This window comes from Trachypithecus francoisi, unplaced genomic scaffold (assembly GCF_009764315.1).
Source record: "Trachypithecus francoisi isolate TF-2019V2 unplaced genomic scaffold, Tfra_2.0 Lachesis_group11, whole genome shotgun sequence".
In the NCBI taxonomy this organism is placed as follows: Eukaryota; Metazoa; Chordata; class Mammalia; order Primates; family Cercopithecidae; genus Trachypithecus; species Trachypithecus francoisi.
The window spans coordinates 53,912,721-55,066,153 of NW_022681456.1; the positions used below are offsets into that span (position 1 = coordinate 53,912,721).

The 1,153,433-nt window shown below is 36.8% G+C and overlaps 6 protein-coding genes, 1 long non-coding RNA gene and 3 pseudogenes across 14 annotated transcripts; 3 read left to right on the top strand and 7 right to left on the bottom strand.

Annotated features, from left to right (window-relative positions):
* The first annotated feature begins 8,334 nt into the window (after positions 1 to 8,334).
* PAWR (pro-apoptotic WT1 regulator) lies at positions 8,335 to 98,637 on the top strand. Of its 4 annotated transcripts, none has more exons than XM_033221171.1 (7): positions 8,335 to 8,837; positions 9,337 to 9,999; positions 62,235 to 62,366; positions 70,696 to 70,730; positions 90,449 to 90,596; positions 92,632 to 92,736; positions 97,911 to 98,637. In XM_033221171.1, exons 2-7 carry the CDS (start codon positions 9,484 to 9,486, stop codon positions 97,995 to 97,997), a joined length of 1,023 nt encoding a protein of 340 aa, XP_033077062.1. In that variant the 5' UTR covers positions 8,335 to 8,837; positions 9,337 to 9,483; the 3' UTR covers positions 97,998 to 98,637. The 4 variants fall into 4 exon arrangements, with proteins under 4 accessions (XP_033077062.1, XP_033077065.1, XP_033077064.1 ...); XM_033221174.1 differs by lacking the exon at positions 8,335 to 8,837 and adding an exon at positions 8,919 to 9,073; XM_033221173.1 differs by lacking the exon at positions 8,335 to 8,837 and adding an exon at positions 9,100 to 9,172.
* Positions 98,638 to 126,189: 27,552 nt separating this feature from the next.
* On the bottom strand, positions 126,190 to 138,742 carry LOC117090844 (annotated as a pseudogene).
* A 70,865-nt stretch (positions 138,743 to 209,607) lies between these two features.
* Positions 209,608 to 815,343, bottom strand: SYT1 (synaptotagmin 1). Of its 5 annotated transcripts, XM_033221176.1 has the most exons (12): positions 815,226 to 815,343; positions 813,915 to 814,026; positions 699,730 to 699,854; positions 634,003 to 634,068; positions 453,480 to 453,662; positions 384,721 to 384,905; positions 379,458 to 379,580; positions 375,127 to 375,294; positions 371,778 to 371,945; positions 318,266 to 318,383; positions 217,779 to 217,912; positions 209,608 to 212,726 (listed from the first exon to the last, which is right to left on the bottom strand). In XM_033221176.1, the coding sequence occupies exons 5-12, from the start codon at positions 453,643 to 453,645 to the stop codon at positions 212,520 to 212,522; spliced, it is 1,269 nt and encodes a 422-aa protein (XP_033077067.1). In that variant the 5' UTR covers positions 453,646 to 453,662; positions 634,003 to 634,068; positions 699,730 to 699,854; positions 813,915 to 814,026; positions 815,226 to 815,343; the 3' UTR covers positions 209,608 to 212,519. The 5 variants fall into 5 exon arrangements, with proteins under 5 accessions (XP_033077067.1, XP_033077069.1, XP_033077066.1 ...); XM_033221178.1 differs by lacking the exon at positions 815,226 to 815,343 and having other exon boundaries at positions 379,458 to 379,571; positions 813,915 to 814,349; XM_033221175.1 differs by lacking the exon at positions 815,226 to 815,343 and having other exon boundaries at positions 813,915 to 814,349.
* LOC117089695 lies at positions 363,156 to 364,026 on the bottom strand (annotated as a pseudogene).
* On the top strand, positions 682,174 to 684,101 carry LOC117089694 (DNA-binding death effector domain-containing protein 2-like). Its single transcript, XM_033221180.1, is given in 2 exon segments — positions 682,174 to 682,812; positions 682,814 to 684,101. Coding segments are annotated over 2 exon segments (981 nt in total). The 5' UTR covers positions 682,174 to 682,260; the 3' UTR covers positions 683,243 to 684,101.
* An 82,217-nt stretch (positions 815,344 to 897,560) lies between the features above and the next one.
* LOC117091010 lies at positions 897,561 to 898,229 on the top strand (annotated as a pseudogene).
* A 20,612-nt stretch (positions 898,230 to 918,841) lies between these two features.
* Positions 918,842 to 920,613, bottom strand: LOC117089697 (shieldin complex subunit 2-like). Its single transcript, XM_033221181.1, has one exon. It carries the CDS (start codon positions 920,454 to 920,456, stop codon positions 919,623 to 919,625), a length of 834 nt encoding a protein of 277 aa, XP_033077072.1. The 5' UTR covers positions 920,457 to 920,613; the 3' UTR covers positions 918,842 to 919,622.
* A 46,274-nt stretch (positions 920,614 to 966,887) lies between these two features.
* On the bottom strand, positions 966,888 to 970,055 carry LOC117091011. The gene is made up of 3 exons (XR_004440208.1): positions 969,837 to 970,055; positions 967,296 to 967,354; positions 966,888 to 967,024 (listed from the first exon to the last, which is right to left on the bottom strand). It is a non-coding gene; the product is annotated as an uncharacterized LOC117091011 (long non-coding RNA).
* Positions 970,056 to 1,114,420: 144,365 nt separating this feature from the next.
* LOC117089699 (keratin, type II cytoskeletal 7-like) lies at positions 1,114,421 to 1,116,067 on the bottom strand. Its single transcript, XM_033221183.1, has one exon. It carries the CDS (start codon positions 1,115,506 to 1,115,508, stop codon positions 1,114,603 to 1,114,605), a length of 906 nt encoding a protein of 301 aa, XP_033077074.1. The 5' UTR covers positions 1,115,509 to 1,116,067; the 3' UTR covers positions 1,114,421 to 1,114,602.
* Positions 1,116,068 to 1,116,260: 193 nt separating this feature from the next.
* Positions 1,116,261 to 1,118,665, bottom strand: LOC117089698. Its single transcript, XM_033221182.1, has 2 exons — positions 1,117,101 to 1,118,665; positions 1,116,261 to 1,116,781 (listed from the first exon to the last, which is right to left on the bottom strand). Exons 1-2 carry the CDS (start codon positions 1,118,451 to 1,118,453, stop codon positions 1,116,743 to 1,116,745), a joined length of 1,392 nt encoding a protein of 463 aa, XP_033077073.1. The 5' UTR covers positions 1,118,454 to 1,118,665; the 3' UTR covers positions 1,116,261 to 1,116,742.
* Between the last annotated feature and the right edge of the window lie 34,768 nt (positions 1,118,666 to 1,153,433).

The window sequence follows — 1,153,433 nt, forward strand, 5'->3', positions numbered from 1 at the left end:
GAGGAAGCCATTTGTGCCGAATAATAAAGGTTAGGTAGGATAAAAAAAGATATGAAGCTTATCGATAATTTTGACAGGAATGGTGAATAATAAGTGGAGTGGTGAGGACTAATGACCATTTGGAAATTATTATAGAAAGAATGGTAAGGGTGGAAATACCAACAGTGACTAAAGATAACCCTTCCAAGAATTTTGACAATGAATTATAACATTGATCAGGTTAGATTATGGAAGTTTATTTCTTTAAGGGGGCACATTAGGTAGATAATGGCCTCCAACAACTTCCAGACCTTAATCTCTGGAACTTCTGAATATATTAAGCTACATGGCAAAGGGAAATTAAGGTTGAAGATAGAATTATGGTTGCTAGTCACCTGACCTTAAAATAAGGAGATTATCTTGGATTATTCAGGTGGTCCCAATGATCCTTACAAGTAGAACATAGAGGCAAAAAAGAGAATCCTAGGGAGATGTGTCTATGGAAGAAAGGCAGAGAGATGCACCATTATTTACTTTGAAAGAAGAGGACCACCAGCCAGGAATGTGGGTGGCCTCTAGAGGCTGGAAAGGGCAAGAACATGGATTGTTCTCAAGAGCTTCCACAAGGGAATGCAGCCTTGCTAGCTTCTTGGTTTTAGCCTAGTGAGATCCAGGTAGCACTTCTATGCTACAGAACCATAAGATGATAAAGGTGGGTTTTTTCTTTTAAAGATGCTAAGTCTGTGGAAATTTGTTAGGACAATAAAGAGAAAACTAATACAGAGGGAATTACTAGAGCTCATTTGTATGCTGAAGGGAGTGATTTAATAGAGAAGAAATTGATTATGCATGAGAGAATAATTGTAGAAGCAAAGCCCTCAGAAGGGGAAAGACACAGATGGCAGGACAGCCTTTAAGAGAAGCAGCTAATTTCATTTAATTAAGAAGGCAGAGAGTAGATCTAGATGCAGGAAGATGGGTAAAGCTGTCTTGGGAAGATAAGCCCTACTCTGAGTGGTGCTATTTTATAGTCAGTGAAGGGTGAAGGCAAGCTCATCAACTGAGAGTGAGGTTGGTATAAGGAGGTATTAGAGGCTTAAAAGGCTGATATAAACCAGTCATTTTGGAGTACAGGAGAGCAAGCTTACTAGGATTGCCAGACAGTATGGACTGCCTAGTTAAGACTGTGGAGATGCATTAAAGTAGGGTTAGAAAGCATTCCATAGTGTTTTTAACTATCCTTCTTCAGCTGAGCAGGTATACACAGAAGAGGCTAATAATTATAAACTTTAGAACTAAAGCTGAGTAAGGAAGTTGGGACATGGAAAGGAAGGATAATGAAAAATAAGTAGGATCAATAGGTCAAAAAATGGTTGGAGTAGGGGTATGACAGGAAGTGTGCTGAAGAGTTAGGTGGTAGTGGTTGAAAAATGGAATGTTCAAAACTGAAATTTTGAAGATGTACTTACTGATGATGACAAAGTCAAGAGATAACCAGCTGAAGAGGGGGTAAAGAGGAAAAATCTTACTTGGAGTGAGAAGGTCAAGTATCTGAGATGCCAGAAGATGGATAAACTATCTTTGTAGATGTTATCACTAAGAACTGGACATAAAGAGGAGTGGGGAGAAAGAAGGTCAGCTAGGAGTTAAAGTCTTGAGTGAGCAAGAGTGACTTGGAAGTAGGTTGACAACAGAAACAATGAGTTGCTCCTTGCAGAGAGTCGTATAGTCTGATGATACTAAAGCCAGTCTGTGGGAAATTCTTCCAATCATGAGATATGTAAAATAAGCAGAGAATTAAGTTTTCATTGGCATTTGATATACTTTCCTATCAGGAACACATATTCTTTGCTATCAGGAATGTATAATATAATGCTGAGTATAAAATTATGGATAGCCAATACATTCTTTTCTTTTTTTTTTTTTTCCAAGATGGAGTCTCGCTCTGTCACCCAGGCTGGAGTGCAGTGGCATGATCTCGGCTCACTGCAAGCTGCGCCTCCCAGGTTCACGCCATTCTCCTGCCTCAGCCTCCTGAGTAGCTGGGATCACAGGTGCCCGCCACCACTAATTAAAAAACTAGCCCGGCTAATATTTTGTATTTTTAGTAGATATGGGGTTTCACCGTGTTAGCCAGGATGGTCTCGATCTCCTGACCTCGTGATCTGCTTGTCTCAGCCTTCCAAAGTGCTGGGATTACAGGCGTGAGCCACTGCACCCAGCCATTATTTTCTTTTTTGAAGTAGTTTTTTTGATGTACAATTTATAAGAGTTCTTGTGTTTGTGATGCATAAACCTATATACTTGTACTACAAACAGTGGATACATCTGCATGTAAAGACATGTACTTTATGCATCAATAGATAATAAAGTAAATAATAAAATGCATACAAAGTGGCATAGAAATATGTCAGAGAGTAAAAGAATAGGGGTTTTTCCTGGATTTTTGTGACACTTATGGCATTTTTCAATTTGTTAAAATTTGTAATTAAAAAAAATTCTCACTTATTCTAAATATTTATTTTCTTATGTATTATTTTTCTTATAGAAAGTCCACCAAATTATGTAAGCTTCAGGTACCACAAAATCTAGGTCTTCCCTGGATAGGCCAAAAATCTAGTCTAAGATTACCTATAGGCAATTGAACAGAGAATATTCATTAACTATATGAAAAATAGTTTTACTATATGGTTAAGAAAACAATTGCAAAAGAGAACCACATCTATTCTTAATACGGATTTCAGAAAATTTTTCCTAAGTTTTTAATAACAGGAACATATGTAATGTCATGGGCCACACCTTCAAAAACAGCCTATAGAAAATAAAACAAATTTTTAGAGTTTCTTATAGTGTCAATCAATATGGGCTTATGATGTAACTCACTGAGGACAGAAATAAGATGTAGAGGTCTCTGCTGATGTGGACTCATGGAGTAGATTGCAAAGTATCTGGAAATCTGCAAAACGGATGAATTGGACTTCCTATTAAATATAACAGGTTGAACACACATGTTTATCTTTACTTCCTCAAGTAACTTCACTAAAACCAAAGTAAAATTATAAACCAGTAATAACAAAGAGGATGAACAGTAAGAACAAAATTTTGGAAGATGAAAGATAGAAAGCAGACAGACTTTAGCAGAGCAGAGAAGGTAAATTCTAACAACCTGCAAGAGACAAAGCCAATAAGAAGTAATCTCTTTTTGTCCTGCAGAGCCCTGAAGATTCAGAAGTTGGAGGCAGCAGCATATACCTCTGAAACAGAGTGAAGGATGGGGATGAAAACAGAAGGATTAGTTGAAAATCTACACAAGGAACAGTTCGATTTTCAAATCCCTTCTGCAGGGCTCAGTAGCAAGGAGGCTATTTCTCCTGATCCTGGCAGAGGACTGGAAGTTTCCACATTGTACAGACGTTGAATTACAAACACACTGAAATTGGGTACGTCAGATATACTAAGTATAGGGATTAAGTGAAAACCTGCATATTGAGTAATGAGACTCCTCCAGTCTTCTTTCCCTACTTGGCACCTGAAAAAATTGGCAACTGACAACACAAGCAGAAATAATTTTACTCAAGGAAAATTATTGGGCCAAAAGGGAAGCTCCATGGATGCTGAATTTGATACACACCTCCAGAAAATGTCTGGGGCCAAACACCGGCTCCCTAAATGAGGTCCATCAGTCCAAGAAGGTCTTCCTTTTCACAGAAGAGCTTTCAATCAGCTTTGCAGTGCTTCAGTCTTAAATATGAATAAACAGCAGACTGATGAGGAAGTGCTCTAACATGAAAGATGAAGATTAAAACAAAAAAAGTAAGCAATTTGCTTAGAAAAAAAATGCTCAATATGTGTCAATAAGAACAAGATGCTACAGAAAAAATATTTAGAGAACAAGAAAGAGATATTAGAAATAGTGTTAGAAACAGAAAATTCTGTAGAAGAATTGGCATATAAAGTGAAGGAAATTTCACTAAAAGTAGAATAATGTGCCAAGGAAATGAAAAATAAAAGAGAAAAGATTTAAAAAATTGTTACAGAACTTCTAGCATTCCAACACCTACATAACAGGAGTTCCAGAAGGCGGGAACAGAGAAAGTAGAAGGAAAGTCTTATCAAAGAAAGAGGATAGGCCAGGTGCGGTGGCTCACGCCTGTAATCCCTGCACTTTGAGAGGCTGAGGCGGGTGGATCATGATGTCAGGAGTTCAAGACCAGCCTGACCAACATGGTGAAACTCCGTCTCTACTAAAACCGGGCATGTGCGCCTGTAATCCCAGCTACTCAGGAGGCTGAGGCAGGAGAATCGCTTGAACCCGAAAGGCGAAGGTTGCTGTGAGCCTAGATCGGGCCACTGCACTCTGGCCTGGGCATTAGAGGGAGACTCCATGTCAAAGAAAAAGGAAAAGGATAAGAAAATTTCCCAACTGGAGGGCAGATAGCTGATTAAAAGGGTCCACTGAGTGTGTACTGTAATAATGATAAAAGACCAAATCAGAGCATATTTTCAAGATATTTCAGAGGATCTAAGTCAGAAGATCCAAAAATTTGAGACAGAAAATACAATGCAGTCAGAATGCCATTGGTCTTCTAAACAGCAACTCTGGAAACCAGATGATAATAAAGTGATGCCTTCAAAATTATGAAGGAAAATGATTTCTAACCTAGAGTTCTATGCTCCACCAAACTATTAATAAAGTGTGAAGATAAATTTAAAATATTTTCCAATATGCAAGGTCTCTAAGAATGAGTTACACTATCTTCAGAATATACTGAGGATATAACTACTAAAATGAAGGGGAGAAACCAAAAGAGAAAAATATGCAATTCAGGAAACAAGAAGTCTGCAGAGAAAATGATTCTCAAGATGTTAGAGGAGCATAATCCCAGGATGACCACGAGCAATGAACCTTGAAATCAATCCAGATTAGGCCAGGCACAGTGGCTCACTCCTGTAATCCCAGCACTTTGGGAGGCCAAAGCAGGCGGGCTGCCTGAGCTCAGAAGTTCGAGACCAGCTTGGGCAACATGGTGAAACCCCGTCTCTACTAAAATACAAAAAATAAGCCGGGTGTGGCGGCGTGCGCCTGTAGTCCCAGCTACGCGGTAGGCTGAGGCAGGAGAATTGCTTGAACCCGGGATGCGGAGGTTGCAGTGAGCCGAGACTGTGCCACTGCACTACAGCCTTGCCAACAGAGTGAGACTCCATCTCCAAACAAACAAACAAAATCAATCCAGATTAAAGCAGGGGATGGAGGGCTCCAGAAGAGATGTTTCCAAAAAAATAAAAAAGAGAATAGAACTGATAGCTTACCCAATGTGATTAACTTCATTGAGAGGTGGAAAATTTGAGTATATACTCATGACGGGTATATAAAAAAAGCGGATGATTAAAAAAAGAAAAAGAGCCAAGTTTTAACTGCAGAAAAATGGTAAAGACAAAAGGTATAGTTGTGCAACAAGGAAAAACAGTTGTAAAAAAAAGAAATGCAATCACAGTACACCACATGACTCAGCTATGAACAGTATTTGTATAGTCATAATACTATAAACATTGAATGTTTATTCAATAAAAATCATGATATATAGTGGGAGTGTAGGAGTATGAAAAGTATATGTGTTATTAGTGTATCAGAGCTAAATCCTCTTCTATATCTAAAAATGGAAAAATCAAAATATACAATAGCAGATATGCACATAAAAAATATGAAGATCTCTTAATGGAAAAGTTACAAAGTTCAAAGTTTTGGGTAGGGTTTTCAGAGTGGATAAGGTAGAGAGTAGATTGCTGTTTTTTGTTATAATCCTTATAGAACTAAAGTATGTAATTTTTTTATACTATGCACATATAATATTTTGATGTTAGCGGATGAATTGCATATGTTCCAGAAATATCTGCATTGAAGGCAAAATGGCTACTTACAATATACTAGCTATCCATACATATAATAATATACTTCCTCAAAATCATTTAAGACTAGCATCTAGAATAGGTTTCACTCTCACATATTAAAATGAATGTTTTGTCAGCAATATCATCATATTTCATGATATTATTAAGGGCAAGTGAGTCGCTAAAAATTGGTTATTTTAGGCTAACTCAGAGGTGCTCAACTGGGGAAGAATTTTATCCCAGGGACCATGTGTCAATGTCACAATATAGGTGTGGGTTTCTTATTGATATCTAACAGGCAGAAGTCAACGATGCTGCTAAACAACCTACAATGGGCAGGGCAGCAAAGAATTATCCAGCCCCAAATGTCAATAGTGCTGAGGTTGAGAAACCGAGCTCCAAGTCTTTGAGGATTATTTCATCAAAACGCTATATATAAAGATTGATGGTATGCAAAATCTTGCAATTTAGGACTGACTCAGCTAAATACCTCAGTGCAATGTTGGAAGCAGTCTGGCTGTGAAATATATCTTCGGGAATATTGAGAATGGTAAAGACAAAAGGTATAATAAATGATGATAATAATAACAAAACACAGAGCTTTGTACCTCAATAATCTCTTTCATCCATGGTTCCTAGGGCACTTTATAGACTAATAATAACTACTCTGGTACTCACATACCACCTTTTATCTGAGGACTGGAGGCCCTTTCACAACACTCTCACAATGTAGGAAGTATTATTATCCCCATTTTATATGTAAGTAAACAGAGGCACAAAAGTTAAGCAACTTGCCCAAAGTCACACAAGTCAGTAGCAGCCAAAATTCCTGACTCAGAACCTATTAAGACTAAGAGAACTGGTTTAAGCCATGCCGTGAGAAATTTATGTGGCGTGTTATCCTAGTTCATTCAAAGTCTATCGATTTTAGGTTGATATTGTATATTCAACGCCCCATCTGTTTTAACTTCCTCTTCTCTCATACACTTCTTAGAGACCAAGGACTGTTAAGTCCCTAGAAGGGACTATGTTTACTGAGTGCCTTCCTCGAATGAAGCACATTTTATGTACAGTGTCAGTTCTTAGGACAGCTTAAATATAATGTAATTGGGAGGCTGAGAGCGGGAGAATCGCTTGAACCCGGGAGGCGGAGGTTGCAGGGAGCCGAGATCCCGCCACCGCACTCCAGTCTGGCGACAGAGCGAGACTCCGTCTCAAAAAAAAAAAAAAAAAAGTAATTCTTGCTGATTTTATAGTACAGAAAGCTTAGCACCAGGTAATGTAAACATGCCCCAAGATCCCTCAGTTAGCTGACTATACCCTTTCCACTATATCCTGCAGCCCTTCCAAGAGAAAAGACCTCTGGTAAGTTACAAAGCATATTAATGTGAATACGTTTAATGTCCCAGCCTCCCTTACTCTCCTTAAAACTCAGAAAACAAACTAATGAATACGTAATTGAGAAATTTCAGGTGGCACACTGGGGTTGGTACTAGCTTAAACAGCCGCTCAGCCTTTTAGATCTATTCACAAGAAAAGCCTTTAATTTTCTAAGGATTTTTCCAGAGCTCTCTCCATACGTTTCCCACAACAGCCAGACCAAAGACCAAAACTGTCTTCCCGGAGAAATACAGAGCATATGAATCACTTTCTTCTGTTCCCAGGTCTGTGGCAGGCAAACACTGATTGCTCACTCACCACGTGCTACCTGGGCAAAACACGAATATTAAGTAGGAAGAAAGGTTTATGTTAGGTAAGAGTGACTTAGGGCTCTCCTACTTTTTCACAAAATGGAGACCTGGTATTTGTAGCCTCCCACGATGATGTGCCCTGACATTACTTGGATATAGAAAGGTCAGTCTTCTCAGGTGCGTCAGTGGCAGCCCACCCCGCTCTGATCCAGAAATTTTAGATGACTTGCATCTGAGGATAAGCCTCTGGCATGTCATGTTAATAATGAAAAAATAGAGACAATCACTGCCCCAGCTCATCTCAAATTAGCATCAGTGCAGCGTTATTTGGTAGGGAGCTTTGCTGCTAAATTCATTCCCTGTAAAGAGGAGATGCAGAGACAGGGTTAAGGGGAAAACTCCGAGACTGGAATCGCCAATATAATAAACTGTCGAACTGAGTTTTTTCTCCCGCAACCCTAAGATACTTGTAAGTCCTTCCTCTTAGCCAACGCTTTTCACCAGGACACGGCAGTTTTCTTCGAAGGAGGGTGCTGGGTTTGCTTCAGTTCTATTCTTCTGCCTGCTGCCCTAGTACATCTGAAAAGGGAGCAGCGACTAGGAAAAGAGACACGTGGGTATTTTCCCATCCTGTCTGGTCATTCCCTGAATCATCACAAGTTATCGCTCTTTTCCCCTTAGCCAGCGTTCGAGACTTTCTCTCAAATAATTCGGTCTTGTACTTAAAAGGAAGAGTGGTGGGAGAAGAGAGAGGCGGAGAAGACAAGGAGAAGGGCGTGGAGTGCCGTTCCCGCCCCGGAGTCGGAGGCGCCGGGAGGCCGGACGCCGCGAGGCTGCTAGCCCAGGAATGTACGGTCCAACCCGCCGGCCGCGGGCGGAGCGCGGCGGGCGCGGGGTGGTCGGCGACGGGTGCGGAGTACAGGACCGCAGGCGCTGGGCGGGCTGCGGCGGCGGGCGGGACGCGACGCCGCGCACCTGAGCGCCGGGGGCGGGGCGTCAGCGGCCACGACCCTTCCCACCGCGCGCCGCGCCCCTCAAGCGCTGCCTCGGCCTTTTCCGCTCTTGCTTCGGCGCCACTCGGCTCCCGCCCCTTGCTCCCTCCCTCCCTCCCTCTCCTCCCTCCCTCTCCTCCCTCCCTACTGTCCTGGGACTGCCTGGAGCGCCGCACCGCGAGTTTGCCGCGGCACTTTCCGCGCGGCGGAAGAGCGTGCGCCAGCTTCGGCACACCTGGGTGCCCGATCCCAGCCACACGCCTCGTCCCCTACAAGCTCCTCCGAGGTAAGGGGCTGCCCGGCCGCTCGCTCACACCCGGCCCTTTCCCCATTCCGCGGGACAGCTGGGTCCCCGCCTCCTCTTCGAACCGACTAGGAACTCCGCGCCTCGCCTTGGGAATGGGAGTGTAGCTGGCGGGGACCTCAGACCGGCGGTGGCCAGAGCGCGGAGCAAGCGATACGACGGGCCGACAGGTGGCGGGTCTGGCCGTAGTACCTCGACCGCCGCCGGCGCGGACCCTGGTGGGGACGGGGCGGGCGGGCGGGCGGGCAGACTTGGGGGTGGGGTCAGTCCTCTCTCCTCCCTCCGAGGGGCGGTGATCGTCGGGGTCCGCACTGTAGGTGCGTGGGAGAAACTTCGCAGGGTGGGGACCCGGCGGCTGCTGGCCGGTAGGGACTAGCGGGCGCGCTCGGGGTCTCCGAGGGGCGCAGCCTGGGGCCAGACCCTCAGGTCGGGCGGGGATCTTACGCTTCCCTTACCCGCTCCCTTTTGTCTTTCCCTTCAGCCCCGCCAGCTGCTGGGGGAGCGGCGGCCGTCCCGCTCCTGGAGGTTGTCCCCTGGCATCCTCGGGGCCGCAGGAAGGAAAAGGAGGCAGCGGCCGGAGCCCTGGTGGGCGGCCTGAGGTGAGAGCCCGGCCAGCCCCTCTGGGAATATGGCGACCGGTGGCTACCGGACCAGCAGCGGCCTCGGCGGCAGCACAACAGACTTCCTGGAGGAGTGGAAGGCTAAACGCGAGAAGATGCGCGCCAAGCAGAACCCCCCGGGCCCGGCCGCCCCGGGAGGGGGCATTAGCGACGCCGCTGGGAAGCCCCCCGCGGGGGCTCTGGGCACCTCGGCGGCCGCCGCTGCCAGCGAGCTCAACAACAACCTCCCGGGCGGCGCGCCGCCCGCACCTGCCGTCCCCGGCCCCGGGGGCGTGAACTGCGCGGTAAGCTCCGCCATGCTGACCCGGGCGGCCCCCGGCCCGCGGCGGTCGGAGGACGAGCCCCCAGCCGCCTCAGCCTCGGCTGCACCGCCTCCCCGGCGTGACGAGGGGGAGCAGGACGGCGTCCCGGAGAAGGGCAAGAGCTCGGGCCCCAGTGCCAGGAAAGGTAAGGGGCAGATCGAGAAGAGGAAGCTGCGGGAGAAGCGGCGCTCCACCGGCGTGGTCAACATCCCTGCTGCAGAGGTGAGCCGGCAGCTTCTTCCCGGTGTCTTCCTCCTGGGAGCTACCCGGGGCCCAGTTTTCCTCCTTTGGCTCGTACTTGTCCCTTCACCGAGTTAGGCAGGCAGGGGGTGATGGAGTTTTACTCTGAACAAATGCCTCCTGGGAAGTTCCCCAAACTCAAGAGTAGGACACGTGCTTTTCAGGCTTCCTGGCCAGGATCCAGGATCCTTTTTTACCGTGGTAGAAAGACAACTTGTGGCTCCAGGACTTGCCCACCCGAACTTGGCTGTTTGTGCTTGATCAGTTAGAAAAATTGATTAATGGTGGTGACGACATTCTCTAGGGTCCCACGTGCCCATGTGAAGTTACCAGTTTATTTCTCCTTTCTTACCAATGTTTAATAGCACCTGTAAAGAAAATGTGGCCTTAGCAATATCCGAGGCAGATTTATCTTCCAGTGAACTCTAGATGAGTATATCCGAATGAGTACATTCACTATTTTATGTATAAATCAAATGTTTATAAGTTGTGCTCCTAAACACACACACAGTTTTTTTCTGAGTGATATTTACGACAACAGGGATGCTTTAATAACCCACAATTCTGTTCGCTAAGACGATCTCTTTTTGAGTACTGTGTCTGAAACATACGTGGTAAGGTTTTTTGTTTGTTTTGGGTTGTTTGCAGTTTTGACCATTTTCAAAACGTTGCTGCAGGTAGCAGCATCTTCCATTAGAGTGACTGGTAAAACATTTTTACTAAGTGTATAATCGCACCTCCCTCTACCAGAAACAAGACAAAATAATCTCAAACAAGTTTTGGTTACTTTGATAGTAGCTTATGGATTTGAGGAAGTGGTTCAATACCTTGTTTCACCTAAAGTACTTGCATCTTTTTCTCATTGACGCTTTAGCTTTCACGTTTTCTTCTCCTGGCTTTCTAATTTTACTCAACTTTGTCACCCAGTAAATAACTATTTCGAATTTACTAACTTTAATTGTGGTTTAAGTAAAAGCATTTGCAATAAGTTAGAGTGTATATTAAATGTACCTAAATTTTTAGTATTATGATTTCCATACCTGGAAAATCATAGTGTGTCTTTGTAGGATGTATTTATATGAGCGTTTCAGAGATTTTTATCAGCCAGCAAAACTGTCCTCTGCGGTTTGCTACTTGCACAAAAGGTCTGTTATTCATTAAATTGCTTTAGAAGGAATTCATAAGAGTGGTAATCAAATTTCCAGGGTTTTTTTTTTTTTTTTAGTTAAAAATATGAAGATTAAGGGGAAATTGAAGACAAGGCTTTGGAAAAGCTACATTCCTCAACTTGATTTTTAAAAGTAGCTGATGGTCCAAATAAAAGAATTTGTCATTTTCAATCTTTTCCGCATTGTTTATCTAACAGGGGTCTTATTTTGGGAAATATCTTGGCAGATGTTAAACTTGACTGTTTTCTGGCTGCATGTGCTAAAATTATTTTTCAAGTACTTTTTTTTTTTTTTTTTTAAACAAGCATAATGTTTCCTAGGGGAAGTAAGTAGAGTGTATCATGTGAGATCCTAAGAAACATCTTTTGTTAATATCCCTGCTTTGAGTGAGAGAACATAGTGCTGAGAATGTAGATGACTTCCTACTACAATGGAGTCTAATACTCTGGAATGTTTTTCGTTTGGGTGTTGGCAACTCCTAAATTTAATCTTCCTTAAAAACAAACAAACCAACGGTACCTTTTTTTGTCTGTGGAATTTGAACCTTTTTTATTGAATAGGGAATTGAGGACTGCTTTCTTTTAGTGGTAACTATGGCTCTATCCGTTTCAAGCTGCAGGACCCAACAAAACAGTAATGTTTTACCACAGTATCTAATTAACAGACATACTTCTTGAGTGCCTCCTCCTCATATTTTCATATTTTTCAAAACAACTTATGTATTTCAGATGATTTTAATAGTGGTAAAATACATGATGCAAAACTTTAAAGCTGAGCCATTTTCATGTCTTTATATTGTTGCTTTTTTAGAATTGTGTGCCATTTCTCCTAGTAGTTTCAACATTGAGGATACCTGTTGCTGTGGAGTTTCTTGTGTAATATTTAATTTACCACCCCTATTTTAAAAAGCCATAGATATTTTGCAAATTTTTCAGGTATGAAAATATGTAAAAAGATGAAAATGACCAATCTCTCTATATTCAACAGTAGTCTTTATTTTATCTAATGTTGAGTAAGACTCTTATTTTCAGACATGATTCCCAACCAAGTTTGTATTAGTAGATTAACATGTAGTTTGTATGTAGAGATCTTGTTTTAATGGTGGATAAACATTAAGTTCCTTCAAGGAAGTACTTACGAAACATCTGTGTGATACATGACTTTCATTACCTCATTTTACAAGCTATATAGTGTGTATATAATACTGTTATAAAGGTATCTGACAGCAGCTAAAGATACCAGAATTGACTAGAAGATAGGTATAGGCAAGGAACCAGGTCAAAAACTGAAACTAGCCATTTGGGAGGTAGGAAACTGGGTGGTTACTGCATGTGATGGCTAAAGTCAGAATACCCAGAGCTTCTTTAATGAGATAAAATTTACTAAGAGATTAAAAAAAAAATCCTTTTTTCTAAATTTTTACATTTTCTATTTTTTGGTAGTAATTCACCCGAATTGGGTAATTTGGACATGGCATACTTCTTGCCAATAATTTTTTTGTGTGTTTATCAGATCAGTCAACTGTTTATTACATACCTGTTAAAGACACTATCCTTCAGTGGAGAAAACAAGAATACGGCAGTGTATATTCTCAAGGAGCAAGGCTATAATCTAGGAAGAAGGATAAGGCATAATTACATGAAAAAATTTAAGTACTGAATTAACAGTTTAAAAGTCATCTTAATGAAACATGTAACTATTTATTGGAAATAGTGTGTGTTTAAAGGGAGGGGATGATTGGGCTGGGAGAAGGTATTGAGGATGAGAATCTTGACCTTAGTCTTAAACTTTTCAGTACCTGTATATTTTTACATATATTCTCACATATGTACATGTATACATAATTGTTTGTATAGTATATTAAGTATCAGCATGCAGTGTTTCTTAACTTGAGCAGCACATTGATAGTATGTTAGAATCTTTAAAAAAATGTTTGCTCATGCTAATTCAATTCCTTGCCCTCTTTGTCCCTTCACCCCACCCTCTAATAATTGAATGGGTCTGGGATGGATCCCAGACATTAATATTTTTAAAAGTTCCCCATTTGATTCAAATGTGAGTCAGTGATAAGAACTGTTGGGCTGCAGTCTGGGCATAGAAATGAATAGGACATAAGCCTGGCCCACGAGGTGCTCTCAGGTAATATAAGGAAATGTGAAAAGTAGAGTAGTAAGTACAGCTAAGAGCCTGAGCAAGGTACCTAACCCAGGGAGGAGGAGTGACAGTTGAAGAAAGCTCCCTAGACAGTTATATACTTGTTTTCAGGGTGTTTGTGAAGTTACTGCCATTGAGTAGGATTGTGTGAATGGGTTAATGGAGATGGTTGCCATAGAAAATAGAATCTTTGAATAGGTAGAGGTGGCACTGAAGTTTTGGTTTAAGTGTAAAAGTTAACATATACAGTATTTAAAACTTCTGTTTTAAAATAGTGGTTGGCTAAAGTGGTTTAACTTTAGTGGTTGGCTAAAGTGCTTTATGTACTGAAGTTCACAGCAGTCTCATGTGGTTACACTGTTTATCCCCATTTCCAGAGGAGAAAATGAAGACTTAGAGCTTAAATGATTCAAGATCACGTAGAAAGTAAGTGATAGAGCATTATTTTAAATGTTTTTGTGTATTTTGTGTGTATGTATATATCTAGGAAAAGGAGAGTTTTTAAACATTAACCTACCTTTCATTACTGAGCATATTTCCCGAGACTTTTACAAAACTTCTTTTTAAAGGTTATCTGAATTAATTTAAATATTTGAATGAGGAAAACAGTAAAGGTATGGAATTGAATAGAATTTCGGGTCAAATTTGTGTACTCAGAGATTGCTTCTGACCCTCTAACCTATAGTGTGGCAAAATTTTGAACACCAGGCTCTTGGCAAAATGTAAATTTATTTTTGGCTAGTGGTCAGAAAATGTGAATCTTTGATTTTACTTAAGTGATAAATTGTTTTTCTATCAAAGTGGGATCATAACACCTACTCCATAGTTTGAACTTGTGTTGGTGAAAGGGAAGATAAAGGAGCACTTAACATATAGAAAGCACTTTTAAGTGAACACAGGTTAGGTCATAATTGTTTAGTATGTGTATTGAATATAGGACAAGTTCCACTTAGTAAACTTTATAAATCCAGGTAGATTAAGAAATGCCTTTTGTTATTCCCATTGTGCTCCAGACTGTCTACCTTTCTATGTGATGAGTCAGGAGAGAAACTAATAATGACTCAGAGTTGGAGAAAATTTGATTTGTGAATGGGGTAGATATAGTGTAAACACTGAGACTGCTTAGTGTAAAACCTGAGCTGATATTAGCCAAGCTTTCCTAAATGTTTGAGCTCACTTGTAAAGTAAATTGAAATTTTAATATTATCAGGATTTGTGCTGAGTTGTCTGAGCTGGGATGCCATTTCTCATAAAAATAATAATTACATAATTAAAGTAGTTGATATTTATGATGTGCTTATTAAGTGCCAGGCACTGTTCTAAGCACTTGATATACATTAGTGCATTTAATTCTCACCACAGCCCTATGGGAAAATGGGGAAGAGAGGGTATGTTACTTGCTTCAGGTCATATATGTAGCGAGAAGTAGATTAGAGATAGTCTGCACTCACAGTCTTGTGCATAATAAACCATCTTACTGCACTTTAGTGTATTACATACTATATACCTAGTTTAAGAAATACAAAGAATATTTTAGTGTTAAATTGTTAGTATATGACTGTAGAATTTGAAAATAGCCCTATTTATAGAAGATGGGTGAAGTGAGACTTTAATGGAAAATTTTGAGAACAAATGAATATATAAACACTGGCATTAAAATTCTTATTTAAAGTCATTATCCAGCTAGTGGCCTGTTTATGCTATTTCCTTCCTTCCCTCCTTCCCTCCTTCTGCTTTTTTGAGGTGGAGTCTTGCTCTGTTGCCCAGGCTGGAGTACAGTGGCATGTAGTGTGATCTCAGCTCACTGCAACCTCCACCTCGCGGGTTCAAGCAACTCTCCTGCCTCAACCTCCCAAGTAGCTGGGACTGCAGGCATGCACCACCACGCCCAACTAATTTTTTTATTTTTAGTAGAGATGGGGTTTCACCGTGTTGACCAGGCTGGTCTCAAACTTCTGGCCTCAAGTGATCTACCCGCTTCAGCCTCCCAAAGTGCTTGGATTACAGGCAGGATCCACTGCACCCAGCCTATTTATGCTATTTATTATTATTTCTGCATTTTTTTTTTTTTTAGCACCTATGATGTGTGCCAGAAAATAATTATGCCATTTAATAGCAAGGTTGATAAAATGTTTTACAAGTATAAAGTTATTGGCAAATATTAGGGTTTGACATTTTCTCAGTGCTTTTTTCCTTTTTTTAAAATTGAGATATAATTCACATACAATAACATTTACCCTTTTAAAGTGTACAGTTCAGTGGTTTTTTTAGTATTCACACGGTGTGCTCTTAAGTGCTTTTATATTTTTATCTTTATTTTTCATTATGTTCTTAGAACCTCTGGTCCCTATGTTTTAGCTTTCCTTTCAGTAAAGTGATAGGTTATTCAAATTATGAGAAGTCATTAACTTAAAATAATTTAATATCAGCCTTTCCCACATTTTACAGAGAAAATGAAATTATTGTAGGAGCTCCTCAATTTTAAGTTTCTTAAACTTGGGCACCCACTACCATTTGTTTGCAGTGGAGTTTAGTATAATAGGTATTTATTAGGTTGGTGCAAAAGTAATTGCGGTTTTTGCCATTGAAAGTAATGGCACCAACCTAATAATTGGATTAATTTTGGAATTGGATTACTTTTGCAAAAACCTAACGATTTAACTGAGTGTAATGCTTTCAATTTACTTAAATTTTTACATATCTTTCATGGAGGTCTGCAAAGCTCTGTCATCTAAACATTTGGGAACACTGATTCAGAGTAAAAAAAAAAAAAAAGGAGTTTCCACGCTTACTGTTTTAGTTATAGTACTAGAATCAGTGTTCTAAAAGATGTGTCTGGGGGGACCATCTCTACCAGTATCACTTGTGCTGTTTATTTAAAATGCAGATTTCTGGGATCCACCCCAGTCCGGGTTAGGGATTTTATCTGAGAGTCTGCATTTTAACTTGAGTTAAACTTGAGTTTAACACTAAAGTTTGGGAAGAACTATCTTAAATACCCTGTACTAGTTTACTGATCCGTCAAATGAAATGAATACTGATTATCTTAACAGGATTGTTACATGAATTAAATAAAATGATGTTTGTGAAAATGTTATAAAAATGCCCAAATCACAAATTGTAGTTACTGTATAGGTTAATTTCCTGTGAGGTTGTTAAATATTCTCATTTTTTTCTTCCAGTTAAAAACTGTGCATATTTTAACAGAAGATTGAGCTACTTGGAAATTCAAAGTACTTTAAACATTTATGTCACATACTTAGTGCAAAATGCTGTGTCTGCTTTGCCTCTTTTCCAGAATTTAGACAAGTCTAGACTACAGAAACACCTCAGATAGTTAATGTGTAATTAGAACTTTACTTTCACTCGTTTTTAATTTTTATGTATCTTTAAGTGAAAGCATATAATTGCATTTATAAATGTATTTGATAATTAGCAACTCAAACTTTTAAAGCATTGTGTTTGCCATCTTATCAAACTACTATCAAGTACAAAACTTTTCCCCATTGATTACAAATCTTATGTTAGACCTATAAGCATCCTTGACTGGCAATTGATTTTAAACATACTTGGTTAACTGCTGAGTCAATTTTCTGTTTAGATCTTAGGCTATTGTGTTACAGCCATATGCCTGCATGTATAGAATTGAGCCTCAGCCACCTATTACATTCTCCTTAGGCTATGTAAAAATACACTGGGCACCATGGCTGAACAAAATTGCAGGAATATTTAATTTCTGAAAGCAGCAAAATCACACACTTCAAAGGTAGAAGAGCTCCAGCAAGTTCAAATCTTAGCATGTCAGTTGACTAGTAAATGTTTGTTCTGTGATAATTTTTGGAGATTTTGTCCAGCAAAATTTTGTGGGTCACAGTGTATTTTTCAATGATAGCCTCATTTATTTTAGGTAGTTGAGGAAATAGGGTAGTTGTATTCTGAAAATTAATATTCTGTTAGGTTTTGCAGAAATGAACAGATAGGAGAGAATTTATATGGTAGATTACAATTCTGTGGCAGCTGAAACTTTGTTTTCAGGCTCTTCATAGTCAATTCTATGGGGCCAGGCGCCCTAGCTCACACCTCTAATTGTAGCACTTTGAGAAGCTAAGGTGGGAGAATCAATTGAGCCCAGGAGGTCGAGGCTGCAGTGAGCCGTGACTGCTCAACTACACTACAGCCTGGGTAACAAAGTGAGACTCTGGCTCAGAAAAATCCAAACAAAACAAAACTCTAAGGGGACTAAGAGAATAGGATAAATAAACGTAATAATATACAGCTTGAAATATAGAACTGAAACAGATAAAATTAACTTAAAAAGACATCTTTTAGACTAAGCTTATCTGTGGTCATGTAAGCAAACTACTTAATATTTTAGAATTTACAGGTTACATAAAGTATCAATTGATTTTCTGTTATTTTCTATTATTTTTGGAGTTTTTTCCAGAATATGTTTAGTTGTATTTAAAAATAATATAAATCTCAGAACAGAGTTAACATTCAGAAGATGGTGCTTGAGGAATAGAAATGAAAAGTATAATTACATTAGCTGAAATAATCAAAGAAGTTACTTTTAGGTTTCAAATTATTGAAATACTTCTCCATATCCTATAATGTAAACGAAAGTTAATGTAAGTCAAATTTATATAATCCTAATTTTTTTAACACAAGTAATGTGTTAAAAAGGCAATGTGTTCACTGTAGTTCCCTTATGGAAATAAATCCAAGAAAAGGTAGAAAAACCTATTATCTTATACATATTAATGTTTGTGTTTCTACTCTTATTTCTGTGAATCTGCTTGAGAAATGGAACCACGTTATCGATTTGTGTGTGCACTTAACTGCTCATCATGAATATTTTTATAATGTTATTCTATAACTTCAAAAATAGGGGTAGATGTGGATTTTTTGTTACATGTTTTTTAGAGACAGGGATCTAGCTTGTTCCCCAAGCTGCAGTACTATGGTGTGATCACTCAGCCTCAAACTCCTGGGCTCAAGCGATCCTCTTGCCTCAGCCAACCAAGCAGCTGAGAGTACAGACATGAGCCACCATGTCTAGTTGGATGCATGTGTTTTGTGCTGTTTGGTATTAAAATACTTAACCGTTACTTCATTGGGAAAGGACCTTACTGCTTATCTACCTTATTATGTGGCTTTTTGATTAGCCCATAAATAGTCTTAGATAAATAGCTATTTCTTTTCTTTCTTTCTTTCTTTTTTTTTTTTTTTTTCCCCAGACGGGGTCTCTGTCCCCCAGGCTCAGTGTAGTAGCACGATCATGGCTCACTGCACACTCAACCTCCTGAGTTCAAGAGATCCTCCCACGTGAGCCTCCTGAGTAGCTGGGACTACAGGCTTGCACCACCACGTCTGGCTAATTTTTTAAATTCTTTTATAGAGATGGGGTCTCTACAGGCTGGTCTTGAACTCCTACATGCAAGTGCTCCTCTCATCTTGGCCTCCCAAAGTGTTGGGATTACAGGTGTGAGCCACTCCACCTGACCTATTTTTTTCTTTTCACATATTGTATTTCCTGAAACATTGCTCAAGAAAAGTGTTTGTGCCATTGAGCCTCACAGGTATAAGTCCTTTAGATAATTGTGAAGGATGACCAGAGGTTTTTTCTTTTTTTAAACCTCTATAACCTTTGATTTCACTGGGAAACTGGTGGTTAGAGCTGCAGTAATTATAAATATATGTATGCTGTAGCTCAAATAAGTTCCTGAAACTCATCATGGTATGCAGAATTGCACAGTAAAAACTGTAGGGCATATGTGAAAACAGAGTTTGGGGCTTAACACTCAAAAACTTTGTCAATGGCATTTAAAAAGATAGAAACCTAATAAAAACTAGCAGTTTCACACATGTTAAATGCTTAATAAATACATAAATACAACAACAAATATGACACTTTACTTTGAAAAATACCTAAACTTTTTAAAAACTATGTGTTAGAAGGATTCCAGCTTGTGAATTACGGTAGGAGGAAGGTTATCTGAAATTGGAGTGGGAGTGTTACACCAGATGTGAATGGGTGTAGCTCATAACGTATGCAGTGAACTGAGGTAACTGGCAGATGTTTGAGGGGTGTATGCATGTATTTCTACATGACTGGGTTGCAGTTAACTGTGCCTGCTGAACATTTCTTGCATTTGAACATAAGCAAATGCAAAATTAGTGTTATTCTCAACTTTTTCCCTAACGTATGTTCATATCAGTGGCACTGGGACAAATCCATGTTTTTCTGAACAAATGTTACAGTGCATTATATGTCTACCCATACATAGATATCTGTATCCTCATCAATCTATCTAAAATATGTAAAATGTTGTGAAAACATAGAAAACAATGGCTTGAGAAGATCAATCCAAGTAATGACATAGAGGAAAGGTATAGGAAGCAGAGAAATGGGACTACTCGTTTAAGAGTATACTAATAATGACTGCTAGGGAAATGGTGTTAGAAAGGGAAAGGAAGGATAGATTTCAGAGACATTTCATTGGCATTAAAAATTATATAACTGGGCCGGGCACTGTGGCTCAAGCCTGTAATCCCAGCACTTTGGGAGGCCAAGACCATCCTGGCTAACATGGTGAAACCCGGTCTCTACTAAAAAATACAAAAAAACTAGCCGGGCGAGGTGGCGGGTGTCTATAGTCCCAGCTACTCAGGAGGCTGAGGCAGGAGAATGGCCTAAACCCGGGAGGCAGAGCTTACAGTGAGCTGAGATCACACCACTGCACTCCAGCCTGGGCGACAGAGCAAGACTCCATCTCCAAAAAAAAAAAAAAAAATTACAGAACTGAATGTTTTGAGCTGGAAAAATCTTTAGAGATTATCTAGCCTATTACAAAAAACAAAACATTAATTTAGTCTTTCCAGAAAGCTTTTACCTCAAAACTTAAGTTGCATTTCAACCTCAACCTTTTTCCTCTAGCTGAGTCTAGCATATCCCCCACTGCTCCTGGCCCCACCAGGCTAATACTACATCCATATCAGAGATTTTATTTTATTACCTCTTACTTAAATACTCAGTCTTTACCTCCTGGTTCATCTTGTTATGCAGAAATGTTCCCTTAATTTTGCTTTACTTTAGCTTACTGTTTTTTCCCCATAATTGGTCAGTTTCTTAAAGGCAACGTTTTCATCTGCTGACTGCTCATTTCTTACTACTGTATTGAAATTCATCTCTCTAAGGTTGCCTGTGACCTTTTTTATACCGGTGTCACCAAATTTGTGACCTCTTAATTGCCAAATGTGACAGCTTCTTTCATTCCATTTGTCCTCTCTCTAGCATTTGCCCTTGTCACTCCTCTCATATGCTGCAGCATTTTTTATAGATTCTTTTGTAAGTTGGTTTCTTCAAAAACATTTGAATGCCAATTGTATGCCCCAGGCTCAGTGCTGTGTGATAGAAAATATTCACCAGTCTTTTTATTTTTTTTTTCTTCTTTTTTCTTTTGAGATGGAGTCTCGCTCTGCAGCCCGGGCAGGAGTGCAATGGCGCAATCTCGGCTCACTGCAAGCTCGGCCTCCTGGGTTCACGCCATTCTTCTGCCTCAGCCTCCCAAGTAGCTGGGACCACAGGCGCCCACCACCACACCTGGCTAATTTTTTGTATTTTTAGTAGAGACGGGGTTTCACCATGTTAGCCAGGATGGTCTCGATTTCCTGACCTTATGATCCGCCCGCCTCGGCCTCCCAAAGTGCCGGGATTACAGGCGTGAGCCACCGCGCCTGTCCTTACCAGACTTTAAGGAACTTCTAATATTTCAGGGAAAAAGATAAATAATTATAGTTTAGTATAATAACAACTACTATGATGGAGAAAAGAACAAAGTACTACTAGCACAGAAAAGGGGGCCATGGGCCGGGCACAGTGGCTTTCACCTGTAATCTCAGCACTTTGGGAGACTTAGGAGGATAGCTTGAGCCCAGGAATTTTAGGCTGCTGTTAGCTATAATAATGCCACTGCACTTCAGCCTGGGTGACAGCGTGAGACCTTGTCTCTAACCACCACCCTGCTCCCCCCCACCAAAAAAAAAAAAAACCCCTAAAGGGAGCCATTAATTAAGGAACTCAATAAAGGCTTTACGTAAGATGAGATGGCATTATGCTTTAGGTCTTAGTTGGTAAGAAAGATTCTCCAAGTGAAGAGGGGAACAGGGTAACATTTTAGGTAGAGCAAATAGCACGTGCAAAGGCACAGAACTGGGAAGTAATAGAAATAATAACTTTATATTGCATGCCTGCTGTATGTCCAGTACTGCACAGAGGGCTTACCATGGGTTACATCTAATCTTCACATTAACTCATGAGGTAGGTTTTTTATATTTATCATTTTACTAGATGAGGAAGTTGAGCTTCAGAGAAGTTAGGACTTGCCCAAAAGCCATTCTGGCAGAACTTGGCTTTGACTCCAGGTCTGTTTGGGTGCCAGTGCCCACACATTGGTTATCATTGTTGGAAATAAGCAGGATATGTTCTAACAGAGGAAATGGTGATGTTCAGAAAATTCATGGTGGGGAGTGAATGGAGAACAGTTAAAGAGGATTGATATGGACCAATTGTGTTGAATTTTAACGCCATGCCAAAGAATTCAGACTTTATTCTGCTGTTCAGTATTGTTGACTGGGTACTTCCTTCCTCTGTCCATATCTGTTTATACAATAACTCTCACAGATTTTGGAGATAAAACAGTTTTGTCTGCCTAATTTGAAATAATTAAAACGATTTTGTTGTTTGGAGGCAGATATTCAAGAGTAGTAAACAACGCAAAATACTGTAAAGATAACATAGTAGAATAAATCAAAATTTCCATATACATTAAAAAGAAACTAGAGGATAGGATCTAAACAAAGTTGTACCAGATGATTTCTTTTGATGACAAAAATAATTATGTAATGAATAAATTTGAGAATGAATGGGGGTCGAGGGCAGATGCAGTGGAGGTGGGGAACTCCAGTGATACTAAATTGCTAGAGTTTGATTCTAGTGTAATGGAGAAGTTTGTAGCTTAACGTTATCCCTGAGTTTGTACTTTGCCCTGCACTTTAATATAAAACCAGTTTCAGTTTATTGCATTCTGGTTCTTCTAGTTCATTCTGTAATACAGATGGTAGGACTACAGGTGCTTAAGGATGGGAATTGCCTTTGAATTTTTCCCTATGTATTACTTGTTTAACTTCTACAAGTGTTTTCTCCCTCTATACTTCCTTCCTTCCCAGTAGTATCTTAGAGGAACTAAAGGGCATCTCCAAACCATGTTTTAGGAATAGTGTTCAGAAAATTTGAAATAAAATAGCAAATCTAGGATTGTGCAAAAATCAGCTATAGAATATTATTTATAAATTTAACGAATTGTCTTCCATTTTTATTTTTATACATTGGGATTATATTCTATCTACATTCTTATAACCTGCCTCTAAACTTGACATTGTTGTATTATTTCATTTTAAGCTTTTTTTAAAAGGAGAAATGTTAATTATTACTTTTTTTGTTGTTTCATAAACACTTTTGTTTCATAACATTGTTACTGGATAGTGATTCTGACTATCCAGTGATAACTAGTACTTTATATTTTTGGAATACAATTCTTCGAAGCCACACACAAAGTAAATGTATTTATATATCCAGAAATTTAATCATTCTATAGATATTGTTACAACATTTTTGTTATCAGTATCTTTACAAACATCGTAGATGTGTTATTCTTAATGTCTACAGAATATTCTCTAATTTGGTTGTTCTGGTATGGCTAGCATACATTTACTACCTTGTTAGTACATGTTAAGACACTATACTAGGCCTTTTGAACGCTTGAGTTAATATAGCTTTTCTGTTACCAGCACTGCTAGGATTTGGACAAACTAATTTTTGTCCTTGAGTACTTTATAATCTAACCCAGAAAAACAAAATTATATAGGACAATTCTTGAACATTAAAAAATGAGTATAATAAAATGTTAAATGTTATTTCATACTCTTGGTACAGATATTTGAGAGATTCCTGGAGGATTGAATGGTCCAGGTAATTTTGTGGAGGGAATGTGAGATTTGAACTGAATCTTTTTTTTTTAAGTTTTTATTTTTTTGAGATGGAGTCTCGCTCTGTCGCCCAGGCTGGAGTGCAGTGGCATGATCTGGGCCCACTGCAAGCTCCACCTCCTGGGTTCACGCCATTCTCCTGCCTCAGCCTCCCGAGTAGCTGGGACTACAGGTGCCCGCCACCACGCCCGGCTAAATTTTTTGTATTTTTAGTAGAGGCGGGGTTTCACTGTGTTACTCAGAATGGTCTTGATCTCCTGACCTCGTGATCTGCCCCCCTTGGCCTCCCAAAGTGCTGGAATTACAGGCGTGAGCCACTGCGCCCGGCCTTGAACTGAATCTTGAAGGACTGATAAGAAATGGACAGATGAAGAGGAGAGTTTCATTTCACGCTGTGAAAACAGAGTGGGCAGTAGTACAAAGGTGAGAATTAGTAACCTCATTGGGGTAGAGGGCTTATATTAGGAAATAGCAGGTGAAATTGAGGGAGCAGAATAGTGAAGGATCTTAAAAACAAGCCCGAAGGTTTTTGGTTTGATGTGTCTGGCTACAGGAGAACTTGAGCAGGATATGTTCATATTGTGGGAGCAAAATTTTAGTAAGATCAACTATTGTGCTGTGGTACAAAGCAGATTAGAAGAAAGAGAGAATAGAGGTAAGGAGATTAGTTGGGAGGTTGTTGCCATACTCTAGTTGGGGAGATACTGTGTTTGAAATCACAGAACACTATAGTAGAGAATACAGTTTATTAATATGTTTTCAGTTTTATGACTGTTTAATTGACTGTTAGTGTCTTCAGTTGGAGTACATAGGGGAGCTTATTAGTATCTTGAGTCACATGGTAATTTGAAAGACTGATTAAATCAGAAATTGCTTATACTACAGGCTGGCTTTTAGAATATTTTATTAATTATGGGTGAAGAAAGGTATTTGTATTTTTGAATAAACAGGCCATATTAATGTGAGATTACACTTGTGTGCTTTTTAAGCCTGTTACTATTCTAAGTCCTTCACATGTATTAGTTCATTAAATCTTTAGAACAGCTCTAGACGGGTCACTGCTATTGTTATTATTATTTCTCTTTTACAGGTGAGGAAAGCAAAGCATTGGGAAGTTCATATTTCTGATTTGAGAAATTAGTTGCTAACTTTGCACTTGCCAAAAATAAAATTCTTGATTTTTTTTTTTTTTCCTCTGTTTCCAACTTCTTAATGGGATCAGGGTCATTTTTTCCCCTGTGCTTCCAGTTTCACAATGGAGTCAGTGTCACCTTTTAAATACTAGCCTGAGCAGAACAAATGTATTAAGCTTGTTATTATTATTTTTTTTTCTTTCCAACTTTTATTTTAGATTCAGGGGGTAGGTACATTTGCAGGTTTGCTGCATGGGTAATTTCGTGTCATGGGAGTTTGGTGTACACATGATTTTGTCACCCAGGTAATCAGCATAGTACCCATAATATCCTTACCCTCCTCCCACCCTCCACTGTTAAGTAGGCCCAGTGATTATTGTTTCCTTCTTTGCATCCATGTGTACTTAATATTTAGCTCCGACTTATAATTGGAAACATGCAATATTTGGTTTTCTGTTCCTGCGTTAATTTACTTAGGATAATGGCCTCTAGCTCCATCTATATTGCTGCAGAGGACATGACTTTGTTCTTTTTTATGGCTGTGTAGGATTCCATGGTGTTTACCACATTTTCTTTATCCAGTCAATTGTTAATGGGGATCTAGGTTGAATCCTTGTCTTTACTATTGTGAATAGTGCTGCAGTGAACATACGCATGCATGTGTCTTCGTGGTAGAATGATTTATTTTATATATGAGAGACAGGGTCTTGCTCTGTCACCACGTTGGAGTGCAGTGGCATGATCTTAGCTTACTGCAACCTCCGCCTTCCAGGCCCAAGCGATCCTCCCACCTCAGCCTCCCGAGTAGCTGTGAACACAAGTGCACCACCACGCCCAGCTAAAATTTTTTGTATTTTTTGTAGAGACAGGGTTTTGCCATGTTGCCCAGGCTGGTCTTGAACTCCTGAGCCCAACTGATCCACCCACCTTGGCCTCCAAAGTGCTGGGATTACAGTCATGAACCACTGTGCCTGGCCCTGTGGTAGAATGATTTCTAATCCTTTGGGTGTATACCCAGTAATGGGATTGCTGGGTCTGGATGGTAGTTGTGTTTTAAGTTCATTGAGAAATATCCAAACTGCTTTCCATAGTGGCTGAACTAATTTAAATTATCACCAGCAGTGTTTAAGTGTTCCCTTTTATCTGCGACCTCACCAACATCTGTGGATTTTTGACTTTTTAACAGTAGCCATTCTGACTGGTACGAGATGGTATCTTATTGTGGTTTTAATTTACATTTCTCAAATAATTAGTCATATTGAGCATTTTTCTCATATATTTGTTGCTACATGTATGTCACGTTTTGAGAAGTTTCTGTTCATGTCCTTTGCCCGCTTTTTATTGGGGTCTTTTTTTTCTTTTTTTTTTTGCTTATTGATTTGCTTAAGGTCCCTGTAGATTCTGGACATTAGACTTTTGTTGGATGCGTAATTTGCAAATATTTTCTCCCGTTCTGTAGATTGTCTTTTTACTTTATTGATAATTTATTTTGCTGTGCAAAAGCTCTTTAGTTTGATTAGGTCCCACTTGTCAATTTTTGTTTTTGTTTCAATTGCTTTTGGAGTCTTCATCATGAAATCTTTGCCAAAGCTAATGCCAGGATGATATTTCCTAGATTTTCTTCTAGGGTTTTCATAGTTGCAGGTTTTACGTTTAAGCCTTTAGTCCATTTGAGTTGATTTTTTTTTTTTTAATCTGTTGAAGTAGTCCAATGTCAGTCTTAATGCATATGGCTAGCCAGTTATCTCAGCACTATTTATTGAATAGGGAGTCCTTTCTCCTTTGCTTACTCTTGTTGGCTTTGTCAAAGGTCAGATGGTTGTAAGTGTGCAGCTTTATTTCTGGAGTTCTCTGACCTGTTCCATTGGTCCACGTGTCTGTTTTTATACCAGTACCATGCTCTTTTAGTTACTGTAGCCTTGTAGTACAGTGAAGTCCGGTAGTGTGATGCCTCCAGCTTTGTTCTTTTTGCTTAGCATTGTATTGGCTATTTGGGCTCTTTTTTGTTTCCAGATGAATTTTAGATTTTTTTTTCTAATTCTGCAAATAGTATCACTGATAGCTTGTTAGGAATAGCATTGAATCTGTAAATTGCTTTGGGTAGTGTGGCCATCTTAACAATACTGATTCTTCCTATCCATGAACATAGGATGTTTTTCCATTAGTTTGTGTCATCTCTGATTTCTTGCAGCAGTGTTGTGTAATTCTCATTGTAGAAATCTTTCACCTCCCTGGTTAGCTTATTCCTGGGTGTTTTATTCTTTTTGTGGTTGTTGTGAATGGGATTACATTCTAAGTAGAAGAATTTAACCTTGTGAAGTGCTTATATGAGGAATAAAAAATGCTACCATGAAGTATATTACCTATTTTTAGCTCTTTAAGTTCTCACAAATCTCAGACCTCTGAGAAGGTGGTGCTGTTTGGCTGGTACTGGGTTACTGAGTTTGAAAGAGGAGTTCAGACTCAGCTCTTTGAGGAGAGGCCTCCAACTGGCTGGTAACGGAGTCACTGAGGGGCACAATAAGGCTGGTTTCAGCTGTTGCTACTTGAGTGAATGCTGCTATATTGAATAAGTGAGGCTCAGGTGAAACTGACAGGAACAGGAAGCAAACTTGAACAAATCACTTCTTCCTTCTCCAGCCTTGGTTTCCTTCTCTCTCTCTGTATTGGTAGAGACTGACAGAAATATGATTAATTTGACTCACTTAACAATGGTTGTGGTAAATGAGAAATTTGACATCTAACTTGATATTTGATAATATTAAGTAATCATTGTTCGTTATTTTAGTTTTGATACTGTTGTAGTGTGTGCTGTAGAAGAATTGGTTTAGAGATATATATTGGTATATTTAGAGAAGAAATGCCTGGGATTTGCTTCCAAATAATATAAGACAGGTGGTGGTGGGAAAGTAATAGAAGTATAAATGAAATTGATACTTGCTGAAATTGCCGTAACGGACAAATTAGGTTTCATTTTACTTTCTCTACTGCTGTATATGTTTGAAATACAGAAAAAAGTACTAAAATCATTTCTTTTTGGTGGTACATTCAAGTTAATAAAACTGATTGATTCTCATTGAGGAGTATGAATGTGATCTAATGCACACAATAAACTTGGTGATAAGTACCTTGGAGAGGATAAAACAGGGAGATAGGCTACAGAGTAGAGGCTGCAGAGTGGTGGTAGCACTTTAGGGTTGGCAAGAAAAGCCTCTGTGGAGCAAGGTATTTAGTTCGAAACTTTGGAAGGAGCCAGTTAGGTAAAAATCAGGGCAAGGAACTGGGGTATTAAAAATGTTCTAGGTAGGAGAATCAGAAGAGATTGTGAGGAGAAACAAAACAAAACAAAATGTTATAGGTATAGGGAACAGACATTACAGAGGCTTTGAGGCAGGAAACTTTAAATATTCAGCTTAGAGCAAAAGTTGGGTAGGTGAGAAGAGATAGAGACCAGGTCATGGTAGAGTTTGGAGTTTAAGTGCAGTTGGGAGCTGCTTGTTGATTGAAGCAGAGGAAGTACTTGATCTAATTTTTGTTTCAGAAAGATCAGTTTAGGTTGTAGGTAAAGAATGGGCTCTGTTTGTGGGAAGGAGAGAGAGGGCAGACGACTACAGCAATACAGGGGAGAGTGACCAGGTGGGAGGTAGGGGCCATGGAGAGACGAGATTGCGTATGGAATATGTTTTATAGATAGAGCTGACAGCACTTTCTGTGAGAAGCAGAGCAATCAAAATGATAATTAGGTTTTCCTTTAGAGCAATTGGGTGGATGCTGATGCCATTAACTAACAATACTTTACACTGGTATTCGTGCAGTAAAAGAATGTCATGCAGAAGTATAGCTTTTTAATATTTTTATTTTTAGAGGTAGGGTCTTGCTATGTTGCCCATGCTGGCTTTGAGCTCCTGGGCTAAAGTCATCCTCTTGCCTCAGTCTCCCAAGTAACTAGGACTACAGGTGCACAACTGTGCCTGGCTGTAGCCTTTTTATAGAAATTATGATTGAGCCTCTTTATAAATAATCTTAACATTTTGAGTATATGCTAGGCATTGTTCTAAGTTCATTACATGTATAAGCTTATTTAATTATCCTCAAAAATTATATGAACTATTTGTCTTTATATCCCTCGTATCAAGCAAACTGAACAATTAGCATGATAAAAAACTTACCCCATAAAAAAAAGCATACACCATGACCAAATACAGTTTATCCCAGGTATGCAAAGCTGGTTCAGCATTTGAAAATCTATTAATGTAATCAATCACATCAACAAGCTAAAGAAGAAAACTCTCATATTAATAGATGGAGAAAAAGTATTTGACATGATCCAGTACCCATTCATAGTAAAACTTCTTGGTAAACTAGGAATAGATGGGAATGACCTTGGTTTGATGAATATCTACAAAAAAGCTATAGCCAGCCATATATTTGAATTTAGAGAAGCCACTTCTACGCTAACTACACATAACAGTTATGTTTCTAGTATAGAATATTGATTAAAACCTTTCCTGTTTTGAGGAAATCTAGCCACATGATTCTCCTAGTGAAGGGATTTAATCTTGAAATTGGTGGAATATTTTAGGTGGTAAATTGATTAGAGAAAAGAGATTTCAATTATGTTGTCTAGTACTTAGTACTTTCCATTTTGTTGAATTAAGAGTTTAAAACAACACCAACTTTAGGCTGTAGTGGAATTTAAAATTAGTATTTGAATGTAGTGTTCCCCCCACCCTTTTTTTTTTGTTGTTGTTCTAAGGTCTTGCTCTTTGCCCAGGCTAGACTTGAACTCCTGGGCTTAAGCAGTCCTCCTGCCTTAGCCTCCAGCGCGGCTGGGACTAGAAGTTCGTGCTACTGTGCCTGGCTAATGTTTTTCCTTTTTAAGCTAGGTTTTCCTTGACAGTCTATTTTAGTATCCTTAATACTTAGCTCAGTGCTTGACATGTAGGATTAAGAAGGTGGCTCTGTCAACTAGGGAAATAATGAAAAAAAAAAAAACCCTAAAAAAAAAGTGGCAAACATATTCTGATATGGAAATTATTTCATTTATAAATTGTGTTTTTCCTAAGGTTTTGCTTTAAAATCACAAAATCTTGAAATACACTTAAAAGTTGAAGTTCAGTTTGTGATAGCCTTTTTTTTGTTGTGAACTGAAGTTTTAATATTTGATACTAGAGAGTATCTGTCGATAATTTTATGTAGTTATAAGAAAGGTTCAGTTACAGTAATTGCTGTTACCTTGATATTTTGTAAATTATTCCCTTTGTAACATTTTCTGTCTCAGGAAATTTTTTTTTAATGTCAGATGGAATTTTCAGAATGAATTGAATGAGATATTTTGGCATTTTGAAACCTAATTATTTTCTATGAAGGATTTTTATTATTACTCATTGCATTATTTTTCCCAAGAAAAAATGATGTATAATAGTGACACGTAAGATGGACATCCTCCTGGGTGAAATATATTACGCTTTTGATTTTATTTCGGTTTCAGTAACAGATTTGATAATTTGGTTTTTTAAGCTTTCATTACCTAATTCCATAATCTTTGAGAATGTAATTCAACCAACCAACCAACCTTTTCTATAATTTAGTAACTTTCCTTGAATTTTTCTCTTGGACTTTGCTTATGTACTACCAGTTAGTTGCTTAAAACTTTTTGTCATTGTTAAAACTATTTACGTGGCTTTTTAAAATGGGGAAAAAACAATAGAAACATGCTGTGGTGCAACGAATGAATGTAGTGCGATTAACAACTTAATTTTTTTCCCTATTTCAAATATCCACCTATCTTTAGCATTTTGTATATCCATAGGTTAAAAATATTTACATTTTTCTTAGAAAAGTAACCCATTTAAGAACAAAAAAGGCCAAGTGTAGTTGTTCACGTCTGTAATTTCAGTACTTTGGGAGGTGGAGGAGGGTGGATTGCTTGAGTTCAGGAGTTTGAGACCAGCCTGGGCAGCATGGCAAAACCCCATCTCTACTGAAAATACAAAAATTAGTCCAGTACCGTGGTGCACGCCTATAGCATGTTTGAACTGGGAGGCGGAGGTTGCAGTAAGCCAAGATTGTGCCACTGTACTCCAGCTTGGGTGACAGAGCAAGAGACTATCTTAAAAAAACAAACCCAACAAACAAAAGAATAACTCTATTCATTATGTAAATAACTTATTTAACCGTTTCAGTATATTTTGGAATCTTTTTGTGCAGATATTATTTGATTTTTCTTTTTAAAGAACACTTGAGAATTACCTAACTAAGGTTAGATTGTCTAGATGTTTGTTAGAGTTGCTTTTGTTGGAGGATTTGAAAATGAAGTATGTATAATTTAAGATGGTTATTAGGAGTTTCTAAAAATATGTTTCTTAGTTATTTAAGGTCTGCAGATATGAAAATCATATGTCCCAAACCAGTAATCAAGATATAAGATAATATGGCAAGTTGAAAAGATAGAACAGTGTATTTTGAAATTTGCATAGTCCTGAGAACAGATATTGCTCTACTCTATAATATGGTTTATTCCCTACCATGCAGGGAAAGTTCTGAGGCCTTTCTGATTCTTAAATCTATTTTGAAAATTACTTTTTAAGTTCTGTTACCATCGTTGTACAAGAAACCCTCAATTTAATATTGTTGGTGTTATATCCCAAATCTTTACATAATCTCCACTGTATGGAGAATCTTCTGCATAGTTCATGCCAGTAACTTTTAGGGCTCTTTTTTAAATATCACCAAGACTGAAGTCATTCAAACCAAAATGTGAAGACTGAAGTCTTTGATATATCTGAATAGAAAAAGATAAGTGAAATTATTTAAAAATGTACTCCATTCTTCTTTCCCTAGCTTTGTTTTGAACTGTTACTTCATAACAGCACACAGTTGGAAGTGCATGTGTGTAAATATGTTTGTATTTGATTGGGATGAGAGTATTTCCTTCCAGTAGGAGTTCCCCAACTTGTTGTCTGGATTCCTCTCCTTATGTTTGTATTCTCTATACAGGGGTCCCCAACACCTGGGCCGTAGACCCATACTGGTCCATGACCTGTTAGGAACCAGGCCATACAGCAGGAGGTGAGCGGTGGGTAAGCAAGCAAAGCTTCATCTGTATTTACAGCCATTCCTTATCGCTTGCATTACTGCCTGAGCTCTGCCTCCTGACAGATCAGCGGCACCCTTAGATTCTCATAGAAACACGAACCCTCTTGTGAACTGCGCATGTGAGGGATCTAGGTTGTGCATTCCTCATGAGAATCTAACCAATGTCTGATGATCTGAGGTGGAACAGTTTCATCCAGAAACCATCGTCCCCATTACCCCCCCCCCAGACCATGGAAAACTTGTGTCCCTTGAAACCGGTCCCTGTTGCCAAAAAAGGTTGGGAACCACTGCTCTATAACTTTCCTTACTTAACCAGTTTTTGTTTCTAGTATTTTAGAGGTAAAGAGTTCAGAAGTAAGATAATAGAAGGCCAAAGACAAACTACTTCAGGGCTATCTTGTGAAGCAGAAACACCACTTCATCAGGTAGTTTCTGTGGGAGGAAACGCTATTAATGCCCTTAGGCGTAAGAGTAAATGATTCAGCTTACCTAAGGAAATACATTTTCTCCTAACTTGAACCATTAAAAACAAAAACAAAAAAACTCCACAAACTTTTACTATAGAAAAATCAAATGAGACCAGCACTTTGGGAGGCTGAGGCAGGCAGATCACCTGAGGTCAGGGGTTCTAGACTAGCCTGACCAACATGGAGAAACCCCATCTCTACTAAAAATACAAAATTATTTGGGCGTGGTGGTGCATGCCTGTAATCCCAGATACGCAGGAGGCTGAGGCAGGAGAATCGCTTGAACCCGGGAGGCAGAGGTTGTGGTAGAGCCGAGATCGCGCCATTGCACTTCAGCCTGGGCAACAAGAGCGAAACTCTGTCTCAAAAACAACAACAACAGAAAAAAAAAACAACAAAAAATCAAATGAACAAAAGGAAACAAGATAGTATTATCAACCCTATGTGTGAACATGTTAATTAGCTTCAGTTATTATTAATTTGTGGCTCATCTTACTTTATTGATTTCCCCCAATTATTGTTTTGAGGCAATACTAGATATCATTTCATTTGTAGATAGTATGAATTTATAAAAGATAAGGACTCTTCATTTTTAAAGATAGCTACATTCCACTATTACATGTAAATAATAATTCGTTAATATCAAATGTCCAGTCAGTGCCCAAATTTTCATGGACATCTCATATATGTCTTTTATATTTTGTCCAAATAAGATCTATACATTATAATTGCTTGCAGTGTCTCTTAACTTGTAATCTTTACATTCTTCCTGTATTATTTTTTCACAGTTTATCTGTTGAATAAAGCTTGTTGTTTGTCCTATAGTGTTTCTCACAGTCTGGATTTTGCTGAATCCATCCCCGTGGTCTTGTTTAATGTAATCCTGTAAACTATTTCCTATAATTTGATAAATTTAGATTTAAACTGGTGGTTTGATCAGATCCATTCGTTATTATTATTATTTTGACAAGGATACATTATATGTGGTATTTTGTACTTCCATCATGAGGAATAAAAGTCTGGTCAGTTCTTTTTCTATGTCAGCAATCATTGGTAAATTACGTAGATTAGCTGTCAACTCAAAATATTAATATCTGAGACAGGTGTCAGTCAATTTAGAAAATTTATTTTGCCAAAGTTAAGGATGCGCCTGTGACACAACCTCTGGAGGTCCTGACAACATGTGCCCAGGGTGGTCGGGCACAGTTTGGTTTTGTACATCTAGGGAGACATGAGACATCATGTAAGATGTACATTGGTTCCATCTGGAAAGGCGGGACAACTTGAAGAGGGGAAGGGGCTTCTAGGTCAGAGGCAGGTTTGCCCCAAGTAGTTCTCAGCTTAACTTTTCCCTTTAGCTTAGTGATTTTGGGGACCCAAGATTTATTTACTTTCACACCGAACTTTTCAGCCTTAAGAATCCTGTTACATTTTAAAACATTATTGAGTATCCTAGAGGAGTTTTGTTTGTGTAAATATCACTGTATGGGCATTTACTTTATTAGAAATTAAAACCAAGAAATTTTAGAAATACCTATTATTAATTGGAAAAAAAAAGCCCGTTGCATATTTATATAAGTAACATTTTTGTAAGAACTATTTTCCAAATAAAAATTTAGAAAATTGGTCCACTGTTTTACATTTTTGTAAATCTCTTTATTGTCCAGCTGAAAAGAAGACATCCTGTTTCTCCTATCTGCTTCATCCTTTAGTTGGTTGTAATATTACATAACATGTAACCTTTGGAAATTTTGTGTACACTTACGGGAGAATGAGGAGAGGGAAAAGGCAGGTAAGATTTTAGCATTCTAAAAAGAGTTTGACCTTGCAGATCCTCAGAAATGGTCTTGGGGACTCACGGGATGCTTGGACTATGCTTACTGCTGGCCTAGATCTGTTTTATTATTGGTTGCAAAATAGTGATATTCTGATTCATTCTTTTGTAATTTATTACTTGGAATATTTTATATAGAGACATTTCCTTTCATCAACTGTTTAGTTACCTTGAGATACAATTTGTACAAATAAGATAGCCTAGATGCCTAATTTTTTTCCTTTAAGGAGACAGAAGCTTTATTGAATTCATTTGACTATGTGAGAAAGATGAGAGGACTACTTTTAAGCCCCCTTTGTGCTAATTGAAACCGCCTCCACTTACATGTGGAGGAAGGACTCCACTAATACAATTGCCTTCTTAAATTATTAAGTTGTAGTTTGTATCTTACAGGTTGCTTATTTTGGTACTATATCAAATAACACTATATAATCTCTTTAAGAAACTTGCTTGAAGAGTTCCAATCTAGAAAGGATTGGAAGCTTTCAAGTTATCTGATGATACTTTTACCTGTTTCCTTAAGAAAATGTAAAGATTAACAAGACAATGTCTGCAATTAGTTTAAAATGCTTATTTATTGTGAGATATATTAGTATTAACTCCATGGAAGAGAAAAATCAGGCTCTGTTATGGGATATTGAGTTTTGCTGCAGTTTGATTTTATAAAACTCAACTAATTTGCTTCCAGAATTGCTTCAAAAACTTGAGTGCTCTTGAGGCAAGACAGGGAGTTGTAAGCTGTCATAAATGACACAACCCAGAAACTAAGACTTGGAATGGAATGAAGTCTGGAGAGAAGAGATGTGTATCAGAGTAGTGTAAGCAATAGATTAATTAAGCATAATGAAATTTCAGTTCTTGTTCTTAAACACAAATGAAAAGGGAAGGTCGTCTTAATTCCTTACTTGTATATACTTGAGGTGAAATGTGAAGTCAGTTTTCCTCTGTGTAACAATTTTTATTTTAATTGTCTTACAGAATTTTTATGATACTATAGAAATATGTCGAGACAAGTTTATTGAGCCAACTATCTATACATCTTAAAATATTTGGCAGTTTAAATAGTTATTTAATGTGGGTTAGAAGTGGGAAGGACGTGAGTTGAAGGATGGAAGGAAGCTGGACCAAATAGAATAATCTGTCAGCAAAATAAATCTTTTCTAGTTAGACTTAATCTCTTGTTGTTTTTGGACCTGATGAAAATTGTTTTAGAGATTGGAACTTAATAGCATAGTTATGGTTTGAAGATATCTGTATTAGTTACGTATTTGTAGACTACAAGAAAAATAAATTGAGGCTGGGCGCGGTGGCTCATGCCTATAATCCCAGCACTTTGGGAGGCTGAGGTGGGCGAATCACGAAGTCAGGAGTTTGAGACTAGCCTGACCAACATAGTGAAACCCCGTCTCTACTAAAAATACAGAAATTAGCTGGGCGTGGTGGTACATGCCTGAAATCCCAGCTGCTTGGGAAGCTGAGGCAGGAGAATCGCTTGAACCTGGGAGACTGAGGTTTTAGTGAGCTGAGATCGGGCCTCTGCACTCCAGCCTGGGCGACAAAGCAAGACTCTTTCTCTCAATAAATAAATAAATAGGTAAGAAATTGAAATAACTTTTGTCTCTATAAAATTTTTCCTTAAAAATCAGATTTTGGGGGGCATATTCTGAGTAGTACCATCATTCTATGGAAGCATGTCTCGGAAATTAAATATTTTCAATATTATAATCTGTTTTTTCATATTATTGGAGGTACACAGTAAACCTCACAGTTGAATCTTAAAATGTAACTACCATTGACTTTCGAGAAATGGTTTAGTGAATTGCTGCTCCTCCCTCCATGTTGGAAATTGAAGAGGTGTTGTCTAGTTGTAAATGATGAATGCAGTGACTGAATGTTCACTACAGTTTCGGTTTACATAAATAGTAGATGTGTATTAACTATACTTACACCATAATCACTATTCTTTTTTGTTCTTTTTTTTGTTGTTCAAGTATAGGCCTTGGAACTTAAAAAAAAAAAAAAGAAAAAAGCCAGACATGACGCTTATCTGTAGTCCCAGGTACTTGGGAAGCTGAGGCAGGAGGATCCCTTGAGTCCAGGAGTTCAAGGCCAGCATGGACGACAGAGCAAGACCTCATCTTTCTCTCTCTTACCCTCCCCCCCCAAAAAAGAGTCTATTTTGTCCTTAAAATAATTTGATAGCACATTTAGGACCTTATTTTTAACACTACCTTTTGAAACATTGACTTTCTAAAAAACAATGTGTGGCCCCAAACAAGATAATGGCATGGGTTTAAAAACATAAACAAAAATGCCCTTTCAGGGCATGTTCCAGTAAATACAGGTTTAGTGTAAAAACTTGGTATTAAAGTTTTTGGTAATTAATGATCTGGAAGCATAGCATGATCCTAAAGTTCTGAAAATTAGAGAAGACTCTAAGTAAGATAGTAAATAAGTGAGTGTTTAATTTACCGTATAATTTTTTTAATCAAGGGAAGGTTTTGCAGAGGTGGAGTGAAAGAAGAGATCACTCCGATCATCGTCATTTATTTCCAGATCTTTTTGAGTAATGAAAATTCACTTAAAAAAATAGTTGGGGTCTAGTTGCAGTCCCAACCCTTGAGGTGGTGGCCTCTATTGACTGTCTCAAGGAGATTTACTTTGTACACTCTTAAGAAAATAATCGTTTATGAATAGTAATAGATAGTCCCACATTTCTCACTATGACTAGTTATTTTTAATGGGCAAATTTCTGTTTAGAATGTAAGATGGACTATTTTATTATAAGCTATTTATCCCATTGGCACATTAGCAGTTTCATATTTGCCAATACTCAGTACTTTTCCTAAAATGTATATTTGGCATATACTTTGTAGTTGGATTTATTTTTGTTATTATATTGTAAACACATAGCCTGGTTAATCTTATTTTTCAGTGAACTAGTATGTTAATAAATCACTACATATAATAAAACTTTTTATTTCTCTTAAAAGTTTGCGTCAGAAGTTCATACTGTTCTATTTAAAATAAATAGGGTTTTTTTTTTTTGGTTTTGTTTGAGACAGGGTCTCACTCCATTGCCCAGGCTGGAGTATAGTGGTGCAGATCATGGCTCACTGCAATCTCCACCTCCTGTGCTCAAGTGATCCTCCCACTCCAGCCTCCTGAGTAGGTGGGACTACAGGTGTGCACCACATGTCCAGCTAATTTTTTGTATTTTTTAGTAGAGCTGGGGTTTTGCCATGTTGCCCAGGTTAGTCTTGAGCTCCTAGGCTCAAGCAATCCTCCTGCCTCGGCCTCCCACAGTGTAAAATAAATAAAGTTTTTAAACTTTATTTGCCTAAGAATCATGAAGGGAACTTTAATGAATCTATGACGGGACTGATGAATCTACATTTAAAAAATCTTCCCAGGTAATTCTGATTAAGGTGTAAACTATAAGTCAAAAGTGGCACCCATTTCTATCAGGTGTGTTCCTAAAGGACAGAGAAGATAAAGAAATAGTTCTAAAATGTGTGCATCAACACTTAAAACCACAGACAAGATAGGAGAAAGAGGCAAAGCACCAACAAAAATCTCCATATCCCATGTACAAAACCTTAGAATACGGAGTAAGTGACTGGGGTTCTTTGGCCACACCAAGGGAACAAACCTTGTGCTACTAAACACCTTATCGACTCATTGTTTTCTCATTACACAAAAAATGAAGTTGATGAATTTTGGAGTAAGATAGTTATTTGTTGTGTAAAGTTAGGTAGGTGGACAGGCTCTCAGTATAATGGAGATTCAGCTGCCTATCTTTAGGCTTAGAATTAAATAAATTAAAAGCATTTACTCAAAATATCTGCCATGTAAGAGGGTCTCATTCTCAAAGGATAGCTATTTTTATTTCTAAAGACATGTCACCATAGAATCATTTTAATTATTTCCTTGTGGTTAATAATTAACACTTTAAAAATAGCATTTTCTTGATGTTTCCTTACTCTATCTTCACATGCCAAGTGCTAAGAGTACTTAGTAACCCATAGAAATCTAAGAAAAAGTAGATAGGCTTTATGTGATTTCATTCAAGCCTTTGTGTAAATGGGCTTTATGTGATTTGATTTAAACCTTTGTGCATTTCTTAGTCTGGAATCCATAAAGAGCTGGGCTCCTGCTTTTTTGTCTTTATGTGTGAGTGATACTTTTGCTTTGTAGAAGGAAGTGAGCTGAACTGAATTCTGGGTCAGCTTGGCAGTATGGTCCATTGTTGAAGGGTCTAGAACTAGAATGTGAATGGAAGCAAGAGATTAATAATTGCAGGATATCTAGATTTCCTCATGCAGTAAATGCAGTAGAAAGTCACAGGCAAAGAACTAAAAGACTGGGCTTTTCTGGATGATTCTGAGCAGTTCTGATCCTTGATTATTTTGTTGTTAGAATACATCAAAGCCTATTCCTAGGGTGGTTGTGAGGATTAAACAAGATGTTATCAGTGAAAACTGTTTTGTCAAATGTGAACTACAAATGATTTATATTACTGTTTCCTGTCCTGAAAGTTCTGTATCTTTTAAGCATTAGTATGCTTTTGCTTTTTTTTTTTTTTTTGGAGAGACATGCCAGTGTGTTGCCCATGCTGGCCTTGAACTTGTGGGCTCAAGTGATCCTCCTGTCTCAGCCTCTGATGTAGCTGCAACCACAGGCACATACCACTGTGCTTGGCTAAATGCCGCTATGCTTATTGACTGAGATTTTTCTGTCATTTAGGCAATATATCCTGTATTCCAAGTTGAAATAGAGCTTTTTGAAAATACTATCTTTTGGCATGAAAATCTTTTTTATCATTTATTAAAGTGGCAACATTTAGGTTATTGTTTGAGATATTTTTATTTATCTTTACTTTTTGTTACTTTTCCATTTTACTTTCTGAATATGATTAAGCAGCTATAACACTATCTGTATTATAATTCCCTGAACTCTGTAGTCTCCTCTGCTTAGTGTATGGCCCCAGCTGATCGTATTACCATTTACTGATGACACTTAGACTTTTCATAGATGTTTATTGAAATAAGTGTTTGTGAGGATAAGGGGAACATGGTGTAGGGAGACGGCTTCGGTCTAATATATGTAATAATGTCTTTAAAATGAATCAAACTTTGAAGATTTCCTAGTTTTAATAGTTTTTTTTAAGTGTAAAATGTTACTAACATCAAATTTTTGTGTAAGAAAACTGTCTTATGGCTTAAAACATCATCTTAAATGTAATAAATTAATTTCTTAAGAAAAGAGTGACATGTCCATGATAAAATTTCAAGTGGTGCAGACAACCATTGTTGTTATTTCTTAAGTATCCTTCCAGAGATATTTTCTGTTTTTACCAAGAAATATGTGTGGATATTCCCAGAGATTTTTTTCTTTCAAGGTTGTTAATGGCATAATGGATTTGAAATCTTTTGTTTATAAGCTAAAAGTTTAAAATTTAAGTTTTTAAGGACAGATTTTAGAAATATTATGGCCAAAAGTTTATTAAAATGTAAGTTTTTGTTGTTGTCTTTTTTTTTTTTTGAGATAAGAGTCTCGCTTCTTTGCCCAGGCTGGAGTGCAGTGGTACTATCTTAGCTCACTGCAACCTCTGCCTCCTGGGTTCAAGCAATTCCCTTGCCTCAGCCTCCCCAGTAGCTGGGATTTTACAGGCTAATTTTTGTATTAGAGATGGGGTTTCACCTTGTTGGCCAGGCTAGTCTTGAACTCCTGACCTCAAGTGATGCACCTGCACCTGCCTTGGCCTCCCAAAGTGCTGGGATTGCAGGCATGAGCCATCACACCCAGCCAAAATTGTATGTTCTTAAGGACAGATTTTTTCCTTAGCTATATGGATTTAATCTTTATATTCCGTAGTCTGTATGATTACATACTTTTAAAAAAATATAGTGGCTGGCCGCATTGGCTCTGTCCTGTAATCCCAGCACTTTGATAGGTGAGACAGGTGGATCAGCTGAGTTCAGGAATTTGAGACCATCCTGACCAATATGATGAAACCCCGTCTCTAGTAAAATTATAAAAATTAGCCGGGCATGGTGGCGTACACCTGTAGTCCCAGCTACTTGGGAGGCTGAGGTGGGAGAATCGCTTGAACCCGGGAGGCAGAGGTTGCAGTGAGCCAAGATCGTGCCACTGCATTCCAGCCTGGGCAACAGAGCGAGACTCTGTCTCAAAAAAAATAAAAAATAAAAAATAAAGTACAATGAAATGTGTTTTAGCCATCTTGCTAGATAAATCAAGTCTGGGTTTTAGGGAAGAGGTCTTTAGAGGTAATGATGTGAACCTAGTCAGTCTGTCTATGGCGGTGGTTCTCAAACTTTAGTGCATAACATCATTTGGAAGGCTTCTTATAACACACTTCTCTCAGTGTAACTTCTTAGCACTTCTGTTTGTTTCTATTTGTCATCTTGAATTGTCCTGGGATACTTAAGTCCTTTCATTCTCTGCCTCATGACATTTTCAGTTTATCGGGGAAGGAGGAGATTCCTGTCAGTGCCACTATGAAGGTTGCCCTAGGAAAAAGAATTTTATCTGTGCTGTTAACCTGTTTCCCTCATTTCATTTTCCTTGGCTACTCCTGACTGGGATAAATTTGTAAGAGACTAGAGAATTCACTGTAGCTAATTGCAAAGCTCCAAGTACTGTTAATAACATTTATAACCCATAATGTCTGTGGTATGTTTGCTCACTGCTTTTTAATGGCTAGTTTTATCGGCAAAACTGTTCATATGGGCCTGGGCACTAACCATAGTGACAGAGTGTATTGTTCTCAGCATTTTCTTTTTGCTATTTTTCCTGCAACCTTGTCTAGTATTGTCTAATATAATAGTTGCTTAAGAAGAGTGAATCTTTTTTTCCATGTCTTTACTTCCTTCCCCACCCCCTTTAATCTCCCTTCTTTTGGACAAAAACTACTTTTGGGAGTCTGTACAGTCTTTTAAATCCAAATATTTCCTTTAAATATCAGAAAAGAAAAAAAATTAAACAGGATGAGCAACAGACAAAATGTTTTCCAAATATCACAAAATAATTTTTAAAAACTTGGTTGATGTTCTGTTTTTATCATTGATAGGATTTTTAATTAATGTGAACTCTCAATCTACTATATAGTTTGTTTTCCTCTTTAGTTGTACAAGAAAACAATAAATCTGAATAATTGTAGATAGAAATGTGCATAGTTGTAAAATGGGATTTGACATGGAAAAATTTTATTAACACTTTAGCCTTAGTTAGGGGTTGCTTGGTGTAGACAATATGTAGACTAATGGGCTTTCTCTAGTCATATATTACTTCTGTACAAATGGGGAATTGGCTGCTAACTTGAAGAGGACAGAGGCAGTGTTTTTAAGGACAAGAACAAATAAAGCCTATTTATGTGAAAGTATATGGTTAGATTTGAACTTCTGTGTTTACTCACGTTTCCCAATGTCTAAAATGCCCCTGCTGAAATACATTACAGGGATTTCTTTTTTTAGCTTGAGTTTAGATTTTTTTTCTTTTTTTTTGAGTCTGAGTCTCACTCTGTCACCCAGGCTGGAGTGCAGTGGCGCCATCTTGGCTCACTGCAACCTCTGCCTCCTGGGATCAGGCGATTCTCCTGCCTCAGCCTCCCAAGTAGCTGGGACTACAGGCGCCTGCCATCACACCTGGCTTATTTTTTTTGTACTTATAGTAGAGACGGGGTTTCACCATGTTTGCCAGGATGGTCTTGTTCTCCTGACTTTGTGATCCGCCTGCCTCAGCCTCCCAAAATGCTGGGATAACAGGCGTGAGCCACTGTGCCCGGCCATTTTTTTTTTTTTTAAAGTGTGCTAAAAGGCCAGGAGCAGTGGCCCATGACTGTAATCCCAGCACTTTGGGAGGCTGAGGCGGGTGGATCACTTGAGGTGAGGATTTCACGAGTTCAAGATCAGCCTGGCCAACATCGTGAAACCCCATCACTACTAAAAATACAAAAATTAGCCGGGCATGGTGGCAGGTGCCTATAATCCCAGCTACTCAGGAGACGGAGGCAGGTGAATCGCTTGAATTTGGGAGGTGGAGGTTGCAGTGAGCTGAGATCGTGCCACTGCACTCCAGCCTTACAGATTCTATTCCAACTGAATCTGTAAACTTCAACAATTAAACGGCTATTTTATTGTATTATTTATTTTGAAGGATGAATATCCTCTAGGAATTTTAGTGTGATATAACATAAATCTACATTTGTTTTGGAGATTGTTCACTACATTTAATTTACTGATTAAGTTCTCATGTGTACTGATGATGTGCATCTGTATGTAAACACAAGTTTTTATTCAAACACAAGGCAAAAAAATCTTGTTTCTCTGCTTGGTTGTCCGATAAGAGGAACACAAATAACCCTATTACTCACTAAAAAAGAAAAACTGGAAGAATTTCAAGTATTTAGTTTCTTATTAAATTCAGATGGGACCATAGACCTCTAAGTTGAACTTTTCCTTATCCTTAATGAGTTGTATGCATTAATAGCTCTTAGCTTGATTCTGGCTTAATTTCTTTTAAAGACTCTTTAAGAACAATTAATTATTGTTTATATTGAATATAACATACTAGGAGGGTGCCAATGCCAGATGCAAAAATTTGTTGGCATCTAGGATTCATGTGTTTTTCTTAATTATCAAATCTGAAATAAAAATTCCTCTAGATTTCTTAGTCTTTCTAGGTAAAGTGACACAAATTTTTGGATATGAGACTGCCTTGGTGCTCTTTCTTCCTGCACCATGATTCCCACCTCATAGTCTTTCTGTCATATGCACGTTAGACGTTTTAAGGCCTTACCTTGTTTGACATTGTGGGTCTTTCATATTTCCTCCCTGAGAGAAAAAATTTTCTCCCTTTGCTTCAGTGATGCCATACTCCTCAGGTTTCTCCTCCAATTATTTGGACATTCCTTCATAATCTCTGTTTTATTACTTCCTTAAATGTTAGTACTCTTTATGGTCCTATTTGAGTCTATATAGAATCTATATAGGATTTCTCAGCAATCTCAACCCACCCCCCTTAACTTAGTTACTCTATGTATCCTGATAGGTTTTTGTTTTAAGTATAGGTGACATACAGTAAACTGCATTTTTTTGCAGTGTACAATTCAACAAGTTTTGGCACATGAAACCACCACAGTCAAGGTATTGAATGAACAATCCATCACCCCCACAAGTTTACCCGTGTTCCTTTGTAATCCTTTCCCCAGCCCAAGGCAACTGCTGATCTGCTTTCTGTTACAATAGAGTACTTTGCATTTTCTAGAATTTTATATAAATAGAAGCATACATTATGGACTCTTTTTTCCATAAAATCTGACTTCACTGACGCACTTATTTTGAGATTCATTCATGTTGCCTCTATCGGCTTTGTTTAGGTTTATTCCTTTAACCTTTCAGATGACTCTCCCCAGCTTTGGAGTATTTCTTCATGTGCATAATATACTGTTCAATACTTAAATTACAGAGAGATCTCTGCTGTTTTTTTCCTCTTCAGAACTCTGACCTGAAAACTAGCTACCTTGGCATTCCTGGACTCCCATTTCCATCTTTTCAATTCAGGGAGAGTGCTGGTCTCTGCCCAGATTCTCTCTCACTAAGCTGCAGTAATTGTAGAACTCACCTGGTTTGTTTTCTGTCTCTCAGGGTCATTGTTTTGTGCCATCTTTATGTTCAGTCTCTGAAAACTATTATTTTGTATATTTGATCTATTTTTTGTTGTTATTTCAGGGATGGTGGTAAATCTGGTCCCAGTTATTCCAACTTGGCCAGAACTGGATGTCATTATTGAATTTGCTAATCTATATTTCCAGTCCATATTTTCCTCTTGAGCTTGATACCTGTGCTAGTCTGCCTATTGGACATTTTCTGCTTTTTTCTAAAACATCATAATTTTCTCCTGCTAAACCTTCTTGTTCTTGTATTCCTAACTTGTGAGTAGTAGCACCATCTCACAAATGTTTTTCCAAGTCGTTGCCACGAATGTTCTGAATTGACATGTGTCTTCCATATTTCCCCACCTCACTCCCATGTTAAGCGTTCATTCACCATATGTTGTCAATTTTAGTTCTAGATATTGCTCAGATTCATCTACTTCTTTCCCATTCTCATTACTACCATACTATTTCAGGCTACCAGTATCAAGCAGTTGAATCACTATAGTAGATCCTAATTTATCTGCCTCTAGTCTGTTCTTTATCCTGCAGTTAGAGCTAGCTTTCAAAACACAAATCTATTCATACAATTTTCTGTTTAGGAAAAGTCCAAAATATATTTAAGGTGGTTTACAGCATTCTTCATGTTTTGGCCTTTGCTCCCTCTGCCCCTTCTGTCTCACCTCTCAAATATTCTATCCTTCATATTCTTGGAAGTATACCTGGATACCTTGGATGTGATATGCTTTCCCTCATCTTCAGGTCTTGAGATGTACTACCCTTTGCCTGAAGGAGTTGTATCCCACATTTGCTTCTCTCTCTTTATCACTCCAGAAATCTTTCTTGATCCCAGATCTGGGTTAGATACCTTCTATCAGCACTCTATTTTAGTTGCTTATTTGTCTCTTTCACATATTTTACACTAGATGCTCCACGAGGGTAGGAATTTTATGTCATATTAATTTTTGTATTGACTTTGTCTAAAACAGTTTATGACACATATGTTAATATTCTGAATTGGAGGCAGTAATCATACTTGACTATAGAGAAAGATGCTCTGAGGGCAAAAGCTTTTGAAGTCTTTTTGACAACCTGTTTCTAAATTTATGGACCACAAGGGCAGAGGCTGAGTTGCTCCATTTCAGAATATTGTTGGAAATGCAGTATCTGAGGCCTCAATAGAGACTTCCTGAAATCTGAATCTGCATTTAAAGGTTGAGAAGGCATGCTGTAAGTTTATTGGTTATCCTTTTTAGCTACATGTTAAAATCACCTGGGTAACTGATGCCTAGTATTTAATCCTTTGGTGTAGGTAGGTCCTGGGCACCCATAGTTTGGTAAAGCTAGTGCCTAGGGAATTCTAAGGAGAGCCAGGAATAAGAACTTAGTTTTAAGTCCTCTCTCTTTTTAGTCTGGAATTTGAGAAATTGTCATTTCATATTTAGATTTTGAGCTGCTTTCATACATTTATTGTAAAGCCTAAATGTTTGGAGAGTGGAGGCCTGGAGCTAATTGGGGCTGTCAGGTTGGCAGCTGTGGTCACTATAGACCAGGAGGCCTCAGACTTTAATGTGCATACGAATCACCTGAGGCTCTTGTTAAAATGCAGAGTTTGTTTAAAGCGACTGGGATTTGTTTAAAGGCCTGGCATTCCATTCTTAACAAGCCTCCAGGCAATGCATTAGAAAACTAATAGAGATGCTACACTTAAGCAAATTTATTCTTTCTTTTATTTCCTTAAATTTTCCCTTAAGTACCACAGCAGTACCTGGCATCTTAGCCAGCTGAAATAATTCCTTCAATTCCTTGATTATTATTGAACAGAATAAAGAATAAAGGGCATTTAGCTGCTGGCAATCCCCAGTACCCAAGTGGTAACTCCCTCTCCCATGGGGTGGTGATACGGTGTGGCTCTGTGTCCCCATCCAAATCTCACTTTGAATTGTAATCCCCTTGTTTAGAGGAAGGGAAGTGATAGCATTATGGGGGCGATTTCCTCCATGTTGTTCTTATGATAGTGAATTCTCATGAGATCTGATGGTTTTATAAATGGTAGTCTCCTGCCATCTTTTGCAGAAGGTGCCTGCTTCACCTTCCACCATGATTGTAAGTTTCCTGAGGACTCCTCAGCCATGTGGAGCTGTGAGTCAATTAAACCTCTTACTTATAATTACCCAGCTGTTATAAACTGGGCAGTTCTTTGTAGGAGTGTGAAAATGGACTAATACAGGTGGTAAAGCTCTACCAGAACTAGGCTTTATGAACAGCTTCCCATGTTAAGAAGGGAAGCCAGCTCTCCCAGAGCTTTGGTTGTTTGATTTATGGGAAGGAGCATTGCATTGCTTTTGGACAGGGGGCAAGGAAAAAGCTATTTGAATCAGTGTGTTAGAAATGATGCAAAGCTTTGTATTCATATGGAAACACATCCCTCTCCCTTTTAAAATTTATTGATCACATGTACTGCCTCATTGTTACTATTTTTAGTCACTGTAACCATTAGATTGACAAGTCCATGTCTCCCGTAACTCCCCCACACTTGACTGGTGCTTTGAATAGTATTGTACTTAAATCTTAAATGCAGTCATTTAAAATTTAATCATTTGATACAACCAAACATAAAACTAATTGGTTTTTCCCTGTCTCTTAAGGACCATCACTTCATTTTTGTTAACCTTTTTATCTTCCCCTCTCATGTTTACAGCAGCTGTTTTAACATGTTTTATGACTGTAAACTGATCTGACAATTTGGCTATTATAGGAAGATTTTATATCATTCAGATACAGTAGTACCTCCAACTGGGCTTGATTTTTCTGTGATTTACTTCAGTACAAATAAGGATACTATAAATCAGTTTGAGTTCTTAGGCCTCAACTAAAACTTGCAGAATTAAATGATTTCCTGTTGTCTATAGTTAAAATAATTTAACTTTTTTTTTTTTTAAAGAATTTGAATTTGAAATACAAATAAAATGAGGAGGTCAATTCTTAAAAAATAAGCACTGAGGCCAGGTGCGGTGGCTCACGCCTGTAATCCCATCAGTTTGGGTGGCTGAGGTGGGCGGATCACCTGAGGTTGGGAGTTCAAGACCAGCTTGGCTAACATGGTGAAACCCTATCTCTACTAAAAATACAAAAATTAGCTGAGTGTGGTGGTGTAATCTCAGCTACTCGGAAGGCTGAGGCAGGAGAATTGCTGGAACCTGGGAGGTGGAGGTTGCAGTGAGCTGAGATTGCGCCATTGCACTCCAGTCTGGGCAACAACAGTGAGACTCTGTCTCAAAAAAATAAAGAAAAACAGAATTTCTTACAGTTGGAATATTTAATTTAGTTTGTTGTTTTTTTTTTTTTTACTCAAAGTAGAAATGTGATTTCAAATACTTTGTTGTTTTAGACAGATAAAGCTATGACCATAAATACTTGAAGTTCTGTATTATTTCGTCACTTTACTGGTGATGCAGAACATAAATGTGAACTCATGATACAACATTTTAAATTCAGAAAAGAACCCTTTGTCAAATCCTAAATCCAATTCTTCGCTTATAAGCCAGGTTTCAGTCCCTCACAAATTAATTTAAATCCTTCCAGGAATGCACAGTGTCCCTGCCAAAGGTTTTCACATGGTGATTGATGAAAAGATTTGCTGAAGAATATGCATTCTTTTTAAATGCATTTTAGGAGCAGTTTAATATAGAGGTTGGAAAATGAAATAAATTCATGATGCTCCCTATTTTTATCGTCTTTTATGATTGAACTTTTTCCAAAGAGCTTTTGAAAAGGCACATTCCCTTCAGAATTACAAATCTGAAGCTTCTTCACATAAAAGCTTTAAAGTAATTTGTTTTGAAAGCCTTTCTTTTCTTTAATCTGCTCACATCCTCACATCTATCAGGTTGTGGTCTGTATTGCAGGGTATATTGAGCCAGTGAGTATCTTTGTATTACTTAATAAATTAAGTATTTAAATTCCACTAATGCTGTTGAAAGGTTTTTAGGGTCATTGTAGTTGCAAATTTAATTGCTTTCATCTTTTCTTTTTTATTAATGTGGTAACATATACATATATAAAACTTACCATTTAACCATTTTAAGTGTAGAGTTCAGTGGCATTAAGTATATTTACATTGTTTTGTAACCATCACCATTATCCATCTCCAGAACTTTTTCATCCTTCCAAACTGAAACTACATATCTATTAAACAATAACTCCTAATTTCCCACCCCCCTCTGGCCAACAACCATTCTACTTTGTCTATATTAATTTGACTACTGTAGGTACTTTGTAGAAGGGAGATCATACATATCTGTCCTCTTGTGACTGGCTTATTTCCTCTAGCATAATGTCTTCAGAGGTGCATCTGTGTTACAGCATGTGTCAGAATTTCCTTTTTAAGGCTGAATAATATTCCATTATGTGTATCTAACACTTCATTCGTTGGTAGGTTGGTAGATACTGGCTTGCTTCTTTTTCTTTCATGGCACAGATTTAAAATACTGATTGTGCCGTTGCCTTCTATTGGCTTACAAACGGTTTAGAAATCCACTACAGAAGGGACAAGGAATTTAAGCATCGAAATTCCCACCTGCCCCTCGCCATTTTTTTGTGAGCCCAGGAAGACTTTGAACTCCCAGGCTTGAGCAGTCCTCCCCACTCAGCCTCTGTATAATTACAGGCATGAGCTACCATTCCTGGCTCATCTTCTTTGAATTTTCTTAATGTCATTTAAATCTTTTGTGGCCCAGACTAGGTAGGGGAATAGCCTTATCATCTGGCCAGATCTAAACTGAAATACCTGATGGGGCAGCTATATTTGGAGAGTCTGAGCTGAGATACGGAAGATGAAAATCTGGTTGAGGATTCAGGCTTGTAAGGGAAAAGCTTCAAATGCAAATTATGCACCCTAATTTTTTTAACCAATTCTTTCTTCTGGTTATAATTTACTTTTTTTGGAGATTGCATATATTTACACTTATTTGCTAGGTGTTTGTATTTTCTGAATTGCCTTTTCATCTTGATGGTGTATTTTTTTTGTTCAGTCACTTAGAATAAAAATTCAAGTGTGAAGAAAGAAAAATATTTTAAAGTTTAGAAATGTAACCTTTTGCTTTATTTTAGAAATTTTTATTTATGTGATTATGCATTTCCTAGATACTAATTCTTTCTGTTCAAGGCCATTTACTCCAGCATGCACGTGAATTTCTTGATTGCAGGTTTATTACTATAGAATGTGTTTGTGTAGAATTATTTATTCCCATGTTATGCTGGCCTTAATTGCACTTCTGTGCTTTGATACAATGAAAAATTGCTTTGACATTGAAGTTCTGTATTGAGTCCCACAATATATTATTCCCTTAAAGCACTTGTATTGTAATTTGCAAATTGAACATTTGAAAAATCAAAATGAAAGCATGCAGTATAAAGATCTGTCTTTGAAGGATAATGGCATGCATGTAGGGTACTGTTAAAAAGAAGATAGACTACATTAGCAGCACCTTGATTTTAGCACAGGGGTCAGCAAATTAGTGGTTGTAGGCCAAGTCTAGCCCACTGCCTGTCTTTGTAAGTACTTTTTTTTGTTTGTTTTTTTAAACACCTTTAAGCTCTTTTGGACTTGAGAAGTAAAGTTTTACTGGAACACAGCCACACCTGTTCATACATTGTGACGGATAGATTTTGGTTTACAACAACAGAGACCTTACGGTCCACAAAGCCTAGAGTATTCACTATCTGTTCTTTACAGAGAAAACTTTGCCAACTCCTGGTTTAGTAGATCAAAGATCCTTTGATGTATTTTAGTAAGTTTTGCCCAATATACTGAGATGTTTATATGGAATATGAATCCTCACGTGCAGTCCTTTGGCAATATACAGATGAGTCTGAAGGTCCAACATTTGAGCATGTACCCGTTGAGAACAAAAACCCAAAAATTTAGTAACTAGCAGTTTTGTTGATAACAAGGTACAGCGTCAATGTAGCATGTAGCCTTCCTTTGCAACTCAGCAGATATTACAAGAATTCTAGCAAAATTTGCTTAAAATGTGTCATAAAATGAAATGCTCTAAATATACTTTAATTGTGAAGTAACCAGTACATTACAGATCTGACCTCATTGTTTTAAATGGTTGCACACTACATTATTTTATGGGTATGCAAATTTAACTCAGGGATTCTCAAATCCTGGGCTGCAGACAAGTACTAGGCGGCATAGCAGGAGGTAAGTGGCTGGCAAGCTTTACGGCCTGAGCTCTGACTCCTATCAGATCAGCAGTGGCATTAGATTCTCATAGGAGTACAAACCTGATTATGAACTGTGCATGTGAGGGATCTAGGTTGCATGCTCTTTATGAGAATCTAACTAATGACTGATTATCTGAAGTAGAACAGTTTCATCCCAAAACCTTCCCCCTGCTACAGCCCGGTCCGTGGAAAAATTGTCTTCCATGAAACCAGTCCCTGTTGTCAAAAAGGTTGAGGACTGCTGATTTAACTATGTCCTTATTTATTTATTTATTTATTTGATACTAGATCTCACCCTGTCACCAGGCTGGAGTCCCTTGGTGCAATCATAGCTCACTGCAGCCTCAAACTCCTGGGCTCAAACCATCCTCTCACCTCAGCCTCCCAAGTAGTTGGGACTACAAGTACACACCACTATGCCTGGCTATATTTTAAGAAATATTTTGTAGAGACAGTGTTTTGCTATGTTGCCTGGGCTTGTCTTATACTCCTGGCTTCAGGCAGTCCTGCGTTGGCCTCTCAAGGTGCTGGGATTACAAGCATGAGCCACTGAGACTAGCTCTATTTCCTTATTGATGGGTATTTGGACTCTCCAACTTTTTAATATGACAGTGCTATAATAAATATCCTAACATACATGTATTATATGTTACATGTATCCTTGACATATGTTTTGTATATATTGACCTATTGTATATTATATATAATATAAATGTCCTTAACATAAAGAAAAAGCAGCCTTTTTTTTTTTTTTTTTTTTTTTTTGAGACGGAGTCTCGCTCTGTCGCCCAGGCTGGAGTGCAGTGGCCGGATCTCAGCTCACTGCAAGCTCCGCCTCCCAGGTTCCCGCCATTCTCCTGCCTCAGCCTCCCAAGTAGCTGGGACTACAGGCGCCCGCCAACGCGCCCGGCTAGTTTTTTGTAATTTTTTAGTAGAGACGGGGTTTCGCCGTATTAGCCAGGATGGTCTCGATCTCCTGACCTCGTGATCCGCCCGTCTCGGCCTCCCAAAGTGCTGGGATTACAGGCTTGAGCCACCGCGCCCGGCCTAAAAGCAGCCTTTTGTAGTACCCAAAGTAGACTAACATCTGAGCCTGTTGAGTATTTCAGTTAAATCTGACCTCTTCATATGGACTCAGAAATATGGTGAAAAGGAAAGGATGTTTATGATGCTTCAAAGTGTTAATTCAATCCTTGAGTTTTATGTGAAAGAGTAATTGAGATAATATGGCTGCCCATTGCCCTATGTAACAAGGAGACTTTTAAAATTAAGATCTTGATTGGCTTCCAGTTAAGGAATCACAGTGTTTAGCTAGAACCAGTGGTATTTACCAACTGAGTCTGTGAAAACATTCCTTTCTACCCTCAGATGCTCACTCAGCTTTCTGTTTTCCAACTGACATTATTATAGCCTTTAGTAGTCAGATAAATTAAAAGCACATTTTAAAAGCATGAATAGCAGAGTCTTCCTACAGTTTCACAAAATTACTACTTTTTATGATATCCCAAGTGTAGGAGGATTTCTAAAAACTTAGAGAAGTTAAATTTATTTGCTAAACGACTGTTTAGGTGTTTTTTTTTTTTTTTTTTTTTTTGAGACACAGTCTGTCTAGCTCCTGTTAGAGCCATCCTGTTGCCCAGGATAGAGTGCAAAGGCATAGTCATGGCTCATTGCAGCCTGGACTTCCTAGGCTCAAGTGACCCTCCCACCTCCGCCTCCTTAGTAGCTGGGACTACAGACATGTGCCACCATGCCCAACTAATTTTTTTTTTTTATAATTTTGTAGAGACAGGGTCTCATTGTGTTGCCTGGGTTGGTCTTGAACTCTTTTGCTCAAGCAGTCCTCCCGCCTTGGTCTCCCAAAGTGTTAGGATTACAGGTGTGTGCTACTGTGCATAGTCCCTTTTATGCACATTATACAGATTATAGAAGTTTTTTTTTTTTTTTTTTTGAGACGGAGTCTTGCTCTATCGCCCAGGCTGGCGTGCAGTGACCGGATCTCAGCTCACTGCAAGGGTCAAAACCAGAAAAATCTGCCAGATTCTTTTTTTTTTTTTTTTTTTGAGACAAGGTCTCACTCCAGTGCCCAGGCTGGGGTGCAGTAGTGCCATCGTGGCTCACTGTAGCCCTCAATTCCCAGGCTTAGGTGATCCTCCAGCCTTGGCCTCCCAAGTGGCTGTAACTACAGACATGTGCCACCACACCCTAATTTTTAAATTTTTAAAAATTAAATTGCTAATTTTAAAATTTTTTGTAGAGACGGGGTTTTTCTGTGTTGCTCAGGCTGGTCCTGAACTCCTGGGCTAAAGAGGTCTGCCTGCCTTGGCCTCCCAAAGTGCTGGAATTACAGGTATGAGCCAGTGCACCTGGCCAGAAATCAGCCAGATTCTATCTATCTATCTATCTATCTATCTATCTATCTATCTATCTATTTATTTATTTGAGTCGGAGTCTCGCTCTGTCGCCCAGGCTGGAGTGCAGTGGCTGGATCTCAGCTCACTGCAAGCTCCGCTTCCCGGGTTTACGCCGTTCTCTTGCCTCAGCCTCCCGAGTAGCTGGGACTACAGGTGCCGCCACCTCGCCCGGCTAGTTTTTTTTGTATTTTTTTAGTAGAGACAGGGTTTCACAGTGTTAGCCAGGATGGTCTCGATCTCCTGACCTCGTGATCCGCCCGTCTTGGCCTCCCAAAGTGCTAGGATTACAGGCTTGAGCCACCGCGCCTGGCCTGATTATAGAAGTTTAAAGCATATATCCAAATGTGTGTGTGTTACTGTTTTTTGGGTTACTCAGTAACTTCTGACTTTAATTGAAAAGTGGAAATGTGGCCACTTAAGTTTTGGGTATGACTCTTCATTTACTGAACCAGCAATGTAATTAAGTCTTCAGCTAGAATAAGAAGAACATTATGAATCTATCTTACCAAATTTCTGGGCACAGTACCTTCTTGGAATGCTAAATACACCAAATCTAATTCATTGACCATCTCTTAACCTACTAGTCTGCAGTCATCTTTAGTCATTTTATTTACTTTATGGATTTTATAAAGATTTTGAGGTTAGGAATGTTAGAACAGGGGTCACCATTCCTTGGTCCTTGGCCTGTTACAAACCAGACCACACAGCAGGAGGTGAGCCGCTGGCAAGCAAGTGAACATTACTGCCTGAGCTCTGCCTCCTGTCAGATCAGCAGGGGCATTAGATTCTCAAAGGAGTGTGAACCTTATCGTGAACTGTGTATGTGAGAGATATAGGTTGCATGCTCTTTATGAGAATCTAACGGCTGATGATCTGAGGTGGAACAGTTTCATCCTGAAATCATCCCCCTACCCCTGTCTTGTCTTCCACAGCACCAGTGCCTGGTACCAAAAAGATTGGGGACTGCTGTATTAGAAAACTATATTGGGAATTTAATTTTGATACTTAGTTGGTTATCAAAGGGATTTTTGCCTTTATGTTACACTTTTTTTCATCTTCAACTTTCCCTCCCCCAGAACTGGTGCTGCAAGTAAATTATCTTACTTGAATCTTATATTTTTAATCTGTAAAAGGCAGATATGCATAAAGACTACCTATTTTGATGACCTAACTGTGCCTAGCATGACAAACGAAATGGTGGTTCTGTCAGTATAGCTGCTAGTTATCCTCCTTTCTGTCTTTATCTAATTGCTTTCTTTTTTCTACATCTTGTCTGTTAACTGTTTTTAGAACTTTAAACTTGCAGTAGCTGCAGTAATTAATTTTACCTGATGTTAACTCCTATCTTGGGAAAATTTCCCTGAAAAAGCATATCTCTGGTCAACCTATCTTATGTCAGTGTAAATCCCAAAAAACTTGCATCTCAATTTCAAGAAGTTAAACTTTGTATACAATAACATTTGTATCAATTTTTAAAAGTTTCTAGCATCGCATTTAAAGGAATTATAGTTTATCTGACCTTAACTTTACCACCAAATTTAGTAATTATCTCTGCAGTAGTGTGCCTGAAAGTTTAGACATTCACATACTACTGCCATTTCTTTTCTTGTTTTTTTTTGAGACGGAGTCCCTCTCTGTCACCAGACTGGAGTGCAGTGGCACGATCTTGGCTCACCGTAACCTCTGCCTCCTGGTTTCAAGCGATTCTTCTGCCTCAGCCTCCCGAGTAACTGAGACAACAGGCACATACCACCACACCCAGCTAATTTTTGTATTTTTAGTAAAGATGGGATTTCACCATGTTGACCAGGATGGTCTTGATCTCTTGACTTTGTGATCCTCCCACCTCAGCCTCCCAAAGTGCTGGGATTACAGGTGTGAGCCACTGCACCTGGCCAAAATGCCTATGTTAATATTTATTTGATAGTTGACAAACTTTGCCTTGCCTAAGCAATAATGTCTCTGAAATTACAGGTTCTATATACTAGCTGTATATATATATTTTTAATGTATATTAAAGTAACTACATAAACCATTTTGTTTGTATACTACCTAACTGTATTGAATTATTTACTGCTTCAGGCATCTCTTAAAGATCATTTAACCTCTGAATATAATTCTCTTTCTCCTTTTTTCTCTTTCTATATAAAGCTTGACCACAGTGAAATATTTTTCTCTATAGTGAGATATGGGTTTTTGGTGGACAGGAACCATTATAAAGATTTGTTGTATACAGTAAATCTGATAAATATGAATATACAGAAATATTTATTACACTTTTTTCATTTTAATATTTGTAGATGCATGTCGGGGAAGGGGACTGGAAATGCCAGTATTTTGTATGTAGACTTTCACTCCTTATTTCTCAAATGGTTTTTTCCTTACCTCCACTCTTGACTACTACTGATGTCTCAGAGTCAGACATGTCTTTAATTCATTATCTACTGAGAATAAACTGTCTCCATGGGTATGCGATAGTTGCCTGACTAAGGTGGCATGCAGGGCAGGAGTGTCCTTAGTACTGCTACTACAGCTTTTTCTTAATCCACTGAATTTAAGATTCACTAACTTCCTGAAGACTTTCATCATTTCTCCAGCTTTTCCCCATCCCTTCCCCTTGCCTTTAGGAGCTTCTCATTGAATTTGGATTTTTGGATTAGGGTTACTCAATCAATATAATGCAAATATTCCAAACTCTGAAAAAACCTGAAATCTGAAACACTTCTGGTCTCAAGTATTTCGGACAAGGGAGACTGTACCTGTATTAATATAAAAATAATTCTTTTAAAAATGGTTGAAGATAATGAAACTCAGGATATGGAGGGACACGCCTAAAGTTACATGGTGACAGAACCTGATTCTAAAACACATGTTCTTAATTGTGAATCCTGGGCGTTATCTACCAAAAGCTGTTGCTTCTTTAAATTGCTATAATCAAATCACAGTGAGCTGACCCAATGGGCCTTCAGATTATACAATGAAACACTATAGTTAGGAGCTAATAGCTCTGAAAGTATTTTTGGAAAAGTTCCGTATAATATTAATAATGTTGTTATTGATAGGTTAATGTTACCAAGATCTATTCATTTGTTTACGAGTTTTAGACCTATAACATGGATGTTTTTCCTAAGTACTGATAAAGGAAGATGACTTTGTGCAGGCCCAGATGAGAACAGAGGAGCATTTCTTCCTGGAGCGAGCTGCAGAGAAACTGGACTCCTTAGGCCACAGCTGGATTTCAGTTAATTAGCCCTCAGATATTTGTAAATAGAGTATACTAGCCCTTACACAGCACTAATGGCCTTTGGGTAATAATACAAGCTAGTCAGTTAATGCTTCACTAAGTTTAGTGACAGGTCCAGTATCATTTCAGTTTCTACCCATATGCTGCAAAGGTTCCTAAACATTCTCCGTTCATCACACTCTTAGTGGGCCAGTAATCTTTTCTTGGTGTCCTTAGATCTAAAGAAATATCAAATAGTTTTCTTAGTAGTTTGGTCCAAACAATGTAAGTATTTATGTCCTAACAACTTAGTAGCCATTTGAATAAATAATATATGAATTATTGGAAGAAATATTTTTATTTCATTCTTAAGTAATCAAAATTTCTAATGGGATGTGTGCATCTCTTGGACACTGTACAACTTCTTAAAACTTGGAATCCAATTAGAAGCTCTACCCTCATTTCCTATTCCACGTTGATTTTTGTGTGTGTGTGTGTGGTGGGGGCGGAGGGAGCATGATTCTTCTGTTTTACATTACAGAGACTCAGTTTTGTAAACCTGTGATGCTATGGAAAGTGTAATAGGACCTAATTTTGAAACTGTGGACTTTTGAGTTAGTGGTTCATGCAGTATTCTACAGATTACCTAAAATTACTTTGTTTCCTTCAGAAATTTAAAGTGTCTGAGGTGTCTGAGTTCACTGAACTTTGATGTGTTGTTTGGAAACCATCTTAGGGTTAGGTTAGGACATGTAAATACAAACCTGTTTAGAATCTAAGGGAATTTTAAAGCCTAGTTTCAGTTTAGACTTCAAGTAAAGTTGTGTTTTCTTTACCTTAGATTTTTAGTTTTACCTTATGTGAAAATGTTTTTGCTAACAAAATAAAAAAGCACAAAGCTTTCTATCTTTGCCCACAGATTTTTTTTTAAAAAGAGAAATAATTACAAAAGTTTTTATTTAAAACTTTCTGAAGCACAGCACTCCTTATGTACTGATTATTTGATAAAGGGAATAGGAAAGCAACTGAGGTAGAGAGAAATGGAATGTTTGTCTTCTAGTGTCCTAATTAAATCTTCCACTTAGGTGACTGGGTCAACAGTAACGTGATTTGAACATTGAAGGGAGGTATGTAAATGAATACTTCATGGTTGTAATTGTTAGGCATATAATTTGATCCAAACTATGTAATGAGAAAGCCATATGATTATCATTCTTTAAAAGGCTTACGCTGCACAAGAGCATTTTTCAGTAAATGTCAAAACTGAGACAAAATTAACTTGTTTTATGTAGACATTTTGTTTTTTCTCTTTCTTATAAAAGTTTTGGTCTGTTCTTATGAGATGAAATCAAGAACTTTGGGTCCTTTAAAGTAAAGCAAAACCCAATGATACGGGGTTTTGGCAATTTAAACAAATCTAAAATTTCAGTGACAAAGAAGAGCAACCACATAATCACATTTATACTGAAGGAATGTTTTCCTTTCTAAACAACTGTTGTATGTTAATGTTTGATTTGACACATCTGAATCAATAGTGTTATTGTCTTACCATTTGCTTCATACTAACTTGTGTGAATTTATAGAGCAGCATGACACATAGTAGACCAAAATTCATGTTTGTTCACATAGTAATTATTTAGTCAAATGTCAGTGAAATATTTTTTATATTGTTAACATTCTAACCAAACACTTACATATTGTTTTATTTTTGCTGTGTAAAATTTTGGTATTCCCTGACAGCTGAAAAATAGCAGGTAAATGTTTGAGTATCTCTTTTCACATAGCTCTAGCTTACTCTGCTTTTACTTTTGCCTTTGTAGAATAGAGCCACGAATATAAATAAACTCCAAATGAACTGACTGTTCAGTGGATGATTTCTGATTATCCAGGATTTAGAGTAGGTTTCGTATGTAAATGCTGTGCTTTTGGTGGGGGAGGAATTTTTGTAAAAGTTTCATGTTGAAACAGAATTAGCTAGTTTCAAAAACTCTACTAGTGGACATTTTGGCAATTTTATATAGGCTTTGAAATGTCTTTCAAGTGCTGTCTTTGTACTTTCAAATAGCATTTAAATGCTCATTCTGGACGTTTTGTTGAGAAGATTTTCTTGGTTTCTACTTTTATACTCTGTGATAAGAAGTTTGTGTTGTACCTTAAATTTGTTATGTGTATTTTCATTAATTCTTTGAATATTAAGTATTTTGATTCATATAATCTGCAGGGTGCCAAACTAACGCAAATAAAAGTTAAGGGTGCTATATAAATTGATAGGTATCTAACTTAGTTTCCTTCTTTTCTTTCCTCCCTCTGATATTTAAGTAGCTACTATATGCCACACACATTGAAGGCACTAGTGAGTCAAAGATAAACAGTGGTTCTTGTCACATAGTATAGAAAATAGTGTGCAAAAATTGCCTGAAAGCAAGAATTGCCTTTGTAATACAGAATATGAATTGACTGGTATGTAAGAATGTAGCAGGAACCAAAAATAAGGACACTGTCTTAAGCCTTAAACAAGTAAAAAAAAATTCCTATTATGGTAATTAACTTTAGTCTCAAATGAAGAGCTGGTATGGTTTTGTTTTGTGAGTTGTTGATCCTAATGTAAAAATGACTTTGTATTGAAGACTGTTTACCTCAACAGTAGCTTGCTGTAACAGAAATGATGTTTTGCATTCCAGGTTCCAAGTGTTTTGTTTTTGGTTCCAATAAGATCAGCTATTATGTTATTAATGGACTAAGTTTTGTCTCTCTCAGATTCTTATGTTGAAACTCTAGCCTCCAATATGAGCTGTATTATGTTCATCAATAAAGCTCTGATTAAAATATGGTAGGTATGTCTACTTGATAAAATTATTGTGCAGCTGAAGAAAGGAATGAGGAGAATCCACTTCTGCTCTTAAGTATAGCAGATACAGGAATTCTCTTATTTCTCATGATTTCCACCAACTTCTTCCTCCAGATGTATTTATCCCAGTTAGAAAAGATTGCTTAAGAATTTGTAGGATGCTTGTCATCAAAAGAACTGTACTGGTTGCTAGCAGAATTTTGGAGGGAAGTTGTGATTCATCAAGTAATCCCTATACTAAAAGCTGCCTGGAATGTTTGATACATACTGTATCCATAGGAATACTACCTGTAATGAATAGGTTCCCAGTTCAGTGGATAACAGTGTTGCTATGGGAAGGAGCATTCAGAATTTTAACTTAGGGTATCACAATTCACCTCCCAGTTCATCTCCAAGATGATTTGTCTCATCTTGGTAACTCATTCATTCTTTTATGAAACATTTACTGAGTATTTTGTTTTTTCCTTTCTTTTTTCTTTTAATGTGCTGGTGAGGGAGTCTAGATTTGTTGAGGGGACAGGAGGAGGGAAAGTTAGTGTTGTGGGGCTGGGTCTCAGAAAATGAAAACAAAGATAAATAAAATAGCATCCCAGTGCTCTGGGAGTTAATGGCTACCTGCCTCAACTTTTGCTTTCTGTTTATATTGATCTATGATAATTTAAGAATTCCAACTTTAAGCTAATGATGTTGGAGCCTATGGTGAGAGATTTTTGAGTCCATATGCTGGAGAATGAGTGATGATTTCTTTCACAGAGTAGAAGACTAGAGATGAGACCATTCTTTATTCTTTTCCAGATTTCATTCTTTTGCTTCTCCTACTATTCATTAAATGACCTCCCCCGTTTTTTAAGGAACACCTTGATTTAAAATACCTTTTATGCTATTTTGTTATTTCTGTTCTAGGACCTCTATCAGGTATTTTTATTATTGTAGTTTTATACATTTTAACTTTAACTAGAGTGTTTGGTTTCATACCTCTTTTTTAAAAATAATTTTTTGATACGTATTTTTTCTTCTGGATGATGCACTCCTACTTTCCAAATAAATTTCTTCATGATTTTGATTGGAATTTTAATTTATGAGTTAAGAGACTATTGACACCTTCACAATACTAGATTTTTCTTAATTTAAGTGTAGGTTTTAATTTGTATTCCTCAGTAAAGTCTTATAGCTTTCTTCATACACATACTGTTTTTTAGTTTATTTATGGTTGTTACTAAAAATTTTGTAACTGGCTGTTGATGTTACTTTGGGAAATTTTTTGCTTATTTACTGAGAAAAAAATCTTAACTCACAATTCTAAAATGTTTTTGTTTTTTACAATATCATTTCCTCTAAAATGATGGTAATTTTGCCTCCTTCCTAATGTTAAAATTGTCTATTCTTCTTACCTAATTTTATCAACTGGCACTTTCAGAATGATGTTAACAGTTATGTTGATAGTGGACATCAATGCCTTGAGTCTGATTTTACTTTTAAATTTTGCTGGTATGTTGTCATTAAACAAAGTATTGTCTAGTGATTTGAGAGGGTTTTTGAAAGTCCTAAGAGAGATTTTTTTTCTAATGAAGACTAATTTCTTAACACTTTGGTGTCCCATACCAGATTTCTTTCGCTGACTCTGTTTCCACTTAGGATATATCATTTTTTCATGGGATAAAAATTGCTTATGTTATTTAACTAGTCACTTAACTAGTCTTTTCACTTTTATTCCTGTTCCTGTTCTCTGCATTGCTATACTCAGGTTCTTCCCAAAATGAATTTTGATCATTTTGCTCTTATCCCAAGGAATTGTGTAGTATTGTAACATCATTCCAAGCTATGGAGTGAGAAGTCTAAACTTCTTGGGTTATCTATGATTTATGTTCCCTCTGTGCCTTTTGAATCCTCACCTCTGTCAAAAACTGATGGCTTTGAGATCATACCCCACTTGCTCGCTAACATGTTAGCTTGTGTATCCTGGCAAAAGGATAGTCTAGTCTCCTGGGTTAGTTAGAGTCAAGAACAGTTCAGACTCATAGCAATAACAGTAGCTACAGTATCATAATTTTTTTGTGTTGTTTCCCCAAGCCCCACTCTTGGCAGGTTGATATGACAAGGACCAGGTGACACCATATAAGCAGTCTGTTGAATTTCAGAACTCTGAATCTCAACCTGCTTGCTCCTTTCATTTGCCCTTTCCATTTCTGTCCTCAGACTTCTTCTATCATCCTAATGTTGTAAGTAAGACTCCATGTCAGACAGATGTTTTCTTCCATGTCCTCCATTGTAGACCTTGTCTTTATCAAGCTTGGTACCCTTTTCAATATGTTCCTCCTATCTCCAAATATTCCAGTGCACCTTTTTGGTTTGCACAGTAGCTTCAGTGTTTTCTTCTCTCTGCATAGCTTTTTTTTTTTTTTTTTTTATATGTCTGATTGCTATTGTCTTCACTGCCATACTGTTATACTTTGCTGTGGTCACTTCCTTGGTATCTCTACAGAGAGGTTTTCTTTTTGTTGTTTGTTGGAGAAGGGTCGTGGGTTCTCACACAGAAGCCTTTAGGGCAGTGTATTGGTTAGGAATGTATTCAGTTGCAAGGAATGGATAACCCAGCCCATAATGTGTATAATGGATAGAGATTTGTTTCTATTTTTTTTTTTTTTATGTAGAAAGTGGAGAGTTAGATAATTTCTGGTGTTGATTCTATTTTTTAGCAACCCTCTCTTGTAAGCTTTTTCAATATGCTGTTACGTGTAATTCTCTTTTTTATATATATCTGCAATTCCAAATTGTAACCATTCTTTAAATTACAAGGTTTTTTATAGTCTTTTCTAACTCTCCAGGTAAAAATACTCTTCCTTTATATGCTCATAGAATATAAAGCTAGAAAATGGGCTTTTATCCTAAGTTATCTATCTATATATGTATTATCTTTCCTACTAGATTATAAATTCCATTTATTTAGTGTATCCTTTGTTACCTTCTGCAGAATGCCTTAAAGTAGACGTAGTTTACTTATTGAATGAATGAAAAAGAATGAATGAACCTTTCTTTAAGAAAACCCTGTCACTGGTGGTTGAAGTTCAGGGAAGAGATTTGTTGGCAGTGGTGTGGCTATGGAAGTATAAGTTTTAAGCAGATAATTTATAGGAATTAAACGTATATATTGCTGAAAGAAAAACTTTTTTTTTTTTTTTTTTTTTGTTGAGACGGAGTCTTGCTCTGTCGCCCAGGCTGGAGTGCAGTGGCTGGATCTCAGCTCACTGCAAGCTCCGCCTCCTGGGTTTAGGCCATTCTCCTGCCTCAGCCTCCCAAGTAGCTGGGACTACAGGTGCCCACCACCTCGCCCGGCTAGTTTTTTGTATTTTTAGTAGAGACGGGGTTTCACCGTGTTAGCCAGGATGGTCTCGATCTCCTGACCTCGTGATCCGCCCGTCTCGGCCTCCCAAAGTGCTGGGATTACAGGCTTGAGTCACCGCGCCCGGCCAAGAAAAACTTTTTTTTTTTTTTTTTTTTTTTTTGGAGACGGAGTTTCGCTCTGTCGCCCAGGCTGGAGTGCAGTGGCCGGATCTCAGCTTACTGCAAGCTCCGCCTCCTGGGTTTACGCCATTCTCTCGCCTCAGCCTCCCGAGTAGCTAGGACTACAGGCGCCCGCCATCTCGCCCGGCTAATTTTTTGTATTTTTTTTAGTAGAGACGGGGTTTCACCGTGTTAGCCAGGATGGTCTCGATCTCCTGACCTCGTGATCCGCCCGTCTCGGCCTCTCAAAGTGCTGGGATTACAGGCTTGAGCCACCGCGCCCGGCCGAAAAACTTTTATTGTGCAAACTAATTTCTGAATGCACAAATATTTCTTTAATGCTATCAAAATGTATTTTCACGTACTATCGAAACAGTCTATTAATAGTAGAAATAAAATGGAAACTTTTTTTCTTTCAGTGCTTAGATGAGTACGAAGATGATGAAGCAGGGCAGAAAGAGCGGAAACGAGAAGATGCAATTACACAACAGAACACTATGCAGAATGAAGCTGTAAACTTACTAGATCCAGGCAGTTCCTATCTGCTACAGGTGAGTATTTAAAAATACCAGGAAGTCACTATATATTTTAATGGCAATTTTTCAATTATGCCTCGAGTTGTATGTAGTAACATATCTCCCATTGCTTTCTTTCCTCCTACTTACGCCTTCCTTACCACAAGTGGGTTCTGACATCACCTTAAGCATGAACACTCTCTTCACTCTTTTCTGGCTTGGGCATCCTTTGACAGGCTGTTCTGTAGGGCCTCTCTTTACTCCTGCTGAGACTCGGGGAACTCATGTCGGATTGCTTCTCCATGGGGACTCTTCCTCAACTTGATTAGGTTTTGGCAACTCCAGGCCAGACGGCCACTCCATGTGGACATTCACTTCATCTTGCCTGGGCTCTGGCACAGAATACCCCATGCCAGGCTGCCTCTGAGATGGTAGACATTTTTTACCGTGCTAGAGCTCTTATCACCCTTTTCTGAACCACCCTCCTGAGAAGGTAAACTTGACATTCCACCTGGATCTCTTGCTATCCGTTTATGAGACTCCCTTTCTGACCTTGCCTCACGAATGAGAGCTTCCTTTCCCTGCTTTGTAGAAATCTTTCTCATTCTGCTCAGGCTCTGATTTCTTAGGTTAGACTGAGTGAGTTCTGCTATATGGGCAGTCTCCTTAGTTTGCTCGGACTTGAATTTTCTATGCCAGGCAGCTCTTCTTTATGGCAGATTCTCGTATTCTGATACCCCGATCTGAGCCATTGTGTTTCCTCACGTTGCTCTGTGCTGCCTAATGGCTTTAGGACTTAATTGTTCAGGAAAGGAAGGGGAAGGATGAGTTTTTCCTTTTAAAATCTTCATTAATTTGATAAAGCTCTTATTTTTCATTTTCTTATTTTATCAGTTACACATTAGAGAAATTTTATTATGCAGTCATCTTCAGCAGTATATCATACTAAATTATACATGGCAATATAGATATTTTAAGTTAGTTCTGAGGGTCAGTTAGCATGTTATGCCATAATTTTACTGAGGCTGTGGCTTTGTTGCTGGATTATTTGAATAACATCAGTATTACTTTACTGTATTCATCTGGGCTCGTATTTGTCTGATCTTGCTTCACCTATGCTTTTATACTTGTTTATACGTTGGAAGTTCTGATCTGCCACTGCACCTGTAAAGGCTCTGTTCATGGGGATTTCCTTATTGATCATTATAAGCTTGAATAAAGCAGAGTGTTTTCTTTAAATTTACACAAAATAGTTTGTGCTTTGCCAACATTTTCTCAGTTCTACATAGATCTTTCCCCTTCCCTTTAGTGATAGAAACCATCCCATTGCAAGGAAGATTATTTCAGAAAAAGTATATTTGAGATCAGTTGTATAACAGACTTAAGGATTTTTGGGAGATCTAATTACATAGTCTTTGAAACTTTTAAGACCAGTACCAGTCTTAACAGTTGCACTTTTTACAAGCAGTTTCAGTGATACTAGTATAGCAGTCTGCCCTTATCAAAGGGAGTTCTGTTCCAAGACCTCCAATGGATGCCTGAAATATAGATAGTACTGAATGCTATTTATACTATGCACAGATTTGTTTTTCCTTCCTTATATTTCATGGATGGAAGATTTGTTCTTATCATAAATCTTAGCAACTTCAGGGTATGATTTTTCTTTCTTTCATTATGAAGTTGAGAATTTTTACCTTTTCACTCAAGGGAAGCACTTTATAGCTTCTCTTTGGCATATCAGAATTGCCAACATCACTACTCTTGTACTTTGGGACAATTACTAAATAAAAGAAAAGTTAATTGAACACAGTCACTGGGATACCACAACAGTTAGTTTGATAACCAGGGTGGCTCCCAAATGACTAACAGATAGGGAGCATAGACACTGTGGATATGTTTTACAAAGGGATTAGACCCTGAGCAAGATGGAGCAGGACTGCACCAAGTTTCATCATGCTAGTCAGGACAACTCACAATTTAAAGTTTATGAATTTTTTATATTTTGAGTTTTGCATTTAATATTTTAATTAAGTTATAATTTAAATAATATAAATTTATTAAGTAAAATTATTAAATAATACAATATTAAAAATTTAATTTTATTAATGCCCATGGGTTGACCATGGGTAACTGAAACTGTAGAAAGTGAAAACTTGGATAAAGGGAAAAGGACTACTGTAATTCTTCATTTTTTGTCCCTATTTAGTATGGAGTAGTAATTATTAAAGTACCAAAAAATTATATAGTTGTTTCTTTGCCTAGAAATTTTTGTGGCTACAGAAATATAGTTAAGACATCTGAGGTGACATTTATATTTGTGTGGAATTTTGTTCTAACATGTAAGAATGTTAAGCATTTTCCTCTTTAAAATTATTAGGGACTTCAGTGAACATAATGTCAGCTGCCTTCATCCATTTTGTCGCAGTGATCTCACTTAAATGTGGAATCCAAAACAGTCAAACTCATAGAAGTAGAGAGTAGAATGGTGATTACCAGAGGCTAAGGTAGATGGAGAAAGGAGAAACATTGGCCAGTGGGTGCAAAGTTACAGTTAGGAGGAATAATTTGTTTTATTGCACAGCAAGGTGATTATAGTTCATAATAATGTATATTTCAAAATAGCTGAGTATTATAAATGTTTTCACCAGAAAGAAGTGATAAGGGCCTGGTGCAATGGCTCATGCCTGTAATCCCAGCACTCTGGGAGGCTGAAGTGGGTGGATCGCTTGATGCCAGAAGTTCAAGACCAGCCTGGCCAACATGGCAAAACCCCATCTCTGCTAAAAATACAACAATTAGCTGAGCATGGTGGTGTTCACCTGTAATCCCAGCTACTCAGGAGGCTGAGGCACAAGAATTACTTGAACCTTGGAGGCGGAGGTTGCAGTGAGCTGAGATCACACCACTGCACTCCAGCCTGGGTGACAGAGAGAGACTGTGTCTCAAAAAAAAAAAAAAAGATGAGTATTTGAAGTAATCTGTATAGGCCGTTCTTTGCATTGCTATAAAGAGATACCTGAGATTGGGTAATTTATAATAAAAAGAGGTTTAATTGCCTCACAGGTTCTACAGGCTGTACAAGCATGGCACCAACATCTGCTCAGCTTCTCATGAGGCCCTCGGGGAACTACTCGTGGCTGAAGGCAAAGTGGAAGCAGGCACATCACACGATAGGAGCAGGAGCAAGAGAGAGAGGGGGCAGGTCCCATACTCTTAACCAGATCTCATTGGTGCTAAACCATTCATGAGAAATCCAGTCCCATGATCCAGTCACCTCCCAACAGGCCCCACCTCCAACACTGGAGATTATATTTCAACATGAGATTTGGAGGGGACATCGAAAATATATCAGACGGACATGCTAATTACTGTAATTTGATCCTTCCATAATATATACATGTATTGAAATAAAAATAGCACTTTGAACCTTATACATATATATAATTATTATTTGTCAATTAAAAATAAAACTAAAAAAATTTTAAGGGACTCTTTCACTGCACCATATAGGTTAATTTTTTTTCCTCTCTCTAACATTTCTAATTTAAGATATGCCCAGTTTTCTCTTTTTGGCCAGGATATAGAAATCACTTTAAACTCCACCTTTAATTGCCCATTTTTAACATGCAGGAGAAGGCTACCGCCCCTCCCAGTCTCTAATCATACTGATATAATCTATCCAGTGTGGGAAACATTTTACTTTTAAAAGGTTTTTTTGTTGTTGTTTTTTGAGATGAAGTCTGGAGTGCAGTGGCATGATCTCGGCTCACTGCAACCTCTGCCTCCTTGGTTCAAGTAATTCTCCTGTCTCAGCCTCCCAAGTAGCTGTGCTTACAGGCACTTGCCTCCACGCCCAGCTAATTGTTGTATTTTTAGTAGAGACAGGGTTTCACCATGTTGGCCAGGCTGGTTTTCAGTTCCAGACCTTAGGTGATCTGCCCACATTGGCCTCCCAAAGTGCTGGGATTATAGGCTTGAGCCACTGCGCCCTGCCTAAAGTTTATACTTTGATTACAAGAATCGTTATAAAATAACATTTAGCTTCAAAATGTATAATCTCTAATAAAAGACCATATTCAAATCCACCAATAAGGAATAAACTTAAGTGTCGTCTGTGTGCTTCAGAATCTTAACTATTGAAATACTAGCCATATACCAGAAATAAGTATAGCTTAAATTCTGATTATTTGTGTATCTCAGACTTGAGTATGGAATGACTGTAATGGCAAAAACCGCAATTACTTTTGCACCAACCTAGTATGTGGAAGTTCTAATTTTATCAACTGCATCGAGCTAGCAGTGTGGAAAATACTGTGTAAAACTTACTGAGGTATGTTTTAAGTGACTTTTTTTTTAAAAAAACCAAACAACTGTAGATAAATGTAGAAATCTGATATTTTTACATGACTTCTGGTTAGCCTACTTAACTCAAAACTTGTCTGATACTGACTTTTAAGTCATTTATAATTGAATCAAAGTGTGAAATTATTATAATGCCACTGCAATTTAGAGTTGCTGAAAATGCCCTCCATTTTACATTTCTGTTTTTGTTAAAATTCTGCTCTACATATCTATTACTCTAAGTTTTACCATATTACAGAAAATGTCTATTTCAAGGCTCAGAAATAGTGGTGGTGGCCTGGGCGTGGTGGCTCACGCCTGTAATCCCAGCACTTTGGGAGGCGTGGTGGTGGCCTGGGCGTGGTGGCTCACGCCTGTAATCCCAGCACTTTGGGAGGCTGAGGTGAGCGGATCACAAGGTCGGGAGATTGAGACCATCCTGTGAATGGTGAAACCCCGTAACTACTAAAAATACAAAAAATTAGCCAGGCGTGGTGGGGGGCGCCTACTTAGAAGTCTGAGGCAGGAGAATGGCGTGAACCCAGAAGGTGGAGCTTGCAGTGAGCCGAGATCACGCCACTGCACTCCAGCCTAGGCGACTGAGCGAGACTCCATCTCAAAAAAAAAAAAAAAAAATTAGTGTTTGTTGTCAAGTTATTTGTACCATTTCAGTTGATATACCAGTAACCCACAAATCAATAAATCTAGTAAGGGTTGTTCTCATTTAGCAATTTTGCTGACTACATTTCAGTAAAAGGCAGTCTGGGCAATCAAGCTGATGTGGCATGTTCTGAGATATTTCAAATATAACCCAAATGAGAGAGATGTGAGAGAAATGGTATGTGTTGTTTTAGAACTTTATTTTGGAGATTCTGGCATTTTTTTCTCATGCATGTGTAGACAGACATCATATGCCTTAGTTTAGTTCATATAGGGTAATATCAGGGAATTTAATAAAAGAAGCTGTTTGTAAAATGTTAATCCAAATACTGTTTGTGAAACTAGCAGGGGAAAAACTTTTTATTTTTTTTTTGAATGTGATCTTGCTCTGTTGCACAGGCTGGAGTATAGTAGTGTGATCTCAGCTCACTGCCACCTGTGCCTCCCGAGTTCAAGCAGTCCACCCACTTCAGCCTCCCAAGTAGCTGGGACTACAGGTGCATGCCACTTCACCCAGCTAATTTTTGTATTTTATGTAGAGACAGAGTTTCGCCATGTTGCCTAGGCTGGTTTTGACCTTCTGGGCTCAAGTGATCCACTCCCCTCGGCCTCCCAAAGTGCTAGGATTACAGGTATGAACCACTGGGCCCAGCTGGGAAAAGTTCTGTATGAATCATTATCACTCACATTTAATAAGGTATACTTTGAGTGAGTATACATAAGCTTAATATTCTTTCTACTTTATTTAAATAGCCATCTAAATAAATAGGGGATCTGTTTTACATGTTTGGTACAAAAGTACAGATTAGTGGCTATCTGCTTAATCAAAAGTACAGATTAGTGGGTATCTGCTTAATGACAGGCAGATAAGAAACTCTTTAAAGTCTGCCTGCCAGGTTTTGTTGTTGTCCTGCTGTAAGAACAACTGATGCTCTGGGATGGTTAAAGTGTCTTTGTATCAACTGTCAAGGCATGACTTCCCCAGCACTAAGCCTGTTTGTGGGGTCAAGCCCACATACGTAGTCACTCGAATATCTTGTCACCTGGTTATTTCCTGCAGCTGATTATTTCCCAAGTGGTACTTTTTTGTAACTGTAGATTACCAAGGAAGTTATTTCCCTAAGTTGTCAGTATATATTTATTGCATACTAGGCGAACTGGGGTTTCGGGGGAGAAAGAAAGGAATTGCTGGTGGAGGGTCCCTATCTGCCAGACACTTACATTTTACTTAGTATATAAGATATATACATGAAAAATTGGGACAAAAATTATATTTAAGTAATATAGGCTTCTGTAATGGGAATTTATTGACTTGGAATAATTAAGGCAGACTTACTCAAATTCCATGCAAAAAATTCAATTAAGATTTTTCCTTATCCCAGTTAGTTGTATGTTTGTTTTAGCTATCAAATTGAAATTGAAAGCCTATTTGGAAGGGACTGTGCTAATTTTACTCACTTATATCATTTTATCTCCACAACAACCCAATAAAATAGGCACTGTTATTCCATTTTAGAGATAAGTAGACACTGATAGAAGTTAAACCCATAGTCTCCTAGCTGCTGAGTAGCCTGTCTGCTTGGAAATTTGATCTGATCCCTCCTCTTAAATCATCTGGTTCCCCACATTGCTAGTCTTTTATTGCATCATGCAGTCAGTATTTTCTCTTTTACTCTGGAATTGGTTATCTTATAAAGGTATTCTTTTACTTTAACTGGATGAGAACTTCTTTAATTGTAGGATTTCTCTTGGCAACTTAATGATTAATTAGGAAAAAGTTAACAATTTTTAAAGACATCATTTGATTTTGACCTGTTTTATTAAAGTGAAACTGCAGAAGTATTTGGAGAACCTAGACTGTCAAAAGATTGAACAGAGAAATGACTGCCTAGTTATTTGCAAGGTAACAATTTTTCTACCCCAATGGTTAATGTTAACTTTCAGCAATCTTTATTTTAGTAGCTTAGAATCAGTACAATATTAAAATGTACTTTTTCACGTTTCATTTTTAGCTGTATATATAGTCTTTAAAAATAGGAACTGATTACTATGTGCATATGGTGAGTTGTAAGTTTTAGAAAAAATGATGGCATAAAAAAGACAAAGGGAGATATATAAAGACTGTAAGGCCGGGTGCGGTGGCTCACACTTGTAATCCCAGCACTTTGGGAGGCCGAGGTGGGTGGATCACCTGAGGTCAGGAGTTTGAGACCAACATGACCAACATGGAGAAACCCCGTCTCTACTAAAAATACAAAATTAGCCGGATGTGGTGGCACATGCCTGTAATCCCAGCTACTCAGGAGGCTGAGGCAGGAGAATCGCTTGAACCCAGAAGGCGGAGGTTGCAGTGAGCCAAGATCGCACCATTGCACTCCAGCCTGGGCAACAAGAGCGAAACTCAAAAAAAAAAAAAAGAATATAATGGTGGTACTTTTTAATGCCCCTTGACTTTCAAAGGGATTTAAGCTGACTGGGTGATGAATGATTCCCCCAGCCTTGTCCATTTTCTGAGCTTTAAAAATACTTCTTTATTAAAAACATCATTTTAAAAAAGTGATTGATTTGGACTGAAAAATCAGATGTAGACTCCTGTTTTGTTTGACCAGCAATATGTGAATTTTTTAAAACAGTAATTGCTTCAAGTTAGTCTTTTAAAAATTAGATATTCTCGGCCGGGCGCGGTGGCTCAAGCCTGTAATCCCAGCACTTTGGGAGGCCAAGATGGGCGGATCACGAGGTCAGGAGATCGAGACCATCCTGGCTAACACAGTGAAACCCCGTCTCTACTAAAAAAATACAAAAAATAGCCGGGCGTGGTGGTGGGCGCCTGTAGTCCCAGCTGCTCGGGAGGCTGAGGCAGGAGAATGGCATAAACCCAGGAGGCGGAGCTTGCAGTGAGCTGAGATCCGGCCACTGTACTCCAGCCTGCTCGACAGAGCGAGACTCCGTCTCAAAAAAAAAAAAAAAATTAGATATTCTTGGCCGGGTGTGGTGGCTCACGCCTGTAATCCCAGCACTTTGGGAGGCCGAGGCAGGTGAATCATGAGGTCAGGAGATCGAGACCATCCTGGCAAACACGGTGAAACCCCGTCTCTATTTAAAAAAATACAAAAAATTAGCCTGGCGTGGTGGCGGGCGCCTGTAGTCCCAGGTACTCAGGAGGCTGAGGCAGAAGAATGGCATGAACCTGGGAGGTGGAGCTTGCAGTGAGCCATGATCGCGCCACTGCACTCTAGCCTGGGCGACAGAGCAAGACTCCGTCTCAAAAAAAAAATTAGATATTCTCTATCAACTATTTTATATAATCAGTAATTGTGTACATACATACTCAAACTGATACGTAATTATTTTTACTTTACAGGAGCCACCTAGAACAGTATCAAGCAGATATAAAAGGTAAGAATCATTATGACTTAAACATATTGTAGGCATGAATGTAATGTCTGTCTGACATTGACTTAACTAGAACTGTTTAAAGTAGCTTTTTGAAAAGTAACAAACCTTACTTACTATTGTGCTCTTAAAAATAAATTGCAGTGTAAGCAGGAGTATAATGTCTGCCTGACCATGGCTTACTCTGACATGCCACAGTCTTTGAAAACTCACCATGAATTTGCATGGGTTGATGAACTTTGCAAAATAAATGCCTTGAATTACTATTTCTCACGTATTTAAACATTGGAAATAAAAGTAGACCCATCTGTATTAGTTGGCTCGGAGTGCCATAACAAAATACCATATACTGATGGCTTAAACAACAGAAATTTATTTTCTCATATTTCTGGAGGCCGCATGTCCACCATTGTCAGGTTCTGGTGAGGACTCTCTTCCTGCCTTATAGGTAGCCACTTTCTCACTGTGTCCTCACACGGCAGAGAGAAAGAGAAAGAGAAAGGGAGGAAGAGGGAGGAAGAGGGAAAGTAAGCTTTCTGAGGTCCCCTCTTTATAAAGGAACTAATCCCGTCATGAGGGTCTCATTCTTGTGACTTCATTTAAACCCAATTATGTCCTAAGGGCTCCATCTCATTGAAGGTTATGGCTTCAACATATGAATTTTGGGAGGACACAGATCGCATTGCACCACCTGTACACAATGAGTAACACTTCTACCAGAGAATGTATTTGTGCGTGTTTATGTATAGGAAGAAAATCAGAATTGGGTACAAGTGGAGGTGTCTAGGATATTCACTTCCTTCTTCCCTGTTGAGTTCATAAATGTTGCAGAAGCATGTGGTCATACTTGTGCTAATAATCCTAGAATGATGAATCTTATTGAGTACTTGCTGTGTCCAAAGTGCTTTACATAGAGTTCTTTCAATTCTCATGATTATCTTATAAGGCAGGAATAATATTTATTTCCATTTTATAGATGAGAGACGTGAGGTTAAATAAGTAGAATAATTTTTCTGGGGTTAAAAACCTAGTCAACAGTAAAATCGATCTGAACTCTGGCAACCTGACTCTGGAGCCCATATTTTTATTAACTATGTAAAATCACTAGATTTATACATGTAAAACCCTTATTTTCATCTATTTGTATTTTGGAGTTTAAAATAATTAGGCTATAAATAAAACATTCGTTAACCAATACTCTATTTTTACACTGTTATATAAAAATAAAATTTAATTTTTGTCATGAGCTACAGTATTTATTAGCAATAGAAAGAGATGAGAAGGTCAAGATAGTAAGAGTGAGTAAGTCTGAAATAGTTTCTGGCACGTGGGAAAACAATCAGTACGTTTACTACTGTTACTGCTTTTATTTTCATTTCTGGGTAATTTTGATGTAGGTATAATAAAACCTGATTTTGTTTGCCCCCTTTTTTTTTGAGATGGAGTCTCGCTCTGTTGCCCAGGCTGGAGTGCAGTGGCACAATCTTGGCTCACTGCAAGCTCTGCCTCCTGGGTCCACGCCATTATCCTGCCTCAGCCTTCTGAGTAGCTGGGACTACAGGTGCCTGCCACCACCCTGGCTAATTTTTTGTATTTTTAGTAGAGATTTCACCATGTTAGCCAGGATGGTCTCGATCTCTTGACCTTGTGATCTGCCCGCCTCGGCCTCCCAAAGTGCTGGGATTACAGGCGTAAGCCACCACACCCCGGCCCTTTTGTTTACCATTAATAGTTTAAACGGAAAAAAAATCCTTTTTCTTTTTCTAGAAATAATTATGAAATAGCCTTGATGTGGCCTGTTCCCATACCACATTCTCATTGGTTTTTGGTTGGAGACTAAAGATAAACTGTGGCGACTTAACAAGTTTGTTGTATTGATCTTACACATTTAGTTCTTATCAAATAATAGTCTTAAATTACGAATGACACTTTTCAAATTTGTGTTCTTTAATTTGAATCAAGAGGGGAATAATTTTATAAATCCTATCAAAAGCTTTATTTACATGTCATTGTGTTAAATCAGAAGGCAAACTTATTCTTGTATAAATTTTTGTGAAACTTTTGAGACCATTACTTGTGACATGTCCATGTGTTTGTTTTTTTCATACTTGTATTCTCATAGCCTAGAGCATGTAGTTTGTTACTTTTCAGCTTTCAAAGATTTGCCGCTGTTTAATACTGTTATAAATATCTTAAAACTTCTCATCATTTTTTATTGGTTTGCAGCTCCCATTTCAGTGCCGTCTAAAAAGAAAAGAAAAAAAAAACACAAAAACTTAAAAAGCCACAAAACCTAGAGTCTATATATGAAATTATCTCTTATCTAGTAGAAATGTGTTACATTTTATATCAACAGTTCGTTATTTTCATTAATCTGTCAGCAAGTTATAGCAATGACTAGAGAATAGATGTTTCTTAGTGAAGGTGTCTGCTGACTAATGAGAATGAAGAAAAGGGAGAATAGAGTAAAAGAAATTTGGCATCTCATGTAAGAAAATATTTCCAGTAAATCTAGTAGCTTAGTTTTTATATATATAACTGAAAATAGAAAATATTTTAAGTAAACCAAATAACATGAGAAATTATATATAATATATAAATTACATATTGTATATTTATATAAAAATAAATATAAAATATATAATATATAAGATTTACATATAAATAGATATAAGATTTATATATAAGTATATATATAAATTTTATATAACTAGAAATAACTCTTAAAGTCATTAGGAGGTTCAAACACCCAGAAGATTCATTTGAGTGTATGCTCTTATAAGTTATGAATTAAATACTTAATTTTTCTCACAAATAAGAATGTACACTTTTAGCCTTGAGTCTGTTACATGCTCAGTCTAATTATGCTGTTTTTTAAACTTGAATTGACTTATGTAGAATGTATCTTACATATTCCCAGTTTTCCTTATAAAAATGTGTTTAACTGTAGGGAACTGTTTGGAGGTGAGGGTTATGTAATTTCTGAAACTCAAGATTTAGTAAAGATGGATCGGTGTTACGAATTTGTGGGGTTTTTTTTTTTTTCAATGTGTAATTTTCTTTTTCTTTTCTTTTTTTTAATTTTTGGTAGAGACAGGATCTCTCCATGTTTCCCAGGGTGATCTCAAACTCACGTGATCCTCCCAACTCTGCCTCCCAGAGGACCCAGATTAGAGGCATGAGCCACTGTGCCTAGCCTCAATGTGTAATTTTCTTAATAAAATTTTTATTTGGAAAGTAAATTTATAGTACATTGGTTAAAAACTTTTAAAAAAGAAAAGAGAAGGCAAGACAGTCTTAAGGACTTATAAAGGGCAGGATTAGCCAGGGTATGCAACTTACTATTCATAAATAATAGGTGAAGTTAGTGTAGTGGCTCATACCTATAATCCCAGCAACTCAGAAGGCTAAGGTGGGAGGATTACTTGAGGGCCAGAAATTTGAGACCAGCTTGGGCAACATAGCAAGACAACATCTCTTAAAAAAGTAGAAAGAAAAAGAAAAAAATTAGTTGGTTGCTTATAGTAAGCACTTGTAGTCCTAGCTGCAGTGGAGGCTGAGGTGTGAGATGGGAAGCTCACTTGAGCCCCAGAGTCTTCCATGATTGGTGCCACCTCACTCCAGCTTGGGAGACAGTGAGATCCCAACTCTAAATGAAACAAACAACAGGGGAAACAAGACAGTGTTTTACCATTCAGTTAGTTATTAACTGGCTCTTGTTTTCACAAATATGCTTAATTCAGTATTATTTTATTAAGCAACATTTATGCAAAGTAATAAGTGCTTCTCAGCACTTCTCTTCCTACCCCCTCCCCTCCAAGCAACCTTAATAGGTTTAGTAGTTTGTAAAGCACTTTCACATACATTACCTAATAGCCTCATCAAGTGACAGCCAGGGCAGGGATGTCTTTCACAGATGAGGAAAAAGACTTTGTTTACTTCAGTGAACTATTTTACCACATTCCCTCTGAGCAGAAAGAGGAAATACGACTAGTTTTTGTTTTTATAAACAGCATAGACACATCAAGATATGAATGTCAGAAAATATTAACCTTATCTTAGCCAAAATTTTGATGTTAAGCCCTATTTCTTATCTGCAGTGTTTCACAGTATTATTATAGTTTTATCATTCATGTAGCTTCATCAGGACTTTTCTTTCCTTAATACTTTTTGCAACTACTGCATATGATCAAGATAGAAAGATTATACAACTTAAACATTGTTTTCTCCATTTAAAAAGTAATGCATGCTCACTAGAAGATTTAAGAAATAGAGAAAGTTAGGATTAGAAAATCTTAACAAATCTAAGTCAAGCACTGTTAACCTTGCTTTTAGTTTTTACTTCCAGTTTGTTTTTTTAGGCTTTTTGTATGTATAACCGTGAGCATAATGGATGTACACTTTTACATTCTGGTTTACTCCTCACCTTATGTAACATGAATATCTTCACCTTTTAGTTCTCTAAATAATGGCTAGTATCAACTGAGTGATTTCTGCCTTTTAAATGAAGTATAGCATAAATATACCAGAAATCCTCACTATCACTGCTGTGGTAACCCATAATTTCTGTCAACTTTACTTGGATAAAAGATGACTATGATTCTTTTTCTTCGGGGTCAGAATTTTCTTGCAAAGTCAATTCTGTTATAATGCTTGCTTTGGAAATGCAAATTGGTCCTAATTGGTACATTAGGGAACAATTTGACCCTACCTCAAATTTCACCTTTGCTTATACACAGTTTTGTTCACCAGAAATGCTAGGTAAATGCTGAAAACCTTATCCAGCTCAACTGAATACACAAAAGGCTCTCAGTCATTCTTGGCAAACATCTACCAGGTACCTCAGTATGAGCTACAGCTTTGCTTTTGAAGCAGGAAAGTTTCCCTGGCCCCTTTACAGGCAGGAACTGGAGTGCACAGGTACTGGACCTAACCAGGCGCTTTGGTGGGGCAGGGGCAAATTCCACTCACTCAAACCCACTGCATTCTACTCCTTGTGGGAGCGGGGAGCACAGGTGAGCAGGTGCAAGAGCTGGGGTGAGTGCTTTTGGACGCTGGCAGGAATGAATTCTGTACTGTCCCCATGGCAGTATCTAGGGGGATGCCTACTACCCCTGAAGTCCCAGAAGGAGTGTTACAGTTAGTGCTCTTTTAGCTTTTCTGTCCATGGACAGCTTAAGTGTAAAACAGTTCAGTGGGCCCTCTGCCAGCAAGAGCATAGGGTCAGTATGACAGCCTTTAGCATTTGCACCCTTCAGTGTCGAGGAAAAATCAGGTCACATGAATGAATTGAAGGGTGGTGAATATGGAGGATTATGTTGCCAATGAGAGGGGAGCTGGAAAGGGGATGGAGGGGGAAGAGAATCTTTCCCTGGAGCAACACTATCAAGCCATTACTCTGAAGTCAAATGGCTTTTCCTCTTCTCTTCCTCTCCTCTCTCTGGTGGCAGAGCCTGAGGTTTTAATGGGCACAGAATGGGGAGCAGAACAGGCCATGGGTGGTTTTGGAAAAGGCAACATTCAAGCAGGACAACAGGAATGCATGTTCTCATTTTGGGCCACAGTTCAAGGGTTGAGGGTGGGACCCTCACCAGGACCGTCCTCTTCTGCCCAGAATGTTCCTGCCTCCTGTCCCTATCACTTCCACATGTGATGTTACAACTACCAGTCTAATTTCTGATAACTTCTTTCTCACATTTCATATTAACCCATAAGCTGCAACCCTTCTGCTGCCAACCAGCTTCTATGAGGAAACTTCACTGCTTTTTCAAGATAAAATGCCGTATTTATGTATTTCTTAGCTGTTTAACCTGTAAAACTGTACTACCACTTTATGTTAGGCTACTATCTTTTATAATGTGTCACTGATGAAGTTTTAGAACATTGTCCCCCAACCCCATTTTCTGTATAATTCCCCCCACCTTTTTTTTTTTTTTTTGAGGTGGAGTCTCACTCTGTCACCCAGGCTGGAGTGCAGTGGCATGATCTTGGCTCATTGCAACCTCTACCTCCTGGGCTCAAACAACCTTTACCTCCTGAGCTCAAGTGATTCTCCTGCCACAGCCTCCCAAGTAGCTGGGATTATAGGCATCTGCCACCATGGCTGGCTAATTTTTGTATTTTTAGTAGAGATGGGTTTTTGCCATGTTGGCCTGGCTGGTCTCAAATTCCTGACCTCAAGTGATTCACCCACCTCAGCCTCCCAAAGTGCTGGGATTACAGGTGTGAACCACCACGCCTGGCTCCTCATGTTTTTATTGAGTGATTTTTGCATAACACAGTGATTTTAGAAACACTTATGTTGTATTATAACAGAACTAACTCTGGGTAGATGATTCCATAAACTAAATCTTTGCTGTTAAGTAAGACTTCTACATAACATAAATCCATTTAATTTGAGACACTGTGAAGTACTTTAAGCCGGGGTCCCCACCCCTCCGGGTGTGGACTGCTTACCTGTCTGTGGCCTGTTAGGAACCAGTCCACACAGCAGGAGGTGAGCAGTGGGTGAGCATTACTGCCTGAGCTTTGCCTCTTGCCAGATCAGCAACAGCATTAGATTCTCATAGGAGCACGTACCCTATTGTGAACTGCTCATGTGAGGGATCTAGGTTACATGCTCCTTTATGAGAATCTAATGCCTGCTGATCTGAGGTGGAACAGTTTCATCCCAAAACCATCCTCCCTGCCATCCCCCTGGTCCATGGAAAAATTGTCTTCTCTGAAACTGCTCTCTGTTGCCATAAAGGTTGGGAATAGCCAGTTAAGACCTTTAGTTCTCAACTTCATTCTCAAGCTCTTTCATAAGAAACCGACTAGAACCTGTTCGTTTAGAGAGTAATAATTTATTTAGACATAGTTTTCATTCAAGATTTAAGATGTTGCAACACAACAATGTTAACTTCTTTTCCTAAATGGAACTTAATGATTTTTTTTTTTTTTTTTTTTTTTTGAGTCAGTTTCGCTCTTGTAGCCCAGGCTGGAGTGCAATGGTGCAATCTTGGCTCACTGCAACCTCCGCCTCCTGAGTTCAAGTGATTATCCTGCCTTAGCCTCCTGAGTACCTGGGATTACAGGCATGTGCCACCATGCCCGGCTAATTTTGTATTTTTAGTAGAGACAGGGTTTCACCATGATCATCGTTTTAACCAGTAGTTCTTGCTTTGAGAACCACCAAGTAGACACAAACTTCCTTGGTTTGTTGGTCAAGGGTCAAGACCAGAAAAATCTGCCAGATTCTTCTTTTTTTTTTTGAGATAAGGTCTCACTCCAGTGCCCAGGCTGGGGTGCAGTAGTGCAATCATGGCTCACTGCAGCCCTCAATTCCCAGGCTTAGGTGATCCTCCAGCCTTGGCCTCTCAAGTGGCTGTAACTACAGGCATGTGCCACCACACCCTAATTTTTAAATTTTTAAAAATTAAATTGCTAATTTTAAATTTTTTTGTAGAAACGGGATTTTTCTGTGTTGCTCAGGCTGGTCCTGAACTCCTGGGCTAAAGAGGTCTGCCTGCCTTGGCCTCCCAAAGTGCTGGAATTACAGGTGTGAGCCAGTGCACCTGGCCAGAAATCAGCCAGATTCTATTCTATTCTATTCTTTATTTATTTATTTTGAGTCAGAGTCTCGCTGTGTCGCCCAGGCTGGAGCGCAGTGGCCGGATCTCAGCTCACTGCAAGCTCCGCCTCCCGGGTTTACGCCATTCTCTTGCCTCAGCCTCCCGAGTAGCTGGGACTACAGGCACCCACCTTCATGCCCAGCTAGTTTTTTGTATTTTTTAGTAGAGACGGAGTTTCACCGTGTTAGCCACTCTGGTCTCGATCTCCTGACCTCTTGATCCGCCTGCCTCGGCCTCCCAAAGTGCTGGGATTACAGGCTTGAGCCACCATGCCCAGTCTGCCAGATTCTTTAAAGGTGAGAAATCCAAACTAAAGATGACCAAAGGAATCTCTCAGTAGTTGAAAGCGAGTCTTCTTGGGCTATATATGGCCCTTTCTAAAGAAATCTATTCCTTTCAAGATCTTTTCTCTTTCTCTCTTTCTCTCTTTTTCTCTCTCTCTCTTTCTTTCTCTCTTTCTCTTTCTTTCTCTCTCTCTCTCTCTCTTTCTTTTCCTTTTTCTTTTCTTTCTTTTTCTCCCTTCCTTTCCTTTCCTTCTTTCTTTTCCTTTCCTTCTTTCTTTTTTTCTTTTCTTTCCTTCCTCCCTCCCTCCCTCCCTCCCTTCCTCCTTTCCTCCCTCCCTCCCTCCCTCCCTCCCCCCCTCCCCCCTGCCCCCTTCCTCCTCCCCTCCCCTCCCCTCCCCTCCCTGTCACCCAGACTGGAGTGCAGTGGTGCAATTCTCCTGTCTTAGCCCCTCGAGTAGCTAGTATTATAGGCACGTGCCACCAAGCCTGGCTAATTTTTGTATTTTTAGTAGAGACGGGGTTTCACTTTGTTGGCCAGGCTGGTCTCAAACTCCTGACCTCAAGTGATCCATCTGCCTCAGCCTCCCAAAGTGCTAGGATTACAGGTGTGAGCCACTGCTCCTGGCAAGATCTATTATTTCTATATTAGAATATGTTCTGTATTTTACCCAATGCTGTCAGACATGCAATAGCATTGACCTTTCTAGTTAATAGATTTGGAAATAATACATGAAAGTCATAAAATGATTATTTAAAATAAATTGGGGATTCTTGTACATTTTGTGGACTGGTGGATTTGTGAACTTTTCTAGGTCATAAATATTATTAATATTTATATAATATTACTGTGTACCAGGTACTATTCAAAGTACTTTCCATTCAGCTAATTCCTTGATAGTCCTAGGGAGATGCTTTTATTATTCTTATTTTACAAATGAGTAAACTGAGGCACAGTGAAGTTTAATGACTTGTATGAGATTAAACAGGTAATTTGCAGATTGTGTCAGCATATGTTGCATTACCTCATGGTAGTAATGTTAACTTGCCTAGCATGGGTAGGAAATAGGTACAGTGTGGTAGTTTGATTAGCAGTTTGATTAGCTTATTTAAACTCCAAGTGACTGGATGGTACCAGTAACTACATTTCTTTTCTTTTTAACATAGGGTTTCATTTTATTTTTTCCCAAAAAGTAACTTCTTGGATATATGGCTGTAGATTTCACAGATCCACTCAGATCTTTACTTTGTTTTAGCTATAGTACAAAGTCAGAAAATAACTTGTTCTGAATTAGGTAGTCTAACATCTAGAGTTTCTTCATTATAATGAAAAACCATGTAATAATATTTGGTGTCATTTTAAGTGCATTTTGTGCATTTATTTGGAAATTAACCACTAAACTGATGATACTGTTCCCTGTTTTCATTGAGATGTAATTCAAATGCCATAAAATTCACCCTTTTAAGGTGTACAGTTCAGTATTTTTAGGACATTCACAGTGTTCACAACCATTACTGCTGTCTAGTTCCAAAATTTGTTCTACCCTGAAGGAAACTTCATACCCTTCATATCCATTCTTCCTCTGCCCCTATCCCCCAGCAACCAGTAATATGTTTTCTCTCCTTATAGATTTGTGTATATGGAATATTTCAGATAAATGGAATCATACAGTATATGGCTTTATTGTTTTTTTGGTTTTTTTGATTTTTTTTGAGACAGAGTCTCGCTGTGTCACCCAGGCTGGAGTGCAGTAGTGCGATCTCGGCTCACTGCAACCCCGCCGCCTTGTGGGTTTAAGTGATTCTTGTGCCTCAGCCTCCCAAGTGTCTGGGACTACAGGTAGGCACCACCCCACCCAGCCAATTTTTGTATTTTTAGTAGAAATAGGGTTTTGTCATGTTGGCCAGGCTGATCTTGAACTCCTGGCCTCAAGTGATCTGCCTTCCTGGGCTTCCCAAAGTGCTGGGATTATAGGTATGAGCCACTGCACCTGGCCAAGTATGTGGCTTTTTGTGTCTCATCATTTACTAAGCATAATTTTTTCAAGATGATTCCATATTGTAGTTTGCATGGATGTACTATATTATGTTTTACCATTTGGATTAACATAATGGACATGTTAGATTCTTTACACTTTTTGACTAATATGAAATATACATATAATAGACAATATGCTATGAACATTCATGTACAAGTTTTTGTGTGACCCTTATTCTTAGTACACAGAAATTTTTCATATTGCTTAGTTGAAGGCTTTTAAAAAATATATATATACACATTATATGTCAAATATTTATTGAATAGTTCAAAGATGCAGAGTACTATGCTTGGCTGTTTAGGACACCCATGTTGATAATAAGGAATGTATAATTTTACCTATTTCTACTGTATATAATAAACTATATTTGGAGAGTGTTTTCTGGACTTGTCTAGCTCTCAGGTGGTGAAACTTGAGCAGCCACATATATTTGATCTCTTTAGGATAATTCACTATATTTAATATACCAGAAAATGAGTATGTATGATATTCCCTAACTGAAACAACTTAAATTTTTAATAATGAGATACATTAAAAACTATAATATATTGCTATAGAGTTATAATGCAGCCATTAAAATGATGCTATAGAAAAATATTACATAAGAAAATTATTACCTGTTTATGTAAAATGGAGGAGAGAGCATAGTACAAAAAACTATGATACAAAGCAAAGTATCATAATATATATAAAGTATTATCTGAGAACTATTCATATGATAAACTGCTAAAATTCTGTGTAAAAGAAGATATTGTTTATTTTTCTGGGAGGAGATAAATATTTTTCCTAAGATTTTTAAAAGGAATCTAATCCAAAAGGCTAAACATTTGCTAATATGTTATAAAATGTTAATGGACATTGTCTCTGGGTTAGTGGAATTACTCTTATTTGTATTTTCTGTTTTCTATAATAAATATGTATCAATTTCAATAAAGAGTTATGAGAGTTTAATGAGACTTGATTTTGATTTTTAGTTGTTGGGGTATGTGCTTATGTGTATGTTTGTATGTAAAGGAAGAAGAGAGATAAACAGAGCAAGGAGCTGTTTTGAAGAGTGAGAGTGGCAGAGGTTGAAGAGAATAGGGCAGTGAAAGACACTAAAAGGACGGAAGCCAGTCATGTAGTTGCTGGTTATTTAGGAATTTCAGAATATATCCTGTACTTCTGAATATTTGATACTTATTGTAAAAGTAGGATTTACCCTTGAGTCTTGTATTTCTTCTCATTGCTAAAGCTTTATAATGTCTATTTTAGTGGAAAATTCCTCTAGCTGTAATCTCTTAATGCTGCCAATCTCATTCTCATGATAGTTTTAGAATAATAGCGTAATTTCCCCCAACACAACACCCCCTGGTGTTTCTACATAAGATGCGAAACTTCCCAGAGAGGGAAAACTTCCAGTAAGGGGTGGCATTTATTTTTGATGATACTGTTTCTTTTCCCTTTTCTGAGCATTATAGTTCATGTCTTTGTAGCTAAGAGTGGAGGGAGGATTCTTTTTGGATCATATTAGAGATTTGTGTTAACATTCATAAATAGAATGTTAAAAACTTTTTAGAGTTAATGAAGCAGCCTTTTATTCTGAGTATTTTGCACTGTGCATATCCGGCCTTTAAAATAGGTTAAGCGGCTAAATTTGGCAATAAGATCAAGCAACACAATTCTTCGCAATTATGACAGTATTTCCTAAAAACATAATACATGTTGGGAATGAAGCACTGATCTTGTTTTTCACTATTCCTTGCATTTGCATAATGAAGGCCGGGTGTGGTGGCTCATGCCTGTAATCCCAGCACTTTGGGAGGCCGAGGTGGGCAGATCACTTGAGTCAGGAGTTGGAGACCAACCTAGTCAACATGGGGAAACCCCATCTCTACTAAAAATACCAAAAACTAACCGGGCTTGGTGGAGGGTGCCTGTAATCCCAGCTACTTGAGAGGTGGAGGCAGGAGAATTGCTTGACTGCGGGTGGAGGTTGCAGTGAGCCGAGATAGTGGCATTGCACTCCAGCCTGGGCAACAGGAGCGAAACTCTGTCTCAAAAAAAAAAAAAAAAAATTGCATAATGATGCCGTTTATGTATCATTGACAAGCCTAAGATGGAAAGTTTTAAAAATTGTTAATAAATTAAACATTTTTGAAATATTGTTTTAAACTTGTTCATCAAGCAAATACACGACTACTAATGGACATCCATGTTTCTGGATGGTTTGTTTGTAGCTGTCAGCATTATAGTTTCTACTTAAAAGGTCATGGATGGATGCAGAAAGTTGGACTTCTGTTTTTGTGTAAAACGGGTCCTTTAAAATGCTTCTAATGGTCTTCTTTAATAATACGGTATGGCTTTAGTGATACCTGCCTCTGTTGATTTTCTTTTTACCACTTTGCTGGTATTACCCATTCTTATTTGTAGTTCTTTCTTTCCTGTACCTCTTCTTTACGTATTGGTATTACTTGATTTTTTTTGTTTTTGTTTCTTTTTACAGGGTCTCACCATGACACCCAGGCTGAGTGCAGTGGTGTAATCGCTTACTGCAGCCTCAACCTCTTGGGCTCAAGCAGTCCTCCTACCTCAGCCTCCCAAGTCCCAAGTGCTCGGGACTCCAGGAACATGCCACCATGCCTGACTAATTTTTTATTTTTGTCTTTGTAGAGACAGGGTCTCATTATGTTGTCCAGACTGGTCTTGAACTCCTGGGCATAAACAGTCGTCCTCCCTTGGCCCCACAAACAATCCTGCCTTGGCCCCACAAACAGTCGTCCTGCCTTGGCCCCACAAACAGTTGTCCTGCCTTGGCCCCACAAACAGTTGTCCTGCCTTGGCCCCACAAACAGTCGTCCTGCCTTGGCCCCACAAACAGTTGTCCTGCCTTGGCCCCACAAACAGTTGTCCTGCCTTGGCCCCACAAACAGTCCTCCTGCCTTGGCCCCACAAAGTGCTGAGATTATAGGTGTGAGCCACTATGCTAAGCCTACTCAGTTGTTAATCTTAGACTTTATTCTCTTTTGGTTTTGTGTATTTGTGGTAGAAATTTCATTCACTCCGATGACTTCAATTACTATCTATACGTAATGCTGAAGACTCCAGATCGTTAGCTCCATACTTATATAATTAACAGCTATTAAATATCTGCTGTTAGATATCTCAGAAGCGTACTAAACTAAGCATTTTCAGAAGTAAGCTTATGAAACCTGATGGATTTCAGTAGTTGACATCAACATCTACTTTTGCTCAAGTCAGTAGCCTGGACATTATTTCTGACACATACATTTTTTTCCTATCTCGCCCATATCCATTCATTCACCAAGCCTTGTTGAGTTTATCTTCTGAGTATCTCATTGCCATCACACCAATCTAGGGCACCATCATCTTTTACATAGGTGATTACAACAGCCTCCACATTGGCCTCTCTGTCTCCATTTAGCTCATCTCCAGTATATTTTATAAAAATGATACTGTAACTTTCCTTGCTTTAATGGCTTACTGTTACCATTAAATGGAATCTGAATCAGGGTGATATACAAGATAATCTGCTAGGGTGCAGGAGGAAAATATTGGAACTTTTATTCATATTTACCTTTTTATTTGAAAAACACTAAGGCATTAATATTTAAAAGCTACTACTGTGTAATAGTTATTTAGTCATTCCTTCTTTGCTGTATATGTCAGATGGTCATTTGGTACTAAAGGTGTCCTGAGGGAAGCATGCTTTATTCACTTTCTGCATGTTGCCCAGCACTATAATTTGAATGTCCATCTGTGTGGATTTATGAGTTATCTAGTTTATTACAAAATATGCAAGTCTGGGATTAGGGAATTTATGGAGAAAATCAAGTGTCTAACTGCAAATAAGATCACATTGCTTTTCAGCTGGTAAGATACACAAAATCAAATCTGTTCTCATGAATTAAGAAAAATTATGCTGATTTTGAGGTTTTAAGTGAAACTTTTAAAGAAAATTCTCATTTTTTTGTAAGGCATCCCTTTCTGCTTTGATAGCCATTAAAAATCAATATTCAAACTGATGTTAGAACTAGATCTTTGAATCTCTGTATCATGTGGTGTTAAGATCTTCAGAAATAATGAAGCATATTCAATTTTTAATTTAAAATATTTGTGAGAACAAATTTTTGTACCATAAATAAAACAAATTTTAGTCTTTTTCTTATGCCATATTTTTGGGATGCAGATGATTATTTTATATTGTCATATTGTAAATCCTATAAAAATGGTAGATAAGTAAACATACATACCAACATGGGTATGTAATTGTGAATAATATTTGGAGACCCTTAGTTTAAATTCTTCCATAAAATAACTTTCAGGGCCAGGCGTGGTAGCTCAGACTTCTACTCCAAGCACTTTGGGTGGCCAAGGCAGGAAGATTGCTTGAGGCCAGGACTTCAGGACCAGTCTGGGCAACATAGCAAGACCTAACTTCTAAAAAAAAAATTAAGATAAATTAGCGGGCATGGTCACACATGCAGCCACTCCAGAGGCTGAGGTGGGAAGATTGCTTGAGCCCAGGAATTTGAGTTTACAGTGAGCTATGATTGTCCACTGCACTCCAGCCTGGGCCACAGAGTGAGAACCTGTCTCTCAAAAACAAAAAACAAAAAACAAAAAACTTAGGTTTCCTGCTTGCTTTTTCACCCTCATATTTATTATTACTCTTAAGTTTACACTCCATGCTTTAGCCATATTGGAGTTCTCTGTTTCTCAAATGGACTACAGTTTCTAGGTTTTTGCACATTTTTCTCCTTTTTAAGTTTCAGCCTTCTCTTAACATAGTGGTACCCAGAGTATAGTCCTTGAACTGTTTGTTATCAATCTAAGACAAGAAAAGAACTTGAGAAAATAAGCATTTCACAACTTGAATTGCATTTTGACTTGTCATCATCACATCCAAGTGCATGATCAGTGGATTACTCTGTGAACAGAATATAGAGTTGTTCAAGTGCAGTGGTGAGTTGCATGCTAATCATGCACAGCAGGACTGTTAAAATGTGTGACATTTTGAAGTTAGTCATTTGTAACCCAAAAATGTATAAGAATTAAATAAAATGTGGCTGGCTCATGCCTATAATCCCAAAACCAAGGCAGGAGGATAGCTTGAAGCCACAAGTTTGAGACCAGCCTGGTCAACATAGTAAGACACGTCTCTACAAAAAAAATAATTAGCCAGTTATGGTGGCATATGCCTGTAGTCCAGCTACTTGGAAGGCTAAGGTGGAAAGATCACTTGAGCCCAGGAGTTCTGAAGTTTCAAGGCTGCAGTGAGCCATGATGACACCTCTGTACATCAGCCTGGGTGACGGTGCTGCAAGACCCTGTATCCCCCCGCACCCCCTGCCAAAAAACAAAGCATTTATTTTTAAAATCTCATTAATTTTAATTATTCTTGTGCCATAAATAATTTAAAAATACATAGTAATAAAAAATGTAAAACTCTTTTTCATTCTTTTGAATTTTATCTTTTACAAGTAATAGTTAAATCCTGGAAGCAAAATTTATATTATTTATAGGTCTGATTTACTGATGACAACACAAGCTTTACTGGACTTTATTGACAAAGATACACTTTTTTGAATGCGATAGCAGTAGTAAACCAAATGATGATAATGGAAGCAATTTCAAAGAGATACAAATCAGAAGAATTTGTACTAGTTTTCTTGGAAAGTACTAAGTGTCTTATGTTTAGTTTTTAGCCATAATTGATGGGCAAAGTGCTAAAACCAAAGTGGGTTGTTTGGAGATACACTGGCTATTTAAACAATATAAAATGATCAAAATTTAATTGGTAGTTGTAGGCCTGACATGTTCAAAACCAATTCATCAAATATGTTCAAAACCAAGTTCATTATTTGAAAGAATATTACAAAGATGGCCGGAGCAGATGTTCAGGATTTCACATATAATCATTAGTATTTTTGGGGTTTCTGATAGTCTCACTTGAGGTTGCTAACATTAAAAAAAAAAAAAACCTGCATACAAATGACAAGACAAAATATATTTTCTTGGAAATGTTGGATGAATTTGTAGTAAAGAAGACAGTTCCCGTACCACTTTCCAGCAACACCATAGCTTGATGTATTTAGGGACAGGATAGTGATATGGAAAACTAACTCTCAGACAAATAAGGATAGCAAAGGAATTTTTGTTACAATTTGATGAACACATTGGTTTTGCTAACATAGGAAGTAACAATTTATTTTTCACCCTCATTGCTAACAAATACAGCTTGCTCTAAACTATATAACACTTGCAAAGGGTTACAGTATCAGCAAATGTGGTTTGGAGTTTTGCTTTACTTTTGTAGGAGTATATTCTAATTATGCAGGCACAGTGATAAGAAAAACATGCTGAAGCTTGTACCAGAATGTAAATCGGTGTCCTGCTTCTTGCATTGAGAAAGTCTTGCTTTGTCAGCTGAACTCAATGGTGTTCTTGCTATATCAGCTGAATTCACAGTATAGTTCACTAAAAGTGTGAATTATTAAACACTAATTTATTAAATGTGAGGTTTCTAAAAAATTAGATACTGTAGTTTGGGAGTTAGCTGATCAACTGTTATCAGATGCTAGTGTGTACATTGGTCTTCAAAGCAACCTTTTCAGTCAAGAGTATTCGAACTTTGGGATGAACTCTTGGTGTTTTTGCAAGATAAGAAACCAGTTTGGTTCCCAGCTTTTCAAATATGTGAGTTAGACTTACTGTCTGATAGCCTCATTCTTTGTTTATTTTTTAAGTGATCTTAGCTTTCCATGCAAAGAAGGAATGTCAGTCAGCAGGGCTCAGTGGCTCACGCTTGTAATCCCTGCACTTTGGGAGGCCGGGGCAGGTGGATCACAAGGTCGGGAGCTCAAGGCCAGCCTGGCCAACATTGTGAAACCCTGTCTCTACTAAAAATAGGAAAATTAGGCCGGACGCAGTGGCTCATGCCTGTAATCTCAGCACTTTGGGAGGCTGAGGCGGGCAGATCACAAGGTCAGGAGATCGAGACCATCCTGGCTAACACGGTGAAACCGTGTCTCTACTAAAAGATACAAAAAATTAGCTGGGCATGGTGGCGGGCACCTGTAGTCCCAGCTACTCGGGAGGCTGAGGTGGGAGAATGGCGTGAACCCGGGAGGCGGAGCTTGCAGTGAGCCGAGATCGTGCCACTGCGCTTCAGCCTGGGCGACAGAGTGAGACTCTATCTCAAAAAAAAAAAAAAGACAGCCGGGCGCAGTGGCTCAAGCCTGTAATCCCAGCACTTTGGGAGGCCGAGACGGGAGGATCACGAGGTCAGGAGATCGAGACCATCCTCGCTAACACGGTGAAACCCTGTCTCTACTAAAAATACAAAAATTAGCTGGGCGAGGTGGCGGGCGCCTGTAGTCCCAGCTACTCGGGAGGCTGAGGCAGGAGAATGGCGCGAACCCGGGAGGCGGAGCTTGCAGTGAGCTGAGATTCGGCCACTGCACTCCAGCCTGGGCGACACAGCGAGACTCCCTCTCAGAAAAAAAAAAAAAAAAAAAAAAATTTGCTGGGCATGGTGGCAGGCACCTGTAATCCGAGCTACTCAGGAGGCTAAGGCAGGAGAATCACTTGAACCCAGGAGGCGGAGGTTGCAGTGAGCCGAGAAGGGTTTTCAATGGCAGATAAGATCAGGTGACAAAAATGAAAGTTGGATATTTGAGGAGAAAGTTACCTTAGCTTGTTATAAATGGTACTACGATACAGTAACAACTATCAGTAAAGTAGATGGTGATCTTGATATTGCACATTTGAAAAGGTTACAGTCAAATACCTTAGACATTTGATAGGACACTTTTATTTTCTATCACAAGAAAATCCATGGGTAAGAAATTCATAGACGAGGAATCAATTTTTTAAAACCAGAAGTCACTTTAGATTTGACTGTAAATTTGCTGGATAAATTATTGGAAATGGATACAAGTCAGTAAAGGATTGAAAACAAATTTTGAAAAGCAAATTTTCTGCATTTTAGACAAAAGTTTTAAGAAATGAATGTCCAAGCTTGTTGAAATTGCATTAAAATCACTCCTATTTCTGTCATTTGAGACTGTTTTCTCTCAGTGCTATTAAAACACAGAAATAGTTTAGATATACATTATCCCTTGTTGAGTAGCATTGTCATCAGTCCAACATAGATTAACAAATGTGGTAACTGGCTTTCAAGATAGCCTCCAGTGAACCCTACCTCCTAATGTTTGCACCGTGTATAATCCTCTCACACAATATACCAGGTTGATATGTGTGAACAATAGAATAAGTTCAGTGTGATAGTATGTCCCTTTTGAGGTTGCATTATGACAGACACTGCAGCATCTGTCTCAGTTGTTCTGTCACTTTGTCTCTGGAAGCCAGCTGCCATGTGGTGAACAGGCCAGTGGGGAGGCCAACATAGTGAGGAACTGAAGCCGTTGTCATCAGTCATGTGAGTGAGCTTAGAAGCAGATTCTCCAGCCCAGTTAAGCCTTCAGATAAGCCTTCAGATAACTGAAGTCCCAGCCAACATCTTGATTAAAAGCTCATGAGAAGCCCTGAATCATAATCACCCACCTAAGCTGCTTCTAAATTCCTGATGAATGGGAACTTTGAGATAAGAAATGTGTGTTCAAAGTTTGGGGGTAATTTTCAATGGAGTAATAATACGGCAAACAAGAAGCAAACTCATTTGTTACATTAAAAACTTTAAATACTGACATATGTGCTGTTCAGAGGACGTGAATTGGTATTTAAGGAATTGCTGTTTTACTTACAACTTTTGATTAAATTAAAATTACAGCATGACAAAATTATCAGTGTGGTAGCAGTTTTCTGTATTAATTGCCTGTATGCATACTTACAGTGGAGAATTTGCCACTTTATGTAATTCTTTTCTTTTTTTCTATTTATAATTTTGTGGATCTGAATCTAATGAAACATTTGGACTTATGACCTTTTTAACTTTTACTTTTCCAGCAGTTCATTTTAATTTTACTTTTTAAAAGTGTTGGTCCATGAAAGATTGGAATTTTGAAGAAGGAAAGTGGTTTTTCAACACAGATAGTCTGGGAGATCTAGGCCAGGCACAGTGCTAACTCCTGTAATCCTAGCACTTTGGGAGGCCAAGGTGGGTGGATTGCTTGAGCCCAAGAGTTTGAGACCAGTCTGGGCAACATGGTGAAACCCTGTCTCTGGAAAAAAAAAAAAACAAAATAATTTACCCGGTGTGGTGGTCACATACCTGTAGTCCCAGCTACTCAGGAAGCTGAGGTGGGAAGATCGCTTAAGCCCAGGAAGTCAAAGCTGTGGTGAGCTGTGATTGCACCACTGCACTCCAGTCTGGGTGACAAGAGTGAGACCCCATCTCAAAAAAATCTGGGAGATCTGTCCTATCATAGTTCTCATAGTATCCATCACTGACCTTGTTTTACTGATCATGTTGCTTTATTTATTATTAGTTATATTCCCATTTAACCGAAAGCTCTATCAAGGGCAGAGTCCACGTTTATGTTCGCTGTTAAGTCTTCAGTATCCAGAACAGTGTTCATTACTTAACACCTACTCAGTCATTACTTAACACCTACTCAGTAGATAATGGTTGAAAGAATTAATGGTACTTTTACATTATTTTCATTGTGTTGGAATAATGATTAACTTCTGCAGTTACAAATAAGTTGCTGCTATAGCCATATGTCCTTGAGGAATGTTAATTTTTTTAAGCTGAATAGAAAATATTCTTGGTGTTTTTCTTGCTGAATACTAGAGATCTTAATAAAATGTTTATATTTCCACAGCACAACCAGTGTCTCTGAAGAAGATGTCTCAAGTAGATATTCTCGAACAGATAGAAGTGGGTTCCCTAGATACAACAGGGATGCAAATGTTTCAGGTAATCTGGTTTCAAGTAGCACACTGGAAAAGAAAATTGAAGATCTTGAAAAGGTATGGATTATAAGTTAGTTAAGATTGATAAAATTAATATACCATTAGAATTCTTTTGTTTCATAGCAGCTGAGCGAGAAAGGAAATAATATTCCTTAATATTTAATATATGCTCTTCTATTCTGCCAAGTGTTACCTTTAATATATTAAAAGTCTTTGTTTTTGAAGTGGTTAGAAGCCTGAGCTGGCAAATATATACTACTGTGTATTTATTATATTGTCTGAATAGATTTTCATTTGTCACTTTACAAATTACAGGAGTAAATTTGAGTTAGGTCCATCTTTGATGTTTGAAACAATTTTGTGTAAGAATATGCCTGTTTAAAAGTGTCTTTCTGTACAAGTCAGATGACTATTGGCATAAATTTATTAACTGTAGGGTCTCAGGTTTGTGCCACTGACATTCACCCCCTAAAATTAGCAATGGTGTTGAATACTTTTGTAATTGTTGAAAATGTGTTTTGTTTTACTTGAGATTATTCTTTATATTATTAAAGATTTAATTTATATGTTATATAAAGAAATTTCATTTTTAAAACTTGTTTCTATTTTATAACATTTATGATTATTTTGAGGTCATATTTCTAAGCTTTAACAACAGTTTCTTCTTGGAATTGTTATTTCATAATTTTATTTATTTTTATTTATCTATATTTATTTTTGAGACAGAGTTTCGCTCTTGTCGCCCAGGCTGGAGTACAATGACGCAGTCTTGGCTCACTGCAACCTCCACTTCCTAGGTTCAAGTGATTCTTCTGCCTCAGCCTCCCAAGTAGCTGGGATTACAGGCATGCACCACCATGCCCGGCTAATTTTTTTTCTATTTTTAATAGAGATGGAGTTTCACCATGTTGGTAAGGCTGGTCTTGAATTCACCTCAGCTTCCTAAAGTGCTGGAATTACAGGTGTGAGCCACTCTGCCCAGCCTATTATTTCATAATTTTAAATTAAAAACTTCAGTAATATGCAATCTACTAGTTTTGAAGGGAGTTGCCCGTGAGTTCCACAAGAGTTTGGATTGAATTGCTAGTAGTTGGCAGCAGCTAAGGGATATGGATGGTTGATTGCTGTCTAGGAGGTTTAGTAGGAAAGAAGCCAAGTTCTGGGCAAAGCCTTTTGAGCTCTGCTTCCCTTTTGCCCCCAAGGTGGCTGGGCAAGTCCAATGCCTTGGATTCTAAATAAGATTTATTTGAAAAAGGTATTGCATTGTTTAAAGAAAAAAAAATTAAAAGTCAGTAATCTACTTTAGTTCCTTCTTTTTATCCATTATCAGTTAACTGGCAGAGCCAGAAGTAAAACTAGGATAATTGTTTTTCTGTTTAGAATTTCTATTGAGCCATCTCCTTTTCTTAAACTTTGTATTTTTAATAAAAATTAATTTTGAATTATTTCAAACAAGATACCCATTAAAAAATAAGGTAGTTCATAACTTACAGTGGTGATAAGCTAAAGAAGTTAAATCACAGGTCGGGCACAGTGGCTGACACCTGTAATCCCAGCATTTTGGGAGGCTGAGGCAGGCAGATCACTTGAGGTCAGAATTTCAAGACCAGCCTGGCCAACATGGCAAAACCCCATCTCTACTAAAAACATGAAAATTACCCAGGCATGGTGGCGTGCACCTGTAATTCCAGCTACTTGGGAGGCTGATGCAGGAGAATTGCTTGAACCCAGGAGGTGGAGGTTGTAGTGAGCCGAGATAATGCCATTGCATTCCAGCCTAGGTGACAAGAGCGAAACACTGTCACACATACATACACACTCACATGAAGTTAAATCATTGAGTCTAGTACATTAGTTTTGTTAAAGACTTGTATAAACATAGCTTTACTCAGGAGCATCCTAACAGCTCCTGTTCCCCTCATTCTCCTTTTGTGGTGGGATCTTTGTTCCTTCACCGAATATTTTGAGGAATTCATTGGAAATCTTAATGTATGTAAGATATTTTACCAAACTTGGCAGATATATGCCATTTAGGAATATTATAAATGACCAATTACTTCCTAATTACTGTTTTTTAAATTGTGTCTACCAGGAAGTAGTACGAGAAAGACAAGAAAACCTAAGACTTGTGAGACTGATGCAAGATAAAGAGGAAATGATTGGAAAACTCAAAGAAGAAATTGATTTATTAAATAGAGTAAGTATTTCATCATATTTCAGGTTTGGAGGGTTTTTTTTTTTCAATTTGATGAAAATATACAAATATGAAGAAATTATTAATTCCATTATTCACTTTGTTCTTTTGTTAGTGAAATAATAATTAGTAAGAAGTATCATTTTCTTCCAAAAACTGATTTCCTTTGGGCAGTTATCAGTTTAGCTCACTTAATTTTATTCTTTCCGAGGTAGACTGCTTTATGGATTTGTTCTGTGTTTTGTTAAAGTCTGGAAGTGACAGGCGCTTTGTCACCACCATACATAAGGGCACTGGCACAGAGTTGCCTCAAGAAATAACTAAAATAGGCCAGGCGCGGTGGCTCACACCTGTAATCTCAGCACTTTGGAAGGCCAAGGAGGGCAGATCACCTGAGGCCAGGAGTTCGAGATCAGCCTGGTCAACATGGTGAAACCCCAACTCTATTAAAAATACGAAAAATTAGCTGGGCATGGTGATGGGCACCTGTAATCTCAACTACTCATAAGGTTGAGGCAGGAGTATCGCTTGATCCCGGGAGGCGGAGGTTGCGGTGAGCCAAGATTGTGCCACCGCACTCTAGTCTGGGTAACAAGAGTAAGACTCTGTCCCCCCACCAAAAAAAAAAAAAAAAACAGTAAAATTGGTACTCTTTATTATTATTATTGTTATTGTTATTTATTTATTTACTTATTTTGAGATGGAGTCTCTCTCTGTTGCCCAGGCTGGAGTTCAGTGGTACGATCTCAGCTTACTGTAGCCCCCACCTCCCGGGTTCAAGCGATTCTCCTGCTTCAGTCTCCTGAGTAGCTGGGACTACAGGCATGTGCCACCACGCCTGGCTAATTTTTGTATTTTTAGGAAAGATGGGGTTTCACCATATTGGCCAGGCTGGTCTCGAACTCCTGACCTCAAGTGATCTGCCTACTTTGGCCTCCCAAAGTGTTGGGATTACAGGCGTGAACCACTGTGCCTGGCCCTAAAATTGGTACTTTATCACTATAGAAATTCCAGATGTCGGCCGGGCGCGGTGGCTCAAGCCTGTAATCCCAGCACTTTGGGAGGCCGAGACAGGCGGATCACGAGGTCAGGAGATCGAGACCATCCTGGCTAACACGGTGAAACCCCGTCTCTACTAAAAATACAAAAACTAGCCGGGCGAGGTGGCGGGCGCCTGTAGTCCCAGCTACTCCGGAGGCTGAGGCAGGAGAATGGCGTAAACCCGGGAGGCGGAGCTTGCAGTGAGCTGAGATCTGGCCACTGCACTCCAGTCCGGGCGACAGAGCGAGACTCCGCCTCAAAAAAAAAAAAAAAAAGAAATTCCAGATGTCTGTGTATCTTCACTTTTTTTCTCCAGTTGTACTTAATGCATCCCCAACTTTAGGTTTAGCCTTAGCCCTATATTCTTTGTAGCTAACTCTCCTTCTTGTTTTCAGCCCCAGAATTTATTTGCTAGAAGCAGTTGTAATTGCTTATTAGGTAACAGTGATGAGAAGAGACTCCATAATTTTGCTTTTTAGAAGGCTTTTGGCTAAGATTGAGGAAAGAATAAGTCTGCTTCAGGGAAAACTGTAGCAAATCCACTATCCAGTCTCAACTCCAACCATGAAAGGAGAAAAAGAGAGGCTTCATCATATGCCGACTTGTTCTAATAAAGCTCTGAGGCATTAACTATAGGTTGTATATGAGGACAGTGGAACTCAGAATTTAACTTGCTGAAAGTCATATAGAGAATCAACTGAGCCAGTATTTGACTTCAGGTATTTTAAGTCTTTCTACTTTTTGTGGACTGCTTTTTGTCTTTGGTTCCAATACAAGTACTCCTATGGCTGGGCGTGGTGGCTCACGCCTGTAATCACAGCACTTTGGAAGGCCAAGGTGGGTGGATCATGAGGTCACGAGATCGAGAGCATCCTGGCTAACACGGTGAAATCCCATCTCCACTGAAAATACAGAAAATTAACTGGGCGTGGTGATGGGCACCTCTAGTCCCAGCTACTCTGGAGGCTGAGGCAGAAGAATGGCGTGAACCCGAGAGGCAGAGCTTGCAGTGAACCAAGACACACCACTGCACTCCAGCCTGGACAGAAGTGCGAGACTCCCATCTCAAAATAAAATACAAGTACTCCTATATTAGTGTTAGAATTTGATCTAGGAAATTCTAAATTAAAAAAATTAAAAAATGTTAAATTAAAAAAAAATGTTTACTTTGTATTTTAGATACAGGGGGTACATGTGCAGATTTGTTACATGGGAGTATTGTGTGATTATGAGGTTTGGAATACAGATCCCATCACCCTGGTAGTGAGCATAATACCTGACAGGTAACTTTTTTTAACCTATGCCACCTTCCTCTGCCCTTTAGTAGTCCACAGTGTCTATTGTTCCCATATTTATATCCATGTGTGCTCAGTGCTTAGCTCCTGCTTACAAGTGGGAACATGCAGTATTTGGTTTCCTGTTTTTGAGTTAATTTGCTTAGGATTCTGGCCTCCACCTCTATCCATGTTGCTGCAGAGGACATGATTTCATTATTTTTTGTGGCTTTATACTATGCCGTGACATATATGTACCACATTTTCTTCATTTAATCTACCATTGATGGACACTTGGGTTGATTACATGTCTTTGATATTGTGAATGGCGCAGCAGTGAACATACACATTCATATGTCTTTTTGATAGAAAGATTTATTTTCTTTTGGTATATAGACAGTAATGGGATTGCTGGGTCTAATGATAGTTCTGTTTTAAGTTCTTTGAAAAATCTCCAAACTGCTTGTTACGGTGGCTGGACTAATTTATATTCCCACCATGGTGTATAAGCATTCCCTTTTCTCTGCAGCCTCACTATCATCTGTTGTTTTTTAACTTTTTACTAATAGCAATTTTTGACTGGCTAATCAAGTTGACACTTCATATTAACCATCACAACTGCTGTGAGTTGGTATTTCATTGTGATTTTGACTTGCGTTTCTCTGGTTAGTGATACTGAGTATTTTTTCATGTTTCTTGGCCGCTTGTATGTCTTCTTTTTGTTTGTTTTGTGTTTTTGTTTTGTTTTTGATTTTTGAGACAGAGTCTTCCTCTGTCACTCAGGCTGGAGTGCAGTGGCGTAATCTCAGCTCATTGCAACTTCTGCCTCCCGAGTTCAAGCGATCCTCCTGCCTTAGCCTCCCACGTAGCTGGAATTACAAGCATGTGCCACCACAGCTATCTAATTTTTGTAGTGGAGATGGAGTTTCACCATGTGTTGGCCTGGCTGGTCTGACCTCAAGTGATCTGCTCGACTCAGGCTCCCAAAGTGCTGGGATTACAGGTGTGAGGGATTACATACACCATGCCATATGTCTTCTTTTAAGAAGTGTCTGTTATGTCCTTTGCTCCTTTTTAATGGTAATGTATAGTGTTTTGCTTGTTGATTTAAGTTCCTTGTTGATTCTGGATATTAGACCTTTGTCGGATGCATAGTTTGTGAGTATCTTCTCCCATTCTGTAGGTTATCTGTTTCCGCAAATATTTATTATTATTATTTTTGCTTTATAGTATGCCATGACATATATTTACCACACTTGGGTTGATTCCATGTCTTTGATGTTGTAAATGGCACAAGAGTGAACATACACATGCATATGTCTTTTTGATAGAAGAATTTATTTTCTTTGGGGTATATAGACAGACAGTAAAAGGTTTTTTTTTTTTTTTTTTTTTATTGCATTATTCTCTTGCTCAGGCCGGAGTGCAGTGGTGCAATCTTGGCTCATTGCAACCTCCGCCTCCTGGGTTCAGGTAATTCTCCTGCCTCAGCCTCCTGAGTAGTTGCAATTACAGGCAAGAGCCACCACACTCGACTATTTTTTGTATTTTTAGTAGAGACGGGGTTTCAGCATGTTGGCCAGGCTGGTCTCGAACTCCTGACCTCAAGAGATCCGCCTGCCTCAGCCTCCCAAAGTGCTGAGATTACAGGTCTGAGCCACCATGCCCAACCTGTTTCTGCAAATATTTTTGATGTCCTTGATGGGTTTGAACTGTCTTAGGCACTGTGGGCCTTAAGAATAATAAAACCCCTGCCTTCATAGAGTTTATAATCTAATAATGGTACATGAATATGTTTTATCATTTAATTCTAAATTTTAGGTAGATTTCAACTGTGGTAATTTTAGCAATCCCGTATTTTTTATTGTTTAAACAAATGTTTCCCAACATTATTCATTTAGTTTGTAAATAAATGCAAATTCTGATCTTGTAAATTTTAAAATAATTTACCTAATTATCCAAAGGCAATATATTAAACGTATTAGAAAGCTTTTATACTATAGCAGTGATTCAAATTGATTACATCAAACTTTAAACTGCAAGAATAAATCTGTAAATGTCTCCTTTTTTAAAGAGTCTGTCTTGAAATCACGTTTCTTGTAACTAAAACTTATGGTGAATTTTTTTTAACCAGATGGTTGTGTATTTGGGACAAGGATTAATGCAGGGAAAAAAGAGGTGGATCATATGCTTTTAAAGCTGGAGAGCGAATACTTAATTTAGTGGCTTTGAATTATTTTTAGCACTAAAACCTTTGCTTCAAAATGTCGTAGAAAAGTCCAACATATAAATTGATCCAGATCAACTCTCTATACTCCAGATCCCCTTTTTTGTAGGCCTCAGTTTTGTCACCTCCCCAGAGTGTTATCCCCATTGTACACCTTTAAAGATCAGACAAAGTGGTAGGAGTGCATCTAGAACTTGTACCTGCACCTTTTGATGCCTAATTTGATACGAGGTTGCAGCCTAGGGCTCAATACCACATATGACTTGCATGGATAGTTTTTTTTTTGCCTCAGTTTTAGGGAAGGGAAGTGAAGTTTGTTTAGCTAAAAAACTAACTTATTTATGATGATTGAAAATTGGAAGATTCACAATTTTAAAGTTCTGACTTTTGGCTTCCTTAGAAAAACTGAAAGATCTTTAAGAGTTGGCCTATAGACTTGTTATAAGAATGAAGATTTAAGTAATGGATGCTCATTTTTGGTGGGACATATTACATCTAAAGTTGTTTTCAGAGCTTACCTTCATTTCAAAATTAATTGGTTGTATGAATTATTTTTGAATGTATATTAAGTGTTTTCATCTCTTATCAAATATTTTTTAGTATTTTTAAAGTATCTTTTTTTTTTTTTTCTTAAGGACCTAGATGACATAGAAGATGAAAATGAACAGCTAAAGCAGGAAAATAAAACTCTTTTGAAAGTTGTTGGTCAGCTGACCAGGTAGAAGATTCAAGACTCAATGTGGAAAAAATATTTTAAACTACTGATTGAATGTTATGGTCAATGCTAGCACAATATTCCTATGCTGCAATACATGAAAATAACTAAGCATGTATATTTATTTCTAGAAAATGGATGTTTGTTTTCAAAATACTTCTTTTTCATTATTGGTTTTAAAAAAAGCATCAACCTTTTATCTCACAAATAAGTAATATCTTTCAGTTATTAAATGATAGGTAATGCCTTTTTGGTTTTGTGTGGTATTCAACTAATACATGGTTTAAAGTCACAGCTGTTTGAATATATTTTATCTTTGGTAGTACATTTTCTCCCTTAGGAATATACATAGTCTTTGTTTACATGAGTTTAAATACTTTTGGGATATTACCTACACATGCCTTATTACTGATGTGTGCAACCTTTTATGTGTTGATGACTCACTCATAAAGGTTTTTGTCTACTGTCATTTCTTTCCACTTATTCTAAGCATTTAGAGTAATAGAGTCATACTTTTGTATAACAGCAACCTTTTAAAAGGAAAGCTCTTATAAAGTCACTGTCATGTTCTAGTCGATTAAATATAAATTTAAGAGAATACTTGAATTGTGCTATAGTAAATAAAAATTTACTATTTTGTGTTTGAATATTGAAAAATTGAATCACTTTAACTCCTGAAAAACATACAATTGTAATTTTAATGTAAAATTTCTTATGTAGGTACTACCTTTTTTTTATTGTTCTAAGGTTTGCAAGTGAACATAGGATATTTTAAAAGTTGTTTGTTCTTCAGGCCTGGAAAGTGTACAAAGTCAGTGTAGGAGAAAAAAATCCATATTTTTATTATATTAGCATGCACACTAAAATAAAAAACCAAAATGTTATTCATACTTAAAACATTTATACAAAACAATATGTAAGCAGAAATAGTACTAAAATACTTTGCCTGATTTCTAAGTTGAAGAATAACGCTGTGACACAGTTTTTTTCATATGAGAGAATATTCCCCTATTTCAATTTTAAGGGATTTTCTTCCTAGCATTGAAATTTTAAAAACAGAATTACTTCTAAAGAATTATACAAATTTTCTCTTGTATTAAATATTATTATTAGAATTGTTTTTGTATTACATTTTCATGTTAAGAACCCCCCTTCCCTTAAAATACATTGACATTATGACATTTTTGCTTGATGATTGAATTTCAAATAGCAGTATGATATCCTTTTATCTAGTTAATATATGAAAGTGGTTTGAATATAGTGAAATCCATTTTGGGTACTCTACTGACTTTTTCCTTCACTTGCCAAGCCCTTTTATTTTTCACTGTTAGAAAAATAGGGAAGGTGAGACAGCTGGGGGAAAATGTGGAGTAAATGATAAGTATCAAATGTTGAATTTTTTTTTTTTTTTTTGGAGACGGAGTCTCGCTCTGTTGCCCAGGCTGGAGTATAGTGGTGTGATCTTGGCTAACTGCAAGCTCCGCCTCCTGGGTTCATGCCATTCTCCTGCCTCAGCCTCCCGAGTCGCCGGGACTACAGGCACCTGTCATCACGCCCAGCTAATTTTTCTATTTTTAGTAGAGACAGGGTTTCACCGTGTTAGCCAGGATGATCTCGATCTCCTGACCTTGTGATCCGCCCGCCTTGGCCTCCCAAAGTGCTGGGATCACAGGCGTGAGCCACCGCGCCTGGCCCAAATGTTGAATTCTAAAAGTCTCTACATTTACCTAGGTTGGCTTTCTCCCTTCCCCAATTAAGAAGTTTTGAGCTTGGCTGATAATCAGACTCACTTGAGGAACTTAAAGAAAGAACTCCCTGGCTGTAGCGCCTATGTAGGTTTAGCTTTAGACTCTGGGCTCCAGAATTTTTAAAGGTTATCATCTGAGGTTTCTGATCATAGCCTAGTTTGATCATAACATAGCCTAGCTGCTGCTGTTTCTTTATTCCATTGAAAACCCTGGGCTGGGCGCGGTGGCTCAAGCCTGTAATCCCAGCACTTTGGGAGGCCGAGACGGGCGGATCACAAGGTCAGGAGATCGAGACCATCCTGGCTAACACCGTGAAACCCCGTCTCTACTAAAGAATACAAAAAACTAGCCGGGCGACGAGGCGGGCGCCTGTAGTCCCAGCTACTTGGGAGGCGGAAGCAGGAGAATGGCGTGAACCTGGGAGGCGGAGCTTGCAGTGAGCTGAGATCTGGCCACCGTACTCCAGCCTGGGCGACAGAGCCAGACTCCGTCTCAAAAAAAAAAAAAAAAAAAGAAAACCCTGGAATTGACATAATTTTATCTACCAGCATTTCTTCCCTTTTAGTTTAATAATTAACCTGGTCTCCAGGGCAGTTTTTATATGACCATGTGTGTATTCACTGCTCACGAAAAAGTTTAATATTAGATTACCAAATTTAATATAGTTGCAGAATTACTGCATAAGGGCTTCCCTTCTTGGAGACTCTTTCCCAGCATGGGAACAGTGATCTGCTGCCCACATGACAGGTTGGTATGCCAGGCATAGTTAGCTGCTTTTGGTCGTGAGGTACTCGCCTTTCTTTAGTTACCCTTAGTTATGTGCCACACATGTCCTTATTGCCTAGTTCCTCATCCACACTTTGGATCTTGTGAAAATGCTGTTAGTATCCAACCTTAAAATATATTAGTATGTGGGTTTTCATTAAAAAAATTACTTTGAATTTTCTATTTAATTCATATGTAAATAAAGGAACACTTCATTTCACTTTAAAAAATTCTATCAATTAGGCTGGGCGCGATGACTCATGCCTGTAATCCCAGCACTTTGGGAGGCCGAGGCGGGCGGATCACCAGAGGTTGGGAGTTCGAGACCAGCTTGACCAACATGGAGAAACCGTGACTCTACTAAAAATACAAAATTAGCCGGGCGTGGTGGCGCATGCCTGTAGTCCCAGCTACTTGGGAGGCTGAGGCAGGAGAATCGCTTGAAAACCCAGGAGGCGGAGGTTTTGGTGAGCTGAGATCGCACCATTGCACTACAGCCTGGGCAACAAGAGTGAAACTCTGTCTCACAAAAGAAAAAAAAAAAATTATTAAATACTTTTAAAGACTGAGCTGTTTAAGAATTTTGGGGGGAACATTTCTAGCAGTGATTTATTGTGGCCTTGTTAACATAATGATAGTGTAAAGACAGGAGCCTTACAACTTAGGCAAAGCATTTCACATGCAGTCCTTCTCCCATCTCCTTAAAATACGTATTTATTTTACATACAGAGTTTTACACTAACCATTGAAAAATAAAGTAGGATCTGCTACAGTTTCCCCTGAAAACTTATAGAAAGTGTTGAGATTGTTAGAAGGTAGATGTTAAGTACATGTGCACTACCCTAAAAGACTTGTCTATTGTCAATAAAGTGATAGTATTTGTGAAATTATTATTCCTGTTCAGAAATACTATTTCTTAAATCTCCTGGGAATTTGTGGCATAATAAAGCACATTCAAAGTTCTAATGTGTTTATGAGCTCATTTTCAAAATAGTAAGTTTGTCATATTTAAAATGAACATGACTTGCTTCCTTGATTTCTGAAATGAATTAAATGAAGATTGCTATAGTAATCTTCATTTCATCTCTCTAGAGTTGTTGGCAATTTTATTATACAACAGTTACCATTAGCGAAGGGGGGAAGGGCTTTTGGGTGTGTATTTGTAGGTACTAAGGGATTTACTAAATATAGTAGATTAGCACTGTCACACTTGTTCAAGTAGTTTCAAATGCGGAAAATTAAGTATCAGGCAGGTATATGGAGCAATGTAGTCTTTTTTTTTTTCTTCAATTTTTAAAATTTTAAATTGTGGTAGAATCAATGTATTCTTAAGGTGAAAAACCTACCTCGGTTACATGTGGTTTGTGTTTTCTGGATTAATCTGGATTTTATAATTAGAAATAAAAGTGTAAGATTTTGAATCCAGTTAATAATTTCTTGAAAATAATACAAAAAAGTCAGTGTAATAGAGAAGCATTCATATATTCAACACCGTAAGACAAAACAGCAGAGACCTTGGATTTGATAATTGATCTGATACCCTGGACAGTATTCGTATGTACAATGATAGGTCTCTTTGGGATTTTGTGTGTGTGTGTGTGCATATGTGTGTAGTTTTATGGTTCTGAGTTGGTGACAGTAAGTTCCATGCAGTGCTGGCACTTATTTAATAACTATTCATGATACTGTTAATAACTTGTTATAGGATTCAGGTATATATTTTCAGCATAAGAAGCCAAACACACCAACTTGTCATTGGAGGGAATATATTAAGTGAGAAAAACTTTCAGGAATCAGAACTTTAACATGTTAAAAGTTAGTGCTAAACATGGTCATATTGGGTCTGAACCTATCCTAATATGTAACCATAAAGCTTGACTTTTGCATTGGAACTGTGCTTTCATTAATAAAGGATATCCCATGGGATTGTAATTAATAATCCCAATTACAATCTCTAAGATTGCAATTGTTATTATCTGAGAGGTAGTGTGACACCTTTCTTTTGTTGTTACATTAAGCTGAAAACATAATACTAAGAGACAACTAACAGTTTGCTTATCAGGCACATCAAGTAAGGCACCTTCCCCCATGCTAAGTTTCTCCTGGATATATGGAAGTTGGTCGTTTCCCAGTTTAAAAACTTGCTAAGAAAACCTGAGCCCATATTGTTTTTATTTTCATAGCTAGAATCTCATAGCATGTGTCATATCCTTATCCCCACTAAAAATAACTACATCTATGTGAGAAGAATAGTGTTTGTGGGAGCTGTATTAAATACTATTATGGGTGTTACAGAATCGTTAAATAAATGGACATGGACCAACCTTCCATCTTAGTGTATGATCTATATAGTGCATGTCAGTAGCAGAAAATGCAGTCTTAGCATTAGCCTGTCTAATCTGAATAGTTTACTCAAAAGTACTTCTTTGTGTTAATTATTCAGCCATTGTTTTTAGATCTAGTTAACAGGTTCTGTTTAATTTGCTGCAACATTTACTGAATGGTGGAGTGAAAGAACTGATGCATATTGGGAAATATTTTGCCATTTTTTAAAGATAATGTTACATTAGGAAGAGAACACTTTTAAGGAATTTATAGCAGTGATGAAATGAATTCAGTCTATATGAGATATACCAAACTTGATGGTATTTAAATGTGACTTCAAGTTAGTATTTCTGTATATATTATTGATTACTGGTTTGTTTTTAGATATGTAAGTCTGTTCTGATCTACAGTTCACATATTGACAGTTGCTCTGGTAATAATAGAATGTTAGTGATGATCACTTGGTGAATGTTGACTAAGTGCCTGTGTTTTGTTTTGTTTCCTCCTCTGGATACCAAATAGGTGTATGTTACTTTTTTGGTGAACTTATTTCTTGGAAGATTTGACTATGCTATTCAGAGTTTTTACTCTTATGTTTTTCTTCTAAATTTAAGTAGCATTCTGCTGCTACCATATTAAAGCTAAAATTTAACTTTTGTTGAAGAATCAGCTAATTCAGGTAATCCAAATATTTGTGGAAAAACATCTGGATAATTTATTGAACACATTAGTATTGTGCAGACGGCTTTGATCATTCCCATTGCATAGGTTTTTATTGTGGAATAGTCAGCTTAATATAGATTCACTTTTAATTTGCATGTATAAAGTAATACTCAATAAAATTTTTTTCATTTATTTTTCAGCAGTGGTTTTTTTTCTTCCTATACTATCAGTACAATCCTGACCATGAGTTTTACTTTTGAAGCTAAAGGGTAATTCTGGTAATCTAATTAATTTATATACCTCTTACAGAAACCATATGCAGCACTTTTAAAATCTTTATTTGGTATATTATTTTAGGTGGACAATGATTTAAGACTCAAAGCCATCATGTTAAGGTCTAAATACATTAATGGTGGGATTTCTCGAATAAATGAGGAAGTGCACAAAAGTTCAGCCTGACTGAAAATTCTAGTTGTGTTTTAAAACTACATGAATAATTTCTTAATTCAAAATCGTAACTATTACAAACTAAATCTGATGGTGTCCAAAGAATTTCAGGTCCTTCAAAGTTTGTAAAAGATAAGTAGGGGCCTAGGAATGTAAAAATTTAGACTTTTTTAGTAAATGGTTTACATAACCTTTTGTCTTAATTTGTCATTCTTCATACACAGGCACAAGATAATCAGACTTCTCTACTTCTAGAACTCTAAATTAATCTCAGTAATGTCATACAAGTCTAACAAGAGAAAAAGCATCCTTGAGTCAGTCTATTTAGATAAACGCTTCAAGTCCCTATGTAAGAACGTTCACTAGCAAGCCGGTAAATTTTTCCAAGGTCTCATAATCAAATGAAACTGGAGCCTTTCATCTTAGACTTCATCAAACTCTATTTTTTTCCATTCTAGATTCACTTTGTGTTTATGCATGCATGCACGCGTGCACACAGTTCTGTCAGCAGCTGTAAACTACCCACATATTTGCTTAATCTTATTCTTTCAGTTTTTCTTCATCTTTAAAAGAGGTTATATTTCATTCCTGGTCAACCCTTGTAAAGAATTATGTAATATTGGACCTTCATATTAAAGAGAGAGACTGGTTATAAGATCCTTGACAGTCCATTCATTTTATTCTGATGTCTAACCAGATAAAAAGGAAACTAGCAAGTAAAACTTCCCTCTTAATCCTGGACCAAATGCATAATTTTACTGTCACTTTAAAAAATCTGTTAATGACTGAATCAAAATCCTTTTAAAGAAAGGAAAAAGCTCTTTGTTTCAAATAGTTGAACAACATGAAAACAATGGGAGCCAGTTAAAGACAGATTGAATTTTTACTTTACACATAGGAAAAACAATAAGTTTTGACTGCTGTGTATGTTGTTCACATTAAAATGTGCTCAGTTATTCGCTATTGTTAATCCACATATAATCAGTTGCTATCCCTGTTTAGACATATTATGGAACTTGAAGTTCGCAATATTTACATTGTTAGAGGCTTCTATCCAAATATCTGCATTCCTTTAAAATGTGAACTATTTGCTGTGATTAACCAAACGTATATGATGTCATCAGTGGACATTTTAGCTTTATGGAAACACATTATTAAGAAATAAATAGAAAGGTGTATTTTTCTTTGTGTAGTGCAAAAGCCTAAAGCTGTCAGTCAAAGGCCTAAGAAATCCACATTTGAAAAATGTGTAAGTCATATTTGGTAAGAATACATTCATCTGATAGTATTAAGAAAAGTTGAAAAACTGTTAGCCTTCCATAACACTTTAAACGTTTTATGTATGGATGGCTTAGGACAATAAACAACATTAATTTAAAGTAAAATTATGTCAGTCTGTTCATATTAACTGTTACTTAAATCAGTGAAAATTTTAATGAGATAAATAAATGGATACTTTAGAAATGCAGGATTATAGGAGGCCTAAAACTGCATCTTGTTTCTTGTAACCCTTTCAAAACCAATATACCTGGCTAGGTGCAGTGGCTCATGCCTGTAATACCAACAGGATAACACAGGGTTATGCCGTCTGTACAAAAAAATAAATGAGCTGGGCAAGATGGCATGCACCTTAGTCCCTGCTGCTTGGTAGGCTGAGGGGGAAGGGTTGCTTGAGCCTGGGAGGTCGAGACTCAAAATAAATAAAAAATAAAAATCAATATAGATTTTTAATTTTTTGAGACAGACTCTCGCAGTGTTGCTCAGGCTGGAGTACAGTGGCACGATCTCGGCTCACTGCAAGCTCCGCTTCCGGGGCTCACGCCATTCTCCTGCCTCAGCCTCCCGAGTAGCTGGGACTACAGGCGCTCACCACCACACCCGGCTAATTTTTTGTATTTTTAGTAGAGACGGGGTTTCACAGTGTTAGCCAGAATGGTCTCGATCTCTTGACCTGGTCAATCCGCCCGCCTCAGCCTCCCAAAGTGCTGGTATTATAGGTGTGAGCCACCACGCCTGGCCAAAAATAAATATAGTTTCAATGAAGCAAAGTGTCTCAGGTAACAATTTGAGCACAACTTTAACCATAACTTATAGCATAATAACATTCATTAGTAATTCAGTAGCCTTATGTGCCAGGCTGTGTTAGGTGCTTTATATATAATTTTTAAAAACTTGTGGAGTGTACAGATTGGTAAGGTGACGTTGTATCATAAAGCTAGTCTGCACAGTTTTGTGGTTTTATGCTATGATATACTTTTATCATGGAATTGTCTTACTAAATGTTTTGCCAGTGGTTCTTAAAGTGTGTTTCTGACACTAGTAGCATTGACTTCACTTAGAAACCTGTTAGAAATACAAATTATTTGGCCCCAACCAACACTTGAGTGAGGGCTTCAGGCCGCTTCCACTCACAGTATAAGAGGAAGGGGAGCCACCGTGTCACATGGCAAGAGAGGATGGAAGAGAGTGAGAAAAGAAGGCCTTAGCACTCTTTTAAACAACCAGTTCTCATGAACTATAGAGTGAGAACTCATTACCTTGAGCATGGCACCAAGCTCTTTATGAATCATCTGCAACCATGACCGAGACACCTGCCACTAGGCCCTATCTCCAATATTGGGAATAAAATTTCAACATGAGATTCAGACGAGGTCAAACCAAACTACAGCAGTAATTCTAAAAAAGTTTTAACAAGACTGTTTGGGAGTCCTCAAACCAAATGTGCCCACTCCTGAGCAGTCTCACATCTTGTAGTAATGGACGTGCCATTGTAATCCTGCAATGCTCATTTGTTGGCACGGAGCAGCCAGTAGGATGTGTGCCCTCAGCTGAATACCATGGTGGATTCAGACCACGGTGACTGGAACTGCCAGTCAATTGCACACCCTAAAGTTGGAGATCTGAGAGGTCCGTTTTTCTTATGACTGTCACATCATCTAATACTTTGTGTTCAGATTTCCTCCAGATGCCTCTAAAGTTGTCCTTTCAGTGTTGGTTAAGAATCCGAATGAGGGTCACCTATTGCATTTTATTAGTGTGTCTCTCGAGTCTTTTTTAACCTATAAATTATTCCTTCTTTGCCATTCTTAGACCATTTTTCAAATTGAAAAATCTAGATCATTTGCTCTACAGAATTTCCCACATTCTGAATTTCACTATCTATGGTATTAATGTATCCCTCTATCAACCTCTATTTTCTCCTAATTGTTAGATGTAGAATCTTTGTTAGATTCAATAAGTGGTGAGTGCTTCCAACTGAATTACATCAGAGGACACATAATGTCTGGTTGTCTCATTTTTAATGATGTTAAGATTGATAAGCAGATTCAGATAAGCATCTGAATCTTATCTGAATCTGCTCTGTTTGAAAGCTCCCCATCAACCTTTTGTGGAATAATTTTAGCAAACATTGATGATTATTGCTCACATCTGTTGTATCTTTAGGTGTTGCAAATTGATAGTTTTCCAATTCTGTGATTCATTTACGTGAGTAGTTGGAGTTCTTTAGAGAAACTTTTCTCAACAACTGCTTGGTTCCCCTAAAATACAAGAAAGATAAAATCATACTGATTCTTTACCAATTTTATAATAATGGGCTATAGCCTTAGTAACCTCCAAAGGTAAGTATTGAGTTTTTTATTTCATGAGCTTTACTCCATTGCAGTAGTTATTTTTTATGTCCAGATTGTCTCATCTTTGGCCAGTGGAAGCCTCTTCAAGTTGGTTCCTGTATCATTTTGGTTATCAATAACTTCCTTTTTTTCTGGCATAAGAGGTTCCAATCTCATCTTGTATATTTCCTTTTCAGGACCTGGAATTAAGAGTTACCTTCTTTTGCAGATAATTAAAACCTGATAACCATCTAAATTATTAGATGGTATAAAAAACAGGACATTTATGGAGGTTTTTTTGTTTTTGTTTTTTTTTCAGATAGAGTCTTGCTTTGTTGCCCAGGCTGAAGTGCAGTGGCACAATCTCAGTTCACTGCAACCTCCACCTCCCAGTTCAAGCAGTTCTCCTGCCTCAGCCTCCTGAGTAGCTGGGACTACAGGTGCCCACCACCACACCTGGCTAATTTTTGTATTTAGTAGAGATGGGGGTTTCTCCATGTTGGTCAAGCTGGTCTTGAACTCCTGACCTCAGGTGATCCACCCACCTCAGCTTCCCAAAGTGCTGGGATTACAGGCATGAGGTACTGCACCTGGCCCATTTCTGGAGTTTTTAATTGTAAAGTCTATAAGGACTTTGAAACATTTTCCAACTTGTACTATTTTTTTTTTTTTTTTAATGAGATAGAATCTTGCTCTGTCATGCAGGCTGGAGTGCGGTGGCACCATCTCGGCTCAGTGCAACCTCTGCCTCCTGGGTTCAAGCAATTCTATCTCAACCTCCAAAGTAGCTGGAATTACAGGCACCTGCCACCACGCCCGACTAACTTTTGTATTTTTAGTAGAGACGGGGTTTCACCGTGTTGGCCAGCCCGGTCTTGAACTCCTGACCTCAGGTGATCTGCCTGCCTTGGCATCTCAGAGTGCTGGGATTACAGGTGTGAGCCACCGTGACCGGACTCCAACTTGTACTTTCACTGGAAAGTTTTAAGATGATGACAGAAATATGCTTGTTTCTTTTCCTTCTTAAAATTTATTTTCTCACTTATATTCTGTGCAAGACAGCAGATCATAGATGTACAGTTGGCTCTGTATATCCATGGATTTTGAATCCATGGATTCAACCAACCATAGATGGAAAATATTAGGAAAAAATTAAAATTGCAACAGTTAAAAGATACAAATTTAAAAATACAGTATAACTATTTACAGAATATTTACATTGTATTTGGTATTGTAAGTAATCTAGGGCTGATGAAGTATGCAGGAGGGTATGCATAGGCTATATGCAAATACTACACAGATAATTGGTATCCATAGGGGGTCCTAGACCCAATCCCCTAAATATGCTGAGGGACAACTGACTGTATCTTGATTTTTTTTTTTTTTTGAAAATTCAAATCTATGCATGTATGTAATGGACTTCAGGAGATTGACTATAAAAAGCAAGACTTATTTTAAAGATTGACTATAAAAAGCAAGACTTTTTTTAGTAGTTGTGTTCAAATTAGGTAGTAGCCACATAATTATGTAAAAATTTATAGACATTCATTAGGTGTGAAAGGACATCAGAACTATGTAAACTAAATACATAATTTAAAAAGTGGTGCCCAAATTGTGCTTCTGATTAGATACTTCATCTCTAGCCATATCTGAATGGAGGTCTGTGTGGAGGTGCCAATCATTGGTAAGTTTTCACAGCTGGTTGTGAGGCAGCCCTGATGAGGAAAGTGTTGGTTGATGGCTCAAAACAGGCTGTGAAGTTGCCCTTTTGACTGATGGAACCACCAAGACCCTCTGCAGTGCCTGGAATAAAACCCAGTTCCTGGCAGCCATCATCTGGGACACCACTTCATAATTCTGGCAAAACCCTTCCTCTACTCCCTTAGTACCTCCATCCAGACGGAAGGATCCAGTTTTTTCCCAGAATGTGAAAAGCAACTGAAGCCTAAAATTCTCGCGTTTTGTCTTTTGTATTGGTTCACAAATACTTATTGTGTGCCTACTTTTTACTCTGTTCTAGGTACTAGGAACATAGTAGTGAACAAAAAAATCCTAGCGACACCATTTTAATTTTTAGTTACCCAATGAAAGAGTGTTGACACAGAATTGTGGACTGGTTGTTAGAATGTTCTCTGATCCTTTCCAAAAGATGAAAATTGAACTCCGCTTGTTTTTTGACAGAGATGGTGTCAGTACATGTCATGGGTCATAATTTGTGATGAAAAAATTATGCTGATAGGTCTAATGTTTGGAAAAGACAAATTTATTCCCTTAATCTTGAGAAACTGAGAGTGGGGATTTGGTGCACAAATTCATGTTTCCATTAATTTTTGTTAAATGAATCTTAGTACTTTATTTTCACAAATACATGGAGTGCATTTGAGATTTTGTTACGTGTTTATAATGCATAGTGATCAAATCGGGTTAGAGTGTCCATCATCTAAGTACAATACATTTGTCTTCAGTCTACTCAGCTATCAAACATTGAATTTATTCATTTCATCTAACTTTATTTTTGTATCCTTTAACCCACTTCTCTTTAATCTCTTTCCTCCCCCTCCCCTTCCCAGTCTCTAGTATCTTTCCATTCTCTATCTGCATGTGATCAAATTTTTTAGCTTCCACATATAAGTGAAAGCATGCATTGTTTCTCTCTTTGTGCCTGGTTTATTTCACTTAACATAATGACCTCCAGTTTCATCCATGTTCCTGCAAATAACATGATTTTATTCTTTTTTATGGTTAAAATTATATTCCATTGTGTATATATGCCACATTTTCTTTATCCATCTATCCATTGATGGACTCTTAGGTGGATTCTATATCTTTGCTATTGTGAATAGTGCTACATAAACATGTGAGTGCAAGTATTGCTTTGATATATTGATTTCTTTTCCTTTGGGTAGATACCTAGCAGTGTGGTTGCTGGATCAAATGGTAATTCTATTTTTAGTATTTTGAGAATTCTTCATACTTGTTTTCCATAATGACTGTGTTACTTTATATTTCCACCAACAGTGTATAAGAGTTCCCTTTTCTCTGCATCCTTGTTAGCATCTGATATTATGTCTTTTTAATAATAACTATTCTGACTGGGGTAAGATGATATCTCATTGTGGTTTTGATTTGCATTTCCTTGATGATTAGTGATGTTCAGCTTTTTTTTAATATACCTATTGGCTATTTGTATAACTTCATTTGAGAAATGTCTAGTCATGTCCTTTGCCCAATTTTTAATGGGATTATTATTATTTATTACTGTTATTTGAGTTCCTCATATATTCTGGATGTTAGCCCCTTGTCAGATGAATAGTTTTCAAATATTTTCTCCATTCAACATGTTATCTCTTCACTCAGTTGATTGTTTCCTTTCTTGTGCAGAAGCTTTATAGTTTATAGGCCTATTTGTCTATTTTTGTTTTGTTGTCTGTGCTTTTGAGGTCTTAGCTCTAAAATCTTTATTTAGATCGATGCCCTTGATATAGTTTGACTCTGTGACCTTACCCAAATCTCATATCAAATTGTAATCCCCACATGTCGAGGGAGGGACCTGGTGGGAGGTGATTGGATCACAGGGGCAGATTCTCCTCTTGTCGTTCTCACGATAGTGAGTTCTCATGAGATCTGGTTGTTTGGTAATTATCTGGCCCTCCCTGCCCTCCTGCCACCATGTAAGATGTGTCTTGCTTCCCTTTCGCCTTTTGCCTTGATTGTAAGTTTCCTGAGGCCTTCCTAGCCATGCGGAACTTGGAGCCAATTAAACCTCTTTCCTTTATAAATTACCCAGTCTCAGTATCTTTATAGCAGTGTGAGAAAGGACTAATTCAGTCCTGAAGTGTTTTCCTTATATTTTCTGATAGTAGTTTTATAGTTCTGGGTCTTGCATTTAAGTCATTAATCCATCTTGAGTTGGTTTTGTATATGGTGAGAGATGAGGATCCTATTTCATTCTTCTGCATCTGGCTATTCAGTCTTCCTAGCACCATTTATTGAAGAGGTTGTCCTTTTCCCAGTGTAAGTTCTTGTTAGCTTTGTCAGTTGGCTGTAAACATTTAGCTTTATCCCATTTCTGGGTTCTTGTTCCATTGGTCTGTGTGTCTGTTTGTATACCAATACCATGTTGTTTTGGTGACTATACCCTTGTAATATATTTTAAAGTCAAGTAACGTGATACCTCCAGCTTTGTTCTTTTTGCTCAGGATTGCTTTGGCTGTTCTGGTTCTTTTGGTTCCATATGAATTTTAGGATTGTGTTTTCTAATTCTGTGAAAAATGACATTGCTATTTTGACACAGATTGCATTGAATCTGTAGATTGCTTTGGGCAATATGGTCATTTTAATGATATTTTTCAGTCCTTGAGTATGGTATGTTTTTCCATTTGTTTGTGTTACCAGTTTTTTTAATCAGTGTTTTTTGTTATTGCTGTTTTTAGAGACAGGATCATAGCTTACTGCAGACTCAAACTCCTGGGCTCAAAGTGATGCTACCACCTCAGCCTCCCTAGTAGCTAGGACTGCATCAGTGTTTTGTAGTTCCCCCCTCCCTTTTTTTTTTGACACGGAGTTTCACTCTTGTTGCCCAGGCTGGAGTGCAATGGTGTGATCTTGGCTCACCACAACCTCCGCCTCCTGGGTTCAAGCAATTCTCCTGCTTCAGCCTCCCAAGTAGCTGGGATTACATATTGCCTTGGCCTCCCAAAGTGCTGGGATTACAGGCGTGAGCCCCACTGCGCCTGGCCTGTAGTTTTCCTTGATAGAGATCTTTCACCTCCTTGCTTAAATTTATTCCTAGGCATTTCATCTTTTTTTTTTTTTTTTTTTTTTTTTGTGGTCTATTGTAAATGGGATTGCCTTCATTTCTGTCTTGGCTAGATTATTACTGGTGTAGAGAAAGGCAACTGATTTTTGTACGTTGATTTTGTATCCTGCAACTTTACTGAATTCATTTATCAAATTAAGATTTTTTTTTTTTGGTATAGTCTTTAGTTTGTTTTAGATACAAGATTACATTATCAGCAAAGAGGAATCATTTGACTTTCCCTCTTCCAATTTGGATGCCTTTTATTGTTTCTCTTGCCTGATTGCTCTGGCTAGCACTTCCAGTGCTATGTTGAATAGGAGTAGTGACTTGTTCTAATTAGATTTTCCCCATTCAGCACCGTGTTAGGTGTGGGTTTATCATATCTGGTCTTTCTTATGTTGAGGCAGTTGAGGCATATTGAATTTTACCAAATGCTTTTCCTGAAATTATTGCAAAGATCATGTGGTTTTTGTTTTTCATTCTGTTGATGTGATGTATCATGTTTATGGATTTGTATATGGTGAACCATCTTTCCATGCATCCCTGAGAAAAATCCTACTTGGTAATGGTGTATTTTTTTTTTTTTTGATGTGCTGTTGAATATGATTAGGTAGTACTTCATTGATAATTGTTGCACCTGTGTATATTGGCCTGTAGTTTTCTTGTTTTTTTTTTTTTTGTTACATCTTTGTCTGGTTTCAAATCAGAGAGATGCTGACCTCATAGAATGAGTTAGAATTCCCTTCTCTTCAGTTTTTGAAATAATATCAAGAGGATTTGTATTAGTTCTCCTTTGTACATTTGGTATAATTCAGCCATGAATTCATGCAGTTTTGGGCTTTTCTTTTTTGGGAGACTTTTTATTGATAAAATCTCATTACTCATTCTTGGTCTGTTCGGGTTTTCTATTCCTGATTCTATCTTGATAGGCTGTACGTTTTCAGGAATTTATCCATTTTCTCTAGGTTTTTCAGTTTGTCAGCATGTATTTATTCATAATAGTCTCTGATGATCTCTTCTGTTTCTGCGGTATCACTTGTAGTGTTTCCTTTTTTATTTCTGATTTTGTATATTTGTTTCTTCTATCTTGGTTATTCTAGCTAGAGGCTTATAATGTTATCTTTAAGAAAAACCAGCTTTTCATTATCTTTTGTGCTTTTTATTCTCTACTTCATTTATTTCTGCTATAATCTTTATTATTTCTTTTCTTCTGTTAATTTTGGGTTTGGTTTGTGCTTGCTTTTCTAGCTCCTTGTGGTGCATTGTTAGATTGTTCATTTGTAATCTTTCTGCTGTTTTGATGTGGTTATTTATTACCACAAGCTTCCCTTTTAGCACTGCTTTCACATATCTCACAGATTTTGATAAATTGCATTTCCATTTTTATTTGTTTCAAGGCATTAAAAAAATTTGTTTTAATCTCTTCATTGACTCAGTTATCATTCAGGAGCATGCTGTTTAATTTCCATGTGTTTGTATAGTTTCCAGAGTTACTCTTGTTACTGATATTTAGTTTTATTCTATTGTCTGAAAAGATACTTGGTATGATTTTGATTTTTAAAAATTTGTTGAGCCAGGCACAGTGACTCATGTCTGTAATCCCAGCACTTTGGGAGGCCAGGGTGGGTGGATCACCTGAGGTCAGGAATTTGACACCAGCCTGGCCAACATGGTGAAACCCCATCTCTACTAAAAATATAAAAATTAGGCCGGGCACAGTGGCTCACACCTGTAATCCCAGCACTTTGGGAGGCCAAGGCGGGTGGATCACAAGGTCAGGAGATTGAGACCATCCTGGCTAACATGGTGAAACCCCATCTCTACTAAAAATACAAAAAATTAGCTGAGCGCGGTGGCAGGCGCCTGTAATCCCAGCTACTCAGGTGGCTGAGGCAGGAGAATGATGTGAACCCTGGAGGCGGAGCTTGCAGTGAGCCAAGATAGTGCCACTGCACTCAGCCTGGGCGACAGAGTGAGACTCTGCCTCAAAAAAAAAAAAAATATATATATATATATATACACACACACACACACATATATATACATAAATTAGCCGGGCACGGTAGCAGGCATCCGTAATCCCAGCTACTCGGGAGGCTGAGGCAGTAGAATCACTTGAATTTGGCAGGCAGAGTTTGCAGTGAGCTCAAATTGAGCCGTTGCACTCCAGCCTGGGCAACAGAGTGAAATGACATCTCTAAATAAATAAATAAGTCAAGACTTATTTTGTGGCCTAACATATGGCCTATCCTGGAGAATGTCTCATATATATGAAAAGAATGTATATTTTACAGTTTGGGGAATGTATTGTAAATGTCTGTTAGGTACATTTGGTCTAACGTCCAATTTAAATCCATGTTTCTGTGTTGAATTTCTGTCTAGGTCATCTATCTAATGCTGGGACTTAAGTCTCAAAGTCCCCCACAATTGTGTTACAGTCTTTCTCTCTCTTTAGATCTAGTAATATTAGCTTTATGAATCTGGGTGCTTCTTGTGTTAGATGCATATGTATTTAAAATTGTTATAACCTCCTGCTGGACTTATCCTTTTATCCTTATATAAAGACCTTTGTCTCTTTTTACTGTTTTTGACTTAAAGTCTGTTTTATCTGATACAAGTATAGCTATTCTTGCTTGCTTTTGAATTCTGTTTATGTAGAATATCTTTTTCCATCCCTTTTAAACTGTTTCTTTAGTGCTAACATGAGTTTCTTGTAAGCAGCATAAAGTTGGATCATGTTTCTTAATTCATTCAGCTACTGTGTATCTTTTTAAGTGGAGAATTTAATCCGTTTACCTTCAGGGTTATTACGTTCCTGTCATGATTGTTCATTGCTTTCTGGCGATTTTATATATTATTTTTCCTTTTTCGCTTATTGTTTGTCATTGTAGTTTGGTAGATTTTTCAAATGGGGCCATTTGAGTCCTTTCTCTTTCTCCTTTGTGTGACTGCTTTACCAGTGAGTTTTGTACTTTTGTGTGTGTGTGTGTGTGTGTGTGTGTGTGTGTGTGTGTGTGTGTGTGTGTGTATATATATTTTTTTGAGATGGAGTCTCATTCTTTCACCCAGGCTGGAGTGCAGTGGCACGATCTTGGCTCACTGCAACCTCTGCCCTCTGAGTTCAAGCAATTCTCCTGCCTCAGCCTCCCAAGTAGCTGGGATTACAGGCACCTGCCACCATGCCTGGCTAATTTTTTGTATTTTTAGTAGAGATGGGGTTTCACCATTTTGGCCAGGCTGGCCTTGAACTCCTGACCTCGTGATCCACCTGCCTCGGCCTCCCAAAGTGCTGGGATTATAGGCGTGAGCCACTGTGCCTGGCCTGTACTTTTGTATATTTTCACAATGGTAAGTGGCATCCTTTCACTTCTAAGTTTAGGGTTCCTTTGAGCATTTCTTGTAGTCTAGTGGTAATAACATAAATTCTCTCAGCATTTGCTTGTCCAGAAAATACTTCATTTATCCTTCATTTGTGAAGGATAATTTTGCTACATATAGTATCCTTGGCAGACAGTTTTGTCTTTTCAGCACTTTGAATATATTATCTCATTCTCTTCTTATGTATAAGGTTTCTGCAGAGGAATCTGCTGTAAGTTTGATTGGGTTTTCTTTAGAGGTGACTGGATGCTTTTCTTACGCTGTTTTTAGTATTTTTGTTTATCTTTGACCTCAGACAATCTGAGTACAATGTAACATGGAAGAAGACCTATTTGCATTGTATCTACCCGGGTATTCCTGAGCCTTCTGTATCAGAATATCTAAATCTCTTCCTTGATTTGAGCAGTTTTCATCTATTATCTTGAAATTTGATTTCTTTCTTTTCTTTTCTTTTTTTTTTTTTTTTCTGTTTTTTGAGATGCAGTCCTCTCTGTTGCCCAGGCTGCAGTACGAGTGGCACAATCTCGGCTCACTGCAAACCTCTGCCTCCCAGGTTCAAGCGATTCTCCTGCCTCAGCCTCCTGAGTAGCTGGGGACTACAGGTGCGTGCCATCATGCCTGGCTAATTTTTGTATTTTTTGGTGGACATGGGGTTTTACCATGTTGCCCAGGCTGGTCTTGAACTCCTGACCTCAAGTGATTCCCTCACCTCGGCCTCCCAGAGTGCTGGGATTATAGGCATAAGCCACTGCTGCCAGCCTAAATTTTATTTCTTTGTTTTGAGATGGCAATTTACTCTTGTTGCCCAGGTGATCTTGGCTCACTGCAGCCTCCACCTCTCAGGTTCAAACGATTCTCCTGCCTCAGCCTCCCGAGCAGCTGGGATTACAGGCATGTGCCACAATGCCTGCTAATTTTTTATTTTTAGTAAAGACAGGATTTCTCTGTGTTGGTCAGGCTGGTCTTGAATTCCTGACCTCAGGTGATCTGACCACCTTGGCTCCCAAAGTGCTGGGATTACAGGCGTGAGCCACTGCACCTGGCCTTAAATTTGATTTCTTTATGTGGTCCCAAGTGTCACCTAGACTTTGCTCATTACTTTTTATATTTTTTCTTTTTTTTTTTCCCTGACTGGATTAATTTAAAAGATTTGTCTTCAAGTTCTGACATTCTTTCTTCTGCTTGACCTAGTTTAATGTTAAAGCTTTCTAATATGTCTTACACTTTTTCAGTAAATTCTTCAGTTCCAGAATTTCTATATGGTTCTTTTTAAAAATTTCTATCTCTTTGGTAAATTTCTCATTTATATCCTGAATTGTTTTTCTGTGGGGTTTTTTTGGTATTATTTTTCAGAATTCTCTTGTTTCTCACTGAGCTTTAAAATCAATATTTTGAATTTTTTATCTGAGATTTTGAATGGTTTTTTTTTTTTTTTTTTTTTCCTATTTCTGGAGTCAGAAAATTTTTTTGATTAAGAGGTATTGCTGGCTGGGCACGGTGACTCACGCCTGTAATCCTAGCACTTTGGGAGGCCAAGGTGGGTGGATCACGAGGTCAGGAGATCAAGACCATCCTGGCCAACATGGTGAAACCCTGTCTCTACTAAAAATACAAAAATTAGCTGGGCATGGTGGTCTGTGCCTGTAGCCCCAGCTACTTGGGAGGCTGAGGCAGAAGAATCACTTGAACCCAGGAGGCGGAGCTTGCGGTGAGCTGAGATCACACCACAGCACTCCAGCCTGGGTGACAGAGCAAGACTCCATCTCCAAAAAAAAAAAAAAGAAGGCCAGGTGCGGTGGCTCACTCCTGTAATTCCAGCACTTTGGGAGGCTGAGGCGGGTGGATCATGAGGTCAAGAGATCGAGACCATCCTGGCTAACATGGTGAAATCTCCTCTCTACTAAAAATAAAAAAAAATTAGCCAGGTGTGGTGGCGGACACCTGTAGTCTCAGCTACTCGGAAGGCTGAGGCAGGAGAATGGCATGAATGCAGGAGGTAGAGCTTGCAGTGAGCTGAGATTGCACCACTGTACTCCAGCCTGGGCGGCAGAGTGAGACTCCGTCTCAAAGAAAAAAAAGATACTGCTGGAGAATAATAATATTCCTTTGTAAGTGTCATATTCCCTCATTTTTTTTTGTTTCTTGTGTCCTTACACTGATATCTGTACATCTGGTGTAACAATTGCTTTTCCTATTTTTGAATTTACTTTTTTTTTTTTTTTTTGGAGTGCAGTGGCACGATCTTGGCTCCCTGCAACCTCCGCCTCCCAGGTTCATGTGATTCTCCTGCCTCAGCCTCCCAAGTAGCTGGGATTACGGATGTGCACCACCACGCCTGGCAAATTTTTGTATTTTTAGTAGAGACGAGGTTTCACCATGTTGGCCAGGCTGGTCTTGAACTCCTGACCTCAGGTGATCTGTTTGTCTTGGCCTCCCAAAGTGGTGGGATTCCAAAGGTGAGCCACTGCACCCGGCCTGGATTTACTTTTGTGGGGGAGAACTTTTTCCTTAAGACGTATCTGTGGTGTTGCTTGTGTAGGGCAGTTTGGCTTTGATTTTGGGTGTATACAGTAGTGTTCTCTCTGTGTTATTTCTTCAGCTATAAACAGCATTAGTAGTATCTGTGATTTCCTCTGTGGCTTAGTGTACTGTTATTAGTGAAGGCTGTGGCAAAGCTGTGTGCTGGAGACTGGGATGTCAAGCCAGTTTTCAGGCCCTAGTGGTAGCAGCAGTAGGCTTCTTATGGCTATCTTTGTGTGCCAGGGTGGCATACACCGTCACTTGTGTTGGCAGTTACCAGTGGGCTGATTCTTGGTTTCTCAGATGGCTTGTTTATTCCAGTAGTGGCAGCAATGAACTAGGCAGGTGGGCAGATTTTTAGGCCCCTGAGCATTCAGCATTGTGTGGACAATGGCAGTAGCAGTGGCAGAACGATTTTCTGGGTCCTGAGCAGTGTCCTCTCTCTCATTGGGGTGTAGAGATGAAATCAGGCTGGGTGGGCTTTTGCTGAAGTCCCCCAATGGTGAGAGTTGGCACTAGCTTTGGTGAACTGGAACCAGGTGATCTCAGGTCCCAGGCAGAATGCTTACATGATGAGTGCTAGCAGCTGCACTGACACCCTGCCACTGGAGAGGGCGAAGCTGGCTCCAGTGGCCACAACCTGGGTTAGCAGGTAGAGACGTGCATCTATTCATGGCCCAGTCCTAGAAGGTAACAGGACTGGCAGCTGCAGCTCATACCTCACTGGCTGCTCAGCCCTGCCAACAGGAGTGCTCTCAAGTTTGTGCCCCAGTCCCAGCAATGACAGCCTGAGTTTCCCTGTTTCATCAGTACCGGTGCTGCTTGGATCCAGCACAGAGTGTAGTCTGCCAAAGGCCAGGTTTGAAAATGATGCCTTGCTGTAGCCACTTAGGACTCAGAAGGTATGTGAGACGGCAGATCTGTCCCATGGTCTCTTGGCAGCTCCCTATTAGTTTCAAGGATGGGGAGGATCAAGGGATTCTACTGTGGTCAGGAATGCATAATTCCATGGTGGAGATGTGTACTTCTAAAAGTCTCTCACCTCGCCCCACACTGGGAAGTCACCCATGGCTCCCAGCCAAACAGACTGCCTTTCTTCCTTCTCCTTTTGTGCTTTTGGTATCTCATGACACTTTTCTGTTTAATTCTAGTATTCTCTTTTGAATAGTATTTGAAGCGTGATTGTTTATACATTATTTTGATTCCTTTTTTTTTTTTTTTTTTTGGGGGGGGCAGAGTCTCGCTCTGTTGTCTAGGCTGGAGTGCAGTAGTGTGATCTTGGCTCACCATAACCTCTGCCTCCCAGGTTTAAGCAGTTCTGCCTCAGCCTCCCGAGTAGCTGGGACTACAGGTGCATGCCACCATGCCCGGCTAATTTTTGTATTTTTAGTAGAGATGGGGTTTCACTGTGTTGGCCAGGCTGGCCTCAAACTCCTGACCTCATGATCTGCCCCCCTTGGCCTCCCAAAGTGCTGGGATTACAGGCATGAGCCACCACACCTGGCCTATTTTTGGTTCTTGTAACTGGCGGAGGCAAGCATGAAATGCTTCTAGTCAGCCGTCTTGAAGCCTGCCCCCTATACATGCATTTTATTTTTGCCCAGAAGTCATGTCCTTAATGGCCAGTGCTATTACGTACTTGGTGGGCAGTCAGAATCCCACATTTTCTCATACATTTTGATCCTCTAAAGCATTTGTAATTATTTACACTCAGTTTCTGTTCTTAATTTTATAATGGATTTCCAAATATCTGAGTTCTTATAGCTCATAAAATTCCTAAAGTCACCCACAATTAAATCTATTTATTCCTGTGTTTTTCCTTCTGAGATCTGCAATTGAGGTGAAAGTACATTGTACTTGACAAGCTCTTTGTATCTAGTTACTTGAGAAACACTCCCATTATGGTTGAAATAATCATCCTTTTACTGTTTTGGTGGGAGGAGGGGGGAACTGAATGGTCAAGACACTTTTTTTTTTTGAGATGGAGTCTCACTCTGTCACCCAGCCTGGAGTGCTGGAGTGCAGTGGCGCAATCTTGGCTCACTTGCAGTCTCCACCTCCAAGGTTCAAGCGATTCTCCTGCCTCAGCCTCCAGAGTAGCTGGGATTACAAGTGAGCACCACCGTGCCCAACTAATTTTTCGTATTTTTAAGTAGAGATGGGGTTTCACCATGTTGGCCAGGCTGGTCATGAACTCCTGACCTCAGGTGATCCACCCACTTCGGCCTCCCAGAGTGCTGGGATTACAGGTGTAAGCCACTGTGCCGGCCAACGTTTTATTCTTCTGTTGTGATTCTTAGGTGAATATTTATTTCATTTGAGAACATGTGGGGGAATTAGATCCAGTTTGGGGGATTTACTGTACCTAGCTCATTTATTAACTTAGAATAGTATTTATTTAGCCTTTTATACATTGATTTTTAAAAGCTTTTAAAACAACTTAAATTCCATCCTTAGGATACTTGAGAAGTTTCTTTTATTTGGCCTCAAATGAGTTTATAACATCTTCCTGACTTTTTAGAAGTTGATCAATCTATTTGTAGATCGGGAAATAAGGCTGAGGGAGATATTTTATTTATTTGAGATCACATGATGATATAAGTTAAATCAGATATTTGCCAGTACCTGAAAATTGAGGTATCTAACCACTAATAAAATTAGTCTGCAGCACGGGTGTGTGTAGAAGAAAGACTAGGGATTACAAAATACTATGAAGCTATATGGTATAGGAAGTTATAAAAACTATTTTTTGAGCAGAATAGAAATTAACGCTTATTTATTCTTGCCTCTTTAGAACATGATATGAATTCAGTATTACAAACAACAGTTGGAGACCTGTTTCTGTAAGTATGATACGGTCCTTTTACTTATGTATGAGAAGCACCAGGAGTGCATAGGAAATCGGCCTCGTTCTATTCTCAAAAAAGCTTATGTATAGAGAATAGAATGTGCACAAGCAAAGGAGAAATATTAATTCATTCCTTAAAGGACTAGGAGGGACTTCTTTAGGATCTAGTATTTAAGGCAAGCTTTGAAGGAACTGAGATAGAAGATTGGTTTCAATCATAGAAATACTTAGAAAAATGCATTGAACATCTGACTGAACCATGGTTATTACATCTGAGTGCTGCATTTAAGGCTCTCTGAACAAGCACCACCTAATGAAGTGATGGCTTCCAAATCAGACCCACTTGAGCACTAGCTTCCAAGTTAGACCTACTTGAATTCAAATCCTGGCTCAACCACTACTAGCTGTGTCACATAGGGCAAGTTGCTTTACAGTTTCCTCTTCTACAGCAAGGACAAAATGTGCCTAACTTGGTTGGGTCATTGTGAAGAACAAATGAGATAATGCATATAAATTGTGTGATACAGTGCATTTTCATAGATATATGGTTTATATCAGTAATGAAGTTGAGAAGATTATAATGGTTGTCTTTCCTGAAAATTAAAAAATATGTAAGGAAGCTTCTGAACTATTAACAAAATTGTCTTCTGGTCATAAGGTTTCTGCTTTTCTAGGAAAACTCTATGTCCCTTATAAACCCAATTGAAGTAAATCAGAATTCTGTTCTAAAAAAGAATGCAGTATGTGTTGACACAGGTGTAATCTCTACAGTCCCTGGTAAATTGTAGCTATTGAAGGAACATTGAACAAAACCTTGGGTAAAGGAAAACATCTTTTAGAAAGAGTTTCTTGAGTTAGTTTACTTGAGAAGCTTAAAATGTTTCCCAGTTAGGTTTCTTTTCCTCTCAAATCTCTGGGTTCACCCTGGGCCTGTTTTCCTAGTAAGAAATGTCTCTGCTTGGACTCCTAAACAAATACATTCCAGGGAAGTGTCATTAACCAAGCTGAAACAGGAACTAAATAAACAGGAAGAATTAGCTTGAATTCAGGTGGGTTGGCAACAAGTCAGTTTCTTTCTCTACTTCTCAATTTGTTTTTTCAGTGATCCTGATTACTACTTACAGGTATGTCCTGATAGCAGAAAACAGGAAGCATACCAAAGCAGGAAGTTTGTCTACTGACCTGCTCCTGTTCCTGTACAACAAGAAGCATTTTTTATTGATTTGGATACACATACTTTAAGGCAGCAAGTATAGGTGTTGGCAGTAGGGCTTTTTTTTTAATCATTGCGGGAGAAGGTCACAGGGGCACTTGAAAGGGTCTAGAACAAAACATTTTTCCTGCTGAATTGCACAAGTTTGAAAGTAATGTTTATTTTATGACCTAGAAAAAGAACTTAACTGGGAAGTGGACATTTTATTTGTCCAATTATATGTATTAGTTTGAAATTATACATACGGGACAATTTCTTCATGCTGTATTTTTTCCTTAAATATGTTGGATCTTATACTTACATTCTTAGACTCTACATATCTGATAAATACACTCTAGTAAGTAGGTCAGTACTCTGCTCAGCATAAACATGGGATATTTACTTGTGATGATGTGAAATTTGTGGAATATAAGAAATAAAGTTTAATCTCTAAATTCAGGACCAGGCAGGGTGGTGCACACCTATAATCAATCTCAGCATTTTCAGAGGCCAACACAGGCGGATCACTTGAGCCCAGAAGTGTGACATCAGCCTGGGCAGCATGGTGAAATGCTATCTCTACAAAAAATACAAAAATTAGCTGGGCATGGTGGTACACGTCTGTGGTCCCAGCTACTCGGGAGGCTGAGGTGGGAATATTGCTTGAGCCTGGGAGGTAGAGGTGGCAGTGAGCGGAGATTGTGTCACTGCACTCCAGCCTGGGTGACAAAGTGAGACCCTGTCTAAAAAATATATATATATTCAGACATAGTAGGAACTATTTTTTCCATGAGTGATATTAAACAGAAAAAGCAGGAAACAGAATCTTTTTAACTATTAATAAAAATATTGGGGACTTTTAATATAGATTGATAGGGATTACCAAAGATAATACAGATTTAAAGAGGTAGATGAATTTTCTGAACAGTGAAAAGACGACTAAGACAAACAGAAAAAGACATTTAAAAGGCACTTTTTTTTGAGACAGGGTCTTACTTAAATTGTCACCCAAGTTGGAGTGCACTGGCGCAATAGCTCACTGCAGCCTTGACCTCCCAGGCTCAAGTGATCTTCCTGCCTCAGCCCCCACAAGTAGCTGGGACTACAGGCTCATGCCAACACGCCAGGCTAATTTTGTATTTTTTGTAGAGTTGGGGCTTCACCTTGTTGCCCAGGCTGGTGTTGAACTCCTGAGCTCATGCAATCCATCCACCTTGGCCTCCCAAATTGTTAGGATTACAGGCGTTTTGAGCCTCTGTGCCAGGCCTAGAAAAAGCATCTTTTAAAATATTATTCCCCATTGAAAAAAATTTAGTGTCCAAAGGAAACAGCTATTTCTAAAATAGTTGCTGCTATCTCTAGAAATAAAACTAGAACGTCCCTTTTTTCTTGCCTCTTGATTTGCATCCCTTTTGGTGTATATTCCAGTACTACACTGGTAGAGGGTAGCTTTTCAGGACTGTCAGCTAATGGTACAGAAATAATTGATTTTTGTTATCTGAATGCATTTCCCTTGGAAAAGGCTATAGGAGGTATTCAGATACCTGTTGAATAAGTGAATACAGGAATGAGTGAGTGAGAGATCTTGTCTATTGTACTTATGCTGACTCTTATCTAAGTTTTATGACTTTTAGCAAGTTACTTTATATACTGACGGGTCTGTTTCCTTGTCTGTAAGGTGGAGTTAATAATACCTACTGCATAAAGTATTTAGTAAGTGTTTGTTGAATATTTCACATAAGCACTAGATCAAACTCAGATATACTGAGTCATTTTTTGGGGTGTGGGTTATAGAGCTTTGCCCTCTTAATAGGATCTACTCAAGGTTCTTATGCACCCGAAGTTTGAAAATTACTCATTTAAACTCTACTAGTTTATTTACTGGGCAGGCAACTATAGATGCCCAAGGCAGGACTAACATGAATCACATTGTTTTTGTCTTTGGTAAGTTTACATTTAGAGTATAGATATAACGTGAACAAGCACAGAGTAAGGAGAGATTATTTCACTTGAGGACTAGCAGGACTTCTTAACAATCTAGCATTTGTAAGGATTAAGTAAAATAATAGATTTAAAAAATGCATTGCCCAATACAAATCACGTGGTAAATGCAGAACTATTGCTACTGTTTCCACATACGCTTTGACTACCTACTCCATATGTTACTTCTTAATTTGTAAGTTCTATGTATATATTTTCAACAGATCTTCTCCAGCCAGTCAAATTATGAATTTCTTTGGGTGACTAGACTGCCTTTTCTGAAAGGTTTTTGAGAATTTTTTTTTTTTTTTACTGTTTTGGTGATGGAGTTCCCACAGTTGTGTTTTTTCTTTCACTTTTTGTAAATCAACTTAAGCATTTCCTCATTTTTGTTTTGTGATTCTGGCTATGCAAAAAAATTCATGAAAATAAAATTTAATCACAAACTCACATTGTATCTTGCTGTTATATCCTGAGACTCATTATGTGATTGAAGAAGATTCAGTTTCTAAACTGTAGACAAGAAATCCAGCCAGGCACAGTAGCTCACCACTGTAATCCTAGCACTTTGGGAGGGCCAGGCAGGAGAATCACTTGAGGCCAGGAATTTAAAACCAGCCTTGGCAAAATAGCAAGAAGTGTCTCTACAAAGCAAAACAAAACATCAGACTGGTGTGATGGTGCATGCCTATAGACCCAGCTACTCAAGAGGCTGAGGTGGGAGGATCGGCTGAGCCCAGGAGTTTGAGGCTGCAGTGATCTGTGATTGCGTGCCTGCCCTCAGCTTGGGCAACAGAGTGAGACTCTGTCTCAAAAAAAAACAAACCCACAAAAAAATCCATTTAGTTAACTCTTATTTGTCAGTAAGGTTTTTCTGGTTTGTGGATTATCCAGATGCTGTGCTCTGCTTTTTACAGCTTCTATATTTTATTTCTTTGCTTATTAGGCATGAATAGAGAAAGAGAAAGAAGCAGATCTGATAAAATTGAGCATGGGAACTGAAGGAAACTGATAGCTAAAATAAGGCTCAGCTTAGAGAGCTAACGTCCCTGCTGACGTTAAAGGGACTGTCACAGTTCTGTCTTGTTAGCGGTGGATGATCCTGGCATGGTTAGGGTATCGATCAGACATTTTGGCCTTTGATTCTGCCATTAACATACTGTGTAACCTGTGCAAACCAGTCTATTTGTATAATAGGGAAAATGGCTACATAATTTTGGATTCAGGGTCCAAAGGGTATCAGTTAAAAGAATTTAAGGAATTTAATGAATGTGTACACAATATTCTAGATACTAAACAAACTTAAAAAAAAAAAAAAAACTACCTTGTATGTTAACTATTGCGTGAGATGAAACTGGAAATGAACTTTTCTTTTCTTTTTTCAGAATTCTTATACCAGTAGAACTAGGAAATATATACCAATTTTAGATTTAATGATTTTGTACTTGTTATAACATTTGAAGGACAATTTTTTTATCCCCATTTAATAGTGTATACAAACTGAGGCACAGAATTTGAGAGATTTACCCAAAGTTTTCTAGTTAAATAATGCTGTAATGGGGACTAAAATCATTTTTCTAATTTTCTGTTCACCAAATGACATGCTGTAACTAAACTGAACATTTTTGTTCTGTTTATTGGAAGGCTAATGTATTTGTAGTCTCATGTTTGTATTATGTGTTTAATTTTTGTTTTTAAGCCAAATGGGGCAGATGATCTGTTCTTACAGCAAAACCAAAGATTGAGGACTATGCAGAAATCTCTTGAATCATAAGGAGGATTTTTTTTTTTTTTTTTTGAACAGTTTCTGGCTCTGTTGCCCCAGGCTGGAGTGCAGTGGTGCCATCTTGGCTCACTACAACCTCTGCCTCTGGGGCCTAAGCTATCCTCCTACCTCAGCCTCCCAAGTGACTGGGACTGCAGATGCACACCACCATGCCCAGCTAATTTTTGTATTTTTTTGTTGTTGTTGAGATAGGGTTTTGCCATGTTACCTAGGCTAAGGAGGAATTTTATATGTGTATAGCTTTATAGTCCCAACCCCTAGAACAAAATACACAAAATCTTAAATTTTAAACTAATATTAATTGAAGAAAAGTAGAAAAGAACAGTGATCAGATAGTCTTAAGATTTGAATTCACCACTTAGAAAAACTGACATTGGACATATCATTTCCCTTTCCTGAGCCTCCACTTCCTAATCTTCAAAGTGGTTATAATAATTCCTCTCTTATTTCATGAGGGTGATTTGTGTGTGTGTGTGTGTGTGTGTGCATTTGTTTTTTATTGGGGAACTAGACAAGGTAGGATATGTCACCTTGGGCTATGGTATGCCCCGCCTCCCAGAGAATGTTTATTTGCATTCTGATCTTCCTGGGCTTCTTTATGGAAAATAAACATTTTCTTCTTCTTGGAGCTGCTCTTGCTGCCAGCAGCCTCTTCAGGTCCACTGCTAACCGGTTCCTCTTTGGAGAATTTCCTCTTTTTCTTGGAGGCACTTCTTTGCCTGCATCTTCGGGGTCATTAACTGTTTCCGCCTTGGGTGAAGATTTCTTCTTCTTGAGAAGACTGGTGCTGCCAGCGGTCTCTTCAAGATCACTACTCATCAGCTCCTCCTTGGAAAAAGATTTCTTTTTCGTGGGTTTGGAGAAAGAGATAGATGGGTCTTCTGTTCCATTCTCCTGAGGAACCTTCTGGGGCTTTTGCTTTTTCTTCTTTTTGGGTTTTTCGCTCGTTTCCTCACACCTCTCTGCAGTAGTACTGCTGTCATGAGGGTGATTTTGAGGATCAAAAATATTGTGAACGTTTGTAACATAAGCTGTAACATTAGTGACTTATCACTGGTATAAGACCATATGTAGCTATTATATTAGCTCTTACTTTCACATTGTTAGCAAACAAAATTCTTTATTCTTTAGAAGAAAACCTTGACTTCAGAAGGCGTAAAATCCCTTGGATTAAAAGAATCTAAAAGCTACTCATTGCCAAAATTAAAGAGGAAGTTTTTAATTCAGCTTCCAAATCACCAAAAAAAAAAAAAAGAAAAGCAGTTAAAAAGTACAGTTTATGTTCACAGGTTTTACAACATACAGAAAAAAATCCTGTGGTAATGGGAGACTGGCTTCAGTGCTGAACTGAGCACTAGAAAACAAATACTCTCCTAAAGTTTCTACTGTTGTTAAAACTCATGAATATGAGAGGTCTGTGTATGATTGTTGAATGAATGAATGAATGAACAAATGATGAGTGAATGAATGCATCTGCTTTTCTTTTGGCTGCTTTTCCTGTTAGGAGACTTGATCTTTTAGCATTCAAATTCCACAAGAAACATCTTAACCAAGTTATGTCTTTGGGTGAATTTGTTTCCAGGCTTGCTTGTGTTTTTCACATTCTTTTTTTGGCCTGCAGTCTTACTCGGTGACCCCTTTCATAGCTTCCAGTAGGTCATTCAGTTGGGACCCAAGGAAGTCAGTAAATTAAACTTGATTTGTAATGGAATACATAGGGTGTGTGGCTTGGATTAGAATCAAATTAGGTTTGGCTAATCTTATTTTGGTTTAATCTATGTGGGAAAGAATAGAACTAGAGGAAAAACAAACAAACAGAAAATGGGGGAAACTATTCTTGTACAATGATAAGCAATTTTTGTAAGGAATAGTTCTGAGGGCCAAAACCTAACTTATTTTTATTGGAAGTTTGGGGACAAGATTCAGCAGAGGAATTTAGATTAGTTTCTCCAGTCATCATAGTTGGTATTTACTTTCCTAGTTTTCCCAAGCCAGGATCTCTAGGCGTTTAAAATGTGGATGCTCTGTAGAGGAGGCACATTATTATTAATGTAGTTCATGTTTTCAAATGTTTTCCAGGGCTGTGGAAATGGATAAGCCCAGTTTTTGGAAACCTTAGCAAATAGGAAGGCAAAAAACATTCTGATGCTGAGTTTATAGTTGAATTATCCAGACTTGGTCTTGCATTTCACATGCAGGCCTAAGGGGAAGAAATGTTGGGAAAGTGCAGAAAGGTTCTATACTAATAATTTCTTTAAGGTGATCTTTTTCCCCCTCTTCAGTTATTTGCAGCTTGCAAGGTGTTAGACCATGGAAGATTTAACCTTGGTGCTCAGAGTTCAGGAAATCTCCTCTCTGACCTAGCTGAGCACATTTGAATAAAAAGGGAAGTTTCTTCTAAGCTACTGGGGAAGGAATAAGCAAGTAAAGCCATAAAGAGTTTATTTTTGAGACAAGAGTCTCGCTCTGTTGCCCGGGCTGGAGTGCAGTGGTGCGATCTCGGCTCACTGCAAGCTCCGTCTCCTTGGGTTCACACCATTCTTCTGCTTCAGCCTCCCAAAAGGAGGAGCTGGGACTACAGGTGCCCGCCACCACGCCTGGCTAATTTTTTGCATGTTTAGTAGAGACAGGGTTTCACCGTGTTAGATAGGATGGTCTCGATCTCCTGACCTCTTAATCCGCCTGCCTCGGCCTCCCAAAGTGCTGGGATTACAGGCGTGAGCGCTGGGCGGAGAGCCCTTTAATTTAGAGTTCTCACTGGGGCCTGGAGAAAATCATGAATGAGAATGCTCCTTGAAGAGAATTCCCTGTGATTGCTTAGTTAGTGCTTAACGAAAGAAAGACTCAAGACTAAACATTCAGAAATTGCTGGAATGTAATAACTTTTGTTCCTGACAATTGAATATCCTCTCCCATGGAAGTCATTGTTTTGCTCATATAATGGAGAAAACTGAGTTTCAGTTAAATGGGGGAAGAGTCATTACATTATTTCTAATTTTACATATTTTGACCTGTGGATTAAAGGTCTGAATTAAGGTCACAAGACATCCGGAGATACAGAATTTTCCCCATATTTGACAGGGTTCTGAGCACCGTCTTCCACTGATGTTGGCTTTACTTGCCTGAGCCCATAATAGAAGGGAATAATAATGGCTTTTCACCTGTCTAAAGCAGATGACTAGACCAAATTATTTTATACGGTTGTTTTTAGTATTCATGTTGATTCCAAAGTAGCAAATGAATTACGGCTTTGGTTAATTTTCCAGGGGCAAATCTAGTTGGTAGCAATCTTTTAAAAGTATAAATAACTTTTGACTGCTACCACAATACTTAAGTATTTTTAAAACTATTGCATTATATTTTCGACGTATAAAATGATTTTCTAAACACACAAACACACACTGTAGATATAGGTTTGTAAAATAAGAAAAAGGTCCAAGTACCCACAGGCCAGTGCAAAAAGTAAACAGGATAGCATCATTTGATTCTGTTTTGGAATAAAATGTTATTTGTTCATGTCTGATTTTCTCAGATGGCTGTTTTTGTTTTTTGAGACGGAGTCTCGCCGTCACCCACGCTGGAGTGCAATGGTGTGATCTCGGCTCACTGCAACCTCTGCCTCCCGGATTCAAGCGATTCTCCTCATTCAGCCTCCTGAGTAGTTGGGATTACAGGTGGCCACCACCACACCTGGCTAATTTTTGTATTTTTAGTAGAGACTGGGTTTCACCATATTGGTCAGGCCAGTCTTGAACTCCTGACCTCAGGTGATCCACCCGCCTTGGCTTCCCAAAGTGCTGGGATTACAGGCATGAGCCACCACCCCTAGCCTGTTTGTTTATTTTTTGAAATGAGATCTTAAAATGTAAATTTACTGGCTCCGGTGTCATTAATAATGTTTAACTTAATCATTGCTAATGAGAAAATGGCTAGATAAAACTAGCCATGTTCTAATCAATGATCTTTTGAAAATGTTTATAAAAATATGGACACATGCAGATGCCTTAAATCTTTTTTGAAACAAAGAGATGTTTGAATAAATCAGGTTTGAAAGTGCTCCCATTGTTAGAGTTTAAAAGGGAGGATATAAAGTTGCATATCTGATAAAATCACATTTAATAATTATAGTAGGAAGAATTAAACATTTGTCCATATGTCTGGGTAATACAATCCCCTTACCTTTTTCTACCTGTCACATTTTCAAAATTTTGTTGAGCATGTTTGTTATGATGAAAAAGTACTCATTTATTTTTATGAAAAATAGAGTTTGCTGCCATTTTCATAATGTTCACGTTGTACTATAGCCTTTATTCCAGTTGGATTTCTAGTGTGCTTCTGCCACCTTGTGCTTTCTGAAATTCATTGCAGTGATTAGCAAAGAAGGAAACAAACTTAACAAGGTTGTTATTTATTTGGGGTTAAATATTACTTCATAGTATGGAAGGAGGGGGAGAGGGATACATGGAAGATAAAACGTGTGTGTGTGTGTGTGTGTGTGCGCGCGCGCGCAGGCGCGTGTGTGTGTAGAGAGAGAGAAATCTTTCCAAAGGTCTGAGGATTGTTTACTATGTTAGATCAGTATTAAAATTATATTTTATCTCTAGGAACTGCATCCTGGTTAAGGAGGAGAGTAGAGACTGGGTTTTAGTGCTGATAGTAATGAACTCCTTCACATAGATTTTAAAACACATTTTGATACCTTCTGTCCTTGCCTGTTTTTAAATTGTTTCTGTCTGCATAAAAACCTGAACAAAACACTTGTACCTAGAAAGCTCTAGGTAGCTTTTAAAATGTATTTCTTTACATTAAATGGTCTGCTGTGTTAACATGAACTCTTTCCACATTGTCATTCCAGACAACATTCCGTTTGTTCAGTGCCTCAAACTATTTATATGGTCTGTTGCCTTGCAGTTATGCTGATTCTATAAAGGAGAGCCTTTACCTGGAACTTTGGCCTTCCTGCTTGAGCATAAACAAGCGCTTGATTTGATGACTTGTCTGAGGAGCTCTCAGATCTTTCGTTTTAGGAATTACTTTAAATACATTTGACTGTGTTTTTGTCTTTTTTTTTTTTTTTTTTTGAGACGGAGTTTTGCTCTTGTTGCCCAGGCTGGAGTGCAGTGGCGCCATCTTGGCTCACCGCAACCTCCGCCTCCTGGGTTCAAGCGATTTTCCTGCCTCAGTCTCTCGAGTAGCTGAGATTACAGGCATGCACCACCACACCCGACTAGTTTTGTATTTTTAGTAGAGATGGGGTTTCTCCATGTTGGTCAGGCTGGTCTTGAACTCCTGACCTCAGGTGATCTGCTCACCTCGGCCTCCCAAAGTGCTGGGATTACAGGCATGAGCCACTGTGCCCAGCCTTTTTTTGTTGTTGTTGTTGTTTTTGTTTTTTGTTTTTTGAGACGGAGTTTCACTCTTGTCTCCCAGGCTGCAGTAAAATGACGTGATTTTGGCTCACTGCAACCTCCACCTCCCAGGTTTGAGCAATTCTCCTGCCTCAGCCTCCTAGGTAGTTGGGGTTACAGGCGCCTGCCACCAAGCCTGGCTAATTTTTGTATTTTTAGTAGAGATGGAGTTTCACCATGTTGGCCAGGCTGTTCTCAAACTCCTGACCTCAGGTGATCCACCCTCCTTGGCCTCCCAAAGTGCTGGGATTACAGGCATGAGCCACTGCACCTGGCCCTAAATACATTTGGCTTTGAAATGGTATTTTAAGGAACCATGGATACAAATAACTTACGGTTTGTCAACTAGCAAATACCTATTTCTAGGAAGATGTGGAGTAGTCCTCCTAGCTCACTAAAATTTTGACAGTAGCAGGCCACACCCTTTGGTTTCATGCTTGCATTGAAGAATTATGATTGTAGCTATGTGTGATCCAAAGAGCACTAAGACTATATTTATTCAGCACCTAGTAAATGGCAGGTCTGGTGCAAGGCTTTTTTATGTCGGTAATCACATATAATCCTTAGCACAAAACTGAGATATGTTATTATCTTCCTAATTTCACATTCGAGGAAACTGAGATAAGAGGTTAAGTATATCTTATCACGTAAGCTTGGAAATGGCAGGGTAGGAATTTGAACTTAGGTGCTTCTGACTCTCAAATCCATACTCTTACAGTAGATGATCTCTCTGTTGCACATGGTGAGGATCTTTATGTTCACTGCGGAGGGAAAAGGGAGCCCAAGTCTGGAGGAGATTGAGTATAAAGTTTGGGCCAAAAGCAGGAGTGGAGTCTGCTGGAAGGCTTGCTAGCAGCCTTAGCATTGGCACCACCTCCTTATGAAACCACATCTTACTTCCTGGCAGAGCCTAGTACTGTTATAGTTGGCAGAGCATTACAGGGAGCTTGGAAGAACTTCCCCAGTACCTTCCAATTTTCCCTATTTGGTCAGGTCAGACTTGTGTTAGTGCAATAACCTCCTAACTAATCTCTTGGCCCCTATGCTTGCTTTACCACCAGTCCGTTCTTCACGTTGCATTTAGAACAACCTTTCCAAAGAACAGATCAGATTTTGTCGTTCCTGTTCTTTAGCTCTTTCAACGGTTTCCTGTTATAATTAGGATAAAGTAGAAATTCTTTAGCTTGACTAGTTTGCTCCTTCTATCCCTAGCCTTACTTCTCTCCACTGTGAACACCATGTTTTAGCCCAGCAGGACCACGATTCCTCCAAATGTGCCATGTGCTCTCTCTCTCCTCTGCCGTGGGCATATTCTGCTGTTCCTTTAGCATCCATCCATTCTTCCTCCTTTTCCTTCTTACTCCTGTTTGTCTTTTGTGATCACTGCTTAAAAGTCTTTTTTTTCAGAAAGCTTTTCTGAACCTCTTGTCCAACACTACCTCACACATGTAGACTAGCACCCTCTAATATGGCCATCATCTTATTGTATTATAATTACCTTATCTTATTGAGATATAATTTACATAACATAAAAGTCACTCTTTTAACTTGTACAATTCAGTGGTTTTTAATATATTTACAAGGTTATGCAATCACTATATAATTTGAGAACATTTTCATCACTCCTAAAAGAACCCACATATACATCCATTGACAGCCACTCCATGTTTCCCCTTCACCAAATCCCTTGACAATTATTAATCTACTTTTTATCTCTATTTAGTTCCCTAGTCTGGACATTTTGTATGAACAAAATCCTACCATATTTGTCCCTTTGTTTCTGGCTTCTTGCACTAAATATAATGTTTCTAAGGTTCATCCATGTTGTATTATGTATCAGTACTTCATTTCATTTTATGGTTGAAATATTCCATTGTATGTATATACCCACATTTTGTATATCCATTCATCAGCTGATGGACATTTGGATTGTTTCCACTTTTTAGGTATTAATAAATAATGCTTCTATGAATATTCGTATACAAGTTTTGTATGGTCATAATGTTTTCAATGGTCTTGAGTATGTACCTAGCAGTGATACTGCTATATTGTATAGTTATTCTGATTCTGTATTGAGCTTTTGGAGGACTTTCCTAGAGTAGCCGCATCGTTTTACATTGACATCAACACTATATGAGGGTTCTGATTGCTTCATGTCCTTACCAACACTTCTTTCTTTCCTTTTTTTTTTTCTCCTCTCTCTCTCTCTCTTTCTTTTATGATGGCCATGCTAGTGGGTATGAAGTTGCAATTGCCTTTTTACTGGTTTGTTTCCTTCATGACTCTGAACTGTGAAGGCAAGGACTGTGCTAGATCTCATTTATTATTGTACTCTAGTGCCTAAAACATTGGGTAGGTACTCAATAAATATCTACAAAATGGGTGACAAGACCTACAGCTTTCCTAGTTGCTTTACTTCTATAACTCCAGGAAATATAGGGGCTAGAATTGGAAAAGATATTTTGGCTGCCAGTCCACAACACTGTTCACCAGAGTGCCATAGGATTTAATAACCCCACTAAGTAGATGGTTCCATGGCTTTAATAGTTTTACCTGAGAAGTTCCCTGCGTGGAGGATGGCGTGAATTCTCATTTAACTGGCTCAAAATAGGGAAGAACATACTCAACTCTGCTGGCATTTTAATCTGTGATTCCGGGGATTCTGAGGGCATATGAATATTTCCTAATGAGAAAGCCATTTCTCCTGAGTGAAAGTGAGGGGAAAAAAGCAAAACAAAAGTTCCTTTACTGGAAACAGATGGCCACATCAATTATACATTCAGAATAATACAGATTGAACTTAAGTTGTCAGGTAATGAAACAACTCTATTTAGCCAAGTTACAAGTGGAATCTCATCTACCCTTTCCTAGCTATGTGTTTATATTTGTCTCAGTGTACCAAATCTTGGATTCTAAAAGTGATCTGGAAGAGAAAAGGTGCCTTTTCCTTGATTTCGTTGATTTGTCCTGTAAACAAAGTGCCTGTAAAAGAAAAGGCCATGATGATTTCTTGGTAGCGTCATTGGGGCTGTGATTAGCTGACAGGTGCCCTCTGTAAAATCCTTGAATTCATCTCCACCTTCAGTCCACATTCCACCTAGACAGGTTTTGCTCGGTGAGGAGTAGTCTTCCATAGCATTTTCTTCTGTTCACTGCACCCTCCTGCACCATACTTCCATCCTTGTTTGTTTTTCTGTACTTTTTCTCTCTTCACCTGCTGTGAAATACAGTGTTGGCCCAACCATAGGCGTCTTCTTTGAATTGTAATCTTTAAACCCTGGGACTAGTTTTCTGCTCTATCTTCCTCCTAGGAAATGCAGATTTGGTGAATTACAATCCCCACCTGACTAATCTCAATACACTTTTCCTCTATTATATGTTTTCCTTCAGAAACATAGAATGTGTTCATGACCCTTAGAGGGGAGAGAATGGAAAAGATTTGGGAAAGTCTTAGGTAAATAGCACTGACCTTGTGTAAAGAGTGTTAATGTTATTATATAGCAGTGAAAATACAAGAGATAGAAAAAATAACATAGCAGTCATTGTCCAAATATGGCCAACTTGAACTCTGGATGGTATTTCAGCACTGTAGGAAAATTCCAGAAATCTCTCTGCCTACAAGTATTTTCCTCACCTTATCTGCCTCTGCTGATAAATGGAGGATAAGCTTGACATCAGCAAATATTTGAAGAAGTGCTGTACATGAAGAAGTACAGCACCAGTGCTGGAGGCAGCAGTATTCCAGTCCATGAATAGCCTGTTATGTCCTTTACCTGATATATTGAATACTTTCTGATTTACATTTTTACCCAGATCTTCAATCTAACTTCAGTAGGTTAGTTTGCAGAACTTCTTGAAATACTAATCTCAGAGAAGTCAGATGCTAGTCTGCCCCTATACAGGAGAGCAGAGTGAATGCCTAAGAACACTAGTTGAACTCATAGGAAGGGAGATTCTGCCAAAAAAGTTCAAGGAGTTCTAAGATTTCCTTTTTTTTTTGAGAAGGAGTCTCACACTGTCACCCAGGCTGGAGTGCAGTGGCACGATCTGAGCTCACTGCAACCTCCACCTCCTGGGTTCAAGCGATTCTCCTGCCTCAGCCTCCCGAGTAGCTGGAATTACAGGCTCCCGCCACCATGCCTGGCTAATTTTTGTATTTTTAGTAGAGATGGAGTTTCACCATGTTGGCCAGGCTGGTCTCCAACCCCTGACCTCAGGTGATCCACCCGTTTCGGCCTCTCAAAGTGCTGGGATTACAGGCATGAGCCACTGCACCCAGCCGAGTTTAAGATTTCTAGCAGCCTTGTTTCCTTTCCTTTCCTTTTCCCTCCCTCCCTCCGTCCCTTCCTTCCTTCCTTCCTTCCTTCCTTCTTTCCTTCCTTCCCTCTCTCTCTGTCTTTCTCTTCCCTTCCCTTCCCCCTGCTTTTTTTTTTTTATCAGGCAGGGTCTTGCTCTGTCACCCAGGCTGAAATGCAGTGGTGTGATCATAGCTACTGCGGCCTCAAACTCCTGGGCTCAAAGGATCCTCCCACCCCAGCCTCCTGAGGAGCTGGGACTACAGGTGCACACCTGTATGACAGTACATACCTGACTAATTTATTTTTATTTTTGTAGAGATGGAGTCTTGCTATGTTGCCCAGGCTAACCTTGAACTCGCAGCCTCAAGTGATCCTCCTGCCTTAACTTCCTAAAGTGTTGGGATTACAGACATTAGCCACCACCCCTGGCTGTAGCTTTGCTTTCTTTGGTATGCCCCGGCTAGGACCAAAGTTATTGGGACCCCATTTATACACATAGAAACATGTGCTCCTGCTCCCCATGTTTGCATACATGACTAATCTACTAATAGCTTTTGACCATTTGGACAACCCTGCATTTAAGCAAACCAAATACTTGTAACTTGAATATGGAAACAAAACAGAAATCCTGTACAAATGGGCTATGCTGGATTATTTAACTTTTCATTTCTTTGAAGGGCTCCTTTTGCCCTTAGAGATAGCATTTGAGAGAAACTTCAAAATTTAGGCAGAAATTCAGGACAAAAATGCAAGCTTAAGCTCTGCTTTCTGAACTGTGGTGCATATTAGGCAAGATTGTTCCAGATAGACCAGAAACTTTGGCCTGTGCAATTCATACTGCATGTCGCTATGATGTGCATCTGGATGTATTCACCCCGAGGTTGTTTATTTACAATGAGAATTGAAGGAAAAGTTCAGAAACATCCTGTCACAGGATATGTGGATAGGCCTGCTGAATGCTGAAGCCAGAGGAAATCAGGAAAGTTTCAGCGATTAGTGATGGCATTGCCCTCTAGTGGTTTGTCCGTGGCTTAAAAATGAATATTCTGCAGGTGTATCCCAGTTCTCCAAAGAATTGTCCCAAATAAACTGTCAGATTGTGTGTGGAAAAGAGAAAAGGAGGGGAAAGAGGAAGGGAGGAAGAGGGAAAGAAAGGAGGAGGGAGAGGATTCTTGCCAGGATAGCCCATCTCAGCAACTAGGAAGCTCTAGGAGCCAGGCTTTCTGCAGAGGGCTTTTGACATCCAATTAGACCCCTCAGTGAAAACATTTTTTCCCCAAGCTTCTGGCAAGTGATTCCAGCTAAAAGTCACTGTTCAGGATTTGTACGAGGGCCCCAGGTTCCTTTCCAGCCTCCACAGCTTTGTACCAGCTTCCCCTCCCTGGCCCACATTCCATTCCTAGGTAAGTCATCACACGTGCTGAGAGGTAGAGCCGTCTGCAGGGCAAAGTGTGTAGGTAGACCAGACTTCTTTTCTTGCACCCCCACCCTTCTTTATGTTTCCTTTATGCCTCATTGTCATCTCCCCAAATACTTCTGCTGCCCTTTATACTTAATTTCCTGTTGGCTCGCAACAGAAGAGCTGGTGGCCCAATTCCTCAGGTGCCTGAAAGAATGTTTAGAGAGCTGCCTCAGCCCTTAGGGAATGACAGGAATGCTGAGAATTTCAGGCACTACTTTTCAGACCCACTGGAAAGAAAGTTTTGGCCCAGAGATGGGGCGGGGTGCAGAGGGTGGGAGGGATGGGTTTGGGGGTGTGTGTGTGTGTGTGTGTGTGTGTAAGAGGAGCTTCAAAACCACCTCAGATCATAATTACCTAAGACTATGGACTTGTCTGAAGCCTGGGACTCTCATTGTGGAGTCATCTCATGTTTATTGACCTATGGGAACAGAGGCCTCTGGGGAAGTGGTTGTTTGTGTAGCAAATTATAGATAGGTGAAATTAATTTGGCTCTGAGTCTTGAGACATGAGTTATTTCTTGTAATATTTTAGTCATAGTCCCCATAGTTGGTAAACAAAGTAAGAAAACTTTTCAGTGTTGAAATATAGACTATTATTCCTGGGTTTGTTAAATCCTGGAAGTTCTCCTGACTCTAATTTCATTATAGGAAGGAGGGGAAAATGGTGAAGTTTTGACTCAGAATTGTCACCACAGTCTTTCTGATTCTTTATCCACGTAAAGTTTTTTATTTGGTTATTTTTGAATGCTTTTCATTCAACTCAGAGGTGTTTGAACCAAAGCAACTTCATCTTAAATAGGGGCTAGGTAAAATAAGGCTGAGGCCTACTGGGCTGCATTCCCAGACAGTCAGGAATTCTAAGTCACAGGATCAGATAAGAGGTGGGCAGAAGATACAGTTCATAAAGGCCTTGTTGATAAAACAGGTTGCAGTAAAGAAGCCGACTAAAACCCACCAAACCAAAACCAAGATGATGAGGAGGGGGACCTCAGGTTGTCCTCACTGCTACACTCCCATCAGCGCCATAACAGTTTGCCCTATATGGTCTAAAAAGGGGAGGCAGGAATAATCCACTTCTTGTTTAGCATATAATCAAGAAATAACCGTAAAAGTGGGCAACCAGCAACCCTTGGGGATGCTGTGCCTATAGAGTAGCCATTCCTGTATTCCTTTACTTTCCTAGTAAACTTGCTTTCACTTTATAGATTCACCTCAAATTATTTTTTGTGCGAGATCCAATATCCTTCTTTCGGGGTCTGGATCAGGACCCCTTTCTGGTAACATGAGGATAGTCAAAACCTACGTCACAAACACAACAACCTTTGTGACACTTAGAGGAATTTCAAATAAGGAACATGATTTGGTTGGCTGGGAGTTAGTCTGGTAATGTGAGACCTCTGCTTTAAATTATTTATTTACCTGTTATTCTGAGGCTTGTCTGGCTCTTGATGAAGACTTACTGTTACCTTCAAATGTTGCAGCCACTTCACAGGACTGTCCTTCTCCACCTTTTGTCTCCATGAAAATCACTTTGGAAACATAAATGTGTCACTTAGGAGAGTCAACACTTCAACTCACATTCAAAGAGTGCAAACATTACCATGCTTAACCAATTTCATGAGAATCTTTCCTTATGTTAAGGTATAAACATGAAAGGATCTTATTTTCCCCATAATTTCTACTAACAGTGTTTTTTTTAAAACTCTTAATGATGTCTCAGCCTAGTTCTATAACTTGTGTCACATCCAGTTTATTAAAAATGCTGTCATTGGAATCTTAAGACTCAGAAGTGTTCATTTAAAAAGTGTAAAAATCATTTTCTACCCAAAAGTCTTCTTTCTCTTCTATCTACCCCCAGAATAGTCTAGTAATCTTAAATACTGGAGGGTGGAGTGGGGGGTCTTGGTCTGTTCTCTCACATCCTAGTCCCCTTTCCTGTGGTTACCCTCTGAAACTGAAGCTAACATTGACTCCTCTTGCCTGCCTGCCTTTAGTGAGGTTGTCTTGTCCTCGCTTCTCTCCATAGATTGTGGCTGTTTATTTGGCCAACAGACTGTCCTTTGGTTAAATCCATAGGAAGGAGTCTGAATATGGTCTCTCTTGAGACATATATGCTGGTTCTTGTGGATTCTGTAGGATATTTGTGACCAAGCTCCAGGTGGAGACCTCTCTCAGGTATAATAATCTTCATACCATAGTACCCAGTTTCATGGGAAACCATGAAGGCTTAAGCCTCCCGCCACCTTCCTTGGTGTTTATCAGTGCCGTGCAAAACTCTTTGTTCTTGCTATTCCAAAGAGTGGCAATGCAGTCTGTCCTCTGGCACTTCTCAGCTTCAGCACCTCTCTCCTCCCTCTGCTCTCCCAAGGATCAGGTGCTGTGTCAGGTCAATGATGTGACAACTTTCAGATCAGAGCCAATCTCCAATCCCTAGCCTAGTGGTGTTGGTGGGAAGCACATTCTAGTTCATGTGGAATGCCTAGGTCACATTCTAACGCCCCATACAGTAAGAGATGGTGGAAGGGATAGTCAGCTCTCTACAAAATGCATCTCCCTAAGAAATGATGCCTGTTTTATTTTTCTTTTTTCTTTTTTTTTGAGACAGTATTTCACTTTGTCGCCCAGGCTGGAGTGCAGTGGCATAATCTTGGCTCACTAAAACCTCCACCTCCCAGGTTCAAGCGATTCTCCTGCCTCAGCCTCCTGAGTAGCTGGGATTACAGGTGTGTGCCACCATACCCAGCTAATTTTTCTTTTCTTTTCTTTTTTTTTTTTTTTTTTTAAGTAGAGACAGGGTTTCATCTTGTTGGCCAGGCTGGTGTTGAACTCCTAACCTCAAGTGATCTGCTTGGCTTGGCAGTGATGGAATTACAGGTGTGAACCACCCGCCCAGCATGACCTCTGTTTTCTCCAAGTCTTTAATCAGAGAAGTGAGGCTGCTGAAGTATTAACTGCCTTTAATGCCTGCATGAGGATGTCTGTCCCCTACATCTGTAACTTCTCTAGACATAGAATGTGAAGTAGAGTTTTATTTTTAGCTGCAGGACTTCCTCTGCGATTCTTGATGTTTAGCCCCCAGTACAATGAGTTAGTGTTTCTTAGCCTTGGCTTCATACTAGTTTCAATTGGTCTGGGTATTATAGTTTTAGGGGTTTTTTTGTTGTTTTGTTTTTGATCTAGTGATTTTGATGCACAGCGAGGATTAAGAACCTCACGTGACCAGTGGAGAGTAGAACAAGACTCTGAAAGGACAGGATTTAGAAATAATTATAGAGGGCCGGGCGCGGTGGCTCAAGCCTGTAATCCCAGCACTTTGGGAGGCCGAGACAGGTGGATCACGAGGTCAGGAGATCGAGACCATCCTGGCTAACACGGTGAAACCCCGTCTCTACTAAAAAATACAAAAAAAAAAAACTAGCCGGGCAAGGTGGCGGGCGCCTGTAGTCCCAGCTACTCGGGAGGCTGAGGCAGGAGAATGGCGTAAACCCGGGAGGCAGAGCATGCAGTGAGCTGAGATCCGGCCACTGCACTCCAGCCTGGGTGACAGAGCAAGACTCTGTCTCAAAAAAAAAAAAAAAAAAAAAAAAAAAAAGAAATAATTATAGAGATTGGTTAGTATACCCATCTCTTGAGAAACTTGTGGTTCTTGAGGTGTACCTGAAGAAAGCAAAACTCCTGTATGAGTAGCTGAGGGATGAAGAATTTGGGGAAGGGATCATTGAATAGTTCTGTTTCCCCCCAAAAATCTTTTCTACTAATCATTTTGTTTTTCTCACCATCAAATACTCAATCTCACTCTTAGAAAAAAAAAAAAAAAATTGGAATTTTTGTTCTTGACACTGCCAGTTGGGCTGGCCAAAGTGCTGTGCTTGCGGTCTTGCTTTAGACTTGGTCCTAGCCCTATAACATAGTAAGGAGTAGGGATAAGACTTCTGCAATTAGTTATCATGCAAAGCAGTTGGTCTAGGCCTTTTTAAAAAGGTTTAGCTCCTGGCCATGAGAAGAATGGTACTTCCTCCTATGGCATTTAAAGTCTGTCTACTCAGATACCTTTTTCTTTCCAGGCTTTCTTTTCCATGTGCTAAAATAATATCTGCTGCCTTACAGTAAGCCCAGTCCGAAGTTCAGCGAAGGAGAGGGAGCATCTCTTCTTTGTGTCTCCAGTTTAGGAGTGAGAAAATTTTCTCAGAAAACTTTCCACTTCTGTCTGTGTCTCATTAACCAAGACTGAATCAGATGTTCACTTTTGAAACCAATGGCCAGTGAAGGGAATAGGATTCTCATGTGTGGATTAGACTGTTCATAGGGGGTGAAATGGATATTGGAAAGTCAACTTTTATGAACACTGCACTCTGCTTACCCCTCTCATAGCACTTTTCACACCGTTTTGTAGTACTCTCTTTATTTTCCTCTTTTATTTAATAGGTTAAGGATCCTGTCTTACTTTTTTGTTTCTCTCAAGGTCCTCCAGGAGTTTATAATCTGATTAACAATAATATATCAACTCAGGTATGCAATACACACACACATGCACACACACACGCACATCCACTTTAAGTAGATGCATTTGAGTGCTGCATTGTATCCTTGAATTTGGGTGCCCTAAGTGAATCAGCAGTATAAAAGGTCATGATAGCAAAGTCCACTGGAAATGCATTTCCACTAAAAAACTACAGTGACAGTAGTTTTTCCAGTCTTTTCAGATCCCCTGAAGTCTGATATGCCTCCATCTATGTCTTCCTCTAGCTCCATATTCATGTGATTGTTGGTCAATCCTCCTTGGATGCAGTCATGTTTATGAGGGTTTTCCTATAGTCAAAAGATCTTTACAAGTCTCTTATTCCCTAAGGAACTTTATTCTCTGTTTCCTTGAAGGTGCTTAGAGCTGCAGTAAAACAGGTATTTGAAGGTCTCCTGTGGTTCTTTTTCTTGTTCCTTTAAGCAGGTACAGCACCATCATTTGAATAGCTTTTGTCAGGCATTATTGGTCAAAATGATTGGCTAGAACATAAAATAAATGGAGAGAGACCATATTGGAATAAACAAGATACTTAGGACAGCATAGTAGAGTGCTCAGTGACTGACAGAGTATAAAATAGTCTACTGCACTTATGGCAAAACAGAAAATCTGTTATCTAGCAATTAAAGGAAAAATGCATATGAACAATGATTTATAAAATGTTTTTGGAAAATAATTCAGACAAATAGGCTTAAAAGGAATAGATACTACATAGAATGATATTAGATAAGGGCTGGGCGTGGTGACTCATGCCTGTAATCCCAACACCTTGGGAGGCCAAGGTGGGTGGATCACCTGAGGTCAGGAGTTTGAGACCAGCCTGACTGACATGGTAAAACTCCTTCACTAATAAAAATACAAAATTAGTCAGGCATGGTGGTGGATGCTTGTAATCCCAGCTACTCGGGAGGCTGAGGCAGGAGAATTACTTGAACCCAGGAAGCAGAGGTTGCAGTGAGTTAAGATCACACCACTGCACTCTAGCCTAGGCAATAGACTGAAACTCCATCTCAAAAAAAAAGAAAAGAAAAAGGAAAAGAAAAACTATGTGCTATACTACCATTTACTATGTGCTAATATGGCAAATGGTATTTAATATGTGCTAATATAGTAAATGGTAGCATAGTAAACTATTTTGGGATGTCTGTCAGCCCATGTCTTCTTTTTCAGATGTGAATCAATAGTCCCTGCTGAAAGGATAGGTTTAGGTGGCCAGGTTTGTACCATGGAACCCACATCTCTGGTCCCACAAATTGCACTAGGAATGTGAATACCTGACCTAAGCTGAACTAGTTACATTTTCGTTCTCAGTTTCCTTAATGACCCCAAAACTGTATTTAGATAGTGTTGAGTTGGGTCTAGTGCCTCAAATGGGCTTTAGTTACAATTAAAGTTGGCTTTGAGGGGCAGAAAGCAAAAATTACAATGCCCAAGCAAGATAGAAAGTTATTTTTCTCTCATGTAAATATAGGCAGTCCTGAAGGCTCATCTGGCTAGCCATTTCATGATCATCAGGGACTCAGACCCCTTCTGTCTTGTTGCTTCTACCATTTTCAACATGTGGCTTTTATCCAGTGGTAGGCTGGTAAACTGACCCTCTGGGGGAAAAAAATGGCATAAGCTGTAGCATTTGCCTGATTTTCATGGTAGAAATACTCCCACCATGGCCAATTTCAAGCTACAGTGGTTTAACAGCCAGCTTGCAGAATTCCTCAGTGTTTAACCATCTGCTCTCCTAAGCTCATATAAGCCAGATCTAGCACACCTCTGCTTCTCTCTCATGGTCCAAAATGGCTGCCCTCACTCCAGACATTAGAATTGCATTTCAATCAATAGTATGGAAGAAATGTGAAGAAAAGATCAAACTCCTTCCCTTTCTAGGATATCTTCTGGGAGGTGTGCACAGCTCTTCCACTTAAATCTCATTGGTGAGAACTTTAACAAATGGCAACACCTAGGTGAGAAATGTATTCTTTATTCTGGGCCACCATTCAACACCTATTTGGGTGTTCTGTTACTAAAGAAGCAGAGGAGATTAAATTTTGGTGAAAATTAGTAGTCTCTGTCACTAATAATAACACTAGTTCCATATAAAAGCCCAGGTTAGTGAGGAACCAGAAGATCCAGTTAAAAAGAAGTTAGTTTTCAGAGTGAGATGAAGTGGAGTGGATTACAGCAGAAATCCTAAATATGCAGCTCCAGATAGAGAAAGGATCACTGCCTATAATCTAAATTTTAGTGTGACCATTGATAACACCCCCTTTTTCATCTCCTGAGTTCCAAACCAACTGAGGGACAGATAATTAAGTCAGGCACATGGAAATAAAAGTGTTTATTGCTGTTTAAGCCGTTTGGAGGACAACTTTTTTTTTTTTTTTAAGACGGAGTCTCACTGTGTCATCAGGGTGGAGTGCAGTGGCCCAATCTCAGCTCACTGCAACTTCCGCCTTGTGGGTTCAAGCCATTCTCCTGCCTCAGCCTCCCGAGTAGCTGAGCCTACAGGCACGTGCCACCACGCCCAGATAATTTTTGTAGTTTTAGTAGATATGGGGTTTCACCATGTTGGCCAAGATGGTCTCGATCTCTTGACCTCGTGATCTGCCTGTCTTGGTCTCCCAAAGTGCTGGGATTACAAGCGTGAGCCACCATGCCTGGCCAGGAAGACAACTTTAATCTTGCAGTATCAAGGGGCTTATCAACTTCACTGCAGAAATAAACTTACCTACCTAATCAAAGGTAGACTTGGAAAACTGCAGTGCTGCCCACCATCCCACCATAGTTTTTCCCAGCTGTGGGGCCTGCCCTTGAATGCCCCATACAGAAGATCCCCAAGGAGAAGAAAGGAAAGGACTGCACAAAGCATGTGTAGTTTCTTCCTTCAAACTCAACAGTCAGATAATTAATATTGATTGAGGGTTAAGGCAAGAGGCCAGTATATGTCTATTCTTATTGCAACATGAGGAGTAAGTGCTCTTATCTAATACTTAAGACTTTCAAACCTGTTGAGGTTTAGCTCATTATCCTACAATTGGATTATGGGAAATCCATCCGAATTCTTACCACTATCTACATTTATTTAAGCTAACACAGATGGGTTCTTTTACAACAAAACAGTCCCTAAGACAGAAATGTAATTAGCAGCTACATTGTGTGAGTCAGAGACTAAATGTTGTGAGAGTTAATAAGACAGTTATAAGAAAGGGTTGGAGCAGACAAAGGATTTTTTATGTAAGTAGTGGAATGTGAGCTTAAATCTTAATGTCTGGGCAGGATTTTTGATAGGTGGAGGGAATGGAAAGTGTTGTGGTCAAGGGGAACTTCATGGATGAAATGAGAATGAGGGAAATGGACATGGCATGGTCAAGGCATGGAGAGGAGACCACAAAGTCTAGTTGAGATGCCTGTTGAAGAGCAGTGGGAAATCAAGTTAGGCAACTTGGGAGCAAGATTATGTACAACTGTAACAGAGGAGTATGTAGTTGGTGGGGAAGGAAATGGGGAGTCATTGCAAAAATGTAGTGTTTTTCACAGATATTCTGGAGAAAGTGTTATTCCCTGAACTTAATAGTTGCATAGAGCACAGATTCCCTTTTTTGCTTAAACCAGTTAAACTATATAGCCCCGACTAATACATTTAACTTATAGTGTATAGGGAAGTAATTCTCGATCTTCTACATGCACTATAATAAATTGGAGGATTTGTTAAAATACAGATGCTGGGCCCTACTGCCGCAGCTTCCAATGCAGTAGATCTGGGATGGCACTCAAGAATTTTAATATTTTTGGCTGGGCACAGTGGTTTATGCCTGTAATCCCAACACTTTGCGAGGCTGAGGTGGGAAGATCACTTGAAGCCAGGAGTTTGAAACCAGCCTGCACAACAAAGTGAGACTCTGTCTCATAAATAAATTGGTAAATAAAATGAAAAAGAATTTTTATTTTTAGGAAGTCCCAGGTGATGTTAATGCTGCTGGGATTATACTTTGAGAGTCAGTAAGATGACTGCTGACCTAGGATGAATCATTTCGAGTTTTGAATAAGTCAATGAATGAAAATGAATTCCCGAAATCATAAAATGAGAAATTAGATGAAATGGCCTCTGAGGTCTTTTTGAGTCTATGCTTCTGTGATTCTGAACTAGAGAATACCCCATTCACATTTTTTTTCATATAATGAGATCTCAGTGTTTACTGAGATTGCTTTCATCTTTTGTTACTGCATTCATTTTACATGAGTGGCTCATATCATTCCATAAGTGGAATCTCAAGGCAGGTGATTGGACTTCAGATGCTTTCTCAAGAGGGAAGGACCTCTTAACATGGGTCTTCCATGCTTCTGCACTCAAGAAAATAAAAAAGGCAAAAAGAAAAGCAACAGAGAATTCTAATCTTGCCATACTGCTTTAAAAGGTTAAAAGCAAGAGGATGAGACTTTCTAAAGGAAAAGTGTGGTTGACCGTACCTGAAGCTTTGGAGAGCATTTACCCAAACTGTTAACATTTCAGCCTTAAGAAAATATTTACCCAATTCATAATTGTCCAAAACAATTAGCTGGATATCTGGCCAAAGGACTCAAGGCTTCCTGGTGAGCTCAAACTTTCATTATGGATGATCAGGCAGGCTGATCTAGCTACAGTGGGAGGGACATTTGTCAACACTTGGAGCAGAGCTCTCCTTACTCCAACAGGCCTGCATACTGTTAGCTGAGTAAAGGCTGGTCTAAGCAGCTGCTGGCAGCCATACAGGGAACTATGGCCAGATTGGGAGATATCCTGAATTTCATTTTGAGTGATCTTATGTTATTTGCATACATTTCTGTCTAAACCCATTCATTATACTGTAAACTGCTTTGAGGTTGGGCTGTACCTTGCTCGTCATTGTATTCCACACAGTGAATATCCATCAATAATATTCTCAATACATATTTATGTCCTAAAGCTGAGCACTGATAGTTGTAAGCAGAGTTCATAATACTTAACGTCAGAATCTTCTGGAGGGAGAAGAGGGTGAATTAGAGTCCATGCTACTAATATAATGCTTTTCAGTTCACCTTACCTTGCTCATTTTGATCCCATTGTTTAAAATGTCCTTTAACCTCAACCACTGACAAATTCTTATTCATTCTTGAAAACCAAACTCAATCATTGCCTCCTCTGTAAAACTTAACCTTTTTTGTACTAATTCTGTCCTTTAAATATCCTTGCAGTTATTTCATAAATGAAAATTAATTGTTTACTTGTCTGAATTACGAACGACTTGAGAGAAGAGTCTGGTTTTGAAGTTTTTAACTGAATTGACAACCACAGTGTAGCCAAAGCAGGCAGCTGCTGTGTGGTACAATTTTACAGGTTCAGGGAAAACTCCCCTGTCATCTCCCTACCTGTTCTCTTATTCTGGAAAACATACTATAATTCAGAGCCCTGATTCCTGTTTGTTTCCTTAGCTCCTTGAGAAAGGTCATCCTTGAAGCTTCTAGCAAACATTTATTTTAATGCTAAGGAGTTCTGATTTCTTGCACAGAGGATGTTTTGATAGGAAAAGAACTTGAGAGCTAAAGAGCAACAGGAGCATGGGAGAGAGTGGAGATGAGGGTTTATCTTTCTTGAGTCACCAAAGACAAACTTTGCCTAGTTTCTAATTTCACTAACAGTTGAAGCCTTCTAATGAGTTAGTCCAATGAAAGACACAGTAGTATATAGTGGAGCTCAAATTCTACCAACTGAAGCTAGGGAGGGAAAGAATTATACTATTTCCATCAATCATATGTTGAAACTGGGTCTGAAATGGTTTTAAAGTCTTAAACAGTAAACCAGTAGAAACTGTATAGCTGTTTGTTTGGGTGTTGCTGTGTTACTAGAAATCAGACTGCTTTCTGATTTCTGAAGACCCAAAATTGCAATGTATTAAATCCTAAGAAATGTTAAAAATATTTCTGAGCCTTTTGGGAAGAGATTAACTTATTTCCGCACCTGATCTCCTGGAAACTGAGCCAGTTGGACATTGATTAGGTCTTGATTTAGTCACTCATAACTACTGACAGTTTTATGAAGGATCTTTTTTCCTAGGCAAAGGTCAAGGGATGCAAGTCAGTGAAAAATATGTCTTTTCTTTTCAGAAAAGAGAGTGCTGCCTCTGCTGGTTTCCATGGCTGCATCTCTATGTATCTACATATAGGGAATTATTTGCTTTAAAATGTCTCATTTTTGGATCTGACTAGAATGAATTTTGTGTTTTGTATTTGTGATTTTTATACATGTCACAGTATTTACTGACAGAGATGCAATAGTTAAAAGCGAAAATTGCTGAACAGCTTTAAGTGTGCTATGGAAATAAGAGGCGGGAAGATTGGGAAAGACAGCATGTAAATAATCAAATATTTATTGGGCCCTGATACATAATTAATTTTTAGAAGTACCATATCCAATCTAGATAAGAATAAAATATTCTTTATCATTCTGATATTTTGTGCATAGGTTTTTACAGATTATAATCTCTTATACATAGTTTCCCAAATTTTCTCACCGGTCACTTAGGTAACATACCTACATTGTATTGCCTATCTTCCTTGTTTTTCCACAGAGTGGAGCTGTAACTGCACTGAGATGGAGCAAACAGATTTCCAAAGATGTAAGATTCAGTAAATTATAGTGAGAATTGACAAGAAGTTTCTGTTTATCCATTGACCAGAGAAGGGAAATAATTCATCAAGTTTAGCTTGAAGGTCTCAGGATGTTGAAATCAGACTTTTACATCTTAATCCAGTGAGAATGAAAGATGAACTACCTATAGTGTCTGCCCATGACAAGTCATTTCTTTACTTAGGGATGCAAATCTTATCACACAGTGGTCTGGAATATTCCTTTCAAAGAGATAAGCTGTTTGTTTTTCAAAATTGAGCTTCCAGGTGTGTTAATTCTTTTTTTTCTTTCGAAACAGAGTCTCGCTCTGTCGCCCAGGCTGGAGTGCAGTGGCCAGATCTCAGCTCATTGCAAGCTCCGCCTCCCGGGTTTACACCATTCTCCTGCCTCAGCCTCCTGAGTAGCTGGGACTACAGGTGCCCGCCACCTCGCCCGGCTAGTTTTTTGTATTTTTTTAGTAGAGACAGGGTTTCATTGTGTTAGCCAGGATGGTCTCAATCTCCTGACCTTGTGATCCGCCTGTCTCGGCCTCCCAAAGTGCTGGGATTACAGGATTGAGCCACCGTGCCCAGCCCAGGTGTGTTAATTCTGAACGTGAGACTTTGTTATTTGGAGAAGAATATCCTTTTATGGTGGTACTAGGTTAGTTGGCAAGTATTTACTAATGCATACTTTGTGCTAGGAACTGTTCTGTTCACAGGACAGGGAAAAGAACAACACAGATGACCCCTTGCCCATAAGTAGCTTCCCCTTTAGTGGGGGAAGACAAATGATAAGTCCAGCCATGAAAGGATAAAATAAAGTGATGCATTACAGATTGACTAAATTGGTTAAGAAAGATCTTTCAGAAGAGGCTGGGTGCGGTGGCTCACACCTGTAATCCCAGCACTTTGGGAGGCCAAGGCGCATGGATCACGAGGTCAGGAGTTCAAGATAAGCCTGGCCAAGATGGTGAAACCCTGTCTCTACTAAACATACAAAAAATTAGCCGGGTGTGGTGGTGGGCACCTGTAATCCCAGCCACTTGGGGGGCTGAGGCAGAGAATGGCTTGAATGCAAGAGGTGGAGGTTGCAGTGAACTGAGATTGCGTCACTGCGCTTCAACCTGGGCAACAGAGCAAAACTCCATCTCAAAAAAAAAAAAAAAAAGATCTCTCAGAAGAATGATATCTGAATTAAAGTGTGAATGTTGGGGAAAAGGCAATCATTTGACAATTTTGAGGGGAAAGAGATTGAGCTCAGCATGTCTGATACAAGACCAGTAGATTGGGATGGGGTGAACAAGGGAGAATGTCAGGAAGATGAGGCTAAAGAGGAAGGCAGAGGCTGGGTCACTGAAGGCGTTTTTGGTCATGGTAAGGAGCTTGGAGTTTATTCATGTTGCAATGAAGAGTCATTGAGTGTTTGATGCAGAAAAGGGATGAGGTCTGATGTAATTAGAAAAAATTGTCTGCTGTGAGGAAGACGGCCAAACGGGTCGTCAGTGACTTGCCAATGTGATGGCAAATGTGATGTCAAGGAGACCTGTTAATTACTTTAAATAGGGTGGTAACAGTGAAGGTGAGAAATGGTCAGTTTAGAGACATTTGTTGTAGCCAGGGCTCTCAAGACTTATAAATGGATTGGATGTGAAAGAGAAGAACCCAGGATGACTACTAGGTTTTTGATCTGAGCAATAAGTAGATGGTGGTACTATTATTAAGGCTGCTGGTAGCATTGGGGAGAAAGGGGAATTTTATGGCAAAATAATTCTCTAGAGTTCTCTTCATATTTGTGCAAAGGAATTAGTCATTCTGTTCTAAACTACTTCATTAATGTAATTAGAAAACTGCATTAATACTTTTTAAACTAGTGATATCTATTCAGGAGACATTTTTAGATGACAGTTTGTTTTCTGATAACTCAGTGGTCTGCAGTTTTTGGCCTGGGTGATACATTAATACCAGATATTTTTTATTTATTTATTTATTTATTTTATTTTATTTTTTTAGACAGAGTCTTACTCTGTCACTCAGGCTGAAGTGCAATGGCACGATCTCAGCTCACTGCAACCTCTGCCTCCCGGGTTCAAGCGATTCTCCTGCCTCAGCCTCCCAAGTAGCTGGGATTACAGGTGCCCACCACCGTACCTGGCTAATTTTGGTATTTCTAGTAGAGATGGGGTTTTACCGTGTTGGCCAGGCTAGCTTTGAACTCCTGACCTCAGGTGATTTGCCTGTCTCAGCCTCCCAAAGGGCTGGGATTACAGGCATAAACCACCGTGCCTGGCCATGATTTCTTTAGTTGTATTTTTTTTTTCAAACTAAAATGGTACTAAGGAAGTGAGTTGGGGTCCTGATTAATTCCCTAGTCAGTAGACGACCAGGTTACAATTTTATTTTGAATCATATGGTTTGCTTAGTTGGCTTCAGGGACTTTTGGCTTGTTGAATGATTAAAAAAAATTAGACTTGAGGATGAAAAGGTAAACACAAGTAAATCCCTTGCTTTCTTGGGTTCAACAATCCCCATTGAAGATAACAACCATATCTAAAATGCCTGATTCTGTTGGGCTTTCAGATGGATAGATGGATAGATAAATATTTTTTATTCCCGTGAATATTAGCATATATAGATATATTTAAAATTTTTTCCTCCTGTGAATATAAACTAGCAAATTTTGTATCAAAACAACTGGACAGAATCACATAAGAAAAATGTCTCATTTGTTTGTTCTTTTATTTATTCGTTCATTAATTTAGTACATTATGCATCTACTGTTTGTAAGCACTCGCTTAGCTCCTCTGGATACAAAAACTTATATAAGCTATTAGTTTTGTTTGTTTGTTTGTTTGTTTTAGACAGAATTTCACTCTTGTTGTCCAGGCTGGAGTGCAATGGCACGATCTTGGCTCACTGCAACCTCTGCTTCCTGGTTTCAAGCGATTCTCCTGCCTCAGCCTCCTGAGTAGCTGGATTATAGGCATGCACCACCACACCCAGCTCATTTTTGTATTTTTAGTTTCACCATGTTGGCCAGGCTGGTCTTGGACTCCTGACCTCAGGTGATCCGCCCACCTCGGCCTCCCAAAGTGCTGGGATTACAGGCGTGAGCCACTGTGCCCGGCCTATTAGTTTTTTCTGGCAATTATTATTACCTCTTTTCATAGTTAGAATGAGTAATAGCAACAAGTTTAATTTGATTAAATCCCAGATAGAGAAGTTTTGTGCCAGATCCTGAAAGAGGGTAGACATCATGTTAAGGGAGGGGAGTAATCTTCAGGGCAATGGGGAGCCACTGAAGGGTTTTACATGTGGGAGTTACTTAGGTCTCTATGGCAACAGTACAGCCATGAAAAGTAAATAAATACCAGTACCCTTCACCCCTCCCCCAAGACCTGTGCCCTCCCTCCTAGGTCTCTCCGTATACATAGGCTTGTGACTTAGCCACCATTAGTGTATTTGGTGCTCTTAGGAAAGATAGGTTCATATGTGCCTCCTTGAAATTCCATAAGCAAATTCTTGTAGATCAGAGTAAGCAAATTGCCAAATCAGTTAATACCAGTAGCTTTTAAATCTCATAATTCAGTTGCTTTATTGTATCATTTGAGTCATATTCCAATCCAAGGATTTTCCAAGGGAAGTACAGTCATGTGTTTCTTAACAAAGGGACACATTCTGAGAAATGCGTTGTTAGGTGTTACCACTGTGCGAACATAGAGTGTACTGACACAAACTTAGATGGTATAGCCTACTACACACCTACACTCTATGGTATGGCCTTTTGTTCCTAGGCTACAAACCTGTATAGCATGTGACTGTATTCAATCCTGTAGGCAAATGTAACACAACAGTAAGTATTTGTGTGTCCAAACATAATATGGTGTAGTAAAAATATGGTATTATAATCCTATGGTATTATAATCCAGTATCATTAATGTGATCTGTCATTGATCAACATGTTATGTGGCACATGACTGCATGTGGTTGACCATTTACACTAATAGCCTCTTCTTTTCATTCCTCTACGTCCTTTCTTATGGGCTCAAGCAAATGCAACTGTGAAGATTTACTTGTAGTAGACTCCAGATGAGGTTTCTCTCCAGGGTTTAAAGCACACTTTCCAATTAGCAGTATCTGTGCTTTAAGGGAGATACGGGGTAGGTTTGGGGGTAGGGTGTGTTATTTTGTTTTCTTTTCTTCTGTTGATCCTGAAGGCTGGTTTTCTGGAAATGACTTGGAAGCACCCTTCTGAATTTTCTCTCTGATGACCTATGTCTCTTTCTATTTGTAGGATATGTAGACACTGTAACTCAGATAGCAATGACCCCAGGCAGAAAGGTTAAAGGTAGATAAAAAAGGAGCAGACATGTTTCCAATTTCTACTCCATAGCACTTGTATAATATCAGGAAAAATAATAAGATAACTTGTTTTGGTAATCTAGCTTGTCATTCATTGTCTCAGCAACTATTAATTGAGTTCTTCAGTATGCCAGGTAACACCAGATGCCACTCCTACTTTCATGGCTATTTTGGCATGGGCTTGGAAAACACTTGGTATGCTCATTAAGGAAAATAATTAATTCTTTAAAACTTGAAAGTCATTAGATTTTACTCTGCTAGTTTGTTTAAATATTCATTAATTAATTCAACAAATATGTTTATTTTGATTAATTATCACAGATTCTTGTGCTAGGTTTCAGGATTCGAGAAAGAAAATCAAATAAAGATGCAGCTTTCAAAGAGGTATGGAGACCACTGCATTTCAGTGGATCCTGTGGTGTCAATAAATGCATCAGTAGAGTTAAATCCAATATAATAACCAGCAGTGGTTTGAAACACTCATTTGAAATGTCCTGGGGCTAGAATAAATAATGACTCATTATTATGAAGTGCTAGGTCCCTGGGGAGTATGATCTTTGGACCAGCCAGAGATGGGATGAAAAGCATTTCTGGTCCCTGAAACTGTGTAGGAATACAGCATCAGTAATAAATTCAGCCATGTCTCAGGGCACACAATAGGGGACAGAGCTACCTCCTCTCTGGTGCCTAGTGTATTTTCCCATTTCTTATTTACTATGCTTTGCATTTTCTAAACCCCACTGAGTTTTCATCTTTTGCTGTAATGAGCATTTCCCTGTAAAAATTGTTGGCCACTGTCCCCCCAATAGAGTTGCTAACAAATATTACAAATTCAAGGCCAGGAATGACAAACCATATGCAAGTAGAACTGAAAAAGATATTAGAGTTAAATGACTGTGAGTCTGCAATACTTTTTATTTTGTTAATGTACAAAACATAACACTACACCTGCAGGATATTCTGATATACGAATACAATCTTAGCTTTTAGAAGTCGTGAGGTAATCTTCAATATTGAAGATCCCTGATCAGGTATCAAGTCTAGAGAAACCTAGAGAATTTGGAGAGACTTCACTGAGGTAATTTTTGAAAAATAGATTGAACGTAGGCCAGACGCAGTGGCTCAGCACTTTGGGAGGGTCAGGACCATCCTGGCCAACATGACAAAACCCTGTGTCTACTAAAAATATAAAAATTGGCTGAGTGTGGTGGCATATACCTGTAATCCCAGTTACGCAGGAGGCTGAGGCAGAAGAATCCCTTGAACCCGGGAGGCTGAGGTTTCAGTGAGCCGAGATTGCCCCACTGCACTCCACCCTGGGTGACAGAGCGAGACTCCGTCTCAAAAAAAGTAAAACAGATTGAAGGAGAATGTAAGGCAGGAAGACTATGACTTTGAGTACCGGAAGACATGGTGGCTCATGAAGGACAATTTTCTTTAGGAAACGAGTGTGATGAGTGGAAGAAGAGGGATTTGTTGAAGACTGGGAAAACTCCTTTGATCCTTTTTAAACACTTTGATCCTTTTAAATCAACTCTAAAAGGTAGGTTTTTTAGGTCCCCATAGTAATGCTATTTTCATTTACAAATGAATTTGAAATGAAGTGAATGATTTAACTTAGATGTATGTGCCTAATAGATCTAGTATAGTGTTAGGAAGAACATTGGCTTTCCAGTTAGGTCTGCTTTCCAGTCTGTCTATTATCTTGGCGAGGCTACCTTCTAGAATTATGTGATCTTGTTTAAGTTATTTTGTTTTCTTGTCTGTAAAATGGACCTAATAGAGCCTGTGCTGTTAGTAGAGGAGTAGATAAGTAACTGTATGTGAATTACCCACTATATTATACATCTTAGCCGTTTGATAAACAAAACTAGTATTATGACAAAATTACAGAAGTTTGTAAAATCTTTATCTACTAAAGATATTGAAAAAACTGGTTATATTTTTATTAAATTGTGATATTAGGAGTGTCCTGGAAAGAAGGATTTGATAACTTTCTCACATTCCCAACAGACAAATTTTATTTTTTCCCTTGATGCAAAATAATGCATGGTTGATATGGTAATTCAAAATATTCACTAGTATATAAAGTAAAACTCGACTGTGCTCTAATTCCATGCACTAAGATGATCATCATTAATAGTTTGTCATATACCCTTTCATACCTTTCCTCAGTTATATGAAAAAAGAATATATACCTTTTCTTAGAAAAATAGAATGAAATTGGGTACATATTTCTGCAACTTGCTTTTTAAATATATAACAATGTATCATGAATGCCTTTCTCTGTCAATTCATGGAATTCTATCTAGTTTGTTTTTGATTTTATAGCTGCATGATATTCCACAAAGTGATTACATCATTATTTATTCAATTAGTCTCCTGCTATTTGACTTTCAGATTGTTTCCAGTTTCTGTTTAAAGTTTTGCCTCAAGAAAAGATGCTGCAATGTACAACATTGTATGTTTTTCTGAAGGATATATTAATAGAAATATGCATGGCTAGATAAAGACATATTTAATATTGTAGTAGGTTAAAGAAGACTTCACTAGATTCAGGTTAGGATTTATTTTAACTGACTTTAAACCAATATATATGGCTTGCATTACTGAAAAACAACTTAAAGCAAATGGCCTGTTGACCAGTGGGTTCAATGGGACATCACTAAGTGAATAAAGTTGGAAGTTAGATGTTTATTTCTCTTGGACTTTGGAAGTTATAGGATCATCCTCTTCCTAGAACTTGTTTTAGTAACTCTGTTCTCCTAAGAACACAATTGTAGCTTTGGAGGCTTTGGAATTTATTGAAGAGGAATGTCTGGCTGATTTAAAGCAGTGCTGGTCGCTCAAGTTAGGTCATTACTACCTTTTAGTTAACAACATCAAAGAGGTGTGGGAGATCCACTTTGAAGGATGATCTGTGTTCATATCCCTGAGGAGACTGTCAAGATAACCAAGACAATTTTCTGTTGTACTTCTAAGAGTGAAATTAGCTTGGAGAAAATTGGTGAGTTACTTTAGTGAGAGAAATCCAGCATGCTGAGTTATCTAATTCATATAATACTGTTTTAACAAAATGGAGCTGGACGCTGTGGTGCACGCCTATAGTCACAACTATTCAGGAGGCTGAGGTGGGAGGATCGCTTGGGTCCAGCAGTTTTGGGCTGTAGTGTGCTATGCTGATAGAGTGTCCACACTATGTTTGGCCACAATATAGTGACCTCCCAAATCAGGGGATCACCAGGTTGCTTGAGGAGGGGTGAGACAGCCCAGGTCAGAAATGGAGCAGGTCAAAACTGCCGTGTTGATCAGTAGCGGGATTGCACCTGTGAATAGCCACTGGCCTCCAGACTGGGCAAAATAGTGAGACCCTCATCTCTAAAACAAACAGACAGACAAACACAAAAGGGAATCTGAGAATCTGTGTCATTTGCATTATTTGGATGGGGAAAGGAAAACGGATTAGACTGTAGCTAGGGGATTTTTCTCTTTATTTGCCTTCCAAGCTCCTTTATCTCTTCCTGTTTCAAACATTTTCACTGCCAAAAGCCTAATCCATATCTGCACAAAGAGAATACTACTGCACTAATAGCACAAGGAAAAGCACTGGAGCCCTTGGAACTCTTCCTGGGTTAAAAGCACTTCTATTAACTTGCTGATTTGTCTCAGAGAAAAATTCCTATTTTCTTTCTTTCTAGTGCCTCCAGAAGAGGAAATTAATTTGTGATTTTAAATTCATTTTCTTTTTTATATCAATTTTAAAACTTTTATCAAAATAATACATGCACATAGTTTAAAAAAAATAGTGCAAAAGGACTTAATAATGGAAAGCAACGTTTACCCACTGCTCCCGTCCTCAACTCTGGTCCCATTTTTAACTCCTGTTTATTTTTATGTCTACTTCCATGTCTGTAAATAGTATTATACTACTACTTCATTTCCTTTAAAAAAATCAGTTATATGTCTATAATCTACTGACTTTCTACTATTTACATGAAAGTTTTCTTCACTTGGATTTCCTCCCGCATCTTTTCTCCTTCCTTCCAGTATAGTTAAATCATCATTTTTAATTCCTCAGTGGTTTATCTTATGTAGAGGTAATTCACTGCTAGTAACTGAAAATCAATTTCAATATTTAAGCAGTAAGGAAAATGTATTTTTCTCACAATAACATTTCCCAAGATAAGTCAGCTATAAGATTAATTAATTCAGATAATGTCTAGAAGAATATGAGAGGCTGTTTGTTCCTTTATAGCACTCCTGGAAGCCCAGTGCAGATTCCTCCTCATGTCTCCGACTAAAACCAGCCATATACCCCACTATTCATGACTGACAAGGGGTGTGCCATTACCATAATCTACAATAATCATGATTTACCTCAATCCTTCTGAGCTCGTGGCCCAATCCCAAAGAATAATGTGGAGACATGAGTAAAATATGGCCTCTGCTCACGACAACAACAACAAAAAGCAGTAGGAAGGGAGGGAGAAGGAGAGGCAGCAATAGGACAGGCACAAATAATGTCTGCTATAATTAGCTCCATAGGTTTAATTTATTTATACTTTTTTAATTCTTCTATTGGCCCTAGAAATTGTTTCTTGATTCCCCAACCCTTCCCATGAACAATGATTCCTGCCTTCCACTTCCCAGACTGTGTCATCTGTGTTTTCACATTGTCATGTTTGCTAACATTTACATGCTGCCCTGTATTTTTTTATCAAGTTTAAGTTTTGTGTATAGATTGACCCTAAAAATTGAAAATCAATAATGAATGCTTATATTAGTGTGATGTATAATTCTTCAGAATCAGAATTCTACTTTCCTTCAATGATTTGGATTTGCTTATTACCATTGTGCCTGGTGCATACCAGCAACTTACAGATGTTTACTGAATGAAGAATAAATGTACCTGAGTTGTTTATAAATGGATTCTACCTGTAATGTCAAGTTCAACAGGGTGGAGAGAAGGTGGGAAAGGGTGAGGAAATGAATGTAAGAACATGCCTAAGTTTAGGAACCTGACCTCTGACATTGGGTTCTGATGTTAAGGTAGTTAAAGCCTTTGGAATGGGGGAAATCTCAGGTAGCATATGTAAATCACCATACTACGTGATTACTCTTCTCTAAGAACTCAAGACTGTCTTCCAAAGACAGTGATAGGGCATGTGTTATTGCCAGCTGGTGAGACTTTTTCATTTCTGTACTGGTGCACCTTATATGCAGGGTGCAAAGTAATTTCCTTTGCTCAGTGCCGGAATCAGGTTGCACACAGGAGAATATACAGGCTTTCAATCGGGATTTACCTCAACAGGCCACCTTCCTGTGATAAATGACCCATAAGGAAAGACAAATGAAGCCTGGCACTGGGCAAGCTGTTCTCTGAGAATAACTCTGCTCTCCAGGTATCGTCAGTGAGAATTCCTGGCCAGGGGAAATGGATTGCGTTCCAGGGAATAAAAAACATACACAGGAGTGAGTATTGCCAAGAGGACTGTGGGGTGAGGTGACTTCAAGGAAGAGTCAATAACGGGTGGAGAGTTAGAAATGTGGACTTGTATATAGGAAATCTTTGTAGCTCTAATTAGAGGCAGAATATAGATTCAGCACAGCAGGCAGATCTGAAACACTTGCCACTGTATTTCGCTATTCATGCAGTTCACATGATTTAGCATATCCACAGGCAGGAAACCGGGTTACAATAACACTAATTAGAGTGTCTTTACCCACACGTAGTGGACCAGTTCCCTGGCTTTGCATCTCAAGTAGTGAATGGAAAAGGGAATTTTAATGATGTCCTATTAAGACAACTAAAGAGTGCAACAAATAGTTTCCAGTTCTTGCATGGCATTGTTAGGAGAATGATTTATTCTAGTAGAATTCTAGTTCCTTAACAATTGGGAGTTATTGTTGGCTCTCAAAAGACCACTGATTCAGATAAATCTTTGGACATCTTTGGATGGTGTAGCGGGAAAGGAAGGAAAATTTGTTTTTGGTTTGCATACAGGAGAGGAATAAAATTATTCCTCTCATTGAAATTAATTTTTTTTCTTATGATGATTATTTTGAAATATTTTTCTCCTGCTGTGGGGCCAACTTAGGGGTAACTGTGGAAATTCAATTACAGAGAAATGGTGAGCCAAAATTCCTGTATCATTGAATTTAGTATAGAATAATAGCATGAGTACTGTTAGTGAGTAGCCATTTAAGCAGCCTGCTGCTATTTCTTTTTTCTTTTTTTTGAGACGGAGAGGTGGAGTATCGCTCTGTCACCTAGGCTGGAGTGCAGTGGCATGATCTCAGCTCACTGCAACCTCTGCCTCCTGGGCTCAAGCGATTCTCCTGCCTCAGCCTCCCGAGTAGCTGGGAATACAGGTGTGTGACCACGCCCAGCTAATTTTTGTATTTTTAGTAGAGACGGGGTTTCACCATGTTGGTCAGGATGGTCTCGATCTCTTGACCTTGTGATCTGCCTGCCTCGGCCTCCCAAAGTGCTGGGATTACAGGCGTGAGCCACCGTGCCTGGCCGCAGCCTGCTGCTATTTCAAACCAAAAGAAAGTTGGCCTAAGTTTGGACTGACCCCTGAGATTAAAAACCTACCAAATTTGGGACTTAGAATTTCTCTGATATGGATACTGACACCTCCAGTCCTCAACCCTGCCCCAGTTACCTCAGGCTGAGCCCATATAACCCTTTTGGGTTACTCCAACCTAGGTCAGACCTCTTGCCTTTCCTGAACTTGAGGCCTGAGGGTGTGGGTAGGTCATTTGCTGGAACAAGTCTGATTAAACTTGGTGGTGAAGCAGCAGGGCTGTGGGTGAATGGCATGATTCACCCCAACGCCAGAGTCTTTCAATATGGAACTTTTCACTCTGAGTAGCCATGTTGCTTTCTCTCCTTTTTGTTGGCATCTTCAGTGTGTCAGGTCTTCCATCAAAATAGCTCTATCCCAGCCATAATGGCAATGGCTGCTGTCTCCCTGAAACTAGTGGGGGATCGGGCTGAAAGCAAGCTGAAGATTTTGTCCTATTGGATGCGGTTTTGAATACAGTTTCTTTTGCTTTTTTGTTGACAGTTGAATCACCTCTCCTTTTAGGACCATGTCTGTCATCAGGGTTGTTTTTTGTTTTTTGTTTTTTTTTGAGACGGAGTCTCACTCTGTCACCCAGGCTGGAGTGCAGTGGTGCGATCTCCACTCACTGCAAGCTCCCCCTTCCGGGTTCACGCCATTCTCCTGCCTCAGCCTCCCGAGTAGCTGGGACTACAGGCACCCACAACCACGCCCGGCTAATTTTTTGTATTTTGTCATCAGGGTTTTTAATCTTTCTCTTTTACTTTTTTAGTCTTTCTTTGCCCCCTTCCCCTCTGCTCCCTCCTCTCCTTTCTCCTCTGCTCCCCTCCCTTCTCCTCCGCTCCCCTTCCCTCCCCTTCCCTTCCTTCCCCTCCCCTTCCCTTCTCCCTTTCTTTCTTTCTTTAAGACAGGTCTCGCTCTGTCTCCCAGGCTGGAGGGCAATAGCATGATCTGTTTAGACCTACATATGTGTTTAGCTTTCTTTTAGAATTAGCCAAAGTAGGCTGGGCAAGGTGGCTCATGCCTGTAATCCCAGCACTTTGGGAGGCCGAGGTGGGCAGATCACAAGATCAGGAGTTCGAGACCAGCCTGGCCAATATGGTGAAGCCCTGTCTCAACAAAAAAATACAAAAATTAGCCAGGCATGGTGGTGCATGCCTGTAGTCCCAGCTATTCGGGAGGCAGAGGTTGCAGTTAGCCGAGATCGCGCCACTGCACTCCAGCCTGGGCAACAGAGTGAGACCTTGCCTCAAAAAAAAAAAAAAAGAATTAACCAAAGTATGTTTATTTTTGTATATATCTATGTATTTATATAACTCTCTGTGCTTTATCAACCTGATATTCCACTGAGCTATGGCCCACATTCCTGAGTCATGCTAGACTCATTACCTTCATAGTTCTTCACCCATGTACTCTTTGATCCTTTGCCATCTGTCTTCTCTCCACAGCACTGATATGGCTTCCATCAAGGTCACTAGTGACTTTATTTTATTTTATTTTTTTGAGATGGAGTCTCGCTCTGTCGCCCAGGCTGGAGTGCAGTGCCGTGATCTTGGCTCACTGCAACCTCCACCTCCTGGGTTCAAGTGATTCTCCTGCCTCGGCCTCCTGAGTAGCTGGAACTACAGATGTGCACCAGGGTGCCTGGCTAATTTTTGTAGTTTTAGGAGAGATAGGGTTTCACCATGTTGGCCAGGCTGGTCTCGAACTCCTGACCTCAAGTGATCCACCACCTCGGCCTCCCAAAGTGCTGAGATTACAGGCGTGAGCCACTGCACCTGGCTGACTTTTTTTTTTAATTTAAATTTTGTATTATAAAAATGTCAAAAATAGATAAAAGTACAGATAAAATTATTCTTCTCATTTAATTCCTGGTGATTTTTTTCTTGGGCTACTTTTAATAATCCTGACTCCTTCCATCTCATTTGCATTGTGGGCCAAATGTATAAATTAAATATAACTATGGAAACTGAACTCTATATTTCTAATAGAGAAAGACATTTTATAAATTATTATAAAAATTGTAACCATAGCACACACAACAAAATTAACAACTCCTTGATATTATCTAATCCCCAGTACATATTCAAGTTTTTTAAAATACTGTTTATCTTTTATCAAAAGTGATCTTTTGTCTTTATTCCTTTGATTTGTTTTAACAGCCACTGTAGACCTTTTCAGTAAGGTAATATTAAACTCTGGATATAGTCATATCCTGGCCTCTACTCTAACTATCATCATGTCTCCTTTTCTCAGGTGGAGGTTGAGGGGATAGTATGATTATCTCAGATATCTTTTCCAATTCGATTGTACATCCCAGAGGATGTAACATCTCAAGGAAGCCTTCCCCAGCTGCCTTTACCCAGCCAATCTCAATCCAAATGTTCCTTTTCCCAATTCCCATAGCATCCTGTGTATACTGCCATCATTCCCACAGGTTCCTGAATTTGTTTATGTTTCTGTTCTGGACAGTGAGCTCATATTCTTTCTTGTATGCCTAATGCCTAGTTGAATAGTACTTGAACTCAGCTAATTAGTTTTTAATTTTAACATTACCATTACTGATACTTAACAGTTATTGAGCACTTATTATGTGCTTTACATGATTTATTTCATTTAATCCTGATAACTCTGAATGAAGCCCTATCATTGTTATTATTACTTTACAGATGGAGAAGTTGAGGCTTAGTAAGTTGTCACTTGACCAAGGTAGGCAAATAGCATGGTATAGAGATGTTGTATGGCATAGAAGACAGAGCAAAGGGCAAAGTTAAAACCAGAAGACTGAGAATTGAGTTCCAGGCCCACTACCCTTGGCTGTCAGATTATGGACAAACTTTGTTAAACTATGTGAGCCCTCTGCTTCATAAGTAATATGAAAGTTATTAAAAATCTTTGTGTCACAGAATGGTGAGGACCAAATGGGATAATGCATTTGGAGTCACTTGAAAACTGTTGCATTTGTTAGAAAATTATGTGTAATCTTTTAAATATAATTCACTATTCTTATTTAGATATAACTGCCTTCCATTCTTTCCCCTCTAGTCGTATAAGGCATATAGTTGTAATCATAGCCTGCATTCAATTTTATGGCCAACTTTTCCAGTTATGAACATTGTTATATGTTTTTTCTTTTTTATTGTAAAGTTTGTGAAGTGTATCACACATGGAAGAGTATATAAAATGTATATATCTGTGTGTGTGTGTGTGTGTGTATATATATATATACACACACACACATTTTAAAGAGTAATTAGAAAATGAAAAGTTGACCGGGTGCAGTGGCTCATGCCTGTAATCCCAGGACTTTGGGTGGCCGAGGCGGGTGGATCACCTGAGGTCAGGAGTTCAAGACCAGCCTAGCCAACATGGTGAAACCCTGTCTCTAATAAAAATACAAACAACAACAACAAAATTAACCAGGCGCTGTGGTGGGTGCCTGTAATCCCAGCTATTTGGGAGACTGAGGAAGGAGAATCGCTTGATCCTGGGAGGTGGAGGTTGCAGTGAGGCAACACCATGCTGCTGCACTCCAGCCTGTGTAACAAAGCGAGACTCTGTATATTAAAATAAATAAATAAATAATAAAATAAAAAGAAAATGAAAAGTTGTATATATGCCAACCAGATCAAAATTTTACTGACACTTTAGAAAAGTTCTGTGTTTCTTCCTAATTTCATTCATTTTTTCCCTTCCAGAGGAAATGCTATACAAGTTTTGTGTTTATTATGTTTCTCTGTATTGCTGTACCACCTATATTTGTATCTTTTAAGAAAACATTGCTTAATTTTAAATAAATTAAGTGGCAAGCACAAACTTAGCTGTGTAAGGAAAAGTCAATATTGCCACTATTAGATGAAAACTTCCAAGAAAACAACTTGTGCAGAATCACTAGACTATAGCCTGGCCTCAGCTTTCCTAAAAAATTTCAGGGGCCTCTTTTGGGATGTCAGGGGACATGGTCATGAGTGAATGCGGTGAAACAGGGTTTACCACAGTTGAGGTATCTAGAAGGAATGTGGATGTTCAGGTACTGGATGTCCAATAGGAATAGAGGAAAAGGCTGCATTGTATTTTCTGCTTACGACCTCACTATGGCCTACCTCAAACTTTCAGGAATAGGTCAAAGCAAAACCTTTCACGGGAGAGAAATTAGTGTTCTTAGCTAATCCAAGAGGCAGGGTGTGCAGCGAAGAGATGCACCTGCACATGATTCAAATAAGCCAAGTATATATGAAAATCTGGGCCAGGCTTTATTTGGGCATTCAGCTCTCAGATTAAAATAATAGCAAAAAGGAAGGAGAATCTTGCTCATGATACTTCTCAATATGACAGTCATTTGAATAACACGGTTCTGATTGGCCTCTATACTTGCTGTATGACTGTAATCTTGGGATCATCCTTCACTTTTTCCTGGATATTCCATTTGGTTCCCTTTTGTGTTGGATCTCCTATTTTCCTAAATATCCTGTTTTCCTCTTTCTTGGTTTACTTCCTTGTTTTCGTAGAACATATTCATCAGTTTCACTTAATGTTGAGTTAGTGGGATATATATATATATCCCACTTAATGTTTCACTTAACATGGAGTTAGTAGGATATATATATATATATATATAATATATATATATATATATATATATATTGAGATCTTGAATGCCTGAAAATGCCTGTATTCCACCTTCATCCACTTGCTTGATATTTGGTTGGGTATAGAATTTTAAGTTGGATATCACTTGAAGTCATTTTTCCATTGTCTTCCAGCTTCCAGTATAGCTATTGAGTTGTCCAATGTTATTCTCATATCAGATTCTTTGTATGGTCACCACATTCTTTTCCTCATCCTCATTGTCCTCTTTGTCCTCTTCCTCCTCCTCTGTCTCCTCCTCTTCCTCCTCCTCTGTCTCCTCCTCTTCCTCTCCCTTTCTCTCTGGAAACTTAGAGAATCTTTTCTTGGTCCTAGTGTTTTGAAATGTCACCATAGGCCGGGCGCGGTGGCTCAAGCCTGTAATCCCAGCACTTTGGGAGGCCGAGACGGGCGGATCACGAGGTCAGGAGATCGAGACCATCCTGGCTAACACGGTGAAACCCCGTCTCTACTAAAAATACAAAAACTAGCCGGGCGAGGTGGCGGGCGCCTGTAGTCCCAGCTACTCGGGAGGCTGAGGCAGGAGAATGGCATAAACCCGGGAGGCGGAGCTTGCAGTGAGCTGAGATCCGGCCACTGCACTCCAGTCCGGGCGACAGAGCGAGACTCCGCCTCAAAAAAAAAAAAAAAAAAAAAAAGAAATGTCACCATAATATGTTTCATTCTTATTTTCATCCACTGTATTGGGCACTCATTGGACCCTTTCAATCTAGTATCTCAGTTTTGGGAAATTTTTCTCAATTATTTTGTTGATAATTTCCTCCTCTATATTCTCTGTTTCTGAAACTCCTACTATGTAAGCACTGGATTTTTTTGGATTGGCTCTGTTTTTTTTTTTTGTTAAATCTTTGTTTTCCTCTTATTTCCTATATCTTTGTCCTTTAGTGTGTGAGAGTGTACAACTTATGAGAACTTTTATCAACCCTTCTTTTGTTTCTTGGGGGTTTTCTTGTTGTTGTTTTTTTAACTTTTATGATCACATTTTAAATTTATGAGAGCATTTTTTTTTTCTCGGAAATGTCTCTTTTAAAAAATAGCATCTTGTTTTATGAATGCATTATCTTCTCTGATCAAAAATGTATTGTTTGGCTGGGTGCAGTGGCTCATACCTGTAATCCCAGCATTTTGGGAGGCTGAGGTGGGCGGATCACCTGGTCAGGAGTTCGAGACCAGCCTGGTCAACATGGCAAAACTCCATCTCTACTAAAAATACAAAAATTAGCCAGGCATTGTGGCAGGTGCTTACAATCCTAGCTACCTGGGAGGCTGAGGCAGGATAATTGCTTGAACCTGAGAGGTAGAGGCTGCAGTGAGCCGAGATTACACCACTGCACTCTGGCCTGGGTGACAGAGCGAGACTCCGTCTCAAAAAACAAAACGTTGATATTTTCTGTTTTTGCATGGTGTCTCCTTCTACTAAATTACTTTTTTTCCTAATTTTGTGCTTTGGGTCTCTGTATTCCATATTGGGTTGAGCATGTTTTCATATGTTTAAAGGCATTTGTATTTCCTATTCTGATCACTGCCTATCCATATCCAATGTTTTAAGATTAGCAACATTAGGATTGTCCTGAATGTAAGAAAATACTCACTCCCCAAAACTCTTTTTTTTTGAGACGGAGTTTCGCTCTTGTTGCCCAGGGTGGAGTGCAATGGTGTAATCTTGGCTCACCTCAACCTCTGCCTCCTGAGTTCAAGTGATTCCTGCCTCAGCCTCCCAAGTAGCTGGGATTACAGGTGTGCGCCACTACATCCGGCTAATTTTAGTAGAGATGGGTTTCTCCATGTTGGTCAGGCTGGTCTCAAACTCCTGACCTCAGGTGATCCACCCACCTCAGACTCCCAAAGTGCTGGGAATACAGGTGTGAGCCACTGCACCTGGCCCCCAAATTCTTAAAATATAAATTTGTAACATTTTTTCTGGAGAGCAAGTAGGCAGTATTCTCAGCAGTTGAAATGCACCTACTCTTTGATCAAGAATTCAGCATCAGTCGTGCCACTGCACTCCAGCCTGGGTGATAGAGCGAGACTCTGTCTCAAAAAAAAAAAAAAAAAAAAAAATTCAGCATCAGAGAAATGTAAATTAAAGCTACATTGAGAAGTTTCTGATTAGGGTGGAATAAGGGGACAAGATTTGCTTTCTTACCTTAACTAAAAACCTGGGCAAAATATATGTGAAGCAACAGTTTTCAGACATTGGATGATAGGCAACACAGAGATATATTTCTGGGAGAAGGAAAACAAATAAGGTTAGCTCTGTGACTGTGCCAGCTTATTGCTTGGAGGCAGTTTCCAGGCCACAACACAGGGAGGGGGCCCCAAATAGAACCTGGCATTCTCCGATAAGTGAAAAGACAGGGACGGGCGCGCGGTGGCACAAGCCTGTAATCCCAGCACTTTAGGAGGCCGAGATGGGCGGATCATGAGGTCAGGAGATCGAGACCATCCTGGCTCACCCGGTGAAACCCCGTCTCTACTGAAAAATACACACCAAAAAAACTAGCTGAGTGAGCTGGCGGTCGCCTGTAGTCCCAGCTACTCGGGAGGCTGAGACAGGAGAATGGCGTAAACCCGGGAGGCAGAGCTTGCAGTGAGCTGAGATCCGGCCACTGGCTCCAGCCTGGGCGACAGAGCGAGACTCCGTCTCAAAAAAAAAAAAAAAAGAAAAGACAGATTAGTTTGGGGAGGCCAAAGTAGCAAGAATTTGTGGGTCAGAGTACCACAGAGAATGGAGTTGCAGAGAGGGAGAGACAGAGAGGGGAGAAGGGAGGGAGGGAGGGAGAAGATATGAGCAAGATGGTGGGATAAAAGGTCCCATAGCATCACTACCCTCCCCAAAAAATTGCAACTTGAAACTACTCCAAGACAGGAAAGAATACCATCCTGAATTTACCAGAAATCAGGGGAGAAGCAGAAAACCCCCCTGGGCCCACAGACAGAGAGAATTATGACTTGTAAGAGAAATGGTCATTTCAGACTGTGCTGCCCCTCTGGCAAGCCTGCATAACATCACTTACAGAGAATTTCCCAGGTTTGAGAAGAGAATCAGAGGTGGACATTTGATCTTCCATCAGTCTGGAAATCTTCAAGGGAATCCTACTCTAGTCGTGTCCCATAGGAACCACTGGGGTGCAATGAGGGCTGAACCACCCAGAGTGAATTGCAGACAAAGAGCAGGACACAGATTGCAGCAAATAGCATGTGGATTTTGATGGATACTTTGTGCTCCCATCAGCAGGGATGCCATGATAAAGAGACAGGCTGGGGCCATAGTGCCACAGGGGGCACAATTCACAGGAAGGCCTGAATTCCCTGGTCAGATTTTTCATTAAGCCCAGGTTCTTGTGTGGAGCCTTTCCCTGGCCTAGAAGCAACTAAAAGGTCAGGATTAAGTTCCAGTACCCACTTATTCTTCCCCATCCTGGAAAACAATGGCAGAGCAGGAATTTCTGGAGCAACATTAAGTTCTGGTGCTCACTCTAAGTCTTCCCCAGAGCAGGAAATAACAACAGGACAATGAATCGCTTCCACTGCAGTGTTTAGTTCTGGTGCTCACTCGAAGTCTTCCCCAGAGCAGAAAATAACAACAGGACAATGAATCACTTCCACTGCAGTGTTTTAGTTCTGGTGCTCATTACAGGTCCTCCCTAGAATGAGAAGAGACAACAGTCCAAGATTTAAGTTCTGATACTAATTAGTAAAGGTCTAATACTACCAAAGAACACCGACAAAAAAAAAAACTTGAAGGGGTGACTGTCTCCTAAAATGCACTGCCATCAATGTAAAGGTGCAAAGATTGTGAAAACTCAGGGAAATATGACACCATCAAAAAGAACCAATGGATCTAGAATTGAAGATGTATACAATGTCAGACAGAGAGTTGAGAATAATTCTCTTAAAGTTCAGGGAATCACAAAAAATATGGATAGAAAATTAAATGAAATTCAGAAAACAGCCCAGGAACAAAATAACAAATTTAATAAATAAATAGAAACCAATTTTTTTTTTTTTTTTTTTTTTTTTGAGACAGAGTCTTGCTCTGTCGCCCAGGCTGGAGTGCAGTGGCTGGATCTCAGCTCACTGCAAGCTCCGCCTCCCGGGTTTACGCCATTCTCCTGCCTCAGCCTCCCGAGTAGCTGGGACTACAGGCGCCCGCCACCTCACCCGGCTAGCTTTTTGTATTTTTTTAGTAGAGACGGGGTTTCACCATTTTAGCCAGGATGGTCTCAATCTCCTGACCTTGTGATCCGCCCGTCTCGGCCTCCCAAAGTGCTGGGATTACAGGCTTGAGCCACCGTGCCCGGCCAATGTTTTTTAAACCAAATAGAAATCCTAGAAATAATACAATAACTGAACTGAAAAACTCATTAGAAAGCTTCTACAGCAGACGTGATCATCCAGAAGAAAGAATTAACAAGACCGAAGACAGAACATATAAAATCACCTAATCAGAGAAGCAAAAGGAAAAAAAGAATGAAAAAGACTTAAGAAGGCCTACAAGAATTATGAAATACAATCAAGCTAACTAACCTTCTCATAAAAGGAATTCTCGGCCGGGCTGGTGGCTCAGGCCTGTAATCCCAGCACTTTGGGAGGCCGAGGCGGGTGGATCAGGAGGGCAGGAGATGGAGACCATCGTGGCTAACACAGTGAAACCCCGTCTCTACTAAAAATACAAAAAATTAGCTGGGCATGGCGGCGGGTGCCTGTAGTCCCAGCTACTCAGGAGGCTGAGGCAGAAGAATGGCGTGAACCCGGGAGGCGGAGCTTGCAGTGAGCCGAGATCTGGCCACTGCACTCCAACCTGGGCGACAGAGGGAGACTCTGTCTCAAAAAAAAAAAAAAAAGGAATTCCCAAAAGAGACAAAAGAAGAAAAGGCATAGAGAGGGAGGGAGAAAGGGAGAGAAAGAAAAAAATGAAAGGGAGGGAAGGAAGAAGAGGGAAGGAGAGACTGAGCTGCAGAGGGGTCCTGAGTATTGATTTGTACATATGTGAGAAAAAAATTCTCCAAGACCAGAATAACAACCATCGGAAAGTTGTAGAACAATCATGACTGGAGCTCAAGGCTGGGAATAGTTAATTTGCCCACCAGACATAGTGGAAAGATTTCATTATATACAAAACATTGGGAAGAAACCTCTAGAGTGTTATCTTAGTATTGGAACTAAATTAGCCTTTCACTGGCCTGGCCGGGTGTGGTAGCTCATGCCTGTAATCCCAGCACTTTGGGAGGTCAAGGCGGGTGGATCACCTGAAGGCAGGAGTTCGAGACCAGCCTGGCCAACATGGTGAAACCCTGTCTCTACTAAAAGTAAGAGAATTAGCTGGGTGTGATGGTGAGTGCCTGTAATTTCAGCTACTCAGGACGCTGAGGCAGGAGAATCGCTTGAACCCGGGAGGGGGAGGTTGCAGTGAGTCCAGGTCGCACCACTGCACTCCAGCCTGGCAACAGAATGACACTCTGCCTCAAAAAAAAAAAAAAAAAAAAAAAAGGTCACAGAGTACAGGAAGCCTTAAAAAAAAAAACATCAACAGAGCATCATGATCTGTGGGACAATATCAAGCAGTCAAAACTACGTGTAATTGGATTCCCAGGAAAAGAGGGAGAGAGGAGAGAAGAATATTTGGAAAAAAAAAAAAGGTTCAAAATTTTGCAACATTGATGAAACTATAAACCTATAGATGGCCGGGCGCGGTGGCTCAAGCCTGTAATCCCAGCACTTTGGGAGGCCGAGACGGGCGGATCACAAGGTCAGGAGATCGAGACCATCCTGGCTAATACGGTGAAACCCCGTCTCTACTAAAAATACAAAAACTAGCCGGGCGAGGTGGCGGGCGCCTGTAGTCCCAGCTACTCGGGGGGTTGAGGCAGGAGAATGGCGGAAACCCGGGAGGCGGAGCTTGCAGTGAGCTGAGATCCGGCCACTGCACTCCAGTCTGGGCGACAGAGCGAGACTCCGCCTCAAAAAAAAATGGAAAAAAAAAAAAAAAAAAAAAAAACCTATAGATATGAGAAGCATGACAAACACCAAACATAAGAAATACGAATAAAGCCACACCAACTCAAAATAACATTGCTGAAAAGTGGTAGTGATGAGAAAAATCTTAAAAATAGCCAGGAAAAAAAAAAAAAGACACATTAGAGTAAAAACAAAGATATGGGAAGGAGTCACAGAATAGTCCAAAGGGGAGAAACCAGACTGAAACCCACTCAGTCCTGGCCCAGGGTGCCTCACCTGGATGATACTTCCAGCTCAGGCTGTTCCTAGTCCTGGGAGAGAGCTTAGCAAATTTCAGAGAGGAAATTCTGATGACCATAGTCATGTTAGACCAGGTCCAGACTTGAAGTACCTTGCATTGGAAGATACTGGCTGTCTCTGGGCAGTTTCAGACACCAGGTTTAGAAAATGTCAAGGAAGATGCTCCAAAGCACAGGGATCCCTGAGTGGCATGACCCAGGAGAAAAGCCTCACTTGCCCTAGTCTAAAGGCATTACTGCGTCCTCCCTTTCTCTCTTCCCGGAGAAATACCTGAAGTTATAAAGATGTCTGAGCGTCCATCAAACTGAAGAAAAGCGTGCAACAGCGCCGCCATCTTGCAGCTCCCACTCATCCTTGCCGCTGATTGCACATGATGCAAGCGGGAGAAAGAAGCGTCTATTGTATTAAACCAATGAGATTTCAGGATGTGTCTGTTATAGCAGCCGCCCAATAATTCCCACAACTATTCATCCCGGCTCCTCCATGTTTTAATTACCCGTGAAGCTGGATAACCTCCAGAAGGGCTGCATTCTGCAAGGTAGAGGTTTTTTTTCCTGCACATTCTTTTGAATATTCTCCATCAATCAGTCCAGTGCAGTGTGATTTTTATAGTTAAAAATTTTCACAACATTTCTAGTCTGCTGGTGGCAATTTGTTCTATTTTCTTAATATCATGGCTGTCATTTTTGGGATTTGGGGTTCAGAGAATAATTAGATTTGTGTGTTTAATTCACCACCTTGACTCAGGTGCCCTCTCACATTGTGTTTTAATTTGCACTTTTGATTCTTTGTAAGCCTACATTTTTTCCATGTTCGTTTACTAATCATTCCCTAATTTGTTAATTTGCCACTCATACTCTTTGCTTCTTTATTCATTGTAATATTCATTTTAAAGTAAAAAACTGCTCAGCTGCATGCAAATTTGTAATTCTAAAACATTCTCTGTGCATTCCTGTTTTCCTGTATGTATTCATGTCAGTCCATGTGTTCAGTGATTCCCTGTCCTCTTCTTGTTTAAATTGGATCCTTTACAACATCTCTAAAAAGACTTCCAATGCAATTGCAGAGCCAGTCCTCAGTTATTGTTCCTCTAATAATTTTTTTATAATGGGTAATATTTATCATGTACTTACTCTTGCCAGACTTCATAAGAAACATTTTACATACATTATCATCTTTAATCCTTACAACATCCTTGTGCAGTAGGTACATTTCTTATGTCCATTTTACATTGAGGAAACTGAGGCATAGACAGGTTGTACAACATGCCTCAAGTCACAGAAGTGGATGGAACAGGGATTCAAGTCCATTCTGTTTACAGAGTTCTTACCCATGGCACTCTATTTATTATGTTGGATTCCTGTAGTCATTTTTGCTGTATCACTTGGATGTAGAATACTTAGTCTATGTATCATTATTTTTTTCCTGTATTTGTTTTCTATTTCCTTTTCTGTTATAAACTTTTTAAAGTTACATACTTTTCCATATAAATTTTTTTTGTATTCTTAGCATAAATCTCAGTGATACCAAATAATAGGCACTCAATAGAGTTTGTTAAATTTATTAATTGCTCAGAATATACTTTGAGTCAATTAATTACTTACCTAAAGGAGATTGCTTTTGCATGCAAAGCTAAGAGGCACATTCTTTGTAATTTATTTGAGGTGACTCTTGCCAAAGATTAAGATTAAGCATTGCCCTCTTTGATCTTTCTCTCTTTATGGCAGGTTATTTAGAAGGCTTTTAAGTGACAGCCTCAGCATTCCATAGAATTCCATTTGCAGTTATGAAGAACTAATATGCATGGACATTTCCAGGATTGGGCTTGATTTCCTTGGCTTTTTTTTTTTTTTTTGATGAAGTTTTGCTCTGTTGCCCAGGCTGGAGTGCAGTGGCATGATCTCCACTCAGCATAACCTCCACCTCCCAGGTTCAAGCAATTATCCTGCCTTGGCCCCCCAAGGAGCTGGAATTACAAGTGCATACCACCATACCCGGCTAATTTTTGTATTTTTAATAGAGACTGGGTTTTGCCAGGCTGATCTTGAACACCTGACCTCAAGCTATCTGCTCTCCTCTGCCTCCCAAAGTGCTGCATTACAGGCGTGAGCCACTGCTTCCGGCCTCCTTGGCCCTTTTTCAATCAGGTGAAACTTCCTAAATGAGTCTGCATTCTGTCTCATCACTTTTCCACAGCTAAAAATGTCAAGTCTCTATAGTTGCCTTTGAAAATTGCAAGCCAATTTGCCATAACTGCAAACCAACTCATCTTCAGTAGAACTTGGAGAGTGGTGGTTTGAATTATTGCCTTTCCATTCTTGCGTAGACTTATAGAATTCAATTTTATCTCTCTTCCCAGCCAGTGAATCTGTGTCTAAAGAAGAGAAAAAGATGACAATGCCAACAATATAATGATAATACTTAGCAATTTATATCCCCTTCATTTTACCTCATATTTTAGAGCTATCAATTTCCCATCATTCCCAAGTCTGGTTGTGCTGGGAAATGGAATGAAGTCAAATTTTCTCTATGAAAAGAGACAAAGTAGAAGTTACAGATATGTGTTTGGTTTCTAGCATCTCAACTTCAAGAGTGTAATACTTAAGGGTGGTGATAGTTTTACAAAAGGTAAAATAAAATTCTCACCACAAAATTTATTTTCACGTATTTCAATTATGAATGGGAACATATTATAATTTGTAGGAGGTGATTGCTACAAAAAAAAAATGGTTTTAGATTTTTTATCAATGTTTTGGTTTAGAAAAATCCATTGCAGGCCACTTGTATTTTTTATTTCTAATTGCTTTTCTACAAAGTTTGCAGTGTAGAACATATAATACTTATAAATATAAGTATTTTTATTGATTCAGGTACACTGTACCTGCTTTTTTTTTTTTTTTTTTGAGATGGAGTCTTGGTCTGTTGCCCAGGCTGGAGTGCAGTGGCCCGATCTCGGCTCACTGCAAGCTCCGCCTCCCTAGTTCACACCATACTCCTGCCTCAGCCTCCCAAGTAGCTGGGACTACAGGCGCCTGCCATCACGCCCAGCTAATTTTTTGTATTTTTAGTAGAGACGGGGTTTCACCATGTTAGCCAGGATGGTCTTGATCTCCTGACCTCATGATCCACCTGCCTTGGCCTCCCAAAGTGCTGGGATTACAGGCATGAGCCACCATGCCCAGTCACACTGTACCTACTTTCAAGAAGGGCTTGAGGTGATAGTCAATAAAAGTATAAGAATAATAAATCCAAAACATAATCAACTAATTGCAAGATAACAAATTATGTAAAATGTTGTAAATATGACTGTTGGTTAGGAATGTGTTTGTTAAAATTGAAAGAAGACTTGGCTTAGATAAGAAAGAAGCTTATTTTTCTGAAACAAAAGGAAGTTCTGGAGCCTGGGCAGCTCAGTAACGCCATCAGGGGCCAGGCTGCTTCCATCTTCCTGCTCTATTCTCTTTAAAGTGTGGTTTTCAATCTCATAGTTGCAAAATGCTGGCTGTACCTCAGGCATCATGACTGTGTTCCAGGTAGGATAAAGTGACAGAGACAAAAGGCAAATGGGTGCATTAATAGAATTAGTACCTCTCGAATTTCTTTCCTATAAACGGTAACCTCATTACGTCAGCTTAGCTCTCATTCGCTAAAACTTGGTCACAAGATCATAAGGAGATCTAAGTTAGGTGAGTGTTTTTAGCTGAGCACATTTCCTCATTGAACAAAAGGATTTGTTTTGTTTTGTAAAGATAGATAGAAAAATGGATATAAAATCTAATGTATGCTCCTGCTTCTCTAGTTGTTTTAAATATGATGTTATGGTGTCAATTTTAGATCTTTCCTGCTTTCTCTTGTGGGCATTTAGTGCTATAAATTTCCCTCTACACCCTGCTTTAAATGTGTCCCAGAGATTCTGGTACATTGTATCTTCGTTCTCATTGGTTTCAAAGAACATCTTTATTTCTGCCCTCATTTAGTTATTTACCCAGTAGTCATTCAGGAGCAGGTTGTTCACTTTCAATGTAGTCATGCGGTTTTGAGTGAGTTTCTTAATCCTGAGTTCTGATTTGATGGCACTGTGGTCTGAGAGACCGTTTGTTATTATTTCCATTCTTTTGCATTTGAAAGCTAGCAGAAGGCAAGAAATAACTAAGATCAGAGCAGAACTGAAGGAGATAGAGATACAAAAAACCCTTCAAAAAGTCAGTGAATCCAGGAGCTGGTGTTTTGAAAAGATCAACAAAAGAGATAGACTGCTAGCCAGACTAATAAAGAAGAAAAGAGAGAAGAATCAAATAGATTCAATAAAAAATGATAAAGGGGATATCACCACCAATCCCACAAAAATACAAACTACTATCAGAGAATACTATAAACACCTCTATGCAAATAAACTAGAAAATCTAGAAGAAATGGATAAGTTCCTAGACACATACACCCTCCCAAGATTAAACCAGGAAGAAGTCGAATCCCTGAATACACCAATGACAAGTTCTGAAATTGAGGCAGCAATTAATAGCCTACCAACCAAAAAAAAGTCCAGGACCAGACGAATTCACAGCAAAATTCTACCAGAGGTACAAAGAGGAGCTGGTACCATTCCTTCTGAAACTATTCCAAACAATAGAAAAGAAGGAATCCTGCCTGACTCATTTTATGAAGACAGCATCATCCTGATACCAAAACCTGGCAGAGACACAACAAAAAAAGAAAATTTCAGGCCAATATTCCTGATGAACATCGGTGCAAAAATCCTCAATAAAATGTTGGCAGACAGAATCCAACAGCACATCAAAAAGCTTATCCACCATGATCAAGTTGATTTCATCCTGGGATGCAAGGCTGGTTCAACATATGCAAATCAATAAACATAATTCATCACATAAACAGAACCAATGACAAAAACCACATGATTATCTCAAAAGATGCAGAAAAGGCCATTGACAAAACTGAACAGCCCTTTGTGCTAAAAACTCTCAATAAACTAGATATTGATGGAATGTGTCTCAAAATAATAAGAGCTATTTAAGACAAACTCACAGCCAGTGTCATACTGAATGGGCAAAAGGTGGAAGCATTCCCTTTGAAAACCAGCACAAGAAAAGGATGCCTTCTCTCACCACTCCTTTCAACATAGTATTAGAAGTTCTGGCCAGGACAATCAGGCAAGAGAAATAAATAAATGGTGTTTAATTAGGAAAAGAGGAAGTCAAATTGTCTCTGTTTGCAGATGACATGATTGTATGTTTAGAAAACCCCATCATCTCAGCCCAAAATCTCCTTAAGCTAAGCAACTTCAGCAAAGTCTCAGGATACAAAATCAGTGTGCAAAAATCGCAAACATTCCTATACACCAATAACAGACAAACAAAGAGCCAAATTATGGGTGAACTCCCATTCACAGTTGCTACAAAGAGAATAAAATATCTAGGAATACAACACACAAGTTATGTGAAGGACCTCTTGAAGGAGAACTACAAAACACTGCTCCAGGAGATAAGAGAGGACACAAACAAATGGAAAAATATTCTATGTTCGTGGATAGGAAGAATCAATATTGTGAAAATGGCCATACTGCCCAAAGTAATTTATAGATTCAATGCTATCCCCATCAAGCTACCATTGACTTTCTCCACAGAATTGGAAAAGACCACTTTAAATTTCATATGAAACCAAAAAAGAGCCCTCATAGCCAAGGCAATCCTAAGCAGAAAGAACAAAGCTGGAGGCATCATGCTACCTGACTTCAAACTATACTACAAGGCTACAGTAACAAAAACAATATGGTACTGCTACCAAAACAGATATATAGACCAATGGAACAGAACAGAGGCCTCAGAAATAACACCCTTGGACTGGTTTTTGTCATTCTCCTGCATCTCAGTAATCTTAATTCCTATTCATATTCTGAATCCTATTTCTGTCATTTCAACCAGTTCAACCTGGTTAAGAATCTTTGCTGGAGAGCTGATGCAGTCATTTGGAGGACATATGACACTCTGGACATTTGAGTTACTGGAGTTCTTGCATTGGTTCTTTCTCATCTCTGCATGTGGGTGTTCCTTTAACTGCAGTTTAGATTGAGTACGATCAGTAAACTTCTTTTCTGGATGTTTTCACAGGGCTGAGGCTTTGTGCACGGTCTTTATTTGTAGCTAATTTATTGTATTTGCTTTCACAGGGGTGTATGTTAGCAAGGTATTTTGGTGGTGAAGCTTTGCAGTGTAAGCCAGTAGGTGGTGCTTAGGCATACTGGTTAGTTGGTAGGCTCTTGCTCAGTTGTGTGGCTCCCCTATATTTCCTCACAGTTGCCACTATGCTCCCGCTCAATGCTCTGAAAGTATGGGCTCCTTGTCCACTTGAGTGCTGGCTGTAGATCATGGCTTGGTGCTCCTGGTGCTGTCTACCGCAGCTCTGGGACAACCTCAGGATTTATGTTCCTTCCCCAACTTGGAGGCAGCAGATGAAGGGACCTTAGTGGTGGTTGTGGCCATGGGTATTTTGTTTGTTTCCTGAGGGCTCCACCCGGGAGAGATGAAGGTCAGAATTTGCTCAGTGCAATCATCCCTGTGCTGTGGGCCCAAGCCAGGGATTTCCTATCTGGTGATGAAAGGGTGGTGGTGGGATGGTACCTGTGGGAGATGGACTGGCCTCCTCTCCTTGGGTTGACTGTAGTTTGTTGGAGGTGTGGTTAAGGCACTTACAGCCTTTGCTTCTGCACTAGTCCAAGGGTAGCAAGGGCAGTTTCACTACATAGGTAATGGCAGAGAATCTTTCAGTTGCCCCGGGAGCTCCACTTCCAAGACACGTGGAGTGGCTATTGCTGGGAGTGTTAAGCTAGTGTGGCAGGGTGGCTACACTGCTCATGTGAGCTTGGGGTTCTACTTGTTGGGGAGCAGGGTGTCAAATGTTCACAGGGAGAGAGATCGATCTCGTCTTTATATGGTGGCTGTGTTGTGCTGTAAACTTCGGTGCAGTTCTCAGGTTCTTTGTTTCTTTCCCAGATCAAGGGCAGGAGGGATAGAACTGTTACTGTGGCAGTGGCAGAGGGGCTGTTGTATGCCTCTGGGAACCTCTCCTGAGGGAAACTCTGAGCCACTACCAGCGAGTATGCTCAGTTATGGGTGGAGCGACTTCTGCACACATGAGCTGGGGATCCTGCCTGGTGAAGATGGGGATGGGGGTTCCCAGCAGAGGCTGGACCCCTCTCTCTATGGTGGCTGCAGTGTGCTGGAGGTGCCAGTGTAATGACTAGAACCTTTGTTCCTTCCCAGTTTGAGGGCTGTTACAGCTGTACCTCTGCAAATGTGGTGATGGAGGGGTTGTGGGTTGACTCTGAGATTTCCTCCTTGGAGAAATGCTGGGCTGTCTCTGATTGTGGTGATCAGGTAGAGACAGGGTGATTGGTGATTGTTCTGGAGTCCCAGGTCAGGCCACCCTGCTCAATGAGGAGAAGTGAGGACTGGGATCTGCATGGATAACAGTCTGGCCACTTTTCTGAGAGGTGATTGCTTTGTGCTGGGAGTCCGTACCAGTCTCTGTTCCCTGCAGACTATCCCAAGCCTGGAGACAGCATGGGCAAGGGCTGCAAGACAGTGAATATGGCAACCCACCCCTCCCATCCTGGAGCTGTGTCCGGGAAGTTGCAGAGCTGCTACTGGCTTGTTAGTCTCAGCAGGGGGTGGCTGGAGGCCCAGGTCTGGAGGACCTGCTTGGTGAGAAGATATGAGAATGGGCTTGCCGGGCGCGGTGGCTCAAGCCTGTAATCCCAGCACTTTGGGAGGCCGAGACGGGCGGATCACGAGGTCAGGAGATCGAGACCATCCTGGCTAATACGGTGAAACCCCGTCTCTACTAAAAATACAAAAAACTAGCCGGGCGACGAGGCGGGCGCCTGTAGTCCAGCTACTCGGGAGGCTGAGGCAGGAGAATGGCATGAACCCGGGAGGCGGAGCTTGCAGTGAGCTGAGAGCCGGCCACTGCACTCCAGCCTGGGCGGCAGAGCAAGACTCCGTCTCAAAAAAAAAAAAAAGAGAATGGGCTTCCACATAACAGTCTGGCCACTTCTCTATAGGGCTGCTGTGGCATGCTGGGTGTCTGCTCCAGTCTCTAGTTACCTTGGATTTTCCAATACCTGAGGTATCAACAGTAAAGACTGTGAAGTGGCAAAGATGGTGGCCCACCTCTCCCTCTGGGAGCTCTGTCCCAGGGAGGTATGGGCCTGTTGCCAGCCTGAATGCACTTGTAGGAGGTGGCAGGAGACCCCATTCAGGAGGTGTCACCCAGTAAGGAAGAATGTTATTGGGGACCTGCTTTAAAAAGTAGTTTGGGACCAGATGCAGTGGCTCACGTCTGTAATCCTAGCACATTGGGAGGCCAAGGAGGGCAGATCACGACGAGGTCAGGAGTTTAAGACCAGCTTGGTCAACATGGTGAAACCCCATCTCTACTAAAAATACAAAAATTAGCTGGGCGTGGTGGTGGTGCACACCTGTAGTCCTAGCTACTCAGGAGGCTAAGCCAGGAGAATTGCTTGAATTCAGGAGGTGGAGGTTGCAGTGAGCCGAGATCATGCCACTGCACTCCAGCCTGGGCAACGGAGCAACTCGGTCTCAAAAAAAAAAAAAAAAAAAAAAAAAAAGCAGTTTGGCCACATTCTTGTAGGACAGCTGTGTTGCGCTGGGGGTCTCTTTCAGCTCCCGTTTGTCTATGACATTCCAAAGCCCGAAGGCAAGAATGGCTAAGTCAGCCAAACATCAAAGATGGCAGCCTGCCCCTTCCTCTGGGAGCTTCGTCCCAGGGAGGTTTGAAACCTCTGTTGGCCAGAAAATGAGGGGTAGCTAGAGACCCCAGTCTGGAGGTCTCACCCAGCGGGGAGGAATGGGATCAGGGACCTACTTGAAACAGCAGTCTGGTCACATTTCCATAGAGCAGCTATACTGTGTAGAGGGTCTGCCCCAAACCCTGGTTGTCTCAGACTTTCCAAAACCAGAAGGCAAGAATGGCTAAGTTGGTTAAACAGCAAAGATGGTGGCCCACCCCTCCCTGTGTCTCAGGGAGGTTAACACTGCCACTGGTGGCTGACTGGAGTTCCAAGCCAGTGGATCTTATCCTGCAAAGTGCTGTGGAAGCAGGGCCTGTAGCCTGTCACTGCTCAGTCTCCATGGATTCAGTTCCTTTTTCCAGAGGTATGTGTGGGGCCAAATGTTCTGCTTTGCCAGAGTTGCAGCTGCTTTTGCAAGGAAGCCTGGGTATCTAAGGTTCCTGGGGCTCTGGGTGTGCCTGAGTGGCTGATCTGCTGAGACTCCACATAGCTCTGTGTGTCAGACTGAAGACCGTTGTGGAGTGGGTTCATGAAGGTACGTCCTCATCTGAGGGTTGCAAAGATCCATGGGAGAAGCATGGGTTCCCAGGGCTGATCATTCACTCACCACTTCCCTGGACAGTGTAGGTTCCCCCTGCTCCACATTGCTCCCAAGTGGGTGGTCATGCTGCCTTGTTTTTCTCCATTCTCTATAGGTTGAGTTGTATCCTTGATTAATCCCAATGCACATACCTGGATATTTCAGTTGAAGGTGCTGTTTTTACTCATTTCTCTTCATAACAGTGGTGCACACTAGCTGCTTCTAGTCAGCCATCTTGGCCACAATCCTCTGAGTGAGTTCTTACTCTATTAATTCTCTTTTTGTTATTTTGTTGTTGTTATTGTTTGTCTGTATCCTGCTGAATAACTCCATTAATTTTATGAGAACTAACTGTTAGAAAGAGGCTGACATCTCCTTCTCTCTCTCTTTCCTCCACTCTCACCATGTAATTTGTGCTCCCCTTCTCCTTCCTCCATGATTGGAAGCTTCTTGAGCTCATTAACAGAAACAAAGGCTGGTACCATGCTTCGGGCACAGCCTGCAGGACAGTGAGCCAAATAAACCCTTGTTATTTATAAAATACTCAGCTTTAGGTATTCCTCTATAGCAGTGCAAACAAACTAAGACAAATGCCTACATCAAAAAATGCCTACATCAAAAAAGTAGAAAGATTCCAAATAAACGTTCTAACAATGGACCAAAAGGAACTAGAAAAGCATGAAGAAGCCAAACCCAAACTGATAGAAGGAAGGAAATAACAAGGATCAGGTCATAACACAATGAAACAGACTAAAAATCAATATAAAGGATCAACAAAATGAAAAGTTGGTTCTTTGAAAAGGTAAACTAAATTAATAAACCAGTTGTTAGACTAGCCAAGAAAAAAAGAAAGAAGACTCCCTTCCCCCAAAAACCCAGAAACGAAAAAGGAAACATTACAACTGATACCACAGAAATACAAAACATCATCAGAACATTCCATACCTCTATCAGAACATCTCATGTGCTCTATAAATGTATACACATACCATGTACCCACAAGAATTTTTAAAAATATTTAATCAGAGACTATTATGAACAACTATACACTAACAAACTGGAAAACTGAGAAGAAATGCATAAATTCCTGGACACATATAACCTACCAAAAATAAATCACCAAGAAATAGAAAACCTGAATAGACTGATAATGAGTATTGAGATTGTCTGAGTAACAAAAAGTCTTTCAACAAGGTAAGTTTAGGAACAGATGGCTTCACTGCCAAATTCTACCAGTTTCTTTTCTTTACATAAAATTGTTTTGAGACAAGTTCTTGTTATGTTGCCCAGGCTAGTGTCAAGTTCCTGGGCTCACAAGATCCTCCTGTTTCAGCCTCCTAAGTAGCTGGTACTTCAGGAACATGCCACACGCCTGGCTCAAATTCTACCAAACTTTCAAAAAAGAACTAACACCAATTTTTCTGAAATGATTCCAAAAAGTTTAAGAGGAAGAAATTCTCCCTAACTCATTCTATGAAGCCAGCATTACCCTGATACCAAACCAGACAAAGACATAACAAAAAAAAACTACGGTCTAGACCTACCCAACATTCCTCATGAAAGTAGATGCAAAGAAGGCTGGATGCGGTGACTCACGCCTGTAATCCTAGTACTTTGGGAGGCTGAGGCGGGCAGATCACGAGGTCAGGAGATCAAGACTATCCTGGCTAACATGGTGAAACTCCGTCTCTACTAAAAATACAAAAAAAATTAGCTGGGCGTGGTGTCAGGTGCCTGTAGTCCCAGCTACTCGGGAGGCTGAGGCAGGAGAATGGCGTGAACCCGGGAGGTGAAGCTTGCAGTGAGCCGAGATCGCCACTGCACTCCAGCCTGGGGGACAGAGCGAGACTCTGCCTCAAAGAAAAAAAAAAAGATGGAAAAATTATCAATAAAATACTAGCAAACCAAATTCAACAGCACATCAAAGAAACAATAAAAATACACTATACTAAAGTGGGATTTCTTACAGGGATGCAAAGGTAGTTCAACATATGCAAGACAATAAACACGATACATCGTGTCAACGGAATGAAAGACAGAAATCACATGATCACCTCAGTAGATACAAAAAAAGCATTTGATAAAATCCAACATCTCATCATGGTAAAAACTCTCAACAAACTAGGCATAGAAGGAACACGCCTCAACATTATAAAGGCCAGATACAACAAACCCATGACTATTATTGTATTGAATGGGGAAAGCCCGAGAGTCTTTTCTGTAAGAACTGGAACAAGACAGAATGCCCATTTTCACCACTTTTTTTTTTTTTTTTTTTTTTTTTGAGACGGAGTCTCGCTCTGTCGCCCAGGCTGGAGTACAGTGGCCGGATCTCAGCTCACTGCAAGCTCCGCCTCCCGGGTTCACGCCATTTTCCTGCCTCAGCCTCCCGAGTAGCTGGGACTACAGGCGCCCGCCACCTCGCCCGGCTAGTTTTTTTTTTTTTTGTATTTTTTTTTTTAGTAGAGACGGGGTTTCACAGTGTTAGCCAGGATGGTCTCGATCTCCTGACCTCGTGATCCGCCCGTCTCAGCCTCCCAAAGTGCTGGGATTACAGGCTTGAGCCACCACGCCCGGCCTTTCACCACTTTTATTCAACGTATTACTGGACGTTCTATCCAGAGTAGTCAAGCAAGAAAATGAAATAAAAGGCAAGAGAGTCCACCAAAAAATTCCGATTTAACTTTTTAAATTTAGTAAAGTTGCAGGATACAAAAATCAGTAGCATGTCTATCTACCAATAATGAAGTACTTGAGAAAAAAAATCAAGAATGCAATTTCATTTATAATAGCCACAAAAGTAAAATACCTAAGGATAAATTTAACCAAAGAGGTGAAAGATCTCTATAAGGAAAACCAAACACGCTGTTGAAAGAAATTGAAGCAGATACAAACAAATGGAAAGGCATCCCCTGCTCATGGATTGGAAGGATTATGATCATTAAAATGATCATACTGCCCAAAACAATCTTCAGATTCAATGTACTCTTTTTTTATAATAACAATGTAGACTTCTCTGTGTCCTCTGCCTCTAGAGATACAGCCTCTGTGGCCTGCAGGTGTTGGGAGATCCACAACTAAGACACCAGGACCCCCTGGAAGCCTAGAAATGGGACCAATGACATTTATGGACGTGGCTATAGAATTCTATCTGGAGGAGTGGCAATGCCTAAATACAGCACAGCGTAATTTTTATAGAAATGTAATGTTAGATGCTGGGTGCGATGGCTCATGCCTGTAATCCCAGCACTTTGGGAGGCTAAGCCGGGAAGATCACGACGTGAGGAGATCGAGACCATTCTGGCTAACACAGTGAAACCCCGTCTCTACTACAAAAATACAAAAAAAAAAAAAAAAAAATTTGCTGGGTGTGGTGGCAGGCGCCTGTAGTCCCAGCTGCTCGAGAGGCTGAGGCAGGAGAATGGCGTGAACCCAGGAGGCAGAGCTTACAGTGAGCCGACATCGTGCCACTGCACTCCAGCCTGGGTGACAGAGTGAGACTCCATCTCAAAAAAAAAAAAAAAAAAAAAAGAAGAAAAAGAAATGTCATGTTAGAGAACTACAGAAACCTGGTCTTCCTTAGTATTGCTGCCTCTAAGCCAGACCTAATCAACTGTCTGGAGAAAGAAAAAGAGCCCTGGAATATGAAGAGACATGAGATGGTAGTGGAACCCCAAGCTCGGTGAGCCCGAGTACAACAGATCACACAGATGAGAGGTCCAAAGTTAAAAAAAAAAAAAGCCAGGCAAAGTCCAGCGAGATGAGGACTATGTGATGGTTAATACTGAGTGTCAACTTAATTGGATTGAAGGATACAAAGTATTGATCCTGGGTGTGTCTGTCAGGGTGTTGCCAAAGGAGATTTAACATTTGAGTCAGTGGGCTGGGAAAGGCAGACCTATTCTTAATCTGGGTGGGCACAATCTAATCAACTGCCAGCACAGCTAAAATATAAAGCAGGCAGAAAAATGTAAAAATAGAGGCTGGCCTAGCCTTCCAGCCTACATCTTTCTGTCATGCTGGATGCTTCCTGCCCTCGAACATCGGACTCCAAGTTCTTCAGTTTTGGAACTCGGACTGGCTCTCCTTGCTTCTCAGCCTGCAGGAGCAAGCTATTGTGGGGCCTTGTGATCATGTGAGTTAATACTTAATAAATTTCTCTCTCTCTCTCTCTCTCTCTCTATATATATATATATATATTACATATATTCCATCAGTTCTGTCCCTCTAGGGAACCCTGACTAATACAGATTGGGCACCAGGAGTGGTTCTAGAGGAACAGAATATTAAAGATGGGGTTCCTTCATTGGTTCGGGGCTTTCTGGAGTTGGCTGCTTAATATGATTAGACTAAAAAATGCTAAGGACTCTACTTCTAATAATATAGAGAACACTGATCGTCCTTGGCATAAACTGTTTAGAGAATTATGCAAATTAAATGCATTTGACACTCCTGATTCATCACTTATGAGAGGCAAGGAGTTTAGTGACTTCATACATAATACCTTTGACCATATGTGGAAAACCAAGGAACTTAATGAAGCTGGTTATTTGCTCCTAAGTTCAATGGACAAAATGATGAAATAAAATGATGAATTCAGGTATTCTAAATCCCAGCTTCAGAAACAAATAATGAGCCTCAAATCTGTTAAGATTTCCCTGAGCAAGAGTCTTATCTTCTGTAGGGAAAGAACTGAAATTGTGGAAACACAGACACAAGCTCTTATCATGCAAGTGGCTGACCTGCAAGGAAAGGTGCATGCACAGCCTCACCAGGTGTCCACTTTAAAGTGAGGACATTGATTGGAAAATAATAGGATCCTGCAGCTTGGCATGGGAATGTGTGGGAGGATGCTGATGAAGCTGGGGACAATGAGTTTGTAAACTCCAATGAATCTTTTTTTTTTTTTTGCCAGAAGAAACAGCTTCCCCATTCTCAGTAGTGGCAACAACCCCTCCCTGACCCATGCTGCCATCAACCTTTTCACCTTTGTCTGAGGAGATAAACCCTGTGCTGCCTGAGGCAATAGTGATGGCCTCCCCTGAGGCAGTTGCCAGGCAAGATATAATGTTGATTCTCCTCAGGAGCCACCCCAACATCCCTGTTTGCTTCTAGACATATAACTAAAGTCCTGGCAGGCCCCTACAGGTGAGGTTGAGAGTGTGACTCATGAGGAGGTACACTACACTTGAAAAGAACTGCTTGAGTTTTCTAATTTATATAAACAAAAATCTGGAGAACAGGCATGGGAATGGATATAAAGGTTGTGAGATAATGGTGGAAGGAACATAGAATTGGATCAGGCTGAATTTATTGATTTGGGCCCACTAAGTAGGGACTGTGCATTTAATGTTGTAGCTCAGGGAGTTAAAAAAGGTTATAATAGTTTATTTGCTTGGTTAGCTGAAGTATGAATTAAAAGATGGCCCACTGTGAGTGAGCTGGAAATGCCCGATCTCCCTTGGTTTAATGTAGAGGAAGGGATCCAAAGGCTTAGGGAGATTGGGATGGTGGAGTGGATTAGTCACTTTAGACCTACTCATCCCGGGTGGAAGGATCCAGAAGATATACCCTTGACCAATGACTTGTGAAATAGATTTGTGAAGGCAGCACCTGCATCTTTGAAGAGCCCTGTACTTGCTTTTCTCTGTATGTCAGACCTAACAGTGGGGACCACAGTCACTCAACTACAAAATTTCAATACAGTGGGAATAATTGGATCCCAAGGTGGCAGGGGCCAAGTGGTGGCACTCAACTGTCAAAGGCAAGGTAGACATAGCTACCGTAATGGACAGCAGAGGCAAAGCAGCAATCAGAATAGTCTGACTCATGTAGAGCTCTGGCATTGGCTAATTAATCATGTTCCTAGAAGTGAAATTGATAGGAAACCTACTGCATTCCTATTTAATTTATATAAGCAGAAAACTAAGTCGAATGGACAAAAGATTAATTTGAAATATAAAAACAGAGAATCATGTCCCCTCAATCAATTTCCAGATTTGAGCCAGTTTACAGACCCAGAACCACTTGAATGAAGGGGAAGCCAGGATCTCTTAAGGAAGGACCTTACTACATAATTGACACTTTATGCTGTGAATCTTTTTCCCATCCTTCCCCAAGGAGACCTCTGGCCTTTTACTAGGGTAACTGTACATTGGGAAAGGGAAATGATCAGACATTTTGGGGACTACTGGACACTGGCCCTGAGATGACATTGGTTCTAGGAGACCCAAAACGTCATTGTGGTCCTCCAATTAAAGTAGGGAGTTATGGAAGTCAGGTAATTAATGGAGTTTTCACTCAGGTCTGACTTACAGTGGGTCCAGTGGGTCCCTGGACTCATCCTTTGGTCATTTCCTCAGTGCCAGAATGCATAATTGGCATAGACATACTTAGCACCTGGCAGAACACCCACATTGGCTCCTTGACTGGTAGGGTAAAAGCTATTACGGTGGGAAAGGCCAAATGGAAGCCATTAGAGCTGCCTTTACCTAGAAAAATAGTAGGGCCAGGCATGGTGGCTCACACCTGTAATCCCAACACTTTGGGAAGCCAAGGTGGGAGGATCACTTGAGGTCAGGAGTTCAAGATCAGCCTGGCCAACATACTGAAACCCTGTCTCTACTAACAATACAAAAAAAATTGGTCAGGCATGGTGGTGCATGCTGGTAATCCCAGCTACTCAACTTGGGAGGCTGAGGCAGGAGAATCACTTGAACCTTGGAGGCGGAGGTTGTGGGGAACTGAGATTGTGCCACTGCACTCCAGCCTGAGCAACAGAGTGAAACTTCATCTAAAAAAAAAAAAAAAAGTAAATAAAAAACAATATTGCATCCCTGGAAGGATTGCAAAGATTAGTGCCACCATCAGGGAGTTGAAAGATGCAGGGGTAGGTGTGGCTGGCAAGATGGCTGAATAGGAACAGCTCTGGTTGGCAGCTCCCAGTGAGATCAACACAGAAGGCGGGTTATTTCTGCATTTCCATCTGAGGTCCCTGGCTCATCTCATTGGGACTAGTTACACAGTGGGTGCAACCCATGGAGGGTGATCTGAAGCAGGGTGGGGCATCACCTCACCTGGGAAGCACAAGGGGTCAAGGAACTCCCTGCCCTAGCCCAGGGAAGCCATGAGGGACTGTGCCATGAGGAACAGTGCATTCTGGCCCAGATATGCTTTTCTCACAGTCTTCACAACCCGCAGACCAGGAAATTACCTCAGGTGCCTACACCACCAGGGCCCTGGGTTTCAAGCACAAAACTTGGTGACTGTTGGGGCACACACTGAGCTAGCTGCAGGAGTTTTTTTTTTTTTTTTCATACCCCAGTGGCACCTGGAACACCAGCGAGACAGAACCATTCACTCCTCTGGAAAGGGGGCTGAAGCCAGGGAGCCAAGTGGTCTAGTTCAGCAGATCCCATCCCTATGGAGCCCAGCAAGCTAAGATCCACTGGTTTGAAATTCTCACTGCCAGCACAGCAGTCTGAAGTCAACCTGGGACACTCAAGCTTGATGGAGAAAGGAGCATCCACCATTACTGAAGCTTTAGTAGGTGGTTTTTCCCCTCATGGTGAACAAAGCTGCTGGGAAGTTCAAACTGGGCAGAACCTACTGCAGCTCAGCAAAGCCACTTAGCCAGACTGCCTCTCTAGATTCCACCTCTCTGGGCAACGTATCTCTGAAAGAAAGGCAGCAGCCCCAGTCAGGGGCTTATAGATAAAACTGCCATCTCCCTGGGACAGAGCATCTGGGGGAAAGGGCGGCTGTGGCCACAGCTTCAGCAGACTTAAATGTTCCTGCCTGCCAGCTCTGAAGAGAGCAGTGGATCTCCAGCACAGCCTTCAAGCACTGCTAAGGGACAGACTGCCTCCTCAAGTGGGTCCCTGACCCCCACGCCTCCTGACTGGGAGACACCTCCCAGCAGGGGTCGACAGACACCTCATACAGGAGAGCTCCAGCTGGCATCTGGCAGGTGCCCCTTTGGGACAAAGCTTCCAGAGGAAGAAACAGGCAGCAATCTTTGCTGTTCTGCAGCCTCTGCTGGTGATACCCAGGCAAACAGGGTCTGGAGTGGACCTCCAGCAAACTTCAGCAGACCTGCAGCAGAGGGGCCTGACTGTTAGAAGGAAAACTAACAACAAATAGAAGGAAAACTAACAAACAGAAAGGAATAGCATCAACATCAACAAAAACGACGTCCACACAAAAACCCCATTCGAAGGTCCCCAACATCAAAGACCAAAGGTAGATAAATCCACAAAGATGAGGAAAAAAGAGCAGAAAAGGAGCTGAAAATTCCAAAAACCAGAACACCTCTTTTCTTCCAAAGGGTCACAACTCCTCACCATTAAGAGAACAAAACTGGATGGAGAATGAGTTTGATGAATTGACAGAAGTAGGCTTCAGTAGGTGGGTAATAACAAACTCCTCTGACCTAAAGGAACATGTTCTCAACCAATGCAAGGAAGGTAAGACACTTGAAAAAAGGTTAGAAGAATTGCTAACTACAATAACCAGTTTAGAGATGAACATAAGTGACCTGATAGAGTTGAAAAACACAGCACGAGAACTTCGTGAAGCATACACAAGTATCAATAGCCAAATAAATCAAGCTGAAGAAAGGATATCAGAGACTGAAGATCAACTTAATGAAATAAAGCATGAAGATAAGATTGGAGAAAAAAGAATGAAAAGGAATGAACAAAGCCTCCAAGATATTTGGGACTATGTAAAAAGACCAAGCCTGCATTTGATTGGTGTACTCGAAAGTGACGGGGAGAATGGAACCAAATTGGAAAACACTTCAGGATATTATCCAGGAGAACTTCTCCAACCTAGCAAGACAGGCCAACATTCAAATTCAGGAAATACAGAGGACATCACAAAGATACTCCTCAAGAACAGCAATCCTAAGACGCAAAATTGTCAGACTCATCAAGGCTGAAATGAAGGAAAAAATGTTAAGAGCAGCCAGAGAGAAAGGTTGGCTTACCCACAAAGGGAAGTTCATCAGACTAACAGAAGATCTCTCTACAGAAACCCTACAAACCAGAAGAGAGTGGGGACCAATATTCAACATTTTTAAAGAAAAGAATTTTCAACCTAGAATTTCATATCCAACCAAACTAAGATTTATAAACAAAGGAGAAATAAAATCATTTACAGACAAGCAAATGCTGAGTGATTTTGTCACCACCAGGCCTGCCTTACAAGAGCTTCTGAAGGAAACACTAAATATGGAAAGGAAAAACCGGTACCAGCCACTGCAAAAACATACCAAATTGTAAAGACCATCAGCATTATGAAGAAACTGCATGAACTAACAGGCAAAATGACCAGCTAGCATCATAACGACAGGATCAAATTCACATATAACAACATTAACATTAAATGTAAATGGACTAAATACTCCAATTAAAAGGCACAGACTGGCAAATTGATAAAGAGTCAAGATCTATTGGTATGCTGTATTCAGGAGACCCATCTCACGTGCAAAGACACACATAGGCTCAAAATAAAGGGATGGAGGAAGATTTACCAAGCAAATGGAAAGAAAGAAAAAAACAAGCAGGGTTGCAATCCTAGTCCCTGATTGAACAGATTTTTAACCAACAAAGATCAAAAAAGACAAGGGCATTACATAGTGGTAAAAGGATCAATGCAATAAGAAGAGCTAACTATCCTAAATATATGTGCACCCAATACAGGAGCACCCATAGTCATAAAGCAAGTTCTTAGAGACCTACAGAGAGACTTAGACTTCCACACAATAATAGTGGGAGACTTTAACACTCCACATTCAATATTAGACAGATCAATGAGACAGAAAGTTAACAAAGATATTAAGGACTTGAACTCAGCTCTGGACCAAGAGGACCTAATAGACATCTACAGAATTCAAATAAACAAAGTATACATTCTTCTCAGCACCACATCACACTTATTCTAAAACTGACCACATAATCGGAAATAAAACACTCCTCAGCAAATGCAAAAGAACGGAAGTCATAACAAACCGTCTCTCAGACCATAGTGCAATCAAATTAGAACTCAGGATTAAGAAACTCACTCAAAACCGTACAACTACATGGAAACTGAACAACCTGCTCTTGAATGACTACTGGGTAAATAATTAAATTAAGACAGAAATAAATAAGTTGTTTGAAACCAATGAGAACAAAGACACAATGTTCCAGAATCTGTGGGACACAGCTAAAGCAGTGTTTAGAGGGAAATTTATAGCACTAAAATGCCCACAGGAGAAAGCAGGAAAGATCTAAAATCAACATCCTAACATCACAATTAAAAGAACAAGAGAAGCAAGAGCAAACAAATTTAAAAGCGAACAGAAGACAAGAAATAACTAAGATCAGAGCAGAACTGAAAGAGATTGAGGCATGAAAAAATCCTTCAAAAAATCAATGAATCAGTTCATCAGAGATATTGGCCTGAATTTTTCTTTTTTTGTCATGTCTCCATCAGATTTTGGTATCAGGATGATGCTGGCCTCATAAAATGAGTTAGGGAGGATTCCCTCTTTTTCTGTTGTTTGGAATAGTTTTGGAAGGAATGGTACCAGCTCCTCTTTGTACCTATGGTAAAATTTGGCTGTGAATCCATCTGGTCCTGGGCTTTTCTTGGTTGGTAGGCTATTAATTACTGCCTCAATTTCAGAGCTTGTTATTGGTCTATTCAGGGATTCAACTTCTTCCTGGTTTAGTCTTGGGAGGGTGTGTGTGTCCAGGAATTTATCCATTTCTTCTAGATTTTCTAGTTTATTTGTGTAGAGGTGTTTATAGTATTCTCTGATGGTAGTTTGTATTTCTGTGGGATCAGTGGTGATATCCTCTTTATAATTTTTGTTGTGTCTATTTGATTATTCTCTCTTTTCTTATTTGTTAGTCTGGCTAGTGGTCTATCTGATTGGATTCAGTGAGCAAGAAGTAGCAAACACACTGGACTTATTGGTAAGACATTTGTATGCTAGAGGATGGGAAATAAATCCAACTAAAATTCAGGGAACTTCTACCTTACTAAAATTTTTAGGGGTCCAGTGGTGTGGGGCCTGTTGAGATATTCTTTTTAAGGTGAAGGATAAGTTGCTGCATTTGGCCCCTCCCAAAACCCAGAAAGAGGCACAATGCCTAATGGTCCTATTTGGATTTTGGAGGCAACACATTCCTCATTTGGGTGGGTTACTCTGGACTATTATTGAGTGACCCAAAAGGCTGCCAGTTCTGAGTGGGGTCTATAACAGGAGAAGGCTCTCCAACAGGTCCAGGCTGCTGTGCAAGCTTCTCTGCCACTTGGACAATATGACCCAGCAGATTCAATGGTGCTTGAGGTGTCAGTGGCCAATAGGGATACTGTTTGGAGCCTTTGGCAGGCTCCCATAGGTGAATCACAGTGGAGGCCTCTAGGATTTTGGAGCAAGGCCTTGCTATCTTCTGTAGATAACTACTCTCCTTTTGAGAGACAGCTCTTGGCCTGTTACTGGGTTTTGGTGGAAACTGAACGTTTGACTATGGGTCATCAAGTCACCATGTGACCTGAACTGCCTATCATGAACTGGGTGCTTTCTGACCCATCTAGCCATAAAGTGGGTCATGCTTAGCAGCATTCCATCATTAAATGAAAGTAGTATATAGGTGATTGGGCACAAGTAAGTTACATGAGGAAGTAGCTCAAATGCCCATGGTTTCCACTCCTGCCACCCTGCCTTCTCTCCCCCAGCCTGCACTGATGGCCTTATAGAGAATTTCCCTGTGATTCAGTTGACAGAGGAAGACAAGATTGGGGCCTGGTTTGAAGATGGTTCTGCACATTACACAGGCACCACCTGAAAGTGGACAGTTGCTGCACTACAGCCCCTTTCTAGGACATCTCTGAAGGACAGCAGTGAAGAGAAAGCTTCCCAGTGGGCAGAACTTTGAGCAGTGCACTTGGTTGTGCACTTTGCACGGAAGGAGAAATGGCCAGCTGTGCGACTGATTATATACTGATTCATAAGCTGTAGTCAATGGTTTGGCTGGATGGCCAGGGTCTTGAAGAAGCATGATTGGAAAATTGGTGACAAAGAAATTTGGGAAAGAGGTATGTGGATGGACTTCTCTGAATGGTCAAAAACTGTGAATATATTTTTATCCCATGTGCGTGCTCACCAACAGGTGATCTTGGAGGAGGAAGATTTTAATAATCAAGTGGAGAGGATGACCTGTTCTATGGACACGACTCAGCCTCTTTCTCAGCCACCCTTGTGATCACTCAATGGGCCCATGAACAAAGTGGCCATGTTGGCAGGGATGGAGGTTATGCATGGGCTCAGCAACATGGATTTCCACTCAGCAGTGCTGACTTGGCTATGGCCACTGCAGAGTACCCATTTGCCAGCAGCAGAGACCAACACTGAGCCCTCGATATGACACCATTCCTCGGGGTGATCAGTCAGCTACCTGGTCGCAAGTTGATTATATTGGACCTCTTCCATCATGGAAAGGGCAGAGGTTTGTCCTGACTGGAATAGACACTTACTCTGGATATGGGTTTGCCTATCCTGCACACAATGCTTCTGCCAAGACTACCATCCATGGACTCACGGAATGCCTTATCCACTATCATGGTATTCCACACAGCATTGCCTTTGACCAAGGCACTCACTTTACAGTTAAAGAAGTGTGGCAGTGAGCTCATGCTCTTGGAATTCACTGGTTTTACCACATTCCCCATCATCTTGAAGCAGCTGGATTGATAGAATGGTGGAATGGGCTTTTGAAGTCACAATTACAAAACTCCAACTAGGTGACAATATTTTGCAGGGCTGAGACAAAGCTCTCTAGAAGGCTGTGTATGCTCTGAATCAGTGTCCAATATATGGTACTGTTTCTCCTATAGCCAGGATTCAAGGATCCAGGAATCAAGGGGTGGAAGTGGAAGTGGCACCACTCACCATCACCCCTAGTGATCCACTAGCAAAATTTTTGCTTCCTGTTCCCACAACATTCACATTGCTGGCCTAGAGGTCTTAGTTCCAGAGGGAGGAATGCTGCCACCAGGAGACACAACAATAATTCCATTAAACTGGAAGTTAAGATTGCCACCTGGACACTTTGGACTCCTCCTACCTTTAAGTCAACAGACTAAGAAGAGAGTTACAGTGTTGACTGGGGTGATTGACCCGGACTATCAAGATGAAATAAGTCTACTACTCCACAACGGAGGTAAGGAAGAGTATGCGTGGAATACCAGAGATTTGGGAGGATCACTTGAGCTCTGGAGTTTAAGTCCAGTCTGGGCAACATAGTAAGGCCCTGTCTCTAAGCTAAAAATAAAAATAAGTATTATCCAGAATTTGTGGAGGGGTGAAATTAAAGACTTTCGAAACTTAAAAAAACAAAAAACAAAAAACAGATCCATTAGAGCATCTCTTAGTTTCTCAATATTGCTGTGTTCTGTGATTAAGGTCAATGGGAAACTACAACAGCCCAATCTAGGCAGGACTACAAATGGCCAGATGCTTCAGGAATGAAGGTTTGGGTCACTCCACCACAAAAACAAACAAACGAACAAAAAACCACGACCTGCTGAGGTGCATGCTGAAGGCAGAGGGTGTACAGAATGGATAGTAGAAGAAGGTAGTCATCAATACTAGCTATGACCACATGACTAGCTGCAGAAACAGGGACTGTAATTGTCATGAGTATTTCCTCCTTCTTTCGTTAAAAACATGTTTGTGCATGTATACACGTGTACTAAGAAAATACCTTCATTTTATTTCCTTTCTTCGTTATCATGTGACATAAGATTTATTGACTTCACATCAGCATTAAGTATCTTTAACTTTATGTAATAGTATTTGGGTTGGGGATTGGTGTGTTTCCAGTAGTAGGAAAGATAGTTGTTCTTTTTTGTTTGTTTGTTTTTGGACATATTTTTGGAATGTAGTCAGCTGGAGATGAGTAGTATATCAAAAATAACTTTTTAATACAAGGTAAGAAAAAACTAAAAGTTCATTTAAGTACTAGTACATACAGGACTGCATCAGAATGAATTTCACTTTGCTTCTCAATAGATATATCTTATTTTTACCATGTTACTTTTAAATTTCCAAACATAGTGATCCATAAAAAAACTAAATAAAAGTGAACAAAATGTACCCATTACATAGGCTCCCCAAAAAATCATTATGCCAAAAAAAAAAATCAAGAGTAGAAATCTGTGTAAACAGTAAATCAGAAGTCAGTAAAAACAACAACTGAATTCCTAAAGAGAATGAAAACAAAGAAATATGGCAGAGAACTTTAGAAACCAAATAAGAGAAATTAAATTCTCTGGCAGTTTTGGACCCTAGATTTTTCTAAAGCAGGTTAGGTGTATTACACAATAGAGAAGGTGGTTATAGAGAAGGTGGTTATAGAGAGGGTGGATTTTTAAGTTGCATGTAAGACAGAAGTATGTATTTGCCATTGATATATGTGATTGATGATCTGATTGGCTACCAAATATCCATTTCCAATGCCCCTTCCCTTGTCCATTGCCTATTGCAGACACTGAAAAAGTCAGATACTGGTTTAACCTGCATCCTCTGCAGCAAGTAATGCTCATGGACTTAGCCTAGCCATTGAAACATAAGAGGAATTCTTCTGGGAGGCTTCTAAATAAACAACGTTAGTCCCTGATGAAAGGAGAGAGGCAGTAAAGGAGAATGCTCTCTATCTCACTACCCTGGCCCACCTTTGCCTCTTGCCTTTGCTGTATGATGACTTGACATCAAGTTCTGATAGCCATCTTGGATCACTAGCAGCAAGCCCGAGAACAAAAAGCCAGCCCACTGAAGATGGTGAAAAGGAAAAATGTAGAGCCTGCACATTTGAAAACATCTTTACAGCATTAAACCAATCCTGGGACTTTCTATCTTTGGACTTCATGTTATGTAATATAAGACATCTTTGTGTATTAAGCCTCTGTTAGCTTGTGTTTTGTTACTTGCAGCCAGAGCATTTTAAACTGAGGTAGAATTTGAATTTTTTGTTTTTCAACTTATTGGACAGTTATAAAACACTCTTAAACATCCACTGAAGGCCAGGCACAGTGGTTCACATCTGTAGTCCCAGCACTTTGGGAGGCTGAGGTGGGCAGATCAGTTAAGCCCAGCAGTTCAAGACATAGGGAGACCCCGTCTCTATGAAAAATACAAAAATTAGCCAGACATGGTGGCATGCACCTGTAGTCCCAGCTACTCAGGAGGCTGAGGTGGGAGGATTGCTTGAGCCCAGGAGGTTAAGGCTGCAGTGAGCTGAGATCACACCACTGCACTCCAGCCTGGGTGCAGGGTGAAACCTGTCTCAAGACAAAACAAAACTAAACAAAAACTACTGAAATGGCTACTTTCTCATATACTAAATTCTTATATATATTTTTGGTCTCTCTGGACTTTCTTTTCTGTGCCATTGGGGTATCTGTGTAGTGTGGTGTACTGGTGTAGTGTGGTGTACTGGTGTAGTGTGGTGTATCTGTGTACTAATATCTTGCTCCAGCAAGAATTAGTACTGACCTCATTTATGGATTATGATTTTTTTTCAATTTTTAATACTCTTTTTAGGTCCAATTTCATTGTAATTTTTAAAATGATTCAGTAGAACAGCTCCTTCTATTTTTTTTTTTTTTTGAGATGGAGTCTCTGTCACACAGGCTGAAGTGCAGTGGCGCGATCTTGGCTCACTGCAACCTCTGTCTCTCGGGTTCAAACGATTATCTTGCCTCAGCCTCCTGAGTAGCTGGGATTACAGGCACGTGCCACCATGCCCAGCTAATTTTTGTATTTTTAGTAGAGACGCAGTTTCGCCATTTTGTTCAGGCTGGTCTCAAACTCCTGACCTCATGATTAACCCGCGTCGGCCTCCCAAAGTGCTGGGATTACAGAAGTGAGCCACCACGCCCGGCCTCCTTCTTTTTAATGTCTTTAAGGGCCATAGGACTGGTAAGTCATTGGGAAAAAATATAAACATTAGTTCAAGGTTTTATGGAAAGAAGATAAAGGCTATTGGTAGTTTAGAAGTTTCTTTAAAAGATGACAATACCTTATGTAGACAATAGTGTCAAGTGCAATGTGATTTTAAGAAAAATAAAGCAAAAGAGGATTTCATTTCAAAGTCGTAAACACCTGGTATTGATATGGGTTGGGAAAAACATGCAATTTGAAAGTTGAAATCAACAGCTCCAAAAATATTAGCCAATAAGGGGATAGAGTTGTACAGTAGTAAGAACATATAATGCCCCATTCCCATTCTGCGTAAGTGATAAGCAATTAGCTTGCTTTCTGAGACTTGAAATGTGGCAGGAGCCTGAGAAAAGCAGGCCCTTTAAGTTTGCTAACTGAGGCTGTCAGTTGGGAAGGACGTTTTGTTTGACAGTTGATTAGGGATTAAATGGACTGGAAAAAAAATCAGTAATTTTTGCTGCTTTCCCATTTATTATAACAGCAATTATCTGTAGTTCTCTTCTGCCAGTTCTAAAGACTAGATTTAAACAATTATCTATGCAAAAAAAAAAAAACACTGATCTTGAATAGAAAAAGGACAACTAGGATTTGAAACCACTAGCTCTTTGGTGGATAAGATTGTCATCTGAAAATTGGCTAACATGGTTGATAAATTGCCTTTAAATATCTGCCAAACTAAATAATGCAGTTCTGGAAAAAATAATATTGAACACATGGTTATCTAGCTTATTCCTAATTATTCAGCCTAATATTACTAATTCTTTTTGAGTCAGATAGTTCATATATTTATTGGTCAGTATTTACTGAGGGCTTACAACTCTCATGTATCATGTTCTAGATACATGAGATACAGGAATGAACAAGCAGTTGAAAGGCTTAGTCCCCAGGGTTTGAGGAAAAGAAATAGGCAATAAACAGATAAGCAAGAAAATATTTAGTATGTCAGATAGTGATGTTTTATGGAAAAAAGCAGGGTTTGGGAGGCCGAGGTGGGTGGATCACCTGAGGTCAGGAGTTCAAGACCAGCCTGGCCAACATGGCGAAACCGCATCTCTACTAAAAATACAAAAATTAACCGGGTGTGGTGGTGTGCACCTGTAATCCCAGCTACTGGGGAGTCTGAAACAGGCGAATCACTTGAACCAGGAAGGCAGAGGTTGCAGTGAGCTGAGATCGCACCACTGCACTCCAGGATAGAGGATGATGGAATGGGGATGCTGATGACTTGATATTTGATCAAGGACCTAAAAAAGTGAAAGAATTAGATATGGAGCTCTCTGGAGAATGACTGTTGACGTAGAAGGAAAAGCAGGTGCAGCAGGTGCAAAGGCCCTGAGGTGGAAGCATGTTGGCATGTCTGAAAAACACAAGGAGGCAAGCATGACTGGAGAGGAGCAAGCTAGGGAAGGAGTGCTGGGTAGAGAGGTCAAAGCAGTGGCCAGAGGGTAGACCATGTAAGGCCTTGTAGAACATGGTAAAAAATTTGGATTTTCTCCTGAGTATGATGGAAACCCGTTGGAAAACTTTAAGATGAGAAATGACACAATCTGTGTTTTAACACAATAACTTTGGCTGCTGTATTGAATATACTAAAGAGGAGAAGGTCGAAAGCACAGAGGTCTGTTAAGAAGCTGTGGCACCGGTCGGGCGCGGTGGCTCACACCTGTAATCTCAGCACTTTGGGAGGCCAAGGCAGGCGGATCACGAGGTCAGGAGATCGAGATCATCCTGGCTAACACAGTGAAACCCTATCTCTGCTAAAAATACAAAAAATTAGCCAGGTGTGGTGGCGGGCGCCTGTAGTCCCAGCTACTCGGGAGGCTGAGGCAGGAGAATGGCGTGAACCCGGGAGGCGGAGCTTGCAGTGAGCGGAGATCACGCCACTGCACTCCAGCCTGGGAGACAGAGCAATACTGTCTCAAAAAAAAAAAAAAAAAAAAAAAAAAAAAAAAGGCTGTGGCACTAATTGTTGTGAAATACAACAGTGGCTAGGATCAGGTGGGAGGAGTAGAGGTGGTGAATAATTAGATACTGCATATATTTCAAAGGCAAGGCTGACAGAGCTTGCTGATAAATTGGACATGGGTCATGAAAGAAAAAAGAGGAGTAAAGGTTGTTTTCGGCTTTAGTGAGATGGGGAAAATAATATGAATAGTGGGTGGGGATGAAGAGTGGCGGGGTGCTGGGGAAGAGCAAGTGCTCCCTTTGAGACACATTCCATTTCAGAAGCCTCTTATACATCCAAGTGGAAACACTGAATAAGCAGTTGGATGTCAGGCTAGAGTTCAAGGGTGAGGCCTGGACTAAAGATAAACATTTTGGGTCATCAGCACGTAAATAGTATTCAAGTCAGCTGGGTGCAGTGGCTCATACCTGTAATCCCAGCACTTTGGGAGGCCAAGGTGGGAGGACCTCTGGAGCCTAGGAGTTTAAGATCAACTTAGGCAACATAGTGAGACCCCATCGCTCCAAAAAAAAAAAAAAAAAAAAAATAGAATAAATTAGTCAGGCATCGTGGCACACACATGTGGTCCCAGCTACTCAGGAGGCTGAAGTGGAGGATTATTTGGGCCCAGGAGATTGAGGCAGCCAGCAGTGAGCTGTGATGGTGCCACTGCACTCCAGCCTGGGCTACAGAGTGAGAACCTGTGACAACAGCAACAAACAACAAGGCATTAATTTGACAGGATGAGATCACCTAAGATGAGTGTGGAAAGTGAGGAGGTCTGAGCCCTGAGGCCCTTCAAAGGTCTTAGGGGCTGGGTGTGGTGGCTCATGCCTGTAATCCCAACACTTTGGGAGGCTGAGGTGGCTGGATTGCTTGAGTCTAGGAGTTTAAGACCAGCCAGAGCAACAAGGTGAAACCCTGTCTCTACAAAAAAATTAAAAATTTAGCCAGAAGTGGTGTTGTATGCCTGTAGTGCCAGCTACTCAGGAGGCTGAGGCAGGGGGATCACGTGAGCCTGGGAGGCAGAGGTTGCAGTGAGCTGAGATAGTACTAGTATACTCCAGCCTGGGCGACAGAGTGAGACCCTATCTCAAAAAACAAAAAACAAAACAAACAAAAACCCCAAAGTTCTTAGCATCATTGTTGATGTGATCTATAACTTCTGACAAGCCCCTCAATCTCTGTGTTTCTCAGTTTCTAATCTAGCATTGTCCAATAGAAATATATTGAAAGCCACAAATGCCTGCCACATATGTAATTTAAAAAAATTTTAGTGGCCACATTTAGTGGCCACAAGAAAAGTTTTTTAAAATGTGAAATTAATTTCATTAACATATTTTATTTAACCCAATGAGGTAGGCAAAATAATGATCTGAAAGATGTCCAAGATCCCTGAAACGTGAATATATTCCTTACATGGCAAACAGACTTTGCAGATGTGATTAAGGCTAGGGCTTGAGAAGAACAGTGTCAAGAATCATACAGGTGTGTCCAATCTATGGTCAGGGAGATGTGAGGATGGAGAAGGGCTAGAGAGGAGCTATTGCTGGCTTTGAAGATGGAGCAAGGGGCCACTAGCCAAGGAGTGTGGGAAACCTCTAGAAGCTGGAAAAGGCAAGGGAAAGGATCTCACCTAAGGCCTCCAAAAGGAATGCAACCCTGCCAAAACCTTGATTTTGCCCAATGAGACCTGAGTCAGATTTTTGGACTACAGAAATGTAAGATAATAAATGTGCTGTTTTAAACCACTAAGTTTCTAATAATTTGTATGGCAACTCCAGGAAGCTAATATACTCCATATACTCCCCAAATTATCATTTCTAGGTGAAATCTACATAAAGATTATTAATGAGATATTTTACTTTTTTGTACTTAGTCTTTGGAGCCTAGTGTATATCCTACATATATAGCACGTCTGAACTTGAACTAGCTCCATTTCAAATGCTCCATAACACCACGTGGCTAGTGGCGGTCATATTTGACAATATAGTTCTAATACATTCACTGAGAATGGGCCAAAGAAGTTTAGTACGAGAATGACATTTGTGATGGTTAATTTTATGTGTCAACTTGACTAGGCCACATGCCCAGATATTTGGTTAAACACTATTCTGGATGTTTCTGTGAAGGTGGTTTTGGTTGAGGTTAACATTTAAATCAGTGGACTTTGAGTAAAGCATGTTATCTTCCATAATGTGGGTGGGCCTCATTCAATTCATTGAAGGCCTGATTAAAACTAAGACAGACTTCCCCAATAAGGAATTCTGTCAGCTGGTGGCCTTTGGATTCAAACTGCAACTCTTCTCTGTCTCCAGCCTGCCAGCTCAGCCCATAAGATTTTGGACTTACTAAGCCTCTGCAGTGACTTGAGCCAATGTGTTAAAATATACTTCTCCCTCTCTCTCCATCAATACATATACACACTTTGTTGGTTCTGTTTTTCTGGAGAACCAATACAACATGCATGAGACAAAGTAAAAACACACACCATATCTAGAACCCCCTACTCCACCTCCCTGCTTCATTTCTAGAGTCCAGAGTTTCGCAGGATAGTGATCAATCTAGGAAGAGAAGTATGTGCATTGGGAATCGGTAAGTGAGGCAGAAGGAGAGGTGCTATATTTTCCAGGGCGTAAGAGGAAGGGAGCATGAGAAGTGTGAAGGAAAGAGTCTATGTTGACTTTGCAAGGAGAGAGTATATTCTGTTTCAAGAGGGCCAGAGAGATCTGACCTACAGTCCTAGCAAAGCCAGTTTTGCTTGTGTTGAAGCATTTTAAATTCTGTCAAGGGTCAAATAGATGGGTCCTGAATTTGTCTGCCAAGGCCGCCATAACAAAATACCACAGACTGGGTGACTTAAACAGAGAAATTAATTTTCTTGCTGTTCTGGAGGCTAGTAGTCAGAGACCACTGTGCTGGCAGGTTTGGTTTCTCCGAGGCCTCTGTCCTTGGCTTGCAGATGGCCACCTGGTTGCTGCCTCCAAACAGTCATCCCTCTATGCCCAGGTGCCTCTGGTGGCTCATTGGGTCCTAATCACCTCTTGTAATAAGAACATCTGTTGGGTTGACTTAGAGCCCACCCTAGTGCCCACATTTTAACTTAATTACCTCCTTAAAGGCCCTATGCCCAAATACAGTCACATGTTGCGGTACTGGGCATTAGGATGGATTTGGAAGGAACATAAAATTCAGTCTATAACAGGCCCCAAGTGACGCCACCTAGGTCTGCCTTAGTCTCCCAACCGAATAATAAGCACTTAGTTCAGAGCAAGTGTTCAAAGACGAAATAGGTAGAGATGGCATACATCTTCCTAAAGAACTGTCAGCAAACTAGGAGAATCTTTCAGAGTAAAAATGCAGGCCAGAGTGAGCTCAAGTCACAGTGGCTTCTGGGGTTGGGGAGGCAAATGAGGATCCCTTTACCTCTTCCTCTCCTGGCCATGAGACACCAGCAATGATGGTAGGCTGAGGCAGAGCAAAGGTGAGTCTTGTAGCCCATAATTACTATCCCAAACATGCCTAATTTGAGTCATCTGGGTCTGAGTCCTAGCAGTGAGAAACTCAGAAGCACATATTTTTAGGGAAATGTGAGAAAATGAAGCAACTGTGGTACTCAAAGAAAAGTAGTCAGGGACCTGTCTTCTGATTCCTTTCTATAATTGATAAGGCATTCTACTATCTCACATTTGCTGGAGGAAGCATTGCTTACATATTCCGAAATGTGTTTCTTTTCCTCTGAATTTTTAAAAAAAATTCTGCAATGCATTCCAGGAAAGTGGTGTGTCCTTCAGGCACTGTTACTCTAAGAAGCATTGTTGTTTACCTAAAGGTCAGAAGCATCTGGAAATTAAGGAACCATTTGTGAGCTAGAAGAACACAGCAATAATGAACAAAACCTGAGAACCTGAGCTGTGCTTCACAGAGAGAGTGGCAGTGCAGCGCAGTTGGAAATAAATGGTAAGTCTCTCTCCTCCCCCAAACTGCCTGAGCGTCTCCCACCTTCCCTTCCTCCCCACCTCACTCACCAACCTGGAGAACTTTGCCAGGAAATTTCAGGTGGAAGGATGACATTATAAAGGCATGGAGATGTGAGAGGATGCAGCTTGTTTAGAGAATTTTGTTGCTAGAAAATGGGGTAGCGTTTGAGAGAGTGTAACAGCTAGTACCTGGGGATGGCCTTCAGCATTCTTGCGACGCCAAAGAATTTCAATGTTAATCTTTAAGGAATAGGAAACGCCGAAGCTTTTTTAGAAGCAGAGTGACATGACTTGAATCTAGGCAGCAAACTACAGCTGTATTTGTGTGACTGGTGAGTTATGAGTGGTTTTTATATTTGTAAAGGATTGGAAAGAAAGGAAGGGTAGGCTGATGAACAGACAGACAGAGAGAAGATGTGACAGAATGTATCTACCACAAAGCCTGAAATATTTACTTCTGGCTCTTTACGGCAAAGGCTGCTGACTGCTGGGCTAGATTTAGAAAGACAGTAACTGCAATTTATTGAATGCTTATTTTATAAGCCTGTGATGATAGGAGAGTAACATCTCTACAGCATATTATGAATCATATCCCAGGTGTACACACATAGAGTACACCCTCTGTGGGATTAGGAGATTAATATCTCTGCAGCACATTATGAATAATATTCCAGGTTGTACACAAATGTTTTGCACCCACTGTGGTATTAGGAAAGTGATATCTCCTCAGGATATTATGAATAATATCCAGGGTATGCGCATATGGTGTACGCTTACTGTGATATTGAGACTAATATCTCCCTAAGATATTACGAATAATATCCCAGGGTGTACTCACATGGTGTACACTCACTGTAATATTAAGAGTACTGTTTCCCCAGGATATTACAAATAATATCCCAGCATTGACACTCCCTGTGATATTAGGAGTTATTTCTGCCTAAGATATTATGAATAATATTTCAGGGTATACACACAGCATGTACACCCACTGTGATATTAGGAGTAATATCTCCCCAGGATGTTACAAATAATATCACAGGGTGTATGGCCACTGTGATATAAGCAGTAATATCTCCCAAAGATATTAAGAGTAATATCTCCTTATGATATTATGAATAATATCACAGAACGTACAACCACTGTGATATTAGGAGTAACTTCCCCCTAAGATATTATGAATAATATCACAGAATGTACACTCACTGAGATATTAGGAGTAATTTCTCCCTAGGAAATGACAAATAATATCACTGAGTGTACACTCACTGTGTTATTAGGAGTAACATCTCCTTAGGATATTACTTATAATATCACAGGGCATACACCCATCGTGACATTAGGAGTAATATTTCCTTAGGATACTATGAATATTATCACAGTGCATACACCCTCTGTGATATTAAAAGTAATATCTTCTGAGGACATTACGAACACTATCACAGGGTCTACATTCACTGTGATGTTAGGAGTTATATTTCTCTGGGATATTACAAATAATATCACAGAATGTACACACAAGGTATGGTGTACAGCCCCTGTGACATTAGGAGTAACATCTCCCTAGGATATTACGAATAGTATCACAGATGTACAGACATGTTGTATACCCGCTGTGACATTAGGAGTAGAATCCCCCTAGGGTATTACGAATAATATCCTAGTACACCCACTGTGACATTAGAAGTAACATCTCCCTATAATAATACGAATAATATCACAGGATGTACACACATGGCACTGTCACGTTAGAACTAACATCCCCCTAGAATGTTACAATTAATATCACAGGATATACACATATGGTGTACACTCATTGTGACATTAGGAGTAACATACCCCTAGGGTATTACAAATAATACCACAGGGTGTACACACATGGTGTACACTCACTGTGACATTAGGTGTAACATCCGCCTAAAATATTACAAATCATACCACAGGGTGTACACACATTGTTTAAGTCACTGTGACATCAGCAGTAACATTTCCCTAGGATATTATGAATAATATCACGGGCTGTTTATGCACATGGGGTACACCCCCTGTGACATTAGCAGTAACATCACTTTAGGATATTACGAATAATATCACAGGGGGTGTGCACACATGGTGGACATCCCCTATGACATTAGGAATAACGTCCCTATAGGATGTTATGAATAATATGTGTGTACACCCGCTGTGACATTAGGAGTAACAATACCCTAGGATATTACAAACCATATCACAGGGTGTGCACCCCCTGCGACATCAGGAGTAACATCCCCCTAGGATATTAGGAACAATATCACAGGGTGTACACCTTCTGTGACCTCAGGAGTGAAATCCCTTTAAAATATTACGGATAATATCACAACGTGTACACCCTCTGTGACATCAGGAGTAACATTCCTCTAGGATATTAGGAAGACTATCACAGGGTGTACACTCCCTGTGACATTAGCAGCAACATCCCCCTATGATACTACGGATAATATCACACGGTGTACAGCCCCTGTGACTTTACAAGTAACATTCCCCTAGGGTATTATTAATAATATCACCGTGTGTACACCCACTGTGACATTAGAAGTAGTATTCCCCCAGAGCGAGACTCCATCTCAAAAAAAAAAAAAAAAGTAGTATTTCCCTCTAATATTTCGAATAATATCTCAGGGTGTGCACCCTCTGTGACATTAAGAGTAACATCCCCCTAAGGCATTATGAATAATATCACAGCGTGTACACCCCGTGTGACATGAGGACTAACATCTTTTTAGGACATTACAAATAATATCACAAGGTGTACACCCCTGTGACACTAGGAGTAACATCCCCATAAGATATTATGAATAGTATCATAGGGAGTGCATGCCCTGTGACATTAGGAGTAACAACCCAGAAGTATACTGTGAATAATATAACACAGTGTAGACCCATTGTGACATTAGTAGTAACATTCCCCTAGGATATTATGAAGAATATCACGGGGGGTACACCCCCAGTCACATTAGGAGTAACATTTCTCTAGGATATTATGAATAATATCACAGGTTGTACACTCCTTGTGACATTAGGAGTAACATCACCCCAGGATATTATGAATAATATCACAGGGTGTACACATCAGGATTTTACTGCCCGTAGGATATTACGAATTATGTCACACACTGTATACACATAGTGTACACTTACTGTGACATTAAAAATAACATTCGTCTAGGTATTAGAAATAATATCACAGGGTGTTAGGGTAACATTTTCCTAGAATATTATGAATAATATCACAGGGGGTACACACGTGGTGTACACCCACTGTGACATTAGGTATAACATCGCCCTAGGATATTACGGTTCGTATCACTAGGAGTACCCACACATTGTGTTTACTCACTGTGACATTAGGAGTAACATCCCCCATGTTATTATGAATAATAACACAGGATGTAAAAACATCGTGCACACCCACTGTGACAGTAAGAGTCACATCCCTCAGGATATTACAGATAATATCACATAGTGTCTACCCATGTAACATCCCCATAGGATATTATGAATAATATTACAGAGTATAAACACATGGTGTACACCCACTGACATTAGGAGTAACATTTTTCTAGGATACTACAAATAATACCACAGGATATACACATATGGTGTACACACACAGTGACATTAGAAATAAAATCACCCTAGGGTATTACAAATAATATATTAATAATTATTATAATAAGTATTAATCGATATTATTCGTAATATCCAAGGGAGATGTTGCTCTTAATATTACATGGGGTGTACTTCCAGTTATATTATTTGTAATATCCTACTGAGATGTTACACCTAATGTCACAGTGTACACGCAGTGATATTATTCATAGTATCCTACTGAGAGGTTACTCCTGATGTCACAGTGGCTGTACACCTTGTGATATTATTGGTAATATCGTAGGGAGATGTTACACCTAACGTCACAGTAGGTGTACACCCTGTGAATTTATTCAAAATATTCTAGGAAAACGTTATTCCTAATTCCAAGTTAGATATTACAAAGGATTGTACACTCCCCCACAATATCGCGAGTAATGTCACCCTCTCCCCCCCTGGATATTACAAACTATATCACAGGGGGGATATTATCACCCTCTCCCGCCCGGTGACAGGGCAAGATCCTGTCTCAAAAAAAAAAAAATCCCTGAAAACGTACAGCAAGTGATTGATTTTCCGGTCAAGAAATAGGAAAGTAAGTGGAAATTTTCAGATGATTGAAAGGTGGTATACACTTTTACAATTTCCTTTCTAATAGTGTTTTTAGTAAAAGGAGGAATGACCAGGATGCTGTTATCACCTGAGTTTGTCCCTCCTCTTGGGGCTCGTGGTGTGCCAGGAGCCAAAGTGTAGCTGTTTGCTGTTTTTGTCTGCCCGGTATCTACTTTTCTTGTTTGTTAACATCATTTTTATTTTCTTCTGAGGAGCTATTTTCCCCCTCTCTCTCGGGCTCTGGGTCTACAGACATGGCTTAGTTTTGGCTGAAGTAAAGATTATATCATCATCTGGCTATGGTGATTGTTTTAAGAGCACGTGACCCAGGCATGCAAGTCAGGTTTGGGAATTTTGATGGTATAATTGTGAAACAAACACTGCCTGCGAGCCTGCTAAGCTGGAAGAGTATGTGTGAAGCTGCTAAGGGTCATCCCTGTTGCTACATGGAGACACAGTAGCTGGGCAATGAAGTCAATACTAAGGATAGCAGAGTTTATGGCGAAGGAGGAGAAAGAGAGAGAAAAGGATGACGTTGTTTGTGGCTTTTGACCCAGCTGCTCCTAAAAGTAATCACCCACCTTGAACCTCCTGGTTAGGTGAGCTGGTGGTTTATCTCTATCTCCCTGCTTCCTCTTTTACCTTTCTTTCTGTCTTTTTTCCTTAACACAACTTGATTTAGATTTCTTCCTTTTGCAGCTCATTCTTACCTATAAAAGGTGTCAACACTTTGTTGCAGAGTCCAGAGGAGTAGGAAGTTGACAGAGTTAAAGTGGACAGCTGAAAAGGAAGTGAGTCCCAACTTGCTAAGTATAAAATATCTCTTAACCTTGTGTGTGCCCTGGTAGGAACAAGAATATTTTGCACAGGGGATAGGCTTGGCTGGCAGGATAGTTACTGTTAAGGAAAGATGAATGTGACAACTTTGGGGATATTCATTGGTGGGAAGCAGTGGGGAGTGAAGAAATCAATATAGTTGAAATGCGGATTTTAAAATGTATATAACAGCCAGCCTCAGAACTTAGATTACACAAATCATCAGCATGTTTGCATGGTGCTTTTATTTCTGGGTCTCTCTTGATGGCTCCTCTTGCATAATTATTACTCTGTATGCTTTGGAAAATTTTTTTGTACATTTAGTACCAGGCTATTTCTCATTTTTATTTTCCTGCTTTTTTACCTTCTTATTCCAAAGTCACCGTGTGACTGTTTTATGGTAGAGATTTGTGTGCAGCCTAAATCAGTTGCTAAGCATCAAAGAGTCATGTGCATATGTAATAAAGATGTGTTGCACTGGGGGTGGAAGGTAACTGCAATCATGGTTGGAATTTTCAAATCTGTTAAGAGTCAATTCTGTGCATAAAAAGAATAAGAATGTGATTTCTATGCATGTTTTGTCAGGTGGGGGATGACTTGTGTGACTCAGAAACATCTGACTCCTCTGTGGGAAAAATGAAAGCACTTAAAAAGTGTTTGCAGCTGGTAACAAGTTTCCTAACGCACTGATCATTTGCTGGCTGTTCTCATTCCCGCCTTTATATTCTGCTGTATACTTGGGGTGGGATCAGAGTCCTTGCAGACTGTTTTTCCTAGAATCCCTTACCAGCTGGTTCTGTCAATGGGAAGCACTGGCTGTAGTGGGAGGAGAGGAGAAGAGATTTTCTTCCTGCCTTCAGCTTCTGTCAGTTTCCTTCTAGCAATAGTGAGCAGACTGGATCAGGGTTTTCCGGCAGTTCCCTCACCTCCAGGGTGGACCAGCACCTAATACACTTTTGTGGTCCTAGAATCATGGAGTCTCCATGCAAACTTCTCCAAGATTCCAGTCCTTCCCTTCCAGTCCTGGGCTCCATGAATACTACATTCTCTGTTTTCTTCTCCCAACCCTAGAGGTGCTATCTACTAATGTTTGGGTTACTCTATTTCTGCTTTGCTTTCTCAGCTCTCCCTATGCAGCCAGTTTCCTATGTTACATTCTCTCCCTGAAATATGTGAGATGGTTTTGTTTTCCTGGCTAATAAATATCTTTAATATATTTGCATTAGATGTTCAAACCTTTTGGGAAAATGACATTGAAAAAGGATGAAGCAAGTTTTTTTTTTGATAATTCATTAAGAAATATTCTTTAAATAGTTTTAGATCAAATTTCAAGAGCATTTTAAGAAACAGAATCCTCACCATTGAAAACCAAACGATTGTGATTGTTTAATGCTGATTTTTAAAAAAATTTCTAACCCGAGTTGTGCCCTAAGTTTCCTTTTATGAACTTAGATTTTTGAACCCTTTACCAACAACTTCCTCACAGTATATAGTTATTAAGCGATCTTTCCCTTGTTGTCTTAGCAGTTTGGGTTTAGTTCCTATTTTTATTTGGCCATGACTGATAGTACTGATTGAAGGAAGTGTGATGTAGCCAACCCTCAAAGACTCCATCATGAATACACTTGTCAAGTGAGATAAATTTTGCAGAAGTCTTGCTCACTCCCTGACTTGGATGACTCCTGCCAGTTCCTTTAGTACTTTGCTCGCTGTGTTATCCTCTCTAGAAAACTCTTTGATATCTCCTCCCCAAAGAATGTGTTGTGGGATGGGATCCCCAGGATACAGATTCTGAGGTGAAGCGGTACAGGAAGGGGTTTTATTGGAGGGAGTGCTCTTAGGAGCAACACCTGCAAAGCAGTGAAGAAAACCAACAGGGCAGAGAAAGAAGTTGAACTGCAGTGCAGTCACAAAAGCAGTCTCCACTAACCCCTGGGGCTATGAAACTGAGATGGCACTTCAGAGAGATCCCGAATCAGCAGCCGATTGTGGGCTGCTCCCAGGGAGGGTGCATACACTTAGGTGAGACAGCTTCCTTCTGTGGAGCACAGAGGAACACAACTGTCAGCTATCAGCAAGCACTACTTCTAGCAGCTGCAACAAGGGGGATCATGGTGATACACCATGGTATCTACTACGATTGATCCAGTAAAAGTCCTCAGGAATAGGCCGGGCACAGTGGCTCACGCCTGTAATCCCAGCACTTTGGGAGGCTGAGATGGGCAGATCACGAGGTCAGGAGATGGAGACCATCCTGGCCAACATGGTGAAACCCTGTCACTACTAAAACTACAAAAATTAGCTGGGCGTGGTGGCAGGCGCCTGTAATCCCAGCTACTCGGGAGACTGAGGCAGGAGAATCACTTGAACCCGGGGGGCAGAGGTTGCTGTGAGCTGAGATCGCACCACGGCACTCCAGCCTGGCAACAGAGCGAGACTCTGTTAAAAAAAAAAAAATCCTCAGGGACCCAACACCCTTACGTTTAAGTGCAAACACAGTGCATTGGGATGGTGTATTTACATCAGCCTGAGACTGTGGGCTCCAGCATCCAGTACAGTAGGCACTTGATAAATGTTAAATTTAGTGGAGGAAAAATGTTTACTTGTTTTCCCTAGCAATTGCAGTAGGCATAGAATCTAATGTATCATGCTGTCCTCTGAAACTGGGGTTAAAATAGTCTTGTTTTCAGTCCCATTCTGGAGAAGCTATGTGACTTGGGTTCTGGTGTGAAAACCCTGAAGGACACATATTGGGCGAAGTGAAAAGCCTCTGAGTTTGCCAGATGAACTGATGACAAACAAGCATAGAGTAACACATGTTGAGAATGACACTGCCCAGGAACACCACGCGGTCATGGCCAAATGCTCCCGGGTGTTGTTTTCCTTCCAGCCATTCTGTATTCAGATGTGACTCAGACGCTGGCATTCAATGCAGTTTTCTTTAGCTGCTGCTGCTTCCAGGAGTCCCCCAAAGTCAATAGGCCACTGGCTTACCACTAGAGTCAGGCAAGGAAAAGAGTGGGAAGGCAGCAACATCAACAGGAAATAAAACATTTTTATTGAATATCTGTGTAATATGTTAAGTCATTTTTAACAACAATCAGAAAACTACTGTGGAATTCACTACACAAAGTGAAACAAAATTTAAATCACCTCATCAAAAATGAAGGTAAAATACAGCTGAAGTAGTTGGCTCGCAGGCCACGAGCCATATGGCAGAAGAAAACACCCCAACATTTCTACAAGATACAGGGAAAACCCACACATAGAAACACTCAAGCAGGCAGTAAATATACACAAAGGCAACTAGGATCTTTCTAGAGCATCGGATTCTAATACTTTACACAGCTTTGTCAGAAGGGTACATGTGGCTTATTTGAGGATGAATCTTGGTCATAAAGCAGGTTCCATCACTGACTTGTGAAAGATGGCATAGTACCAACTAATTCTATGGTGACAATCCCATGTCTGGCAGTGTTGCAAGAGAATGCATTAGTAGTACTTTAATGCAAGAAGTAATGTATATTCAGCAGCTTGAACCTGCTTGTTTTAAAGTGTGGTGTCATTGTGTACAACTTAAAGCTGAATACAGTGAAATTAAATGTCATTTGTGGTATTGAAATATTTTTTAAAAGCCAGTCAACTCCCTCTCTTTGGTAGGGTTTGGCCCTTTAAATTGGAAAGAGTCTTGTTTGAATTTTCTGTTCAAACCATTATTTAATTTCACATTCTGACTTGTGTGTATTTTCTATTGCCTATGTGTTTAAAGAAGTATGGACCATCAGCAGACGGTGATGTTATTTTCCTTTTATCCTTTATGTCTGTGCCAATTATAAAGCGTTTGCTGTGTCTGGCCTAAAAGGCAAAAGCGCGTGCCCCTTCTTTGATAAATCTTCTTTGATAAGGAAACAGTAACGACAGGAATTCCAGTTTTACTGGGAAACAGCCAACCCCATGTTCAAAGCCTACCATCAGCCCTTTTTGAATTCTCTTTAGTTTTTGAAAAGACATGGTGTGATATCCTGAAGACTGAACATGAGGCCAATGCTTAGTTTTCCTCCATTTTGTTTTGGTGTTTGTGAAGACAAACTTTCATTTCACAGCATCGTTACTGTCTGTGGCCTGGGAATTAAAATGGGTCACAGAAGTGAATGGGAGAAAAGGCTAGATGCAGTGTGAGATAATAGGCTGCCCTTCCACGAAGTGGTTGTCTACCATAGTGGGGAAAAATATGGAATATTGCACAGTGCTTGACAAAATGCTGTGTTCCACCCCATTCTATGTATCTTCCTTGTCCTATGCATAGCTTTTCAGTTCTGGATTGGTCCTTTGTAATGAGAACTGTTTGTGCTACACACACCTTGGGCAGTGCAGTAGAAGGGAATGGCAGTATTGTTACAATATCACTACGGAATAAATTGAGTGCTATCCACTGAGGAAACTACGGGTCTAAGCACACACGGCAGTCACAGTGTTACACAGAGCAGTCCTTTAAGACTCTTATAGAATGACTAGTAGCTTCATAATAGTGCCATTTACTACATAATAACATTGAAAACGTTTAAAAACTCCTCCTAAATCAAGCATCTAGTATACCTAAGAGGTTGCTTCAGTTTTCTAGAACTTGTTCTTGGTTTGTTTCACCTTTTTTTAAAGGACAAATTAAAACTTATTTAAGTAAAAAGAGTATATAAAAAGATCACTAGCTGTCTGTTTTGGCTTAATTGAAGTGCATTCAGAACTATGGCTAATTGTTGTTGGTTTTTGTTTTTTTTTTTTTTTTTTTCATCTTTTGATGGGATTACAATACTGTCTGTTTACCACAAAGTAATTTTGTGTAATAAGCACAGATTGCTGTGTTAAAAATATCCTGCATTCCTTCTAATCTGGTTTTATATAATAAAATATTTTGTTACAAACTCTAATGTGCAAACCTTTTGGAATTACGATAGGTGTGAAATCTGGAACAGAATTCACAGGATGCACATTTTGTATAAAGGTGATAACGGAGAGCTACTTTTTCTTTTTAAATAGTCAGGCAATAGTTCATAAATGTTAACTTCTCCCCTTAGCTTCTTCTCCCCCCAACCCCAAACAAATGCATGCACACCACACACACACACACACACACACACACACACACACAAACACACGGAACACCTTGTTGTTATTCTATAAGGAGTAATATGAAATCATTGACTCCTGTTCAGTTGCTTCCTCAAATGTAAGAGTGAAGCCATTATTTTAGCTTTGTAAATATGTACAGACAGATGCTATTCTGGTTTGTGGCTATGCTTCCTTGAGGTCAGCCTGGATGCTGCTGCTCAGATCATGCTATTTTGCCTGTGTAGGAATTCTACAAAATTGGATTCACCCACCAAGTATGTGGTGTAAGTTTATCTTGGTACTCAAATGATTGAATAGAAAGCTCAGGTTTAAGTTGTCCTTTAAGATGTCAGTTTAACTGTACTAGTGCCTTACGAGTTGATATTTTTGCTGGAATGCAGACGATACTATATTACCATATAATATATTATCAGCTCTCCTATATCTCAGTCAATTTACATAGTTTAAAATAGAACATCTTATTAAAAACATCTAGATATACACAGATTAGGAAACACAACATACAAATACACAAACTAGAAATAAATCTTTAGCATACTAGTATATACAACAGTGTGATACAATAAATAATTTCAGTCATGCTCTATCTACATATCATATTGCTTAAAAGAAGAGTAGATTTGGAGGGCAGTGGTATGATGAAGGACTTAGGGGCTCTCTACATTTAAATCTGTGCAAATTAAAACAGGATTCGAAGTACCACTGAATTGTGTTAGGAATGCATGGCTGCAAAAATGAAAGGACCCATATTACTGAGGTATTTACAGATACTGGCTAAAGAGCACTATATGGGCAAATGCAGAAAGGCTTCTTCTTTCCTTTACTTCTTGACGGCCAGCATGGCATCGACTTCCTCCTCTACCTGCAGGGTGTGCCACTGGGCAATAGGTCGCCTGGGGTTGGCCAGCATGTCTGACCAGTGTCGCAGCTCCGCACCGGTGCTGTTGTAGCCCACAAAGACTTTGCCGATGGCATCGTTCTTGCCAATCTTGTCATAGTCCAAAACAGTTACCACCACCTGCACTTTCTGAAAGAAGACGTGAAACGAATATGAATCATCTAGCTCTAGAGATAAGGCCCAACTATAAAGCTTCCTTGAGCACTAAAGAATTGGAAATAAAAGAATCAGTCTCCAAGCACTAGGATGAGGATGAAAATGACTTGAATGTAGAAACTTGAGTCCAAATTTCCTTTTTCCATTACTATATCATAATTGTCACCATCATCATCTTACTACTCAAGCGTTAATTTTTATTATATATGTTGCACTATGTCTTTTACATGAATGAACTCAGTTACTTCTCAAAATAGATCCTATTAATATTGCCGTTATACAGATAAGGATGCTTGAAGCTCTGAGAAGTTAGATAACCTGTCTGAGGTTGTTTAAGGAATGAGTTGTTTGGTTTTCAGAGCCTATGCTGTAAACCTCCGTGCCATGGGGTCTGTGTCAACTTGTGCTAACCTCTAAATTCATTTGCTTCAATTGTCTCATTGGTGAAAGTTCTGGCATTGGTGTTCAGGCCACTCTATTTGATTACAATTCCCAAGGCAACCATGTGCAATAATCCAATTTCAAGGGGGAACAGCATGTTACAAAAAAAAAATGTAGAATTTCAACTAATCATATGACTGTGAGCATAAAACATGATACTATAGTGAAAGTCTTTAAAAACTAGTAATAAAGATTTTTTTCTCATCCGTACGTTCTCTTAGTAAACATCTACTGAGTAACTACTATGTATCTGGCATAGATATCAAATGTAAATATTATTTTAGGCTACATAGGATTTACTTCAATGATTCCATCAGATTTTGAAAGTTTATTTGATAACTTCCTTTTCTGAATGATTAAACTGATGAAAGCAAACCTATACCATTATGGTATAAAAGATATACTTTTTAAAAGCACATTTCAGTTCTACTTTCTGAGTAATTAATTTACTTAGCAGAATATGTGACGGTTTCAATCTAACAGATGAGTGTAAGGATAAGAGTTTAAAATAAATGGAATATATAACATTTATTGCCAGAGTTAAAAGTAGCAGAAAATATAATTATAAAAGCTAGGGCCAGATGAAGAGCCAGCTGAGTTAGAGCCCTTTAGTGGACTTTATATGCGGAAGACTGATTTATTATATTAATGAAATGAGAAATGTCATTGATATACAGCTTCAGAACGGAGAAAGCAATCACTTCTGAAAGTGGAATTTAGAATGTAAAATGCAACACATTGGCAATAAAAGAGACAAACTTCCCTGGGAGTGATTCCATTGTTAAAGGAATTAACTATCCACTGGGTAGTTTCTGGAACCAAGAAGAGGGCTATATTGATTCTTAGAACTTGTCCTAAGCAAACTTAACAGGAAGCAATCATATTGTAATGAATGGGATAGGGGACATGATACACAAAGGCAACAGAAGTTTTTAGAGTTTGATTATTCCACTTAGGAATGCATTGATTAATAGCATTCAAGGCAAAATATCCTTGTGAAGCCTTTGGATTAATGTTTCCAGCTGCATATGTAGTTTATTTCTACATTTGGGGGAGGAAGTCTTACATTTTCACATGCATTTGGAAATTTGCGTATTTTGCTTCTTTCATAATACATTTTATAGGGATAGAGAAAGACAGAAGAACAGGCAGATTTTCTTATAACCTCAGGATAAGGGAAACTTAAACCCCTATTTTAGCATGTGAAATACTCAATTATTTTTTCTAGAAAAAGGTAAAGACCAGAAAAGTTGCCTCCTATAAAAAAAGGAAAAAAAAAGGAACAAACTGACTCAAGGAGTAGAGAAAGAGGGATACAGCCAAAGGAATGCTCATTGTTTCCATGTCTAATGTACTCTATGTTGGGCTTAGTTTCTGTCTGTCCTGACGAAATGTTATTGCCTCTGAAATGCTGCCCCAGAAATCTATAACCTATGTCTTATTTCTAATGTGCTTCACTTTCAATATATTTGCATTTTCTGCAGTTTGTAGTTGAAAAGGATATTGATTTTAAAGGCATAGAATTGTAGCTCAATGGGAGTTTTCATCTCAGTGCCTTGCTTTATACTATTTAGTGAAATTAAAAAAATTAAATGCCAGAAGGTGTTAGTTTCCATAGGAATAAGGTCTTAGAACTCAAAAGAGTTCACTGAAGAAATATTGCAAATAAACTGTTGGAAAAAATTGATGTCTTGAGGGTTTGTGAGTGGGTCCAAAGCAGGGGGCCCCCTGGTTCAGGCTAGTGAACAAGTTATTGGGAAGAGGGAACCAGTGTCCTCTGTATTTACTTATATAACAGATGTTGAAAATAAATAAGTATGTATAATTTTGACACTATGGGAAAATTTATATGATAAAGGTTGTATTTAAAACTATGAACCAATATGAAGATGGTAGAGTTATTGGTTATTTTTGGTCATTTAAGACACCCTATACTACAGAGTAGCTACCAGCCACATCTAGCTGTATCCATTTAAATTTAAATACATGGAAGTTAAATAATGTTCCTTGGTCAAATTAGTGACTGAGGTACTCATTTGCCACCTGTGGCTACCATATTATTGGACAGCATGGATGACAGAATATTTCAATCATCACAAAGTTCTATTAGACAGCACTGATTTGTATACTGATTTAATCTTATGGTTAGATCCATTTTCTAATTAAATGCTAACTTGAAAAAGAGAGGACATTAGCATGTGAATAATAATGATGATGACGATAGGACCGTTTACTGTGTGTTCCTATGTATCGGGCGCTGTTCCAAGTGCTTTTATTGCATAATCTCACTTTGACAAGGACTCTTATCATTCCTGCTTTATAAAGGTAAAGAAACTCTAAGCCTCAGTTTTTTTACATATAAAATTGGGATAATAACAATAGTACTTTTCTCATAAAGTTCTTCTAAGGATGAAATGAGATTACATACATAAAGTGGTTAACTTGGACCTAGGCATATAATATATATATATATAAGTCTTTGGATTAATGTTTCTATGAAGAAAGCTAATATAATAGCTATGCTTATTTTATATATGTATATTATATAGCTGTACTTATATATATAAAATATATATTATATATATATATATATAATAAGGTAGCTATATTAGTTTTCTTCATGGAATAAAGCTGTGATTCCTTCATAAGATACTGTCTTCTAAGAATAGATTAAAGGTAAATGAAGACACAATTGGGCCTATTAAGGGTGGTATGGCACTATTCACAACAGCCAAGATACGGAATTAACCTAGGTGTCCAACAACAGATGAATGGATAAATAAAATGCGGCACGTATACACAATGGAATATGATTTGGCGATAAAAAAGAATGAATCCTGTCATTTGTGGCAGTGGATGAAACTGGCAGACACTATGTTAAGTGAAATAAGCCAGGAATAGAAAGTTAAACACTGTATGTTCTTACTCATGTGGAAGCTAAAGAAAAGTTGATATCATAGAAATAAAAGGTAGAACAAAGGATACTAAAGACTAGGAACGGGAAGATAGGGAGAGATTTGTTTAAGGATACAAAATCACAGCTACACAGGAGGAATGAGCTCTAGTGTTCTGTACCACTATAGGATGGCTATAGTTAACAATAACATATGATATAATTTCAAATAGCTACAAGTAGGATATTGAATGTTCCCAAACCAAATGATAAATGTTTGAGATGATAAATATGCTAATTACTCTGATTTGATGACAATACATTATATATATGAAAACATTACTATGTGCCCCATGAATATGTACAACTACTATTTGGCAATTTAAATAAATAAAATAAAATACTAAAGAATATTTGTTATTCCAGACCTTTAGAAGGTTCTTTGTTGTAGATTTGATGTCTGCTCTTTGTTTCTCCTTTAAGTTATGGGCAAACTTTTACATCACTGAAAATATACACCTGTGCCAATTATTGAATAAAATGTAACAACAGTGTTGTTTTATGCAGTTTGACTCTATGATGCCCATTAAAGATTTGCAAGAAATGGCCCAAAATTATTGGATATGAACTTTAGATTCCTTTTTTTTTTCTTTTTTTGGAGACGGAGTCTCGCTCTGTCGCCCAGGCTGGAGTGCAGTGGCCGGATCTCGGCTCACTGCAAGCTCCGCCTCCCGGGTTCACGTCATTCTCCTGCCTCAGCCTCCCGAGTAGCTGGGACTACAGGCACCCGCCCCCTCGCCCGGCTAGTTTTTTGTATTTTTTAGTAGAGACGGGGTTTCACCGGGTTAGCCAGGATGGTCTCGATCTCCTGACCTCGTGATCCACCCGTCTCAGCCTCCCAAAGTGCTGGGATTACAGGCTTGAGCCACCGGTGCGCCCGGCTGAACTTTAGATTCTTATAGGCTAACTATGGAGATGGGGTGAGAAAATGTAAATATTTTTAAAAACCCCTAAATGATAAGATTGCATGTTATCATTGTGGCTACATGTAGCCACTTAATTTGAACATGTTAACTACAAGGACATTTAATAGAATATTTCCCATCATAATTATTGTCTGGCAAATTAAGTCTCCATTTTTACTGAAATGGCCATCCTTTCCAACTCAGACACAGGAAGCTGAATTTAAATAATTGAAAAATACAACTTTAGCCCAATTTTTCTATTGTTAATCATCTTTTAATAAAGACTCAACATGCTGCATATTTAGCATCAACCAAAAATATTTCTCTTGTCACTATTTTTTGCTCTAAAGATCTGATGAGGAGACTTATTTATGGTCTGGGAGTAAATAGTGAAAGCTCATGTTTTTCTCTGGGCTTTTTAACTTTTATAGATGCACTTTTTGAGTAAGCAGAATTATTCTGTTGATTTTCTTTTTCCTACTTGCTTTTCCTCTTTTTCCGCTCAACACAGTGCCAGCTGTTTTGGGCTGATGAGTCAGCACATCCTGCGCTGTATATTTTATCCTATCCTTCTTGATGTAGCTCAAGCATCGGATGTGCATGGGAGTAAGAATGGCAGTTCTAATGAAGGCATGTGCGTTGATAACTTACAAAGTCTGTGTGTATAATTTATGTGGTCTGAATGAATGAAATTGAGTGTGAAGACAAAATTATGTTTGACATTACCTGGATTTGTTCAAAAGGTACTTCAAAGCTGAATGACTCATTGTAGTAGGGGTTAAGTGTGTTCTTTTTAATTGTTGTCTTTTTCTTCTTCAGCCTCTTACCATTCTGCATCAGATGAATCTTCACATAAGGATCTGAATGAAAAACAGAAAAGAAACTTTAGGAGATCAGAGACATGTATTTTAGATTATAATTTAGCTTATGAAAGAACTAAGTATTTCCCATGGGTAAATAATTATATAGCATGTATTTAGCATTTTTTTAAATTCAATAATTTTTTATTGAAATATTTTAAGTAACCTATGGGGCATGCTTTTTGCATGATAGCTCAATATTTATAGTTTGATTTAGAAGATGAGAGTAGCGGTATGCTGGTAAACCAGCTCTTTGGGGAAAAAAAAAAGTCTTAACATGTAGCATTTTCCTATGTCTATGGTATTTATATATATACTCCAACCAAGGCCAATGTCAAGCCACTAAGCTTAACAATTGGCTTGCAAAATCCCTGAAAAATTAACAGTTCGCTCTTGTGAGCTGGCGAAGGGCTTGCCTGCAGCACAACCCTGTATGGGAATAAAACTCTTAAGAGAGAGAGGACAAAAGAACCATTTTATTCATTCATTTATTAATTTACTCAATCAATATGAGTTGAGTACCTATGATGTGATAGGCACTGTTAGACCCTAGGAATATAGCCTCAACACAATGGACTAACCCTGTCTTCACAATGAAACTTCAGACTGTGGGGAAAAATAGACTAAGTTTATATAGAAACAAAAGACATGAAATTACAAGTTGACAAGAGTGCTCTGTAAGAAAAAAGCAGAGTAGAAATAATATAGGAAATACCAAGGATGATATGGTGAGTAGTAAAGTAGATAGGGAATTTAGGTTTTCGTTTGCTCTGGTAAGGCATCTGTGGAAGTAACATTTAAGCTGAGATGTGAAGGTTGAAGGGTAAGATCAGGCCAACTGAGCCTAAATATTCCTAGGTAGAGAAGACCTTCAAGTGTTTGAGGAAAAGAGAAGCGAACAGTACACACTAAAGCAATGGGAAAAGGAGCATAAAGATCCCCTGAGCAGTTTCCTTAAAGCATCATTAGGCAAAGATTAATAAGTCACTGCAGGGGCAAGACAATTCCATTTACAGCTCCCATTCCTAATGGATGAATGTTGTACCTTCAGGTCACTAGAAACCAATGCTCATGGTTGAAAGGAAAATCTCTACTGTTTTTCTTAAACATTTTTCCAATCATATGTAACACATGTTCATGATAGAAAAAGTATCAGAAAGCAATGATGACCAAAAAGAAAAAAAAATTTAAATCTAGGATTTTACTTCCCTAAAATAACTACTGCTAAGCCTTTCAAATTTTCTTTTCTCTCTCTCGGAACATGTAGAGCTGGGAGAAACTTTCCAGATGATCTGGTCTAATGCCACCTATTTTTAGAAGAGAAAACTACAGATGAAAAAAGGGTATTTTTACCTCCCCCTCCCTATCCCCAGTAGAACATAATTCCTAAGGGACAGACATTTTGTCTGTTATATTCACTATTTGAATTTGCTAAAACAGTGCCTGGCACATATTCAGTTTTTGTTGAATACGTGGAGATTATTTAGGGCCTCAGTCTGGGTCTTCTGACTCCCATTCCTGTCTTCTTCCCACTACCCCAAAGCCTACATTACTAGGATACATGTTAAGAGGTTTTTTAAAATGTTACATCCAGTCCAGGGGATCATAATGAAGATTTTCATCAAAATTAAGAATATCTTTAAAAATCAGGCCTAGAGATATGAAACCAGCTCCATAAACTAAAGACTTGATCAGTTAAAAAAAAAAATCCACTGTAAACAGTTGTAAATGGAAGCAAAAAATGTCACTTATAATCCATGTTACTGTTCACAGCCAACTGATTTTTGGTTCACACACAGTTGATTTTTGGTTCAGAGACCTTGTTTGTTTTATAAAGTTCCCTAACTCCCCCATCTAACCCCTTGCAATTTTATAAAGATAGTCATGTCTCCAGGTGTTCTTTGGCACTGATGAAATACATGTATATATTGTATATGCCTCCTGTGTTCATGTGTTGAAACTTTATCAACCTAATTGAGGCATAGATTTTCTCAAGAGAAGCACTCTGAGTATCTACTGATTAATTTAACACAATAAGTGATAGGAAAAAACCTTGCACATCAGCCATTTCAGTAAGCAAATTAAAAACCCAACAGGATAGTTTCAGATTTTGCTAAAAGCTCTGACATGATGTTATTAATGCCTTGGGGAGAATAGGGTGATTTTAATAAGGTTGATCAGTAAAGTCCTCATTGAGAAGGCAACGTTTTAGCTGAGAACCAAAAGACACTGGATAACCAGTCATTTGGCTGTACGGTGGATGCTTGTACCAGCCAGAAGGAGCAGTACCTGCAAAGGCCCTATGCAGCACCTCCTTCTGCATGTTTGAGAAACAATAGAAGGCAGGGGGAAGAGAGGTAGATGGTGAGGTCAAAGAGTTAACTTAGGACTTGCTGATCTGTTGCTTTTGTAAGCAGAGGCTGCCAGTTCTGATGATTCAGATGTATCCTACAATTTCATAATACATAAAAAAGAGAACAGAGGGTTGGGGGCCGGGTGCAGTGGCTCATACCTGTAATCCCAGCACTTTGGGAGGCCAAGGCAGGTAGATCACCTGAGGTTAGGTGTTTGAGACCAGCCTAACTAACATGGTGAAACCCCATCTCTACCAAAAATACAAAAATTAGCTGGGTGTGGTGGTGCACACCTGTGATCCCAGCTACTCCAGAGGCTGAGGCAGGAGAATCACTTGAACCAAGGAGGCGGAGGTTGCAGTGAGCCAAGATCACGCCACTGCACTCCAGCCTGGGCAGCAGAGCCAGAGTCTCAAAACAACAACAACAAAAACGAACAAACAAACAAAACCAGAGGGCTGAAAGCGGAGCAGGTTTGGAACTGCTATAAACGGGAAGTCTCAGTCTTTGCCTTTGCAGATTGACCCCAGCACAGGTACCAAAGCACTTACTTTGCAGGCAAAATTCCCATCTTAATCAAAACAAATGCTGGAAGAAACTTAGAGTTCTTTATCAGCTTTTGTGCCTGGATAAGTCTAGACTATATGTTATGTACCTGGATGGGCACATTTGAGCATCTTCTTAGCCCAACAATCTGAAGTCTTAGATTGCTTCTCCATTTCCTCCAGTCTTGATTGCCAAGGAGCTAAGTGTCTTTTAGTTCTTTCATTGTACTGAAGTCTTGTCCTGAACGTGGGTACCTTTAGCAATATCCCTAATCTCTTGTTTAGCTTGTTCGTAACTTTTTCTGAGATCTAGACCTTGCTCCTCCATCCCCAGCTACTGATTGAGTCCTCTAAATGGAAATACATCCATCTATGAGTCACATTTGTGCTTTAAGAACACACTTTTGAAAATTCTAAAGCAAAGATTACTTCTCCTACAAAATAGGCCACTGGATAATTGAATTTTTTCTGTTTTAGGGGTTGTTCTGCAAAGCAAAATCCTTGTCAGTTTCTTGGTGGCTTAGAAGTCCTCGTGATTGCACAACAAAACAAAATTTTATGGAAATAATAAAATAAGATATAATGAAACTCACAAATATTGCTCTTGCTTTTCCTGAGTACAGCTGCTGGACACCATGCATAACATCTAAACATTCACTAGGTTTTTTGAAACATGTAAATAGCATAGGAAACCTGCAACCAAAAAGTTGGGCTACTGTCTCTAGGCATTCTGTATCTCTGCAACTGTGTGGATTCATTCTGTTCCCCAAAACAAGAATCATGGAAACCTTGGTCATCTAAATACTGACACCCCGTCTTCAATGATCATTTAGATAATCCTTATTGCCAATGGAATAGATGCAGGATGTGGGACATTTCATTTCTTTTGTTTGTTTAACTTATCATAAAAAAGTAGTTGAGTCCTTTTTTTTTTTTTTTTTTTTTTTGACATGGAGTCTCGCTTTGTCACCCAGGCTGCAGTGCAGTGACACGGTCTTGGCTCACTGCAACCTCTACCTCCTGGGTTCAAGCGATTTTCCCTCCTCAGCCTCCCAAGTAGCTGGGATTATAGGCACATGCCTAGCTAATTTTTGTATTTCTAGTAGAGACGGAGTTTCACCATGTTGGCCAGGCTGGTCTTGAACTCCTGACCTCAAGTGATCTGCCCACCTCAGCCTCCCCAAATGCTGGGATTACAGGAGTGAGCCACTGCGCCCAGCCAGAAAGGCTGATTTTTTTTTTTTTTTAAAGAATTCAAACCAGTCTATCCTGACTCCAAACCTGCTGCTGTTTGTGATATGTCAGAGAGATAATTTAGTACAGTGTTTACAAGTACAGACTCTACAGCCAGTCTAACTTGGATCTTAGCTCTGCTTTTTTCTAGCTGTGTGGTCTTGGAGAAGTTATTTCACCTCTTTGTGGCATAACTCCTTCAACTGTAAAATAGTGAAAATGATAATGCCTAGCTCATAAAGTTGTTAAAATTAAATTGAGTTACCACATGGAAAGTGATTCAAAGTGTGGCTGGCACATTTCATTGTTAATTATTACTATGGTTTTATGAAAGGGCTAACATCGAAGTCAGCATCTATGAATCAGACTCTCCTTCATCTCACTTTGCTGAATTGGTAACCACCATTAGCTAATGGGAAAAAGCCTTCCCATTTGCTGCACAAGTAAGCCAAGCTATCCCAGTTTATTTCTGGAAAGAAGTATACCCACTCTAAACAACTGGTTCGTTTTGAAGAATGTCATCATGTATGAGATGAAAGACAAAGGGAGCATTTCTTTCGTTACCACCTATATGAGGTGGTCTCATGGTGTGAGATGGGAAACTGATTCAACATCCCGTATGGTTTGCTCCCATTTCTGACATCAATAGATCAAATCACACACAGCTGAAAAGTTAAACTCAGAGTTCCAGATGGAATCTTATTACTGAGGCTGGAGGATAGTATGAATCAAAACTGATTTACTGAGCTTCTTTCCAGATTCTGAGGCCAGCTAATGTTGATACACTTAGCTATATTATGCCTGGAGTATCTACTTTCCTTATTCTGCTGAAAATGAGGAATTAGAGAAAAGGAATCCCTCAGGCTTGAGATTTGTTGTTGTTAGAGATGTGGTAGTATGTATTGGTCGTTGGAGTGAGGTAATATCCATACCTCCTCCCTTGCTTTTTCTCTTGACTCCTTTCTACTCTGAGAAAATTTTATAGTCTGTTTTCTTCTTTCTGGTTTCCACTTAGCTGTACAACTACTCTCCATCCCAAACTTTTTCCTATTCAGAATGAGGAATAGGAAGTCACTGTGTTAAAGCTACAGTGATATGACTTAGCTAATCAAATTGTTCCTCAGCTCCAAGACAGTGGAGATCTAGAACACTGACTATGCCATGTGAGAGGGAAGCAGAGGATCCTAGCATGGTGACCAGATGACTACTTTGGTCTCACTAGCTATTTTCAGGGATGAGGATATAGACCTTGTTTGACTGGTTTTGTAATTACCTGATCAGCTGCAGTCTATGAACAACTCTAAAGATGAACTAGCCATTCTACAACTCTGCCAAATGGGCAGCCCCTTCTGAATACAATTCATGAGGTAGACACCTGTGGCCTGGTGCCATTCCTTTTTGTTCATTTAGTCCATGTTCTGGCATTAACTTTGAGTGAAACATAGATCTCTCATATTAATTGGTAGGAGTTTCATTTCTGAAGGGTTCCTTCCAGTAACCAGGTTAATCTAGCCCTGATGCTCCAATATCTAGCCCTGATGCTCCAATATCTAGCTCTAAGTGGCATGAACTATCACCTCCACCTAGTCCTTCAGGCATGGCATTCCATCCTACTTGCCTCCATCAATATATCCTGGATACAATGAATCTGCCATCTTTTTTTGGTCAGGGATCAAGAGGAGATGATATATAATATACAGACATATATGGCATATGAGGTATGCCTGTTTCCTGGCTGTTCCAATTACTGTTCTTCTCCATCACCCACCATGCTATACAAAGGTTTGGTTGGTTTGATGACTTCAACTGTGTGGAGGGAATAGACATAAGGAATTCGGATGTGGATCAACAGGCACCCCAGAAATTCTCTCTTTTCCAGATAATCCCTGATCCCACCTTTGCTGGCATTTCCACAGTACCCTTCCTGCTAAACTCTCCTTTGCTCTCTTCTTTTTCTCTCTTTGAGCATGAGATGATCCTCCTTTATTCTCTCCCATCCCTTCCTCTGCCCCAAGATGTTCAAGAGCATGTTCTTATGAGTATATCACATTTGACATGATTTTAACACGTTTGATAGGATTTTTCTCTGCACCCCTTTTCTCAGACACTCTACAATGCAACCTGTGCTTCCGATATTATTGCTACTTCTGTTAAAACAAAATTTCTAACCACAGAATCTGGCACTGGAATGCAATGTCTTCACCAACACTGTTGTTAGAGGCACAGTTTCAACATGTGGAGCTATATCGCAAACAAGTAATATAAAGTAAACTTGGAGGAAGACTTTGGAACTAGGTACAAAATCCAGTAGGTGATTTTTCTCCAATTATAGGGACCCCAATGGGCAAGCTTTGCAGAAATGTAAATGCAGCCCATGTGCTATAAGGCCACAACCACCTTAACTCTTCTCTTATCCTGCAGACAGAGACCTACTGAGTTCATTCCTTTCCTTTTAAGTCTCTCCTTGTGCCATTATTCCAACCTCGGAAACCTAAAAATTTGGAGCCATATTTGATTCTTTCTTCTCTACCTCCCATGCCAATTTAACTTCACATTGTTTCTCTGGTTATTTCTCTCTTTCTAACCCACTGCCACGTCTCAAGATCAGAAATCCAGTTCTCCTGCAGTAATGCCCTCAATTTCAACGCATTCTTCATATAATTATTAAAGCTATATTTGATCATACTATCTTCCTCATTAAAACTCTTTAGTAGCTTGTGGACTAAAAAATCTGAACTCCACCATGCATTCACAGCCCCATCCTGACTTATTGTCATATGTCCACAAACCCTATGCTGTACTCATGGTAGACACTTACTATTCCTCAAGGAGAATTTTAAATACTGTGTCTTTGAAGTGACTGTCTTTCAGCCTGAAATGCCCTTTCTTTCTTTCCTCATCTAAAGCTTAGTTTAAAAGTCACCTCTTCCCTGAAGATTTTACTAATGATTTCCTCAGTTTGAACCTTCAGACAAATCTTCCTTTGCCCTGCAGCATTTTCTTTTGTACTACCGTAAAGTACATATCTCTTTCTTTTCTGATATTGGAGGACTCCTCTGCTAATCTAATAACTTAAAAAAATAAGATTCCTATGGGAAAATATGTTTTGAATTCAGAACCGTTGGCTTTGAGATGAACTTTGGAAAGGCCATTCACTTCTAAAATCAGAGATTCCACCATCACTATTCCATACCCTACTTTAATACCCTAGAATGTTATCACCACCCCCCTCTTCTCAGGCAGTTCTAATCTCAAATTATGCTAACTTCCTAGAAATATAATTGCCAAACAGCTGGCTGTAAGCAATGATCCTTTTGTGTGAGATATAAAGGAGCCACTGAACGCTTTTTGTATTTACAATGAGAACTAGAAAGTAGCAGTTCAAAGCCAAATAATGCAAGATGCCTGCAGTTTTCACTTTGGTAATTTTGCATAATTATACTGCCTTTTTTTTTTTTAACTACTACAGTGACCGCAGGCTCCTGTGACCATGGCCTTTCCATTTCAACCACAGTTCTCTTGATAAGAAATAGCCTCATTTCTGCTGTTTTATTCAATCCCTTCTCAGCCAGTACCCAGCTTCTGAGTATCTTCAGGTATTATTGCTTTTATCCTTTTTTCTTTGGATAATGTTCACTATTTTCAACTTACAGTGTTGGATAAAGATAATAATACTGGTATCAATTAGGGCTCTGAACTACAAGTGACCGAAAAACCTATTCCAAATTGTTTAAATTGTAAAGGTAACTTACTGACTAATATGATAGAAAGCTTCAAAAGTACAGCTGTGTAGAAGACATTTTGAATTGTCCCCTGAAATTCATTTTCCCTCCTTTTTTAGCAATAGAGTCCCTGAGGTTTGACCTGGGCAAAAGTTCACCCAGCTAGAAATATTTCTCCCAGACTTTTATCTGGGAGATAAACAGTCAGAAGACTGTTATCTTCTGACTCTTACATGGAAGTGATATGTGTAACCTCCACAGATATCCTTAAAGCAGCGGTTCTCGGTGGGGGGCTGTTTTCCCTCCCAGACAGCTGGCAATGTCTGAGACATTTTTGATTGTCATTACTTGGAGAGAGGGATGCTATGGGCATCTAGGCAGTAGAGGCCAGGGATTCTGCTAAACATACAATATACAAGACAACCCCAAACAGAAAATAATTACCAGGCCCAAAATGTCAATAGAACTTAGATTGATAAGCCTGGCATTAGAATAAGCTTCTTGCCCTCCACTATTCCTTTCTTTTTTCTGGTAACTGAAACAAGGCTGTGATGGGAGGGTGGTGAAGCATCACCAGCTTTGCAACAAGAAGACAATACCCTCACAGAACAGCAGAACAACAAGACAGGAAGATCCTGGGTCACTAACTGACCCCATGACCGCAAACTGCCTGTCTATCAGTCTTGGCTAGCCACATAGTTATGAGGTAGATAAAAGGAGACATAAGGAAAATAAAAAGTTTAGCAGGGTGCGGTGGCTCGCACCTGTAGTCCCAGCTCTTAGGGAGGCAGAGACGGGAGGATAGCTTGAGCCCAGAAGTTCAAGAGCTGCCTGGGCAATATAGCAAGGTCCCATTCTCCACTAAAAGAAAAAAAAAAAAGACAAAAAAAGAATTTAAAAAGGAAATTTTATCTTTTTCAGTCTCTGTAACTTAGAATCTCTTTGTTAACAGCAGTTTGGTCTGTTCCCTATCTAATACAAATTCAACAGTATCAGCAAGGCCCCAGCCATTGTTTTCCAGCCATTCTAGGCTTTCCTCTTATGGATGCAAATGACTGCACCAGCTACAAGTCTTATATCATCACACTATACCACCCAAGGGAAAAGACAGTCTACATCCAGAATTCCCAGGGAAAGTCCTAAGTGTATTCTGATTGGACTAACATAGATGAAATACTTATTCTATATTAATCCCCATGTCTAAAAGAATGTGATGAGCTAAATTGAGTTATGTGTCTATCTTTAAACCATTAGGAAGGCCAGGCAGACCTCCCTTTGGACTTGGGGGTAAGCTCAATTTTATTCTAAGCACAAGGCTAGAGTAGGATAGGGTGGTTTCTCAAGCAGAAGCCAGAAGGCTCTAGCCAAAAGAAGGGAGGATGGAAGGTGGGCGGCAACCAACCAATGTTTATAGTTTCTCAACCTAGAGTCACTAGAATACCATCTCTGCCTAAACTTTAAGTGTGTGCCTGCACTTATTTGGAGAGAGACATCTTCCTCCCACATTAGATCAAATTCCTAGGCATGAGCCATCAGGCACTTGTATAAAGTGGTCCAGTAGTAACAGAGACAGAGTTAAAACATAATTAATTTAACGTTCAGAGTTTCTTTGCCAACTGTAGGTTTTCTTGTTCACTTATTGAGTAAGCCTTAGTTCATCAGTAAGCCAATCATTTAATAGTATACAAATAATTAAGTAGTAATAAGGCTCACAGAACAAACAGTTTCTATTTCTACCACTGGCAGTTTCAACACATTTACTTAAGGGTGTCTTTATAAATAATTTATGAGTACTTAGCGAAGACTACATTAAAACATTTAAGTGTCTTTATAGTTTAAAATGTCTATATAGAATAAAATACTCCCTGTAATGCTGTTGTAAGGATGCAGTGTTAAAAGTATATTCTGGGAAAATTTTCTATGTAAACACACAATTTAAAAATGAATTTACATTAGTTAAGTGCAGGGTTTGCTAGAAGAAAACAACATTACGCAAGTGACTACCACAGAGAAAATCAGCTCCATTTTAATGAGACAGATCATAAAATAGCAAAGGCTGATTTAGTTCATTAATGGTGGCAGAGTGCTTTGAAATGGATAAAAAACATACATGCAAACTGTTATTATTATGAATTAAATGGAAAGCATTTTTCTTAGTGGTGGGGGAAACCATTGAATTCCAACAGTCATTTCCAACATTGGCAAATGGACTGCATGTGACTGCCAGCTTCTTGACTAAACATTGTAGAGAAGCATATACAAAAGCTGGAAAACAAGAATATGGCAAAGAAAGAGTTCTCAGGTGGGGCATGGGTATGGGCAGGTGAAATATCAGTGTGAGGGCTGGAGCACCACCTTTAGTAGAGGGCAAGTACGTTATGTTTGTATAATCTGCATCTTTTCTGTTCAGATTTTATGGTGAAATTCTTCATGTATAAGGCAAACCTGTTTCTCCTTTTATTTGGAAAATCTTTCAGGAAGGGCAAACACATGAGAGGAGAAATAGTAGTAATAATGCCTGATTATTTCTAGATGACTGCAAAGAGCTTGGTGGAATGACTGAGGATAAACTGTTTGTATAAGCTGATTAACAAACACAAAGACAAAAAGAAGTCAAATGATTCAGTAATGCAGACAAAATTACAAGTGGTAAATTTGACTTCATTTTTTTTTTTTTTTGAGATGCAGGCTTAGCCTCTTATTTACGTCAGATGAAAGGTCACTAGCGAGATTTTTCTTTAAAAATAATTCAGCATTTCTAATTGATGAAATAATATCAGTAACATTGTTACTTGGTAACATTGCTGCTAGGATTTTAAAAAATGTACATGTAATATGACGAATTAATGCTACTTCTTATCCACATAGAGACAGTCTCCGGACAATTCAACATGAGTACAAAATGAAAATAATGTGAGAATAGAGGGTATCTTATACATCATATGACTACATGGGGTTCATGCTCTTCAGCGGGGTTACTCAGGCTCACTCAGTTCTACAACTGGTTTAGCCAGAATCAATTTTACTTTCATTAACTCTCTATTCCTTGAATGCACTTGCTTTAAAATATCTGCAGGTTTTTAAAACATTCTGCCGTCGAAGAATTAGGCAGTGTATGGACTGAGATAATCTTAGGACAACTGAGGGAGAGACCTGGAAATGCTTCTAAAAAGTGAAAAAATCACTCTCATTTCCTCATTTGGAACGATTTCTAGTACTTTTCAATGTTTTGGGTATATTTCCTAGGGGGTTGGGTAATGGCTTCTAAGTTTTCTTAGCTGAAAACATTTCATTGCTTCTTTCTTTGCTTAAAAAAGAAAATCAGGCCAGGCTTGGTGGCTCACGCTTGTAATCCCAGCACTTTGGGAGGCCAAGGCGGGTGGATCATGAGGTCAAGAGTTTGAAACCAGCCTGGCCAACATGGTGAAAACCTGTCTCTACTAAGAATACAAAAGTTAGCCAGGCTTGGTGGTACATGCCTGTAATCCCAGCTACTCGGGAGGCTGAGCCAGGAGAATTGCTTGAACCTGGGAGGCGGAGGTTGCAGTAAGCTGAGATTGTGCCACTGCACTCCAGCCTGGGCGACATAGCAAGACTCCCTCTAAAAAAAAAAAAAAAAAAAAGGAAAGAAACTTATTTTTTTGGGAATTTCTTTCCCTGTGCTACCCCCTTCGTATCCTTAAGTGACTCTGTTGAGCCTATGGACTTGGAAGAGGATGAACAATGCACTGTTTTCTCCCATTAGAAAAAGTGATGAAAGGACAGAAAACCAAACACCGCATGTTCTCACTCATAAGTGGGAATTGAACAATGAGAACACTTGGACACAGGGCAGGGAACATCACACACCGGGGCCTGTCGTAGGGTGGGGAGATGGGGGAGGGATACCTTTAGGAGAAACACCTAATGTAAATGACAAGTTAACAGGTGCAGCAAACCAACATGGCACATGTATACCTATGTAACAAACCTGCACGTTGTGCACATGTACTCTAGAACTTAAGTATAATAATTTTTAAAAAAAGTGATAATGTTTTTAATACCAATAATATTTGGTTTGAAATTTTATAGTATTAATAATGTAGGCCCTTTTTTAAAAACAGAAAGTTTGAACATGCTAGTTGGCTTATTATTAAGTTTTTATATTTGAATGTTGATTTTCCTTATCCTTCCTGAGAGATATTTCATTTTAATTCATTGATGACCAAATGTGATTCTCTTTCATATAGCTGCAAAATTCTGTTTAAAAGCAGCTGGCATACTGCACATCAAGGAGATAAATAGCTTTGCAGGAGAGATCAACTTCTACCTTGGTAATCTAGTTTTCTTACAATATTAGAAGGAGAAAATAAAAACAAACGATGAGGCCAGGCACGGTGGCTCAAGGGCCAGGCACGGTGGCTCACGCTTATAACTCCAGCACTTTGGGATGCTGAGGCGGGGGGATCACCTGAGGTCAGGAGTTTGAGACCAGCCTCACCAACATGGTGAAACCCCGTCTATACTAAAAATACAAAATTAGCCAGGCATGGTGGCACATGCCTGTAATCCCAGCTGCTTGGGAGGCTGAGGCAGAATAATTGCTTGAACCCAGGAGGCAGAGGTTGCAGTGAATAGAGATCGTGCCATTGCACTCCAACTCCAGCCTGGGCAACAAGAGCAAAACTCCATCTCAATAAATACATACATACATACATATATACATACATACATACATAAAAATAAAATAAACTATGGCTTTAATATTATACCATATATAGGAAAATGACATGGAGGAATATAATTCTGTGCTGATTCCACAGACTTTTATGAAGCAAATTTGTGATTAAAGTCAATCATCACACATCAGTATTTCAGATCTCAGTAAAAAATACAATAATGTTTTGTATACACTGATTTCTTTGACAAAAGAAATTTCGTTACCTATGTTGCTCTGTCCCTGAGAAGTGAGAGCGGGGGTATTAGTCAAATTCCTTATATAGAAAATTTGGTTTCTATGAAAAACTTTAATTCTTTGCAAGATTCTAGCACCACATACTACTAAATAGTCATGGAGATGATCCAGATGAACAAATGCTGGGACTGTCTTGTTTTCCCCAGATTTTCTAGAATTGTGGGCATTCTGCCAGGCTGACATATTTCACCTTGATAACTTCGGATGTAAGATAACTTAAATGGTGATTCCAGTTTTCTTGATATTTTCTCTTAACTTTGTGGTACAGAATTCATTTATTCATTCATTTATTCACTCACTCACTGAGTGTCTGTTATGTGCCAGATATTTATCTTTCAGCCAGGACGAGATCTTGCTATGTTGCCTAGGCTGGTCTTGAACTCCTGAACTCAAGTGATCCTCCTGCCTTGGCCTCCCAAAGTGCTGGCATTATAGGCATGAGGCACCATGCCCAGCTTTCCTGAGCAACTCTTAGGGGCTGCAAGAGAATGAAGGCACACAGAAAACAGTAGACTCCAATTTGTTCTTTAAAGAACTTATAGTTCAATTGGGAAGAGAAGACATCAATTCCTAAAAAAGTTGTATTTAAATTCGCCCATTTTTTTTTGTAGTAGGAAAGAGAGCCTAAGACCATGTGTGTTTTCTTGCTGAATGACTTATGTACAGCAGTAACTGTGAGAGGAATTCCGAGCAGGCGGGCACCTTTCACTCAGCTGGAAATGCTCAATTTGAATTTGAGGCTCTATAGTCAGGGAGTACAAGCAAGTTTTACAGCTAGAGAGCTAACCGTTTGTTAATTCTAAACATCATCTTTCATGTTTTTTTCTCCTTCCATCTCTACATATAGATATACAGTTTCATAAGACATACATTCACTGATACTTGGATAGTGTTACGCTTAGGTAGAGAGGGAACGAGGTCACTAGAGGGACTGTCTTCCTTTGAACTTACTTTTTCCCTTGGCTTTCTCTAGTCTTCCTGTGCATAATGGAAACTCGTGATTAACCTGATGTGATTTTCATAGATAGGAAATCCATATATCTTTTTTTTTTTTTGGAAATCTGTATATCTTAAGATGGTTTAAATGAAATGGAATTCTCTGATATGTAGACTTTTGTAAATCACAGGCTCAGACCTCCCTGTTTTACTTGCTCAGATTAACACTAAAAATCGAAGTCCATGTGCCATATATCTAATAGTGAAAGGTTATAAATTAAAAATCCAGGCTGGGCATGATGGCCTGTAATCCCCACATTTTGGGAGGCCGAGACGGGTGTATCACTTGAGGCCAGAAATTCAAGACCAGTCTAGCTAACATGGCAAAAACCCATCTCTACTAAAATTACAAAAACTTGCCAGGCGTGGTGGTTGGTGCCTGTAGTCCCAGCTATGTGGGAGACTGAGGCAGAAGAATCATTTGAACCTGGGAGGTGGAGGTTGCAGTGAGCTAAGATCACACCACTGCACTCCAGCCTGGGCAACAGAGCGAGACTCCATTTCAAAAACAAACAAACAAACAAAAAATTCAAATGTTAACATATGTGATATAGTTTGGATATTTGTCCCCTCCAAATTCTATGTTGAAATCTGACCCCCAATGCTGGAGGTGGGTCCCAGTGGGAGGTGTTTGGGTCATGGGGTCATGGGGTCATGGGGGTGGATCTCTCATGAATGACTTGGTGCCATCCTATGGTAATGAGTCAGTTCTTGCTCTATCAGTTCCCAAGAGATTTGAGTTTTAAAAAGAGCCTGGCACTTTCCTCTCCCTCTCTCTCTTGCACCTTCTCTTGTCATGTGATTCCTGCTCCCTTTCTTCTACTACAATTGGAAGCTTTCTGAAGTCCTCACCAGAAGCAGATGCTGGCACTATGCTTCTTGTCCAGCCTATAAAACCATGAGCCAAATAAACCACTTTTCTTTATAAATTACCCAGCCTCAGGTATTCCTTTATGGCAACGCAAGTGGACTAAGGCAATATATATTTTCTGTTCTCATATCTTGACAAATAAATGTTCATAATGACCAGAGAATCTAGATTTACAGTTATAATTCTCACATTGGGGTCCCACAATAGAACCTGGTAGTGTGGGTAAAGTTTATTACTGGCCCTGTCCCATCCCCCTCCTCTTCTCACACTGAGCTACAACGTGCATTACAAGAAGTTTCACATGTACATTTGAGGACACTCTGCCTGCATGTACAATTTCCATTCACCATTGCTCCCTAGCCACCCCTCAGACATGGGGTATGCATCTGCCTTCAGATGATGCATGCTTTGGGAAAAGACACTTAAAGGCCTCGTGAATCATCATGGGATGATTTTGGCAGGAAACTTTGGGGTCTCAGGTATCCAGAGCATCATCTAGAATATGGAGTTCAGTGTGGCCTCCAGGTGAGAATATTCTGTTGGACTTGAAGACTCTCCACCCCATGAGAGTGTAGCTAGGGGAGGACCAGAATAGGACCTTCCAAACTCTGGGTTCCACGGTAGAGTTCATTATTTCCCAGGTGTAAGGGCTGTACTGCATAACTTCCAATTTTTAAAAGGCTTTGACCAGGCACTGTACCATCCAGTCTCTCCAATTTATCTATGAAGACATAGTGGCCACCCTGAGAGGTAGGTACTATGACCTCCATTTTACAGATAAGGTTCTTAAGACTAAAAGTTACCACTCCACAGTCACACAGTTAATATTAGTTATCACAGAAGTCCTGTGACTTTGAACATTCATTGTAATTCAACATGCACAAGCATTATCAATTTAGATTATATACATTGTGTAAGGAGGGATTAAAACATGGTATAACTCCTTATATTGTTTTTAATCCAGTAATTATACCATAAGTTAAATGCAGACATGTCTGAGCTAGACTAATAGAACCTGAATGATCTGGCTCCTACTCTACCTCTCCAGTTTCTTCTCTCAGGACACTCCCGCTTCCTGCCGCCACTCCAGCCTCAGTGACCTTTTAGCCCTTTGAATGTGTTCACTTCTCATGCCTCATGCCTGGGATGCCTCCTCATCATGTCCCTTTCCCACACCTCTTCAGTTAAGCTCAGCTCCGACATCATTTATTCATGGAAACTCCTTTGACTCCTCATTCTAAAGCAGCGTTTCCTTTCATAATTCTTATAAAATGCCAATTTATTCTTTCTGTTTGTGTGATTTATAAATGTCTTTTTCCTTCCTAATCTCTAAGCCTCAAAAGATGGAACCATTTCTGTTTTTATTTTTTTCTTCCCACCATATCTTCAGCACTAGCTGAGAACCTGATGGCACACAATGGGCCCTCAATGATCACTTCTTTAATGAATACATTATTTTTGGTTTATTCTTTTAGCATGTTGGATTGAGGGCTCTAAACCTTGTGGGGACTTCTTGGGCACAGCCCCGTAAGAGCTGTCCCTGGAAATCTTAGATGGCATAGTTTACTCACTGGACACTAAAATAATGGTGAATGGAACTTGTAAACAGCTGATTTATCCAACAGCACCCTCCCTGAGCTTCTCATCAGGAATACCCTAACAGGTACTATTCCAGATTGGATAGAACATGACAGAAATTATTAACTGGAATAACTATGGTGAGTTAATATGTATTAGTCTGTTTTTACACTGTTGATGAAGACATACCTGAGACCAGGTGATTTATAAAGGAAAGAGGTTTAATTGACTCACAATTCAGCATGGCTTAGAGAGGCCTCAGGAAACTTACAATCATGGCAGAAGGGGAAGCAAATACATCCTTCTTCACACGGCAGGAAGGAGGATTGCAAGCAGGGGAAATGCCAGATGCTTATAAAATCATCAGGTATCATGAGAATCACTCACTATCATGAGGACAGCCTGGAGAAAACTCCCCCCATGATTCAATTACTTCCACCTGGTCCCACCCTTGACATGTGGGGATTATGGGGAATGGAATTCAAGATGAGATTTTAGGTGGGGACACAGCCAAACCATGTCATAATATGTTTACATTAATTAGAAACCTTTTAAAAATGTTATTAGAAACACAAATATTAACATTCTGTTGTGTGGCTGTACTTTTTTCACTTGCCTTATCCTTTTTTGATAGCTTCCTGGAGTGAGCAGGTCTGCAGGTTATCAATATTAGATTATCACTATCATACAACATTGCAAGACATATGGAGTGTTAATGATTTGCTTTGGATAGCTAGCAGTTAAGGATATGAATTTTCTTAGAGAAGAGGGAATAAAGCCATGGAATGTTTCTGGAGAGAAGTTATTCCACATCATTCTTCTGAAGATTGTGCTATATTCACAAAGCAAGTTTATCTAGTTAAAGGCTGTAAAATATGTTTTTTTTTTTTTCCTTGAATAACTGCCTGTGGTATGAATAAGGTTAGAACACTCTGCTCTCATTCTTCCCAGTTTAGTTTCAGGGTGGGAAGGATTGCAAGTGCTAAATGCTAAGCACTGTCATTTCTAGGAGTGAAGATTAGGCAAAGAGGATATATTCTAAAGCAAGCTCATGATTTGCCTTCCAAGTCCATCCAAGGGAGTGCAGAGTGAATTAATTTAGTGGAATGGTTGGGCAGAGTCAGAGGTCTGATTCTGAATCTTGTCTGGAGCTATTCTGGGTGATTAGGACTCCAAGTCTGGTTTCAGAAAGGCTTTTTTTTTTTTTTTTTAATCAAGCAGTGCTGGATGTGAATATGCTTCAAACAACTCACAACTTGTTACTTAATCTGAAGGCCATTTTAGAGGGAGAGTTAACAATCTTTATTGAATAATTGAATAATTGAATAAGAGAGTAGACATAATATTCTAAGAAGAGCTACCATTTATGGGCTCTGAGTTACATGGAAAAGCTCTCTGTGTCCTTCATGCCTCTTTTAGGAAATGGTATAAATGAGTCGAAGGCCATATGCCAGTAAGCATTATTAGTGCTTTGCAGGTAAAACCATTCCTATGCAACTGTGTTAGATGGACAGAAGTCAACATTTTACACTGACTGTGTAGTTGCCAACTTAAATATATTATGCTAGACTCTTTGGAGTTAAAAATTAACTAAGAACTTGTTAATTAAAATGCCAATGTACTTCCTTCTAAAAAGTATCAAAAGAGAAAGAGTTATATTTAGTTGAATGGAAGAAAATTTTCTCACACTAAGATTTTTATTGGGATTTGCATAGCATTTAAACCAGCCTAAGAATATTAGTGAGGCAATTAATATGAATTTGATATTTGCCCTCAGTTCAGAGCAATGTGATTTCAGGCATAAGGACATGTCTATGGTATAGAAATGGAAAATGGGGCCAACATTAGTCAATTGACTTGAACCCAAAATGTTCTGTGGAAAACAGACTACCTGTACATGGTTTAAAAAATGGAGATTCTTAGATAATTCACTGGAAGGCCATTGTGAATGTGAACAGACAAAAAAAAAAAAACAAAAAAAACTTTGGAGGTTGTATGAGGGGTCAGGTTTACTAAACATCCATTATCCAGCACTTTGCTAGATGATGTGAAATAACAGCAGAAAATATGAACATTCCTGCCATTACCTTGGAAGAAGTGACAGTGGGTGGAAGGATGAGAGTAGAAAAAGGAGTGTGCCTGAAAATACAGTAAGAACAAATATAAAAATGCCATGAATACATGACCTCCATAGACTGGAAGGAAAATATTAGATCTGTTTGACCTCTTTGGGGTAACATTTGGCTTATGTTGTTATTTGCTGCTTCTGTGAACATAATAAAGGTTTAATTTTTATCACTGAAATCTTTACAAGTGCAAATTAAATGTCTCAAAAAAAAAAAAAAAAAAAAAAAAAAAAAAAAAAGAAAAAGGAAACCCAAAAGCAAAACAAAACCAAAAAGGGCAGCAGCTGAAACATCAGTCTTTCCTATAAGGAGCAGGGCAATGATTAATGGATAACAAACTTCAAAACTTAAAAAAAAAAAAAAAAGCGCTAGATCTGCATACAATCACACACAAAACTATTTGACAGAAAAATGGGAGACCAAACAGAAGTTAAGAGAAGATTTCATGACATAATTTTGAGAAAATCAAAATAGCCATCGAGCAGTCATAGTATGTTTAGGAGCTATTAATGGCCAATCAATCAGTTTGTAAAAACCAATCTTTACCAACCACCAGCCAACCACATTCCAGCACTCCTAAAAAAGCCTCAAAAAGCAGTGGATGAGCAAGAACAACTGTACAAATGAAAGAAATGTTAACATTGCTGAGAAATCAATACAGCCATGGCCATGCATTTCAAATTGTACGAAGAGGACAGATATCTATATGCTTATGCCTGTTGTTTGTACTATCTCCTCTACTCTTGGAATGCTTAAAGACAACTGGAATTTCACTAAAACCTTTGCAAATCTAAATAATGAACAAATCCACACACAGCACACACACACAATGCATCCATGGCATTTGTTTGTAAAGGCACTTTCAGAGAAAGAGCATGATTCATTTGAAAGGCTCTCTCTGTGGTTATTTGTTTTCTGGCGATGCAGAAATTCTTCTAAATAGGTCATCATAATACTGATAATCATCTCCACGGTAACCAGCTTTCAAGGCAACTGGCTGAGGATTACATTTCTAGATGGGGGAAATTGCATTAGAGGCATGGTAGTGACACAAGAAGCTGCAAGCTAGTGCCATTCAAATTCCCTTATATGTACAGCATTTATCAAATACTGTCTTTATAATCTGAACTAAGTATGACTTGTTTGAGGGACATTTGTAGGTGATGCTTCATCTCATTTGTAGGTAATGCTCCATCTATTAACCTAAATAGAAAAAAGAAATAACCAAATACTGTAAGTATTTCTTTTTTCTATTTAGGTTAATAGATCCAGGTGCTTAGGCCTTCTAATGCTAACCCAGAGCAGGTATCTTGGGAGAGTTTAGGAACAGGTGTTCGCTGTCACTTCCTCTCTCTGCTTGCTCCATCTGTACAGGTACTTGGCATATTTAGGAGAGGGACTGGAGTTCTGTGGGATTGTGCAATAACATCTCGAGCATAACGTGTCATGAAATTGAAGAATTTTTCTGATAAATGGGTTTCTTAGATCTGAGGCAATCCATTTTGCAGTGTCCAGGGATAAGACAAAGCAATTTCTTACAAGTGTCCCACAGTTTAAGTCCTTGAAATGTTTTTTAGCCAAGAGTAAGAGGCTAAGCTGGCAAACAACCCAATCAAAACACCTCAGCTTCATGTTTTGTTTGTTTGTGTGTGTGTGTGTGTGTGTGTGTGTCTTAAAGTACTTACAAAATTTTGAGGGCAGAGCTACTTCATAGCGATCTTATACTAGCAGACTCTGGGGTTCATTAGAGTTAAAAGAACTAGTTGAGGCCTCCAGCCTCAGATGATAGAATGAAAGCAGATTATACAGTCTCTCTCTCTCTCTCTCTCTCTCTCTCTCTCAGAACTAAAAACAATGGATGCCAAAAATGAAAACCACTAGCTCCCTCCTTTCTGGTAATAAGTCAGCAATGAAAGAAGAAAAATACTATAACCTAATAATACAGCCATTAAAACATAACAAAGCATTCATGCACATGTGTGCACATACACACACACACACACACACACACACATACAATGGTGGCTCAGAAAAGAACAGATCTTGGAGTGGCACAGTGTAGCTTCTAACCTTGAACTTCCTTCCTGTCCCTGGAACCTTACTGGTGAATTACTGAAATCTTAAGACCTCACTATGGTCTTCAAATGTGGAGAGAAACTAAATGACTATCCTTATTTTTCTCATTTTTGTCTGAAGGATGGTGGATTCGCTATTGGACAGAAGTGGGCTGCTTCTTTCTGACACTGCATGTATCAGTAAAGATACCACATTGCATATAAACTCATTAGAAAGGGGAATCTTGTCTCATTTGTTCACACAGCTTATTTCTAGCACCTAGATTAGAATAGCGCCTTGCAAAGGAGAGGGGCTCAATAAAAATTTGCTAAATGATTTAAAAAAAATCCTAGAGTGTTCCCTTTCAGGATGGATATGTATTCTGATTCAAGAGAGGGATTAAAGTGTAATTCAAAACATCTGACAAATCCCAGAGAGAAGAGAGAGAGAGAGAGAGAGAGAGAGAGAGAGAGAGAGAGAGAGAGCGAGCAATCAAAAGTGCAGAGCCCAGGAGTTCTAACTCAGATGTCACACAGCTTCAGCAGAGCTTTCCCTTCCCTCTCTACTCCCTGCACCATTTCCTTAGGCTGCAGTTAAGTGGATGGTATCCAAAATCAAGTTCTTTAATCATAGCTTCGGGGAAAACAATTTAGAGTCTATAGAAATTGAGTCAATAAGTAACCTACATCAGAGAGAACAGAGAAGATCTGGATAAAGCTGTTCAGGTATGAATAAGATGGGGAAAACCATCGACAAATATCCAAACATGCTAAGGCAATGCTCCCAAATAAAAACAAACAAAACCAATCAACCTTAAAAGAAAGGAACATAGCATGCAAAAGAAAGATAAAACTCCCACTTTTAAAGAAAACATAGTCCAAAGAACAAAACAAAATTCCTTAGAAGTGCTTTGTACTATGAATCAAGTTAATGAGAACATGAACTCAGAAAAACAAGAGCTCAAAGATGAGTTGACAGAACCACAGGAAGGTTACAGAACTAAGGAGGCTGAGTACAAAAACAATATTATAGAGTGTATTTTTAAAAGGTGACAGAGCAAGCAACAAAATAAACATGGCTGCAAATAAAATTACTGGCCTCAAGGAATGGCTTGTAAATACAAGGGAACGAAAGAAATTAGAAGGTGACAGATTGGAGTTCAAAAGCACTTAACATGAGGAAATTGATGTCCCTGAAGGAGAAGTTTCAATAAATGGAACAGGAAAAGTATTCACAAATACCACACAAGGAAATTTCACTAAAGAGAAAGAATAACCACATTTATAGATTGAAAGAGCATCCCATGTTCTAGGAAATATTGATAACAGAATGCTTAACACAGCCCTGGTTGAATACTTAAAATTCAAGAATAAAGACATTCCTTGGGAATTTGAGGGGAAAAAAAGAAAAAAACCAAAATCCCAAAAAACAAAAAAAAGTGTCACATTGGATAAAGCACAAATTAGACTGGCTTCAAATGTCTCCATAACAACATTCAATGCAAGAGCAGTATGTATCCCAACCAACATGTCAAGACAGATATTCTATCATGAAAGAATTTCAGTCAAGATGACATATAATTGGGTCTTGTGAATGTCTGGCCAGAATGGTTAGTAATGATGGTGTAGCCACCTTTAGAATAGCTAAGCTAGCAGTTTTCCAAACTGTGACCTTTGAACTCCAATGAGGTGTTCTTTAAACAAGAAAACTATGGTCAAACAGTTCAGAAGCACAGACTCTCTAAATGGTGCACCTTAGAAATTTATAAAACACACCAGCATCTAAAAGAGTTCAAGACAGTAATGAAAAAGCAGCAGATCTCATTTGGAGGAAGTTTCATCTACCACAATGGAGTGGAAAAATGATTAATAACTCAAAATAGCAATCAATGCCAAAACAATTCATATTTTTTTGTCTATTTCCTCCTCCCCAACAATAAAATTTTATTATTTATTCATCCATTTATTTTAAAGCAATACGATCTTAAAATTCAGTTTCAGGAATAAAAAAGCAGAGTGGTGGAAAAGTACTAACAATAAATTCCCTCATAAAGCAGCCATGTCAAATCTTTAAGCACGGCTCAATTCCCCATCTGCTTTGTTTAAGGGAGAGCATCTTTGTGAAGGCTGCATTCTCACTGTGGAACTCTGGAAGTGGCAGGACTTTAGCTCAGTATTAAACGAGAGAAATTCTAGGAGATGTTCTGAAGCCTAACACTGTTTTTTTTCCTTAGGGAACCAGGAACAATATATCTGAGAAGGCAAAGGAGTAAGTATCTTTTATTCCAGAAGAAAAACAATGCCACTACCACTTTGCAATACTTTTTCCTACTTCTCAGTATTTCTCCCATTTATATAAGCATCGTTTTTGATAGTGTGCAATGCCCTTCTATTTAGATTACAAACCACTGCTTTAGAATGGTGGAAGATTGCCCTCTACTCACATCGTATCTCTCTTGTGCTACTTTGGACTGGAAAAAGTGTTTTAATTCCAGACTGACTTGTTTCTGTTTCCCTGCCTCCTTGTCAGAGGACAGAAGTGTGTCAGGAATGTGGAATGAAAAAGCTGGAGGTAACTTTCAGCTTTGAGATAGTGTTATATTTGTCTGTCCTTCTAAGATACTGCTCAGAGCTGACTGAGGTGAGAGTGGGTTGAAGAGTAACTGAGAAGATCAAAGGATTTCAAGCAGTAAAGAAGGGAGGGACCCATAAACTGGAATGCAGGTATAAGATGCAGCAATTACCAGGATATGCTGCCCTCTTCAGGGTTTTTAAGGAAAAACTCACTAGTTAAAATTGGCCGAACATTTAAGTCTAACAATGCCAACGTGGCAAGGATATGAGCAATAGGAAAGCTCACATACTTCTGGTTGGGGTGTTATTTAATACATCTAGGAAATTTAGAAATGTGCATACCCTACATTCCAGCAATCCCACTCTTATGTAAATGTCTAGAAATACTCATCCACATTTGCACAAGGAGATATGTTGCATTGTCTGTGACAACAAGAGATCAGAAACAATTCAAAAATCCATTAGCTGACCAGCTGCGGTATTTACCTACCATGGCATGTTATACAGCAATAAAAAGTAACAACGTTACTTTAATCAACACAGATACATCCCAAGAATAAAATATGGAGTCAAGATGCAGAAGGATATATGATACAATTTATATAAAGCTTGAAAATGCACAAAATACATACAGCAAAGTGCCATTTATATAGCTGAAAACATACAAAACCAAACCAAAACTGTATGTGTAATAAAAGCATACATTGGAATGATGAACAAAATGAAAAAACAGGGTTGGGAATCATAAATTCAAGGTAACAGTTACCTCTAAGGAGAGAATGAGAGAAAGGAGATAAAGAGGACGCAGGATATTTTGATTATAGATGTTAGGTTTTATTTCTTTAGTGTGGTAGGCACAAGAGTCTTCGTTATATTATTATTGGTACTTATTATTGTAGACCTCAAATATTTCATTAAAAAAACTGAGGTACTCCGAATCAGATTCAACTAAAATGTATGAAGCACCTACCATGTACATAACGCAGTGCTTTTCCACATTAGGCAGTGTGACAGCCAACACTGGAGAAGTCTATGCTTAGAAATGTAATTGAATCCCATTATCTGGCAACTTCTGCATTGTACCCTCAGATCCTTTGTTAGCCAGTGTGATCCCACCTGACCTGACTATGACTGATGAATTCATGGAGAAAGGGTGCAGTGGAAGGAGAAGAAAAGCAAGGTAGATTATTAAGATTTAGAAAAAAGGAAATTAAGCTCATTTGGAATTCTCTTTTCTAAATGAATTCAGCTTCCTTCTTTCTACACCTCACATTTTTTCTCAACTTACCAGTTTCTCAACAACTGTGTGATGGGAAGTGTAAGTAGAAATTTAAAAATTCTTAGTTATAGAATCATTAGTCCCTTCTACATGGAGAAAAGGCAAAACTTTCTATTGGTTTCATTTGGCCTAAAATAAGGCACAGTGGCCAATTAGTGGGATGTGTAAGCCGAAGGTAGATGTTCACTTCTGAGGCACTCATAGGGGAAGAAGGTACTACCCTCTACCAGTGGTTGTTAATTCTAGCTTCACAGTGTAATCACCTGGAGTTTTACAATCTACTGACCCCTTGGCCATTCCCCCGGAAATTCTGAATTAGTTGTTCTCGGGTGGGGCCTCCGGTGTTCATATTTTACAAATATCACTTCCCAGGTGATTCTAATGTGCACACAGCATTGAAAACTACTCTTATCTCTCAGGCTCTGATATATCTGATATTGACCAAATTTCAGGGCCATTGGTTAACACAGTTGGAACAGTTACTGCTGGCCTTTCTTGTCAAGTGCATGATATGATGGGAGAAACCTTGGACAGATGTTGTTTCCACTAATTGTCTCTCTACTCAGACATCTTTAAGATTTCTTGCCCAAACTCTCTGCTGGAGAATATTCTCTGTGCCTTGGCTTGCTCTTCATTCTTTTGTGCAAGGCCAGGTGTTTTGGAAACAGGCAGGGCTGTGCTATGCAGTGGGGGTGGCAAAGTCACCCACAAGGCCACAAAGATAATTGGTTGTACTGTCTAACAGGTTTGGGCTCTTCAAACTCTTGGCCAGCCTCTTGACTTACATGTTGGTTAAAAGAATCATAAATCAATTACTTTCAAGCCTCCCCCTAACCAAAACTCCATTGGAGAGATTGTCAATAACATGAAGAAAAACCATGAACTTGAGAGCTAAAAAGTTACTGTAACCTTCCATCCAGTGGACATTTTTAACAACACCTTATCAAATGCTCATTCCGGTACCACGTGAAAAATTTTCACTAATTTCCATGCAAAATACTTCTGTGAAATTCCTATACATCTGGACCAAATGTTAGCTCTGGGACTACAAGGAGCAGCAGTCACTGTTCCAGCCCTTGATGATGGACAAGTGATTACAGGGACAGACCTATAACCAAGTAATTAAATAAGGCGTGAGACATCTAAGAGGACTGTACATGTTCTATACGCAAATCATAAACACTGGAAAGAGGGCACTTAGTGTAGATCCGCTTTGTAGGAGAGTTTTTCACAGAGGGAGTGATGGCAGAGGAAGGTTTTTGAGCTTTGTCTTGCATATGTGTTCCCAGCATTGCCTGGGAACTGGTTAGAAATGCAGAACGTCAGGCCCCATCTTAGACCCACAGAAGTAAAGTCTTTTTAACAAGATTCTCAGGAAATGATATGCAAAAGAAAAACAGAAAAGCATAACTTTAGAGGTTCTTCAGGTTGAAGTGGGGGGTGGGAGTGGGTGGATACAATGATGACAGTTCAGGGAGAACACTGACACCCACAAAAGCTCCCCTGTGTGAAATGCATAGTGTTATTACTGCTGGAGCGTAGGGTAAATGATGCCATTTACAAGTGATTCCATTAGGAGAGGCAGGCCTGGGTCTTGTCATGAAAGGGCTTGCAGAGCATTCTAAGAAATTTGGATTTCATCATAAAGGAATTGAGAAGCTAATTAAAACCAATTAAATATTTTAAACAGGAGAGTGGCATAATGAGATTTTTGCTTTAGGACAAGGTCATTGGCAGTAACGTCAAGGCAGGAGCCAAAGGGGCTGGGCTTTGGGAGGCTGTTATCATCAGTAGAGAAGTGGTGAGGGCCTAAACCAAGGCAGGTCACAGGAAAGCAGGCAGAGGTGGATATAAGAGAGACTGAGGAGGAATGAGCAACAGGGCGTATTACTACATGATATTCCACATTTCCTTAAAAGTCCTTTTAGAAATGCATTGTATGCAATTGGATGAAGAGAAACCAACCACCTGACCAACTAACCAATCAACTAGCAAACAGAACACCCATACTCTCAATCACCAAATCCTAAATAAAAGTAAAATTTAAGAAAACATGATTAGGAGGAAGACACAGGTTTCAATGACAAATTGTAAAAGCAGGGAAGACTAAATGAACATGTTCATTGTTTCTTTGCTTTTTGCTACCTCAGATTGTCAGAGACACTTTTGATAACTGACAATTGATACATGCTTTACAATTCAGACTAAGTTAAAAATATATCATTGTTAGATATCATAGGAATCTTGAAGAAGAGAACACACACACACACACACATATTAGGATTTTCGTCGTATTTTTGCTATTTATGACTACACAGGGATTCAAACAGTTTTCTTACTGACCAAAAAAAGAAGCTATTCTTTTATATTTCCTTGAAAGTATGATCATTTTTAAGAGTATATCATATCTTTTATATCTTCTTTATCAGTAGTGTATAATAGAACTTATTAGTCTCAAATTTTTCTTTCAAAGCAGAAATGCATTTCAAATAGTTTGCTGTTTGAAATATTAACATGGCTGATTACTTTTTACTCATTCTTTTAGCAAAAAAATTAGACTTAGCCTTTTCCTTCCATTCTTAGGTTTTAATCAACAATATAAATTATGTATGAGAAGACTTAGTGTATTATTAGCTGAGTGTTTTAAAAGATATTTGACAAAGCCCAAAACTAAATTACTAATGCTCGCATTTTTCTATGAGTCATATTTTTTAATCTTTGAAAAAATAGTTATCATCTATTATTTTATTACAATAATATGAATATAAACCTAAACTCTATTTAGAAGAGGATCTATACATAAAATGTCAAAATGTTAATGCCGATAAGGTTGTATGTTTCTAAGAAGCATTTGAACATGAAATGAAAATGGCAAACATGTTCAACTTTTTGTTTTTGCCATCTGGTCTTGCTGCCATTCTTTCCCAAGGGACTTCCAGGCAAACATCCACCATACCTTTTGTTTCATGAGACCTAGACGGTCATGTGACTGTGACAGAGTTTCTTATTCAATTCCCTGAACTTGTTTCTCTGCCTTGCCTTGTTTCTTTCTATCTGCCTTGCTGTCAGCAGCTCAGACTTGTCTTTTGTGGCTCCCTCTCTCATTAGTTTTCTTCTCAGCAGAATGTTCTTTGGATTTGAAATAGAACTCCTTTAATAGTAATTTACACTCCTACAAGCTAAAACAAAAATGATTCTCAATGTAAATGGGACTATGCCGCTCCACAGTTTAGTTGGATTACTAATGTAAACAGCTTTGTTATCAAAAGCTCAGAGAAAGCTGAACATGTAAAGCCTGGCTTGCAAATGGGTAGGTAGACTTTGAAACTTAATTAAGCTAGCAGAACTAGTTCTGCGGCCGCATTACTCAGCACTTTCTTTTTACAAGGAAATCCTTAAAAAACAATGTCCTCTCCCATTAACTGTTAACTGGAAAATTGGCTTAATTTTGGCAACATCTATTAACATTAAAAATGCATATTCCCTTTCAGTCAGGAATTCTGCTTATAGGAATTTGTTATAGGTTCCCTTGCCTGAGTATAAGCTTTGTACAAAGGGATTCAAAATAGTATTGTTTATGAAGGCAAAAACTCTACATATAATCTTCATGTCTACTATTGGGGAATGATCAAGAAATTATGGTCCGTTCACTCAAGGGAATCATAGGCAGCTATTTATGTGCTATTATACAAAAATGTTTAAGTGGTAAAACCAAGGAATTACTTGCTGGGGCTTTACTGTCTCCTACTTTTCAGCACATTCCTTTCTTTGATACGAACAATTGATATTGTATTTTATTTAAGTGTTTTGCAATGGAGCTTCAAGACCCTCTTTCCAACCAGATTGCCCTGGTGGAGTCCCTTTTATACCAGCATTATGGTGCTATCACTATAGCAGTTACATGAAAAAGTAGAATAGTATGATAATACTTATATATAACATAAATCTATGCTTGCATACGTATGAAAAATTCCTGAAAGGTTGCACATGCAACACTTTAACATTGGTTTTCTCTGAATGGAAGGATTGGGTAGGGCAGGGGAGAGAGAAACTTTATACTTCTGGTATGTTTTTACTTTTCTGTCATAAACACATATTACTTTTATACTTTAAACAAACAAATTGTAAAGAAGCAAGCAAATAATTCTATACAAATAAGTAAATGAAATGGAAAATCTATAAAGGAACAATTACCTAAATCCTTTGGGTACAGGTAACCTAACAAGGCCCTGCAAAAAAATACAGGTACCTGTGTTTTCTGCGGTGAGCCATGAGACCAGAGATTTGTCTGTTTTGCACATCACTATATCCCTACTGGAGAAATGGTTTTTTGAGTCCTATGGTCACTTAATTCTTGAGGACCCCGAAGATTATGCTTTACATCTGGCAGGGACAGCAAGTATCACCTCCTCCCAGGAGCCTGTTGTGATTCTTGTAGCCCTCATTGGTCTCTGCTTTCTTTCCACTCCTAATACAAAAAAATTCATTGCTTTAGAGTCAGTACCTTTCTGCCCTTTATTTATATTAATTCTATTCCTTTTATCTTCAGGCAGTTGATGGTAAGAAGAAAGAGGCCTTCAATTCCATTACAGCTGCTCCCATCAGAGTGTTCCCTTTATTACCCTGTAGATCTACTGATAAGGAATACAAGTTTTACTTCTCTAGCAAGATTGCAGGTATAGGACTTCTTTGTGCAATAAAGGAGAGAAGATTACACAGAGTGTGCCAAATTGTATAGAATGGGACACACCTAGACAGCAGCTGCAACTCTCCTGGGAGATGTATGCTTCAGGACAAAGTCCCAACTTCTTAGTGCAACATACAAGGATCTAATGTGTCTCCACCTGCCAACACACACACACACACACACACACACACACACTCAGAATCCTCATCTGCTGCCACTTCCTGGTACACACCCATACTCCGGCTTCACCAAAAAGACTTGTCTTCCTGGCATGTACAATGCATTCTTATACTCCAGTAATTTGTACCAACTGCGGTTCAGTTGCATTCAGAATGCAATTAACCTACATTCATTTTCCCCTTCCTTTGCATTTTGATTTAATGATGCTTGACTCTAAATAGCTTCTCCTATACAGGAAGAAAAATAGACTTCAGCAAGACAATTGGAGGATGGGCAAACCCCAATAATGTTTTATAATTTTATGGGCTTATAGTGTTCTGTGTTATTGTCCACTAATTTTCATTGGGGTGTACTCCAAGTGAGTCACTGTAGCAGTCCCAGCCTAAATTGTAAACAAAAATGCATATTTGCCTTCCTTACATATATGGAAAAGAACTGTTAGGCTTATAGAGGAGAAGAGAGTTATGGTTCAATATTTAATTTTTGATTTTGCTGTTAGAGGATTATTTTTTTCTTCCTATTTTTATTTGTACCTTACTATTTAGGCATGCAATTACCTGAAGTTTTGTCCTTATAATCTAACTGGGAATTAAGAGAGAGTATTCAAACTCTCTCTTACATTAATTCTTGATTTATGATTTAGCTTTTGGCCATGAGGAAAGGTTTAAAAACCTGCAAAGAATTAACTACTCCAGAGTATTTTATACAATACAGAAGCAAGAAAATATATCAATCCCATTCACACATAGTGTGTGCCTAGGGTATTTGAAATTCTTTACTTAGTAAATATCAGGAAATGATACAAACAGCTGTTTGGCATATTGTGATCTGGCTACTTACTGTAGTGGCTTTAAATGTAGTGAAACATGACACAACATCAGATATTTAAAGGCACAAAGTTATTTTCAGCTCAGTTACAAATTCAGATGGGAAGTGTCCTATTTGGTATGAAAATAGTTGAGCAGATAGATCCTGTGGTTTATTGACTACTTGAATTAAATTTGAGCCCCTTGGAATATTGTCACTTGCCACTCTGCAGAGACAAGAGCTTGACAGTCAAGTAAAGGGAAAAACTGTGCTGGGAGAAAACTCATAAATTGCATATAAAGCCGTGTCCTTCAAACTCAACACAATGTGAGCCAAGATCATGGTGGCTTCTTTCCTCAAAGGAGGAAAATATCTGAGTACCTTATTGAAAGAGGTCGGGTGATAGCTTCATTGGCTGCCTCTTGAAATGGAAGGATAACCTCTCCTTTTATATTGCCATTCTGAGTTAGCATACATGACTTATCTTCAGAACGAGAGGCTTTTTCCTTTCAGTCTGAAATTAGTGTTTCCAAATATGAGCCCATGAGCTTCTTTCTCTCCTCTCATATCTTTCCACAATAATAAAAAAGGCTAAATATAAAGGCAGGGGAAGTGTTCCACTTCAGTAGTGATCAAGGGCATAGTTAACCTGAGACTGATGTTTTGGTCTATCAAATCAGTAAATAATTTTTAAAAAATTATATGATGTTCATTGCTGGGCAAAAGGTATTGGCATATACTCAGATGGAAGGGTAACAATGTAAAATGTTAATTTTTCTGGAGAGGAATTGGGCATATCAAAGCCTTAAGATATGCATATTATTTGATCAGAAAAACTATCTTCTAAAAGTAATTGAGGATATGAACAAAGATTTAGTAACAAAGATGTTAATTGCTGTGTGGCTTATAATACAGAAAAGCTCAAAATGATTAACAACAGTGTTACAGTAGGTGGCTGGTCAGACATGAGCAGGGCAGGAGGAGAGACCACTCCTCGGCCCCCACCCAGGAATGTCAGGCAGCCATCAGGTGATGGTCAGGTAATTATTAACTGACTCTCTAAAATAATAATTGGTTGCAGCCAGTCCCGGGGAAAGGTAGTCTCCCAATACACAGAAAAACCTGAGATTGGTGATTAGCTTCCTGTTAAGATCTCAGGAGTTGGGTGAGTGGGCTGAAGCATGCAAATTAAGAGGCAAGATGGCAGGGTTTAACTGGTACATTACCTTATAGGAACACTTGACTGGTAAGGGAAGAGCACCTCAAGTTAGCATGCATACAACTCCAGTAAACACACTGTGCATGTGGCTCCTCCTAAGCACTGGCGGGCCACTGTGCATGAGGACAGCCCACCCCAAGGGAAGAATCAGGGCAGAAGGGACACAAGACCCCAGAAGCATGCCGGTGTATAAAACCCCAAGTCAAAAGGTCGGACTGTGCACTTGATCTCTCAGGTCGCCTGCGTGGCCCTCTTCCAAGTGTACTTTACTTCTTTCTGCTCTAAAGCTTTTAGTAAACTTTCACTCCTGCTCTAAAACCTGCCTCGGTCTCTCACTCTGTCTCATACCATTCCATTGAATTCTTTTGTCTGAGGAGGCGAGAATTGAGGTTGCTGCAGACCTGTATGAATTCATTGCTGCTAACATACTTTGGTACTGTGTGACAGACCCAGTAGTAAGACACCTCTACATCTTACCTTCTTCAGCAGAGGCGTTCAACCCCCACACATGGTTTCCTTCTCCCTTTTTGCTCTCCTGCTTACTAACCAACTCCCAGAATGATTCCTCTCTGCCACAGTGGCCCTACTCCCCTTGGCTGATCTCCCAGCTCAGCCTGATGGGGTAGGAAGGACCTTGGAGTCTGCGCCAAGTAGGAATAGGACTGAGGTACTAAAGTCCCTGCAGGATAGGAGGCGTGCGAGAGTGGTAGGGCTACAGCCTAACGCCGTGCAACGTCTGGTGTTTCCTCTGCTTTTTCAGCTAAAATCAGCTCTCCCCCAAGAACTTGCACCACTTAGTCGGTTTTCTCTGCGTGTATTCTGCAATGGCCTTGCACACCCACCAGACTCTCCATCTTAGGGTCAAGTCTGCATTTTTCCCTGGTTTCACATCACATGTTGTGTGATTTCTTTCTCTGCCTTAAAACACACAATTTGTGTTTATTATTTGTGCGCCTGCAGCCCTTGCTGCATTTGCTTGGCAGCAAAGATACGGGCTCCCTTGCAGCTATCCTCTGAGATTTATACTTGTTTTTACCTTACCAGTTCAGATGACCCCCAACCCTTCCCTGTCTGTTGGCCCATTGTCGGGACAGACATTAACTGGAACCCTGGCTCTACCAGCTCCTATGACTTATCATACACTTTTCTTCTCTATTCTGCTCCAACACCAAATATTTGGTGTTTTTTGAAGCAATTTATCCACCTGCATAAGGCATCACTCTGTGGCCGTGTAAGGATTCCACCTAGTTGCTTTTCTTGAGGTAGCAAGTATGTTAGCAGAAGTGAATCCATACAGGTCTGCAGCAACCTCAAGTCTTGCATCTTCAGAAGAAAGAATCTGACCAAGGAGCATAAAGCAGAGTAAGAGACTGGGGCAAGTTTTAGAGCAGGAGTGAAAGTTTAATTAACAAAACTTTAGAGTAGGAATGAAAAGAAGTAAAGTACACTTGGAAGAGGGCCAACCTGGTGACTTGAAAGATCAAGTGCATGGGGTGTTATGCGTTGGCATACTTCCAGGGTCTTGTGTCCCTTCTCCCCTGACTCTTCCCTTGGGTGGGCTGTCTGCATGCACAGTGGCCTGCTAGCGTTTGGGAGAGCTGCATGCACAGTATGTTTACAGGAGCTGTACACATGCTTACTTGATGTGTTCTTCCCTTACCAGTGGAGTGTTACTGTAAGGTCATATGCCAGTTAAACTCCACCATCTTTCTTGAGCCCACTCACCAAACTCCTGAGATCTTATCAGGAAGTTGGTCACCAGTTTCACGTTTTTCTATCTGTTGGGAGACTGCCTTTCCCTGTCACTGGCTGCAACCAATTGATTTTAGACAGGCAGTTTAATAACCACCTGACATTCTTGGTGGCAGTGGGGAGGCCCTCTACTGCCCTGATTATGTCTGACTAGCTACCTACTGTAACATTTCAGATCTGTACAGACTCACTACTGCCAACAATAGGGCACTGGTTAAATTGTGGAATGATATCATGAAATGATCTATAGCAATTTAAAACAATGTTGAAAAGAATATTGGTGCAGAAGGATGCCTCAATATATTATTGCTAAAAAAAAAAGAGGTTAAAAATGATGTTCTTTGTATGTTTCAGTTTTACTAAGAGAAGTATATAGATACACATATGTATATGAAAATAGACCTGAAAAAATGTACCATAAAATTAACTCCACTTATTTCTGGGTGGTGAATTTTATGATTGCTTAGTATTTTTTTCTAATCATCTACACTTCAAAATTTCTACAATTACATATATATTTCTATGTAAATATATTTATGTTTGTTTCAAATATTTATATTTATGTTAGTGAAACACAAATGCTTTGATTTATATAAATAAATATGAATATGCATGGAAAGCCAAGTCACTGTATGATCTGACAATGATAGCAAGTCAAGGAGCCAGGGAACCTGACCATGACCAAAACTAGGTGTGGTCTCCTTCAGTACCCATTTCACCACCTTCCCTTAGTTTTAGCACCCTGATTTTTAGTTGGACACATTGCCACCTAGTATAAAAGACTACATTTCCCAGCTTCCCTTGCAGGTGGTCAAGACTAGATTCTGACCATCGAGAGGTAAGTGGAAGTACTATGTGGGACTTTCAGTAAAGGACATAGGTTCACACTTATTTTTCCCTTTCTCTCTTCATTCTCTGGAGGCCCATGTGCCACATAGGTCCATGACACAAAAGTCATATGCTGAGGATGGCAGAAGAGAAAGACAGTAGCCTAGGTTCCTTGTGATAGATGAAGACCCCATGTCGGCTTTGGACTGCTTATCTTTACATTATTTCATATTTCAGAGAAATAAATTTCTATGTCATTCATATCATTGTTATTCTGAGGTTTGCATGATTCTTTAGCCAGTCTTGGGCTTATCTAATATACTGACTAATTGTGTTTGTGGTTGGTTATTGCTGTCAAATCAGAACTGTTTACTGAAGGGCTTCTTAAAATAAGTTGTCCAGAAAAGAAAATATTTGGAGCATTATGAAAACCACACTTTCACATCTACACTAGCATGCTGAATTTCTTGGATTTGTAAATGATCTCTCATTAGTGACTTTTTTTTGATACAGAACCAAATAAGCCTACAAATACATGACAGAATGTTGATATAGTCAGTTTTGAGAGCATAACTGCCAAATGTAATTCTTAATTATATAAAAGTAACACATTAAGTGGATGTGAATAATGGTGAAAATAATGAAGTTTTAAAACCAGTGCAAATATAGCTTATTAAAATACAGAGGCCTTCAGTAAATACATTTAGGGAAAAGGAGCCTATTTCTAGAGGAAAGTTCTTCGTCTGGGATGCATATGAATTTGTCCAATCTGCTTTATTTTATTGTTGTTATTGTTCTAGGGTTTTTATTTTTATTTTTTTTTACTTTGAACAGCCTGAAGTCATGGTATTAAGTCTGCATCTGTAGTGATAAGTGGAAAAGAGGGCTGAGGAAGGGGCTTTACTGGCCCAACCAGAAACAGAAACTAAGAACCCATGACTGAATTCTCGCCTTTGAACACCCCTGATTTTGCGAATTACTTTATGACCCTGAGAGAAAAATTGTATTGAACTCCAACAAAATCAATAGATGGATAGGCAAGTAAGGTATTTCTTTAGTAATAGTTCATATTGCTGCAAAATTTGTACCCTGTGAATATACATGAACAGCCTATTATTCTCTTTTAGTGACATGAAACTTACTCTCTCAGTTTTCTTCATGTGGCTAATTTGTAGAACAGAGGAATAGGGTGCTTCTGGGATTCAACCTTGATGATGATGAAAACTGTTGTGTTAACGTTGCCTCTGTAAACCCACTCAGGCATTTCAAAATAATTTTTGAAATGGCCATGAAGATATGAGCATTAAAGAACACACAGCATTAATTCCTCCCACCCCTAAAAGTGTAAGACATTATTAGAAGTGAAGTGAACAGAGTAAGAAAAGGAAAAAAAAAAATTTAGAGTGATACTTTTTCTTTCTTTCATTTTTCTCTTTAATCAATGCAAATGTTCATGTTTTCATCTCTGTAGGATTCTTTCCTTGCTGCATTCCACAAGCCCAGAGAAACTCGCTGGAACTCATACAAAATCCTCTCCTATTACCATATTAGGAATCAAAATGTGTAGCAGAAACCCACTGCCAAGCCGAGATAATCAACAGGGAATGTCTATGCCTTCAAGCCAAATGAGTGCAGAAAAATGATCAAGGCAGCAAAGTAAATAATAAAACTGAGAACTGGCTTTAGATTATGGTCTTGTCATGCATCCCACTCTCTAATAAGGCTGTTCTGGAAATTTCTCTACCTCTTGGCCATTCAGGTATAAGAAGCTAGTAAGGTCTAATTTTACTATGGATAAAATTCACTCTAGGTCACAAGTGGAACAAAGCAAAGTAATATATCTTTGCCTTATTAATGATATCAAAAATTTTGTATAGTTGCATGGCTTATAAATCTTCTACCATAATACCAAACTGATTCTGCAATACTTTACAATTTAGATTTTTTTTTCAAATTTTGAAAAAAGTCTGTGAGTGTGTGGCAGTTACCAGAAAACTTTCCGGTTACATTGTTTTTGCTCCAAGTGAAATTGGTTAAGATTAATTATATTTTCCTTTTTTAATACATGGCACTTAATCCATCATATTCTTGGCTAGAAATAAATTTTTAATTAATATTTGCACCAAATTAATAGATGTTTCAAACCACAACATGGTGGTTCTAGAATTATAGCAAGGGACAGGATGCGGGGTTATATAATGAAGGCTTAGCAATTATCTAGTGGATTAAACAGACCATTGTGGAACTAACTGCTTGCTTTATTAAGATGGAATGATTACACCTGAGAATGTAATGCTGGACCGATGAGAAATTTGACCTTGCTGCCACATTTCTTGAGTTTTAAAGGAGGCAGAGGTAAGAAATGAGATCAGAGAACAGAGGTTCCATAAATCAGTACCACAGATGACAGGAGCATGGATAAGTGCATAATTGTAGACTCAGGATAAAGCAAAGAATTTAGAGCTATTACAAAGTAATTTGTGTGCCATAACTCTCTGGGAAATTATAATTATCAGAGAAATAATAGACTCATAGTCAAACAGCTTCTGACCATATTACTTGGACAAAAAAAAAAAAAAAAAAAGAAAGAAAAGGAAAGAAAAAAAAGTGGTCTAGAAAATTTGGAGGTGCCAGGACAAATTCAAAGAAATGACTTAAAACCAACCAAAATGTCCTTCTTGTATTTTTATAGCATGTCATAGTTTACAAAATGAGTTTTCCTGGCTGTTTTCTTACTTTTTTTTTGTTGTTGTTGAGACGGAGTCTCGCTCTGTCGCCCAGGCTGGAGTGCAGTGGCCGGATCTCAGCTCACTGCAAGCTCCGCCTCCCGGGTTTACGCCATTCTCTCGCCTCAGCCTCCCGAGTAGCTGGGACTACAGGCGCCCGCCATCTCGCCCGGCTAATTTTTTGTATTTTTTTAGTAGAGACGGGGTTTCACCGTGTTAGCCAGGATGGTCTCGATCTCCTGACCTCGTGATCCGCCCGTCTCGGCCTCCCAAAGTGCTGGGATTACAGGCTTGAGCCACCGCGCCCGGCCCTGTTTTCTTACTTAACCCTTTGTAAAATCTGTGAGGAAGACTTCCTTATCCTCTGAATCCACATGAGAGCATGGGCTGAATCACCTCGCTAAATGACTTGCTCAAAGTCTCAGTAAGAATGTGCACTGGATGTCCGATCCATGCTCCTTCCAATAAACCCACTAATGCAAATCTAAGTGGGCATATCTGTTTATTTCCTGGAGGGCTCCTCCTTTCCTCTACAGTGAGACTTAGTAACAGCTCTCCACAGTGTTCACTTAGTTGTTCAACCTTCAATTTGAGCAATTTCTAGTTCTTTAATAGTTATGAGATTCAGCAAGGTCTGGGATCTTGGGCATATTATTTAGCCACCTTGACTTTGGTGAGGCAAAACTGCAGTCCAGAATTGACAGTCAACCGATAGGAAATCCCCTCTGTTAGGGCTAGAAAGGGCTGCCCAAATCCTTGGCTGCTACTGCCATCTCCTGTTCAGAGTAGCTCACCCAGGATTGCCTGTGCATACATTTGCTTTAAATTCAAGTGTAATACCCAGGCTAAACTGATTTCAGGTGAGAGTCAGGAATATTCCCCATGCATTTAAGGTTCTCCATTCAGCCTGTTCTGGAAGCAACATCTTTTGGTGGTGGTCAGTGTTAGAAGGCAGTTTGAACAAGATTAAGGGGATACAACTGTTGTTCGTAGGAGGAGGGGCTTGGGAAGAAGAGGTCACAATACAGTAGTGATGTGGTCAAAGATGGAAGGAAAGAAGTACGGTGTCAATGTCCTTCTCCTGTGAGTATACCGGAGTAAGGACAGCCACATCCACTCTAAAACTATAGCGTTCTTTGCTTGGACTGTGTGTAAGAGAGTTGCAAAAACCATAGAAAATTACATCCTCTTCCTTTTTCAGGAGGGGCCACCAAATAGGCTTTGATGTGTCTCAGAGTCACAGATCTGTTCTATAGATACATCCCACCTAAAAGTGAGGTCAAAAATTGGGATGGAGGTGATTCACAAAGAAAACTATATCTTCTCAGAGCTTAGTATTTGCATTTCTCAGAATGTGACAATCAGAGCTATTCCAATGGTATGACAAATGGGGACACCTATCTCAGGTCCCAAACTTTTCTTTGCCCTCATGGCTTCCCAACGAATGGTGGTAGCAACTCTAGAGGGTGGCTAGACCACTCAGTTGTGGTGGGGAAGTGAGAGGAAGGCGTGGCGGTACTACCTCTTGATGCTAAAGAACCATGGTTCTACCTCTCTCATCAAGACCTTTACCATATTTGTAGGATGGCATCTTTTCTTCTCAAAACCGGAAGAGACTACTCTTATGAGTCTATTTTCCTTTCAAGGTAGTTCCTGATTCTGAATTTAAGTTTGTTTCACTCAAATAATATGAGTGGGATAAGTACACAGAGTATAATTTAGTCACAAGTAACAGATCATCCCGGGGGAGTTCTAGTGATAAACCCAGAGAAAAGAGTGAATCATGGAGTAGAAAACAGAATACAAATTACTTATTTGTCAGAGCCTGTGCTAAGCACTGTCACATGCCATCTTAATACTACAGGCTGATGAAACAAGCATTATTATCCCTTTTTAACAGATAAATAAACTGAGGCTCAGAACCATTAATTAACTTGCCCAGGGTCATAGGGATAGTAAGTGATAATGTCAGGATTTGAATCAAGGTCTTTATGACCTCCGAAACAGAGTAGTTCACCTCTACACCAGAATAATAATGGCTGCAGTAATAAGAATAGCAGACATTCCGGGAGTGCTGACATGTGCCGCACACTTTTCAAGGGCTTTCAAATATTAACTCACTTTCTTTCTCGCCACAATTCTGTGAGGTAGGTGCTATTGTGATCAATATTTTATTGAAAAATACAGAGAATTTAAGCACTTCCCCAAGATTACACCACTATTAAGTAGCAGAACTGGTATTCAAACCCAGATAGTCTGACTCTAAGCCTGTGCTAATTGGTGAAAATTATCAGAAGCAGCAACTAGAGATCAGAGTGAGTGACACTTAGGTGCTCAGTGTTTCTAACATCAGTTTTCTATTACTGTCTAATGTAAAGTAGCATGAGAATAATGATAGTGGTGGATCTGGTTCTAGCTTTATTTCTTAGTCTCTTCAAACCCTTTTGGGCTAAGTTAAGCTTCATTTCTGCTGCCACCAACGTGGGCATGAGGTTGATTTATGTAGCAGAATCTTTGGAAGTTTCAGAGAGTGTATAGAATAAGGTGGAAATCAGGGCACATGAGATAACATTGAAAAAGATATATGTAAGCAGACCTTGTGTTTTGTAGACCTGGAAAAATGTATCAGAGATGCATCCATGTCAGACCTGTGGTTTTTAGACTTTTCTCAGGGGCTTAGAGCCTATAACATATACCCTTAGGAGCTCAGAGGCACTGTCTTGCCCTAGGGGCCACCTCTGTGCTTGGGAGAGTGCTTAACCTGCAGCTATAGACATACTAGTCACCATAGTGCAGCACAACTTGTGACTGTTGTTTAGAAAGTATCTGACCACCTGTCCATAATGTTTTCTTTCATGAAGGGTATTACAAACTAAACCATCATAAGAGGATCCATTACCTAGACCTTCTTGTTCTCATGACAGAATTATATTAACAATGTTTCACTTGGTCCTACTGACTCCCTTTCTACTCTTTCATTTCCATATTACTTTTTTTAAACCATTACTTTCCTATGTCATTCTTGTACTTAAACGCCAGCCATGATGATCTTGTCCCTTTCGTTCTCTTTTAGTCTTTTAGATAAAAGTGGCCCTTTGACTCTCCAGTTAATAAGATCTAACGAAAGTCTGAGTAGGATTTCTGAGAAACCCTTTGCTTTACTGATAAAGAGGAAAAACTTGATTGATAGCCATTGGCTTCAATTGCACCATGAGGAGACAATCATGGAAACAGAGGCCAACATACTAAGGATAGAGGAGCTGAAAAGAAGGAAAAAACACAGGATCCTGATGGCATCATAGACTAGGCAAACCAGTGCTTGCATTCTGACTTCTTGTTATGTGAAAAAAGTAATTCCCAAGTTGCCTACTCTACTGTTTACAGTGGATTTTCTGTTACTTGCAGCCCAGTGTGTTCTTAACGGAAATAGATATTGCTTAGGGTATATCCCAACTGTGAAGCCTTGAGGGCAGGGGTCTATGAGTGCTTCTGGTCAGAAATTTCTTTGTCAAACTCCAGTATAATTCCTGAGATATAACAAGGGTCATAAAATGTTTGTTTGATGATTTATTTTTGTATTCCCCATAGCTGGGTTGATATTATTCTAAATCTTCTAAAATTCTAGATAAATTAATCAGTATTTACATTATAATATTTTGATTAGGAAGGCATCCATTGAAAATCTGTAAGAATTCTAGGTAATACTTATTTCTGCCTGTTTGGAATTTTGGGGTTTAAAAATTCTTATGAAAAGTATACTTTTGATTCTATGAGCTTCTATGATTTAAGTAAGTGCTAAGATTGCATAAGAGTATATGGAGGCTTTGCAGATTTCATTTGATCAGGAAGAAATAAAAGCAAATCCAGATCAAATATCTCCAATGCTTTAGAAAATGCTAATGACAAATATTCTCTTTATTTAAAAATGATAGAGCACTAGCTTCCAGCAATGGGCCTGCCCTTGTTCATGTGGAAAAAGACAAACATCAACTTCCCAATCAATGGCCTGCTGGTATAATTGCTCAGCATGAGAATGTTCTCTATTCCATCTGGACACAGTTAAATAATGCAACTTTCAAGTAGTTCTGAATCGTCACTCACATAGAGGTTGCCTTAATGTATTAACCTCCAGGTTGTCATTATGTGACAATGTCACAAAGGGGGTACATCCAGATCCAAGTCCAGTAATCAAATACGCTCCTTGACAATCTTTTTCTTGATAGCTGATATAAAAAATTAGACTCTGCAAATAAACACTTTTTTTTTCCCTAAAGGCCTGGGAAATTCTTGCCATATGATTTATATAAGTAATTATGAGTGTTAGCTCTCATTGCATTATGCAATGTGATCTGGCATCTTATGTGCTGAGACCTACGCTAGGCAAGTCACGTAAGCTTCCTGGATGTAGGCTTTACCTTTAGTTACATGTACTTGACCACCAAGTAGAATATATGTTCAAATGAAGCTGACTTCTCCAGATAAGTTGGTTGTGTGTATGACTGTTCACAGATCTGACCATCCAGCAAGGCTTAGAAATAACTCACAGGTGAATTAAAACTTCTTGCTCCTGCTGCTGTACTGTAGATTCTCAAAGAATATGGGGGAGAGGCTTGTTTAATGCCAGTGTATTTGCAAATGCTACCTTGTGAAGGTATGGAAGGTGTTTTGGGACATAATATAAATTACATTCTTGCTCAAAAGTGGCCACTCAGTAGTTCTATTTATAGTTTTTCATTTTTAAGAAGAGGGTAGAATGAATTTTATTAAGTACCACCATTACAATTTAGTTGCCATTCATAGGAATTACATAAGGTAATTGAGGCTTCTAACCAGACAGACAGCAATTAGACTGCTCTGGTATTTGATCAATTAGCTTCATTGGGTACTCACAGTTTTGCTTTTACCCTGTGAAATCTGTACTCAGAGGCCAAGTTTCTTTGCAGTGTTGTGATGCTTATCCTTGGAGCTCTGGCTTCGTTTTCAATTTACAAGAGTAAAATAGATCCAAGGCTCACTTATAAAATATGACTCAGCTTGATATATTTAATGAAAACACACAGATTAAACAATATTTACACCCATGTTTGTTGGAAAACTTCTTAGGTGGCATCATTCTTGTAATCAAGCAACTTCCAAGAGAGTTGTTTTCAAACTTTAGCCTTCATTGGGACCACCAGGAAGGAAGGTTTATTCACAAATTGCTGGGCCTCACTCACAGACTCAGTAGATTTGGGGTAGGGGCTGAAAATTGGCATTTCTAACCAATTCTCACATGATACTGATGCTTCTGGGCCTGGTACCATACTTTGAGAATCACTGCTTTGAGAAATATATCTGTTATTTATCAACCTCCCTATGTCTCTCTCTCTCTCTCTTTCTAATATCTAGATCATAATAAAACCCATTGAGGTATTTTATGGGCTAAATTGTGTCCCCTTAAATTCATATGTTGAAGTCCTAACCCTTAGCACCCCAGAATGAGACTGTATTTTGAGACAATGTCTTTAAAGAGGTAATTAAATTACAATGAGGTCATTAGGTGGGCTTCATCCAATCAGTTAGAGGCCTTAAGAGAAAAAAGACCTCCCCTGAAGAAGAGGGAATTTTGCCAGCAGAGTGCCCTTGGACTGAACATCAAGTGTTTCCTGGGTCTCCAGCCTACTGGGCTACTCTGCAAAGGTTGGACTTGCCAACCTCTAAAACTGAATAAGCCAATTCCTTAAAATAAAGCCCCTCTCTCTTTCTCCCTTTCTCCCAACTGCCTCTTCCCCTGACCCCCTCACTATTGGTTCTGTTTCTCTGGGGAATCCTGAATAATAGAAGGTCTTATTCCCATCCAGGTTTTGGCTGAAGGATGAAGATACACCTTTCCTTATGAATGTTTTCCAGAAAATAAAAGCAGTAGGGACCTAACTTAATAAGTTTGGCTTTTCTCATATACACCTATCATCTAATGACTTATTATCACTTATTCAGCGGTATTAGATATTCATGGTGTATGGGGCTATCTTTCCTCCTGAAGAGGACCCAACTGGTTCTTCATTATGGGAACCATGCTTTGAATTGCTTTTTCAATAGGTTTGTTTGTGGTATTATGAAAAACAAAACAAAAAACAAAGCAAAAACTAACTGTATCTCTCAAGTATGCAACTGTTAATTTGACTCTGGTTTAACCAGAAGAGCTGATTTAGGTCCCTAATATGCTGAGGAGTCATGTGGAATTTCCTTGGAGTATTTTAACTAATGAATGATTTACAAATATGTCAGTATGGATGGATATGGTGTCTTATTATCCTTATTTCGATTTGTCCCTAAGCCCTGCCTCACACACTGAGGATTTAATGAGCTTTCACAGAGATCTCTACATCAAAACGGCTCTTGAGGAGTCCTCAGCTTTACTGAGCTTGCTCTCTTTTCTTCTTTTGTTGAAGTTTTTTTCCTGCCTCTGGCATCGATGTGATTGAATGCAGGGGGCTATTTAGGTTTGCAGCACAGAGGAAACACCTGTGAAAATCTGTTTCTTAGGCTGCCCATCCAAGAGTGGTATTGTTCAGGCTGCCTTGTGTTAAATTAGCTTGAAGAACAGAAATTAGAGCCTTCAGAATTAATCAATCCTAGATAACTACTGTGAAAAAGATTTTATCAGACTTGAAACCTGGATTTTATCTCCCAAAGCTTGAAGCTTTGATTTTGTGTTGAGACTGGGAAATTGCACAAGTTTACATGGCAGCACTTACTGGCCATGCGGGACATGGCAGCTCCAGAAAGTAGCCTGCACTTCCAGGCAAGAGAGGACTACTATTCCCAAGAGGTTTGCATGTAGCATTATGGAAACTTTTTATGGGAGAAATTCCTACTATCTGAGCTTGCGATGGGTGGAGTGTAGATTGACTCAGGCCGAAGGGTCAACTCCTGTCAGACGATCTGTGAAGGGCTCTTAGATTCTGAAAGTGCTAAAACACTCACTAGGCCAACAATGCTAGGCTTACACAATCAGTAAGTCCCAGGGCAGCCCACCTTCTTAATCTCTTTCTTCCTAAAAAGTTTGAGTTTTGGCCTAAAAATGTTTGAGTTTTGGTGGCTTATGACTCTAATCCCAGTACTTTGGAAGGTCAAGGTGGGAGGATCGCTTGAGCCCAGGAGTATGAGACCAGCCTGGGCAACATAGTAAGACCACGATTTTACAAAAATGAAATAATTAGCGGACATGGTGGCTCCTACCTGCAGTCCTAGCTACTTGGGAAGCAGAAGCAGGAGGATCTCTTGAGCCCAAGAGTTAGAGGCTACAGTGAGCTATAACTGTGTTGATGCACTCCAGCCTGGGTAGCAGGGTGAGACCTTGTCTCCAAAAAAGAAGTTTGAGTTTTGATGAGTTTTAATTATTTAATATCATTCTTCCATGTGGTAATCTCCGTTTATCAAAATGAAAAAAACTGAAAAGTAAAATTATTTCTGTAGAAATTCATTAGCTAGCCAAAGCACTCATAGAAGACATTTGTTCCAAAGTAGAAGGGGCAAACATGGATTTTGTAATAGGCTGTATCATGAAGGAGGCTTATGTTACTAGCTTCATGAATACGAAGTGAAAGCATTATGAGAATATTATGGCACACTTTTTTTTCTTTTAATTGACACAGGGTCTCGCTTTGTCTCCCCAGCTGGAGTGCAGTGGTGCAATCATAGTGCACTGCAGCCTGGAACTCCTGGGCTCAAGCATCTTCCTGCCTCATCCTCCCAAAGTGCTGGGATTACAGATGTGAGTCATCGTGCCTGGCCTTATGGCACTTTCTTGATATTCGGTATGTGTGAAAGCTGATAATTGACTTGATTCTAGGTACTAGTGCTATTCAATTTTGTCACCAGTATTCCATTGGCCCTTGTTTAACATTTTTATTCTACAATGCAATTTGATATGTACTATAATAACAATGAAAGTCAGGTTAGCCAGGCAGCATTATGTCCATCTTACAGATGGGTCATAGACCCAAGGAACTGAAGAGGTTTATTTAAGGTCACTTTGTTCAATAGAGCCAATGTCCAGATGACATGTCCCTAACTGTATAGGGTCTCTCAAACTTGCTAGGAGTGATTACTTGAATCTAAAAATTATTGTGATATTGTTTAAAAGGGTGAATGAAACTACAAGAGATCCGTATTCTGCTTTGGGATTAGATGTTTGTTTCTTCATGGATGGACTCCATGGAAACCAAATGCACTACCGAGGCTTATGAAAACATGGCAATAGCACAGGCAACAGTGAGTACAAAGGTGATCAGAACAACACCTGCCTTTCAGCAATGTGCCCTCAGTCTAAAACTTACTATCAAACATGGCATGGTCTCATTTGTTATGTTCTGTCAGATGTTGTGATTACCTGTAGTGAAAGGTGTGCTGCCAGAAGTGATTAAGACAGCTACAAATTTCCATAGCTCTAATTTCTGTCCTGCTACTTTCTTGCAAGCAGCCGTCAAATTATCCCCTTTGTGTTTTTCTGCCTTCTAAAAAACTGAAAACACTGTCTGATATGGTCATTTTTTCAGTTTCTGTCTAATACACTCTAGGATTAGCAGGGAATTTCATGGAATGCAGTTGACAGGGAGATCAATAACATATAGAGGCCAGAAGTTCTAGGAAGACAGGAAAAAGCTTCTTTTGCAGGTAGTCGGAGGGGAGACCTTCTGAGTGCTGGGTATTGTGCTTGATTCTGTGCATATATCATCTCATTTTTCTATCCACAATAGCCAGAAGTAGGTACTATTACCTTTACATTTTGATGAAATCGTGGCTCAACTTAATGACTTACCATGGGTCCTGGTACCTACTTCTTTCTATGGTTTATACTATGTCCATAAACATGAAGGATAAGTTAGGCATAGAGGAGTGAGAAAGCAGAGTAAGAAGTCTGAACTTGATGGAGAGGGAATGACTAGTGTATTCTTGGAGAAAAAGTGAAGTTCCAAGAGTAGGACTAGGTATATTCCAGTCATCTTGGCTTTAGAGGGAAAGATGCTCAGATAAGCTCTTTGCATCAACTCAAGTCAATTTGGTTTGTCCAGCAGAGCTGTAAATGAATATGGTTAAAGATCTCTAGAAGCTTCTCTTAAGTGATATTGTTCTGGTGGATATAACTGATTAGCTTGAAAAATTTTATTCCTTAAGAAAAGCAGGGGACTGATGAGCATCATTTTTACAAGTGGTACTCAGGGTGTGGCCCTATACCAGCAATATCAGCATCAGCTGGGGACTTGTTAGAAATGGAAATTCTTGGGCACCACCCAGACATCTGGGAGTGGGAAGGGAAATCTGCATTTTAACAAGACCTCCAGATTATTCTGAAACCCCAATGTTTCAGAGGCACTTCTTTACTCTGTAATATCTTCTACATGAGAATTTTAATTTATTTGTATATTAAAAGTTGCCTTTAAAACTAAATCCATCAGCAATCGTCAAATGTACTTGATAACACTTAGTCTGCTTTTTCCCCTAATATGTTATAGAAGATGGGATAAATGTAGTTAACATAGACTGTTCCGAGTATAAACAAAGTCAATTTAAGTTTGATTGGAAATATATTTTTGAAAATATATTTGAAACATATTTGAATACTTTGACTTACAGGAAAATTAAATATGCCTCTAAATAACAGGAATATCATATCTGAATTTTTATGTTATCTTTTATCATAATATTGCTTGAGATTACCTACTGAAGACAATGATTGAAATTTTGAAAGGCGGAAAAATAATTCAAATTACTGCAGATGACTTGCTTCAATGCCATATAACAATTTGCATCAAAAATAACAATATCAGAAACCCTTTTAAAACTTGAACAAGGAAAAGATGAATATTCCTTCTTATTCATGCCCTAATCCAATCCCCTAAGAAAATAAATGTCACTGAAACAATAGGATTCTAAAATTGTAGCATTTCAAAGGAGACCAGGGACAACAATATTGGACTATGTATTAATATTGTCAACATTGACTGACTAAGCAGACGGAAATATAGAAGACTTTCTGAAACTACATGATTTATTTTCATCTACTGTACTGGTTATTCGTATGGTCGTGTTGAGCTGGACAGTGACTTGGAGCAGGGGTTGGAGAGGAATCAGCTACAAGGGCCATGGCAAAAATACTGTAAAAGGAATCACTGTTGAACAGAAAATTGTTTGACCCCCGATATCAGATTCTGTACCCTATCCTACTCAAAATGCATTATTTTAAAAACATGTTCATTTTATATATTAGTCCTTTTCCTTCTAAAATAGCAATTTAGATGTTATCCCAGAAAATTTTCCTCATCAATAAATCCTATTTGCAACTGTTTTGATACACGTCTACTGTTCACAAATTTTATATATGTTGATTTGTATAAGTTAACATCAATCATATTTTAAATCCATTTTAAAGTCTAAAGTATAAGGACCTTATTCGTGACTTCTAGAGTCAAGGACCATAATAAGGACCATATAAGGACCATATTCTGTTAACGTTTTACTTTATTCGGCACCTATTTACTGACTTCTTATTACATATCTTATGCCATAATAGGCTTAACACACATGGACCACATACCTACTCCTTGTTATCAGGAAATTTAAAGTTAAGCTGGTTAACAGTACAAAGCCAGTATAAATTAAAAATTAAACATAATAATTGAGAAATTATTTTAAGACAGTATTTAAAAGCCAAGTCAATTATTAAATATGAGATAACTACTGCTATGAACTCAGAGCATGGTCCTTAGTATTCTCTCTTCTTAAAGTATGGAATTCATTCAGTAGCATTTGAGCACATTTTCCCTGTTAGTTCAGAGGAGCTCAGCCTATGTTGTAGCAAGAGCGCTCCTACCCTTATTCTGTGGATCAGACTGACCTTTCATACTGAACACTTTTCCTGAAATGTAACAAATGACAAATGGAATATAATTGGTGGAACAGGAAAAACATATGTAGAAATTAATTCAATTAGAAAGTTAACTTTCAACTTTAAGCAGTAATTTGGAATCTAATGTTTGTAGCATGAACATAACCTAACCTCATTCAGTTACAAGACTAAAAAGGTGCACCAACATTTTCCGAGAAACACAAAAATGTCAGGAACTTCAGTTCTGCATAGTGTTACGGAATTTACAGTGGATAGTGGACAGCGTGATGGAAACTTCCTGGATGAAAAGCTGTTTGGATTGGGAAATCACATATACTTGGAAAAATCTATCAGGATGCTTCCTTTTTATATGAATCACATCCTCCCCACATCTTTAGGCTTTGTAGCATAGAGTTTTTGACCTAAAAGAATGATAAAGAAGAATCATTATTTGTAAGACTTAGGTCATCAACTAGAATCTTGCCAGTACCCAGTACCGTCATTTTGCAGCATCAGAGATCCTGCCTCCAAATTTGGCCTCCTTCTTCAGGCCAACTTCCACACAGCAACCAGAGTAACATTCCAAAATGCAGGCAGATCTCCTTTCATTTAAAAACCTCTGACGGGCCACGCATGGTGGCTCAGGTCTGTAATCTCAACACTTTGGGAGGCTGAAGTGGGAGGATCACTTGAGCCCAGAAGTTTGAGACCAGCCTGGGCAACATAGGGAGACTCCCATCTCTACAGAAAATAAAATTATCCAGGCATGGTGGCACAGGCCTGTAATCCCAGCTATTTGGAAGGCTCGGGTGGGAGGATTGCTTAAGCCCAGGAGATCGAGGCTGCAGTGAGCTGTGATTATGCCACTGCACTCCAGACTGGGCAACAGAGGGAGACCCTGTCTCAAATAAAATAAAACAAAATATCTGATGGCTAGCTCCCTGGTGCAACTGGAATACAAGCAACCCCCTTCCAGCGGTCTCCAAACCTCTACACCAGCTGGTTCCTGCCTGCCTCTCAGACCTCGTCCCTTCCACTCTCCCAGTGCTGGGCCGAGTTCTGACCATTCCAGCTTCCTGGATATTCCTGAAATATTTATAAAGTTTCTTCCCATCTCAGGACCTTAGCATTCACTTTTCTTTTTGCTTGAAACACTCTTCCTCTAGGTTTTCATATGTTACTTTTTTAAAGAAACTTGTCTGTTCATCAGAGCTAAGTCCACCCCTTCGTTTACCTTTTACATTATTCTGTTTGTCTTCTTTGTAGCACTTACCAGCACCCAAAGTTATTTTATGTTTATTATTTAATTATCTCTTCTAGAATATAAATTGCTGAAGGGAAAATATCATGTTAACCTCACTATTCCTAGTACCAACATGATAATGCCTGGCACTAAATAAATGCTCAATAAATATTTGTTGACACACTGTCAGAAGAATATCTTCCTTCAATCAAGCCACACAAAGAAGCTCTATTCCTGTATTCTGACAGAAAAGGACTGTGATGACTTCATTTAATCCTGTTTTGTACTGGATTAGTATCATTTGGGAAAACTTTCAAAAAATAATTATTTCCTATGACCTTCAACTAACTGCTTCTCTTGAGATAGAGTCCTGGAACCCGTATTTTAAAAATCCACTAAGGTGATTCCGATGTACTGGGAGGGTTGAGAAAGATTGGATTAATATTTAATTTAATACTTCTACATTTAATATTTAAATTAATATTTGCTTGCAATATGCTGTGGACTTATCAACATATTTTTCTAAATTTGTATTCATGTGAAAAACTATCAATTTAGGGCAGACATGACATCAACCAATCCTTCTGCATTTAGGGTGGTCCCAGATGACAATTGGCTGTCATTATAAAAATGTTTTGTTCTCACCTGGAACTCCATTAGCATACTCTTTGGACCTTATAAAATGGTCAGCATACTAAATACCTCATTCAGTTTCTGAAGTATTAAAATATTCTGTTTAGAAATGGTTATAGAAAACTTCATATGTAAGCATTAAGCAATTAAAATTATATTTCTAGGTGTAGTAACTAACTAATTTAGGATACAGAGTATTATTGGGTATTTTGCAGTCATAGTATGATAACAAAATAGTCAACAGCTATCTTATAAACTATAAAGATGTCTCCCTAAATTTGTTAATTTAGAAAATTAGGAAAATCTGGATAGTTCCTTACTGAGTATGTTATTTTAAATTTATTTTGATACGATATGCATCAGTTTAAATTGACTTCTCTCTTCTTTGATATTATTTCTATATTCTTTCCCCCCTTTTATTATACTATAAGTAAAGTGTTTACTACACATGGATTAGGAGAGGAAATATCTTTATGAATCAAGTAGACTACCATCAAAGTCTGTAATAGTCAGGCATGGTGGCTCATGCCTGTAATCCCAACACATTGGGAGGCCAAGGCAGGAGGTTTATTTGAACCCAGGTGTTTGAGACCAGCCAGGGCAACATAGTGAGATGACGTTGCTACAAAAAACAGAAAACAAAATCTGTAATAAACGTTGAGCTCTGGGGCTAGGCATGGTGGCTCACACCTGTAATCCTAACATTTTGGGAGGCCGAGGCTGGAAGATCACTTGAGGTCAGGAGTTCAAGACCAGGGAAACCTCGTCTCTACTAAAAATACAAAAATTAGATGGGCATGGTGGTGGGCGCCTATAATCCCAGCTACTCAGGAGGCAGAGGCAGAAGAATTGATTGAATCTGGGAGGCAGAGGTTGCAGTGAGTTGAGATTGTGCCACTGCACACCAGCCTGGGCAAAAGAAGTGACTCCATCTCAAAAAAACCCCCCCCAAAAAAAAGTTGGCCTCTAATGAATTCATAAATCATTCAGAGGAATTTTTAAACACAGACATGGTTGATTCATGTCTCTACTACAACCAGTCTTCCTCTCTACCTCTTTCCCTTCCTCTTTTTCTCTCATCTCTTTGAAAAATGTATTTAAGGCTTATTATGTATCAAGTTCTTTAAAATTATCTTGGCCTTAAAAAATAATATAAGATACTAAAATTATGTGTGTGTTGTGTGAAAATAGTTTTCAAACATTGGGATTCTCATGAAATTTATCTACTTAACTTTAATTCTATTGGTAATTATGGAGGTAACTTTAGGTAAACAGGGTAATAACCTAATGTATTTAATAGCGAAAAAACTCTATTGTCTAGCTATTTCATAGGAAGATTAAATTTACAGTCCAGATGTTTTACCATTTGAGTGATTAATAAGCATAAAAACATATCATCTATTTTTTGAAATGTTGCAGTAGAAACCTGTTTTTGATGAATTCTAGTTAGGTATTATATTTTATTGATGTGAGCTGAAACAGTTTTCTTTAACATAAAGTAAGCCAAATCAATTTCTATCTTAAAAGTTAAGCATCTTTAAATGTATAAATTTTGAAATGTGGTAACCTTTAAAATGAGACATAAGAATAAAGGGTGGGTTATACATCATCAACTTCTGGTTGGTATTGATCTTTATTAGCTTAAATGGGTTCATATTTGGACACTGAATCATCCTGCAGACTGTTTTATATGCTGTCATAGCAATCTATCTTTATTAGTCTTTATCAGTTGCCTACACAGGTTAAATCTAACGTACTATAGAGCTTCTGCCTGTAATTTTTTTGTAGCTGCATTTTTACTGTTTTCAATTTTTTTCTTCCCAGTAAGAGCAATATTATTTCCGTTTAACAACTGCTTTGGTAATATCCCAAATCATTTTCATATCTGCTGGTCCATTACAATTGAAGTTAATACCCGGCTACATACCCCTAGCATTTACCAGGTGCTATCGTCAAGCTATCTGGGCTATGTCAACAGTTTATGTATTTGTCTGATTTTAAATAATACATGTGACCAGATGCCAAAGCATTAGAGCAGATTACAGCCAAATGATATATTATGTCTTTAATGCAGCCCCTGCTGTAGCTTCTAGGTTAGTCAGAGACAAGGTGTAAATTGACATAGCAGCTGTTTCTGGTCTTCTTTATCCCAGGAGGGAACAGCACAAGATGCTAGTGCTTAGCAGAGGGGTATATACTGGTGAAATTGCTCAGTCTTCATTTCTTCCCCAGAAGGCAGAAGAAATCAGAGAGAAGGATGGAGTGGGGAAAAGAAGAGTGAGGCTGACAGAGAAGCTTAAAGAAATGCTTTCAGATGGCAACAAAAGACAAAATAGACAAATGGGATCTAATTAAACTAAGAGCTTCTGCACAGCAAAATAAACTATCATCAGAGTGAACAGGCAACCTACAGAATGGGAGAAAATTCTTGCAATCTATCCATTTGACAAAAGGCTAATATCCAGAATTCACAAAGAACTTCAACAAATTTACAAGAAAGAAACAAACAACCCCATCAAAAAGTGAGCAAAGCATATGAACAGACACTTCTCAAAAGAAGACATTTATGCAGCCAACAGACATATGAAAAAATGCTCATCATCACTGGTCATCACAGAAATGCAAATCAAAACCACAATGAAATACCATCTCATTGCCAGTTAGAATGGCGATCATAAAAGTCAGGAAATAACAGATGCTGGAGAGGATGTGAAGAAATAGGAATGCTTTTACACTGTTGGTGGCAGTGTAAATTAGTTCAACCATTGTGGAAGACAGTGTGGTGATTCCTCAAGGATCTAGAACTAGAAATACTATTTGACCCAGTGATCCCATTACTGGGTATATACCCAAAGGATTATAAATCATGCTACTATAAAGACATATGCACACGTATGTTTATTGTGGCACTATTCACCATAGCAGAGACTTGGAACCAAACCACATGTCCATCAATAATATACTGGATAAGGAAAATGTGGCACATATACACCATGGAATACTATGCAGCCATGAAAAAGGATGAGTTCATGTCCTTTGCAGGGACATGGACAAAGCTGGAAACCATCATTCTCAGCAAAATACTACGAGGAGAGAAAACCAAACACTGCATGTTCTCACTCATAAGTGGGGACTGAACAATGAGAACACATGGACACAGAGAGGGGAACATCACACACTGGGGCCTGCTGGGGAGTGGGAGGCTGGGGGAGGGATAGCATTAGGAGAAATACCTAATGTAAATGACGAGTTGATGGGTGCAGCAAACCAACATGGCACATGTATACCTATGTAACAAACCTGGACGCTGTGCATATATAACCTAGAACTTAAAGTATAATTAAAAAAAAAAAAAAAAAGAAAGAAAAACAAAGAGTTTTGCTTCAGAAACAACAAATGCTTTCAGGGTTGCCTCTTCAGACATGGTTGCAATAGATGTAGTCAGTTTTTTTTTATTAACTGGACCAGATTGATCTTTGTTAAACTGATTGAAGTAGTAATCTCTTAATTTTATGTCATCAGACATAAACATTTGTCTTTTTTTCATTTTTTATCAGCTTAAATTGGTTTACCTCTCCTGATAGTCTCCCTATACCCTTTTTCTTTGTCTTTTATACTCCAAGTAAATTGTATCCCATATGTGGGATCAAATGGGGAGTAAATTATCCTCCATCCTCCTGTCCTCATTTGCTATAAACCAGTGTAAATTCTTATGTATCTACCATCTGTATTACTGGGTATGTTCTTAATGTAATCTTTGTTCAGCTGATAGTTTATTTCAAATTATGAAATCTGTTTATAGCATTACTTGTTTTTCCTATGACATGTAGTTTTTCACAATAGCAAAGAGTTGATATGATTTTTGTAGATATGCTAGAAAATAAAAACTTTTTAAGGAAAATTGTTCATAGTTATTCATTTGCTCTCAAATTGCCCAAAGTATATTGCCATGGAAACGTGCCTATTTAGGATATTTCAAACATATATTTTAAAAATATTGAAAAGTGGTGGTCATTAAGATACTCTCACAAAACAATATCTAAACTCTTCCTTCTTTGGAGAAACAATGATTAATAATAGGTCTCTAGTGGTACCCACCCATTCTTCTAAGAACACTATTTTTGTGATGATATATGCTGTTCATGTGGTATGGATGTGGCACATTTTTCACTGAGGTTTAGGTTATATGTGAATTGGAGACCTTTCAACAATGGATTGATATTTGCCACACATCTTGCAAAATTACTGCAGCACTGGCCTCATTTTTAGTTGTGACATCCAGTATTCTACCCATTGTCTTGCAAACCTTATACACAGGTTTGTACTCAGTATTTTAAAATCCTTTGGTTTCTGATCACAACAAATCAGTCATTCTGAACAAAAATAAATCTATTTATTCCTTTCTCTGGCTTTTCTAAGTGGTGTAATCATATGTAATTCTTATTGTCTACTCAAAACTGTTGGGGGGGATCAACTAAAAATTCTATTTCAATGATTACAAAAGATAATATCTTCTTTTCTTTGCTCTTGGCAACATCTTTTCCACTTTCAGAAAATAATAAAAATGGGCCACTTTAGCTCTTGGCCATCTTCCTAATACATGATTTGAAGTTAATAACCTATGGACTGTGTTATCCTTTAATAAATTAGTTTTTTTTTTTTAATTCCTAGGGAACTTTTCAAAAATCTTAAGCAATATATTTCTGGCATCCCCGATGTATACATTTTAGAACTGGGAAGGAATTTTTGAAAGCGTCTTTTACTGTTGGCTTTGAAAATCACTGCTGACTTGTTATTTTTGTTGTGTATCTTTGAGCTGGTGCTTCTTAAAAAGTGATTCTTCAGGACTTTGCATCAGAATTACCACTAGCTATTTTTAATATTCAGATACCTGACACCCTATTTCAGAGCTATTGAATCAGGATCACAGGGGTGGGCCTGGGCACCTGCAGTTTTAACAAATGCCCCTAGAACTTCTTTTTTTTTTTTTTTTTTTTTTTTTTTTGAGACGGAGTTTCGCTCTCTCGCGCAGGCTGGAGTGCAGTGGCCGGATCTCAGCTCACTGCAAGCTCCGCCTCCCGGGTTTACGCCATTCTCCTGCCTCAGCCTCCCGAGTAGCTGGGACTACAAGCGCCCGCCATCTCGCCTAGCTAGTTTTTTGTATTTTTTAGTAGAGACCGGGTTTCACCATGTTAGCCAGGATAGTCTCGATCTCCTGACCTCGTGCTCCGCCCGTCTTGGCCTCCCAAAGTGCTGGGATTACAGGCTTGAGCCACCGCGCCCAGCCTGCCCCCAGAACTTCTAATGTATTCTACCAATTGAAAACAACTGCTTTAACCACTGGGTCTAGAGGCTATGACTAATCTTAAAAGTAGTGACACAATTAAGGTGAGATGAAAGGATTGAGGTTTGGAGTTGTTTAAGCAGCTTGCCCAAAGTCACCTTGCAGGCAGTTAGTTACCAGTGGATGTTTGCCACCAAGATGGAGCCAACTCTGAAAGAGGAAGACATTAGGAGCTCCAACACAGATGGCAGGAATCCCCAGGATGACTCGGAGAGCAACCAGTCTAGACTGTAGCAAGTCAGGCTGGGGAAGGCTACTTGGTAAGGATGAGCAGTTTGAGAGAGATTTAGACAATCAGCAGCGAGACTGGGGTTGAATTGGTGATAAATACATGAAAACTAAGCCAATAGGACAATTAAACAACATTAGATGAGAAAGGAAAAGTGTTGAAAGTTTACTACATGAGTCAATTGTGCAGTTTCCACATAATCCCAATAATGTGAATTGAATGTTGAGCTAGACAGAATTATGGCATAACTATATTGGAAAGATGGGGGAATGAAAGGAATATGTGTGTGCATAGAAAAGAGCTAAACCCTCATTTTCCATGGTGGGGAGTCAGTGGGTAACACTGAAACAAAATTCATCAAGCAGCATATCATCTAGAGACAAGAGGGTAAATAAAAAAAAAATCTAAAAGAGGTACCTGCAAACACTGTGAGGGTGGTGTCTGCTTTTCTTATCCTTTATCAAAAGCAATTGTAGAATTGTTTGATTCTTAAATCTATGTGCTTGTATGTATAACTTTAATAAAAATGAAAACAAGCAACAATAACAAAAAGCCTTTGTACCTATCAAAATTACTGATGTCGTTTGACCCAGCAATGTTACTTCTAGGAATTTATCTTATAAATGATTTGGCAAAATAATGGAATGCAAGGTAATTCAATACAGCACAGTCTATAATAAAGAATTATTGGAAACAAACAAACAATAAAAGAAGTAGTGACTATTCCTTTGTTCTTAGTGACATAATTTGCATTGGGTAGCTGCAGTGAAACACATTAAAGACAATGAATTTAACCTAAAGACCTGGGAAATTGAGCTAAATAATCTTGGATACTTCTAGAGCTATAGTTAAAATTGCATGCTACTACTTACAGTGGAACTGAGAGTTGAATCTCCTCAACCATTAAGACGGGGTGGCAGCATTTTATGGTGAGATAGCCAAAGAAACCTGAATATAAATGTACTGGTAGGAGGTGGTATAAAAACATAATTCAGGCCGGGCGCGGTGGCTCAAGCCTGTAATCCCAGCACTTTGGGAGGCCGAGACGGGCGGATCACGAGGTCAGGAGATCGAGACCATCCTGGCTAACACGGTGAAACCCCATCTCTACTTAAAAATACAAAAAACTAGCCGGGCGACGAGGCGGGCGCCTGTAGTCCCAGCTACTCGGGAGGCTGAGGCAGGAGAATGGCGTAAACCCGGGAGGCGGGGCTTGCAGTGAGCTGAGATCCGGCCACTGCACTCCAGCCTGGGTGGCAGAGCCAGACTCCGTCTCAAAAAAAAAAAAAAAAACATAATTCAGAAGCCAGAAAAACTTGATTTGAATTCTAGCTCCATTTACAATTATGCGCAAGTTATTTAAGCTTTTAACATTTTAGTTTCCTCCTCTATAAAATAATATTAACCACAGTACCTACCGTATAGGGTTACTGTGAGGGTTAGATGGGCTACTCTCTATAAAATACTTAGCACAGTGCCTGATTCATATTAAATGCTTAGCAACTGGAAATATCTGACATTATTTTCTTAAATTAACTAAAAATGGTCTCAATTTCATTGGGTGTACTATTTAATTTATGATTTTTAGGTAGGATACGATGCTGAGAACATATAAATAGCTCATACTTGAATTTTTACAATGTAATATAGATTCAGTGTCTTAGTACAGAAATTATGGCTAACATATGTGTTGTTAAAAGATCTGATTAGTAAGATGTTCTATAGTTTATTAAAAATGTTCCCTGATGCAAAGAACTGATAGTCCCACATTTTTATTTCTTGTCAGGGTTTGTATATGTGAATGAGAACAACTGATTACATACAATTCTGTTGTAAGTAGAGAGAGAGAGAGTACCTATGGAGAGTAACAAACAAGTGGAATATATCTACTCATTAAGCAGGTTTTTCTAAACATCATGGGATAGCAAAGTTTCTTGCATTGCAGATACACATCCTTAATGACATTCAAAGATGGGTTGCTTTGGAGATGATTTGTTAAACAACAGGGTTTAAGTATATGTCGCAGGCTTAGACAAAGAGGGCTGGAATCATGTGTGATGTAATGACGTGGATCGTGTCCTTATAGAATAATTTCTATGATGTAGTAAGCCCTAGAAGTTGGGGTTTAAAGTACCTGCTTGTTCTGTAAGGTTTTCTATGAGTAGAACATGGAAATCCCTGCTTAGAAACTTCTACTTTTACAAAATTTATTTATTTATTTATTTGGAGACAGAGTCTCACTCTGTTGCCCAGGCTGGAGTGCAGTAGTATAATCCTAGCTCACTGCAACCTCTGCATCCCTGGCTCAAGTAATCCTCTGACCTCAGCCTCCCTAGTAGCTGGAACTACAGGTGCATGCCACCACACCCGGCTATTTTTTAAGTTTATTTTTATTTTTATGTTTAGTAGAGATGGGGTTTTGCCATGTTTCCCAGTCTGGTCTCAAACTCCTGGACTCAGGTGGTCCACCCACCTCACCCTTCCAAAATGTTGTGGTTACAGATGTGAGCCACTGTGACTGGCCAAGTATCTTATTTGAAACTTTTTCAAACACATAGTCCCTCGCCTGAATTAGCAGGCATTTCCCCCCTTAAAGAAGCAGGAAAAAGTCTGTGTGTATATAAGTTGAAGAGAAAAAGGACATAGGTAAAGGCACTAGTGATGCATAGTAGTGACCAAGGAACTAGAAAGCTATTGCAAGGCTACTATAGACATTTTCTGGCCCAGCTCCGGCTATAGTTTCCTGAAGCTATACACACACAGGTTTGAATGTTTGTACAATACAGTAGAAGAAAAAGTATGTATGCATGGGATGTACAGGCTCTTCTGTTTTAATTGAACAAAATGGCATTTATTAAGTGTTTATGACAAACTGGTCTTCATGAGATAGCAAAGATTGGGATTAAATATATAACCTAAAAAATAAATGTTCATATAACAAAGTAACTTTTAAAGTTTAACCTATGTGCACTAAATTGCTTGTATTGATCAAACAAGTCTAATTCCCAGCAATTATTTGTATGCCAAACATAAACAGTCTGGATCTATACATAATTAGGTATTATAGAAGTTTTCAAAACCATCTACTGGGAATGTTATCCTCTTAACAACTATTGTTTGTTATTATAAACAACTTCTAAAATAAACAAAGAAATCTTAATTGGTATCCCCAATAGAATGCATATTAAAAGATATTTCTGTGTATCAACTTTAATCAAATGCTTATAGGAAGAATAGAAAGATGGAGAAAGCAGTGATTATAATTAACTAGAAATATTCAAAAACTGCCTGCACAATTGACGTTTAAATAGCTTCATATTTGAAATGTTATTTAACTATAATTTTTATATTCTTTACAGTGACTTCATTTGATGGGTCAGTGTTCTAAACCTCATTTAGTAAAAAACAATAACATTGATTTAAACATAAAAGGGGCCATATGTGTCAAATAGTTTAGTTTCTTCGTTGAGAGATTGAGGCCCAGACAAGTTAAGTGATTTGCCCGTGATTATGGTTCTAATTATGGTAGACTTGAGACTAGAACTAAGTGTAATGCCCTCTGCATTAAACTTGACTAAGGTAGAAAAGAGAAGCAGATATTGACTTATGAATTATCACTACATTTCCAGTCTCTTTTCTGGGCCATTGCTGTCTTGGAGGGTTACTGTCCCTTCAAGTGAAAGTGCATAATATGTGCAAAAATATTCCCTTTATGAAGGATATCAGTTAGATACAGTATTCGAAGATTACAAGGTGGGTAGAGAGGGTAGAAATAGCAGAAGTGCTAAAAATGAAGATAAAGTCCAGGACCAGATGGATTCACAGCTGAATTCTACCAGAGGTACAAGGAGGAGCTGGTACCATTCCTTCTGAAACTATTCCAATCAATAGAAAAAGAGGGAATCCTCCCTAACTCATTTTATGAGGCCAACATCATCCTGATACCAAAGCCTGGCAGAGACACAACAAAAAAAGAGAATTTTAGACCAATATCACTGATGAACATCGATGCAAAAATCCTCAATAAAATACTGGCAAACCGGATTCAGCAGCACATCAAAAAGCGTATCCACCATGATCAAGTGGGCTTCATCCCTGGGATGCAAGGCTGGTTCAACATTCACAAATCAATAAATGTAATCCAGCATATAAACAGAACCAAAGACAAGAACCACATGATTATCTCAATAGATGCAGAAAAGGCTTTTGACAAAATTCAACAGCCCTTTATGCTAAAAACGCTCAATAAATTCGGTATTGATGGAACGTACCTCAAAATAATAAGAGCTATTTATGACAAACCCACAGCTAATATCATACTGAATGGGCAAAAACTGGAAAAATTCCCTTTGAAAACTGGCACAAGACAGGGATGCCCTCTCTCACCACTCCTATTCAACATAGTGTTGGAAGTTGTGGCTAGGGCAATCAGGCAAGAGAAAGAAATCAAGGGTATTCAGTTAGGAAAAGAAGAAGTCAAATTGTCCCTGTTTGCAGATGACATGATTGTATATTTAGAAAACCCCATCGTCTCAGCCCAAAATCTCCTTAAGCTGATAAGCAACTTCAGCAAAGTCTCAGGATACAAAATTAATGTGCAAAAATCACAAGCATTCTTATACACCAGTAACAGACAAACAGAGAGCCAAATCAGGAATGAACTTCCATTCACAATTGCTTCAAAGAGAATAAAATACCTAGGAATCCAGCTTACAAGGGATGTAAAGGACCTCTTCAAGGAGAACTACAAACCACTGCTCAGTGAAATCAAAGAGGACACAAACAAATGGAAGAACATACCATGCTCATGGATAGGAAGAATCAATATCGTGAAAATGGCCATACTGCCCAAGGTGATTTATAGATTCAATGTCATCCCCATCAAGCTACCAATGACTTTCTTCACAGAATTGGAAAAAACTGCTTTAAAGTTCATATGGAACCAAAAAAGAGCCCGCATTGCCAAGACAATCCTAAGTCAAAAGGACAAAGCTGGAGGCGTCACGCTACCTGACTTCAAACTATACTACAAGGCTACAGTAACCAAAACAGCATGGCACTGGTACCACAACAGAGATACAGACCAATGGAACAGAACAGAGTCCTCAGAAATAATACCACACATCTACAGCCATCTGATCTTTGACAAACCTGAGAGAAACAAGAAATGGGGAAAGGATTCCCTATTTAATAAATGGTGCTGGGAAAATTGGCTAGCCATAAGTAGAAAGCTGAAACTGGATCCTTTCCTTACCCCTTATACGAAGATTAATTCAAGATGGATTAGAGACTTAAATGTTAGACCTAATACCATAAAAACCCTAGAAGAAAATCTAGGTAGTACCATTCAGGACATAGGCATGGGCAAGGACTTCATGTCTAAAACACCAAAAGCAATGGCAGCAAAAGCCAAAATTGACAAATGGGATCTAATTAAACTAAAGAGCTTTTGCACAGCAAAAGAAACTACCATCAGAGTGAACAGGCAACCTACAGAATGGGAGAAAATTTTTGCAACCTACTCATCTGACAAAGGGCTAATATCCAGAATCTACAAAGAACTCAAACAAATATACAAGAAAAAAACAAACAACCCCATCAAAAAGTGGGGAAAGGATATGAACAGACATTTCTCAAAAGAAGACATTCATACAGCCAACAGACACATGAAAAAATGCTCATCATCACTCGCCATCAGAGAAATGCAAATCAAAACCACAATGAGATACCATCTCACACCAGTTAGAATGGCAATCATTAAGAAGTCAGGAAGCAACAGGTGTTGGAGAGGATGTGGAGAAATAGGAACACTTTTACACTGTTGGTGGGATTGTAAACTAGGTCAACCATTATGGAAAACAGTATGGCAATTCCTCAAGGATCTAGAACTAGATGTACCATATGACCCAGCCATCCCACTACTGGGTATATACCCAAAGGATTATAAATTATTCTACTACAAAGACACATGCACACGTATGTTTATTGTGGCACTATTCACAATAGCAAAGACTTGGAATCGACCCAAATGTCCATCTGTGACAGACTGGATTAAGAAAATGTGGCACATATACACCATGGAATACTATGCAGCCATAAAAAAGGATGAGTTTGCGTCCTTTGTAGGGACATGGATGCAGCTGGAAACCATCATTCTTAGCAAACTATCACAAGAAGAGAAAACCAAACACCGCATGTTCTCACTCATAGGTGGGAACTGAACAATGAGATCACTTGGACTCGGGAAGGGGAACATCACACACTGGGGCCTATCATGGGGAGGGGGGAGGAGGGAGGGATTGCACTGGGGAGTTATACATGATATAAATGATGAATTGATGGGTGCTAACGAGTTGATGGGTGCAGCACGCCAACATGGCATAAGTATACATATGTAACAAACCTGCACGTTATGCACATGTACCCTAGAACTTAAAGTATAATAATAAAAAAAAAATGAAGATGAATAGAGATAAATTAGGATAAACTCAGGTTAAGATATTAGCCTTGATTGCGGTTTGCAATAATATGTGTATCTCCAATCTCAAGGTCACTTCCTTTATCCTGAATAGGCAGGTGACAGGCGGACATCCCTATGTCAGACATGTTTAGAATGGCTCTATTAAATGCTGGAGTAGGTTATTCTTCCCACAGAAGGTCTTTCACATATGTGAAGTTAATGTTGAGAGAGAAAGCAAGAAGGATAAGGAGAGTACACAACCATAGAGAAGAGAAGTAGACCACGGGGAAACTGAAGCAGCAATGAGAATGCTATAGGCGCAGCTACAGACCTATGGATGCACGAGGCTAGGCATTGAGGAGACTTGGAAACTAGTAACTTCAGGAATGGACACTGAGACAGTCTGAAAAGCATTATTATGTTACAGAAATTATGGTTCTAATAGGTGTTTAAAGATCCAAACACCAGGGAATACCAGGAACACAGATTTCTTATTTTTAATAAAAGCAAAATAAACATGGAAGATAGTCCATATAATAGAAAACTAGTAAGTGGGAGTTGAATAATGAGAACACATGGACATAGGGACGGGAACATCACACACTGGGACCTGTTGGGGGGTGGGTGGCTAGGAGAGGGATAGCATTAGGAGAAATACCTAATGTAGATGACGGGTTGATGGGTGCAGCAAACCACCATGGCACATGTATACCTATGCAACAAACCTGTACGTTGTGCACATTACCCCAGAACTTAAAGTATAAAAAGAAAAAAAAGAAAACTAATAAACAGTAAGGAAGGAAAAAAACCCAAAAATGTTTTTGGGGAAAACTCTGGCAATTTTCAAAGGAATCTTATAATTGTGATTTTTTTTTTTGTTGGAAAGTTATTATTTAAATGAATATGTATTTTTGTAAAGAATCTAATAACTTCTTTTCTGGAGAAGGATGTGGTACCTTTCTTTAGGAATGGTTTAAAATAATTTTTAAATAGCAGGGTAATGCACCATACAACCTTTAAGGGTTGATTTAAGGCCCCAGATTAGCCAGTGTTGGTTTAAAGTAGCAGCTGGGCAGCGCTACAGCAGTATTAGAGACTGCAGCAATGATATTTACCAGCACTGCCATGCACCACCTTCTGTGGGCCAGCCTGAGTATACATAACAAAGTTTGTTTTCCTTTTGACTACAAGATTTTTCTAGCCTTTTAACTTAGTCATAGACCACTTTATCCAGCTAACTGACAGTAACAATTTTAGGGGAGTTATGAATCTTGGTATATGTTTTCACCTAAGACACCAGGGGCACATTCTGTTAATAGCTTTATTTCCTTTATTTAGTATGTTCATATACGACACATTTTCCTGAATTGAAAAAAATAAAAACAGGTAATGGACTGTATAACCACAGTTGGTTGATGCTCCCTTCAGTTGGTAACTATGGCCTGATACACCAATTTGTTCTATATCCTATGATGACCTGGATATACAAAACCAGTTTAGTATATAATGTGGCTCTGATACCATCTTGAATTATAAATTATAGCAACCAGTAAGTTTGGTATCATAATTTTAATTTTAACTGTGGCTGACATTTTTTGGGGGAATAAACATGCACAACATTTTGTTATGTTTTGTAAGGCTAATCAGATTTGAAAAAAATCAATGAATATACATAAACCTTGATTGAACATCCACAAATACATACACAATAAATTATGCAGACAATCCTGAGAATGCATTTCCAATAACTGATTATATAATCCTTATCCATGTAGAGTTTGGAAAAACAATTCTCTTTTTGGTAGTAGTTTGTTCCATACGGAAATCCAGTGGTCCTGCCCAGAAGCAGTGGCTCATGCCTGTAATCCTAACACTTTGGGAGGCCGAGGCTGGCAGATCATTTGAGGGCAGGAATTCGAGACTAGCCTGGCCAACATGGTGAAACCCTATCTCTACTAAAAACACAAGAATTAGCTGGGTGTGGTGGTGGGCACCTGTAATCCCAACTACTCAGGAGGCTGAGGCAGGAGAATCACCTGAATCTGGGAGGTGGAGGTTGCAATGCCCTGAGATTGCGTCATTGCACTCCAGCCTGGGTGACAGAGTGAGACTGTCTCAAAAAAAAAAAAAAAAAAAAAATCCAGTGGTCCCTCCCATTAGTTGTTTATTATAAATTGCTTGGTGGGAATAACCACTAGCAAAAGATACTAAATAATCTAACAATAATTCAAAGATTTGGGTATTAAACACCTATACATAAACAGATCAGGAACATAACATCTTATGTAATTGATCAGGAGAAAGCCAACCAAACCTATCATATAATAAGTGATGATGTTTTTTCACATCTGGCAACAATAGAAAATCAGCTTTCATGCTTGTTTTCTGCTATGCTTCTATTCAAGCCTTGAAATGATGGAAGTATAAATTTAGATCATTTTGGCTCTCAGTAGATGGTGCTCCAGATCTCCCAGGTCAGAGTGTCAAAAATGTTTGTCAAAAGTAGTGATTCATCTCAGTGCCATAACTTTGTGTCTATAACCCACATAGTAATGGAATGTAAAGCCATTTAAAATATGTTTTGTTGAATTCACATACATTTTACATGCTAGTGGTAAGCAGAGTATTAAGCATTTTTGTACCTAGTTCATATACAGCCACTCTGGTTACATGCCCCCATGGGTAATGTAAGTTGCCACTTTCTTGAATACTAAACTGTTCAAATAGTCTTGTTTTTGATATCTAAGAATTAGAGAATTATATGTATGAAAGATTCTTTTTGGCATACAAATCTAATATTATAAAATTTGGTTTGTATTTTGTGTATAAAATATAAAGCCTTTTACACAAAAGCTTTTGTATTGGCTACTGCAAATGAGCATATGTTTAAGAGATTGTTAGAGCAAACAGCAATACTTGAATCTGCTGGATATTTTCAAAGCTTGTCTTCAGTTGCTTGGTTATGGTATAGTTCAGCATTCAGTACAGAAATATGATACATGTGGAGAATTTGCTCTAACTATTAAACTCAATTTCCTTAATTTATGAAAAATTTCCTAGATTAAGATGATCACCTCTCAGCCTACTCTCAATATTAAGTTTCCTAGAGGAGGGTAAATCATCCACTTAAATAGTTAGGACACAAATATTACTTCTAAAAGATTCTAGTTTCCCCAGAGAATTACCAAATAATAGGTATGATCAAGGACAGGTTATATGGTTGGGGCCATTTTTCACAATTTAGTTTTTATAGTGTTCTAGAGATGAATTCATCTTGTTAGCTCATCAAAATAATAAAGAGAGATTTGCATCTTTTAGAAAGGCCCAGGTGCTTTACATGATTAAGAACTGAAGCGCAATGTGCACATTCCTCTGTAGTTTTTTGTTTTCATGTGTCTGTGAGTAATCTAAGGATTCATTCCTTATAAGATGAAAGAATTTGAAAGCTGTTTTAACAACAAATAAACCTAATTAAATTCTGATCTTCCACTGCGTGTTTTATCTAACACTGTAAATGGACACAAAGGGTAGTTAGAAAAGCAAAAGGAGATTTTCTTTTGTTTTGTTTTTAGGGAAAAAAAAAACCCCCACTTTTTATTTAAATAACTATATCTTCAATAGCCATCTATACTATATAAACTTATTTTGCCATTGTCCCATATTGAAGAGGATAAAAGTATTCATAGTTAGGGAGGAAGTGGAAATACAAGGATGTTTTGGTCAAGAATGAACCACATGTTCTATGGTGGTCCTGTAAGATTACAATGATGTGTTTTAAATGTACTTTTTCTATGTTTAGATACACAAATGCTTACCTTTGTGTTTCAACTTCTTACAGTATTCAGTCCAATAATATTCTGTAAAAATTTGTAGCCTTGGAGCAATAGGCTTTACCCTATAGCTTAGGCATGTAGCAGGTTAGATCACCTAGGTTTGTGTCAATACACTCTATGAAGTTCACACAACAATGATGAAATTGCCTAATTGTGCATTTCTCAAAACATACTCTTACCCCCATGACTGTATATGTGTCTGTTCCACAAAGCACTACAAGGGCCTCTATTACCATATCATGCCAATAATACTTTCAACAGTTATGTTTAGGTATGGATAAATTTCCTTCAGAGTATTCATAGAAGACATGGCAAACAATCCTAGATTTATTATCTGCAGTTCCATACACGATACAGACTACTTGGGAGAAAAGTTTATGTTGCATGAGCAGTCAAGAAAAGCAGCCTGCCTTTTTACAATATTTGAGTTTGTTTAGTAATGCAAAGTGGGGACAGCACTATACTTTTATATTTCGTCACAATCCAAGAATCTCTACTCAGCCTTTGGAGCACATAACATTTGCCATCATTTAAAAAGTGATAAACCTAGCTTTCTTCCGAATTTCCATAGGTGTAGCAGGACTAAGAGGTAAGCACTGAAACCACATCATTTCAAGAAGATGGATCATTGCAAGAAGGGCAGTATGTGTACACTATCACATTTTCGTCAAAGCTTCATTTAGTTTTTCTTATCTTTTTTTTTTTTTAAACTTCCTTTCCTCTCTGGATTCTCTGATTTTCTGTCTTTTTTACTCCACTATATATTCTTTATTATCTATTGGTAAATAACAAGAGGAAAGAATCATTGCCCCTTTTTCCTGGCAAATTCAATTAGGGTATGGAAGAAGGAGAAAAGTGCATGTGTTTGTGTATTTTTGAATATAAATTCCCTGAAGTCAGGATACCTCCTAAACATTATCCAGAATTGTGTAGAAACTTGAATCTGAATTAGCTGGGGAAAATAATCTTTCAGGGAATGAAGTATCATACAGAAACCAGCCCTCTCTTTCACACTAGGGAACAACTTTAGAGCATTATAGGCAAAGGTATCATATTTTCAAGAAATGCCTTCCACTTCCACCTGAGAAGTCTCTCACCATTTAGTCACTTCCCTAAAGTAACAGACTCACACGACTGAGAATCACTGTGCCATTTTCATCTGCAGCATTTCTTTAACCAGGGGTGGATACCCTGATGGCTGATTGAAAAACACGTTGACTAAAATGGTCTTAATGAGCATACCGCATGACCTTCCTCCCCCGTGGTCTCATCAGCAGGCAATAAACTAGGCTCATCATGCTCCATTCTCACGTAAAAACCTATCTGTCAGGGAAGTAATTACCTAGCTAGATAGACGCCCCTCTGAGGCAAGTCCAGAAATCATTATAATACTCTATAATTAGTGTTTATTATTTTATCTGTTCATGTCAGTAGAAGCACAAAAAAAGCACCCCTCAGCTGGACAATCTTATCATAACAAGATGTAGAAAATATTAATGTAAAAGCTTTTCATTCTCTGCATTTTCTTTGCCATGGCAACTTAAAGTCAGCTTGCTTCCAGGCAATTTGTAGCTCAACCATGCTCCCTAACCCTCACACAGCAGACCTGGAATTTCATCCAGGAATATCTAAATCTTTAGCCTGACAACAGGTGTAGGTATTATCTTGACAAAGACCTGCGTGATAAGCTCCTCATTTTTCTCTACAGGGACAAGTAGTACATTCAGGGCTTGTTCTTGGCAGATGTTATTCTAACAGAAATTCAGAATTCAAATCCTTCAAACCCCCTGCTTTGCTGTGTCTAAGATGGGAAGTCAGTACACAGAGATGCCTCTTGCATTTCAATGAAGTGCGGTTAACTGGACCTTGGCTTTTGTTGCTCTGCACTTTGAAACCATGGTGGTCCTTTTATCTTTTTCAAGGAGATCTGATGACAATTATCTGATTCAATAGGAACTTGAGACAGTCTCAACTACAGAGTTTTACAAAGTTTAGGTGTACAGTTTTACCTTTGAAGAAAGAATGGGTTACTTTCGGCAAGCAAAAGAGATGGATCTATAATCTTTCAAAAATGGAAACTGTTGTGTTTTAAAGTAGGAATCAGGGAATTCAGCATAATAATATAGTAGGCCATCCATTGCCAATGTTTCAAGAAATAAAAACTATTAAATCCTAGGAGAAATTATGGTGTAGTAGCCAAAGGCATGGACTTTAGATTTCTGAGTCTCTAAGCCCTATCAGGAGATTGTTAATAATGACAGTATTACCTAGATTTGTCATAGGAATTAAATGAGGAAAGATTGTCAAGTATTTAGCACAGTATCACATATTGATGCTAATTCTCTTTTCTGGGCTCTTGGCACTCTAGGACACAGGTTACACTCCTTTGTCTAAATTTGGAATCATACATATGGGGTTGCCATAGCTCAAGGAAGCCCAGGAAACTCCTAGGGGTTCCAGGAAGGAAGAAGGCATGAATAGGTGTTTCTAGGAGGTGGAAGAGTTGACGGGAAGAGGACATTTTACAAAATCCACTTGGGGAATTGCAAGGGAAGCTTATTCCAGTCCTTGTAAACAAGCCCTCTTCACTTTTAGGAAAGAACTTGTTAAGCTGGACATGATGGCTCATGCCAGCAATCCCAGATACCTGGAAGGCTGAGGTGGAAGGATCGCTTGAGGCCAGGAGTTTGAGGCCAGCCTGGGCAACATAGTGAGACCCCCATGTCTTAAAAAAAAAATTAGCAGAGCAGGGTGGTGTGTACCTGTAGTCCCAACTACTTGGGAGGCTGAGGAAAGAGGGGAGTTTCGAGGCTTCAGTGAGCTATGATTATGCCACTGCACTCCAGCCTGGGTGGCAGAGCAAGGTTCTGTCTCTAAAATAAATAAACAAAAAATTATTCATCCCAGGCACAGCCAGATTTGCTGATAGTGAATAAGGTATAAATGGCAATGAATGTACTTGAGGAACACATTCAAATTGCATCTTTGTCAGAGTCTCTCTGAACTCTGGGACTTGTTTTTCAGAGCATGCTAATTTGTTTCTGCTGTTAATATTTTCTCAAAATATCTAAATGACAGAAATTGTATTTTCTCTTATTTTTTTGGTGGGGGTGGCAGTGGTAAAGAAATGTTGAAAGAAAAGCCAAGATGAGCCTTAAAATCTCTGGTTAATCTTCAAAAGAAATGGAATCTTTTTCAGTAAAATAGGTTAATTCTAAAAGAAGATTTCTAAAAATGTCAAATTGTCTCTGGAAAGGGGGTTTTAGAGCCACAAATCAGAAAAGATGACCCAAATGGAGTTAGAAGGCCGGGTCAGATGATTGGTTCAGTTGCTTGCTCTCAGGTATAACCTTCGGCAAATTATTTAATTTCCTTAGGCTTCTTTCCTCATCTTTTCAACAAGATACATTAGCCATAATAGTACATGTGAAGTATTAAGCACAGTAAGTAAACTCTTAGCAATATCTATAGTTATTTATGGTCATAGTCTTTTATTTGGGTAATTAATTCCCTTAAATCACGTTATGGGTAATTTTAGTATTCTCCTAGTAAACATACTTATCAAAGCTAGATTTCTATTGTATTGATTTTCAGTATGTAAACATATACATGATTACTATATGAAGAGGCAAAAGACAAAACAGAGGTGTTTATTTGAAATCAAAGCTTTCAGGGGTTTGTTACTGAGCTTGGAAATAAAGATCTCAAGCAAATCCAAAAAGATTGGCCTAACTAGGACTTTCCATAAAACATCAGGAGGCTTCATGTGGATTTTGTGTATTATTGTGTAGCACAGACTTCTCTTTGAGATTTTAAGATGATTAACAAAAACCCATATGTACTTTCAGGGTTCTCAGAGGACTCCTTGGAATGGTACACAGCTGGTACATTTTGGTAACCTTCAAAAAGGCCAATTTTCTTCATTCTTTGAATCATTACCCAGAAATATTTTCAGCCAAGGTTTTAAAAAATGACAAGGTTTCAATTTCTAGCAGTCTTGCTAACCTAATTAAGTAATCAAGTGATTTGTTATTTCAAGTATATCCCATTGTTTTCCTCATATTTTGATTAACTTGCTTACAAATTATCTGTTGATATGTTTATTGGGTCTGAGGACCATTTACTAAACCATGCTCTCAGAACTGAAAATGAGGATGTAAATTGTCAAAAACATGATAGGAACACTAAAATGAAATGAATTTCTTTTCTCAGGAGGAAATTACTGTGGAAGATTTTAGAGGGAAACGCATCCCCAACTCTCATCCCTATTTTGAAAAGAAACACTTGGACCCAAAGTCTGTTTTCAAACATGCACTAATTCTTGTATCCATTTTGGAAGTCACAGTCACATCTTCCATAAATTTCCTAAGTTCTGTATGCAAGTAATTGATAGAAGAACTTTCCTAATTTGGGCTGTAAGTTCGTCTAATGGCCATTTTTAGTTATGATATTTAGTACTTCCCCAAGTTGGGTCCTTCGGTTGTTTCATTCCAGCCTGTTCCTTGGATTAATCACTACAGATCTAGATTCCCATCTTTATACTTTTGTTTTTGACATGAGTTAGTGATTTAATGCTAGTGTCTCATCAAAAGCCTTTACCCCACTGGGGGTCATGTTTTGTTTGTTTTTATAGCCTTTGAGGCTCGTAAATTTTACTTTTGACCTTCACAAGTGGTTCTTGAATCAGAATAGTTTGAAAATCACTGCCAATCAGGACCCAGACTTGTTTTTAATGAAGTCTGTGAGGCCACTAAACTAACCTCTCTTCAGTTGATTCTTTAAAAGCAATTTTTTTACAAATTCATTTCTGTAAACTGGCTTCACGGGCTATGTAATCCAGCCTGTTTGGTAGTAAGAAGAATAAAAAAGGTTTTTTTCCAGTGGACTGTTCTCTTTGAAATTTTAAGAGTTGTGTTTATGTGTCACAGATTACATAACCACAGTAGAAGATCCTTCAAAAGTTGGTCATATTTGTGATGTTTCTGAAGGTTTCCAAATTTATCCTGGAAAAAGGCACACATAGGTAAACTGGGGTTAGATTGGAAGGATTACGTAAAGGAATCAAGCCTTGAGCTTCTTCCAGTTAGTGAGGAAAAGATTTCTAATGGGAGGGAATTTGAATTTGATAATCTAGGATGTGAATGAAAAATAAGAATGAGGTAAAACTCCATGGTTTATGGCCTGCATTTTATATAGTTAAGAGCTTTAACAACTAGATAATATGAGGAATAAGTGAGAAAGACACTCTAGCTAACACCTTTTACATATGTTGGGGGTGATAAATATGAGAAATTTGTCATGGTTGAGACAATGAAAAAAGGGACTACTCCATGGCAGTTTGAAAAATGTGAGAAATAAGAAGTTATAATTTTGGTGACTAACTGCATATTAGACATCTCCATTTGTTGTCTTAATTGGTATCATAGGCTTAATATGTCCCTAACTAAGCCCATGCTGTCCACTCTTCCTGAACCCGGATTCTTCCTATACCTGGACTATTACCGATTTCTGCATCCCAGCGTTTAGTAACTCCACTCTAATAGTTGCTCAGGGCAAAACCAGTGCACTCATCCTTGAATCCTCACTCTCTTTCATGGTCAGAAGCAAATCCTGTTGACTCTTCCTTTAAAATATCTCCAGAATCTGACCATTTTTCATCAACATTCCCTGCATTATTTTTCTTCTAAGCTCTTATTATCTAAAACACTTTTTATCTTGATAATTTATCTTGTTTAGTGTTTTTGTCCCCCTCTAGAATGCCATCTTTGTGAGAGAGAATTTTTGCCTGTTTTATTCACTGCTATATCTTTAACTTGTAGACATGCCTAGCACATAGCAGGTGTTCTATAAATATTTTTTTGAATTAATGAGTGAATAAAGCTATCAGGGAAACAAATACTAAATGGAATTTACTCTTAATGGACTAATTCAACAGCTATTTTTGTGTGTTTACTATGTGCCTAATTGAATATTAAGGTTTTACATGTTGTGTATGTTATGTATATTTTATTAAAATGCTAAATTGTCCTCAGAATTTTGGATAATAATTATAGAATATATATAATAGAATATATAGGATTGGGTTCCAAGATGGCCAAATAGGAACAGCTCCAGTCTGCAGCTCCCAGTGTGAGCAGCACAGAAGATGGGTGATTTCTGCATTTCCAACTGAGGTACTGAGTTCATCTCACTGGGGCTTGTCAGACAGTGGGTGCAGCCCACTGAGCATGAGCCGAAGCAGGGTGAGGCATTGCCTCACGTGGGAAGTGCAAGGGGTCAGGGAATTCCCTTTCCTAGCCAAGGGAAGCTGTGACAGACTGCACCTGGAATATCAGGTCACTCCCACCCTAACACTGTGCTTTTCCAACCATCTTAGCAAATGGCATACCAGGAGATTATATCTGGCACCTGGCTCAGAGGGTCCCACACCCATGGAGCCTTGCTCATTGCTAGCACAGCAGTCTGAGATTGAACTGCAAGGTGGTAGCGAGGCTGGGGGAGGGGCGCCTGCCATTGCTGAGGCTTGAGTAGGTAAACAAAGTGCCTGGGAAGCGCGAATTGGGTGGAGCCCACTGCAGCTCAAGGAGGCCTGCCTGCCTCCATAAACTACACCTTTGGGGACAGGGCATAGTCAAACAAAAGGCAGCAGAAACCTCTGCAGACTTAAATGTCCCTGTCTGACAGCTTTGAGGAGAGTAGTGGTTCTCCCAGCATGGAGTTTGAGACCTGAGAATGGACAGACTGCCTCCTCAAGTGAGTCCCTGACTCCTGAGTAAGCTAACTGGGAGGCATCCCCCAGTAGAGGCAGACTGACACCTCACATGGCCAGGTACCCCTCTGAGACAAAGCTTCCAGAGGAATGATCAGGCGGCAACATTTGCTGTTCAGCAGTATTCACTGTTCTGCAGCCTCTGCTGCTGATACCCAGGCAAACAGGGTCTGGAGTGGACCTCCAGCAAACTCCAACAGACCTGCAGCTGAGGGTCCTGACTGTTAGAAGGAAAACTAACAAACAGAAAGGACATCCACACCAAAACCCCATCTGTACGTCACCATCGTCAAGACCAAAGGTAGATAAAACAACAAAGATGGGGAAAAAAACAGAGCAGAAAAACGGAAAATTCTAAAAATCAGAGCACCTCTCCCCCTCCAAAGGAATGCAGCTCCTTGCCAGCAATGGAACAAAGCTGGATGGAGAATGACTTTGACGAGTTGAGAGAAGAAAGTTTCAGACGATCGAACTTTTCTGAGCTAAAGGAGGAAGTTTAAACCCTTTGCAAAGAAGCTAAAAACCTTGAAAAAAGATTAGATGAATGGCTAACTAGAATAACCAGTGTAGAGAAGTCCTTAAATGACCTAATGGAGCTGAAAACCATGGCACAATAACTACGTGATGAATGCACAAGCTCCAGTAGCTGATTTGATCAACTGGAAGCAAGGGTATCAGTGATTGAAGATCAAATGAATGAAATGAAGACAGAAGAGAAGTTTAGAGAAAAAAGAGTAAAAGCAAATGAACAAAGCCTCCAAGAAATATGGGACTATGTGAAAAGACCAAATCTACGTCTGATTGGTGTACCCGAAAGTGACGGGGAGAATGGAATCAAGTTGGAAAACACTCTTCAGGATATTATCCAGGAGAACTTCCCCAACCTAGCAAGGCAGGCCAACATTCAAATTCAGGAAATACAGAGAACACCACAAAGATGCTCCTTAAGAAGAGCAACTCCAAGGCACATAATTGTCAGATTCACCAAAGTTGAAATGAAGGAAAAAATGTTAAGGCAGTCAGAGAGAAAGATCAGGTTACCCACAAAGGGAAGCCCATCAGACTAACAGCGGATCTTTCGGCAGAAACTCTACAAGCCAGAAGAGAGGGGGGCCAATATTCAACATTCTTGAAGAAAAGAATTTTCAACCGAGAATTTCATATCCAGCCAAACTCAGCTTCATAAGTAAAGGAGAAATAAAATCCTTTATAGACAAGCAAATGCTGAGAGATTGTGTCACCACCAGGCCTGCCTCACAAGAGCTCCTGAAGGAAGCACTAAACATGGAAAGGAACAACCGGTACCAGCCACTGCAAAAACATGCCAATTTGTAAAGACTATCAATGCTAGGAAGAAACTGCGTCAACTAATGAGCAAAATAACCAGCTAACATTATAATGACAGGATCAAATTCACACGTAACAATATTAACCCTAAATGTAAATGGGCTAAATGCTGCAATTAAAAGACACAGACTAGCAAATTGGATAAAGAGTCAAGACCCATCAGTGTGCTGTATTCAGAAGACCCATCTCATGTGCAGAGACACACATAGGCTCAAAATAAAGGGATGGAGGAAGATCTACCAAGCAAATGGAAAACAAAAAAGGGCAGGGGTTGCAATCCTAGACTCTGAAAAAACAAACTTTAAACCAACAAAGATCAAAAGAGACAAAGAAGGCCATTACATAATGGTAAAGGGATCAATTCAACAAGAAGAGCTAACTATCCTAAATATATATGCACCCAATACAGGAGCACCCGGATTCATAAAGCAAGTCCTTAGAGACCTACAAAGAGACTTAGACTCCCACACAATAATAATGGGAGACTTTAACACCCCACTGTCAACATTAGACAGATCAATGAGACAGAAAGTTAAAAAGGATATCCAGGAATTGAACTCAGCTCTGCACCAAGCAAACCTAATAGACATCTACAGAACTCTCCACCCCAAATCAACAGAATATACATTCTTCTCAGCACCACATCGCACTTATTCCAAAATTTACCACATAGTTGGAAGTAAAGCACTGCTCAGCAAATGTGAAAGAAGAGAAATTATAACAAACCGTCTCTCTGACCACAGTGTAGTCAAACTAGAACTCAGGATTGAGAAACTCACTCAAAACTGCTCAACTACATGGAAACTGAACAACCTGCTCCTGAAAGACTACTGAGTACATAACAAAATGATGGCAGAAATAAAGATGTTCTTTGAAACCAATGAGAACAAAGACACCACATACCAGAATCTCTGGGACACATTTAAAGCAGTGCGTAGAGGGAAATTTATAGCACTAAATGCCCACAAGAGAAAGCAGGAAAGATCTAAAATTGACACCCTAACATCACAATTAAAAGAACTAGAGAAGCAAGAGCAAACACATTCAAAAGCTAGGAGAAGGCAAGAAATAACTAAGATCAGAGCAGAACTGAAGGAGATAGAGACAAAAAAACCCTTCAAAAAAATCAGTGAATCCAGGAGCTGGCTTTTTGGAAAGATCAGCAAAATTGATAGACTGCTAGCAAGAATAATAAAGAAGAAAAGAGAGAAGAATCAAATAGATGCAATAAAAAATGATAAAGGGGATATCACCACCAATCCCACAGAAATACAAACTACCATCAGAGAATACTATAAACACCTCTATGCAAATAAACTAGAAAATCTAGAAGAAATGGATAAATTCCTGGACATGTACACCCTCCCAAGACTAAACTACGAAGAATTTGAATCCCTGAATAGACCAATAACTGGCTCTGAAATTGAGGCAATAATTAATAGCCTACCAACCAGAAAAAGTCCAGGACCAGAAAGATTCACAGTGGAATTCTACCAGAGGTACAAGGAGGAGCTGGTACCATCCCTTCTGAAACTATTCCAATCAACAGAAAAAGAGGGAATCCTCCCTAACTCATTTTTTGAGGCCAATATCATCCTGATACCAAAGCCTGGCAGAGACACAACAAAAAAAGAATTTTAGACCAATATCCCTGATCAACATCGATGCAAAAATCCTCAATAAAATACTGGAAAACCAAATCCAGCAGCACATCAAAAAGCTTATCTACCATGATCAAGTGGTCTTCATCCCTGGGATGCATGGCTGGTTCAACATACGCAAATCAATAAATGTAATACAGCATATAAACAGAACCAAAGACAAAAACCACATGATTATCTCAATAGATGCAGAAAAGGCCTTTGACAAAATTCAACTGCCCTTCATGCTAAAAACTCTAAATACATTGGGTATTGACGAGATGTATCTCAAAATAATAAGAGCTATTTATGACAAACCCACAGCCAATATCATACTGAATGGGCAAAAACTGGAAGCATTCCCTTTGAAAACTGGCATGAGACAGGGATGCCCTCTCTCACCACTGCTATTCAATACAGTGCTGGAAGTTCTGGCCAGGACAATCAGGCAGGAGAAAGAAATAAAGGGTATTCAATTAGGAAAAGAGGAAGTCAAATTGTCCCTGTTTGCAGATGACATGATTGTATATTTAGAAAACCCCATTGTCTCAGCCCAAAATTTCCTTAAGCTGATAAACAACTTCAGCAAAGTCTCAGGATACAAAATCGATGTACAAAAATCACAAGCATTCTTATACACCAATAACAGACAGAGAGCCAAATCATGAGTGACCTCCCATTCACAATTGCTTCAAAGAGAATAAAATACCTAGGAATCCAACTTACAAGGGATGTAAAGGACCTCTTAAAGAAGAACTACAAACCACTCCTCAATGAAATAAAAGAGGACACAAACAAATGGAAGAACATTCCATGCTCATGGATAGGAAGAATCAATATCGTGAAAATGGCCATACTGCCCAAGGTAATTTATAGATTCAAAGCCATCCCCATCAAGCTACCAATGACTTTCCTCACAGAATTGGAAAAAACTACTTTAAAGTTCATATGAAACCAAAAAAGAGCCTGCATTGGAGAATGGCGTGAACCCGGGAGGCGGAGCTTGCAGTGAGCTGAGATCCGGCCACTGCACTCCAGCCTGGGCAACAGAGCGACACTCCGTCTCAAAAAAAAAAAAAAAAAAAAAAAAAAAAGAATCTGCATTGCCAAGACAATCCTAAGCCAAAAGAGCAAAACTGGAGGCATCATGCTACCTGACTTCAAACTTTACTACAAGGCTACAGTAACCAAAACAGCATGGTACTAGTACCAAAACAGAGATATAGAGGAATGGGACAGAGTAGAGCCCTCAGAAATAATACCACACATCTACAACCATCTGATCTTTGACAAACCTGACAAAAACAAGAAATGGGGAAAGGATTCCCTGTTTAATAAATGGTGCTGGGAAAACTGGCTAGCCATATGTAGAAAGCTGAAACTGAATCCCTTCCTTACACCTTATACAAAAATTAATTCAAGATGGATTAAAGACTTAAATGTTAGACCTAAAACCATAAAAACTCTAGAAGAAAAACTAGGCAATACCATTAAGGCCATAGGCACGGGCAAGGACTTCATGTTTAAAACACCGAAAGCAATGGCAACAAAAGCCAAAATTGACAAATGGGATCTAATTAAACTGAAGAGCTTCTGCAGAGCAAAAGAAACTACCATCAGAGTGAACAGGCAACCTACAGAATGGAGAAAATTTTTGCAACCTACTCATCTGACAAAGGGCTAATATCCAGAACCTACAAATAGCTCAATCAAATTTACAAGAAAAAAACACACAACCCCATCCAAAAGTAGGCAAAGCATATGAACAGACACTTCTCAAAAGAAGACATTTATGCAGCCAACAGACACATGAAAAAATGCTCATCACTAGCCATCAGAGAAATGCAAATCAAAACCACAATGAGATACCATCTCACACCAGTTAGAATGGCAATCATTAAAAAGTCAGGAAACAGGTGCTGGAGAGAATATGGAGAAACAGGAACACTTTTACACTGTTGGTGGGACTGTAAACTAGTTCAACCATTGTGGAAGACAGTGTGGCGATTCCTCAGGGATCTAGAACTAGAAATACCATTTGACCCAGCCATCCCATTACTGGATGTATACCCAAAGGATTATAAGTCATGCTGCTTTAAAGACATGCACACGTAGGTTTATTGCGGCACCATTCACAATAGCAAAGACTTGGACCCAACCCAAATGTTCATCAATGATAGACTGGATTAAGAAAATGTGGCACATATACACCATGGAATACTATGCACATAAAAAAGGATGAGTTCATGCCCTTTGTAGGGACGTGGATGAAGCTGGAAACCATCATTCTCAGCAAACTATCACAAGGACAAAAAAGCAAACACTGCATGTTCTCATTCATAGGTGGGAATTGAACAGTGAGAACACTTGGACACAGGACGGGGAACATCACACACCGGGGCCTGTTGTGGGGTGGGGGGAGGGGGGAGGGATAGCATTAGGAGATATACCTAATGTAAATGACGAGTTAATGGGTGCAGCACACCAAGGTAGCACATGTATACATATGTAACAAATCTGCACGTTGTGCACATGTACCCTCAAACTTAAAGTATAATAAAAATAAATTAAAGAAAGAATATATATACACACATGTGAAATATATATATTTATAGAATATCGATACATGGCATTGAATGAATATATTATCTCCAATTTCTTTTGGTTTAACAAATTAGTAATTGCAAATTAAATCCCAGGAAATCTTGTCATATTTGAAAAGAGTTTTCTTGGAAATAACTCATTTCTAGAAAAATAATCAAATTATCTGTTTTCTCATACAGATGATCCCCTTATTAATTTTACTCAAGATTGGAGTGATAACAAAATACATGTTAGAATGTAAGTATAAGCACTCCTTAGAAAATGGCAGGGTTTGCAGGGTGCAGTGGCTCATGCCTATAATCTCAGCACTTCGGGAGGCCAAAGCTGGTGGATCACCTGAGGTGAGGAGTTCAAGACAAACCTGGCTAAGATAGTGAAACCCTGTCTCTACTAAAAATACGAAAATTAGCTGGGCATGGTGGTGTGTGCTTGTAATCCCAGCTACTAGGGAGGCTGAGGCAGAGAATTGCTTGAACCCAGGAGGTGGAGGTTGCAGTGAACTGAGATTGTGCCACTGCACTGCAGCCTAGGCAACAGAGTGAGACTCAGTCTCAGAAAAAAAAAAAAAAAAAAGGCAGTGCTTTCCTAAATAACAGATTGGGTATATTGAGTAAATTGTACATAAGTTTAGCACCCCGGATATTCTCAATCTATAATTAGTCCTAAAGAATTCTGTAACTAAAAGGGAGAAAGGGAAGCTAAGTTGTTTATACAACAAACACAATATAAGCAAAGTCTGAATTTCCAAAAGCAACTTTGTCTTAAGTAAATGTGATTACATTTTAGGATGCAGATATATTATTTTGGAAAGTAGAAGGATGACAGAAACACAACACAGTGCTTCTTAAAATCTGTGTATAATTTAAATAGCCCTGAGAATTTTTACATTTTGTCTTGTCACTATAATCGCTAGGGCTTTTATCTAGGCCACAATTACCAACACATATAGAAGAAAAAAATAAATTGTTGGTTAAGACTTAAGCTATTTAGAAAATAAACACCTTAAAAAACATGTTATATAAATATCTCTAAAAGGGAAGGTTTAACAGTACATGGCACACAGTAAGCATTCAACAGGTATTTGTTGAACGAATGAATGAAGTTGAACAATAAGGAGCAATATGAGCTAAAATTTAACATGGATTTTATTGCTTTCTTGTTTGCCCTAGAATAAGCATTCTGGAAATCCAATGAATAGATAAATCATATATTTACAATTTATAATGTGACATTGGGCAATGAAATATAAAGGTATTTTGGCAATTTAGATAAAGAGGCATGCAGACATTTGTAGATCATTAATGAAATGGGCCATTTAGCCTACCTGTGAATTTAAGTTAAAAAAATTAGGCTGAATTATGCATTGGAAAGATTTTGCTTCATTTCCAGCTCACTGCAATATAAACTAGAAAATTGCCCATTTATGTCAGAGGCGTGTGAACCAGAGCAACTCTGTCTTAAATAGGAGCTGGGTAAAATGAGGCTGAAACTTACTGGGCTGCATCCCCAGATGGCTAAGGCATTCTCAGTAACAGGATGAGAAAGGAGGTCAGCATAAAATACAGGTCATAAAGACCTTGCTGATAAAACAGGTTGCAGTAAAGGAGCCAGCCAAACCCACCAAAACCAAAATGGCGACGAGGGCGACCTCTGGTTGTCCTCACTACTACACTCCCACCAGTACCATGATAGTTTACAAATGCCATGGCAACATCAGGAAGTTACCCTATATGATCTAAAAAGGGGAGGCATGAATAATCCACACCTTGTTTAGCATATCGTCAAGAAATGACCATAAAAATGGACAACCAGCAGCCTTCAGGACTGCTCTGTCTATGGAGTAGCCATTCTTTTATTCCTTTACTTTCTTAATAAACTTGCTTTCACTGTGCACTGCAGACTCACCCTGAATTCCTCCTTGCACAAGATCCAGGAACCCTCTCTTGGGGTCTGGATTGGGACTCCTTTCCTGTAACATTTAGATTAAGAAAATTTCTTGGAGGAAGTGTATCTCAGTGGAAGAAGGAAAAGCCATGTGGCAAAGTGAAATGTAATGAGAACTTGCTCAAGAAAATAAACATTGTGGATAAAATAGTTGTATAGAAATGGTTAATCATTTTTCTTTATGACTTTATTCCAAGCTTTAAATAAGTGATACAACATATTTATCCTCGTAAGGCAAGAAGCAAGCATGGATAGTGATAGAACTACAAGGTGGGAGATCGTTGGCTTTATCATTGTTAGTTGATTTTTTTTTTTTTTCCCCATTTATTCATCAGGTACTTTTCAGTCAGGCGCCCTGCTAGGCACTTGGTCTATATGGATGATGACATGGCCCCGCAATCTAGAGGGGGCACCAGTCAAATAACAAGTCAGCAAGGAAATGTATATTACTAGTTGTGACACTATGAGCAATACGTGAAGCAGACAGGTACAAGAATAGAGAATAACAAACAGCAAGGTAGGGATTATCTTTGGTTTTCAGGTGATGGAACTGATATTTGAAGAGGATAAGAAAATGATTTCAGTCTATATGCTTGGTGAGTGGCAGACTGGGATCCTAACCATGTCAGGCTGATTCCACAGCCTGAGCTGGAATTAATGTTACAGTTTCCAGCACAAACTCCCTGCTTAGTGCCTACTCACCACCTCTGGAACATAAAGTTCAATTTTCCTGACTGTGCTCTGCCTCTCTAACTTCATTTCTTAACAGTTCCTCTACACTGTTTTTGTACAGCCATGTCTGTTTTGTACAATCATGCCTTTGCTCTCACTGTCCTTTTGGCCTATCCCCTTGCCCTGCACAATCCCCCACCGAGGTTCTTGGTTTCTCCAGGAAGTGCCCATGAAATCTCCAGTGGAGGTTAAGTACTCTTCCTCCGAGGTCTTGTGAAATCCTGTTAATTAGCTCTCGGCAGATTACTACCTGTGGACCAGGTCTAGCTGCTGCATGTTTCTGTAGGTCATAAGCTAAGAAAATTTTTACATTTTTAGAGTTGAAAAAAATAAAAAAGATTAACGTTTCATGACATATAAAATTATATGAAATTTACATATCAGTATCCACAAATAAAAAGTTTGATTAGAACACAGCTATGTCTACTCCTTACAGACTGTCTGTGGCTGGCTGCTTTTGTGTTGCAATAGCAGAGTTGAATATTTAGTTGTAAGAGACCATGTGGCCTACAAAGCCTAAAATATTTACTATCTGGTCCTTTACAAAAAAAGTTTGTTTATTCCTAATCTACATCACACAGTATTTTAAAGTGGATCTCCCTGAGCTGGTTCCAAGCTCCTTGTAGGCAGGTATCACAAAATCCATCTCACTACCGCCAGCTCTCCAGCTCCTCACTGTGGTACTTAGTTAGGGAGCATTTAATACATATTTGCTGAATGTCTGATTCCATACTTTTGTTCATAGGGTAGTTCTTCAAATTCTTGTAAGCAGCCATCCTGCTACCCATCCAGTGTTTCCCTTTACAGGCGCAACATGCAGCCATTCCTATTCTTCTGGTGACATCGAATGTCCTGAAACTAATCTGGTTTAGTGCCTCTTTACATCTGTTTTTCTTTTTAAAATCAGGCATTATTTCTGAAAATTATGAAGAACTTACCGTTGGTTAGAATGTGTATCATTTTAAAATAAAAATTCGGTATCACATTAATAAATAACAATGATCTTTCCTTCTGGTTAATGAGTAATTGGTCTATAAAGACAAAACTGAATCAATATGATATCATCTTTTTCTCTTTGGTAAGAAAAAGGAAAGGAAAATGTATTTGCTGGCTGACTTTTGGTTTATAAACTTGAAACCTTTAGTTTCTCTGATCTCCAGTGTGGAAAAAATGAAGTAAAAATTCAAATACTTACTTCTGGCATCCCAGAAGAAAATGCCAGAGTTTCTACTTTATTTTCTCCTTCTAAAAATAAAGGATTGGAAATTTACTGAGGTCTGATGTACAGTATCACAGAGGTGTCCCTGTTCGGGCATGATTCACACGCAGTAGTCAAGGTTTCCTGAGGGTGGCATGGAAGCACCACCGTGGGGTGGGGTGCCAGAGGGGCCTGCACTTTATTTGCTGTTAGCGTTTTTCTATGTATTGCACTTTATGTGAGGCCAGTTAAATTGGTTTATAGATTATGTTATTTAATTGTACCAAACTACTCCTCACAAAATGAGCATGTTGCCTAAAATGAGTCCTAAACAACAACTGTGGCTTGAAGAAAAATTGATAATGCAAATATGAGTGAGAAATGAGAATACGACAGAGCTGATACCTCTTCTTCAGCTGTGCTCTGTCAGTCATGCCTACAGGTAAGAATGATCATCTATTTCAGGTTAGAGAAGCTGGCTAAAATTTAAAAAAACATCAGAAACTTCAGTCGATGTGATACATTGACATATTTTCTGTAAATTCCAAACTAAGCTCATATTAAATATTATGAATATTGTGCATTTGTGAGGCATTTTTTCAGATGTGACTGTCTATAAAACTAAGGTTTGAAATAAATGGAATCTAATGTTACCCTTGTGAATTGCTACATGACAAAGTTAAACAGATATCTTAAAGAAAAGTGAGGTATATTTATTAACATACTAGTAATTATATTTTAAAGGGAGAGTAACATTTTTATCATTCATAAGGCAAATAATTGTAAAATGTTTACTTTTGCTTTATCTTTTACATTTTTTGACTTTTAAGTTTATAATATCCATTTTATATTACTATCGCAGTAAATATACACTTACAAACCTACAAGTAAATGTATAAAGAGGAATGTGCTCCCAAAGTTTTACTGATAGGTGAACATCATCAACATTAAAAGATGTCTGGTCTCATTAGACAAGCCTAAGCTAGTTAAGCACAGATTGTAGGGGAGGACATTCCTCTCTCCCCCAATCATTTTCATTTTTACAAAATGCTTAGTTTTCTTGTTTACCAGTAATTACTTTTTTTGATGAAAAAGGATATAATTTTGAGAAAAGAATTGCCTATACTCCTAAGTCAGAGTCTACATTTTTGGACGAGGGGAATATTTTGTCATTTCTCTCCTTCACATCCTGATAGAATTTGTGATCATTTATGATTAATATTTTGGTACTTACTTATTGTTGGTCTCCTTTTTGAGATGTTAGGACCCAAAAATGGAGAGATAATGTTCATTGTATTGACTGAATTTCAGGTGCCTAACACAGGGCTGAACCCAGATGGGGTGCACAGTGCGTGCTAATGGACTACTTTTTAGAAGCTAGAGATAAGAAGAGAGGGGAGGGATGAGAGTGTTGTGGGTATGGTTTCCTCTCCCTCTGGGATCACAGCAAACCATGGACCAAGAAGGTGACTTAGCCCTGGAAACGAAATTTTAGATCTACTTTTTGGGGAATCCTCCTGTATAATCAATAGCATCAGTTCACTTTAAACATCATTTGCTTGTTCAGAAATACTGTCAGCCTTCCAGGGTTCGGTCTACATTTCTCAGCCATTCTTTAAATACACAGTGATTTAGACTATGTCTACCCTTATGGCCTGGACTTAAGTAACTGCAATATTGGGCCTAAAGGCTGCTGACCTTTCTAGGGTAGTAACTTAATGGGCAATCTTGAGTGTCCATCATAGGAATCACATAACAACATAGCTAGGCTATGCTAATCAATTTTTCTTCAAATTATAAATATAAACTGGATAATTTTATCCAACATAATAATGTCTTAATATAGTCATTTCAGTTCATTTTGATTTGTTCTGATTGAATTTAATTCACTTTACTTCAATTCAGTTCATACTATATGTCAAACACTGGGGATTAAAAGAACTATCAGAGTTTTCATTTAATCTAATTTCCTCATGGGGGCCTACTATGTGCTAGGCGATGCTAGATGATGGTTATGCAAAAGTGAATTAAGTTGGGTCTCCTTAAAGGGGTTCACAGAGCAAGAGCCATGGATACCTACAGTGTGTGATAAATCATGGGACAAGATAACTCCAGTGGACCATGGGAACACAGAAAAAGAAATAATGAGGGTGTTGGTAACCCTGATGATTAAATAATTTAGTCTCATGAATGAGAAAAGGTATGTACAGAACACAGTCAAAGAAACACAACAGTCAGTGATCAAGTGAAAAAACATGGACAGTATAAAGGTAAAGAAGAACAAAGATGGGTTTAGGATATGTGGGGAAGTTTCCTGGAGGAGCAAATACTGAAACTGGTTCTTCACCCTCCACCTCTTTTTCTGGACTACATTTTACCAAGCTAAAAAAGGAGGGGCAGAAAAGAGAGAAAAAGGCAAGATGCTATGAACCTTTTTATCTCAAACCTCTGAGGCACAACTTCTGAAATGATTAAAAGTAAGTTAAAACTGCCCAGGAAGTCACGGGCTGCATATGAGTGTCTTCCCACCAGGAAGCCACAGCTCACTATTTCACGGCCACTCTTTTTTGTATGATGTAAACTTGTAAACACTAACCTTCCTCTTTTTTATAGTCATTGAATAGAACACAAATTCCTTCTGGACATTATTTTCCAGCAGAAGTAAGAAACACACTGAAAAAAATGAATAAAGAGCAATTGTTTCTTTAGCTCATTAGGGCATTTGCTGTTTATGAAGTCGCAGGGATTTGCATGTGTTGGCATTTGCAGGCACAGTTGGATAGCGTTACTTTGTCAAAATAATCTATAGAGAGTATTCATTGTGAGTCAACTGATGATCATTTTGCTGCTCAAGAGCATTCATTATCTTCTAGAATTGAGGTTTCTATGATTTGGGGATTATAGCCAATTGAAATTACAGTGTGCACAGTCTAGCTAGGGAAGCTGTGAGAAAGTGGGCAGGCTTAGGAAACAGATGCAGCTGGAGTGAGGAGCTGGGCCTTTGCCATTTCTTTACCTTGTGACCTTGAGCAAGTCACTTTTCTAAACCTTAGTTTTCTCATTCATATATGGGGATAACCATACCTACCTCATGAGAGTGTGAATAGGATTAAACAAGGCCAATTAGTAAATTCACAGCAGAGAAAGCACTGACTAGATTACAACTATAATTATTATTAGCAGTAGTAGTCTTTCATTCTTATTATCTTAAGGAAAAAATAAAATAATCACTTTTGGTGAGGATACCTTTGTCTTTAATAGATGTGTTCTTCCATGGGCTGATATTATCTTTAGGCTGGGCATGATCTTTTACAGTTTTAAAATGAAACTTTAGGAGATTGGAGGGATTTAATAGGTTAATTCCCTAACCTATGGCAGGTAGATAGGGTACCATCCCTAACTCAGTATTTCTGAGTTAAACCTTCATCTAGCTTTTACTTGGGAACTAAAATGGGAAGAACAAAGTATGGATTTCCATGGCTTATATTCATGGATCCCAGTTCAGGTCTTTATAGTTAATAAGAGTAGGTTCAATTCTTTTCCCACATTTTTCAGACAGTTATGTCCTCTTTGAGTTCTGTATTTTGCAGCTTAAATATCTCCAGTTCTTTGAACTGTTCCTTAACTGAGACTGTATCTGCCCTCTGCACGACCCTGATTTCCTGCTGGATATGCTTCAGAAAGTTAATGTCTTTCCTCTTAAGTGTGTTCTCAGAAATGAATGCAATATTCCAGATCTCTCAGCATAGAGTGTAGGAACTCTGTTGCTGGAGACTCATCTTTGAAATAAATAATCTTGGTAATAAGATTTCACAGTTATTTTACATTTAAGATTAAATCATTTTGAAATTTAAATGAAAAGTTAGAGAGGCAATGACGAGAACCACCCATACCAATAGCACACAGAAATAAAAAGAAATATCTTTTTGCTCACTGACCCACCCAATATAAAAAAGATTCCATTCTTGTTATCTTGCTTGTAAGCAAATAGTAAATTCTCAGAGCTTGAATAACTAGTTCCTCTTGCAGCATGCAAGATGGTTGGACTAATTTAGCTTTAAAAAACAAAATTTCAAGAGACAGTTACAAGAATCAAAATCTGCACGTGCTATAAAAGTACGAGGGCAAGTCGATTTTAAAAGCTATATCCGACCCTGTCTCAAAAAAATAAAAAAAAGATAAAGACACAGGTACATCTACATACTGTATGTAATTTGGCTTGAGAATAGTATCTTTCTCTTTAGCTTTGGGCTAAACTCACACATACGTTTAATTCTATTGTATTGAATCCTACTGTAGAAATACTAAACACACCTTTATTTAAAAGAAAGCAGCCCTTAATTTCAATATGGATCAGGCTGAAATATACCTCTTAAATTTATCTGACACTTTTTTTTTTTTTTTTGAGACAGGGTCTCGCTTTGTCACCCAGTCTGGAATGTAGCGGTGTGAGTGATCATGGGCTTGAGCCTCCTAGGCTCAAGCAATCCTCCTGCCTCACCCTCCCGAGTAATTAGGACTACAGGCATATGCCACCACGTCTGGCTAATAATTTTTGTAGAGACAGGGTGTCACTATGTTGCCCGGGCTGGTCTCAAACTCCTGGTTTCGAGCAATCCTTCTGCCTCAGCCTTCTAAAGTACTGGGATTACAGGGATGAGCCACCATGCCCTGCCAGCTCTGACACTTTCATCTCCAGAGACTGAACTATAGATAGGTTTCAGGTTTATTTCTAGCTTCATAGAGGATGTGTCCTAAGCAATTGGTTCAACCTCAGGTCAGTCTTGCTAGTTGTTTGAGGGAGGCACAGTTCAACACGACTGATAGGGTAAATATAGCAATTAGTTAAATAACAAATCAAAGTGGTATAAAGGCATCATCTCTGCTGTAGTACTGATAAGCAACATTTTTTTTTTTTCACATTTCTTACTAGATTCTTAGTATATGCTTTAACTGAGCTACTTATCCTATCAGCAAGTGGAGCAATTCATCTGATTTAAGGAGAAGGCAGACGTATAATCCAACCAGATTTTTCTATTTTTTTTGAAATGCCAAGATGGGCACAGCCTGGGGATATGTTTAATATAGACAATGAAATTTCATGTAGAGGAAAGCAAGCTGAAGAGAGTTAAAGGGTCTTTGGATGCAAGGATGTAGAAATTTACATGGGTAACTTTTTTGTTTTTAATGTTGACTACTTGTGGAGATTGAGAATTTGTAGAGACAGGTGAAAGATGAAATCTTGACCACTCAATTATGTAGCAGTGAACAACAAATACTGACTCATATTGTATCCAATTAGGTATTTATTAGCTGGGGCAAAATTATTTGGAAAGACAACCAGGAGCTGCTCTGGGACCAGGTCCTGCCACTTCTAGTCCAATTAACATTGCAACAGCAGGTTCCATCTTGTGGTGGTTCATTTTAGAGAGAGGGAGAGTTTGTCCAGCAACCAGGCATTAACTTGATAATTAGGATGACAGAGGCTCTGTTCTTCCTCTTTGTCCCTATTTATTGGCTCAATTAGCTGTGTCTGTCTTGGATCTGTTATCATAAAAGAAGTACTTGGAAGGGAACTCGGTGTCTTAACTCAATTAAATAGCTTAACAAGCTGAAGGTGGTAGAAATATACTACTGGTCTGATTTCTTATAAAATATGCTGGGTCTTGCATCCACATAGTAACAGGAGATGGGAGGAGGATTTGCTGTTAGCTTCAGGATGCCAACATAAGTTAGCCAAAGCATGTGACTGCCATCCAAATAATGAAGAGGCATTCTTTGAACACACCACACCACAAACACACACACACACACACACACACACACACACACACAGAGTATTATTTATATCAGCCATATAGGGACACATATTCTCCTGGAGCCAGGATACGATGAGAAAAATTAAGAGTTAACCAAGAACTGTCTTTTGCTTAGAAATAACCAATGTTTTATATATATATAGTGCTTTCTACTTGGAGCTTCCACCTAATGTTATCTCATTTGTTTACTCAACAATGTGGCTGTCTCTAATACCCCAGTTTTATAGATGAACAGACTGAGGATCAGAAAGGTTAAAGGCTTCCGATCCAGGCTTTCTGGGGCCAATTGCTGTTCCCTTTCTGCTGCGCCCTGCTGGCTCTCAGGAGAGGGCCTGTTTATGGCTGAGTTGCAACTCCGCTGGAGGCCAAGGAGGCAAGGATAAATGCTGGCATTTTCAGATAGGTATTTATTATTAGGCTTTGCCCTGTAGTAACTGTTAAATCATACCTTAGGTCTGCCTCTTGGCAAGGTCAGGGCACATATAAAGCATTTCTATAAAGTTAAATTCCTGATGGGAGGCTTTTAAGGTTTTTATATTTTAATGAAGTTATTAAAATGAAAGTTCAGACTTGCATAATTCATAAACATTCACTGCCTCTTTTAAAATCTCTTCTACTAAGCTATTTTTTAAAAATTTCAGTGAAATCCTTATAAACATAAAACACTAACATGTCTTTCCGGTAAGATTAGAATAGATTCCTAATTATAGTAACTGGAGATTTGCTGTGATATATTATTGCCCTTTAGGCTAGTTTCATTTGCAATATTTTCACTACATTAAAGACAGTGCCGTAAAATGCAGGAGTGTTTTCTAGAGACACAAATTGAACTGGCAACTTGTAGTAAAAGTAGCTTTCAAATGCTTACTTGTTTTTGTAAAGTCTAGAAATTGGAAAATTCCCTTAAAAATGACTTTCATAGCGGTATATAGTTTAACTTTGACTTTTAGTGACTGTCACAGATCTTTGCAAGTTGTTATCATAATAATGCTGCTGGATTGAGTGTTTTAATGGATTCAAACTCCTGCCAATATAGTTGATGAAAATTTGAAAATCTACAAGCTAATGACTTGCTTTTTTTTTCTTTTTTTTTTTTCTGGTACTCTTTGCAATCAGTCTAGGTTGTTTTTTTAAGCAACACATTTTTAGGTTTTGAACTTAGGGTAATTGCATCTTACTTTAAAATCCTTTCTTATTTAGATGCATAATGACATTGTATAAATGTAACGTCTTACTTCTCAGCAACAGCAGCCAGTAGTAGAAGCCGCAGCAAGTACATTTTAGGAACATTAACAAAATAGAGACTTTCTCCTATTGCTTTACTTTCTCACTGATATGTTGAAACTCTTTGTATTATAGGGATATTAATATTTGATCTGTTTATGTGAGGCAAAGCTTTCTTTTAGTGTGTTACTTACCTTTCAAATTCATTTATGGCATTTATTTGGGAAGAATGACATCTTTACTATATTGTTCCCTATCCAAGAGCATGTTATTTATTTATTTAGGTCTCATTTGAAGTCTTTTGGTGAAGTTATATAGTTTTTCTCATAGTTATATTTATAAGAGAATTACTAAATATACTATGATATGTTCAAACAAAGGGATGCTATGCAACCACTAGATATGGCAGACCGATATGTTGGTCCAAAGGATCTCTATTATATATTGCTAGGTGAAAAATAATTACAGAATAATGTGTTTAAAATCCCATTTTGTAAAATGCATATATATTTGTATATATATATATATATATGTATAGAATTGATATAAGCAGAAAGAATACCTGAAAGGATATAAAATTTCAAATTATTTCCTTGAGTCAATTAACTCTGAGGAATGGGAAAGGATTAGAGGGGTTGATTTGAGTTACTTTTCTACTTATGTATGAAAAGAAGTGGTGGGGTTATGGGTTAACTTTATTTCTTGAGCTTTCCTATAATTTTAAAACTAAAATTCTAGAGAAATATTTAAACACAGTGCTATTTGTGAAAGCATTTGTTTCCTTAATAAGGATATGAAAGTTCATAATATTCTGGACAAATCACAGCTGCATCAGTAGATTACTGAGTAATCTTGCAGTTTCATATGTATATGTAGTATATGTAGCAATTCTGCAAGTGCATTATCACGAAATGTGCATTCGGCTCTTTTTTTTTTGTTAACGGGACACTTTATTAGTTAATTACACCATCATATTGTTGACTGAAATCAGTAGTTTGAAATCTATTAATTTCTTAATCATGTTGCTTTAGTTTTGGGTAAAAGCAGTTTCAGTGGTTCTGAGGATATAAAATAAATGTGCTTATTTCTTTTTTAAAGTTAAATAAAATCATTTATTTCTGAAAGAAAAAATTTATAGAAAGCCTCCTAGTTTTCCAGTCATCACTGAAAATGATGTGCCACCAAACTTAGGCCATTAGTAATTCAAGAAGGCAGTCAGCTGCTATGGTCTTTTGACTTCCTTTGATAAGGAGTTCGTCTTTAAAACAGTGGACAAGTAAGATGCTGAATCATTGCCTTGTCTGTTCATGCTGGGCAAAAGGTGACCAAGGGATCATTCTCTGTCTTTACTTTTTCCCTTGAAAATGCCTTTATGACTGTCATTGAGGTATAACTACAGTAATGTGTGCATTTCTGTGTCACTCTCTTTTATCTCTTGGAGATAGTCTGCTTCTTTTTTCTTTTTTTAACCACTAAAGGTGGTGGGGAGGGGGAAATAAAGGAAGGAAGGAAGTAAAATCTTCTGAAAATGATGGCTAAAATAACCAATTGATTTGAAGAATTCCATTATCTAGTTTTTATTTATGAGCTGCTATTTCTATTATAATAGGATTACTACTGTATGATGCCAAAATAATTGCATTAAGTGATGAAACTAATAAGTCAGATCATTTGGAAGATGAAGATAAAATAATCAGTTAGATTAGCGGAATTTAAAAATTCATAACTGATTGTTTAGGCAGGGTATATTAAAGTCTGTTTCTTCAGCATATATTTTAGGGGCTCTGAGAACAGAGACATAAGTAGTCACAATCCCTGCTCTCAAAGTAGCTCATGCTGCAGCAGGTGGCAAGACTATGGTGAAAAGCGAACAATATCTTCATAACTGAGATTAAGAATAAGGTATTAAGGAACCAAGTAGAAACAGTTTATACTTTTGGAAGCAGAGGTGATTTAATAAAGTACAATTTTTTTTTTTTTTTTTTTTTGAGACAGGGACTCGCTCTGTCACTCAGGCTGGAGTGCAGTGGCACAATCACAGCTCACTTCAGCCTTGACCTCCTGGGCTCGAGAGGTCTTCTCACCTCAGCCTCCCAGTGGCTGGGACCACAGGTGTGCGCTACCATTCCCGGCTAGTATTTTTTTTTTTTAATTTTTTTGTAGAAATGGGGGTCCCACTATGCAGCTCAGGCTGATCTCAAACTCCTGGGCTCAAGCAATCCTCCCACCTTAGCTTGCCAAAGCACTGGGATTACAGGTGTGAGCCACTGCACCTGGCCAGTACAGTTTTTTTTTTGTTTTTTAAGACTGTCTTTGATGTTTCCATTTCTGAGCATTATTGTAGAGTTTGAGACTCAAAACTTTGCATGCTTTTGTCACCTATTATAGGCTTTACTATCAGGAATCTTACAACTTTATAAAAGGTATAAGAAGGAGAAAATAGCACTGACTTTTGCTACATGTTTTTAATAGTTTTATTAGAAACTCCCAGGTATCTCCTGGAGGAACCCACTAAATATAATTTTTAAAAATAGGAATTTGTTGGGGCTCTATTCCTCCCAGTGCATTTACCTGCTAGAAATTCCGACCTTTCTTATTTTTTTTTCTGTTTACTGAATGAAGAGAAGGGAATAGAAGTGTCCAACTCAAGAATGCAAATGTAAGCATTCTGGGTTGGATTAGTGAGATATGCAGCTGTGGGCTATTTATGGTTACCCATGGAAAGGCTTGAGGGGCCCCTACAAGACAACACAAAGGTTTAGAGATGTCTCCTTATAAGCCTATAACACAAAACAGACAATACACTCCTCTCAGTCTTATATTTCAATCTGTTCCATTTCCTAGAGCAACACGTATTTACAACCCAACTGTAAAGTAGTAAAAAAAATTTGACAAAGAATTTTTGAGTAGAAAGGTGCCTTTGAGATCATCCCGAATAGCTGTCCCTTTTATCTATTCTCTTTCAAACATCAAGGTGACTTCCTGATTCTAGTATTGTGGGATGTGATAAATAGGTAGGTATTACTCTAGCTCTACCCTTCAAGATTTTCAGACTTTCATCATATCCTTGTTCAGCCTTCCTTTTCCAGACCACAAAGTCCCACTGTTCCTAGCCTGTCCTCACACACAGCCCCTTCATCCCTCTATTGTAGCTGCCGTCCTCCAGCAGATAGTCATCTAACACCACTGTCTTTCCTGAGGTGGACAACCAAAACTCTGTGTATTGTACACACGAATGAGCTCTGGACTTGGACAAAGGTAGGGGATTTTCCCTCCCTTTTATTTATAAAATCTTCTGTGACAACATCAAGACTTTTTGGGGGTAGCAAAAAAGACACATTCACTTGGTGAATGTCTTCAATGGATGGTTCTATGTGATGTTTTTCTTGATTTATAATTGATCTTATTACTCCGTACTCTAAATTGGGTCATGTTTTCCCTTCAGTGTATTATTTTTTAGCTTGACCCAAATGAAGCACATCTACCACATTTTTTGGCTTACTCAGCTTAGCTAGATTTTAAAAATTTACCCACTGAGCTTTGCATTTCAATGGCTGGAAACATTTATCTTACCTTCAGAATTACGAGTTTTAAGGTGACTGGTGAAAGGGCCTTAGAACAGACCTCCCTGTTTCTACTTCTTCATCCGTAGATTTCTCGTTAACATTATCTAGCTGAGGTGTATTTTCCTGGTAAGTTGTCTATTGCAATTCAAATTTCTTTAATTTTAATATTTATATATGTAATTTTGACCCAAAGAGTGCCATAACAATTTACAGGGGTAGTAAGCTTTTGCACTCCTACATCATACTGCCCCTCTCGCAATAATATCACGTACTCCTTTATAGAATTAGCCCTTGCTAAAATTTAGTTGTAAGTAAAAATTTTCTTTAATCTCTAAAGGCATCCAAATCCCTTAAACTTGGACTCTCTTCCACCATGTTCGGCAGCCTCTCTTCTGCACCTGTATAGATACAGCTGAAATATCACTGTTTTGTGTCTCATCCTTTTTTGTGTATGAAGAATAAGTCACTAAAAATAACATACCAATCTGTGCATTAGGAAGAAACTGATACAGTCCTTTCCAGAATAAAAATCATTGATGACTATTCAATGTCTGGTGTTATGGACTTGTTGATCTCACCTTTGCTGTCTAAGTAGCCAAAGAACTAATTAAACAGTCAACCAACTGATTTATGTTAGTGAGTTCCATGATAGAATTTTAGTTCGAGTATAGAGGATATTTGGAATCAGGTCACTTTTGGACATCTTTCAAACTGCAGCATGTAGTTACCCACCTGTTCTCCAGGTTGAACCTGCTGAGCAATGATAAGGACCTAGACATCATGTTTTATTCATTGGAGTCTGAAGACAGTCTGCTTGGGTTGACATCCTAGCTCTGTCAAATAGTAATCCTGTGACCTCGGGCAAGTTATGTACCTCTCTGTCCTTCAGTTCCATCATCAATAAAATCACATTAAAAATAGTATCTACCTCATAGGGTTGTAATGGAGATTAAATCAGCCATATGTAAAGCATTTAGAACAGTGTCTGGCTCACATTCTGCTATACAAGTGTCTGCTGTTTTTGCTCATATTCCCAAAGATTGGTATGGTGCCTGGCACAAAGGAGTTTTCACATGATGTTTGTTGACTGATTGGATATATACCTGCTGGCTAAAGAATTTACTTAGGAGTTTTTGGGCTAACTGTTCTGAACAAATACATTGTAGTCTATCACTTATTTCTCTTGATTTCATGTCTGCTCATTTCTCTAAAACTGTTAGTCCTTCAGGCATAGCATTTCTATCCATTCTGTGGAAACGAGTAACTGTGCCTGGGTCCCAACTTGTACCGGGCTTGGCTATAATCCTTTCTAATTACTCATTTTCTAGAAAGATCCAGTTTCAAGACTTGTCATTTGTTTTTTAGACCAATCTGTTCACGTTTTAGGAATTTAGATTATTTTATCAATATTGTAGTTAAGCATTTTGAAGTGTCCCAGAATTGATATTATATTGTAACATTCATGCCTAAAATTATGATGAAGCTTCTGACATCACAGCCAACTTATTATGCATATTCCTGTTCCATTAGCTCAATAAGATGCCAGTTTATTTGCATATTATTGCTTGACCCTGATATCATGGCCAATTAATTTGCATATCCCTATCTAATTGGTTCAGATAAGTTTTTGCCATTTTATTTATTGGCCTGGCTCCCAGACTAGTGGCTTTTAGTTCAAATCAATTGAATTTGGAGTGTTTTTCTTTGTTGTGCTTTCAGCACCAGTGTAAGGACAGATAAGGGTGGTAGTCAAGGATATTAGGAAATAGCTTCAGAATGTACAAAGGAAACATCTATTGCTTTTATTTCTTCTTTCAGTGGAGGAGACTCAAGAAAAAAAGATAATAATTTAGACATGTGGGCAAGGTATTTTTCAGGGAAGAGGATACTGGACTGATGAAAGAAATAGAACTTCTTATTTGAGGAAATTCCATTATATAAAGCAAAAGATGTATTCTATGTTACTGACAAAAAAAAAAAAAACACAAAATTCTAACTTGGAACTTGGCTTGACCTAGGCCTCAGTTAAAATTATGACATAGTGTTTTAAGCCTCTGAAGTATAGTTTTCAAATTTAAGATGCATACAAATAACATAGGTATGTGTGTATGGATGGGGAGGACCTGTTTAAAATGCAATTTCCAGGTGCCCACCCCTAGATATTCAATTACAGCTTGGTTTGAATTAGTCCTTGAAATCTTAGTTTTTAATAAGTACCTGAGGTGATTTTGATGGGGTTATGCAAAATATCACATGTTGATAAATACTGCCTGAGGGAAGGACCTACCTCTGCTGGTTCATGGTTTCTCCTTGGAATCTAGTAGTTACCTGAGGTTGGGTGAGTTGCTCTTTCCTAAATGATCTCAAATATTTAAATCTGGCTGCATTTCCCAAATTACATTTCTAGGACAGTAGAAAAGGAGATAGAGAAAAGACAAACCCACGAGTAACATTTAAAAAATGGTATTTTCCAGAAAACAGAGTGTGTGTGGGTGGCAGGAGAGGGACAGGGTAAATTTTGCTGGCCTAAGTCACAGTAGCTAATTCACACACTGGCAGTGTGACATATAGTGATGGCGACTCCTTCATCACCACGAGTCCCCTGTTCCCTCTCTATCATTTCCCTCAAGTAGTTGCTGCCACTTTCAAACATTTCATTTCCCTTTTCTTTTGGAGACTTAGATGTTTTAGGGGAACTCTTCTACAGCTCCAAATGTTGCCTTTCACAGTACAGATTTCATTTCATAGTGACAAGGCAGGACCAGGGATGGCCAGGAAGAGGACTAGGGATGGGGCAAAGAACAGAGAGTGAAAGGGACAGAAAAATGATGAAGGAGAACACTTTGCAACCATCGTTGACCTGATCCCACCTCCTAGCCACCCCGCTAGCTCCTTGATGTTCAGGAGGCTGCTGGAATAGCTACATGTGATTTCAGCCCTTTACCATATGGGTTTCCAGGTTGCTCCCATGCTTGACATACTTTTGTTATGTTCCCCACTCCCCCAATTTAGGTGAATGCAAACCACATCAAAGGCCTGTACGCTTTCTACCCTTGTTGATTTTCCATGGCTACTAGCAGTACAAACACAGAAAGAGGTTTCAAAAGAACTACATGCTAGCTTCAGGGAATGGAAGGAAGTATAACAGGTCTGTGAGACCACATTCTGTTTCATATTGGGCCCAGCAAGAAGAGGAATCTGCCAGAAACCACAAGTGAAGCAAGAAAATCAATTTGTGGTTCTGAGAAGGCAAGAAAGGGGCTGCCCTGGAGCTATTTGACTAGGAGAATCCATAAGGGTTTACACTTACGAACATTTTCCCCAGTCTCCAAGAATCTCTCCATCTCCAACAATCCATGAAGACTCCATTTCTAGTCTTCTCTACCGTGAGGACCTCATCTTGATGTTTTGGCTTTGGGCAAGGAAGGCACCTCACGCAGGTAAGAGCTGAGGAATCCTCATTCTCTCCCATCTTGAAGGTAGGGGTGTGGGCAAGGCTGAATGCTATATTGGAAGGTCCTCTGCATTGAGAACAGGGGGATCTGAACTTCAGTCCTACCCTCAAGTCAGCTGACATCAAATGTCAGTAGCGATAAGAGCAATTGCAAGTAATGAACACCCCCATCTGTGTGCCACATGCAGGAAGATAGTTTATGGATACTGTCTAATGCCTCTAAGCTTCAGTTTTCTCACTGGTAAAATAAGAATGTCATCTTCAGAAACTACCTCACGGTGCTATCATGAGAACCACATGAGAAAACCAAGTTAAAAAAGATTTCTAAATAGAAACTGTTCTCTAATTGATAATGTGACTTTTTAACAGTCAAAAATAATTCTCAGATTGAAGTAGAAAAACAGAATTTCTACTGAATAGATCAAATTTAAAAGCTATAATCACTTCAATTTTTGCTGATTTTAAAGTTTAGTGTTTCCTTCTTTAAACAGCCATGTCCTTAAACAGAAAACTTTCAGAATTTCATTTAATTTACAATAGAAAGCCTAAACTAAACTTACAGTATTGACATTCCTCATTAAAGCTGTACTCAGAAGTGTCAAATTTCTGAGATGACAAAAAACAAAGCGAAACACCAAACTTGAGGAAAGTAATTGCTGGGACACAAATAGGGACAAGAAGCAAAGTATCTGATTAGTCTCTGACTTGGGAGTTTACACAGGTATAAATTTAAGAATAAAAGTTACATACTTTAGCTTAAAACTATGAGACACACAGCCTCATGCCTTTGGGAATCCTCAACGTTTCCAATGCCTTCACTTTGACCTCTTTATTCTCTTCCCCAATTTTCCCAAGTAGAAAACATTTATTGTTTGAAGGAAGATTTACTCCACACAGAGATGTGTAAAAGTCAACGAAGCTATTGAGACATGTTTACTAGGCAAAAGGCTTGATTCTTTCCAAGTACAAGGCAAAAAATCCTACATGTATTCTACAGCACCAACTTGCTCCTGAAGAACAGTCTTGCGGCCTGCAAGATTCAAGATCTCAATACAAATACAATCATGCACTGTGTAACCACATTTCAGTCAAGGATGGACTGCCTATATAATGGTGGTCCCATAAGATTATGATACTGTATTTTTATGGTGCCTTCTCTATTTTTAGATACATAAATACAATTGCCTACAGTATTCATTATTGTAACGTGTAGATTGGTAGCCTAGGAGCAATAAGCCATACCACATAGCTTAGGTGTGCAATAGGCTGCCGAATCTAGGTTTGTGTTTATGATGTTTGTGCAATGATCAAATAACCTAATGACACATTTCTCAAAATGTGTGCCTGTCGTTAATCAACACGACTGCAGTTAAATTCAGAAATCCTCACTGTTGCTCACAAGCACTTGAAAGTTGGGATATTAAGAATGCAAGTGCAAGAATCTACAGTAGAGATGTGTATAGTCCAATTAAGCTTGTCACTGTAAAGTATGAAGGGCTGGGATTTGCATCTTTTGGCATATGGATATACAATGGAGGCAAAATCTTTGTGTAATTGATTGCATTTTGAATGAATACTGTAGGAAGGAAACAACCTTGTTGGAGAGCAATAAGAAAATTATTTTACATATGTTTCCATGTTTTATTTTCTCAAATGTTTTGTTAATTATCTTAATTCACTATAGTGTCTATGCAAAACATGGGCCTACTGATACGTTTGCCTGAATTAATCAGCTAATTTCATCAAACAATCAGATAAACTTTTTACCCATTGAAGCAAGTAATTGGTTAAATCATCCATTGGTTGCTTTCCCATGTTGCATATTTAGCCCAAGATTTGATAAAATTACTAATAGAAATGACTACAATAGTATTTAGTGAGCACTTAGTTGTGCCAAGCCCTGTGCTTTCATTTAATTCTCATAGCATCATCAACAAAGTCCTCTCATTATTCCCACTTTATAGATAATGCAGCTGAGGCTTAGAAGAGTTAAATAAATAACTTGTGCAATGTCAAATTGCTAGTTAGTGGCAGATGGAGTTTAAACTCTGGCAAAACAACCCACTTTGGTTCCAATTAACTAGTCATTTCCAGCAAATGTACTTTGGCATTTGAATTACCTAGAATGATCTTATTATATAATTTTGGTCTCCTCGTACATCGGTCAACTTACTTTGAGACAGACCATCCAAGTGCTTAAAGTTATTTTAATGGTAAGTGGGTTAGACACATTTGAAATGCAAGAGTTGTTTTTTCAGGCCATAGCTCCTTTGTAAATAATTCATTATTCATTCAGCAGCTATGCTTAGTGCTACCCGTCACTGAGAGCATTGTGGGAGGGATAAATACAGAACACAGTCTAGTGAGAGAGAAGCATGATGTTTGAGGGGTGTAAACAAACGGCTAGCGGCATTTTAAAAAAGGTAAAGATTTGTTCTACTGGGATGGATCTTAAAACCATGAGGTCTTAAGACCTCATGAGTGGGTGGCATTTCAGCAACAACCTGGAAGAAGTGAAAAAAGTGAGCCATGAGGTATCTGTTCTCTCTCCCAGACACCCCATGGCTGTTCTGTCTCCCAGATGCCCCATGGCTATTCTCTCTCCCAGACACCCCATGGCTCAATTCTTTCACTTCTTCCAGGTTGTTGCTGAAATGCCACCTACTCATGAGGTCTTCCCTAAACCCCATTTAAGATGAATCCCCAATATTCCTTATCCTACTTCCTGCTTGACTGCTCCATAGCACCTGTTACCTCTTGGTAGACTCCTGCTTTTGCTATCTGTTGGTTTATTTTCTGTCTCCCTGCATTAGGATGCAAGCTGCAGGAAGGGAGGGTCTTTGCACTGTTTTATCCACTAATGTAAACCTAGTGCTCAGAACAATGCTGACTTAAAGTAGGGACACAATATATGTTTATTGAATGAATGGAGGAGATAATACTTAAGCTGGGCCCAAAGAATGGGTAGAATTGGCTAGACATTGTTGGCAGGAAGAGAATTCCAGGTAAAGGAAATGACCTAAGCAAGTAATGGAGGCAAAAAGTTGTATAGTTTGTTTGCAAAATAGTGTGCTGGTCAATTTGTTGAAAATGAGATATGGCATGACATAGGCTGGATGTATCTACAGTACATATACTTAAGTGAAGAGACTGATTATGGCTTAATTCCACAGGCAGTGAGGAGCCCTTAAAATTAGGGCTTTTTAGCTGGACAAGGTCAGGAGATCGAGATCATCCTGGCTAACACGGTGAAACCCCGTCTACTAAAAATACAAAAAACTAGCTGGGCGAGGTGGCAGGCGCCTGTAGTCCCAACTACTCGAGAGGCTGAGGCAGAAAAATGGTGTGAACCCAGGAGGCAGAGCTTGCAGTGAGCTGAGATCCAGCCACTGCACTCCAGCCTGGGCGACAGAGCGAGACTCTGTCTCAAAAAAAAAAAAAGAAAGAAAAAAAGAAATATCTATCTATGGTGATGGGAACTCATTTCTGGGACCCTGGAAGAAGCCAGGACAAATGAGGGGCCCTGAAGCTTTTCTGGCTTCATGGTAAAACTGCTCTGGAATTCTGCTGAAGCATATAGGATGCCTTAGGAAGACTAGCAGAGTACTAGACATAGGTGATGAGGGGATGGTTGGCATGGACATTTGGGATAAAGCATAAGAGAGAGGATACAAAGAAATCATGTCATGATAGTTGGCTGTTGAACCAAAGGAGAGGGAAATGTTAAAAGTGTCTGAAGTTACCTTAGGATACTAAGTAATAATCTGGGAGTGAACTGTTATTGTAGTTAAAAATTTCTCTGCATGTTTTTCATTTATAGTCACATTAAATACTCTATATTTCTAGAGAACACTGTGCTCTTTGCTTTACATTTGCTTTGTTACACTACTAGGCACAATAAAAACAGCAAGTTATTAAATAGGGTCTTAATGACATGAAAGAATTAGTACAGCTTCCCCAGATGACTTATTTATAAAGGGAAATAAAGTTAGGTACCAGGAGAATTTGGCTGACAAATTAGTGGGTAAATGAGGGGAAGCTCAGCTGTAGCACTTTTTAGCTGTTATGCTTTAGAATAAAAAATCACCATGCTGCCTTAGGATGACCTTTTAAAGTTTGCAATATTTTTATTAAAGAAAGCATTGAATAACCAGTAATGTTGGTTGTAATTCCACAGCCATGAACAATGACAACTGCAGTCAATTTATGATGACCTTGTGGCATATCAAGAAAATTCCTCACACTTTAATGATTTAGCAGAAAATTAAAAATATAATTGATTTAATCATACGGAGAAGAAAAACTATGTTCAACCGTGGAAGTGACAAGTCCTTGAGCTGACTTTGCTTTTGAGGCAGGGTATACGTTATTCACTATGTTTTACTGAGATTGGGTTGTATAGAACTTTAAATCCCCACATCTCTCCTATCCTCAGCGTAAGCTGTGGAATTAAATGCATTACCATCGGGGTTCACTCTCAAACAGAGATTTCATTATGCATATATGTTGAAATACCATGTCTTTAATAAATGGTATTGTAGGAACTATGTTAGGCTATCAAATACCTAATAAATAAGTCTCAGAGAAAACATTATTTTTTATATCGTGGGTGAATTTTGACCAAAAACCCCCTCCACGCTCAACAAAATTATAATCTGTCATAATCACTCCCTTTCAGAAAAGAGGCAAACATTTTCAGCTTTCAATGCCATCAAAAAGACAATGGATACTTTGGCTCCAAAGAAGGAAAATAGATTTCATCTTCTATGCCAATTCCTATAAATTGAGAGTGGCTTCCTGGGGCACTGTGTTGGGATGAATTCTGAGACTGCTTCCAGGCTCCGTAGGAAAGAGAACTGTGATCAATTAAGGAGTGGGGAGTCGCAGCATGTGCGCCATGCATTTGGTATCCACGATGAGACAGCATTTGAAAAAAATCAATAAACACCGCAGGCTTACCAGATAAGCCACCCACATCCATCTTCTTCAGGTTCTTTGCCTCCAGAATGACAACAGTCAGCTTACCAGCAGTAGGTACGTAGCGAAGGGAGAAGCAGATATCACCCAATTTCTCTTGCTAAGAAAACCAATAAGAAAGCATTAGTAATTTTTCAAATACAAGTAAATAGAGTTTTAACATATATATTGTAAATTCTTCAAGAGGAGGATTATGTTGGTTAGAATTTGAAAATTTTAGATCCATTGGCATTTACACAGTGGCCTTTCATTGACTAAGGTATCAAGAGTAGTAACAGCTTTTATTCTTTTTTAAGACCATCTATTTCAGTTTTTAACAAATATCATCTATACTTTAATGTTCATCAAAATATATCTATAATTGAATGTTGCAGGAAATGAGAACAACATGACTTTTAAAGAGAGTCTGTGCTCTGAATAGCACTGCAAAACTCTTGGCAAAATTTTCATACTTTTATTAAATAACTTTGAAAAAAGCCTAACACTTTAGTCTAATCAATCTACCTAAATTTTTGTCCTTTTACATTTCAAATAGGATTACCTCTAATACTCTATATTTAGGTTTTTGGGAAAAAGACTTGCATTTGTGTTTCATTAAATTCTGTTTGTTGATGAGAAATTCTGAATTCTTGATAGCTGAAATGTAACAAAGGATAAGGTTTTGCATTTTTAGTATTACTCATCTTAAGTGAGGTCTAACTTTTTTTCCTAATCCTAAAAATCTGAGCAGCAGGCTAGAAAATGGAAATCCATATTAACACAATGCAAATGCATCTCATAACTTCTCATGTTATTCCGCTGATACCATACTGTAGGCCCAAAGAACATTCAACAGTCCTGTACTCAGGCGTTTTTGAACAACTGATCAAGTGTTTACAATGATGATGGTATAGGGAATTTCACATTTTTTCGGAAAAGATTCCTACTGATTATCCTACCTTAAGTTTTTTATTTTCTAGGGTGATTAATTAAGAACTATATTATTGTTCAACATAAGTAGAATTTGCATTCACATTTATAAGCATGAGATAGAGATAGAGAGAGAGTGCAAGAGAGAGAGTTTGTTGTAAGCCTCCCAGATACTGGAGGCTCTAGAGTGCTTTTTGACATGGAGGATGGCAAATCAGGACTTATTTTAGTGTTTCCCACAATGAAATGTGAATTCCGATGCTATAGAAGGCAACAGTTATGTCAGACTTCTGCAGATAGACTTTTAACATAGGAATGAGCTACAGAAGGCCATATACTAAGGCACTTTCAAGTTATACTCTTATTGTGACTATATGTGTCTTTATCTATAACTTGACATACGTGTTAAGTCAGCCAGAGTCTCCAGTGTGGAAATAGGCACCTAGATGTAATTTAACAGGTAAGAAAATGTAATTCCCCCCTCTTTTTTTGGGGGGGGGGTGTATTCGTTATATCCATTTTTCAAAAGAGAAAGGTTGTAATTTATCTATAATTGAGAGGTAATACATTCAATGTGTGAGGGAGAAATAGTGTCTCTTTCTGCTAAAGTAATGTCTGTGCTGGAGACATCACCATATATGTTTATGGCTCCAAGTCTTTCATTTCTTGAGTCCCCATAGCATTTTACCATACATCTCTATGTTACTAAGAACTCTGTTTTTGTCTTAGTGTGTATATGTCTTAATTCTCCCACATGACTGTAAACTCCTTGAAGACAGGATCCATGATTAAATTATCACTTTCCACACAGTTTCAAAACTTAAATAAGTGGAAACTTTAGAAAATACCTGTGTTGAATTATCTAGGTCATAACCCCCTTCCATTAATATAAATAATAAAGAGTTACTTCTAATGTGCTGAATTCACCTGATGTGCCTACACACTCTTAGGAATTAATTTATACAACAGGAGAGGCTAGTGGAATAAATTACTCTTCAGAGTCTCTGAAAATAAAGAATGGGAGACAATATCATGGAAATTAATATAAAATATGGACAAATTTATCTGAACTGTATGGGACAAGAGAAATGTAAATGAACAAAATTGCTGTTCAAAATGCTCATTAGGAGGAGGGCCTTCCCCACCCCCCCAAGAATTCTGTCTATTTTCCGCAATAGCCTCCTTGGGGAACTGATTGTGTTGCAGGTTCAGGTTACTCTAACTGTTCTAATTAGGGATTTCAGACATCACTGCTCTCTCTTAAATAACATCTCCCTTTATGGGCCATAATCTAAATCTATGATTAATTTAGGGGCATTGCAATTGTGTTAAACAGAGAAATGTCACAAATGTCTTTCTTCCAATATCTTTTTATTCCTCAATCTTATGACACATAGGAGATGTAAAATATTTTACATAATATTTATTTTCAGAAGAGAGTATTTGTACCATTTGAAAAAGCATGCTGGAAGCGGAGAACCTGTGATGTTACTTATAATTTTAAAGTTATGAGATGGGGGAAGAATGAGTGTTTGAAAGAAAAATACGGGCATTTTGGGAGAAAAAAATGAAAAAGTGCTTTTTTAAAGCACCCTTTACAGATCTACATTTGCTTCATTAGTTTAAGAACTTTAACATGTAAAATTTCATTTGCTCATAAAATTATCATAATTGATACACCAAATTGAATGTGTAGTTTATATTAATTAACTGAAGTTACTTTTCAAAAAGTTTTAACATTGTATTACTTCTGGATCTCCAAAATATTTGAAAGCTAGCCCTTGATTTTCCTGAAATTTGTGTCCTTTATGGGCATCAACAAGATAGAGAAAAACTCATTTCCAGGAAATGGCAAGGAAAATACCCAGTTTATACTAACCTTTGTCTTGTTAGTGAAGTTTTTGGAGGTTTAAGTATTTGCTTTACCTAAGGCTCTAAGAATCAGCTTTAATAATTGCCTACCAAAAGTTTGAAAATTAGGGCAGCTTTCTTTTGCCAATCTAGGTTTGATCCTAGATTAATTGATTTAGGACATTTGCAGATATGATTGTCATGTGTTTCTCACATGTTGTGGAGGATGAGGGACTTGAAGTTCATGTGAAACAAGACCTAGAATATGCATCCTGGGGAGGCCCTGATACTGCCTGCAAGAAGGACATTCATGGCAGGACGATCTGGACTTCTGTGTCATCCCCACAAGGTGTGTTCTAATCTGCCCCAGTCAAAACAAGGCTTGTGTTTGTGGCTTATATAGTAAGCCAGTGTTGTTACCCTGAATCAGATTTAAAGACTCATGCCAGTATGAATTTTTGGAAGCAAATATTTTCATTTCCTCAGTGAAGTCTTTCATTGAACTTCTGTGATGAGAAGAAAAGCACTTCTGACCCTAGAGTCTTGTTCTAGCATGTGAAGGTTTTACTGTATCTCTTGTCCATCAACATAGAGGAATTAGAAGAACCCAATAGTTTTAAATGAAGAGTTTTACATCAAACTCTAATTTCATAGTTTTGGCATGCCAGTTTGGCAGAAAGATGGCTGCGTAGTAATTTATAAACATTTAATATAAATATTTTATTTATCACTCTAAAGTTCTAGAAACCAAGGTTTTCTAAATTAAAAAGAAAGTATTTCTTTGGTGGGATTATGGTGATGGAGACTAAAAGGGTTCTTGGAAAATTTGCAAAGAAAAAAAGAAGATACCCAAATCAGATCCTTGCTGCTCCTTGACAATTTTGTCTGCTTTTTTTCTAGAATAGCCCTGTGAACTAGGTACTGTTATGTCCATTTTATATATAAAGACTTTGAGACTCAGAGGGTGTAGGTTACATAGCTGTCTCAGAGAGGAACTGGGGCAAACTCTTTTGACTCAAAATCATGAGTTTTCTTTACTAGTACACTGCTGTCTGGAATGATAGAAACTAATATTCCAGTTGGCCATCCACTTGGTTATTCCACTATTATTTTATATCTGTAACTAAATTAATGTTTAATACCAATCCCTCCCCTCAACTATTCTTTCCAACATCCTTCTGTCAGGGTCACTAACGAATCTCAATTTCCTTTCCCTCTGTTTTCCTCTATTCATTTAACCCACAAGTCCTAATATTTCTTGTTTTGTAAATGTCTCTAGATTGGATCCCCCCCTTCCTTCCTTCCTTTCTTCCTCCCTCCCTCCCTTCTTTCTTTCCCTTTCTTTCCTTCCTTCCTTCCTTCCTTTCTTTCTTTCTTTCTTTCTTTCTTTCTTTCTTTTCTTTCTTTCTCTTTCTTTCTTATCTCTCTTTCTCCTTCCTTCCTTCTCTCTTTTCTTTTTTTCCCTCCCTCCCTTTCTTCCTTTCTTCCTTCCTTCCTTTCTTTTTCTTTCTTTCTTTCTCTTTCTTTCTTTCTTTCTTTCTTTCTTTCTTTCTTTCTCTCTCTCTCTCTCTCTTTCTTTCTTTCTTTCTTCTTTCTCTCTTTCTCTCTCTCTCTCTCTCCTCCCTCCCTCCCTCCCTCCCTCCCTCCCTCCCTCCTCCCTCCCTCCTTCCTTCCTTCCTTCCTTCCTTCCTTCCTTCCTCTTCCTTCCTTCCTTCCTTCCTTCCTTCCTCCTTCCTCTTCTGGCTTTCTTTCTTTCCTTTCACTTCCACATCCACGTCAATATGACCACCATCTCCACATGATACTTGCCACTATCACCACCACCTTCACCATCCTACACTATGACCTCTGCTACTACCAACACCACCACTTCAATCACCTCCACCTCCATTTTTACTATCAGCTCCATTGTGTGTGAGCCCTAGTGACACTTCTGTCATATTTTCTGAAATAGTCTGAGTAAAGACCTCTTTAGTTATAGTCTCTCCAAAATCCAATGCATACTACATACTAATGCCAAGTGAATGTTTGAAAGGTCTGAACCCCTCTTCCTGACTTTCAAGAAGTTTTACACTTTGCCTCTGTCCTAAATGTCTAAACCATTTTCTCTTGTTTCACTGCTTCTTCAACCCTTAGAATGTATTTTGAACCTGACCACATGCCTTCATTCATAGCGTTGTCACTCTGGTCCAAGTAGGGTGACTAAATGTCCTGATTTGTTCAATATCCTCCTGGTTTAAGATCTAAAAGCCCTGCATCCTGGGAGAACCCTCAGTCCCAGGCAAGCCATGACCAGTGGCAACCTTAAGTCCATGTCATTGTCACTTCTGACCTAGACCTCTGTAATAGCCTCATAATAGCCTCTTTGCACCTCTTCTTGCTCCTTTCTAGTTTCCTTCTTGCATAAAAGGCAGCGTGATCCTTTTAAAATGGAAATCTGATCATGGGACAATTCTACTCAAAGCCCTTTGATATCTTCCCTTTTTACTTAGAATAGCATCTGTTCCTTATACTAAAAGGTCTGATATGATCTGACCCCTTCGTATCCTACCACTATTCTCCAGATTTCACTTCCTCGTCCCAAAACATGCCAAGCACCCTTCTATCTGAGGGTCTTTGCATTGCTGTTCCTTCTGTCAGCAATATTATTCTCCTAGATACTGGTATGAATTGTTTCATTAGTTTGTTCGGCTTCCTGCTTGTATGTTACCTCTTTAGGGACTTTTTCCATGGCCACTCTATCTAATGTAGTCCAATGCAGTCCTAAACACAAACATTACCTCTCCTCTTGCCCTGCTTCTTTTTTGTCTTAGTACATGTCATTACTTGACATTCTATTATGTCTATTTAGGTTTTCCTCACCAGATCCATATCAGATCCATAAGAGAAGAGACTTGTTTTCCTTACTGCTGTGTTCCCAGAATTAGAATAGTGTCTATGCCTATTGAATGAGAACATGCAGCTTCCCTACAACTGAATAAGTCAGGTTGGTCTTTGCAGCATCTTCGTTTGTCTTCAGTTCTCTGAGCAAGCAGACTCAGGCAGATTTTCAACATGAGGTTTATAGGGGTGTGTCCTTTAGATCAAGCCCCCTTTGGGAGTGAGGGAATCAGGATTACACAGAAGGAGAAGTTGGGCTGTGATACAGTTACATCAAAGGCCTCAGTCAATTCTATGGGGAACTCTGGAGCATTGCGAGTTCTTCAAAGATATTTGGAACCGGGGCAACAACGATGAGATTTTATCATCCTGAATCCCCCAAATATTGGGTGTGGGCTGCTCCTACATCTTGGGTCAGCATCTTTTCAGCTGAGGGTGATGCCAGGAAGGGGGAACTCAGTTATGAGATATAAGCCATCAACACTCCCTTCAGCCCAGTTAATAAATGCATTGGTCATGAAGATGGTACAAAGATTGGGAAGTTTGCTACAGCAATCACTGTTTCTCTGTGAGCTATATTCCTTCCAGTTACCAGACTTTTGCTTAGTTGAAAATCCATCTGCAATGCTTTTATTCCCTTCTGCCTAATCAAATTACTCCTAACCATTAAGCCCTAGTCCATGTTCCAAAACAAACAAACAAACAAAAAAACCCAAACCCTCCTTACTATCCTTACTATTCTTAGCCCACTTGGATTTCTGCTAGCAATTGCTTTATAGCCGGTAGAATGGTGCCTAGAGATTGCTTTTCCCTAGTTATTTCTTACATGTGAGCTCAACTCACCTTAAACTCCAGAAGAGCAGGAACTATATACTGCTTTTCTATGCCTAGCTCCAGGCACATAATAAAGGCTTCTAAATAATTGTCAGTTGACTGTATTGAAATGAGGACCTCACCAGTCGTCTGCTTTGCAAATAGCACTGATGTTAGTGCTCTAACAACAGTGTCTCCAGTTCAATCCAGTCAAGTAAGGAATTTTTTTGGAGCTCCTCCTTTGTGCCTAGTACTATGGACACTGCCATATTAGCCCTGTCATGAAACTAGAAACAAAACCATTTCTGGAGGTACAGTTTTTATAAGATAATTTCAAGACCCTGTAGGGTTGCAGCCAACACATAAGTGCTTTTGCTGGTGTGATTATCTCATGAAGCGGCCTTATTACTATTAGGAATTTCAGCTTTATGTGTAATTTATTTTAGTCAATTGCCTTGATCACTAGGTGGAAACTGCCAGTTAATGTTAGAAAAGTTCCAGCTGTGAGATTCAGAGAAATTAACCTGCTCTTTTAGAATATGGAGCTGACAATCAGAAGGCAGCTTTGTTCTGAGCAGCTTGATAACTTCATTATTTTTTAAAAAATGCAGCCACTGAATAGACACAAACTTAATGATTTACTAGACAATGACAAAAATACCTTTCCTTTTTGGAAAGCATTATAGATAATTAGAACAGAGGTCATCTCCAAGGAATAAATAAAAAGCTTGATTTAAAATGAATATTTATTTAATGGCTTCTGTAGCCCCATACATCGTTTTATGTGGAAAAAGATGGGTTCATTTCAGTGACCTTTGCAAACGGGGCTAAGCTCATACATTTGATGGAAGCACTGTACTCTTGAGTGAGTTTTTCAAAAGTACCTGAATTAATGCTGTGACATTTTAAAAGGACATTCTATTTATGTTAATTGTAGGAAGATTTTTCTATGTGTTAAATTGGCAACAGATTCTTTGATGAGTAGATGATTTTTCTCTGAGGTTGGGAGTCTTGTTTAGAGGTGACAAACAAATGGAGACCTAATTATCTCTCAAATGAAAACTCAGACCATTTGCTTAGTCCCCATTAATAAAAATACTAAGATGGTCTTCACTTATATGAAGGACAATGTCATGTTTTTAATTTTAATAAGATAATGGGTGGCTTTAAATATATCTTTTGAGGCCGGGCGCGGTGGCTCAAGCCTGTAATCCCAGCACTTTGGGAGGCCGAGGCGGGCGGATCACGAAGTCAGGAGATCGAGACTATCCTGGCTAACACGGTGAAACCCCGTCTCTACTAAAAAATACAAAAAACTAGCCGGGCAAGGTGGCGGGCGCCTGTAGTCCCAGCTACTCGGGAGGCTGAGACAGGAGAATGGCGTGAACCTGGGAGGCGGAGGTTGCAGTGAGCTGAGATCCGGCCACTGCACCCCAGCCTGGGTGACAGAGTGAGACTCCCTCTCAAAAAAAAAAAAAAAAAAAAAAAAAAAAATATATATATATATATATATCTTTTGGGTGGTAGTATTTTTCATCTTCATTTTATTTCCACATTATTCTCATACTCCTGAAGTATCTGCCAAAAAGGTATTTACATCTAATGGACCAGATGGTCACAGTGTGAAATGTTGCTGTGTGATGTGTTCAGGCTAGAAACACTGAATCTGGCCTAGTGTACAAATGTACAGTAAATTGTTCGGGTGAAAGAGAGAGTGTATCTTTGGATGCTTATTCTTTAGGCATACTCTATAATTCATTGGTTTATATTCGTTCATTTCTTATTAAAAAATAATTACTGAGTTCCACCATAGACTCTTCTAGGTTCTAGTCTAGGCTCTATGGATACCTAGATGAGTAACAATATAATGTATTGACTGTACCACAGAAGTGGCACAAACGCTGTAGGAGGTGAAGATTGAAACTTTCCAGGGTCTAGTAACAGAACTAAGGAGAGGGGGACTTTAATTCGAGATTTATTCCCCCCAATAATAATAATAAATTTCTGCAAGCCACTCCAAATGCATGTTCTTTGTAAAATCAATGTGCTGGTCATGTAAATGTAGCTTTAAAACACGCCTTCTAGCTTTTCCCTTTTAACCAGAGCTGGTGTCTATGGGAGGAGGAGGAGGGCAGGGGACATGTGTTGTCCTGGAGGAGCCGTTACCTGGGCTGACATAAGGAAGGTTCAGCAGGAAGTCAGGATGAACCCTGTCCACAAGAGGGCGTGAGTGTTCTAGCACAGGAATGCATGTCCACAGTACTATACCCCTTGAACTGCTTAAACCAAGTTACTCTTCTGTAAGTATAAAATTCATGTAATTTAATGGAAAATGGATTTCCACTTTATGATTTAGAAGTTCAAAATTTCCTCACGATATCCATAATTTATATTTTGATTAACTGATACACTTGTGGTCCCATTAGAAATAATAATTCACAGAAAAGCAGATATTCTGATGTGATCAAAATAAGGATGAAAATAGAAAATCAAAATGCTTCTGAAAAGTGACAGTAGGCCGGGCATGGTGGCTCATGGCTGTAATCCCAGCACTTTGGGAGGCTGAGGCGGGCAGACTGCTTGAGCCCAGGAGTTTGAGACCAGCGTGGGCAACTTGGCGAAACCCTGTCTCTACGAAAAAAAAAAAAAAAAAAAAAGAGCCAGGTGTGGTGATGCATACTATAACCCCAGCTACTCAGGAGGCTGAGGTGGGAGGATTACTTGAGCTCAAGAAGTGGAGGTTGCAGTGGGCAGAGATCGTGCCACTGTACTTTAGGCTGGAAGATAGAGTGAGACCCTGTCTCAATAACAAAAACAAACAAAAAAGTGACAGTAAAGTACAGTAGAGAGCGGTGGAAAGAGTACTGGACCACCATGGGTATTCATTCACTATTTTTTAGTTTGACTGATATTTATTGGGCACCTCCTCTGTGCTAGGCACTATTCTAGGCCCTTGGGCACAGTGGTCAGTAAGACATGCAAAGTCAATGAAAAATGAGTAAAATAAAAGACATGTTTGGTGAGGTATGTGCTGTGAAAACATGTAAAGTAGGTGGGTGATAAGGATAGCAATTTGAAACAGGAAGTCCAGGGAAGGTCTGGATAAGAAGGATTTGAAGGAGGTGAAATGTGGTCAACTGCTTAACCATCAGGGCCCCACCTTCCTTGTTTTTATAAAACAGGTTTGGATAACATGGTCCTGAAGGTTCTTCTGGCTGGGAAATCATACATTTCCATGATTTTACTTTATTAGAGCTACCTGTCTGGTTATTTTTTCTGTTTTACTGGACTGTGAACTAATAAATGGGTGTTTTAAGCCACGGAATTTGTGGAAATTTGGCACATGCAATCGAAACCAGTAAATGCACTCAGTTCTCCCTCTCCTTTCCCTCTCTTATTTAGTTATCTTCATTGTGGATTTCATAACGTAATCCATTGGAGTACGAGAAGAAAACATTAGACCTTCTATTTATATTTACTTCTATCCCATATTTTTAAAATTGTGTTTCATTTATATGTTTTATTAAACACATCATATGTTGGTATGGCACAATGTATATCTGATTTAAAGATAGATAGAAATATTGGGAGTATGTGCCGAATAGTTTACTACTGACAAAAGAAAAAATAACATTAGAGATCTTTTCTTCAACATTAAAATATGCTTAGAAGATTGCTCAGTGACTTTGTGACAACATAGACTCTATAGTCAGGCTACTCAGGTTCAATTCCCAGGTCTGCTTCTTATTACCTACTAAGCCTCTGACAATGTACTTTCTCTATTGTGCCTCACTTTTCTCATCTCTACAACGGAAGAATAGTGATGGAGTCAGTAGAATTATATTAGTTAGTATGTAAAAAGGAGTTAGAAGAGTCCTGGCTCGCAAAATGTACTGTGTGAGTGTTCGCTATTATTATAACAAAATTCCTATTTCAATTATCCTCTTTTCTACACATGTCATGTCTCTCTGCTCCTTTTCACAGCCAAATTTCTTAAAGAAATTGGATACAATGATTGTCCCCATTTTTCATGTTATATTGATTTCTCTCTCCACCATTTTATTAAAATGACTGCTACTAAGATTTCAAATGCCATCCATATTAGTGAAACATTAATATTTTGCAGGTCTCATTTCCATGAACTTTCAGCAGAATTTATTGACTTCCTTCTCTTCCTTGGATTCTGTAATACAATGCTTTCCTGATTTTAGTTTCTCTGCCTCCCTGGCCACTCACTCTTGGTCCCTTTTTGCAGGGCGTAGTTAGAGCTAACATCTTTTCTTCATAAACTAATCTTATCCCAGTATATGGTTTTAGTTACAATATGGAAGTGATTCTCCAGTTTGTATCTCTAGTTTAGATGTTTTCTCTAAGCCCCAGACTTTTATATCCAACTGTCTACTCGTCATTGAATATCTCACACTCGTTTTAGACTCAAATGCCAAAAACTGAATTATGATCTTTCTTCCAAATCTGGTTCACTCGATTTCAACAAATGATACTAGCATCCAACGGGTTGCTTAAGCCAGAAAACTGGTCATTATCATTGATCGTTGATCACTGACTTCTTTTGAGTTCTGATTTTATTTATTACAAAATCTCTCAACAGGTTCACTTGTTTCCGTCTTTATTGTCTTCACCATGTGATCAAATAATCTCTCATATAGATTACTCCAATACCCTCTTAATTGGTTTCCTGAAATTGACTCCTGGAATACAATTGACAGAGTCACCTTTTAAATAACAGGCATGGTATCTCACTCCTATAATCCCAGCACTTTGGGAGGCCAAGGAGGGTGAATAGCTTGAAGCCAGGATTTGAGACCAGTCTGGGCAACGAAGCCAGACTCTGTCTCTACAAAAAAACAAAAAAATAGCCAGGCATGGTGGTGTATGCCTGTAGTCCCAGTGACTCAGGAGGCTGAGGCAGGAGGATCAGTTGAGCTCGAGAGTTTGAGTCTTCAGTGAGCTGTGATTGTGCCGCTGCACTCCAGTCTGGGCAACAGAGCAAGACCCTGTCTCTAAAAACCAAAACATCAAAAAACCAAATCTTAAAATCCTTAAGTAGGTCTCCTATCTCTCTTGAGTTAAAAGGCCGAAATTCTTACCTTCATTTAGAATAATCTTCAAGTTCTATTTCCTGCTTATTCCTCTGCCTCATCACATCCCTCTTTCTCCCTCTGTGCAACAGCCACAAGGAGAAAGCCTTCTTTATATCACTAACTGTGCCATGCCACCTACACTTTCAGAGGCTTCACATAAACCGTTCCTTTTGCTTGACATTCTGTCCTCTTGCCACCCTCCCATTTACTTAGTTAACTTTTACTCATCTTTCACGTCTCTCCTCAAAATTCATTTATTTAGAGAAGACTCAACTGATGCATCAGACTAGATCAGACCCTTTTAATGGACTTGTTAGTAGTGCCTTGTACTCTTCTTTTGAAATATCTATTAGTTTGTAATGATGTATTGATTTGTGTGATTGTTTGATTATATCTCACTTCCATGAATTTGATCTCCTTTACATCGTACCCTTTTATTTATATGCAGATGACCTGGCGCTTGTATTATGAGTACATATTTATGAAGCTAAAGAATGAATATATTTATTGAGTATTCCACTCTGGCAGAGCCTGCCAGAGTCTCTGTAGTTTACCAAAAGTCCACTCTCTTCTTCCTGAGAACACGGCTAGACTACATTTCCCAGCCTTTCTTGTAGTTAGATGTGGTCTTGTGATTGGGTTCTAGCTAATGGAATGTGAACAGAAGTGATGTGTATCACTTCTAGACCCAGTCCCCCAGAACTCCTACCCATGATTTATTTTCTCTTCTATGTCTGTGACAGTGACCTCAGAGTGACCTTGGAAACTACATGCTGAAATGCTGAAGTTGGCAGAGGTTCAATGAGACAGGAAGCTACATGCTGAAATGCTGAAGATAGCAGAGGTTCAATGAGACAGGATCCTTGAAGATTTAATAAAGCAGAGTCCTACCTGCAAAGCTGGAACCTCCTTATCTTATTGAGCAAGCAAAAAATAGACTTCTCTTTTGTGGAACCCATTACATGTTTGGGCCTATTTGTTATTGTAGCCTAGCCTGAAATAATTAATACTAATAAATAAATGACTTCTAAACAGTGTTTTCAGATGTATAATTAGTGATCCACTTAACAATCTGTGGCTTGTAGAAAATGAATAAAGCTTAGTCTTATATGTCAAACCCTTATTTTGGGTTTTCAATATGCCAGTAATGCTACAAAGAGCTAGAAACAAAGGATGATTAAAACATGTCCTTCGGCCGGGCGCGGTGGCTCAAGCCTGTAATCCCAGCACTTTGGGAGGCCGAGGCGGGTGGATCACGAGGTCAGGAGATCGAGACCATCCTGGCTAACACGGTGAAACCCTGTCTCTACTAAAAATACGAAAAACTAGCCGGGCGCGGTGGCGGGCGCCTGTAGTCCCAGCTACTCGGAGGCTGAGGCGGGAGAATGGCGGGAACCCGGGAGGCGGAGCTTGCAGTGAGCCGAGATCGCGCCACTGCACTCCAGCCTGGGCGACACAGCGAGACTCCGCTCTCAAAAAAACAAAAACAAAAACAAAAACAAAAACAAAAACAAAAAACAAAACAAAAAAACATGTCCTTGCCCTAAGAAGCTTTTTCAGTGCTGGGGTGGACAGGCATGTAAACAAAAATTCAACATAAAATTGTAGGTGTCATTATAGAAACATGTATTAGAAAGGACCACTATAGAGAAAGTAGAGGAATTTGTAAATAATTACTTCTGTGACTTTTTAGTGCAGAGTAGGGAAAAGTGAATTCCAAAAATTCACTTTTCAAATTGTCAAAAGATTCTTTATGCTATAGTGTGCTGAGGTAACTGAAATTCTACCATTTATTACCTTTAGCTAAAGCTTTAGATCTCTATGGGTCCTTTAAAACAATATGAAACACCATTTCACCCCCTAATGTGTAACATGGCATCCATCATTGTATGAAATTTTAGTTGGCCAGAGAGCAATCAAGCAGGAGAAAGAAATAAAGCGTATTCAGTTAGGAAAAGAGGAAGTCAAATTGTCCCTGTTTGCAGATGACATGATTGTGCATTTAGAAAACCCCATCATCTCAGCCAAAAATCTCCTTACGCTGATAAGCAACTTCAGCAGTCTTAGGATACAAAATAAGTGTGCAAAAATCACAAGCATTCTTATACACCAATAACAGACAAACAGAGAGCCAAATCATGAGTGAGCTCCCATTCACAATTGCTACAAAGAGAATAAAATACCTAGGAATCCAACTTCCAAAGGATGTGAAGGACCTCTTCAAGGAGAACTACAAACCACTGCTCAACAAATAAAAGAGGACACAAGCAAATGGAAGAACATTCCATGTTCATAGATAGGAAGAATCGATATCGTGAAAATGGTCATACTGCCTGAGGCAATTTGTAGATTCAATGCCATCCCCATCAAGCTACCAATGACTTTCTTCATAGAATTGGAAAAAACTACTTTACAGTTCATATGGAACCAAAAAAGAGCCTGCATTGCCAAGACAATCCCAAGCCAAAAGAACAAAGCTGGAGGCATCACACTACCTGACTTCAAACTTTACTACAAGGCTACAGTAACCAAAACAGCATGGTACTAGTACCAAAACAGAGATATAGAGGAATGGGGCAGAACAGAGGCCTCTGAAATAATACCACACATCTACAACCATCTGATCTTTGACAAACCTGACAAAAACAAGAAATGAGGAAAGGATTCCCTATTTAATAAATGGTGCTGGGAAAACTGGCTAGCCATATGTAGAAAGCTGAAACTGAATCCCTTCCTTACACCTTAGACAAAAATTAATTCAAGATGGATTAAAGACTTAAATGTTAGACCTAAAACCATAAAAACTCTAGAAGAAAACCTAGGCAATACTATTCAGGCCATAGGCATGGGCAAGGACTTCATGTCTAAAACACCAAAAGCAATGGCAACAAAAGCCAAAATAGACAAATGGGATCTAATTAAACTAAAGAGCTTCTGCACAGCAAAAGAAACTACCATCAGAGTGAACAGGCAACCTGCAGAATGGGAGAAAATTTTTGCAATCTACCCATCTGACAAAGGGCTAATATCCAGAATCTACAAAGAACTCAAACAAATTTACAAAAAAAAACAAAAAACAGACAACCCCATCAACAAGTGACCAAAGGATATGAACAGATACTTCTCAAAAGAAGACATTTGGCCGGGCGCGGTGGCTCAAGCCTGTAATCCCAGCACTTTGGGAGGCCGAGACGGGCGGATCACGAGGTCAGGAGATCGAGACCATCCTGGCTAATACGGTGAAACCCTGTCTCTACTTAAAAATACAAAAAAAAAAAACTAGCCGGGCGACGAGGCGGGCGCCTGTAGTCCCAGCTACTCGGGAGGCTGAGGCAGGAGAATGGCGTAAACCCGGGAGGCGGAGCTTGCAGTGAGCTGAGATCCGGCCACTGCACTCCAGCCTGGGTGGCAGAGCAAGACTCTGTCTCAAAAAAAATAAAAAAATAAAAAATAAATAAAAAATAAAAAAAATAAAAAAAAAAAAGAAGACATTTATGCAGCCAACAGACACATGAAAAAATGCTCATCATCACTGGTCATCAGAGAAATGCAAATCAAAACCACAATGAGATACCATCTCATGTCAGTTAGAATGGCGATCATTAAAAAGTCAGGAAACAACAGGTGCTGGAGAGGATGTGGAGAAATAGGAACGCTTTTACACTGTTGGTGGGAGTGTAATTCAACCATTGTGGAAGACAGTGTGGCGATTCCTCAAGGATCTAGAACTAGAAATACTATTTGAGCCAGCAATCCCACTACTGGGTATATACCGAAAGGGTTATAAATCATGCTACTATAAGGACATATGCACATGTATGTTTATTGCGGCACTATTCACAATAGCAAAGACTTGGAACCAACCCAAATGTCCATCAATGACAGACTGGATTAATAAAATGTGGCACATATACACCATGGAATCCTATGCTGCCATAAAAAAGGATGAGTTCACGTCCTTTGTAGCGACGTGGTTGAAGCTAGAAACCATCATTTTGAGCAAACTATCGCAAGGACAGAAAACCAAACACCACATGTTCTCACTCATAGGTGGGAACTGAACAATGAGAACACTTGGACACAGGGTGGGGAACATCACACACTGGGGCCTGTCATGGGGTGGGGGAAGAGGGGAGGGAGAGCATTAGGAGAAATACCTAATGTAAATGATGAGTTAATAGGTGCAGCAAAGAAAACGACACATATATACATATGTAACAAACCTGCAGGTTGTGCACATGTACCCTAGAACTTAAAGCATAATACACAAATATAAAAGGAAGGGTGGAAAGGAGGGAGGGAGGGAGGATGGAAGGAAGTAAGGAAGGGCGGGGGAGGGAGGCAGGGAGGGAGGGAGAAAAAAAAAGAAATTTTAGTTGGTCAAATGTAGTGGCTCACAGCTGTAATCTCAGTTTGTTGGGAGGTCAAGGTGGGAGGATCACTTGAACCCAGCAGTTCAAGACCAGTCTGGGCAACAAAGTGGCTAAAAATAAAAATTAAAGAAAATTAGCTGAGTGTGGTGGCGTACACCTGTAATCCCACTGACTTGGGAGGCTGAGGTAGGAGGTAGGGGGATTGCATGAGCCCAGGAGTTTGAAGCTGCAGTGTGTTATGATTTGTACCACTGCACTCCAGCCTGGGTGACAGAGCAAGATCCTGTCCAAAAAAGGAAAAAGAGAAAAGAAAATTTTTTAGTTGACATTTTCTTGGAATATGGACGATTTCTCTAAGTCAATGGAAATGGTCAAAAATGAGGAAGATGGTAGGTCGGCCCCATAGCTTGGGTGTTGCTTTCAGTAGAGGGCTAAATAGGAATCCAGGTAAATGGCCAATTGCCTGAGGACATGTGAAGTGGAAAGAAACTAATGGAGAGCAATTTGTGGACGGTGTCCAAAGACAAGCCTTTACCAACTTGCTTTGCCACTTTAACATTCTCCCTCTGTCAGCCACATGTCCTCGGTTTGCTGGGTCAAATTCACTTTTAAACATTCTACTTTCCCGTCCGTACCTGACTTTGAGGCTCTGGGATAAAGCTGCCTCATAGTGATTAGGATTATGGGAACCAGTATTATCCTCTGTTAAAATGTAAATGTAAATGTGGATACCAAGCAATTTTGAAATATGGGCAACATATATTTCTAAATAACAATGCAGATTTGACCTGCACAGTTAGAAAGGAGGCATTTTAAAGCAATATACCAGAAAGTGTGCTATTGATCCTGCAGCGTTCATGAAAAACAATGGCAGATAAACCTTAGAAGTCCTTGTTTAGTACTTTTAACTCTGAGAAGCATAATCTTTAGTGGCAGAGATATGTATCTGAATGATTTATACACAGGCTTCCTGACAGAGCAGCATTACATTTTTACTAATCATACTCAATGACTGCAAAAACTTTGTATCCTGAAGTTCTGTCACTCTGTAGCTACTTCCGCTAGTGCATCCTAATTAACTTGAGAGGATATCATGGGGAAAATGGGGTCTTGATACAGAAAGCTCAGAAGCCAGGATGCTGTTCTATCCAAGGAATATTTTTCTCTTTTTAGTTCTGGGACAATGGTAACCAAGAAGAAATCTCTGGAGGGAATAGGAATGGCCACACAATTTGGAGATGCTGTTACCCAAGGAAGGTTTTCCTTCTTGTCAGGGAGCTGTCATAAAAGAAGAGCTGTGGGGAATGCCCAGCAGACCTGAGTTCTGCCACTAATCAGCTCCTAGGTGCACGCTGAGCATGTGCTCCTCCCACCATTAAAATGGATAAATAATACCTGTTTTGTCTACTGCAATATTGACTGTAAATGTCTATTTACCTATCAGTGAAGATGGCGCACAATCTATCTGTGAGCCAAGGGTGGCCCAACACTGGAGGGGAGGAGAACCAAAACGGAGGACATAAAAGACATGGGATAGACTAAGGCAAGTCACACAGAAGGTGGTGAGAAGAGAAGAGCTATCTAAAGGAGTGTTAGGGGCTGGGCACAGTGGCTGGTGCTGTACTTCCCAAATTTTGGGAGGCTAAGGCAGAAGATCTCTTGAAGTCAGGAGTTTGAGACCAGCCTGCACAACAAAACAAGGCCCTGTCTCTACCCCCCAAAATAAAATAAATAAATGCATAAAATAAAAAATAAAAAAATGGCCCAGCATGGTGGTGTGCGCCAGTCATCCCAGCTATTCCAGAGGCTGCGGTGGAAGGATTTCTTGAGCCCAGAAGTTATAATGAGGCTGCAGTGAACTGTGATTGCCACTGCACTCCAGCCTGGGTAAAAGACTGAGATCCTGTCTCAATGAATGTATGAATGAGTGCAGTGTTAGGGAGGTCAGAGGGGGCCAAAGCCAGCTTCTCTACTTTTGGCTCCAGCTTGCCATGGCATCTGTCACAACAACAAATGCAAATTGGACACTTAAAAAAGGAGAGAAGACAGAAAAAAAAAAAAAAAAAAGGCAAAGAATTGTAGTTAGGGAGGCAAAGCAGTAGGAAAAATAGAGAAAGATATAGAGGAGAAAAAAAGAAGCTTGAGGAAGCTTGAGGAAGAGAATAAAGGGGAAAAAGTGCTAATTTGTCTATTTTATCTTCCATTAGGAAGAGGACAGAAGGAAGAGAGAAGATAAGGAAAATCAACTCAGGAATCATGGGGAAAGCAGTGGAAGGATTTTGAAAGACTTTTTCTGTGGACTTACTTCATAATGGATGAGAGCTCTTGCCTGGAGAGGGACTATGTGGCAGGACCCTAATTATTAGCTCAATTGGGAAGAACCCAGGAGACGTATTTGCAGTAATTCAAATCCACAGAAATAAAGAGTTTGATGTGAATCTCAGATGATAGAGAAAATGGATATATTTTGTAGGCTGTATTGGGAGAAAAAGCAGGAGGTACCGGTGATTTCCCCAAGCAATTTAAAGCCAAAGGCTGTTAGTTCTCTTCAGGACTGTAACACAGGAGATAGGTCATATGGCAATTTCATTGAAAAATCCCATTATGATGTAGTAAAGTTTCATTAACAGCAGCAGAGAAATTTGGCATTAGGATAGGGAAACATAAGTATGGAATAGAAAGCTGTCAAGGTGAACAGGGACATTCTACTTTCCAGCTGCTTTTAATCCAGAACAGAAACAAGTCCTGGCTGATGCTGGAACAGCCAGAGATGTCCTTTACATGTGTGTCGACAAATCACATGAGAAGAAAGTGGTTGGAAAAAAGTCTCAGATAAGGACAAGGTAGCATGAGAGGTTTAGCACAGGGCATGTGTTTTTGAATGAATGGACCCTAAAAAGAGGTTGTCATTGGGTATTTTGCGTATGTGTATGTGTTGGTAAACTATTGCTGAGGAAAATGTTATCAATATTATATATTATTATACTTCTCTCAAAATGGATTTAAAGGTATAGCAGGAATTTAAATTAGCTAGTCAGAAAGAGCAAGAGCCGAGATAAAGCTGCCTGGAGAAGATGGTTATTGCAGAGGAAAGGGAAACCACTGCCTTTTCAAACACAGACCTGTGTTTGAAGTCCACAGAGGAATAAAGAAAGGATTGGGAGTTTAAAAAAAAAAAAGCATCAGGCCGGGTGCGGTGGCTCAAGCCTGTAATCCCAGCACTTTGGGAGGCCGAGATGGGCGGATCACGAGGTCAGGAGATCGAGACCATCCTGGCTAACAAGGTGAAACCCCGTCTCTACTAAAAAATACAAAAAAAAAATCTAGCCGGGCGAGGTGGCGGGCGCCTGTAGTCCCAGCTACTCCGGAGGCTGAGGCAGGAGAATGGCGGGAACCCGGGAGGCAGAGCTTGCAGTGAGCTGAGATCTGGCCACTGCAGTCCAGCCGGGCGACAGAGCGAGACTCCGTCTCAAAAAAAAAAAAAAAAAAAAAATCAGAGAACACAAGGAAAGGCATAAGAAAACACCGAAGAAATACAAGGAAAGGCTGGAAAAACAGACAAACATAACAGGTTTTCTGTGGATAAAACCCAAGTTCCAGAAGAAAGGACATTCTGACAAGAGGAGACATTAGATTCCAGAAAGAAAGATCTAGTTGAAAGGGTCTTGGGGGCCTAAATAAAATCGCAGAAGTGTAGGAAAGCACTGCTTGCAGTGTTGGAAGCAGAATGGAATTTACTATTAAGCACAAGCACTTTACAATAATGGAAAGAGGAAGGTCAACACACCTGAAGGGATAGCCTTGGGGTGTTTTGATACTCATCAATAGTGGAAGAATGTCACCTGGAGTGGGGGAATGAATTGTGGGGAAGGAAAAAGTGAGTTAGATGTGTCAATGTGTCATGAGAAATAAAAAAGACCAGCTTTGTGAATGTTCCTGGATCTCCTAATCTTTATAAGCAAGAAGGATTAACACAGTAGACATGGGAGGGTCCAGGTTAAACATAACCTGACCTCTTGACAGGCTCTTGGAAAAGGTGGTCCCACTTGAAAAGATTTTTAAGAACACAAAGGGCAACCTATGAAGATGATGCCAGAGTAGAGGATAAAAGCTATGAACATAAAAAGAAAAATGATGGAAGTATTATCAAAGAAATATCAAAGGAGATTAAGCTTACACAACAGAAATCTTACTACATGAAAGTAAATTCATATAGGGTTGCAGGAAATAGAACAAGGAGAGCTGATGCTTGCATGTTCTCGATTGCACCATGTTCTTGTGCCGGCCCAAGCCTTTGAACATGCTACTTCATCTGCCTGATATAACTTCCTTTCCCTTGTTTTCCTACTGGTCTCCTGCTCATTTCTTAACTATGATCTCACTGAGCCTTTCCCTGACCATTCTCATTGGCCCTTCTTCTTCCTTTGCATTTCTATAACACCTTCCCAAACCCTCAGTATAGCACTTGCAATATTGTGCTGTAAATATCTGCTCACATTTCTCCCTCTTTCATTAAACATGTCCTAGGTTTTAATCGGTTTGCCTAACAGTGTGCATCATATGGCTAAAGGTGAATATAGAGTTACAGGCAAAAGAGATTTTTTTTTTGGTACTGTGGGAAAGGCATAGGACAGAGAAAATAGTCATTCTTAGTTTGTACCTCAGTAAGAAAAGTTTGGAATTAGTTGGTCAAGACCATGAGGAAAAAATGAAAAACTAAGCTATAGGCAATAGTGATGTTAAAAAGAAAAAGCTGCCTAGCACATAGCTGATACTCAGTACCTTTTTTTTTTTTTTTAAGAGTTAAAATACATTTGGGTTTCTTATTAAAAGCAAAGGTAAAAATATAAAGTAGGATTTTGGGTATCAATCTTTCCAGAAGAGGAGCAATGTCATGGACAATGTATAAAGTTTACTGGAGAATTAACTAGGCAGGAAAACATGTAAAGGAGACAAAGAAAAAGCAATCACAATTTGAGATAAATGAATAGGTTTGGAAAATGATACATAAATAACACTGGGAATTTGGCTGGTTTGTTATTTGTTGTTAGATTTACAAATAATAATGTTACTATCTTTTATAACGAAGAGCTGGTAAGAATAAACAAGTCAAAATATAAAAGTGTTGATAAATTAAACCTGTTCTATAAATGAAAGATGCCAATTTTTTTTTCTTGCTAGTTTAATGCCAGTAGAATAACCCTTTCTAAAAAGCATTTCCCTGACTTTGCCTCATTATATTTTAAAGATATTGAGTGGCTGAATCTTGTAAAGATGCAAAATAACCCTCTTTAGATTTAGATTTAGATATGAGTGAACCTTGTAAAAATGCAAAAAAGCCCTCATTACTTGATGACATAGTAGTTGAGGTGGCATATTTGAATTTCTGAATAGGTACACTGTGCTGTGAATGTTTGCGTCTCCTCTGCAGAATTCATACATTGAAATCCTAACTCCCAAGGTGACAGTATTAGGAGCTGAGGCCAATGGGAGGTGATTAGGTGATGAGGGCTGAGTCTTCCTGAATGGGAGGAGTGTCCTTGTAAAAGAGGCCAGAGAGAATTCCTTTGCCCCTTCTGACATGTGAGGACACGGTGAAAAGACCATGAACCAGTAAGCGGACTTCACCAGACACTGAATTTGCTGGCACTTTCATCTCAGACTTCTCAGCTTCCAGAACTGTGAGAAATAAATTTTTGTTGTTTATGAGCCACCCAGTTTATGGTATCTTGTTACAGCAGCCTAAATGGACTAAGACAAGATATAAAACCTAATGATAACTGTGACCATTTTATTCACATCTGGGGAAATTATAACCCTCTGTAGAAGGAATGCTATGAGAATTGTGAGGATTCTTTACTTGAAATAAAGAAGAAAGCACAATTTATCTTTTGTGCGACAAGCATGTTGCATCTACTGGATAGTTTCATAATGTCACTGTGAAAATAATATAATTAGATTGTGGGTAATAGAAACAAAATCTTTTGGCCGGGCGCGGTGGCTCAAGCCTGTAATCCCAGCACTTTGGGAGGCCGAGACGGGCGGATCACGAGGTCAGGAGATCGAGACCATCCTGGCTAACACGGTGAAACCCCGCCTCTACTAAAAATACAAAAACTAGCCGGCGAGGTGGCGGCGCCTGTAGTCCCAGCTACTCGGGAGGCTGAGGCAGGAGAATGGCGTAAACCTGGGAGATGGAGCTTGCAGTGAGCTGAGATCCGGCCACTGCACTCCAGTCCAGGCGACAGAGCGAGACTCCGCCTCAAAAAAAAAAAAAAAAAAAAAAAAAGAAACAAAATCTTTTTCATGCACAGTCCATTTAATTCCATTTTGGTGTATAGGTAGGAGTGTGTGAAGTAGCAAATATAGACACATAGATTAAGAATTTGAATTCAGATTTTCATATAACTAGCTAAATAACGTATTTGAAACAATGCGAAGAAATGTGCTTAAGTTACCTCCTTCACAAAACAGGTTAAAAAGAACCAATTCAAAGATGACAAGGGAATACCTCCCACAATATGTACATTAAACTCATACTTTCTTAGTGAAGATGTCCCATCTGCATATTACTTCTTTTCAGAGTTTTTGACTTTTATTCCTTTGATAGTGATCTTCTGTTCTCATTCATTTCTGCTTACAGAGTATGCAATTAATTAGTGTATTTCCCATGTAGGCCTTAAATGCATTGCATGTTGTGGCAGAGTTACAGAGAAAGTCAAGATCATCTCTAAGCATATTTGGAATTCAATTTGCCAAGATTTCACAAGTTGTTCATTCTGCAGAAACAATTTAGTTTCCATCTGGTTTGCCTAGGGGAAAGTTCACTGGTGTTCATTGTTAAGAAAATCAGAACATCATGAGGGAATTCAGTGGTCCTTTGCATGAAAATGTGATGTCACTAAATCACACAGTGCAAAAATATAGTTTATCTGCAAATGAGTATGATGTGAATTGGAATGAAAGCCATCCTTTTCAGACAAAGAAAGAAAATAGGTATATGTTGTTTGTTTCATTTTGCATGTATTCAGACTGACAGCTGGAGTGACCCTGATGAGATGCTAGGGATTTTTAGTTATGTAAAGTTCATCACAGAATTTTATGAGAAATGACTAATAGAGGCTATATTTTTTAACAGCATATGTTATGCAATTGTAACTTTAGGCATTCTAAACTATGACAATTTTCCTCCTTATTTGTGATGGCATTCTGGCTTTCAACTTTTGAGCATCACATTTTGATGAAGAAAAATTAATAAGTTTCTAGAAAAATGTAAATGAGAAAAATGATCCATAAATTGCTAATCAATTTCACCAGATAACTTTTATCATTTTTTATGACTATTTTCATTTATGACTTTGACCTATAATTTTATTATATTATATCATATTGGGTGGAGATCAAACTAAACATTTTTAAAAAGTTATTTTTTTCCACATGTGGAATCTCATAAAAGCATGTTTACTACTGACACTGTAATTTAAAGAAGTTTGTAGATGTCCATGGAAATCTACTTCATAAAAGTAGTAACTATTGTTTGATAAATTCTGCAAAGGGATAAAAAATGCTGCAAAGGGACAAATTATTCCTATTGCTTTAAAATGCATATTAATTCTTGGCAAAATAAAAGAAGAAAATAACTCAAAAGACATACATTTAAAAAATCACATAAATTTTAGATATCCTAAAAAATCTTTCAACTAGGAGAATATGAAAAATCTAAGGGAAAATATTTTGAATTTAAAGCTGAAAAAAGTATATGCACAATTGTATTATCTGAAAAAAGCCTTTAGGTAGTTGAAGTCCTTGAATATTTGAGACCATTTGGCTGAAGGAAATGAATCATAGGTATATATGACTACTTTTGCAAGCCGTTAAGAAAAAAGAAGAATCTTACAGGTTTGTGTTGTGGGAAAAAGTTAAAGAAAATGTGTAAAATTATAAAAGGTGACTTCTAAATTTATCCAGAGTGAAATTCAAGGTAGAGAAATGAGCCAATGATGTCGCTTATAGGTGAGATTAGTAGAGTTAGGCGGGAAAGCTTTCTGAAAGAAGCTGTTGCTGTTATAAATTAACAACACTTCTCAATTGCATGTGAGGGTAAAATTGAACAGGCTGCAGAGTGAAGTTGGTGCAATTTTTCCAGGGGTCACTGAGAAATATTTCCTAGGTTTATGAATAAGGAACTGCAGGAAACGAAAATGGACTGGAGGTTAAGTCTGTATGCCTGAAAGATGTTAGGTTCCCAAGAATGATTTTAGAGACAGTGAGTGCCATAAATAAGACTACAGTTAGACTCCTGGGTTCAAAAAGTCTGGCTTACCACTTACTAGCTATGTGATCTGGTAATATTCTTAAACTTTGCGGACTTTCATGTCCTCATCAGGAAAATCCAAATGATAATAGTACCTAAGTGAAAGGACCGTTGTGTAGGTTTAATGGATTAATACATATGAAGTGCAAACAACAGCACCTGGCATATACGAAGTGCTCAATAAATGTTAGTCAATGTCAATAACAGGTTATCATTTATGGAACAGCTTCTATATGCCAGGTATTTCATGTAATTTATTTCTTATCTTCACAGCCCTGAAATATAGTTATTATCTCCATTTTGTGAATGAACAAATTGAGGGTCAGCCCTGTAAGGTAATTTTTCTAACGTTATTAGGACTCAGAAAACAGGTCTGTTAAGCACCATGCTCTTTCTTCTATGTAGTGAAAGTTTCTGAAAGACATCCATGCTCTTTCTTCTATGTAGTGAAAGTTTCTGAAATTTTAATTTTCTTCTTATACTGGATCATTATTTAGGAGTACTCAACATTATGCCAGGAAGATACTGTTAGCACAAGGTGCTGATCTGGAAAAGAAATCACACGGCAGAATTTCCCTGGTGTAAGTGTTCGCAGCCAGACTCTTCATCTCTAATATTATGCATCGTCTGTTAAGAAATTTGTAATTGCTTTCATGTCTTCCTGAATGCACAGGAAACAACAGGCTACAATTCCTGAACAACCGTCTCAAGGTCTTCCTTGGAAATCTGTAGACTGTTGAGGTGAAAGTGTTTCTCAGAGGAGCAGAAGCATGTCCAAACACAAGCTTCCGACTTTCCTCTATGTTCCTGACGTTGCCTGAGTTAAACAGATTGACTAAGAGGAGATGTATTACAGTGCCTTGACTCAGGAGGGGTAATAAAATTTATTCCTCTCTCCTTATAGGGATTTAATGCGGTCACATACAATAAAATAGGTGGAAAGATACGCTTTCTGGAAAAGAGAGGGATAAATGCAAGAAAGGGATTATTTTAAGGAGTGAATTAGAAAAAGATAAAAGCAAGCCACCTTCTCTAAACAAGTGATAAGTGCTCTCTTCTCCGTTTTCATATGGCTGAAGGTCAATGGAGACAGTGTAGAGACGGCTGTGTGAGTGAAGCACCTGTTAGGTTACACAGAGTAGGGGTTTGGAGCTGAAGCCTGAAGTCAGACAGACACAGCTTGAAAACTCCGGCTTGCCACTTACTAGGTAGGTGACCTTGTGCAGATGGTTTCGTTTCTCTAAGCTTCAGTTTCCTATTGCATAAAATGGGGATAATAATTGTACTGATCTCACCTGGCTGTGAGGATTAAACGAGATGAGATAAAGTGCTCAGAACAGTGCCTCAAATGTGGAAAGTGTACATGCATGCTAGTTATTTCATTATTATTCAAGTACAGTAGCATTCACATCCATAGGTAATTAAGAATAATTTTAAAATGTTTTATCCAACTTTGTATAGTTCCTGCTCAGCTAGTGCCTGGCACATAGCAGACACTTATATTTTCAGTATATTAATTAATGGAAAGATAATGTCATGTAAGTGTTTATATAGAGACACTGACTTCCCCTAAGTCAGCCCTCTTACCAGGTTTTTCTTAGACACACGGAAAGGCACAGGGACTGAGGCCTGGTAAGACATCTATGTGGAGGTGTATATTTTACGACACTTGGGCCCTTTCCAAGGCTCTCCTTCCTCAGGGTTGCTTAGGACCTCCTCACCCAATGGGTCTCACAGAGCCGAAGTCCACTGAATCCTGTGTTTGGATAACACAGATTGGATTTCATTTTCCACTTAACCCCTCTGTGGCCATGAACTTGGATCAGCACAATAAAGAGCAGATGGTTGTAGCGGTTTATTACACCTGGCTGCTAACTGGGATGTGTTGAAATGGAAATCACAAAGTCCATGAGGAAACTTGAAAATGCACCATCCTAAGCTGCAAGGATAAAGGCCATGTTTGCTATTCTTCAGGGCATTTTTTCCTTTGGAATTCTTTTAAAAGAAAAAAACGTGGTTTTAGGATTTCTTTGTGAGTAAATTTTTTTTTTTTTTTTGAGACGGAGTCTCGCTCTGTCACCCAGGCTGGAGTGCAGTGGTGCGATCTCGGCTCATTGCAAGTTCTGCCTTCCTGCCTCAGCCTCCTGAGTAGCTGGGACTACAGGTGCCTGCCACCAAGCCCAGCTAATTTTTTGTATTTTTAGTAGAGACGGGGTTTCACTGTGTTGGCCAGGATGGTCTCGATCTCCTGACCTCGTGATTCACCCGCCTTGGCCTCCCAAAGTGCTGGGATTACTGCCCTGCCATGAGTAATTTTTAAAAAGTGTTAGGTTGGTAAAGAGATAGTGGAATCAGAAAAATTAAATAATGCTCCTTGACTGTGGGTATGATACTATTTAGGAGAATATTAAATACTGCATATAAAACATTAAAACAAGTTGTGGTGGGGTAAAGATGTAATATCATCTTAAATAGAAATGAACTCTGTTTTAATCAACATGTCCAAAACAGAACTTAATGTTTTCCCTTAAAATTAGTGCATCTTTCTGTAATTTCATTTATCGCCCTGTTTACTCATTTCTCAGTCAAACGAATTGAAATTATTTTCAATAGCTTTCTCTGCCCATCATCTCTCTATCTGATCGATAACAAAATTCTGCAAATTCTAGTTTTGAAAATCCTTTTTCAAATTTTAGTTCATGTTCTATCTTCACAGCCATATAATAGTTTCACGGACTCCTAAATGGACGCAAGAGCCTCCAATTCATCTTCACACCACCAAAATATGGCTTTCTGACACGCAGAGCTGATATGGCCACTGACAACTTTAATATCCTCCCTGGCTCCCAAATGTGAGACTTAAAATGTTAACTCCCACCTTCAAGACCCTAAAATATTACCCTTATTTTTTTTTCTGGCTTACCCCTCACACCATTCCCCTCTCACATGTACAGTACTAGATTATAATCAAATCTGGACATCTTGTTCTTTACATGTTCCAATGCTTGCTCTGCTTCCTCTTCTTAGAAGCCCTTATTCTCAACCTGTTGAATTCCTAGTCATCCTTTAGAACCCATTTCAAATTTACATTCTGACCATCTCTTCTGAACTCCTCACTTCCAGATAGCATCATCCCTTCCTCATCGCCTATGAAGTCCTTGAGCCTAGCACTGTCTAATTCATCTTTACATCACCAGTGCCCAGCATGAAATGATCTGAAGATGTACGTTTGTTGAAGTCAATCATCAGATTAACGCAAAATCTCCCAGAATAAGCCATTTCCTTTGCTGGGTGCCTTTTCATTTGAGATAGTTAAATGCAGAAGCTACAGAACATAGTTGTTTATCCTAGAAGGCACAGTGGATTGGTTGCTGGAAGGAAATAGGGCATGAGTATTTGTGGATATATGTTACCTAGAGCACAGGCTTTGGAGTGAAATTGATCTGAGTTAAAACACAGATTCTGTGACTTAACAGTCCTATGACTTTCAGGGAATTCCTTTACTTTTCCTTTGTGAAATGAGGATAACAATGCTTTCATATCATGTAGGATTGCTGTGGATACTAAACAATACGTAGAACTCTGAATATAGTGCTCTTCATTTTATTAAAATAGAGAAACTTCTATAGACAAATTTAATAATTGCCTGGTGCATATACTTCTGAACAGACAAAAAGATTGTGATACTAGATGTATGAAAGAAATATAGAGGCTTATTACTACGAGATGTTGCCTAGACTAACTTGTCAAGTTTAACATATGAAGAGGTACAGAGCCCTTTAAATTATCCAGTTCTTGTTTACAGTGACTACCTTAATAGGAACATCTCCATTTTTCTTATAATTTGATTTCTGATTGCAGTAGTTAAAATACTAGAGCTCAAGTGGAAAAGGGCTTGTCCAGTCATTTTTTAATAAGTATAAAACTTATTACACAAGCCATTTTGGTCATCTGATCCCTGAGTCATCCTGAGGTGTTTTCTTCCTAGGTTCAACCTGTATCTTTCAACTATTTACAGACAGCATATTTATTTGTTCTGTTGGCAGGAAGTATATGCCTTTGTGTATGGTGGTGGTGGGGAATCTGAAGAAGTCTGAAACAAACACAACCATTAAGACTTTAAAATGCCACTTTTTGGTCATCAGTTTAAAAGCTATTACCAATCAGCCACCTTTCGCAGGCAGAGATAAAAAATGTGAGGGTTGAAAGACTCTTGAAATCAATGATTAGCAGGAAGATGGTCTTTCATTTCCAAACATGGAGAGCCGGATGTCAAACATCTCTAGTTTTCTCTAAAGACAAAAATCAGTATTTTTTTCACAGGGCAAAATGAACTGAAAGAACACCCCCCTAAGTTTGCTGTAATAATATCCTGCACCTCTTTGCCTGCACTGACAAATGCTTGCAGCTGGCTGCTCTGCTCTAATGACCGCATCTCATTCTGCCTTGCCACTTGGCTCCTTCTCAGCTCCTGCCTGATCATATTTTGAAATGTCATTCACGTTTATGCAGGCCAGTGCACAAAACAAAATTAACTCACAACGGCACGTTAATATTATTACTTTTGACACCATGGAAAACTTATTAACTATAGCTTGTCACAGGCCTCTCTGAGTGAATAGCCTAACTACAATATTGAGAGGAAAAGTAATATGATCTAAAGGTGTTCTTGATCACTAGATATTGTAAAAAGTCAGAGTAGCTGAGTTTTTTTTAAATAATTATGCTAAAATTCACTGTCGTCCTGTGAATGGGCAAGAAAATCTGTTCTATTTTGCTGTACTACCCTTTAAGGAACTATTTTATGGCACATGCTTTAAGCTTTGTATATTTTTCCGCCATCAATAGATATGGTCTGCATTTTAAAGAGGTAGTAGGAAATTTAAGTTACACAATTAGTTAATGTGTAAATTACAGTAGCCCAAGAGCCTAGAGGAAGGAAAAGAAGAAAGGGAGCTAATATTCATTGCATACTTGTTAGTTTTGGGTATTTTTGCACATTGCATCTCATCTAATCCCTACAATAACACTGTGATGAGGTTTTATATTTTCTGTCTTATGCATAAGAACATTAAAGCACAGGGAGGTTAGCTGACTTCAAGTTTGCATGGTTCATGAATGGCAGAGGCAATCCGAACCCGGGTCTGACTACAAAAACCTTCTTATTCCATGAACCTTATCTGTAGCCATACTAAATCCATGTAAAAAGAGGAAATCACAGGCCTTACATGAAATGGGCAATCCTTTCTCTGTTTTCCATAAACTGTAAGTTTCACGGAAATTATTTTATATAAATTTTTGAATTACTCAAAGCTGGCATCTATAAATAGATCTGAATTTGGCACCTAAAAGGCAATAGAAAGCTTAAAATAAGTTCTCTATATATTTTGTGTATGAAATTAAGTGCTTGACAGTATTTATTCCTTGTTCAGTATCCAAATGATTTGTTTTTCCACATCCACCAAGAATAAGAGTACTTGCTTCTTTTCTTTTCAGCCATAACATAGCTTTTTCCTACCTAGGAAGAAGGTGTACTAGTCACATTTTGAAACTGATTTAAAAATTAACACTGTAAATACCAGGAACTCCTATTCTCTGAGCTTCTGGTAGGCTAGCCAGGGAGTTAGCGCTCCTTAACCATCAGAAGCTGGTCAAAAGCTTTGTTAAAATAAGCAGATGGTTCGGTCTCCCCCTACAACCCCCATGCTTTTCCTGGGAAGATACATAAATAGGAATCAGATATTAACAGCAGAATATCCCAAGGTTACCAGGTTTTCTTGTAATAGAGCAAACTTATCAATTACCAAAGATTTTTCTGTGATGGCCAGGAAAAGGAAACAAAAAATTTGATGGCTACTTATAATACAGCCCAACTGGCATTAAAAAGTCAAGCTTTAAAGATCCATGCTTCAGGGAAGTATTTTGGATTTATATAATTATGTCACGGTATCTCAAAGGTATTGAAAATCTTTTAATAAGATATTTTCTGCTGTGTTATTCCAGGGTGTAAGTCTTCATGTATTTATTTTTGTCCCGTTCTTTTTTTTTTTTTTTTTTTTTTTTTTTTTTTTTTTTTTTTTTTTTTTGAGACGGAGTCTCGCTCTGCCGCCCAGGCTGGAGTGCAGTGGCCGGATCTCAGCTCACTGCAAGCTCCGCCTCCCGGGTTTACGCCATTCTCTCGCCTCAGCCTCCCGAGTAGCTGGGACTACAGGCGCCCGCCATCTCGCCCGGCTAATTTTTTGTATTTTTTTTTTTTAGTAGAGACGGGGTTTCACCGTGTTAGCCAGGATGGTCTCGATCTCCTGACCTCGTGATCCGCCCGTCTCGGCCTCCCAAAGTGCTGGGATTACAGGCTTGAGCCACCGCGCCCGGCCTTTTGTCCCGTTCTTTGTAGGGTATGGAATATTCACAAAAAGCTTTTTTTTTTTTTTTTTTTTGCCAGTCATGATTTTTTCCAGCAACATGGCTTTTCTTAGCTGTTTCCAAATGTCTTAGTTTCCTAGTGATATTTGTATGATGCTGCACATCTCAAACCCCACAGATGCACTGCAGGGATGATCTAGGTCTTATTTTTAAATGCAAATTCATTTTGACCTCCCTGTTTTCTCATTCCTTAAAGGCAAATATTAAATGCTTCTCTTGAACAATCTACCAGATAATTTCTGGAACAAACTAATTTGGAAGAAGAAAAAGAATCTTACCAGATGGATCTAAGTTACAATGGCCCCCTCAATGTGTGTGTTTTTGCTGGTAGAGGTGTTAAGAGGAGAAAAGGGAATGAAGGTGGGATCATGTGGGTCTATTTACTTTTTCTGATAACTCATGGCAGAGCGCTTAATGTAAGTCTGTTCTTAAACCAAAATATACTGGACTGAATTCTGAAAGCATGGTTATTTGTTACATCAAATGTGTATCTCCCTGTGTGTGTGCAATTGTATTTGTGTGTATTGAAAATGGAAACGGGCTGGGCACGGTGGCTTACGACTGCAATCCCAGTACTTTGGGAGGCCGAGGTGGGCAGATCACGAGGTCAAGAGTTTGAGAGCATCCTGACCAACATGGTGAAACCCCATCTCTACTAAAAATACAAAAAATTAGCCAGGAGTGGTGGCGTGCATCTGTCATCCCAAATACTCAGGAGGCTGAGGCAGGAGAATCGCTTGACCACGGGAGGTGGAGGTTGTAGTGAGTTGAGATCACGCCACTGCACTCCAGCCTGGGTGACAGAGCAAGACTCTGTGTCACACACAAAAAAAAAAAAAAAAAAAAAAGAAAAAAAAGAAAAAAAGACCATAATCTTAGACTCCTAAGATAATTATTCTCATTTCATAGATTCCTGAATTATTTTTATACATATGCAAATACTTTAAAAACCCACTACAAAAGCATATCTATATAATCTATATGTAATTTTATATTTTGCTTTTTCTATTTAACATAGTAAAGGATTTTTCCATGTAAGTATGTCTAATGGCTATCTAATATTCCACAAAGTCATAGTATCAGTAGCCATTTTATTATCATTGAAAATTGAGACTATTTTAATATGTAAAGTTATGTTAGAGCATGTTGGCATCCATGAATATGGGTATGTATAGTATTTCAGATATGACAGCTAGAGGCTCAGTTTGTTAGTGTTTCTATTTGCCATAACTCTTTATTATGTAAAATTTCACATCTCTGGATTGAAGTTTTCTGTGTTAAGTAAACTTCATTAAAATAAAAGATTTATAAAATGTTGTACCTATTTTTTTTTTACAAGGTTCCTGATAGGAAAGTCAACTTATGACTGTTGTTTGTGTTACATTTATACAACTTTCCATTGAGAGTTTGTGCCTATGGGTACTTGCCCAGGAATGTCAGCCAGGGCTGATATATGGAAAATCCACTCTGGTAAATCAGATCCCCAAATCTGTCATTTTAGTTCATAGCTTCAGGAATCAATGTCCTCTACTTTTCACTGTCAAAAATGGATTACTTTGGAAGACACTAAAAACCCAAGTGCTGTTACTATTGTTTGTCAAAGTAATTGTAGAGAGTATGTCCTACTGTGATGGGTCTTACAAAAACGCAGGGAGAGATTAGAAGTGAAAAAAAAAAAAAAGAAAAAAAAAGAAAAGAGAAAATGCATGTAAGGCTTGATTTAGATTGATGCTACTGTTCTCTTTCCCCCATGGCTTTGCTTTTAAATACCTTCTTTGATGAATTACAGGGCTGTTAGATCCCACGGGAGATCACCTTCTCTATTCCCTTGCCTTGAAGCAAGACTACAAATCCATGCCCCAATTCTTATTTTTAAAAATCCTCCAAAGAAGTTGGTTCTGTCAGATATCTGTTTCAGACATCCGTTTCAACATTTAACACTTTCAGGAGGGTCTTAGTGGGTTTACTTTTTCTTCCCACATTTGAATGTCTTTCTTTTTATTTGGATTTTAGTGTCTTCAGAAAGTCATTCCCAGCTGCCTCAAGTGGAGGTTTTTTCCCCTAATTAATAAATACTCATCACTGCATTCTTTCACTCCAAAAAAGAGATTCTGGTTCTATTTTAAGAGCCCCAATCAGATTAGAAACTACCATAGATGCCACATAATTGACGGAGTGCCCAATGCCCCGAGGGTTTGAGGGAGGAGAGAATTTGGTTCAGAAATACAGGGCTGGGTTCCAATGGTTTCTAAAGCACATGAACGTGTCCTGCAAATGTGAGGCAATGTTAATAATATTCACTGATACACTCATAAGAACAAAGAGAATGTAAATCTTACTTAAACTTATCACTTGTATGATGACCTACATTTGGAGGACAAAGATGAACTAATAAAAATAGAAATATATGGAACATGAAAGTTAATCCAAATGGATGCAGGCATTTAAGTGGTAAATCTCAGAGTTTTTTAAAATGGAAAGATAAGGCGCAGAAGATGAGGCCAGCAGCAGTTTCCATTTGAGGATAGATGAGTCCTCAATTTTCACAGTCTCAGAATACGTTTGAATAAGTTATGCCTTAAACTCATTGCAAGATTTTAGCTTACTATATACGAAATTTTTGTTTAGGCATGCCAGAACTTGCATTTAGGAAGAACCATTTTCCTTCTCAGTTCTGAAGTCAAGTGTATGTGATTTCAACTAGAAAGGAGGCAAGCTGAATGAATCATTTTCTTAGGGAACATTGACCAGACTATATACTGAGAATGGGAGGGGCGCTGGGAAACGGTGGGTCACGCCATCTTGGCCCTGAGAGGAACAATCAACTGCACTCCCCTGTTATGTTCCCAGCCTCTGCTTCTCTTCTCTCATCTGGGCACTCTAACTAATGGCTGGGCAAGTGGCTGTGCTCCACTTGTAGGAGATCACATGACATCTGAAGCATTATCTTCCTGTAGAAATTACACATGATGAACTGGTTTTTGCTCCCAGTTACTTAAGTTCTAGCCCAGGGCACTGAATTCATTATGTGCTCAACATGAGGATCTGAAAGAAGGTTTGGTGCTTGTGCTTGCACACTGAGTTTTTCCATGAATATATCCCCTGATGACTTATACAACACGTTTTGGTAAATACTAGTCTCAGACTCAAACCCAGTGCCCTGAGCAGCAGCCCTGGCCTAAACTATCCTTGTTAAAATTCAGCTATGTCCCATCCCTTTTCTGTCTTCAGGTTCACTTCAGGTGTCTATGGAGTAGCAGTCACTGGGCTAAACCATTTCCTTCCCTCTAACATACTAGAAGAGGAAGAACTAGAATTCAAACTGCCTGTATGCTAATTTAAATAGGCACCTTTTAAAGTTATCCCTCATCACTTTTTCAGGGAAACCTTCAATCCATTTGTTAAAAGAGGAAAAGCCACCATATTCACAGGATACATTTCTTTCATAAGTTCATTACCAGGGTCCCTCATACTTTTCTTGAACATTTCCTGAACTTCCAATACTAGGAATTTAACATGAAGCCCCTGCTGTAACAGAATTTTAAAATACTAATTAACACACTTTGGAGTAAGGCAAACTTTTGATTTAAATTTCTGGCCATTACTTGTTTAGTTATATGATTCTAGATAAATTTCTTAGACTCTCTGAGTCTCAGTTTCCTCATTTGCAAATTTGACTTAATAATTTCTGTAACACAGTTTGTGAGATTTCATTGAACTAATTAGTTATTTCAGATTTAAATTAAATTTGTCCATTGTTTTTCCTCTCAAGGGGACTGACCAGCAATTAGAATCACAAAATTAGGAAAGTTCTGAAGAGGGAGCACAGGCCAGCAGGTAGAAGGGGTTGGGTTTGGGGGTTTGCAGTAGTGGTGAGAATCAAGGTCTTCAGAAATTACCTGAGAGGCCAGGTGTGGTGGCTCACACCTGTAATCCCAGCACTTTGGGAGGCTGAGGCAGGCAGATCATGAGGTCAAGAGATCGAGACCATCCTAGCCAACATGGTGAAACCCTATCTCTACTAAAAACACAAAAATTAGCTGTGCCTGGTGGCATGTGCCTGTAGTCCAAGCTACTTGGGAGGCTGAGGTAGGAGAGTCGCTTGAACCCCAGGAGGCGGAGGTTGCAGTGAGCTGAGATTGCGCCACTCTGTCTCAAAAAAAAAAAAGATAAATTACCTGAGAGAGGCGCTGCTGATGCAGGAAACCAGGGCTATAGCACCAGCTGATATGAAGTTTGGAGAGTCATAACTGAAAATGACAACCATTCCTCATCCAATACAGACTAGTTATGCTGCAAGATTCAGATCTAACACAAAAAATCTTCACAAATTTAGCTAAGCTGTATGTAAAATTGGTCAAAATAATTCCTATAAAGATGACGTAAAAACCTCCAGGCAGAAATTCTGCAATTTATTCTTTAAAATATTAAAGATTTGGATTTCAAGAAAGGATAATTTGGGGACCAAATGACAAGCATTTAGTAATTAACTCGTTTTGTAAGATGTACCACGTGCTTTTTTTCTCCCTATTTTTCTCTCTCTCTTTCATGAGAGGTAGGGATTTGGGATGGAAATTTGGGTGAATGGTCAGTGCTGCAGTTCACATCGCAGTACATTTTAGGGAACCATATATTTTTGGTAGCTTTTTTATTATTTAAAAAATCTTAAATTTTGGGCAATTCTTCACCGCTCAGTATCTTATCTCAGCCAGAGGGTACTAATAAAGAGCTTATACTGCATTATGAAACACAGGGGCTTAGAAAACTCTAAGCGTACAAAACATTTACTTTGCAAAGACATTTCTCATGTGTTCAAGTACCCCTAATTAAATGCTATTTGGAGAACATTAAAATACACACTTCATTGATCTTTAGTGTTTTAGGTATCATTACGGGGATGGATATTCTACTCCATGTTCCTCATTCTATTTGGCAAAAGGGAAGGTGATGAAAGAGATGGAAGACATTATTGCATTTTTCCAGGAACTTGCAATATTGTGGAATGGAATAAAGCAAAGGATGGAGAATAGAGGGACTTGAAAACAGAAGCATGTGAATTTTATATGGGATTTTTCACGCATAGGTGTATCATGGAAAGAGTGGCCCAGAAATCTTGGGAGCAGCTAAGAGACTTGGGAATGGTGTTGAATGGATGCCAGCTGTTGTAGCCCTCCCTTGGTACTGTGTGGTGGTGTGGTGTTGGTAGAATTGTTGGGAGTTTGGAGTAAGGAAACACACAACTGTAGGACATGTGTAGAGTGTATGTGTTGCAGATCAAAACGTCATCCCTAGCATAGGCCCTGTAACCGATTTCTAAGTTAGAGTAAATTTAACATGATGGATAAGAACCTTGCAGTCAGACAAAATTCTGAATCTCAGTCCTCTCATTATTAGCTACTTGGTCATATGGAATTCCAACTTCTCTGAGTTTCAGCTTCTTTATCTATAAATTGGGAATAATAATGGTGCCTACCCCACAGTGTTGTTGTGAGTAAATGAGTTACAGACTTAGCAGAGTGCTTGACTTAAACAGATACTCAATAGGTGTGAGCTTAAACATGAGTAAAGGTAAATTTGCACTATATATGATTTTCCAGGAAACAGAGAGCACTGTTTACCAAAAAGAAACAAAAATGGCATTTTTTAAACCAAAATTAGGCAATCCTACTGTGACACATAGGTTCCACTGCCTTTATGTCATCTTCAAACATGACAGCAAGGCTTCAACATAAGCAAAACATCAATGTGACACAGCTTGGAAAGTCAATGACCTTGCAAAGAGGCATACATCTCTCCTCAGAATCTAAGTTAAACATTAATGTTGATTTAATCTCAGGCAGGCATTTCAAAGGCTGCTTTCTATATTCCCTGTTTATGACTTGAGAGGCTATCCAAAAATATGTTCTAAAATAAAAACAAAGTTCCACACTCTCTACCTATTTTAATATTCTAATCTCACTCTGTTTTTGTTTTTTAACACTGAGATACAATTAAGAGCAGACTATTTCTGATGCTATGTTGGTTTCTGAAAAACATTTTTTTCTCCTGTCTTTAAAACACTAGCAGAACATGAAAATTCAGGGAAGCACCTTGTCGGAATGTTGATTTATTCATGTAGAAATCACAGCTTAAAGTGAAGAGCAGTTGGTTAATTTGTGGCAAAACACAACCTCTGACCACATTCCAGAGTATTTGCAGCTTAGAGAATAAGAAAAGTTGACTAGAGATAGTTTCAAATTTTCCTTTTTGTCCTCTTCTAGAATTGTATGTGGGGGTCTTTCGCTTCACTCATAAATGTTCCCATCTGTATTCTAGTGCTATCCAGGGTCCAGAAATTTATTCTTGCATGTAACCTAGTTATAGTCCACATGAAAAGAGAAATATTGGTGTAGAAGGCTTTCAGAAGGGATGCCTGAAACAGGGTTCCATTCAAGGATGAACCTGTCACAGAGGAGAGTGAAAATCACCTGGTGACCATTGAACAGGCCCCGGAGACAAAACTCCTTATTTGAGGAATTTAGAAGGAAGTAAGGATCACCTGGTGACTATCAAACAGGCTCTCTGGAGGCACAACTCCTTATCTGGGAAAATTAGAAGTAATTAGACTTTCCTAATATCTAAAATTGGCCTCTGGTTCCAGGCCTCTTTCAATCTTTCTAAGTAATTAAAATTTCTAAATGTCTCTGTATATAGAAATGGAAATTTAGGAGAATAGCCAGTGCCACAGTTCACATTGCAGTACATTTAGGGAGCCACACATTTTTGGTAGCTTTTTCTTTAAAAAGTTTTAAATTGGGGGCAATTCTTCACAGCTCAATATCTTTGTAATGCCATTCCAAAACTCATTTTACAACTCTTGCTGACATTAACACTCCAAAATATCTACAAACATAATCATTTATCATGATCTATGTGGTTAATATAGTCCAAATTACCCTTAAGCTCTCGCCTTAAGGTCCTTGAATACCCCTATGGAAAAATCCACAGCAGTGCGCTCAGTCCTCTCACTGAGGTGCACCACTGCACTCTTCTGTGGTGTTCTTTCTTTCTAATAAACTTTTCCTTTTCAACCTATGCTGTTGTCAATAAATTACCAACACGTGAGTTGACCACTTCCTGATGCCAGGGCTCTGACACTTCGCCCGACAGTCACTTCTGACAACACTGCCCTATAAGCATTTTAAAGTTGTAAGTAGATAGCTTGGCTTGAGCTGGGCTTGTGTGCCCCGGGTTCTCCCACTGTGCAATGTCCTGCTCTTTTCCAAGCCAGAAGTCTGCCAGCTCCTGAAGGCCAGGAGCAAGGCGCCCCGGTGAGTACTCTGCCATCTCTGGTTTGCAATTTTGCTCTGGCCTGTCCCAGGGGGAAAATAATTGCATATGATTACTGATTTGAGAGACATTTAAAGTAGAACAAAAAGTAAGAAGAGTGGAGATAAGGCTGGCAGGGTGACAGCCAGTGCCAGAAGTTGTTTTGCATAACATAGACTGACAGGGAATTCTTCCGTCAGCTTTTGAAAAAAGCTTAGGGGTCATTCCACTTTGCCTTCCGGCACTTGAAATCTGGGAAGGATGGAAAGAAGTGGTGATAAAGATACTGAGATGTTCACCATCCCCGCAGTGAGAGTGAAAATACTCCTAAACTTTTTAAATGGTTCTGGAAACGATGGATTGTTTCCCCACCATAAAATAGTGAAAGTGAATAGCTACTCGATGTATCTGATTGTTTATTTTAGGAATTCATTTGGCATTGGACAGACCTATGCTTGAAAAATAACTTTTAAACTTCAAACACATAGGTACATAATTTATTTGACATTTTTCAATAACATTTAGCATATGAGGAAATGAGGCTCAGAGAGTTGATGTGATTTGGATTCCAAGTTCTATGCTCATTTGATCCATGCCATACTTTCTCCTAAGAGCTAATTACTATGATGTGAAAAAGTGCTAAGACACTTTCCTCACTTCTAAGAAGCTTATATTCTATCTATTGAGACAACGAAACAGCTAAACAAGGCATCTTTTTGTAACAGCATTGTGTGGCTATGCACCTACACTTAGAGAATAAGCATGTGTGTAATGAGGTGCCAGTTGTATGGTGCAGGATAGAAAACATAGTGCCCAGGTCAAGAATCAAGGTGGTGCTGAGCATCATCAAGGAGGCTAGTGAGAATGAAAATAAAATATACGGTAGGTCTCACAATACATTCCTATATAGACTATTACCTGGGGTCCTGGTCATTTTAGCTTCAAAGTAGTGTGATACATATACCTACCTATGAACCAGCAGTTCAGGAGAAATGAAAGCATATGTCCACAGAAAGCTGTACAAGTACAACAGCTTTATTCCTAACAATCTCAAACTGGAAGTAACCCAAATTGGAAAATGGATAAATCTTGATATATTCACATAATTGAATACCACCTAGCAATAAAAAGGAGTGAAATATTACTGTATGAAGAATCTCAAAAACATCATCTTGAGTTGAAGAAGCCAGACACAAAATAATATGATTCCTTGGTATATAGTTCAAAACAGGCAAGCTAATCTGTGGTAAGGAAAATCAGAACAGAAGTTAGCTCTAGGAGCCAGGGCTAAGACACATTGGAAAGAGGTATGAGGAACTTTCTGGGGTAAGAAATATTCTGTAGCTTGATCGGAGTGATGTCACACTGTGTATAGAGTTGTCAAGACTCATTGAACTGTACACTTAACATCTGTGCATTTTATTGTGTGCCAATTTTATTTCAATTTAAAAAGCCATGATGTTGCTAGAAAAAAGGTCCAGAAAAGAGCAACTCAGGGAATCTCTGAGAAGGTACAGTATGAAAACAAGCTGCAAAAAGATTGGTTTTCATGTTTAAAACTTTGTTTTTACATCAGGAGAATTAAGCATCAAACTTCTTATCCTAAGGGAGAGTAGACTAGTAGAAAATGGCTGTGGAATCAGAAAAACTGACATTTTCATCCTGAGTTCTCAGTGGCTAGCATATGTCCTAGGCCTGGGTTCCTCCTCTCTAAAAAGGGAACCTTAGTACTGCCCTTATATCAATAGAAATGGTAATAAGGAGTGTGATTTTGGAGACAAGTGTTCTGGTTTAAAGAGAGACTAGAATATTTTCAGCAAATATCCCAAAACTTTTGAAACAGCCCCAGGAAAGACATTCCCAGCATACCTGAAGGCTGTTTCACATGGGACCCCAGTCAGCCTGGAACATCATGCTTTGATGTTTAGTATCTCTGTCCCTGAAACTTTTTTAAAAACAGATTTAGGACCGGCTGTGGTGAGTCACAGTTTATGAGGCTGAGGTGGGAGGATTGCTTGAGGCCAGGAGTTTGAGGCCAAACTGGGTAACATAGTAAGATCCTGTCTCTATGAACAAACAAACAAACAATATTAGCTGGGTATGGTGGTGCCAGCCTGCAGTCTCAGCTACTCAGGAGGCTGAGGTGAAAGGATTGCTTGGATTTGGGAGTTTGAAGCTGCAATAAGCTATGATTGTGCCACTGTACTCCAGTCTGGGCGACAAAAAGAGACCCTGTCTCAGATAATTTATTTTAATTTAATTTAATTTAAAAATAATAAAGAAAATAGAAGATAAGAAATAGCCCTTTGAGAAAAAATGGTATTTATCACATACCATAAAATTCACCCATTTAAAGTGTATAGTTTGGTGGATTTTAGTATATTCACTGGATCATGTAACCGTCATTGCTATCTAATTCTAGAAGATTTTCATCACTCCCAAAAAATCCCATACCCATTATCCCCATTCCCCATTCCCTATCCTATCCCTACCCTTAGGCATGAATCTACTTTCTGTCTGTCTGTGGATTTGCCTATTTTGGTTCATTGGTGTTATAGCATGTATCAAGATTTCATTTCTTTTTATGTCTAAGTAATTTCTATTGTATGGATATACCACGTTTTGTTTATCCATTCATCACTTGATGAACATTTTGGTTGTTTCTACTTTTTTGGCTGTTATGAAAAATGCTACTACTGTTCTTGCACATTTTCTTTGGTGTGTATACATGAGTTTCCATTTTTCTTGGGTAGAACTTAGTAGAATTGTTGGGTAACGTGGCAACTTTATTTAACATTTTGAGGAACTGTCAAACTGGTTTCAAAAGTGGCTACATCATTTTACATTCCAGTAGCAATGTATAAGAATTCCAATTTTTTCACATCTTTGCCAACACTTGTTATTGTCTGCCTTATTTTAGCAGAGCCTGAAACTTTGAGTTCCTTTGTGGGGTGTCAGAGCTTAGAGGAGTTAATTGGTGCACAATCACTGAGGTCACATCATGGTAGCACTATCTTCCATGCACACGTGCTGAGCCTTAAACTGGGTTCGTCTTTGTGAAATCTTTTTACACCCCACAGACTCTCACACATGGGATCTAGGTTCAGATATCCACTCTTTTATTAAAACCATATATGACAATGCCTTCTGAACACTTAGGCTGTCTCAGTGTCCTCAAAAAAGGAAAGATATAAGTCTAATCATCAGAAAAATGCTTTTCAGCTGGCAAGGAAATAAGGGCTCTGACCAATGTTTTCAATAACAAAAACCACTAATATTTTTTGAGAGTTTATCTGGTGCCAAGTATTGTTCTAAGTGCTTTACATTAATTATTTCATTTAGAGTGTGTCACAACTCATGGAGGTGAGTAAATATTAATCTCATTTTATGAAAGGATTAAGCAACAAGCCAAAGGACACATCAGTAGTAAGCGGAGTCATGGTGATCCACATAGGCTGAGTTATAATCTACCCTGCAGTTCTGTCTCACCATTAATTTTTAATTGACTGAGCTTAGTGGGTCGATTTTTTTTTTCTTTTTAAAACTGTATTTCAACATAACTATGCTTACAGAAATACACTCATATTGGTTAACAGAATGCATTTTAAGTTTAACTTATCCTACACAACTTGGACCAAAAACTTGGTACATGGTTTAAGATTTTAAAAAAGGATTTGCATTCTGCTTTATTTTTATCTGTTACAAATGTGTAAAAGATCCTCCCTCAAATGCTGCTAAAGAAGGCAGCAAGAACCTTGAGAAATTTACCTTTGGTTTGCCTCAGAAAAATAACCCGTATTGCACTGCATAGGTTTATAAAACTGGTGCAACAAAACACTGTTGTAATGTTTCAATAGAATTAGAATTAGAAAGTTCAATAACTAATGGGTATGGAAGGGACTGGGAGGGAACCTATGTACACATGTGAAACTGTAAAAGCTATCTGATTTAGTTAATATTGCATGTAGATTGTAAATCTATGCAAGTCAAGATTCAGATAATTTCTTCAATCTGAATTAACACTATTTGTTCATTTCATCTGCTGGGGTCAATCAGGAAACTGGGAACAGTAGTAAGTTTTTCCGACTTATGTGAAAAAGAAAATTAAGTTTCTTCCTCAGCTTTTCAGTCCAGAAGTGACAGTATACTACAGGCAAGGTATTCCTTCCATTGTAAGCATTCATAGGGTGACATGCAATGAGGTCTATTTGGATTTTAATTTGTAGCAGCAGTCATATGCAAAACAGTCTCCAAAGTTAATTACACATGACTTTATAAGTGACTCTGAAAAATAAAATGGCCCTTCTTAGAAGACTAGAGCAAAACATCCAGCCATAGTTATAAGCCTTATCAAAAAAAAAAAAGGCAGCCCCTTATGAATTACACAATAAAAGAAAAAAGTGGCCCCCAATTAAGAAGCAGCTCTGAAGAAAAAAGGAAAAAATATAACTTAAAAAGTCTTAAAAACCAATGTGAATATAGATTCAAAAGATAGGTAAGAGATTCATTTTCATAACTACCTAAGATCAGGCTTGTCATGTATTCTAGGGTTTCAAGTTTATCACTAGTTACTACACATCAATTTACAAATAACATGTTCATTTTTTGTTCTTTTATCAAAAGGGAAAATTCTACCTTACATTCTATCCAGTGTGGGTGAGTGGGATTAGAAAACAAAAAGATGCAAACAGTTCCAGGCAAATAGCACATTTTTCAAATGGAAGAACTTCCAATTGGACCAGAAGTTCATACTGCTAATGTGCTTTTCACTGAAACAATTTCTAATAAGTATGAATACATGGCATTAAGGTTCACAACCTAATACAGGCCTGACAATCAAGTCCTTATTTTCTGGAAGAAGGCCTCAAGTCCAATCAATTTCCAGTAACAACGCTTTTACAAATCGATTTAATAATAAGAGGTTTTAATTTCCTTCATGTTTTTGTTTTTAGCATTCTAGTCTTAAAGACTAGATTAGAATTTAGCTCAATTCCCCAGAAGGCAAATGGTTTTTCTTTTGCAGAATGAAAGAATCCACAAAAAAACCTCTTCCCCAAACTAATTCCTGATAGCCAATCTGTGCTTAAGATGAATCTTTCTCTATACAATGTTAACAGTAACTTTGGTAAAATGTACCTATGAACATTAAAACTAGTTGTTAGAAAGGTTTAACTAGCTTTATAATTTGAGTTTTAAAGCATAAATATTTGCAGCTTGATCTTCTGTTGACAGTGATCGTTGGAGCCTAGAATTCAACATTTACAATTTCTGTTCATGCACACAAAACACACACCGTTACCACACAACTTACTCCCCATGTCTTAAGAGAAGAATTTTCTGCTTTTTTAAATCTTTGGCCTCCCAGTCAATTCCATGTTCAAAAACTTTTAACTCAAACTTTACTCTCAGATTTTTAACAAGTTTTCCACCCACAGATTATTAATGCTTTTCCTAATCTTTCATGTTTTACTGCCAAAATCTCAAGCTGGCCTTAAAGAGATCATCAGATTAAAAAAAAGAAAAAGAAAAAAAAAGAAACATAAAGTGGTTATTTCAAAACAGAATATGGGAGGTCAGAATTCAAGGTTCCCACTGGGATCATATTTTATTACTGCAATGAATAACTGCTATCAGTAAGAAAAATCCTATATTGGATTCTTTCATACTCTTTGGTGCCTCGCCAAAGAACTTACAAAAATGTTTTGGGGTACATGCCCTTTTTGCATACAAAGTACCCCCACAGGAACACTAGGATAGCTGTAATTCATTTGAGGTCTCACCTGTAGAAAGAGGCTATCACACAGACAGCCAGGACACCCACCAGTTTGTGGAGATCCTTGAGAAAGTATGATTTTAAAAAATCTGACCTGTACTTGTTTCCCCAGCCTTTTTCACTGTATAGGAAAGTTGCAGCTGGTCTGCCGGCACTCATACTACCCCTCTTATCCTAGGTTTGCCATGTAATAGCTATGGCTTTGGGATCTTCCAAGTGATATTCTTGGAGGAATAATTATGTCTCCTAATTCCAGGCTTACACTTTCCAAACACATCGCTTACTGTTGTGTATGTGCAGATGATGCATTTGTAGACTCACTCATTATCCCCAGCTCTGGTGTGGTGTTTCAGGTGTGCAGTACAGGGATCATATCGATTGGTATTGTAGCCACAGCGGTTACAGCGAATACGGACCTTGGAGAAATCTCCCTCTTCTGCAGTGGAAGAGCCAGATTCCCTGGCTTTTGCTTGCTTCTCTGCTCTCCTTTTCTTTCTTTCTCTTTTTCTTTTTCTTTCTTTCTTTCTTTCTTTTTTTTTGAGACGGAGTCTCGCTCTGTCGCCCAGGCTGGAGTGCAGTGGCGTGATCTCGGCTCACTGCAAGCTCCGCCTCCCGGGTTCATGCCATTCTCCTACCTCAGCCTCCCGAGTAGCTGGGACTATAGGCGCCCGCCACAGCGCCCGGCTAATTTTTTGAATTTTTTTTTTTTTTTTTTTTTTTTAGTAGAGACGGGGTTTCACCGTGTTAGCCAGGATGGTCTCGATCTCCTGACCTCCTGATCCACCCGCCTCGGCCTCTCAAAGTGCTGGGATTACAGGCATGAGCCACCACGCCTTTTTTTTTTGACGGAGTTTCGCTCTTCGGTAGGCTGGAATGCAATGACGTGATCTTGGCTCACGGCACGCAACCGCCGCCTCCAAGGTTCAAGCGATTCTCCTGCTTCAGCCTCCCGAGTAGCCGGGATTACAGGCATGTGCCACCACACCGGACTAATTTTCTATTTTTAGTGGAGACGGGGTTTCTTTATGTAGGTCAGGCTGGTCTCGAACTCCCCACCTCAGGTGATTCTCCCACCTTGGCCTCCCAAAACGCTGGGATTACAGGCGTGAGCCACCGCGTCCGGCCTCTCTGCGCTTCCACAAAAAATTTCTTGGCACTGTGAACTCTGAGGTGATGCACAAACCGTTCTTCAGATTATGCTGCTTATTGGCATGACTTATAGCAAAAGGATTTGGTCTTCGAGTTCTTGCCTTTGTCCTCTGTTCCAGGTGTTTCAGGAGGAAGATCTTTATTTGAGCTGTAAATCTCTGGAGGAGCTGTTGCCTCAAATACAGGCTGAAGTTCTACAACCCTGAGTTCCAAACGTCTCAGCCCACGAGGTTCACCTTTTATTTCAGCACTCTTCAAGTCCCCCTCCTTCTTCACTATCTGAAATGTTGTTATCCCCAACAGGTATCAATTTTGCCATCTGTCTTTCTTCACCGAACAGGTAATCACAGCAGCTGCCATTTACTTTCACAGTGAAGGCCACATTTGCCAGCATGACAGACTGAGGTGCGGCCAGTTCAGCTTTAGAGAGATCATGCAAGTCATACATGCCGTTAGGCAAGGCCATTCCAATGTTGCCATTGCCGGTAAACAGCCCTTCTCCAGAAGACTCCCCCATCACCTGGGTGGCCATAACTGTAATCACGCAGGCTGCGTTTGGGCTTCTCCGGCTGCCCCCGAGTCCCTCCGACCACCCCCGGGCTCGCCCAACACCCAGGGCCAGGCGCTCTGGAAGTTTGCAAACTTCACTCCCCCATGGCGTCTGGCAGGACTCCAGCCTCAGCCCTGCAGGCTCGGGAGGTCGGGTGGCCGGATTTAGGGGTCTATCTTATTCACCACTATATACCCTGAAATTAGCACAATACCTGGCTTATAAAAGAGGCTTAATATATGATGAATCAATGAAAGAATGAATAAAATTAATTTGCAGTATTTAAAAGTTCTTGTTCATAATTGGCAATAATTTAATCATGTTTAAAGCAAGTAAGTTTGTGTGTCTGTGTATGCTTCCTCTCTCGAATTCTTTATTTAAGCTCTTGTTTTTCAGCGAGTCCTCATTCTCCTCCCTTGTTCTGTAGTACAACTAGTACAACTCAATCACTGACATTTCATCTAATTGCAGAGTAACAGATTGTAATGGATTAAAGATTTTACAGCACAAACATTTGGCCTGCTCAAAGGTAGGTAGGAGTAAGACAGAAGGTAAAAACATCTCATTTGAAGATTCACAAACAAGATAAAAAAAATTGCTCCCAAGCATATGATGAACTCAAGAGAAAAGATTACATTTTAAAAGGTTTAAATCCGTGGAAGACAGAACAAAGCATTCTGCATTGCTCACATTGCTTCCCACTCAAAACCCTCTTCATTATTTCAATAATATGAAAAACCAGATGTAAACAAGACTGTTCTTGTCTACATCATTATTCTCATTCTCCTTTTGTTTTATATTTGTTCCCATTTCAACACACAGTCCTCACTTTCTGCTCTGCCAGACTATATACATGAAATCCAGGCTTCCAAAACCACTTTGCTCTGCTTTATTTAAAATTCAGCTGAAAACTCTCAGTCCTTTTATTCTTTGGATAAAAAGAAAACCTAATACTTACATTGATTTCTATTCAAACAATTATATTTTCTTGGTACAACTTGTATCAGAATTTATATCTCCTAATGAGAATTTTCCCCATAGCAAATCATTTGAGAGACCATGTAATGATGTTAATGCTCAAAGCATTTAGGACAGAGTCAGAATATAAACCTCATAAGAACATCCATCTCATTACTTTCCCACAGTAATTACAACTGTTTTACCCAATTCGATCATCAACTAATAGCCTGTATTTGACCCTTCATAGTTATGGCCATTTCAATGAAATTTACCTTTTCAAGACAAAGACAAATCATTATTGAGAACAGATAATGTATTATACACTGAGAAAGATATTTGGAGAGAGGGACTGGAATTCAAAAATATTTTGGGATACCACAGTGCAACTGGAATAACTGTATCTTTTAAAGATGACTCTCTCAAAGGTGATAGAACATTAGAAGGCATGTTTGTTAAATTCTAATTTGTTCAACCAATCTACTTGAAAATATTTAAGCACCTTGGACGTTGCAGTCACAGTGCAATGTGCTGGGCATAAGTAGATAAACAAAACAGACAATATCCTTGCACTCTCTTTGTGGCAATATGGCAGTGTAGAGAGAAAATGGCTTTGGGAGCCAGACAGACCTGAAAAGACCAAGAGAGACTCTTTACAGAAGGTGATGTGGGCCGGGTGCTGTGGCTCACACGTGTAATCCCAGCACTTTGGGAGGCTGAGGCGGTTGGGTCACTTGAGGTCATGAGTTCGAGACCAGCCTGGCCAACATGATGAAACCTCATTTCTACTAAAAACACAAAAAATAGCTGGGCATGGTGGCAGGCACCTGTAATCCCAGCTTCTTGGGAGGCTGAGGCAGGAGAATCGCTTGAACCCAGGAGGCAGGGTTTGCAGTGAGCTGAGATCACACCACTGCACTCTAGCCTGGGCGATAGAGTGAGACTCAATCTCAATAAATGGAAAGTGTAGGCTTTTAGACCTGTATTTGAATTGTAGTTATGGCATTGCCTGTGTAAACTTGGAAACATTACTTAAACTTTCCTGGGTCTCATTTCCCTTCCTTCCCTATTTTGTAAAACAGATGTGATAATGCCAATTTTGAAGAATGTTATGTTTTTTTTTTTTTTTTTGGTCAGCATGCAGTAGACTCTCAGTAAATGGTAGCTATTATTTGTGTTTATAGCATAGGTAGAGAAGTTGATATAAGCTTTAATGAAGATGAACTTTGGAAGCTAGAGAGCCAGGCTGTCAGCCCAGACCTTTGGGTGGCTATCACTGTGACGAGAAAGGCAGGTGCAGTAGGCTAAAGTATGACAATGGGAGGGAGAACAATGGAAGGCAGCCAAAGTGCATTTTGAAAATGTCCAGGGTGTCTCCTCGCTTTAATTATTGCTTCAAATTAGAGTCTAATTTATATTACTTTCCTAGGGAATTTAAAATAAAAAGTATTGGATTTTTATTTAGAAACTCTGAAGTGAGAATTTGGATTTCTTTTACCTGTGCCTGAAAAGTCCTCTTAATCAGAAAGGCAAGCAAATTACAGTCCTACATACTAGAGAGATATTCCAAGTTATTTGCTTTTTCCTATCATGTTCTTGGAAACCACATCATGAAGTGGATAGCATTTATTATGCATAAGAATACAATTACAATTGGTGACAGAAATTCTAACCAAAGACTCAAACTCAAACCACAGCTATGGCCCAAGATACCATAAAAAATAAAACACATTTATACTTCTGTAGCAGTTTAAAGGGAAATCAATATGTTCCAAGTCTCATGATATGGACACATAGATACTAGGTACACTAATATATATTATAGTTTTAATATACTATAAAATAATTCAATACTACTAAATGATATCTACTATATTATAAAATTGATTAACAACAAATATTCTAGGCATGATAAACTTAGATTTTGTTTGCATTCTTTGAGTTCTCCCTAGAACTAATTCTTTCACATTTTCCTCTGGATCAATTTCCATGATGTAGGCAGAGACTTACACCATAGCTTTAAGTCTTAAATTTAAACAAAAGTTAAATTAAGGTAATCTATGAACTCCGTGTACATTATGGAAACAGGATGAAAAAGAGGGTTACAGAGAGGCAGACACTGAATAAGCCTTTAACAAACAAAAGTTACTGAGGCAAAATCTATTATTTTCAAAACCAGAAACAAAAACAGTAACAAGGTTGATTTTGCTAAGCATCTGTACTGCCTCTGTCTTTAAAGAAACATAGCAAAAAAACCCAAAGAGGCACTAAACTATTTTCAGCATTCAGAGCTAGGACATGTTGCTCATCAGCTTTCAGAATACTTTAACCATTGTTTGTAAAATAAGAACACAATGACTATTAACACGGACTTTAAAAAGCATGTTTTGAAACGTTTCTTACTGTATAATAAACATCTCCATTCATTCATTCAAAAATATTTTTGCACGCCTACTGTGTTCTTGCCTCTGTGATTAACCTTGGTGAGGAACCATAGAAATGGCTGCTGCCTAGATGGAGTTTCAGTCCAGTGGGGAAGATAGACAATGAAAAAGTAAAGAAGAACAAGTATAAATTCCTGAAATGCTATGGATGCAAATTAATGTTTTTGTTGCATTTCTTAAATGTGACAGGTTGTGAATGACCAGGAAGGTTCTTACTGGCATCCATGTTTAAAATTCCAGCAATTAACCTTTTATAAGGATTTCCAATCAGGGCATTGATTGGTGGGTGGAGATTCTTGGAGAGCATAGTTGCCATCTGATTGCTAAATGTACTTAGAAACAGCATCACTTCTTTCATGATCCTTGGGCATAAAAGATGCCATAAGGAATAATGACTTTAACTCACTCCAAAGAAGTCCCAAGGAATTGACCATTGGAGGTTAAAAAACTGTTGCCATTTGATTGAATATGTATTCTTCACACGCTTTTCTGTGAAGTAAATGTTTTTATAATTAGGCTTAAAAATGTGAAATTTTCCTGCAAAATTGATTTTCCATTAAGGCATTAAAGTAGTTTCTCTTCCCTTCTGCTTGGATACTAATTAAATTATGTTCCAACTTGTTTTAATTCTGCAATCAATTTTTTTTCCATTTGCACTAGATTACAGAATCTCATTTAAAAATCACTCTTTACCAAATTTTACACAAAGCAGAGGTGATAGACTTATTCTCTAATGGAAACAAAACAATAAAACAGTAACTGCTCAAGTCATGAGGGCTTGCAGCATGTCAGGGTGGAATGTTAAAAAAAGGCTTAGTTTTTTTTTTTTCTGGTGCTATCTATTCCTTATGCTGTTTTTCGAGATAACAAATATCTCTCTATATAGTAGAAGGCATGGAGATAAAAATAAATTTTAAAAATGGAATAAAATGTTAAAATAAAAAGGGTTTAAATACTTTGATGATCTATCTGATCCTGGCGTACAGAACTGAGACAACTTTAAAATTGTACATAAGTGAAATCTATAAGAAGGGAAAATGGAGTCCTAGCTGTTGATTGTAATGTTTGAAATAATTAAGTCAAAATTTTAAATAGATTATTCTAAAAGGATAAAGATTGGTTTCAGGTTTGACTTGCGTATAACATAAATACTTATTTTTTGAAAGATTAAAAAGAAGAAAATCTCGAAGATTCAACTTAGACAGCTTGGGACTATACATATTGGTAGCCTTTTGCACATTGAAGAATTGTATACTGATTACCAAAGATGATTTTGAAGCCATATATTGAGAAAGAAAAAAATTAAGAAACAACAGTTTTATATATAACCATCTCTAGGAACTCAGAGGATACATATTTCTGTTTTAAAGAAACAAAAATAAGAGAAAGGTTGACTTGTCTCCAAGGTCAAATTCCACCTTCATCTGTTAGAAGGTGGGGAAGTGGAGGAAGAAAGTAGTCGACCATGCATCGTTAAAGAAACAAACTGGCAAGTGAATGGAAACCAGTGAGGTGGCTTTGATTGTGTAAATTTGCAGAACACGATCAAGCCAAATGGAAACCTCACCAGTAATATTTCCACCTGGGGACAGAATCAAATAGTGGGAACCACATGTTTTGTTGTTGCTCTTCCTGGTACAGCTTATCTCTTCCACATTACTTCCTTTTAAACATGGGTCTAATCACTTCCAAATTAGCTCTTACACTATCCATGTTCATTCCCATTTCTTTCTAAATTGCTTGCACATTATTTGGTCACAAAAAATAGCACATAATCCTTTAAGCTACACAATTACTTCATCATCTTATGACTTATAGTTGTCAACTTTCTGGCAACAAAACCTGACTGCATTTAATTAACATCACAGAGTTGGCTGTCAGTGGGTCTGATTTAACCTGTTTAAATCCAAGTCTCTGGCAGAACAGCTTACTATGATTAGCAGTACTGTTTCTAGATTCCAAAGCTGTTCCTTGAATTCCTTTTTCTCACTGTCTTTGATATCTTTCATCTCATTATGACATTAAAAATAATGCTTAACACTGTTAGATGAAAGCAAAACTAAAATCATGAACAAAATTGCTCATGTAAAGTGGAAAAACAATTTCTTTAAAATCATAAAACTAAAGTCAATCTAAGACTTCAATTTATTCACACAATTATAATTTTCTGCAATTAATGGACAGTGGCATGCAAAGTTAGAGCACATATCATTGAGAATATATAATTCTTCATATATAAAATGTAATTGGAATCTTACTTCCTTTATTATGAAAAAGTTTCTAACTGGGTCTAGTCATCTAGAGATACTTTGTAAGCTAGACATCTGTCTTATACAGGTTTTTATAACCTATATCTTGATAAAGAGAAATAGTCCAACTGAAAACCAAAAATTTCTATTCCTGAGTAGAAATCAAAGAGAAAAGTCTCTAGAGTTTTACAAGTGTAATGATAAAATTAATATTTCCCATTAATTACTCTTACAGATACTCAGTAAGCGCAGTGGTGAGAAAAAGGATGGAGAAGTAGATAAAAATAGAGGGACACAACAAATGAGGAGATGAACACACAAAATGGGGAAAGAGAACACACAAAATTAACCAAGAAAAAGGTACGAGAGAGCTCTCACTTAGTGAACATTTACCATATGCCAGACTCTATGCTGGGTACTTCACATTCTATTCTATTTCATCGGTAAGTAAGATAAGGGGCAAATCATGTTAGGCCACTTTCTAGGTTAAAATTCTGAATGGGCAGTGTGCCTAACCCCCTAGATTCTAGAGCAAAACCTGTCAACTTGGTGTTAAGTTTCAAATTCTGCTCGTACTCAAAGATTTATGAAAGAAGAAACTTGCTCAATGGTCTACATTCCCTTAACTCAGAAAAAAAAAATATTCACAATTTTTCAGAAACCCACTGGGTGTGATCTTGGATGTCATTACCACCTGATAATTATCCAGGTGAAGGTAACAAGTGTGAGCCATGCACCCTGCACAGGTGGGAATAGTGAAGTACCAGTGGTTCATGTTCTCATATTCAACGAACAAGCCAGCCAAACACCAGCCAACTAATAAAAACCAATCAGTTAATAAACATTTGTTATGGTCCTACTTTCCAAACAATTTATACAAAGTCAAACACTTCAATAAAATATTCAATGAAATATCTCACTACTTTGTTAAATAATTATGAACACTGTAATTGAATGATTGAATTTTTTTCATTATGTCTGTAACATTACTATTAGTTGACTTATGGGAAAGAACTATCCATAAAATCATATGATTTTAAAACTCAGTATTTTTCTTGGGTATTCTTGAATATCCACAGTAGGGCTAAATCTGTCTCAGTGTCTAAGAAATGTTAGTCAACATTCTTAGATATTGAGATGGCATATATATATATATATATATAATGTATACATGAATATTATATACAAAAATACTTAAGCTCTGCTTTTTTTTTGGAAAGTATAAGTATATATACTTTTTTCCCCCAAAAAAGCAAAGCTTAACTTAAGTATTTTTGACTCATTTTGTAAAATCAAATAGCAAATAGCAATTTTAGAGTGAAAACTTCAGTTTCATCATGGGAATTAATAAGCCTGTTCTAAAACCTCATTTCATCATGTAGGGGGTATAAAGTTCATAGCTTCAGATTGGTCACAGAAGACCTTAGGCTGAGAGGATTCCCAGGTGATGGACTTGACTGAGTTTCTCTGAAGGTCTGACTCTCTCTGTGATCTCCCTGGGGACCCCAGAGGCCAGGGAATCCTGGGGACCTGGAGATCCAAAATGATTGAGCGGTCAGCCATCCCTTGAGTAATTACAGCCATATGTCAGGAACTGAAGAGTGACTGGGAAAGGAGTTGTTTTAGGAATTTGGAGAAGCTACGGGTTGTCTGCTTTTCTAGTATTGGTCCACTGAAATGTTTGCAGAGAAAAATGCTGGTGCCAGGCAGGCATTGCATAGTCAGATACAATTGATTATTATGAAGCTTAAATGCACTAAACATATTGAACTTCCCTTTTTAAGTCATGGAAAAATACTGGGCTAAACTATTAAAACTGGGGATAAACAATGTGAGGAGTAGCATAAAATGTGAGTCATTTAAAAAATGGATTTAATATCAGGCTTTGTGAATTTTATTTGATGTTTCACCAATTATGCTCTCATATCTTTAGGAGAAACAATGAACTGTCTGTGATATGAAGAAACAATCAAGGAAAAAGTACCATTTTATTTCTGTGTAATGGTTACATAACCTATGCAGAAAACACAAAATGATTGTGGAAAAATATGAGAAATAAAATAATTTTTCATTGTCCTTTTAAAGCAGTAGTGTATGAGCGTGTGTGGCCTTTTGTAATCTTTTAGAAAGAGTTCCTGTGTGCATGTGCGTTTGTTTGTGTCCAGGGATGCTGTTTCTAGATTCAGTATACAAATTTCTCTTTCTCCTTTCAAATAACACCCAGAAGACCTGTACACTTTTTAACAAAGTGGTGCAATGCCCTTGGCCCTGCTTTACCAGCTATCAACAGCTAGAGGCCTACACCCCTCTTTGTAAAGAGTATTTCTCAGTAAGTTATTATATGAGCAGCAACTGGCGAGTACAGCTTGTGATGTCAGAAATGCTAATAATTGCCTTACCTCTTCCTTCTCAGCACTTTGCAGGTCACGCCATTCCTCAGTCACATGGCCAAAATCCACTGTGTTCATAGGGACTTTAAATTCTCCAATGATGTCATGCTTAGAGAAACGATCAAAATCATACACAGCCATCACCAGGGTTTTGCCACCCAGTTCCGAGTATGGCACCTAAATAAGAAGCGATGAAGATAAAATATCCAGTCACAAAAATACTTAAAACATGTTACTTGTTCATGGTGCTTAATTTAATATTTATGTTGCATAAACAGAACAGGGATATAATTTTGTTTTTGGTTATTTTTTAAATTGAGACTTTTGACAAACTGCTTGAGGCTAAAATTACTTGAGAGAAAATGGGAATTTTTAGTGATTTATTGCTTTATCTCAAAGTTCTAGAAGCTGTTAGCATTATTAATAATGGATCCTGCTATTAGTCATGCTATAAATCCTTAAGATTAATAAAAGAATAAACAAGCCAATTGCATCTGACTATAAATAAGTTTTTCTTGTAGAATATTGTGTTGTTATTGTTGTTATAAGTTATATTGTCAGGGTGTAACTTACTGAGGGGCAAATAACTTTTTTCAAATGTTCCATTAACTCTTTCAAGGCATTTAAATGCCACAGTTCAATGGAGCAATGATTTATTAAAGACTATGCAAGGAGTCTGAAAGGATTGAAATGATATTCACAAGTGCCTCACCTACTCCCTAAAATAATTTGTTGATTGACAAGAACTGACTAGGAAATTGATGTTTTGAATATCAGAGGTGCATTATAATATGGGTTTTGAAGTTAATTCTTGGGTATGACATGTTTTAGGATGAGTGGTGGCAAAAGGCCAAGAACTGATGAATTCTCCAGCTGTTCAAATATATCTGGGACAGATGCTATGGGTTGGGATGTTTATTAGTGACATTTTTTAATATTCAGTGAAAGCAGTGCAATCCAAGTAAGCTACACTTCAGTAACTGGGTAGAAATACCTAATTAAGAAATTGTTTAGACTTGTCTTAAAGGTTTGATCAATTTTCATACACTTCCTATTATTTTATCAGTGTAAATGGTTGTCTTATGCTTCAGCAAACATTTCTCAATTAACTCTGTATATTAAGGAGGGAAGAAAAGGAAGAATATTAGGCCATCTACATAGAAGAAATTTTAGTTTTCCAAAGAGTTTTTCTTTTCTGTCATTTATGTATCATCTGTTTGGAATCTGATTATTTTATTAAGATGTTATGGTTAAAAAGTAAGCATCATACTTTTTTTAGAAGGAATGGAAAATAAACCCTTCCAAAGGGCTGACTCTCAAAGAAACAAACAAAATATTTTAGAGTAGGGATAAACCTTTGAAAATTTTATTGTATATCTAAAATCTCTCTAGACTTTCTAATGATTGTACTCAAAGAGCCAACAGTCAAAACTCTGGGCTTGGGGTCAGACAGACCTTGTACCAGATTTGGACTTTCCAACTAAAGGGCCTGGGGCACGTGATTAAACATCAGTTTATTCATCTATTAAATTGTGATAATACTGTAATAATGGCTGCTTCATGGGGCTGTTTTGGGGATGAATGAATATATGTAAAACACCGAGCGCAGAAGAAGCCCTTGAAAATATTTATTGTTCGAATGATTACTAGCTCCTTCAGATAACTGTCTGGAGGAAAAGAAGACGAATTTAGTTTCAGGCATGTTGAGTTCCTGTTAAGTGTTTAAATCCATTGTAAAGCCAGTCCTCTTTAAAGTCTTTTATACTTCCATTCCTATATCATATTGCCTCTTGGCATTTCAAGATGAGTAATCTACAATGTCTAACTAGCTCTCTAGAAAAATTGAAGTATTTTTAAATATAGCAGAATATATTATATGTGGATTATGTACAGTTTGATCAACCTGTCTGAAATAAAATGAAACTTGATAAAAATGTATAGAGAATTCAAAAATTTCAATAATTACACTTGGTTTTATAGAAATTACTAATAAAATTATTAGCATTTTTTTAAAAGAAATAATAATGTAGGCAATGCAATACAAAACAAAGCCCCAATACATTAGCTCATATAATTTAAGAATTTCCTCACTAAGTTTTGATCAGAAACTGCTGACCTAAGTTAAGATTAATAAATAGATGAATAAAACAACTGTGATTACTATTACAATATTTTTAAAATTTTATTTCCACTTTATGTTTTGTGGTATGTTGACTATAGTGATTAAGCTTCATGAGCAAATACTCTTCCTGAGCTGAGTGTTTCCAGAATGTCTTTACTGCTACTTTAAATTCACTGTCTAGGTACAGAAAAACCAGATTTTAAATAAGATTACTGACAATCCATGAGGGACCTTTGTCTTGAAAACTCAGAAATTTTAGAGTGAATAGAAAGACACTTCCCCTTTACATAATTGAAAACAAGGTTTGAAAAAATGACTCATGCCCTCATTTTCAATTTATTTCATCCCAGAATGTTTGCTAACACAAGGCACATGCTAAGCCTGGCTGATGGACGTGGTGATTTTGAATTAGCCCGCTGGCATATTCACAGACATGTCATTTTTCACAAACATATTGTTCTGAGTAATGCATTAGAAAGTTTTTTTTCACATGTTAAAGATATCCACCAAAAGAATTGTTTTTATGAATGATTTCAAGCCAAGATCCACAAAGATCCTGGAGACCTGCAGGGCATGTTTTCCTGATGAGATATTATATGGCTGGAATCTCTGTTATTGTTTGTCAACTGAGGTGCCTCAACAAGATGAAGAACATCAGGGCAGAACCTAGAGTAAAGGAAAAAGGCTAGAAATGCAATAAAACAGTGTGTTCATATTCCTTTTATTGATTAGTTAAGAAGAATGACTTTAACGTGCTCAAACTGCCCTTCTACACACAGAATTTTGTTATAAGAGTCATGTCTATTTGTACCATCTAAGCATTGGGATATAGCTTAATCCTTAATCTAAGCATTGGGATATAGTTGCAATCCTTAATTGGGATTGCAACAGATGTACCTATTTTCACGAACTTTGAAATTTAGAAAAATAATGATTTCATTCTTTTGGCTTTATGTTAGGTAGGGATCTCACTTTTTAGATGTGACTGTGACATCCTAGTCATGTTCTAGTCAATTCCATTCCGAAATGCCTGAACTGAATTGTACTCTGAACACACTGAAAGGCAATATTGAATCTTGACTGTAGTGAAGATAAGAATTTTGCATGTTCTTACTGGAATTAATGTGAGTCCCTGAACAAGCATTCATGTGCATGTTCATGTGTATGTGACAGGATGAGATCAGTCTTTTAACTAAAACAACAAAGGAAAGGTTATAAATAAATATTAAAAAATACCTTGAAAGTAAATTGCTCATTGAAGACAGGATTAAGGGTTTTTCGGTGGACTTTCGTCTCAAATTTCTTCTTCTTATCAGGTAGCAGAAACACTTTCACATAAGGATCAGATGTGCCCCCCATGTCCAAGGCGGGCAGTTCGGCAGCCTGAATGATCCCTACTAGCAGCTGAAATAAATGAGAGGATACAGCAAACATAAATATTAGTGGACGTTTTGGAAAAGATCGATTTGTTCACAATGCTGCATATTGGGATTTCTCCCTCTTCCTATTTCGTTTTAATAAACTCTTATTCTCTTATGAATCTGAATACAGAAGGCAAATGAAGTGAGCTATGTAGACTTCAGAAACCCAATTATGACAGATGCAGGCTCTGGGAAGCCTGGTTTTAAGCACAAAGGAGGCTTTTTAAAAGGTTGCTGATTGCAGTTAAATATGGTGTTCATTTTTGCAAAAGAGTTGTAATCAAATAACTTTCCAGTTGCTAAAAACCCTTGTGCATTGTTTTCTTTCCAGAGCATGATTTGTAAGTGAAAGTACATTGTTAAGCAATCACAAGTTTGTAATTATAAAGTGGGAAGCTTTTATTCTTTATCAAAGCCTCAGATCAGCTGAGTAGAAATTTCTTAGAAATTGGGTAGCATTTTGAGATAAAAAATAAGATCCTCTAGTTTCTATTATATTTGACCTTCGCTTGTGGGCTGGCCACATTTATTTTAACTTACAGTAGAATGATTATTATCTGTGAGATTCTGTGTTTAAATATAGGACATGGAGTCAAAGAAATGTAATTTCAGCTTCATAGAGAGGAAGGGAGATTGGAGGTGAGGTTTTTTAATGTTGAGTAACTATGTTTCTTATTTTTTCCAAGCACCACAGATCTACATTTCTTTAAGTCTGTTATCTTACTGATGCATTCTTAAGCCTCATTATGAATATTAAAGTATTATGGCATTGTTAATATTTTTGCAAAGAAAAAAGAGGTGTGAGTAGACCATCACAGATACTCTGCCATTAGAAATTTTGCGTCAACAGACTGATTTAGATTCACACAGGAAACAAAGTAGACTCTTATTGTTATTCAAGGTATATGCTATTTGGTAAATGCAGTAACACCACAGGTTTTTACATCACAGTCTGAGAATTTGAGTTCATGCCTTTTAAACTAGTAGAGTAAAACAGCAATTCACCTCCTTAAAAAAAAGCATAGCCATTTTAATTGTGACCCACCATGTACTGAAGTGCATTTTGGCTAGTTGGCTCATTTTTAACATGGACCAATAACCTGAATGATTATGTTGTTTCCATTTTAATGCTTCAATATCTTTTTTGTGGAATCATGATATGACAGTGGCAATAAGAATGCTAGATTGTAGGTACACAAAACACAGTCAAAAAATAGCTAAAATAGGCATCAGATTATAAAGACATGATTAGTAAAGCAAACAGTCTGTCTCTTTGTTTGCTAAATTTGTATTTGATATTTACCTTTACGTAGCAATGTGAATAAGTAAGATTCTATTTCCTCATCCTCACTTTTTATAAACAATTTTCTTTTGAGCAGGAAAAAACACGAGAGAGTTGGCTTAAACTCTTTAGAAGCTAGACGATTTATGATTTAGAGTTTTCGGATATTTTGTTAATAAAGAATGAGGTTACTTTTTCCAACCTTGTTCTGCCTTCTGCCTAAGAGATAAATATCACATTTCTCTCTACCATGAAAGTGTCTTAATTAAAATACGTTAGGGTTGTCTTTTAGTTTTGGTAAGCAAACATATTTGATCCAAACTTTATGAAGTTTTTCAGACTTTATCTTCCTGCCTCTTAGGAATCACTTTATAAATCAAATTAGCTGAGAATATTTGGGGAAAAAATCAATGCATAATATTTTAAAAACTCATCAGTTTCTCAGAATGAAATAACTCTTTAGATTTGATGTTTGCTGGAAAGGGAACAGTAAATGTACGCTTACTATATTTTAGTAAAAATATCTTCAGTGTTATTATTTTCTTAAAAATACTACTTTATAAAATGATACTTACAGTATTAATAATTAAAGCTAACTTAAAAGCTTCAAAATTATGACTAACCAGGATGAGACACCTGATTTCCACTGGAAAATATGAATGGTCAATAAATGATGAGAAAAGTATTGGATGCATATAGAAAGTCAGATTAATTTTTTTGAAAATATGTTATACATTAAGACCAATATAAGTTGTCCTTGATCTTTCCTAGAATATATCAATAAGAGGTTTTGCTCCTAACCAAACCCTGATGCTCAAATTTTAGTAGAAGTGATAGAAATGATCACAAATGTCATATGTAATTAAGTAAAAATGGTAGAATTATAAACCTGAACCTGTAAACCAATAATGTAGTTTTCTAGAATGTATTATATAATAACTAGCCAGGGCTATAATGAAGCTGATCAAAAAATTATTTTTACTATGACAGCATATTTACACATTCTTCATGAGGAACCCTCTGGAAACTTCAGAAAGTGAAGACATTATTTGAACTGTCAATTCCTAAATAAAACACAGAATTTCTGCAACAGCTTAGAGCTCTCACAGCACTACTGACTTTGGATGTTAGTCATCAAAGATGAACATTGGTGTTTTATTTATTTATTGTTCATTCCTCATCAAACTGGAAATCATTAACACATGCTGCATTACTACATTACTAGTAACTGTATTTATTTTACATTCATCAGTTCTTCTTCTTTTTTTTTTTTTTTGAGACGGAGTCTCGCTCTGTCGCCCAGGCTGGAGTGCAGTGGCCGGATCTCAGCTCACTGCAAGCTCCGCCTCCCGGGTTTACGCCATTCTCCTGCCTCAGCCTCCCGAGTAGCTGGGACTACAAGCGCCCTCCACCTCGCCTGGCTAGTTTTTTGTATTTTTTAGTAGAGACGGGGTTTCACCGTGTTCGCCAGGATGGTCTCGATCTCCTGAGCTCGTGATCCGCCCGTCTCGGCCTCCCAAAGTGCTGGGATTACAGGCTTGAGCCACCGCGCCCGGCCCATCAGTTCTTCTTTACCCAAAAAGATAAGTGAAGCAAAATGAACTGGAGAGGTTTAAAACTTTCCTACTTGGAGAAGAGCTATGTCTTACACATTTTTTAATTAAATTACATTAAATTAAATTTTTTTTGAGATGGAGTCTCACCCTTGTCGCCCAGGCTGGAGTGCAGTGGCGCAATCTCGGCTCACTGCAAGCTCCGCCTCCCGGGTTCCCGCCATTCTCCTGCCTCAGCCTCCCGAGTAGCTGGGACTACAGGCGCCCACCACCTCGCCCAGCTAATTTTTTGTATTTTTAGTAGAGACGGGGTTTCACCATGTTAGCCAGGATGGTCTTGATCTCCTGACCTCGTGATCCGCCCGCCTCGGCCTCCCAAAGTGCTGGGATTACAGGTGTGAGCCACTGTGCCCAGTCTGTCTTACAGATTCTTAAAAACCTGATCTCTAACTTAGCCTATTCCCCTAATTCTTATCCAGCTTTCACATTTCTGTAACAATTCAGAAGGTAAGGAACATTTTCATCAATGTTGTGGATCCTGGAATGTCTTCGAATGTAAAGCGACTTTTAACAGTTATCTTTCATCAATCTCTATTTTATTGACAGACAGTCAATAAAAGGTAGCCACTATTATTCACCTAGGTGGTATTTCATGACTATGAGAAATTGAAGCAAAAATGCCTATTTTGTTACCTTCTTTAGTTCCTTGTCACTTTTTGGGCAATATTCCTAGGCACTAGAAGTAAATCTCTGGTCTTCTCACTCTTTTAGAATTGCTATCTCATTAGCACTAGGAGTTTCACCTAGTACCATATAAGGCAATCCTGCTTTTAAATGTAAAGGACCAGAGTCAATTTTTCATCTTTGATCCCTTATCAAATCATTCTATTGTTTTTCAAAACTTTGGCTAGAATAGTGGCCAAACTCAAAGGCCCCTAGCCCTGTCTAGTTCTAAATCTGTAAAGTCCAAGGGAGGTTGCTGCAGCTCCGGCTGAGGGATCTGAGAAGGTGAGACTGTGGCTAGAAGCTCTCAGAAGCAGACTGACTGCTTCAAGTTAATTTGTATTCTGTCTGCCTGCTGAAAGTGCCACAAGTAGATGTAATCGGTTGAATACTGTGAATTCCAATTACCAGAAGTTAAATTAGCAAGTAGGGGACTGCCAGTTCTTAGAAATTATTTCATCCATAGCTTTGATAATTGCATTTTCTCCTCGCAGCAAACAAAATATTTTAAGAAGTATCTTGCTGCAATTTCTACTTGGTAATTTCAGAAAACATAATGGAATTTGAAGACATTTCTCCACTTCAGACCTGGTTATTTTGGAAATCATAATCCAGTGAATACTGAAGTTTTCCCAGTTTCTCCTCTTCTTTGGGTTCTTCTTTTTCTTCTCCATCAGTCAATCCAGTTTCAGCATCATCATCCTTGAGGGCCTATGTATAGAGAAATGGATCACATGTGAATTTCAGTGAATTTTCATTAAAACTTAAATTGAACTGGGCCTGTAGTTACACTTCCAAGCTGTTCGAAGCAAGCACTAAGATGCTGGAAATCTGTTTGACACACATTCACATTTGCTGCTTACATACGTTTTTAAATTCCTTTTGTGCACGGAATTTTTTTTCCCCAATCAGCAAGCAAAATGAAAGCGATGGAAGAAGCCCCTCAGAATATTGCAAGCAAAAAATGTAACATTGTTGCAAAGAAAGTATCAACTTGGTGTTGTATTTGGCTCTGATAAAACTGCTGCTTTCAGAGGAAAGATAAAACATGCTACTAACCAGGCCAGGTTTCACATTCATGTAGTTTAAAGAGATGCTCAGCATCATATAAAGTATCGCTACATGCAGTGGAATAATTAATATAAAATGCATGGCCTTTTGTTGCCTTGTTTCCTATGAAAAAGATAGTTCAGTAATGATCCTCAGAAAATTTAAATTCCCTGTCTTTCACATCTACATTTATCATGGTATGAAAAAGAGGAAAAACCATGCCACCAGCAAATCCATGTTTAGAGAAAAGTTCACCCCACTTCCAGTTTCAGTTTACCACTTTATTTTCATAACAGCTCCACCAAAAGCTAGGCTGAATTAAATTGATTTAAGAGTCTATTTGATGTCAAAAGATAAAAAGAGTTAGGTTTGCAATTCTGTCAAAAACAAATTGGTATAAGAATTCATTTTGTATTTAAGAGCAAAATCAATTGTATTGAACTCTCAAAACTCAGTCTGACCAATTGAATACTCTTTATAACCTAAAACTTAAGTCTACTATAAATGGAAATATTAGAAAGCTCATTATCTCATAAGTTTCATTCAAATGCTCTTCTTTTTAAAAAATCAAAAAATATAATATGTTTTTCCAACATACAAATTTCTTAGGAACCTACAGTGAGTTTTGAAAATTGAAAATTGCCATCATGATATACATCTGTGTAGAAACAGTATCAAATTTGGTTAGCTACAAACCACTTAATTTGGAAAGTTTAATCTATGCTTGGGTGTTTCTTTGAATGTTAAAATGTTGAATTACTAATAGGGCTAAAGACAGGAAACAACATGAAAATATTTTAAAATTTATATTAATTGTTTAACTTGTGAACAAGAGGCTTGGTCACTAAAGGTAACATGTGATAGTAAAGTGACCAAAAAAAAAAAGACTACTGAGTTTAGTTAGAGAACTTTAGGCAGTGGAATCCCTTTGCCCTTTCGAAACCCTAGCTGAGTATAAGTCTTTAACACTGTCGTAGATGCGCTCAGGAAATTGCAGCTTAGGTAATTTGCCTCCCTATAAGATTTTTGGTTTTGTAAAAATAATAGCAAACTATTTAACATCTATTTCTGTTTGATAAATCTGCATGTCAGTCTATTATTATAATAAAAAATTCATCGATTAAAATATCTTTTCAAAAGTCTCTTTCAGAACTGAATTTATGTATCATGTTTCAGCCCAATGCAATTTGAAATAGCTGATATATTAAATCTCCTTCTCCCTAAGTGGCTTTTACCTGAATAGAAGGCAGGACCATCTCCGCAATTATTCTGCATGAAATAGGGCTAAATTTTTGATAATTTCTCAGAGCCACTGTTCATCACTGAAGTGATTAAGTCTATTCCTGTCCCAAAGGCTGAGCTTAAGCAAGACATTTTCTGTACCATCACATTAAATTCAGACCTATTAAATCAGTAGCTATTACAATATCTCAAGAGCACTATTTTCCCCTCCATTGAACAAAATTCGGAAGAAAAAGCTTGTAAACCTAGCAGTTCTGAGGTTTGATAAATTGCAGTAGAAAAAGCTGGGTTGGGAATATCAGACCTTATTTTAAATTTCAAAGATTAAGTGCACATGCTTATGGTTTGCTTTGACATTCAACAGGTGCTTTGTTCGCAACCATTAGAAGGAGCATTTGTTCATTCTCAGTGACATTGTTCAGATTTGGATTTAATAAGGCAGACTGGAAAAGTAGCGCAAGGGACTGAATTTCTTTCTGTGTCCATCAACTTAAAACTTGAGCTTTCTAATACTGTTATATTTAATCCGTTAGCGTGTTTAAAATGAGAACACCTTATCTTTAAAGAAATCAATTTAGTTCAGCCTCTTGATGTGTGTCAGAATGATATACCCTCAGCTGTGGAGCCCCAGGTGCCAGGCCACTAAATGTATCTGAGCGTTGACTAGGGATGTCTAAGTAGCAGAGGAAACCTACCGCAAGGGACAGTCCAGAACAGTCATGAGACACAACACAGATAAGGACATAGAAGGAAGAAATAAAAATTAAAATATCCACACACATTAGTGAAAACCATGGAGAAATGACCTTTCCAGACCTATGACTGTACAAGTGAATATTTTCCTTCTGTCTGCTTAGTGTTCTCCAGTTTTAATGCATACAAAATAACATGTAAATATGTATTTTATGCAACATAAATGTCTATACTTTTTGTAATCATTGCAGAATATTTAAAAAATCTTCCTTGGTTTCAAAATCTTACTATAGAGACATGTAGCCATGAATATTGAAATCTGAATTTCTGTGAGTTTGATATGAATTGAAATGGTAAAAATGTATTGATTGTCCTAGAGCATTTATATCCTGTATCTAGGGCCTATATATTTATTTCTTAAGATTAAGAAATTATATCTAAAATGCCTCTTACGTCTCTCTTGTTTTTAAACAAGAGAGGCATAAGCCATCTTTATTTTCTTCCCATGTTCACTTCAACATTCTGCTGAAGATATTTTGAAAATATAATTATTTAATAATAATTTTAATTTGTATTCATGCTGTTTTGATTTTTGGGTGATCTGATGATCATCATGTGACAAAACATCCTCTTAAAATCTGCACATTCTGTTTTGCTTTTTCAGCTTTCCTCTTCATAAACTGATGGAACCCATGACTAGCTACTTTTGTCTGCTTCAAAAAGTAGCGTAAGTTACAGTTATATAAACGTTTATCACTGGAGTGTATATTCATCTGTCCAAATTATATCTTATTCTGTGCATTTAATTACTCATAACTTAGTAAAATTGAGACCTAGCTAATGTCCTATGTAGACAAAGCGATCTACTTAAAATGACTGAAAACATCTTTTTGAGTGGTTGACATTCTCAATAATTTGCAATAACAGATTATTATAAACTATCACTGACTTCTTAATATTTCTTTGTTTGAATCATTTTCTCTGTCTCTCCCCATCCAAAAAATAGATCATCAATGAAAAATTAACCCCCATTAATTCTCTATATTTGAGATCTTGGTCATTTATCCAGGTCATAACAGGGGTAATAAACACCACCACTATGCCATAAATTATAATCTTACATCATACAGAACAAATCCCACAAATATTATAGATTTATTGTCCTAGGAAGAAATGTTATAGTTATCACTTAACATTATTCAGTAATTTTAATTAATTCTAGAACACAGTGAAACCACATTCAAATTTTATGACAATTATGAAAATGATAGTAATCTATTGTCAAATTATTGTTTTCATAATATTGATAAAATTAACATACATATTATTCAGTCCGTGCCCAGATATCTAGGAGGTTATTTCCACACTTAATCTCCCAATAAGTTGTTTAAATAAATCTTTATCAAGTCCTGCTTGCTATGAAAAGTGTGGAAATAAAGACATGATTTGAAATTTTAGTTCTACTTAATTGAAGAGAAAAATCTTTATTAGACACTTGTAGTTGGACGTTTATGAATTGGCTTTTGTGACTGTGATTAGAAATTGCCAGAAAAATCAAACTCTTGCTACTTGGAGCTCAGTCCCAAACTCTCTGAGTATGAGTACAGGCATTCCATCCATTCCATGGCTCCAAAACCAAACAAAAATGCAGGAAGCAAAAAATGAGCCTTTGTGAAATTATTATCAATAGATACTATAGTGTCTTTGAGGAAAAAGAGTTTAAAACTCAAGCTGGGAAGGGAATTAGTGTCCTGAATATGTAATGAACTAGGAAACAACGCAAATGTACTTAAAATGCGTGTTGTAACACTTGATTAAATTGTTCTTAAGGAGATTCAGGTTTAAGAGTTTGATTAATAGTAATTAATAGTATAAGAGGAATTTATAAAACTGCCTATGTATTTTGTTATTTGGGAATAAATAAAACTTTTGTATTTCATGGAAAACACTGATAATTGAAAATGTTATTTCTATAAAAAATCTGTATATATACATTTTAATTTTAAAATATGAATTAAATATTCTTTAGAGATATTCAATATGAATATTATTTAAAAAATGAAGGGGCATTTAAAAATTATTAATAATGGTAAACATTATCTTGAACCAAGTTGTCCAATTAATTTAGCCAAAAACAGATAGCAACAGAAAGAACATCCAAATAGCTTTTTTGGGCTTGGAAAGATAACCCAGCCAGATGGATTTTATAACCAGTGTTATGGTTGTAATTGTCCTTATTAAATTGAAATGAGAATTTTGTCTTTTAAGAAATAAGAAAGAAAACTTTTTTATAAGGCAAAAATTCTGTCCTGTCTTGTTCTTTAGAACTGGCTCATATTTCTCTCTCTTCTCCCATATAACTCATTATTCTTGAGAACTAATTTTTCAACTGGATGGACATGTAGGAAAAGCAGCTTTCATCAAGTTTGATGAACAGCTGTAAAACTCAGCTATTTAACAGCAATTATGAACAGTAGAAATTAGAAAGATCCCCTGCCCAACTGCAAAAACACTCAGGCACTTTTTATTTGATTTTTCTAACACTAAACACAATGAAGACTGGTTAAACAGATGTAATCAAAATATTCAGGCATCATCCTCATATGCCAAACCCATCAAGATGGACCTGATGATCATCGATTCCCTTTTCTGTTCTATATGCTCAGGAGATTGGAAAACCCTGCCAAATGCCTCTATTATGCTTTGGGATCTTGAACAGTGACTGAAAGGTTTGCAAAGCATCTCAAAAACAATATGGGTCCAAAAGTTGTTTATTTCTATAATTATATGGCATAAAATAATAAACCATTTGTTTATCATTTTTAAACAAAATAATCTAAGAAGAAATGTGGAAAGAATACATTACCTGATCTTTCATTGTCTTCCCTAAGTCTTTTACATCTTTCATGTTAATGGCATTCTTTCCTCCTTTTTCCTTTCCCTTCTTCTTGTTTTTCTTTTTGAACAAACATTTCTTACAGATACAAAAGCAGCAGGTCAGGACTAAAAGGACTGCGACTATGGCTATTGCGATTAAGGCCCACGGTGGCACTGAAAGAAAGAAATACACAGAGAGCACTAGTCATACAACACTTAGATGTGCAAAACCTTTTAACTCATGGGCTATAAAGATATTCAGTTTTTCATTTGCATTTTTGAGCACCCATTATGCTGCAGGTACACTATTCCTCAGTACTTTATCCACGTTGTTGTCTCCACTGAGTGTATTGTTTCCTTTCTTTCCCACTTTGCCCTTCCAGATATAACAAATATCATCTCCTTCCTATTACTTTTCTTGACTCTCCAAGCTAGATTTCTAGAAACACATCTCTTCACTTATTCAGAGCCAAGCTTTGGAGTTCGGCCATTGAGTTTAAATCCTGGCTCCACTATTTACTAGCTGTGTGATCTTGGGCAAGTCATCTAACCTCTCTCTGTCTCACTTTCCTCATCTCTAAAGTGGAAGTAAATTGGTAGGTACCCCAAAGATCTTTCTGAGTATTAAATAATAAGATGCAGTGCCTGGCACATGGCAAAAGCTTAATAAATGGCAGCTGCTATTACTCATCTATAAAATACTAGCATGTTCTGGCATGGTGGGGGACAGATATTAGTCATATATGTAGAACAACAAATGTAAAATCATAACAATAGTGAAGGTTAAGAAGAAGTACTTGGTGATTTGAAAATCAATCATGGGGAAATGCATGCACTGAGGTTCTCTAGATGTGGGTGATGCTCATGCGTTTGGTGGCTCTTAACCCAGATTTAGATTTTTTTTTTTTTTGAGACAGAGTCTCGCTCTGTTGCCAGGCTGGAGTGCAGTGGCATGATCTTGGCTCACTGCAACCTCTGCCTCCTGGGTTCAGGCGATTCCTCTGCCTCAGTGTTCTGAGTAGCTGGAACTTCAGGCGTATGCCACCATGCCCAGCTAATTTATATATATATTTTTAGTAGAGACGGGGTTTCACCATGTTGACCAGGATGGTCTCGATCTCTTGACCTTGTGATCCACCTGACTTGGCCTCCCAAAGTGCTGGGATTACAGGTGTGAACCACGGCACCTGACCAAAGTTAGCTATCATTTCTTTACAGTCAAGGCATTGTGGGTAAGGTAAAGAGCTCAGGACATATGAAAAAACATAAACTACTCACACAAATAAATGTGTAAAAAGCAAGATGAGTACACTGAGGGGAGTTTAGTGAAAAGGCAAAGGGAATGAGAGGAGGAAGGATGATTTTTAGATAAGAGGAGAGGCTTAGGTTTACAGGCTGTTTAAAATAATAGAACATATATACATAAATATACTCAAATAAACATTTAGTTTTCTATTACAGTTGTCCCTCTGCTTAGAGTTGGTATATTTTCTTATTTGGTATGCCTTACATTATGTGCTTATAAAAAATAAGGTGACGTGGAAACATTTATGATTTCCGTTAGGTTGGAAGGGAAGTAAGTACTCATAAAACAAATCACAGCTATTGAGATTAATCAGAAGTAATTTTATTTGTCTGTTGTAATAAAAAATGATACAGGGCACTGAAATGATAAGAGAAAGCCAAATAAACATTACTAGAACCAGTGATTGCTGAACACCAGTCAGGAGTACTTTGATAAAGTAAAAACACTTAAAAATTAACCTCTCTTCAAAATCGAGAAAATCTACTCTCTTTGCTTTTCCTCTGCATTTAGTATTATTGTGCAGAATACTTACTATGCATATTATTCCAGCTTATGACTGGATACTAGATGTTAACCTAAGGACGTAAAACTACAACTTTTGAAATTGTGTTTTCTACCAAAGAAATACTTATGTGAAAGTTACAGAAAAACCCACATCTAAAGACGTTTTCTTCCAGTTCTCTAAACTTATTAAGCAATGTAAAGATTAAAAAAGTAAATTATTTTATGTAACCAATGATATTATTCATAATACTTCATTTAAAAGCATCTATCTCCCTTGATCTAGCTAAAATCCTGTCATGCATGAACAAGAGAGTGTACGTATCCATTGCAGGAAAGATGGCATTCATAATGACCCTTCATTTTGAACCTCATAAATTATTCTCCCAGTTGGACTTGTGTGGTGATAATCGCTCAGAGAGCTACATAAAAGTCTCTTAAATTATACAAGACAAGACAAAGACGACTTGACAAGTTCACAAAAAGAAAACAGTGAAAGCAAAGGAACATTATTTAATCAAAGGGAGTTAAAGAGCTAGGAACATGAGATTACAGGAAGAAATGTGAAATAATGCAACTTGAAGGGAATTTATAACCACTGGACAACTTTTATCTTATGGCTTTTATTTCTTAAGCACTGCTATCTTTTAGATTTGCCTTCAGTTTGAATAACTTTAAGTTGGAATATGCTATGTTAATATAATGAAATTAACAGAATTTTCTTCACAATGTATTGGCACCTTTAGATAGATAAAATTAAAAAATGCTTAAAGTTATCATTTTGTATAGCTATAAGATAGCTTGACTCATTAGTCATATATCATGTAAAGAAACAGCCATTTTTAGTAAATAGAGTACTGGGATGCTCATGTTAAAATTTTATTTCATTGCATAGAGTAACCAAATATTTAAAATTTGTCAAGTTTACTAAGAAACAACACCCACAGTATTGTATTGGAATATATTTTGGATAAGGCTAAAAGTTTACGGAAGACCCATCTACCTGTTATGGCCCAGCAATTTGGGCTACAGGTATAGATACATTATCTTATTTAGTCTTTGCAGCAGTTTTGTTTAGTATCACTTCAGTTTTACAGAGGAATAACTCTATAGGTTGAATAGTTTGAGAAATTCAAATTTATCTTTAGGTTGTTAGGTTAAAAATGTGAATATTAAAAATGTATACAGAGAAAAAAATTTGTATCTAGGCTTAAAATCTCTTTAATAGAACATGTTAAATTAAAAAATTCAGTGAAGCAAATAACAGCATAAAATGCAGTGATTTTTTAAATATAAAATAAGGGTTTCAGTCAAAAATAGTCTCATCAAAATACTGCTATAGGCAGAAAACTATCAGTTTATTGTTATTGCTACCCAACTATCATTACGTGGAAGTTTATAATAAGAATTTTAACATTAAACTTAAAGGCCTTTCAGCAGAAAATAATAGACTAGTATAAAAACTCTATTAAAAATATTATTTTCATTTTCTAGTTGATGAATCAATCTCACATATATTATTTGACCTGAAGGTAAACTGATATGTAATAATTAAGTCCAAGGAAAATTAATTTAAAACTGCTTCTGATGTTTTAATTTATACCTTGTGGTAGACATGATAATGGCCCCTCGAAGATGTCCACATCTTATTTTCTGGAAGTTGTGAATATGTTACCCTGCCTGGTAAGAGGGACTTTGCAAGTGTGATTAGATTAAGGATCTTGAGATGGGGAAATTATCCTGAATTATCTGAGTGTAGACTCAATGCAATTACCAGAGTTTTTTATAAGTGAAAGAGGCAGGCAGAAATGTCAGAGTCCGAGAGAGAGAGATTTGAAAAGTCTCTGTTGCTGGGTTTGTAGATGAAGAAAGGGACCATGAGCCAAGGAATGCAGGTGCCTGTTGAAGCTGGAAAAGGCAGGAAAATGGATTATCCCCTACACCTTCAAGAAAGAACTGGCCCTGTGGACACCTTGATTTTAGCTCAGTGAAACCAATTTCAGATTTCTGACCTCCAGAATGGGAAAATAATAAATGTGTGTTGCTTTTATGCCAGTAAACTTGGAATAATTCATTATAGCAACAATAGGAATTCAAATGATACAAAGAAGACCTCAAGAGATTTGTAATATATGCTGTATATAGGTAACTATACATTAGTAATATTCATGTGGGCTATTCCTGTGTTTTCTGCTATCTTTTCTTCCTTGTTTATTTATTTTAGTAGCTCTAGGGGTTTGGTTAAATGGATGAATTGTATAGTGGTAACGTCTAGGCTTTCAGTGAACCCATCATCTGAATGGTGTACATTGTATCCAATACATAATATTCAATCTCTCATTCCCTTCCCACTTTTGAGTCTCCAATGTTCATTATATCACTCTATATGCCCTTGCATACCCATAGCTTAGCTTTCACTTATAAGTGAGAACATGCAGTTTTTGGTTTTCTGTTTCTGAGTTACTTCACTTACGATAATGGCCTCCAATTCTAACCAAGTTGCTGCAAAAGACATTATTTTGTTCTCTTATCATAACTGAGTAGTATTCCATGATCTATCTATATCTATCCATATCTCTATATCTATATCTGAAATTTTCTTTATCCACTCATCCATTGATGGACACTTGGGTTGATTCCATACCTCTGCATTTGTGAATTGTGCTATAATAAACATGTGAGTGCAGGTGTCTTTTTGACGTAATGGCTTCTTTTTCTTTGGGTAGATACCCAGTAGTGGGATTGCTGGATCAAATGGTAGAACTGTCTTTAGTTGTTTGAGAATTCTCCATACTGTTCTGCATAGAAGATGTACTAATTTACCTAACACATCAATGGTGAGTAAGAGTTCCCTTTTCACAGCATCCATGCCAATGTCTATTGTTTTTTGACTTTTTATTAATGGCCATTCTGATTGTAAGGTGACGTCTCATTTTGGTTTTAATTTGCATTTCTCTGATGATTAGTGATGTGGAGCATTTTTTTCATATGTTTTTTGGCCATTTGTATGGCTCTTTTGAAAAATATCTCTTCACATTTTCCCACTTTTATGGGATTTTTTTTTTCTTGTTGATTTGAGGTCCCTGTGGATTTTGGATATTAGCCTTTTGTTGGATGTATAGTTTGTGAATATTTTCTCCCATTCTATAGGTTGTCTATTTACTCTGTTGATAATTTAGCTATACAGAAGTATTTTAGTTTAATTAAGTCCTATTTATTTATTTTTGTTTTTATTACATTTGCTTTTGGGGTCTTGGTCATAAATTTTTTACCGAGGCCAATGTTGAGAAGAGTTTTTTCCCTAGGTTGTCCTTCAGAATCCTTATGGTTTCAGGTCTTACATTTAAGTCTTTAATACATATTGTGTTAATTTTTTTGTATATGGTCAGAGATAGGGATCCAGTTTCATTCTTCTGTATTTGGCTATCTAATTTTCCCAGCACCATTTGTTGAATGGGATATCCACTCCCCAGTGTATGTTTTCATCTGCTTTGTTGAAGATCAGTTGGCTGTAGATATGTGGCTTTATTTCTGGGTTTATTTCTGGGTACATTCTGTTCCATTGGTCTATATGTCTACTTTCATATTACTTTTATTTTACAACCATGCTGTTTTGGTTGCTATAGCCTTGTAGTGTAATTTTAAGTCAGGTAATGTGATATTGCCAGATTTGTTATTTTTGTTTAGGATTGCTTAGGCTATTCAGGCTCTTTTTTTGGTTCCATATGAATTTTAGTGTTTTTTTCTAATTCCGTGGAAAATGATGTTGATACTTTGATAGTAATTATATTGAGCCTAAGATTGCTTTGGATAGTATGGTAATTGTCACAATATTGATTCTTTTGGTCCATGAACATGCGATGCTTTTCCATTTGTTTGTGTCATCTATGATTTCTTTTATCAGTGTTTTATAGTTCTGCTTGTAGAGATGTTTCACCTCCTTAGTTAAGCATATTTTTTAGGTATTTTATGTTTTTTGCAGCTATTATAAATGGGATTGAGTTCTTGTTTTGATTATCAGCTTGATCATTATTGGCATATAGCAGAGGTACTGATTTATGTACCTTGATTTTGTACACTGAGACGTTATTGAATTCATTTATCAAACATAGGAGTCTTTGGGGTTTTCTATGTATACATTTATATCAACAGCCAACAGAGACAGTTTGACATCCTCTTTCCAATGTGGATGCTCTTTATTTCTTTATTTTGCCTGATTGTTCTGGCTAAGACCTCCAGTACCATATTGAATGGAAGTGATAAAACTGGGCACCCTTGTCTTGTTCTAGTTCTTAGGGTGAACACTTTCAAATTTGCCCTCATTCAGTATGATGTTGGCTGTTGGCTATGGGTTTGATGTATCTGACTTTTATTATTTTGAGTTTTGTTCATTTTCCTTCTATTCCTAGTTTGTGGATAATTTTTACCAGGAAGAGATGCTAGATTTTATTGAATGATTTTTCTACATCTATTGATGTGATCATATGGTTTTTATTTTTAATTCTGCTTATGTGGTGAATCATGTTTATTGACTTGCATATATTTATCCATCCTAGCATCCCTGGAATGAAACCCACTTGATTGCAGTGAATTAATTTTTTCATGTGCTGTTGGATTTGTTTTGCTAGTATTTTGTTGAGAATTTTTGCATCTATGTTCATCAGGGACATTTCCTATTTGGTTGTGTCCTTTCCTGGTTTGGGTATTTGGGTGATACTGGCTTTGTAGAATGAGTTAGGGAGGATTCTCTCCTTCTTGATCCACTGGAGTAGTTTCAGTAGGATTGATGTCAGTTTTATGACTGTCTGGTGGAATCTGGCTGTGAATTCATCTAGTTCTGGCATTTTCTTTGTTGTGAGATTTTTTTTTTTTTTTTTGTATTAATTCAATTTCAAGACTTGTTATTGGTCTGTTCAAGAGTTCTGTTTCTTCCTGATTCAGGCTTGGGGGGTTATATGCTTTTAGGAATTTACCCATTTCCTGTAGATTTTCTAGTTTGTGTGCTTACAGGTGTTCAGAGTAATCTTGAATAATACTTTACATTTCTGTAGTATCTGTTGTAATGTCTTCATTTTCATTTCTGATTAAGCTTATTTAAATTCTCTTCTTTTGTTGGTTAATCTAGCTATTGGTCTATTGATTTTATTTATCTTTTCAAATAACCAGCTTTTTGTTTCATTGATCCTTGTATTTGTTGGTTTCAATTTCATTTAGTTCTGCTCTTTATTATTTCTTTTCTTCTGCTAGCTTTGGGTTTGGTTTGTTCTTGTTTTTCTAGTGCCTCCTTGTGGCATGACATTAGCTTGTCAGTTTGTGATCTTTCTGTCTTTTTTTTATGTAGGCATGTAGCATTATAAACTTCTCTCTTAGCTCTGCTTTTGCTGCATCCCAGAGATTTTGATACTTTGTGTTACTGCTATAATTCCTTTCAAAAAAATTTTAAAATTTCTATCTTAATTTCATCGTTGACCCAAAGATCATTCAGAAGCAGGTTGTTTAATTTCCAAGTTTTTTTTATAGTTTTGAGAGTTCCTCCTAAAATTGATTTTAGTCTTATACTGCTGTGATCTGAGAAGATACTTAGTATGATTTAAATCTTTAAAAATTTGTTGAGACTTATTTTGTGACCTGTCATATGGTCTATCTTGGAAGATGTTCTATGTGCTGATGAGAAGTATGTATCTGTTGCACTTTTGGGGCAGAATGTTTTGTAAATATTTGTTAGGTCCATTTGTTCCAGAGACCAGCTTAAGTCTAGTGCTCCCTTGTTGATTTTCTGCCTTGACAATCTGTCAACTCTGTCAGTGGATTGTTAAATTCTCCCCTGTTACTGTATTGCTGTCTCTTTTCTTAGGTCTGGTAGTATTCGTTTCATGAATCTGAGAACTCTGATGTTAGGTACATATATATTTATGATTGTTATATCTTCTTGTTGAATTGATTCTTTATCATTATATAATGACCTTCTTTGTCTTTATTACTGCTGTTGATTTAAAGTCTGTTTTCTGTGATGTAAGAATAAGGTACTACTGCTTGCTTTTGGCTTCCATTTGCATGGTATATATTTTCCCACTCTTTTGCCTTGACTCTGTAAGAATCTTTATGTGTTAAGTTGGTCTCTTGAAGGAGGTAGATATTAGGATTATGTATTTTATCAATTCTGCCAGCCTATATCTTTTAAGTGGAGAATTTAGAACATTTACATTCAAACTTAATATTGATATGTGGGTAACTGTTCCATTTATCATGCGGATCATTAATTGCTTTGTATTCTCCATTGTGTTATTATTTCATAAGCTCCATGAATTTATAATTTTGAGTGTTTTTATACTGGTGCATATCAACCTTTTGCTTTGATGTTTACCATTCCTTTGAGCATTTCTTGTAGAGGTGGTCTAGTTGTGACAAACTCTGTCAGCATTTGTTTGTCTGGGAATGACTTTACTTCTTTATTTATGAAATTTAGTTTTGCAGGATACAAAATTCTTGGCTGATAGTTATTTTGTTTAGAAGACTAAAGACAGGCCCCAAAGCTTTCTCATTTAGAAGGTTTCTGCTGAGAAGTCTGCTGTTAGTCTAATAGGTTTTCCTTTATAAGTAATTTGATTTCCTTTATGTTATTTCTTTTATAAGTTATTTTGTCTCACTACTCTTGGAATTCTTTCCTTCACATTGATTTTATGTAGCCTGATAATTATACGCTGTGGTGATATCCTTTTTGTAATGTATCTCCCAGGAGTTCTTTGAGCTTTTTGTGTCTAGATATCTAATATTCCAGCAAGACCAGGGAATATTTCCTCAGTTGTCCTCTCAAATAGGTTTCTAAACATTTTATTGGTGTCCTCTTCTCCTTCTTCTTCCTCTTCCTTTTCTCCTCCTTCCCCTCCTCCTCCTTCTTCTTTTTCTTCTCTTTTTCTCTTCTTCTCTCTCCTCCTCTCCTCCTCCTCCTCCTCCTCTTCCTCCTCCTCTTCCTTCTCCTTCTTCTTCTTCTCCTTCTTCTCCTCCTTCTCCTTCTCCTTCTCCTTCTCCTTCTTCTTCTTCTTCTTCTTCCATCATCATTTGTCCTTCTTCTTCTGGAATACCTGTGATTGTTAGGTTTGGACATTTTATGTAATGCCACATTTCTTGGAGACTTTGTTTGTTTCTTTTAATATTTTTATTTATTTTTTTCTGATTGGGTTAACTTAAAACCCTCATCTTCAAGCTCTTAATTTCTTTCATCTGCTTAGTCTAGTTTATGGTTAAAATTTTCAACTGCATTGTGCATTGTGTAATTCCCTAAGCAAGTCTTTTATTTTCAGAAGTTTTGTTTTGTTTTTTTGTTTGTTTTGTTTTGCTTTATGGAGTCTTGCTCTGTCACCAGGTTGGAGTGCAGTGGTGCGATCTCAGCTCACTGCAATCTCTGCCTCCTGGGTTCCAGTTTTTCTCCTGCCTCAGCCACCCGAGTAGCTGGGATTAGAGGTGTGTGCCACCATACCCAGTTATTTTTTGTATTTTTAATAGAGATGGGGTTTCACCATGTTGGCCAGGATGGTCTGAATCTCTTGACCTCATGATCCACCTGCCTCGGCCTCCCAAAGTGCTGGAATTACAGGCATGAGCGACCACGCGCCACCAATTCTGTTTTTTTGTTTTGTTTTTTAAAGAAATACCTGTTTTGGCCGGGCGCGGTGGCTCAAGCCTGTAATCCCAGCACTTTGGGAGGCCGAGACGGGTGGATCACGAGGTCAGGAGATCGAGACCATCCTGGCTAACACGGTGAAACCCCGTCTCTACTAAAAAATACAAAAAATTAGCCGGGCGAGGTGGTGGGCGCCTGTAGTCCCAGCTGCTCGGGAGGCTGAGGCAGGAGAATGGCGTGAACCCGGGAGGCGGAGCTTGCAGTGAGCCGAGATCCGGCCACAGCACTCCAGCCTGGGCGACAGAGCGAGACTCCATCTCAAAAAAAAAAAAAAAAAAAAAAGAAATACCTGTTTTTAGATAATTTTTCATTTATATCCTGAATTGTATTTTTTGACTTTTCATGTTGGTTTACAACTTTCTCTTGGATCTCACTGAGAAACTTTGCAATCAATATTTTGAATTCTTTATCTGGTATTCCAAAGATTTCATTTTGATTTGGATCCATTGCTGGAGAGTTAGTGTAATCTTTTGGGGTGTTATAAAACTGTTTGTTTGTTGTTTCATATTGCCAGAATCATTTTTCTGGTTCTTTCTCATCTGGGGATATTTCTTATTATTTTAAAATTTATTTTGATTGATCTTTGAGGTTGTGACTATAATGTGTATAGTTTATGATTGACTAGCTTTGGCTCTGGGTGCTTTTCATGTCAAAGACTCTGTATGAGTTCCTTAGATATAGAGAATCTTTGTGCAACGGCTTTCTCACATGCTGCTTGTAGTAGCGATGTACTGGGTGTGTGAGCAGGTTTACTGTCTCCTGTGGGGCTAGGATGGCAGAGGTCTCACGAAGCTTACCTCATTCCCCAGTCATGTGTACTTCCCTCCCCCCACCCTCAGTACTTTTTCACTGGGTTGAACAGTTCAGCCTTCAGGCCAGTAGAAGGGACCTAAGGGTAAGAACTGCCTGTGGCTGAAGCAGGTGGGTAAATGCAAAACCCAATAGTGGGCAAAAGTCCCAGTTCGATAGAAGTGGCTGAAGGAGCTCCCAGCGAAATACACTGAAATCTTCGTGGGCGAAGGGAGGGAGTCACCTCAGCTCCACTATGAGGCCAACACAAAAGTGACCTAACTTCCTATCATGCCCCCATCCCAGGATTTTTTATATTCAGATCAGATAGGCACCTCGGTCCATCTGCAGGAATACTAATATTCATGTAGGGGGGAGTGGAACTCCATCCCTCATGCAAGCCTTAACCTGGAGGGCACACCTCCCTTGGGGATGCAGTCACCCCCAAATGTTCCAGAAAGGCTGTGTACAGGTGCACTCTCATTGAGCTTTCACAGGAGAATTCTTGGCTGCATCTGCAGCAATGGCCAAAGGGGACAAGAAGTACCCTTATCCAAATCTCTTCATGAGCACAGGGGCTACTCAACTGCTGCGCAGAGCTATAGTCTTCCTTCACTGAGCCTAGCACTCTGCCTGTGCCTCTGCTTAAAGAGGTACAGCTGTTCTCTGCCCACAAGCAGGAAGTTCTGGAGTAGAGAAAAGCTCACACTCTGGTTTCTTTTGTCCTGTGGGGTGCTCACTTGGTGTGGTGCACTCCCTTTCCCCCTAGGAGTGGCAATCCCTTAGGGTCAGACGAGTATGAATGCTCCTGCTCCTCTGGATCTAGTCACCTGGTGGGGCTGCCACAATCCATGCTGGTGATGGGTGGAGCTGGACAAGGCTGATCTACCCTCTGGTCTCCCAGTGGCAGGTGCAGGCACCAGCTCTGATGGGTGTGACAGGCAAGTGATGTATCTCTATAAGATTTCCTTGGTTATAAATAGCCTTAGTGTGGTGGCTTTCTCAATCGCCAGCTATAGTAAGCATGTTCACATGCTTACTGCGTATGTAAACAGGGTCCATGCCTTCTGAGTAGCAGGGGTGGTGTAGGCAATAGTGTTAGCTGAGTTTGCACAAAAGTTTTCTTCTTCCTGAGCACTATGTTGTGTCAGTAGATGTTGTAACAGGCTGTGCCAGTTGACGTCCTGCCTGGAGGTGGCACTTGCAGGAGGAAGCCAGTTGTGGCTGTGGGATTTATGCATCCCTATGTTACCCAGGAAGAGTACTCAGATATCACAGGTGATGGGTGGGGCCTTTGAACTCTCAAAAGTCTCTATCCATAGTCTGTTACCAAGGCATATAAAGGAGGCAAAGCTGTGTGGGGACTGGGTCAGCCAAGTTTGTGCTCTGGCTCCCCAAGTGCAGATGCAAAGCAGCGGGGGTTGAAAGGAAGTTTCCTGGCCACTGGGGTAATGTTCCAGAGAGGAGTGGGACCATTTCTGCTGCACAAAAGAGTCTGCACAGGAAGAGAGGGGCAGCAGGCCACAATGAGACACACTCAGCTCCCATGACCCTGACATGGTGTATCTCACACCTGCAGACCTCTGCGGAAGAAAGATGTAACTGCCAGCAGAATCCCAGGCAGTCCATGCTCAGAATACCAACTGACCCAGGATGCAAGACTTCCCACTCAAGACACAAACTATGGCTCTCAGGCCACACACCTCCTGGACTGACCCGCAAAGCAGAGGTGTCCAGCTCCCGCACCTGTGGCAAGAGCACGCTTCCCACTTGTGCTCAGCTCTGGCCGTGGGGATTCATCCTCACTTGAGATTAGATCACGAATCTCATTTGGGAGTTTCCTTCACTCCCTTTCTCCCTTCCTCTCCCTCCTCTCCCTCCCTTCCTCTTTCTTCTTATTTATTTTCAGACGGAGTCTCGCTTTGTCGCCAGGCTGGAGTGCAGTGGGGCGATCTTGGCTCACTGCAACCTCTGTCTCCCGGGTTCAAGTGATTCTCCTGCCTCAGCCTCCCGAGTAACTGGGACTACCAGCACGCGCCACCACGGCCAGCTAATTCCTGTATTTTTAGTAGAGATGGGGTTTCACCATGTTGGCCAGGATAGTCTCCATCTCTTGACCTCGTGATCCACCGGCATCGGTCTTCCAAAGTGCTGGGATTACAGGCGTGAGCCACCACACCCTGCCACATTTGGGAGTTTCTTGCAACCTGTAAGCACTGGCTGAGCTTAACTTGCCAACCTTTGTGAGGATTTTACGAGTTAGGATCAGGAATGTCTTCCTTCTGTATCACTGGGGTCTAGGAGTGCCTGCAAAGTGTGTCCTGATGCTGCTCCTTCTCATATCCTCCTCACTGCTCACAAAATCAGCTTCAGTGCTGGGTAGGGTTAAGGCACTCCCCTGTGGCCTGGATTGCCAGGCTTTGCAGTGGAAATGAGAATCATGGTGATGGTCTCTCCCTGTTTGGCACCGTGGAGACTCACAGTTTTCTGCCGCACTCATGGTGTAAGTTGCTGCCTACTGCTCCTTTGAAAGTATCTGAAGTTTCTTTCACTTTTTCTGTGAAGTTTCTCTTTTCTTTCTTGGATAAAAGTTCACAATGTGTGACCAGGCATGGTGGCTCATAACTATAATGCCAGTACTTTGGATGCTGAGGCAGGAGGATCATTTGAACCCAGGAGTTCAAGATCTAGGCAACATAATGAGACCTTAGCTCTACAAAATATAATAAAAAGAAAATTAGCTGGGTGTTGTGCATACCTGTGGTCCCAGCTATGTGGGAACTGAGGTGATAGGATCACTTAAGCCCAGGAGTTTGAGGCTGCCGTGAGCTATGATTGTGCCACTGCACTGTAGCCTGAGGAACAGAGCAAGATATTTTCTCAAAAAAAAAAAAAAAAAAAAGCGAACACACACTATTTTGCTCTTGCTCTCTCCAAGTGACTGAGGCACACTAACAAAGGCTCCAATCTGCTATCTTGGGGATAAAAAACTGTCTTTTCTTCTTATCCACCCTTTCTATCCATTCATTCTGTAACCATTCTCAAGACTCTAACATTGTACTCAGGATTCTCCAAAAGATAACGAATAGCTTTTTTTGGCCAAACCCAAACAACACTGTCTGTGGTATTAGAAAAATCCTGATCACATAATCCTTCTTAAAATTTTTTTCTGCTTTTATTTTCATGTTACTCTTCCCTACCAGCATGTCCTGCTACATCTCTACATTTTCCCCCTTTCCCTTTCTATTCTCAAAGCTTGAATGTGGTTGTTGTTTAAGGTGTTTCTTAGCCCCTTGGTTATTTTCCCATTCACTCATTTTTGAGCACATCCTTTCCCATGCCTCACTATTTGGTCAGTTACTCTTTTCTGCTCCCTATTCTATACTCTAGGAGTGTATTCCCAAAGTCTATAGCATGCTTTGTGCATCCTTTATCTCCTCCCCAAACCAGTTCTCCAAAACAGCTCTATGGCTCTGTCAGTGCTTCTGTCATTTCCCACCACGTTGGAAAAATGGGGAAATACTTACTCCCAAATCCAACTGGTTGGCAAGCTTTGCCATTTCTCCTTCAATGTGTTTTACTCTTCATTTATGTCTATTTATAAGGTATAGCCCTGATATTATCTCCCATCTGATCTCTTTTCCCATCAATTATCTCCTCTGTCCATTTTACCCATTCATTGTAATCAGATAAAACTTTCTAATATATAATTATCAATTATTTTGTGCACAGTGTTCAAAGTCCTCTGTCATTTAGCCCATCCTACTTATTTGTGTTTATTTCTCACTGTTCCCCCACACTCACTTCTATTCTCATCAGACTGGGTAACTTGTTGTTCCCTGCTCAGTTCTACTCTTGTGTTTTCTAAAGTGCATTCTTTCTTTTTTCAAATGCTATTCTTCTTCCTCTCTAGTCATTTTAATAATACTTCCTTTTCAAGGCTTACCATATGCCTCACTTAGCATTGACAGATTTTTAAATAAAAATATCAGATACATCTGTTAAAATCTGCTCCCCATTGGTAGAAATATTGAGTATGTGATACAATAAATTGAGTGGTTTATGTTAGACTGGTATAAAAAGATGCATTAAGAAAAAAAGAGATAAATGTGTGTAAATGTATAAAATGTATTTTAATAAACTCTCTTCCTATACAATAAATGTATTTCTTACTGACTTAAATCTTGGCTCTCTGTAGATTATTCATGACACAAAGCACTGATATTAATACAAACACAAAAGAAATACTTGGAATCATTTAGAAATAAATTAGCATTAACAAGTCTTTTGTTGAAAAAAATGATCTTCCTTTATCAAGAAAGCCTGTTTTTCATGACAAATAGGCATAAATTGAGCAGTTAAAAATTATGTAATGAAAAATATTTATTGAGCATCTACTATGTGCAAGGCGTTTTTCTCAGGATTGGGATACAGTGCTAAGGATGGTTTATGCAATCATGAAGCTTATTATTTATTTCCCAGGTGTTAAAATCTCAGTCTTATTTATTGTACTAAAATAACTCAGTTTCTCATATTTGCTAAACTCAGCTCTTAGAACATAATACGGTACATTTTCAAATGAAATCTAATAGGCTTAATAGGCTCTTGTATACAAATTTAGTGCTTCAGGGATACAACTATTGATGAAGCCAACTAATAAATATTCTTTCTACAATAAAAATATCACTCTCAGATGGAAAAACATCATTGTTTCTTCTTCCAGGGAGTTTTGGCACTAAATAAAAAATTTTTTTTAATTTTTTACTTAAAGAGTCCTGGTATGTATATATTTTAAAAGTAAATGTTCCAAATATCTTTCTCTTTAGTTGAGCATTGTGAAAACAAAGATGAAATTTTCACCAAGAGCAAGGCTGTTGCAGAGTATACATTTTAAAAAGGAAAATCTTTGGCATTATAGACTGGCAGCTGTGCATGTCAAGTTCATGCTTCCAAATCTGAAGCCTACTCATCAGACATTCACTGAATCTCAGACCTACTGAATTAACAACTGGGGAGGAGCTCCTTTTCTAATTTATACAATGTGCCCTATGGCTAAGGGGAGGCAGGCTGTATGTGATTCTACGCATTTATTTCTGAATGGATCTTTTTTGCAGTCCCTAAAATGCCTGAGTCAGTGCTCAATAAATATTAGATGACCCAAAGGAAACCCACATAGTCATGTTCTTAAGCTCAAGTAGAAGTAGAGTGGACAGTCTTTCAAGTATGCCACCATCTGAAGGGGCTTTTCCTTAGCACTAATTCTCTTCTTCCTCATTCCCATTCATAGTCAGCTATTTCTGTCTCCTAGGCTGGAAAACTTTGGTAGATTTGCTCACTGGGATCTTGGTTTAATCTATGGCATAATTCACTGTTTTTTGTATTTCTGCCTTGGTTTCACTTTTAAGGGCAGATTTGTATTATTAGTTCCACTGGCATTCATCATATTAAGAAACAACCTTAAATCCACAATTTTTTTCACAGGATGAGCTGTATTTTTGTCCCTGGAAAATATAAGCTTGTACATTTGCACCAGTCGCAGATATTTCAGCCAGGAGCCTCAAGACAATACAGGTAATACCATTGCTATGATCACTACAAAAATTCAGCAGTAACTTCAAGCATTTTCTACCTTCAACATATCTCTATTTTGTCTTATGAATGCTTCACCACTGCACTGTCTGCATTATTCATTTTATGAATAATCTACATATTTCTTCATTCTTATATTTACTGATGCTTTTTGCCAATTTCTAGTTTTACCCAAAATAATCCATCATCTTTCTAGATCATTATAGGTAGATGCAAGGTGCAGAATATTATATAGGAATAATTATTTTGCTATTAACTAGCACAAAAAAATCTTTATTTCAAAGTCTTGCTTTTGGGAATGTTTATGAATAATTTTCAAAAACACACAAGGATAATCATTTTTCAAAAACTGGCAAAGATCAAAATAAGCTTTTTCTAAATTGTACAATACAAATGGCAAAAAGTTCTGGAAATATGTGCATTAATATACTAATTAGCTACCTCTGGAGACAGAACATTGAATGTATATTTGAAAACATGTGTAAAGTCTTATAGAACATAATTTAAGATTAAATCAACCGGTCAGAAGTCCAAATGAAGAATTTCTCATTATAGCCTAAAATGGCTTCAAAGACTACCAATTCTTGGCTCCTGGGTATTGAAGTATCTTGTTTTCTTTAGAACGATAGTTCTAAACCTTTTTTGAATCATATGTCCAGTTTAAAATATGATAAAAGTTGTGGACTCTTCATGGGAAATTGCATGTATGTGTGTGTGCATTGTGTGTGTGCACTTTTTCATACAGTTGCTAATATGTGGTACCTGAGTGTAGATTATTGTTCTCCAGGTCTGGAAGACAATTGGACTCCCAATTAAAAACTCGTTTCTCAGAGCATCAAGGCAAGACACACCAAGGCCAAAGGAAAAACTTATTTCCTCATCAGATCATTTAACTGTTCATTTCTTTCCTATTGACAATCTGTGGTGTGTTTAAACCATACAGGGATGGAGTGATAGAACAGAGAACACAGAAAGGATGGTTCCCTTTCCCTAGGAGCTTAGAAAGACTAACTCCCAGGAAATAAAACTAGAGATGGGAGGCAATACAGAGGTAAGCACAAAATTCAGTGGAGCAGAAAGGCTTTATAGGTAGCTGGGTACAGAAGGGCAAGATAAAAGGGGCCTGGAATTCAAAAAAGACTTCACAGGGGAGCTGAGTTCTGAGGTACGTACGCTCCAAAGCCCTGCTTGTTCCACAGTGAAAATAGTATTTGGAAGACTCCAGTTCTTTTCCTATCTGGCTCCCTTTCATCCTTTCTCTTTCCTTCCATTCTTTCCTTTGGTTTTCAGACTCCTTTTAATCTTATTTATCACCCAGTGATTACTCTGTTAAACAGAGCTTTCAATATGACACAGACTTATCAAAATCTGCATCAGATTTTTTTATCATAGTAGATGAAAAGATGTTTCCTGGTAGCAAATTCAGGTAGCCTTCTCCAAATAGCCTACAGAATTGTCTCCTTAAGAATACATGTCACATTCTCCTCCCACATAGTTCTATTTCTCTTTTCAATTTGTGTTCCTGACAAACCAGAAGATATGTCTGTGCAAAAATACTGTAAAAATGCTCCAAGCCATTGACTTGGGTCAGTTACCTGTGACTTTTTAGGGCAGATAAATTGTGGTTAATAGCCATCTAGAAGAGAGACTCATTCATTCATTCTTTTGCTCATCCATTTGAACAAGTTTGAAATAATTTATTAGTTTATAGTCTGCTTGGGCAGATTTGACATGAAATACTGTGAAAAATACCACATAGCATGCTAAATTTCAAATTAAAGGGTTAATGGTTAATCCTTGGTTAATGGATTCTGATTCTGCTATATAGTCATGGCAACTTTATTTTACATGTCAAATGAATACACTTTTTATGATGATTTTTAAAAAATCCTTAACATTTATTAGAGTGGTAACTGTCCCTCTCTTTCCCATAAACTCAACTGTCAATACATCAAAACTTTAGTAAAATATAATTATATTGTTTTGATATACACAAAGTCACAACCTATGCATTGATAAATTTTTACCACATCCTCTACCCTTTGATCTGATTTCTGTATTTCCTGTGCTGCTGAACAAATTCACAGTCCCTACTGAATAACTTATTAAGGTTACTGATGTTTCTCACTGCATGCAATGATTAGTCTTGATGATGGAAGTTAGTTGAATGAAGGACATTTTACCTGCACATGTATTGGTCAAATAATTAATTTTATAAAATGCCTATAATAATATTAGTCTGCTTTAAATGATAAGGCAAAGCCATCCATATCTTCACAATATTGGAATGTCTGAAAATTGACATGCAAAATGATGGGTCTTCAGGCAGAGATAAACCCCAGCACAACTTTCTGAGGATTTAGATAAGGCTCCACAGTCAGCCCAGGAGCTTGCTGTCTGCAGGCTCCAGGGAGAGTGCGCTGGTAAACATAAAGGATGCCAGGTAAGTTGGCAGAGGTGAAGGCAATTCACAGGCTAATCATCTGAAGCCTTTGGAAGTTTGTAACAGTTTTCAGTCATGCTTTGGACAACACAATTTTGTGGTTAAAGGGAAATCCATTTATCCTATGAAATTTTCAGTATGTCTTTCTTAAGTTCTGATTTCTAAGTTCAAAACTAAAAACACATAACCTCTTAATCTTTTTTTCCTTTCTCAGGGAAGCTAACTTTCTTTCAACTTTTATGTTAGAGGACTTCACAACAGATAGCTCTTGGATTCTGACCCAATTTGTATTTGGCTTTATTTTGATGCTTTCAATCTGGTTAACAATTTTGTTAACCTGTTTTCTAACTTTGGCAAAGATGCCTGAGAAAAAAGAAATTCATTCCAAATATTGAACATGGCCCCTGTTGGTAACTTCTGAATAATTCAATATTTTAATATCTACTTGTTTCTTTTCTAAGCAATTTAATGTTATTGAGATTAAATTCAATTATGATAAAAGATTATCAGCTAAAGGGGCAGATACATTCCCTGCTATTTTATAATTTAAGGCCAGTAGCTACAAGCAATAAACAAACAAAAATGCCTTATTACTTGTTTTTCGGAAGGATTTTTTTCCTCCACTACCTTTCTTTTAAGATTCTAGAAACAAGTGAGCGTGTTTTTAGAATTCTCTGTAACTTGGAAAGATTTGATTGTACTGACAGCAGAATTGTATAGCTGCTGTGCTTGAGTGGAGAAGAACAGGGCGTTTGAATCTTTACAGTCGTGAAAGGGAAAATTCGGGCTCATTAATTTCATTACTATACAAAGTGACAGGTAGGCAACAGTGAAAACAAAGCCCCTCACTTGTGTAAGTATCCATGGGCCTTTTTTCTTTAATTCTCCAATGGATTTGTGCTGCTACAGACCAAGTCTATTAATTTTCCTCCCAATCTGTAGTTTGCTCTGTTTTTGTCAATCAGTTTGTCTCCATGGCAATTTTATCTGTCCAATTTTCAATTTGTAGCAGCATTTTTGCTTTTCATTTCCTGGCTTTTAAACTGTCATCTTCATTCTACAACTCCCATGATCCTTGATTTATTGTTTGTTCTTGCGTCTGAAGGGACTTCCGTATACCCGTCAGTCTCTTATGCAGTTACTTTTTCTTCATGATTTTTTTCTTTTACCATCAAATGCCTCTTCTGTTTAGAGTTTGTATTCTAAGCACTGCAACTGTAAGCACATGACCACAAGGCCCTGCATGACTCTTGCTATTGTAGGTTTTCACAGATCTCCCTTAAGGATGTAGAATTCCCTTTATTTTTTTTCTTTGCCAAAATAAGACGCTGCTCCCAAAAGATTTCTTCCAAATGTCTACCTGAGTAATACCATATATGAGCCCTTTATTTTGTTTCTTATCTACATGTATTCATGCCTTTTGTTTTGTATTATCATATATCTATCTTTGCTCTCTAGTAGCTTTGTGACTTGCCTTTCTAACATGGGGGAGGCCACCTGAAGAGGGATACTGCTTTCTTCCTTTCCTTTGCCTTACATGAAATGTCAGTTAGGTACATGCTAAATCTTTAGAAAATGCTTATTGAATACATAAAAATATAATCAGAGGCAGAGAAAGCTTTCTTCAAATATTGTTTACCTAAAGTGTAAGCATGGCTCCACTGGACTCCTTATTAAATCTAAATGGTACACTTAAAAAATATCATGGATCAAATCCTAATAAAACTTCCGAGATATATCAACTTTTCCAGATTACTTAGAAAACCTATGTGAATAGTTCTTACTCTTTATTCTAGATAGACTATGGAAGTGACAGAGAGACTCAATTGTTTTCTGTCAATTATTTTTTCTAAATAATTTTTGCATAGCAGATCCTCTTGAAAAGATTCTCTTAACATTGTATTAGCAATGCTAATAGCTTTACTCTTCTTGCATGCAGCACTTGCAGTATTGACTAATTCTTTCATTTATAGTTTTTTTCACTTTCTGAGACCCTTTCACATGGCCTCAACTGGTTTGATTCCAAACACCAAATTGCAGAATAGCTAAAGTGGCTAACATTATCTTCATTTTAAAGATTACAACATTGGGAATCTAAAATGTAGCTCCTGTAAAGTGATTACTATTAGAGTTGAGATCAGACTTAGGTCTTTGGGGTTCAGCTCTTTCCATGTATTCTGGCATTCTTTTGTGTGCATGATGAAAACTGAGCAAATGCTAATGATATTACTGCTAAGAAGAGTTTAGTTTTGTAAATATATCAGTTAGTATAGTACTATCAGGCTTAATTTAAATGAAGTAATTTTAAATTATTTACTCCAAATCAGTGAAAATCATTTGTCGAAAAACACAATAGCTATTAATCATAGCAACAACAAGGCAATATCAAGTATAAGAAGTTTCATGGATTTTGACTCCTAGCTTTGCCACTTAAATTGCCAAATAAATTTGATCAAGTTAGTTAAACTTTCTGAACCTCAGTTTTACTATGTATAAAATGAGAGGCAGGTGGAGAGAGGAGTTAAGCATAAAAACCCTCTAAATGATTTGTGGTATATAGATTTATAATATATAAAGTACTTAGTGTAGTGGATATTAAGAAGAGTTTAAAAATGCCAGTTTTTATTGTTTGTCGGCAATTCCTATTAAATTTCATAACTTAAAAATGTTGAAAACTTGGTTGAAAAAAACTCAAACTATAAAAGCTATCCAGATAAAAGATGAAATACAAGCAATTTTACGTGTATAATACAACCCCCAAAGCATTCAACATGTTGAAACTTAATGATATATCAGAAGGTGAGAGTAACATTCTAAAATAAAGATTGCTGTCAAAAAACTGAAAGGCAAGACATTTGGTAGTACGCAGCTATTCATGAATAAATAATAGAATGAGTAAATCAAACTTTGGGAAGAATAAAGAATAGTCCTTTGAAGTCACAGTGACTGAGAATTGTTTATCTTAATCAAATAATGCAAGCAGTATTAGAATAATATTAAATTTGTACTAATGGAAATAAACAATATGCACTACTTTGTATTTTCAATAACTAGCCATCCCAGCTAACACTACCTGAGGTAAATGTTTTAGCAGAGCAGTACAGATATTAGTAGCAAGATTTTTACTATCTTTCCATTGGCAACATGCTAGGTTTTGCTTGAACACACTCTCAATTCTATAGTGTATCAACAACAATAGACTTTTGGGTGCTGTTTTCTTTTTTCCTTCAAAATTGGCCAAGTATTTTAAGTGCTGAAAAAGCTACCTTGAGTTCAACTTTTATTATTCAATAACTAGTTACACGCACATTTTCATTATAATGATCACTTTTCATTGAGAAACAACTTTATCACATTTCCACTGAATAATTTAAAAAACAGGTGGGCTTATTATTTCATGTAGTCAATATTATCTTTATTCGTAGATGGTAAATTTAAGGTACAGAAAATAATATGACTGCCCAAAAAATCCTTGGGAAAAATCATAGCCCAATCGCAAGCTTAGTTCTTTGAACTGTCAAGTTCTTTTTATTAATCCAATCTCTGATAATTCTATTTCAAATCAATGATAATAGAATTTAAACTTACTTAGGATGATACAATTTTTAGTCCTTTACTGTGTACATAATTCCAAAGTAGATGCCATATTCACTTACAAGAAACTTTTATTTTCTGCTGTCTGTGCTCATACCTAAAAAAAAAAAAGCTTAAGAGCCCATATTTTCTTTTGGTGGTTTTGACTAGAATTGTAATATTAGTGGAAATTTGCATTTTAATATGATTTAGTAAAATAGTGAAATACCTAGAGGATTTCCTTAGGGGATTAAAAGCTATGAAACTTAATAAAAGGGATAGCTATGTTTTTTGTCTTCATTCAGTATTTTGCTTATATGTAACTATCTAAATCAAGAGCCTAGTCACTATACAAATATTATATGTTTATAACCTTACAGGATCACTAACTCCAGCCATTTCCTGGAAGAAATAGAATTATTTTAATATACTTGTGGCTTCTTAAATCAAAATTCTTTGAAAAACTACAGTAGACATGTAACATATTTAGGCAAATGCCTTTCAAGCAATGTAAAATTTTATAACTGAAGTTCATCTCAATAATTTTAAATGAAAGAATATAAAACACAAAATATAGTGGGCTGATATAGGTAAATGTTTTCACTAAGGATCAAATTATTATCTCTGAAAAAGATGTATTTATTTTAAATTAAGTGTTATTAGGCAGAAAGAAAGAAAACAGTAGAACTCTGGACATAAAAAAAAATCACCAGAAGAAGGATCTTAAGAAAGAACAACAAAGAAGTGAATGGAGTGTGCTATCTCCTATTGAAAAAGCTTCGCACTCACCTCAGAATGGGAGCTCACTGACTTATAAGTGGTGATTGATTGCACTGAACAATTTCTTTAATCATGATTCTTTGAAGTCCTATCACACATTGGAGACAAATGGAATGAAAATTAGAAATACATTCTGTGGACATTGAAGAGGGGGCAGTAAGTGACCATATGTTTATGCTAATATAACTTCAATTCTCACCTGAACCTCGTGCTCCAAGTTTTACTCCAGGTCTTTCTTGAAGCACACAGTGCGGTCTTATGCCTCAGTTTTCTCTTTTCTATGTATTCTACCTCTTTTGTGAGCTGCTTTTTTGCCTATTTGTTTTGTAGGGAAATCAACAGAGGGAAGAATACAGTGCAGAACTGCGGAAAGCTATTTGGAGCTGTTTTGTTCTTTTGCACTTTTTCTGAATGTCTCTGATCAGCACCATTTTTGAAATGAGGAGGGGAGGTGATGAGTAGCATGAGAGTTGCAGTGCATTTCCCAGAGAAGAAGGGTTGAGGAGCTAGTTCAGCTTCAACAGTACTCAGGAGTTGGCAGAGAAAGCAGTTGGTACCCCCATTTTCCTACATTGTGAGAAGCGAGTCAGAATCTCAGGTATAAGCTCAAGAATACAAATGTGGAAATGATTAAGATGAGCTTGAAGATGCACACACTTCCATAAACTTCTAGTAATTTATAGAGTTGAACATGTGGCAGAATTGTATAATATTTCATGTAAAAAGTGATCTTGGTTCTGGTCCTCACCTCAGTCCTCACCAATCAACATCAGATTTGACAACAGCAGATGCTAACACCTATGGCTGGAAAAATGTCAGAGAAGAGTCATGATGTTGGAGTTAAATAGGAGAAGTTTCTTCTTCAGAAAATTGGGATAAATACTGGTTATACTGAATAAATTTGTAATTTTCTAGGCAAAATTCAACCATGCTATAAAACAAAATAGGCTCTTTGGAAAAAAAAAAAGTATAAGGAAAAAAAGGTTTGTTAACCACAACTGACCAGAATCATAATTAATATACAACAATCACAAATAAGTTCCTGAAATGGCTGAAACATAATGACTGTTTGGTTACTATTATAAAGCAACACACATGGGTTTTGCCTTTCTACATCAGAATAGATTGGATTTATTGATCTCATAGAGCAGTTATTTTGGCACTATGTCAGTATAATTTGATTTTAAATTAAAATAAATGTTTATGTGTAGTTTTTAATAAGTGAAATTTAATAATAAAACAGTAAAATAATAAAACATTAATTATAATGTTACATATTACTTCCACTCTTCATGGTATTCTAGAAAGTGCTAGAGGTTTGGACTCAGAGAATCATGTGTTCAGAAGTCAGTGAGTCATTTTCTTCTTTGAGCTTTTATTTCTTTACATGAAAATTGAAATAATAATACCACAATAATAATTGTGAGAATTACATGAGATGATACATGTGAACACCTGGCAGACAGATGAGATTTAATAAATGCTAATGCCCTTTCTCATTTTAAATAATAAGAAATATATATCAAATTCTGTTCTAACATTTAATTTTTTTTAACCTAAAGATGTTCCTTGGTAACATATTTAAAATAATTAGACCCAAACAATAAAATTATGAGACTTGCTGTGCTTCCTGTAAAGACTTGGTTTGATTTGCCTCTCTTAAAAATTGAAGGAAAAGAAAGTTGGCCCAATGTAATCTCTACAACTTTGAAGAAATACAGATGATTAAAATTAATCCAGTATAAAATAACAGCTTTTAAGTCTTAGACAATGGGATCCTCTAGAATTCTGAGAGAATATAAACATAGTGTGGCAGAGAGATTGAAAATATTGAAGGAAGGAAGGTACACATTTCTTAACGTTAAAAACGGATACTTTCTGAAAGAATTTTACAAAGAGTAGATCTGGCATAGATCATTAAGTTTTGTAGGCAGTGAAGGTTGGCAGGGGATTTTGTTTTTCTTGCCTGGTCATCACTTATAGTCTCCCGCTGGGTTTTAATCTTATGGTTCTAAAGTATACTAACTGAAGCTATTACTTCTGTTTGAGGAATCTGCATGTGTTTATAAGACTACTGAGCACTTAATGGCCTTTACAACCCCAAAGAACAATGATGGGAGTGGTTTGGATTTAGGGATTGTGTGAGACCACTGAAGTTCCAATAGCAGGTGACCCGTGAGCCATCCTGAGCTGTTCACAGTGATGCAGACATGCATGGTTTCTGCAGGTAGAGGGACTCACCAGATGATCCTCAAGATGTTTTTATTCTTTGATCTCATGATATGGTTGTATATTTTAATATAATGATATTACTCCTTTCCCCTTTTAACAGAATGGCTTGAGACTCAAGTCTACCAAAAAAAAAAAAAAAAAGAGAGACTTTCTGTAAAAACAGAATCTTATTTTTTTCCTTAGAAAAATAACCTGACACTTAGATGTAAACGGAAGAATTCCTAATTTCATCTTTTGAATAGATTTTTATTACTGGATGGGGATTGTGGAATGGAGAAAAATGTAATGAAATTTAGAAGTTGCAAGGAAGATCTCAACCACCTGAGAAAGTTCAAACCTGGGAAAGGCAGGACCCTCACTGCTTCCTATCATCCAAAGCGCAAGACAGTCTTAGTTCAGAAAGACAGTAATACTAGAACACAACAGAACTTTGCTCCACAGTTTAACTGACTCAGAGTTACCGAAGCACTGGGATTTGCTGTCACTTTCTGGGTATTAGGTGGGTTTCAAAATACGTGTTACTACAGCAATTTTCATTCCATAAATCTAAATTTCTTGTTAAAGTAGCATTATGTCAAAATAAGACTTTGATGATATTTGTGGTTGTCTGAGGAAGCACCTTGTGCTTCTGCTTCTGAAGTCGTGTGTGTGTGTGTTTGTGTGTGTGTAAAGTTAGCCACCAATAAAAATTTCTTCTCTGACAGATTTCTGTTGTATAATGACTGTCTGCATTATTAAGGGCCACAGAACAACAACAGAATCTTAAAAACAATTTTCTTTGAAGTTCAATGAAATAGCCTTTTGCTCTAATTGCTTATTTACCTCAACCAGGAAAGACAAGTCATTTGTTTAGAATACAATACTCTCCAATTTCAGAGAAATCAAGGGAACCTGACTGAAATTGATCAAAATAAAATAAATCCAACAGAACAATAGTAGCTAAATTGTAGGTTCTACACTGAATTTTTTCATAACAGTTCTGTATTTGACTTTATTCAAGGCCTGAAAAATAAGGAATGGTGGAATCAAAACAAAAGAAAATCTTTTTGCCAATCATACTCCACAAGTTTTGCTCTTGCTGGCTGTGGATACTTACAGAAAAAATAATAGGTATTTTTAAGTAGTTCTAAGGCATATTTGTACTTTGCCCCATATGGCTCCATAAAGTCGAGTCCCTTCTGAAAATAAATATGAGTTTTTTTGTTTTTGTTTGTGACAGGGGCTCACTCTTTCATCCAGGCTGGAGTATAGTGACACAATGATACCTCACTGTACCCTCGACCTCCCAGGCTCAAGAGATTCTCCTGCCTCAGCCTCCTGAGTAGCTGGGACCACAGGTGCATGACACCATGCCTGGCTAATATTTTTATTTTTTTGTAGAGATGGGGTCTCCATATGTTACCCAGGCTGGTCTTGAACTCATGGGCTCAAGCATTCTCCAGTCTTTGCCTCCTGAAGTGCTGGGATTACAGGCATGAGCCACCACATCCGGCCTTCTTTTGTCATCATCTTGTTTTACATGCCTAATTTAAGCTTTAAGCCTAAAGGTGTTAGACAATTTTAAATTCAGAATATGCAATATAGAGGAAATACAGTTTAATGTCAGGTATTGTATTTGTAACATTTAAAAACAATTGTACTTTCACTTGTTTTAGGTTTAGAGCTCTGAATTTTTTTGTAGAACTCTGAATATTAATTCTAGACATTCATACCAAAGGAAGTGTTCTTCCTTAATTGGAAGATTGTAAAATGATTTGGTGAATACGAGGGAGAGGACAGAGGAAGACCAGGTTCCAACTGGTGAAATTGATTTATGCTAAACATTTCCTAGTTTTATGTGAAAGAAGCTTCAATCTTCCTTGGGTTATATTCTCCCTTTCTTCATCACCAAAACCTCAAATCACTTTTCTCATCAATTTCTGTCCAAATTTCTCATACTTCTGCCACCTTAGCAAGTTAACTCTATTTCTTCTTGTCCCCATCTCCACACAAACATTTAGAGTTGTCATCACAGCATATACAATTTTGTATTCAGCCTTTTTCATTACAAATTTTCACATTACCTCATGGACTTCTTTAATTCTTTCAAATACTATTAAAATTAAGTCAAGTAAAAAATTATGATATTTATTTACCCACACTCAGTGAAGCAATAAAATAGTATGGGTACTACTGAGGCCACATATAACTACCTTGATTGCATCCCTTTCTCTCTTCCCAAGGGGTAACTTCTACACAAAATCTAGTGTTTTTATTCCTGAACATTTCTTTATGCTTTTATTGCACATACGTGTCTTCTTGGGAATCTTGTACACTTTTTATTCCTAAGAAAACCCTTGCAAACATCACAGAGAAATTTTACCAGCTCTTTGAACTTTCATGCTTTAGAGTCAAAATCACCTAACTTTAAAGCCACAAAAGAGTAGTAAATGCACCACCACATGTGATTTGCCACTCAAATTACCAAGGCATCCCACGTGCCCAGAAATCCATGCCACTTGTATTTAATGTAGGTCAGCATTTACACACTCTATCCTTGGAAGAACTCTCAGTTTACAAAAGTGATGCTGTTCAGGCAGTCTCTCATCTTCTTCCCTTGTCTAACTGGTACTCTCTTTCCTTTGAACTGTTTGAAAGTCAGACAAGATGTTAAGTCAGAAAAACATAAGAAAAGAAGCACAAAACCCTGCTTTCCAACACCATCACAGTCATTCTGAAATAAATCAGAATGATTATTCCTTAGTATTCTCAAATGTGTAATCCATAGAAATATGTAAAATAAAGGTGTACTTTAGCTGACTTTCTTCTAAGAATGAGATATCTTGTTTATTCTCATAGCAAAACCCAAATAATCACTTTTTACATTTACTAATTAATTTTGCTTCTTCATCTAAAGAGTTGATTTTTTTTCTTCTTTTAGTAGCCTTGCCTTTTGTGAAATAAAATGCTAAGCATCAGAAGGGAGAATTCAGATGTTGTTGTGATACATCCTAAAACATTTGTTAGCATTTATCCTACTTTTTATATACAGTAAGGGATTTTCACTACCAAGGCCATAACCCACTATATCAAAGGGGATGTGGACACAAACATCCATTTTCCAAAGAATATAAGGTTTACAGTCAGAGGCTTTTCTTTCTTTTTTGGTTCATTCAACAGTAATGTTACAATGGGATGCTGTTGACAGATTCCTGGTTTCTTTTTGTTCTACACCAAAAGTGTGACCTCACTGTAGTACCACTGGCAAGATGATAAATAGATTTAGTTAATATTAGCTGTGAGACAAACATATCATTTAGCCTCAATACATGACTGCTAATCATCAAAATGAAGCTTCCAGTGATCAAACATGCTGATTTATGGTATGAGAAGGATACAGGTTGACTATTTTTCAACATTTCAATTGATTAATATCACCTTTGTTTACAAGTCTGAAATTGAGTTATTGTCTTATTATAATATCTGATGGGTTTTCTTCAGTTTCAGATAAAATTGAATTTTGATACATGCTACTAAATATCTGTTAAGGCTAAATTCAACAAAATTGTCTTTTGTGCCCTAAATCTTTAAGATCATTTATCTTGGCCAGGAACACACAGAGACTCTCTTATCAAGTTGCTAGAAGCTATTTTTATTAGTAACATGGTCTCCTCTGGAAATGGAGCTGAAGTTAACATTAGCAAGCTTTGATGTGAGATTTCCGGAAGTTAATTTAAAGGTAAATCACGGGTATACCCTGCGGAAAATATAATATTCTCATACTCTGTAAATACATTTTGTAATATTGTTACTCAGCTAAAACTCAAGTGTAGGGAAAACAAATGAGAAATATGGATTAATTAACTTGAGTAGATGGCATTTTTCTTCTGTATCAGGCAGAGTAATTGGCATTAAAAAAAATTTTTTTTTTTTTTTTGAGACGGAGTCTTGCTCTGCCGCCCAGGCTGGAGTGCAGTGGCCGGCTCTCAGCTCACTGCAAGCTCCGCCTCCCGGGTTCACGCCATTCTCCTGTCTCAGCCTCCCGAGTAGCTGGGACTACAGGCGCCCGCCTCGTCGCCCGGCTAGTTTTTTGTATTTTTTAGTAGAGACGGGGTTTCACCGTATTAGCCAGGATGGTCTCGATCTCCTGACCTCGTGATCCGCCCGTCTGGGCCTCCCAAAGTGCTGGGATTACAGGCTTGAGCCACCGCGCCCGGCCGGCATTAAAATTTTTAGAAGCATTTCTATTGTTTGTAAACTTTTGGAAGCATATCTACTATTAGTAGTGTATGTCTCTTCATCAAAATATGGTTTTGAATTATTGACCAATCCCTTTTAAAGATCTTGGAACTACAGCATGAGAAAATACATGTTTCTATCACTGGACTTGATAAAAATATTCAATGGAACTAATGTAATTTTAGCACATATAACTCAGAAATCACAAGAATTGGCATCACATTTGTGCTTGATAAGGTAATGGTTTGATAATTTAAATGCCCTTCTAAAGAAAGCACAATGACAAAGAAAAAAAATTCCCTGGATATATTAAAACCAATCTGCAGCTACAAGATTCTGCAGGCCAACAAAGCCTGAGATTCCTTTTTGGGCTCCTGTTTTCAACACTGAATGGGTTTGCACTGCAATATTCAGAGGCAATAAAACATACCTGTGCTATTGAAAATTGGAATTGCAAATATTAGTAGAGAAAACATGTGCCACAAGGCAGAATTTGTTTTGCCATTTCTCTCGTCCTGCATGATCATGTTATAGAAAGTCATGGCAGTCATCTGCTTTTAACGTTTAACTGAAATCCATGCTTTCAAACTGCAAAATGTGTCATTTTCCAAAGCCACAAAGGGTTACAGAGCCCTTATCTCTCACCTTAGAACACAGTTAAGCCACTATTCATTTTGTATTCTAGGGATATATTTTAATTCAAGCACTGTTTAAAGTTGGGATAATAATAATAATCTTGGTAATTAATTTATGATTACACATTCTCCCTATTAACATACTTTAGTGTACATTAAATTATTAGGCATCTGTCTAATAATGTGGCAGAGCAAATCTATTTAGAAATCCACACTATCCACTATAATACACAAGCATTGAGACTTATCAGTATACCTCAGTTTCTCTCAGTAGACCCAAAACTCTCTCTTGGGACAAAACTGCATATGCTACAAACACAAGGGCACCTCATTTTAAGAAATCTTTCAATTCCACAGTCTTGTAGAAGGACATTACTCTTGTGATAAACGTTTCTGGTTACACAGACATTCTTCTTCCTTATTTTTGCTAAGAAAATGCTGATTTTGTTCTGGTATTATGCAGGGATTCATTTACTCAAGAATAGTAGGCTACTTTCCCAGATGTGCAAGATGGATTATGACCAAATTAAGTCAGCTTTGTACAGGCATAACTTACAGATATTGCAGGCTCGGTTCCAAACCACCACAATAAAATGAATATTGTAATAAAGTGAGTCACATGAATTTTTTTGTTTCACAGTGCATATAAAAGTTCTGTTTACACTATACTGTAGCCTGTTAAGTATATAATAGCATTAGGTCTAAAAATCGATGTACATATATTAATTTAAAAACACTTTATGGCTAAAACAATGCTGACAATCATCTGAGCCTTCAGCAAGTCATAATCTTTTGCAGGTGGAGGATCTTGCTTCAGTGTAGAAGGCTGATGGATGCTGACTAATTAGGGTGGTGGTTGCTGAAGGTTGGGGTGGCTGTGGCAATTTCTTAAAATTACTATGAAGTTTGCTGCATCGACCAACTCTTCCTTTCATGAAAGATTTCTCTGCAGCCTGTGACACTGTTTTATAACATTTTACCCACAGCCAACCTTCTTTTAAAGGTAGAGTTAGTCTGCTCAAACCCTGCCACTGCTTTATCAACTAAGTTTATGTAGTAATCTAAATCCTTTGTTGTCATTTCAATAATGTTCACAGTATCTTCACCAGGAGTAAATGCCATCTCAAGGAACCACTTCCTTTGCTCATCCATAAGAAGCAATTCTTCATCTGTTAATGTTTTATCATGAGATTGCAGCAATTCAGTTACATCTTCAGGCTCCACTTCTAATTCTAGTTCTCTTGCCATTTTCACATCTACATTTACCTTCTCCACTGAAGTTCTGAACCTCTCAAAGTCATCCATAAGGATTGGAATCAACTTCTTCCAAACTCCTGTTAATGTTGATATTTTGACCTCCTATGAATCATGAATGTTCATAGTGGCATCTAGAATGACGAATACTTTCTAGAAGATTTTCAGTTTACTTTGCTCAGCTGCATTAAAAGAATCACTATGTACAGCAGTTACAGCCTTACAAAATGTATTTCTTAAATAATAAGACTTGAAGGTCAAAATTACTTCTTAATCCTTGGGCTTCAGAAAGGATATTGTGTTAACAAGCATGAAAACAACATTAATCTCCTCCTGCATCTTCATCACAGCTCTTGGGTGACTGCGTGTATTGTCAATGAGCAGTAATATTTGAAAAGAATTTTTTTTTTTGGCTAAGCAGCAGGTCTTAACAATGGGCTTAAAATATTCAATAAACCATGCTGTAAACAGACATGCTGCCATCCAGCTTTGTTGTTCCATTTATAGAACATAGGAAGAGTAGCTGTGTTATCATTCTTAAGGGCGCTAAAATTTTTGGAATGGTACATGAGCACTGGCTTCAACCAGCTGCATTTATCCCTAATAAGAGAGTCATCCTGTCCTTTGAAACTTTGAAACCAAGCATTGACTTCTCTTTAGCTATGAAAGTCTTCTTCCAATGCAAGGCTGCTTTATCTACATGGAAGATATGTTGTTTAGTGTGGCCACCTTCATCAATTACCTTAGTCAGGTCTTCTGGAAAACTTGTGGCAGCTTCTCCATCCGCACTTCCTGCTTCACCTTGCAGTTTGATGTTCTGGAGGCAACTTCTTTCCTTAAACCTCATGAACCAAACTTCAAACTGTTTTTCTGCAGCTCCCTTACCTCTCTCAGCCTTCATAAAACTGTGAAGAGAGTTAGGGGCTTGCTCTGGATTAGGTGTCAGATTAGGCAGTTGTAGCTAGTTTGACCTTCTGTCTGAAACTTTCTCCACATCAGCAATAAGGCTGTTTCACTTTCTTATGATTTGTTTGTTCAATGGAGTAGCACCTTTCCTTCAAGTAGCACCTTTTCCTATACATTCAAAACTTGGCTAACTTGTGCGAGATGGCTAGCTTTCAGCCTATCTTGGTTTACAACATGCCTTCCTCACTAAGCCTAATCATTCCTGGCTTTAGATTTAAAGTGAAAGACACAAGACTCTTCCTTTCACTTGAACACTTACAGGTCATTGTAGGATTATTAATTGGCCTAATTTCAATATTGTTGTGTCTCAGAGAATTGGGAAGCTTGAGATGTGTGTGATAGAGAGAGAGTGAGAGAGAGCGAGACTGGGCAATGGCTTTTGGTGGAACAGTTAGAACATACACCACATTTATGGATTACATTTGTTGCCTTATATGGGTATAGTTCTTGGTGCCCCCAATTACAATAGTAACATCAAAGATCACCAATCACCATAACAGATACAATAATAATGAAAAAGATTTAAAGATTGCAAGAATTACCAAAATGTGACATAAGAGAGATAGAGTGAACATAGCCTTTGGAAAAATGGCACTGATTTGCTTGACACAGATTTATGCAAACCTTCAATTTGTAAAAAAGTCTGCAGTATCTGTAAAGTGCAATACAGTGAAACATGATAAAATGAGGTATGCTTGTAGTTTTTCTTTTTGTCATTGACTGGTCTAGAGTTGGAAATAAGATTTAGCACAAACAATAAGATATAATGGGAACCTGGAGGAGACTTCTGGAAAATATTTTCCTGCCTGATAAAAGAGAGAGCATGGGGGAAAAAGATCCTTTTTGCCTTTGCTCCCCACCATTCCACTTCCTGATTGTGTTGCTGTGAGAATATGATGTTTGGAGCTGCCGCAGCTGTTCTTTAATGATTCAGAGAAGCTCAGAATTACTGGCTCAACCAGTCAGCTAGGTCTGGAACTTCCTTCTCCATTACTTGACTTTATCTGAGAAAGTTAAATGCTTTACTGTGTAAGGTGGCTGTATTAGTCAGGATAAGTCAGATTACGCACCAGTAACGTAACAAACAATCCAAAGTCTCAGGAGTATAACACCACAAAGGCTTATTTCTCACTCATGCTACAGGTCTATGGTAGATCAGTAGAGCTTCTGCTTATTGCAGTCACTTAGAGACCTAGGTCATTGGAGCAGGAGCACTTGCAAAATCGCTGGTTTCTGTTCCGGAAGGAAGAATGAGTTCTGGATGATCTCATATCAACAATCAAATGCTTATCCCAGAAGTGATGCATATCACTTCCACTCACAACTTCCCTGTCAGAACGAGTCACACAATTCTACCCACAAGACAGTAAAAGAAGTGCAATTCTGCCATGTGCCCCTAAGCGGGGGCAGTCAGAAATACTTTTTGAATAGTGCTAATGACCACTACCTCTGCTTAAGATGAGAATCCTGTTACTTGCAGTGAAGATATACTAAATATGGTGGTGATGATGATGATAATAATAATAATCCTTAAAATTATTGAATGTCAATAATACATTAGCCATTGTTCTAAATTTTTAATGTTAATGCATTTAATATGTACAATAATCTTTTAATGTCAGTACCATTTTTATTCTCATTTCTCTGATGAAAATCTCAGAGTCGTTTCTTGCTCACATTTAGAAGCTTAATGATAGTCATGATTTTTTACTAAACTTAGGCCATGTAGCTGTGAAATCTATGCTCTTAACTAACATGCTCTACCATGTCATAAATCTGTAAATTTTTGCTCTTCAAATATCTGTAGATATATAGATACACATCTGTCTATATACTATCTATCTATCTATCATCTATCTTGTTAAGAAAAAAACATATTCAACTACCATAACACTTATTGAAAAAAAAAAGATAAAACTCCATTAGGAGATATTTATCCATTACTATACATTTAGTTGAAGTCAGCATATTAGACAAATTTTGATTCAGTTTTTCCAAAGCATAGGCAGGTTTTCCTCCATAAAACAGAAGAGTAAAGTATATTTTATAAATTACCAAGCTTGAGGCCTCAATCACTAACAGCCTGAGTTCTACTCACTTGGGGTTAAGTCAAGATTGAACATACTTTTTACTGTCCATGGAAAGAAGTGAGTATCTATAGCCCAGCACTCTTCACTTGGTGAGTGCTGAACTTCTGTAAATAGAAGTTATAAACCTCAGACAATGACTACAGAGAGTGATTATCCATAGATGTGCAACTTCATCCACCAACTTACTCTTTAGGGAAGACCATTTTGCTAAATGTGCTTGTTGATTAGATGAGGGTGTATCTAGATTTGATGACTCTGGAGGTTTATTTTGACTCAAATTTCCATTTTCTCGTATCTGAGCAAGTTCTACTTATTTTCTGGGGAGATTTCCTCATGTAATTTTCCTGAATTTGGATTTTGGAGTTGTAATTGATTTTTTTTCCTCCAAGTTCACATCCATTGTTTAGTAAAAGCACTCAAATTCCTCTCTGGAAAAATAATGCTTCCTCATTGTTAATCAGGGTAATTAGAGTATTAGTGATTCTTCTCTTCTTTAAGGGTGGATATAAATGTCAGGTCTGGTGAGTCAGGAGATTCTATTCCTCCAGGGCAAAATGACTAGTCTGTAGATGAGTATATGGCCCAAGTCAGTATTAGTAGTACTCAGACTTGAGACTATTGTGACAAATGCTGGAACTAGAAAAGGCAACAGAAGGGTAGAAATTTTGCAGTCTTCTTTACTGATGTATTTTCACATTGAGTACAGTGCTGTCACATGGTAGGCACTCAACCTATTTGTTGAGTGAGTGAAAAGTCACTTTATGCTGAGCTGCTCCACTAGCTGAATGGAAACCTTGAGCTGCCGGACAACCACCACGTAGAGGACACCTGCCTAACAGAGATGTTAAAGCCTGAAGAAAGCCAAGCCAAAAGATGGAAAAAGAAAAAACGAAATGCTGATAACATAATTTGTGCTTTGTTGTCCAGCTTTGTGGAAGCCAGAGTAGGTGGTGGCTTCTTAATTCTTAAACCGAAAAATAAATAAATAAATAAATTCCCCTTAACACTTAACACAAGTTGAAGTTGAGTTCCCCCCACCTAAAATACAACTCATAGATCATCCATTTTATCACATGAAGATTCTTCTAGTTCTGGGTTATTATAACAAAATGACCAGAATTGTATAATCCTAAAATCACTGACCTCACCATTTTATTCACAGATATTTTATTATTGCTGCAGTATAAATTATGAATACATCTCCAAAGATATAAAAACACTCCAGAGATATACCAAAGTTGTACATGAGAATCACCCTCAAATTTGAAATATTTCAAGTGGTCTATTCTTGCTGGACTCAAGGAAATTGACATATCTGAGGGTGATTCAATGTGAGTATTCCAGGAAAGCCCTTATTAGGAATATGGAGGAATATGTTTACGTACTGGAATTGTATTTATTAATAAAGGGTGAGTAAGAACAAGAAATAAGAGCTTTTTCTTGCTGGGAGGTATCATATTCTGGAAGTCAGACACACCAAGCCATGGTCCTTTCTTTCCTGGAAGGACTTCTATAAAAGGGATGTTCAACTCTCATCCTGAATCCTCCTTTTACCCACACAGTGGTATTTTTTGTCACCCACTTTTAGATAGATTTTGTATCTTCCTAGATACATATTATTGGTAAAACTTTGGGTAAGTTAATTTCTCTAAAATGGAAATAATGATAATATTCATCTTTTAGAATTGCATGAAGATTAATTAAGATGATTCAAGTAAAGTGCTTAATAATCACTATATTAATGATAATGATCATATTACAGGTTCCAGACCCAAACTTATTTTTTTTTTATTTGGTCTGGGGACTTTAAGGAGTTCTAGCTTTGTCTGTTTTGTTTTTTTGTTTTTTTGCTTTTGAGACTGAGTCTCACTCTGTCGCCGAGGCTGGAGTGTAGTGGCACTGTGTCAGCTCACTGCAACCTCCGTCTCCTGGGTTCAAGCAATTCTCCTGCCTCAGCCTCCCAAGTAGCTGGGATTACAGGCATCCACCACCATGCCCAGCTAGTTTTTATATTTTTAGTAGAGACAGGCTTTCACCGTGTTGGCCAGGCTGGTCTTGAACTCCTGACCTCAGGTGATCTGCCCTCCTCGGCCTCCCAAAGTGCTGGGGTTAAGGCGTGAGCCACCACGCCCGGCCTGGAGTTCTAGCTTTCTTAATTTGCCTTATCCGATTTGGAGATGTTTGGGTTCAAAACTTTGATATTTTACATTCTACTCTAATTTCTAAAATAGGCTTAATTCTCCTAAATTGCTGTTAATACGAAAAGTCTTAAATTCCATTTCTGCAGGAATGGGGACCTAACCTTCTCTTGTTGGTTCATTGATAGGAGTAAAGTCATCCCCAAGGCTGGGCTGCTGCTATTGGCTACCACATTACCTGCTTGGCTATCTCTAAATGACCAGACCCTTGTTTCTACCTCCTTCCTGCAGGTACTTACAACTAACTTCTGGCTCAAAATGTTTTGATGCCATCTCCCTAAAGAAAAAAACAACTTTTGGTCTTTCTTGAACTACCTGATTGGGCAGCTAGTCTAGTCCTTCCGTAGAGTTGCGTATGTCATTTAGAGTCTGTCTCCTCTGGATGCATTTGATTTCTCACCACTCACACTTCCAACTCTTCAGATGGATGATTTAGAAAAAGGTAAAGAAAAGAGGGAATAATTTGCATAGTGGTTGCCCTTCAACAACTCTAAGCCGGAATAGCCATATGCTTGGGAGATGAAACATGCTCCGGAGCTAAAACACATGCAGAGAAATAAAATCAGCTTATTCTGTCAAGGATATCCTACCTCTAAAAACAGATAATTAATTTCATAAACTTTTAAAGGGTCAATATTCTCAGTTTTTCTATAGAATCAGTTATGCGTTAGAATCAATTTAATCAATCACCTCCTTTGCAGGGCTAACTCTCAATTAGAATGTCAAGGGTCTCCAGTTGACTTAGAGGTGGCCCAGAGGTGTTTGTGTCAGCAAGATCTGAAATCTGATATGTTCCAGAATCAAGTCTCTTTTGCCTATTTGCATTTTGTTAAACATACCATTTCCTCATGACTCTCATTTTAGTCTTTGGTAAATTTAGCCTTCTGCATCTTTGGTACTCATTTACATCCTATCCACTGCCAAATTCCTCTCCATGGCATTTTTGAAACTTAAGACTTTTTCATTTTCACAAACACCATACTTCTCCTTCCTTTTGATATTTCCATGCCTAAATTGCTATAATGATTTCTAAACAAGGAGGCAAGAAAGGTCTCTGACTTTCATGCTATTTTCAAAATATTTTTTCTTTTTTGAATATGTTCATTTTCCTCCTTCAAAGAATGTCAGGTACAATAGAGGTTCTCCATCACCTGCACAACCCAATCTCTCCCTCTACTGATTCCTAGTTTCTTTCTAATATATTTTTATTTTAATCAATCTAATCTTACTGTACCCTTTTTCCAGCTCACTCATCTCACTTACTATTAAATCCTGTCTTTTGGATCTAAAAATAATCTTCTCAACTCTCCATTAATGGAAGATTCACTTAAAGTATTTTTTTTCAGAAATATCATTGGTTTGCACCAATGTTATGTGATTAGTTCACCTACTTTAATGTGGGGCATGCTAAGGAAGATTTAAATGGACTGTGCCAACTGGGTCAAATGGGCTTAGTTCTGGGTAAGTTAACTTTAAAATTTGACTTAATCATTTGGACTATTCTTTGCTATTTTTCTAACCAATAAGATCTTTATTGACCTTCATTTTCTGAACACGTAATTCAAGATGTTCTTTCTTAAGAGAAACATTTTCAGCAGCCAAGGTGGCTGTTATCACTTTTATACTTTGGGTTCCTTCATTGTGCATCTTCCTAGATTTTCACTATAGCTTCCTGTGGTTTTTGAAATACTGCTCTGGAAGATGTTTTTCAACTCTTATATATATTTTTTGTTTTCTTTTATAACGGTGAGCCTTTTGAGTATCTATGTTTGTGTGCTGTAAGCATCTATTGTATTGTAAATGTCTTCCACTGCCATTGTTGTGTACTCTAGAAGGTTGTTTAGTACACAGCAGGCACTCATTAAATGTTTAGTGATCCACGGCCAATGTGTAGGTGGTTGCTAAACAATCTACCATGTGTTAAGGGAATATATATTTTTATCTTTCTCAATTGCAGGTGGGATGCTAATAATCCTGGAGTTTTTAATAATTCCCCATAAATTGTTTCTCTCATGAGGAAGAATTGTGTATCGTTGACTTTGCTTGTGTTATTTTGCATTATACTCTATATATCCCAACACTGGTATGTTAGTTCTAGGCCAAGAATGTTTAAAAACAATATTATAAAGTCTAATTATAAGAAAAGCCATCCCTGCCTTATGAGTTATACATATTAGATGGTTTTTAACTTCAGATATCTTTTTAAAAGCGGTGAACCGAAAGTACTGGTAAATGGGAGAAATGAGAATGCATTTTCTATACAGGTGAGAAAAGGTGCCTCATCATACTTGACATTTGAATACCCTCCCTAAATTTTAATATCTGCTCTATAAAAACCATACACTGGAAAGTCATAGGTGACAACCTAATCATCAAATGTAATTATCTTTGTTTTTCCCAACCTCTATGACACTTGGAATCAGAAACAAATTTAAAATTTCTAAATTTAAAAAACCTTCATCCTTTGAGTCTCTTGCGTTTATTCTTTGACTTCTTAGCAACTGTACATCTTTACTTCTGTCACTCTATCCCTCTAACACCCCCAACAACTGAATACTCTGTTAACCTTATACTGAACCCTTATGTTCCAGCCACTGGGCTGGGTAAGGGTGATAAAAAGAAATCAAGGCAGCCCCTTAATTTTCCAGAAAATCATAATAATTGAGATAAGAGATAAATGACTATGATTCCAGATAGAATTAACGATAATTGCCTCAGAGGCCATTATTGTTTGAATGTGTCCCCCAAAATTCATATGTTGAAACTTCATCACCAGTGTGGTAGTTTTAAAAGTCAAGGTATTTAAGAAGTGATTAAGTCATGAGGGCTCCTCCCTTGTGAATGGGATTAATGCCTTATAAAAGAGGCTTTACACAGTATTTGCCCCTTTGCCCTTCCACCTGACACCATGTGAGGAGACAGTGTTCAAGGCACTATCTTAGAAGCAAGGACCAGGCCCCTATCCAGACATTCAACCTGTTGGTACCTTGATCTTGCACTTTCCAGCCTCCAAAACTGTGAGCAATAAATGTATGCTCTTTATAAATTATCCAGTTGCAGATATTTTGTTATAGTGGCAGGAATGGACTAAGACAGAGGCAAAAGTTAAAAAAATGTGGAAATTCAGAGAAAGAAGAGAAGAACTGGAATGAAATTTATACTGATGAATGAAGTTCTTATGAAAGTGGTATCATGAAAATGTGCAAAATTCATACATGCAAAGCTGATGGGTGAAAGAGAGGCAATGTGAATAAAATAGCAGAGGTGAAAATAAGTACTATTTTGGAAAAGAGAATCATATCTTTTATGTCAATTGCCTTGTCTTTTGGAATTGACCACTAATCTGTCTACTGGTCTTCAGAGTCTGTTCTCCATTAAGACTTTTGCATAATTTCCATAAAATACTTTAATCTTATGATTAAAATACTAGTAAAAATCTTTAATAACTCCCTATTTTTTTAAAAAAAAGAAGTGCTCTGCTTTAAATTGATATTAAAAGTACTTTATGTTTGGATGCTAAACATTTATCTCATACTATGGTGCAGGGGCTGATTTTCTGCAACCGGACTGATCTTTCTACATTTGTCAATTATGCCTTGTTCAGGCCACATCTGTTTGCTGTTGTGGTTTCTTTTCCTTAAAAACAAAAACAAAAAAAAAAGTGTTAGTCTACTGTTATATATTCTTTTTACTTTTCATGAAATCCTCTTAAACTACTCTGTTAAACATTTCTAGAACTGAAGGAATCATGTATTATGTTTATTTGGTATCTCACCGATATTTATCCTACTATGTGATCTATAAGAAATCAAGTTGAATTTAATTAGATAGTGATAGAAGCTAGTTTGAGGGATTTATCCCGAGTTGCTCCTCAGAACAACTTGCTTTGGTCTCAGAATTAACAAAATTGCGTAATTATTTTCTGTGTTATTTTTCTTTTTTTTGCCTCAATGCTTTGCGATTATATTTGTCTTCTTACAAACATTACTTCTCAAAGTTCTGCACAAATACATAATGAGGTTTTTTTGTTTTGTTTTGTTTTTGTTTTTGTTTTTTTTTAAAGGAGTCTCGCTCTGTGCCCAGGCTGGAGTGCAGTGGCGGGATCTCGGCTCACTGCAAGCTCCGCCTCCCGGGTTCACGCCATTCTCCTGCCTCAGCCTCCCGAGTAGCTGGGACTACAGGCGCCTGCCACCACGCCCGGCTAATTTTTTGTATTTTTAGTAGAGGCGGGGTTTCACCGTGTAGCCAGAATGGTCTCGATCTCCTGACCTCGTGATCCTCCCGTCTCAGCCTCTCAAAGTGCTGGGATTACAGGCTTGAGCCACTGCGTCTGGCCTCAAAGTGATACTTTTTGAAGCATGGCTTCTACACAGAGGTATGGCAATTTCAGAGTCATTCCTTTGGCTAGAAAACTCATTCCTCATACCTTATGTTGTAGCCATAGTAGCTATCATTCCAGTGGAAAAATTTTTCAGTAATTGCATTTACTTGCCAAGACAGCTACCTACTTCATCAGATGAAGTTTTTGAGTAACTTTTAAAGTTCTCATTCCATTCTTGCCACATAGAAAAAGAAACTAAAGATAGAAATCTCAGTTTAAAAAAAAGCCATTCAAAAGCCAAACTAGAAGCCCAGCTTCACTAGCTCAACATGTACTAAACTGAGATGTGTGGAAACTTAGATGGGAAGGTTACTATAGTTACTAAAACTATGGATCACTGTAGCTTTTTTTTTTTTTTTTGAGACAGGGTCTCTGTCATCCAGGCTGGAGTACAGTGGTGTGATCTTGGCTCACTGAAACCTCTGCCTCCTGGGTTCAAGCGATTCTTCTGCCTCAGTCTCCTGAGTAGCTGGGACTACAGGCACCACCACCATGACTGGTTAATTTTTGTATTTTTAGTAGAGACAGGTTTCACCATGTTGGCCGGGCTGGTCTCGAACTTCTGACCTCAACTGATCCTCCCACCTTGGCCTCCCAAAGTGCTGGGATTACAGGCATGAGTCACTGTGCCAGGCTGTGGCTTTAGCTTTATGATCAAATTTTGATGTTACCTGTGCCAGTGTAGAAAAAATGAAAGTTTCTAAGGAGAAAAAGAATGCAAAAGGACTATGAAAGAAATCATGTGGAAAGTTCTTGAGGATCAAGATTACCAAAGAGAAAGAAAAAAGGTTTAGCAAATTGTAAAGTAAATGACAGTATGGCATGTGCAAAATCAATGATAGTGATGAAGGTATTAATTAAAGCACCTTAATTTTTGGCCAGGAAAAGAGAACACTAATAATTATCAGTATGAACTCTTTCAGTGCAGTGTGTTAAAGTGCCCAGAATGGAATCAAGGTGAATGGATCAATTGTTTTAACACATTTGAAAATGTAGTGTAAGAGTTCATTATGAAACTGGGTAAAATATATAACAACTGTCTTTTACTTTATGATAGAGTATACAAGATTATGCTTTTCATGTCATAAAATTTATACCACATTCTAAGCTTTATTAGGTATAATTTAGCCACCCCATCCTGTATTTCCTTCCTTTCTTCCTCCCTCCCTCCCTTCCTGCCTCCCTCCCGTCCTTCCTCCCTCCCGTCCGTCCTTCCTTCCTTCCTTCCTTTCTTCCTTCCTTCCTTTTCACCTTCCTTTCTTCCTTTTTTTCTTCCTCTCTTTTTTCCTTCCCTCCTTTCCTCCTTCCTTACGTTTTATGCTATGTAAATTTGTAATCTTGCCTTTTTTTTCTACCCGGAAGGCCCTGTGAACTTTGTTTTCCATTTCTAAGATAAGGACACTTAGTACATTTAAGGAGTAGAGGTTTGAAATTAATATTACGTTAAGACCTGGCTTTAAAGTGACAACTCTGCCACTCTGGAGTGACTTTAGTTTTAGAGACCTCCTGCTTACCAGTAAGCATGCTTCATGATGCTTGAATTTGGAAGCAGGGAAAAGGGATTTGATTTTCTGCACTGAGTCTCCAACGTTAGCAATTCTTGCTCCCAAGTAAGGTCCTCAAATTTATTCTCACTGTGCCGAGTTAATTTTAGAATTTATTTTAATACGTGGCTCAAGCCTGTAGTCCCAGCACTTTGGGAGGCCGAGACGGGCGGATCAAGAGGTCAGGAGATCGAGACTATCCTGGCTAACACGGTGAAACCCCGTCTCTACTAAAAAATACAAAAAACTAGCCGGGTGAGGTGGCGGGCGCCTGTAGTCCCAGCTACTTGGGAGGCTGAGGCAGGAGAATGGCGTAAACCCGGGAGGCAGAGCATGCAGTGAGCTGAGATCTGGCCACTGCACTCCAGCCTGGGTGACAGAGCAAGACTCCGTCTCAAAAAAAAAAAAAAAAAAAAAGAATTTATTTTAATACATAAACACAAAAGGGATCTAATAAATATTCTTATCTTAATTTACCAGCAAAGTTGCATCAGTGTGAAAAATATGCCCTGTACTTGATGTTTTGCTTGACACTGAAATGTGAGCAAGCATGTGGCTGTACTAGGGCAATTTAAGAAATTCTATTTAACAAGTCATAAAGAAAACAAACATGAAAAAATGATAAAATGGGAACATTTTGGAGACCATTTGATATGGTTTGACTGTGTCCCTACTCAAATCTCATCTTGAATTGTAGCTCCCATAATCCCCACATGTTGTGGGAGGGACCCGATGGGAGGTAATTGAATCATGGGGTGGGTTTTTCCCTTGTTGTTCTCATGATAGTGAATAAGTCTCATGAGATCTGATGGTTTTATAAAGGGCAGTTCCCCTGCACATGCTCTCCTGCCTGCTGCCATGTAAGATGTGCCTCTGTTCCTCCTTCGTCTTCTGCCATGATTGTGAAGCTTCCCCAGCCTTACAGTACTGAGTCCATTAAACCTTTTCTTTATAAATTACCCAGTCTCTGGTATTTCTTCATAGCAGTGTAAAAATGGACTAATATACCATTTTAGGAAAAAAGCAGCAAGGTACAATATTCAATGTAAAGTTACATAGAAGTTATACACAAGTACAAGTTACCTATTAAATATAACACACAATCTTCCACTGGCATTTTGGGAGGAGGAGGCAGCATGTAGTAGCAGAGAACCTGGTTGGTTCAAGAAGTTAGTTTTGGCTAAGTTTTGAATCCTGCCCTGCTATTTGGCAGTTGAATAATCTTGGTTAATACATCTCTCTATCTTCAATTTCTGAAACTGTTTTACCTCTCTGTAGAAGCCATGCTTTAAAAAAAAAAAATCACTTTGTTTGGTGCTTGAAAACTCAGTTTCTGTCTGTGCATTACTAGGTGCATACTCAGTGAATGGTGACTATTAGGACAATCAAGCCCCAGTGCATAAATTGGCATTTCAAGCCCACAGGGGAGGGGCCTCTCACCAAAAGGTTCTCTGGCCAGAGTTTTCCTTGTCCTCACACAATCAAAAGCAGACATAAGTAGCCCAAGAGACGATGACAAGCAGATGAAGTCTAGCTTCCCAAGCTGCTCTATCACCCTCTTCTTATTAAGGGACATTCTCTCCTTCAGGAGCGGTGGGTGACAATGATCCTGGACAGAGATGGCAAATGACATCATTTGCTGTCCAAATGAATGGACAGCATTCATTCACAAGGACCCAGGTGATCCACATGCAATTTGTCCATTATATTTGTTTCCTATGGCTGCTGTAACAAATGACCACAAACTGGGTGACTGAAAACAACAGAATTTATTTGCTCACAGTTTTAGGGGCTTCAAGTCTGAAATCAAGGTATTAGAGGGCCATGCTGTTATTGAATGCTCTCAAAGAGAGTCTGTTCCATGTCTTTCTCTTAGTTTCTGGTGTTGCCAGCGATCCTCAGTGTTCCTAGGCTTATAGATGTATCACTCTAATCTCTGCCTCCATTGCCACATGGTGTTCTCCTTGTGTCCCTCTTTCTCTTCTCTTCTAAGGACGCTGGTCTCTTCTCTTCTAAGGTACTACTTCAGTATGACCTCACCTTAACTTGATGAGATCTTCAAAAAAAAAAGTGATCTATTTCCAAAGAAGTCACATTTGCAGACAGGTACCAAGGGTTAGGACATATGGTATGGGGCACATGATTCGACCCAAAGCATACGTTCTCTACGTTTGAGTTTAAAAAATACATTTCTAATTTCTTAATGCAGGTACATTTTTTTCTCTTTTCGCCAACACCAATTATTTTGTACTCAGTCATTTTCCTATGCTTTATAAAAACATGAATTTTTATGTTTTGGGAAACATATTCAAAAGTTGTCAGTGTAGGCTGGACATGGTGGCTCATGTCCATAATCCCAGCACTTTGGGAGGCCAAGGTGGGCAGATCATGTGAGGCCAGGAGTTCAAGACCAGCCTGGCCAACACGGCAAAACCCCATCTGTACTAAAAATACAAAAAATTAGCTGGGCATGGTGGCGTCCACCTGTAGTACCAACTACTCAAGAGGCTGAGGCAGGAGAATCACGTGAATTTGGAAGGCAGAGGTTTCAGTGAGGTGAGATCGTCCCACTGCACTCCAACCTGGGTGACAGAGCAAGACTTCATCTCCAAAAATAAAATTAAAAAAAAGTTTCCAGTGTAAATCATTCCTCAGTAAATGAATAGCTTTTTTCTAGAATCTCAGAATTTTACTTACCATTTGTTTTTGTTTTTGTTTTGAGACAGGGTCTTAGTCTGTTGCCCAGGCTGAATTGCAGTGGCACTGTCACAGTTCACTGTAGCCTTGACTTCCTGGGCTCAAGCAATCCTCCCACCTCAATCTCCTGAGCAGCTGGGACTAAAGGCATGTGCCACCATGATAGGCTGGTTTTAAAATTTTTTATAGAGATGGGATCTTGCTATGTTGCCCAGACTGGTCTCAAACTCTTGGGCTCAAGCTATCCTCCTGCTGTGGCCTCCTAAAGTGTTGGGATTATAGGTGTGAGCCATTGTGCCCAGCCCTTTCTTTTTTAAATAAAATATTCTCCTCTACATTTTTTTAGATGCATATTTCTTATAAAAGACAGTATCAACACCTTGCAATATATAATTACTTTTTAAAAAATGAATGTGTCAAGCTAGCAATTTCTAATAACCAATCCCATGTATACTAGCTCATTATTTCAAGTTGTACATCTGAGATCAAATTAAGCACAGAAACTCTACTTCTTCCTAATCATTTTTTTTTATTGTAAGCAAAAGTTTGGAATTGGAACCATGTCTCCAACCTGGAATCTATGTTGTTCTCATAGTCTTGGAAATAGACATTCCCGAACTGTTGATGTGAACTGATCACCATCACCAAAATATAACCTTTGAAGGATTCACTAGACTAGCATAATTAATAGTAAACTGATATAGCTTTCATTTTCTTTTTAAATAATGCTCAGACTCTAAAGAATCTGCACTGGAAGATATCACCACTACAATAACCATGCTGCCGCTAACTCTGCAAAAATACACTATTTTAGTGGCTGTAATGGAATGACACCAAAAAGAAGGAGAGAAGAAAATGAGAATGAGAAGGGTGCTTTCCAGTTCAAGTCCTTTAAATTTTGTAAAAAATAGAGTAGTGCAAATTGACCCTATTTAGATAAAAGGTAATCTATTGCCTTTTCATAAAGTAACAATTCTTTTGCTCTCTCTCATATGTTCATACTCTTTCCAAATCTTTGGTAAGCAGAATTCTATTAATAAGATGGTTTTCAAGACTCTACCCTCTCTTGCACACATGCCCTATGTAAGCCTTCTCCTTGAGTATGGGAAAGAGCTGTGACTAAAATGGATTGTGCTATGTGGCAAAGGTGAAAGGATTTTGCAGATATAATTAAAGTCCCAAATAAGTTGTGTTTCAATTCATCAAAAGGGAGACTGTCCTGGGTGAGCCCAGTTGAAAGCCCTTAAAACATGACTAGGCCCTTCCTGAGATGAGAGAGTTGTTCCACTGGCCTTGAAGAAGCAGTCACGTTGTAAACTGCATATGGAAGTGTCATCTTTAGGAACTGAGGGTCTCAGGCCTATAACTTAAAGGAACAGAATTTCTGCCAAGAAGTCTGAAAGAGCTTGGAAAAAAGCCTCGTTTCCCTCTTCTGTGGTCTAGTTGACATTTTGATGGCAGCCTTGCGAGACCCTGAGCAGAGGACCCCGTTAGGCTGTGCTTGGATTTCTAATCCATGTAAACTGTGAGATAATAAATGTGTGTTGTTTTAAGCCACTAAGATTGTAGCAAATGTTTTTAACAAACGTTATTTTTTAGAATAGGTTTAGATTTACAGAAACGTTAAGATAGTACAGAGATTTCTCATATAGCTCATACCTAATTTCCCCTATTATTAACATCTACATTAATGCGGCACATTTATTACAATGGATGGACCAATATAAATACATTATTATTAACTAGAGTCCATACTTTATTCAGATTTTCTGAGTTTTTCTGTTCCAGGACACCACATTACATTTAGTTGTCATGTGTCCTTTGGCTTCTCTTGGCTGTGACAATTTCTCAGACTTTCTTTGTTCTTGATGACCTTGACAGTTTTGAGAAGTACTGGTCAAGTATTTTCAAAATGTCTCTAAATTGGGATTTGTCTGATATTTTTCTCATAGTTACATTAGGGCTATGAGTTCTGCAGAGGAATAGCTTGTGGTAAACTTTTATGCAGCAATAGAAAACTAATGTATCTCTACAAGTCAATTTTTTATACATATTTATAATAGAAAAACATAGTATCTAAAATTATTTCAAACCAAAAATAATTATTTAGTACCTGCTCTATAGGAGCAACACATATTAAACATCAATTTCTGCCACCAAAGAATATAGGATAATCTGAAAGAGTAAGGCAAATAACTGGAACATACGAATAAAATTGGCAAGTGCTATATGCATGAGGCTTATGGAGAATTCCAAGGACAGGGAGACTCTGATCAAAGAAGCAGGGAAAATATCACAAATATGTTAATGAGGTCTCAGCAATACTTTATAGTCAAAGCAAATTAGCCATATGAATATATTCAAAAGGATTTCTCACATTCAAGATTATCAGTTGAATTGCCATCAACATTTCTGTCCCAGGTTCACAAGCAACTTCTGTTGCAAAAATATGAGGGATTAGTAATAACATCAAGGGTGTGGATATGTGGTAGCATTTGGAAGTAGGCAGTAGAGTTAGCTCTGTCTTTGGTAATGAAAACCTATTTATTTTCATCTCCTTCTTTTCACTACCACAACACATAGCCAATTGCCCTACATCTTGTTAAGTGCATGAGCTGTAATTCTACTTGTCCTCTTATGGGAGAGAACAGTTCACGCTCACTGCTTTCACATTCTCACTCTGTTTCCTCACTTCTTAACTCCCCATCCTGCACCCTGCAAGTTGGTGCTCTCTAATGAAACAAGGCTTTCCAAGGTCAACAAAGAGCTCTAAATCTACTGGCCTTTTTTCAGTCATAATCTTCTGTGATCTATCTGAAGCATTTGCCATGCCTGCGTGCTTATATGTCTAGTTATTTCTTTAATGATCCAAAAAGAAAAAAAAATTAAGTTGGGTCTCACTTTGTTTCTTAAAGTCCACAAAGGGTTACAGTTTTCAGCATAAAACCTGCTTGGGATGGCATTAAAAGTTCTTAGAAAATTGAGTCACATGCTTTCTCTTCCATCCATACCACTAAATGCGTACTATAGTAAGTTGTAGGATATACAATATATTGCACACCAAGCAATTACACCAACCTCACTGTTAACCACAAAACGCTGATGATACTCACTTCATTCAGTGTGGAATGACTTTTTACCAACTCTCTGGTGATGCAAATCCTTCTGTGATTCATGGCACAGTCTAGAGGTTATCTTTTTATTAACTCCTTTTCTGTCATTCCCATGCCAGTTCTACTTCCTCTGAGCTTAGCTCACTTGTATCTCTCTTTAATATTTACTTCAATAAACCCTGTACTAAAATGTATTCTGCATAACATCTTTGAGACTTTCTACTCCCCTATAAAATTGGGATCATAAGTGTATGGGGTTAGCAAAATTAAATTCAATATACAGATGATGGCCTGTACTAAGCAGTCGGAAAATGATAGGAATGGTGATGATAAGGATGAAGTCTGCTCCTTCTGCCCCATTAGACTGAAAACACTATAAGGGTAGATTGCCTGTTTTAATCATTTTTGTTTCTTTTTTTAATTTAAAATTTTTAATGGGCAGCCTCTGGAGCTGGAGTGGGCTCAGAGACTCCCTATTTTTTGTTTCTTCCAAACTTTAAGCAGTACTTTCAAAAACATTCTTTCACATGGAAATGACTATTGTTTCTCTGGAATGCTCTATTTAGCTTCCATGACACATTGCTGTTCTACTTTACCCAATACTCTTTGACAGCTCATTTATCTCTTCATCAACTTCTCTACTCTTCCATGAGTTTTGTATTTTAGGAATTTATCACTGGATTTCTCTCTTTTATTCCCCCTTCTATGTAGTCGTACTAATAACATATATCCACTCTTATTTAATACAGCCTAAACTTGTATGTGGTCAAAGAAATCTCAATTTCTAAAACCGAACTCTTTCTTGTATTCTCCAATCCCTACAGGGCATAACCCTGGAATGGTTACCCAGCTTCTCTGAAATTATATATCATTTTCTCTTTTCTACACACCTTCAGACCCAGACGCAGCGCCTGTCAACAGCATGTCCACAGAGTCTGTCACATCTGCACTTTTGCTAGCAGTTTAGTCTTTCATTATCTCACGCTACTGTTCCTTCAATTCCCTCTGTCCTGTCTGTCTCTCCCTCCAGGTTCCCCCGTCGCAATCCATTCTACCCACACACTGCTGCCAGATTGATACTACCAAAACAAAACTGTAATTATGTTACTTCTGGGTTTGAATATCTTGAATGGTTCCTGGCACCTCTTTAACTATTAAATAAAGTCTAAATTCATCTTGATATTGATGGACCTCCCTAACCTAATTCCAAATTACTCTATGATGACTCCTCTACACGTCTCTCACAAGTTTCATTGTGCATCACATTCTTATGTTGTTACTGTTTCCATGCATATCCTATTTCTCTTATCAGATTGTAAGAATGATGACTTATTCTGTTTTATATCTTACCATCAAGCTGTTTATCCATGACACAAACATTTGTTCACTGTTTTATCCTTGTAGGGCAGATATCATGTAATTGGCACTATGTAGGAATGGGTCAACCTCTACAGTTATCTTAAAAATCTAGTAAGGAAGATATGAGCTTATAATGATACCACTCAGTGGAAGATGAAAAGTATATTAAATGAGTAATGCTGGTATTTGGCAGAAACTTTATAGAAGAGCTAGCATTTGAATTGAGTCTTAGTCTTTTAGGACAGGGAGCTTTGAATATGCAGAGATGGGTGTAATGCAGTTTCAGATGTGAGAACATCATGGACTAATGTAAAATGACAGGAAATGGAAGCATGCATCTGTAGAACAGTAATTAGTTCAGTTCATGAAGTATTGAGTATGCAAAGGACAGGTTGGAAAGGTAGGTTGGGGTTAAACTATAGAGAGGTTTGAATGTCAAATAAAGAATTTGAAAAGCCAGCTAAGGGGGAAGTACTAAACATTTCTGAACAAGGGACTTGCATGTTCAGAGCTGGGCTCTAAGAAAAATCATCTGAAAGATTTATGTACAATAGGCTGGCCATAAATGGAAAGTCGTTGTGGGAACACCTCCTAAGAGACTCTTACAATATAGATGAGGGCTCAAACCAGAACAATGACAGTGGAGACAGAGTAGAGAGAGGACAGAAAATTAGGAAATATGACTTGCTAACTAGTTCGACAATGGGGGTCCAAAAGTGGGTATAATTAAATATAAGCTCTGGTATTGAGCTTCAGAGTCAAGAAACATGCATGTGTTTGTTTTGTTGGGGGAAAAAGAAAAGAAGGTGAATTTAGCTCTGGATATACTGAATTTCAATTGCTAATGGGTATATAGATGAACAAATCTAAAAGAGAGCTTTAAAAATCCATTTCATTGGCTAGGCACGGTGGCTCATGCCTGTAATCCCAGCACTTTGGGAGGCCAAGGCAGGCGGATCACGAGGTCAGGAGATCGAGACCATCCAGGCTAACACGGTGAAACTCCATCTATACTAAAAATACAAAAAATAGCCAGTCATGGTGGCGGGCGCCTGCAGTCCCAGCTACTTGGGAGGCTGAGGCAGGAGAATGGCATGAACCCAGGAGGCAGAGCTTTCAGTGAGCCGAGATTGTGCCACTGCACTCCAGACTGGGCAACAGAGTGAGAGTCCATCTCAAAAAAAGAAAAACAAAATCCATTTCATTGTTATTTCATATTTTCTTACTAAGAATGCTGAACATGTTTACATGAACTTAGCCATTCATATCTTCTTTCATTTAGTGTCTATTAAAAATCTTTTGCTCATATTTGTATTGAATTATAAGAAGTCTTAAAACATATATATTATGGAAATGACTTCTATGTCATTATATATATTTATATATTCATTATTTATATTTTTATATATTCATTATATTTATATATTCATTATATATTTATATATATATAAAATGAATATTCTCTCCCATTTTGTGACTAGCCATTTTTTGTATTTTCTCAATAGTATATTTACAAAGCAGAAGTCTTGACTCCTTGAAAAATTCTAACTTATCAAGTTTTTCTTTTACACTTAATGATTCTGGTGACCTCTTAAGAAAATCTTTGTCTATATGAAGGTCATGAAATTATTGTCTATATTTTCCTCTAGAAGTTTTACAGTTTTAAGTTTTACATGTAGGTCTACAACCCATTGTGAGTTACCAGGGAATTGCACATTAAAACCACAATGATATATTCTATACACCTACTAGAGTAACTAAAATGAAAAAGACTAGACAAATCCAAGTGTTAGCAAGGATGTAGAGCAACTAGAACTCTCATACATCACCTGTGGAGATATAAATAATAAAACCACTTTAAAAAACAGATTGGCAGTTCTTTTTTATAAAGTAAGACAAATATACTTCTATACTACCAGACATAGTAATTCTATACCTACGTACTTCCTAAGAGAAACGAAAACATAAATAAATCTATGTCCTCTTAAAGAGTTGCCCAAAAATATTTATTGCAACTTTATCCTTAAAAGCCCCAAACTAGGCTGGGCGCAGTGGCTCATGCCTGTAATCCCAGCACTTTGGGAGGCCGAGGCGGGTGGATCACGAGGTCAAAAGAAAGAGACCATCCTGGCCAACAGGGTGAAACCCTGTCTCTACTAAAAACACAAAAATTAGCTGGGCATGGTGACATGTGCCTGTAGTCCCAGCTACTCAAGAGGCTGAGGCAGAAGAATTACTTGAACCGGGAAGGTGGAGGTTACAGTGAGCCGAGATTGCGCCACTGCACTCCAGCCTGGCGACAGAGCAAGACTCCATCTCAAAAAAAAAAAAAAAAAAAAAAGCCCCAAACTAGAAATAACCTAAATATCTATCAACAAATACATGGATAAGCAACTCATGGATATCCATTCAATGAAATGAAATGTTACTCAGCAATAAAAAGAAATGGACTACTGAAACATGCCATATGAATCACAAAAGCATTGTGCTAAGTGAAAGAAATCAGATACAGAATACGTGCATGGTTCCATTTTAATTAAATGCTGGAACAGTTATTACTAATTTGTAGTAATAGAAAAGCAGATTAATTACTGCCCATAACTAAAGGTAGTAGGGCAGCAATTGCTAGAAAGGAACTAGAAGCAATTTTTGGGGGTGATGATTACATTGCTTTTATATGACTAAAAGCACAGAACTATACATTTTCAATGGGTGCATCTTATTATATGTAAACCATTCTTCGATAAAGTTAATTTAACAAAAGAGGAGCGTTCAACAGAGATATCAAGTTTGAGGATTGAGTTTTGAGTGTGATTTACATAAAGATAGTATTGGAAATCCTGAAATTACAAATAAATCATAGAGGTAGAAGAATGTCAGAGGCAGAGGCTTGGAGAGTACCCACCTCTAGGCAATTGGAGGAGGCAGCGAGAAAGAGAAAGAATGTTAGAAGGAAAGAAAGGTGTTAAAAGGAAAGAAAGAAAGAATGTTAGAAGGAAAGAGAATTGAGTATCAGAAGCCAAAGGAGAAGAGATTTTTCAATAACAGTAAGATACGTTGTATGGGGTGCCTTGTACATATAGGTCCAACTATCCCTGCCTAAGGGAATGGCCAAATCAAGTAATCCAGATTAGAGGCAAGGCAGCATCAATCTCCAATGGAAGATAACAGTAGCACAGCTGACCTTGGGAAACTGCCTATATGTTTTCCTGTAATGGCAGCACCAGTAAAATCCTGCAGGGCTCAGCTGCTAGAAAGATTATTACATTCAAGCTCTTGTGGAAGTGCCTTGCCTTTCACTTCAATAGCACTGGTGCTTAAGACTACTTAATGCAAAATAGCAAAACAGATTCACTACTGATGGGGGCCTGGAAGGCAGCCAGGTAAATCGCATTAGAGCCACATTAGCAGATCTGGAAAAGAAAGGTGGATGAGTGACAGCAGCTATAGAAAGGTGAGGTGACAGAACAGTTCCAATCAGTGTGGGCAGAAGATGGCTGTCAAGGCCATGTGGAAGCACCACTTCAAATGATATCGATGGTCCTGGTGATATTGACAACATAGCTGAAAAGAGGAACTGCTGTGCTTTGTGTGCCTGATAGGGCGAAACACAAAAATCTACACAAGTTTCCTATAAACAGCTACTCAGCAAAGCAAACCTCACACATGTACCCACTGGGGGAAACGCCACTGTAACAGTGTATCCAGCTTTCTTTTGAACTGTCTCAGTGAAAACACAGGAAACTGGGCTATGTTAGATAACAATCATCGTATGAAATGAACCAATCTTATTTTCTGGATATGTCAATACAATTCATTATTTTTAAAACAAAAAGTTGAAGCTATCACTGAGTACCTGATCTCCACTTGGAACAAACATGCTTGGGGGTGAGGACACTGTTTAGCTGGAGGACCAATTTGGTGGCTGCTTGCATCTTGACTCTGAATTAGATGGGGCTACCACGAGATGGATAGAGAAAAAATTAAACAATGAACAATTTAAAACAGCATGGGCAAGGAGGAACGAAAGGGAACAAAAGATGATAATGTTAGAGAAAGGTTGAGGAAAGAGAGAAAAGAAGTAAAAGGAGAGAGAAAAAGCAAAGATAGATTGTAAAGTAGAGTGCGGTCGAGGGCAAGGCAGAATGGCTCTGGAAGGTTGCCCACCTTTGATTCAGCTTCACAGTGAATGTCGCCTTGATTATTATGTCCTCTCTCACCCTTTTCCCATAAGAGCTCTTTGGACGTCTTTCTTGATAAGTTGATATGAGGGCCTTTGAGCTAAAGGAGAGTAATAATTCTGCCCACCTATGAGCCAGGTTTTGTGCTGGAACTGGAGACACAAAGATGAAAAGACAGTGTGTCCCTGGCCTCAACTAAATACAAAATAATAAAAGTAAAAATTCTAAGCATATGCAAAGTACAAACTTGTTATGGAGGGAGAACTGCTGAGGAATAGTGGATTAGGAAGTTGGCACCAGAAAACAGGAAAAGCTTTAAACAAAAGTAGAGTTCTGAAGGCTAACTAGAAGGAGTCTAGGTAGACAAGCCATGACAAGCAAGGAATTTCAGGCAGAGGAGACAATTTGTATAAAGATCTGGAAGAAAGAAAAACTATGGATAATACATTCAGTAACTGTTAAGAGGTTCTGTCGTGTTGGAGCAAACTGTGTGAGGGTGAACAGTTGCAGAGGAGGCTGGAGCATATGCGAGAGCCAGGTCATAAAGAGCCATTGTTGTCCTGCTAAGACGTTTTAATTTAGAAGTCCTTCTTGCAGAAAAGTTCTGAGTTGTAATGCTGTTGAGGTCCAGAAAAATTATGTGCTTTGATTTAATTCCTTACTATGGCATATACAGCCTTGTACATAGTAGGTGCTCTATAAATATGCAGTGGAAGCTTATGGAATTTGAATGTGGCCATTACATTCCAGACATTGTTTTAAGCACTTTATATGCATGAATACTTTACTACTCACACCTTCCAAGAGGTAAAGTACTATTACTGTCTTTATTTTACAGAGAAATTATATGATTTGTCCAAGGTCATCCTCTAGCAATGGCAGAGTCAGAATTTTGAATTTGGGAAGACCAACTTTGTAGCTCATACTACAAATGACCTCATTTCATAGATTCTCACCATAGCAAACAATGTTCCCCTGAACCTGGGTTAGTTGCTAATATTGTCTAAGAATCTCTGAGTGATTAAGACAGCATTATGGATAAATTGCTACTACTATTGGGCTACCTAAGTGTACCAAATAATTTAGGTAGTAATATTTGCTTGATTATAACAGCAGTGTTTTAAATCCACCGCAATAGTTAATAGATTTAAAATCATCTGATCCAAATCCTTACAAAAATAAATGTTTTACATTTTACATTAAATAATAAATTTTTTACATTTTTACACTAAAATAACATTTTACCTTCAAGGTATTGAACAATATGACTCAATTAATTATAGCTTATTGTCTCTCAATCCTGGCTTTTTTCTGAGTTTCTATGGACAGATATAAACTACTTTCAGAAAATGGCATATTTATCAGTTCAAATATGTTTCTATTATTTGTTGCCTACTATTATCCTTTTTTTTGTTGCTGTTTTTAAGAAAAAACTTGTATGTGTGAAAATGGCTTGAAAGAGAAGAGAAAAAAGGAGAGGGTTCAAGTGGTTTTGAAATTTCTCCAGGGCAGCAGTGTCAATGAAAGTGTTGCTTAGTGAGGAAATCTTTCAATGGGCCAATATTTTCTTAATCTTTATTTCAAAGTTACCTAGGTTCACTTAAAAGACAGGCTGGGGAAACCGTGGACTCAGAAGATATCAAGTACAAATCCCTTTATTACAGTATTCTTATAAATGAAAATCAAAACAAACAAAAATAAAGCCAAGCACTAAAAATATAATGATACATCTCATAAATTCCCTCTGGTTTCTGCTTCTAAACTCTTTCCTCAATTTAATAGAAACTGGCACAAACCTGACAGATCAGCAATACAATAAAAGATCTACATAGTCATGAGTGAGGAGAAAACAGCAGTCTCCCAGCTTCTCTCATTCTATTGTCTCTGTAGATTTGTTTTTGTAGTCAGGCTTTGCTTAGTGAAAATGTAGTCTTGTAGTTTGCAATGTATCTGCTACGTGGTAAAAACAAAATAGATGTTAAAGCTATTTTAAAGTACATTTGTATGGTATTTCAGCAAGGTAATTCCTGAATTATTTTGGATATAGGTCCAAAATCTTATTCAAGCCCCTAATTTTCCTCAGGTGTGTTTGCTTAATATCTTTGAAATGCTAATGGAATGTAGCTGAATAAAGTTTAGAAACGTAGTTGTGATTTTAATTTACTTGGTGGCTTTGTATGCTTACTCTTACTCTGTGTTACCTACGCTTTGGAAGTTTATAAAAATCCCTCAACATTAGTTTATAAAACAAAATCCAAGGAGACATATAAACAACCTTCCTGAAATGTGGCATCAGTAGAATGTACTTTTGTTAGTTTTCCACCTTGGATAGAGAATGTTGATAGAGTCCTATTGCCCATTGTTTTTTAAAATCAGTATTACCCCAGTTCGTAACACATGTTTTATAATATTCCTTTTTTCTGTCTCTAAGTGTAAATAAGAATGTCACATACCTACATATATAATTTTAAAATTAATAAAATGTGTCAGCTATAATATAATGGAGAAATAAGACAGTAATTTATTTAAACAATTCTATTTCAATACAAAAATCTTCAGATGCAGCTATACAATAAGACACAATGAAATAAGCAAATGCTTGAAACTATGTAATACTAAAAAGGATGTTTAGATTTAGAGAAGGCAATCAGAAGAATTTTTAAAAATCAGAAGAAAATCAGAGATTAAAGGCTAGGTGGACATTAGAATACAAACTAGACTATTCCATGTATTCATATATGAGAGCCATGCAAAAACACTTTGTGTTTATATGGAAAATAGCTTTAGGTTCAGATAATTACAGAAAGGGTTTCCATCTATATGTATGTCCTATGGGGCTTTTGAGATTTGTGTGGGATTCAGAACAATTCTTCATTTTGTGAAACTGTCCCACACTTCGCAGGATGTGTAGGGTCCTATGACCATGCCCTCTAAATGCCAGGAGTTTCCTGCATGCCCATTTTTTAATATACTGAAAATGACCCCAAAATATTTACACTATGTTGTAGGAGCAGTACCATCTCTATTAAGAACTACTGCTCTGCTGGGCGTGATGGCTCACGCCTGTAGTTCCAGCACTTTGGGAGGCTGAGGCAAGTGGATCACCCGAGGTCAGGAGTTTGAGACCAGCCTGGCCAACATGATGAAACCCTGTCTCTACTAAAAATACAAAAAATTAGCCGGGCATGTTGGTGAGTGTCTGAAATCCCAGTTACTTGGGAGGCTAAGGCGGAGAATCGCTTGAACCCGGGAGGCGGAGGTTGCAGTGAGCCGGGATTGTGCCACTGCACTCCAGCCTGGGTGACAGAGCAAAACTCTGTCTCAAAAAAACAAAACAAAACAAAACAAAACAAAAAACAAAAACTACTGCTCTAGGTGAACTTTCTGCCATAGGATTGTTTTTAATGATAACTCTTAAAACACACATACACAGTAGTATACACACACACCACACACACACACACACACACACACTTTCTGTATTTTGAGCCAAAATTAAGCTACAATTATAAACTAAAGAAGATGATGAAATAAAATAAGACCTTATACATTTAAGTATCTATGTAATACTGCATTTGAACAAGCAATCCTTGGCTAAAAAGGTTTGAAAACTACCGCTTTCTAGATCACAGTTTCTCTGAGCACGGCATAAGGACCACATTGTTTGATATAATGTTAATTTTTGTAATTTGATATCTAAATAGTTGTTTGTAGCAGTAATTAACCCAGTCTCAAAGGAAACAGCTCCTCCTCTCTGTTTTGGCTGCCCCATATATTGGAAGGAGAGCTTTGCTGGTCCTCATCCAACACAGTGCCGAGAAGAGAAGATCTGGATTTTATTAATGCCTTTGGTGTCAGACACTTTCAAGATGTGGGGGATACAAAGATATGTAAGAAAATGGTCCTGCCTTTGGCTAATTTACATTTCAGTGAGAAAGGCAGAAACCCTCAGGTAACCAGAACAGTGAGAGATTTGAATGAAGAGCTCTGAAAGGTTGGAGAAGACTCATATATTTCTGCCTTGGGAAATGAGGGAACTTCTCATCCAAGTGGTGACACTTGAACTGGCTCTTGAATGGCAAAAAACAAAACAAAACAAAACAAAACAAAACAAACAAACAAAAAACCAACAGTGTATCAGGGTTACTGGTGAAGGGGAGTTCAGAAAGACAAAAAATCATGAGGGGAGACACTGGTGTAGTGAAGTGCTGGCTGGTTTTGAGAGGCATTCAGGGTAATTCAGATAACTTGAATGCAGGTACAGAATATGTGGTAAAATAGCTCAAGGAGTCAAGAATAATAGGGTGGTTTTTTTATTTGAATGGCTGGGTGAATGAAACTGCCCAAGGAGAGCGTGTAGAATAAAAATGGAATAGGATTAAAAGAGAAACCCCAGAAAACAAGGACCTCTAATATCTATTGGAAGAAAAGATCATAACAAAAGGAGGACCAGTCAGTGAAGGAGAATAAGGAGAGAAGGAAAGAAGAGGAAGAAAGGAGAGTGGTCCTGGAAGTCAAGAGTTTTCAGTAGATGAAAGCCAAAAGTGATAATAATGCAGAAATATCTGCTGAATATTGATAATAACCCTCATAATTGTACATTGGGAAGTATCTGGGGACTTTAGTGAAAACAATTTTAATAGTATGCAAAGGATGGAAATTAGAGTGAAAGGAATTGAGTTGGTAATGGGAGTTGATAAAACAAATGTCAGTGTCCAGATTATGTTTTTAAATAAGTATGGTGGAAATGTGAAGGAAGGAGAGAGAATGATAGCTTGATGGGAGAGGTAAAGTAGGGGGAGAAATTTTTAGAGCATAAAGGAAGAAAACTGATATTCCTTAAGAACCTACGATGTATGCAATTTTGCTAGGCATTTTCATATATGTGAATCTTGAGTACGTGTGGTAGGCTACAGGGAATGAAGGAGGGAGAAAGAAGGAGGGAGATAGGACCAAAAAAAAAAAAAAAAAAAAAGAGAGAGAGAGAGAGGACGAAATAAGAAACACCAAGAGAGAATTTACCTTCTCTAATACAGAGATCATTGGAGTGGGATTAAAGAATGCAATGCATATGTATTTGGCTGCAAAGTTTCCGGAATTTTCTCAATTTGGATGACTGACCTGAATAGAGGGTTTTTCTAAAATAGAAATAGACTTGTTAAAGTGACAGCTTGAGTTTAATAATAGCTACCATTTATAGAGCACTTATTCAGTGCCAGACACTCTGCTAACCACTTCACATGCATTGACACCTTTACCAAACAACCCTATGATGGGAGTATTATTTTCATCCCCATTTTATATAGGAGGAAACTGAGAGTCAGAAAAATTAATTAAGATGCCCAAGGTCACAGAGCCAGTATGCAGAGGAGCTAGGGTTTGAACTCTTGTAGTCTATGTCTAGAGCTTGTATTTTTAATTTCTGAATTAAACTGTCTATCCCATAACACTTCTGCATAAATTATACAACTATTCCTAATCCACTTGCTCTTATTCTGGATTAAGAGTCAGGTTCTGGCTATTTGACTTTCTACTGTGCTTAAAGAAAGGTACACTCTACTTCAAAAAGCTCATGAATATCAAAGCCTTAATCACAGCTATTCAGATGACATGAGTTCATGCTTTACAAACCAACCATGGCCCTAGTCATATTGAAATCAAAGTTGCAAAATAAAAAAAACATTCTGAAAAACCTTGTCTGCTTCATTTAGATAACAGTGTGAAGAATGAATTGAAAGATAAAAATGCTAAGCATTTACCATTTCCTTCTTTTTTTTAAAAAAAAATTTAAGCCCTGTGTTATTATGGATGATATCATCAGGCAATTTGGTTTGAATATGTTTCATGCTGGACTGTGCAGATTACCCAACTAATGACATGCACACTCCTTGCCATTGTGACACCTCTCTTCTTACAAGTGGGAATTTCAAGTGACAGAGTAAAGCTGTTTGCTATCAATTTTGCAAAAACACATCTGCCAGGTAGCCAAGATTTAGTTCAGAAACTGAAATCAATTAATATTCTAATTTGCTACCTGTCATTAGCGTCACAGTATATTATGCCAAGCCAAAAGTGATAACCTTTATATAACATATGCTCTTGAAGGAATTTGATTTTAAGGATGTGTTTTATTTTTGCTTATTATTGCTTTCTGCATATAAATCCTATTAGAAATGTCAATTACACAGGCAGGAAAAATTATGATGGATTAAAATGAAAGTGTAAAATACATACTATTACACACTTTTAATAAATGGCATGGCTTTTATTTATGATGCAGTGTTTTCTAACATTGATTTACCATACCACTTTAAGATTTTAGTTATCTTACTTTTTTCTTCCTATTAAATCAAGGAGAGCGCTAGCAACATAATATTTTTTAAGGGTGGTACTCAGATTCTTTGATATTCTATTATTTTAGGTTGCTGGTCAAAGGCAAATCTCCATGGACAAGCAGATTGTTTATCTGGTCTGATTTCCAGTGCCCAATAAAGGGACAGAGGACGAAGACAATGGTTTGGGAAGGAAAGAGATGAGATTACCCAAGAGAAACAAAAGAAAGGAGAGTTTCATAGATAATTTTTTTCCAGCTGATTGCTTTCCTACTAATGAATAGGGAGGAAAAAATAAAGTAATAGCTGGCTCTGAGTGAGAAAGGCTAAAAGATAGAGGAGTTGTGACCAAAGATAGAAACAATTGCATTTTCGATGTTTATGACATAGTCAAGCATTAAAATGATGCTTTCATAAGTGTTGGAAATTTAAAATGTATGATTTAGTAAGATGCTTAAATTTGTCAGCATATTAAGGCCTCAAAGTCTAAGAGGAGTGGCTCAGGATACAAGTTAAATTCGTAGTCATTAATCCACCCATTCATCAAATATGTATTTAGTGCCTCATATGTTCCAGGCATCAGCATGGATATAACCTTAAATAAAACAGACCCAACATATTGCCTTCATAGAGCTTACATTATTTTGGAAGAAGCTAGAACAGTTTAAAACCAAATAATAAAATACATGATATTTCAGATATTGCTAAGTAATATGGTGGGAAATAAAGCAAGGATGGGGGACAGGAAATACTGGCAAAGGTGGGGTAAGATGAATTTTAAATAGTGTGGTTGGGGAGGTGCCAACATTGGGCAAAGACCAAAAGGAACTGGGTAAATGAGTTAGGCTCGTATATGGGGAGCATTTCAATCCTATAGTTATCAGCCTTGCCATGTGTCTCATATTGTTTATTCTTCCAGAGAGAAAGATGGTGTTAAAAGCCAAGATATGAATTTGATTTATGTTGTTCATTGTTTTCTCTGCTCCTCTAAAACACATTTCTCCTATGTAAACATTTTGAGAAAATATTCCTTAAGTGAAAGTTTGTACCCATAATATATGTATTTGGCTTATGCCTGGTAGTTATGACCTCAAAGTTATATCAAAAGTACCTGGAGTTTGTATATCAGTCCATTAACTCAGCGGTAGAGCAATGACAAGAACTGAGATTTTGTGTTTCCCATTCTAGTGTTTGATGTATTGGACCATCTTCATCTCTACTGGCTCACGAGTCTTCCTGCTAAGAATGGTAATTACTGACAACTGTGCTAAGTGTGTGTCTTAGATCAACTCCAATTTCTTAAAAGTGGACAGACAAATTAACAAGTTGCTAATTAAGAGGAATAAGAAGATGATTCCTTGTATGCTTCATTTAGTTTTTCAGTGTCCTTATAGAATAATTCTCTTATACATGTCATAAATCTCTCATCCGGATTATTTCAACAACCTGCTTTCTCTTCTGCCCTTGCCTTTCTATAGCCTGCTACCCCAGCTTTTTTTTCCCCCTGTAGCAGGAATAATCTTTTAAAAAAAACTCAAGTCAGGGCTGCCACAGTGGTTCACGCCTGTAATCCCAGCACTTTAGGAGGCCAAGGCAGGCAGAGCACCTGAGGTTGGGAGTTCGAGACCAGCCTGACCAACAAGGAGAAAACCCGTCTCTACTCAAAATACAAAAAGTTAGATGGGCGTGGTGGTGCATGCCTGTAATCCCAGCTACTTGGGAGGCTGAGGTAGAAGAATCGCTTGAACCCAGGAGATGGAGGTTGCAGTGAGCTCAGATAGTGCCACTGCATTCCAGCCTGGGCAACAAGAGTGAAACTCTGTCTCAAATAATAATAATAATAATAAATAAAATAAAACAAAAAAACCCACCAAAATCAGATCATGGGACACTTTTGCTCAAAAAGGCATTTTATTTCACCCAGTGTAAAATCTAAGTTCTTTAGAACAATTGACAAGACCCCACATGACATGGCTTCTGCTACATTCAAATTCATCTTCTGCCAGTCTCCACCTCGTTCACTCTACTTAAGGCACACTGGGCTTCTTGCTCTTCCAGGTAGATTCTTGCCTAAGGGCCTTTGCCCTATTTGCCAGATTTTGTGATATCTTCTCCTCCACTTCTTTCAGGTCTCCTTATGAAGGAAACCAGCCCTGGTCATCCCCAAAATAACAACTTTTTATGCTTTTCCCCTTCCTGATTACATTTACGCTCTTATATTTTTCCTTACATCATTTATTACTATATATTTTCCTCTTTATTAATTTCTAACTTCTTTTCTCCACTAGAATACAAGCTCTGTGAGTGCTAAATATTTGTTCTCAGCATTCGGGAAAGTGACTATACATAGTAAGTGTTCATACTTGAAGAAAAAAGACTAAATTGTAGTTTAAGATTCAAATTAAATGCAACTGGAACTGAGGCAGAGCAAGATGGAGGAGTAGGACTCTCCAGATACCATCCCCCACAAAATCATAAATTTGAACAACTATCCATGCATGAAAATAACTTCACAAGAGCTAAGGAAACCACATGAAAGCTCACAGTAGCTGGTGGTGGCATAATAATAAGAAAAATGCATTGGAGAGATAGGAAGAACAGTTCTACAACACCTGCATCACCCTTTCCCTAGCCTCAGGCAGCACAGGTGCAGAAAGAGATACTGTCGACTTGGGGGAAAGAGAGGGAAGCGAGCACAGGACTTTGCCTTGGACCCTAGCATTGCACCTGCGCAGTAAAACTTAGTACCAGGCAGACCCACGTGGCCTTAAATTCAAGACCTATACCGGTGACTGAGCCTCTAAACTTGCCTTGGTGCCAGGAGGGACCACATAGCCCCAGGCTTCAGGCTTGTATGGCAAACTCGATATCTGGTATGTACCACCACTGGGTTTGTATCAGTGTTCTTGGGCTTCAGGTTGCCCTCAGCAGCAGGCAGCATTAGTGGTCCTTGGCTTCAGCTGTCCCAGTACTGTGCTTGCTATCGTGGACCTCAGGCTTCTGGCAGTACTCTTATGGCCATAATTGCCCTGAGATTCTGAAAGTGCCACGCTGGCCACAGCTGTCCCAGGCTTTGGTCTGCCCCAGTGCCATACCTGCTATAGTGGGCCCTAGGCTTCTGGCAGCACTGCACTGACTTCAGCTGCATCAGGCTGCTAGAGTACCTTAGTGTCCTTCCATTTGCATCTGCCCCAGGCTTCTTGCCCACTCCAGTGCTTCACCTGCCACAGTGAGCCCCAGGTTCTGGCAATGCCATGCTGGCTGCAACTGCCCTGGGCTTCTGATGCACTCCAGCACTATACCCTGCTGCAGGACTTTCCCAGACAAAGCCTGTCTATGAAGACTGTGAAGACTGAAGTAAGTGCCTATTTTTTCAAATGCACAGACATTGATACATGATCATAAAGATCAAGGAGTCAGGCAAACATATCACCAAAGGAAAAAAATAAGGTGCAAGTCACTGACTGTAAATCAATGGAGAGGTAGAAAATGCCTGACAAATAATTCCAAATAACTAAGGAAGCTCAGTGAACTTCAAGAAAACAAAATGAGAAAATAATATGACACCAGAATAAGACATTTAATAGAGGTTTAAATAATAAAAAAGTATCCTTGGAGCTAAAAAATACAACGAATGAAATGAAAAGTGCAGTTGAGAAAAATATAATGAAAGAAAAAAATGCAGTAGAGGGTATTAACAGCAGAACTGGTCAAACAGAAGAAATAATCTTTAATTTTGAAGACAGGCTATTTAAAAATAGAGAAGAAAAAAGAATGAGAAGAAATGAAGAAAGCTCATGGGATTTATAATAAATAAATAAATAAGTAAATAAATAAATAAATAAATGGTAGTGGAAAATTTCTTAAACCTGGAGAAAGATGTAAATATACAGATACACAAAAATCAAAGGTCTCCAATTAAATTTATTCCAAATAAGACTACCCCAAGACATATACTCAAATTGTCAAAGATCAAAGACCAAAAAGAGGATCCTGAGAGCAGCAAGAGAAAATATATAAGGGAGTTCCAATACATCCAGCAGCCGACTTTTCAACAGAAATTTTATAGGCCAGGAGAGAGTGGAATATTATAAAACATGCTGAAGAAAAAAACTGCCAACAGAGAATAGTGTACCCAGCAAAGCTATCCTTCAGAAATAAAGGAGAGATAAAGGCTTTCCTAGACAAACAAAACTTGTGGGAGTTCATTACCACCAGGCCTGTCTTATAAAAATACTAAGGGGAGTTCTTCAAGCTGAAAAAAAAATTGCTAATGATTAACACAAAAACATTTAAAAGTATAAAACTTGCTGGTAAAAGTAAGTACACAGCCAAATGCAGAATACTATGACACTGTAATCCTGGTGTGTCAATTACTTATAACTGTGGTATGAAGGCCAAAAAACAAAGCAATTAAAAATAGTAATAGCTGCAATAATTTTTAAAGGAATATGTAATATAAAATATGTAAATTTTGACATCAAAAATTTAAAATGTGGACAGTGGAGGAGTGAAATTGTAGAGGTTTTTTCATGATCAAAGTCAATTTGTTATCAGCTTAAAATAACCTGTTATAACTATAGATGTGTTTTGAAAATCTCATGGTAACCACATAGAAGAAACCTCTAGTTGATATACAAAAACTGAAAAGCAAGTAATCAGACATACCACTAGAGAAAAATCATTCCCTTCCCCACAAGAGAAGACAGTATGAGAGAAAAGAGAGGAATAAACAATGTACAAAATAACTAGAAAACAATTAATAATATGGCAGTAGTAACTATTGATAATTACTTTGAATGTAAGTAGGTTAAATTCTCCAATCAAAAGGCATAGAGTGACTGAATGGATTTTAAAAAGATTCAACTAAATGTTGCCTACACTTCACCTGTAAGGACATACAGAATAAAGGAATAAAAAAAGATATCTAACGCAAATGAAAACCAAAACAGAGCATGGATAACTATATGTGTATCAGATCAAATACAATAAAAGGTGAAAGTTGTAAAAAGAAATAAAGGTAATTATATAATGATATAAAATGATCATAAAATATATATAATGATTATAAAATGGTCAAAATTCAGCAAGAGAATATAATAACTGCAAACATATATGCACCTAACATTGGAGCACCTAAATGTATAAAGCAAATATTAATAGACCTGAAGGGAGAGATCAACTGTAGTACAACAACAGTGACTTAATACCCCATTTTCAGCAATGGACAGATCATCCAGACAGGAAATCAGTAGGGAAACATCACCTAAACTATAATCTGCATCTAATCAACCCAACAGACATATACAGATTATTCTGTCCAACAGCTACAGAATACACATTCTTCTCAACTGCACATGAAACATTCCCCAGAACAGATCATATGTAAGGCCACAAAACAAGTCTTAATAAATTTAAGAAGATTAAAACCATATTAAGTTATTATTTTTTCTGATCACAATGATATAAAACTAGAAATCAAAAACAGAAGGGACTTTAGGAAAAATGCACAAATAATGGAAATTAAACAACATACTCTTGAATAAATAATGGGTCACTGAAGAAATTAACAAGGAAACAAACATTTCTGGAGACAAAAAATATTTCTTTAGACAAATGGAAAAGAAACACAATATAGCAAAACCTATGGTATACAGCAAAAGCAATTCTAAGAGGGAATTTTACAGAAATAAATGTCTATTTCACAAAAAGAAGAAAAATCTTATATAAATAGCCTAATGTTGAACCTCAAGAAATTAGAAAAACAAAGACAAACTAAGCTTAAATTTAGTAAAAGAAGGAAACAATAAAGATCAGAGCAGAAAGAAATGAAATAGAGACTACAGAAACAACAGAAAAGATCAACAAAACTGAGATAAACAAAACTGGGTTTTTGAAAAGTTAAACAAAATGGACAAATCTTTAGCAAGACTAACTAAGAGAAAAAAGAGAGAACACTCAAATAAATAAGAAACAAAAAAGGAGATATTGCAACTGATACAATAGAAATACAAAGGCTCATGGGACTCTTATGAACAATTATGTACCAACAAATTGGATAACCAAGAAAACATGGATACATTCCCTGATACATACAACCTACCAAGATTGAATTACAAAGAAATATAATATCTTAATAGATCAGTAATGAGCAAAATGATTGAATCAGTAGTAAAAAGTCTCCCTAAGTGAAGATCTTATATTTTCACTGCTAATCTCTATGAAACACTTGAAGAACTAATACCATTTCTTCTCCAACTCTTCCAAAAATGGAAGAAGGAATACTTCCAAACTCATTTTACAAAGCCAGCAAAGCCCTGATAGCAATGCCAGACAAAGGTACTACAAAATATCAATTACATTCTTCACAGAAATAGAAAAAACAATCTTAAAATTTGTATGGAACCACACAAATCCCTAAATAGCCAAAGTAATCTTGAGCAAAAATAACATTTCTGGAGGTATCACACTAACTGAATTCAAAATATGCTACAGGGTTATAGTCTTATACTATAGAGCTATAGTAACCAGAACAGCATGGTACAAGCATGAAAACAGACACATAGACAGTGAAACAGAATAGAGAACTCAGAAAGAAATCTACACATTTACTGCCAACTCACTTTCAACAAAAGAGCAAAAAACCCACAATAGAGAAAGAGTAGTCTCTTTAGTAAATGGTGTTGGGAAAACTGGATATCCACATGCATAAGAATGAAACTATATCTCACAACATATACAAAAATCAACTAAAATGAATTAAAGATTTAAATATAGGATTCAAAATTATGAATCTAGAATAAAACACAGGATAAAAGCTTTATGATATGGTCTTGGCAATAACTTTTTGGATATGGGGCTCACCGTTAATAAAAGCAAACAGATGAATGGGATTATATCAAATTCAATAGCTTCTGCACAGGAGAGGAAACAATCAACAAAATAAAGGGACAATCTACAGAAGGGGAAAAAATATTTGCAAACTATACACCTGATAAGGGGTTAATATCCAAAATATATAAGGACCTCAAACAGCAAGAAAACAAATAACCCAATCAAAAGAAGGACAAACGACCTGACTAGACATTTCTCAAAAGAAGACATTTAAATGGTCAACAGAAATATGAAAAAAACGCTCAATACCACTAATTATTAAGGCAATGCAAATTAAAGTCACAATGAAATATCAACTCAACCCTATTAGAATGGCTGGTATCAAAAAATCAGATATAAGTGTTGACAAGGATATGGAGAAAAGAGAACCCCTGCATACTGTTGGTGGGGATGTAAATTAGTACAACCACTATGGAAAATAGTATGGAGGTTTCTTTAAAAATTAAAACTAGAGGCCGGGAGCGGTGGCTCAAGCCTGTAATCCCAGCACTTTGGGAGGCCGAGACGGGCGGATCACGATGTCAGGAGATTGAGACCATCCTGGCTAACACGGTGAAACCCCGTCTCTACTAAAAAATACCAAAAAAAAATCTAGCCGGGCGAGGTGGCGGGCGCCTGTAGTCCCAGCTACTCCGGAGGCTGAGGCAGGAGAATGGGGTAAACCCGGGAGGCGGAGCTTGCAGTGAGCTGAGATCCGGCCACTGCACTCCAGCCTGGGCGACAGAGCGAGACTCTGTCTCAAAAAAAAAAAAAAAAAAAAAAATTAAAACTAGAACTACCATATGATCCAGCAATCCTACTACCAAGTATGTATCCAAATAAATGGAATCAATGTGACAAACAGATATCTGTACTCCCATGTTTGTTGCAGCATTTTTCACAATAGCCAAGATATAGAATCAACCCAAGTGTCTATCAGTGGATGAATGGATTGTGGTACATCCACTTGAGAGATACCATTCAGCTATAAAAAATGAAATCCTGGCATTCGTGACAACATGAATGAGCCTGGTGAACATTGTTAAGTGAAATAATCCAGGCACAGAAACACAAATACTACATGATCTCACTAATATGTGAAATCTAAAAAAGTTGATCTCATAGAAGTAGAGAGTAGAATGGTGGTTACCAGTGGCTGTGGTGATTGAGGGGAGGTGGCATTGGGGAGAGATGTTGGTCTAAGAATACATTTCAGTTAGAGAGGAGAAATAAGTTTGAGAGATCTTTTGTACAACATGATGTTTACTGTCTGCAACATATTTTGATACCTTGTGGAATAAATAAATCCTTTAATTGACATATGCATAATCTCACATAGTTATTTTTGTTGTGAGAACACTTTATATTCATTCTCTTAATATTTTTCTGGAATACATCATAGATATATTATTAATGATAGCTACCATGTTGTACAACAGTATGATTTTATCTGTCAATGTAAAAATAAAATTAAAAAATTAAATGTCACTGATTAGACTTAGTACTATACTTATCCAAATAAACGTAGGTCCGGTTTTTTTTAAATGACAATAAAGAAACTTTAAAAAATAACAATAAGATTTTTAAATGATGACAAATGAGTGACAGAAAATCAAACTTACGATATTGAGAAAGCAAACCTTGACTACTGTTCAGAAACAGTCTTTGCAATGAAATAATTTCATAAATGCAAATCCAAAATAAATACAACAGAACCCATAAACATTAATATTCTTGAGAGAAACAGACATCGAAGAAAAGAACCTACCTATATTAAATACAAGCTGCAGACATTTTTTATAAACTGGATTTTCATTTATGAAGTATATTTAAAGACAAAAATAATATTCCATTTCCAAGAATATTTCATTTTATATCGGGATACTATCATTCCCATAATAATAAATTAAGTGTAAATTTATAGTATATTAAAAGGAGTTCTGCTTTCTTTCCAATGGATGGGGTGTTTTTCAACCACTTATTTTTACCCAAGTACTAATATAGAATACTCACATGGAATTTTATGCAACTCATTCATAAACTTCTCCTTCAGCTTAGAAAAGGCATCTTCCTTTCCTTCTCCAGGACTGGCTGGCTCTGTGGCATTGCTTGGCAGAACAGTCGCGACAGTGGTGACCGGTGGGGCTGCCAGGGCCTCATGGTGACTCTCGCTCACCATTTTAGGTTCAGGTGAAGCTGTGAGGGGAGGGAAGCAAAGACAGAACAATTCAAAATGGCTTAACTGCTCCCACATCAAAGGCATCCCAGAGATGAAACAACATCAGAGGTGGCACCTGCTCACTGGGTAAATAGTCCATTATTAGCATATCGCTTTGTGTTGGTTCATGAAATATTTATGGAAACACAGAGAGTGAAGAGCTCTTCCCCAGAAGGTAAAGACCAGACATAGTTACTCAATAGTATCCTATTCCAACAATACCGCGTATACTGTCAAATCTATTAGTTATCTATATAGCCAATTATTTGCTGTGTAGATTTAACTTTTAAACCATATCTTACCAAAACGTGTATGAAACAATTCTTGACAAAATACATGCTCTATACTTTAAATATTTTGTGTTTTCTAAAAGGAAAAAAAGAGATAAAATATTTGTATTGGAAATGTTGATAAATAACATGCATTCAAAATGCTAGTGACTTTAAAAATGGTTATAAGTAATATTATTCATCATATTGATACTCTAAGATGTTATGAATGTATTACAGTAATTGGTTCTTGAATCTTATTTATTGATGGTAAGTTTTCACCTCAGTCACTTTTATGACATTTATTGTAAACAATACTTTGATCAATAATTTTCTTGTCTTGTTGGGTAATTTTTTTAAGTCACTATAAATGTGGCATGGTTGATTATATACATCAAGGTGCTGCTAATGAAACACAACTTATAAGTTTAGTTATTTTACTTTATTTAGCTTATTTAATTAGAATATTTTATTTTATTAATTCATTCAATTGTTCAAAGTATTTGTTTACCTCCCAAATATGCCAAAATAATTAATAAAGTAATCAATAAAAACATCTTAGCTGTGAATTCAGAAGACATTAGTTCTCATCCTGTTCACTAGCTACCTAAACTTTAACAAGGCATTTGACTTCATAATTTATCTACCTTCAGAAATATGAAGAACTAAAACCTGCCCTTCCAAAATTTTTCTTAGAACACGTGAAGGTACAAATGTAAGGAAGGTATTCTAAGAGAGTAGAAATGAACGTATGTTCTCCAATCTAAAAATATTCCGGACTTTGTAATTCTCCTGCACGACTTAAGATTTCAGACTTTCTGAGGAAAGAATGTCATGATTTGGGGCAGAAATAGAGAAGTAAAGAGGCCTGGACAGGATTCATTTCATGTTCTCAACAGGAAAGTAGATGAACTTATAAAAACTTTTAATTTGCAAAGTCATGGAGATAACCAGCAAACAAGATTTTTTAAAAATTGAAATTTAGTCTGGGCGTGATGGCTGACTCCTGTAATCCCAGCACTTTGGGAGGCTGAGGCAGGCAGATCACTTGAGGTCAGGAGTTCGAGACCAGCCTGACCAACATGAAGAAACCTCATCTCTACTAAAATATAAAAATTAGCTGGGTGTGGTGGTGGGCACCTGTAATCCCAGCTATTCGAGAGGCTGAGGCAGGAGAATCGGTTGAACCCAGGAGGCGGAGGTTGCAGTGAGCCAAGATTGTGCCACTGCACTCCATCTTGGGCTATAAGAGTGAAACTCTCAAAAAAAAAAAAAAAAAAAAAAAGGAAAGAAAAGAAATTCAAATGATGTGTGAGTTAGTTATGCATACTTACATATTTAGTGAAAGTACAATTGAAAATAGAATAATGTCAGATGCCTAAGAGTTTTATTAAAATCTTAATCAAAATTCAGAGATTTTGGATCTACTTCCAGGAGATCATGGCTGAGGCTAACATCTACACATAGATAAGAATTTTTATTTTATAATTGACTAGTTCTCTCTTTCTCTTTTATGAGATAGGGTCTTGCTCTGTTGTTAGGCTGGAGAGCACTGGCGAGATCATAGCTCACTGCAGCCTTGAGCTCCTGGGCTCATGTGATCCTACTGGTCTCAGCCTTCTCAAGTATTCGGATTACAGGTGTGAGCCACCACACCTAGTCTCGTTCTCTTTTTTAAGTTTTTAATTTTCCATTACTAGCTACTAATATAACCCTAAAGGGTAGAATTGGACAGATATCGGCTCAGATCTTGTTTTTCAGTTTCTTCATTTGTAAAATGAGGATAACCAGACCAAATCTGTAAGGATTTTATGAGTATGAAATAATTTACGCAAAAAATTTAGCATAGTGTCTGGCATATTAGTTGGTTCCATTGATCCATTGTTCCATTGATCCACTGGCATATTAGTGGATCAATGGAACAAACTACCAGTGGCTCAATCAATTGATTGCTCAATTGATCTATCCATCCATCTCTAATAGCACTTGGCCTCCCAGAAATGTGGAAACTTTTTGTTTCCAACTCAAGTCACATTCCAGAAGCTTTTCCTGATTATCTGATTTTGTTCAGTTTAGGAGCCCATCTCCCTGGAAAACTTTGAAGTATTGTTTGCTCTGTTGATACAATTTGGGTGAAACTGTTGATGCTGATGATGTCCTAACTTTTGTATTTCATTGAGTCAGTCAGACTAAAATTGTACACACACACACACACACACACACACACACACACACTATTATGTACGTATTCAAAAAATTAATTTGTTCCTTTGCTGTGAGAAACACCGGATGTGACACACATTATTACTTATCTCTGTACAGGATAGTTGAAGATATTTGAGGAATTATGGCTTACTGTAGAATTTAAAGGAAATGATTGAGTTAAATGAAAATAACTAAGTATAATAGCTCCATCATTACATTAAAGGTATATTGCTCAACTATGTTTCTGCATAATTTTTGTCCAGTTCTAGAGGTGGGATATTGTTGCTGGTCATTCAGACTGATGTTCAGCTGCTACCTCCAAGTGGCTACACAGTTGTTTCTAGGCTTTGTGTGTACTGATAGCTGGATCCTCCTTCACTTCTTGAGTTGTTAAATAGTTTTCATTTTACTCCAGCTTATACTTGTACATAAAAAATTTCTACATATAGTTTGAAAGACATAAAAGACTATAGGAACAATAAGACTTTTGCTAAATGGGGCCAACATTTAGAAAATGTTCTTAAAGTTACCCAGCTTCTTTTTTTTTTTTAAGGAAGCAAAGAATGTTTCTATAATTTCCAAACCAATCCTCTATAGACATAAAATATCCGTGGAAGGTGTTCATCAAAAAAGTAAGAGCTATAAGCTTTTAACTCTTACCAGCCAATGATATTATCCCTATTGTTTCTTATTTTTTTAATAAAAAAATTGTAAGAAATATAGACAAAGTTCTTTTTACTTAGTGCATACCACTGTGAAATTTAAAAAAAATCATAAAATACAAAAATGTAGTGGGTAATTGAGGATCTAATATATTGACAAAGAAAGACTAAGGGATTGCTTAGTGTTTTATTTTTATTTCTTCATATCTTGAGAGATAATGCTGTTTGTAAATAGGAAACCTAAGAATAGTTACTTGGTTCTTGAAAATTCACATTTATGGAAATAAAATGCTTATCAGGAGGCATCATTTTGTGGATGATAAAATTAGTTGATTATTCAGTCCTGGCTAATGTGATGACTTCATTTTTTATTTTTTATTTTTTTGAGACAGGGTATTGCTCTGTAGCCCAGGCTGGAGTGCAGTGGCACAATCTCTACTCACTGCAACTTCCATCTCTTGGCTTCAAGCAATTCTGCCTCAGCCTCCTGAGTAGTCAGTATTACAGTCACCCACTAACACACCTGGCTAATTTTTGTATTTTCAGTAGAGATGGAGTTTCACCATGTTGGCCAGGCTGATCTCAAACTCCTGACCTCAAGTGGTCTGCCTGCTTCTGCCTCCTAAAGTTCTGGGATTACAGGCATGAGCCATGGCTCCCAGCCTGATGACTTTATATTCTTTCACGTACACAGTTTGCTTATTCAGAAAAAAAGATATTCTACTTAGTCTTCATAAAATAAGCTAACAGTTATTGAGCACCTGCTAAGCGGTTTAAACATATTAAAGCATATAGCAGTTTTCATATTATTCCCATTAATAATTATCACCAATTTCATAGGTGAGGAAATTAAGTCATAGGAGGTTATACAGTAAAACACAGACAGTTAAAGTCATACAGTAGTAATTAATGGAGTTGGGATTTGAACCAAGGTGTCTTAGCCACTGTAGTATCAGGAGACTTGGAAACTATGAGATAAGTATCTAACATAATCCTGTTTTTTGAAGGAGTTTTTGGATACAACTCATAGTAGGAGGTTATTTTACAATGTCATCCAGTATACACACTCTGTCTGCCTAGATATTATATACTGAAGAGAAATTTCACATAAAAACACTTCTGTGAAATACTTGGATATATTCAATTCTACTCTGTTCTTTATCACTAAAAAATTCTAGTTGTATCTTAAAGTTGTGTACATTAGTTTCACAATCCACTCATGATTTGAGACCTGTAATTTGAAAAATCACTAAAATAAAGGACATATTAATATAAAATAACATCAAAAGGAGCTAATACTAACTAATGATCCCATTTATTAGGCACCTACTTTGTGCCAAAATACTGTTGTTGATACTTAGGGAGAAAATTCTCAATTCCTATCACAACCCTGAAAAGTAACTCAATCTTATTTTACAGAAGTAACTGGAGTGCGGCTTCCCCAGGACTAAGTGATTGGTCCTACACAGATTTAGCCTGATCCAAGGTTCCTTCTACTGGTCTACTCTACTAATAACATTTAAGCATCATTAAACAATTAAATCAGTACTGAAGAAGTATTTATGATTTTCTTTTGAATCTATTTGCTAGTAAATGGAAGACACAAGTCATCTTACTAAAAGGAAACATAGTGCTTAATTTTAGAGGCACAGGCATTTAGTTTGTTAAAGTGGAATTCAGCATCCTGAAATATACCAAGAAAAATATTATTGAATAGAAAATTAAATTATCAAGAAAAATATTATTGAATAGAAAATTAAATTATCAAGAAAAATATTATTGAATAGAAAATTAAATTATCTTCTAAAAGAAAGTCCAGCACAAGCAATTTTCTTTTTTTTTTTTTAATTTTACTTTAAGTTCTGGGATACATGTGCAGAACGTGTAGGTTTGTTACATAGGTATACATGCGCTATGGTGGTTTTAAGCACCGCATGCATTAGGTATTTGTCCTAATGCTCTCCCTCCCCTTGCCTCCCACCCCTGACAGGCTCTGGTGTGTGATGTTTCCCTCCCTATATCCATGTGTTCTCATTGTTCAACTCCCACTTACGAGTGAGAACATGCAGTGTTTGAATTTCTGTTCCTGTATTAGTTTGCTGAGAATGATGGTTTCCAGCTCCATCCATGTCCCTGCAAAGGACATGAACTCATTCTTTTTTTATGGCTGCATAGTATTCCATAGTGTATATGTGCCACATTTTCTTTATCCACTCTATCATTGATGGGCATTTGGGTTGGTTGCAAGTCTTTGCTATTGTAAATAGCAGTACAAACAATTCTCAAAGAAAGAAATACAAACTCGTCTCCCTCCTAACAAAAACTAAAATTAAAAAATTTAATTTCACAAATAAAGAACTGAAAATTAAAATAACAGTGAGAAGACATTCATTTATAAATCTGACTAAATATAGATAGTGAAGGTGAGTGTACAAGAAACTGGGCAATTAGGAAGGAGACTAGATTATTAGGATACTTTATAGATACCAAACTAACAGAACATATCGAAAGCTTTAGAAAGGGTCATTTTTCTTCTAGGAATTCTCAATAAAAATTAATCTTAAATGGATATAAAAGCAATTTAATATAAGGATGTTTGTAGTAACATTATTTACAATATTAGAAGTATTAGAATACATTGTATTCTAATAACATTAGAATACAATATTAGAAGAAGAAATTATCCAACAAAGAGACCTCTTAATTATAATGATCTATAAAATGATGTTATACAAATTATCTAAAAGGTAGCCATCTATAAACCTGGAAATACATGGGAGTGTTAGGTAAAAACACAAATTATGAGACAGTATATAAAGTGTCCAATTTTTCTTTAAAAAATCTTTTGCAGAGAAGAGGCTGGAAAGATGCATTAAAAAGTGTTAGCCCTTGTGGAAGAATATCCACTTTTCCCCTATATTTCTACATTCTCAATATATTGCAAACCTGAATTATTTTAAATTATAAAAAGAAAAAAAAATCTTTAAAACTTTTATTCTGGGGAAAACTGGATCTTGCAGAAGAGGTTTAATTTCCTAATGCCAGATTTTCAAAACAAACAAACAAACAAAAAAACCCAACAACTTTAAAATGTAATTCAGAAGCTAAATCTCAAGAATGAATGATGCAGCTACATATTTAGCAAATATGTAAAATGGCCACTGGTTAAAATACAACGTAGAAAAGCTATGAAGGTATCATTAAAGTTTATACTTTTGTTAGAACTAGAATTTGATCCAGCAATCTCGTTACTGGGTACCTTTCCAGAGGAAAAGAAGTCATTATATGAAAAAGATAGTTGCACAAGCATGTTTATAGCAGCACAATTTGCAATTGCAAAATCATGGAACAAACCCAAATGCCCATCAATCAACAAGTGGATAAAGAAACTGCGGCATATTTATATGATGGAATACTACCCAGCCACGAAAAGGAATGGGTTAATGGCACTTGCAACAACCTGGATGAGATTGGAGACTATGATTCTAAGTGAAGTAACTCATGAATGGAAGATCAAACATTGTATGTTCTCACTGATATGTGGGAGCTAAGCTATGAGGACGTAAAGGCATAAGAATGATTCAACGAACTTTGGGGACTTGGGAAAAGTGGGAGAGGGGTGAGAGATAGACTACAAATATGGTGCAAAGTATACTGCTTGGGCGATGGGTGCATCCAAATCTCACAAATCACCACTAAGGAACTTACTCGTGTAATCAAATACCACCTGTACACCAATAAGTTATGAAAAATGAAAAAAATATGAGATATGAAAAATAGTTTATAGTTTTGTGGTATAAAATGAGGAAAATCAGGACTTTGGTTGCTATGACAACTTCCCTCTGTCCCCTTATAATTATTCTTCTTAATAGGACTTTAATTATACCTATCTCTAGATCTACAAATTAATATAGATTTCTCAGATTACATAGTAAGATAGTCTACTATGCTGTAAGAGCATCATGATTTTTAGACAAAACATTACTTCCATCTCTATTTAAGTATTGTATTTTATAACAATAGCATGCAAAATTAAATCACATACAGGAGAAGGTCAAAAAATATTACTAAAAAAAGTCTTCTAAAGCAGAAAAGTCCCATATTGAAACTAACTCTTAGAATAATTATTAAAAAGAATCTGGGAGATATTATGGAAGGTGTTAGAGTATATTTTGAGGCAAAGGGCAGAATGTAGTGATTTTATTCCATCCAAGTTTCCCTTGATCTGCTGTGGGTATAGGTAGAATCCATAAGTGAGGGCCACGTCTATTCACTTCTTCCTATGCCCCATGGCTCTCAAGAATAAGGATTTCAGCCTCTTCCCTCAGCTTCTAGAAGTGCTGCCTGCTGATTGCTCACAGTCAAGGAGTCACTCCAAAGAAATTGCCCTTGACCAAAAGCAGCTGCCTTGCTGAGGGTTAAGCCCCCTTACCCAGGAATAGCCTTCACGCAATGAGTGGTGGATGCTGGTCTTGATTTAGTTCATCTCTGAAGGACACCGTAGGATCAGCTAAAGCTTGTTGTCATGGCATATCAGTTCAGCAAGCATCTCCCCTTCTGTACATCTGCTTCCTTCAGTTTCTTACATGGAAAACATTTCCTAGTAAACTACCTCTGATTGAGAGCAGGTTCCCAGGGAATCTGACCTATAACACCTACTCTGAAATGTTTTTGGAAAAAAAAATGAACCACTGTCAAAACTTTCATTTAAATTCTTTCCAAATCCAAAGATCCTTAGGCAGTTAAGTAAAGTCTAGCAGCATATCAAAATTTTCCACAAGTTTGCAGATGTCTGAATGTCAGGCTTGAGGTGTATCTTCTCTCTAGTTCAAACATAATTTCTCTTGAGGGAAGTAAGAGGGAAGCAAGAGACTGTACAGCGCTGTCACTATGGAGGGGAGCTGACTTATACGGCAGTAGTTCCAAAGAAAGGACTACTGATGAAAGGTTGTTTTTCAGACCTTGGAACAACTGGAAGCACAGCAGTCTGGCTAACCTAAAACATACAGGTGTCTGGATTCTTCTTCCCTTTTTCCCAAAATGGATCTAGTTGCCTCCAGATTTTACCCATTTAACAAGTCACAAAAATTTCCTCAGAAGTGTAGGGAGAATTTTTTAAAGTGTGTGCCTGCCAGGAAGTATTTCTCATAGTGCTTTTGCAAATTGAATATAACTGGGCCTTCTTAGGTTTACTTTAAGAATAGAACAAACATTCTTACCCGTTGTCACAAATCCCACAATACAAACATTGAAGAGGTGTGTAGAGGTGTTATGCTGAAGGTGTCTTTGGAAGAATGTAAGAAGGAAATATTGTATGCTCACCAGCTGTCTTTCCTAAGAATTCCCTTTAAACATCTCTGTTCCCCCTGGTTTCTGGCTCTATAGAAGGTGCTATATGTCTTCTCTCTTCCTTCTTCAGAACTTCTCCGCAGCTTCTGAAGCCCTATTGGCTTTCCTTCTCATATTCCTCTCTCCTGTCTGCCTCTCTTCTTGCTCTGATCAAAATGCTCCAGTCTCCATTTTCTCTTATAACCTCTCCTTGGTCTTAACTTTTTCTTTTCTTTCTTTGATTATTGTTTTTCCCTAATGGTGGAACAACAATCATTTTCAGTTAGGTCTCACTTATCATGTACTAAAGACTTGATGTAAGTAATGAGAATTTAGTGAGCTTTATGCTTTGTGTGGAGTTGGAGAACAGGAGAATAAGATATCAAATTCACACCATTAGAACAGCCCATGAATTTCTGCTTGCTGACCCTTCCTCCCATTATGGAAACTCAAATATGGCCCCACAATGGCATCTCCTGAAACCAGTAGTGGTAAATTACAACTCATAGTTATCTTCTTGACATAGTTAGGTAATTGGGAACATGACTCTGATTTCCGGGAAGCAGGTGGGAAAGCATGAAGAAGTAGCAAATAGGACCAGGAATTAGGAAATTTGGGCTCAATAGGATAAGTGCAGAGAGATGCAGCTGTAAGTTTCTCAAAATGAACAAATAGCTTAAAAGGAAAATGTTTCTGTTAAAAAACCAGGGGTTAAACTGTTTGAGTAGCTAGTTAATCCTACTTCTAGAGGTTGGAAAACTGACTTACCAACTTGCAAATTTCATATTGTTAATGAGAATTCTTTCTTGTCTTTTTCTTATGTAAGGCAATTTAGTTTGCTAGATTCTTCAGTGTTCGTTCCCCACCAACCCTGTCTCTTCAAGCTGAGCAAAAGCTCAGAAGCCATCTTTCTTAAAGGTGGAAGGAGACTTTATATTATATTATATCAAGAATTCAGCTGTTTTCCCATCTAACCCTAATTTTCATTGTTTAAAAATCATAATAACATCCTGTGTCAAAAAGTGTCATTTTTATTTTTCTAGATTTATTTCCAAGCTGGCCCAACTGGTTTAACATCTCTATATCTTTTTTTTTTTTTCGTTTTTCAAGCTTTGTTTTTCACTGCATGTTCTCACTCATAAGTGGGAGCTGGACAATGAGTACACATGGACACAGGGAGGGGAACCACACATCGGGGCTTGTCAGTGCGGCAGGGAGAGCATCAGGACAAACAGCTAATGCATGAGGGGCTTAATACCTAGGTGATGGGTTGATGGGTGCATTAAACCACCATGGCACACGTTTACCTATGTAACAAACCTGCATGTTCTGCACATGTATCCTGGAACCTAAAATCAAATCAAATTAAAACAAAGAAAAAACTTTGTTTTCTCTGAGGAGAGATGGATCTAACCCTTGATCCTAAAGGTGGTGGGTGGGAGATGTACTCAAAGTATGAAATCCAGTGTGTGCCCATCGATAGCTCCTTTTCAGTAAAATTGTTCTCACAGCTCTAAAGGTGGAAACGAGCTCGTGCACATTGTGTGACCACCCCCTACAGCATAGTCACAGCAAATTTAAGGAGGAATGTGTACCTGATTCAAGGGCAGCTCATTGGACTGAGGCCAATGACACTGTTTAGCATGAAAAGGTCAGTTAGGCCAGTAAGAATCATTCCCTAGAAATTTAAACTATGAAAACCTTTGAAGAAACTAAGGCATAGAGAAAAAAATAAACATACTCATGGTCACAGAGTTAATAAGTGGTGAAGCCAGGATTCCAGTATGGCTATCTGATCCCAGGGCTCACATCTGTGATCACTGTGTTATATCATCCTTGCATTACTCCACTTCCGTTGGCCTGGTTTTCACCTCGATCTGAGTTTCAGTATGTAGTATCCCACAAATACTAACACTTGATGATGATCTAAGTATCTGCACCTTATAATCAAGAAAGTATTGTGAGAAACAAAACCTACTGTGTGGAGTCACTAGTCTTGTTAGTTTCTGGATCATTTGAATTTATTGCCAGAAGCGATGAATTTTGTCAGTAACTCTTCACTCTGCATTCCTAACTGTACATGGAAGGAAGACTGTCAGAACTGACGGCATTGAGTGATGTGGGATCCTATCATGGAAGCTAAGGAAAATGCCATGGAGACTGATAGTTGAGTGATGGATTAAACACTCAACTGAATACATTCTTTCACAATATTTTTTTTCACATTTTTTACATCTCTGAAATGGGGATTTTTCTTAAAATCTGTGGTATCTTATTATCGCTGTCTGCCAGGCCCAGTTGTCATTTGCTCAGTGTATACTCAACACAGTTATTATTCCTACTGATGTTCCAGTCAACAAATCACTCAAAGGTGACTTAAATAAGGGATCTGCATCTGGGTTGTCATCTGAAACCTTCTAATATTGGCTTTACCATCAAAACTAGCAGAATGAGAGTCAAGCAATTTGGAAGATTTTGGAGGCAACGGTAAAGCAATATTTGCAGAAATGGTATGTGAAAAAAAGAGTGTTATCAAATCTGAGCATTGAGAACAGATTTAGAAATTTTAGAAATTCATTAACTAATTTATTTTGCTCTTATTTTTGTTTTTTTGTGTGCACAACAGTGACAAAATGAAATCTGTCTAAATAAGTCTAAATAATCTTTTAATACAAAATAGAAATTCAAATTATATGAAACCATTTTTGAAATTGTTTTGCAACATTCTTTCTTAGTGCTATATAAAATAACGGTGCATCTTGTAATTAACAGTCTCTTAGAGTACATGAAATACATATTTCCTAAAGAATGAGGAGAAAATATGAGTATTGTTTATAAATAATGTATTGGAAAGGGAAAACTTTAAAAAAAATTTAAACAAACTGTGTTTCTCATTCTCAGAAGATCAATTACAATGATATTCAGCAACTGTAGTCAATATAAATTTCAGAAGAACTAGCTAAAATAAAAATAAATCCATGAGCCAAGTGAAAACTATATTCATTGCTATGTTATTTTCCCCTTTGGACTTATATTACTGAGAATAAAATAATGGAAACAAATAAGCAAAACATGTCCAAGAGAAAATTCAAGTACTGAATTATGATAATAATATACAGAAAATCAGAAGGTTTTATACAAACCTGAAAATTTTCCACCTACAATAGTGATATGAATCTTAAAAATATGGTACATTAGAGTTGTAACTAAAACATATGCATTAATGAACTCAAAAGTTTAACATTGTTTTGCTGATAATCCACTTATGCATTCATTTCTCTATAAATAAAATATTTTATCTTTGCAGTTTCAAAAATTACATTTATTTTAAAAGTGCCACTGAATAATGTAGAATATTTCTGGCTTTAAAAAGCCTCCCAAGATTTTAGTAGGAATGGCAGGTTCATAATCAAGAAAATATATGAGTTTTTTCAAATGCATTATAAAAAACTTCAGGTGGATTTTACAGTGTTTTAAAAAATGTTGTAACAGGAGGCCAGTCGTGGTGGCTCACACCTGTAATCACAGCACATTGGGAGGCCGAGGCGGGCGGATCACGAGATCAGGAGATCGAGACCATCCTGGTTAATACGGTGAAACCCCGTCTCTATTAAAATTACAAAAATTTAGCCGGGCGTGGTGGCGGGCTCCTGTAGTTCCAGCTACTTGGAAGGTTGAGGCAGGAGAATGGTATGAACCTGGGAGGCGGAGCTTGCAGTGAGCCGAGATCGCACCACTGCACTGCAGTCTGGGTAATAAAGAGAGACTGTGTCTCAAAAAAAAAAAAACAAAGAAAGAAAAGAAAAACAAAAAAAAGTTACAACAGGAGTAAAGTCTCTCTTTTTTCTTTTTAATTTATTTTTGATAGAAGAGGGAGATGTAAAGGCCTAGAGATGGAAATGAAATCTTCCATGGATCAATTTGACAGAGTTTTCTAAGTGACTGTGCTCATTGAACAGAATATTAATTGAAGTGATCTCTAACTTTTGTATAGTAAGATGGTACTAGATGCTTTTGGTAGTTACGAAGAGATATAGCTTAGCTGAAGCAAGCCAATTGGCTCTCATAGTGTTTTTCTTTTTTAATAGAAGCTACAGATAAATAATTTGGAATTTCCATTCTCCGTTGCTTTGCTGAAACTCAAATCTGAACTCTTGATATTTCTGAGCTGCAGGCATTTGACAGAAAATATGAGCTTGCAGCTCACAGCCCTCTTTTTATCACACTGTGTTCAAACAGTCATTGTTTTGCCACACAGTGAAGCAAAACTTTAAAATCCTCTATACACAGTTCAGATTGAGGTAAACAGGATGATGGAAAATGTTGCAACCTATCAGTTATAAATAATATATTAATAAATAAAAATAGCTAACATTTATTAAGCTCATACTATTACTTAGACATTATTATAAGTGTTTTAAACATCTAAGCCCATATCATGCTCACAAAATAAACCCCACGAGTCAGGCAATATTATTACAGTGTCTCTCTATTATAGATGAGAGAACTTGCCAAAGTTTGCACAGCTAGTAAGTGGTGGAGCCAGGATTTAAATTGAAACAGGCCAGCTCTGAGTCCATGGAAGTCTGCCTCACTAATAAATGAATAGATAAATGTTGATCAAATGAATAAACTGTGTGTCTACAATGTGTCCAACATTATACTAGGTGCTTTGAATAATTCTCAAGTAATTCATTCACCATGTGAATGCCTGGGGATACAGCCATGTATGCAGATGGTTAAAATCCAAAATATACTCTAGTATAAATAATTATAGGAGACTTCTCCCCAAATTCTACCTTCTGTTGTGTGCCAATGAATTAATTTGGAGACATGAGATAAGAATGAACAGTATCCACAATCTACGAAACAATAAAAGCAAGATTGTTGGCTGTTTACCTAACAATATGTTGGTTTTTTACCTAACAGCTATTCCTTCCTTTCAATTTAAGATGCTCCCCACCCCTCTTTTTTTCTGACAAGTACTGCTTTGGGGAGATTACCTTATCCCTGTTTCATGAAAAAATCTTATTAGTCTATATGTTGATCATGGAAATCCTATTCTTTTTGCCGATAGTAAGTTTAGGCAAGGGCATATGAGTCAATTTGGAAATGTAATATAAGAGGAATTTCGTTGGGTGATTTCTGGAAACGTTTTTCTAACTTTTCAAAAGACATACAGAGGAAGTAATATCTCCTTTGCTAGGTGGTGGTGTGTTTGCATGTGGTACCTGGAACTGCTTGCAGCCATGTCGTATGAGAGAATCTGGTGAAAGGTAAGGCAGATAGATACTCTATGGACAGCGAGCTGTAAACTGAAAGTAACCATAACCTCACAATGATGTTGAGCACTGTGTTAATCAACCTATGACCACCATACCTTGGGATTTCTTATAATGGAAAATAATACATTTCCCTTACAGTTTAATTCAGTTTGTATTACATCTGCCAAAAAAGAGCATACACAAATACTTAATAATCTTATTTTCGCAATAAAAAATTTTATTTTTTCCATAGGCTTATTATCTACTAGGCGAAGCTAACTTGCCTTGTTGCTAATACTCTTTACCTGCGTGTGCCTCTGACTCCTAGCTTTTGATTCTCAGTAGGTCTAAGAGCTTTTCATTACATTTGTTTTCCTATTCAAAACAGGGTTATGTCTTCCCTACATTCTGTAAATTATGGTGAAGTTCAGCACTCTGCATCCTGTGGAGCTGGATAAATATGAATTGAGTTGATGTGAATTACAAGAAAATTGGTTTTGTGATTAGTTTAAGCTGCTTTAAAAGATTTGAAAGGTTTAGGTAAGGGTTCAATTTTATATATTACCTTCCAATTGAATGTTCTACCTTTTAGTGTGTCCATCATTGATCAAAGTCTGTGAGTGAGGAGGCAGTGGACAACTACACCTTGATCTACTAGGAGTACTCTACAAATAAATCAGCAGGCCTTGGAGGACTGGAAAGAATATTTGAAAGGCAGGTGCCCTATTGTGATTCTTATGTTGCATAATCTCCATGTTTTTCTTAATGAGTTCCTTTTACTTTGCTTCTTCCCTGTCTCCTTCTCTTTCTTCTTTGCTTTTGTTTCTTAGTAAGAAACAATTTATTTTCTGTTTCTTCAACAAGTCATGCTTTAATAAAATTAGAGATACGTCCATGACGAATTTTCACATCTTCTCTTTCGTCTTGACAAACCCAGAACACATCACTTTAAGAAAGTGGCGTTAAGAACAGGTTTCCTATAAAATACCATTGAGTCACCATCTCACATTGGAACATGACATTGAACATTGTGAAATAAGTAAGTTCAATAAAAGGTCATTATCTCTGGCTCTTTAACTTTTCTTTTCATTTTGGCCAATGCCTGGACTTAATTCCATTTCCATCTGAGTGGCTTAATAAGACTGATGCATATACCACAGTGTGCATCTCAGATCTTCAAAGAGTTTAGAAAGAATATAGTTTCTGATTTGGAGCATGATCTGTAAATACTATCCTATTTACATGATAAACAGGCATGCTGGCTTACTGACAAGAGCAATATATGGAGCTAAATTGCCTTTTCATGTTTTATTCAGTAATTATAGATACTATAATTCCACTGATATGAAGTCATTCTACAGGCAGTTGGCTCATTTCTTTAGACTTTTTTCATACTTACTGATCAATAATTTGATATTATGACATTAAAAGAAAACTAAAATGTGATCTAAAGTGCTTATAGTGAGTGTGCCAAACTTCCACTTTAAAAGTTGTTGGATGTCTTTTATTCTCAAAATGCCCTATTATAATTTTTTAATATTCTTAAGTAGAAGTCATTTCTACCTTACTGTAAAGCAACAGATATATGGAAGATCTGCACCTTTTCCTATTGTGTAGCTCGAGATTGTTGATGACTAGGACTTCAAGTTTATTTCATCAGTCTAGTTATAAACTACGATGCATTGTTGGAAGAAAACATGTTTGTATTTAGTCGGATAATTTTTCTTCCATGCCATGCAGATCCAACTGCTTTTTCTTAAAATAGGTAATATAAGTAGCTAAATCTCAATTAATATCCAACTAGCTAAGGAGACATACCTGAGTGAGGACACACGATTACAAATTCATAACTGAATATTATGTTACAGATAAACTAACATTTTACTATGCTAAAAAGCATACTGATAGCATGAATAAAATATGAGTGTTGATTTTAATCAACTAAAACCACCCTATATTATAGAAGGTGAAATACAGAGTAAAATAGAATATATGACAATAAAAGTCCACTTGTTTACCAGCAGTTTTATGTTTGGAAACCACTCAAAGGCTTTTGCAATCAAAGACAAAATCAATGGGTAAGGAAAAAAGAATCCCAAAAGACTGTGTCAAAATTGTGTGCCTAAAAAAAAATAAAGAAAGAAAGAGGAAAAGCAGAAATGCTAGCAAAGCACCACTAAAATAATTGGAGTAAAATTATAAAATAAAACTGAATTATATGAGAAGGATTTTCACACAGGCAACTTAAAGTCAGGGGTTTTTCCATGCTAGAAGTGGAAAGAATATGCACACTACAGCTCTACTAGAGAGTAGAGCTCTACTACTCTGAGTTTGTAAAGGTTAATACAGTGTTTTCCTGTAGATTTTTCTACCAGGAGAGAATGCACAGATCTAAAGATACTTTAGATACTCAGTACTAAACAATTATTAAAATTCTTTTTTTTTTTTTTTTTTTTTTTTTTTTTTTGAGACGGAGTCTCGCTCTGCCGCCCAGGCTGGAGTGCAGTGGCCGGATCTCAGCTCACTGCAAGCTCCGCCTCCCGGGTTCACGCCATTCTCCTGCCTCAGCCTCCCGAGTAGCTGGGACTACAGGCGCCCGCCACGTCGCCCGGCTAGTTTTTTGGTATTTTTAGTAGAGACGGGGTTTGGCTTACGTATTAGCCCCTTGTGAATTGGGTAGTATGAGTCATACCAAAAGATGACTTTAAACAAATTTTGAGCCTATTATTTTGAAGGTCAGATCCTGGAATATGACTAACTTTTTGTGTCCCTACTTCACTATCCTTTGGCCTTATAGCAACATCAATTAGACTCATACAGAACTGAAAGTATTTTTGTCAATTTCTTGATGAAGGCTGTTTGCCTTTCTTTATAGAATATGGTCTAAAGATGTTTTCAGATTTATCAACTTTTAAATAAAATGATAGCTGCTGCCAAAGAAATTATTCAGGATTCTGTGTGAAACTGGCTAGAATCTCTCATTGGCTCTGGCCCAGCTTTGCATGACACTCAGAGTTAGTCAACTATTTACAAGCCCCAACTTCCAGAAAATACATACGTGGAAATCACCCTTGCCTAGCATGGGCCGTTTTGCTACAGCTCCTAGGAATGTGACTATAAGCCTTTTAGAGGCTCCACAGCATCAGCAATGAAGGAAGTAAAAAGCTCTGAGAATTGGAAACAGCCGGGAAATGATCAAAGGACGACTCCATGAAATGATGGGCTGACCCATGTCATAACCCTCTGATTCCAAAATACATTTCCTTAATTTTTTACCATTTCACTATTTGTACAGGTTGATGATTCACCAATTGGATATTTATCTGGCTTACAAAAAATCCCCTTTAATCAAGATAAATATGACAGGGATGGTGGACAGATTATGTTTCTGAATTATATAGACTGGTTCAGTTATTATCTGGATAACAGCATGGACTCTGAAGCTAGATACTCTATGTTGGAATCTAATGTTGATTAATCTTATGACTGGTGTAGATTTTGTCTAAATTGGGCAAATCTCTTTCCCCAGTTACTTCTTCTCTGAATGAAAGTGTTGACTGAGAGAGTGTTACACATGGTGACGCAGACCCTTCTAAGTGCCTGGGCACGTAGCAGGAGATAAGCTAGGAGTTCCCTCATTTTTCAAGGTAAAGGAGGAAATTTTCTGGGAGTGGACAGCATTTTCTGTCTGGCAGAGGGGCTATTCTTACTCTTTTCTATCCTTTTGAGCTTCAGAGGACTGTGCTTTGCTTCTTGTTTGGTCCTACACCCTGTGCACATAACTCAGAGACCTCTCGTAGTGGCTCTAAGTACCTCTATGTAAACTGGAGCCAGTTGTCCAGCTGTGAGTAGGCAATTCTCCTTTAATAAATTACTCCACTGTAATTACCCTCCAGGCAGAAATCCTTTGGCAATTGTTAGACTATCAATGGCCAGCTGGGGAAAATGGCTCCTCTTTCTGCAGCACGTTTCTTCCAAGCACTTCTGGGTTGCAGTTTTCTCAGAACTGGTATCTTTATCAATTATTTTGAAATGCTTTCTATGTCTTGGAAACAGTTCAGAATTTCTGATTTGTTAAGGTACTTTCTTGTTGCAAAGAATTTTACATTTTCACTCTTTTCATCTCTATTCTATTATACCATTTCAGTAGCTTTTGGAAAGAAGCATAAATAATCTCTTGTCGTTAAGATGTCACCAGGAAGAGAAGTTATAAAGTAACTCTAATGAGAAAATGTTATACTACCTATTCTTAAACATATTTTCCTAAACAAACTTCCTCACCATTATATTGGGAAAGGGAAAAGATCCGGACTTTCAGGAATTATTGCATTTCTAGAATTATACCATGATTATCTTCTTATATATCTATTGCATCAATCAGCTCTGAGCTCCCTGAGTTTTGAGATAGGATTTTATTAACATTTGTATTTGCAATACTCAGTACAATGTCTCAATCCCTACCATGGTATAAAATTTAATAGTGCTTATGATATGTATTGATACTGGTATAAACCTAATATTGCATTACTCTCCTATAAAGGAGTAAAACACATAAATGTGAGTAAACTTAGGTGAAATTGTTCATGGTTTTTCATTTTTCTCTGGTGTCAGAAGTAGGCTTTGGATGCCTTTCTAGATTTTTCATGTTATATCAGATTAAATTTAATTTTAGAGAGAATTGGTATTTGGAGAGGTGATAGGGCATTTCTATGGTGAGAATGGAGGCCTGACTCAAAGCCTGAGTGAATATAAAGCCTACACAATATGGGGCACATATTGTAACTGAATCTTTTTCATCACAAAATGCTGACAGTGGAGAGAGGGAAGGCAGCTGGTAGGGAAAAACGGATATAGAGCATTCAATTTTGAAAGAGGGGAACATGTAGCTGCAAAATCATGCTGTTATTCATGGTAACAAGTAAAAATTTCAGCCAGCATTTTGCAGAGGGTGTTAGAGGGAGGAAAAGTCTCCGTGGAAATCTGCTGATTAAGATGCACTTTGTAGAAGTCCATCATCAGAGACTGAACTGAATTGAATTGGTTGTGAATGAGAAACAGCCTTCCAAAGAGGTAAGAATGGTGTGGCATTAAAGAGCATAAAAAGATCTTAGGCAACAGCAAAAGTCTCTACTGCCCTTGAGATTTCTTTCTTGGCCATGCTGGTTAAGGATTATAACTACTTCCTCAGTGAAGGAAGCCTAGAAATCAATATCAGAAGTCAACTGACATCAGAATATCAGCACAGAAAGTTTGTCATTCCAAAATTCATGCAGGCTTCCCTTCTTCACGGCTGTCTGTATAGTGTCTGGGCATTTTCTGTGTTAATATGTAAGGTAGGCCTAAGTCTCCTGCTATTATCAACCAGATTGAAAGAAAATGACTGAAGTCCTTAAATTTAAGTATTTCTTTTAGGAAGAGGAATGAAGGAAAGAAAATCTATAGCAATTTCTTCCCATATGAACATTCTGTCATTTTCATACTTATATGTTGTTTCCTGAAGCTTTTATCTCTATCTCTACTCCCCTGACACTTCCAACCACAGGCATTTATGCTACTGCAGAAGACAAAAAAAGCTCATATAAAAGTAATGTTCAACTTGATTTAGGCATGAAATTCTAATACCGTCCGGAGAGAGTTCATGCTGCTTTAAAATAATTTTAAGTGTAATTCTACAAATAAAGAAACCATTTATATCAATAAAATGCTTGTTTTCTGTGTATTGCATAAAATCAATTTGTATTCAAATATTTGGCTATTCCCAAATCAATGACTTTAAGAAGGGTTAGAAATAAAAGTACTGTTAAGATTAACTGTGAAACATTTTGCTCTATAAAGAACAATAAAACAGAAACTAGAATATTAGCAAGAGAGCAAAGCAATACTGACAAGTTCACTGTGGTTGTTATGGGTTACTTCTGAATTAATAATTTTCTACACTTTTCCTGCAATTGATGAATTTTTTCCTTGGTCCTCATTTACTTATTCATTAACTAAAGGGATTAGTAAAATTAATTAGAACACAAAAGACAATATAAGTTCTAAAACACCAAAGATAAGGAGCTGAGAATATCAATTTGTTTTCCCTCCTAATTAATTCCTAATATTACATTACAAAATGAAATTTTATAACAAATTTCTACAAGATTTTAATTGAAAGGCTAGAAAAACCTGAATAAGGTAATGTGAATTCTTTTCTGTTTTGGTATAGAAATGGATTTAATATTTATAATTAATTTTCTCTGTTAGTAGTACCTTAGTTTTCTGGATGATAGTGATGTTTTATTTGCTTTCCATATGTCTTAGTTGTCTTAGTTGTATCCAGAGTTTTTAAGAAAAAACTTTATTCATCAAAGTAACAGTGTTTCCTTTTACAAATATATAAATATTCTTTGAGGGATCGATTTTGAGTCACTCTAGAACATTTCTCTTAGAGTGTGTTGGATTTTAAATACTACAGAAATACACATGTTAACATCGGTATTCTCTTTATTCTTTTGCTGAGCAAACTAATAGATAATGTGAAACTGATCAGGATTTACTTTCTGGGTTTAAGCAGCTTTGATCATTATTAAGAATAGGCTAACATATAAACTCAAAATTTGATGGAATTATGACTTTAAACTCGTTCATATATTTTGCTTTAGAGGAAATATAGTAGAATTCTTAAGAATTTTCCCTTTTCCACTGTTGTGGATGAAATGTTCTTGACTATTTTTATTAACTGTCTTTCTGCTTTCTTACTCCAAGGTGCAGAGGGACCTCAGTCTCTCACATTGCTCTGCGTGAGACATAGCTTTGAGTTCACTTAGAGCTAGCCCATCACTCTTAGTCCACCCTAATTTCCTCCCCATCCTGAATTTTATACCCTAATATTGCAACAAAAGCTCTAAATCTAGAATTCTGTGTGACCTGAAGATCTCACCAAATTATATTACTCCAAGTTGACTCATATTTACTTGGTTGCAACTTCATCAATCTCATAAATCTTAGAATATTCCTACACATTGCATTTACTAGACAGAAATACTAATTAAATGTGGACCCCAAAGAAGGCATCAAGTTGCACTGAATGTTTGGGTTCCTCCATTTCCAGCTACTAAAGGGGAGTCACAGAATGCTATCTTCTAAATTAATGGTTTTGAGTTTTTCAGCAACACTTCAGCCACATCTTGTCAAAGCTAAAATCACCAGTCTTCCAAAACCATGAACACAACTTGACTGATTTTGACAGTCCATTTATTAATTGCTGCCAAACTGTAATTGTTATTGCATTAACATTGCCTATCTGCAGAACAGCAGCATCAACTAAGCATCTGCCTCTAAAATTTGAATATAAATGTATTTACTTAGGTTTCACCACTGATCTTTAATGTTCTTAATATTTTCAGGCAATTTCATCTACAACATCAAATGAATTGTAGAAACTGGAACTAATTGTTTCCCTAATTGATTGACTCTCTCTTACCTCCTGTTGTGTGTACAATGCATGTCATTGGGCTGTATGTAGCAAAAAGAGGGAAACTATCAGTCAATCACAGAATGATTAGTTCTGATCTGAAGCTTTCCTCCCCGTGTTGAAAGGGAAAATAGCCTCTGAAAGGTTAAAGGGACATATTTCTGCTCTGTAGTTGTTACTAAAAGAAAAGGTATAGAGGTTGGACTAATTCTTTTTCCTCCATATAACTGAAATTAAATTCCAAGTTAAGGCTGAGTTTGAGAAGAGTACCCAGATATTATAGAATTAGAAATGTATGGCCAGGTGTGGTGGCTCACGCCTGTAATCCCAGTATCTGGGAGGACAAGGTGGGTGGATCACAAGGTCAAGAAATCGAGACCATCCTGGCCAACATGGTGAAACTCCATCTCTAGTAAAAATACAAAAATTAGCCGGGCATGGTGGTGGACGCTTGTAGTTCCATCTACTTGGGAGTCTGAGGCAGGAGAATTGCTTGAATCCGGGAGGTGGAGTTTGCAGTGAGCCAAGATCGTGCCACTGCACTCCAGCCTGGTGACAAAGTGAGATTTCATCTCAACAACAACAACAACAACAACAGAATTAGAAATGTACATAACTCCATGTACATTTTATTGCTATTAGTGTTTCTTAGTATGTCTTAACTACCTGTCTGGGCAAGAGATGTCTGTTCACAACTATATTTCCTTCAGCTAACACTTGGCACACAGAAGTTGCATAATAAATATTTGTTGAATGAAGAAAAAAATAGAATTTATAGTCTTTAAATGTAAACAATGCATGCAATTTAAAATTATTTGTGTCACTGGAGACAGTTCTCTGTAAGAAATCCATAGATATAGTAGTTGAAATGAGACATGTAGTTTTCACTTTGTTTTCTATAATTTTACATAATTTTATATAAAAAGGAAAAGCAGGTAATTTGTTATACTTTCTTCCTTAGTTTCTCCCAAGTTAGGCTGCAAAGAAAGGCAGATCATGTGATGAAATGATGAATTTGGCATCTTTTAATCTGTTCCTAAATCATTATTTTCAGTTTTTCATTAAACTACTTTGGGCATCCTCTTTCCTCCCCATAAGCAGTCCCCAAACCTGATGTTGACTATGTGGTTATTTTCTTGGGTGCCAAATAGTCCCCATGTTTCTGAACTTTGGTATTCTCAAACTCTCCAGCCCCAGCTCATTCATATTGTATTGTCTTTTTTTTTTTTTTTTTTCAGGGTTACCTCTCTCTTTTCAAGTATATGATTGTGCAAAGGATAACTTTGAATTAATCAAAGCACTTGGTAGACTCTATATACTACTCAACCCAACAAAATACAGCATTTCTTTAAAAAAATAAGTAGTTAAATAAATACAGTTAGAATTTTTATTTTGGTGGAGCAAAAAACTACTTAACATTTTTGGACTCTGAAAACAGATGATGGACAAATACAGGAAAAAGTTAGAGTTAAGAAAGGAATGACAGAATGATAACAAACACTTTTTCAAAGGTTTTTATATTTTCTCCAAATGTAGGTAAGCCGCTACTACACTTACATCCAGCACCTACATGTAATATAATGTGGAAAACACAAAATGAAAGACCTAGCAACTGGAGAACAGATTTCATTATACAGTCTGCCATGGCCTTACAAATTAAAGGTGTAGCAATAAATATGCAAAATGGGCTCAGTTAACAATAGGGATTTTCTTGCTTGTTTGTGTTTTAATCAGGGCTTCAAGGTTAACAGAATTTGTGTTATTAAAATTTAGCAAAATAGCTTACTGAAATGCCAATTTTAGATCGGTCTTACTGGTATTAAATCTATGCAGGCAGGATTCTATTGACAATTTGACCTTAGCGTTTAAGGCATTTCCAGCAGCTGAGAACCGGTTTTGAACATCAGAACAGTTCTATAGGTTAGAAGTGGTTATATTCACTGCCACATAATAAGAAATGACTAATAATTAAAAAATGTAGTTGGTTGAATGATGTACAATCACACAGATATTTAAACACACACACATACCCTTTATGATCACAAATTAATTTAAGATATATATATATTTATGTGTTTCAAGTGTGTGTGTGCATACACGGTGGTTCTCAAAGTGGATCCCCTGGACCAGCAGCATTGGCATCACTGGTTACTCATTAAAAATAAAAATCCTTTCATGTCTGTAATTCTAACTTTGGGAGGTCAAGGCAGGAGGATTGCTTGAGGCCAGGAGTTCAAGACTAGCCTGGGCAACATAGTAAGACCTGTCTCCACAATAATAATAATAACAATAATAATAATAATAATAACAAAATTATTAAGCCCCACTTCAGACCTTCTGAGTGTAGAATTTTGCAACTGAGTTTAACAAGCCCTCAGGTGATTCTAATGTGGCTTGTCTTTGAGAGCCACTGTAGTAGTTACATTATTAAACATAGGTGACACCAACCATACCCATTCAGGAAAAAAATAGTAAAAAACAATTATGTTTTTCATACAATATGGCTCTTAAATCAAGCCTATTATTTCGTTTAGATTTCAAACCAAGTATGGTGATCTTTTTCAATGTTATACCAGATTTACTGAGAGACAGAAAAAATCAGTCTACTGAATTTTATAATAGGCCTATTTACAAAAGTTATTTAGACTATAGATATTTTTTTCATCAGAGGCCTACTCTGCATAAAACACTGCTTTTCTGAATAATTTTATACGAGTTGCAGTGCTTAGTGGGAATTTGAAATTTGGGGTTCAACAAAAGTTATATGACTACAATGATGAGTCTGTATTTTTTAAAGCCAATTACATTTCTGCTTGAAATTGTATGCTCTATGATAGTTATTTACCAGATCACATTGGGATTTAAAAATACCTAAGAGGTAAGAAAAAATAAAACAATACAAAATGAATCATTTTAAAAATAAAAATATGAAATTTGATGAAGAAATATATGAGAATGATATTTAATGTTAGCTTCATCCATTTTTCATGAATTGGAAAAAAGATATTTTGGTCATAATGACCTGATGGGTCTTAGAGATGGGGTTCTCACTACCCAGGCTGGAGTGCAGTAGCGTGATCATAGCTCACTGCAGCCTTGAACTCCAGGGCATGAGCAATTCTTTTGCCACAGCCTCTTTAATAGCTGGGATTACTGGTATGAGGCACAGTACCCAGCTTTGATGAATCTTAATAATAGTAAAAAATGAAAATACATAAATAAGTAATGATAAGCCAGGAAATGAAAGTAAATTATTGGGTTATACACCTGAATTTTAACTCTATGAATTCACTCAACATATTGACAGGAGCTCAATTTTCCTCAGTCCTGGCAAACTTTCTATCCAAATTCCACTCCCACTTAATTCTTTACTATCCTAATTCTTGTAATGGTTTCGGTTATAAGTCAACTGTTTTCTTCTTCTCTGAGCCAGCCCAGTAAAACTTTATTTATTTCTCTAGTACATCTCTTATGTACTACTGCCTAGCATTATATTTATTATTTATATATCGATTTCATATTTGTAAAAAATAATGCTTCAAAAGGTCATAATGTAAACTCCTCGAGAGTTAGGTAGTGTCTAGCTCAACCCTAGTATAAAGAAAATGTTTAAAAAATTGTTCCTGGATTTATTTAATTATCCTATGTGTTTTTCCTGAAGTTTGTTGGAAAGTTAAGGAACTCTATCAGGTTGTTAGTAAATTGTTTTGGGTCACTTCTGGCTATAACATTGTGTAAAATGAAATGTAGAATCACCTGAATGGAGCTGACCCCAATTCAGGTATAATTAGCCAGTTTGAGAGTCCACAGTATTGAAAGGAATCACTTGATTCTAGAGAATCCATTTATAAGAAGCATAGAAAGAGGTATAAACTTATTGGAAAAGAAGGAAGAAAAAAATTTCTTACTCTGGTTCTGTTAGAGGTCAGTGAGTCTTAAAATTGGAATAAGTAATAAATAATTAATTCATCCACATTACTCAACTCTCATACTGTGGGGTCAATGTTAGGAGCAGACACTGTGTCTTTCTATGAATAATGACAATCCACAAGGCTAGCCCCTAACCTAAGTGAGCCAGAATTATTTCGCAAAATACTTCACCTATCAGCAAGGTCATTCAGCTTAGCTATAGGATAAAGGTCATCTTGGCCACCTTCAAAACAAGTGTCTCTTCCTCCTTTGCATCCTTTTCCCACCCTCTACATTGTAGGTATTAACAATAGTAAACTTCCAAACCCTCAGTAGATGACACACTTCTTGTTTCATCCTCATCGCTATTCCACAAGTAATGAACATCTGAGCCTCCAATGTCCTGTAGGTGGGATCAGAAATTAAACCCTTCTCACTTTATCCCTACCCATTTAGAAGACAAAAGGTCTGCTTTGGCATCCGAATAGGTCAATTTAAGCAACAAATAAACTAGGCTGTCTTAATGATATCAACTGCTGATTGTATCAAAGGAGAATCAAACAATGATTTTCCTACTCTGCATCCTTTCATTTTTAGGAATTTTAACTCCTTAGGAATAGATTTTGGTTCCTTTCATCCTATGTGACCTCTTTTCACTAAAACACACTCCTAGTCCTTGCTAGGTACTCCTGGCATTCCTGGGCCTTTAATCTCTTTCCTTTTTACTTATACCCTTGTCTTCATTTCAGATTCTTGCCAAAGCATCCCCCTAATGTTGTTTGTTTAACACAAGAATAATGCTAGGGCCGGGCGCGGTGGCTCAAGCCTGTAATCCCAGCACTTTGGGAGGCCGAGACGGGCGGATCACGAGGTCAGGAGATCGAGACCATCCTGGCTAACATGGTGAAACCCCGTCTCTACTAAAAAATACAAAAAACTAGCCGGGCGACGTGGCGGGCGCCTGTAGTCCCAGCTGCTTGGGAGGCTGAGGCAGGAGAATGGCGTAAACCCAGGAGGCGGAGCTTGCAGTGAGCTGAGATCCGGCCACTGCACTCCAGCCTGGGCGACAGAGCGAGACTCCGTCTCAAAAAAAAAAAAAAAAAAAAAAAAAGAATAATGCTAATGATACACATTAAAGTTAAGGGGAAGTTATAGGGGTGGATTGATATTAAAAGTACCATTTTTTTTTTTCATCAGGTCAACTCCTAATGTCACCGCTTAAAGTAGCCTTTTTTTATTTCTTCGGGTAGAAGCAACAGTTTTCGTCTGCACGGTTATGGCCACTTATTTCTGTACCTTGCTCATGGCTGTCACCATTTTGTGTCTTAAGTTGTGGTTATTCAGGTATATGTCCCACACTCCATACTAGACCAGCAAGTCCTCAGAGGTTGCATGAGGATTAAAGGAGATGTTATGTATGTGTGAAGTCCCTGAAGCATAGCAATGTCCACTACAAGTTTTTGACAGTAAAAAAGAAAAATCTAACCACACATTTTTGCAGTCTAGAAATGTCCTAAAATTCTTAAAATATCAACAAATGTCTCTACCTAATCATCTTGGCATAATGAAACCCACATATCCTCATGTGTGTAAGTATAAGAGGAAGTAGAAGAAAAGAGAAAATGTTAATTGCGTAGCAACTAAAAACAGGATGTCATACTGTAATTATAAATATTTCTATTAGTAGGAATCATTATTATAAGACTTTGTCTATTCTTTATTCCCAAGGCTCTTCATGTACTGGATCTGCCACTTCACTAAAGCAATTTCACTTGAATGTGTTTGAACAGTAAAATAGAGTTTTAACACAAGTTCTTGGTAAGTTAAATTTAATGAGGAAAGAACCCTACTGTTGATGTACACTTAGAGATCAGGAATATCTATTCTATATCCATATCTATGTTTCACCAAGATAGTCCTTATTTTTATAATTGGTATGTAGTTACATTGGTATAGTGTTTATCTTGAATGAACCTGTGACCAGTTTGAATTTAGCAATAATAACATCTGCAATAATAAATAAGATACTTGATAAATGGAGTAAAGAGTTTACACACACACACATATATATATATATATATTTTTATGTTTTTTTCAGTAGAAATTACTAGCCAGTAATATATGTATTATACAAGCATCTAAATCTCTGATCTTCTCTGCTCCAAGACTCACATTTTAATTATCTCATTGGTAAGTGAGAGGTAGAACTTTCTGTGCATAATTAGCACAAGGAACAGGAACCTTCTTTGTCAGTAGCTGCTCTCATTATTGGGGACATAGACACATCTTTGTAGATAAAAACATGTAATATATTGCTCTATCAAAAGAATGATTGGGGGACACAAGGTTCTGAAAAAAACAGGGGTAACTAGAAGTAAAATGATCAAATACTGTAATAATTAGCCTTGCTAACAGAACTAATGAAAAGCTTTTTAACTCCATCAATCCATGATATTAATGAATAATGAATGTAAGTGAATGAATATAAACTGCTTCTCAAATGAAGGGCATATACTCTAAAATAGCTGAAAGTCATTTCTCTGAAAGAAGAGGATCAATCTGGAGAATGAAACACTGCTGTTTCTTCCCGGCACCGTGGAGTACTGCACTAGGATGATAACATGGAGATTGAAATGTATTGATTTCAAAAGTCATATTTTTCGCCAGTTATGGAAAGCAATGGGGTCAGAACTCTGGTTTCTTACATTTGAAATGAAAATGTATGTATGTGTGTGTGTTTTGATATCAATTCTTTTATGGTGCTCTTATAGGCCCTTTAGCACTAATTTTATCTAGTTTTATGTGAATTCCAGGTTAAATCTCAATAAGTTGCTGAGCTTTCTGAGAAACTTGATTCTTCACAGGTGATTTTGACAGGAAAGAAGGTAGGGGAGTAACAAGCTGTGGTTCGAAAACTCTCTTTGACTTAATGGATTTGCATGCTTGAAAAATATATATGCATCATGTTCTAAAGTTCTCTGGCAAGTTCAGAAAAGAAGTAATATAAATCAGGTATTAAGTGTAAAAATGATTCAAGAAAGACAGACAGGTTTTTTATTTCATGAGGATGTAGTGCTGCAGTTAATTATGCATTAGTCATCTAGACTGAAGGCAGAGGACACCAGAGTGGAAGGCAAAATACAGTCCAATGATTAAAAGTGTGAACTCTGCGGGAAAACATGCTTTCCTTTATATGCCACTTCCAGCACTTTTTCACTTGTGTGACTGTGTGCTTATTTAGGTTATTTATATTTATATTTATTTTTATTTTTTGAGACGGAGTCTTGTTCTGTCTCCCAGCCTGGAGTGCAGTGGCATGATCTCGGCTTGCTGCAACCTCCACCTCCTGGGTCCAAGTGATTCTCCTTCCTCAGCCTCCAGGGTAACTGGGTCTACGGGAATGCACCACCATGCCTGGCTAATTTTTGTATTTTTAGTACAGATGAGGTTTTGCCATGTTAGCCATGCTAGTATTAAACTCTTGACCTCAGGTGATCTGCCTGCCTTGGCCTTCCAAAGTGCTGGGATTACAGGTGTAAGCCACCGTGCTTGGCCTAGGTTAATTTTTTCATGGGTAAACCAGGGATAATTTTATCTTCTATACTGTGTTACTAAGAGGAATAACTGAAATATACAAATCAATAATGTAGTGTTTCACATATAATAAACATTTAATAAAATGTCAGCTATTATACAAATATTTGGGAATTGTTTACATTTTTCAGTTATTTTAATTGTTTTACACAGCTATAATGATTTGAACATACCTCTGAATCAAATGATAGCTAAAAGTTATTGAAAGTCAACTAAGCCAACATCATTTGATAGAATTCCTTCCATAGTAGGTACCGCAATAATCTCCATGTTACAGTAAGGAAACTAAAGTGTAGACAGACTAAATAGTTTGTACAAGACCACAGAGCTAGTAAAGTGATAGAATCCAATTCAAACCCAAGAAGCTTATTGCAGAGCTATTTTTAAAAAAAATATGCTTGAGCTTCCTAATTTTAGAGGAGGCAAATAACATTCAGAAAGGGATGGTTGCTTCCAGAAGTCAGAAAGCTAGATAGTGGTTAGTCATCTTTTTACTCAATTACAATTTACTCCATTAGCTGTGCTAAAAATTAGAACATTAAAGTTAATGCAACCATCATGGAAGTTATAAGCCCGATTGAGAAAGAACTACTTTCAGAGTTTGAGAATCAAGATAAAAAAATACGTTAGTGATTTGATACTCAGATCTTTGGTTTTTATAAGAATGATAAAGTGGGGCTCTGTAAAATTTCCAGTTACATCTCCTAGACAACTACTACACATTCATTAGATTTTTACTTGAAATTCAACCATTAGTGATTAATTCATTTGTGTTGACTATTTCCTCTCCTTACTCTTTGGGGGTTGGGGGGGAAGCAAATTCTTTTTTGGAGTTATGCCACAAAATATTAAGACTTTTCCCTCAAGATAGAAAAAAAGAGTATTAGTTAGAAAGCCACATTGGTGTTGAATAGATGTGTATGTAGCTAGAAAGGTGAGATGGAACAACGAAGAATAAAGCCTTATTTATGGCTTTGCCCATGGTCAATCCTTATAAAAAAGAGTTGTGAAAACATGTGCTTTTCCCACTCCATGAGGATGCAATAAAGATACAGGAAGTCAACATAAATGAAAACAATCTTAAGTCCTGACAAAAGGGTTCAAAATCCAAATTACACCCTTTCTTTCTCCTTAAAAATCAATTTGACATGGCCCTTTTCAGAAAGGAAGACATTGCTTTTAAATCATAGATCTGAATTCTAAAATCCAATCAAAAATCTTGCACTCAGATGTTCCAGATACATTTTTTATAAGTTCCAAATCCATTTTTCATAAGGCATAAAATGGAAAAAAACTCCTGCCATTTGTAGAATGTCTCTATTCTAAAAATATGTTCTGGTATGTTGAGTTTTTTACTGTATTACATGCTATATGATCTTATAAAAATCTCTGGATGAATAAGGGAAATGGAATAGGAAATTTCATTTAAAAATTATTTTAAAAAGCAGCACCAATATAATGTGAATAAATTATTTGAAATGGAAAAGGAATAAACTGTGCTGTACGTGTGTGTGTGTGTTTAAAAAAGATGTATTTCTTTCCCAAGTCTTGATATTTCAGTGAAAGAAATGTAGAAATGGTGAAACATGACATACTCCTTAAATAACTCAAATGGGAAGAATTGGGAGGAAGGAAACAGAATGTAAAGATTAGCTTGTGCCCTACAGTAGCTGAACAGGGGCATTGTGATAGCCTATCTTGAGAGAATCAAAATTAGACATTCTAACGTATCAGCGAGATTGCTAGTGGTCTTGGGAAGCTGCCCTTTTGTTCACTACCAAATATGCCTTCTTTGAAGGGAATCCTTTTCTGCTCTCTCAGGAAAAGAAAAAAGAAATATACGGAATAGTGATAAAGCTATTTCTAGGGCTCCTACTAATCTTTTATGAAGCCTCATCTGCTATCTCCATTAGAAACTAAAAATAACGTGAGGTGATACATTAATATGCAATGAAATATTAAAGCTGCTCACCCAAATTGGGGAAGGTTCTCACTGTTACAATTGGGAAATTACCAAAATTAATGTGAATGTATGAAATCCGGCAGGAATTAAATCCCAGGTGTTTTTCAGCTGTTGCAATTTGAGTGATAGACATGAAAACTAAAGATAGACATAAAAACTAAAGTAAAAAAGAAAGTGGAGGTGCTAGGAGCATTGCTTTTTGGACGATACCTGCAGCATGATGATGGGAGAGTTATTCCAGTGCTCTCTGAGCAGCTGCCACTTAAGACCTTCCTATTATTCCCACTGTTATGCTCAATGACTTTTAAAAAGCTATTTTGGGTGCAGTTCTTGGGCTCCATCCAATATATATCTTTTTATTCTTCACTGGTGTATTGCCACTTGAATGGGCTGAGAGAGTTATGTAAAACAAGCCAGATGGTAGCTGCTTGAGGTTTGAGATACCTTGTGCTGTAAGGGGGTGTAGAAGAAAAAAAAAGAAACAACAAAAACCTAAAAGCAAGTGTAAATAAAATAATGTTTAGATGAGGGGTTGTCTTTCTTATATCTAATTAGCAAAACACTATGGAAGTTATCTATAAGGAAGGTATCGTGAAATGAACTTTAAATAATACCAGATTAGATTATCTTTTAAGGAGAAAAACAATAATATTTACATTTGTCATCTCCAGGATTTGGTGTATCATCACAGAAGAGTGCCTGCTAAGTATAATTAGCATGACTGTTTTTGACTTTCACATAGACTGAAAAAAAACATGAAATTGACATTCACTAATTATTCATTTGCAAGGAAAATAAATCTTAGGCCTTCATTGTCTACTACTCAGAAGATGACAAATTACAATTTCAAGAGAAACCTGGTAGGAGGAACTGTATCTGGCAGCTAGTGTTTGATGTGGGAAACCAGGGGGCCAGGAGTCCACTTCCAACTTTATCGCTTACTGGACATTTAATCTTTGGGGAGCCACTTAGCCTCTTAAAGACATTTTTATTAACTGAAATGGACATCATGAATAAAATTACTTCCTTTTTCTCAAAGAAAAAGTTTCAAAAGTTCAGTTTCATTTCTAGACCTAGAGAGGATAATAAATTGAAGTGCACATGAATGAAAAAAACACACATGATTAAAAAGTTATGGGCAAAGGAACACAATCAAGTCCAGTCTTCCCATTCTAAAATTGATGAAAGAAAATATCAAGCAATGTAAGACTAGAACCCAGGTTTTCTACACTCTTTCCAGTATACTATAAGAATACTTTTTACAAAGTAATGGCTTTGTGCAACAAATATAAATAAAATACAAACTAATATAGGTATCATGCAAGTGAGGTAGACTAGATAAGAGGAAATTTGAATGTTTAGAATTGATAAAGTAATTGAATTTTATGTCATATTACTTACAAAAATTTTATATTTAAGAAATAAGTAAAATCCAGAAGATACTAGAAAATTACATGCAAAGAAAGATGACAGGAAAGTTACAGAAGATGTACAGAAGATGAGGGGATCCTTGAACATAAAGAAAATCCTTTAGTGCCAGGGGAAAAAGGTGACATAAGAAGTCTTTGTTTTATATCTTGAACAAAGATAGACATTGTTTTATATCTTGAACAAAGAAAGATATAAAAATGCTATAACACCAAATGAGCTATTTTTGAGAATTAAAATCAGAAAGTAAAACCGTTAAATTCTTAACATGCTGTGGGATTGCATTTAAATATTTTTTGGCCAAAAACGTTGAAGATTTAAAAAAATGGAGAATATCTCTCATTTTCTAATGGACATTAGTGGAAGTATAGGATGTAGTTTATAGAAAAAGCCTGTATAGTTAACTTTGCTCTAAAATAATCATTACATGATATATTACTTGGTTCAGTGGAACTGGTATATAATCATGGATATTTTCAAATCACTTCTACGTACATACTACTGTTCCACATTTTTAGTCCATACTGCTTGTAGTTAGCTGATATAATGAAGATTTGCTGTAATGAACTGACTGATTTTTTTGTTTGAATGGGCTACTCTTTTTTACATATATTTGTCATTTATCTCTAATAAAGATGTCAGTTCCTTGAAGACTCAGACCATTCCTTCTGCAGTGCAAACTTATATAACAAGATATAGTGTGGCCACTTATTATCTGCGTACTCTGGAGAAATCTAACACAGAAGGGATATTGGAAAGGTGGAATAGTTGTTCTGTAAAATCTCATGCTAGAATCACTCAAATGTGCATTCAACCCTAAAGTTCCTGATGGAGGTGAAGACCTTACCATACTCAATAGAACTGCTAGAAAAACAGTCTGGAAAAATGGAAATGCAAGTGGATAGGTGAAAGATAATTTAAGTAGCGTTTAACTTCATTTTAATAAATCCCCAGCACTTAGTTATTTGTCATTCAAATAGGTGACTCTTCATAAGCATTGGTGATTGACTTCTTGTGAACAAAGGTAATTAGAAATTCACAGAATCCGTAAATAACGTCTGATGTCAATTTCTGAGCATAACTAGCGCTCCTGAGGATCAGTAGTACAGACCAAGATGGCAGTTCATGGTGGAGAGAACTGGTTTCTTGATACCTCCTTTTGCTAGGTGACATTTCTGTTTGCTAATGAAGATGCTCTTGCTGTAAGAACACAGCTCATGCAGTTTTATGTCGGGAAAGAGATCCTGGGATAGAAGAATTTTCAGAGGAGATGCTTAAACTTTACCAGTTTAAAGAGAAATATTCCCTTTCTAAATATCAACAGTTTCCCAATGAATCTAAAATATTTAGTGTGTGCATGTTAATAAAGATGATGTCAAGAACCACCGGGGTGCAAATTAGATTTCCATTCTTATACTTCTATTCCTAGATGTGCATTATCTTTATTCATATTTGACTTGGAAAGAGCTGAAACACAGAGTTTTAAAACCTACCTAATTCTGACCAACTTAGATATTCTGAATGCTGGATATTATCTCTTAATACAGTTTACAGTGATTTTCAATTGTGCTATAGAAGACACATGCAAGATAATTATCTGTTGGTGACAACAGCAATGGCAAAAATCTTTGTAATGCCCATGTTAATCTTATCTCATTATAATCTCTCTGCACAGTGGGTGGCTTGCTGATGGTCACATGGCCAGAAACTGATGATGCCAAATTCAAACCCAGGATTCTCATGCCAGATACTAGCTCAATTTGTTTATTTAACGTATTACCAAATTCAGTCTTTGAAAGGTTAAACGATGCATCTAATTTTACATAACTAATAAAGGTATAAGTCTCATTTGGAGTTCAACTGTTGCCAAGTAACTTAGTTCATACCTAGTCGTATAGTTTTACAAGTACAATGATTATAACCTAATTTTTTTTCAGCATTTAAAAGAAAGGGAAAACACAAGTGAATTCTGGACTAACATCAAGATCCCTGTGAGTTTTCCACCACGTGAAATAGAATACTAATAATGATTCACATGACTCACTTCCTCTTTCTATTCATGTTTTCATAATAATTTATTGTCTACTTTATAGCAACATAATGACTGAATGGGAAAAATACTGATCCATGTGGGCAAAACTACAGGCTGTTTCCTCACCCTGGGAAGTTTGTTGTTTCTGATATTTTAGGAAGGTAGCTAGAAAAATGGTGGCTGGCGGAGATGGTGATGTGGCCCTGCTGTGAGCTGCTAAGGGTACAAACACACTGCAAAGGAATTGTAATTTGTGGATTGTGCTTGTGCTTCTTGTTATGAGATTTTAAAAACAAAGTTGTTTCCTATAATTATGCCCAGCAGGCACAGAAGGCACAGAACTTACTACCTTAGTGCTTGCTCAAAAACTTTAGTAAGCATTGATTGACCCTTGAGAACAGCTTGGAAAACAAATAGAAGGTACAGATCTAACCTGAACATTCTGTTTACCCATGGAACAAAAAAAGCCAGAAAAATTAGCTTGAAAGGACCATCTCTATGGTCAGAGGGAGGAGAGGGGCTGTGTGAGAAGCATGGTGTATGTTCTTCTAAGAAAGAACCCAGTAATTAAGCCACATGGACTCTTTAACCTGGAGTAGGGTTTCTCAGCCTTGACACTGTTGACATTTTGGACTAGATGATTCTTTGTTTGGTGGTTGAGGGTAGCTATCCTGTGCATTGTGGGATGTTTAGCAGCATTACTAAATGGCAGTAGCACCCTTTCTCCTGAATTAAAAATATCTGGCAATTAAAAATATCTCCAGATATCGCCCATGTCCCCTGGGGGCAATATCATCCCTGGATGAGAACCACTGGCCAAGATGAACCAGTTCCTCTCTACAGAAGACAAGTATCTTGCTGTCTGCACAACTTACTGTGTTCACTAAAAGCTGGTACATTCTATGCAGCACCACTCACTGCAAAAGACTTGTCTCTTCCCGAAGTGAGTGGTGCTGCATATATAAACTACATATACCATAACATCTCAGCCAGTTTAATTCATTCAGGTGAAATGTGCATGCTCCAGAGGGCAAAGGTTTGTCTAGCCTGAATCTCTAATGCTCAGAAGAGTGAATTCCACATAATCAGTGCACAATAAACATTTGTTGACTTAGGCAATGAATGTATGATGGAATATTTCTTAAATTCCTAATTAAAAAGAACATAACACATTTGGTTCTTATTCTGAATGATTATTACAAGGACCAGGGTGCATCAGAATTTGACCTACATCAAATGAAGCTTTAACAATATTATTATGTGTACACAATATTTAACGATTTAAAATTGTTAGGACTTTAAAAATGGGGAAACAGAACTGATTTCTAATGAGAATTAACTAAGGGCAGTTTAGATACACTAATATTATGCAATTTGCTTTAGGTTAGTAGATTGAAAGAAAATCTTTTCAGCAGAGATGCTAGAAGAAGGGTAAACATTTATGCTTTTAAGTTATAGTTCAGATCTCTGCTTTCAGTCAGTTAAAAACTATTGATGCAATTAACTGCAATATGTATTGGTCTAAAAAATAAAATCCTTGAACTATACGCATATAATCTGGACCTACCCATATCTATAGTTTTTTCTCCTTTTACTCTCAGGCTTTGTTGATTGAGTACCCAGGATGCATTATGCTGTTTTCACAGTCCAGGAGGTAAATCCTCATTGGATGGTCCTCAACTTGTTGTTCATCTGGTGAATTGCTCAAGTAGGGTTTATGAAGATGTTTCAGGAAATGCTTAATTTTAGGAGTTGGGACAAACTAATGAACAAGGGAAAATAAGAGCATTTAGGAAGAAAACCATGATATCAAAGTGTCCTGAAAAATCACAGAAAGGGAGTTAAAAATAAAAGACCAATCAGTAATACCAAACATTAAAATGAGTTTAAGGAGGATGAAGACTAATAAAAGACGATTGAAATTAGAGTTTAGGGGTCACTAGAAACTTTTAAGAGAACAGCATTATGAAGTGGAAGCTAGATTACAAGTGCTTGACAAATGGGTACAAAGCTGTGATTTTAAAACAATGCAAAATTGCAGTTGAAAGGACAAAGACAAAGTAACAACTCAGGGTAATAAGGTGAAAAGCTGCCTTTAGAATGTTAGAGACCTATACATGTGTACAGACAAAGAGAAGTTACCAGAAGTGAGAAAGATTTAAAGCATTATAAATTAAAAAGGAGATGACTTATAGAGCTCCAAAGGAAGAGCATGGAGGATGAGGTAGGGTTGGGGTTGTCTAGGAGAAAGAGATAAAAGAGTGAAAATAAAGATGTTTAGGAAAAGGGAGGATAGAAGTGATAGGAACACAATGGGATGTTGTTGGTCTTCATATGAAGTAAAAACTAAGGTCATCACCTGAAAGAGAAGGTGTTAGGGGTATTGGGGAGATTTCAGACATTTGAAGCCTGGAGCAGCACAAGGAGCACTGAGTGGCAGTGAAAGCCCATTGGTGTCTCATGAGGAGAATCCACAGTGGTTCCAGTCACATGACCTGGTCTGCCACACTTAGAGACTTGGGAATGGAAACTGAGAAATCAGATCATAGGATCTTAGGAACTATTTAAACATATTAGACATTTAGAAAGGTATAGGGTTGATATGGAGAACAATGGGGGCCCTGAAAGAAAAAAAAGGAGGGGAGATTGAATTTTGAGTAGAAAGCGGCAAAAATGCCATATAGATTGATCCATACTCTAAGAAACAATGAGATGCATTCAATCATTTTTATATTGTCAGTACTTCACCTTCTGCTAATATGATCCAGAAAAGTAAATCCCTGAGATTTCTTTCAACTCCAAATTTCTATGGTATGAATGACATTTTTATATTTTTAACTAGCTCAAGAGAAATGCAATCATAAATACTGATATCATTTGAACCTGTGTCCTCACCCAAATCTCATGTTCAATTGTAAACCCCAATGGATTAGTCCATTCTCACGGTGTTAGTACAGACATATCCAAGACTGGGTAATTTATAAGGGAAAGAGGTTTAATTGACGCACAGGTCTGCAGGGCTCGAGAGGCCTCAGGAAACTTACAATCATGGTAGAGGGGAAGCATATATGTCCTTCTTCATGTGGCGGCAGCAAGGAGAAGTGCAGAGTGAAGAGGGGAAAATCCTCTTATAAAACCACCAGCTCTCATGAGAACTCACTCACTATCATGAGGCCAGCATGGAGGTAACTGCCCCCATGATTCAATTATCTCCTACTGGGTCCCTCCCACGACATATAAGGATTATGAAAACTATAATTCGAGATGAGATTTGACTGGGGGACACAGCCAAACCGTATCACCTAACATTGGAGGTGGGGCCTGCTGGGAGGTGATTGGATCATAGGGGTGATTTCTCATGAACGGTTTAGCATCATCCTCTTGGTACTGTCCTCCTGACAGTGAGTTCATTTTCTTGAGATCTGCTCATTTAAAAGTGTGTGGCACCTCCTCCCTCACTCTCTTGCTCCTGCGCCTGCCATGTGAGATGCCTGCTCCTCCTTCCACTTCAGCCATGATTATAAGTTTCCTGAGGCCTCCTCAGAAGCTAAGCATGATGCTTCCTATACAGCCTGCAGAACCCCGAGCCAATTAAACCTCCCTTTTTAAAAATAAATAAATAAATAAACAAATTACCAGTCTCAGATACTTCTTTACAACAATGTGAGAATGGACTAATACCAATACTAAAGCTTTAAACAATTACCTATGTTGAGGGTTGTCTAGAATTATACTCTTCTCTGTTTCTGCAGTGGCATAGTCTACCTATAAAATCTAAATTTGAATTTGGAATCAGGAAGTGAGGATAGTGTGTAAGGAATTCCTTTTTTTAAAAAAATATTAATTAATTAATATTGTTCATATTTTCAAAGAGAAATAATGATTTGGTTATTTTAGGAAGGACAATGGTGGAAATGCAAAATAGTACAATTTCTAATAGAGGGAAATTTGGCAATATCTGACAAAAGTATATATCTTCAGTAATTCCTCCCTTTGCAATCTCACTTCTAGGAATTCACCCTGAAGATACGTCTTGAAGAATTTAAAATAACATGCACAAAGTAAGTCATTATAGCATAATATTGGGGAAAATCCCAAATATCAAATTACAGGGATTGGTTGAGTAAATTCTGATAGATCCATAAAATGAAGAACTATGAAGCCATAAAAAAAATAAAGCGTATCTCTATAAACTGATGTAAAGTTAGTTTCAATATACATTGTTAAGTGAGACACCCTTAGTGGTACATTGTCCAAGGACAAAAATGAATGATTAAAAATCTGAAACTTGGGCTAGAGCAAATAGCAAATAGATCAATGACATGAGAAACTACTGCTTTCAGTCAGGCATGGTCGCTCACACCTGTAATCCCAGCACTTTGGGAGGTTGAGGCAGGCAGATCACCTAAGGTCGGGAGTTCGAGACCAGCCTGATGAACTTGGAGAAACCCCATCTCTATTAAAAAAAAAATAAAAATAAAAAGTCTGGGCATGGTAGCGCATGCCTGTAATCCCAGCTACTCAGGAAGCTGAGGCAGGAGAATTGCTTGAACCTGGGAGGTGGAGGTTGCAGTGAGCCGAGATCACGCCATTGTGCACCAACCTGGGCAATAAGACTGGGACTCAAAAAAAAAAAAAAAGAAAGAAAGGAAGAAAGAAAGAAAGGAAGGAAGGAAGGAAGGAAGAAAGAAAGAAAAGAAAAAGAAAAGAAAAGAAAAGAAAGAAACTACTGTTTCACAGTGGGAGATGTGATATAAACATGAAATGGAAAAAAGTGGGGAAACATCTTATGGTATTGGATTTGACTTGGAGGTATAACTATGTACTCATTATTAAGAACAATATAGCTTTGTCCACCAAAAGAGTCTAAGAAAACAATATTGCAGTTAAAATGAGCATATGCAGGTTTCCAAATATCATTGCCCATAGGAAAAAAACAAAAACAAAACAAAACAAAAAAACAAAAAACAAACGTCTGGAACAGACAAGGTACAAAGCGGGCCTAGAATACCTTATTTTGTAAGTAAGGGCATGCTCCAAATCTGTTGGGGACATGTCAGAAAGACACAGGAGCTGGTTTTCAGGGGTCTCTCACCAGCTAAATTTCAGACATTACGAGCAAGAAAAAGAAAAATAATGGTGATGGATTACAAAAAAATGAAATAAAAAGGAATCTATACAGCTGGGTGATACTATTAATAGTAGAAGAATGAGATATTCTTCACAGAAAAAAGGTCTCAAAATGTAAAAGAAATGATAGAATTAGAAAATTGCCTTTTTGTAACAGTCAATATAGTAAGTGATTCAGTCAAGGGCCAACTATGCTAAAAACACTGGGTAGAAGCTATCTGGGGAAGAGAATATTAATGATAAAATAGAAATATGCTTTTACAATGAAGCCATCAATGAAAGTTTGGAGAATTGGGGGAATTTAAATTTAGAGATTATATTGGATAATATTATTGGATGAATGTTCAATTTTTGGATGTGTGATTGACATTGTGGTTATACAGGAAAGTATTTTTGTTCTTAGGAGATATTACTGAAGTATGTAGGGTTGTAAACCCTAATGTTTACAGGGTTATAGGTTGAAGTATCTTCAACTTATTTTGATCTAGTTTACTCAAAAAAAAAAAATCGATAGTCAAAGCAAATGTGGCAAAGAGGTTACCATTTGGTGTAAGCAAAGGTATATGTGTGTTCACTGTACTATTTCAGCTTTCGTTGTAAGTCTAAAACTTTTTCAAATGTAAAGTTAAAAAAATATAGAACTCAACAACAAGAACAAAGCCCCCAGTAAATGTATTGTATGAAGCAGGTTGTAGAGTATCGGTGTTTAGTTAAAAAAATTACTCAGCTTAATTTAGTATTGATAAATTAACATCAATGTGGAGTATTTAGCTACATGAGTGAAGATAAAACGCCATAATTCTTGTGAATTGTAAAGTGTTTCTATTACGGTCATCATCTTCAGTTTTGCCACTCGGTCTGGGTAACATTAGATCTCTTACTCCTACACCCCTGAAAATCTGCAGACACTGCCATCGTTTACGTCAATATCACTGTCTTTTCCAAAACACTTCTGTATTTATTATTATTATTATTTTTTGAGACAGAATTTCGCTGTTGTTGCCCAGGCTGGAGTGCAATGGAGCGATCTTGGTTCACTGCAACCTCAGTCTCCCAGGTTCAAGTAATTTTTCTGCCTCATCCTCCCAAGTAGTTGGGATTTCAGGCATGCGCCACCATAGCCAGCTAATTTTGTATTTTTAGTAGAGACGAGGTTTCACCATGTTGGCTAGGCTGGTTTTGAACTCTAAACCTCAGGTGATCCCCCCGCCTTGGCCTCCCAAAGTGCTGGGTGTGAACCTCCGCGCCCGTCCCACTTCTGTATTTTCTGAACCAAATTTAAACAGCTTAAAGGACCAACAGTATGAAAATAATCAAATAAGAAATGGCTCCAATAATTTTAACATTAAAATATTTTATCAGTTTAACATTGTTGACTGTGGTGATGCTACCCCCAACCCCCAGGTCTTAGAAGCAATATTAATGTACAGTTTCTTGGGTGGTTTAGATATGTTTATGCCTACTGATAGAGGGTTTCATGGTTCCACATGGGCAAGCTCTTTAGTGATTCCACATACAAATGATGGTAAGATGATGAAATTGTCTTTACTCCTGCCTTTGCTTCACAGAAAAATAATTACAATAGCTAACTCATAAAGCTAATTTACCATGGAGATTCAAAGAATGAATTTTTGTGGCAAAAGGGAATTTCATCACCAAAAGTTTGAGTGTGCCAAATAGATGTCTCTGAAATTAGTTTGAAATACATTTTTTAAAGAGATGTGCAATAAACTTGAAAGCTGTGCTTTTATAGAAATTTTAAGAAGGGTCCTTGCTAATGGCAGCTAGATTTATTTTACGTTGTCAGCTGCCAAATTAAAGTTTCCCATTTAAGTTTGCCCATTATGACCTTATAGACAAACTGAGACTAAATACAAGTCAAGTCAAAAGTATTTATTACATTATCACTATACTGATGAGCATACCGTGAAGGATAAAGCCCATAGCACCAATAAAATCACAGCAACAAATCTCCATTACTTTCCTCTGATCAACCAGGCCTATGTCGCAGATGTTATTTTCCATTGTGTTTCTATTAGAACTAAAATTGAATACAGTGTAAGTCCCATTATTTCATGGTTCCTTATTGCATTAATTTTGATAGAGGACAGGCTAAATCATGTTTCCCAGAGCATAACACATATAGAAAACAAGCTGGATAAAACTCCATTAGCTTAGAAGTACATAGCAAATCAAATCCCTGCTATGCGATTTTTGAAGATATAATAAAACACTTTCCATACAAGCTTTCTGAAACTTTGATGAATATTGACTATAAAATAAAATATATTCTTAAAGAGCAATGGAAAGTACCTATAAAGTAACCAAAGTAACCACTGGATGGCATTGTGACTACATTAGAATGTGTTGGCAAGACCTTGTATCTGTCTCTAAAAACTCCCACGTCGTTAGCAGCAAGCTCCAATAGGATGACGCCAATTCCTGTTCCTAATTATAAAGTGTTGAAGGAATATAATTTTTTAACATCCCAAAGTGACTTGGCAATACCATTCCAAAGGACTGAAGTGATTAAATTATGCCACCTTCTGTACTGTCAGCAGTTTCCTGGAGCTTCTCTCTCAACCCATTTTCTTAATCCTTGCTATTGATAGTTCCCAACTCCCTTTTCTTATCTAGATCGCTCTTGTTTCCTAGGCCACATATATACTCTGGCCCATTTCCTTACTAGTATATCATACATCATATGTTACTGACTAGCTACATTTTATTGCACATTGTAATAAATTCTCAAATCTTTTTCAAGGCTCTTTACACCTTTTATTAATTGAAACCCGATTGCTCCCTGATGCCTCCTAGCCTATTTTTCTATAAGGCCAGGAGAATATATCACCATATTATTTATCACCCAATACCACTTCAGATTAGTAACCTACAGCATTTACTGAAGCCCTTATTTTTTCTGTATGTATGCTATTTAATTCTTCATCAGTATCACCAACAACTTCTGGGATGGGTATCCATCTTTCTCCACTAGCTTACACCATACCGTGCCAACATTTTGAGAAGCATCCTTCATGATTTCAACATCCATTGATGACCCTCTGCTATTTGGCCCTCAAAATTCCTTTTGTTAAAATTCTAATGATTTTCATAATTATAGTGTGGGTTTTATCTCTGGGCATTGATCCACTTTCCAAAATTTCTCTTTCATTATAGACGTCTGTCTTCTACTTGTCCCCATAAAACTGTTCATTATTTTCCTTTCTTTACTCCTCCTAGACTGACACAGATACTGGTTTCGTTTGTCCAGCAACAGAGCCTGAACTCCACAACATCTATTGTAATGATACACTACTTTCATAGAATGCCACATTAAGTTAAATATACATCACAGCACTTGCTACCTGTAAACACCTTATGATGTCTGCCTTATCCTTGCCTCCTAAATATTAATAAAGTCTCAAATCATACTGACTAAATTCATTAAAAATTCACTCCAATGTTAACTGAGTCATTTTTGAAGCCTGGAAATTCTCCTAGTTATTTCTTCTGATGAGGCTCCTTATGGTAGCCCTTTTCTTTCATCTTGCCTGTTTAATTTGTATTCCTCTTTAAAGCCTTTCTCAGATACTATCTTCTCTCTGAATTATTTTCTGATCATTCCAACCATCTGGAATCTTTCTTATTTGAATCGCAGTTCATGTTGTCTCTTTTAGGATGGGAACACTTATTTTTACTCTTCATATTCCAACCGAGTGATGGGGAATTTCCACTGCATGCGCTAAAGGAGAAAAAAGGAGCAACACTTACATTTTTGGGCTCCTTTCCTTCATCCATCTTCCCTAGATGAGGCAGTGGGGAAGATGCTTGGCCTAACTGATAAATTTGGGAGAAGAAATTAAGCATGCTTAGTCCAGGACATTTAGGGTTATTACTATCCGTCTACCTATCTCCTAAGAGGCTGCATGCTGCCCTGTCTGATGCGTAGTGAGCTTAAAGGGAACCTGCAGGGGAGCATTGCTGATCTGAATTGTAAGCTCAATTTAAGGAACCAAATTGGGGCCACACATTTAAGCCCATAATGCAAAAAGCTACTATCCTGATCTGTAGCAGCTTGATACTTTGTTCTACCTCTTAGTTGGTTCAGGACTCTGACGTGAAAAGGTAGAGATGCTGTTAATCAGTTCCCTAAAATCTCAAGAGTTTTTATATGCCTTTTCTGCCACATTATTTTATTTCTGGACATGCAAAACTTCTTCTTCTTTTTTTTTTTTTTTTTTTTTTTTTTTTTTTTTTTAAGAGCAGGAACTCTTAGTAACCTGAATTACATGTGGTAGTATCTTGACACAAACTTATGGAATTGAACTATGAAGCCAATGTGAGAAAGGCATCTAGAGTTTGAAACCCAGTATTATCAAATGATCATAGTATTTCCAAGGGGAGATGCTGCTAACATAGGCTTAAGAGAAAATGCCTTACTCTGTAAAATAAATAAGGGAAAGAAGTTACAAAATAATGAGTGAGTTATAGAAGTTTCATAATCAAAACTGTTTACAGAGAAGTATAATTCACTAGAAAACTGACAAAACTTAAGTGTTATGACTGATTTTCTTAGTTCAAAAATTTAATTCAGAGCATTATAAATCCATCATATTACATTGCCCCACATAACTAAACCCATTCTTTAGGGAAAATATTATAATATAGAAGAAAGAAAGGAAAACTAATAACATAATAAAGACAACAATAACAGCAAAAAGCTCAAAAAAGATTTAACTAATATTTTCCAATTGCCAAGGCCTGTTTTTAAATAGACAATAAAATTATCTTATCATTACTCAGATAGCATCTTCATATTTTTCACTGTAATTTTACTCTGTGTCTCAGTAAATGTGTTACCACTTAAAACTGAAGCATTATAACTCCTTTTCTTGGGAGCAGGCACTCCCAAAAACTGTTCATTATAAAATGAAGTCTCAGTATACCCAAAGTTAGGTTATTCAATGTATGCATTTTATGTTTGGAAGAAAATTTAAAATATGAGAAGTTTAACTATCTAGTTCAAAGCACTTAGAACCAAGCTGTAGTTGTAAAACTCCAATGAAATGCAAAGTTATTGTGAACTTAAAAGTGTTTATATCTCTACTTAGAAATTACTTAGGCATTTGGAAAATTAATTTTGAAATTTTCAGTTTTTACAGTATTTTTGTTATTAAATAAATAAAAGAGATAAATATTTGCATGATATAGTAGTAACAATCAAGATATCTTTAAAAAATAAGTGATCTCTTTAGATTCAGAAATTCTAGCAATAACTAGTACTTACTGGGCATTTATAATATGCCAGATACTGTGTAAATGCTTTCTCAACATGCTATCACTTAATTCTCTCATTAAAATAAGGAGGAATACATTATTATTAAACCCATTTTATTAATAATAAGAGAGCTGAGGAGACTGAGGTTTGGAGAGATTAACTAGTTCATCCATGTCACACAGCTAGCAAGGAGTATAGCCAAGATCTAAACCCATGCGGTCCAACTCAAGAACTTATGGTTCTAATCATTTTTTTTTTACTGTATACCTCCTTTGGAAAATCATGCAGTGGTTTTGGCAGACTAAGCCTTTACTGAATGGAATAATTGAATTATGGAAGGAATATATAGAACACAGTAAATGGAATTAATTTGAAAGACTTTTTTATTTATAATACATGAGTCATGTGAAAGCCAAATGATTCTTCCTCTCCTATAGTTATTTAGTAGTAGCAAGAATCATATTCCTTAAAAATAGTTCTACTCTTGCCACATACAGAATAAAATACCTAGGAATACAGCTAACTAGGGAGATGAAAGATCTCTACAAGGAGAACTGCAAACCACTGCTCAAAGAAATCTAAGATGACACAAACAAATGGAAAAACATTCCATGCTCATGGAGAGGAAGAATCAATATTATGAAAACGGCTATACTACCCAGATTCAATGCTATTCCTGTTAAACTACTCTTGCCATTCTTCAACAGAACTAGAGAAAACTATTTAAAAATTCATATGGAACCAAAAAAAGACCCCAAATAGCCAATGCAACCCTAAGCAAAAAGAACAAAGCTGGAAGCATCATGCGACCCAACTTCAAACTATATTGCAGGGCTACAGTAATCCAAACAGCATGGTATTATACCAAAAGAGACACATAGACCAATGGTACAGAATAGAGAACCCAGAAATAAGACCGCACACGTACGACTATCTGATCATCAACAAACCTGACAAAAACAAGCAATGGGGAAAGAACTCCTTATTCAATAAATGGTGCTGGGATAATTGGCTAGGCATATGCAAAAGATTGAAGCTGGACCCCTGCCATATATAAAATCAACATAAAATGGATTAAAGTCTTAAGTGTAAAATCTCAAACTATAAAAACTCTGGAAGACAACCTAGGCAATACCATTCAGGACATACGTATGGGCAAAGATTTCATGATGAAGATACCAAAAACAATTTCTACATATGTAAAAACTGACAAATAGGACCTAATTAAACTAAAGAGCTTCTGCACAGCAAAAGAAACTATCAACAGAGTAAACAGACAATCTACAGAATGGGAGACAATTTTTGCAAACTATGCATCTGACAAAGGTCTAATATCCAGCATCCATAAGGAACTTAAACAAACGTACAAAAAACCCCACTAACAACCCCATAAAAAAGTAGGCAAATGTCACGAACAGACCCTTTTCAAAAGAAGTCATACATGTGGTCAACAATCATATTAAAAAAAAGTTCGACATCACTGATCATTAGAGAAATGCAAATCAAAACTACAGTGAGATACTACCTAACACCAGTTAGAATGGCTATTATCAAACAGTCAAAAAAAAGAAAAAAATGGATGCTGGCAAGGTTGTGGAGAAAAAGGAATGATTTTACATTGTTGGTGGGAGTGTAAATTAGTTCAGTCATTGTAGAAGACAGTGTGGCAATGCCTCAAAGACCTAAAGACAGAACTATCATTTGACCCAGCAATCCCATTACTGGGTATATACTCAAAGGAATAGAAATCATTCTATTATAAAGACACATGCATGTGTATGTTCATTGCAGCACTATACACAATAGCAAAGACATGGAATCAACCTAAATGCCCATCAATGATACACTGGCTAAAGAAAATGTGCTACATATATACCACGGAATACTATGTAGCCATAAAGAAGAATGAGATCATGTCCTTTGCAGAGACATGGATGGAGCTGGAGGCCATTAACCTTAGCAAACTAATACAGGAACAGAAAACCGAATACCACATGTTGTCATTTCTAAACAGGGGTTAAATGATGAGGACACATGGACACATAGAGGGAAACAACACATCCTGGGGCCTTTTGGAGCCGGGTAGGTGGAGGAGGGAGAGGATCAGGAAAAATAACTAATGGGTACTAGGACTAATACCTAAATGATGAAATAATCTGTACGACAAACCCACATGACACGAGTTTACCTATGAAACAAACCTGCACTTGTACCCCTAAACCTAAAAGTTAAAAAAAAGTTCTACTCATACCACTCTCCTTCTCAGAAGCACATATGGCAAATCCCAATGGTATCCTTTCAAATCTAGGTGCTGCTAGATTTGGTCACATAGTTCAAATCTGCTTGTAACTTTTGCAGGTGAATTTGAAACTTCATCTATTCCATCTTCTTCCAGAGGAGTTTTATAAATGTTGCTTGCCTCACTACATCTCATAGGCCTTTTCTAGATCATTCTGCTCACAAATTCATGCGATAATAAGCTGATCGCTAAATAAGATTCTATATATTTCTTTTTTCCCTGCATAAGTTCTTACATTCTTTTTAGATTTTGAAGCATTTTCATACCATTTATAATTTATACTTTTGTAAGTCATGGATGTCTATATTTTGTAAGAGTTTTCCACTGAATAGTAGTACATTTAATGCACTTTATAAACTTTGGTGAGTATAGCTGACTGCTGCTTTGCTAACTATTCTTCTGTGAACTTTTTGGAGCCATAAAAAAAGAATAAGAATTACTTCAAAAAAATGAGGCACTGGAATTAATGGGTTAATATCGATAAAGTGTTCTTAGGATGGCATTTTTTAGAAAAACATTTGCAAATGGAGAAAATCACAGACTTCCTGCTGTCCCTTGATTCATCCATAATTTCATTGGGACTCTCATTTAAAACTATCTACATTGTTGAAAACCCATTTAGTTTCTCATTCACAAAAGCATTCAACTGGTGATTGCTGCAAACAGGGAAAATTGCTGCTCAAGTATTCAAGATGCCTTGAAAAGAATGTCGAAAACTTAAAGATGAGGGGATTAATGGTCCACAAAGATATGGGAAAGCTATTTAGAAAGTTGACTGTTGATTATTATCACTGAGGCCTCGTTAAATTAGAAAATGTTATCTGCTAATTAAGGCAAACCTATAGATAATTACCCTCTCATCTCATTTTATCTTATATACATTCAGTAAACAATATCTGATTGTGACCTCAAAATCACATCCTTGCTAACTTCAAACAACATGATAACTATGCCCAAGAGCAAGAATTTCCAAAGACAAAGCTCCAGTTTAAAACATTTCATGAAAAAGACTTCAGAAAATTGTGTTATTTTCTCACTATAACAAACTCTGTCCTTTATCTTCCCAGTGACTATATCAGAAAAATTTAAAATGTAAATTTAAAATTAAAATGTCACCAGTAAAAACTAGCAATATTCTGTGGGAAAGAGAACAGTTAAGTTTAGTGCTGGGTGTCCCATCCCATCTTTGCCAGATCAAACTATCACTTGGTGGGTTTATTAAGAATAAAGATTACTCAGACACTTAATAAACACTCACTTTTTGAGACTCAAGCATTTGTCTGACACAGTTTTGGTTCACTTGTGTTGGTTATAATGCTGAATCTTTACAACAACCCAGTGAGTTAGGACTCTCCTCACAGATGAGGAAACTGAGGCTTAGGGAGGTAATCTGACAACTTTCACTCAAATAAGGCTCTAACCAGATCTAGTTGTCTCTCCTAAGCTCCCTGTCTCTTTACATTTCTGAAGGAATCACTAGAAGACGAAGAAGTTAAGTGTATACATATGTATTAGACAAGAGGTCCCCAAACTCCTGCCGGGATAGGTACCAGTCCATGGCCTGTTAGGAACTGGACTGCAGAGCAGAAAGTGAGTGGAGATGAGGAATGAGCATTACGGCCTGAGTTCTGCCTCCGGTCAGATCAGCAGAGGTATTAGATTCTCATAGGATCGTGACCCCTGTGGTGAGTGAACCCTATTATGAACTGCACATGTGAGGGATCTAGGTTGTTATACTCCTTATGAGAATCTAATGCCTGATGACCTGACGTGCAACAGTTTCATCCCCAAACCATCCCATTCCCAGCCCCCTACACCCACCAGAGAAAACTGTCTTCTATGAAACAAGCCCCTGGTGCCAAAAGTGTTGGGGACCGCTGTATTAGATTATAAGCATAATTATTCTTAATTCTTAATGTTTTAATTGCAATTTATTAGATTTTGGGGGAAAGTATAGCCACAAATATTCAGTCCCTGACATCTAACTTTCTTTTTTCTTTGGTAAAAATAACTAAAGACCATTTTCCACATAGTAGGCTTAATAAGTTTCAGTAATACATTCTGGGGTAAGTCATTTGATATTTACTCTGTGATTCTTCATATTATCAAATGTTATGTTTCTCAAGTATATGAGCTTGAGGGAATAGAAGTAAACATATTTACATTCTTTTGTAGTGTACCTTTCAAATCCATTTCCACTACACACAAGCACACACAAACACACACACACTGTCCCAGAAATCAAGACATAAGACAACGCTTTCTATACAATTGATTCTCAATAAAAAGTATTATTCATGCTAGGAATGAGATTTAACCATAAAAGTGGTTTATAATGCAAATTTTAGTTTTGGGTTTATTTCCTTTATATCTTGTAGATACCCAAAGTATGCCCTACCTCTTCTTGAAATCCTAACATTTTCAAGGCCAGGACTTTGTCCTCTTCATAGGGACCCTGAGATCGCGATATGGTAAGTATTCAACAGAAGAACTCAGTTCAATTCTCAAGCCTTTCTACATAGATTTTTCACTTAAACAATTGTATTTATTTTGTTGTAAATGTCATTCCTTTACTTATGCCATATTTAGTAAGTACTCTATTAACAATCTGTTACATTATTAGCATTATGCTTCATTGTTTATAAAGCACTTTCATCATAGATCTCATCTTGTTTGAAGTGATTTACAAAACAGCACTGTGGTAGAAATTACATCCTCATTTTACATGTAAAAAGTATGACCCAGAGGAATTAAATTTAAATGATTTACTCAAGATAACATGGCTAGCAAAACTAAGATTTTTCAACCAACAAATCCAAGGATCCTCCCACTGTGCAAAGTCTAAAGTCTCCCCATAAAATCCAACCAACATTTGTATAGCATCTGGAGTTTTTCATACACATCATCTCATTTGATCCTCACAAGACCCAGTGAGGTAGGTATTTTTATACCTATGTTGATGTCAATTGCATTTCTAAAAATAGAAGGAGAACATGTTATATCACCCAGTGTTTCGGACTATTTGTGATGCTGTTGAACCATTACTAGGGCATCACATCATACAAAAAAAATTAAATAAAATTTTGGTTTAAAAGTGACATACATGGCTATTCAATTTCTCATTTTTTTCTCCCTAAAATATTCTTCTTCAGAATATTACCTTTGTCTCAGTCTCTGCAGTGTATATATCAGTTTAGAGCTTGGGCTTCCCAGCATAGAATATGAAGTGACCACCACTATTGTCAGCTTATGAATTCTATTCTATGCATTGCATTAAATGTTTTTATTCATTATTGAATTGTATTCTATTGCAATTATGATAGTTTACTATAATTGATGTTTTAAAACATTAATGATGAGCAGAACCTGACAGACTGATTCTGATAATTGTTATGTATTTCAAAATTCTAAATTGCCTTCTGAAAAATGGTTTCATTTGTATGAACAGTGTTTTGCAAAAGCAGGTCTAATGGCTCTTGAGTTTCAGATGGCTTACAAAGGCAAAAAAAAAATTTATAGCCGGGCGCAGTGGCTCACGCCTGTAATCCCAGCACTTTGGGAGGCTGAGATGGGCGGATCACGAGGTTGGGAGAGCGAGATCACCCTGGCTAAAACGGTGAAACTCCGTCTCTACTAAAAATACAAAAATTAGCTGGGCGCGGTGGCGGGCGCCTGTAGTCCCAGCTACTCAGGAGGCTGAGGCAGGAGAATGGTGTGAACCCGGGAGGCGGAGCTTGCAGTGAGCCTAGACCGAGCCACTGCACTCCAGCGACAGAGCGAGACTCTGTCTTAAAAAAAAAAAAAAAAAAAAATTTACAGATACTGTTCCATGTTTTGAATAATCAAATCTCAGAACTTCAAGTTGATGAATCTGACGTAACATCCAATTTTGATTATTGTCTCTGGTTTGCCTTTTCCATTTGAAAATAAAGGATAATGATTTCTTGTAACAGTAATATGTTTTTGTGTAATAAGGCAGGTAGTCAAAAGTAAGAAAAAATTGAATTCCATGGGTGATCTTTAGCAAGAAATGACACTTAAGTTTCCTAGAATATTATTCTTCAAAAGAAAATGTGCTTTAGCACTCATTCTATTGTAACATATCTGATATGTATCTTTATAAACAGTGGAGAAGGTGGACAATTTAGTTCCCATTTAATATTTACTCAATTCATGCAATAGGCTAGCAAAAGATTAAGTTATGTTATAAGGACTAAAAGCAATCAGATTAATATTCACTTATTTAGCAATGGGAGTCAGGTCTTCAAATAGCAAGTGCTTGATGATAAAAGCTCTTGAGTTATTATAAGGATAAATAATTGTTCTAAATTGCCATCTTCCATTGCAATCAAGATAAATTTCTAAGGCGTCTGCTTGAGGAATAAATTTTCAGTGAAACACATTTTAATCGAAGAGTCTTCACAGTAAACCATCAAATAAAATCAGCAACCATACCGTCCTTAAAGAACATTAGAATTTTGGAATAAATTTAGTGAACAAAACCTTTCCAACATTATTCTAAATCTGATTTGGGATGGTGCCCAGGACAGAAACAAGCTTTTATTTGTGAAGAATCCTCTCAAGCTACAAATATGTAATAAATTTGGCTATTTAAATACCACATAAGCTATGTAATTAATCAACAGAGTTTTTTTCTAACTGTTCAATTATAATTTTCAGCCACAAGTGACATAGAAAAACAGAGTTAAAAATTGTTTCTAAAGATAAATGCAGAAAAAATGTCACCCAGAGCAAGCTTCTCTTAAATGAGCTTAGCTGATATTTGTCTAAGAAAAATTACATTTCTAAACACTAATGGGACACTAGTCAGCAAAAATTTTGAAGATAATGAAAAAAAAAAAAAAGAAAACCCAACAACCCTATTACTGCTTTCCTCTCACTTCCACAAGGATGCCAGTATAAGATTGCTCTCTTTCTACAGTCTTATCAAAATTTGTGTCCAACTCCTTCACAAAAGACCAACGATAGCCAAAAGGTTACCTCTCTAGATATTTGCCTTTTACTTTATATCAAAGTCTTAAACTAAAGGGATAAATCACCTTCAATAGAAATTTAGATATCCACCAGGGTTCTGTCTACATCACCATTTCCCTTTGTTCATTTACCATTTCTTATTTATTAAATGTAAAAGCTGGATATTTCTTGATCCATTAAAAAATAAATTTAAATCTAATCTATCCACTTTGCAAAGCAAACAATGATCTCCAAATGCCTGTTACTGCACAGCCTCTCTCGAGAAACTAATATTTTGACATATTAAAAATAGTTAAACATTAAATTTCCAAAGACAAAACAAAAGGCTCAACAGAGATTGCAGCCACTGAGAGAAGCAATTACTGAGGATTTCTCTCTATATTGTGTTTCTCTGGGCATGCTCCAAGGCAGGTAAAGGGACACAGGTCTTTCTCTTTATTCTCATCGCATGACAGCAAAGACTGATGTGGATGAAAAAGTAATAAATATTTATCCGTACACACATACTTTTCAATTTAGTGAGGCATCTATACAACTTCTTGCAATTTTTTTTTGTAAAAACAAATGGAAAAGTGAAGAATGAGAGGGCAGTCTAGTTTAGATGAATTAATAGTTGGTGGAACAATGGAAGTTTTAAAGAAAAGATGCTCACTAAATTCTCTGTGAATGCTTCAAACTAAGTGGTCCTCTGCAGTAGTGTCTTGGGACACCAGTAATTTATCCCTGATAGTAAAGCACCAACATTTCTTAATTATTTCCTTTAAAAAGTAAAACTGATTTGATGTTGTCCCTATGATAATATCATGATTACGTTATTTTGTGCTTGTGATCTTATTTTTTTAATGGAAAAGAAGCTTCAGAATTAGGAGTGCAATGGGTATTGTGAACATGATACAGATATGTATGTCAATTATCTGTGTCATGGTGGAGAAAAGATAGAAAGTCATACAACAATGGTACAGCCCAGAATTCTTTCTCATACAATATCTTACCAACAGCCTGATTGAACAAATGAAGGTGTATGTTGAGCTCTAAAGCACCTACCTAACAAACAATGAGAAAAATGTTTGAAAAATTCTCCCCTTGATTTAAAAAGGCTAAAATGTATAGACCTAGTAGTGGACTATCAGGGAACTCTACTTTAGGGTTTGATACATGCCTGCCAAATAAGCTCTTTAGAACACAGAACACAGGGTATTCATTGGTGATGGTGGGTGCTGCTGTCCAACTGGTAATTTATTTGACTATACCAAAGGAAGGGTCAGATGACCTCTGTAGGAACGAGAACAGCAATAGCAAGAGCAGAGTTTTCAGTGTAGACAGGCTTATTGGAAAATTGACCCTGACAATTACTGACTTTGTGAGGTTACTCAAGTTCTTCATGTCTTAGTTCCTTGGCTGTAAAGTCCTTCTTTAGACCATGTTCTCAAGAAATATAGGAGATGACTTACATAAAGTGCACAGCATAGTGCTTGGCACATAGTGATGCCTTAGGATGCATGAGCTGCCATCATTATTTATACTGTAGCCTACACAGTTCCCTGAAAGGAAGCTATGTGGAGTGCAAGGACCCAGTGAGCCAGATAAATTGATGTTTATGGGTTAGTTCTTTTAAACAGAGGAACAGGAAGAGAATGTTTTTTATGATCAAACATATGTTTAAAGTTGCCAGAAAGGAATTTCCTAATTAAGATGAACACTGAAGAGGACTTAAGGCTGGAGTTCTGGATGACAGCAAAAGCAACCAAATAGCTGAAGTTACTGAAATGATATCCTGTGTGCAGTAGGTGTCCCACTCAGTGTGACATCTCTGGGTGCATATAAATAATGCAGGCAAAAGCAGATAATGCTGTGGTTATTTGTAGGGTGCTGTGGGGATAGTTCTTCAAGGCTAATGTAATATTCTAACTATGGATCAATTCTGGTTTGGACCTTTTAAAACTGTGTGCACCTTGGTAGATGAGACTTCTCAGGAACATTCATTGTACCTGTGCACAGTATGTATAATGAATTGTAGATCCTTATACTGGAAGCTGTGGAAAGAGACAGATGATTGAAAACTCTGCCTGAAATCTAGAATAATGGGCCCAAATAAATAAAATAAAGTTTAATCAACTCTACACTGAAAAATTTAATAGAGAAAATGTAAAATCTTGCATTTAATTTCAAAACAAAATTGCTGCTTCTTTATAAGTATTGGATGAGTTAAGATTTAGCTCGGCAGTTAATGTGAAAAAATAACTAAGGGTTTTTATGGACTAAAACTCATTAGGCACAAGTAAAATGTTGTAAATGCTAAAAAAAGAAAAAAGCTAATGCAATCCTAGGTTACATTAGCATACAGTGCACAGCACAAAGATAGTAGCAGTTTCACTGAATTCTGAGAAGGCCAGAGAAAAGCTACATGACTTTGTTTGGCTCTAGATGTCCTATTTTAAGAGGAACACTGAGAGAATGGTCTCCGTTCAAAGGAAAGTAAAGTTTTGTAAATCAAGCAACATAAACCATTTGGAATTGGAAATATTAAATTTGGAGAATATAAGGCAATGTGGTGTCATCTTTTAAAGTGCATTTTGCTCACAGGCATTTTATCTTTAGCTTGCATAGTATTTAAAATAACGAGTCACATTATAAATGGGAGGTTTCACCTAATATTTTAAGTTTCCACCTTCCCTTACAAAATCTGAAATTTGAGCAACACAGAACTTTGAGGGTTTGCCACTTTTTTTTTTTTTTTTTTTTTTTTGAGACAGAGTCTGGCTCTGTCGCCCACGCTGGAGTGCAGTGGCTGGATCTCAGCTCACTGCAAGCTCCACCTCTCAGGTTTATGCCATTCTCCTGCCTCAGCCTCCCGAGTAGCTGGGACTACAGGCACCCGCCACCTCGCCCAGCTAGTTTTTTGTATTTTTTAGTAGAGACGGGGTTAGCCAGGATGGTCTTGATCTCCTGACCTCGTGATCCACCCGTCTCAGCCTCCCAAAGTGCTGGGATTACAGGCTTGAGCCACCGCGCCTGGCCAGGTTTGCCACCTTTTTAGATAGAGTTTTACCCTCCATTTTGCAACAGTTCTCACCATTCCTTATTGTACACAAAACTGAAGTCAGGTATCTGGTGCTCTTACCATCATCTTACATTGTTGCCTTCTTATGGTAGAGAAATACTTGTTACCATGTTTCAGTCAAAAGAAGGAAAAATGAGAATAGAATAAGAAGATCACATATATCAAGAAAACTCTTTCTTTGTGTGTGGAATTGAAGAATACGTCTTCATAGTTAAAAGAAGCATTCCAGAATCAGAAGCGTACAATTGCAGATATCCTTAGGGAAAGACTCAGCTAGGGTCTCTCACATGTTACTTACTTGTGACTTCTGTAAGCATTTGGGTTTGATATTATACTCTATAAATAAGTAAGAGCAATGTATAAAAATTAGAGGAGGGTAGGCTTTGTGTAGGCTGGGTGCATTATGAAACATGAGAACTTTCAAGCAAGAGCCTCAGGTTCAAATCCCTACTCAGTCATTTACTAGTTGTGTGACCCTGGGAAAGTTACTAAACCTCAGATGTTCCTCAGGCGCAAAATAGACAGTTGATTATCTATTATGCAGTTATAAGTATTTTAAATCAGATGTAAAATGTCTTACACATATCAGCATTCACTATATAGTAGTTTTAGTATTTTATTAAATAGTATCATTTAGCATAAGATTGAACCACAAGCATGCACCAGTTAACGATGGAATACAGTCTGAAAAATGCATTGCTAGGTGATTTTGTCACTGAGCAAACATCATAGAGTGTACTTGTACAAATCTAGATGGTATGGCCTTTTACACAGCTAGGTTATATGGTGTAGCCTTTTTCTCCTAGACTACAAACCTAGCATGTAACTGTACTGAATACTCTAGGCAAAACTATAACACAATGGTAAGCATTTGCATATTTAAATGTATTTAAAAGTAGAAAAGGCAAAGTAGAAATATAATCTTATAATCCCCCCTTTTTTTGAGACAGGGTCTCCCTCTGTTGCCCAGGCTGGATTGCAATAGCACAATCTTGGCTCACTACAACCTCTGCCTCCTGGGCTCAAGTGATCCTTCTGCCTTAATCTCCTCAGTAGCTGGGACTACAGGTGCACCCACAATGCCTGGCTAATATTTTTTGTGTTTTTAAAAAAATAGATATGGGTTTTTTTTGCTATATTGCCCAGGATGGTCTCGAACTCCTGGGTTCAAATGATCCACCCGCCTGGAACTCCCAAAATGTTGGGACTCCAGGTGTGAGCCATTGCACCTGGCCCAGTCTTATAATCTTACGGACCACTATCATAAATGCAGCCTGTCATTGATCAAAATGTCATTATACACCACATGACTTCTGCTAAGTATAACTCACTTTAAGGTTCTACGCTTGAATCCTTCATTATTTCTTTATATTTTTTTCTCTTGGCAATTTTTTATGCCACACCACCAACTCTCACTATGAATAGATGAGTTTCAAATTTACATCTCTAGATTTGCCCCATCTCTGGAAATACAGACCACATTTTCAACTATTCTGGGGTCATTTTCACTTGATGTCTTGGCAGCCCTTTCAACACAGCACATCTAGAATGGAAATTTTTACTCTTCTCCAACTAAACTATATTTCTTATTTCTTATATATGATATAACTATATTTCTTAACTTGCCTATATCTCTTATTGGAACCATCTTTCTCTCAATACCTAAAGACCATCAGTTATCAAGACTTAGAAAAGACATCTTCACAGTATGTCTTGAATCTGCTTTCCCTTAGTTCATGTGAACATAACTTCTTAGTCAGATTTTTTATTGTAAGTGGCTTCATCCACTTCCATGGTTTCATTGACCACATCACTTAGATGCTTCCTAAATCAATACCTCTAGCCCTATCTTCTTTTCTGAGCTAGGGCCAATATTCCAACTGCCTGCTGGGTATCCCACATGTAAGTCCTACTTATATTTCAACCTCAGCGTGTCTGAAGCCAAACTCGATGTCATAGTTCAACATGCTCTTCTTTTTGCCCTTTTGGTCTTAAAGACATTACCTCATCAGCCATCTTAGACATCACTTAAGCGTCTCTCCCTCACCATCTGCATTCAGTAGCACAACAAAGCCTAATGGTTCTATTTTCTAAATATCTTAAAACATGAGCATTTCTTCCCTTCAATCACAACTGCCTTTTATTCTCAACATCTCCATTATATTTCCATATAATACTCAATACGTATTTTTGCAATTAATTTATGTTCTCATTTACTCAATGACTGGAACCAGTGATCAATTCTACTTTTGCCTAAGTTATTATACAATATTTCATAGATTCTGAGATGCATTCACTGCTACATTTTAATCTCCGAGAAATTGGAATGCATCTAATAACAGATGGTGTTTAACTGGAAGTATTTTTCTTTCTTAGGATTTCTTAAAATGAATGTGCTCTACAGTTGATGGTGCCTTAGATTTGATGAAACATGCTAATGGTTTTCTGTGTACACTAATCTCCCTTTCTCCTGGGGGTTATATTTCAATTTCCCTAGTGGAGGACTGAAGCCACAGAATAGTACTGAACCCTAGATATACTATGTTTTTTTCCTATATATACATACCTATGATAAAGTGTAACTTATAAATTAGGCACAGTGAGAGAGTAACAATTACCATAATAAGATAGAACAATTATAATAATATACTATAATAAAAGTTACATGAATGTGGTCTATCTCTCTGTCTCTCTCTGTCTCAAAATACTGTAATATTTTCAGTCTGTGGTTGACCACAGGTAACTAAAATCTTGGAAAGCAATCCACAGATAAGGGTAGGACTACTCTACCTTCCCAGCCATTCTGTTTTCTGTTTCCTCTTTCTATCTTCACTCCCCGGTACTCTCTTTGTCAGTCCTCAGAATAAGTCTTAGAAAACAAAATGCTGAATATGATATGTATGCATCATCTCTAAACCTACCTAATTTCTACATTTTGCATTTTCTATAATTTGGAGATAATCCACCAGCCTATGCTCCACCTTACTGTTCACCTCTCCTTCCTTGCTTTGGAAACCTTTTCTGTCTCTCTATTGTTTGCAGGATAAACTGCAAACTCCTCAGCAAAGCATAAGAGCCTTTTCCAATCTGGTCCTAATGTAATTTCCCTGCCTTTCTTCATTTCTCCCACCTACTTTAAATGTCATTTTTTACAGACTTCATCAAGGTTCTTCGAACAAACTGTGTTGCCTCAGGACACGCTACATGTTTTGCCTTGAAATAGTTTTCTTTGACTATAAATTCAACATATCTTTTATCAATTTTTTTTTTTTTTTTTGAGACAAGGTTTCACTTTGTCACCCAGGCTGGAGTGCAGTGGCGTGATCACAGCTCACTGCAGCCTCGACCTCCTGGGCTCAAGTGATTCTCCTGCATCAGCCTCCAAAATAGCTGGGACTACAAGTGCGCTCCACTACAGCCAGATATTTTTTGTATTTTTTGTAGAGATGGGGTTTCACCATGTTGCCCAGGCTGGTCTTGAACTCCTGAGCTCAAGCAATCCACCCGACTCAGCCTCCTAAAGTGCTGCAATTACAGGTATGAGCCACCATGCCTGGCCTTTTATCATCTAATATCATTGCTCAGAAATATTTCCTGGTTCCCCTGAAAGCGTCACTCTCTTACTTTAGGTGAGTATAGCAGAGGTCCCCAAACTACAGGCCATGGACCAGTACTGGTGTGTGGCCTCTCAGGACCAAGGCCATACAGCAGGAGGTGAGTGGCAGGTAAGCAGCAAAGCTTCATCTGTATTTACAGCCCCTCTTCATCACTCACATTACTGCCTGAGCTCCACCTCTTGTCAGATCAGCAGTGACATTAGATACTCCTAGGAGGGCCAACTCTATTGTGAACTGTGCATGTAAGCAATCTGAGTTGTGTGCTCCCTATGAGAATTTGATGCCTGATGATCTGTCACTGTCTCTCATCACCCCTAGATGGGACCATCTAGTTGTAGGAAAATAAGCTCAGGGATCCCACTGATTCTACATGAGGGTGAGTTATATAATTATTTCATCATATCTTACAATGTAATAATAGTAGAAATAAAGTGCATGATAAATGTAATGTGCTTGAATCACCCCGAAACCACCCTGTTCATTCCCCATTGGTCCACGGAAAAATCGTCTTCCATGAAACTGGTCCCCAATGCCAAAAAGATTGGGGACCGCTGCTTTATAGCATGGTGGATGTAAACGTGGACTCTGGAGTCAGCGGCCTGAGTTTGAGTCCTAGTTTCAGAGGTATTAATAAATAAATTAGTAAGTCACTTAACCTCTCTGTGCCTTATTTTCTCTATTAGTAAAATGGGGGATAATAACAGCAACAATGTAAAAAGTCATTGGGCAAATTATTGAGTTAATATACTTAAATCACTTAGAAGAATTCGAGGGCATAGTAAGGTTAAAGCTCTTAGTACAAAGTCCTATTAATTGTTTGCCTTCCCAATTAACAAGCCAGTCTTTCACTGGCAGGGACAATATCCTGTTTTTTCTTTTTCTTTTTAATACCCAATCTAGTTCCTGACATTTGTCCAATACTCCGTAAGTATTTATTAGATGAACAGTGCCATCAAACCAACATGGACTAGAAGCACATATTTATCATATAAGGTCAAATGAGTAAAGTATTTTTGTCAGGTTCTTTGTACAGAGAGAGTTAAACATGTTTAGGTTTCATTTAAAGTGGGGGACGTTTTGTCACTTTCTATTTCATAAAGGAAGTCTTAAAATAGCGGCGGGATGGAGGTTGATTCTAAAGTAGCTATTTTGGTTTTTCACCTAGTGTCAGTCTGTCTTTTGCAATTTTTAATTGCCCAAGGTGCATAACCTGGTGTCATACTTCAGCCAGCTGCATCAATGCAAAGAGTGAATGACAGTCATGCCTATAGGATGTGGTGCTTTTAAAGGTCACTGCTAAAAAGTTCCCTTGCAATAAACGGCAAGCAGTTCACTTTGTCTTGCGTAACAAGCTTGCCTGACAGTGGAAAGGACAGGGTACTAAGCAGGTGCAGAGGTGGCAGGAGCAGGGATGGGTGACCCAGACCCAGGATCAGTTTAGGCAGTCTACTTGAACCCTACAACTTCCTCTTCTCTGACCTCACTTTGACCACCTTTCCCTCCTCCTCCTTTCGTTTCCTCCCCACCAGTCTGTCTCTCTCTTGCTGAAGCCAATTCTAGAGGTGAAGCTCTGGACACTTCCTGCTTGTGTTGGTGAGGGGAAAGGTGACCTGGAAGTGTTTGCTTGTGACAACTGACAGTCAAGCTTGCCAAGTAGGACCCTTCTCTGAATAAAGTCACTGAGTACATCTAATCAGAACTTTTGTGTTAAATTTTGATGATTTTTGATTAAAAAATTGAATTAAAAATTGACTGAACAGGCCAGGCGCGGTGGCTCATGCCTGTAATCCCAGTACTTTGGGAGGCTGAGGCGGGCAGATCACAAGATCAGGAGATCAAGACCATCCTGGCTAACATGGTGCAACCCTGTCTCTATTAAAAATAAAAAAATAAAAATTAGCCAGGCGTGGTGGCGTGTGCCTGTAGTCCCAGCTACTCAGGAGGCTGAAGCAGGAGAATTGCTTGAACGCGGGAGGCAGAGATTGCAGTGAGCTGAGATCATGTGACTGCACTCCAGCCTGGGTGACAGCGAGACTCTGTCTCAACAACAACAACAACAACAACAATTAACTGAACAGCCTACATATTTCAAGCAGTTTGGGGATAAGCATAGTCTCTGAAGGCAAACAACCTGAAAGGGTTACACACATACACAGATAATTTACCTGTACAAGCCATCTGTGTATACAAGGAACACCAGTGAGCTTCCTTGATTAAAATGAGGTCATATGACCTCGTTCACTGATGGTGAGTTTCTAAGTCAGATAAACATCTCTGGATTAGCTTCACAATTCTGCTATTCCATTCTGTGAAACAATATTGAGTTTTGGTTTTTGTCACTTGTAAAATGAATAATAATAGCACTCATCTTGTCCAAGGTTGTTCTTAGTATGAGGTGGAGGTCGTATATGGAACACATTTGGCATATAGTAATTGATAGGTACATAATGACCAGATGTTAGACTCAAGTAGATTTTAATACGTTTTTCCTCTGGGAAGATTGGTTAGAGACTGAGTACATGATTTAGTAATCTGCTCCACACATGTAACAATGGCTGATGAGGCAATCAAGTTATCCACCAAGGTTATGTAATTGTTAACAAATTCTCATCTCACGTTGGTTGGTTGAAAGTATTCAAGTTCTACTCTGTGAAAAGGAAATACACAAGAGGGGCCAGAAGGCAACAGAAGAATTCCCTTTGGCTTTTTTCCTTCTGAAATGCAGTCATCATTAAAAGTCTGTAAGAGAAGTTTGTTCCATTTTAATGCACATTTTAAAAGTGAAACTAGATATTTCTAATTGTGATAAAGAGTGCATTAATGGAAACATAACTGTAATAGGCTGTTTTTCCTGATATGTAAAGTACATTAAAACATATTTTGTGTTATTTAGGGACATCACTGTGAATCTAGGACACTACTAAATTGCTCACAGATTTTAAACAAAGTCTGTACAGTTGATTTGATGCCTAGATGAGAAGAAAGTTTTACCCTATTTTAAAAGAATATGTCAGCAGAGAAATTCAAGCATGTTTGGATTGTTAATGCCTCAGAGACAATGATTACAGCTGAGTATGGATTTCTGTATTAACAGTGGGATCCTAGGGAGTCCCTGCCTTCTGACATCTGAATTTTTAATTAATAAGGATGAACAGCATCCCTTCTGATATTCAGGGACAGAGCCTCTATAATCCCTCTTGGCAGCCCATTCTAATATTTGATTAGTTCTTCAGTAAAATGATTTTTCTTATGTCTCTTTATAATCTCTTGCTTTTTGTTCATGTCTCTTACATTTGTTTGGTCTTTCATGGCAATGAACATAGTTCTTTAGCTTGTCCTTTAGCAAGATGTATTTTTCTGCTTTTATAATATATTTTCGTTTTTTCCCATTAACTTGATGTTGATATACTTTCAATTTCTACACTTGGCTCAGAAATTTAGCTAAATATTTATTTTTATATTTTCTTGCTCATCAGATCCTGAGCTTAAGAGCTTAGAAGAGTGAAATGGTGGTACCATGGCCATATGGCTGTTTCATGTGGGAGTAGAGATAATTTCCTGGCTCTTTCGTATGTTTCCTGGTAGATGTATTCAGTGATAAACACCTCTAAGTGGTGCAATATGCCTTCAGTAGAGTGGAAACAGCAATTCTTCCCCCCAAAACCTTAGTTCTCATGTTGATTCCAAGGCCTCAAGTCTATATGCTTTTTCCTTTAAACTTATCTTCACACACTTCAGGTGAAACTATGAAGCAGTGTGTCCTCAGTGACCCTTTCGTGAAGTGTTTGAAGTTCTCTCCATTTGTCACTATGTGCTTCTCATTTAGTTATCACATGCCCCAACACCAATATTTTCTAATGCTTCACTCTACGAGGATTTTCCTGCTTCTCGTCAAAATGTAGTATGTAAGTAATCATTGAATTCAATGTTTTGCTCTTTTTTTCTCCTGTTATCTCTACCTGACGGTGGTGTGAAATTTAGATTGTGGGGTCAGACTGTTTCCTAATCTAGCCCCCAAAAATTACAAGCTGTATGACTTTGTCAAGGTATTTAATTTCTCTGTCCCTCGGATGCCTCATTTATTTAAAAAAAGGAGAAAAAAACATACCTATGTCATACAGATGTTTCAGGATTAAATAAATTCCTACCCGTAATGTTCTCATAACAATGGGGTAAGTACTCAATACATGTTGGCCAATATTTTAAAGTAACATTTAACTAAACTAAAATAATAGTTTTCCTGTAATTTCTGAAATTTTAGCTCTTCAGTGGCTCTTTAACATACCCATGAATATTTGACTCTGATATACACTACAGAAATTTAACCAAGAATCAGGTTAGTAGTAACATGAGCTGGCAGGTCTCAGTCTAACTTCACACTAATGATTGGCAGAAGGTAGCTGAAGTCTAAGCTATGGAGTGGACATCAATGAACTTGAAGTTTACAAAGTCAGGGGCTTGATTCTCAGATTTGTCAACTAAAATCTGCTTGGTTTTCATAAATTCTTTAATCTTTCTGAATGTAAATTTCTCTGACTGTAAAATAAAGACAGTATTATTAGCAACAGTGATATCCATGTGGGTACATGTTTTATATCCAACTGATAAACATTCAACTTGACTTTATTTCTGAACCTCAAATGTCTAATTGAATACATGGGCAGACAAACCATAGAAAGAAAAATAGTACTATCATAATGACTCATTTTAAGTAAAGACCTATGAACTTTCAAATTTTCTGAAGAAATAGGGAATGATTTTTATGCCAGAGATTATTATCTATGAAGTAAAAGCATTTGAAAATAACCATTATAGTGAAAGAAGGGTTACCACTGCTACATAGTTAGATTATCATAAGGCAGGATAATTTAAATATAAAATGCATTATATCTTCTGTGCTTATGTTTATTTTTTCCAGTCATAATTAATGTGTCTCTATTGTTTATCAACTGAGTTTTTAATCACAGCCATCCTATAACATAGATTGCATTAGGGTAGCCAATAAACCATTACATTTGTAACTGGATTTTTCTTTTAGATAGTGAAACAGAACAGAGTTTTCTAACATGTTCAATGGCTCTCCTTCCCACCTACAACTTTCCAGATAGTTAGCTAGAGGCATGGGTTTATTGTTAAATTTGAAAACAGGTGAATTTGATCTGATTGGCATCCTATTGATTACAGAGATCATAAATACTATTAAGCTTAAAGTTTTTATTTTCCAGATGACAAAAGCTGAGAAACCTCTTGGGCTAGAATTCAGTCCCGTTTCCCTCAACCTCTCCCGGTGAGGGTTCCTTTTGAGTTTAATGCCTTTTTATGGGGTTGTTTTTGGGTCATTGATGACAACTTGGGAAATAGGTGCTTATAGCTTATTATCAAGATTAATATAGTTTACCTTAAATTAAAGGGTCTTGAATTTTCTTATATATAATTAGAAGGGTAATAATTTTCTTATATAAATGAGAAGGATAATAATAATGGGTAAAACCTAAGGTTTCTCTTAGGTCTTAATTTCTCTTATTTTATTTTATTTTTTACATTTTTCTTGCTTTTTATGAAGCATCATCAGTAAATTAATTTCCATAGTTTGGACCCAAAAGGAAAGCTTTGGTCCTAGCAAAAATTTCTATAATTCCCCTTTCACCTGTCCCTAGTCAAGCTTCCCTTTCCACTCTATTCTTCAAATACTTACTATGCTTACTTCTAAACTATTAATATTACAAGCTGTGTCCTCACTCTCAGCATATAATTCCTCTCTCATTTTATAGAGACACCGCCATACAATTTCTCATAGAATAGATACAATGGATAAATGTTTAGGTAATATGAGATTATATAAGGAATAGATAATTTCTCACATAATATTCCTCATATAACAGATAATTTCTCTCTCATACATTTCCCTTCAGAAAATAGAGGCAAACAAACCAACCACAATCTCCTTGATAGCTGGCACTTTTGTTCCACTTCTAACTGCCCTATACAAAGTGCAACACGATTCTAACTTCATAAGGATTCCAACCCCCCTTCCAGGCCAATAGAAGAGGTGTGTTTGTTTGTATCTCACTCCTTTCTGCTGCCAACTTCCTATGTCCTAAAACCCACTCAGAGTCCTGCATCTCCCTCTCTCCTCCTGATCAGTTTCTGTAACATCTACATCATCACTTAGAACTGCCTTTTTGACCCGTTGAAGTCTGGTTTCCACATCCTCTCCCTACATCCGCACATTCTTTTCTTATATGTCATCTAAGGTCTATAGTTCAAATTTCCTAAGTTTATTTTAATTTCTCTCCCTTTAGTAGTATCTATCACAGTTGACTAATCTCTCCTTCCAGAAAACTTCTCTTCTCGCTTCTCCTGTGACATCATTCTCCACTGTTCTTCTAGCTTTGTGCTCACTCTTCCTCAGTCTTCTTTGAAACTTCCTGAATACACACAGTTCTTTTCTCAGTCCTTTTACTATCTACACATTTCTGGGCCATGTCTCTTTTATGTGATTCGACATTCAACTTTGCTGATAAGCCCCCAATTTCTCTCTCCTGAACTCCATGTCATTTTCTCCCTTCTCTCATCAGCACATCCCTCATACTTTTTGGGACAAATGATAATGTTACATCTCCCCTGTACTGCCCTGCTGTGAACCAGGAACCTGGGAGCGCTCTGAGGTTTGTTTATTACTTCACCACAGACATCTAATCAAGGTGATTCTACAGTCTAAATAGCTCTCAAATCATAAGCTCCTTTTTATACTCATAATCTTAGGTCCACCTCATCAACTCGACTGCAATAGTGCCTGTACCTGATCAACTTCCCACTAGTCTTATTGCTGTCCAGTCCAACCTTTTGTCACCATTAGGGTGATGTTTTTTATTATTCTCCTGACTAAAAACCATTAATGGCTGACTCTCTGCAGAATCGATTTCAAATGTATTAGCTTGATATACTATGCCCTTCAATGATGTGCCTCCAACCTGTCTTTCTAGGTTAAGTAGCACATATGAATCTCAAGCTGCAAATTCAAATGACAAAATTACTGCATTTATTTATTTTCATAAATTGTCTTAAAACTGACTCCAAGTGCCCATTCTTCCTGGCAGGTGGGAATGTCAATCTTAGTAATTATGGAACTTTATAGTCTCCAGGTTGTTCTGAAGTCCCAGGAATTTACTGAATGCCAAACAGGAATGGAAGTTCCTCTGGTCATAATTCCTCTGCCAACCCTTGTCACCTCTGAGATGCCCAATTTCTCAGCCAGCATGGTTTCTTCAATAGGTTTATCACCCCCTCTTCCCTTTTCTTCATTCTGTCATTGGGACACGGGGCTCTGAGGTGAAGCCAGCAGCCTCTGGGTCTGTGGCACACTCATTACCATTGTCTTACATTCCGACAAACTAGCTCCCCTTTCCTATATCGAGGAATTGCTCTTCTTATTCCCTCCTTGTCCTCAAAATCATGCTCCCCTTTATGCTCCTTTTTTTCTGTACACAACGTATCCCTTCAATGCATTTAAACTCTCATAAAAAACAAGAACTGCTAATGACTCCTGGCTGTTTCTCCTCTATTCTCTGAAAATAAAATGCCCTTAGACAAGGAATGGGTTACTTGCTTGAAATGGAGGAGAGTAACAACAAAATACAATATAATATCTTAAGCAATTATTTTGCAATACTATTCTATGAATGCCCAATCATTCCAGATTCCTTGCAGTTGACTTAACTTGCTCTGTACTCTTTCTCACCTCTGTACCTTGGCATGACTATCATCTTGTTTTTGTACCCTCCTCATCATGTTCACTTGGACTTTCTTTTATGACAGTTCAGTGCTTATTTAAAAGTGGTCTGATCTGAAATATACAATACATTATTATTAACTATGGTCTGTCTTCATGCAGTACACTACATCTCAAAAACTTATTCCTGCGGTTTCGTTGTAACTTTGTACCCTTTGACCAAAGTCTCACTACCCCTCTGCTCCAATACAGCTTTTGGTAACCACCATTTTACACTACTCTTATGAGTTTGACTTTTTAAGAGTCCATATATAAGTGAGACCATGCAGTATTTCTCTCTCTGTGCCTGCTTATTTTACTTAGAATAAACTCTTCTAGATTCATCCATGTTGTTGCAAATGACAGAATTTCCCTTTTAACGGCTGAATGCTATTATTCTATTGTGCGTATATACCCCATTTTTTAAATCTATTCATCTGTTGGAGAAAATAATTACTAATAATATATGGTTCAAAATTGTTAAAAGAGTAGATTTTAAATCCTCTCACCATGAAACATTAGAATATGAACTGATGGATATGTTAATTACTTGATTTAATTATACCATGTTGTATGCAAATATCAAAACATCTCACTGGACCCCATCAATATATACAATTATTATTTATAAATTTAAAATAAAAAATTCAAAACTAGTCTAATCTGGGTTAAATAACAAAACACCATTTCATACCTTTCATTCATTCACCCTCATTTGCTTGTTTCTTCAGTGAGTAGGTGTAAGTCTGCTACTATGTGTCAGAAATGATGCTTGGCATTGAAGATACTGTAGTGAGCAAGAGAGAAGGGGTGGGGCCAGCGCAGAGTTTATGGTCTGTTATGAATACAGATTTGAAAAACGTAATTGCCATGTAGAATGTGGAGCATTTTAACAGAAGTTCAGTGTGCTAAGGCAGTCTATCACAGGGGATATAATCTAGTCTAGCAGTCCCTGAGGCAGTGATGTTTAAGCACTTCTCTTACAGCACTCATCACACTATTTTTAAATTTATTACCTATCAATCTTTTCCATAAAGTATGGATTCTTCAAGGGCAAGGGCAAGGATTTTCATGTCTTTCGGATTAAAAAAATATGTTGTATGTTACAATGACCTAAGAAAAATGCTATTTAGGAAACTATTTTATGATACGAAATGTTGTTAGGGATAATTCGGAAAAATTAGCATTACAACCTTAAAAGTGTCATGCAAATGATTCATTTTATAGAATTTGCAGATTAATAAATCCTAGAAACTACTCTACCCATAGTTAAATTGAAAATCTTGACAGAAAAAACGTATTTCAGTCATTTCATTTGAAATCTCACCTCCCTGTATTTTAAGTAATATTTTCAAATAGCAATAAAATCAGTATTCACTTTCAAAGATATAAAACAAACACATTCTTCCTTCATAATAACATCTTTTTAGGTTAGAAGGGGTCTATAATTCAAAAGGTCAAATAGAAAATGTTAATGAAAACAGAATGTAGTCAAGTCAAATAAAGTAAGAAAATAAATCTAGATTTTGCTTCAGGCATTGTAAATCTGATTTAAACAGCCCTCTCAGAAAAATGAAGCTACTATCTACTCAAATATAAAGTAATGTTCTTATACTTATTAGCCAGTAATTCTCCTTTTCAACTTTAGGATGTAACACTCTTCCAAAGATAATAACTTAAAATAATCTTATATACAAGAATTAATTTAAGTGATATTGAGAAGCTAATTTAAAAGCCTACATTTAACAATATAGGTCAAAAAAACCTCACGAAATGACTAATTACCAGTGTTTAATAAAGAAAACCAATCAGTAATTTCAAATATTAATGGTTTACAATCAAATTACAGACATTTTAATAGTGATTGAACAAGTCTATCATCATCCTTGTTTCAAAGCTGTAGGGATTAATTTAAGATTTTGCACATGCAGATATAGCACCACAGGCCTTTGGAAACTATAGTGCATTATTTACAATAGCCAAAGAACTGTTTCCATAGCATAGTGCCCATTTATGTTTCAAGGTGTGATTATTCAGAGTATGATTCCTGGGCCCATGATGTTCTCAATGATCTATCAGTAAGAGCATTACAATACTCTTTATTTTTTTGAAATTGTGCTATCTCCATGTAATTTACTATGAAAGCATGTGTCTAATAATTGATCTTTAGTTGGAGAGGTCAAAAATGATTCAGGAAAGACCTTCTCCTGAAATTAAAAGTGTCAATTTCAAGACCAGATAGCAAGTTAACATTGGAATTAGTTTTGTACAATTTTATGGAAAAAAATATTATCGCTGAAAAATATTTCCATGGTCTGGCCTAAATTGATTATTTTTACCTTGTGGTCTCCAGGGTTTCATAAAAGTTTTAACAGAAGATTAGAAGGAGTTTGATGCCCACTCATGATGATGCCTCAAAAAAAAGGTTCTTCAGAATGGATCAAAGGCTGTAATTTCCCTGCCATTTCTGTCCAATTTTCTTTTCTCCTAATGTTTTCATTTTTTGAAATGCCTATGATTGCAATCCAATTTTGCCCACACAGCACTGCATGCCTAAATGAACCATTTATCACAAACTTTTTGTCTTTTTGATGCTTGAGATTTTATTTGCTTAGAAATATTTTTTTCATTAATGTTTATAACTCAAGCTGCATCAGAATTACCTTCAGTAATTACTACCTGTTGTGGATTATATTATTCTGTTCTCCAGATGTGGCATCAAAAATTCCTATTTCAAACCAATTATATGTTACTTCAGAAATTCATGGCTATTTCACCAAACACAAATTCCCTTATACATCCTTGAAAAGTTTTATGTTTGACCCTCATCCTGACTTACAAATACTAAAACATTAAAATATTCAGGATTGATATTTCATATTTGTTCCTGTAGATAATCTCAGACTTTCATGAACTCATTAGGTGTAACTGTTCCTTTGTGTCAGCTGACATATTTTTAATCATTGTGATGGGATTGTTCAAGTTAATTATTAGCTACTTGCATTTGGTACTGAATAATGTATTGTTAAGAAATGTAGTTATTAGTTATCAAACTTTTGAGTTTAAGATCTGTTAATATGGTTTAATCTCACAAAGCCTACTTAAAATTGTCCAAATTTAAGTTATAATTATTGTGTTGAACATTGTAACACTCTCTTTCCCCTAGTTTCAAAATTCACAAAAATATTTTAAAAATCAGTTTAAGTCTAGAAAAAATCAGGCTGTACACCTGAAACATACTTTAACTCCTTTCTTTGTCTTTTAATTTTCAAGAAAGTCTGTGACTAGGGGAACACTAAGAATATATTTTCTAAAGACCTGTCTTTCCTTTACATGTACTCAGAAAATAAAGGAGATAATAGCTAAGAATAAATATTATATTAGCTAAGGGGTGGAGGAAGGGAGCAAATATGAAGAATAGGCAGCTTAATTTTTGGTAACAATTACAAAGATTCAGTTTATAAACAAGGTGTACATTCTGAAGATTTATTTATTTTTTAAAGTAGATATATGCTGGCTGGACATAGTGGCTCACACCTGTAATCCCAGCACTTTGGGAGGCCAAGGCGGGCAGATCATAAGGTGAGGAGTTTGAGACCAGCCTGGCCAATATGGTGAAATTCCGTCTCTACTAAAATACAAAAATTAACCAGATGTGGTGGTGGGCACCTGTAGTCCCAGCTACTCGGGAAGCTGAGGCAGGAGAATTGCTTGAACCGGGAGGCGGAGCTTGCAGTGAGCCGAGATCGTGTCACTGCGCTCTAGCCTGGGCGACAGAGTGAGACTCCATCTCAAAAAAAAAAAAAAAAAAAGTAGATATATGGTGTTTAGCCTTTTATCTCCTTTACTTTGTAGACACTTTACACAATTTTGTTTTTAAAACCCAGGTCAGATCTAAAAACCTTCAGAAAACGACCTTTGATGAACTTCTACAGGCTCTGTTCATTTTTCTACCATATCACTTCATAAGGTCATGTTTTAAAGTTTGTTATTTTCCAGAATTGTTGAAGTAAAGACACTCTTTTTAAAAAAAATTATTAATGTCTCCTGGCTTCTGAGGTGAATATCTGGAGAAGATTAGCATTTCACACTACTCAAAGCATTGTCTTCTCAAACTAGAAGTTTGGCTTAAGGCCTCTGTACTGTGGTGTGGTGGTCTTATGGGCTTTGAAGTCAGAATGAGGTTTGAATTCTAGAACTTTCATAATTATCTGTGTAGTCTTCAGAAAGTTAATGAACTTTCTTAGGCCTCAGCTTTCTCTAAAGTGATGAAGATTACATGAGACAGTACGGGGAAAGAGTCTGACATACAGCTGACAATCTATGTTAGTTCCAGTCCTTCCAATGGACGGTTTCCTACAACAACATTAATTTACATTCTCTTGTAACTTGCATTCTACTATAAAGTGCAAGGATGGAGTAGTGTATTGGCTGAGGGTGTATGAATGTGCTGCCTGTCTGTGGGAATATAGGGCTGAAAGATGGTTAGGACACAGGCTGTACATTCTCATCATTAAAAACTCCTTGAAGTCTGAAGTAGTTTTTGTTTTGTTGTTGTGCTGTTAGCATTTTGCTTTTCCCTCTCCTCCACAGGACTTAAAACACTATGTTTAAAGCTTTGGTTCTGGGGTCCAACTACTTGGGTTTGAAAAATTAGCTGTGTTATATTGGGGAAGTTACATAAAACATTTGTGCCACAATTTACACATTTGCAAAACTAGGCTGTTGGTAATGATGTCAATCTCATTGGGTTGTTGTCATGAGGAGTACATTTTAATATGTAAAATCATTAAAAACGGTTATGGTGTTTTGGACATTGTAAGCACACATACCATATATATGTTAGCTATTACTAATTATTGAATGGAAATAATTAGATAAAAATTATTAAAGTCATGGAAAGAATCAGATAAAAAATAAATATTAATTTAAATATTTCTGATGAGTTACGAAGATTATGATCTTTAAAATTCACATATAACAAAATGACAAAGTTCATTCATATTTTTTGAAAAATGTGAATATTCTAAATAAAATTAGAAAAATACGTTTTTAATCAAGATGAGTCAAAGCTATAGAGATCTATAAAATTAGATAATATATTAATAACCATGTATAATACACATTCTAGAATATTAAGTGAATTTGTTACCATCTAAAGCATTTAAGGGAAGAGTAGAAATAAGCAAGAGTTATGTTTTAGATGCTGTCCTGTGTACTTTTATGTGCATTATCTAGCTTGATCCTCATTAATATTCCAATATTATGGAGTAAAGTGATGTTCTTTATTTTCTATACAAGTCAACTGAAGTTTAGAAAGTTGCTAATACCAAGGTTCTTGCTCTTTCTATGATGTTTGTAGGAAAAAAAAAATTGTCCAAGGCAAGGTCAGACTCTGAAACTCTTCATTTCTGATGGTACCAAGCTCTGAATGTGTTGAACACTAACATGATAACAAAATTTAGAAAGTGCCTTTAGGCTACAGCTAAATAGGATGAAACAGTGTTTTGATTTTGATGGTGTAGATGGATTCAAGAGGATTTCTCCCCTGAAAAGGTAAAACAGAATTATTGGTAGTTTAAAGTGAAAGCTTATTAGAAGCTTATCCCATGCCAATTTCTTGGGAAATAAGTCCCTTAAATGCAATGAGCCAGGGTGTGAAGAGGTTTGAGAGGTATTCTGGTCTTCATAGTGTTGGGTCAATAGTTGCAATGACTGACCCAGATGACAGGTCTTGTTGGAAGAGCCACCTACCTCCTGGTACTGTCTAGCCCAGTTGTTTGAAAATGGAAATTGTGCATCCTGGGCCATGGATTCCTGGGGTCTGGGTGCTCTTGGAAAGGATCCTTGCACGGAAAATCAGAAGCCTCTTTCCCTTATCCTAATGTGGGCTGAGGAAACTGCTGAGACATGCCCTCCTGGGCAGTGGAGGAAAAAAGGAAGCTGAAAAATGTCAGGGAAGGGATTTGAGTCCTGGGACTGATATCTCTGTTCTCTATTATATTTTAAAGAACCCACTATTTTATATACATTGCTGAATGCATAATCCTTGTTAATAGGTGTTATTGACTCTGCTTTTCCTGTCTACTTTTGAGATTCAGGAGAAATAAGTCTAGTACCCTGCCAGTGTATTACACAGTTGTAATAATAGATGGCACATTTTATTGATAGAAACTGAAAAGTAATTTGATGCATTGTAAACTGAGCTAATTTTGGAGGAAATGACAGATCAAGGAGGTGGGGATGGATGTGCCATTGGCAGAAGTCTGTTGTAGTCAAGTGTGGTGTGCTTTACTGTCCTCAGTACCTAAGACTCTCTACGTAAGAGTATTTCAGGAAATCCACATTCATGGCACAAATCCACATGCACAGCAGAGGACCGCATCTCCCAATTTGTTTTCTGGCAATACGTTAACAATTTACATCCTGAATTCAGACTTCTGTCTTTTGGCTTTACTGAGACCTGTAACCTGAGCTAGGATATTCTTTCAACAGCAAACCACAGGCCTGTAATCAGTATCTGTGTAATACAGTCTAATTAACTATTCTTTTAAGGGGGGAAGTAGAGGAGCATTTCCTAACGTTGCTTGAGCTGAATTCTTTTCAGTTTGATCAGAGAATGTGATTTTTAACGAAAAACTAAAAAAAGAATGTTTTAAGGAATTTGAGGATGACTACTTGTTCTGATTTTATGTTTCCAAATAATACTCAACATAAAATGACTGGGTTGTGGGTGAAGCACAATTTAAATCTGCAGCAGTGTCAACGTTTTCTTTGATTTTCTTATTTGATTATAGCAGCCCCATCAGGGCTGAGCACCCATCACTGCTGTGACTCAAAGTTCCCTGCAAAAATGACAATTGAGCTCAGAATATTGAATCCTTTCTTTTCTTCTATGCCAAAGAAAGACTAAACTTCAATGTAACAAAATGGGTGAGGATATAAACCAGTGAAAGTTACCAGTGAGCAAATTTACATATGCTTGCCTAAAAGAGGGCCTAATAAGTTGTACTATACACGTGAAAATGCTGCAAAAGACAACAGTATATAATTGTAAAGGTAATTTAATTAAATTACTTTATGGGTTGTATGGTATGTGTGTATAAATGATGCTTGCTAGTACCATTGTTCCTATGGTAACAATTGCTCCTAGCAACATGGAAAGATCTTAACAGGGTCTGTTTTTAAGAATCAATTTTTGGAGTATCATTGGAGAAAACTGTATATCACTCTCTATACCTAATCACCCATCTTTTTTATAAAATGTAAAATTTTCTCAGAATAATAGCCCCACAAGGTTATATGAAGACAATCTACGGTCTGAAGTTTTATTATGTCTGCTTCTCACTTGCCAAGGACTTGTGCTTGACCTCCTACTTTAAAACGCACTTGAGACATAGACCATGCCTATTTCAATTTTCTGTAAGCAAAAATGATATTCCTCCAAGCATTCTGCAGCAGACACAAATCCCATAAAGAAACTATTCTCTGGTACAGAACACTGGAGGACTCATACACAAGCATGTTCAACAATAAGTGACAGAAGTTTAAAAAGAATTCTGGTTCTCCAGTGATTAAAAGCAATGACAGCCATTTTATTCTTAGCTCAAAAGACAAATGGAAGTTCTTATGAAATTGTGAATTGCCTAGAGTTTATTTCTCTTCGTTTTACTAATATTTGAATTTGATTGATTAAATTTTGCTCCACCTGCAAGCATTTTGCCAAAGGGAAATATTCTATTCTGTCTATTTTAGTACGGGATGGTTTCTTGGCATGTGAGATTAATACACAGTCCTATTGCTAAGCTCTCATGATTGGTGCACATGGAAGTTGATTTGTTTTTCTTTACATCTTTTTATGGTCACATTTTCAGTATACTTATCCAAACCAACCCTCTATTTATTTCTATATTTTGTCTCTTCCAGAACACAAATATATTAAGCTCCATCCCCACGAAGGTGAAAAATGTAAGTTTTCAAGTTGTAGCAAAGTTGTAGCTTAACTTCTCAATAATTTATCAGCTGTAACTTTAGAGCATTAGTAGTGAAGGTGAGAGTCTTACCTGGCACCACAGGGATCCCTTGCTTTGGAATTCTGCACAGGTGTGCTGTAATATGAGTGAGCTGTGAGTCCCCAGGTATAACTCTGGTCTGCAATGTCTGTGCATTAATCATTCAGCAATGATCTGACATTTCCTGAGGAGCTTTCAAACTAGGCACAGGCACACAAGATTACCGCATGATGCTTGGAATCCATTTCTTCCCTGGCTCTTGGCAATTCTGTTCATGCCTTACACAACCAGCTACTCAAGCACATTCAAGGGCATTCCCCAAGAAACAATATGCTAATTCTGCATCTCAAATTGCTGCCAGTTAAACTGGGTTCTGATGCACTTCGGCAGCACCCTGAAGAAAGAAACCCAAGCCAATGACATACACTGTTTAACCTAATGAATTATGCATCTGAAGGAAATGTGTTCTTATGACCCCATGATGTTTCTTAGAAAATATGGGCTCCATAAGACATAAAAAAATTGTGGGAGCATTAGAAGCAACAATGAATATCATACACAAGGCTCAAATTAATTATGACAAGTGGAATATGTCTGAATATCTGTTTATATATATTTTAGTAGATATCATCTTATTTTTCATGTCTAAATAATCATTGCTAATCTATTTTATTTATTTATTTATTTATTTTGAGACGGAGTCTCGCTCTGTCGCCCAGGCTGGAGTGCAGTGGCCAGGTCTCAGCTCACTGCAATCTCCGCCTCCCGGGTTTACGCCATTCTCCTGCCTCAGCCTCCTGAGTAGCTGGGACTATAGGCGCCCGCCACCACACCTGGCTAGTTTTTTTTTTTTTTTGTATTTTTTAGTAGAGACAGGGTTTCACCGTGTTAGCCAGGATGGTCGCGATCTCCTGACCTCGTGATCCGCCCGTCTCGGCCTCCCAAAATGCTGGGATTACAGGCTTGAGCCACCGCGCCCGGCCATCATTGCTAATCTAGATATTTTAAATGTTTATCCCAATGATTCAATGACCCCTCTTTTTCTTGTCAATGCTAGAACAACATTAGTTTTACTTTTTTGGACTACGAAATGCAAAATAATTTAATTATAATATATTTCTCATGGTTTTCAAATATATTAACCTATATAACCACAACAATATAAACGGAAGAAAACAAAATAAATAGCTTATTTTAGTTAAACCAATATGTCTAATATTATATATATTATGTGCCTAAATAATAAACTTAAGAAATGGCAGAGATGCAAATATGCATTATTTGTACATTTCCAAAGGAGTATAATTTTGAAGAAATAAGGAATCTATAGTGTCACAATATATTAAAATGTAAAATTCCCTAGGTTTAATTAGGAAAAAAATTAACAGAAAGACAATATTAATGTACTAATGTATAGAGTGAATTTAATCGGATAAAGCTGGTAGGGTGAAGGAGACAAGGATGAATAAACATCGTATGGAAGGGTAAAATAAATATTTGTTGCTGAATTAAAAACAATTCAGAACTTTGATATCTCAAAGAAAACAGATGGCATACATGCTTGTTTCCACAGATAAAAATAGTTTTTGTTTTAACAAAACTCAAGCTAGAAAGCAAGGGGGAAAACCTGGCCTCCATTTTTCATGAGCAACTCTTAGGAAGCTTACTCCCTTGGCACTGTATGGCTTTGACTGCCACTTCATTCCGATGTCGGCAAGCTGAGCTCAGGGTGGGGTAGTGACTAGAGGACTTATGCCAATCAACAATGTGGTTTTTTTGAGGGAAGCAAACAGTCACAGGGGTGCTGGCAACCTGTTAGCCTATAGGCTTCTCTTCCTAAGACAACCAGAACTTCAAATTGTGAAGGAATCAGTGCAACCAGGATGCAGTATAACATTAAAGCAATGATTTCCAAACTTCAGCATGCATGAGGAGCTTGTAAAACTAAAAATTCCTGGGCCCCATACCCAAAGACAAAGATTCAGTACCAGATGCAGTGAGGTGCTGATAAGCATTCCAGATGATTCTGATGTATGCAATCTGTAGACCCTTGCATGGTAATGAAGCACACGGTCTTTGATAGTCAGTTAGGCCTGGATTAAAACACATTCATTTGATCTAAGACCTTAACAAATACTTAAGTTTGCACACAGTAAAGACAATATATTTCAGAGAAGTGACTATTATCTTAAGATCACACTATATATGGAAAACACTTAGGTAAAGGCATACTAAATCTCCATCAAGGAGTGTTCTGTTAGAAAAGAGGTTTTTATAGCCACAAGAAGTCTAAAGGCAGATACACTTTAAAGGGAAATCTGGTTCTGCTTTATCTACCAGAAGAGGATGTCAGCTTCTTGTGTGCAGAAGAACCTGTAGAGTCTGAAGTTTGTAAATGCTTCTCTAATGGAAGCACGCAGATTTTTAGCCTAAATGCCACTGGAGTATTATATGGTTATTATATGCCTCCTATTTTAAGCAACTGTGGCATAGCAAGAACTTGGCTATACTTTCAACATTAGCATGGTCTTCTCAGATGAAGCAAGTTTCTGGCAGCTGTGTGCCCCTCTGGGAGCCCAGGGGCAAAGGGGAGGCCATATGCTGCCATCTTTTCCTGCTGTGGAGAGCTCCTGTTCCATTAATTTCAGCATACTTGTTAAATAAATCTGGGACTTTCTATAGGTTTGTATGGTCTTTTCCATAACCCACCTAAAATGCTGCATACACGGCAGCACCAGCTGCAGATATATTTTGTGTACAATTTGGTAATGGAGGGCTAGAAACACCATCATTCCCTCATTCTGCTCAGTGGCCTGGTTATTCTGCTCCGTGGCCTGGTTACTCTGCTCCCTAGTTGTCCAGTGGTGACCATTCTTTCTCCTGGGGGCAAATCAAAGAGAAAAGGGTGTCCTGTCTCAGGAGAGAACAAATCAAAACCATGTAACACCAAGCACTCCAACTTAATCTATGATTTGGTTTTAGTAGAAGCATATTTAAATATCTGGAAATAGGTATTATAGGAGGATGTAATCATTTTTATTTATCAAAAAGTACTATTAACTGACTCTACACCTACACATGATGAGGATTTAGATAACTAATAGGGTATTTTTTTCAAGGCCAATAGGAAGAAAAAATAACTATGGAATACTCCTTTATATTTATAAGCCTAAGAGGAACCAGAAGTTCATTTTGTGCCTCCTAAAACTATGGATATTTATTCAATGTCATCATCAAAATTCATTCTTGGATGAAGCTGATGCAGAGTGAGGGAACAAACAGTGCTCATCTACAGCCTTTCAACCATGGTGAGTTCAGAAGGAAGCTCCCTCATTACTAGATCTTTGTGATCTTCTGTACTGTCTCATTCTTGCTTTCTCTCAGATACTTAGCTTAGAGTTTCGCCTTCATTCCTATCTCCAAATCCAGGATTTAAAGCTTTCAACCTCAAACCGAGAATAAGGAATGAGGCTGTGAGCTGCCTTATGTAGGAGGCCTGGGACTAAGGACACAAACATCTTGGATGTTGTTTCTGTGTGTGGGCCAGAGTTATGGGACATGCGTAGGTAATGCTGGTGAAAGTAGAGCTGGGTTAAGCCACACTGGAGGCTAAGGTGAAGGAAATGCCAGTCCTGTTGACCTTGCCTTTATTTAATATTTTGAGGTTTTGTTCATGAGGAAATTTTGAATAAATTCTGATTTTTGAAAATATTGCCTAAAATATTATTTGACCTTAATTATTGAGTTTTTTTCTTACCACCTTAAATTTTGTGCATAAGGCAAGTGGCACACTTGCCTCACCCTGGCCCCACCATATATGAAAGCCTTGAAACATATAAAGTGTTTAACGAGGTGTGTACATAGGTAGGTCATGTAAATATACAAAAAGGGACAAAAGGGACAGGACTCTCAGTTTTTGAGAACCTACTACACGTACGCCAGGCATTGTTTGTTTATACATATGCATGTGCACACGCACACACACACACACACACAAAGAATATGTATGTGTATTCATATTTAATCCTGTGAATTACATTTACATTTCATAGATGAAGTGAGGAAAGCTCAAAGCGGTAACTTACCCAAAGTTGCAGAGCTGAAGAGTCAAAGGGAGGAGGTAAATAGAAGTGAGAGAGAGTAATCTATTTATGAACTAAGGTAGTACTTTTTTATAAACCAGTAAACTACTACTAATAGCTATTACTGCATTTGGGAAATGCAGCAAAATATCATTCAAGGTTTTATTAAATAGCAATAATGTTCTTGCCTCGTTCATGGAGATTAAAAATATAAATTTGATGCCCTGAATGTAAGTTTCTAGAGGTATCTTTTAAAAATCATACATGATTTCATTGGTTTCAGTTGATTTCTTAAGTTTTTAGTTTGAATTACTGCTTTTTTAGTGTTTTTTTCTGTGTATTTTAGCAATATTTCATGAACTATGATATGGGAGTTAAATATTTAAATGTCAGACAGCTTCAGAGATAAAGTGTTTTTCTATCAGTCAGTACTTGAGAAAGCTGTATGGGTTAGAGGCAAGATCAGGGAAATCAATATTAATTATTTATGTTGCCCTCCTTGTCATGGTGAAATAAATATTGTTGAATGACGTGATGGTTAAGCAGGTATGTGTTGGGGTTTAAGAAAGGACATGAATATCTATTATCATATTTTTATGCATGACTGCTTGCAGAAATGGAATAAATATTTGCTAACAAGATGACAGCAAAGAGATTTGTGCAGAGAAATAGGAAAGGAAGAAATGCCCATAGTCAATACAAAAGCAGGCTCATATACATGAATACCAGTGCTAGGAAAGGTCAGCAAGGCTAACAAAGAGTTAATATGATACCAATTACATAAAGAAATGCGTTATAGAATTACAGCTAAATCAAATTCTATTCATCTAAAATTTAAAATATGCAATAAAATGTTTATGAAGAACAAATCAAATATTAAATTAACTCAAGGTCTTATTTTATACTTATAGTTTAATTTTTAATATTTTCAAAGGTATCTTGGATGCAGCAAGTTGATAGGGTAAAAAATTAGTACTAGAAAGCAGGCAGTCTTGGTTTTAGAAAATCATTTGTCTCTTCTAATTTATGACTTGGGAGAGTTATTTAACTCATCTAAGCCCCATTGCTCTTGTATAATTGTGTATAATGACAGCTGCTTTATAGGACGGTTGTGGGTATTAATGAGATAACAGATATAAAGTTCCAAGTATAAAAAGTTCCGGCCGGGCGCAGTGGCACACGTCTGTAATCCCAGCACTTTGGAAGGCTGGGGTGGATGTATCACCGAGGTCAGGAGTTCGAGACTAGCCTGACCAACATGGTGAAACCCCATCTTTACTAAAAATACAAAAGTTAGCTGGGCGTGGTGGTGCAGGCCTGTAATCCCAGCTACTCGGGAGGCTGAGACAGGAGAATTGCCTGAACCCGGGAGGCGGAGGTTGCAGTGAGCTGAGATCACGCGATTGCACTCCAGGCTGGGCAATAAGAGTGAAATTCCGTCTCGAGGAGAAAAAAAAAAAAAAGCTCCAAGTATAGTATTTGGAACATATCAATTTATTTAATAATAAATGTTAGATCTAACTGTTTCTATTATTGGTGCTTGTGGAAGCAAAGGAATAGTATTTTGGAAAAAATATCTGACCTGTAGAATAACTACACATACCTTGCAAACACGGAATAGTAAAAACATTTTATAATTTTTCTTGTTTCCTAAATAAGTAACACTTGCAGAACTAAACCTGGGAAGGAAATCAATTTTAATATGCAAGCAAGGCCATATTTAAAATTGATCATTGCCATTATAATTAATGAAAAACACAAGAAAATGTTTTTTTCTAAATGTAAAGGATTTACCATTTACATGAAATAACTTCATCAAACATATATATTTTTTCAGTTTAGCAAGAGCAATAAATTATTGACCAAGAAGAAACATTTAAGCAAAAAGTGCTTTAGGTAACATGTTAAAAGTGAAAATTATAGAGTTGCATTAGTCATTTTTATTAATAATTACAACATCATTATTACAGTTTTATATATTGTTAAAAGCTACAGAAAATAGTATAATAGTAATATGTAGTGCAAAAAATGGAGATTAGAAGTCTTTTTGTAATTGGAAACCATTTTACCCAGCACATTCCTATAGGATTCCTGAAGTTTATGGCTGGTCAAGGTTGGCAAAATATGGTAGTAAAGAAAATGGCTTTGGGGTCATACATTGGGTTCCAATTCCAGCCTCACCCTTGTGAGCCAATGAGTCTTGAATGTTACTTAACATCATCCTTCTTTTTTTTTTTTCCTTCTTTATAAAAATGGGATAACTAAAATATCAACCTCATAATACTACTGTGAGATTTAACTAAGCTTATGCAGTTAGCAGGTGCCTGACTGTTAATAAGAGTTCAATAGATGGTAGCTGAAAGGATGTCTATTCTACTAACTGGAATGGTAAATTTATTTTTAGAATAATTGAAATTAAATAATTTTCTGTCTAAATGTTAAATCTAAAAATCCACAATTTATTCTAAAATAGGCATCTTTTCCAATCTAAACGTCTAAGCTGAACTCAACCCAACTCCTTTAAGGCATTCAAGAAATTTTTAGGCAATGTTGTCCCAAGCTGCCCTTCTGGGAGTCAAAGAGCACTGAGATGACTTGGAGTGAAAGCTTGCCACTTTGATTTGCTTCCCCAAGTTCAAACAGCAAAAGTGTTTAATTAGCAGCTTATTTTAATTACTCTTGCAAGGATCTTATTTGTTCAGAAATTCAACCACACTTAAGGGCACCAGAATCTTTCAATCCTCCTACTTCTGTCAAGAGAAAAAGCATGCATTCACCATCACTGACCCCTGTTTCCTGTGGCCCTAAAAGTAAAGGCATGAAGTTGAAAAAGCTGATGTTCCAATGAGTGCCTTTTACTATCAAATGCAAGATGCTCCTGTAAACCATCTAGCTCTCTCATTCTTCCTCATCACAGAATAAATCTGGAGTAACTTACTTTATAAGTATCCAAATAGGCTTCCCAAGTAGCTTGTAATTTTTTCATAGGCTTTTCCCTGCTTAAGTACAAGGCTGTTTCATATTTATTCATCTTGTCAGGGACACCAATAATGAATAAATAATTTATGGACTATTGAAACTGAGTCTTTACAATAGGAACATGGTAATTAAATAACATTTTATAAATGCCTTCACTAGCATGATGTCAGAAGTCCTGGCTCACTTTCCCACCCTCCCCTTATTGAGATATAATTGACAAATAAAAGTGCATGCATTTAATGTGTACACCATGATATTTCAGTACATATATATAGCGAAATAATTACCACAATCAAGTTAGTTAACACATTGTTACCATTTGTGTGTGTGTGTGTGTGTGTGTGTGTGTGGTGTGAGAATATTTAAGATCTACTTTCTTTGCAAATTTCAAAGATTTGCAAATCTTTGAACAATACAGTATAATGATCTATAATTACCATGCTATACATTGGATCCCCGGAACTTATTCATCTTATAATGGGAAGTTTGCACCCTTAGACCAACATCTCCTTATTTTCTCCATCTTCTGGCCCTTGGAGACCACCATTTTACTCTATTAGAGTGTCTTAAACTTCTCATAATGCCCAGCCCTGTTAGGCATGGAATTGATACCCATCGAGCCCTTGTTACTTATTTGTTAGTGTCTGAGGTAAGCTTAGAATAATTTTATACTTACAAAGAAATAAAATTTAGAAGTATGTAGACTTAAGGGATGAGAGAGACATAAATATTAATCAAGTAACATACTATAAAAACACTTGAATGCATACTAAAGGAGCATTCTAGTATATTCTAGTACTAGCAATGTCTTTGAAAGTTGAATTTCCTCCTTTTATGAAGCCATGATCAAATCTTGCTATGTACCAGTCAGAGTCTGATAAAGTACAAAATCTTCATCTTTAGCCTGACATTTTCATTCAGCTTCTGCTGAATACCCGGTCAATTCTTCCAGCATTCAGAAAAATGTTCCTCAGCATTTACCTTGTCATTTTGATGATGCTGTACATCCCACAATCAAACAGAAATTGTCAGGTCTCCTTTTCTTTTAAAGTAATTCAAATATACCTTTGTAAACCTGGATTCCTTACACTGATTGAGGAAAATGATTTATTAGTATTTTTTCCATGCTTCCATATTTCTCAGAAAAGGAATATGTAATTATCCAGTTTGCATATACACAACATAGTTTTAAAACTTTTACACTTAAAGTGAAGGTAGATTTGGGTTTGACATCCAGTAACATGAAAAACAGTGTATGAGATTTGATGCAATTTACTGAGTCACAGGAAATCAGAATGTGGACTTTTTATTGGAAAGAGTGGCAGAAAATTGCCACATGACCGGCACTTCAAGATTCAAGAATAACAGATAATATCTGATACATGAAGCCTGCAATCTATGGACACAGATGACTGCCAAATCTATAATTCTATCTAGGCCTTTCTCCTCAATTCTGATCTGTTCATTGGGGAATTATAGCAGGAGTTCTGCTATCTCTTCAAACTCCTAACTTTCTGAAATTGTGTTCATAATTTTTCCTTCCAAAACTGGTTACTCTGTTCAACTTTCATATTTCTGTCAACAACATAATCATTTCCCAGTCACCAGGATGCAAGAGCAATGTTTAACTTTTTTGTACTTGTACCTGCCATTAAGTTCTGTGGTTTTTCTTCCATATTGTCTTTTATACCTATCTCTTTTTCATTCTGGTTGGTTTCTCCCAAGTTTAAGTCTATCATCTCATCATTAAAGGTAGCAATGCCAAGCAAGAAATGTACATAAAAGCCGTTTAAATTTTTTTGAGACATAGTATTTGTAAATATCTACAGGGTATAGGTGATATTTTGATACATGCATACAAGGTATAATTATCAAAACAGGGTATTTAGGATATCCATTACTTTAAGCATTTATCTTTTCTTTGCATTTTAGATCTTCTGTTGTTTGTTTGTTTGCATTTTTGAGACAAGGTCTCACCCTGTCACCCAGGCTGGAGTGCAGTGGCACCATCTAGGCTTACTGCAGACTTGACCTCCTGAGCTTAAGTGATTCTCCCACCTTGGCCTCCCAAAGTGCAGGGATTACAGGTGTGAGCCACTGCACCTGACCAGCTTCTAGCAATTTTGAAATATACAACACACAATATACTGTTGTTAACTACGGTTACCTTAGTGTGCTATCGAACACAAGAACTTACTCCTTCTATCTAACTCATTAACTACCCTCTCTTTATCTCACACCAACCACCACATTCCATGCCTCTAGTAACTATCATTCTATTCTCTTCCTCCATGAGAGAAACTTTTTAGCTTCCACATGAGTGAGAATATGTGATATTTATCTTTCTGCTTCTGGTTTATTTCACTTGACAATGACCTTCAGCTCCATCAATGTTGCTGCAAATGACAGGATTTCATTATTTTTTATGGCTATATAGTATTTTATTGTGTCTATATAGCACATATTCTTTATTCATCCAATGATGAACACTTAGGTTGATTCCATATCTTGGCTATTGTGAATAGTACTGCAATAAATATGGGGATCCAGGTATCCCTGTGATATACTGATTCCCTTTCATTTCGATAGATACCCAGGAGTGAGATTGCTAGATCTCATGGTAGCTCTATTTTCAGGGATTGTTTTTTTTTTTTTTTTTTTTTTTTGAGAAAACTCTGTACTGTTGACCACATCAGCTATTCTTATTTACATTCCCACAAACAATGTATGAGAGTTCCACATCCTCCCCAGCACTTGTTATTTTTTGTCTTTTTGATAATAGACATCCTAACTGGGGTAAGATGATCTTATTGTGGCTTTTAGTTGCATTTGTCTGATGATTAGTGACGTTTAGCATTTTTTCATATACTTGGCCATTTGTATGTCTTCTCTCTCTCTCTTTTTTTTTTTTTTTGAGACAGAATCTTGCTCTGTCGCTCAGACTGGAGTGCAGTGGTATGATCTTGGCTCACTGCAACCTCCGTTTCCCAGGTTCAAATGATTCTCCTGCCTCAGCCTCCTGAGTAGCTGGGACTACAGGCACGTGCCACCATACCAGACTAATTTTTGTATGTTTAGTATAGACGGGGTTTCACCATGTTGGTCAGGCTTGCCTCGAATTTCTGACCTCATGATCCACCTACCTTGGCCTCCCAAAGTGCTGGGATTACAGCTGTGAGCCACCACGCTTGGCCTGTATGTCTTCTTTTAAGAAATGTTTATTCAGTCCTTTGCATACTTTTTAATGGGATTATTCTTTTTTTTTTTTTTTTTTTGCTTTTTAGTTGTAACAAAGTCTTTAATAACAATTTCTAATAGGAAGAAAACTCACTCTGGTTAACCACACTCCAAAGTATTGCAGCATTTAACCACAGAAACTCAAAAGAAACAAAATGTGATCCTCAACTCAAAAGGAATAAAAAACTTCAACTAAATTATCATAGCTCCATACATGTACAGCTAAATTCCTGTCTCCACTGTCTTGTCTTTACTTGAATTAACTACATTCTTTCATCATACTCATATTCTTATTACTGTTTCATATTTCTGATTTATAAAATAGACTGTTCAAGGTGATTTATTGTTTTTAACTTTCCGTAGAAAAACAGTCAAAATAAATATATTATCAGTGTAGATTTGTTTTAGAGATTGAATTTTATGGCATTTGCATTTTTAATGTCAGTGAATATATAAATTGGCTCATTGATGGTCTTCTATGTGTTAGCACTTGGCTTATAACACATCTGATTATACATGCTGTTTTATTAGCTTAAAAATTAATTAAATTGTATATGAGAATTAAAGTTTAATCAAGCATTTCGGAGACCAAAAATTTTCTCTGAAGAAACCCTAGGATTGATCAGAACGTAATTATGGAAGTCCCTAAAGTACATCATCTCTAAGGAGCTTCCCATATGTAATATTCTCTGATTTTTAAATTATCACAACACATGCACACACACACACACACAAAACAAAACGCTTGTGGAAGGGATAAGGGACAGAGTTATGAAAAACACTGAAAAAAAGAATAACAACTTTTAAGAATTTAGAGTTAGACCTTATAGGGCCACCACCCTCTCTCAAAAACTTTATAGATTAAGGGAAATACCTAATGTAGATGATGGTTGGTGGGTGCAGCAAACCACCGTGGCATGTGTATAGCTATGTAACAAACCTGCACGTTCTGCACCTGTATCCCAGAACTTAAAGTATAATAAAACAATGGGCAAAGAGAATGAAAAGAAAACACATGTGCACACATTTGCATTTTAGCAGAAGTTCCTTTATTAAAAACAAAAGAAATTGAGTAGCAGAAAGAAATGAAATAATTTGCTCTGAGTAACTCAAAATGGTTGTAATGCAGTGGGATTGCAATTTATTTCCAAATCCCTGTTCAATACCCTGTCTAACACTCAACTGGATTGAATATCACTATCATAATGTTTATTTGTTTTGCTTTTGCCCTCTAGATGTGTGTTAAGAACTATGAAGGGACTGAGGTTCTGACCTACTTGTAAGCTAACAAGTTAGTCTGCTATAAATTCATGGATGCTATCAGAAGACATGAGACTCCTGGTTCAACGACAAAGGACCAAATTATTTATGACATGACAAGCAGCATGAGCTTTATATTTGTGCAAGTTCCCCTTTACACCCCAAGTCCCAAGTACTATGGAGGTAATTACGGCATGGCCCACGCAGATGATGTTCACATACTAGGTTTAAGTCAGAACTGAGAAATCCTAGTCTTAGAAAATCCAACTCTTATAAAAGATGCAAACAAATGAACCTGGTCTTTGCTCCAAAGCTCTTTGCCATACAAAATTTCTTGAAAATATTATCTAGAATCAAAGCAAACAATTCCTGTGCTCTCAAGATCTCAAGATGTGTGGAAACAGACATTCCTGGAGAACTGTTTCTGGACAATACAATGGTGAGACTCAGAGAGTTTAGAGATTGTGGACAATATAATGCATAGGATGGCAAATAATATTGAGGCAGTAGCTGTTATTCCTCGATTAACTGTGTGTTCCAGTTTCCTCATAGAAAAGCCTGGACAAAGCCTGCTTTAGATCAATTAATACTTTTAAATTTGTTTTAGCACCTCCTCTCTCAAAAATGTCTCATATGAATACATATATAATCACTCAGTTACAGCTCACTGTGAAAAAACACTTTATTCCTGAAAAAATACTCTTTTCAGATGAGCATAAAAATTCTTCTTTGGTGGCTATAACTGTATACCCCAAATTCCTGCTGAAACTTAGCAAATTTTCCATGTTATTATGTATAATGAAAAAAGGTTTACTTGATTTTATAAAGGTTTCTGATAAAGATCTGCAAACTTTTAATCTAAAAATGTTACTTAATTTTTTTGTATATGTGTAATTCTCTCCATCTGGCCATTTGCAGAGGTCTTTACCATTTGCAAAATAATACATCTCTGTAAATGTTTATAATATACCCATATTTGAATCATCTTTGTTATAACTTTACATTCCATGCAAGCACTATGACTTAAATGGAATTTTATGCATTTATACTTAGATTTACTATATTAAAAGCCACCGCCTCTTCCCCAACCCTGATTTTCTGGTTCTGGTTTGATGATAAAAGGTGTTGGTAAGTCTCTTGATTTAAAATGCAAAATTTAACTCAGAGATTCTTAAACATTTTGAACTCTTAGCACAGTTTCAAGTACTAAATCTTTGCTGACACTCATACTTAATGGGGTTAAAATACTCAAATATGGTGAATGTGGCAGCAAATTTTGCAATGTAATCCCTCTTAGAGTACATCAATATTTCTACAAAGCTTTAGAAAATTGCATCCATGGTCAATACACTACTCAATTGATCTTCTTTCATCAGTGACTCTTCCTTTCAGTAGAACTTTTATCAGCTTGACTGTGCTCTTTTATAGACCCATGAGGGAAAGTTTTATGGGTCTATCGAGCATTTGATCTTTCTTTGGCTTAGCATGCATCTATGCCTTTTATCTTCTGCTCATAGCAAACTGTGTTCTGTTTTCCATTGCATCTCATAGCCTTTCTGCTGAACATATCATCTGATCATCATCACCTTAATAGCATGTGTATTTAATATTAGCAAAAATGAATTTATACATTGCTAAAATAAAAGCATAATAAAACAAAAATTGCAAAGGTCTTATGAGTCAGGCCACACCAACTATTGCAGTCCTTTGGTTAACCACGCATTTCTAAAAATTTTCACCAAAGTACCCACAAAGCCAAAGGAGAGGGAAGGGATACCATCAGGAGGGTCTGGGGGACTGTAACCGAAGGCCATGCTCCTCTAACATAAAATGATACTGATCCTTTAAGGTTTTGTTCTATAAAATATAAATATATATTTTTTGTTTTGTCTTATATCTATACTTTTTGAAACACAAACACAAAATTCTAGTAAGAATGGCATATATAAATCATGTAGAAACCATAATGTGTGCAGGGAATTACCAGTAAGTCCAGCTTGGCTCAAAGACTAGGAAGTACTGACAGGAACAGAAGTTAGTAAGGTTAAGTATGATAATGGATTTTAAAAATTAATTTATTTTTTATTATACTTTAAGTTCTGGGATACATGTGCAGAAAGTGAAGGTTTGTTACACAGGTATACATGTGTCATGGTGGTTTGTTGCACCCATCAACTCAATAATGGGTTTTTATGTTCTATAAAGAAATTTGGATTTTATCAAATTTTGCAGGGGCATGTTGATGATTTTAAATAGGGTATCAACAAAATCAGAAGTTCTAGGAAAATGTGCCAGGTTTTCCTTGCACCTTGAGTGCACCATGCCTGAAAAGCATAGACTTTAAACATAAGTGTGTTCACCTGTAACTCAAAAGAGGAAGGGAGTTCCAAGGTTGTTCTTTCTATGTGTCTGTCTGTCTATCTATCTATCTATCTATCTATCTATCATCTATCTATCTGTCTATCTTTTTTTGTTTGTTTGTTTGAGACTGAATCTCGTTCTGTCACCCAGGCTGGAGTGCTGTGGCTCACTGCAGCCTCAACCTCCTGGCTCGAACAGGTGCTCCCACCTCAGCCTCCTGAGTAGCTGGGACTACAAGTGTGAGCCAGTACACCTGACTAATTTTTTCAATTTTAAGAGACACGGTCTCCTTATGTTGCCCAGGCTGGTCTTGAACTACTGGGCTGAAGAGATCCTCCCTGTCTTCGCCTCCCAAAGTTCTGGGATTGTAGGTGTGAGCCACTTTGCCTGGGTTATCTTTCTATCTATCTAATCTGTCTATCTAACTATCCATCTATGCACCCATATATGTTTTTATCTCTGTGTCCATCCACCCATCTATATTACGACTGTTTCTGTTTTTCTGTCTACCTAATTCATTCATCATGCATTTATTTACCTATCTACCCATCTATCTATTTATGATCTTTTTTATTATCAGCACAGACATTCCATTTCCTAAACAGTTGAATTTAAACAACATTAAACAATATTAATCAACCTCTCCAACTTGATCCAACATTCATTCGTAAAGAAGGGCCCCTTCTATTGCTTGAAATAAAGACAAAGTAACCATTGTTTTCTAGGACTCCTATGAGCTTTTTGTCCTCTGTGTGGCTGGTTAAAGACAGTTGGAAACAGAAACAGTCACACAAATGCAGAATTTTGGCAGCACGTGAAAACAACAGACATGTTGAACTGCTCTGTGATAGTCATTTTCATGTTCACTATTCTGCTCAGGCCTTAAGACAACATTGTTCAGTGCTTACTCATATTCTCACATCAGTCCTCTGAGCTAGGTACTATCATTATTTCCATCTTACGACTGAGGAATCTGAGCTTTAGAAACATTAAGTAACTTTCCCACATTCAGATGGCTGTTACCACCTACACTGGCTTCAAAACTCTTGCTCTTAAATATGACTGAGCTCTAGAACCACAGTCTGTTTTGTAAGAACTGCCCATGTTTTTCACATCTTTTGCAACCAGTGCTATGTTAAGTCAAAGTCAGATTAAGTGTGGGCCAGTCAGGCATTTGCCAGAAAGCCAATGTGTGAGGGGCACTAAAATTTATTTTTAGAACGTTAGAAGATGGAGAAAATTGCATCTACTAGAGTTTGTTTATGCCTCTGGGAGGAACACTCTGATGAGCAACCTGCTTGAAGAGAGTGAAGCTCTAAAAAAAATTATGCTTAAGTAACTAATGCCACTTGCCTGCTTTCAGTGGAAGATCAGTCCAGATAATTCCTGAGGTTTCATTTTGTGGAATAAAATATGAAACTTTGGGGCCACATTTTAACAGTGTGAGACAATAGATTAAATGCTGAGAGATGCTGCCAGAGACTCCCAAGTGTCTCTTCCTGGTGGGCTATGGTCCTACATAGGAGTCTCTCACGAATGCCAATGACATAAAATTGGAAACAAGTATGATGTGCTAATTCTCAAGCTGAAAGCCAGAGTTTTACTGAATTCAGTATAAACACCATAGGGTTGACAAATAAGCACAGAATTCATGTTACTGGTAAACCCTTACCCTAATTACAATCTTGAGTCCAAGATATGGTAAGAGACTCCCTACTCTCTAGTACCCCTTAAACCTGCTCACTTACTAATCCAGGATATCCAGGACACTGTCTTATTCTGGGTCTGAAAATAATTCCCACTAACACCATTTCAAGGTGTCCAAATAGACACCTTAAATGAGGTTATTTGACACTGCATATATAAACCCTCCAAAGTGGTTATTTCACTGGAGTTATCTAAGGGACAATTCTAGCATATTATTAAATACTTTTGGCTGGGCATAGTGACTCACGCCTATAATCTCAGCACTTTGGGAGGCCGAGGCGGGTGGATCATGAGGTCGGGAGACCAGGACTATCCTGGCCAACATGGTGAAATCCCATCTCTACTAAAAATACAAAAATTAGCTAGGTGTGGTGGCACATGCCTGCAGTCCCAGCTACTCTGGAGACTGAGGCAGGAGAACTGCTTGAACCCGGGAGGCGAAGGTTGCAGTGAACCAAGATCACGCCACTGCACTCCAGCCTGGCGACAGAGTGAGACTCCATTTCAAAACAAAAACAAAAACAAAACAAAACAGAACAAAAATCACTTTTACTAATGGCCATATATATGGATTACATACTCAAGGTATCAGCTATGTATTTTAAATGTGCTGATATTAATTTTTATCAGTCTTTGATTTCTAATCAATTAGGACTTTGCTCTTCCAGAATACAATAGTCTTTAATATTCACTCTTCAGTAATCATTGCATTATCATTGAAATAATTATTACTGAAGTTTTCTACCATGACATACAGTAGTGAAGCAAAGAAAATCCATGGTCTCATGGAGCTTACTTTCTAACGGACTGAGAATGACACTAAAGAAACAGATAGATGTTACACTGCAAGAAGTGCTCTGAAGAAAATAAAGAAAAAACCAAATAAGGAAGGTAGTGATTGATGAGCCAGGGAACTTACTTCCTATAGAGGTTAGGAAAGTCTTCTTTGATAAGGAGGCCTTTGTGCAAAGACATGAAGATATTTGGAGGCTACCTCTTCCAGGAAGGGTGAATATCATTTATTCAGGAATGTGATATGCCTATTAGCAAGCTGCATATTGATATTAGAGCAATCAAAGGATTAATACAGTTTTTATAATTTAAATTTTGTGTAACTATGCTGAGAACTCTGAGCACTTTTATTTTCCTTTCTTTCTCTTTTTTTTAGACAGAAGCTTGTTCTGTTGCCCAGGCTGGGGTGCAGTGGTACAATCACAGCTCAATGCAGTCTCTACCTCCCAGGCTCAAGCGATCCTCCCACCTCAACCGCCTCCCATGTGGCTGGGATTATAGGCATGAACCACTCACTACACACAGCTATTTCTTTTTTTTTTTTTTTTTTTTTTTTTTTTGTAGAGACAGGGGAGTCACACTATGTTTCCCAGGCTGGTCTTGAACTCCTGGGTTAAAGTGATCCTCCTGCCTTGGCCTCTCAAATTGCTGGATTATAGGCGTGAGCTACTGTGCCCAGCCTCTGAACATTTTCCTTTCTTTACAATGTTTGCCAAAGAAGAATAAAGTTCTGAAGTATCAAGAAGAAAACAGAAAAATAAAAATAATTCGTTATGTTATTTTGCATTTTCACAGTTTTTAATGGGTTCTATCCATTCTTTTGAGGATTCTGTGATTTAACCTTCTGTGATAAAGCAATCTGCTGAGCCCTAAGACACCAACCAAAGAATGGATGGATTATTCGTCATGAGAAATAAAAAGATGCAAGGATGCATATGCTATTCTGTAGTCCTACCAAACCAAATCAAACAAAACAAAACCCACAAGGGCAGAGAATGGAAAAAAAAATTGCCATTCCAATTTTTTCCCCATCTCTCAATTTCCCTCCTTTCTTTCCTGGCTTTCCTCCAGTCTTTTTTCCCCTTAGTTTTATTTGAAACAAATGAAGCTCTTCAATTATACTCAAATTATTCCATATTTAACTTTTAAAACCTTTATGGATTGCGCATCTGACTAATAATGTTAAAAAAAGAGTAGAGATGTAATTGTCTAATTACCAAACATGAAATGACTTCATATATTGTTGTATTTGTACAATACATACAATTACCACATGGAGGAGTTTTATTTTCTACTCATTTCCTATCATTTTTCTCCCAAAGAATCGAAGAATGTATCATGTGATGATGATGATGATGATGATGATGATGATAATGGCAATGATGATGGTGATGATTATGATGATAATGGCGATGGTGATGATGATGATGGCCATGGTAATGATGATGACAATGGCGATGGTAATGATAACGATGATGGTGAGAGTAATACCCTGTTATTTATTGGGCACCCTTTCTTCCAGGTTATCCATATATTATCTATATTCTACCTCACGACAAGCCAAAGAAGAGTCATAAGTCGTAATCTCAGAAGATTATGAGTTTGGTATCATAATCCCTTCTCAGATAGGATAATATGTGATATTCTGATTCTGAGAGGTTTGGTATTGTCTCCAAGATCACACAGCAAGAAAGTTGCAAAGGGTATATTCAAACACTAGGCATCTATGTTCTTCCAATTACATCGTGTTGGTCCTGGAGAATTTTTTCCTATGGCAGGCCACATAATTTTGAAAGACAACATACTTCTGGCTATGTTTAGGGCAGAATCAAAATATGTGAGTTAGAGGATAGCTTTTAGAGGATGAATGTTGATGAGCTATTTGCAAGAGGTTTCTCTTTTTGACAATTTTAATGTGGCTTATTTCAGGAAAACCTCATGGGGTTGTGACAAACATTGAATATTTAGATGCAGGTTTTTGTCACAGTGCCTGGCACATACTATGTGCTTGATAAATGTTAGCCAAAAACACAACAAGATCAATAACAAAACAGAAGCAGGCTGGGAAATATATTTCTCCTATTGGCATTAAAGAGTCTTTAATTAGCTTCCTCTTCACTTAAGGGGAAAGAGTAAAGCTCTTCAAAACTTTTTTTTTCTTTTTTGCTAATTTACTGGTCAATGAAATAAAGAACTAATATTCGTTAATTTTTAAATAGCATTTCTGTTTATTCCATATTTATCAGGAATCACTAATTTGAGCCCTTTCAGGTTTAACACCAGAAAATGGAAAACAGAACCTTTAGACACCTGCTGACAATTAAGGAAATGTAAAATGCTTCAATTTTATTTTAGCCAGAGGAAAAAAGTATAATAAGGTTCTATGCACAACAGTACTGCATTTATGCAGTAAATGTGTTTCTAAATTGTAAGTAAACAAACTGCTTTCAATATAAGAATGCAGTGCTGTGGTTAAGAGCATAGCCTTGAACAAGTTACTCAATCTCTATGAACCTCAGATTCCTCATCTTTAGAATGGAGATGATGTTAGTACCTAGAGGACCAAATGAAATAAACATCAGGTGTTTATTTTTAACATAGTTACGTATTTTGTTTCCTCGATGACTCGCTTACCTGATTTCTGAGATGATAGCTAAACACACACACACACACACACACGCACACACACACTGCATTTTTAGAGATTTTTAGAAATAACAGAGTGTTACTGAGTACTGGACCCATTGATAGGAATTGTAATGCTAAGGCAGCCAACTGAAAGCACATTTTTAGATAGACGGGCACTTAAGGCAGGTTCTGTCTAAAATTCACTAGCTTCTGTTTTGCTTAGTGTTAGAGCCTACTAGAAACTTGTGGATAAAATGGTAAATTAGTTTGAAGCTTTTAAAAGGTATTTTATTCTTTCCATCATAACTGAATTAAACATACAAGTTTCTGTGGGTGACTGTAGAACTTGTCTCCACAGAAAAGGTAAAATTCCCTCTTGTAAAACTAGGCTCTCTTCTCATTATAATTCTTCATTTTCAGTGAAACTGTTTTTAAAAATGATGGATGTTAATGATCACTTTACTTAGGAGGTGTCATCATTTATATAAAAAAATAGAGCAAGTTGGATGAACAGTTAGAATTATAACTTGGAGGCTTAGGCAATATGGGGAAAATAAAAGCCATCTTTCTCCAAATAACTGAGAATTTATTATTTACTAAGAACTTGATGGAAACAAAGCCTTCCCTTAAATAGCATAATGCTCAAATATCTCTCACTCAAACTTACCAGATTCAGTTTATGGGCAGTAAAATGAATGGAACTTACACAGAAAAATGTGTCTTACTCATCACATTTGGAATCTGAATTAGGTATATTACAGTTTAGTAATAGCTCAATTTATTGGAAATTTTTAATAACTATGTTCATGCACATTTGAAATATGCATATCTTTATTGACTTATTTCAGAGGAATTTCATATTTTTCTACAGTCTTTTATTTCTATGAGTGATGAAGAGTTTGAAGAAATGAGAGTGTACTCAAGATGTGCTAATGATTTATAATTTGAAGACTCTTATAAATCTTGCCAGGAAATATGATAAACATAAGACATCTACTTCAAAAAAGTGCTGAAAGCAATGATAAGAGCAGAATATTCTCATTAATCTGTGTGGTTAAATTCAGCTTTTCTTAGTTCCCCTTTACCATGGAAGCAGAGCTTTTCACTTCTTTGTGTATATCAGGCTATCTTGTATTAGGAACTTAATAAACACTAGTCGACTTGAATTACATCTTCTATGTTGTATATTATTCAATACATTGACAGGTTCTTGATAGTTAAACAAATACAAGGCTTGATTTCTCTATACAAGATCTACTGTTAGGACATTAAAGACAATACTTGGGCTCCAGAATTTTATTTTTTGAAAGCATTTAATAAGAATATTTCCTTTCTATTAGCACCTCTGGTGGCTCAGTACACAAGTGCAGCAGACTCATTGCTCATTAGCTGTCTCTGGGTGACCTTATATCCACACTAAGAAATGGGCATGCGAGCAGGTTGTGGGGTGAGGGAGTGATTGTGGTTAGCAAGTCCTGAGTGGGGATAGTGTAAACTTGAATACTTTATTACAGACACTTTGCTTCTGGAATCAGTGAGAGGCTAGCAATGTTGAATAGCAGTCTGCCTTTCTTTCGAGATCTATTTCATGTCACTGAATGCTTTCCCTACATTTTATTTAAGATTATTCATAAGATGTTAGAGGAAACCCAACAGACAAAGAAAACTTTCACCCTCGATTAGCATATGAGGCTATCTACTCCTGCAGAACAAAACATATTCAGATGCCAAGTCCAGCAATGCCTGGGAAAGAGGTGGCTTGAAATGAGTCTCTTGGGAGTAAGATTCAATCCCTATATTCTGGGTGGTGAGCAGTGTGTAAGTGGGCAATGGGATGCTCGTGATTGGGAAATGGGTTTGCCAGAGGAGAAGGAAGACAGGAGGCAGGGGTTAGGAGTAATCTGAAGGAAGACAAACAGATTCCTAACCTGGATATATATATTCAGGTTACATATATGTATGTGATTGGTGGTAGATGTATGAACATATGCATATTTGTGCATATATATGTATGTACAAATATGTGTATATATATGAACTTCCTTCAAGGTCAGGCACCTTGGGTTTCTAGGCTAACACTGGCTGTGCCATCATTAAAGTCACTGAACTGCTACATGCATTGGATTTTCAGCTGTAAAGCAGGGAATTTGGATCGGATGATGTCAACACTGCTTTGCAGCTGTAAGAATGAAACATTTAGGAACATCTTCTTAGAATTTAATCACATGAAACATCATATAACTTTTTGATAAGCATACATTTTTCATGTGGATTTCTTTGTTTGATCCTTATAGTTCACTCAGCTGCTCTACATGGGGGAACAACCGTGTTTTAGAGGATACTGTGCATAAGTTACATCATCCAAGTCCAGTTTTACTGAAAATGTGTTAGTTTTGATAATTTATATACTACAAGTGTGAAACATTGACTGCTAAATAGAAATTCAAGAAAGATAAAAATCCTTGAAGCTGCTTTAAGCAACTCTCCCTCTCAAATTTTGCATTTTTATGTAGTTTTTTTAAATTTTAACTTTCATTTTAGATACAGTAGGTACAGGTGCAGACTTGCTACATGGGAATATGACACCTAGGTAGCGAACCTAGTGCCCCATAGGTAGTTTTTCAACCTATACCCCCCTTTCTCTCTCCCCTTTCTAGTAGTCAACAGTGTCTATTGCTCCAATGTTTATGTCAATTTGTATTTTTAAAACTAATATATAATTAATTTCTCTGTCCTCTTGAATTGATTGGGTTCTCATCACCACATACGAACATTCTGACTTGGGTAAATATTTTTATTTCCTAAGCACAGGCGCATTTCTTTGTGTGGTCCTATTGCCCATAAGCAGCAGGATGGATAAGGAGCCAGGGAGCTGAAGTCCTTGCTTTTGGGAGGCCTTCGCATGCAAATGTTAAGCTTGATTGGCTCCTTCAGTCTCTTGGATCCTGTTGTTCCACAGCAGGTTTTTAGGAGGCAGCTGGGACCTTCACTACATCTGGCTATACTGGGGATTAAGAAAAGAGGAAGGGAGATGATATTTTTCCCATCTGTGCCTTGGAGAATGCCTAATTAGCTTCTGTACTTACTCAAGGGGAGAATAAAGCTATTTAAGTAATTTAGCTTAGAAAAAAAAAAAAAAAACTTATGAATTAATTCAGGAAGTAAAGGAATCTTCCAAAATGATTTGAAATGTTCGTCTTTTGTTTCAGTTAAGTCCTGGGTTTCTTGGGTTCATTTGCAAGAATATCTTTCTGCTCACTGAGTTCTAACATTAATGATGTCAAGTCAACTCTCTAGACATTTAGTTAACAACTTCCAAAATATAAGACCCTTACAAATTTTTGTAAAACTGGGTCAGAAAACGATTTCTGGTGATAGTGACATTTACTGAATCTTAAAGGGTGAGGAGGAGTCAGATAGAAAAAGTGAAAGGGTAGATAAGAAGGACCTTCTCAGCTGAAGAAAAGTTATGACTAAAGAAAAATCACCTTATGTTAGAAAATATACAAGGAGTTGTGTATCTGGAGAAAACAGTTAAGGGTCAAAAACTGAAGGGGGGTGAAGTTTTATAAAAGAAAGCGTGAACCAGATCAAGGAGGGCCTTGTTAGGAAGCTTGGCCTGTTTTCTCCAGGAAATGGAGAACCATTAAAGGTTTTTAAAAAGCAAAATGGCATACGTGCATTGTTTACTACTGACTTCTCCAGCAGTAGTATGGAGGACAAAGTTCAGGAGGTTAAGACTGAAGGCAGGAGGACCTGTTAAAAGTTCAGGCAGGAGATGATGATAGACACAATAAGAAGTTAGTGACAGTGGAGAGGACAGACACAGATTCTCTAGTTGCTTTTGTACATTATTGAGGAGGTAAAATTTGTAGGAATATATTAGGGGTAACGGAGAAGAAGAAAATGATCAGCCCTTTCCTACTTTGGCTGGATGGTACCAGTAACCACTGAAGAATACAGGAAACATAGAGAACAGGGAACTCAAAAGTGGGTATGTGAAGGATGAAGTGTCTAGGGACAAGGAAGAGATGTTTAGTAGGCAGTTAGATATCTGGATCTGAGGTTGAGAAGAAAGGTAACAGTGGAAAATAATGGATTTGAGAGTAATCAGAGTATATAAGTAGTAACTGAAACCAAGTAAAGAGATGAGATCACCCAGGTAAATTATGTATCATAGAAAATTAGAGTGCTCAGGATGGGGAGCCTGTGGAACACAGCATTTAAAGAGCTATCAGGGCACATTTGGTAAATTTCTTAATACCTCTAAAACTCAGATAATAATTACTTCATTTTGGCTTTGTGGAAACTAGAGGAGCTAACTCATGTACAATGCTTGACTAGATCAACATTGACATTCACTAAATGCTCCTTTTATTTCCTTTCTGATTTCTATACTAGTGCTCTTTGCTTTATTAAATGGTGGAGATGACAAACTTGATTACTATCATTTTAAACAACAAGAGCAGAAAAAGACAGTCTACCATTAATTTTTACACCAAGACTAGCACGTGAAAATTGTATATAGACTTGAACGAAATGACCTGTCTATCCAAACTACATGAAAAATTTGTCCTTAATGTTACACTTGAAAAATGTTTAACCTTATGATCATGCACAACCCAAACTTTGAAAAACATAGCCCAGTAGAGACTGCTGATTTCTTGAAACATGAGCTTTTATATTAAAATCATAGTTTTAGTGGAGTTCAATACATAACCAATAATTTATAACCACACATGTTAAATGCCAAAATGACTCATTCTAATATGCTATTCACAAGTACAAGGTAATGGGGTAAGTGTAGTTCAAGAAAAAAGGGTCTTGTCGAACAACAGGCTAGATCAGCTCTAAAAACATCAAATGATTTGATGGAATCAGCAAACAGAGAAAATAAGAGACAAGAGCAGGGAGGTCAAAAGGACCAGGGCGTTCCTTTCTCGGCTCTGTGCTGTAGATTTGCTAATCCACGTGTCTAGCTCAGTAAAAATTTATTTGGTAAACATAGCTATTTAAAATTGATGATAGCCATTTGTGGAAAATTTCTGAACATTTAGGTTCTAACCCTGGAACTCTGCAAATTATGAGTTTTAAGGTGTTACCCTAAGAGTTATATAATTTCATACAAAAGTATTTATGACACTGCATTTATGATACAATGTTTATGATATCTGGCTACCACCAACAATGCCATAAATATGACCTAGCTCTTACATGTGTTAATGATTGGTTCGAAAATCTTCTCTATGCAACCTATTTATTTTATATATATATTATTCTATATATGTATATACATATATTTACATATATAGAATATACATATATACATATTACATATGTGTAGAATATATACATATGTAGAATATACATACATACATATATGTATATACATATATATGTATATGTATATATAGAATATATACACACATACATATGTATATATAGAATATATATGTATATACATATATACACACACACATATATGATGTAATACACACACACACACACACACACACACCCTGTCCTGTGGTAGAGGCAAGTGAGCTGTCTGTAGCTCTGCACCCCATGGGCAGAAGCTGGGGTCTATCAGGCCTGAAGCTGTGGCTGCCGCTAACAGGAGATTGATCACACCCACGCTCACACGTGGAAGCTTTTTCCTTGATTTGAGTTTACTCTTGAAGAGTGATGGTGTGGAACTGGTTGCTCCTTCTGAAATTGAAATAAATTGGCTGAGGGAATGTACAGAACAGCAGTTGGTGAATTTAACACGAAGCATTGTGGGCCCACACGGATAATGACTTCATTATATTAAAGCAGAGAAATGCAAAGTGAAAATCTGCTTAAAAATACTGTATTTCTCAATACATATTGAGGCACCAAACATGTAAAGAGACCTTTTACATTTTTATTGTAGTAAAACTGAGTGAAGAAGGAATTAAATTAGCCTATAAATGATTTTATTGGGACCGCCATCTCTCACTAATTTGTCTTCGTATATTGCTGGTAGATTAATCTCTCCAGTAACAGGACTTTCAAGAAGGAACGCCTAGGCTCAAGAATTTAACTGTAGTTCAGAACAGAAAGGCGTTAAAATTTTGTACCATGGCTTCCTCATTAATTTTATTACCCAACAATCTCTACATCAATGCTTCTCTATTTGCAGAGCTGCTCGTGGATTTTGGAGAAGCCCAGATAGAATCCTGCTTGCCATCTTCACTGGAGGGGAAAAGGAGCAACTTGCCTACTCAGACCATCAGAGGTGAAACTCAGGATTTGGTGTAGGCTTTGAGATATGTAGCTGAATGGAAAATTCTCCTTGACCTCCCAGAGCTCACAATTTAGTAGAAAGTGATAGAATACAGCAAATAATTATCCTATAATAAAGTATAGCATACTACGAGAATTCAATATACGTAAGGGCTAAATGGATGTCTGCTTAGGGAAGAATATGGGAAAGACTGCTTTTGTAAATGGCAGAGGGCAAGCCTGGTAAAAGTGAATAAAGATTCACTTTGGACTTTGAAATCTTAAGTCTGAATCCTTAGTTCACCCACGCTGGGCATGTTATATTAATACTCTATGCTGTGAGTTCCTCAATATGAATAAGATACAAATAAGAGAGTGTTTCGCTTAATTAGAGATTTTGTGTGGATCCTAAGTCAACACCTCACCAACATGTGCAGGAAATACTTTGCCTTCTTAATTTGCACCTACCTTTTCCTACATTGAATACTGTGTACATCTCTGCCAGTGTAAAACCACAAGCACTTCTCCTACTGAACACTAATACCAATCCTAAATATCTTTGTTAGGCTTTTTGAGCCACCATCCTCTGGCACTCCCAATAGACATAGTAGTACTAAGAACAACGAGAATATCAGCCATAGTAACTACAAACATGGGCTGAGGACCAGTTTTCTTGACCACTTATTATTCGATTTCCATTAATTATCTCAACTAATCCTACTCTAACCTATGAGGCAACCATCATGATTCCCATTTTAACGACAAGTCACCTGAAATTGAGAGAAGATAAGACAAATGATGTTTCCAAGGTCATCCAGCTAGTTAGTGACAGAACCAGGTGTCAAACAAAGATCTAAGTTCAAAGGTTGTATGCTATCTTGTTCACATCATTAGAATCTACTGTTTGCCCATTATAGCTTTCAGGGTGTGGGGAAGTGAGATATTTTATGAGAACTTACTACATATTTGATTGACAGGCTAATGTCTGAAAAATCCTGTAGAAATAATCAAAGCAACCCTAAACCGTGGAAGGGCATGTCCTGGAATGGAGCCTGGATGGCATCCTGAGCGATAAAGGAACAGTTGACTGTGTTAAAATTTTACAAAGGATATCTGGCATTGCCCTGATTCCCAACAAAAATTAGTAATTATAATTTAAAAAATTTACTTAATATTCTACAATATCAGTGGTGAAAGCTATGCTTACTTTATGGTTTCTATGGGAAGAACAAGATGTTTTTGTGCAGAGGCAAAGTTACCCTCCTGCTCTTAAAACACTACTTTTGATATTTCATTTAATGGGGCTAAAAATTTTCTAGGTAGTGCTGTCTTTTAGATGAAAATAAAAATATCGAGGCAAATAAATGAAAGGTTTTTCCTAAGTTCATAAGGGTAAAATTAGTTATTTACATATTGCTCAGAGGCCATTCAATGTGTTGAATGGTAGGTGTGAATTTTGAAATTTAGCTGCCTATGAACATGAAGAAACATTTAAGAAATGTATCATATAGGAAAAATATTTATCACTATATAAGTGTGCTTGAACCCTCTAGCTAACAAGACTAATTGTTGAATCTTCTCTTTAGATAGTTTCCTGGAATTGCAACTCAGTCCTACCCAGAGGTAATAAAAATGGACTAGACATGTTTTTGAAACTTCTTTCTGAGTTATAATTTTATGATATTCTAATACATTTCAAGATGACCATGGGGAGTATGTTGTTCTACACAAGCTTTTTACTGCTACTGTGAATTTACAGTAATTGGAGATAATTTACTATTTTATGAGGCATAACAGAATAATTGCAGCATTTTCAACTTTAAAGAGAAAAGAGTGGGAGAGGTCTGGTCAAGATGATAAATGAGTACATTCTCCTGTGAATGTTTCCTTTTAAAAATGTAGAATAATTGCATATACTAACATATTCCAGTTTTTCATTTTTTAAAACATTTTAATCTTCATTTTACTGGAATGTTGCCAGTTTGGTATTTTTGAGATTACGTGAAAAATGCTGAAATTTTCAATTGTAGAAACTCTTTAATTTTGCTTATGTATGGCTTACACATTGATTTTAATATCTGGTAGGTCTTCTCCTCAAAGACAAATTAATATTTTGACAAGAAGTAAACACATCAATATAGGCCTGGCCAGAAGTATTCTAACATAATTTGTATTTTGGGAATATACTTCAAAGAGCTGTGTTCTATCCCCATAAAGAAGTGTTCTGGCCTGAAGATATGGTTGCAATCAAGACCCAGAGTCTGCGTGAAGGAATTTCTCCAAGGTTGGATAAAACCCCAGAGGAAAAAGCACTGTAGGAGTTGTGATGTAGGTGGGTCACCCTTTGCAACTCTGGACTTAAGACATGGGAGTTAGGGGTAGGGGGAATTGAGCATCAGTCCCCTTACCTCTCAGTACCTGTAGCTACCTGATTAAAGAGCCAAAGGTCAAGCTTGTAAGAGGTGTGGTGCCACCTCACTCTGCCTCCAGATTATCCTACATGTACCAGGGTTTGCTTAATGTTTCTAAGCTTTTCTGACAAGGGAAATACAACAGTAAAAATATTTTCCCTTTGGCTCTGTACTGCATGGACAGAATAAATTACTGCACTTATTTTTCCCCATAAATCTGCCTCCCACACAAAGACCTTGTTTGAAACTCTTCCTTCCTTCTTTCTTACTCATCCTTCAGATTTTGGTTTGTTCACAGTACTACATTTATCCACCAAGGCAGTTCCCACAACACAAGGTATTTTCCGTCGCAAAGATATATCAGGCTCTTTCTTTGTCTTTTTCTTCTACTACCCTGCTTGTTTCGTGAAGGTGAGGACCACGAGGTCTGTTGATGAGTTCATTTCAAACATATGTCATGCTTCCTGTTGTGGAGTCAGAACATAGAAAGCCCTGATTGAATGAATGGATGGAGGCAGCAGAGATGGGGAGATAAGATAATCAGAGATAATTTTCTATTTTTGAGGCAGAATTAGATAGGACTATGAAAATCCTGTAAACACCTATGTTAAATTTGAACACCCATTGGGTTGAGGTGTTGGGTGAAGTTACAGGACATTGTAGTAGTTTTTTGGGGAGCTGGGATTAGTGGTGAGCAGATCTTTTATTAAAACTTCACATTTCTCTGGTATGTAATGCTGCTTTCCTTGTTCTCTGGCAGTATTTCCTAAAGTCAGCATGGAATCTGAATATATGTACAAGGAAGATAAATCAATTACATGGTCAAATAAGTTTGGAAAGCACTGAGTTAAAGAAAGTTAAATAGGTTTTATTTTTAGGTAGCACATGTTAGACTTTAATATGCTACTATGCAGTATGTACCTCCAAAAGAAAAAGATATACAAATTTCCAAAATTCAATTGACAATAGAATTTTTTCTTTTCACAGAGTTTTCTTTGGTCAACGAATACAATGTAGTTTCAAAGTCGTATCTCTCTAGTATAAGACAGTTATCACTAAAAAACTGCTTATTCAGTGCCAGTAAGTGCCAGACTCCATAGTCAGCATCAAGGCAAATATTTTTCTATTTTATTTGCTAAAAACATCAAGTTAAAACAATGAAATTGACCTTCTATGTTGTTTAGAGATGCCAGTTATCATGGTCATTATTAGCACATTATACTCAGTAATGACACCATTAAAATGGACACCATATATAAAATATTTTGGCTAACATATCACAAACACAAATATCCTAAAAATGGCTGCTTTTGAAAAGAGCAATAAAAAATAACTTGACTTTTATGTCAAATACATTTTGGAATTGATAGATATCTGGGCTTGTTCATTCAGTTGTAGTGACCCTAGGCAAGTTCATTATCTCTTTATACACTTCTGTTGGTGTTTGTGGATGAGTCTAAAGAAACTTTATTTGTCTAATTTATATACCTTTCCTTTGTCTGCACTCTGTCAGTTTAGATGTCACCTGTAATAACGCCATATGCCTTATGTTCTTCTTTTTAAGTCTGAAATAGAAGTTCTCTACAAGTACCAAAGGGAATGTAGTTCTAAGAAATAACAAATCTAATTTAACCATACTGAGTTGCAATCTCTCACCCAAATAAGCATTTTGTTTAGTATAAAAACTCATCATCAGGGACTCTCATAAAATCATTTTATCTATTTGAGGAAATAAACTAAAAGCATGTATTTATTTTAGATCACCTAAATATTTTCTGTGATACAATGGTATAATTAAGTGATGCTACTTTATCATTCTTATCTTTGAAAACTTGACTAGTGTCCCTGCTTTTAGCTTCTTACAGCATCCTGTATTCACTGGTAGGTCAATCTTTATAAACCCATCTCCAATAATGTCATTCCCCTGCTCAAAACTCTCGATGGCTCCACATTGCTTATCAAATTATGAATGAATTCCTTAGTCTGGCATTTAAGGTCCTAATATTTCACTTTTATATTCTAAGAAATAGAACTTTTTTTTTTTTTTAAATACTCTTACTAAACTGGCTGTCTCCAAAACACACCCCACACATCTCCACAGTGTGGCTTTTACTTAATGTCTCATTATTACCTCAGAATGACTACCTTTATACTTGTCTTTTAAAAGTAAACCAACTCTTCAAGTTTTGTCTCAGATTCTACCATATCCATGAGTCTGTTAGTATCTTTCGAGTCCACAATCCCCTCTTTTAAATTCCTCACATGCTAGCATATTGTATCAAGGCTGGCACATAGAATTAGTTACCTAATAAAATTTGTCCAAATAACTGTTGACTCTCTTATACCATCTCTTTCTTGCTTTGAATGGCAGTTCTTTGTGCTTTTTTTCCTGATCCTAACTAAACTTTAAGTTCTCTCAAGGGCAAAGATTGTATCTATTATTTACCACCACTGTGCTCTGTAATAAACAGTTAACTTGAAATGAAAAGTTAAAAAAAATTCTGTGGAATGTAACTACTTCAGTGTAGTAAAATTTTTTAGAACATGAAATTAGGTACATGAGAGGTAGGCCTTATAATTTACTAGAAGACCAATTTCTTGTCTGAGCTGTGAGAGAAACAACACTGTGCACAGAACTGAAAGGCTTGAATTTGGGTCTCAGTGCTTTTTTTTTGCAGGATTTGTGAATCTACACAAGTTTCTTAGCTTCTCTGTGTCTCAGGTTTCTTATTTAAATACTTACCATAGGGGCTTACCATGAAAATTAAATGAGGTATTATAAGAAAATGCATTGCAAACTGTGAGATACTGTGAAATAGATCATATTTGTCTATTCAACAAATACTTCTTGAGTGTTGAGTCTGTGGCAGGCATTATGATAGTTTTAAAAATTGTTATAACTTATTATAATTTATGATTATTACAACTTATTATTACGCTAAGATGGATAAAAAACTCATTGTCCTTGCTTGCAAGGTTCTGATAGTTTAGAAGAGATCAACTTGCAGAACTTAGCCCTGAAGTGAGGGAGAGGGTGTTCCAGGAAGAGAAAGAGTATTTGAAAGGCTACGTAAGGCATAAGAAAAACTGGTGGGAAATTCTATAGTTGGGAGGTGGTGTGTACATAGTATTAAAATGCTCCTTTTTAATTCTAATATATTCCTCTAGGAATTTTCCCTCCTTTATTCCACTGCCCCCAGCCTCAGCTTTATTACGAATACTGTCTAGATCACGCTGACACATACGGATTCTCTTTTCATTGTAGCTAATTATTTTTTACACTTTTAAGTGAGGGCAATTTATATTTAGAACATTCTTCATTTTTCACTGCTATACTTTATATAGTTAAGATTTTGAAAAATAAATGTTACCCACAGTGTAGATGAGGAATGAGGAACACTGCTTGTTAAGTTCGACCAGTGCCTGCATAATCCAACTTCATCACTTTTTTGGTAGCATGTCCTTGGGCAAATCACTTAACTGTTTGAGTATAAAATAGCAATGATACTTAATTATAAAATTATTGTGAATATTAAAAGAAGTAATGCATATATCATAACTGCATGTTGTACTTGGTAAGAGTTCAACAAATATTAACGTTTATTATTGATTTCCTAAGAACCAATCACAGGTACATCTTTCCGTGCATTTCGATTTATGCTTTATTTTCAAGTCTATGTGTGTTTAATTCACGTTATACTTCAATTAACTGATAAATTTTTTAAAAACGTATTGGTTCAATCAGACTGCTATATGAAGAATTAAAGTTTGTAAATTAAAAATCTGTCTTATTAACCAGTGATCTAGGTAAGATACAAATTTCTGTTCAATAATTAGCTTTAGAATGAAAGTGAAAATATGCTTTTTGTAAATATAACAAAATGTAAAATGTTTTCTAGATTTTCATGTGTTTCTTACAATGTAAATGATCAGATTCTCCAACCACTAATAAGAAATAAGATCAAAACCCCATAAAGTCCTTATTTTAGAAGGAAAAAAGGATTTCTTATGTCCTATTCATAAATTGCTAAGGAACTAAAAAAGCTGCCTCTTTTTTCAAATTATTTTTTATTTTTTCCTGTGCCATATCACAGAGAAAACATAAGAGAAAATATTGGAGGTCAGCTCACTTTTTTTTTTTTTCCAATCAATAAAAATTGTCCTACATCTCTAGCTATTCCTTGTGTAATACTCTATGCTTATGGCAGGGTCTTCCTTCAATCTTCTGTTCAGGGAGGAATTAAAGTAAGGTTTACTCTTCTTGTGAGATGGAGTAGAAGTCAATAGGAGACAATATGGAAAACAACTGAAATTAGGATGAAATGTGATGTTATAAATGAGTTGTAATTCAACCAAAATTTATTTAAGGTGCTAAAAAATACTTGTTTGCAAAGTGTATTTTGCAATCATATGAGACTACATTTTGAATCATATGAGACTAATTTATTTTCTCTCATATCTCATCTGGGATTCTTTGGCAGTAGCAATATATAGTGGAAAACTTGCTGTACATACATTATTATTTGCTGCATCTAAAGTCTTACACAGGAAGACAGGTTCTCTGGTTGGGATTTACTTTTTTTTTTTGAGACGGAGTCTCGCTCTGTCGCCCAGGCTGGAGTGCAGTGGTGCGATCTCGGCTCACTGCAAGCTTTGCCTCCCGGGTTCACGCCATTCTCCTGCCTCAGCCTCCCGTGTAGCTGGGTCCACAGGCGCCCGCCATCATGCCCAGCTAATTTTTTTTTTTTTTTTGTATTTTTAGTAGAGACGTGATTTCACCGTGTTAGCCAGGATGGTCTCGATCTCCTGACCTCGTGATCCGCCCGTCTGGGCCTCCCAAAGTGCTGGGATTACAGGCGTGAGCCACCGCGCCCGGCCAGGATTTACTTTTAAAGAGGTCACTAATAGGTTAGTCTGCAATAAAACACTGACTAGCAACACCGGGTAGACAAAGCTTCAGATATTGGACTCAATAAGGAAACATAATTTCTCCTATGAAATATCGCAATTTTAAAAGTTTCGGGCAAAGATAAGTGGTAAAATAAGAAAGATACTTTAAAGAGGTAAACTATGTAAATACTTAATCTCTATTATGCTTTGAATTTATAGAACTTGCTATTCAGGGTGCGTTCACATATAGTACATCATTTGGGTTTCACAATATTGCCAAGTATTATTATTTCCATTTTACAGCTGAGTTGAGAACCTTTTGGCTCAAGTAAGTTCAATGGCCTCTCAGGGAAGATAGCAAATAAATAAGTGATCTAGCTGGGTGTAGGTGTTGGCATTCCTCCCCCAAGTCCCAACATTCCGGACATTTATGTAACTTCTCTGACCCTCAATACTTTTACCTATAAAATGGTGAAAGCACTAATATCCATCACATAGGGTTTGATGATTAACTGTGCTAATGCCTCTGAAGAGCTTAACATGGTATCCAGCATATGATAATATTCAATATTTTGACTATTACTGAGACAGGTGGGAAGGGCTCCCTGGCAGAGCCTCCAACTGGCCTGAACATTGGGAGGGGGCCCACTGGGTTGGAGCCATAAAAGTTTGTGCTGTTTGCAGCAGGGAGGGGCCTGGCCCTCCTCTTCCTGGGTAGAACCTGGGATTCAATCTGCCAGGCGGGAAGTACTCTAGCAGGGCCTCTGGCCTTGCGGAGAGTCCCTGTTTCCCTCTTTTCCTTTTCACCCAGTAAACCCTGCCCTCCTCACACTTCAAATTGTCTGCAAGCCTAATTTCTTGTGGCTGTGTGATAAGGACACCCGTCTTTAGCTGAACTAAGGAAAAGTTCCTGCAACATTGCTAAGTTATGATAGTTATTACTATATATACCATCTACTATCCTTATGAGAAGACATTGTGTATTTCCATTTCAATGACTGAAATGTTAGGCATGAACTTACTGGGGAGAGAATTTGAGACCATAACCATGTTCCCTACTCATAAATAAATTAAGAAAAGCAGTGTTTTAAGGAAGTACTATATTTAAAAGTTATAGCTTGCTGCATTTACATAAAACATGACTTTCTTGAATTTATTTTCCTTAATATAGAAATAATGTGTAGTATTATAGAATTTTTTAAAATCCACAAATGTATGAGAAGGAAAAAAAAACGCATTATGATTCAGCAATTGGAGATTTTCATTTCCTCTTTTACATTCCTATCCAAAGAGCATGGGAGGGTCTCTCTCACTGTATTCTTATGAGTCTTAGCATTTAAATCACAAAATTACAAAGATAAAAATGCCATCTCTATTTTTAAAATATTTTGTTATATTGAATTTTTAATTTCTTATTTTCAGTGCCAATTACCTGATATTATTTATAAAAATTTCTATTAGAATACTTTTATTACTATAAGTGATACATATGTTTATGTATTAAAGATATTAAACATTTGTTATATTGGTTGTAAATATTTCCCTAGATCTTCAGCTTTTATTGCTTTAACAACTTTTTAAAAAAATACAGTCAGAAGAAAGTAAAAATCACTCACCCTAAAGAAACATAGAAAAAAAAGAAATAGCCTCACCCTGCCATGAAACCCTTCTAATTCCACCCCCCAAGAGACTATATTGTTATCAGCTAGGTGCATATCTTCATCTTTGCTCTTTTAAAAAATCATTCATTCTTTTTTCTTGTGTAAAAAAAGTAATGTCATTTAATTGTAGCTGTCCTTCTACTTTTATTGTTCCAAATGTACTTTATAATTATGTTAAGTTCTTAACAATATTCTAGTAATTTGCTGAAGATTGCATTAAATCTCTAAATTTAGAATTCATATTTTTACAATATTTGTTTCCATCCAGTAGCCCATCTAATACATCTCTCTGTTTATTTCGTGTTTTGTTTTTTAAATGAAGCTTTACAGTTTTCTTGGTAAAGTTCTCACAGATTTGTTAGGATTGTTTCCGGATACGTTTTAGCTTTTTTCTTAATTGATGATAAATCATTTCCATCTTGTAAGTAGTCATCAGTGATACAACATCAAGTTGCTGGTTTTTAGGCTATTTACATTGTATCTAAATTCTTGTAGCTAAAGTCTTTAAGACTGTCTGACAGTTTTCAAATAACTCTCCAGGGTATTCTATGCATATAAGCATGAGCTCTGCAAAGAATAATTTTTTCTATTCCAAAATAATGGAGAGAATAAGTATGCCATATTTTGGTTTTAATGGTAATACTTTTAATGTGAATATTAAATTTTATCAAATTATTGACAACATTTTTTAAACTTCTGGAACAAACCTATCTTACCTCATCAATACATTAATGTATTATTGGAAATACCTTGTTGGTATATATTTTATACTTTTGTATTCATTTATGTTAATATCTGTACCATTGTACTATATTTTTTCATACTGTTGATCAAATTTTGTAATCATCAGGAACAATAATAACCATTTCACTTTCTCTATGTTATGCGAACACTATAACAAGCTATTACTTAATTTTGATCATTTCTAGTTTTTGAGATGTTTATTTCACTGATATTTTCAAGTTTATTAATATATACTTGGTCATAGGATTTCAATATCGTATATAAGTTTTACTATTTCTTTTTTTTTTTTTTTTTTTTTTTTTGAGACGGAGTCTTGCTCTGCCGCCCAGGCTGGAGTGCAGTGGCCGGATCTCAGCTCACTGCAAGCTCCGCCTCCCGGGTTCATGCCATTCTCCTGTCTCAGCCTCCGGAGTAGCTGGGACTACAGGCGCCCGCCTCGTCGCCCGGCTAGTTTTTTGTATTTTTTTAGTAGAGACGGGGTTTCACCGTATTAGCCAGGATGGTCTCGATCTCCTGACCTCGTGATCCGCCCGTCTCGGCCTCCCAAAGTGCTGGGATTACAGGCTTGAGCCACCGCGCCCGGCCTAGTCTTAATCCCATTTCTAATTTCATTTATATAAATAAAGATGCTCATTTGAAGAAAGACTCTTCTTCTATGAACCTGAATTCTGGTCTATACAATGCAAAGTGAGACATATGTTGAATAACAAATAAAATAGAACAATGTATACAATTTTTATTTATATTTGCTGATTTTGTTTATACTTTGTTCCTACTATGATTAAAGGTAAAGTAGAGAAAAAACTAGCAGATAAAAAAGACTTTGTGATAACCCCTCACTTAAGATGCATTTCTAAATGCCACCATAGGACTAGAGTCATTTAAAGAAGAAACAATTTCATCACCTTTTGCTATTATGTCAAAGAAAATTTTTTTTCATAATAGTAAGAACTGCTTTCTAGGAAGCTATTATGGGTCTGAATATTTCACAGTTTCCTTAGGAAGTTATTCTAGGCTTTAAAAATGGAACATTAAAAAAAAGTTCCCTATGAGAGTAAGTAAATTAGATATATACAGGAAAAATACACAGAGTTCAGGAATTTTTACATCATTTTCATTATAAGCAAAAAAAAAAAAAAAAAAAAGCATTATAAACAATTTTTAAATCAGTTGTTTGCCATCCTATAAACTGAATATCTGAGTTAAAATGTTTAAATTCATTATTTAGGTATCATTTATATCCAGCAATTGACATGTAGAATACGATCCCTGTTCTTCTGTCTTTCCTTTGACCATGTGGATCACTCCCCTATCTCATTTATAAACTCATTCTTCTGGTCTTGTTAGTGAAATATACTTGGACCTTAGGGTTATATCCTTAGTATTCCGCTCTTTTATCTTCATTCTTTTCTTTTGACAATCCAACCGACAATCAGAAAGCTGCAGCTAAAATCTGCATGTTAACCTACACTTCCAACCAGTACTTTTCCCCTTAGTTTACTCTTGCATTTTCCAACTGCTTGCTGGATAGCTGCAGGAATCTCAGAGCAGCAGGTCTACAGTTGACTAATTTTCTTCTGACTCCAACTGGTTCCCTCCCCACCATCTGTATTTCAATTATATAATCTCTCCGGCTCCTAAGATTGTACTCATTAATTTAGTCACAAAGTCCTGCCAAGTTAACCTCTACAATGTCTGCAATCCAGTCCTTCTCTTTGGTCTCTACCTTAGAACAAATTAAATTGCTTTTTTTTTTTTTTTCGAGGCGGAGTCTGCTCTGTCACCCAGGCTGGAGTGCAGTGGCGCGATCTCGGCTCCTCTCCCGGGTTCACACCATTCTCCTGCCTCAGCCTCCCGAGTAGCTGGGTCTAAAGGCGCCCGCTACCACGCCTGGCTAATTTTTTGTATTTTTAGTAGAGACGGGGTTTCACCGTGTTAGCCAGGATGGTCTCGATCTCCTGACCTCGTGATCCGCCCGCCTCGGCCTCCCAAAGTGCTGGGATTACAGGCATGAGCCACCGCGACGGGCCAAATTGCTTATTTTCTTATCTCCAATATCCAAAACATTCTGTCAACAATTGCTGTATTAATCTACCCAAAGCCTACTGCTGACACATCACTTCCCTGCTCAAAGGAGTGTAAGGATTTTCTCTTGCTTATGAAACAGTCTGATGTTTCATATTCTGCTTACTTTCCATTACTCTTTCTCATATGTAACAATTAAACTGGACTTAATTCTGTTCTCCAAAATACTCTAGAATGGTTACTTTGTTAGTGCTGGACACGTTGCTAAGCCTTGTATGTGCATGCATTATACCAAGTAGTACTCATCACACATGGAAAGCTGGGCATCATCATTATTTTTGCATTAAAAATGAGAAGGCTGAAGCTCAAAAAAATAGATAATGTGGTCAATGCTAAACAAACAGGAGGTGGAAGAGCTAGAATTTGAAGTCAAGCCATTTGATCCCAGTAGCCACATGTGTTCAACCACTGTGATCTATGTGTTCTGAATTGTATTTTTGGCTCTAACTGTTCCTTTTGCCTTGAATATCTCCTTGATCCTGCACAGTACGATCTGTGTCTACCTCTCTAATCTGACCTCATTCTGTACCACCACCGTTTTGTTCTAGTTATTGTTTCTTGAACTCATGACCAATATTGTTTCAATCTCAGAATCTCTAATAAATCTATTTCCTTTTTTCTGAAATGCTCTATTTGAGACTGGCTTTTAATATTTATTCAGATACTGTGCTTCCAGAAAGTCCTACCTCACAAAAAGGCTCCTTTCTCCTCCCCTCTTTCAAACAACTTTCAAGTTTGCTTGAAACTTACTCTCAAGCAACTTGCTGTTATCCTATCTTATTATTGTAATAGAATTTATCAGTATCTGAACTTACCTAATTTATCTAGTATTTGTTTACCGGAAGGCTTTAGAGTAGGGTTTAGTTACTGCTGTTCAATTGATCTGTCTAGCCCTTGGACAAGTTCATAGTATGATGCTAAATTAATATGTGTGTAAGGAATAAAGAGATCCTTGCCTATTAATAACCTACTAATACTTCAGGATCCAAACTAAAACTATTACCCTGATGAAACATCAGGATTTATGCATCTCCCCATTATTTCCTAATCATATTTTTTATGGTCACTTTTTTCTCCAAATTGCCTCAGGATTTTGTAGCGATTAGAGAACATGCTATATATGTATATATGTATATATATCATATAGTGTGTTTTTAAAAATCCTACCCCCTCCTAATTTGTAAGTTCCCTAAAGAGAGGTATGATCTTTTATTCAGTTTCGTAAGCACTATAAAATCCTTATTTATATACTTTCTATAGTTTTCACTAAATCTCTATTAAATTTGAAAAAAGAATTCTTTGTATTTTGAAGGACATATTGAGATGACTGTTGTCTAATAGAGTAGATCAAATTGCAAAATTTTTTTTTTTACTCCATTGAATGATGTCAACATAATTTTTTTATAATTCATATCATATAACATTGCAATGTATTGCAAGAAAAACACTACTTTCCAGTGACAACAGCCTACAATAATACTGTAAAACAATCCCTGTGCAGCTATTTTTAGTATAATTTTACTATTTGTCACTGTGGGAGCATTCCATTTTTCTATATTTCCTGCCTTACGTTCTTACAGTAGGCATGTGGAATATCTATCAAGTTAAATTTACAGACCCAAGGGTAAGATTGCACTACTAGTGTGGATAAGTACATATTCTTAAGAGAGCCCCATCCTCTGGCATTATCTGTTGAAGCTCTTATGGGTCATTTTCAGACATATGAAAAATACCTGCTCAGAGAAAATCTGTTCAAAATATGATTAATTATCACAGATATGGTTTAACCAGAGAAGTTGAGTTAGACAGTAAGAGGTCACATCATTCTTATTTCCCTAAAGGTATTAGAAGCCACTATGAATCTAACATTAATAACTACTTAAAATATTTTTACTTTATGGAATAAATATTATGCTATATTATTCAATGAAAACTTTTTGAATACCCTTTAAAAATTTTTATTTTTACTTACATAAAAGAATATATCTACTGTCTGCTAGGTCAGTTTTTAAAAAAAATTTTTTGGTAAGAAAAATTTCACTCCTCATTCCATATCATAAAGTAAAAATTGAAAAAAACATTTAACAAGTTAAATGAAAAAATTATCTTTTAGGACTTTGCTTATTCTAGAATTTTACTAGTTCACTATTTTCATTCCTCTTTCATTTTGATTTATTTTAAGTTACCTATGCAAAGCCCAAAGATAAGGAAAATTTATTTTAAAAGTGGTAATGTCTAATTAAAGGATTAGGGATAATTTTTATATTATTTTCTTATTTGAATATCCATATCTTCATTTTTTTGAATGAGCACACATTTTAAATGTAATCAGTAATAAAGAAAATGCCATGATACATAAAAATTATCTGTGTTTAGGGAAAGCCACAGTCAATACTGCTTAAAGGCATTAGCTTGGGAATCATTGCTAATAGTGAAATCCAATTTGAATACTTACTCAACCTGGGGTAAATGACTCTTGTACCTCAGTTTCTGTATCTGTAAAATGGTAATAATAATAATATTTACCTTATAGTGTTATGAGGATGAAATGCTACAATGAATGTAAAGCATTTAAGAAAATATCTGACAAATGCTCATATTCAAAGTATTTCTCAGTGGAGAAAAAGGTTGAGTCCATTTTATGAAATTCTATTACCTACAATCAGGATATTATCTCAGAGAACAGATGACCACCTACTTAACTACTTGTTGACTCAGAAATAGTTCATCCTTACTATTGCAAGCCTCAATCTCATTTTATCTATACCACAAATATCAATGACAGCCAATAAGGTATTTTGAATATCTTTATACAAACAGTTGCACACGCAGTATTTGCTGAGTATTTACTTTGTACCAGGCACTGTGCTAAGTGCTGTGACACTGGAGATACAGTGGTAACAAGACAGTTGAGATGTGTGTTCTCCTGGAGCTCACATTCCACTACAGAAAGAAAGAAAACACACCAGTGAACCGTACAGCATTTTAGTTATTGAAGTGCTAAGGAGGAAACACAGAGAGAAGACTATAGAGTAGAGTGGTTGCATCTTAGAAGCAGCACTGTTTTGGATGGGGCCCTTAGGAATGACCTTGCTGAAAAGGAACACAGAAGTCTAGGGGAAGCTTTCTATGGGTGGAAGTATTGAGTGTCATGTCTTTGCCAACGCTAAAAAGTTGGTATGTACCAGAAACAGCAAGAAACCTGTGCAGCTGTAGGAAGGACAGAGAGAGAGATACAAAGAGAGAAGGAAAGAGAGAGGGGTCATATGTGTAGGTATATTTCTATGCACAGAGATCAATATTATAAAGCATCTTTTGCAGAATGTGGATTTTATTTATAATGTGAATGATAGTCACAGGACGAGTTCAATAAGCAGGGATATATTATGATCAAAGACCAATTACGAGGTGATAAATGCAAGATTTCTAAAAAAAGATGTCTATTAAAGCATCTTTAGGAGTGCAACCCTTATGAATAGGAAATTTTAAGATTTTGAGAATGTGATCTGTCTTGAACAGAATAACAATGAAAAAAATACTATTTAACATCTTTTATTTTATTAATTAATTTATTTTAATTTTGCTTATTATTTGAGAAAGTGTTTCACTCTGTCACCTAGGCTGGAATGCAGTGGTGTGATCATAGTTCATTGCAGTCTCAACCTGTCAGGCTCAAGTGATCCTGTGGCCTCAGTCCTCGAGTAGCTGGGACTACAGGCATGCACCACCATGCCTGGCTAATTTTTTTACTTTTTGTAGAGATGGGGTTTTGCCATGTTGCCCAGGCTGTTCTCAAGTGGTCTACATACCTCAAATTTGCAAAGTGCTAGGATTACATGTATAAGCCACCACACCAAGGTTATTTATTTATTGAGGAAATTTATATATAACACAAACTTGACTATTTTAACCACTTTAAGTGGACAGTTCTGTGCCATTAACTACATTTACACTGTACAAACAACACCGCTCTCCATCTTCAGAACTTTTCACCTTCCCTAAAACTCTGTACGTTGTAAACTCTGACTCTCCATTTCTCCCCTTCCTTCAGCACTCTACTGTCTGTCTCTATGAATTGGACAACTCTAGTCACCTCATATAAGTGAAATCATATAATATTTGTTCTTTTTGACTGAATTATTTCACTTAGCATAATGTCTCCAAGGTTCATCCATTTTGTAGCATGTGTCAGAATTTCCTTCTTTTTTAAGTCTGAAAAATACTCCATTGTACAGTTATACCACATTTTGTTTATTCACTTACCTACTGATGGAATCAACACGAGTTGCTTCCACCTTTGGTACTTGTGAATAGTGCAATGAATTATTTGACTTGTGAATAATGCTTGTGAATAGTGCTACTATGAACACGAGTGTGCAAATATCTGTTCTTACCTTTCATTTTAAGGTACAATTTTTCTGGATTCTAACAAAATGAATTCTGATCAGAATAATAAAACAAATGTAAAATAAAATGTGTTGATAAATAATCTTATTTATTTCATTATGTACATAATATTGGAGAACAAAATAAGATTGGAATGTTTTCCACTGCAGTGATGTAGAAATAACATACTTATTTTAATGCCACAATGTGTTTTGCATGTTTTTCTTCATAAAGCACATAAACATAATATAAAAATATAGAATTTACATATAAGGATTAAACCATTCTTCAAAGTTTTTAAAAAACAGTTATATATTTATGTAGTTCTAAAGGTAGCTTAGTAACAAGTATAATTAAAAATCTAAATCAATTTATATATTTATGAAACAGGTCAACTAAGACATACGGAATCAGCCTGTAAAATGACTCATTTATTGTTTCCTGATTATAAGAGCAATCCATGATCATTCATTCTCTTATTACAGGGAATTTGGAAAATAGAGCAAACATAGTAAATTACTGCAACCCCATCATCAGATAATAAGTAGTTTGGTTTATACCTTGTTAATCTTTTTTTTCTATGTGTATTTTCACTGCAAGACAGTTGTGTCTATATTGTTTTGTAAGATCTTTTCTCTCCTCCTCCTCCTTTCTATTTTCTCCTTCCTCTCCTCCCTCCTCCTTACCTTCGTTCCTCTTGTTTTCAACTAATAATGTGTTAAAAGCATTTTCCTATTATTATGACTTCTTAGCAGACCAGTTTTCAATGAAAAAGTATGACCTGGTGATTAAGAAGAGGTTTGGAAGCTAGATTGCATGAGTCCAAAGTTGGCTCTGCCACTTGCTAGGTGTGTGACCTCAGGCAATTTATTCAAATTAGTTACCTCTTTTCCTCATCATAAAATGGGGGATAAACATAATACTTTGTACAGTTGCTGTGAGTCCTCAACAAAACAATAATAATGAACTACTCCTTAAAATAATACTTCTAAAGAAGCACTCCAAATGTTTGTTATTATTTAACATAAATCAATTTTTGAATATGCTTACATATAACATATGAATAATATATTACTTTATTACCTTAAAGTTCAAAGAACATGTACAATCATTTAATCAAGTGTTAAATAATTTGACAAATCTTCGAAAATTTCTATGGCAAAATATAATTACTGTGATTTTAAAGCTTTAGTATGCCTACAATTACCTGGAATGTTGAATGGAAATGCTTCCCCTGGGATTCTAATGTAGAGAATCCGGATTAGGAGTCCAGAGTATTAGTGCTGTGCTTTGAAAAATGTGAACTAGATTAATCTCCAACTGAATCCAGTAAGCCAGTCACTGTCATAATTAGGAATTAGTGTCTATGCTATTTTTATAAAATCACACAGGACATGACTGACAATTTATTTCGAAGTATACCAGTGTTTGTTTTTAACACAGACACAGAAGTTAAAACAAAAAACAAAAAAACAATTCATTCTTTTAAAGATATTTATCAACACATTTCTTCACATTATTAGAAATGACAAGCTATATAAGGATTAAAAATCCTACTTTGTATTTACAGATAGACTACTTTTACCATCTGAGAAGTTGTGATTCCTCCAATATTTCTGATTTTTGAGTAATTGTTCACTGTTCTACCTCAAGAGTACATTTCTATCAAACCAGATGCCTTAGAACTATATGGTTTTAAATTATTAATTTTTATTTCTTTCTAAAGGATAACATTAACCAGGCATATGTTTATTCCAAATTGCATTGTTTTAAAACTCTCAGTGGCAATGAATAAATAATGTTTAGACAAAAGAACATTATTGTGCTAAAGCTTCTCTTTTATGTGGAAAATGGATTTTTTGAATTAATACATTTCTCAATTGGTAGGGAGTATTTAGTGACATCAGGGAATTAACAATTTTCTCAGGATCAGGACTGTGAGCCAAGTGGCAAAATTTACCTTCTGTCTGCATTGCTTTTATTTGGTTAAAGTTTATATAGGTTTGTCATTGCCAAGATTGGACAGAGTTACTAAGGATAGCACTAAAGTAACCTATTTATCTTTTCTTTTATTTCCTCCTTTCCTGTGCTCACAATGTAGAAAATTACCATTGGCCGCATTTTTTGGAGTCACTTCCTAATTTGCCCTTGAGTGGCAGCAGTAAAGCTCTAAAGGATAAAAAGTCGATACTCATACATTGGACCAGTTGAAATTGCTCTGCTACCAATCTGTGTAGTGTGCTCTTCACAAGTTCTGAAATAGCATGTGGAAAGGCAAAAATTTTGAGATCATGTTATGCTTAGATCAGATATTTCTTAGGAGCTGCTTATTCACAAAGAGATTCAGTTCCTCAAAGGTCCTGATACGAGCCTCTGCTAACAAGTGGTTTTCTCCTGTTGTACCATAGCAGGGTACAACATGTTTATGATTGGACTTCGGCCAAGAGCCCAAGGATGGAAACATTGTAGTAAGTCACCACTAACCAGAACACTAAATGTTTTTTTCTTAGTGAATAACTGGACACTGTACAGTAACTGTTTAGAGAACTACTTTAATATATTTAATTGAAACCACATCTTTATAACCTGAAATTCTAGTATACCCTTTGAGATGGGGTAGCATAAATAATATTAACTGATATAGACAAGTTTAGATCTAGCCAATATAGTTTCTTTTGCTGGGTGTTTCATACTTATTGGGCTTTTGTTGCTAATACTTTGAGATTTCTTCATTTCTAGTTTTATTACTGACATACAAAAATTTTGCTATTAGATGATGAATTCTGGAATAAAGAGGTTCAAGGTAACTTAGAATTATTAGGGACCACTTTGTACCCAGGTCATTTGGAGATGACAGTGTTGTGGAAGAAGTGATGACTTTAGTATCAGAAAGACTTACATTGGGCAAGTTGTTGAACCTTTTGCAGAGGGAGATTCATGTATAAAACTGGATGTTAACATCTCATTCATATAAATATTGGAAAATAAAATGAAATGAAGAACGTGAAACTTCTATGGTGTTTGAAGAGCAGAGAAACTCATTAAATGGTGGCTGAGATAAAACATAAGCCCAGAGAGACTGGGAGAAAACAAAATAGAAAACATTTCAAGAAAACAAAACAAGTTTTTAAAAGACCATGCAATGTCTGATAGATTTCAGGTAAATGTGTGTGTATGAGTAATATGCATGCTCACATGCACACACCTGAAAATGGACTCTTGTTTCACACTAAGAAGGCGAAGAAAGTAAGCTTTTCCCTAGTTAGGAACTAGCAATGTAGCTTTGGGAGTCCTGCCTTTCCATCTCTAAGCAGGATACTTAAAAGTTTAAATTTTCTATCATTATCAAATATAAATTTACAGTTGTTATAGTTTTACTACTATTCCTTGGAGGAGAAGACAAATAGGTCATTTTCCAGAGGTTAATAGTACTGGTTTTTTTCTTGAATAAAGCTGGGTAAGGCCTCATTTGACAAAATCTTAGCTTTATTTTGTGAGTGTGTTGGTTTTTCTAGAGGGACTTTCAAAGATTACATAGCATTTTATGGTGATACTGGCTGCTGTAGGGAGTCATAAGAAAAGGGAAACATTTGTTTCTACAGCCCCTCCAAAAACTGCTTTCTAAGACCTCTGAGGTTTAATCTCTTGTGGATAGATGATATCAATGACCTCTGGCTAACGGGTCATTCTGGCAGTCTTATGCATCTTAGAGGATGATAATATATAATTTTAGTTTTTTAAAACCAAGGAATATATGCTTATCTACCAGATGTATGGCTCATAGCCCTCAGACTAGTTAAGAGGGACCAGTCTCTTGGACTTTGACTACTGCAGTAAGGGAACACACCTGTATTCTTTGGACAATCTCAAATGTTGTTTTTGCTTCATCTGTCCCTTTTCACTCTACCTCTTCTACTTTTAGTAATTACATCCACATCTGTGGCTTCAACGTTCCTGGTTTTGTAAAGATTCCCAAGTATGTAACTAGCTCAAATCAAAGCCCCCTGACATGCAACACTTCCAAAATCGGTATATTATCTTCTCTGCCCTGATTCAACCTCAGTCAATGTCTCTTCTGTACTTGATTGTGGCTGATGGCATCTAGGAATTATCGTTTACTTTCTTTCCTTGCTATTCTGCCCTTCTTTACTTGTCATCAACTGATGTGGATTCTGATTCCTAAAAATCACTTGAATCTTTCCTAGCCTCGTAATCTCTTTGATTCTGCCTTTGTCCCACCTCACTGTGAGTATGGCAATGAACTTGTATCTCAACTGGGTACTAAAGTTAATTTGACTCCCACATTGCTTCCAATGTGAAGATGTCATGCCTCTGCTCAAACTCCTTTAATAGCTGCCCCACCAGTATCTACCCCGATCTTTCATGATTCTTCCTTCCAATCACACCTAGTTTCTTTCCTCCAAATGGGTCGTATTGTTGCATTCCTCTGTTTCTTTTAACATACTGCTTATTTCACCTAAAATGCCTCTTTTCAAGAGGAAACTCTGTCTCATCCTTCAAGGTTCAACTAAACATCATCTCTGCCGTGTAATATTCCTCAGCTGCCCCAGGAAGTGTTAAGAAACGTATCCTCTGGACTACATCTATTAAAGCGTTAATCACATTTAGCAAAATTTGTTTACATGACCTGTTTCTCAGGAAATCAAAAGATCCTTGCTAGCTGGTATATTGTTCCACCTGACCAATGCAGGAAACCAAAATACACCACCGCAGAGTGCACCTCTTGGGCATATTTTGAGATGGGTATTCAGAGGGGCTGCAGACACAAGCATAGCTCTGAAAAATTTATCCTTTTGTAAAAGCAATTTACATCTATCTATATTAATAAAGCTAACAAAAGTTGCAGGCAGAGGCTTTTTCTGAGGTCCTTTTTTTCTAAACCTAGGAAAGATTATTTAACAGGAAAAGGGAATTAAAGCAAGGTCTGACAATTTTAAAGGTCTGACAGAGAAATTATTACTACAGGTTACCATCTGTTCTTTCTGTGGGCTATTGCCTGAGAGACTTTATCTATACAATGAAACAACAGCCTTTGTTCACAGTGTATTTCCTCCCCTCATCCTCTCATCCTCCCTTAACCTGCCACCACAGCCCCCAGGACCTCCAAGACTCTATTCTTCCTGTACAACATAAAAATGTCAACCATCAGGCTCTTTCTTGAGTGTCATATTTTGTGTGACTCTCATGCTCGTGTGCATATAATAAATTTGTATGTGTTTTTACCCTGTTTATCTGTCTCTTGTCAATTTGTTTTATAGCCACAAATTATTGAATCTTCAGAAGGAAGAGGGAGAAAAGTTGCTTTTGTCCCTAACAGTTTTGGTGAGCCCAGCCAGGAGACCAAATCACTCTGCTCAGTTTGGAGGCTGTAAATGGGACCCTAGGACAACCGACAAAAGAGCCAGCCAAGAAAGGTAAGAATTTTTACCAAGGTCAGTATTCCCAGATCTCGGCCTTTAAAGCCCAGTTGAGTAAGGGTGGCAAGAGTCACTCCTTGTCTCTTTTTCCTTCAAATTTGGATTTGCTGGTGAAAATATGTCTAGAAATGAGGTATTTTATTGATTTGAATCACTTTTGTAATAAATAAATTGGTTGTGTAATAAGATGTAGAAAAACTCTCATCTTAACTATTGCTATCTATGAAAAGATCAAATTTTTTTAAAAAAAGGAGAGAGAGACACAAGTAAATATACCTGTTACCCTTAAAGACTCCTTTGGCAATATTAAAATAATAAAAATAAGTTTTAGAACAAAGTTAAAATCCTTATAAATGAGAAAATTTTTTGGATCTCTGGGCTCCAGATTTTAAAACTTCCCTTTTCTGAATCTACCTGCATTTTTTTCAGTAAATTTCTTTAGATCGGGAGATAAATATTTGTAAGAATTAGTTGATAAGAATTTGTTTGAACTATTTGTTTTGAATTTGTATAACTATTGACTTTTGGGGTACTCATTTGATAATGATCCTTTTCCCTCTCATGAATGGCTTTTGTTTTCCTGTTTGTCTTACCAACTGTTGTCTCTTTTAAACTTTTTGTCTATTGAGGGCACACAGATTATCAGACCCTCACGTATGGGTGGCTTACCAAAAGACTGAGAGACCCACAAATATGGCTGGACAGAAATGTGGGTTGTATGCCATTTTTGGCAAGCAAAGCTTTTCTTTCTTTTTGACTGTCTTTGTTTGGGAGTGGCTTTGGATTTTCAACAGCCTGTATCTTTTTGCTCTAACTTTAGATACTTGGTTAAAGCCATTAAAAGGCTTATTAATTTTGGTCAAGAGAATTATTTTTGGTGTTGAGTCTCTTGTAGATATAACTTTGGTTTAGGGCTCTGGCTCATACTCAGAGCATAATAAGAACTTCTTCGCCTTCTCTCCTAAGCTAAAATGGAACTATATACTCAGGGAAAAAAAGGCTATTTAAAAATTTAAAGCAAACGAAAAATCTTAAATGTCTTTTTTATTAATATTGATAAAGGGTTTTGACCATTGTAAACAGGTAGTATTAACTTGGTTAATACTTTATAAATTGGTGAATTTTATATTATTGTATCTGTTGAAAGTTTTAAAATAAAAACTATAATATTTTTGTTTGTGTCCTATTTGTATGTTTGTATGTTTATACATGTGTGCATGTATGGTGTAAGATGTATCTACATGGGATAAAATTCCTTGGAAGAGTTTCAAATTGGCTTAAAGTAAAATTAGATTTCATAAATTAAATACTTTTAAGACTGTTAGAAATATAGTAACAAACTCAAAGGGTTTTCAAGTTCATGTGACTTGGGTAAATCTTTCACAAATAGGAATAGTTTAATGCGGTTGGTTTTAAAGTAATCAAATAGATGTAAGTGAGATAAAACTTTATAAATTTAATTTTTAAAAATAATTATGTTTCATAATATGTACTTCCAAAGGTTTCTCAAATCTTTCAGGTAACTACACCCTTAAAGTATTGCTAAACTAAATTAGATAATGAATATTCCTTAAATAATTAGATCATTTCCAAGTAAGATATAAGATGGAACATTAATTGCTAACCATACATTTTAGCTTATTTACTTTAACTTCTTGTTATAAGAGAACTAAATATATTTGGGTTGGCTGGTAAATATGCCCCCATCCACATTGTAAAATTATTTTATGAGAAAGCTTATGTTTCTAGAAATTATGAAATCTGTATTGCTAACATGTGTTGGCACATGACAGTTCAAGATTGTTTACTTCCTAGATTTCCACTGGAAAATAAGATTACTAAGAATTGACATTCTAATTAATATATGTAATTAAAACTACTAGAAATAAGAGAATAAATTCTGTATGTAAGTGTACAAGGAAACTAGGATGCATTTTTGGTGAGGAAAGTTATAAGGAAGGCATGAGGATTTTTTGTTGTTGTTGAAGAAAAAATAATTATTCTAGTTTAAAGCTTGTTTCAGAATGAAGAAATGATACATAAAAAGCTGAATGACAGTTCAAGAGAGTTGGGAAAAGAGAGTGAGAGAAAATATTGTAAGGTTAAACTGACTAAAGTTGAATAAAATTATTATAAAGGTTTCAGAAATGAGCTTTAATAGAAAAAGTACACTGGTACAAAACTAAAATTTGGTCTTCTCTTTTAAAAACAAGAGTATTGATAGATTTTTGCATTTTATCAAAATAATTTCCTGTGCTTTATACTGTCTTTATTAGGTCTTTGAATACTTAGAAAAACTGGGTTAAAGAGTTAAACTGTTTCTATAATTGTGTAACTTCCTGCATTTTCTTTTGAAGTCTTTTAATTATCATTCTGGTTAAATGAATAACTACTATTTCACAGTAACCTGTGTTCCTATTTTTGATCGAATGCTTTGAACCTTTATTTTTAACAACCTTCTCCAAATCAAAATTAAGTCTTTTTGACCTCAAACTAACTTTTGGGCATTCCGGAAGGACCCCTAGCAGCACAAAAGAGAGTTATTAAACAAGTCAGGCCCATTTATTATGTTAAGTTATATGGGAAGCACTCCAAATAGCAAGTAATGTTTAATCTTCTTTGAGTTATATTTTTATAGATATATTAGTCACATGTATGTTTAACCTTCTTTGAGTTATAATTTCATATATATGTTATCCACATGTATTCCAAAATTGTATGAAATTTCTAGAAATTTATAGTCCTGGTATACATTATCAGTAATAATTATGGTTATTATGTTAAAATGGTGTATGCCACAAATACATTTCCTTGTCAATGACCTGTTATGAATTCTCATTAGGTTTTTAACAATGACTATTGTAACTTTTTGTCATTGACAGACAGTGGTTTTGCTTCTTCTCTAAAAGCATCTTGCAATCAGTTATAGCCCCAAATTTGCTTTTCTTCAGTGAAATTTATAGAAAAGCCTCTGACAAGTACCATTGAATATAGGTTTCTGATGATTTTGAGATCATAGTATTTGATTGGGTAAGAATTCCAGAACTCTAATGAAAAAACTGGACTCATAAAACTACTAACCTAACATCAAGCACAGTAAGAATTATTACATGGGACTAAAGTAATGAAAGATTATGATTTTATGACTTTTTTGTTTGAAACATGGCTTATTCTTTTGTTTCATTTTCCACATTAATTTTTTTTTTCTTTCAGCTATCTGTAGTTTATAGGAATATGGGAAGGTGTACTTTTGTGTGCAGAATTGAAACTTTTTTTCTCCCTACCTGATACCTCCAGAGTTTGGAGATTATTTGTGAGTATTCTTATTTCAATAGCAATATAATTACTTGCTTACATTCAAGAAGAATCTATTCTCTTTGTAATAGGACACAACTGGAAACATTAGCCATATTACTAAGACTTTGCCTGACATGTCGTATTTTCAGATATGACCAGATTCCTCTAAGGAATTAGAGTTGACTTTATGAAGCCAATTAAAACCCATTGGGAAATATATCTTGATATCTTGGATAAATAATTAACATAGTTGATTTATAGATGAGAAAAAGATGACACTTCCTGAGATGACCTGAAACCTGAAGCTATTTTTGGAAACCTTGAGAAAAGAAGTATTCACCCAAGTTTAAAGGTATTACAGGCACAGTTTGAGGGTGATTCCTTGGATTGGCTTCCCAATCTCAAGAGCCTTTCAAAAGCTTAATCTGAGATTCCTTGTGAAAAGTTCCAGCAAAGCAAAATTGAAAATGAGCTTATATGATTAATCATTTTGCTGTACTTATGTAAATTATTAGGCAAAATATAACAAGCCTAAAACTTATTTTGCAAGTAAGTTAGTTTTACTGTGATTAACTTTGGTAAAAAGGGGAAACTCAAGAGAGAAAAATTATGATTTAAAAGAAAGCTATAGTGTATCTGTTATTAGATTCTAGCTCTGTTCTTTTTTTTTTGATATTTTATTATTTACCTATACTTTAGACTGGATTCTGAAATTGTTAGCTTCCTCTCATATCTGACTGCAAGTCTCCAAACTAACATTTTCACTTTTTTTCTCCCATTTTTTTCTGACTTGGAATCACTGAAATTAAATGTGCCATCTTCTTGAAGTCCTGAAAGCTGAAGCTGGTTGACTCCAGAGAAATCACAATAACAACTTAAAATCTGTCAGATTGTCACTGCCTATCCCCACTTCAACTGAAGATGTCTTGAGGCCAAATCTAGAAATCTTTTCAGCTGCTGGACTCAGAGGTAGTTTATATGCTGCTCCAATTGTTAACTTTTGTTTTCTTTTGTTTCTTTAGAGAAGCCTCATATTAAAAACCTGTTTGCTTACACCATGTAGAGACTTAATTGTGGGAACTCTGCAACACCACTTCCTAAAATGAGACATTTTTCTATTTATTCCAATTTATGTTTTTCTTCCCTTTGCTAATGTCTTATCTCAAAATGTCTAACCCAAATTTTCCATCAATCCTATTTTATTTTATTCTTTTCAATCCTATTTTAATATGTAAAACTTTCTGAAAATAAATTTCAAAGAGGGAGCTGTGGGAAACCAAAATATGCCACCCCAAAGCGTGCCTCTTTGGTATATTTTGAGATGGCTATTCAGAGGGTCTGCAGACACAAGCATGGCTCTGAAAATGTATCCTTTTGTAAAATAAATTTACATGTATGTATTAATAAAGCAAACAAGGGATGCAGGCAGAGGGTTTCTCTGAGGTCCTTTTATTTGAATCTAGGAAAGATTAACTCACAGGAAAAGAGGACTAAAGACAGGTTTGACACTTTTAAAGGTCTGACAGAGAAAGTAGTACCACAGGTTACCATCTATTCTTTTTGAGGGCTATTACCTGACAGACTTTATCTGCACAATGAAACAACAGCCTTTTTCACAGTGCATTTCTTCCCTTTACCCATCCATAACCTGTCACCACAGCCGCCAGCAGCACCAGGCCTCTGTTTCGTTCTGTATCATGTAAAAACTTTAGGCCCTTCTTTGAGTCCCATATTTTGTGTAGCTCCCTGTGCACGTGCATATAATAAATTTGTATGCTTTTTCCTGTGAATCTGTCTATTGTCAGTTTGGTTTATAGACTCAAATTATCTAACCTTCAGAAGAGGGTAAGAAAAATTCCCTTCACTCCTAAACCAACTTCTTATTATCTAGAAAATTACAATTTACATGAACCCCAGTACTGCTTATGGGTCTCTGATGGAGCTAATTCTTCAGGAATGAGGGAATATTGGCTGGGCAGGCAAAACAGGAAAGCGTGAGAGGTGTTTTGAGATATCATAATAATTGAGGGAAGACAGGAAGAGCAAGAAACCAAATGGAGGCAGATATATTGGAATGATGTATTTCTGGCTATTAAGTGGGACTGGAGAAAAAATTGCTATCCTACGCCTTTAACACCTTCAGTTTGATTTATTGTACCAAAATTTGAACAGATTGTACCAACTTCAAATGAGATCTATTCTCCACATCTTAAAAACTTTTTAATGGGATAGTTTTACTACAATAAAAATAACAATGGAAAAGATAATTTGTTCTATCTTCAAAACATATTACTGACTAAAAGCAAGCAGGAGGTATAGTAAATAAGCTCTTATTGAAAAGACAAGTCTCAGGAAAAAGTAGACATACTTTTAGGGCATTTTTCCATTTCACTAGGGTGTTAGCCCACACAAAACAAGCTACAGAGATTATTTTCACCCTCACATTGTTACATAGTTGTTTTTGGAATAATCACATGGGGAGCAATCAATGCCACACAAATGTTTCAATACAGATGTGTTTTTCCTGAATTTTGAGTGAATTAGGATACAGATAAATGGAACTGCACAGGGGAGGAGAAACTACAACACTGTATTTTCTTCAAGTAGACCAGGGTTCAATTTGACTTGGAGTTTAGCAAATTAAATGTAAGAGAAAAAGAAACATTGAATGGTTGCTCTCAATTCTGGTATGAGACAAAATGAGGCAGTAGAAGGATACTAAAAATTATTTTTGGGATATGTGAGGTGAGTGTAATCCCTTGTTATCATGTTAAGACAGATATGGGACCTTGGATCTGGGGTCTCAGCAAACTTGCATCCTTTGCATGTGGGAATAGTTTGAATTTGAACCAATGGAGCTTGTTATTCCAATTTGGGTCGTTGTTTGGGCACAAGCCTTTTTTTTTTTTTTCCAGTTGACTTCCACAAGCAGTCACTGAGTGGCAAGCAGGTACCAGGTACCGCGCTAGGCAGAGGCAGTAAAACGATGAATAAAACATAGCAGAATTTACAGTTTGGTGGCAGAGCAAAACACAGAAATACATAACTCATTATAATGTAGTGAATGCTAAGATACTTAGCTCAAATCAACTTGTTTTGAAAATTTTAACTGTTGCCAAGCTACTAGTAAATGATTTCAAACTGTCCACTCCAGCCTTCTAAACCCTGATTGTTTCTGTCCAGTTTTAATTCTCATTACCATACTGTGTGATCTTTCTGATTCAGATCCAAGCAGATTTCTCTTTTATGAGCTTTATTGTCTCCCACTTCTCACCTTGGATCTTGAAGTCATAACAACATCTTTCTTCCATTCTTTTTTCTTTTATCTCTATCCATCTTTCCTAACCCAGGTTAATTCCTTGGTCTTTTGCAATACCATATTATATTCACTGATTTATTATTAACATGTCTAAAATGGAAATTTTCCTTCTTGAAGCCAATTTTCTTCCTCATAAATCTTCCATCTCAAGAAATGGAAGCTTCTATTTTTCTGCTTAGGCCAACATTCTGGAACCTTTCTTACTTGAATGCCACATATCTACTCCATTAGTGAATTCTGCCCAGTAAACCTTCAAAATATATCCAGATATTGACCACTTCTCTCTCTCCACACACACACACACACACACACACACACACACACACACACTCTGGCCCAAATCCACTATGTTCTGAATAACCTTCTGACTCTTCTGTTCTCTCCATTTTTGCTCTCCTCTAATCTATTCAGAGTATGTAAGTAATTCTTTTAAAACCTAAGTTAGATCAGGTTCCTTCCTGGCTTAAAATTTTGAAGTCTCACCATGGGTTATAAATCCTTCTGCAATCTGTGCCTTTCCCTCCTCCAGCAAGTCTTTCAACTTTGTTTCTTTTATTTACCCCCCTCCTTAGTCATTCCACTCTGGCCACACGGTTTAAACTGCATGAAAGCCAGCCTTTGTTCTGCTGACCTTCAGTGCTTAAAACAGTGCACAGCATGTCTCTACTAGTTATTATTACTAGTATCCTTTTGTATGTCTGTTTCCTGTTAACTTGTGTATTGTCAGATTGTTTTACAGACTCAAATTATTGAACCTTCCCAAGGGGGTAAGGAAGATTACCTTCTCCCCCAAACCAACTTCTTGTTATCTAGAAAAATTACTAGTAATAATAACTGGCTAGTAACTAGCCAGTTAATAATAATGACTAATTAATAACCAGTAATAGTTACTAGTAACAATAACTGGCTTATATAACCCTGATTTTGAGCCCAACGCTAGTCTATGTTAATAACATATTAATCTCATTTTTTCCTTACCATAATCGTAGGAGAGAGGCATGGTTATTATGCCAATTTTACAAATAAAGAATAAGGCACAGAGAGGCAGCAGGCACTCAACAAATATTGGTTGTGTTATCTCATTCAACTTATAGTCACTGAGTGTATCCTGAGAGTTCTCCAACTTGAAAACTCAGAGGAATATCAGTTTGTGCTATCTCAGGGAGTTTCTATAAGAGGGAGTAAAAAATGAACAGGTGAAAACAGGAAAGTGCTAAATATAAAGCCACATGCAAATCGTTCAGATGCCCTATTTCAATTATTATTACTTGTAATCTTTTGGTTAACAAATTACCAAACCTGAGCTTCCATCATGGATTATCACTATTTTACTCCTTTTCATCCAGCTGAGACATCACTTTCTTCACAAAGTGTTCTTTGAACTCTCAGAATGAGTTAATGCCATTCTCTTCTGTTATTCCTATGCCTGGTACATGTTAATCACGACTGGACTTGACGCACCTTACTCATTCTTTGTCTGCAAAGCTTCTCCTCCACCAGACTAGGAACTCTCTCTGAGGACAGGAACTAGTCCTATTCATCTCTCAATTCCAAGAGTCAGACACACAGGAGGTGCCAAATACATGCTTGTTAGATGAATGGATGAGACAGCAACACAAATTGTGATTAACAGCTTAAAGAAATATAATATTTGAACATAAATGAGCATTAAACTGCACATCTAGGAAGAGAAAGTTTATTTGGTTTGCTGAGATAGAATTCAAATAAATGTCCTATTTAGATTAATTACCATAAGTTAACGAGTTCCATAAGAGACTTGTGAGATCTGATCTGAGAACGGACAGACTGCCGGCTCAGGTGGGTCCCTGACCCCTGAGTAGCCTAGCTGGGAGACATCCCCCACTAGGGGCAGTCTGACACCCCACACCTCACAGGGTGGCGTCACCCCTGAGAGGAAACTTCCAAAGAAAGAATCAGACAGGTACACTCGCTGTTCAGCAATATTCTATCTTCGGCAACCTCTGCTGCTGATACCCAGGCAAACAGGGTCTGGAGTGGACCTCAAGCAATCTCCAACAGACCAACAGACAGTCCTTCTGACTGTCAGACGGAAAACTATCAAACAGGAAGGACACCTATACCAAACCCCATCAGTACGTCACCATCATCAAAGTCCAGAGACAGATAAAACCACAAAGATGGGGAAGAAGCAGGGCAGAAAAGCTGGAAATTCAAAAAATAAGAGCGCATCTCCCCCTGCAAAGGAGCGCAGCCCATCGCCAGCAACGGATCAAAGCTGGTCAGAGAATGACTTTGACGAGATGAGAGAAGAAGGCTTCAGTCCATCAAACTTCTCAGAGCCAAAGGAGGAATTACGTACCCAGCGCAAAGAAACTAAAAATCTTGAAAAAAAAGTGGAAGAATTGACAGCTAGACTAATTAATGCAGAGAAGATCATAAACGAAATGACAGAGATGAAAACCATGACACGAGAAATACGTGACAAATGCACAAGCTTCAGTAACCGACTCGATCAACTGGAAGAAAGAGTATCAGCGATTGAGGATCAAATGAATGAAATGAAGCGAGAAGAGAAACCAAAAGAAAAAAGAAGAAAAAGAAATGAACAAAGCCTGCAAGAAGTATGGGATTATGTAAAAAGACCAAATCTACATCTGATTGGGGTGCCTGAAAGTGAGGGGGAAAATGGAACCAAGTTGGAAAACACTCTTCAGGATATCATCCAGGAGAACTTCCCCAACCTAGTAGGGCAGGCCAACATTCAAATTCAGGAAATACAGAGAACGCCACAAAGATACTCCTCCAGAAGAGCAACTCCAAGACACATAATTGCCAGATTCACCAAAGTTGAAATGAAGGAAAAAATCTTAAGGGCAGCCAGAGAGAAAGGTCGGGTTACCCACAAAGGGAAGCCCATCAGAATAACAGCAGACCTCTCGGCAGAAACTCTACAAGCCAGAAGAGAGTGGGGGCCAATATTCAACGTTCTTAAAGAAAAGAATTTTCAACCCAGAATTTCATATCCAGCCAAACTAAGCTTCATCAGTGAAGGAGAAATAAAATCCTTTACAGATAAGCAAATGCTTAGAGATTTTGTCACCACCAGGCCTGCCTTACAAGAGACCCTGAAGGAAGCCCTAAACATGGAAAGGAACAACCGGTACCAGCCATTGCAAAAACATGCCAAAATGTAAAGACCATCGAGGCTAGGAAGAAACTGCATCAACTAACGAGCAAAATAACCAGTTAATATCATAATGACAGGATCAAGTTCACACATAACAATATTAACCTTAAATGTCAATGGACTAAATGCTCCAATTAAAAGACACAGACTGGCAAACTGGATCAAGAGTCAAGACCCATCAGTCTGCTGTATTCAGGAGACCCATCTCACATGCAGAGACATACATAGGCTCAAAATAAAGGGATGGAGGAAGATCTACCAAGCAAATGGAGAACAAAAAAAGCAGGGGTTGCAATCCTAGTCTCTGATAAAACAGACTTTAAACCATCAAGATCAAAAGAGACAAAGAAGGCCATTACATAATGGTAAAGGGATCAATTCAACAGGAAGAGCTAACTCTCCTAAATATATATGCACCCAATACAGGAGCACCTAGATTCATAAAGCAAGTCCTTAGAGACCTACAAAGAGACTTAGACTCCCATACAATAATAATGGGAGACTTCAACACTCCACTGTCAACATTAGACAGATCAACGAGACAGAAAGTTAACAAGGATATCCAGGAATTGAACTCATCTCTGCACCAAGCGGACCTAATAGACATCTATAGAACTCTCCACCACAAATCAACAGAATATACATTCTTCTCAGCACCACATCACACTTATTCCAAAATTGACCACATAATTGGAAGTAAAGCACTCCTCAGCAAATGTACAAGAACAGAAATTATAACAAACTGTCTCTCAGACCACAGTGCAATCAAACTAGAACTCAGGACTAAGAAACTCAATCAAAACCGCTCAACTACATGGAAACTGAACAACCTGCTCCTGAATGACTACTGGGTACATAACGAAATGAAAGCAGAAATAAAGATGTTCTTTGAAACCAATGAGAACAAAGATACAACATACCAGAATCTCTGGGACACATTTAAAGCAGTGTGTAGAGGGAAATTTATAGCACTAAATGCCCACAAGAGAAAGCAGGAGAGATCTAAAATTGACACTCTAACATCACAATTAAAAGAACTAGAGAGGCAAGAGCAAACACATTCAAAAGCTAGCAGAAGGCAAGAAATAACTAAGATCAGAGCAGAACTGAAGGAGATAGAGACACAAAAAACCCTCCAAAAAATCAATGAATCCAGGAGTTGGTTTTTTGAAAAGATCAACAAAATTGACAGACCGCTAGCTAGACTAATAAAGAAGAAAAGAGAGAGGAATCAAATAGACGCAGTAAAAAATGATAAAGGGGATATCACCACCGACCCCACAGAAATACAAACAACCATCAGAGAATACTATAAATGCCTCTACGCAAATCAACTAGAAAATCTAGAAGAAATGGATAATTTCCTGGACACTTACACTCTCCAAGACTAAACCAGGAAGAAGTTGAATCCCTGAATAGACCAATAGCAGGCTCTGAAATTGAGGCAACAATTAATAGCCTACCCACGAAAAAAAGTCCAGGACCAGATGGATTCACAGCTGAATTCTACCAGAGGTACAAGGAGGAGCTGGTACCATTCCTTCTGAAACTATTTCAATCAATAGAAAAAGAGGGAATCCTCCCTAACTCTTTATATGGGCCAACATCATCCTCATACCAAAGCCTGGCAGAGACACAACAAAAAGAGAGAATTTTAGACCAATATCCCTGATGAACATCGATGCAAAAATCCTCAATAAAATACTGGCAAACCGGATTCAGCAGCACATCAAAAAGCTTATCCACCATGATCAAGTGGGCTTCATCCCTGGGATGCAAGGCTGGTTCAACATTCACAAATCAATCAACGTAATCCAGCATATAAACAGAACCAAAGACAAGAACCACATAATTATCTCAATAGATGCAGAAAAGGCTTTTGACAAAATTCAACAACCCTTTATGCTAAAAACGCTCAATAAATTTGGTATTGATGGAACGTACCTCAAAATAATAAGAGCTATTTATGACAAACCCACAGCTAATATCATACTGAATGGGCAAAAACTGGAAAAATCCCTTTGAAAACTGGCACAAGACAGGGATGCCCTCTCTCACCACTCCTATTCAACATAGTGTTGGAAGTTCTGGCTAGGGCAATCAGGCAAGAGAAAGAAATCAAGGGTATCCAGTTAGGAAAAGAAGAAGTCAAATTGTCCCTGTTTGCAGATGACATGATTGTATATTTAGAAAACCCCATTGTCTCAGCCCAAAATCTCCTTAAGCTGATAAGCAACTTCAGCAAAGTCTCAGGATACAAAATTAATGTGCAAAAATCACAAGCATTCTTATACACCAGTAACAGACAAGCAGAGAGCCAAATCAGGAATCAACTTCCATTCACAATTGCTTCAAAGAGAATCAAATACCTAGGAATCCAGCTTACAAGGGATGTAAAGGACCTCTTCAAGGAGAACTACAAACCACTGCTCAGTGAAATCAAAGAGGACACAAACAAATGGAAGAACATACCATGCTCATGGATAGGAAGAATCAATATCGTGAAAATGGCCATACTGCCCAAGGTGATTTATAGATTCAATGCCATCCCCATCAAGCTACCAATGACTTTCTTCACAGAATTGGAAAAAACGGCTTTAAAGTTCATATGGAACCAAAAAAGAGCCCGCATTGCCAAGACAATCCTAAGTCAAAAGGACAAAGCTGGAGGCGTCACGCTACCTGACTTCAAACTATACTACAAGGCTACAGTAACCAAAACAGCATGGTACTGGTACCACAACAGAGATATAGACCAATGGAACAGAACAGAGTCCTCAGAAATAATACCACACATCTACAGCCATCTGATCTTTGACAAACCTGAGAGAAACAAGAAATGGGGAAAGGATTCCCTATTTAATAAATGGTGCTGGGAAAATTGGCTAGCCATAAGTAGAAAGCTGAAACTGGATCCTTTCCTTACCCCTTATACGAAAATTAATTCAAGATGGATTAGAGACTTAAATGTTAGACCTATTACCATAAAAACCCTAGAAGAAAATCTAGGTAGTACCATTCAGGACATAGGCATGGGCAAGGACTTCATGTCTAAAACACCAAAAGCGACGGCAGCAAAAGCAAAAATTGACACATGGGATCTAATTAAACTAAAGAGCTTTTGCACAGCTAAAGAAACTACCATCAGAGTGAACAGGCAACCTACAGAATGGGAAAAATTTTTGCAACCTACTCATCTGACAAAGGGCTAATATCCAGAATCTACAAAGAACTCAAACAAATATACAAGAAAAAAACAAATAACCCCATCAAAAAGTGGGGAAAGGATATGAACAGACATTTCTCAAAAGAAGACATCCATACAGCCAACAGACACATGAAAAAATGCTCATCATCACTCGCCATCAGAGAAATGCAAATCAAAACCACAATGAGATACCATCTCACACCAGTTAGAATGGCAATCATTAAGAAGTCAGGAAACAACAGGTGTTGGAGAGGATGTGGAGAAATAGGAACACTTTTACACTGTTGGTGGGATTGTAAACTAGTTCAACCATTATGGAAAACAGTATGGCAATTCCTCAACGATCTAGAACTAGATGTACCATATGACCCAACCATCCCACTACTGGGTATATACCCAAAGGATTATAAATTACTCTACTACAAAGACACATGCACACGTATGTTTATTGCGGCACTATTCACAATAGCAAAGACTTGGAATCAACCCAAATGTCCATCTGTGACAGACTGGATTAAGAAAATGTGGCACATATACACCATGGAATACTATGCAGCCATAAAAAAGGATGAGTTTGCGTCCTTTGTAGGGACATGGGTGCAGCTGGAAACCATCATTCTTAGCAAACTATCACAAGAAGAGAAAACCAAACACCGCATGTTCTCACTCATAGGTGGGAACTGAACAATGAGATCACTTGGACTCGGGAAGGGGAACATCACACACTGGGGCCTATCATGGGGAGGGGGGAGGAGGGAGGGATTGCACTGGGGAGTTATACATGATATAAACATCATGCACATGTACCCTAGAACTTAAAGTATAATAAAAAAAAAAAAAAAGAAAAAAAAAAAGAGACTTGTGATAACTCTCCTTCTGTTTTTTTTTTTTTTTTTTTGAGACGGAGTCTTGCTGTTGCCCAGGCTGGAGTGCAGTGGCACGATCTCAGCTCATTGCAAGCTCCGCCTCCCGGGTTTGCACCATTCTCCTGCCTCAGCCTCCTGAGTAGCTGGGACTACAGACGCCCACCACCACGCCTGGCTAATTTTTTGTATTTTTTAGTAGAGACAGGGTTTCACTGTGGTCTCGATCTCCTGACCTTGTGATCCGCCCACCTCGGTCTCCCAAAGTGCTGGGATTACAGGTGTGAGCCACCACGCCTGGCCCCTTCTGTTTTTTTTAATAGCTGTCCCATAAACCTGACACTGAAGTTCCATTTGCAACAAAAGTCACAGAATAACCAGGAGCATTACAAATTCTGGAGACGGATTAACTGCTCTGCAAACATAATGCCAGCAACTTAATTCAAAACAAAGACATACTTTAGAATCATAAAGCTAGAAAAGGCTCAAATTGTGTACTAACACAGCTGTGAAAGTAATGCTGCAGACTTGGTTTCAAGTTTTCATTTGTTTCTGACTGTTGTAACTCCGGTTTTTTATGCTTTAGTTCAATCCTATCAGATTATTTTAAGCTTGTCAGAATATAAAGTCAAAAGCGTATTACAATGGTCACTGGAAAGAACATAAGATTAATTTGAAGTAGAAAAAAAGGCATTTTATAAATGAATGTGAAATGCCTGGAGGCCTACCGAGAATACCCAGCCACGCGCTAGTCTTTCAGCTTAGATATGCTGCACACAGCATGCCACAGCCTTGGGAGAAAATCCCACGTCACATGTCATTGGAAGCTGCTCAGCCAGGCACACAGAAAGGCACCTTGCACCAATGATATTTGACAACCCCGGCGGTGATTTTTCTGCTTCAGCGGCCAACTTGTGCAAAGTCACGGCAAGCCAACACACAAGCAGTTCATAAAGAACTAAGCTGTTAGAATCATCTTTATGAGGCAGTAACCATGATGCTTCTTTTAATGAACATTTGACATCCCGCGTAGCCAGGAATGATTCAACCACTAAAATGTCCAGAAAAGGGAATACTAAACTTCTGGGGATGAAAGAAAGTTTCTAACAAAAATGCTATTAGTTCAATATTCATTTTAATCTGCATTTTTGTTTTTCATCACCATGTTCTGAGATGGGTACTTCATTCCTCAGTATCTTTTAATCTAAACTAATAACATTTTATATTTCTAGTGTCTGATAGAAAGTAGATACCCTGACAGGAAAGTAGGAAAAATGACAGAGGCTAAAAAATTAGTCACAGGCTCATACACACACATATACATATACACAGCTCCCTTGTGCCAGACAACTGCTAGGTTTTTCTCATACATTTGATTACATTTATAATAACAATGATGATGATGACGATGATAATGACGGTGATGGTAAATTGATCACAGATCACTTTATTGATTTCTTCTTTATGTTCTAGATTCGTTTCTAAGTGCTTCACATGAATTATCTTAATTAATATTCACAATAATCCTGTAAGGTTAGCAAACTGCTTGTAGAGTAGTTAAGTAATTTAGTCAATATCAGACTGACTAGTAACTGGAAGATCTGGGATTCAAACCTGGTGATCATATTATGGGACCCTCATTTTCTCCTTAATTAATTGAATCTTAGAGTTCATCTTGTCCACCAATTTTTTCAAAGATTTCTCTGAGTTGTTCCAAAGTGCTTCTTGAAATGTCTCTGAGGATTTGGGGAGAGTACTCAAAGTCCCATCTCAGGCTCAAATTTACATATTTGACATTTGCTTAAAATTTCAAGTGAATAAAGGGCTGTAGGAGTCAAAACAGGCCTGATAACTGCTTTACTGTTCTTGTTCAATGTTTTTGTTTACATAGATGAGGACACTGAAGTGTGGAGAGATGAAGCTCAGGGTCCCAGGTGTTATGGTCCTACTCCTGGTTACTGGCAGTTCTCTAATTAGGACCCAACTCCCCGGACTTAGGTCACATCTTTCTATGACTTTGTGAGCCCAAAGAAAGGAACATATCACTGACAGAAGACGGTCATAACACTTCAGTGACCTTCACTGTGAGCCCTGGAGGAGGCCTTTGCCCTGGGACATGGTCAGTTGCATTTTCCACCACATATAAACTGCACGGATGACTTAAAAACCAGAAGAGATGGACTAAGATTTTCAAGCCTAAGAGTCATTTTTGTATAGGTGGAGCATCACTAATACAAAAATCCAAGATCTGAAATGCTCCAAAATTTGAAACTATTTGAGCACAGACATGATGCCACAAGTGGAAAATTCCACCTCTGACACATTAATTTTTCACTATAGTAATGGTATGTCATATTTCTTACTGCTAATACTTATGTGTGAGTAACTGCAAGAAAATGATTGCTTATCATTAGCATATACATTCAGAGTCAGGAATGATGGTGCTGCCAAACAACTACAGATTGTCCACATAGGTGGCTGAGACAGTGACACCTCTGCTTTCTGATAGTTCAAAGTACACAAACTTTGCTTCATACAAAAAATTTTAAAAATATTATATAAAATTATCTTCAGTTCATGTGTATAAGTATTATATGAAATATAAATGAATCTTGTGTTTAGATTTGGGTCCCAAACCCAAGATATCTCATTATGCATATCAAATATTCCAAAGTTTGAAAAAAATAAAAAAATTTGAAACACTTCTGGTCCCAAGAATTTTGGCTGAGGGATACTCAACCTGTATTATTTTCTTTATACATCTGGTTAACTAATTTATCTATATCTAATTCTATAATACACATCAAACAATTAAATCATAAGCTTAAGGTTAAGCAATTTTGTTCTTTTTAAAATTTTACTTGTATTATATAATTGATATACTGGTATCAAAGTTATAGATTGACCAATTGTGTAGGCCTTCCTCTGAACCTTAGAAAACATCTACTAGTATTCATAAAGAGCATGTAGTGTGGAATTATGGTTCTCAAATATTTTTAAGCTGTCATATCCTCTGCAAGTCAAGAGGACTTTTCACTATAAGTGAAAGAGTGCAGGAGTCAGATATGGACTTTAATCTGGACCTCAGATTTAGGCAAAGCACTGAGCCTCTTGGAGTCTTGGTCTCCTTACACAGAATGATGGAGGCACCACTGCATGGTTAGTTGGAGGGTATCAGGTAAATTACGTAAGGTGGCTGGAGACTAGAGTATGTTCAACTAATTCTCACTATTAAATTACCATTTACCCTCATAATATCTTTATGCTAATTATGTTTTTATTCTTGAAATTTTAATAATGTCTAGATGAATGAATAAAGTATGTGTCCATCAACATTTATGGAACATTTGTTCTAGGCACAGTGATAACTGTTTTATATAGGCAATATTAGTACATTGCCTTACAGTACTGTGAAGTAGATTCCATTATTGTCTCCACTTTATTAATGAACAAAATGAATCTTTAAAAGGAGAAATAACTCTTTTAAAAATTCACATCTGGTAAACAGTTATATCTGAATTGTTCCACACCTGATCTCAAAGCACACCAGCAGCTACTCTACACACACGCACTTCTGCGACACGGGACACCCTCAGCCTGCCTCTCTCCTTGACAAACTGCTGTTTTTGTTCTTGTTAGGAGATATGCTCATTTGTGAATCTTCCACTGCACTTTTGATTTTATGAAAAACAAAAATAATATTACAAAAGATGTCCACTTCCATGAACACAAAGACGTTTGTGTTGATATCTTTGCATCAGTGTTCTCTCTCTCCAAGAATTGAATATTAGACATCAGCTAAAGCTTCTCCTATCCTTTTGTCCCCCTTCCTTCTGAAATGCAATCATTTTGCTGAAGTTGGTATCTACTACATCTCCACATAATTTTATATTTCATAAAATATGGATATCTATAGAAACAATATATACAATACTATTTTCTAGATTTAAAATTTGTATATAAATGCATTTTTTACATTTAATACATGTTTTGCAACCTTAAATACTTTAATACTCTTATTTTTAGCAATTTGCTTTTTAAAAATCATATGGCTAGTATAATACTTTCAGCCAATACAATTTATCTGTTTTCCTACTAAAATATAATTGTGTTGTTGCTATGTTTCACTTCAACAAAGGGAGGTGACCTGAGCATCCTGGCCTATAACTCCTTATGGAAATGTGCGAGAGCTACTCTGGGGGATTCATCTACTAAAACTGCTGAATCATAGCTCATAAGCCTGTTCAAATTCACCAGGTGTTTTGAAGATACTCTCCTTTGCAGTGGCACTAATTTATACTTCAGCCAGTAATGTATAGAAGTCTTACCTCTTCACATCTTCATTAGTACCTTGGTTTTTAAAAATTAATTGATTTCCATCAGCCTCCTTTATTTATTAATATTTCAGAAGTTGCTAGTGAGCTTTAACATATTTTGATATATTTATTGACATTCTAATTTTTTCCTCAGTGAAATATCTGATGTTGTCCTTTACCTATTTTGCTTCTGAATTATTTATTTGTTTTTTTAAATATATTTTCTTAGTCTTGACTTGTTCTTTCATGGTTTTTACCTTCTTTTTCATATGCATCTGTTTTTTTTCTTTTAATCCTCTTGGAGTTATCTTTGACAATCATTTCTTTTATTACTTATTTTATTTTATTTTTGTTTTTTCATTAAAAATTTTTTCCTTTACCTGGAAGCTGCTCAAAACCTGAGAAGATGTGTTCACGTGGCAAGGACCATTCTCACAGGCAGGTTTTGCTCACCTACCACTCAGGCCAGGCTTTTGTCAGAATCTAACACGTGCACCAGCCCTTAGACCTCCCCTAACTAGTCCCTGTGTCTTCCTTGGCTCATGAAGTAAAAATTCTTGCCCTAGCTCTTTCTTTCAATACTTCAGCAGGGCAGGAGGCCCCAACAGCTGCTTGGCTTAGATACAGCAAGCAGCAAGGGTTCAAGGATATATTCAAGCTATCCTCTTCCCATAATTCTCTGACAGCTATTTTCTATCACTGCTCAACTTACTTTCTTCGTAACACTTAATATGAGGTATATGTTTACGTATATATTATTTACTCATTTATTGTCTGATTTCTGCTCTGTTGTACCAGTTTCTTGAGGATAGGGGTCGTGTTTGTTCATAGGTAACATGCTTGTACTTAGGGTACTTCCTGGGATATAATAGGTATAAAGAAAGTATGTTAAATGAACTAATAAATGAATGATTAGATTTCCTTATTCTCCCTGGAAAGTTGCTATCCTGTGATGCTTATTGAAGCTACTTCTTGAAGACTGTTGAGTGGGAGATGGTTCTATAAGTCTTTGTGGAAACAGAGAAAAGGAGACAAAGGACACCTACCCACAAACATTTTTAAAAATAATAAAACATTTAAAAATGACAAAAGTCCAAAAGAAGGCTATATAACTTCCTCTCGAACACAGCATCTATAAAAGGGTCAAAAGTTCTTCCAAAATCTGTGTTGAATCCACACAAGCCTTTCAACAGAGGGGCATTTGAGGTTTAGCTTACTACATTATTAATCTTGCCACAGTAGTGTCTGTAGGAAAAAGTTTTAATGTCAATGTATGTACTACTTCTATTTTGTAGAAAAAATAGTTTTCTATTAAAAATATGTATTTTTCTACAAAATAGAAGTAGTATATACATTGAACTACTTCTGTTTTTCTAATTGAGATGCAGGAAAACTAAGATTTTAATGTCATGTGATCAGTCAGCTATCATGTATGAAAATAAGAGGCTTATAGTGACAAACACTCCTTTACAGTGAGATGAATTCAATGGTAAAGCAGTCACTTGTGGCTTAGAAGCTCCTGGGGAAAGCAGAGAAGTACTTGAATTGACAGAGAATATGCTCCATCAGAGAAACAAATTGTTAATTTTAAATTTGGTAGGAAGAACAAACTGTGGAATACAGAGAGAAATGAGGATGAATGGCTAGATAAAGAATAGGCCTCACATGTCAATTGTAGAAAAAGTGAACTTGGGCTGGGCACCGTGGCTCACACCTGTAATCCCAGCACTTTGGGAGGCCAAGGCAGGCAGACTGCCTGAGGTCAGGAGTTTGAGACCAGCCTGGCCAACGTGGTGAAACCTGTCTCTACTAAAAAATAAAAAAATTAGCTGGGCGTGGTGGCAGGTGCTTTTAACCCCAGCTACTGGGGAGGCTGAGGCAGGAGAATCGGTTTAACCCAGGAGACAGAGGTCGTAGTGAGCCGAGATCATACCACTGTACTCCAGCCTGGGCGACAGAGCGAGATTCTGTCTCAAAACAAAAGAAAAAAGAAAAGAAAAGAAAAAGAAAAAGAGAATTTGTGCGACATAACAGTGCTCCAGATTCCATTGCGGAGGTAAAAATGTAGTAATTTGCTTTTTTCTTTTCTTTGTAGATTTTATACACGAGCTTTAAAATGTTCATAGGTATACAGCCTACTGTGGAAGGGGAGAAGACACAAGAGAGCTGAGGAGTAAGCAGCAGGTTATGTGTGCAAGTTGCACACATGCATATGCACAGACACACAATTGCTTTTGACATAACATATAGCTTTTCCAAGATCTCTGTCTTTTTAAAATCTTTCCAGTCCCAAACTTTTATCAGTTCCTTTAAAGACCCATTCCCGCCATCCACAGCCTCTGCACTGACCTAACATATAGCTCTGTACCATCTGAAGAGTTTTACAGCATGACCTAAATCTCCCGTATAGTCACAATAGTATCCTATTTAATCTGCTTTTATCATAAACCCATGGCTTGGCTGTAGACACTCTCCAGTCTCACGTCCATTACCAGGATTCCTAAATTCCCTGCCCCATCTGTCATCTTAAACTGTTTTGAGGAAGTATTGAAAGTGGAAGGTACTAACCTAATTAGTCTACAGCATTCTTGTACAAGGCTGCTAGGCAGCCTCTCTGGAGCTGTTATATCCAAGTAGATGGCTTGTGGACTTGGTAAGATCTGAATGCCTTTAAGATAATAGAGTCTAAAGATTGTCTGGCGTAATTGCTGCTAACTTATATGGGAGCCAGTACATTCTCATCAATTTTTGCTTATGATATTTAGCCTATAAAATGTAAATACTCAATCCTACCATCTTTTTGTGAATTTCTTTTTTTTTTCTTAAAGATTGAAGAAAATGTATTTGTATGTATATCCATCAGAATCCATTGTGATTCCTTTCAGATTCAGATTTAGGGAGTATAATTTTAGTGTAGTGAATGGCTTCTCTTATATTTTATAACAGAACTTTCTCTAACTCTCCTTGGACCTGAAGGTTAATTAATAATCATTAAATCTGTTTTGCTTTGGTGCCAAATAATTTAGATAAAAAATGAAATGCTCAGTTAATCATATTGAGGTTCGTGGTTGTCAAATATCCAGATGTCCCAAATATGCAGATGTCCGATACAATGTAAAAAGAAATAAGTAATGTGTGTAATTTTTTCTTTCTTTTCCAAATACATGGATATTATATCATTGGATAAACACCTATATACTAAATCCTCAGGCTGTTTTCCTATAGGATCAATAAGTTAATATTGAACATAAAATGAGAATTAGTCCAATGCTTAATCTCATTGAAAGAGCAGAAGGTTTGCTATGGAAGAAGTGAAGGTTTTACTTTGGTAACAATGACTCGTTGGTGAAGAATAGAAAATATTGTATTTTGAATTTAAGATTCTCCTTATCCATAACAATCAGCAACTATGTGAAAGTACTGATCTTATTTTTAAGTATTCTCCTTGAGTCAGCAAAAAGGACAGATGGCCCATTTTTCAATATTTATGGATCTATTCAATATTAACAGCCACTACAACTTTAAGATCTAAAATCTGTTTTATCGCTTCAGTGTATTTTATTTTGGTCAATGTCAACTGCAAATAGTTCTTTGAAATTATTGTGGCCTTTCAAAAGAATAAAATTATTTATTTATGTGTTCATAACATAACATGCACATTTCAAAGGTTCTGTGGTTGATATAGAACATTGCTATAATAAAAGAAAAAACAAAGGAGTTCAAATATCTGAAAATGTCATTTCTGCTATCATACTCTGATACATTAATTTTATTTGATATATCTATGTATAAAATATCTAGGTAATTAATTTAAATAATAACATATATATCATAATTTAAATGAGATGATAATCTGTGTTAGTGGGGATTCAAATTTAGTTAGATAAAATTTCCTACTTTACCTTCTAAAATAATCTCAGAAATACATGTCAATCCTTTTATAAAGTTCTAAGGCTTTTACAGCTTGGATTCAGGGACTTTTGATATATCTAATGCTTCATATAGCATAGGAAACATTTACATCACTCTGTATTTTAATATGGATTATACATCAAAGTAAAATTATTACTGTATTAATCTCTGTGTAGGGAAAGGTGAAAGTCAGTTGAAATATCTTTCTCATGTTCTTGCCAACTTGTGACAATAGTTTCTATATTAGACTTATATTTTTACCATGATTGCAAGTTAAATATTTTCTATTCATTCTTTAGTTATAGGGTATTCCAAACATCAGAAGGGCTAAAAATACTGGGGATTCAGGGTTGTAGCCTAAATTAGTCCCTGTCAGAAGAGAATTTTTAGGTGGATCTCATGCATTCTTTTAAATTCATGTGCCTTTTAAATTCTTCCTCTTAATATAGCTGAATATATTTATCACTTACCATTGAGTACAATGGACTCTCCATGAAGTCATACCATACAGCGTAAGTATCCATTTGCATCCAGGGGCAAACAATATGTATAAAACCTTCTTGAAAATCTAAACCAGGAAATAGTGCTCCTGTCTCTTTCTGTGTGTGTGTATACACAAACTGCTATATATATACACATATACATATATACATACATACATGTATACATATACATACATATATGTATACATATACATACAGATATACATACATATATGTATACACGTATACATAGACACATACTTGTATACATACATACTTTTATACATGTATACATACATACATATACTTGTATACATACATATACATGTATGTATACTTGTATACATATAGTATGTATACATATATGTATGTATATATGTGTGTGGATATATATTCTTCTCTTAAAAGGCAGTTTTTTCACATGGACACATGGAGGGAATAACACACACTGGGGCCTTTTGCGAGGGTCGGGTTGAGGGAAGGAGAGCATCAAGAAGAATAGCTAATGGATGCTGGGCTTAATACCTAGGTGATGGTTTGGTCTGTGCAGCAAACCACTATGGCACATGGATTTACCAATGTAACAAACCTGTACATCCTGCACATGAAACCTGGAACTTAAAAAGTTGAAGAAAAAAACAAGGCAGGTTGTTAGTATTAGAAAAAAATAGTGGAAAATATAAAAAGGGTAATTTCTTCAGAACTAGGTAATTACTGTGCCGTTTAAAGTATTTTATTAAGCTCCTACTGTATGTCAGGCACTAAACTAAGTACTTTACATATACTGGCTATTATAAAAGACATTACAATGACCTCTACTAGAGAAGATACTGATATTCTTACTATTTAGAGATGAGAAAATTTGAGTGCTGAAGAGGATGAGATCCACAGAGTGAAGGCACGGGGAGATGGTACATTTAGCTCCCAACTCTAAGTCTAAAGTCAACTTGCTTCTTCCCCAACATTGCTTTGGCTCTCCAGTGATGGATAAATTACAACTGGACAATTACCAGTGAGTAGAAAAGAAGGTAACCTTAATTTTATAGTTCTATCAAAACTTATTGAAATTTAGAAAAATAAATTCATGAAAAACAAATTTTAAACACCAAAAATGTATTCTTAAAAGTAGTTTTAAAAAATTATCTCTGTACCTACTATCATAAAAACTAATGCAAAATGCAAAATATTACCTATCACAAAAACTAATGCAAACATATTTCAGAAAACGTGTCAGAAAAAAATGTGAATAGTACTTTTTAATGATTAAAATTTAACTGCAAAAATTTATCAAACCAGAAAAAAAAGCATACAATTTTTTTTTAAAAGGGCATGGTATTTCTAATAGGGCCAGCAAGATAGTCATGATAATACTGAATGGCCCAGTGTTTATTTTTATGTTACATTATTTTTAATCTGCTTTTCATACTTCCCTTCAGCTAACAATCTGCAGGAAAAGCAACAATACATTGAAAAGAAGAAAGTATGTAATGATCTTGTCAAAATTTTTGTCTTTAATTCATTCTCATTTATTTCTTGCAAATACTGCACAGTTGACCCTTCAATACATTGCTTAATATCACTTTATTTGAAAAGAGGAATATTCATAAATTGCCTCAATTCCTTTCCCATTAATTGCCCAAGAATGTGATAACTGACCCAAACAACCACCTCATTTCCCTCACTATCTGGATCTGTGAGAATGGGCCTGAGAGCCATTTCATCAACAAGAGACAATGGAAAGGAAATGGGCAAGAAACTGGGAACTGGAAAGTGCACTTGCCCTTGGTCCTATCCAGTGTTAAATGGTAGATATCTGTGTGGTTACTGTGAGTGTTGAATCCAATAGTGTGAATGCACTGTATCATGGAAGAATAAGCAGTATGTTTAATATCAGAATTAGGTGTATGGCAGTGCTTCTCATCTGGGCAAAGTAGCCCGTTTCTGGAAGGAACATAGCAATGTTGTGGGAATAAATAGCTTCTCATTCTCTAGAGGTGGGGCTGACAGAAACAAAGCAGGAATAAGGCTTTATCCAAGAGAGCTCAAGCAGGAATAAGGCTTTATCCAAGAGAGCTCAGGCCAGCAGCAGATCAAAGTAGAAACTTCATGGTGGTTAATGCAACAGCTGGGACAAGGGAATAAAGGCATGCTGAGCTGTAGCCTGCAATAAAACACCTGAACATTGTCAAGAATGGCTCAGTAATTGACACAGTAGACCCAGCAAGTGGAAAATCCAGAGAAGAATTGGGGTTGGGGTAGGAATGAAGACAGGCTAAAAAACATCACTGTAAATACTAGTGAAATCTAGGTATGGAAGTCTGCAATGAGAAGCCCACTGCCTCAGCCTACCACATAGCTGGGACTACAGGCACATGCCATCATGCCCAGCTAATTTTTGCATTTAAGTAGACACGGGGTTTCACCATGTTGGCCAGGATGGCCTCGATCTCCTGACCTCATGATCCACCCACCTCAGCCTCACAAAGTGGTGGAACTACAGGTGTAAGCCACCATACCCAGCTTCGACACTTTATATTCTTATCAATATGCTCACACTGAATGTTTTACATTTATAATATCTACTATGACAAGCAAAAACAGAGGACCAAGGATCACAATTGCATTTCAGCTGATCTGGTTAATTTTGAAAATTCTGAAACTTTTTATGTACTCACCTCCAAATAAAATAGTAAAGAAGGCAGGGACCTCGAGCAAGATGGCCGAATAGGAACAGCTGCAGTCCCCAGCTCCCAGCGCGAGAGACACAGAAGACGGGTGATTTCTACATTTTCAACTGAGGTACCGGGTTCATCTCACTAGGGAATGCCAGACAATCGGTGCTGGTCAGCTGCTGCAAGCGAGAGCTGAAGCAGGGCGAGGCATCGCCTCACCTGGGAAGTGCAAGGGGGAAGGGAATCCCTTTTCCTAGCCAGGGGAACTGAGACACACAACACCTGGAAAATCAGGTAACTCCCACCCCAATACTGCGCTTTAACAAGGGTCTTAGCAAACGGCACACCAGGAGATTATATCCCACACCTGGCCGGGGAGGGTCCCATGCCCAGTGAGCCTCCCTCATTGTTAGCACAGCAGTCTGAGATCTAACCACAAGGCAGCAGTGAGGCGGGGGGGAGGGGTGCCTGCCATTGCTGAGGCTTAAGTAGGTAAACAGAGCCGTTGGGAAGCTCGAACTGGGTGGAGCCCACAGCAGCTCAAGGAGGCCTGCCTGTCTCTGTAGACTCCACCTCTGGGGACAGGGCACAGCTAAACAAAAAGCAGCAGAAACCTCTGCAGATGCAAACCCTGTCTGACAGCTTTGAAGAGAGCAGTGGATCTCCCAACACCAAGGTTGAGATCTGAGAATGGACAGATTGTCTGCTCAAGTGGGTCCCTGACCCCTGAGTAGCCTAACTGGGAGACATCCCCCACTAGGTGCAGACTGACACCCCACACCTCACACGGCGGGGTACACCCCTGAGAGGAAGCTTTCAGAGCAAGCATCAGACAGAAACACTCGCTGTTCAGCAATATTCTATCTTCTGCAGCCTCTGCTGCTGATACCCAGGCAAACAGGGTCTGGAGTGGACCTCAAGCAATCTCCAACAGACCTACAGCTGAGGGTCCTGACTGTTAGAAGGAAAACTAACAAACAGGAAGGACACTCACACCAAAACCCCATCAGTATGTCACCATCATAAAAGACCAAAGGCAGATAAAACCACAAAGATGGGGAAAAAGCAGGGCAGAAAAGCTGGAAATTCAAAAAATCAGAGTGCATCTCCCCCTCCAAAGGAATGCAGCTCATCACCAGCAATGGATCAAAGCTGGATGGAGAATGACTTTGATGAGATGAGAGAAGAAGGCTTCAGTCCATCAAACTTCTCAGAGCTAAAGGAGGAATTACGTACCCAGTGCAAAGAAACTAAAAATCTTGAAAAAAGAATGGAAGAATGGATAACTAGAATAATCAATGCAGAGAAGGCCATAAACGAACTGACAGAGATAAAAACCATGACACGAGAAATACGTGACAAATGCACAAACTTCAGTAACCGACTCCATCAACTGGAAGAAAAAGTATCAGCAATTGAGGATCAAATGAATGAAATGAAGCCAGAAGAGAAGTCTAAAGAAAAAAGAGGAAAAAGAAATGAACAAAGCCTGCAAGAAGTATGGGATTATGTGAAAAGACCAAATCTACATCTGATTGGGGTGCCTGAAAGTGAGGGGGAAAATGGAACCAAGTTGGAAAACACTCTGCAGGATATCATCCAGGAGAACTTCCCCAACGTAGCAAGGCAGGCCAACATTCAAATTCAGGAAATACAGACAGTGCCACAAAGATACTCCTCGAGAAGAGCAACTCCAAGACACATAATTGTCAGATTCACCAAAGTTGAAATGAAGGAAAAAAATGTTAAGGGCAGCCAGAGAGAAAGGTCGAGTTATCCACAAAGGGAAGCCCATCAGACTAACAGCAGATCTCTCGGCAGAAATTCTCCAAGCCACAAGAGAGTGGGGGTCAATATTCAACATTCTTAAAGAAATGAATTTTCAACCCAGAATTTCATATCCAGCCAAATTAAGTTTCATAAGTGAAGGAGAAATAAAATCCTTTACAGACAAGCAAATGCTTAGAGATTTTGTCACCACCAGGCCTGCCCTACAAGAGACCCCGAAGGAAGCCCTAAACATGGAAAGGAACAACCGGTACCAGCCATTGCAAAAACATGCCAAAATGTAAAGACCATCGATGCTAGCAAGAAACTGCATCAACTAACGAGCAAAATAACCACCTAATATCACAATGACAGCATCAAGTTCACATATAACAATATTAACCTTAAATATAAATGGACTAAATGGTCCAATTAAAAGACACAGACTGGAAAATTGGATAAAGAGTGAAGCCCATCAGTTTGCTGTATTCAGGAGACCCATCTCACATGCAGAGACACACATAGGCTAAAAATAAAGAGATGGAGGAAGATCTACCAAGCAAATGGAGAACAAAAAAAAGCAGAGGTTGCAATCCTAGTCTCTGATAAAATAGACACTAAAGCATCAAAGATCAAAAGAGACAAAGAAGGCCATTACATAATGGTAAAGGGATCAATTCAACAGGAAGAGCTAACCATCCTAAATATATATGCACCCAAACAGGAGCAACCAGATTCACAAAGCAAGTCCTTAGAGACTTACAAAGAGACTTAGACTCCCATACAATAATAATGGGAGACTTCAACACCCCACTGTCAACATTAGACAGATCAACGAGACAGAAAGTTAACAAGGATATCCAGGAATTGAACTCAACTCTGCACCAAGAGGACATAATAGACATCTACAGAACTCTCCACCCCAAATCAACAGAATATACATTCTTCTCAGCACCACATCGCACTTTTCCAAAATTGACCACATAATTGGAAGTAAAGCACTCCTCAGCAAATGTACAAGAACAGAAATTATAACAAACTGTCTCTCAGACCACAGTGCAATCAAACAAGAAATCAGGACTAAGAAACTCAGTCAAAACCGCTCAAGTACATGGAAACTGAACAACCTGCTCCTGAATGACTACTGGGTACATAACAAAATGAAGGCAGAAATAAAGATGTTCTTTGAAACCAATGAGAACAAAGATATAACATACCAGAATCTCTGGGACACATTTAAAGCAGTGTCAGGAGGGAAATTTATAGCACTAAATGCCCACAAGAGAAAGCTGGAAAGATCTGAAATTGACACTCTAATATCACAATTAAAAGAGCTAGAGAAGCAAGAGCAAACACATTCAAAAGCTAGCAGAAGGCAAGATATAACTAAGATCAGAGCAGAACTGAAGGAGATAGAGACACAAAAACCCTCCAAAAAACCAATGAATTTAGGAGCTGGTTTTTTGAAAAGATCAACAAAATTGATAGACTGCTAGCAAGATTAATAAAGAAGAAAAGAGAGAAGAATCAAATAGATCCAATAAAAAATGATAAAGGGGATATCACCACGGACCCCACAGAAATGGAAACTACCATCAGAGAATACTATAAACAGCTCTATGCAAATAAACTAGAAAATCTAGATGAGATGGATAATTTCCTGGTCACTTACACTCTCCCAAGACTAAACCAGGAAGAAGTTGAATCCCTGAATAGACCAATAACAGGCTCTGAAATTGAGGCAATAATTAATAGCCTACCTACCAAAAAAAGTCCAGGACCAGATGGATTCACAGCTGAATTCTACCAGAGGTACAAGGAGGAGCTGGTACCATTCCTTCTGAAACTATTCCAATCAATAGAAAAAGAGGGAATCCTCCCTAACTCATTTTATGAGGCCATCATCATCTTGATACCAAAGCCTGGCAGAGACACAACAAAAAAAGAGAATTTTAGACCAATATCCCTGATGAACATCGATGCAAAAATCCTCAATAAAATACTGGCAAACCGGATTCAGCAGCACATCAAAAAGCTTATCCACCATGATCAAGTGGGCTTCATCCCTGGGATGCAAAGCTGGTTTAACATACTCAAATCAATAAACATAATCCAGCATATAAACAGAACCAAAGACAAAAACCACATGATCATCTCAATAGATGCAGAAAAGGCCTTTGACAAAATTCAACAGCCCTTCATGCTAAAAACTCTCAATAAACTAGGTATTGATGGAACATATCTCAAAATAATAGGAGCTATTTATGACAAACCCACAGCCAATATCATACTGAATGGGCAAAAACTGGAAGCATTCCCTTTGAAAACTGGCACAAGACAGGGATACCCTCTCTCACCACTCCTGTTCAACACAGTACTGGAAGTTCTGGCTAGGTCAATCAGGCAAGAGAAAGAAATAAAGGGTATTCAGTTAGGAAAAGAAGAAGTCAAATTGTCCCTGTTTGCAGGTGACATGATTGTATATTTAGAAAACCCCATCATCTCAGTCCAAAATCTCCTTAAGCTGATAAGCAACTTCAGCAAAGTCTCAGGATACAAAATTAATGTGCAAAAATCACAAGCATTCTTATACATCAGTAACAGACAAACAGAGAGCCAAATCATGAATGAACTTCCATTCACAATTGCTTCAAAGAGAATAAAACACCTAGGAATCCAGCTTACAAGGGATGTAAAGGACCTCTTCAAGGAGAACTACAAACCACTGCTCAGTGAAATAAAAGAGGCCACAAACAAATGGAAGAACATACCATGCTCATGGATAGGAAGAATCAATATCGTGAAAATGGCCCTGCTGCCCAAGGTAATTTATAGATTCAATGTCAACCCCATCAAGCTACCAATGACTTTCTTCACAGAATTGGAAAAAACTGCTTTAAAGTTCATATGGAACCAAAAAAGAGCTCACATTGCCAAGACAATCCTAAGTCAAAAGAACTAAGCTGGAGGCATCATGCTACCTGACTTCAAACTATACTACAATGCTACAGTAACCAAAACAGCATGGTACGGGTACCAAAACAGAGATATAGACCAATGGAACAGAACGGAGTCCTCAGAAATAATACCACACATCTACAGCCATCTGATCTTTGACAAACCTGACAAAAACAAGAAATGGGGAAAGGATTCCCTATTTAATAAACGATGCTGGGAAAATTGGCTAGCCATAAGTAGAAAGCTGAAACTGGATCCTTTCCTTATTCCTTATATGAAAATTAATTCAAGATGGATTAGAGACTTAAATGTTAGACCTAATACCATAAAAACCCTAGAAGAAAACCTAGGTAATACCATTCAGGACATAGGCATGGACAAGGACTTCATGTCTAAATCACCAAAAGCAATGGCAGCAAAAGCCAAAATTGACAAATGGGATCTAATTAAACTAAAGAGCTTCTGCACAGCAAAAGAAACTACCATCAGAATGAACAGGCAACCTACAGAATGGGAGAAAATTTTTGCAATCTACTCATCTGGCAAAGGGCTAATATCCAGCACCTACAAAGAACTCAAACAAATTTACAAGAAAAAAACAAATAACCCCATCAAAAAGTGGGCAAAGGATATGAACAGACATTTCTCAAAAGAAGACATGCATACAGCCAACAGACACATGAAAAAATGCTCATCATCACTGGCCATCAGAGAAATGCAAATCAAAACCACAATGAAATATCATCTCACACCAGTTAGAATGGCAATCATTAAAAAGTCAGGAAACAACAGGTGCTGGAGAGGATGTGGAGAAATAGGAACACTTTTACACTGTTGTTGGGATTGTAAACTAGTTCAACCATTGTGGAAAACAGTATGGCAATTCTTCAAGGATCTAGAACTAGAAGTACCATATGACCCAGCCATCCCATTACTGGGTATATACCCAAAGGATTATAAATCATACTCCTATAAAGACACATGTGCACGTATGTTTATTGCGGCACTATTCACAATAGCAAAGACTTGGAATCAACCCAAATGTCCATCGGTGACAGGCTGGATTAAGAAAATGTGGCACATATACACCGTGGAATACTATGCAGCCATAAAAAAGGATGAGTTTGAGTCCTTTGTAGGGACATGGATGCAGCTGAAAACCATCATTCTCAACAAAGTACCACAAGAACAGAAAACCAAACACCACATGTTCTCACTCATAGGTGGGAACGGAACAATGAGATCACTTGAACTCGGGAAGGGGAACATCACACACCGGGGCCTATTATGGGGAGGGGGGCGTAGTGGGGAGGGATGGCATTGGGAATTATACCTGACGTAAATGACGAGTTGATGGGTGCTGATGAGTTGATGGGTGCCACACACCAACATGGCACAAGTATACATATGTAAGAAACGTGCTTAGGACATTGTGCACATGTACCCTAGAACTTAAAGTACAATAATAAAAAAAAAAAGAATGGATAGAAAGTATGAAAGTAACAACATATAAAATTGTATAGTATTTCTCTTTAGAAAGTTTTAATAACACTCTATTTTTAAATATGATGGAGTTCAGGACACGCTACCAGAAAATATTGTATTTTGGCATTTGAGGAAACAACAGAAGCAAGAAAGTCGGTGTCACCTTCCCCTGATTTTTCTCCCCTGAAGCAGGTAACAAAACCCTCATTCTAGAGGTGCCTCCCTAGACCCAGAGAAAAGAAACATCCTTATCTCTGAAGGAACAGGGACACAGAGGAGAATCTGAACAAATAGGCCCTCCTAGTTTCCTCCAGCTTATTACCATTAGATCACATCATTCTTCTCCACAACTATCCACTTCTTCATCAAACTTAGCATAAAAGTCACAGGTTTCCCCATTCTTTTGCTCTTCTCTTCTGAAGGTTCCTGTGTTCTGTAATGTAATTTTATGACGTCATAAAATTTTTATTTAAAAATCTGTATGCTTTTCTCTTGTTAATACGACTTTTCTTATAAAGGCCTCAGCCATGAGCCTAGCTACGGGTGAGAAAAGAAATATTTTCTTCCCTACAAGGTTGATATAATTAGTGATTTATAATCATCTAATATATATTTACTTCTAATCTGCATGGTTTTCTCTTCTTGGTGTTTTCGAGAAAATCTGTATATGACTATGAAGATAGAAATCCCGAGAGTGCAAAATTATGCTGGGGATCATTTAAATTCTATCCGATTCTATAGGCTTGAGAGTTTTCTAAAGAGAAGGGCATCTGCTAAATGTGATGAATAGTTGTGTCACAAGCTGCAGAGGTGTAGGTGACCTTCAAGATCAAATAGCCAATATTCTTATTTTACAAATAAGGAAACCAAGACTTGGGGATTAAGGTCAGACAACTGATAGTCTAAATGTTAGATCTAGAATATAAATGTTAAAGCATCAGATGTACTTCACCACAGTGAAAAGGACAATTCTGTGTTTCATCTTAAAGCCCAACCAAACATGGCTCTATTTACTTACATCAGGAAAGTGTTCTTTGGCAACTATGCATCAAGCTTTAGAGACAGACACTTGCTGGGAAGAAAAATCTAAACGTCTGCTAGGACAAGGCCAAAAAGTCTGTTTGGATTAGCACACACACACACACAGATACACACACCCACACTCCCACACACACATACGTGCACAAAAAAAAAAAAAAAAGAGAGAAGTTGTAGAAGTTGTAGTGAGTATAAGGGGAAAGCCTCAAAAGAGACATAACAAAGATGGAGAGTAGGCCCATAGACCAAAAAGAGAAATTCACTATGAAATTCAAGAACCTTGAAGATTTTGGCCAAGAAGCAAGAGATTGAATGAACTGATGATGGGGGAACTCTTAGTATCTCTTTTGCATCAGTATGTAAAATTAGAGAGATTAGAAATATATTAGTTTAGGTTTGCATTTCTGCAAATATACGGCCTGTTCCTCTTCTTCTTTTAGAGACGGAGTCTTGCTCTGTCGCCCAGGCTGGAGTGCAGTGGCGGGATCTCAGCTCACTGCAAGCTCCGCCTCCCGGGTTCACGCCATTTTCCTGCCTCAGCCTCCCGAGTAGCTGGGACTACAGGCACCCACCACCACGCCTGGCTAATTTTTTTGTATTTTTAGTAGAGACAGGGTTTCACCATGTTAGCCAGGATGGTCTCGATCTCCTGACCTCGGGATCCGTCCGCCTCGGCCTCCCAAAGTGCTGGGATTACAGGCGTAAGGCGCTGCGTCTGCCCTAGGGCTTGTTCTTCTAATCCCTGGTTCTGGAAGTGTTGTATAATATGTGTATTGTACATTTAATTAGAGATCCTTGAGATCCAGGGTATTTCCAATGATATTTTTGTTTGAGGACTTCACAGTGAAGTACACAGTATTTTTGGTTATATTCCCACTGTGTGGAAAACAAGAAGTAAAAAGCAATATCCAACCAATCCCATTACTGAGAAGAGGGGCAGAATTTACCTTATGCCTAAGTGTCTCAGCCCTGCCAAATACAATGAGAGCAGACAGGGATAATAAAATCTGGAATCACATTCAGAATTGGGCTTGAATCAAGCCAAGAGCGTCAGCTGATGCTCAGAGAAAGTTTAGTCTATAAGGCAAACCTTGGCCTGTGTCAAGAAGCATGATAATAGCAGGGTACAGGTCTAGAGAAAAGTCAAGAATAGGAGTCTGACAGGCTGACATAGGATGTCACAGTTCATGAGTAGGCAAAACTCAAGAATGAAGGATGATTCATATTATGACATTTTATTCAGAAAATTTTATTAGCAGGTGAAATTCTATCAGCAACTGGGCTAGAAATCAGAGAACAAGTAGAGTTTTTAAGAAGTTAACAAGAGGAGAAAGGTAGTGTTCCAGGCTTCTAGGGACTACACCGAGATTTAGGCACAAAGATGGCGGCAGAACCTCAACACAAATGCTGCATGTGTCACTTGGATCTGGAGCCTTATAAACCTCTCATTTACAATTGGGGGAGGGGGCAGTACGAATCCACATGTTGGGGCCATGTAGACCACAGCTGTGTGGGATGACGGCTGCAGGAGCGAGGCAGCATACGGTGTGATAGAATGTTAAATAGAGGGCGATTTTCAAAACCAAAGATGAGATTAACAAATTGGGGTATGAAAGTCCTGTATATGGTGTTATTTTAAAGATTACTTACTAGTAAATCCACAGGATCTGATTAGAGGTTTCATTAAATAAAAACACTCCAGAGTCTTGGTCTCTATTGCAAAATGCAAAATGTGTGAAACTCTAACATACTTATGTAATGTGAACACATTATTATTTATAGATGGAAGCTAATGACTGGAATGAAAGCAGAACGATTTAGTTAAATAAGCAAATGATCAAAATTGACAACATGAGTGTAAATAAGGCCTGGATTAATTAAGTTGCTCATTATTTTTTCTCGCAGCAGACATTACTTTGTGTTTGGTCTATATGTAAGCTATATATGAAGATAGATAAATGCCTGTGCTGAGGGGCAGAGATAAAGGGAGAGACAGAAAAAGAGAGACAGGCAGACAGAGGTGAGCAGATACATACAGCTGAAGGTCAGGTTTTGATTAATGTCGAAGAAGTAATTCTGGCTAACAACAGATGCTGCAAGGGTAAGCAAAAAATTTACTTTTCTCCTTCCTCCCTCTGCTCCAGTTCACTGGACTCTCTGTTCCTGGAGAGACCCACCATTCTCCCGCCTCAGGGATTTTCACCTGCTGTCCTTCTCACCAAGCCAGGAAGACTCTGGTGGCTTGGACCACATGCTCCCTTCCTTCAAGTCTCTGCTGAAATGTTTCGTTACTGGAGAGGTCATCCCTCTGATGTATGGAGTAGGGATCCTCCACTCCTCACAACATTCTGAATTCACCTAACCTTGCCTTATTTTCTCCAAAGCATTTATCACCCTATGACATACTACTTTTTAAAATGCCTTTATTTGCTCTCTCCTCCTGTTAAGATGGTTCGATGGAGCAAATGAAAATACAGGGCATCCAGTTAAATTTGAACTTCAGACAAACAACAAAAACCTTTTCAGTTAATTATGTCCTATCCAGGCGTGGTGGCATGCACCCATGGTCCCAGCTACTACAGAGGCTGAGGTGGGAAGATGGCTTGAGTCGAGGAGTTCAAGGCTGCAGTGAACTATGATGGCATCACTGCACCCCCGCATGATGACAGAGTGAGACCCTGTCTCTTAAAAAAAAATTACATTCTAACTATTGCATCAGACATATGAAAAATATTATTACTTGTCCTTGTCATTACTAATTCTGACAAGGTATTCATTGTTTAATTATTTAAGTGTCCCAAATATTGCATGGAACATACTTGTACTAAAAATTTATTTGTTGTTTATCTATAATTCACCCCTTTTTCCTTTCTTCCCCTTACTCCTTCACCTAGAATCTAAACTACTTGAGGTTAACCTATTTGAGGGCAGAGACTTGGAACATTGTGTTCATTGCTGCGTTCCCAATACCTTGACCAGTGCCTGGTATAAAGCAGAATCTCAACATATATAAATTGAATGAATTAATCGTTCCATTTCTCTGGAATATCCATCCCATCCTTAATTCTCATCTTGCTTAAATCTCTTAATATAATGATTAAATAATCATTTATCTCTTGCTGTCATGGAAAACATTTTGTTTTCTCTGCAAGTTCTAGCAGATAGTTTGGAATTTGCTCGATGCAGTAAGTTTGCAACATTCAACTATGGTAAGCAAAAAATTGAAAATATTTTGGCATATCATTTATGCATTCTTAGACACTATAAAAAACTCAAATATTGAACAGTTTTCAGGTTGGATATGTATATAAATTTAAATAACATAGATAAAATGTGTTAATTTTATATATGTATTTATGCTTATGTATCGTATTTTTAAAAATCTTAAACTTTATTATATTCACATTTTTGACTTTAAAGTTTATTATATTCACATTAAATGAACAGGATGTCATTTAATACTCCTCGTCATCTCTGGACAAGATTTTATCATTCTATTTCATTAGTCTCTCGGTATAAACAAACTGCGAGAGAGAGAGATTACACAATATCCACGATTAAACTGTTTTAGAGTGTTGTTGCTCTTTTTTACCCCCATCTTTAATTGGTAATTAAATTTAGTTTATCTTTTTTATTGTTCAGAGAAGATAATCCTTTTTATATTTAAAGACAGAATAAGAATTCTATAGATAATGAAATAATGACAGCTGTGTATATATATACCTATATATAGAACTGTAAACTGCAAAACACTAGTATGTCATTTTACTGTGTGATGTTTTAATTAAATCATTACCTTTTACATTCAGAATGGCAAAATCCAGTGTTTTACTGAGCACCTACCTGAGTTAAGTGTTTTGTGTTTAATTGTACCTCTCAAAAAGATATGTTCAAGTCCTAATCCCTGGTATCTATGAATATGACTTTATTTAGAAATAGGGTCTTTGCAGATGTAATTAAGGTGAAGTCATTTTTGAGTCGTGTAGGCCTTAAGTCCAACATAACTGGTGTTCTTAAATGAACAGCGGAGACACATACAATGAGGGAAGACAGCCATGCGAAGACAGAGACAGCAATTAGAGTTATGTTGCCACAGGTAAGAAGTGCCTGGGGCTACCAGAAGCTGGAACAAGCAAGGAAGGAGCCTTCCCTAGAGGGGTTCAGAGGAAGCACTGCCTGACTGACATCTTGAGTTTGGATTTCTAGCCTTCAGAACTGTGAGAGAATCAATTTCTTTCGTTGAGGCTATGCAAATTGGTGGTTTGTTATGGTAGCAAACAAATATAGTAGGCATTTAATCAAATTTAGGCTTCGGGATCCAGTTTTCTGATCTATAATAATGTTTATTGTCCACAGAAGTATTAATAATTACTTCTTTCCTTGTACTCTTTTAACACAGATTTATTATATTTGGGTTCCCCCACTCTCTTAGACTGTGAGCTTTTCAAGGACAAAGTTCATTATCATTTATTATTGTAACTTCAGAACTCATAATAGCATCTGGCATAGAAAGTAATAAATAAAATCTTGAATTAGCCAATAAATTATTTTTAAATAAAATTTACAATGATTTCTGTACACTTCCAGCCAATAATATACTGAAAAAGGGTCTGTTGCTCTCAAACACACACGATGAATTGTATTTTTATGTTGTTTTTCTATTTATTAAAATATTTTTTTGAAAATAATGAGGCTCAGCATTTTAAGATACTTGTTTCTTTTGTCTATATATCTTCACTTTTGAAGGGCAGAACTCTCTTCCTTTATTTAGAGTTTGTTATTTAGAGGGGAACCGAGGTTTGAGTTATCTACTCTTATGTACACACAGCGTAGACTATTTTTTACTACCTGCAGCTATTACTTATTTCAAATTTTGGTGAATTGAAACAAAACCAAACAATTTTATTTCTTTTTTTTTCCTTTCAACTTTTATTTCAGATTCAGAGGGCACCCATGCAGTTTGTTACAAAAGTACATTGCATGATATTGAGGTTTCGAGAATAAATGATCTGTCACTCAGGTAGTGACCATAGTACCTAATATGTAGTTGTTTAGCCTTGCCCCTATCCCTGTCTCTCCTCTTCAGTAATCCCCAGTGTCTGTTGTTCCCATGTTTATGTTCAAGTGTACCCAATGTCAAACAATCTTTAGTACATCTTTGTAGTTTAGCTTTCCAGAATAAAGTAAAACTTTAAAAAAAGAGAAAAAGAAGAGAAAAATGCCTAAAAATCTTGGTGTTGGAAATAGGAACTTACAATGGAAGTGTAACCTCAAGTACAAGTATAGCCACAATGTAGATTCACAATAGCAAAGAATGCCGCATTTTTAAGAGAAGAAAAAGACCTTCAAGGTTTAAAAAGAGATAATGCAATGCTAATAATCAATTAGACTAAAAAAATTGAGCCTGAAAACCATAATCTGACTTTCTTTGTCCTTGGGTAAATTAATCAGCCATTAATTTCTCACTAGAAATTGTTAATAAGAGCAAATGTTCTCTCAGGTGTGTTGTTAGAATTTCTTGAGGTCTACAAAGCATTTTGGAGGTAAAAATGTTGCTATTCTCACACTGATGGACGTGGATCTAGATTCCTGGGTCTATCTTTATCAGTTTGTATGCCACTCACTGGGTGTATTGGTAGGTCCACTATGGTTATATAAAATAGCAGAAATGGGTGATAAACAGCCTTCAGAGAATAGGCTTTGGTTTTAATGGAAGCATTATTATTTACCTATGACATCTTAATTAGCTTTCAAAAAATTTAAAAGGGTGAAAATGAATGGCATTTGAAAACTCTTATAACCCTGCAAAGTATTATATTCAAGGTTATATTGAGCATCTCTTTATTTTTCTCATTTATTATTTATTGATTCTGGTGGACAATGAGACTTAATTCTACTCAATTCAATTTTTCCATTTTGCATCTCAAAACAGCAGTGTGTGTATTTTTGGAAAGAGATAAAAGTAAAAATTATTCTTTCACCCAAACACTTTACTCCCATTAAAATACAAAGAGTAGCACAACAGTTATGTTTGCCAAGACGACTGAGATCCAGAAAGGGATTTTAACATCTGACAATATCCTTAGTTCATACTTATTATGTGTTCATTTGTAGATATACTTGAATATTTTTCTATCAATGTCAAGTCACATGTAAGTCATAGTTAGTAGCCATCATTCTACGTTACAGGGACTTTTAGATTCCTTTTTATATTTTTAAAATTTTGAATTCATATTAAAATTAATATTATAATATCCATAAATAAATCACTTAGAGTCTCAACATCCAAACACAATCGAAAAAAATAGAAATGTGTATAGACAAATATAAGAAGAATATATGTGCTGAAAAAGTTTGTGAAATATTTTCAACAAATATATTTAAATAAGAGCTTAAGTCAGCATTATAGCCTTAGTTATGTATGTAATATATTTTGTGAGACCTGAAAACATAGAAGAAACAGTGCATAAAATATGTTTCTGATTAACTTGTCTAATTATGGATGTAAGTTTTGTTTTTAGCTGCTGTTTAGTTTTGTTTATAACTTTGCAGGGTTATAAGAGTTTTCAAATGCCATTCATTTTCATCCTTTTGGGTTTCATACTCTTATGAAATCCTTACCAGAACTATTACCTGTGGTCTTGATTTCACATTGTTCATCACCATTTATAGATGAACACCTGCCATTCCTATTCTCTTTCTTCTGAAAAACACATTAATTCACTACAACAATTTACTCATAAAACTATAATCACTAACTGCTTTTCCTTTATTGAACTCTAGAGTTTTGGCTTTATAATTCTCCTTGGCCTATATATGCAGGAAAGGGTATTGAAATGGTCTATATTATTTCTTCTCTCTGACATAGATGGAAACAGGTAAGCTATACTGATCTCTGGTGTCATTATTTATGATATGTTGAGATTTTAAATTTGATTTGCTAGGTCATAAAAGAACATTAGGAAGAAATGAGATAGAAGTTAAAGAAACAGCAACAGTTTTCCCACATGGATCTCACTATGCTGCCCAGGCTTGTCATGAACTCCTGAGTTCAAACAATTCTCCTGGCTCAGCCTCCCAAAGTGCTGGGATTATAGGCATGACCTACCATGCCCGGCAGGTTAGTTCTCCCTGTTTCTTTTCTGTTTTCTATGCCAATGTACTGATTATAGAAAATGTTTGTGATAGAGTAGGAGGAAAATCAGTTGTCCATATGTGATAAACTCATTTAAACAGAGGGCTTTTTTTCCTCTGAAACTTTTATTTGTTGGGTGATATCTGTAAGGATTTTAGTAAAGGAATTAATATAAGCAGAAAACACTTCTAGAGCATAACTACTATTCTTGAGCTCTGAAAGAATTTATCCACTTTTCGTATGTGAACAGTTTATCCCCAGAGTATTTTTTCAACGTTCATCACCAAAGGATTAGGCCCAATTATAATTAATTATTTAATAATGAAATTGATACCCTTTTCAAGTATTTAGACTAGATACTAGATTAGAGTACACTATAAAATATGCTTCTGAATAATTATGACCTAATTAATTATTTTAGACAGCTTTTTAAAGTTTAATTTACTAATTGGACTCTCCAAAATTGAAAGCAGGAAATAGAGCTGTTCAGCCCACCAGAGGCTTCATTCTATTTGGCACAAAACCAGATTGAAAGTTGACTTAATTTGTGCTGTTTTGCATGGTTAGGTTTGACAAGTGTGTTTGGGTTTCATAAAATACTCAAAGTTCATTTTTGGCCTGAATTTCTTGCAACTTCAACCCAAATTGATAAGATTGTAATCCAAAGCATGGCAGGAGCTCTGGAAATAATATCTATTGCTGTCACCTTCTTTAAGGCTTGTCGCATGGGTGTGTCTTTGTGGAAATAAAAACGTAGAGGTGATATTGCCAAATAATTATATTCAGCCCTGAAATACGACAGCACATATATGTTCTACAACGATTTCTGCTTGATCTGTGTGGTCTTCAACAAATATCTTCTGAGTCTTTATTTCTAGCCCAGGGCAGTTTGATCCTAGGGGACGATGTATGCCAGGATAAAGAAGTAGGGAAATTTAAGTGAATCTTTAAAGTTCAGGACCTGTGTCCATATCCCTATTTCTCTCATCTGCCTTTCTACACTACACAGCAAAAAAGTGCAGTTGGTATTGATGTTTTGCCTGGAATCCCCTACACCTCTACATTACAAGGTCTCCTTACGAACTAATTGCTTGGCCTCACTTCCATTCATACCATGTTAGTTATTTGTTTCAAAGTTAATGTAAATCTTTTTGGAAAGCTATGGTTTTCATATCTTAGCATTTGAAGAAATTTTTCTCTAAGGAACTCCAAGTAAAGCATCTTAAATGTTAAAAAAGAAAAGCCTCTTGGAACTAGCTGACTCTAGAAAATGGCTGTATTTATATTGATAAATTTATATTTATATTGATGGACTACTTTTAATATTTAAACGGCATTGAAATACATACCTTCAAATTCCAGTTCCACAGTTCCCCATGACTATTTTTCTGCTCAATATAGAGGGCAGAATTTAAAGTCAACTGTAGAAGTTCAATGCCCATTAAGACTATTTTTGCATAATGGACATTTGAAAAAAATAGATAGGTATGAGCTGTATGATTTTGATAAGGGAAAACTACCTTTCATCAAAATCTATAACATTAGGCTCTTCTTGACATTTCAACAAATTAAAAGAAACACTTTTGAAAAAGCATGTCTATTTTGTAAGTTAGGGGAGAATCTCACAGTGGGACAAACTAACTGGCTTGTTTGGCAGGAAGATTTTCCCACCATTTTGATCTACGATCCCAAAGCACACTGCATCAAGGCAATGTATAGTAACACTCATGTAATGTGTATTTCCAACCTATCCCTGAAAATTTTAAGGTTTTATTCAGGTTTCATAGACATATGAGTGCAGATTCAGTAGCCCATATTAATACATCTTAGGACTCTAAATGGTGATCAAGTTGGAAAATGCAATTAGTTTAAGCTAATGGATTATGCGAGGGAAAGCAACCAAACCAAAAGCAACTGGATAATCATCATCATAACAAAGAAGTGAAAATCTCTCTCATCTTTCCACGTTCTGTTTTTTTAAGCATCTTTTATGTGCCAGGCATTGTATTAGCTATGTTACCAATATTATTTCATTTATTTCTAATTAGGCACTAATTATTAATTATTCCTATTTATAAATTGAATATTAGATTAAGCATAATTCACAATATTTGCTGCAAGATAATGCCATTTTGCTCATAGCCTTTGCTCACTGACTCTGCTCTCTCTCTCCCCAGATGATGACATGGCCTCCATGTCACTGAGTTTTTTTTTTTTTTTTTTTTTTGAGAACCAAGAAATGTGATGCTTAATGTTAATCAGAGGCACAAAGACTGGAAGTTTAAGATTTTCTGAAATCATGCTGTACCTCTGGCATATAAAAGTTCAGTGTTGCAGAAATAATTAAGGTTTATAGGTTTGCTTACATGTCCAGTTCATAGGCGGTTATGAGCACCCTCAAGGACTCTGGGGATCAAGGGAAGCTACTCTGATATATGCTACTATCCTATGTGGTGTTTACCTTGCTTCTGGTAAAATGTATTCTTTGCTAATTAAATTGGGAACATAATTTTGCCATTGTTTGGGTGAGAGTGTTTGTGAGCATGTGCGCAAATGTGTGGTCACTGCATTTGTGTGGGTGGATGATATGTGAGTACTGTAGACTGTGTGTGCATGTCTTTGTGTGGGTACATGTGTATTTGTGTTTGTGTATGATCCTGCATGTAGGTATATATTTGTGTGGTCTTTTCTATCTGACTCATAATTCAATTCATTTATATCTTTTTCCCATCTTGTGAATAATTACTTTGTTCTCTTGTAATTTTTGTCACTCTATCTAGGGCACTAAATTTCCTCTCCCCTTCTCCCTGTAATTTTTAATCTTTTAAAATTTGCTGCTCATTACCAATTAAGCCAAAAGATAGTGAAAAGAAGGAAAACTTTAAACCAATTCACACGGTATCTTCTTATACACACATAAGTGCACAAAAAATAATGATAAAATGAGAAATTGTATCATTTTGACTTTCCTATAGATCTCAAAATAGGGGGAGCACATTTTGATCAGATTTGATTAAGAATTTGAGAAGTGATTATGATGGATTTCAAGATAATATAATAAATATTCAAAATCATCCTCGACTTTTTTTTTTCCCCCTCAAGATCTTTTTTGTTTTCCTGTTTATCATCTTGCCTGCAGTGACTGCTAACTATTGTCAGTGGGATAGATTGTTTTTCAGTAGAGAGGAAGAAAATGAGAATATCAGCTTTATTTGATATTCAAATGTATGGCCAGATTTGAGATTAAGCAGACAAGAAAGCATCCTCTGATATGCATGGCACCTTTGTGCCTCTCCCCTCCCCTCCTCTTTTTTGGGACAGAGTCTGGCTCCATCACCCAGGCTGGAGTGCAGTGGCACACTAAAGGCTCACTGCAGCCTATATCCTTCACCTCCTGGATTCAAGCGACCCTCCCACCTCACTAGTATCTGGAACTACAGTTGTGTATTACAATGCCGGCTATTTTTGTTGTTGTTTGTTTTTATTTTTTGTGAAGACGGGTTTTCACCATGTTGCCCAGGCTGATCTCAAACTCCTGGGCTGAAGCGATTCACTCACCTCAGCCTCCCAAAGTGCTGGGATTACAGGCACAAGCCACTATGCTGGCCACCCTTGAGTTTCTAATTGGATTGTGTGAAGAATGGTAGAGTGGCAGCATGCAACCCCTAAGAGCCCTAGAAATGAGAAGGAAAGGTTTCCTTTTCTTTCTTTCTTTCCTTTTTTTTAGGCCTAAAGAGTGGGGCTGAGGGCCGGGCGCGGTGGCTTCAAGCCTGTAATCCCAGCACTTTGGGAGGCCGAGACGGGCGGATCACGAGGTCAGGAGATCGAGACCATCCTGGCTAACACGGTGAAACCCCGTCTCTACTAAAAATACAAAAAACTAGCCGGGCGAGGTGGTGGGCGCCTGTGGTCCCAGCTACTCAGGAGGCTGAGACAGGAGAATGGTGTGAACCCGGGAGGCGGAGCTTGCAGTGAGCTGAGATCCGGCCACTGCACTCCAGACCGGGCGACAGAGCAAGACTCCGTCTCAAAAAAAAAAAAAAAAAAAAAAAAAGAGTGGGGCTGAGGGAATAAAAGAGAAAAACTAAACTAATGCTACAGAGTACTGGAGCAGGAGAGAGAAGAGTAGATGGTGTGTGTGTGTGCGTGTGTGTGTTTGGGGTGCAGAATAGTTAGTTGTTATTAGAAGTGCTGGCGTAAATTAGCATAATCCGTTTCATAGACCAAAAAGAAAAATCATACCCCCCAACCCCCCTACACACACTTTTATGGTGGGGTTTACTTTATTCAGGAATATTTTAATATGGTAATATGTAGGTGGTGGGTAAAATCCCTTAGTCTTCTCATTTCACATATTATATTATAGAAACATATAAAAGAGTTTGTTTATAAAATTCATTAGCTAAGGAGTAAGCAAAAGTTTTATCTTCACGTATATAAAGGTGGAAATATTTTAGTAACAAGAAAAATAAACTTCGAAATTAGTGGAAAGAGAAACATTTAAAAACTGATTTCTAGTCTTCTACAAACTATTTACCCCATCTCCACTGTGAATTATCCCTCTGAAATATTCATATTCTCAAAATAAATTTCTTTGCTGAAAGTAAACAATACGTATTACGTGAAATACTATGTGATAAATGAAATCATTACATTCTTATTCACATCTTGGGCCAGGCTTTCTTCTTTCTTTCCTTCCTCACTCCCTCTTTCCTTCCTCCTTTAGTCTTTTCTTCCCTGTCTCTCTCATTCCTACATTCCCTGCCTTCTTCACTCCCTTTCTTTGTTCCTCATTTCTTTAAACATTCTCTGAGTGTAGTACTCAGTACTAGCAGAAGGTCTGGTACTGTTGCATGGCTGAATAGATTCATCTACTGTGCACTAAGCTTTGTGCTCCGAGTGATGGACTGTTCTCCAAAATGGTAGGGATACGGAGGAGGCTCATTTTGCTCATGTCCAGCAGAGAAGATGGATACTGAAGTAGAGGCATGTCCTAGGTGCTTTGAGAATACAGAAGAGAGGGAGAAACTAACATCACCTAGGAGGAGTTAGGTCAGGAAAAGTGAGGTCAGAGTCCTGGGTCAAAATTCTGATATCTGAAAGTAATGATACTTTTTGGAAGGGTGAGTGGGTTTGCTTTGGTGTTTCCATGGGGGATAGAGGAGGGTAGTGTACCTGTTACTGTATTTGTTTTACTATTTTTTCCTATTGAGTTCAACAACCTTTTTTACTTATTTTCTTTACCCAATTACCATTTCACAGCCCTAAATTATTTCAGAGAATTTGATGCCATTGAGTCTTGGCAATACTGGTGATGAGGCAGAAATGTACTTATTACCCGTTATAATATTATCTTATTTGTAATTCTATAAGGTTCTCCTTCCCCCTCCACCACTTATAAATGAACATAAATGAACATTATGCTTTGGTTTACAAGCAGACATAGGGACAGACTGCACAGTGGAATATCTTTGAAAGGCAGAGATGCCACGGGCTGGGATCCTGGGAGGAGACAGCAGGAAACAGCAGCTATGTAAGTATTTCCTACATAGTTTTCAGGGGCACAGCAGTTGGGTCTCAAAAACATTATTATGCTTTTGCTACAGGCAACTGTTGTCTGGGTAAACATAATCCCACAAACTCTTCAAGGGCATCAACAGGCAAGTTTTCCAGCTGCCTTCTCCCCTGATAAACAAGTAATGGTAGAAATGAAGCCATTTTGCAAATGATGCTAACTTAACAAAAGGTCATATTTCAGCACAAAGAAATTCATACTCCATTTCTGATCTAAAGCCTCAAGATGGTCTCACAAAGATTAAGGTGAAATGCAAAATATAGTTATCAGTTTTGTAAGGTTAAAGGAGGTGGCATATGTGAAACTGCAAAGTGCTCTGCAAACCCAAATGATATTACTATCATTTTAGTAAGTAGAAGTCAACCACAATTAGAAAGATAGAAGTAATCACTCCTGTCTTGGACAAGTCACTTAACTTCTCAGAGTCTTTGTTTCTTTATCTGTAAATGGTTTAATGATACTACCTTACAGAGTTGTCAATATTATAGATAACATGAAAGTTGCTAAGCACAGATCTTGGCAGATGGTAGGCATTCGATAAATGGTAGTTATTTTTATTGTGATTATAAAAGACATTTCTAACCATTCACCATTTTAGAAAAATCTCACAGAAGAGATTCTTTTAAATTGTACTAACAAAATAAGTACTTGCAATCCAAGCCATCTCGCATTCCATGTGTTCAAAAATATCAGAAAACACCTGTGACTTTATATTTCAAGTTTCAGTCACCATGGGGAATTTTTAAGAATGAAGTTTAAACCTTTAAAGAATAAGAAGTGCATTGGAATGTCTGAAAAAATAAAAGAAGCAGTAGAAGAAAAAAGAATAACAGAGAAAACACAACCCTTTTATGGCAACAGCCCAGGACAAGTGGATGATTTTCAGAATGATAATAAGCACTCACTACCCCATGGCTCAGGGCTGCTCTAACTTCATGCACAGTGGGGAACCTTCTAGGCTTTTCACTATCAAATTGTACATGCAAGTTATTTGTAACAGAACATTGAAAAGTCAATGAAGGCAAACCTGGTAGGCAGCTACTGTCAGAAAACATCTGAATCAATAGGACACTCTCAGAACTGTCTTTCCCAAGCAAAACACAAAACTGTATTAACCAAAAGCATGACAGCACTGTGAAATTTCCTCACTGCAGTAACTTAAAGCTGCATAGACCTAGGGAAGCTGGCTTTAGTGCCTCACCCAACAGGTCAGAAAATAACAACAAAATGTCATTACGGATCATGTTATTGAGCAGCACTTGAGGCATATGATAATTCTGATCAACATGCAAAGTCATAAACTTAAAATCTTTAATCATGTATATAATGCAAGAACATTAAAATAAACTAGCATAGGCTCATAAAAGGATTCTTTTTTAAAAAAAAAAAATCTTTTTCTTCTCCTACTATTGTTCTATTACTAAGGCTTCTACAGAATGGTAGATTAAGCAGAAAAAAATAACAAGAATAAAAACATTAAAACAGTTGTTTTCCACTGCTAAGAGATAAACTTCAAACACTTTAATTTAACCTTCATGATCTCATTACAGCTTCAACTTTAACCAATTGTCCTATGTGCTTAACTGAATTCTTTACTAATTAAAATGGAAAACCAGCATGGAAGGAAGTCATGTAAGGCCAAGATGGAATGCCCTTTCCTTTGCCAAGCTTTTCAGGCACTATTAAGCTATGTCTACCTGCTGGCTTCCAAAGCACTTCTAATCTTCATACTATTATGTTTTAATTAGTTAAAAATGCCCATCCATTCCAGTATAATATAAATTACTCCAGGGTGGAGACTGTCCCATTCATTTTTGTGGCCCAGAAGTGTGAGGTGACAGAGCAGCAGCCTTGTATCTAGAAGTCCTGTTCTCAAATGCTGACTCTGCCAGTTATTAACTGAGAAAGTCATTTAACCTTTCTGATCCTCTGCTTCCCCATTTGTAAAATGGTGATGACATCTACTTTTCAGTGTAAGGATTAGTGGATTAGAGAATAATGTTTGTGTATTAGAAGATATATACCTATGTGTATATGAGTGTGTCTCTTGCATTGATAAATGCCAGCTAAAAATTTATTGGTGAGCACATAAGGAAAGCTGTTGAAAATACTAAAAACTATAGATTATTTCCTTCTTATTGACTTAACACTGAAACACCAATTCTTGAACAAGAATATTCCATAATACACCGATTAGAAGTTACATGGTAGTATTAGAAAACTTGATGGCTATAAATTTGCATTCTTATTTAGAATCAATGCTCCCCTCCCTATTATTCTATTTAATTTTAGAGAAATGGCAGTTTAAAAATACCCCTAGCTTCACAAATCTTCTGAAGAACAGTCAATGTATCAAAACAGATAATCAAATGAAGACAGGCTAATTCCAGCCTGAGTAGTTAAAATGTGGCATATTTATAACTCATAAATCCTAAATTATCTTAAACCCATCTATTTCTTTTGCTGATTGCCTAAACTGAACTAGTTTTCCATGATTAATTTTAGGGCTAATGATATAAAAAGAGAGATGTTCTAAAAATCATGAACTCATTGCATTTTTATATTTACATCTTATCTTTCCATTAAACAATTGGCAAAAAGATTCCATTTTGGACAACTACATTATTCAATAAATCATCAGATAAATGGATAAACAAAATGTGATATATACATACAATGGAATATTATTCAGCCTTAAAAAGGAAGAAAATTTTAACATGTGCTACAAGAAGGATAAACCTTGACAATATATGAAATGAAATAACTTAGTTACAAAAGGAAAAATACTGTATAATTCCACTTATATGAGGTAGTTAGAATAGTCAGGTTCATGGAGACTGAAGGTAAAATAGTGGCTTCCAGGGTCTGTGGGGAGGGGAAATGGAGAGTTATTGTTTGATATGTATGGAATTTCACTTTGGGAAGATGAAAAAATTCTGAAGGTAGATGATGTTGATGATCGAATAACAGTGTGAATGTACTTAATAACATTGAGCTGTATACTTTCCAATGGTTAAAATGGTAAATTTGATGTAATATATATTTTACCACAGTTTTAAAAAAGTGCTAAAGATACAGCTCTTGAAAATAAAAGCTTTTTGTTACAGGGACGTAGGATTTTTTCAGGGACATGGATAACTTTTGTGAAAAAAAGTAAGGGAACAGAGAACTTTTAGTAAAAAGTTCTCTGCTATGATAGAGCTGGGTAAAAAAGTTGTCACTTTGGTTCAACCAGCATTGAGTATCTTCACTGTGTCAGGTTCTGAGATATGAGGATGCTCTGCCTGCCACACTTGTGGAGCTCACTCTCTTACACAAAGAGAAATTCATCAGATATTATTTCAGTTTAAGTCCATGAAACAATTTGCATAATGTCTAGGAGTACAGTTTTTAGCATTACACAGACTTGGTTTGCATCTGGCTCAAAATCTATAAGCTATGTTGTTTTGAGCAAGTTGGTTTGTCTTTCAGAATCTGTCTTCTCATTTGGCCGGGCGCGGTGGCTCAAGCCTGTAATCCCAGCACTTTGGGAGGCCGAGACGGGCGGATCACGAGGTCAGGAGATTGAGACCATCCTGGCGAACACAGTGAAACCCCGTCTCTACTAAAAATACAAAAAACTAGCCGGGCGAGGTGGCGGGCGCCTGTAGTCCCAGCTACTCGGGAGGCTGAGGCAGGAGAATGGCGTAAACCCGGGAGGCGGAGCTTGCAGTGAGCTGAGATCCGGCCACTGCACTCCAGCCTGGGCGACAGAGCAAGACTCCGTCTCAACAAAAAAAAAAAAAAAAAAAAAAAGAATATAGATATGAATATGCACTTCACAGGAATGAAATGACATGGGAAGCATGCAGCAGGGAGTAAGTGTTCAGTTACCAGCATCCACTGTTTCCATAAGCCCTGGATCAGAGGGATGGGCTGTCTGGGGCTGTCTGACAGTAGCCTGGTATAACTGGGTACAAAGATCTGGCCTGGTCTTATCAAGCCACTTTCATAATTATTGGTGCCAGCACACAACAAGTACAGTATTTGTTTGATCATTGTGCATGGAGTTATTACTGAAAACATTTTAGTTATATTTATATTCAGAGTTAAGATAAAAAATTGAAAATTAAAAACTTGATATTTTCTTGTTTCGGGTGGCCAGGTATAAGGAATGTTATAGCTAATACAAATAATGATTTCCTTCATATAGAAGTAAATCTTAAAATTTACTTTATGAGTGGATGGTTTTACATTTGAGGTATTGAAAAGAATGAAAATTAAAATGTAGGTAAGCAATATTATATAATCATGTATTTTACACTTACTTTTACATTTTAGAAAAAATGAAAGCAGTTATCTCTAGCCTGTTACATTTTGATATGGTTTGGTTGTGTCCCCACCCAAATCTCATCTTGAATTGTAGCTCCCATAATTCCCATCTGTTGTGGGAGAGACCCAATGGGAGGTCACTGAATTATGGGGGCGGGTCTTTCTTGTGCTGTTCTTGTGATAGTGAATAAGTCTCATGAGATCTGATGGTTTTATAAAAAGGAGTTCCTCTGCACATGCTCCACTGCCTGCCGCCACATAAGACATGCCTTTGCTCCCCATTCACCTTCTGGCATGATTGTGAGGCCTCCCCAGCTATGTGGAACTGTGAGTCAATTAAACCTCTTTCCTTTATAATTACCCAGTGTTGGGTATGTCTTTATTAGCAGTGTGAGAACAGACATACACACCTCATTAACAAAGCTTCTATCATAAGCTTTGCAAGACCCATTGGGAAAATGTGTATGTATTAAAATAAAGAAACTATAGGCTCCTAAGTATAGTATTGAAGAAAATGTACCACTTCAAGAGCAGTGCAGGGGATGCTGCATTTAAGGCTGAAGTCCCACCTATATCAGTTCCTGTATTCAAATATCTTCACTCATACTAGCTATACATTTATCACTCCAGGACCCCACACTGTCAAAAATTCCTTAAGTTATTTGTTTATTTAAATTAACAATTGTGGGGTGCGGGTGGGGGAAGTGAGAAGCAGAGGGGATGCAGGATGCAGGGCTGGTGTGAACACTTTGGTCCAGTTACTTTTTCCTTAGACATTTCCCCATACCAGCTGTACTGAGTCATTTTGATCAAGAGACAAGTTGGGTTAGAAAATTGGAAGCCAAAACCACTTTAAAGAAAAGGCAGCTAGAGAATATCAGATGGGAAGCAGAATTACCTCAGGAAGAAAACAAAGGTGAGAAAGACAGAGAAGCCTGTGTGAAAAGCCAGCTTTAGTTATTTTTCACATTTTGGGCAGGGTCACCTGAGTATCAGGAAAAATGGAGAAACTTGTTTTTCCTTGGGTGCCTCTCACTCACACGGTCACCGTAACCAATGCTACAAATATTGTCATTTGGCGTAAGCTGTGGGTTTTCACAGGTTTGTTTGTGTGGCCACTCTGGATAAATAGCCATCTTATAAAATGGAAAGAAAACATCTTAAAAGGAATTTTGTTATATGACTCATTCATAAGTTGGGGACTGCCTGTATTGCTTCCATTCTTTTAGCTGTCTCAATGACAAATCTGGCTTTGCCTTTCAAAAAAACACACTAATAATTGTTCAATTCTTCAAATGGGAACAATGGATATAGCCATAATTATACAATTATTCACACCCATTTTTTTTCTGGAATTATGTTACTAGGAAAAATTCAAATAATTATTTTGTTGCATTTTGTAATAAAATGGTATTTATTATAAAGGTTGTGACATATGTAATGCTCATGAGCTTGTCCAACCTGCCTTATTTTGTTGTTGTTGTTGTTATTTTGTTTTGTTTCAGGCTTTCAGCAGCCTGAAGCCATAATTTTTGGTTTCTATGTCTAATGGTGATAAGAAAGGAAGGATGAGGAAGGCGCTACCAGAAACAGAAACTGAGAACCCATGACTGTACTCTCTCCCTCGGACATCCCTGCATGGTGAGTCTAAGACATAGAGGGTATTAAGAAAATCTCGTCTAAAATTAGAAAAAATATTTCAAAGGACAAAAGAGAAAGAACATCTAAAACTAACCTTCATAGCTCAAATAGTATATGCCTGATAAAAATATATAATGTCCTAGGAGATGTTATAGCAAATTGTGTCAATGCCACATGCAAATATAAAACGGATAAGCAAAAATGCTGAGCAACTTGCAAAACTACTGCTAAGAATTATTTCTTACAATATATTTCAGACTATTGAAAAATCATATAATATCACTTTGGGGGGTCATATGAGTTAGAAACCAATGTATTTTGAGCATTTGTTTAGAGGCATTCTCCTTAGTCTGAAACATTTTGTACAAATTCGTAAACACAGGCTTTGCCAGGATCCCTTTGAAAATGGAAAACAATAACAATCACAGGATTAAGCAATTCATATCAACCTAAGAACAGGGGACATAAATTGCTCAAATGTACAATGGAGCATATGCTGAGCCAGATTTTTCATCTTTCAGAACAGAAAAGAATTAAAATTGTTAGTATTTGTAATGATTCAATTCCAAGGAAAGGAGGAAAATGCTAAGATATTTATTATGAATTACTTTCTGCTGAAACAGGAATAGTTATTATTAAGACTGGGATATACTCATCTTTAGAGGCATAACAAGATTTTACATGGAAAGAAGAAGTGGTGTTAGGACTGATAGCCCATGTCAGTATTGTAAAGGGATTTTTATGGTGTTATCAAAGGAGTGACTCAAACAGCAAAGCCACTTAAAATGGTGAATATGAAAATTTTCATCTGAAGATAATTAATTGAGGTTTTAAAATGAGGAGAAACAGTATTCTGTATCATGAGGGAAAAATGTAGCAAAACAAGCATCTTTGTCAACTGAGATTTCTTTGGTAAAAGAATAATGCTGCGATTTCAATTTCAGACGTCACATACAAAATTTTACTATTTTTTAAAATAAGAGTTGCCATGTAATGGCATCATACTGTCCTCAACTTTAAAAGGGTGCCTGTAATAACAATGTGTGGGATGCAATTTATTTCTGGACATCTACTCAGCCTACAGTTTGGTTAGGTCTATTTTCTCTGGAGAAAATGGGCCCCTTTGTTATTGCAAAGAAAATAATTTCATGGTAAGATAGAAAGCACTTTTGCTACCCTTCACACCATGATGCACACTGATTCAGCCTACTTCTAGGGCTATGAAGACTGTCTCAAGCCTTACTCTTGACCATTCTGAAAGGGAGTCATGCTATTGAGATTGTCTAATTTCTGTATTTGCTTTAAGAAGCAAGAGGCCTTCAAGGAGAGGGTTCGTGGTGGACTCCTCCCAAAGCAAGCCTGCATCCTACTCTATCAAATCCAAATTGCATCTTGTGTTCAAGATTTCCAACCAGACTTTTCTCCTTTTCGTTCTTCCTTTACACTTTCCCTTACTCTTTATTCCATCTAGACTTCTATATACAGTTATGAATCACTCAACGACAGGGGTACATCCTGAGAAATGCATCATTAGGCAATTTTGTTGTTGTTGAAAACCATAGTGTGTACTTATACTAACCTAGATGGTACAATCTACCTCACACCTAGGCTGTATGGTTTAGCCTGTTGTTCCTGGGCTACAAACCTGTACATGTCACTGTACTGAATACTGTAGGCAACTGTAACACAGTGGTATCTGTGTATTTAAACAGAAAAGGTACAGTAAAAATCTGATGTTATAATCTTAAGGGTCACTGCTGTATATGCAGTCCATCACTGACTGAAATGTTATTAGGTGGTACATGACTATGTTTTATAATTTAAAAGATGTTAATTTATAATAAATAAATTTGAAATAAAAGAATGCCCCTTTGATATTACTAAGATGTTTTAAATAACAAATTTAACAACATTAATTTTTACTTATGTTACTATATTAATTTCTGTAATAAGAAGTTAATAAACATGTCATTACTCTCATATGAAACCTATAAAATAGGATTCATTTTCATTTTTATAGAAGAGGACATTGAGGCAGCTTATTTTGTCTTCCTGCAGACACGCAGGTAATAAATGGCAGAAACAGTACTTGAATACAGTTTTTTATTCAGTGCAAACATTCTTAATTACAAAGGAGAATAATGCAACCCAAGGCAATACCCTGGTATAGACAAGTAAATAAATCATAATGTTATAGCAGATCAAAACTAATAATTCATATAGCTAAATCATTTGGTTGCAAGTGACAAAACACTGAATCATTTGACAAATAAAAACCTAATTTAATCTGATTATGGTTAATCAGATGAGTAGCTTGAAAAGAAAATCTATGACTTGTAGTCAATATAACTTTTATTCTCTTTATGAAGCAAACTTTCTTATATTTGTAATTATTCCATATATAAACTACTTGATGACAGAGACTATGCTTTATTTATTCCTATATCTAAAACACCTGGAACTATGTATACGTGGATAATCAATAGCAGCCTGTTGAATAAAGAATGAAGGATAAATAAAGGAATGAATTTCCAAAGTGGTACCAAAGTTTTTGAAGAAAATAAGTCCCGATAATGTAGTATATATAAAAACCTAAGTATATATGGTGAATATCCACTGTATTGTTATTTACAAACAAAATAAATATTGTTTTTCTCCTTTAGGTGAATTTTTATACTTATGGCTATAATTCATTTTGATTTTGGTTCTACTTTTCCTATCAAAAGATTGCTGTCTTTAATAATTAAATTCTCCTACCATGGGTTATTTTTAGCATCTGAAGGACAAATATGCATGATTCAATCTCTTATTTATTGACGATAAGTAGTGAAGTAATGTGTGCACATTAAGTATTTTGCATAGACATTCATATAGGAAGGTGAAATATGCCTTACTTTCACTGGTTGTCCCTGTTTAGTTGAGTCCTAAATTGAAAAGGAGAAATCAGAGAGACCTGAGTTTATGGCAACTCTGTTGCATACTAAGTAAGCTAACTTTATAAACCTTTGAATCCGCATTTTCATCGTCTGTAAAACCGTTATAACATCAGAAGAGTTCTTTGAATAATTAAATGAAATTTAGTTCAATGCCTACTAAACACCTGACACAAAACGAAAGCCCAGTAAATGCTTCCTTTCCTTTCCCAATTCCCTTCCTTCCATATATGAGCTCTCTTAGGCTTATGTGTGGGAACACGGATCAGGATTAAAGATAAATTATAAATTCAAGAAAAAGGGAATTTTTTTTCTGTATGATCATTATTGCCTAAAGCAAAAATCAACCAACAACTTTGGTTTTTCAGAAATATGCCTTTATAAAATGACACATGGTACTCCAAAAACAAGGCAAATGTTCGCAAAAAGAACTTCTTTTCATAATAATAATCTAAGTTTTTATGTAATAATACTTATTGTTTATTTAAAAATAAGTGTTGTTTATTTATTATATATAAATTTAAATTATTTTAATTAAATATATATATTTTATTAGTGATATCTAATATGTCTAATAATTTTGTCAATATTATAAAATAATTCTAATTAACATTAATATGCATTATTTTATACATAAGAATTTATATTATATATAAGAATTTTAACTTAAATACCACTGTAAAGATCTTCATATATTTAATCTGATCTCAGAGAATCTTGGGAAGTATGTTGGGCAGACATTTTTCATTACCCAGATGAGAAAAGAGAGACTCATTGAGATAACTGTTTAAGTGTTGCTGATGGCAGATTGCATGTATGTATTATTATTACATATTATTATTATCTAGTAGTTTTTTAGCTGTGTAATCTTAAATGTCCTCACCTTCTCCTATGGATTCTCTGCTCATGAAAACTTAATGTGCATATGCTATTTTTCTTTACTACTTATTAATAAACATTAGATGGAGTTGGATTAAGTCAAGACTCAGATTACCTCTCTCTTTATACATATATAGTAGAGATGTATATAAATATAAATAAATAAATACCTATATAAATGAGCTCTCTTTATACATACATAGTGGAGATACGTATATATTTATTTATTTATAAAGGTTATACAGTGGAGATATATGACCTTTATAAATATCATTCTAATAAACTATATCAAAATACAATTTTAGACTACTAGAGATTAGACAATAATTTACATAAATTTTTGCTAGTGTTTTGGTTGAAAAAAGATTAAAATTGGAGAAGAGGTTTTTTTTAACAGTTCTGACACACACATTTTTTAATAACGGCACTTTCAGTTAATATAGTAGATAGAAAAAAATGGTGGGTGGTTAATTAGCACAGATTTTTTTTTTCAGTTCTATCACTAGATATAAGAGCTTAGGCAAATGGCTTGACCTCTCAGCCCATATATAAATGAGAATATTAGAGGAGGTAGCCTCTATAAAATGAAAATATTAGAATAGGTGACCTCTACATTTTCTCCTAGCTTTATGCCACTATTACACACACTCACAGGCTTATGCTTTTTTATTGCAGGACTTGATTACTTCTAATAGGGAAATATTGACTAAGTAAAACTTGTCAGGAGCATTTGTAGGTAACATTTGGGGTATTTGCAAATAATATTTATTCTCTAATGAGTCACCAGATGTTTTATTGGTTAAAATCTGCTTTCCATTAGAATCACTCTTACTGAAAACTTCTTGCTGTATTTGGTTTTTCAGGAAAGCAGGGTTGTTAATAATCGTCACACTTTGAGTGAGTGTCTCAACTCCCAGTTGTATTAAAGAGGCTTAGGAAATCTAGGATAATATGAATAGTTCCTAAAAGGATGTCTGAGCATCTGAATGAGTTTTTAAACACACCCTCTTTATTATTAGTATCCAGCATGATCAGAGTTTATAAGGAGCAGACTATGACGTTCTTGAAAGTACTACTGAGCTTCAGCAATCAAAAGAAAGATGACTATAGTTGCCACTTGAACAACACGGGTTTGAACTACGCAGGACCACTTATCCACAGGTTTTCTTCTGCCTCTGCCACTGCTGAGACAGTAAAACCAACCCCGCCTCTTCCTTCTCCTCAGCCTAGTTAATGTGAAGAGGAGGATGGAGACCTTTATGATGATCCACTTCCGCTTAATGAATAGTAAATACATTTTCTCTTCCTTACTATTTTCTTAGTAACATTTTCTCCACTTTTCCTACTTTATTGTTAAGAATAGACTACATAATACACATAATATGAAAAATATGAGTTAATCAACTATTTATGTTATTGATAACATCCAGTCAACAGTAGACTATTAGTACTTTACGTTTTGGGGGAGTTAAAAGTTAGGCATGGAATTTTAGGACTGTGTGGGAGTTGGTGCTCAAGGGTCAACTGTGTTTTAGAATACACTTTCCAATGGCCTTTTATTCTTATATTCTTATAAGAATGTACCTTATATTTTTATCTTATATTTCTTTCTTAAGCACAAAAACATTTTGTGAGCAAAAAGTACAATGTGCTGTAAATGTCTTCAGTAATATTATAGTAATATTTTAATCAATTATCACCTTATTCTTAACCTATGAATTTAAAAGCAAAATTGTAAGAGGTTTGTAGAGTTTTCCTGTGCTAGAAAGCTTTCATTTATAAAGTTTTGATTCAAATACAATTCATAAAACTAATTCATGGGCTAGCAACAGATGGACAGTCTATAGATAAAATGTCACTGTATTATCTATTATATTCATCTGATATCATGTTTTCTTCCATTTATTGTCTAACACTAACTCATGAGCTCTTTAGTGGCTAAGACATATTAAGAACTCTTATGTTTTGATAATGTCATTTAAGTCAGAGTATTCCTCTTCACAATATCTGATAAAATTTTTAAAAATTTTATACTTGTTATTACGTGGGCTTGAATTGAGTCATTTTTCTTTGCATGTAATTTATGAGTGATTTAGCATATAATTATTAAATAATAGGCAATTAAAATATGAGATGAAAAACTGCTCCAAACCACATAAAAATGCATAAAAAGAGGCATAATTTCTTCTTTGGAAACATGTTTGTTATTTTTTCTAAGATTACTCTAAATGAACAGGAGATCTCATTACTTGAATGAGATCTCTCCTAGGTATGCTAGGCTAAATCCTATTTCAATACAATTATGAAAATTACAGTTCCAGTCAAATAACTTATATAGGTCACACCTGAACAATAGACCAAATAACTTATACGTAAGTCAGAGCAGAAAATGAGTCATTGATGGCTTTTCACATGAAATTATGCTCAGAGGGCTGAGAAATTGTGAGAGAATGGAGTAGATATCACATGGTTCTTGTACAAAGAGCTTAAAACAAATATGTCTGGTCTTGTCAGTTTAAAAAAATTCAACCACTTTTCAATGAGTATTGCACAGAATCAAAATTATGTTTAAAAACAGAATTATATATATAAAAACAAAACTTTAAGACAGTCTAATCTTTTAGGTGTTTAAAAATGTTTGTTTTGGCTGAATGATTTCATTGGCTATGTTGGGTATTAAGATGATAAAAAAATTCTATGTTAAAAAGAAATTTCTCACTTATTTCATTTCTTGTAACTCACTCAGATTTTCAGAATTTCAAAAATTGTTATATATGACAGAAAAATCTGATTCTTAAATTATCCTTGTACCCAGAACTAGGTAAACATGCTCACAACCTGCTCTGAAAACTCAAAATAGACTTTCATACATTTAGAGTTAATTTTTTAAATCAAAGAGAAGTCTTTAACGGTGTAAACATTTTGAATTATAAATTTTATAGATTTCTGATTTAAAATATATGGCCATTCATAACAAAAAGTAAGTGGCAGAGTGCTTTGTGTGAAGTTGTAACATACAGAATCTTCAGACAGACAGGTAAAAGAAACAGGTGTTCTCTCTGCCTCTCTCATACCTCAAAAATAAATAAAATATATTTCAGAAAAACGTCACTTATATCATCGTGATGATGATTAATTATATCCAACCATTCAAAGTTAAGATGTAATTTATGCATCAAAGTTCTTTGGGGGCTAAAAAATTTTATTATATAAGAATAATTTGTATACATCCTATAAAAATTATTTAGAAATTTTCACTTTTTATATATCAAACTTACATTTTTTCCATTGAACTTGACTCTAGTTTGGTATGTATTGACACAGATTTTTCATTTTGTTAATTTATTATACTATGTTTTACTCTAATATTTGTTTGAAACTTTTGAAACACTGAGTTTGAAACTGCATTTCAAACTCAATGGTATTAAATGTGATACAACATGGGTCATAAACATGGGTTTTGCTTTTCTTTCTTTATGTTATTGTTCTTCATATTCACATATTCAAAATTTATAATTGCCTGCATCTTGAAATTTTTATTTTGTCACCAATTTTACCATAAGGATTGACATCAACATGTACTTAACTTTGCTTAGTGAAAACATTTAGGGAAACTATTATTATCATCAAACAATAGCAAGGAAATACATTTCTAGGAAATACATTTTTAGTTAAGTTGTGAGATTAGAAACAAATGTACTAATGATAATATCGTGTAGATTTTAAGCCTGCAGATAGCTGCCGTTTTTTAATAATTTCAACTTAGTGATTATAAATAAACCAAGCACATCAATAGTATTTAACATTTTGTTCAAAATAAGTAAAAACTTTTTATCACATATGGAGAAAATGAGGTACTTTGATTACATCTAGCTTATTACTGTTTTCTTCTTTAGAATTTAAGATGATACTATGCTAGTCAAAAGATATGATGGAGTCATCATAAACATTTTCTGCTCCATAAATGTGTCACAAAGATTACTTTGCCCTCGTATCTGAGCGGATTATAGGACAAATGATTTTCAGTTTACTCCAGTAAATTGAAAGAGATGGCTCAACTTGCTTACTCTGCTAATTTATTATCTTAGAAAATAGAAAAGTTAGTGTTTCTATAAAAGACATTTGTAAGCTCTAATTTTACAGATTTATTATCACCATTGTGTCATTAAAGTACTTACTGTTCTATTAGGAATTCTGGAGTATGTTTTTCTTTGTTTTCTTTCTTTCAGAATTATTTTGTTTTTCTAAAAGGAAAATAATACATACAGTGGTTACTTGACTACACATAGTTCAGAATCATTTCAGATTGTTATAAATACATTAATTTTATTATTTAATATTTCTACTTAAAATTTTACTACATATTCCAATAAAAATAATGTCATATATCCATATTTAGTATATGTAGTATAATATAGATAGTTTAGATTTTAAAGCTGTTTGATGAGCTAGAGATCAAGAGTCTGTGGATAGTTTATATACTGATTTTGTGAAAAGTCAATTATGCTTTCTATAGTGTTTTAATTTGAAATTAGAATAACACTAATCTAGACAGACATTATTAGAGAATATTACATTCATTAAGAAATAAATCACATGATTCTTAGTCAATTAAATTTCTGGTGCTGTCTCAGGTACCAATATGATTATTATAAATCAAGCTCGTACAGCCCCATGTTACTTTTAAATTTTATATTTTTCACTGATGTTAGAAACACTTCAACATGTTATACATATTTGCCTATTTTCAGAAGCTAATCAATGTGTTGATATAACCTACTAACCATTCTAGTACATAGGATAAACATACATGTATTTAAATATACATGTTTATATACATGTTAATAGATATGTGTATACACAAACACACAAAAATATGTATATATTAAAAGCCCATCAGGAATTAGGGGAAAAATAATTGCACATCATTGCATAAAAAAGATCAACTTTCAGTTTAAAAGAGTAAAAAAATTAAATCCTTCTCAAGAGGCTACATTGCTTTAATATAATAAAGATATCAGGAATTTCAGATTTGGTTTGACATGTTAACAACTCATAAATGAAAATTTCCATGGTGCTAGAGACAAGTACCTTTTTATATAAGTTCTCATCATTTTCAGTCTTCAAAAAATTAAAGTATCATGAAAATAAGGAAAGAATAAAATAGGTCTTATAATAGGTATGTTACTCTGTTTTTAAGAGTTCTCATGGCATCTATTTTCAACAGAATTATGAAAATATTTTAATGTCAGCAGCTCTAGCTATTGGGTCACATAGGTAACTCAGCATAAAATATCTAAAGTGACAGCTGTATTTCCAAAGCCACATTTACTGCATCTGTTCAACAGTTAAACCTCCAAGATCTGCTTTTCCTTTATTCCTGCTTGAAACTCAACTGTTTCCTGGTAAAATGCATTAGGAAGAGCAATGTTAAAATGCACTTAGGTTTGCCCGACTGCCTCTAAAACCATGACTTAGAGCCACAATCAATTTTAGATATGCTTTGTATAGTTTAAGTATACTGACACTTCTTTTTTATTAAAACAAAAACTACAGCAAGATTCTGTGGACATACACATGAAGGTAAGAGTGACACAGAGCTCTTTACAAGAACTATGGGACAAAAATCTGCTAAAGAAGACAAAGACATCCTATTAAAAAGTAAGAGAAGAGTTGACACTATATACATTGTGCATTATTACTTACCAAGGGCCAGGCTTCCCAAAGGGAAGGATTAAACAGTGTTTGTGACTTATGAGCCATCTGCAGGGATTTGATTTCACTTTGGTTTTGCATGCATATCTATCACAAGGATAAATGGGCAAACTTGTTCTACTGTAGGGGACAAACAACTATTTTATTCTTAATCTATGCTCTGAATACGGATGTGCACAGCATTTTTCTGGTAGCTAATTTCTGTCTCTTGTCTGTACAAATGCCTTGTCTTTATTTTAGAGGAAAAAGTGAACATAGCACAGGATTATTTTGCACCTTCCATCATCTATCTGACTTTTCAGTAACATAATTGGTATTAACTGACTCAGATAATTTTCTCATATCAAGGCTTGATACTTCTATGTTTTTGTACAATACTTTTAAAAGAACATCAATCTGTTTAGGCAGGGTTGTGTGTTTTTCACAAAGTATTATATACATTCATAGTTGATAAAGCTGATGACTTTTTAGTGGTTTTTTTTTTAATCCAATTTTAGAATCAGGCTTGATATGGAGAAAAAAATATCTGAGATTTAGGGATTATTATTGCTTTGACAGTGGCTAGAAAGCAAACTGCTCATACCCTGCAGACCTAACCATAATCTATTTACAGAATTAAGCACAACACTGCATGCTTTAGGCATTAGAAATACACAAATAACTTTTGTAGTATTTTTGGGGAGGAAGACAACTATTTATATTCATTTTAATGTTGGACATTTAAAAATGCATAGTTGTGGCCGGGCGCGGCGGCTCAAGCCTGTAATCCCAGCACTTTGGGAGGCCGAGACGGGCGGATCACGAGGTCAGGAGATCGAGACCATCCTGGCTAATACGGTGAAACCCTGTCTCTACTTAAAAATACAAAAAACTAGCCGGGCGACGAGGCAGGCGCCTGTAGTCCCAGCTACTCGGGAGGCTGAGGCAGGAGAATGGCGTGAACCCGGGAGGCGGAGCTTGCAGTGAGCTGAGATCAGGCCACTGCTCTCCAGCCTGGGTGGCAGAGCAAGACTCCGTCTCAAAAAAAAAAAAAAAAAAAAAAAAAAATGCATAGTTGTATGCTTTTTAAAAGAGAACTTACTTTCAAGAATGACAAATAACTCATATTTACATCCAGGTTTTGTTTTTAAATATATCAGGCATTTCTTTTGAGGAGAATATTGATTTTAGTTGAGGCTTCAGTAGCATAGTGCTGAGCTAAATATTTATTTAGGATTGGTTTTAAAGAGGGCACTGTGAATCCTTGTTCCATGGCTACTTATAAACACTATCCCTTTAACCCATGATGCACTAGAATGGCAGCAGAATCCTGATCCTAAGGTTAAATTTCAAAACTGTAAAATATTAATAAACTCAGAGTTTTCTGTCTTGGACCCTCTCCCATTGAAATGCCAAAATTGTGATTAGAAAATAGTTACAAGGTTGATGTGCACAGATATCCTTAACACAGATATCACTAATCCTAAGGGATTTTGTTACATATCTTTTGGCTTAAATTCCTATTATTGGAATAGCAGTCAGCAAGCAGGGATTATTTTTAAAAGGACACTCTCCGGATCATTACTGTGAATGTAAGCATTTCAACACAAACATAAAGCACTGTATTGCAACTAAATTCACTGCATGATTCTAGATTAGTTCCTGGACCAGTGGGAAATAAAACATTTAGCTGTTAAGAACATTATTAGGACAGTAGATGAAATTTTAATATAAATTGTGATTTAGATAATGGTACTATATTAAAGATAAATTGCCTCTATTGGACAAATATATATATATATATATATTTCATATATTCACATAGAGAGAGAGAAGACAGAGAAAAAATGGTATATGACCAAAGGTAAATAATTAGTAAGTCAAGGTAGAGGGCATGTGAGAAACTGTACTATACCTGCAGCTTTTTGTGAGTATTTAAAATTATAGAGAAATAAACATTACCAAAAAAAGACCATACAACTATCCTTTAAAAATATTAAACAAAAATAAAATGCCACTTTCATTATTAATACTGTATTACATGAAACTGTGGCTATTCTCTTTTGTTCATTAAGCACAACATTACCTAACTGTGTCTATAGCTATAAAAGATAATAATGTTTATCTGGATAACTACTGAAGAGTATTAGGCAGTGAAAGAAAAAGAATTCATCAAGTAATAGAGTAGACAAAGAAATGTTCTGTGATTACAGGTAACCACTAGAAGTACCTGTGGGATTGCTGGTAGAAACAGGATGGAAGGCAATGGTACAGAATATGAACTTTCTTGGAAATGAAGGTAGAAGGTCAAAAGCTTGCACCTCATATTTAGGGCAGAAAATTTTTTTCTATTTTTTGTTTTTTGTTGTCTAACCATTGACAACCATTTCAGAGGAATAAGTCTACAAGTCTGCTCTCACTATGATAGAACAAATATTTACCAACAAAGATTTTTAAAAGGGAGAGGGGGCAGGGATGAAGGAACTACTCCTTTTTCTGTTGTGGCACTTTATTATACAAGTCAACAAATATGAAAACATCTGTTGGCAGCCAAAGTTACAATAATCACACACTGCGTTCAACCATGTTTAACATTTCATTATACTCAAAATAATTATTTTAGAAATGGGGGATAACAATGAGGCAGGATGGCACTAAGTCAGGAGAGCCAGTATGTACCCTACAAAAAAAAAAAAAAAAAAAAAAGGACGGGAATTAATTAAATGAGAAGCTTGGGGAAGTTAATTGGGACTGAATGAAGATAAGGGCACTATCAAAGCATGAAGAAACAAAACTATTTACCAAAAGGTATAGCAGAAAGTCACATTGAACACATCTAACTGAACTCTGCAGAAATGTGAATATCAGGAGCAGAATTGTGCAGGGGGCGGGGGGGGCTTCGGTTGGCCCCCAGACCCTGGAATGGTATCTGTCACATAAATAAATGTTTGTTCAATGAGTAAGGTTACATAATGACAGGAGTAAAATTCTGCATCTTATAATCCTATTTCCGACTGCTTCTATTCAGTCCATAACCTTAGGCAAATCACTTCATCTATTTTGACCTTGATTTCATTAGCTGTGAAATGAGAGAGTGGGAAAAGTTGATTCTCCAAGGTGACTTCCAGCTCTAAATATTTCTGTATACAGGTTTGTTTATTAAAATGGGCCATTGTGAACACTCTCATGAAAGAGAATAGCCTGACATGAGTTATATAAAGAGAAATGAGAAAAATAGAAAAGATGAATAAAGGATCAATGCACTGATTCAAATAATGAAAAGTAAGTACTACTGAAAGGGACTTTAACATAAAAGAGAGAATGCAAAAGGTAATTTATGGTTTTTGTATGCATGAAGTGACATTCACATGTACTACTGATACAGGTATGCAGATGTAGAAATCTTTATCTTTTCTTTTTATTACAGTCAGAGTGACTCTACACACTTTCTGCTCCCAAGTTTAGCATCCCCAAGAGAAGAGAAATGAAGAGTGTTCAAAAGATGCTATAAAATGGTAGGAGTTTATGTAAACATTCTTTTACTACAGGGTCATAGAATTGAGACTACCACTGTAGAGGAGAGAAGGCTGAAGAAATTCTTAGCATCTGTATTTAATTGCATGAAGAGCTAATTCAATACCTATCTGGCAATTACTGACACCTCCATGAAGCTTTCCATACCAACAGTGGCTTCCTAGGTATTTCCTTTCCTACAAGCTTTTCAGGTACTTATATTCTGTGATGCAAAATTCAGCACTTACTTACACATGATCTCTCTATTTTCCCAGTTTCATCAATGCTGGTTTTGTCTTGACAACTAGAGGAGGCCATGCACTATATATTTGTGCTTCCCTGTAATAAGCTGGTACTAAAAATGAGTAGATGCTAGATAAACTCTCATCAATTAATAGAAATGAGCAGAAAATACTCTGAGCTTAAAAACTGGACAGGAATGTTGATTGGCAGCTGCCAAAGATGACTTCTCAGCCATGAAAACTGGACAGTGATCCTGGGACTTCTGTGATGCCTCAACCTTTTTTGTTTGTTTGTTTCGTTTTCTCATTGTCATAGGTGTTCTTGGAAAGAGAGGCCAGGACACTTATCATATGAGGTTCAAAGTTGTACAATTCTTTAATGAGAAAGGTCTATTTAAAAAGCGTTAAAAGCATCTGAAGCTATAGCTTCAAGTCTCCTTGCCAGTTGAGTCAGCAGGGGTGAGCAGGGATCATTTTCTCAGCTGTATCAAAACAGAGCAGAATGTCTCTTATGATTCTATGTAAAAATCAAGACCACCATGGCAATATTCCTATAAGACAGCTGGCAGGGCAGTGATGGCAGAAATGGTGGCTTTGTGGGCAGGAAGTGGTGGGTAAATGAAGGAGGCTACAGAAGAGTAGGAAGGCATGAGGGAAAGAGAATGCGAAGGAATTGTTTCATTTCCAGGAGGTATTAGTATCTACACAGATTCCGATGCTACAACAGAGTCTGGAGAATGTTGAGATAAAACAGATACATAATTGTTGGCTTTATAGAAAAGAGAAGTCAACCAAAAATCTTTACAAAGTGCTCTAATGTAGCTGCCTAAACTCTGCACATTTCCTAAGAGGATGGAGGATGCTGGTTAAATGACAAACGATGCACATAAATGGACTCAGCTTTCCCAACTTTTGGGGAAGTGAGGTAAAGGGAACGGGATAGCAATTCTCTATACATGCTTAAGGCTGAAGAAGAGAAAATTATGTATTTAAACCTTGGTTTGCTCCATATTCAAACCCAGCAGTGTGTCATTGAACAAGTAAGTGGTATGTTGGGGTTCAGCATGAGATTTTTATAGTTCTGAGCTGACTAGTGGCTCATCTTTAGGTGCTTTGCTATATTCTGAGTTTAGTTCAGCACCATACCCTGTGATGACAATGGTGGGAAAGTGCCAAGCTGGAAATGCAAGACCAGCAAGGACAAAAATTACAGTCTAGACGAAGTAGTCTTTGGTTTCCACTGTTGGGCATCTATGTGGAGAACAACTGTAGAAATAAAATAGGAAATAATCAACTTCTCACGCAAAATTACTCTAAAGATCCATTTTTTTAAATCCCTATCTAAGATACCAACTTACAGGTATATCAAAAGGCCATATATCAATTAAAAATAGAATAAAACTTTTTTTAAAAAGTGTCAGATTATAAACAACAATACAGCTTGGTTCACATGTGTCCTGGGCCTTTATATTCACGTGAAAATTGCCCTCTTCAGAGATTCATTGGAGGAGGCTATAGGCCTATTTATGGAGAAGCCAGATAGTTTGAAAAATTTTAACTGCTATTTAATAAGCTGCATTCAGCAGATTGCATATGTTTATCACATTCAGCTTCATAAGGAAATGGTGCAGTAGTCGTTAATTATCTCTATTTACATATGAGCAAACTCAGTTCATAACTTCTTTGAGTTAATAAGTAGTAGAGCTAGGATCTAAATTCAATTCTGTCTGTATCCGAATCCTGTTTTTCTCTTGCAAAAAAGTCTCTGTAATGTTAGAATGGACTTTGAGAGGGTAGCAAATGTATTCTTTTAGACATTCATTGCTACCTATTAGATATGTTACCTTTATATTAATATAAGTTTTCTTCATCTTAATTTCTTCATCTGTAAGAAGGGGAGAAAGCAGCATTTACCCAAAGGAAAGACAGTAGATCTACTAATTTATTGAGTATCTTAGATTTCTGAAAATCATTTATCTAATCTTAGAGGAACAAAAGCCTTAAAACAAAAGGGCTTTCCAAATAATTTTCAAGATAAAAGATCTTTAAATTGATCAGTTTTCCTGGGGCTTTTGCCTGAACAGCGTGATTCTTATATTTAAAAAATTCAAAATCAACAGGACAGCTTCCTCTACATGTGATGATTTAATATAGTGGGCTTGCCTTCAGGATAAATTTATGAGAAGTACAAAACATTTGTCATGCTACTTTTAACTCCAGAACATCTATTTCTACATAGTTAACATAGAATTACATTAGGCACAAAACAAAACCACATGGCTATCGAGGTCTACAGATATGTTTTGTCTTAATCATAGTCTATAAAATATTAGTGAAAATATAAGTGAAGAGGTAAGCACTAGAGAGATGGGTAAGATATGTTATATGGAGACTTGAAATCACAAAAGACCACATTAACCCAAATAGTCACACTCCTTTTAAATGGACAGCATTTCTTTAATTCTAAAAAATTTACTGAAGTAAAATTTTTAAAAATTTACTTTGGTTAAAACATTTTAAAAGCTAGTTCTTAGATTTAGATGTTCAGAAGTTGTAGTACTTATGAAGCCATGATTTCAGAATACTAGACTCTAGATCCCCCTTCAATGGATGAAAACATACTGATAAACAGAAAAGACAAAAGGTAGGAGAGGATGAAGGAAAGAAACTCACCATAAGTAAGAACCAACCACCTAATTCTGATCAAATTATTCTTTAATGTTAAAATGAGCATAAATGCAATTCTATGAAATTCTAAATCAATGATTTATTTAGAGGAGAATTCAAAGATGTTTTTAAAGTAATATAATTATATTTGAGAGAAATGGACAGCATTCAACAAATTACATGAGGAATGTATAGTGAAGTCATACTAAAGTTTTTACTAGAGGAAGCAATTGGGTGCACTATGGTTGGAGATTAGGGGAAGAATTCAGTCCAATTTCACTTACAATTTTGATACTATTTGACTTGGTTGGAAGGAGACTCTCATTTCACCCATGAACTGATACAATGAATGGAATAACAGCAGATCAAATGAAGCAATAACATGGATGAGCTGTTTTCTCAGCTTCCAATCTTTGATCTTTTAGGTGTCTAATGTGAATAGCAACTAATTTTTACTGACAAAAGAACATATTCAAGAGAAATATCAGATTAATACCTTAGAACAGGCAAATTTCCTGGGAGGTACAACTTGAGGCAGATTATAAGGATATGAGTTTTTGGTCTTCTGATATAAAACTCAGCTAAAGCGACTGAAGTTCAATTTGAAATTCAAATTCCTTGGAGTTATATACTATAGCAAGTGATTCTTTTTTTTTTTTTTTTTTGCTTTGTTTTTCAGTGTCATCATTGTGATATTTGCCATAGAACCCCTTAGCATTGTAATTTTCTCTTTTGTTATGGTTTAAGTTTGTATCACTTTTGAAAAGAAACTGTCTTTATTACAATTACTTCATATCCTTGAAATAGGGAATAATCAGGAAAGAATCCTATAAAAATTTGTTTTAACAGACTTTAATGGAATCTTGTAACACCATCTATCCCATGGATTTTTAATTTTACTAACAATTGTAACATGAACTAAAATGTCAACATAATGAAATCATTTAAATGCTAACTGTATTAAGAGTAGCAAACTTGGTTAGCAGAGGTTGATGGGAAGCTCAGCCCTTCTAGCAGAATACAAATCACAGTATTATTGTGAATTGTATTCTTATTATCAATACACTGGAGGTAGCCCCAAGTGAAGCCAAAATTCCATCTCTATAAAACAAGCAAACATCAACAAAGTTTTCAATTGTACTATTCCAGGAGTTGTGTGGTGTAAAAAAGAGTACAAGGTAAGGTCCCTGCCTATAAAATTCATGTCTCTATCATACATCACTTAGTGCATTACACTGACATTTATTTTTGTTATTGTTGTTTATGGCAATAGAAGCTCCCTAAGAAACCCTATCTAACTAATCTTCAGTTCACAGTATCTAGCACATTGCCTGGCATATAGATGTAAGTTTCTAAATAAATATTTGTTGAACTAAAAGCTCGAAGGACACAATCAGTCCCCTTTCTCAACACAGCGTCCTCTCACTTGCCAATCTGGTGGTACAGTTGAATCATGGAGCTACCATTATACTTAAGCTTAATACTAGCTGTGCTCCTGACTTTTATGTAAATGTGAAAAAAAGTTACTTGATTTCTACAGGATATTTAGATATTATGTAGGACATAAATTTTCAATTATCTCCCATGATATTTATTTATTTAGATTGATAACATATATATTTTCATAAAGGCTTACATGCCAACTTGCATAATTAAACATACTTTGTGACCATTAATAGAAAGAAAAAAGGGGTACAGGAGATACTTTGCCATATGTGGGCATATATTCTAGACATTTCCCATGATTAGGAATTCCAAAAGTAGAATATTATTATATCTTATTCTATGTCTCATTTTTTCTCTTTCCCAGTCTGATAATTACTACACCTCAAACCTTACTAACCTCCTGCCCACTAACTATGCACGCATTCACTTTTCTTTTAAATTCTATAAGGAAGAGCCAGGATTAACTCTGTGATGTGTTTAATATGAAAGTTACATAATAAGGTTCTAACAAGAATTAGCATCTTAACAGAAAGTAAGAGCGGATGGAATTGGTGATTTAGGGATATTCAAACCATAAATATAATATTCCTCTGCATTTTCTGACAAGCTATAACAGATTATCCACAATCCTGAGAAGTCGCTTCTGTGTTGTACATCATTCATGTTTCTTTATTGTAAAGAAGCCAAAGCCAAGAAAATAACTTAACATGGAAGACCTGATGAATACATTAGGTACAATCTACTACAACCTCAAATTTTATAATATTACTTAACAGGGAAAATCAGAAGTATTTGCAGAAGGCATAAAATAAAATTTACATTTATTTAATATACTAAGGAAAATGTTCTTATTTAGTTTCTAGAATAGAATTTTAACATGAGAGAAGTCAAATAATTGTGACTTTTTTATTATACTTTAAGTCCTAGGGTACATGTGCACAACGTGCAGGTTTGTTACATATGTATACGTGTGCCATGTTGGTGTGCTGCACCCATTGACTCATCATTTACATTAGGTATATCTCCTAATGCTATCCCTCCTCCCTTCCCCACCCCACGACAGGCCTCGGTGTGTGATGTTCCCCTTCCTGTGTCCAAGTGTTCTCACTGTTCAATTCCCACCTATGAGTGAGAACATGCGGTGTTTGGTTTTTTGTCCTTGAGATAGTTGTCTGAGAATGATGGCTTCCAGCTTCATCCATGTCCCTACAAAGGACATGAACTCATCCTTTTTTATGACTGCATAGTATTACATAGTGTATATGTGCCACATTTTCTTAATCCAGTCTATCATTGATGGACGTTTGTGCTGGTTCCAAGTCTTTGCTATTGTGAATACTTCCACAATAAACATACATGTGCATGTGTCTTTATAGCAGCATGATTTATAATCCTTTGGGTATATACCCAGTAATGGGATGGCTGGGTCAAATAGTATTTCTAGTTCTAGATCCTTGTGGAATTGCCACACTGTCTTCCACAATAGTTGAACTAGTTTACAGTGCCACCAACAGTGCAAAAGTGTTCCTGTTTCTCCACATCCTCTCCAGCACCTATTGTTTCCTGACTTTTTAATAATCGCCATTCTAACTACTGTGAGATGGTATCTCATTGTGGTTTTGATTTGCATTTCTCTGATGGTGAGTGATGATGAGCATTTTTTCATGTGTCTGTTGGCTGCATAAATGTCTTCTTTTGAGACGTGTCTGTCCATATGTTTTGCCCACTTTTTGATGGGGTTGTTTGTTCTGTTCTTGTAAATTTGTTTGAGTTCTTTGTAGATTCTGGATATTAGCCCTTTGTCAGATGAGTAGATTGCAAAAATTTTCTCTCATTCTGTAGGTTGCCTGTTCACTCTGATGGTAGTTTCTTTTGCTGTGCAGAAGCTCTTTAGTTTAATTAGATCTCATTTGTCAATTTTGGCTTTTGTTGCCATTGCTTTTGGTGTTTTAGACATGAAGTCCTTGCCCATGCCTATGTCCTGAATGATATTGCCTAGGTTTTCTTCTAGGGTTTTTGTGGGTTTAAGTCTAATATTTAAGTCTTTAATCCATCTTGAATTAATTTTAGTATAAGGTGTAAGGAAGGGATCCAGTTTCAGCTTTCTACATATGCTAGCCAGTTTTCCCAGCACCATTAATTAAATAGGGAATCCTTTCCCCATTTCTTGTTTTTGTCAGGTTTGTCAAAGATCAGATGGTTATAGATGTGTGGTATTATTTCTGAGAGCTCTGTTCTGTCCCATTCGTCTATATCTCTGTTTTGGTACCAGTATCATGCTGTTTTGGTTACTGTAGACTTGTAGTAAAGTTTGAAGTCAGTTCTTTTGGCTTAGGATTGTCTTGGCAATGCAGGCTCTTTTTTGGTTCCATATGAACTTTAAAGTAGTTTTTTCCAATTTTGAGAAGAAAGTCATTGGTAGCTTGATGGGGATGGCGTTGGATCTATAAATTACCTTGGGCAGTATGGCCATTTTCACGATATTGATTCTTCCTATCCATGAACATGGAATGTTCTTCCATTTGTTTGTGTCCTCTTATATTTCGTTGAGCAGTGGTTTGTAGTTCTCCTTGAAGAGGTCCTTCACATCCCTTGTAAGTTGGATTCCTAGGTATTTTATTCTCTTTGAAGCAATTGTGAATGGGAGTTCACTCATGATTTGGTACTCTGTTTGTCTGTTTTTGGTGTATAAGAATGCTTGTGATTTTTGCACATTGATTTTGTATCCTGAGACTTCGCTGAAGTTTCTTATCAGCTTAAGGAGATTTTGGACTGAGACGGTGGGGTTTTCTAAATATACAGTCATTTGACTTCCTTTTTTCCTAACTGAATATCCTTTATTTCTTTCTCCTGTCTGATTGCCCTGGCCAGAACTTCCAACACTATGTTGAATAGGAGTGGTGAGAGAGGGCATCCCTGTCTTGTGCCAGTTTTCAAAGGGAATGCTTCCAGTTTTTGCCCACTCAGTATGATATTGGCTGTGGGTTTGTTATACATAGCTCTTATTATTTTGAGATATGTTCCATCAATACCTAATTTATTGAGAGTTTTTAGCATGAAGCACTGTTGCATTTTGTCAAAGGCCTTTTCTGCGTCTATTGAGATAATCATGTGGTTTTTGTGACATTAATAGTTAATATCAGTATGATCAATACTATTTTGATGATTATTTCAAGTAGTATAGATTTTATTGAGCAGATAATTTTAATAGATGCTATTTATGTAAATCATTTTTTAAAATTGTGTGTTTATTCTCTATTTAAACTTATGCATTTTATTACTTCTGTAACATATACAAAAGAGCAGCAGCTCCAAAGGTTTAGATAGCAGTTTTTGGGAATGAGTATGCATTGGAGGTAAGAATTAAAGAATACTATAACTCCACTGGAGACATGGCATAGTTCTGAGGAAAACTCAACCCATCTCATCTAAATGTCATCATTATTTAAAGACAATGTAGGTATACTTCTAAGACAAAGTAGAGCTGATGGCATCACCCTACCCCTTCACGTAATTTAAACATAAAACTGTATAAAGAGCAGTTTATTTTATTTTATTTTCAGATGGCCTCACCAAAGTAATTGGTGCCATTCACTCATAATATGTATTGGTTCATTATATTTTGCTGATAGAATATTTTGATAAAAGCATTTTCCCAAATGCTGTTTAAAATAGTAAAGTGAGAAATCTCAAGAAATTTCTGCTTTCAAGAATTTTTAATCCAGAAGACGGAGTGGGAAAAGAAGAGTTAAACCCATTTATAACTCCACCCAAGGCAGATTATGATGAGTTTTCTATGCATACAAATTAAAGCTCAATAGAATAGCAAAAGCCCTAATGGCATTTGGTCCTTGAAGGGTGACCATTCTTTCTATGCATTTTGATAGATAAAAGTGTTTCAGTTATGAAGGAACAAAGTTATAGAGGGAGAAAAGCACTGGGAATGTCTGGATTCTAGACAGTAGGTTAGTGTGGCAGGAGAATCAGGTAAGTATGGGAAGGAGAGAGAAAGAAGACTGAAAAAGTAGATTGGACCACATTGTAGACATCCTTAGAGTAAGTTCACGAAGGGCAACAAAGAGCAAATTCAGGTTTCTCACGAGAACAGTGATAGAGAAGATTCATATAGCATGAGAATTTGGTAGCATTTATTTGATCAGGTAATATTTCATTTAATGTTGTGTCACAGTACTTGAATACAATAAAATATTTTAGGCAAAATTTAAAAAGTGAATTATGAAGTATATAGCAATTTTGTTTCCTTCATAGAAGTGTATTTAATACTGAAATTCATCACATGTGGAAGAGAAAACACGATTGACTTAAAATCACAAAATTTCATGTAGTTTTTATGGTACTGATAATCTGTATTCAAGGAGAAAAAGGAAAAGTGTGAATGGTGAAGCAAGTCTGACATAAAAACTAAACTCAGTGACACCGAAATGTATTAGAATTTATGTAATACATGTGGCTAGCAACATACAAATCAGTTCACTTTTCTTTCTACATTTGAGTAAAGAAGAAAATCATTATCCTGATAATACAGTTGGTTATAAAATAATCCTTAATTATAAAATGTTACTGTAAGACTTCTTAAAATAACATTTATTACAGCTATTATTAATTAACTTATACCATGTAACCTCCTATGTTCACACTTAGCATATCTAAATAAGTAAAATTTCATTCAGGATTCATTAGCTAGAGAAAACATTACATGCATGAAAAATATTTTAATTTCACTAATTTCACAAGTGATGTTAAATTAATCATCAAGTCAGAAGTTGCAAATATTTCTGAATCCTTGTGGTTGGAAGAGGGCAGAATGTATGTTTGGCTTCACATTTTATTTTATTTACCCTTTATGGTGCTTAGTTTTGAGAAACATTGAAAAAATATATTTGCTCCAGCACTACAACTTTCCAGAATAGCTTCAATCAGTTATTTATTTTTTTACTGATTTGTACAATATGGCACACTAGCACAGTGTGTGGATTAAAAAAGAAAAGAAACAAAAACAATTTGTACTGTTGAGGCTGATATATGGAGCAATTTTCTCAGGCTCTTTTCAGTGCAATCTGCAAACGCATTAACAAAGGCTATAAAACAAAAACAATCTGCACTACCCATAGCACACAAGGGTGAGATATTGAATAGTTTGAAGGCATAATTGATATCTGCAATAGTAGAAATTACCTAGGAACAAAAAAGTATCCTACTACCATGTAGGACTTCAAAAACAAAATATATCTTGTACATATTTCTGCATAAGAGACTAATGTCCCAACCACAAGATAAAGAAAAATGAATTATTTGTGTAACTACTGTTAACATAAAAGACTCTTTTGAAATAATGCTGTTAGAAAGTTTATTACTGTTATTATTCCACCTTGAATGCCAGGAACCTCTATATACATTTTCTATGTCTTGTCCCATTTCAACTATTCTATTGCTCTTGAGACAAAGTCATGAGTAAAGTGAAGTTTTCACTTAAGGAACAGCATAAAATCTTCACTCAATTATACAACTATCATACTTATACATTTCATTGTTTACTGAATATAATTCATTCCTTCCCAATACCACATTCAGAAAAACAGGCACATTGTAGACCAAAGTAAGACTATATTAACTATTTACCAGTTATACCTAAATTGCTAATACTGTTATAATTATTTTTATTTTGGGGTAGAAGGGATCATTTACATAGCCTCAAATTTTTGTGTATCCAACAAAGATGTATTGAGTGCCTATATAGTACTAAGTGCCTTGGATATGAGGCCCACAGTGCACACAGGGACTTGGATATGAGGCCCACAGTGCATACAGGGACTTTACTCTCCTGGTGTTTACAGTTTCTGTAATGAATATGCAGGCTCTAATTTTCTCTACAGAAAAAGACTGAATAGCACTCAGCTCTATCCATATTCTTTTATTTCTGTGTTTTGAATTTTGAACTTCTGTAGTATTAGATTAGTCAGCAACATGCATTATTCTGCAGCATTTACACTTAAAATTTTAGAAGAACAGTAATGTAAGAGAGGATTATGCTTAAAAACAGATTTTTATTGAAGTGAAGAAATATCTGATAAGGTCTGATAGGGTTAGTAGAACACAAATAATAACTCAATAGACAGAAAAGATGAAGAGGCTTTCAATACACAGTATGTGATTTTTCTGGTTTTTGAACACATTAATCATAGAAACACCGTTCAGATGACAAAATTAACCATGTGTTTTTACAATATTACTTGAACAAGCAATTGATAATCTCATCTTATGGATTTGGTCGTATTCAATATCCTCTTTTTCCCTTTGATCAAATGTGGAGATCTTTATCAATCTATAATATGACTGCATAAAGACACAGACAAGTTTAAATGCATGCAAGGTGGGAATGTATAAGGAGAGATGTCCATCCACAGAAAGGCTATCAGACCATGAAATCTTGGCCAGTGGCTGATGTGAATTCTATGGCTACACTGGCCTCTATCTGTTTAAAGCAAACTCAAGATAATTGATTTGGTGCTATGCCTTTACATTGCTGCAGATAGAATGTATCTTAATAAAGCTTCTTATTTATGGTTTTAAATAAATTATTTCTATTGTTCCACGTTAAAATATCCATAGAACATTATGTTTTAGTTTGACTTCTTCTGTGGAAAAAAAAAAATGAATTTTTTTTAAGATCACAAATTGACTTCGAGTATGTATGGTTGTCACTTGCCTAAAAGTTTTCGGTTTTCAACCCACCCAATACATTTATTCCACAGAGGGTTTGACAAGTATATATATATCTATATAATATTTGTGTATTATTTGTTATATATAATAAAAAGCATACTTATATATATGCTTTATATATGCATTTACGCTTTATTTTTTTGATGACTCCTTAATATGATAGACAGTGTTTCTAGTGTTGAATATGACGAAGTCCTTACTCTCATGGACTCATTGAGAAAATGAATCAGTATAACTCTTGGTAGTGATAATGGCTATGAAGAAAATTATATGCAGGTAAAACTTAACGGAAGTAAGCAGGAGACAGGGAGGAGAGCCTATTTAAAGTAGGTGGTCAGCAAAGGGGTCTCTGGAAAGATATTTCAGCAGAAACCAGAGTAAAGTGAGAAAGACATTCAGCTGAGGATTCAGGTAAGAAACTTCCAGGTGGAGAGAGTTGAAGGCCCAATGGCCTGAGGCAGCAGAGAGTTGTCTGTGTTCAAGAAATAGCAAGAACCTCAGTTCTTGTAATAAAGCAGAGTACCTCCACAAGTGGGATATACTAGATTGTATGGTAGTTCTATTTTCAATTTTTTGAGGAACCTCCGCACTGTTTTCTATAATGGCTGTACCATTTGCTTTTCTACCAACAGTGTACAGGATTCCCTTTTCTGCATTCCCTTGCCAACCCTTGTTATCACTTAACTTTTTTGTAGTAGCCAGCCTAATAGGTGTGAGGTGATGTCTCATTGTGGTCTTGATAAATCCAAAGGAAATTGAATTAGTATCTCAAAGAGATATCTCCACTTCATCTTTCTTGCAGCATTATTCACAATAGCTAAGATATGGAAACAACCTAAGTGTCCATTGATAGTGAATGGACAATGAAAGTGTGATATACGTGTGTGTGTGTATATATATATATTATACACATATATGTATAAAAAGAACAAGTCAGTATTCAGTTCTGTGTGGATTTTCAATTAGCTTTAAATATATTCTAATAGCTAAAAACCAATAAATAAATAAACCACGTGATTCCAATAACATAAAAGCATAGTGATTTATTTATTATAACTTTTTGCTTTTTTTTAACTGCAGAATGGCATTTTCTTATCAAGAAAGACATGCTAAATGGATAAGAATGGACATTTTTTCCAATGTTCAATATATAAATGCATTACACATTCAGAGAATGCAACTAATACTTTGCATCTTTGCTTCCTCATTTCTATAACTAGAACATGAACTCCTCCTTGATCAAGAAACAATAATAACTGTGTGCTGTACTTGGAACATGTTTATGGAACAGATATAATTTCTATGCCTAACAAATTAATAACGTTCTTCTTTCTTTAAAATGTTTGAACAGAAGCATAAACTGCTGTAAGCAATCTGTTAACTTAGAATTATAAAAGGAAGTGATTTAAAATACTCGAATAGTAATATTTCCTTTAAAAATTATATACAATTCAAATGATGCATAAAATTAACAAATCAGGCTTTAAACACAATGCTTTATCATAATATTATGCCAAAGGCATTTGAATTTCAAGAATCTGTTTAAACAGCTATTTTCAGTATCTTATATCTAGCACTGAGGGAAAGATTCATTTTAAAGTAGTTTAACATTCCTATGTAAACATAATCTACTTCTATTTAGCAAAATAAAAACACACTTCCCAGTGAGGTTGTCAATATTACCAACGTTCTGAAAAGGTCACTTATACAGTTACAATGTCTGGTATTTTTTTAAAAAAAGCTCTAGAGTCAAACAGGCTTTATAATTTGCTACCACTTAATAGCTATTATGTCCACATACATAAACATATATATATATATATATGCACACATTACAAGTCCTGCAGAACAAAATACAGAGCCTATATACATATGTATAGAAGAAATATATACATATATATAAAACACATATACATACATATATCATATATATGCATATGTGTTATATGTGTGTGTATGCCTAAGATATCAATCATGTTTTTATTCTACAATGTATAATAGCCAGAAATCTAACACAGTGTACTTTGTGTTCTTTTCACTAGATTTGTGTGTCTAGAAATAATATCCCCGAAGCAAGCTACTAAACTTAGTTTCTCATAATTTAATAAATGGCTACTAGAAACATCAAGGTTCAATAATTTAAGCATCATTTCCAGGCTTCCCAATGCTTCTGTAAAGCTCAACAAGCAAATGTCATTAAGTTTTGGCTTTCAGTTTAGAGGTTTAAAGTCAACTTAGGAGAAATGGAATCATGTTGATGCAGACTCATGATTCACATTGAAGTAAAACAAATGTTGGTTCAGATAATTTTTTTTTTTTTTTTTTTCCCTCCAGAGGAAAATTACTCTGAATTCAGGTTCAAGTGTTTAATACATGGATTATGTCAAAATACTTGTAGACAAATCATAACTGCCTAAATATTAAAACTACACATGGAACTTTGGATATAAAATCAACACTTGATATTCACAATAATTAATTCATTAATATATACATCTGTAAGCTTTTGCTCATGAATGTATAAATTTTATTTGCCTAAAGAAGCATCTTATAAGCACATTTAAAATAAGTGTGTTCTGCTTTGCTTTACACTATCAAAGGTCACAATAAATGAAGCATAAAGTGTTTACTATCCTGAAACTATTTAAAAATAACAAAATATGTAGCCAACAAATAGGACCTTACGAAGATAGTAGATCATTCAGAGGAACAAAGTTAGATCAAAATTTTATTTAGCATTATTCTCCAATCCAAATCTTTCATTAATCACTAAGGATACAAACTATAGTATGCCAGATATACCAAAACACCATTTTAGCATCTCCCTACAGAAATGATATTGCTAAGTTCAACAAGGACAACAGAATGCACCCTAGAAAGTAGTTTCCAGGGGAGAGCAGGGATCTTGCCCATTTTAGTCAAATACTGTTTTCCTAGCAATTAGAAACTCTGGTACATTATTCTTATCTGTAAATGTTTGTTGAAGAATGAATGTTGAACAAACTGCCCAGGTATCTTTACAAGGTAGACATTCAGTTAATATTTGATTATTAAGTGAATAAATGAGTTTATAGCCCTAGAATTGTAAAGATACATTACACATTATATTAACATACTGTCAAGCAAAATTCTGGATTTGAATAAGAATGCAGCAGCTAATCTTGGCTGCTGAACATAAATGTGCTTTACTTTTTGAAGCAGCACAACCCTGGGTTCTGCCATCAATTCTGACATTAGTCAATAGGCACAAACAGAAGCTTGGGGTAGGGGCTCTCCAACCCATCCTTGAATTTGCCTTGCTGCTTGCTGGCCACACACCTCTCTCAATCCCATTACCCAGCAAATACATCTTTGAATTGTCCTTCAGTAAAGATTCAGTTCTATTTCCAGCCCCAATTTCCTAGAATCGTTGCTAGACACTCAAGACTGAGTTAGAACCCCATGCATTTTCATCTGTTTGCCCTTCACACTTCCTCCTTCAACCTTTGGAAAAATAGCAGTTCTCTCCCTCTGTAAGGTTAGGATGCTCTTCCAGGCAGTCTTGGGAAGAATTTAAAACAACTCTAGCTGTATGTTAGGTAATACTATTGTATCAGTGTGAAATGTTCTGATGTTGACCACTATACTGTGGTTATATAACAAAACGTGCTTATTCTTAGGAAGTACACACTTAAGTGTTAAGGAGTAAAGAGGCATGATGTCTCTAACTTACAGGTGAATGGTTCAGAACACAAAGTGTATGTGTGATGAATGTGCATGGAGAGAGAGAGAAAGAGAGAGAGAGAGATGGAATAATAAAGCAAAGGAGATAACAGAAACAATTGATGAAGCTTGGTAAACAGTATATGGGAATTTTTGTGCTTGTCTTGTAACATCTGTAGGCATGAAATAATGCAATATAATTATGTAATAATAATGAATGTATTATTATCAGTTATAAAATATATAATAAAAAAAGGTTACTAAAAACAATGACTACAGGCTGGTTTCTCAATATCTGGTCCCAGAGGAAACATCATGCTTGGCTCTCAGTCTCTGTAAGTACAGATGGCTCTCAATGAAGCCTCCAATGCATGCTCCTCCATTTGAAGGCTGAGCCAGTCACAATATCCCACCTTTGACTTTTCCTGCTCTGGGTCAGACATCCTCTGTGGAGCCCCAGAAATGTCATGTGTTACAGTCGAGGATGTCCAGATGGTCTCTCTAAAGCCCCACTCCTCAGGTTTTGTGGGAGACAGAAGCTTTCTTCTTCCCTCCTCCATGAAGATTCAGAGCACAATGACAGCCATAACCAAATAAATTATTTAATTTCCAAAAACCTGGCTTTTCCTACTTCAACTCTTTTATATTATTCAGGCAGAAGCAGCATTGTCAAACCAATTTTTAAAGTTGCCTTTGAAAGCCCTGTGGAGACTCTAGCCCCTCGCATTGGAATGTGCAAGTTTTATCCCCCATCTTTTCCTTTTTGGCTTTTTAGACTTTTGCTCAAACTAAGTCAAAAGAGTCAGATTTAAATACCCAGTTCAGTGACAATTCATAACTCATGACCTCCAAGCAAAGAACAGTAATTACTGATTTATTTCTAGGATAAGTTAAATAAAAAACCGGCATGGAAGCAAGATTTTATCTAAAGGTCATTTCTAGCACTAAAACTAAGGTACACAGAGATTTGCTTGTCTTTTGAAAGCTAGATCCTGGGTTATTTTGCTGTATATCGTGGCTTCTAATTTTAGTCAGTAAAGAAGCTTAATTTAGCACTGTTCTCAAAATGTTTTTTGTGTCAGAACTCCTTTATACTCTTAAAAATTAAGGATGCATGAGAGGTTTTATGTATGTGAGCTGCATCTACAGATATATAACCTACTAGATATTAAAAGTAAAAAAATAAAGTATAATTAATTTATTTTAAAATAAACAATAAACCTCTAACATGTAACACAATTAATATATTAAAAATAATTTTCCAAAACAAACAAAAAATAATGAGAAGCATGACATTGTTTTATGTATTTGCAAATCTTGTTAAATGTCTGGTTTACGAGAAAACAGTTGGACTCTGCTTCTTCAGTCAAGCAGCTTCAGGCAACCTCTAGAAAACTCCAGTGTACAATTGTTAGATAATCAGATTTTAAATGGTATTATAAAGAAAATAATTTTAATCTTAGAATCTTCCTTAAAAAGGTCTTGGGGTTTATAGGTACCCAGATCATACTTTGAGAACCACTGATGTAGCAGACCATGTTTTGGAGTAACAATTCTGGGTTTGAATCCCACCTTTGCCTCCAAGTAGTTTTTAAACCTCAGTTGAATTAGTCACCCTATCTGAGAGACTCAGTCTGCTGTTTAGGAAATTGAGATAATGCTTCTCCACAGATAATTACATAATAAATATAAAACTTCTCTCAATAGTTTTCAGCACAAATAACTTTGTATTCAGTGAAAGTAAGTTTCCTCTTCTTTTTTTCTTCTGCAAATTCATTGGCACTCATAATTATATGGTCAATGTCTGTAGTGACGTTGATTTGTGAACTTGGAAGTGTTGTAGTTTATCTCTGTTTTTCACTATCCTCGGTGGGAAAAAAGTAAATCAGAAATTTTATAGCTAACTTACAGAATAGCTATGATGACAAAAATAGATTTGAAGATGCTTTGAAACAAAAGGGGCATACAATATAAAAAATAAAGTTATTTTGGCAACAGAATAAAAATGTTAATGGGTGAGTTAAATGTTCTACTGAGACAAAATTCAATTCTTTGAAAGATCAAATAAAAAGAATTACACTAAATTATTTTCTTAAAAAGCCTAGGTTTGGGCACCATACATTTTCTAAACTTCTGTTCTTCCAATACTAGCTAGCTTTCTGATTTGGTGCAAATAGACATTTGTGCACAGCAGTTTTCATCTTTAAAATAATTTTTGGAGGGGTTAACTGATCATCCTTTCAGGTTCCAAATTGTATGATGCTATGGTTCTTTTTCCTTATAATTCTTTTTCATAATGCTATAATTTATCAATCATACGATGCCATGATATTATTTTCAGTAATAATTGATTTTTTAAGAAAGGAGATGTTTTCAGTATTTTAGGCTCACTACCTCACTACCTATATATGCACAATTTTAATTGAGGATCACTGTGCATGGAGAAACAGGGTGAGGCAACTTGATAATTATCAAGCTCCTTATAAAATAAAATAAACCAATATTAGAGGAGAAATTTACTAAAAGAAATGGTTCCTGTTTTACTAGGCTCATGATAGAATCTCTATCCTTTAGCTCCATTTCTTTTCTCAACAGTCCAAAACCAATTTTATAACTCAGCTGTCTCCTAGCCAAATGTGCAGCCTGCTGCAGAGATGAGTTTGTGAAGCTCAACCATACAAAATGGTATATCTAAGGAGTGCCTGCATACATTTGCAAGGATGTTTTCATAGCTAAATGGAGCTTTGCTTCAGTTTGGTTTTCTGTTTTTTGGCCTCTTTTCTGATGTAAGTTTACAAAAAAATTAAAAATATATATCAAGAATAGAACAGAGAGAAATTGAGTTAGACTAAAGAGTTACGGCTTACAATGCAATTTTGTTAAAAGTTTAGCACCAATGTTGACTAAGTGTGAGACAATGTCAGTTTCCTATCTCATTAAAGTATTATTGAGAAGCTGCATCAATTCTTCACGAAACCATTTGGAGTCATCATCACACTGTGTTTTTACTTTACCACACATTAGATAGCCTTGCTTAGCACTGGCCTAGGAATTAAACACCACAGGTTCCTTCAAAGAGTTCACAGAGTAAACAATATTGAAACATTAGAATGATGCATTTTCTTCAAAGTGCTTTCTTTCCAGAGCACAGAAAACCCAGACCTATTGCTGTGGACAGGGAACAGCAGGCAATAGCAGCAATATAAACTCGTGGATGTATCCATCTATTTTCCACAGGAGAGACAGAATTAGGAAAGGAATGCCTGGTGCATATACTGTAATGCAGAGAATAAAGAAATCACACTTCTCTAAGTTTCAGCACATACATATTATTTTTTATTGTTTATATTGGTTTCCTGTTAAGACTGTGCTTTCAAAAAAAAAAAAAATAGAAAGTTGACTTCACGGTAATAGTACATAATACTTCCTTCTTTTTCAGAGAGGAGAAGAACCAGTGTACACTTTTATTATTCTGCCAGGGAAATGTCCTGGGCATCCTGTTAATTGAAATGGACAACTTTCTAGGCTCAAAAAATCTGTCAGGTGGACTTGTTGCAGCAACATAATGTTAACCACAGGCACAGATGACATGAGTCACATTCGCAACATGCTGCTGGTTAAACTGATTTAGGTAGGTAAAAAATAAGTGTTGGAAAATAAATTGATGATCACAGAAACATACATTAAAAATCTTCTAATTCATACTGATGAAGGACATCCTTACTATTGTACTTCATTTGCATTCAAGGTCACAAAAGCTCTTAATACAGAGATCGGGGAAAAAGACAGCGATCTTCCAAATAATTTATCTTGGATTTGAAATGTCAGATCCTATATCAACTTGGAATGCAGTATTCATTCTCTTGACATATAAACTGACACTACTTTTATTTCTCAAAATGAGGTTTTTACATTAGCTCTTTGGATAAGTGTCCTGTGGTGCAGTATATCACACAAAAGCAATTTGTAGAGGTGTGGAAAGAAAAACATGTATTTTTGCATCACAGGAAACATCTACTTGTTAAATGGGTTATGAAAATGAAAGCATTTTAATACTGTAACAAGAATTGATTAGAATTTCTTTTGCCACACTTACAAATTCTACTCCTGGTTTCTCTAGCCAGCAGTTTTATGTTTCTCCGACATGAAAGGAGTTTAGTAAAAAAATAAATAAATAAATGCTGTAGGTTGTTTCTTCACTTCTAACTCCTCCCAGTCCCAGGTCATTTTTCCCATCAAAGTTAAAAGTAACTAACATAGTACCAACCAGGAAGATGAATCATAGATAAAATGTCTCTCATGTTGATTATTCTTGATAATTACATCTATACAGATAACAACTGTGTTAGGTAGGCACTCTGAATTACAGTGTTTGCATTAACTTTTAACTTCATTATGATTATTATCATTATGATATTCATTATCACTGTGTAGATTGGTTTATGTAGTTATATCATCTATAGGTTTTACAATATAATCCTGGAATGTTGATGATAATTCAAACTAGTTATCTCATGAGTAACTTAATTTGGCTTCAAAGTTTTGCAAGAGTTTTAAAGACAAATCTCCAAATTAAGTTATTTTAAGAAGGACACTAACAGAATACTCATGAATGAAATATTATTTTCATATATTTATAGACTGTGAAATCACATTGTACTGTCTTTATTTGACGATACTTCTCTCTTTCCATTAGATTGTCAGACCATAGCCAGCAAATCTGTGACCCCTTGATACAGGACAAGGCTTTAAAAACTGCTTGTTGATTGAATAAAGGAGAGAAACAAGATATAAAGAAATATAAAATTGAGGTTTGGCAACTCCTTAATTTAATGGACACATGTACTACTTTCAATAGGAATTTGACGAATAGCTACTGTTTATAAATTATGTATGTGCTTAGCAGAATACAAAACACTGTACTTATACTATTTCATTTAATTTTAGAAATAATTATGAGGTAGATATTATTCTCCATTTTAAGCATAATACAACTGAGTTTCAGAGAGAATCCAAGCAACTCATAAAATGTTTTATAACTACTAATTCATGGAACTGGGATTAACGTATGTCTTTCCCAAAATATTAGGAGGAAACTCTTTAACTCTCAAAGAACCCAGTCTTTATGCTTATTGAAGCTAAATAATGATACCCATAAGGAGCAACTTTTCTTCCAGGAATGTCTTGGTGCCCAACTCTAGAAAGTCTCCATCCCCAAAAGGCAAATATTTTTCTTTAGGCCTTTATAGGACTTAGATTTGGCCCATCCAATCAAGGGAAATCCACTTCTAGCAGCTCTTTCCTTTCTTGGCACTTGGTTTTCACTTAGAATTTGTGTCAGATAAGAGGAAATATTTTAATAAATATACAAAAACTTTTTTAAAACGTATCTTTTGCCCTAAACCTAGATCTACTCTTATTGATGGAAGAAATCTTCGTGTCCTTCTTTGCCCTCATTATCCATTGCCATCCATGCTACACTACTCTTCTAACAAAAATAAACGATTTTATTTCAAACCAATCTTTTTAAACCCTCCCTACTGACCTCTTCACCTTCAGCCTAGACCATTGCCATGGCTTCTATACTAGACTCTTTGCCACTAGCTTTATATGACTCATGTTACTCCTTCTATCCATTTATTTCCTTGTTGATAGAGACATTTTATCAAAGTATAATCTAATCATGTCAATTTTCTGGTTAAAAGTCTTCAACAGCTGCTTCCTGAAATTCCTTAGCAGAGCATGCAGGGCCTTTATCAGCCTAGCCTCTTTTCCTATTTCCTCTTCCTCCAGCATTGGCTCCCAACTCTTACATGTTCTGGCTTTGTTGAAGTCCCTGCCCCACAATTGTCATGGCCCTTTAGATTTCCTACTTTTGTATCACACACATTGCTCACAACCCCCTCCTCATCTATCAGTTTGTTGGTAAATACTTTGAAAAACCATTAAACCATTATCTCTTCAGTAACATCTCTATTATATTTTTTGAAATATCCTAGTTAATTTTTCTTTGTTGATCTACGTGTCTCAATTAGAGACTCTACCACTACATTGTGGTTATTTGCTTACATGCCTGGTTATTTTATTAGACAGTTAGCTCACTGAAGACAAGGGCTATGGTTAATTATTTTGCTATTCTTAACACTTGGCGTAACGCTTGATATAAAATAAATGCCTAATACAAGTAAGTATAAAATGAATGTACTACAATTATTTCTGATATTCTTGTCTCCTGATCTGAAGTCAGATTTTTCTTAAATGTGAATATCTACATATCATAAAGCAGAGAACTTCCAAGTTCTCAGGTAGCTGACTTGAGGTTGTTTTTTAAAGCCACCTTTGGAAATCTTGTGGATTATTAGGGAGTCACTATATTTTTCTCCATTCTCATCAGGGATTTCTAAGAGGTCAAGAAGTGATGGACGTAAGAAAATTTATGTAAACCCAATAAGCCCCTTGTCCATATCTAGAAGCAGATAATTAAACAGACCAATGCTTTGCCTCTTAAAATGCCCTAAATCATCATAGTTAGTATATAGTGGAGTGGATTTATGGTGGCCTTTATCTATCATACTACACGACATTTCAAATAAAAAATAACAATTTTCCCAAATTTATATCTTGTTGGTAGTTATTTATTTGTTACAAACTGAATGGGAGACCACATGCAGATATTTAAATCCTGGGCATATACTGGACCTTAACTTAATCATGATGCCTTCTCCATGACATCATTAGTAACAACTTCCATCGATTTTAAAAATCCATTTCAAATTAAATTGCAGAAAGCACTCCTACCCATTTAATGCTCAAGGATTTTGTAATTGAGTTTTTCCCCTTTAAATGTATAAATATACCAGAGGATAATATTTCTGACACTGGCGCCCTTAGTAAATAATTTAACTGATTCCAGATCTGAAAAACTGACCTCTATGTAGTTTAAGCTGCTCTCCCTCCCCAATTTATAAATAACAATGAAACAATGTTTGTTAGTTGAAATATAATTGCAACCAGTATGAAAGCAGTGGCACTGAGGACAGCTGTTTAAACAGGAACCATGTGACTCCAAAGGAAAGCATAATGCTTATGGAAACACACTAGATGCAGCCTTAATTCTAGAAACAAGTATGATATCAGAGCATTGAGGAGCCATAGACCTATTTTTCTCTTGAGCTTTTATCTGGAGATAGGTGTGGTAAATTCACTACACATGTCCTACCTCACACAGATGCTGTGATAGTGAAAAGATGTGAAATCTTTGATATTATTAGAGAGAAAGAACTTCTGTTTTTAACTGCCTTTGTCTTTGTGTTTCATTACACACAAAATTTAGAAATGGTAACATAAAAATAACAGGTCTCAGTTGTAATAGTTGAATGTGTTTCAGTGAAGGAAGAGTTATCATCTGACCCTATTAATCTTGATTTGGGATAAGTGCTTGATAAATTATTTTCCAGGAAAGGAGGCACCATGGCTCATTACACTGTGTTTTCATCTTAGATCTGCTGTGGACTCACTGTGCGACCTTGGCAAAGTCATTTAACCTCTCCTTACCTCAGATTTTTCATTTATAAGAAGTGTAGATAATCCTGGCCTACCTAGCCTGGCAAAAATAAACACTAGCAGAATACATTAAATAGGTATGTACATGGAAGATTATTGATATAAAGGATAAATATGATAGCATAAGAACATTACTGTGTCTTTCACATAAGCCTTTAAACAAATTGCTTTCATTTGAACTTCAGAACTGTTTTGACAACTAGGTATTTTGGATTCGTTTAAGCAAATGAGGAACGATTATATTTACTTCGGTCCATTAGATCCAAATATTCTGGCTGCATATGTTGTTTAGATGAATATATTTAATACATAAACTTTTATTTTTTTGGCTATTTAGGCTCTGATTCTTCTAGTTTAAACCATTAGCAAAACAGTAAGTGATAGAGACAGCAACAATATGAATCAGATAAAACAAATTGTCAAAGAGATAACATATGGTATAAATTGATGTGCACAGCTATAAAAAATAGGAAAAGCAAATAAAAAAGTTGACTACTTATTGTTACTTAAAATAAAAGGACAATATTACAAATACATTTAAATTTGTATTAAAACACAAATATATTGAATTTATTTAAATTAAATAAATATATAAGCTATGCAGCATAAGCTTATATGAGAGTGCATGTTTAGCTTTGAAACTTTTAACTTACATTTAATATCAAAGTTTTAGAATGCACTTTTCAAAGAGAATAAATATTTTCACTAAAATAGGCATGATATGGAACGGTTAAAGGGAAGAATTCTAAACATTATTCTAAATAGTATAAAGTATTTTGAAAAGACTGGGAATCATATCTGGGTTTCAGGTTAAATTTCAGAAAAAATAAATTATACTAACTATGATAATTGTTACTGATGAAAGTATTTGAACTGGTTTTTCGTTAGAAGTTGTCAAAAATACCCAAGGCTTACTTTCTAACAAAATGGATATAATGATAGACTCTTGGTCTTATATGAAGAAAATGTTCATAAGCTTACCCTTCTAATATTTTCTCCTAGCCTTTATATTCTATAACTAGCTAGAATAAAAGTGGCTTTATATAGTAAACGGAGAACCCATCTGATGTTTTTGCTTTGTTTTCTATAATTGGACTGGATTGGATATTGTTTTATTAAGACCTCCTAGGATTATAGAGCAAAAAACAGAAGAAATATAGTGAAATATGCTTAAGATGCTTGCAGGTAAGTTGGGGAGATAAGTTAGTGAGAAAGGGCTACCACTTATACAAATGGGTGCTCCAACAGCATCTACTCGTAAGAGAGTTGGCTGAAACTCAGGGTGCATGTTGTAGTTACAGTTTACAAACAGTTAATCCCTCTTGGAGCTCCTGGTGCCCATTACTGGACTCAGCACATAGAAAATATTGACCAATTATTTGATGAACCCACTCAATGAACTGAAACCATAGACCTGATGCTCTCAGAGTGTTTTAAACCCTCATTCACTTCTTCAACAAATACTTATTGAACACCTACTATGCTTAGGCAATATGGTAAACACACACACACACACACACACACACAAACACACAATCCCTGAATTCAGTCTAGTTAAGGTGATATTAAGCAAATAAACTCATGAAAGAGAATGCAATAACAAACTGAGAAGAGCACTCTACAAGACAGAAATGGTGTTCAATAACTGACCTTGACTGGGAATCAAGGCAGGCTTCTTTAGTAAGTGACTATTGAGCTCACCTGTGAAAGATGAGTGTTAGCTAGGCTGGTGTGGAAGCAAGCAGAGGTGGCAGAGACCTCCAGGTAGAAGGGAGTGCATGGGAGGAGGGGCCTTGTAATGGAAAGGGGTGTGGCACGGTTAATGAAACAAAGAAAGAGGGGGGATGCATCTGGAAGTGGGCTGGGGTACGACCCAGAAAGCACAGCAGGCCACATTAAGGAGATTACCTCATCATAAAGCGTAATGAGAAACCACAGAAGGAAAATGCCATTCTAACTACAAAGCAGTGGCAGTCCGGAAAGAGGCACAGGGAGCAGCTACAGGGTGCACTCTGCTGTTTTCAGAAGCATTGAATACTTGTTTATCGACAGCTGTCTGTTTTTGCCTACACACTTCACAAAGAACGAGGAGATATTATAATAAATTTTCCCTTCAGATCTTTTTGAAAGGAAGAGGTATATAATGGTGACATGACCACATCGATCCCAGAAGTACCACAATAACAAATAATAGAACTGGAAAAGTTATTCTCTCCTTACATATTTAAAGCTCTACATATACTTACATTTTTGTGAACAAAGAAGTGTTTGCCATTTGTATATCAGAATAGTACCTGCTCAATTATGCTCGAGTAAGAGATGGTTTGTGCTATGTGTGGTAAAAAAAGTAAGATATCATCCAGGTGATTGGATCCAATTTGCCTCTAAAACTTAAATCAGTATCTAGTCCACAGTTGTCTTCCGTAATAGATAACATTGTGGTGGAACTTCACAGTACTCAGTTTACCATGTGTGGTCTCCTCAATCAGCACCCACTGTGCTGGTTCCTAAAAATAGAGTCTGGACCTCTTACTTCTACAAATTCCAAGTTCTCAGGTACAGCCTGAGAATATGCAGACGTAATATACCACAGATGATTCTCTCATTATCTCTCTCTCTCTCTCTCTCTCTCTCTCTCTCTCTTTTTGAGATGGAGTCTCATTCTGTCACCCAGGCTGGAGTACAGTGGGGAAATCTCCGTTTACTGCTGTTTCTGCCTCCTGGGTTCAAGCAATTCTCCTGCCTCAGCCTCCTGAGTAGCTGGGACTACAGGTGCACACCACCATGTCTGGCTAATTTTTGTATTTTTAGAGTAGACAGGGTTTCACCACGTTGGCTAGACTTGTCTTGAACTCCTGACCTAAGGTGATTCACCCGCCTCAGCCCCCCAAAGTGCTAGTATTACAGGCGTGAGCCACCCACCACGCCTGGCCTAAAACACCCACAGATGATTCTTAAGAAAACCTATGTTTATATTTTAGGCAAAGTTTCCCAATTATTCATATATATATGAAGCACCCAGGGAGCTTATACAATGCAGATTCCCAGGATCTACACCCAGAAATTTTAATTCAGGAGGTTTTGATTGGTCACAGATTTTTATTTTGTTTTGTTTCGTTTTTACAAATCTCAGGTAAATGTTAAGAGCAAAATTGGCAGCTATTGTTTTAAATATTCTTTCTAGTTTATTTGAACTATTTCTAGCAAGATCTCTCAGAAAGCATACAGATTCCTGTGTTGTAAGTTCTTTGAGGTCAGGGACACTTTTTTTTTCAACTTTATCTCCTTAATACCAGGAAAGGATTAACTCTTATTTATTCTTAGGGTCTCTGATGAAATGTTATTTCCTTCTTGACTAGATGGATTGCCCTACTATGAATTTGCATACTTCTCTGTAATTTCCCAGTCTGGTCACTCATTACACTTCCTTGTAATAAACTGATTAATTATCCTTCTTCTAAGCTAGTATGTAAACTTAAGGAGATATTGTTTATTGTATGTTCAACAGAATCTTTAATATCTGGCAGAGTACCTAGTAATTAATAAATACTTATTGCATGAAAAATTATGCAGTAAATGTTAAATAAATGTTTCCATTACTTGAAGACTGTGGTCTCTTCCTTAACTTCCTCTTCACTAATGACATTATATTATTTTGAGTAAAGTTTCATATTAGATTCTAATGCAATTTTTTAGCCATTATTTCTTTTAAGAAATAGAAAGCAAATTCTGGAAGAACTTTTCAACAATGATTAACATAATGACCTAAATCTGGCTACCTCTCACCATCTCTGCAGGTAAAATTCTAGATCAAGACACCTCTGTCCTTCCTTCCCTTTGAGGGGAAATAAAATAGGTTTGGAAAATGAAAACATTCTTATGGGAACAAGACTGCTCAAGAATTAGGTAAATACAAAATGAGGGGTACAATTAGAGGGTCTAGCTTTAGAAGAAAATTGTCTTCATTAAATGAATAACGAAAATACAGATAGAAAGATAAAATGATTAGGATGGGCTCTAGAAAAATTTTTGAACTTCCATAGGGATGGCCTGAAAACTGATAGCAGGACAGGACTTTATGAGTCTGTAGTGAAGGAATAAAGGCATAATCAGTGAGAGCCAAAAAATCAGAAGATCTGGGTGTTTTAGAGGCATTATATGAGGAACTGAAGTTTTAAATCAGGAATCCAGGTTTAATTTAAAAATATAATACAGAATAGTTTAGTGGGCTTTATTTAATAAGTGAGGGGTTAAAATATAGCTACCTCCCCTCCCCATTTTCATATAAAGATGTGAGGCCTTCATCAAGGGAGGCAGTAGGAAATACTACTACAAACAGCTTGGTCCCTGCTATGAACACATAACGAAACACTTTGAAAGGAGAACTTGTTCAGAATGAAATGGAGCATTCCATAGTAGGCAACCAAAGTGAGAAAAGGGCATATGATACATACGTGTGAGACATTGTCCACCTTTTATTTTCTGAGAGAAACTGGAGACACCTCCTTACTCTAATCTTGAACTTCGACTTGGAAAAAAAAAATCATTCAATTTGTTTCTATCCAATTTTCATCTTGTCATGGTCTCTTTTCAATTCTAATTCTATTGATTTTTTAACCTCTCTTTCCATCATGCTAGGAAGATATTGAAAGAACAGGATAAAGAAATATTAACCTACAGTAATAGTAATAACCTACAGTATTCATCTAGAAATAACAAGAAACCCATAAAACCTCCAGTACAAACCTCAGACTCACACAGCAGCATTCCATTCACAGACACTGAAAGGCAAGTAAGAAATGTTGGAAATATTATCAGAGCTCAGTATTGTGAATCCAGGAGAGAGGACAGTGACAGCAATGGCGGGAAAGTGCCATGAAATATAGAGGATGCTATCTCTGTGCTAAGCTCAAAGTACCTGTGGAGAAAAGCACCAAATCTAGGTTCAGAAACACAAATAAAAGAAAGGAAACATAAGAGGATAATGAAACAAATGGAATTGATATTGATGGGGAAACAAGGAGATGCAGGCATAAGTACATCAAATTTCAAAATGCTGAAAATCTCAACAGTTAAGAGCGTGAGTTGTAGAATTTTATTCATTTCAGTTCTAGTTGAACAGCTAGATGATATCAGGCACATTGTTTAACCTTTCTAAGACTCAGTCTTTATCAGTAAAATGGGGATAATTATGTTACTTACTTCATAGGGTATTTCCATTGATTAAATAAAATAAAACATACACATGTTTATCATGGTACCAGGGAGCAAGTAAGAACTTAATACCTATGTATTAGTAAGTATTAATAGCTATGATTTGATTCTTGAATCATATTTTCTTTTCCAAGTAGTAAAGAAAATCAATTCATGGAGTTTTAATTGATCCCCTGTTGTGTACTTCAAGCTATGCTAGACTCGGTATGGAGAAAAGACATGGGAGCACTTGTCCAGAAGGACATTAGGCAGGAAGACAAGGCTAGCAAAAAGCAGGAATAAGCAATGGGAGATGGCCTAGAAGGCATTTGGAGCACCTTACATATCCAACATGCTGCTGAATCCAGGATCCTAGAAATCACTGTGATTTCGTTCTTTCCCTCACTCTCTACATTGTCATAACCTATCTATTCCATCTCCAAAAAGTGGTCCAAATCTAACTACTTCATATCATTCTCACAGTCACTATTATAGTCTAAATGACTTCCATTATTCCCTTCAGTAACTTAACTCTAATCTCTTCTCCCTATAGTAAATATTCTACCCAATAGCCAGAGTAAATTTCTTGAACATAATCTAGGATCATAGTATTTCTCTGCTGAAAACATCTCAGTGGCTTCCTATTGCAATTAGAATTAAGTCCAACCACTTGTCATGGCTTATAGGATTCTACATGCTGTGCTCCTGCCTATTTCATCCAATCCTCTCTTCCTCTTTTTATTAAACTCTAGCCATACACTCCTCTCTGCCCCTAGAACAAACCAGAGTCACTCCTGCCTTAGGAATTTTGCACGTGCTGAATCCTCTGTTTGGAGCCCTCTTCCTTCAGACATTCCAGGATGGTTGTTACTCTTTAGGTTTCAACTAAGAAGCGAGCATTTCAGACAGCCTTTCTCTGACCATCCTATTCTACTCCCAAGTCACTACTCGTTATTCCCTTTTAATCTTCGTGTTTCCCCTCACCACAGTAATCACTATTTATAGGTATATATGTTATTTTCTTTTTTTATTTCACTAGAGTATAAGTTCCTTGAGGGCAGCGATCCTGGCTAACATATTTATTACTATATCTCCAAGTCCTTCCTAAAACCAGTGCCAGACACTTAGAAAGCATTCATTAGTTGAATGTTGAATGACTGAAGGGGGTCATTCCTCATACTTTTTATCCACATGCATTTCCTATCTCTGAAGCCATCTACTTCCCATGTGCACTTCTGTCTTTGATGAACATTTGCACTGAAATTATTTCGTTACCTCTCTAATGAGAATTGAGCTCTCAAATCTATTCGCCTTCTGCTCCCAAAGCCTTTTCTTGACACCTCCCAGGAAATGAACGTTGATATATGGAAACAAAAAAAGGTATAAGTATGATCTAGCTTTTGTCCTCCACTCCCAAATTAACCTTTCATTACCTTCTGAGTTCAAATGATCTATTAGATTAAGAGAAAGTAAACTCGAGATATTTGGACATAGAGGTCCTTAAGGGCATCAAGTTCCTGCAGTACTGTTACTACTACATGATGGTTAAAAGGCTTTGGTCAGGATGAGCCAGGCAATAATCTCCTAATAATGTGAATGAAGCTGACTACAAAAAAAATACAATAATCACATAAAACATGCATGTTTTCACCCTCTGGAAAATAGTTTCCATGTGCTCAATGACTAATGTGTCTTACTTTTAATTTTAAATACCTGAATAAACTAAGAGCCGTAAAGGTCCAGAGGACAGGGTGGTCAACATGGCTTGGAGTAATTAAAGAAGCATCACAGAGGAGGAGGGACTTGATATAGTCTTTGAATTACGGATGAATGTAAACAGTTAAAATAAAAAAGTTAAAATAAAAAACAGTTAAAATAAAAATATGAAAGTGCTATATTTAGTTATATAATTTTCCCTCACCTAATTTTGAGGGGAGATTTGCATTGCCTCTATGCCCAGTTTCTCCTGGCTGGCTGTCATGCCCGTCAGCAACAGGAGTGGCCCTTTTGCTGAAAAATGGCCAACAAGGTAACTGTGAATAATTTCACATTGAAAACACTCATAAATTAAAATGTTAATGGGCAGAGCAGCTTGGGAGTATATTTGTAAGGATACAGACCACTTCTTTCTTTACAACTCTGCTAGTGGCTTGAAAAAATTTACAGAGCAAGAAATATCAGGAACTACATAACAATCAAAGTCAATAATCAATGCAAGACATCTGAATTACTTATAAATAAACCGTGTTTCAAAGGAATTAAGTGTGATAATAATGTGTTTTGCCAAAAGCGTCGGCATGGCTGATCATGGAGAAAGCAGAAACTGTGTTGCAGGATCCTCCCTTTTTCCCCCATTGCAATCAGACTTACTATGCAAAGCTCTGAAGCTTTCCGAGAATATCTTCTCACAAATATCTAATGATCCTACATAGTATATTTCAGATAACAAAACCCAAAACAAAATTTAAAAAATCACACACACAAATAAATAAAACAGATGGGATAGATGTCATTTCAGGGGCTCTCAGAAGATGGCACCAAATACTCATCCCTACTGACTGCCAAAAGATAAGAAAAGCCAAACATACATCATCATCATCATCATTCTTAGTAACATGACCAGTTTCTCAAGAAAAGCACCTGTTGCCTAGACCTCTTTTATAGTCACTGCTGCTTCTGCTTTTTCCCCTCACTGAGCATTCCAACGACAACGTATTATGGGAACCACTTCTTACACACTAGCCACCCTTTGGCCTTGGCAATTTCAGCCATACAGGAGCCCACTTGATCCATTGGCTAGTCTTAACCAAGCATTCCTTTGATAATCGAATCTAATACCTTAATTCCCAAACCTGATATAAGCGATCTTCATACATGGTCATAAGTTGGCCTGCCAGAGACAGGAAATCCTAAAAGTAATGAATGCCATCATGTCCTTTCTAAGCTAAAATAGAAATTGTATTTTTAGTCAATTTCAAGATTTTGGTCCTTCCTAGAAGAAAACCTTGAATGAGAAACCTCTCTAAACTTTTTATTCACAGTCACATCTGGTTGTTAGGAGATGAGGCCTGTGGTCTTTCGGCATCTTAAAAGGTGCACCAGAAACATTCAATGCAAAACAATTAGGGAAAAGAAATGTAGTCAAACAAAGCACCTGTCCAAATGGCAGTACTCTTTGGGGTGTCTAATTCTCACCCATGAGTGTTGAGGTGTTTCCATGGTGGGAAGGATAATTTGAAAATGTGCGTTTAGACTCTGGCCCTCATGACATATATACCTTCAATGTGACCAGTTCTCAACTTGAAACTACTTTTGAACTCAGTGAAAGCTTTTGGAACTCCGACAACTTTAACTATTTTCTGGTTTGGTAATTAGTAAACTGCATGGCCAATGCTTGTTTAACTGCCTCTCTTCTCAGTCCATAACCTACATGTCTGTGTAGGGGCCGTGTCTATTTACTATTAAGGACCTTGTCTAGTATCTGATATATATCACTAATAATGCTATTATATATGCAAAAACAATAAAATCATTTCTGAAGGGCTTCCTATGGGTCGGATATCCCATTAAGTGTTTTACATATACTATCTAACTTAATGCATGATTAATGTACAAGAGGCCTGAGATAGACATTATTATTAGCTTGAGTTTTCCTATAAGGAAACTGTAGATGAGTGAATTAAAATTACTTGTCCTAGATCTAGAGCTAGCAAAAGAAAAACTAGGATTGCAATTCAGGTTTGTGAGACCTTAAATTCCATGTTCTTAATATCCATGGGGGGTATGCTTTCTATTAATAAAAGTTTTATATAATTGAATTTCATGATATGAATAAAATATTATCGTGAAAAACATTATTAATAAATAGGTTCAGATATATTATGAGTTCATTCATACTCTCTTTCTAAAGTCTATGGCTGGCCTATAACACATGTTTGGCGCACCCTTGAAATAAGGTTCTCCGCTGACTTCACGTATAGCTAGGGCAAATAAAATTAGCATAGGCACAGAGAAGCCTTATTTGCTAGGACTGAAAGTGCTAAAGGAAAGTTTCACTGTGGCCACACAATAAGCATCTTTTTATAAGATGCTATTATGGTTTTCAAGTTACCTCCTATGAAACCCTGGGGTTTCATACCACTAAAGTTAAGCTTCAAGTTTCTGTGTAAACTCTGCCTTGAAAGTTTGAAATTATATGAGCATATTATTCACCAAATCAATATTACTGTTTAATAGAAAGGATCTTAGAGTTAGCTGTATTGATCTATCTCTTATAACCATGTGACCTGGGGCAAGTTACCGAACCACTTTCTGCTCCATTTGCTTTATCTAAATATGGAAATAATATTTTCTTGATAATGTTGTTGTGAAATGAAATGAGGTAAAGTACTTAAAGGAAGCTGAGACATACTAGATACAAAATATTGGTCTAGAGTCTTCTCACATCTGTATCAAAATTACGTTATTTTTTCATTCTGTATTTATGAACAATTGCTACTGTACTAATAAAATATCCAAAAGCAGTTGCAACATCAAATCTTTCTTCTCTTTAGCCCCAAGCCAACAAAACAAAATAGCTATTTTATTGACATTTTATTGAAATTTCATTCAAATTACTTATGCTAACTAAAGTAATTTATACAATTACTTATTCAACTAAAGAAAACAGTAGTAAAACAAAAATGGCAAAATTTGTGTAGAGCTCAGTATTTCCCACAATTGTCCTCAGTGTTTCATATCCAAATCTTGGCATTGATCAGGTACATAAGAGAGGTCAGTGAGAATTAGCTGAATTAGTTACATGCCACAATTATTTTGACAGAAATTGCAATTGTCATCACTTTCATATTTATAATTGGTTTTTAATAATAATGTAGCATACTTTAAAATGCCCAAATACATTACCTTTGAGAATTTTAGACAACTGGTAGCTTTCACTGATAACTATAAATCAAATAAAATTTCAGTGAATATGATGTTTTTTCATTATCATGTCTTATACATATAAACTACATGTGACTACCTTTTCTTGAATAGAGTATTAGATTTTAAAAAGGAGGGTCATTAGATATTTGGGAACATAGAAAATGGAATTATTAGTGGCATCAGAGTTACTCTAAAGATGAAGATTAACTATTTTCTTATGGTTTCTGCTTATGGCTGTTTTTACACATAATTGATGCTTTTCAAGATGCTGGCAACTGTTGCTTTAAATTGGAACAAAAGAAATTAATCCTTTCAGAGAGAGTGATGATTCAAACCTGCCAGATGGAAAAAAAAAATAACTGTAATCTGACTTCAAAGCCTACATTTTTCTTTGTAGAAGTAGTTTCTATAGAATTATGTAAAATTAAATGGGATTGTCCAACACTTACAAATTGAGAAAACAGACTACATCATCAAAGTGTAAAGTATGAATAGGTCATATTAAGGAGCTCAGAAAGCTCTGCAGTATAATATGAATTAAATTATACCCTTTTATAATCAGAATTAAAGCAGCAACAACCAATCAATGATGCATACTAGGTTTATTTTACTACTACATTATTTACTTAACTTCATTGAATATCTCTAAATTGTTTTCTAATTTTGCAGTGATGTCTTAAGTGTGTGCCTGTTCATATTTATGAGACTTTTGATAAGCTACAACTCTGCCACTGTGGGTTTTAAATAACATATGTGTTGCAATGTTGCTAACGTTGACTAGGACTGTTGGTGTTCAGAGAGAATACATGAAGGTAGGAAGGCAGGTACACTAGAAGAGTGAAGACTGCAAGTCATTAAGTGGAATTTTTGTGTGTGTTTGGAGGGGAGGGATCAGTTCTAGACAAGTAATTTTCAAGGGACTAGGTCTAGGAGATGTCACGTGATAGAAACACTTAAATTTCTAGATAACAGTCACTGGATCAATAGCACCACAATTTTTAAGGGAAAAAAATGGAATGAAGTGTTTGGCCTGAATTTTGTAGCCAAATTCTAAGTCGCGAGACTGTAGTCTTCTTTTCTAAATCTCTTTGTAGTTTCTTTGGGAGTTGTACTCTCTCATTGAATTCTTTTCTTAAATGATTTTGCAGTATTGTTGTGATCTGTTAAACAACTGCTGTGTTCCACTCCAGTGGTGGGTCAAGTGATTTCTGCACTCTGTATAGTTTGTCTAGTTTGTAACATTTCCTAAGGAAGAAAAGTGCTGCATAAATAAAAGATCTTTGTACTCATTTTAAAAGGAAACTACATACCAATCTTAATATAACAGATATATTTTTAAAACTTTAAATCTCATAAAATCATTTGCAAACAAAGTGGGGGCTCCCATTTTTCTCATTCTGCCTTATTTTACCTCCTCATCTCCTTAACAACAATAGAAGGATCCCAAAGGAGTGACTCAGTGAATTTGAGAGACAAGGAATACATAGTTATCAGTGATGCTAAACTAGATTCACATGTAGAGGAGACTTGGAATATAAATGAAATAAGCTCAGGGAAAGAGTTCAGGGCATTTCAATAAAAACAGCATGAGAATATTTTCTGTGTAGCTCCCTCCCTGGATACTGAAATTGAGGTCCAAAAGCCAAAATTCATTCATTAGGAAAAACTTTTAAAAATGTGAAATGATGAGATATTATTTTAAGCAAAATTTTCCTTCATAAAAAAATTAAAAAAAAAAACTGGCAATGAGCAAAAAGCCAAACAAGGAATATTTCATGTTGAAATCACAAGTGCGTTGTTATTCCTCCTACTGAGGAAATTTCAGCTAAGAGCAAGTAAGTTGTTCATAAATGAAAATTATAATAAAGGAACAGCAAGCATATGTCATGATTGCTTTTATTTCATAGTCTTTCGACTGGGGAGGGAGATCATTGCATTGATGCACTTCATCCTTGCTTAAGCTCACTTTATCCATGTTATTTCTGCAAAATTTTTTAACCAGCAAAGGATTGTAGTAAGTCTATAATAAAATTGATTTAATTGTTTGAAATAAATGAGAAATAAAAACTATATTTTTATACTTTTTATAAAAAGGATCTATAAACATTTCTATACAACTGCAGCAGTGTTTTTTCCTTAAATATTTTTGCTATTTTATCATGCAGATGATTAAAGCAGAGAATGCTCTTAAAATAGAATTACAAAATCCTGAAATCACCAAAAGCAAAACATCTCGGTTAATTCAACCACTGAAATTAATCCATGTACTCTTTTTAGCTTCTTTTAAATTCCAAGCAAGTGCCAAAAAAAACCCCAAAAATCAAAAAACAACAACAAAAAAAAAAAAAAAAAAAAAAAAAAACTAGCTTATTTGAGCGAAGACAGTTGAAGAAATCAATATCCAGAAGATAAACTTCACATCAGGAAAAAACAGATGATAAGTTTGTACCTTTCAGCAAGACAGTATTTTAAAATCTGCATCACTCTGACAAAAATATTATCACCAGAAAAACACACTTTACAATATGCTGTTCTCTCATGCATCATTGACACTAAGAATAGAAAATAAATTGGTAGTATGGAGTGCCTTTCAGTTCCAATTTTTCTAAAAGCACTTCACAAAGCAATTAGTCAGATAATGGTGGTGTGCTGACTCCTTGAGCCTCTATATAGTCACTAATAGCACATGATCTTTCCAACCATTAGAATGGATTGTAGAGAGAGCAGTGAAACATCTCTAGTCTTCTAAACCCTAGTCATAGATTCTCCTTAAATGCGTTGTTTGAACTGCATTCTTCTTTAGAAAATAGAGTTAAAATTTGCACTGAAGGAAAACTATGAAGTATTGATATTTGAATCCAATTAATAATAGGAACTAAAGTTAATGTTCTCTAAATTATCTCTGAATGATGAAACTTCAGAATGTTCTACTGACTATACTACTGACAGTGGCTTCATTAGAGGGATAGGGGCTTTTTTATTTAAGAAATGAACTTCATAATGTGTAAAGGATTTGCAAAATGCCATCGTTTTTGTCCATTAAATGTAGCATGTAAAATAGGTAAACTGGTTACATAATGGCAATTTTTAGCTACTGAAAGTTTAAACTAGAAATCTTCTGGAGCCCCTTATACTTGCTGTAATTTTTACACGAGAATATTATATGAATTAAGGTATGGACAAATAAGGGATCCCATGGGCATACACACTAGAAGCGTAAACTTTCAGAATTCTTGGAAAGGCGCTGTTCAATTATCTAATTTATTTGAAACTTTCTGTTGACAGTGTGGCTAAGATTGTTTTTGTTTATATTTTGTAAGTAGAGATATTTTTAGGAATTTAAATTGGCGTTTCTCGGAGAAACTGAGTACATAGGTATTTGACCAATGGATGTTGATGTAAAAGGTAAACCACCTGGTCTAACAACAATATTTAATTCATTAAATCATGATAAAAAAATGTATTCCCCAAACAAAATACTGATTGGAACCCTTTAGCCCCAGAATAATGTGTATGACTAAGGCACCATTAGAAAATCCAACCTCAGTCTTGACAGCTTCAACTGTAGAGACAAAGTATAATTTCCCTTTAAGTATAAAGAGCTTTATGTATTCAAATTAAGAAGCAGTTAAGGTGGCCAAACACGATGGCTCATGCCTGTAATCCCAGCACTTTAGAAGGCCGAGGTGGGTGGATCATCTGAGGTCAGGAGTTTGAACCGGCTTGACCGACACGGTGAAACCCCATCTCTACTAAACATACAAAATTAGTTAGGTGTGGTGGCACATGCCTATAACTGTAATCTCAGCTACTTGGGAGACTGAGGCAGGAGAATCGCTTGAACCCAGGCGGCGGATGTTGCCGTGAGCTGAGATTGTACCATTGCACTCCAGGCTGGGCAACTAGAACAAAAGTCCGTCTCACTAAATAAATAAATAAATAAATAATAAATAAATAAATAAAATAAATAAAATAAAATAAAAAATAAATTTAAAAAAGCAGTTAAGGCAATTCTAAAAACTCATTTTAAAATACCACTTACGTTAAACAGCACAGGAGGTATTTTGTTTCCAAGAAGTTTACAATTTTTAATCCTTCCACTGTTTAGCTGTAAAAAAATTGCACTCTGCTTTCCATTTTGTTTGCAGCTGAATCACAGCTTAGTAATGGTGAATTAGTTTTGAATTACTTTAGAGATGATGTCTGTCCTATATTCTAACACACTCCAATCCAATTTAATATAATCTGATCTAATATTGGTAATGTTTGCATTTATTTCACACTTCAAACATTTTGTATATTTCCATGAACTTCACTGATACATTTCCAATAGTCAGCAGTTCTCAGTATGAAATAATATCCAGCTATATAATTGAAACCCTGGCACCTATTAAGTACAAGTCCTTATTTAAAATGTGTAGTGATTAGAACATTTTCTCTCAAATCACATCATGTTGAAGTTAATGAATTCTTTGTAGGGATATTAGCAAGCTTCTACACCTTCTGATGACCTCCTCTCCTATTCTCACTAACATTGAATATATTAACTACTGACAATGACTGATTCCTGAGTTACCTCAATTCAGTGGGCCAAAGTGCTACACTGGATGCTGCATTACACGTGCCTATCCTCTCTATAACACACAAATTCAAATATTGAGAGTGGGATTAATTTAATTCCAGTTGCTATTAATCACATTTGCTCTGACAGACATACATTTCATCCAAAATAGACTATTCCAGGCTGGAGGGATTAGAAAAGAAAAGGAAGGGCGATATAAATCAAAATTGAATTTGTCATTAGAAGGGCTGTTAGAAACAGTTTACATCATGATTATCCTGGTTTTGATCAGCACTATTAGTCTCCCACTTTTAGACAAAAAATAGAAAAACACGTCAAAGATCCAGACTCTTGAAAAATAACCCTCAGAAGGTGAAACTATAGATATACAAAACAATCTTCTTTTACAAATAACACCATCTTGTTGCCTTTACATTGTTTGCTGCCTTTCTAGAGAGAATGTTACAAACGAAGCCTCAAAAACACTTAGAACCACAGCCAAGAGCATGCTACTGCTCCTTGAATGATGCTAATGCAGATGAAAAACACCAGATAGGAATTTCCAAAAATTACTTGCTGGGTCAGAACTTCCTATTTGAATTTTATAATTTATTTATTGGTTAGTTGATAGGGCAGAGCACTAAAATAAGCCATGTTCTGTGACACAGTCCAGAGTGTTGATATTGTAGAACATCAATATTACTATCTACAAACGAGACCTTTTTATCACCACACTTTATTTCACCCATCCCTTGACCAGGAATCAGTGTGATAGAATGAAAATTTCTGTCAATATGGAAACTCAAGATATTGACCAAATTTCCACTGGACTTTGCATATGGCTGTACAGCAACTTGTACTTAATGAATGATCCCATGAGGAAGCTCATATTATTACTCCAATTTTGCAAAGAAAGTAACCAGATTCAGAGAGAGTAAGCAAATCGGAGATCACAAAGCTAGAGAATTCAGTCATGATTTGAATCAATTTAGTCTAACTTGAGAGTCCCCACTCTTAAACACTACTAATTCTATACTGCTTCCCAAGATTTCTCAAATATCATATCGTTTTTAGATACTGCTTTATGATTTAATATCCTTTCAGTAAATGTTACTCAGCCCAGTGCCTCCATGTGCAGGCCTTATGCTAGGTGCTTGGTGTTATGTCATGGCACAGTAGACATGACTTCTGTCCTCAAAGTGCTCACAGTCCAGATCCCCGAACAAAGCAAGCAGCACTGTTCCCTGGCAAAGAGACTTCAGATCTAGGTTGCAATGAGTTCACACACTTAGGGTTATCTTCCAGTGAGGATGAATGAAATTTGTTTCATAGTGAAATCCTGACTGTTGTGCTCTTGCCCTAACTGTTCCTTCAGCTAATTTAAAGGTCAGTGTCTGTAAAATATCTCCATGCTTGGTCATAATTTCAATATTTTTCTTTTTCATAGGCAAATGAAATAAAATTACTTCTAATCAAGGACAGCACCAGGCAAACTATGAAGAGAGTAAGAGTCATAAGAGTAAGCAGATCCTGCTCTTTCTTTCCTTTTTCTTTTCAGATTATTGTAATTCTTTTGTTCCATTTGTTCTCAGATGTACCAAAACCTGAACTGGGGCAAAGATCTGATAGGAGCCAATTTGTTACTTGTTTTGAACTTAAATGAACCCAGTCTTTCCTTGTTAAATGTGGACTGAGGGTCGGAGCTTTTGTAAAGTTATTTCAGGCACCAGGGCCACTAAGAGAAAGACGGAGTGACTGTGGAGTCAGTCTCACTTCTCCACAATTGTTCCTTGAAGCAGTGGTTCTGTTTCCATGAGGCTGCTAGGTGAGGGGATACATTTAACAACAGTGTTCTCTGCTATACACTGTCTTTTCTTCCCCGTGTGTCTTTTCTTCCTCACGGCCTTTCCTACCCATCATCACATCCCAACTCCACTCATCCCAGCTCCACTGTTTTCTTCCTCATTTCTAAAAAAAAGAACGAGAAGGAAGGAAAGAAACAAGGCGGAAATATACATAATTTGGGTAAGAGATGGCTTCTGGGAGGGCAGAAGATACTCTCAGTGCATGCTCCTCCTCCTCAAGTATCACTTATAAACTCAAGAGAAGAGAAACTCAAGGTTGCTCACAAACTATAGTTTAATCCTATTTTTAAAAGCAAAGTATTACCACCTTCTCTCAGTGCATAATTATTTAATACCTAGCTGTCAAGAATATAAGACAATTTAGCCAAAATAGAAAAGCCCAAGGCATTGGGAATAACATGATACATAAGTTTCCCTATATTTTGGTGACCTCTCTTTATTTTAAGGATTCTGTGAAAATAGCCATAACAGAATCTTATAGAGTTATCTATCTAGGTCCTTCTAAGTGAGAACTGCTCACACTGTCCATAGGAATGATTCCCACGGGCCATGTTTTTGTTCTAAGAACAGCTTTCCTGGCTATTGCTAATTCACTAATTCATATAGGATGGGTCTCTTATCCAAATAGAAAGATCAAATGACTTTCTTGCCAGTTTGGAATTAGAACTGAGAGATGTAGAGACATATGCTGTTGGGCCTCTAAGAGACTTCCAGAAACCTGGAGACCATACTCCTGCTGCTCAGCTCCCTGTATTTGCTTCTGATGCCTCTCTCTTTGAGATGCTAAAGCTTAATGCTTCCTTGGGTTTTGTAGATAGCCCAGTGTCTTTTTTGATAAAAATCACTGAGATTAGCTCACATGGTTTCTATGACATACCGTTCAAAGATTCTTCATACAGTGACCAGGCCTATATTTATCCTATAAATAATCCAAACTCTGTTTCTCTGTTTCCTTTAAAGCACTGCATTTCTCAGGCTGCTTTTGTTAGTTTACTCGTGTTCTTTACCTCTCTGATTTATTTGACCTATTTTCTGTATTTTGACAAACTAGAGTTGAGTAGGAAAGAAGATATATGGATTTGTAGGGTGTGGTATAGAACTTTACAGCATCCTCAAATCATACTGTTCTTGGGCTTATTCTGCATGTGCTGTTTGATGTGGTGTTTAGAAACCTAACTCTTTATAGGTAACAGTGTCAACATGGCCTTTCTGAACTTTGAGAACCTTAAAGAATAATCTATTAGTGTCTAAAATAACAATCAAGGGAAGTTTAAAGCTCTTCCCCATGGCTTTAACAAAATTCTCACAAAACAGAACAGACAACTAGCAGAGTTCCTATCTCATTATTTTCTCTAAGTTGGTCTCAATACACTGGTCAAAGGGAAAAGGTGCCTTTGCAAGATTCCCCTATAAAATCCTGAAACCAGCCCTTCCTTAAGGGAGAAGACGGTGCTTAGTTAACATTTTTCTAAGCCAAAATCATGGCAATAGATGTGATCAAGGGATTCTCTTGAGAGCAGCTGGATATTATATTCATTGGAAATTACTATTAATGTCTCTTTTTATGGTTTACTTAATGCATTGAGGCAGTGAAGCATAAAGTTCAGCAAAAGCTAACAGAGATCTTTCAACCAAGTAAATGGTATGAAGGCAGTAAAAAAGAGGTCAAATTATACCTACAATTACACCTGTAGACCTTATCGTAACAATCCTGGATAAAGATAGACCTGGGTTATTAGTGACAATATGGACAATAATAAGTTCGGTTCAGAAACTTCAGGCAAGTTTTTGATCCTACAGTGAGTAACGTTACATAGAAAAAGAAAACTATCTTTGTTTCTAAGCAAAAGGATGTCATTTTCCATGTAAATTAAGACTGAATGCAAATAACATCACAGTTCATTCAAACAGCAATTAATTGGGGATTGCTTACATGTTTGGAGCCACTTCTTCTTTTTTAATCCATCTGGTGAACCTCAGCAACAACTGCAGGAATTGTACTCGGAGTGAAAGGAGGCTGGGTTAAAAAAAATCCTCCATTAGATTTTCCCAGCCTAATCTACCTTGGGGAACCAACATATGTAGATATTTAATAGAAATTAATCTCTTTCTGTTATTCAGTCTTACAATGCGTCATTCTAATACTGATTACACTGATGTTCTAAGATATGCTGGCAAAATGCTACTGTAATACAATTTCTTTGCTGCTAGAAATGAAAGCTCTTGAGATTGCTCTTGCTTATATAGCTGCTTCAGGTGATTACATCTTTACACAGATGTTAATTACTCTCAGGAGAAAGCTGCCCAAATTGTTAGGTGAGTAGCATAATCTGGTAGTGGATACCAAAGAGTGACTTCAAGACTATTATGGTTATTGTTTCTCACCCCTGTTGAGATCTGAGCTCTACTCTGATGAATTTTGGGCAGATAGGAAAAACTTAATAAATGGTAGCCAACGAATCACCACAATGGGTTTCTAAAAGTGGGTATAGACATTAGCTTTTAGCTTATTCCAAAGTTTGGGCGTGGTTTCAATTAGGTCAAAGACACAAGGCTGTGCCTGGGGATTCTTGTTAAAACGTCAATCAGTGGTTCTCAGGCCTCACTGTGCATTAAGCTCCCCCTGGGAGATTTAAAAAAATCCTAATGCCCAGGCTTTGGTTCAGGCCTATTTAATCTAAAGCTTGGGAGTGAAACCCAGGTGTCAGTATTTTAAAAACTCCCCAGGTGATCCAGGGTGAAGTGAAGGTGAAGAACTGCTGGCTTCCATGAATTGCCCTACTGTACTCAGCATATAGACTGGGGAGCTTCAGTGCAGCAACCACACTGGGATGACTAATTTTGGAGAAACAAAGTGAGAGCTCCAGAAAAAAAGAAAAAAAAAAAACAAAACCCCAGAAACCATGCAGCATTGGGTATTGATGGTGGGAAGCATTCGTTTCAAAAACTTCATCCTCAGAACAAAGGATTCTCACCAAGTGAAAAGAAAAAAAAAGATGGAGAAGGAAAAGAAAAAGAAAATAAAATATGATGCAACTTCTCAAGTAAACGTGAAAGAGCTAAGCAGAACAATAGGCAGAACAATAGACATTCAGTGAATGTCTTACAAAGGGACAAACTACATAGACATCCACTGTGATTCTCTCCTCAAAACTGAAGGAACAATAAATGCTCTATGAGAACAACTAATGTTTTATTTATCATGGTTAGTGCAATTGAAATGATAAAGACTCACTTAAGTGCTTTGTTAATGTTTCAAGACACAGAGAGACCAGGCTAATTCTTACACGAAAAATTGGGGAATAATGTCTGGGAAAGACTAAGCTACACGGACAGGTTGATTCAGAGTGAATCTACTCAGGAGGAAATAAACACAGGGAATTTGATAAAAAGCAATACCAAGTTGAGGAAATGCTTAAGAAAAACCAGGCATGTGAAGGAGTTATAAAGTTTTGGGTCACTTTATGAGCAAAGGAAACATATAACTTTTTTGTTCTGCCAACAGCACACTATCATCAGAAAAAATGTTTCATAATTATTAAGTTGTGTCAGCTCTATATTTTTTCTTTACCACATGCCTGGTACTCTGAACATAGTAGAAACTTAGGAAAATATTTGTTAAGTATGAGAATGAAGAAAAGCATGAGATTGCTTCTAATACCAGCTGAACTCAAAGAATTTGGATACTTAAAAGCAGTTGCATATTGGGTTTAGAACCTTGCCTTACTTAATATTAGATTGGGCTACATGAAATCATCATTTTTATAGGCCAAAGAAACTAAAACATCAACAATTTCATATGGTTCATGTGTATACTTTTAAAATTTTGTTTGCCTTTTAAAATTTTAATGTGGCTTAAAATAAATAAATGCAGAGTGTGTTTTATTTGAAAAGTTGTCTTTCCAGAAGATAGATTCTGTGGATGTGCAGTTGCTTCTAGAAAAACAAAAATGGAGTCCCAGTAAAATAGCAGAATTTCTGAATGGGCATCCATGCCAGTAAGCAGCATGTAAAACAATATCACAGGACCTAATGTCATAGGCTTTATGTCTTCAAGGATGGCTGCCTTGATGCATCAACTTGATTTTATCAAGAACGTGAACAATGATTATTCTGAAAGGAAAACATCAAACTCATGGAAAATAAAAATGCAAGAATTTGAACATCACTGCCTTTTCTTGCAAGATATACTTTGCCCAAATGATTATGCAGCTCAGTCAATATTTGAGAACAAACAAGTGGCTGCGGCCGTCGCCCAGGAGTCACCGGACGCCAGAATGTGGCCGGGTTCTGAGCTTGTTCCGCCTCCCTCCCCCGGGAATGGCGCTATCCGGGTCGACCCCGGCCCCGTGCTGGGAGGAGGATGAGTGCCTGGACTACTACGGGATGCTGTCGCTTCACCGTATGTTCGAGGTGGTGGGCGGGCAACTGACCGAGTGCGAGCTGGAGCTCCTGGCCTTTCTGCTGGATGAGGCTCCTGGTGCCGCCGGCGGCTTAGCCCGGGCCCGCAGCGGCCTAGAGCTCCTACTGGAGCTGGAGCGCCGCGGGCAGTGCGACGAGAGCAACCTGCGGCTGCTGGGGCAACTCCTGCGCGTGCTGGCCCGCCACGACCTGCTGCCGCACCTGGCGCGCAAGCGGCGCCGGCCAGTGTCTCCAGAACGCTATAGCTATGGCACCTCCAGCTCTTCAAAGAGGACAGAGGGTAGCTGCCGTCGCCGTCGGCAGTCAAGCAGTTCTGCAAATTCTCAGCAGGGTCAGTGGGAGACAGGCTCCCCCCCAACCAAGCGGCAGCGGCGGAGTCGAGGCCGGCCCAGTGGTGGTGCCAGACGGCGGCGGAGAGGGGCTCCAGCCGCACCCCAGCAGCAGCCAGAAGCCCGCCAGACCTTCCTCCGAAGGCAAAGTGACTTGTGACATCCGGCTCCGGGTTCGAGCAGAGTACTGCGAGCATGGGCCAGCCTTGGAGCAGGACGTGGCATCCCGGCGGCCCCAGGCGCTGGCTCGGCAGCTGGACGTGTTTGGTCAGGCCACCGCGGTGCTGCGCTCAAGGGACCTGGGCTCCGTAGTTTGTGACATCAAGTTCTCAGAGCTCTCTTATCTGGACGCCTTCTGGGGGGACTACCTGAGTGGCGCCCTGCTGCAGGCCCTGCGGGGCGTGTTCCTGACTGAGGCCCTGCGAGAGGCTGTGGGCCGGGAGGCTGTTCGCCTGCTGGTCAGTGTGGATGAGGCTGACTATGAGGCTCGCCGGCGCCGCCTGTTGCTGATGGAGGAGGAAGGGGGGCGGCGCCCGACAGAGGCCTCCTGATCCAGGACTGGCAGGACTGATCCCACCTCTGAGTCTCTGGGCCACCTTCTCCTGGGAAGACGACCATCTCTACCCCTAGAGGACTGTCACTCCAGCATCTCTGAGGACTTCGACAGGACCAGGACAGCAGGCCCCTTGACAGCCCCTCCCACAGGATGTGGGCTCTGAGGCCTAAACCATTTCCAGCTGAGTTTCCTTCCCAAACTCCTCCTACCCCCAGGTGTGCTCCCTTAGCCTCTGGAGGCAGGGGCTGGGCCTGTATCTCAGAAGGGAGGGGCACAGCCACACACTCACCAAAGGCCCCTGCACATTGTATCTCTGATCTTGGGCTGTCTGCACGCTCACAGGTGCACACACTTGCTCATGCTCACACTGCCCCTGCTGAGATCTTCCCTGGGCCTCTGCCCTGGCCTGCTTCCCAGCACACACTTCGGCCTAAGGGCTTCTCTCTCAGGACCTCTAATTTGACCACACCCAACCTGGGCTTCAGCCACACCAGTGGGCACTGGAGCTGGGATGCACATGGGGCCTGCTCACCTTGCCCACACATCTCCAGCCAGCCAGGGCCCTGCCCAGCTTCAATTTACAGACCTGACTCTCCTCACCTTCCCCATGCTGCCCAGAGCTGGACATAGACTTGCACTTGGACTCTCACCTGGAGTGTCACATGGGAGTGTTGTGGCAGCATCGGACCAAGGCCTACTGTTGCACATGGGGCCAAAACCAGTAAATAGCTGCCTTCTTGGAAAGGGAATGCAAAGGCTTTGGGGGGTAATGGAAAAGACCTTTTACAAATGATACCAATTAAACTGCCCTGGAAAGGGCATAGGTGGGCAAAAAAAAAAAAAAAAAAAAAAAATTTGAGAACACCTGGTTGTTCTGATAAGGAATATATTTTCCCCATCATTATGTGTCCTTTCACAGATTGGGGGTCAGGATAATTTAGGCCTGACAGTTTCATATTCTGTTTTAGAAAATAGAAAAATATAATACAGGCTTTAAGTAATTAGATATAAAGCCATTAGAAGGGATGAGTTGTGGGTAGATGCACAGGGATTTTATTAGCATACAGTAGCCATCTTGTTGCTGACAAAAGAAATGCCAGAGAGCAAATGTAAAAGTTTGTAGAGGAAACATACAGAGAATTTTCTCTGCAGTCATAGTACCATGAATTCTGAGGAAAGACTCCTAAACACAGCTCTTAACGTAAACTAAATAAGGATACACTATTATATTTGCTTTTTTCCCATAAGTGCCCAATTGAATGGGCATTTGTGAGCTTTTACTCATTACACCCACACGACGACTGCAGCTCAGAAACCTTACTTAATGCAACATGACAGCAAGAAGACTACCCAAAGCAATCACAGACCCTGAAGATCATCACTGCACTGCTTCTTTCTAGTGGTCCTGAATGCCCGTCTGTGCTCTGTATCTTGGAGTGGTATTTTTTAGGGGGTTTTCATGTTGTACTAGATGGTCCAATTCTGTAGGCTATCTTTCAAACATTTTTGGAAAATTTTTACACCTGGTAAGAAATACATTTTACAGCACAATTTCATATACACAGTACAAATATACAAAGTTTCACATAGCAATACTAATCCTTGCTGCATTTGATGTAACTTATATCCTTTTTCTATTCTATTTTATTCAAAATGCCAATCACCAGCCACTAATTCGATTCCATGGCCATCCACTGTTTATGAAGCACTATTTTAAGTTATATCTTAATATAGCCTCATGCTACTGACAAAGTACAAGTCAAAGTACCTTCATATCTTATTGTAGAGATAATGTTTTGAGGACCCTTTCTACTGACCGTGTATAAAGGACAATATGTTGGAGAGCTTAGCCACTTTACCTGCGGTCACACACAGCTGTCTGAGCATAACTATTTCTAAAACTCTTGGATATTCCAATCTTCCACAATGAATTTGAGGTAATTGTTACCTGCTATGCAGGGCATAGGTAAAGAAGGCACTGTTCCTTTTCTTTCCTTATAAGTGAATTTTCCTGACCATTAGGCTGATTTTGAGTTGGGGAAAGGGCAGTGTTTCGAAGAGGAAAATAACCTTGATGAGGAGCCTGGCCCTTAACTTGCTAGGGCCCCGATCTACATTCTGAGGCTGCAGAATAAAGGTTCCAGGAAATAATAGCTCTTCATGTAATGATACTCATTACAAAATGATCAGTCTTTTTTCAAACAGTAATTCACACAAAGCCAAATAAACTTGGCATAAAGATACTTATCCACAAAAAGAGTACAATTTTGTAAAATCTATAAATGTACAACTATCAATTTTATAAACAGCACCAAAAACTATAAGATTAGGAGAACTTGTTAACCTAAGAAAGAGTTCAAAGAAAGGGCAAGGCTGAATGTTTGAGTTTTTCTAATCATATTTGAAAATCAAAATTATTTCTCTAGAATTTTCTTGGATAAAAATGTCTCATATCTAATTTTAAATAGTGACACATCTTTAATTCTATTCTTCTTTTACAGAAAATTATTCCAAATCACGAATTCTTCCCTTCTCTTAATTACAAATCAATGCTTACTTTTATGTGTAAAATCCAAAGGAAACAAAATGAGTTATCCAGAGATCTACAATGTTAAAATCTCTGTATTAATTAACTGTAAGGGTTTTTTCATTTGCTATAGGCCAAAAGACATGATGCTTTATTACAAATTTTCTAAGAAAAAACTTAATATAAAATATAACACACTTAATATAAAATATAAATATTTGAATTAGAAATAAGGAAGAGTTTCTACAATATGAGTTTCTTCTTTAGAAGATCTTTACATATTATAAATTTGCCTAGAGTCAGGCAAGAACTACATAACTTCTCAGGATTTCTTTTAATGTTATATTTTTCATCAAATATTCATTTAATTTTGATGATTACTTAGGATATATATCCATGTGGAGTAAATGGAATAAAAATCAAAATAAAGAGTAAAAGTATCTCCTGATTTTCATGTCATTTGTATTCATAAATTGTTAGATAAGAATACAAATGCTGTTGTTCTGAAGTAAATATAGTAATATAATAAGCAAGATAACATTCGTGAAACTGCTGTGCCTTATAAGTAAAACAAATATTCTCATAAGGCCACGTTCACTTGTTTTATTTAAATACTTTATTCCTTTATGTATTTGTCAAAGCAGCACCATCCCTTGCCTTTGTATTTCTCTTTGACACAAGTGAGCTTGAGCTGCAGCATGCATACCATATTTCCCCCAATACTAGTTTCATACAGAAGTTGGATGGTTGCTTGAATAACCAGCACATGTGGCTGATACTTTGCATTTTCCTTCCTTATTACATTTTCAGAATCAATAGGAGATAAGCTCTTATACCAGCCATTGTTATCAATATCAAGGAGACACAAACACAAGATATGTGAACAAAATGAAATTCGAAATATCAATAGGAGACACATTGTTGTAGGAAAGTACTAGATAATTAAATTTAAGAAAGAACCTAAATTTTGGACTTCTCACAATACAGTGTGATATGGCAGACACAGATAAGAATTTGTACTTAAAAACACATGCAGATATCAATGCGCATTGTCTTTTCTATAATAGAACAAAGTAAATGTCTGGAAAGACAGTGTAAACCAGATAGTCGTGGTTTAAATGTCAATAGATTGCTTGAGTTATAGTTTTTAAAGTCAGAAAAAATTACAATAATAGGAGAGTTATGGCAAAAATATTTAATATATTATTTACCTAGATCACCATCAGAGATTATGAACTTTTTGAGGATAGAGGCCTGCCTTTTATTTGCTCCGGGCACAGCACCTGGTATATTGCAGAGTCTCAGAAACAAATGAACAATTAGTACCTATTAAGCCCTCTCACAGAGGCTGCTGGTGAATGGCAGCATTCACAGACACAAGACATTCAGGTGCACTAGCTCATGTTCAAATACCACCCACAATCCCTCAATTATGGTACAAAAACACAGAAACTTATTTTCTGAAATTCAGTTTCTTCTACTTTCCTGTGAATGTTCTAAGCTCTTCTTCTATTATTTCTGCTTGTTCTATTTATGACTCAACAAGTCTGTCTATCCCCTTATCACGCCGATATAATCTGTTTCTTCCAGTAGCCATATAGAGTTTTATACAGAGAAGATGAAGATATCTTGGCACAGTGGGTGTGTTTTTGGAGACATTATCTGGTCCTGATTTTAAATACAATCTATAAGAGAATGTCTACTGTAGCAGACATGGAAGGTTACCTTCCCAACACGTCCTAGTTTTTTCTTTGATGATGGAACTTCAGTCACAAGTAATAATTCATACTTGTCCTCTCAAATTTAGATAATACACTTCCCTTTTGCAAAGGATAGTATAGGGATGGGCATTTGATGTAGCTCTGGAGGAAGACATTAGGGAAATCCATCGGTAGTTTTCTGGAAGATATTTTCTATCTTCTCCCCAGTCAGAAGAGAGAGGTTCTTTTAAAAAGAACCCCTTTCTCCTGCGTGTTCTCCTTGCAGTGACTCTGCCTTCTCTGTTGCCATGGGAGGACATGTTGCTTGAGATGCTGCACAAAGTCTGGAAACATGGGGGATAGGCCCGGAGACTCCCAGAGAGGCTGACCCAGGGTTCTAATATCAATTATCTACTGAATAAACATTGGTACTCTCTAGAGTTGGATTTAATAAATAGATATAACAAAGTGACATAACAAATATTAATAATATTTAAGTAAATTTTAGTAAGGTGTTTTTTAATTTGCTATTGGGAATATCTTACTTCATACAAATCCTAATTTGATATCTTCATCCCAGTCTTTTTCCCTGAGGTCCAGCCTCCTATATTTTAACTGCCTAACTGACTTATCTTAGAAGCCTAAAGATGACCTCAAACCTAACATAAAAACAAAATTTGTTTTCTCCTCCCCTACCCATTTCTGTTGGAGTCTTCCCCATCAGAGTAAATGGCTTCACCAAAGTGTTCAAGGAAAAACTCTAGGGTAATTATTTTCATGATTCCTTCTCTCTTACTTTCCATATTCAATCCATCCACAAGTCATATAGGTTCTACTTTTAAAATATATCTCAAGTCTACTAACTTCTCAATAGTGTGCAGCCACAAGCCTAATCAAAATTACCAACTCTGGTAGCTGCCTCACCTGGAGTAATGCAATAACTTCCTATTGATCTATCTGCCTGTACTCTTGACATCTAAATATTGTCTTCTGTACAGAAACTGGAATACATTTTTTATAATAGTCAATCATTTTATAGCATTTTCCTGTTGAAAACCCTCCAATGGCTGTTCATTACATTTGGCTGAAAATCAAAACTCCGTGCCATTTCTCACAAGGCTCTGCATGATTTGATTTCCATCTAAATCTATGACTTCATATCTCCAAGCATATTTCCTTATTCACTCTACACCAGCCTCTGTTGTTGTGTCTCGTTCTTTATGTCTGCAGTGCTCTTCCAGGAACCATTATCAAGACTCTTCTTCATTGCCTTTAGGATTTTACACAAAGTCGTTTTCTCAATGAGGCCATCTCTAAACAATCTATGTCAATTTCACCCCTATGTACAAGTTAAGTTCTTGCTTTCTTCTTGGCATTTATCATTAGCATACTTTACATTTTATATATATTTATTATTATATATATTTATTTATTTATATAATATTTATTGTACATAATAAAAATCTTACTATATACCTTGCATTATATTGGATAGATAATAAGCAAGCTATATATCTATGTATCTTGATTTATTGATATAAAGATAACATAGTATATAATGTAGATGTATTTATCTTGTTTATTATCTATTTGTGTAATATCTCATTTATGGTCTGCTTCTCCAATACAATGTAAACACCATGCTGGTGGGAATTTGGCCTATTTTGCTCACTATTGTATCCCCCAGCACCAGGTATAATGCCTAACGCATTGTGTATTTTGAAAAAATATTTGTTCACTGAGTGAATGAATAAGTAACTGACTGAATGAGAGAGATGACAAGTTTGATTTCTTGACCACATAGAATCAACCTCACAAAAGTAAATATTGTTTGAATAAATAAATGGTTTATAATGGAAAGCAGAACATCCCTCCACAGTTCCATTACCTTTTCACCCGGCATGATAGCTTATGGGCTGGCTTTTGTCGAGGAGTTTTGCATCTATGTTCATGAGAGATACTGGTCTATAGTATTCTTTTCTTGTATTGCCTTTGTCTGGTTTTGATATTCATGTAATTCTGTCATCACAGAAGGAGTTAGGATGTATTCCCTCTGCTTCTATCTTCCGGAAGAGATCATAGAGAACTAGTAAAATCTCTTCTTTAAATGTTTAGTAAAATTCACTAGTCAACCCATCTGAGATTGGCATAGGTTGGCTTTTTAGGGTTTATTTTATATATCCCTAATGTAAAGTAAATAGCGAATGGTAACTATGTATGCAGAGTACTATAGGCTCAAGTAAGGTTTTATATTCCAGTAAAGAGAGGTAGCAGGGGAAGGTCATGTATAGCCTCATGGGTTCTTGAAAGGACCTTATGTCCTGCCTGGGATAAGGATATAACTATAAAATATAACAAGAGTTGAGTAAAAAAATAGTCTCATTGATTCAGCCTGAAACTTTATGTGTCTTTTTTTCCCCCACATCTTGAAAAGGTCTAACTAATGTTCTGGGCATAGCCTATGAGGTCGTTTAGCTAACACGTGACCTCATGAACCCATCAGCCTCAGAGTACTTCTCCTTTGTGAGAGATGTATCTTTTTGTGTAAAAAAACACACAGCACTTCAAATTAAAGTGTACTTGATGAATGCGTATTTCTTTTGGAGAGGACACAGACTCATTAAAAGAAATGTTCCTTATGCTTAAAAAGGCTGCCTCCTCATTTGTACTGATCACAATGACAATGCCTTCACAGTGGTGTTTGTCGAAGACTGCTTCCTGGTGCATAAACTGATTCTAAAAGTTGCAAACACATAGCAGAATGTTTTGAACGATGGAAGCATTTCTGAAATCTAAGATGACCATAGTGAAGGACAATATTCATTTGGATATAAGCCCTTTATTTGATATGAGCCCTTTATTAAAATAAAGTTTTGGCCAGGCACGGTGGCTCATGTCTGTAATCCCAGCACTTTGGGAGGCCGAGGGGGGCGGATCATGAGGTCAGATCGAGACCATCCTGGCTAATATGGTGAAACCCCGTCTCTACTAAAAATAGAAAAACTTAGCCAGGCGTGGTGGCGGGCACCTGTAGTCCCAGCTACTCGGGAGGCTGAGGCAGGAGAATGGCGTGAACCTGGGAGGCAAAGCTTGCAGTGAGCCGAGATCTCGCCACTGCACTCCAGCCTGGGCAACAGAGCAAGGCTCTGTCTCAAATAATAATAATAATAATAAAATAAAATAAGATAAAAAAGAAAGTTTTATTATTTCATGTCATGCTTCATAAAACTTTAATATTTGTCAGTTCTGCATTGTGACTATCTTTAATAAGAGATATCAGAAACATTGAGGCAATTTTTCACCTGTTTTCTGAGACTGACAATGTTGATGGCATTTTTGGAAAGAAGAAAGATATATATCTAATCCTTCATGTATATGGAGAACAACTCATTACAGTCCAGAATTCTATTACAGAGAGACATACAAATAGATATATATCCTGTTTCACAAACTAAATTTCAGCATACATATCAAATAAATAGATGATTTATATTCCAGAACAAAAATATGTAGTTTCAGGACATGAATGAAAAGGCTTTCTTAATGTGGAAAAATATTTTTCCCCTGTCAGGAGAAATGTGAATTTCATTAAATATAAACAAGAATTGCTAGCATTAGAAACCAAAAATTCTTTACTTTGGAGATACAATTGTTAATTAATAAATATATTTAATTTATAATTAAATTGAAGATAATTTTCAGTTAGTACAATATGTTAGCTAAAACACTGCAAAAATTGTAACCATGAAAGAAATGGTCACTGTTTCATAAAAAAAAAAACAAAAAAAAACCGACTAATGAAAGAATTTTGGGGAAAACACAATAGATGTTTTTAAACTGTCATATATTCTAAGGCATCAGAGATCTACAAACTAATGGTTTATCAGAGATATACAAAAAGAAATTGGAACAAATGTTACATAGCAATAAAATTCAACTTTATGATGAACACAGAGATTATTTTTATAAGGTCAGCTCTATGCACATAAATCATCTTCCTTATTTACCAGCGACATTTCTTTCAGTAGAAAAACACAAACTCAGATTTTCAGTTTGAATGTTCTTCTTAGTTAGGAGAAACTGGTGGGAAAATACTGGCCTGTGTGTCCATAACATAATGGAATATGATAAAACCAGATAAGTTTTGAATACTAGGTTACATAAAAAGCAGGCAAGGCTGCATATAATTTTTACAGTTATATATAATTTCTCTTTCCTTCTGTTTTTATTTTTCCCTCCTTCAAAGTGCTTTTCTAAAGAAAAGGACAAAGTTGTTGGTAAATAAAAATAGATTAATGTACATTTTCCTAACTACAGTTTATTGGATGAATACTGTTTGAAATTACTTCTTTTGTTGATTTAAGTAGATTAAATAAAGGGAACATCTGGTATCCAAAATAAACTTGAAGCAGACTGATCATAAACCAATTTATAAAGTCCTATTCAAGACACTAAATTATGAAATAGAATTTCCTTACATTTATACTCAGAAGTTAACCAGCAGTATATAAGAAGTCCCAACAGTTTTAGAATTAACAGTCCTAAAAGTACATAAAGAATTTGTTATCATGTCTTCTACTTGGAATGTGCCCATTAACAGGAAGGGGGTTCATGAGCAATGGTGATCAGGGTGACAGTTCTGTCACCGTAGAGGTACTTTCTTGGATGCCATCAGATAGTGGTCATTTCTACTTCTATATAACATAAAAACAACCACTAACTCCAAATGATTAATCTGATTATTCTATGTATTCAGGTGCCATCTTGAAGGGGAGTCGTTTTAGAAATAATATATTTTTCTTTCTTAGATTCTCCCTTGCTTACAGTTAAATAACAAAATCACCTAGAAAATTGTGAGTGTTCATATTTCAGAAATTTAGGTTTATTATACTAAGTATAGTTTTAATACTTATCTATAAATATGTGAGAATTGGGAGGTAATACAGTAGAGTATTTCTTCATTTTTAAACAGAACTGTATTACGATTTTTCACAAAAGATAAATAGCTGTCTTTTAAAAAGAATTGTCAACATTCTCTTCTCAAAATATTGCATTATGTCATTCGTTGTTCTTTCCTACAATTTCAGTAAGTTTCTTTTTGGTTCTCGGTATACAGTGTGTATACAGTGTGTCTTATAATGGTATATATTCATTTCAAATCCACATTTGATGCTTCCTTCTTTTTTCTCATTTTAGCATCTTGAATTTCTTTTCTTACAAGATTGTGTCACGAACTACAAATAACTGTGGTTTTATTGCTCTTTCCACCTTCCTGTTAATTCTTTTTCTATTGTGGGACCTAAATTTGAACCCAAGTCTCTAATGAAGTGATCATACCCAAGATTATTTTTGTTATGTTTCTATTTAAATACCTTAGAAGAATGATTATTTTTGACATTAGCATATTGTCAACTTGTCAGCTATTGTGAACCAAAAACTCCACCTAATTTTCTGTGTATTTGATAGCAAATTATAATTCATTTTCATGTGTGTTTCTTCCACGAATATAAATATTTAATACATTTTCCATTCAATTAAATTCTATTCTTCATTGTTTTCTGATTTGTAATTATCTAATCTAATTTGTAATTTTTATTTGTAAATAGACAAATTAGGTTTTTGTTGTTGAGTTGTAAGATTTCTTTGTATATTGTGGATATTAAATCTTCATCATAACAACTAAAAAATAACAATTTACAAGATCAAATGACCAAAAAGCAAGAGAAAAAAATCTCATAATGCTATATAAAATGCATGTTTTATTCACTTTTCTGTAGGTATATTATAATTCAGACAATAGGTTAATAAATAAAATACTTTGGGGTATTTGTGCCACAAAAATAAATAAAATAGGCATATTGTAATGGTAAATATACCACTGTGTTGCTAGGATGCTCTGAATTTTTAATTTCTTGATAAATTGTCCAGGGAATAAAAATCCATCACAGGTATGTAAAGGCTGGAATTGTTTTGAGAATTTTTAAAATCTAAGATGTAATAAAGGGATTTATACGAATTTCTTAATAATTGTCTTGGTAATTTTTCTTGGTAGTTGGTCTGTCTCTAGACACTATTAAGATTTGCCCTAGATAAAGGCATACTCAATACAATATATGTTCTCTGTATTTTGATGAAACCGTGGTTGTAAATATTTAGGTCTGAAAACTATTATTCTCGGATTCACTGAATGAAAAGGACAGTATCATTAATGGAATATTGCTAAGGACCAAACTTGTTACTGGCACATCTTTATGTATCAAATTTTTAAAATTTTAATGATGCCAGAGAGGTGCCCTTTCAACAGCTAGTTAAGTTCCCTAAGATATAGAAACTTTACACTGCCTTGATTCTTTACTTTTGCAGTTATCTAAACTCTTACACTGCTATTCTTCTTAGCAATAACTTCAAATGCGAAATTTTTATGTTCCTTAAGATTATCCTTCTAGTTCTTGAACCATCATCAGAGGTAACCTATTGCATTTCAAAATGTATATTCAGACATTTATATGTGTACACATGTAAATGAGTATCCTGTTCTAATATCTTGGAATAGTGTGAAAAACGTATAAACAATTTAGTGGCTAAAACTTCATACCATCTTTGTGCCAAGTACACATAGTAAATGTTGAATGGTTAAGCTAGAGATCCTGGAGGAGGTTGTTTGGATAACTGGAATAAGTTCTTGCCAGATAGTTTATGATCATTGACAACTTAATACAGAAAATGCATTCCGATGTGTTGAAATGGGACACTTAATCACCGGAAAATGTAATTAAGAAAAATCTCATGACAACAAAAGATGCCGTTGAGGCCTGGGCTGTGAGGTATTTGATTCCATAATGGCCACATTGGAGCAACTCTAGTGTTACTTATGTCTGGCTATATGGATTAAATTTCTTAGGCAATTCATCTTATCTAATATGTTAATTTATGAATTTATTTGTTCCTCCCACTTAAGATGATGGAAAATCTTAAAAGAGTTAAAATAAGTGGATTATATTAATTTTAGTGCAATGTTGAAAACAGTAAGAATCAAGGAGGCTAAAATGAAGCGTAGGATTACTGACTAAAAAAAGAACTTGGAGAAAGAAAATTTAGACAAAAATACGATTAAAGTTAGTGAATAAACAAGATTTTGGTGGGTCTTATTATTTATATATTTGTTCCTTGTTAATAGTCAACCTCTCTACTAGACGGTAGTCTCCATGAGGACAGGGGCCTGGACAAGAGGATTTGAAGAATAACTGACATTGTAGATGCTCAATAAAATCATTGAATAAACAAAAGTATGAACTCAGGCTGCATGATGGATAAGATTTGTTGGATCAGGGAAATGTAGGAGACAAAAATAGATGGATTGGAAACTTAAGTGTAGTAAATATTATCAAGCAAGTTTATATGTGAGTACAACTGATGACATAGCATCAGTTATAAATTTTGAGCTATCACTTCTATGGTTTGAGGTAACAAAACCATTTGGAAAATTCACACAAGGCTGCGAGACTATACCATCATCCTCTTCTTAAGCCCAGGTTTGTATAGTAACTTTCAGAAGGTGCCAAATAGAGATTCAGGTAACTCAACACAGGCATTGACTATTCCTGCCCTAAGACACTTCTTTGAACGTTGCCAAAACTCATCCTTTGCTCTTGTTTCTTGAAAATGGAATGGAAATGAGGGGTGTTTGATACTGAAAAATTCCTCTAAACACTTTTCTTCAATAAAAGATGAACCATTCTCTTTTCCCAGTCTTATTCACCTATCTCTCCAGTAGAATTTCTAGAGTTAAAAGGGATTTTAGAAACTCACATGATGACCTTCTGTACTTCAAACTAACTACTAAAGGAGATTTAGGCTTTTATTTCACGAAAATTACAGTTGATGAAGAATTATGGGCAATTTTTCCAGGATGCCTTTCTAACTTCTTGCTTCTTAAACCATAGATTAGCCTAGTAGTGAGATATATCAGCCCAAAAAGAGCTATATATTGCAGGTCTTCAATTTGAATGTATTAGTTTTTCTTCACTTTGAATGGAGAATTTTTATCATGAGCAAATAGTTCTATTTTTTTTTCCATCCCTAAAAATTATTTTTAAGGTTAAATGGAAGTGATAGGGGCTCTACTTAGGGCTGCTAAGACATCCTTAAAATCAGAAGAATAGAGGAACAAGACAGATTCCTCCTTTTTTTGCACCTTGTTCTCTGGGTTATCCACACTCCTAGCCCTCCATCCCTAGGCATGGATGCCACCTGTTCCCTTCAACTATCCAAATTTAAGAAACAGAAAATAAAGGAGAAATGGTAAAATACAAAATACTAAAATTCAAATATAACAAAATAATCTTTGTGTCCTAATGTCTGGGCTAAAAATAACAAAAATTGCATAGTGCTGACTACACAGTAGGTATTCAATAAATATTTCATAAATTAAATGAACAACTATGCACACAAAGGCAGCAAATTGCTAAATCTGGTTCACTTGATGCTGACTTTTTTGGAAGAAATGAAGGGTAGAATTCCTTAGAAAGTGGAGCTCAATAAAACCTTGAGTAAGGAGTTAATCCACTCAGAAAAAGCTGTTGGTGGAATGCCAGAGATTCATTAGCTCTCCCTTCACTCCATTAGTTGGCACCCACTGAGTTAGCATGCATGCTCACTATCTCTCCTTACCATTTCCTCTACACAGCTGCTTTCTAAATGGATGTGTAACAGCATAGTTATCTATTCATTTTAAAAGAATTAAGGCCAGTCATGGTGGCTCAAGCCTGTAATCTCAGAACTTTGGGAGGTGGAGGCAGTGGATCACCTGAGGTCAGGAGTTTTTGACCAGCCTGGCCAACATGGAGAAACTCCATCTCTGCTAAAAGTACAAAATTAGCTGGGTGTGGTGGCTCATGCCTGTAATCCCAGCTACTCAGGAGGCTGAGGCAGGAGAATCATTTGAATCCAGGAGGTGGAGCTTGCAGTGAGCCAGGATCACGCCACTGCACTCTAGCCTGGGCAACACGAGCAAAACTGTCCCAAAAGGAAAAGAAAAATTGAATACACCTGTTCTTCTGGATTATAAACATACCATTTATGAGCAAATTTTCTATTTAATAGCTAGTTCAGTGCTGTTGGCCACTCATACTTGAGATCCTTTTGCCTTTCATTCTCTAAATCTAGCCAGCATCTGTCCCTTCCATCTCCCTCTCCCCTGCTCAGAGGAATACTGCTCATGCTATAATCCCACTTTCTCTGTGTTTTAGAAAAGTATCCTACCCTCTTTTAATTTCTCATTTATTTATAAGCAAATTTATTTTCCTTTAGCATTGATATTCAAAGTAAATATATAATTTAATATTTTTGGTTTAATGGGTTTAATTTTCAGGATCATATAGCATTGTTTTCAATGATTCTTCCCTTCAGTTCCTAGTTTTATAACTTTTGTAATTTTACTAAAATGTGGATTTCATAAAATTGAATCTGGGCATGAAATGTCATTTATAGCATTCTTTATATTTGAAAATAAGTTTTGGGTCCCAAATATTTAACTTCTAAATGAAACTTTTGAAACACAACCCAATTAAGTAGTGCCTGTCCATAATCTAAAAACAATCTTTAAAACTAGATGGAAACAAAAGAATTTTTGATATATAAAGTGATTCTTATGAACGCAGAAACAATTTAAATTATTCCAGTCTTTTCAGGACATATTTAATTTACAAAGTAAGTTAACCTACAAACTTAAGATTTTGACCATTTTCACTTTTTAGACCTTGTCTCCATGGAGTCGGCTGTGTAGGAAGCAAAAATTAATTTTATGGGTCAAACATTCTCTGTAGTCTTTCTACTAGAACTAATGTAGATTTTTGCTGTCTTTCAGTGCCTGAGGTAATTATGACATTCTGTCTTTTCATGGTTCAGAAGACAGTTCTTTGTCCCCTAACTCTCATTTGAGTGTATACTTACTTTAGAGTTTGGTATATTAAATTGGCAAACATGTCTTACTTGTCGTACTGAGAAAATATTCTTATTAAGATTAGATAATATGGAAATATTCATTTATGAAAAAATGGAAAAATCTCAGCCCAAAGAATTCAATTTAGTTATATTAATAAAGCATCCTCTGAAAGTAAGACACTCAAGTAATTCATTTAAATGGAAACCATAACAAAAAGATAGGTTGAAATTCTTTAAAAAGTGGTGTTTATTATATACTTTAATATGTAAAGTATATAACAACAAAAAGATATGTCAAAATTCTATAAAAAGTGGTGTTTATTATATACTTTAATATATACAAAATATTAAAGATAGACTTGTTATTTACAAAGCGTTGTAAAACTAAAGATTCAAATATGAAAATACTAATGGATTATACAAATTATAAATTTAATACCTTTTACCATTATAAATATCATTCATTATTTGGCAGCTTGGAAAATGCTTTTAAATAACAGACATCCATATCCTTAATTAACACTAAATATTAAAAATTTTAATTTAAAATATTTAAGACTCATATTAAAGGCAAAATAAACAACCTAGAATGCTTTGTGCAGCAAGTAATGAAAACATGTAGAAAAATTTTAAATCCAAATTTAACTTGATTTTGGTGCTTTTATTTTTGTTATCAGTTATACATCTAGTTTTACAATGCTTTTCTGTCAGTTGTTTCTTTGCTCTCATTTTGTAGAGCAGTGGTTATTACACATTGGAGTACATTATAATCACCTAATATGTATATTTTAAATGCTGGTCCTAGGGCCTACTCTCAAAGATTCTGACTTAAGTCTGGCATGGGACCCAGAACATATATTTTGGTAGGTTGGTTTTAGACCACGTTTTGAGATGTTTCTCAAAATAGTGGTAGGACAGAAGATGAAAATGTTCCTAAAAGACATTAATGTAGAAGAGAACAAAATGGAAATATTTTCAGATCTGTATGGTAAGAATCATACTGCAAGGATATTAGGCACCTGCCTTTCATTGTAAAATGATTAAAATATCCAATGTAAATTAGTACTGTGGCAATTATTTCCTAGAAAACTAAAGTACTATAAATACTGGGTATATGCATTTCCAGAACCACTTTGTTTAAGAAGAAATCCATGTAGAGAAATAGTGATAATTTGAAAAAAAGTTTCAACAATAACAACTGTGATCCTATGCTGTGGTATCTTACTGTAAGAGATAGGAGAAAGTTCTAGTACTGAAATAATTTATTCCTAAAAGGTGAAGAACATTATGATTCAGTATAGTATAAGCCTATAGATACATCTATTTAATAAGTAGGTTAATTTGATAGGAATATATAGTCGGTATGTTTCTATGTATTTTTGTATTGGTGATCCACTGTAGCAAACTTCGCCAGGAAAAAGAAAAAGTCTAAGATATAAGTAGTAAAATAGAGTCTTAGAGCTTCACACTGTAACATTATTTCTCCTGTATACAGTGGAAGTAATGTGAAAGGTTATTCTTTAGAAATCCAAACTTCAGTAGCGTGGGACTCCAAATAAAGATCGTGAGATAATCTAATCACCTCACATTTACTTCATAGAATTGTGTGTATGCCTAATAAAAGTGTGTTAGAAATGACTTAGACGAAAGGAGTAATTTGATTGGTTAATGAAGAGTCTAAGAATGATAATTGAATTTGACGGAATTCATTAGTGAAGACATTCAGACAGATACTTTACAACCCCAATTATATACTCTAACATATGTAATAGTCACAGTGTGATATATGTACTTCACTGTTGAATTAGCCATATAGGAAAGAATAAGACACAGCATGGTACAAAGAAACATCAGTCTGAGACAAATTCTGCTCTCCCCTCTAGCCCCTCACCCAAGACTCATGCTAAAATATCATCTCTGCAGCGGGTCACAAAAGCACAGAGGCAGATGCCATGGCATATTCTTTTAGAATGCAAGGCTGCTCAAGATCATCTACAGATAATGAACCATGACAGCTTTGGATTTGATAGAGTAAAAAATGACAGTGGGAGAAAGCAAACATGTTATACAAGGAGCCAGTGTGCCACCAGTGAAACTAGCATTTCGAAAACATTAATAATAGTAATAATTTCAGAAGATGTGACAAATACTAATTTCCCCTTAATATCACAAAAACTTTTAAAGTGATACAGTTCTTCAATCTTCGGCACAAATACTACCCCCCTGCCCCACCGTCACATATAAAAAGATATGGATGGATAACGGAGGTTGATCATCAACAAAATGTGTCAGAAATTTGTGTTTTCCAAATACCTTAATCAGACAGTTTCAGTGCAATTTCCAGGAATGAGGGAGTAGACAAATGAGCAGTCTTCCAATCTGAGTACAGGCGTTTGTTCAAGCTCTTGCTAGTTCTCTTGCTAGTTTTCCTGTTTTCCCTTGAGAGAGAGAATAATAGAAATAATCTGTGAAAATGCTAGCCTGCAACTCTGCACATTGACTGGGTATAGACGTCTGCTTATTGACTGGGTATAGACTTCTGCTTATGCAGCCCATTCATTATTCACATCCCGCTCCAGCTTCCTCAGTTCCTGGTTGTGCTGGGTGCTCCAGGCTAAGAACCAATAGGTATGAATCATGCTGACATTTAAAAAAAACTAGAAGAATAAACATTTCAAAAGAGCAACTTTTTCATATTATTCTGACATCTCCTGCTCAATGGCATTGGTCTATAGAGGAGAAATAGCCTGTGCTGCCACAGAAGGCACCCAGTGGAATTACCAACAGCAGGGAATTATCTAAGCAATTCACACTTTGTTTTGCTAACAAGACTCCATGTTAGGATACTGGAGTGCTATCCTTTTCTGGCAATGTTCTCCTACCTTTTCAGAATTATTGAAAAGCTAACTGAGTCTATTTTGATTTGTGAATCTCTTTGTGAGCAACAGCAGCTGCAGCAGTGCTAACAAAAAGGAAAGACATTGCTATTTACCTAGGAAGAACTTTGAAATACTGCACATACAAAAGCATCTGAGTGGTAGGGAAGCTCTATCAAATACTTTAATATTCCCTTCCTTCCTCACTTTCTTTGCCCTTTCGGGCTCCCTTCCTCTCTCCTTTATTTTACATTTTTTTCTCTTCGTTTTTCCCCATTCTTTCTTTTTAAAAATTCTTTCTGTTCTCTTTACTGCACTCCCTATTACATTTATCTACTTTTTTGATATAAAACTGCAAAAAATTTTGCCCCATATTTCTACTGTCTTATATTTGATGGTTGAAAGTAATAATTTTAGAATATGGAATCTCAAAATAACTGAGTTATAAAGTAGCATAATTCTTTCACAGATATAAAAACACAGGTAGACAGAATTCATGTTATCAGCTGAATCCTGTAGACCAATTAAGAATTGAGGCTTTGCATAGTAGAACATATATTAAAATCATATTGTATACCACTGGTTTATAAAATATGTCATTTGTCAACTGAAATAAATAAATTTTTAAAAATTTAGGTTTTGTCGATTCCAGTGACTCCAATACAAATCACATCATTCTGCTGTCTTTACATTACAGTTCAGTTTTCAACTCTCCAGAGGAAGCTGACATGGCAACACTCTGTTATATGAAGATTTGAATTTTCCTACTACAGGATAAATGAATACATAATCCCCTACAGCTTTTATTATATGCTGAATAGAATTTTATATTTCCTCTGCAGTTATTAAACCATTCTCTCTGCCAACCAGTGGACTGGAATCATTCTGGCATAAATCCATATAGAAAAACAAGAGAATTTACAGGGTTTGGGAAAACTTAAGTCCTTAGTTTAAAGGAACAGATTCTTCACAAGAGAGTTTTATTCCCTGAGTGGCTTCTGAGCAACATTTTGCCCGGCTGATACAGACAAGAAATAGTTGACTCCAGCTCAGGCTGCTTTTAATACTTCTTTACTATCTGTGATTTGTTTAATGAATATTAATCATCTATTTAAAACTTTTTTTTTTTTTTTTGCCAGGTCATGGGGATAAAAAAGAGAAAAGACAGGTTTCTGCCTCTAAAAAAGTTAGGGTGACACATATGGAAATAAAATATTTTTATAAATTGGTAACTGTCATGGTGTAAATTTGGGATATGCTAGTCAGTGAGGAAAGAGTCTTCCCATCCTCAAAAATAATTCTAATTTCTCACTCTAAAAAACACAGAAAACATCAGCAACATTGTGTGTTTGCCGTCTATGTGTGTGTCCTTTAGAATACCGAGCATGAGGTGATTAAACAATCATGCCATGAGCTATTGCTATCTGGGATTATTTAGTGGTTTTACCCATTTGTGATTTTTCATAATTAAATTTTTTTAAACAATGATTCCAAGTATAAAGTGGCTTCTCCTCAACTCTCTGAAAGTGTTTGAAACCTTTCTCCCGTGGCTACAAGTTCCAGAAAGTATCTTATTCCTCAGAGGGAACGGCCACCAGAATCAGATTCTACATGTTAGAGAAAATGCATGAGTTAGTAATACATACCCATTCTAGAAGCCAAATAGCAAAGATTAAAACCCATCTGTCATTGGGACTATGAGCTTACAAGCAAGCACAGCAGACTTCCAACAGAGTCTGGGGCAAGAGCCCCATAGATTAAAAAAACACAGATTAAATAACACAGATTCAACTAGAATCATTTTCTCAGTCCCATGGTTTAAAGGATATTACCAGCTCCCACAAGAACCCACTTTGCCAAGTGTTGCATAAAACTACATGTTGTAAATTGAAGACACTTTTGATGAAATTTATTCTTTAATTCTCTCGGGAACAATTTTCTAAATGCCTAGTTTATGCCAGGCAGGGTGCAAAGCAGTGAAAGTACACCGGCCAAGGAGAGAAACAAGTGCCTCCTCTCACCTCATCCCACAGAACTTGCAATCTGAGGAGGGGTATTTGATAAATACACAGAGTATAACATAAGTGTTTACATAATTTAAATAGTAATAAGTTCCCAAAGGATAGGTAAAGACTCTTGAAGAGTGAAAACAGGGGAACCTCATGGAGACTTGGCTTCCATGCAGAAATCACAGGTATTAAAAAGTGAGCAGGATTTAGTTGGGTTTGGGGTTGGGGTGGGATGAGGGAGGTGGGGACTGAGCCCAACGTGGGAAAGATATGTGTGTGAAGACCTAAGGCAGGAAGGAACTTTATATGTTTGACAGACTTAAGAAAAAAAAAAAGTTACTATGGGTTGAATATAGTGAGTTTAGAGAAACACGGAGGATGATGAAGCTGGAGGTGGGCATGGGTCAGTTTGTGCTGAGGGGTCTATGTGAGGGGGGTCATGAGAAGCCTCTGGAGGATCTAATTTCTTTAGTTGCTCTTTGAAGAATGGATTGAGGTGGAGGCAGGACTGAAGAGGGATAGGAGATAAGATTTATCATGATTAAAAAAAATTCTTGTACCTATTCTCAGGAGTAACTATTATATTGGTTTAAAAAAATAATTTTTGGAAGACCTGATGTTTAGTAGATTGATCTGTTTTCTTAATTTATAAGTAATGCTATATTTTTCTTCATAGTACTGATCATTATCTAACATAGCTATGCACCAAATAATAAAATTTCAGTTAATGATGAATTGCATTTAAGATAATGGTCTCATAAGTTTATAATACCATATTTTTACTGTACTGTTTCAATACACCAACACCATTGTGTTACAATTGTCTACAGTATTCAGTGCAGTAACGTGTTGTACTGGTTTGGAGCTTAGGAGCAATAGGCTATACCATCTAACCGACATGTATAGTTAGCCTGTATCATCTAGGTTTGTGTAAATACACTCTATGATGTTCACCCAATGACAAAATGCCTAATGATGCATTTCTCACATGTCCCCGTCATTAAGTAAGACATGACTGCATATACTTTTTCTCGCTACTATAGTTGCTTTGAAAATCTACAAGAGTTAATTTTTTTTCAGTTTGGTTTTTGCTGCATGTCTAGGATGTAGAACATCACTTGGCATAGAACAGTAGTAGCTCAGTAAATACATCTTGAATGAGTAAACAAATGTATTGTTTTGAAAATTGTCTCCAAGATATTAGGAATTATTTAGTGCTAATGTTCTTGTAAAGTTACTTTTATACAAGGTCAACTTGCGTAGTAAGTTGGAGCATATGAGATTAATAAAATGTGTTCCTGGTTATTTGTCATTGAAAACATTCTTTAGGTTGATTCCATACATTGGCTATGAATACTACAAATGTAGGGGAATGGAGATACCCCTTCGACATATCGTTTTCATTTTCTTTGGATATATACCCAGTAATGGGATTGCTGGATCATAATGTAGTTTTATTTTTAATTTTTTGAGAAGCCTCCATAGAATGGTGGTTATCAGGGCCTGGGGTGGTTGGAGGTTGGGCTGGGGAGATGTTGGCCAAAGGACACAAAATTTCAGTTAGAAGGAATAAGTACAGGAGATCTACTGTACAACATGGTGACTATAGATAGTAATATGAGGTAGTCATAAAAATACTAAGAGTGGATGTAAAGTGTTCTTACCACAAAAATGGTAATTACATGAGGTAATGCATATGTTAATTAGCTAGTGTTAGTCATTTTACAACGTACATAGACTTCAAACATCATGTTGTGTATGTAAATACATATAATTTTACCTGTGAATTAAAAAATAAAGTTAAAAGAAACAGTCATTAGAGTTGTTGTAGCTTATTAAAAATGTGTAAACAAAACCTGATTGGGCAAAGCAAATTGATGAAAAATAGAAGGTAAAGAGGCTAATGGGAAAGCAAAATACATTTATCCTAACTAACATATTTCTCTGAGACCTTAAGTTCGATTATTGTAGAGTAAGTTTCAATTATTTTAAGCACATTCTCTTGATGTTTACATAAAATTCGGAATCCTTTAGTTATTATCAATTTAGAGATAAATGCAGATAGTGGACTGTCTGGCACCCTTTATTTCTTAGGGAGACTGGTGGGAATATAACTTAAGCCAAATGTATACATTTTATACTTATGAATATTATATTGTTATGGCATAGAAATAAGTTCATAAAAACTCAAAAGTGAAAGAAAAAAATCGAATGAGTTAGGAATATTAATAGATTTTTCACAGTGAAGTGTTTCTTAATTTATCAATTATTTTCTCCTAATGAACATATGTGCCATAAATTTCACTGGATTAGATATAAATTGGTTTAATATACCAACTTAAATAATTTAGAGAAATGTGCTTCATATATATATATATATGTTTTTGCTAAGAAAAAGCTGCCAAGTTATTTGCTTATTGCAACCTTAATTTTAACTTACGTGTGTTCATTTTTTCCCACAGTATAATTTTTAAAAGTCTAATTTGAATATTACTTTAATATGGAAAATTAACTTCATCGTAGTCAATGTAGGTTAAAAGATACAGTGAACCTTGGCAAAGAAAATATAAATGATTAGTTTATGATGCATTACCTTAGGTTTTTGACCTCATGTATAAGCAAATCACAGATGGTATACCAGTTAATTACCTGAGACATGAATATTTAAGGAATAATTACACTGAAATGTTCTTTGTGGCAAGATATCTTACATGATATTTACATAAGAAGAATCTTGGTTTAAAAGGGCAAAGGCAGCAAATGGGGGAGAAAATATAAGAGCGAGGCTTTCACCTACACCAAGTGTTTGTTCTTAGTTTAAGAAATAATTTACAATTAAATAATTACAAATTGTATTAGAAACACAACGTAAAACAGACATAGGATTATGTATTTCTTCATTTAATTACCCATTAATAGGAACTTTAATTCCTAGAAGTCTGCAAATCTTCTGAAATATTTTTTAAAATTATATATGTTTATGCATTTTCACCAGACTCTTAAAAGAAGTCAATGATTCCCTTCCTTGAAAACAGTGTTCAGAAATTGAATTTACTTGCCCAAAGTCTCACAGCTTATTGGCAGCATAGGTGAAGTATTATTCATATCTATTGATTCTCAGTCTAGACAGTGAAAAGTGCCCTTTTCATTATACATTGCCTCTGCTATAATATACAGTCCAAGTCAAGCCATCGTAAGACTTTATTTGCCTCTAGAATCACAAAGTTAAAATAGCATAAAATACTTAGAAAAAGAAGTTTCAGCTTCATTATTAAAAGTAAAATTTGTTTGATTTTTTTTATCAAAAATGTTGGGAAAAACTGTTTACCATATTATTCAATGTGAAACGAAAGACACAAGAAACTTTATATAATTTTTCTTTGTCAATTGTTTAGAAAAGTGAATTTGAAAAGCTTAGCTCTCTTGTCTGATTTAATCCATGGAAAAATGCATCTACTCTCATTTTTTTATTATTTCTAAAATCTCAACACAGACTATGCTGTGAATTTTAACAACCTGTTTTTGTTCAACTGAATTGCCTTCACTTTCTCTAGTCCTTTGTTAGTTAAGAGAACAGATGAATGTATTTCTTTTATCTTTTGTAAATTTATTTTTCAAATTTGATTTTGAAATTGTTCAAAAGAAGTTTGGACACCTTTATAAGATAAATTTGGTTAAGAAATGAATCTGGTCTAGAGATTTGCTAAAAGTATTATCCTGAGAGAAAATTTTTAATGCACATGATCTATTGAACAGTGAAGAATGTATATTGATTACTAGATAATGAATAACAGCAATAACAGAAACAGGTGACCACTGTGGGAATTTAGGCAAACTCTGGTCTGAAGTGCAGGAAAAATCTTTGGGAGAATAAATTTGGGAAAAGCAAAAAAGCACGAAAAGTCTCTCTCCCTCGCTATAGACATACGTGTACACACACACACACACACACACACACTCACAGTCACACTTCAGGAAATTAAAGTCAGAGTAACTGTCAGTCACAAGCCTCCATTTAACAATAATTCTTGGATTGAACAAGCCAAGAAGTTAAAAGTTTACTCCGCACAGGATTCAGTTGCTCCAAGCACAGCAGACTTTCTGACATGTGTGACTGGAGAGGGGAATTAAAAAGAGCAATACTTTGTAGGCAAGTTTTAGAAATCTAGAGAAAGGAGACTTTAGAACCAGAAGAACATTGACATGTTCTTAGAATATTTTTAGTTTCTTGCTTCAAAAGGTGTCTTTTAATAAGTTTTTCTATGAAGCATAATTAAAAATATTTATACTATTTAATATATTTAAACTTTTAAATAGTTTGAAACATTTATATTATTATATATAATTATCATCATTTTACTGCAAAGTCCATTTAAGAAGCAATGAATGGAATCTTATATGAAAATAATCTTTTGAGTGATATTTACAGTAAATGACTAGATTAATCTTTTAAAAATTGTCAATTTCAAAACAAATTACTGATTTATTAAAAGTCATTAGTTCTTGGTTGTCATTGGCTTCTTTTTTCAGACAGTTTTGAGTTCAAATCCAGGTTCTAGCACCTCCTAGTTATAATTCTTTTTCTTTTTTGCTTTTTTTGTTTTTGAGACATAAATCTCACTCTGTTGCCCAGGCTGGATGGAGTGTGCAGTGGCGCGATCTCAACTCACTACAACCTCCACCTCCTAGGTTCAAGCAATTCTCCTGCCTCAGCCTCCCGAGTAGCTGGGATCATAAGTGTGCGTCACCACACCCTGCTAACCTTTCTTGTATTTTTTTTTCTTTAGTAGAGATGGAGTTTCACCATGTTGGCCAGGCTGATCTCGAGCTCTTGACCTCAGGTGATCTGCCCACCTAGCTATAATTCTTTATTTCATCATCTAGAAAACGAACTAAAACAATGGGTATAATAGTAAATCTCCAACATTGCTGTTATGAGGATTGGGTAATTAATCCAATTAAAATGTGTAGCACATAATAAGCCATATTCGATTTATTTCTTGGTTGAGAATCTTGGGTAATTAAGTTACTCAGTGATGTCTTTGATCTGCAAACCTCAGATTTATAGTGTATTTGCTAAAGGCTAGTGGTAGTGGATTATTTATCACATCTTTGCTATCCTCTGAAGAAGATAATAGGAATATCATGATTATGTACTTTTCTCAAGGTCACACTTACAGGAAGTTGAGCTGAGATTTGAACCCTGGCTATCATGCTTCAAGCCCTTACTCTTAAACATGTCTCTGTCATTTTTTTCTGTGTATTGTTGGAGGACAGGTGCACCTAGTTAAATTGACTCATGTTTATAATACTACTGAGTTAGTCCAGGATGTAAAATGAAACTAATATACTGATAACGTTTTAAAATTTAGGCAACTGTCTTTACCCATTCTATTCAAACTTAAGATGCCTAAAACTAAAACCAATTTCCATGACCTTGTTTTCTTTCTTTCTCATTTGGTCCTGTGTTCATTTATTCACTTTAAGTAGGGTTTATTGGAGGTTTGCAATGGGCCAGGCCCACAAATACAAATGACAATATCTTTAGTCATTAATGCCACATGAGGTCATCTTTGACTTTTTCCTCTCTTTCTGTAATCAGGCACTAGTCGATCAATTCTTTCTTCTATGTCTCTAGCAGCGACTCACCTTTTTTCTCAATTTCCATCATTAATACATTGAGTGGACTGACTGAGATCTTTATCACATTATACTTAGATACTGTAACAAACTCCTGAATATCTTCTACTTCCCCTTCATCCTAAACACCAGTTTCAGATTAATTTTCCTAATTTACTTGAGTACATAACCATTCCCGTTATTAGGAAAGAAAATACTAGTAGAAAGAGCAATAGACATTGAATCCTGGGCCATTACTTGGAATTTTTCTCCCTGAAGACAATCTTGATAGTCCGCCAAGGCATTTTCTATAATGTAGCCAGTGAAAATGCAATACTCAAAATGCAAGACTGATAAAGCACGTCACCTCCCCATTTAAAATCTTCAGTGGCTCACCTTTGCTCTGATGATAGCTTACGTTTATAATGCCCTTTATTTCCTGGGTCCTGCTGACTTCTCCTACTTCATCTCACCACACTCCGCTCATTATATCACAGTCAAATCAAGTTTCTGGAATAAGCCATGTTACTCCTTCCAATCCAAGCTACTCCTTCCAATCCAAGCTACTCCGTTGGATCCCAACTTGACTTATTCCTCTCCTGATCCCCCGCTATGGTCCATAAAGGCTCTGCTGGCCTTATTTACCATTCTCTGTCCTCCTCAAAATACTCTTGCCACATTGGTCATTCCTGAAGCCCAACCAAGATGTGCTTTTATCCAGGGCTTTGCATTTGATCTTCCCTCCACATCCTCTGGATATTACCCTGGCTTATTCTTTTATTTATTCCAGTCTTTTTCCAAATGACACCTTTGTAGAGAAGTCTTCCATTGTCATTGTACGTTTATCTTAGTCAGTCATTCCTCAATATCCATTGGGGATTGGTTCCAGGACCTCCTGTAGATACTAAAATATTTGGCTATTCAAGTCCCTGATATAAAATGCTGTAGTATTTGAATATAACATATGTACATCTTCCAGTATACTTTATCTCTAGATTACTTATAATACTTAATACAATGTAAATGCCATGTACATAGTTGTTAGACTCTATTGCTCAGGAAATAGAACATGAAAAAGTCTCTACATGTTCAAATTCTCAAAAATACATTTTTGATCTACGATTGGTTGAATCCAAGGATGTTGCACCTGTGGATACAGAAGGATGACTGCATATATATTTTCTTTATAAGACTTATCATGACGTGATTATAGAATTTGTTTACTTGTTCATTTGTTTATTTTCTCTCTTTCATACAATGCATGAGGGTGGGCACTTTGTCTTATTCACACACATGATACCAGCATCTTGGACACTATATGGCCCATATGAGCAACATACAAATATTTGTTGAGTGAATGGATTTTTCATGCCTAAGCATAGATATTATGTCTGCTAAAATATTAGTGAACCCCACTTCGGCATGATCCCTCTAAAGTCTGAGTTAATTAGGCTTGATTGCTGAAGTACACTCTGCACTATGCCTGCCCCAGATTGGGATGTGCTCAATAATCATTTGTTGAACTAATGGATACAGTGGAGATCCTTTTAGGTTCTGTTTTATTCTCAAGATTCAGAGTAAATTAAGAGATGTATGAGTTACTCTTTTTAAATGTGTTTTACATTTACAGGGAACACTTGAAATTCACAGATGAACTTTCAATGAAATAGTGTAGAATATACATCCTCTCAAATGCATGTCATCTTGTTCCCTTGGGCATTGCTCATAAAATATTTTGTCTACATATTTCAGAGATTCCAAAGTTTCCTTTTGGGGGTGGTGGGAGCTAAAGAGGTGTATGAATCTCTATAAGAATGTGATGATGCTTCCAATAAAACTACATGTACATTCAGTATATTGCTTATGCTTGCAGGAGATCAAAAAAAAACCTAATAGACTCCTAATCCTTGATTTTGGGTTAAGAATCCTTTGCTACATTTTTCTCAATTTCTGTTCCCTACTAGTTCACAAGTATGTTCAATTTTCTCCATACTGAGTCAAAATACTAATTCCACACTGCATCCTATTTAACCATATACACATCTTTTTACTATTTACAATTAAATTTTCATAGTAAATTTTTATGCATTTTCTTCCATATATAGATATGTAATCTTTAGTTATCCATGTTCCCCATTTCATCCTACTAAAGTCATCACAAAAGTCCTGGTTGTCAAATCCCATACCTCATTCTCAATTCTGAACTTCTCTACATTGTTAATATTGTTGAGCTTCTCTTCACTCTTTGTTTCAAAATTTGGGTTCCGTGTCAATGCACAAACAATTTGATTTTTCTAGTTTTGTGTTCTACTTTAGTGTATTTTTCTGCTAACTCTTCCTTTATCATATCTGTGTTTAATTTCCCCCAAGTTTTTATCCTCAGCACTTTCCTATTTCTATAATCTTCTGTGTACTCCAGTTACTGTTGTGCTGTATATCTTTGCAGACTCAAATTTCCCACTGATGGCTATCTGCTCATAGATGGCTTGCTGGTATATTAAACCCACAAACCTCAAATGAAATGTCATATGCTTCTCCCACAGCTTTCTAATTTTGTGTTTCCTAGTCCAGTATCTGATAAGAAAACTTGAATTCATCTTTGACTCCTCCTAATTTCCACTCTCACATCTGATTGTCACATACTATTGATTCTTCCAGTGAAATGCACTTGGTATTCCTTTTCCTTCTATTCTGTCAGTCCACTGACTAATTCAGACCGTTATCATGTTATTGCCTATATGTGCTTTAGCTTCGTAACTGATGTCTTGCCTTTAATATCCTGCCACTTCAATCCAAGCTCCACATTGCTCTGCCCTCTAGCCTTGCTCTCTCAATACTAGCAGAGCACTTTATATTGCCATTAAAGGACTTACTTTATCCTTTCACATACTACAGTTGATTGTATATATGTCAGCTTTTGCCGTCAGATTATTAATTCCTCAGGGGCACAAATGATATCTTAGTCTTTTTCATCTCCTCCATATTGTCACCTTGCCAGCTGTGCACTTAATAAATATTTGCTAAATTGAGTATAAGATGTGTGGGTAAAAACAATTCAGAAAATATGTCATCAATGGGGTAGGCTGACTGAGATGCGATCCTCTACTCTGATATAAGGAAATAAAATTATACTGTTGCCTTCAACAGTTTAAGCTCAAATATTATCTAATATTTTATATATCTCTGGTATTTAGTTTTTGAACAACAGATTGTTAAAAACTGTAACATACTGGAAAAGTTAAAGAGAGTTTAGAAGCATATATTGACTTTACATGTAACTCAGAAATCAACAATGATTTCTCTTGAACTTGTCTATTTTGGGCAAGAAAATGCTTTTATGAATGTTAACGTTTTGGTATGCTTTATATATATATCTGTAGGATACAGAAGGAATAAGTACTTTCCCCAACATCATATCAAAAGGATGTAATGTGAAATTAACACACATGCCTGAGTTTTTGAATAATGCTCCTGGGTTTAGGCTGAGGCACTGTAAGTAAATAGGTGACATCTCATCAATGTTTTTATTCTGACTTATCTGATAGAAGTGATATAGCAGAAATGTTTGACATACATCTTTTGAAATGCTAAAAATGTGAAGAAGGAAACTACTCTCCGTAGTTTGCCAGGCAAAGTGGATCGGCAAGAGGTGTAGTAGATTTAAGTAAGTCATTAGAATTAGACGGACTTGTAATAGAATTGTGACTTTAACATACACTGGCCTAGAGAAAATTGTTCAATTTCTTGGGTTTTCACTTCTTTAAAATGATGATAAGGGTACCGATCTTAGAGCTAAGAGGATAAAATGGGATGATATATGAAAAATAAATGATTCAGGCATGTCAATGTGTAATGTTCGGCAAATGTTGGTCCCTTCCCACTACCCTGTCAAAGAAACAGAAAACAGAGTAAAAAAATGTGAACTATGAATTGTCGTTTACATTCGTGTATTCAATTTTTTTTCTTTTTTTTTGAGACAGTGTCTCACTCTGTCATCCAAGCTGGAATACAGTGGCGTGGTCTTGGCTCACTACAACCTCTGCCGCCCGGGTTCAAGCGATTCTCCTGCCTCAGCCTCCTGAGTAGCCGAGATTACACACACCTGCCACCATGCACAGCTAATTTTTGTATTTTTAGTAGCGACGGGGTTTCACCATCTTGCTCAGGCTGGTCTTGAACTCCTGACCTCGTGATCCACCCACCTCAGTCTCCCAAAGTGCTGGGATTACAGGTGTGAGCCATTGCACCAGGCCTATTCAAGAATATTTTTGATGATTTACTAGGTTCCAGGCAACATGAGATATCTGATGAGAGAGTATCACATGATGGTGATGGAGCCTAGGGACCGATCTTGGCTCAAGTGTCAGCTCTGGGACTTATTAACTATGTGATTGTTGACAAGTGGCTGAGCCCCATTAAACCACTGTTTCTCACCTGTGAAAACTCTCAAAAAGTTGCTTCCTTCGAACACTAAAGTAATATTTGATTTACTAGGTTATAACTGTAAAGATTGTAAGTATTAGTACTAGATGTAGATTTGAGGGGAACACATGTATTTGATTTGGACTAAATATCATATATTTGAAATGCCCATAGGAAAACCAAGCAGAAATATCCAGTAGGAAGCTGGAAACAGAGGATTAAAGACTATATGCTCCAGGAGAGCAGAGGTTTTGCATCACTTGCTTAATAGTATTATTCTGTGCTCACAGTAGCTGCCCAATCTGTATATATAAAATGACAATTAGCATTTTCATAAACTGAAAAGGAAAAATGACATCTCTTAAAGGCCAAAAAATCCCACAATATTTAATTCATATTATTTAAGAAATAGATCAGATAACAAATATAGATTTTCAATATGGTAAGGAACTTATAGGAAGATTAAAGTGAATATAAAATTTTGAATGATTTAAATTTACAAATTTTACAAAGCTTAGAAATAAAGTTAGGAATAATTTCTCATTGTCAGATTGGGTCTATTTTTATGTAGTGTGCATAAAATATATCACTTTCCTCAGTGGCATATCAGAATATATTTACATTAATAATGGTTAATAATAAAATATTATTATTTACATCAGTGTTTTACAGTTTTATGGAATTCTAAACTCTTCACATTTATTTGACCACAACAACCTTGTTATATATAAAAGTAAAGTTCAGAGGTTGTATCTTTCTTTCTTCTTGCTCTTCTAAGAGGAGAAGAAAAGTTATCAGCATTTGGGGCTTAAATGTTTTTTCTTTCAAAAGAATTATTTTTGTCTCAGTTACTCACTCTAAACAACCAAGACTGCTGTGAGAGGAGACTGAGACAGTTGCAGTGGATTAAGGTGATAACACGTACAGGAATTATTTTACTTTAAGATTTTTTAACTTTATTATCTTCATATGACTATAGTTTTATAACACCTTTAGAGCACAAATAGTAAAATAGTTTATGCCATATGCAGCATATTCACTATTTCAATTGTGACTATTCACTGTAGTTTTGACATATGCAGTCATTCCATTTTCAGTGAGTTAAGTTTTCGGCCTTATCTCAAATCTTCCAAAATTCTAAAGACAGTATGTGTTATCCTCCCCTGCTTAATGCATTAACCCTAAATTTTAAAAGAGAATAGTAGCACATAAAGGACTTTTTTCTCTGTTACCCTGCTAAGAATCTTTTAAAAATTCAGATACATGATTATGAAATATGAGAAAGGGAAGCTTTAAGTTGGGTTTTGACATAATTCTAATATAAAACTAACTCAAATAGAGGGAAAACTAATGAAAACTTTTCAAATTATCCTTTATTCCAGAGTCTCTGAGAAAATACACATTCAATTAATTATGTATTCATCTTTTTTCATTCATCCTACATATATTTATGGGACTTACTCCGTGCCAGCCTTTGTGTTGAGATCTAAAGTATGAGTAAAAATTAGTTGGCTGGGGCCTGGATGGGAGAGTGTTCTAGGAGGATGATTCAGAATGCACAAAGATTCCTCTGAAATGAGTGAGCATGTGCCAGGGACAGCTGAAGCACAGAAAGCAAAGTGAGAGTGAACCAGTAGCCCATTGTATGTATACACTATATTTAAAAAATGTATTCATCTGTCGATGGATATTTAGGTTATTTCCACATCTTGGCTATTGTGAATACTGGTGCTATGACTATGGGAGTGTTAATGTCTCTTTGGCATCCTGATTTAATTCTTTTGACTAAATCCCAGAAGTGATATTACTGAATCATATGATAGTACTACTCTTAATTTTTTGAGGAGCCTCCTCTTGCTTTTTTAGCAGCTGCACCCTTTTTCCATTTTCACCAAGAGCATATAAGGGTTTCCATTTCTCCACAACCTTGCCAGCATCTGTTTTGTTTTGTTTTGTTTTGCTTTTGTTTTGTTAGTGGCTGTCCTAACAGATGTGAGGTGATATCTCGTGGTTTTGATTTGCATTTTCCTGATGATTTGTGATGTTGAGCATCTTTTCATATATTTGCTGGCTGTATACATGTCTTCTTTAAAGAAATGTCTGACCAGGTATTTAGGTCATTTTTAAATTGGGTTGTCAATGTGTTTCTTTGCTATTGATTTGTAGGAGTTCCTACCTTGAAAGTTTACCCATCATTATCTATGGTTTGCAAACATTTTCTCCCATTCTGTAGGTAGCCTTTTCACACCATTGTTTCCTTTACTGTGCAGAAGCTTTGTAGCTAAATGTAGTCACATTTGCTATTTTTGCTTTTGTTGCCTGTAATTTTATTTTCATACTCATGAAATCATTACAAAGACCAATGTCATGATGTTTTTCCCTATGTTTATTTTAGGAATACAGATAAATGGATAAGAAAATGTTTTATATATATATATATATATATGATTAAATATTATTCAGCCTTCAAGGAGAAGGAATTCCTATAATATACAACAACATGAATGACACTTGAAGATATTACACTAAGTGAAACAAGACAGTCACAGAAGGTCAAATACTTCATGGTTCTCATGAAGGTAAAATAGTCAAACTCATAGAATAAAAAATGGAATGGTGGTCGCCCGAGACTATGGGCAAGGGAAACTGGGGAGTTGTTCAACTGGTATGAAGTTTCAGTTTATGAAGATGAATTAATTCTAGAGATACTGTGTTAACTGTTCTTACCACAATAAAATGAAAAAGGAAGTCATTAAAAATTGTTAAGCCAGGTGGGCAGTTCTACTTCTGTTCTACTGAATTTTTGAAACATCATTTTGACTGTGGCATGGTGAGTAGATTTCAGGGAAACAAAGATGGACAAGTTAAGCTACACAATTTTTTCTTTCCAATTCTGATTAATCAAATTCCTTGTTCCTATGAGCCACATTATTAAAATGTAATTTAAATGGCAGGTTGGGTTTAGAATATCCTATAGAGATTAGGAATGAGAATACACACAGGCCAACCTCTCTCTCTCTCTCCACCACACAAGATGAAAATGCATACACCTCACATATATATACTCATTCAATTGGTCCAATCTCTTTACAAATTTACCCACTTGGTTGATGTAATTAGATCATAAACATTGAGATAGTTTTCTGGTACTGATGTCCAATATTTATTGATCATTAGGCTATTCAGGATAAGTTTGCACAAGAGAAAAGATAAGGTACGTGACCTATGAAGTGGTGATACTATTAATTACAAGACTCAAAAAAAGAATGCTGTTGAGTGATCGCTGTGTACCAAGCAGTGGTCAAAATACTTTACCTCGTATTAAGTTATTTAATGTTGGTAACAATCATATTAGATAGTCCCTATATATGTTTGCTCCATTATATACCCAACCTCATTGAGATAATTCCCTAAGTTAGCTGAGTGACCCAAACTTCTGTGTAGACTCTTTGTGTCAGCACAGTCCAAAACACTGAAGTAAGCAAACCTAAACTAACTCAAACCAAGCTAAACAAAGTAAAACAACAACAAAAACGAAAACAAGAGAAGAAACCTATAAAACAACAAACAACATAATCCAATACATTCGTCTCGATACAATTTAGTTACACAGAATTATGTGACATTAAAAAAATTGTAAGAATATTATAATATTACCCCTTATCTTTGGTTGGTTCTTAGTAACTTATGAGTCAAAAAGGTGTCACTATGAAGTTGCTAAAGCGTAATACCAACTACTTAGTAAAAGATCATGTCCATTTGCCAAAATATGACATATCAAGCAGAAAAGAAAAGGATACCATGTTCAACAACTATTCCAGTTCAATTCTACAGCTTACATCTTCTGGAAGGATGCTCATTTTATCTGTACTAAGAGCCCTTCTGCCTAAATAGTTTCAAGTTGCCATTAGTAATGCCTAAGAATTGTTCATTATTAAGCAATGTATCCTATGACTACCTTCTCATGTTTATATGCCATACTGTTTGAGACCCAGAGAAATACCAACCTACTATAGGAAATATAGTTACAAACATAAAATCTTCTTCTACAAAGACAAAGAGGTAGGACCAATTTTCATGAAGACATGAACGCAGTCAATTGGTTCAATATGAACTTGGTCACAGAAATTTTGCGTCACTAGAATTTAAGAGGGTAAGAACTATTTAAAGTGTGAAGTGTGCTGGGAGCAGTGGCTCGTGCCTGTAGTCCCAGCAGTTTAGGAGACTGAGGTGGGAAGATCACGTTGGGCCAGGAGTTCAAGACCAGCTCGGGCAACACAATAAGATCATGTCTCTACAAAATACAAATTCAAAAAATTAGCCAGGGAGTAGCTAGGGCATACCTGTAGTCCCAGCTACTCTGGAGGCTGAGGTAGGAAGTGATCCCAAGAGTTGGAGGCTGCAGTGAACTCTGATCACACTACTGCACTCCAGGCTGCATGATAAAGTGAGAAATTTTTTCTAAAAAACAAATTTTCTTAAAAAAAAAAAAAAAAAGAAAGCTTGAAGTAGCAAACTTAAGAAAACAGCCACCAAAAAAATACTCAATCTTCAATACAACGGGCATTTTGAGTACAGAAATAAACTACTTCAGAAAGGTAGAATGAATATATATGCTTTTGAAGAAAACTTCAGAAAATTAATGGATGACAGAGCCATATCGGGCTATATAAAACAATTCTGATAGCTTTATATTGCTTTCCACCTCTACCGTATGGTTCAAAATGCCAACATGTGAACACAGACCACTGGGCTAACAGATATTCTTGCAATTCGAGTATAAACTAATATTTTTCGTTCTACAGGAAAAAAATATCATAGGTCCTTCTTTAAAACTTCTAGCTAGGTTAAGTTTTTTCACTTGAAAATTTTCAAAAGTGTTCCATATTCCAGGTGACATCTCCTAGAAGCCATCTCTAACCCTACTGATTAAAGTGAGAATCCTTCCTGGGTACCTGGAGATCCTGTAACCCCCTTCATAACATGACAGTGATGGTGCCGCTCAGTACTTGGTCCTCTTCAAGAGCCTGGGATGTCCCAGAGCAGGGGGCATGCAAAAACATTTGTCTGTTACACTTAGCTCACCAAATGGTTTCATTTGTGCTAAAGGAACTCAGTTGTGTTGCTGTTGTTGCTGTTGTTGTTGTTTTGCATTTCTTTAAGATAAGGGAAACTTAGGGAGAAAGACTGAGTCAGATAAGTGTTTCTATTTTCCAAATTTTAAACATATTTACTTATTCACTCAAGAAGTGAGTACTGAATGTGCAAGTCACCATATTGCCAGATTGCTGTATATATTTAAATTGTGGCAGAAAAATGTGACCAAAAAATTCCTGAAATCCAAGTCATTACTTGAAGTGCTTATTTAGAGGAAATCTGAAAAGGCTAATGGTTAGAAAGAAATCTACCTAAAAGAGTGGGTTCAAACGGGGTTAAAACAAAAACCAGCAAAACTCCCAGAAAAACATATGAGTGGTAAAGTTGCCATTTTAATTAAATTTCTTCACTAATATATTGACTATCAGACTTAAAATTTTAAAAAAATTTTAAAAATATAAATTTTGAAACTTTGAATGTATGTGACATTTTAAAACAGTTCTGGAATGCAGGTTTTCCTAACTTTGGCTTTGTATCAATTTCAAAATCACCAGTGGTGTTTATTTGTTTACTGATACCTGTAGTTCAAACTCTTTATATCCACAATTCTTCAGAAACAAAATTGCTTCATATGGCCTTTCTGATCACAGCATAACACTCAAATGCGCTTACAGCTCCAAAGACATAAAAACATTTACCCTGTTATCTCACTTTTCCACCGAGTTCCTCCCTGGCTTACATAGCTGGCATTGCAACTGCATTTTTATTAATTTCAGAGAGGGAAGAACTCAGCAGCCTTCTCTGACAGGCACATATTCTTAAGAAGCCCTGACAGCTGTTGTTTGTAATAAGGGCTAGAACCTCTATGTTTGATTTATTCTTCCTTTTTAGGTTTCTCTTGCTAGAATTGTCCGACAGAATAATGGATATCTATGGTGAAGTTCACCCTCATTTACCTTTTATGGTAGCAGTGCCAATTAATAAACAATGTTTTTGTGATATCAGATGTGTACAAAAGAATTAAAGAACAAATTTGAAGCAAAATAAAATCAGTATTTTTATGTAAAGTAGCTTTTAAATTACACATTTTAAAATAAGATAATCTCAGTAACTCTAAACAAACATCTTAAGCTATTATATTTGCAGTTACCTATAATTTTATTCTAAATATATTTAGAAACATTCTTAAGCTATTATATTTGCAGTTACCTATAATTTTATTCTAAATATATTTAGAAACATACATATTTAGTTGAAAAAATTTCTTCTAGCTGATTCAACACTTTGGAACATCTCCCAAGTTTCTCTCAATGCAGCATGCATATATATATTATCTATATACATGCTTTTTTTTTTTTTTAAGGTTTTAGTCTTTTATTTCATAACAACAACTGTGAAGTAAGCAGGTAGCTAAATTTGCACATTCCAGCTTAGGTAGCTTCTCAAATTCCCAGAAGTTATCTAGGCATTCAAGTTAAATTCAGCTGAATGCAAATGGGCTTCCCTTATGCTGTATTTTTATAGCTTTTTATCAGTTTGTATACATTGACAGCTTTCTATCAGTTTGTAGAAAAGTAACTAGATGAATTGACTTAATAATTTGCTGAAAATGAAAGAATGAAGTTTGAGTTAGCATATTATAAGAATATTTACATATGAAATCATTTCACATATCATAAAAACATTAGACTCATAAGCCCTCTAAATATTTTTCTCAGATACTATACAGGTCTTGAAAGTTTTCCACATTTGCACAAATGATCCAAAATGAGATTAAAGCATAGTGTGGTTTCCTTTATTTCAAATTACAGCTGCAAATAATAAAACTCAATCACCATAAACAATAATGCATAGGTTTTCATTTGGTTTTGTTGTTGTTGTTGTTTTTCTTGAGACGGAGCCTTTTGCTTCCGTTGCCCAGGCTGGAGTGCAGTGGTGCGATCTTGGCTCACTGCAACCTCTGCCTCCCAGGTTCAAGGGATTCTCATGCCTCAGCCTCCCAAGTAGCTGGGATTTCAGGTGCGTGCCACCACACCCAGCCAATTTTTGTATTTTAGTAGAGGCGGGGTTTCACCGTGTTGGCCAAGCTGGTCTCCAACTCTTGACCTCGGGTGATCCACCCGCCTCAGCCTCCCAAAGTGCTGGGATTCCTGATGTGAGCCATTGCTCCCAGTCTTGTGTTTTGACTTATTTTGGCCTGTTCCTGAACATAACTGATAGGGACTAAATAAGAATTATATAAACAGGAAAAAGAAAAAAGAAAAAAGAAAAAACATGGCAAGGAACTTATAGACAAACTTGTGTTGGTTGGATTTGTGAAATAAATTTTAAAAATAAATTTGAAATGTTTATTGATTACTTCATTTCTAAGTGACAGCTCTTGTGTGCAGTGTTTGTGGTGTTGTTTGAAACTATCTGGGCTTCAGAAGCATAATCCATTTATTAAAGGACATTTGGAGAAGGGAGATAAACCTTTATCTTATAACTTTCTTCACAAAGAAAGATGAAAAGTACACTCAAAAATGGTTTTATTTTCCATAAAAATTAGTTTGAACAGAATTATAAGAGGCTATGATCTCACATGAAACTATACAAGAATCTAAAGGAAAATAGAAATTAAAGTTTTTAGCTATTTCTTATGTTTGAAAATTATCTGAATTCTGGAAAGCAAATAAAATTGCAGCTTGGGTCAATTGATTTTAAAGTCTTAAGCAATTTCTGAACCAAACAATTTGGTATAATGTTACCAATTTTCTACATTTTGTAGGACTTCTATATTTACTTATTTTTTGAGTATTATTTGAAAAACCTTACAAGATTAAGATTTCCAGGTTTAAAAAAAAATGTGCACAGGACCTTAACAACCCAAAATAACAACAACAACAACAATAACAAAAACCATGTAGTGATTAAAGTCAGCATGCTATTTTGACTCCCAAAGAAATGCAAAGAATATAAGCTTTTCCTTTAAAAAGAAACAGGATACAACCCTGGCTCTACTCATCTACCAGCTGTGTGACTACAGGCAAATTACTTAATCTTTCTGAGTTCATTTCAAAGCTTCAAAATAAAATCAATAAAATCCATCCCAAAGAATTTTTGTATTAGTTGAAATAATGTGAGTATTATGCTCAATGCTTGAATGTCATAAGTGCTTCAGCAAGAGGCAGGATGAGAAAGAACAGTTTTCTTTAAAATACTTAGAAAGCACTTTTATTTAAGGAGAAAATGAAAGTAGGAAAAAAAATGTAACTACTTCTTAGGTATTCTTCTTCTTCTTTTTTTAAAATAGAGACGGGCTCTCACCATGTTGCCCAGGATAGTTTGAAACACTGGGCTCAAGTTGTCCTCCTGTCTGGGCCTCCCAAAGTGCTGGGTTTACAGGTGTGAGTCACTGTGACCAGTTTTAGATATTCTTCTTAATAATCAAGGCACACGGGTATATTTTCCAGTAAATTGACAGTCAATAGAAAAACTAAGCAAATGTTTGTCCATCAGTCTCCCTCAAACAGTGGACACCCAGTGGATTCAATAAATGTGACTTTGAACAGCAAATCTTTTTCTGATTCTGACCTTATCTCCTTGGTCCTCTGATAAAATGGCCAAAGGATACAGTCCATATTCACTCTGCTGTGCATTCTCCTTGAAATCACTGATGTGTGGCTCCTGTCCTATTTGATATTTCTTTTTCAAGTCAGGAAAGGCTTTATGGCCTAGATGGGTTTTGAAAAACAGACTCCATTTAACTGCTCTAGAGTATATTGAAATTCCCAGGAACCTTAGTTCTTCATGTACAAAAGTATCTTGAGCTTGATGGAATTTATGTCAAGAAATAGTCTATATTTTTAATTTTATCTTTTAACTACATTTTCCATAAGCTTTGTGAAATCTCTTTATATATAGGAAGTCAAATCTCAATAAATATTACAGAGTAATTGGTACCCCGTGTACCTTTTCTTATAATAAAAACATACATGGAACGTCAGAGAGAGAAACATATTGGTTACTGTATTAATTACAGAGTAATTGTGCAGAAATGTCATTAATTTTGACAAAAAACACTTTTTTTTCATTTTTGATGCCTATTTTCAGTTTAAAATGATTTTCATCAGTTTCAGGTATTTGGATCACATTCCTGAAAAACGTTAAAACCTCCTCAAGTTTTCTTTCTAGCAGGGGTAGGGAGAGAGATATTAACTCAGTTAATCATCAAGACAATTTAATGAAATAGATGCTACTGTTTTCCCAATTTTACCCATGAGGAAACTGAGGCTCAGGGAAGTTAAACAAATTGCCCATAATAAACAAAAAGAAGGAGAAGAGCTAGGATTCAAACTCAATAAGCGTGTCTCCAGATTCTTTGGCTGTGTGTTTTATATTAATATCTTATGTTAAAATATTCCAGCTATTTCTCAGAATGTTATTGCACTTTTGTGAAATATTTATGAAATGCACATTCTGCCCCCCCCATGCCAGTCATTCTATCAATGTTGGTACTCCATTATTACTAAGATGCTCTCTCCCAAATTACTACATGCCACATTTCCATTCAAAAAGTATCTGTGTTCAATAGAGAAGTAAAGCACCTTCATTTTGCAGTATTTTTTCATATTATAGAAGTTTCCATCCTTACCCACACATTTGGACCTTTTACATCACCCCATTCCACACAGATCAACTGATTTATTTTCTGCCAAAGAAAAATATTAATCTTAAACTATGAGTTTGACCTTGAAATTTCAAAAGATAAAAGAAGGTGCAATTGATAGTGCAGACATTATATTTGAGTGCCTCTCTCTCTCTCTACACACACAGACACACACACACACACACACACACACACACACACATATCTTGGCAGAAAATAAAATGAATGGACCCAGAAAACTATTAGGTTAAGGGCAAAAAAAAAAAAAAAAAAAAAAAAAAAGTTTCTTTCTGGTCATTATAAAGCTTGTAGTTCAATGGCACTAAAATAACCAACAACACCAATTGCTGTGGTTTCAATGTTGTGTCTCCAAAAATGGCATTAAGGGGTGGGGCCTTTGGGAGGGCTCTGCCCTCATGAATGAAATTAGTGCCCTTATAAAAGAGGCCAAGAAGCTTGCTTACACCTTCTGTGATGGAAAGACATGTAGAAGTTACCACCATAAGGAATGGACCCTCACCAGACAGAATCTGCCAGTGCCTTGATCCAGGAGTTTCCAGCTTCCAAAACTGTGAGTAATACATTTCTGTTATTTTTAAATTACCCAGTCTAAGGTGTTTTGTTATAATGACCCAAATGGTCTAAGATACCAACTAAAAAGCTATGCGAAAAGTAAGCATACACTTTTCCCCGAGGCACAACTGGTGTTATGGCACTCCAAATCTACGGACAAAACCTGAATGTGTGTTCAAAAATCGATCAAGCAATGCTTTTCTTGTCTTCTGAATTTTGATCCTGTTGATCATTCAGATACCACCTGAATATGACATGTTGTACAAAACCAAACAGAACTGTTGAATTATTAGAAACCCTGTTTAATTGTTACTTCTAAATGAAATGGCATTAATGACATCAAAAATTTATTTTATAGGAGAAATAATTTAAAAACCAGAAATGTGAAATTAAAAGATTGAAAAGCAAATCTCAAAAGGCATATGAACTCAGCAGATGGATTTATACAGTTTTCTCATCTTCAAGCTTCAGATAAAGATTTTTATTATCTCCCTTGAAAACTGTTATCATTAAAATAAAAATTGCATCATTACTTCCCTTTCACATAGTATTCAGGATAATCACAAGCTCAAAAATAGAATTTAAATTTCTGATTAATAGTGCAATAAAAGAGTAGAGAAATATAATGCAGACAATACGCATTTGTTTAAGTACATTTTAGCAAATGGCTCCTTCAGATCTAGCATTTATTATTTTACACAGAGAGATGAGCTACATATTTTATTTTTCCCTCATGTGCTAATATTCAACAAAATTCTAAATGAAAAATACTTCTATTTAAAGTTATTCATAATAATATACCATTATTGAAAACAAAAATCTGTAGGGTAAATATCACATGCACAAAAAACTGATGAAGCTTAAATTAATTCAATATTAAAAAGATATTTACATATATTTTTCTTTCTCTCTTTCTCTCTCTCTCTGACATTCCATGTATATTTTTATTATAAGAAAAGTTACACAGGGCACCACATAACATCATTTGGAAGACTGTCACTTAATACCTGCTATCATTTTGATAATTTAAAAATTATTATATATTCAAATATAAAAGTTATGTTAATAAGTAAAAAGTTAAAAAATAATCAAACACCTGCTCCTCAAGTCAGAGAACACAAATAATAGAAGATAATATTTGAGTTAATTGTGAGGCTGTAATTTGCAGCAGACTTGATTTCATGGTCAAGGTGACTTCTGGATATACTGAGTGAATCCTTACACAAAACTATACCAAAGAGAAAACATGTGTCAACCCTGTGGGTGGAGGTGACTTGCAATTTAAAATGTCTAATTACACATTTCACCTTAGCTAAATATCCTGAAAGATGACATGATCTAATTGCAGATTAATACATTATTTCTCTAAGGCCACAAATGAAGTAGCAGCTAGAGAAAGTATCTCTCTGATTCTCTGAGAAGTCCAAGAATTCTATGAAGTGCCTTTGTTCACCATGTGAATCGGAATAATTTACCTTCATGTCACTGACTCTAAAAATAACTGAAACGTTAGTGGACATATACATATCATTGAGGATTTTTTTTTTTTTTTTGATATTTGGATAGATTTAAAAAGCAATCCTGGCTAGGAGCCCAAAGCAAACCAGTTTCGTACTAACAACAACAAAAAAATCTGATCCACTTCTTTTTCCCTTTCTCTTCTCTCCCACGTATTCCTTCCTTATTTCTCACTCAACTGCTCCAAGATCCAAGTTCGTTCTTTCTAAATATTTTATGAAAAATTTCAAAATCATTTTTCTTCTGGCTAAGTAATATTTGTGTTTTCTTAAGGTCATGCTGTGGTTTGGATTTTCAAATTTTACTAAAATTTGTGTTTGCTGAATGCCTAAATTCTTTCAGTGCATTATTTCAATTTGCATGACTTTTCAAGACAATACCTCAAAGCTCCTTAAATGGGGCAAGACTTTAGGATTGGGTGATGATTATACTGTTCATCCAGTATGAGTCAGTGTATACATAAATGTACTTTGAGTACTTCTAATGTGCCACACTCTACGCTGGAAATAAAAAGGTGAACTAATCCATCTAAGTAACCCCTAGGAGCTATAACATATCATGGTGATGGGTGCAATAGCAGCACATGAGTAATGCATGTGTACTCTGAAGAGCGAATGTTCATTTTGAAGTGGACTCTCAAACCAGATACAAACATATCCATTTCATCTCTTCCCTATATTATTCATTCCTATTCTCATCCTTTAATATTAAAAAAATCCACTTTCTCCAGACTTGCAATAGTCTAGCCACACAACTTGTCCTTTACTCATTCACTCATGCATCAATTCCTACCACCACTCTTTTTATTGTGCCCTTACTAGGTGTTAAAGACTAGAGTACCGTGATGAAGAAAATTAGACAGTTCTGCTTCCAAGGAGTCTCTGAGGAGGAAGTAAACTGAATGTTTATTTAATTGCAATGATTAAGTACTAAAAAATGAGGCATAAAAATTTTATCCTCTTGGTTTTCTCATTAAAGGTCAACTTTTCCTTTCTTTAATCCAATTCTGACTTACTTTGTTTTTAATAGCTTAAGAAAAACAAAACAAAAATCCCTCAGCATATAGAATGTGATTCAATAAATCTATGCAGTCTCTACTTAGGAAAAGTTGGTCTGTTTTCATGATGAAGAAAGGGTTGTGTCATCCCGAACAACCTCCTTTAACAGTGGCCATTTTAGAAGACCAGAATTTACATAGTGGTCATAATGCCATTCATTTATTTTTACCCTGTAGAAAGAAGAACATAAGGGAATGTAGGAATAGAGTGATTCTGTGGACCTAAAACATGACAAAACTGTAGTCTCGGAATATTCCAGAATTACCAACAAATTAATAGTAACAACAGTACTTTTTGTTTTAGCCATATACAGTATTCATCTGAACAGAGGATGAGTCATGGTATCCTGACAGTCCATGCCGAATTTGAAACAAATTGGACCTATAATTTATAGTACAATAGAACCCAAGACAGAGGCACATGCAGTCCAGGCTCTTTAAATATTCTATAAATAATAGCTCAGAGAGGCACAATTGACAATGAGCAGAGGCTGGATGATGAATCATCAAGTAGTTTAAGTAAAACCCTGCCTGATTAAGTGCTTTGTTTTTAAACCACCTGCATCAGTGTCTGCTGTAGCAGGACAGATCAAATTGTTCTAGGTCTTTTTTTGAAAAAGCAGACAGGCTTACAAATGATAAGTTTTATTATATTATGAAACTGATGCCAAACTGAAGCGCTGAGTATTGTGTAATTCCAATTATCTCCATTTTGGCCCAGGATTTCGTGCCAGGCAATGTTACAGATGCGGCTAATGTAAATGATGAAGCTTCTTCATGGCTTTGGGTTGTGTGCTCATAATTTCATTGTGCTCTTCATGGCCTGGAGAATTCATTTTTCCACCCTTCACTTCGGGAGTCTTTTCTGTTTATCCCACCAACCAGTTACCAGATGCTATGCCGACTAAGCTAATTAGTGGAGTCTCCTTCGAAAGCTGGTGCTTGCTGAGTGTGGTCATTAGAACAGACAGAAGTGCAGACGCCAGAGATGCCCTCAATGACACACAAGCTCCAGAAAGCACTCTTGTAGCCAAATCACTGGGAGCTGCACGGAGGTTGCGACTAGACAATAGCAAAATACCCACTCAGGTGGACAAAAACATCTGGTCATTCATCTGGCTTTTAACCTGATGCTCACTGGTAGGTTGACTAACCTGTTCACTGTACTGACTCAAAATACAGACTAGGAGAGTTTTAAATTAATGTTAACCAGGCATTGTAGTTCTTTGCATAATCACACATTGACCTCAAATATTAAATGGTACATTTTAAGCTAATGTTTCTCCCACCTTGGAGTATTCCAATTACTTTAACATTTTTATCTTATTAAATATCACATTAATGTTGTCCCGGAAACCAAAATAACACTGGTGTTCATATGTTTTCTGTATTATAACTGAAAATGACCTTTGGACTATAATTTCACCTTATGGTCTATATTATAATAATTCCTTGCCCATATAACTTTCCTACCTACTATATAGGTAACTACTACTTGAAGACATTGATTCTATGTGTAATTTGTTTTTATATCCCTAGAGTCTAGCATATATCTAGGAAATAATAATTGTTTCATAAGTTTTGTTTAATAAATAAATAAATAATAAAATAAATAAATACATAAATAAATAGATGAGTTCCTGGTTCCATAATAGACTGACATTAGGAGGCAATGAATGCTTTTTACTCAAAAGAAAAAAAAATATTAGTTTAAAAAGTTAGAAGTAAGGATTCATTATGTAAACAATGGGATTACTGAATTAGGGAAAAAATTTAGTCCATATACTGAGAGTTTGGACTTGACTATTATTCTGGAGAGAATACATATGTTCATTTATATAGAGGATTGCCTCATTTTCCAACCAAACCAGTTAGTTCCAATATACTATAAAATGCACTAGATGGGAAAATTTTATCTTTGATGTCCATGGATGATGTCAATTTGTATTTAAAATGTAGAAATATAGAAACCCATCTTTCCTGCTGAGACAATTTGCAAGCTGATACTTTTGGTTAGAGCACAATGACGACTCCATTTTTGTCTGAGCAGCCAGGTTTCCTGTTAAGGATGCTAGGTGAAAATCAGAACAGCACAATTTTTGTGCTGTTTAGAAAGGCAAATCAGAGATTTGTGGTTCAGGAAAACAGTTTCAGACTCAAATAATCTGATTAAAGAAGCATGATCTAATCAAATAAATACATGTACATTTAAAGTGCCTTTTCTGCAGTTTGTTGACCTGGAATGAGCAAGGAATCATCCAAACACAACTGACTTTGAAGATTTGTTTTGCCATACATTATCTATGTGTCTTTCAACAAACTTTTCAACTTCTTTGAAACATATTGTCTTCTACTGTAAAACAATGCTCACAATTTCTACAAACAAATGTTGTGATTTTATGAAATTATATATGAAAAAGTCCCTGGCACTTCGTACATACTCCACCGAAATCGGTCCTCTCGTATCACAGAGGCTTATTAGAAACTGTGTAAAAATGTAAATTCCACCAGAAGTGTGTGTGTTGCATAATTGTTCATTTACATATGTTGCATGATGGCTTATATTATTATATTTAAAAAATACTTCAAAAAGGATTATTTAATTGAATTATGATAGAGTTATTTAAACACTGTAGTGACAAAATTATAAGGTAGGTTCATATGTAATGATATAAAATGTTTATGCCTCATGATTGAATGGAACTCTAGTCTATAGCAGAGTGCTATAGAAAAATGTCATTAATGTAAAAATACATATTCATGTACTATCAAAAGTCTGAAGGGATTCACACCAAACTGATGACTGCAGTTACTTTTAGAGTATATAGTAATAATTCCAGGGAGGCTTTTACTTTCTTTGTGTTTTTGAAAAAAATAATTGGAGAATTGTGGGTTAAAAGAAAAATGCTAAAATATTTGTAACTTGTGAAAAAAAGTTATTCTGCTGCTATGTACAAACATTTATTATATTATTTATTTACTCTTCCTGTTCAGTTACAAATGCATATCTTAAAGGTTTTCATAGTTCAGATAATCCAGTAGAATTTAGGTTGCCCAGTTTTACATTTTTATGCTTGTCCTTTCACCCTAATGGGATGGAACTGCCCTACTATCCTCTGTGGCTTCTCTGTTTTTCTGATATGCTTCTTTCTCAATATGCTGAATAAGACAAAATGAGAGATTTGAAAATCTGTTATATTTTCTCACTCAAAAATGAATTTCCATACTTGGTTCCTTTGAATTATCTTCTTTTAGGGGAAGTTTTATGTCTGCAATAAACCATCTTGGATATTTTCTATAGCAATGACTCAGAAACACTTACCATTGTCAGTCATTTTCTGGAATATAGATACCTCAAAGTGAATTATAAATGCAATGGTATTTGAAATCTCTTAAACTGGATATTATTTAAGGTTTTTTTTTTTTTTAATGAGCTATGTTATCTTGTGAGAACTCACATCTTCTAAACTTACTTGGAAGTATCTTGAAACCAGTAGACATATTTTACTCATTATCATTGCCCTGCACAGAAGTTAGTTGGTATTACTTTACAAAAGTAACTAAAGCTTTATTTCATGCTCATTAGTAATATAGCCATCTTGACTATTCATGCAATATATTTATCAAATTTTCTGCAAGTATTTCACAGGAGTCCTATATTTCTAAAATTATGTTCTACAGTAAAACTACTAAGACACTTTTTCTAGTATTTTTTGCCTATGGTTCAAAAATTATGTGTTCTCATATTAGCTCAGAGGTATACCATTTCTTTCCTATAACTGTAGTCCTTGGTTTGGAGAAGTCCTATAGCCAATCACTAGCCACTGGCATAGAGACAATCACTGAATTTAGTGTGACTAAAGAAAGCAGTGACCCAATTTGAGAAACTTAAATTTGGTAGTTGATATAATATAATATAATATAATACAATATAATATAATATAATATAATATACCTCGATTTTTGCTACAGAAAAAGAAAGAGATTTTAATGTAGGCTTCTGTAAAAAACTTACATTTGAGACACCAGAACTGGAGCTGTCACAAATTTATTATCAGGGCATGTTATGGAAACACATCTCCATGGACACTATACAAGTAGTTATCTCACTTTTGGCACAGTGCACAGGAAGAAAATGGATACTACTTAAAATGCTAACATGTTCAGTTTAATTTAAGATTCTCATATGTCTGTAATAAGATGAAAGGAAAATGAATTCTTGACCAGATTAGAATCTTGAGAACCTGTCAGTCAAACCCCACTTGTCATGCCTTAGGTTGATTAAATTCACATAATCCAATATAAACATGAATATATTAAATGCAAATTTTTCTCTGTGAAGTCAGAATGAATATGGCTTCATTTTATAGAATTATATAGAACAGACATAAAATGACCAGCAATTAGAGTGTATTATATCTGTATCATGTATATCACTATTAACAGTGTATTTTCATTAAAATATGGGTTATGAACTATGCTAAATACTGTGAGCATCATTAATTTTGTCACAGTATATTATACAAATTTAAAAGGCAGTAATTAACCTAACTTAAACATTTCTTACAAGCCAGCTGTTAATTTCTAGATGAAATAATACATTCTGTAAATTGTATTTTGATTAGGAGTAAAGATAGCAATATGACTAAATAAAAAAGTTAAATATGTCATTAATCATACAAAACACTATTCCATGACTAATTCCTTCATTTTGAAATCCTTTAATATACTGAGTTATAGTAATATTGACTTTAAAAAATTACTTAAGTAATGGTGCTCTCTCTTTTACTTAAATGGTTAAATTAATCTGCAGGACCTTTCATTGTTATATTTGTATCTTTTTCCATAACTATTATTAAGTTCATCAACTTTCTTATACAATATATCTATTCTTCTTTGAAAGCTCTAAAAAATGAACTTGAAAATTTATAGCTGGTATTTTAGAATGTTAGTGGGCTATGAAGGGATTTTAATAGATTAATACAAAATATTTATTAAAATATTTTAAGAGATTGATTTATATAAAATACTTATATTGACTTTTTTTTCTCATCCATGTAGAGACTCAACCCCTTTAAATTCTATCTTTCAAAAAAAAAAAAAATCCCCCCTGGAATAGACTCAAGCTTTTTTAAACCAATGAAAATAACCCAAAAAGTTCTATAAAGAATAACAACATTTTGAAGAAAACATAGGACCAAAACCAAACAAAATTTCTGTTATCCTCCAAAGCTACATTAGCTATTTCTAGCTTTTCTGTATTCTGTAGGCACTGAGAATACTAACAGCCTGAGGAACACCAATTTAGTACATATTTTAAAGTTTTAATCTTCCATTAGGCATTTTCTCCTAAGTGATTCTTTTCTTTTTTTTTTTTTTTTAACTAGATTCAACCTTTTGTCAGACACGGTCTCTCTCATCTGGCTAAATTTGATAACCTGTATGAATAGTCCATAATTCTTGCTCAAATGGTTTGGTTTAGCTTTAGAAGAGCCGCAGTTCAGTAGCCACTGGGTTTCCAATTCTAGGTCATGATGTGTACATAATCTATTCTAAACATGAGTGATGTTTCTTTCAGGAAACGAGCTTTGCCAGTGAAAAATTGTCAATGTAAAAATACCTTCATTTTTCCTCTCTATCATTTGGTATATTTGCCAAGTTGCACCTAAAAGCTCAAGAAATAAGTAGTACATGAGGGCCATCATCCACATTCCTGTGAGAATAGGAGGAAACCAAGATAGCAGGAGAAAGTAGTTGCAAATCTTTCGGGAATAGCTTTAAATCCAAACAACCTTAAGTGACGCTGTATCACAATATCATAATAAATCATTCAGATACAATAAATAAATGTCATTAAACATTTGAGGAAACAAAACTTGGGTTTTGGTGTGTTTTTGAAAACAGAGTGGTATAAAATACACTTTTTACTAAGAGGCAGACTCGTAACAAATGAATATGTCTATACTGCATTCTGATCCAGTCCAGTGCTCTTACTGTTCATCCCAAAGCTAGGATATTTTAGCTAAAAACATGTTCTCTGGTCATTACATTTGGTAAGTATGTGTATCATCGGAAAAGTATTTATTGCTTATTTAGTATAATGTTAAAGGCATAATAGAATTACGGAGTTTAGTGGTTTTAAGAACCGTTCCGGGTTTTATAAATACATATTTTTTCTTTTCTTTTCTTTGTTGTTGTTGTGTTGTGTTTTGTTTTTGAGACAGAGTCTTACTCTATCACTTAGGCTGTGCAGTGGCATGATCTTGGTTCACTGCAACCTCTGCCTCCCGGGTTCAAGTGATTCTCCTGCCTCAGCCTCCCAAGTAGCTGGGATTGCAGGTGTGTGCCACCATGCCTGGCTAATTTTTGTATTTTTAGTAAAGATGCAGTTTTGCCTTGTTGGCCAGGCTGGTCTCGAACTCCTGACTTCAAGTGATCCACCCGTGTAGGCATCCCAAAGTGCTGGGATTAGAGGCATGAGCCACTGTGCCCCAGCCATAAATAAATGCTTTTATCCATTAAGTATGACTAGAACATAAGCTTCTCAAAGACAAGACGTTTGTCTTTCTTGTTTCCTGCTATATCTTCAGTTAGAAGACGCCTGGCATTCACCAGATGCCCCACGAATTCTTGAGGCCTGAATAAACCTGCTCCCTCATTGGATCCCTCAAGATCTTTTGGAAATTTTTACTTCAGATTTTAAATATTTTTAAAAGGACATTTTATTGAAATAAAAACAAAGGAGTTTTATTTAAGAATTCGTTAATATATAACTATTTGTGTGTTTTTAATCAGCTTCAATATTATTAGTCTGTTATAGCCTAAAATTTTCTCCTAGATGTTACTGCTTGAAAGAAAAGGGCCCTGAATTTTTCTTTGAACAGTATTAGGTTGAGTGGTGTCATTGAAGAGGAAACTGGATATTTTGAACTAGACTTATTTTATTTCCCCCTTCAACCTTCTTCTTTTTTTTTTTTTTTTTTTTTTTTTTTTTGAGACGGAGTCTCGCTCTGTCGCCCAGGCTGGAGTGCAGTGGCCGGATCTCAGCTCACTGCAAGCTCCGCCTCCCGGTTTACGCCATTCTCTCGCCTCAGCCTCCCAGTAGCTGGGACTACAGGCGCCCGCCATCTCGCCCGGCTAATTTTTTGTATATTTTAGTAGAGACGGGGTTTCACCGTGTTAGCCAGGATGGTCTCGATCTCCTGACCTCGTGATCCGCCCGTCTCGGCCTCCCAAAGTGCTGGGATTACAGGCTTGAGCCACCGCGCCCGGCCTCAACCTTCTTCTACAAGGCTAAAGCATCTTCGAAAAAGTGGTAAAACCAAGAAGGGTTGCCTTCAGTTATAGGTAGGATATGTGTGAGGCACATTGGCTGTGGGGATGAGGATCACAGACTGAATAAGGGTGGACCAGGCACAACTGTCCATTCTTTACTCTCTTTACAAATGGAAGTGACTTCCTGTTAATATTACGAGATTCATGTCTTTGGATTACACTGTCAAAATCTACATTAGTAATGAAGCATAAACCTAATTTGACTAAATTAGCACCAAAGACTGATGATTCAAGGAGTGTGTCATATAAGCACTGCTAATCTCATTTTCTGAACAGAGGAGGGAGGTTTGGCTTGAAAACATTTGCCTAATTACACCATTTGTTAACCTAAAATTGTGTAATTTTATAAAGAAAGAAATAAATGTATATATAGATACACACACAATATACATGTAAAATATGTATGAATATATTATGTACATATATTCATATGTATAACATGTATATCATATGTGTAATATTATATATATGTGTGCACAGCTTTATAACTTCCTACAAAGCAAAACATACATGAAAGAATATCTTAGGCTAGAAATCCAATTAATCATCCACAGATGCTCAGGTAAGAAAAAAAATCAAGTCAAAGTGCATTTATATTTCTAAAGTTGAGAAATAATTTGTAAAAATGAAATATTTACTTATTTATTCTGAAACAATTAAAACAGCTGAATTGCTGTGTTATTTATAAGTTCAGTTTTGTATATACACACCTGTAGCTACACATTCTCTTAAACTGGTTTTACTAAGAAATTGACAAGGAAGGCAAACTGAGGTGGTGGTGATCGAAGTTGTCATTCTCACACACATTTCCAGGATCGAGATGTAATAATGGAAATTGCTCTTATTTGAGTTTGAATACAGTTTGTCTCTGCAACATTTTAAAGGAAGTTCTAAGTATTAAATGTGGAATCATGTCCCATATCTGAGAGAAAAACATTTTTGCTTCAAAATTATTCTACATTAATCTCAAGTATTTTGCATACTGGATATTAATCTCAATTATTATGACATAAGGCTACATTGTGTGTGTGTGTGTGTGTGTGTTGATTAAAATCAAAATTTAGTCAAAAATTTAGTTTCTCCAAAATTGTGTTTAAAGGAAAAATTAAATACTGTCATAAATAAGGTAATTGCAAATAAGGCATATTTCTGTTTTGAATTAATACAACTTAATTTTATTTCTGTTCTGTATCAAATACAGATTAATTTCATTTTTTCATGTTGTGATCACAATATTCTTTTACTTTATTTATTGAAATAAATAAAGTAACCTGTCTTTTGAATAATTCTCTAAGGGAGTTTTCAATAATTGCATTTCCCCCCAGGAATTGTTTTATATTTGCATTCTGAACTCCCAAGATAAAATGAAGTCCACTTACAAATATTAGATGATAAGCAAATAAAATTAATGTCCTGAGGCTGAGTTAGAAGCTTTTTCTACTTTTTGAATAAAAACTAAGTGATTTGTAGTAACTTACTTATAAGAAATATTTTCATCTTTTACTAAGCCTTTATTTCCAGGAAAAAAGATAAATAAAATTAATATCTCTAACAGCTAACATTATCACCACTCCTGTACTACACATGGCAAGAAGGGGAATTGGTATGGTACTTGCCAAATTTACCATTATTTAACTGTTTAAAAAGAAAAACCTTCCTCTAAGTATATATTCAGCTACACTAAACATTAAGCATCTTTTAGCGTATATTCTTTCCCAGAGATTTTTAAAATTCTGAAACCTTTATAAGAATAAACTAATTTTAAATATTATTTATCAATATATACAACCAAAAGGTATAAGCTTCTGAAAGATATAAATTGCAATATTTATAAGATATCATTTAAAGGAACACCTATATAATGCAAAATTAGTGATGATAGGCAACTAATTCAACAGGAAGAACTTATAACTTCTGACTTAGTATGAGGTTCAAGCCAGATGGATCATGTGATGCAGCCTTGTCAATGGTGAGTAACAATGCCAATTTCATGTCATTTTATCGGGGAAATATTATCAAGGTACAAGAACCGTATGATGAATTGTAGTTGAGGAGTTTTGCAAAGTATTTTCAAAGCAATCATGGCATTGTAACACGGTATGACTTGTCATTATTACTTAAACATCTATTTTGCCAAATCTGACATGCCATGCTTTTTTTACTAGTTTTAGTATTTGACATAGGCTAAAGCTGTGGCCTGTGAGATGGGTGATATAGTTTGAATATATATCCCTGCCAAATCTCATGTTGAATTATAGTCCCCACCAGAGGGGGGCTGGTGGGAGATGACTGGATCATGGGGGTGGATTTCTTATGAATGGTTTAGCACCATGCCCTTGGTATTGTCCTCAAGCTAGTGAATGAGTTCTTAAGTAATCTATTTGTTTAAAAGCATGTGGCACCTCCCTTGCCCCTCACCTCTTGCTCCTGCTCTGGCCATGTGAGGTACCTGCTTCCCCTTTGCATTCTGCCATGATTGTAAGCTTCCTGAGGCCTCCCCAGAAGCTGAGCAGACACCAAGACCATGCTTCTTATAAAGCCTGCAAGACCATTAACCTATTAAATTCTTTTCTTTATAAATCACCCACGATCGGGTTCTTCTTTATAGCAATGGAAGAACAGCCTAACACAATGAGACTCCATGAGAAATTCCAACCACAGATGGGATAAAAGAAGTAATAGATGACCAAAGAACTAGCCACGCGAATGGAATAGAAACACCTTATAAATTATTGTGCTCTATGCAAAAGAATGTAGTTAATAACTTCTTCTTAGTCAATGAATACTCATTGAATATCTACTATTATTAGGCTACCACACAGAGAATGATTTGGAAAATATAAACATAGGAAATCCCTGGTCAGTTTTACTGATGATTTCATAGAACACATACAGAACTCAAAGCACTGTAACCAGTATCCTTGCATGACATATTTTACAACTATTGTTCACACAAGTGAAGAGATAAGTCAGAAGAGCTAATTAGAACCATAAACTGAACTAATACCCTATTTTACTAATACAGTAAGCTAGTTCTACCTTCCAAGTAGTTAAGGAGACTTAGATAAATATATAGGTAACCACAAAGCAAGAAAGTAAATGCTTTCAGACAGTGGGACATAATTCTGCAGAAGTTCAGAGAAGGACATGGACACTTTCATATGGAAAGATGGAATTCCTGGAAATTTGGGCTTTAAAGGGGATGATTATTTGGGGTTGTGGGGGAGGAAGAGAATTGGAAAGACGGAGAGAGGCCATGAGAAAGATTTGGAGTCTGAAAAGCTAGGCATATTTGGAGAATTGTTGCATTAGTTATAATCTCATGCAAGTAATTAAAAAATGTCTAGAGATAAAGGTTAAGAACCAATCCTGAAGGTCATTGAATGCCTGGATAAGAAGATTGAACATGTGATAATGGGAAGCAGTAATTGTCTGCAATAATGTATTGCTTTCGGAGGATTCAATGGATAATTTTAAAGGACATAAAGGGTTAAAGAACATAAAGTTTGAATGGAGAGAGAGATTTTAATAAGGAATCAAATGAAGGTTAATTCTTCTCAGATTTGATAATGTTTGCTGAATGGAACATCAGCAGAGGAGGTTGGCATATTGAAGGGTTCTCCACAAAGACACTGAATTTGTACAAAAGAGGCCAAAAGGAAAATAGTAAGCTAGATTCCAGTGCCCTCAATGATTAGAAGGCAGTGCTGGGATGTGTGTGCAGAGGAAAGGTTTTACATGAGAAGAAAGTGATGGTCCTTGAATGGCAATAGAAACTGAGAATGTCATCCCTATTTTCAGCCCTCCCCTCTCTTTTCACCCCACCTGATGTAATGAAATGAATAGCCTCCACTTGGGATGCCTTGAGTTTTTGGCAGGTGAACTAACCAGGTGTCTGTTAGCTCAAGGAGGAAGAAGAAGCATTTGTAAAGAAATGTAAGATGTGGGTCAGAGAATGTAGCAAAGTGATGGTGGAGACTGTTGGTTGTAGAAATAACAATCAATGAGAAAGTTTTCCTGTAATAGTGTAATAGCAGTCTTTCATTTTGACCAGTAGTCAAGGATGGCAAGATTCAGTGAAATAGGACGTAATTTCCTATAGCTGCCTAATGTCAGCTATTGATTAAAAGCTCTCTTCTATTTTTGCAAAGCATGTAGTAGATGTAATAAATAAAATTTTCATAAGACTTTCTCTAACGATGAAAATGATCCATCTCTCTCTTCTAAAGTGTTACATAGTGCGTGTGTATGTGTGTGTGTGTGTGTGTGTGTATGTAGATTCCATTAAGAAATGTTCTAAAGGACATGTATCTCACCGCAGTTATTCTCACAGAGCACACAATTAAATATTCAACTTCGCCAATTCAATTCAATAATGCAGACACATATGTTTTCAATGTTGACCTTTCTGAAAGAGAAAGTATTGTTGTACTAGTCCACTAATCTAACTCGACATGTTACCTTATGCATGTTGAATTCTACTGATTTACAAAATGCTTCGATAACCATGGCCCTTTTCTTTAGGAAGAAAATGTATCTAAAAATAAAACTAAACTCCAAGGAGTCATCCAGAAACTTATGTTGCAAAGTAATTTGGTCACATTAAATTTTACTTAAAGTGGCTAGGTGCAGTGGTTCACGCTGGTAACCCCAGCACTTTAGGAGGTTAAGGCAGGAGGATGCTTGAGGCCTAGTGTTCAAGACCAGCCTGAGAAACATAGCCCCATCTCTTCAAAAAAAATTTTTTAAAAAAATAGCTGTGCATGGTGGCAGGCTCCTGTTGTCCCAGCTATTCAGGAGGCTGAGGCAGGAGGATCACTTGAGCTCAGGAGTTTGAGCCTGCAGCAAGCCATGATTGGTCCACTGCACTGTAGACTGAGCAATAGAGCAAGACTCTGTCTCTTTAAAATTACTTAAAGAAATGGAACATTAACGGGACTTGGATATATTTGTTTCACTCATGTTTGAGCTTATAACAAAAAGGAGCCTTAAGAATGGTATAAAGAGAAATATAATGTTGGAATAGAGAATTGAAATCAGGAGACTCAGTACATCTCATTCTTGTCCTCATCTTCCCTGAGAACAGAATAATAAAGAGAATTAATTTCAACCAGATTTAGATAAAAATATCATCAACCAGCATTTTTTAAGTAGTGACTAAGTAAAGAGTATTGTGTTAGGCTCTGGGGACTAGCATTTAAGCATTGCACATCTGAGACTGTAGAAGATAGCTTGATGATGCCAAGGTCATGCTTATAAAAACCATAATCTCTTTTTGAACACTGGTTACCAAGCCACATTTGCAATATTCTTGGTAAGTGCAGAGAGTGAATCTAGAGTCCCAGTTTCTCTCACAGAACCCAAGTGTCTGTGTGGAAGTTAGTTTAGACTAGAGCTAGTTTCTCTTGGAGACAAGGGACTGGATTAGGTATCTGGAGATCCTTCTAGTTCTGTAATTATTTTGTATCGATTTTAATTATCCACAAAGCATGAAACTGCCGAGAGCTCTGATTCCAAAGCCATGACCTAAATGTTCTAGAGTCCTACTCTTTCCCCTGTTAATTCAGTTCCCTTGTCTTTATGGGACAATTAATACTGCAGATAAAGCTTCAGATAGCATTTGTCTTTTAATAGTGAAACTAATAAACTCAAATCCTAACAGTAAGATATCAGTTTTGAAGCTTACTTTGCAAGTTCAAAAGGTGACTTTGATCCCAGGAGTCTAGAAAAACAAGAATATGAAAAGCTAGATTCTCTTTAACAACTCATAGTCCACATTTGCATTTAAATGAAATATCCTCTGAAATGCTTTCTTTTACATTAAACTATTCAACAGTTCATTTTATGAGCTAGGTTTATTCTACTTTTTAAAAAACTACCTGATTAAAAGTTTTAATCTGCGGTTGGAACTTGAGCACTACCACAGATCTTAAGGCTTTTCAGATTCACACAGTACCCCTCTGTCATGTTATTTGGTGGCTACATGACAGATGCTTCCCTGAAGAAGCAGATGTTTATACATAAGACACTCATTCCATAAATCTTTAGATGAATAAATAATAGCATTAGTCGAAATACTATCCATCTTTAGTGATTCTTAAGCAGAGCGTCTCTGATTTCTGTCAATTTCTAATTTGCTAATCGGTTTTGTCCTCATTATGGTCTATAAAAGCAGACTATGTGTGAGCTACACAAAGACAGCAGCTGTTCTTTTAGTGTTACTGTACAGAGTTATACTTCCTAGATAGCCTAGATTTATCCTCTTGTCTAATCTGTCAACTTATTTCAGAATTATTTTTTAATTTGTGTTATGAGTAAATAATGAATGATGAGTCACAGGACATTATAACATTTGCTTTATTGATGAATTATTCATTTCTGTAATTTAGTATGCCTGGCATGCGTATGTGTGTATGTGTGTGAGTTTGTGTGTCCATTTTAGGACATTTTTACTTGCACCTGTGCAAATAGATGGAGGGTCATTATCTCAGATTATATGTCCATAGAAGCCAAAGGATAAAACAGACAATATAATAGTGGTGAAACAACCCCTGAAGTAAATCTGCTCAACTGCTGCTAATTCATACTTTAAGACAAGGTTTCCTTATCAGTAGAACCACATTTCTCAATTTCTATTCCACTACTAGCTTTATCCTATTAAACTCAGAGGAAAGGGTGAGTTGTCAGACATGGCTTACTGAGTACTGGCATGATCGGGACTTACTCGCTGATGGCTGTTTGAAGGTAGATGTTCTTTATGTGTCCTATTTTCCTGGAGAAAAGCTGTGTTGAAATAGAAGGAAAAGGGTGGAAAGGGAGAGGAGGGACCTCGAGAATTCAGGTGCTATGGGAATGGTGGATGAAAACAAAGAAGAAAAAAGAGAAATGCAAAGATAAAATTATTTTAGCCCTAGTTGTAATTATTTTAAATAGATTAGAAAGACTCCCAGTTTCCGATCTTTACGATGACCGTTAACTGTCTCACCTTCACATTCCTTTGTATGGTAAGCATCGCATTAGCAGTATAAAAGTAGGATCTCAGCAATACCAGTCACATCTGCTCGTCCCCAAGTAACTGGAAAATCATACCTAATTACCCTAAGCAGCACCCCAAAAGTAAATATTAGCAAGCTCTGGCTTCCAGATAAATAAAAATTATCTAGGTTAGCTTTTCTTACTGACATTTTTATGAGTAAATGTATTCTGAATCATTTTCAGCATTATAGCACACTATAGAATTTTCCAGAAATTGTGGCTTTTTGTTGAGAAGACTCTGAAGGAAAAAAAAATTTATACTTATCACAGTCTTCTTATTAAAATGACATATAAACACCCTTTCTCTTTTAACTTCAGTTGGAAGATAAGAAGCAGCTAATAGAAGAATATGGCTATTCTATTTAAGCAGTGGCTTATCGTGACTTACTTCTGTATTTATCTATCTTTGTAATATGACAACCTCCCTTTTTTATTCCCCATCATGTTTATAGTCTAAAAAAGTAATAAAAATACTATTAATAATTGTGTTTCAATGATAATCTTCTTCTGTGCAATCCCACTGATTTAAGATACATTTTCATTGTTTGTTACCAGAATAAATATTTAATTTCTACTCAACTTATAGAATTTAAAGGTCACAAAGGCTTCTCAAGAAATAAACAGTGGATAGCAGAGAGTAAAGGAGAGTACCCAAAGCATCGTCCCTACTGTTCCTCCCATCTCCAAGAGTCCAAATGAGTCATACCCAGAAGGCCCACAATCACAGGACCTCGGAAAAAAAAGGCCAAGGTGGACTAAACAATCCCCTCAGCTCCAGCTCGACTAACTTTTAGACAGGCTGTTTCCTGATTCTAGGCCCTTGATCTCTCTTAGAACATTTGCTTTAGAAAACTTGTAATTGTAAAATCTTTCCTCCTTTGAAATGTAAATTTTAAAAAAAACTTCTTGTCAGTTTTACAACCCAGAAATGTCTTTCTCAAGGACCTGGGAGCCATCCCTTTGAAATGTCATCAACAAGGAAGATAGAGCTCCTATCCCCCTGTCTTTTGGAGGGTAGGATCCTAACTTTCAGGGGTACCTTGCTCCAAGTTGTAAAGCCATCCCTTGTCTGTAAGATAGGAGAAAGTTTTCCTTTCACTTTGGTAAAGACAATTAACAAACACATATGGCTTAACATTCACCCACCACAGCTCTTAAGAATGTATGTGCCTTTTATTTCAGTGGAATTGAGCTCAGACTGAATTCTGGCCTTTCTTTCCTATTGCAATAGTCTTGAATAAAGTGTCTCTTGCTTGTTCGTGCAAAACTGCCAAACTCGGTTAAAGTCAGAAAAATACAGTCTACATACACTAAGAAATAAAGAATATGCATTTTTTAAATTATTTAGTGAACATAAAAGTAGGCTTTTTAAGGAAAACTTGTAATTAAACTTATCTCCTAATTACCTATAAATACCCAACTTAAAGAACAAAGAAAATAAACAAGCATACCTACAAGGCCAATCTACAAGAATTATACTAAAAGCTGCTTAAAAGACGTAACACGCCGGGGCGGTGGCTCAAGCCTGTAATCCCAGTACTTCGGAAGGCCGAGATGGGCGGATCACGAGGTCAGGAGATCTGCCCCGGCTAACCTGGTGAAACTCCGTCTCTACTAAAAAATACAAAAAACTAGCTGGGCGAGGTGGCGGGCGCCTGTAGTCCCAGCTACTCGGGAGGCTGAGGCAGGAGAATGGCGTGAACTCGGGAGGCGGAGCTTGCAGTGAGCTGAGATCCGGCCACTGCACTCCAGTCCGGGCGACAGAGCGAGACTCCGTCTCAAAAAAAAAAAAAAAAAAAAAAGGCGTAACACATATGTAATGATTTACGAAACAGTAAATAACCAAGGTTTAACTTTTCAATTGTATAGTAGCAAGCACACGAGTCATAACTTGAATTCTGATTCCTTAGAGTTTAAAGAATCCTAGTGTTCAAGTTACCAGGAAACTTAGAGAAAATGCTGATTAAACCACCATATGTTACAAATGAGGAAACAATGAATACTATGTCCTTATCTAAGCAAACATTCCCAAATATGATATGATCTTTTCATCAGTTAACCTTTCCTACACTGAAATTGTTCTTTTAAAGTGTAATTCTTTGCAGACAAAGCTTAAAATTTCTATGTAACTCTAAAGGAAGTGACATAAATGCAGTGGATCTCAATAATTGATTGTATTACAATAAAATAACTTTCTCCAAGCTTTTAAAAATCTTATATCCAAAGGCTTGCCTTGGCTATAAGATTACTGTATCTCTCCTTTGTTATGTCAAAGAAAATGAACTCTTCATACTTGGAAATATTTTATGAGGCTAACATAATTCTGGTTTCCAGATTATATGATCAAGCTGTGCTTGCTCTGCCCTAAGATATAGTTTAGGTGGCTACAGGTAAGTATGCTCCCTTTCAAATGGCTTTACAACAAATTTTTTCGTTTTTATATATGTTTGTAGCTCTTAAATACTTAGTAACCTAGGAATAATTTCCTTTTATGTTTTAATTTTTATATATTTCTTTTAACTGCTATCTAAGAGCCTTTTATTGGCAAATGGAAAATTAAAATCAGAATATAAAAGCATGTTTGTCTTAGGATTACCATGAAAGGTTTGATTTTATTTTATTTATTTTATTTTTTCTTAACTCTCAGCATAAAGCAAGGGTAACTAATCCCACAGTTTTCTTTACCCAACCTGAATCCATACTTTGTAAAATTATCCATATCCATTCTTGTATATTTGCATTCCTTTCTGGAGGGGTCTTACTTCTGTTCTGTTCTATAACTTAGTATATAGCCTTTCTTCTGATGAATTGTTATTTTTACCAAAAGCAGTAAAATGTCGTTTGTTGAAAACATGAACCATGCCTATATTGTAGCCACAGGGCCTAGCATACTGACTGACTCACAGCAGGAGCTCAAAATTTATTAATTGAATAAATGATTAACTGAAACAATGAGACCCAGAACTAACCTCTCAGAACCTTCTCAGCAGAGTGTCTGCTTTGAATTTAACAGCAACCTTCATGGAAAATGCAATCAGTGCTACCCAGGGGACGGGTGTCTCCTGTCTACAGCCATCTCCAGACACCTACTTGCTTCCTATGGTTGCCCACCTGTCCAAAGACAGATTCAAAATTCTCTAGGTCAAGTATGTACCATCCTCACAGCTTAAATATTTTAAATTAAAAAGTTTCAATTTCAGTCTTTTCCATGTTTTTGCAATTCATTCATTGGAAATGAATTCAACCAATTATTGACTTGGGTGAGGCATGATTTCTGTGGAGCATGAGACAAGATCTGGGCTTTGGTTTTTTTATACCTCAGTTACTAACATGTAATACTTTTTCTCTAAGGACAGAGAGCATGATCTGCTAGAATTTCTAAATTCAAGATTTCATCTACCTGCAGAGAATGTGGAGGCCGTGCAGCCATCCCCATGCTTCTACCACAAGACAAAGATTATATGCCACATTCTTTAGAGAGAGCCTTGACTTATGTGTGTAGCAAATTTCAGTGTATCTTTTCAAAAAAAGTTCAGATTTTATTTCAATATAAATATTTTGCTCCAGATTTTTCACTTCAACTTCTTTTTTTATATACATTCCACATAGAAAATTAATCTAGTTTTTGACTGCGTGACAGATGTTTTCAATTCCAGACATGATATAAGAGAAGTGTTTTCATTGTTGTTGTCATTTCGTTGTATTTGTTTGCTTGTTTTTTGAGACAGAGTCTTGCTCTGATATCCAGGCTAAAGTGCAATGGCACAATCATGGCTCACTGCAGCCTTAACCCCACAGGTTCGGGTGATCCTCCCATCTCAGCTTTCTGGGTAGCTGAGACTACAGATGTGCACCACCACACCTGGCCAATTGTTTTTTGTTTGTTTGTTTGTTTTGTTTTGTAGAGATGGTTTTTTGCCCTGTTGCCCAGGCTGGTCTTGAACTCCTTGACTCAAGTGATCCAAGCTGTGATTCAATTATCTCCACCTGGCCCCGTCCTTGACACATGGGGATTATTCAAGGTGAGATTTGGATGGGGACACAGCCAGACCATATCAACAGGTATGGGGTGTGTGTGTATATATATGTACACACACACACACGTATATATGCACACACACATATATGCACACATATATATGTAAAAACAGTGTATGTAGGGTTTCCTACTATCCATGGCTTCAGGCATCCATTGGAGGTCTTGGAACATATCCCCCTGAATAAAAGAGATAACAGTATTGACCAAAAAGATATATAAACTGCATCCCTTAAATACAGAACATTATACTCAATTTCCCCTACTGAGATTCCTATGTTTCTGGAAAGAACCAAACAGACAAACACACAAAGCAGGCATGTTCCCTTAAATCTAAATGTCATCGGACTCTACCCCATCTCACTGTCTCTTTCATTTTTCTCTCGCTCTTTATGTCTCTCTTGATGAGGTAAAACAAGGATATATTAAAAAATTGACCTGTAGATTTCATGCTAATACCTGTGATGGAAGTTTACGATGAATTATCAAAAATTATTAAACTAATGCTAAAACAAATAGTATCCAAGGTGATCTGAAACCTAAAGTTGAGTGCATCTGACATATATCTCTACTCATAATCAGATGGTTATTAATAAACTGTACTAGCAAAATACTAATTTTTAAAATGGTCTTGAACTTGATAAGTAGAGTGAAAATAAATGGGACCTGAGAAATAGGAAGTAAGAAATGGGACCCTAAGAAATAGAACATTACATTTAAGCCAAAATCAAATTATTTTTATTACTAAATTCAAGAATATAGAAGCCATAACAATAATTTTCCTGGGTTACTCTTATATTGATAATATATGCTAAAATGTTTATTTAGTAAGTTCTAGCTCATTTTTTTGACCTCTTCATTTTCCCACCACAAACTTTTGTCTTCCTTCCTCTAGTAAGAGTTTCTTAGAGGCTCTATAACTCAGCCAAATTCATTTTAGACAAGACAGGCTCACAGAAGTTGATACACTGAGGTCAAGATTGCCCTAATATTAGTCACACAGATTCATCTAACCATATGCAGACCAACAGGGTAGAAAGCAAGATGATAAAGAGAGATGAGGAAATATCTAAGTCTTAGATATTTCTTCACAGGTGCACTCTTTCACAGTAGAGAAAGGAAGTTAAAAATATTACTCAACTTGACTGCTTAGAGGCTTCCTTCAAAATCAAACAAATATTTCCAAGGATACCAGGAGTGACGTCCAATAACCTTTATAATTTTGGACGTCTTAAGGTGATATAAATTTGCTTTTTTAGAACTTAATTTTTTTTGCATGTAAGACGTTCTGAGATTTTGTGTTTGAGAAAAGATATAAGAACTTATGTACCTATAATTGAAATGATGAAATAAAATGAATAATGATTTTAATACAAGAACTGACTTAGTGGAATTGAATGGACTCTCTCTTATCCAAGTGAATAAAATATTTGCATAATACTATAAAAGCTTTGATTTTTATTGGTACAAATTGATAAGAGTTAAATAAGTTCTTGAAGAGTTTGCATATTGTTCCCTGAAGGCAATTGAAAAGAAAATTACAAGGAGAGTCAGATAAAAAATAAACGATGGCTAAAAAATTAAATAGAATATGATTTCCATGTGATGTTAATATTTACACAAATTTTAAACATTTCACATAGAAAACCTAAAGTGGATTTTGGTTTTTCAATAAAATTCAAATAAAAATATTTAAAACTGACAGCACATTGCAATAGTATCCTTTCAAAATTTGTATTTTCATATGACATTAGATAATTTTGAAGGCACAAATAACTTTTCAAGGGTTTTAGAACAAATATAAGTGGCACTGAATATAATCCCATGAAACCAGTAAAAGACAGTGACATATTTCCCACTTATATGCATGAGGAAACTGAGGCACAGAATGCATTGAGGCAGCAGGCATATGTCTCACTCATCACCACTATCAGGTCATGGTATAAGCTACAATTGGTTTCTCATTACAGAAGTATTTATGGTTAAATGAATTAATTAAACAAAACAAAACCAAAAACCTAAATTTGGATATTCAGATTATATTCTAAAGATGTTACAGATTCAGGGGAAGAATTAAATTTATTCTCTCACAATTGCATCAGTAGGGGAAGACTTTATAAGCCAAACTGTCATGAAGAACAAAAAGAAAACACACCTTGTAGTAGAGGAAAGTATCTGTCCAAACAGACTGCACTGATACACCAGCCACGCACAGACTCAGATGTGATCATCTCTAGGATAGTCATCCTTGTCAAGTCATATCAAATTTTAAAGATTCTTGTAGAAAGTGGCTCTTGTACTAACTATTCATATATAGATGGGAGAAGTGGGTGCAGAGAACAGACTCTGCTTTTACCAACACTCCTTCTTCTCCTGACTGCTCAGCTCTCTACCTCATTAGATTAGAGAAGACATCTGCATGACAGGCACACTTTGTACCCAAAGGGCTTCTCTCTTCCCCAGAGGCAGCATCAAATAAATTGGCTCATCTCTATTGAAAGACAGTACTTGCCAGCAAGCGGCACAGAACAATAGCAGCTGGTAGGAGAGATCCAGAAAGTCTGTTAGAAGTCTCAAAACAAAATTGTTAAAATAACTCCTGAGAGAAAAATAAATAAATCTACATCATGCCTACACACTTGTTCACTCAGTTCTAAGTAACCAATTTCAGTTCTCAAGACACGAATTGAAGTCCTGCTTTCTATGGGCAGATGGAAGCTCTCTGAATATTTAACTTCTTTTCTCTCTTTCTTTCTTTCTTTTTTTTTTTTTTTTTTTTTTTTGAGACAGAGTTTCACTCTTGCTGCCCACGCTGGAGTGCAGCGGTGCGATCTCGGCTCACTGCAACCTCCGCCTCCTGGGTTCAAAGTGATTCTCCTGCCTCAGCCTCCCAAGTAGCTGGGATTTCAGGCATGAGTCACCATGCCCGACCTGAATATTTAACTTCTTATTCATTGATGCACAATGCCTGGATAATTTCTAACAACTACAACAATATTTACCATTTAGTCAGTCTTAGGTATAGCAACACATTATTTCCTCCTGACAGCCTGATGGAATAGCTATTATTTTTAACCTCATTTAACAGGTGAGGAAATTGAGGCTTAAAGAAGAAAAGCAATTGGCACAAGATTACAAATCTCCATCTTACTCTAAAGCTTAGCTTATACCTGTTGCTCACTGTAACCTGAATCCATGAAGAGCTGCATTACATTCAGTAGATCAAATTTTGCTTGCATCGCTTGATTATGTTTAAGTTTTCCACGACTTCCCAACCTCCCAATGGAGGAGGTTGGGAAGTGGTGAAAGTCTTTAAAAATGTTTTAATCCTATCATTATCAATCTACAAAAGTGATTGAGGCCTTGATCATCCTTTCCAAATCGAATGACCATTCTTGGGGGTCACAGCTTGGTGCTATTTCTAAAAGTCTCTGAGTCATTAGCTCTATCTATTTTTTCTCAACTTTTGACTTTTTTGTTTACTATGTTACTTTTTCTTCAATTTCCCTTCTCCTTACTTCCAGCACTGAATAGCTATTTTACTTTGATTGAAAATGTAGTACAGTATATTTGCATTGTATTTTCCTTCTCTTTCTGTCTTGAATTTTCAATGTGAGCTTTCTTTTTATATTAATTTATTTTAAAATGACAATTATTAATTGTGTGTATTTATAGGGTACAATGTGATGTTTTGATCCATCTATACATTGCAGAAAGATTTAACCAGTCTAATTAATGTATTCATCACCTCACCAACTGATTTTTTGTGATGAAGATATTAAAATCTATTACAAGCAATTTGAAATATATAGTACATTATTATTATTATCTGTAGTCACTATGCAGTGCAATTGATTACTAAAACTTATTCCTACAATTGAATTGAAACGTTATCCCTGGATCAACAGCTCCTCTTTCTTCATAACTCTTCCTCCCCTCTGTCCTCTTATGATCTCACTTGGTTGTGTAACCCAAAAAAGCCCACTTCGCAGAAACATGAGCTGCCTTTATTGAATTTTGTTCTCATCATTTTACAAATGGGCCTACTCACTACCACCCTCCCCGCCACATTCTTTCTGAATTATAAGTATCTATAAGTAAGTATAAAATCATACATACAAAACCAGAAGATGTATCTTGCTATTTGCAGCTTACATTTCTCACATGTTGCTTGCAGAACAATCTTTTAGGCTGGTAATTATTACCATACTTTACAGGTAAGAATACTGAGGCTCAAAAGGAATAAATTACATCTAGTAAGTATATGATTAGATGGCTGCTACATCTTCTGACTGTAAACTCCACAAGTTTCCATTACATCACTTGGCTTTTTAAAATAAAGTTTATCCTTCAAAAATCTCTAGCTTTTCTTACTCAGACAGGTAATAACTGCTAACTGTAAATCATTCAAACACTACATAAATTGTGAAGTCAGAAAGTAAAATTACTGAGTAAAAATTCTTCCTATCTTTATAAAACTAATTGCTGTTAATAACTTTTTTTTTTTTTTTTAATTTTTTGAGATGGAGTCTCGCTCTGTCACCCAGGCTGGAGTGCCGTAGTGCACTGGCACCATCTCCGCTCATTGAAACCTCCACCTCCCGGGTTCAAGCAATTCTCCTGCCTCAGCCTCCCGAGTAGCTGGGACTACAGGCACACGCCACCACGTCCAGCTAATTTTTGTGTTTTTAGTAGAGGCGGGGTTTCACCATGTTGGCCAGGCTGGTCCTGAACTCCTGACCTCAGGTGATCCGCCCACCTCAGATCACCTGGGATTACAGGAGTAATCCAAAGTGCTGGGATTACAGGAGTGGGTCACCATGCCTGGCTGCCAATAACTTATATATTTATTGAAATTTCCTGATTATTATTATTTAAGACATAAAACTGTATGAAATTTTCTACCACCTTTTTTTAGTTAACAATCTTAAGTTTCATCTATAAGAAGATTTGCACAGCTCAAACCTGTGCTGTTTATACAGATATAGCTATGCTGTATATCTTATGTAAATTATTCCCAATGGAATATGATTCAGACATATATACAGCATTCCCCTCTTGTTCAAAGTTTTGCTTTTCATGGCTTTAGTTACCGTGCAGTTTGAAAATATTAAATAAAAATTTTCAGAAATAAACAATTCATAAGTTTTCAGTTGCACATCATTCTGAGTAGCTGATGAAATCTCATGCCATCCTGCTCTGATAGGCCCAGGATGTGAATTATTTCTTTGTCCAGTGTATCTATGCTGTCCACGCTACTTGCTCGTGAGTCACTTAGTATCCATCTCTGTGATGAATTGACCGTCTGTGATATCACAGTGCATGTGTTCAAGGAACCCTTAATTGACTTTATAATAACCTCAAAGCACAAGAGTAATGTTGGTGAGAATTTGGATATGCCAATCAGAAGCTGGGAAGTGCTTCCTTTAAGGGAAAAAGTGAAAGTTCTCCATTTAAGGAAAGAAAAAAGGAAGTATGCTGAGGTTGCTAATGTTTATGGTAAGAATGAGTCTTCTATTCATGAAATCGGGAAGAAGGAAAACAAACTATGCAAGCTTTGCTGTCATACTTCACTATTAAAGTTATGGCTAGAGTGTATGATAAGGGCTTAGTTAATGTCGAAGAAGTATTAAATTTGTAGTTGGAGGACGAACAGAAAGGTGTACTGATTGACAGCAAGTGGGTTCAGTACTATCTGCAGTTTCAGGCATCCACTGGGGGTCTTCAAATATATCCCTGGAGAATAATGGGGGAGTACTGCACTTTAAAATGAAGTGTCAAATGTTTCTATGATAGTCACTAATGAAGTCAGCCAAGAAGGGAAAATGTTCAAAACTTTTATTGTTACAAATGATGTCTTTCTAAGTTATCTCTTTCCCCATCCTATAACAACAGAGTATTTCTTACACTGCATCAATTACTATCATTTATTTCAAGTTCAAGTGCATACTTTCAAATCCCAGCAGATGAACACGGGGAGAAATAGTAAAAAACAAAGTGTGGAGGAATCCATAGGTTTCTGAGTGAAAGCATAGGGAAAATTAAAATGAAGTAAGATAAATGCAAATAGAAGCATCTTGTTGAAAGGGTATTTAGTACTATGCTATAGACGGCTGGCTAGGAGAAAGCAATGAGTCCTTTATTCCTAGTGATAATTTCAAAACCAGAAGAGAGAAAGGCAAGCAACTGTAGCAACGGAAGCCTTAAATTATCCTGATATCTACTGGAAATCTTATTGCAATAAAAGTGGAAAAGCTAATATTTTTTTTTCCTTGCCATGCTAACAATTCCATCTGAAGAAGGAAAATAAAGCCATTAGGATAATTTTCTCTTCATTTAGACCAACAAGCACAGCAGGTGAATATCACTTAAAAACAAAGTCAAGACACCTATGTAATTTCAAAAAGGGTCATGAAAATTTAAGCTTGATTCCATGGTCAGAGATTACAGAATGGGACATATCTCATAATGCATGGAAGATGTAAAAAGTTTTAAATGATGCACAGTAATCTTACAGTAAAATTTACAGTTCAATTGTTTAGAAAGTGGAAACCAAATTTTCATAGAAATAATCTGACACAAAGATTGGGTGTTCAAAACAGCCCAAGGAAAGCTGGGGTTCCATATGTGGTTGGATTTCATGCACATCCTGGTGATGATGTTTGGCAGTTCCACTTCCTCCTCCAACATCAAGGACAGAGGTGGGCATAAAAAGGTTGTATGAGAAATCAGGAAAGAAGGAGATCTTAAAGAGGAGTGGTGATGTGGGGAAATGAGGGACTTTGGAAGCCCTAGCCACAGTATGGAGAGGACTTGGGTCCTGAGGTGCTACAGCTGGGGAATGTTGTTGAATCTACCTCATTTGGAAGATGAGACCTCAGAAATGTGAAAGAAGGGTACTAACCAATCAGTAAGCATCTGTATATTCCTTTAAGAAAATTATTGGTAAAACTATGTATCTATTAAAGTCTCTGGATATATGAATAAGTATCTATTAAAATATTTATGTTACAGAATTAAAATTTCCCTTCAACTCGAAATATAAAATGTACCAAAGGTACATTAAAATCAACATTTAAATGTATGCAACTTGTAACTTACCTCTAACTTCATCCTGCTATTAAGATATGGACAGCCGGGCGCGGTGGCTCAGGCCTGTAATCCCAGCACTTTGGGAGGCCGAGGCAGGTGGATCACAAGGTCAGGAGATCGAGACCATTCTGGCTAACACAGTGAAACCCCGTCTCTACTGAAATACAAAAAATTAGCGGGGCATGGCGGCGTGCACCTATAGTCCCAGCTACTTGGGAGGCTGAGGCAGGAGGATGGCATAAACCCGGGAGGTGGAGTTTGCAGTGAGCCGAGATCGTGCCACCGCACACAAGCCTGGGTAACAGAGCAAGACTCTGTTTAAAAAAAAAAAACATATGGACAAAAAAAGTTTCTATATATTATAAATAACATAGAGAGTATATCTAAAAGTAACCATCTCTTAGAAAGATTGTCATGCTGATGATACTTATATGGATTTTACAATTTGATCTTGATGTGTCATCTCTATTTGCTTCCCAAAAATCTTTAAGATTCATAGTTGTACTGTCATTTAAGAGTTCTCTAAATATATTTCTTTTTTGTTTATTCTATTTGTTACGTGATCAAAATAAAATGTTTTAAAATTTCTTATTATATTCAATAACTTTTATACATGATCAAAAAAGTAAAAAGATGCTTTATTAATGATATATGATTCACAAAGTTGGAAAATAATTCAAATTTTATCCAGAAATTTTATTGCAAGCATTTAGCCAAGAGAAGAATTCTGTTCTCTGACATATTTACTGTATATTACTACTAAAATAATACATATTAGAATCGCTAGTTACGTATGCACAGAAGACTTCTTGAGGAAAATGCAGCAGTGTTAGACATTAGAATCAAAGCTTTCTCTTTAAAGAAATACATTAAAATAAAATAGATTCTAATGATGTAGTGCTTGCTTTATTTGTTTCCCTTGCAGAGCATGACTTAATCTAGAAATCTTATCTTCCAGAATTAGTTAAGCATGTAATCCGCTCATTTCTTCAGACATGGCTCAGGGCTCTTATTTGTTTCTCTGCAATCTAACAATTATAACATTTATGCAGAATTACAGCTATTTTCTTCACATTTAAGGCACCACTAAATGAGTTCTGACCCTGATATGTTTTCTATATGACTCTTGCAATAACATTATGCTTATTCCACATGCAGCATTCATGTTCCACTTTTTAAGGAATAAAATAAGCCATTATTCCTTAGCTGGGAAATCAAACACAATAGTTTGTTTTGTGATCAATTGTGAGAAAGATTGCAAATAACATTTTGCTAGTAAGAGTTAAATACCAAAATTTTAGAAGAGTTTTGTTCACATATGTGCATTCCAATTTGGTTTCATACATTGAGAAAAAGGTATGAAGTACTTAGTGAGTGTGTAATTGAACACAGAAAAAGTACTATTCTTAGATGAATAGCTATATTAGATTTTTTGAGACCAAAAGATGTGCCAGGTAGTACAAAATCTAAACATTTATAATATTATTTACTCTTCAAAACAGCTCTGTGAAGAAAGGGGGGATGGAATCACACCTTCTTGAGTATAATATTTGTATGGTTCTGACTTTGGGGAATTTTAATGTTTCACATACATACTTTAAAAAGAATAGAAAACCAACAAGCATGGGAGGAAAAAACTCCTAGATCTAAAAACCTAAAACAAAAACATGAACAGAGTCATATTTCAAATGAATAACATGGCCACACAGCTTAGGGGGAACCTCAGTTAACTCTTGAACTATATGAACCTTGACTATTAGAACTACATACTCTCAGTCTGAAGACAAAGAACTCTGCACAAATATTCAATTGTAGTGAGTAGCTTTTGCTCATGTTCCTAGATTAACAGTTTGGAAACTGGTTTCTATATATTCTAAGAAGAGCAAATAAATAAAATAAATTGTGGCCAATGACAACTAAGTTTTGCTAAATTAGAGAAGGGAATTACAAATATGGAAAAGGGAGAAGATAGAATGAACTCCAAGGTGCTGATTTTGGAGGTGTCAGTTTGAACTTAGGACTTTTAAGATGGATAGCTAGATACATAGATAGGCATAAAAATAGAAATAGATATGTAGTGACACATATATACATGTATAAATATATATGCATGTATGTGTATTTATTCATGTAGATAAATATACATTCATGAATATTTCTAGTCCTACTTCCAGGCTATCTGCTGAGAAAGCCTAGAAGCAATGACACCCAGTAGCAAGAAGAAGAAGACCTAGCCCCATGATCTCGGTTTCTAAATACTTTTATTCACTCAAAGAATTGAAGGAATTTTAGGGAAATTACTGATTCCAGGGCTAGTGAGAGAAAGCAGAAAATCAGTATGAAACATTGTCTCATGCCAGAAATTAGGGATGTATTCAAAGAATTATGGAGACACATCAAAAGGACATAGAAGCCAAGTTGAAGGAGCTCCCTTAGCTCAAATCCAGGACAATTTGAGCATCAACGATATAAAGAAATACAGATCTGTCTCTGTGTGTGTGTGTGTGTGTGTATATATATATTCACATATATGGAATGAAATAAAGGATTATTACCCATTGAATAATGTAAGTCTACCAGGATATAAACAATTCGGTGGAAAAAAGCTATTTTTCTGGTAGGAACTCAACTAATAAATGTAAAGAAAATATGGAATTAGAAAATCTCTATTTAGCAATCATCATAAGAATTCACACAAGAATCATTAACAAGTGCAAACACAAGTGGGTAAAAATCCGAGGCAGCAACAGGATATTCAGTTATTCTCAATATAACTTTCCCCAATATACTTTTCATTACAGAGGGAAAAAGTAATAACTACATTGAAATTATTGGCAGACGTCACCTTAACTAGCAAACACCATTCTGATAGACACCACCTTAATCCGAAGTTAAAATCACCATAATGGGGCGGTGGATAGCATGTGCCTTCTGATATGATGCACTGCAAAAGACACATCATCATTTCTGTGGTATTGCCACCAAAAGTGTATAGGATAAATCTCATCGTGAGGCAACATTTGACAAACTTAAATTGAGAGATTATTTACAAAATAACTGGCTTGCATTATTTAGAAAATGTCTATGTCATGGGACACAAATTAAGATTGAGGAACTGTTTCAGAATAAAGAAGTTTAAAGACATAAAAATGGAATGCAAGACATAAGATGATATTTTCTTTAGCTATAAAAGACGTTATTGGGAAATCTATGAAATCTGAATAAAGTCTGTAGATTAGGTAATAGTATTAAGACCAGTGAATGTTAATTTCCTGATGAGATCATGCCTTTATTTTTAGAAAATATGCACCTAAAAGAAAAGGAGTAAGTCAGCAACTTACTCTCACATTATTCACGAAAATAGTAAAGTGTACACACACACACACACACATACCCACATACACACAGAAAGAGAGAGAGAGAGAGAGAGGGAGAGAGAAAGAGTTCAGGAATCTTTGGAGATTCTGAGTGAAGTTCATGCAGTTATTCTTTGTATAATTCTTGTCTCTTTTCCAAATGTCTGAAATCTGAAATTATATCAAAATAAAATGTTTCAAAAAATAGTTCTATGATGTAGTTCAATCATCCTCCCAGTTTAAGGGTAAGTCAACTCTACACTCAGAGTAAATACTAAGCTCCACAGCCAAGACTTAAACTTAAGTCTCTTCAGCATCTAAAGTTTTAGTCACTATTTTCTCTGTCTTGTCAGCCTATAGCTATGGGAGAGTTTCTCACACATAAATAGGAGCTGTAACACATGTCAATAAAGAAAACACTGAAGAGCTTTGATATAGAACTTAAACTGCATTGCCCAGTAAGTGCTGGCATGTGCGACAGCCATGTGTGTTTATTTAAATTAATATTATCAAAATAAAAATGTTGGTTCCTCAATCACACTAGCCACACACCAAGTGCTCAAAAGACAAGTGTGGCTACTAACCAATATATTGGACAGCACAAATACTGAATAGTTCTTTCACATCCGAAATTTCTATTGGACTGTGTTGGTTTGGATGATATACTGTAATGCAATTAAAAGGGGTGCTCCTTACATTCATCCACAACCGTGTGCAAGAAGCAGAGGAGATTTTCACGTTCCACTTCACATGGAAAGAGTACTCAGTACTGGTTATGGGAATGGGCTCTGAAGATTACCTGGGTTCATGTCCTGACTATACAACTTACCAGTTTTGAGTTACTGGGTAAGTAACCACATTTTTTATTTAGGTTTCTCATCTGTTTAATGGGAATAGTAATAGTACTTCACGGGGTTTTGTGAGAACTAAATGAGTGAAATAAAGTACTGAAAAGAACACTCCTTTATAATTCAAAGGGAACATTCTGAGGTATACCAGGGATAGAGTTAACAATTTCCTTAAAGATAAAATTAAATCTACACCATGTGTCCACCAGGTCCCTTGTAGAAAGATAATTAAAAACCAGAGGTGTGGTTGAACTTGATGACTTTTAAGTTCTCTTTCAACAGAGGCTCTATGATTTCATAATATTAAGAGCATTGTCATTCCACCCTGGAAGTGACTTTGAAACAATTAGCATTTATAATTTGCAAGGATCATTTATATATATTTCCTTAATAAAGTCTGGTAATTTTTTTAATTTTCCAAATAAATTTACTTTATAATAAGTTTTCTTAAGAAACTGTATATTTATAATTTTATAATATACAACATTTTATATGATAAATTATTAGCCTAAAGTAGAATAATCAACAACTGGCAAAGCCTAGGGTTGAAGAGAGGTCTTGCAGTTCCAAGTCCTTTATGCTTCTTGACTCTATTAGTTACACATTCATTGTATATTTATTGAGCACATAGTATGTACTGGATATGGTAGTATACACTGTGAAAATAGTGTTAAATATGGAGAACAGTCTCCTGTGCTTAGTGTAAGAGATATTCCAGTTCAAGTTCTTCGAACTGTTCAAAGAATCTCAGAGTTCATAAAACCTTATTTTATTTGGAATTGCATGGAGAAAAGTCAAGTAAACCCTAGGATAATTTTTATGAAGTAATGTTTAGATGTAACTTTTTGATGCAAGATAAAATATACTGAAATTTTTCCTTTGACAATCAAAGGGGTTTTTTTTTTTATTCTTTAAAGGTACTCGATTTAAACATATAATTTATTACCTTCTCTTAGACCTAAATTTGCTCTTCTACTGCTTTCATCCAGTACAAAAGTATGCAGAAATACTCCTCTTTTTGCTTATTTACAAAATCACCCCATTCTCATCATCTTTTGTGTCTCTCATCCATGTCTCTGCAACATTTTGTCATTAAAGACATAGCAGAAATACCAAACTAGTAAATAACATTGTAATTATCTCAGCAGCGCCATGTGAACATATCTATATATACATGTAAATTGCTTCGAAACAGAGTTCACTGTTCAATATGACGTGTCAAAGTAGCATACCAATGGGAAGAAGGCTGGTGGGACATGTCTTCATTACTAGCACTTTTTGCCTATTCTATCCACCCTGAGCACTAGAATCAAGACCGGAGCTGTGTAATAACATTACTGAAATGTTCCAGTTTTTGGAATTGTAGCATATACAACCAGACTGTCTTGTATAGAAAACAATCTGGTTTAAGGATTTGAAGGGTTATATTTAATAATCTTAAAGTCTCTCCTTAAATATTTTGTTTGATTTAAAAATAATAATTAGCATCTATTGATTGCTTTCTGTCAGAGACTCTAATAAAGTGTCTATTTAGTTGTTACAACAATCTTGAGTATCAGTTTCACCAACAGCTCCCAATTCATGGATTAGATGAAGCAATAGATAACCTGTTATAGTTGTAAAGTGAGCAAGAAGTAATTTAAAACAGTCATATTTGACCAAAATGTCTACTCTTAATTATTTCCCTATGCTAACTTCTGTTCATTATAGAATATTAAAAAATTAAAGTGGTAACAGCATGAGATATAGTACTTACAATCACACTATACAACAACTGTACTAAAATTTTTGGTATATTTTCTTTTAATTTTACTTATTTGGTGGTCATTGTGGTCCTAAGTATCTTAAAAGTTATAATAGTAAATAAAATCAATGTCTCACCTTCAAAAAACTGATGATGCAGAGAATAAAATATATAATCTATCAATAGTATAGAAATGAAAATGACGGACTCAAGTCTGACAGCTCAGGACTGAATCTTAGTATTAATACCTTATTTATCAGCTACATGACCTTGAACAAACCTGCTAATCTGTCTAAACTTTGATTTGCAAATCATTAAAAGTTCATTATTATCAATATTATTAGCAGCATCATATTATGCACACTTGAATCAGATAATAAAGGTAAAAGCAAAGTTTAGTGGAAACATGAAGGGAAAGAAAGGGAATTAATTTCAACTGAATAGTTCATAGAAGGTTGTGAATTGCCAGTCGAGGCTTACTTTATATACACCAATGTAACAGCAATATTTGAAGAACTCTTTCTATTCTCAATGTGGTTATGTAAGCATTTTAATAAAAAATTCTTATTTAGAGAACTTTTGGTTATAAAAGTTTATAAATATGCATGCACCTAAATGGGTAAAAGAAGAAATTAAAACATGTGAATTAAAAACTAAATTGCTTCTTGAATTTTTATTAGACCAACTTCAATGTGTTAAAGCCATTCCAGTAACCCATACTGCACATTCATAGATGATGGCATCATCTGTTTGTCTATGATGTGTAATTTGTCTTTTCACTTTCATTTGTTGAATGTGATCTATTAGCTCATAAGACAACTCAGTCACAGGTATTATATCTATGACTTTATTTCCTATCTTGTAAAACATCTTATGAAATAAAAAATCATATCCTATTGAATGCTATTGTTTCTCTGGTAAGAAGTTGTCACTACATTACTAACCTAATTATGGATTTCCATGATTTTAATTTGGTTTGCACATTTCATTCAAGTCCATTAATAAAAAGACAAATTACTATATATCACTCAAAACTGAAAAATATATTTTTAATTTAAATTTTGGTAGTTAGCTTAGTATTTTTCTGCCTTGGTATTTCTAAAAGACTAAATTCCATAGCTCTTTGAACAAAAAAAAATACCCCAATGATACTCTACAATATATTGCTGCTAATATATGGTGTCTGCGGCTGGCAATGCATACATAAATCAGATCATACATAGATCACTAGGACAATGTTTTGGTATTATGCCTGAACTATATAATATAAATTATTGAAATGTTCTAGAGCCTTAGGAATTGTGGCACACACAATTAGACTTTCTTGTACAGGTAAAAATTTATTTTAAGGATTTTAAAAATATCCAGAGACATGCTAACACAATGCTTTACCTTCTATTCCAACATTTCATGTGCAGGACATTTGCCACTTAGCATCCAACACCTTTCTATCGGAGGCAGGGAGTTATAGAAATCTCAAAATATGAGAAACGCCTTCACTAGAAGCCAAAGGAAGTAGTAAATATACATGCCAGTCCCTGGAAGCTCAGACATCAGCATATGCCATGGGAAATGGAGTAGTAATATATACTACATATATACTACACCACCTTAATTTTGGCAAAACATAGATATAATACCTGTGATTGAGTTGTCTTATGAGCTAATAGATCACATTCAACAAGTGAAAGTGAAAAGACAAAATGTGCATCACAGACAAACAGATGATGCCAAAATCTCGGCAACGCAAAGCAAAAATGTAAGGGGAACTAACGATTATTCAGGGCATAAGAGCCCAGGGGTCAAAATGGCTGTGGCACAGATCGACTGTCAAGTGGAAGAGTTGTAGCCAGACTATTCTCTTGGTTTGCCTGATCCAGCTTTGTGTTCAGCTTCCTGGTCTCACCTGGTATTGAGCTTCCCTTGACATCCTTCAGAAGCTTGGATCTAGCCACCCAGCAGATTCTAGCAGTTCTTTAATAGCCTTCTAACCTATCATTATTTTGCTCAAGGTCCCCAGAGGAAGTTTTTATTGTTCACAAATTAGAAACTTTTACACCTGTCACTTTTTAAGAATTTTTTAATTACATAGACTTTTATTACAAAAGTAGTAACTTTATTGTCTGTGGAATATTTGCATAACACATAGGAGTACAAAGACAGGAATTAATAATCATGAAAACTCATCAATAACTCTTGTCATCTCAAAGGTTGTTTTCACATCAATGCTTTCCTGGCCTCTTTTAAAATGTTCAATGTAATCTTTCATTTGTCCTGTCTCCACATCTTGATCTTAATTACCATTTATCTTTCCAAATACATTAGTTAAGAATTTAAAAATGAGGTACCAATAAGCATACTGCATTGAAATTTAGTATTTAGTTTAGTATCTCATAAACATTTCTCCTGAAGATCTTAAAGGTTTTTCTTTACCATCATCATACATAGATGTATGATATTTCTTTCTATGGATGTTCTATAATTAATACTATAATATTTTGCCATTCAGAACTTGTCCTTTTTCTTCCCATTATAAGTTATATATGAGGAATGTTTTATACACAAAATTTGGCCCCAGTTAGTCTCTCTGTATATTGCTCTGTTTGGGTTTCGTCTGGGTGCTGCTCTGATGAGTCCTCTGTGAATGATGCACTTGCCATGTGGATCATTTGCGCTGCTCAGGAGCGCTGTCAGTATTGGCAATTCTGCCTTTCCTATATATACCAAGAGTTGTATATCCCTGGTTTGAAAAGGGACCAAAATGTAACCAGCTCATATACCCACAGGGCAGCCCTCCTCTCCCAGTCTGTAGCTTTTAATTCCCTCAATCAGTCAACTCTGCCCTGGTATGGCTCTCCAGAAAAAGCAAATTACACATGAACGCTGCATGAACTGATGCTGGCAGTTTTACAGATAAGGATGAGCTTCTTGGCAGATAATCTGCCTGGAATGGAGAGAATGGCAAGGGAAAGGCTGTTTTCATATCAATGCTTTCCTGGCCTCTTCCCTGGAGGAATCAAGCCCACTCAGAGCATGTATGGCGCATAGTCTTGCTCCAAATCTCAATAGAAAAGTTATCCACTTATTTGCAATAAAACATGTGTCTTCTGTTGCTTTCATTAAAGCATAGCGTCTGAAAAAGTTTAACCTTTTCTTTAACTTGCTAGCAGATTTAAAGACACCTTAAAAAAATCCTGGCATTATTTTGTATATTCTAGAAGTTACAGAGGCTAATGAATTATTTAAGCAAAAAAACAAAACAAAACAAAACAAAACAAAAAAAACTACGTTAATATTGCTTGTACATTTCTGAGCTAAATAATTTTATAGAGGATTTAATATGAGAGTACTGAAAAGCCTTACTAAAGACATAAAAATCTCTTTATTGATGTATGACTTTTAGAATTCCTGAAAGATTTTGTTCCATATAAAACATTAATTCTTAAGAGTTAACAAATATTGTTTTACTCTATCGAACAATGTAGGCTTTAGTTCTGTCCAAGATCCAATTCTCATCAACCTTAAATTCAATGTGAGTCAAGATTATGAAACAATCATCTTCAAAGCTAATCTCATCAGGCAGGTTTGTGGGGATGTGTGGGTGGGCAGCAAAGGGTGTTAATGGAAATATATTCTCAAGAACAAAATTGGTTTTACCTTTTGCTGTGATGTTCAGACTAAAACTGAGTCCTACAGTCAACTTTGGGTATAGAAACTAATTGGGATACATTCAGAAGACAGGAAAGAAGTCAAAGTCATGACTCATGAAAAACTACCAAGAGCAGAGACGATGTAGGAGGATAAATATAACTGTCTTCAAATTCTTGAAAGGCTGCCGTGTAGAGTAAGATTTGTTCTGTATAGCCACAAGGGATTGAGCTATTGGTGGAAATATAAGAAAACATTTCAACTCAATACAGGAAAGAACTTTCTTTCTTTTGTTTTCTAAAAAATATAAAAACATAGCTGGGCATGATGGTGCATGCCTGTGGTCCCAGGTACTTGGGTGGCTGAAGTGGGAGAATTGCTTTTGAAGTCAGGGCTTCAGTGAGTCATCATCATGCCACTGCACTCCAGCCTGGGCGAGAACTTTCTAATAAAGGACAGGGACAATTGTAAATGCTTTGAGAATTTATATTAAGATTGTAAAAAGAAAAATTTTCAAGTTTATATTTTTAAAAAAGAAATGAATGTTGAGAATGGAGGTACACAGGAAATCTCTGTACCTGTCTCTCAATTTTGCCTGTGAACCTAAAAGTGCTCTAAAAAATAAAGTCTTTAAAAAGAGATCAGGTAGCAAAACAGTAAACACTATGGTTTCAATATTAAATATTAAACTCAGAGACTTGAATAGAGAATAGAGTTTTAGAAGTAATTAAAACAGGTTTTGATAATTTCATTGGGTACAATTAACCAATGCCTTTATAAATAAAAGATACTTTGTTTATTTTATATGTACACAATAGGAAAAAAATGTCAGATGGTTCAAGCAAACAGATCAATAAGTAATAACTAAATGTATTTAGTTGCAAGAATACAAAAGAGTAGGATAAGAGGGAACTAAGTCAATTTAACTAGTCTGAATTTTGAAAGAAAAAAGAGAAGTTATCAAAGGAATATTGGTTTCAATAACCAAATCTGAGCTCTTCTCAAACATTTTTTATTGGAAAAATGTTTTGAATGATGTAGTCACAATTATTTTTATTATTTACTTCATATGAGAATTTTGTTTTATGCCATGATTTTAATATATTTTAAACAAGAAACCATACATTTGGCTGAGTAATTTATTCAGACTTTTCAATAAAGTTAAATAAGAGAAAATCTTATCTCAACAGATGAATCCTATACCATAATGTTAATGCCTGTCTGGCAGGTTCAACCACAGAGCTTAACTTTCCAGCTACAAAACTGATAACTGAAACCGGAGTTTTCCGCTAGTGTTCATTTCTTCTAGTTTTACCCATCATTTTTAGCATATTCTACCATTTAATTAAAATAAGACTAAATTTCATTTAGGCACAAAAACATCTGATGAAAGTCTAGAATAAAACATCCCTATTAACACAGCATAATTAAATACTGATATTTTAAGCTAGCATTTAAAAATATATTATAATTTCTATCCTTATGCATTGGCAAATCTTAATAAAAATACATAGAATTTGGGATGAAAAGTAGATAACAAAGCCCTGAAAATGGTCTCAAGCATAGTGGTTTTCTTTCTCATCACCTGATATTTTTCTTCTTAAAAATATCCATGGTAGCAAGCAGAGTCATTTTAAATATCAGTGTAATTATAAAAGGACATAAAATCTTAAAACAATTTCAAGATTCTAGCCAGAATAAATAGGAAAAAAAAAGAAATATTGTAAGCTTATTCAGACAAATTTTGTTGTTTTTTAAATAAGAGAAAAATGGCAGGAAAAGCAGCATTCAATACATCTATAGATAAAATACAGATAAATACATATATAAGACAAACTTTTTGGCAAGTGTATTTTATTAAATTCAAATAATAGTAGAAATTATCATTTTGAATTCTGGGCAAGTAACAGGAAAGAAAATATCTTCTATGTCATTTCTACATTTTTTTTTCTTTGATGACCCTATTGCCTTGTCTTCTCACCCAGCTTCGAGTCTATCAGCGAGGCCAGAGCTTTCTCATTGCCGCCTGTGGTTCTTAACCTTGGCTATGCATCAAAATCACTCTGTAGGTTTTTAATACTACTTCTGGGGCTATATCTTAGACCCACTGAATTAGGCTCTGAGGAGGGGCCTGGAAATTTGCAGTTCAAAAGTCTCTGCAGATGCTTCTGTAGCAGGGGTTCAGTGCTTGGGAACCTTTGATCTATTATTAAAATCGTGATCTGACTGCATTTTTACCTGCAGAGTCATTCTCTGCCTTCCAATCCACCTGGTTCAAGCCACTACTTCAATCTTCCTAAAGCATCTCTCTGATGATATCACCTTTTTATTTTAAAACGTTCAATAGCTCATAGTTGAGTTCCCATCTATCTTTTTAAAGAGATTACTAGTTATCTTTCAAGGCACAGCTCAAAAGACACTTCCTCTAAGATGCCCACTTTCACCACCTGTGAGAAGTCATCCTTCCCTCTTTGGAATCCTCAAACATTCTGTATTACTAACGTGGCACTTGTAATCTTCACTTTCGTATTATAATTGCATATGTACAAAATCTGTATTCTGTGTACATATCTTGCAATACATATTTAATTATATGAATTAATACATAAAAATAAATAGAAAACAAAATAATATTCTTGAATTCAGAAATTTTACAAGAAGAAAAATAAATATTCCTAATACAGCATTTAAGCTGAATATATCATTAGGCAAACATCAAAAGGTATAGGAACCATAAATGAAGTCGAATCAGCCTGAGCTGTAATTCATATGTCTATTTAAATGTATGTAAATGAGGGCATTAAAGTGGAAACATCTATCGTTCTATCTACACACACATATCTATCATCTATCTATCTAGCTATCTATCATTCTATCTATACACACATATCTATCATCTATCTATCTAGCTATCTACCATTCTATCTACACACACATATCTATCATCTATCTATCTATCATCTATCTATACACACATATCTATCATCTATCTATCTAGCTATCTATCATTCTATCTATACACACATATCTATCATCTATCTATCTAGCTATCTACCATTCTATCTACACACACATATCTATCACCTATCTATCTAGCTATCTACCATTCTATCTATACACACATATCTATCATCTATCTATCTATCATCTAGCTATCTATCTATCATTCTATCTATACACACATATCTATCATCTATCTATCTATCATGTGCATCAATACAAACAAATTACTTTATAATTTGTTGCTATTATAGTAGGCTTAATTCATTAAAATGCTAGGTGGATAAGTCATATGAAAACACTTGTGCAGAGGCCATAGACTGTTATCAGAATAGATTCCAGGACAAACCGGGAAATAGAAGTTTTCCATTGTGTTTCTAGTCCCAATTACATACCTCACTCTTCATTATCAGCACCATAAGCCATCTTTTTCCCACTCAAAGAAATAGTTTCCAGGCTATCTTCACTGCAATACCCATTTCTCCAATGTAAAAGATCCACGATCATTTCCCAATGCCCCTTTGAAAATTTACTTACATATATTTCCTCAGAATTTTGATTAGTGATTAATTTGATAGATGATCAAAAGAATAATTAATTGAACATTAATATCATCTTTTTATGTTGATAAATTTACATGCATTATCTAATTTATGGTCAGAATAACATTGTGCAATAGGTAAAAATTATTATCTATATCTCGCAAATGAAGAAACTGAAACTTAATGAAATTAACTGATTTTCTCAAGACAAATCCAACTCAATGCCCTTTACAACATACCTGTTTTTCCCAAGACATTTCAATTTGTATGAGATTCCTAGAGACACAATAAATATTTTGGATAGCAAGATACCCTTCCAATATCCCCATGTATGTGACTAGTGATACAAAAGGTTGATTTGCTCACCATCTATATCACTGGTTAATGGTTAGACTGTAATTACTATTAGTTTAATCATTTCATGTACCCACCATTGTGTTAAATAAATCACATATTTTACAAGATCAAATAAAAGTTGCAAAGAATCCGATAATCAAGCAAAGCATAAACAAACAACTCATATTGGAGAAAGCTATTTAAAGACTTATTCAGAGTAACTAATGAATGAGGAATTCTGCATTTTATAATAAATAATTACTGACATCATTAGAGGACATTTTTCAGTTAAACAATTGGAGAAATGAGCATAATAAAGCATTTTTCAAGCATGGATGGATTTTCAATCATTATGAGATATAGAGAAAAAATACATAAAGTTCCTTAACAATAATGAAGTATTTAGTACTGCATTATATCAAAATTTAATAATCGCTTCTTGAAGAAATATAATTTTTTCAAAGTTTAAGGATCTTCTCAAATACTTACACAATTAATAAGACAAAGAGAGTGTATTTTGCTTAATTTAAAATTACCTAATAGTTCTAGATCAATGTTAGATTTTACGAGTGTAAATTGATACAAAATGAATATGCTTAAAAATTATTTTGAAAGAAAACTGAAAATAAATTCAATAATTAAATAAAACATACCTATGAAGAACAGAGAAATAAAATTTAGAATTTAGTTCCTTAAAAATAAGCCTTCTTCATAAGAATTTTAAATGGAAAAATCAAGATTATTGTGTACATTTTCTTATGACAAAGTTGAAATGTTCTATTTAGGTAATCTAAGAATAGACTCAATAACATCTAGTAGAAGAGAATACAATAAAATAATTTTACTTATAATTAGAAGTAAAATATAACTTTCCAGTCTTATGTAAATAAATCTAATGGATGTGTAACACATTTTCAATCAATGGACATTTTCACATGTATTTATCAATGTAGAGCATCTCTTAGAAAATGATGGTTACAGGCTGGACGCGGTGGCTCAAGCCTGTAATCCCAGCATTTTGGGAGGCCGAGACGGGCGAATCGCGAGGTCAAGAAATCGAGACCATCCTGGTTAAGAGGGTGAAACCCTGTCTCTACTAAAAAAACACAAAAAATTAGCCGGGCGAGGTGGCGGGCGCCTGTAGTCCCAGCTACTCGGGAGGCTGAGGCAGGAGAATGGCGTGAACCCGGGAGATGGAGCTTGCAGTGAGGTGCACTCCACTGCACTCCAGCCGGGGCGACAGAGCGAGACTCCGTCTCAGAAAAAAAAAAAAAAAAAAAAAAAAAAGAAAGAAAATGCTGGTTACTAAGCGGGTACTCCCAGTGATAATTTGAGGTGAATTACAGGGCAACCCCGTGTGTGAGCATTTTCTCCTGCTTATTATATGAATACTTAGATGTCCTACCAACACATGATGCCCAATAAGCCAATAATTATAATTTTACTTATTTAAAACATCTCCCTTTTAAAGTATCTTTTTTAAAAAAGTTCCTGTTGATTCCAAATTCACTGCCTTTACCTTTGCGTGCCCCTGTTGATTACTGAGTCTTCAGACTACTTCCATTACATAATGCTTTTCATTTATATTCACTTCCTAAAATTGATATCCAGATTATTACAATAACCAAACTCTCTTTATTTTTAGACCTTCACAGAGCTGCTAGGAAATCTCTGTTAAATGTTATTTTTTTCAATGCTGCTTTATTCTCCACCACGTCTCAGCCTTGCATTCAGAAGTATCTATCATATCCGTCCTCTCAATTCCATTCTCTTTAACCTTATCTTTATTCATTCTGACATAGCCTTTCTGTTTCAGCAATTTCAGTGTATTTATCATTATCTCATAATTTCCTTTTTCTATTTATCATCTAGTGCCTTGTACAGTACAGAATAAACATTTAGTATTCATTTCTTAAAGAGAACAAGAAGAAAAAAAGAATAAGAAAGGAAGAAGATGGGGTAAAAATAAATGAATAAATTCATTTTCACTTTGTAAAATATCGCAAATGACAGATACACCTAACCTTCCATCCCTGATATTACATTTCTTATATATCCCAATTCTAAATTGTATTTTTCAAGTGTTTCAGAGAAAACTTGCAGAAATATGGAAACTCACCTGGGAAGTCATGAATATTGGAAGTCAGACACAGATGTTATCAATTGTGTAGGACTTTGAGCCTTGTAGAAGACATTATGATTCTATTAATACAAATTAGCTACTATCGTCAACAAATATTCATCACATTTAGTAATTTAACAAAGTGAGTAGTCCCAATGGGGAGCCTCTAGGACTCCATCACTACCATGGCTGGAATAAAGCGAAATAAATGAGGCAATGACAAATGTTTCCCCAGCATTTGAGTCTCCTCACTTTCCCAAGGAGTCACCAACATCATGACCAAAAAATCTCAGAGAGGCTGGAGTTGTCTTTACTTATCTCCTCACCCCGCACTATTGTGTTGTCTGGTCCCATGACTCTATTGAAACAGTCCTTGCTGGAATCCCGAATGACTTCCATTATTACTAAATCTAATGGACATTTTTCAGTTTTTAGGTGATCTCAAAGCAGATTTTTTTGGGGAGGGGGGCGGTTACAGTGTCTTCTCTCTCTCCTAAACTATGTTCTTCCCAGGTCTTCTGTCACATATTTGCCTTATTTTAGTCTTTCCTTTATCAGCTTGCAGGCTCATTCTCGTATACACAGACATGAAATGTTGGAGTACCCCAAGGTTCAGTCTTAGGCTCTCCATCTTTTTATTGTATATTTCTTCCACATCCACAGCTTGAATTACTACCTAAACACAAATTATTTTCTCTGAGCTCTCAACCAATGTATTCAATTTTCTATAGGACATCTCTGCTAGGATTTATTTCCAAACACATATTCATGTCCAAAATCAATTTCACAGCCTTCCCACACACTCAGTGTGTTTTCTCTCTCAATGAATAACACCCACATCCGTCTAGTTGTACAAGCCAGAAAACTCATCTTGACAACAAACTAATATTGTCTACATTCACCTTAGTGCTACTTTTATCTATTTACAACACTGAAGCTTGGATGATAATTTAAAAATCAAATCTGATCATTTTTCTCCCTTGTTCAACACCTTTCAGTGGCCTCCCATTACTCTTAAACAAAATCTCACCATAACCTAAAAGGCCCTGCATGACCTGACTATCTCTACTTTGATCTTTTCTTACAGATGCCTTTCTGCATTGCCTGAACTTCCACATATAGGGGACTTTTCAGTCTCTTGTCTGCCCTCTCAATAATTTGCCTGGATTCTTTTTCCCATGCACATCATCCGGGTTCTTTCCACTTTGTCCTTCTGGTGTCAGCTCATGTGTACACTATTGGGGAAAGCCTAGATTCTTCAATAACGTCAAGTTTCCTTACTATGAGCTCTCATAACACCGTATGTTTTACCCTCTCTGTAGAATTTTTCAGAGTTGTAACTCTACGTGGTTTTTGCAATAATTATCTACTTATTCTATTTGTCTAGACTGCAATTTTCATGAAGGCAAGGGCTTTGCTTGTTGCTTGTTTACTCCCCATTGTATGCAAAATTCAACAGCTTACCTTAAAAAATCAGTATACACCACTTGAATGAATCAACAAATAAATGTTTGCAGTCTGAACTGGATGGATGCAAATATCCAGGGATTTAAGATGAGCTGAGGAATCAATTAAAAGGGTAGAAAAATCCCTAAGCCTTTTTATTATTTGACACCTAGAGTCTGAAAAAGTTAACCCAGGTTTAGTACAAGGCAATAGGCAGAGATTGAATGTTTAGGAACTGAGACACTGGATATGCAATAAAGGAACTAATAAGAACTAGGCGAGGAGGTCAGGGCTCAGGTTCATGCTTTTGTTTATCCAATTATTCACTCATCCATTTACTTAGCAAATACCTATTAAACACCTACTACGCCACATGGACTATGCTAGGCATTTGGGCTACAAATGTAAGATGACGATTGTCCTTCCTTAGGAAGCTTACAACCTAGTAGGTAAATAGTTCTGGGGCCCACGCAATGGTGAGGAAGCAATTTCTAATTTATTTCTAGATATGAAATGTAGTGATTCTTGGATGCACATGAATAAAGCAGGAAACAGCAGGGCTGGGGGCTAATAATGCCAAGCTGGATATATGTGAACAGAGGAGGAAGAAGGGGTTCAATCAAACAATACTGGAGATGGTACTAGGGCATCCGTAATTTCTGACTTTATGAATATTGTTTAAAGAGAGCACATTTTTAAAAAATTAAAAGAACAACCTGTTGTGGGTGGTACTTGACACTTTGAAGACTAAGTTAGAATATCATGGTATTCGGCTGCAGTAAAATGAATTACAACAACCAAAAGTGAAATGGATTACATTGAGGTAGGTGTTAGTTATTGAAGTACTAGTTTGGTGATGGCAATGTTCAAGAAATCAAGTAGGTATTATATTGATTCGTCATTATCTGTAATTTTCCTTCATGGAGGACAATGAGGACAAAGTCTTTATCTATATCTATGTCTATCTAGGCTTAGATTGTAAGAGGACCAAAATTTAACTGTAAGAAAAATATGGCAGCAAGTAAGTCTGGTTAGAATGGTTTCTATAACAATTCTCTCTGGATAGAAGGAAGTATACATGTCCCTGGATTTTTTCCCTATGGGTAAAGCATAAGCTTATATTTGTTATTTTTGTTGCAGTTAGAATTTAATCAGAATCTTAAGAGTAAAAGGGAATTATAAATACTGAAAACAATTTGAAGACGTAATAGGAAAAATAAATAAATTATTTTTCTGCTTAGGAAATAAGGAAACAGATGAAGCAAAGCAATTTAGACATAACTCAGCCTGAGAGATGTTTTGTAAATAAATGGATGATAAATCATAGCATACTTTAATTTCATAAAGGCATTAAACTAATCATACACTTATATTAGATAACCATTCACCCTGGAAATATTTTATTAACTTGGAAAAGTTAATAAAATTGTGAATGGGCGTACAAAAAAATGCACGAAGGCCAGAAAAAACAGTAACTGTAATATATTTACTCAGTGCAATGCCAATAAAATAGCCATTTCTGGACAGAAATCATTCTACATCCACATGGAGGAGCAACAGAGAATCTGTCATAAAATGCAACTTCCATGCCTTCTTTGTCCTGCAGGGATTAGGAATCTTTTGGTTGATTGAAACGTCTTTTTTTTTTTTTTTTTTTTTTTTTGAGACGGAGTCTCGCTCTGTCACCCAGGCTGGAGTGCAGTGGCGCGATCTCGACTCACTGCAAGCTCCACCTCCCGGGTTCACGCCATTCTCCTGCCTCAGCCTCCGGAGTAGCTGGGACTACAGGCGCCCGCCACCTCGCCCGGCTAGTTTTTTGTATTTTTTAGTAGAGACGGGGTTTCACCGCGTTAGCCAGGATGGTCTCGATCTCCTGACCTCGTGATCCGCCCGCCTTGGCCTCCCAAAGTGCTGGGATTACAGGCTTGAGCCACCGCGCCCGGCCAATTATATATTAGTAAAACATGATCTGATTGTTAAATCATTTCTTTATGAAACATATAATAGAAATCAGTGTCCTAGAACCTAATTAAACCGAAGTGACGTAAAAAAAAATTGATTTTCTGCATATTACAGATAAGAGGTTAAACCTGGACATGTCGTGACTTTACTAAGGGCCAAGATAATGGACTCTGTCGACTCTTCCCGTGAGTCCTTTTTATTCATTTCCACTGCAATATTCTATTAAGTCTATTTTATTTATAGAAATATAGGAAGTTGTAATACAGGGTAAAGTGGAAATATTATCAAATAACCATTGGAATATGGGTAAACCATGTTTTAGTGATTAGGGGAAAATATCTTGGCTTTAAGTACTGATCATAAGAGCAGAATGATTGATGCAGATTCTGCTCTAAGAGTGAACTGCTCAGTTCTGTTCAGTTTTATATTGTTGAGATATGTTCTTATGAAAACTAACAGAGACTGTAGCCTGAGCTTCTGGTTTCTTTGAAGTTGTACCATGTGCCCTTAAGGTAACATTATATTTAGAAATAACATAACCAGCACTTAAAACAACAACAACAACAACAAATCTGGTCCGAATTTTAAATTCAGTATTTCAACTAAAATAATGGATTAAGACCCTCTGTGCTTAGAAATGGAAAATTCCATGAATATTAATTGAATGAGTAGGATTTTCATGGAATTGTGGAGATTGTGGATATGAGGAAACTGTGGCAGAGAGAGATGGAGTTATTTGCCTCCGGCTGATCAGCTAGTGAAAAATCCTTCACAGATTATTTTCCTTGAGTTTCTGAAAACTCTGGCAAGATGAGAAAAACAGAAAAAAAAATAAAGTAAGATTATAATAGCTTGGCGTGATTTTCTATTATTTTGACCCTTAGGCAAAACCAAAATTTGCATACTTTCAGTGTGATAACACGGCTGCTGGCTGATCAATTTCAGATATTTCAGACCCTAGAAAATGTGTGGAGAAAAGCTTTTCTCTATATACCTGAGAGGTAATTAAATTACTCATTACCTTCAAAGTATAAAGCAGAGGAATAGATCAATGCTTTGTATAAACAGTTATCTTGATCATTTTGCTTCTATTAAGTCCTAAGAACGTGTGGTTTTGATGATGCTGTTTTGGTTGTAAAGCATAGGCAAACTCACATTTTTATTTCATTTGACAAAATAAAAAGTAGCTTCATGACAATAATAACCGGGAGGCAGATCAGAGTGTTTGACCTAACGGCACATGGCATTTTATATTTTGGCTTCAGACAGCTCATCTTTGGATACTTTCATCAGTACATAAAAGAAGAATTTAGTGTTGAATGCTCTAATAAGTATGCAACTTCTGGAAAGAAGGACTGCTTTGACGATGTAAATCTTTAAGAATCATTACCTAAACTTGATCACTTTGCTTTACTAGAGAAACTCAATCTCTTGGTCCTTCACTAGAGAAGAGATATTCCAGAGAACTAATATATATTATGTAATATATTCTTATTTATATATAAACTTATTATATGTAAATCTGTTTATATATTCTGTAATATATTCTGATTTAATGTATTTTCATATAAACTAATTGATTTTTCCATATCACACAGGCAATTATGATAATATTATCAAGCTACAGAATGAATCTATTTTATGGGGTGGTTTTTGCAAACATCCTATTTTGACAGAAAGAATAAATGAATACTTAAGATTCAATTGTCCGCTTTGCCACTTGCTTGCTTTAAGAACTTGCATATCTTGTTTTTTCTTCTGTTAAAATGGGAATCATGACACCCAACTGAAGATAATGTTTTATTGATTTTATAAGGTAATGCACATGAAGCACCTACCACAAACCCAAACAAGAGGAGGACCTCAATAAATGTTAAATTCCCTGTCTAACCACACTTTGCCATAAATGTATACTTTAATAAATGCAACATGAAAATCTTGTCTTTAATTAATGTATATCAAAAAGTTATAGCAGTAGGTATTATTAAAGTGCCAGAATTTAAGCTTTCCATGTGTGGTTATGAAGTCTTAATTGTCTTTGTATACACAAGATAGAGCATAACTTTTGACACAGTAGGCACTAAAATAAATGTTTTGGTGATGAGATGTTAACCTGAAAATGACAAAATGATCAATATGGCCTAGGGATACCATGGTGCTCGAGCAGAGTAAAGATAGAGCCCAGAACACTGCTTCCTCCTGGCAGGACTCTGGTCATTTCCTACACCAGGACACCCCCACAGTCTGTCCAGGACCTGCATCAAGACAGGCAGAACGAATCCTCTGTTTACTCTAATTTTCACAAAAGGCCAGGACTTCCAGTGTATCCCTCACACCCTGAATGCTGTCACATGAGTCAGTGGTCCACAGACAACGCGTACATTTACAGCTGTTACGGTCTTTTTCCCTTTCTTTTCTCTATAGCATTTTAGAGTCTGACATACTAAATATTTTACGACTTAGTATGTCTATCTGCTTCTCTCTATTATCCCATAAACTAAATGAAAGTAGGTATGTTTTTTCTGTTCTGTGCGCTGCTATATCTTCAGCCATTAGAATCAGGTACTTGGCAAGTACTCGTCAGTATTTGTGTTTTTTTTTTTTTTTTTTTTTGAGGCGGAGTCTCGCTCTGTCGCCCGGACTGGAGTGCAGTGGCTGGATCTCAGCTCACTGCAAGCTCCGTCTCCCAGGTTCACGCCATTCTCCTGCCTCAGCCTCCGGAGTAGCTGGGACTACAGGCGCCCGCCACCTCGCCCGGCTAGTTTTTGTATTTTTAGTAGAGACGGGGTTTCACCGTGTTAGCCAGGATGGTCTCGATTTCCTGACCTCGTGATCCGCCCGTCTCGGCCTCCCAAAGTGCTGGGATTACAGGCTTGAGCCACCGCGCCCGGCCAGTATTTGTTAAATATTTGAATGAACATCCACTTGTCATGAGGAAATACATTTTTCCTTTAGAACATCTTCCTACTTTTTGAATATATACACCAAAGCCTACAATAAAAGCAATCACCAAAACTTAATATTTGGTTTGACTTTATTTTTTTTTTCTGTTTCAAGACTTTCTTAATGTTATTGAAAAAATTCAATAAGTCATCTTCTATTGAAAGGAACCTCTCTTACAATTGTACTTTCTAAATACACAAATTTCTTTATATTTATATATTCCATATCTTTATTTACTGACTTGATTGGAGTATGCTAAAAATAGTGCTTTTATTTCTTCAGATTCCTTGAAATATACTGACAAGGAGACGTACTTCTAAATTACAAATATAATTTTGATGTTACCTCAGTGAAGGAAAACCTCATCCGTGTTTATGAAATATGAGAAGCCCTTTGGGGTAAAAAAACTTCCTGATGCTGCAACACATATAATTAGAGTAATTTTTCTCCATATTAGTTTTAAATAGATTTTACATTATTTACAACACTTTTAATAGCCTTGTAATGTGCTGTAATTAAAACAAAATAAATTAGGTCCAAAAACTCTATCTTTAATTTTCCAAGTCATTTCCCTTAAAAGGAATAATAGTCCAATGTTCAGGTATTTATGTTTTTATTACTGAAACAAAATAAAATGAAAATAAATAACGGTAAGAAAATCAAAATCCAATATCTTGTAGATGCCATGTAATAAAAGGTTAGGGGAGAAGAATGAATGGTTTATCTTTCTCCAAACTATTCCTGCTTAAGGACTTTTAATAAATATAAATTGTATGACTTTGAATGAAACATTGAATGTAAAGCTGATATTAGTGAGTGCTCAAGACAATTTAGCTATTACTATTACAACTGCTTTCCTTCAATTAACACCATGCCACCACTGTTAACATACAAGTTAGATAATTTGGATAGGGAGAGTTTCCAATTCTTCATGAAATTAGTGGATATGTACTCCTAAAGCTGATCATAATGGCAAAACCCATCGTATGTAATGTGGAAGTGTGTAGAAAAGTACGTTCTTGCCCCCCACGCGGGATTTCTGTGCTTCTACTAAGGAACTACGGGCTGGCCCCAGATAATTAATCTCTTTAAAATCATGGCAACATGTTACTAAAGAAAGATGATAAACTTTTCTGGCCCACAGAAAATAGGAAGACCTTTCTCAAGATTAGAGTGGTCCTAAAACAATAAATTGCCTTACAAAGTAATCAGTGCCTACTATTGGATGTATTCAGGTAAGAACAACAACAACAAAAAAGCTACAGTTAAATGAGATAACTTAGGAGATTAATTCATATTTGGCCTTCTTATTATAGGAATCTTAAATAGAATGATAATTGAGATTCAAAAATTATAGGACAATATTACAAACTATTAAATAGATTTGAGCAAAAGTTGATTCTATTTAAATTTTGAAATCTTTTACCAAAAAAAAAACTCTTCTAAAATATTTAGTTCTATTATGCCTAATTGCCAATGACAATTATATATAATATGATCTTTCAGGTTAAAATGGTATGTATGTTAATAAAACACTAAGAATGTCCATTTGTGTATTTTTATGTTGTATAGACTATGGCTCATATAATATTACTCATGTAATGAGGCTGATTTTGCATCATTTTTGAACAATGGAATATGTATCTCTTTCCCCTCAAATGTCAAATAACATTATTTTGCAGCACTTTTCTTTCTAAAAGTTTTCTATATAAGGATAGTTTTTCTGTGTTTGATGTTGACTTGTGTATCATGAGCTACTCTAGAGTTAATGAGGTTCATCCTTGGGCAGAGTTAAGTAGGGATACTTGAAAACTCGTGAATAGAGGTTATGATGTTGTATACATCCATGTTCTCCATAGATCCAGTACATTACTTTTTCCAGAGTAGGTTCTCATTGAAAACTTACTAAAAAAAATCATATTTTATATTTTTACAGGTTAATAGCATCTCTCTTCAATGTATCTAAGCTTTACATTAGCTTTCAATGGATAAATCACATGTAACTTAATATAAAAGTATCATAAGGTTCAGTCATATGCAGATCATGACCAATTTAAAATCTCACAAATATTTATAGGCAAACATTGTCTATAAAAATATAAATTCAAATTTAATACATACTAGTGTTTCCAGTTTGTTTTTTAAATTGTAACATTTTACTATAAAAACAAAAATTAGTAAATTTGGTTTATGACCAAATTTTGGTTACTGGGGATTCTAATAACCGTTATGATATATAGCTGTTTAAATTATTATTTTTCTTACTAAATACAGCAGTTATTTGGTTCCATTAATGAGACAGATCAAGTTTTCTGTAATATACATTCAACTGTGATTCTTTAATAATATGTGATTTTTTTAATAGAAAATAATGGGGTAAGAGTATTGTCCTCTGGCTTAAAGGGTACAAAAATTTCTTTTTATAAAATGTGGTCGAAAACTATAAGAAAATTCTTGGCACATTTGTAAATTAATTTATGTATAACTATCTTATCATTTGTCATTCAAGATTATAATTAAATATACATACCTATTAAATATTCAGAAGATTATAAATTATCATTTTCACTCAGCAATTTTTGAAATTAATATATGTGTATCTCTTTAACCAATAAAGAAAACCTTTTTAAAGAATACAGAAAGAATAAAAGCCTATTGAATTTTACAAATAATTATAAAACAAGTATTATATATAAAATATACAAATATTTTGGCCAGGTGCAGTGGCTCAAGTCTGTAATCCCAGCACTTTGGGAGGCCGAGGCAGGCAGATCACGAAGTCAGTAGTTCGAGGCCAGCCTGATCAACATGGCGAAAACCCATCTCTACTAAAATTACAAAAATTAGCCGGGCATGGTGGCGCTTGGCTGTCATCCCAGCTACACAGGAGGCTGAGATAGCAGAATAGCTTGAACCTGGGAGGCAGAAGTTGCAGTGTGCCAAGATTGTGCCACTAAACTCCAGCCTGAGTGACACAGTGAGACTTCATCTCAAAAATATATATATATACATATAACATATAGTTGTATATATATTTTGTCTATATAAAAATATATTGAGATTTTTCTCTTTTTAATTTAAAACACAAAACTCCTTTTAATATAAAATACAAAAAGGTATCTACATTTACTTTGAAAGATAAATTTCAGATTTGACGATTTTTAAATTTACTTCTAACTTTGAACTGCCACACTACTTTCACATGAGGTATAATATAAATGACTTTTGTCAATTTTCTGAATTAAGAATTGATTCTGTAAAATTGTGGCCAAATCCAGCTGATTTAATATTATGACCCTAATTCAGCTTTCAGAACTTATGTTAGTAGAGTTGAATAGTTAACACTTGAAATTAAGGTCCTTGCTTTAGTACATAATCCCACAAATGACTTTCAGAAAATGGTGCATCCAGTATGTTTATTTAGAGCTTCAAATTTTTAATAGTGTCAGAGTCTTTCATAGAATGCTACAAATTTCATGACTATCAGATGTCAAGATCAAACAAAACACAGTTGCCAGTGCAATAGCCAACTATCCATTTACTTCTGCTTTACAGTTAATGTGTGTGCACCCACATCAATGAAAAAAATAAACTTAAATTTCTCGTCTATCTTTAACTTGATTTTGTATATTTATTTATTTGGTTGTTAAAAAACTCAAGGTCTACCACTTTCTAGAAAAATGAGAAACCTCCTGGAAAAAATCCAATAATACTGATACTCATCAATGGTATTGCTCTAGTTCAATGTGAGGGCTATTATTACTGATAAATTATTTTTTCTTTTCCATATTTTCAGTTTATATTACCTACAGGAGTTTGCATCATTGTCTATGAGGAACTAACACTCTGGAAGACAGCTGTTTATAAATTCTGACCCATTATATTGCCTTATGTGGAAGGTACAGAGATGTCCCTAAGATACACTTCATGTTTTTACTATTCTATATGTTGAGCTTGCTTTCAGATTCTTTACAATTTAAGTAAACAAATGTATTTTCATTTTTTCAAGAATCAGTGGGCATAGTTACACACATAAGATTAACAGTATGTATGTAATTGTGATTATCTTTACATGATCAGCGTTAATCATATACATTAATGTGTATATATATATACATATTTATTATTATTATACTTTAAGTTCTGGGGTACATGTGCAGAACGTGCAGGTTTGTTACATATGTATACATGCGCCACGGTGGTTTGCTGCTCCCCTCAACCAGTCATCTACATTAGGTATTTCTCCTAAGGCTATCCCTCCCCTCCACCCCCTACTCTGCAACAGGCCCCAGTGTGTGATGTTCCCCTCCCTGTGTCCATGTGTTCTCATTGTTCAATTACCACTTATGAGAGAGAATATGCAGTGTTTGGTTTTCCATTCTTGTGTTGGTTTGCTGAGAATGATGGTTTCCACCTTGAAGTACATTTTTAGGAATGTAGATTATTTTTAGGAATGTAGAGGTAAGGAGGCAGCATCCACATTTCATCCATTAAGAGTAATCTCCATTTTTAAAGATGTTTCAAGCATGTATGATGGAGTTTGATCACATGACTACTGTGAAGGCCAAACACTCAACAACAACCAGTTGGTGTCTGAGGAGAATTGGATTGGTCTATGATCACCATTTTGCCAACAACTACATGAACAAATATTTGGACATGTTTTCACAACAGCAAATTATCTCTTCCAATTACCCTCCAATTTACACTTGTGTTACTAGATTGTCTTTTTGCACAAATAATAATGGCTTCAACCACTAAAATCAAAAGCAAAAGTAGGCAAAAGCTTAGTTTTATTAATGCTAAGACAGAAATGTTAATTACAGAGGATATTGAAATATAAAAGACCTCCCTTTGCTGTCTCCAATCCCTTTTGAACTTCCCAGGGGTTTAAATATAGTGTTTTCTTGGCAGATACTCATGTCTGGAAAATGAAGAAAAGGGAAAAAGTACTATACCAAAATAAAATCTCGAACTCAGTAACCAACACTAATCTTCATCATTCATGGAAGAAGACTTTCTTTTTGGAAAAAAATTATTTTAGGAGGTCCACATTCAATTCAAAGTTAATGATTTTAGAAAAGAGTAGTTTTATTATCATGAAACATTTCATGATACACTTTATGAAAAATTTCACGATACATGAAATCATTAAACTGAAAAGATGCTGTTCATTACTATTCTTTCTGGTTAGAGAAGCAATGCATTAATATAAAATCAACCAGATAGAGATACATATCCATACACATTTTTTAAAAATGTGATGTTTTATAAAGGATATAGTGAAATAAATGGTTTAGTTTTGTTCAATTGAATTTTGAAAGAATTGAAAAATGCATTCATGTAAAAGGATAAAAAGGGAAATATTATGTCAAATGATTTTAATTGCCTCTAGTGTTCTGACAAACCACAATGAATTAAAAATTACATGCATTTTGATTGTGTTGAGTATTCAAATTAAGAAATAAGAATGTTCACCAATAGGAATCCAAATTCATGTAACTATAAAAAGTGTAGAACAGCTATTCCTTCACATAAAAGAAATTTCTAAAATTATAAATAAGATACTACCAATATGCTGTTCACAGTTCATTATACTTGGAGTTCAGTCCAATTATTTCCACGGCCTGCAAGGTCCTATATAGTATACTTTGCATGTGCTCTAGCTTCTTCTCCACATCCTTCCTCCAGTTCTCCATGGCTCCACTCAAATGTGCCTTTTCTCCATTTTTCAGACAAACCAAGATCAGCTCTTTCCCTTGGAAAATTTGGCTCTTTCTTTTGCCTAGAGAATAGGACAATCTTCTAATGGCTGGCATCTTCTTATCATTGGATCTCAGTTCAAAGGAGATTTCCTTGACTATTCAATCTAAATTGGCTCTGTCTTCCCACATCATTTTCTGGCCTTTCTTATTTTCTCCTCACAATTAAACCCACCTGATTGCACCATAGTTATAATGTATTAACATCTGCCTTCTCCTCCTAGATTTAAGTTCCCTGAGAGCAGTTATGTTATTTGGATTGTTCGCAAATTTAGTATTAGTAATAGAAGAATGCCTGGCAAAAAGTCCAATTTAAATCAATATTTGTTAAATGAAAGAATAAAATAATAAGTAAATAAACATCACCTCAGTATGTTTCCACCCAAAACATCTATTTTATCAGAAAACTATGGAAATATAATTATCATTACCTCAGCCTGTCTTAATCACCACTTATGCATTTATTAGCAATTTTCAATGACCATTTATTTGATTAACCTGGTTTGTCACATTTGTGTTTGGTCTTACTGTACAATTACAAGATAATGCTATCTTTCCTTCTGATAAGGAGTCTACCTATTCATATGACTTTCTAATTTACATTTCTAAAAGTATCTTAGATTAAAAAGTAGGAGCTAAATTCAATTATGTAACAAAAATTACTGACTTCCCTTCAAAGAACTTCATCTTGGAAAACATTCTGTGTTACCTACAAAATAATCTAGCTATAAAATTATTTTGAAATTCATTACAAAGTTTTGATAAAAAGTATAAAGCATATTGAACTAAATGTATTAGAGGAAAAGTTTTCACATAGTGTTTTAAGAGCCAGGCTCACAAAATCCAATTATACTAAGTTTGCATATTAAACAAAGCACTGAATATTTTTAAGTGCTACATTAAATTTCAAAGAGAAAGTCTTCTTGAGTAAGAAAAAAGAAAAATCTCTTTTAGGTGAAAAATATTAATATTTCACAAGTATATTTTAGAAACTTTTAAATAGAGTAGATTGTAATTTCTCTCCACCCACAGTTAAATACAGACATGCATCTTTTACCTTATAATACATTCATACATATTTAATACAAATTACACATATCTTTTTAAATACAAATAAAAATTATATTTCGAGAATATTATGTATATTTTTGGAATGAAAATACTTTTCCAGGGTTTGTAGCCTTTCATCATAAGCATAATTCCTCTAATTGACATTGTGCATTTCTTAGATTTTCATACTTATTTACTGAATGAGTTATTACATTGCACTCTCAACTGTCAGGTACTGTTCTAGTACACTGAGGGACAAGGCAAAGTTTCCTACACTAAAAGCATTCATAATGATTTCAGCAATAATCTCAATTATTAAGAGAGTTAAATGCTTAATTTTAATCTCAGATTTTATTTGAAACAGTTATAGTTACTGAGCAATAGTTTCCACTATTAGTATAGTATAAGCAACAATATTACACCAGAATTTGCCACATTAAAGCTTTCAATAATAAAGTTAATACAGTGTCATGCCAGTGTCGGGCAAATAGTAGGCACTCACTAAAGATGTATTGAAGAGATGAATGAATAAAATATCTCAAAAGCAACAGCTATGTCATTTTATATCTTTACTGGATTTGCAATCAATTGTTGGAAAACATGCTTTTTAAAGAAATGTCCCACGTTAGCTGATAATTTGTCAGTATCCATTTCAAAAGCATGCCTGCTAAAAAATTGTGATGTTCTTTTATATTAAAAATATAATTTCTCTACATGCTAAATCACTATTAAAAATTTTCTTCTTCACTGTAAGTTGTGCTTGAATTGGCCTGCAGGATCAAAAATATCTGTGCTACTGTTCTCTAAAACCCAGAGTGCAGTACAAAGCCAGCTGGCAGAACCTGCTGGCTGTCTGCCATTCTTGTCTGAGGTTGCAATGCAGTCATAAGGGAAAAAACAATCATGAATTCTATTTAACTAGGGCCATAGAATGGCATTTGTTTCTTGATGGACTGTGGGTCTATTACTAAGACAAACTAGATTAAAGCCATTCTCATACTACTTTCTGTGACTCTGGGAAGATCAGAGGGCTGAAGAAGTTTTGAAAATAGGTATTGTGTTGTTTGTAATTCTTTGACACAATGATAAAATAACCAAAAGGAGAGTAAATGTTCAGGCACCAACTTGCTATTTTGACTCTTAATTTTTCCGCCTCCAACTGACACAATAGTTTTGGCATGGTATAGGGACGACCTACCTGAGATAACAACAAGGCAAAACAATAATAATTTTGCCAGGCATCTTTCCAAGAATATTGATATTTATTAAGTCACTCTAATCCTCAAAACAAGTTTATGAGGCAGTGCTAGTCTTACTCCAATTTTACAGATAAGACAAATGAGACACTGAGTTTAAGTAATTTGCTCAACATTCTATAGTCATGCAGCAAGGGCAAAAATCTGAATTCAGAAAATGCATTTTCAACTGTATAGACTTGCAATTTCAGACACTCAAGCATTTATGAATGCCTTAAGAGAAGTTTTATTTAGCAATTAGGAGTTTTGGTTAGTGAAGTTTTTCATCTGAGATGTTTCACCCTTTAGGAGCTAAAGGTGTGAAAGGCTGCCTAAACCCAAGCTCTGAGTGGCCCTTATATTCGGTTCATGTCCTAACTTCGGAGTTTCAGCTCTTCTCAGGCAGAGGTGCTGTGTACACTAACTTCATGAAATAAAAACCAACAAAAGCATCAGAGGCTCGGCACTGTATTCTCTAATGAACATAATATTTCAAAACCACTGGAAAAAGAACATCTCCAAATTTTAAATTTTCAGTACAAACTTACCAATAGGTTAATTGTGATTTTGATGAGTATTTGAAATGGTAGATGTAAAGCCCTAGCATAGGCTCTGCCTGTAGCACTTCATAAATTATATATAGATCCTTGTTAGTGTTATGAGCATATCAGCATGCGAGATCTAATTTGTATCAGAGTGAAGGCATCATCTGACTACTCATTTTAAAGGATCAGGATAAAGTCTCGCATGTCTCTGTGTAACAGTCTTGGGCTGTCATTTTTTAGGCTTGCAGAATTTATGTAATGATGAAGATCCATTTTTAGGTTTGGACAGTATTTGAGGCTAGTTTGTTAGACAAAACAAAAGAAAACAATCTAGTTACTGGTCACTGAACATTTAATCCTACAAGGATAGTTTACTAGGCAATATTACTATGTTGGTATCTTTGAACCACAGAGAAAGAAAAGTTGCTTTTCTTTTATGCTCAAAAATCATTACAAGTATCCTGATATTTGACATTTTTAAAGATAAATTAGGCTGAAGATTTTCTAAGTGTTATTTTTAATAAAAATGTATAGAAGCTACCTATGACATGTTTTAGTTTAATTAATTTGAAGGAATGATATATTTAAATGCCAGGTTTGCTATTTTGTAGTCTATATGTAAGAAATAGAAGTTTAAAATAAAATTTACTTCAAATATATTGTCTTTAGTTGACTACTGACATTGTCATACACTTATATAGATATTTTGTTAAGTCAAAAGAACTGAAGAGCATGATTGTGAGGTTCTCAGACTCAAGGAAGTGAAATTATTTAATTATAGGGTTCTGTTTATTGAAAGTAATTTTGCTGTAGAAAGTGATATTTTATATGTTAGATTTTAAGATTCCTTATTATCTTCCTAAAGATGTAGAAATTGTAAAGTAAAAACCATTCCCTTTTTCTCTTTTTGTATTCATCAAAAAGAAATGAAGATAATTCAGATACCTTCTTTTCACGTAATTTTTATATCTTAAGATATATCATATTTTGTAGTGTTTTAAATGAAAATGGAACTAAATGACATTGCTTTCTATATTATAAATAATTAATAAAAATATTGTTGACTGCTAATACTGAAAAGTCTCTGTTTACATGAGGAGAGGGGTTTGGAGATATTTTTCCCTTTGGGGAGGGTGGTAGCTCTTAATTTCAAGTTAAATTCACCTCTTCTATGTTTCAGAATATGTTTGTTCTCTCTTTCCTCAAAAACATGTTTCAGGTAAAATTTGGGGTAGTAGGAGATAAATTTCTTTTCCCAACAGATTTATACTTGCTTATTGACCACATTTTCTCATATGTTCAACAGAAAAGGGTAGCCAAAATATTTTCTTTCATAATTTATCCTAAGGCATTTTCCTAGTTATTTCTTTATCATATATTTCCATATATTCTTTCTTCCAAGTACATTTTTCAGTGTGTTTTTCTTGTAATTCCTGTAAAGGCACTAGTTATTCACTACTTAGCAAAACCATAGAAATAGGCAATTTTTTAAATTCAAATAGGGCAAGCAACAATTTAAATTAGTAGGAAAGAATAATACAGTTCAAACTTTACATTAAATGCTTTGAAAAAAGAAAATAATAAAGGGATTTGGTGCTATACAGAGTTGGATTTCTAGATATAAATTCATTCATTTATTGACATAGCTCGGCCACAGACTATATACCAGAAATTGCTCTATGCATCACCCAGCTTTAAATTAGGTATAATTATTCCCATTGTACATTTGAGAAAAATCCCACAAATGACTGCATTGCATGGTAACTAAATAGCTGAGCTTGCCTCCTGTCTTTATGTTTCTTTTATCCATTTTTCTTTCTCCTACACATTTATACTTTTTATAAGGCCCCCAGTATAATACAGTGACTGATTTCTCTAGGTTGGAACTCCAATGAGCTACAGAAGCAATGAACTTCAATTTAGACCATAGATCACAATATGGACTAAAACTTGAAAGAGCATTTTAGCAGTTACAATCACTCTTGCACTTTTTATTGTCCTTAATAGTATAGAATTAACTCTCACTATTCATATACTTTGCACATTTCACAATCATTCATTTCTGTGCCCTGTGACTTCAAATATGTTGTTATTTAAAATATTTTACATATGGGTAAGTATATAGATCAACAACAACAAATGGAATTCTTTTATAGAATACTTTTAAAAATACTTAAAATTAAATCTTAATCACAAATAAATGAAGATGTCTATAGAAACATTTAATTTTTCATATGAAGATGCCATTTTTCAAGCTACCAAATGTGTTTCTTTTCAGTCTGTTGATTATGTGGGAGGCAAACAAATGCTAAATCTTCAGAAATTGCCAAAACAAATGTTATTTTACATTAGGCATTTGACAGAATAAACATTATAGTTGAAGAATTTTTTGTTGTTTTATTTAATATGCTGATTACTTAATCCTATAATCCTAAATGTCACAAATTTGTTTTAGAAGAAAACACTTTTTTATCTTTGCTCATTTTGTATTCAAAATAATTTTATGTCTCAAAAAATTAATATTCTCATGAGTTACTCATTTCAATACATATTTGTTTTCTAAATATTTTGCAGGATGGTATGGAAAACCTCAAAGGAGAACACATCAAAAATAGTGGCTCGGTCACAAATTTTTTTAATTTTTAATTTTAGCTTAACTAATTTTTAATTAACAAATAAAAATTGCATATGTTTATATTGTACAATATGATGTTTTGATATATGTACATATTGTGGAATGGCTAAATGAACCTAATAAGCATATGCATTACCTCACGGAATTTTTTTTTTGTGGTGAGAATACTTAAAATCTACTTTTTAGCAATTTTCAAGTATACAATATACTGTTATTAACCACAGTCATCACGTACAATAAGTCTCTTAAACTTATTCTTCTTGTGTAACTGAAATTTTGTGTCCTTTAACAAACAGCTCCCCATCTCCACCTCCCAGTTTCTGATAATCACCATTCTACTCTCTGTTTCTATGAGTTTTGATTTTTTTAGATTCCACATATAGGTGATATCATCAAATATTTGGCTTTCTGTGCCTGGCTTTAAATAGCCATAATTGTAAGAACTAGCTCATAATGAGTTTTCATCCTTGTCCAAGATCTCTGATAAGCACTAATATGCATTGTTTCATTTAATCGTGAGGAGTTTATGAAGAGAATCCCATTATTTTGATGCCTATTTGATAGTGAGGGAACTGAGGCTCAATCAGGGTAAAAGAAAAAGTGACTTTTTTGTCTGTGTTACACAGCTAGAGAGTAACAAGACTTGGGTACAAGTCTCTGCTAGCCTTATTTTAGGCTGTAGACATTTGCTACTATATTATGCTGATCTTCCCCGCCCCCCCAAAACAAAACAAAACAAAACAAAAACAGATTAAAAAACACAATCATAAATTAAGACCGAGTAAAATTAAAACTGAAAACAGATAAAATCAAAGTACTATAAACATACTGTAACAAATGTCTAGAAGAGGAGGTATTTAGAGTAGTACTTGACTGCTAGGAAGGATTTCAGTGAGGAGGACTAATGGAGAGAGATATTGAAGCAGAGTAAAAGAATGTAAGAGTGGGTCCAGGTGTTAAGTTTCCTGACACTTGTACAATTATCAGAACTATTTTGGGAAAAAAACGAAAAAAATAAAAGCAGTGTGAATACAAAGTTAGGTAAAAAGAATGCAGTGTTCTCACCAATATTGGCTAAAATAGCTTATTTTTGCAGATTTTCCAAAAATAAAACATATCCATTGCTAGCTTTCTGATTCTCCCAGGCCCCTGGAAGGATCTTTGTACATGAGAGACTCTGAAAGTTGAGGTCTTCAGGAGAAATGCAGAGGGCAGCTTTATTATGGTTTTTTTTTTTTTTTAAATCATTGCCTTGGTTATGGCAGAATAATCTGTATAAAAATACACATTAAACTCATTTCTAATTTATTAACACTGCACCATGGTTTCTATTTTTTGCATATCCATAAAACATGAGATAAATTCTAGCCTTAAACTTACCTTTTTGGTTAAAGCCTTAGTTTCTCTTAAGAGAAGTTTGTTTTCATAACACATTGTCATCTACTGGCCTAGTGTATGCAGAAATTATAGGATAACAAATTTTATTCAGATAGAAGACTTGACATCTTTGCCTCAACTTTTCCATGATATTCCCTTACAGTTCAGACTTCATGAGTATCTAAGTTTGTGGGCTATTTTTATAGTACTCAGTGATTATTGGCACTAAGACTTTCCTCCTCTTTAATACAGATGGAGAAGAATATTGCTAGGTGAGTTGGCTTTGAAAGTTATGCTTAACATTGATTCAAATTTTGGAGACAAAATTGAATTTTTGACAACTTTAATTTAAAAATATGGATTTTAGTACTAAGAATTAATAATGATTCATCTAGATTATAACTTCACAGTCAGTGTTAACAATCCATATATTTTGATAAATCAGCCAGTGTAAATTAAAAAAAATTAAAGCAAGAATCATTATTAGCAAATTGAAAAATGTAGCCTGTCATTTACTATTAGTCACTGCTGCTTTTGGTATTGAAATTGCCCACAAATTCCCAGGAATTGGTTTTCATTTGTAGACTCCTCCTCAGTAAGTACATGCATACTGATTGTAATGATGGCAGCCACAGCATTTATCTGTACAATCCTAGTGGAGATTGGTAACTGTTTTTGATGGCAAAGGCCAGCAGTAAATCAATTTATTTGGGCAATTTACTTAGGAGTGAATCCAAACTATTATGAGAACATTATAACGCTATTTATACATCCTAATTTTTCAATTCAAGAATATGACATGTGGCCGGGCGCGGTGGCTCAAGCCTGTAATCCCAGCACTTTGGGAGGCCGAGATGGGCGGATCACGAGGTCAGGAGATCGAGACCATCCTGGCGAACACTGTGAAACCCCGTCTCTACTAAAACGTGCAAAAAACTAGCCGGGCGAGGTGACGGACGCCTGTAGTCCCAGCTACTCGGGAGGCTGAGGCAGGAGAATGGCGTAAACCCGGGAGGCGGAGCTTGCAGTGAGCCGAGATCCGGCCACTGCACTCCAGCCTGGGCGACAGAGCAAGACTCCGTCTCAAAAAAAAAAAAAAAAAGAATATGACATGTTTCTCTAAAGTTCTCTGCGAAAGTGAGTTTACTCAAATTAGGATTCATATCTAGTTGTTTCAAAAATATTGTGTAATTCTCAAAAAATAAATTTCCTCTTTATTGTTATTTGTCATTAAACTTTTCCCTTGAGATAATTTTGGGTGATAAATGTATTGCTAAATTAAATATCCATATATATTTGCGACCCACTATTACCAAATTAATCTTGACTTCCTTTTAAATTTTGACTTCCTTTTGAATTCTAAATCAGATCTCCAGTAAAATACAATGTTATTTTCTAAGGAAGATTGAAGTCTTCTATTTATTTGTCAAAATTTAAAATTTGGCAGGGGGACTCCTATTTTAAAGTGTGTATTTAGAGAGGTGGGGAAAGGGAAACAACTGATTGATTAGGTCTATACTGGTCATTTTTCATATTGCTAAAATATTTTCCCTATTTTATATTACTGAAGAATGGTTTCTATTACTGAAGAACTTTTTTGATTTTTTATAACAGCAATGACTGATCCCCTGGGTGTATGTGACTAAGCTAATTTCTGAGTAATATTATGTGCAGAAGCTAAAATGTACTATAATTTGAGTGATAAGATTATTACTTTAAAAATTAGTGGTAGGTAGTAGGTAGATTGTTTTCTGGTTAAAAACATGATAAGATGATGTTTTCCATATTAGTGAATCCAAGACGTTAATGAGCGAAGCCACCTGGTTTTTATCAAAGTATGTTAAGTATTATCCCATTTAAACCACTTAGCATAGTTCAAGGACTTGCCAGATCTACAGTTCAGGTAGACCATACATGATATGGAAGGAAAACCAGACAGAACTTGACCTTCAATTCATAAGAATTAAGACAAAAATAATTTATATCAGGAGGAAGAGAATGAACAACTGTTAATATATAAAATCATAGTGATTAACTGATTCATAGCTTTCTTAGATCTTCTTTTGATTGCACATAGGATTGATCTGAACAATTCTCAGCACTTGAGCTTATCAGTACTAGTATCATGGATCTAAGAAGACACTAATGAGATGACATGCATCTCAGTTTGAGTTTGGTTTATTTTGCCACCCATTGCTTAGCTTTTAAAGAGAGGCTGTAGAGGGAAGACTACTTAACAGATATCACTACAGCCGTTATTTGTGTCCTTCCTCCTGAGCACAGTTCAAATTGTCACAGGTTTCTCAAGACATCCCTGACAAAGCTTCCTTTTATCCTACATGTTCTGAGGTGTCTTAAGTTTTACACCTTAAAAAGCTGCCAAAAATACCTTCTTCCATATGTAAATAAATGTTAGTTAACCATCATTTCACCGTGGAGAGTTTAAACTTCCAGAAATTCAGTCAGCTATCTTGACAAATTTGTTCCAGATATTTTCCTTTGATCAAACAGATATTAGAAACGATTTCATTTTTAACTCTCTTGTAGAAAAAGCGGCCTTTAGAAGACAGCTGTGGTAACATGGAAACCTGGGTATGGAGTAAAATGTTGAGTTTAATGCTCAGTTTAGCAATTTACTAGTTTCCTATTCCTAACCAAATCAGTGAGTTTCTCTAAATGTACTGTTTTCTTATCTTCAAAATGTGGGTGACAACATATAATAGTGTTGTTATGATTAGCAAATGAGAAAGAGCATGTAAAAGTGCTTTGTACACCATAAATTATATGTTGGTGGCTAGCAACTATGTGTTATTCCCCTCCTAAAATCTTGCCGGTGTCTTAATAAATAACTACATATCAAGAGCTCATTTTGTGCCTAATGATCTGATAGATGAAAATGAAACAAAATAAAACAAACAATAAACCAATAATAAAATAGACATATCTGCCCACAGGAAGATTATACTTTGGGTGAGAAGACAGGTACTATACATACACGTGGAGAGGTGCATGTTAGGAGCATAGTTCTATTGCTTAGTATTGCATAGTTATAATTCAGAAACATTCTAGCAGATAGTTACTCTTCAGCCAAGCCTTGAAGTTAGAGCAATATTTAAAATGGTGACAGGAAAAGATAGACTCTGGATTGTAGATTGGAGGTAACAGAAATGCGGTTATAGCGAGGAGTGAAAACAAGAAAGACAGTGTAAGAAGAAGATGAAGAAAGTAATTTTCTGGGGAAAATGAGTCCATTTTCGGAAGGATGAGGGAGTTGGAGAATGAAAGACTGGTTGCAATGGATAGAAACTGTGTAGCTTGGAAGAAGAAAGAACGAGGAGAAAGATGAGGTAAGTGTAAGAGAGGAGAGCATCCTGAACAGTTTGGTTTAAGATATATTATTTCTGAGGTGACAGTGAAATATTCAAGTAGATATGTCTGCTCTCTTTAGCCATAAAATTTGAACATTTTTTCTTTTAATCAAATAAAACAGAAGCCCAGATGCAAAATGCACCGAATATACTTAATAAAACTCAAATATACATAAGTTTGGGGCAGTCTGGGTTAGGGTAAACTGCTATAATGCAATTTGTTATTGGAAAACTGTGCTTGGCCCCTTTGGGAAATGGACCAGTGTCTTTCTTAATTATGTATCATGATGATCATTGTGATGAGTCATTTTACAAAACACTCTTGAAGAATATTTAAGGTTTTCAAAATCCAAAAGTGCTTAAATCTAAGGGTGATTAGCTAAAAGATCATCTACAATGTATCATTGTACTAGTCAACATTTTAAGCCATGGGAATTATCAATATCTCACATGTGCAATAGCTTTTCTTTCTTTATAAATCAATATTACTCAAGACATGGGCTCTTTGTTATGTTCCCATGCACTCTCATCAATACTAATTCCAAGGCTTTGCTCATGCTCTTTCCCATCCAGGATAGGAGTCCCATAAAACTTTCATAAATAACATTTCTAAATCCAAAGTCTCAGTTCTTCCTTTCCAAAATGATTATTAAGTGATTCTTCTCTTTTTACCTATTGTAGGGCACTTCAACTTTATTTTTATACTACCATTTATGGTGTCAGCTTCACTTATATTACAAGTTCCTCAACCAATGAAATGTGCTTTTTGTATTTCTGCCAGTGTAGTGAGTGAATCTCAACTTCTTTGGAGTCTCAACCCTTTGGCAATGTGATTGGAACTATAAGCTCATTCCCCAGAAAAATGTATAGGCAAATATATACACCATATTTTGTATATAATTTCAGGGAAAATATTCTGAAACCCTTGAAGAAACACAGATGCCAGGATAAGAAATCCTGAACTAGTTCTTAACAAACATTTCTGGATAAAGTAGGAATTCAATACATGTTTGTCAATGCATTAACTATAAGTTTCTCAAATAAGTTTTGATTTTTTCTTTAAAAAATTAACCAGGAGCTCTGAAGGAACTGGGATAAAAATTGATAATAGTCTAAAAAAGGGAAATAATATGGGTTTCAGAGCAAAGAAAAGCTTTGGTCTTAGGTATCAGTCTAATTACAACTGTCTTTTTCTAGTAAAGATTTGTCACCAAGTATACATTTCTTATAAAGCAGGTAGTAAATTTGTAAATGCAGGAAGCCTCAGAATACAAGATGCCTTAAAGAACCTTGTGCTCCAAAGTAAAAATAGAAGTGACAGTGAGCAGGAGGAAGGAGGAGGATTTGCTGGAATGCAAATCGCACCCTTGGTTTCCTGATGAACCATGACTCAGAAGCTACCAAAGATATTAACCAATCAGCAGGTAGTGGTGTGCTGAACTATAAAAAGTAAAGAGAAGTTCAGAAGGTGACTGAAAGAAGTGATCTTTGAAGCACTCCTAAAAGTGAACAACTCCAACAAGATTAGAAAAGATGATAATAACTATCATAGAAATATTTATTGGACATTTCTAAGTGTCCAGCACTGTGCTAAGCATCTTTTTAATTCTAAATATGTTGCTATGCATTTGACTACAATAAGGAACATTTAGGTGATGATTAATTTTAAATGATTGCATAAAATATCTTACAACTTTCAAAATCATCCTTCAGCAAAGTGGTATCACTGGGGATGTTGATGTCGATCTATTTTTCTTTAAAATGAAATTAACCTAAAGTATTGAAATGGGTCCATCCATTTACCAGGGTAATTGTACACAAGGATTTCCAGGAGAGGAAAGGAAGATGAGGTCTAAGAATTGAAATATCAGCAATCTATTTACACTAACTTTATACAATTATATGTGTAATCTTCTGCAAACAAAGCCAATACCTGCAATAACTCGTCCTCCAAAATCATAGACATTGAAAAATATACTATCAATTTCTTAAGAAAGGATTTAAAAATATTTTAATATCTGTGATTGTACAAATTTATATTTCTTATTACTACTGCCAATGACACAACATCTTAATTTTCTCATGTAATGAGTTCAACTACTAATTATAACTTGAAAATCGCTTAAATTGTCTATCACAGATTTTTGGGTACGAACTTGAGCAGTCCTCTTTAGGAATAAAATTCAGTTAGTTTGTTTTAATTATTTAAATCCTAATAATGTAAACCTGTCTTCAATAAGTCAAGACTATTATATTTAAGAAATACAATCAGGTTTTTAAAACAAGTACTAATAATCAATTTCTCCTAAAGAAAGGGCTAGATATTGAAATTATATTTTAGTATTTCATGACCTACTTCAATCAATAAATATTTACTGAATATTAGCTTTATGAGAAATAATTTTGGATATAAAGATGATTGATTGAGATATCCTCTTTACTTATGAGGAGCTCTTGTTCTAATAGGGAAGATAATATGCAAAAACAATTACATTACAGAAATCCTCCCTTATCCGTGGGGGATAGGTTCCAGCTCCCCTAGTATTCCTGAAACCACGGCTAGTACCAATAATTATGTGTACCATGCGTGGATTTATTTTTCCTTCTTCACAATTTCATGAATAGATTTATTCTTGTCATAGCTCTTAATGATCTCAGCATATGATTCTTTTTTCTTTCCTTACTAAGTCAAGAACTTTCACCTTGTCATTTAAAAGAAGTACTTTATGGCTTCCTTTTGGCATATCCGAATTGCCAACATCCACACTCGTGTGTATTTGGGCCATTATTAAGTAAAATAAGGGTTACTTGAACACAAACACTGTGATACCAACAGCCGATGTGACAACTGCCAGGACTACTATGTGACTAATGGGTGGATAACAGACAGCATCTAGATACTGGACTGAGAGATGATTCATGTCCTGGGCAGGATGGAGTAGGATGGCGTGAGATTTCATCATGCTACTCAGAGCAACATGCATTTTAAAATGTATGAATAGTTTATTTCTGGAATTTTTCCATTTAATATTTTCAGACCATGGTTGGCCATGGGTAACGGAAACCACAGAAAGTGAAATCGTGGGTAACGGGGACTACTGTAAAAGCTAGAAAGTGAAAGTATCATAGGATACCATTATTTCCTTAATCCCAAAGAAAAATATTCCTCCTAAAACTTCATACATAAACTGGCACTCTATTCGAAACTCACTGGTGGGGCTTCCAGTCTAATCTCATGCCTAAATATAGATCATGAAAATGTGTTGAATGACTTAACCCCATATAGCTTGTATCGGCTTATTTCTCATGGCTTTTATTTAAGTACCCATTGTCTTTATTTGAGCAATAAATAACACACGATCATGCACTTTTATCCAAAAGCATTTTGTGGGTCTTTCTCAGCTGTTTATATTATATTCTCCCTGAAAACAACCCAAATTTTTAAAAAAATATTCAAATGTGGCTGAATGTTCATCTCAGAGCAGGCAATAAGTAAATACTTGCTGACTGTGTACTAAAAACATCAGGAGTATGTACTGATTAAAATACAGATCACCACAGGCATATGGTTACAAACATCTTTTAATTCTAAATTTGTTGCTATGCATTTGACTATAATAAGCAACATTTAGGTGATGATTAATTTCAAAGAACTGCATATATTATCTTACAACTGTCAAAATCAGCCTTCAGCATAGTAGGTATCATTGTGAATACTGGTATCAATCTGTTTTGTTTAAAATGAAGTTAAATGTAAATATTGGAAAGAAAACTCATTTTGTCTCAAAACAACTTACTTGAAAAGTAATACCAATCCAGGAATTTTGTGGAGGACAGCTTTTAGAACCAATTGCACTCGCTCTATATTCATGAATCCTTAATGCTTCTCATTCTGACGTTTGTGAGTGCATTCACATTTCTTTCAATCATAGAAAAAAATAAAAAGATATTTTTCGGCTATTTTCCTAGATGCCTTGAAGTTAGACCAACTTTTATTTACTTGCCCCAGGATAATAAATTAGCTAGCAAAGTGGCTGAGGAAGTATGTATAACATGTTAAAAAATGGTATTATGATAAGCTCTACCATGTATGAGGGAAGTTAAACTTCATTTCTTATAAAAATTTTATTGGAATGTATTTATGAGCTTTCCACTGCTATCTTAATGTACTTAGAAACCACAAAATCTAGGAAATACATAGATTAGATATGCATTTTGCTTCCATCATAAACCAACAAAGTCCAAATTCCCCTCTTGTTTCCACCCTTGGCCCCAATCAGTCTATTCTAGCAAGAATATTTTATTCTAAATGATCCTTAAAAATATCGAAGTTGGATGTGCTACTCACATGCTCAAAATCTTTTACTGGTTTCCCCTCTCATTCCAAATAAAAACCAAAGTCGCCCCAGGGCCTTACACCATCTGGCCCTGTGTTCCCTCTCAGAAAAAAGCTTTTAGTGCTTCCTCAGCCCACACCACTTGGCCCACGTGGACACCTTGCTTTCTTTGAAATCACCAGACATGGCCTGATCTCTAACCCTAGACTAATTCCTCACCGCTTCCAGATCTGTGCTGAAATGTGACTTTCAATGACAATCTTATTTAAAAATGTATTCTGCCTTCATATTCCCAACTTGGCACTCTCTACTCTCTTTCCTTGTTTTTTGTTTTTATTTTTTGATAGCATTCATGAAGATAAAGCTTATTAATAGCACCTGTCCCCTTCCTCCCTCTCCCTCCCTCCTTCCCTTCCTTTCTCTCTCCCTTCCTCCTTCCCTCCCTCCCTCCCTCCTTCCCTTCCTCCTTCCCCCTTTCTCCTCACTCTTCCCTTCCTGCCTGCCTTCCTTTCTCCACTTATTTTTCTGCCCTCACTGAAAGGTAAGTTATTTGAGGATGAATAACTTATTGATACTGAAAACTGAAAATTTTTGAACTAATGCTCAGAGATTTTTGAATTAATGAAGTAAAATATTATCTAGATCCTCCTAGTGAATTGAAATCCAAATCCCCTAACATTTAACAGCTTTGATCTGAAAGCAAATAGTATCATTTCTCTGTGCCTCAATTTTCTTATTTCCAAAATAAGCACGATAATAGTTGAAACTTCAGAGAGGTTTTGAAGAAAGTTTTAAATAAACAATATACAAAAACAGTTAAAATAATACCTGATATGTAATGAAAACTCTATACATATAAACTACTATTATTAAATTTGCCAAATTTTATAAACACTTTTAAAACTTCATATTTCTTCAGACATATTCCATATTGTTTCTTTTTGTTGTAAAATATTTTACATGTAGCTAACATATGCAAGCTTATTCTTAACAAGTTTACATTTTGAAAAGCTTTAATATTCTTAAGCTCAACAATTGCAGCCCCAGACCAAAGATATATTAAATATAATTATAAAATTGTATTCATAATGTCTGAATGTATATAGAAATGCAAACATTAAAATATTATAAGATTATGATATAGAGAATCAATTATTAATGAAAATATTAAACAAACAAGATATTATAAAATATGTTAACGCAAGGATACTTTGCAGTATGAAAAAAGTGGAACATTTATAAAAATCTTTAAATGCGATCAAATCTATAAAACCCTTTAATACACCTTATGTGCATTGCTACTATCATCACAAATTTTACTAGAAAAAAACTAAATTATCAAACTGAATTAGCTTAAAGTAAAAAATCACTTCAATTTAATGTTTCACACAATTACTTAATGCTGCATTAACCAAAAGCAGTAGATATAACTATTCCTAATATATAAAATATATAACTATACATTTAAAATGACTGTAGATTATATAAAGTAAAATGTAATCCAACATAAATGAAATAATCTAACTGAAAATGTATAGACCATTGTGTATATCATGGAATGTTGATTTTAAATGTGATGTTTGCAAATGCAATATTTCTGTTGGGGGCTTTAAATATTTCTGTTAGAGAATATAAGAGGTTGGTAACAGTGGCTGACTGAAAGAAAACAGTATCTGAAAAAAGACTAATTTTTCCATTTATATATTATTAGATTATTTGAGTATTTTAAATAATATTATGGAATAATTTTTTATTTAAAGAACAAGCTAAAATATTTCTTTTAAAATGTTTCTCTTATAGTATTAAAGTATATATTGAACATCTTTACAGAAGGAATAACTTTTCAGTGACAGAACCCCTCGGCACTTTGGATGCCATAGAGATTTATAATATAATTGAAGAAATGGTTAAAAATAGAGCAAGAAGAAAAGGTGGAGAGAAAGTGAAAGGGAAAAGAGAAAGTCAAGAATGATTATCTGTTTCAGAGATAGGTAACATTGAGTCAAATAATCCAAAGCATTAGTTGGTCCCATTAAAGAGGAATTGGCATATATTATTATATATCATCTCTTCACTCTTAATTGTCTATGACAAAATGAGCACTTAAATTACCATATTTTATTTGAAACTTAACAGTGAGCTACCTGTTGATTTAATCTAGGGAAGCAAAGACTGAGAAAAGAAAGAAAGTCATATTTCATCTTGGAAGAAAAGATGACTACATCTAGTTTCAGTTCATGAAGAATTATTACCAAAATCATACATTAAATTATTACACTTATTCAAAAGAAATATATAAGTGAGTGAGAAACGAATGAAAAAAATCAAAGATGATACTTCAACGATATCCACCGAAGATTTTTAAGTACTGCTTAGTATGTGCCATGTATTGCTAGGTCGACACTGGGGAAAAAATTGCAAACAATATAGAAATGGTTCCTGCAATCACAGAGCCCTTAATTCATCTTATTTTTTGCACTGTGGCAACAAACATTAATTGTTCACTGTTATAACATCATAATTTAATGTATTGTTATTCAAAGAAATTACAGAAACACACACATATAATTCAGAGATTTTTTGACATAGTTATTCTCAACTGGGTAATCAAGTAATAAGAGATTTTTGTAAAAAATCATATGACCTTGTATTTCAGTAACAATCTCTATTTTATCTTTAGCTAGAAGATTTTTCACTGCACTTTTTTAGTTTCTGAAAATGTGTTTTCACACCCAGAGGATGTAAGATCACAGACTGTTCCCATTACAAAGAAAAGAAGCAAACAAGAAAAAAAAATCTGTGATGCCATGATTCGGAGAAAACACGTTATCAAAATAATTGGATAAAAACTGAAGGTTAAAATTTTAGCAATATACATTTAAAGGACTTCTCTACATCCCACTTCAGATTTCCATCAACTACATTTAGTCTCATCAGTACCCTCACATATGAGATGTGAATTCATAAATATATTTCTTCTTTAAAATCAGTTAAGTTTTCAGTATTTTTTTTTTTTTTTTTTTTTTTTTTTTGAGACGGAGTCTTGCTCTGTCACCCAGGCTGTGCAGTGACCGGATCTCAGCTCACTGCAAGCTCCGCCTCCCGGGTTTACGCCATTTTCCTGCCTCAGCCTCCCTAGTAGCTGGGACTACAGGCGCCCGCCACCTCGCCCGGCTAGTTTTTTGTATTTTTTTAGTAGAGACGGGGTTTCACCGTGTTAGCCAGGATGGTCTCGATCTCCTGACCTCGTGATCCGCCCGTCTCGGCCTCCCAAAGTGCTGGGATTACAGGCTTGAGCCACCGCGCCCGGCCAGTTTTCAGTATTTTCAAACTTAATGTCTACTTAGGGTTTACCAAAATATTTTCATTTTGTTGCAATTATTTGTTCAAATCTCTCTACCACACAGAGTTTGCCAATTCTCGGCAGTTCTGGAGGAATTTTGGTAAGCAACTTATTCATCCTACTATAATATGAAAAAACTGAATATTTACTCTCAGATATAAATAATAAAAATTTATTTTTAAAGTCAGCCATATTACATTGCTGAATTTACAATTTTAGGGTCTAATGATAGTAGATACATTCATAGGGTGATTAAATTTGTATTCAGATTGGATCCAATCACTGTGGAAAGCTCAGCTTTCTATTTTAACCAAGCCTGCTCATCCTCCCTCAGATATACCAAGCTACAATATTATTTTCTGTTTCCTCCCCAATATAGAAAACTTCATACTTCTTTAAAGATTAGGGGATAAAGAAAGCATCTATTTAAAGTTCAGTCAATCTCCTATGCATCTTATCATCTCCCCATTCATTCAGCAAACTTCTTTGAGCATCTATTATGTGTCAGGTGTTGCGTGTAACTGGCATTGTGGCCGCTTCCATAGAGCATACATGGCCCTCGTCCTCTTGTGGTTTATGTTCTTAGTGGCTTCTCATGGCATTTAATAAATAGTCTAATAAATAAATATATAATTTCAAATTGTGCAAGTGCTATAAAAAATACAGGGTGCTATGGGAAATATAATGGGAAACAAAATTGTCATTGAGAGATTAGAAATATACTCTCTGATTTAAGCTGATGCCTGAGGGATGTGTCAAGTTTAGCAAGCAAAAAAAAAAAAAAAAAAAAAAAATCATCTTAACATTTCTCTTGTCAAAGATGAGCCCTAGAATCAGCTTCTCAAAGACAGCTGATACTCTTCTTCTTTTATCTCCTCTTTTTTTTCCTATCTTTTCCCTTCCTCTGTCCTTTCCTCCTCTCCTCTCCTCTTCTCTTCTTTAGAAAGGCAAATTACCAAGTTAAGGTTACTTGGTTTCCCTAGACTACATGAAGCTTACTCTCCCCAAAGCATAAATGGTTAGTGATATAATCAAGTTTATCTTTACAAACACAGTTAGAAAATGCCGGAGTTTTGTGCATATTTTAGAAGTTTCTCCCCATCAAGGCTAAATATACTAATTCTCTTTTTGTTCAACAAGGTTTGATAATGTATGTTATGTGCCAGACATTCCTCCAGTAAATGGGAATATAAAGAATAAGACACAATCTTTAAACCTAGTTAGTTCAAAGCCAACAGGGAGTGGCTATATGAACAATAATCCTACAACAACATGACAAATGTAATGCTGGAAATATGCTGAGAGTATCACATAAGCTTTGAACTATAGAGACAGGTTGGGAAAAATTTCTTTGAGAAACAGACATAAAAAATAAATTAGAAATGAAGGGAGCCATATAAAATGGATGTAGTTAGGGATGGAAGTTGTTCGTGGAGAGGGACAGGAGGGAAGTATTTGGGGGTGACAAATACTGTGACGAGCCAAGCAAAGTCAATTATAATGGGCATATAGGAATGAGAGGCACTTCCTTTTGTTTTCTAATTTTGAGGAAGCTGCATGAGTATGTCAACAAGAAGAATAATCTGATCAGATTTGTGTTCAGTTACTTAGGTGACAGTGAGGAACATGAGTTGGAAGAAAGCAGGACTGTAAGGTAGCAAAACCATTGGAAAAAGTTTGTTTTTTTCTTACAATAATTAATGTGAGATTAGAGGAAAAAATGAGCAATAGTTAGGAGGAAAATTCAGTAGGATGAAGTTGATTGGATGATGACAGTCAGAAAATAGCTAAGCTGAAAATTATTTTTATAATAAATATAACCCTTTCACTAGAAAGTTTAAGCTTCCAAGTATGATATAATAGACAAATTAGTCATTTTGGCCTTCTTATTGTAAATTGTAACAGTCTACAAAAAAATATTTCCTATATGCACTTTAAAGGTATAAGCTTGTCATCTCTTTGGAAATTGTTAAGATTGGTAAATTAATATCTTTTCATTGGATGAGATGCATAGAGCTATTCTAATTCATGGAGAGACAATTTACAGTTCATTTATTCATTGACTCAACAAATATTCATGGAACAACAAATATGTATTGTTTTAGGCATAGGGAGAACAGGAAGTAAAAAATACAAAAATCTTTGTTACCATAGAATTTACATTCTAATGATCACAGGGAGGCAATAAATAAATAAATTTATTTATTTAAAAACTGTATTCAAAGAGTGATAAGTGCTAAGAAGAAAGTTGTTGGGGAAGAGGGAGGAGATATAAGTGTACAGCAATACTGAGCAGGAAAGACCACACAAAAATTGAGTAAAAACACAAAAGGTTTGAAGAAGTAATCAAAAGAGAATACAGAGGAAGTGCATTCCAGCCAGTAGGAAGGGGAAGAACAAAGGATCTGAAGCAGGAATGTAATATAATGACTAATTACTATCTGTGAGGCTCTGGTCCACACAGATGAGGAAAACAGATCATGCCTGTTTTGTTGAAACTCCAAATCTGGTTGGGGAAGAAGTTACTAATCAAATAACCACCCAAATAAATATATAATCATAAATTGATAAATTCTGTAAAGGGAAAATACAGGTCACTATGAGGAGGTACAATGCAAAGTTCTGAGTGATTCTGGGAGTCAAAAATGTCTTGCCTGAATAACTGATACCTATGTTGAGATCTGAAGGCTGCATAGAATTTAACCAGATAAAAGAGAAAAGAAAGCACTCCAACATCATAATCAGCATGTGTTAAGATACTGAGGCAGAAAAAAAAAATCTGGAATATGATAAATGTGGCTGGTGAATAGGTAGGGCCAGATAACGCATGGACTTGAAAGTCAAGTTAAGGATAATAGATTTCAGAAGGCAAGTTGATTTGAATTATGGTGCTGCAATGAAGATAGAAAAGAGTAAACATATTCAAAAGATATTTATGAGTTAAAAATTTTATCAAGATTTATTTATTCTGAATTTGAGATTAAAAATGAGAGATATATGAAACAAATATAACTCCCAGGTTTCTAGATAACAAAATTAGATGAATGGTGCAATCATTCACTAAGATTGAAGACACTAGGGAAGGACTAGATATGTTGATGAAGATGCGTTCAGTTTGAATGTGGTGAGTTTGAGATGTCTTTCAGCCATCTAAATAGGTCTGCCATGTAGGTGGTTGGACTATGTGTCAGGAATCCTAGTGGGAATGATTTAGTTCAGCTTCCAAATTTGCCAGGAGTGCTGGCCTTCTAAACCAAACACATATCATTGTTTGAGACTTAGATTTTTAAAAAGAGATGCTTTCATTAAGGAATGAACTGAATACCTAACATAACCTCAAAGTCGCTCAGAGTATATTTTATGCATCACTTCCTGTATGAAGCCATTGCTGTTTCAGCTAACTGTCATTCACTCTCAAGTGTTTGCAGAAAGCTTTGCATTTTCCTGATGCAGCTTATCTCTTCAAGTACTTGCCAATATCCTCTTCTTCCAAGCCTGGAGTGGGAAAGGGTGTGTTATACTTCCTATATCCTTGTAATTAGGAGCCACACGACTGGGTCTGGCTAATGGACTGTGAACAGAAATTTTATGTATCTTTTACGGGGTCAAAGTAGATAATTGCTGGTGAGAAACTCTCTGATGCTCTTCGCCCCACTGCAATGAATCCTTAAACTTTACATTGAGATGACAGCCTTATAAGACACTGGGGCTCTGGAGCTCTCAGAGTCTAGATTTTTGAATGAGTATGTAAATCAGAGGACACTCTCCCCTACGGACTCACCAAACACTCTGATCCACAATGGCTATGTGGTATGTGCAAGGAATAAAGCTTTTGTGCTGAAGTTCTTGAGGCTTTTGTATTGTTTGCTACCACAGAATATCCTACACTATGCTATTTCACAGCTCACATGTGAGCGAATCATTACTTGCTTATGGTTTCACTCTTAACTAGATGGTACTCAATTCTTCCATGGGTGGCTATGTCTTGGAGTTTGTTTGTATTCTTTAACTATTTTTGAGTAGATTAATGAATGACGGATACAATCTTCAACCTTATTCACCACTATGAGAGTACTCAAATGTTAGAAGGGAAGCCAAAGGCTTTATGTGCTGGGCTACTCATATGTCTAATTTTCTTGCAGCAAAATGCCATAGTCAATTACAGACCTTCACGTGTTAGCACTGAAAGGTGTCAGGGAAATCATTTAGTAAAATTTCCACATTATGAACTTGGTGATGGATTGACAGATTTTATGTTATTTGTTTGTTTCTTAATTTGAATACAAAACTCTAAATACCTATGCTCAATCTCCATTGTCCATTTTTTCCATAGACTAGTTCTCCACTCACTATTTTAAAGGAAAAGGAGTAATCCCTTATTCCTTTCGTGTATCCTCTTCTGATCTATGAGAAAGTTTATACACAACCAAAAAAAAAAAAAAAAAAAAAAAGAGAGTGCAATATATCAACCCCATGACAACCAAAAAGAAGCTTAAGAGCTATTAGCTGAACCTCTTAGAAGGTAGTCAACTGACATGAATCTGCTTAAGAGTGGCCAATAACAGCACAGCACTGGTGCTAGATTCATTGTGGACTTAAAAATAATGCATTCTAAATTCACACAAAATTTACCTGTATGTGAATATAGCAAGAAGATTATAATTTTGAGGCCAGGTGTGGTGGCTCATGCCTATAATCCTAGCACCTTGAGAGGCTAAATCAGGGAGATCTCTTCAACCCAGGAGTTTAGGACCAGCCTGGGCAACATAGTGATACCCTGTCTCTACAAAAAATACAAAAATTAGCCAGGCATGATGTTATGCACGTGTAGTCCCAGTTACTCAGGAGGCTGAGTTGGGAGGATCATGTGCTCACACTCCAACCTAAATGACAGAGCCAGAATCAAAAAGCAAAAACAAAAAACAAACAAAAAAACAGCAACAGCAACAACAAAAAAACTACAGGCTGTTATACATTGTTAAATTGTAATATAAACTTAGTTGATCATCACTAGTGCTTTTTAAGTGAAACAGAAAAGGATAATTGAAAAGTATCAGAAAGCATAACAAGTAATATTTCATAGAACTTTTGCTAATAGTGTGTGTACATATATACTAAATCTGGATGCCAGTTAAAAATGTTAGAAAATACAGAGTTAGTGGATTTACTCATTGATATGGGTTAGCTGTGTCCCTACCCAGATCTCATCTTGAATTGTAGCTCCCATAATTTCCACATGTTGTGGGAGGGACCCAGTGGGAGTTAACAGAATCATGGGGGAAGGTTTTTCCCATGCTGCTCTCATGATAGTAAATCTCACGAGATCTGATGGTTTTATAAAGGGGAGTTCCCCTATACATGTTCTCTCTTTGCCTGCCACCACATAAGACATCCCTTTGCTCTTCTTTCATCTTCTGCCATGATTGTGAGGCCTCCCCACCCATGTGGAACTGTGAATCCATTAAACCTCTTTCCTTTATAAGTTGCCCAGTCTCGGGTATGTCTTTATTAGCAGCCTGAGAACAGACTAATACACTCATTTGATAAATATTCTATAAAATATTCACTCCCTAATATCTTTCAGGTACTGAAGAGTCAGAGATGATAAAAATGTCATTGCAAAATTCAGAAAAACTTGCATTTAGTAGAGGAGCCAGGTGCAGCTAAAAAATCAAAATATACTATATATACATGTGTGTGTATATATATGCATATGTGTGTATATATATACACATATATATACATACACATATATATAGTATAACATAAAATATTTAGGATACAAAGGAGCCTAATGGAGCACAGTAGCTTGGCAAAAAAAAAAAAAAAACCTCCATTTGCAAAACATGTTATTATCAGAATATAATGTCTATAGAGAGCATTAGGAGAAAAAAAAGAGGGACATTTAAGATTGATGCTTTAATTATTACTTCATTACTGTGTAGCAGATTGAGTAGTGTTGCAGTCTCACAAAAGTTAATATGCCTTTGTAAGCAACTGGTTTACTATCATATAGCGACTTAAGTAGACTTTGGTTATTGAGTTCTTGAAACCAGGATATGAGACTAGATAGAGGAAAAATAATTTCCGGTTAATGCTACAAGACCTGTGTTGTCTAAGTGATAATCGACACAAAATGATTTGTTTCATTATGTTTTCAGTGTTTATTTACTTTTGTTTCAAAATCTAAATTAGAGTTTTGTAGGATATAATCAAAAATACACTTAAAAGGAAATCGCATTGAAAAATGTCATGAATGTGATAAAAAGTTAAAGTGTTGACTTAAATTTACGGGAACAATAAAACTGGAGTTAGGCCATGTATTTAACTTCTTTAGAAGTGAGGGGAAAGGGAAAAACTTATTAAGATTTAAGAAACAAAAGACATGCAGAAAGTGTCTAAGGAATATACAGAATAAAAGAAAAGCAGTTGCTCTTCTGAAGATAAAACTGGAAGATAAAAATATATGTCTACAAGACACCTGAGAACACATTTTAAAAGTCAGAGTAAAAACAGTGTATATTCTGTGATTGTTGCCATAAAAAATGTAAGCATATGAACACAGACGGGAAATATATACACAGAAATGAGACAGCATATATTTAAAGCATGGTGAGATTATACATGATTATATGGTTTTGAAAATTTCTTAATAATGTTTGCAGATTATTTTTAATTGAAATATTAAGGCAGGGCAAACACATGAAACCAGCGTCTTTATACCTAAGTAGACCAAACTAGTTCCCATTGTAGAGCTTCTGTACTGGTTGCTTCATTTGACCTCAGTGCTTTCCCCTGATAGTCATAGGGCTGGCTCCTTTTCCTTTTCAGGCTCAACTTTTGGTTAATCACATTCCCCAGTATTGCTGTGTTTTATTTATTAGAGTATTTTATGATTTTTGTAGTATTTATTATATAAGTACCATAGCTATGTTTTGTTGTTGTTTTTAATGGTCTCTCTTCTTCCTTAGAAGGTAAGTTCCTACATGCAGGAAACCTGTGTACTATTTTTATTTCTGTATCCCCAGCATCCAAATGTTGCCTGACATATAATAGGCACATCATCATGCTTACTGAAGAAATATATTATTCCCAAATATTTCCTCTTCAGTTCAGGGTATAGCAAATATAAAAATGTATAATATATTTGTACAAATTGATAATGTTTAATCTGTAGCATATATAGGTTAAAACTTTATAAACTCCTTGAAATAAGCCCTCCTTCCTCACAAAACTAATAAAGGTTTGAAATTCTCATTTATACACAAGTGGCTCTGCAATTTGCTGTTCTTAGTTCTACTAAGCTAAATTTCTTCAAGTTCTGTAAAAGACTTTCTTCTTATCTTTGCAATTAAGTGAATAAAGACTATCTACCCTTCTGCATTAAAAAGTGAGGAAGCCAAAGAGAGTAAGGCAAGGCCATAACTAGAAGTAAATAGCATTCAACTCAGCTGATAGACTCTTATAGGTAGACTTTTCACACTGGTATGATCATACCAGTTGTTAAATTATTGAGTACTAGTGGTACAGTGGTGGGACGGAGAATAGACTTGGTTCTGACCACATGGTGTGGGTCCCCATATCCACCTATGACTGAAGTCAGAATATTTCTGAACTTTACGGTCATATGAGCACCAAAATCCCTTTTCTTGCTTAAGCATTTTGAGTCAGGTGGCATTTTTACAAGTAGAAGAATTTCTGAGAATAAAAAAAGAGAAAGAGAGAGCAAAGGTGGTCAAATCTACCATATAGTAACAGGGTACTAGACAATTTGCAAACATTATTGCATTTTCATTCCTGGGGAAACATCTTATTGAAGTTCACCATTCCAGAGTTGGCTATCTGAATCCAGCTCTCTAAGTTTCACACTTTTATCCTATTGCCGTCATGGTCATATCGACTTAACCTATAAAGTGGATCACTTTGCCTATCACTATTTATTCTTTTTTGAGTACCTCTACCTCTACCTCTTTGCCACCATCTATTCTCTTCTTCTGCCATTTATGAGTTTATTGATTGTGTGACTACCTATGAGTGAGTATTGGCTCTGTAAATAGGTAGCTTGGGTTTAATTCTACATCTTACCACATAATGTGACCCTGGGAAGTTACCCAATTATTCTTTAAGTTACTCAATTATTCTTTTTCCACAACTTTCTCACTTAAAATTATGAACAAATTAGTATAGATCCCAAGGAGTTATTGAGAATATTAAATGGGATGAAGCATGGAAAGTACATAGAAAAGTGCCTGACATATTGTAAGAAACAATATGATTACCTGTATTCATTCAAATATCTCCATTAATACCTATCCTATGTTTCATATAATTTTGTATTCTTTCTATAGGCCCTTCCCAACTATAATTCCTGTTTTCTTCAATCAGATTAGCTATAAATACATTTATATTAATGCACATTGCAATGGTATGGTTATTCGCTATTGCTCCGAAATGTGTTTCTTAATGAAAGAATTGCCAACTGATAGACTTTACATTTGAATTGAATAATAATTGTGGTTTGGATATGTTCACTTAAAGCAGAATGTTTAACCATTCTACCTTGGAAGAGAAGATAAAAAGTATCAATAGATTCAACAACTTTCATTAATGTTATGTGATGGAACAGCAAGAAGATGTGTATGAATACCAATGAGGAGAATAATAAGAGGTAAGTTTGGAGAGCTAGTGATAAAGCTGCAATACTTACGATTCTAATCACTTCTCACTGCACCCTACTTGGTGGCTTGCAACTATGGAGTTTACAAATAAGAAAACAAATAAGGCCGGGCGCGGTGGCTCAAGCCTGTAATCCCAGCACTTTGGGAGGCCGAGACGGGCGGATCACGAGGTCAGGAGATCGAGACCATCCTGGCTAACACGGTGAAACCCCGTCTCTACTAAAACATGCAAAAAACTAGCCGGGCGAGGTGGCGGACGCCTGTAGTCCCAGCTACTCCGGAGGCTGAGGCAGGAGAATGGCGGGAACCCGGGAGGTGGAGCTTGCAGTGAGCTTAGTTCGGGCCACTGCACTCGAGCCTGGGCGACAGAGCAAGACTCCGCCTCAAAAAAAAAAAAAAAAAAAGAAAAGAAAACAAATAAGATGACTTATCTAACATCACAGTGATGTAGCAATTGCTAAAGGCCAACTTAGCCTAGTGACTCAAGCTTAGTGACTTTTCTTGTAGATTACAAAAAAAAGTCCCTTGAATAATTTTACAACACAAACTCAATTTGTTTTGCAATTAAAGTCACAGAAGAAATGATAGCATATCAAATCTTTCTTATTTTTTCAGTGGGATAAATAAAGACTACATATCCTCTACTCAATAATGATGTTAGATAAGCAAAGGCAAACTAGTTTTTACATATTAAGAGAATTACAAAACATGCTTTTTCCCCCTTTATTAAGCGCTGAGGCAGTAAGTTCCAATAGAAAAAAAATATAAGAGGCTTTCTAAATGTGTAATTGCAGGCAAGTAACAACACTTGAGTCTCCTTCATTGCATCTGTAAGAGAGAGAACCTCTTTGTTATCAACATCAAATAAGGCAATGAAATAAAGAAATATACAGTGCTGAACACCTGTCATGAAAACAATAACTTATTACCATTGCAATGGCCAAATAGAAAATAAAGAAAAACATGCCAAATAGTACATGCCAGTTTTTTGGACTCTCAAACATTATTCTGTCTCTCTGCAAACAGTTCTGGTTTAGAAATTATCAGCAAGCCAGCCTTTACATGCAAAATTTTAAAAACATTCAAATCATGACACATTCCATTTAAGTGTGCCAATTACATAAACAAATTAAAAGGCTGCTTCTTTATTTATCTATATATATATATTTTGTGAAGCTAACCTAAAATGTATACAAACTAAGAATTACATTTATTGGTTGTTGAAACAAAATAAATCCAGCCGGTGAAGATTACTATCGGTCAAAAGTACTAAACCTTCATTTAGTGATTCTATAGGAAAATATTTCATTAAGATATGAAAAAAGAAAGGAAATATGAAAGAATGAAGAAAAGAAGGAAGAAGGGCAGAGTAGGAAGGGAATACACAAGAAAGGAATAAAATGCACAGAACGGAAGGGAACACAAAGGAATTCCTATATCATTCTTATAACCAGAGAACTGAACAAATCTTTTCTATTCAGGCTGTGAGTTGTAATATGCTTCAATGCATACAGGTCTAAAAGTCAAGAAATCAAGAGAAATAAAACTGTTGTTATGTGTTCAATATATAAATGATGAAACAGATTCTCAAAGGCATAACAGAACTTGTCTCATCCACTTTTGCCTGAAGGAGTCAGCTCTCTCCTGTCATTAATATTCATTCTGTGTTGTCTAAGAGTGGTTCAAAAAGTATCTAAGATTCTCCAGAAAAAAAAGTCATCGGAAACTTGAATATCAAGTACTTTTTTACAAAACAATTTAAAAGCAGGGCAGTTTTGTCAATTTAAGCGTATGTTGGCTTTGTACTGAAAAGTCACTTTTTGAATTCTCAGGCTCAGATGTAGCTCAAGGTGAATGCTTGGCTTTTTAAATTTAACATTATAATTTAATAAAACTACTAAAAATAGTTATATTATTTGTAATGTCATATTGTTAACTAAGCTTTTCACAGAAGAATTTCCTGTACACAGACAGGTAAAACCCTAGTACTTTCAGGCACAGAATGATCTGGTTTATACATATTTAAATATAAAAACGTGTGGCCTCGGATTCTGAACATTGGTTATAATAGAAGGGTGAAGTTATGCTATTTATAGAAGAGGTCTCAGTGCTCTAGAAATATGCTCTAATGCCCAAAGGCTCACTTTATTCAGTCTTCAAATCTGATGAAAATGCTAGGGATTAGGCAGAAAGCCAGCCTTGTAAACTAGGATCTGGCAGACACTCCAAGTCAGAAACAGATTTCAATGCTTTGCTTCCTTGTCTTTCTCCTGAGAAACTGTGTCAACTTTTCTTTCTAATAATCTTGATAACTCAAAACCTGATTGCTAGAGCTCAACTATCCCTTAATAAGCTGTTATAGCACTTGTCCTTGCTTCAAAGGCCATTAAATCATTTGTCTAAAAAGCTTTCTAGATAAGTTTTTCCCCCCCCTCAAAAGTAAGCAGGTGGGCAGTTTCCATATTTCATAGGAGGGAAGCAAGGACCATACCCACTGTTTGTATGGCATGGGATACTGGAGACCAGCACATCATGAGGGAAAAAAGACACTCAATTAGCTCTTTCTCCTTCTCAAAGAGAGAGCAGACAATTCTAAATTGATATTTTAGTGAGTGTTGTCCGCTGCTGTGATGTTATCTTCTTGTTTACACTTGCAGAAACTCTCACATACAATTGTATCTGAAAAATACATTATTAATAATCCATCCCAAAAGCAAGCTTGTGTGTGATGTTTCATAATATCTAGAGATTTTGTAGAAAAACAAATTGTCAGTTATCTGGGATAATGACCATGAAGCATGTGCTTATTTAAAGGCCTCCATCAACAAGACACAGATGGATTTTGAAAGTATGACTTGAAACTCTTTCTAAACAATCCTCTCAGCTTTATACTCAGGTGTTAAGCTAAAAAAAATGCCATACTGACTCATGGTTTAACAGCCTCATCTTTTGCTTGGATCACTTGTGAGTAAACAAAAGAAATTCCAAGAAAGAAAAGCTCTTTCATAAATTATCCTAAAATTATATAAGATTCAGTATCATATTTTAAAAGTGTTCACGAAAGTACAGCTCTGCATGTTTTGACTGAGTATTCATGTCCTTTTGCCTTCATGTTGATGAAAAAATACGTCAAGGAATCTCAAAGCAGCAATCAGTCAATCCAAGTACCTGTTTCCTACCCACAGTAGGCATGGAGTGACATGCAAGGAGGCTGGCCCAGAGGAAATGAGCGTCAAGTAAAACAAGAGGCTGTTCCCTGGAGGCCACATCACCAGAACTTTCACCAGAGTTTTCAGGTGGTTTGTCTGCTTTCCTTCCTATTCCCAAGGGACTGAAATGATGGCTGCTGTCAGGAAGCATGATAGAAGAGGACAGGAGACTGTACTTCTCATGTAAGCAATTGCAAAATAAGAATGTTTACATTTCAAACTCTTCAAATATGTTTGCATTTGAGTACATAAGTGCACTTTATCTTTGATTTAGTAAATTATTTCAAAAGAAAAAGAAAGCATTTATCTATCACAGGAAATAAGACACAATTGCTTTTACTTATATAATACCCTTTGGCCAAAATATATATATATATATATATCGGAACTCTAAGCACTTTAAAATTATTAACAAAGCTACATTTCACAAGTACAGAAACAGGTTCTTTGAGGTAAGGTATTACCAAGTTTCAGTACCATACCTGAATTTAATTAAGTGGATATTTCAATCAGAAATTAATTTCTAACTGAGGCACTCAGCTAAATGTCTTGTGTACAGTATTTATGATTGGCGTAGCATGGTTGCAAGCTAGTATCTGTGATGAAATGTTGTTCAACAGGGCTGTTATGAACTCTTGGAAATTATATCTTAACCAAGTAGTTTCACCAAATTCTTACACTAGTTTATAGGCCATTCCCATTCTATGTGGAAATTCCCCAGCTCTCATTTTGTACAAACAGCTAAGAAATAGAAGGCATTTTTTTTATCTTCATCTGCTTTATGATTTTCTAGAGCTCCTCTTTAACAAAATGCCTTTTTATATGCGTAAGTAATATGCTAAACATACTATATGTGAGACATTTATAGGAGTGACCAGTATGCTTCCTTTGTATCTCCAGAATAGCAGTAACCAAAAAAGATAAACTTTGACCTTGCATTTATTTTATTAGTAAAGTATGGAAATCAGCAATGAGAACTTGGGGTTTAAATAAACATAAAAATTAGAGCAATTACAGAAATAATTCTTTAAAATATCTGTTTTGCATTTGTCAAAGACATGCTAGAAAATTCATTTCTAACACTACCATAAATGTGTTATTTTACTTTAATGTAGGTTTTAATTTCTTTTGAAACTCTCTTAAATACTGTTTTTTTAAAATAATGTAATGTAGATGCCATTTTAAAAGGAGGATTCTTTGCAATAGAATCTCTAATATTATATTTAAAATTGCAGAAATAGCATCTCTAGTGTTCACCATTTCTACAACATAGCAACATATTTATTGTCCACTTTAAAGAAAAGTTTTCCTTTTTTAATAAAACAAAAGTAAATTTTATTGATATAGACAGGAATTGATGGCATGCTCTCTTACTTGTAATAGGTAGCATACATTTGCACTATAATTTTAAATAAGTTTATTTTGTATTGCTAGTACATATGAATAGAGTGATGTTCATATACCCAGCTACCACAGTTTATCTTATAGTCCATATAAAACTAGCTCCTCAAGAACACTCTTAAAATCACCAGCTGTAAGAAAAATGGTTTTCTTTTTTTTTTAAATGTTAAATTTCTGTTTAAGAAAATGGACACACTTAGTGGAGAAATTTAAATCAAGTTTACAAAAAGACTATGAAAAAATGTTGATCATTTCTTGAGGAATTGAATGAAAACATATCAACCCACATTCTCTCACCCAATGCAATGATAATCATGCCATTCAATTACATAAAAAATTAAGAATGTTTACCTTAATGCAAATATTGAAAGAAACATCTGCCAAAAGCCTTAGAAAGACAGAAGTTTTATCAGCCATCATATCTTAATCATGTAAAAATATGATTTCAACTTATTTGTTACCTGTATAAAGAAGTGCATCATCTTGTACTGAGAGTTTTTCAATCATGATACATATAAAAATCATTTCTGCCCAAAGTCATAGAACCCCATTTTAAAAGAAAAAAAACTAGGCTCCCATTAATATTATCTCTGAGTATTCTCAGACTTAAAAGCATTCCCAAGACTCCGTCATCTTTCTTTAAATGGTACTTTGTACACAAATACCCCCTAGTTTCAGCAAATTATATCCTACTGTCCATGAGTTTCTAATCCTTCTTGAAAAAGTTACATAATTTTGGAATATATATATACACACAAACATATGCATACACACACACACACACACATATATATATACACATATACATGCACACACACACATATCCTTAAATTCTAACTGAAATTATTATTCGGATTGCCATATATTTTATCTCTGTTTAAATGGCTTTGGTCAACTTCAATGAAAAAAATTCAGCTAAAATCAGCCACGTCATGTATTGAACTTTTGGTACAGATATATTTATGACAAATAAATTGTTTAAAACTTTTAAAATAGGACAACTACATCAGATATTTAATTTTTAAAAATATTATATTTTCAACAGAATGCATGCAAGACCCATACCTACACTGTACAATGACAGAAAGTCTAAGTTTGGTATGGGTTTTTGGTAATATTAGACAAAGATTTGCTCCATTATGTAATGAAACTGTTTTACTTTCTTGTTGCCCCCAAATTACTTAATTATTACCATTAGGAAAATAAGTATTATGTTTCAATTTGGAATTAGTGATAGCTCTTCTTGTCTGTTGCATAAACTGGAAATCATAAGAACTATATTTCAGGCTCGTATAATTGTCTACATTAAGTGTGTATTCTTTAAGATTAGATGGTTCTAACTGTTTTGGGAATTTGCTCAAAATCAACTTAATATACTGATATTAAAAGTGATGAACTGATATTATGTTAATGGTGTTATTAGGCTAATGGGAAGTTCAAATTAACTTTCAGATTTCTAACATATTCTACATTTTATTTTATTAATCTTCTAGCTCATCTTGCCTATAATTAATACAAGCATATAATTAATACTATTTTTTAGTTTTATTTTCAGTCTAATATGCAAATCGTATAAATACAATGTTATTCATTTTCATATTTCTTGATCAGAACTATCTGATAATTTGACCAGATGAAATAACTAATATTCTCCATTATAAAATGAAGTTCAAAACTACTCAGCAACAACTCTCAATCATGTGGTATTTTTTGTGAAATTAGTATTTTAGGATTTTCCCTATGTATTAGCAGTCTTCAATTATGACAAAAATACCTTAAGGCATAATTATCATGTTTACTCTGAAACATGAATGAGATTTACTAAAAAAGCCTGTCAAAGGAAAAAAAAAATAAAGACTGTATGAAATTGTGACATTAGACTATTTTGTGGGATAACAGAGTAAGAATTTCCTATAATGTATCATTAAGGTTTCTGCACAATCCACTCACAATATATTGGAATTAGTTCTGATTTCCAATATATAGATATTGAATTTTTTAGAAGTATGTGAAAAACTACTCATATCCATCTTTTTAGATGTTATTTCTATAATTAACATTTGTAAAGAGTCATGAAAATAAATGTCACAAACCAAGCCTAAATTTTCACATGTTCCTAAGACAGTGGAGAAATGAGACAACAAAATCTTATTTTTCTCACATGAAGACAGCTGGCTTCCTTTTTGTACATCTTTTTGTGTCGAAACTTGTTAATTCAGTTGTACATACACATGAGGTAATTAAGTGATTGTCCCTTTGTCCTTGTAACCAAAAGGTGGCACCTCTAAAAACCAGGGTTAGCTTTCAACAGAGACAGTATTTTTTTTTTAAGTCATTCAAATGTTAAAGCCCTAGAAAGAGAATCTTTTTTCGTGACTTGGTAATTCTGCTTAGGTAGGAGGATCATTGCCTCAAACGCAAAATGGTTTAGAAATAGTACACAATTACACTGATGGCAAATGAATCCAGCTCTTCTCTAAGTTGGTGTGTAAACTTATACATTAAAGATACATAGTGAAAAAATACTCTCTGAGATACAAATTAGTGTGGAAGGTCAGGCAGAGCTAGGATAGAAGATTCCCTTTTCTTATATCAAGTGGACTTCTAGAAAAAAAAAGTAAGACTCTGCATTTCCCCTTATACATAAAAATAAGTGTTTTGTATACTAACATCTGCTGATCTTTCTGTGTTCAGGTAAGACCCACTTGGAATGCTTTCCTGTTACATCAAACGAGGCACTTCTCTATACCTCCTTCCATCTGACAATACTATCGCTTCGCTGTCCCTGATGAATACTAAGAAAATAAAGCTTATATCCCCAATGATGGAATTAAGAGACTGCTGAAGCTGCTGTAAAGGTTCTGTCCAACAAGTACCATTTACTTGACCTATTATGCAGGCAGCCAGGGGCATGTTGCTGTTTTGATATATTTTTCTTTCTTTTAACAAGACGTTACAAAAACGTTTTCCCCGTCAGGATTTTTAAAATTTAGGCTATCTTTCTAGCATTACTTTCTAAACTTTGTTCCAGTACAGGAGGATTCTTGTCCAACTGAGCCTGCATGTGCCTTCTAAAGCGAGTGCTGAAATTGTATAAACATCATGTTTACATCCATTAAATATCCTCCTATTAAAAGAAAATAAAGCCAGGCATAAGTTTGGTATCCAGACAATAAAATTTAAATAGATAGTAGAAAGGTAGAATAAAGTGAAAATTCATACACAAATGTAGCTTCCACACAAAAGTTAAACAGTTGCTTTATTTCACCAAAGGGTTAATACTGGAGAAAGTGAATATCAACATGTACACAACGCTAACTAGAAGATTAGCTTTCTCAAAGTAGAAATCCAAGCCTCCCTATAAAACTGTTGTTCCTTGCAAATGTTTTGAAACTTTACATTTTTTGATCCAACAACAGACCATACCAAGAAACCTCAAGAAAGTAATAATCTATTTTTAATTGTGCTTTTTTTTTTCTTACTCAAGAAACCTTTCAAAGTTCAGATATTAACATTGATGTGCAATACCAAATTGTCAGTCCCACAGGACAGATGGAAACAGGAAAAGTCAGATGGTTGGCACTCAAAAGCAACAGCAATTAAGCAGTTGAAAGTGGGTTGGATTGTCGGTTTATTTTTGTTCCATTTGAACGAATCAAGTGAGAGACATAGTCTCTTGCAAGGAGGAAATCAAGTCAAACTTGACGCTTCCCCTCTCTGACAGCCCAAGCTGTACGGCTTGTCTACTCCCCTTATTCAGGTTAATTGCTTTCTGTGCTCTGATTTTCGCAGAGATTGTATTCTATCTTGTTTACGCCCCAACCCACCCACCCCCATATCCCTCTCCCCAACAGAAAGAAATCTTTCTCCTTTCTTCACTCCCCCTCTTTCCTCTAAGAAAGGCAATCCTCTCCAGGAGGAGAAAGAAACCCTGTGCGTGCTTAGGGTGGGAAGAGGGCGAGAGGGGAGGTGTGGAAGAGAAAGAGAGAAAAGATTGAGATTGGGGGCGGGGGACGGAGGAGAGAGAACAAGAGAAGGAAAGAGGAAGCAAGAAGATGGGGGATGCCCAATATCAACTCCAAGCTCTAAATCACGGGCGCTGTGCAAAGTGCTTTTCCAGGAGATGCACATGTGGTCTCATATTTCTCACAATAGGCCACCCGGGGATCCCTCCCTAGGTCTCAGACTCCCACCACTAAAACCCAAGTGTATTGAGAAGAAAATCTTTGGGATGGATTCGAGCAGATAGATAGGCACTGCTGAGGTGGCCGCGCCGCCAGTCCCGCTTCCTTACCTGGAGGGCGGACCGGGAGGTGGTGCCCGGTCTCGGTCCCCGGTGATCTCCCCGCGTGGACCGGCGCGAGGCACACGCGTGCTCTCGCTGCCTCCGCTCTTGGAGGGGCAGCCTGCAACACAAAAGGGGTGTGTGGGTGTGGGTGTGTGGGAGGTTTTCCAGGGCCACCAGCTGGTCCCAGCTGGTCGCCCCCACCCTACACACACCCCTTCGGGGCGCCGAGCCCCCCTCACGGCTGAGCACCACCCTGGGGGCTTGCCCGGGGTGCAGCCTCAAGTTGCCGCTGCTAACTGCTGCTGCCGCTGCCGCTGCTGCAGGAGGAGGTGGAAAGACACTGGGGGCAGTACTCGGTCTAAAGCATCCCCACACTGCAGCTTCTCCAGGAATCCCTCCAGTGAGGAGGCGGCCGCCCATCATCTCCCAGCCCTAGCATCCTGATTGGCTCCACCTCGGCTACGCTGCGCCAAGAAGCCAATCCCAGCGCACTAATAATAGGTGGATCCGCTCAGCCAACATCTCCCATCCCAGTTCTGTTAGTGTCCCTCCATCCCCACAGCGGACAGGGACCTGGGAAGCGGGTTGGGGGAGGGAGTGAAGTAAGAGGGGAACAGATGCCAAGGAGACACAATCAAGGGCATCTGATAAAACCTCTGGGTAGACTCAAGAATGCCCCAAAACCTGTTCAGCAAGTCATATGCACAGGAGAAAGAGAGCAAGCATAATACAAAGCTTTTTTTTTTTTACTTTCAATCAAAACCTGCCCTGATACTGAGCATGCCCAGACTGCAACAGCGACCTAGGAGTTTCGATGTGTGTGGGTTCGCCGGCTGTGGATTTTTGAAAAGCTGGGACCGGGGATAGAAGAGGCAGAAGTTTGTCTTTGGCCATTTAACCCGGCGGAGTTGTGAAAACTGGGCAGGGTGGGGACATGAAAGGGTTCTGCACAAGTGTCCTCAAACTGAGCCGCGGGGAGGTGGCCCGCCGAGCTGCTGGAGGTTCATCATGCTGTTCTTCTGGGGTTCCGTGTTGGAAGCGGGGGCGGGATAAGCTGAGCTTTGCTGGAAGCCTGGAGACTTCCCGCGAAGGGTGTGGTGTTGCCGAGATGCAGGAGAAGCAGCTCCGTCCCATAGGTGGGGCCGAGAACGCGACTCCACCCATCAGCGGCGGCTGCCAGGCCGTGGAGAGTGCACTGGGAGTTTCCATTGCAGCGACCAATAAGTTTGCAGACTTGGGTCAAGTGCGGCATTGTTGGGGATGCTTTTTATTTTTATTTTTTGCCACCTCCCTCCCCCATCTCTCTCGACCCCTTACCAGAGCAGTGACGACTAAAGCACAGATCTCTCCCTGCTTCCTCTCTTCCCAGCTGAACCGTTGTGCTCGGAAGTAAGAAGCTTTTCCCTTGTGAGGGCGGTGGTGACCTGATTGTCTCTAAGCTCTCAGGCAATTTATAGCTTGGTAATGCCGAGATACCAAACAGGAAGGCTCAGCGGGTGGGGGAAGGGACCGCGCGCCAGGCTAGGGGCGGGAGCGGAGCCCAGCTGGGAGAGGGGCCCGTCCATTATCTGCTCCACAGGTGAAAGGCTTTTAAAACGCAGAGAACTATTTCCCTTTCTCACTCTCTCAACCTCGTTTAAAGGCCTTTGAACCTCTTATTTGTTTTACTTAGAAATCCTAGCATTTTGTGTAAATTTGATCAATAGCTACAAATGAGAACTCACCTAATTGGGTTCTTTATTTTACTGAGAAGATTATCTTGGCATCTCAGGTAGGGAAATAAATAGCTATCTCAATTCCCCAAACCCATCCACTTTGAACTGGAGTTTTATTAACATTGGTGTGCAAAGGTAAATGTTGCAAGAATTCAATTAACAGTAACACATTTCTTCAAGTTTTTAATTAAATCTCTTCTACTTATGTAATGTTTAAGATTAAGATCCTTATTCTAAGTATATGGGAAAAGAAGGCAACGTGATATAAACATATCCTTCTAAGTGACAAATACTTGTGTTTGCACTATGCTTGAATAATAGGAAGTTTAACCTTAGAGGAAGAAGTGTGAAAATAATGCGCCCCAGACTTGTGACTTTATGTAAATATTCACTTTCCATTTCCCAAAAGAGTCTCCAAACCTTATTTTTAAATAATTTCATAGTTGGAGAAAGAAGATAACAGAATTTGGTCTAAATTTTATTTCAGTTATTTAGTGAAGGAGAGAAGGAGAAGAAGGAGAGAAGGAGGAAAAAACGACAGAAGAAAAAGGAGACGAAGAATCTGGAGGAGGAGGAAGGGGAGGAGAAAGAGAAGAAGGAGGAAGAGGAGACGAAGAAGAATTAAGTAACCCTGTAATTTTGTTGTCCAATAAATATCTTTGTATGAGAGGATTATTATAATATCCACTTAATATAAATCTTTATTCTAAATATATGTCTAGCATACTTTCTAGATTCCAGTGATTAAAACTGACACATTTATCCTATTTACCAATAGCTGCATATAGAAAAAAAAATGCTTATTTTAGAAGAAATTAGACAATAGAATACAAATACAGATTTTAAAATTTCTGCTCCAGATGCTGATTTTTTCATCAATATTTTAGTCAATTTCTTTTCCTGTTTACTTCACATCTTACCTAGCAATCTTTCTCTTTCAGCGGCCAGAATCCTTGGCAACATGAATGGTATCAGAGGTTTGTATCCCAATACCTTGAGGGAGACTATAAGCTAAAATAAGAAATGGGCTTTACATGTATATTGTGCTTAACTTTAAAATTAATAGCATTTTCTGTGCATGAATATTAAGAAGACTCTTTATACGGTGGCTGCAGCTATACTAAGATTTTAACTCTCCCTCCTATTCCTAAATTATCTTCAAGCTCTTGGAAATGTTTGGAAGATGTCCTCTTGCTTCTACTGGGCTGACAAATCATACTTTGCAGAGAGTGTGTATTGTCTCTCTGCCTTTTGAAGCAGACTCATTTTTATTAAAAGGAAGATCAGATCAATTGTTCTGTCTCTCTGTCACTCTTATTATCCCATTTCTTAAGTACTTTTATATCTAGAATTCCTATATCTTTTGCTATTGAGAATTAATTTATCTCCTGATTGTATGGTATTTTTAAAATATTATTTTCAGAACTTTTAAAAAATCCATTTTAATGTTTTGTTTCCTCTTTGTTAAAAAGTGTTATTAATTTTTCTTCGTATTTTGCTCTGATCAAGATCTCATTTTCAATATTTTCTTTATTCCTTTTTTATTGGATTCATCTATTTACTACTTTCATGCTTCCTTTGCCATCTATTTTAGGCTACTGGATCAGAATAGAAACTAAATTGGATTGGGGCGCTGAGGAGAAAAGTGTGCCTTATGGCAAGAGTGGGAATTAGGGACTTTAGAACTAGAAATTCATTAAGTGGAAACTTAGCCAAGGTTTCTGTAAACCACAGAAAGAATACTTAACGTGAGAGAGGTATCAAGAAAATTCTGCATGTTGTTGGAAAGGCCAGAATTCTCTGGTCAATCAATAACACTAAAGAGTTACATTTAATTCGGCCGGGCGTGGTGGCTCACGCCTGTAACCCCAGCACTTTGGGAGGCCGAGGCAGGCGGATTATGAGGTCAGGAGATCGAGACCATCCTGGCTAACAAGGTGAAACCCCGTCTCTACTAAAAATACAAAAAATTAGCAGGGTGTTGTGGCGGACGCCTGTAGTCCCAGCTACTCGGGAGCCTGAGGCAGGAGAATGGCGTGAACCCGGGAGGCAGAGCTTGCAGTGAGCCGAGATCACGCCACTGCACTCCAGCCTGGGCAACAAGTGCAAGACTCTGTCTCAAAAAAGAGTTACATTTAATCAAGACTCACACATCATTAAACTTACTATCTTTAGTAGCCACACTAGCTGTCTGGTGAAAACTATTTATAAATATCATTACCCAGGATTGTTTCTTTAAAAAAGAAAAATAATTGACTTCTCTAAATTTTTCTATTTTTTGTTTATTTTTTATATAGATGTATATCGTACTATTCTTTTCACTTTTTATCTGTGTTTCTCAAGATACTGACTTTTTGCTCTCTTTGCAGGACAGATAATTAATTAAATGTTTTCTGGTGTCAGAATTGGGGTAGAATTCCAGCTTCACCACTGATTGGCTATGTCACCTTGAAATATGTACAAAACCCCTCCAAGCCTCAGCTTTCTCATCTAAAATATGTACATAAGAACACAGCATTTATAATTAGGTGTTTTTTTTTGTATTTAAAAAAAGCAGTGCACATAAAGTGCTAGTTCCAAGCACATAGCAAGAACTTAATGACTATTATTATCATTTTATCATTATTCTTGCTGCTACTTCTGCTACTATTATTTTTTTTCCAGATTTCTGAGTTATTGGGTTTCCTCCCATCAACTCATCCATTTAAGCCAATAGTCAGCCATAGTCTCTTCACCTATGAGCATTAAAGGTAGAAGGGTGTTAATTCATGTTATAAGAACTTTTATTTATTTTTTGGAGGGAGGAGACAGGGTCTAACCCTGTAGCCCATGCTAGAGTGCAGTGGCTCAATCATGGCTCACTGCATACTCAAATTCCTAGGCTTGGGTGATTCTCCCAGCTTAGCCTCTTTAGTAGCTGGGACTACAGGTGCATGCCACAATATTGGGCTAATTTTTTGCTTTTTTTTTTTTTTTTTTTGGCCATTTTGCCCAGGCTAGTCTTGAACTCCTGGGCTCAAGTGATCCTCCCACCTTGGCCTCCCAAAGTGCTGAGGATACAGGTATGAGCCACCACGCCTGGACACAGAAAATTTTAATACGTAAAATGACAACAGTCATCTGTCTTGCATGTAGTATTCTTACGCTGTAATCATCTAGGATAGGAATAATTTAGTTTTGGGGGAATGTGTACTTAGGCTTTTTTTTTCATAAAAACATTTCTTTATATTATTCTTTAAAATTAAGAAATATCCAATTCTGGTGGTAAAAAAAATGAACACTTTTTTGTTTTGTTTTGTTTTCTAGAAAATGCCCTTCAAGACAGTAGAGCCATCATTTTTATTTCTCTTCCACTCATCTTTCTCAAGATCATTTGTCCTGGGATTACTGATAGTGATTTTATTTTATAACCAATGGGTGAAGAAAAAATATGAAGACTCCCTATATCAAAATTGGATAAGAAATTGGCCATGTGGATTTTTATACTGAACATCCATGGTATTTAATAAAGAGAATCTAGAAATGGGAGAAGAAAAAAAATGAATACTGATGGGAGTAAAGTCTCTGGAGCAGAGAGTTAGAGCCCCATAATCGAACGACGAAACTTCACAATTTCCAAAGAAAGGAAAATAAAGAGCTAGTAGTTTTCTATGTGGCTTTACAAAAGCCTTTTCTTAAAGATATGGCTAAGAAAATATTGGAAATGAAAAGGAGGACAGTGACTCAAAAAGTAATATACTGTGTCAGGCTGTTGAGGTCAGCAAGGAAAATATCATTTAGGTGAATCTATCTCAGGGGCAAAATAAAATCGTTTGAGCTAATGTTAGCTAAAGGTCTTAGAAAAGAAACAAATGATATATGTTTCAAATACTCTATCATAAAAGGAATATACCATGGTGAAAACTAGTTTGCTAATAAAGCAAGGGCAACATTAAAGTTTACATTAATTCCCTTTGAAATCAGAGGAATGATTTCTATCTAATTGAACACATAGAGAATTATAGTTCAGCTGCTTCATTCAACTTATTTGAAAAGTGTCCAGAGAGACTAATCGAGTTACCCAAAGCCATAGAGGGTTGGGTGTGGGTGGGAGAAGAGTCTGTGTTTTCAACAAAATAAAACTATTTTAATAATACAATTGTGGAGAGAAGGATGGTAGACAATCAAAACCTCTACTTCAAAATTTGATTCTGCAGTAGTTCTTAGTGTTCTGATAGGGCTGAAAAATACATTTGATTCTTTCTGGGACACTTCTGGATGGCTTTTTGCAGAGCGGACCATATGGGTTTGCTTCAATATTTTATGCAATCTGTACTACTTGTTCCTAGTTCACCTAATACCAAATAAAGCACCATAAATTGGTGGACTGTTAAGGAAGGTTCATTTACTGGACATTGAACTAATAAAAAGGGTAAGAACACCAGATTTTCTACCCCCAGCTCCAGCATAAATGTCTGCCATGGATCTGGGCATACTTCCATTTGTTTATTTAAGTCTTTGGGGATATTGAAGATTTGCTAGAGGTTGATAGGGACGTGAGTGATTGTTCTCTGTCTGTGGGCATGCTTCCGCTCCAGGGGGCGGGAATCTATTATGGGTGCAACAAAAACGACATCTCCTGGACCTTAGCTGTCCTGGATGCGTGTCCGCACATCGATCCTAAGTAGAACTGAATAACTAGATTTGAGTATCAGGAGGCCAATAGTATAAATAAAAACAAACATTTTTGCAAAACCTGAGACACAGAAATGTTCAGTAATTTTTTGAAGATCACACGGTGGATGACTCCCCCTCTTCCATGCCTTCAACTGCCATGGCTTAATAATCTTAATAGACATTTGCGATGTATTGAAAATAGCTGTGACTATTTCAAGGACTACCACTCTGGTTGAGTAGACTCTAGAAATACTGAGTAACTTGAAAGTTGTATGTAGGAACAGCTTGAATCACATCTATTAATATAATTATCTCATCACCACCAAGGGAAATCCATGAAACTAGAGCGGGGATATTTTTCCATCACTCTCTTTAATCAATGAGGTGACTGAGTTTTAGCTATGGGCTTAAGAACTCTTAGAACTTCATTATGAAATAGTATGCATGCTGTAAAGGTTAATAAGAAAGCCACCAGTATACCCACAATTCAGCTTCAGAAATCAAGTATTAAGGTAACCCTTGCCATCACCTATTTCTCTCCCCCATCTGATATTTCTCCCTAGCTGCACAACCAAGGTAACTACTATCTTGTGTTTTGTGTTTATCATTATATTGCTATTCTTTATAGTTTTACCGTATGTATTAGATTTACCTGTTTTTGATGCTTTATACACAGAATCATGCTTTAAGATGTATTTCTGCGACTTGCTTTCTTAGTTTAAGAATAAAATTTGAGATTTATGTAACTGAAATTAGTTTCTTATCACTTTGTTTTGTTTTATTTTGTTTTGTTCTGTTTTTCAGGTGGAAACTTGCTCTATCACCCAGGCTGGAATGCAGTAGCAAGATCTCGGCTCCCGGCAACCTCGGCCTCCTGGATTCAAGTGATTCTCCTGCCTCAGCCTCCCAAGTAGCTGGGATTACAGGCACGCGCCACCAAGCCTGGCTAATTTTTGTACTTTCAAGTAGAGACAGAATTTCATCATATTGGCCAGGCTGGTCTTGAACTCCTGACCTCAAGTGATCTGCCTGCCTTGACCTTTCAAAGTGCTGGGATTACAGGCGTGATTGTGTTCAATTGCATAGCTTTTTTTTTTTTTTTTTTTTTTTCCCTTGAGATGGAGTCTTGTACTGTCACCAGGCTGGAGTGCAGGGGCGTGATCTTGGCTCACTGCAACCCCTGCCTCCCAGGTTCAGGTGATTCTCCTGCTTCAGCCTCCTGAGTGGCTGGGACAACAGACGTGCGCCACCACACCCAGCTAATTTTTTTTGTATTTTTAGTTTCACCATGTTGGCCAGGATGGTTTTAATCACTTGACCTTGTGTTCCTCCCGCCTCAGCCTCCCAAACTGCTGGGATTACAGAGCCACTGCGCCCTGCTGCATTGATTTTAAACCCATTCTTCTGTCTTTAGATATTTGCATTATTCTGATGATTTTATATTACATACAATGCTGCTATGAACATTGTCACACATACACAAGCTTCTCTTGGGTAAGCTTCTCCTGTGGTAAGAATTGGATCCAGGTTTTGTAGATTGGAAATAATTATAATTTAAGGTATTTTATAAAAACAAAATAGCCCGAAATTAGCCATTGATGTTTATATTTACTTGGGATAAGAAAATAAATCACAACAAATCTTAATACTTTTTGTCAATGTGGTAGATGCTAATGATATATTTTGAGATTTAAATTTATGTTTTTCTTATACGAAAAATTTGAGAACAATGTCATATATTTATTGACCATTCATATTTCCTTTTCTGTGAAATGCCTTCACAGATCTTTTGCCCATAATCTATTTATTTTTAAATCTTTCCTTTTGATTCACTGGAATTCTTGATATAATCTGAATATTAATACTTTGTTGGCTAATATATACTGTAGATATCTTCTCCCAGCTTTTGACTCATATTTTAAATTTTGGGGAGGTTTCTTCTTTTTATATGAGAAACTTATTTTAGTGTAGTCCAATTCTATCACTTTTTCTTTGTATTCTCTATATGTATAAGTTAATAACATTTAATCATTTTATATTTAGTTTCTTTTTCTAAAAATAAATTTTATTTATGCTATGAGACAGAATCTAATTACATTTTTCTACCCTAATGATCAGTTTCCCAGCAGTTGAGCGCCTCTTCTTTCCCCATCAACCTGCAATTCTAGTTCTATCATTTTTTCATATATGCACATATCTGTTTCTAAAGTCTTCACTCTGTTTGACCTCTTTATTCCTGCATTAATAGCATACTGCTTAATAACATAAATTTCTTTTTTTTTTTTTTTTTTTTTTTGAGACGGAGTCTTGCTCTGCCGCCCAGGCTGGAGTGCAGTGGCCAGCTCTCAGCTCACTGCAAGCTCCGCCTCCTGGGTTCACGCCATTCTCCTGTCTCAGCCTCCCGAGTAGCTGGGACTACAGGCGCCCGCCTCGTCGCCCGGCTAGTTTTTTTTTTGTATTTTTTAGTAGAGACGGGGTTTCACCATATTAGCCAGGATGGTCTCGATCTCCTGACCTCGTGATCCCCCCGTCTCGGCCTCCCAAAGTGCTGGGATTACAGGCTTGAGCCACCGCGCCCGGCCATAAATTTCTAATATATTTTAATATCTGAAAGAGCGTTTCCCCACAAATTCTTCCTTCTACTCCCAAAATATACTCCATCTGGAATTACATTTTATGTATGGCATTATGTTGGGGTCAAGTTTTTTTTTTTTCAATGTGAATATCTAGTTGACCCAACAGGATTTATTAAACTGATCCTTTGCTCATTTCACTGCAGTAGCAACTCTCATCAATCAATATGCAACAGGTTTTCTTCTGTTAATATAATCTAAATCCCGTTCAAGTGGTTTACTTTGTCTGTCTTTATGATAATATTGCACAATCTTATTTAACATTACTGCTTCATCATAGGCCTTGAATTTGGTAGTGTGTTTTCAAACTTTGTTGATTTTTTCCAAGACTGCTTTGACAATTCTTAATCCTCTGCATTTCAATATGCTTTTTAAAATTAGTTTGGCAATTTTCATGGAAAAATACCTGTGAAAAATACCACAGGTAATACCACCAGAAAAATGCCTGTGAAAATTTCTGTGAAAATGCCAGGATTTACGAGTGAGTTCAATTTTACACTGACATATTTTCAAGAGTACAGCACAATTGCTTTGTAGAGTGTCTCTTAAGTTGGGGCTTATCTCACATTCTCTCAAGTCAAGTTGCATACTTTTGGCAGTAATATCACAGAAGTCATCCTTTGTTCTTCTCAGCACACCTCTTTAAGAGGCTATGCCATTGATTTGCCCCATTATTGGTGTTATTAACTTTGATCATTCTGCTAAGGTAGTGTCTATCATGTTTCAACTATAACATACCATTATAATTAATACATGTGGGGTGAATTTTTAAGAGAATTGCATTTATAGTTAACTTTATGAACAGCTTATATTTTCATAATATAGGTTAAGAATCCTAATTTATCAATATGGTAAATATCCCAATTTATTTAGATGTTCCCTAATTTTACCAATAATATCTAAAAATTTTCAGGTGGAGATCATACAGAACTTTTATTAGATTTATTACCATATATTGAATGTTCTTTGATGCTATTATAAATATCTCAAGATTTTAAATGATTTTTATGTGTATTTGTAAATTATGATAGTTTTAAAACTTCTTTCCAATCTTAATCTTTTTCTTATTTTATTAGGTTGGCAAGAAATTTCAAGAGTGGTGACAGTAGACATTCTTGTCTTATTCCCAAACTGAGAGAAAATCTTAAATAATTTAACATTAAACATGTTGTTTTCGGGGGGCTTTTGTAGGTAATGTTTATTAGAATAAGAATGTTTCTATTTCTGGGGTTTGAAAGTGTTTTATTAATTACTTGGGTATAAATTTCTACCAAATGGCTTTTCTGCATTAATTAAAATGATTATATAATTTTCTCCTTTATATTTTGTGAATTACACTCAATTAATTTCAAGTGTTCGGTAATTTTTCCCATTTTCAGAATAACCTTTACTTGGGCATTAGGGATCATAGTTTTATATATTGCTGAAATTAGTTTGCATATATATATATATTATTTGTGTATATAGCTGTGAGAGAAATTGTTCTATAATTTTCCTTTCTCATTATATTTTTATATGTTTTAGTATCAAAGTTATAATGATCTGGTCTCATAAAATGAGTTGCAAAATATTTTTTCTTTTTTTCCCCTGGAATACTTGTATATAATTTGTGCTATTTCTTTTGTATAGTTTGAAAAAATTTACCAATAACTATATTTAAAACTGGAGTATTTACAGGAAAGTTTGCTAATGGATTGTATTTAAGAGTTACAGGGCTTTCTGATTTCTATTTCTTTTAAAAGCTATTTTGGTACATAGTGTTTTTAAATAATTTATTGATTAATAAAGTAATTTAAGTATTAGCAAAAAGTTATTCATATCCCCCATTGTATTTTAGTAACAGTAGGAGCCTTATTAATAATCTTTAATTTCATTTCTTGTTGGTAGCTTTTATTTTGCTATACTTTGAACTATTTTGATAGATACTCATGAATTTGATTATATTTTGAAAATAGTAACTATTTTGTTTGATTTCCTTTGAACACTTGTTTGCAAGTACAATCATTTTTTTATTATTTCATTAGGTTTTTGACTTGCTGTTTTTTTCCTCCAAACTCTTAAAGTAATGGGTTAGATAATTTGTCTTTAGTATTTGATTCTTTCCAATATATACACTTAAGGAATAAGTTTCCCTCTAAGCACAGCCTCAGCTACATTTCCATACATTTTGTTATGTCATATCTTCATTACATTATGGTTCAAAATAGTTTCTAATTTGTATTGTAATTTCTTCTTCGACTCATTGATTATTTAGTAGTATATTTCTTTTCTTTTTTTTTTTTTTTTTTTTTTTTTTTGAGACGGAGTCTCACTCTGTCGCCCAGGCTGGAGTGCAGTGGCCGGATCTCAGCTCACTGCAAGCTCCGCCTCCCGGGTTTACGCCATTCTCCTGCCTCAGCCTCCCGAGTAGCTGGGACTACAGAGTAGCTGGGACTACAGGCGCCCGCCACCTCACCCGGCTAGTTTTTCATATTTTTTAGTAGAGACGGGGTTTCACCGTATTAGCCAGGATGGTCTCGATCTCCTGACCTCGTGATCCACCCGTCTCGGCCTCCCAAAGTGCTGGGATTACAGGCTTGAGCCACCGCGCCCGGCTTAGTAGTGTATTTCTTAATTTTCAAGCAGTTTGGATATTTAATTATTTATTGATTTTTAGCTTTATTTTAAATGGAATGGTTGGATATTTTCAATCTTTTAAGACATGTTGAAACTTGATTTATTGGTCAACAGATGATATATCTTGATAAAAGCACATGGCCACTTGAAAATAATGTATAGTCTGTTGTTAGCAATGTTTTATTTATGTCAGTTAGGCTCATTTTGTAAATTTTATGATTTAAATATTCAATATCATTATTTATTGGTCTGTTTACTTGTCAACAATTGATACAGATGTCAAATATTTGTATTACAACTGTGGATATGGATTGTAGATTGTGAATTTAGTTGATTGTGCTTATAAGATATTCTGAAGCTATGTATTTGAAACAATCAGATTTAAAATTGTTTTATCTTCTATTAATAAATGGATTGACTCCTTTTTTAAATTGTGAAATATAACTGTTTTTGTTTAGCAATGTTATATCTACTTTGCTTAATAATCATGCAATTTCAAAACATCATGTAACATCATCAACTTTCTTTTGGTTAATACTTTAATGGTATATTTTTTCCGTATTTTTACTTTAATCTCATGTATGCTGTTATGTTTAACGTATGCTTTGCTACTTGTACATATTTATTTATCTCCAATTTAAAAAAATATTCTAAGGGTTTAATCCATTTATATTGAATGTAATTATGTACACCATTTTAATCTATACTTATCTTAATATTTTTCCCTGTTTTTTCCTTATCCTCTTTTTCTGTGGTAAACAAAATGTTTATTTTTTATATCCATCTATTTACTTGTTATTTAATCATTATTCTTACTATTTTTTAGTGATTGCTTTATAGAACTTTTATTCTTTGCTTACTACAATCTAATATGCATTATATATTTACCAGATTTTCAATAATAGGAATGTTTAACTGTATTTATCCTTAGGCTACCTTTAGTAGAATTTTAGTAATTCATTTATAGTTATGCAAATATTTTAAATCTATAGGTTATTATTATTAATGCACAATATTTATTTATCTTTACTCACAAACTTTTTTTTTGTTTTACTTTATTGTTTTCTGCATTTCTGTGTTTCCAGTTGGGTTCATATTTCTAGGAGCTTGAAAAACGTCTTGTCACATTTGTGTTAGTACAGGTCAACTGTTCACAAATTATCTGAGCATTGGTTTGTTTGAAAATGTCATTAATTTATTCTTAATTTTTGAATAATTTTTCACTGAACATAGAATTTTAGACTGATAAATATGTGTGGTTTTTCCCAGCCCTTTAGAGCCTTATTCTATTATTTTCTAGTTTGCATTGCTTTTGATAGAAGTGGGTGGAATTTATTTTCTTTGTTGACCTTCATAAAATGTTTTCATTTTCTTCGATTGAGGTGATTATAATAATTATTATTGAAATATTTATTATTTTATTTGTATAAATATAATGGATACAAGTGCAATTTTGTTACATGGATATTTTGTAAGGTGGTAGCAGCTGGGCTTTTAGTGTATCCATCACCCGAATATTATACATTGTACCCATTTAAGTAATTTTTCATCATCTACCCCCCTGCAAACCCCGCCATGTACAGTCTCCAAATGTCTGATTTTTTTTTAGGACTTACTATTTATAATTTGTTTTTACCAATGGCAGTATAATTTTTGTGTGTGCAGCTTTTCTTTGTTTTATTTTGGCTGGGTTCATTAAGTCTGTTAATATATGGATTTAGAGTTTCAGTCTATAGTTAGGGCCATTAATCTTTAAAATATTTATTCTACCCACCTTAAACCTATTTTCTTTTAAATAAAGATTTCACTTATACATATGTTAGACTCCTTAATATTCTCACAGTTAACCAAAACTCAGATATTTAACGTTTTATTTTTCTTTGTTTCAGTATGGGTGTTGATAATTTTATTGCTATGTCACTTTATACACTGTTCTTTTCTTCTCAGTATCTTATTTGATATTTATTTAGCCTATCAATTTTCCTTTCAGATCATGGGCCTTCAACTTCAGAATGTTGTTTTATTTCCCATCTTCTACTTCTTTCTCTATTATGTGTTTGTTTACCTTTAAATGCCTGAACTTATGATAGCTCTTTTGAAGTCCTTGTTGCTAATTCTATCATCTCTGCTATTTATTTTTCTATTAATGCTTTTCTTCCTGATCATAGAAAGAAAAATACAAGGCTTTGTAAATATTATGTTGTCAAGCACCTGAGCATTGTTGCCGTCTTTTGAAATGTGTTGAATTTTATATTGGCATGAAGATTTATTTTTCTAAGATCAACTTGTTCATTTTAAGGTTTATCTTTTAGCTTCATTAGAGTGCATCTAGAGTAGCCATTACTATAGGATTATTTTAGCTTTCTTCCTCAGGCATGACCTCTCTGAGGTCTCCACTAAATGCTCTGGGTGTTCAGCAAGGTTCCTCCACTTGAGTAGGTCAGAAACTGGTTATTTCTCTGCCCTGTGTGAGCTGTTGAGTTCACACACTCATGGAAGTTCTCTTTTTCCCTCATGTGGATCTTAGTATTCACCCAAAGAGTCAAAGTAATCTCTATGCTGACTTCAGGATCTCTGTTCTGCCTCTGGTGCCTTTTCCAGTTCTCTTACCTGTTAATTCCAACTGCTTCAGACTGTCCAAACTGGTCTCTCTTGAGTTAGACAAACTCAAAGGTGATTTGAGTTTGCACTGCTTCAGTTTCTCCTTTCTAAACTGCAGTACAGAAAGTGCCTCCAGGCAGAATTTCAGGATGGTTGTAACACTCTTTTCTTTCCCTATTTTAGGGAATGTAATTATGTATTTCTTGTTCAATATTTGAAAGCAGTTGTTTCATATATTTTATCCAGTTTTCTAGTGTTTTTATGAACGGAATATAAGTTGGGAACTTGTTATTTTGTCATGGCTAGAAGTGAAAATTTTTCATATTTGCTTTCATTTTAATGAATGTTTTCACTGGGTTTAGAATTCTGTGGTCAGTTATTTTCTTTCAGCAATTAAATATTTCATTTTATTGTTTTCTGTTGAGAAGTAAGTCATCTATTTTATTGTTCTCAAAATATAATATTTATTTTTCACTCTGATCACTTCTAAATTTTTTGTCTGTGTTTTACAGTAATTTTATTAACTTATTTCAATTTGTAGTTTCCCTTGATTTGTCCTACTTTGGGTTTACAGAGCTTCTTTAATCTATGGCTTAATATCTTTCCTCAGTTTTGAAAATTTTATACTCACTGTGTCTTTATATATTGTTTTCTTTCTTTTACCTTCTCTTGTTCTGGGACTCCTGTTATACGTATGCTAGACTATTTTTACTGTGCTCTACCTCTGTGTTATAGTCTTTGTGTATTTTCATTCTTTTTCTCTCTATATGCAATCTTTCTTTATTTTCAGTTTGGAATTACGTTTAACTTGATTCTTATTTACAATTTCTGTCTTCTACTCTATTTAACCTGTTGTTTAATCCATATAATAATACTTAATTATTGTATTTTTCAGTTCTAGAACATCCATTTCTTTTCTTTACTTTTTTTTTTTTTTTGATGGAGTCTCACTCTGTCATCAGGCTGGAGTGCAATGGCATGATCTCAGCTCACTGCAACCTCCACCTCCCAGGTTCAAACAATTCTCCTGCCTCAGCCTCCTGAGTAGCTGGGACTGCAGGCACGTGCCACCACACCCAGTTAATTTTTGTATTTTTAGTAGAGACAGGGTTTCGCCATGTTGGTCAGGCTGGTCTCAAACTCCTGACCTCATGATCTGCCCACCTTGGCCTCCCAAAGTGCTGGGATTATGGACATGATCAACCAAGCCTGGCCTTATTTCATTCATTTCATAGACTATAATTCTATTTTATCAGACCTTTCCTATATTTTCACACTCTCCTTTTTAATCTCCTTTTTTGACTGTCAATCATGATTATTTAAAAAAAGGCTTAACCATTAATTACAATATTTGTATCACTTGTATCTTTGTGTTTCTGTTTTTTTAACCTTTGATTGTTGTCATTCTTTTTTTTTCTCTCAGCATAACTTAATGTTATTTTCCTTTAGAATGCATCACATTTTTTATTAAAAATGTAGAGCCTTAAAATGTATTCATCCACAGAGAATTTACCTTTTCCTCTGGTAGGTAGATAGAACAGAGCTGTTCATCTTAATGTATTAATGAGCTGAAATAAACAAAAGTTGAGTTTCAAATTTTGATAAACATTCCTCTCACCCTTAAGATGTAGTCTTTATTACATTCAACTGAGAGTCTTTGGGTAATTGATTTAATAGTTGTACTAATCAAGATAAGAAATAAAGGAAGCTAATGGTTCAGGTTTTGGATATGTTCAGCTGGAGATGCCTTCAAAGGATTTGTATGTGACAATAGTAAATATAGAATTGAAACTAAAGCAGAAATTGAAACCAGAAATATGTATTTTAGATTCAGGCAACTATGAGTGAGCATTGAAGTGATAAAAGTAGATCAAATATATAGTGATGGAAAATCAAGAGCTAAAAATGAAAACCTTAGAAAGATTATAAAATTTAATAAGTAAATAAAAATGTGAAGCTCTTAAGTGAAACTGGAGGAGGCAAGTTTGGGCTACCAGATTGACACACCCCAGGTGTTCAGTCTAGAGAGCAATTCACACAAAAGAAAATAATCCACACTGGCAGATAATATGTACTTAATAAATGTTTACCAAATCCATGAGTAAGAAGCCAAGAACTGCAAGTACTTTAGCAACTTTAGAACTCTAGCTGAGTATATCAGGATTCTCAAAATAAATTTGAAATTTTAGCCAGGACTTACATTATGAAGGACAAACCTTGAGCATCTACAAATAATAAAGAATCACCAAAAGAGATAAATATAGTCAGATTTTCTTTTCAATGCAGAAAATAAAATGTGGAGTATGGATTTGAGAGGGAGATTACAGGATTAGACATGAATTGCCGCTTCAGTGGTCTCAGCCTGAGGGCTGACTTCTTGTTTTTGTAAATAAAATTTTTGTGAAACCCAACAGCACCCACTTGCTTATGTGTTGTCTATGGCTGCTTTCAGGGTGCAACAGCAGAGGTAGGTAATTGGTACAGAGGTTATATGGCCTGAAATCCTAAAATATTCACTTTCTGGTCTTTTACAAGAAAAATGTGCTGGCCCTTAGCCTCAGCATGTACGTGGCCCCGAATGAAGTCAGTGATAGTAAATGGGTAAGATGGAACACACTGGGGAGATATTTAACAGATAAAATTAAGACTTCTTCAGGTCTGAGGGCAGAGTTGATAAAAGAGAAATATAGGAGGATAGCAGATTTCTGACTCAGTTAATTGAAAATTTTAAATTAGTTATTAACTAAGGGTGCAAATACAGAAAAAGTACATTTTTAAAAGAATGTCAGTTCGGCCGGGCGCGGTGGCTCAAGCCTGTAATCCCAGCACTTTGGGAGGCCGAGATGGGCGGATCACGAGGTCAGGAGATCGAGACCATCCTGGCGAACACTGTGAAACCCCGTCTCTACTAAAAAATACAAAAAACTAGCCGGGCGAGGTGGCGGGCGCCTGTAGTCCCAGCTACTCGGGAGGCTGAGGCAGGAGAATGGCTTGAACCCGGGAGGCGGAGCTTGCAGTGAGCTGAGATCCGGCCACTGCACTCCAGCCCCGGCGACAGAGCAAGACTCCGTCTCAAAAAAAAAAAAAAAAGAATGTCAGTTCAATGTGGGAGTTGTGAAGTTTAGGTTGCCTATGGAAAGGAGATATGATGGTGTTGCATAGGTCAAAAATATTCAGCTCTGAGAATTAGGTACAGGTCTCTGATAGTACTTTGAAGAGGTTGCTTATTTGTGATCAAATTAATGGAACAAAATAAGAAAAAAGGACTCTTGCCATTTGTACTATTGTTCTAGCACAAAATTTTTAACAATGAGGTAGAATACTTGTATCTCAACATTGACCCTGTTTGCATAAGCTTCTTAGATCATAATTTTATATAAAGATAAAAACAACAGGTACCTTTACTTATAATAAGCAAATTAATAAATTATAATGAAAAGTTTATTTGTAAGATGGTTGCTTACTAAATATATATACACACACACACATATATGGGGGTAGAGGTAGAGAGAGAGAGAGAGAGAGAGAGAGAGAGGGATTGTCATAGTGCTCCTCTAGAAGACTCAAAGGGGCCTGTGTAATCCATTATACACCTAAAGCTTAATAATAATAATTCATATTAAATATTCCTAACCTCCATATGTAATACTGCTTCCACAGGAGAAAAACATCAGTGCAATATGTCAGAATATTACAAAAATATTTTCAAAATTGGCATATTTTGTAACGGGAATACTTTGTATGTTATAGAGTATTTGTACCCATATCATCTTATTCTCATAGCCTTCTGATCTCTTTTCCATTGATCCCACTTTTCAGAGGATGAAATTAACAGTCAGATTGTTATTGTGTTAAGGTCACAATAAACATTACAGAACAATTAATGGTATAGGAGTGTAATTTGGTTCTACTGATGTTATGTCTATTGCTTTACCTAGTTTACTTCTGTATCATCTACATTGGTAGTGTCAGAGTACAATGTTGATGCCAGGCAAACTCCAGAATGAAATAGCTAGGAATAGTTTCAGGCTTTGCCAGTAAAGCATTTAAAAAAAAGGCCGGGCGCGGTGGCTCAAGCCTGTAATCCCAGCACTTTGGGAGGCCGAGACGGGCGGATCACGAGGTCAGGAGATCGAGACCATCCTGGCTAATACGGTGAAACCCCGTCTCTACTAAAAAATACAAAAAACTAGCCGGGCGACGAGGCGGGCGCCTGTAGTCCCAGCTACTCGGGAGGCTGAGACAGGAGAATGGCATGAACCCGGGAGGCGGAGCTTGCAGTGAGCTGAGAGCCGGCCACTGCAGTCCAGCCTGGGCGGCAGAGCAAGACTCCGTCTCAAAAAAAAAAAAAAAAAAAAATAGGTGTAACTAGGCAAAGGCAGCCATTTCAATTCAATGATCAGAAAAGCTTTTCCCAAGGGAAGAAAAATCTGTGGTGGTGTTAGCTTAAATAGTAAGAATTTAACATTCTGGTGTTGGGGTGATGAGATGGCAAGCTGATTCTGGGCATATGTAACAGACCAGAGGATTTTGGAATTGATTAGAAAAGTGTTAATTAGGAGAAGGTCAATGAGAATGAAAATGGACTGAATTGAAAGAAAATTCAGAGCACAGATTGCAAAGAGCTAGTAAAAACAGTGGTTCAAGTGAGTTTGAATTGTTCTAAAATTTGGGAAACTAACTTTGTTTTGCTGCCTATTCCTAAGACTATAGGATAGGTATTTATTGGTCAAAGAATTACTTTATTAAAAATGTAGGTGTATACAATTGATATTTCTATGATTTTATTTTATTAAAATGTATCTGCAAGATACAGATACAGATTTTTTTTTTTTTTTTTTAGATGGAGCTTCACTCTTGTTGTCTAGGCTGGAGTGCAATGGCACAATCTTGGCTCACCTCAACCGCCGCCTCCCGGGTTCAGGCAATTCTCATGCCTCAGCCTCCCTAGTAGCTGGGATTACAGGCATGCGCCACCACACCCGGCTAATTTTGTATTTTTAGTAGAGACGATACAACTTTCTTAAGCATTTTATCAAAATTACACCAAATGTCTTGACATGTCTAATGTAAACATTCATGATGAAACGATTAAGAACTTCATATCAGCTATTCAATGAGTATTGCTTACAATTGTTTTATTATTTTAAAAATTTCCTTATTTCTCTGCTTACATGTGGGTTTCTTAGCTGAACAATTTATGTGTTTATTTTTATTTAAACTGAACAGTTTTTAAAACATAAAAAGATTGAACTGGAAATTAAATATTATTAATACAATGAGGTACATTTTAATCTCAAATTTAATGTGTAAGATTTTAACTATTATATGGTACTTTAAAATATTTTGTAGCAATTTATATGTTTGCAAACTACATACTTAATAGTGCTAAAATTAAAATAAACAGTCTACATTGTTAATGTCTCTAGAAGTTGAAGGACATTTCAAAGTATAAAAGTGTTTATGATTTAATTATAGTGTTTTTTTCTTCAAATTTATCTCAACTATTTCTTTATAAACTTCCTCAAGTTTCAACCCTTATGTTTTCCAAGCAACCCATCATAAAATATAAACCTATTTTATATTTTTTCTGCATATTAAAATTTTTTTCTTCTGAATGCCTGAGAATACATTTTGTTGTTTCTTTGCTTTTACAAAATAGTTAGAGGTTTAAGTTATCTTTCCTTTATAATTGTAAGCTTAATATTTAGTAAGGAGCTAACACATGAAACTTATGGAGAGATTTATAGAAAGTGGTTGTGTGTCTGTGGGTCTGCAGCCAAGGGTCTGGTTGTGGGTCTGAGGGTATTATTAGGAAGAAAAACTGGGTATAGAATGGAGAGATATGAGGAAAAGCTAGAAATTGCCAAGTTCTTTATGTTGCACATTTGTCAGTTTCTGTCTGATATCACATCTGAGTATGAGGACCTTCAGTGACCAATAGCTGCAACTTCATTTCTGTCTTTCATATGTTACACAAGTAATGCTGAACCAACTCTCTATTTACATCATACATAGAAATAAATTCTGGAAAATAGAATTCCCATCTAATTAAATTCACCCAGGAATTTGTATGTGTGTCTCTGTGTTTATAAATAATTAAGAAATCAACATTTCATTATTTGCAAATTACATTTTTCTGTATGCAAAAAAATTTTTAAAGGATAAATGGTCTTACATTTAATAAACAAACAACCAATTTTTGGATATATGATCAATATGTAAAAATAAATAAGTTCTCTATATATTAGAAATAGATAACATTTAAAATACCTTTTACAATAACATCAAAGAATGTTAAATATTAAACCTAACAAAATATATTTATGACATCTATATTAAATATGATAAACATTGATGAGGAAAAATTAAGAAAACCTAAGAAGATGGAAAAATATATTTTTATATTAGAGGAGTAAAAATAAATTTCATTTATGCTGATTTATAGCACAATTAAATACCAAATTTAATGTAAGTTGACAAGCTGATTAAAAATGTATACGGAGCTCCAAAGGTCTTGTAGTAGCCATAAAATTTCTTAAAGAAGTTTAACTGAATTGAAAATCTTATACTACTATGTATAAGGATTTATTATAGAGCTTCAGTAATTATAACAGTCATCTGATTATAACAAAGGCACATCTACAATTCAGTGGGAAAAAGGATTTATGTTTAATGTATAATACTAAACCAATTGGATGTATGTATCTTTGGAATTGGAACATAGACCTAAATGTGAAAGTTAAACAGTAAATCTCCTGGTGTAATATACAGAAAAATATCTTCACATGGTACAGATAGGCAAACATTTCTTAAATGGAAAAACTAAGTATTGATGGAAAATTGACATAGTGAACTTCGTTAAATTAAGAACTTCTGATCATCATGAAACATTATTAAAAGATTGAAAAGGCACATTGCAAACTGAGATAAATCATTTATGCTGCACGTTTCTAATAAAAGACTGAAATCTACAGCATTTAAAAAGTTCTTAGCTGTGCAGAACACATAAAATAACAACTATCAGAGTAAAATATTGATAAATTAGACTATTAATATTAAAAATCTCTTCAAAAGCTACTTAAGAAACTAAGTAGGCAAGCCACATTGGTATCCAAGAGATATGAACAAATCCTAAAATCCAATATAAAAATATAGTTAAGCAATTTAAAAAATGAGGAACAGATTTCAACAGACATGTCACAAAAGAATATGTTTAATACATTTAACAGTGCTCAAATCATTTATGTTTGGTAAATTGCAAACTAAAACAATGTAAAATATCCCTACAAAACCTCCCAATAAAGAAAAGTACAAGAGTAGATCACTTTACTGGTTAATTCTACCAAAATTTTAGGGAAAAATTAACTTCAATTCTCCTTGAACTCTTTCAGAAATTAGAAGAGGAAGTAATGCTTTCTAATTCATTCTATGTGCCTAGGCTGATAAAAAACCAAAACTACCACAAAAACACAGATTAATATCCCTTAATTCCATAGATGAAAAAAATCTTGAACAATATGCTACCAAAGTGAATCTAGCAAAATATTATAAAGATTATACACCATGACCAAGTGAGAAATAGACCACGAACAAGTGGGATTTATACCAGGAATGCAAGAATGGCTCAACAGAGACAAATCTGTATCATATACTACATTATGAACAAAGGTTAAAAAAGAAAAGAAAAACAACAACAAAAAGTCAGCTTATATGATTATCTCAATTGGTGAAGAAAAAGTGTTTCACAAATGTAACACTATTTTATAGTAACAGTCAACACACTAGGAATAAAAAGGAAATATCCCAACAAGATAAAAGGCATTTATGAAAAACTCACATCTAACATGATTCTCAATGCAGAAAGAATAAAACTTTTCTCATTAAGATCAGGAAAAAGACAAAAATTTCATTTTGTACTTTTATTCAATATTGTACTGTAAGTTATAGTCCAAGCATTTAGGCAAGAAAAGGAAGTAAGAGACATCTAAATTGGAAAAGAAAAAGTAAAATTATCTCTATTGTTAAATTACATGATCCTTTTTCTTTTTTTTTTTTTTTTCTTTTCTTTTTTTTGTTTGAGATGGAGTCTCGCTCTGTCACCCAGGCTGGAGTGCAGTGGCCGGATCTCAGCTCACTGCAAGCTCCACCTCCCGGGTTTACGCCATTCTCCTGCCTCAGCCTCCTGAGTAGCTGGGACTACAGGCGCCCGCCACCTCGCCCGGCTAGTTTTTTGTATTTTTTAGTAGAGCCGGGGTTTCACCGTGTTAGCCAGGATGGTCTCAATCTTCTGACCTCGTGATCCGCCCGTCTGGGCCTCCCAAAGTGCTGGAATTACAGGCTTGAGCCACCGCGCCCGGCCGACATGATCTTAAACATGTAAAATTCTAAAGAATCCATAAGATACAACTGTTAGAGAAATAAATTCAGAAAAATTTTCAGGATACAACATTAAAACAAAATGTCAGTTTTATTTCTGTATACTATCAATGAACAATCCTCCAAAATGTAGAAAACACTTTTATTCATAATAGCATCAAAAGAAGAAAATATTTAGGAATAAATGTAACAAATGAGGTATAAAACTTGTACACTAAAATTTTCTTAAAATTGTTGAGAGAAATTTAAAAAGACTTAAATGAATGGCAAGACATTCCATGTTCATGAATTTGTAAACTTAATATTACTTAAATAGCAACACTTCTCAAAGCAATTTATAGAATCAATGAAATCTCTATCAAAAGTCAATGGTCTTTTATGTAGAAATGGAAAGCTGATCCTAAAATTTATATAAGATTTCAAGGAACAATGAAGAGTCAAACAGCATTTTTTAAAAAACTGGAAAATTCACACTTTGTGATCTCAAAAGTAACTACAAAACTACAGTAATCAATGCCAATGTGGTACTGGCATAAGGGTAGACATATGAAATAGATTTGAAAGTACAGAAATAAACCAAATACCTATGACCAATTAATTTTTGACAAGGGTGACAAGACTTTGCAAAAGGGAAAGGGCAATCTTTTCAATAATGGTGCTGTGACAATTGGATTGCAATGTGCAAAACAATGCGTTGTACTTTTTTACCTCGCATCGTATGTAAAAAGTAACTAAAAATGGATCAAAGACCCAAAGATAAGAGCTAAAACTATAAAACTCTTAGAAGAAAACTGAGGTAAATCTTCATAACCATGGATTTCATAATCGTTTCTTAGATATGATACCAAAAACACAAGAGACAAAAGAAAATAGATATATTAGACTTCATCAAAATTAAAAATGTTTATCCATCAAAGGACACAATCAAGAGTCTTAAAAGATAATCCACATATGGGTAGAAAATACTTGCAAATCATACATCTGGTCAGGTTCTGGTGTCCAGAATACAGATCTATCTCATAGCTATTGTGGATTTGGTTCCCAACCACTGCAATAAAGCAAATAGTTCGGTAGACAGAGTCACATGAATTTTTGGTTTCCCAGTGCATATAAAAGTTATGTTCACACTATTCAGTAGTCTATTAATGTGCAAAAACATTATGTCTAAAAAAGGTACGTGCCTTAATGTAGAGATAATTTTTTGCTAAAATATATTAACAATAATCTGAGTCTTTAGCAAGTTGTAATCTTTTTGCTTTTGGTGGTGGGTCTTGCTTGGCGTTGATGGCTGGCTATTGGCTGATCAGGGTGGTGGTTGCTGAAGATTGGGGTGACTCTGGTAATTTATTAAAATAAGACAACAGTGAAGCTTGCTAGATTGATTAACTTTTCAAGAAAAATTTCTCTGAACTATGCAATAGTGTTTAATAGCATTTTACCCACAATAGAACTTCTTTCAAAATTAGAGTTAATGCTTTCAAAACTTTCTACTGCCCTGTCAACTCGGTTTATGTAATGTTCTAAATCCTCTGTTGTTATTTCAATAATGATCACAGCATCTTCAAGAAGAGCACATTCCACCTCAAGAAACCACTTTCTGTGCTACAAATAAGAAGCAACTCCTCATCTGTTAAAGTTTTATCATGAGATTGTAGGAATTTAATCAAATCTTAGACTTCATTCCTAATGCGAGTTCTCTTGCTATTTTCACTACATCTGCAGTGGCTTCCTCCACTGAAGTCTTGAGTCCCTCATCATCCATGAATGTTGAAATCAATTTCTTCTAAATTCCTGTTAATCCTGATATCTTGACTACCTCTCATGAATCACTATTGCTCTTAATGGCATCTAGAAGGGCGAATCCTTTCCAGAAAGTTTTTAATTTACTGTGCTCAGTTCCATCAGAAGAACCACAATATATCCCAGCAATAGCCTTACAAAACGTATGCTTTAAATAATAAGACTTGAAAGTTAAAATTACTCCTTAATCCATGGGCTTCAGAATGGGTGTTGTGTTCACTGGCATGAAAACAATATTAATCTCCATCAGAGCTCTTGAGGGACCAGACACATTGTCAATGAGCAATAATATTTTGAGAGGATTCTTTTATTCTGAGCAGTAGGTCTGAACAGTTGGCTTAAAATATTCAATAAACCATGCTGCAAACAGATGTGCTGTCATCTAGGCTTTGTTGTTCCATTTATAAAGCAACATTCTAAAAGGCCCTATGATTTTTGGAATGGTAAATGAGCACTGGCTTCAGCTAAAAGTCACCAGCTGCATTAGTCTCTAACAAGAGAGTCGGCCTGTATTTTGAAACTTGGAAGCCAGATATAGACTTCTCTCTAGTTATGAAAGTCTTAGATTACGTCTTCTTCCAATATAAGGCTGTTTCGTTTATAAGAAAGACATATTATTTAGTGTGGCCACCTTTAGTGTGGCAACCAAATATGTTAGCCACGTCTTCTGGAAAATTTCTGCAGCTTCTCCATCAGCACTTGTTGCTTTACCTTGTACTTTAATGTTATGGAGAAAACTTCTTTTATTAAACCTCATGAACCAACCCCTGCTAGCTTCAAATGTTTTTTTCTTCAGCCTCCACACTTCTTTCACTTTCATAGAATTTAAGAGTTAGGACCTTACTCTGTATTAGGCTTTGGCTTAAAGGAATGTTGTGGGTGGTCTGATCTTCTATCCAGACCACTAAAACTCTCTCCATATTAGTAGTAAAATAGCTTAACTTTCTTTATGAATTTATGTGTTTACTGGAGTAGCACATTTAATTTTCTTCAGGAACCTTTCCTTTGCATTCACAGCATAAGAGGCCTAGCTTTTGACCTAGTGTGGCTTCCAACATGCCTTTCATACAAAGTTTAATCATTTATGGCTTTTGATTTAAAATGAAAGATGCATGACTCTTCTTTTCACTTCAACACTTAGAAGCCAGTGTAGGATTGTTAATGACTTCATGTAATTATAATATTGCTCTGTCTCAGGGAACAGGGAGGCTTAAGAAGAGGGAGAGAAACAGGGGAACAGTCAGTCGGTGGAGCAGTCAGAACACACACAATATTGTCAATGAAGTTTGCTGAGGTTTGTGGTACCTCAAAATGGTTACAAAGCCAGGCGCAGTGCCTCATGCCTGTAATCCCAGCACTTGGGGAGGCCAGGGTGGGTGGATCACAAGGTCAGGAGTTCAAGACCAATCTGGCTAAGATGGCGAAACCCTGTCTCTACAAAAAATACAAAAAAAATTAGCCAGGCACGGTGGCAGTGCCCGTAATCCCAGCTACTCGGGAGGCTGAGGCAGGAGAATTGCTTGAATCCCGGGCAGCAGAGGTTGCAGTGAGCCGAGATTGCACCACTGAACTCTAGCCTGGGTGACAGACTGAGACTCTGTCAAAAAAAAAAAAAAGATTACAATAGTAACATCAAATATTACTGATCACAGATGACCATAATGAGGTATAGTAACAATGAAAGCATTTGAAATATTGTATGAATTATCAAAATGTGACATAGAGACAAAAAGTGAGCACACGTTATTGGAAAAAAAAATGGTTCTGGTAGACTTGCTTGATTTAGAGTTGCCACAAACTTTCCATTTGTAAAAAAAAAAAAAGAAAAGAAAATTAAAAAAAAAAAGCAATATCTGCAAAGTGAAATAAATGTGGTATCTGTATATAAAGAACATTTGCAAATCACCAATAAAAATAAAAACAACCCAATTGAAACACTGGCAAATGTCAGTAGACATTTTTTCAAAGAACATATACAAATGTCCAACAGGTACATGAAAAATGCTCAACATCATTAGTCATTAGGGAGAATTAAAAGCAAAATGATATGCCAATTCTGAGACAGTACGGTGGCTATAATCATTTAATAAATGAAAATAAGTGTTGATGAGAATGTGGAGAAATGTTAACCTTCATATATATCTCTGGTGGGAATGTCAAATGATGCAGCTGCTATGGAAAACAGTTCTTCAATAATTAAAACATAGAAGTAAAACATGCAAGTACCACATGACCCAGCATTTCCACTTGTAGATACCTACTCCGAAGAATAGAGCACAAGTGTTCAAACTAAAAATTCTATATTTTATATTCATAGCAGCACTATTTCCAATAGTCAAAATGTGGAAACAACTCAAATGTCCATCAATCGACGAACAGACGAAATGTGGTATAAACAAACAATGGAATATGGTTTTTACGAAAAATAATGAAGTACTGGTGCATGCTTATAAAATACATGAACCTTGAAAACATTATGCTAAGTAAATAATGCCAGACACAAAAGGGCACATACTATATCATTCCACTTAGATAAAATATCCAGAATAGTTAAATCCATAGAGACACAAAGCATATTAATAGTTGTCAAGGGTTGTAGGGGAAACAGACAACCCATTAAGGACAGTGGCTGCTGGTGGGTATGGGTTTCTTTTAGAGGTGATAAAGATCTCCTGGAACTAGATCATGGGGATGATTGGACAACATCATTAAGACATTAAATGCCACTGGATTGTATACCTTAAAATGGAGAAGACAATAAATTTCTTATTTTATATGTATTTCATAATCATAAAAAACTTACAAAGATGAATTATTACATGTGCTCAGGAGATAGCGGTAAAAGAGAGTAACTGTATGTTTTTGTGTTAAGAATATCGCTTTTGATGGTCATGATCACATGAGTTAAAAGCCATCAAGAGAGTTGTTAAGAGACCCTTGAAATAGAACTTCGTTTCAATGTTGATGAGATTTTGGATTGAAGTTTCTTTTTTAAGAAAGCTGTTTACACTAGCAGGGAGCAGTGGCAGACGCCTGTAGTCCCAGCTACTCGGGAAGCTAAGGCAGGAGAATGGCGTGAACCCGGGAGGCGGAGCTTGCCGTGAGCTGAAATCGCGCCACTGCACTCCAGTCTGGGCGACAGAGCGAGACTCCGTCTCAAAAAAAAAAAGAAAGAAAGAAAGAAAGAAAGACAAAGAGAGAGACAAAGAAAGCTGTTTAAAGTGTAGCACTCTATGGGAAATTTACTGAAACAATATTATACTGAATCTGTCTTCTCCTACCCCATGGTTAATGTCTGATACTTTTTCAGGACATAACAGTACAGATACCCCTTCCCAATAAGGTATCAGCATATTGCCTCAGTCTCTACAAAGTTAGACAAACTATATGTGAAAAGGAATTACTAGTTCTAGTCTTCTTTTTTTACATTATAACCCTTTTCCTTTAATATTCTCTTACTAGTGTTACTTTTCCACCCCTGAATCACCTTTGATTCCTTTTTTTTTTTTAATGTGCTTTCAGAATTGTATTGTCCAGCAGCTGTGGAAGCTCTGTACAGTTAAGCAGCTCTTAAATCCAAATTAGAGTTTAAATCATTTACTTCCGAGACATTTTGAAGTTATTTTTAACGTAAACAATTGCAATCCCTCTGGAATTACAAGTTTTTGATTTACAGGATTATACAGATAAGGCATATTTTTATGTTTGATATGATTGAAAGAAAGATGGAGAAACACACACATGCCAATCTTCCTGTGTAACCAGAAGTTCATTCTTAAAATATGCCGACAGTGTACTATTCTATGGTCTGAAAATGCTTATTAATGCTTGGACTGAAGGGATTTCATTGCTCTCAAACATATGACACTGCAGGAGTTCACTTCTTTTGCTTTCCTTCCAATTGGATTGTGGGAAGTTTTCTAATTAAAATTGTGAAAAAAATTTATGCTGTGAGATCTTTAGGCATATTCTTTAACAAGTTTTTTTGTATTAGAAAATAACCTTATGTTGTTAAAAAACGTCAGTATTCATTTCATTTCCTTATTGAACATATCATTCACATAAATGTCTTTCTATATGTTTCCAAGTTTAAAAGTGATGCAAATAATATGATTAATGTATATTTTCCCCTCATTCCATAGACTATGAAATTCTGCATGATTTTGATACCTGGTACTATGCACTCTTATTTAGATTTCCAAATAAACAAACTTCCACTATTTTCATCACCTGGAAGCAATACTACTACTACAATATATTGAGCATCATCAAGTAATTATACTATGTACATTTATTACTTGATTTCACTTAATAACCTAAAGTGGAAGCTAGTGATATTTGTAAATTGTTTAAGAACTGTAAGAATAGAAATAATAAAGCCAAGGTTTAGAATAAGTGCTTTTACTTGAACTTGGAAAATTGCTCACTTATAATTATAAATGTAAGGAATTGGTATCAATTGGCACAATCTGAAATATGAAAATTAAGAACCCCTTGATACCCATTTTATTCTATTTAAAATAAGAGAAGAAATACTGACCGAGTTGCATACTGTGTGGGGAAAGTAGCACTGAATGTAAGTTAAAAAAGTAGAAAAAAACATTTCAGGAAGCATTGCAATAGAGGAAACATTTCAGTGAAACATGATAACCTAATATTAGATTTTTAAGACATGTAGAACTTTAGGCATTTCAAAACAATTACTGGATTTTAATTATTTCATGATCAGATAAATCTTAAACAAAATTTCTCATAAAATGGTGACCTTTTTTCTTTCTGTGTTAAGATATGCCATTCACCTATTCCTCTGATCATAAAGGCAATCCTGCAAGGAAATAAAACTTGGAACCCTGAATGTCAATAAAGTTTTTAGTCCATCTCATATCAATAAAAACAAGTGAATCAATTTCGAGAATTAAGTTCTGGAATCTTTTACTGTGACGCTTATATTTAAGTTTGGCATTTCTTTAAAAGAGGTAACTCAGAAAATATGGTGTATAAATAGGAATTCCCTAAATTTATTTGGGATTAAAAATGAGCAAGAAGTTAAATAAAATGTGATTTCATTACATCAAGATAAGTTTGTCTGTATGTAAAGTTCAACTATCATAAAATTATATTTTTAATGTTACTCGGAGAAAGAGGGCCTACATTTTAAATCTTTTGCTGATAGAATACATTTTTTAACTTAAGAAAAGTTACTTATTTTAGATTTTAGAACATACTATAGACATTTTCTGAATTAGAAATACTCAAACATGATATATAACATATATCTATAAATAGACAGAATGACACTGGTTGTAAATACTGTATCTTTCCCATTTTATACAGGAGATGATGTTTGGTGCAAGTATATGATGTCCAATAATAGTGAATTATTGAATAATTATGTTTAATAACTCATATTAAGGTATGAAGTATTTTAGGATTTAATTATTAGCTGAAGTTGGCAGTTTTATGTCATTTTAAAAACTTGTCTTTTGGGACCTGTTGCATAGATACAGATAAATGTTTATGAGCATATTTAAATTTAATAATATACAATGAAAATATCATCCAATTTTTATACACTATTTAGTTGACCAAAATAAATAGTATTACCTTTAAAGCTTTCTGTATGCCCCTCCTTGACCCAAGCCACTGCATCCCCCCTCAGAGATTACCACTGCCCAGAAGTTGCTGCTTAATATTCCCCTGCATATTTATAGTTTTCTTTATAGTTTACCACATCTTCATATCATTAAACAATACATTATTTAATTGTACATTTAAAAATTTTGTACAACTTTATATAATTGAATTTCTGCTCTATCATTTTATAATTTACTTTTATTACTCAATTTTGAGTTGCTGAGATCAGTTCATACTTTTTAGTGTGGCTGTAAGTCATTTATTTTCTGCTGTATATTATTCCGTTATGTGAATATATGCGGATTTATTGTGTGATTCTCAAATGATGTACATTTGCTTTTTTGTGCTACTTCTGTGTTGTTGTTGGAAACAATTTTACACATATTTTTTGTTGCAAGCATGGAGGATTTTTTGAGTACGTACTTCTAAAAATCAGGTAACACTGATCTGAGGGTACATGCAATCTTAAGTTTACTATATAATGTTAAATTGTTTTTGAAATTGGTTAAACCAGTTTGTACTGCCTCCAGCACTGTGTAATTTTCAGGTCGCTTTTCATCCTTGTCAACAGTTAATATTGGGAGACTAAAGGTTTTTTTCTATCTAGTGAGTATAAAATTATGCTATTTAAATTTGCATTTTCACAATTACTAATAGACTTAAGCTTATGATATGTTTATGGGCCATGCAGATGTTCTGTTAAAATTCCCTTACCTATGGCATTTTCTTATATTGTTATTAATTTGGCTTATTATAGATGTTTATACACATTTTGGGTACTAATCATTTATATATGTTGCATATATCTTGTCATTTTTGTCTTTTATTTTCACTGTTTTTGATAAAAAGATGTATATATTTTAATGTGGTGAATTTTACAATCATTTGCGGACTATTTTGCCAGGTGGGGGGCGGGAAATAATTGTAGAAAATCCTTCGTCTGTCTGTAAGGATAGAGTCAGCAAAACTAGAGTGTGTTCTAAGTAGTTCAACAGCAAACATTTCAAAGAGCCAAGTGGGTGCCAAGGTTGAAAGACTCGAAGGGTCATACAGAGAAGCTGAGAGAATCTAGAGTTCCACAGCAGCAGGAAACAACTACCACCTCTAAGGAGCCATGCTCTCGGGTTCCTCCTGCTGTGAAGGCTGTCCCCAGAGAGCTGAGACTTCAGAGAGGAATCGTGAAAGACATGCATCTAGGCCGGGCGCGGTGGCTCAAACCTGTAATCCCAGCACTTAGGGAGGCCGAGACGGGCGGATCACAAGGTCAGGAGATCGAGACCATCCTGGCTAACACGGTGAAACCCCGTCTCTACTAAAAATACAAAAAAAAAAACTAGCCGGGCGAGGTGGTGGGCGCCTGTAGTCCCAGCTACTCGGGAGGCTGAGGCAGGAGAATGGCGTAAACCCGGGAGGCGGAGCTTGCAGTGAGCTGAGATCCGGCCACTGCACTCCAGCCCGGGCGACAGAGCGAGACTCCGCCTCAAAAAAAAAAAAAAAAGACATGCATCTGTGGCCAAAGATGTCATCCGAAAGGGAGGGAGAAGGAAGAAGAAAATAATAAAGACCTGGCCTCTTAATTTATGGTCATTACTTTTTTGAAAACATAAACATTTGAAGCTATACATGTTCCCCTGAGAACTGCTTTATTTTTTAACTAAGTCCATCTATAGTTATAATTAGTAGTTATTTCAAATTATTTGTAATCGTTCTCATTTTCTACTTTTTCTTTGTTATGTCTTTTGTCTTTTTCTCCCTACAGGCCATTCTCTATTCACTTATTTTGAAAAAAAAAAAATTAAAAAATATAAAAATACATGTTCCACTACAATGTATTAAAACATCTTTTCCTTTTCGTTCATTTTTCTCGCGTTACTCAGGTTCTCCTTTCTCCAACTTTTATTTTAATTTCAGTGGTACGTGTGCGGGATGCCCACGATCGTTACACAGGTAAACATGTGCCATGGTGGTTTGCTGCCTGGATCATCCCCTCACCTAGGTATTAAGCCTAGCATTTAGCTATTACGAATAGCTCATTAGCTATTCTTCCTGCTGCTCTCCTTCCTCCCATCTCCCAGCCTCCAACAGGACCCAGTGTATGTTGCTCGCTCCCAAGTGTCCATGTGTTCTTGTCCTTCACCTTTCACTAATAAGTGAGAACATGTGGTATTTGGTTTTGTGTTCCTGTGTTAATTTGCTGAAAATAATGGCTTCCAGCTCCATCCATGTCAATGCAAAGGACATTAACTCATTTCTTTCTATGGCTGTATAGTTTCTTTATCCTGTCTATCATTGATGGGCATTTAGGTTGATTCCATGTCTTTGTTATATGAATAGTGCTGCAATAAACATATGCGTGCATGTATCTTTATAACAGAATGATTTCTATTTCTTTGGGTATATACCCAGTAATGGGATTGCTGGGTCAAATAGTATTTCTGCCTCTGAGTCCTTGAAGAATTGACCTGGAGACCATCAGGAAAAATCAATCACCATCCTAAGGCTACTGATTTATTTTTCTTCTTCCACCTCTTTCCAAAATTTTTATTATTTTTAGCTGAATGTCTCCTAATCCTAAGCTTTCTTTATTTATGTCTTTTTCATTTCTGTTATTCTATCTCTTTCTGTTTTTTTTTTTTTCCCTTTCCAAAACCCCAAAGAACTGGCTTGATAGACTTTCTCTGAGAGCCAACATCCTTTGCTGTATCAAGTATTGTGAGAAATATACATTTTATTTTCCTTGCACCATGTATTTTTTGTTTCAATATTAGATTGTAATAAATGGTAAAATTATGTATTTCAGACACACCATGATTTATAAAGGCTTTTGGAGGGTAGCCTGAAAATCACATTATGTCTATCACTTCTTCAGTTGGAAAGATGTGTTACAAAAAATGAGTAACAAATTTAAAATAAAACCCTGAACACAAAGCATTTACACACTGACAGTTACTTATAAACTTATGTTACATAGTTTTTATTTTTGTTTAAATATTTGTTTGAATATTTTAAACAGAAAATATGTGATGTAAGATATATGGTATAACCTTTCTAGAAGAAATTTGGTAAGAGAGAAATTCTTCTATTTATGAACAGGTAAGTTTCTGAAAGATTGTGAGTCCTTTTGTTCCTCCATGCAAGTTATAAATAATGGCATTTGTTGACAGCAAGAAGAGTTCTGATACTTTTTGTGCTTATTCATAGTTTTATTTATACTCATATGTAATTAAGATTTAAAATTTAAAAGTTCTGTATTTTCTGAAATTCTTTCAAATGAATAATCTTGGACTTATCTTTCCATTTTGTGCAAAATAATTTGATAAATGAAAAAGGAGTATGTCTAAAGATTTTTATCACAGGCATTCTATTTACTAGTGACAAATTGGAAATGCCATGAAAGTCCATCAAAATACAATCGGTTAAATAGTTCATAATATAGCTATTCATTTGCAAAGTATATACTAGTGGTATAATATTGTTTCAAGTTACATAGTATTATATAAAATACTATATACTAGTTACATAAATGCTATATACTAGTTACTTTACAATAGCCATATGTGGTAGGTAGTGCTTTATTCCCCATTAAAGAGATGAGGTTCAATAAATTAAGCAATTTGTCCTGTTTTCCACAACTGAGTGATAGTCTTAATTCAGAAAGTCAGGAAATGTGATTCTAGAAAATGATGTTTTGGATCACTGTGCTATTGATGTCTCTCCACATTTACTGACATGGGGTATGTTTTTAATATATTATTCAGTTATTTCAATTATTCAGAATATATATTGGGAAAATGAAATATTTATCTTAAAATATTTCTAGTAGTTGTCTCAGAGCAATGATACATAGTATTTCCACTTTATTATGTTTCGTTTATTTTTAAAAAGATTTTCTATAACATTTGTGTGTCATTAGAAATGATAAGTTTAATGTATTTGAAATATTCTTTATATATGAATGAACTAAATGAGTAATGAGGAAAAATAAAACAAAGCAAAACAAATATTTTCATATAAATATGTCTTAATGGTTATTAATTAAAACATTACCATGATTTATAATTAAGTGCTACATTATAAGACAAATATTTCCTGCCTGGGCACGGTGGCTCACACCTGTAATTCCAGCACTTTGGGAGGCTGAGGCTGGCAGATCACCTGACGTCAGGAGTTCGACACCAGCCAGGCCAACATGGCGAAACTCCATATCTACTAAAAATACAAAAATTTGCCATGAGTGGTGGCAGGCTCCCATAATCCCGGCTACTCTGGAGGCTGAGGGAGGAGAATCGCTTGAACCTGGGAGGCGGAGGTTGCAGTGAGCCAAGATCGTGCCACTCACTCCAACCTGGGTGACAGAGCGAGACTTTGTCTCAAAAAAAAAAAAAAAAGACAAATATTTCCTAAATTATCTTTTGTCATTATATGTATATATTTACTTTTTCTTTGGTGAAAATATATTACACAAATAATAAAAATCTAATGAAAACTTAAAATAAAAACTATTTGCTTTTCTCGCAATAAATACCCAGTGAGTACAGGAAATGACAGTGGCAAGAGGGAAACATAACAATGAGCCTTGCTACCCCTTCAGCAATGTAAACTATTTAAGTAGCTCACAGATGACATAAGCATGATATAGTGATTGTTCCCAAAGTAAGCAGTTTTCATTCTATTACTGCAGTTGCATAGAGCACAACTTTCAACCACTTGCAGAAGTTTCTTTAAAATATATCCTCAGAGACTGTAAGCATGAAGCTTAGCATTTTTTTTTTAATGACACAAACCAAGTTAAATTATTGAAGTTCTCCAGTTTTTGCTAATTCAAGGAGTCTTGTTGTTTGTTTCCACAGAAGCAAAGGGAAATAGCTGCTGGCTGTACATGAAGGTCTTAAGAATCTGTATCCTAGAGGAAATGTCGTTTTTGAAATTAGGTTAAATTAAACTCCTCAAGGTTTGCCTTTATGAGTGATCCAAACAACTGAACACACGATCCCAAGACATGAAACTTACAAATACAAATAGATGACCCATCTGTTATACTCCCTTAATTCGAAATCAAATCTCATCTCTTTTATCTCTATTTTATTGGGAAAGATCATAGAATTGGAGAATTATAACGAAAACTTTAAATTAGCTAATTAAAGAGCTTATTTCTTTAAAAAATATTGTTAAATGTGACCTAGTCTATGTTCACTTGTCATTTTTCTTGCTAGCGGTACAGAAATTTTTTAATAATGGATTTTGAGTTATTTCTCAGAGGACCAGAATCCATGACTTTGAGGACTGTTTTACTACACAAAGTCAGAAATGTCATTCAGAGTGATTTTGATTTCTCAATATTTTTGATCATCATAATGTTTATTAAGAGATCCATTAAAAGTCCATCATGCTAATGTAACAGGGAAAATTTAATAGATTACTATTGGACAGCTTCCACTAAATTAATGTAGGAGAATTATAACCAAAGCTTTAATTGCTATCACTAAGAAATAAATAAAAACAGTAATAATGTATTAGTTACAAGCAGAAATCAATGGCATTATTAGTGAGTAAACTTAAATCTTTATTTAAAACAAAATTTGGTAAAAATTTTTAATCTCATTTTTTCTCATTATTCCTTTGTATTTTGCTTCAATATTAGTTAATGCACTTCACTAATCATATGAGTTCACTAATTTGGAATGTTGTAGGTAGGAGTAAGTCATTCCTCTTCCCTTACTTCTAAGAATACTCATGGATATTATATTTCCTCCTTATTTATCTGGTGGCAGGCTCTTCTGCAGAGGTGGCTGACCCAATGCAGAGCTGCCCTTTGGGTAAGTCGGTCTATTTTTGTGGGTCCAGTTAGCAAAGCAATTTTGATTTTCCCATTTTACCCTTCCTCAAACTTTGTCAATAATAAAGGAGATATTTTGTTTCTCCACATGCTGGTCTTTTATCTTGCTCCCCAGTTTGTTCAAGATCCAGAGAGGGAAGGATATTATTTACTGAGCTCCCTCAAGGAACATAACCTAGAGCATTCCAAGCATTGGGTATCTCAAGTTGGCCATTCTATCCACATCTTTCCTAATGGATAGACTTTCATGTTTGGGAAAAAATGTGCTCGGTAGAAAGAAGACACACAGTTTTTTTTAAACATGAATATGTAATTTATTGAATCAGTAGATAGCACCAAAGTCTTAACAGTATATGATTTAATATCACCAATCTTCCTGTTGTCTAGAAATACCTTACAGTGCATTCTTAGTTTATTTATGGATACGTATAATGTGATCACACCTCTAACTAAACTTTTTTACCTTCACCTTGACTATGAGGTATATTTACTCCATAACTATTGATTAAGTGCCTGGCGATTTGTGAAATGCTGACATAAACACAAATAAGGCGCAATCTTTGCCCTCAAGAGGTGTTGGTTGTAGAAAGTTAAATTATGTGAATTCATAAGTAGACATTCTGTCCTAGGGAGAACAGAATGTGGTGTTATAAAAATTTTTACCAACTTTTTGTGGTGTTACAAAATGTTTACCAACACAGATGTTAATATGAAGCACTCTGGTTGTAACTGAAGAGATTCCTCTTTAACGTAATATTTCTTCCCTCCTATTATCTCTTCTTCTGTTTGTTTTTGCTCTCAACATGAGTTTTATATTACCAACTTATAGGTATTCTTCTTTCATTTATTTCTAAATTAATTATCTTTACTTTTAAGAAGTTGACATCTTTAAACTTTTCTATTTCATGATTTTCTTTCCTGAGAACTGTCCCACAATTAATAGGTGGAAGTTTAACTAATCTCAATTTAATTCTAACTCCCTAGTGAAGGCAGATTAAACCCACTGTACCAAAGGTGGATCCTTGATACAACTGGATCAAATAAATTCCCTTGATATTCGAGGATTAAAATTCGGAATCCTAGCCACTCTCTGATGTTGGTCGTACTGAGTAGATGAAAAACTGGCAACTGCGAGAAAACAAAACTTCTAACTAGAAGCCAAACTGCAGAAAGAGAAGAAGGGAGCAAGTACATACAATTAAGACTATAAGATCTTGAAATTTTCAGCTTTCCAGTCCTGGTGTTAACTCCTGGAGAGACCTGGTTGAACTTCCACGTATTGTGTTCTCTGAGATAGTTGTGTATCTTTATGAGCTAGTTTATCTATCTGTCTATCTATCTATCTATCTATCTATCTATCTATCTATCATCTATGCGTCTATCCATCCATCCATCCCTAGTTGTAGTGGTATTCTGTAACTTTCAGTCTTGGGATTTATCTTTCCTTTGCCTCTAACTTTCTCCTCTTTTCCCTTCTTAATACCTCCATTTTGTTGTGGGCTGATTTAATCCTCTCTATTAATACCTCTTTTCTCTTCTCTTTCTTCTTGCTTCTATTTCTATCTACTCTTTACGTCTTTTTTTCTACCTACCTCCTTCTCTGCTTTCTCCTTCTCATGGTACTTCTGATTATTATCTACACATCTTTTTTTTAGACACAGTCTTGCTCTGCTACCCAGGCTGGGGTGCAGTGGTCCGATCTCAGTTCACTCCAATCCCCACCTCCTGGGTTCAAGAAATTCTCATCCCTCAACCTACCAAGTAGCTGGGATTACAGATGTGCACCACCATGCCTAGCTGATTTTTTGTATTTTTAATAGAGACTGTGGTTTTACTATGTTGGCTAGGCTGATCTTGAACCCCTGGTCTCAAGTGATCTGTCAGCCTCGGCATTCCAAAGCGCTAGGATTACAGGTGTGGGCCACCATGCCTGACACTTATCTGCCCATTCTTACCACAAATTCTTTCCTAGTGTTTTAGTTATATTCTCATTTCATTATTTTTCTTCTTTCTTACCATTGCCCAGTCTTAAATCCATCGTATCTCCAGTTTGAGCCTTGTATATGCACCTAAGGCTTTGTTTAGGTTTTTTGAGCTCCTATAGTACTACATTGTAAACAAACAAACAAACAAACGAAAAAGCTAAAAAAGAAATGCTGGGTTTTATCTGTAAATATATAAACACACTACTAAATAACAAAATAGATATATAAAGATTGTATGGATTTTTTCATCAAGAGGACTTATCCAAATTAATTTCACTTTTTCTTTCAGCCAAAGAAAAATTTAAAAACCTCAAATACTTTGAGGTCAAAGGGTTGTGTTTTCACTATAGCATATAGACGAAAGTTTTGAGCTTGTTTGTACTATGTAAGAATCTGCTAAGTAAAGTTTAATCTTGTCCTCAATTAAAAATATCACTACTTAATTGTCATTCAGTGTTCTCCTTACAGAAGCTGAATATATGCATATGAGTGAAATTTGCATGAAGGTAATGTTTATAGTCATTTCTGGGTTAAAGAACAAGATTTATTTCACTTTATAGAAACATATTTTCTGACATGTGTCCTATTGCATTATGATCAAAGGGCTGTAGTGCTGAATATGGGAACTTCTGCGGAAGTCAGTGATTATGTAAAATTCTAAGCAAAGGCAGCCTCCATTATGCACCCTGACTGTCAGAAGAAATTCTTTGCAGGTTATAGATTGCTGAATATAACAGGTTTCTGTCTACTGAGATTCCACAAGAGATTCTAAGTTGTTTTATAAGTATAATAATATGTAGATATGTTGTTGCCAATAGTTTGAACCCAAGCAGATGAGCCTGTTAGAATCATACTCATGGATGTTGACCATATTTTCTTTTATAAATAGATGAAGAAGATTTTGCTGAGAAGTATAAAGCCTAAGTTCCTTTTCAGATCCATGACTTGTAAACTGCCAGACAAGAAAATTGGCCTGAGTAATTACATAACTCCCTGAGCCATATTTTGAACCTGTCATCTATCAACCAGTGAGTCAAATGTGTTTATTTTGCTGTTATCATGTTATTGATTTTCTTATATTAATGTTTGCTGGAGAGCGCCTTTAGGCTATGGCATGAAAATATTTAGGATTTCTGCACCTTTGATTTTTCATATATGTATAAATATACACATAATTAAAAAATTATAATGAGACATTTTAAGCACTAACATTTTTATGATCTCATCAGGATTGCATTCAGGTGTCTGTTCAAATATCTCCCCTTCAGAGAAGCTTTCTAAATTCATCCTTGTCTAAAAGAGAGACTCCCAATCACCTTTTATACATATGTCTTGCCTTAGTATTCTTTATGTCCCATGCCACTTACTTATATGTATATAGAAGTTTTTATCTGTGTCTATGTTATTACTTCCCCAGCCACAATATTAGCTTCACAAAGGTAGAGATTCTCCATCTTTTGTTTTCTACTGTATCTCCTGGCTAGAGAACACTCTTAGTTGGTGGTGAATGAATGAATCTTGACACTAGCTATAATGATAAAAAGATAAAAATAAACTAAATGCTCTATAATAGAAATATAGTTAGATAACTTAGTATATATTAATAATTTAAACCATTATGTGGATATTTAAAATGATGTCTACGTGTTTCTTAGAAAATATTTTGCTGTTGTTGTAATATTATATGAATAAGGCAAGACCAAGAATCTTACTTGCAATGTGATCATAACAGTGTATGAATGTACTCCTAGGAAAAAGAAGAAGAAATTTAATCCCTGAACATACAAACAATGAGCTCTGAAATTGAATCAGTAATAAATAATCTACCAACCAAAAAAACCCCAGGACCAGACAGATTCACAGTCAAATACTACCAGATGTGCAAGGAAGAGCTGATACCATTTCTACTGATACTATTCCAAAAAATTGAGGAGGAGGGACTCCTTACCAACTCATTCTGTGAGGCCACCATCATCCTGATACCAAAACCTGGCAGAGACACAACAAAGAAATAAAACTTCAGGCCAATGTCTTTGATGAACATTGATGCTAAAATACTGAACAAAATACTAGTAAACCAGATCTAGCAGCACAAGAGTTTATGTATCATGATCAAGTAGGCTTTATTCCTGGGATGCAAGGTTGGTTTGATATACACAAATCAATAAATGTGATTCATCACAGAAACAAAACTGAAGACAAAAAAGCACATGATTATTCTTCAATAGATAGAGAAAAAGTTTTTGATAAAATTCAACATCCTTTCATGTTAAAAACCTTCAATAAACTAGGTAGTGAATGAACATACTTTGAAATAATAAGAGCTGTCTATGACAGAGCCACAACCAACAGCATACTGAATGGGCAGAGGCTGGAATCATTCCCCTTGAAAACCAGCACAAGGAAAGTATGTCTTCTCTCACCACTTCTGTTCAGTGTAGTATTGGAAGTCCTGGTCAGAGCAATCAGACAAGAGAAGAAATAAAAGGCATTCAGACAGGATGAGAGAAAGTCAAACTATCTCTGTTTACAGGTGACATGCTTCTATATCTAGAAAACCCCAGTCTCTGCTTGATAGCTCCTTCAGCTGACAAACAACTTCAGCAAAGTTTCAGGATACAAAATCAACATACAGAAATTAGTAGCATTCCTATACATCAGCAACATCAAAACCAAGAGCCAAATCAAGAACACAATCCCAGTAATAATTGCCACAAAAAGAATAAAACACCTAGGAATACAGTTAACCAGACAAACATTTCATGCTCATGAATAGGAACACTCAATATTGTTACAATGACTATACTGACTAAAGCAATTTACAGATTCAATGTTATTCCTTTCAAACTACCAATAACATTTTCTTCACAGAATTAGGAAAAACTATTTTAAAATACCAATGGAACCAAAAAAGAGCCCGAATAGCCTAGGTAATCAAAAAAACAAAGCTGGAGGCATTATGTTACCTAACTTCAAACTATACTACAGGGCTATAGTAATCCAAAGAGCATGGTATTAGTATAAAAATAGACACATAGACTAACAGAACCGAATAGAGAACCCAGAAATAATGCCATACACCTACAACCATCTGATCTTTGACAAAGCTTACAAAAACGAGCAATGGGGAAAAGGTCCTGTATGCAAAAAATAGCGCTGGGGTAACTGGATAGCTATATGCAGAAGATTGAAACTGTACCCCTTCCTTACACCATCTATGAAAATCAACTCAAAATGGATTAAATATTAAATGTAAAACCCATCACTATAAAAACCCTGGAAGGTAACCTAAGCAATACCATTTTTGACATAGGAACTGGCAAAGATTTCATGATCAATGCACCAAAAGTAATTGCAATAAAAGCAAAAATTGACAAATGGGATCTAATTAAACTGAAGAGTTTCTGTACAGCAAAAGAAACTACCAACAGAGTAAACAGTCTACAGAAGGGAAAAATATAGTTGCAAACCATGCATCTGACAAAGATCTAATATCCAGCATTTATAAAGAACTTAAACAAATTTACAAACAACAACCAAAATCCCATTAAAAAGTGGGCAAAGGACATGAACAGACACTTTTTAAAATAAGGCCTATATGCGGCCAACAAGTATATAAGAAATGCTTAATATCACTAATCATTAGAGAAATTGAACCAAAACCACAGTGAGATACAATCTCAGCCTGTCAGAATGGCTATTGTTAAAGACAAAAAAATGACAAATGCTGATGAGGTTGTGGAGAAAAGGGAACAGTTATACACTGCTGGTGGAAGTGTAAATTTGTTTGACTATTGTGGAAAGCAGCGTGGTGATTCCTCCAAGAACTAAAAACAGAACTAACATTCAATCTAGCAATCTAATTATTGGGTATACACCCAAAGGAATATAAATTGTTCTACCATAAGACACCTACATGTGTATGTTTACTGCAGCACTATTCACAATAGCAAAAACATGGAATCAACCTGAATGTCCATCAATGGTAAACTGGATAAAGAAAATGTGGTACATACGTAAGGTGGAATATTGTGCAGCCATAAAAAAAAAGAACAAGGTCATGTTCTTTGCAGTAACATGGCTGGAGCTGGAGGCCATTATCCTTAGTAAGCAACCACAGGAACAGAATACCAAATATAACATGTTCTCACTTATAAGTGGGAGCTAGACATTGAGTACATATGGACAGAAAGAAGGGAATGACAGATACTGGGGCATAGTTGAGAGCCAAGAGTGGGAGGAAGAATAAGATTAGAAAAAATTACTATTGGGTACTAGGCTTTGTACCTGGGTAATGCAATAATCTGTACACCAAACCCCCATGACACAAGTTTACCTATATGACAAACCACACATGAACCCCTGAACCTAAAATAAAATTTAAAAAAGAAGCAACACTCTCAAATATTTATAGTACATGTGATTAGATGGAGATGCCATGAGTTTTCTTATTTTTCATATATTCTAATTTTTTATAATTATTATTTATCACTTGTCAGAAAAATGAAATAAAAAGGAAGGAAAAGAGAAAATAAATAAACTAGAAATCAAGTATTTTAGACAGGTATTTCTTGATTTTTTTGAGTAGTCACTATATGCAGGTATTGTTTGAAGTGCTTTAGTCAAATGAAATTGCCTAATTCTCATAATTAGCCAATGAAATTGTTATTATTGTCTTCCAGGGTTACTCAGCAAATAAATGGCATACCTGTAATTTGAAGCTTGGTCTAACTTAGAATCTGTAGTCTTAACTTCCAATTAAGGATAAGGAAGGGAGTAACAGCTTCTCAAATAAAAATTTAAAAAAAAATTCATTCATAAATTCAAATTGTATTTAATTAATTTAAAAAGTATAATATTTGTTAGCTCTTTGAAATGGCTCATTTTGGGCTTAGTCAAACATATAGAGAAAAATTGAGTATTTGTACAAAAATAAGCAAGTTTCTACTGGAATGTAAATTGATGAGTTACAGGATATATATTATGCTAGAGATGATTATTGTGTTCTGGTGACATGTCAGGCTACTCCAGAAAAAATGTGGCCCTAATAAATCAGAATTTCATAAACACAGAATCTTTATTGAGTTTTACTTCATTTTTTTAAAGCTACACATATAAAATATTACCAGGGCTTTGTGTCTAGATGCCATTTTGATGTGGTCTAAAATGCTTTTTTCTTACGTTTAATTTAATGATACACATATTCCATAAAAATTAACAAAATACCTGAAACTCTAATATTATGTGGTGGAAAGAACATGGGCTTTGGAATCCTTGGAATTAAATTTGTTTGGGTTTGAATTTCAAATTAAAGTTTCACTCTAAGTTTGTATTCATAAAGCATATCATTCGGATGTATGTTTTTTTCATAAAGATGCTTTCCTATTTATTGATGTTTGTTTTATTTTTCTTTTTTTAACTTTTTTTTATACTTTAAGTTCTAGGGTACATGTGCACAACGTGCAGGTTTGTTACATATGTATACATATGTATACATGTGCCATGTTGGTGTGCTGCACCCATTAACACGTCATTTACATTAGTATATCTCCTAACGCTATCCCTCCCTTCCCCCCACCCCACGACAGGCCCCGATGTGTGACATTGCCCATCCTGTGTCAAAGTGTTCTCATTGTTCAATTCCCACCTATGAATGAGAACATGTGGTGTTTGGTTTTCTGTTCTGAGCAAACTATTGGATATATGATTTTTTAATGAAAGTCCAAGTGAAAACTTCTAGTATTTCTGTAATGTTCAGAATATAGGCATTTGCAATTCCATAGAGCAAAATAACTCAATTGTCATTTTCAAAATTAAGAATCTTGGGTTTTTATTATTTATTCATTTTAACAAAATGGTTATATGACTATAAGAGTGATTGAAGTCACAACTGACACTTGAAAATGCCTTTACACAGCAATATACCTGATTCTGTTCTCAGTGAAAACAGTTCAGGAAATTTAATTTAGGATGCCAGGTGGCACAATAGGTTATACATTAACTTGTCCCCTCTGGAAAATTAAATTTGAATTTGGCTCTGTTCACAAATGAAATGAGTCATTTGGTACATGCCACTAAGGATACTCACAAAGCCAAAATGACATTTCATTGAAAAATCACCTGTTAAGAAAAATGTCTGCAGTCACTGGGGAGTTTAAAAAAAAAAAAAAAAGGAAGAAAAAGAAAAGCAAGTGATAGGGCAAAATAAAAGGAATACTAGATACGATTGTAGATTGTGGGCTTGCTAAAAGTCTGGAGGAAAGTGCTGTAACACTTACCAGCTTATCTTCAGCCAGAAACCCTTAATTTTAGCCTATACTTCAAGATCCTAGGAGATTATTTGCTTATTTTCCAATGAAAGTTTGCTTTTTTCCTTGTCACAGGTTTAGCCAAATGTCAGTTTGTATCAAATTATTATGGATTACTGAGCTCACTGCAAGGAACCATCTAATTATGATTTTGAACCTTATGTTTAGATCTTTGTTCTTTCCGGTAACTAAATAATATAATTACAAGTAATATTCTCTCCTCACTTAGGGGAATAGGAAAATGTATAATTGACAGACTTCAGAGATAACCTTACTTTAGAATTCATACATTTTCCTTCTATTGTTGTATACTTCTTCATCTAATGATTGCATGGTTAGCACTTAGACAAATGATGAGATGAATAACAGAAGAGTGAGATTCTCCAAACAAGCAATACAAGTCTATTTCTTTCATATTTACCGTGGAAGAAATATAGTAGAAAAATATAAAAATCATCCTAATTGCCCACAGTTTAGGTGTCTTTTCCTGGATTCTAAATAGACACTGGTAATTCGTTTTGGGCGAGTCTTAAAAGTTGACAAGGCAGTACTTTCTGATTAGGCCAAGCACCTTTTGTATTCTACTTAAAAACAATATTCAAGCCATACTTAGCTATTCTATGATTGCTTTCGGCCCTCTGCCTGACAGTTAAAACCTGAAACATCTTAGTGGTTCTGTGCGTCTAAGCTCTCAGGCTGGCTCATGCTGGGGCAAACTAAGAAGTTAGGGAGTTCCTGGCCTACGGTTTTACCTTGGCAGGAAATTACCAGATCATCCTACTCCACCATGGAGAGAAGTTATGAAAAGAATTATAGCGTGACTTGACAAAGTTAATGACAAAAATTTATTCACAGAATCTCTGAATTGTATTCCCCACAGTACTTCCTAAGCAAAGGTCCTTGCTTAGCAATCATATTAGAACTGAAACGGACAAACTTCACTTTAAGTAGATTAAGATGATAGGGTTACACAGCAAGATCTCCAACGAAAATGTCATTGGATTTGCATATGTTAATTCATCCTCCTGTAATGCAAACATGAAATTATATTTTTACAGAAAAGAATGTATTGATCTTTTGGCAAACCTTACTTATAAACAATGGTCCTGAATTTACTAATATTCTCTCTTCACATAGAAAGAAGTCATTGCAATTGAGATTACTGGAAAAAAAAATAACAAATTACAATAAACAGGCACACATAGAAACAAATACATGCAACTATTCTTTAAAAGGAAAAAACAAAAATCTTTATAACCATAATTTCTTTAATATGGCCTAAAACAAAATTATCATCCTTATACTCTATTAACTGCCTTGGGAATTCTAAAATCTAAAAAATTATGGTTAGTTTTGTGCAATAACATCTAGTCCTATGTTTTCTAGGAGAGATTTAATATATACAAATAATAATAAAATGTATCTGCAATTTTCAAGTAAATTGGGTAAAACTATTATTTTGTTTCAATTAGTTTCGGATTTTAAAAATCTGATTTAAAGAGGCAGACAATTATGGAAATAATCAAAGTTGACAGTATGTATTGTTTTACTTCTCAGAGATGTATATATTGAGTTCCAGCCACTGTAACTAAAAATTTTCTTAGGCCTTTGCATCATCACGTATTTCTATCTCAGACATTCTGAGGACAAACACCACTTTTTAGTGGTAGATATAAAAACTTTCAATTTACTCTCTCAATATTTTTAACAGCCAAATTGAAAAGTAATTGACAGTCATCAAATGTAAAATCCAGTCTTAGTTTTTCAAAGCTTCTTTTGTTACCTTTAAAATCGAGTTCCAGCCGGGCGCGGTGGCTCAAGCCTGTAATCCCAGCACTTTGGGAGGCCGAGACGGGCGGATCACGAGGTCAGGAGATCGAGACCATCCTGGCTAACACGGTGAAACCCCGTCTCTACTAAAAAATACAAAAAAAAAACTAGCCGGGCGAGGTGGCGGGTGCCTGTAGTCCCAGCTACTCGGGAGGCTGAGGCAGGAGAATGGCGTAAACCCGGGAGGCGGAGCTTGCAGTGAGCTGAGATCCGGCCACTGCACTTCAGCCTGGGCGACAGAGCGAGACTCCGTCTCAACAAAAAAAAAAAAAAAAAAAAAAAAAAAAAAAAAATCGAGTTCCAAATGTTTAACCAGGATTTTTGGAAATACTTCAGCATCAATAGTGAGTAGAAAAGTAGTTCTGTGGGACTTTCAGAAAATATTTTCTTAGTCATAACATTCTAGAAATCAGTTTCTAAAAATTGGAATGAATATTTAGAGTTAGGATTTATTTGATATTAGCATCATAAAGAGAGCACAGCATTCCTGTGTTACCCCTTCCCTAATATTTAAAATTCTATGAGACTCATGACTCAATTTATTGGGACCTTGAAGACATTTTGCTAATATCCTTATTTTAAATAAATTTGTTTTACTACACTTCCAATTCATAAAATTAGAATGTAAGATCACTCTGTAGGATATTTGACTTATTTTAATACAATTGGATTATGACATTGCATTTTAACTTGTTCAGTGAATCCCTGTTGCTTTTAAGATAGAAAGCCGTGCATGTATATACATGTGTCTTTTGGAGTTTTTGGTTTTAAGCACCAAAACAACTCTATGTTAGGTAAGAAAAGATTAACTTATTTGAGGGCCCACACTAGTAATGGGTAGTTAATAAATAAGGCATACAGGTATAGAGCAAGTCTGGAAGTATAAAAATCAGAAAGCACAGAAATCATCGTTTATGTTTGACAATCTAGAAAGACAGCATAGCTTATCAATTAATAGTCTAAGCTCTGAAGCCAGTGTGACTGGGTTTGAATCCTGGGTCTGCTGCTTACTCTTATGTTACTTTGTATAAGGTACTTAACCTTTCCGTGGCTTAGCTTCCTCATCTATACAATGGAAATAGTAACAGTATTTAGCTCATAAAGGTTTGTCTTGGGCAGGATAGGTTAGGGAAGGCTACTTTTTGGTAACAACTTTTCAAAATCTCAACAATTTTTAAATAAAGGTATATTTTATACTCATGGTGCATGTTTATTATGGGTTGGCGGGTGACAGCTCCATGTCTTGTCATTCTCATTTCTATATCCAGGCTAAAGAAGGAACTACTGTCACTTAACTCATTGGCCAAAATGGTTATTTGGTTTCACTCAACCAGAAGACTGTCAGGGAGTACAGCTGTACCATGAGTTCAGAGTATTTGATGAAAAGTGCCAATGACTAATAAACATTTCCTAGTAAGTGAATATTTGTAAAACACTTAGAACTGGACCTGAAGCATAGTAAGAATTATAAGTGCTCTTACTAAATAAATAAGCAGCTAAGGCATTTCTGTCTCTGGATTTAGCTACAGCTAATTTTAAAGATTCCAACCGTCTTCATGTGTTTACATCATTCGCTTCAGATTCAGATTCGACACCCAGGGCTCTGCTTTACATACTTGCACACAGCTTTGCTGCCATTAGGTGAAATTGTTCTTGGTTTCCATAGAAGAAAATAAAACAAATATTGTCCATGTTATTCCCTCTTTTACCAACGGAAAGAGGAAGGATTTAATGTTGATGGTACCTCAAACCATCAAATATTCATGCAATTACTCCTTGGCTGTCTGGTTTGCACATATATTCTTGTGTCTATACCTACATTGCTAAAAATAATATTCTCAATAACAAAACTAACCCTAAACTGCAAACACAGTCAATTCCCTCCAGAAAAACAACCAAGTTCTGGGAGGATTTCTCTACTTTTGTGACCTTCAAATCTTTCCTGTTCCACCTCAGGCATATGGCTAATAAGTGGAGGAGTTACTTATCCAAGGTATGTCAGCTAAAAAATCATGAAGTCCAGATTTGAATCCAAACAGTCTTTTCTCTAGAGATCACACTCTTCACCAGCCCTATGCTGCCTCTAGCCTACTCAGCTGCTTTAGTCAGAAACTTGAGAGTCATCCTAGACACTTCCCTGTTCCTCAAAGCCCACATGTACTTGGTCATATGTTGTTGTCAATTATATCTTCTAAAGTTTTCCCAAATACATGGCTCACTATTCCCTCTTCCACTTCATTTCAAGCCTCATCCTTTCTCTGCTGGATTTACAAGTGGACGTCTCTTCATTTGTGCATCAATGTCACTTATCATTGTGCCTGGTACATGGAGGGAATGGATATGTGCCTTCAAATGCTTTGTAAATGATCTCTCTAACCCAAGCATTGTTTCATCTCCAGTTTACCTTCTAGCTGCTATTAGAATAATTTTCTATAACATAAATCTGTTATACATTGTTCTATAGCATATCATACAAGTTCTTAGTTATCAAACTTCTGCCACTTTACTTTACCAGAGTAATTTTGTACTGAATTTTTCTCAATTCAGCCTACTTCCTGCAAGCTTCTCAAATGTTATTTGGGGACCTGATATAAAATCATTCTATTGTCCTGCTTTTCCATTTGTATTCTTATTTATGTGAAACATCATTGACTACTCTTATGTGAACTTAAGACTCTATAAGTGAGTCTAACACTAGTGACCACTATAGAACATTTACTATGAACCAGATCCTTGATCTAAATTTTAAATCTTTGCATGTTTGGCCCAAAGTGAGAATAAATATTTGCAGAATGAATAAATGAATTAATATATAATATCTACCTTCCAAAGTAGCTATTTTTGATTTTTAGATATATTTAAGTTATTCTATGACATTTTTCTAGCATTTCCACACACTTCTGGATAATAAAAGAAAAAAGAAATTGGATTTGAACCCTACTTTATTTAACTTCATTTATCTTTTTACATGAAATTAATCTCTATATTAATTTTAGTTTTTGAACAATTTGCTTTTCTATAATGAGTGACTGGCAAATTATTCAAACTTTTAACTCAGTAAATACAGTGGTGCAGCATTTATAATTAGGGATACTGGTGAGATCAAAAGTACGTACTGGTCCACACTATGTTATTTTAGTACAGATTGAAAAAAGACAGGAACTATGTGTTTTTATCTTACCAGTATGTACTCAGACCTAGAGCTGTGCCTGACCCAAAGGAAATGCTTGATGAATGAATATTTGTTGGACAGATAAACAAAGGTGATAATTAATTATGTAAGAATATAAATTTGTGGAGGGAATTTGCCTGCATTTACATTAATATAAGTAGATTTTTCTCTCCCACAAGCACTGAAGAAAGGAAAACTGCCTTAAGCTGGTGTGGGAGCAGGATGATAGTTATATTCAAGAATAGGAAATGTGGCAATTGTTTCACAGTGTTTTGAAGCTTTATGCCAGCTTTCAAATCAAAGTCCTCTAATTTATCTACCACTCTATTGCTACTATATTTTTAGGTTTAAGTTGAATAATGAATGAAAATAGGCCCAATATTTCCATATTATGTTTCCTTCTGTAGTTCTTTCCCTTAGGAAATTCCTCCAAAAATATCAATTCTGGTATGTAATATGTTGTGGGAAAATGTAGTGTTTTTTCATTTGAACTACATAATATCTATGCATTTACTAGTCCCAGGTGTAGAAGTACATTTCTTCGATTTTTGTTATAGTTAGTTTAATTATTAGGCCAATTCGAATTTCATTTAAAACATGCCCTGAAGAAAATGTCAGAGAGTACTGCCTTTTAAGTATTAAATTTTATAGGAGCCTTTTCAATATGTTTTTCAATTAACCATGGAGATGATGTCTAGGGTAAGAGATATTTTTGATACAAATACAGGCTATAATACCTAAATTTTATTTTAATTCATTTTGTCCATTTATTCATCATTATTAATTCAGCATATACTTATTGAGTGCCTACTATGTGCCAGAAATAGTAGTGTCAGCATATAGTATTTAAAAAGTATAAAATTTAAAAAGTGATAAAAATAAGTTGTTATATAATTACCCACTGACTCTCACTTTAATTTCTACAAAAAAATAGGTTAACTCTGATATGTAATAAAAATCACCCATATGAACCTTAATATTTATTTCAGATTGTGCTCTTCACTTTCTCAGTTTGCTAGAGTTTTGTATATTTAAGCTTTGCTCAACTCCTCGGAAACTGTCAGAAGTATAATCATAGCATTTTAAATCTGTAGCTAATCTTAGAAATAATCCAGTCAGAAAATTGATCAAAATGTAACTTTACAGAACTTTAATTATTTGTCTATTTACTCATTTGTTAAAGGCAGAGGTATCTAGGACCCAAATATAATGATTCTTTGTTCATCTTTTTATGACACTATGCCATATACATTTTTCACCAGAGGAACTCAGCTTTTTCACTTAACAGTTCAAATGTTAAAATACAAACTGAAATGAATTTCTATATCAGAAACTGCTGTTTACTGCAATCTATTTGCTCTTTTTTGGGGCAGGGCACACAATTTGACTACAAGTCCCAGGCTTCCTTGCAGTTAAAGGTAAACACATCTCTGAGACCTAGCCAGTGCAATGCAGTGGAAGTGCTACATGCCTTTTCTGGGACAAGGGTTAAAAAGATGGGTGGGGCTGCTCCACCCTTTCTCTCCTGTTCAAGTGGTTGGATGATGGAAATTACAGTAAGGCTCTCCAGTAAAGTGAAATGAAGATGGAAGAATCCTGGGTCTAATTACTTCAAGATCAGGATTAGCTGCTTAAACTGGTAAGCGAGCAATAAATAAACCTTCCTGAACTTGAGTTATTAAAATTTTGTTCATGGATTTGTATCTGTAGCTTTGTGTTATATCTCATTTGAATTCTCTCTCTTTTTTTTTTGAGACGGAGTCTTGCTCTGTCGCCCGGGCTGGAGTGCAGTGGCCGGATCTCAGCTCACTGCAAGCTCCGCCTCCCGAGTTTTACGCCATTCTCCTGCCTCAGCCTCCGGAGTAGCTGGGACTACAGGCGCCCGCCACCTCGCCCAGCTAGGTTTTTTTTTTTGTATTTTTAGTAGAGACGGGGTTTCACCGTGTTAGCCAGGATGGTCTCGGCCTCCCAACGTGCTGGGATTACAGGCTTGAGCCACCGCGCCCGGCCATCTCATTTGAATTCTCATTCACTCCTTGGAATCTGAATATGTAAGCACCCAAATTGACTATTCCAGTAAAAATCCATGTAGGTGCTTTTACAGAGAGAGGCTACCTGAGAGAGAAAACTCTTGTTTTCATATAAAAATTGAGGATATAAGGGTAATTTTAAATATAGATTTGGCTATATTCACACATATTTACTATGTCATGACTAATTGAAAACTAAAAAGTTTTAAAGCTTTACTTCTATGTAAGAAGTGCCAGTGTAGGCTGCTGTTAGTAGGAAAGTAAATTAGTACAGCCATTATGAAAAACATTATGGTGGTTTCTCAAATAGAACTACCATACTTTCTAGCAGTGTCACTACTAGATATTTACCCAAAGGAAATGAAATCAGAATAAAATCCTGTCATTTGGAGCAGCATGAATAGAGCTGGAAGTCATTATATTAGGTGAAATAAGTCAGGCAGACATGAAATAAGGCAGAAAGATAAATATTACATGTTCTTACTCATATATGGGAGCTAAAAATTTGATCCCATGGAGGTTGAGAGTAGAATGATGGCTACTAGAAGCTGGGAAAGGCTGGGGGAGTAAAAAAGAGAGGTTGGTTAATGGTTACAGACACACAGTTAGATAGAAGAAATAAGTTCTAGCATTGATAGTACAGTAGGGTGACTATAGTTAACAACACTATATTGTATATTTTGAAATAGCTAGAATAGATGATTAGCAATGTTCCCAACACATTAAAAATTGACAAATGTTTGAGGTGATGTATATCCTAAATGCTTTGGATCATTATACATTGTATGCAGGTATCAAAATATCACTTATATCCCATTAATGTATACAATTATGTATCAGCAATATTTTTAAAAAGTCATTGTAGATTTATAATTTTTTTGTTGTTTTGTTTTGGTTTTGGTTATTGTAAACTCTTGTAAAACTGTCAGACAAAATTTTTCTCCACAATGCCGCCAGCATCTTTTTTTTTTTTTTAACTTTTAATAATAACCATTCTGACTGGTGTGAGATGGGATCTCATCATGGTTTTGATTTGCATTCCTCTAATGGTCAGAGAAATCACTGAGCATATTTTCATATGCTTTTTGGCCACATGTATATGTTCTTTTAAAAAAATGTCTGTTCATGTCCTTTGCCCATTTTCTAATGGGGTCATTTGTTTTTTGTTTTTTGTTTTTGTTTTTGTTTTTTTAAATTTGTTTAGGTTCCTTATACATGCTGGATATTAGACCTTTGTCAGATGCGTAGTTTACAAATATTTTCTCTTGTTCTGTAGATTGTCTGTTTACTCTATTGATAGTTTCTTTTACTGAAATTTAATTAGACCCCATTTGTGAATTTTTGCTTGTGTTGCAATTGCTTTTGGAATCTTTATCATGAAATATTTGCTAATTCCTATGTCCAGAATGATATTGACTATGTTATCTTCCAGGGTTTTAATAGTGTTGGATTTGACATTTAAGTCTTAAACCCATCTTACACCATGGGGTAAGGGTCCAGTTTCAATCTTTTGCATATGGTTAGTCAGTTATCCCAGCTTCATTTATTAAATAGGGAGTCCTTTCTCCATTGCCTTATTTTGTCAGCATTGTCAAAGATCAGACAATTATTATAGGTGTGTGGCCTTATTTCTGGGCTCTCTATTCTATTCGATTGGTCCATGTATCTGTTTTTGCACCAGTACCATGCTGTTTTGGTTACTGTAGCCTTGTAATATAGTTTGAGGTCAAGTAATGTGATGCCTCCAGCTTTTTTTTTTTTTCCCCCTTAGGATTGCTGTGACTATTCACATGCATTTTTGGTTTCATTTGAATTTTAAAATAGTTTTTTTCTAATTATGTGAAAAATGGTAATTTACTAGAAATAGCATTAAATCTATAAATTGCTTTGGGCAGTATGCCCATTTTAACAATATTAATTCTTCTTGTCCATGAGCATGGACTATTTTTCTATTTGTTTGTGTCATCTCTTATTTTCTTGAGCAGTATTTTGTATTTCTTCCTGTAGAGATCTTTCACCTCCCTGGCTAGCTGTATTCTTAAATATTTTATTACTTTTGTGGTAATAGTGAATAGGATTACATTCTTGATTTGGCTCTTGGTTTGGCTGCTGATGTGTAGAAATGATCCTGATTTTTGCACACTAATTTTGTATCCTGAAAGTTTGCTGAGATTGTTTATCTGCTGAAGGAACTTTTGGGTTGAGACTCTGGGGTTTTCTAGATATAGAAGCATGTCATCTGCAAACAGGAATAGTTTGACTTCATCTCCTCCTATTTGGATGCACTTTATTTCTTTGTCTTGCTTGATTGCTCTGGCCAGGACTTTCAATACTACGTTGAATAGAAGTGTTGAGAGAGGGCATCTTTGTCTTGTGAAGGTTTTCAAAGGGAATGCTTCCAGCTTTTGCCCGTTCAGTATGATGTTGGGTGTTATTTGTCATAGATGGTGCTTATTATTTTAAAATTGGTTCTTTCAATATCTAGTTTATTGAGAATCTTTAACATGAAAGTGTTGAGTTTTATAAAAAGCCTTTTCTGCATCTATTGAGATAATCATGTGGTTTTGTCATTTTGTCTTTAGTTTTGTTTCTGTTATGAATCATATTTATTGATTTGTGTATGTCAAACCAATCTTACATCCCAGAAATAAAGCCTACTTGATTGTGGTGGATAAGCTTTTTATTTTTATTTTTGAGCAAGCTTTTGTTGCCCAGGCTGGAATGCAATGGCTGTGCTATCTCAGCTCACTGTAACCTCCGCCTCCTGGGTTCAAGCGATTCTCCTACCTCAGCCTCCCAAGTATCTGGGATTACAGGTGCACACCACCACGCCAGGCTAATTTTTGTATATTTAGTAGAGATGGGGTTTTGCCATGTTGGCCAGGCTGATCTCGAACTCTTGACCTCAGTGATCTGCCCGCCTCTGCCTCCCACAGTGCTGGGATTACAGGCATGAGCCACCACCCCGGCTGGATAAGCTTTTTGATGTGCCGCTGGATTTGATTTGGTAGTATTTTGTTGAGTATTTTTGCATCAGTATTCATCAAGGATATTGGCCGGTTTTAAATAAATACCTACATTAAAAACTTAGGCAAACTTTAAAGTTTTCTTTCTTTCTTGTGTCTCTGCCAGGTTTTGGTAACAGGATGATGCCGGCCTCATAGAGTGTGTTGGGGAGGAGTTCCTTGTCCTCAATTTTTTGGAATAGGTTTAGTAGAAATGTTACCAGCTCTTCATTGTACATCTGGTATAATTTGACTGTGAATCCATCTGGTCCTGAGCTTTTATTGGTTGATAGTCTATATAATAATAATTCAATTTTGGAGCTTGTTATTGGTCTGTTCATGGAATTAATTTCTTCTTGGTTCACTTCTTGAAGGGTATATGTGTCCGGAAATTTATCCATTTCTTCTATGCTTTCTAGTTTGTGTGCATAGAGATGTTTGTACTACTCTCTGAAGGTTATTTATATTTCTGTGGTGTTAGTGGTAATGTTGTCTTTCTCATTTCTAAATATTCATGTTTATTTGGATTCTCTCTCTCTCTCTCTTTTTCTTTTCTTTTTTCTTTTTTTTTTAGATGGAGTCTAACTCTGTTGCCCAGGCTGGAGTGCAGTATACGATCTCAGCTCACTGCAACCTCCACCTCCCAGGTTCAAATGATTCTCCTGCCTCAGCCTACAGAGTAGCTGGGATTACAGGTGCGCCCCACCACATCCAGCTAATTTTTCGTATTTTATTTTAGTAGAGACAAGGTTTCACCGTGTTAGCCAGACTGGTCTTGATCTCCTGACCTCATGACCTTGTTTTTTGTTCTTTGGTTTTTTTTTTCTTTAATATTTCCATAATTTTTTTAAAATCATACTTAAAGTTCTAGGGTACATGTGCACAATGTGCAGGTTTGTTACATATATATACATGTGCCATGTTGGTGTGCGGCACCCATTAACTTGTCATTTACATTAGGTATATCTCCTAATGCTATCCTTCCTCCCTCTCCCCTCTCCACAATAGGACCCGGTATGTGATGTTCCCCTCCCTGTGTCCAAGTGATCTTATTGTTCAATTCCCACCTATGAGTGAGAACATGTGGTATTTGGATTTCTGTTCTTGTGATAGTATGCTGAGAATGATGGTTTCCAGCTGCATCCATGTCCCTACAAAGGACATGAACTCATCCTTTTTTATGGCTGCATAGTATTCCATGATGTGTATGTGCCACATTTTCTTAATCCGGTCTGTCACTGATGGACATTTGGGTTGATTCCAAGTCTTTGCTATTGTGAATAGTGCCGCAATAAACATACGTGTGCATGTGTCTTTATAGCAACATGATTTATAATCTTTGGGTATATCCCCAGTAAGGGGATGGCTGGGTCAAATGGTATTTCTAGTTCTACATCCTTGAGGAATCGTCACACTGTTTTCCACAATGGTTGAACTAGTTTACAGTCCCACCAACAGTGTAAAAGTGTTCCTATGTCTTCACATCCTCTCCAGCACGTGTTGTTTCCCGATTTCTTAATGATTGCCATTCTAACTGGTGTGAGATGGTATCTCATTGTGGTTGTGATTTGCATTTCTCTGATGGCCAGTGATGATGAGCATTTTTTCATGTGTCTGTTGGCTGTACGAATGTCTTCTTTTGAGAAGTGTCTCTTCATATCCTTTGCCCACTTTTTGATGGGGTTGTTTGTTTTTTTCTGGTAAATTTGTTTGAGTTCTTTATAGGTTCTGGATGTTAGCCCTTTGTCAGATGAGTAGTTTGCAAAAATTTTCTCCCATTCTGTAGGTTGCCTGTTCACTCTGATGGTAATTTATTTTGCTGTGCAGAAGCTTTTTAGTTTAACTAGATCCCATTTGTCAATTTTGGCTTTTGTTGCCATTGCTTTTGGTGTTTTAGACATAAAGTCCGTGCCCATGCCTATGTCCTGAAAGGTATTACCTAGGTTTTCTTCTAGGGTTTTTATAGTTTTAGGTCTAACAAAATGTTCATCAAGGAGAAAAAAAAAAAACCAAAAACCCTCCTGGTTTTGTTAATCTTTTGAATGTTTTTTCATGTCTCAATCTCCTTCATTTCTCCTCTGATTTTGGTTATTTATTGTCTTCTGTGGCTTTGGAGTTGATTTGCTCTTGCTTCTCTAGTTCTTTTAGCTGTGATGTTAGGTTGTTAATTTGAGGTTTTTCTAAGATTTTGATTTAGGTATTTAGTGCTATAAATTTTCCTCTTAACACTACCTTAGCTTTTTCCCAGAGATTCTGGTATGTTATATCTTTGTTCTCACTGGTTTCAAGGAACTTCTTGATTTCTGTCTTAATTTCATTATTTACCCAAATGTTATTCAGGAGCAGCTTGTGTAATTTCCATGTAATTGCATGGTTTTGAATGATTTTTTTCTGGTTTTGATGTCTATTTTTATTGCACTGTAGTTCGACAGTGTGTTTGGTATGACATAAATTCTTTTTCATTTGCTGAGGATTGTTTTATGTTGAACTATGTGGTTGATTTAGAGTATATGCCATGTGGCAATGAGAAGAATATATATTCTGTTGTTTTGGAGTAGAGAGTTCTGTAGATGTTTATCAGATCCATTTGGTTTAATTTTGAGTCCAGGTCCTGAATATCTTGGTATATTAACATTTCTTTAGATGCATGTTTGAACTTTTTCATTATGATATTTTCTACTATATTTAATGCTATAAGTTTTCCACAAAGTACTTGTGATGTTCCTGCATTCTACAGCTTTTATAAGTTCTACTATCACAATTATTACTTCCTAGGAATTCATAATCAGCTTAATTGATGTATATTTTACACATAGTAAATTTCAGCATTGTAAAGTGAATTGTATGGTAAGTTTTGAGACAAATGTACAAATCCATGTAACTAACACTGCATTCAAGACACAGAATATTTCCATGACCCTAAAAAGTAACCTCACATCCTCTTGCAGTAGATCCCCTCCATATACCCATTTCAACACTAATAACTATTGATTGTTCATTTTTCCTTTATTTGAATTTTATTTAAGTGGAATTACACAGTACATGAATTTCTTTGGTTTGTTTTTGCCTTCTTTTACTTAGCATAATGCTTTTGTTGTGAGTAAGCAGTTGTTTGTTGTGTAGGTTTATGCTACAATTTGTTTATGCTTTTTTTTTTTTTTTTTTTTTTTTTTTTTGAGACGGAGTCTCGCTCTGTCACCCAGGCTGGAGTGCAGTGGCCGGATCTCAGCTCATTGCAAGCTCTGCCTCCCGGGTTCCCGCCATTCTCCTGCCTCAGCCTCCTGAGTAGCTGGGACTACAGGCTCCCGCCACCTCACCTGGCTAGTTGTTTTTTTTTTTTTTTTTTTGTATTTTTAGTAGAAATGAGGTTTCACCGGGTTAGCCAGGATAGTCTCGATTTCCTGACCTTGTGATCCGCCCGTCTCGGCCTCCCAAAGTGCTGGGATTACAGGCTTGAGTCACCGCGCCCAGCCCCTTGTTTATGCTTTTATTTGTTGATAGGCATTTGGGTTACAGCTTATGGTCATTATGAAAAAGTCTTTATTAACATTCATGTATACATCTTTGACTTCACATATATTTTCATTTCTCTTGGTGTAAACCTCAGAGTGAGATTGCTGGGTCATGTGGTAAGTGTCCATGTGTCTTTAGAAGAAACGGTAAAAGTATATTCTAATGTGTAATTCATACCAGCCGTATATGAGAGTTCCAATTTTTTTTTTATTATACTTTAAGTTCTATGGTACATGTGCACAACGTGCAGGTTTGTTACATATGTATACTTGTGCCATGTTGGTGTGCTGCACCCATCAACTCATCAGCACCCTTCAACTTGTCATTTACATCAGGTATAACTCCCAATGCCATCCTCCCCCCACCCCATAATAGGCCCGAGTGTGAGATGTTCCCCTTCCTGAGTCCAAGTGATCTCATTGTTCAATTCCCACCTATGAGTGAGAACATGTGGTGTTTGATTTTCTGTTCTTGTGATAGTTTGCTGAGAATGATGGTTTCCAGCTGCATCCATGTCCCAACAAAGGACACAAACTCATCCTTTTTTATGGTTGCATAGTATTCCATAGTGTATATGTGCCACAGTTTCTTAATCCAGTCTGTCACTGATGGACATTTGGGTTGATTCCAAGTCTTTGCTATTGTGAATAGTGCCGCAATAAACATACGTGTGCATGTGTCGTTATAGCAGCATGATTTATAATCCTTTGGGTATATACCCAGTAAGGGGATGGCTGGGTCAAATGGTATTTCTAGTTCTACATCCTTGAGGAATCGTCACACTGTTTTCCACAATGGTTGAACTAGTTTACAGTCCCACCAACAGTGTAAAAGTGTTCCTATGTCTTCACATCCTCTCCAGCACCTGTTGTTTCCCGATTTCTTAATGATTGCCATTCTAACTGGTGTGAGATGGTATCTCATTGTGGTTGTGATTTGCATTTCTCTGATGGCCAGTGATGATGAGCATTTTTTCATGTGTCTGTTGGCTGTACGAATGTCTTCTTTTGAGAAGTGTCTCTTCATATCCTTTGCCCACTTTTTGATGGGGTTGTTTGTTTTTTTCTGGTAAATTTGTTTGAGTTCTTTATAGGTTCTGGATGTTAGCCCTTTTTCAGATGAGTAGTTTGCAAAAATTTTCTCCCATTCTATAGGTTGCCTGTTCACTCTGATGGTAGTTTCTTTTGCTGTGCAGAAGCTCTTTAGTTTAACTAGATCCCATTTGTCAATTTTGGCTTTTGTTGCCATTGCTTTTGGTGCTTTAGACATAAAGTCTTTGTCCATGCCTATGTCCTGAAAGGTATTACCTAGGTTTTCTTCTAGGGTTTTTATGGTATTAGGTCTACCATTTAAGTCTCTAGTCCATCTTGAATTAATTTTCATATAAGGAATAAGGAAAGGATCCAGTTTCAGCTTTCTACTTATGGCTAGCCAATTTTCCCAGCACCATTTATTAAATAGGGAATCCTTTCCCCATTTCTTGTTTTTGTCAGGCTTATCAAAGATCAGATGGCTATAGATGTGTAGTATTATTTCTGAGGACTCTGTTCTGTTCCATTGGTCTATATCTCTGTTTTGGTACCAGTACCATGCTGTTTTGGTTACTGTAGCCTTGTAGTATAGTTTGAAGTCAGGTAGCATGATGCCTCCAGCTTTGTTCTTTTCACTTTGGGTTGTCTTGGCAATTGGGCTCTTTTTTGGTTCCATGTGAACTTTAAAACAGTTTTTTCCAATTCTGTGACGAAAGTCATTAGTAGCTTGATGGGGATGGCACTGAATCTACAAATTACCTTGGGCAGTGTAGCCATTTTCACGATATTGATTCTTCCTATCCATGAGCATGGTATGTTCTTCCATTTGTTTGTGTCCTCTTTTATTTCACTGAGCAGTGGTTTGTAGTTATCCTTGAAGAAGTTCTTTACATCTTTTGTTAAGTTGGATTCCTAGGTATTTTATTCTCTTTGAAGCAATTGTGAATGGAAATTCATTCATGATTTAGTTCTCTGTTTGTCTGTCACTGGTGTATAAGAACGCTTGTGATTTTTTCACATCAATTTTGTATCTTGAGACTTTGCTGAAGTTTCTTATCAGCTTAAGGAGATTTTGGGCTGAGATGATGGGGTTTTCTAAATACACAATCATGTCATCTGCATACAGGGACAATTTGACTTCTTCTTTTCCTAACTGAATACCCTTGATTTCTTTCTCTTGCCTGATTGCCCTAGCCAGAATTTCCAACACTATGTTGAATAGGAGTGGTGAGAGAGGGCATCCCTGTCCTGTGCCAGTTTTAAAAGGGAATGCTTCCAGGTTTTGCACATTCAGTATGATATTGGCTGTGGGTCTGTCATAAATAGCTCTTATTATTTTGAAATACGTTCCATCAATACCGAATTTACTGAGAATTTTAAGCATGAAGTGCTGTTGAATTTTGTCAAAGGTCTTTTCTGCATCTATTGAGATAATCATGTGGTTTTTGTCTTTGGTTGTGTTTATATGCTGGATTACGCTTATTGATTTGTGTATGTTGAGTCAACCTTGCATCCCAGGGATGAAGCCCACTTGATCATGGTGGATAAGCTTTTTGATGTGCTGCTGGATTCGGTTTGCCAGTATTTTATTGAGGATTTTTGCATTGAGGTTCATCAGGGATATTGGTCTAAAATTTTCTTTTTTTGTTGTGTCTCTGCCAGGCTTTGGTATCAAGATGATGTTGGCCTCATAAAATGAATTAGGGAGGATTCCCTCTTTTTCTATTGACTGGAATAGTTTCAGAAGGAATGGTACCAGCTCCTCCTTGTACCTCTGGTAGAATTCAGCTGTGAATCCATCTGGTCCTGGACTTTTTTCGCTTGGTAGTCTATTAATTATTGCCTCAATTTCAGAGCCTGCTCTTAGTCTATTCAGGGATTCAACTTCTTCCTGGTTTAGTCTTGGGAGAGTGTAAGTGTCCAGAAATTATCCATTTCTTCTAGATTTTCTAATTTATTTGCATAGAGGTGTTTATAGTATTTTCTGATGGTAGTTTGTATTTCTGTGGGGTCCGTGGTGATATCCCCTTTATCATTTTTTATTGCGTCTATTTGATTCTTCTCTCTTTTCTTCTTTATTAGTCTTGCTAGCGGTCTGTCAATTTTGTTGATCTTTTCAAAAAACCAACTCCTGGATTCATTGATTTTTTGGAGGGTTTTTTGTCTCTATCTCCTTCAGTTCTGCTCTGATCTTTGCTATTTCTTGCCTTCTCCTAGCTTTTGAATGTGTTTGCTCTTGCTTCTCTAGTTCTTTTAATTGTGATGTTAGAGTGTCAATTTCAGATCTTTCCAGCTTTCTCTTGTGGGCATTTAGTGCTATAAATTTCCCTCTACACACTGCTTTAAATGTGTCCCAGAGGTTCTGGTATGTTATATCTTTGTTCTCATTGGTTTCAAAGAACATCTTTATTTCTGCGTTCATTTCGTTATGTACCCAGTAGTCATTCAGGAGCAGGTTGTTCAGTTTCCATGTACTTGAGCGGTTTTGACTGAGTTTCTTAGTCTTGAATTCTAGTTTGATTGCACTGTGGTCTGAGAGACAGTTTGTTATAATTTCTGTTCTTGTACATTTGCTGAGGAGTGCTTTACTTCCAATTATGTGGTCAATTTTGGAATAAGTGCGATGTGGTACTGAGAAGAATGTATATTCTGTTGCTTTGGGGTGGAGAGTTCTGTAGATGTCTATTAGGTCCGCTTGGTGCAGAGTTGAGTTCAATTCCTGGATATCCTTGTTAACTTTCTGTCTTGTTGATCTGTCTAATGTTGACAGTGGGGTGTTGAAGTCACCCATTATTATTGTATGGGAGTCTAAGTCTCTTTGTAAGTCTCTAAGGACTTGCTTTATGAATCTGGGTGCTCTTGCATTGGGTGCATATATATTTAGGATAGTTAGCTCTTCCTGTTGAATTGATCCCTTTACCATTATGTAATGGCCTTCTTTGTCTCTTTTGATCTTTGATGATTTAAAGTCTGTTTTATCAGAGACTAGGATTGCAACTCCTGCTTTTATTTGTTCTCCATTTGCTTGGTAGCTCTTCCTCCATCCCTTTATTTTGAGCCTATGTGTGTCTCTGTATGTGAGATGGGTCTCCTGAATACAGCAAACTGATGGGCTTCACTCTTTATCCAATTTGCCAGTCTGTGTCTTTTAATTGGACCATTTAGTCCACTTACATTTAAGGTTAATATTGTTATGTGTGAAGTTGATCCTGTCACTGTGATATTAGCTGGTTATTTTGCTCATTAGTTGATGCAGTTTCTTCCTAACATCGATGGTCTTTACATTTTGGCATGTTTTTGCAATGGCTGGTACCGGTTGTTTCTTTCCATGTTTAGGGCTTCCTTCAGGGTCTCTTGTAGGGTAGGCCTGGTGGTGACAAAATTCTAAGCATTTGCTTGTCTGTAAAGGATTTTATTTCTCCTTCACTTATGAAACTTAGTTTGGCTGGATATGAAATTCTGGGTTGAAAATTTTTTTCTTTAAGAATGTTGAATATTGGCCCCCACTCTCTTCTGGCTTGGAGAGTTTCTGCCAAGAGATCTGCTGTTAGTCTGATGGGCTTCCCTTTGTGGGTAACCCGACCTTTCTCTCTGGCTGCCCTTAACAGTTTTTCCTTCATTTCAGCTTTGGTGAATCTGACAATTATGTGTCTTGGAGTTGCTCTTCTCGAGGAGTATCTTTGTGGCATTGTCTGTATTTCCTGAATTTGAATGTTGGCCTGCCTTGCTACGTTGGGGAAGTTCTCCTGGATGATATCCTGCAGAGTGTTTTCCAACTTGGTTCCATTTTCCCCCTCACTTTCAGGCACCCCAATCAGATGTAGATTTGGTCGTTTCACATAATCCCATACTTCTTGAAGGCTTTGTTCATTTCTTTTTCCTCTTTTTTCTTTAGACTTCTCTTCTCGCTTCATTTCATTTATTTGATCCACAATCGCTGATACTCTTTCTTCCAGTTGATGGAGTCGGTTACTGAAGCTTGTGCATTTGTCACATATTTCTCGTGTCATGGTTTTTATCTCTGTCAGTTCTTTTATGGCCTTCTCTGCATTGGTTATTCTAGTTATCCATTCTTCCATTCTTTTTTCAAGATTTTTAGTTTCTTTGCGCTGGGTACGTAATTCCTCCTTTAGTTCTGAGAAGTTTGATGGACTGAAGCCTTCTTCTCTCAACTCGTCAAAGTCGTTCTCCGTCCAGCTTTGATCCATTGCTGGCGATGAGCTGCGTTCCTTTGGAGGGGGAGATGCACTCTGATTTTTTGAATTTCCAGCTTTTCTGCCCTGCTTTTTCCCCATCTTTGTGGTTTTATCTGCCTTTGGTCTTTGATGATGGTGACGTACTGATGGGGTTTTGGTGTTGGTGTCCTTTCTATTTGTTAGTTTTCCTTCTAACAGTCAGGACCCTCAGCTGTAGGTCTGTTGGTGATTGCTTGAGGTCCACTCCAGACCCTGTTTGCCTGGGTATCAGCAGCGGAGGCTGCAGAAGATAGAATATTGCTAAACAGCGAGTGATCCTGTCTGATTCTTGCTCTGGAAGCTTCCTCTCAGGGATGTACCCAGCGTGTGAGGTGTGGGGTGTCAGTCTGCACCTAGTGGGGGATGTCTCCCAGTTAGGCTACTTAGGGGTCAGGGACCCACTTGAGCAGGCAGTCTGTCCATTCTTAGATCTCAACCTCTATGTTGGGAGATCCACTGCTCTCTTCAGAGCTGTCAGACAGGGTCATTTGCATCTGCAGAGCTTTTTGCTACTTTTTGTTTAGCTGTGCGCTGTCCCCAGAGGTGGAGTCTACAGCGACAGGCAGGCCTCCTTGAGCTGCTGTGGGCTTCACCCAGTTCGAGCTTCCCAGCGGCTTTGTTTACCTACCTAAGCCTCAGCAATGGTGGATGCCCCTCCCCCAGCCTCGCTGCTGCCTTCCAGTTAGATCACAGACTGCTGTACTAGCAATGAGGGAGGCTCCCAGGGCATGGGACCCTCCCGGCCAGGTGTGGGATATAACCTCCTGGTGTGCTGTTTGCTAAGACCCTTGGTAAAGCACAGTATTAGGGTGGGAGTTACCCGATTTTCCAGGTGTTGTGTGTCTCAGTTCCCCTGGCTAGGAAAAGGGATTCCCTTCCCCCTTGTGCTTCCCAGGTGAGGCGATGCCTCACCCTGCTTCAGCTCTCCCTGGTCGGGCTGCACCAGCTGACCAGCACCCATTGTCAGGCACTCCCCAGTGAGATGAATCCGGTACCTCAGTTGAAACTGCAGAAATCATCCGTCTTCTGTGTGGCTCGCACTGGGAGCTGGAGACTGGAGCTGTTCCTATTCGGCCATCTTGCTCTGGGAGAGTTCCAATTTTTTTCATTCTTTCCAACATTTGTGATCGCCAGTCTCTTTAAACCATTCTAGTTTATAGTAGTATCTCTCTGTAGTTTAATTTACATTTCCCAAATGATTAATGATATTGAATATTTTTAATGTACTAATTGAGCATTTGTGTATACTCTTTTCTAAAATGTCTGTTCAGAACTTTTTCTATTGTAACTAGACTGGTTCTTTTGTTATTGAGTTGTAGGAGTACTGTAGTCTATATTAAAATATGTATCACATATACTTTTTCAATAATTTTTCCCCAGTTCATAGATTGCTTTTTCACATGTGGCATTGAGCACTTACAAGTTTAGTAGTTTAAATTTAAATCAAATAGACTTGAGTAGATGGTGACTACCATAATGGAAAGTGCAGAACAATTATATTTAATCTAGCCTGTAAGTTTATAAATAATGTTTTCATTTTTATTCAGTTTCAGGGTTGTTTAATTTCTACAAGTTCCTTTTTGAAGAATTAATTATCAATATATTCTCTTTTTAATCTCCAAAATGTGAAAATTTTACTTTATATTTTCACTAGGAACTTCTATCATAATTGCCAATAAGGTGAAATCACAGTCTTTTTATTTTGCATTTTTTGAAAAATTTTCTGAATTCATATGGCGTTTTTTAAGGCCTAGTATTCGGTATGTTTTTACTAATGTTTAATATTTAATGAGTGTTTAAATAAACGCTATTCTCTGTATATATATGTATATACACACACACCTCTATACACACATATATATAGGTATGTGTGTATATATAAACATGGAAGTATGTATATATACTTCTCCCTCAATGAGATCAAGACTTAATTGTGTTATTAGGTGGTAGCTCTTCTATATTTTTGTCTTTTCCTCATAATCTATCAATAATTGAGAGTGATACTGAAATCTTAAAGTATGATGGTAAAATACTCAAATTATTTCTTTAGATGTATCAGTAATATTTACTTTATATGAAACTTTACATTTCTTTTTTTTTTTTTTTTTTTTTTTTGAGGCGGAGTCTCGCTCTGTCGCCCGGACTGGAGTGCAGTGGCCAGATCTCAGCTCACTGCAAGCTCCGCCTCCCGGGTTTACGCCATTCTCCTGCCCCAGCCTCCCGAGTAGCTGGGACTATAGGCGCCCGCCACCTCGCCCAGCTAGTTTTTGTATTTTTAGTAGAGACGGGGTTTCACCATGTTAGCCAGGATGGTCTCGATCTCCTGACCTCGTGATCCGCCCGTCTCGGCCTCCCAAAGTGCTGGGATTACAGGCTTGAGCCACCGCGCCCGGCCAACTTCACATTTCTTACATGTTTATAATTTATATAATATCTTGGTGTATTTTCATCATTATGTAGTGTACCTATCCATCCCTACTCATCCTATCCTTCTTTGATTGGCATTTACATGGTATTTTATTCTATATTTCTTTTACTTTCAATTCATTGATTCCTTATGAATTGAATGTATTCCTTGCTGTCATCTAGACATCCAGAACTTTTTCTTTTCTTAATGCAATCTGCTGTTACTTGCCTTTAATTTTTGAGTTACTCCAATGATGCTTTTTATAATCATTGATTTATTTGAATTTTTTCCCTAATTCATTATTTCCATTTGTATCACCTTTTTTGTATTATTCCTTCATTTTACCTTATTTTAAAAATAATATCTGCTGCTTCTACCTGTCATAAGAATTTTAGCACACTCTGATTTACTGATCTCTCATCCACTCCAACCTCACTCTTACTCTTGTAAATTTTTTATGACAACAAAACTTGCAATGTTATTTGATCACTTGCTTTTATTTTTATCTTGCAGCATCTCTTGGATTTTTTCTCTTCAAGTCGTTTATATAATTTTTTAAAATTTACCATGACACTGTAGTTGAACTACACAATGACTGGTATTACATGTTAAATTCCAAGTAACATCTTTCTTAGAAAATGTGACACTACTGCCACTTTGCATCAAATGTTAAAAATTCGGATAAACTAATTTTTCTTCTTTGTGTATTATTGTTTTGTCTATATCCTTAAATATATCTTTGTGTGTGAAATCTTAAAACTTACCAAAATGTTTCCAAGTATTGTATTTTTTTTTGTGTGTGGGATTTTCCTTACAATTTTTGGTTAAGCAATTTGAACCTGAGTTTCAATGTTTTATAAGGAATTTGAACCTGAGTTCCTCCCATAACTTTTTAGTGTAAAAAACATTTAAAGTTGTAAAAATAATACAGAAACACCTATTTACCCTTTACCTAGATTCAATAACTAAACCAAAATTGTGATTTCTGTCTTGCCTATACATACTTGTATTATTTAAATGTAAGTTGTAAATATCATAATAGTCACACTTCTTGGTTCCAATTAATGTAGTATAATAATAAATTGCCCTGTGTTTCCTATAAACTGGATATTATATGCCTGCAGACTTGATCAGATTTAAATTAAGCATTCTTGGAATAAATACTTCATAGTTGATCATATATACCTCAGAAAAATGTCACAATAGGCAACATATATCAGCTTGCTCCATTATTAGTGATGCTAAGCTTAGTGACTTAAAGGTCATGATTGACAAATGTCTCTATTGTAAAGGACTGTTCTCTCTTTTGCAATACATATTTTGGGTTACACTTTTGTACCTGTTGAATATCTTTTCACAATGTCATTTCACCTAATGGTCTTATGGTTTTAGTAGCTTTTGGTGATCTCTGCCTGGGGAATGTTAGAATATGATTCTTCTCTCTCTCTCACTGTCTCTCTCTCTCTCTCTGTCTCACACACACACACATGCACACACACCCCACAAAGTCCATATTTAAATACTTAATACATACCAATTACAATATTACTGTCCTTCTTTTAAGCTAAACTTGTTCCAAATTTGGTTAAATTTTCTTCACACAACTAGCTTTTGTGTACATTAATATTTGATATGTTCCCTACTTTCTGGCTCAGAATATCTCATACTTCTTATACTCTGGCTTAGAATATCTCATACTCATACCTCTCCAGACTCAGAATTAGCCATTTCTTCAAGCTTTCCTCATTCCTTCTGTTGTGAGTGATATTCAGAAAATTTTCACTAGTTAGGCTCATTTTTAGTAATGTGGCTTTATTTCTAGGTGTTTCTATTGGAATTTTTCCCTAAAAAAAATTTTTTTTGAAATTTATCCAATCATGTGTTGGTGGGATGATGCTTGTCCACCAGTAAATATTTCAGGTTGGGTCATAAGTAAAAAAGCTTCTGTATTTTGAAAAATTTTATTATACTTTAAGTTATGGGATACATGTGCAGGATGCAGGATGCACATGTTTTTTACATAGGTAAACATGTGCCATGCTGGTTTGCTACACAGATCAACCCATCACCTAGGTATTAAACCCCACACGCATTAGCTATGTATCCTGATGCTCTTCCTCCCCCGACCCCAACAACAGGCCCCAGTGTGTGTTGTTTCCTCCCTGTGTCCATGTGTTCTTACTGTTCAGCTCCCACTTGTGAGAACATGTTAACCATTGTATTTGTTATTTTCTCTTTGTCTCCTATGTTTACTTATTCCTCTAGTAAAATAGTTTCTGTATTTTTTAACATTTAAGTCAGTTTTTATTAGCGCTGATACTCAAAAATTAATTTATCCAAAAGAAAATGCTTGGCTTAGACTACTTTTTCCCAGTAACTTAAAAATATTGGTCCACACAGTTTGTAGTTTTCTGTTGGAAATTCTAATGCCATTTTTTTTTCTTTAAAAGGTGATTTGGTTTGTCTTAGTGTTTGTTGTTGTTATGTTTGTTCATTTTCTTGTCTAGAAGCACAAATTTTCTAAAAATTCTACTGTGATATGTGTCGGACTTGACCCTTCTGGGTTAATTTTTCTGATTACAAAGATGGACCTTTTTAGTGGAAAGATTAGGTCTCTTTTAATTTCAGGACATTTGAAAACGTTTAGTTTTTCTGCACTATTTTGTTTTATTTTTACATATTCCAATTCCAATTGTAGGTATGTTAGATCTCCCATGCCTGCCTTCTCGATCTTTATTTTTTTATTCATGTTTTAATCTACATTTTGAAATTTTATTTTTGTTGTTTTTGCATGTATTGTCTCTATCTATCACTGTACACTAAACATGTTTATTCTCCCATGGCCATTTCTTATTTTAATATTTACTTCAGATGTGACTTTTTATTTTTCTTCAATTAATCTGGTAAATAATGTATTTTCCACTTCTACTTTCAGAATTTCTACTTAAAATTCATTAGTTTGAACTTCTGCTTCATTGTGGTGTGTCTTATCTCTAACAATTGATTCAATTGAGTTTAATTTATGTTGATGTTGTGTGTCAGTCTTCCTCTGATTCATGGTTGTCATGTTTTGGGAATGTTGCTTCAGCTAAAAAGTTTTGATTCTTACTGTATCTTTTCTTCTCATAACAGCTTTCTATGAATAATGTTCTCCTTTTACGGTTGCTGATAAACTTTATAACATTTTCCTGGACCAGCAATAACATATAATTCTACAGAGGGAAGATAAAAGTGTTCGGGTGGTCGGACGCGGTGGCTCAAGCCGGTAATCCCAGTACTTTGGGAGGCTGAGGCCGGCGGATTGCCTGTCAGGAGTTTGAGACCAGTCTGGCCAACATGGTGAAACCAGTCTTTACTAAAAACACACAAAAAATTAGCCGGGGGTGGTGGCATGCTCCTGTAATCCCAGCTACTTGGGAGGCTGAGGCAGGGGAATTGGTTGAACCAGGGAGGTAGAGGTGGCAGTAATCTGAGATCGTGCCAGTGATCTACCAGGGAGGTAGAGGTGGCAGTAATCTGAGGCTGCACTCCAGCCTGGGCGACAGAGCGAGACTCTATCTCAAAACAAACAAAAAAATGTTTGGGTTATTTTGTCTATTAGTTCAACATTAGCTTACTCACAATAAGAACAGTTTGTTTAAGCAGTTGTGTTGGGAGAAGTTTTGTTTTGTTTTATTTTATTTTACCCAGTAAACGTATTTGCTTATGAGTATATCAGCTATTTGCAGACAATTTGGAAAGACCAGGACAGCTCTGAAGAGCTGAAATGAGCTCTAGGATGAAGACTCGAAATCATCAGAAAACCACAGAAATTCCCTTTTCACTTCCTAAAATCAGAAAAGGTTTTACCTTCACCACCATCCCTACAAAAGAACATTAGGAGGAGAGCCTCTTTAGAATATAATTTATCAGTCCGGTAAGTTTAGAAAAAAAAGGGTGGGAAAACACTGCCTACATTTAGTTATTTTCACCTGTTTTACTCAAAATCTCAAATGCATGTGGCTCCACATTTTATTCCTGATAAACTCCTGACTGGTGCTGTAAATCATGGCCAGTGTGGGGGTATGCATTTGTTCTCTCCAAGGCAATGGCAGAAACTTAATCCCAAGAGTTATTTTCTACTTATCTTTCTGCAACATTGCCATGCCCCATGCTAAAAATTTTATTATCTGCCCTTCCTCCCCATCCCCTGACACGAAACACATACACTAGTTCAAAACAGAACCCCATAAGCTTTGTGAGGTTTTCTCTTTTGAGTGTTTTCCATTTTTCATACAACATTGATCTTGTGGGAGGGAGTCAGCCAATGTTCCAGCACTAAAATGGTATTCTTACAAAATGAAGACTTTAAGTCTCTGTAACTTTTCTGAAGGACTACTACAACTAGCGTAATTCTTAAGTCTTTGTGAAAATAAGTTATTAGGAATTGTTTCAGTAAAAAGTAATTCATGATAGAGGTGATTTTTATAAATTCTGTAATTTCATCTTGGTGATAATTTCAGATTTTAAAAAAGTTGCTTATTTTACCAACATATTTGCTTTACTAAATAATCATAACCACTATACTATAAATTGTACTTTTCTTTCAAAGAATGAATTATGGGCTGAAGTTATAAAGGTACAGTTAGAGGAAGGAAAAAACTATGCTTTCCAGAAGATTTGCAATTAGTAAATTCTGTTTTCACTGAAACACAAATGAATTTGAAAGCAATTGAGATTACTCTTTATATAAATCTTGTATAACAAGAGATATTAAATTTGGATCAAAATTTTAGACAGGAATATATCAGGCAGCAGAGAAACCATAAAGATGTATTAACCAGATAACTCTTCAACCTCACATTTTTTCAAGGCTTATATTAAAATTCAAGTTTTGTAATCCTTAATTTGTTTTGGATGTTATTTGAAAGGTCTAAATTCTTTGTTTTTAAAATGAAAACACTTAGAGATATAAATCTAATAAAGGATGGCAGTAATTTAATATATGCAAATATATGTCATTTTCCTCTTAACTGTGTATGTTGAATGAGAAAATACCATTAGAGTGGTAAATTGAGAGACAAGGATCTGGCATAAAACAGACTAGAAAATTTACCCAACCGTAAGAATCTCCACATGCATAACAGAGATAAACAGAGATAAAGCCATGTCTAATCTTCCTGGGTAGAATTCTTGAGTGGAAGATTTCACCTTAAAAGAAAAAAAATAAAAAATAAAAAAAGCACTCTCATAGAAAGCTTCTCAAGGTCAGTTTAAGATAAATTTTTATGGGTGAAACACAATATATTGAAGCTTTTCGATAAAGTGCATATTATTTTCTTATACACCCTAATCTGAAATAAAGAACCTTAATAAGTTAAAAGTCTGAAGCAGGTTAAGAGCATTTATAGACCATAATGCAATGTCTGTTCCTTCTTAGAGAGCCATATATCTCTATTTAATTTTCCATTCTTTAAGGGCCTTAGGATTTCAGATAAATTTAAATAAATCAGTCTTGATTTTTCAGGCAGAATTAGAGAACCTCTTGATTTATGGGCCACTCAAACTTGTACCTGTAATAGTGTAATGACAATGTAAGAGACAGTATTAGGTAAGTGTCAGCTAAGATTACCATTAAAACTCATGCTCAATTGGGTCTTCTCCACACAGTATGCTCCTTTGTAGCTTTGTTTTATCAACGTATCAAGTGGTACTTATATTTTACAGAACCTTTCAACATTTATTGTTTTCAAAAAGGAAAAAATATATAAAAATTGAAGAGTTCTGTGAACTTAAAACCCAAATTAAAGTTTAAAAGATCAAACAAAAAATACTATTCTCTCTCATACATTATTGACCCTGTTAAAAAAAAAAAAGCAAAAACAAAAAACAATTTTTTATTCACTACTGGAGCAGGACACCAGGAACTCTAAAATAAAATTTTATTGCCATTGTTCTTCATAATGAAATACTCCATTGTTGACTGACTAGATTTATTATTATTATTTTCTATTCAGTATATGCAATTTTAAGTTGAATACATGATTAAAAGAAGATGGAATAATTGATCTTTCCTCAATTTGTGATAGTACTGAAGGACTCAAGTGTATTTTACATTCTGGTAGAGTAGTAAAAGGAACATTAGTATCTCTAGGCATAAGATCAGACTGGAAATGGGGGAAGTAAGACAGTGCCCCTCAAAAATTTAAAGCTAAATTCTGTTCATTGAAAAAATAAATTTATTATTCAAAATATATTTTGAGAGGTGATTAGGTGCATATTAATTATACAATTAATGTACCTTCACTGTAGACATTTTGAAAAATACAGAAATATATGAGAAAGAAAAGAGAGATCTCTAATCTCACCTTCTAGCTCTCAACACACTCAGTATATAAAAAATGATTGTGGTGTATTAACCTCCAGCATTTTTCTCAGTGTATGTACACATTTCTACATAAAATTGGGATTATAGTTATGATTACAAAATTTTGTATCCTGCTTTTCAAATTAGGTCTTTTCAAATTATTTTATGAATATTTTCCCATTATTAAATATTTTTCCATAGAGTTTTAATGTTCACATAATAGTCTATAATATACCCATTGCATTATTTATTAATTTTTTTTACTTTCATAAACATGGCTTTACTCCTATGCTATGTAAGGCACAATACAGTGGGCCACATGAGAATACCAACTGAGAAAGACATGGCTTTTTCTGGGGAGTTAGATAGCTGAACCTATAATATAAGGGAATACATTTTTAAAATACAAAACAATAGAAACAGAAATTAAAGGTGGCACCAAAGAAATAAATTCAAATGTCCCAAATTAAATCTATTAATATGCCCCATTATATTTCACTGAGTAGTATTAAAATTTGATTTTTATATTCTTTCTATATCCCAAAGTAAATGTCTCACTAAGTTTAAAACACATATTCATAGTTATAGTATTTCAATTGGTTAATATATTTTAATTCAGATGTTAACTCTTCCATATGGTTATGTAATTTGTGTGGCATTTCAGATGTGATGTGCAAATTAATATGACTTTCATATTTTACTATGTGATGAGGCATGAATAGAATAAAAATCTCTCTGTTCTTTCCCATTTTGTAGCTCTCATGGAAGGATAAAAATGTTAGAAAAAAATTGATAAATCCTTTTAACCAATAAATTTCTGCCAATTAAGAGTACCCTTTCAGTTAAATAGCATAAGCAGACAGAAGCAGTAATTGACCTAAATCATGCAAACTCACTGATAAAAATCATTTGCAATACAGCTGTATGTGATGGAAAAGAAACTATGTGGTGCTGAATGACACCAGAAGAGAAGAAAACCTGTTTGTAAATTTTATTGCAAATTTCAATGGATTTCATGAGGGTTTTTTTTTTTTTTTTTTTAGTTCTTTAGGGTAGTCCAAACATTGTCTCACAAAAAGTAAAATAGTGTTCATAAGGCTTTAAAAACTTTATAGGAATACAGTAAATAAAATAAATATTTAATTTCCATTAACCATTGAAATAGATTTTTCTTTAAACTTCCATATTATTCTGTCTTGTACTCTTCATGTTAGCCAATGATGTAACATCTACTTTTGATTTTTAAAAGATAAACATAGGCCATTTTAAATTTTAAATACGCAATTAGAAAGGTTTAGCAATGTGTCTTCATCTACCAAGTGTTTGGGATTGTGCTAGACATGATGAGGGACTTCAGGGAATACGACTCCTTTCTTTAAAAAGCATCTGGGCCGGGCGCAGTGGCTCAAGCCTGTAATCCCAGCACTTTGGGAGGCCGAGACGGGCGGATCACGAGGTCAGGAGATCAAGACCATCCTGGCTAACACAGTGAAACCCCGTCTCTACTAAAAAATACAAAAAAACTAGCCGGGCGAGGTGGCGGGCGCCTGTAGTCCCAGCTACTCGGGAGGCTGAGACAGGAGAATGGCGTGAACCCGGGAGGCGGAGCTTGCAGTGAGCAGAGATCCGGCCACTGCACTCCAGCCTGGGCGGCAGAGCAAGAATTCGTCTCAAAAAAAAAAAAAAAAAAAGCATCTTATGGCTTACAAACCGCTTTACCAAATGAGAAAGTCAAGGCTTGGGAGAGTTACACATTTTTCGAATGAGACAGCTAGAATGTGGATTCCAGAATATGAACGCTGCTCTGAATTCAACTCTGTGTTTATCACTATTGAGCTCACTGCTCAAGGCTCTTTGAATCAAATTGGAGAAACAGAAACCATGAACTCATGAGAGGAACACAGTATCAGAGCAGGAGATTCTAAGCATGATGAACTGTTTCTTTTATTATATTCCTATTTCTACTAGAAGAAAAAAATACATTTTCTGTTACCTTATAACTGAAAATGAAATTCCACTTGTTTAATGCATTTTTAATGACCTTATTCACTGTGATAACAATAGATAGTCTGCATGGAAAGTCAGTTAGTTAATCTGGTTTTGCTTATAAACTTATAGAAGTCTAGGATCCATCTATGTATTTGAGTCACTTTGTTGGTAAATGCATTTTGTCCTCATAACTCTCCCAAATGTATTCACTTTGAGCAATGTTTCACAGTGATGATGGATTGAATCAAGTCCTTCTCACATATTTAATATATCTAAGTGGTGGTAGACATGTTGAAATTCATTATCTTATGTGAAATTGCACACAAATGAGGGGATGGAACTAAACTTTTCTCTATGAATAGCTGCATATGCAGTGCATAGTTATTGATGGATAACCTAAACGTGCAGTACATGGATACCTATGGATAATGCGGACATGCAGTGTATAGGTATATATGGCTCACTTGAACATGTGGTGTATGAATATCTGTGAGTAACCTGGACATGTGGTGCATGGATGTTTATGGGTAAGCTGGAGATGCGGTGCATGGGTATCTGTGGGGAACCTGGCCATGTGGTGCATGGATATCTATGAATAATCTGGACGTGCAGTGCATGGATATCTATGGCTTACCTGGACATGCGGTGTATGGGTATCTATGGGTAACCTGCACATGCGGTGCATAGATATCTATGGCTCACGTGGACATGCAGTGCATGGATATCTATGGCTTACCTGGACATGCGGTGTATGGGTATCTATGGGTAACCTGGACATGCGGTGCATGGATATCTATGGCTTACGTGGACATGCAGTGCATGAATATCTATGGCTCACCTGGACATGCGGCGCATGGATATCTATGGGTAAGCTGTGTATGGGGTGCATGGATATCTATGGGTAACCTGGACATACAGTGCATGGATATCTATGGGTAACCTGGACATTGGTGCATGGATATCTATGGGTAACCTGGACATGTGGTGCATGGATATCAGTGGGTAATGTGGATATGCGTTCATCTATATCTATGGATAATCTGGACATGCAGTGTATGGATATCTATGGCTCACCTGGATGTGCCGTGCATGGATATCTATGGCTCGCCTTGATACACAGAACGTAAGCCAGTGACCCTGGCAGCAGCATCACAAAGTTCAACCTATGAAACTAACCAGCATCCACCATAAACTACTAGGCCAATTAATTTAGAATATATTATTTTGAGTAGATTAGAAAGGATCTTTCTGGATCATTACAATAATGTTTTCCCATGGGAAAAATAAATGTTAAGTAATATAACACAGAGTCCAGGAAAAAAAAGAGTAATGTTTTATTTAAAGGAATAACTTAGTCATATGTTGAGTAAAGTAATGTTTGGTATTTTAGTTGTTTATTTGTTGCAGACCATTTGGAGTGTAGGTTAACTGAAAATTCATTTTATACAGTCAACTTTTAAAGTACAATTAATAATTTATGTTTGAAAACATTCACTATCCATGGAAAACAAATTAGCCGAAGAGCTCCCCAGCCCGCACTTCATCTGCTCAGTGAAGAGCCTGTTGGCATCAGTTCCTGTGGTTGCTTTTGCAGAAGACCATCCTCCCAAATCCCAGCCATCACTGGATTTCTTCCAGAATCAGCTTTCGTTTAAGCCTGAAGGAGAATTAGTGCAGAGGTTCCCTTCAGCTCCAAAGCTCTAAGCTATTTAATCACTGCTTTGACTCAGCCCAGGGCAATCAGTCCATCAGAGCAGTGAGTCATTCCTGGGTGAGCTGAGTCTGGTGTGGACCTGGGTGGTATGAAAGCTTAATCATACTGTCTTTTTCGCAGCAGAAACAATGGGTATATTTAGTCTTCTGTATTTCCTGATATCTGATCTACTGACCAGAAGATGAAAAACTTCCGTAAGAATTGCTGAATCATGTAATACATAGACTTTTCTCTTCTCTGCATTTTTTACCTTCTCTACTGGAGGAAGGAAAGACCTCATCTCAAGTATCTCTGACATTTTTATTTTCATTTCAATAAAATAAGATTTTTGGGGGGCTGGCTTGATTGTCCTTACATCTTAGACAGCTTTAATCTTCTTTTGAGCATGAACTGTTTAAACCTCCTGATTTTAGGTCCATATTACTGTTGATACTAGAGACCAGCTAGTTCAACCCACATATTTGGTAGATACTCTGTTTCCTCAAGGTTTAATAATGTTAGTTCTTGGCTATCCTAAAAATTTGGGCATTGGCTATTAAGAGGTATTTAATAATTTCCCAAATGCAGAACAATGATATTTTGTACTGGATTTGCAATCATTCTGATGTTCTCTAATGAGATTGCTATTTAATCTATAGTAATTTAAGCTTTACCTTTGATTTGTAATAATAATAGCACCTTATGTCCCAGGCACTGTTCTTAACAACTTACTTATATTATTTAAATCCTCAGAAAAATACCTATGGGATCAATTTTTGTCATCTACATTTTATAAGTCTTAAAATCAAGACTTTGTGACTTTATGATTTATCCAGGCCCCAAAAGCAACTAAATGATAGAAGAACATAGGGTGAAATTCAGGTTGACCTGAATCCATATCCCTTGATCTTAACCAATAGTATATGTTATTTCACAAAGTATCTTCGTGACTAAAACTAAAAAACTGTTTAGTCTTTGAAATAGATAACGTCTTTGAAAACTGAAATATATTTTCTGTGAATCTCAAATAATCCATTAAATCTTTAAGATTTTAAATAAACTAGAAAGTTTTACATAAAGAGACAGACTTTTGACTGATTCATCTTTACCAGAATCTCTGATGATTTGATGGTGGTTCAGTAAAGCTAAATGATAAGATATACCAACAATCTTTAGTTTGCATTTGGAATATTTTTCATCAAATGTGAGGTTACAATTTTATAATATTACTGTGGTACTGGGATTCATTATCACACATTGTCAAACGGCAATCCTATTGAATATTTTATTCATGAGATTTTTTTTCAACATAAGTTTTCAAGATATTAAGCAATCTAATTATTTTCAAAAGTGGATACATGCAGTAACAGTAACAGGAGTACCATTTTAGAATAAGCTATTTTCACATTAGCTCTGTAGCACAGAGTTTAGAACACATTTGAAACATGAAAGTTGTAAAAAGCACTTACCAAAAGTAAAATAAGAGGGTATCTACACCTATACTTGCAGTGGAGATTCTGAAATGTACACGTAATTCAACATTTTCTTGTATGCATAACTTTTTAATTACATCAATTTTGCACTTTGATTATTGTTTTATTATAAAGTGTCCTAAAAGAATTAAGAATTATTTTAACTTGGCTACCTTTCTGTGTTTATATTTACCTGTCCTACTTCCTGTATAGTTGTTACCCCTTCTTTTTGTATGCAAGCTTTCACATACACTGAAGTGGAACAGAAGCATAAAATAACTAGTGGTTCTGATTCATGGTATAGGCCATACACACAGAACTGGCTAAGCTACCACTACTGTGAATGTCTTCAGGAGTCAAAAGAAACTGGGCATTTAAAACTTCCACACCTTCCCATCTTGCATTATGTATAGTCTGATCTAAAGTAATGGGTGGTAATAGCAGACTGAAGAATATCCTCTGAAGAATGTAGCTACAGTCAGAAACTATCACTGCTGTGGATAGATCACCCTCTTGTGTGGGAGGGTTCACGGGCTTCACATGAACAATAATCTATCTCATTGTGTGTAAGAAATACAAAGAGCAACCGTTCCACCCAGCCTTAAACAGTCTACCTTGGGAATTGTGTTTTTAAAGATAATTGCAACAAGGTACAGAACTGGTGGTTAGGCTGAATTTGCATGAGCAGCCAAAGGGGATTTAAACATCTGTGTTGTTGAAGAAAAGGGCATACTAATATATTGATATAGCAAAATTTTCAATATTTACCAAACCAACTAAAAATATATTTGTATAATTGGACTATTCATGTCATCCCAAACAAATCATGCTACATTTCATATTCCCCCAACCCTCTTTGGAGGAAGAGAGAAAAAAGCTGGAAACATAGCACTTAATTAACATAATCTATTATTTCATTTTAGTTGCAATTTTGTGCTAGGAATAGGATTTTTAAAACTGTTACTTTGGAAAGTAAACTGTAATTTTCTCCTAAACCATTTGCTCATTCTTGTCATCATCCCTTTATTATTCCAGTGCTTGAAATTCTGATACAAAGATGTATTTTTAAGTGTTCTTGTACTTGGGAAAATGTCAGTAGACTCCCAATGAATCTCTAAAAGCAGTGAAACTACATTCATATTTTGTATTAGAATGATGTATGAAAGGAGACAGACGCTGATGTGGTCTAGAAGCAAGGCAGTGAGGTGCTTAGTAAGGATTATGTTTGCTAATTTAAAAAGAGGGAGGGGGAAGTTACACACATCATCAGTCTAAAAACAGGGACAGAGGCACCGATGAATTCAAGCTGTGTCATTTATTCTGTCACTGTCATGCATGTGCACCTTCCCCTCCTCTTGTACTGTGTTCTTCCATTTCTTCAGTTTCCGCCCACACAAATTGTTGCTACCACCTATTCTCCTGCAAGGGAGTTAGGAGGATGGACTGGCAGCTTTAGCTCCCTGGAGAGCTGGTGCAGCTAGAGTTCTGGAAATAAGCTCACCGTGAGTGCTGGATCCCTTCTGAGCTCTGAGATTACACACTGTGCTAACGTGTTTGCAGTTCCATATTTTAAGCTCTGTGTGATTACAAATGTTTAATAGGCTAGTAAGATCACCCATAGGAAAATGTTAGTAGAAACTATATTTCAGAACAATTTCCAAATGCTTTTCTTCCCCTGGCTCTAAAAATCAGGGCAGGATTGAGAGACTGTTCACTTGTAATAGGATAACAGTAGAGGGCTGCTTACTTCAAAGGCTTTTGGATCAAGCTTTTAAGGAGAGCAATTAAAAATGTATCCATAGCAGGATATGGATGTATACTGATATACAAGGGGAATGACTTTATTTTCTTTTTTCAGTACTCAGATGTGAATGAGGCTCCCTGCATCATGCTCTCCCAGGACCTCTGAGAGGCATTCCTTCTGTTTCAAAGTGCCTTTACACCAACTTACAAAGTATGACAATAAAATAATAAAAAACAGTCATTAACAAATACCACAATGAGTTGACCTTCTTAGGAATTGCCCTGGGAGACTGTATGTTGATGATAATGATGTTACCATGGCTTAAAACATTTTTGGAATTCCTCTTGTTGAATTGTGTTCAGAGAGCTGGTATAAGAAAATGAATTTCATTACCTTGTAGTCACACCTCATCTTTCTCACTGCTGTGAGTGGATTCAGGATGAGTTTAAAAATTGAGATATTTCATAACCAGTTTGAATTCGATGGAATAATATTTGTCACTGATGGTATTTACCAGTTTCTGACAAAACAAAAAACAAACAAAAAAAAAACAGAATCTCTCGATTCAAGTATTCATGAATTGCTTATTGAATTTCAGCAAGTAGTTCATGAATTGTTCAACATTTAGCAAGATTAAATAGTATCTACAATATTTCCATAGAAATGGGATTATTATTACTAATTTGCCGTATTTTCACATGGCAAATCAAGAGAAAATAATATTTTAAAAAGTTATGAAGAAGCATGGTTCATGTGTTTTCAGAAGTTCTAGAAAATGAGACTGTCACCCTGGGGAGAAGACTGACATGGTAAATTCTATAAGCTTCAAGAGAAATGTAATGCTGAAAACAGAAAAGACAATGATTAAAAAGAAAATAATAACTTTGTAGGTTTGACTATAATTGTTATGCACGTCTGTGTGAAGAGACCACCAAATAGGCTTTGTGTGAGCAATAAAGCTTTTTAATCACCTGGGTGCAGGCGGGCTGAGTCTGAAAAGAGAGTCAGCAAAGGGAGATAAGGGTGGGGCTGTTTTATAGGATTTGGGTAGGTAAAGGAAAATTACAGTCAAAGGGGGGTTGTTCACTGGCAGGCAGGAGTGGGGTTACAAGGTGCTCAATGGGGGAGCTTTTTCAGCCAGGATGAGCCAGGAAAAGGACTTTCACAAGGTAATGTCATCACTTAAGGCAAGGACCGGCCATTTTCACTTCTTTTGTGGTGCAATGTCATCAGTTAAGGCGAGGCAGGGCATTTGCACTTCTTTTGTGATTCTTCAGTTACTTCAGGCCATCTGGGCATACGTAAAAGTCACGGGGGATACAATGGCTTGGCTTGGGCTCAGAGGCCTGACAATATAACCAATGAAGGAAAACAAAATTCAATTTCTCAGTTGCATATGAGTAACTCAAACACAGCAACTATAAATACAGTCCTTAATTTAAAAAACAATTCAAACACCATATGTTTGGTTTGTTATTTGTCTCAATTTTGTTTTTTGCTTCTCAAATGTATATAGGCTTTTTGAAAACTTTATGTTAATTGCTAAGTAACCAGTCAAGGCAATGGAACACAATTTTTAAAATCAAGTTTCATTGAAATGCCAGTATAACGTAAAAGCTCTCGAAAATCAGTTTTGAGTTATTTGAAATTAATCTCTAACATACTATGGATCATCAGCTATTGTCAAATCAATAACATTCCAATTATGCAAATAGTTTTAATACAACTGAATACAATTTTTGAAACACAAGTAATAGGTCATGAATAAGTTATTTTGCAAATGTTCATTGCCTATTATTGCAAAATGTAACTCACAGTACAAGCATGCCTCAAATATACTGTGGGTTCAGCTCCAGACCCCTTCAATAAAGTGAGTCACACATTTTTTGGTTTCCCAGTGCATATGAAAGTGATGTTTACACTGCATTGTAGTCTAAGAGTGTAGTAGCATTATATATTAAAAATGGACATACCTTAATTTAAAAATACTTTATTGCTAAGAAATGCTAACAATTATCTAAGCCTTCAGTAAGTTGTAATCTTTTTCCTGGTAGAGGGTCTTGCCTCAAGGCTGATGGATGCTGACAGATCAGGATGGTAGTTGCAGAAGGTTGGGTTTCTTACAATAAGACAACAATGAAGTTTGCCACATCAACAGACTCCTCGTTTCATGAAAATTTCTCTGTAGCATGCAATGATGCTTGATGGCAGTTTACCCACAGCACAACTTCTTTCAACTTGGATTCAATCCTTTCAAACCCTGCCGCTACTTTATCAACTAAATTTATGACTATTCTAAATACTTTCCTGTCGTTTCATTTCTTTCTTTCTTTCTTTTCTTTTCTTTTTTTTTTAAATTGAGACAGAGTGTCACTCTGTTGCCCAGGCTGAAGTGGAGTGGCATGATCTCAGGTCACTGCAGCCTCCGCCTCCTGGGTTCAAGTCATTATCCCACCTCAGTTTCCCGAGTAGCTGGGATTACAGGAATGCACCACCATGCCTTGCTAATTTTTGTATTTTTAGTAGAGACAGGGTTTCACTATGTTGGCTAGGCTGGTCTATAACTCCTGACCTCAAGCGATCCACCTGCCATGGCTTCCCAAAGTGCTGGGATGACAGATATGAACCACCACACCTGGCCTTTTTGTTGTTATTTCAACAATATTCATAACATCTTCACCAGAAGTACATTCCGTCTCAAGAAACTACTTCCTTTGCTCATCCATAAGAAACAATGCTTCATTCATTCAAGTTTTATGAGATTTCAGAATTAAGTAACATCACAAACTCCTCCACTTCTAATTGTCTTGCTATAGCCACCACATCCACAATTATTTCCTTCACTGGAGTCTGAACTCCTCATGGACATCCATGAGGGTTGGATTGAACTTCTTTCAAATAGCTGTTAATGTTAATATTTATATTTCCTCCCATGAATCACAAGTGCTTTTCATGGCATCTAAAATGGTGAATTTTTTCTAGAAGTTTATCAATCTATTTTGTCCATATCCATCCATAGTGATCTATGACAGTTTTAGCCTTACAAAATGTATTTATTGATCCACAGACTTCAGAATAGGTATTGTGTTAGTAGGAATGGAAGCAGTATTAACCTCATTGTACTTCTCCATCAGAGCTCTTGGGTGACTAAGTGCATTCTCGATGAGCAGTGATATTTAGAAAGGAATCTTTTTTTTGAGCAGTAGGTCTCAACAGTAGGCTTAAAATATATTCAGCAAGCTATGCTGTAAACAGATGTGTTGTCATCCAGGCTTTGTCATTCCATCTATAGAGCACAGGCAGAGTAGATTTAGAGTAATTCTCAAGGGCCCTAAGATTTTTGGAATGGTTAATGAGTACTTAAGTACTGGCTTTAACTTTGAGTCATCAGCTGCATTAGTAACAAGAGAGTCAGCCTGTTCTTTCACATGTTTAAAACAGGTGTTGACTTCTTCTCTCTAGCTATTAAAGTCCTACCTGGTATTTTTTTCCCAAAGTCCATTTCATCTGCATTAAAAATCTGTTGTTTAGTTACAGCCACTTTCATCAGTTGTTTTAGGTAGATCTGGATAACTTGCTGCTGCTTCTCCATGAGCACTTGCCACTTTACCTTGTATTTGATGCTGTGGACATGGCTTCTTTCTTTAAATCTTATGAACCACCCTCTGCTAGCTTCAAACACTTTTTCTACAGCTTCTTCACCTCTCTCAACCTTTATAAGATAGAAGAGAGTTGGGACCTTGCTCTGAATTCTGCTTTGGCAAGGGACTGTTGTGGCTGCTTTCTTCTTTTATCCAGATCACTAAAAATAAAAACAAACAAATAAATAAAACTTCCCCAGATAAGCAGTAAGGCTGCTGTTTCTTTTTTTTCCCCCTTAATTATTCCTGGGTTCACTGCAGTGGCACTTTTAATTTCTTTCAATAATCTTTTCTCTGCATTTACAACTTGACCAACTGTTTGGTGCAAGAGGACTAGCTTTTGGCCTATCTTGGCTTTTGACATGCCTTCCTGATTAAGTTTAATCATTTCTAGCTTCTGATTTAAAGGAAGATGAGTAACTCTTTCCTTCACTTGAACACTTAGAAGCCCTTGGAGGATTATTGCTTGGCCTTTTCCATATATTGTTTTCTGTCAGGTAAGGAGTGATATCTAACTGAGATGCAAAATTTTTAAGCACAGTCGAGCACAATGACTTAGGCAGTCTCATGCAAGGTATGCTCAGTTTCTGCAAAATAATTAGAAAAAGAATATTTTTCGATTTTACTTCCTTTCTCAGTAATCAACATAGCATCCTGGTTTATAGGGGAAAAGGTGTGGTCAAACCCACAGGTAACTGATACAGAAACCATATGCAAAAGCCTGCTGAAACCCAAGGACTTTCCACCACCATCCCTGCTTCCCCAGAAGAGAATGACATGGTTTGGTTGCTTATGTCCATTATCCCATTATTTTTGTTCAACTCTTGATTGTTTCTCTATGTTAGAGGATGTGTAATAAACGGTCTTGCTGCTTACTGAGATTTGTACCTTGTAGGAGAAAAAGAGAAGACAAGAGCCTAATTACTCTTTTTGTGTGATTCCAAATGCTCAAACAGGCTACTCTTGTATTTACCATACTTTCCATATCTCAGAATTCAACTTTTTAGGACCTTGCTATTCAGAGTGGGGTACATCAGCAGCAACATCGAGATCACCTGGGAGTTTGTTAGAAACAATGAATCTCAGATACACGTTAGACTCATGGAATAAACATCTGCATTTAATAATACATCCTAGTGAATCTCATGCACTTCAATATTTGAAAAGCACTAGGCTAGGAGATAGAACTATCTGGCTATGAATTTTGGTACCACCTCTTAAAAACCTCGGTCAACTGAGGATCATATTCATCATAGGTGAAACAGAAATAATAAAGACTCCTCCTTCCACTGCTCCCAGCGTGGGGCCTCCCATGCGACAAGGGCCAAGCACCCACCAGCCGGAGCCACGCACCCGCTGCTTCCGGAGCCCTCTGGGCAGTGGACTGGCTCGCTGTGCAGATTCTTCCTAACCTATTGGTGAGAACTACGACACAAGATGGCCGCAAATAAACCCAAGGATCAGAATACTTTGGCCTTACACAAAGTCATCAGGTGGGCAGTACCGGTGCAGGCAAGGCTGCTCTGACTCTACAATTCATGTACGATGAGTTTGTGGAGGACTATGAGCTTACCAAAGAAGGCACCTATCAAAAGAAAATAGTAATGGATGGCGAGAGAGTACAGATCGATATATTCGAAACAGCCGGGCAGGAGGACTATGCTGCAATTAGAGACAACCATTTCCGAAGCAGGGAGGGGTTTCTCTGTGTCTTCTCTGTTACAGAAATGGAATCCTTTGCAGCTACAGCTGACTTCAGGGAGCAGATTTTAAGAATAAAAGAAGATGAGAATGTTCCATTTCTACTGGTTGGTAACAAATCAGATTTAGAAGGAAAGGTTTCTGTAGAAGAGGCACAAAACAGAGCTGACCATTGGAATGTTAACTATGTGGAAACATCTGGTAAAACACGAGCTAATGTTGACAAGGCATTTTTTGGTTTACTGAGAGAAATTCGAGCGCGAAAGATGGAAGACAGCAAAGAAAAGAATGAGAAAAAAAGAGGAAAAGTTCGGCCAAGAGAATCAGAGAAAGATTCTGCAATTTATAATCAAAGCCCAAATTCCTTTCTTATCTTGACCATACTAATAAATATAATTTATAAGCACTGCCATTGAAGGCTCAGTTGACTGAAATTACTTTAACATTTTGGAAATTGTTGTATATTGCTAAAAGCATGAATTGGAACTGCAATAAAAGTCAAATTTATTTAAAAAAGAAATAAATGTGGCTTCACTAAGAAGCAAAGTTCAACTTATTTCATTATTGCCTACATTTATCATGGTCCTGAATGTAGCGTATGAGCTTGTGCTTCTTGGGCAGTCTTTCTTGAAATATTAAATAAAGAGGTGAGATGGGGGTGGGGAATGGGAGGAAAGGTGACTTTCTCTCTCTCTCTCTCTGTGTGTGTGTGTGTGTGTGTTTAAATAAAGCTTAAAGCTTATATCATTTTAAAATATCTTGGTCTTCTACTACCTTGAAAAATGACAATTGTGAACATGATAAATTTTACCACTTTTTGTAAACCATCGTTATGCAAAATTTAGAAGAAAAAGTTATTGGTATGGTTGTTGCATGTAGTTAAACTGAGAGTAATTCATCTGTGAATCTGCTTTAATTACCTGGTGATTGATTTAGAAAAGTGGTGTAAACGTGCACATGGAAATTTTTGAATATACCTTAATTTAAAAACTGAAAAATACCTGGCTATATGACTCTGGATGTGTTCTTATTGACACCAGGGTTCGACTGCCCATATGTCGTGGTGAGAAAATATATTCTGAGCATGGAGTACAGTTTTTGTATAGAAAATCCTTGAGAAATAACTGTCTGCTAGGACTCTGCCCAAATTTAAAACTTGTGCCATTCTCTGGTTCTTGAAAATAAGATTCTAGAACTCTTTGATCGCTTTTAATAAACTACAAGGTCACATAAAATGAAGGAACAGCATATAGTTGTAAGAGAATTTTTGACTGTGAGGATTCAGCACTAGTTTGAATGAACCCTCTTTTTCTCTAAGATGTTGGTCCCTGGAAATCACTTTCTGTCAGTGATGAACATGTAAATGTTAAGTTTTTGTTTTTTTTGTTTTTTTGTTTTTTTTTGAGACGGAGTCTCCCTCTGTCGCCCAGGCCTTAGTGCCGTGGCCGGATCTCAGCTCACTGCAAGCTCCGCCTCCCGGGTTTACGCCATTCTCCTGCCTCAGCCTCCCGAGTAGCTGGGACTACAGGCGCCAGCCACCTCGCCCGGCTAGTTTTTTGTATTTTTAATAGAGACGGGGTTTCATAGTGTTAGCCAGGGTGGTCTCGATCTGCTGACCTCGTGATCCGCCCGTCTCGGCCTCCCAAAGTGCTGGGATTACAGGCCTGAGCCACGGCGCCCCGCAAGTGTTAAGTTTTTAATCTCCTGGGAGCAGAGCACAGGAAGAAAATGTCAATAATGCTAATGCATCTTGCACTGGGACACTTTGGGAAAATATTCATGCTTGCCATCTGTTCATCTCCAAGTTTGTATTCATGAAGTTACAGTTTTATATAGGAATTATTAGGAGTAATTTTTGCCCGTTTATGTTTATAATGAAGAACATTGTAGCTAACATTTTCAGAAGTTAACATCAAGCAGTCAAACCGGGATACAGTGCAGAAAATGTTTGGCACACACTAACCAAACATGAGGCCGAGTCACCATTGCGTGGTGTCCCTGCTAGAAGAATTCGAGCACGTTATTTGGGGACATAATTTCAGTGGGAAATACGCCACTGTCATATTTTTTTTTCCTCTTTCCAGTGGGGCTAGGACAGTTGATTCAACAGAGTATTTTTTTCTTTTTGGTCAATCCTACTTTCAACAGGTCAAAGATGTGTTCAGGCATTCCAGGTAATAGGTGTGTATGTAAAGTTAAAAATAGGCTTTTTAGGAACTCGCTCTTTAGATAGGACATCCAGTTTCTCATGTTAAATATTTGTCCTTAAAGGATTAGAGATGTACATCTTTCATATTTCTCATAGGCTATGCCATATGCAGAATTCGTAACCAAGGTAACATTGGCCAGTGGCCCCGGCAATCTCCATGTGTACTCATTATAGTCTTATTTAACCAGGAGTCCTAACCACTAACATTGTGACTTTGTTTTGAGACCTTTCCTCTTCTGGGTACTGAAGTGCCATGAAGCCAACTGACAAAGATGCATCATGTGTCTTAGGCTGATGCCACTAACTGATTTGTTTATTTTCAATTTGAGCCATTTAAAGACCAGTAAACTTCTTTTAAAAAATCGAAATAATAATGTTTGTAGATTTTTGTGCATACATTTTGGCATTGAAGAGGGTTTCTTCCACCTCTTTTTCTATGTAACATAAAAATAATCCTTAATGTCCTACTGGGACATTGCACTATCCATCAAAATACTGTACTTGACAAACTCTCTGTGCTCCACAGTCAAGCAGAACTGAGTTTCACCCCTGGCTCTGTCTCTTTCAAGATTTTTATGAAGATTAAATGACATAATTAAAGTGAAAATGTCTGGTAGTTTTTCCAGAACCCAATAAGAATTCAACAAAGTTTATCTAATGAATATTAATTTGCTCTATAACAATTGAGTGAAATGAGTGTTATCTTGTTTGTTCATCTAAAACCACCAGACTCTTATGCTAAGATCCAACTCATTGTCCATAGTGTGTTGACATTCTTGAAGACATTTATTTTCTAGAAAGCTGGTGTAGCACTGAGTCCTTAGAATATTTTGACCATAAAGGCTTTCAGGACTTAAAAAGTTGATTCCTTGGTTACCTAGCCTTGCTACTTTTCTTTCTCCTTTCTTTCTCTCTTTCAACTATTCCCATCCTCATCTCTTAATTGAATCTTCTACCCTTTCAAATTTCCTGATTTCAGCTCTTAGATAAAAAACAAACAAAAAAAAATGAGCTCACACTAACAAATTTCTAGTACAAAATAATTTTCCTATAGATAATCATACATTAAAAGAGAGTAGGTCTTAATCCAAGTGAATTTTTATTTTGTGTTTATATTATTGTGACTCATTCACAAACACAATAAAATGTATATTATTTCATTTAAAAAATTTACTGAGAGCCTGCTATGCAGCAGACACTTTTTTAGGCAAGGAGGACTGAGTTCAGAAGTAGACAAAAAAATCTTGCCCTGCTGGAACAACCGGACGTCCACATACAAAACAATCAATGTAGACACAGACATTATGCCCTTCACAAAAATTAACTCAAAATAGGTTACAGGCCTAAAACACAAAAACAGAAAACTCCTGGAGGATAACATAGAAGTAAGTCCAGATAACCTTGGATTTGGTGTTGACTTTTCAGATACAACACAAAAGTACAATCCATGACAGAAATAATTGATAATCTGGGCTTCATTAAAGTTAAAAAGTGCTCTGTGAAAGAAAATGGGAAGAGAATGAGAAGACAAGCCAAAGACTGGGAGAAAATATTTGCAGGCCTTAGGACTATTATCCAAAACACACACACACCCAAAACTCTTACAACTCAAAAAGAGAAAACAAAAAAGGCTGATTTAAAAATGAGCCAAAGACATTAACAGGTATACAGATGGCAAATTCACATTTAAAATATTCTCCATGTCATGTCATTATGGAAATGAAAATTAAAGCAGCAATGAATTATTACTACACACTTATTAGAATGACCAAAATGAAGAACACTGACACCACCAAATGTTGGTGAAGATACAGAGCACCCAGATCTCTCATTCATTACTGGTAAGAATACAAAATGGTGCAACCACTTTGGAATAGGGATCGACAGTTTCTTACAAAATTAAACAAATATTTATTATGTGATCCAATAGAAATTATTGGTACTTCCCCAAAGGAATCAGAAGTTTATTTTCACACACACACAAAAAAAGAAAACCCTACACATAGATATTTATAGCAGCTTTGTTCATAATTGCTAATGCTTGGAAACAATACGTCCTTCAGTAGGTGAATGGATAAACAAAGTATGGTATATTCAGAGAATGCAACACTATTCAGCACTAAAAAGAAATAAACTATTATGCCATGTAAAGATATGGAAGAAACTTTTACACCCATTACCATGTGAAATAAGCCAATCTGAGAAAAGTTACCTATTATATGATTTCAACAATATAACATTCTGGAAAAGGCAAAACTATGGAGACCAAAAAGATCAGTAGCTGTTCAGAGTTGAGTTGAGGGTTGAGGAAGGCAGAATTAGTAGACAGCATAGAGCATTTTTAAGACAGCGAAAGTATTTGGTATGATACTGTAATGGTGGATACATGTCATTCATTATACAGTTGTCCAGCTCCACAGAATGTACAACACCAAAGTGAACCCTAACGTAAACTATAGACTTTGGGTGATTATGATGTGCCGAGGCAGGTTCATCGGTTGCAACAAATGTACCACGTTAGTGGGAGATGTTGATAATGGGGAGGCTGTGGTTGTGTGGGACCAGGGGTATATGGGCTATCTCAGTACCTTCAACTCAACTTTGCTGTAAATCTAAAATGGTTCTGAAAACTGAAGACTATTAAAAAACTTCCTGCCCTCATGGAAGTTATGTTGCAGTGGAGGAGAAGCAAAATAAAAAAATAGAAAAAATATAGTATGTTAGATGATGATAAATTATATGTAGAATAATTAAGCCAGGTGGAGGCAGAGAGATTCTATTGAGAGAGTTGAAATGTTAGTTGACACAGTAGGGGAGGCTTCATTGAGAAGGTGACTTTTGACAAAGGACATGGAGGAAGTGAGGGATTGATCCATACAGATATCAGATGGAATGGGCATTACAGCCTTGGGGTGTCAAGAACAAAGGTATTGAAGCAGAGATGCATTTGGCTCATTTCAGGAACAGCAAGAAGGCTAGTGTGTCTAAAGTGGTGCACAGCATGAAGAATGATCATATGGCCAGATCATTTTGGGAAGTGTATCAGATAGGATAAAGCCAGGTTACATGTCAGTAACTCACAGTAACATAATCTCAGAGGCATAATGCAATAAAGGTTTAGTTTTCACTCATGCTGCATGTATATTTCAGGTCAGCTGAGAGCTCTATTTTACCTTCAAAGACGCATAGACACATAAGTATAATCATTTTCAGTGTATGTAAACATAAGTTATTTCATACATTATAAAGGACAAACAGTAGAAGCAAAGAATTTCTGTTAAGTGACCAAAACAATTTTTGCAGAAGGTCCTCATATTTCTGAGATGCAAAAGATAGGAGTCTAATGCCTTATGGAGTTGATGATCTTGAGTCCTTCCTCTGTGGATGCAGAGGCTTCTGTAGGATTCATTTCCTCTAATTTTCTGCTGCTTTGCCCTCCTTCTATTTTCACTCCTGGGGATACAGATCCAATAACTTCTGTTAACATTTCCATATAGTGTGGAACTGACCTAAAATGTCACACAATCTGATCCTTTGATATCTTATGTGCTGTACTGGATGTAAGAAATGACCAACTTGAACAGTTTCCCCACTGGGGTCACTGGTCATTCTTTTTTAAGCCAATTAAACTAATGTTCTTTTTGGCAGCATCCATTCATACTCTACTTTTCAGTTCTGGAATTTCACTTTATCTTTACAAATTCCAAGTTTCTCAGGAAAATCTGTTTTCTAACATCTCCTCTATTTTCCTGAACATGTTAATCATAGCTATTTTTAAGTCCTGTCTTCTAATTCCAAAATCAATGTCATCTATGGGTCTTTTTTTATTATCCACCTTTTCTCTTTCTTTTGGCTGGAGCTTTGCCTTTTTAAGAACACACGATTTTAAAAATTGATTATTAGATATTGCGTATTAAGAATTGTTAAGGATTTGGAGATTCTCCAAAATGTGTTTAATCTTTCCATTGCTAAACATAAAAAAATGCAGATAGGTTATTGTAATCCAATCAAAGTTGAGCTCGAAAGTGGATTTCAGCATTACTAAGGTTTTGTCTACTTTTGGCTTACCTATAATCTTGGATGTAACTCTCCAGCCACACTTGGGTATTCACAAATGAACCCTGAATCCTAATCCTGTTTAACATGGAGGCTATTGAAAATTTTTCTTTAAGTTTTGAGAGTTTCTGCTTGGTTTCTCAATCTTTTGTCTTACGTGGTTTTAAAATTTGGCAAATACTCTGTGTGAAAATTGAGATGGTATTGACAATCAGTTCTTTGCTCCACCCTTCTTACTAACAATCTAAGTGCTTATTTTTTTGTCACTTTATCTCCATGGGGCAATAATAACTACATGCTACTTCTAGATCTAGCAATAGAGGCCTTCTCTCTGGGTCCATACTGTGTTCATCAGTTTACTGCCTGTGTTTAGAATTCTAAGTAAACTGGCTACAAAATGTTGGTTTGCTTAACTTTGAAACTGCTTGTTTTTCAGGGATTACACCCACCCCCACCCCAATTCTGATTATCTCAGTAGTTCTCTAATGCATATAATGTAAAAATTATTTTATCAGGATTGTCTTTTTGTTCTTTAGTGGAACATTTTTCTGTTGCAAGCTACAACACCTTAGGCAAAATTAAAAGTCCATGTATATAGAACTTTTTCTAGTTTGTGTGTTTGTTAAATTTCCACCTTCTCCTTATAGATTATAAACTCCTTGAGAGTAAGGAGTTTATCTGTGTTGCTCATCATTATATCTCAAGTGTCTATTAACAGCAGTTGTCATGTAAGAACTCAATAGATCTGTGTTGTATGAGTGAGTATTCAAAGTTCACATAAAATATGTATGTGCCAGATAAATGCCATCCGCTTCTTTCTTTCCTTCTATTATCAGAAGCAGCTGAGGCTAGAGATGAAAATACATTGTTTTAGAAATTAGAAAAACCATTTAAATGTATCCTTACTATCAGCCTTAATTACCTATAAATGCCCTTACACTTTCACTTGCTTATTCCAGAAAAAAAGTCCCATATTTGTTTTTTGTTTTTTTTTTTGAGACGGAGTCTCGCTGTGTCGCCCGGGCTGGAGTGCAGTGGCCGGATCTCAGCTCACTGCAAGCTCCGCCTCCCGGGTTCACGCCATTCTCCTGCCTCCCGAGTAGCTGGTACTACAGGCAGCCGCCACTTCACCAGGCTAGTTTTTTGTATTTTTTTAGTAGAGACGGGGTTTCACCAGATTAGCCAGGATGGTCTCGATCTCCTGACCTCAGGCCCATCTCGGCCTCCCAAAGTGCTGGGATGACAGGCTTGAGCCACCGCGCCCGGCCTAAAAGTCCCATATTTGTGAGAGAAGCTTTTAAATTTCAAAGCAGAATCAACTATCAGTTATATCAGCACTTCGTCCATATCATTAAATAACAAGCATACTCACCACTGCTCTCCCAATCTATTTTCACTGAAAAATCAAAATTAATGAGAAGGACAAAAAGCAAAAGTAATCAATAATATCCATTTTCCCCTCATATTTCAACTCTGCTTGGGCCATAGGAAAACAGGAAGAATTGCTTTACAGGCTGAATTAGACCTTTGGTGCTATAGTAAGAGGAAAAAAAAAACCATTCCGCTATTCTGAATGGTCCATTGGATTTTATAAAACAACAAAAGCCCTATTTAAATTAGTGACACTTGAAAGATTTTTTATTTTAATTATGATGGGTGATCACAGTACACTCAGTGTTTAGGAGTTCAAAACCTAATTCTTCTGCTTAATTGCTAGAACTTCTGCATGCTTTGCTTAGGTCACTGACAATCTGTGAAGAAGGAATAGCTGTCTATCAGAGTTAGACCCAGGGTGAACAGTATTGGTTAAGGATAGGAGTTTATATTTAATTTATTACTTTCCACTGATAAAGACAGTCCTGGGATACTTACAACATGCTTCTCCAGATAAATATTGAAGTAAAACGCACATATCTGGAAGACTACCAAGATAAAAAGTCATTTTTTTCCATCAAATTGAAAATTTGCTGGAAAATTTAGTTAAATAATGTGATTAAGAAATGTGTTTTTAGTTTCTGAGAAAATAAAATTAACCAATTTTGAAATAAAAATAAAATTTTTAAAGAAATAAGATTAGGCCGGGCGCAGTGGCTCACGCCTGTAATCCTAGCACTTTGGGAGGCCGAGGCGGGCGGATCACGAGGTCAGGAGATCGAGACCATCCTGGCGAACATGGTGAAACCGCATCTCTACTAAAAATACAAAAAAAATTAGCCAGGCGTGGTGGCGGGCGCCTGCAGTCCCAGCTTCTAGGGAGGCTGAGGCAGGAGAATGGCGTGAACCCGGGAGGCGGAGCTTGCAGTGAGCAGAGATCGCGCCACTGCACTCCAGCCTGGGCGACAGAGGGAGACTCCATCTCAAAAAAAAAAAAAAAAAAAAAAAAGAAATAAGATTAATATTACCCTAAGTGTTTCATTATTATAGTTTGTTTCAAAATCTGCACTGATCAAAAATACGTTCAGCTGAATTTAACAAATACATACATTTATTTATTAATGAAACGAGCTTTATTTAGAATATACCAAGCCAAGCCGGAAAACTAACAATGAATTAAAACAAAGTACGTATCTGTCTTGTCTTGAGAATTGCTTCTGAAAGCAATATACCGTGTGTGTGTGTGTGTGTGTGTGTGTGTGTGTGTGTAAAAGAGAGAAAGAGAGAGAGGGAGAAAGAGAGAGAGAGATAGTATAATATCAATGTAGTCCTCTTTTAAAATGTTGGGCTTCCCAATCTTTATGTATAAAAATAATGCTCTTTGAAAATTAGAAAAAAAGTTTTACCTCTTTATCTAAAGTGAGAACTTCAGACCATATAATCTTACATATATAATCTGTATTTTTATTGCCCTGCTATGCATTTAACTACTAATAGAATTTAATAAAGTCCATTCTAATTCATATATATTTTCCAATGTATATATTTACCTTTAATTACCTAACATTTTTAGTAATCGGAACTCCATGGTTGTATTTGATTGACAAATACAACCTCCTATGCAGCATACTTAAAATTTTTTATGTAGCTAAACTAATTTTCTAAGCTTATTTACTTTCAAGTCAGAAATCTCATTTCCCAAGAATTTTCTTTTACCTAATGATTGTTTAGAGTTAAATTAGAATATTCTCTTTTGATTAACATTTTTCTGGTATAATAAGGTTAAAAATTATTACTAAATAATTTTCAGCATCAGACCAAGTGTACACTTGAACATTTTTCATGCATAAAATGTATGATTATATAAGGAATTGGAAGTAATAACAGTAATTGTAACCTATCCCACGATGTATTTGTTCAAATAAGCATACTCTTCACTTAATGTTTTTGAAGCATATAGGAGAATAATTTAAAGAGTAATAACTTTCATATGAAGAATAATGAACACAGAGAGATAGAACAAAATTAATCTGGGATTCACTGATAATGCCAGAGTTTCTTGACATCTACATCTTCTACTCACTACCTGCTTAATCTCAAATGCATGTCAATTACAGGAATCCAATCCGACATTTTAAAAGAATGCAACTTGCCTAAAAAGTTAAAGGAAAATTACTTTTGTCTAAAACACACCACAGTTTTCTCCATATATATAATATATATACATATATATATGATTTCTCAACTCTCCTTAGTTATTTGAAGTTTAGAACAAAGAGTATAAATATATGAATTATAAAATATTGAGGTGCAATTATTTTTAATTATTAATAATTATGAATATTGTTTATTAAAGTCCATGTCTTCATAGTTCTCTTTTTTCTTTAGTTAGTTGTATCTGCATTGAAAATACTCCAAAAAATGATCCACACTCTCCCTTTAGTAAGATATTTTTATTGGCATTATAAAAGCCACTCAGATTTAGCATCTCTAGGTTTTCTTTCAGCTATATTAACATTTAACTTATGTATGCACGCATTTAAATAGAATGGATTTTCTCATTATCTGGTCTCATTATTCAAGTTCTCCATTATTGTTTTCACTTAGAAATTTCCCAGTAGTAACATTTCACATGCAGATTCACTAACGCATTTAGAAAGAATATGACTGTTTATCCTGTTCTGAAAAATCATCCAAGAAAAGTTTAGTGATGATTCAGAGGTATGTAAGTACCATGTGAAGTAAGTTTTATTTATTTTTCATCCAAGCAGAGAAGAGGCTTAGATTATATATAATTAATTCTTTCCAATATTGTATCAGATGGGTTATTATAGAGAAAATGTTTTTAATGAACTACCTTAATTCATGAGGCGTAGTATTAGATGTAGTTGATTTGAAGTGAAGTGCTAGAGATTCAAGTGAGTGACAAATATATTTCCTGATAATTAGATTTATTAATTATTGGAATGTGTTCCTAAGAGATTTGCTGGAATTCCCACTTTTTAAAGTGGATCCAAAGAATAGAATATCAGAAAATCCCCAATAGAAACTACAGATAAGTTCTCTCTTAATTCAAAGAACAGCCAGCGTCATATGTAAATGCAACTCTGAAGGCATTCTCATTATAATTTGAAGTGAGAAAAGAATTACGAGCCTCATATTTTATTAGATCAATAAGCCACAAATCAGATATTTTGGTTATAACTTTTGAAAACCTGGCATAATAATCATAAATACTTGCAGACAACATGCTTTTCCATTTATGAGAACTAATGTTATAGCAGTGTCTGGATAAAAACTAAATATACCAAAATAAATAGCTGCCCTGTATAAAAACTGGTACAAAAATATAAAATATTGAGAAAAAATTAACAATAAATATGATGAAATTATATGATGGAAGTTATTTACAAATATGGAGCAATGTAAGAGAAATCTTATAAATGAAGTGGTACACCATGATCTGGTCTTGCAAAAACAAATAAATCCTTAAAGTCTTCTCCTTTAACAATTACAGAGTTAAGTAATTTTGAGTAAAGCTTCAAGTGGGAAATGTTTTATTCTTTTGCAGGATTGAATTGGAGTATCAGCTGAATAAAATAAACAAACAAGATTAGCCAAGCCATTTTAAGAAGACTGAATAGTACATATCTTGTTAGATTTTAGAAATATAGCATAAAGACCACTAGTACAATTTATAATTTAGTTAGTGTGTACATTTTATGAGCAGTCTAATGCAGTTTCTAGATTTTCTTTTCCTTTAAGATGCCTATGAAGAGAAAGAAAAAAAAAGGAATAAAATTGCCGGATTAAAAACAGTAGGACTCGTCGTCAAAATACTGGCACTCTCTGCAAAATTTCCAATAGCCATAATGTCAGTAATATTTCAATTAAAAACATATTGTACTCTGACCAAAACATGATGCAAATATTTTTACCTTACAGAAAGTAGAGATAGATGTCTTTTCCTTGTTTTCTCCAGTGATGTTATGCTTAGTCCAGAAATAGAAGAGTTGTGACAAAAACAATATTGTAATACTTACCGTAGTGTCTGATCTTTTATTCACTAGCTCCTTGACCTTATTTCTCAGTTCTTCTATGGGTATCTATTTTTATTATTTTAAAATTTATCCACCTAGTGATTATTTTAGAAATGTAAGAAAACCTGTATACGTGTATTCATTTATTCCTTTTCTTACACAAAAGAGCATATTTTGTATACTGTTTTTCACCTTTCTTTTTTTTTTCATCCCATATTATATCCTGGAGATCACTACATATCAGCTTAGGGATATGTTCTTAACATTTTGCAGTTGTGTAATATTATTAGGTGGGTGCAAAAGTAATTGCAGTTTTTGACATTAAAAGTAATGGCAAAAACCGCAATAACTTTTGCACCCACCTAATAATACATTACGTAGGTCGACTATAGATTACCAATCAGCCCCAAATTGAGAGATATTTGTTTCCAATCATGTGGCACTACAAATATAAGCACAAATAATAATTTTGTGCCTAAGTAATTTTATAAGTTTGCTGGTGTATATTTGGGATAGACTCCTACAAGTGGCCAATTGGGTGAAAGAGTAATAAATTCCCTTAAGTTCTTCCAGATATTGCTGTGTTCTTCACCATAAGCGTTAAAGCTTGTGGCATTTCCATAAGCAATGTATGAATATTCCCATTTCCATACAACTGAGCTTGTTGTCAAATTTTTAGATTTTTGATAAATGCGAGGTATAATTTTAATGCTCATTTGTATTATTATGAGTAAGGGTGAACATCTTTTTTCACATGTTTAAACACCATTTTCATTTCTTGCTTTGAATAGTCTGTTCATATATTTTATCCAGTTAAAAAATTATTGATAGTTTTATTTTCCTCAAATTTTAAGATCTCTTTGTATATTATTTTTCTGCATTGATTATAAAGTTCACATAGAAAAATGAGCAAACAATAATTATAGGGAAACTTTTTGTGTATATTATGTCTTAGATATTTATCAGTCAGTATGTTATTTTAACTTGTTCATGGTGTTTTCTGTAATGCAGCTTTTAATGTGCAAATCTACTAATTATTTGAATCATAGTTAAAATTATTCTCTATCCTCAAGTTTTAAAGTAATTTAACTATTGTTTCTTTAAGTACGTGATGATTTTAGTGTTTACATTTACATTTCTGATCCATTTGTAACTTATCATGCAGTACGGTATGAAATATAGATTCAGTTATCTCTTTCAAATGACTAGCCTTAATAATCCTTATCAAAAAGTCCTTATTTCTCCATACATTCAAAATGTCCCATTCTTTGTATGCTACTTTTCCACATGCATTTGGATCTGTTTTTGGGCTTTGGGCCTTGTTATATTGGTAGATCTGTACCAATAATGAACTTTTAATTATAGGGCCTTTATAATATTTTAAAATATTTGGTAGGACTGTGTTCCCAATAGCCTTCCTTTTTTCCCCCTTTTGTTGGAGTTTCCCTATAATTCTTATTTGTTAATTTTTCTACACAAACTTTATAATCAATGCGGAAAAATAAGTCTGTTGATGTTTTTACAGAAATCATGCAAATTTATAACTGAGAAAGAATTGACTTTTTTTTTCACTTGTTTAAATATATTATGTGTCTTTTATTGGATTTTTAAGTTTTTCTCATTTAATTTTGCACAGCAGTTTTAAGTTTGTGCATAAACATTTTTCTGGCTTTCCGTTGATTTTTATTATTGTTACTATAGAAAATAGGATTTTCTCTGCTGTGCCTTCTAATTGGTTACTCATTGTATTGATTTCTATATGATTATTTCCTGTTATGTTATCATAGTCTGTTATTGTTTGTAGCAGTTTTTTCATGGCTTCTCTTGGGTTTTCCAGATATAAAATCATGCCATCTGTAAAACTTCTTTCAATTTCTATTATCATTCCTCTAACTGCATTCTTCTATCTAATTTTATTGGCTGATAGCTTAGTACTATGTTAAACAGTAATGACAATAGTGGTATCTTTGTCTCACTTCAGACTTTAAAGAAGTGTCTCTAGTGTTTTCTCAATGTATGAGTTTTTCAATATATTAATCAGTTTTTTTGGCAATAACGGTGCATAACAACGAAACCAAAATTAAATGGCCTTCACAGTAAGCACTGATTTATCTTTCTCGGGTCTATGAGTGGACTGTGGATTTCCCTGACTTCTCTGGAAGAATAAAGAAGAATAAAAGCAATATTGTTTTAAAAGTGAGAAAAAATGTTTTTTAAATAGTAATCCGTTATATAAATTAAGGGAATCACTGTACTACGTCCCAACTCAGTCAAATAAGATCCTTATCAAGACATATCCAGTAGAAGTGTTGAATTTCAAAAAGAGACGAGGTCCCGTCCCTAACCTATAAACTTTTTGTTAAAAGGAAACAGTTTTAATTTTATATCATATGTAATAGAAGATCAAAGGGCAATGGAGTAATAATGAAAGAGTACTGGGACGATTAGGACCTAAGGAGTTTAGAGAAAAGTTTCTTCTATGTTAGAAAACAGTGAAATTTCCAGCTATTCAAGGGCTCAGAAAACATGCCACCTATGTAGTTTTGTTGAACATATGATGAATATGAATATGATGAACATATGATGAATATGTGCGTGCGCGCACACACACACACACAAAAAATACAGTGACATAAAACTTTAAGTTTTTTTGTTGTAGTTGACAAAGATTTTCTTTAATCTGACAATATTTTTCAAGCGTGCTTACAAGCATTGGGAAAAATTGATGATCAAAACAGAGGTTGACCCTTCCTTCATGGTGATTTATAGAGATAAACAGGAAAAAATAATAACTTAAAAAACATTTTTAAAAAACTTGTGGTGTACAAGAACATTTTGAGTTTTAATACAGTTTGGTTCTTGAATTTGGGAAATAATTTGATTCGCTCAGCTTTCTCATGTGCATTCCATGAATTTTGACCCTGAATGTTTATTCTTCCAGTAAGGGAAAAATGTGATTTTTGAGCCACATCCTTAATCCCACAATACACATAAATGTTTTTTCAAATTTATTTTCTTTTTCCAAAAAAAACTTTTTCCAAAAACACACACTTAAAATAATTGTGCTGAAATAAAAACAACAACAACAAAAATTTTCTCTCCAAGAAAGGAATCTTTGACAAAGATATTGGCAAAATACTTATATACTAACTCCTTAGATTTAGAGATTAAAAAGATTGAAAAGGCCAGGCATGGTGCCTCATGCCTGTAATCTCAGCACTTTGGGAGGCCGAGGCGGGCAGATCACCTGAGTTTGTGAGTTCAAGACCAACCTGACCAACATGGAGAAACCCCATCTCTATTGAAAATACAAAATTAGCTGGGCATGGTGGTGCATGCCTGTAATCCCAGCTACTGGGGAGACTGAGGCAGGAGAATCACTTGAAATCCAGGAGATGGAGGTTGCGGTGAGCCGAGATCACGCCATTGCACTCCAGCCTGGACAAAAAGAGCGAAACTCCTTCTCAAAAAAAAAAAAAAAAAAAAAAAAAAAAAAGACAGAAAAAGACTAACGAATCATGAAGCATAAGTAATCTATTATAAAGATAGTGGACATAACAACTTACTCGTAAAACTTGTAAAAAGTCCTGTGTTGTCATTTGTTAAAATCATATATAAAATTACTTCAATCCATGTTAAGTAAAAATCTGCATAGGAATAAAAGACTTTTCTTTTAAGGGTCTATTCATCATGGCAGTAAGCCTAACATAACCTTATATATGATATTAGTATTCTGAATATACAAATAACTCTTTCAAATTTATAAGTGACATACTAAATGTGCTTTAAAAACAAATTGAAGACCTGAAAAGGTAATCACCAAAACACTAAATTATTTTATTATGTCCAACCTCACTGGAATAAAATACAAATTTACTTAAATATTAAGACACAATTTAGCCTATCAAAATGAAAACCAGACAGTAGGAGATTTAAAATTTGACATTACGTTTCAGGAAAGTAGTTTGACAATATACATCAAAAAATATAAATGGTCATGATTTTGAGCCAATAATTCTACTTATATCAATTCACCTTAGGCATTACATTCAGAGATGTGGATATAGATATTTTCATAAGGGTACAACATATAACACTGCTTAAAATAAATGCTTTTGGATGTCTGAATAAGATTTTTACTAGAATACAGGTAAATACAACTTCTTCCCAAATTTCCATAGAAATGGCTTAAAAAAAAAGAAAAATATCAAGAGAAAGGCTGTATCAGTAGTGAAAACAGAAAACAAGTCATCAGTCTTTTGTTTCTTACAAATTTATGTTAGCAAATCAGTATGCAGGCAGAACAGGCTTTTTAGATGAAGGCACAAATGCTAGAGAAGCAGGAAGGGAGGACACTGTTGTAACAACCTGACCAATGCAGATTCCAAGTAGGAAATGCTTGTCCTTGGGACCAACCCATACAAGAAGTGGGCAGTTTAATTTTGCACATAATACAGCGCTTAGAATGAGAAACAGACTAGGTAGATTGAAAGCAGCAATCAAATAAATATAGAAACAAAATATTTTTGGCCTGGAAGAAGTTCTTGAACTTCTTTCTAAAGAAATTTTAGCTAAGGGAAATAGACCTAAATATAGACAAAGTTTGATAATAAAAAGGGCAAAGGAAGAGCAAACAAAACTTTACAAATACTTTTTGAATCAAAATCAGATTTTTGGCAGACATCTATGCAATACTGAGTAACAAAAAACAAAACAGGAATTTTAAGGTAAAAAGATTGCACAACCAGAAAATATTTACCCAACCAAGTTGTCATGTCTATGCAAACACAATAGAAAACCATCCTCAGACTAATATACTTTCTTTAAAAAATTACTCAAAGATGAATTGTGATTGAGAAATAAATAACATGAAGAATGAAAGAATAAGGAAACTATGATTTTATAAAAATTTATTTTGAGGAATAGAGGCAAATAATTTGTCTAAAAAGTGTCCTATGGTTGAATATGGTATAAAGGTTAAAAAATTATTCTTGATGGAAAGGTAAATAATTTTTTAAATATTATTAATACAATGTAATTTTCAGATTACATCAACAAAAACGGAGACTACATTTATGCAGAAAGTAAGACAATACTGTCACTTATGAAAATAAACGGAGCTAATTATTAAAGTCCTGTGAGTCAGTTTATTGAACAAAATAAACTTACAGGAATGAAATCATACAAATAGGCTTTTTTCATACCCTTCCTCCTGAATACCATTCAGATTTCACAGATTTTTAGTCACTCTCAGATACTGATCAAAATTCTCATTTTTCTGATTTATAAAGTCTGATTTGATCTGAAGCAACAATGGACTTCCTTTTTCCTTTTAAATCATTTGTACTTCCCTCACTGATGCCGGGCACACCTGATAAGTAGAAAGGTGGTGGGTTTAAAGTTTTGCCTCCACTTATTCAGCTAGACCAGTTTTGTCAGTAAAATCTCTCACCTGCAGCACCCTGATGTGGGCAGTGGTTCCTCTGGTAGCCAATTTTGACTTTCCCTTTGCTCTACCTTCAGACAGTCTTCACCACCTAAACCCAGTCAGTAGAAGTTGCCTTTTCCATTGTTCTCTCCCCTAGCTACCTTCCTCAAATGTGTTCCACAGGAAAATCTGTACTATCTTTTTTTTTTTCTTAATACTTTAAGTTCTAGGGTACATGTGAATGTGCAGGTTTGTTACATAGGTATACATGTGCCATGTTGGTGTGCTGCACCCATTAACTCGTCATTTACATTAGGTGTATCTCCTAATGCTATCCCTCCCCACTTCCCCCACCCCACGACAGGTCCCCGTGTGTGGTGTTCCCCATCCTGTGTCCAAGTGTTCTCATTGTTCACTATCTTTACCTGCCGAACTCTGAACCTCAGTCTATTTCCAACACACCTTTCTCACCTCTGTCAGGCCAGACCCCTCCAGCCAGTCTCTGGCCTTCAGGTATTTTTGGGCTTGACAGGGACATCAGTGGTAGTTCCTTTGCAGTCCCTGGATTCTTGCCAATCTTTCTGAATATGCTCATAGAAGCTTTCTTACTTAACTGGGAGGATGTGCCAGACTTGTGTCTATGGAGATGGAGGAAGAAACCAGCATTCTCTTCATAGAATTTCTTATATTTTTCATAAAAACCACTCTTCCTAAGGAATTCTTAGCTTTTGCTCATATAATATCACGGAGAGAGATGCATTCATAGCTGACACACACAATTTTGGATACCTCCTTTGCATGTCCTGCATACAAGTTCTGTTGCTTAGAATAACACAATACTTTGCACTGTTGTTCTCGGATTTGAGGCCAGACTTCATGCATGGTCTTATTTTAACATTGTGTTACATACTTAGCCCACTCTACAAATCCAAAGCCTTAAGTAATCTGAATCCTATATACCTTCTACCTTCACTCCCATTTGCTCCACACACTTAAGCTGCAATGGCTTTTTCTCCAATTCCTGAATCTCATGTACATTCTACTGCTACTCCCTAGAATTTTATTATCTTAAATCTTTGCATGACAGGATCTTCATTCAGAAATTAGCAAATGCCACCTACTCAGAGAATCCTTCTTTGCTCACTTATCTAGAATATCCCATATCACCTTTTTCCTATTCAACTGCCTTTATTATCTCCATAGCACTTAGAAATATCTGAAATATAGTCTGGCTCTCCCCACTTGAAGGCATATTTCAGGAGAGTGGGAATATTGTCTATATTGTACACGACTTTATTTTCAGGAATTGAAAAACTGCTTGCCCTAGGCTATGCAACAATACATAGTTACTGAAGAGAAGACATAAATGTAAAAACAGAGCAAACAATATCTAGGCTATCAGAATGGTATATTCTCTATAAAGGAACAATCAATAAAGAAATAGAAGAAGAAGTAAAACAAAAATTCCAACTACGGAAAAAATTATGCCAGGCAAGTACAAACTTGCGTATAAGTACAAATATTCAAAGTTGCCTATTTATACTGAACAGGTTTAGTAATAAAAAAGGCAAAATTAATACACACCTTTCATTATCTTTTAGTGTCAAATATCACAGCACCAAAGATGGTATTGAGGTACTAGAAAACGAGTTTCATGAGAGCAGGCTCTTTCAATTTTTTTCTAACTAATATATCGACAGTACCCAGCAAAATATCTAGAATATAGTAGATATTCAATAAATATTTGTTGAATGAATGAATGACTCAACCCAAAGCAAAAACTGGCTGGGCATGGTGGCTCGCACCTATAATCCCAGCACTTTGGGAGGCTGATGTATAAGTATCACTTGAGGCCAGGAGTTTGAGACCAGCCTGGGCAACACAGGGAGACCTCATCTCTAAAATAAAAAATACACAAAACTACATGGTGGCATGTACCTGTCATCCTAGCTAGTTAAGAGGCTGAGGTGGAAAGCTTGTTTGAACTTGGGAGGGTGAGGCTGCAGTGAGTTGTAATGATGCCACTGCACTCCAGCCTGGGTGTCAGAGCAAGACCTAGTCTCATAAATAAATAAAGCAAAAACTCACTATAAATTCAATATACATTGAATAAGTGTACTTGAATTGTGCAAAATACCATTCAAATTTTATGCAGACCAATTAGGCAAAAGTAAATCGATCAACCAAAGTTTAAAATAAAGGAATTATTATCAATTATAATATTTCTTTTTTTTCTTTTTTCTTTTCTTTTCTTTTTTTTTTTTTTGAGGCAGAGTCTCGCTCTGTCGCCCAGGCTGGAGTGCAGTGGCCGGATCTCAGCTCACTGCAAGCTCCGCCTCCCGGGTTCACGCCATTCTCCTGCCTCAGCCTCCTGAGTAGCTGCGACTACAGGCGCCCACCACCTTGCCTGGCTAGTTTTTTGTATTTTTTAGTAGAGATGGGGTTTCACTGTGTTAGCCAGGATGATCTCCATCTCCTGACCTCGTGATCCGCCCGTCTCGGCCTCCCAAAGTGCTGGGATTACAGGCTTGAGCCACCGCGCCCGGCCCTATCAATTATAATATTTCTTTGCAAACACCTTTAATTTCTTTATACTACTGTTTCTTTAATGTGATCAACTGGAAATTTCAACCTTGGTATTTTCATGTGAATTTTAAAATGAATGAATATTGTGTAATGAATAAGTTATTATTATTTTTTTTTTCTTTTTTTTTTTTTTTGAGACGGAGTCTTGCTCTGTCGCCCGGGCTGGAGTGCAGTGGCCGCATCTCAGCTCACTGCAAACTCCGCCTTCCGGGTTCACGACATTCTCTTGCCTCAGCCTCCCGAGTAGCTGGACTATAGGCGCCCGCCACGTCGCCCGGCTAGTTTTTTGTATTTTTTAGTAGAGACGGGGTTTCACAGTGTTAGCCAGGATGGTCTCGATCTCCTGACCTCGTGATCCGCCCGTCTCGGCCTCCCAAAGTGCTGGGATTACAGGCTTGAGCCACCGCGCCTGGCCTATGAATAAGTTATTAATATAAGAATTCATGTTGACTATTTTACTTTACAACACATGACTATGTATTTTTGCAAACATCAAATCATCTGATTATACATCAGATTACATAATATAAAATCTGATTATATACCAGACTACACAGAATACTTCCATAAGTACCTAAAAGTCAGGTTTATCCAGGTATAATTTCCAATTACAGGTAAACAAACTGAATATTAATAGCAAAAACTTAAATGAGAAATCATCCACTGTTAAGAAACAGTCTAAATTATAATTTCAAATAAAAATCAAAATAACCTTTAAAAACTATAAAAATGCATACAATTTATATGATTAAATTATATACTACCTAATAACTAAGAAGAATAAGATAATCATTCTATTCAAAATTTTATAAAATGAGGTTCAAGCACTTTGGGAGGCCGAGACGGGCGGATCACGAGGTCAGGAGATCGAGACCATCCTGGCTAACACGGTGAAACCCCGTCTCTACTAAAAATACAAAAAAATAGCCGGGTGAGGTGGCGGGCACCTGTAGTCCCAGCTACTCGGGAGGCTGAGGCAGGAGAATGGCGTAAAACCCGGGAGGCGGAGCTTGCAGTGAGCTGAGATCCGGCCACTGCACTCCAGCCCGGGCGAAAGAGCAAGGCTCCGTCTCAAAAAAAAAAAAAAAAAAAAAAAAAAAAAAAAAAGAAAGAGACAAATGAAGACTTTTACTAACTTTATTCACGTTTACGTTTATGCATATTTTGCAATGTCCACTTACTATTTTGAAATTACAAAGGCAATATTAATAAAAGATAAACAAATATGGATGATCACTTTTTATATGTATATGCTAGTGTTTCTTTTTTTTATGTCATCATAAATTTATTTTCAGGCAATTTGATAATATATTAACACTTGGCATACTCTGAACTTACAGAGTAAGTACCACTCCATACTTCCTCATTAATGACTACCATTTTACACGAGCTTCTACAATCACAATGAGAGAACCGATTGCTATATGTTTGCTGGTGAATACATTCAGTAAGGCACTCAAATCCTAGACACGAACTAACCACAGAACGCTCTTCCCTGTTTTAATAAATTGAAACATGATCTCATTTCCTTCATTTTCAATGTTTTTTATAGAAAGACACGCTTGTTTTGAACTTGTCTAAACATAGGTTTATATAAACTAATCCATTATCATGTATAGTTATAATCAAGGAAATGATTTCACATTGACGGTTTTTTAGGTAGGGATAAGCAAAAGCACTGCAGCAGTTTCTGAGGAAATGTCTTCCATGTAGTTCCCCATACTTAGTACAATGCCTGGAATGTAGCAGGGGCTAAACACAGTGAACAAATGGGCAAACCTTTAATTCCCAGGGATCAGCTACATATTGCCTTGACTGGTAGATCATTTCTCCAGAAGAAAGGAAGAAACCAAAAAAACAAAAACAATCTTTTTAAACCTCACTGGATTTTCTTAGAAAAAAGTTTTAATTTATATATCTACTGCAATTCTCTTTGTAAAATATATTTAATAAAAAATCCAAAGCAAAAGTCCTGTCATTCATTTCTTTCAAAAGACAAATCATTTCAGTACTTCTTCCTTGAAATGTCTGCAATTTCTTCCTCTGGCCTCAGAGAAGGGCATCGGCTCCATGCTTTACAATGTCAAGATAAAAATCCAGGAGGGAGAAATCTTGTTGTAATGGATAGCTGTTTTCATCTGACACAAAAAGGCTCTGAATCTTCAATACACAAGGTTCTGTGCTGACTGCCAACAAGGAGTGGAACAGGTCTGCCACGACCATCCCATAGGTGATCTCTGAGGAAGGAACTATCGCTCTGTTGAGGCAGTCTGCAGAAATGTTGAGAAGAATCTTCTCTATCAGCTTTGATTCTACATGGATGCAAACATCATGTCTTCCATCAACTACAGTCATTAAGGCTGGCCTATAGTATATTTTCTTCATAGTAAATGGCAAGCAGCTAAAACACTGTTTATAGATCCTGTTCTCATCTGTTTCTAGTTCCAATCCACATTTTGCACAGCCAGTATATATGATGTTGGGAAGAGAAGAGAAAATACTCTTCAGAGAACTGTGAGCATTTAGAGCTATCTTCTGAGGAAATGCCAGCTCTGAAATCTGGGCTTTACTTAGAATCACTCCTGAACACTTATCCTCTAGGTGGGTTGCTAAGTCTGGTATCTTCACAAAGGAGGGTGTACTTTTTTGAAATTTTGCTTTAAATGTAATTGCCCTTATATCATCATCAAACAAGCACTCACAGGATGACCAAGGCATTGTATGCAATTCTAGGTTTTCTAGTGTGTAATTGCGCTGAACAAAAAGATATTTAAATTCCCTAATATAACCTTTTTTCCTTTGAAGTTGAGGGTACCAGGCTGCTCCAGGACCCCATAATACAAGCACATAATGTTGATCTTGGGCCTGTTCCACTGTTAACATAACTTTCTTCTGCTGCCGTCCTTTATAACTGTATACTGCCTATTCTTCAGGCTGAATAGATGAATAACTCCCAAGATTTAACAATTGACTGCTAAATGTTGATTGTAGTACTGTCTCGCCAACCCATTGGTCCTCATGAATAACAACATCTGAACACCCAGCCAGAGGCGGGTGCGGCCTGCGAGCAGATCCGGCCGCCCGCGGGCCCGCCCCACCCCACCCCTCCTCTCCCTTCCTTTCGCTAGTGTTTCTAAATCATTATTGCACAGAACGCTGCTTTACAGCATATTTATGTTTGTGTATGAGTGATAAAAGTCTCATTGTCTGTTTGAAAAAATACCAGAGGTAAACAACAATAGGGAGGTATTTTGACTCCAGGGCTAATCAGAAAAATTGATAGTGAATGCATATTGCTGACTTATATGCCTGTTTAATCTACTTTACTAATAAATACTTTTTCTTGGCATATCTATTAACAATTTCCAAATCTAGTTATCTCAAGAAACCAAGTTTTTAGAACACCATTCTATTATGATACAAGAAAACATGCATATTAAATCAGTAATTTTCTAGGAAGATATAAATGGCCATAATTGACAGAAGAAACAAAACAAAATGAGTCAATAATAATTAAGTATGTAAATAATTTGTAAAGAATTATAACCAAAACAAGCTACATCCCCAGATCATTTGATTAATAGCTTTTTAAATGGTTTTAAATAAAAAAGTTTATAGACTCTTCCAGGAAATAGGAAAAACAGTTGCCTAGTTAATATTATATATATTGCTAATACAAATATCTATCAAAGAGTCAGACATTAAAATTTCAAAAATAATCTCATTTAGAGATATCCAGTGACAAATAAAATATCCAGTAGTATAGTAAAAAAAATCCTTGACAAAGTAGGATTATTGATCATACATTCAAAATTACTTACATTTTAGGAAATGTTTTCATGTAATTCTTCCTACCAATGAGTCAGATAAATGGCTCAGCAATCATATTTATTTAATTCAACCAAAACTAAAATCCTTCATCCCCTTTTTTACCTGATCTCTTTTTGCTGTTTCTAATTTGAGTTGTCATAATGACGCTAACTCATACTCATGTGTGATAGATAGTAAAATAAAGAAGGAAGTACATGGACAAATAAAATAATCAAAATCAATATTCTTACTCTTTTCCAGTGAAGGATTATTTATTTAAGGATCATGACCAAAGATATATAGAAATAGAAAGTTTTAAATTTTTTCTTATTATAAGACAGTGACTTTTAAGTTTAGAATTAAGGAAAATCACATTTTTTCTTTAATTTTCCATATCAGTTTTATGAGATGAATTTTATTCATTTTTAAATACATCAATGACATTTATCTGAGGAATCCTAAGAATCAGTATAAAGTTCACACTATGCAAATATCTCTTATATCTGGAAAGGCTAGGGCTGAAAAGTTCCTGTTGAGATTAGCATAGATTCAACATTTGGAGTCTAAAGAAAGATAGAAAGCAAGAAGACTGAACTCTAACAAATATCAAAAAGGTCAATTATAAGCCTTGATCCAGTGTTTTCTAGAAGATTACTGCTCCTAAATCTCTCACTTGGCCAACTGGCACACTGGTAGGTGTATGTTATTGCAACAAATAGGTTTTTGTTTCCAACACAGAAAGCTATCATCTAGAACTAGTGTATTTTTCTTTCTCCTATTTAATTCATTCATTCAGTTATATACCTGCATGTTATGCAGAATTACATGTAGAAGAAAGAATTACTGTGATTGAAAATGCAAAAATAGTTAAAGAACACTGATGAGTAATATCAAGGAAAAGGACTGCAGATCAAGAACACTATACCACCCAATCTTTTTATAATAAAACACAGTATTTGTGAATATACTTCTTTTGGAATGGATAAGCAAGGTGAAGGAAAGAACATTACTCCCACACATCAAAATATGTAATTCCGTGACTTGAACAAACTGTATCATTGTGGTTAAAATAAAGGTGTTGCCACAGAATATCCTGAAATATGTTACTTTTGGTAGAACCCACCAGAGAAATTTCTCTTAAGTGGTGGGAAAAAAATAAACTATCTCTAATAAATTAATGATGCTCTCCTAAATATATAGATTTTCTTTTAGCATTATGGATACCATGATCACTTTTCTTCTTTTCTTTGTTTACTAGGAATGTCATAGGCAAATCTGTGGTCCTTGAACATGTGGTCTAGGATTTGAGCATTTTGACTTTAATTGTATTTTTTGAATCTTTGATTTAGTAATCTATTTTATTGTATGTCAGTGTTCACAATTCTGTAACATATATAGAAAAGAGATTTTTGAAATACCATACACTGAGTCATCAGAACCTCCCTATCTCTCACAATCTAGTTTTTTCTATTTCCATGTCATTATCTTATTTAGACCTTGAAGTAACCTACACACTATATTGTCTTCACTAGGTTTTTGTTATAACAGTCCCTTTAACACTACTTCCAAAGTTATCCTAATTTTGTAACTTCCCACTCATATTCAATATTTTTTACCATTTTATTGCAACAGAATATAATTAACAGCTCTTCAAGCACTTTCTAAATTGATTTTTAACAAACAATATGCTTCATAGAAAAATATGAAAACATATGCAAGGCTAAAAAATGAGGTAAATATGTTACTCTGGACCAAAAATATTGAAGGATGGAGACAGCAATATTGTTATGAATATAAATTATCATCATTTTGCAACACAAAGTGATTATAAACTGATCAAAGTTCTCCAGTCAAGACTTCTCTCACCCATTAGTACTAGACTTCCCCTTCTTCTACAACCAACTCCAAATCTGGATAAAATACTCGACAGGCATTAAGCATCGGAAGTGAAAAACTCTGATTCTCAAGAGAAGAGAGATACATGAGGTGAACTGCACATTTACCCTTTCTTTCTACCTGTGGTCTCTTTCTAGATGTTGCTACAAGGATATAGAAACCAAGGAGAGCACAGAAGTCTTGGTAAGTTGAAGAGGCAGATGTTGGAAATGCTGCTGAGGTGGCTGGAATGTACTGGATAGGGTACCAAAGAGGAGACAGCTGGACAGAGAGATGGGCATAGAACTCTGATAGAGCTCCCTTTATGTACTTGGCTGAGAGCTGTGGAGAATATGCACAAAGAAGGAAAAATAAAACAACACACACAGACACACCATTCTAGCAAGTCAAAAATAATTATCTCTCCTAAATATATGGATTTTCTTTTAGCAATATTGATACTGTGTTCACTTTTCTTCTTTCCTCTGTTTACTAGGAGTCTCATAGACAAATTTGTGGCTTATCAATTTGTGTAATTGATAAAGTAGTGTTACAGTAATTGATTTGCCCAAATAAACAAAATGTAATACTCTTTAAGGAAGACAACATTCAGATTCTCTACAGCACATCAACTACAATGTCCAGAATATAATTTAAAACAATTATTATTAGAAATATAAAGAAACAAGAGTATGTGGCCAGAAATGAAGGCAGCAGTTAACAAAAACAGACCTTCAGGATGACCTAGATGTTGGAATTAGCAGACAAAGACTTCAGTATAACTAGTAGTAATATGTTCGGTGAGTTACATAAAACATATAAAGAACTAATACATAGAAAATCTAAATAAATAGGAAACACAAACAAGAACCAAATGAAAATTTTAATACTAAAAGTTATATCTGACAATTTTAAAATGTTCTAAATGAATATAACAACAAATTTGAGACTAAAAAATAAAAGGTCAGAAATCAAAGACAGACAAAAATAATTCCGTGACAAGATCAAGTAAAGAAAGGTTGAAAAACAAAGGAATACAGCCTCAGTAACCATAAGGCAATGTCAAGCAGTTTATCATTGCATGCTGGAGTCCAAGGAAGAAAACAGAGAGAGAATGGGAAAGAAAAATATATTTGAAGAAATAATATCTGAAATTTCTCTAAATTCAGGGCAAATTTCAATAAATAAGCTTGGTGAACTCTAAGAAGGATAATTACAAAGAAAACCCTACATACTTTATCTTAGTCAATTTTTGAAAATGAAATATAAAGGAAAAGATACATTGAATATAGAAAAATATGAATGTCATGACAGCAGACTTTGATTGGTGGGAAAAAATGGAGGCTAGAAGATAGTGGGGTGATATTGTCTATGTGGTACCACTATGTAATGATATCTTTAAAGTATTAAATAAAATACTAACAAAACATTCAAAACCCCAAAATGTCATATGTACTGTAAATATCTCTCAAAAATGAGGATGAAAATTAAAATTTCCAGATAAACAAAAGATGAGAGAATTAGTTACTAATGAACATACACTTCAAAATATGCTAAAGCAAATATTTTAGACTGAAAGTTACTGATACCAGATGGAATTTCAGATCTGCAGAAAGAATGAAGATCACCAATATGTGGGTAAATATGAAGGAATTTTTTTTTCTTCTCTTGATTTCTTCAAAAGTCAATTGACCAAAAAATAAAGTGTATTATTGTAAAGTTTGTAACCTTTGTAGAGGTAAATCATATAACAATGAAGAGAATGGAGTAATTGGAACTACACTATTGTAAGTTTCATTTTATTTTGAAACTGACAGATTGTATATTTTCTGTGAACATTATATTTTGAAAAATGTATACATTGTGGAATGGCTAAATCAAACTAAAATATACATTACCTCACATAGTTATAATTTTTGTGGTTAAAACATAAGACCTCTCTTAAAATTTTTCGAGAGTACAATACATAATTTAAAAAATTAGAATACAAAATATAACACATTGTTCTTAACTATAGTCACCATGCTGTACAATATATCGCTTGAACTTACTCCTTCTATCTTCCTAAAAGTTTGTAACTTTTGACTAACATCTTCCAAACTTCCTCTCCCACCACCATCCAAGTCCCTGTTAATCACCATTCTACTCTCTACTTCTATGAGTTCTACTTTTTTAGAATCAACGTACATATGCAATCATACAATATTTGTTTTTCTGTGTCTGGCTTATTTCACTTAACATAATGTCCTCCAGGTTCATCAATGTTGCCCCAAATGAGAAAATTTTCTTCTTTTTCTTTGCTAAATAGTATTCCATTGTGTATGTACACCATAGTTTCTTCATTAATCTGTTGATAGACATTTTAGGTTGATTCCATATGTTGGCTATAGTGAATAATGATGCAATAAACATAGGAGTGCAGTTATATCTACAACATGATTATTTTATTTCCTTTGGATAAATACCCATTTGGGATTGCTGGATTATATATGTTCATTCTAATTTTGGTTTATTGAGGAACTTGCCTATTGTTATCCATAATGACTGTGTTAATTTATATTCTCACCAACAGTGTGCATGAATTCCCATTTCTCAGTGTCCTCTCCAACATTTTTTATCTTTTGTCTTTTAGATAATAGCTGTTCTACCTGGAGAAAGGTAATATTTCACTATGAATTTAATTTCTATTTTCCTGATGACGAGCATTTTTTCCAAATAGCTGTTGGACGTTTGTGTATCCTCTTTTGAAAAATGTCTGTTCAGGATCTTTGCCCACTTTAAAATCAGGTTATTTGTTTTCTTGCTATTGAATTGAGTTTTTTCTATATTTTGAATATTAACCACTTATCTTATGTATGGCTTATATTTTCTCACATTGTATAGGCTGTCTTTTCACTCAGTTGATTGTTTCCTTTGCTGTGCAGAATCTTTTTAGTTCATCCCATTTGTCTATTTTTGCTTTTGTTGCCTATGCTTTTGGGATCTTATACAAAAAATCATTGCCCAGACACATGTCATGGAGCTTTTCAGCTATGTTTTATTCTAATAGCCTTACAGCTTTGGCTCTTAAATGTAAGACATCTTTTTTGAGTTGATTTTTGTATATGGTGTAAGATAAAGGTTTGATCTCATTCTTCTTCAGGTGCATTTCCAGTTTTTCCAACACCATTTATTGAAGCCACTCTACTTTCTCTATTGTGTATTATTTGCTCCTTTGTTAAAAGTCAGTTGGCTGTAAATCTATGGATTTATTTTTAGGTTCCTTATTGTGTCCCATTGGTTTATGTGTCTATTTTCAAGCCAGGACTATGCTATTTTGGTTATATAGCTTTGTAGTGTATTTTGAAGCCAGGCCATGTGATGCCTCTAGCTTTGTTATTTTTACTCAAATTTGCATTGGCTCCTCAGGGTCTTTTGTGATTCCATATCAATTTTAGAATTTTTTTCTACTTCTGTGAAAATATCATAGATGTTTTGATAAGAATTGCATTGAATCTATAGATCACTTTGGCTAGTATCAATATTTTAACAATGTTGTGAGATTTTAAAATCTGTATATGAAATAATTCTTAATTCTAGAAGGAAATGTAGAATATCCTCATGATCTTGGGATGGGCAAACATTTCTTAGAGAAGACACAAAAAGCAATCTTAAAAAGGGAAAAATTAGACTATATCAAAATTAAAATTTTTGTTCATCAGAAGAAATGAAAAATGTGTATAAGGTACAAACTTAGAGATAGTAGTCTCAATACATATATTTCAGTGGTCCCCAACCTTTTTGGCACCAGTGACCGGTTTTGTGGAAGATAATTTTTCCACAGACCTGGGCAGTGGGGGAATGGTTTTGGGATGATTCAAACATATTATATTTATTGTGTACTTTATTTCTATTATTATTATGGTATAATACATAATGAAATAATTATATAACTCACCATATTGTAGAATCCATAGGAGACCTGAGTTTTTCTTCCTGCAACTATCTGGGGGTGATGGGAGACTGACAGATCATCAGGCATTAGATTCTCATAAGGACCATTCAACCTAGATCCTTTGCATGTACAGTTCACAATAGGGTTCACGATCCTATGAGAATCTAATGTTGCTGCTGATCTAACAGGAGGTGGAACTCAGGTAGTGATGCGAATGATAGGGAGCAGTTGTAAATACAGATGAAGCTTCGCTCCTCCATGGCTCACCTTCTGCTGTGTGGCCGAGTTGCTAACAGGTCACGAACTGGTCTGTGGCCCAGCATTTGAGGACCCCTGATATATTTGACCTGCCCTGTAACTTGTATCCAAACTAATTGAACTACTCAGATGGTTTATACAAGTACATATACGATGGCCAATATGCATAAGAAAGGATATTTAACATCATTATTCACCAAAAAAAAAAAAAGGAAAATTTAAAGCTGTCACTTCATTATTAGAAGAGCTAAAATTAGAAACTGCCAAAATTACACAGAAACAGAAAACAAATTGATTGTTATCTAGAGTGGGAAGGAGACAAAGTTACTCATTAATGGGTATGGGGTTTTCCTTTGGAATAATGAAGATACTCTGGCACTAGATAGCACCAATAGTTATACAACATTGTGAATGTACTAAATGTCACTAATGGTAAATATTATGCTATATGTATCTTCCTATAATTATAATAAAATAATTGCCAATACCAAAAGTTGTCTTGGATGTGGAACAAGAGAATACTTACATGTTGGAGATGAAAGGGTAACATGTTATGATCATTATGAAAAATATTTTGGCAGTTACTTTTTTCCTAATGATTTTGATAGCCAAACTTAGAGCCTATAATCCCAGCACTTTGGGAGGCCAAGGTGGATGGATTGCTTGAGGTCAGGAGTTTGAGACCAGCCTGGCCAACATGGTAAAACCCTGTCTCTACAAAAATTACAAAAATTAGCCGGGCGTGGTAGCAGGCGCCTGTAGTCTCAGCTACTTAGGAGGCTGAGGCAGGAGAATTGCTTGGACCCGGGAGGAAGAGGTTGCAGTGAGCCAAGATAGCACCACTATACTCCAGCCTGGATGACAGAGTGAGAGCCTGTCTCAAAAAAAATAAAAAATAAAAAAAAACACAACAACTTAGAAACAACTCACATATCCTTTGTCAGAGCAATGGACAAATATCATTTTATATCAATGGTGTAATCATTTCCAACAATAGGAAAAATGAGTTTCTGACACATGCTACATACAATATATATGCATCTTGAAAACAACATTGGAGTGAAAGAAATCAGATCAAATGTATACATATTGTATAATATTATTTACATGGAATTTAAGCATAGGCAATATTATCTATGTTAGTACAAATTAGAGTATGTGGAGAGAGATTTATTTGCCACAAGTGAACCTGTTGAAATTATGGCACTTTTGTTAAAAGTCAGTTGACTGTAAATCTTTACAGGAATATTGGTTACGTGGTTGCATAGACATTCAATATGCACAGGATTATACTTTTAAGATTTGCACATTGTACATATATAAATTTTACTGCAATTAAAAGAAATGAGCATGTTGAATATAGACCCAGTTTTATTTGTAAAAACAAAGATGTAGCTCTACAAACATTACTATGTACATTTAAAAGAAAGAGAAATAAAGAACTGTATGCCAAATGGTTAACACTGGTCTTCTCTAGGGGTAAATATATTTAGAACTTTCAATTCCATGTTCCAAAATTTGTGGTTTATATATTTTACAATAATATCATGAGTAGAAAATAAGCACCAATTAAAACATAGAAACATTACATCTAGTTATACCAAACAATGCTAAATGTGCATAAAAGAGGAATAAATGGATAATTAAAAATATATATGAAAAGACAATTGAAGTGAAAGATTTTGACTATTTTAGTTCTCTTATTATTCTGATTGATCAAAGTGGTAAAATCACACAAAAATCAAATTAACAATATTCTCCTACATAATAAGATAATTAATAGACATTACCGTTAGTGACCAAATGGTGTTTGGTCATATAATAGTCATATAATAGTCTAAACATAAGATTAGATTAATACATAAAATCAGAAATATCACAGAGTATTTTTCCTGACTGCTATGTATATTTAAAGTAATATAACAATATATCTATAAACAACAATCTAACAAACAAAAACTCAAACAATTGAAAATAAATTTATAGTCCCCTACTATCAAATTAGTGAGGAAGTAGGTCAGGAATACACCAAATCACTATTCAGAAACATACAATAAGAATACAATGTAAAAGTCTTTAAGGAATATAATAAAAACATCACTTAAGGGATGTCAAATGGTAAAAATCTTAATCACGGATATAAAAAGGGTTAACACTGTAGTGTATGAAGAGTCCATTCACATTTATATGAACATTAAGACAGCAATAAAGAAATGGGATAATGATATAAAAAACACAAGTAGGAAATCAATTCATTATAAAATAGTATAAATTATTAATCAAATAAGCACAAGAAGAAGAAGCAATAATCAGGTATAATTTTACTTAAATAAATTAATCTATTTAAATATATATATTTGTGTACATTTGTGTTGTATATATACATATATATGCAATGTTGACATGACTATAAGGTAGTCACATTTGCATAACTGGTGGTGATATAACTTGGTATATATATATTTGGATTCAGTAATCTTATTCTTGGAAATGTATTTTAAAATACTAATTCAATTTATTTATAGCTATAGCCTTAAAGACTCTTATTGAAGCTTTATTAATAATTTTAACAATTGGAAGGAAACTAAATGCTGTATAATAGAAGAATCATTAAGTTAATTAGGGCTTATCAGTTCAATGAATTTTGATGCAGACATGAGAAAAATAATTACACTCACTATTTGATAACATGAATTATGCTTACTATGCTATATTGAACTCAAACACGCAAAATATACTTTGTGTAAAATTTGCTTAGCATATTTTTTAATATTATATGGACAGGAAGTTAGGATGAACAGAAAATAGTGTTTCAGAGTATATATAAATTCTTTTTTTTTTTTTTTTTTGAGACGGAGTCTCGCTCTGTCGCCCAGGCTGGAGTGCAGTGGCCGGATCTCAGCTCACTGCAAGCTCCGCCTCCCAGGTTTACGCCATTCTCCTGCCTCAGCCTCCCGAGTAGCTGGGACTACAGGCGCCCGCCACCTCACCCGGCTAGTTTTTTGTATTTTTTAGTAGAGACGGGGTTTCACCATGTTAGCCAGGATGGTCTCGATCTCCTGACCTCGTGATCTGCCCGTCTCGGCCTCCCAAAGTGCTGGGATTACAGGCTTGAGCCACCGCGCCCGGCCCGAGTATATATAAATTCTTAATAACATTGTCTTTGTGGTATGAAGACCTTTTTATACTTTTGATTATGTATATTTCTTTTTTTTTTTTTTTTTTTTGAGACGGAGTCTCGCTCTGTCGCCCAGGCTAGAGTGCAGTGGCCAGATCTCAGCTCACTGCAAGCTCCGCCTCCCAGGTTCACGCCATTCTCCTGCCTCAGCCTCCCGAGTAGTTGGAACTACAGGCGCCCGCCACCTCGCCCGGCTAGTTTTTGTATTTTTTAGTAGAGACGGGGTTTCACCATGTTAGCCAGGATGGTCTCGATCTCCTGACCTCGTGATCTGCCCGTCTCGGCCTCCCAAAGTGCTGGGATTACAGGCTTGAGCCACCGCGCCCGGCCCGAGTATATATAAATTCTTAATAACATTGTCTTTGTGGTATGAAGACCTTTTTATACTTTTGATTATGTATATTTCTTTTTTTTTTTTTTTGAGACGGAGTCTCGCTCTGTCGCCCAGGCTAGAGTGCAGTGGCCAGATCTCAGCTCACTGCAAGCTCCGCCTCCCAGGTTCACGCCATTCTCCTGCCTCAGCCTCCCGAGTAGTTGGAACTACAGGCGCCCGCCACCTCGCCCGGCTAGTTTTTGTATTTTTTAGTAGAGACGGGGTTTCACCCTGTTCGCCAGGATGATCTCGATCTTCTGACCTCATGATCCACCCGTCTCGGCCTCCCAAAGTGCTGGGATTACAGGCTTGAGCCATCGCGCCCGGCCGATTATGTATATTTCTTTATTGCTAGTTTTTAACCGTAAGTAGGCAATGCTCCTGTAAAAGAACTATACATATTTGCATAAATATGTATATATAGACATGTATATATATGATGATCCCCATGGTTTGACTTACCATTTTTGGACTTTATGATAGATTTTTTGGGGTGGGTTGTAACCCCCTTGTATGTCAAAAAGCATCTGGACTTAAAATAGTTCAACTTGTGATTTTTTTACTTTTGATGGACTGACAGGGTATTAAATATGTTTTGACATACAATATTTTTGACTTATGATGGATTTATCAAGATAACTCCATTTTAAGGAGCATAGGTAATATGTATATATACATTTTAACCTACATATTTGTATATATTTATATATGAATTTTATTTTAATTTTTTAAAGTACTAGATGCTGTGTTCAGTATCAGGGAATACAGAAACAGTTAAACTCTGCCTTCTAGAAGCTCTCAGTCTCCATGCAGGGGATCACGTGGCCTATAAACAGATTACTGTAAGGCAGTATGAGAAAGTCAGAAAGCTCTGGGAACACACAGGGAACATGCAAAAATGCACAGAGTCATGGCATTAAAGAAATTATATTATGGTCAGTTTTTAACATGCCCTTTACATTGTTATATTATTATTTAATAATAAATATTTAATTAATTATATTTGAATGTTGTTTGTTAACATAATAAATTCTATGCTCTCAAGTTTTCTCAAGAATTTACACTATCAGTTCACAGATTTCTCTTCAATCTTACTCTTTATTTTCTCCTACCCAAAACCATTATCCTAGCCAACATATCCTATGTAGTTATTTCAAAAACAGCATTTGTAAATTTCTTCCCCTTCAACTTTGCTTACATTATTGTTCTAAACCAGCGGTCTGTAAACGAAGTCCATGGGCCAAATTTGTAAATTTTTGTAAGTGAAAATTTTTTCATTTACAAAATGCCTATTTTTGTAAATGAATTTTACAGTTTAATCAACTCATTCATTTATGTATGGTCTATGAGTGTTTTGAACAACAAAAGCAAAGACAAGTAGCTATGACAGAGATCATCTGGCCCATAAAGCCAGAAGTATAAGTATCTATCTGATCCTTTACAGAAAAAGTTTGGCATTCCCTGTCCTAGACTGTTGTCCAAGACTTTAATGTTCTCTTTACTTGTAGAAATATTACACTTTTTCCTTCCCCACAGGCTCAATATCATTTGCCATCAGAAAATTGAAAACTAAGACAACATTGAGATAATAATACATATCTGTCAGAATGACTGAAATCTAAAAACACTGACAATATAAATATTTGTGAGGATTCAGAACTATAAGAGCTCTCATTTATTGCTGGTAGAGATAAAAAAATGGTATGACTATAGAAAATGGCTTGAAAGTTTCTTATAAAGCTAAACATAGTCTTACTGTACAGTTTCACAGGTGTGCTCTTATATATTTACCCGATTGATTTGAAATGTATGTTCACACAAACACCTTCCATTAATGTTTATAGTAACTTTATTCATAAGAGTCAACAACTGGATGAAACCAAGCTGTCCCACAATAATAGGTGAATAGATAAACCAACTCTGGTTATCTGTGTAATGGCATAGTATTCACCAACAAAAAGAAATGCACTATAAAGTCAAATAAAGACATAGATTAACCTTAAAGGCATATTGTTAGGGAAATAAACCAGTCTGAAAACACTGCATACTGTATGATTCCAATTTATATAACATTATGGAATGATAAAACTTGAGAGAGTAAACCTATTATTGGTTGCCAGGCATTCAGGGGACAGTGGTTAGAATAGGTGAATCTCAAAGGTATTTTTAGGGTGTTAAAAGTGTTCTGTATGACAATCTAATAGTGAGTATAGGAATTAAGCATCTGTTAAAACTTACAGAACTTTACTGTACAAAGTGTTAACTTTTATGTATGCCGATGCTTAAAAAGTCATTTAGGGGTTGAGGGAATTCCAGGATAAAATACTAAATGTAATAAAACAACATGACTATACTACAAATACATAAAACAACCTCACCAAATGGAGTGGCAGATAAAGCACTGATATAAATAACTTTAGATATAAGCAGAGAGTATTAGACTGAAGGCAAAATAAAGTATACATAAAAATTGCACTCTGGGCTGTGTGTAGTGCCTCATGCCTGTAATCCCAGCACTTTGGAAGGCAAAGGTAGGAGGATCACTTGAGGTCAGAAGTTCAAGACCAGCCTAGACAACATGGTGAAATACAAAAATTAGCCAGGCATGATGACACTTGCCTGTAATCCCAGCTACTTAGGAGGACAAGGTAGAATTGTTTGAACCCAGGAGGCAGAGGTTGCAGTGACCCAAGATCATGCCACTGCACTCCAGCCTGGGTAACAGAGCAAGACTCTGTCTCAAAAAAAGAAAGAGAAAAAATTACACTCTGGTTGATAACATTATTTTCCATGGCATAGGCATTAACAATTCTAAAACCACCACATATGTATAGAAAAATTGAATAATAAAGTGGAAGAAGATGGTAGGAATCTGATATGGTTTGGATTTTTGTCCCCACCCAAATCTCATGTTGAATTGTAATCCCCATGTGTCACAGGAGAGACCTGGTGAGAGGTGATTGGATCGTGGGGGTGGATTTCTGTGATAGTGAGTGAGTTCTCATGCGATCCAATGGTTTAAAAGTGGCACTTCCTCCCTATCTCTGTCTCTCCTGCCACCATGAGAAAATTGTGCCTGCTTCCCCTTTGCCTTCTGCCATAATTATAAGTTTCCTGAGGCTTCCCAGCCATGTGGAACTGTGAGTCAGTTAAAACTCTTTTCTTCATAAATTGCCCAGTCTCCAGTATTTCTTTATAGCAGTGTGAAAATGAACTAATATGGAGTCATATTTCTAATTACTGGAGCAGGAGATTATAAATACACAAGGGAAAAAAGGTAGCATCACCCATGTAATAATTGATTCGAGTTGGAGGCATCATTATTAACTCATCTTTAGCTTAATATGGATACAGGTGGTTAAATATAAAATATTTATAGATATGTTTGTATGCATAGTTTAATACACACATGTCTCTTTGCTTTATCAGCTGAAAGGTTCTAAAAGCAATGATACTCTAATAGTAACAAATATACCTACCACCCAGACTTTGGACTTCAGTAAAAGAAGCAAGGGCGTGCCGGGCGCGGTGGCTCAAGCCTGTAATCCCAGCACTTTGGGAGGCCGAGACGGGTGGATCATGAGGTCAGGAGATCAAGACCATCCTGGCTAACACGGTGAAACCCCGTCTCTACTAAAAAATACAAAAAACTAGCCGGGCGAGGTGGTGGGCGCCTGTAGTCCCAGCTACTCAGGAGGCTGAGGCAGGAGAATGGCGTAAACCCGGGAGGTGGAGCTTGCAGTGAGCTGAGAGCCGGCCACTGCACTCCAGCCCGGGCGATAGAGCGAGACTCCGTCTCAAAAAAAAAAAAAAAAAAAAGAAGAAGCAAGGGCGTTTTAGAGAAATGACTGATTCTTGGACTAGAGCAAAATATACATACAGATGCTGGAGCATTTTGTAATTCTAGAAAGGAAGAACATGCTCAAAAAAATAAAAATAAACTACATATTATGAGGGCATGTTAAAGGGATATAGAAGTCACCTGAATGAGCTCCCAAGAACCAAGCTAAAAAACTTGAAATACAAAGTAAACTAAGTTGTACTGGATCATAAACCAGTGCACAAAATAAATATTCATGTGTCTATAATTATAAAAATGATTCAATAAGAAATAAAGGAAGTAGAATATATTTTTCCCACTCCTTAACTGTGGACAGTTCATAGTGACTTTCTTGTAGAGAGTACAGTAGAGAAAGGGAGGAAACAAAGAGTACATTTACAGAAGAGAAACCTGAAAAATATTACCTCAATCCAGGTAATCAAGATTATGACAGTGGGCATAATACTGGCTCAACAACTTGCATGTCCTAGTCCCTGGAACATGTGAATATGTTTGTTACAGGGCAAGAGAGAATTAAGGTGGCAGAAAGAATTGAGATTGTTAATCGATTGACCTTCATATAGGCATAGTATCTTATATTATTCAGGTGGGACCAATGAAATCACAAAGATCCTTAAAAATGAAAGACAGAGCCGGGCGCGGTGGCTCAAGCCTGTAATCCCAGCACTTTGGGAGGCCGAGGCGGGCGGATCACGAGGTCAGGAGATCGAGACCATCCTGGCTAACACGGTGAAACCCCGTCTCTATGAAAAATACAAAAAACTAGCCGGGCGAGGTGGCGGGCGCCTGTAGTCCCAGCTACTCCGGAGGCTGAGGCAGGAGAATGGCGTAAAACTCGGGAGGCGGAGCTTGCAGTGAGCTGAGATCCGGCCACTGCACTCCAGTCCGGGTGAAAGAGCAAGACTCCGTCTCAAAAAAAAAAAAAAAAAAAAAAAAGAAAGAAACACAAGAGGAAAGTCAGGAGATGTGACAATGGAAAAGACAGAGAGAGATGCAACACTGCTGACCTTGATGGTGGGTGAAAGATACGAGGAGTCAAGGGAAGAGGGCAGCATCCTGAAGCTGGAAAAGAAAAAAAAATGGAATCTATTTGTAAGGGAAATGGCTGTGCTTTAGTCAGGAGTAGGCCAAAGCAGCCTTCCCCCACAGCAGGACTCAGTGGATTTGGAGTGCAGGCGCATAACTCTGCACATTATGCAGCCACACCATGTGAGGCTCATTAGGTGTTCACTCATGTGAGCTCATGCTTGGCTCAGAGCCACTATTGTCTGCAAAGTATATAATTACCCTGCTGACATTGTACATATAGTTCATGCCCAGAGAGACAATAAAGCCATGTTGAAACTGCCTATCATTCCTCAAGTGTTTTTCCAGCTTCCTCCCACCGACTCCCCTTAGACCTCAGTTTGGGATAGAACCTGAGAATATTCTAGAGCCTCTGGAAAGAGAGGACAGCTCTGCTGACATTTTGATTTTAGTGAGATTCATGTTGGACTTGTAACCTCTAGAAATGTAAGATTTTGTTATTGTTGTTTAAACTGCTAAATTTGTGATAACTTGTTATATCAGTAATAGAAAATAAATACAGCTAATCAACAGTGGGAATCCATATTGACAGACTGTTTCTTTGACATTTTATGATGAGAATGTCCCCTTACTTCCACAGTCTTCCCCCCCTCAAAAAAACATACTCCAGTCAAATCATGAGGAATACAACAGGCATATCCTAACTGAGGAACATTATATGAGCAACCTGACTGTTCATCCTAAAAACTCTCAAAGTCATCAAAAGCAAAGGGAGTCTGAAGACTGTTTAAGGAGTTTATGGAGAAATGACTCTGTATGTGCTATGGTTTGAATGTCCCCACCAAACTTGTGTCAAAATTTAATTGCCTTTGTAACAGTACTAAGAGATGGTGATTTTAAGAGTTGATTAGATCATAAGCATTCTGCCCTCATTAGTGGATTAATGCCATGATCACAAAAGCGAGTCAGTTACCAGGGAGTGAGCTCCTGATAAAAAGATAAGTTTAGTCATATTTTTCTGCCTAGTGTGCTTACTTCTGCCTTTTGCCTTTCTTCCATGGGATGACCCTCACAAAGTTCCAGTGCCAGGCTGTTGGAATTCCTAGCCTACAGAACTGTGAAAGATAAATTTCCTTTCTTTACAAATTATTCAGTCTGTAGCATCTTGTTCTAGAAGCAGAAAACAGACTAAGGTAGTATGTAATGTAATGTAATGTAATGTGATGTAATGTAATGTATTATGCTGGATGAAATCCTAAAACACAAAATTATGCTAAAACTGAAGAGATTTGAATAAACTATGGACTTTAGCTAATAACAATATATCAATATTAGTTCATTAATTGTGACAAATATATCATACTAATGTAAATTGCTAATAATTGTGAAAACTGGGCATGAGGTATAAAAAGCTACTGTTTTGTAGTAATTTGTAAACATGAAACTTGTAAAAAAACAAAACATGTATTTTATTATTTATTTTAGTTGTAGAGGGTATGTGTGCTTGTTTGTCACATAGGTATATTGCATCACAGTGGGGATTGGGTTTCTGGTGTTCCCATCACGCAAATATTGAATATTGTACCCAGCAGGCAATTTTCCAACCCTCACTTCCTCCTACTCTCTTGCCTTTTGGAGTCCTTAGTTTCTATTTTCTGCATCTTGAAGTCCATGTGTACCCATTTTTAGTTCCCACTTATAAATGAGGACATGTGGTATTAGACTCTGTTGATTTCTGCCTCTGAGTTAGTCCACTTAGGATAATAGCCTCCAACGCCATACATGTTGTTGCAAAAAATACGATTTCATTCATTGTTATGACTGCATAGTATTCCACGGTGTATTTGTACATTTCCTTTATCCAATCAATCACTGGTTGACACTTAGATTGGTTCCATGTGTTTGCTATTGTGCATAGTGCTGGGATAATCATTCAAGGGCAGGTATTGTTTTTTATATAACAATTTATTTTCCCTTGAGTAGATACCCAGTGGTGGGATTGCTGGGTCAATTGTTAGTTCTATTTTTGGTTCTCTGAAATATCTCCATACTGTTTTCCATAGAGGTTGAAATAACTAATTTGCATTCCCACCAATAGTGCATAAGTATTCCCTTGTCTCCACAGCCATGCCAACATCTGTTGTTTTTCATTTTTATTTACTTATTTTAGATATGAGGTCTTGCTCTGTGCCCAGGCTGGAGTACTGTAGTGTGATCATAGCTCACTGCAGCCTGGAACTTCTGAGCTCAAGTGATCCTTCCTCCTCCTGCAGCAGACTCCTAAGTAGCTGGGACTACAGGCACATGCCACCAAGCCTGGCTAGTTTTTTGTTTTGTTTTGTTTTGTTTTGTTTTACTTGTCATAGAAGCAGACTCTCATTCTGTTGACCAGGCTGGTCTTGAACTCCTGGCCTCATGTGAGTCTCCTGCCTTGGTCTCCCAATTTTTTTAACTTTTTAAATAAAAGCCATTCTGACTGCTGTATGATGACATCTCAATGTGATTTTAATTTGCATGCTGATGATTGGTGATGTTGAGCTTTAAAGAATATTTTTTTTAAAAGCCTTTGATATGCCTCCAGTTCCAGTTACTGACTTCAATCACACGATAAATCCTAACAAAGAGAAATTTGGCTGAGCCCAGTAAATGCAGGAACTACAAGAGATAATATTTTTTAAAATGTTATTTTAATGCAACTAAATTTAGAGTGGTTTGTTATGCAGCAATAGATAAAAGGAGCAGTCCTGGAAGCAAACTAATTTCATTTGTACCCTTTCCCTCTCCCTCTCACTATGTTGCTTTTCTTTGCAAAGTTGGTCAGTTTATACTAAGATTAGCTGTTTACAAAAAGCCTGAATCCTTTCACTCTACACAAGCTTCTGGTTTTTCTATTCTGATGTAAGAGTTTTAGAAACTAATTAAAACAAATTTTATGAGTGAGAATTACAACTTTTTACTTATGTTCTATTTTGTAACTTAAATAAGAACTATCATCATCATATACATTCAAAAATAGTAATGGTAAAATCAATATGCAACATTCAGTGAGAGCTGACTCTGTACCACGCCCAATGCCAAACACCTTACATATTATCTCATTTAATCCTTAAAACTCTATGATAGAAATGCTATTATTGATCAGTTTATAGAAGATGAAACCAAGATATAAGTAGATTAAGTAACTTGCTAAATGCATAGATAGCACTTTTTATGAAATATTATTGTACTCAGTCATTCAAATAAGTCTTATCTTCAACTCAGATATTGTAATGACATGCATATTTTAACAGATAATTTAACAGCATTTCAAAACTTCTATGTTTAAGCATACTGCAAAGAGTCACTCTTGTTCTTGCTATAAAATTTTAAGTCAGTTTTCTAAACTGATCTATGAAGGTTATACTATTTTCTAACCCTGATTCTCAAACTTTGGGGTGCATCAGCAATGTCTGTGTTAAAAAATATAAATGTTACTTACCCTCTTGAGATCAACAGAGATGAGGCTGGTGGCATTATGTGTTAAATAATCTTCTTTTTTTTCTTGTTATCATTATTATTTTAATACATTTCTTTTCTTTTTTTATTATACTTTAAGTTCTGGGATATATGTGCAGAACGTGCAGGTTTGTTACATAGGTATACATGTGCCATGGCAGTTTGCTGCAACCATCAACCTGTCATTTATATTAAGTATTTCTCCTAATGCTATCCCTCCCCTAGCCCCCTACTCCCCAACAGGCCCCGGAGTGTGATGTTCCCCTCCCTATGTCCATGTGTTCTCATTGTTCAACTTCCACTTATAAGTGAGAACATGCAATGTTTGATTTTCTGTTCCTGTGTTAGTTTGCTGAGAATGATGATTCCCAGCTTCATTCATGTCCCTGTAAAGGACATGAACTTATCCTTTTTATGGCTGCATAGTATTCCATGGTGTGTATGTGCCACATTTTCATTATCCAATCTATCACTGATGGACACTTGGGTTGGTTTCAAGTCTTTGCTATTGTGAATAGTGCTGGTCTTTTTAAGTGATTCTGTGATGCTTTAAATCTGAGATTAAGTGCACTGTCAGATTTTTTTTTTCAAATTATCACCCTTCTCAACAACTTCAAGTTTATTTATTTATTTATTTATTTATTTATTTATGACGGAGTCTAGCTCTGTCGCCCAGGCTGGAGTGCAGTGGCCGGATCTCAGCTCACTGCAAGCTCCGCCTCCCAGGTTCAGTTCACGCCCTTCTCCTGCCTCAGCCTCCTGAGTAGCTGGGACTAAAGGCGCCCGCCACCTCGCCCGGCTAGTTTTTTGTATTTTTTAGTAGAGACGGGGTTTCACCGTGTTAGCCAGGATGGTCTCGATCTCCTGACCTTGTGATCCGCCCGTCTCGGCCTCCCAAAGTGCTGGGATTACAGGCTTGAGCCACCGCGCCCGGCCAACAACTTCAAGTTTATTACTAGTCACTTTCATCATACTTTTTGATAAATGAATAAAAATATGAAATGCTATGAAAGCTTCTAGAAAAACCTTCGCTAAAGAAGAAAACGTTTAATGTGAGCCTGTCTAGACCATTGGAAAGGTTAACTTTCTATGGTTATTGTTGGTTAGTCATCCAACAATAACACATAGAAAGAAAGTGATTGACAAAATTAATAGGTAAAGTTTTTATTAAAATTATTACTCTATTGCCCAAAGTGTTGACAACATGTAATTTTCTTCTTTGCAGCTCTCACTATAATTTGCTTCGTTTGGCTGACTAAGAGGAAAGTTATGTTTTTCTGTAATCACTGTACCAGCTTAAAAAGACGGTGCTTTCATGTGTTAAGCATTTTATAATGCCAACCAAAAGACACATTCTTAACAAGAACAAACCAAAAGTTTAATTTCAATTATGATAATCTTTGCTTGTGACCATTTGAGTGATCCTGCTCAGATCACGCAAAGTATACAAAATATCATTCTCCCACACATGCCAACTTGTTGTAGAGATGTCTTGTTCTTCAAATGTTCCAGTCCTTAAAATAGATATTTCTAAAGATCAGCCTCAGAACTCAGAATCCACAGTCCCAACTTTCTTATACAAAAAATAAATAAATAAATACATTCACTAGAATAAGAACTCTCCCTGTGTTTATTTTTCTTTGAGTCCTTGGTATCTCTCCTTGCCACTGGTACGATGCAAAGAATTTGTTTCTTTGTCCCTAAACTCTAGGTTTCTTCAAAGAGTAAGCACGATTGACCTCCTATAAAGAGAAAGTTGATTTCTGAGGCTATAAGATTTTCAAGGAGATGAATACATCTTTCACTTCTAATCTGCCCATATAATTTTCCATCTTAAAGCTTATGTGCTATCCTCATTCCATAGAATAAAATTCAAGTTTTATAACATAGCATAAACCTCTCTACAATCTTAGTCTCTCTCTTTCTTCAGATTCATCTTCTGTCATTCCTGCCTGACATAAGAGACATCCTAAATTTCGTTCAGTTTCCTGTGTGTTCACCTTATCTTTTTTCTTTTCTTTTCTTTTTCTTTTTCTTTTCTTTTCTTTTTTTCTTTTGAGACAGAGACTCGCTCACTCAGCCAGGCTGGAATGCAGTGGCGCCATCTTGGCTCACTGCAAGCTCTGCCCCTGGGTTCACACCATTCTCCTGCCTTAGCCTCCAGAGTAGCTGGGACTACAGGCGCCCACCACCGTGCCTGGCTAATTTTTTGTATTTTTAGTAGAATCGGAGTTTCACTGTGTTAGCTAGGATGGTCTCGATCTCCTGACCTCATGATCCATCCACCTCAGCCTCCCAAAGTGCTGGGATTGCAGGAGTGAGACATTGCACCCGGCCACCTTGTTTTTTTCTTACTGTTCATGCTCTTTATGCAGTATATTTCTCATTTTTTACATTTTTCCTGTCTGCTTCGGGAGTCCATGTGCCTTCTCAAACTTTTAGTCTGACAGTTCAAAAAAGGTATCTAACAGGAATCTGTTCTGCCCTTCAGCCTAGGTTAAGTGGTAAGTCCTAGAGTTCCATGATGCTTTGCACATATCTTGACACAGTGCATTTAAATTGTTTTGTTTTAATTGTGTTTCTCTCCTATTGTACTGACCTATTTAAGGATAAGTAATAGTCCAATTAATCTTGAAATAGAGACAGGTTTATAGTTATCCTCCAAAAATGTTGAACAAGGGAATGAATATCTTATGTTAGATGTCAACAAGAATTTGTTGAATTAAGTGTAAAATTGGATTAATGAAGACACTGCAACTATCAGGCTGGATGGTAAAGAAAAAATATGTAGGCAATTGTCAAATACCAAGCCAAGAACTGAATTCATTTTCTTGCTCTGAAATTTTGTTTCAGGGTAAGAACATTTTTCTTTTACTTGTTTTAGAAATATTTTAATGTATCAAAGATATAAATATAGAGTACATGTATCATTATTAGGTTTATTGAATGGCCTCCTCATTAATCTGTGAGGTCAATAATATTATTGATTTTATATTCCCAAGGTGAAACATTCTTGGCTCAGAATGAACACATAGTAAATACTTTTTGAATGAGTGAATGATGAACTGAATGAATAGACTCTTTTGTTTAAGATTTCTTGTTTGGTTAATTCAGGTGTGAATAAAGCCAATAATCAGGGCTATATAACACTGATAAACAATAGAATTGTTTTGAATTTCAAAAGGAAGTTCAGAAATCAAAGTTATACATTTTGACTATTTGTTTAAAAACACTCTCAACTGAGAAAGCAAAGAAAATATGTGTATACCAACCTGTGTATATACGCATATCTACAAAGGTTTCTACATGTAAATATACCTACTGACAGTAAGCAAGATATGAGTTGATACCAATATTGCCATTTTAGTGCATTAGCACATGGGTCATTCTACCCTACGATCCCTAATTACGTGTACCCTTCCACTCAAACAGTGAGGAAACTGACTCCCGACTTCTTCCACTTACTTCACTGTGCAATTACAATATATGTAATTTCAGAATCATTAACAAATAACCCTTTGGAAACTAACTTTATCAACCAGAGTACAGTGCTATGTTTAGTTCCTTTTGCCTTTACTTTGAAAGACTCCACTCACTTCCAAAGTTACTTAGGTCAGCATTTTTATTGCCCTCCCCCATGAAGTGAAGCTACTTCATAGTTTAATAATATAGTTAAGGTTCTTTTGTCATGTTCAGCATCCTATCCTTAAATCCCCTGACTTTAAAAATATTTTTAAGATTTGCATCCATGAAGTTTGATTCTTTGTGCTGTAAAGTTCTGTGGGTTTTGATTAAAGCATAGTGTAATGTGTTCATCATTACAATATAACACATAATAGTTTCACCACCAAAAATAAATCATCTTTGCTTCATCTATGTAATTCCTCTATACTCCTCCAATCCCCTCACAGCCTCTTGTTTACTGTCTCTACAGTTTTGCCTTTTGAGGAATTCCATTTAAAGGCAGTAATAAAATACATTGCCTTTTTAGGCTGGCTTCTTTCACTTAACAATATTTATTTAAGATTCGTCCATATCTTTGTGTGGCTTGATAGCACATTCATTTTTATTGCAGAAAAGCATTCCATTATATGGCTGTATCACAGGTTGTTTATCCATTGTAAGTTTCAGGACATCTTGGTTGATAACAGTTTTGAGTGTTTATAAACAAAGCTGCTATAAACATTCTCATGCAGAGTTATATATACATATGTTTTCAAATCAGTTGAGTGAATACCTAGAAGTGCAATGCTAGATCATGTGTAAACACTATGTTCTACTTTGTACGAAACTGCCAACCTGTCTTCGGAAGTGGTTATACCATTTTTTTCCTCCCACAGTAATGAACAAGAATTCTTGTTGCTCCATGTTTGCTTACCAAAATTGGTATTACCATTTTTTTATTTTATTTTAGTCATTCTAATAAGTGTGTAATATTTTCTTACTGTTATTTTGTTTGCATTTTATTTATTTATTTACTTGTTTTTGAGATGGAGTCTCACTCTGTCACCCAGGCTGGAGTGCAGTGGCACGATCTTGGCTTACTGCAACCTCCACCTCCCAGGTTCAAGCAATTCTCCTGCCTCAGGCTCCCAAGTACCTAGGACTACTGGTGCGTGCCACCACACCTGGCTAATATTTGTTTTTTTAATAGAGACGAGGTTTTGCTGTGTTGGCCAGGTTGGTGTCAAACTCCTGACCTCAGGTGATCTGCCCACCTCAGAGTGCTGACATTATAGGCATGAGCAACCGTGCCTGGCCCTTGTTAGCATTTTATTACCTGTATAGTATATGATATTGAGCATCTTTTCAAATACTTATGTGATATATATGTATATCACAAATTTATATGTAAATATATATCACAAATATATATATATATAAACATGTATATATATATTTAAGCTGACTGGTCAAATCTTTTGTCCATTTTTAAATTGGATGGTTTGTATTATTATTATTATATAAGGGGTTTCATCATTAGATGCACACTTTTCAAATATTTTTCGCAGTCTTCTTGTTTTTTCATTCCCATAACAGTGTTGTATTCATTTTCTATGGCTGCTGTAACAAATTACCACAAAAACCTAAAATTATAGAGATATAATCTCACACATTTCTGAAGGCCAGATTCCAAAATCAGTTTCACTGGGCTGAAAGCAAAGTGTTGGCTGGGCAGCACAATCTCCAGATGCTCAAGGGAAACACCTGTTCCTGTCCCCTTCCAACTTCTAGTGGCTGTTGGAATTCCTTGGCTTGTAGCCACATCACTACAATCTCTGCATTTGTGGTTATATTGTGATCATTTTTGTCTGTGTAAAATTTATTTCTATATTTTTTTATAGAGGTGATTACATTTAATGTCTACCTTCTCAATATCCTTTGTTTAATCACATTTGCAAAGGCCCCTCTTTCCAAATATAAAATAATATTTACAGGTTTGAGAGATTAGGACCTTATATCTTTGAGGAAAGATTATTAAGCTTTCTTTTTTTTTTTTTTTTTTTTTGAGACGGAGTCTTGCTCTGCTGCCCAGGCTGGAGTGCAGTGGCCGGGTCTCAGCTCACTGCAAGCTCCGCCTCCTGGGTTTACGCCATTCTCCTGCCTCAGCCTCCCAAGCAGCTGGGACTACAGGCGCCCGCCATGTCGCCCGGCTAGTTTTTTGTATTTTTTAGTAGAGACGGGGTTTCACCATGTTAGCCAGGATGGTCTCGATCTCCTGACCTCGTGATCCGCCCGTCTCGGCCTCCCAAAGTGCTGGGATTACAGGCTTGAGCCACCGCGCCCGGCCAGATTATTAAGCTTTCTACAAGTGAATTTTGCACAGCAGAAAATTTCATTTCACTCCTTTTTTCTTTCATTGATTGGGCTATTCATATTTTATCTAAAATTTCAAATTTCATTTCAGTCCTTTTCTTTCACTGATTGGGCTATTTATATTTTATCCATAACTTCAAATTTCATTTCAGTCAATTTTTTTTCTTTCATTGATTAGGCTATTCATATTTTACCTAAAACTTCAGAATCAAACACAAGATCATATAGATTGTCCTGTTTTCTTCCAGAAATTTTATATTTGGTATTTTGTAGTCTTTGATACATTTTGAGTCATATTTTTGAAAAGTGTGAGGTCTGCATCTACGTCTGGCATGTGAATGCCCAATTGTTCCAGCATCATTTGTAGGACATATTAATCTTTCACTATTGAAATGACTTGTACATTTGTCCAAAGTCAATATATTGTATTTGAGTTTGTCAATTTGGGATCTCTATTGTGTTTCATTGATCTATGTGTCTATTCTTTCTCCACTATCACACCGTTTTGATCACTGTAGTTTTTATAGTAAGATTTAAAAACAAGTAGTGTAAGCCTTTGAACTTTGGTGTCATATTGTTTGACTAGCCTAGGAATTGCCTTTCTATATAAACTTTTTTTTTTTTTTTGAGACGGAGTCTCGCTCTGTCGCCCGGGAGGGAGTGCAGTGGCCGGAGCTCAGCTCGCTGCAAGCTCTGGCTCCCGGGTTTACGCCATTCTCCTGCCTCAGCCTCCCGAGTAGCTGGGACTACAGGCGCCCGCTATCTCACCCGGCTAGATTTTTGTATTTTTTAGTAGAGACGGGGTTTCACCGTGTTAGCCAGGATGGTCTTCATCTCCTGACCTCGTGATCCACCCGTCTCGGCCTCCCAAAGTGCTGGGATTACAGGCTTGAGCCACCGCGCCCGGCCTACTATATAAACTTTTGAATCAACTTGTCAACATCTGCCAAATAGTTTTCTGGGATTTTGATTAAATATAAAAATCAAGGGGAAGAATTGGCAACAGTATTGAGTCTTTCAATCCATGAACAGGAAATAGCTCGTTTATTCAACTCTTCTTTGATTTCTTGCATTTGTATTTTGCAGTTTTACAGATATAGAACCTGTACATATTTTGTCAGATTAGTGCCTAAGTACTCTTCTTTTTTTGGTAATATTCCTTGGGACTTTCTCCATAAACCATCATACAATTTGGGAACAAAAACTTTTTTTGACTTTATTTTCCATCTCTGTGCTATTTGTTTATTCATGTATATGTTATTCCACTAGGTAGAATTTCAAGTATGATGCCGAATAAAAATGCTGAGAAATTATATCTTTGTGTTGTAAACAATACCAGAGCCTTCTCAATATCTTTCTCTTATCATTAAATATTATACTAGCTGTAGGTTTTTAATAAAGTTTTTCAATAATTAACTTTAGGAAGTTCTTTTCTATTAGAAGTTTGCTGAACATTGTGATCATTAGTAGGTCAAAACCTTTTTCTGCACCAATAAATAGGACAGAATGTTTTTCTCTTTAGCCTTTTGATACGGTATATTGATTTTTGAATGTTAGACCAGCCTTGAATACTTGGAATTAATCCCACTTACTTATGGAGTATATGGACTATATTTCTTTCTTTTTTTTTTTTTTTTGAGACGGAGTCTCGCTCTGTCGCCCAGGCTGGAGTGCAGTGGTCGGATCTCAGCTCGCTGCAAGCTCCGCCTCCCGGGTTTACGCCATTCTCCTGCCTCAGCCTCCCGAGTAGCTGGGACTACAGGCGCCCGCCACCTCGCCCGGCTAGTTTTTGTATTTTTAGTAGAGACGGGGTTTCACCGTGTTAGCCAGGATGGTCTCGATCTCCTGATCTCGTGATGCGCCCGTCTCGGCCTCCCAAAGTGCTGGGATTACAGGCTTGAGCCACCGCGCCCGGCCTAAGTATATTTCTTTTTATGCGTTTTTGAATTACATCTGCTAATGCTATGTTGAGGATTATTACATCTATGTTTATTAACGATATTGGCCTGTTACTTCCTTTTTAGACGGTGTTCCTTCTGCTTCTATTTCCTGAAAGAGATTACGGAGTATTGCTATCAATTCTTCCTTGAATGTTTTGTAGAATTAATTAGTAAAATTATGTAGGCATTGTGCTCTTTTTTGGAAGGTTATTAATTATAAATTCAATTGCTTTAATTGATACAGATCTATTCTGATTACTTATGTCTCCTTTTGTGAGTTTTTATAGCTTGTGTTTTTCAAGTAATTGATCTATTTCATCTAAGTTTTCAAATTTGTGCACATGAAAGTATCTCTTTATTATTCTTTTATGTTCATGATATCAGTAGTAATAACCCTCTTTCATTTCTGCTATTGGCAATTTGTATATTCTCTCCTTTGGTCTCAGTGTGGCTAAAAGTTTATTTTTATTCAGCTTTTCATATAACAAGCTTTCAGTTTTATTGATTTGCTCTAATTTTTGGTCTACAAATTCATGAATTTCTGCTCTAATTTTTTAGAAGTTCCTTTGTTCCACTTTGTTTAGGTTTAAACTACTCTTCTTTTTCTAAATTCTAAACTAGAAATGTAGATTAATAAACTTAGATCTTTTTTCTTTTCTAGTATGTACATTTAATCCTATACATTTCCCTCTAAACTCTTTTCACTGCTTCTCACAATTTTTTACAAGTCGTACTTTCATTTTCATGGAGTTCAAAATATTCTTAAAATTTCTCTTAACACTTATTTTTTGGCAAATGGATGATTAGGAAGTATGCTGTTTTATTCTAAATATTTAGAAATTTTCTAGCTATCTTTTTGTTATTGATTTGTAGTTTAATTCCAATGTGGTCTGAGAAGATACTTTGTATGAATTTATGGTTTGAAATTTATTAAGTTATATTTTATGACCCAAATGTGGTCTGTCTTGGTAAACGTTTATTTAATTTTTTATTTTTGTGAGCACATAGTAGGTGTATATATCTATGGATTGCATGAGCTACTTTGATACAGGCATGTAATGCATAATAATCACATCAGGGTAAATCAAGTATCCAGCGCCTCAAACATTTATCCTTTGTGTTTCAAACAATCCAATTATACTCTTTTAGTTATTTTTAAATGTACACTTCTTTTTTTTTTTTTAACCATAGTCACTCTGTTGTGCTACTGAATACTAGGTGTTGTTCATTCTATCTTTGTGTACTCATTAATCATCCTGACTTCCTCAGCCCCAACCCCTCACTACCCTTCCTAGCCTCTGGTAACCATCCTTCTACTCTCTATCTCCATGAGTTCAATTGTTTTGATTTTTAGCACCCAAAAATAAGTGAGAACATGTGTTTGTCTTTCTGTGCCTGGTTTATTTCACTTAACATAATGACCTCTAGTTCCATCCATGTTGTTGAAAATGATGGATATTATTCTCTTTTATGGCAGAATAATACTTCATTTTATATATATACCAGACTTTTTAAATCCATTTATCTGTTGATTGACACTTAAGTTGCTTTCAAATCTTAGCTATTGGGAATAGTGCTTCAATAAACATGGGAGTACAGATATCTCTTTAATACACCAATTTCCTTTTTTTTGGTATATACCCAGAAGTGGGATTGCTGGATCATATGGTTGCTCTATTTTTAATTTTTTGAGGTATCTCCAAACAGTTCTACATGGTGGTTGTAGCAATTTACATTCCCACCAACAGTGTATGAGGGTTCTTTTTTCTCCACATCCTCACGAGCATTTGTTATCATCTGACTTTTGGATAAAAGCCATTTTAACTGGGGTGAGATGACATTTCATTGTAGTTTTGATTTGCATTTCTCTGATGATCAGTGTAGTTGAGTACCTTTTCATAGGCTTGTTTGCCATTTGTATATGTTCTTTAGAGAAAAGTCTATTCAGGTCTTTGCTCATCTTTAGTTGTGTTATATTTTTTCTATAGAGTCATTTGAACTTATATATTCTTGTTACTGATCCCTTGTCAGATGGAAAGTTTGAAAATATGTTGTCTCATTCTATTTGTCTCTTCCCTTTGTTTATTGTTTCCTTTGCTATGCAGAAGCTTTTAAACTTGATGTGATCCCATATTTCCACTTTTGTTTTGGTAGCCTGTGCTTGTTGATTATTGCTCAAGAAATCTTTGCCCACTCCGATGTTCTGGAGAGTTTCCCCCGTTGTTTTCTTTTAGTAGTTTCATAGTTTGAGGTATTGGATTTGAGTCTTTAATTCATTTTTATTTAATTTTTGTATATGGTAAGAGATGGGGTCTCTTTTCATTCTTCTACGTATGGATAGCCAGTTTTCCCAGCTCACTGTTTATTGAAGAGACTGTCCTTTCCTCAGTGTATGTTCATGGCACATTTGTTGAACATGAGTTTACTGTAGATGCATAAATTTATCTCTGGATTAGCTATTTTGTTTCACTGGTCTATGTGTCTACCTTAATGCCAGTACCATGCCATTTTGGTTATTATTACTCTGTAGTATAATTTGAAGTCAGACAATGTGGTTACTCCAGTTTTGTTCTTTTTGCTTAGTATAGCTTTGACTATTTTGGCTTTTTGTGGTTCTCTTGGTAAACATTTTAGACATGCATTCTGCTACACTTGGCTGGAGTATTTTGCAAATATTAATTAGATTAAATTTGTTGATTGAGCTGTTCAGATAATCTATATCCTTACTGATATTCTGCCTGCTTCATCTATCAATTATTTATGGAGGGGTATTGAAGTCTCTAACTGTAACAGTGGATTAATTTATTTCTCTTTTTAGTTCTAGCAAGACTTTTACATTGAAATATATCATAAAATACACCAGTTAAAGCATATAATTCAGTGGTTTTTATTATATTTAAAGCTGTGCAATAATAGCCTCTACTTAATTCTGAAATATTTTTATCACCTCTCTCCGAAAAACAAAAACAAAAACAAACAAAAAAATACTTCATAGCCATTAGCAGCCATTCTCTACTTCACACTTACCCTATCTCCTCACAATCACTAACTTACATTTTATCTCTATGGGTTTTTCCATTCTCAGATATTTTAAGTAAATGAAACTGTATAATTTGTCATCCTTTGTATCTGGCTATTTTACTTAGCATAATGTATTCTGGGTTCATCCATTTGTAACATGTATCAGTACTTCAATACTTTTTATAGTGGAATAATAATCCATTGTATGAATATTTCATATTTTATTAATCCATTCACCAATTGATGAACATTGGATTTTTCTACTATTCAGCTATTATAAATAATGTTAATATAAACATTAATTCAAGTCTGCCATCAATGAATTTTCTCAGTGTTTTTTTTAAACCTGGTAATGTCTTATTTCTCCTTTAGTTTTGAAGAATAGTTTCTTGTATATAGAATTCTTGGTTGACTTTTTTTTAAAGCACTTTGAATATGTCACACAGCTGTGTTCTGGATTCCATGGTTTCTGATGAGAAATTCGCTATAAATATTATTGAGGATAATTTATATCCTCAATATAAGTGTGATGAATCATTTCTCTCTGGTTGATTTCAAGAGTCTCTCTTACCCTTTGGCTTTTGACAATTTGATCATGATGTGCTTAGGAGGGGATCTTTTAAGTTTTTCCTACTTGGAATTCATTGAGCTTCTTGAACATATAATGTTTCCACCAAATTTAGGAAGTTTTTGGTTATTATTTATTCAAATATTCTTTCTGCCCATTTCTTTCATTTCTGTCCTCATAGGACTCCCATTATACCTCTCTTGATACGTTTGATGGTGTCCTACAGGTCTCTTAGGGTCTGTTTATTATTCTTCATTATTTTTTCTTTTTGTTTATCAAACTGAACAATCCCATTTAACTTCAAGTTTCCAGATTTCTTCTTCCATCTGCTCATATATGCTATTAAGTTCCTCTAGTGATTTTTTTTTCATTTTAGTCATTGTTATTGTGCTATTGAACTTCAGAATTTATATTTGGTTTCCTTTAATAATTTCTATATCTTTAATGATATTTTCTATTTGATGAGGCATCATTCTCATACTTTCCTGTACTTCTTTAAACCATGTTTTAAAGAAACATTTTTTAGCTCTTTAACATATTTAAAATAACTGTCTTAAAGTCTTTGTCTAGTAAGTCAACTGTCTGGGTTTCTACAAGAACAGTTTGTATTTACTGTTTATTTTTTATGTGTTTATGAGCTGCACTTTCTTGTTGCTTTGTTTGTGTCATAATTTTGTGTTGAATACTGGACATGTAAAATAATATAATGTGGCAAATCTGAAAATCAGGTTCTCTGCCTTCACCAGAGTTTGCTGCTGTTGCTGTTTACTGTAGTTTTCATTTGTTTTAGTGATGTTTCTGAATGAATTCTGCAAAATATGCATTTTTTATTGTTATGGCCATTGAAATCTCTGCTCAATTAGCTTACTGGTCTGTTAATATTGAACGGACATTTTCTTTGTTGCTTGGAACCAGTGAATATCCCAATCTCTGCCAAAGGCTCTCTGTATATATTGGGGCATGTCTTCAACACTCAGGCAAGCAGTTGACATCTCTATCTTAGCCTTTATTTTTTGCTTTTAAGTACCTGCCAGAGTATCAGCTGGAGGTGAATGTTCAGGGTCTCTCAGGTCTTTCCTAGGCATGCACACAATCCTCAGTATGTATACAAGCATGCATGTGAATTTTTAGATTACGAAGAACATGTCAGAGTTTTTAAAACGACTCTAGGCATGTTATTCACCAGATTTGCCTCTTAAGGTTTACAGTTAGTCTATTGTTTGCATTGTTATTCACCACTCCAGACAGCTATAAAATTAAAATGCTTGCTGTAATTGTTTTCAACAAACAACTGTGAAAGAAAGGGCTTTTTAACACTCAGATACGCTTTGTAATGTCATATACAAACAGCCTTGCAACTAGGGTCTTCCAGGGAACCACCAGACAGGTTAAATAATGACAATTCTTTGTGCATGAGACTTTGAAAGGGTTGTAAATAAATTGTGTTTCCTCAGACACCTTCCAGGCTGCACTAGGAATTTGGGCTGTTTAATTTTTAAAATTACTGCATAGCTGGAAAGAAGAGATGAGACTAGGACAAGCTAAAATGCCACAAAGCTTACTGTTATTTCCAAGATTTAACTGTTTGTTTCTTTGGTTTGTTTATTGAATGAATGCTCCCTGGGTTTCTTCCAGACTCTGGTTAGATTCCAGCATTCTAGAAAGGTTGATTTTGAAAAAGTATACCAGTTATTTTTTTGGATGTTATTGTTACTATTATGAAGGCAAGAATTTTTAGGGGTGTTTGGGCTGGGCGCGGTGGCTCACGCTTGTAATCCCAGCACTTTCGGAGGCTGAGGCGGATGAATCACGAGGTCAGGAGATCGAGATCATCCTGGCCAACATGGTGAAACCATGTCTCTACTAAAAAAGCATACAAAAATTAGTTGGGCGTGGTGGGGGACACCTGTAATCCCAACTACTCAGGAGGCTGAGGCAGGAGAATCCCTTGAACCAGGGAGTCGGAGGTTGCAGTGAGCTGAGATCATGTCACTGCACTCCAGCCTGGCGACAGAGCAGGACTCCATCTCAAAAAAAAAAAAAACAACAAAAAAACAAAACCTAGGGATGTTTATTCCATTGCTTACACTAATGTCAAGTTCTATCCAGTTTTGCCTCACAAATTTTGTGTATTGTAATGTGCATATACAGTTAAGATTGCTATACACTCTTGGAGAATTAACCTTTTAACCTTTTTATCATTACATAAAGCCACTCTTTATCCTTGATATTTTTCTTTGTTCTGAAATCTTCTTTGTGAAATAAAAATAATTACTACAGCCTTCTTTTGATTATTGTTAATGTGACATATTTTCCCCTTTCCCTTTACTTTTAACTTATATAGTCTTTATATTCAATGCATGTGTCTGAAAGTATAGAGTTGGGTCTTCTGTTTTGATCCATTTGGAAAATTTATGTTATTTAATTAGCACATTTAGATAATTTGTCATTAGTATTAGTTATTAATTTAGTTTAATTAATACCTACCTTGTTTGTAACTGTTTACTATTAATAGTGGTTTTATTGGGTTTTTTCTCCCTTTGTCTGGCTCTTCTGGTTTTAATTGAACATTTTAGATGAATCCATTTTAATTTTCTTCCTTAATATACTAATTAGACCTTGCTCTAGAATTTACTATACATATTTACTCCATGTTTAACTAATTTAATTCGATGCTGAGATCATACTATACTCTTCACCTATTGAAGAGGAATCTTATTAATAGAATATTTTATCCCCAATTCTTTCCCATCACTTGGGATATTGCTATCAGTCACATATCAATTTTCTATAATCATTTAGCACATTGTTAAATTGTTGATTTATTTAAAGGCTTGTGTTTTAGATAAGTTAATAATAAAAAATAAAAATCTTTTATTTTATCTTTCTTTATTCCTGTCTGGTGCTCTTTCTTTCTTTGTACAGACTCAAATTTGTGACCTACATCATTTGTCTGTTGCTTGAAGAATGGTTTTTAACATTCATTGCAGAGAAGGTCTGCTAGAGTTTCTGTTATCTTCCTTTCACTTTGGAAAAATAATTTTGCTGGATATAAGATTCTAGGTTGTTGAGGTTTTTTTTTTTTATCACTTTAAATATTTCACTCCACTCATTACTTTCTTGCTTTCTGGCCTGAAGCCCATTGTGACTTTTCTCTTTGTTCCTCTATAGAAACGGTGTTTTTGTACCATGGCTGCAATACAGACTTTCATTTTGTGGTTGATTTTCTGCAGTTTGAAAATCATATGCATATTATATGTATCACCTCACCTCAGTTAGAGTGGCTGTCACCAAAAAGACAAAAGAAAGTGCTGATGATGCTATGGAGAAAAAGGACCTTCATACACTATGGTAGGCATGTAAATTAGTATTGCCATATGGAAAAGAGTATGAAAGTTCCTCAAAAAATTAAAAATAGAACTACTATATGATCCAGAAATCCCACCAGTGGGTATATAGCCAAAAGGAATGAAATCAGTATGTCAAAAAGATATCTGTGCTCCCATGTTTATGCAGAACTATTCTCAATATCCAAGATATGGAATCAGCTTAAGTGTCCATCAATGTATGAATGGATAAAGAAAATGTATATACAGACAGTGGAATAGTATTCAGCTATAAAAAGGAAAGAAATCTTGCCATTTAAAACAGCAGCAATTAACCTGGAGGACATTATAAAGCAGGCACAGAAAGACAAACACTGTACAATAGTACTCATATATGTAATCTAAAAATGTTGAGCTATAGAAGTAGAGAGTACATCAGTGATTTCCAGAGGTTGAGGTGATTACTGGGGAAGGGAGAATGAGGAGATATCAGTTAAGAGATACATGATTACAGTTACGAGAAATTTCAAGAGATTCATTGTACAGCAAGGTGATTATAGTTAATGCAACTACATTGTATTCTCAGAAAATGTAAAGAGGGTGGATGTTATGTGCTCTTACCACAAAAGTTATATGAAGTAATGCATTTGTTAATTAGCTAGATTTAATTATTCCACAATGTATATGTGTTTTAAAACATCATGTTGTACACGATAGAAATATACATTATCTGCCAATTAAAAAAAACAAAAAACAAAATGCATAGGCTTTTTTTGCTTGCTAGTATTTTTATATTTATTCTGCTATTCTTGGAGCTTCTCGAATTTATTGTTTGGGGTTTCTCATTAATTTTGGAAAGTTCTTGGCCATTATTAAGTCAAATATTTCTGCTGCTCCCCGTCTCTCTTTCTTCTTGTATTACAATAGCATGTGTATTACACGCTTTTAATTGTCCCACAGTTCCTGGATTTTTATTGTTTCTCCTCTTTGCCAGAGCTAGGAGAGGGGTCTTTCTCTGATCTTCAATATGAAAACCTAGCAAGGTTCCTGGAAGTAAAGCCCAGAATGGAATGGAGAACCGCTAAGACTGTAGCCCAAAGAGTTTCCCGTTCTCATGCTAGTTCACACTCAACCTCTAGTGACTCATCAAAATTACTCTTCAAGTGTTGCTACTAGTTAATTTATGGCTCCAGTTTTCTACTCCAAGTTAACTTATCTCTGATGTGACTCGATATTGTCCTGTCTCTCCAGATTTCGGTGTGTAAGTTTACCCTGAAACCTAATTTCTCTGATGGGTCCAAATAGTTGCTGATTTCTGTGTGTCCTTGTTATAATGACTGCAATGATAACTTTGAAGCTCTTCTTTGTATGTCAGACCTGAAAGTGGAACAAAACCCTCCAAACCACTGTATCTGATTTTCACTGGTATTTCCTAGATTTCTGATTCAGTCCTTAGGTCTCCTGGTTGCTGTGATGAAATAATTTTATGTCCTCAGTGATTTCTGTGTCACCAGATTGTTCCTCAGTACATAGATACAGTAAAACATCCAGAATATATACATAAATGATATAGTAAGATATTGTATATATTTATATAGCATATATTTTTATATTATATGTATATATAAACTACAATATAGTAAGATATCTTATGATATCTTATTTTAAAATTTTAATATATGTATTTAATATATCTTATTTTATACTATATCTCACTATATATATTATATCTTATTTTATATATATAAAATATATATTTGGGGGGTTTGTTTACTATATCTTATTTGCAGTGTCTTTTAGGTAGATTTAAAAGTTGTCTTTGTGAAATAAAGACAAATATTTTTAGCCAATATAAGGGGGAGGTTTTGTTCTACTCTGTTGTTTCTCAAAATGTGGTCTTAAGACAGCTTGTTACAAAATAACCTGGAGGTTTATTCAGAATACAGATTCCTAGACCCAAACTCTGCCTATTAAAACAGAATATCATGGAGGGAGGCCAGGGAATATAAATTTTATAAGATGCTAAGATGATTCATATATATGCTAAATTTTGAGAACTACTGTTTTAAGCATTCATAACTTTTGCTATTACCTATGATAAGTCAAGAAATAGCTAAGCCTTCTCTTAGAAAATTTTGCTCAGTCAAGTATCTTTCTGCGTAACTAAATGATAATTGTAACCCTAATTATTATGGGCTGCATGAATCACAAACACAGCACTTGCTTTTTATATCCTTGAATGTTTTAAAGATTCAGCCTATGGAGCTGTTTATTTCTTCAACAAGGGCAGAGCTGTGAAAGCTGTTTTCACAGTTCTTCTAATTATACAATCACACTATCAACCATGTAGAATGAATCAATACTGCAATGTTGTTTCAGTACACTGCTTTTGGAAGAAATGCACTGTAAAGCTAGGTCATATTGTCAATCTTAAAAGAAAACTGAATCTGGATTGAAATGAAACAGTGCTTCTCAAAATCAAATATAGAAGATTTCCTAATTTTGTCATCCTGCTATTTTCAGAGAAGGAGAGAAAGAGCTTGTCAAGGACCACCCAGTATCACTTTTAATAGTCAAGTTTGCTTTCTTAACATCTCAATGAATAGGTAGCATATCACATTTTTTATTCCATTTAAATCTATTTTTTTTTAAAGCAATACTTGGCATTTTACATTTCTCATGCAAGCTGGGGGATGTGAGTTGTAAGTGAAAATTGGGCCAAAATGTCCTCGTAGTCTTACTTCATCTTTCACTTTTCAATCCCAACCTACTTTTCCCTGTGATCAATCAGCGACTGTGACAGGAATAGTACAAGAGTCAACCAAGGTCAATATGGAAGTTCTTCAAAGGGATTTCGTGCAGATTGAAATTTACTGAGAAATAACGTTTATGAATTGATGTGGTTCACTTATTTTATGGAGCCTAGGTTACACGAAAAGACTTGTGTTTAGACTGAAAAAGTTCTATCAGACTAGGTGTGGTATCTTACTTGTAATTTATCCACAACTGGTCTTTGAAGAACAAGAAATATTCCCACTTTCATTGACTGGAATTTCAAAAACAGGAGAACTTTTAACAAAAGAGTCTCTGGCACTAAAAAAAGCCTAACCATGTTAGCAAATATGAGGTTTCTGTGACAATAAACACTGTTGTTTTAACGTACTACTAGTGAAATTTTGGGTGTATGTAAAACTTTTCTTGTCCAGCTATGCAAATTGCTATCTGACCATGGAATAAAACTCTTTTAAGATGTGTACCGAGATACTGAGCAGGGATAGATAGACTCCATGTTGAATCGTGCATTTATTAAGTGCCCACTATTCATCAAGCTCAGTGCGAGTGCTTTTTATCACTATTAGGTTAAACAATTGCATCATTCTAGTAAAGTATTATCATAAAAACTTATACATGGAGAATTGAAGGGTCACAGAGTCAGTACTTGCAGCGGAAAAAATTGGAATTCGGATTAATCTGACTTTAAAGCACACCCTTTTTCCCTATGCTATAGCTCGAGGAACATGGACCCTGCTCTTAGTGTCACTTGCATGGTTGCTAGACCTTTGTTTCTCCAGGGATCAGATCATCTTGAGACCAAAACCCTCAGCTGACTTGTTAATTTTGCTTTCCCCTGTTTTTCCCGCATTCAGTATTTAGCAATTTTGTTAAACACAAAACTCTTTCAATTCTAAAATAATGATATTAAATACATTATAATTCCCATTGATTTGCAAGTCACTGGCTAGAATAACATGAAATTGGTAATTAATAGCAGTAGGGACTCTTGAAATACATTTGCTTTTGTAAAAATCTTAAAAGATTCTTTATCCTCTCCAACACATCTTATCAAATGTTTGGAGCAATCTTGTGTAGGCCTAAGTGATATAATTTGCATTATAAATGGCTCAGGGGTAAGGAAATCTCATTAAATCTGTTCTTACATTATTATCAATGTTATCAAAAAATTTAACATCAATGCCATAATCCAGCATTGTAAGATTTAATAGAAAAACCATGTGGTCCTTCTTTCTTTCCTTCCTTCCTTCCTTCCTTCCTTCCTTCCTTTTTTCCTTCCTTTCTTTTCTTCTTTCTGTTTCTCCCTTCAAGATTTACTGATTATCCACTGTGTGCTATACCCTATTCTCATCAAGGACATGCAATAGTAAACAAAATAAAGTCTGTTTTTCAAGGAGTTTTTATTCTAGTTGGATTTTATTTATATAAAAAATAAGTGAATATCTATTTAGGTTTTTCCTTTTAAATTCTGCATTTTTTTTTTTTTTTTAATAGAAAATCAGCATGCCAAAATGAGATCTGTGGATACTTTTAAAAATATTGCTGCTTGTTTTGAGATAAACTGGATGTTAATGTAGTGAAGGAAAGAGTTAGATCTATTCAACTACTCTTGCATCCTCAGAACATAGAATAGTTCCTGATTTGGGGAGGATTTAATCTTCGTTACTATTCTGGAAAATAGAATAGTTGGAACATAGCTGGCATGCCATAAATATATTTTGAATTAGTACTTTTATAGATTTTAAGTTTTGTGTCTATAACTCATCTGAATATTTCGTTATACAATATGATGTAAGTATACTGAATGGTTTTCCAAATACCAGTTTTGCTAATACCATTTATTCAGCTATTTAGTGTATGTTCACCAATGAAAAATTTTATTATTATTTATGGCCATTATTACATAATCTTTATATTCTTTGCTAAATTCCTTATTCCATCTTGTTGATTTGTTTATTCTTATACAAGCATCACACTGTTAAACTCTCATCTTTTTCTTCACACTTTTTACAAGGTATTTCGTTATTTTATTGCATTATCTGAAACTTTCAAGGAATGTGGTAAAAAAACTGGAGTGATAGTATGTATCTTTGCTTTAGTCATCAATTTAAGATGTTTGCATCTGGGCCTGCACTTTCCAATATAATAGCCACTAGCTAATGTGATAGTTACATATATATTTAAGTTGCCTTAAATACAATTTAAAATTCTTATTAAATTTCAGTGGATTGACAGCCTTATTTGACTAGTGCCACCATATTGAACAGCGCAGAGAACATTGTCAATATTGATTTAAATTCTATTGGAGAGCATTGCTATAGAATTTCAGCATTGAACTTGATGTTTACTGTTGGTCCAAATGGAAAATTTTTAAACATGTTATGGGAGGTATGTTTTCAGAAACACTAGTTTATGAGTGCTTCTGAGATTAGGGAAAAGATGTTAAATTTCATCAAATGATTTGAATTGATTATAACTTTTACAAAGTCTTATAAATGCATTTGTATAATGGATTTAATAAAAATATTTTTATAACGTTTAGCTATCCTTTTTTTCTTGGAGTAAACACACCTTGTTGTTGCATTTCATTCTGCTGCATGAAATTCTCAAGGATTTCTCTCAAGATTTTCCCTTTTATTTTGAAACAAAGTCTCATTATCTCTATCCCTCAGGCTGGAGTGCAAGGTGCAGTCTCTGCTCACTGCAACCTCCGCCTCCTGGGTTCAAGTGATTCTCTTGTTTCAGCCTCCCGAGTAGTTGGGATTACAGGCACCTGCCACCACACTGGCTAATTTTTGTATTTTTAGTAAATATGGGGTTTCGCCATATTGGCCAGGCTGGTCTTGAACTCCTGACCTCAGGTGATCCGCTCGCCTCAGCCTCCCAAAGTGCTGGGATTAGAGGCGTGAGCCACTGCACCCAGCAAGATTTTCTCTTCTATAAGTTATATTAAACTGTTCTTTCTTTGTATAATAACATTTTAAGTTTACATAAAACCATTTTTAGCTTTAAAATAATTTGGGGGAAGATTTAATTTTTGTTACTATTCTGGAAATTTTCAAATACCTAAATAATTATCTATTCTAAAAATTTGGTTTGATCTGTATTTTAGGTGTCTGTTTATGATTAATATAAACATTTTAACTTTATTCAGTCAATTTCCATAATTTATGCTTTCCTAGATACTGTCATACTTGTTGAGACTTTTTTCAAATGTAAGTCTCTTTAAGAGTTGATGCTTGTGCTGGGCGCAGTGGCTCACACCTGGCCAATATGGTGAAACTCTGTTTGTACTAAAAATACAAAAATTAGTCGGGTATGGTGGCGTATGCCTGTAGTCCCAGCTCCTTGGGAGGCTGAGGCAGAAGAATCGCTTGAACCCGGGAGGCAGAGGTTGCGGTGAGCCGAGATCATGCCATTGCATTTCAGCCTGGGTGACAGAGCGAGACTCCGTCCCAAAAACAAAAACAAAACAAAACAAAAAACCAGAGTCGATGCTTGTTAGTACCCTGAGATATCCTCCAATGACGGTGAGAAAGGGTATGTGTTTTGCTCCCAGACACACTGAATGAGAAGGGGCCAAAAGTCGGCTGCTGGCATATGGCAAACTCATATATTTTTATCCCCCATATAATTCACAATTGGAGGAGGATTTTTCAACCTTCTACATTTCTTTTTTAAACTGAATATTTCTCTTCAAATTTCTAAGCCACTTTCAAGCTTTAGTCTAGGGAGGTAGTTTGATTTGAAAAGGAATAAGATTTTAGGAGCTATTTTATGTTTTTTTTTGCTTAAAAACAGAACATACCTTCCTGGGCTGACCCTCTTTTACCATCTCCCTAGGGTGGCATGGTAAGTAGTCATGCATTAGGAGAAGGAAGGGGCTCTAAGATCTATTGTAATTATATTTACTCCGTTGGTCATCTATGACACACCCATTCACTTAGCAGCACAAAAATCGTGGGTGTAAGTGACAATTCTTCATGGGGAATTTGGAACAAAGTAGGTACTCAGTGTTTTTGTTAAGTGGGTAAATGAACAAAATCAGGAAATTTTGGACTCCCCAAAGGACATATAAGTAATGCACATAGGAAAGTTGAGAAAAATGGCACAACAGGGTAATGATGAATGTCTAAAAATAATGTTGGGGCATAAGAGAAGCATATTTTTCATGTCCATCTAGGTGTATGGCAGTAGCTAAAAAATCACACTTTTAGTCATTAATGCCTAAATTAAACTATTCACAACATCATAAAACTCAGCTTTCTTCAATTTAGCTAAAATGCTAAATGCTAACATGTTATATTTGTATTTATTTCTAGAGTGGAAAGAACTACTTTACATGTTTTATGTCTTTTATATTCTTCTCTACCCTTCCCTCATAGTAAAAACAAAGGGGAAAAATACTGGCAGTAATATGGAAGAATAGTTATGAATGAAATTTATCAGTATAGATCATTCATCTGTAACACTAATAAAATTGAGGGCCCATGCATTCCAGATTTTATGCAAAATTACATTAAAACAAGTAACAAGATTCCATCAGAAGAAAACGTACATCTTTGCTTCAGTCTTTAAAAGCTACTCCAAGGACAATAAATTCTGAAGGCATTTTTTTTTTTTTACACCTTATTTAAAATCTTCTTTCTCTCACCTATGCCATAGGGTAACTCCTAGAAAATATTTTCGGCCGGGCACGGTGGCTCAAGCCTGTAATCCCAGCACTTTGGGAGGCCGAGACGGGCGGATCACGAGGTAAGGAGATCGAGACCATCCTGGCGAACATGGTGAAACCTCGTCTCTACTAAAAAATACAAAAAACTAGCCGGGCGAGGTTGGCGGGCGCCTGTAGTCCCAGCTACTCCGGAGGCTGAGGCGGGAGAATGGCGGGAACCCGGGAGGCGGAGCTTGCAGTGAGCTGAGATCCGCCACTGCACTCCAGCCTGGGCGACAGAGCGAGACTCCGTCTCAAAAAAAAAAAAAAAAAAAAAAAAAAAAAAAAAAAAAAAAAAAAAAGAAAATATTTTCCTCTCTCCTCTCCCTCTGTTACCCCAACCTATCCCGACTCTGTCTTCCCAGTATGTGACTTTTCGCTCTTTCATTTTTTCCTCTCTCTCTTTCCCAAGCTATTATCTTACATCCATACTGTTCTCTACCTCACTTCTCCCTTCTACCTACCTTTCTATACAATGCTTCTGTCTCGTTAAATAAAAATGTCCATCTTGCTTTTCTTTTTTTTTGGAAAGGTTTAGAAGCGATCTCTACCCTTGCAGACTATTTAATACAAACTACTGAGAAAAGCTTCAGCTATTGTACAGGTATTTCTGGATCTGTGCTCTGAGTTTGCCTATAATTGACTGCGCATTGAATAGTATTTTCGGTCTTTCTGCCTTAGTTTTCTTATTTGTAAAATAAAGAAAACATATGCCTATCTCAGAGCTGTAATAAAAGATAAATAAGATGACCTATGTGAAAATACCTAGCACCTAGTTCAACAATGTTTTTCCTCTTTGTTTAAGACATTTCTCCCTAGTTCTATATAGAGAATATCAAGGTAGAAAATCCCATAAAACATTAACTGTGCCTAATTCAGTTCATTCAGTATTTTTTTCTATCACATCTGATGAGAATAGATGTTGGTGTTTAAAAATGGATGTTTAAATAGAAACCTTTAAAAAAAAAAAAGCAGGGTAGAATTTGGTTCAAATAAGTGCATTCTGATAAACTTATAATGAGAAAGTGAAGGCATTTGGGACTTTCTTTACTACTTTACCACTTCCTCCCTATGAAAAAGAAGGAAACTAACCAGACAGGAACCTTTATTGAATTACATTATTCTATTTCTGAATACTATTAGGGGATTCTCTGCTGACTTTACACTTGACTCAGTAGTCATATTAATGAGAATTCATCCAAAGAATATAATGAATGTTAGCCTATGAAGAAGTAAATATATTAAATTAACTTTATGAGGTATTATTGACTAAGGTTTCATGATGATTTCTTAGAATTTGGCAAGAGAATATTTCCTTGAAAATGTTTAAAATAAATTATTCACATTAAGGAAATAAAGTACACATTTTTATATATTTATACACAATTAATTATTAAATTATTAAAAAAGAAGCATGGTCAAATTTGTTTTTTTGAAAGCCTTTCTAAAAGGCAGCATAGTGTGTTGATTAACTGCATGAATGCAGAAGTCAGACGGCATAGTTGGAATTCAGTTTGACCCTGTCTTGGGGTTATTAATTTTCTTATGCCTCAAGTTCCTCATCTATAAAAGTGAGATGATAAGAGATGAATAAATATTGGATGTGCTATCAAGTCGTCTTTATAGCACCTGGTAGGTGTTAAATAAAAGAGCCAGTTGGTGGAGAAGCAGTGCTTAGTGATGTGGAACCAACAATGCTTTGGATGCACATGACAAAGCTTTAGCCCTCCTCTGGTCAGGAGCTTCCTATGTGACTGTACAATGCTTGCTTCACTTCTCTGGTCTTTGATTTTCTCATCTGAAATTAGCTCTAATGTTTAAAATTCCATGAGCTGTTGCATTTTTAACACCATGGGAATACAGTGATTAAATCAAGATCTGATGTGTATTCAACATCTGTTCCTAGAATCCACAAAGAATGAAAATAAATTTACAAAGTTATGGGGCTGTAATAATTGGGATTATATTCAGGATAACATAATAAAAAATTTATTATATTCTGATGGAAGCAAAAATCTATTGAAAATGTAATATAAACAAATAATTATCATCTGTTTTACATACCATCAATTGTCAGAAAATTTAACAAATGCAAATTGTGTAGAAATGCAGTTGGGATATGCAAGAATGTTTTCTTTTCCATGGTACTCTTTAGAAATATACGTTTTAACCAAGTATAAAAGCTTACCAGATTTTTTTGTTCTTGTTAAATGAAATATTTTCACTCTGGTTTAAATTATGTTGGGAGATGAGATCAATAAATTGATTATAATAAACTGACTACATGTTCCAGAAAGGCTACTTAGGAATAATGTAGAGAAAAACACATTTAGCATAGATTTTTTTGAAGGCCAACTTTGTACTTGTGTGCTTGTTTACATATGCTGTTTCTATTCTGATACCAAATTAACAATTATATGAGCCAGAAGAGGTTACCTAATTAAAGAACAAAATGTAATCTGTGCTGTAATACTTCCCTTGGTCCTATTACAGAATTATCTGTGAGGAAGATAAAATACTCCTCACTACTAAGCAATTTATACCTATATGGACATTTATCATTAGAGGTAATTGTAGCTCAGCATACAGCCTTGCATCTTAGAATAATGCTGTATTAGCAGGAGATCGCTGGAATAGCCCAATGTAATCCCAGTAACTTTTCTTTTCTCCAGCATCCTCCCACCCCATATATTCCATCATTTCTGGTGTTTTCCATCTTAATAAGTGGAACCATCTATCCAGAAGCACAAATTGGAAATCTGGAAATTATTCATGATTCTGCCCTTCCTTTCACCACTCCTCTCATATCTAATTTATCAATAAATCTTTTATACTTTATCTTCTACATATTTATTTCTCCCGATCTCCAACACTACCAGCTAACCCAAGATATCTCTGTTTCTCTTCTGTCCGACTTCAATTGTCACTTACACTTACTCTTTCTTCATTCACACTTTTTTCCTCTTCTATCCATTCTCCACCCTCAAATTACTTTCTTTAGTTCTTAGGCTAAGGCACAGGGACCTTAACATGACTGATTCCCTTGACTAGAACATTCTCTGTCCATCACTCTTGTTTCAAAAAGACACATCCTCAGGAAAGTTCCCTTTCCATTACTTTTCTTAAAAGTATCTCACAATGAATTCATATGTTCATTTATGTAGTTATTTGACTAAGGGCTGTCTCCCAATTACTTTGTATATTCCTTGACTGAAGTGATTGTGCCTCATTTTCCTTACCACTGTTTGCCTGGCACAAGGCACAGTGCTCAGAACACAATTTGCATCGAATATTTTTTGAATAAATGAGTGAATAAGTGAAGGAATGATTTCCAATATTGCAAACAGCTTTTTGGTTCATGGCTCAACCTTTGGCTAAGATAGATATTTTGTATTCACTGATTTGGGTGAAAAAATATAACAGATGAAAACATAAACAATCTAGATAAAATATTTCACATCAGCAGATTACCTTTGTTTTGGTGGTGCCATGTGGCAATGTAATTATGTGATTAAGGCCCTTTTGATTTTTAAACCCTATTTTTTTATTATGTCAATGCAAATAAAGTATATTAGTCCATTTTCACACTGCTATAAAGATATTACCTGAGACTGGGTAATTTATAAACAAAAGATGTTTAATTGACTCACAGTTCCACATGGCCGGGGAGGCCTCAAGAAACTTAACATTATGGTGGAAGGTGAAGGAGAAACAAGCACCATCTTCACAAGGCAGCAGGAGAGAGACAAGGCAGCAGGAGAGAGAAAGTGCAGGGGAAACTGTCACTTTTATTTTATTTTATTTTATTTTATTTTTTTTGAGACGGAGTCTCGCTCTGTCACCCAGGCTGGAGTGCTGTGGCCAGATCTCAGCTCACTGCAAGCTCCGCCTCCCGGGTTCACGCCATTCTCCTGCCTCAGCCTCCCGGGTAGCTGGGACTACAGGCGCCACCACCTCGCCCGGCTAGTTTTTTGTAGTTTTTAGTAGAGACGGGGTTTCACCGTGTTAGCCAGGACGGTCTCGATCTCCTGACCTCGTGATCCGCCCGTCTCGGCCTCCCAAAGTGCTGGGCTTACAGGCTTGAGCCACCGTGCCCGGCAGAAACTGTCATTTTTAAAGCGTCAGATCTCGTGAGAACTCCCTCACTATCACAAGAACAGCATGAGGAAACCCCCCCTATAATCCACTCACCTCCCACCAGGTCCTTCCCTCAACACATGGGGATTACAATTGGAGATAAGATTTGGATAGGGACACAGAGCCAAACCATGCAATAAAGATTCCCCTAAAATCATGAGCTTTAACTTAAAACCTCCATTAAGCTGTAATAATGTTATTTTATTGTATATTAATTACAATGTATCCACTCACCTCCCACCAGATCCTTCCCTCAACACATGGGGATTACAATTGGAGATAAGATTTGGGTAGGGACACAGAACCAAATCATGCAATAAAGATTCCCCTAAAGTCATGAGCTTTAACTTAAAACCTCCATTAAGCTGTAATAATGTTATTTTATTGTATATTAATTACAATGTATGGAATAATAGCATATAATTTTACTTAGACCTGGAATAACTACTGTTTTTATTTCATCTTTTCTGTGCTTGTTTCTTTATTCTTTCTTTCTTTTTTTTTTTTTTTTTTGAGACGGAGTCTCGCTCTGTAGCCCAAACTGGAGTGCAGTGGCCGGATCTCAGCTCACTGCAAGCTCCGCCTCCCGGGTTCACGCCATTCTCCTGCCTCAGCCTCCCGAGTAGCTGGGACTATAGGCGCCCGCCACCTCGCCCAGCTAGTTTTTTTTGTATTTTTTAGTAGAGACGAGGTTTCACCGTGTTAGCCAGGATGGTCTCGATCTCCTGACCTTGTGATCCGCCCGTCTCGGCCTCCCAAAGTGCTGGGATTACAGGCTTGAGCCACCGCGCCCGGCTCTTTATTCTTATATATTTTTTAACTGTAAGCTAACATTAAAAGAACTAAATAATAAATTTTCTCTACATACTTCACATATGTTCCTTGCACAATATTACTCAAAAACAAACTTTCAAGTAGGTTTCTATTCTTTGGAGGTGGAACCCTAACAGATTGCTCAATGAAACCAAAACCTTTGTTTTCTCTGACTCGTTCTCTCCGTTCATTCTCGTCTTTCTCTTTCCTTCTCTCTTCTCTGGCTTTACTTCCCCATCTCCTCCCAAACTGTCAGAGCATCTCCTCACTCAGTCTCGAAACTTCTGAAGCTCTCCTCTCTACCCCTCAATCTACTCAGGACACAAACACACACCTCTCTGACCTTAAAATACTTATAATGTATTTTTTAATTTTTCTCCATCACATTGGCTGTTTGAGCTGTTTGCTCTGGATTTCTTTTTTTCAAAGTTGCAACCTTTGCATTTCTCATCATACTTAACACATCATAGCTGTAATCTTGCTCTGCCACTTACTGGCTGTGTGACTTGGCTCCGTGACTCAGTTTTCTGTCCTATAAACCAGAGATAACAACAGTATTCGGGGAAAAGGATTCTGAACTTAGACAATTTGAGGGGCTTAAAAAAAATTACACAAAATAACCACCTACTGCAGTTACAGGATAAAATAATTTATAAAAAAACAAAATTTGGACTAAAAATAGGCACAAAGTATATGTTAAGAACAAAAAAGAAATAAAAATAAGATTAATTAAAAGCCAGTTGAGACCATGGTTTCACAAAATTTAAAAAATAAAGTAATATTTGTATTTATTAACTGCTTACCTTTTTAATACTTTTTGTTTTCTACGAACTTTGGCTGCAGACTTCTTGATTGGCTCTTCCTAGAACAGTAATTTTCTAAATCACTTTCTACAGAGATAAGTTTTTTAAAAGTTTACTTCTTCCTCTATCATGGTAGACTGAATATTTTATTGACAGTTTAGAAGTAATTGCTTTAGCCCAGGCGTGGTGGCTCACGCCTGTAATCCTAGCACTTTGGGAGGCCGAGGCAGGTAGATAACTTGAGGTCAGGAGTTCGAGACCAGCTTGGCCAACATGGTGAAACCCCCGTATCTACAAAAAATACAAAAATTAGCTGGGTCTGGTGGTGGGTGCCTGTAATCCCAGCTACTCGGGAGGCTGAGGTTTGAGAATCGCATGAACCTAAGAAGCAGAGGTTACAGTCAGCCAAGATTGTGCCACTGCACTCCAGCCTGGGTGACAGAGCAAGACTGACAAAAATAAACAAATAAATAAATAATAAATACATACATACATACATAATTATTTGAGATTTAGAAGCCATGTTAGGCAATACCACACAGATTTTTACAATCACTCTCTAATTTTGGAAAACTGTCAAGTTCTTTTGGGGATGAGCTGTAAGATTGGAAAGATTTTTCACAGACTAGCTTCTAGCTCTGCACCTTTCAAACCATGTTTCTCCTCCACCTCTACTCACTTTCAGGGCTGGAGGGTGTAGAAGCCGTTTATATATTGATATCCTCTTTGGCCTTTCATGCAATGTATTATAGACTGGGCACAAATCATCTCATACTACCTTAATTAATGCATACATAATATATTACAAATAAATGTAATGTATCAAATTTCTGGAGCAAATAACTAATTTTTTTTTTTTTTTTTTTTTTTACTTGTGAGAAAGGGTCTTGTTTGGTCACCCAGACTGGAGTGCAGTGGTGTAATCATAGCTCACTGCAGCCTCAACCTCCCAGACACAAGCAATTCCCCCACTTCAGCCTACTAAGTAGCTGAGACCACAGGCTCACACCACCATGCCCAGCTAATTTTTAAAATTTTGGGTAGAGATGGGGTCTCACTCTATTGCCCAGGCTGGTATCGAACTCCTGGGCTCAAGCAATCCTTACACCTTGGCTTCCCAAAGTGCTAGAATTACATGTGTGAGCCACTGTGCCTGGATGCTATTACTTTTATATCAAGAGAACAATAAATATAGCAAAATACTTAGCATGAAAAGTACCATCTGTCTATTTTGTCTCATTTAAAGAGTCATTGAAAAATATGTATGATTGTCTAGAATATTGTCACAATATTGATGATAAGAATTATAAATCCATTTATTAATAGTTTATTGTGTGACAGGCTCTAAGCCCTTTATATAGGTCATGTATTTCTTTCCATAACCCTATGTGCTATGTGCTTTTAGCATCTCTATTTTACAGATGAAACTGAGGCACCAATGATCTCTTTTCTATCATATATAATCTGTACAGTACATATATTTTTCTATTAAACTGTAAATTGTGAGGATTTTACATGCCATTTTGGGGTTAAATAAAATGGTCGAATCTATTTGAGATAGCTTTAAAAAATTTTTAAAAATGCTTTCCTGTAGACAGATGTATAGTTAAAAGGACTATATATATATATATATTTTTTTTTTTTTTTTTTTTTTTTTTTTTTGAGACGGAGTCTCGCTCTGTTGCCCAGGCTGGAGTGCAGTGGCCGGATCTCAGCTCACTGCAAGCTCCGCCTCCTGGGTTCCCGCCATTCTCCTGCCTCAGCCTCCCGAGTAGCTGGGACTACAGGCGCCCGCCACCTCGCCCAGCTAGTTTTTTGTATTTTTTAGTAGAGACGGGGTTTCACTGTATTAGCCAGGATGGTCTCGATCTCCTGACCTCGTGATCCGCCCGTCTCGGCCTCCCAAAGTGCTGGGATTAGAGGCTTGAGCCACTGCGCCCGGCCCGATATATATTTTTTTCTTATTTTTAAACCTCTTTAAACTTCTAGTCTTATACTTAGCCAAATATGGGAGCTTATATCAGAGAAACAATATTACTTAAAAATTAGACCAAGCATGGTGGCTCACACCTGTAATCCCAACACTTTGAGAGGCCAAGGAAGGTGGATTACCTGAGGTCAGGGTTTTGAGACCAGATTGGCCAACATGGTGAAACATCATCTCTACTTAAAAAAAAAAAATTAGACTGATGTGGTGGCGGGTGCCTGTAATCCCAGCTACTTGGGAGGCTGAGGCAGGAGAATCGCTTGAACCGGGAGGTGGAGGTTGTAGTGAGGTGAGCCAGAGCCATTGCATTCAGCCTGGGTGACAAGAGTGAAATTCCATCTCAAAAAGAAAAAAAAAAAAGAAAGAAAGAAAAAAAATTATTGTCTTAAAATAACATTTATACTATCTATCAGGTTATTTAATAATTAGAGTTTCGGGTTAGGATACTCTAGCTTGCAGCGACCTTCCAGCTAATGTTTTTGTCTTTTAAGAACTTCTTTCTTTGTTTGATATAGGCCAAAGATTTCTTCTTTGTAGTCTTTCCTTTCACTTACCTAAAGGAGGTTGAATACAACACCTTGAAGTCACACCTGTATCTTGTATAAACAAAACCATGTAGAGTCACTTTCACCCACCCATAGAACTGTATATATTTTTTCCTGCAAAACACAAAACAACAACAACAACAAACCCTTAAACTTCTTTAGGTCAGGGATTTATTCTACCTGTTTTAATATCAGCACCATGCACAAAGCCTGGTATATAAAGGAGACTCAAAAATTGGATGTAGGCCGGGTGCGGTGGCTCAAGCCTGTAATCCCAGCACTTTGGGAGGCCGAGACGGGTGGATCACGAGGTCAGGAGATCGAGACCATCCTGGCTAACACGGTGAAACCCCGTCTCTACTAAAAAAAACTACAAAAAACTAGCCGGGCGAGGTGGCGGTGCCTGTAGTCCCAGCTACTCGGGAGGCTGAGGCAGGAGAATGGCGTGAACCCGGGAGGTGGAGCTTGCAGTGAGCTGAGATCCGGCCACAGCACTCCAGCCTGGGTGACAGAGCGAGACTCCGTCTCAAAAAAAAAAAAAAATTGGATGTAAAATAAATAAACTATGTAAAAAAGGCCTTCTTTGTTTATTTTTGTGTTGCACACAGGGAGCAGGTAGATGTACAGGGTAAGAAGAAGAAAAGGCTACCAGATTTCTGTTTTGAATTTCTGTTGGATCATAAAACAACTCTGAACGTTCATGGGCAAAATAAATAATACTTAGCACTTAGTAGGTGCTAAGAAATATTTATAAGTAGATAGAGAAATAGGTAGATAAACGGACAGTTCAGAGATAGCATGGATAGCATTTTTTTAAACTGTAACATTTATTTTATGTCTCATCTTTACCTAAACTGCAGAAAAAATGAGAATTATAATTGTATATAATTTTTCTTCTTGGATTTGGGTTATATGTTCCATTTTCCGGGGTGTTACATGAACCTGATATTGCTAAGGTTGTGCCTTTACCCCTTTGATAAAATAATAATATTATTTTAAAAAAGCGTCAATCTATTTTTATATGATCAACTGAATACTCTGAATAACTAGTTGTTATATCTCCAGAATATGGTCAGCTCAGTAATTGGTTTATTGATAATCAATATCTACCTTACTTATTTCAGAAGTAAGATATCAGGTGCTCTGGGTGAACGCTTCTATAAAAATAGCTAGCATTATTAATGATTACCATGTGCTTGACATTGTCTAAACGCTTTCAATGCAGTAAGATTTATTTAATCCTTAAGCTAACGCTAAGAGATAGGTACTATTTTAATCCTCTGTTACATATGAGAAAGATGTAGAGCAGAGATGTTAACTACTAGTAATTTGTGGAGATGGGTTTTGAACCCAAGAAACCTAAGCTCTTAATTTCAAAAGTTTACCATGTCCATACACAATGCAGCTAAAGTAATAAAAAGTAGATGATTACAACTGGGAGCAGGTTGAGGCACTTGGTATAGTTGAGCATTATTGACAATATACTTCATTAATCTATTCATAAATATGAATAATGCCAAGATGCTATGCTAGGCATTGACATCAGAAAGATATGTAAAATACAGTCCTTACCCACACAGTTTCTATTCTTTGGGGAAACTTGACTCTTACAAAACAATAATAATGATGATATACTCAAAATGGGTCAAATACCTACCAAGTTCTAGCAATTATAAAAATTGTTTTTGTTTATTACATGTAGACTTCACTTTATTTATCAACACACATTTATTGAAAATCAACTGTGAGCCAGATCATCTGTTGGATGCTAAGGACAGTATGGTATAAAAGAAAATTTCAGCTGAGCATGGTGGTTCACACCTGTAATCTCAACATTTTGGGAGGCTGAAACAAGAGGATTGCTGAAGGCCAAGAGATTGAGGCTGCAGTGAACCATAATCACTCCACTGCACTCAAGCCTGGGCGATAGTGTGAGACTCTCAATCTCTCTCAAAAAAAAAAAAAAAAAGAAAGAAAGAAAGAAAGAAACTTTTTTTTAAGTAAACAGAAATTACTAAACACGGTTTCTACTTCTGTATTTTATAGATTATGTAATCGAGGGTGATCAGAAATGTCAGGCAACTTTCCCAGGGTCACAGGACTTTAAGGTGGTCAAGTTAGAACTTGAATCAAGGTTACCTGTGTAAAAGTTCATATTCACTCAGTCAGTTTGTATCAAGAATTTACTTTGTTTTAGTAATGCAAAACAATAAATGTAACAGTGAATAAGGTAAATAAGTTAGGTTCATGACTTCTTGATACATGTGGCTCTATCCATTGCACCATGCTCTAAATACCAGTCTAGGTCCAGACAGAGAACTGGAAACGGCAATGCAGAATATGATATAGATAAATGGCTAAACAGGTGGTAGAGGACTGAAAAAGAAGTAGCATTGAAAGTAGCTGGATACAGAAACCAATTTCTGGGACAACTTATGGTGGATAGACACTGCTCATGGAACAAAAAGCAAACAGAAAGGAGTAAGTTCCATTTCCTTCCTTCAGCCTTGCAGTCTCCCTATAGTGCCTCCTGAAGACAAAATCTAAGAGAAAATCAGATGGCAAAGGAGAAATGTGGTTTGTAGAGTCCCAGCCCTGAGAATCACAGAGCCAGAGCACAGAAAGGTGAGTCTGGAGCTGAGAGACTAGGTAGATGTCAGACACACTCTGCCACCCTATATCAGAGAGACTATTGTCAGAAGTTTATGATGATTTGAACCTAGAAAAGGTAGTTGAAACTACCTGGTCCAACCTGCTTATCTTTCAGAGAAAACTGAAGCGCAAAGAGATCAAGTGCCTTGTAAAAGATTACAGCACTTGAAAGTATCAGAGCTGGGACAGGAACGTAGATTTTCTTATTACACATTTCACTGAAATTTCTGCTATTCGATGCTGTCTCTAAGGACAATGAACAAATTAATGGCCAATGTTCTCAAAAAAATGAAAAAGATGATTTGCAACGGATGCAAAAGATTAAAAAAACTTATATAAGGGTGACTCTTATAGCCTCCCTAGGTCAAAATTCTAAAAAATGAGTGCCTGATGACTTTACTTTTATGAAGACAAATCTTGAGTAGATCATAACTTGTGCCTTAGTTTGCTTCTCTCAATACCTTTTGTCTGGAGCTGAGTAACACTCAGTTTGAGATTAAGCTCCTGTCAGGACTGATTAGCGATTCTAGAGTAATTGTAAATTTTTTGAGGCCATCCATTTAATAATTTAGTTCTACTCATTGATTTTCAAATACAAGATTACAGAGAGAGATTGCATGGTGCAAAGAATGTTGAAGTAACACTATAGCTTGATTCCTCATTCCTTCATCTCACATGGCTCTGTGCTAATTGCATCGCCATGGACACGCTGTTGTTAGGCAGGGCAAAGAGAACTGTTTGATGAACAACCATGCTACAGCAGTATATCCTTTGTACTACGGAGTCAAGCCAAATCAAAGATCCTGGTGAATTACAATCTGTTTAAGTAGCCTAGATTTGTACAATGTTTAAGTTCTACAGAGATGTCATTCTTTCACTGGTGTTTTCAAAGACAAGCTCTTGCATAAATACACCTACAGTTCAACCCCTTTTAATCCATTTTATGTAAGTTGAAAACATTTCACAATATATTAAAATACTATAATATGTTTTTGACTTTGGTTAGGGCTTTGCAGGGATTTACTGACTAACATTGAACATGCTTTTGTTTAGGGATTTTTCTCAGTGATGCTCTGATGTCAAAGTCTTTTGTTAAATTTACTCAATATGAGCCGGCTTTTTATTTCAATTGTTTAAAATGAGAATGGCATTTAATTTTAGCACTTTACTGTCTTGGCATGAAGCTGAACTTTGGCAGTTGAGAGAATGTTTTATAATCAAACTGCAAAATATTTCAGAAATTTAAGAGGTTACACCAGCTAATTTTATTGGAAAAATTATGCAATTGCAGAATCATTAACTATTTTGCTGTTATTGTTGTTCTGAAGCAACAACTAATAGTAGCAATTTGGGAAGCCACTTTGTTTCATAAGGTGGACTTTTTCCATGAATAATAATCATTCATTAATTCCATGCTGAATGTTCGCATTAAACCAGATAAGTCATCTAATTTTATCCTCATCATAGAGATAGGTACAAAATGCTGGTCATTTTAGGGCATGTAAGTATGAGTTAGCTCCAACTTTGTCTTTGGTTTGATTTAATTATTTGATTTAATCCCCCTTTTGTTTGAGAAGTAATGATAAAACAAATGAAATGGCAGAATCATTTGTGTTACACATTGAATATCTCATTTTATTGCATCTGGGATCTTTTTCTAAAAAAAATTAAACAATACACTAAGATAGCCTCAGAATTAGAAAAGAAACCATCTTCGCATTGGCATTCAAGTCTTTTTCCTTTGGACTTATTCTCTTGCTTTTAATTAAATCTCTTATTTATCACAGAGAGATGCATTATTTTCAGCAACATCAGAAATCGCTGAGTTGTCAAGATTATTCCAAAGATAGAATAGAGCACTTGAAAGAAGAGAGCACAATTAGGTGCTTGAAAATGTGGAGGCAAAAGAGAATTAGAGGAAAGATCAAGAAAAGAGAAGGTAAGGGAAATAAAGCAAAGCAAGGGGAAGGCGATAAATAACTATCCTACCAGGTAAGAGTTAGGTGAATCGTCACCGTTTTATATGAGTTGTTACATATCAAATAAATATTTAATCTACTAGGTGGTTTTATTTTTAAAAAGCTTTCGTAATTTATGAATATTTCTTCTTTTATTTAAAAACTATTTTAAAAGGCCGGGCATGGTGACTCATGCTTGTAATCCCAGCATTTTGGGAGGCCGTAGTGGGCAGATCACTTAAGGTCAGGAGTTCGAGACCAGCCTAGCCAACATGGTGAAACCTCGTCTCTATTAAAAATACAAAAATTAGTTGGGCATGGTGGCATGTACCTGTAATCTCAGCCATTTGGGAGGCTGAGGCACGAGAATCTCTTGAGCCCGGGAGGCGGAGGTTGCAGTGAGTCAAGATCGCACCACTGCACTCCATCCTGGAGGACAGAGTGAGTCTCCGTCTCAAAAATAAACAAATAAATAAGTAAATAAATAATAAAAACTATTAAAACAGAAAATGTTATCTATGTTAGGTATGGCTAATTTTTCACTTGGAAACTAAAGTATCACTCTATTCCAATTTCAGGCTTTTGGATCAGTTTTAATGCAAGAATAACCTGAGGTTACAAAATCTACTTGAAAAACTGTTTCCATAGGCAAAACTAATAAAGATACAACAAAGGTTTTTCTTGTGAATGCAAGTGAAAAAAATGGATTTCGATGTCAAGGGTTTATGCAGCTGATGCCCGTAACCCCTTAGATGAAAAGTTCGTTTTTACTCAAAACTGCTTCACTTATTCTCACTCATGGATTTTATCAGCAATATATTGTAAATTTGAAAGTATAAAATATGCTTGTATTGACAAACCTTTTTTAGCTATGATGCATATAGTTTTCACATAAGAGTTAATTTGGGGGTGAAAAAAAGCAGCTTGACCTTCTTAAACATTTTTTAAAAAATGCATCCTGGCCGGGTGCGGTGGCTCAAGCCTGTAATCCCAGAACTTTGGGAGGCCGAGACGGGCGGATCACAAGGTCAGGAGATCGAGACCATCCTGGCTAACTTGGTGAAACCCCGTCTCTACTAAAAAATACAAAAAACTAGCCAGGCGAGGTGGCAGGTGCCTGTAGTCCCAGCTACTCGGGAGGCTGAGGCAGGAGAATGGCATAAACCCGGGAGGCGGAGCTTGCAGTGAGCTGAGATCTGGCCACTGCACTCCAGCCCGGGTGACAGAGCGAGACTCCGTCTCAAAAAAAAAAAATGCATCCTAAGGACTAGGCATGGTGGCTCAAGCCTGTAATCCCAGTACTTTGGGGGGCAGAGGCGGGCGGATCTCTAGGTCAAGAGATCAAGACAATCCTGGCCAATATGGTGAAACGAAACCCCATCTCTACTAAAAATACAAAAATTAGCTGGGCATGGTGGTGGGCGCCTGTAATCCCAGCTACTTGGAGGCTGAGGCAGAAGAATGCTTGAACCCAGGCGGCGGAGTTTGCAGTGAGCTGAGATTGTGCCACTGCACTCCAGCCTGGCGACAGAGTGAGACTCCGTCTAAAAAAAAAAAAAGAAAAGAAAAGAAAGAAAAATGCATCCTAAGCTTACGAAGATATACTGAAGCAGGGTTGCCATAGATCATTCTATCCAACTTTTATCATGGCTATTTATTTATTAAATACTTTTACAAATGGCATAAATATTTAATTTTGGAAAACAGTTATTCAACTTAGGTCTGTAATCGTAGAAACGTTATTTAGTCTTTCTTAATCATCTTTTTCCTTGTTTGTAAAATGGAAATAATGATAACTCCTATTTAAGAGTGCTGTGAGGAATCAAGATAATAGACTTAAATGTATGTGGTTCTTCTGCTTGCTACTGTCTCCAACCTGTGCAGAATGCAAAAGTTCATCAACTATATTCTCTTTTTTCAAGGAACAGACGAGAAGCAGGGTAAGTACAGAGCAGAATTGTAACTGAATTATTGTAATACCATATCATTAGTATACTTTATTAAATTAAAGGTGATTTGTTAATGAGTGCCTTTCTGCAGAAAGATTTTATTTGATAGACAGAAAGATAACTTTTACTTTGGGGGTGCTTCTGCCAGAATAGATTATATAAAACAATCACTCATCGTTTCTGAAAGCTAGGTCTAAATTTATGCATCACTAGAAATTTTCTGGCCTGCTGAATCATGGCAATATGACCCAGTAATACTGACAATGACCTTCAACACAACAATGACAAGTAATTCTTATTGAACATAATATTTTTCATACATTTTATAAGTGCTTTATATTAATTGTATAAAATATGCTTTAAAATATGCTATCAAATATGTATAAAAATTACTGTGTTTATGATCGTCATTACATAGGGCATAGATAAGTTAAAAAATCACCTAAGATTTCACAGCTAGTGGGGTGACAAAACCAAGATTCAAATCCAGACAGTCTAACTCCTGATCTTGCATTTTTTACTAAAACTGGGTTGTGGTGTCCAGTGAATCATCAGTTGGAAAGCAGGACCTCCAACAACTATTCCAGAAAACATCCCCGAAATAGACCCAACCAGATACGTCAGTGTGATAAGGTTATAGCCCACATTCTTGGGCCTAAATGCAATGTTTTTCTTCTACTTTCTAATATAAAAATTGTAACAAAAATAGTATGCAATGTACATTTAAATTCAAATCAGCATCCCTTGATGCTTGATATTCAAAATATTTAACAAGAATTATGTCACAAATCAGCAGGGGCTAAGGCAGAGTCTAGGGGCTCCCTACTTAAATGTTAGCTCATCAGTTCTGGATCTTGCTGCAATCTTGACAGGATGGCCAAAACACTGGGGGAGGTGCTAAGGGAACTCAGGTGGCTGTTTTTCTACTAGTTCTGAAATATTCAAACATGTTAACGTCTGGAACTTCTGACATGATTGCATGTTACGCACATGGACTGCATAGCAGTCCTACTTTAACATATATAGGTTAATCATAAAATATGAGAATAAAAAGCTCATTTGTAAAATACATAATAAAGAATAGCAATGAAATTGTTTTGTGAACTCAGTTGTTACTGATTTTGAAAGTTTTGAAAAAGAAAGGGAAGGTAACTGTAATCAAAAAAGAATTGCATCGGTAAGCCCGCCATAAAGAAAATGTATTTTTTAACGGCTCCTTGGAAATCACAAAACTATAATACGTTATTAAAGACACACTGCATCTGAAAATTTTTTTACTATAGTTGCTACTTTATAATGTCTCTCTGGGTTCATAGGAAGTGTAAGTAGGCTTGCATGGCATTCATAGGAAGTATAAGTAGGCTTGTGTGAGATCAATTCTTTGTTTATGATCACATGCAATCTAAATACAGCAAATCATTGCTATACAGTGCTTGTTACTACTGTCATAAATTTCAGTATTCACATTAGACTGAGTATCATGTTTTCTTTCTTTTTTTAAAGGTCTTCCTGGAGAGGGGTTTAAAATAAATATTCCAATGGAGACATAAGGAGACATGAAATAATAAATAACATGATTTTTGTCTTCTGATTTAAGAAAATATAAATGGTCCAGAGCAAGGAAGTAGCTGTCTCTGCATGAATTTAAAGACAGTTGATGTTGTTAAGAAATTCATCTTTTCAGAGTCAAAGGGTGAAAGACAAAACTAGCATTTTATGTTAGCTTTATATTATTTTAACAGTCAAGTGTGACATACTATTACAAAAATACATTAAGTATATGATTGTATACAGTTAAAATAACTGGATCTTCCTCTAACCACCATGCTGTTTTCCAGAGAAAGCAACTTTTCTCATTTGCTGTGTCTTTTATACAGATGTCTCATTTGTGCATGCACACAAGCATATGTGGAATCAAAGTGCATAAACTATCCTGTGATTTTGCATTTAATATTTTCAAAAATCAGCCCCAAAGATAATATTTAATAGAGGTCTATGGAAACAGAAAGAGGCTATTACTTAATTAACAACTGCCAGAAGCTCCTCCCCCACCCCAATTAATATCTCACACAGGAAATACCCTTTCATTTTCTTGTTTGCTTGTTCTGGTGTGTTTTTCCCTCTGAATCAAATGTCATTTGATCCTTTTAACTCCCTGCAGTGTGTATGTGGCAGGGTGAACAAAGGTTCTAGAGGTCAAAATACTTAAGTTCTAGGGTCTTTTTTTGTCACTTTATTTCTAAGAATGAGTCTCACTCTCTGGCCCTCAGTTTCTTCATTTGAAAAATGAAATTGTTAAACCAAGCGATTTTTGTTGAAAAGTCACTCTACTTTTCAGTATGTGAGTTTTTTAATTGGTTAGCTTTTAGTGTTGTTTATGCTTTCATGCTTCCTTTACCCTAACAAAAATAAAATATTCCCTAATAACACCTTCATGACAATCCATAAAATTTTTTGATCAAAACATTTATTTATTCATATAACAAAAAGCATTTTAGTAAGATGTATGTTTTTTTAATTAAAAATATTAGATAAAAAATAGATTAAAAAAGCACAGATTAGATAACATCAACAATACCTAAAATTCATCGAATCCTTATTTTGTGCTAGAAACAGTTCTAAGAACAGCCATTCCCCAGTGTTCACAGAAGATTAATTCTAAGATCCCTATGGATACCAAAATCCATGGATACTGAAGTCCCTCATAGAAAATAGCTTAATAGTCACACATAACCTACTCACATCCTCTTGTATACTTTAAATCATCTGTAGATTACTTATAATATCTGATGTAATGTAAAATTTATGTAAATAGTTACTATACTGTGTTATTTAGGAAATAATGGCAGTAAAGTCTGGACATGTTTGGCAACTATCCTTTTTTTTTTTTTTGCAGTTGGTTGAATCCATGGATATGAAACCCATGGATAGGGAGGGGCAATTGTACTTTGAATATATAAACTCAGCTAAACTTCTCAACACTATTAAGTTCCTTTTCATCTTAATGTAATTTAAGGAAGTATAAATAAAGGAATAATTTGAGATCCAGAGGGAGTGGAGTCCAGTACTTCCCTCAGCTATGGAATGGTCTCTGGGTACTTCCCAGTGCAAAAACAGAAATTGTATCACTGTGTTTATGAAGCTGTGTAGTGTTATAATTAATGGGCATACTAAATGTGTTTAAGTAACTGGACAGACTAAATATATTTAGGTCATCTGAGGCCTCATAAGGTTTGAGATTTATAAGCATGCCTCAAATCACGAGTTTTACCATCTTCGTAACACGAGACTCCCTTGCCACTCCTGAAAGCATCCAAACTTAACTCCTCAAAACCCCTTTGGTCTCGGTTCCTACCTTCATGGAGACTCATGTGTGCTCTTTATCACTAAACTATTTCTACCATTGGCCATGACAAGAGCTTCAATCATAACAAGCATTTCAAATGTTTGTGGCTCTATTACAAAGTTTGAAGATAAGGAAAGGGTAATCTTTCAGGCTTGTGGCTGGCTGCTATTTTATTAGATAAAAACTTAATTCCTCTCCTTCTCTTGGAGCCTACTTTCTCAAGCCTCATTTAATCACCTTCTCCATGCAAAGGTTTTAAATGATGGCTCTGATGAATGCTTCATATTCCCAGGGATCAGGGTTACCTATCCTGTACTGTTCTGGTTTTTTGTTTGTTTGTTTGTTTGTTTTTTTCTTCTCTGCATTTTGATCAACAAACATTTCTCCATAGATACACAGGAAAAGAGAAGGGGCTATCGATGCATCTTATCCATAGGCAGAGAGACATGTTTCAGTACCTCCAACAACCCAAACTCCTCACCCCACATCCAACACCCACTCATAAAATTAAGCTTTCCTCTTCTGGGCATTTGTTATATGAAAAACATTCAGTTCATTTCTCAGTATGTGTGCTCTTCTGCAAGAAAAATGGTTACACATCAAGAAACAAAATAAAACATGGAGACCCTGTCTCCAAGATAACAATAGGATCCATCATTTGTTTTGGAATCTTCATTCCTTTCCTCTCTCATAATCTCTTTCTCCCATCAAATCATTTGAAGACCAGATAGATTAATTTCAATTGTATCAATCATAGTAAGAGATCTAAGTAAAAATCTGGGAAAATTTTGTGTATAAATATTTTGTCCAGAGAGGTCCATCAGGTGTCTATGGGCTAGGACCATGCTATATAGAGGCAAAGAGATGCTTCCTATGACCAATTATCTCATTATAGCCTTTGTTTGCCTTTAACACTAAAATAAAATGGAGCTTCGGAGTGGTTATTAGAAGATTTTTTTTTTTTTCATATACTGGCTAGTGGATGGCATTAAAAATAATCTTATGAATTTAAAGTGCTAGAACTAGTAGAAACCTTAAAGATCATCTATTAGGTTGGTACAAAACATATTGTCATTTTTGCCATTGAAAGTAATGGCAAAATCACAATTACTTCCTTTTACAAAGATGGGAGGGGGTGAGGGTTGAAAAATTATCTATTGGCTACAATGTTCTCTATTCAGGTTATGGATACAATAAAGCTCAGACTTTACCACTATGCAATATATGCATGCAAGAAATCTGTGCTTGTACTCCCTAAATATATTTTAAAAACTAAAAATCACACCTTTATTTTTTATTTTTATTTTTATTTTTTTGGACAGTGTCTCACTCTGTCGCCCAGGCTGGAGTGCAGTGGCGCCCCCTCGACTCACTGCAAGCTCCGCCTCCCGGATTCACACCATTCTCCTGCCTCAGCCTCCGGACTAGCTGGGACTACAGGAGCCCGCCACGACACCCGGCTAATTTTTTATATTGTTAGTGGAGGAGGAGTTTCACCGTGTTAAGCATTATGGTCTCCATCTCTTGACCTCATGATCCACCCACCTCGACCTCCCAAAGTGCTGGGATTACAGGCCTGACCACCACACCCAGCCCACACCTTTAATTTCATCTTACATAGCAAAGTAATTTCTATCATTGGTAGATTTATTCTTATGATTTCTCTTTTCCCCAGATATTTACAAAGCAGTTTTACAGCTAAAATTTTACCCTATTGTACTACTTTTACACACCAGAGATCTTGAAATAATAAAACCAGTGCTATGAAAGTGAGGAGACATTGTTGAAACCAGATTTGTAAAAAATAGTGATGCACAAGAAATCAGACTTTTGTGCACATGGGAAGTACTTTCAAGTTGAACCCTCTTCTCAAGCATATTCACAGGATAAATTCTGTTCCCCCCAACCTTCTGCAACAGATTGCAGCATAATTGGATTACAGATTTACAGGATACATAGCTGCTGTAGTGATTTTATAAATATAAGCAGAGCATTATAGAGAAAGAACAGAAAGATACAGTGTCCTGTGGAGTATCTGACAAGCCTTTTTTGGGGGGTCAAATTTGTAGCTGACCCAATACATTTTGAAAACTATATTGAAGAGGAAAAAGCCTATTTTATCTTCTAGGCTATTAAGAATAAAATTTAAAACAGAGTTCCCAGAGCTATAAAAATTCTATTTATAAGAGTTATTTGATTAAAATTAAATTTTGAGCCACTTCAGATTCAGAGAAAGAATTCTCTCAAATTAATAATAAAAAGTATTTCTAGAGAAATTGATACAGATATAGAAGATAAACTGGGTAATAATCTGGACTACACTTGGCCAACACAGACATTATTCACCTTAGTCACACATAAGTAATAATTTCACTAATTTCTACAAATGAATTCTCAATGAGAGATCCATAGAAAATTGCCTTATGTAGCATAAGCAATTTTGTACACAATTATCATTATGTTAACCATATTTTAAACTATATGCTTCAGTCATAATTAATCCTATGTTTGTGTATCAGGGAAACTCTTCCCCCTTCAGGGAAGATATGTACTCAGCTTATTTTAGATAATGAAGATGTATTCTATCAATGCAGGGAGAAGGGAGTGATAATGGAAAGCCATGTTCAGTTGTATAACTACTGGATCCGACTTACAGCTGCATGGCTTGAATGGGTACCAGACTTAAGAAGAATAGAAAAAAAATGTTTTGCTATGATTTAAGCTAAAGGACAACTCCAATAACCACATCATGCTTCATTTTTCTTAGAATCAAGAATCGTCTGTTTAAAACTTGTGCATCTTATTTTTAAAATCTCCACAAGAGAGTATCCAATTGAGTCATTTTAAGTCCACCCAATAAGGACTGCACTTATTAGGCACAGGTTTTGAACAAGCATCCTAGCATTAGTGTGTTTGGCTAATGAGTGAACACCACTCTCTGGTGATGGTTTTATGGCTCAGTGCTGGTATTCCTGGTGGTTCCCACTGATTTATGGTATATCTCATATTTTATGGGCAGGACTAAGGCAGGAGAATACTTAATTTCGGGGCTAAATCTTATGAGAAGAACCACATCTATTCATAACATTAGAAGCAGGGGACTCTGAAGCTTTCTAAAACAAAGTCCTAAGTATTCCATCTCTAGCACAATGTTAATTCCTACTTTCTGTGGCTACCTCCAAAACATCAAATATTGGCCATTTTCAGGCTCTGTTATTTTTATCCCATTGTTCATTTTCGACTTATTTATACCTTATTATTTGTGTTTATATTAAACTATGTTTGATTTTAATACAATTTCTTTTCAGCTGCATTTTTTTCTAGTACATAGCTGCTGGTCAGCATTATCTTAAAATTAATAAAACATCCTTCTAAAGATTCATATTTAACGGGCGGATCAAAAGGTCAGGAGATCGAGACCATCCTGGCTAACACAGTGAAACCCCGTCTCTACTAAAAAATACAAAAAAAAAAAACTAGCCGGGCGAGGTGGCGGGCGCCTGTAGTCCCAGCTACCGGGGAGGCTGAGGCAGGAGAATGGCGTAAACCCGGGAGGCGGAGCTTGCAGTGAGCTGAGATCCGGCCACTGCACTCCAGCCTGGGCGACAGAGCGAGACTCCGTCTCAAAAAAAAAAAAAAAAAAAAAAGATTCATATTTAAGATACCTTAATCAGCTTAAAGGATTTTTTTTTTTTTTGAGACGGAGTCTTGCTCTGTCGCCCAGGCTGGAGTGCAGTGGCCGGATCTCAGCTCACTGCAAGCTCCGCCTCCCGGGTTTACGCCATTCTCCCGCCTCAGCCTTCCGGGTAGCTGGGACTACAGGCGTCCGCCACCTCGCCGGGCTAGTTTTTTGTATTTTTTAGTAGAGACGGGGTTTCACCAGGTTAGCCAGGATGGTCTCGATCTCCTGACCTCGTGATTCGCCCGTCTCGACCTCCCAAAGTGCTGGGATTACAGGCTTGAGCCATCGCGCCCGGCAGCTTAAAGGATTTTTAGGAGAGCCTTTATGAAGTGTAGTCCATTATTAGAGGAATAGATGGTTGTGGCTCTTGGATTGTTCCTTTTCTATCTATTGTTTTAACTACTGCTGATCATTTTCAATCTTAGATTCTCTATATTTACTGCACATAAAAAACTGCATTAATAATATCTTTAATGAAAAAGAAATGAACTGGATTTCTTAAACAAGAAATCAGTAATAGAAGCCAGAATTATTATATCAACGAAATATGGCTGACTTGTGTACTATTCAGAACAATAAAGTTTCCTTTGATGTAGAAATGTGAGGATTTTTACACATCATTCCTAAATTATGGTAAATGAATTGATACTATATCAATACATAATTTGATAGATCTCAATATACAGAGGCTTTTACAAATTTTCATGTAAGTAACATGATAAATACTCATTAGAGGAGTTACTATGTAGAGTGAATAAAGATACATCCAGAAAAAAAATACTACTGAGAGATAATTCTTTATGAATCTCTCCTGTTTCTATTCAGAAATAGAATGTCTTGAGATCAGAGGCATTGACTATCATGTTGCCACACTATATTTTCCAGAGAAGCAAACAAACTTAAAAGATAAAGATAGTATTTCCTTCCAGAGCACAGGCCAAGCACAATCACTGCCCACTACAAAATATTCAGGTTCTCTAACCTCAGGGTTCTTCTCCTATAATGCAACCCACTACCTATGCAGATGTCCACTGGTTCTTTTCATATTACCCTGTAAGAATCAAGCCTCAGAAAACCAAAGTAAAAGTAATGATACTCTGTCTAAAGCCAATGCTGTGAGAAATAAACTATTATTAGTCTCTGATCCAGGAGTCTTGTATCTTACACCAATAGCAGCCCTCCCTACTCTGAAAGTTTTGATTCCCCAGCTCTGGGATAGGACTGAAGTATTTCCATTTCTGTCAGTTCTCAGGAGATGCTGCTCCTGATTTAGAAATGCATTTTGAGAACCACTGTTCTTTGAAGAGTTCTGTGTCTACATTCATGAGGGATTTTTATTTGTTCATTTATTTTCTTGTGATGCTTTTGTATGGTTTTATTATCTGGGTATACTGCGCTCAAAAAGTGAATTGATGTTTTCCTTGTTTATTTATATTTTTCAAATGTAAACTGTGGTCTACTAACTTGTTAACCTTGAAATCGGGTAAAGTCGCAAACCCCTCACAATTCCTGACAAATCCACTATTTTTACTAAAAGTTTCCCAGTAAATATTCCCCCTCACCTGTGGTCCGTGAGATTTCTAAACATGTTGGATGATATTATTATGAACTGGTTTGCGAGCAGGAAAGTAATTATAATATTAATTGATGATAAATAATTTACAGACATGTCTAGTGGAAATATTAAAGTTTATAAAGTGTTGACAAGTCATTAATATACTTTGAAATGTGGCTTTTAAGAGATAAATTTGAATAATCAAACACATTTTAACATTTGTTTTAATTCACTTTTCATGAAGAAATAATTATCTTCATTAAACACTTATTTTCGGCCGGGCGCGGTGGCTCAAGCCTGTAATCCCAGCACTTGGGAGGCCGAGACGGGCGGATCACGAGGTCAGGAGATCGAGACCATCCTGGCTAACATGGTGAAACCCCGTTCTACTAAAAATACAAAAACTAGCCGGGCGAGGTGGCGGGCGCTTGTAGTCCCAGCTACTCGGGAGGCTGAGGCAGGAGAATGGCGTGAACCGGGAGGCGGAGCTTGCAGTGAGCCGAGATTGCGCCACTGCACTCCAGTCTGGGCGACAGAGCGAGACTCTGCCTCAAAAAAAAAAAAAAAAAAAAAAAAAAAAACACTTATTTTCAAGTAAGACTTTTTGTTTTGTGGAAGATTTTCAGAACAATTTTCTAACATGACTGGGAACACAGAAAGATAACTTGGCTAATAAACTCAACTCCTAAACCTTTCCATGGAACTTTCCAAGAACTATTAAGTGCTTTAAGAAAGACTTAAATGCATTATAGTAATAAGCATAAATAATCAGCTGAGGAGGATCACAAATGACTGATAATTCACACTTTTACTGTAGCCTACCTCTTGAAAAAAAATTGTTACTCTTCAGTCCCTTGATAATTAGCTCCTGTTGTCAAAGCTTCAGTTATAATTTGATTTTTAAAAATCCTAAATGTCAAGAAGTATGTGGTCTGATAAATATGGATGACATTTCAAAAGCAAAGTAGGTAGTGTCTAGAAAAGAAGCAAAGTGTCATATGCTGCATTTATCAATAAAATACTTTATATCTCATTCACATAATTACTCTTCTCTACAAATGAAACCTTCTGTTTATAAAGAGTAATATAATTCCCAAATTCCCCTGATAAGTAGGGGGGTGACTTAAATACTAACAAGTATACAAGTAATATCTCAGAACCAAAAATAGGCAATTCAAAGAAAAAATTAGTGGATGTATATAAAAATCTTTTTATTGTTTGGAGTCAGATACAGAGAGCTCCCCAAATGATGATAACTTTTCCCTTAAATTCACTGTATTTACTAATTGAATTCTTATGACTACATCAGTACATATTTATTCATTACTGTGCTATGTAATTTAGACCTGTCGCTTATGTAAGCAGCAGCTTCATACTAAATCAGAGGCTTACTAACAGTAGACAGGTATATTGCTCAGAGTGATAAACAAATAGGCAGAGCTTCATACAACTTGGGAGAAACAGCTAGTTGTGAATTTTAAAAATATCACAAAATTTAACAACTTACCTCTCAAGGATACTTATTGAATCTACTTTGCATTACATTTTGACTTGTGACACTTGGTGCCAGCTTCTGTATATATTGATCTTGCTGTCTCTTATTAGAAAGTTATTTTGTAAAACCACCAGTTTGTTCAAACTAAACAGAAATGATTTTATTACTATAGATGTAAAACATATTTTTTAAAACTTTGGATTAAGAAAGTAAAGGAATAAGCAAATTTAATTAAAATAGGCAAATATTTATGAGCCAAAATTTTTATTTCTTAATGGGGGGGTTAGATTTCAGATATGTATTTTAGTACACATTACATGGCAATAAATGAATACAAAGATAAATGCAAACTTGCTGACCTTTTCTCGTGGCAGATCCCTACTCATTAGATGACCCTATTCATTAGAGATATTGTTTTCTTAAACATCTGTTTATGATTAATTTTTCTTACCATTGTTGTGCTTTATAGAGCTTCCTTAAAAAATTATAGAGTGCTCTTTATCAGTAAATTATATGATTATTTTATATGCACATAAAAACTAGTTTGTTTCTCATAATATTTTAACAGCTCTTTAACATAAAGACTAGTTTATTTTGTTTCTCATAATATTTTAACAGCTGTATTGAGGTATATTTGACATATAATAACTGTAAATATTTAAAATATATCATTTGGTAAGTTTTCATATTTGTGTACACCCATGAAACCATTAGCACAATCAAGATAAATGAACATAATCTAACTCTTTGATGTTTACATTTATTTATATGCCAACTTGGAGCCTTTTTGAATGAGATTAGCATTTGAATCAGCGGACTTTGGGTAAAGCAGATTGCCTTTCATAATACGGATGAGGCTCATCCAACCTCAGATTGAAGGCCTGACTAGAGCAAAAAGACCTGCCTCCCTGTGCAAGAGGGAATTCAGCAAACTGCCTTTGGATTCCATCTGCACTATTGGCTCTCCTGGGTCTCCACACTACCGCCAGTCTTCTCATTGGAACTATAGAATCCACTCTCCTGGTTATTGAGTATATTGGCCTAAACTACAGATTTTGGCCTCCAATTCCTTATAGTAAATTCATCATCTGTATATTCTATTAGTTCTCTTTCTCTGGAGAACCCTAACTAATACAGATTTTCATACTGTGAAGTGAGATACTGCTGTAACAAATACCTACACAGATAAAAGTGACTTTGAAACTGGTAATGGGTTGAAAAAGTTTTCAGGTGCATGTTGAAAAATGCCTATGTTGCCTTAAAGAGCTGGTTGTTGGGAACATAGACTTTAAAGGTGATTCTGGTGAGGTCTCAGATAGAAATGAGCAATAAGTCATTGGAAACTGGAGGAAAGGCTTTCCTTGTTAAAGTGGCAAAGATCTTGGCTCAATTGTTTTCTAATGTTTTAAGAAAAGCAAAATTAAAAATGATAAACTTGGATATTTAGCTAAGGAGATTTCTAAGAAGTGTTGATGATATTGTCTAGTTCTCTTTACTGCCTATAGTAAAATGTAAGAGGAGGGAGATAAATTGAAGGAATTTTTTTTTTTTTTTTTTTTAGACAGAATCTTGCTCTGTCACCCAGGCTGGAGCGCAGTGGTGCGATCTCGGCTCACTGCAAGCTCTGCCTCCCGGATTCACGCCATTCTCCTGCCTCAGCCTCCCGAGTAGCTGGGATTACAGGCACCCGCCACCACGTCCGGCTAATTTTTTGTATTTTTAGTAGAGCCGGGGTTTCACCGTGTTAGCCAGGATGGTCTCGATCTCCTGACCTCGTGATCCTCCTGCCTCGGCCTCCCAAAGTGCTGGGATTACAGGCGTGAGCCACCATGCCCGGCCAAAGGGATTGTTAAGTAAAAGGAAGTCAGATGTAAAGATTTAAAAAATTCCCAACCTATGTATATTGTGAAAAAAGAGAAAGTGTATTCTGGAGAGAACTCCAAGGGGTTGGCTGAAAAAATCATTTAATAAAGAGATGGGCCGGGCGCGGTGGCTCAAGCCTGTAATCCCAGCACTTTGGGAGGCCGAGACGGGTGGATCACGAGGTCAGGAGATCGAGACCATCCTGGCTAACACGGTGAAACCCCGTCTCTACTAAAAATACAAAAAAACTAGCTGGGCGAGGTGGCGGGCGCCTGTAGTCCCAGCTACTCGGGAGGCTGAGGCAGGAGAATGGCGTAAACCCGGGAGGCGGAGCTTGCAGTGAGCTGAGATCTGGCCACTGCACTCCAGTCCGGGTGACAGAGCGAGACTCCGCCTAAAAAAAAAAAAAGAGATGATGGCTGTGACTCATGGATGTAATCTTTCATCAGCAGAAACTGGGAACAGAGACAGATTTATACCAGTGGAAACACTGCCAGGTGGGACAAAAGGTAACAGAAACAGAACAAAATAAAAGAAGGCTAGCAGACTTCTAGATTCCACAGGATGGGGCAATAGAGCTGTTTGTGTAGAATGTGCACACCATCCTTCAAGAAAAGGAAAGAACGACTCTGGAGGCGATTCAGAGATCTTTAATTTTGACATCTCCATCGCGATTGGTCCTGAGTGCTCAGGGCTGGGGAGGCAGAGGGTGCAAGTTGTTTTCTTCTTGGTTTCAAAGGTCAAGCCTGTTCATTGTTGGTTTCAGCAGGCCATGCTACTGCCAGCCAGTGCCATCAAGCCATGCTACTGCCAGCCAGTGCCTCAGGAACAAACTTGGCTGCCCAGAATGATGGGGGTGAGTCCTACCTTCTAGGTCCATGGGGATGATGCTGCCACAAGCATTGAGATGAAGAGGATTATTCTGAGCCTCACGATCTAATGGAGTTTGCCTTGCTAGGTTTTGAACTTACTGGGGACCTGTCACCCCTGACTTCTTATCAATTTCTCCCTTTGAGTGGGAATGTCTACCCTATCCCTATTCCACCATTGTATGTTGGAAACATATAACTTATCGAGTTTCACAGGCTCACAGCTAGAGAGAAATTTAACTTCAGGATAAATCATACTTCAAGTTTCATGGCTACCTAATTTATATATGTAGATGATACTCTGGACTTAGAGTTGATGCTGGAATTAGTTAAGATGTTTGAGACTATTGGGAGGGGTGAATGTATTTTGCATGAGAGAGGACATGGATTGGCGGGGACATGCAGAGGGTGGGACTGAATGATGTTCCCTCAAATTCATGTGTTGAAGTCCTAACTCTGAATATAATTGCATTTGAAGGCAAGGTCTTTAAGGAGGAATTAGGTTAAATAAGGCCATGAAGGAGGGCCTTAATCCAACATGAAGAGATAACATGAATTCACATAAACACAGAGAAAAGATTGTGTGAGAATGGCAAGAAGGCAGGCATTTGCAAGACAAGGAAAGAGGTCTCAGGAGAAACCAAACTTGCCAACAAGTTGATCGTGGACTTCCAGCCTCCAAAACTGAGAAAATAAATTTCTGTTGTTTCAGCCACCCAACCTTTGGTATTTTGCCATGGCAGCCATTATGTCACTTAGAAAGTGAAACAAAGGCTGTGATTAAAACTGAATTTGATTGACTTCATTGCCTTCAGAAATTATACTGTATCACTATAAAAACTGATTTTTTAAAAAAGATAGCTAAGCAACTTTAATGCTTGGTTTGTAGTCACTTCTGGCTGCCTAGAAGAAAACGAATATGAACTTTTGTTTCCATACAAGCTCTAAGGCCAAATGGTTTTGATGATATAGTCTCAGTTATCTTGTTTTACAATGAAATATACAGATTTTTTTTTTTTTTTACTAACAATGATGTTACTTCCTAATAAACCCATAGTCAAAATGTCAAAACTACCCTAATAAATGAAATCTACTACCCTAATAAATGAAAAGTCAAAACATTGTAAGTCTGGGACTGTAGTAGACCATTCTTGCGTTGCTCTAAAGAAATACCTGAGACTGGGTAATTTATAGAAAAGGGAATTAATTGGCTCACGGTTTGGCAGGCTATATGGAAAGCATGATGCTCGCTTCTGCTCAGCTTTTGGGGAGGACTCTAGAAGCTTACAATTATGGCAGAAGGTGAAGGGGGAGCAGGCATCTCACATGGTGGGAACAGGAGCAAGAGAACTTGGGGAAGATGCTACACACTTTTAAATGAACTGATCTCACAATAACTTACTCATTATCACAAGGACAGTACCAACGGGGATGGTGCTAAGTCATTCACTAGAAATCTGTCCCCATGATCCAATCACCTCCCACAAGGCCCCACCTCCAACACTGGGAATTACATTTCAATATGAGATTTGGGCAGGGACACACATTCAAACTATATCAGGAACCATCTGTAATAAATTTAATGGAAAGTTCAAAATTTATAATAATGTCCAACTAACTTAACTGCGAATATAAGTACCCCTTAAGTTTATATTTTTGGATGGCAAAAACTTTTCATCCATGAGAAAGTGCCCTATTCTATTCCATTTCTCTTCATTATACAGAAAGCACTTTAGTAAAATTCACAGCCTCTCTATTATATGGTAGAAAATCAAGGGAAATACAATATGTAAAATACTCAATTATTACTTATTTTGTGCTTTGTGCAATAGGTCCATAGATGGTACTGAAAGGAAAGCATGAGAAGATTCCTTCCATAGAGTAGCTTACAATATAGATGAATAAGAAGAATAAATACATTAAAGAAAACAAATTAAGGTAAGATATATTACAGTAATAGAGGAAGTAAATGCCAACATAATTCAGAGATGACATAGTTAATATGTGACAGCATGATCTGGGAATTCCAGGTGAAGCAGTGGGATTTGACTGTGTTTATTAAAATAATTAGCAATTTTTAGAGATGGCATATGTGGGCAGAGCCTACCAACACTGATTTTTAATGTTGATTGGTTATTACATCAATTTTAACTAGTTAATCTATTCTTAAAAGGCTGTATGTCAATTCAAATAAAGGTGAGAAGATTGCAGAAATAAGGGGAAAACTTGTAATAACAATTTGTTAAGTAGTAAATGCTAGTATCATATTATCCTTGTTTAAACTAAAAACAAAAACAAAACAAAACAAAAAAACCCCAATTTTTAAAGATCCATGCTGGATAGGAGAGAATAGGGCATTTCAGCAAAAGAAAGTCAGGAAGGCATTTTAGCAATTCTTTCTTTATAACTCTCTAGGCTATCATCTCCCTCTGTCTGGCTTATTGCAGTAGTCATCTCAATGGCTTTCCAGTTTGTGAGCTCTCTTCGATTTCAATCAATTCTGTTCAAAACCACTGTGTTAATCTCCCCAAACATCCATCCGTTTATGTCGATCTTTTGATCAAATGACCTAAGGCAGTATTTTGAGGGAACATTACTATAATTTAAGCAGCATTAAAAGTTGCTCCTCAAAACACGTTTTGGCAGTCAAATAATTTAGGAAATATTTGTTACCAAAAGTTACATGTGCTTGTGTGGAACTTCTTGACTCTAATGTGCTAACATATGAACTGAATCTTAAAAGATGGAGTGGTGCCGGGCGCGGTGGCTCAAGCCTGTAATCCCAGCACTTTGGGAGGCCGAGGCGGGCAGATCACAAGGTCAGGAGATCGAGACCATCCTGGCTAACACGGTGAAACCCCGTCTCTACTAAAAAATACAAAAAACTAGCCGAGCGAGGTGGCGGGCGCCTATAGTCCCAGCTACTTGGGAGGCTGAGGCAGGAGAATGGCGTGAACCCGGGAGGCGGAGCTTGCAGTGAGCTGAGATCCGGCCAGTGCACTCCAGCTTGGGTGACAGAGCGAGACTCCGTCTCAAAAAAAAAAAAAAAAAAAAAAAGATGGAGTGGAGAGAGACTATAGCATGCATTGATTTTGGAACATCCAGTTGGGAAAAACTGACTTTTCACATAAAATAAAATCAAAATTCTTTGGTGTGATGTTTATTGCTCTCTGCAATCTATTAGTCAGTGGGCATACTCATGACATTGAACCATACCTTTTGATGTCTGAGGTCTGAAGGTGGCCTGGCTAAACATTTTGTCTCCTTTGGAATTGTATTATGTTCGCCATGCTCCTGCTGCCCTGGCAACTTGTGGGAACTGGCAACTGTTTTTGCTCAAAGTTTAGTCGTTTCATCAAGATAAAACTCAGTGTTAAATTGTCCTAGAACAGTCATATTTCGATGTACTGATTCAGGTATTATTTGATTTCAGGAATTATTCTTCCTTTATGTCTGCGAAAGTATTTTCTATGCTTATCTGTGCATAGAAACTTCATTGTCTGGCCTCCATACGAACTAGATCATCTATATGGACGAACAAGGCCTCAACATTACCCTCAACTTGTCTATACTTTAGACAGGTTTCTTCCTGATCATCTCCTCAACCCAGTCACTAGCCACAGAGGTCCCTCTTTCCCTTTTCTTAGAACATTTACTTAAACTTTTTTCATTATGAATACCTTCTGTGATTCTTTGAAATTTAATTTTTTTAAAAAAATCTTGTTGCCTGTTTTACAACCCAGGACTGTCTTTCTCATGGACCTGAGATGAATGAAATACACAGATTTTTTTTTTTTTTTTTTTTTTTTTTTTTTTTTTTTTTTTTTTTTACTAACAATGATGTTACTTCCTAATAAACCCATAGTCAAAATGTCAAAATTGCATCTACTACTCTGATAAATGCAAAGTCAAAACATTGTAAGTCTGGGACTGTAGTAGACCATTCTTGCATTGCTCTAAAGAAATACCTGAGACTGGGTAATTTATAGAAAAGGGAATTAATTGGCTGATGGTTTGGCAGGCTATATGGAAAGCATGATGCTCGCTTCTGCTCAGCTTTTGGGGAGACCTCTGGAAGCTTACAATTATGGCAGAAGGTGAAGGAGGAGCAGGCGTAATCGTTAAAAGAGATAGCACCAACTATCTCCCAATCTTTGTAGGAGGGAAGGAGACTAGCTTGTCTTTCCCCAAGTTGTGTAATTATCTCCTATCATGAAGATATGGAAAAAACTTACCTTTCCTTTGGGTGAGACCAATTAGCACACACAGATAGACTAGGATCTCCATACTCCAGAACTTAAAAATTCTCTTACTCCTTTTTTAGCAGAGTCAAGGTCACATTGCATTCTGGTTTTTCTTCGTTATTGCAATAGCCTTGAATAAAGTCTTCCTTACTTGTTTAACTTTGTCCAGCCAAATTTTTCCAATCATGTTTTTGCATTGAGAACATTTATCTCTTTCCTTTTTTCTCAGTGTTGTATTTGTACCCTTCAAATTTGTCTGGTATGCCATTGAAAAAACACTAATAGTATGTTTTTGCTCTTTTCAATATGTTTTTGAAATTATCAATTTTATTAGTTGTAGTAGCTCCTTTTCCAATTGACAATTTATTTAATATTTTGTATCTTCGCTTTTATATCTTTAATTTGCTGGACAGAGTAAGCAATTCTTTTCTAAAATCAAAAAGCTGACTTATCTATGCTTTGCATACAATTTTATCTTCTTTCATTATCTTGAAAAACATTTGTATCAATTAAATACTGCAATTAATCTTGACTTCAGTGTAGACACTTTCACTAAGGCCAGTAATTGCTTCCAAACACTGTGCAGAAATTCTCTTTGACTTTCTTTCTTCTTTCCATCATATCACTCAATATCTTAAATTGGAATACTGCTAAAGCTTATTCAGCTGCTTGGAGAAGTGGGTACTAAGGGAAAAAGGGCAGTATGCAGTCAACATTTTGCTGGTTTTTCCTACAGGTTCATTGAAGCCCAGCTCCTACTGGCATTTCTGGTCAAATAGGTGTGAGGCGAGTATGGGAGCTCCATATCTAGGCTTCCAAAAATGAATACCAACCTTGGGAAAAGTTACATCCAATGTGCATATCTGTAGCCCACAGAATTTTGCTATTGAATTTATACACAGGGTATCTTTGTTGACCCCTAATATTCCCACCTTTTGTTCCCTTGTCTCTCCTCTGATCCGGCTATTGCTACAATCTGCTCCCTTTTCTCTTACATTAGGAATCAAAGTTATTCTGTACGGTCAAGAGGTTTCTTGCTCACTATCCATCCTGTTCTACAGAATGCAAATGTGTCCACGAACATTTCTCACTATTGATCTGCAGATTAAGAATTTAGTAGTGGTCTTCAGAATGTTATCATCTACCTTTAAACTCTTTTTCATATTTAGTATTACAAGTAATATTTATTGCAATCACAGAATACTTCATTTATGTCTTCATTTTATATTTTCTAGCAGGCTACTTTCAGAATGTTAAGTATGGACTTTACTGCCACAGTTTAGTTTCATTGTATATGTAGTTTATATTCAATTCAAGTTTGTTTTTGTTCAGTCAAAGAGTTTGAGAGAGATTAATGCATTGTGCACTATGCCAACTTTCTTGGAAGTCTTCCCAAATTAGCATTAAAATCATATTCACATTTTCTCTCTGCAGCAAATAAAACATTTGGTCAATTCATACGAGGCATGATTAGCACCCATTTGCCTAATCTCTTAATGATTTGACATGTTAGCCTCCTAACTGGTCTCTCTGCTTCAGCTCTTGTTCCTATCTTCAGTTTATTTTCAGCAAAACAGCCAGAATTATTCTGTTCAAATGAACGTTCAGAACATGCCACTCCTCTGCTCAAAATCCTCTAATAGCTTTTGTTTTACTCAGAATAAAATCTGAAGTTCATATTATGAGTTGCAAGGACCTTCATGGTCTGGGCCTTTCTTTTACTTCTCTAATCAAATTCCTTACACTTTCTGTCTAATTCACACCAGTTGGGCCACCCTGCTTCATTGTCTCGAACAGACCCCCTAAGCTCCCCTCAAGTCCTTTGCAGTTGCCTTCTCCATCATAGCCTATTCAGATTGAGTCAACCAAGATTCTCAGAAAGGCTTTCTCGACTATCCTATTCAATTGCACATTATATTTCCTAGCATTCCTTTCCTCTTTTTTCTCCCATAGCACTTACTAATATCAAATAGTCTATTTATTTTACTCATTTATCTTACTCTCTTCCCTATGAGACATGAGTTCCATGTGGGCAAGGCATTTTTGTCTCCTTTATTCACTACTGCATCCCCAGTGCCTAGAACAGTGGCTAGCTGTTACAAGCTCCATGTTGGGGACCGTTTAAATTTATGACTTGAATCTCTAACCCCCAATGTAATGGTATTAGAAAGTGGACCTTTGGAGAGGTCATTAGGTTTTGATGAGCTCATAAGAATAGAACCTGCATGATGGGATTAGCACCCTCATACGAAGAGAAGAAACACCACAGCTTTCTGTCTCAGCCGTGTAAGGACACAGTGATAAGAGAATACCTGTGAGCCAGGAAGAGGGACCAAAACTTGACCATCTTGGTTCCTTGATTTCAGACTCTCAGCCTTCAGAACTGTGAGAAAGTAAGTATCTGCTGTTTAAGCCACCTAGTCTATGGCTCCTTTTTAAAATAGTAGCCCAAGTAGATTAAGACACTGGCTAATATTTAAATGAATACATTAATAAATAAGGGTCTGGAAGGAAAAGACCTTGAAAACTTGGGTCCCTATGACCTCCTTTGCAAGCAGGACTCAGCTGTTACAGACCACTAGGATGCTCCATGTTATCTAATTTGGTGATTAAAAAAAAACAAAAACAAAAACCAGTGATGTGGAACTATAGATGACATCGTTCAATTTAACATGTATTACATAGAAACACTATAGAATATTAATTGTAAGTGCGGACTTTGGAGGCAGAATGTCTGTGTTGAATTCTTAATCTGCTACTTACTATACCTTGTGCAAGTTAATTGTTCACGTGTGTATCATCTGTAAAATGGATATAACAATATTTATAATATCTGCCTCAAATAATTGTTGTGAAGATTACATAGGTTCATATATTAGAGCATTTGGAAGAATTCTTGGCATATATTTAGTGGTCAATAAACATTAAATATTAGTAGTCCATTGTGAGGTTGTTTAGTTTCATTCTAGGATTCACAAATAAAAAGATATGCTTCCAAGCCAAATAGCTACCATTTTGCAAACCACTCTGGTTTACAGATGAGTAAAGCTTTTACAGAATGCAAAGTTCATTCTTTAAATTTTACGGGCATGAGTAATGCATTTTAACCTTAAATAATAATAATAATAAAAAACCTGTCAATTGTTGCTGATGCTTCTGAATCTCTCAAAGGTCACAGCTATCTAGAGATGAATCTGGTAATCTGAAAACTTTTCCACAGCACTTCCTTGGGTTAAGATACTAGGCCTACTTCTATCCTTTATAAGTCAAAACTACAATCACATAGTTATACAGTAATAGAATAAGAAAAGGTGTAGGAGATCATAGAGTCACACGTCATTTTTCTGATGATCAAATTTAAGTCCTAGTAGAGAGCTTTTACAATGAGTGTTCAATATGTAATACAACTCTTAGGGTTTAATTTAATATCTATTATATTAAGAAGAAATAACTCACCATGGTACACTTTCTACTTGCTTAGACCAATATTAACGTAGTTTCAGCATACTCAAATACCAGAGAATACTCAAACACTTGTTAGTAAGATGTCAAGTGAATAAGTATCAATTAAATGCATGTGCTTTACATAAAACCCCACGTAAATATAGACAAATATAGTTGCATTTAACACATCATGAGGACATTGTACCCCTTTTAAAAATTAACTTTTTGCCTTTAGATGCAGAACAAAATCCCAAATAAAACTGAAAGTTGATATTATTGTGGCTTAAATGATGGAAACAGTAGCATGTGGCTTTTATATTAGGAGTATTTGATAAATTAAAACACACTTTTAAATGTCTATATCTTCATGCAATTGGCAGCAATTTAACATTAACATTTCTCTGTGTTAACTAAAACTAACCACCTAAAGAAAGAGTATATAATTAAGTAAAGAAAAGGTATTTTAGAAGACTTTTTTATTTTTGCACTGATTACCCAATGCTATCCCTAAGTCATGCAGTTAATCATGCAGAAACTACTCTGTTTCTTACCTATTTAAGAACTTTAATTGTCTCAGAATTCTATGCTTCTGATTTCTCACTTGCTTTCTTTCTCTGCTCATGAATTCCTATCTGCTTACAGAACTTGATATGCGCAGCATAGTCGTGCCTTTAACTAACACATTACTCATCTAAAAAGGAAATTGCTCTTACCCTTGGGAATGTTCAGCAAAAATACCTTTCATAGGGAAGCTTATTTCATTTTATTAGAATATCTGAATACTGAATAGTAAACAGCAGTCACTGAGTTATTTTTAGATGGCATCACTTACATATTTTCAATCTTTTAAAGGACCTTGGGAATGCATGGCTGATTTCCAGGTCAGAAATTCATTTATCTATTTTCTAATTGATATAAACATTTGCTATATTACCCAAACTGATATATTCAGTAGCATCACATTTTCAAATGTCTATGCAATGTTGCCAAGGCTAAAGTCAGTTAGTTATGTTCTCAAATTGGTCATTCTTATATCAAGTAGTTACAAGTATATTTTATATGTAGTAATAGCACTTATGCATGAATCTTGATTGAATCCCTGTTCCCAAGCGTCAACTTCTTTCTAGATTAGCTGGGTGCATTGGGCCTATTGAGCCATTAGCTTTTATTGAAAGATAGATGAATATCAGTCCCTACAGAATAGTGAATTAGCTCTTGCCTTGTAGCAAAGCTTTTTCCTGGTTTCTCTTCACAATGGGACTTCTTTCTGCTTTTCTCTAATGTAACCAGAGAGAAAGTGTCAGTCAAAAGAAGAAAATGAAATCTATTGAAATAAAATCATCCAGTGGGTATGGCTTTAGCTTATCACAGTGGGGTTATCTGACATGATTAATCCACAAAGAAAAAGGTGACCCTGGCGAGGCGCGGTGGCTCATGCCTGTAATCCCAGCACTTTGGGAGGACGAAGCGGGCAGATTGCCTGAGCTCAGGAGTTCGCAACCAGCTTGGGCAACATGGTGAAATCCATCTCCACTAAAATACAAAAATTAGCCAGTCGTGGCGGCGTGAGCTTGTAGTCCAAACTACTTGGGAGACTGAGGCAGGAGAATTGCCTGAACCTGGTAGGTGGAGGTTGCTGAGCGGAGATAGTGCCACTGCACTCCAGCCTGGGGGACAGAGCGAGACTCCGTCTCAAAGAAGGAAAAAAAAAAAGTGACCCTTTAGCGATCCCTGGCAATTTCTCTGAGTATTGAAGTGTGCATGTTCTAAAATACAAGTAATAACTGTCATTTATTGAAAAGACCAAAAAGAAAATTCACATAAAAGAATTTAATATCTGTTGAATGAGTCTTATGATAGAATAAAATGTTCCTTCATTCTTTTTTCTTTGAAGATATTTTATACTTAACAATCACTTTACAGTACTGTTTTTTACTTAAAAAAATTAAAGCAGAAATAAGATGTGAAAGAGATTCTTTGAGTAACTTATCTTGGAATTGAGCAGATTAGTAACTCATTTAGAGGAATGAATTAAAATGATAACTGGTTGTTTCCTTGCCTGGAAAGTTAAGCCTTGAACTACACCTCTAATATTTATCATTTTGAGTTTTAAAGTAATTTTTCTGAGATTATTCAGAATTAATATGCTAGGATTTTACTTAGGAGTAAATCAGGAAAATGGTGAAAGATACTAAGAATATATGAATGTTTCATAAACTAGATTTTAGCAGAACCTCTGTATGTTCAGGATATGTATTTTAAACAGTCATTAAATAAACTTTCACTACCAGGTAGCCAGGTTAGAAGTAGAAGGAGTTTTGTTTTATTTTGTTTTGTTTGAACAGAGTCTCACTCTGTCGCCCAGGCTGTAGTACAATGGCACAATCTGGACTCACTACAACTTCCGCCTCTTGAGTTCAAGCGATTCTCCTGCCTCAGCCTCCCAAGAAGCTGTGACTACAGATGCAAGCCACCATCCCAGCTAATTTTTTGTATTTTTAGTAGAGATGGGGTTTCACCATGTTGTCCAAGCTGGTCTCAAACTCCTCCTCAGCCTCTCAAAGTGCTGGGATTATAGGTGTGAGGCACCATGCCTGTCCAGATGCAAAAGGATTTGAAAGACCATTTCTCCCATGCTGAAAACAAGAAAAATAAAAAAATAAAAATCATACTTAGTGAAATTAAGAAAAAGTAGCATTTGCAATGAAATCTTGATAAGCGAAATTGCAGGGAGAAACCAGCCTCTATAATTGAGCAGAGTATACTGAACCTTTTTTACACAGCTCCTAGAGAAAATGTATAGATTTTGAAAAGAAGAAAGCTCTAAAATCTTTTGTCCAGGTTTCCACTTTAAAAAGCTAGCAAAAGGTGAACAAATTAAACTCGAAGTTAGCTGAATAGAAAATTTTAAAAAGTAAGTGAAAATTATGGGATAGAAACAGGAAATGGAGAAAATCAATGAAATTAAACCTGTTTCTGGAAAACAGAAACAAAGTTAATAAAATTGTACCTACAATGAACAACAACAAAACAGAGAGAAAATGCAAATTACCAATATCAACAATAAAGGGAAGCAATCACTATATATTCCACAGGCATTCAAAGAATAATACAGGGATATTATTAATAATTTTATGCCAGTAAATTTGACAACGCAGGTGAAATTGACAAACTTCTTGAAAAGCACAAGTTACCAAAACTAATCCAAGAACAAATCGAGATCCTGAATAACCTTATATCTGTTAAGTAACTTGAACTCATAATTTGACACTACCTCAAATAAAACTTTAGGCTCAAATGACTTCACTGGTGAATTCTATGAAACATTTAAGAAATTGTATGGATATTTCAATACATGCAAAAATGGCATTTGATCAAATGTTGTATCCATTCATTAAAAAATCTCAATAAGGCCGGGCGCAGTGGCTCAAGCCTGTAATCCCAGCACTTTGGGAGGCTGAGATGGGCGGATCACGAGGTCAGGAGATGGAGACCATCCTGGCTAACCCGGTGAAACCCCTTCTCTACTAAAAAATAAAAAAAATTAGCCGGGCGAGGTGGCGGGCGCCTGTAGTCCCAGCTACTCCAGAGGCTGAGGCAGGAGAATGGCGTAAACCCGGGAGGCGGAGCTTGTAGTGAGCTGAGATCGTGCCACTGCACTCCAGCCTGGGCAACAGAGCGAGACTCTGTCTCAAAAAAAAAATTGAAATAGAAAAACTTCAATCTGATAAAGGTCATCTATAAAAAAATTATAGTTAGCATCATACTTAAAGATTAAAATGATTTCCTTTCTGACAGAACTAGCTAAGCTTTGTTCTCATCATTTCTAACAATACTGCACTGGAGTTACCAATCAGTGCAATAAAGCAAGTAAAAGAAGAAAAAATAATAAAGACTGGAAAGGAAAAAGTGAAATGTACATTTTTTATAGTCAACATAGCTGTGTTCATAGTGAATTTTTAAAAAATCTGCCAAACAGAAAATAAAAGAAATGATGCAATTACTAAGCAAATTGTCCAGATTACATGGTTTACAAGGTCTATATACAAAACTCAACTGAATTTTTTGAAACTAGCAACAGTTAGATAACACAATTTAGAACTTCTATCATTTATAAGATCATGAAAAGGGGATTACGGGTCAGGCACAGTGGCTCACGTCTGTAATTCTAGCACTTTGGGAGGCCAAGGCAGAATTGCTTGAGTCGAGGAATTTGAGACCAGCCTGGGCAACATAGCAAGACGTCATCTCTGATTTTAAAATAAAAAAGAAATATATTTAATACAAATGTTTAAGATATCTACACTGAAAAACTACAACACACTGTTGAGAGAAACTATAGTTAACAAATGAAGAAATATGTCAAATTATTGGATGAGTCAACCTGCTAAGATGTCAATTTCACCAAAATTGATCAGTCCCAATCAAAATCTTAGCAAGTTTTCCTCCCTCCCTCCCTTCCTCCTATTCTCCTCTCCTCTCTTCTCCTCTCCTCTCTTCGCCTCTTCTCTCCTCTCCTCTCTACTCCCCTCCTCTCTTCTCCTCTCCTCTCTTCTCCTCTCCTCTCTACTCCCCTCCTCTCTTCTCCTCTCCTCTCTTCTCCTCTCCCTTCCTGTCTGCTCCCTTCCTCTCCTCTCCTCTCTACTCCCCTCCTCTCTTCTCCTCTCCCTTCCTGTCTGCTCCCTTCCTCTCCTCTCCTCTCCTTTCCCCTTCCCCTCCCCTCTCCTCTTCTCCCTTCCCCTCTCCTCTCCTCCGTTCCCCTCTCCTCTCCTCACTTTTTGTTTTCTTTTTTTCTTTTTCTTCTCCTGGTAGAAACAGGCTGGTTCTAACATATATAAAATTATTACATGCAAAGTACACCAAATAGCCAAAATAGTCTTGAAAGAATGAATTGAACAGATATCTACTACTTAATGTCACAAATTACTATTAACCTATACCAATTAAAATTGTGTGGTATGCTGTAAGGATCCATAAATAGATTGGTAGTACAGAATAGAGAGTCCAGAAATATACAAACACCTATATGGCCAATGGATGACAAAATGACAAACCCATTCAACAGTGGAAGGAAAATTTTCAATGAATTATCTGGAGAAAATGGACATCCACATGGAAAATAATGAACACTACGTCATATCTAATCCTAACCCATATCTAACTTTAACTGATATACATACACAAAAGTTAATTCAAAATTAATAAAATAATGTATTCATAATCTTGGGGTAGAAAACATTTCTTAGAATAAAAAGGCATGAATCAAAATATAAAATAATAAATTGGACTTCATCAAAATTAAAAATTTCTACTATTCAAAAGACATTGTTAAGGAAAAAACCCCACAAGCCACAGATTCAGAAAAAAATTACACATGTATTATAAATATTAATTATATATATAAATAGTCTGTCATGTAGAACTCAATAATAAAATGATAAACAATAAAAACGGGTAAAAGATGTGAACAGACACCTTACAAAAGATATCATATAATGGACAGTAAGCATGTAAGATGGTCACCATCACCAGTAATCAGGAAAATTCAAATTAAAACTACAATTACAATTTATTAGAATGGCTAAAATTATAAACACTGCTAATATTAAATGTTACCCCAATTTGGAGCACTCTTGCTGTAAAATCAATGACTATTTTAGAAAATAGCTTGGCAATTTCTTATCAATTTAAACACATATTTACCATGTGAACAAGCAATTCCACTCCTAAGTTTCTACTTCCACAAAATAAAAGCATATGTCTCCTGAAATATTTGTTTTTTTTTTTTTTTTGAGGCGGAGTCTCGCTCTTTCGCCCAGGCTAGAGTGCAGTGGCCGGATCTCAGCTCACTGCAAGCTCCGCCTCCCGGGTTTACGCCATTCTCCTGCCTCAGCCTCCCGAGTAGCTGAGACTACAGGCGCCCGCCACCTCGCCCGGCTAGTTTTTGTATTTTTAGTAGAGACGGGGTTTCACCGTGTTAGCCAGGATGGTCTCGATCTCCTGACCTTGTGATCCACCCGTCTTGGCCTCCCAAAGTGCTGGGATTACAGGCTTGAGCCACCGCGCCTGGCCGGTGAAATATTTGTATAAGAATTTTCACAGAAACTTTATTTATAATCATCAAAAACTGAGTGATGGAGTGTTGGGGGGGTGGAAATGTCTACCAAAAAGTGAGTGTACAAATAAATTTGGGTGTATTTGTATTAATCTAGTGAAGTGTTAGTGATAAAAAATAACTTATGATTGAAACTTTCAAGTTTATAGGTCAGTTCTTAAAACCTTATGATGAGTAATAAAAGCCAGAAATTAAAACGTGTACATTACATGATTCCATTTAAATGAGGCTCAAAAACAGGCAAATAAATTTATGGTGTTAGAAATAAGAAACATGGCTACTTGGGTGGAGGTGAAGGATTGATGGAAAAGGATCATGAAAGAATTAGGGTGATGGAAATTTTTTATACCTGGATTGGAGTAGTGGTTATACTGGAATATACATTTGTGAAAATGCATCATACTGTACAGCTAAAAATGTGCATTTACTGTCTAGTAGTCCCCACTTATTCATGGGGGTACATTCCAAGACCTTTAGTGGATGCCTGAAACTGAAGATAGTACTGAACCCTATAAGCACGATGTTTGTTTCTATGTAGTCATTAGCTGTACAACCAAGTTTCAGTCAAGGATAGACTACATATATGACAGTGATCCCCTAGATTATAATGCAGCTGAAAAATTCCTACCACCAGTAACATCATAGCCATTGTAATGTTGCAGCACAATGCATTACTCATGTGTTTCTGGTGACATCAGTGCAAACAAACCTACTGGGCTGCCACTTGTATAAAAGTATAACACATAGAATTATTTACAGTGCATAATACTTGATAATGATAATAAATATGTTACTGGTTTATGCATTCACTATACTATATTTTTATCATTATTATAGTTTACTCCTTTTCCCTATTAAAAAAAAAAGTTAACTGTAAAATAGCCTAAGTCAGGTCCTTCAGGAGTTATTCCAGATCCAGGCATTGTTATCATAGAAATGACAACTCCATGTGTATTATTGTCCTTGAAGAGCTTCAGTGGGACAAGATGTGGAGGTTGGAAGACAGTGATACTGGTGATCCTGACGCTGTGTAGGCCTAGGCTAATGTGTGTGTTTGTGCTTACAATTTAACAAAAAATTTAAAAAGTAAAAAATTAATATTTTAAAAGTGGAAAAAGCGTACAGAATAAAGAGATAAAAATGTTTTCTACAATTGTGTAATGTGAGTTTAAAGCTAAGTTTTATTATAAAATGTCAAAAAGCTTAACAAATTTAAAAAGTTTATAAAGTTAAAAAGTTACAATAAGCTAAAATTACATGAGTATTAAAGAAAGGAAAGTACTGTTTTGTAAATTGAGTGTAGCCTAGGTATATACAGTGTTTACTAATTTTATAGTAATACAGAGTAATGCCCTAGGCCTTCACATTGACTTATTACTCATTCACTGACTCACCCAGAGCAACTTCCAGCCCTGCAAATTTCATTCATGGTAAGTGCCCTATCCAGGTGTACCATTTGTTATCTTTTATATCATTTCTTTTTTTTTTTTTTTTTTTTTTTTTTGAGGCGGAGTCTCGCTCTGTTGCCCGGACTGGAGTGCAGTGGCCGGATCTCAGCTCACTGCAAGCTCCGCCTCCCGGGTTTACGCCATTCTCCTGCCTCAGCCTCCCAAGTAGCTGGGACTACAGGCGCCCGCCACCTCGCCCGGCTAGTTTTTTTTTTTGTATTTTTAGTAGAGACGGGGTTTCACTGTGTTAGCCAGGATGGTCTCGATCTCCTGACCTCGTGATCCGCCCGTCTCGGCCTCCCAAAGTGCTGGGATTACAGGCTTGAGCCACCGCGCCCGGCCATCATTTCTTTACTGTACCTATTCTATGTTTAGATACACACATGCTACGATTGAGTCACAAATGACTACAGTTTTCAGTACAGTAGCATGCTGTACAGGTTGTCGCCTAGGAGCGATAAATAGGCTGTATCATATAGACTAGGTGTGTACTGGCTATAGCATCTCGGTTGATGTATGTACACTTTTTGATGTTTGCACAACAATAAAATCACCTACTGCTGCATTTCTCAGAATGTATTTCTATAATGAAGTAACATTAAGACTGGGCCAGGCATGGTGGCTCATGCCTGCAATCCCAGCACTTTAGGAGGCCGAGGTGGGTGGATCACTTGAAGTTGAGAGTTCAAGACCAGCCTGGCCAACATGGTGAAACCCCATCTCTAATAAAAATACAAACTTTAGCCGGGCTTAGCGGCAATTGCCTGTAATCCCAGCTACTCGGGAGGCTGAGTATTGCTTGAACCCAGGAGGTGGAGGTTGCAGTGAGCCGATATCAGGCCACTGCACTCCAGCCTGGGCAATAGAGTGAAACTCCATCTCAAAAGAAAAAAGAAAAAAAAAGTGACATTAAGACTGTACATTCATATCTGTAATAAAGTTTAGTTTATAAATTAGGTGCATTAAGAGGTTAACAACAATAACTAATAATAAACTGGAACAATTATAACAATACATTGTAATAAAAGTTATGTGAATGTGATCTCTCTATCTCACTGCACTATACTCACCCTTCTTTCTGTGAGAATTTGAGATGATAAAATGCCTACATAATGAGATGAAGTGACGTGAATGATGTAGGCATTGTGATGTAGCATCAGGCTATTGTAATTGATCCTCTGTGTCTGTGGATTCTACCTCCACAGATTCAACCAACTACAAATAAAAAATATTTGTAAATAAATAAAAAATAACAGTATAACAAGAAAAATAACACAAATAAGAAAACAATAGGTAGAAAAACTACTTACATAGCATTAGATATTATAAGTAATTTAGAGATGATTTAAAGTACATGGGAAGATGTGAATAGGTAATATGTAAACACTATCCCATTTTATACAAGGAGTTTGAACATCCTTGGCTTTTGGTATCCTAAGAGGGTCCTGGAACCAATCCCCTGACAGAAGGAGACACTGCAACATTTCATCACTCTCCTCAGAACCACAAACAATTTAAAACTTAGAAATTATTTATTTCTGGAAATTTCTATGTAATATTTATGGACTGAGGTTGACTACAGGTAGCAAAAACTAAGAAGATGAAACCTCAGAATCCTCCCTAACTCATTTTATGAGGCCAACATCATCCTGATACCAAAGACTGGCAGAGACACAACAAAAAAAGAGAATTTTAGACCAATATCCCTGATGAACATCGATGCAAAAATCCTCAATAAAATACTGGCAAACCGGATTCAGCAGCACATCAAAAAGCTTATCCACCATGATCAAGTGGGCTTCATCCCTGGGATGCAAGGCTGGTTCAACATTTGCAAATCAATAAACGTAATCCAGTATATAAACAGAACCAAAGACAAGAACCACATGATTATCTCAATAGATGCAGAAAAGGCTTTTGACAAAATTCAACAGCTCTTCATGCTAAAAACGCTCAATAAATTCGGTATTGATGGAACGTACCTCAAAATAATAAGAGCTATATATGACAAACCCACAGCCAATATCATACTGAATAGGCAAAAACTGGAAAAATTCCCTTTGAAAACTGGCACAAGACAGGGATGCCCTCTCTCACCACTCCTATTCAACATAGTGTTGGAAGTTCTGGCTAGGACAGTCAGGCAAGAGAAAGAAATCAAGGGTATCCAGTTAGGAAAAGAAGAAGTCAAATTGTCCCTGTTTGCAGATGACATGATTGTATATTTACAGAACCCCATTGTCTCAGCCCAAAATCTCCTTAAGCTGATAAGCAACTTCAGCAAAGTCTCAGGATACAAAATCAATATGCAAAATCACAAGCATTCTTTCTTTCTTTTTTTTTTTTTTTTTTTAGAGACGGAGTCTTGCTCTGTCGCCTGGGCTGGAGTGCAGTGGCTGGATCTCAGCTCACTGCAAGCTCCGCCTCCTGCATTCACGCCATTCTCCTGCCTCAGCCTCCGGAGTAGCTGGGACTACAGGCGCCCGCCACCTCGCCCGGCTAGGTTTTTGTATTTTTAGTAGAGACGGGGTTTCACCGTGTTAGCCAGGATGGTCTTGATCTCCTGACCTCGTGATCCGCCCATCTCGGCCTCCCAAAGTGCTGGGATTACAGGCTTGAGCCACCGCGCCCGGCCTACAAGCATTCTTATACACCAGTATGAGACAAACAGAGAGCCAAATCATGAATGAACTTCCATTCACAATTGCTTCAAAGAGAATAAAATACCTAGGAATCCAACTTACAAGGGATGTAAAGGACCTCTTCAAGGAGAGCTACAAACCACTGCTCAGTGAAATAAAAGAGGACACAAACAAATGGAAGAACATACCATGCTCATGGATAGGAAGAATCAATATCATGAAAATGGCCATACTGCCCAAGGTTATTTATAGATTCAATGCCATCCCCATCAAGCTACCAATGACTTTCTTCACAGAATTGGAAAAAACTGCTTTAAAGTTCATATGGAACCAAAAAAGAGCCCGCATTGCCAAGACAATCCTAAGTCAAAAGAACCAAGCTGGAGGCATCACGCTACCTGACTTCAAACTATACTACAAGGCTACAGTAACCAAAACAGCATGATACTGGTACCAAAACAGAGATATAGACCAATGGACAGAACAGAGTCCTCAGAAATAATACCACACATCTACAGCCATCTGATCTTTGACAAACCTGAGAGAAACAAGAAATGGGGAAAGGATTCCCTATTTAATAAATGGTGCTGGGAAAATTGGCTAGCCATAAGTAGAAAGCTGAAACTGGATCCTTTCCTTACTCCTTATAGGAAAATTAATTCAAGATGGATTAGAGACTTAAATGTTAGACCTAATACCATAAAAACCCTAGAAGAAAATCTAGGTAGTACCATTCAGGACATAGGCATGGGCAAGGACTTCATGTCTAAAACACCTAAAGCAACGGCAGCAAAAGCCAAAATTGACAAATGGGATCTAATTAAACTAAAGAGCTTCTGCACAACAAAAGAAACTACCATCAGAGTGAACAGGCAACCTACAGAATGGGAGAAAATTTTTGCAATCTACTCATCTGACAAAGGGCTAATACCAGAACCTACAAAGAACTCAAACAAATTTACAAGAAAAAAACAAACAACCCCATCAAAAAGTGGTCAAAGGATATGAACAGACATTTCTCAAAAGAAGACATTCATACAGCCAACAGACACATGAAAAAATGCTCATCATCACTCGCCATCAGAGAAATGCAAATCAAAACCACAATGAGATACCATCTCACACCAGTTAGAATGGCAATCATTAAAAGGTCAGGAAACAACAGGTGCTGGAGAGGATGTGGAGAAATAGGAACACTTTTACACTGTTGGTGGGACTGTAAACTAGTTCAACCATTATGGAAAGCAGTATGGCAATTCCTCAAGGATCTAGAACTAGATGTACCATATGACCCAGCCATCCCACTACTGGGTATATACCCAAAGGATTATAAATCATGCTGCTATAAAGACACATGCACACGTATGTTTATTGCGGCACTATTCACAATAGCAAAGACTTGAAATCAACCCAAATGTCCATCAGTGACAGACTGGATTAAGAAAATGTGGCACATATACACCATGGAATACTATGCAGCCATAAAAATGGATGAGTTTGCGTCCTTTGTAGGGACATGGATGCAGCTGGAAACCATCATTCTTAGCAAACTATCACAAAAACAGAAAACCAAACACCGCATGTTCTCACTCATAGGTGGGAACTGAACAATGAGATCACTTGGACTCGGGAAGGGAACATCACACACTGGGGCCTATCATGGGGAGGGGGGAGGGGTGAGGGGGGAGGGATTGCACTGGGAGTTATACCTGATATAAGTGACGAATTGATGGGTGCTGACGAGTTGATGGGTGCAGCACACCAACATGGCACAAGTATACATATGTAACAAACCTGCATGTTATGCACATGTACCCTAGAACTTAAAGTATAACAATAAAAAAAAAAAAAAAACGAAACCTCAGAAAAGGAGGCACTACCATATGTAAATCCTACCTCAGTAAATGTTTTAAAATTCTGGTGAATATTTTCCTTTTCTCTCATCTTCTATCACATCAAATACTATAATAATGAAGGAAATGTAGGAAGTGAGTGAGGTGCCAAATAAACGCTCTTATGTCCTCCCCTATTGCTTTTTCTTTTATTCCCTAAATGATAATTTGACTAGTTAGTGTATTAAGCACCATATATACAAAGTCCATTAATATATGATTTCTATACTTATAGTACTTAAGTCTGAAAAAGACACCACTAATTAGCCTGGGTACTCTGTATTCCATCTAGCTCAAACCGGCTTGTGCAGTCCAACTAGCATTATTTACACGTTATGTCACTGAATTTTCCACATCCATGGCCAACTACTCTCAAATGTTGGAAAGCCAGTTTTAGTTCCTTCCTTTGTCTCTGGAAGTAATTTGGTGCAATAGAGAGTGTCTCAAGTGGAATTCATTGCATTGCCTGAATTCAATTGCTGATCTTGATGCCTGGGTCAGAAACTGTCCTGTGGCCTCAAGGGGATAAATGTGGATACTGCAGGCACAGTCCAATGATAGACGAAGAGTCAAGGTCAGAGTGTGACTACCCATGTACCAGCCTATATATTTTAAATTTTATCTTGAAAGCTGTGGGAGGCTATTACAGGTTTTAAGCAGAAAGACAAGTTCAGTTTGCCATATGAGGGATCACTGGTCATAGTGAGAGGAAAGACTTTAGAATGAGAATATCAAATGTAGGGAGACCACTTTATGGCTATTATATTCAATCAGTCAAGAAGCCAGGAGAGGCTAAATTAAATTACAGTGGTGGATTGGAGACATGTGAGAAATATTAAGGGAGAATAGACATAAGCGGTGATAATGGAGGTTACATACAAAGCACTTTACTAAGAGGACTTTTAGGTTCTGGCTCGAGTGACTGGGTTGATAGTAGTGTAATTTTCCAAGATAGAGTGTAAAAAATTCTTTTCACTTGGGATTTGAGTTAAGTTCAGTACTGGGCTAAGTGTCAGATGATTGTGTAATATCTCATGGAGGTTTACAGCAAGTAGCTGGTTAGTCCAAAGTAGAGCCGAGAAGGCTAAACTAGAGATAGGTGTGTTTTGGGAGTAACCCACTTAAAAATGGTAGTTGAATCTACTGAGATTTTCCAAGTGGAATGTTGCATATGAATAACAGTGGGGCAATTAATGACTGGACTTTTAAATGAGAGGGTTAAAAAAAGATAAGACAATAAAAATCAACGTGAGATATAATGGTCACTAAAGTAGGAGGAAAACCAGAAATGATACAAAAGCCAAGAGAGAAACAAGTAGAGACAGTCAATGCTACACATTGGCTGATTCGTCTTCCCAATGGACATTAGGAAAGCAGGGTCCATTCAGCCCAGATTAACACTTTTATTGTCTGAATGTTTGTGTCCTGCCAAATTTTCTATGTGAAATCCTCACCTCCAAGGTGATGATATTAGGAAATGGGGTCTTTGGGAAGTGATTAAGTTACAAGGGCACATGAATGTGATTAATGCCTGTCAACCTAAAAGGAAGACGCTGCAGCAAAATTAGTATAAGTAGAGAGTTTATTTGGGTCAAGCTTGAGAATTGCAATCCATGAACATAGATTCAAGTCGCCCTGAATATACACTCTGATAATCAGCAACGGGTTACAAGTGGATTTTTAAAGAGAAAGAAGAGGCAGTTCCTGAGTTGTTTATCAATAATTAGTGAAACAAAATAAATGATTGATTGACTAGATATTGTTCTTTTTATCACAAATTCTAGGAACATGAAGATAACAGCTGAGGCAGTTAGCCGGGAATAAAAGACTTAAATAATTTCCTCCAGGCGTGGGTGAGGGAAATGGAGGGGCATGACTGAAGTCCCACTCTCACATCTCCCTCCGTCTCCATAACTCATGTAACTCAAACTACTGTACGCTATTTTTTCTTTTCTCATTTCCCCTCCATTGATAAAAAATCTTCCCATGGAAGCATGATAATAAATCTCTGCTTAGGTTATAGAGATGGAGGTTCTCATCCCTTGGTGCTGGGAAGGCTCATTCCTCGATAGTCCTCAGTCAAGTCACTGATTTATATAATTGCTGCTGCTTGTTAAATCACCTCTGATCTTGGAATTTCATGTTTTTGGTTTTCTCAGAAGAAGTAAAACAATGAGCGATACATCTACTCCATTGGAGATTAGGTCCAAATTTTAATAAAATAATAAAAATTCAAAAACAATGGTTAGGGCTGAAATAATCTGTTAACAAGTGCACACAATTGTATTCTCTCTCCAGTTCCTATTTTTACCAAAAATAAATCTTAGTAGAATCAATTTACTTGCAAAATAACTAGTAGTATTATACTTAGTCTGATTATTTGCATAAAGTTCAGTAAGAATAGTGATTGACCGTATACATTTTTAAAGTCGGTTTTGCTAGGGCTGGGCATGGTGGTTCATGCCTGTAATCCCAGCACATTGGGAGGCTGAGGCAGGTGGATCACCTGAGGTCGGGAGTTTGAGACCAGCTTGACCAACAAGAAGAAACCCCATCTCTACTAAAAATACAAAATAAGCCAGGCATGATGGTGCATGCCTATAATCCCAGTTACTCAGGAGGCTGAGGTAGGAGAATCACTTGAACCCGGGAGGCAGAGGTTGCAGTGAGCCGAGATTGCACTCCAGCCTGGGCAACAAGAGCAAAACTCCATCTCAAAACAAAACAAAACAAAACAAAACAAAAAAAGGCGAGAGCCAATAAAAATAAAATTAAATTAAATTAAGAGAATCATGAAGACAAAGTACCAGGCCTGCCTTTACACAGTGCTTTTTATCATGTCTATAAAAGTCAACCTCAATTCCTCAAAGCAGTTTGGTCACAAAATATGTCACTTCAGTCAAGACCTTGATAAAACAACCAGTGTCTCCAATTATGTCCTGTTACAGAAAACAGATTCATATTGAGCTTATGCAAATACCTGGATTATCATAAAATCAGAATGCTCACAAATAGTTTCCAAGTTTTGGAAAAACCAGGTGGAGAGGCAAATGTTTCCATTTTGCTCACAAAGTTACATTTTATGCAATGGTATAAGTTATAAATAGCTCAAAGAAGAAAGTTTTCCTGGCTCTGGAAAACAAAATATAAAAATAATCAGCAAAATTTCAAAGAAAAACCAATAAAAATCATGTCACTCCTAATTAGTTTAGTGTCATGTAATTAATTTTCATTCTATTTGATGTTGGGTTAGCAATCTTCATGAACACATCAGTTTATTATATGACCTCCAAACTTAAAAACTTGTATTCAAGAGTACATTTCAGTGTCCTTTTCCATGAATTTCCTTGAAAAACAGGCAAATTTTGGTCTATAGCCAATTGTAAACCACTATTAATAAGGAAATTTGGTCTTTTATGTGACATATAACAATTTCTAATAATAACTACACTAACCTCTAATAACATATATATAGACATATTAGAATTTTAGGACTATCGTAAAAGTGTGGAACACATATTAACATTCATATAAATATAACTTAAACAAAGTTAAACAGAGTTTCTTATTTAACAATGTTTTAAATAAGATTTTAATATACCACATAAGCCTAATAAGAACCTAATAGAGCCTAATAAACCTTTTGGGCTTCCAGGGGTTAAGAAAAGACTTAATTTTAGAATTTAAAATTTTATTTTTGGAAGTATGTTGTTATGGGAAGTCAGGGACCCCGAATGGAGGGACTAGCTGGAGCCGTGGCAGAGAAATATAAATTGTGAAGATCTCATTTTAGTATGGACATTTATCAGTTCTCAAATAATACTTTTATAATTTCTTATGCCTGTCTTTAATCTCTTAATCCTGTTATCTTTGTAAGCTGAGGATGTACATCACCTCAGGACCACTATGATAATTGTGTTAACTGTACAAATTGATTGTAAAACGTGTGTTTGAACAACATGAAATCAGTGCACCTTGAAAAAGAACAGAAAAAGGCCGGGCGCGGTGGCTCAAGCCTGTAATCCCAGCACTTTGGGAGGCCGAGACAGGCGGATCACGAGGTCAGGAGATCGAGACTCATCCTGGCTAACACAGTGAAACCCTGTCTCTACTAAAAAATACAAAAAAAAAACTAGCCGGGTGAGGTGGCGGGCGCCTGTAGTCCCAGCTACTCGGGAGGCTGAGGCAGGAGAATGGTGTAAACCCCGGAGGTGGAGCTTGCAGTGAGCTGAGATCCAGCCACTACACTCCAGCCTGGGCTATAGAGTGAGACTCTGTCACAAAAAAAAAAAAAAAAAAGAACAGAACAATAGCAATTTTTATGGAACCAAGGGCAAGGCAACCATAAGGTCTGCCTGCTGCGGAGTCGGGCAAAAAGACTTATATTTTCTTCTTGCAGAGAGTCTATAAATGGACGTGCAAGTAGGAAACATATCGCTAAATTCTTTTCCTAGCAAGGAATATTAATATTAATACCCTGGGGAAGAAATGCATTCATTGGGGGAGGTCTATAAATGGCCACTCTGGAAATGTCTGTCTTGTGCAGTTGAGATAAGGACTGAAATAAGCCCTGGTCTCCTGCAGTACCCTCAGGCTTACTAGGGTTGGGAAAACTCAGCCCTGGTAAATTTGTGGTCAGACTGGTTCTCTGCTCTAGAACCCTGTTTTCTGTTGTTTAAGATGTTTATCAAGACAATACGTGCACCACTGAACATAGACCCTTATCAGTGGTTCTGCTTTTTGCTCTTTGAAGCATGTGATCTTTGTGCCTACTCTCTGTTCTTACACCCCTCCCCTTTTGAAACCCTTAATAAAAACTTGCTGGTCTGAGACTCAGGCAAGCATCACGGTCCTACTGATATGTGATGTCATCCCTGGCAGCCCAGCTGTAAAATTCCTCTCTCTGTACTGTCTCTCTTTATTTCTCGCTGGACAACACTTACAGTAGATAGAAAGAACCTATGTTGAAATATTGGGGGCGAGTTCCCCAATAGTATATTAAATATTAAAGGTTTAAAACACTTGATAAAAATGGGATCATAGGTCACTCTAAACTAATAGTTCAATTAACCAAAATGATAATTCAAAGATTTCAAAAAGCAAAATCTTTTATCTTTGATAGAAGAATCAGGTTTTTAAACAATCAAAACATCTAATAAAGACATCAGGAGCCCCAACACAATCTGTCTTTCTCGCTTTATTTTTATTTTGCAGTTTACTCAAAAGGTGAACGAAGTCTTATGATCACTTATGGCTATTATGTGAAAATTCTGTACAAAAGAGAAAACCAAATTCTCTCTTTGCATCAGCATATTGACCACAAAAGATAAGATTTTCACAAACCTTGCAAAACTAACAATTTCAGTTAAAGAGCAGATCAATACTCTAAGAAAATCCTGTTATTCTAACACAGGCCCTCACACTCTTTATGTCAGCATGATTTTGATATTAATTATAAATATTTAGAAAAATCAAGTATTCCCTGGGCAGGTGCAGTGGCCCACACCTGTCATCCCAGCACTTTGGAAGGCCAAGGTGGGCAGATCACAAGGTCAGGAGTTTGAGACCAGCCAGGCCAATATGGTGAAACCCCGTCTCTACTAAAAATACAAAAAAAATTAGCCAGGCATGGTTGTGGGCACCTGTATTCCCAGCTACTCAGGAGGATAAGGCAGGAGAATCTCTTGAACCCAGGAGACGGAGGTTGCAGTAAGCCGAGATCGTGCCACTGTACTTCAACCTAGGTAACAGAGCCAGACTCCATCTCAAAAACAAACAAACAAAAACTAAGTATTCCCTTTTAATTTTAGCCAATTGGATCACATACCGAATCTTTCACAAGATAAATCTTTCACAAACTTTCTACAGATTGTTTAAACCTTTAGTTTTGTCCTATATTTCCTTTTTTATTTTGGCTGTCTATCTCAGAAATAAAATTTACTTCTCTTTTCCTCTTATAATTTCAAACACACAGTTGTCTCTCACCTAAAAGGAAAAACAGCTTTCTTTACATATTGCTTTCTTTATACACTCTTTATGTGAAATTGTTTCTGTTATACTTACTTTTAATTACACATATTAACAACAATTTTAACTCTTAGTAATCCTATCTTCCAGGGAAAACCCAAAAGGAGGTAATTTCAAACTGTTTTATATCAGTATTTATAGATGAAATCATTTCATAATTTCTAGAAAGACATTTTCACAATTTTTGTTTATTAAAAGATCTAAATGCATTTAGATTTTCTATAGAAATGACTCAGATATTTTATGATTTTTTTTTTTTTTGAGACAGAGTCTCGCTCTGTCGTCCAGCTGGAGTGTAGTGGTGTGATCTCAGCTCACTGCAACCTCTGCCTCTTGGGTTCAAACAATTTTCCTGCCTCAGCTTCCTGAGTAGCTGGAATCACAAGGATGTGCCACCATACCCCAGCTAATTTTTTTATTTTTATTTTTATTTTTTTGAGACAGAGTCTTGCTCTGTCGCCCAGGCTGGAGTGCAGTGGCCGGATCTCAGCTCACTGCAAGCTCCGCCTCCCGGGTTTACGCCATTCTCCTGCCTCAGCCTCCGGAGTAGCTGGGACTACAGGCGCCGCCACCTCGCCCGGCTAGTTTTTTTTTTTTTTTTGTAGTTTTTAGTAGAGACGGGTTTTCACCGTGTTAGCCAGGATGGTCTCGATCTCCTGACCTCGTGATCCGCCCGTCTCGGCCTCCCAAAGTGCTGGATTACAGGCTTGAGCCACCGTGCCCGGCTAATTTTTTTATTTTTAGTAGAGTTAGGGTTTTACCATGTTGGCCAGGCTGGTCACAAACTCCTGACCTCAGGTGATCCACCCACCTCGGCCTCCGAGAGTGCTGGGCTTTTTTTTTTTTTTTTTTTTTTTTTTTTTTTTTGAGACGGAGTCTCGCGCTGTCACCCAGGCGGAGTGCTGTGGCCGGATCTCAGCTCACTGCAAGCTCCGCCTCCCGGTTCACGCCATTCTCCTGCCTCAGCCTCCCGAGTAGCTGGGACTACAGGCGCCGCCACCTCGCCCGGCTAGTTTTTTTTTTTTTTTTTTGTAGTTTTTAGTAGAGACGGGGTTTCACCGTGTTAGTCAGGATGGTCTCGATCTCCTGACCTCGTGATCCGCCCGTCTCGGCCTCCCAAAGTGCTAGGATTACAGGCTTGAGCCACCGCGCCCGGCCGAGTGCTGGGCTTTTATTCCATTTATGTTAACGTAATTTATTCAATCTCTCTCTCTTTTTTTTTTTTTTTTTTTTTTTTGAGACAGAGTCTCACTCTGTCACCCAGGCTGGTTTGCAGTAGCACAATCTTAGCTCACTGTAACCTCTGCCTCCCAGGTTAACGTGTTTCTCCTGCCTCAGCCCCCTGAGTAGCTGGGATTACAGGCATCCACCACCATGCCTGGCTGATATTGTACTTTTAGTAGAGACGGGGTTTTGCCATGTTGGCCAGTCTGTTCTCAAACGCCTCTCCTCACGTGATCCACCTACCTCAGCCTCCCAAAGTGATGGGATTACAGGTGTGAGCAACCATGCCCGGCCAATGTATTCATTCTTAACAATTATGCTTGAGTAGCTTATTTTAAAAAGCTAGATATCAACTCAAGTTATTTCTTTGTTCATCGTTTCTACAGCCTGTAAAACCGTCAAGTTAAAATACATGGGTATTTTCGCTGGTAGAAGAGATGGCTGCTTTCCTTAAACCATAAAACCAGTTTTATTTACCAAATACTTACCAGTCATGTGAACTAAAAGACATTTGAATCAGTTTCTATTTTTCTGATAAATACTTGATTCAAGCACTTTTTCTTAAGTCCAACTAATTAGAGTTCTTTCATATATTTTGGTAGTGAAATATTACATACATGACCGATATAAACATACAGACATAGGAACAAAGAAACAAATCTTGTAGCTATATAAGATACTGCACTTGTCAATTTTCAAATAATTTTCTTTCCTCCTTTAGATTATCAATTTATTTATTACCTGTGCCATTGCTATAAAAAATTGTTAGCTAGGCAACCCTAAATTTTCATTTTCAAAGATGTGACTCAAGTGAAAATTAACATTCCATAGGCATAGAACTTAGATCTAAACACCATTGTTTGTGGAAACAGAAATAACTAGTCAAGACAAGATTGTGAGAAAAAGTAGCTTAAACTAAGGTAAGGTTTGGTATTTAAATGTAAAGCCAATGCCTTTCCCATTGTAAGTTTCCAATGGCTTGCTGCGCATGGTGGTTGATGCCTGTAATCCCAGAACTTTGGGAGGCCAAGGTGGGAGGATTGCTTGAGCCCAGGAGTTCAAGACCAGGCTGGGCAACATAGCAAGACACTATCTCCAAACAAACAAACAAACAAACAAAAAGTTTCTAATGGCTTGGTTGCAGGGAAATGCCATTACAAATGGAGATTTCCTTTACAGATGTAAATTTCTTTACAAAAAGTTTCAAAATAACCAGCTAAATGCCTGAAAGTCATATTTTGGAGACCAATCTAGTTGGATAGGTGATCTTTTCAACTTTGTTTCTTTATTAGATTACTGACATCAGTGTAGAGTGCTTTCATGAGTAGAGCAGAGAAAGCATTTATAGTTTCCAGGGTCTAATATTTAAATTTGAAAAGAGGGTACAATTGGAAGGCAAAGTATCTACATGTTTAAAAATCAAGGATCCCACTTTTACACTGAATCTTGGGTCCCAAAAAGAGGGAAAAGCCATGACACTGGGCTACACAAGCTTCGATAGTACATGTTACCAAAAAGACATTTCTCTAAATGTGTAAGCAGTGCCTTTTTTATCTAAGTGCACAAAGACGTACGTAGGCCCCCTGCAGTTACATCCATTCATTGCAACTGCTGTCAGCCATTTTCAAAAGTGCAACTTTCACAGGTAACTTGCCAGCCATTGCACACAAAAAAGTCAAGTTATTGCTCACAATACAAAGTAATCCCGGCTACCACCCCAAACCAAGGAGATCCAGGTAACATAGTGCAAAATAGAGCAGAGCTTTTTTAAACTGAGAAGAAACTGCCCAGAACTCTTCAGACTTTACAAGGAAAACAGAAAACCCCACGAAGTAGGCGGGGTGAGTAGTGCTTTTTTCTATGTTTTTCAAGGGATCTCAAAGTCATTAGTTGTCTCCTCTAGATTTCTTCATGTGGTATCAATATGGCAAAAGGAAGGAAGAGCAAAAGTGGAAGGTAATAGAAGAATAAATCTTAGAGGAACTAATTTTGAGAGATTTGAAGCTTTCTAAAACATCAATACAGGCCAGGCACTGTGACTCATGCCTGTAATCCCAGCACTTTGGAAGGCCAAGCGGGGATGGATCACGTGAGGTCAGGAGTTTGAGACCAGCCTGGCCAACATGGTGAATCCCTATCTCTACTAAAAATACAAAAATTAGCTGAGGGTGGTGGCTCATGCCTGTAATCCCAGCTAGTAGAGAGTTTGAGGCGGGAGAATTGCTTGATCCTGGGAGGTGGAGGTTGCAGTGAGCTGAGATCGCACCATTGCACTCCAGCCTGGGCAACAAGAGCAAAACTCCATCTCAAAAACAAACAAACAAAAAATATCAGTATAGTTTTACATTCTTCAGCAAAAATCATGACAACAAGATAGTGTAACCACCCAAGGGGTTCCCCTTGCCCGTTGCCGAGAGAACTGATTCGTCAAGACAGGGGAACTGCAATAGAGAAAGAAAAATTCAAGCGGAGCCGGCTGTGTGGGAGACCAGAGTTTTATTATTACTCAAATCAGTCTCCCCGAGCATTCGGAGAGCAGAGTTTTTAAGGATAATGTGGTGGGTGGGGGGAAGTCAGTGAGCCAGCAGTGCTGATTGGTCAGGGATGAAATCACAGGGAGTCAAAGCTGTCTTCTTGTGCTGAGTCAGCTCCTGGGTGGGGGCCACAAGATCGGATGAGCCAGTTTATTGATCTGGGTGGTTCCAGCTGATCCATCACGTGTGGAGTCTGCAAAATATCTCAAGCACTAATCTTTGGAGCAGTTTAGGGAGGGTCAGAATCATGTAGCCTCCAGCTGCAGGATTCCTAAATCATAATTTCTAATCTTGTGGCCAATGTTAGTCCTTTGGCTAATGTTAGTCCTACAGAGGCAATCTAGTCCTGAGACAAGAAGGAGGTCTGCGTTGGGAAAGGGCTGTTACTGTCTTTGTTTAAACTATAAACTAAATTTCTCCTAGAGTTAGTTCAGCCTACGCCCAGGAGTGAACAAGGACAGCTTGGAGGTTAGAAGCAAGATGAAGTCAGTTAAGTTAGATTTCTTTCACTGTCTCAGTCACAATTTTGCAAAGGCGCTTTCAATAGTAAGCAAACAGAGGAGAAAAACATTGAAAAAGGAGTTTTAGTCAAAGAACAAAATTCCCAGAAACAGGATCCAAAAGAGGAAAAGCTGAAAGATATTAAAAGTAGAGCCTAAAATCAGCTTTCTCTTATCAGATTTTAGGCATGACAAACATAAACCAGGTCTTTCATTCAGTTTGTTTGGTTCTAAAACCAACCAAAGACCAAGTTTTTCTAAATGTGAGTGCAAATAAATTATTTCAGACATTTCAAAGCATCTATATTTTGGCTACTGATTCTAATGATTATTCAGGGTTAGGTGGCTTCATTTTCCTAGCTATTTACAAAAGGATGCTCTATAATGTTATACATAAATTAATCTGATGTTTTTTAAAAAGTGTTTAGATTTTGAAGTTTGATTTTCCATAATTCAGAAGCTTTTCTAAAGTGATTGAGGCCAGGAATGTATTTAGGGTTAAAGTGTGATGTATCTTGAACTGCCTCTAACTGCTAGATGGTAGCAGAGCGCTCAAGGTGTGGAGAACAAGACTCTCATATTATACTCATGCAGAAGAGCAAATGGGGGCACACTTTTCAGTTAGAAACTAAGAGGAGTTGGTCACAAATGAGAAGCTAAGTCTGAAGTTTCAAGCAATAGAAAACAGCTGCAATCTTAAAAGCTTGCTATGTAAAATGAAACCACCGGTGCCTACTTGATCTGGGTGGTGCCAGCTGATCCATCAAGTGCAGAGTCTGCAAAATATCTCAAGCACTAATCTTTGGAGCAGTTTAGGGAGGGTCAGAATCATGTAGCCTCCAGCTGCAGGATTCCTAAACCATAATTTCTAATCTTGTGGCCAATGTTAGTCCTTTGGCTAATGTTAGTCCTACAGAGGCAATCTAGTCCTGAGACAAGAAGGAGGTCTGCTTTGGGAAAGGGCTGTTACTGTCTTTGTTTGAACTATAAACTAAATTTCTCCTAGAGTTAGTTCAGCCTACGCCCAGGAATGAACAAGGACCTAAACGTCTGCTGTGAGACAGAAGCTGAATAAAAGGTGGTTCTCTGCAGCGCTTTTTACCTGAATCTCCTGTCTAAAGAAGAGACCAAAATTCTCACTTTTTAAAAAAAGAGAGGGTTTGAAAACAGCTCAAATAAAGTCTAGATCTCCAGTCAAAGATTTGGAGGTCTGAATTCAGGAGAACTCACCTGAAATACCCAATGAAACGTCTACAGATGAAGAGTGTGTGCTGTTCCAAGTGCCACTTTCAAGAGAAGTACCAGGCCAGGCACGGTGGCTCACGCCTGTAATCCCAGCACTTTGGGAGGCCAAGGCAGGCAGATCACCTGAGGTCGGAGTTAGAGACCAATCTGGCCAACATGGTGAAACCTTGTCTCTACTGAAAATACAGAATTAGCTGGACATGGTGGAGCATGCCTGGAATCCCAGCTACTCGGGAGACTGAGACAGGAGACTCACTTGAACCTGGGAGGTGGAGGTTGCAGTGAGCTGAAGTTCGTACCACTGCACTCCAGCCTGGGTGACAAGCGTGAAACTCTGTTTCAAAGAAAAAAAAAAGAGGAGTACCAGGTGGTCAGAGGGAGTCACTCTGAATCCTATTAGCTACATGAGATGTGTCAACCCAAAGGAAGATGCTGAGTCAAAAATTAATGTAAGTAGAGAGTTTGCTTGGGCTAAGCTTGAGAAGTAACAATTCAGAAGCATAGATTCTATTGCCCTGAATATAAGCTCTGATTAGCAGCAGTTACAAGTAAATTTTTAAAGGAAAAAAAGAGGCAGTTCCTGAGGCATTTACCAAAAATTTATATTAAAATAACATAAGCTATTGATTGACTATACATTGTTCACTGTATTATAAATTCTAGCAACATGAAGATAATGGGGCCATGGCAGGGCCAGCGGCAAGTTGACTGAAGTCTGAAGTCCCATACTCACGTGAACCTGCACCCTGCATATCTTGCATAGCCCAGATTGCTCTGAGCTGTTTTCTCTACTTTTCTTTTTCTCATGCCCTTATAAAAGAGACTCCAGAGAGCGCCCTCCTCCCTTCCATCATGCTAGGTTGTAGTGAAAAGACAGTAGTCTAGGAAGCAGGCACTCCCCAGACACCAAATCTGCTGGTACCTTCACCCTGGACTTTCCCAGTATTTAGAATTCTGGTTTGTAAATCATCCAGTTTATGGTATTTTGTTATAACATCCTGAATGGACTAAGACAATTAATGGATTACTCGGTAGAAAGTTCTATTTGGTGGAAAGTAGAAATGGAGACATCTTACCATGGCTGAATTTATATACCTCCACAAGCCGCCTTCTTCCTCTTTCTTTAATATGCTGTTTGATTAATCTAGATAACTAGTGTCCTCCATATACCACTATGACTCAACAAAGTGGGCAATTGCCACCTCCAGTTCATGGAGAATTAAGTCCAAGCATTTTTCTACTACATCATGATACATCAATCCTACCTCTACCAACTCTTTGTAAGAAGGGAGTGCTAGGCTGGGCGCGGTGGTGCAGGCCTGTAATTCCAGCACTTTGGGAGGCTGAGGTGGGCAGATGACTAGAGGCCAGCAGTTGGCAATCAGCCTAGACAACATGGTGAAACCCCACATCTACTAACAGTACAAAAATTAGCCAGGGGTGGGGTGGCACATGCCTGTAATCACAGCTACTTTGGAGGCTGAGGCTCAAGAATGGCTTGAGCTCAGGAGGCAGAGGTTGTAGTGAACCAAGATCACACCACTGCACTCTGGCCTGGGTGACAGAGCAAGACTCTGTCTTAAAAAAAATAAAAAAAAAGCGGTGCTACAAAAACTGTAAGTTTGGCAGAGGAAATTGCAAATATTTTAAATATTTTAACCCACAAATCATAAATGATAAGTTTGACATATATATATTTTTTTTTCTTGAGGGTCTTGCTCTGTCATGCAGGCTGGAGTGCAGCGGCACAGTCACCATTCACTGGGCCCTCAAACTCCTGGGCTCAAGTGATCCTTCCGCCTCAGCTTCCTAAGTAGTTGGGATCACAGGTGTGTGCCACCATGCTGGCCTATTCTTAATAATAATAATGATTTTGGGAAATTGTTAACAAAATTGATGCCGAGCATTTATCTTTTTCCTTTAGAACCCTGAGAACATTTATAAATAAATAACAGCTAACAATTATTGAGTGCTTGCTGTGACCAAGACAATTGTAGCTCTTTTATTCCTCCTGACAACCCTATAATACCTCCCTTCCCGGCCTGGGACAATCCTCTCAATCAGGGAGGATTACTTGAGCTCAGGAGTTCGAGACCAGCCCTCACAACACAGGGAGACCCTGTCTCCACTAAAAATTAAAAAATGAGCCAGGCCTAGTGGCATGCACCTGTAGTTCCAGATACTCAAGAGGTATTATGGGGTGGTTGCAAGGTAATAAGGCTGGCATTATTATTGTCATTTCAGCTGTAGAGATGAGGAAACTAAAACCAGAGAGATGAAGTATTACACCCAAGGTTTTTTATAGCTATGTCCAAGTGTATGTATATAGAGAATTCGGGATTCAAGTTTAGGAAGAGCAAACTCATGCTGCCTAATTAGCATTCAGTGAGACCTGGGAAAACTACCTAGACTCATAAGCTTCGAAACAGTGTGCTGATTGAAGTGTTATATTGCCTATTGTTCATTATTGGAAACGTATTCCTTGGGGATTAGCTTTGCTTATTCCACACATCACCCCCCACTATCAAGTCATTTTTACCTTGATGTGAATCAGATTAAAAGAAGAGGCAACTGATGATGGGGTGGTGGGAGTGTGAGAGGATAGTGTGTTGAACAAAGATGGAGGGGAGTGGCTACATAAAGCGATAAAGTGAGATTTTTTGCCTAGGACTTTTCCAGCTTCAACAGAGTTTCTCATAAACAACAAGGGAGTGGCAGAGCTCAGCCTTAGAATTCAAGGCTCAGTACTAGCTTTTAATCTATCCAACAGAGCAAAACTCCTTTCCTTTTTATTTGTTCTGCTGCTTAAATTTCCTGAATGTGGGGGCATACTTATTCACCTTAATTTAATATTCTGCTTGTGAGACTGGATTTTGGCAAACCATGACTAATTACCTTTGGTCTCTAGGAAGCAGAATAACAGAATCCATAGCTCTACAAATTTCAGCTGCAACATAAAAGGAAGCTCATAAAATCTGACGGGTTGTTTACAGTTAACTGAGAAAGGAAATGGTCTAATTTCCCAAATAAAACATCGTCTGTCCCTTCCATATTCATTTGCTAAAATGGAGCATGAACAAATCCTATTACCAGTGCTCTGAAAATGATTCAGCTCTACACTTTATGCCTTTTTTTCATATCTTTTAGTCACTTTGGTTTTTCTCTGGCACTCCCATTTAAAATGAGGAAATAAAAATCAAGGTCTATAAATTTAACTCAGTTTTTTTTTTTTTTTTTTTTTTTTACCATTTAATAGTTCTGGGAAAAGATTTTCCTATAGAAAACCTTTTATATCAATTAGAAAATAGATACCTTTAATATCAATTTAAAAAGGTAAGACTATATTCATGTTTCCAAAACATTTGCTCTATATGATATCAAACACCTTGAAAACCTGAAAGACAGATTCCCAAGTGCATTAAAAATATTTTGTGGATCTGGAAACTAATAATATCTTAAGTTATATCCTTGATTTGAAATTCTGTATTTTCTAGTAAAATCATGTGTGTTCTACAAGACAGGAAAATGAAGTTAAAGAAAACATTATATCGAATGTAGTCACAAAGCAGTAAGGAATGACTTTGTAGCAAAGTACTAGAAAATATATACCCTAATCAGAACTATCTCCAGTAGTAAATATGTGCTCTTCCACTTACTCAGTTGTATCCTCTTAACATTTAAAGACAAGGTCTCATTGGCCTGCACCTTCTTCAGTTGCTACCTGGGGAACACAAGAAACAGGAAGAAATGGCCCTTCCAATTGGTCATAAACTCTCTGAAGACATTTATATCTAAACAAAGGCACACAGTACATGTCCTAACATTCTCCCAACTGCCCCTTGGAGTGAGGCACAGACTTCTTGTTCCATCTAAGATGTCATTACTGCTAATTTTATTATTAATGCCTCTATGCTTCTAAAAACAAGTTAAAGTATAATGCTATGAAGAGAAAGAGAAACAAATGATTTCTGACACGTTAGAACTGAAATTGGTGATGCCAATATTTTGAGTTGGAAGTCCACACAGAATTTATGTCCTCCTCCTGCATAAAATCATTCAGTGGCTCCCTATTGCCTCAAGGGTAAGGTCCAAATTCCTTAATATGGCATAAATGCTTTTATAATCTATCTGCAACCTATTCTCCCAGTCTGATCTCCTCCACTATTTTACACTGACACTCTGTACTGCTACAGAAAACATCTGACTCTTCCTTTAGTAGATCATGGACTTGTATCTCCCTGCGTTTGTGCATACCTTCTGCTAAATAAAGTCCTACAGGTGACAGGAAGCAGCATCACATGGTGATGAAGAGCACAGGCTCTGCTATTGGATTGTCTTGGTTGAATCCTGGCTATATCACGTATTAGCTGTGTGATCTCAGGTAAGTTATTAATCATCTATGCTTCAGTTTTCTTATCTATGAATTTAGGAAAACAATTGTGCTGCTTGCGTAGGAGTGTCGCAAAGACAAATGGAATCAATTCTTATGATCTGAGAAGAGTACTTCCCCCTTTATGGTGCTTTTCCTTAGTTAATTGTTTTTGGCCGGGCGCGGTGGCTCAAGCCTGTAATCCCAGCACTTTGGGAGGCCGAGACGGGCGGATCACGAGGTCAGGAGATCGAGACCATCCTGGCTAACACGGTGAAACCCCGTCTCTACTAAAAAATACAAAAAACTAGCCGGGCAAGGTGGCGGGCGCCTGTAGTCCCAGCTACTCGGGAGGCTGAGGCAGGAGAATGGCGTAAACCCGGGAGGCGGAGCTTGCAGTGAGCTGAGATCCGGCCACTGCACTCCAGTCCGGGCGACAGAGCGAGACTCCGTCTCAAAAAAAAAAACAAAAAACAATTACTTGTTTTTCCATTATTTCATTTATACTCTAATTATTTTATTTTTTTACCATACCTTATCAAACTGCAGCTTATTAAGATTTATCCTGCTATCTCCTGTGCCTAAAACAGATTATAAGAGGTGTTCAATGACTGATTTAATGTTATGCCAAATATAGCTATAGTAACATATTATTTTTATTTAAAAAATGCTATGATTGTGGTATTTAAAATATCTGTGATGTGTATATCAAAAAAGTACCAGTAGGCTACATATCAAGTTATTTGGAGTTATCTCAGAGTTATAGGATTATGAGTGTTTTTTTTTACTTTCTTTCTTTTTAGTTTTCTGTAGTTTGCAAACAATTTACAATAGTGCAATATAAAAATGGTATAAATATTGAAAATGTTTTTATGATTTAGCTGATTTAGTGGAATGTGATACAGCTGGTAACTTTCTTTTACTAGAAATACCTTCTGCCCTTGACTTTCATGATAACATCTCTAGATTTTGCTCCAGTATCTCTGTCATCTATTCCTTGGTCTCATTATTGGTTATTTTTTTCTCAACTAGGTTATTAAATATGAGAAATTATCAGGATTCTCTTCTAGGTCCCCGATTCAATATCCTTTCATCTAGGAAATTCCATGGACTTCCATGACTTCACTTATAATTTATAATCTGAATGCTGTATTTCTAGAGCTGTCATGCTGCTTCTGATTTCAAGATTCTCATATTCAACCATCTGTTTGACATTTGGATAGCTCACAATCATCTCAGACTTCATATGTACAAAACCTCTACTCTTCTCTGTAAATGACACCACCTTTTACCCGATTAAAGCTAGAAGGCTGGTGATTGTCCTTGACTGCTCTCTCTCCCTCCCCCTCACATCCACTTCATCAGCTAGTACTGATGACTCTACCTTATATGTATCGCAAATCCATCCACATAACTGCATTCTCACTGCTAATACTGTTTTCTAAGTTACAAACTTAGAAATTTCTATTTCTTAGAAATCAAATTTCTATTGTATTACTTTAATTGTCTTCTAATTGGTCTCCCTAAATTTTTCTGAAACCATTTCTTGTGTATTGCCAAAATTACCATCACCTTCATCAAACATGAAGTCTTAAAATGTGCAAAATACTGTGCCAAACAATGTAGATACTACAGTGAATTTCATTATGAGCATAGGCTCTGCTACTGGTGAATTCACAGCCTTGCTGGGGATGAAGGCGAATAAAGGGGAAAAGAGAAAAGATGGACCAATAAATTATTTGACTAATAGCAAGTTCACATTAGTAAAATATCTGTCATGGTTTGGGGCCAGAATAACCAATGGCTTATAGGCAATTCTATCTAAATGTGAAAAATCAAACTTACTCTTTTCTCCTCCAGATATACTAGCATCAGCATATGCATTATTTTATTGAATGTTTACAGTAATTCTGTGAGAAAGGAAAAAATGATCCTACCTTTTAAAGCTAAGGAATTAGTGTCCCTAAATACAGAAGATGGCAAAATCCCCGCCATTGTCTCATTTGGCATAAGTTATAATTGTCTCTATTTAGAGCAAGGGCCTAAAACTTTTGCGTGGGTGGCATGTGAGGTATGAGATGTAACTCACGGGTAGAAGTGGACACTGCATATGCAGAGGGTCATTTGTGTTGATAAACTGTAGAAGCTGAGGGCTCATAACTCAGGTGGTTAATTAAAACATAATTTAGTTAAATTTTAAAGCTACTGGGAACAAGGGGATTATATAATCCAGTACTCCAGTTGTAAAGAACAAAAATCGTAGTTGGGAGGTTCAGTGATTTACTTGCCTGAGATTATACAATAAGCCTTTGGGAGGGTTGGGACATGTATCTGACTCTTGTAATTCACAACCCATGCTTACTCTAATACACGTTTCCTCACTGCTTTATTTCAAGCTTATTTGCCTTATAAAAGGACCTCCATACATTTCTTTTAAATTGCAAGCTTGTGACTTTTAAATACATTTAAATATAATACATGTGTGTATATATTTGTTGTACTTTGCAACCCAAAGTAGCTTGTTTACATTTATCTTGGAATTTAAATGTTGATATATGAGGAACATGATAATTGAGAAAGTCTTCACAGGGTGTTGGGAACAGACTAGTGATATTAATAAAATAAAAAAAGGCTCAGGAAGGGATTTTGAATGACAAGACTCTGACTGAGTCTGCTTGTGTAACTAAATCAGGTCTAGGCTTAAGGCAAACAAACAAAAGGCCAGGCCCAGGAGATAGAGTGCTAAGTGGGTTAGAGATTCTTACAGAAAATGCAACGCTTCTGGCTTGCTCCCTGAGAGCAAAGCATTAGGCCACATTGAAAGTCTTCTAGAATTTCAGGATAACACCTTGGGCTCTCTCTTCTCTGACACACTTCGTGTTAAAGGAACCTGACCCCTTTTGTGTTAGATCGAGTATTTTCAGGGTTAGCTCATTAATAATTGTGGTAAACAAGGCCAGAGAATGCATGACTTGATTGTGACCACTACATGTTAACATTTTCAGAGAATGCAAGAGTCCGGTTAGACGATATTTATCCAAATTATTTTCACTGGCTGTTGTATCCCTTGGAGGACTTCTCTTTCATGACAGTGAAGCCAGAATTTAGTGTAATTTGAGGGAGTTTGTACCTCTTCCTCTCCCAGCTCTCTTCCTTTGAACAGGGTAAAGACTAGATTGGAGACCTAAAGATGGTTAAATTCAACATAGAACAAAAAGACCAATCAAGCTTGTTTTTGAATCTTAACCTCTTTCATTATGTTAGATATTACAGTCGTCACCTATTTTATAACTGTACAGTTTTTATATCTTACATGTATAATTTATATGGCCCGAGGTAAGCTCTAGGCAATCTTTATATGTACAAGTGATTAGTCATGTTTGACAAGTTTGATGAAGAAATAACAGGACTATGCTGTTGAATATCAGAGAGTTAAAGCTTAAAGGCCTCAGAAGTGATTGCTTTCCCAATGAGGACAGGCATCACAAATTGATTTTGTAGCCACAGTAACACTTTTCAGAGGACCATGTAGATAGACATGACCTTAGATTCTAGAATCTTCATGAATTTAATGTAATGGCCATTTTCCTTGGTATGTGACTTATGTCTGGGTCAATAATGGTTTTGGTAGAAGTGTTGGGTACCTTCATTTTAATCATACGATAACTTGCCATCAAGCTGAGCATAAAAGGGTTTGGGTTTGAAAACAAACAAATAAATGTGAAATATTAATGGAAGACTGAACTGAATCGTTGTATGTTATTTGACAGTAGGAAGGATCAAAATTCAATTTTTGGTATGTTGATAACAATGTAATTCCATTATTAAATAGAATCTGGCTTGTTCTTCTATTGATGGTATCTGGATTTTTAAAAAGTTTTGATTAAAACAAAATGTGAATCAGGAGCTTGATCTATAATAATTTATGTAAAGAAATGGTAAACATGAAAATGGAAATTAGCTTCTCTTATCAAGGCTTTCTCCAGGACGCAGGTGGTAATTACTCACCATAAAGTCACAAAATCAGGTATAAATGCATAGTGGCTATTGGATTAAGGATTCTTAAAATGACTAATGATTGTTTGAGTCTTTCAATTAGACCCCCCCTTTTTTTTTTTTTTTTTTTTTTTTTTTAGATAGTGTCTTGCTCTGTCAACCAGGCTGGAGTGCAATGGCGTAGTCTTGGGTCACTGCAAACTCCACCTCCCAGGTTCAAGTGATTCTCCTGATTCAGCCTCCTGAGTAGCTAGGATTACAGGCATCCGCCACCATGCCCAGCTAATATTTGTATTTTTAGTAGAAACAGGGTTTCACCAGGATGGCCAGGCTGGTCTTGAACTTCTGACCTCAGGTGATCCACCCGCCTCAGCCTCCCAAAGTGCTGGGATTACAGGCGTGAGCCACCGTGCCCGGCCCAAGGCACATATGTTTACTATAAAACAAAATTCTGCCTCTGGAATAAGTTGGCCTAAAAAAATTTGCATTGGGCTATAAAACAAAAGTTATCTAAAATAGTTCACCAAATATAAAAGCATGTGAGAAGTCTTTGAATTTGTTAGAGGGCTAGCCTGGAATAACACATAGAGATTTTCCGAGTATCTCTGTTAATTGCCTAAAGTGAGATGATGATAATGATGATAAGGATGATGGTGATAAGGATGATGATGATGATGATGACAATGATGTCCTATTATAATAGTTTAAAAGCTCTGAACTTCAATTTTAGACATAGGAAAAAGTAATAGAACCAGTTTAAAATGAAATATATAAGGGATGTATACTTTAATGGGGTTTAAGGAACTACTAAGCATACCAACGACATTTATGACTGTGCATTTATTAAGTAGGTTATAAAAGCTGTTATGCCCAGAGTACTGATTGCAGACAACAATTGCATTAATCAGTATTTCTTTTTATAAGTCTGATTGTCTATTTTACTCATTGAAATAAAAGGTCAAATATTTTTCATTATAAAATGTAGCCATGTAAGAAATTATGAGAAAGAATACCTAGACAATTAAAGAAATAAAGACAAAAACAACTATTTTCTCATCACATAAAAATAGCCATAATGAATACTTGGTGTGTGTCCTAGTTTTCTATGCATTATATTTGAGGTTTGATTTATGTTAAATAAAGAGTATGTTGATATTATATAAATAATTTAGTATACTTAAAAAATTTGTCATAGCAACATAAGCACTTTCTATATTATTTTGAATAAGCATAACTATCATTGTTTATAGTAGTGTGAGATTACATCAAGAGGGTATTTATCCATTTAGTATTACTTTACTAAATATTTATGTTGCCTCCTGTCTTTCACTTGTATAGATAAAGCTAGATAAACATCATGTGCTTAAGGCTACTTTTTTCAATACTTACTTTTTTTTTCTTTGTGTAGGAGAATTTTCTAGAAATAAATTATCGTGTCAGAGAAGTTACCTTCCAAAATATTTTCGTTTATAATCCAATCAGGAAACTATGAGAAAGCAAATTTTCTCATAGGAAATATATATATTTCTCACCAGTATATAGGAAACCTATTGAATTTTGTTTATGCCTTTTTTAATTGAACATTTTAGGTATACAGACCTACCTCTTTTTATTGTGCTTCTTTTTTTTTTTTTTTTTTGAGACGGAGTCTCACTCTGTCGCCCGGGCTGGAGTGCAGTGGCCGGATCTCAGCTCACTGCAAGCTCCGCCTCCCGGGTTTACGCCATTCTCCTGCCTCAGCCTCCCGAGCAGCTGGGACTACAGTCGCCAGCCACCTCGCTCGGTTAGCTTTTTGTATTTTTTTTTTTAGTAGAGACGGGGTTTCACCATATTAGCCAGGATGGTCTCGATCTCCTGACCTCGTGATCCGCCCATCTCGGCCTCCCAAAGTGCTGGGATTACAGGCTTGAGCCACCACGCCCGGCCAATTGTGCTTCTCTTTATTGCACTTTGCAGACATTGTGTTTTTTACAAATTGAAGTTTTGTGGCAACCTTGCCTAGAGCAAGTCTATCAGTGCCATTTTTCCAACAGCCTGTGTTTACTTTGAGTTTCTGTGTTACATTTTGGTAATTCTCACAATATTTCAAACTTTTTCATTATTATCACATCTTCTGTGGTGACTTGTGATCAGTAATCTTTTATGTTACATTGGAATTGTTTTGGGGCATCACAAACTGTGCCCACATAAGATGCCAAACTTAACAAATGTTGTGTGTCTTCCGTAATTATATAGCGTAGTCATGCTGAGTTTGTACCCCTTTATTTGTATGGTTCCTCACAGGTGGTATTCTTTTTTTTTTTTTTTTTTGAGACAGAGTCTCGCTCTGTCACCCAGGCTGGAGAGCAGTGGCTCAATCTCGGCTTACTGCAAACTCCACCTCCCAGGTTCACGCCATTCTGCTGCCTCAGCTTCCTGAGTAGCTGGAACTACAGGCGCCCACCACCATGCCTGGCTAATTTTTTGTATTTTTAGTAGAAACAGGGTTTCACTACATTGGCCAGGCTGATCTGTAAGACTTGATGAAGGCAAGAAATAAAAGACCTAAGTTCAAAAATGTATGAAGGAAACTATGTTTTCAAAACGTGAGTTTTCCGTGAACTCAAGAACTCTTTTTTGACTTTGTCAAACAAATGCCCTTTCCCTGAAAAAACGCATAAGGCTCCATTAGGTGCTGTTGCTTTGACAAATTTAATAGTAATAGGCCCACAGACAGGAGACAGATGCTTCTGTACTTGAAATACGCAGCTGGTGCGCCAGAACTAACATCTTCCTTCTCTGCTACCCTTGGTTTCATTAACCTTCAGAACTCCTTTTATTTCTCTGTATTAAATTAATCTTATTATTCCCTTAAGAGTCTGGCATGAGAAACAGAAAATGAGCAATATCAATAACTTTGTTAACCAATTAGGCTATCATTTAATGAAGGCCTAAAGTTTATCCTAAATGTTAGGTAAGTGTGAAGGTAATGTGAAACATCTTAGCTAATGTGAAACAATTTCCTAATGTGTCTTTTTCATCATGTTTACGTAAATTTAGTTCAATTTTTATGAAACATATTGTCATAATTCCTAATGATATTGCACATTTGAGCTCACCTCAGAGCACATTGGAAAAATGAAATGGGAGCCTCTATTGCCTTAAGCTCTCCTCCATGATGTTACATTGTTATCAAGGCTTAAGAAATAGGACTTATCCTAATAATATTTTACATTTGTTAGGAAGATGGTAGAAACTAGGTAGGAAGTGAGTTATCAAAAATATACAAAGTGGCCTGAATAGTCCAGCCTTTTATTAACGTAACATATTAAAAAATACATATAAGTAAAATAATTTACCCTGCTTGGGATTCTATCACTAATGCTTGCTTTAAGTGCTTTGTCTAGCTCTTCTGAATATTCCATTCGTTCCCCAGTTTTATTTGGATATATGGATGTATCTCATTGGTGGTCATTATTGAAGAATATTATAAAATGGAGTCAATGTAGTCATATTCACAGGCTCGATCTTTATGTTTTCATGCAGAAATTGTTTTGTAGTCAGAAATGGTCTCTTGCCTTTCTCTCTGTCCAGTCGTTTGGCAGCAACTTACAGCGTGTTTTGGTCAAGATTGTGGGTGACATTTTCGAAGATTCTCATAATTTTCACAATTTAAATTCTATATCTCACTGAGACTTGGTCAGGAAAATTCTTCATATATGATATTCATAATCAATTTTCTCCCTTTTTCAAATAACAGAAACATATTAGAGTATCTGTGGATATTTTTGTTATTACCTTTGATTTTATTTTTATTTCTTTCATTTTTCCTTTAATTTCACCGATCTCTTTTATTATAATCTTCTGGCTGTTGTCTGAACTTGCTTTTTCCCACATTTCATGCCCGTAGCACTTGCCCATGTAGTAATAGCTACTAATCTCATTGTTCATTGAATAAAAATGTTCATTGTGTTAGGCATGTTTGCCTCTGGAATACACTACCATCACCGGTGACGACTCAGTTTCATCAGCTCACAAGTTCATTCTAATTCATAAGAGTTGTCATGTATAAGCAACTAATCTAGACCTCCTAAGTCTGCCTTTTCATTTCTGAGAAAAAGAGAATATAAAAATAAGTGCTTTTCATAACTCAAGGTTGTTGAGATTAATTAATAGATGCGTAAGTACCATACAGTGCTAATCATATTTTTGTTGTTATTTTTGGTTTATTATTATTGAGGCAAAAGAAATCTTTGCTTTATAGGCAATTGGACTAATATAATCTAATTAGGGACTAAACTTGCATATAGCTGGGCAATCACCTGTTCAGGTCCTATGATTTCTGGGATGCTGAACAGGGACCAGTGCCCTGAAATATACGTCTGCCTCCAGCTCACTTGTACCTGAAGTTAATTCCCTAGAGTGTCATTATTTTGACTTAATGTTTCTTGGTCCCTGTTAACATGCAAACAGCTCTGGAAGCATAGACATATTTATATTTTGTACCTGTATGCAAGATGTTTTCAGTACCTTTCTTATACCTGGGTTTCATGATTCAGGAGTTAAGACCTCGAAGGGACTAAGAAGGCTTGGGACAGTGTTATGCATCATAACACTGTCCACTATATTTCAATAAGGTTATTTGCTTCTGAAGTTTAAGATCCTTGTTTCTTAGTGACATATATATATATATATATATATATATATGTAATTCATACCTACTTGTTGTACCCTCTGGGCACTAAATAACATAACAATTTAATTGAAGGCAAGAGAGAATTTCAGTGGGAAGTTGAAGCATTTTATGATGTCTTTTAGCTGAGCTGAAATCAAGCATTAGATTCAGATGCTAAATTTTGACAGACACATTTCTAGTGGCATATGGCTTCTTGGAAGGCTTTCCTGCTTGGGAAACTGGTAGTTCTGATGTTACCTCTGATTAGTCACATGGCTAGCTTGCTGACAGGCTGTCTGAAGCTTCCAGCAGACTTTTAGAATCTTCAAAATATATTTGATTCACATTGAATCTTTGGTGTCACTGTAAGCTATGCAGTTACTTTCTTCTTCTATGAGAAATACTTAAAATTTTAGTGTGAGATTTGGCTGAATATTTTGCTGTTTAAGTATCAGAGCCCTCCCCTCAATTTCCATTAAGCATTGGATATCCAAATATTCATTTCTTGGATAAAGGTATCAAGACAGATTTCCCAACTCAGCTAGTGGTAATTGGGCTGAAAACGACTTTCCTCCTGAATCATCTCATATACGGGCCTAAATAAACCTTTCTACTTTAGCCCAACTCACTTCAAAAGAGGAGCTTTTTACAGCTATGTGGTTTGCGAGGCCCTGGGGACTCTACTGCACAACATGTTCATTTTCTCTGTGCAAAATTTGTTTGAGAGATAGAAAATCCTGAAAGTATGATGTTGATAATAGTCAAAGTCTTAATGATGTAGGATGAATCTCAGAGAGTAATTTGTAAGCAGATTAACATCCTTACCTTTGAAAACAAAACATGTCTGTTCTCATTTGCACCAAATGTTTATTTTATAATTTGCTTTATGGTTAAATATTGGGCTAAAGGATTAAACCAATGAGTAGGGTAAAGGTTAGCTGCAGTACATATAAAACTGTGTAGCAGATTTGTATAATTACAAGTTGCAAACATAGCTGTTTTCTTTTTCTAAAAGAAAATTCACTCCCTCATTCATATGCATATTTTCCCTCCACAGTAGTTTAAACAGCTTTGTAGTCCTGAAATGAGTATAAGTGAGTAAATCTGATTTTGTTGCTAAATTTTATTCTAGATAAATATTTATAAGTAAAGTAGTTCTAGTGGAATGGGTCACTTTGGGGAATCAGAAGGGCTGGAATCTTTTTTTTTTTTTTTTTTTTGAGGCAGAGTCTGGTTCTGTCACCCAGGTTGGAGTGCAGTGGCACCATCTTGGCTCAGTGCAACCTCCACCTCCCTTCCGGGTCCAAGCAATTCTCCTGCCTCAGCCTCTTGAACAGCTGGGACTACATGCGCCTGCCACCATGCCCAGCTGATTTTTGTATTTTTTTGTTTAATAGAGACAGGGTTTCACCAGGGTGGCCAGGCTAGTCTCGAACTCCTGACATTGTGATTCACCTGCCTCGGCCTGGACTGGAATCTTTTTCTGGCTTCTGCAGCAATATGAATTAGTAATTTTGGTCTATAACTTTATTAGACCTCTGTCGGTTTGGTGTTCAAGTATTAGCTCACACACTTCTTGGTAGGCTAAAATGATATCAAAGTAATAAAGGTATTTTAAGTTCTTAATGTGATATCAAAATGCACAATTATTTGTGTATTATACATTATTGGCAAATCATTTTTGAATACCTAATCATAGATATGGTTGGTTTCAACATCATTATACTTCTCAGAGCACATATCATCTGGTATGTGCATACAAAAGCACATACATACAAAAGAATTTGCAGTCAGAAAACCTGAGTTCTAGTTTGGAAAATATTGATTTTTATCTAAAAGCTTTTATCCTTTTGAACTTCAGTTTCCATCTCAATAAAATGATCATAATAAGTAGTACTGTCTCACGGGGTGTTGTTAGGGTTGAATGAGTTTTCAAGTAGGTACACAAGCACATATACACTGGCATACATTTTGTAATTTATTTAGTGTGATGCTAATTATAATAATTATAATACCAGTATAGACGTCAAGGCTCCCACTCCTCAATGAATTCTGTTACATAATGGTGAAAAAATAATAGATACAGGCCGGGCGCGGTGGCTCAAGCCTGTAATCCCAGCACTTTGGGAGGCCGAGATGGGCGGATCACGAGGTCAGGAGATCGAGACCATCCTGGCTAACACAGTGAAACCCAGTCTCTACTAAAAATACAAAAACTAGCTGGGCGAGGTGGCGGGCGCCTGTAGTCCCAGCTACTCAGGAGGCTGAGGCAGGAGAATGGCGTAAACCCGGGAGGCGGAGCTTGCAGTGAGCTGAGATCTGGCCACTGCACTCCAGTCCGGGCGACAGAGCGAGACTCCACCTCAAAAAAAAAAAAAGAAAAAAGAAAAAATAATAGATACAAATCAACAGCAGAAGTTGAAGAAAAATTAGCCTCCATCCTACCGTATCATTTAGTTTACCTTTGGATGATATTTTGAGTTTTCATCATGTTTTTAGCCTCTGTGTTTAAAATTCAGAGCTATTTTACACAAATGTTTTAAAGTACCCTGATCTTGTGTATGTTTTGTTTTTAAAAATCCCATTGTAAATTGTGAAAACAAAAAGCCACTCAAAGCTGATTATTATATTCAAGTGGGTTATTTTCATTTGGAGTACTTTGTTTAAACATAACCTCTCTGATTAGAAGGCAGACGCAGATCAAAATTCTTAGCCCTGCAATAGACAAATAAACATAAAATATTTTCTGAAGGTTTTCAGATTAAGTATAAATTTTTCGTGGCTGATATATATGTTGAATGTTCCACATCCATGAAATCTTTTGTTGTGTTTCTATAAAGTAAAATTTAAGACTGGATTTAACGTAAATGCTTTCTTGAAAACTACATTAAGAAAGTGAAAAAGTAGACAAGTGACTTGTGCCAATGACAATTACATGTCACAAGGTATGTTTTTGTTGATTTTGTTCTCCATATTTTTACCTCTTCTCTCTATTCTGAGCAAGTAACCAAGCCCACCATTCACTGCTTTGTGGAATTCCACAGAGGAAAGCAGCACTGTTTGAAGACAAAGATTTTTTTGTTTGTTTGTTTCTGATAAAAATCTGTACTTGGCCTAAAAAGGGAGAACAATGAGGGAAGATCTGGGCACATGGAAAATAATTTCCCTCATCCTGCTAGTGACAGCAGAGAGCCACAACAGCTCTCGCACTGCCCTGGGGCTTCTAGGATGCAGGGAGTAAACCATACCTGCAGCTGGGAGCAAAAACCCAGGTCTGGGGAAGTCCAGGCCTTCGCAGAGATATGAGAACCAAATTACAGGATGTACTTATGGCTGATAATGGCATATCTTCACTGAGACTTTTGTTCTCTTAGGGCTCCTAGAGAGAGAACACAAAAACCCCTACCCCCTCCAAAAAACAAAACAAAACAAAGAAGAAGAAAAAGCTCCACCACCAAGAAGAAAGCAATATATTTTGTAGTTAAATGGTTCATCAATACATGTATTGCAAGATTTATAATTTCTTTTCTAGCAAAAATTATAATTATTTTATATGTATATAGATAAATAGGTACAAACATATTGATATAAATAGGTAAATTTAAGTACAATACTTTGGAAGATGCTAGGAAAATAACTAATTGTTTTTAAAACTGGTTAAAAAAAAAAGAATCAAGGAATTTTATTCTGAATATCCTGTCTAAAGTTTGACCTAGACATGATGATTTTTTAAATGTACCCCAGAGGATTCTATTGAGTCCAATGTCAAGAAGCATTACTCCAGGTTTATTGTTTTACAGGGTGTCACAAAGTACAGAGTAACATGGCAAATTACATTAAGAAGATGGAATAAGCAAAATCCAGAATGTGAGATATTCTACAGTCTTGTTTCTCAAAGTACGGCCCATGAACTAGCAGCTTTGGCATTACAAGAGAGCTTGTTAGAAATGCAGACTTTCTGGCCTCAATCCAGACCTACTGAGTCAGAATCTGCATTTTAACAATATCCTTAGGTTATTCACAGTTACATTAACATTTGAGAAGCACAGCTCTACATGCCCAGTTTCTTCAACAGCGAGGAGGATATAAAGAAGGGAAAGAAGAAACTTACAAATTAAAAGGTACTTAAAAGACATATCAACACATAAATGTAAAAATCATTAGGATGCTGATTCAAACAAGCTAGTGGTTTAGAAAACACATATGCTTATTTAGAGATAGTTGGGAAAATCTGAACTAAATGGATATTTGATGATATTAATAAATTATTATTAATTTCTTTGAGACAAGATGAGGTCTTATAAAAAATAGAGAGTCCTTATCTTTTAGTGATACATGCTAGAGTATTTATGGGTTAAAGTTTATGAAGTTGAGATTTGCTTCAAAATACTTCAGATGGGCGGGGCACGGTGGGTCATGCCTGTAATCCCAGCACTTTGGGAGGCGGAGACAGGCCGATCACCTGAGGTCAGGAGTTTAAAACCAAACTGGTCAACGTGGTGAAACCCCATCTCTAGTAAAAATATAAAGGTTAGTCAGGCATGGTGATGTGTACCTGGAATCCCAGCTGCTTGGGAGGCTAAGGCAGGAGAATAGACTGAATCCAGGAGGCAGGGGTTGCAGTGAGCCAAGATTGTGCCACCACGCTCCAACCTGGGCAACAGAGTGAGACTCTGTCAGGAAAAAAAAAAAAATTCAGAAGGAGAGAGGAAAACAATATATTGAGTATAGATGAAATAAGATTAGACATATTATAATTACTGATAATGGGTGATGAATGCGTGGGGATGGTTCATAACACTATTCTTGTTGACTCTATGTATGACTGGAGATTTCTATCACAATACGTAAGGAAAAAAAGAACATTAAGTGACTAGGTGAAGTACTACAACCAAAATATAGTGATTTTAGAATTCAAATTAGGGATAGTTCTCTCCAAAACCCGTGCTTATCACCTTCTATTGGCTTTATAGTATCACCAGTATACTCATATGCTTCCCAGTACTAGTTCCCATTCATTCAGCATATAATTTGTGTCAGATACTGTGTAAGGCTTTGGTTATAATAAATTTTGGCAGGAGATCATAATAAAGTGGAAAGAGAAAGATAAACATGATATGTATTATAATAGCATAAGCAGAGTCCTGGGACAGATAAGAAAAAATATCTCGACCATTTGAGAAATATCCCAAATGCCATTCATTCTGTAAAGCATATATATATGTGTCTGATATATACATGCATATATCTGTATGTATGTATATTTGAATTTGAGAAATGTCTCATTTGAATGTTGGCAGGTACTATTTCTTAGATAGTGGGATCAGCATGTACTAACACTAAATCGTGCAAAGGTCTGGAATGTTCTTGGATGTTGATAAATACAATGTGAAGGAAAGAGAAGGCATGGCAATGAAGTGCTGTAGATGAGCATCAAGTAAAGGGGAGTCAAGATAGGAAGGGTAGATCACAACCGCCTTGTTCATCATAGTACCTTGGGCACTGGCACAGTGCGTAGTGTACAGTAAATGAAAGTATGGTTTTTATCCCATGGTCAATCAGGAGCCATCAGATACCTTGAGTGTTAGTGACATGATTGGAATTTTAGAAAAATAGTAATGATAACAGTGTGGAAAATGGGTTCCGAGTCACCCAGCATAAAGTCAATTGCAATTTCCCTTCTTTGTATTACATCTACTTAAATCAGTTTTCACATTTTAAAATGCTCATCAGATTCTCTCCCAAATACATCATTTACTCTTCATGTGGACAGTGACATGTATATACAGCTGATGACTGGAACAAAAGGTTGCTCTAATAGTTTAGGAGAGTAATGGTGGGGGCCAAAATGAGAGAGGCAGTAGAATGGATGAATGGGGATCCAATTTTGGAGAAATTTCTGAATGGGAATTGGCAGGATATGGTGACTGAATGTGACTATGGCTGAAAGGGAAAGATAATTAATGATTCTTATCTTTTAACTTGTATACCTGGGTGCATGATGCTATTTACTGTGACATTAGGAAAGAACAAAACTTTTCCTTGAAGAGAACTGCTAAATTCTATTTTGAGTAAGTTAAATCTGAGATGCCTGAAGTCAGCATTGGAATGATAAATCTTGAATGATCTAGAGAACTAAGTCGGAAAACTTGTGTAGAAGCCCTTTGCCAATAAACAAATAATAATACATAAAAGATAATAGCTAACCTTCATTGAATTCTTCTTTAGAGGCAAACATTCAATATATTTCATTTAGGTAACTGTTGAAGACAGAGAAATAGTTAAAAAATAAATCCCTCAAGAAAGAAAAATGAGCTGAAGCAGCATCTTGAATTTAATATGTCTTGTCCCTCACTGCAATCTATATAACATCTCCTTTCTCATGTCTTCATGCTTGCAAATGCTATTCTTTATTCTTCCTTTGGTCTCAGGTTCTTCAGTCTCCTTTCTTTCCAAGCCCATCACCCCCTTCTAGTTTTATCTGCCTCTTTACTTAGTTTAGTTTCATGACCCATCTTTTCAACAATGTCTCTGATAGCTCTTAAGAATTTCTCCATACAGAATCCTGAGTGACACTGTGTAAATTACTCATTTTCACCATTCCCAAATGCTGAAATACTTAGTATTGCTAGAAAATGTCTCAGTTAGCTGGGTGTGATGATGCATGCCTGTAGTCCCAGCTACTTGAGAGGCTGAGGTGAGAGGATTGCTTGAGCCCAGGAGATTGTGGCTGCAGTGAGGATGATCAAGCCACTTCTCTCCAGCCTGGGCAGCAGAGTGAGACCCTGTCTTTAAAAATAGAGAAGAAGAGGTCTCAGTATCATCTAGGTTTATGCTTTTGTTTTATATTTAGCCATTTTAACAATGATCTCTCCATGCACTAAGCACTGTTCCAGAAGCTGGAGTACTGTGAGATAAAACAAAGTCCCTGTTACCATGAAAGGAGACATACATTATACGTATTCAGAATAAATAAGTGATGGTGAAAAGTTCTAAGAGCAATAAAGCAGGGCAGGGGGATGGGAAATGGATAGTATGTGTGTGCTAGTGAGTGCATACCTGAAGGTGTATGCTGTGTGTGTGGCATTTTAGTTTCGAGAGGTTTGTTGGAAAGATCTTCTCTGGTAAGGAATTTTTGTTTTTCCCCAAGGTGTCTCTTACATCCATTTACTAATTGTACACATTATAGTCAATCATTCTTTGGCTCCTCTTGCTTTCTACACAATTTCCTTGTTAACTTTTAAATTTTCATGTATTTATTTTTTCAGACAGGATCTTGCTCTACTGCCTGGGCTGGAGTATTTTGGTGTGATCATAGGTCACTATACCCTCGACTTCCCAGGCTCAGGCAATCCTCCCACTTCAGCTGCCCAAAGTGCTGGGGTTACAGGCATGAAACACCATTCTTGGTCCCCTGTCAACTTTAATAAGTGTGTGGCTTCCACTTTCATCATTATGCTGAAAACTATCAATATTGAATTTCTAGAGCTACTTCTCTGGACAGTTGAGTTCTGGATCCCATGTATTCATTGCATATGAAAAGATTTTAGCCTGGTAAATTTTTAGTTTCTCTCATTGAACAAGTAGAAATACAAAATGATTATCCCGGTTTTCTAATGGATTAGCTTTCTTTCTTCTAGTTTAGCTATTTAAATGATTACCACTATTTTTCATGTCACCCCGCATAAAGTCAACTGCAGTTTCTCTTCATTGTATTACATCTACTTAAATCAGTTTTCACATTTTAAAATACTCTTCAGATTCTCTCCCATGTAGACTACAGATACTCTTCATGTAGACTGTAACAAAACATTACACTAAAGCAGAGGTAGGCTCCCAGCTATGGAAGGTCTGGAAAGCCACATAAAATCATTTTCTTTATCCCATAAATATTGAGGAACCATTGAAGGCTTGGACAGGGCATGTTCCATTTTGTGTTATGTGGAGATCATTCTGGAAGCAGTATTGAAAACATATTTAAGGGCAAACAAGGAGGCTCTTACTTGAGAGCTAGGATGTAGTCTTAGTCTCAGAAAGTATAGTAAGCACACATTATCAGATGAAACATTCTGTATCATTAGTTTGAACCTCTGTTCCAAAATCATGGCCAGATCCACATTTTCTTCAGAATAAAATACAGAGAGCTCACATGACTATTCAAGTTCTTCATGAACTAATCCCATTCCAAGTTTGGAGTTATAATCCTGCCATTCCATTAAGTATTTTCAAACTAGACTCTTTTCCATTTTTAAAGTATACTCATAAGTTTCAATTTTCCATACCTTTCCTCTGTCACACTTATGACAAGGAATAACTATTAATGTGAACTTTGCTGATATCATGTTGATTTACCAAGTCTCTGCTCAAAATCTACTCTTTCCTAGAACCCTACTAAATGGAAAAAAAAAAAATCTCCTTCCTCAGGTAAACTGTAAGATTTTTAAGTCTTGTTTACTTCTCTCATTCCACTTATTATTAATGCTATTTTATTATGTTTATGTATCTGTTTAATCTTCTTAAATAGGTTTAATTTCATTGTGGGTAGTATTATTTTATATTTTCTCAGGGCCGAAGTCAGTGCAGGCATGCTTCACCTTATTGCACCTCATTTTCTTGTGCATCACAGACACTGTGTTCTCTACAAACTGAAAGTTTGTGGCAACCATGTGTCAAGAATGTCTACCAATGCCATTTTTCTAATAGCATGCAGTCATTTCATTTCTCGGTATCATATTTTGGTAATTCTTGCAATATTTCAAATCATTTATTATTGATATCTGTTATGATCTCTGGTCAGTGATATTTGATGTTCCTATTGTAATTGTTTTGAGTGAATTACTTAATTGATAAAAGTTGTGTGTGTTCCGATTGCTCCACCGATCAGCTGTTCCTGTCTCGCTCTCTTGCCTCAGGCCTTCCTATTCTCTAAGACACAACAATATTAAAATTAGGACAATTAATAATTCTGCAATGGCCTCTAAATGTTGCAGTGAAAGCAAGAATCACATGTCTCACTTTAAATAAAAAACTAGAAATGATTACATTTAGTGAGGAAGGCATGTTGACAGCTGAGAGAGGGTGAAACTAAGCCTCTTGCATCTAACAGCTAAGTTCTAAATGTAAATAAAAAGTTCTTCAAGGAAATTAAAAGTGCCACCCTAGTGAATACATGAATAATAAGAAAGTGAAGCAGACTTTTCACTTATCTAGAGAAAGTTTTATTGGTCTGGATAGAAGATCACCAGTCACAATATTCCTTTAAGCTAAAGCCTAATTCAGAGCAAGGCCCTAACTGTCTTCTATTCTATAAAGGCTGAGAGAGGTAAGGAAGCTGCATAAAATAAGTTGAAAGCTAGCAGAGATTGGTTCAAGAGGTTTAAGAAGGAAGTCATCTTCATAAGATCAAAGTGCAAGGTGAAGCAGAAAATGCTGATAGAGAAGCTTAAGCAAGTTAACCAGAAGATCTAGCTAAGTTAATTGATGAAGATGGCTACACTAAACAACAAATTTTTAATAGAGGCAAAATCGTCTTCCATTGAAAGAAGATGCCATCTAGGACTTTTATAGCTATAGAGAAGAAGGCAATACCTGGCTTCAAAGCTGGAGTGCTCTGGGACTGTAGGTGAACATTTTTTTGCAGGCCTAGGCCACAAGGACTGCAACTCCTAGGCAAGTCCTCGTGCTGAGCTGGGGGCAGGGCCAGTGGACTGGGGGCATGTGACATACTGAGACACCAGCTGGGAGTGCTTTTTCCACCCCTTCCCCCCACACCCTTGCAGCAGCCAGGTGGCATGGAGAAATATATGCACTTGGGAGAGGGAGAGTGCAGCAACTGGGGGACTTCACACTGAACTCAGTTCTGCCCTGTCACAGCGAAGACCTGGAAGGATTCATGACCTACTGACTAAAGAGCCCCTGGACCCTGAATAACAGTGATAACCAGTAATACACTGTGGGCCTTGGTCTGTGATATGTGCTGTCTTCAGGTATGAGCCAGCACATTCATAGCTGTGGTGGCCATGGTGAAAGACTCTTTCTGTTTTAGAAAAGCTTGGGAAATAGTAAGGGGGACTCTGTCTTGCACCTTGGGTATCAGCTTGGCCACAGTGGGGTAGAGCACCAAGCCTGAGTCCAGGCCTGCGCTCTTGGTACAAATATCATCATGAGGTAGCTGAAATTTAAATGAAGTCATACTATTTAGACTTATTCTAAATTAACCAGATATCTGCAAAAGCTTCCTAATAGAAAAGTAATCATGGGGAAAATTATGTGCACAAAATGGTTTTTATTCCATGCTGTGCCTTTGTATTCAATTCTCAAGGCAGTTCCATAAGAAATGGTTTTCCGCAATAGAGCTTGTCTTCTTATTAAAAAAAAATTATAAAAGAATAAAACTGTATGAGGTGGGGTAGAGGGGAAGCAAGACAGAGCATTCCTCCTCAAAGGCCTTGAGAAAACTTTCAGGATCCATTCTATTTTGAAGGTAGTATGGGAATCAAAGAGAAGAGAGAGAAAGAGAAACAAAGAGAGAGAGAAGATAGACAATAAAATAACTAGCCTTCTATAAGGGTAAACAGTTCTCTCTATCCTCATTTTATTTCCCCAACTTCCTTTTAAAAATTGCTCCAGAGAAGAAAGAGCATCCCAATATACCCTTGGATTTTTACCCCTTTGTACACAAAACTCATCCTGTAAGCATAACGGCCAATAAAATCGCAAGTCCTTGGTTTGTAGTGCTAACAACCTTTGTTGAGGTTGTGTAAAAGGGATTGGGTAGGAAGGGCTGTCCCTCTCAACTTTCCTCGATTCTTCACTTCACCTTTGCTTTTTATGAGGATCTCAAACCTGCTCTGATCCCCAAAGGTTTGGTTATTTTAAGGTCAGATTCTAGATAAGGGCAGATTCTAAATTAGGAAGGCATTGATAACTGTATAAAGCAGTGCTCTTGTAGTCCTTATGGTGTCAGGAAAAGTTCAGGTTACAAAGTTCTAAGACTAAGGAGAAAGTGACTACTTTGAGAGTCGGCATTCACTTAGGATTTTGCTTAGCCAATGAAGGAAGAAAGAATAATCTTGCCTTTGCTAGCTTGTCATTTTAGTCTGCTTGGTGATGAGACTATCTGAATTTTTCAGGAAAAAAGTCAATGTACCCTTTAGAGATAAAACATTTGATAAATATTCAGTAGTGCTATCTCAAAAATATGGATCAATTATTTCAAATTCAACTCCAGTCTGCTGTTAATCCTGCTTTACATAGTTATGGAATACAGGACAGTTGCCTTTGATTCTAAAATATCTAATTCTAGATATTTTATTTTCCCAATTCTGATCTCCCCCCCAATTTTTGTAAAGACCAGCTAGTCTTTTACCAATTACGGGATTTGACAGACTGTATTGCAAAAGATTTCCTATAAACTATTTCTCCTATTGCTAATTTTTCTCTATTGTAAGTTTAGAGTATTTGTGAATTAGATCAGTAATGTAAAATAGAGAAAACAAAAACGCTCATACATATTCTACTCTTTAACTGGTTCAGCCCCTAGTAGCTTTAGGTTTGCTCAGAAGTCAAGCATCTCTGAGATGCAGAAGTAAGAATTTTAAGAAAACAAAAGAAATATATACAAAATTATTGTTCTTTTATCAAAAAGCAGCTACCTAAGAACGCTTATATTCTCTCCAACACAGTTGACCTTTATTTCTTGGGAAAAAAATGAAAGATACCTGCTTTGCACATATATAAAAAAAATCTATTTAGGAATGTATGGGAGGCAAACGACAATGAGGGCTCCTCTTAAGGGCCCCAGCTTGGTGGGCTCCTACCCTGATGTCACGCCAGGAGGGAGTGAGTGCATCTTTCTTGCTCACTCCCACCATCCCCCATCTAGATGTCTTTCTTGTTTAAGTATGGAAAATCATTTTTCCTTTGTGCTTGGATGAAAGTAGAATCTGTTATAGAACATTACTTTCTCCAGGTAAGATGTGAGGAAGATGGTTCATTGGATCCCTTGTGACATCACTTTCAAAGTAGAGGCCCATTAAATACTGAGTAAGTTGGACATTTCTGAGAGGATCATCGGTGAAGGGAAGTGGAAGGTACCAGCACAGAGCAGGGTTTATGGGAATCTCTCACAAATCTCATAGCCACAGCACTTACAAGAACAGTCTCTGCCTCTGGGCATCTATCTGTTCACTTAACAGGAATGAAAATAAATTGATGGTTAGAGACTTAATTAAAATCATTAATGAGGATTAGTTTCGCCTTAGTTCCTAAACATTTTTCAAATGGGATCTTGCTACATAAGGCTTTTATTCATGTTTCTACTATTTCTCTCAAAAATCTAGGAAATTTTCTTGTTTACTGATTCACCAGTGACTTGCATGTGTGGAAGCAGACATTTTATGATGTGAACTGTGCATTTTACAGTTCGATAGTTGACGGACAAACACCCTTAAGGAGAAGCTAGGATGAGGACTATCAACATTATCATGTATGAATTGCCAAGAAGGCTTCCGGGTTTTTCTTTGCCTATTGTTTTAGGAAGAAAGGTGTTTATGAAACTTATTAACAGGAAGTCACAGAGTGAAGGAGCTTTGTTTAATATCTGTTTGTCAGCTAACTGCAGTACTATGGGTAGACTGGCAGAGACTCTTGGCATTTAAGCAGGAGTCTTTGTGTTTGTCAAAGCAGCTTCCAGTCTAAGACAATTTTCCACACAACTGGGATTGTGTGGAAAATTTCTGCTTCCACACATGCAAGTCACTGGTGAATCAGTAAATAAGAAAATTTCCTAGATTTTTGAGAGAAATAGTAGAAACATGAATTTTATCTCTTTCTTCCTTTACCATTTTTTATACATTTGAGAAACTTCAGGACCAATTCTGTGTTATGTAGCCTATGTTTGTAAGCTTGAAATTTTCCATTGCCCTTTTCTGTTTGTTTTTATAAAAAACACTCCAATATTACACAAGAGGTTTTAGTAGTATTTCATTTTTAAAGGAAATAATCTTTTTGAAAAGAGAAAAAGAAATGATACAGTATCGATTCCAGTAGGAAAGAAATATCTGGCATTTAATTTTCAAGCTGACATGAACGTGTGCACAGAAGAGAGATTTTCATTTGAGTAACATACTTTTAAGTAAGATATCCAGTTGTTTTGGGCTACTTTGAATTTTATTTTAAAAAGCCCTACATTTGAAAGCCCATGAAAATCTACTACATCCAAGTAGTAATGAAATAATCCATTCCATGGTTCCTTATTAAAATTATCAGCACCCACATCCCAAAGAGGAACTTTTAATTGGAGATTAATTTGTAAAGGATAGAATGCCCATCAGTTCATCCAGATCGAAGACACTGATGGAAGAATGCTGAAAATGGTACTTTTTGAATAATTCATAATTATTTCAGATTAAAATGATAATACTGCTGTCATTTCATTTATATAAAAGGAAATTTACTAAGAATTATCTGTAAAGTATATGGTAAAATTTCTATGTAATTCTAATTATTTTAGAGGAGATAAAATTAAGGAATATCATTATTAACTCATTATTAACTTTTACCCATATGAATATTAAAAAGTCATTATGTGGTTTTAAGGAAGTAAATCATGGGTCATTACAGCAGAATTCCACGTTCTAGCAGTATATATACATGATGGGAAATCATTTATCAAATTATCTTCCTAAAATGATTGCCTTAAATGGATCCAAAGATGGAACTCAGCTTTTCCCTGAAGCATTGTTTCTAGTTACAAAACAAAACAAAACAAAACAAATATCAGAATTCTGCAAAGCGTACAAAGGTTGTATGCTTTTTCTTTGGTTCCTAACATCTATTTGTTTGTTCTCCTGAGACAAACTGGCCTGCTCCCATTGTCTTTGTCATTTTGGGTCAGCCTCCTCATCTACTCTGATCTTGTAACTTTTAACTAGGTGATAATTGTGTAATTATGAGTCCATCCAGTCCCACCTCCCCAAATACCTACTGGTCATTTATTTAGAGATGCAACCACCACTTGTCTAATGCTGAATTTATCTTCCCTCAGTTCTCAAGCTTATTTTTCAATTTTCTTATGTCTTTGTCTTATGTCTTATGTCTTTCCCTATCGTAGCCTATAAATCTATCATGTAATATTAATTGTCCAATGCTTCATGCTTATTTCTTTTGAAGTCACTTTATTTCAGGACTATAAAACATAAATAATTAATACTAATGATATTTCTTGCAAGTGTTCTCAATGCTTATAATGTGTTTTACCTCCCTTTCACCCTACACACATCTTAGAAATTATCTTGGACCTTGAGCTAAAGAGTATGTTACATTTCTGCTTGAAATGCTTCTATGGCTCCCTGTTATGTAACAAATAATAGCTCAAATCCTTATTATTATTTTTTTTCACAACAAGGACTTACCCTTCTTTTCTGAACACTGTTCCACTAAATCTCTTACTTGAATCATTTCCTTCACTGAGTTGACTCTTCCTCTGGGACCTCCACCTTGATCGTTTTACTCTGCACACTGAATTTATTTTTTCACTTTCATTGTCAATATTACTCCCTCTCACCATCTTGCTCCATTTTTATATACTAAAATGCAACCTAGGCTGGGCACAGTGGCTCACGCCTGTAATCCCAATACTTTGGGAGGCCAAGGTGGGCGAATCACGAGGTCAGGAGTTCGAGACCAGCCTGGCCAACATGGTGAAACCCCGTCTCTACTAAAAATACAAAAAATTAGCCAGGCATAGTGCTGGGTGCCCGTAATCCCAGCTACGCGGGAGGCTGAGACAGGAGAATCGCTTGAACCCAGGAGGCAGAGGTTGCAGTGAACTGAGATCATGCCACTGAACTCCAGCCCAGGCAACAGAGTGAGACCCCATCTCAAAAAAAATAAATTAGTAAAATAAAATTCAAATCAACTTTCAATCTTATATAATTTCTCTTTATTTCAAAAACTATTGAGCACTTGCTTTGTGGTAAGTATTGCTCTATACTATGAAACAGCACTTGTATGTAAGATATTGTCTCTGCCTCCAAGGAGCATATAGCTTGTAGAGAAAGTCTTAATTACAATGGAATAAGCAATAAATAAAAGGGACAGGAGCCAACATTCACTGACCACCTGTATCTGCCAGGCTCATTACATACTTTCCAGACAACCTGTGAAATCAGGATGGCTATCCTCACAATATTTGGGGAAATGAAGCCTCAGAAAGATTAAGTAATTTGTTTATAGTCACCCACCTAGCAAATGGCACCCCATTCTTAGTGAACCCAAAGCTTCCCCTTGTACTGTGATGCAATGGAGACTTTGTCCAGAAATCTTGCTCTCCTTCGAATTCCTACCATATTTCATTCTGTACCATACATTTGGCATAATATACTGGATTAATGGTTATTTGTTATATTTATTTTTAAAAACATTGGTTGAGTACCCACAAACTGCCTGATATTGGACTAAGTGCTAATATACATAAAGATCAACGTGATAAAATCCTTGCCTTCAAAGAGCTTCCAGTATGGTGTAGGAGAAAGAAACGTAAAAGAACATGTACCAAACAGTGTACTGAGGACTCTACCAAGTGATGATTCTACCTTTGAAATGTCAAAATCTTCTATCGCCTCCTATTTTTTTTGTAGTGGCTCACTGTGCTGCAGGACTGAATCTCTCCATGTTTAGCTGTATATGGGCTGCTTCTTCCCCTGCTGTGGATAGAGGCACCTACCTCTGCCTTAGAGAAGACAGAGAAGGCTTCCTCAATGACTGACTGGATAGAATTTTGAAGGATAAGTGGGAGAAATCCAGGTAACAATGGAAAGAAAAATCATAGGTAAAAACAGAGTCGTGAAATATTACGACATTTTTGAAGAACAGCCTAACATTCAGAGTTCACTTAGAAAAAGTGGTAAGAAATGGCTGGAAACATAGCCAGACCTTTCCATAGAATGACGTTGTATGCTATTCTAAGATCCTTAATTCTGTGAGCTTTGAAAAATAGATGCTTTGGCGCTACCCAAGACTAATTGAATCAGGAACTCCAGGGCTTTATGGTGGGGAGGAAGTTCTGGGCACTAGAGCTTTTAAAAAACTCACCAGGGTGACTTTAATGTGCAGTCATGGTTGAGAATCAGTGCTTCAGACCAAGGGGAGCCAAATAAGGTTAGGAAGCAAAAGGCATGATCGAATTTGTGCTTTAGACAGAGCGTTCTGGCAACGGTGCAGAAAATGAACTGAAGGGTGGGATACAGGAGACAGAGATGCAGTGAGAGTCTGTTATAATATTCCAGGCAAGAGATGATAAGCTCTTAAAATTACTTTTTATCACTTAATGCCTTTATGTTAACTAGATTGCTAACATGTCCGAAGAGTTCCTGTCAAATTAATTTTCCTAACAACTGTTTGCCTAGTGCAGTGTAGATACCTAACAATATTTGTTGCAGTATTTCATAACAAGACAAAGGTTAACGTTGATGAAAAATTAAAAGTCACCTTTTCAAAAGTGTGTTTCATGACTGCAACATAATACATTGTTTTCAAGAAGACTTGGAAAATATAAAAAATATATGCCATTATCAACAAAATAATAAAAATGGACCATTAGACCACCACTTGAAGATGTGCTGTCTTCGTATTTTGATGTTTCCCTTTTCCAATTATTGTTCACATAATTTATTTCATTCTCTGTATAAAATTAGAAAAATGGAATCATGCTATATCATAATCATTTTTTACATCATTAAAGCACTCAATCAAGTTTATTTAAAATATTACAGAATGTGCTACACCGTAATTTACATAGTAATTTTCCAGCTGTTGATTTCTGGTTTTTACTATTACAGATGATGACCATAGTTGACAAAACATTTTTTAAATTTTTGATGATTTCCTTAGACTCAATTCTGTGAAATAAATTTATTGAAGGAAAGAGAATATTTTGAAGGTTGTTAAGTTTGCAAAATTGTTTTTCTAAGAGTTTCTCAATGTCCATTCTGCGCAACTGTATAATAAACTTACATTTTACCTACAACTTTGCCCTCACTATCCATTTGTGTGCATATATATACACACACACATATACACACACGTATATATAACATATAAACACATGTACATATATACACCACACACATAGACACACATATGTACATATATAAACAGACACACACAAACACACATATACATATGTACATATATAGATATATGTATATACATATATGCACACACAAATACACATACATATGTATACATGCACATATGTATATATGCACCCATATGTACACACACGTACATGTGTGTATATGTATGCATGTACACACACATATATACATATGTGTATATATGTGTGTGTGTGTATGTGTGTATATAGATATATGTATTTACAAAAACAATGTACTGAGGACTTTCTCAGAGTAATGTTTCTACTTCTGTTATATCAAAATCCTCTATCATCTCCCATTTCTTTGTAGGAATCCAACCAGCTACAGTACCTAAGATTTCCATGCCTCCATAGGTTTCATTGAAACAAGGGGTTATAGGTGACAATATATATTGGATGTTTTATAGTTTAAAAAAAATTGTATATCAGTTATTTTACAGTTACAAAAAGAAATCATCCTCTTTCTCAAGATATTTAAGTATATTAGAATACAACTTTGCTAACTGTATCATTATTCCTTAAAAATCTCTGTATACCTTGACATAATCCATTTTTATATATTTTCTGCTTATAAATCTTTCCTATTAATTGAATTTTCAGAGTTTGCTTCTTAAAATTAAATAATGATTTTTATTGTATTGTGTTTCTGTTTACTACTTCTGTATGTACACATTTTTGCAATTTTTCTCTTGCCTTTCATAAAGCTGACTTTTTAATACTCATATTCTAGCTTCCTCAGATGAACATGCTTGTTCAACTTTTCCATTTTATTAATTATTCCTTTAGATTGGAATTCATTTTTACTTTTCAAAATTATGCAAACTTCAAAGAAAACTGTAGAGAATAAGTCTACAGTTTATTAATTTAAAAATTTGTACAATAGTTGCCATAGATAATTTTAAAGAAATTTTTAAACATTACTGTATTAATTTGCTAGGGTTTCCTGAAAAGGTACCATAGATTGAGTGACTTGAACAAGAGAAATTTGTCATCTCACAATTCTAGAAACCAGAAGTCTGAAATTAAAATGTTGGCAGAACCATCCTTGTTTGAAAGTGCTGGCCCGGCGCGGTGGCTCAAGCCTGTAATCCCAGCACTTTGGGAGGCCGAGACTGGCGGATCACGAGGTCAGGAGATCGAGACCATCCTAGCTAACACGGTGAAACCCAGTCTCTACTAAAAATACAAAAAAAAAAACTAGCCGGGCGAGGTGGCGGGCGCCTGTAGTCCCAGCTACTAGGGAGGCTGAGGCAGGAGAATGGCACAAACCCGGGAGGCGGAGCTTGCAGTGAGCTGAGATCCGGCCACTGCACTCCAGCCTGGGCGACAGAGCGAGACTCCGCCTCAAAAAAAAAAAAAAGAAAGAAAGAAAGTGCTAGCAAAGTATCTGCTGTAGGTCTGTCCGCCAGCTGCTAGGAGTTTGTTGCCTTGCTCAAGTGAAATGCCAATCTTCACATGGCATTCTTTGTGTGTGTGTGTCCATGTCCAAAATTTTCACTAGTTATATTGGATTAAGAGATCACCCTATTCATTATGACCTCATCTTAATTTAACCAATTACATTTATAATGACCTTATTTCAAGGTAAAATCACATTTTGAGGTGCTGGGGCTTAGGACTTCAACATATGAATTTAGGAGGAAAAAAAGGCAACCCATAACAATGACAAATCATCTTCAAGCCTTTTGCATAATTCTCCTAGAATAACTTATTCCTTCCCAACTGGAATTTTAAAAATCTTTTTCAGTATTTTATACTATTTTACATATGAAAGAAAACATAAGCAAGATATAAATTTGGCATGTTTTCAATTTCTATTTTTTAAGAACTACATTATGCTTTTCATTTTGTAATTAATTTCTTTTACTCTATATTATGTTTTGAGATCTATTCATGTTGACTTATTTAACCTAATTATAATTCACTCATATTAAATGCTGTTTGATATCTTTATATGTAAACATACAAAAATTGACTTATCTAATCTTCTGATAATGGATATTTGGGATGTTTCCAAATTTTTTTCTTGGGTTGGGAACTTGCTCTGTCACTCAGGCTGAAGTGCAGTGACATGATCACTGCTAACTGTAGACTTGACCTCCCAGGCTCAAATGATCCTTCTACCTCAGTTTCCTGAGTAGCTGGGACTACAGGCACACATCATACCTGGCTAATTTTTTTTGTTTTTGTTTTTGTTTTTGTAGAGATGGGGTCTCACTATGTTCCCCAGTCTGGTCTTAACCTCCTGGCTCAACCTATCCTCCTGTCTCAGCCTCCCAAAGTGCTCGTATTACAGGCAAGAGCCACCATGCCCAGCTTGTTTCTAATTTTTCTTGCTATAAAAAAACTGTAATAAGCATTGCAATATGTCTGTACATGTGTGAGTTGGATCATTTCTCAGGAGTACACCTCTAAATGGAATTGCTAGGTAGGAAGATAATGTGTTTTTTCAATTTACCAATTTGTCTATTTGCGCTTTGAAATTTTCAATGAATACATGCATCAGGAAGGAAGGCATTTCTCCATTTTTTCACAAGTACTTATTTTTGTTCGTATTTTGTATACTGCCACTTTGATGGGTGAAATAAATAGTTTTTCTTTTGTGCTTAGCTTCTTTTTAGGCATTTCTTGGTCAATTATGTTTTGCTTACATGGATTGCCAATTTGCTTTACTGTTGTCCATTTTCCAAATGTTCTTATTTGGGGTCATGTCTGTATGTTTATAATTGGAGAATGTTCTATATTTATTCTGGATGCTCTTCCTTTGTTGGTTAAAAACCTTCTCGCCATTTTTAGCTTCTCCTAACTCTTAATTCACATTTTTTTTGGGGGGGTGGTGGTATAAAGTCTTAAAAATGGTGCTTGCTAAAGAATTTTCTCTTAAAATCATAAACATGTTATCCTTTTTCTAAAATTTTCAATGTTTTTCAAAGCTTTTAATCAGTTATAAATTTTGTGCACGCATGTGCATGTGTGTCTTCACACAGGCTGACAACAAAATTAGAATCTATTTATCTATTTTAATGTTTTTTTTCTATTTGGTATATTACTATTTAGCCAATTACCTTGGCAATACTGTTTTGAGTAAATCATTCCTTCCACACTGATTGCTAATGCTATCTCATTCATACTTCGCTTTCCATGCATATGAGGGTTTATTTCCAGTCTCACTATTCTGTTCCTTCAGTGTGTTTGTCTAAGTAAAATTGTTTTAATTATGATGACATTTTAATAGCATATTTTGATGCTTTTCAGGAAAAATGTTATTATATTTGGTTGTTTTTCAAAATTACTTTAGCTGCTCTTGGTCTTTTGTACATGGCAATGCTTTCTTGGGTCAGCTTGTTCTATTCATGAAAATTCCTGTTTTTTTTTTTTTTTTTTTTTAGTTGGAATTGCATTGGATTTATAGATTAATTGAGGCAGATTAACATCTTCAAGGTATTGCGTCTTTCTGTTCATAAGCACATTATAATTTCCATTTTTTGAATGCTGTTATGCTTCAATATTTTATAACTTTTTCATGTGATCTTGCATATTTTGCTAGATATACTTTTAAGAAATGTAAAATTCTATGAACAGTATTCTGAAACTATCTTTCCTAGTTAGATGTTTTCTGGTATAGGGAAAAAATACTGTTTATTTTGAACTAGCAATCATACTGAACTTTCCTGTAGTTTCAATATAAATAATCCTGGATTTTTTTTTTAACATAAGTAAAATGCAACTGGATTGCTAATCTAATAATCTGTATCACTCTTAATAAGTGAGTTTATTTCTTACTTATCTTGTGATTAATTAATAATATATGAACTTTTTTTTGCCTTCTTGTAGCTTGACATAATTTTGTCATCTCCCTTCCTCCTGCTTTACCCGTGCTGCTCTGGGAGCTATAGATTATATTTCTTTTTTTTTTTTGAGGCGGAGTCTCGCTCTGTCGCCCGGACTGGAGTGCAGTGGCCAGATCTCAGCTCACTGCAAGCTCCGCCTCCCGGGTTTCCGCCATTCTCCTGCCTCAGCCTCCCGAGTAGCTGGGACTACAGGCGCCCGCCACCTCGCCGGGCTAGTTTTTGTATTTTTAGTAAAGACGGGGTTTCACCGTATTAGCCAGGATGGTCTCGATCTCCTGACCTCGTGATCCGCCAGTCTCGGCCTCCCAAAGTGCTGGGATTACAGGCTTGAGCCACCGCGCCCGGCCTAGATTATATTTCTAATTTTTGGTTACCTCTTGAAATATGACTGCTTAATTTTAAAATTGATAGTATATTTTAAATCGTTTTACATTTTCACAATGTACAAGAACAGAATTTTTTTTTTTTTTTTTTTTTTTGAGACGGAATCTCGCTCTGTCGCCCAGGTTAGAGTGCAGTGGCCGGATCTCAGCTCACTGCAAGCTCCGCCTCCCGGGTTCCCGCCATTCTCCTGCCTCAGCCTCCCGACTAGCTGGGACTACAGGCGCCCGCCACCTCGCCCGGCTAGTTTTTTGTATTGTTAGTAGAGACGGGGTTTCACCGTGTTAGCCAGGATGGTCTCGATCTCCTGACCTCGTGATCCGCCTGCCTCGACCTCCCAAAGTGCTGAGATTACAGGCATGAGCTGTCTCGTCCAACCATCATTTTCATTTGCAATATGTCTAACTGTTTCTTTTCATAAAATATACACCTTTTTTTTTTTTTTTTTTTTTTTGAGATGGAGTCTCACTGTGTCACCAGGCTAGAGTGCAGTGGCGTGATCTTGGCTCACTGCAACCTCTGCCTTCCAGGTTCAAGAGATTTTCCTGCCTCAGCCTCCTGAGTAGCTAGAATTACAGGCATTTACCACCACGCCCAGCTAATTTTTTTTTTTTTTTTTTTTTTGTATTTTTAGTAAAGACAGGGTTTAGCTATGTTGGCCAGGCTAGTCTTGAATTCTCGACCTCAGGTGATCGATCTGCCTGCCTTAGCCTCCCAAAGGGCTGGGATTTTAGGCATGAGCCACCATACCTGGCCTGTAAACCTATTCTTGTTTCACTTCTACCTACTTTGTTTTGTAATTTCTTGTTCATTTTAGTGAATGGCATGACTTCATATGTATCTTTGAGAATATAAAATAGATTTAAAACTCTTGTTGACAAGTGTATAAAATTAATCTCACCTGCAGTAGCATAGCAACTGGAGGGCAGTGAGAGTTGCCTGCCCTGAGGTGCGGGCAATAAGGGTGTGTATTGACTGTTAAATTGTCTTTTAAAGAAACATTTTAAAAACTGTTTTAAATTTGATCTGCTTTTTATAATCACCATGGCCTAGAAATTCTAACATCAGTAGAATCCACTTAGAGGATCTTAAAGTTTCCCTCAGTTTGATTAAACTTTAGGTTTCTTCCTAACTGTAGGCTCCTAACCACTCAAACTTACAGCATTCCTCCTTTAAGATCCAAATCTCCTAGTCTCTGGCCAGTTTTACAACCCAGGAATGTCTTTTTCAATAACCTGGAAACCATTCCTTTGAAATGTAATTGTTAAGAAAGATAAGGTCCTTGTTTCCCAATCTTTGTGGGAAGGTAGAAGGCTTAGATAAGCACCAATAAGCAGGGACAAATGGCTTCATCACATTGACCAAACTCCACCCCATCCTCAAGCCAACTTCTCCAGTACATTTCCACTGGCTCACTACAGTGCTTAAAAGCTCTCCTACTATGTGTATTTCAAATGTATATATATATATAGAGAGAGAGAGAGAGAGAGAGCTTTTAAAAAACTGGATGAATAAACAAGAAATTAATAAAAATGGTTACCTAGGCCGGGCGCGGTGGCTCAAGCCTGTAATCCCAGCACTTTGGGAGGCTGAGACGGGCGGATCACGAGGTCAGGAGATCAAGACCATCCTGGCTAACATGGTGAAACCCCGTCTCTACTAAAAATACAAAAAACGAGCCGGGCGAGGTGGGGGGCGCCTGTAGTCCCAGCTACTCGGGAGGCTGAGGCAGGAGAATGGCGTGAACCCGGGAGGCGGAGCTTGCAGTGAGCTGAGATCCGGCCACTGCAGTCCAGCCCGGGCGACAGAGCAAGACTCCGTCTCAAAAAAAAAAAAAAAAAAAAAAAAAAAAATGGTTACCTATAAGTATGTTAGCATTGGATTGGGAGGGACGGCATGGGAGGGAAAGAGATGTGATTCGGGTGTGTGAATATAGTTTTACAAAATTTTCATTTTCTAACTATAAAAATATTTCATATAGCCTATCTTTTGTTTACCTTTGCTACGTAATGAGCCACCTAAAAAGTAAACAAACAACTCCATCATTTCCCACTTTTTCTTTCAGTGGAAATAAGGAAGAGAGATTGAACTCTCTCCATTATTGCAATTATCTTGAGTAAAGTCTTCCTTCCTTATTTAACTCTGTATGATGTAATTATTCTTTGACAATTCAAATAATTCTACTCTCACAGCCACCTCGTGGTCTACCATTCAGTGAGATTATACACACACACACACACACACACACACACACACAGAGACAGACAGAAAGAGAGAGAGAGATAGGGTCTCCCTTTGTCGCTCAGGCTGGAATGCGGTGGCACAATCTCCACTCTCTGCAACCTCCGCCTCCTGGGCTCAAGGGATCCTCCTACTTCAGCCTCCTGAGTAGCTGGGATCACAAGCACACATACCACCATGCCCAGCTAATTTTCTTTTTTGTTTGTTTGGTTTTTGTTTTTTGTTTTGGTAGAGACAGGGTTTGGCCATATTGCCCCAACTGGTTTTGAAATCCTGCACTCAAGCAATCCGCATGCCTCAGCCTCCCAAAGTTCTGCAATTACAGGTGTGAGCCACCAAGCCTGGTTAGATTATATTCTAATGGCTGGTTATGTTTGTCTTTCTAAACATGAAAGATTTATTATTTGTTTAAGTCATCTTTTACACATATTAAAGAGAGCAAGCTATCTAAGTCCCAGGTCTAGAAGTAGACCCTGGATTCAGGGTGCTAGATTATGAGTTTACTTTTAGGATGGTGTAGTTCTACGCAGAATCCAAATTCCTGGGCTCCACCTCCTACTTCTGGATCCACAGCTCAGGCACCCACTGGCTTTTGCTGCTTTTATTCTCTGCCTTGGGTTTCTAGTCTGTTTCTCCACCTCCAAGACTAGAATTATTCTGAATTTACTTTTGGCAACAACTTCGGAGGTATCCTAGAAGATTGATATGTTTAGATTTTTTGTTACGTGCAGTTAAGCTCAAACCTTAACTGATACAGTTTTCATGGAGCATATAATTTGCTACAAGGAATTACTCTTTCAGAAAAAGAAAATGCAGTTTGGAGAAGCAGTGCTGTTTTGTGGTGATGGTGACCTGAGTGTAGGCCACTGACTGCCTCCCTCGATAATGCATCTCTTTACGAGTTAGTCAATATTTTTTCCCGGAGCTTACAAAGCATTGATTTTATACTTACTTTTCAGATACCAAATAATAACTTAAACCATAATTCACCAAAAAATTTTTAGAACAAAATTAAGCACACAGAATACATTCAATCTGCACACTAACAATACAAAGAGAGAGACAAATCAGTAGTAGAGTAGCATCTGGAGTGTGAGAAGAGGAGTATCAAGATGAACCCAAAGCGGTGCTGTGTACTGTAATGGAGTCTATGAGCTTGTAATCATAACAGCTTATTATCTAGCATTACAAAGTATTTTTAAATGCTCTTTTCCTTTTGGATAGACAGCAGCACTTTCACTCAATTCCCTCCAGCAGTCACAGATGTGCAGGTGCATTAACTGTAATGCTCGACTTTCTAACCATAATGAAGAACACTGATAATAATTCACATTGATTGATCATCAGGTTTGTTTGTTTTCCCCACATAATATTAGAAACCTTCCTTCCAGCCCTTGGTTTACATATTTCATTGTTAACTAGCATTCTATTGTTTCTAATACATATTGTCAACTCTCAGGTGGAGAAGTATTCTTTTAAATGTTAAACTTGTAAAGTACCAATTACATACTTAGCAATGAAGAGGAATATTACCTTTGTGTAGAAATAAAAAACCACTGCTGTTTGCCACTCAATTATATCTTACTTACCAATGTTAGTATTTGGAGATACCTACCTCCCCAAATTTGGTTTCTAATAGGAAAAGAATAGCAACTAAAAATCATGCATATTGATATGGTTTGGCTGTGTCCCCAACCAAATCTCATCTTGAATTGTTATCTGCATTATAATCCCCACATGTTGGGGCCGAATAATATGATTTGGCTGTGTCCTCACCAAATCTCATATTGAATTGTAATCTGAATTGTAATATCCATGTATGAGGGACCTCATGGGAGGTGATTGAATCATGGGGACCATTCCCCTGTGCTGTTCTCGTGATAGGGAGTGAGTTTTAATGAGATCTGATGGTTTTCCCCATTTTGCTTTGCCCTTCTCTCATTCTTCTCCTTCCCGTCACTTTGTGAAGAAGGACATGTTGCTTTCCCTTCTGCTATGAGTGTAAGTTTTCTGAGGCTTCCCCAGCCCTGCGGAAGTTTGAGTCAATTATAACTCTTTGCTTTATAAATTACCCAGTCTCTGGTATTTCTTCATGGAAGCATGAGAATGGACTAATACACATACCTTTGCTTATAGCTTTTATATTTGTAAAAGTGAATATTATGGTGAAAACTTGGTCAAAATATATGACTAGGTAGTGATTCAAAATGAAAAAAATTATTGTATTCTAACAAAGATTATATGAGTTGTTTTAAAACTACATTCCTAAAAATATCCTATCCTATACAATGATCAATGTTTCCCACAAAAAATAAATTTGATGAGAGTATCACAGAGATTTATTAATCAGAATTTGGTTATACTCAGGTATAAGTCAGGCTGCTGCCTCCTGATGTCATTTGAGGACCTCATCTTTGTGGCCCAAAACCCTCTCCCAGGTGTTCATATGATTGCACATGACCTGAAAGGTAGCTGTTTGCTAGATGGTATCAAGCAGCCCTCCAAATCAACGGGAAGACTTGAGAAACACTCTCCAGTAGCAAAAAAGAGATTTAAAGTTCAACCAACATTCAGCAATGAAAATGTGTGCTTAGGACATATGGCAGATAATACTCTCAATTTTCTGTTCTTTTGTAATAGTTAATGTATACATTCACAGCCTTATCATGGTCTCATAGTAGAAAAAAGGATATTTCCTAGTGTTTTAATTTTGTGCTTGGCCATATGACTTGCTGTGAACCATGGGATCTCAGTGGGCATGAAACAGCGAAGACTTAAATGTGACTGGAATGTACATGCCCCAGGTATGCTGCTGGATCCCCAGACAAATGTTAGCCATATAGACAAGATCTAAACACTAAGCATGGCCTGGAGCCAAGTCTAGCCATGGCTAGTCTAGATCAGCTGAACTCCAGTTAATAAGCAACACATGAGTGAGAAGCACATATTTCTGTTGTACGCCACTGAGATTTTTGTGATTGGGTGTTGTGCAATAAAAGCTGAATGACACAGGAAAACAATGATTCCAATAGTACTGGAAACTGACAGCCACTTCTGTTGCTATAAGTAGGAATAAATATCCTTGCATTGTCTGCCAAGTGTCAAATTCCTATGTAAAAATAGGTCATTAGGCATCAGATGTCAAAAGGTAAAATAGTTACTTCTGCTTTCATGGTGGTAAGCAAATTCTTATTTTTCAACTATCTAAGAGTTTTTCCAAAACAGGAAGAGCATACTAATACTGGATAACGAAAACAATAAATATCCACTACAATACTCTAGTGGAAGTTACATGCATGGAAGAAGAATTTCAACTTAGGCAAATAAATGCTGACACTGAAGTATTTTTAAAGGAGTTTCTCTAACAAGTATTACACAAAGGATGGCTCAAAATGTATTATTAAAATCTGAGGACAATGGTTTAAAGAAAAGAAAAATTACCATTTTTCTGTCAGGTCTTCTCTGAGCTCTTTTTTTTTTTTTTTTTTTTTGAGGCGGAGTCTCGCTCTGTCGCCCGGGCTGGAGTGCAGTGGCCGGATCTCAGCTCACTGCAAGCTCCGCCTCCCGGGTTCACGCCATTCTCCTGCCTCAGCCTCCGGAGTAGCTGGGACTACAGGCGCCCGCCACCTCATCCGGCTAGTTTTTTTTTGTATTTTTAGTAGAGACGGGGTTTCACCGTGTTAGCCAGGATGGTCTCGATCTCCTGACCTCGTGATCCGCCCGTCTCGGCCTCCCAAAGTGCTGGGATTACAGGCTTGAGCCACCGCGCCCGGCCGAGCTCTTAAAATATTAATATATTTTGTGATTTTTTCAAAGTAAAAGAAGTAACATTATGCAGCATTTCCCCAAATTTGGTAACAATGACCTGTTTTTCAAAACATCTCATAAGACTTTTGTTCTCTATAACACAAATTGAAAAATACTTAGAAAGAAATCCAAAGTACTATAATACTTTGTACTATAATAAAAAAAAAAAGCAACTAATTGTGTCTGCCAGTAGTTGCATTTAGAGAGGAAATTTGTGAGCAGAATCTAGAATGATGTGTAGAACTTTTCTCAAAAATAACTTTTGAGAAAAGGTCATTTCAAGCACGGGGAATAAAATCCACTGTGAAAGATAGATATGTAATGAAATAGTTGGAAGTTTCAGTAAGTATATGCGCAAGAAAGATGAGTGAGAAGAGTGGTAGTGCGGATGGTTGTAGTGATGATCATAAGCAAAGATAATAGAGGCAGTATAGCCTGGTAGTTAAGAGTAGGACTGGCCTTCGGCACTTAAGAATAACTGGCTCTGAGAACTTGGGCAAAGTATATAATTTCTCTCTGCACAAGATTCTTCATATATGAGGTGCTAAACTTGGTGGTGCACTGAAAGAATGTTTAGTATGTCTTTTCTAAGTTCAAATAAGCTGTAGTGAAGCATGTGATATAGAGAAGTGTAACAGGTAAAGCTACAGAGCTAGTAGAAGTCTCTTCTCATGCTGCTAATAAAGATACACCTGAGGCTGGGTAATTGATAAAGCAAAGAGGTTTAATGGACTCACAGTTCCACATGGCTGGGGAGGACTCACAATCATGGCAGAAGGTGAATGAGGAGTAAAGTCAAATCTTACATGATGGCAGGCAAGAGGGCATGTGCAGGGGACCTCCTCTTTATAAAACCATCAGATCTCATAAGATTTATTCACTATCATGAGAACAGCACAGGAAATCCCCACCACCATGATTCAATTACCTCCCACTTGGTCTCTCCCACAACACGTAGGGATTATTACAATTCAAGGTGAGATTTGGGTGGGGACCCAGAGCCAAACCACATTAGGGTTCATTTAAAAAGTTATAAAAGGAAAAAATCTCCCAAAGTATAATTAACATTTATTGAATACATACTTCAAGTCAGGCATTCTTTTCTAATATATGTATGTATATGAAAGCATATATATATGCTTATATATTCAAAATAACAAAATAACATATATATTATTCATAGTCTCATTAAAAATTAGGAAACTGAAACAGATGTTAAATAATTTACCAAAAGTTATAGAACTAGTGAATTGCAGAATTAAATTTCGAGTCCCTCTTAACTACTCTGCAAGCATGCATGTCGCAAAGCAATTTAAAAAAAATCTCAATCCACACTAAGAAATGTATTTTATATCATGAATTAGTATATGCATTATATATGTATGGGTGAGTGTGCATGTGTGTGTGTGCATCTCAAGTTCCACAAAATTATAGTTACCCTTATCATGGGTAATTTATTTGGATAACTCTATTCCAGTATATTCTGTTTTTTTAAATGTTGGTCCCAAAAGAGTAAATCTAGTTTGCAGCTACTAATTGATAATTTATTGATAGTAGATACTGATAGTCTACTGCTTGAATAATACTGTACTATGCCATAATTTGCATGTATTTTTTAGGAATTTAGAATGGATCCTACAGAGAATGGAGAGCAAGTGAAGAACTTAAAGCGAGGGAATAACCTAGCCAGATCATGTTTTAGAAATATTACTACCAGCAGTGTGGAGATTACATTGCAGAGAGTTGGCACTGGAAATAATAAGTCTACTTAAGAGACTACTGTGATACTACATAAGAAAATAAAGCATGGAGGGCAGGAGACAGGAAATGTAATCAAAGTACATGGTGACCCATAAAATATAAAGGTGAAATGGGAATGAATGAACAACTCCCATGTTTCCAGCTGTAGGATAGATAGATAGCGAGATCATTAATCAGGCTAGTGATTACAAAGGAAAGGTTTTAACAGAAAAATAATACATCCAGCTAGTTGGAAAAATTAAATGGAATAACGTTTTGAGATGACAGGGCTTGCAATGTTTTAATAGAGCTAATAAACAATTTATCTTGAACTCAATATTATTTTACCACTGTATAGTCTGAGAACAGAAGAACAGAACAGACTGATTTCTTTTTCTTTTCTTTTCTTTTCTTTTCTTTTCTTTTCTTTTCTTTTTCTTTTTTTTTTTTTTGAGATGGAGTCTTGCTCTGTTCCCCAGGCTGGAGTGCAGTGGGGGTGATCTCAGATCATTGCAACCTCCACCTCCCAGGTTCAAGTGATTCTCCTGCCTCAGCCTCCCAAGTAGCTGGGATTACAGGCACACACCACCACACCTGGTTAATTTCTGTGCTTTTAGTAGAGAGGGTTTCACCATGTGGGCCAGGTTGGTCTCGAACTCCTGCCCTTGTGATCTGCCTGCCTTGGCCTCCCAAAGTGCTGGGATTACAGGCATGAACCACCGCACCTGGCCTATCATATTTGTCACATGGTTGATTTACACTGAGTTAATAGTTTACTTCTACCTCTATTTTCTTCTCTCTTCTATTTTTTTCTTTTTTGGCAGGGTTTCACTCTGTAGCCCAGGCTGGAGTGTAGTGGTGCAATCTCAGCTCACTGTAACTTCCGCCTCCCAGGTTCAAGCAATTCTCCTGCTTCAGCACCCCCCGAGTAGCTTGGATTACAGGTGCGTGCCACCATGCCAGACTAATTTTTGTATTTTTAGTACAGAAGGGGTTTCACCATGTTGGCCAGACTGATTCCAAACTCCTGACCTCAAGTGATCCACCCACTTCAGCCTCCCAAAGTGATGGGATCACAGGCATGAGCCACCGTGCCCAGCCCTAATGCCTGTTTTTTTCACATTAGATAATAGTTTTGTCTCCCTGTTTCAGCACATTCTGAGAATATAAAGCTTCACCGTTTTATTCACTCCATTGTTGTCTGTCTCGGCCTTCTTAGGTCATGAACTAATTTAATAATTATGCCAACTATGGTGATTCCTTAGTGAACCCACATTAGTTCCCAGCTCTCTTCACTTCCTTTTGGGAGGTTCATAAACTGTCTGATTCTTCATCTTTTCTAGAGTTGTACAGAAAACTTACATGTTTTCCAGTCTGAAGTTTTTTAGAGCTTGCATTTTTCACCCTGGTAAAAACAAAATTTGAGGAAACATTTTCCATCTTAATTTTTTTGACATTAATTTTATCAAAATTTAAATATGATTACTGTTACTGATTCTACAATTAAATATGCAAATTCCTTCCATAATGACAATTAATTTGGGATTGGAACTCATATTCACTTAAAATGACTGTATATTGAGCATTGTGTCAGAGAGCGTCTGGAGCATTCACAAAACCGTTTCCTATTCCTGGGCACATTTAGAGGACCATTTCCCAGCCTCCCTTGCAGTCATGTGATTGCATCATGTGAACCATGTGACTACATTTTAAAGGCCGGTAATTGGTGAGACATCGTGTGTGTGTGATTTGGGGGATGGGAAAGCGGAGATTGAGAGAGAGAGAAATATAATATATAATTCTGGGCATACAATCTTTGTGCAGTTCTCTACTCTTCGCTTTCATAGTGAACTTGGCCACCCTGTGGTTAAGACACAAGCAACACAACATATAGCTGGTAAAGCCGTGTCTCCTGCCAAGGAGTCTCAGGCCCACTTTGCACTATAAAATGGAAGCCTTTATTTTTAGTCCAGCACAGATTGGTCTATCCTCATTTGTGCAAAGATTATTCTCCTTTTCAATATTTGCCTTTTCCTTTTTATTTTGAAAACATTCTTTGTAATGGAAAAAGATAAATGTAAATATATTTTTTATTATCAGTTAACTTTATAGCACCTCCCCTAGGCAACGAGTTTATTCCATCTTTGTTCCACTTAATCATTCATTTGATTCGTTTATTCATTTAGTCAACAAATATTAGCACCTATTGTAAGGCAGGAACTGGTGTAGGTGCTTGATGAATAAGCTTAAGAAGGGAAGTAGAATAGGAGTTTAAAGTTGAAAGAGGGATACTTGCAATCTTAAATCAGTGGTCAGAAAAGGCTTCACTGGGAAGGAGACCCTGAAACATGAATGAAGTTGTAGGCCTTGTATTTTCTGTAGAATATTTTCAAAGTCTCACCATCTTTGATGCCTCAATGTTTCTTACCTTATTTATGTTTATATTTACATTTATTCTTCTTTAAGTGCCCCTTCTCCTACTTCTTTATGAATATCAGTATAAAATACTTATTACAAAGCAGGCATTGAGCTAATTGCTTTATAATGCTATTCAATCTAATCATCAAAAACTTGAGACAGGTAATTTTGTTATTCCCACTTATAGATGAAGACATAGATGCTTCAAGTGCTTAAGTAACTTACTCAAAGTAAAAGACTTGGGGAGAAGTGAGAATTTCAACCCCAAACTTAAAAGATTAAACCACCACAGGTCTTAACTGTAGTCTACATTATAGTAACTTGTTTGTAAATAGGATGTGCAAATCTGAAAATGTTAATTAAAATTTCATTTTAGTTTGTTTGGATAAAACTCCAATTCTTCCTTAATGAGAATATTTTTAATTGTAGAATCAAAGTTTTATTTTTTGATCAACTGATACTTCTTAAGCTTTTTTCCTTTCAAGGTTTTTCAGGGGGAAGGATTATGACAATTTTTGTCAACCTATTTTATCAAGTCTAAGACATGTTTCTATCTTCTTTGCTATTATGAATTTCACAATGATGTAGTCATTTTCCCCTAAGGACCCAACACTATGCAGGTAAGTGTTATGGAACACTCCTCAATGACCCTGGCTATGACCACAGTGGGTACTAGAATAGATAAATTAGCAGCCTCATGAAAATGGAAGCCTATAATTGTGTGTGTGTTTGTGAAGGCTTACCAGAATCATGATCAGAAAATATGATAGGCTACTTTTAACTATGAAATGTAATAATCAGAAAACAAGAGGAGATTTAACAAACAACAGCTGCGCTGGAGCTATGTCTCAGGTGTTCAGGATGAGTTCTTGCATCTTGTAAGAATCCTGTCTGAAAGAATCTGATGAAAAGGAGCTGGAGAAGATGGTCACCACTTTGTATTATAAATTAATTCACAAAAGCATATTATATAAAGAACACAAAGATAAGGAGGCAGACTTTTTGAAAAGATAAAGATTTTAGTTCCAGAAAAGCTGTCCTCAATTCCTCATGTGCAACTATCTTTACATACCAGTAATGAACAGTAACTTTTGAATAAGTGTGGAATACATAGAGTGTTGAGACATGCATTCCAGTCAGTATGCAGTGTCATGCAAAGTTTTTAAGATTTCTTTCCTCTAATTTAAATGACTCCATCTAGTAATGAATTATCATTTCACTTTACTTTTCCCACGTGAATACAGTAACCTTCATTGCTTCATCTGCCTTTTGAAAATTTAAAGTATAAGGAAACTGAATCAAGATATAGCATGTACTCTCCTGTTAGTAGGGTCGTTGTTCTTGAATGTCGCTGGTACATTTAGCCCCTTTGTTAGTTAGTAGACAATTACTAAGAAATAGTATTTTTTTCTTTAAAAAATATAAAAAGGTCAGAAAAGTTCAGAAGTCATTTCTGATTTTTGGCTGGATAGAGGCGTGTGTAGAAATTCTGAGAGAGTACCATAGTGAGTGTGTGTGTGTGGAACAAGCAGACCAGCCATTCTAGAAGGCAGTCACACATTAACTGCTAAGAACTTGGTGTGGGATGATGTATGACTTCTACACTTGTTAACATCTGTGCAGAACGCTTCTGTTCCCTGATAGCATGCACCTGTGCCGCACTTCACAGGTTTTCTGCAACCATTGAGAGATCCAACAACACGGATACCACGTTTTAATTGTGCAGCAGGGCTAGTTTATTATATTAAGGATCAAGGAATAAGTAAGACATTGTTTACAAGTTGAAATTTTACAAAGATGAACCCCTTAACCTAAATAGATTTGTTTTGAACTGTGCTTTGAGGAGAAATAAAGTATTCATCCTAAGAATGGTTGTGTGTGTTCACGTATGTGTGTGTGTGTGTGTGTATGGGTATTTTAAATATTTTTCTAGATTTATTCACACACACTTAATATGTATCACTAAATTTAAAGATAAATGTTCAACTTTTAATATCACCCTACTTAAATATGTGCAGCTCACTTGCAGAGGTGCATTTTCTTATGACTATGTATCAAGGTTTTACTTATGAAAGAACTGGAGAATAAAATGTGTTATTAAAAATGCCATCTCAGTACCCATGTGCAAATTTTTTAAGAAAAAAAGAGGTAATAGCATTACCTATCCCATACCTATGTCTAAATAAAAGGATCTAGATATAACAGAAAATGTACAAAATCCACAGAATACATAGAGAAAATGTTTCCAATAGTGAGCAAACTAGAGGGATTAACCAGGGAGCTTTACTTGTAATGTGCAAGGATTTGGATTTATTTGCATATATGCTTTGCATATAGGAAATTTTCAAATGTTTGTTGAATGACCATATCAGGAGCCATTACTATTCAAGACCATTGTTTGGTATAGGTAACACAGTGCCAATCCTGATAGAATTGTTCCCAATCCTGATAGAATTGTTCCCAATCCTGAAAATTGGTGGCCCGAGTTAACGGTGTGGCTCTGCCCAGTACTAGGTAGCAGCTCTCCAGGTCCTTTTATATGGGGTATATTATTTCTGTTCCCCAGCTTAAATATAACCTACTTTATGAAATTTTGTCCATGTTCTACATCTTTCACAAGCAGAATGCATTCTTTCCAACACCCTGGTCTTCCTATTACGCTTTAATTATCCTATTGTAAAGCATTTATCATAATTCATTGTGGTTAATTGTTACTTCTTTAAAGCCTTTCCTTTATAATTTTTCTATAGCCAACCTTAATGCAGGAATAAATATATATGGTAAAGACTCCACAAATGTTTGTTTAACTTAATTACCAAAAGGCCAAAGACCACTAGTTAGGGAGAAAATGTGTTTTATAAACTGTTCTGGTTCACTGTTAAATGGTATGATTGGTCCTTGGCTATGTTTTGATAAAGGATGTGACATTTAGGAAGCCTATCATTCTTAGCAGATAGAAATTCCCAGACAGTGTCATAGAGAACAATGGAGAATTCCTTGAAATGTGTCTGCTGGTTTTAGAACATTCCTCTAAGAAGTGTCAGAGTCACTGTTGTGCTCCCAGTGCTTTTCTGAGGGTTTTCTTTTGCACAGGTCACCTCTGAGCAAAGAATACCTAAGTGAACCTAGAATCGGCATCTGCCTAAGAAGGCATCTGTGCGAGACTGGCCAGTATCCCATAAGTATTGTATACCTCATCTCCATGTGGGTTCTTGTCCTTTTTTCAAAGACCTGTTTATCTCTTTCACAAAGCGTTTTCTGGAAAAATTCTCCCAAAGGATGCCAATATTTGCTACTTAAAGAAATGTTTTATTATCAAATAAAGTTGGAGAATGAAAGGTAAAATAGAGCAAAGCAAATCAAAACAAAACAAATGTAGGATTTCCATGTAAGGATTTGTCAGAGCTTTTAATATACAAATGAACACTTAATGTCAAAGGGAAACACTATGTAATGTTTTCCAAAAATTAATAAATTAGGGAAACTATTCTAAAAATATTTTTTATTGTGGGACACTTGCTACTGCTATTTTGAGGAATACACTTCAGCAATGATGAATCAATACCATGGAATTTTCCCTATTTCTAGGTACCCCCATCAAACGGTTCTCTTATTCATACATACAACTCTTCTTGAACAATTCAGGGGCTGGGAGGAGCTCAGGAACTTTTCCTTAACTGGTGCTGATGGTATTATAAGGTATGTCATATGAGTATTCTTTCTTGAATTACATTTTTAATAAATAGAGTGGTTCAAAGATAACTGCTGCTTGCACAAATAAAAATTTTAGGTAATGTATGAGCTCCAAATCTATTAGACTTTCAAATAATCTTGCATACTACTGTATGTTATCCTTAGAAATTTAGAAAAATGAAGTGAAAATTAGCAAATGTACAGCAATGATATGCTTATGCTAAAGTATGAAAAATAATTTTGGCTAAATGCTCAGCTTCCATCTAACTTCCTAACACATAGGAAAAGTTAAAGACAGTGAGTGGTCTGTGAACAGGGATACATTACACTTATTATCTAAGCAATTGTGTGATTCCATTTGCATTTACTACATGTAGTTCTAATCTAATGCTTTTGGTTAAAAATAATTCATATTCTTACAATTTCAGAATTGTTTAATGTTGCTGTTTGTCCTACTCTGGTGTTAATGCCATAACAATACAAAAAAAGGTTGATAGAATTTAAAAACTAGAACATAATACATTGCCAGAGATTTATCAAGCAAAACACATATTGATAAGATTGAGCCCAAACCCATACTTTAGACTTTGCCCAGATGTAAATGCTTGAAAATGACAGTCAACAAAATTTACTGAGAATTAGCAATTGAGTTTGTTTCTTGCTAACACAAAACTGGTTGTCTCTTTAAAGTGAGATATATCCTCTATTTAGTTGGTTAAGGTTATATTATAAAGAAACAAAAATATTATTCAATGTTAATTTTTAGAATTTATCATAAAACACAAATTTAATGTGTCAGGTTTGGGATACATAAAAATATTAATATGATTCAATCCCCAAGTTAATGCAATTAACCTTGAAATTGATACATTAATATCTAACAGTATGAATTGTTCTATTTCCTTGGGCTTGCTAAACACATAATATGTTAAATTTTAGTTATTTTTCAATTTCAAAACACTGATTTCTTTAAAAGAAATTTGCTTACAAGTTATGATTGTTGGCATCTTGGTATCTGTATTGATGAGTTTGAAACATCTCAGCTGTCAAAGAGTAGAAGGAAGAGCTGCTCATAACCACAGCTGGAATGGATCTGCTTCTATAAAAATGGGAAGTAGCAGCTGCAGGGAACATAAATTGTGCAATTGATTTGATTTTGCAAAGCAAACACATTCTTCGTGTTATGATTTAGCTTGCTAATTAGGCCTTGCATAATCAAAAGAACTTTAGAAGAAAGTAATTCTGAATTATGCTCAATTTCTACACCTTCTGAGATCTCCTTATAACATTTTTCACATTTCCAAGAGGAGATAATCTCAAACTGAATGCCTCAGACAACAAAAGAATAGGTGGCAAATAATGTCCTATTGAATGATTGCATCAGACTCCCATTACTACTGAATAAAGGGAGACGTCAAGAAGAAGAATATCAATGGATCTACGACACCTGGGTCTCAAGATATAGGCAAACCAATAACATGTTTTTTCTTATTTTGAATCAGGTGTCAGCAAACTTGTACTGTAAAGGGTCATGATAAATATTGTAGGTTTTGTGGTGCTATCTGCTCCCTGATGCAATTAATCAATTTGGGCTTTGAGCAGTGAAGCAGCCATGAACAATATATAAACTCATCAGTGTGGCTGTGTTCCAATAAAATTGTACTTCTGCACACAGCTGGTGGGTCAGATTTTTCATCCCTCGGTTTATTTAATTCTCAGAAATGAGAATTGGTGATAACATATGCAATAATAGTAAATGTGACTTTATGTTGCTAAACTAACACTGTGTCATATGTATTTAAAATCAGATATATCCATATATGGAGATAATTTGCATAGTGGTAGGTATGTATGCACAAATGCATATATTTATATACATATCTATGTATATACATAGGTACATATGTTTAAATACATATATATCTACTATACATATGCATGTGTAGGGAAAGAGAGAGAGAATATATACAAAGCACATTTTATAAAGTATGTGGGGAATAAGAGTTGAGAAAATAGGAAAAGTATTGTGGAACAAGCCAAACATTGCCTAAGAATGTCAATGGAATAAGCACAATTATATTGGCAAATTAATTAATTGTATGTATAATTTTGTTTCTCATTTTAACCAAACTCACAAAGCATTTATTGAAATTAACACACCTGGCCAAGCACCAGACTTGAATCATGCAGCATCAATGCCTTAAAAAAAGCAAATTAAAAAACTCAAGATGTAGGAGCAGCAGCCATATCAGGAACCATTCTTCTAGGGAAGGGACCCACATATACAATCCTTCCCTAAGAACGTTGATGCTACCCATCTGAAGAGTTTAAGCACAAAACAGAGTGCTTGTATCATATAAGTAAGGACTTTTACGGGGTAAAACTGTCATATAAATGCATTGTTTTGTTTTGTTTTTTGTTTTTTGTTTTTTGCTTTTAAAGGATACTGCAATAGAAATATATTAAGCATGGCCTCAAATATCCAACATTTTCCTATGTTGCATTTTAAACCAAAGTTGTAAGAACCTACAGTCTTTATAAAGGACTTTCTTCACAGCACAGCTGTAATTCACTTTAAATAAAAAATGTTCCCTTTGTGCTATATCCTTAGAAGTAAACATAGTATATAGATAAACGTGAAGTTTAGATTCTGCGTCAAGCCTTATTCAATCTCACCTTCTGATATAAACCTGGATACAGTCAAATTTGCAAATCATTCATTTAATATTTTAGTTGAAGCAAACTTAAAATACATATGGATTTTCAGTGAAGGAGACCTTTGTGAGTTTCAGTGTATTATAATTTATACGTAGGCATTTTATCAATTTCTGTACCTATATTTGTTAGGTATTTATTATGAGCTGATAACTCTTTGGTTCTAATAGATAAAAGATATAAATCATTCTTGCCTTTCAGAAGCCCATAATTCTATAATTATGACTTTTATGCATTCATCTCCATAACTAGGATAACTTTAAAATAAACAAATTATCTAATGTCTCACATTAGTGGTATAGACAACTAATGTCACTGAAATTGGGAAGGGAGATAATTGTGAGATGTGGTAGTGCTGAAAAGCCCTTTTAGAGCATAGACTTTGGAATATAATTAGCATAGATTAAATCTATATTGGGGAAGGGGAATATTATTTCAGGTGGTACAGAACACTGAGAACAGGAAATGTGTAGAAAATTTCAAGTGGGGCTAATGTGGGAGATAATAATTTTGAAAAGTAGATTGGAGTCTAATTAGAAAAAAGAACTTTGAATATTGGGTAATAAAATTTCAACTTTATTCTATATCCAATGCAGAAGCAATTTTTATTTTTTATTTTTTTTTATTTTTTTATTTTTTATTATACTTTAAGTTCTAGGGTACATGTGCATAACGTTTATATCATGTATAACTCCCCAATGCAATCCCTCCCTCCTCCCAGAAGCAATTTTTGACCAAAGATGAAACAAGATGAAATCTATAAAATTACTTCAGCAGAGACTTTTAAATGATGGAGCCAGAGGGGTAGAAGGCAGAAACCAATTTGGTGTCAGGGAGTCTGAGCTCAGTTCAGATTGATTCAAGCAGTGCAATGACAAGACCACTTAAAAAAAAAACAGTGCCCCTGATTCTAATGAAACTATCGTAACATCTGGCATTTTATTTACTTTACATGAATTTACTACAATGATCCAGGGAATAGTCTACGCATTGGCATTTTACTTGCATTTATGTTTCATCTTTTTTTTTTTTTTTTTTTTGAGACGGAGTCTCGCTCTGTCACCCAAGCTGGAGTGCACTGGCCAGATCTCAGCTCACTGCAAGCTCCGCCTCCCGGGTTCACGCCATTCTCCTGCCTCAGCCTCCCGAGTAGCTGGGACTACAGGCGCCCACCACCTCGCCCGGCTAGTTTTTTGTAGTTTTTAGTAGAGACGGGGTTTCACCGTGTTAGCCAGGATGGTCTCGATCTCCTGACCTTCTGATCCACCCGCCTCGGCCTCCCAAAGTGCTGGGATTACAGGCTTGAGCCACCGCGCCCGGCCCTTTATGTTTCATCTTACCAAGAAAAAAAAAAACTTGCAAAATGATTGGGACACTTACCTGAAATGTCTAGCATAACACAATAGGTGATTAAGGAAAATCAGCTCTAAAATAACAAACACAATTTGGAATCAAATTAGAGAAATGATGAGATAACTATATTTAAAAATGATTGTTGAAAGATGGACTTATCAGAGCCTTTAAGATGCTATTGTGAGTAGTGAATCTCCACACCAGGAGTGCTTCTGGCTCGGAGACTTTGTATTATATCCTTTGTCTAAGATGTTCTTTGCTTAGGCTCATTTCCTGACCTCATTCGTTTCATTCAGGACTTAAATATAATCTTTTTTTTTTTTTTTTTTTTTTTTTGAGGCGGAGTCTTGCTCTGTCGCCCAGGCTGGAGTGCAGTGGCCGGATCTCAGCTCACTGCAAGCTCCTCCTCCCGGGTTCCCGCCATTCTCCTGCCTCAGCCTCCCAAGTAGCTGGGACTACAGGCGCCCGCCACCTCGCCCGGCTAGTTTTTTGTATTTTTAGTAGAGACGGGGTTTCACCGTGTTCGCCAGGATGGTCTCGATCTCCTGACCTCGTGATCCGCCCGTCTCGGCCTCCCAAAGTGCTGGGATTACAGGCTTGAGCCACCGCGCCCGGCCAAATATAATCTTATTGTACAATTATCTCATAATTCCTTTGAATGTTGTGCTTCAAATAAATGGTTTTATCATCTCATAAGAGTCACACACTACAGATAACCTCTTCCCTACTACAATTTTAGTGGCACCTCTGTTTCATCAAAAATGCTTGTTTAAGGTTTGTTCTTTCTAGTTTTTTGTAATAATCAATCATTCACCTATGTAGCAACACTTAGTACCTTTTTAGTGCCAAATTCCTTGGTTTAGGCTACATACGTCTTATTCTTACTTTCATGGTTTGCAGTTGCTTGTATTTTCTATATACATATTTTCAGAGGAAATTATATCACATGTCCTAAGTTCCTGAAGCAACCAAGTTTTGTTTCTTGCTTATATCACTGAATATACTTACAACCCTTAATTAAACGGAGGCAGGATGTGCTAGACATACATTCTGTAATTCACCTAATGACAGTGAATGAACAGGACTCCACGAAATTTTTTTTTTTTTTAAACTTTGGAACTTTTTGCTTTTGGACCTTTAAAACTTTCTCTAAAAAGCTAAACTGCTTGCAGAGCTGTGAGTCCAAACCTATTCTTGATACCAAATCCTCTTTGAAGCTTATAAAAATAATTGAAAGATGGTGACAGTGCTCTTTAGTTTTTATTGCATAGCAAACATCACATTTTCTCTTTCACACTATTTGCTCAAAAAGCATGGTGATTCTGGAACAATATAAGAATAAGAACGTAAAAATAGAAGTATTAGACTAAACATTCATATAGTGGGGTAGTTACTTCAGAAGGTATTCAGCCAAGGTTTTTCTGGAGTTGAAAAAAGATGATGGTATACTAGTAGGCCATATAATACTAATGAAAAGAAGATTAAAATAGGCCGCGCGCAGTGGCTCACGCCTGTAATCCCAGCACTTTGGGAGGCCAAGGTGGGCGGATCACGAGGTCAGGAGATGGAGACCATCCTGGCTAACACGGTGAAACCCTGTCTCTACTAAAAATACAAAAAAATGCCGGGCGAGGTGGCAGGAGCCTGTAGTCCCAGCTACTCAGGAGGCTGAGGCAGGAGAATGGTGTGAACCTGGGAGGTGGAGCTTGCAGTGAGCCGAGATCACGCCACTGCACTCCAGCCGGGGCCACAAGCAAGACTCTGCCTCAAAAAAAAAAAAAAAAAAAAAAAAAAATTTAGCAGATCTTTTCTCTTTCCTTTGTATCTATTACTCCACAAATTTTCAGACAAGGGGAAGTATATAAGTAATATGGTGAATGCATTAGCCAGCTAATGGAGTTAAAGGTCTCTGTGTAAAACTCTTATTTTATATTTTATTCCACAGAAGAAAGCACCCACCTAATTTTGTCTGTGTAATTCTTTGACACTTTATTATCCCTGAGCAATAATTTTTTACTTAATATCATTTGTGAAATTCATCAATGATTATAGGTCATTTAGTTGCACTCCTATATGGTATTTTATTATGTAAATATGATATACTTTTTTTTTTGTGAAGCAGGGTCTCGCTCTGTCACCCAGGCAGGAGTGCTGTGGTACGATCGTGACTCATTGCAGCCTCATCTTCCTGAGCTCAAGTAATCCTCCTGCCTCATTTTTTTATTTTTTCATAGAGACAAGGTCTCACTATGTTGCCCGGATCTCAAATGCCTCAGCTCAAGCAATCCTCTCTCCTAGACCTCCCAAAGTGCTGGGATTACAGACGTGAGCCATTATGCCCGGCCAAATATGGTATAATTTATCATGACTACTATAAGATTGCAACTATGCATGTTACCTTGTTCAAGAGTCTCTCTGGACTACAAACCTAAAAGTGTGATTTAATAGACCATATGCACTTTTTATTTACCAGTGTGTAGTCAATTATCTCTCTAGGGAGGGTATACAAATACATTCCTGTCAGCAATGTAGTTTTAATGTATCCATCCTTTTGAATCATGAAACTTTTTTTCAACAAATCCAGTATAAAATTATATATTATTGTGGTTTTAAGTTGGATTTTCTTTGTTAATAGTGAAATTAATCTTTTCATATTTTTGGGTTTGGGGGCAATACCTTTCACCTTTTGCTCAAATTCTACCATATTTTAATCTTTTTCTTATTAATTTGGAGATAGTGTTCATAAACTCTATGCACTAAATCTTTGTCTATTACACTGAACATTATCCAGTGTACCTGGAATGTAAAATTCAATGTAGGATCTGTTGCAACATTTTTTTTTTCTCTCTCTGCCTTGTAATTGTCACATTTTACATATAGAAATTTTTAATCCTAATGCAGCAAAATGTACTTATCTTTCTTTCATGGTTACTGGTTCTTGTATCTTAAGAAATCCTTTCCCAGGCCGGGCGCGGTGGCTCAAGCCTGTAATCCCAGCATTTTGGGAGGCCGAGACGGGTGGATCACGAGGTCAGGAGATCGAGACCATCCTGGTCTACACGGTGAAACTCCGTCTCTACTAAAAAATACAAAAAACTAGTCGGGCGAGATGGTGGGCGCCTGTAGTCCCAGCTACTCGGGAGGCTGAGGCAGGAGAATGACGTAAACCCAGGAGGCGGAGCTTGCAGTGAGCTGAGATCGTGCCACTGCACTCCAGCCTGGGCGACAGAGCGAGACTCTGTCTCAAAAAATAAAAAAAAAAAAAAAAAAGAAATCCTTTCCTAACAAAAGCTATTGTACAATTTTTCTGTAAATTTTGTTTTTATTCATATTTTAATCAGTCTATACTTTTGATACATGTGTGTCTGTGTGTATGTGTGTAGTGCAAGGTAAGAAGCTAGTCTATCATATTTTCTTTTTCCTTTTTAGCAATATTTACTCATGTCTCTTTTTTCTTGATCATTATCAAAATTTGTTTATTATGATAGTCTTTATTAAAAAATAAAGTTATGGCTTTATTAATTTCTAATATCTGCTTTTATCTTCATTTTTCTAGTTCTTCCATTTTATTTGTATTTATTTCATAGCTCACTGCAGCCTTTAATCTTAGGGTCAAGGACTCCTCCCACATCAGCCTCCTGCACACCTAAGACTATAGGTGTACCACCATGCGGCTAATTTCTTAAATTTTTAAATTTTGTGTAGAGACAGGGTCTCACTATGTTGCCCAGTTTGGTCTACACCTCATGACCTCAAGTGATCTTCCCACCTTGGCTTCCCAAAGTGCTGGGATTACAGGTGTGCGCCCCCAAACTTGGCCTGTTTCTAAGTGCTTTGGTTTAATGTTTATCTCACAATTTTATTCAATGCCAGTGGTTAAAGTGTGTGTTTTCTTTCACTTTGGTTATTTTTCAGAGGTTTGCTATATATAATTGTATGGTTCAAAATATTTCCTGTCATAAGACTTATTCCTTGGAATGTATTTTTAAATTTCCAGTTGCTCTTTTTAAATTGCTTTTATTATTTTCTAAATTATTACATTCTTCTTAGAGAATGTTTTGCATTGTTCCAAGTATATTTGAGAGGAATACATGTTCATAATTGTTAGGTAAAGTTCCTTTTTTTTGCTTTGCTTTGTTATGTTCTATGTAATTTCTTCATTTTAATTCTCCAGTTCACTAATTTCATCTTCAGCTGGGTCGCACACATTTTATTCATTACGTTTTAATTTCCAAAATTATAGATTTTATTACTACAAATTCTATTTTGTTCTTTTCAGATCCATCTGCTTACATTTATAGTTTCTTCTTTTTTATGTATATATTTAATTTATGTTTAAAATTTTTTCTGATGTTCCCAATTATATGATATTTTTGCAGGTTTAATTACACTGTCTGATGTTTCTGATGACTTCTTTCATAGTGGGCTGTTTCTTTATGTTCTCTGTAATTTGGGCTTGTGAATCCATGTTTCGTGGGACTTTGTGTAAATTCTTTGAGACCTGGCATGTAGGTATATCTCTTGAGAAAATATTTCCTTTTACTTCTGCCACATCTCTGGAGGCTACTAAATTGTAACCACTATAATTTATGTTTCTAATTTTATGTACTTTATAGGTAATATAAATGCAAACTTCAAGCTTGCAGCAGAGTAGTACTATGGGTTTTAATTCACAGAATTTTTTTTTCGTGTTGCAGATTACACAGACTTCTTCCTTGTTGGCTCCTTAAGGCAATAAATAGATTTGTTTCTCAATCCTCCATTGCACTGTGACTCTGGTCTTTCAAGAGCCCCAGGGACCTCAGTGATTTATTCTCCTTGCATAGGTGCAGTGTTTTTTGTTTGTTTGTTTGTTTAGTTTTTGTTTTTGTTTTTATTTTGACTCTGAGTGAACTTTAGAGACCAAAGTTCTAGGTTTCTGAGATTTGTAATGATCCATGGGGCAGATGCAGGTTCAGTTCAAAATGACCACTCTGGTTTCCTGACTCTTCTCTGATTTTGGCCCCTGGGCATTTTTCTCTTATTTTCCTATGAACTCAACTGTGAATCTGAAAGATTGTTATATTTCTAAATAGTTTTTGAAGGAAAAAATATTTTTTAGAAGAGTAGCCTGCCATAATACTGGTCGAAAAACACCTCTCTCTTAAAATTCTCATAATGTGGGCTTTAGACCTAACATTTATTTATGAGAATAAAATAAAAACATTTTTACTATAACACAAATTTTTTTCTTTATGGTATCTAAAACTTTTCATTTTGTATTGTATAATTTTATCAATAAATTGTTTATTTATTTTTATTTTTATGTAACACAAATGTTAACAACAGTACAATAATAACAAATCCACCACGCTTCCAAGCTGATAGGTTCCTCCCTTTGAACAAACAAACAAATAAACAGATAATTTATTAAGTTATTAGGTTTTTTTATTATCTATTTTGATCTCTCTAGAATTAAGGATAAATTACTAGCATATTATAAATTTACTTTCTCAGGAAATAATCTTCCTCTCCAATAATTTGCTTATATGCTCTGTTAATGATTGATTTTCTAATTGCATTTGTCGCTTGATGTACTTCTGAGAGGATTTTACTCTTACATCCACCAAAGTGTATAGTAAATAATTCTACCTTGAGTAACATCTTCAATATCAGTTGATCAAATGCCTAATTGGATTCTCTACCTAATACTTAATAAACTAATAAAACTAAGATTGGCAATGTTGCCAATGATAAGAATTAAATTGGTTTCATTTGCTTATTTATTTAAAGACCACTAGTATAGCTATTGTTTATTTCCTTGATTTTAGACAGTGTAGCCAATGTGACAAATTTGTGACATAAAGCCAGAAGTAAAAACTTCCCATCTTCAGGCATGAAAAACTTTCAACGGACAGAGTGATCCTTTTCAGCCCTTAACATACTTAACAAATTGTAAAGATGCTTGGAAATATTATATTTGACTATCAACTATTCTACCAGTATATATCATGTAAGAAATCTAAAGGTATGTTGATTTAGAGGTATAGCATTAATTCAAATGGACACCCATTTTAGTGGTAGAGGGAACGATATCAAGTTGAGTTAGTAGAAAAAAGTCATACAAATGATATCATAGGAAACAATACAGGTCAACCAAAATATTATAAGGAAAGGGCAAAGTAAATTACCCCAAAATTGTCTATTGCCATTGAAACAATAGAACAAACAAATCATAGTTTAGCCAAGTAGTGTTAAAGTTGTAGTTAATGTTAAAGTAAGCAGCTGCAACTTTTAGTTGATTCAGCAATTGGGTTTCTCACTATTTTAAATATATTATAAGAAGAATACACACATAAAACTGAGGAATATGATTGCTTCTACCGCTTAGGGCAAGTATTGCCAAATGGTGGCTCATGAGAGAAATCTAGCCTACTGCTTGTTTTTGTAAATAAAGGCTTTTTGAAACACAGCCACTCTCTTTCATTTATGTATTGTCTATTGAAGCTTTCACACTACGGTGGCTGAATTGGATAGTTGTGACAGAGACCACCTGGCATGCAAAGTGTAAAATATTTACTATTTAGTCCTTTGCAGAAAATGTTTGCCAACTTCTGGCTTAGGGAAAGCCTGTGCAAGAGTTTGGGAAGATTTTTACTTTTACGTAAAGACAAGTTATTTATAAAAGAGTTAAATTATACTGATTTGATAAAAAATGATTTGATGCCTACTAACACTTTTTGAAGTTATTGTTGATAATAAGCATTTAATTGTGTGTTCTACACAGTAACATTATTGTCATGGAGGAAGTTTGCCCTTAAAAAGCGGGGAGTTATGAGGGGTAGTTATGTTATTTGGCTCTAATATCATAAGCTGACTTCAAGTTCTGTAAGCCTGGACAATATTTAAACTGACACATATGGAAAACTTTTTCATGTTCTTCAAGAAATTCTCCTTTGCTGGGGCCATCTCATCTGCATTTGTTTTGATGCAAATGATATCCCATCAGCTCATTTTTTAGTGTGTTGTAGTGTAGTTAGTATATCTCTACAATGTTGAGTTGCACATCTTCCTTTTTGTACAGGATCAAATACAACCCATGCCACTGTGCTCATTCATATGGCTACAATTGGTCTATTCATTATTTTCCACAATATAATGGCAGCAGCAACTTCTGCTTCACCTCTGCCATCATTTAAGGATCTCTAGCTTTTGAGATTTTCCAAATGAGATTCAGGAGACAAATGTTTCTTGGGCTCATTCTTTCTTCCTAGGCTTTTGGTGATAGGCTAATGGCCCTACCCTTTTTCCTTCAGGGAGTAGGGCTTACAACACAGTATACAAGAAAGACATCCTCTTTCCAAAATAACCTTCTTATCCTCAATCACTTCATACCCTTGGTGTATGTGAGCAGTTTAATAATATTCTACGAGTTTCTGAAAAATATTTTTAAAAGTTATATCGATCTCAGTAAGTCTGGTAGCTGATATCTATCAAATTTTGGTGGCTCTGACAAAACTGGATGAGTCTCATTTAAACATACCATTTCATTGACTTAACTGTGTGGCAAAGCAAGTGTCAATCAAGAGCTCCAATTTATCCCCATGGCTGCCGCTGATTAGTTAGGGTGTACCTCTGACCTGGCTATGTTCTTCTTTGAAAAGTACCTATAATATAGTTTTATCTTGAGGATTTAATGAGATAACATATGTGAAAACTTCTTCTGTAGTACTCAGTAAAGAGAACAGATTTTAAAAATGCACACTCCCTTCCCTAATTCATATAATGATCCATACAGCAATCCATTTTATCAGAAGTAGCAAATTCACAACTTGTAGTCTGAATTCTCTGTGTAATTATACCTAGCTATAGCATAGACTAGAAATTCAGTTTTTAGAAGGTCTTAACTCTCCAGGTCACCCATTTCTACCAACATGCCTCATACATTTTCTTTATCTGGCTAACCCAGATAAACATTTACACTTGAAAATTGTGTCCTATAAAATAAGATTCAAAATTCCTTTTCTCTCTTTTCTCTAATAAAATCACCATAGCATTGGACTTAAATATATAGCTTGGTTCCCTGAAATGCTCCAATGACCACCTGCTCCTGGCTCCTCTTGGCCTCATTTCTTAACTCCATCTTTCACTCTGCTCTGGCCACACTGGCCGCTGCTATTATGTGAACACAAAAAGGCAGCACGACTTCAGGATTTTTCCATTGCTAGTCCTTCTCAATAGAACACATTTGCCCCAGATACCGGCCTAGTTTGACCCAACACTACTTTAGGTTCTTGCTGAAACAGAAGCATTGCATCCACAGAGAGGCTTCTATGACCACACTATTTAGTATAATTGTTGCTGCTATGCTCTCCCTCAATAAGCTGCTTTATTTTTCTTTATACTAGTTATTATGACTTGACTTATGTTCACTTATTTATTTATTATTGCCTATGGTCCCCAGTAGAACATAAGTTCTGGAAAAGTCAGCTCTTATGGCCAGCACCTGAGACAGTCCGTGGTACCTTCTAAGCACTCAATGGATATTTATTCATAAACCATAATTAGGAACACAGTAATGAATACTGTAGAACCAGTGTTAGGGTATATGGTGACTATAATGGTGTGGCAGTGGTGGGGGGGGCTTTCACTTATGAGTCTGTATTCAAGTAATATAAAATTCAAAAGATGAGTTCTGGACATAGCTATCTCCTTAAATTTTAATGAGGTTTAAATTAAGGAAAAGTAGAAAACTTTTAACTTCTGTTATAGTTAGTTGTGTATGTCAACTTGGTAGAGGCACAGTGCTCAGATGTTTGGTTAAACATCATTTTGGATGTTTCTATGAGAGTGGTTTTTGGGTGAGATTAACATTTAGATTGGTAAACTTTAAATAAAGCAGATTGTCCTCCACAATGTGGGACCTCATTCAATCAGTTGAAGGTCTAAATAGGACAAAGACTGACCTCCCCCGAAAAAGAAGCAATTCTGCCACTGCATTTGGACTTGAATGAAAACATTGGCTCTCTTCTGAGTTTTCAGCCTCACCAGTCCACCCTGCATATTTTAGACTTGCCAGTCACCAAAATTACATAAGCCAATATCTAAATCTCTCTCTCTCATGTATATGTATATATATGTATATATACACATACACATACATACATATATATATGACAGGCAGAAGCTGGGAAGAGGCATCAAAAGCACACACACACACACACATATATATATATACACACATATATACATATATTCACACACATAAGCACACACACACACGCACACATATATACATATATATGTTCTGTTTCTCTGGAAAACTCTAATACAGCTTCCAAAATGAAGCCATCAACTCAAATACCCGGCACTAACATTTAAGTCAAAAATGTCACATATTTATGCTCTATAAGTATAAATAATTTTATATTTATATTTTAATATACTTTATAAATATAAATAAATATATTTATGTTCATGTTTATGCTAATATGAAACTTAAGTACTTTTGAAGACAGCCTGCAGATGATGAAAGAAATACAGGAGGAAAAAAATCAAATTATGTTGATAGAAATAAGTCTATTCATCCATACAAAGAAGTCTATATATTGAAACTTGAATTTTTTAATGTAAGATTTTTCTCATTTTAAAATAATTTATTTCTCAATAACACACTCATAGTAGAAGCTCTGATGTTGTGTTGTATCATAGGAATCTGATCTTGAGCTGGCCTAGAGAGTCAGCCATGCAGAACAAGAGGAAAGAGAGAGGGTAAGACCTCTTCCATTGAAGAAACTTAGCCTTCGTCTTCCAGCTAAGCATGATCCAGCATCAGCATGGATCCAGGTCATGAATAAGATTTAAAAGGTCTCAGAAGCATTGGGAAACAAGGTAGCTGAATCTGAGGAGTGGATGTTGGATTAATTTATCCCCCTATTGGTATTCTCAGAGGAGGTGGAGATGGAAATATGCGGGAATAGACATCTGCCATGGAGGCCTGGGCCCTGCTTACCACTTTTCACTCCATGAAGGCTGGCAGTGGGCACTGCAAAAGGGGAAGCTGCACATGGGGTGACCCAATGAGTGTTTTGAATTCTCAATGATTGAACAGTTTTTCCTCTCTCGAGCGTGAGCTGGGAAAAGGAAAAGCACCCCTCTCCACAGACCGTAAATGGGTAAGAACACACAGAGAAAAATGCAGTAAGTATTAAAACATGGAAATTCCTCATTTTCACAAGAAATAAGAGGGAAAAAAGACATTACGTTGTCTGCAAGGTAAGAGACGTCCAGGAATATTGTGACTTGGAGAAAGAATGAATTTCACGATGAAGCAATTAATAGTCCAGAATGTTGCTAAAATGTTTAGAATAATGGGAAAAGGTATATGAGTGGGTCAGGGAGGGTCATTACATTTATTTAATTTTGGAGACCACCAGGTAAATTTTAAATAACTCTATAACATGCAATACCTATCATACTATTTATTTAGAGGATTCAAATTTTTGAAATACTTTCATTTAGCATACCTGCCTGTGACAGGAAAAAAAAAAATGATTGTGCTAACATGGAGTTAAGGGTGAAGTTTATAAGAACCACATTTATATTCTAACTTCCTATAACATTTTTTCATTACTTTATATTAATGAGATTCTCAGTCTTGTTTCCTCCTTTGGGGAAATTCCTTGTGATAATCCCTAGTTTAATCACACATGTTTTGAAATGAGGCTGCTTCCTTCAGAAAGCCTTACCTGACCCTCTTCTGGATGCACAGTACTTTGGTCTTGACGGAAATCAAATAGAATTTAAGTATTCCCCCAATTGGAATCATTTGTTGCCCATTTCTGTACTCAGAATTTAGCAATACTCCAATGCATAGTCAAGTAATAAGCATTTATTGAACAATTAAAAGGATGCATGATTATCAAGTCATTGAAAAAACACATGTAAAAAATACTGCCATTGTTATGTTTTTGAGGTAGGAGACAGATGGGACTCGATCATATTGAAGACTGACAGAAGGTAGGAAGAGGCACCAAAAGCACCATGCATAATACAGGCCCACCAGCACCATGACAGTTTACCATTGCCTGGCAACTCCCAGAAGTTATTCTCCTTTTCTAGCTAAGTCTGAATACCTTGCATTTTAATTAGTAAACCATTAAAAGTGGATATAGCGACAAAACTGACCCTGGGGTGCTACTCTCAGCACACTGTCTGTGGGGTAGCCCTGCTCTGCAGGAGCAGTCAGGTAGCTATAATCCTGCTACTGCCTCAATAAAATTGCTTTCTTTTACCACTTGCTAGTTTTTGAATTCCTACTTCAGTGAAGTCATTTTGCTCTGGCTTTGGACAACAAACTTATAGAAACGAAATTCATGGTGCAGAATGTGTACTTAAAAAAAATCATGCAACCAAAGTATGAATTGAATAGAGGAATACAATTTCAAAGCTAGTTTTAAATAATTCAAAGGGCATAACGTAAAGGTATATGTGGGAGTACGTACCTTTGGGCATAAGGAACACATTCAAGGCTGAAGAATAAGGAGCAGAATCTTAAAGTTAGTTTATATAAAAAAAAATATGCAGAGAAAAGCAAACCAATCTATTTCAAGAGACTTAAGAAGGCCTGTTTGCTGGTGTGGCCGAGACAAAGATCAGCTGGAGGAGGACTTCTGGGCAAACCAGGCTCGAGAGTTTAGATTTAATATGGTAGACACCAGGGTGCTCTCCCGAAGGGCCCTTGAGTAGGAATGGCTTGATGAAAATGGTGCTTGAGAAAGATTATTCCTGCAGTAGGGGGTCAACAGCCTAATACTATAAAGGGGAACATTTACACCTAACACATACACTAAAACATTACATTTTGCCACCCTAAAAGGCCTCTGTGATTACAAAAGACTGCTTTTGAAAAGCCCTGTGCTTTTTGTGGCATATTTCATTCAAGCTCTTTGCGAAGGGATTTCTTGTTCCTTTCTTTTCTCTTATCCTTGTACTTTAACGAATGCCCTGCCACTGGCAAAGATGGGAATCACAACCATTTGTTTTCTGCTGCCTGTGGCAGATTGATGAGAACAGTTGCATTTTAAGCTACTTCTCTGTGTTTGCTTGACAGTGACTTCAGCTGTGACAGGGGTATTAACCTTAGGGGTGAGGAAACAATTCTTACTTCATGCTCTCTCAGTTCAGAGCTTCTCCTCAGCAGGAAGAAAGCAAATCACGTACATTATTTGAAGCAATTTTGTGATTTATCCACCAGGTACTGACCTACAATCAAGTGAACTCTGCTTAAAACCTCTGAATGGATTTTTAACTGCTGCTGTGGGATGAGGGGAAACACATTCATGTAGCCACCTTCTCAAAAGCAAACTTCTCTAGAAAAATTCTCCCCAAACCCAAAGAGCACAGTGCATCTTTAACCTCAAATTGCTTTGCATCTGGTTTCAAAAATAGAGCAAAATCTCATCTTCTTTCTTAAAAACATGTGCCAGTTTCATAAGCACCAAATATATTGGTATTTGGATTCATTGCTCTGTAAATTCATGTCACATATTTAAACAGCATTATAATTATATAAGTAGAGACTAAAGATTAAGCATATCAAATTATATTCCATGCCTTCCCAACCAACTCTTACTAGAGAATTTAAACTGTAGATGTTTTAAGAAATTCACAACTTGATTATTGATTAGGTTATTGGATTATGAATCAACCTATATAGTTTTGCTTCATTGACAACTTGTTTGGTTGAGAACGCATGAACCAAATTGATGAATTTAATGACAAATAAAAGTTTTACTAATCAATTTTAATGTATTATTATTAATGTCATCTTACTCTGCTCTCCAAAGCAATAGTTTACTACATTATGAGATTTTACCTTCTGAGATTCTAACATTCATGTCAATTTCATTTTCTCCTTCTCTACCAACAAACAAAAAAAGAATTAAAAATTGTATTTTTAAATCAACACATTATTGCTGTTTTGAGGATGAAGACCTTGGAGGGTGTCATATTACAGGGGTGAACATCAGGTACAGTGGCATAGCTACTTTATAGCAAGATGTTTCTGAGCACTGTGTCAAATGCTGTCAGTTTTAGAGGGTGCCGAGTAGAGTGGGGCCTGGCATACGGAGGATAAAGAGGGAGGTAGCTAGGACAGTAAAAAGTGACAACCACATAATCTAGAATGGAATTGCTCTTCCACTTTGTCAGGGGTAAATTTTATGATCATCTGAGTGACTGGCTAAAGGAGTGGATAAATGAGGACTTAAAGAAGAGCAGAGAGACTATATATAGAAGGAATGCATCACTCTTAATGCCAAAAGAAATATTTCAGGCCCAGGTTGTGGCAACAATTATACAAACTGGCACGTGATCTTGGAAGTAATAATAACAGCTACCAATTAGTGCTTATCATCCACTGGATATTAATCTAATTGTTTCACTGGGGACATAACTGCATGATCACAACCAATTTGTGAGGTTAGTATTATATTAGCATCAGTCTCTTAAAATAAGGAAACTGAGATACAGAGAAATTAAGAAACTTGTTGTAAGATCACAGAAGTCTTAAGGGATAGAGACAACAGGAAACCAAATATTATAAAAATAACATGTAAACAATACAAAGAATTATATACATTTGTGGGTGTGTGTGTATGCATATGTGTGTGTGTGTATATATATACACACACACATATACACACACATACACCCACATATATATATATAAACAGAATAATGTTTGCAGTTTATGGGCAAGAAAAAAAATGAGACATTAGCTGGGTGTGGTGGCTCATGCCTGCAATCCCAGCACTTTGGGAGGCCGAGGTTGGCCAATCACCTGAGGTCGGGAGTTCAAGACCAGCCTACCAACATGGAGAAGCCCCATCTCCAGTAAAAATACAAAATTAGCTGGGCGTGGTGGCACATGCCTGTAATCCCAGCTACTTTGGAGGCTCAGGCAGGAGAATTGCTTGAACCTGGGAGGCAGAGGCTGCGGTGATCCGAGATCATGCCATTGCACTCCAGCCTGGTCAACAACAGGGAACTCAGTCTCAAAAAAAAAAAAAAACAAAAAGAGAAATTTATGTACAGTACAATGCCATTTAAGTTCCATATATTTAAATATATACAAAAATATATATTCTTGTTAGAAAGAAGCAACAATCTTACTTGAATTATTTTCTGCTGTTGAGCAGAAAGAGGATTGTAAGCAATGAACCTGGATATCTAGCTGAAGAGATTTCCTGGAAAATTGTTAAAGATGTGCCCTGGTTTCTTCTTGCTGCTTATGGTATATGTGAGAGAAAACAGATACATTGAAAAAGGAACTATTGAGCAAAAAAGAACCAGAACTTGATGATTTGGAAGATTCTCAGACTATCCATATAATGTGCTCTGGAAACAGGGCCAAGGTGTAGAGGCATAAACTTTTGCCAGAGAGCTAAGTGTATGACTCATAGATTCAATCAATCACCTAAGCAGAAATATTGTCAGCTCATACTAAAACGGGATCAAATGAAGGCTGTTGAACTTCTGGGATTATATAGGTGTGACAGGGGCCAATAGAGTTACCCTGCTCATAAAATGTGTTGTCCTTCAAGAAAAGGAAGGAGTCACTCTAAGGGTAGCTTTGAGGCCAGCAGGGCTGCCACTAATACTACAGGACCAGAGGGCACAGGTACACGGTGCGGGACCACCTCTTCAGTTAGAGTGGGTGGAGCCACTGCCCAGGACCCAAAGGAAGGGATCATCTCTTGAAACTCTATTGAAAAACAGACATAGGCCGGGCGCGGTGGCTCAAGCCTGTAATCCCAGCACTTTGGGAAGCCGAGACGGGCAGATCACGAGGTCAGGAGATCGAGACCATCCTGGCTAACACGGTGAAACCCCGTCTCTACTAAAAACTACAAAAAACTAGCCGGGCGAGGTGGTGGCGCCTGTAGTCCCAGCTACCCGGGAGGCTGAGGCAGGAGAATGGCGTGAACCCGGGAGGCGGAGCTTCCAGTGAGCTGAGATCCGGCCACAGCACTCCAGCCTGGGTGACAGAGCGAGACTCCGTCTCAAAAAAAAAAAAAAAAGACATAAAATTTGAGCAGTGATAATACTAAAGAAGACATCTGAATGGGAAATATAAACATAGAAATATGCTCAAATTATTAGTCTTTAAAGAAATGTAAACCATAATAAGATACCACTGCAAACTTACTCGCATGGTTAAAAGTAAAAAGATGGACCATACCAAAAATTGGTGAGGATGTGGAGTGGGTTGCTGTAGACTAAATGTTTGTGTTCCCCCCAAAATTCAACTGTTAAATCCTAACCCCTAATGTTATGACATTTGGAGGTGAGGAATTTGGAACGTAAGAAGGTAATTTACACATGAAGGTGAAGCTCTTATGAATGAATTAGCACCCTTATATTTTGTTTTGTTTTGTTTTGTTTTTTTTGAGACGGAGTCTTGCTCTGTCGCCCGGGCTGGAGTGCAGTGGCCGTATCTCAGCTCACTGCAAGCTCCTCCTGCCGGGTTTACGCCATTCTCCTGCCTCAGCCTCCGGAGTAGCTGGGACTACAGGCGCCCGCCACCTCGCCCGGCTAGTTTTTTGTATTTTTAGTAGAAACAGGGTTTCACCGTGTTAGCCAGGATGGCTCAATCTCCTGACCTCGTGATCCGCCCATCTCGGCCTCCCAAAGTGCTGGGATTACAGGCTTGAGCCACCGCGCCGGGCCTAATTAGCACCCTTATAAAAGAGACTGTGGAGAAGTCTCGCCCTGCTTCCACTGTGTGAGTACACAGTGAAAAGTTGGCTGTATATGAATTAGGAAATGGAAGCTCACTGAATATCAAATCTGCTAGTTCCTTAATATTGGACTTCTCAGCCTCCAGAACTGTGAGAAGTAAACTTCTGTTGTTTATAAGCCACCCAGTTTATGGTATCTTTTGTAGCTAGAATGGACTAAGACATAGATAAACAAGAAAATCATACACTGGTAGTGAGTATATCGTAGTCCGTACATGGTAATTAAATAAATACCTCTTCGTTATGTGTATTAAATATTAAATGGGTTTGTGATCATGTTGAAAAACAAATGAGATTGGGTTTAAAGAGGATTATAAAGTAATCTAAGACAAATGAAGTTAATTTTGATTCTACTTTTTCAATTCATTTTAGATATTTACTGCTTCCTCTTCAGTGATGTTGAAAGATGGGCAAGGGACATGGATGGTGAACAGGAAGATAAAGGTGGTTTGAGTAAATTCAGTCAGAAGCAAAACTCATTTTACAGATCTTAGAGATCAGTAGTTTTAAAATTACTTGTAAACCTAGGATAAACAGAAGTGGCAGAATTAGCAAGATTATATAAACAAGAGATTAGATATAAGTTATTTAAGTGCTTATTTTTTACAATCTAATTTTAAAAGGTTTTATTTGTCTTTATCAATCAGCCTAGAATTTATTTTATTTTATTTTTATGGCTCCCCTAAAATTCTAATTTCAAGTAACTTCTACAAAGTTCTGTAACTTCTCTTTCAAAGGACTGTGACATTTTCAAATGTACATTTGTCACTTTTGTATTCCTAGTAACTTGCTTGTTATTTCTCACTTTTCATAGGAATACACATTTTAAATGTTGAATTCTTACTATTTGTAGTTTATGTTTCCTAGTTAACATTACGTAACACTCCAGTACCCATATCGAGGCAATGAATTACCATGAAAGGCTGTCAGTCATACATGATTCTAAGGAGGCAGTGCCAGACCATTTAGGCCTTTTAATTTCCTGATACTCAGACATGCTTCACAGAGAAGCTTGAGATGTGATCTAGGATTTTTCCAGAGAATTTCACTCTAGAAATCAGTTCAGGCATTTACAGCAATATCTATGGTATCGTAGAATACTAGTTCTGCAGTTAAGATTAAATTAGAGGCTTACTTTGACATTTACTTGCATGTAAACTTGGGGCAAGTTACTTTCCTAGGCCTCTTTATTTCTTATCTACACAATTTTAATAATCACAAAATTTACACACACATAGATAATGAAAATTAAATAGGGTAATAGATTTAGATTTTTAAATGAAAACTATCACATAAATATAAAATATGTAGATGCACTACTGGATTTTCAAAGGAGGTCCCTTTTGCCCCTTTGCAGGGATGGAAGAAGTTCTCTAGAAATTCCCTTCTGTCTGGTGGCCAAGGATCTTCTGGATCGGAGGTGCTTGATTGGGGTGTGAATTATTCAGTCAGAACCAGTTTGAGCTTCAAGAACCACCATTGGGAATTGAGTCAAAACTAGCATGGTTGCTGGTAGAATCTGGTCCACAGATGTGTTTTATTTAATGTGCATAATTTAGAAATATATAACATTGAATTTGGAATAGTAACATGAAATTTACTACTGTTGCTTAGAATGCCAGTTGTATCAACTGTAGGCAAGTCTGCATATTCTTAGAGTCACCACAACTGCACTACACTGTTTAACTGCAATCAGTCCAGATCTTCTAATGAATGTGTCTGTTTTAGCAGAACAAGGGATGGAGACTGAAGGAAAAAGATAGTCTGGTATATTTTCCATGCAGAAAATGCTTGCTCATTTCTTCAGATTTTATACAGGAAATATTATTTATAATATTTTAAATAAAAGGTATGCTTAGATACTTGAATTATTATTGTCAAAGTAGTAATGAGCAAAGAAGTGTGGTTGGCTGCTTTATATATTTGCTTGTATATTTGTAAAAGCATTATGTTGATACTTACTATTCCAAAGACAATGTGGTGATAGCTACCAAAAATTGAGATGGCTATACTCTTTGGCTAAAATGTATCAGTCTTACAAAATTATTGATACCTGTGCAAAATGATACATGTGCAAGAATGTGCAATGTATCATTATTGTTAAATATGAAAGAACAATTGTATACTACTTATATGCTCATTTGTAGTGGTATGCAGTCCTTTTTTCCACAAATGGTCTTTATTTTTCAATCCAATATTTCTAACAAAGCTGTAGGTAGATAGAGCAAATAGAATCCACCAGAGGAAAGATAAATGGATTTTCAGAAACACCATGGCCAGACCGCTTCCCACCACCCTGCTTTCCCCAATTCCACCCCACATAATCTGTCCCCCGCAAAAAACTGGGCCCAGTTTCCCTAGCAACGGGTTCCAGCTCAGCTTAATAGCTGCTCTGAACACCTCTTTCATGCTCCAGACCAAAAGTCTTCATAGGTTTTGTCTGTGAGTCTGAGGGAGGATCACACTTGAGGTTGGGACACATTCACCACCTCTTAAGCCTTAGATGAGAAAAAAAAAATTTTTAGACAAGGTCAGACACCTCCTTCAAGACGGAGCAAGGGCTCAGGCACGAACCTGCAACATCCTCCCCTAGTCCAACTCATATACCAGCTTCTAGCTTTTCATACTCTCTGCTTTCCTATTTTGATCATTCTACTGTTCCTACTCTCTGAAAAGATGCCTTATTTTCTTATATGCATTTCTAAATTCTTTCTAACCTTGAATTCAGCTCAAAGTCTACCTCCCATCAAATTTTCCCTAATATTCTATTTCACATATTATTTTTTCCTTGAAAATACCGTTGCTTTTGGTAATATCTTTTATACAACACTTTTAACATTTTACAGAGTATTTTAATTATTTACATACAAACCTTAGTTCTCTATTCTACTCCATGCCATTTTATGATGATTCACATCTTATTTTACAGACAATTTCTTGCATGCATTTTATATATTTTTAAAGTAAATGAATGAGGCCGGGTGACGTGGTTCATGCCTGTAATCCCAACACTTTGGGAGGCTGAGACAGGCAGATCACCTGAGGTCAGGAGTTCGAGACCAGCCCGACCAACATGGTGAACCCCATCTCTACTGAAAGTACAAAATTAGCCGGGCGTGGTGGTGCATGCCTGTAATCCCAGCTACTCCGGAGGCTGAGGCAGGAAAATCACTTCAACCCAGGAGGCAGAGGTTGCAGTGAGCCGAGATCATGCCACTGCACTCTAGCCTGGGCAATGAGAGTGAAACTCCATTTCAAAATAAATAAATAAATAAAAATAAAGTAAATGAATGAATATAACTTCCATGAGAAAATAAATTGTATTTAAATATATTTCTTGAAAGAAAAAAGTTAATCAACTTCCTCTCTGATATTGGTTATTTTCTGTTTTATTTCCTTCCCATATAGGAATTTTGTATATGCTTACTGGTTGAGATTTTCCTATCATAACTTCCTAATCACCTCAATTAAAATTATAATCAAAATCAAGATGTTTTTAATCCAAATGTTTGATAAATGGACTTTCGATCAGATAATATAATGACAATAACCATTGATTAAATTAGAATATAAAAAGCATCTTCAAATAAGGGCATTGATAGTCGGTATTGGTCCTTTCTTTCTCAGGTCCCTTTCATCAGATATAAAAAACTTTAATGAAGAGACACATTTCATAAAACTCTACAGCCATATTTCTCAGGCCAGATATAAAAAGTTTTCTTTTTTAATACTTTGCTTAATGTACAGCCAGTGAAAAAACATAATATTTTGCTACTATTTCACGAACCTGAAAAGATTGCATTCCACAAGTAGTTTTTCTAAACTAGAAGACTTGCTTTCATAAAGCAGCCTAAGTTTAAATTCTGATCCACCTTGCTGGTTCTAATTGATGAAACGAATATATTCCCAGTAGAAAACTTCAGCTTCATGTCTCTTTCTGACCACCTCTATATACCAGGCGCTTCAGATAATTATTTTTGTGCCTACTTCTTAGCATAACTGCTGTCATGTGTCCTGTTTGGTGCAAGAGATTCCAAGAATCCACATTGTTTAGCTGCAGCAGGTGACTTCATAATATTCTCCTGAACCTCTGAGATGGAAGCAGGTCACAATGAAAAAGAGATTTCTTATTTGAGTGACACTCCTCCAACACCTGAGGATTTGAGGTCACCAAGCAGGCCTTGAGCAATTGTTTGGAAGGAAACAATATCTTCATCACCAAAAGGGAAATGAGGCAGAAAGATAAAGAGTTTTTTCTTGAGATTAAATCAAATGTCATGATTAATAGCTTGGGAGGCAGTCAAAACTGGAATCAGGTTCTGCATTTGTTAGACTACAAGAATATTCTCTAGAAACTTCCATTGCTTAAATGGCAAAATGGAAAAAATCAGGTCACCTAAACGAAGGTATTATGACCATTAAACGTGATAATCATATAAAATACCATCGCTAATAAATTACTCTAAATTTACTATCCATTTACAATCCATACAGATTTTCCGAAGCCATTTGAGCACTCCTGATATTTGTAACACATAACTTTCCTGAAAACTGCCCTCTACATGATGTTTCTGACATTTTCACAAAAAACAAAACCAAAAATAGATGACATTTCATCACTCTTCCAATATTACCTCATCATTCCCATATCTCTGGTTATCATTTATGCTGATGATTTACGAATTTATTTCTAGCCATGCCCTTCTTTGAATCCCAAAGTTATACATTGTTTATAACTTTTGGCTGCCTCTTGGAAATCTTTACTTGTGATTTGGCAATTTAAATCTACTGTCCAAAAGTGGATGTCATTTTTTTCTTCCAAAACTTACTGTCTTTTCTCTTATCTTCTTCTTAGTGAATGCTATTGCTATTTATCCAGTCTCCCAAGTTACTCTATATTCCTCCTTGTCACCAACCACCAATGATGACCAAGTACTGTTGATTATTAGATTAGATTTAAATTGCCAAATTTTGTTTTATAAGGAATTTAATAAAATCTTTTTAAAGTATAGATTAAAGACTAGTTAAGTATGTGAATATAAATGAAAATTTACTTTTACAAAGTACACTTATGAGAGCCTACATATCCAAATGATATTATTCTGTCAACATATGCAATTAAGCTATTTTGCCTAAAACATCCATGTAATTTTCCTTTCAAATTATGTATTCAGAAATGAGGTGCAAACCCCAACAGGAACTAATACCACTGTTAATTTTAGAAATACATTTTATTTTATTTTATTTTATTTTATTTTTTTTTTTTGAGACGGAGTCTCGCTCTGTCGCCCAGGCTGGAGTGCAGTGGCGCGATCTGGGCTCACTGCAAGCTCCGCCTCCCGGGTTCCCGCCATTCTCTCGCCTCAGCCTCCGAGTAGCTGGGACTACAGGCGCCCGCCACCTCGCCCGGCTAGTTTTTTGTATTTTTAGTAGAGACAGGGTTTCACCGTGTTAGCCAGGAGGGTCTCGATCTCCTGACCTCGTGATCCACCCGCCTCGGCCTCCCAAAGTGCTGGGATTACAGGCTTGAGCCACCGCGCCCGGCCAGAAATACATTTTAAAAAATGAAATACTCTCTTGTAATTCATTTAGCAGATATATTTCTTTTTAATTTTTATGGATAAATTACATTTGTATGGGGTACATGTGATATTTTGATACAATCCTATAATGTGTAATGATCAAGGCAACTGAGATATTCATAATCTCAAACATTTACCATTTATTTTGGTTGGGCATATTTCAAATCTATTCCTCTAGTTATTTTGAAGTATACAATAAATTATTGTTAACTATAGTCACTCTATTGGGCTGTTGAACCCTAGATCTTGTTCCTTCTATCTAACTGTATTTTTGTACCCATTAACAAACTCTCTTTATCCTTCTTCAGCCCTCCTTTTTACTACCTTTCCGGATTCTGGTAACAATCATTCTACTCTCTGTCTCCATGAGATCAGCATTTTTAGATTCCAAATATGAATGTGATCATGTGAATTTGTCTTTGTGTGCCTGTCTTATTTCACTTAACATAATGACCTTCAGTTCCATCCATGTTGTTGCAAATGATAGAATTTCATTCTTTTTGTGGCTGAATAATATTCCACTGTGTATATGAAACACATTTTATTTATCCATTCATCTATTGATGGACACAGGTTGGTTCTACATCTTGGCTATGTGAATAGTGCTGAAATAATCAAGGTATTTCAGGTATCTCACTAATATTTCACTTTCCTTTCTTTTGGATATATACCCAGCAGTGAGCTTGCTGGATAATATGGCAGTTGTATTTTTAGGCTTTTGAGGAACCTCCATACTGTTTTCCGTAGTGGCTTTACTAATTTACATTCCCCATCAACAGTTTATGAGTGTTGTCCTTTCTCTTCATCCTCACTAGCATTATTTATTATTTGTCTTTTTGATGGAAGCCATTCTAACTGGGGTGAGATGATAGCTCATTGTTGTTTTGATGATCATTTCTCTAATTATTAGTGACGTTGAGCATTTTTCATATGCCTGTTGACCATTTGTATGTCTTCTTTTGAGAAGTGTTTATTCAGATATCTGGCCCATTTTTAAATTGAACTGTTTGATTTTTGCTATTAAGTTGTTTGAGGTCCTTATATATTTTGGTTATTAATTTTGTATGATTCTACTCTGTGTCTCACTGGGGATAACAGCTGGGATAACAGTGATCAAAACAGACAAAACCCCTGGAGTTTGAGGTGCTAATATTTTAATCATATTCAGTATAAGCCCTGCCTCTTTTGTGAACCTTAAGTCCAACACACACACACACACACACACACGAATGTAGAGACAGCTCTTGGTCACATACACAAGTTGGAGTGTGGAGAGAACTTTTGGTCATATTGACAGGGTCACTTTTAAGCAAAACAAATCAATACATTATCTATATTGATGAAAGTTTATTTTTATACTAATCTCGGCATTAAGCTTGAGTTACTGCTGTTATTCAACTTGAGCAATTAGTTTGTTCAAAAACAATGGTAGTCGCTGTGACTAAGAGAGTTAAAAGAATAGTCATCATTTATCAATTTCTGTAATCCTATCTATGAAATACATTTAAAACAATAGGTTAATGCTTTATGACATTTATTTCTATTATTAATAGACTATTTTACTATCGTACAGGTGACCTCATTGTGGATAATAGTATGCAGATAACACTATCAAAATATTTGCTGACACATATTAATAGGAAAATGTGCAAAACATTTGGCTATTTTGTGGTAGTTATTAATTGCCTTTGTAATACAGTAGTTGATCCTTTAGTCAAAGCTGATTGAGTTAACAATTAAATGTTTGAATATTGATTCACAGCTGGCTTTCTCTGTGTTTGAATTTACCATGGTAACCATGAATTGGTTTTGTGACTATATTGTGTATTGCTTTAAATTAAACTGATTTGATTAATAATTGAATGGCAGTTATAAAAGCTGTACAGCCAGTGTTTCATTATGTTGGTTATTTTCTATTATACTCCCATACAGACCCTATAACTTCTCTCCTGTCAGTCACCATCAACAGACCAATAGGTTATGCCTGTAAATGTCACATACCTTAATCAAAGCACTAATATAGACAACATTATTAGATTTTAATTGCTTTTAATTTTAAGAGAGTACTTGAGAAATTATAATGTTGAAACCATCACCTGTGTATATTTAGAAAATGATGTTAATCATTTGAGTTCATGGTACTCTCCCAATAATTTTTGTTTTCTTTGAAGGTGTTAAAACATCTATTTTGAAACATCACCTAAATCTATATAACTGTTTTTGAAAAATAGTATGACCACACCTGTTTCATAAACTAGCAAATGGAAATTTTTAAAATGTTTTTTGCCCCAGTATGTCAATAATAGAGCAAAGAGAAAAGTGAAATGTTTCTATTGATTTACTTCCTTTGTGAATTTCTTTTTTTCTTCCAGGTATTATTAGGATGATCTTCCTGGATATGAAAATTTACCATTATTTTCCGGTTCTAAAACTTTCAGTGACTTGCCATTATCTACATGATTTCTCTTATTCTTTGATCTGACATTCAGTGCCCTACATAATCTGGCCAATTCTCTGAATTCCATTTTTATTTATTTATTTATTTAGAGATGGAGTCTCACTCTGTTGCCAGGCTGGAGTGCAGTGATGTGATCTTGGCTCACTGCAACCTCCAACTCCCTGGTTCAAGCGATTCTCCTGCCTCAGCCTCCCAAGTAACTGGGATTACAGGCACCCACAACCATGCCCAGCTAATTTTTGCATTTTTAGTAGAGATGGGGTTTCACCATGTTAGCCAGAATGGTCTCGATCTCTTGACCTTGTGATCCACCCACCTCAGCCTCTCAAAGTGCTGGGATTATGGGCGTGAGTCACCGGGCCCGGCCCCATTTATTTTTTAGGTAAATTTAACTCAAGTTCTACTTATAACAAAAGCATAAGAAGATGTGTATTTTAAAAACAAACCAATAACCAAAGTGAAGAATGAATTGAGAAAAACAAGCTGTCTAGGTTCAAACAATATTAGTTGATGTGGGAGATAATAAACTGGGTGTACAGAAGCAAGCTAGTTACCAGCAAACCTTATGAGACATGCCTTTTATAATGGTCTTCAACTGTAGAGTGTCTTTAATATATTAATAGTAAACATTAAGAGGTATTGGACATAATATAGCTGATGAATTTAAAGAAGACATGTCCTGTGGTCACTTCTTAGCTAAATCTTCTGTTTCATGCTGAAAGACCACCTCTGTAAGCCCAGTTAGTCATCTGGCAAATATACATCAATGATCACAAAGGTGTCAGGCAAAAACATTTATTTTCTTACAATAAAACCAAGAAAAATGAGGGCAAATCTTAGCATACTTTTATTGGTCAAAATGTATCAGAATCATGTTTTTGTTGTTACTCTAGGTGCAGTATTTCATGTGCACAATTAAAGAATTATACTTAAGAAATAGTGAAGTAAACCATGTACATAAATCATTTAGATTCAACAGGTTTTGCTTGAGACTCCTCTGCATCTTATGAATAAAGAATGATTTATGGAACTCTTTTGCCTTAAAAAATGAGAGGATGTCAAATAGTGGGGAGTGAGGGTATTGCAAGAGCTGAGTTTAACTTTTTGAAAGAGAAAGTATATGGTCCTTTCTGTACAGATTACAAATGTGCAATAGTAAACGGAAGTTGTCCATAAGCAACTGTCACCTTAATATTAGAAAGAACTTAACCATTTAGGACAATCTAAAAACAAAATGAGTGATAGTGTACCAAATTACCAAATTTTCTTGAGCTGATTACAGCAGCTCAAATAAAGGGCATTTCTTCTGTGATTAAGTGCTTTTTCTTGAGCTGCTGTAATCTGGATTCATATATTGAGGGAAATATGACCTATTTTTTTCTAATTTTTATTTTAGATTCAGGGGGTACATGCACAGGTTTGTTACTTGGGTATATTGTGTTATGCTGAGCTTTGGAGCACAAATGATTCCATCATAAAGGTAATGAACATAGTACACCCAACATTTAGTTTTTCAACCCTTCCCTTCTTTCTCCCTCATCCCTCTAGTAGCCCCCGGTATCTATTGTTGCCATCTTTATGTTAACGAGTGCCCGATATTTAGCTCTCATCTATAAGTTAGAATACGTGGTATTTGGTTTTCTGTTCTTATGTTAATTTGCTTAAGATAATGGTCTCCAGCTGCACCCATGTTGCTGCAAAGGACATTATTTATTTCTTTTTATGGCTGTATAGTGTTCTACAATGCATATGTACATATTCTTTATTCAGTTCACCATTTATAGGCACTTAGGTTGATTACATGTCTTTGCTATTGTGAATAGTGCTGTGATGAACATGCACATAGGTATGTCTTTTTGGTAGAATGATTTGTTTTCTTTTGGATGTATACCAGGTAATGGTACTGCTGGATTGAATGGTAGTTCTGTTTTAAGTTCTTTGAGAAATCCACACTGCTTTCTACAGTGGCTGAAATAATTTACGTTCCCACCAACAGTGTATAAGTGTTCCCTTTTCTCTGTAGTGTAGCCAACATTTTTTATTTTTTGACTTTTTAATAATAGCCATTCTGATTGGTGTGAGATGATATCTCATTGTGGTTTTGATTTGCATTTCTCTGATGATTAGTGACCTGGAGCATCATTCATGTTTGTTGGCCAATTGTGTGTCTTATTTTGAAAAGTGTCTGTTCATGGTTTTTGCCCGTTTTTCAATAGGATTATTCATTTTTGGCTTTCTCAGTTATTTGGGTTCGTTATAGATTCTGAATATTAGACCTTTGTTGGATGCATAGTTTGAAAGTATTTTCCTCCATTCTGTAGGTTCTCTGTTTACTCTCTTGATAGTTTATTTTGCTGTGCACAATTTCTTTAGTTATGTTCCACTTGTCAATTTTTATTTTTTTTTGTAATTGCTTTTGAGAACTTAGACATAAATTATTTTCCAAGGCTGATGTCCAGAATGGTGTTTCCTAGGTTTTCTTCTAGGATTCTTATAATTTGAGGACTTACATTTAAATCTTTAATCCATATTGAGTTAATTTTTGTATATGGTGAATAGTAAGGGTCCAGTTTCATGATGCTGCCTATGGCTTACCAGTTATCTCAGCACTACTTATTGAATAGGGAGTCCTTTCATCATTGCTTATTTTTGTTGACTTTGTTAGAGATTGCATAGCTGTAGGTGTGTGGCTTCATTTCAGGGTTCTATATTCTATTCCATTGGTTTATGTGTTTTTGTACCAGGACCATACTGTTTTGGTTACTGTAGCCTTCTTGTATAGTTTGAAGCTGGGTAGCATGATGACTGATTTTGCTCTTTTTGCTTACAATTGCTTTGGCTATTTGGGATCTTTTTTCCTTCCATATGGATTTTAGCATCATTTTTTCCAGTTCTGTGAAAAATGTCATTGATAGCTTGATAGAAATATGTTGAATATGTAGATTGCTTTGGGCATATGGCCATTTTAATGATATTGATTTTTCTAATACAAGAGTATGGAATTTTTTTCCATTTGTTTTTATCATTTATTATTTCTTTCAGTAGTGTTTTGTAGTTCTCCTTGTAGAGGTCTTTCACTTCCTTGGTTAGATGTATTCGTAAGTATTTTTTTTGTGTGTGTGGCTTTTAGAAATGAGATTGCATTCTTGATTTGGTTCTTAGTTTGAATGTTATTGATGTATAGGAATGCTGCTGATTTTTGTACATTGATTCTGCATCCTGAAACCTTCCTAAAATCCTTCATCAGCTCTAATAGCCTTTTGGCAGAGTCCTTAAAGTTTTCTAAGTATAGAATCATATCATCAGTGAAGAGGTAGTTTGACTTCTTCTTTTCCTTTTTGGATGCCTTTTATTTCTTTTGCCTAATTGCTCTGGCTAGCACTTTCAGCACTATGTTGAATAGGAGTGGTAAGAGTAGGTATCCTTGATGGGGAGGTTCCAAGATGGCTGAATAGGAATGGCTCCAGTCTACAGCTCCCAACGTGAGCAATGCAGAAGATGGGTGATTTCTGCATTTCCAACTGAGGTAACGGGTTCATCTCACTGGGGCTTGTCAGACAGTGGGTGCAGCCCATGGAACGTGAGCTGAAGTAGGGCGGGGCATCGCCTCACCAGGGAAGTGCAAGAAGTCAGGGAAGCCATGACAGACAGTACCTGAAAAATCAGAACACTCCTACCCTAACACTGCACTTTTCCAATAGCCTTAGCAAATGGCACACCAGGAGATTATATCCCTTACCTGGATCAGAGGGTCCCATGCCCACGGAGCCTTGCTCATTGCTAGCACAGCAGTCTGAGATCGAACTGCAAGGTGGCAGTGAGGCTGGGGGAGGGGCGTCCACCATTGCTGAGGCTTAAGTAGGTAAACAAAGTAGCCCGGAAGCTTGAACTGGGTGGAGGCCACCACAGAGGCCTGCTTGCCTCTGTAGACTCCATCTCTGGGGGCAGGGCATAGCTGAACAAAAGACAGCAGAAACTTCTGCAGACTTAAACATCCCTGTCTGACAGTTTTGAAGAGAGTAGTGGTTCTCCCAGCAGGGAGTATGAGATCTGAGAATGGACAGACTGTCTCCTCAAGTGGGTCCCTGACCCCCAAGTAGCCTAACTGGGAGACACCTTGCAGTAGGGGCAGACTGACACCTCATACAGCCGGGTGCCCCTCTGAGACGAAGCTTCCAGAGGAAGGATCAGGCAGCAATGTTCTGCAATATTTGCTGTTCTGCAGCCTCTGCTGGTGATCCCCAGGCAAACAGGGTCGGGAGTGGACCTCCAGCAAACTCCAACAGTCCTGCAACTGAGGGTCCTCACTATTAGAAGGAAAACTAACAAACAGAAAGGACATCCACACCAAAACCTCATCTGTACCTCACCATTCATCAAAGACCAAAGGTAGGTAAAACCACAAAGGTGGGGAAAAACCAGAGCAGAAAAGTTGAAAATTATGAAACTCAGAGCACCTCTTCTCCTGCAAAGGAACACAGCTCCTTGTCAGCAATGGAACAAAGCTAAATGGAGAATGACTTTGACAAGCTGAGAGAAGAAAGCTTCAGACGATTGGTAATAAACTTCTCTGAGCTAAAGGGGGATGTTCGAACCCCTCACAAAGGAGCAAAAAACCTTGAGAAAAGATTAGACCAATGGCTAACTAGAATAAACATCATAGAGAAGACCTTAAATGACCTGATAAAACCTTGGCACGAGAACTACATGACGAATGCACAAGCTTCAGTAGCAGATTCAATAAAGTGGAAGAAAGTGTATCAGTGATTGAAGATCAAATGAATGAAATGAAGTGAGAAGTTTAGAGAAAAAAAGAGTAAAAAGAAATAAACAAAGCCTCCAAGAAATATGGGACTATGTGAAAAGACCAAATCTATGTCTGATTGGTGTACCTGAAAATGACGGGGAGAATGGCACCAAGTTGGAAAACACTCTTCCTTATATAATCCAGGAGAACCTCCCCAAACTAGCAAGGCAGGCCAACATTCAAATTCAGGAAATACAAGACACATAATTGTCAGATTCACCGAAGTTGAAATGAAGGAAAAAATAAGGGCAGCCGGAGAGAAAGGTTGGGTTATTCACAAAGGGAAGCCTAACGGACTAACAGCAGATCTTTCCACAGAAACTCTAGAAGCTAGAAGAGAGTGGGGACCAATATTCAACTTTTTTTTTTTTTTTTTTTTTTTTGAGATAGAGTCTGCCCTGTTGCCAAGCCTGCAGTGCAATGGTGTCATCTCGGCTCACTGCAAGCTCCACCTCCCAGGTTCACAGCATTCTCTTGCCTCAGCCTCCCAAGTAGCTGGGACTACAGGCACCCGCTACCACGCACGTCTAATTTTTTGTATTTTTTTTTAGTAGAGATGGGGTTTCACTGTGTTAGCCAGGATAGTCTCGATCTCCTGACCTCAGGTGATCGATCCATCTGCCTCAGCCTCCCAAGTGCTGGGATTACAGGCATGAGCCACCACGCCCAGCCTCAACATTCTTAAAGAAAAGAATTTTCAGTGCAGAATTTCATATCCAGCCAAACTAAGCTTCATAAGTACAGGAGAAATAAAATCTTTTACAGACAGTCAAATGCTGAGAGATTTTGTCACTACCAGGCCTGCCTTTCAAGAGCTCCTGAAGGTAGCACTAAACATGGAAAGGAACAATTGGTCCAGCTACTGCAAAAACATGCCAAAATGTAAAGACCATCGATGCTAGGAAGAAACTGCATAAACTAATGAGCAAAATAACCAGCTAACATCATAATGACAGGATCAAATTCACACATAACAGTATTAACCTTAAATGTAACTGGGTTAAATTCTCCAGTTAAAAGATACAGACTGGCAAATTGGATAAAGAGGCAAGACCCATCAGTGTACTGTATTCAGGAGACCCATCTCACAGGCAGAGATACACATAGGCTCAAAATAAAGGAATGGAGGAAGATCTGCCAAGCAAATGGAAAACAAAAAAAAAGCAGGGGTTGCAATCCTAGTCTCTGATAAAACAGACTTTAAACCAACAAAGATCAAAAGAGACAAGGCCGTTACATAATGGTAAAGGGATTAATCCAACAAGAAGAGGTAACTATCATAGATATATATGCTCCCAATACAGGAGCACCCAGATTCATAAAGCAAGTCCTTAGAGACTTAGACTCCCACACAACAACGAGAGACTTTCACACCACACTGTCAACATTAGACAGATCAATGAGACAGAAAGTTAACAAGGATATCCAGGACTTGAACTCACCTCTACACCAAAGAGACCTAATAGACATCTACAGAACTCTCCACCCAAAATCAACAGAATATACATTCTCAGCACCACATTGCAGTTATTCCAAAACTGACCACATAGTGGGAAGTAAAGCACTCCTCCGCAAATGTAAAAGAACAGAAACTGTAACAAACTGTCTCTCAGACCACAGTGCAATCAAATTAGAACTCAGGATTAAGAAACTCACTCAAAACCACACAACTACATGGAAACTGAACAACTTGCTCCCAGATGACTACTAGGTACATAACAAAATGAAGGCAGAAATAAAGATGTTCTTTGAAACCAATGGGAACAAACACACAACATACCAGGATCCCTGGGCACATTTAAAGCAGTGTGTAGATGGAAATTTATAGCACTAAATGCCCACAAGAAAAAACAGGAAAGATCTAAAAATGACACCCTAACATCACAATTAAAAGGACTAGAGAAGCAAGAGCAAACACATTCAAAAGCTAGCAGAAGGCAAGAAATAACTAAGAGCAGAACTGAAGGAGATAGAGACACAAAAAGCCCTTCAAAAAAATCAATGAATCCAGGAGCTGGTTTTTTGAAAAGATCAACAAAATTGATCGACCGCTAGCAAGACTAATAAAGAAGAAAAGAGAGAAGAATCAAACAGACAGACGAAATAAAAAATGATAAAGCGGATATCACCACCAATCCCACAGAAATACAAACTACCATTAGAGAATACTGTAAACACCTCTATGCAAATAAACTAGAAAATCTAGAAGAAATGGATAAATTCCTGGACACATACACCCTCCCAAGACTAAACCAGGAAGAAGTTAAATCCCTGAATAGACCAATACAAGCTTCTAAAATTGAGGCAATCATTAATAGCCTACTAACCAAAAAAAGTCCAGGACCAGATAGATGGATTCACAGCTGAATTCTACCAGAGGTACAAAGAGAAGCCGGTACCATTCCTTCTGAAACTATTCCAATCAATAGAAAAAGAGGGAATCCTCCCTAACTCATTTTACAAGGCCAGCATCATCCTGATACCAAAGCCTGGCAGAGACACAACAAAAAAAGATAATTTTAGACCAATATCCCTGAACACCATTGATGCAAAAATCCTGAATAAAACACTGGCAAACCAAATCCAGCAGCACATCAAAAAACTTATCCGCCATGATCAAGTTGGCTTCATCCCTGGGATGCAAGGCTGGTTCAACATATGCAAATCAATAAATGGAATCCATCATATAAACAGAGTCAAAGACAAAAACCACATGATTATCTGAATAGATGCAGAAAAGTCCTTCAACAAAATTCAACAGTCTTCTTGCTAAAAACTCTCAATAAACTAGGTATTGATGGGACATATCTCAAAATAATAAGAGCTATTTATGATAAACCCACAGTCAATATCATACTGAATGGGTAAAAGCTGGAAGCATTCCCTTTGAAAACTGGCATAAGACAGGGGTGCCCTCTCTCACCACTCCTATTCAACATAGTGTTGGAAGTTCTGGCCAGGGCAATCAGGCAGGAAAAATAAATAGAGGGTATTCAATTAGGAAAAGAGGAAGTCAAATTATCCCTGTTTGCCAATGACGTGATTGTATATTTAGAAAACCCTATCATCTCAGCCCAAAATCTCCTTAAGCTGATAAGCAACTTCAGCAAATTGTCAGGATACAAAATCAATGTGCAAAAATTACAAGCATTCCTATACATCAATAACAGACAGAGAGCTAAATAATGAGTGAACTCCCTTTCACAATTGCTTCAAAGAGAACGAAATACCTAGGAATCCAACTTATAAGGGATGTGAAGGACCTCTTCAAGGAGAACTACAAACCACTCCTCATCGAAATCAAAGAGGACTCAAACAAATGGAAGAACATTCCATGTTCATAGATAGGAAGAATCAATATCATGAAAATGGCCATACTGCCCAAGGTAATTTATAGATTCAATGCCATCCCCATTAAGCTACCAATGACTTTCTTCACAGAATTGGAAACAACTACTTTAAAGTTCATATGGAACAAAAAAAGAGCCCACATTGCCAAGACAATCCTAAGCCAAAAGAACAAAGCCGGAGGCATCATGCTGCCTGACTTCAAACTATACTACAAGGCTACAGTAACCAAAACAGCATGGTACTGGTACCAAAAAAGAGATATAGACCAATAGAACAGAACAGAGCCCTCAAAAATAATACCACACATCTATAACCATCTGATCTTTGACAAACCTGACAAAAACAAGAAATGGGGAAAGGATTCCCTATTTAATTAATGGTGCTGGGAAAACTGGCTAGCCATAAGTAGAAAGCTGAACTGTATCCCTTCCTTACAACTTATAGAAAAATTAATTCAAGATGGATTAGAGACTTAAATGTTAGACCTAATACCATAAAAACCCTAGAAGAAAACCTAGGCAATACCATTCAGGACATAGGCATGGGCAAGGACTTCATGTCTAAAACACCAAAAGCAATGGCAACAAAAGCCAAAATTGACAAATGGGATCTAATTAAATGAAAGAGCTTCTGCACAGCAAAAGAAACTACCATCAGAGTGAACAGGCAACCTACAGAATGGGAGAAAAATTTTGCAATCTACCCATCTAACAAAGGGCTATTATCCAGAATCTACAAATAACTTAAACAAATTTACAAGAGAAAATCAAACAACCCCATCAAAAAGTCGGCAAAGGATATGAACAGACACTTCTCAAAAGAAGACATTTATGCAGTCAACAGACACATGAAAAAATGCTCATCACCACTGGCCATCAGAGAAATGCAAATCAAAACCACAATGAGATACCATTTCATGCCAGTTAGAATGGCGATCATTAAAACTTCAGGAAGCAACAGGTGCTGGAGAGGATGTGGGGAAATAGGAACACTTTTACACTGTTGGTGGGACTGTAGACTAATTCAACCATTGTGGAAGACAGTGTGACGATTTCTCAAGGATCTAGAACTAGAAATACCATTTGACCCAGCCATCCATTACTGAGTATGTACCCAAAGGATTATAAATCGTGCGATCGTGCTGCTATAAAGACACATGCACACGTATGTTTATTGCGGCACTATTCACAATAGCAAAGACTTGGAACCAACCCAAATGTCCACCAATGATAGACTGTATTAAGAAAATGTGGCAGATATATACCATGGAATACTATGCAGCCATAAAAAAGGATGAGTTCATGTCCTTTGAACGGACATGGATGAATCTGGAAACCATCATTTTGAGCAAACTATCGCAAGGACAGGAAACCAAACACCACATGTTCTCACTCATAGGTGGGAATTGAACAATGAGAACACTTGGACACAGTGTGGGGAACACTGGGGCCTGTCATAGGGTCAGGGGTGTGGGGAGGGAAAGCATTAGGAGATATACTTAATGTAAATGACGAGTTAATGGGTGCAGCACACCAATATGGCACATGTATACATATGTAATAAACCTGCACATTGTGCACATGTACCCTAGAACGTAAAAGTATTATGTATTTTATATATATCTATATCTATCTATCTATATATATATCTCCTTGTCCTGCTCCAATTCTCAAGAGGAATTATTCCAGCTTTTGCACATTCAATATGATGTTCACTTTGGGTTTGTCATAGATGGTTCTTAATATTTTGACATAGATTCCTTTGACGTCTAGCTTCTTCAGGGTTTTTATCATGAAGGGATGTTGGATTTTATCAAAAGCTTTTCTGCATCTATTGAAATGATCATGTGGATTTGTTTTTAATTCTGCTTATATAGTAAATACAATTTATTGATTTGGCTATGTTAAACCAATTTTTCATTCCAGGAATAAAGCCTACTTGATCAGGTGAATTAAGGTTTGGATGTTCTGTTGAATTCAGTTTGCCAGTATTTTGTTGAGGATTTTTGCATCTGTGCAAAAGGGGATATTGGTCTGTATCTTTCTTCTTTTGTTGTGTCTTTGCTAGATTTTTGGTATCAGTTTGATGTTGGTTTTGTCAATTTTTTGAAATAGTTTCAGTAGGATTGGTACTAGCTCTTCTTTGTATCTGGTAGAATTTGGCTGTGAATCCATCTGGAGTGGGGCCCTTTTTGGATAGTGAGTTTGTTTGTTTGTTTGTTTTTGTTTTGTTTTGTTTAAGACAGAGTCTCTCTCTGTCGCCCAGGATGGAGTGCAGTGGCACGATCTGAACTGACTGCAAGCTCTGCCTCCCAAATTCACACCATTCTCCTGCCTCAGCCTCCCGAGTAGCTGGGACTACAGGCGCCCGCCACCACGCCCGGCTAGTTTTTTTTTGTATTTTTAGTAGAGACAGGGTTTCACCATGTTAGATAGGATGGTCTCGATCTCCTGACCTCATGATCTGCCCACCTCAGCCTCCCAAAGTGCTGGGATTACAGGCTTGAATAGTAGGGTTTTTTTTATTACCAGTTCGATTTTGGAACTGAATATTGGGGAAGATCTAAATTATTTATAGGCCTGTTCAATGCGTGGCAACATGGTAGACAAGGGAACAGAAAACTGGGAGTTTGAATAGTTGCTCTTGGTTTATGATATTTACTAACTGGTTAAATTAGACCAAGTACTTCAACTTTGTGCTGAAAGTTCCTTTATCTCTATTAAATAAGTTACTTCCGTAACAATTAACTAATGGTATTATACCTGAGAGAAAGAGGAAATAATTCAATTGTTAAGAAAAACATAAGAAAAAAACTAGAAAAAGTCATTTAAAAGGAGAGTAATTTGGATATAATATTACTTTTACAATGAATTTTTAATAGAATAGTTTTAATTATAACTGAACTATTTATGGTCAGATGTACTAACATTTTGTATATATGACAAGCAATGTTATTATTAAAAATTATTTTAAGCAGCTCATAAGTGAGAAATATAAAGTCATACATTTCTCTACATTCAGGTTTTAAAATTCCAGAAAGGTTTCTCATTGTGATAATACATAGGGTAAATTTATTTGATTTCCATGCATGTATCCATGCAAATCTTAATTGAATTTATGCTCCAGGGTTGTAGTCAAAGATCAATGAAAAAACACTAACCATCTGATCTAAGGCTGTTTTCCGAGGAACACGAAATTAGTCTTTTTGTAGGTTCTTCATTAATGTTTTTTAGAACTGCATTTATCTCTATGGATTTATTTAGTCAAAATTTGTGTTATCTCTGTGAAAAACTCAAACCCCTTCAATTAGACAATTTAATAGTAAAATCATAATTGTTGTTTACAACAACCATTGTGCTTGCTGCATCTTTGTTCAGTGGAGACTAGAGATGTTAAGAATATCAGTGGCTACTCTAAACCCAGGCCATTCTCTAGGACTTGAGGGGGTTCATTCCAGAAATAAACATTATTTGTTACAGTTCATTTCCCTGTTGCTTCTTTAGGGAAATTAATATGACACTTCAATGCGAGGAATGAAAGAGCTGAGTGAATAAAAAACAAATTGCTGCATTTTCAAATGTCACAGTAGAACCATATGGCATCTGACCTAGGAAAAATTCTCCACTAGAATGACTCTTCCTGTCCCCATTCCTTCACTGAGAAATGGCCCCCTGCTGCTCTTACTGGTGCGTAGATAAGAAGTGATTTGGGGCACCCCGAGTGGAATATTTTGCACTGAAAATATACTGAATTTAATTCTACCTTATGCATTTAGAACTGCTGAGTGAATCTTTTTATAATAAGGTTGAGGGGAACAAACAATTAAAAGATAAGAGTGAGAGTTGTGTCAATTTTTTGCAAATTACTTTTAGAAATTATTTCATTATAATATATAATGTTTTACATATGCAAGAAACATTTCCCAGCACTTGATAACCATGTTTTAAAGCTTAGTATTTTATTTGAGTGTGAATTTGAATTTGAATGTGAATACACAAATATGAACATTACCAATTCGTATTTGTGTATTATTTGTGCATGTGAATTTATACCTGTTAATATAATTTATTCTGATTGCAATGTTTTTAGTTTAATAGCAGGGCTTCAATATCCCTATTTTTGAGATGAAGAAACTGAGGCACATAGAAATTAAGAAAATTAGTAAAAGTCAAGCAGTCACTTAATGACTGAGCAAGAACAACAACATCAGTGTCAACAAGAAAAATACATTGTTCACTTACCATGAATAAAGCACTGGGTGTGTTTCTCCATTTCCAGTTTTTATTAAGATGTGGCTACGAGATTTTGGATAACACGTTGCAATATATGCAACATATACAAACATGTGAAACATATGTGATCATGAAAGGCACTAATATCAACCAGGTTTGAATTTGGGTAAGGGTTTTAATAATTCAGTGTCAGAGTTTCTCTACTTACAATGCCTGCCAAGGAACTGTGAAGAGAAAAATGAATGTTTAAAAATGGTGAAAAATTTCCTGGAAAACACATAATATAGTATTTTATAACTATATTATTTTTTTCTATAAGAGGACCATAAAACCAAATATTTTATAAAAGTATTGCCTTTCATTTTCCCACCTTCAAAGCTAGATTGTACCATGATGTTATTTGATGTTCAGTGAACTGCAAGGTGTGCTGAAAAGAATGGATCTTGACAGCCTTTTCAACTTCTATTGCCTCCTTTTTTTTCTGTCACGTGTACTTACCTATATTAGCTTTTAAGGACCTCCCTTCTTTGCTGTTGTGCTCTGCATTTTATTGATGAATTTGTAATATGGCTTAGACTACTAAGAATTACAAAATTGATTAGGATTTCTAAAAATGTTCCTCTCATCTCTGGTTGTCTGATGTGATGCTTTGAGGCCAGGAACAAAAGCAGAATGAAGGATGCTAGCAAAGGAGAAAGCAGAGGTGAGAGCCTTGGTGGAACTACACCCTCCCTCTGGACTTTTTATTTTAGAGATAATTTAACCCTTTATTTTTAAAGCAAATTGACTTTAAGTTTCTCTTGACTTCAAATAATAGTTAACTAAATAATATAGTGGATAAGCTAATTTAGAGAGTATTTAGTGGATTACTTCAGTAGTTACAACTTGTATTGATTATTATATTAATTTGCCTTTATAACATAGCATGATGTGAGAATTATATTTGCATTGCCTCAAACTTTTATTTATCTCTTCTGCACTGTGTGTAAGTTCCAAGAAGTTAAATAATGGTGTTTGCTTTATAGTCAATAACCCTACACCTATTACAGTTTGTGGTACTAAGTAGGTATTCCCTAACATTTCATAAGAAGAAAAGAAGAAATAAGAGAGGAAGGAAGAATAGGGGGTGGGGTGGAAATCAGTCCACCATTGTTCCTAACTCAGAGACAGGGAGTAAGTACAGTAGATTAAATTATTGTGAATACTTTAAAAATACAATAAAAATTGTACAAACAGCCCAAAGAATATCTATTATGATTCTTTTAAATGTCACCATGGAATGCACTTTTTAAATAAAAATAAAAGGATCACAGAATGATAATACAAGATAAAAGTCGTTTTGAAATTTTACTCAACCTGAACATGTAAGACATAAACTCACTCTTTCAGTTTGTCTAATATGTAGTAAGTACAAATTACAAATACTGCATTCAACATTAAAAGCTGTATCTGATTTAGGATGACCTTATTAACAATTACTACAAATTTCACAACTGTCAGAACAAGTAGAACTAGATTCTTAAAATTCAGATTCAGTATTTTGAAGTATTCTATTTTAATTTACCTTTTTCCTTGCACATCAACTAAAAACAGGCAGTTCTATCATCACTTATCTACAGGTGATCCTTGAAATAACATTCATCTAAATAACTTAGGATAAATATAGTTTTAACTTGATCTACAACAATTCCCTGCAAAGAAAGCGTACTTCAAACACCTAATGGCTTGAATGTGAACACTTCATTAACATATGTTCAAATCTTATTTTCTCAAGTGAGATGAGAACCCTTTGGGAATGTTTTGACAGTTGCTATGATAGAAGATTTAAGTCCATTCTTATCAAAACTGCTAAGTGCTTTAACTGTTTTGATTTCTCTAAAGTATGACCACTGTCAGATGTAGTATTAGCTTGAATATATTATGAAATAAAAGTGCTAGTTTAATGAATACCTGCCTAAAGGTATGTTTCTTTCAAGATTCTTATAAGGCTTAATATTTTACGCTTTTAAGGGAAATCACAATTATCTTGGCACTTTAAATATACTTTTTGTCAGGACTCTCAGCCCAAGCCAAGCCATCGCATCCCCTGTGACTTGCACATATACGCCCAGATGGCCTGAAGTAACTGAAGAATCACAAAAGAAGTGCAAATGCCCTGCCCGCCTTAACTGATGACATTCCACCACAAAAGTGAAAATGGCCGGTCCTTGCCTTAAGCGATGACATTATCTTGTGAAATTCCTTTTCCTGGCTCAAAAAGCTCCCCCACTGAGCACCTTGTGACCACCCCCCACACCTGTCCCAAAGAGAACAACCCCCCTTTGACTGTAATTTTCCTTTACCTACCCAAATCCCATAAAACGGCCCCACCCTTATCTCCCTTCGCTGACTCTCTTTTCAGACTCAGCCCGCCTGCACCCAGGTGATTAACAAGCTTTATTGCTCACACAAAGCCTGTTTGGTGGTCTCTTCACGTGGACGCGTATGACACTTTTAATTTTCTATCTCTTGTTTACAAACAGATTATTCTGATGCATTGAGTGCTTATTTTAATCTTTGTAATAGAAGAAATAGGAAACTTGGTATGTATGTCAGAAATCTATCATCCTAACATTAGCTATACATTTATAATGTATTAAATTTTATATAACTAAGTACTTCTTAAAGAATTGATGGTTATGAGTGATACATTTTGACTAACAATCCTCCTTTGGCCATCCAGTCTTATTTTGCAGATCAAAGCAGACATGTGTGAGAAGAGGTATGCATGTGATTACACAAAATGTCTGCCTTATTAAAATGTTGCATTCCATAGTGAATAAAGAGGCCGGGAAAAGTTACCGCAAGAATAGGGTTAAATCAACACACACTGAGCTTCTGTTCTGGATACATTAAGCTTTGGTTCCTTTAGGACCTTACTTAAAACACTAACCTGGAATGTTATTTGCTTTTAAAATATCTGAAGGTTACTATTAGGTTGGTGTGAAAGTTATTGTGGTTTTTGCCATATAAAACTTTTGAGATATATTAGCGTCTAAGAGGGTCATTGATTACATTCTATAGATCAGTGCTTTCCCATATAATTTTCCCCAATGATGGAAATATTCTGTATTTTTCAGTACTATAGCCATTTGTCACATATGGACATTAAGCACCTAGAACGTGACTAGTTTGGTGGAGGAGCTAAATTTTTATTTAATTCTTTAATTAAATTTAAATAGCCACATGTGCCTAGTGGCAACTGGAATGGACAACAAACACTGACAACGAAGTCCCAGTCTTTGGAGCCAAATATCATTCTCATTCTCTCTCACCTTCTATCTCTAATTTTTCCTTTCTTGCTTTCTTTAGTTTTTTACACTAAAAATTTTATAGAGCGATTTGATGTGTAGTTAGCACTGTTATCCATTGGAACAGGACACAGTAAATCCAAGTTTTGTTTTTCTGGTCATTCAAACAAAATCTAGATTTTGTTTATATGATCATTTAAAATCTAGTTGGGAGTTAAAAATCATAAACACACATTCATGCACATACACACACATATATATGTAATGCCCAGACCCACGATGACCCAAAAGCAACCACCAGAGTCCAGAGACAAAGCCAAGCAGCAGGGATCACTTTATTTCGAGTTCGAACTTGGTTCCCTCCAGCTAGGTATCCGATCCTAGGGAGAGACCCCGAGCTCGGTGTTCAGCCGTCTTTTGTAGTCAGACACAAACAAGTTACAGCAAGTTACAGAGTCACTGGGAATTTTTACAGTTGTAGGTTTACAATTGGCTGACATTTAAAGTTAAACATTAGTCAGTTGTTCATTGGTTCCCGCCCTTTGACCAAACCAGAAACGGCCGCTTGCCCTGCTAGGGACTTTCCAGATAACCTTGTTGTTTTAGCATTAAGGGGAGTTTCCTGACTTTTCTGACCTCTGATATTCAGTATTTTTCCACTCTTCATTCCCCCCTCTCTCTAGTATCTTGAGAGCCAGTCTTGGGTCTTATATGTCTGACTTGGAAGTCTCGGTGAGTACAGGTTGGTACTGGGCTCTCAGGACCATAAGCTGTACAGTGTTGAGTCTTTCTTTTACAAAGTTTGTTAATCTGTTTATTATACATGGTCCTATAGTGAGTAAGAGAAGTATACTTATGAATGGTCCTATGAGGGGCACTAGAAGGGAGTACATGGAGGAATTCCACCAGCTGTTGGCCGCAGAGGTGAATTGTTGTTTCTGCAATTCTAGGCTGAGTTTATGTAGTTGTTGAACTCGCGTTTCTACGAGCCCAGATTCATTTATGTAGAAACAACAATCTTCTCTGAGGAAAAGACAGGTCCCTCCTTTTTCGGCCATTAACAGGTCTAGTGCACGGCAGTTTTGTAAAGTAACTTGGGCAAGGGAAGTCAATTGTCTCTGTAATGAGGCAAGGGATTCGGCGGAAGCTTCCATAGCTGTGGAGAATTGATGAGAGAGTTTTGCAGTGCTGATAAGGGAGTGACCTAAAGCTCCCCCAGCTAGTCCTGCAGCAACTAAGGACATGGTGAGTGAGACTCCGGCTACTGGGGGAGGAATATAGCTCATTTTGGTCTAGGGAAAGGGTCGGAGTCCCAACTGGAAAATTCTGCAGGGGTGCGCAAGGTTAGTTGGGGGACTAGCGTGACAGGGAGACACAGTAGGGTTATAGTGGCCTGAGTGGAAAGGTTCTTATATAGGGTCCCGTTGCACCAGAAGAAAGAACCGGGAGGGGCAAAGAGGGTTGAGTTGGGAGTGGAAGTTGTATTACAGAGGGTAGTGCCGGCATTTGAATAACAAAAGGAAACTTGTGTCTGTCCAGGGTTTAGGAACAAGGGGACGTCAGGGATTGGGGGTGGTATGTGGCTATTGTTAGGGTTTAGGCTGAGAGAAGCGTTAGACGGGCCTGGAAGTGGAACTGCAGTTAACGGTGGTCACCCTAGAGCCGCGCAGAAGAAGCATGCAGAGAGATTGCCTAGGCCAGTGGCGTTTACGATTTCTAACCCTTCTCTTAATAGGGATAACCAGGAAAAGGGGCAGGTAGGAGCTAAAGTTGAAAGCTGGACATTTAATTCCCTTTCCTGGTTCTGTATAGCCGCGTGTAGGGTGGTCTGGATCTGAACAAGGGAACGCCAGAGAAAGAGATGGCTACTAGGCCAGGTAGTTCCTGAAGTCAAGTACATAGCCCCTTTTTGCTGGGAAGTCCAGCGGGAGTCCCAGGGGTCCCAGATAACCCAGGTGTAGCCTGATGTGGTTTCAAAGAAATTGTGTGACTGCCACGTTTGACTGGATAGGGACTCAGAAGTTTTTAAGATTTTTTTTTTTTTTTTTTTTTTTTTTCACTCAGGCCTCAGAATGAGGGTGCTTTATTGGAAGCTATTCTGACATCACTTTCCAGACTGTCTCACTGTCTTGGGACCAGGCATGGGAGGCAGGGGTGGGAATCTTCTTGTGATTGTGGGTGGTGGCTGGAGGAGTGGAGTGGTGGGAGGCGGCTCAGTCGCGGGCACTCCTGCGACTGGCGGATGCGGTCCGGATGGAATAAGCCTTCAGGAGCCCAGGACCCGCACTGCTGGAGAAGCTCAGGGCATTGCTGCCCATGGTTCCCCCGAGGGTCAGCCCAATGCCACCGCCACTGCTACTGCCACCAGTGGAATTCATCACAGAGATATTCACGGCTCCCACTCCATCTCCAGCCAACCGGCTCTCCTCGCCCTCCAGCAGCTTGCGGTAGGTGGCGATCTCGATGTCCAGGGCCAGCTTCACGCTCATGAGTTCCTGGTACTCACGCAGCTGCCGCACCATATCCTGCTTGGCCCGCTGCAGGGCGGCTTCCAGCTCCTCCTGCTTGGCACGAGCATCCTTGAGTGCCAGCTCCCCACGCTCCTCAGCCTCAGCAATGGCGGCCTCCAACTTGGCACGCTGGTTCTTAATGTTGTTGATCTCAGCCTGCAGCCTCTGGATGGCCCGGTTCATCTCTGAAATCTCGTTCCGGGTATTCCGGAGGTCGTCCCCATGCTTCCCAGCTTGGGCCTGGAGGGTCTCAAACTTGGTCTGGTACCAGGCCTCAGCCTCAGCCCGGCTGCATTTGGCCATCTCCTCATACTGCGCCTTGACCTCAGCGATGATGCCGTCCAGGTCCAGGGAGCGACTGTTGTCCATGGACAGCACCACAGATGTGTCGGAGATCTGGGACTGCAGCTCTGTCAACTCCGTCTCATTGAGGGTCCTGAGGAAGTTGATCTCATCATTCAGGGCATCCACCTTGGCCTCCAGCTCCACCTTGCTCATGTAGGCAGCATCCACATCCTTCTTCAGCACCACAAACTCATTCTCAGCAGCTGTGCGGCGGTTAATTTCATCTTCGTACTTATTCTTGAAGTCCTCCACCACATCCTGCATGCTCCGCAGCTCCGCCTCCAGGCGGCCCCCATCCACCTGCAGTGCCTCAAGCTGACCCCGAAGGCCAGCAATCTGGGCCTCAAAGATGTCTGGGAGGCGGCTGCTCTTGGCCGACTTCTGCTCCTGCAGCAGCGTCCACTTGGTCTCCAGCAGCTTGTTCTGCTGCTCCAGAAACCGCACCTTGTCGATGAAGGAGGCAAACTTGTTGTTGAGGGTCTTGATCTGCTCGCGCTCCTCCTGGCGCACCCGCTGGAGGGAGGGGTCGGCGTCCAGCCGCAGCGGGGCCAGCAGGCTCTGGTTGATGGTGACCTCGCGGATGCCGGCGCCCACCGGGCCCCCATAGGCGGAGCGCACGGCCACGCGCGGCCGCGAGGCGCCCAAGCCGTAGAGGCTGCTGCTGCCAAGGCCGCCGGGGCGCGCGGAGCTCAGGCGCACCTGGGCGCCGCGGCCCGTAAAGGCGGCTGAGCGGGAGGTGAATACCGGGGAGCTGAAGTGATGGACATGGTGGCTGGGCCGGGATGGACCTAGCGGCGGGCTAGGAGGAGCGCGCACTCGCTCAGTTTTTAAGATTTTAACGGTGTGGACTTTGCAGGACCTATATGGACAGCCGACACTTTGTTCTACCCATGAGTTATTACAATAAGAGAGTGTTTGGTCAAAGAGGAAACAAATTGCGGGTGCTGCTTTTCCTGGCTGGTGTTTAAAATCAGTGAAATTTAGATGGATGGGAGTGCTACAACCCCCCAGGGGACAGTCAGCAGTGCCTAATACATAGCCCTTTTGTTCTGTCTGAGCATAATTGGTCCAGTTCTCAGTCAGGAAGAAACGCCAAGCGAAAGGGGATGTTGCCGGGTTCGCCTGGGTCTCCCCACAAGGGATCCATAAAAGTAGAAGAGTTATAAAGGAGGTAGGTGTCATAGTTACAATTTAGGTTGCTGACGGCGTAGAACAAGTTTTAGAGGGTTTTCTTTGGTCTGGTCAACTGTCCAGGTTGCTGCCTCTCCCGTCGAGGATGTAACAAGGTCCGAGAGCGGGTCTATAGGCTTGGCGTGGGTGTGATGAATCCAGGCGGCGATGCCTTCCACTTTGAGGGCCGTAGGCGTAGTCAGGATCACCTGGAATGGTCCTTTCCACCGGGGTTCTAGGGTTTCTTATCGATGGCGCTTGACGAGGACCCAGTCTCCCGGTTTGTATTGATGTGGAATGGGTGGAGGCCCAGCTTCATATAGTTCTTTTAGCTTGGGCCAGACTTCCTCATGAACTCTCTGTAGGGCTTGTAAGGAGAACAAAAGTTCAAGACCATTATCTGTGTCAGCTTTGAGGAGATTGTCTTTAAGGTTAGGGAGGATAGGGGGTGGTTTGCCACACATTGTTTCATAAGGGGTAAGTCCTAGTTTATAAGGAGAGTTACGTGCCCGGAACAGAGCGCAGGGGAGGAGGACTACCCAGTTAGCGCCAGTCTCCATGGTCAATTTAGTTAGGGTCTCTTTTAATGTTCTATTCATTCTTTCTACCTGACCTGAGCTTTGGGGTCAATAAGCACAATGTAGTTTCCAATAAGCCCCAAGGATGGAAGCCAGTCCCTGACTTACCTTTGCGGTGAAGGCTGGCCCATTATCCGACCCTATCATGACTGGAAAGCTGTACCTGGGCAGGATTTCTTCTAGGATCTTTTTGGCCACAATCTGTGTAGTTTCTTTTTTTGTCGGAAAAGCTTCTGCCCATCCTGAGAATGTATCTATAAAAACTAGTAAATATTTGTATCCATATTTTCCTGGCTTTATTTCAGTAAAGTGAATTTCCCAATATATCCCAGGTCTATCTCCCCTGTGTCTTTTTCCCGTGGTCTGGGTCCCGTGACTGGCGTTATTGAGTTGACATACTACACAGTTTTTAACCGTGGCGTCTACTTTTTCAGGGGCGTTTTTAATTTTTAGTCCAGCGTGTTGAATCAAATCTAACATCCGCCGCGGGCCCAGGTGAGTGCTTCGGTGGATTTGTGTTATTACTCGCTGCCCCAACCTGTCCGGGAGAATGGTATTGTTGTTAGAATCTTTCCACCACTGATTACTGACCTGTGTTCCGGGGAGTTTACTCATCCACTGGAGGTCTTCTTCTGAGTATTCTGGGTGAAAGGGCAATTCTCTGGGCCCGGGATCAGGCAGCTGGAGGGTCAGCAGCTGAGGAGTGGTTTTAGCCACGTCTTTTGCAGTCTGGTTAGCCAGGTTGTTTCCTCGAGTGACTGGGTTAGTGGCTTTTTGATGTCCTGGACAGTGGACGATAGCCAGCTTTTTGGGTTCCCAAAGGGCAGCCAGAAGATTTAAGATTTCTTCTTTATTTTTAATGTCTTTTCCTTCAGCTGTGAGAAGCCCCCTCTCTCTGTATATAGCCCCATGTATGTGGGCAGTGGCAAATGCATACCGGCTGTCAGTATATACTGTCAGTTTACGGTCTTTGCCTAGTTTCAGGGCTTGTGCCAAGGCTATTAACTCAGCCTTTTGAGCCGATGTTCCTGGAGGTAAAGGCTCAGCCCAAACTATCTCAGTCTCTGAGGTTACCGCCGCCCCCGCATACCTCTGTCCTTGGTGAACGAAGCTGCTTTCGTCAGTGAACCAGGTGAGGTCTGCATCTGGTAGCAGTCGGTCCTGGAGGCCTTCTCTGACTCCATGTACCTGGGCTAGTATTTCAGCACAGTTGTGGAGTGGCTTACTTAAGTCTGGGTCTGGCAGCAATGATGCTGGGTTTAGGGTTGTCGGGGGCTTAAATGTTATTCTGAGGGGGTTTAGTAACAGCCCTTGATAATGGGTAAGCCGAGCATTGCTGAGCCATCGGTCAGGGGGTTGTCGGAGGATGCCTTCGACAGCATGAGGGGTGGTGACTTGTAATTCTTGGCCCATGGCCAGTTTGTTAGCGTCTTTGACCATCAGGGCCATTGCAGCAATCATCCGGAGGCAAGGAGGCCATCCTGCAGCTACCGGGTCCAGTCTCTTTGAGAGGTATGCAACCGGTCTGCGCCAGGGACCTAAATTTTGAGTTAATACTGCTTTCGCTATGCCCCGGCTTTCGTCCACGTATAAGTGGAAAGGCTTAGAGACATCCGGAAGACCCAGCGTGGGGGCCGAGAGCAGAGCAGTTTTGATTTGCTGGAAAGCTTGCTCAGCCTCTTCAGTCCAACTGAAGGGCTGCTGCTCTTTGGTAGCCTGATAGAGGGGTTTTGTCAGTTCAGCGAAGCCAGGTATCCAGAGTCTGCAGAACCCTGCAGATCCCAGGAACTCTCTTACCTGTCGTGTTGACTGTGGTCTGGGGATCTGTAGGACAGTTTCTTTTCGAGCATTTGTTAGCCAGCGCTGTCCCCCTCTAAGTAGATACCCCAAGTAGGTTACCTCTGGCCTGCAGATCTGGGCCTTTTTAGCTGAGGCTCGATAACCCAGGTTTCCCAAGGTTTTCAGGAAGTCTTTGGTTCCTTGGATGCAGGCCTCTGGGGACGTTGCCGCTATTAAGAGATCATCAACATACTGCAAGAGAGTTATACGGGGGTGTTGGTGTTGGTACTCACCCAAGTCTTCGTGGAGGGCTTCATCAAACAGAGTTGGGGAGTTTTTGAATCCTTGTGGCAGTCTGGTCCACGTCAGTTGGCCACTTATGCCTCTCTCAGAGTCTGTCCACTCAAAGGCAAAAATTTCCTGGCTTTTAGGGGCTAAAGGCAGGCTTAAAAAAGCATCTTTTAGGTCTAGAACAGTATACCATTGATTTTCAGGACTCAAGGTACTCAGGAGGGTGTATGGATTTGGCACCGTCTGGTGTATGTCCATTACCCTTTTATTGACTTCTCTTAAGTCTTGTACCGGCCTATATTCTTTACTGCTGGGTTTTTGTATTGGTAGCAGCGGAGTGTTCCATGGTGAGTGGCAGGGGCGTAGGACTCCATGATCTAGGAGTCGGCGGATGTGTGGTATAGTACCCTCTTTGGCTTCCAGGGCCATTGGGTATTGGCGCATGTGAACAGGGTCCATCCCGGGCTTAAGCTCAACAAAAATGGCGGGACGGTGCTTTGCTAGCCCTAGCCCTCCTGTTTCTGCCCAAGCCTCCAGGAAGTTCTGGAGCCAGGAGTCTATATTTTGGTTAGGAGGCGTTAACTCCTGGTGAAGCCGGTACTCATCCTCTAGAGTTGCGGTAAGAACAGATAGTGGCCTGTTTTGGGAGTCAGTCACTTTGGGCCCTTCTGGTTGAAAATGGATTTGTGCCCCCATTTTTGTCAACAGATCTCTCCCAACAGGGGACAAGGACTGTCAGGGATGACCAGGAAGCTACGGGACACTTTCCCGGTTCCCAAGTTTACTGCTCTCTGGGTTGTCCATGGATATTTCTTGGTTCCTGTGGCCCCTTGAACCCAGGAGGAGCTGGAAGATAACTTTCCATAGGGCTTGACTAAGACCGAATGTTGTGCCCCGGTATCCACCAGGAACTGGACCAGGGACCCCTCCACTTGTAAAGTTACCCTAGGTTTGGGGAGGGGATCTGAACCCCGTCTCCCCTAGTCTGTATCTTGGGTAACTAGTATCGGCATAGATTTGGGCTGCCACTGTCCTTGGCCTGGCTGACGCTGTTTCTTTTTGGGGCAGTCTTTTATCCAGTGACCAATTTCTTTACAGTATGCACATTGGTCTTTACTTAGATTGCGCCTAGGGGCACACGTGGATTGGGTGCTTCCTGGCGGTGGTTGCTCTTTTTGAATGACCGCCACCAGGACTTTGGTCATTTTCTCAGTGGCCCTAATTTGTCTTTCCTCTGGAGCATCTCTGTTGTTGTAAACTCTCTGTGCTATGCGAAGGAGGTCCTGGACCTGTTTTCCCTCCAAATCTTCTAATTTTTGTCGCTTTTTAAAAATATCTGGGGCCACCTGGTTGACAAAGGACATAACGACTGCTGCCCAATTTTCAGGTGCCTCTGGATCTATAGGTGTATACTGTCTAAAGGCTGCCATTAGTCTTTCTAGATAAACAGCGGGGCTTTCTGTTTTTCCCTGTAAAACAGAATATACCTTAGCCAAATTAGTGGGCTTGTTAGCTGCAGCCCAGAGACCTGCCATTAGAGTCTGGCGATAAACAAGTAGCTTTCCCCTACCTTCTGCTGTATTGTAGTCCCACGTTGGCCTGGTCAAGGGAAATGCTGCATTAATGAGGTCGGTGTTTGCAGTCGGTTGACTGTCATCTCCAGGAACCAACTTTCTAGCCTCTACCTGGATTCTCTCCTGTTCCTCCGTTGTGAACAGAATGCGGAGGAGCTGTTGGTAGTCATCCCAGGTGGGTTGATGAGTGAACATGACACTATCTAGAAGGGCTGTTAGGTCCTTGGGGTTATCAGAGAACCGGGCATTCTGAGTCTTCCAGTTGTACAGGTCACTGGTAGAGAATGGCCAATACTGGAGTCTAGGGTTACCTGTGTCATCGGGGGGTCCTATTTCCCTTAAGGGGAGCACTACAGTGGAATCGGGAACTCGTGGAGTTGCCTCACGCTGGACACGCCCACACGTTCGCCCTGCTGGCCCTCCCGAGCCATGTTCACTTTCAGTTTCTCCTGGCACCACGCCCACTTCTCAGCCCTCATGGCTTCCTGAGAGTGCGGCCGGTTGGGCTTGGGCATGGGGTCCGGGAGGGGGAGGATAAGGTGGGGGTTCCAAGGATGCGAGGTCCTGGCTGTCAGGCAACACAGGGGCAAGGGGGCAGTTGGAGTTTTGGTCTTTTGGTGGTCCCAGTTGGTTGTGCAACTAGGGTTTTACAGGGTTCAGAGGTCAGCAGAAAGGGAGCTAGCCACGGGGACGGATTTTCCACCAGATCTTGCCAGACTAAAATGTAGGGGATCTGATCTGGGTGTCCTGAACGACCTGGCAGGAAAACCCTTGATTTTACCTGGAGGATAATGGGGAGGCAAAAAGTTCCCTTGGCTGGCCAGCCTACGCCAAAGGTGGGCCACTCAGAGCGGCAGAGGGTTATTAATTTTCCCTTTTTAAGTTCTATACTGAGATCATGTCCCCTTGCTCTCACATCTTTAAAATTATTGACAAGTAGAGAAAGTGGTGTGGTCTGGGAGTTGCCCATTCCAAGGAAGTCCTGTTGATAGAAGATGGGTGGTAAGTGATATTAGTACCTGGTACAGGACTGGCTCCGAAGCTCCTGTAAATCAAGATAAATTAGTAAGGGGCGAGCAACAGATAACTTCCAACAACCAAGATATATTGATCGCTAGCGCGTCTTGGGCTTAGGACCTGACCAGAAGCAGATGGGCCACAGAATACAGAGCCCCAGATGAGTACCGGAGGACATCTCCCACCGGCCTCCACTGACTGTCCTATAGCGCGTCCGCCAGGACTAGATCAGTCTCATATACAGACCCCGCGGGATTATTCAGAGGCAGACAGACAACATATAAACAGAGCCGGCTTACTCACTTTTGTGATGACCCGTTGGCCTGGGGTCTGGTGGGCTTAGGGGCAATCCCGGACGAGCCCCCAAGATGTAATGCCCAGACCTGCGATGACCCGAAAGCAACCACCAAAGTCCAGAGACAAAGCCAAGCGACAGGGATCGCTTTATTTATTTATTTTTTTTATTTTTTATTTTTTATTATACTTTAAGTTCTAGGGTACATGTGCATAACGTGCAGGTTTGTTACATATGTATACTTGTGCCATGTTGGTGTGCTGCACCCATCAACTCGTCAGCACCCATCAAATCATCATTTATATCATGTATAACTCCCCAATGCAATCCCTCCCTCCTCCCCCCTCCCCATGATAGGCCCCAGTGTGTGATGTTCCCCTTCCCGAGTCCAAGTGATCTCATTGTTCAGTTCCCACCTATGAGTGAGAACATGCGGTGTTTGGTTTTCTCTGCTTGTGATAGTTTGCTAAGAATGATGGTTTCCAGCTGCATCCATGTCCCTACAAAGGATGCAAACTCATCCTTTTTTATGGCTGCATAGTATTCCATGATGTATATGTGCCACATTTTCTTAATCCAATCTGTCACAGATGGACATTTGGGTTGATTCCAAGTCTTTGCTATTGTGAATAGTGCTGCAATAAACATACGTGTGCATGTGTCTTTGTAGTAGAATAATTTATAATCCTTTGGGTATATACCCAGTAGTGGGATGGCTGGGTCATATGGTACATCTAGTTCTAGATCCTTGAGGAATTGCCATACTGTTTTCCATAATGGTTGAACTAGTTTACAATCCCACCAACAGTGTAAAAGTGTTCCTATTTCTCCACATCCTCTCCAACACCTGTTGTTTCCTGACTTCTTAATGATTGCCATTCTAACTGGTGTGAGATGGTATCTCATTGTGGTTTTGATTTGCATTTCTCTGATGGCGAGTGATGATGAGCATTTTTTCATGTGTCTGTTGGCTGTATGAATGTCTTCTTTTGAGAAATGTCTGTTCATATCCTTTCCCCACTTTTTGATGGGGTTGTTTGTTTTTTTCTTGTATATTTGTTTGAGTTCTTTGTAGATTCTGGATATTAGCCCTTTGTCAGATGAGTAGGTTGCAAAAATTTTCTCCCATCCTGTAGGTTGCCTGTTCACTCTGATGGTAGTTTCTTTTGCTGTGCAAAAGCTCTTTAGTTTAATTAGATCCCATTTATCAATTTTGGCTTTTGCTGCTGTTGCTTTTGGTGTTTTAGACATGAAGTCCTTGCCCATGCCTATGTCCTGAATGGTACTACCTAGGGTTTCTTCTAGGGTTTTTATGGTATTAGGTCTAACATTTAAGTCTCTAATCCATCTTGAATTAATCTTCGTATAAGGAGTAAGGAAAGGATCCAGTTTCAGCTTTCTACTTAATGGCTAGCCAATTTTCCCAGCACCATTTATTAAATAGGGAATCCTTTCCCCATTTCTTGTTTCTCTCAGGTTTGTCAAAGATCAGATGGCTGTAGATGTGTGGTATTATTTCTGAGGACTCTGTTCTGTTCCATTGGTCTATATCTCTGTTGTGGTACCAGTACCATGCTATTTTGGTTACTGTAGCCTTGTAGTATAGTTTGAAGTCAGGTAGCATGACGCCTCCAGCTTTGTCCTTTTGACTTAGGATTGTCTTGGCAATGCGGGCTCTTTTTTGGTTCCATATGAACTTTAAAGCAGTTTTTTCCAATTCTGTGAAGAAACTCATTGGTAGCTTGATGGGGATGGCATTGAATCTATAAATAACCTTGGGCAGTATGGCCATTTTCACGATATTGATTCTTCCTATCCATGGATCGCTTTATTTTGAGTTCGAACTCAGTTCCCTCCAGCTAGGTATCCGATCCTAGGGAGAGACCCCGAGCTCGGTGTTCAGCCGTCTTTTATAGTCAGACACAAACAAGTTACAGCAAGTTACAGAGTCACTGGGAATTTTTACAGTTGTAGGTTTACAATTGGCTGACATTTAAAGTTAAACATTAGTCAGTTGTTCATTGGTTCCCGCCCTTTGACCAAACCAGAAACGGCCGCTTGCCCTGCTAGGGACTTTCCAGATAACCTTGTTGTTTTAGCATTAAGGGGAGTTTCCTGACTTTTCTGACCTCTGATATTCAGTATTTTTCCACTCCTCATATATAGCCACAATATGCTGATATATGTAATAGTTTCGTATGTAATTAAATTCAGAGCAAGAGAAGATGCAAACATGATATCTTGGTATGGTTGAAGTATGGGATATTGAAATGGTTCTTTTAAGAAATAGGTTTAGAAAAGTATTCAGGGTCCAGATCACAGAAGACCTCATGATGAAGTTGACCTTTATCCATTAAACAATAGAAAAAAAAAACACTCAAGGGTTTGAAATTGAATGGTAACATGGTTAGTTTTTATTTTCAATATTATTCTGGAAGCACTGATTGTCATAGTAATGAGATATCATGCTTTAGTTGTCTCTACATTGTGTCATAATTATCTATATATATGTCTGCTTCATCAACTATAACCAAAGGTTGTTGAGGGAAGAAATTAATTTTATTTATTTTATTAATTACAGCAGCTAGCACTGTGCCAGGCTCATAGTAAGTACTCATAAACTATTACAAATTCTACCTTGAGTGCATGCATCATATCCAAGACTATAAATATCTGTCTGGATAATCCCTAAGTAGTTTGAAAACATACTAAGTATAAAATACTAGCTTTCATTTCCTTGTGTTCAGCAGGATTTAGAATGTGAGTCTCATTTATGTATTAAATATTTTATCCTTTGCTCAGCTGTTTTGCATCAGTTTTTAAACTTGGGATACAAAAAAATGATAGATCATAGCCTAAAGTTTACTAATCGTACTGGGTGGTCTTCTTAGTAACACTGTCTCTTTCTTTCTGTTCCAAATCTCAGGGGCAAGATAATTTGCTCATTTCTTGTGCCTAGACTTTAGGAACTTGAAGCTTCTTTTCAGCAAAAAAAGAGAACATGGAAATTCACATTTAGTGTATTCTAGACCAAGTAAATCCAAGGAGGTCAACAAAAGCAGGATATGTCTACTAAAATCACAGACCTGGTAGCTAAGGAGCGGGCAACCAAGCATAACCAAGCAGAGGTATTCAACATTATTGCTGCCTTTATCATCTAAAAGATATTATTCACATGAGCAACATGCTATGTCCAGTCATGGTTGTGTATTCTCTCTTTTATATGGAAGTTTCTGTGCTATCTGAAATGGTGGCATCTCTTCTTTTCCGCAGTGAAGCCAGCTTACCAGTTGGCCTCAGCAAAACAGTCATTCTGTGCTTTGGGCTTTCACAGTAAATATAAGATATAATGGGTGCCTATTCCTCAAACTTTAACCCTTGCACGTATCCAAGATATTTAAGATTTGGTACATACTGTCTGATAAAAATGAGATTAGAATCATGTAACAGGAAGGCTAGCAAATCTCTAGCCTGTCATTAGCCACTGGGGCAAAGGTAGGTAAACAACAACACAAGAGAAACATCTTGGCTAGCATAGACCAGCAGGAAAAGAGAGCCTTGAAGAATTCAATTAAGAGATGCCAAATGAGTCTATTAAAAAACAAATAGGAGTTTTCATGACTAAACAGAGACAAATATCTTTCAGTAGCAGGTGGTGCGGTGCACAAAACATGTAATCGGAAACTTTTTCCAAATTATTTTTCTTATATTTTTATTATAATGTTTTGGAATTACTTAAATTTACTTTTAGAAACTGCATAAAATGCATAAAGGAATAATTTATGATACTTGTCATAAGAGAAATTATAGTACAAAAACTGAGTCGGATATGCAAACCTTAGTCATTAATGTGATAATTTAGGTGTTGTAATAGAGTTACATACAGTATTCACTATAGGCAGTAGACGGAGTTGATTACCTAAGTGCCTCTAGGCAAGAAGTATAGCAGGGAGAGCTTCAGAGAGAAAGGAGGGTTTAGTTATTTGAAGGATGAATAATGATTTTCCAAGTGATCAAGGAGAGACAGTTTTCAGACAGTTAGAACAAATGGAAGATAGGCATAGGGAGGAGAAACCCTGAGAAGCATTGGGGGAGCTCCACATAGATTCATCTGGATAAGCTCTAAGTTACAATCATAGGGGAAAGAACATGAGCTTTGAAGTCAGACAAGCTTTGACTCAAAGCTCTGACCCACCGCTAAGTAGCTAGGTGACTTTGAACATGTTAATTAACGTATCAGAGTCGAATTAATTTTAAAGGAGAGACTAATAATTATTTTCTAGGGTGTCTGTGAAAATTAAAAGGAAATAGAATCTAAAATGTCTCATAGTATCTAGTTGAAGAAGATACTCAATAAATGATAGCTATTGTCATTCTTATCACCATGATTATTGTCACCTTCAAATTGGAGAAGTAGACTCATGTAAGTCCTTGCATTCCACACTGACTATATATGTAGGAGACTTTTGAAGACTTAAAGCAGGCTGGACGTGGTGGCTCATGCCTGTAATTCCAGTATTTTAGGAGGCCGAGGCAGGTGGATCATTTGAGGTCAGGAGTTTGAGGCCAGACTGACCAACATGGTGAAACCCTGTCTCTACTAAAAATACAAAAATTAGCTGGGCATGGTAGTGCACACCTATAATCCCAGCTACTTGGGAGGTTGAAGCAGAAGAAAAGCTAGAAATGGGGAGGCGGAGGTTGCAGTGAGCCAAGATTGCACCACTGCACTCCAGCCTGGGTGACAGAGTGAGACTCTGTCTCAAAAAACAAACAACATATAAACAAACAAACAAATAACCTTAAAACAGAGAAAAAGCAAGCTCAGACCATGTATTAGAAAAATCGCTCTGGCAGCACCATGGAAGATGGAGATAATTGAATCAGGAGAAACAGTGAGAAGACAGTGGCAATGTATTTCCAGCCTTGGAAAGCTATGAGTGTAGAACAAAGGCACTAAGAATTGAGGTAGAGAGATGGGTGTCATGTCTAATTTTCCCCTTTTCTATTTTTTCCAAGCGAAGCTTAAGTGGTTTATGGAAGGCATCCAATACAAAGTCACAATTAAGGTTGCTGTAGTTACAGTGGGAAAGAAGAAAATGCTGTGGATCTTTTCTTCCAAGCCCCATTCTTACAATAGTAATTTTATTACACTGTATTTCAGAATATCATGTTATAGCTAATCTTCTGCCAGGGAAGTTTTCTGTTTGGGGCTTCCAAAGTAAATATAAAATACAATATAATGGATGTCTCTCCCTCAAACTTTACCTTTAAATCTTGATTTAAGATTCAGTACATAATATCTGATAAAAATGAGCTTAGAGTGATGTCGCCATAGATAAGAAACAGTGCATAAACATATGAATATGGTTGCTAGGCTTTGCCACTCTTACTCAGACTGCACTAACACTACACAAATTCTCATAATCAGTACAGCTTCTTGTCTAAAATGTTTAGTTTTTATAACTTTTAAGGAAGATCATTCATATCTTCTTCTAAACTTACTGTAAGTTTTAGCTTTGTTTCTTCTAAGCATTGTCTTAACATTTTAGCACTTTTTGTTAATAAGTTCCTACTTAATGGGGCACAATGGCTACAATCAATACCTAATCATACTGTCACCTGACATTGACCTAGCCTGCTTTTTATAGTCTTTGCTCCCAAAATGTTTATATTCTAAAAGCAAGATAGGCCATTAATAATTGAATGCAAAAATGGTAGACAAGAGTAGTTATGTTCTTACTACTTTAGTTACATGGATGCTTAGTGATTTTAATTAGTATTTCTTGTAATACCAGGAATAAACATAATAAACTCTACTTTTACACTGTTTTCTATTCCACAAAGTGCTTTCTTATTCATTCATTTATTCCATGAATAAATATTAATCACTTGTTAAATGTCAGTCATTGTTCTGGAAATATAACGGTGAATAAGACAGACCAGGCTGCTTACCCTGAGAGAGCTTACATTCCAGTTGGAAAAATAAATGATGCAATATAAATGGTGCTGAGTGCCATAAAAACAAACCAAGCAGGACAGGAGTGCTGAGAGTTGCAATTTTAAAGAGTAAGATTAAAGAATCAAGATACAAAGAAGACAAAGGAACAATTTATACCAATATCTAGAGGAAAAGCATTCGATGGAATGGAAAAGGAATATAAAGATCTTAAGGTAGGAATATTCCAGAGATATGCTATAAAGAACAAGAAAGCCACTGTATTTGGAAATTTGTGAGAAAGGGAAACAGTGGTTGGAAAGGAAGTCCAACAATTAATGTCAGACCAGATTATATAGGGTTTGAAAACTATTTTAAAGGTTTTATTTTTTATTTTGAGTGATATAGGAGTCACGGGAGAGATCAGAGCAGATCAGTGTATCTGGGCTGTCATTTTAAAAACATTACTATACTATTGATTGAGAAGAAATGTAGTGGGACAAAAGTAGGAATGGAGACCCCACTTAGGAAGATGTAGAAATATTCTAGTAGAGAAAAGTGATGGCTTGGATTAGAGTAGTAGCAGTAGAAGTGATGCTGTATCTGTTCTGGCTATATTTTACATAGGAGCTGAGAAGGTTTCAAATTGATTAGATGTGTCAATAATGACTTCATAGATTTGGGCCTGAGCAGCTGGAAAGAAGTCTGGATAAAGAAAGGAGATCAGGAGTACATTTTTGGCCGGTTAAGTTTAAGATATATATTAGATACCCAACTAGAGATACTAGAAAGCAATTGTACACACAAGACCAGAGAGCTCAAAAGGGAACACAGACTACAAAGAAAAAAATTGGGAGTTGTCAGCATATAAACTATGTTTAAACCATGTCACTAGGTGTGATTAGCAAGAGAGTGGGTGAACAGAGAAGAGGCCCAATAGTTGAGTTTGGAGGCACTTCAAAATTGAGAAATTGGAAAGATAAAAGGAATAAGCAAAAGATACTGAGCATAAGCAACCTGTAATGTAGGAAGGAAGCTACGAGGGTTTGGTGTCATGATAGGTACATAAATAAATGTGTTTCCAGGATAGGGAAAAAATCAGCCGTGACAAGATGAAGACTGAGCATTGACTACTGAATTTTGCAATGTGGCCATCATTGCCAATGTGACAAGAGCAGTTTCTGTGAAAGAGATGCAAGCCTTTTTGGAAAGAGTTTAGGAGGAAATGAAGAGTAACTGAAAATACTAAACATAGAAATCTTTTTCAAAGAGTGTTTCTGTAAAGGGGTGCAGAGAAATGGGAAAGTTTGTAGAAGTATAAATGGGGTAGAGAAAGGGCTTAGTTAAAACAGAAAACATAAGGTGTTTGTGTGTAGATATATTACATTGTTTAAAAATTCTAATGCTATGAGGTTGATATTTGCTCCCATTTTTCAGGAAAGGAGAAAAATGATACTGATGTTGAGATTTGCCCAAGAGACCTCCCACTGAATTAATGTTAACAAGGATTTACCAATAGATTCTTTAATATCAGAGCCCTACTCATTGTGCTTCATTAGGGAGCATTTCCTCCCAAGAGCAAGTGCTGGGAGAAAACAGAGGAAAGGACTTTTGTCCCTGTGATGGAGGTCAGTTATCTGTTTATATTATTATTGATGAAAATGTTTATTTTCTAGGACTGACTTGTGTACCCATACTTAGGATTATTTCCTAACACAGCGCCACGCAGAGAGCATTGCTTATATTTTATTGTTCTTGATAGTTACCGTTGGTGACCTGGAATTTTAAAAAATAATTATATTAATGTGTAAAAACAGTTGCTTGCAATTTGATAAAAATGGAATCAGCAAATCCAATGGGAAACTGGTTTTCCAATAACATACCTAGTAAAGACTAAAGGAGAAGTGATGCGGTATATATAAACTCCTGAATGCTTTTATTTTAATGTCCTTTTATTTAAATCTTTCATTTTATTTTAATGAGCTATCTTCCTTTCAGGAATTAATATGGATACATGCTATAAGGTTTATACTGGAGACTCAGTTCGTATACTTTTACAAATTGAAAAGTAATTGTTCAGTTATTAAGGTACAAATATTTAAATGCTATATGTGTCTAATAATTTTGTATACTCTAACTTATAAGATAAATTATTTTCTATATGCTTTCCTTGGTTAAAGTTAGTCAGTGCATATTTATTTTGTGTGATAATATCTACAGGTCTTAAATGAATATACATAGGAAGAGGAATAACATGATAGGTAGAATCTGTTTTTCATTCTCATTGCACATATCTGAGGTTTTATTTATTCCTTAAACAACTGAATGCATTTTTACTGTATTTATCCAGAAATTAATTAATTCAGTTTCTTCCTCCAATGTCATCAAATTAGACTACCCTCTTCATGGGAGGGTGGAATACCAAAAGGAAAATAATTTTGAGATGGTTAAATTCATACTTGTGAAAATTAATGACTGTGTAAGAAGAAAAGCATGCTTCCAGCAAAGAAGCGAACACAGAAATAATTAGAGTGCATTCAATAATATAAAACTGATTTATATATATATATATATATATATAATGGAAGAAACTGACTCATATTAATGTTCTTCCATTTGATGATCATTTCAAAGCTTGATAAAGGATATGTTACCAATTAGCTTCTTTGAAAAGTATATCCAACTGAAAAGAATTTATCAAACCTATAAAAGAGATTATAGGTGATGATATTAAAAATGTTCACATAATAGTAGTTATATTTTATTATATAAATAAGATTTCCTTTGATTCAACAAAATCATATTATATGAAAAGGCAGTCAGTGGGCGTATGTACTTGTTCTAAATGCTTGGTAAAAAAAATTATTTCCAGCTTCTCTTTTGGCAGTATGGATGATGTATATACATGAATGTATGTAAGAATGAAAGAAAAATTCTCTGGATTAAAATAATATACATTAAATAATGGTATAAAGATAAAGCTAAATGTTGCTTCCCATTTCCATTCTCATAGAGCTGTGAGACAACCATTATTGAATGACTGTCTGATATTGTCATACCTTTATCTTACTAGTCAGTAGACATAAACCTAACCCTGTCTTTGGTACCTCTAATGATCTGTTATCCACGTATATAGTTACACACACACACACACACACATAGGCACAATTTTACAGGAACAGGATTATATGTACAATTTTGATGCTCTTTTCTTTTATATAATAATGTCTCCTTCCTTTTTTCTTCTCTCAGTTCTATCGTCCTCCATGTTCCACTTCATGAGATCATAACCAGAAGCCCAAAGTAATGTGTCTAAATCATTTCAGTGTAAAAATCTGCGTTTTCCATGCTCTTATACACACATAAATTGATATTTTACATTATTTGTAAAAGTATACCTCAAATAATTATCACACTTCTTTGTGTGTCATTTACATTCAGCAATAGCTTGTGAAAATTTCAAGTTACTCCAAGTCATCTGAGTCAGCTTAAATTCATTCCTTTAAATGGCTACATAATATTCTACACTCTAAGTGTGCAATTATTTATTTGACCAAACTTTCATAATTTGAATTTTATGGAATAATAGCATTTTTTAATTTTTAAGAATGTGGATACACGATTTAGTATTCATTTTTCCTATATGTTCATGTTACACACTTCTATGCCTTGTCTTGATCTTCCAAATAGGACCTCTGTGTCACTAGTCTGGAGCCCAACTTGGTGGCTGGGAGAGGGTTGAAAGAAAAGGAATGGTATGCAATTTAAAAAGTAAATAAAACTTTCAAAGATAAGATAGAGTTGACTGCAATCAAATGTTCTTTCAAAAAATGTATAACCCAAGTCAAAATAAGATTAATGTAAAATGATTAATGTAAAAGAATAATGTAAAATAAGATTAATGTAAATAAGATTAATGTAAGATTAATATATAATAATTTACATTAATGTAAATGTAAGATTAATGTAAAATGTAATGTAAATTGAAAAAAATGAATATCAGCCTAGAATCCATTTCAAAAAAATTCCAGCAGCTATTTAGACTTTAAAGTCTCTCCATTGGTTTGAAAGAAGGGGAAGTCCTCTTTGCAAATATGCTTTCCTCCATTTTAGAGTCTGTCTTTATTTGCATTTAACTTTTAAGTTATTGTAACATTAGTTGATAAAATAGAGTATATGTATATATATACACATTATATATACATATATGTACATATTATGTAGCCATTTAAAGGAATGAATTTAAGCTGACTCAGATGACTTAGAGTAACTTGAAATTTTTCAAGCTATTGCTGAATGTTTACATATATACACGTTTATGTCTATATAAAGTGTATATATGTACATGTATATATGTATATATACACATGTATCTATGTATCTATACATATGTGTACATATATATGTGTATATACACACGTGTACACAGGCATATACATGTGTATATACATATGTGTACATATACATATATACACATGTGTACACACATATATGTGTATGTATACACATGTGTGCATATATGTATATATACATACATACACACTTGTATATATCTATACATATATAACTATAGATGTATGTACATATATACATATGTACACACATATACACATGTGTGTATATATACATATATAACCATACATATATATCTGAGTTCATTAAAATAAAGAGTTAATAAAATTCTAGTTATTTTATTAATTGCTAAGTTAATAATTTTGATGTAAATTATATATCCAAGTTTTTAAAACATTTTAAAGAAATTTATCCATGGTTTACAGTAGTAAAACTATATGTATAGAGCATGATAAAAAAGTCATCTGGCTCTATAATCTGTTCTTATTATAACTAGATGAATAGATTTAAGCAAAGCATTTGCCCTCAACCCATAAACTGAATAAACTTTTATTTGTGAGAGCAAAACGTGGTCATGTATGTGCATGTGCATCTGTTTTTACATCTACAAATACCTTATAAAGAAGAGAATTAAGCAATTATTTAAGAAAAATATAACAAAAACATTAACCATTCATTCATTTAACAATTATATTCTGAATATTATTGATACTACAAATGAGACTAGGATTGAGAAAGAGAGCGAGACAAATAATAATGTATAAAGAAAAGTGCCTTCCTTCAAGAAGGCCCTTTCTTTTAAGTTTGTATATAAAATGCCATAGAAAATTAAATATGATACCTGTCAATTTGCCAATTCACCTTCAATTTATTCTACATGTTACTCAGTTATTGTATTTCTGCTGTGCTTATAAAGGACCCCAAAAGGCTACACCCAATTTAATCCATGTTTATGCAATGTATAGAAGAGAAATAGCATTGTAGTCAGATAAAATAAAATCAAAGCTCCACTTATAAAAGAAAATTTACTTATGTTCTGAGTCTTTTTCTTCAAACTTAAAATGCAGATAGTATCTTCCTTAGAGTGTTATTTTCAAAATGAAATTAAATGAAGCAGTACCTCTCTATCAATCTGTATAGCACTTAGCCTTTCTAAATATCTCTTTAATTCTTAATGGACAGTAAAAGACGACATGAAATAAAATGAAGAACATATGAAGAGAGGCATGTGCTGGATTGCTCAACAGGCAAACTAACCAGACATTTCAGTCGCTTAGTTTGTGCCTTAGCAAAGCAAAAGCAAAAAAATGTTTTTAAGTGATTGTTTCAAAAAAGTATCAAAATTACTTTTTATGAAAAACAAACAAAAAAACTAGAGCAGGGCTTCAAGATGGCTGACTAGAGGTATCTGGCACTGGCCTCCTTCACAAATAGCAAAACAGCTAGTAGATAATGTCACGCCAAATAGTCCAAGAGGGAACACTGGACTTCACCAGGGCATACAGGGAACCTCTGAGGCATTGAAGGAAAAAGAAGCAAAGCAGCCAGCCTGGCTAGGATTGGCTCAGCAGGAGAAACCAGTCAGTACAGAGAAAAGGTAAACGAGAGATTCTCATTGATCCACACGCCTGTGGATTCCTGCAGTCCTAGCCATGGGAGAGTACCTCAGCTCTGGCAGGCCTTGACACTAGCGTAGGAAACGATATAGAATGCACATGACATCATTGTTCCAGACAGGAAGTTCCTGCTGGGTCTCACACACCCTTTGAGACCCAAGCAGTTGCAACATAGTGCCATTCTGAGAGCCCAGCTCCCACTAGACTACTTCTTGACCTAAGACCCAACAATTTCTGCATCTCCACATCCCTGGCGCCCAGCTGACATTCCCCAACATCCACCCAGAGGGTTGCAGTGCTGTGATGCTGGCTGGACTCAACAGTGTGGCTGAACCTCCAACACTGTAGCTAACGAAGTATCCCATACTTTGATGAATGGATGGTGCAGTGCACTGGGAAGCCACCCTCAGGACAAAGGGAGCAAAATGCATGCTCCCCAGATCATGAGAGCCACCTGTCTGGGGCTGCTGCCACTGACAGTAACCCTGACCCCTCCAGAGCAGACCTGCTATGCACCTGCATGCACTTTTAGGGGGAATGAGGTGGGTCGTCCACACAGTTGCCATCCTGAAACCTTAGGATAGATGTGCCCTGCCCACTGCTGCCCCCACTGCCCCAGCATGCTGTCCAGGAACCTGGGAATCAACCCAGTCCACCAGTCACAGCTGGTGCTCTTGAACACTATAGGGATAACCTAAGGAGTGGCCCACCTGCTCACTGCAACTGCCAGTGGCCATGCACATAATCCAGGCCTGTGGGATCAACTCACTACACCTGATTTTGCTAGTGCCCATGATCACAGTAGGGGGACCTGGAAACGAGGTCTTCCAATCCACCATCAGTGCCTGAGTAAGATCCAGGGACATGAGGACAGGCTCATTTTGCCCACCACTGTTGGTGCCCAGATGAGCAATTTTGGGGGTCTGGATAGGGCTATCTGGGGGCTTGGAGTGGACCACCTCACCCACTATAGCCTGTGGCCATGTACACCATTGGGGGGCCTGAGGACAGACCCATCCAGCCTGGCACTGCTACTTCCAGGACCTGTGCATGTTTTCTTGAATCCTATGGATAGACCCATCTCTCCCACTGACATTGTTGCTTATGCACATCTTGTGGGAGCCTGAGGATGGGCCCACTCAGCCTGCTTGCCCACATGCACATCATACAAAGGCCTTGGGGTCAATCCACCCCACCAACCAGTGCACATGCACACTTTCTAGGTACAAGAACAGGCCTGCCTAACTTTCTGCCACTAGTGCTGCTGGTGCCCACTTAGAGGTATCAGCTGGGAGCCTGGGGATTGCAGTGCTCAGTGTGCTACTGCCACCTCTGATGTCCACACATGCTTCCTGGAGGCCCAAGGATTGGCGTGATGCTGCTGCTGTCTTTCTGGACACCATGCACACTGCCCAGGGTCCTGAAGACCTGCCCACATGCCCAGTCCACTGCTGCCACTGCCAGAAATTTAGCAGGCTGTCTGAAGGAACAAGGATTGGCCTGCCCAGAACTACTACCACCAGTGCCCATATATAACACTTGAGTGTCCAAGGATTGGCATGCCAGGTCCACCAACACCTGAAGACAAGCCCACCTGCTGTTCTTGCCTTCAGCAATACCTCAATTGCAGCTTCCACTAATAAGCATAGCCTAAACCACTGAGAAACTCATACACACTACTGATGCAGATTATAGTTGAGGAAAGCCCACAGAGACTACAGTACTGTGCACATGCAGATTCAAAGGGAAAGCATCTTAAACAACTTACACTATAAATGAACCCATAGAAAAAGTCTTCTACAAAAGCCAATGCGTAACATTGGAAGGAGTGACTATTATATCAGATGCCCAAGTATCAATGGAAGGACACAAGAAACATAAAAAAGCAAGGAAACGTAACAACTCTAAAGAAACACAATAATTCTCCAGCAAGAGATACCTGTGAAAAAGAAATCTATAAAAGACCTGCAAAAGAAACTGAAATAATGACTTTTTTGAAGAAACTTAGTGAGATACAAGAGAACACAGATAAATAATACAAAGAAATCAGAAAAACAGTTTATAAACTAAGTGAGAAACTCAAAAAAGAGATAAATATCTTAAGAAAGAACCACTGGGGCCTGGCGCAGTGGGTCAAGCCTGTAATCCCAGCACTTTGGGAGGACGAGACCGGCGGATCACAAGGTCCAGAGATCCAGACCATCCTGGCTAACACGGTGAAACCCCGTCTCCACTAAAAAATACGAAAAACTATCCGGGCAAGGTGGTGGGCGCCTGTAGTCCCAGCTGCTCGGGAGGCTGAGGCAGGAGAATGGCGTAAACCCAGAAGGCAGAGTTTGCAGTGAGCTGAGATTGGGCCACTGCATTCCAGCCTGGGCGACAGAGCAAGACTCCCTCTTAAAAAAAAAAGAAAAAAAAAAGAAAAAAAAGAAAGAACCACTGGGACTGTATAACTCCAGGAATTAAATAAAAAGTGCAAATGAGAACATCAAAACTAGACTAGATGAAGCAGGAGAACTAATCTCTGAACTTGAAGACAGGTCTTTTGAAATAACTTAGACTAAAAAAAAGAAAAGAATAAGAAAGAGTAAAGTCTACATGACATATGGAACACTCTAATGGTACCAAATATATGAATTTGGTGTGTTCCAGAAGGAGAAGAGAAGGGCAAAAGCATAGAAATTTTATTTAATCAATTAATAGCTAAGAATTTTGCAAGTCTTGGCCGGGCGCGGTGGCTCAAGCCTGTAATCCCAGCACTTTGGGAGGCTGAGACGGGTGGATCATGAGGTCAGGAGATCGACACCATCCTGGCTAACACGGTGAAAACTAGCCGGGCGAGGTGGTGGGCGCCTGTAGTCCCAGCTACTTGGGAGGCTGAGGCAGGAGAATGGCCTGAACCTGGGAGGCGGAGCTTGCAGTGAGCTGAGATCTGGCCACTGCACTCCAGCCTGGGTGACAGAGCAAGACTCCGGCTCAAAAAAAAAAAAAAAAAAAAAAAAATTTTTTTGCAAGTCTTGCAAGAGATATAGAATGTGGATACAGAAAGCTCAAAAAAAAAAAAAAAAAAAAACCTCCAAATAGATTCAGTTCCGAAAGATCTTGTTCAAAGCATATTATAGTCAAACTGTCAAAAAGTTGTATTATTTCTTTTCTTTGCTACTCTGTATATTTTCAAATAATCTCTCTTCAAGTTTATAGATTCTTCTGTTTGACAAATTTTGCTGTTGATGCTTTCTATTGCATTTTTTATTTTGTTATTTGTATTTTTCATCTCTAGGATTTCCATTTGATTTTTTAAATCATTTTCACCTTTCTGTTAAATTTCCCTGATAAATTTGTGAAATTTTTTTTTGTGTTTTCTTTAAGATAGGTGAGCTTCCTTAAGTAACTAATGGGATTCTTTGACACATCACATGCCTTTATCCCATTAAGGTTATTTATTGGCACCTTATCTTGTCTTCTTGGTGATGTCATATTTCCCTATTTATTTATTCTTAACGTTTGTGTATGAGAGTTGATTTTTGTGCATTGAAGAATTAGTTATTTATTTATTCTTCAGAGTCTGGCTTTGTTTGCTTTTGTCTTTCTTCAGTAGGACAGTTCAGAAGTTCTAAGTAGACTGACTTGGGTTCCCTAAGCCCCTGACCACTGCAGCCATTTCAGCACTAGAGGATGCCCTAAATCCAGGTTTCCTGCAAGCATCCCAAGGGCTCCAAGTTGGTGTGGCAATCTGGCCCTTATGAATGTGGGGAAGACCTCAGGAGGATACACAGACTATATGAGAAAAAGATATACAGTGCTAGTCCAATCAAAAAGCAGCATCAGTAGCTATATTAATGTCAAACCGAGTAAATTTTGGAACTAGAAATATTACCAGTGATAAAGAGGAACATGTTATAATGATGTATGTGTCAATTAATCAAGAGGACATACAACATCAAATAATGGAGCTACAAAATACAAGAAGAAAAAACTGATAATGCAGGAAGGACAAATGGACAAATTCACAATCAATTATAGTTAGAGATTACAAAAGCTTCATTAATTAGTTAAAGAAAGAAAGTAAAATAATCAGTAAGCATATAGAAGTCTTGAATAAGATTTCTTCAACATTGCCTAACTGGCATTTATTGAACGTTAGATCTAAAACAGCAGAACATACATTTTTCCAAGTGCACACAAATATTCACTAATATATACTAGATTCTGAACCATAAGCTCAATAATTTAAAAGGACTTAAATTAAAACTACGAAGTCCTTTCACCACATGGAATTAAACATGGAATTGAAAACTGAAAAAAAAACTATAAAATTCCAAAGTCTTTGGAAACTAAACAAATGACTTATAAATGAACTTTGGGTCAAATTTAAAAATCACAAGGAAAATTAGAAAGCAGTTTAAACTGAATAAATTAAAACATAAATATCAAAATGTATTTAATGTAATTAAAACAGTACTTTAAGAAAAAGTTATAGCAATAAATACTTGTATCAGAAAATATGGACGTGCTAAGTTTAATAATCTAACTTTCCAACACTCTAAGTTTAATAATCTAACTTTCAACATGTGGAAGCTAGAAAAAGTAGGACAAATGAAACCTAAATTAAAAAGCAACAAAATAGAAAATGGAAAATAACAAAATGAAGTTAAAATTAAACAATTAAAATTAAAAAAATAACATTGATATACCTTTAGCCAGACTATCAGGAAAAAAAAAGGGAAAAGATATACATTATATTATCAGAAATGTAAGAGGGCTATTCCTACAATTCTTATACACATTAAAAAGATAACAGGGAAATATTTTCATCAACTTTATGCCAATAAGTTTGACAAGTTAGAAAAAAAAACACACAATATTTTGTGGGGGGGTTTAGCCATTTCTTATTGTGCAACTTTGAAAGCCTTCCCATAGAATTCAAAACAAAAGAATAATAAATTGCTCATTACCTTATCACTCCAAGTTAAACCATGTTTGTGTTTCCTTTTACTTCTTTTTTACTGATGCATAATAATTGTAGATATTTGTGGGTTCATGTGCTATTTTGATAAATGAGTGATGATTAAATCATGGTATTTAGAATATCCATCATCTCAAATGTTTGTCATGTCTTTGTGTTGGGAACATTTCCAGTCTTCTAGCTACTTTGAAATATACAATAAATTATTAACTATAGTCATCCTATGTATTATTGAATGCTGGAACTTACTCGTTTTATCTAACTGCATTTTGCTCCCATGAGAATACAATCTTTGAAAGCACAAACTAGCAATGGTCTTTCAAGAAGAAACAGATAACCTATATAACACTATATCTCTTAAATAATTAGGTTAATAGTTAAAAACCTTCCCACAAAGAAAACCCTCAGGCCTACATAGCTTCACTAGTGATTTCTACCTAACATTTAAGGAATAAGTCTACATAAACTTTTCCAGAAAATCAAAAAGGAGAGGAAAAACCTTTTATTAGTCACTGCGTTGTTTGTTGTATGCCCATGCAAAAACCAAAAAAGATCACCCCCTTTCTCATTTGAACACAGGGTTTTGGCAAAGGAGAGACCAACTCTTTATGGGGAAGTGTGTTCTGGAAAGTACAAGCTGCCCCAGAAAGAGTCACATTCTCCGTCTTTATAAAGTGGAGGAGGCCAGGCATTCTTGAGGGAACACATATTCCTCATACTTGTTCTTGGGTGTAGTAACAGAGATGTGGTGGAAATCAAGAGGAAGGAGTAGGGGGGAAATGGAAAGGAATGATTCTGTGAAGAGAAATTGGACATTTGTTTTGAACGTAGTTCATAAATTTGAAGAAAAAAATAAAAGTTAAATATGGTGTGTAATGCTTATTGATATAATCTACGTTACAATTTATATTTTGGATTAGATGGTGTCATGAGTCATAACGGGTAATAAATCATAGCTTTTGGCCGGGCACTGTGGCTCATGCCTGTAATCATGAGCATGAGGTCAATGGGAGGCCAAGGTGGGAGGATCACTTGAGGCCAGGAGTTTGAGACCAGTCTGGCCAACATGGTGAAACCGCACCTCTACTAAAAATACAAAAATTAGCTGGGCCTGGTGGTGGGCACCTGGAATCCCAGCTACTTGGGAGGCTGAGGCAGGAGAACACTTGAACCCAGGAGGCAGAGGTTGCAGTGAGCCGAGATCACGCCACTGGACTCCAGCCTGGGTGACAGAGCGAGACTCTGTCTCATAAATGTAGCTTTTAAGGTTCATGTTTTTCACATTTTATTGTTTCTTAAACAAGAGGTATACATTATGTCTTAAAAGTAAAATAGGCCGAGACGGGCGGATCACAAGGTCAGCAGATCGAGACCATCCTGGCTAACACGGTGAAACCCCGTCTCTACTAAAAAATACAAAAACTAGCTGGGTGAGGTGGGGGGAGCTGTAGTCCCAGCTACTCGGGAGGTAGGAGAATGCCGTAAACCCGGGAGGCCGAGCTTGCAGTGAGCTGAAATCCGGCCACTGCACTCCAGCCTGGGCGACAGAGCGAGACTCTGTCTCAAAAAAAAAAAAAAAAAAGTAAAATATAACTTTTTTTTTATCAAAAAGTTATTATTGATTTATCTTTTATACACTGGTATCCTAAAATTAAAAAAGAAGTCCTTTAAAAAAATTTAAAACACACATATGTATTTTTTTTTTGTTCCCATTAGATAGAAAACTCATGTATTAGACCATCATTTGTATTAAATTCAGGGACATAGCAAACCTTAGATCCAAATGTTTAGCCCTTGCCTTGCTCCCCAGCTTCCCTGAATGGTGGCTGTGAGGAAGCACATCTCTAGTAGCTTGAGATAGGAGTCTCTCGTCCAGATCTGACTGTAACCACTCTCTATAAACCTGAAGTTATGCATTGACTATTTTGCATTTGTTTCTGTTGGATTCTGATTTGTCCCAGTTAAACTCACTCATCATTTTTTTTCCAAATTAGAAGGGAAATGAAACTCTCTCCTGCCATTTTGATCCTATCTGATACCACTACAGGGTATATTCTTCCCCATTAGTATCTGCATTTACTTCTTTTTTTTTTTTTTTTTTTTGAGGCGGAGTCTCGCTCTGTCGCCCGGACTGGAGTGCAGTGGCCGGATCTCAGCTCACTGCAAGCTCCGCCTCCCGGGTTTACGCCATTCTCCTGCCTCAGCCTCCCCAGTAGCTGGGACTACAGGCGCCCGCCATCTCACCCGGCTAGTTTTTTTGTATTTTTAGTAGAGACGGGGTTTCACCGTGTTAGCCAGGATGGTCTCGATCTCCTGACCTCGTGATCCGCCCGTCTCGGCCTCCCAAAGTGCTGGGATTCAGGCTTGAGCCACCGCGCCCGGCCTGCATTTACTTCTTACTGCCATGGCAACCAATCACTCTTAGCAAAATCCTTGATACCAGGTTCTCCATTGTCAATAGATAATCTACGTTGTATACTTTTTCTTTTTCCATTTCAGGTCTGAAAATTTCTGTGTAATCCAGCATATGTTTCTTTAACAGAAATAATCTATTTTTATTTTTAACCCTTGAACAATTATAAATTCAGTTATAAAATAGCATCATGTTTTTAAACAAACAAAAGAAAACAGATTCCTAAAGCCTTCCAGTTTTTGCCTCCAGAAAGGGCAGCCCAGTAGCCAAGAGGTCACTTTTATTTCTAGAAAAAATTATGTTGTGGCTTCTAGAAATTATACAACTGTTTGTATATTCCAATAACATGCTGACTTTTAAAACTAGCACCATCACTTATTTTTGCTTTTTCATTCACTATCTCACCCTCATCCTATTTTGCTATAAAAGCAGACTATTTAAAGATGGAATTTAGTTTTCTTCTTTATAGAAAAAATTACATAATTTTCTTCAAAATGTTGCTGAAATTCAACTGCTTTATCATTTGAAGTTTCATTTCAATTATCCAAGATGCTATGTACTCGACCTAGTAAGGTGTGCTGACATTATCATTCAAGTCAGAAAATTATTGTGTCCTATTATTTGACTTACAGGCTAGGATTTCAGCAGTTTTGTTTTCTGAGAAGCACAGAGGTTTATCTTTAACTACAAGGGAGAGACAAGCAAAATTTTTCAACAGTGATGTGGGCTGTCAGGCAAATAGCCTTTTCTGAGCAAATGGTTTATATGGGCAAGTGAAATGATTGGGTTTTTACAAAGAATTATGAAGCATTTACCACAAAAGACAAAAAGGTAGAAGCATAAGAAAATTGTAACTTAGGCTTACATTATAAAACATAAAGAACAATGAAGTGACAGATTAAACTTACACAAAAAAACTCAAAAGCATATCCCATGTAACTGGGATGTGCAGACTTTACAACTTTGAAAGTTTCTGAGATTCCAGACCCTTTTAATGGCAGAAAGATATTCTGAATTTATGGGTTTCATCAAGAAAACATTCTATAAACATTACTTCTGTAAAGGTGAGAGATTTAGTTAAATAATGCCTCAATATCTAGATTTTTAAAAAATCAGTATTTCACAAGTGTTGCTGCACAATGCCAAGCTCCACGAAGTTTCCAATTATCCTCAGGCATGGACTATCTGTAAGTAGAGACTTCCTGTTCTATGGAGGGCTCCAAAACAGGAAACTATGTTATTTGACACATCTAGTGTTTACTTCTTTTTTTTTTTTTGAGACGGAGTCTCACTCTGTCACCCAGGCTGGAGTGCAGTGGCCAGATCTCAGCTCACTGCAAGCTCCGCCTCCCGGGTTCACGCCATTCTCCTGCCTCAGCCTCCCGAGTAGCTGGGACTACAGGCGCCGCCACCTCGCCGGGCTAGTTTTTTGTATTTTTAGTAGAGACGGGGTTTCACCGTGTTAGCCAGGATGGTCTCGATCTTCTGACCTCGTGATCCGCCCGTCTCAGCCTCCCAAAGTGCTGGGATTACAGGCTTGAGCCACTGCGCCCGGCCTCTAGTGTTTACTTCTGTGGGATCTAGTAGTCTGAGAGTCGATCTTCCTTGCCTGCCAAATCCTCAAACGTTAATCACCAAGGATTTCAAGGTAACAAGTGCATTTTTCTACCTTCCTTTATTGCAGTATATACAAAAACATCCTTCCAATAGCCACCTTATCTTCTTTCTAATAAAATTTTTACTGTAATTATTCTAAATCATTTTTACTTTGAGAATTTTGTATCCATTTGGACTCCACCCACCTTTTCTATAGTCATACCATTGTTATGATGGCAGGAAAACTGGATTTGAAAATAGAATGAACAAATAGATACATGATTTAGCATAAATAGTTATTCATTTGCATTTCCTCAAGTGCAAGAGGGTTTCTAGACATACTCTAGAAAGACAATATTGTTTTTCACCTCTCCTTCCTTCTCTTGTTCCACTTCAAAACAGAGGAAATTAAATCTGGTTGATGGTATTTCCTGCTCTCTGATGGATCACAGCTGTGATGGGTGGAATTTTCAAAAAGTAAAAGATGCAGGTCAGGTAGAAGTATACTCCTCTTTCCTCTTATTTCAAAGTGACTGGAGTGATAAATCCTAACTATCTTTCTTTCTCTCCCTTTGGCACACTTTCTTTCCTGCACTGTGGCAGGTATTTTTTTCACAAACGTTTGCTGTTCCATAGTGCTTAGAAAGACATGATTATGAGTTAATCTTCTTACTAATGTACCCTTATGATTATATATGTGTGTGTGCAGGTGTTTTTCTTTTTAATTTTCATAAATTAAAGAGTAGAAGTGCAGTTTTGTTAAATGAATATATTCTATTGTGATGACGTCTGGGCTTTTAGTGTACCTATAACCCAAATACTGTACATTATACCCATTATGTCATTTCCTATCCCTCTCCCTCCTCCCACACTTCTGAGTCTCCAGTGTATGTTATTTTACCCTCTATGTTCACGTGCACACATTATTTAGCTCACACTTGTAAGTGAGAACATGCAGTGCTTGACTTTCTGTTTCTCAGTTATTTCACTTAAGATAATGGTCTCTAGTTTCATTCATGTCGCAAAGACATGATTTTGTCCTTTTTATTGCTGAGAACTATATAACTATATAACTAAAATATATAACACGTTTCTTTATCCAATTATCTATTGATAGACAGGTTGATTCCATCTTTGCTATTGTGAATAGTGCTGCAATAAACATATGGGTACAGTTATCATTTTGGTGTGATGATTTCTTTTCCTTTGGGTACATACCTAGTAGTGGAATTGCTGTGTATAATGATAGTTCTATTTTTAGCTCTCTGGGAAATCTCCATAGTGTTTTCCATAGACATTGCACTAATTTACATTCCCACCAAAAGTGCATAAACATTATCTTTTCTCTGCATCCTCACTTATATTTGTTGTTTTTTGACTTTTTAATAATAGCCATTTTGACTGCAAGATGGCTGCATTCTGGTGCAAGATGATTATTTCATGGTGGTTTTAATTTGCATTTCTCTGATGACCAGTGATGGTGGCATTTTTCAACATGTTTGTTGGACGCTTGTATGTCTTCTTTTGAAAAATGTCTGTTCATGTCCTTTGCCTGCTTTTTAACAGGGTTGTTTTTCTTGTTTGTTGAGTTGTTGAGTTCCTTGTAGATTCTGGCTATTAGCTCTTTGTCACATGCATAGTTGGCAGATATTTTCTCCCATTCCTTAGGTGGTCTGTTTACTCTGTTAATCATTTCTTTTGCTGTGCAGAAGCTTTTTAGTTTAATGAAGTCCCATTTGTCTATTTTTGTTTTGTTATATTTGCTTTTGAGGACTTAGTCATAAATTATTTGCCTAATCTAATGTCCAGAAGAGTTTTTCCTGGTTTTCTTCTAGGACTTTTATAGTTTGGGGACTTACATTTAAGTCTTTAATCCATTTTGGGTTTATTTAGTGAGAGACATGGGTCGTGTATGTGTGTGAAACATATAAATAACACACACATATACCTACACATATATATGTATAAACACATACATGAATACACATATATATATACACATACAGATCTTTCTGAGAGCTTTACTAGTGTTTTGATGCTAGTGTTACATTTCGCTACTTTAGGATTTTAGATCTATTCCCTTGGGCTGGAAGAATATGTAAAGTTGCCACTCAAGGAGCAAAAAAACCCCACAACATTTCTGAAAACTACCAAAAATCTTGAAGTTGATAAATGAGAAAAATCTTGTAATCTCTGAAATTTTTCATAATTTTCATTCTTCCACATTTATTCTCTCAAACAGTGTATTGAGCACCTACAAAATACTGGGATTTTTAATATAATGACTGTCATTATGCTTGCAACTTACAATGGGAAAAGAGAATATGCCTATAAATAAATAGATAAGCATATGATTATGAACTGTGCTAATGAATCTAATAAAGAGAGGCACAGAAGCTGACAGGGTAAGCATGCTTAGACAGTATGGCTAAGGAAAACCACAATGTGGCTGTGACAGTGATGCCAGACTTGAACAAAGAATGGAGGGGACTGTGAAGCGATCAGGACAGAAGCTGACCAGGAAGAGGAGGGTCTAGACAGTAGCCTTAAATTTAAAAAGGTCCCAGAATAACCAAAAATATGAAGGAAACTCTTGCAGTTCAAGCAAGGTGGCCAGGAGGAAAGTGAAAGAAGCGATTTCTCTACTTGACTTCAGATGAGGAATTTAGCAGACTTTTCATTTTCGGAACCAATGTTACACTCCATCAGTGAGAAGAACAAGATAGCAATATTTTTATGTGTCATGTCTAGTATGCAAATTTGTAGATTATTGCTCACATTTCATTCTCCAGCTATGTGGTTCTAGAGCTTCTTAGTGTCTCCATAGCTTCACTCCTTGCTCACGACTCCTTATTTATTTCCAGAATGCTAATCAGGACTACAAATAATATTCCAAACCAATTACCATACTTTCCAGGGTAAGGCAGTTTATGAAAATAATTATTAAAAAGCACTTATCACAGCTGAGTTCAACCCTTCCTAATTATAATTGCAACAAATAAGTCATTTTAATGTTTTAACCAAGACATTTTCTGGGAGACTTTTTCTTTATTCATATCTTGAATCAAACCACAATACATTTGCCTTCCTATAATTTTCCCCAAAATTAAAAAGTAGAAAATACATCTACATAGTTTACTCGAAATGTCAGGAGAAATCCTGCTAGGCAAGAGCAGATGTAGTATATCTCAGCAGGTTATAGGCCCTACCTAGTTGTGAACATGTATTAATAAATGTTAAATATAATTAAGAGCTAGAGTTAAACAAGAAAAATATGAGCATGCAGTCATGATAGGGAAAAATCCCATTTCTTATTGCTATGGTCTGATCACATTTCCCATAGAGTATAAAAGACATGCAATTTTTGAGCATCTCACAGTAATATTAATAAATGATGTTCCAAAGCTTGTCTCTTGAGAGGTCATTCAGTCTTTACCATTGAATAGTTTTGCTTTTGCCAAATGAAAGCAGATTGTTACATGATTAGGTGAATGTGTGTGCGTGCACCCATGTGGGTGGTTTATATGTATTATGTTTCCAGCCTTCTGTGAGTGCTGTACATAATAGAGGTCTGATAAAACATGCTGTAGTCCCACTGGACAATCCACAGTGCTCAGTACAGATACTTCTGTCTTCTAAGAAACAAGTACGCCCTGGGACTTTGATGTGAACCATGCATTTGACCCTTTTACAGAACAACATATCCCCTCCGGCTCCTGTTCATGTAGTCTGTGCTTGGCTTTTATTTAGCATTTAGCTAGGGCAGGTCTAATCTGCTGAGAATTGGATATAGAGCATTGTTTTTTAGAACCCTATGGCTGAAGACTGCTTTAAGAATCTCGATTGAGCTTTGACATTTGGACCTTAGAAAAAGGCAAATTCCATATCTTTAGTCTTATCATGAATCATTCGATATACATCCCTTTAGACCTGGTCCTAAAGTAGCCCTGAGTTAAAGTCAAAGGCAGCTACTTTCCTTACGTCTCACTTGACTATTTAAAAAAGGAATTATTTTATACAAAGAGTTGTTCAGCTAAAATAGATCAATAAATAGAAGCATAAAATCTATTTTCTATCCAGGCAAATTGCTAAAATAATTAGCATGGAAGACTTGTGCATCCTTTAGAAAAGTTTTTTTTTTTTTTTTTTTTTTTATAGAAGTTAAGAGAGAAATACAAGTATATTGAAGACTTCTATATTCTAAAGAAGGGAGATGGGTCCCATTTTGTGGTGAACTGACACAGAGTTCATCAAAGTTAACTGGGTAAAAATGGCATTGTGAAACAATGCAGAATGACATTCTGCTTTCTTAAAATATATATATATATGTTATATATATATAATGAGAAGAAAACAAGGAGATCTGCTGCCTTATGACAACCATAGTATAAGGCAATTCACTCAGCTGTAAGAAAGTGTCTGATTGGAAGGTTGAAAATGGAAAAGCTAGAGGGTAGCAGAGTCATTGAAGAAGAGCAAAAATGTGTCCCTATACTATGTACATATTGACTATTGGCTCTAAGAGTTTTGATTGGATTTGCCAGCAAACTCTGCCATCCTATGTTGGCAAAATTTAAAGAAGTGATAATAAAATTGGAACTCAAAGTCTAAATGTATTTTTCTCTAATTAGGAGGTCTAGAAGTTTGCTAAGTTGCCTCCAGTCTGACTTCTAATAACTGAAAATTGGTGTTAGACTCAGTTAATAATTACCAACTTCAAAAGGACTTTGATTTGTTTCTGCTGGTATTTGAAGATATTACAGTAGTCTCCCCTTATCTGCTGTGTCATTTTCCGTGGTTTCAGTTACCCTCGGTATAGTACAAGAAGATATTTTGAGAGAGACAGAGAGACACCATTTGCATATCATTTACAGTATGTTATAATTGTTCTGTTCTATTATTATTTTTGTTACTCTTCTGTTGTGCCTGTAATCACCCAGTGAGTTCACCTGGCCCACTGCCTAGACAGAGCCAATTTATCAAGACAGGGGAATTGCAATAGAGAAAGAGTAATTCATGAAGTGCCAGCTGTGCGGGAGACCGGAGTTTTATTATTATTCAAATCTGTTTCTCTGAGCATTCGAGGATCCGAGTTTTTAAGGACAACTTGGTAGATGGGGGGAAGTCAGTGAATCAGGAGTGCTGATTGGTTAGGTAGGAAATGAAATAATAGGGAATTGAAGCTGTCCTCTTGCGCAGAGTCAGTTTCTGGGTGGGGGCCACAAGATCAGATGAGCCAGTTTATCGAGCAGGGTGGTGCCAGCTGATCCATCAACTGCAGGATCTGCAAAATATCTCAAGCACTGATCTTAGGAGCAGTTTATGGAGAGTCAGAATCTTGAGGTCTCCAGCTGCATGACTCCTAAACCATGATTTCTAATCTGTGGCTAATTTGTTAATCCTACGAAGGCAGTCTAGTACCCGGGCAAGAAGGAGATTTGTTTTGGGAAAAGGCCGTTTTCATCTTTGTTTTAAACTATAAACTCATTTCCTCCCAAAATTAGTTTAACCTATGCCTAGGAAGGAACAAGGACACCTTCCAGGTTAGAAGTAAGATTGAGTCAGTTAGGTTAGATCTCTTTCACTTAGTCATAATTTTGCAAAGGTGGTTTCATACCTAATTTATAAATTAAACTTTATCATAGGTATGTGTGTACAGGGAAAAGCATAGTATATATACGATTCAGTACTATCCATGGTTTCAGTTATTCACTGGGAGTCACGGAACAAATCCCTAGCAGATAAGGGGGTATAATGTATTTCTATCTCAAGGAAAAACAATCTCTCCAATATCAACCACATAGAATATTTTTGCCTATAATCTCCTCATAAACTGTTAGAAGACTCACTTATGAGGAATGTGGAACAGAAAGATGATATTTTTATTCAAAATTTTGCCAGTGAATGCCTGATTTGTAGTAGGTACAATGCCATGCTGGGCATTCCAGATTCAAAGATGAAGTCTTATATAGGAGGTTGTAGTCTAATAGAGAAGTCTAATTAGGCTTATCTAATGACAAGGATCAGAGATTCAGAAATTCACTCTACCATATTTAATAAAAAACAGATTTATTGTAAAGAAATGTATATACTAGAACAGGAACCCATAGAGGCAGCCCACAGACAGTCTCTGCTTCTCTTTCCCTTCCCAGTTCCTTCCCTCTCTCTATTCTCCAAGCATATGCTTTACATTCTCCCTCTCTCTACTAGGATCCAGGTCGTCTCTGGTTCTTTTTTTTTTTTTTTTTTGAAGACGGAGTCTCCCTCTGCCCCCAGGCTGGAGTGCAGTGGCGCGATCTCGGCTCACTGCAAGCTCCTCTTCCCGGGTTCCCGCCATTCTCCTGCCTCAGCCTCCCGAGTAGCTGGGACTACAGGCGCCGCCACCTCGCCCGGCTAGTTTTTTTGTATTTTTAGTAGAGATGGGGTTTCACTGTGTTAGCCAGGATGGTCTCGATCTCCTGACCTCGTGATCCACCCGTCTCGGCCTCCCAAAGTGCTGGGATTACAGGCGTGAGCCACCGCGCCCGGCATGGTTCTTTCCTACCCTCTAAAAATTTTAGCTCCCACAAAGCTTGGCATCCATTTACACACTCAATAAACAAACATTTCTTGAGCATATACTATGTGCAGGTACCCTTTCCCTCACAGGGAAAGTTAAAGAAAAATTGCACTGGACATTTACTAAATATGACCAGACATTTTATTCATGCTACGGCAGTAGGGAAGAGAGACTTCAGTGTAGAACTGCACTGAACATCATTAAAACAAAAAGGCAAGAGCATTTTTAAGGTAAAACTATCAATGTTTAAGGATTTAGGTAAGCTAGTGGGAAAGTACTAGAGGGTGTTATGGGAGAGGTTGGTCAATGTAATTAGGCCATCTGTGTTTGCTAATTGGTACTTATCAAAGTTAAGTTCCTACCCCTCCCCACCCCCCCATCCCCCCCACAGAGAATGGAAAATACAGGCTTTATCTTTCTTGGTGATTACATTTCAAAGGAATGGCTCCCAGGTCCTTGAGAAACACAATCCTGGGTTATAAAACCAGCAAGAGGCTAGGAGAAATTTTACATCTAAAAGGGGCAGAGAAACAATTTACAATTGTGAGTTTTCTAAAGTAAATGTTCTATGAAAAGAGCGATGAGGGATTAAAGTCAGGAAGAAAACTGTCAAAGTTTAATGAAGCTGAGGAGAACATTAAGACTATCTCTGACCTCATGAAACATATTCTAGAAGCCGATATTAATGAAAGGATAAACAAAGTTTAATTAAACAAGAGTATATTAGATTGGGTTAAGTGTTATGGTGGAAAACACAGCAGGGAAGAAGGTGTGGACAACAGTGGGTGAGAAGGTAGGGAGTTCAGTCTAAATAAGGGGGTCATGGATACCCTCACTAATAAAGTAAGCGTCAAGCAAAGTTTTGAAAGACATAAGAGCAAGCCAAAGAAATATCTAAGAGAATTCCAAGCAGAGGTAAGAATATTTGTAAAACCTCTGAATCGGAATTATGCTTGATGGGAGTCATGAGACTAAGGGTAACAATAGCAGATAAGTCAGAGAAATAAGAGGGAGGAGATGGAGCAGATCATGTAGAAACTTCTGGGTCACTAAGAGATTTTGGCTTTTACTCTGCATGAGAGACCTTCAGAGGAAGAGTCCTTTGACTGACTCTATAAAAGGATAACTCTGAATATTGCATTAATATGAGTGCTGTTTGGAGGGGTAAGTGCAGAAGTAGGGAGAATCCCAGGTGGACTTTTGAAGTTTGGAGGTAAGGGGAATGGTGTAAACTGAAGATTTAAAATGTGGGATTCATCAGCATATAGATATTATATAAAATTGCCTGATTGGATGAATATGTTAACAGAACCAATATACACAGAGGAAGAAAAAAAAAGCTACCTTAATGCATGAGAAGAAGAAGAAAACAGGTAGAGAAATTTGAAAAGAGATTCATGAAGTAGGGGGAAACTCAGGCGAGTATTATTTCCTGCAGAACAAGTGAATGAAAGTATTTAAAGAGAGTGACCTGACTGCCAGTATAAAGGAAGAGGAAGTCTGTAAGTTCACCTCTGGGGTGGTGGGATAAAAGCTTGAGGGGTCACAAAATTAGAGAACTCTATTATAACATCTACTATAGATTGTTTTTCCCAGAAATTTTGTCCCAGAAGGAAAAAGAGAAATAGAATAGTAGTTAGAGGGAAAATGTGGAGTCAACAGAAGACTTGTTTTATCATTATATAGGCGAAATTACAGTATATTCAAATGTTCGTGAAAATGATCTAGCAGAGAGGAAAAATGATGTTGAAGAAAGAGGAGAGATTTACTAGGCTGATATTCTTGAATAAATATGAGAGGATAGGATTGAATGCACCAGTGGATGGGTTAGCCTTAAGTATGAATGATTAGTAAGAACATCTGTGGTAAAGGAACTGCGGCAGAGTGTGGGTAGGTGAGTAGACTTGGAGTTGGGGAGTCATTAAAATACTCCTAGAAATTCTTTCACCTTGGGATTTGATATGGTTTGGCTGTATCCAAATCACACCTTGAATTTTAATAATCCCCACCTGTCAAGAGTGGGGCCAGGTGGAGATAATTCAATCACCGGGACAGCTTCCCTCACACTATTCTCGTGGTAGTAAATAAGTCTCACGAGATCTGTTGGTTTATAAATGGGAGTTCCCCCGAAGGCACTTTTTTTTTTTTTTTTTTTTTTTTTTTGCCTGCCATCATGTAAGATGCACGTTTGCTCTTCCTTCATTTTCTGCCATGATTGTGAGGCCTCCCCAGCCACGTGGAACTGTGAGTCCATTAAACCTCTTTTTCTTTCATGAAACGTCTTTCCTTTATAAATTGCCCAGTCTCATTTCTTCATTAGTAGCATGAGAACAGACTAATACAGAGTTATAACTGAGTTCTTCCCAACTCAGTTTACCAGCCTAGCTCAAATTTGACATGTCATTGGCGATAAAGTCAGAGGTCACTGAATATCCTTTGGATTTGCTGCCTCCTTGTCAGTTGGGCATTCGTGGTCAGAAGACCTGCCAGGAGAGCAGAATTATATAGTTTAAGGCATGTACCTTTAAGCTGCAGAAGTTGAGGGAGAAGTTTCTATTAGAAGAATTTATGACTGGCGGATTCTGTAAATATGACTTAGTGTGTCCGCTTACCAAAGGAGTTCATGAAGGATAAAAAATTAACCATTTTTTTTCCCCTAGAATTTAGGTCATAGAAAACTGCAAGACAAGAAACTTTTGTAAACTTATAGTTTCATAGACTCAAATCTGTCTAATTATTTTGATATTGAAACAGGAATTCTCAGCAATGAGGTAGTTTCTCAAAAAGTATTAGTACTTCTATTTTGCTTTGGGGAAAAATAGGTTGTATGGTTTTATAAATTACATATAATTATATTACTAGAATATATTAATGGTTATAATTAATATCTTATATTGTGATTATATAAGTGATTGTATATTACTAAATGTTTTGGCAGACATATGCATTTTCTTTAACTTCACAGTATTTCTCTGAGTTAAGTAATGCTCCATTTTACAGATGAAAAATCAGAAGCAAAGAGTAGTTAAGAAACTTGTTCCACCTAATAATTGGTAGAGCTAGAACTTTCTTTGATATATACACAGTAACAAGACAGAGTGCCTTTATTTGAGTAACTCTCTAAAAGGAAAAGCTATAAAATTGTGGAAGGTTTATGCTAAAAGTAAGTACAATGGGTATACTGCAGAAACTCTTGGAAGGAATTGTTAATAAATCTTAATACATGAAAAGATTTGGGAAAGGTTTCATGAATTTTGTCCAATTAAATGGGTCTTTAACAGTGTACTCCAGGCAGAGAAGTGTGAGAGGGACCTAGAATATTCAGATATTCGGTAGAGAGAGTTCAGGATTTGTAGACAGCAGTTGTGGGAAAGCCAAAGCAGATTATAGATACAGCAAGGGAAGAAGTCAGGCTGCAACTCGTAGGGGCTGTACTGAAGGCCAAGACAGCAGTTTTCAAAGTGTAGTCTGTGGATCCCTGTGTCCCAGGACTCTTTTAGGTAGTCTAGAATATCAAAGCTGGTTTTAGAGTACTGAGGCATATTTGGCAGACATTATCTTGAAAATAAATACAGTGAACTTGTCAACTGCAAGAAAAACAGCTGACAATAATTGTTACCAATGATAAAATTCAATCTTTCAAGAAAAAAATTAGAATTTTGGAAAACTTATATCTACTTCTGCGAGCTTGACAGCTTCCATTATTTAAAACTTTTCTGCTGAGATTTGGGGTGATATCAATGAATGGGAATTTTTAAAATGTTATATAATGAAATGGATTAACATTTTGAATATTGGTATGATTTAGTGAACCAGTATTTTACATATAACCAAATCATAATATTATAAAGTAATATATAAATAAAATTTCTTTTAAAGTGTGAGTTAGACCAATTGATTTTAACTTAACAGAATGAAAAATGCCATTGATATTTTGGATTATACCTTCCAACTATCCTGTGAGAAACTGCCATTTGTTGAGATTTGGTGTAGTAGCAAAGAATATCCACAATTACCTAAAAGAGATGACTAAAGTATTTTTTG

What these genes read in the sequence shown, in the direction of transcription:
- PAWR (XM_033221171.1), top strand. Translation starts at nt 9,484, where the DNA reads ATGGCGACCGGTGGCTACCGGACCAGCAGCGGCCTCGGCGGCAGCACA. An exon ending in TCAACATCCCTGCTGCAGAG is followed by an intron (nt 10,000 to 62,234) that starts GTGAGCCGGCAG and finishes TTTTTCTTTCAG; the next exon opens with TGCTTAGATGAGTACGAAGA. An exon ending in GCAGTTCCTATCTGCTACAG is followed by an intron (nt 62,367 to 70,695) that starts GTGAGTATTTAA and finishes TTTACTTTACAG; the next exon opens with GAGCCACCTAGAACAGTATC.
- LOC117089698 (XM_033221182.1), bottom strand. Translation starts at nt 1,118,453, where the DNA reads ATGATTGCTGCAATGGCCCTGATGGTCAAAGACGCTAACAAACTGGCC. An exon ending in GGCCAGCCTTCACCGCAAAG is followed by an intron (nt 1,116,782 to 1,117,100) that starts GTAAGTCAGGGA and finishes TCTCCTTACAAG; the next exon opens with CCCTACAGAGAGTTCATGAG.
- LOC117089697 (XM_033221181.1), bottom strand. Translation starts at nt 920,456, where the DNA reads ATGTTAACAGTGGAACAGGCCCAAGATCAACATTATGTGCTTGTATTA.
- SYT1 (XM_033221176.1), bottom strand. Translation starts at nt 453,645, where the DNA reads ATGGTGAGCGAGAGTCACCATGAGGCCCTGGCAGCCCCACCGGTCACC. An exon ending in TGAGTTGCATAAAATTCCAT is followed by an intron (nt 384,906 to 453,479) that starts GTGAGTATTCTA and finishes TCTTTCTTTCAG; the next exon opens with TGCCACCGTGGGCCTTAATC. An exon ending in ATGATTTCCAAAATAACCAG is followed by an intron (nt 375,295 to 379,457) that starts GTCTGAAGTGGA and finishes CATTTATTTCAG; the next exon opens with CTGCTAGTAGGGATCATTCA.
- LOC117089699 (XM_033221183.1), bottom strand. Translation starts at nt 1,115,508, where the DNA reads ATGCAGGATGTGGTGGAGGACTTCAAGAATAAGTACGAAGATGAAATT.